This window comes from Patagioenas fasciata, chromosome 20 (genome assembly GCF_037038585.1).
Source record: "Patagioenas fasciata isolate bPatFas1 chromosome 20, bPatFas1.hap1, whole genome shotgun sequence".
NCBI classification, from domain to species: Eukaryota; Metazoa; Chordata; class Aves; order Columbiformes; family Columbidae; genus Patagioenas; species Patagioenas fasciata.
The window spans coordinates 4,102,702-5,256,134 of record NC_092539.1 but is presented as its reverse complement, the minus strand read 5'-3'; the positions used below and the strand labels follow the sequence as shown (position 1 = coordinate 5,256,134).

Genomic DNA, 1,153,433 nt, shown 5'->3' with positions numbered 1-1,153,433 from the left:
CTTCAGAGATTATTTTTTAAATTGCCGATCGCAAGAAAAATTATGGGCCAAATTGTCTGCTTATGTAGCTCATCTCAACTCCAACAGAGTTATAGCAGGAGATACGTCGATTGCATCTAGGGCATGCCCAGCTTTCTGTGTTCGAACAGCATGAGAATTGCTGAAAAAATGCATGAGGTTTTTACAAGCACGTTTTGAATTCTTGTTTATGTGTCTTCTCTATTTTAAATCTTTAGGATATGCTGGGATCATGGTGGGGGGGAATTGTGGGGTTTTGTTTATTTTTTTTTTGACTGCATCTACAGAGAAAAGCATTGCATGTTTTCTTACACAAAAAAAAAAGAGTATTCCTTAATATATATCTCCAAGAACTAGGGATTTATCTGAAAGACCAAAGAACATTGGTATTATTGGACAGTAGGATGAAGGAGGAGATGTCGGGGATTTTTGTATACAGGACAGTGATGTGCAAGTACATTCTTATTAGTCCTCAGTATCATGGATACTTTTGCCAGCATCCTCTCATTGGCATTCCATTTTACATGAAAGTAAGCTGGAGATCTCTGTGATCTTATTGGTACTTCTTTTCACAGCCTCAGGAGGGAGATGAATAGTTAATGACCCAAATTCTCGCTTTCATCAACTGTTGGAATAGCCCAAATCAGAGACATGGACCTGGCAGCCTCAGCCCCTTCATCATGTCATCAAATTGGTATTGTCTGCTACATTAAATTCATCAATAAAGAATTTAAAAGATCTTCCTCCCATCTTGTCTTATAGGAACTGCATTATTCACACGCCCATACATCTAAGCATAAACTGAGCTTTACGATCACTTTCATTCCAGTTTTTAAGCAAGTAGTGTATCAGTCAGGGCCTCATCATAAAAATATTGACCCAGTTCATACTGGGCATAAAATATCATTGATTTCAGGGAGGTTGTGGAATTTGGCTCACTGCTATAAACACTTCCCATGAATTCCTATTCCACAAAGCATCTGGAAAACCTCTTCACTCATATCTCACATAATCCCAGTGCCATTAGGACACTCTCCCATGGTGGCAAAGCTGCTCATTCAAACCTTTGTTTTCCCAGTTTTATGCAACCCTCCTGCTTCACCTCTTCCTAGGACGACATGGCTGGAATTGGAGAAGAGGAGGGTGCGATGAACCTGGCTCTAAGGCTCCTCCAGCACAGCTCCATCCCCTCCCTGCACCAGAGGCAGCTCAACATGATGCCAAACGCTTTGTCACTTGCAGAAAGAGGCCTTTATATGGAGTTTTCTCCCCAGTCAAATTAATAATGACTAAGATCGGAGCGGCTCAGCCAGCTTCAGAGCTGGACGGCTTTTCTGGATCATATTCAGCACCGAACACGCCTGGCAACAACATCCAGGTTTAACTGTTGTGAATGAAGGGACCACTTGCCTTGCCTGGTCCCACACAATGGGTTTGCTGCCACTGCTAATATTTGAACAATGTGTTTGCCAATTACATTAATACAAACAAGTCCCCCGGATCCCAAGGAAAGGGCTGTGCAAACCCAAAATGAAAGCGATACTGGTGGGCTGGATATTCTGCAGAGCCTCGTGCTGCAAGGCAGGCAGAGGCAAGACTGGGATGAGACAGAACAGCGGGTTTTCTGCCAGAATGGACAGCATGGCTTAGCCAGGCTTAGCTTAGCTAAGCCATGGGTGACTCCCAAATCTCAGGCTGGGATGCAGATAGACAAATGGGATATCAGGGATGCCTGGTTTGTTAAGTGCCAGGAGTCAAACACCGACTGCACTCCCTTGATTGCTCCAGACATATCCTCTCTCAAATTAAATTTGTCCTGGTGAAACATGAAGATATTTTATACTTATTTTCCATCTTCAAGTGATCTACCCTAGTGTCAAAGGTTAATGTCCTTTTGCTTCTTTTAGCTGCTTTCTTGATTAACCTGTCTTCGTAACCACTCATCTATGCCTGGTTTCCCCCGCTACTACCTGCTATAAGGCCCTGCTGATCTGTTGACCTCTAGTTTGAATAATCAGAAACTCCTTATCCCAGAGGAAAATTTAATCCATGAGTGCCAAGAGCGTGAGCTTGGGAAAAAAATATTCCTCCAGGATGTAAGGAGGACATAGTTGGAGTTTCTGTGATGGCGGAAGGGCAGCATGAACTAGGGAATGAGGCTGTACATGGCAAGCTGCAAGACAGCAACATCTGTCTTCTTTTATTTCAGCATCGCCATCTCTATGGACAAGGCCAGTGGGATTTAGGCTCCTCTTTCAAAGGACACTGTGTTTCCAGCTCCCTTCCTCCTCAGATCAGACCTGAAATCTGAAAGCTGCCCTGGGAAGCAGCGAGAGCTTTAGTGCACCGCAGTCCTTATGGGTTTTGTGCACACATGTGCGTGCCCACACGCACAATCTCGCACCAAAAACTGGCACAGACATTGTCGCTGCTGCTCCTGTGAAACAGAAAACACTGCACAGCTGGTTTAATAGCCTTTAAAAGTCCCATTTGGAACTGCTCTGGAGCTAAGCCTCATTGTTACAGATAGACTCATAAAGCTGTCATCATTAATTGCCACCTGCTGCCACTATAGTGCTGAGGTCACCTCTCCAGGAAGGGGAAGGTCAGTACACCTGGGCTCCATCCCACAGCTGGGGATGTTGTTAGCACCCCTCTTTATCCCCCAAACAACACTGTTGGCTTCTTTGTACAAGCATAAAATCCTCCTGCTGCCCCAAAGTTCATAGTCTGCCTGTTCTTGTTTCAGGTCCAAATGCCCATCTGTCTCCAGCCATTTCCTAAATTATGCCTGAGCAGCCTCCATTTATTTCCTTCTTAACCTGCTCCAATATCTTGGGTTTGAAAGTTCACCTCCAACTTGGTCATCATTGGCTTTGCCTTACACTTAGGAGCAACTGTGAAAAACAGGAGCAGAGAGAGGCAAGGGAGAGTCCTGAGAAAGAATAAACAAATTAAATGCCAGCTGAGCTCCGAAAGACATTTTCTAGCCCAAACAGAAAACACAGCTTGCCCTTTCATTTTAGAATGGAGAGAGATGGCTGTTGCTCTTCTTTTGCTATTTTCCCCCTCTTTTTTTCTTTTATTTTAATGAGTAATCTTTAAGAAACTCAGCAAGGTAGTTGTGGAAGTAGATGGAGGTGAAATTACAGCGAAGTGACAAACTCAAATGAAGAGAGTACCAGGATCTGGCAGGCTGTCCCTGTCCCTGGCATTACTCCTCCCTCAAGGGAATTCTTCTTGCCAGCGTTTCCCTTTGGCTGTCCTCCTCTCCCAGGCTCTCCTCTATCCATAAATCAATCTTGCATCTCTGTGCTTTGGTCCTACATCCTTTATCCCTCTTCTCTGCCCCCGGCCAATGCTTCTGATTTTCTCTAGCATCTCTGTGCAGCTTTTCTTTCTCCAAAATCTTCAGTTCTAATCCTTCTCTCAGCTTGCAACGTGCCCCATTTCTTCCTTACACTATTCATGTTTATCAACAACATCACAGATTTGGCAGTTTTGCCTTTGCATTAAGGCCCTTCAGACATTCCCCTCTTTTAAAACCATAATGATCTTTTCTGTCATTAGAATGGTTTCTTGCCCATTGTCATCTCACACAGGCTCCCATGCACCTCCCTGCCTGAGCTGCCCCTTACCAGAGCTTTCCCCCTTTTAGCCATTCAGACATATAGCCTCTTCTATATTCCAGAGTAACACCAGCTTAAAGACACTCTTCTGCTTCAGGGTCCACTTGTTTGCTGGTATTACATGCACCATCACACCACGCTTTTCCCTCTAGTACTCACTAAAGGCATCTCCTGGGTGACCTGCAGTCAGCTGTGCTCTCCAGTGCACCATCCACACCGTGTTTTGAAATCCCAGCACACACCAAAGGGAATTTCCTCCCTCACGCAATCTCCCTCCCAGCAGTCAGCTCCTGAAGTGTGAGATGAGATGAAACGGAAGGTATAAAAACTCGCTTGCAGGAGAAATGCCAACGAAACCCAGCTCAGGTCAGGACACAACCGGCACTCGCCAGCTGTTGTATGAGTGAGCACCGGGAAGGAGGGTGAATGCTTCATCGCTGCTAAAGTCAGACAAGTGTCCAGAGGACGACTGCAAGGAAATGCACTGATAACTAGATACAGATCTATAGATGTATTGATATAGATACATATAAATTATTTATAGATTATCTTCCTTTTTCCCACTCCTTCTCATCAATACTTTTTTTTGTTGGGGACCAAAACCAGCAGTGCAACCACATCTCAACAGTCCAACTGACAGTGACCTCTGGGGACTTAAAATCTGCCTGTGCCTCAAGAGATCTTCTTTCCAGTCTTATTTTCTATAGGTTTTCAACTCCTGAGTGCTATACAGAATACTGTTTCTACAGACCTTGCTTTAAAGGACATGTTAAACACCAATAAAAAGACCCCTAAGAAAGTCTAAAGTGAGAAAAATTCATCCATACTAATATGATATCAGGAGCAGCTTGAGAGCAGTATAAATGGAAGATCAGGTTTTCCTGTAGGTCTAATTAGGAGATCTTCTGAATAAACCCTGATTTAGGTTTCTTAAACAAGACATTTCCTCAAGGGGGTAAATAACTTGCCATGATTTCCTTACTTTGAGTTTACCTATAGCCATTGACAACCCAGGGCAGGAAGGTATATGTGCCCTCTCCTGCCTTAAGGCTTGAGAACAGGGAAAGAAAGTAAAGAAAACTACGAGACGAGCCGATTTCCACGTCCTGCTTTGCAACCACAGGACACTTCGCACTCCCTTGCTGCTGATATGAGACCGCCTGTGCAGTGCTGTGAATTATGAGGGCTCATTACTGTATCCGTTAGTATTCAGAGCCTCATGGACGTCCGCGAACCTCCTTAAGAGCCCAGTGGAACATTTAAAAGAGAAGCTGCAGCATTTTCTTTTAAAGAGCTGCTGTTCTGTCTCAGCTGAAGTGCTGCTGTAGCTCACTTCTGGGAGGGAGAAACCTATGGCTGTGTGAGTATGCTGCTTCAGACTGGAGTCCTTGGGGAACCATCACAAACCCACTGTTGAGACAGCCAAGTGACACAGGCAGCATTTCATCGGTTCTCCTGCTGCGTGGGAAGGGGATGGTCCCATCCCATGTCCCATCAACAGTGCCCCAAGGGGTGGGCACTTCATGTTTTCCCCTTTGGGAAATCTCTGAATTAAACACCAGCAGAAAGTTATTTCTCTTTCCCCAAAGCACCAAATTATGGAGCACTAGAGCGGAGTCAGCTTACAGATATTCTTCATTCAAGTAGCAGCTAAGGGAGCTTTGCTGCCCTGCGCTGCTCTTTGGTTTGGTGGCATCTCAAGATGCTCCCGTCGGTCTGGCTCCTCAGGTTTTCATTCATTAATTCCCCACAACCCTTTTTCCATCCCTGCAGACCCCTTTGGGCAGCTCCTCCTATGCATGCAATGTTTCTGCTGGGTCTCCTGAAAAAACAGACCTAGTGTGTCTCCGGATTTTAGATACCTACCATTAAAAACACCCACCCATTAAATTTTACCCTGGATTTATTATCTGCTGTATGAGTGTCATCCTCAACAGCCTATTCCTGACCTCCTTCATGTCAATAACCAAACCAGATGTCTTTCTTACAAGGACTGAAATCCTGGGTTTCCCTTCACAATGACACCAGCACATAGACAGAATGGGACGTAGGGAAGAAGAAGAAAGTTTAAAAATGAATCCTTGCATGCAACTAACCATAGCAACAGCATGATCTTAACGCTGCAATCTCCGTCCTCCCCGTGCTTCCTCCCCAGGGGAACGATCCCTCATCATGTTGTGTGTTGGCTTGCGGATCAAGACTGTGCCGATTCAGTGTGGTGGCTGCTTCTAACATTGGGGAGACTTCCATGATATTTCTTGGTATTCTGAAAAATCCCAGCCCTTGGAGTCATGATATTTTGTATGAACCTATGATTCTATGACTCTATGCTAAGTGTTCTCATGCTCTCCTTTAAATACTTCAATATTTTATTTCTCGTAAAGATGATTCTTATGGGTCTGCAATTTTAAAAAATTAGCAAAGAAATATAAACACTCAGAGAAAGAGCAGAAATTTACATACAAACACTTAGTATTTACTAATATTTTCCATAAAATAACATTATCCTTATAACAAGCTCTCGATTTTTTGTGAATCTGCCTCCTTATTTTGGGGTCAGAAACACAACCACCTATAGTTAACAGTTCAGCTCACAACAGTAAATACTGGCTGCAGTAATAAAGATTAATTGTTAGGATGGTATCACACGATGGACTCATTCAAGATGCCATCCAAAGCCTCTAATATCTCTGTGGGTTTGGCAATGAACTTAAGGGCCAGGGGAGCACCAGGGAAAGAACTTTTCCAAGAGCATCATCTACAGATGGGGCTGGTGGGATTGAGACACAGCAGTTTTAGAAGCCAGGAGAGAGCAACGAAGATGCCTTGGTATCAAGCCACCTATCATTCTCTGCAAATGGTTAATTATTCAGTTAAAACTACATTTCATCACCTGGCTTTGCATCCGTAGGAAGTCACTATGTGACCCCTATTTCTGCTCTTATTGTCACACTCTAATCCTAAATGAACATGCAAGTAAATGATAAAATCCATCAAATGACCACACAATGTGAAAATCCATTGCAGGGTGTATTTTTCTCTAACAACGCTATTGAATAAATTAACCAGGTAGCAGAGCAGTAACCTTGAGATAAATGATTAGGTGGTTTTATTTTCTATTTGGAAAAAAAAAAAAAAAAAAAAGGATGACACAGTTTTATCATATTTATAATAAAAGTCATTGACATAATAAAACACTCCCATCACATCAGTATTCATTTCTGCAAATAGAGCGCTGACGTTTTATAATATTAACATGTGTTATAAATGTCACTGATATATTAAGATTTTCAGTCTCTCTAACCAAAAATATAGAGAGATGACTGAGGAAGAGATGACTAATTCTAAGAGATTAAAGAGAATATTTTCTCATGCAATTAAATCATCTTCTGGTGATTGCGAGCTAAGGGAAACACACAAAAGTTCAGGTCTGTGATTGCAGTTTTTATCACCAGCACAGAATGACCCAGGGGCGCTGAGTAACTGGGATATTAAGAAGCCTGAGTTGGTGAGCTACTGGGCAGACTGGGTTGCCTGGTAGTACGGCTACACCTACTGAGGCAGCTTAGACTGCTCCAAAACTGAAAGAGTGCCTTTGGGCATCTCCTTGCACTGAGATACACAACCTGGAGCACGGATGCAGGACCAGCATTCAAGAAAAGATCCCTGGGCTTCCTCCTTTATTGCAGGAAAATGAAGAGCTGCAGGGAGTTGTGTCCTGAAAGGGACATTTGCTGGCCCTGCTCTGCTCCTGGGAACGCCAACCCACTGGCAAAAGCTGTTCATCTGCCTGCATGGAATTGTTCAGCTCTCAAACAGGAGCATCACTAAAACACGACAGGGAGATTCAGGGCCAGGACATGGCCTGTCTTAGAACAAAAACCCAAGGGATGAGTTGTCAACAAGGCTAGATCCAGGAATGTGAACTTCAGTTAATGACTAAGTGATAAAAAAAGATCAAGGAATGAAGGAGTCCCTTGACATCATGACTAATTCTTTCTAAGAACAGTTTGCTAAAGTTCCTGGGTCCCATCAAGCTTTTATTAAATTTACAGATCCTGCCAGGCATTGAGCTTACAACAAAGACCCGTGCTAACCAATAAGGAAGTTTATGTTTCAAACGCAGATGCCTCTGGGAGAAAATCCAGAATAAAAGACATTTACAAGCTCTTTTAGTCTTCAAGTTTGAACTTGCTACATAATCCAGTCTGAGAGTTTCATCCTGTGATTTTTGTATTACATCTGTAATTTCCGTCTTACTATTTTTATCAGAAAGATCTATTTGTGCTTTGTACAAGGTCAATACGGAATCTTCACACCAGCACAGTTTGTGAGTCAGTTATGGGGACTTTTCTTCTTGTAACCAACAGTTATAGCAATGCAACACCTGAAATGTGTTCCCTCCCACCTGTTTAAACAACACTTACATCAGTATTAATTATTTTTCCTCCTAGGTGAAAATAATATATACTTATACAACAGGTAGTTTCTCTAAAAACCTTACAATCTGACCAAGAAAAACGAAATAAAAACCCAGGAGCAAGCGGTGAAGGGGCTGAGCCAGAGTCACGCGGGTTGGCATCACAAGGGGGACAGAAAATAAGGTTGAATTTAAAGATCATTGTTGCTTTGGCTGTTGAGATCTGATTACAAGCAATGCGCTGCAGTTCTCCCCACCAAAAACAGGTACTCACTGCAAAAAGGTTGGAGAAAGGAAGCAAACTGATCCATATCTATGGATATATCTGTATATCCATATCTATCTGCCTGCCTATCTTTCTTAACCTCCTCTTTTCTGCTGAGATATAGACATCTTCGAAACGTTTTCATCAGTTCCCCAAACAAACGTCACATACTTTGCCAAATTTCAGATCACAGGAGAGGAAAATATGTGTACTTTGTATTATTTGTTTATATTCAGGGAAACAGTGTAATTATGCCTGAACAGCTACAGAAGTAGGGAAGACCTAAATAAATGTATCCTTAGACAACTAGAGTAACGATTTTTAATTAGGTTTGCAGCTTCTTCCAGTACCATTTTGCCACTGTTGCAACTCATGGTGTTTGAATGGGAGCAGGCAATGGGAAATAAACCAGTAAACATATCCTACAAACACCTTGCTGACCTTCATGGGTTACATCCTTACTTTACTGCCGAAGCATTTGTTTAAGGGTAATTTGATCACGGGAATACTCCTGGGGTTGCTGCTGCTACAGGTCTTGAAAGGGGTCTGGCAGGGTTTATTTGTGTCACTTGTCAGGGTTCCCTCTCCCGGGAGTCCCAATTACAGTGGTGTCACGGAGGTATAAATTTAAATCTTCGGGCTCCGCGCGTCTCCGCAGATGAACTCATTGGTGCCTATGAGAACCGTTCCCATTATAAAACATCACGTAAAATGACAGAGACCTTGGACTGCTGAGAGCACGAAAAACAATAAACATCCCACAGAGAGGAAATGAATTTTCCTCCCCGTCCGCTTTTCTTTTTCGCTCCGCCACATAATAACAGCGAGTGTTTGGATTGCAGGGGGCTGCTGGGGCCACGGGTGAGAGAAGGAGTGAGAAGCAAAGGCAGCAGAAATGGAGATTTTGTACTTACTAAAGCAAGTTATTTTTCACCCTGTACTCAGCTCTAAAGTTCACCACTGAATTATTAAGTGTGGCACGCTTAGAATCTGCTTCAGCAAATAACAGCTATATCTCTTTGAAAAAGTATGGAAGCCCCAAACTTGGGGCTGTGGGAAAAGCAGAATAACTCCAGTGTATGGACTGGAGCCAGTCACCTTTACACCATCCATGGGAGGTGGCCCATGGTGAGAGTCATGGTCCCTTTGTCACTGTCCTTCCCATTGCAGCCGCTTGTCTCCTGTCCCAGCCCAGCTGGCACACGGCCATGGGAAAGAAGAGATAATCCTGAAGTAGGCAGCAAGAGAAGCAGAGTAGATTATAGGATCTGGGCTCATGTGAAGATTCCTCCTCTAAAGCAGAGATCAGGATTAATGGAACAAGAGGAGGGAGAAAAGAAAACCAAAAAAAGTGACATACCTAATCTTGCATTGATCTAGATGTTGCCAAAAAAAATCCCATTCTGCAAACAGGTAGAAAACTGTGCACACTCGTGCAAATGGCTGAAGGGCAGAAATACTCCGATCCACAAACTGTACCTAGGTTAAACAAGCCACTACATAATAATAAACCCTACTACTCTCTACAAACAGTCATCTCTCTGTTTATTCTTTGGCTGCAGGCGAAATTTTTGCCATTGCTGATTCGCAAGAATAAGATCTTGAGGTTTCGGTGTGGCCACACTGTTGGCACGAGGGGAAAGCTCAGAGCTGCTCTTCCAGAGAAGCTGCAGACTCAGGCCAGTATTGCTGAGAAGATGGTGTTTGATTCACACTGCGAAGATTCCTCTTGCTACTGAAGTGCTGAAGACTTAATTATGTTTTTAGATGATAGCTTGGATTCAGAAGCATAAGCTGTATTGTACAAACAAGGAAGCTGACTCAACGAGACACCCAAGACAGCCCAGTCCAACCCCTTCGAATGCGTTGCATAGATGATTGCTTTTCCTACAAGATTAAAAACTGAAGCAACATGAAGGGTTAGCATGTTTCACAATGAATTCTGATGTATCAAATATGATTAGTGTTTTATGAATATGGATGTGATTTCTAAAACTAAGAGGAGGTTCATGGGGTTCATCCTTCTTTAAAAGATTAATTTAAACTCAAGAAGCAGTAACAGCAACATAAGATATATTGTGTGTAGAGTCAGAAAATACAGAAAAGGAGTGAGGGAAGAGAAAAATTAGAAAAATCAGGTGAGCTCAAGCAGGATGGACTATGTACAGGGATTTACAGGAGTCTTGTACAATAAATGCAGTTTTAAGATGGAACAGAGTTGCCTAGAATCTATTTTGACATTTGTTATTAACTCTTGTGCTTTAATTTACTTCCAGAAACCAGAAGCTCAAATTTGAGGGAGGGAGCTCTATCTCAGCTGTACTATTTGTCTTTTTCTTTTCTTCCCCAGACACAGCCCTCAAGGTTTGGCATCAGATCCCATCTGCAGGAACCACACTGAAGGTTCTTTATCACAGCAGGCTTCCCAGAGGCCAGCAATCTTCTACCAGCTGGTTAAGCTGGCTTTATAGCTGTGTTACATCAGAAGAAGTGCATAAAGGAGTAATTAGGGGACAAGAGAGGGCCCAGTGCAGCTCTGGCAGGACTGCCTGGAGATGAAAAGACTGTTTTTGGAGTATGGAGCTGGATGCAAAGGATGAAGTTTCACACTGATGGCTGGTGATAACAAAAGCATCTGCGAGCTCGCTACAAACCCATCCCAGGTATGCTCAGACAGCTAGGATCTTGGACATTGCAGAGGTGACTTCCAGTCATAGCTAAGGCAAAAATTCCAGGTTTTCTGCCTGAAAGGACAAGAAGTCTTGTGTTCAGAAGAGCTTTCAGGTGCTCCTCATAAGGCAGCACAAACACAGCCAGTGACCATGTTTCTACGCTGTGACCAAGAAGGAAGAGCTGCTCCTCTGTTGTCAGGGCCTCATACCTCTGAGCAATATCATATTTATCAAGATAGCACTCTGCCTAAGCATACAAGGTCCCTTGTGCTCATCACCATGGTATCTGAGTGTCTCATTTATTATAGAAACAAACAACTCACTTCAGAAATGAGTTAAGGTTGCTAAGTGACAACAATGTACTTACTTACCACATCATTTGCAAAACCCTCACACTTACAAGCAAGGAAATGAATGATTAAGGACTCCTGAAACCCTATACTGCCCACATAGTAAATATATATTTTTTGAGCATACCGAATTGCACTTTTTATTTTGGCTAAACAACCTCATACTTAACCTGTGGATTGTTTTCTTTTTTGTTTGCCCTCTTTAGTGTGATATTTTTATTTCACTGAATTTGGTGTACAAACATTTTCTTTTAAGGAATATTCATAAGCGGCAAATATGATTAGTTAGTTGAAGTACTTCCAAGTGCCATTACTACTGGGTAATACTGCATTTGTAATAGGTGAATATGTGCTCATTTTTAGACTTAAAAAAATAATTGTTAAAGCAAACACACTACAACTATTTCCATAATACTGTTCTTCTTCAACATTCATTTCGTAGGTGTTTTTCACAGTTTTTAAAAAGGTTTTGTTTTCTGTTAAAATTCTAGAAGTGATCATAGAAAAAAAAAGTACCTCATTTGGGTTGGAATAGAGATTGTTGAGGTGTATTTAGACACATGTTTTTTATCATATTTGACAAAACAGTTTAGGTAAAATCCAAGTTCATCTAAAGTCAAGAAGAACTTTGACACTGCCTTCAGACGGGTCAGGATTTCACCCTTTGTATGCTTTATGTAGGCGATAAAAGATAGATGATGTTCTTAATTATTTATCTCCTAGCTTTTAAGCACTTGGGCTTTGTACCTAATGCAACAGGAACGAGTGGTGCTGAGGGAGCAATGCTGTTACTTAATTGTACCTTGTTTGAGGAACTAAACTGCTGTTTGTTTCAGGATTTCCTAGATCACTCAAATGTTTATTTTCTGCTTTTCTATCTCTTATTTTTGTGTGGATAAATTAAGATTCAGGGTCTGCCTTCATTTGCTGTAGACCAGAGCTGTGTAGCTTAGGAAGACATGAATCTACATCATTCAGGAGGAACCTTCCACTTACTGGGACCTTAGACCTGAATGGTCTGGGGTAGGTACCAGTTAATTAAACTCATGACCAGCTCTGGTGAAGCTGATCAGAACAAGAACCCCACATCCTTCTCCCACCACTGTCTTTGTAATTGCTGAGGAGAATATTTCCACCAGGGACATGACTTAGTCCCAAGCCTTAGCAGGTGACAGTTCTATGGGCTGCTCTTCAAGCCACGCCAGGGTCCAGATTTCCGAGCTGTCAACACGTAAAAGAGAGTGAAAGATTTTCAAAAGCACTTTCCTTCCCTCGTCCCCACCATTACAGAACTCCAAAGAAGAGTTTTGAAAGGACTCGGTGCTCGTTGAGCTGTGCTCTCTTGAAAAATGCGGTCACTTGCTTTAAGGCCTAAATGGGAGCCCAGTAGTGTCGCTTTGGCTGATGGAAGAATTAGTCAACGACAAAAGGGCAGTCACAGCAGCTCTACTCCATTAGCTTCCTCTTTCCTCCAACAATATCAATTATGGAAGCTCCGGCCCAAGGTTTCACAGAATAGCTATTTCTCTACAATTGCACATAAAAATGCCTTTTGCATGAACCACTGTCAAGGTCTAATCTAATCTATTTATCTGTATTTACAAGGCACTTATCTTCTGTAGCATCTAAGTGCTCCACATGGATTAAAGGCAACACTGCCATCCAAATACCTCATTGTTTCAGTGCTTTGCAACCAACTGAAAAGAACTCCTGAGCTTAAAACTTTCCTTTCGAGTTCCGTGTAAAATGAAAACCACGATGAAGACCATGGTTGTGTGAGGGTCAGGAAAAACACTATTGGCTGAAACCTGATGTCCGAATTCTTGTTGATAGCAGTAGATATGACACTAGCAGAGGGTTTTGTGTCCTTCCTTGGCACAGTAAAGGTTTGTGCCCAGCCCAGTATCACTGTTTACATCCAGCCACCAAGTGGCACCTTCTCCTGTAAGAGAAAGCACCTTCTACAAATGCTCCTCGAGGAAACCATGAAAGTTCACTGCATCCTGGACAGGGAAATAGAAAAGGGAGATCGGGAAAGATGCCTGGGTAGAAACAGTAGGCTCTGAACCACTGGAACATCTGGAAGAGACTATCCAGGACTCTGCACTTCAGGGTTTGCTCTTGGTTTGCTCAGCCATGCTGTGATTCAATATCCTTAGTAGCCAAAAAAGCGACTATTTAGCTGAATCATAACTAAAGCCAGCACCCGCAATTTAACCTTTCTCCTTCCAAAGGATCTGTCTAGTTTGTATTTTTAGGATTAAATTTGCCTCTGGTGAGTAGTTACGAGACAGAATGGCGAGAAACATGTTTTCTTGTTGAACATCTTATTGTCCTATTCACTCCTCTACCACAGCCAGCATTTTCAAGCCAGTAAAGGGCTCTATGCCCCTTTCTCCCAAATTCTCTCTCTGGACTGTGTGATATAGTTGGACAATAAAGAAAGAAAAGTAGAAAGAAAATATCAGTCTTTAACACAGTAGTAGATAGTTATATTTTTAACACTAAATCAGAATAAATTTCTAGCTCTCCCTTTCCTTTCTCCTTAACTTCCCTAAATGACACACCTTCTGTGATCAGTTCTCTCCAGGCAAAATAAAAACAGGTTTTTCCTCCAATTTTGGCTGGCTGGCTCAGTCCAAAACTGCCTGACAGGGTGGTGTTGGGTGAGAGAGAGGAAGAATTGCTTAAGCAAGAAGTGAAAGAAAAAGAGGTTATAAAATAAAAGGTTGAGAGCCCCACACTAGAAATGCAGGTATCCAAGCCCAGCTGAAAGTGGAGGTAGGTTTCTCAGCTGCCAGAGAAGGGCCTGTTCACAGCAGCTGTCACTACGATCTCCTAATTGGAAATAATTGGGATTCTGTCTCAAACCACAAAGCCCTGAATTAGCCAATGCAGCCTCCACCAGGAAGCATCTGTTTCCATCTCCAACGGCAACAGTTCAACCCACACCGCATCCAGCCCCTGCCTGGCAGGAGATGCCCATCCCACCATGAGCATCCTGAGCATCCTGCATCTGCAGGCGACCATGCAGAGGGAGAGACAGGTGGAGGGTGAAGGCTACCAATCACACACTAGTGCATAAATTTTTGCTTGGTTTTGTTTTGCATGACAAGCAGGAGCAGGAAAGGGCAGCTTCTCATTGAGCCTTGGTGGGTCATGTGCAGTGAAATATTTGCTTGCTGAAGGACAGGCCTTCAGAGAGCTGGGGAACCAGAGCACGCAGTTGGTCTGGTTGTTTTGCTTCCTCACACCTCCCTCTGGGCTGAACGTACGATGTCTATCCCTCAAGGGTTATGGCAAATCCTCCCAGGAATCCTGGTCTGTGTGATGCTTTGAAAACCAGAGGCCCAGATTAATGTATTGCTACAAAATGTGCTACGTAGTACCTTCCCTTCTGCATGCTCCAGGCTTCCTTATTTCCATCCACCAAAGTACTGAAGGTATATAAATGGCGATTGCAGACAGTGCATGAAATAATTTTTATTGCTGAAAACAGATAGAGAGTTAACAGATGCTTTTAAAGCACATTCATTCTAACCTGGGTGCCTTGGAGCCATTTTTGGTCTAGTCTTGCACTTAAAGGATTTTCATCCTGGAACATGGGAGACTAAAGAGTCTATGGAGAAGTCTGATGCACCGTGATAACAAATTGGATCAAATTGTCTGGGTACGCAGTGCCTGGGGCAGATGCTACAATGATGCTGGAAAACACTTGGAAAAACCTGATTGCCCTCTCTGTGCTATCTGCGCAATGCTGGGCTGTGAGATGGAGGACAGGGAGACTTTTCCTCCAGATAAAGCTTAACAGCTTTTAATAACCGGTTGAGTTATTCTGGCTTTTGGATCTTAATTAGCTGAGCAGGTTCTCATATTTGCAGGCCTATTTTGTAGTGTGTGAAGTTCAACGCTTAACAAACAAAAGTGATTTGTTTTTCAGGCCTCTTAAGGACACCAACTTACTCCTCTCTCAGCTTCAGACAAGAGGAGGGGGGACACAGAGCCTTTGCTTTCCTTACTGGTATTATATCAGCACCCTTATACCTCTCTTGAGATCAAGGCAGCTTTGTGCACTGAGATCATTCCTGTCCTAAAATTTTTCCTCAACAGGGAACTGGTGAGACGGAAAATGAAAAGCCAAGAGCAGCAGAGGACGGATTTACCTAAAGTCACAGGGGTTGCTATCACAAGAGGTGTTGGAAATGTGTGTCCTGATACCCTTGCTGATTTTTAAGACCTCACTCATGCTGTCAAGATCCACCTACAGCGATGCATCAGAGCAGCACTGACTGCACAAGGGTGGGAGAAAGGAAGAGAATCTGTAAATCATTTTACTCTTTTTTGTGTATAGTTATATGCAAACATCCCTTTTTTCCACTGAGATGTAGACATTTGCAAAAGTTCTCATCAGCTCCCCAAGTAAATATCAAACAAATTGCTAGATTTTGGTTCATAAGAGAGAAAATTCGTGACTACCTCAAGTGCCAAATAGCAACAGAGCACCTCTGGGAGAAAGCTGTTACAGTTGGTGTTCTAGATTAGTAAAACATGCACGCTGGTGATATTTGGGGTTAATTTATGGGAGCAGAGGGGAAGCAAATTACAGCTCTGTACCTGAACCTTCTCTCCAGCTATGCGATCTCAAACGGGCAGCATGAGTTTATGTATTTATGCTCACAACACTAGAATTCAGACAAATATACATTTCGTCTTTCACTTAGGATACCCATATCTGCTTGTTTCTTTTCTTCCCCTAAATCCTAATCCAGTCTCCAGTTCATGGAGTTCAGGGTACTGCTTTCTATTGCTGCCCTCTGTTCTATAGATCACACTAATCCTATCTATAAATTAGTTCATTTACTGAACATCAAGCACAAAACAAACAGTGTGATGGTGTCTTTACCTGACCATAATCCCGAATCAATACCATTTCATTCTTGTGTCTAAATCAGCGGTGATGATATGTACCACATCTAAAATGCTAATGGACCACTTGTTGAGTACTTTAGACATGGGATCTTGATGTGGGATTGGGGCACCTTTCTGCCTGTATATGTGATATTAGCAACACTACAGACATTGCCAAACTATAATATGGGCTGAAAGTCCACATTGTTTGGAAGTCGAGCTAATAAAAGCTTAAGACTAAAATGTGCTTAGGAAAAGCCTGAAACCAATCTTGATAAATATAGCTGGGTATAATGTCAGAGGTCAATTTCTTCTTCGCAGAAAAAGTAATTTCAGGGCGCAGGAAGCTTTACACAAATTTGTTTTGACTCCCTCAAATAGCTACTCTGGAAACAAGAGCAAATAAGAAGATAATATCCCATTTTGGCATTTTAGAAATGAAGACTCTCTTCAGATGAAAACAGGGATTTCTGCTACCCAAATTGTATTTGCCTTAAACTCAAGGATTCCCAAAGATTTAAATAACTTTTATGCTTAATGGAAAATGAAACTTTTCAATTGACTCTAAAAGAAATGCCCCTTTTATTTTCACAAGGAATTACGAGGAGAGGAAAATATATAATCCATATTGATTTGGGTGAATACTAAGCATTTGTTTTACCCCCTTGCTTTGCCCAGGAAAGCAACAAGAAAAGCTCTGCAGCTTTGCAGAGACACTATGCCTAAAGAATGTCCTACTGCAAGGAATCATATTCAGTGTTGAGGCACAAGGCTCCATTTTTTTCTACATTATCCCTTCACAAGCACACTGAAAACAAGCTTTATAAATCAATCAGACACCAAGGACGAAATTGTTTACCGAGATACACATGCTTCATTCTTAGGGACAAGGCCTCAGCATTTGTGATTCTGGCTGGGTGGGACTCGTACCCAGAAGGGATGTGGCAGAGAAATCACTTTCCATTTATTCAGACACTTACTTAACTCCACTCGACAGGAGTGTGAGGACAGAGCTCGCGGCCCTAAGCCACTTGTTAGTCACAGAAGCCTCCAGAATGCTGCAGCATTATGAGCATCAGCAGAGAATTGCCAAGTCCTGGAGGTATTGCAGCAGCCCAGCCAAGGCATTCTGGGGATATCTACTTTTCAGACATTTTCTGAGCAGGAAGATTACTAAGTGGGAAGACACACTTCTGTGCAGGCAAAATATTACCTTTCTCCCCCCTGTTTGGTCGTCTTCTTTACCAAAATGCAGTGTACTATGAGGAGTTCACTTTTAATGAGGTCCTGTCATCAGTTATGCAAAATTATTAGCAATATCAAGTTGGTTGCAGTCACCTGCATAATCCTACCTTAACAACAATTATTTCTCTTTGCTACCAACCAAACCCAGCCATCCGGCATCCCTTCAGAGTCCCTCAGATGGAGTTCTTCATGGGTCTGACCAGGGTGAAACAAATTCGGCGGTCTTCTGGTTTGCTGTCCCCTCCTTTGCCTGATTGTCCCCTTCACTTCAGGCTCAGGAACACCCCTGACCGCAGTGCTACCCTAGAAACCAGTCTCCTGGATACTTGGAGATGCGTTTTGGATTCTCCTTCTTGAAAAGGTTCTCATGTTGGAGGCAGAGATGTGGGAAGGAACACAAAGGGCTCTGACTCTGTTCAGCCGTTATCCACCCTGATTAATTTTACAGCTAATGACTCTCCAGACATGGTGATGTATGGGGTTCTGTCAGTGACAAAAAAAAATTGAACTTTTACTAATTAAGTAGAACATCTTCATAGGGTGAAAGGTTTTGCTAACGAAAGTAACTCACAAAGAATTATGTTGGCTAGAGACTGCTGCCGAGATCAGACACAGAAGGGAGGGAGAGAGCGGTGTAAAATATTCTCTGCAGCTACCAGTCCAAGACTGTCACCGCCACATTTCCTGGGCTGCAGCCACCTCTGTCTCACAAGAACACAGCTGACACTCCGTGCACACACCCCTGACCGCGTGAGGAGCCTTGTTTAATGAAGTAGCCTTGGCCCAGCACCAGGAATGTGTGTTATTTGTCACAATCGCCGTGCGAGGACATACAGAACAGCACGAGGTCCGTAGTGCTGCAAGGGTGCGATTCCTTGGCTTCTCTTCCTATGGATACCACCAAGATATGATACTGGGTGCACAATACAACTCTCTTTCCTGTGCAAAAGAACTTCAAAAGTAGATCAGGATGAGTGAAAACTCATCTCTCTTGCCTATTTTCTTTCCTCTCCCTTCCCTTTTACAACCAACTTCCCACTTGCTGCAATGCTTATTACTTTCTAATTCTATTGTCGTCCTTTCACAGAGAGATTTGTGGTGTTTTAACCAAGAAACCTGCGTTAAAATATTGAAATAGGTCATTAAATATTTATTTTCCTCAGTTACTTGTGAAGGCAGAAGGAAATTGGGGAAAAAACTGTCAGAAAGGAGTATAATATTCACATTTTTTGAAGAGACTGTTTATGGTTATGTTGCCTGAGGGACCTGCAAAGGCAGAATCACAGAGGCCATAGTGTTAGCTTTTCCTCCTTGCACTCTGTCTCCCTCTCCAGTGGTCTTTTTCTATTCCAGGATTCAGTTTGTTGTGCTCAATTCTCCCATTTCCTTCCCCAGCGTAAACGAAGGTTAACTCCACACAGGTCAGTCAGTGAGGGAGCCAAAGACAGATCCTCAGCCGGATGGAAATGTGGGGACTGACCCGCACCTCTGTGCCCCCAAACAGTTCTCCTGTGACAGTCCCTACTTCTCCTCTCACGTGTGCTGATGGAAAACAGCTCCGTCACAGGCACTGGGGATGCGGTGACATAAAATCAACCTGACACACACGCTGAGCCCAAGACACTTCCATTGTCTGCACAGGCTGCTCATTCCTTTTCCAGATGCACATGAAGGAAACACGGAGAAGGGAAAGATGGCAGGAATTACCCTCACAGCTAGCAGGGAGCAAACCGTCATTAGACAGCACTTACTAACTTAGGGAGAAACTACCAAGGGATCTGTAACAATGCCAAGTTGTGTGACATTGGAACAGGCAGGCTGCCCAGAGCAGTGGTGGAGTCACCATCCCCAGGGGAGTTTAAAAGGTGTTTAGATGAGGTTCTTAGGGACTTGGTTTAGTGCTAGAGTGCTAGTCTTCCAGCCAAAATGATTCTACGATTCTAAGTTCTGATTATGCCAAGTGCCCGCCAAGAGGCTGCTGTGACCATCTTCTTCATAAATTTGCCCCTTAGCATGGCTTTAAGGATTTTCCTTGGAATTCTGAATTCTTATACCCACAATAACAACTTCAACCTCCACAGACCTCTTGCATGAAAAGGCTGAAAACCACAGTCAAATCGCCTCTCTTTAGCCCAATAACTCATCTTTGAAGACTTCAGAGACATTGGGCATGCAGAAGAGACAGAGTCAGTGGTGCCATGAGCCTTAGCCAGCAGCAACAGACACTTTGCATTTAACATCCCAAAATTCAGGAGGAGAAGAGCTGCTCAGAGAGGCCATTCAGAGAAAGGAGGACACCTCACATGTAGGATGCTATTGTGGAGACTGTTACAGATTCCACCCCAATTTTTTCTGCATTACCTGGTTAAAATACATCCTTCCTCTTGAGAAAATACCAAATGGTGTTTACTTATGTTAAGTGTTGATCAGATAAGAAACTGAAATAAAAGGAAAAATAGTGACCCTCAAAATCATCTCAGCTGCAGGAGACTTTAAAAGATCCATTCACATGTAAGGTGTGAAACTCCCTGCCACCCCAAAATGACTCCAAGCAAATGGAAGCTTAAATCAACTATATTTCAGAACCAAAATCGAAACCAAATGATAGAAACCTATAAAAACGGGGTGTGGGGGGGGGAATTAACCCAAAATCCCTCAGCACTTCAACAACATTTAACAATCTGCATGTTGGATGCACCAGTCGGGGATGTTGTTCCCACCCACCCACACCAGACATCATCTCTTGGTAAATGTTTTGTTTTTAATGGAATCTCTGCTCAGGTATGAATGTATTTTTGATCTATAGAAATTAAATATTCCACTCCCAAGTCCGTCGACCTCAGTTTTAAAAGATGATCTTTCCTTCTTTTCTTTCATTCTCCAGGACTTTTTTTAGAGTGCTCAGTTTTTCAACAAAACAAATGAACACAGAAACTACAATACCAAGCTGGCACTCTCTATGACATTTTATAATTATTATTAAATGAATTGGTTTGGGCCGCCCAGTGCTTTGATGTGTTTCAGGTGTTTTTTCCCTTGGCTGTCTGGGAAATAGGGGAGACTGTGCCAGGTGTTGGCCCAGGCACAGAGGGATAGAAAAAGGAAGATTTCTTTGAGACACAAATAAGATCCACATTATGCATGACTCAGCACCTCATGTCAAAATTTGGCCCATATCAAAAGGAACACAAAAGGCTGATCACAATGAGCAATAATCCAAAAATACGCTGGCAAGAGGAGCATACTGTGGATTTCAGAGAGGGGCATGACAATTAGAGCTGTGCAAGATAGTCACAGGGACAAAAATAGATCTAATTCCAAGTGGAAGGTGCCTTTGAAATTTGGGATTTACATTTATTGTGTGCATGCTTTCAACTCAAAAAATAGCAACTTGGTTAAATAGAAAAGGCAAAGTGTGGGGATAACAGTAAATATTATTTTATTTTAACAATAATATATCTGAATTTGGAAGAAACCCAGGAGTATCACTTGTGCAAGATTTAACACAAAAGATTGTGTTTTGTTTTGTTGTGCTTTAACAAATCCATTTCTAATTCTAATCACTAAAAGAGAAATTCTGTCGCACCTTTCAGCAGTCAGAGAAAAGACATTTTAGATAAAGAGGATGCCCGGTGATATCAGGAACCCATGTGCATGTTCTTGATCTTCAACTGACTTCTAGGGGAATCAAATAGTCTCCACTTTTGATAGGTAGTTAAGTACCTAGTGGGATTCTCAGATGCACTTCAGAGCCTGACAGGCACACAGATACTTCTTTGCATGTTCCTCTCTCTCTGCACCACAGGTGATGGGGATGGCAGGATTTCCTCAGCTCCCGCGAAAAAAAGACAGTGAAATGCTTAGATAGCGCATTGATGAAAATCAGAGAAGATTTAAAGGCGGGTATAACTACCAGCTTTGAAAGAGCTTGGTTAAAAACAAAAAGTAATTCTTAGCTTTTCACCCATGGCACTGCAGCCTTTGACTTTGTCCTGCTGGCACTCACGCAGGGAGGGAGACGGGCGCTTCTTGGAACAGGGTGTCCACCCAAAGCAATTCAAAGACCTTATTTGCAATTCTCATTATTAGTATTTCAGACTTGATTTCAGAGACGCTTCCTGCAGCCACTATTCTGCCTCTTTCAGCCATATTCTGAGTACTGAGCTCTTTTGAAGCTACTAGCTTTTGCTCTGCTGTGATAGCCCCAAAGGTTAAACACATTAATCAGCTTTCTCTCACTATAAGCATAAGAAATCTCCTTCCCAACATCTCGTAGTGAGTGGCCCGTATGTGGCACAAGTCCTCATCATGGCTGGAGTTCCTTGCCCACATCCCTTTTCCAACCCTCCAGCTCTTTGCAGTTCAGTTCTGCCTTGGATGGAAACAGCTTCACACTTCTCCTGCGTTTATTCTATTACTTGCTTCTAAGAACATTTTCAAAGGTGTTTTAGGTGGCTGAAACACCATTAGGACACACAGCTGATGCTTGAAATTCTAATATTTCCTACATTTTGTAGAACAGCTCATTACCGAAAGGGTGTCCCTATGCTGACACTTCTCTTGTAACTTTTTCCTCTATCTCACACTTTTGTCCCAGATCTCCAGATGGATCTCGTGTCTATTGCTCTTGAGCCCATCCCACACATTTATATTTATACTGGATTCAGTCTTGAACACAATTAGATACAAGAAATCCTTTAAAAAAAAATCCCAGGGCAGCACTAAGGAAGATCACACAGGAAAATATTAATGCTGACAACATTCATCAGTTTACCAGCTTTCTGATAAAACAGAGATGAACCTGAGCCCACACTTGCCATCACCTTTCTTGAAAAAGAAAATCCTGCTCTTATCAGAGTTTTTATTTGATTTTTGTCTGTTGGAGTGGGTGGGCAGGCTGGGTCTGATTCTGATGAAGATTAAGAGCTCTGCTCTCTTCCCACTTGTCTTTGGCTCTCTCACACTCTGACATTTATTTGGAGAAATCGGGTGATTCTGGCGTATTTTGGACAGAGATAGGTGGCACATTTCACTGCTGAAAGGCAGCTATGGCTGGGGCCACCTCCAGGAGCCATGGGTTTTTGCAGAGACCCAAGGTCATTATCAAAAACCTGGCCACATGCTCCAAGGTCAGCCTGAGAAAGCTCTCTGTGATGAACAAACTTCATCTGAGTGTTATTTGATGGGGCCTGCAAAACAATCCCCCTTCTACAATAACTGTTTTCAGGACAAATGACAATGCTGCCAAGCTCCAAAGCATGCCCAGCTCATTGCAAGCCTGTCTGCCTTGCCAGCCACATTAATACCCTCAGAGCTTTGGATCAGGATAAGAGAGGAGCAAGAAAGGTTTGAACAGAGCCCATGAAAGCATCACTGACCAGCCCTGATCCATCTTTTGCTGTTACCCGCTTCTCATTTTTCTCCTCTCCATGTTCCCGGAGTTGTGAAAAAGCCTCAAAAGCAGAGTTGACCACCCTGAGGTAGATAAGGGAGAAAACTCCCAAACTGCCTCCTCCAAGGATTCTTGCCATGAATTGCCTACAAGACTCGATATCTCACCCACTGTCTTAGAAACAGAATCATAGAATCATTTCAGTTGGAAGAGACCCTCAGGATCATCGAATCCAACCATAACCTCACCTAACTCTAGCACTAAACCGTGTCCCTAAGAACCTCATCTAAACTCCTTTTAAACCCTTCAGGGATGGTGACTCCACCACTGCCCTGGGCAGCTTGTTCCAATGCCCGATAGCCCTTTCCATGAAGAATTTTTTCCTAATATCCAATCTAAACCTCCCCTGGTGCCACTTGAGGCCATTTCCTCTTGTTGAAGCCCATCCCACCCACAATGTAAAAGGCAGAGCAGGGAGTATCTCCAACGACAACTTCTATCAGACACCTCTGATCTGAGTACCCACTTATCGCCACACCACAGAAACCTCCTCTGCCTCTCCATAACCCATCAACAGACACAGTAGTCGTTTTATTTAACACCTTTCTCCCACACCCCCTTCATCTTTCTTGGGTGACAAATTGCATGAGACATACAGAGGAAGAGTGTGGTGGTTAGAGTTCAAATGTGAGACAAGAAAAATGTCAGTGGCTGTTTTTACCTCTGCCTCAGACAAAACACATGCCTCAGAATGGCCATTCACACTCTTTTTTCCTTTTTCAGCTGTGTTTGTAGCACTTTTGAAATGCTTGGGAACCAAGCTGAACTGTCATCTCTTCCTACACTCATCTCTGGGCAAGCAGACCACTTGGATCCCAGGAAGTTTGGCTTTTCACTTTCTATTCCTATATGACCCCCCTCCAGAAATTTTGAATATCAGGAAGCTCAGATAACCCAGCTGACCTCTCTTTGTAACTCTGTCTTTAATTTAATTGTCCATACTGAGAAACTCTGTCCTAAAGGATCTCCAATATTTCAACCACCAGACTCTCTCTAAGTCAAGGGGCAGTGGGAAGCCCTTGTATATTCTAGAGGTATGAAGGCAATTATGAACCATTTTTTGAAAGAAATCCGTTGACATAGTGAAAGGTAGAACTGGAGTTAATGTGAATTAACCTTGAATTGAGTTATCCAGGAGAATAACCCAAAGGTAAACTTGCCTTTACTCTGTGAGCCACCACTGTTTTTCTCTCTCTTTCCTTCTCCATTCAAAAACACATGAACTGGACAGAATGGCAGGAATACAGATCAAGAAAAAACAAGCCACCACTATCACTACCAAACCTTCTACTGCAAAAGCCAGCCCTGAAAGTTTGTTGCGATGTCAGCAGGAAAAGCAATATCAGCCTCTGAAAAATTAATATGATGCTCACTTGCTGTCTAGTTCCTCCTCTGCTTGTCAATAATTCTGTTCATTCCACGAATATTAAACCTGTTTGCCAGAGCCCTTAATGTGACAAGAAGCTGATGCCTGAAAGCACAATTACTTTCAACTACACATCATATTTAATTTATTACATAACCTGGTGTTATTGCCTTTATTGATGAACTGTACAGTGTAAAATGATTATTTGTTAAAGATTTCACTGTAGTAAAGGAAAAAAAAAAAAGGAGAAAGAAAAAGAGAAAAATCTTTACTGCTCCAGAAAAGCTACTTGTAAATTTTTTTTTCCTGAAGAGACTCAGGAATGGGCATTAATATTATCACTGATTTTTGACTTCGCACATTCTTTGCACTGAAGAACAGACCCACCTTCCTCCATCACTTAATTCAGTCCCTTCACTGAGACAGGAATAAGCAGCAGAGGAGCAGAGTGAAGCTCCTCCTGATGGGATGATGTGTAGGTAACTCTGCCATGCTCTGCATCATTAAATCTACATGGTTTGTTTGGACAGGACAATCTAAACTTGAGCTCCATCTTTTCCTCTGTATTACTGTGATAAGAGCTTATTGGTATCAGTCATTTATACCAATACTGTCTTTTTGGCCGAGCTATAACGCAGATGTGTTTGTTCTGATGCTGCACATGGGCAAAATGAAAGAGGAGATTCCTGCCTTGAGAGAACATATACTCTGATCCAAAAAGGTAGGAAAAAAAGAGAGCTTGTTTTATGCACGTGAGAAACCAAGGACCAGAGATATGTTGGAGTCAGTGCTCATATTGCAACTTCATTTCAACAAAGATACCATCTCTTTCACTTCCAAGTTGTATTTTTATGGACTCCAAAGCAAGCAGATAACCTGGTAACAACTGTGAATGGTGATGGTTGAGTCACTGGATAATCCCAACTGTCTATTTCCTATTTTAGGCTTTAGCACAGATGACAAGCCTGAAAAACGCATAGTTTCATTTGGACAAGTCAATGCTGAGAGGCTGCGGCCCCTCTCTGCCATTTCAGCTCCCAGGGACAGGTCACTGACTTGCAGCATCTGGACATTTCTTTGAACCTCTATGGATCTTGCCTTCCTAATTCTAGACCCAGAGACAGTGACTGTGAATATCCTGTACAAAACTGACCACAGCAGGAGACCGCACAGGAGCCAAGATGTCCCCAGTGGAATGCTCCAGTAAAGTATTTTAGTGCTAATGCCATCCTCTTCCAGACATACATGGTTTCAACTTATTAAGGGAGAGTGGGAGGGTAAAGTTCCATTTATAATAAAAAGCATTAAAAAAATCAAAACACAAAGGAAATGCATTCCTCAGTCCCAAGTTTTTTGAATTATCTGCTGATTCCTGAAACCACGATATCAACTGGAGTGTTATCTCTGGTTTCATTCCGGTAATAATACAACATTTTGAATAGAAGAAATTTTGAAGTCTGCAACTTGAATAGAGATGTCTCTCTTGATTAAAAGGTGCACTGCGTTTCCCTAATACACTGGGAGAAATGCAGTCTCAGAAGAATTCTTGGAATGGTATGATACCGAAACAGATGTAATGAAGAATTAAACCTGCTGCTGAGAGACATTTTTCTTGCTAATTAGCTATAAACAATACTACTGATGGTATCAATATATGAAAAAAGAATCAAGAAATCAGGAAGCCTGGTTTTGGATACATTTCTGTCTCATGGCTGATTGCAAATACCAGTTGAAGACCTTTTCTACAATAGCTCTTTCCCTGTAGACTTAATTTTCTGAAAATCTTGGATCTCATGCTGCTACTTCCCTGTTCACCAGGAACTTCACAGTCTCTCCTGGTTCCATCCAGCTGTCTGACTCCACAAAACAGAAGCAAAATCTATGACCATTATTCTTGCAGGCTTTTGAGCCAAGCTCTGCTTCCCTAGGTGAAAGGAAATTTCAGGGGCAAAAACCAGAAATACAAACCCCAAATGGTCTACCTTTCCCAGAAAGCCTTAAACAACAGGAATGATTCAATTGGCTGTTTCATTGCTGTCACGACCCCTGCCACTTTCTGCCTTCCAGATGCCAACAAGATCTTAAATGGGATTCTGGGAAACACAAGAGACCTACAGACTCTGATCATATAGAAGGAAGAGAACAACAATAAGAAAAGGAGAGTAAGACAGAATGAAGCAGATGGGAGAAAAACAAAACAAAACAAGCTAACAGATCTGACAGGATTTCTAGATGGCCAAGGGAGTTTTGTTCATCCCCAAGACACTGATGTTTATCTGAATAAGGATCTTCTTGCTCTGTCATGTGAGCACAACATTCCCTCCTTCCCTTTCCCTGGCCCCATTTCCTCTTTCTCTTTTCCCTTCCATTGCTGTTTAATAGCAATATCTTCAAAATCAGGTCTGCCGCTTTCCAGAGGGACCACTGAGCCACAGAGGCCACCAAGATGAACGGTGGTTCACAACAATGGTTCACAACCAATTCTGCCCAGCAAGCTTTGAATTGTGAGTAGTTTTTGCCCAAATATGCTGCTCCCCCAGGAAACCCAGCCAGTCACCCCCAACACGTGTTCAGCTACAAACACATGTACAGCCAGTCTGTCACCCATTCATCTTCTAAGGGACTTGAGAGATGCCTCACTGACACCCATTTTTCTTTTCTGATGCATCATCCCTGATTCTAGCCATCCAAACTAAACTCTTAGGTAATTAAAAGGAAAGGAGATATGGCAATTATGGGAGTTTTTTAGTTTTGTTTTTAAAACTCTCTATCACCTCTGAGGAATTTACCAGAGTTGATTTCTCAATTGCCTTTTCTTTTTGATTCCTTCTCTGACGTCTTGCTCTGTGTCGGGGATGCGGCCCTGACCTCCAGCAGAACTTCTGCTTTGTTCCCCACACTGTCCTGAAGCGCTGTGCAACTCATTGAAAATCCATCTGCAACCTATCAGATTAAAACTTCTTTTCAAATAACAGTTCAAATATCAGTAGCTTCACCTTAATATCTTTCTTCCATAACGTTTCTCACAGCTCCACACACAGACTCCGCTCCCCTGGGTAATTCCCTTTTCTATGCAAATTGTTGATTCTTTAAGAACACACACTCCTCTCTCTGTCTTTTTGCTGACGTTCCCTACTGCATCTTGCTCTCTCCTATACCATCCTCTCTTTCTCTTGCCCTTATTCTGTTGTTATAAGAAGGCCTTTCCTACATTTCTCAGAGTCCCAAATTACAGCCCCAACTTGCAGTCACCAGAGAGTTCCCACTTGGTCAGCCTGCAAAACTTACTCAGCTGTGCATTTGCCAAAAGAGCAGCAGCTGAATTTGCTGGGTCCAAGTGTGTGGATGCACCAGAATGTGTTTCTGAGTAACCCTGGAAGACCCACCCCAGTGATTTCCCTACCAACCAACCGAGAAATTCCCATTTCCACTGAACTGATTTCCAATTTCTTATGGCCAGACTTCAGCTCCATGGAACGGGGAGGCTGTGAGATGTTCCTCACCCCACCACCCTCACAGACAGGCCTGGGCTATGACTCCACAGCCTCCGTCACAAGGCTTTGGTGGGTGGTAGCTTGTTTTAGTTTCCATCATTGAGCCCTAGAAGTTGTAGATGCGGCATGGGGATCACGAGTCAGTACATCCTCCTCTTGCTCAGCCAACACCTTCCAGATTTGGAACAGCAAAGCCTGGATGAAGGTTCAGTGTCAGTAGGCACAGGCTTGTGTAGGAGAGAGGAAAAAAGAGATGACAAGCACTTAACACCGTTAGAAATTCTCTCCTGACGTCACCAAGGACCTTCCAGCCTCTGCCCAGAGGCAGAAATTATCCTGGGCCTGTTCTTATGGTTTCTCCTTCCTGTCTTAACACTTGTCAAAGTGCTCATCTCAACTTCCCTCCTCCTGCGATCCTCCTCCTCCTCTCTCCTGTTGCCTGGCTGGCAGAGATCTGCATCTCCGGGGTGGCAGGAGGCTGGGGCAGCACTGACAATCAGTCAGACTTCATCCCAGGGAAATGACATAAAGCAGAAGTCAGGGAGAGGAAGCAGCGTGGGCAGCAGGTTTCTCTGCAGAAGAAATGGTGATAACCCATAATAACCATCTCCCACACAGGCGATAAGTGTGTTTACCCAGGAAAAGAGAGAGGAAATGAGAAAGAGCGGTTTACAGGAGCTAAAATTGCCACAGGGGTGGATGTGAGGGATGGACATGGGTGACACTGTCATCTTTTGCTGCCCCTAACCCAGCAGGGAGCTGGACAGAACCTCAAGGCAAAGGTTGGGTGGGACATGGTCATCTGGAGCAAGCCTTAGGAGCTGGGCTGGGGGGCCACGAAGAGTCAAACCTGGGGGGCTCTAAAGCTCTGATGAAGAGAGAACTCCCAGCTCTCCTTCCCAGTTTCTCTTTTCTGCTGGAACATCCTGTCCTGACCCTAGAGCCAGACCATGCACCAGTCAGTCCTTTTGCTTCATTTCTGTGCTCAAAATACTTTTACGCCCATGTGGACTGAGACTCAACTAAACTCCATGCTGTTTTCCAACTGATGTCTGTCCAAAAAGTCAAAATTGGAACCATGGGTTCCAATCTCTGCTCAATCTACAGTATTTTAGGATATCGTATATCCAAAGCATTAATACAGCCAATTATTATGGGTCATTTGTTTGTTTCTTCCTGGATGACTAAAGCAAGGGAGTTTTGTGGGGCAGAATTATCTAACGTGGTCTGAAATATTCAAGAGGTACAATCACAAATCTCTGCATATATTTAATTCAGTGTATTTGGGAGGAGGTTGCCTACAGAGAGAAGGAATACTCTGTATGGATGTGAACCTGTGTAAGGTGGAATGGACTCAGCTGAGTAGCTTACAATATATTATTTATCAGAGGAATTTATCTTCTAGTTTTGCTTATGGTATTTCACAGATAATGATTTTTTTCTTACAGTACTTCATTAGTCAAACATAGTTGGGGATTTTTGTATATGTATACAGGAAATCTCTGAAGGTTTCTCAGAAGAAGTTTTAGTTGATCTCAGTGTTTCAACTGCAATGGATGAGTTGAGTCACATGCCCCTGGTCTCATTATTCATAACAGGAGGAAGTTGCAATCATTGCTGAATGGCCATGCACATTAATTTTGAAATTTGTGCTCGTCTGGAAGAATTCTGTGGTGCACATGTTTATTGCTGTTGTTGTTATTATTGTTTATTTTATAATAGCAGGAGGAGCTCCATTGTCCCTGGCCTCCTGGTGGACACAGAGGGGTGCAAGACAACTGAAGGAACTTCATTATATGTTTGGGGGATGTATTAATACCAACATTACCATTATACTCTTTCTCCACGATATTTTTTTCCTGAACTGAATACTTAATTCTTCTTCAAAGACCAGCTTTAGCATACGCAGGGCCCTGTGTGAAATCAACACAGTGTACTCATAGATAAAAATTATATGCAGGGGAGTACTGGAGGCTGGAATTACGAAAACTATATGAAAAAAATAAATTTAGACCCATGCTGACTCTTTTCTACTTCTAGGCATTTACTTAGACCTGGTCTAGTGGCACAAACCAAGAAAGAATTAGTTGAATCTACTCCATTACAAAGTAATCAAAGTATTTATTTTGCTATTTCCTAATCATTTCATTGTTAGTGCCTCAGTCAATAGTCAGTTTGTGCAATCTGCTTTTACATGGTTTTCAAATTTAAAACAGGTAGAAGGATATTGCACACAAACTGCTCCCAAAGGCTGGTGATGTCCTAAAATGAGGTGGTCTAGGGGCAAGGGTAGCACCCTTAAAGCCAGCCTGCCTCGTCATTCACCGCTCAGAGAACCAGGACACAGGGAGATATTTCTCAGGGCTCCTCCTAAAGCCTAGTCACCTGATTTTCACCACTTTTAGACTAGAGACTAAAATCCTGGCCCTGTTCAAAGCAATGGCAAAAATCAGAAACGTCCTTTTCCTAATGATGTCTACAGTTTCAAAAGGAAAGAAAAGTGGGGAAAAAAGCACAGAGATTTCCTGTGATGACAGAGAATAAAGCAGCAAGAGATTGAAAATCAAGTCCTCTTTGAATGGAACCTGGGATCCCGAAACTACCAGGCATACTTTTTAATTAGCCTCTTCTGCAAAAATATAGGCAACAAACACTATCTTAAGACAGCTCTTCGGGTTTATTTGCTTGTTTGTTTGTTTGTCTGTTTGTTTCTGAGCAGCCAAAGCAAACTTCTCCAGGGACCTGTTTGATTCCTCTCTGCAGTCTGGGCTGGAATATTGATCCTGGAGAAGAGATGCGTGGTTTGTGTATGTGCATGTGAGAGTACGTGCAAGCTTGTGGGGATGCTGAAGTGATGAGACAGGCCTGGGATTCACCTACCAGCCCCAACCCCTCCCCACAGCACATCTTCTCCTCCCCTCTCTGTGCTCAGAAAAGCTCATGCATCGCCATTGCTTCAAAACCCAGCTGTAATTTTCTGGCTAATGGAAGACGTATTGACAAAAGTTGACATTAAGTGGAACTAATTACACTGTAACTGCTAAATAACTAAGAAATAACTACCCTGTAATTTATGGTGCAGCACGGACTCTGTTTAGCAACTTTCAGAGCCATTATATCTGCACAAAGCTCACTGATGCATGTGCTGCAGAACTTTTCCCCTGCCAGTAGGATCCGGTCGATGGGAAACTGCCAGCTCTGCAAACACACATCGCCGTGATCGGAGCATAAAGCCAGTCAGGCTTCCCACAGCTCACCACAGCCCTGCTCCAGAGCAATAGCATGAATGACTGCAGAGATGCTCTTCCCAGACCATTAATTTTATTTCTGGTTTTCATTTAGACTCCTAATCCCATCCGGGATGTCTTGCGTCCCTCCAAGCTGTATGCAGGAGCCCATGCCACCTCCTGCATACCTGGACTTATGGCTTTCCATTGTGGATGCTGAGAACTGAGGTATATAAAAAAAGCTGGTGTCCGGTCAGGTTTGCTGTCTGTCATAATTGTAGCAACCACCCTATTCCCTTTACTGAAATAATTTGTCGAACGAGGCATTAACCAAACAGCTGGGAGCAGGGGAAGGCACGATTCACGGTTACACAAGGATGGGGTACACCAAGGGACAGGGGGAATTTCTTCCATACATCACTGTCACGAAGCAATATCAGCATCCAATTCAGAAGATACATTTGAAAGTGCCTTGTTCCATCTGATCAAACTCAGGATTTCTTAAGGCTCATCATTAAAGTTGATGAGAAAACAGGCGTTCTGTCTCCAGAGAAATCTAGCAACTCAACATTTGTTTATGTCTCAGACAGGACCACATCAGAAAATATGTTTTTGAAATATTTCTCTTCAGAAGTTACACCACCACCTACTGAAATGCTTCATTTTGATACTATTGAAATGCAGTTTAGTACTGTAATACTGGATGGTATAGAGATATGTAACAGAATAAAATTAAGATTCTAATATAGAAGTGAAAACAAGTGGGAAATGGAGCAGGAAGCAGCCGAAATAATAAAAAATTTAAAATCCATTTTGATTTAAAATTGATTCAATATTTTGCCTTTGAAACGTCATTGGAACTAGAGTACTCCGATGAGGCATCCACATTTTACCTATTATCCAAAGAACAACCTTTTCCCAGGGGCAAAATGTTCCCACAGACCAATTTGCAGCCAAATGCAAACCACAAAGTGTTTTTAGACTGGGAACTCCTCAATGCAGAAGCCAGGACTTTGTGCTTTGGTTGTACAGCACCAAGCACAGCAGGATGGGTCTCCAGCCACCACCTCGACAGAAAGCGCAAATAATAGAGCTGTTGGTCAGGGCTTTCGCTGACGAGTCCCAGAGGATGCTACATTGTGCATAAGAAAAATGGAGAATTTGTGGGTAATGAGAGAAGGGAGAAAGAAAAAGCAGCCTGTGTTGGAGACGGGAAGACAGACAGAGAAAAGAGAGTGAGATTGCAAAGATATACAGGTGGGGAGAAAGGGAGAGAGGTGCAATTCAGCACCTGCTGCTGCCTGATTCGTTCCACCTCCATTATCATGCACCAGAACAACTCATTCTTTTTTTTTCCAGAAAGCGTAATAATGTTCCACAGGTGAAGGAGTTATCTCGGCTTTTCTCTTTCTCAGCAAAGCTAACACTCAGTACATGAAATAAAGGTTATCTTGAAAAATAAATGCTGCAACTCGCATACAAAGGAGCCCTTTCCTGTGACAGGGAGTCTTTTCTGAAGGGGCCTGTTAGATTTCGTGCTTGGAAGAAGAAGAAGAAAATGGAATTGACTGCTTAGTCTCCCTGCCAGGTTTCCAAATTGACTTTGGAACAGGACCTGAAAGACGGTCTCCCACAGCACGAAGAGACGGTTACCCTGGCGAGGATGAGGGTGGAGAGGAAGGCAATGCTGCTGACCACACCGGGGTTCAGAACACAAATCAGCTTTCACACTTCTCCCAAATCAGTGAGGTCAGGGATGCTCTGAGGAGCCAACAGCCTGTGTGCTTGTAGAATCCCAAATGCACAATAAGGGGAAGGAAAAGACAAATTTTCTGTCCTTGTATGACAACATGGCTACGCAACAACACCCAACTGCAGCAGTGCTGGTGATCCTGCCTGTGCTCCCATCCTGCGCTGCACATCACCCCATTCAGTTGCCCGTGCAGGCAGAACCACGTGCTTTAGGCAGAAAAATGTGCTTTCACACCTTCTGCTGCTCCCTGTTTACGGCATCCAGCACAACAGGGCTGTGATTGTGGTGGTCGGAGTCTTTCAGCTCTTTGCAATAACAGCATAATGCACATTTTGATATGTTTGCTTTGCAGCTGAATCTGGGCATTTTTTAAAACAAACCTTAAAGGATCTCTGAAGAGAAGCAGTCCATTTAAATGACTAAATAAAAACTACAGCCAGACCTTTAAATGAAAGACCGGCATGAACTTATACACTTTGCCTTGTGCCCTGAAGCTCATTAAATAATGCACGAAACCACGCAAAGTGGTCTACATAATTCTGCACTGTGATTTTTCTTTTTAAGTGTCACTGTGCAGATCAGGAGTAAAGAGGACAGTTTCTGGGCGGCATCAGCACCAATCTCAGGTGTTTATTTAGTATTCAGCTAGAATAGGTCTGAGAACATTCCTATCTAATTTCCTTGCAACAGCTGCCTGTCACTTTTACGTTCTTGGATACCTGTAAAAACCCTTACAGAAGGGATGTATTTATTTTACTAGCAGTTCCTGTCATTGTGATCAGTGCTTGGGTGAAATATGGATTTTTATTTTCATTGAATTTTGTTTTCTTTTTAAAATAACTGACAATAATTTTACAAAGCTCCAGAAGTTTGTCTTTCTTTACATCAAATTGTTGGAAGTTTCTGAAGGGCTCTAATGCTGAGTAAAATCCTTGAAGTGTTGCCATAGCACAGAGTGATATCGCAGACCTTGGGCTCAGTCATGCAGCTTTTTCAATCAAATATTCTCTTGTTTTGAAGGCACTGGATACCAGTGTGGATGTTGGCAAAATGCTGCCATTTCAGGACTAGAAAATGGGCGTCTTTCAAAATCCTTTCCACCCCTCTGAGGATCCCTTCCCATTGTCTGCAGTGAGCTGCAGTTCAAAGACTGTCAGAGCACATAAACATGACACAGTAACTGAGAACATCAAAGAGCATTATGTTTCCCATACATAAAGAGTGACAAGCTGCCTCACTCTTTACATTAAAAATTCAGACAAAAAACAATTCAAGAAAAATCAAAGTAAAGCCTCCAAAAGAGAGTCAGATGCCACACATTGTTACATATTCCTTTTTGCCTTGCAAAGTGGCCTTTAAACTCTGTTTCTAAAATATATATATATATATAAAACTTAATTTGCAGCAGTTACATTGCTGTCTATAGACAAAAGGGAAGGTATATAATGAGTGTAGTATTTGAACAAACAACTTCTGGCATGGAAACCTCTGCCACCCCAGTAGGTAAATTTGGAAGAAACCCTCAGAGACTGCAAAGTCCATCATCACACCCAACATCCGTTACTGAGTCCCTTAAACCTGGATGTATGGACTTGGTTCTGGTGCTGTAAAGAGATGACCCATGCACCACAGAAAAAAGAAAGAAAGGGTGTAAAGACAGAAGACATGAGACCTTTTATTTGGCAAATAACTAAATTGTAGAAACAATGGGAAGCAAAGAAGCACATCTGTTGGTGGAAGGTAGATGCATGTTAAAAGAGCAGAAGCAGAATATCACTGATTCCTGGCCAGAGAAGGCCTTGGCATGAACTGAGCACACTTTGAAAAATAACAGAAATTTAGTTTCAAAGAATTGAAAAACATAGTGAATTGGGATTAAATTTAGTGATGAGTTTTGGACCAAAAAAAAATGAAGCAGAAGGGATTTTGGAAACCTTTAAACATTTCAAAACTTCGTTAAAAGATTTTATTTTCTTTTTACACTAAGCTTTTCTTTGTTTCACCTCGGCATTTCCATTTTATGAATCTGTTTAAAGGAAAAATAGGTGAAGAGGTTAAATAACTTTGAGAAGAGATATTCATTTCTTCAGCAAATGCAGTGCTCCAGATTAGTAATGGGCTGGGACTTTAAATTGTTTCTTTTCCTTTCATTCGCCTTTCAAATGTATTTTCAAACTCTAAGTTATTCGAAGTGGATTTTGCCTTTCAATGCTTTTTTTAGCTTCTTTTTCAAATATATATTTTAAAAAGTTATTAACTTAGCTCTAATCACTGATAACTCCTGCAAAAAATTATGGTACTAACCCTTGTTTGTACAACAGGTGAAAGGGTTTTGATAAAACACCATTAAGAAAATGGCCAAAGGGACTGGATAAGGCTCAGGGACAAACTCTTCCATGAGCATTGCAACTGGTTCATCACATTCCTCAATTCTCTATCTTCTCTGCACATCTTCCCTCCCTCCCAATCCCCTAAATGCCAACCCAGATTTAAATACCGCCTACTGCCTCTGTAGTAAAGAAACGAAGCCCCAGGTAACGTTTCTGTGCACAAAATGACTACCTGGCAATGGCCTCAAGCTTCTTCCTTTGGCAGCCTGTGCTTCCAAATCCAGCTGCAACAGCTTTTCCGGATATTATCGAGTTTGCTGCATCCTTCATGCCCTCTAAACTGTGCCTAGAAAACCAAAGCCTTTGGGGACTGGCATGGGAAGCAACCGAAGCTTGTGCACAAATACACCCAGCTAATCCGAACCAGAGGCAACTGGCCTGTGATTTGACTCAATTTGATGCTTTTTTTTGTTCTTCTGTGGGTGGTGTTCTTCTATCTGTTCCTATTTACAAGCTAGGGGGTTATTTGAAGCGGGTTATTTATTTATTTATGCACTTCTATTATCACAAGAACCAAATTGCAACCTTCAAGAAAACATGTTTGTGAAGCAGGGGGGGAGCCAACAAATTGAAGCTGGGCGGGGGGAGCTACATCTTTATCAAAAGACAACATCAAATTAATTTCTCTCTGGTCTCAGGAACTCATGTAAAATTTATAGGCTGTTTGTTAATTTTCCTGTAGTGCCAGCAGCACGGGTGTTTGTGATTCAGGGGGAAGCGATGGAAGAAAAGAGAGAGGAGGGGAAGGAGGAGGCAGAGGGGGATGGCAGCAGCCTTGGCCGGGATGGGATGGGTCTCTACATGAAATAACCTTGTTCACAAGCCAAACCACGTGTGAGACAAAGGGGAAGGAGCCAGACAGGGCATTTAGATGAGGACTTGCTCACACCCTCTCCCCAGCACGGCCTGGCGAGTTAAATTCCAGTGGTGTCCTCAGCTCTTGGTACAAGGCTGCCCTTTCATCACCAACACAGTGACTCCTCTTACATAACCACGCAGGCAACTGAGCAGGTTCATAACCAGAACAGGAGGAGAATTAGTTCTGGATTAACACATCATCTTTCCCCTCTTCCCATGCTTCTCTGCCATCCACTTTCTTTGGTTTTTGTTGGGTTCTGGAGCGGTTCTGTGGAAGTATCTGAGGACTGGAGCCTTTCTTTTCCAGCCCCTTGGCCAGAGCAGGCGGGACAAGGGGCTGCGCTCCGAGGCAGCTGGAAGAAAACAGGGAGGGATCCCCAATGTCTTACTTGAGGTGAGACAGCACGGTCCCCACCAATGCTTTACAACGGCAGCAATATTTTTGTTAACTTTCTCAAAAGCCTCTTCTAGAATTGGGGACTTGCAGCTTTTGGGAGCTTTGACAAAACCCAGATTTCTGCTGAACTACAGGAAGCAACAGAGCAGGGCTGGGATCAGCAGCTGGGACAGACTGACATCGGTACCCTCCCTGCACCTTAGAGCCTGCAGAAATGCTTTTAGAAACACCGAGAGATGTCAAAGGATCCCGGTACAATCATGTATGTTTCCTAACTCAGCAAACGTTTCTATTTTCCTCAGCAATGCTTACAAGCTGAAGCCTAACGTTACATTAGCAGCACAAGCCAAACAAACAGAAAGAGCTGCAGGAATCACATGAATTTCAGTTTCATACCAAACTTTCAAGCTCTCACAGAAACCTAAAGCATCTGGTTCTTCATTTTAAAGACATGAGCTGGCAATAGTGCAAAAATTCCCAGCTGAGCAAGAATACATCTCTTTAAGAAAAGGCCTCTAGACTTGATCTAAAGACTTCAGCAGCCCACCACTTCCCTTGTTAGCTGTCCGAACATTTTGAGTCCTGCCAAACAAACATGTGGTTTACTTTTTTATTATTATTCCTCTTTTTTTTTTTCCCTCCCCTTTTCAGTTTCACAATGTGTAACTTCAGCAGCCAGCCCAGGATGCTCACCTGGAGACAAATGCTGCCAGACTCACATTCTGGTCCCCAGTCTCCCATTTCCTTACCAACTAGAAAACAGGTGTAGAAAACCCACCCTACAGATGTACTGGAAATGATAAATCAACAGAAGATGGAGATTAGATTAATAGAGAGAATAGATTAGTCTAAGAAATCATCCATTCTTCCCCACTAGACTATTGATTTTACACCTACTTGTAACAAACTACTTTATTGTCAAGACAGAAAGAAGGATCATCGCTGCCTGGGATTTACCCTGTGCCTCCCTCCTGTCCTTCCTCCCAGGAGAGGTGCGTAGTCATCCTCACAGCCTGCGGAAGGGATGAAGGCTGTGTCCACCAGCTGGGGGCAATTTCTTTCCTCCACAGCGATGGAGAGGAACGCTGTGCTTCATAAACACACTTCAAAGATGCCACGCTATTAAAAATACATGGACATCATGTGGATCTAAGCTAAATACATATGGCCTTTGATTGCTTGGCATTTCCAATTCATACAGGAACATTACTGCGATGCATTATTGATGATCAGTAGCATTTCACTGTCTCAGAGTAAGGACACCACTTCCCCCTTCTCCCTTCCTCTCATGCAGCACCCTTCACTCAGAGACTGAACAGTTTAATTAAGCTGTGATTAACTGTATACGCAATTCTGACTGTCACTGATTTAGTTCTGGAAACAGTACCGCTGCATATGAACGCTGTGCTGTCAGAGAGGGGACCTGGCTCGTGGGACATCCCCACTCGGGGGGTTTCAGCTGCTTACCAGATGCGCACATCTGTCCAGGTGGGTTTGGCTGGCAGGTGCTTTGAGTTTTCCTGGACAAACTCACATCCCTCCTCTTTATTCTGCTTTGGAAAGCTCAGGCACCCCTCCTGTTCCCTCTCTGGACATGTGGCTGCTCATTGCTTCCCTCCATGCCCTGGGTGTTGTGCATCTCATGTCCCCAAGTGCTGCACATGTCACACCGCTGCCCACGTGCTGTCCCTATATGTGTCCCTGGCTGCTTTGGGGAAATTCTGCACATAATGCTGGTGTCTCTCCGGCTGTCATTTTATCAGCAATTCCACACTCTGACTCAGTCTCCCTCCTGCTTTTATTCTTTTCAAAAGGAATACTCCAGAAGCAAGAATTTGGGAGGAGGAGAAGATTTGGAAAGAAAAAAGCAGAATCATTACAGTCGAGAAACAGCTCTTGAAACTTATTAGCTCATGACTCATCTCTCTGAGAGGAGCTAATACCTTAATTTCATATTTCTCTGCTCAAATGGAGACCAAAGCATAAACCAAAATGAAACTTTACACTAATGGCTTCTTAATTACACCCATCTAAAAGCAATTACCTGAGGTTTAGCAGATACAAAGTTAGGGTTGATGCGGCCACTGGAAGGGAATTGTGCGGCAAGGTTGGTGGGGAAGAGATGGGCTGTGGGGAGGTTAAGAGCAAGGTACCACAGCCTGGATGCTCCTGCATCTCCTCCCTGGTACTGCAAAGCAGCTCAACCCTCATCTCTTGCAATCTCCCTATGAGCATATGCAGAGTACCAGCCATATATCCACAGAGAGGAATATTCCTTAGGAATCCACTTGCTTTTACTATATTGGAAAATAAATTTATGATAAAAACTCCAGCACGGAGGACCCGGCAAATGTGGTGCCAGCAACACATGGGAGATAAGGGAGAAAAGGCGAGTCTCTAGGAAAAACAATTCTCCTGCATTCTAACTCCTGCCCAATAACCCTTCTTTTCTTCTGCTTTCTCATCTGTAGGAGAAGAATCATTCCTGCTAGTCTCACGGTGCATTTTAAGAATGTCTTTATACTTATTAAAGGTTTTGAAATTATCCACAATAAGTCACTATAGGAGATCAAGGTGGTGGCATTGCTGCTGTTATTAGGACTGTTATTACTACTATCGCGGGCAGATTTCAGCTGTATTTTGTTCACAGCCTAATGGTTTGGCACTAACAAAGGGCCTTCAGCAAGGCGGTGGCGTCCAGGACACCACGGTAGCTGTGTAGGTTTCCCATACAATGTCTGGGAGGAATTAGCTGCCGGGATTGAGAACAGGCAGTACATGGTGCTGAGAGCCACGTTAGCTGGGAACTAATAACTGCTGTGGAGCTCTCTAGAGCTTTAGTCTGAGCTGTGAGGAAACAATTCCCCCCCTCCCTTCACGATTTACAGCCCAGAAGCCTCGGCTGGATTTAGGTACCATCGTGTCCCAGAAAAATAAGCCTGGGAAGGAGTCATTCCTTTCCTTCAGAGCACTGAAATGGAGCACTAGGTGGTGCATCCCACCTCAAAGGTGGGTATATGTTTTCTTTAGCGAGTGTTTAATACCAAAAAGAAAAATAATCTCTGCAGCACGAACAGAAAGCTACAGCCCCTTTCCCAGAGGTGTTCTCGTCACCACAGATATACACCCCGTGTCCTTATTCTTTTATTGTCGTGCTGCTCCTGAACACGAGTCTCAGTGACACCTGCAAAAGTTAGTGCTGTGGGATTTTGAGGAGAGCCAAACTTGTGAGCTGGACGTCTCTTTCTTTTCCAGGTGGAGCAAGCAAAATCACTGTTATGCCCTAGCAGAACCGTATCCTAGGAGGCAAAGGAGACTTGATTTCACACAAGGAAAAGTAATAACTGAATGCAATCTTCTGTGTATCAGGAAGGTGTTTTAATTATTGAGCTACTGGCTAAAAATGAAGGGGCGAAGTTGTTCTCTTCCTTGGTCACGATTTTGGTTAGAACATAAAACATATTTGGACAAGCTCAGGACGTGTGATGTGTGATCAGCAGCAGGAAAGAAGTTTTGAAGCCCATTATTTTCATCTTCTACACACAAGATGGGGCAGGACAGTGGCTCTTAAGTTGTCTCCTGCTTCCACCACTATCCATGTGGAGGAAGGACTCTAAAAAATAAAACATTCACAGCAAAGAATGGGTTCACGTGGCAGTTTTACAGTTCATATACAAGCAGAGGTCTTGCACTGGCTGGTGGCTTTGTGGGGGAGAAAGAATTTTGGGAAGAACAACAACTGCTCATCACCATGTAGCCCCCATACCTGCCCACACAGACCCACCACCAGCTGTAGGTGCCTGCCAAAGACTCAAGCACCCACATCATTTCACAGGGCCTTGCACTGTGTTACACCACTGAATGAGATAATACAATTATGGGATAATTAGAGTAATCAGAAAGCGTTCTGCAATGGCAGGCTTTTAATTGACTTCCTCATTAATGGCTAATGATCAAGCTCTGCCTCCTGCCAGGGTGACCCTCCCATACTTCTCTTTCCCCTCCAGGGACAAATGGTTGACCTGAAAGGGAAAAAGAACAGCTGTCCTGAGTTCATTCATGGCTAACGCATCCTTCCAGTTTGGTCAGGGAAGCAATAAACTGAGACTAATAGAGGGAAAGAGAAGGTTTCTCAAACTGGCTGCTGGGATGGGGAGAAAATCCACCCAGAGCAGGCTCTAATATAACAGAGTCATAGGAGGCTTGGAGCCCATCACAGAGCTGGTACAGGGGTAGGTGTAGCTGCAGATGCAGTTTCACAGCCTTGTTCCTCTCCCATCACCAGCTCAAAGCCCTCCCCAGCTCTAGCCCAGGATCCTGATGCTTTCCTCCTCCCCTCTGGTCTGTTTAGTAAAGCAGTTCAGAGAACACAGATTCAATTTCACAGCTTCTTTTCAGGGTGCCAAACACCTGGTGTTTCTTTGCACTGGAACTAAAGCTAAACATTTCCATCATATTTCACAAAATGTAACTGGGTTGAAAGCTCTTGCTTCGGAAGAAATGGGTTGAATTCCCTTTTTGAGTTGGTTTCTCTCCAGTTTGGAGTGATTTGTTAGTGTTACAAAGACCACAGAATCATAAAATAGTTAGGGTTGAAGGGACCTTCAAAGCTCCCTCAGTGCCACCCCTGCCATGAGCAGGGACATCTTCACCAGCTCAGGTTGCTCAGAGCCCCGTCCAGCCTGGCCTGGGATGTCTCCATCAGATACCCTTGTCATGGAAACTTTCTCGAAACAACACAGGCTGTGATGCCTTGGTGTAACGGGATCTTCTTGTGAGAAATATGCTGAGCTCTCATCTGGGTACTGACCACTTGAGGAAAAAGACAGAAGCTACTGTATCTGAGCACAAACCTTGGTTAGGATTTAAAGTGACTTTATGATCTTTCATATAAACAAGTTTTTCCAGCAACAGTGGGAAGAAAGCCAAGTTTCCTTTTCTTCCTGTAGCCCAGTTACCCGTTTTCCCACCAGTGACTTGGAAAGACCCCAATTCCTCTCGACTTCTAAGCACTGATGAGGCAGGAGGCAGCAGGTTCATTAGCTACAAGTCTGCTGAACTCATGCATCGGTCAAGAGCAGCACTAATTTCAGACTCTTTTCACTGCTAGCTTCACAAAACAGGTTGGAGTTTCATAACTATTTCCTCTCCTACTGTGTAAAACGTGCTTGAATCTGCCTAATTTATGTAGAAGTTACTTGGGAAGGACTGACAGACGAAGAGAGAACATGACTGTGGAAACTTGGTCTCCCTAGGAACCAATTTAAAAATAAACCAGCTTTCTGCCAGGGATGTGATGCCATCCTCAGAGTCCAGCGCTTTCTACTTCTGTAATTGCAGCTTTTCCTTTGGTGTGGGGAAGATGTGTTGTCCTAACTCACATAGTTTAAGAACAGTAATAATCTGAAGGAGAGGATTTACTAATACACAACACTTGAGATGTTCTTGGATTGTATCAGGTGATTAAAATCAGTGCTGAGATCTGCAGAGCTTGATTTATACCACTTGAAGACCTGGCTTTCTCTGTTTCTGGAAAAAGAGCAAGCGGCAAACAAATATTTTTGCTGCATTGATTCACTTTCATTTCAGAGCATTAGCTGGTAAATGGAACTCCATTCCGTAAATGCAAGTTTGAAACTTAAGATAAAAGGCTTTGTGGGAAGATGGTGGTTATTGCGAATTCCTGAAGTGAGCCGTCCTTAGGAGCAGCCAGGGGGCAACACCGGCGTGCAGCCAGCTCTCCAAACTGGGATCTCCAGACATACTCAGACTGAGCAATTAATCCAACTGTAAATCAGATATATCAATGCTACACCAACCACAGGACATTGCAGGAGCACAAAAAGACTTTGTGTTGGGAAAGAAGCTCAGAAATACCTCGTTAAAACTAGTATACAGAAATGTACATGGTTCTACTGTGTTCATTATAGTTTATTTTGTTGAGGGCTCACCCAATATACCCAGTTTATTTTATTCTAATTTTTCAGGCAGGTGGATAAAGATGGAAATAACCCCAAGTTCTGTCCTTCCTGACCACCAGTCAGCAGATCGAGTGACCAGAAAAAGCAGAAAGCCCCAGTTGAGCCATAGAGAAAAACAGAAGCTGTGACCAAACTGTGCTTCTCTGGCACATTATTTTACTGTCTAGACTGGTTGTCAGATGTTGTTTTGTTGTTCTGTATGCCTAGAGGCCACACCAAAGCTGGAATCCCCATGTACAGGCTGCTTTGCTTAATAAGAGACAATCCTTGCCCCCAGGGATCTGTAATCAGGATAGGCAGGACAAACAAACAGAATGAAGTTGCTGTCCTCATCTGGTGCGTTCCAATGGAAACAGGACCCCAAAGAGAATGCGCGGCCTGCCTGAGGCCACCCAGAAAACCTGTGGTGATGTCAGGGAAAAAAACAACCACATCCTCTGAATCCTAATGCTCAGATGTATCTCCGAGACTGATACATCTCCCCGCTTCCAGAAGAATCCAGGGTAATCACAGTTAAGACGCTGTCACTGTCCTCCCAAAGCTGCATTTCTTTCCAGAGAAATCCAGCACATCCACTTTCTCCTTCCTTACAGAACCTACAGATGGTTTATTACCTCCCTGGAGTGGGCGAGAGATCCTTCCCTGAAGGCGCTGGGAGGAGATGACTGAAAGGGGTGGGGGGAAGAAAAGTCACCAGCCTTTCTGACGCTGGAATGTAAATAGTGTTTTGCAAAAGAGCCATTTATCAGTGAAATTATAGAATCTGTTTGAAGATTCCCCTGGAGAACGCACTAAAAAGATGGCTTGTATGGAACTTAACGAGAGGTTTCCTGCAACACGCCTGGGCTTCGTGTAGGCAGGAGCACTTTGCTGAGAATTAAATCCGCGTTGGAAATGTTAATAAATGCAGACACATGTTCTTGTTTGTAGGACGCACTGTGCCTCCTTTATTTATTTCCTTCATTTTATTCTTCTGGATGTAGCTACAGTGCCAGCCCCTTCGCCTGACACATCCCTGGGGAAAAGGTTGCCATTTCTCTTATTTCCATCCCCTGGGCTGTTCTGCAACCCTTTAAGCCTATTGTACCGCTACCCCTGGCCAGGCAGCACAAAGGTAACCACAGGGAATGGATGATTTAATTTCTGGGCAGATATCAGCTTCTATCAAGGACTGAAATAAAGAATGAGGAGTATAGACTCAAGACTAGCTGAGGCAAAACTTTCCTTCTAATCAAGGCTGTGGGAAGGATCCCCCCATCCGCTCTGCCAGCAAAGGGATGGGAGGGAATCAGGACTGGTTTCCAAGCAGGGATTTCCACCTGGATTGAATCTCCCATGGCTGCAGTCCCATGTCCATCCCACACAGAACAGCTGAGCAGGTATTTCTGCTGACTGAAACAAACGCAGGATGTTCTCCAGCATTGGAACACTTAAAAAAATACATTTTCTTTGTCTAATCTAAACAGTGTCATCAGCTTTTCACAGCCCTGATATTTTCTGCGACTCAGACCAGCACCCTGATCCATTTGTACCTTCAACAAAACCTGAAGCCAGCACTAGAAGAACCGTCTGTCCCTCACATCTCTTACTAGGAGCTGAGCACACTCCAATGAATTAATTCTAATATTATCCATCTATTTCCTCCTTTTCTATTCTGGCAGCTCCACTAGGAAAGAGTTTGGCCTGATTTCTAGAACATAGGAGGTGCTAAAAACTCTGCAGATCTCTGCTGAGGTGCTCAGCTTCTTTGAAAATCACGTATTTCTATTTATGATCCCAAATCAAGTATTCATAGGAATCCCTTTGTTCCGTAAGGAAATTCAAATCCAACTAAATCAAACATGTATTTAAAAGCAATAAGATGTAGCTTCTAAGAATCTATAAATATTATATCTTCATTACTACGAGCAGTCAGCCAGGTGTCCCATGCCCCTCCCCACATGTCCCTCCTGCGAATGCTGGAATTGCTCTCATGCTTTCTCAGGCTTCAATTCAGAGCAGATTTCTTCTTCCCCTGTTTTTCCTGGTCCTATTTATTATAGAAGAAGGAAGAGATTAATTAACCAGGCCCCCGTGTCTGAGGACAATTCAGCCCAACTCACAGGACCAGTAACATCCACGAAAGCCAATGATTGAAACTCAGCCTTGGAACTAATCTTTTTTTCAGTTCATATTATTCTCCCTTTCTGTAATTTAATTTACAACATAATTTCATATTCCTGCTATAAAGCAGGAGAACTTCTCTCTTTATATGTACATATATTTTTTTATCCTGCCAGGTTGGATTTGCGTCTGATTTTCTTTTATTTTGTTAAACAAGGAAGCTGAAGTCACTTTGTTTCCCTGAGTAGAGCCGGAGGATAAATCATTGCTGGAGATGTGCTGAGACATATTTCCAAACTGTGGATCTTAAAAGGGGATGGAAGAAAGTGTTTTTATCAGGCATTTTGGCACCTGAGCCCAAATGAGGAATTGTCCTTTGAATGTTTGGAGTATTACATCCATTGAAGTATATTATGCTACATTAATGAGTATTGATTTTATTCTTCCTTCTGGAGCTGGAAGAAATCTTTACAGGTGTACGAAACTGCTGAAGAGGTCAGAGACCTTTATTACTTTATTAACTAGTTCTTTTCTAATGAGATTCTGCTTAACTGGGAATTGGAGTCTGCAGCAAAGTACAAATAAACAGTAATAACAGTGGCCACAAACCAGCAGCGGGCAGATACTGAACGAGCATCTTACAGCCCTCCCCAAATGGTTTTTTATTGTACTTTCTAGGTTTTTCACAATCTAAGTAAACTTTGCAAGGAAAAGAGCTGTGAAATTAGTTGGTATGCCATGGATGAACAGTGAAAAAAGAGCCACCCCCCACTTCTTTTTCACCACAGTATCAGACAAAGCCTCCAACCAAACGCAAAATCCACTTTCATTGTATATCATATTCTGTCTTTGCCTAAAGCTTTGTGATTCCTGTTTACTGTTCAAAATTAAGTTTAATCCCCATTAAAAAAAAAAAAGGAGAATATTTTTTCCCCCATTTAAAAAACAATGGAGAAGAATCATGACTTTTTCAAAGCCATCTAGTGCTTTGAGAAAAAAAAATGTTCCCAAGTTAGCACTGGAGGTTCAGGTGAGAAGTTTTCTAGGAAGATTTTAGAGAGGAGATCACACAGCCCTTTGGTTTGCCCTTCTGGCAGCCCTGGGACTTCCTGTCTTGGCTGAAAATCTCTTTATTATGAAGAGAAGATTCTTCTAACAGGGGTCAGTTGTGACACTGCGGTGTGTGAGCATCCCTAAGCACCAGTGGTACAAACCAGGTATTTGTGGTTAAGAAGTAAAAGTTCTTTTTGCTTTGATGCATGTAATAATCATGCCTACTGCTGAAATCTATTTATAAATGTATTTATAAATACCCTTCTCACAGCCAGCAATACTGCTTCTTTAATTTTTCAGAGGGAATCACTAAAACCATTTCAAACAAGGTGGTTGCAGCTTCTACCAGCCTCAGGGAACAGAATCAAGATCACCTTTGTGTCAGCACTGAAATGTCTACTGTATGGACAGGTTCATATCATTGAGGTAAAGAGTATTTTTTGCTTTTCCAATGATCTAGAGGCTTCTTTGATGAGACATTTTCCCTATAAACTGAAAGTTTTAAGCATTTGAAATTTCGCCCAATTTTTCTACGTAAGTAAATGTATTTAACACTTGCTCACATTCTAACTGCTATAATCTGTTCTTTAAATATCAAGAAAAATGTGTTACCATGACTGTCAAAGGAAGAGCAGGTTATACCTTTAAAGTCTGATCCATATCTCAATATTGAGGTTGTCTCTCGGCCATAAGAATGCACCTCTTTCTACGGCCATGTCACTTCCAGTATCTCTATGCAAGAGGTCTACAAGATCAGCCTTCCCACCAGATTTTATTTGATGGGCCCTGCCTCAGGTTCTTGCATTAAACTCAAAATGGGAGTTAACCCTGTGCCAAACGGCTTCCATCTCTATTCCACCACCAAGACAATTGATTCATCTCAGGCCAAGCCAGTGTGACAGGTATATCCATCCATACAAGGACATTTCCCAGGTAGGATGGGCTGCTAAATGAATGCACCAGATTGCAGCTGACACCCATAACGCTGATTTTCCCCTCTCCTTATAATCATAATGGGATCTCAGCAATAGAGATGGATTTGCTAATTTCCATCTCCTCACACTTTCTCCTTTAATCACTGTCAGGCATAAATTAATTTCTGCTTAAAGAGCTTTCAGGTAGAGATTCTGCCATTGCACGGAGCACTTAAAGGTCATAAATCAGGGTAATCCCTGAACATTTCCCTTCCAATCTGAGATTTCAGAGCATGTAAATATAAGTCATCAGAGCAATGTCACAGACCTTTTGCTTGGGGTAGGGTAGAGAAGGAAGAAAGTCGAACTCTTAGCGTGGGACTTCCAAAACCATGGTGAAAACTGCTGCTAAGTCACTTGAGTGCTTCTTCAATCCCCTTCTCAGGTCTGTATTTATCCCACCTTTGCCAAACAACAAATTTAAGAGCACAGTATTCTGCTTGTGTCCATTTAAAATGGAGAAAGAAAACTGTCCAGAGGACATTTCAGCCCTTGTAAAACCTAAATTACCACCCAGAGGAACCTGCCTTTCTTCACCACTTCTGTACTTCTCAAATAAGGTGGTTTAAAGGTATCTAAAGGTAATCAAAGTGTATCTGAACTCCAACATGATGCTCTGAAGATACAGGCTGGAGGAAGCAGTAAGCTCTCTTAACTAAACCAGAAGGAGTAAAATCATTAAGAAAAACATTTTTCTTAAAAAAAAGCTACTGAATAAATTATCATTCTTTTTCATTAAAAATTCAGTGGAGATGAAACTGTGTGTGGTGATAATGAGCAAATGTTTATATTTGCAGAGAAGTGTAACTGCATAGATGGAAAGTTATTGATTTATCCACAGCTTTGACACATTTTGTGCAGCTACTTGGATGGATGTCTGTCCAGCTGGCTGCACAACCAGCAAAGAGTTGTCACGTCCTGAAAAATGGGTACAACTCACTAAACATGATTTCCTGAGGAAAATTCAATTAATTTTTACAGTGTCCTGTAGAGTTATTATTTTAAGAGAAGCAAATATAAAGACAGCATTTATGTCATTTTCTCCTACTGTGGAGTTTTCAAACAACAGAAAATACAGGAAAAATAATCCCACAAACCTTTCCTCGATGTTTCAGTTTGTCTGAAAGTTACTTGTCACCAACAAAAACATTGACAGATTAAAAATTGCTTTCTAGTCTTTTAGTTTATCCATTTTTTTCAGCTCTTACCATATTTATTCACTTACACCATCACCAACACTTCTTAGCAGGAGGTTGTGGGAACACAGACATGCTCAAGATTATTAGATTATTTTCTTCACACCATCAGGTTGGCACTCCGTGTGTCTCTCCTTCAGAAATGCTGCTTTTCCAGCCCAACCATCCTTGGTTTTCTATCCTCTGGATTTCTAGACCTTCTCTTTCAGCAGACCCTTCCCCTTCTTTCCCAACCTCCCAAGCCATGATCAACACCAACATGGTCCTTCCCCTTCCCCACCAGCATTGTCTTTAAGTGTTTTCAAACAACGCCGTTCCCAGGCTCCCAGGCAGCCAGTTGACATTTTTTCAAATGAGCCACTGAATGGTAAATGCAGAGATACACTGGGATAAAATGAGCTCCTCTTATTGATTTTCCAAACCAATATGGCACCGATGCTGCCTCTTTGTGCCACTTCCCTCCTCTGCCAGGATGCATTCACACCCCTTCCATCATTTTAATTAGACATTACACCTGACACAAATGCCAAGTTGATTAACCTTAAAGGAGCTGAATAGGTTCTCTGATCGTTAACACAGGGCCCCTGACATACTATAACTCATGCTAACATGTGCTGTTGCACAAACTCACAGCTTCTTCAGCTCACTCTCCAAAGCCACAATGCGATGTAATAACATCTACAGAGAGCTTTTTATGAGACTGTCTCACATAATAATGCCATAAAAGCAAGATTTAAAAGATGGATTGCCCTGGACTCCACAGACTGCACTTTTTAATGTTTACATAAATGCACCTTTTCTATGATGTTTGCAGATAACGGGTGTTCCCAAGTTGTGGAAGTCAAGGCAACCATCAGCGTCCCCTTCCCCTAAAAGGGGCTCTCAGGAAGAAGCAGAATGCTCTGCTGGGATTCCTCTGCCACCTCCCCAGCTCCACCTTTGCTGGGATGGGTGACAGGAGGCACAAAGACTCATTTACCACAACTGAAGTCCTCCCATGAGTTTCTCATTTGTAGGAAAAAGTCTCTGGTGTGAACAGAATCCATCCAGGCTTAATGTGCCTTTGCCATACCACGCTAAAGACAAAAGGAGAAACAATAAGTTGTGATATGTTTAAGAGTGTTGCCAGAGGAACTATTTTCCTGCTCAGACATGACTCCCTGCTGTGTGCAGATACACACTTTTGTTTGCCCATCACTGGCATAAACCTAAACCAACCACTGGCTGACGTAGCCTAAGTACAACTGAATGACTGCAACACAGACACAAGAAACCAATATTTGCACAAAATTCATTTTATGCCCAACAGCTACAGAGAAGGAAAGTAGCCCAAGCTGCACCACTGCCAGGATTCCTGGTTCAACTGTGCCATTGGGTGGCACATTAACGCCAACTCTCAGTAACGGGCAAGACATTACTATAGAACCAAAGAATGGTTTGGGTTGGAAGGGACCTTAAACATCATCCAGTTCAACTCCCTTGCCATGGGCAGGGACATCTTCAACCAGGTCAGGTTGCTCAAAGCCCTGTCCAACCTGCCCTTGAACACTCCCAGGGTTGGGGCATCCACAGCTTCCCTGAGCAGCCTGTTCCAGAATGTCACCACCTCCACAGTGAAGGATTTCTTCCTTATATCTAACCTAAATCTCCTCTCTTTCAGTTTGAAGCCGTTCCACCATGTCCTGTTACTACATGCCCTTGTAAAAAGTCCCTCTCCAGCTTTCTTGTACCCTTTAGGTACTGAAAGGCCACAATAAGGTCTCCCCAGAGCCTTCTCCAGGCTGAGAAACCCCAACTCTCTCAGCCTGTCCCCATGGGAGAGGTGTTCCAGCCCTCACATCAGTCAAAACAGATTCCACTTTTGGAAACAGCAAGAAGAGAGCCAATCCTTAGCTATCAACAGAAGGGATATGAGATTGTGAATGCATCTCCTAATCTGCATTGGATGGTGGAAAAGAAAATGATTTGGTGTGGTTTAATTGATCTGGGATGAGGAAAAACTCCTCATTCAGCAGGCAGAGCTCCACTGAGATTAAGAAATTGCTGGAAATGTACAAATTCTGATGAGAACCCCCATTAATTGGCAGCACTGATTTTTCTGTGCCTTCGCCTTCCACTTTTTTATTTTTGCCCTGCATTAAGACCTTTCGAGCCTGCAAACAAGACAATATTTTCTGATTAGGCTTCTCAATATGCTCTCTCTGGCATCAAAGCTGTCTTGCAGGATCACAGCATCCACCTGCTAAGCAGCGTGGAGATGGACTGAAGATCAGAGTCTTCTGCTGCTTCCATGTCACTGGCTTCTTCAAGGTCTGTCCAGACGTACCTCCTAGGTAAGGAGGCCCTGAATCACATATTTCCAATCAAAAAAAGCCTGCTTCCATCTTGTATGGCAGCCCAACAGAACGGAGAGCGAGGGGGCAACCACAGCTGGCTGCTGAGCAGCTTCTTTTCGAATTCCTGCTCAGCACCAGGAAGGCAGATGTCTTGCCAGCCTGAGCGAGCACAAGTGGAAAACGGTGAACACAAACACATCTGTGGTGGTGTCACACACAGGAAGATGTTAGAGGTGTAAGATGACAATATTGCTCAGCCTTCTTCCCACTAAGAGTGATAGAGCTATGTCCTCCAAGCATCAGCAGAGAGAGAGGGGAAGAAAATTGCCATGCAGCCTGCGGGATAGCTTGGTTGTATGTAACTGTATATAACTGTAGTGCCCCCACCTGCCTTACTGTCAAGCTAGAGCCTCCCTGAGCAAATGCGGAAGCTGATAGATAGCCATGGGTATGTCAAAATACTGGTGTTGCAAGGGAGCAGTGAAACAGACCTGGGACATGTGGGAGGACAGGAAGGGATGAGGAGTAACCAGCCATACATTTCTGTTGCACTTGCCTGAGCCTCCTTGTGTTTGAACGAGTGTACAACACAGGACAATAGACAAACTCTAACGAGGTACCATTCGTCCTGAAGGGCTCCTGTTCGTCCCTCTTCTGGAGAGGAGAGCACATAAGTGATCACACTTCATTTGTGCAGACTAGGTATTTTCCTTAACAGAAAACAGTTCCATCTTCCCATCCTCTCCTCCGCTCAGGCAGCCTGCTGCAAAACACCTCCTTCTTTCCCCTATTTGCTTAAGTGATCCATCCTAATTATCAAGGGAATCCACTGCTCCCCGCTTCCAGCACCTCCCCCTAGCTGCTGCTCTTTCCCTGCTATGGGTTTTGCTGGCAGATGGGACCGGAGCTTCCTCAGCCCACCGGCTCTTGCTTGAAGAAGCAGAATGTGACAGCCCCGCAGGCAGGCAAAAGCAGCTGAACCATGGCAGCATGACTAATCTGGCGGTCGGTAGCATCCCAAAGGTTGCGCTCACACAGCCAGCTTTGCTGGGGGAAAAAAGGGTGCTGGGTATGGGCCAGGGGGATTGCATTTCTGCCCTCACATGAATCAAGTACGGGAACTGCCTCTTAATTCCTTCCTTTTGTCCTGCAATCTAAGGTTCAGGGGATGTTGGCTCTGAAACATCCAGTTGGGGGGTAACCAGACAGCGAGGATTTTAGCAAGCTCATACATATGGAAGGCTGACCTTACCAGCTCCACTCAGGGTTTGCTCTGCAAATCAGATATGATTTGCAAGCAGCCATGGCCATGCTTTTCTCCATTTCACCCTCAAGTCCTGTTCTTATAGTATTGCTTACATATGTTTTTACCCATGTTTTTTTGGTTTATATGTCCTATTTCTATCCCCATAACTCATTAACCTCAGCAAATTACCAGTTACCCACAACACCTTTTCTGCCAGATATTTGTTGCTCCGCTCGTGTTAGGATTGGGTCTTTCATGCAGAGAAAGATGTATTTCACAGTGGTATTTGTTCGCACGTAACAACATCACTAGCAAAGTCCAGACAACAATAACTGCAACCATAGCAGGCCAGTTTAGTATGGTTTGGTCTCTACATAGTTTGTTTTTAATGTACACAGCATCAGATGGTCTGCCCATGCAATCATCTTTTTCTGTATACCTGGAAATGCTCCAAAGAGCTGATGAACCAATTGAAATTATAGACAAGAGTGAGTTTAGTTATAGTCCCTAAGGGAAAACGAGGCCTGTGTGGAAGGAAGTAGGACAAGGGAGATGAAAATAGTCTACCAGGAAAGCAAGCCAAAAACCTGCCAGAATACCAAGCAAAAATGCAAGACAGCCTTCTCCCTTACTCCAACCCCATGGGTTCCAGCATCCCACAAGCCATCAGCTGAGCTGTCAGTACAGTCAGCAATTCTAGGACACCCATTTCAAGACCCAGAGCTGCAAAGCACGACAGCCAAATTTGAGGGTGTGGAACACAATGGGGGAGGACAGCAACCACATCCATTTCAGATGGTGACCAAGCACCTCCTCCTCTGTCCTGGCCAAGACTCTTTCCCACATTGGACTCCTGGTTCTGCTCTGAAAGGCCATCAGCAGAAGATGGCAACCACCCCTTCTCACAGTAACCTTCTGCCTATGGACTTTCCTGTGCATAGATCCAGGGCTGAACTGGACATAAATAACATTTTTAGGCTGCAGAGAGCCCATACCTCATTCATATTTAGAGACCTGGATCTGCACTCAGAGATCACCCTTTGCTCCACCTTCTTGCTAGATCTGTTTTGTCATCTTCTACTTGCTCACTTCCTTCTCCCAGCCAGTATCTCAGTTGGATCTGACATGCCCCATCTGCAAATATCCCGATCCAGCCTGTCCAGAGTGGACATATAAACATTCACAGCTCCAGGCAAGGACAAGGTAAAATCCCTCCTGCAGACGGATTCCACAAGAGTCTTTCACCAGGCCCTTGTGCCACAAACACTAACCAGATGGCCTCACCGCGCGATTTCCCACCACATTTTGTAAGTAGCAAAGGTACCAATTATCTCTTCCTTCCCTGCTTTGAAACCCTCACTCTCCCCACAACACGCACACTCTCAGTTATCCTGCTTTCCACATTCTAGGTTAGCAATCGGAATCTGCAACCTCTGAGCTTGCCTGCAAACTGATGAGCTGCTAAAAATACAGCCCCTGCAGGCACCCATTCAACTTCTATTTCTGTATTTTTTATTATTTATTTTTTTACTTTTACTTTTTTTTTAAACCAATTTGCGATGAACAAAGCACTACAACAAAGGGAAGGAGAAAATGCAATGATTATGAAGACGGATTGCTGCCATTTGCTTTGTTCATTTTAATTATACAAAGTCATCACTTAGCAGAGAGCCTCAGAATAGGAAAAGAGCACAAAGAAGTTACCATATCCCACCTCTTTACTTTACCATGCTCCATTTTAAAGCTTCCTCTGACATCCTAGGCAACAATACCTGAAACAGCATTTCACACTCTTAAATCCTCACACATTTTATAGGTTACTCACCTGCTGTGTCTTCAACCTGGAGAGTCCCAAGGGTTCCACTCCTTGTAAAATCCTAGTGGGACAGCAGAAACCAACAGTCCCTTCATTCCCAAACCACCATCACCACTCCTCATCCCCCTAAAAAAGGGGAATGAACAGCTTGTTTATAAACTGACCAATCCTCTCCTGACACCTAAATTGGCTCCAGCTGGGAGCTGAGGTTGGAAGCAACTTAGAAGCATCAGGGCAATTAAGTTCAAGGTAGAAAAGTGTAAGCAGGTGTGTGAGTAAGACCACGAACATCCCACTTTCATCTTTGTTATTTACTCTGCCACCTGGGTTAAACAATATGAGTCTGCCAACAGGGAATCAGTAAAGGGAATAATCAGTTAATTCCCTTGAAGTGCTACATGTTACCAGTGGCACTTCTACCATTCTTTAGGTCTTTCTTGCCTGACTGAACCACTCAGGCTTAGCTCAGGGGATCAAGAGTGCTCCTTGTGTCCCATCAGAGTACTTGTGCAGACAGCAGTCACTTTTGGTGGGATCATTTCTGATGCCAGCATTCCCAAATCCATGAGATCTCTTTCATTCTCATGTGGTTGCAGCAAACTGTCTGGTTTTGGGGACCTGAAGGGGATTCAGCCCTTTCTCCCTTTTAACCCTGCCATTCCTCAGGAATGACCCCAGCTCCTCTATGCAAAACATCATCTTTCCTCAAATAAATTCTCTCACTTGTGGTTCCCACAGCTGCCCAAGGTGTTTCTTGTGGGCCCAACCAGCACCACCGTCTTTGCCCAAGATTTCAGCTCCATCTTTGCCTTCCTAAAAGTCTGGACTTTCCTCAAAGGTCTGATTTGATTTAATCCTTGCAGTTCCCCTTAATTTTCATTCAGGGGCTACTTGTAAGCACTTACTGGCTATTGCTGTGAGTTTGCAGCTTTTTTATTGAGAGGTTTTGGTTTTCACTCAGGGATTTCTCTGCCCATTTTCTGAGTGTTCGAATCTCTGTGTTTAGATATTCTCTCCTCCCACACCAGTTGCCACCTTGTTCTTTGTTTGACATAGATTTTCTCCCTTGTAGTTTTATCTTCAGTAAGCTGTTGCCTTTCTTGTTTGATTAGAGGGTTTACAGGTGTTATCCACGTGTCCTTCCCCTCTAAGGTCTGTGGGTTGCATTTCCATTTGCTCTGCTGCTCCTGGCATCAGTATCAGCTTTTTCACAGCCAGGATCAGGCCCTTACATGTTTTTTTCACTTTTTTTTTTCCCTAATATTTTATATATACTCTTCACTTTTTTGGTAATTAATAACATTGTCTAACCTTCAATATTCATAGGCTTCAAGTTCTAATTCTAAGTTTGTTACCACACCCCCTTTCTTCTTGTATTGTGGTCAACAGATAAGACTTAAACAGACAACATGCTGCTACTGTTATTGTGGTTGTTGCTATTTGCCTTCACATATTTACAGCGTTTCTTCCAAGGTTTATGTCCATCCCCCCTCAATCTCACTTGGTGAAGATTTTGCATTGACCTTCATGATTAAAGTTGGGGTTTTTTCAATCATTCCACTAATTTTTCCTTCTTTTTTCATGCACAGGTAGATTAGATTTGAACAAGAGTCAGAATTTCTATTTCTAGGAGAAGCTCTTGCAATTTTGTTTCAAAGCAAATCTGATTCCTGAAGATATGCCAAATTTTTGAAACTCTTCACAACATGACTTCACTAGAGCACGTTTCTAAACAATGAAAGTGATTTGTTTGGAAAACATTGAAAGTAAATTGACCTTGGAGGTGGATTGAAGCATAAAAATTGTCACTATCATGAAAGTTGATCCACTCGGTCATTAAAAATAATACCAAGAGTGATAGAGCTCTAAAATGTAAAATGATGCTGTTAAGAATGTGGTTGTAGAGAGGAGGTGAATGTGACAGGATCCAGCAAAATCACACTGAAGAAAGATGTGCCAATCCCCTCCTCACAACCCTAAACCCATTCCTCTACCTTGCTCCCCAACATCTTTACTCATTTCTTTAGCTTCTCCCATGCATGACATGAGCCCTTGTGAAGCTCTAACACAACTGCAGCACTGCTGGCAGCCACACCAACTCCACTGTCTGAGACATCCCATCTACATAGATGTCCCCACTTTTCATCCAGATGACTCCTATGAACCTCTCCTGATCCAAAGTGATCAGGTACAAGGGAGCAGTAGACAGAGATTAACCCCTGTAAAAGGAGACAGAAGCTTGTTTTTATCCATGGAGCAGAGCAGCCTGGTGAAAACAAGGCTGTCTCCCTTTGAAAGTCCAGAAGAGCGCCATGGTGTTCATTTGGGGTCCTGCAACATTACAGAATCACAGACTGGTTGGAGTTTGAAGGGAGCTCTGGAGATCATCTAGGTTTACCTAGAGCAGATAATTACCTTTGTAATTACTTGCTGAAACTAATCTCCTTGGCTGACATAGATCAGATAAGATACTGGGGACCTTTACACTAAAAAAACCATCCTAAAACATAGCAGTTGTAGAACCTGATGGCTATAATTCACATAGCAGATGTGGGAAAAGCTCTCTCTGTGGCAAGCAACCAAAAACGACTGAAAGGAGGTGCTAAGGACCATTCATTCAGATACTCCGTATGATGGACCACAGACAAGCGCATACATCCCAACTTTCAGAAAACAAGCGACTGTGTATCCGTGCTCATTTATGTCTCAGCATGCTCCTCTCTACTTACAAACCACCAGCTTCAGTGTTTACAACAGGTTGTTATCCTGGTGGTACTTTCAACTGATTGCCCAGCAAGCAGAAAGAACAAGTTATGGCTGTCAGAAGAGAACAGCAGTGGCTGAGCCCACTTTGGCAGCCTGCTCCCAGCTCCCCGTGCCTCAGTTTCCCTGCCTGCAATAGGAGAATACCACTGACCTCCATGTAAAATGCTTTGAGAACACTCAGGACTGTCTCATGGCACTTTCTGAGGCTACGCACAATTTGGGATTTGGTCTCAGAGTCAGTGGCAACATTTTGTGTTGTTTCTCATCACTCAGAGCTATTATTAACACCGTTCTGGAGACACAAAGCGTGTCTACATGCACCTCTGGTAATTAGACTATGAATCCTACCAGCACAGATGCAGCTCTTGCAGAATGTATTAGGAGTAAAGGCAGTGCCAAAAAGTTTTCTGGTTCTCGGTAAGCACACCTGCGATCAGAATTAGAAAGAAGCACAGAAGGTGAGCAGGGAAAGGTGGGAGTGAGGAGCACTGCATGCAACGACTCAGCCTTTGTCCTTATGAGGCTGTAGCAATCACTCATGCCCGAATGTCTCCTCCCAGCAGAGCCAGCCTGGCCTGTGGCACAGATGTGCTCGGCAGGGCCAGCAGCATTTTATTGCTGTGAGCATCCTGCTGTCACCAGCTGTACCTGCCCTGCTCACACCTAGAGCCGGCTCTGCTGGGAAATTAAATGGGAAAGCAGTCACATCCACTCCGTGACTCCCAAAGCCATGCATGACTTTTAGCAATCCTGACAGGTTCAGCTTTGCTTCGCTGACCTCTCTAACTGAGGGGCAGATGGTTAAACTTCGTGTATTTGAGGAGGGAGACTCAGAGCTGACTCTGCACCTCTTTTTTGCAGTTCATTCCTCTTGCCTCTCCCTGACTTAGGGACCCCAGCTCTCAGACATATCTGTTCTTAGATCTGTTGAACAAGAACGGGTGGGGTCAGAGAGGGAGTGGGACCGGGCTGCGGAAAGGGAACCAGCCTCACCGAAGGACCCCATGTGCCTTGCTCACAGCTCCTGCACCCCTTTTCTTGCATCCTACCCCCACACACCCTCTCCACGCAGGACCGAGCATTGAAAGTGAGGATCAGGTCTCTAGGGAGAAATAATTTGGGAGGAAATTATAGGAAGTGACCCCGGTGATCCCCCTTTTCCTGTGGCCACCCATCAGAGCCACAGAGATCTCTCGTGACATGGGCACACGAGCGATGCTCTGTACACAGCTGAATGCTCCCCGCTTCCTAATGCGCATCACAGCTGCAGTGCCACACATACCGACCAGCCAGGATCTCGCAGGCCAGAATCCTTGAAAGGGAGGTTATGCGGGGGAAAATATCTCTAAGTGAAGAGCAGCACTTCATTGTGTTTCAATCCTTCTGCTGACGCCAGTTCACAGCCTGTGACGGACTCCAGAATACACCTAAAAATAAAACAACACCTGGGCCCTCTGCTGCTGGAGAGAACAGCCACAGTTTGCAATCAGCAGCATTCGTGAAAATGCTCTGAGCACAAAGGAGCAGGCAGAGGGTCAGCCCGAGGCCCTCTGGTTCTGATGCTGATTGCAAACATGGGCGATATCTCCTTCGGAGCACGTTTCCCTGCTGCTCTAGTCGGCACATTGTCATTCCGGTGCGGATCTTTGCTTCGATCGTAACCACACACAAACACAGAAGAGGAAAGTAATGTTAAGGCACCGAGCCCACCGGCATGGAAAACATCCCAGGGAAAATGAGGTCTTTTCTTAATGGGCAGGGCATTTTTGGTGTTTTCTGGATGCGGCTTCTGTGACAGTAATATGAACAGCAAAACAATGTCAGGCTCTGCACTGACATACAGAATGGGATACAGCTCTGATCCTCAGGGAGAGAGGGATGACTGGTACACGTGCTAATATTTGATTGACTCATTGGACAGGTGACTCCCAAACTTCGGGTCATGATGCTCATGGGTGCTATAAGGCTGCACGACAGGAGGACTTTGTGTTGTCATGCTCATTTGGCTCATCATGACTCAGAGGCAGGAAACAGGCTGTAAACCACTCTTTTAGCAAAAATATCATCATTAGCAGGGGCTTAGTGTTTGTGGGGATGAGTGACAGAGAAAGGAAGATCAGGGAGATTTCTTTACACTAACAAACCTCTCAATTGCAGCACAGGTGAGCATAATATTCTCAAAATAAACAGGCAGACAGGGAACAAATTATACTCATCAACCACAGGTTGGCCCAAGTGGGTCACCAGATGCAAGACCTGCGTCACAGCTGCATAACCTGACTGATCTATCTGAAGTCAACAGGGATTTTTTTCCCCCTCCAGTTGAGCTCTGTGTATGCTGAAGTACAACAAACAGTGCCCACGAAATTCATACTGGGGAAATAAATCCCTTGGAACCCAAGATTCAACCAAGCAATGATATACCACGTTGATCAGCTAACTAGAAACTGCTAGACAGAGAGCCTGCTTGAGGCTGTATTTTCACACACAAATGTGAAATCAGATTTCTGAGACCTCTGAAATTGTTTGCAAAAATGCCCACGTGAAAGAGAATAAAATATGGTGCCTGAAAAGATCACAGGATAATGGCAAGAAGAGAAGCAAAAAGATTGTCTGATCTGCTACTGCAATTCTGATAAAAAATTCAGTACTGGGTGATTCAGAAGAAGGTTTAGCATACCTGCTCATCAGCTCAGATCTAACACATTTAATTGTGCATTTCTTCCCATGGGAGGTCATTTTTGCCTAACCCTGTCTGATAATTAGATTATGTTGTAGAGATTTAGTCATTATAAATTTCAACCTGTACCATGTTTTGTCTGGACATAGCTCTCAATGAGGTTGCAAACTCTTTGATTCCTCCTAAATTATTCATTTCAGTAATATGCCATGACAACAAATTCCACAGATTCACTTCATTACATATATGCAAGGTATTCCCGTGCTGCCTGTGCCACCTACGTTTTGTCATCCTCATTTCTCTCCGCCATGTGACAGACTGCCAGGTCTTTGGGGCTGGATTTCTCAAGAGGAGAATATTTTTATGGGCTAAGATGACCATGTTCTTCATAGTACCATTCATCATTATGGCCTTCTGTTTGCAGAGCAAACATCCCAGGGAGGAGACTGCAGGGAGCTTATTCTCTGTGCATCCTGGGTAGTAAATGTCTTGTTCCTTTTAGCTGGAAAATGGGTAAAAAAAAGAAGTGGAGAAACTCGAATACAAAGTAGAATGTGATGGCACTATGGAAGCCAGAGCGAAAGGATGGATCTCATCTGCTCGGGTATGGTGAGAAACCTGTCAGTCACATAATGGTTTACAAGGCAGTGTTTAACTTAATTTCAGCTAATATGCAGCAATGTTTCTAATAACAAGCTGTCACAGGAGCACGAGAATAGATAGGAAAACAGATAGGAGGGAGAAAGTGGAGGAGGATGAAGGAAGGAAGCATGAGAAGAAGCAGTCCAAGTCGATGGTGAACTTCCCTCCCTTGCACTCCCAAAGCAACCTGCACACCCATGGAAACACAGAAGCACATCCCACCCCTGTCTGCTTGCTGGCAGGTAATTCCAGACCATGGAGATCCCAGAAAGATGGAGCAGCAGATGGTGCAGCCCTGCAGCTCTAGGCAGGAACGTCTCTTTGCCACAACACACAGAAAAGCTTGGGGAGCTCTACAAAACACGTGAAGGAAATGACCTGATGACCACCAGCAGCTGCTTCCAAGACGAGCTGTTCCTTCAGGCATGCTCCAGCTGGTTCCCTCTCCCACCAACCCTTAACTTTATACCCTTCCAGGAGCATCACACCCACACAGTTGCTTTCACATTTGCCTCTGTCTCTCTCCAGCCCATGGTTCAGGCTCAAACGCTTCATCTGCGTTCTGTCTTTCCCTCCACCTCCTCTGGCAAGTGCCAGGCCACACCATCCTCTTTGCCTCCCAGAGACCTCTCCCAGCTCCAGCGCTGCAGATCTGACTGACATCCCTCCTGCCTCTGGACTTCCACAGTCAAGCCAGGCTCTGCTCCCTGACTTGTCCCTATCAAATCCCCGCTCCGCAGCAGACAGTGGTTGCCACCACCATTAGCTACCTCCCTGCTACACACTCTCCTCTTCATTTCCTCCTCCCCTCGGGATATTGATGCTGGCTGAAGTTTCCCATTAAACCAGCCACTCTTGTAGAAAGGGGAGCTGACATGATTAATGCCATTCAGTGGGGAAGGCAGCAAGTGCAGCCAGAGAACGAGGAGACATGCACATTCCCATCAACCCATCATTAGCACTTACCCCAAAAAGGCAGCAGGCACAGCATGGACACGATTTTCCCACCTCTGCAATGTTCTGGACACAAATCTTTTAGGTCCAAGAGGGCAGAAAAGCGACCTTCTGTTTCCTTTTTAATCTGTTCCCAAACTGCTGTCTTGGCCACAGGTACAAAAGAAAAAGTGACTGTCCTAAACCTGTCCTGGTGGCAGCGCGGAATTCAAGTTTCAGGTTGGCCTGGAAGGGACATCAGATCTATATCCCGTCTTTTGAATTTTTAGCAGCTGTATGCTTTTTATCTCTCTCCCGCTGTTTCTCTCTGCCATTTCCAGCAGATCCCCTTTGAGTATCTCTATTGACAAGCCCATTCCCTGTGATTTTCTTCATTAACCCAGAAAACCCCAAGAAAGGGGAATCACCTTCTCCTGACACTGCACCACCAGCACCTGGGAGGCTCAGGAGAAAAGGGGATGGATGGCAGAAGCTTCCCTTATATTCAATGGAGAGGAAAAAAGATCTCTCCACATGATCATTTAAAGCAGGAATTTGGCTTATGTGACCTAAAGGAGTCTGTTTCCCTTCACTGTTTAGAAGAGGAGGCCATGGAGATTAACTTCTGGCCACTGCAAACCTCCCTCCCAGTGTGATTAGGATCTTACATCTTCATGTAATAGTTTGCTCTAATCATCCTTACTATTTAAATAAGAAAATCAATGAATAAGTTTACTAAAAAAAGGAAATCTCCTAGTTTTTAAACTGAACTAGTTGCCTTCTGCTTCCAGCTATTGATTCTCCTTATGTCTTTTCCAGATGGAAGAGTCTATGAGTATCTAGTACCTTCTCCTTCCCCAATTGGGGGTTTAATAATACTTTACAAATTATTCATGAAAAATACTGGAAAAGAGCAGTTCTGGCACTGATCTCTGTGCAAACCCTTAGAAATACTATTGCGGGGGTTTTCTGATTTGTTTGTTTCCTCTTCCAGGTTAGGCAATACCTTTAAGACCAGCAGTTATTAAATATCATATGCATAAGTGCTCTTAATTAGCACCACAAAGTGCCAGGGGACTGGGAATTATTTAAACAAAAGTCGATCCATTATGTTCCTCCACACCTTTATCAAATAAAACTGCAGTCTCAAATAATAAAATTAATTCAGTTTGAAAAGATCTTTTTCTACAAAGTCATTGTTGACAAACCTTGATTTTCTTTCTACCTTTTGATTCTTTAATGATTGGCTTCAGATTACATGGTCGCATGATTTGCCTAAGACCATGCTACCTATCACATAGCAACAATCTTCTAGCTGTTTTTAAAAATAATGTTATTATATAATACACCATTATTTACCATGGTGTACGGTTTATTAGAAAATAAAGTCAGCAGACCAAAAGGAAGTTCAGCTAATTCTTCAAAGTGTCTTTCCATTTCCCATCTTGGATTTTCATATGTAATTCTTATATATGGATATAGATTTCCCATTGCTCTCTTCCTTTGTAACAGTTCAAGGCTTGGATTCCAGCCAAAGTTGTCGTTCTTATTTCACATGAAATTGTGGTGGTTTGGGTTTTGGCTATCTAATATACTCCTCTTACAGAAGCCCCAATTATGCAATCAGCATCTTCTCTGTCTGCAATTTCTCTTCTAATCAATTTTGCTTGTAATTTTTCTCAACTTTCGAAAATTAATGCTTTTGAGACAGCAAATGTACTTATTACTAGTTATGATCCTCTGTTTGCCCATATTGAATCTTTCTCAGTTATGCAAACATCTGGTAAGTAAAGAATAGAGAAAATTGTCCAGAAAGTTCTTACAACACGTTAACCAAAAAGAAAAAAAGAAGGGGAGAGACAGAGAGGTAAAGAAGCAATTCATTAGTAAAGGGCTTTTGGAATTAGAATGAATTTAAGGTAGTAATTTCATGCCTTCAGAAAAAAGCAAGAAAAGACTGATACCAAAGTGGCACAGCTGACTTCCACAACAAGTATCATGACTCCTTCACTCAACTCACCCTAGCTCTTTGGCTTCAATATTATGTGTGAGTGTTGGGTGCCACCTTACAAAAACTGTAGTCACAGAATCATCCAGGTCAAAAAGGACCTTAGAATCTCATTGAATCCATCCTCCTGCTCAGAGCAAAGTGAATATTGAATTCAGACCAGGCTGTTGAATTCAGACCTGCTGTTTTGCCCAGCTGGGTCTGGTAAACATTCAAGAAGCCGTTCATGGATGGGCGGGGGAGAGTTTAATGGTAGTGCCGGAGTCTAGAAGTCAGCTCAGGCTGGATGAGGTGAGTTGGTTACCCCGCAGAGCAGAAGTCAGAGGGGACATGTCACTGCCTTGGGAATTACATGCCAAGTAGGTCCTGCTTTGGGGCACACACACAGACCAGACAACCTCTCAAGGTCCCTGCAAATTCCTTTTCCTATGACTTGATGAACACCGCTTAACACAGCTTCCAGTCTAGGGAATAATTTGTCTTTATTCCTCGTAATAGTTCCTTTTGCAGAAGAGCTACAAGAAGTGTCACACATGACAGAAGCTGTTGGAAAATTGCATTCTTAAAAGTTATTCTAACATTTTTTTATAGAGGTTTCAGGAGAGCTTCACAGAGGAAGACCTCTTGTGCCTCTCTCCCTATATATTAACACCGCACATGAACAGCATTTATGGAGAAACCCTGTCTGCTCTCCCGACCACAGTTGAGCTTTGCTGAAGATCACCCCCATGCTTCATCTGGGCTCAGTTACTCTCTGAAGCAGCAGTGATATTCCTCTAACAAAATGTATGTGCTAATTTTGCTCCCTTAGTTAAAAGCTAGTCTGTCCTGGCTTCCTTTCTAGGCAATGGAGAAAAACATTGACTTGCCACTGCCTATGCACAGTTCCAGGGGAGAGTAATTGTTTTAATTAGATTTTATTAGTATCTGAAGTTAAGGCAGCTTGGATGTTTCTCCCTTGAAGAAGCCTGATTTCTGTGTTATCAAATACACTGAAACCTGTATCTTTTCAGTTCCAACTCCCTCACTTCTACCTACAGCTTTTTCTCTACATTATATGATTAGGCTGCTGGATTTCAGGTGTGAGAGTCACAAAAATTCTCTTTTCTCATGGAACTTTCACTTCTTGTTTGTTAGCCAGCATGGAGACCTAGATAACTGATGAAATCATTTTTGATAGTTACTCCAGGCTGAAACATTTGCACTGTGCAATCCGTATGAGTCTTTCCCAACTAATTTGAGCTGGAGCATCAGCCCTGGTCTCTCCTTCCTTTCCTTCCCTTTCAGCTTCTCCACTTTCTTCTTCCTTTCAGCACACTCTGAGTTGACATTCAGTCTACTTTGGAAAGAAGTTGAAGTTCCCTCAGCTGTGAAGAATGAAACTCGGTGACCATTCAGTGTGTTCCTCCTTTCTTATGCAAATTACCTTTGTATGGATCAGGATGAGGCCTGACAGATAGACGAATCAGACACATAGATGAAAAGAGATCGTTATCAGATCTATGCTCCTGACTTAGATAAATAAGCATTGGACATGATTCTCCACTCATTAAAGTGTCTTCCTCAGGAGATGGCTGACAGTTCATTAAATAAGATGAAATGTTATTATTTAAACTCAAGACTGATCAGACTGGGTGGAAACTTAGTCTACTGTATTCATAATTTCCTGCATTGACAAGCAAGTTCTTGAAAATATTCCTCTGAAGTGGCTGACCCACATAGAAATTACAATCCTGCTGTAACTGCTAACTAACAGGATAGGTCCTGTCATTTTAGTGGTAGAGCTCTGCGCTTGGGCATTGGGTTGCAAGTATTTATCCCCCACTACCAAGGGTGATTGGTACAGCAGCTCCCAGCTCAACTTCTCCATTTTCTCCACCCAAATGATTGTGTCTTCCAGGCACTTTGCCCCTTCCTCCCGTACCTGTTATGTCTGCCCATTCGTGGTCGGTGTGAACTACCCCACAGTCTGTTCACTAAGCAGGACTCAACAGTAACTGGCAACACCATAAACTGCCAACCCAAAACGGCCATCCTTATTTATGTTACTTTATTTCATGCCCCAAATTCAGCTCTTTAACTTCCTCTCCGAAGAGGCCCCGTATCTGATACAGGGTCATTCATCTTCGGGACAAGTGTCTATTGATCAGCTGCTACCCAATTTACAACGGCCGTGTAATACAACCTGAACTCAGTGAGACCAAGAGGGAATTCAGTGTGAGACCAAGGAAAGCATCTTCTATAAACTCTTCAGTGCAAGAATGAAGTGCATTAGGAGATGCTGGAGCTTTAGAGCAAAAACTCCAGCCTCAAGCATGGGGACAATACAAGAAAAACAGGACCATTGCCAGAAAATAACCCCTCTGTACCAGCCCCACCTGCAGGGAGGAGTGAACATTTCTGACCATGTTTTGCCAGGGAAAAAGAAGGAATTCATGCCCAAGAAACTTTACAGAGAGAGTCCACTAATGCCTCCTAAAGCCTCTGTAATATGCAAGGGTTATACTTTTCCCCCACCCCGAACACAAAGAGCAAATACCTACTTTCATGAGGAGTGACCTTTACATTGCACGAGGAGAATGAAAGAACGAGGCAAGAACAGAGGCCGGTCTCTGTGAAAGGGGATCCGCACAATGAGGGCATTGACTCTCAAGGTTGGTGTTGGACGGAGCCCAGAGAGGGTCCTTGTCTGCGCAGACAGCAGAGCTCTTCAGAAAAGGTGTTCTCCCTTGAAAACAGAGGGGCACTGACAACACGGCTCGCTGACAGCAGAAGAGCTGCCTGGGTACTTTTCAATAAGCCTATTATTCTCTGGAAAAGTCCATTTCTTTGAAATCAGAACTGTTTGCAGGAAAGGGTCAGTTTTAACAAATCCTCCTTTTTTCTGTTTTCTTTTTTAAAAAGAAATAGCAGTCATTTTCTAAATTTTCTTTTAGTTCTTTTTTCTTTTACCTCCAGATTGAAATGCATTTTCTTACATCATTTCCACTAATTAACACTAAGCTAAAATACCCACATGACCAGAAAGAGCAGGACACAAGAAAACTACACAGAAATAATCTACTGCCTTAATCAGAATATAGCTGAAAAACTTAAGGCTTTCAAGTTGTCATCTAGATATTTTCCCTGGGACAAGAAGTCCTGTTTCATGCAGTTTGGTATCATGCTGTTTCTTGTAGTAATTTTGCAGGACATGAACACTGATGTTACAGGTAAAGTAACTCTATTTTGCACCTTCCTCTGATTTCCTTTTTCCTCTTTGATGTTCACCTCCTACTAGAACATTTTCACTGATATCATTCTCAGGCTGAATGCGACCTGATTCACATCTCATGCCAATTACTTTGACATTGTCAGAACTAAGCTAGTTTATACCAGCTGAGGAATATATTATTATTTAGCAGTAGTATCAGTCTTCCACTGCCTCCTTCAAGATTTCTAGCATGGGTAAAGGCTTTGAACAAAAGCTAATTCCTTTCCCCCCACTCAGAAAAAATAATAATAAAATAAAATAGCAACAGCATTAACTCATGTATTGGCTAAAATTAGAAAAGGGGAAAAAATTGGGGGAATAAAAGATTAACCGTAGCTGAAAAAAAGTGCATTTCCTTCATGTTATTCATGACGCCGAAGTGAACCTGCATCCCTTCTTGATCACATTCTCCTTTATATTAGAAATGCAGAACAAAGAGGATACTGCACAAGTTGGCAAACCCCATTCCTCATTGGCCAGGTGGCAAACAGAATTAATTGACTACATTGGTGTCAACCTCTCTCAAATCTGCTTATGACCAGCAATAATCAGAGCTGAGCAAGATGGAAAAAAAAAACCCACAAACCAGAGGTGAGGAGGCTCCGAGTGCCGCTGCCTGGATGCCTCGTGGATGTGGGTTATATGAGGTCATTTTGCAATTAGTAAATAACTATAGACAACTTTTACTGGAGAACAAAAAGGAGAATAGTGGCACTTGAGTGGAGGAAAGTGGAGGAAAGCAGCATCCTCACCAGGTGAGAGGAGGAAGGAGAGGAGCTGGTTTCTTGTAGAAAAGCCGAGAGGATTGCCTGCACTTGGCAGAGCAAGAGGAAATAGCAACATGAGCCCTGAAACATGAAGGGAGGAAAGGACTTACTTCTTTTACATGTGGCAGGAGATGGTGGCAGCCATTTCACTTGCTTGGGATGGATCATCTTCTCTCCCATGGATTCCCTCCAGTTCTCAGCTCACAGGATAAAAGAAACCTGCTCCAAGCACGGCCTGCAAAACAGCATAGGAATGACAGGGGCAGTCAGAGGCCACTCCTGGGACATGGTCAGCACAGTTGTTCCAAGCACCAAGAACTCATTCCTCCTTCCAGTCTGCTAAGAGGAGCCATTTCTCCTCCACCATCACTTACCTTCTGCCACAAAACCCACAGCTGCCCCTATGTGTTATGAGTCTGCTTTTGGGGATCTCCCCTCTCCTTTCACATCTCCGGTTCTTGATAGAGAAGATGCAAGATCCAACAGCAGGTTGGTATAATAGACCACATCCAGAAAGGACCTGTACCCTAAATCAGCTCCATGTTTACCTGTCTACACTGAGCATCCCTGTGGTTTCTCCAAAAGCCACCTCTTTCCTTCCCAAATCACTATCTCAATGTTCCCCTTCCATCTCCCACCGTTCCACTAACATTTTTATTGTTTCTCCCCCACAACTATTATCCCACCCATCTTTTCACCAGCTCAAAACCCTCATCTCACAGAACCTCCCTGATGTGCCAGGCCCGGATAAGCGCAGACTAACGCAGCAGACACCACCACATCATCATTTCTTGGAGGCAAAACCAATTTCGCAGAGTTTCCCACTTTGCAACTCAATTTACTACTCCAGATATTCAGAGGCAACTGCCTGAGGGCTGCACTGACACCAGACCACATTTAAGAATAAATCTTTTAAAACCAATCCACTCAAGGCCCTGCACAGAGTTGCACCGAGGTATCTGCAGACAGAGCAGGGTGCAGATGGAAGAAAGGGACAATGGCCAGAGAGGGGCAGAATCCTCTCGAGCTGCCTTTGCTGCCAGAGAAATTGTAATGCAGAGCCATCCTTTGCCTTGTGTTTCGTCTGTCTTGTTTACCTTTGGGCAAGGACTGTGTTTGTAAAAAAGCAAATAATTGGCATATGTTAGATACACGTCCAACAAAAATAACAATTAGGGGGAATGAGAAAGTGGATTAGAAGTTGGTACCTAGATCTGCACTCATTCCAGATTCAGCAGTGGACTCGGGGATCTGGCGTCAGTTTAGTTTATGTGTTTGTTTGTTCACCTTTCTATGTGTTTTGTTTTCATTTGGGCTAGTAAATACAGAGAGATATGGATGATATGAATCTTCCCAAATTTCAGGATATAACTTCAGCTTTTTGATCCAGGACCCATCTGAACTCAAATCCAAATAAATGGATTTTTTTTTTCATTCTAATAACTGCATTAAAAAAAAAAACCACAAAAACTCCAAACTAATAGTGCTGTCCTCCTGCCTTTTTAAAGTTAATACATCAGATTCGAGGCCTAACATGTGACAAGATTCACAAACAGTGATAATATCTTCTATTAAAGCAGCGGATATTGTTAGAAAGAACTTTAGCACACCTCATTTTCTTTGAGACTCGCATCATTATAACGGCAGCATGTTTGGCATAAACACCAACCCAGGGGCTCTCAACCCCCAGCGGGTCCTACAGCCACAAAACCGTGATTACAATATCCCAAACACAGGAAAAAATTGTTGTGGATAGCAGGGAGGGAGATTTTTATTTGCTTTTCTGTTACAGCCTTCAAATTGAATCTGATACACAACATCCAGTTTATCTGCTCAGCGTGAGAACAAAGGAAGTTTTTTTCCATTCTTTTTATGAAAGCGGAGGTGTTTACTAATGTCTTGAGGGCTGAGAGTGTTTCAAACACCTATTACCATAAATTAGCCCTCAAATACTGGAAGCTGGCAGCCACTCATTTATCTGACCTCCCTTCCCCAGTTTACAAACCAAGGTGGCACATGGGGGGGACACTTGGTGCTCCCCACCGGACTGTGTCGTTTTGTGCCGGGGGAAGCCTTAGTGCAGCTTCTCGAGAGGAGACTTAGTTTGTTTGTTTGCACATTGATCTGTGCCCGAGTGAGGGAGAACTCAAGCATCACCTTCTCATCAAGCGAGAAAACTGAAGTCTGACATTTGGATCCAAATATTTGAAGTGCGAGTCTCAAGACTGGGAAGAGCAGGGGGTGCAGAGGGGGATATATCCAAACCTGAAGCTTAAACCCTTTCGTTAGCACTCAACCTCTTTTCCTTGGGGACTTCAGCCACATGCTCTTTCGTTAGTCAACTGAGAAATTTCAGACAAATCTTTTTGCCCCTTTTAGAAGCCTGCAAGGCTTTACGGCGATCAGTGACACTTGTACAAGTGTGATTTCTCCAGCAGGGGACAGTGACAGGCGCTCACAGCCACGCTCTGCACGCAGCTCCAGACACCCCCCTGCAAAACCAGCTCTTGCTGAGAAATGCAGACTCATTCCCCCAGTAACTCCAGTAAGGGGGACACCGAAAGGGCTGCTGCTCGAGGACCTGAAATGTCTCCTTGAATCCTTCATCCCAAAGATGTTTTGCTTTTATTTAAGAAGTGGCTTGGTAGCAAGTCAGCTTTATCTTCTGCGTGCAGGTGCCCTGTTGTGCATTTACCCTGCATAAATAAAATATAAAAGGCATACGCACACCCAGGCATATGCACCAGTGAAATCTGTGATGCTTCTCCATTCACAACACTGAAGGCTGGATATAGATCGGGTTATGTGGCAGCACTTTACATCCACATTATACTCATTTTTTTTACTGGTGTAAATGCCTTTCTGGGGACAGGGCAAGCTCCAGCCTGTTGTCTCTAACGGTCCTGAGCAAAGACTGTAAATGTGTGTGTATGCACAGAGCCAGAGAGGATAATCCTCCACACCATTAGGAACCATGCATTAAAGACACATAGCGTCTTCTCCTCTACCTGGGTACTCTCAGCTCTCTAATCCCTGTCACCCACCAGGATGTATTATATCCGTACTAACTAATTTCACAGCCCGTAAATTACAGGCGTACCCTGCGTATCTTCATCTCATTAGAGAAGGTTAATTTAGGCAGACAATCAACAAAAATACAGAAAACTAGTTTGGAAAGAGGATTTTGCTGTGTCTCTGGCAGACAATGAATTCACAACCCCAACATCTGCCACCACTAGAGAGAAAATGCTGGAGGAAAATGAAAGGGGGAAAAAAAAAAGACAGAAAGAAACTCATTGCTGTTTCCTCTGATGAATGGTGAATTTCCAATTAGCATTTTAATTACTCAAGCCAGACTTTCAGCTGGTTTGATGATCACAAGAACCTCCATAAGCAACAAGTCATCTTGGTTTGACAGCATGTGCTGGAATAATGTGTAACACACTTCACTGGGGTTGGTCTGCGAGGCTGTGTTTCTCTCCCGGAAAAAAAATCCTACAGCATTAATTACCCTTAGGCTTTTATTTATAGTTTTCATACACCCTTGTCCCACCCAAGAAAATCCTGCAGCAAGATTGTTGTACCTGATACCATGAGTACAAAGAATGTAGCTTGTTGTAAGAAATATTCTGCCAGGCTCCACTAAAGAAAAAGTGGACACTGCTCAGTCACCTGGAGAAGCTCTGCCCGTGCCAGCAGAGCTGTGCAAATCCCACAGGGAAGCACACGATGCTTGGTGAAATGAGAAACCAAAGGGTAGAAATTTTCTCTGCCTCTCCCATCCCTTTTCTGCCCCAGTAGTTTTGCTTCGCCTACGACCCCTTCCCATTCCACTCCTTGCCCCATCCCTCTCTCCAATCCCTCCTTCTCATCACCAGTTTGGTAGGATTTCACCAAAGCAGGCGAGTGGAACACTTCGCTTTCAATCCCTGAAAGAGGCCAGGGCACAGAGGAGTTTATTATATCATAAATTAGAACATGAAAAGCTAATACTTTTTATACATTTGTCAAAGGGAGAGAGAGAGAGAGGAGAAAAAATCTCTGCTGCCAGGTTCCTCATAGCAAATCTGTCATGTTGGAGAGCGCCTGCTGAAGTAGAAGTATTTACAGAGTGAGCCCTGGCGCAGAATAGTAAAGCTGGACACTTCAGGGCTATATCAGGAGCCAAGATAGAGTTCTCAAGCCAAACTGCACACAGACCCACCGTAAACACCTCAGCAGTTCTTGTGCGGGGCTAAAATAATGCAAAGCAGAGAGCTGTGGCAAAGCTGTGAACACTGTGGGCTTTTCTGAGTGCATAAGGACCTGGGGGACTCTGCTGGTGTTTGCGTTATAAATCTGAATTTACCTGGTGCTGCATGGCAGAAGAAAAGGGAAAAAAGTCAGATCCCAGATAGGACAATACAGAGCAATTTTCTGCTAAATCTGTTCTACCGGCAAGGTCCTCAGCCTCTCTGCTTTCTTGCTCTGTGCTCAAACCGGGCGGATGGTCCCATTTTAACTGAGCTTTTCCCCATTCCTGCTGCACATCCAGCCCCCACTGCATTGCATTTCTGCTGCCTGAAGGATGGCACACCCAGGGATGATGGCTTTCATATCTCTCCTTCCGCTACTCAGAACTCAGGTCAGGAAGGCATTTCCCAGACATAATCTCCCTTGAAATAGTCAGCAAGTCAGACTTAATTAAGATAAAGAACAGCAAAAAGAAACCATAATTAAATCTTAAGAGTTGCCTGCACAGATGAGAAAGTAAAAGCAGCTAGGTGCTGGAAGGAGCATTGTGTCTGAAGCTGGCATTCACCCACAGCCAGGTATTTTATCCAGAGGAATAGAAGATGGAAGATGGCAGTGGTGGTGCCTGACAACAGTTCAGTTGAAATTGCACACAAATGACCTTACTTGATGTTTACTGCAGCCTGAACAGTCCCTCATGCAGCTGCTGGCCTGGTGAGTGAAATGCAATAGTTGCTGCTTTGGTTATTGCAGCTTTCATCACCTCCAGACCTGAGGACATGGCTGGAGGCAGAAATGCAAGACTGCTGCTTTGGGGAATATCCAGTCCTGCAGGGGCAGGGATGTACTTGATAGAAGAACAGCTCGAAACAAGAACAGTAATGGAAATCCATCTAACCTGCTCTCTGTCCTGACATGAGACAAGAGTTAAGAGCAGCATAGGGAGAAGCAAGTATATAGTGATGCTTTCCTTGAAAGCTCTTCCAGTCTCTGGAAAACCATGTGGCAAGTGGCTCCCTGAGTCGCTTGCACTTGTCAGTCCCTCATGGCTATTTTTTCATTGGCTCCTACCCTGGCTATCTCTGCAGGAGGAGTCACTGCATGAACAGTTTTCAGCTCTATGCTACTGGCATCCAGTACTCTTCCCCCTAAAGCAGCCGCATTTTCAGAGTATTGTTCCCTCTCCACCCTTCAAACTCCTTTCTTTACTCCCCCTCCACAGCCCCTTTGCTCCATGTGGGAGAAAGAACATTTGTAGTCTCAAAATATGGGGCAGATATGAAAACACACAGCCATGGAGAGGTGACAGACCAGTCTGCCGAGCCATGCTTCACCACGGCTTAGATCCATCACCAGGGCTTAGATGAATCTATCTCCAGAGCTTTGCTCGACTCCCAGCGTCTTGTCCCCTGCTCCCAGCCAGGGTGGTTTATTCAGGTGCTCATGGAAGCTACCAAATAAAACACTCCAGATTAATTCCATTCTCTTCCTCTCTCTTTTTAGAAACTTTTAATTAGTCCCCAACCCACTACCATTATTAGTATTTGTTATTAAGTATTAAAATCGCTCACCCACACCTCCCTCTCCCCCTGCTTCCCTCTTCCAGCCCTTTGTTTTAATTGCTATATTTTTTCATCAGTGATCAGCCAAGCTTCCCTAATGATCTAGACTCATTTAAAGGGTTTATAACTCTGGCACAAAACTCCAATAAAAAAGCGGCAGACTTGCTGGGAACCTCCTGGGGCTATTCAGCAGCCAGGAACACAAACTCATTTTCTACTTGCCTGTTCCCCACTTTCCCAAGCCACCATCACCCATTCTGTCAAAATACCCTCCTCTCCACACACAGAAAGCCCTCGCTTTTTGTTTTCCACATCTTCTGTTGTCCCTTCTCAATTCTGTTTCCCTGAGGATCAAGACAAGAGAACTTGAAAAAGCCTTGATGAGACACGTGGTGAAGTTAACAGCAAATAGACTAAACCCACTGTTTATCCCAGTCTTCCTCCTGCCAACGCCAGCATTCCCTTCTCCTCTCAAGAGGAAAAATATAAAGTGCCGTAGTGAGACTGAGGAAAGAAATGATCTGCCTGTATTTCTCTCTGAGTATATTTAGAAGTTGCAAGTTACCCCACTAGAGATCTTAAAAGACTTTTTTTACAAATTTGCAAGTCAGCATTGTCTTTTTCTCATCGCTTTTTTTTTCCCACTTTGCAATAGGTACAGATTTACGCATCAGACAAAGGTTTGGCAAATGCTCGGTGTCTTGGCCCAGCTTCCCATTAAGTACAGATGTTGCTTCCAAACCTGTTTTTAGCCTTGTGCACAGCCAGAAATAAATCCATGGGGACGCAAACAGGAATGAGAGTGCAAGCTGTTCTCCATGGCCATAGGAACGCTGTGCAAGCGTCTAACCTGACCTACCGCTCTCTTGCTCATGGCCTTGGGCACTGGGCAATTTAATTTTAGGGGCAAGCCAGGAGGACAATATATTTCCTCCAGTGACCTCCTGGTACCAAGCTTTTTGAGGGAAATCTCACAAAAGCTCTTCCCTCTACATGTACACACAAAACCCTCTAAAATGGAGAGGAAGGAAAGGAGTGTGAATGACAAAAAGGAAATTGGTAAAGCCAGGCAAATGTGGAGGAAACTGGCTTGCATGGGCTGGATTTATGTCACCTGCCCTTAGGCATCTGCAATGGGGACACTTCCATCCGAGCAAGTCACTCTGGGCTACTCACTGGATAAGCAATAGGAAAAACAAGCACTTTTAACATCCTGGTTACCCTGCCCTTGTAACCCAGCTGAATTTTGACCCTTTTACACTGAAAACCCCCAGTTCTTCCAGCTGGTACATTTGCCAAAGCCATCCATTTCAAAATTATGGAGCAAACGGAGCCATTAAATGGTCTTGCTTTGAAGTCACTGTTACTCCCAGAAATGTGCCTGACAACATTACAACTTCAATGACCATCTGAGTCACAATTGTATTGATAAAATCTACAAGCGGCCTTTTGTGCTCACATGAAAGGGGCTCAGCTGAAAGGCCCATCAATGTGTTCAGTCATCTTCAAAAAGCCGGAATCATTTGGTGGGAATAAACAGTTGGAGCTCTTCATTTAGTGGTTTGAAAAGGACAGTTTCCCAAGGAACTTCAGCACCGTCCTCCCTTCGTGTGCCTGCTGGACTCCTCCGAGAGACCATTTCTGGAGCTGGTTGGGCTACTTTGACAGAGATTCCTCATCAGCAGTTTGACTTTTGAGGAGAGAGAGAAATAGCAAAGCAAAACAAAAAAAAACCTTAGCACAATATTTTATGATCGGTGGATAAAATAATGTTTGGGGGTGTTTAAGTAATATTAACAGGTTTTAAAATTGGACTGAAAGTGAAATATGCTAAGCAGGGTCTATGGAGAACGCATGCAATTAGAGAACTGGTTGGTGATACAAAGCTGTCTTCTCCTTGTTTCCAGCTGCTACATTTAATTAAAAGAAAGCTAAACAATCCATTACATTAAATTACTTTCTGAACATTACTTTTCCACATAGGCAATTGCAATGGTTGCCACAGGGATGTTATCTGACCACCGATTGGAAAGGAGATAATCATTCTAGAAATTATTCCATTCTTGCTTGAAATATCACCCAGATGATCTGGTCAGGAGTCGCTCCCCACCGCGTGAGGAACGGCAGAACCTGATGGGGACGTACCAGGCACACGAGGGGCATTAATGAACTGTAACCCCAACCTCATCTCATTTGTTCCTGCATCGTGTCACATGATGATGAAAATGCCAAATCACCACAATGTCCTGGCAACCAAAAGGGGCTTATTTCATGTTCCCCCCTCTCTACCCTGTGTCATCTCTATCATTGAGTCTGCAGCTAATAAAATAATACCATGAGTCTCTACCTTAGTTTTCAATGGTGGTTAAAGTCCTCTTCTGGCTGTGGTTGTGCACTGCAGGCAGGTCACCACCTCGCAACCCTTTGCCATTTTTAAAACATTCAGTTCTCAAAGCAACTACTGAAGCTTGTGGAAAAACCAACCTGGATCGACTTCAGGAGCAGAACTGAACGAAATCAACATCCTGGCTCAATTCTCCTTCCTCTGTTACAGCTATGCCCTGATTTTCTGCGCTCCATACCACTTTCCCTCTGAAAAAATTGTTGCCAAGTGGCTATTTTGAACATGGTTGAACGCAGATTGTTAAAGGAGAGACAGGCTTCTGCTTCTGTGTTGCAGACTATTTTTGCTTCATTCCCCATCTCAGGCAAAAGAACATTCAGGGGGTAAGTATCTGTTTACTGTTTGTGCATAATGCATTATGGTACAAAATAGCCTTTTCTTCCCTCATTTACAGCATTTGCACCTCATCCCGTGATGACCTCACAGCAGCAACATGGACCTTTATGACCATGGAGCTGTGTTACCATCATTCTCTCTCTTTGCTGGCCGCCCAGAAGTGAAATGTTGTTGGCTTTGGTTTGCTTGGTGCACAGCGGGAAATGTGTTCGCTGGCTGGAACCAGTGTGATACTGCCACTCTGCCTCACATTTCCCCTATTTGAAGCCTATAAACTGCTGGACTGGATTTTCAGTTATCAGCATCCTCTTAACCTAAGCAGCATTAGCTAAGCCATTCAGCGGTCTTATCCAGACAAGTATCTTACTCAAATACCAGACACGTTGTGAATTATCCCATCCACTCTCCGAATTTGAGGGCATGGGGAGTATGAGACAAGAATCACAGATGATGTTGATGGTGGTGAGATTTGGGGCATTATCAGGGTAGGAAGAAGGAAGCTCAGGTTGTGCCTGCACTTTATCATGGTCATAGTAAACACCAAGCTTTTGGTTTTACAAGAAAAAAAGCATTACCAATTAGTCACCTACATGAGTAATATTCTGTTTCCCCAAGCTCACGGCTTCATACAAAGAAGTTAATCCTGCAGCTTTACAGAAACAAGAAAACCATATCTAACACTAAGGACTACTTCTTTACACAAGCACCAGAAGCCTGCCCAAAATGTAGTAGGTCAACCATGTTAACATCTGTTTTGGTTTTTTTCTCTCTGCCCATCTTTAACCCCCCTTCAGCAATATAAGCTATTCCACCTCAAAGTTTTCAGCCTCTTCTTAAATTTCAATGGTCATCATACTGGAGTGTGCTTGTATCTGTAGTTCCCCAATAGGACCATACAAAGATGGAGTGAAAACATGGACATTTTTTAAGCCCTGCAGTCAGGTCCTCAATGTTTTCAGCATCTGACTCTAGCCTACAGAGGTGTGAATCAAAGTCTGGTTTCCCATGTGGTCATGCCAGATGGTTGGCTCAAAACCCATCATTTCTTTACAGCAAAACTCACTAGACACAGACAGTAACCATAAGACATATTGGAAACTTGAATCTTGTATAATTTAGACTGCCAACACCCAAGCGAAAGATACTTCACCCTACTACTTATGTCAGTTCTTCAAGGATGGTTTCTTTGCTGAATATGTCCTGAAACGTTTCAAGGCAATGATAAAAATAAATTCTTACGGTTAGCCTGCATCTTCTCATTCTAAGAGGTCTTGTATTTACTTCTGAACTTTGATTGTCAAATCACATTCAAGGATCATTTCACGTGCCCTAAAAGTCAGTCCTGCTTCCAAGGAATGGTTGAAAACAGCGATAGAGAACAACGGATCACATGCTAATTTTATGTCATTGACTGTGGCCGCGTTGCAGTGTGTTCCGGAATTTGTCAGGGGTGGTGATATCCACCCATGTCACATTGTACCTTTTACAAAAGAATTAAAACACTCAGTAAGGCTCTGCCCTGGTGAAATTGTGAAGGGAATGCTGAAGACAACATTATTCAGTAAAACAAATAACAATTCCGGAAGGAGACAGCGAGCTGAAAATAACCATATGCTGGGAAAATCTGGCACTGTATATTTAGTGACCACAAGAGGTCAGGACATCAGTTTTCCACTGCATCTTAAAAGCAACATCTCTAAGAGCCTGGAGCCAGAATACTGTTTTAGGTATGACTGTTCAGTTTGGAAATTTCATCTTTACATATTCCTCAACAGCATCTGTACATGTTTCCTCTGCAGCAGGGGTTACAGTTCTCCTTTCTCTGCACTTACTTGTAGCAGCGCAGTGCTCAGGTTTGTCTGCCTTTGTGCCCTGGCTCTTGCTCCTCTGTCTGAAGGTATACGACAGTATTACATTTTTTACTGTATCAACATTTCCGCTTCCTTGGCACAATGAGACTCCATTCATTAAGAACAAACCACGCTGGTGACAAAGGGGTCTCAGGTGTGACCCAACGTTGTCGTTTCCTCCTACAGAAGCTGTTCAGCATCACCAGCCTCCCTGTTCTCCCTTCCCAATGTGCCTCTCCAGCGTGAGTACAGGTCAGTATATGAGATAGGAAATATATTACATATTTCAACTACAAATTAAGACAAAGCTGCAAATGCAGTTCTCCCTCTGTGAGAGCTCTGTGCTTGGGAAACAGAGGAAAAAAGGGCTATATAAAATATTAATATTATACATAAAACTGTAGGAAATATATAAAGTGCAACACTCCCACCCTCTGAGAACCATCTTCTGCAACACCTTTTTATTAATATATTATTTTTCTAGAGCACGTCCTGCCCAAGCACTAAGTGGGCTTGACCCAGTTTAGCGTATGAAAACAGAGGAGATCACTGCCTGCGTTTTCAGGTAATGAATTTTTCATATGCAAGCTTGTTTCACTGGAAGGTCCATCCAGCCTTGGTCCTCATCTCTGGCTGCAGCACATCCCCTTTAGCAGGTCCTGCTTTGTGAAACTGCGTTTCTTTGCTCACTCTGCATGCTGCCAAAAAACACTTTTATTCTTTTTTTTTTTCTTTTTTTCTTTTTAAGTGAAAGTTATTAAGCTACTTCTAGTATAATACCTCTAAATGCCGAGTCCGTGAGAGGGAATTTTAACTTGGTTAATCTGACACAAATGAAAAACCATTTGAGGCTTGAGATGACTGTAAAGTTTAGTGTCACGGCTTTTTCAGTAGGAAAAAAAAAAGAGTTCTCAGCAAAATTTCCTTTCAACCCTTGAAGTTATTTATTTCCTTTAAAGTAAAATGTTGGGCATGTTTTAAAGACACAGTAGTCACATCTCGTTTTAAACTGGACTCCATCTGAACCAGCTAACAGTGCTGCTCAGTGTCAGGGCTACTTGGAGCGGAAAGAAGAGCAGGAAGGATGGGGAGTGTTCTTACTCCAGTGGTATCTATTCCAACTGTGTTAGCAAACCCTCTGCAATTGCTCTTGGCTGAAATGGAAATTTTGTTGTTCTCTTAAAAATGGAATTGCAACTGGAAATGCTGCCGTAATTTCTGTGACTATCACCTGCAGAGGAAAATGGAAAGGAGAAGCTGGGTCTGATACAGAGACCTCAACTTCAGCTACATGTGAATTAAAGACATCTTGGGGGTGCTCCTTACCCCAAAAGTCTTTGATTTTGTATTTGCATCTCTGGAGGCAAAAGGAAACATGATCTACCAGAGTTAAGCTATTCCAGTGCCCAGCAGGGTGGCCCCAGGACAGCACGAGGCCAGCGGATAAGCTTCGACATCCAAGGAGACCCTGTCCAGGAGATGCGAGGACCATTTTCAGAACCAGGCTGTGATCTGGTTGAGTCTCAGCACCTTTTTCTCCTTGAAGGAGCGAGGGTACACACGATGTTTTCAGTCTCAGCAACCGGGATAAATGGGCTGAAGCTTCCCTCTGGTTCTTGCTCCAACAGTCATGTATCAGGTTTTCCACAACTGAACTGCAACCCATGATTCATAATCAGTTTCGTTTGCGAAATTTTCTTCTAATTGATCAGATGGAGACCAATTTCAGTGTGGGAAACTGAATCCTAAGAAAATTAATTACCCGCCAGGCTAAACCCATTTCCTTTGGCCCAAGTACAGCTTATTGTATGTTACTGAGAGATGACCTAGCTGTCGAGAGAAAGGCAATGCTATAATTCTTTCTAGGACACGCTACATTGGAAGCAGATAAAGTGCTGCTGGCTGAGGGCACTGGCTATGCAGAGTGGGGAGCTAGCACAGGGAAAGGGCTAAAGGGACAGTAAATACACAGCAAAAGGCTCAGAGGGAATGGAGATAACAGAAAGTAGAAAATACACCAATTTTAAAATCCTAGAGTCTCCCGGGGATTAGTCACTACAGAGTTTGCCTTTGGGGACAGGGCGTTTTAACATCCGCTGTGCATAGTTGGGCCTCATTTTACACCTGTGAGATGTGGAGGAATGTCACAGACCCCGAGCAAAAGCCAGAGATGGAGAGAGATTTTGCTGTGGTTCTCTGGTAATGAGGCTAATGCACTTAGCAAGTCTCCACAGCCTCAGGGTGGGAAGGCTTAGAATAAATGCTGTAACTGAGCAGAAAGCATCAGGGACCCAAAGCAGGCTCCCTATCCTCCTTGAGCCGGAGGACACCCAGAAGATGCAGGGACTCGCAGGTGGCTCCAAATGAACGCAAATGAGCGTTGTACACCAACGTGGCGTAGCCCATTGAGTCTCGATACGTGGAAATTGCAGCTCTCACGGTCGACTGCTGTTCCCGTCAGTCACAAGGGCCCCTGACATTCGGATACCAATCTCAAAGCCTTCCAAGACAGGAGGTGTTACAGATTTTTTTAATTAAAGTCAATTGGGTAATGAAAGTAGCAGGAGTATGTTCCCACTCTATGAATGGATAAATTAAAGCTCACAGCGAAGACGACAGACATGGAGACTGTGCGGAGAGCAGATTTTAGATGGAAATTCTAATGACTGCCATCTTTAAGCTAATGACATCTTGTCTACACAGCTCTGCCAGCTTCAAGGCTAGTAAAATAACCACAGAAGAAACATGGATCTGCTTCTTTTTTAGAATGGTGCTTCAAGAGGAAAAAAACCACTATTGTTACAGGATACTCAGCCCTGCAATGCCCTGACAGTAAGAGCCAGATACTCTAGGTTAATAGAAATACTTCCTCAGCCAGACCCCAGGAAAAAAAAAAAAGACAACCAAAATAGGATTTATAGCTAGAGTGAAGCTGATCAAAGAAAAAGGACAAAGGTTCATCATCGGCCAGAACTTTTTGTAAGCAAAGAAGTTAGTGACGTCTGGGTCAACAATGTTCTCTTGCTTCAGAGAGCCCACAGTGTGGATTGCTTGGGGAATACCTTGCCGTGATGAAAAGTTTTAACCCTTTGACTTTTGAAAGGACAGGATTTGGATTCAGGTGTATTTATTGGAAAATCTCAAATTCAAACAGAATAATCTCTCTGTTGTTGCTAGCCTTTTATCAGCATTTGTGTGGATGTTCTCAGGACCTCTGTCTAAATACAATGTACTTAAGAAACAAAGATTTAGTAGAATGACCTCTTCAAATGTACATGTTAGGCTTCTTTAAAGCCATAGGGCTCAAGGATCACAAAGCTGGGTTAAGGCTCCTAGCCTGCTTTCCTCCCCTATCCACCTTTTTCTTGATCCAAGCCAGAGAATGACATAACTGAAAATCAGGCTCAGTGTACTTCTCAGAGGAAAAAATAATTCTACAGCAACTCCTAACAGTATGCTGGGGAATTTTCTTCTTAAGACAGGGTGTTCCTTTTCACATACACTGCATCAGAGACCCCTGCTCCCAAACCCTCAAATGCTCGAGGGCTCCATCTCATCTCCCAAGGAGGGCAGTTGAGAGCAGGAGATAAGTTGCTATGTAAGAGGGATGGAAATAAACATGTAACAAAGAAAACTGAAAGATGTTACCCCAAAATTAATAATATCTAGATAACAGCTATTCTATCTAGGACCTCTTTCTTCAGCTGTGACACAAAGTGTAATATTAACTGGAAATCAAAATGGATGGAAGCTGATCCATTCATGTTTACAGCCACTGTTACTTTCTGATAAATCCTGATAGTCTACTAGGTAAACACCGCACTATCTACCTTTTGAAACATATTTCACAGCTCCTTGAATCTCTCGCAGCAGGAATATTCTTTTTTTAACCCTGTTAGTGCATTTTAGTCTTTTCCTTCTGTGGGTACAACAGGAATATTCCAGAATTCAGAACTCTCTGAACTGAAATCCCAGTTTTGAAGGGGACAAATCCCATTTATGCCACAGCTATGAACCCATTCTTCTATAGGCAACTTTGTGTGTCTATGCAAGTATGAAAACACCCAAGGGAATGTCGGTGAGTTACATCAGTTCCGGATGCTGCCACCCATCAGCCGAGATACTATATGAGCTTGTGTCCACACTTCTCCCTCAGCTCTTGGATAAATTGCAAGGCCACATTACTTGTTTTCAGCTCTCCTTTTCTGTTTCTTTGCCCCTTACCTTTTCTATTTTTCAAGAGGAAAAGAAAAATAAGAGAAAATAAAACATTTTTGAAGCTTTCTTCAAAGAGATAAAAGATATTTTCTAAGGTCTCATTAATTTTAGCATCTGGAAAAGACTGATAAAAGATCTTCATGCATTTATGGAAAAGAAATCAAGGAGAGCCGTCTGAGTTGAACAGTGACTCTTCTGGAGGATGCTGCTGGTCCAAGTGCAGCTCACCTGGCCATTCATCCAGTGCCCACTGAGGGGGAAAGGAGATGAGATATTACTCCATTATAGTCTGGAATTTATAATTCATACAATGCCAATGAAATAATGATAAATGACTGAATCATTCACAAAGGCCATTCTTCATACTTCAGCCCATTTTTAAAAAAAAATCTTCTTTTTCTTTTCTTAACTTTCTCTTAATGACTCCCCTCTTTGGCTTTGCTTCCCCTGCAGCCACGTGGCAGAGATGCTGTAAAGAAGCAGAACACAGTTGTGCAAACTGCCAAAATCTCTCTGTCCATGTGAGTATCCCAGCACGTGTGTACATGTGAATGTAAGCGTGTATGTATGTATGCAACCAGTTTGCTTTATCCATATCCCTCTGCCACCTGAGCTGTTTAAGATAACCTATAGTCATAGTCTTGTCATGCAATTTGTCTGCACTTTAGTTTCCCCCTCTGTTCAGTGGGCAAGTAGGAGTAAGGAAGGATAATAGTATATTATAAATCAGTTAGTGGTTTGTTTGGTCTTTGTGAGGTGACAGAAGCACATGAGAAACACGAGGTTCTTCATACACACTGCTCTTTTGAGTGCACAAGAACAAACCCCTGCACTACGAATTCTTGGGCTGGACGGAGAAACTTTCCAGCTCCTGGTAATTCACCTGGCCCTGCATGGGCAACTGTTGCTCTTTATCCTTCAGAAAGGAAGATGAGCAACTGCTGGAAACAGGAGTTGGTAAAGAAATTGTGCCTTGAAGAGCCACAGCTCTGTTGTTAGATGAGTGGTAGAAGTTACAGTGATCCCTTGCTCTGAGCTGTTGCACAAGGGTAATCTAAACCTGAAGACAAACTTGTAAAGATCATAGCACACAGGTGGGTGGATAGATGGGTAGATATATCATAAGCAAAAATAATAGTTCAAAATTACATTTCTGTTTGTGACCTCATTTTCAAAAGTCCTGAGTGTTCATTTCAGTGGCACATGCCTGTCCTCGGAGGAACCAGTCTAGAGGCAGGTATCTGCACTTACAGACCTATTTTTGCAAATCTTGGTTATGTATATTTGGAAAGGTGAGAAAGCACTAGCCAAGGATGTTTTCTAAAGGTCGAACCTTTATTTTTGCTGGAGCTTTCCCCCTCTGCTTGCTTTTATTTCTAGGTACTCCCTAAGGACAGGTTGAAACTCCATAGCTTTGAGCACATCCTTTGTCCTGTTTAATCATTGTCAGCAGCCCAAAAGATGAGATAATGGGGACCCATCTTGGGGACTCCAAGATCCCAATTGTTCAGAAAGGTCAAAGAAAAACTAGATTTCTAATCTTTGCAAAAGAAGAGATTAACAGGCAGCCTTGCTGAGATACTGGGGGTAGGGCAGGGGTGGAGAGAAAAGGGAAAAAGAAAGGTGATATAAAGCTATTTCTGAAAAGAAAACGGGGGAAAAATTTCACTGCAGAATACGCTACTGAATACACAGGCAGCATGAAGAACAACTGGGAAGAAATATGAAAAGACTCAAGCTATGGGAAAAGAATATTCTGGGATAAAACTGGTCAGAGTGATCTTTATTGCTCCAGCAATCAAGGTTGCTAGCCTTCAGCTCCGATTCCTATGGGAAACTAGTATTGTAGCTGTTGTGGCTGAAAATAGGAATAGGACAGATGGAAAGAAGAGATGAGAGTTCTTCCCCATTAGTCTATATAACTTCAGGTTATCGACACATCTCAGCCAGTTGTCTGAGCTTCCTCTGTAGTCCACAGAGGAACCATCACCTGTGAAAGGCAATTCCACCCATCATAAGAGAAGTGACTAAAGCAGAGGGAAGGGATGAATCAACTCTAGAGTGAGAAAAATCCCACCCAAGAGCCCCTGATGAGCCATCATCTGGTGGGGCATGTGCTGGAAGCACAAAGGGTCCCGTCCCTCGGTCTCATCTCACGGCATCTGTTGTGGAAGGCCCAGAAAATGCAAAAGTAGAGGTCGGATGTGAAAGGCTGTGTCATACACACCACACTATCACCTTGTCCAGCTCTATTGCATCTGTGTAACACCCAAATGATAAATGTTAGGGATTGTGTTTCCTGCTCCAGTTTTGAGGACATTATAACAGAAAATGAGAGAAACATTTGGGACCAAAAACTTTAAACATTCAAGCTCAGATTGCAAGCATTTGAGGTTTTAAGTTATTTTATGCTGGAAGTTTGACTTGGACACATCTTTAGTTGCTGTTAGAATCAGACAGAATCTCCAAACCTTTGGAAGTATTCCTAGTGCAAGAAATTACCAATTCCCATATTTTTGTTGCTCTTGATGTTTTTGACACTCGGGAACAAACTGTCTTCATTTGAATGAGATGAGAAAAGTATCTCCTGCAAATTATGCCATTTCTTTTCTCCATTATGTTTTTCTGTATCTTCTGGCAGCGCTGTTACAAAACCAACAGCAAACGGTCGAGTGGAACAGCAAAGACAATAACTTTAATGGAAAGAAATTGGGAACTGGAAGATGACACAGATTGCATTAGGGGGAAAAAAAAAAGTGAAATAATATTTAATTTCCCTGGTCATAAATAATATGTCCGCCCACATTACAAGCACATCAAAGATGACAGGGTAAATAGTCAGTGACATGAGAAAATATCATTATTTCTTCATTAAATGTTTTATATATTTATAAGGGGAAAATAATTTTAAAAGCACCCTGACAAGCACAAATATAACAGCTGAAGGGCCATTGAAGAAATGAATTAGGACTATATAAGTGTGCAGACGAGTAAATCAAAAGGAAAGGAAAAGTTTTGTCTGTGGCAGAGTTTGACTATTGTTAGAACAAAGTCCCATTTCAAAAAGAGAGAAGTGCTGCTGGTGGGCTCTGGACACCATTCAACCATTAATACGCACTGTATGTTCACATCAGGACTGCCTTTCTAGGGAAAGAAAAGGGATCTAGTCTGCTTAGTGTTTTTGCATAGTGATACCTCAGCAAAGATGATCCTTACACAGCAACCTCTGTGCCACTGCAGCTTGCAGCGTGCATTGAGCCCAACACAGAACTAGAAGCACTGAATTTTTTATGCTGGTTTTGCAGGAAGCGACTGAAAGTTTGGGAAGGTCATAAGGGCTGTGGCTGTAAACTTAAAAATAGGGTTAGGGCCCAACAGATGCATGTCTGGGGCATTGTGGGTCCAACTGCGCTGTTTTATTTGCAAAGGGATTTACATTCTGTGTGTGTTACTCATCTTCTCAGTAGATTTCAGTTTCCTGTGCATACTATTGCTCTGTGGAGCCCAAGAGTACCAACAGTGAGGGCAAAAACCGCTCCATATAAAAGATGAGCTTTAGGGGAAAGGCGACAAACACTCATACATGTTTTTACTTCACTACACTCACAGACAGTATCTCTGTAAGAACTCGATGCTGAGATGCCGATAGTTTCTGTCTCTCTAATGATCCATTCTCTTCATCCCTCTCCAGCCCTGCTGACCAGAACACATCTATTCAGAGAAACATTATCACCGTCATTTCTGCTCCAAGACTCACAGCATCACTCATCAACAAGAAGCCAAGGTCACGACACCCCCAAAGACACAACGCACAGACTCATCCCTTCAGGTCTCCGTGCTGCTGAGAACCTCCCTCCTCACACGCTCACTAATGGCACCATCACCGCTCCCCTCCAGATTGTTTAACAGATGCTCTTGATAAATACCGGAGCAGCTGAAATTCTGCAGGAAATGAAGCGCGGCCGCCCAACCACCACGGCTGCTGCTGAAGGATGGGAGACACTTACAAGGTCTTTGGGATGGGTATCACACGAGCAAAGGGATTAGGCCCTTTCGCTGGGACTGAAGGGTCTGGAGTCAGGGAATGAAGTGGGCCTGAGTGGTATGAATTTTATAAGGTATTATCAGCTCCCAGGTCACTGGCAAGGGGAGATTCTCCTAGAGGAAATATGATGAACTGTGCCAGGTTATAAGGCTCCCAGCTGCATCTGTGCAAGTAACGAATTCACTGGAAGCTAACAAACACACAATTTACAGTTTGAATAAACGTACACAGCATGTGTGTGTGTATACATTTATTTTTTTGTGTGTTTGTATTTGAATTTTTTCTCAAATAGCTATCTAACATATTTGTGAAGAAGTGCAAACAAGCCATTTGCAGGACAAGAATTTAGTTGCAGTCCTTTTTAGCTCCACAACCAGAATTTTCCAGGTGTTCTGCCCACTGACATTTAGTTGTCCCAAGCAACAGACTGATTGAGCATTAAGATTCCCCCTGCTTTTGACTTACAAAAATAAGGCAACCTTGCAAAATGCAATGGCCCTGTTAAATATGTAGTTCATCAGTAGTTTTGTTTAAAACAATGTCCCTTTCCTTTTCTTTCCTTTCCCTTTTCCTCCACTTCTAAGCTAATCTAATCTAATCTAACCTAGTTCTCATAGATTTTCATCAACTTTATATTTAAACTTCTGTCACCATATTAAACAACAGGCAGAGGGAAGGAGGATGGTGAACATTCTGAGAAGGGAAAGGATGAGCTGCTGGGGGAGTGGCTGTAGTTAGAGAAGTAAACTTCAATTTTTACAGGAAATTCCTCTTGTGAATTGGAAGCAGCAGCAGAGATTCTAAACCCTTCCCACAAAAGAGAAATTGTGTAAAAAGAAAAATTAAAATCATATGGAGACATCAAAATGCCATAATGTGAAGCACTCTATGCTACTACAAGCTATTTAAAATTAATGCCTTAATGTAGTATAAAATCCATACAAATTAGATTGGGAAAAAATGTGGAAACCAAGTGTTTTTCTGTTCTCAGAGCAAAACATTTTGTCATTACCCAAATGAAATAGGAAGTCAAAACAATTCATTTTAACTATTTTCCATCAAACATTTCATTGCAATTGACTTGTTCCAGTGAAACCTTGTAAAGAAACATTTAGCTTCCAACAGCAAACTGCTCAAGTTAATAACAGTTAAACAATGGGGAAAAATATAAGTTTTTAAAAATCCCTTGGCTACCCAAACATGAGTAAAAGGGAACAGACACCGCAGCTCCCTTGGTCTGGACTGGGTCCCTGATAATTGCCTTTGTATTGGATGAAACCCACAGATTGGTGTTCATGTCAGGAATATCTCTGAATAACATCCCAGCCTGTAAATTACTCCCGCTAATCCCCTTCAGCTCAGCCTCGTTCCTCGTGCGCCTGTGAAATCCTGCAGCAGGATCACCAAACGCCAACAAAACGCAGTCGTCAGATGGCATCAAATGCCACCCCGTGCTGCTAATTACACGTTAACAGGAGAGCATCTTCCCTTTCACTGGGGATGTCTGTGCAGGGACCTGACGAGCGACCCAGCCCCTGCCCGGAGGACTTTGGACCCCTTGGCTGGTGCTTCACTTCTGTGAAATTAACTTACCAGAGCAAGTCTTTGGGGTCCAAGGACTAAGTTCTCCTAGGAATCAGACATTAAGTATGGTTCTCAGTGCTTTGCTTTAAGCACTCAGATTTAATTTGGTTTTGTTGTACAATTTACCACTCCTTATGCTCCTCAACACATTTATGCTGCTGCCCAGGAGCAGGGGATGTGCCTCAGCCCCTGGTGGCTGCGCTCACAGCTCTTGACCAGTCCCTTTGCGAGGGCTTCGCTTTCATTTCTGTAGTCACCAGAGCTCCAGATGAAAAATAATCATCTGATAACACAAGAAGCGCCTTTGGCTGCTGTCTGAACCCCATAATCTCCCAGCCCTGTGGCCCTGCAGAAAGGAAAGGTGACACGGTGAGGGCTGGGCAACCAGTGCCACCACCAGTTGATGCAAAGGCACCCCCACTACTACTGAGCTATGATAAAGATTATGCACTGAATTTAGCCTGTTTCACTTCATTTGCTGCACTGAACAGCTCACATTTTAGTTCACTGCAGGCAGGAGTGAGCAAACCCTGCAGAACTCAGCTGACAGTCATGAGAGGGAAAACTGAGATGTGCTCTCCTCCAAAGTTCACTTGCCATCCCAGGAGGCAGGATGCTGCCTTGCAGACAACCCTGGGCACTGATTTGTCCCTGTGATGATTTGTTTTTCCCCTCATGGTGGGCTGGGCAGGAGCTGCATGCACTGGTCATCCTGCACCACTGGAAAAACACCTCTCTTCTGGCATCAGCTTTTCTTGATTTCTGCTGCTGAATTGTTGTCTTTTGTGTACACATAAGCTGGCACGTCACAAGAAAAGCCAGAGGCCACGAATGCATCGCAAAAAGCAAGTTTGTACACAACTGATTTCCCCTGATAAAGTGGATTCACTAAGAACAGGGGCAGGAGCATCTGAAATGACAGGGCTGGTAGAGAAGCTGCAGCTTCAGGACCTGGATGCAACAAGGAGCTGTGTTCTAATTAGAGGTGACGCTGTGTATTCTTTATGAGACAGAGATTTTGTTATGGAGACAAATCCTCAACTGCAGTAAATCAAAATGTCTCTTTGGAAGCTCATGGATTGCACACACTGGTGGTGTAAAGCAGCCTGGCTCCACTCGTGGCCACTGTGTTCTCAGCACTAATCATCTATTGATTCTGGACAGTGCAATATCTATCTACTCTACAGCCAACTGGATTCTCGCTCTCCATAATTTACCACATTTGTGTTTTTTCCTTTGTCTCTGCCTTTTCTCCTGCCTCTCCTCACATTCATCTTTCTATTTACAGCATTTTCCAGTCTTTTTCATTTTCCTTTTGCCCATCTCTTCGTTTTTGTAATGAGCTCTCTCTCACATAGCTTCCATTCTGCCTACTGTTTCTCCTGTATTTTTCCTCCTCCTCCCTTCCTCTACATCTTCCCCAGGTCCTTATTCCCCCCTTCTTTCAGGATCCCTTCTCTCCCCCTTCTCTACAGGCTCTTTCCTCCCCTCGCTATGGAGGGACGGTGGATATACCACTGTCGATAGCTTTGCCTTCTGCTAACTGCTTGGCCAGGGTCAAGGAGTTTTTTCATTATCTTTTTATTGCAAACAGCCTCTGCATACAAGAAGCTCCATTAGTAAATATCGATGCACAGCAGGCTGGGTGCACATAGATTAACACGACACATCAAACAGCAGAAATGACAAATAGGCAGCTGAGCACAGGCAGTAAGAAGAGCCATGTTAACGTAAGCAAGAAAACGGAGCGAAAGTAGCATGGGAAATAATTAAAAACAAATACATCAGCAGCTTCACACCACTGGAAAGGTAGAAGGGAGATGGGGGCTTCCAACCCAGGAGTGGAATCTCCCACCAAGAGACTGCTGAAATTCTGAGTATGCCTTAGTAATTTCTGCAGCTGTAGAGGACTCAGCAAACTGATTTCCAGGCAGAATTTGCTCCTGAACAAGACACTATGACAGAAACTTCAGTCCTCTGACCAAGGGGGTTTGAGCAGGACTGTGTTTGCACTGGAACTGAATGGCTTTGACCTTGGTCTTTGGTGGGTTTTACGTCCAGGGCACGATCTCCTCTCAGCATGATCTTGTGCATGTTTTGGTTGGAAATACTCTTAAAGGCATACTAATGTGAAGGGACCCAAATATAAAATAGAGAAAATAAAAATATATGCTAAAGAAAATAGAAAGGGAGATTTCAGGAGAAGAGAGAGACAAAGAAAAGCACTGCACGCAGCAGCAGGAGAATGAAGGAGAAACCTGGAGAAATTAGGAGACAGAATGAGATGCTAAGGAGAGAGGTGCGGAAATCAACTAATGCACAAATACGAGGTAGAAAGGCAACACCTGGGTTTCTCATTGAAATACGTTGGTACAGCTCCATCAAACCTACTGATTTATGTCACCTGAGAGCCCAGGCCACTGACTTTCATGGAGCTCCATGGACTGACACCACCTCAGCATCTGGCTCGGGCACGATGGGCTGCAGTCCAAACAAGGACACACAGTACACCGCAGGACTCCTTTCTAGGGCACAATCTCTTTATTGCTCCCAACTCCCCAGGCTATTAGCTAAATATAACTGGCAGGAACTTCTGTTATTGTCAGCAGGTTTCCCATTCCCATCACCTCTCCCAACCATGTCCTATGTCAAGCACCACAGCCAGCACCTCGGTGTCCGTTCAGAAAGATTCACCTCTACTTGTTCTTTTCTAGACCAATGTAATGTTATTGTCTCCTGCTCTCCACATCCCACTTCTATTAACCCTCCCTTACACTTTATAGCTATGTCTGAGTCTTTAAAAACTCACTTCACATAAAGTCCTATTGTTTCTCACAGATTTTTTTTTTCCCTGACAAATACTGAACAAAACTGCAGTAGAACCATGTACGAAGAGAAGAATCAAGAGGATCGAACCCTCCCTGGTTTTGCTTAGACCTTGGTGCGTGTCTTCAATTGATCCATGCAATTAATACATTTATTGGATTTAACACTATCAGGCAACTGTTTGGCCCTGTATATTAATCTCAGAAGTATCATGGAAATGAGTGGAAACTGAAAGGAGATGGAGTAGGGCATGCGAGACTAGTATTAAGTAAAGGAGGGAAAGTCTGCTCTCTAAGGTATCTTTATTTGTTTCTGAGACCTCATGAATAGCATCTCTCCTCCCTGTGTGTAGCTCCCTAACTTCTGAGTTCTGCATGACTCATTGCCCCAAGCAGCAATGAATTGTCTGCCAGGTTGCTACTTCTGGGGTATTAACAGAATATTGAGAATCTCATTTCTGATCTCCCTTAAAACCGCTTGGTAAATGGATCTGGCTCAGAGAAAGGATGAAAATAATATCTGCAATAAAAAGGCCCCCAAAAAGGGAGGAGGGAGAAAAAGAGAAATGAAAGAAAAAGATGGGATTTCCAGAGAGTCCTGACTGATCTCCACTTCATTATTGAAAGATTGGACTATTAAAGGGACACAGTAGGCCTGAAGGAATTGTGCGATCATTTGTGCAAATGGTAATTTCAGTGTTCAGTCTATCATATCCATAAACATAATGTGGCTGGGACTGACATGAGTTATAGCAAATCCCTTTCCCAGGAGGCTCCATGCCACTTTGATGCAATGCCTGAGAACGCAGAGAGCTGAAAAGTCAGAGATGCTTCTTTCCTCCCGCACTCGCTCAACTGAGCTGATGGGTGAAGCCACCCTGATTACAGCAGATTTGTAGAATTAAATGGAGGAGCCACAGCGCTGACAAAGAAACTGTTCCGATCCCAGAAAAGCTCATCTCTTGTCTTGTACTTACTCGCTCACACAACTGAACATGCAAAATCTGCTCGGTAAATAAAGATGTGTTCCTCTGGCTCAACGCGCGGCTTTGCTGAAGTGCTAATCCCAAGGGTAACACACACCAAACACTTCCCCTGCTTTACAGATGTGTTACCTGGCTCCATGTGTCCTCACACGCTTGTCAGTGGGGGAATACACATCCTAACATTGAGACATCACTCTTTTGCTCTTTGTGAACTCGGAAGCAAGCAGCGCAAACTGGGGTTTTTCAAGTGCGCCTAGTAAAGATGAACACCCTAATCCCACTGGCCTTAATCTCAGTCTGTTTGTGGGTGAGCATCCTTCCTCAACTCTGTGTTCCTGGACTTAATCTGCAATGCTGATGTGCAAACTTGGAATCATTGAATAATTTTGCTTGGAAGAGACCCTCAAGATCATCAAGTCCAACTGTTAACCCAACACCAGCACTAACCCATGTCCCTGAGAACCTCATTTACATGTCTTTAAAACCCCTCCAGGGATGGTGACTTCACCACTTCCCTGGGCAGCCTGTTTCAGTACTTGTGATATATAAATTCAGGTTAGCCACTTTCTGGAATTCCTGTGGACACAACTATCTCCTCTGTCAAGTTATGCCTTTTCCTTCTGTTATCTCCATCTACCTGTGCTATACATTTGGCTTGAAATGCAAACGCTTGAGGGTTTGGCCCCACAGCCATCTGAGCCAGGGCCTGGTCATGGAGCACTAGAGATCTGGCTTGTGTGCCCATTTCCCCAATTCAGGACTAAGACATAGCATCAGAACAACTCTTACCCATGGGCTGCCAAATGCAAAAGTGTTTCGTGGAGCTGAACGAAGATACCACTGGGATTTACATTTTCAGAGTCCAAATACTACACTGATGTATGCTCAGCAAAGTAACAAGATAACAAGCTTAAAGAAAGCCAAAATAGGATTCTGTGACATCCAGATATGAGAACTGATTGCTCTCGGACCCCTATCAGCAGTACTGTGAATTCACCTTAATGCACTGAAACACCAGTAACTAAAACTCAGTCGTAGATGGGAATAGTCGTGAACTTAGAAAACAATCTTGTTCTGCTTCTGACCCACACAAATGAAGCTTTCACACAATTTCTTCATTGATTTAAAAAGCCACACACTCTCCCAGCTTTCTAAAGGTAAAGGGCAGAAATTTGTGCTTTATATTCATTGGGTCTGGAAAAAACCAAATTTTTAAAATGTCACAACACTGTGTATTTATTCGTATAGAATCTAATTTCCTGAATTCTTATTTGTGCAGATTTTGTTTTGAGTTGCTTCTATTCGAAGAAGAGGGGCAACATTGCATCAAACTCTGTGGCATGTTTTGTGTTTGGGGCAGCAATTTACTTGATTAGAGACAGTCTCATTGGATTGCACAAAAAAGTGAAGGGATATGGGCTCTCTTCGGGAGTTTCTTTGAGTGGTAGACCCAAACAATGTTCTTTGCTCACTGATTTGTCATGGAACTACCCTTGACTACCCCATGTACCAGGTTCACATTGTGCCTTCATCTCATATAATCACATAGGGTACCTAATATATCATTCACTTCTTAGCAAAAGGGAGAAATTCCTTATTTTTATTTGATCAGGTTGCATTACCCTTGCTCTTTCCGTTAGTTCAGTTTGAAGACTTGTCTTGTTTATTTTCTTTCCTTTTTGTTTTTCTTCGTATCTTTCACAAGTTTAGAAACAAGGATGAATTAAAAGGAAACATTTTCTTTGTTGAAGGGAATCTGCAGCAGCTAAGGGAGAGATCTGTGAACAGATAAACATGTTTCTCACGTCCCAGGTTCCCACAACATCGGTGGGTTTGAAGACCTTGTGCCTCTGTGCTTCTTCCCCACTATCTCTTTGGAGGGTTTATGACTTGCAAAGAAATCTTTGGGTCCTGCAATATTGCTTAAAAATAAACCCCATTAAAAGTAACAAATGGCCTTCACACCTAGACCTTCCTACATGCGACATTTCTAATATGAGTCTGGACTTTCTACAGCTACCGTACAAAAAGACTTATAATTTAGTTACAGGCAGAGACAACTCTGCCTCTGCCAACACACCAACCCCACGTCTGAGTTGATCTGTATATGACTACAACTTGTTGTTTGCTGTAAACAACAGCAGCGAGCAGCTACTACACATAAGAAGTTACAATAGGATTTGGACAGATGACTGGTGTAGGGAACACTCTAAGGATAAACATTCACTTCTGCAGGGGCTCCTGGTAGCTCTAGACAAAGCAAATCTGGGAGCAGATATGAATTGGGGACTCAGCACAGTCTGATCCAAATAAGAGGACTTTCCTGGGGCAAAATTTCATGCAGTCCATGACAAGAGCTGCCAAAAATCCCCATCAGCCATGAAACTTGAAAAACAGATTGGGTAGAGAGTGTTGGAGAAAGCTGCAGATCATTAGTCCGCTTTGCCTGATTACATGTGGTTTCTCCCTTGGCTCAGCAAAGCCAGCTCAATTCCTCTCCCTGCTAGACATTGGCCCAAATTACAGAGTTTACATCCAAACTTTACAAAGCATTAATATTTAGATGGTGGGTTATGTTTCCATCCATAATGCCTTTAATTTTATGGGAAAATAACACACATTCAAGTTTAAATATCTTGATTTCCAACTGCTTGGCTGGTTTCTCATCGGATTTCCTGCTGGATCTACTCCACCAGTGTAATTCCCTGACTTGATAGAGTAGCACCTGATCTTTGTTGGAGTGAAGGAGATCAGAACCAGGTCTCTTTTGAGGGGTACAGTGTGCTGGCTTTCAGAGTCAATGGTGCAAAGGACCTGAGCCCAGTGGCTCCTGGGACCCACCATCCGGTGCAAGAATAAAACTGAGACAGGTCCTATATTTGGGAAAACAAAAATAAATTTAAAAAAAATAATCTACCTTTAACTGACTCCCTTGCACACAGGAAACCAGGCAGGTTTTACTGTGTTTTTGTTTTCATATGTTCAATAGACGAAAACAAAGCTGTTTGGGAGATGAATTGCAGTTCCCAGAGACAAACGCTGCCTCCTTGGCATAACCCCATGAAAACAATGGTTGGGAACAGGAAATGTTGCTATAAAACTACAGTGTCATTAGTGGGCAACTCTGTAATAATCAGGTGTATTTGTAAATCTGGAACAACTTTCCCAGCAAGACTACTTTCCATTGCCTCCCACTGCATTATTGTTCCCTGCCAAACCTGTCAGCTCACACATGCATTGTTAATTAAGTGAACCACTCAAGGCAGGTGAAGAGCAAAGAAGCAACCAGTAATTTTCACTGTGATTGTTTCTCTCTTTGAGTCTCTCACTTGGCTGTTGTCTTTCCCCATAACCGGCTTTTCCCCAACACAAAAGTGAGTCTGGGAAATGCATCTGTGGGGAGAAAGAGGCAGGAAGTTGGGGAGAGATGGAGAAAAAGCAAGAGCAAAAGGATAACATTTTCTGAAAGCCTCATCTGGAGTTTTCAGCATCTCAGGCAGATCTTTCTACTGACTTCAGAGTGAGGGGAGGTGGAAATGCTGTAAATAAGTAAAAGGATCAACAGAAAAAACAACACTGCATTTCCACTTCCCTCATTCCTTGTCTCTCCAAGCCCCCCCGTCCTTCCTCCACTTCTTGGGAAATTGCTGTACGACCGAAATCCACAGGCAGCTTCAGCTCCATCCCCTCTCTCTTGACCTTTTCGCAGTTCTAAGGGTTATTTAATGAGCTTAGAAAAATAATGCATCAGTTAATGGCAGAATCCCTGGAACGGCGGCATTATTGAGTTTCCCTTTCCTCCTCCTCACCCTCACTGGAGGCCTCATCACCTTCAAACCTCTACTTCCAGCTTTCTTTCTTGCGTACTTTAAAATGTCTTCAAATTAGTGCCACTTTATAAAATGGAGAAAGAGATCAGTGAGAGGCCTGGAAAGGGACATTTAAATGTTGTACTTTGAAAAACATAGTCATAGATGTTTGATCTTCTTAAGCTACTGAAAATGAAAAGTAATTTCTTTAAAATCAGGATATAACAACTGGTGTACATCAGGAGACATTAACGTAGTCACACTGCTATATCTCATAAAAGAGGCCACTATACACTGTAAAATAGAGAGGTGATAGGATCACATGTTGCCAAAAGATTGGTACAGCTTCAGCCATGCTATGAACAGCTCAGCAATCCACGCAATATTAAGAAAATTTGTTGTAATAAATCCAGACTCAATTTCAAGGGACTGGAAGTCAATAATTCTGCCCTTCTCCAACAGAGACAAAATCTACTGCCCACGGAACTATGAACAACTCATCCTTCTTCCCAAAATGATTGCCCATGATTGCCAGTGACACCTGAGACCATGTTAGAATTTGATGCAGAATCCAGAGGGTGCACACAGTTAAGATAAAACAAAGTACCCTTGGCAGCCTAAGTCGCCTCTTGAAATGCTGTGGTAGCTTAAATGCAAGAAAAAGCTGGCTATAAGGGTATGTAAAATGGTATTGATATGTGGGAACTTGGAAGCATCAGACAGAACCGAGTCTTCAAATCCATATATTTGCTCTTGCAGGTAGCCACTCCATATCATAGCCTTAATAGTTATTCATCTAACAATTAATTGGGCCTTTCCACTTGTAGATTCACCCATCATACAATAAGGATGCGAGGAATCAGAAGTGGGTACCAGTTACCTTAGATCTTAGGTCAACGAGGAGACCCCTCCAAGCTGATTCAATGCACTGGAGATCTGAGTCACACTCTGGAGGAGGCTCTTTACGTTAACTATAGGGAACTCCAGTGTGACTAAACCCGTCAGGTAAGTCCGTTCATTCAGTGTCTGCAGTAGGTGGGATGAATCTCAGGTTTTCTCTCCCCTTGAAAGGCTTTGCTGAAGAGCTCTCTCTTCCGACTTTGAGAAGCCTGCTTATATTTTTCAGCCTGAATTTAATCAAGGCCAGTTGACGTTCGTTTCTTCTTGTGTCAATGTTACCCATGAGCTTGACAAATCATCTCCTTCTCTGACATTTTTAATTCTCCTGGCTCATTTTCTCCACATACCCCTCATCACTCTGTTTAGCAACAGCAACTGTTTACCTGTCTTAAAAATTCAAGCCTTTGACTCTCCATCCACTTGATTATCCCATCAGTCCTTCTCTGAACCTGCTCTTAACTGAATTAGTCTACATGAGACACAGATGTCTAGAACTGTACATAACATTACAAATGAATGTCTCCCAGGCTTTTATACAAAAATATTTCCATTTCTCTTGCTTTATTAGACACATGTTGCCTGAGGCATCTCAGAATTTGCCTTTTCCACAATTCCATCACATACTGATACCTCAGCAGACTCTTCTAAGTTGTCTAACATATCCAGGTATTTCTCAGGCTCATAAACATAGTTTTTCCTACACAAACTTCTCAGTTCACTCATCCAATGCTCATCAGCACTGTGCCCACAGGCTAAAATTCCACTCACTCACCTGCTTTTTCTAATATCATTTATCACCAGTATTTTGTGCTAATTTCTATTTTTAATGAATATGTGAATTCAGATCAGACAGGACCGGTGCTGGAAGAATTTTACTCCTAACCACCCCCACTGAAAAACCTCCCTTCTTGGCGTAGTTTTCTCTTTTTGTAACATGCTTCTGATGGGGTTTAAGTTCATTTTACCTACCACTGCCTTAATGAATATTTCTCATTTTGCAAGTATCAAATGTTTCTAGCTTATTTGGGTACAGATCTAAATTATATCAAATAAATATAAATTAGCTGACTTCTCAAAGCAAGATCCCATATTAATCTTTCTTGTTTGTTTTTTTTTTCTTTTTTTTTTCTAAAATACATGTATTTTTCTTCTATCATATAACATTAACTTGCTACTGAAGCAACATTCTGTAAAACAACTCTTTCAGGTATCAGAAATGAAAGTAATTTGTTCCTCTTATTATCATCATATCAAGCAGTGTGAATTTTACTTCTACCTCAGCTATAGTAATTTAAATGTCCATACACTCCTTCCCATTCATGTCCTGCCTTTATGCTATGGTCATTATCAAGATCCTTGCTGAAATTGAATCAAAATTATTCATTTTGTTTTGCGAATGAATGCAGATTACTTTTAAGCTTGGTCCCATTCTTCCTGCATGGTGTCAGTATTTCTTCTCTCATTATATTCTCCTTATTTCTATCAGTAAGGAATTTCTACCGTTTGTTTTAATTTCCTCTGCAAAGAATTTCTTTTGTGAGGAAATTAAAAACTTGACATTTAGCAATTCTCACTTTATCCCCACAGCTCATCTGAGATGTTGTTCTCACTGCTCATTACTCCCTTTCTTTATAGCTCTACTCATAACCCGAGTGGGTATCTGGAAACCTTTGATTTTTCTGTTGTCACAGGACATTTATCCTTTTGACTTTCTGAATCCACCTAGTTGTCTAAAGGTTTTAATCTAGAGAATTACACAATAGATATTATTTTATCCTAGAACTTCCAACCATTGCCCTTGTGTTAATGTAGCTGGTTACATTAAAAAAACAATAATAGACTTATTTATAGATTTAGGAGAATGATCTTATTCCTCAGAACTTCCAGGGAGACAGGAAAAATAAAGATACTCTAATTAGAAGTCCACGTGCTGCCCAGGGTTTTGAATAGGGCTGGAGTCATTTCTCCAGTACGCCCAAAGGATCGACAGTGTAACACAGGTCAAGTTTATCTGAAAAATATGGGTTTGGAATATTGGGGTCAGGTTCACTCCTATAAATGGAAGCAAGCAGAAATACTTTTGTCCATGAATTACACAACTTTACCCAAAATACGTTTGTGGCACAGAGAGCAAAAAACAGCTTCTTTTTTTTCCCCCATAGTGTTCTGCACAAAAATGACTTTCACTTTAGTAGCTGAAATCATTTCTCTTGGTCTTAAACTGAAATGCACGTCTAAAAACTAGATTTAACTGCGGTTATCAGTTGGGAAAAACCTGAGATCTATATCAGATTTAATTTGGGCCTTATAGATCTGATTTCCCATTTGCTCTTATACTTCAAATATGTTTTAAAGGCAGATCATTGAGTGCTCAGTCATCTCACTGCCTGGACAAGCCATTTTACTTTATCCTCCAGTACCTCCCACCTAACCCACTTGTTTGGGATCAAGTACTTCAGAGCATGAATTGAACAGGGCAGCAACATCACCATTCAGCCCCTCTCCTTTCTGTGTTTCCTGAGTTCCCCTGTTGAACGCTTGTACTGGGTATTTAGAAGATGCATTCTCACTCATTCTGCACAGTTCCCTATTATATGTCCTCACACGCAGCATCTGCTGCTGTAGACATAGCTGTTCCATGAAGACTTGGTACTTCAAGGACTGCCAGATGACTGGAGCCGAATTACCTAAGGGTTCCTTCTCCTTGAATTATTCTACTATGAAATTCTCATCTGCAGGCTGCAAAGGGGAAACGACAGAGAGAAAAGAAACAGCTTCTCCCTGTCTAAACTTTCCAAGGAGCCTGTCGTGCCAAGTACTGGCCTGTCTCCTCTCATTTGTGTTAACAGTGTCTAAATCACTCTTTCAACTCATTGCCTTCCATGCAGGAGGAGCTGAGGCAGCAGCACAAATGGAGCCTTAAGTACAAGGGGCCGGAGTAAGTTATTTCCATATATACTTGGAGGTAGATGGTGGGAGGGGGAAAAGTACTTCTAGCTTTATGTTTCAATATCTCATTTCCATTAGCCCAATCCTAGAAACCCCCATCCCTTTATTCTTGTATTAATTACATCTCAAAATAGCTTTAAAAGTGGCCTCAACCCTAATTTAAAAAAACAACCAACCTGGAAAGCTGCTCTGTTTCCATCCAGCAGCGACCAGCTGATGTGGTGGTTCTTGAGCTGTTGCTCTTATGAGCTTGAGTTCCTTACTTTGGTCTCAAAAAGAACAACATGAGACCAGACCTAGTTAAATAGACCAAGGTCTGAGCATACCTGGAGCTTATCTGGCCCTTAAGATGTTTGTCTGATGAATCATCATTCAGGAGCACCTGTGAGGAGTTGACCTCACCTTTGGTCCAAGGGGTAGATGAGATTAAGAGGGAAAGCTGTGTCCTCCTGCTAGCTCCAGTGTCCTTCATCTCTTTCCCATTTACAGGGGAAAAGAAACCCATGAATGGGTACCCAACAGAGCTTTGGGGCTTTTATCTGGCCAACAAGTTGATCTAGCTGGACTTGGACAATAGTAGGGCAGAGAAAAGCCAGTCTTGGTTCCTGCAGCCTTCAGTGCTCAAGGATACGGCTCTGTCCCTGTGTGCCTGTTGCTGCTTGAAGATCTCTCTTTGGAGTGTCATAGTCACCAAAAAAAGAGACTCAGGCCGCCTACGGGCTCTCTTGCTAAAATTGCTTTCATTTAGAACTATTTATCAGCATTTTCACACCATTTTTCAACCACTCTCCTCAGCAGCTCTGTGCAATGCAAATACCTCCAAGTCATTGCTGCAAGCCGAAAGAGCCCAGACTGATAAAATATAACACACGCGGCAGGGAAATTCAATTACAACAAACTGGCTGTGCTAGCCTCAGCCTTTTGCTGCGCTTCAAAGGGGGAGGGATAACATGGAGACGGATTTTGTAGACATGCGTGTGCAACTACTTTTGCTGCAGATCTCTCAGAGGCAAAGTAATGGGAAGTCTGCCCAGGATCGGGAGAATTTAACTCCTGTGGCATGACCCATTGCAAAAGCTAAAACATCATGTCAGTCCCACCTTAGCTTGTTTTGAGGATTTACATCAGGCAAATTTCACCCTTAAACTCAGCTCAAAGTGTCCAGAGATTAAATTTGAGATATTTATTTGATTTGACGTTGGAACAATTTTAAATCTCTTCAGTCATAACACCAGGGCAAGTAGAGAAATCTGCACAACTGCCTTATCAGTCATTACACCCAGTAAGTAAAAGTCACAAGTTCTCTGTGCATATTTCTCTGCATATGTGAAATTAATCTCAGAAAGCTGAAGACCAGAAAGAAGAATTATTCAATATTATATCAGCAATATTCATTAGCTGGATCTGATCAGTCCCCCTACCATATACTACTCCCTTACAGACGGACAGGACGTTTCTTTACCAATGTATGCCAGGATACATGAGAGAGCATAATGAAACTCCAGGGCAGAGCTGTGATCCTGGTGTAGTTTCCAAAACCTTGTCGTACTTCCCTAATTCGAGACCTTCACTGTGCAGCAAGAACAAAGCTGTCTCCCTTATGATATTTCTTTCAAACATTGTACAGTCCTGTGGCACTTCACATTTTTTTTCCTCTTTTCGGAATACACACGTACATATGTACGCATACATACATTTTTTTTCCCCTGTCCTTTGAGTAATTATTTTTGTTCCAGCAAAATCAGAACAAGCAGAGCAGCTACAAATATCTCAAAAGCTTTTAGAGAGCAGGCAGCAGCCCACACACGAAGCTGCTCGAAAAGAAGAACTTGACATGATGAAATTCAGATGTGTCTTCCCGACAGAACTGCAGGCTGGGCAGCCGTGGAGCCGGGGTGGACCGAGGAGCAATGAGGCATCGCGTCTCATGTCATTGCCTCCATCCATAGCAGCGGACACAGGCGACTGGGTCCCTCCCCACTTCGCTGCATTGAAATGGTTCTGTGGGGGAATATGGGGGAAGGAGGAATAAGGAGAAAGGAGAAATAATGGGGAAAATAGCACTTGGCTTCCAGGATGTGAAGAGAAGGAGCTGACAGCCTTTGCTGCACAAGCCTGGGCTCAGGATAACACTGAGAGTATCCATGACTTCTGCTGCTGTGGGACCTAGACGTTAGGAGCCTCTACATAGAGATACATATACATATATACGTCCAAAGTCTCTGCGATGTTTCAGCAGCACATCCAAGAAGTGGTAGCATGTTGCAGCAACAGACCCTCCGGCACTAATACAAATCCATACCAGCACAGCTGCATTCCAGGATCCAGGAGCCTCCTTTACCCCTGATCTCTGCTTCATCACCAAACAGCAGCCCATAATCTCCGACTTTGAAATATCTGTGAATAACCTACAGAATCTTCTGCCAGGAGCTCCCCCAGCCAAGCCGCACATGCCGTTTGTTAATTCTAAGCGTACCTTCCTGAAGTGCAAAGTCTTATTACCAGTATCCATTATCTTGGGTAAATATTGGAAGAGCATCATTCAGAACACGTGGGATGCAAACACATTCAGCCTCCATTCCTAAGGATCCTCCTGAATTTTTATGCAGGAAAACTATTGTTTGGGTCCATGGTGATACAAGGAGTTAAACTGGCGTCACCTACAGAGACTCAAGGACATTGAGATGTGGCTGCACTGCCTACTTGTGACAAGGCTAAAGCACCTGTTTAATTTTAGGCTGCTTCTTAATGTTCACAAAGTTGCAAAGAAAGTGCTTTTCTAAGGGGTGTTTTCCTGTCCTGAATGCCAATGCACTTACAGCTACACAAAACCATAACAGTGAGAGAACAGAATTTTCTATGGGGAGAAAAGTTTCGGAAAAGCAGATGTAAAGGATCCACTGCCTCACGCTAATATTCCATTTTGTAAAGCCCATTTATTATCCCCAAGGATTTGAATATTCTGTTATGGGAAAGCAGTTGTTTGAGTAGATGTGTGTGAGGGAAGACACACACACACACACACATACTCTCACACACAGCATATTGATTGGAACTGTATTTATGATTCCTCAGACCTTTAAGAAATTGATTTCTGACTATTCTTCCTCTCTGTGTCTCACTCCAGCTGAAAATCAAAGCTCAGTGTAGGTTCCCTTAAATAATTTTTCTAATAGAGAAAAATAAATATTTTTCCTAAAGTTTGTGTGAAAAGAAAAAGAAAATAAAGCAAGCCCAAGAATCCTGTAGATTTGGTGTTCAATATTCTATCCACTGTTTTTTCAAAGAGATAGAAAACTTAGAAATGCCATTTAGAAATAAACAAGTAAACAAACACAGCTCCACTCCTTTCTTTCCTTTTCAAGTAAAGTATTGTATTTATTTTCAGTAAGTTCAGAAAACTACTTGATTCTGCAACTCTTCTTTCTCGCCAAAGTCTCCCCTGGAATTCAGTGTTCTTATTAAGACTTTTTCTTTAAAGAGACTTATACAAACTTAAAGTTACAAAACAGCCCCTGTGCCAGCCGTCTGCGCTGCCACACATCTGCTAAAACAAAGTCAGGCTGAAATTCAGGCTTTGGTCCTAAATAAACAATCCCTCTTCATTAAGCAGTGCGCTTAAGAGTTTGCTCAACTTTAAGCCCGGGTTTAAAATACAGACAGCAATTCTGCTGAGTCTTCAATGTTCTGATGAGCAAATGTACAAAGCAGCTGCTTGTGCTTTGAAGGATTTTGTCCTGTTAACTGGTGTCAAAAGTCCTACAGACTCCACAAGACCTGCATTAACACACCATAAACTCAATCTCCAGCTTCCGACCACAAGAAAGTCTTATTTGAGCACAGAAAAGCATATAACGTGAGAACAGTTTTGTAGGTGTGGAGCGCTGACTCCTTTTAGCCCCTACCATCTTCTTCATTTTTATTAGCCCCTGTGCTTTCTGCCCAAGTCAGTGTCTTATCCATCCGGGGGATCCACTGCATTTCATTCTAAGCACCAAGCACCAGCTAATTATAAACCAAACACAAATTAAACCCATCTTCCCATCCTCCTCTCTGAAACCCCTAATTGCCCATTACCCTGTACAGTGCTCTGACACAAAAGTAATTCTACTAAGTGGGGAGTTTTGTTGTTGTTTTTTCTTTCATAAAAAACTGTTAATTTGCTATTAAATCTCTTGTTGAAAGACTAATAGCTAAATGAATGCATTAAACATGTGCAAATTAGGGTTTTTTTACTGCATTACTTAGCTGAAGATTGAAAGGGTATGATACATCATTGTTGGCTCAGTAGGATTTAATGAGGCACTAGACCATCTTCTGTCTTGGAGGCCAGACTTAGGGATGATCCCCAGGACTGCACAGGCAACGCTTGTCCCAGGTCCCTCTCCTGCCAGCGACATCTATTTCTCCCTTTGCCTCTTTCTTCTCCCATCGCCGCTGATGTACGTGAAATAAAAATGTAGTTTCCAGATCAGTTTTATAATGAAAAGTAGCCTATTGCTGATGACAAATGTTGTTTACAGTCACTAGAAAAGAGGGTGGAATGGTGAGTGAATATATTAGAGGAGGAGAGGATAGCTTTTATATTCATTACACTGCCATTTTGGGCCTGCGAAGACACATAACCTTTCCCTTTCTCCCTCCATCATACAGTCACTTTCAGATGTCTACATTAAAATAAAAAGCTGCAGGCGGTGCGCTTTGCATTAGCTGCTATCAACAAAGAAGACATTTTCCACCAGTCAAACAGAACTCCTTGTGGGAATAGCATCCCCCTAAACACGCTTACTGAGATTTTCCTGGATGTTTTCCCTCCCCAGGCTCATTCCTGCCCCGCACAAAAGAAAACCCGTATGAGAGACAACTAATAAAAACCATTGCAAGGTTCTCATCCTCACTCATTATAAGGGAGAGTGACATTACCCATCAGGATGAAGTAGACAGCAGCTGCCATCAGTGTCTACTTGAGGGGAACCTCTTTGCAGAGGGTTATTTAGGTAGATTTTTTTGACCTCTGGGGCCAGAAGTTAAAGTCACAACCCCCATCTGCTGAGGGTAGAAAGGATGTCCCCTGAACTCCAGCCAAAATTGCATTTATGCTCTGGGAAGCATGGTGGAAGGCCTCGGTTGAACGTGATTTGCAGAAGCTTGCAGGCTTCCAGCACAGGACCAAGAAGACACTGAAGATTTTGAGTGTGGAAATTGCAGATTTGGACAAAAATCTCTTCCATGAGACCTGGTAGACTTTTGCTGCTCAGGGAGAAGTGGGGACAAAAGGAAGCGGTTGGAGTTTGTGGAAGAGTTTTGTTCTAGCAATGACAAAAAAAAGAAACTATTTATTTTGAGAGAAAATTGATAAATTAAATTCCAGGAGAGGGATACATAGTTTTAATAGTTCCGGTGTTGTGTCTGTCAGCTAACAGAGGACGAGGTCTGTGGAGAGGCGGCTGCAGGACAGCCAGGAGCTGAGATGTTCTGGAACAAACCCAGAGCCAGACAGGCTGGCACCTCTCCCACCCTCACGTCTTCACTTACTACTAGTATAAGCCATGATCAAAAGGCTGTCAAATACTAATAAAGTCTTAATGCATCATCTCTCATTCACACTGACTCATCTTGGGCATCCAAGTTTAGTGGGTCAGATTCCTAGGCTCCTTCTGTAGCCAGCAAAGAAGGATTTGCTCTTCCAGATTTCGAACAGATAAGTTAGGATCCTGGCAAGAATTACCATTTTTTCAAGTCTTTCTCTGCTGATTTCACAAGGAGCTTTAGGGGTTCTGGCCAGTTATCTCTGACACCCAAGTCAGATGTCCGAACTTAGTGAATAGCTTTATAGGACTGTGATTTTGTTCATCTCTGCAAACCCAAGCATGTGAAAAGCAGCAGGGCTCCACTGCTGCAGTTAATGGCTTGTGGTTAGACATTATCTGAGGGTCAAGAAGACCCAGGGGGCACAGAATTACTGCTGTACCTGTGTGTTTTCATCTGAGCTGGCACCCTCCACTGGCCTCAGAGGAATCTCATGGAAGGGGCACATAAGGGAACATCAGAATGAAAAGGAAATTCTGATTGTATAGAAATCTACAAAAATGTGGCCATGCTGTCATCCCTGGTGCTTTCCAACTGTGTTTATATTGGGTGAAACCTGCTCTGGTTTGCATTGTATCCAAAGCAGAGAGAGTGAACTTGTCAGGCAGTTCCCTTCTGATGGATCCAGCTTTTAGGGGAACGGGCAAGGACAAGAAGAACTGATGTCTGTTCAGGAAACATTCATGTTCTACTGAGTACTAAGGATATGCCTCATTTAGCCCCAGTCCACTGACACATTCATTAATTTGTTAATTAATTGGAGTACAGCTTCTGAGCTACTTTTAGCCAACTAAAATTTCGGGGTTTAGTCTCGCCATCCCCTGAGGGTTCATCCAGGGGGTGATTGGCATCTGTAGAAGACAGATGATTCATCCCATCTATCTGGATATCAGAGTTGGTATGAGAATAGTAATTCTGTGAGAGGTATAATGCTGTGCACAGACTTTAGAAAGATCCTGAACCAGCCTAGACAAGATATCTAACTCACAGGTGGTTAATGAAATGAGATGGATCCCATCCCACTGACATTGGAGAATAGTTCCATTAGCGCTCTCTATTAATACACTGACAGTGTAGAATAATACCATCATAAGTTCAGCTAATCTCTTTGCACCTCATAAGTTATGAAAATGTTTTACAGGTTATCAACAGAACTCACTTCACCCATAATTAGGAAACATTGGATTTAAAAGCCTGCATGAATGCTGATTGTTACTCTTTAGAAATACAATTATTTCCAGGGAGAGAGAAGGCAGCCCATGTACCTTACAATAGAGTTGTTGTTGAAAGCACGTATACCCATTCACGAAGAGTAGTGGAAGCTTGTAGTTTTTAAATATTTTAAACTCAAAGATTCATGCATGGGAAATCACAAATATTTTTTTTTTTTCCCCCAGAACAGTTAGAAATCAGAGGTATTCATTCAAACCTTAAAAGAACTTTGCATAATTGTACACAGGCAGATGCTGGCACATGCGCTATGGAAGAGGATGTGTCCCTGCTATTCAAACTAAACATTTTGGTGTTCCGAGCGCCTATAGTCTGGGCTCACATTGTTACCTGCATACAGCTCAGCAACGACGCACAAGGTCAGTGGCAGACTGCACTCCTATTGTTAACGTTTGAAGAGGGAACATTTTATCCTTCACAACAAATCTACATATAGCCTATTGAATGAAATACAATAGCCTCCCTGAATTACTTCATCCATTAGCTAGATGCCTGTTAGAAAAACAAATCAGTATATTTTTGTATGATCCATTATGGATTGTGAGGTAAACAACTTGCATTCAGGGGAAAAAAAAATGGTATCTGATCCCAAAAGCAGACAAATTTTAGCATTCAAAGGGAGATGGGAAATTTCTTTCAGCAGTATTTAGGAATATAGGAAGCTAAGATGAACTAAAGTATGAGTGCTGTATATACACAACAAGGGAGAGAGTCCCTGTTCCAAAGAGTATGTGCTTTGAATTGGCTGATCTAACATGAACATCTCACCATGAGATGCAAATTGGAGTATCAGGATGCAAAGAGATCTGGGGGGGTGCCTGGGGGTTGAGGAGTCGGGAGGGGTCCCCCTAGGAGCTGGCAGGGCAGTGTCAGAGCCCGGGACCCATCTCAGACCTTAAAGATTTCTCAGACCTTTTGTGAATAAGAGTGATAGGAGCAATGGTAGCAGGTGAGCACCACCTCTAGTGTCAGCTCAAACAGCAATCTCTGCATTGCTGACGGCATATTGCCAGGTCCTGAGGGTTACAATGCAGCTCCTCCACTTAATTTTGTCCCAGAATAGGTTGTGATAACACTCTTTGCTTTTCATTCTGACCCAGAGTCTCCCAAGCACTTCTCACAACAGGAGCAAATGTGCTCCCTTGAGCAATAAGGCAGGAGCCTCACTGTTGAAGGGAGGAGCCTGGGACAGATAATTTCCTCTTTTTTCCCCTATCAGACTCTGCTGGTGAAGCTTCTCTTTTCCTCCCCAGTATTCCCAATCTCCAGCCGAGCTCAGGACTCAGCTGCCATTCTCAAAAACCTGATGTGCAGGTGACATTTCAAGGATGTAATCAGAAAATGTCATGGGGGATGAAGGAGTGAGAGATGCTGATGCAGAAAAAACGTTCTATTTTAGGCAGGCCAAGTGCATGCCTGTTCCTGGCCTCCTAATGAGCAGGGCTGCCTGCTCCGTGTGCCACGAAACATCCCAGTCTGGCTGAGCAGAGTCAGATTTCTTTCCCCAGCATGGGCCTTTCCTTGTGGCTAAACTCACATCCTCAAATCCTTCCCCATTAATGATTTGGGCTTTCTCTAGTGAGGAGCACCACTGAGTCTTTGACTTGTGAGAAAACACCACCATACAGGCTAAGAAGAGCTGGGACTGGGCTAGCAACATGGCTACCCCATCCACGATCCTGCTGTGACTGAACTGGAGCAATGTGCCCCATGTTTTGGAGCAAACAGCAGGTGAGTAAAAATTCCACCGATCTTGCTCAGGAGGAAGACAGATATTTGCATCATAAATGTTATCTATAGATGGGCAAAGATTCCACCCAGAGATTGCATCCAAACAGGAGCTGAGACTGGAAGAGAAGCTCTCTGGGGCATGTTGGTGCACACTGTCCTTACCCTCATTTTCAGAGCATGTCATGCTACCAAGCCACCACGTTTTTCCCTCTTTTATTCAGGATTCAGAACTCATAGCAATGAGAATGTGGTTGACCTTCCAAATACTGCACTCAAGCAGCTCCTCAGAGTTAAGTCAGACCTGTGCCCAGTTAGGAGTGCTAAAACTAATGCACAGTGAAGAGCAAATTGCTTGTTTCACGGCACTCATGCATTGTGTGACCATCTAGTATTTGCCCCTCTGGGTCATTGGGAACCACTTTTAACTCCTAGAAAGAAAAATAAAGGATGTTCTCGGAGGAAGGATGAGATAGGTACCAATCTGAGTTACTTATTGGCATTGTAATTATTTACATGCTCTGGGCAAGGAGTCTGAGGAGAGTAAACAAAACTTGAAGGGAAGAAAAACAGAATTATCACAACAGAGCTTGTTTCAAGGCCCCCAGAATATGTGATTGTTTTTGTTATGGGTAGCAGACCAGCGTGAACGAAATTGTCACCAAGTCCAAAGCCGAAAACGTTTGAATGACGTGCCCCATACTGAGACACAAATTCCTGTGAATCAAGCACATTACATATTGCCGAGACAGCTCAGCCCTTCGGCATGTTTTTGAGCCTGACTCAATTAAAACACAAAGCAGGTAAAACCAGGAAGAAAAGTCATTATTTGTTTATCAGACATAAAGAACACATATAGTCTTCAGATTACAGCTGGTGCTATGAGGGTTTCTGCTACCCAGGCCCTGCCATAACAACAACCTGCAACAGGCTGTTAGAAAACAACAGCACAGAGCGGACGGGCAAAGACGCATCCAGGTCACGAGGCAGGAGGCAGGGATCCCACAGGCTGATCTTGGCTTTGAAGCTAATGAATGCAATAAACAGAGAGTCACTAGAGCATGAAAAACATGCCTTCCAACTACAGCTGAATTAAGTTTCCTCTGACTGCTTGTGAGTCAAGCAAAGCCCGTTTGATGGCACCTGGGTTGACTAAACACTCACTGACCATGAAACTGCCGGCTACCTGCATCCCTGCCCTTAGTGCCGGGAGCCCAAAAAGAGATCAGCCTCACTGTCAACTCAACTGATCATCGCAGTCGTGTTGATTGAGCTTTCAACCAAAACTTACACATAAATCATCACTGGATAGCCATACCATCCTATCCACACACTCACGCACCCAGTTTCTGATTTGTTAAGAGTTGCCCTTCACTTTCCACCTTCCCTCTGAAATGCTTCCATGTATCTGCCAAAACATTCACTGAAATATTCAGCTGAAATAATCTAGTGCCTCGGATTTGAGACATTGTTCAAAACACAAAGCTTTCTGCACTATCTTAGAGTCATGTTCTGGTCTACAAGATGTTTCACCATCCTCAGCCTGCCTGTGGTTTCCATGAATCAAAGCAACTTTCATGGCTTCGTGTCATCCAGAGGAAGGTTGTCCCCTTGAAGCTTTTTCCACTGCCCCAGCATCATCTCCCTCTCTGTCTCTTCAGATCTGCTTCTTCAGCTGCAGATTTAATTAAAGCCTCTCTGGGAACCTCATGATCAAGTCAATACAGTGAATGATGGTAGGATGTGTTAAACTGCGGTTTAAGGTGAGTAGATAAGTAAGGAACTTGTAGGACGGCTAGTATTGTTATTAAGAAACTAGTAGACGGCTGCTTTTAAGGTAGGTGTCTATGCTCCCACTATAGTCATTACAGGCCCAGCCAATACATTCTCATCCTCAAAACTGCTGACCAGACTAATAGATCTCCATCAGTGATAGCAGGAATTGATCAGGGAAATAGGGGCAATATCTCATACCCCATCGGATTGGGTATGTGATTCTGGACACGTGAAATAAGCTCATCTGTATGGTCTGTACAGGCTTTCCTCTCAATTACCCTGCAGCTGTATCTGTTCCAAAAATAACAGATAGTTTCTCTGCATTTGGTGATTGTGCCATCATAATTAATACAAATTCAAACCTCCAAGCAGCAGTGGTAGGAGCCCACCAATTTTATGGGGGAGGATGGACAAATGCTTTTTCCAAATTGTTTTTACTCCAACCTACCTGGTTTCAGATCTGCCTTTGATTTGATTTGGTTGCTGTGGAAACAGCCATGACATCAGACTTGGGAGTCATGACATCCTTGAGTGAATAATCATATGCTGGGAGAAGGCAGCAGGAAAAATGAAGTAAACAAATGTGTTTACCCACAAATGCTCCTACCATGAGGAACTGGAATCTCCAATGGTAATTTACCACACATTGCTAATGTGTTTGTTATAATATATTTCTTAATTCCTTTTTTTTTTCCTTTATTTTGGCTGAATATGAAAGTTCATCAGGGCTGGAACAAACAGGGGAAGCATATTGAAATGAGCATTACAGATCTGTCGTGTTCTAGTTTATGGTCTTTTCTCGGTGATACACAGTAAGTAAAACAAGCACTGATTGAGTCAGCTGCCTCCTGGGTGTTCATTTGCTGTAGTGTGAGGAATATTAATGCTAAGTACATCCGCGTGCATCAGGACAGGCAGGAGGAGGCAAGCAGATTACCCCAGCTTAGGGGTATTATACACGCGTCTGTAACTTCCAAAGACACAGAGAGGAAACATTTCTGTGGGTTTCTGTCTCTTATCTTCTTACAGTCTTATAGATTTTGGAGATGCATTGCCCTGGAGTTTTAATACTCAGAATTTTCAGGGGGGATTGTGATTATTATTATTTTTTTTTAAATCCTCCTTTTTACGGGGGAAAAAAAAATTAAAAAGGCAAGCATCGAATTTCATCAGGATACAGAAAAAACAGATTCCAAGAGAAGAAAGAAGAGATGAAAAAGAAAAGTTTGATTAAAATCCCCTCTTGTTCCATGTTTGATGTAAAAATCTTCACACCTTTCTCTTTTCCTTTGCAACCTCAGCAGAGGGTTCAGCCCATCACCAGGGGATTGAGTTCCAAGCTTAGGGCTTTGTAGTTGCTGCTGCTCTTGCTGCTGTTGTCTAAAGGGATTATCAGCCTTTGTAAAGCTTGTGCTAATACCCTGGAGGGGAAAAATGAGTTTCCAAATAACCTTTTATTTTTTGGTCTATCTCCTGCCTAAAGTACCCTAGGAAAGGAAAAATTAGGAAGTGTTTTGGCTTCAAGAGTAAGTCATTCAAAGTTCACCAGCCAGGTCCCCAGCATTTCTGACCCAGTCTGTCCCAGTGCAGAAATGGCCCCCGCTGTGGTGCTGACGCTGGGACCTGGCAGGAATAGCAAAGCCCTTCTCTGTTCACCAGGGAACACAGCCAGTCTTGGACTGGATGTCTAAAAAGTACCTGAAGAAACTGAATTAGGTGCTTTGCTCCCACTACGTCCTTCGGTAACGTTCAGGCACTTTGTATTCTACATTTTCTTTGGAAAATCCCAGCTCAGGACCCCACTCCACAGCTTCAGGCTGATTCTGGGTATCTTTTCAAATTCTTTTTTTTTCCTGCAGGAGGATTGCTTTTGAACCACATCCCAAAATTTCCCTTCAGACGCAGCTGCCTTTACAAAGGTGCGGAGCTGCTTGGTATTCCGGGAGCGTTGGTGGCTGAGGGTCATGCGACACTCCAGCGCGAGGAGAGAATTGCTCGGTATTCCAGGTGTGTGTCAGTCCATACCCAGGACTGTAGCCAGCAGGTTGCTCAGTATTCCCAGGATGTGCTTCAGGTGCTTAAAGGCTGTGAGGGAGCACCTGGGCGCTTGCCAGGATGAGAGATTTTCAGTATTCACATCTGGCTCTCTAGCCGGGGTGAGGCACGATTCCATTCAATCCACTGCCCTCCCAGGTTTCACAAATAGAAACGAAAGAGGCGGTCAAAGAGAAAGTTAGAATGGAGAGGAGAGGAAAAGAGAAATTGGGGAAAGAAGAGAAGGGAGAGATATGAAAGGGCAGTTCTTTAGAAAGCGAGACCTTTGAGCCCCTCACACAGGTACTTTGCAGGAGCCACAGTTCAGGTTTAAATTAGAAGGATGAAGGCAATGAATTCCATCTTTGTAAGGCAGACTTAAGAATCCACAGCAGAGCTGTTCAAATACAATCATTATCACGCGTTTTGGTGCTGGTCAGTGTTAGGTTATGTGATCTATTCTATGATTCTATGATTAAAAGCTCATGCCCACAAGCACAAAGGATCATAACAGGAGGTGGAGGAAACCAAATGACCTAAGTAGAGAAATGCAGCCCCCTGACCCAGCTCCTCACGGGTGTCACAGAGATGGGCCCCCTCCCTTGGGGGTGAACCCATCACGATGAGTCAATAGGGGAAGCTGTTCAGACCACGCTGGACAGTGAGATGGTTTTACTGCCAACAGGGGTATGGGATTTGTTAGACATAGAAAAGAGCCTTTAGGGTTTGTACAAAACTTTGTAAAAATCCACTTCTTAATTGTTCTTAAAGAAGTTTGTAGAAATTTTGACATGTGTTTGAGGAAAGCACAACCCCCCAGCTTTTTTTAATTTGTCTGAAATCACAACAACTTCATAATAGTATTAAAACACAATAATAATTATTGACAAAACTTCGTTCACTCAATTATTTCTTACAAAATGTCCGCTAGTAATTTTGCCTTCTCAGAATAACATTCAGATTTGGGACACAGAAAAAGGAACCTGAGATTTTGGACTGGAGAAAATGTTCCTAGCACAGTTCTTTTCATAAGACCATCTGCTCCTCTGTTACCAGGTATGAGTTTGTAGATGTATGTGCCAGCTCCTAGAGCTGACAAGCCAGCACTGTGTGCAGGTACTTCTGAGGATGCCTCGCACAGGTCTGAACAAATGGGCTGGCTATGGAAGTGGGAGAAAAAGTTGTGTTTTGAAAAAATGAGAATGGGAATGGAATCTAATATTTGCTTTGAGGGCTGTTATTCAGCAGCAAGAATGGAAGGGGCCTGTAGTAGAATGGGCACCAGTTAAAGCTCACTCTCTCTTCAAAAGGTGCTGATATTTCTCGAGTAACAGTGGGGCGGGGACAAAACCATATTTCTTCATTGCTAACATTCTGCATTTTTACACAATTAATATAAATCTTAATGGTTCCCCAGATCTCTCCACTGCAAATCCGTGCTCCACAGTCCCCTTCGTCCCTTTGTTCCTTTCTGAGTATGCCCACAGATCTGGAAGACTTCATATGTATAATATCTTCTCTATCTCCATCAACCCTTGGTCTTGAAACATTAAATCAGAGTTCGCTGGGTCCGCTACACCATGAAAATATTTAGTGGATATAATGTTTATCCATGATTCTTGATTCACTCAACCCACTCTCAAAGGAATCTCTCCCAACATGCCCCCAGTACTCAGCTATGAAAATTACACTCCCTTCCCCACGACTTTGTCAGTGCAGGGAACATCACAGCCTGCTTCAAAATGCTGCTCTGCACTTCTCAATGGTATTTTATGACACATTTTTCAAATCAAATTTAAAAGCATAACTGAGTGGAATTAAATTAATACCGTCTGGTAATGTCAGCAGCACCGGAGCTGTGCATGGCTGGCTTAGCTTCTAAACCTCTGGCAGCTTCCCGGGACTTAGTTCTGACTTCAGGGAAACAGTGAACACAGTGATGTGATTTTTTTTTAAACTGTGTCTACGGAAAGGAGTGCGTGGGAGTAAAGAGATGCCAGCTGAGGTCTTGGTGGAGTTTCCTAGAGAAGATATCTCTAAGTTGAGATGTACGTATGTTCATGTGTATAACCGGGGGAAGCAGTTAGATGAAATCTATCCCAGAAATGAGCACATCACAGTACTGATGCTGATAATGAAGATGATGATTTAGTGGCAAAATGTTGCCTCACTGAGCAGAATGCACGGTTTGTGCCTCTGTATATTTTTGCCTGTGCATAGTCAGGAGAGACTGCAAGTAGCTTTTGAACTGGAAAACTGTTAATACAACAGTATTCACATAGGATGAGAGCAGTGTGTGTATGTGCTGGTGTGTGCAGGGTTGTAGACATATGCAGACTAAAGCATTTTGTGTCCGTTGATGTTTTAATGCTTATTCTACTAACATGGAGTCCACATATATATTTGATATGGTACCTGAATAAACACAATCTCACTTGTGTACATCCAACTTTTTCCTTTTTTCCACTATGCTTTAAATGCAATAACTCCAGATTGTTCTTTTCCTTTCCCCCACACTGCACTGTGAAAATTGCTCCGAGACTACACAGCATGTACTTCAGCAGTGCCCGACAATATTCCTCAATGACTTTACATTTACTCATCCCATTCAAAGAGGTGTCCTTGAGTGCATTGATTGTCTGTCCCTCTTTACACAGGCAATGCTTGAAATGTTCCCTCCACAGAACAGGGAGAAGATTTCTCCTGCCGATGCCAGATGAGGTTTGCACAGACCCAGGTGGGATCAAACAAGCTCTACGATCACGCTAAAGTGTTCAGGTCTCCTCATGATCCCACTGAACACAAAAATTGCCACTGAACTTGGGTGCATGTTGTGGAGGGATTGCAAATTGTGTTTCTTCTGGGTTAAATTTATACAGGTGCAAACTGCTTGTCTGAAGTAACCCTCCATGAAATGTAAATAAAATTACTGTTGATGCTTAGCATCTTGGAGTTTTTTTTCCTTTTTTATTTTTGTGTGTGTTTTGTTTGTTTGGTTTGTTTTCTTACTTTTCACCTTTATGGCAAATACCTTTTCTTTAAGGCTACAAAATGTATAGTCCTCCCTTTATGGAAAAAAGACATAAGCAAACACAACAGCCCTCTCCTATAGCACACGCACCATGTTTGTAGTGGCGACCTCACTGCCTTAATACATGTTGAATTGTCCCAATTCTTCACTTGTTTTGGTATCTTCCGGATGCTTTTGTGACAAGGACACTTTGAGGTCAGGTAATGCATTTGTGCTGATGTATAGAGCACCAGAGATATTTATGCTTCTCTATAAATAATAAAGCTGTCTTGGATTTACTTGGAGATGCAGGAGTAGAGGGGACTGTAATAAAGGAGGGAAAGAAAGAAAAAACACACACCAAAACAAAACAACCAACCACCCACCAATGAAAACTCATACTAAGCCTATCTAAGCACAACAGATAATGATGAAGCCAGAGGAATTCTGTACATGAATGAGAGATCTGAGATTCAAAAGGGAGGGAAAAAAACACACAACACAACAAAAAGGAATTAAAGGAGTTTGTAAATCTTCATTGCTCTGTGGCCTATGAAATAGTATTTCAGAAAGATATTTTCTTCTGGGTGCCTTGTCCAAGTCTAGTTTGAGCATGGAATTCTGCTAGGATTTTCAGAGAACGTGTGGGAGCTGGGATAACCCCAGAATTATGGCTGCACAAGCATTCTTCCTCCTCACTTTTGTTTCTCAAAGCTTGGATTCAATCAGTGCCACACAAGGTTGAAGTTTCATAAGCTGTTCTTAATGCACAACAAATCACATCAACTAAACTGCTGAAATTTTATATGCTGGGCAGAGTAAACCTCATTTCCTTAATTTAAGCATCTAGGTGTTCGACATCTAAGCCTGATCTAGTCACGCCAGGCTTCCTCTACAGCCAGCAGGGAGAAACAGGCTCCCTTGGAAGATGTCTCGTTTCTTTCTCAAGAACAGGGTCTAATCTGGGCCGGATGAATTGCCGCTGGAGATACCCACAGCCCCAGACTACAGAGAGAGATTGGGGTGATTATCTCAGACCTCTTGCTGTTCGGCTTCTAAAGAGGAGGCAGATGAATCCCAGCCTCAGCAGCTATTACGTTCCTGTGGGTTAGGGTGCTTAAAAATGTCTCTCTTCTTTGTGAGCTTGAAAGACTCCATCTCACTCACCGAGAGACAATTTCATGCTCTTAAACAAAGTACTAAGGCGTGAAAGTACAATTCAAGTCTGTTCTTTCTGTAGGGCTGGTTAAAGAAAAGGGTTTGGGATTGAACTGAGGAGCTGACATTGGTATCTGGGAAATGTTCCAGTAGACTGAACAAGAGGGCTGTGCTCCATGCCAGCATAAAAAGACACAATTTTCATGGAGATGCATCCATTTACACCAGGTCTGCATTTGGCATGAGGAGAAGAGAAATTGCCCCTTGATCAGGGCACATTTGACATATTGAGTTATCTCTCTCATGAGTAATGGAGTAAAGATGAGTACACGTTTGATATGTTATAGTGGCTTCCTATAAATATTAAAGCGAAAGGAAACTTCACAGACTTATGGGACGGAAGCACCTGCAATTCATCTACACAGACCATACTGAGTTAGAGGGAACTGCCAGCAGCAGGCTTTCCTGAGGGTCATTAATAGCTCTCTTTGGGCTTTTCGTGCTTGCTTTTCCAGGTCTCATGGCTGGAAGGAAATCTTTGCCTTGCTCAGCCTCCATCTTCACGGCAGCCAAGCTCTCAGAGCTCTTTCTGCTGTGCCTGGGGAGAACGTGAAACCACCATCAGGGAGGTTTTTAAACAGACTAGACAAACTTGTGTCTTGAAAAGCATCGATCTTCCTGAGCCTACTGGAAAGCAAAAGGGTAGACTAGAGGTCATTCAATAATTTGTCCACTTCTGTTTACCACGCATGTTCTCAAACGGTATGTTCTCTAAAGAACGATTTCTCAGTCTATGGCTTGCAAAACACCTTGCGTGAAATGCACATTGCACGAAATGATTGCAAAAAGCAATTGAGCTAAAAAGTGAAAATGCACTTCTACTTGCTGTAAACAAGCAAAATGGCAAGGAAACAAATTAATGAACGAATACTCAAAGATTTATCCCCATTTCTGTGTGGCTGCACATTAACGTTGTGACAGGAGTTTCATATTTTTGTTCTGCTTTCCAAAAATATTTAACAATTCACCATATGAAAACAGAAGCAGTGTTCTAAAGGCTAGTCAATTAGATCAATACCACAAAGAAGATCAATACCACAGAGAAGAAGCAGGCTCCACAAGAAGTTCAGTGGCTTTTCTGTTATTAATCACTAATTCACTGGTAGAGCACCATGAGCGCCTGGTATCCTGCAGCCTCTCCTTTACATGTTTTTCTCATGTCTTTCTACTGCAGATTGCAGGGTAACGTATCAAATAATCCCACCAGATGAAGACTGATCTCAGCAGGGTTTGCTGGTGTCACCTGAAGTTGTCTTCCCCCACTTCCTAACCCACTTCCTAACCCACTCTCTTGCTGAATTCTCGCTAGATTGTTTATACTCCAAAGATTTCTGCTGCACCCCTGAAGAAAGGAGCTGTAATTGCTGACCCAGCTGTTCAGTGTTCCCCTCAGTACAATCTGGAAGTCGGTAAACAACCACCTGATGTTGATCATCCCGGTGCAGAGGATCCACACGGCGCTGCCTGATTCCTCGCCCTGCGCCCCGACGCGTTCTCTCCTCTGCTGGCTCAGCGTTTGCTGCCAAGTGCATTTCAAAGTCAGAGCCTGGGACTTGTTTAAAAAGGCGCTTGCTGAAAGGAGCAACTTTCTGACAGTCACAGGGTTGTTAACTGAAAGGATGTTGTTATAAAGCTGGGAAAATGTTTCCTCTTGCTAGGAACAATACATGTCTCTTGATTTCCCTGGATGGTTTCGCACTGCTACCTGTCCTAAGGCACGGAGTTAACTGAAAGATTCAAGGAGGTCACCGAAGAGCTGAACAAGAAAAGTAAAATGACAAGAAGTATAACTTCACCTCCGTGGAGTTAGCTTCAAAATAGTTGGATCAGCAACGGCTCTAATTGCACCTACTGTTTGGGTTTCTCTTTATTTATTTATTTATTGTGTTGCTGTGAAGAGTAGCTTGAAGAAAGGAGAGTCGAGATAAGTCAGACAGGCAAGTGCATGTGTTGGGTTAGAACATAACATCTGACAGAGACAGTTGTGAAAGCCATAAAGGCTTCCCCCTGTGCAGGGATGGGTAATTCATCAGAAATTTCAACACGAATCTAGCAAAGAAAAATATGTCTGCCAGTCTCCCCTCCCAGAGCTTTCTTCTTTATCCTATATACACTTCATCCACCCTGGATGAGAGCATAAAGGATGAGAGTCAGAAGTTAATTTGGGACCTGAGGATTCTTGAAAGAAAACACCTCTAGGGCTGCCCTGGGCATGGAGCAGGTGATATGCAGAATTACACCACAAGAGAGGTTGAAACCGAGGAAGAAGTGTCTGGAACCAAGCCTGAAAAGAAAGGTATGCATGGTAACCTGGTAATACTAGGATTTAAATAGGGTATGGGGTGCAATACCCAAATATTTCTACCTGCAGCTTCTTACGTGTCCACTGGCAATGGATGAAGGATATGGAAAGGAGATGCACCTCTCTTGAGAGACCCTTCTTTCTGCAATCTATTTTTTTAGGTGCCAGCTTTCACTATGCTGATGTCAACCAGGAGTCGATGCAAAGGAAACAAGCTGGCCACTTCCCCAGTTCTGACCAGCATGAAGCCAAAGGTTCTGTTCTTCTGCTAGAACAACATAGGGAGGCAACTTCCATCTGACAGTGGCTTTCCAAGATCCTTATCACCTCTCAAAAGCATTCACACCTCACCGCAAGTACACGATCTGTGGCTGAGCATCAGTCAGGGCTCATTAGGTTTCAGAGCTGGGTGTGCTGACCCCACAGGAGAAATAGAGACCCCTCCGAGCTGGAGCTCCTGCTCGGATGCGCATCCCTTGCATTGTGAATGCTTCTCTCCCCTTCTCCCCGTGTGTAGTATCAGTCTTTAAGTCTTGTTCACACCTCAATAAAATTATAAGTGTTCTTTTATTACCGCCATATGTATTGTCAGACACAAACCGCTCTCAGCTGCCACGAGGCAAGTAGCTTAGTAATAACCAGCTGAAAGTCCAGCTTTGCTTAGACCAGGTATGAGGCTTGAGAAACCGCATTTGTTTCCTTACTCTTTTTCCAGATTTTTCACCAGTAAGTGAGAAACAAACTCAGTTTCCTCATCAGTAAGGTGATTTTGGGTTTTAGGGCAAGACCTGGATGCAGGGGACAGAGTTTTGGCTTCTCTAAGCCACTGTGTCAAATTTGCATTCAGCTCAGGTGCCAGGCTTTGTTAAATCAGATCTTTGCATTCGATAAAATAATTATTTATGAAATCAAAATGAGGTTTTAACATCTGTAGCAGAGGGTGTGCTCACATGTCACATCTGCACCTGTGCAAATGCCAATTAACCCACTATAATTAGTCACAATTTTTACTCATTACCACCAAGATCAAAATCAAACCCAGGGTTTACTTCCTCATTTTTTATTCTTTCTCTTCCAGATCATGACCTTTCTACCACTACAGTGGTTTGGGGGTTTTATGTAGATGGCTATATGGGGCTAATCTTAAAATACACTAAAACCAAACCCTCAGAACCAAGTTCCCAAGACCTCAGCATCTGAAATAGAGATGTGATTTTCAGAAGAGTTTGTTTCTTATTTAACCACCCCAAAGAAGGGGTAAATCTTTGGCCATTCTCTGCCTCTAGCAGTTTTTACCATGGTGCATATAATCAAAAGAAATCAATGCACAGAAAATGGAGCATTTTTGAGAAAATCTGACTCCTACTGTGAGCCCTGATCCCTTCTGAAAATGGTGACAAAACGCAGTTATTTTATCACTGCACGAGGCTTTCCTGCCCTACTTCAGATTTTGTAACAAATACATGTTATATGACAAGCCATAATGTTCCCCCCCCTTATTTATCGTTTTTCATTAATCACACCTCAGCAATCACCTATATTATTTATTGTTATTATTCATTACTCTTTAAATTAATAATAACTATAGCAGAAACTATTATTGTGAAAAGCATTGAGAAAGACAGGACATTTCCATCATTTTTTTCACATGTGAAATATTGGAGTCCCACGGACTTTATTTATGAAGAAATATGCTGTGGATAGGAAGAATATTGTAGCTACCCTCATTCAAGTGAGGAAAACCTTGTGAGAAGTATTATTTCTTATTATCCCAAATGATATAATTGAGGAGGGGGATGGGGAAAGGTCAGAAAAGCTTTCAGACACTGAACTCTCCTTCAAAATCGAAATAGGAGCAGCAAAAGTTGCTTTTTGATGCTTTATTTTATCATTGGACTGAAAGGAATGGATTAGCATCTGTTGTTAACATCCTTGTATGTACCCACAGCTCTCCTGAGCGCTATTTCTTTTTTTAATCTATTTCGGTATTGTATGGAGCTGCATCGATTTTGATGGAGCTTCTAGCAGAGAGATTTATCTGCAGGATGGTTTTCTGATCACTTCCAAAGATAGAGATTGTGATCCCAATTGAAATGGAAGTCACTCCTCAGCCTCAAGAAATGTAACATCCCTGATCTAGATGTCCATCAACAGAAAGTTTGTTAAAGTATTCTTAACAGCACCCAGTAAAAGTCCATGGCTGCCCTTGCTACTTGATTTAGGAGCTAAAATTTCTTCATCTAACACAGACCTTCTTTCTGCTGGAAATTAAACCTAGTACTCATTGCCTTACATCCTCAGAGAACAATTGATCCTCTGTTAAAACATCCTTTAGCATATTAGAGGGCTGCGTTGTGTCCTCTCTCAGTCTTTTCTTATTAAGGCTTCAATGCTGCAACTTTTCTCGCAGGTCTTGTTTTCTGAAACTTTTCTCCTCCTTGCTGGTATGTTCGAATCTCTCTGATTTGTCCGCATTATAGAACTGGATACCCAAACCCTGATACTCCAGCTGTAGCCTCCTCAGTGCCCAGCCAAGCAGAATATACAACCCGCCTGCTGTTCCTGTCCAGAGCCAGATTTACCTCTTCTCACTGTTCATTCATATTCATCCTGTGCAGTATTATAACCCCTTGATCCTTTTCCACTGTACTCCCAACAAGGCAGTTATTCTCTGTTTTCATGGCCACAGCCATGACTTCTCCTTCCTGAAGAGTCATTTGCGCCATCTTCCTATTGAATTTCATCCTGTTGACTCCCTACTGCTCCTCCAGCACATCAGCATCATTTTAAATTCTAATCCTGTCTCCCAAACTGCCTGCAGTCTCTCCCAGCAAAGTGTCATTTGTAAATTTTAGAGATGTGCACCTTAGTACATCATCCACACGGATAATGAAAATATTGAAGTGTGGGACTCCAATCCTAATGTCCTTCCACTTCAAAGGAGAACTATTCATGTGTGACTTCCCAGCCCATTGTGGACCCATCCTGATCTACAGGACTTCCTCTAGATCATTTTTTCCTAGTTCGCTTATAAGAAAATGAAGCTAGATCATATTAAACCAAGATACATCACAAGTACTGCATCCACTTAAACCACTACAGCAGGGGACTCTATGTAAGAAGAAAATTAGACTGATGTGACAAGATTTATCTTTTGCAATCCTGTGTTGACTGCACCTTTTATCATTTTATTATCCTCCATATGCTTATAAATTGATTGTTTAATAATTTATTCTATTATTTTTCTGGGTTAAAAAGGCTAGTCTATAACTCCTGGGGTCTACCTTTCCCCTCTCCAAGTGTAGGAACTATGTTTGTCCTCCTCTGGGCCCTCCCCAGTGCTGGTAAGTAGTTGAAGATAATTATTAATCCTGCAGAGACTGCAGTAGCAGTTTCCTTGAGAGCTTTGTGTGGTTACTCTGACTCACGCACAAGTCACCTATATGCTCTTTAACCCATTTGTCTCCCATTGTCAAAAATTCTCATGCTTCACAGGATCCCTCTTATTTTTCCTTGATGACCTACACACTTACAAGTCTATATTTCTCCATCCATCTGTAGCCCTCTCATTTGGAGGCTGAACTTCTCCAGTTCTCTCCTGGCTTGCTTACACTATTTTGTATCCAGCTCAGTCATATATCAAGGAATTTTTGGTTTATTAATATTTTGTATTAACTTTACAAGTCTTCAATGACATCTCTGTGTGTCTATATTGGTTTCTTGATTTCCTCCTGCTGTGGCTTTAACATGGTTGCTTTTAGCAGCCACCAACTATCCTGCATCTCTTCCCTTCTGTGAAGTTCATTTGTCTGTTTTCTGCATTTACTCCACTCCGCTCCCCCTATTTTTCTACCTTCTCCTTGGATTCTGAATCCAATAAATTTGTGGTCATCGTTTTCACAGAGGCTTATCTCCACCATCTAATTCTGACCAAGTACTTCAGCTTAGGACTACATTAAATAGTAATTTGTCGAATACACAATCCTGAGTGAAGACACCAACATCATAAGCCTTTCTCTCCCCATATGATTGCTACCAACCATTATTCCCTATCAGGCCATCAGGAACTGATTTTAATTGGATATGCCATAAAAATTAGGACTTGTATAATTAGATCCTTCAAGTCTGGCAGGTGAATAATTCAGCTTTTCCATGTTTTCATCCATCTGTGATATTTTACTTCATCTACATCTGCAGTAGTATGGACTATAGGTTGGCAACTCTATGGGAAGCTGTTAGTTTATGTTTCGTAAGAATCACACATCACATTAAGCAAAAAACAACAAACTTTGCAAAAAAACAACAAACTTCGCAAGAAAAACAACAAACTCCTGTGGTTAAGCACTCCAGGGTCTCTTGAAACCTTTTTCTACTACACCTCAATTAATACAGACAGGAAAATAATAGTAACATTAAAAGAGAAAGATAAGAGAATTATAAACTTGATCAAAAGAGGCTGCTTGAGTCAGGGCAGAACTTACCAAAAAGGTAAATTACATTTAAGCAAAACACTTGGAAGGTTCCTTACCCCATGTTTGGTGCTAATGAGCCAATGAGTGAAGTTTGCATGCAAAAACCTCAGTTTGCCAAGAGACCCCAGTTTCTTATTGTTGCCTGTGAATTATTCTCTTCCCCAACATCCAAGCTGCAAGAGAGGAAGGGCATCCCCTCTTTAAACCATAAATCATCCCTTTAATTGCTGATCGGATGCTGTGTGAGAGACCTGGCAGGTGTCAGCTCATCATCACCGAATCAAATGCAGCTTTTCCTGATGCATCCCTGACCCTCGTTGCTGCAATGTGTTGGGGAATAAATGCCAGCCTGAAGTGGGACCTACAAAGGGGAAAGAGAAGAATGCAGAAGTTTATCTTGCCCCAGAGTGGTGTCTGGGTGACAGCTGGTGTTGAAACACATCTCAGAGGTGCATCAAGGTGGTTTTCTGACCTCGGAGAAGCTCCCAGTCACTGCCTGGTCCTGTCTCATCACTCTCAGTGTCTGGAAGGAACCTGGTGTATGTAGGATTTCCACTACATGGACAAGAAAAACAACTGAAACAAACTCCTGTGACATGCACCTCCATGTCCCTGTGTTGCTCTAATGCCTCCTTTAGTTCATATACTTGTTCTTTTCCTTATTTATTTTCTTTTTCCCCTCTCTCACTCCCATAGGGTGTAGGAACACCATCATGCATGGTCAGAACACCATGGTTTGGTGCAATCACTCTGTAAAAAAAGCTGAGAACTAGAAGAAATGTGCTTTCCTTCAGGATATTTAGGCCTTAGATATTTTGGTTTCCTCAATATATCAATCATCTAACTCCTATTTAGGCAACTAACTCCTATTTTAATCAGCAGAAGGCAGGTACTTAAATATCTTTGAAGAGCTGGTCCCCAGCGTCTTCCAGCTACAGGATCCAATCACTGACTCATCAGGCTCTGGATCCAATCAGCAGTGATTGATTTAATGATGTCAATATTCATTTCCACTCCTTCGTAATTTCCTGTCCCTGCCCTTTATGACTTACTATAGGAAGCAACCCATTATGCTAATTCTGTATTCCTACTGCAGAAAACTATGCTGAAAATGAAAAACAAAATTATACACAGACCCAAGAAGTATCTGTAGCAGCACTGTCCAGGCTGCTATTTATTGAATTGTTTATCTATAATGCAATGCCACAGTTTAAAAAATTAAATTAGTCTAATTATCCTATTTAAGGAGATAACTCTCCTGTTGCTAACACTCCCATAATTTTCTGCATTTCCATCTCCTAAATTATCCACTTCTAGGCTTTTTTCTAGCCCATATATATCTGAAAAAAATATCCTTCGAGGTATAATTAACTTTTTCATCCAGAATCCTAATTTCCTCTCTCAGACATTTTCTGCGGTGTTTAAACTATTTATTATGCAAACTTAGAGAAGTCAAACTATGAATTATGTACAAATCTACGTACTGGAGTTCTCAGCTAATCACTGCATCTCTGTGTCTTGTGGCTCAAGGTAACCAAAGTGCACAGAGAGGAAAATATCAGAGTCCAGCATTCAGCATATTAATTTTTTTCATCATGTTAAAAATAGCCGTTCCCCCAAATTAAATAACTTAATGTCACCTTTTAAATGATTTTTTTTTAAGTCTGTTTTGAGGTAATTTCTTATCACCCACCACTATGTTTGCCTTCCTTCACATCACGCTTCCTTCATCTCTTATCCAGCGCTCTCAACAAACTGCAATCGGACATGTGAAGACTTGCAATGACTTCGTACGACCAGTGAATGTCTTTACACTCACTATTACATTTTTCTTTTTTTCCCTGATCTTGGTTCATCTGCTTATTCTTTGCCCTTGCGTTTCTCGGGTTTTATGTTGTGATTTTATATTGTAATTTTGAGGTCGGGTTCTGTGTTGTGTGCATCTTGTCTTGTACTTATCAAAAGCATTTGTCTCTACATGTAATTTAGGCTTTGGCATCATCATAAAGGGTACTGTTGTTATTGTGATGAAAGCTCTCTGGGGCTCCAAGACTAAGGCCTTAAAGACATCAAAGAAAAAGATTTTTTCAATCTCTGATTATTCTTTCTGCTAATTAATAGCACATCAGTGGCTATCTAACTGTCCTGTCAGCAGGAAGATGTTCAAAACCCCCTCTAGCTTTTCAGTGGCATATTTCCTTGTGTATCTATCTTAACTAAAACAGAATTACATTGCTCAGAGAAACCTTTTCTCCCCCAGTGCACGCAACTTGAAGAAAATGAAAGGAAAAAATATGCTTTTATTTATTTCTGCATATGGGATTGTTGTGATCCACCAGCACAGAAAGTGGACAAGCACTGTGGGATGATGTCAATTAAGACAATTTTTAAATAAGTGAATTGTTAGAGAGAGATCTTTTGATTGTATAAAGCTGCAACTCTTCATTGAAATCTGTTCTGTTGGGTTGATAGCTGGATTTTCCGAAATGCAAAGGGTTTTCAAAGGGCTTTGTCCAAGAAAATTGGACTTACTTTCCCTACATTTAGCAGCCTAACGGTCAGGCACTGAATCAAATCTAGCCCAAGCTCAGTTATCCCAGACTAAATAGTTATCAAAATAGGTGGGTAAAATGTCATCTTGGAATTTTTCTGTATGTTGCATATATATAAAAATAGACTAGATATTATATGAACATAGACTAGACATCTTGGACAACCTTTATTGTTCAAGGGCAGTTGTTGGAGAGGGAAAGAAATACAGTCCCAGTTCAAGGGAAAAAAAAATAATCCCTTTTTTAGGAAAATTCTTCAGCTAGGCTTTAATTTCTCAGGGCCTTAAAAGCCAGTTGCTTTTAAGCACAGTAAATGAACGCATTGCTGAAGCTGTTTTCACACTCAAGCCCAAAGACAAAGATGTATATGCTTCTGGAATGAAGCTTGACTAACAGATAAATACTAGTAAATGCGCGCAGCTGAAGAAGGAAAGCTCCAGGTTGTTCCCCGGGAAGACTCTTTTAACCACTCTGTGCTTTGGCTTGCGTTCTCAGCCTTGTTAAATGTACATTTTATACCAAACCTTCAGCCCAGTGGACATGAGGAAAAAGCTGCTCGGTACAATTCGTTAAGAATCAGAAGATGGAACTTGTGAACATGGAAACCAAAATATTAACGTTCTGTCTGTGAAGTCAAAGAAGATTTTTAGCGGCTCTGGGATTTTATTCTGTGTGAGGTCACAGACCTCTCTCCAGACAGATTCCTCTAAAAACTGGGAAAAGCACCCAGCCTGTCTTCATTATGACTCTGCTCACTCAAGTCTTAGTGAGGAACAAGGGCCTTGCAGCATCGCAAAAGAAGAAAGTGTATTGTTAAAGACTTTTATAGCAGCCTCTCCATTTGTTTGTAATCCGCTCTGCCTGCTTACCAAAGCACCCGCATGCTCTTTTCACTCAAGCACAAGTGTGTGCACCATGTAAAAGAACCAGTTTGGATTTTTGTTTCGTTCTCCAGTTTTGGGGGTCAACAGCTCCAGAAGAGAGGGTTGTTTGCAGCAGCCCAGCTGTAACCCCAGTGAGCTTTATCTAACTCCTGAATCAGGCCAGCTGGGACTCAAACCCACAACTTCAGAAAACCTGGTGGAATTTACAGACCCTGCGATTTGGTCCCTCAAGCCATCCCTTTCGTCTGGAAATTTCAAACAAGCGTGCAGCAGGGGAGAAATAATTGTGGGAGAACTGCAGAGCTGGGGCATCAAATGAAGGAAGGGGGGAAGAAAAATCAAAACAAGTTTAAAATATCTTCTGCAAAGACAACTACAGGCTGGCAGTTCTGAAAAGCTGCGTTCTTCATCAGGGATTCTCGCTATCTTTTTTACGTATTGATTTTGACACCTGGTCTATCGTGTCAGGAATTCTTCTGACTCTTCGGACTGCTGACAGATGCAGAGCACAGCAAATGCCTTCCCAGTGAATCTGCCTCTGTCCTAGCAACAGGCTCAGGATGCAACCAAGTCCCGCTGCGATCAGGGCTGGACAAGTTGAAGGATGGATAAGATAGACGCAGCGATGGCCGCTGAGAGGATGAGCCTGAAACCTGCGTCTCGGAGATTAAAAGACTGGCTCTAGCAAACGTAGTATGCACAGCAAGCGGATCAGATAATGTCAGTTCAAATCTTATTTATCTCATCAGCAGCAGCTCTGTGAGTTTGTTGCTTTCACTTTTTCTTTTTTTTAACTATTTTTTTTTGTTTGGGCTGTCTCTCATTAACCTGCTTTTCTCTGGATTTGTTTGTGCGGCGCTTTGGCAGCTGGCCAGTAGAAAACAGGGCATTAATTCCACAGACTGTAGATTGTGTCCCACTTATTAAGCCATATTTATTTCTCTGTTTCCAGAGTTTTGTTTCAGGCTTGGGTTGTTTGGGTTTGTTTTTGCTGTTTTTTCTTTTCCCTAGCTCTGCTTTTGCCTTTTTTTTTTTGTTTGTTTGTTTTTCATTTCCCTGTTATTTTGTTCCTCTGGCTCAGCCAAGGAAAAACATGTAGAGATTTTAACTCTTGGTGTGACAGAAGCCAAACTGACTTTCCATGGGGCATTTATTCTGTTAAGTTTTAGCCCTCTAACTTGAAGCGTTTAGGTTGGTTGCTCAGCCTTTACATGTCGTACAGTTAGCGAAGAAAAAGCCTTTTCCAGGAGCCAGTTTGAGAGGAGACCTGAAGCCCTCGCACAAGCTTCTTCCTCTGAAGTCTCAAGAACACCTCCAACACAAGCCACCTAAACTTCAGCGTTGTAAACCTTCCCCTCTCCTAAGCAGAAAACATTTTTGCAAACACAGACGCATGGTTCTGCATCTTGGAGTTTGAAAGAGAGTTTAGGCATCTGTGCCCTTATTTTAAATAGCGCTTGTGCCTGCTGGAGCATGGACCCGCGGACAGGAGCAGCAGAGCTGAATAATCCACATTCAAACTTGGGCTCAGTCCAAGTTACCACTGTGAAAATTCTGGTTGCACAGCTCAAGCAGAACGTTTAAAGCAGTGCTTGGGAAAGGGGGTTGCATTTCATAAGCTTCACCAGTACCCACTGATGCCCTTCCTCACCGAGAGCTTGGTACAGGGCAGGTCTGAGACTAAATCACACGTGACAATGGCAAATAGTTCTGCCTTGTTCATAACAAGACCTTCATATAAGGAGACATGTTTTATCAGACAATAAAGAATCAGAAAGATATTTCTTAAATTGTCCATTTTTTCACTAAATATAATCCAAATTCTGTAATTAGGCATTATCTGAAAATTCCAAAAGCCATATTCCCACTTCTGCTACTAGCAAAAAAAAATAATACATACATATATCAATCCGTTTTGTTTCACCCAGCAACGTCTCTGTTCTCCATGGAGGTGCTAAGATGGCTCACTCAGTCAAGAGATATTACTCAGAGGTTCACAATCCATCACTCTGGCATAGAGAAGATGGATGGCAGAGTCTTTTTAAAGACATGCTAGTTTACACAAGTACTCTGAGAACTGTATTTCAGATCAACCTATTCAAAAAAAAGACAGGAATTGTAAGAGACCAAAGTACTCCTCCAATTTTCCCTATCACAAAGTGTAGCTAACATTTCCAGCACAGCTGCTATCCTAATTAAAGCCTGGGGTGTTTTAAAGCACAGGCAGAAAAACACCATTATATGTTATTTCTAGTTTCCACAATGTCGTCTCCACTGAACACTTCTCAATCCTATAAGAAAGAAGAGACACAGCGAGATTTGGGCTCAGACATGAGATATGTTTAGGTTCTTAAGTCCCCGTTAAAATTATTCCAGTGAGGAACACAGATACAGGAAATCAGAAGCTCCAGAAATGTCATTTATGGGCCAGAGAAAGGTTTGTCTAAGGCCTGTCTCCACCTCCTATCAATTCCTTGTGTATTTTATGAAACGTTCTTGTTTGCTGGCCTTTCACTTCCCATTCCTTCTGAAGTTCACTCCTAAACTGGCACAAGTCAAGCCAAGGAATTATCGGTGTCCCTTCAACAGAGGGAACCAGATGGTGCGTCGCTCTTGGGCTGGCAGGGTACACAAAGTGCAATTTCAATGTCAATGAGCAGCTAAATGACTGAGGGCTCATCCACATTCGCAGTTTATTCACTGCTCTGAAGACACCTAAACTGAACCGTCACGAACACTTAGCACAGAACTACTTCTGTGGCTTCGAGATGGCTGCACATTTTGCACTCTTACTTTGGGCAAACCTGAACAGAGTCTGGCTTGAATCTGGTACCTGCACATGTTTCCTAGGTCATGTTTTATACAGCAAGTTATCAGTTGTCCTCTAACTATCAGTCTAGCCTTTTTTTAAGTATTCTTTTTGCTTCTTTTGGGTTTTTTTAAAATCTTTTTTCCCTTGCTAGTGCTAATAGTATTTTTGAAGCATATAAAATGCTGTCATAGAGTTCCCAGTTATTTACTTTTCTCCCCTTTAGTCAAATGATTGGGTTCATAACAGCTTTCATCTTTGTGAAATCAGCCCTGTGCACATGTGTATCTGTGTGGTTTGGACATTATGCCATTCGCATGTAGCAAGTGTAATCAAGTCTATGTCACTTGCATCTAAACAACTCTCTGGCTTTTAATTCTGTGAGTGAATTCTCTTTATCTGTCAAGATGATGAGGTCTAGCACCATTTTCCCTTCTGCTAGATAAAACATTTTTAAAGTTAGGAAATTGTCATCTTCATTAAAAAAAAAAAAAAAAAAAAAATCAAGGATATTTTAGTTCTAACAGCATGAGATCTCCTTTATACACCATTCAGATTAAAGTCTTTTTCTTCCTACCTATAATAGGGGGGTGTTTAAAGAGCCAGACAAGAAATCAAGTCACTCTCTGCTCTGCAACGCACAGCACTCAGGACCCAATTTGGTCTTTATTTGCAGAACATTAGTTCAGATCAGTTGCTTTCAAGTTCTCAGAGACTCAGAAACATGCAATGCCATTTCTGACGTAAGAATACAGCCCTCCCGCTTTTATTTGCCCAGTTTTGCTTGCTAAACAAACTGTAACCATTGCTTTTAACATTCCAGTCATACAAATCTTCCCATCAGGTTTCAGCAACACCAAAGTAGGTCGAATTTATGCTCATATGTGAGCAATTCCTACTCCTCCTTCACTACCCAGAATCTTCACATTAGCGTACAGGCAATTAAAGATTTTTCTGTTCCTTTAGGTCTCTTGGTACTTCAGTTAATCTGGTTCTCAACATCTTGATTTTGTGCTAAATTAGGGCTCCCTGTCCCTTCTCTCCATCCTCCCTTTGCTATCAGTGCAATTCTCCTGCACCTCACCTGCTCTGCACACCCCTCCTCTTCCACTGGATTCTCTTCTACCCAAATAGATTATCTCCCAACAGCACAGCCTCGTGTTCACAGAGGATGACCAATATTCCAAAGAAATAACATCTTCTAACCGATACAATTCTGCTATAATTTCACTTCCAGAATTTTCTGTCTTCGGTCTCACTTTAAGGGGAAGAAGGCTGCCCAAGAAGGTTACTTGGGCTTGCCTGTTCTTCAGCTGCCTCTTTTGACCTGAATGTGCATTCAGACCTAGCTTTATACAGAACCTCACCTGTTACAGATGAGTTACACTAAGACACATCGCTCTTATCAAAAACTTGTCTAACATGTTCAAGAATCTTATCGAGTTCTTGCCTAATTTTTTTGTTTGTTTTGCTCAAGAATGACCAAATCAGCACATCATTGGACAGTCTCACATTTCTTAAAAGAGAGAATCTGAGAAAGGATGTCTTTTCTCTTTGGCTGTTGGCTTTTTCTTCCTCTCCACCCCCTTTTTCTTTTTTGAATAGACATACACAATTTTATTTTAATCTATGCTACGAGTACATTCTCAATCCCATGTAGATCCCTATTCCCTTCTACTAATTGGATCATCAGAGATAATTTCCTACATAACAGCCTAAGAGACTAGAAACAACCGAACATTTCCAGTTAAGTGAAAATTATTCTGTTTTCCTTCTGTTCGGGGCTTTCATTCTCATGACACGAGTCCTTTTGGTGCTGGTGGCTACTGAATGTCTGACAGGGCAACGCTGGTCTCAGCTCTTCTGCTAAGCTCAAATTTGTGCAATATTACTATGATTTGCATTAATATTTCATTAGCAGAGCATCTCCCTCCCCACAGCACCCCAATATATATGCACCAAAGAAGGGAAACCATTTCTGATGTTTGCCAGATCCCGTGTCATCATGTTCTCAGGACGTTTATCCAACTACCACCAAATCATCCAGTCACTTCAGAGAGGTCCTTGCTCACTGTGTTCGTTTTGAGGACGAGCACATTTGACTTCATCCCACAGAAGCAAAACACCAACTCGAACCCCCAGCAAAACACAAGGTCCAGTCCACAGTGAGGTGCTGACTCACCCAAGGCTTCCCAGTGACAGATGCTTTCCTTAAAAACTAGTACTTTTAAAAGTAGATGAATAATGAACTTTAAGCCAGATTTCTGCAGCTCAATGGTGACATCCAGTGACTGGCTCAGTTATTCCCAGGTGTGTGTTCTGCCGGGGCAGATCACCCCTGTTTCTGGACTCTAAGAGTGGCTCGTGTCTCTTGCAATCACATCATTGTCACACCGGAAAATACTTTAAAACAAAATCCCTGTTTAGATTTGCATAATCACTTAATTGCAGTGCCTGACATCTCTTTTCTTTGCATTGATCAGCACTCTGTGCAGCAAGCAGCATGTCCGTAAGCTTGGCTCACACTCCTAATAAACCTGAAAAGGGTTTAGCTCCGTTGATGTGAAATTCAGGCTAAAAGGCTGGAATTTCTTCAAACTGCAGCTGTTTACCTTCCTTGTGACCTGAAGTGATTTGAAATCTTTTATAACCCAAATCTGGAAATTATTCTTCTGCAGTTACACTAAAAAAGAAAGGAGGAAAAAAGGAAAGAAAAACGTAATGAGGGAGAGCTAGAAAAAGAAGCAAAAAGCAGCTGAAGGAAGCAGAGATGAGGCAGAAGGAAGAGCTGTCCTGGTCTCAGAGAGCAATCACGCCATTAAGGGATCTCAGTACAGTGGAGATGGCGTGTATTGAATATTCTCTGTCAGTGCAGCAGCACCCGGCTTTCCGCAGTGATAAATGTCATATGTCTTTGCTGACACTTGATAAAGGTTCTGTCTATCAGTGGTGCCAGCCAGCGGGGCCAGCTGGCTCCAGCTTAACCTTCATCACTGCTTTTTCAAAGAGAAGTCCCAGAATTTTCCTCTGTTTCACCAGTCCCTCTTTGGAGATGCTTCCCCTCTTCCCAGCACGTTCACCCTGCTCACCCCAGGGCTTTCTGGCACATGGTCTTAAAAACAAAAGACCACGAACAGCAGAAATAAAACTGTCTGACTTAGACAGCCAAGGAGAGACAGTCTGGGGCTGGACTCACCCAAGCAAGGCTCTCAAGTAGGATGGAAGGCATAGAAAAATCATGGGAATATGAAAACAATAAGGAAAAAAGACAAAATCTCACCCTTCAAACTACACTTGCAGCTAATGAGTCATTGTGCCAGGCAATTCCTCAGCCAACATTAGAAGAAGTGTGCTGATTTATGCCCAAAGGATTTAGCCCCATGTCTCACATATCCACAAGGACAGAGGGACATGGTACCAAAGGCGCTGAAAGATCAGATCAATAGAAGTATCATTTTATACATAAATATACTTTGGATTTGGCTCTGAGAGCACTGGGAAGTATAGAGGTGTAACACTTTGCATGAGAAGGCCAAAATATCGTTTAAAACGCAAACATATTACAAGGTTTGTAGCCATAACTGGAAAATGCAGGCTGGCCACATTGTTAGCTTCATTTTAGAGAATAGACTAAAACGAGACAGTTACTTCACAGAATCCCAGAATGTCAGGGATTGGAAGGGACCTGGAAAGCTCATCCAGTGCAATCCCCCCATGGAGCAGGAACACCCAGCTGAGGTTCCACAGGAAGGTGTCCAGGCGGGTTTGAATGTCTGCAGAGAAGGAGACTCCACAGCCTCCCTGGGCAGCCTGGGCCAGGCTCTGCCACCCTCACCATGAAGAAGTTTCTTCTCATCTTTAAGTGGAACCTTTTGTCTTTCAGTTTACACCCATTGCCCCTTGTCCTACCATTGGTTGTCACTGAGAAGAGCCTGGCTCCATCCTCCTGACACTCACCCTTTAGATATCTGTAAACATGAATGAGGTCACCCCTCATTCTCCACTTCTCCAGCTCCAGAGCCCCAGCTCCCTCAGCCTTTCCTCACACGGGAGATGCTCCACTCCCTTCAGCATCTTGGTGGCTGCGCTGGACTCTCTGCAGCAGTTCCCTGTCCTTCTGGAGCTGAGGGGCCACAACTGGACACAATATTCCAGGTGTGGTCTCCCCAGGGCAGAGCAGAGGGGCAGGAGAACCTCTCTGACCTACTGACCACCCCCTTCTAATCCACCCCAGGTACCATTGGCCTTCCTGGCCACAAGGGCCCAGTGCTGGCTCATGGTCATCCTGCTGTCCACCAGGACCTCTATGTCCCTTTCCCCTATGCTGCTCTCTAATAGGTCATTCCCCAACTTATACTGGAACCTGGGGTTGCTCCTACCCAGATTCAAGACTCTACGCTTTCCCATGTTATATTTCATTAATTTTTTCCCTGCCCAACTCTCCAGCCTGTCCAGTTCTCTGGCTGGTAGCACAGCCTCTGGCGTGTCAGCCACTCCTCCAGCTTCATGTCATCAGCAAACTTGCTGATAGTACACTCTATTCCCTCGTTCAATTCATTGATGAATATATTCAATAACATAGGCCCCAGTAATGACCCTTGAGGCACTGCACTAGATACCGGCCTCCAACTGGACTCCACCCCATTGACCACAACTCTCTGGCTTATTCCCCATGCTGCAGGCATTGGTGTGCAGGCATTTCAGAGAGCAAGCTGAGCACACCGATTTCACCCCGGGGGTATGGGAGGCCTCCCAGCCTTCATGAACTCTAGAGTGATGCCCTACTGATGCAAGCCCAGCTACATCCCCAAGCCGATTACCCCTTCCAGCATCTGATGGGCAGCGAGAGAGGGGCAGGGGTGTGGTCGCCCTCGCTGCCTAACACCCACTCCACATCAGCTGCCGGGTCTCTCGAGAACAAAAGTGCCCAATTGAGAGGAAAAAAAACCCCAAAAAAAGGCTTCTCTGTACCTCGAAGAGGCAAAAAAAAATCAGCAAAGTGCCCAAGTGCAAAAATATTAAGCAGCTGGTGAAACTGGCATAGAAACAGGTAGAAAACATCGCAGTTGCACAACAAAACGAACAAATATAAACTACCTGAATTGCAGCTATTCAGGAAGTGAATTATTCAGAAAGACTGAAGGATAAGAATAAATCACACATTAGCACATCAGGTTAATATGGCAGCAAATAACAGAACAGGGTTCTTTAGGATATATATAAATTCTTGTCTAGAGAGGTCATTTTTTTCCTCTCTCTGGGCTCAGCGAGACAAACATTCAGTCAGTTCTGAGTATCTCAGCATCAACAACATATTGACAGCTTGGAGGGAACTCAAAGAACATCTGCAAAGATGATTTAGGGACTGGAAGGATTGATTTACAAGGAAAGGTTTTATGATCTAAGTGGAATAGATTCATCTCTACTATAATTCCATTGATGTCAAAGGGCCAATTTTTGCCCTCAATTACAATGGTGTCGATGTGGAGAAACTTCACTGGAGTAAAAATGTAAGGTCATCATTAGGCAAAAAAAAAAAAAAAAAGATCTGGAAGGAATATCTATTATAATCCGGATATATCTCTGTCGAGAAACTGTAGAAATTCCAGTGCTTGTGACATTTAAAATTAACCAAGATAATAGTATTGTATAATATTAAACAGAGACCTGCAGTGACAAGGGAAATAAAAATACAGAAGTGCTATTTTCCCACATTTTTATTATTATGATGATTACTGTTATATGAAAGGAGAAATCCATGTCTAAAATTAACTTCTTATTGGCCCTTTTAAACATAACACGTTTTTAATACAGACAAAAAACATCAGGGGAAAATCCATCTTTGGCAGAGCCAAAGAAAACAAAGGGAGTTTTTAAAGTACATTAGGGATATAGGAAAACCTAACAACAGTATCAGCCTATTACAACATGCTACATCTGGTGATGATAAAGCCGAGATGACAAACTGTTAATAATAATAATGATAGGAAAAAAAAGGCAATTCTATTCAATAACAGTCTATATGCTGCTATGGAAAGAGAAGGCTCCAAGGAAAAGATTTTAGAGCCTGCCTGAAGTAAGTTTCAGGTTGATTTGTAATTTGAAGTATGAAGATGATATAGTCCTCACTACTGGAATCACAGAATTCTAACAATAGGTCACATGCTGTAGTAGGGAAGAGCTATTACCCCTTCACTTTTATCTCTAAGACAAAAATAATGTCCACAACAGCAAAAAAAGTTGGTGATTTTGGAAGAAGGGAGAGGACCTGAGCAGGTTTCAGAGTTTTCTATGCCTAGGTTTAGAAATAAATCAAGACAGCTAATGTGCTGAGAGTGTGTGGAGAAGTCAGACACAAGAACCACCGTGTCCATCGCAACACAGAGCTGGAAGGTAAGAGGGATCAAAACTCAAGCAAAAAAGCACATTGCTGCAAGGTAGCTCTGTGGATGGTGGGTAATAACTGAAGAATAAAATCTTTTGAGGAAGAGTGGAATGGAAAAGGAGGGGAAGGGTGTGAAGACCACACTTATAAGGGAAGGAGATGTGAAGAGAGTGAGAAAAATCAGTTCTAAGACTTGCATAAATGACCAACAGAGAAGTTAATTTTACTGCAACCCCAATCTTTGAACTGATGGCAAGGAAGGTAAGGGGGTCATTTAAATTCACCAAGAGTTGAATGAGTATTATAGACCAGTCTGGATACTCTAAATCAAGATATGGTTTGGAAGATATCTATCCCACAAATCCTAATAGAAGACATAAATAATACGAGAGTTACATGCCACAGAACGCTCTGATAGCAATGTCACATTTTAAAAAAATGCTATATAGGATTACTAGTTACTCTGGATTGATAATATATCCTGACATAAATGCACTGAAAAGAATGGAAGAGCTAACAGAGGAACCAATTAATAAAGAATTAAGGGATAGGAATAGAATTAATGACTGTCAACATGATTTTATGGAAAATAGGTTTTATCAAATAAACCTGATCTAATTATTTGGGGAGATTCCAAGTTGGACTGATAATCACACTGATGGACTTGGCTTTAGTAAAGCCTTCGACTCAGTATCGTAAAAGGTTTTGATTTCAAAAGTTAGAGCTGCACTAATACAAAATACACTAGTAACTTAAAAACTAACTTGGTGAGTTCAGTAAGTACTAATTTATGGGGCTTTAGCACACATATTTTTTTTCCTTCGGGAATTCCCATAGATAAATGTATCTAAAGTCAGTGCTATGCAAGACCTCCGGCAAGGAATCCCAAATTAATATACAATATACAATCAGTGTTGCCAAAATGCGTCAGCGCAGCAAAGTTTGATAAAGTAGTGAGTGAAAATACTTCTGGGTACTTTCAGAAAGTACTCAGAATTTGTCTGATATTTGGGTCCATTCAGATGTACAGCCATGTTTGGGGGCTGTACACTGAAGCCTGAGCACACGATGCTGTTCTGGTGCCCCCATGCAGAGCTGACCTTGGACAACCTGCGAGGAGACACAAAAGGATCTGGGACACATAACCCCAGACACCCTGGACCCCCTTTTCTTCTGTGCATCCCACTGCAATGTCCAACACACTGTTGGAGGTGACTGCCTGAATTCTAAATCACCTGACACCTCCTCTTTTTTTACTTTCCGATGTCATCTTCTGCTATCCCAAGGCCCTGGCTCAAATCCCTGCCATCTGCGGACAGACACTTCTTTGCAGCCATCCTGCCAGCAATTGCGTTTAACTCATAACCTTATAGCTTTGCTATATGCTATTAAAACTTGGAGCCTTCTCCTTATGTTCTTCAGCTCCATAGATAGCTTCCGATCACATCCCAAATATCTCTCCACACTGAAACAATGGAAGCGAGCTGTTTTTTTCCTGAACTCAAACAATTGGAGACCTTTGCGAGGGTGTTCTTCTCCCCCACCCCTTTGTCATCCTGATAGAGCCTGTAATAAATCAAATCCCAAAGAAAAACAAGCACTTACATTTCTCCCTCTCCTCTCCACTTCCCCACCCACAAATAAGTGGCATGCTTTTAGTGCACTTACTGTTCTCGGATTATGTTAAAATATACCAAACATGCACTGTTCTAGTCTTTTCATGAAAACTTTAAATTGCTATTTCTGGGCTCAGTTCAACCCTTGCCTCATTCTGCGATAAAAGGACTTAAAAGCATGGTTCTAGAATAGAATAGGGTTTGGGTTTTATATAGCGTCTTTCATGTTCACAGTGTCCCAAAGGGCTTTACAAAGCGCTGATGTGGATACTGGAAGTAAAGTACACGTGGGCAAATGCAGCATCCATTATGTACTCAAACACCAGCACCCAACCTTGGGTCACAGTGATGGGTTTGAAAAGGTAACGGAGTATTAGCTGGACATCAACATCACTTCAATGGGCCACTGGGATGTCTAGGAGACTGAAGAGTATCAAATCACATAATAGTTTGGGTTGGAAGGGACCTTCAAAGTTCATCCAGTCCAACGCCCTGCCACAAGCAGGGACATCTTCACCCAGATCAGGTTGCTCAGATAGATGGCAGCTGAAAGATTCAGGCTTCTGCACATAGGTGTCCATACAAGGTACCTGAACTCTATAAGGGGATTTTAGGCATATGCATCCTTAAAGACTCCAAAATCCAAGTAGCTGAGTTTGAAGCTGAATGTTACTTGGATGCTTTTGCTGCTTTCCAGCATAAGATTTTCCTGCTCCATGGGTGAGGACAGGTGAGTGACCTGGACGTTGCAACCCTATGTTTTATTACTATCGTGCATAGAAAAATATACTGGGGACAGCAATTGCCCTGCTCCAGGTTTATGTTAAGGTAAACTTTACCTCAACAAGTAAGGAATAGTAACAAGTAGGAGTAGGTGAAGAGAAACAGGGAGACAGGGAAGTGTGAGTGCGTGTGGATGGGGGTTGCAGGTGCATTGCAGGTAACAGCACTGATTTGTTCGGGGAGATTGCAACTCCCCGTTGCACATGGGGGAAACCTGGAGATGGATGGTTTTCCAGAATGGTGGAGGCATACATCACCTGTATGAGGTGGAAAAACTACACGTAGTGCATGGCTGTGGAAGGAGTCTGTGTGTAAAATGAGCAGGAAGGGGGTGATGCACTTCCGTGGCTGAATTGTGTGCGTGTTTGTGTATTTGAGCAAGAGACGGGGTGAAAAATCACTTACACTTTGCATGTATGATAAAGGATTTATATGCACAATACTTATTCTTCAGAGAACAAAAAGCTTCTAAAGAAAAAACAAAGAAATGGACTAGATGAGGTATGGTGAAAGGGTAGAGGTGTGCTGGGAAAAGACTGTACAGCAGGAAAGAAAAGGTGAGATTGCCAGGGGTCACAAACATCCCGCAGCATCAGAGCACCGCACGAAGGGGAGGTACCTCTGCCTCCCTGCACTCCTCTGAGCAAGGCAAAAGCGATTAAAATACCTCCCAGAGAACATGTGGTGTGAAAAGGAAAGGTTTTGTTCGAAACTGGCTATGGGATTTCTTGATGTTTGCGTCGGAATGATTCAAAAAGAATGCATATCACTTCACTTCCACTCAGCTCTATGTTCCTCTCAAAATCTGGCTTTTCAGGGACACAGCATTAAAAATAAATGAGAATTTCCTGCTAAAGAGTGATTTTTTTTTTTTTTCCAATGCAACATAAGGCATGCATTTAAATGCAGAGTATTTTTAAAGATGTAAACCTAAATTCCTTTGGCAGAAGTGGACTTCTGTTTTAACGTCAGTTTTGTCACTAGAAAAGGAGTTTTAAGACAAATGGAGAAAAACTAAACCAAACCAAAACCCACTCTCTGATCTCTCCATAAACAAAAACAAAAGAATAAATTTAAGACACTCCCTCTTCTCTCTCCTTCCTGAAATCATATGGTCCAAGTCGTATTTTGAGGTGACGAGGACTAAGAAGTATCAAGTCAGACATTGTAAATGATAACTTACTGCAGTGACATGGAGGTTAGTGCTTAAGTCAGGAGAAGACTCGTGCAGAAGGCAGAGAGACCACTATAGCTTTTCATGAGGAGATAAGAAAAAAAACTCATTTCAGACAGAAAGTTAGAGGAGCTTTTATATTTTAGCCCACTATAGCTCAACTGAGATAACTGTTAACACTGTCCTATATAGATACAGATATTACTGACGCCTATTGTATAAATGCTTTAGGAAATATTATGCCCCACTTCCATTACCCAGACTGATGTTACTGCCTCCCTAACTCCCCAAGAGCACCTGGTTTTGAGCAGAACTCTGCAGTAGCAATTGGGGTTTGTGATGCTTACTAAACATGTGCTTGCTCTTGCATGCGAAAATGTCCAGATGTTCGGTTTGCAGCTCCTTCATGGGGCTACACATGACATTTTCTTTACCCTCGGTTATCCCATGAATTATAAAGAAGCGTTTGCTGCAGGCTTGAGAGAACACGTGTCTGAGATGCTGCTGGAGCCCTGGCCTGAGATGCTTCCTTTGGCTGCTGGGGAGAGAAGAACACTCGGTCCCTTGGGAGAGAGAAGACGACAGACAAGGAGGAAGAGAATAACACAGATCACAGCAGGCAACTTCTGCCAGACAGTTTTTCAAAGTCAGAATGTTTTAATGCTCAAAAAAATGAGATCTCAGCAAGTAAACCCCCTGGCATTTTATCACTCCACATCAGCCAAGGATCAGACCAGCCTGTTGGTCCTGGGCTACAGAAAAGGTCCTGCAGCAAAGCCAGACTTGCACAACATGCCCTTCCCAGCGCTGTTGTAATTCACTACAGGGTGTAAATCACCGTCTTTACTCCAGTGAGCAGCTATGGAGCTGGTGGGTTGCTCATCCTTTGTGTGTGCATGCGATGATGCAAAAGAAACCACTAAGCAAGAGAAAAAGATTAAACAGTAGGGAAACAGCAACATTCCTGTCTAAAAGAGCTGGTGGACAGAAAGTAAACAAGCCATAAAAGCAAAGAACTATCTCCAGACTGAAGTAAATAGTAAGCTCTAAAAATCTATCTCCAAGAGATTCCGTAGGTGAAACTTTACAAAAGAAATCTCTGGGGCTTACCCCAGTGTGAGCCGTTCGTTGCTTCAAATCATTTGCCAGGCACTCTAGAGTTTAATATCAGCTTTTGATACAATACTTTTCTAAGGTGATTTTGGAGATTACATAGAAAGGAAAGGTAAAAATAAACCTGAATGGGAGGGTTTTGTTGCAACACTGGTTTTAAAGCCTGACGGAAAAGTCATGAATGTCTTGTTTAAGAATGAAGCCCTGGCAGTACAGAATATCTTTTCTCAGCTTGCAAAGTGAACTCTCTAAAATACCAATGTGCCAATATCAAGACAGGTGGATGGAAAGGAGCTGATAAGTCATACCCAAATCTGTAAATATCCTTTCAAAGAGATCTGATTTCACTGAACAAAGCATAGAGATGGCCTTGGATCAAAGTATTGAATGAAATATCCATTAGAAAACATAAAGGGTCTGTTTCATGAATGATTTGAAGATGTTGATATTTGTTCAGATCTCCTAAAACCAAAATTTACGTGACAGAATGTACAGGGTGTGGAATGACTAGAAAAAAGCATAAGGGTGAGAAGTGGGAATTTTATAGACACGAACATCATCATTCCAATTTGAACGGCCATTACTTTTGCTTGGGTTTTGGCCATATCTTGATTCACTTGGCCATTTTACTGAGACAAGCAGCCTTTAAACAAACCTCTGAAACAAAACCACAGAAACCTCTCCTAAAGACAGATGGACAGCGTGAGTTCAAGGCTGGCTGGGATTGCCAGGGGGATACAAAACTTTCTGACAGAGCTCTGGGATTTGTGTCATTAAGAAAAAAACAATACAATTTCAATTTTTTTTTTTATTGATCTGCAGATAAAAGTGGACTGTGTGAAAATGCCCAGACCCTTAGCTCAAAAAAACCCTTCTCTGGACTTGTTCTGATTTATACCAGCTAGAGGTAAAATCCTCTTCAGCTGGCGGATAATCCACATTTCTTTGGTTCTCGAGTGTGCTGGACAAATGCTTCAGGAAGAAGAGGGAGTGAAGTGGGTCTGCAACTTGAAGGACCCTTTACAGCTCCTGCTGCTCACAGCTCCGCTTCACTCCCCATCAGAAAAACTCGAGCAAAAATGTTACTTGTTCAGACTCTAAGTTGTCAGACAAAAACAAAGGGCAGGTAAAACCTTATCCTTACAAAGCACAAAATCTCAATTTTCCTGTATCTCTGTAAATAAAACTTGTGCCTGGTGCAGCAACAAACCGCCACATATGGGCTGAAAAGGTATCCTAAAGTGCAGGCCATTCTGGGGTCTTCTAAGTAATTAAGAAATATTTCTAATTAAGAAACATATTTAATTACTTAAGAGATGTATCAATAAGAATGACATAGTCACAGAATCCCAGAATGTCAGGGGTTGGAAGGGACCTGGAAAGCTCATCCAGCGCAATCCCCCCATGGAGCAGGAACACCCAGCTGAGGTTCCACAGGAAGGTGTCCAGGCGGGTTTGAATGTCTGCAGAGAAGGAGACTCCACAACCTCCCTGGGCAGCCTGGGCCAGGCTCTGCCACCCTCACTGAGATGAAGTTTCTTCTCATATTTAAGTGGAACCTCTTGTGTTCCAGTTTGAACCCATTACCCGTTGTCCTATCATTGGTTGTCACCGAGAAGAGCCTGGCTCCATCCTCCTGACACTCACCCTTTAGATATCTGTAAACATTAATGAGGTCACCCCTCATTCTCCTCTTTTCCAAGCTCAAGAGATTCCCCCAGCCTTTCCTCATAAGGGAGATGCTCCACTCCCTTCATCAGGGAAGAGAAAAATCACTTGAGCCCCAGACTCTTCTACCATCTGTCCCAAGGCCTTGAAATCTTTTTTCATTCCCCTCAGACTGGGGAACCAAAAACGACCCTCATAAAAAAACATCCGAAAGCTCTTAAAACAGCTCTAACCTAATGGGATGACAGGAAAAGTTTTCTTGTTGACTGCTTAAAAGAAGCAAAAATATTCAACACATTCATAAATGGGCTGGAAAAAGGGATTCATAAGAAGAAGATGAAGTTAGTCGAAGGCACAAAATAACTGAACATAGTCAAATGTGAAGCTCACTATAGAGAATCACAGGAGACTCTCAAGATACAGAATGATTCAGTGATAAAACGACAGATTAAATTCAACACTGATGAGTGCTAAAGCAATATACATGGGGAAAATAAGCCTAACTCTATATTTCCAGTCAGGAATGGGATCTTGGAGTCATTGTGGATAGTTCTATTAAAACGTTAGTGTAGTGTTCAGAAATGCTCAAAAAGGCAAATAAAATAGCAGGAACTGATGAAATGTCAGAGAAGAAAACATGAAGCACAGTTCTGCCACTGTATAAATCTACAGTTCAGCTGAAGCTCCAATTGTGCATGTAATTTAAGTCTGCCCATTTCAAGGAAAATAAAAAAAGGAGAACTAAAAACGGAAAATGTGCAGAGAAACAGAACAAGTAATGGTGTAAAAGGAGAACCTTACTAACCAAGGGCTCAGGAAATAGAGAAATCAAGAGGTTAGAAGAGAGGTCTGCAAAGTTCTGGGTGGAGAAAAGGGAGTGCAGAATGGGGCCCAAGACTGTCTTATATCAGAATAATTATGGGGCACTCTACACAGTCATTATGCAAGCAGTTTCAAATAAATGAAACAAGCCCCTTTTGAAACCACATACATTTTAGTCAGGATGCTATGGGAGGTCTTGTAGCTTAAAAAGAGGTACAAGAAAACTCAGAGGGTTTGAACATCTGTGGGCTTAGTGGGTTTGCGTTCCTGTTTAAAAAAATAATAAAATAATAACAATAATGAAAAAACAGACACTCAGGCAGCTCTCCAACGATCAGCTGCCAGAACGTGACAAAGTACTCACTCCATGCAACAGATCGCAATGACGTGTGCTAATCATTTTTGCATGGAGCATTTGCTCTTATGGAGAGTTTTGATCTGACCGAGCTCGATGGTTTGGTCACCGCTCCCTCAAAGAAGTTAGAAGGGGAAAGAGTTACTTGCAGGTCTCTTCCTACAGGGAAAAGCCCTGAGTCACATTCTCTCTCAAACCAATATGTCTTTAGCCCTCTTGGGAGCCATGACACTACTGTAGAGTCAGAGCACCTGGATCAGATGCACCTGGTCAAGGATGGGCCCAGCAGAGCTGGGGGACAATGTCACAGCACACGTGGTATCTGACAAGTTCATAGGAGAGAGTGATCCGAGTCCCCTTACCTTTCCAAGAAATATTGTACCTTGCCATGAATCAAGCAATAAAGCAACATTTGTTTATGCAACCTAAACACTTTGTACAGGTTTTGTACCAACTGTATGTTCTGTGTGCTTTCATTCTCCATGAGGTGCCATGAGCACCTATGTCACTTCTCATAATCACGGACCAGATTCTCTACACCTGTAAATCAATCTCATTCCCTCTAAATCAATAGTGATAGGCCAGTTTTCACCAGATCAGGAGTAACGCTGGAGATTTCTTGAAAAGAGTAGGAGTTTTTCATTACATTTGAGGACTGAAGAATGGGATCGGATGGGTTTCATGCTCATCAAAACAGGACAAATAAGGTTTTGTTCAGTGCAACACAGATGTTTCTTTCAGTGAAACAGAAAGAAAAAAACTGTACTTGCTTTTGTTTATTTGATGTTTCCCCTCCCTACATTGCCCCAGAAGAGAAAATAAGCTGATAAATTCTATATTAGCACTAACATGTGTATCAACAATACTGACGTGTTTTCAGTTGAGTTTTCAGTTCATTCCATTTTCCACTCTCACAATGAAATTCAGTTCAATTGAAAGATTCAATAGTAATTGGAAATAGGCTCTGGAAATTGCATAATCTAGTTCTCAAAGACCCAGAAATTAACAAACAAACAAAACACACACAAAACTAAAGTAACTACATTCTGTTAAGATGTAATAAGTCAATTAAATTAATGCACAATGTGCTTCTTGGCTGACAGGAGAATACAAAGAGAGAGGTCAAATCCTGTTTTCAAAAAGAAGCCTCATGAAAAGGGAAGCAAATGGAAATGTCATTATTGAACATTATGATGAGAGATGAAAGGAGTCTCATCCAAAAAAGCTCCAAGGGGGTGAAATGTAAATTGTTCAGAAAGGAAACAAATGAAAGGGGATGTGATAAAGTCAGTGATGAGTAAACATGGGGGAGAGCTGCGACAGAGGTTCAGATGATAATAGTAAGAAATACCAAAGGGCCTTATCCATAGCAGGTAGAAATCAGCACAGTTTCTTCATCTTCAGTGGGGCTGCACAGATTCACACCCACCGAGTCTCATCCTACAATAGCACTCACTATTTAGGTAATTCTTTCATCTATTGATATTGTGCACAAACTATTATCTTCACCCACATACAGAGAAAGGGAGGTGGGTACAAAGGCCTTGGGACTTTTCATTTTCATTCCTAACTACAGTTGTGCATTTTGATTGCTAGCAGATTCAAGGACCTTATTGTAAAGCCAAAGCCAAGTCATCTCCAAACAAAACCACACACCTGAAACTTCTGAAGATAACATTAAATGATTCGCCCCCAAACAGATGCTTCCAAAATGCCTAAGGGAGTCAAAGGACACGTCCACACAACTCAGGGCTACATAACATACGTAAGATCGCTCATTGAGATGGCTTGAATATAGGGATAAAAAAAAGTACTGCATTAGCTCAGTTGTCCATTGGGACTGCTTCACAGGCTTCAAGGACAAACACTGAAAGGACATTCTTCGGTAAGAAAACACCCACGTTTGGAAATGTTTATGCCTAAGAAGGGGTTGGATTAGATCAGAAGGGTCAATTTTGAGTTATCGTTACCTAAATCTAAGTTGACATATATACCTGCCTGCAGAAATTCTATACATGGGCAACAGTGAAAGGGGATCCCAAACCCATATTTCATGCCTGCTCTGTTACAGGGTTCCTGGTGGCAGCTACATGTGAAATGAAAGCCCTGCAGAGACATCATTTTCTTAGACAAGTTAATCATTCCATAAAGCTACTCCTTACTCCCTGCTGTGAACTGTTGCGTGGCTCCGCTGCCTGCTCTTAAACTGTCGAGTGATTCGACTCAAAACTGGTTGCCAGTCATTTATGAAGAGGTAATCCCTGTGCTTGGCATATGCAGGTTTGCTTAATACGTGAAGCTCCATGAGATCCACTGGGATGGAAGGTTCTCAATGGATGCTCGTCATCGTCAAATGCAGGATGATAGTTAATTAGCTCGCTTGTGTCTCGGTACCCCATGAGAATAGCCATTCAAGCTTGAGAAGAGATAACTTGTCTGAGAAACGAGTAATCCTGGTAAATGTAACGCCAGAAAAGGGCAGTAGAAATTAGAGAGACAAAAGCAGTATCTCAAATTAAGATTATGAATTTTGATCCCACTTCTACCATCATGTGAGTTAACATGGACACCCTGGCTGGACTGCAGGTTGGACGAGCCATATTTGGTGCTTCCATCACCATCAACTGTATGAACATTGACTCTCAGTGTTCACAGCCAACCTTGTTGCAGCAATGGGACATAAAGTACTTTCTGCCACTATGTTCCAACACAAACATAAGAAATAAAACATTTAAGTCTGTTTTTTAATAAAAGTTAGCTCAGGACCTTCAAAAATCTGATCCTTTCCTTAGAGGTCTCTGAGTGAATACAGATACCTTAATGCAGGCACCGACAATTAAAAATTAAGTCACCTGGCCACCAAATTGCAAACTCAGAAGCAACAGTATTTTAATTGTGTTACCAATGCAACATATATACTTCTTATAGGCATTTGTTTATCACTGATGATGAAATACTATGAAAAGCTCCTTAAAAAGTAACATGCATATCCGAGTCCAGCCGGGCATAAAGACACTTTTCATATCTGGGCCACAGTTTGTGAAACCTGCTGAGTGGAAAGGTGTTCTGCAAGATATTATTATTAGGAATTTTAAAAAACTTTGAAGGTTATTATTGCTCCAGATTGGGTTGAAATGTTTAATTATGAACAAAGAGAAGGTTTTTGGCCTTTTCAAAGGATAGGAGCCTTTATTGATTTTATTAGTCATAGAAGGTGATAATTTTTATATTAATAACCAGAGAGCAATTTCTCTGTTAAACAGTGATTATAAAATACTAACTGAAATACCATTGGAAAAGTCCAGGGAAGGTCACTCTTTTTTCTTATTTCATGTAATCAGTCTTAGTCTATCAAAGGCTGCAGAAATATAGCAATAATCTAAGTTGAATTGTGAACACTTCTGAACTTGTGGGCAGCTGTGGCAATACCTTCCCCGTTAATTGAGGCTAGATCAAACGAAAGCCTGTGATTGAATGAGCTATAATTGCTTGCTCAATAGCTGCAAACATGGGTGGCTACCTGACGTGTTTGTTAAATGGCTGTGTGCCTCCGCAAACACAGCTGTGGACAGTCCTGGATAAACAGAGACTGGACAGGAGTGATTCAAACCAATGGAGCCATCAGGTGCAATTCACCTTTGTGGCTTCTTTTTTTTCCTTTTTACCTCTTCTATTTTATTTGTTTTTCTGGGGTTACACATGAGGAGGATGGAACAGCCTGCCCCAGTGCCTGGGACACCCTGCCTGCACCATCTCCTTGTACTGGGAGCTCCTGGTGCCACCAACATCTCCTTCCATAGCTGGGAAGGCAGAATCAGTTGGATGCGATGCCAAATATCGCAGTTTCACCATGCTATGGGCTACCATACCACTCTGGTTCAGCCATAGTTGGCTTGATTGGACCTTTATTTTTTATTTTAGTTGTTACCTTGAGATGGGAGTTACTGGAACAGGGCAGAGGCTCAGCATCCCTTCACCATCCAGCACCCCAGTTTCAAGAAGCCCTGTAACAAACCATCACAGGACATCCTACCCACGTTTCTTTCCTGGACCTCATCAATTAGCAGCTGCTTTATACCCCAAAGCATTAAATTCTCCAGCCCTCATAGATTTTTTTGTTTTCTCTAATAGAATTTCTCATTATTCATATGAATGTCTAATCCTTTTGTGAATCCTCCAAAGCTCTTGGATTCAATAATGTCTGTGGCATTGAGCGCCACATGTTAATTATATGCTACGTAAGAAAGTATTTCTTACTATCAGCTTTAAATCATTTGCTTATAAAAAAGTTAAATACACCATAATAGAATATAGAATTGCATAGACAGGGCATATCTTGCCTTGTATGGTTTTCTTGAACACTGGGAAACTGAGGTGTAAAGGATACAACATACAATTGATCATTTGCTACTAGACATAAAGATAGAATCTAGGATTTCTGCTTGTTATATTCTCTCTACAAATAATAACAAAAAAAGTCCCATATACTGAAAGCTGATTTAGACATCTCAGGTTTTCATGTTCATTTTAAGGAATAATCTCATTGCCTTGCACTCATAAGGAAAAAACCATGGCACTCCCATCTAATACAGAGGCTGTGTTAGAAGAAATGTCAGGGATCATATTCTGCCAAATCAAGTTTACTGTGACCCACTGGGGAGTAAAGATAAATTTCTGAAGAACAGAAGACTAACATGTTGAAACTACAGGGAATTCTCTGTACTGGACAGGATTAAAGTCATTCTGACTCTTCTATTGCCAATAATCTCTGAGAGGAAATTTGATTTTCCCTCACCATAAATAACTTTATGTATTTTACTTGCTAATATTATTGGGGTGGTGTGGTGAACAAACTCATGCAAAATATATCCTACTTACCAATACGGAGAGAAAGGCTTTGTGATAAAATAACCACTCCTACCACAAATATACACCTCATCCACATCAAAAAATAGCTGAGGACAGGGAATTACTTTCCCACTGCTTCTGGCTTATGTGTTGTATATAATGGTTTCTGGAAACATTTTTATCATGCACGTATAAAGGAGATGGGAAATAATCATCCTTACTTATCTAAGTACAGTATTTAGATGACCCTCATTACCGCCGTATTTGAGTGTCTCCACACATTCAGTGTATTTATACTCTGAAAATCTTATGAAGCAAGAAAGTGATGACAGCCCTATGTTACAAGAAAGAACAGAGACAAAGAGAAGAGGTGACTTATTCGAGACTGCAGAAATGTGTAGCACTACAGAAACTTGAACCCAGGTCACCCAAGTTTTAACATATTGCTCTATTTACTGCTGTAGCCTGCCTTATTGACCCAAGCTTACAACCCATTTAGTCCATCTATAAAGCAGGGCTTTATTAGTAAAGAGAAACATATCTGGAAATGCCACTCTCTACCCAAGAAACCATTTCTGCTGGAAGTTTTATATTTAGTGTTTTTAAAATGGTCAGTTGCATTTTCAGCTAGAATGGGTTGATTTTAATCCCAGCAAGCATTACATGGTGTAGAAGTGCCGTCACCTTGCAGGCTCAGATAGTCAAATGCCCCGGTGAGACCCAGCCACAGTCACAAGAGGTGGCTGATGGAGAAGAGTTGACAGAGGCTTCTGAAGACTCAGGTGACCACTGAACTGTCCTCTGCTCCTGCTGAAGAAAGACTCTGAGAAGAGCTACAAGTCTGAGCCTGTAACGGTTTTGATCCTCCTCATTTTAAAATATGCATGTCCCATACAGATATAGGTACAACATTTCTCCAGTCAGAATATGTTCCACAGTGCCATCTCAGCCCTAACTCATACAACATCTTTCCCTTGTTTACATTTTAATTTAAATTAATGTTTTAATTTTTCAAACAAACAGTGACATTGTTTATGAATGCATTACCATTGAATAACCTCGCTTGAATATCAATTAACTTAAGCAATTCTAAACTACAAAGCCCTTTGAGTCAGAAGCATGCGCTTGCAGAAACAGATTTGTTTAAAACAACCGAATTTCATCAGGTTTTCAGCTGCCAACTGAAATTGGTATTTGCAAGGAGAGCTAGCTGCGTTCTAGAAAGGAGGACTCTGATGGGCTATGTGTGGTCTACAGAGCAGTAACTCACAAGGAGCCAGTATCACATCTCACTTCCACTCTAAATGCGACCAAGACGACAATTAGATGCCATCAAAGCCCCTGATGAGGCAGGACCAGCTGTGGGAGCAGTAATAAGGTGTTCTGCAGTATGTCAGAGGCTGAGAGGCTGCAGATATTAGAATTAGCCAGCAGTTCAAGCAAACAGTGAGAAATAAGGTCTGCCTCTTGCTAAACACAGTATCTGGTGGAAACAAAAAGAGACAGATTGCATCACCTTTAATTCCTTTGTCTCTGTGTAAGGAGAAATGACGGCTCATAGGTGACAGCTCAAAAACCCCGAGTCCAAGACTGGAGACGCAACTCACCCAGAAATGCAACTATGAACTTGAATTTACCCTGAGGAAAGTGAACCATGAAGTTCAACTGCTAGAGTTCATGGCTGAGGGTACGTGCTCAGGCCTGACCCAGCCACAGGGAAGAAGTGTGACCTGTGATGAAACTGACAGATGGGTTGGTTTGCTTGTAGGGGTTTTGTTTGTTTTGGCTAGTTGGTTGTTTTATTTGGTTGGTATTTTGTTTGTTGTGGAGTTTAGTTTGTTTTTTTTGTGGTGGTGGTGGTGGTTTGGCTTCCCCCCTAGCACAAGATGGAAGGAAGGCTTGGTTTCCACTGAACTCCTACAAGTCTGGATCATGCTCTACACGGAGCTGAGCGGGGACACATCTGGGGTGGCTCTGAGCACACGTGTGCCACACAGCCCTTGTCCTTACGGCTCCATCCAGCTCTCAGCATCACCTGCAGCTCTGTCAGCCCGAGCTGAGCCTGTTGAACCAGGACAGCGATCAGTCCTCAGAGAGGGTCGTCCATCTGCTGCTTCTGAGCACGCAAACACGTCTGCAGAATTTCAGCTGCCAGATGACTCCCCAGAGCCCTGAAAATTCGGCCACAAAGGAGCACAAGCCACGGAGATCACAAATTGCAATCTGTGGTCAACACCTCCGTGATCCCAAATTAGTTTGGCTCCTCACATCTTGCTCACGGGGAAGACACGTGTTGTGAGCGAATGCTTCGGTCTGCCTCACAGGGGCTGAGCTAACAAATCGAGGCTGCAATATTTCAATCAATGGAGGGAAAGAAAGAAAGAAAAAAAAAGAAACTCAGCAGTCAGACAAGACAGAGACATTATTGATGCTTCTATTACTGTCTGAAATTGGTCACTGTGGAGAAAAACAAGTGGCCACAGAGTGGACCTGGCCTGACCTTTTACTCCTCAGCTAGCAGAAGATTGGTCATTTTAGTCACTGCCAGTGAAAAATGAGGCCAAAAATCTTCTTTTAGGGGATGAGGGACCAGTGCTCAGTCCCCATAGCAGAAGAGAATTCACAGGTCAGGGGGAAGCTGCAGCCCTCACCGTGGGCTCCAGAGAGATTCCCGTACGACACATCAGGACAGGGAATGGGAGGATTGATTTGCTGCTCAACATGAGTGGTGTGTGTTCAAATGCGAAAGGACAGACTGCTCAGAAAGGGAGAGGAGTTAAAGAGCAGTGGACAAACCAGAGCAGAAAGAGATGTGCACCCAGCAACACAAGGAAATTTTGAGCCAGGCAGTAAAATGGTGAAAAAGAAGAAGGTGGAAGTTTTGACTACAAAGTGCTAAGACATGACAAAGTGAACTGGGGCAACTCAAAGCAAGACAGGTATTGTATAAACTCAAAAGGAAGGACCATTTTGGGATGAATCCACAGGGCAGAGAGCCTGTAGTACCAATTTTGTATCAGTTTCTTCTGCAAACTGCTCATATGGCCTTGGATAAAGTCCCTTTAACTTTCTCAGTGCCATAGTTTTCCTTGTCTACTGCAACAATACAGTCTCTGAGGCATGTATCTAGAGGGAGCACTGGATACCTTCATCATAAATGAAAGAGATAAGATGGTCCAACAACAGAGTAAAATTCATATGTTTAAGGCCAGTTGAAATGGGTCAGACATCTTCAGGAAACCCCACGTTGGTGGGAAGGAGAGTAGAGGACAACCCTGGAGAATGAACCTGGGCTGGAGCAGGAGAAGCTTTACCAAGGGGGCTGCTGGTGGCCTGGAGAAAGGGACACCATCTTCTGTGAGACCAGAACAGTCCAAGGAAAAAGGGGATGATTTCTTCATCCAAAGAGATGGGCTGACATATGCAGACCAGCAGAGAAAGAAGAGGATTATACTATTGTACAAGTGAGAAAAAGCTCATGAGTTAGCACGCTCTATTTCTTCTTAGAGGGACAGAAATTCAACATGGGAGAATTTTTTTTCCAAGTGTTTTGTTTTAATCATACCTGCACATTCTGCAGCCTAACTAAACACAAGAGACCCCCCAACATCATTGGCTCCCACAATAAGCTTCAAGAAACAGCACTTACCTGCCTATTACCACTCCAAACCGACTTGCGTGGTGAACTCTAATGAAGAACAGACGTGAGAGAAGCGCTTTAGAAGAACGGGTCGCAAACGCTCATAATAAATCTGTTCAGATGCACTTTGGGGAATGTAAATCACTTAAATTATTAAAGTGTCGAGCTGTTGGGACTCAGGCAGGTTGAGAGCTGCTGCAACAAAAGCTGGTGCAGCCCAAAGCGAGCAGGGCAGGAAAGGAAACAAGCACATTTTTAATTCAAGCTGCTCCACTTGTGCTGTAGCTTGTAACCATCAACCACAGCTGTATGTCTTTACCTAATGACGAACAGGGCTGAAACAGTTTGGGGTACAAGGTGGAGGAAGAGGAGAAAATAAAGATTGGACAGTAACAGCAGAGAAGGGAGGGAAGACTAAAAATACTTGACTATGGAATAGACAAAAGATATATGTGATGCCATGGTGATGTGATAGCCAGCTCCTCAATTTGACATCCAGCCACGACATATGCAGAAAGAAACTGTTAAGAAAGGAAGCTATCCCCTACATTTTCCTAGAAATGTAGACCAGCAGAGATATTTATTCAGTAAACTGAAAGAAATACTAAAATTAATGAATTTCCCGCACATGAGAATGGCATGGAATCACAGTCAGGTCCCCTCCTCTGCCCATGTCACTTGGCTGTGGTGTGACAGCGGCTCAATCCACAGCCAGGACCGATGTCTGGTTCTGCCTGAAGGCTGTGGGTAATCCAGCACTTCTGATGTTTAGACATACGCTACTAATCAACAGCATGAATTTATTAATGGTCTGTTTATACCTATTTGTTCTTCTTTCAGCATTGTCCCTTTGATTTAATAGCTCTTTTTCCTCCCTGCTGTTATGCCCCAATCTACTTACACGCAACAATTACCTCCTCTTTTTCAGTCTTCAGTTTTGCTTGGCTAAAAAAAGCTAAGCTCCTTAGTTGTCTCTTGTAAGAAAGGATCTTCATTCCCAGACCATAATTTAGTATTCTCTTGTTTGAAAAACGCCTGTCAAAAGTTCATTATTTCCTTCTCTTTTTTCCTTGGCAAAACTTCAGTATTTTGAGCTAAAACATATAGTGCTTTTTCCGTCTACTGCTACCACCAGCAGCACAAAAACTGACTCAAGTTCCTACAAGGAACCACACAGGCGAACTGTGCAAGTAATTCAGTCATCAGGGGAGATTAATTCTACCAACCCACCTGAAACCTTTTTAATTTGCTTTTCAAACACATTTTTAAGAAGCAAATCCTGCCTGTACCAAAAATACACAGGTATTATTTGTAAGAAATAGTGTTTATTCATCAAGTCAATAGGAATTTTTCTGGTTCATATAGATCGGGTCCTATTCATTTACAGATGGTGCAGTTCAGAGAACATCCAGCCACAGATAAATGCTGGACTTTGTTGATATGATATCTTGTGTCTCGCTGTACTTAAGGGCTTTAGAAATTGATTAACTGAAACCCTTATCAGGAAGGTAACTATTATAAAACTCATTTTACTGACAAGGAAAATAGAGCACAAAAAAGCTTAGAGACAGACACAAGGTTACACAGTGAATTGGTGGCAGGAATACCAATTCCATCTTCATCTCCCCGGTTCGACCATTAGATACACTCCCCCAATCACCATCTTCCCCTAAACCTTCTGCCTTTTTTTTTGTTAAATACATTTTCCCCTGCCTTTCAACATTTTCAAGTCTTGCTGGAAGCCATGGGAAAAACGCTGCCTATAGACAAAAAGTTGACCTCAGCAATATTTTAAGTATATAGAAACCAACTCACTGAATTAGCATATCCTCATAAGATTTTCAGCCTGAATTTGCAGCTTCAGAGAATTGAGCTAAGCCACCAAATGGCTGGGTGCTTTATACGAAGCAAACCTCTTAAGGCTTTGCATTCATACATTATTAGTAGCTTCATTCTATATCTAAGTTACTTGTATGGCTCCTAATTACTGCAGTATCTTAATGCCTCATCTTAATGCATTTATCCTTACTGCAGCCCAGTGGTACAAGGCGGCGTTGAGACTCCTGCTCCACGGGCAATTTTTATAAGCTGAGTCTTCCTCTACTTCCCCCACAAAGATAGATTTCAGGTTACACCTGGTAAGGCCTCCATGAGCTTGGTCTTTTGTGATGTGTGTCCTCTGGCCACACTGACATGAGCAAGGCTGGTGTGGAGAGGTCCTGACAACCTGCAGATTAGATATATCCAGGTATTAACAAACATTTTTGCACGTTCGGGTTAAGTGACTTGCCTGAGGTCATTCACCAAGTATGTGACAGAGAGAATTTCACCACGGTCCCATGAGCACTTTCCTAGTTTAGCAAGTGACAAATTCTGACTGAGATTAGAATTACATATGCAGGAAGAGGTGAAAACACCAGCATCAGGACTCCATTTCAGGGTTGCAATGAAGGAAAACTTAACAGTTGTAAGATAACAACTAATATCTATGTTTCTTCATCAGCCCGAGAAATGTTACTTCTTGCTTTCATCTCCTAACTCCAGTTCAATGATTAAAATGGATGCGCGAGCAATTGGTGTTAAGGATTGATCACCTGTACAAGGAGGTCATTTCATTGTAAGTCTAGAGATTGCAGCCCTGTGCCAAGAAGTGTCCTCCAAGGCTTCTGGATACCTAAAATGTTGCTGAAATCTTGATGTAGCCCTTTTGCTTGTGGGCAAATTCTACCTGTAATTATTAGGACCTAGGTGAGGAATGCTCACCTAGTCCAGGAGTCTGACTACTTGAACATTTATCTCCATAAGCTTTACACTTTAATAAATAATTTACCCCCAAAATGCACTTAAATTAGATCTATAATTTCACCAGGAGGCTCTGGTGGTGTGAAGAGACCTCCTGACTTTGCTCCGATCATTTATAATGCCACCATAAGCCATCAGTGGAATTACAGCATTATTATTTATAGCACCGCTTATATTGTTCCTTATATCGTTTATTATTCTCAATTGGAATGGCCCCAGCGAGTCACTATGAAAAGATGCTGCACAGTAACCAGCTTAGGCTATTTCTTAGCACAGAAATGCGACCTTCTCAAGGAAGGAGAGATGCTATCAGTGTGAGGATGGATATAAACTGCCTGGACGTCCTGTCCTCATTTCTGCTAGTCCTTCCATTCAATTTGTGTAATATTAAGTGGGATGGCACAGAGTTTGAATCTTTTGGTTGCTTCTACTTTCCACCTTGAGGAGGGCGAACTGCACCCCTGACAACACACTAACCTGTGCAGAACCCTGTACAGGAAAGGGGACAAGAAATGCTCACATATAACCACACACCTTTCCCCCATCTCTTCTCCTGCATTTAAACTATTCCGATCAGAGCCAGACCCCTGCAAATACGAATCATTACTGTTAGAAGCAGGTTAAAATTACTAAATCAGGGATTAAAAAAAAAGGAAAGTGTCAGATTTAAGATCACCTAGGTATCCCCAATGGTTTTGCTTTCCCGATGCATTATGATAATTTTTAATGACATCATTTCATGCTATTTTTATCACCTTTTCTTTTTTTTAATGGATAGAACATGAGACTGATCTCCAAGGTGTGTGGGGGAGACAGGGGAAGTACTCAGCTTCACTGCTCCTGCAAAATCTATCTTGCAACAGATGTTCAGCATGACAAACCAGAGACCAGATAATTAAAAGCAGTTAAAAGCAGAGTATTTCAGTGGGAAAAGTTGCAAGTGTAACCCATAACAAGCCATTGCATTGCTACCATTCTGCCTTACCCAGGGCAGTCCTAAATACATAGGATAAACTCTCTTAAATGCTTAGGAAAATTCCGCCTCTTTTTTTTTTCCATTCCTCCTTAAGCTTGCATAAATTTATCCCAGGTAAAGGACCCGCAGCTGAAAGTGGGAATAAAGAAAATTAGGAGGAATATTTCATATTCCTGTAGCTTATACTCCTGCACAGCCAAGCAAGGCAATGACAATGCAGCACAGAGTTGGTGAATATGTCATGAACATCAGTCTGGATTTTAGGGCATAGCGCAATCCCACCAGGAAAGAGGGTTTAAATCTTGCAGCAGAAACACAAGAATTGAGTCCTTTTGTAACCCCTTCCCTTAAGAAAACATCTCGACACATTGGAATTAAAAGGCCTTTCCAGGTTAATTTAATTTTTTTTTTCTTTCTGGAGTTTGAGAACATCAGAGTTCAATTAAGCAGAGCAGCCACCCACCCCCTGAAAGCAGCAGGCAGACAGACTTTGGGGATTTCATTTTTCTTGTAGAAGAAGAAAAAAAGCCAAGGAAGGAGGGGGATAGGACCGCGCTGCCATGTGGAATCATTCCTTTTACACTGATCCCTGCCAGCTACTCCAAGCTTTACTTAAATAAACACAGGGACCGAGGCTTTCAGAGGCAGAGCCCGGCAGCAGGACAGGGGGGAGCTCGGGGAGGGCTCGGCACAGGGTGGAGGAGAATCAGCCCCTCTTATTCTCAGGTTTGCTCGTTAATTGGCTCTTTTGCTTTTCTTCTGTATATTTTTGGAGAATTAGAAGTCAAACCAGGGAAGTTAGGTAATAAGCCAGGCTCAGGGGAAAGACCAACTGTCAGAGCCACGAAGTTTCTTTCTGTGCCCCTCCTAACAACCTGGTACAAATCTTAGATGCATATGCTGCTCAGCAAAGCAGGATGGGGAGGTTTGAGAGGCAAACCACACTTTTCTTCATTATAAAAGAGTTGCGAGAAAATAAATTATAGTACTTGAGAAACTACAGCCGGAGAAACTAAAGCTGGGAAAGATGCTTGTACCCAAGGTCATAAAGTCAGTGTCACAGTCAACCAAATGACCAAAGGGTCTCAACTCTTGTCACTCTGGCTGCTGAGAGAAAGGTGTTGCATCCCTCCTTTTTGTAGCTACCCCTGCACAGGCCGTGTTTGTGCAGCAGGACGGACCACGGACACCCGTGCCCGATGAATTCTGTGCTGCCTCCATCCCTGGCTCACCTTCCTCTGACCAGCAAGGTTATTATTTCCCAACTGCTCAGCACCTTGATGCTTGTAGGGCTGTCTGCAGGGCCACCTCGCTTTAAACAGGGCAAAACCTTTCTGGGCAAAAGGTGCATTATCAGAAATGTCACAGCGATCAGTGGTAAGACGTGGGTTGGTACAGCAGATCCAGCTCAGGGCTGTTTTCTTGAGCAGGCAGATATATGGAGGGGCAAAGAGGGGCTCTGCCTTCTCCTGTGGGGACACCAGTGTCTGAATAGCTGAGGCAATCAGGCCATAGAGAGATTCAAATGAGGGAAGCTTGCAGGGGGAGGCTTTGTTCCTTCTGTAGTTATTTTGCTGAATATAGTAAATTTGGTGGAATGACCATACGGGATTTCTATGGAAAGCCATATGTCATTAAAAAGTTATTCCATGCAGCCCCGAAGTTAGCTGTGTGTCATACTTTTGATGTCTTTTCTTCTATCACTAAAAAGTAGTTATATTAAGAATAAAAGATCTCAAAAATGAAAAAAAAAAAAAAACAAAACAAAACATTGAAATAGTAAAAAATAATCCCTTTCAGTCTTCTGTATATCAAAGGGTTTGTTTTGGCCACTTATCTTGGTTTTCTGTCACTGTCATTTGCTGTGTCTGGTTTGGAGCATTGCAGACAGAGAGGGATGTGCAAGTTTTACTAGAAGCCATTAAAGTTGGTGAAATTGGACAATTGGCTATGCAGACATCCCTTAGAAGTATTTCTAGCACTTTTGGTTCCTGGCTGGGTACGGAAAATGGGGATGGAAGAAAGAAAATCTCTCTATATATGTATCAGAGCTTTGGAAAAAAAAAATAAGGCATTGAATATGGAACATGGAAACATGAAACTTGCAGTTTCTGACAGACTCTGCTAAGTCTTCAGCCCCTCTCTTCCCTCACTGCTCAGAAGCCCAAGTAATTTCCCAGGCAGGGCTCATACAACACCCCCAGCACATGCACCATAGAAAACAGGGGCATGAGGCATTAATGGAAAGTCTGGAATCAAACCTGAATTAATTCACCCTCAATTTAGGTACTCATGACTGCTCCTACTTAACTAAGCTCCTAATGAAGTTTTACATTATGTTGGCATCAAGTACAAGAACTTTTTTTTTTCTTAACACAGAACTGTAAAAACAATGTTTCCATACATCCTTATTTCCCCAAAACTAAGAAAGCTTATTCCATTTTATGAATGATCCCTGTCTGGAAAGACAAGAAAGGAAAAGCAGTTATTACTTTGCTCCTTTGCTGCCACTGAACCTTCCATGAAGTTCAGTCTTTTCCTCCTACGATATATTGCTCCTCTTGAGATCTCAGCCCAGCCCAGGAAGGGACTATTTGTGCAATCTGTATCCTCTATATATAAAAGGAATGGACTAGATTCATCAGCACTTTAGTGCTTTTACTCCATAGCACTGTTCACTTCAGTGTTTTTCAGATTATGCTGTAGCTGTTTAGATTTTGCCCTTGCTTCACAGGTGAACTTTGCTGTCAGGTAGATAGAAATGATTGAAAAGTCCTGGTTTTTTTCTCAAGAATTGCGGGCTCTTTCTGTCTATTCATCTGTCGATAGGTACATTTTCTCTCTTGCTAACATGGTATATTGAGACAGGATGACATTTTTTTCCCTGAAACATCACCCAGCCAAATCCTGCAATAAATGGCTCTATCTTCAGAAGATTTTGAGATACTGATTGTACGACTCTTGAAAAATCTCCCTGTAAAGAGCAAAGGGTTTGAAATCATCACTGCGATTAAGCAAACAACATCCTGCTCTCTGCTTTGGGGTACAAAGATGCATGAAGAAAGCACCATACCTTGGAATAAGAGTTGTTCGGTGATCAGACCTCTGCAGCCTTTTGAAAATTACCTGGATTTATATTTAAATGCAGCAAACTTCACTTATGAGACCAGACAGTAAAGGGGTGCATGCAGCAGAGGGAGGCATGAATACAAAGATGATATGGACATTCTATGTCTATCAAGCCACCATGACGGATTTGGGGCAGAAGGTTACAGTCCAAAGCAGGTGTTTTCTGGTGGAATCGTGACCAAGGGGCTTACAAGGCTTCCCTGTGAGCACCGAACCATTTCAGAGATCCTTCCCAGCAACACAAGCTTGACAGCAAACTTTTCTGCCCATGGGAAATGTACTTCCAGCCTCGCTCTCTCATTCTATAAGCCTTAAAAATAACATTTGCCACCCCCTCGCTCCCCAGGTTTTTGGATTATTCTGTCATGTATCTCTTGTGGTTGAAGCGGGGTCTGATTTCACTCAAACTGTTGCCTATTCTGGAGTGAAATTTCAGGTGACAAGAGGGTGTGTTTTCCCTGGGACGTCTGCATTACTCTGTAGTCAGCAGGAATGAAATTGTCTGACTCTGCCCTCCCCTTGGGGACCTCACTGAAAATGAGATGTATCTCTCATGAGGACCTCCCAGCAAGTGCAATTGAAATATCTTTGTGACTGCAGCAGCTCTGTAATGAATGAATTAATTGATTTCACCCTCAGCTGCTTCTTCACTGACCCCGCTGGCCCCGCAGTGGGGAAGGAGCTTTGTTCCAGTTCCAGTTTCCCTCAAAACCTTGTTCTACTTAAAGGCAGATGAAACGGCTTCAGGGCTGAGGTTGGGAATCCCAAAACCACAGCTCCGGATGGTAGCTGGATGGATCCGCAAGCTCCACGCTGGGTATGGATGGAAGGATGAGGAACTTGCATCTCTCAACCATTGCCAGGGTCTCCATTACAGATGGAAAATGGGTCTGCACAGTCTGATGTCCTAACAGTACGTCCAACTCCATCTGCATATTGTATATGGTTCTTAGAGACATGGTTTAGTGCCAGAGTTAGGTTTGGGTTAAACTCCATGATCTTGAGGGTCTCTTCCAACCAAAATGATTCTATGATTGTCTGCATGACTGTTGAAGGAGCTTGTGTGGACACAAGGCAGCCCCAGTTCTCCCCTTGCTTCTCAACCCAAAGTATCTCCTAGGAAAACAGTCTAGGACTCACACATCTATCTAACTCCTTTCCGTCTTTAAAAGCATGATATGTCCAGCTCTTCCAATCTCTGTCACCAGGAAGGCGACCTTAGACACCACATGGACAGGGTGCACATCAACATCTAACCTGGGAAATGGTAGCACGGTGCATAAGAATTCAGGGAAAAAAAAAAAAAAAGGTGAAATGAACCATCAGTGTCTGAAAATAATGGGTTCTCTTCTCATTTACAGGCAAACAGCTCCCCCTCGAGTCGTTGCCTGAGGGTATCATCTCAGGGTACTTCCCCGAGGTTGCTCAGGGATAACCAAGCAATTAAACAGCTACAGAAAAAGCCTATGGGACCCAGGTCACTGTATAGGGCATCAAGACAGCTTCCACTTGGTGTGTTCCAGCTGACAGAGAGCAGCTCTAGAAGTTACGGCCTCATGATTTTTAACCAGTGACTCTTCTGTTCCCTCAAGTAAGCCGTGTGGTTTCTGCTGGGCCTCAGTTTCCCTGTTGTGTTCTCCAGTTCTAATCAGATTTCTCTGTCCACTGCAAAATATATGGTCTCAAATATTACCCCTCTTCTGGAAAATATTGCTTCTATTACATTGGTTTTAAATTTAAATATGGAATATTTGAAATCAGTTTTTCAAGGGAATGTTCGAAATATTTGAATGTTCAAAATGGTGCGGTTCCACCTTTAATGAAAGGGTTGAGATTCTTGATTTTGCCAAGGGGACATGGACACTTAGCAGAATTTCATATTTTTGTGGAAGTTAAGATCTTTCTTCTCAATTTGGGGATGAAAATAGATATCGAAAAGCGAAATTTTTCTCCTGGGTAAGACATCTGAAGTGTTAATTTCTGAGTGCCACCAGCAGCATCACGAAATAGTTAAGTATGATTGCACATGATCCTGAATCCCTGTTTAGCAGCTACCCTATTATGTAGGACTTCTGGGTGAGCCAGTAACAAAGGATTAAATCCATCCCTTATTAGTAGATGCTACCTGCCTCAGGACACAATGTTTAAAGCAGACAGACACAGCTGTATTGTAATCGTTTTCATTGTGGCGACATCTGAGAACCGCAGGTGTGGATGAGATTTCACTGGTATTGCTCATTGTGAAAAGACAAAGCAAAAAGTCAAAGCGCTTGTAGAGTAAATACAGCACAAGGGGACACAAGGATGGATTTACAGAGGTCAGGAAAGGACACAGCAAAGTGTGCTTGGTCCAGCTCATAGATTTGCCCTCAGCCCCCTCCTTTGGTTCAAGGACCCACCAAGTGTCCTGGTGTCCCCAGCAGCAGATGCCATGAGCAAGAGGCTGAATGGGGCACCCAGGAGCAAGGGGTTGAGGTGGAGGAAGATGTCACATGTGCAAACATACTCTGGACACCGAAGAGGAATCAACCCCAGACTCCATCCCCAAGGGAGGAATAGATGAATCTTAGGGAGAACTTTGTAAGGAAGCTTCAAGATGCCTTTGGCCACCTGCTCACTGTGTCTCAGATCTGTCTTCACTCGCATTTTTTCCCTTGTCCTGTTTCTACCCTAAGTCATCTGGATGGGCTGCATCATCACTATAGCTGCTATAGCGGAAAACGGCTTTGTGCCAGTGTTAAACAGGGACTATGAAAACAGTAAATGGGACATCCTTGTGAATGAGGGACAGGGGATGCAGAACCACCCCTAACCTGCCCACAGCCCCTCTAAACTCTATCTCCTGACCCATTTCCAGCTGTGCCATCCCCGGAGATGGTTCAACTCCACCTCCAGAACCGAGCACACAGGGCTGCCCTGGACAGACATCTGCTTCCACATAGGAAGGAGCTGCTCCTCAGCGTAACTGAAATGCCGCCCAGCCTCCTCTCACTCTTTCTCCTCACTTCTTTTTATGCCATGTTTCACTTGGGTAGAGGAGAATTGTTTTGACTGTATCTTCCTTGTAGACATTAAATACCTTTCAAAGCGAGGTCATAGTCCCTGGAGCTACGACAGCACACACAGAGATAACAGTTCAGGTTGGGTTTGCTGCCCTCCATGCAGGCAGGAGCTGCTACTCCGTGTCACGGCGGTTTCTCTCCAGACAGCATCACTGCTCAGCATCCCGACTCTCCATGGGGAAGAACAGATCTCATGAGCCCTTTTCCTTCTACCTGCACACCTCTGTTAACACACATCTCTCAGACCTCTCAGGTAACCTGAGAGCTGGGTGTCTGCACAGTTTGTTGGGATTTTTAGCATGCACCCACAGATTGTTTCCGAGGAGAAATAACGCACCCGTAGCATCGAGACAGCACGGAGAGGTACAGCCTTGAAACAGGAACAACTAATGATCTGTGGCAGACAGACAGGGCCCAGACAAACACAGCAATGTACATGCCAAGCAGGTTCCTGGCAGCTGGTTCATCTATCCCGTGTCACATCTGATGTTTGAATAGAGGAAAAAAACCACACGAGTTTATTTCCAGCTCTTCTCCCCGTTAGATGGGTGACCTTTTCACAGCTCTGGAGGGCACGGGAGAAGGCAGCCTACCAAGTGTTCAGAGGTTGCTTGACAAATGAAGATATGTAAACAAGGTGAGGGATGGCGGCTCCAAGCTAGGGAGAGCCCGGCATTGTCAGACACTGAGAAACATGTCTCATTAGCCAAGGAAGTGTTTGCTTTGGCACCCATGTTGAGGAATGGTGGTGGGGGCTAACAGCTTGGATGGAGTTGGGGATGGTTTATCCCCTGCAGGGAAAGGGACTGAGCCTGGCAGGAATCCCTCTCACTGCAGCTCTGCTTACAAATCACTCCGGAGGGTGCAGAAGGTCTCACACTGTTTCACGTGTGCAATTTTGCCCCCACCATCGCCATGTGTCACTCTGCATTCCCACCTCCATCACCCACATGCGATATCCACCTCAGTCACAACTGAGTCAGGACCCAGAGCTCATGTCACGCTGACATTTGGTGTCGTGGAACTTGTACAGAGCCTGTGGCAGTCGGGGTGTCTTTTAGACCCCTTGGTCATGGCTTTAGAAAATGCCATTAAACCTGGAAGGGCAAAATGGTTTCCCTTTCTGCCAGTCAATGCCCATGTACCAATCAATGCCAGTGTACGCAACCCGTGTCTGTACCTGAATCCCTGCTTCAGAGCATCCCAGTCTCCACCTCGTTTGCCCAAAGCAAGCAGAAGATCTCAGCTGGCCCCTTTCACACTTTCCCTCTTGGCTTCTCACAGGCACCAGCCTCCTCAGCCAGCTTCTGCATTGTTCCCACTGCGAGTTTTTGCTGCTGATATGGGAATCTGGGCTAGGAAAAGGCTTCCTGAAGCCAACGATAACTAACCCTTGACTAACTCTGAGAGGGAACCATTCATTTCTGGAGTCCATCTCATCTATCAGAAAGCAGGAAGAGTTTGACTGATCCTGACCGTACCCCCTCCGCAAGGCTTGCACGTGGTAGATGCAAACATTGACTTTCCGCTGGGTGAGCTAAAAGAGCTGGAAGCAATGACTGCTTGGATTACACCACACAACAGCTTTGTGATTTGTACACAATGAGAAAATTGGACAGGGTTTGGATTTGCAGCTATAGGTAGCTCAGATTCTTCTGCATCGCTCACTTCTGGGAATGGTCAGACAAGATGAGTTTCGGTTGAGTAGCTTATGTTTTCTAAAAGTTTTCTTGATAGAAAATGTGATTCATTGGTTGTGGATTTCCTGACTAGATACAAAGTTTGGAAACAGATCTGTTCTCCTGGAAATCTCTTCCTAGATTGCAGCTGTTCTAAAAAAAAAAAAAAATCAATACAAAGTTCAACCCAAGCTGCAAGGCACTTTTTCATCAGAACTCCCCCAGCTCATGGTTTTCCATGGAAGATGGGAAACTAACAAGTTTTTCCTCCCTGGCTATAAAGAAAATGCCTCTTAGAACAGGGTGGGTGGATATCACCCCTAACATACACTCCCCATACTGGATCCAAACTTGAGGACCCACAGGTTCTTTCCTCAACACTGGAGAGATTCAGTTCATTTCCTCCTCTCGCCCCATTCATTGTCTCTCTGCATTTTGGGGTGTAGCCAGCACCAGAAGGAGAATGAAATAGAGTGAAAAAAGCTATTTTGTCTCTTGCCATCTCAGTTGGAAACAGGAAGTACTGGAAACCTCCCAACTAAGCTCAGCTTTGGAAAACCTCCAGCCCACTTAGTCGAGGCCTGAGGCTCCAGGGGTTCTTCAAAGTGGCTGAACTTCTGGGAAATGTCACATACAACCCGAAGACTTCAGCTGTGTGAGTAAAGCAGGGCTGATGTGGAGCTGGGGGAGTCAATACACTTGCCTGGAAAAAATTTAGTCTGGAAAGTCTGTGTTTATATGTTCTCCTAGGTTTATGCTCATTTATATGACTGTTAATTAACTTGATTGCAGGTTTGCTCATGAATAATTTTGTGGAAGTCAAGGTTATCTCTCTGCTCTGAATTTGCTGATGAGGAGCAACAGAATGCATGAGGAACAGTAGACTGACCTATACACCAACACAGCACACTGGACATTTATACATCCTCGCACTGGATATCCACAAATCTTCAGACATTGAACTCCAATTAGCTCAAGATGTTTGACCATGAAGGTTTTTATGGACACCAGGCTCCAAGCTCTCACCCTACCACCGTGCCAAGTAACAAACCACTTTCTGACTTAAAAATCTCAGCAGCCACAGACATTGTGCTGGTGCCAGGATCACAGAGCATGCATGGACCCTTGAGGTATGCTGAAAAGGCTGCAGTGAGTTTTTATTCTCTGGCACTGCTAGCTAGACCGAGGAGTTAACAGAAGTTTGGGGTTTTGGCATCTTTTGCTGCTGGCAGCTCCCGCTGTCTCTCTAATCATGGTTGAAATCCTTGCCCAGCCCAGCCAGGGCAGCTTCCAGTTTGCAGTCAGATGGGACACGAGCACACGGCCACCATTTGGATTCAGAGCCTGGAGATGACCAGGCACGGATGGGAGTTCTCCACCCTGACACGGTGTCACCAGGAAGCCAGGTGACATCCTCCCATCTCCAGCCTCTGCAGCTGAACTGTCTTTTAATGCCAGGGTATCTCATTATAGCCATGACTGCACAGGGCACCATCTCAGCGTGACAACTGCAGACTGTGTGCAAAGCCCCTGCAGCCCTGGACTGCAAGCCCTGGTGCAGTTAACACCTCAATGCCATCGGGACTTGCCAAGGTTGGCCCAGCAGAGATGTCTGGCTCAGAGTTCCAGCCCTCCACTCCTATGGGAGACTTGCTCCCAGTCCCCACCTGTGGCCATGGTAACAAGCAAAAGTCCACCTCACCAGGCACTCTCCATCTCATTGATTCCTCGGGAGATTTATGGCAGAGACCTGATCTCAGTGAAGAAGCTAAATCCAATTCACTAAGGAATTACAAGTCTGTCCGATCAATAATCTATTTATCTCCTTCACTTTGCCATCTTTAAACACTCCAGCCCTGTCAACAGAAATTGAAAGCTTTTTAAAAATGAAATTATTGACCTCTGGAATGGCTCTGCTAAGGCTTCTGGAGAGGATCTTGAGATCAGGATGGATCCAGTGCAGATACAGCACTTGGGAGAGGATCTGTCACAGCTCCAGTAACCCAAAGGCAACCCAGCATGCAGGTTGGGATGGCAGGGAATGCTGCCACTCAACACACAAAACCCAGCCCAAGAGATCACAGGTAGCACAGACACGGTTGGCAGGAGATACCACTGTGACAGTAGTGCCGAGAAGGAACATGAATGGGGGGAAACACAGCAAGGTGACTTCTACTGCGGTGTCTTTGGCCAAGCTGAAGCACGAGGAAGGATCGTGTGTCCCCTGCTGTGCTGGCAGAACCTGGGAAAGGCTCATATACCTACATAAAGGCACCAAGAACTAAGAGAAAAGCAAGGTGTGAAGTGTTAACCCCACCTGAAAATGCATTACTGAGGTCCCTGGAAGCCACAAGCTGCATTTGTTCATGACTCGAGCACATCGTGAAGCTCAATTTAACCAGCATGCAACTTCAGAAGCAACTGTTATGTCTCCCAAGGGCCAAAGTGTGCTGCATCCCAGAAATAATGTTAGTTTTCAGCTCTCATGCAGCACTTTTAATTAATAGATTGTAAAGTAGTTTGCATGAAAGAAAAGCCAGGTGCAGAGAGGGAGCAGGGCTAGCTGAGAGCCAGCCAGGGCCAGAACCAGGACCAGAACCACAGCCTCTCTGAAGAACACTTTCCATCCTTTTCCAAGCTCCATAGCTATTTTAATCTAACAGATGCAGGCCTTTAGAAACACAGAGGGAACCATAGGACCCATTCATACATGTGAACTGCCCTCATAGTAAAGCTCCTTGTCACAAAAATATGCACGCACATGCTTAAGCCTATCTTTCTTCAGACCGACTCTTAAACAGAGTGTTATTTGCAGTCCCAGTGGTCCTGAACCATATACTCTGCTGGCCAAAGTCAGGATATTCTCTTGTTTGTGTAGAATTGAGGAATCACAACCACAATCACTCTGTGGGAACAAACATGCTGGAGATCAAGTATGATGTGCAGATCTGCAGTGAAAGGTGTTTGGGTAAGCCAGAAGTTCTGCTGACATTAGCGGTGTTACACTGGCGCCTGTGCGTGATTTCAGCCCTGTGTATGATATTTCCTGTGGGATATTTGCTCCCCAGATTGCCTCATTTTTAACAGGTTCGTGTACCTATTTTTCCGCACCTGGAACTCCAGCGCTGAAGCTGGAAGGGGCTAAATTTCTCTGGAGATGGAGAGGGGCCAGTTCCTCTCACTTCGGAGGTTAATGAATGGAGTCATTAGGATAATTAATGTTTTACTGATGAATTAATCACCCTCTCAAGCAGTTTCTGCCTTTCGCTGTGCAGAGAGGCAGGGCTCTCTGGAGATCTAACACATCCCTTGCTAAGGCAGCTACCTTGTCCTGACAGCCGCCTGCTTTTGGAACAGGTTCCCGTGCATCTGCCTTTGCAGCAGGGGAGTTGCTTTCCTGCGGGAGGGAAAAATCTCAAAGCCAAGAGCTGTGCTGGAGTTTGAGAGACTCCAGGCTGCCAGCTGCTAGGATTAAGCTTTTCTTTTTCTTTTCTTTTTTTTCCCAAACTGTACTAACACTTCCAGTTCTGACTTGGGGCCACCTTGGCTGTCTCCATCCTGAGCCCATTTCACCCACCACCCACCCAGCTCACTTTTCCTCTGAAGAACCATCTATCCTTGTCCTTCAATTCCTTCTCCTTGATGCTTTTCCTGCCTTCTCCACCCCCCAATGTTACTCCAGCCCTGACCCCAAGTCTGTGTATTGATCCCAAGCCTGACTTGAATCACACTCTTTTTTTTCAGGTCCTATTTCTAAAGAGCATTACTGAAGCACTTCACTAAAGAGTAAATGCCCTCGTTGTTTTCTTGTTATCGGAAGTGTGAGAAAGTGCATGACGACCATGCCAAAAAAAAATCGCTAACCTTTCCATGGTTGTTTATACAGCTCAATGAAACACTGAAAAGAGCTGCTGTCACACAAGAACTCGCTCCCTTGGCTGCAGGCACATTTGAACTGTGATTTCCAGGGGATGGAAAGCTGAGAGAGATTTCACAACACTGTGCCTGAAATAATCCCAGTAAAGTCAACAAGGGTCCTTGAACGGAGCCTTCTGAGAGTTCTACAGAGCTCAGAATCACAGCAACATCTCCAGGTAGAGTCCCACGGACAGGTTAAGGAGAAGAAAAGGCACCTCTTCTCTTTAGGGTAAATGCAGCACCCCTCGAGATCACAGACCATCATTCTGTTTTATCACAAAGTAAGGAACTTCACTGCTGAGTGTTTTTGGCACAGAGTATTTTAAGTGAGGGATTTTGTATAGACACCTCAGACAGGATGAAGACATCCTGCAGAAAGCATATAAGGTCTTGGGGTTTCTGGTCAATGCTTATCAGGAGGAGAAAGCAGAATTGAAAAACTTGACCTTTTTAGTGAAAAATGAATACTGTTGCACCAGGGGAAAAAAAAAATATGTAAAATAATTGAGAAATCCTGAAGTGTGGCAAAGCAGGATTGCCATCCCATGGCCAGTATTTCTCAAACCCCATGTGTTTCCAGGTCAGCATCTCCTCTGACGCACTCCGTGAGCGTTCGGCTCTGCCCTCGGTGCTCAGACTCCAACCCTCAAATCCTATTTTCCCCTCCCGCTGCCTCGTCTCCTGACTTGTTTATGATCGCCCCCCGGACAGTCCCCTCACTGGGCATCCATCCATCTCCATGTGGCCTTTCTTCTTGTCGGTTTAAATGCTGCCTGTGATTTATGGCCCAGCAGCTCCCCAAACACATCTCCGGCATGTTATATGGCGCTGGCGTAATGCTAACTCTTAAACCACAGAGGAAGCAAACAGTGCTAATTTATGCCTGGCTTTTTTTTTTATTCCCCAGCATAATTCTGATTTTAATGCTCCATCTACACCACATCAATATCTTTTCACCGCTAGCGAGTAAAAACAAAAAGTAAATATTTCATTTCCCATTCTTTCCCTCTTAAAAGGTTTTGCCTAGAACCAGCTCACCCGGCATGCCCTGAGGTTAGACAAATGGGAAGCGACTGTGGTCTGCCGCAGGGATGCTTTATGGGAAGGGCACTGCCCACCAATGTCAGCTTTCTGGGATAGTTACTATCTATTGGTCCATGAATATAACAAATGCAAGCATCTCCTGCATCAGGTTACATTACTAGCCTGAGCTAATACAAGGCTCTAATACATTGCTAATTTATCAGTCTGGTATTACCATTTACTTCATGTAGCTATATTCAGTAAGCACATCAAAGTGCTCCGGGAAAGGAGAATTAAAAAAAAATAAAAAGAGACAGAGAAAGAGGTAGAGAGGAAGAAGGGTAACAAAACATTATGCAAAAATATTAAAAGGCTAAGATAAATCTCTGGCCAGGGGCAATGACAAAATGACTTGGCAGCTGAAGGGATGCGTATCCTGCTGCATCCAGGACATCTGCCACGGGTCTTTGCCTGACTGAGGAGCATCTAGATCCTCACTGGTGTTCCAGCAGCCACACGGGGTTCTCCACACTGAAATACAAGCCCCATAGTCCTGGGTGCTTTTCACATCTCCCTGGAATTGTGGGTCATGGAAAAACTACTTCACCGTCTCTATATTTTTCAGAAAGAGGACAGAAAGACAGTGATCTTGCTAAAATCCCAGGTGAATTCAGGTCTCCAGAGTGCTCTGTCTCCTTGATACACAAAAGAACATTTCACTGACCCAGCCACCCAGAGCCTAAACCAGTTCTTAGCCTGGGAAACCCTCTATGGATGAGACCTTTATGCACACATAGCGTATTGATTACGAAACATCAGCGACTCAAAAAGTAGTATTTGTAAGGGCCATGCACTTCTAGTCTTCTGCTGTTGCTTTGCTCCCTACCCAGCCTGTCTTCTAGATGTCTCCAGTACAGACTCCCAGTGGAAAACTGGCCGGGACAGGACTCAGGGGACACATGATGGAGAACAGATGCATGGAAAACACGTTTAACACTGGTGTTCTGTACCCTGCAACACCTTTGCCTCACTTTGCTCATCCTGCTGACATGCAACTGGGATTTATTCACAGGCCAGAGACATCCTGCATCCCAGTCTGTGTCACTGCGGTGCTGAGCAATGCTGAAGGGTGTCACAGCCTCCAGTGCCAGGACAGGCCTTGAGATTCTTCTCTTCCCCACTGAACACAGAGCATCAGCCAGAATCTCCATCTGAAATCAGGTTCCTACCCTGGAGCTACTTGAGATCATAGTTTGTTTTCCTCCAAAAAGAACTGTTGCAAGACAAATACCTCTCTCATGATGACTGAAGTAGGTCACATTAGACAGCGCTTTGGAGAGTCTGTCTGACGCTTTCCCATCAGCAGCAAGCACTGCTCTACTCCTTTCCTTTCCTTTCCTTTCCTTTCCTTTCCTTTCCTTTCCTTTCCTTTCCTTTCCTTTCCTTTCCTTTCCTTTCCTCTCCTTCCATTGCTAAAAGTCTGTGAAAAGGGATCTCTGTGAAGGGGAAACATCTCAAGCAACATCTGTGTTCTGCTTTGGCAGCTGGAAGAATCAATGCTAACATGGTCCATGACTACAGACAGCAGCTTATCCTGGCAAGGAAGCATCAATGGGCAAAATCATGATGGAATTGAACAGAGCAAGTCAGCCTCATGCAGGGATGGAGCCCTGTGGGCCCCCCAGGGAGCAGAACCACAGCATAAGGACTACAACACAAGGTCAAGCATCATTTAAATGACAGGTATCAGGCTCTGGAACAGCCTGAAGGATTTTATTTGCTGTTCTCCAGAGCTGCTGGACAGACATGACGGGTCCTCTGCTGCCTATGCCAAGGGGGGTGCCCAGGGACATCCCAGTCGGGATGCTGCCTGTCCTCATGCTTGAAGGATGCTCCTTGCCAAGCGCACCCTATGGACTCCCAGCTCCAGCATCACCTCCCACTGTTCCAGTGAGACTGGGATGATGACCTAATGAGATATCTGACCCAGGACACCCAGATTCCTTGTTTGTTTTCCAACTGGAAGCCATTAGCACAGTGGCACCTTCAGGCAACTTAAGGCTGTAACACTGCAGGGATGTTGCACCCCACCAGCAAGCTCAGAGAGACAGAATGAACGTTACTTAAATTTAGTTACTTGCTTCAGTTTAGAAATTAGCAGCAGGCACCCCTCAGCCCATGCTCTGGTCAGATAAAGCAAAATGTGTACGATCAGATAACAAAATATAAGCATCGGATAGTAAGCTGGCCCAGACATCAAGTTATAATTGGCAAAGGCTGTTTGGCTGGAAAAAGGCGACAGGACATTTTTTTTTGCTCTTTGCTGGGTACCCCACAGAGCTCATGCGATAACGCCAGTCTCTGCTCCCTGCCAAGGCACTGCGGCTGCAGCACAACGGAGCCCTACTGCATCCCCGATAAACGGAGGGTCATCGCGAGCATATTTAAAGAGCTTAAACAGAGCAACAGGAGAAAGCAAGCCCAGAGCCAGCAGCTGTCAGCAAACGCCCCAATATCAGCTCCCTCGCCTGAGCAGCCAGACTCTCCGGTGGAAAATCAGACAGGGATCTCAGGACCTCCCGCAAGAGGGACCACGGCCACGGTGGGGTGTCCTGCTCACAACCATCAGCTGAAATCCGTTTGGAACTGGTCACAAACAGGGCTCTGCAGTTCGAATCCTTGAGCAAAAGCAACCGGGATCATACTAACAAAGAACAAATTGAATTAGCTGGTTTGATGGTGTCTGAATTTCGGGAAAAAAATTGTGCTGGATGTTTAGAAAGCTTCTGTCTCTCGCAGATGAGCTTCATGGATTGCCAAATGTCCTCTCAGAAGAAAAGAATTCATTTCATTTCTGTTACGAACCTACAGGACTTGTTTCAGTTTGCAAATTTCCTTTCTAAACGGAAGCATTTTAGAGAAAAAAGAAATTGCTTCCAAAAATCCTTACCGGAAAAGAAAAAATCCTTCTGAAAACGTTTTGATCTGATTGATCCATCAAAGCGGTGGCTCAGGGTAAGGAAAAGGTGACAGCTGCTCCTTTTGTTGCGTGCTGTTCTGATTAGCCTCAAATCAGAATCTCCCTGTCACCCATGGCCCTCCGAGCGGTGGACACACAGAGCTCTGTGGGCTCTGCTGAACACACCTGATGCTGGAGCAGATCTGCTAGAAAGAAAAGACAATTTTCTTTTTTTTGCCCAGGACTGTCTGGAGAACCATGATTTGACTTAAATTCAGAATAACAATAATAGAAGTTTAGAGAATGAAGTCTTTCCAAAAGTGCTGAAAGTTAGCTTTAGTCTGCAGTGTGGATCAGCACTGGCTTTTCTGGGAGCAGAATCAGGAGCATCCACACAAGAAGGAACTGGGGAGTTTCTGGTTTCGCTGCATCCAACACCCTTTTACCCTCTATCTGCATCAGGGTTATTGACCAGCTCAGCATTGTTTCTGAGGAAATGATTTATATTCCTGTCCCATATAAAAAAGCTGTGCCAAGCAGAGAGCCGCAACCACCAAAATCCAGCAGTGTCCCCACCTGAATTAATGACTGTATCACAGTAGGTTCTGTGTGAAAGTGAAGAAAGCTTTTTCTAAGACTATACCTAAGAACAAGTTCGCACACCTATTTGATATTTTTATGACATGAACTGTAGATTCACCTGAATCTTTGGGATTCAGATGTTTGGAAGGATTTTTCTGTCATTGAGGGAACATAAAATCCTCTCTTAGCTGCTTCCAGGCACTGCAAACTTTCTCTCTGAGTTCCCTTTCCTGGGCAGATGAGGCCACTGATGAGAACTACAGATCGCTTTTTGGTGCCAGGGGTTCTGAACAAGGATCAGAATGAAAGAACTCAGCCACATCCCCAAATGAGAGAGCAGCTTGGCTCCAGCTCAAAACTCTGCTGCTCAGGTCCATCCGTGTCACCAAGGATAATCAGAAAAGTAGCTTGTTGGAATCCTAATCCAGAAAAACCGAGAGCCCGAGTTAATGGCTAAATAATCCCCACATTAAAACCTTCCACTAAGCTGAAAAAGAGAACCGGGTTTCCAAATGCACCCAATTAAATGAAACACTAAGGTCTGCAGAGGGGACAGGGCTGGGGGATTTGGGGGCAGCCGGGACCAGCGGCTTTTCCAAGGCAGTTTCTGACTCTCCTGTCTGGCAGCACTAAGCACTTCCACAGCATTCGTGAAATGTGCTCTTTATTAGTTCATTTTCACCTCCGTGCATCTGTTTTCACGACAATAGGGGTAGCTATTCAGTGACAACCCTGGGTGGGTGGAAAGGATTTTTCTTTGCTTCTTTTCCTTCTTTGAACACCTTCTCCACCCTCCCTTCTCCCACCTTAGACCAGAGGGTAATTTGTGCGCTGGCTGAAATAAAACCCACTTAATGATGAAGTCCATGGCCCAAGCCTGTGGACATCAGTGCAGCCTTAATGAAATTTCTGTGCCTGAAACACATTAGTAGGCAAGAGCTGAGACTGGAAAAAGATTAGGCTGCTGAATAGCTGGCAAAGCTGGGGCTTTCGGGGTGAAAGTCAGCAGAGATGGTGAGGGAGCAAAAAGGAGACAGACACACAAGGGGCTGCTCTGCCTGAGCTCAGTCCTGCCACCCCGAGCCACAAACCTTCCCCTGTGCCCATGTCTGGCCTCTCCCCAAATCCCTTCTCATCTCCAGCTCTCCCCATGGGTCTGCAGATCCCTTACATGCTCCCCAAAAACTCCCCATCCTCCCTGGCTGGCACCCCCAGCACCCAGAGCCAGCAGAAAGGATGAACCCCTGGGATTACAAAGGCAATAACCCGCAGGTTATTTTGTCAGGCAGATGATCTGAGGCTCTCTGAGCTCTGTAGAGATTTAGATTCACTTGAAGTGGAGGCTTGCATACTTCTGCTCGATTTCCATTCCAATTGCATTCTGGATTCTGGTCCATTTTACACTTAGGCAGCAGACAGATGCCCAAAGGGTGTGTTTATGTGCAGAGGACAGGGTAAGAAGCAGGGAAGCCCTCAGGCTGTTTTAATTTTTCCCTGAAGACAGGTTGACTAAGTAGATGGCATCTCAGAGCCCAGGAATGTGCTCGCATCAGTAGGTTTTATGACCATGCCTCATTCAGTCGGTGACATCACTCAAGTCACCTCCCGAATTTACACAGGGCAACAAAGGGACAGGGGAAGAGCACAGGGCTGGGAAATCCCTGCAGTGGAAATAAAACAGTGGTTTGAGACCCTGACACATCCATGTGCACTGCAGTAAAGTATCCACCGACCCCTTACCCTGAGCATTTATACCATTCCTCTGTGCCCTGACATGGTCATGGCCATCAGATCCTTAAAAAAAGCACAAAAAAAACCCCACCAAAACCAAACCACACCAAAAAATTCCCCTTTAAGATCTGTTGCTTTTTTTTTAAAAAAAGCAATGAATAATTATGAATACTTCTGCAGGATTGGTTCTTCTGTTGCTATATTTTTCTTTAATTCTAGCATAATTTTCGCTCTGTCTCCCAGAAGATGAGCGTTTGACTTTTCTGCTGTGCCCTTTCAGATACGTTACAGACTGTGATCTTGTCTGTGCTCTTAGTGGCTTTGTCAAGAGATCATTTCTGCTCAAACCCTGTTAGTCTTAATAAAGATAAAGCCATAAATACTTTCGCAGTTTCCTTTTTGCTGTGTAGTAATTTGACTAACAAATTTAATTAATTTGGAAACTAATAATTATTTGGTTAGAAGTAGGTTGAAGGAAGTTTAGTTGAAAATGGACTTTTCATGGGAAGAAGAGAGATACCAGTTCTTGGAAATATAAATTATATTGGGAAACTGGATGAGTGACATTTTGAAAATCCTTTCTCATTAACCGGCTTTGGCTTTCAGTCTATGTCATTTTTAGCCCTATTTGTAAAGCTAATGTTTCTTTCCATCACATCTGTTGGGCAGACAAAGCCACAAAGCTGGAAAGCTTTGGTGATGGAGCTATAAAAGCAGAGAGGCCTCATCATAAAGTTAACGGTCCATTTGCAAACTTTGAATCCCAGACTGTGCTACTTGCTCCTGTGATCTCCGAAGCTACATCCAGTAAAACAAAGCTCGTGCTGCTACAGTTTTACTAATCTGTTGTAATCTAAATGGAGAGAGTGGCTTGGTACTCTGATTTCATTTGTTAATTGATTCCTTTCTTACTCAAGATAGGAATTGGAGTAGTTTGTGATAAATGGATTACAGAGCCCTCTTTGTTTCAGTGCAGCTTCTGTGAAATAACCGCAAGTTCCTCCCGACACCAACAGTAATATTGCACGAGGGGAAGGCGGGTGGAGGGGGGATTTGGGACTTCTTTCCCCTCCATCAGTGGAATGACATAGTTTTTAATCATTTATCTATGATTTTATGTTTCTAAACTTGATCAGAAATTCACTTTCTTTAGCATTCCTCACAGATTTTCCATTTTAGCACTGAGATTTCATATCCACCTTCTGAAACATGTAGTTCGCTTCAGGTGCTTAAAAAGAAAGCAAAGCTGTGCCCAACTATGTCCTTTATTGGATCTGGCCCTCGAAAAACAGAAGGTGTTGGCAAACTCTGCTGCAACTCCATATGGTTGCTCTGTGGCTCCCTCTGCACTTTAAAAGGGAAGGAAGACGTGTTCTCACTCCCATCCAGACCCACTCTGCTGCCAGGCTCTGATCTTCCAAATTATCACCCCTACAAAGAGGCAAAGAGACCTTTAACAAGGGCTGGCTTGTCCCCTCTGCTGGTTCTCCATCCATCCACCATTTCTTCAGTGTCAGAGCTGTAATTCTGCATCTTTCTACCTCCTCATGTCTGATCTTTCTGCTTCTTACTCAGTCCTCTCCCATCTTTCAACTTACTCCATCACCAGCACATTTTCAACCAGGAGAATCTCTCCTGTGCTTCTTACTGCCAGCCTATGCTGTCCTGATGTGGATAGGTAATTAAGAAGGGAGACAACTGTTTCTTCAGTGGGGACTGAAGGCTGCAGCCGTGTTCTCAGCTTTATGTGGGATCAGAAATCATCGGAATATCAGAAGTTATAAGAGCTATAGCTGTCTGGCAGCAGACAAAGCTTCCCATTTCTGGCACAACAGCAACAAATTTTATTTCATTGTACCGAATGAGAGCCCTTCTCACTGTTCCCTATAGGCACTAATCACACTGGGCAGCAAGACCCATTTTTGGAGATAAACTGACAGATGAAGGTGGCCAAAAAAGGGTTGAAAAAGGGCCCTACTTCAACCTACAGCCTATTTACTGCTCAGAGAAGCTGCTATCTCTAGCTCATCCATGTGTGGAAACCCTAAGAACATACACATATGCCCACACACAATCCATACGTATTCACACACACAGACAGTCCCCTTGCTGAGCGCGAGTGGCTGTTGTCCACTCCCCCGGCTGGGAGGGGGAAGCACCAATGCACAGGCACAAAAAACCCTCCATCCACTCTCAGAGCTCCAGCCTGAGGGCTCTGGTACAGTCATTTTGCTCCATTCCTCACTCACCATTCAAGTCCTTATGCATCCTAAAGATTCAGACATGTTCCACTTTTATTTTACTACTCATCGCCCTAATTCCACCAAATGTCAGCTGCATTGAAGATGAAATTTCTCCCTTGCTGTGCATATTTCCAACTCTAATTTACTTTCTTCAATAACTCTTAAAAAAAAAAAAAAAAATCAAATCCATCTCCAAAAGAAACTCAACTCTGCAGAACAAACAAGAAAAATCCATGTTGCTTCCACCAACAACTGCACAGGACCAATGGAGAGATGAAACAGTGCTGTAGCTCCCTAAGGGATATCTGATGTGGGAGTACAAGCAAGGCAGAAAAAAGTATAAGCAGCATTGGAAAAAGGACAGAGGTTTTACATCTAGTAGGAAGCCTGATGTCAATATTCAGACTTGTTCCTGCCACAGCAAAAGAGATGCTGGAACCCTGGAGTTCAGAGCATGTTCTGCTCCCAGCTTACACCAGTGTGAATCTGCAGGCAGGGCTGTGAAACCACTGAAGAAAGAAGGAAGAGATACTCGCCTCCAAACATATTCACTGCATCCCCTGAAGCCTGGATGAAGGTGGAAGAGCTTCAGAAGGTACCATCTGCCCAGCCAGCAAGCTGGCACTGGGCAGAGCCTTGGCTTCAGCTTGAGTTGCATTTAAATTCAGAGGAAACTTGGGCAAATTCTCAGGCATCACCTTCTCCCTCCTCCCACCTGCACCTTGCACAACACATCATAGCTGAGCCTGGCATAGGGACTCTGTGCACGGGTAACTCCTCCAGCTCCTCCTGGCAGGTGGTTTGGCCCTAAAATGGATTCTGTCTCTGATCTTATAAGTGGGGAGAGGCTGTAATTTGTCATTCACCACCGCTGCTTGCTGCAGACACAGCTTGGCCCACAGGCTCATCCCAAGCTGCAAACCTTCTCCCCTTCTTTTGGGATCTTGCCATCCCTGTCCTCTCTCTAGTACTTGAAGTTTAAAAACAGAAATAAAAAAGGGTAGGAACAAACATTGTTGAAAATATAATGCCTCTATTCAGGTCAATGGATTTTAGTTTTACGTCAGTCTTGAAAGTTTCATTTCACTTTTACGCCATCTGTTTTGATTTTTTGTTTTTCATCATAATAAAGTTACAACCTGAAACAAAAGGAAAAAAAAAAAAACAACTTTCAAGCAGGGCCTTTCTTGGTTTCTTTTTTCACTTAAAGCTGCCACAATATTTAGAGTTGCTAAAAATGAGGAAAAATTGCCCTTTTATTTTCACAGAAAGCCTGTTTCAAGGAATCAGCATTTTCTGATGAAAAATGGTTTGTTGACATTTCCCAAGCAGAGCTTTCACTGCGTGCGCTGAGCATGGTCCTGCTAACACCTCCCTTCCCTGCGGATGGTGCTCATCACCCTGCAGACCACAGGGACTGAGAGATTGTGGATGTCAGCTGAACGCTACACGGGATTTGGAGCTGGGTGATCAGAGCAGTCAGTCATCTTGGGCTTCCCATTTCAGGGGTATTTCTGCAGATATAGACTTATTCTGACATTTTCAGCTTTTCCCCCTGCCCCAAATACTGATTTTCAATCTACAGGTCACAATTAGCTCTACTAATGAAGGTGGTCCTGCGTCCGAAATCCAAGCAGCAATGCGGCACTGTGCCTCCAGCAACACGTTTTGTTGTAGAGAGGTGTTATTCTCTTGGTTGTAGGACAACGAGGGTGGTAAAATGCCAGCACAGGTTGGCCAGAGAGGTGGTGGATGCCCCATCCCTGGAGACATCCCAGGCCAGGCTGGATGGGCAACCTGAGCTGGTGAAGATGTCTCTACTCATGGCAGGGTGTTTGGACCTTTGAAGGTCCCTTCCAATTCAAACTATTCTACAATTCTGAAGCAAACATCACACGAAAGTTCTCTTTTGAAGTCTTGGCTAACTATTTGAGCTTGGAGTGCCTTAAAATAGATGCACTTTGAAGAATCAGATACCCCTGTCCATTTAAAAGTGCTGTTGTGTTGAAAAGAACAGCATCAAATCCTTGAAACAGCCTGGCTTCCCTGCCTAGGCCCCTGCCTTCCGCCTCCATGCGATGCGGTTGCTGGCAGAAGATGGTGCCAATCTGCAAAATGAGCATCTCCATGGAGATAAGCTGAGAGCTCGAGAAGGTCAGAGCCAAAGCATCAGAAGCAGCAAAGGAGTTCTTCAAACTTCATTTCCTTCCACAGCAATCACTTGATGGAGATTTGTTGAACGTGACACCTGGCTGCCTTGCGCTGCCGACTCAAATGAGGAGACAAAAGAGGAAGGTAATTGTTTCCAATGCATTCAAGTTTAATACGGTGCTTTTTTAATTAGGACTCTAAAGAGGAAGGGAATCAATTACCTCTCGCAGAGGCACACGCCACGGGCAAGTGATGCCGTGCAGGGAAAAGGAATTGCAGGAGGATGCTGGGGCTCCCTGATGAGGAGAGGACCAGTGTGCTCTTTGGGGAGCCCTGTGCCTCAGATACTCTTGGTGGCTCCAAGGAAGCTTGCCACGAAGTGGCACTGTGACACCATCCAAGAGGACAAGGAAAATGCTGTTAAACCACCCCACTCTGGAGGTGCTCTTGTGGCTGAGGAGTCTTTATAACCCCTGAAAAGCATCTGGTCTCCAAGACCTGAGGAGGAGATAAAAGACATCTGACAGAGTACACCGTGAACATCCCTTCCCAGAACTGCGGTGAGATGTAGTCCCCTTCAAGACATCCTACTCCTTATTTCAGCAGGACTTGATAGCCCAACAACCATAGTTTGATAGGTGCTTGGTGACCTGTGCTGGGGAAGAGGGAAACAAAGGCATTCTTATGGTTGGGATCCGGATCTCTAGAGAATTCTGTGCTAGAAAAGCCATCCCACCAAGCTGGTGTTGAAGAGACACCAGCAAACAAACACAGCAAATCCAAGGACTCACTATAAGCAGCAAATCCCTATAGCATGCTGTTGAGACACTAGCATATACAGTGAGAGTTGGTATTACTGAAAACTTATGTTCGGATTGCTCAGCAGACCAAAGCGTAAGTCTCCAAGGAGCTCAATTTCATGCCTTTAATGAGAATTATATTTCCTAAAGGAGGAAGCCAAAGTCCTTCAGTTCAGTGTAATATATTGGAACAGCAGACAGGTTCTCAGTACACTCTTATTCAGTCTTTGCCAGGCAAAAATCACAGCCTTTTTCATGTCTTTCAACAGGACACTTTGTGTTGAATTTATTCTCTTTGGTAATGAGCAACTTCAGCCTCTGTTACTGAAGTCGATACCATAGAGGTTTCTTTGCAAGGCTTAAGAGGACCAATTCAGTTGGCTGAAAAGAAGGTATCACCATCTGAGGGACTCTACAGCATCTTAAACATCTGCGTGGGGGTGGCCAAAACAGCACAGGACCATGAGCATCCTGGCAGCAAGGTGGGATACTTGATGGTTTCTCAATGTACTAAACACCTCCTTTTAGCCAGCGCAAAGCAGGCAGAGTTTGGCCAGTTTAGTGAGTGTTTGAGGCAAAAACTCATTTAGTTGTAACTCAGCACAAAGTCTTTGAGCTGAGAACAGAAATTAGCTCCTAAAAATAATTTGAGACATTTTCATTGTGAGGCTGGAGCTCACTTGGTATAGAGCGTTATAAAGCCAGAAAAAGTAAAACAAGAACAGTATCCATTCAAATAAAATGGCAAGTACAGACTGAGTGCTAAAGAAATACATCCACTGGTGAAATTCACTTTACACATGTAAGACTGAGATGACAACTTTACTGTCAGGAAGAATGTGAGGTTTTGTCCACTTTGCGTCTTTTCTCTTTCGTATTTTCTCAATGAATCTCTGGAAGATGCTTTTTATGGACAAAATGGAGCATGTTTCATGAAAGATTTATTAATCAGAACTGCCAAATTCATAATTACTTTCTGGGCACTGAAATTGTTTGGCCTTACAAATAAATGAGAATAACCACTGATTATTGTTTTTGGAGGAAGGAGTAGCTGGTAATAAGGAAAAAACACATATGAGAAAGAGAAAGATAATATAAATGTACATAGATGTGTTCATATGGATATCTCAGTGGTCAAATGAGTCATCTGTCCTAAAAAAGAAACATAATTTCCATATTATGAGGCACTCAAGCAAGTCAGTGGCACTTTTACTCCAACACGATGAATGGACTTCATTTGTTTCCCCGATTCTCTTCTGCCACTGCTGTTTTATGGTTCAGAGGCAGCTGGATTTTCCCTCTCTTGTTTTCAGTTCACAAATAGGAACCTCTGCTCAGTAGAAGTCGGTGACATTTAATGTCAGCAAGAAACTTGAAAAGACCTCGAACTTTTGAAGTTTTTCCACTTCCATGGCAGAATAACTACAACCGATGCACAGGTGCAACCCTACAGCAGTTTTTTTCATAAGCGTTTAGGGGATTTTTACAGTGGCCCTGAGGTTTTCTAAAAGTTATAAAACATATGAGCTTCCCGTTAGAAAACCGTCACCATACCCAAATGCTTTTGAAAACCCAGGCAGCTGCTGTAGGAAACCTTGTCAGTGGGTGCAGGACACCCAGACCTGAGTGAAGGAAGCTGCACAGCCTTCAAAGAAAAATGGATGATGCTTGCGCCCAGCTGCTTTTTCAGCATGGAAAACCACTTCTGTCCTTACTGACACGATTTCAAATGCTCTTGAAAGTATTTCTTGGACTTGCCCAAAGCCACAGAGTGGGTAAGAACCAAATGTTCTCCCCAAGGCTTCCCTGCAGCCCCTGGCTCTTCATCCTCCTGTAGAACCAGCAATAAACTCTCTTTCAGGCTGCCAACTTGAGGATTCCTCTCACCCTCTTCCCAGATTTTGTAGATTCCGCCCCCCCTCCTCCCATGATGATTTATGGGGTAAAAAAAATGTAATTCTAAAATGAATAATTGATATTCTTTCACAGCTATCTCCTTTAGTCTACTTGTTCTCTTAATTTACTTGGTTTATACCAACTGATGACAGAAGCCTATTGTTTTGCTGAAACATTAACTTCACAAAGTCATTCCGCTCCCATCTGCAGCACTAAAATTAATGATTCCCTCTGCAACATCTGTTTAATTAACTATCGGCACCATAGAAGAGGCATCCAAATACCCCAGCGACTAAATCAGCCTCAAATTAGGAAAATACGATGTTAAATTGTATCAGAGAGAAGCAGAGATTATCCTTTTGAGCACTGACATTCATTAGCTACCAGCCACCCCATGTATCTTCATAATGAAAAAGTGTCAGCAGCTCTTTGCCATAAAGTTTTCATTTAAGGGCTGCTGCTCCTTTAGCCACAGTGATAGGGAAGAGGAGGGGGGGTGAAGAGATGTGAGCAAGCTTAAGCCCGTGTGCCAACATCCTTGCTGATGAATCTCTTGCTGGGATGAAAGATAAAGGTAAAATAAAGCTGCCATCAAGCGCTGCCTACGGTACCATCATCCCTATTGGAGGCTGGTACTGATTTCCTGAGCGATGGGCTGGTCCCTGCAAAGACAGCAGGACCGGCTGCAAAAGATGCCACCGAATCAGGGTACATCTGGGGTACCACAGGTATGTCTGAGATTGCTACAGGTACACCTGAGGGTGCACAGGTACATCTGGGGCTACCATGGGTACATCAAGGGGTACCATTGGAGGTATCAGTCTCTTGGTTGTCCTCTAAAAGAGGGTTGGGAGAAGGCAACTCTAAGGGGGAAGTAGTTTAGACCTCCAGCAAGGTCACCAAAGTGCCTGAGGATATTAAAAAGGCTCCTTCCAGACTCTGCTAATGTAGCTACAAGTCCAACTTTGTACAGGGAACGCACAAAATAAGGGGTTGATTCATGAGGGTTTTTTGTTTTGTTTTTAAAAGAAACTTTTTTCTCTACTTTGAACTCCCCTCCTTTTAATGTTGCCATGGCAACAAATGCAGCGTGAAATTGCGAGCCTGCAAAAGGCACCAAGTCAGCAGCGTGGTAAGAGCAGGGTTCTGGCAAAGGGAAGGCAGGTGGGGAGCGAGGAGGGAGCCTGGACCCCACACTGCCCACAGAGGGATGGGCAGGGGCGGGAGGGCATCGGGAAATGGAAGGAGTTGCTGCTTGGGTTCCCACTATTGAGTTCTGCTTATTAAAATAAACATCTACATCCAGACAGCCTGCTGCCTATCCAGACTTGTTACCTGATGTGAACTTCCTCCAAAAAAAGGGAGTTCTCCAGGGATTTTCGCCACTTTCTTAGAGAACCAGGAAAGCGTTGGGTTGTTCGCTTAAAGAACGAGACTAAACCCCTGGAAGTACAGAAATAACTCTAAGGTTCTTCTCTAATGCATGAGCTAAGGCCAGAAAAGTGTATCCGTGAGTCCTCTGGGGTGAGATTTTTCAAAAGCGTACCCAGCCCAAGGCTGAGTGCCTGCAAGGGCCAGACTTTCATCAGAGCTCAGTTCCCATTTAGGCAGTTAATTAATCTTTGCAAACACCTCAAAGTATCTAAACTGCAGCTGCAGCTGCGACATTGCCCTGAAGAATGGCTAAACAAAAGCTCCTCCATTTGAAAATCCATTTAATCTCTCTTCAGAATAGTATCTGCTGGCTTTCTAGGCAAACTATTTCTGATTGTTGTTTCTTGGCTTAAAGAACCAATACACCTCTGAAAAACTGCTCCAACATCTTGCCTTTACCTTGTCTTCAAACCAAACTTACACTTAAGTGCCTGGGAGATGCTGAATTTGGCTCCTTTACACCTGTGCAACCAACACAGAGGCAGCATGTTGGCACACTGGGTGCATTTATAAACGGTGAATAAGTTTCAAAGGGACTGTGGGAAGACAAAATAAATGGGCTGTTAGACAACTGGCAGAAATACCACCCTTTATTAAGGGGCTGATGTTCAATATACACAACTATTTTACAAGATCTGTGTTACCCTCAACTTTCACTAAGAGTTTTGTTTAGCCATTTCCTTGCCACCTTTTCCCAAAGATTCTAGCTGTTTTCTGTGTTTTCAGAAGCTGACTCCATCATTAAGTTTTTCAGATGTTGGTTTCCACAGTCATACATTCTCTGGTTTCCTAGTAAAGACACAATGGTCAAGATTTGACTTGATTTAAGGACAGCCAGGGGTGTTGTGTCTTCCTAGAAGACACTCCTGAATATTCCTTTGAAGGAACTTTCAAAGTGGATTTGTCAAACCTTGTTCAAGTTCAAGATAATTTTATCTAATTCATGCTGAGAATATTTAAAACCATTACAAGAAGCTTTGACTCATTTGCTTTAGAAGTTAATTCAAACATACTGAAACATCTCTTCGTAGGCACATCCTATTGCTACTTGTTGCTCAAGACAGAATTGCGAATGAGCGGTCCAGTTAAAAAACAAACCCTGCCTTGTTGAGAAGAGGCTTCAGCAGTAGGAAATTTCTTCCCATGCAGAACTTATCTCCATTTGTGATCCACACACTTCAGCACACAAGAAAGCAGAGTTGGTAGTTGCTTTCCTACCGCTCGTGTGCTGAGGTTATTGGAGAACTCTACTGACAGAGCATGCAGAGAATGTACCAAACCACATTTAAAAGTGTGACAGGAAACTCAAAAGCAGCCGGGGGAATTACAACACTCTGCAGCAGGATCAGATGCTAAAGGAGCGTGAAACACACGCTATGCTTAATGTGATTTTTTTTTTTAATAAGACTGCTTCCTTTCCAAGCCTGCCGAGCAATCCGTCGCGCTGACAGAGTACAACCTGAGATATGAACAGCCGTGGCAAGAGCGGTAAGATGGATACAGAGCCAGAGACAGCACGGTTTATGCTTCTGCCTAGATAAAGGAGTCAGATGAACACCGGCTACAGCACAACACACAGAAACCTCTTGACATCCGGCAAGATGAGGAACCAAAGTGTTATTCTAGGTGCTGAGGATCTCAAACCCGAGATGTTACTGATAACGTAAGGAAAAGGAAGATAAGGAGATTGAAGGCTTTAGGTGAGAGTGTCCCTTGAACAGCCAGTACTGGGAAATGAGGTACCGATATTTACTTGGCAAAATGGCATGTGGTTCTGCAAACCAGCAGATGGGGAATTGGAGAATACGAGGATGGTGTACAGAGAAGGCAAATGGGACAAGGCTGCCAGTATGATGCACACAAAGAGGACAGAGAAGCCACTGCCATATTGTACTTCTAATACTAAAACAGATAGGATGAAAAAATATTGGGGGAATATCAGGGGGAAAAGTGGCCCAGGACTAGGTAGCAGATCAGTGTCAGAGCTGGGAAATGATTCCTGAGACTTGCAATCCTCAGTCCATTACAACAAAACCACTGAAAATAAGAGGAACACCTATGAGTCTCTGCCTTTCCTATTATCCTCAAGGTTTGGGTTTATGTATTTATTTATTTACCAAACATGGAGGAATGACAAACAGAATGAGAAACACAGAGTGTGCAAGAAAGCTCAAAATCCTTTTCATATCTTCAATCAGTCATGACTAGTGTATCTCCCATACAGTTTTCCAGTTGAAAACAATAAAGATGTACTCTCACATCATAATCTTTCACCAGGCAGCTGTGCTCCTTACATCAGCACAATGACCCAAACAGTATGGCTGTATTAACAGATACGATCTAGTCTTTAATGGAGCTCAGCAACTGGGATTAGCTACCTGTAATGTAGTTTGGGCTGTCAGGCACTGTACGAAACTGCTAACACATTACAAGTTATAGGCATCAATTCTTTCTAAGTGAAAAGGCATTTCAAATTCAAAACACTTCAAACCTAATAACAGGAAATTATCTTGATGGATCCCCTTCAGCATGTAAAAAAAAAAATGAAGAGATGAGGAGAGAGGGTCAGGCGTCCGATCAAAACAAAATCACATCATTGCTTTTTTTCCTCTCTCTAGTTCAGAGCAAAGCAGAAATGTGGATTTGGATGTCAGGGAAGGAACAAATTGTGGAAATCCAAGTTGGAATGAGAAAGAAAGTTTGCAAGCTACATCGTAACAGGAGAAAGGGAAAATTTACCTGCATGTTTGGGTCAATGGATATACCAGGAGCATCAGGTTGACCCAGCAGGGACTTGTCCTCTAAGAGTGAAAAGTCCCTTGCAGCTCCTTAGGGTATTTTTCCAAAGGAAGCTGAGTCAGGAGTTAGGTTTTTATCCTGAGCTTTCGTATTTTGAAGATGCCCAATATGGACAACCTTAATGAGACCTGATTTTTCAGATCAGAAGACACTCGGTGCTTCCTGAAAAGCAGGTCTCTTTTAAAAGCATCTTTGTTAAAGTGCACACTTGGAAAGCACACTCCAAAAGTGTGCAGTGTCTGAAAACGTTGTCCATTTGTCCCCTTTAATCCTTGGCAATGATCCAGGGCTAGAAAACCTCTGGCAGGCTTGGGAGGAAGGGAGGAAGGGTCAGGGTTCAAGTGATGAATGCTGACAAGCGGAGTCATTGATGAGTTGCTTGCTATAATCTATCACTTTTAAACCTGAAAGCCTTCTCTGTTGTCAAGCTGAGTCATTTTTGCTGGCAAAAGAGAAGGCTAGGGAGCAGAAACCTTATTTCATCTCTAAGCACTGTGGCCATGCACCAATCCCACTACTGTCCCACTTTGTCCACATCTGTCTGTCCCTGGCATGTGAATTGGCCAAGCTGCCATCTGACACTGCAGAAAGAACAAAGCTTCCCCGAGCTGGCAAAAGAGCCCCCTAAGGAAAAGAAAAAAAGGCTGAAAACAAATTGAAAGCAAGTCAGACAAACCAAAAGGCAGATTTTCCTTTTAGCACATTTACGGAAGAGGAGAGAAGTCCCTTATGGCCAGGAACCCGTGCTGCTGTTGGATTTCCAGTTCAAGACAGAAGCCCAAGGGAAAGACAAGCTCTTCACCACCTGTCAGGAGGGATTGCAAACACAACAAAAGTTACCTTGTAGAAAAACAGTGTGGGATAGTAATTTGAGACTGCCTCATTAGTCATACAGCATTTGCACATGTTGATGGCTGAAGGCAAAATATGACCTTAAGTTCCATTATCACACCAAACACAATGTCTTTCTTTGCAAGGGGAGAACATGAGAGCGAATGTACTGCATGAGACGTGAGGGATGAAGCTTTGATGAAAACAAGATGTTACCGTGGCCATAGAGGTGGATGTCCTTGATTGTCATCTCCGTTGGGGTGACAGCTCAGACCCGGAGCTGTGCCAGGTGCTGGATACAGACACTCTGGAAGAAATGTGCTCCAAAGAGCTTTCACCCCAAATATTAATGTCTCCAAGCAGGTGAATATTAGCAAGCAAGACAGTCCAAGGCAACAGTGTGAAGACATCAAAGTTGTTGGATAACTGATTCCTGAAAAAGTCAAAGCAGAAAGTAGCCTGACTATGGAGGGAGAGGAGTCTCTTGTTAATACAGAGTGCAGAGCATTCGGTCCAGTACAGAGTGCTCTCAGCATCCCTGAAAATGCTGTCTCCACACCCACGGAAGGTGATATTTGTCTTCATGCAGTGCATGAACCCTGCATACTGTTTTATTCAAAAAAAAAGAGAGTGTGATTTAAGTGGTGTGAAAGGCTGCATGCTGGCCATCTGCACAAAGATCCACTTCATGTGTGACTCTTCGTTGTCTTTTTCCCCATTTCACACCCCACCAGGATAGGTTTGACTTTCTTCCAGCACATAGAAAGAAACCAAAGTGCTAAGCTTACCTATGGCTTTCCATAAGCTGACCCAAAACTTGTTTTCTTGTCGCCTGAGGAAAACAAGGACACTTTTTCTATTTGAAATCAGATCTAGAGTAAGATTTTTCCAAGTACATTGTGACTAAGGTTGTTACATCAGATCAGCTTTTGGTCTGTTGACCAGATGAACAGAGCTGTGTTCAAGTGCTCCCAGGGCTGCACATGTGAAGTTCTCCAACACATTCTTCCTTTTCTTACTGAAGACTAAATGCATCAGATACAATAAAGAGCGTAAAGGAAGCTATAAATACAGGTTTAACCTAATAGAGTGAATCCCAAAGCGCTAAGGAGGGATTTGTAAAGACTTCTTTAAAAGTTTTCACATCAGTAACATTGGGGTATCTTTCCTCCTGGGTCTTGACATATTTTACCTATATTTTGAGGGCGTGGAACAGGGGAAGAATGGGTTTAAATGGGAATCACTGGTCTCCTGCTTCTGTGAAGACATTGTTAGGGTTGGCTCAAATGAAGAAGGATCAGCAGCATGTTCTCAGAGCTTCTTGCTTTGGCATTGAGGAAGATTTAGCACGTTCACATATCCATTTCCTCCACAGCTCTAATCTTAACACCCACCTACTGCATGCTAAATGAACATCCCAGCACTTCATAATGGAGAGAGGAAATTAATTCCTCATAAAAATGTGTGGTTTTTTTTTTCCTACCCCTCTTATTAAGACTCCTCAGCCCTGTCAACAGCCAACTTAGCTTTCACAAGTCGTAAAGGTGCATTTCTGCAGTCTCATTTCCTCAAGTCTCTTACTTGATGGATTATACCCATTAATAACCTTCACACTGGAGAAGAAGAGCTGCCCAGGATTCAAGGGACCTTGTTGGACAGTGTAACCCTGACCCTTTGAGCAAAGCACTCAGGAAAATGGAGACATGATGCAGGGGGTCTGCTGATGGGCATCTAGTTTGCTCAATCCCTCTTAGAGGCAGCAATTAAAGCAAACTTATCCTTGCTGATCAAGGATAACCATGGAAATCCAGAGCTGGACCACCACCCTGAGGACAACATCTGAAACAAAGCCCTTGGTCCTTAAGATTGATACAACTTTGAGCATTTTCACATCTCCAGTACCCACTAAGTCCATACATCCATGTTTTCAGGATACAGGATGTCCAGAACAAGATTTTAAGAGGACAAAGTCCATCAAGGTGCCTTAACAATAATCTCCTTCATTGACATATAAATTGGCCAAGAAGTGTAAAACCCCTACATTTTGTATTATAGTTTTTCTCTCCAACTCATAGTCTTTTGGGAAATTTCTTTTCTTTGGAGAATGTGACTGATCTTTCATTCTAAAAAAATTAGTTTAATGCAAGCATTAAAATCGACCAAGTTGCATCAGAATAACAGATTTGGTTTAAAATGTGCAATTTCACCGTGTCTTGAGCTCCATGGAATCACACAAGCAGACATGAAGTATAGAGAGATGGATTCTAAAACAGCAGGCAAAATGATTGTGAAATGAAAATGCATCATATCTGTATGATGCGGATTTAGAAGTAGCAGAGTGAGAATTTGGAGCTGGTATCGAAAACTGAAGGGCAGTGTAAAATAAACTCCCAGATTGTATCCCAAATTTTGATAGAAACCTTAAACAAAATTTTCATGCAGCTATCAAAAATAAAAGCACAAGACCAATTAAACGATATCAAAACTAGAGAAAATATCCTGGGAACACGATGTTTGGAACTTTCCCTGGTTCCCTTTTCAAAGTGTTATGCAACATTTTGATTTTTACATACCTACACCACATTAACTATGGAACAGCAGCACAACGTGACTCTTCACAGGATTTTGAAGTTTTCTTAAACCAGGCCTAGCAGAAACATTCTGTAGGAAAGCACAGTTGTGCTGTTGTTGCCTAGCAAATGTCTGTGAGAAAACGTTTCTGTTTAAGGAGAAAAACAAATTAAGAATAAACCTTCTGCAAGGGCATGCTCCCCCGGGACAGCACATTTCTCTAAGACTCAGAGGGCAAAATTGTCTGAATCTCTTGTTAAAATATAGGCAGCGCATCACAGCCACAGAGACCAGAGATATTAAAGAGAAAAACCCCAGTAGTTCTGGCTCAAAGTCAGAAATAGCTGAGTTCTTCTAGATCTCTTGACCCCAGGGAGTTGTTAGTAACATTTTCTTAAGTCATCTTTAACATTTTGTGTCTTTTGTTTTTAATATATTAAGAAATTACACCCCAAAGGGGAATAGATTCCTCAGTTTTGTGTCAGCCCCTGAAACACGAAGTTGGCATCTCTGACTCCACAGCCAACTGGGAAATACATCCTGTGTCTCCCTCCTAATGGGTATTAAACTGTCTTTGGGAAGGAATTAATGGGCTGTTTTGACTTTTCAAGCTCTTCTTTTGCTGAGATACTTCTTGAATATCCTTCAAACTCCCCCCTGCCCCTCCAAAATCTTTTCCCACATAATAATAAAACACACCAGTTGGAAAGGTGGAGTCTGCGAAGATGTGGCTTCTGCCTCTGGCTCATGGGGATCAGATTAGGGCTGTAAAAGTCCATTAGAGATCGTATATTAAGAAGGAAACACAGAATAACTTACAGGTGGACATTTGAAAACACAGTCTTTAGTGTCATGGGGTGGGAACAGGAAAAACACTCAGGACTCCTGTTAGTTTGGGTACTTTTTCTCCGGTCCCTCCAGCTCTTCTGTGCCACAGATGCACCCTTGCTTTCCATAATTAGGGACTGCACACCTAATAATTAAGCTAGGGTTAAACCTGACTGCCCACCCAATAGCAATATACTCCTTAAACAACCTTGCCAGATGTCCGAAGACAGATATGTCTTGAGTAGTCAGTGAGAGGCTCTGACCTGTTAACTACCTACAAGCCCCTTTCAGTACAGATTAAATCCAAGGACTATTTATCATCTAACAGAGGACTGATTTATCCACCTGGGGACTCAGTTCTGAGCACAAATCACGGGGATGCTGTCTGTCAAGGGCTGTTGCACACACTTCATCCATTCCTTCAGTAGCCAGGAATAATTTTTTGACCCTGGTTTCTGAGACACTGGGACAAAAGAATAAATATTCTCATTCCTCATAATTCCAGGAGAGTTTTAATTCAGACATTCTATAACCAGGAGTCTTCCCAATCCATATTAAGTTCGTTGAAAGGAGAAAAGTATCTTTTAAGCCATAGGAGCCAGGATAAACCAGCTCTAATTATCAAATGGATCATCATTGCAGAGTGGTCTCATTGCCTGAGTGGACATGCTGGATGGTCCTTGCATAAGCAATACAGTAGCAAGCAAATGAATTATCTTATTGTAAATATCTATTTCCAGCCTGGAAAACTGTTCATCAGTCTTGTCTGGAGCTTCTGATCTCAATTCTCAAGCTCTCCTGGCTGCCGGTGGTGGCAAGATGGAGCATGCAGCACGTTGTAAAAGCGACTACATGTTTGTCTGCTTCTCAGCTATTTGCAGAAATGTTTAGATGTAGCGAGAGTTCGATTTATGTGCCTTATCTTCCTGAAACCAGATAGAACACTTTCCTTCCGTTACAAACACTGCTTAATGGATCTCTAACAGCCTTGCTTTCACAACATCAAATATACAAGAAAATAAGGGGGAGAAGGACAAGCCAAACAAACAACTCTTTATTCTTTCCAGGTGTCCCTGATTATGGTTGGAGGAAGAAGTGGAGAAGAAAGGGGGAGATTAAAAAAACCCTATAATTGGGTCCTTGTCACAAGCTCATCATATATATAAACATAACAGACCAAAAAAATGTTAAAAGAAGAAGTTCTTAACTCCTAAAGAACCCAAATATTCAAAGGACCTCTGAAAACAGACTTGCAGTTTCTCCTCAGGCCTGTTTTCTTTCTCAGAGCTCTGCAGCCAAGCAGCAAATAGCCCCAGTGGAGTTATTAATACCCTTCACCAGTCAGCAAACCAGTTTGGAGAGGGGACATACTGGAGAATTATTAATACCAACTGGTGAAATTCCCTCCCCTTCACCCTCAGTACCCAGACTATCCATAGAGTAAAAACCCTCTAATACTCTCTCTTTTGGGATAATAGGGTTGTTCTGCTCAGGTGATAAAGGTTCCTCATTATACACATTTTTTGTTGATCTTGTGCTCATTCCTGCACTAAGTTATGCTGAAAACAGGTATAAGAATATAATTTCATTCACTCTAGCACCCTGTTATCTCCTATGGACTGGACTAGTACAAAAAGCAAAGCAATCCCAGCCTCCACACACCCGCTTATATATGAAATGGGTTGGCCCAAATGAGTTGAAGACATTCATTACATTATATTATAACAAAATCTCCTGTTATATTTTTTTCTGTCTCCTGTCTCCTATACAGTCCCATATTTTCCTTCTGCTTTTCTTACTTTATAATAGTCTCCATTCTTATTTTCCTTTATGATCCTTTTCTTCACTGACTGACTGTAAAAGACACTCAACTTGACAGCATTCGGTTTTGAAAATCAAGGAGTCCATAAATAAGGCTCAAGACAGACCCAGGACAGTCTTGAACAGAAATGATAATTGTCACAGTGCTGGACAGAAACTTTTCAATATCACCTTTTTATAGGCAAATACCACTGAATGGGGCATGATTACAGTGAATGATATTTTTTAAAATGAAAAGTTCAAGTGTTTTTGTTCAGAAGTATTACATTCGTCTTGAAATGGAAAGGAAAAGTAGAGAAAGGAAATAGAACAAAATATGTAAAGGTGCAAAGAGACTATTTTGTCTGATCTGATCCAGTTCCTTCTGTCCATTTCCCTTACACTTCAATTTATTTTTAGCTTTACCTGTTACCCTGATTCTGGATAACAAAAGACATTGATGAGTCTAGTGCTGTAGAGAGGAGATGGGAAGGTTTTAAAGCAGCTGGCGCAGTCCAGGCCCAGTTCCCTTAGAATATAAATAGGAATTAAATGTTGAATTCCTGATGGTGGTGCTTGAAGTCCGTGGTGGCTTCTTGTTGTAACGCAGAGGAGGAAAGATTGCAAAGATTGCAATGGGCCTGTGCTGCACTAATACCTCTTGAGTACAGAAGTGGAGATTATTTGAATGTTTCCTTAATGGGCATCCTTAGCTCTGTGCACTTCAGGGAAACCCATGTCACACAAGTAGTCCCAGAGCAGTAGAACTGATGACAAACTTGGTTTTTTTCCCCTCAGTCTCAGCCTCTCCATCAATAGATTCCCTCATTTATTTAGATCTCTCTCTGCTACTCACTTGTTTCTTTTTAGAAAATGTGTAAAAAAAAAAAATCAATAGCTTTTAGGACACTTTCAAATGATAATCAGGAAAAACACAGAGCCACATGGTACTCTCAAGTGAACTCCAAGCTTTTAAAAGTCCTGGCTTATTACGTTGTCTTTTTTTTTCTAGAATACAGGAATTAGAACTGTTGTGTTCTGCCCATCCTGGCCAAAAGCTGTTTGCAATGAGGAGGTTAATTTGAGTCCCTTCTCAAGGATTCCCAAGATGAATTTACTGTCAGAAATGCTGATCTGCAACCATTTCTTAAACATAATCTGCAGTGCCATCCTCATCACTCCTCTTTGGTCTATCGCCTACCTACAACTCACCAACAACTACGCTACTTGTCCCACGACTTTGCTCCCATCACAGACAAATGATAAATAATTCCTGCTTCACAGGAGCGACCCTCTCTGCAACAATCCAGAGGAGAGAAGTAATAATCAAAAGCAATCAGAAAATCCCTGCTAATGAGTGTTTGAAGATACTGTTGACTTGCACGAGAAAGGAACGTCTGGCAAAGGATTTTCTACTTGGCAGCCCGAGATGCTCAGCTTCAGGCAATATTGGGAGTCAACTGCGTGCACATCTGGGTCTTCACTGCTGCTTGGAAGGATTCACATTCTAACTGTCAGCAATTATAAAATATTATAGCACATTAGATATATTATATTGTATTATAGTGTATACAGTGTTAGGGAACTGGGCGGTATCATGCCCCTGTGAGACTGAGCACTGCTTGGGGTCCTTCCTTCCCTCTATTGGCAAGTCCTTCAGGTGACATAAAACATCACAAATATGTGGGGATCGTGGTATTTACAGAGTGGAGCTCTCTAACACACCCAGGACTGACCGTTGCTCATGGTAGATTACTGTGCCACATATATCCAAGTGTTTTTGCAGGTTTGAGCCTTCCATGCATTGTGCACCTGCATGATTCTCCATTCCCACACATGCAAAGAGGCCCACAAATCCATTCATTTGTCCTCGATGCTTCAATTAATACCCAAACCATTCAACAGTCATCTCTCCACTTGTCCTTTTCATTTAAATGTCACCTCCCGAGTCAGTATTTCCTAAGGAGTTACAGAAAGAGGGAGAAATAGCAAATGAAAGAAATCTTCCTTCTCTTCTGGATTAAGCACCCCTTTTAAATAACATTTGTCTATCAGATGCTGGAAGGGGAAGGAACAACCCTAACATAACATATAAAAGGATGAGTGAGAGATGGGACACAACAGAGGAAGAAAGTGCTTGAATGACGTGCCATATAGACACAGCGAATCTAGTGCAATGTGAGACCTTGGGATCCTGGGAGATTTTTACTAATGGTCTCTGCAAGTCTGATTATTTCATACATATTCTCATATATCTGACAAAGATGCTGCATAAATCACTTCCCCTTGTCCCAGGCTGACCCCTTAACCTCTCAGAGATAATGAGGCACTGTACCTAGCGTCGTCTAATGCTGCCAAGATCTATATCAAAGAACATTAATTCTCCATGATAACATCTATATTTATTAATGCAAATGCCTTTAATCCTTCCCCAGCCTCCACTCAGCAAGCCACCTTTACTTCTATTACTGAAATTTCGTCGGAATTAAGTAAATTGGCTTAGCGTCCCCAGGAGGTGGATGTCACTAGGAGCTGAAGTCTAATGTGTCACTCTTGTCACCAACACTCACCTCCCGGACAGATTATCTCCCAGACTCATTACAGTTGACAGAGGCCACATGTTGGGGCTTCCTGGATGTGTTGGAGCGTTTGTATTTTTCCATAGATTACAGGAAATAATTCATAATGAATAATTTTTTGAATTCTACCTCTTTTTTTGGTAATATCTGCCAGCTGCCTGTGAGTAGATTGTGATTTCCCTCTTCCCCCCCGCCCCATATCATGTGCTGCTCAAAGTTATTTGCCAGGTTGGTTTGGGGGTAAAAAAAACCTTGCAGTGCAGGTCCACTCTTCCCACAGCTGTCAGATGTTCTGGGCCATTGACTTTTCTTAGGACTGGATCAGGGAACTATGCTGATTTATGCCAGGTAATAATCTTTTCCAACCACAGAATCCCAGGGATCTAGGGGAAAAAAGCCTCAAGCTCTCACAAACAGGCCAGAGGGAGAGAAAAACTCATGGATCTGTTATTCTGTCATTGAAGGAGCGTGATCTGATAGTTCAGCTACAGATGATTAGGGGAGAGAAGCCATCACCTTCTGGAATATTACTAATCACTGGCTCTTGCCTAAATTACATTAAATGACCATCTGCATGTCCATCCTCTCCCCAGCCCATCTCTGCCACAGCTGCCTGTGTCACATTAGCAACCAACCCCCAGCAAAGGTTTCCCTTGGGGACACCAGAGCAGGGGTTGTTCTGCACCCCACGCTGGTATTTCAGACCCAAACACACACTTTGGTAGACAGGATCTATAATGAAAAATGATGGGGCTCTCACTATATCCTAACGTGTTCAAATGGGAAACCACACCGGGGTAGTGCCATGTGGTGGGAAGTCGAGAATAACCTGTGACATTAAGGGAAGTTAGGAAAAAAAAAAAATAGAGAACACATGTAATTAACTAAATTTAAGTTTAAGCTTGCCACTGCACAGGAGCAGATCTGGCTCCTGTGTTTCTTAACATAATAAAATGCTGCTTTGCTTTATTTATTTCACACAGAAGAATTCTGTTGACATATTACCTTAAAATTGTGGTTATATGCAGTATTTGTTCCCTCACTGGTTTTGGCCTTTTTTTTTTCCTTTTAACATGAGGCAAAAGGAGGCAAAATTGCTGTAAGCTACCTGTTTAATTTCTATGGAAGTACAAGTTTTCATAAAAACAATATGATCAGTCATTTTGAGGTCAAATATTTTATAGCCTACTACATTTCCAAAGAAATATATTTAATGTGTTTTTTTCCATAGACATTTTAGAATCTTAATCTTGAAACAAACCTAAAAGGTCTTTCCAGGACTACCTTAGCATCTTAGCAAGTATTAAAGGAGAAGGATAGCTCAAACTGACAGCAAATTTAACCATTTTGGGAAACTTCCCATTTTGGCAGTGTTAGCTTTTGGTTGGAATCGACCATCTTAAAGGCCTTTTCCAACCTAAAACCTATAATTTCTATGAAGGGGAACACAAACTCCCATCACTTCATGAGACGGTGCAGCCACTGCAATGGGAGCTGGTCCAGCACTCCCTGTGTACCGTCAGACACAAGGGGATGGGGTTTAGGCTCTATTAGTGTCACCAGACCCATTGAGAGTGCAAAAGAATACTTTGCCTTTCTTCCTCAGTTCCCTGTCTGTAAGGGAATTTAATAAAACTTTCCTTCCTGCATTCTTTGGCTGCTACATCTGCCAGGGCAGGCAGCTTCTGCTATTATGCTCCTATACAGAGGGCAATGCTGCAAGGCTCAGATCTCAAATTTAGTTCTGTATGCAACATCAATATGACTAATAAGTATGAGACATTGGCCTATGAGCAGAGAAGAACAAATCCTTCTTTCTTATGAATTGGTATTATTATCCCATCAGGCAACGACAGGCAAAAGTGGAAAGTCAATGTAAGAAACTGAATATCTGGACTGAACTCCAATTTGTCCTATGGTCCGATCTGGCACCTATTCTTGTCCTGCTATTCAAGTCTAAGTCCTGTTGACATCAATGGAAGTTCTTTGCAATTATGGAAGGAAGAAAAAAAAATAAAATAACACATTCTGTAAGGCTGCAGTTCTATCACCTTTTCCTTTCTTGGCCATCAAATGCTGAAAGAGTGACCTTGTTTTCATTATGAGGAACACCTTCTGAATGAATACAGGATGTCAGATGGAGACAGAAGCAGACAAGGTAAAGAATTCATTAGACAAAGTTTCAATACGACACAGTGAGACATTCATTATTTTACAGCCAGTCCCTGTAAGTTTTAATTAAAGAGACCAAGCAGTTTGTATATAACATAAACTGCCCATTATTGTGCCTTAAAATCAGACTAAATACGAAGCCAAAGTTTTCCTAAACATTTTTTTCCTGTTGCTATACTCCACCACATGGGCAATTCCCCCTTGAAAGCTGGGAGACAGAGGAGGGTGCAGAGCCACAAGAAAACCTGTTCTTGGGAGACTCCTGGCCCAGCTCTGCAGCCTCTGGAGATTTACATAATTCAGAGCAACCAGAGTTTTCAGTGTGTGGATGTACAGAATTAAATCTGCAAACACTTCAGGCTCCCTGACATTGCGAGCTGAGAAAATCACGATGAATAAAGCAGCTCTCTGGAGCACTGAAGTGGATTGCAACACAAATGGCAATTTCTGAAGTGTTTGGATTGATCTTCCTCCCAGACCCACCACCAACTGCATCTCCTGCAGGAAGAACTCCATGGACTCGCAAGAGCTCCTCTGAAGCTGGGACACTTACATTTTAGAGGTACTAGGGATATCGCAAAGACCTAGGAGTGTCAATGATGACCATATGAAGTTCTTGTTATGGGATCCAAGAATGAGATTTGTCCCTATGGAAGGAAAACTTGCAACAAAACATCTGTGGAGAGCAAGATGCAGAGCAGGGTCACCCACCCTGAGCACTGTGACCTGCACACTCATTACACTGGTGACTGGGAAAGCTTGGACGGATGATGGGGTTCCATGTGCAGGTAGCATCGCTTTCCCCAGAAGCCTCGACATTCCAACACTTTTGCAGAAACATTTGGATTTACACAGCAGGGAACCCAGTATTTTAAAACGTGCTTGAGCTCAGGCTTATCTTAACCCATGCAATTAATTTCAGGAGTTACAAATCCCTGTTGCACACACCAGAGTGGGGAAGCTCCCCATGTGAAGCAGGTACACTGGGTAAGTCATCTGCACAAAACAAATTCTGGACTTCTGGATATGAATTTCTACAACCTGAACAACCAAAGAAGCATTCCATCAATCTTACAGGTGTGCCCTACCCACTAGTCAAAGCTGTTTGCAGTTAGCAAGGACTTTAAGTGCTGGTGACTGTAATTGTGGCAGACACCCTGCAGCCCTGCCCCTCTGCCAAGGGACATTTCATCGTGGAACCTGCTCAGCAAGGCACAAACAGGCAGGGGATCCAGGAACATTTTGTCAGAGAAATGCATGAAGGAAGGATCATTTTAGGCTGACTCACCTCTGTGTATGTGGCAGGGTGTATCTAAATCTGTGTATGCATATGTGTGTCTGTGTGTTTGACTTGATTCAATGAATCACCCTACCTGTTACACTGTAAAACAGCAAACATTAGTAAAACTGATAATAAGCCTAGTGGTGGTGATTCAACCAAAGCTAGCACATCTGTCACTGAGCAACAGACTGCCAGGTTTTTCATCAAGGGAAATACAATTGAATAATAATGTAGTAAAGGTAAAGCAGCTTCAGAGCTTTCTGCCAAATTAAATACAAGGTACACTAAAGAAAAAAAGGCAATACAAATACATAACCTAACCCCTCTTGAATACAAATCCCTTAGTAATGGGTACTCGATGGCTAAAGACACATCACATCTGTAGTCTGAGCAGCTTGTTCAGGAGGTGGGGGGTGGATGTGGGCGGATGGACAAGCGGCGAGGATGCTGACAAGCGTCCAGCTCCAGGAACATGAAATCTTCTCAGTGCCAGCAGCCAAATAAGGAATCGAAGGGGAGGAGGCAATGGGTTTTTTGACTAATATTTGAGGCCTGGTTCTGTAGTGCCATCTGGTCACTTGGCAATGCTCTTGGCAATGCGGAGGAGCTGTAACCCCATCCAAAGTGGTCTCAGAGGGATTTCCCTATAGTGGAGAATCCTTCAATGGTAAATGGCTTCTGCAGTGCTTGTAGGGGACTCTAACCCGGAGAGAAAAGACAACATTGCTGCAGTTGCTCCACTCTCCATGGCCCTGGCTACTGGACGAACCTCCCTGCAGCCACCAGCCCAGTCAAGGCTCAGCAGCTCAAATCACAGCCCGACCCAGCCAGCACCTGCTGCTGCTGCAACCAAACATCCACATGTAAAATTTGCCCTGAGATACTTAATGCCACTGCTCCATCCCTCAGCTCAGAGCCAGCACAGCTCAGATGGGTGAGCAATTTGCCCCATAGTGTTTTAAAATAGCCCTGCAGTAGAAATTCTTTTCAATGGTAGCATTAAAGAGGCCATTTGTAGCCTGCAAGGTGATGAAAAACAGGTGTTTCAAAGGTGCAATAGCTTTATATGGAGCTCTTCAACTCCAGAGGTGAAATCCTAGAGGTTTTTTTCTGTTAACTCGTACGGACAGGTCATGAGTCCAGTCCTGGTTGTGTGTATCATAACTGCCTGAAGGAACTCCAAGAAACACGGCCAAGTCTGCCTGCAAGGTAACGTCAGCACACAGCACTGTGAAATCAGAGCCTTGTCTCATCATATAAACCAAAGGAAGGAAACAACAGGGTGACATCTGATGAGATTACTCCCTTTGGGCTTGCCTGGGCAGGTGGAAAAAACCCCACAGACCCACAGGAGAGGGAAGACAAAGCAAGAACCTGTGGAGCCAGAGGTGGATGGTCCTTCTCCCACTCAAGGGCTTCAGGACCCAAAGCTTATTCAAATCTATAAACCTCAAGGACTGCAAGGGCTACAGGAAGGAGCAGCACTAACTTGCAGGAATAAGCTATCAAAAGAGGCCTGCCAGACATTTTAGGAGAGTGTTATGGTGGCAATACCACTTCTCACAGGGGCTGCGAACCAGCCTGCTCTCTGTATCACCACATCCCTTTTACACTGCTCTAGTTTTATAAAGAGCCTTTAATGGGAGTATTATTGTAAGTGACCCTGACTGCCTTCTGCCAGAGTGTAAATAAGTACAATTCACCATCAATCTATTGGCTACAAACTAAACATCTTCATAAAGGAAAGGAAAAAGAGGAAGAAAAGAAAAGACACTGATGGTGTAGACACCTTTCTGTCTGCACAGGAGCTGTTTTGGGACATTTCATTTTCAACATCCTGTTCCTTTACATTTTCTCTTTCCCTAGCACACAAAACAGTTTTCTTCTGTTCTGCTTTGCTCCCATTTACCTTTTTCTTTTTTAACCAGAGGGGCATCAAAAAAACCTCAACATCTTTTAAGCATTTATGTTTAACATTTGCTTGGCTTTTGAAACTGCTGCAGGGTTGGAGATAAAAAACACGCACACAAATATTCAGACCCCTTCTGGCTGGAGCAGGAGGTGAAATAAACCTTTTGGACTATTTCGAGACCAGCCAGATTTGCAAAAGCTACAACACAAAACCCACAACAATCAACACAGCAGCAGCTCTGCCAGGCTGAAAGGAAGCCCTCCTGCAAATTTCATTTGAAAACATGCTTTGCAATTTGCTTCTCCGAGCACGTAAACAGCCCTGCAAGCAGTTCCAGCTGAGTCACCACTGCAGCCAGGCCATGTCTCTTCCTCACTTGCTGCTTCTTTTCTCCCTTCCCCTTAACAAAAAGCAAAAGCCTCAATGCATTCTGCCCAGCCTGCCAAACACGCTGCAAATATTCAGGCTAATGAATAGCGTTAGGGGGATGTGGTAAAGCTCACAGTGCCAGAGCAACGCTGGGATGGGCTGTGTTCTTTTCAATCCCTTCCGAAGTTGATAAATATGATAAATATCAAGCAGTTACACAGAGGCAATGGGGTAGTAAAAGGCGCAATGGCAATTTGCTCGGAGCAGGCAGGATGGTGAAAGCCCCTAGACCAGCTGTATCAGAGGAGTAAACCCACTGAAAGGTGAGGAAAGTAATTTTAAAAAGAGCACCAATAGTTTTCAGTGGTGTCACAGCACTAGGTACACCCACGAGGAGCCTGCCAATCATATTTACACATTACTGCAAACGTTTCATATGCACACAAATTATCCTTTGGTGCCGAATCCACCTGCAGCAAAACCACTGGATGCAAAGGGGCTGCGCTCCCTTGTCAGACCCTGTCTCCCCCTTCCCCTCCCCAGCTGCTGCCCATGGATTTATTGCTCCTAACACACCTACCTGGTGTTAATCTAAAACCAATAATAATAAAAGGAGAAGGTTTGGAGCAATTCAATACAATTCCCGAGCTAGAAAACAGCCGTGCTTTCAGCTCGCGGGATTTTCAGTGCTGGGTAAGGTCATCGGTACACGGTGTCTGGTTTTCTGCCCTGGGCAATGGCCAACGTCTAACACTGCAGAGGGAAGTGCAAATAAACCCATAATGCACTTAAGTCAGCTGTGTGATGCTGTACTTGGGTTGGAAGATTTGTCTCTGGTAATGTCCTCGCAAGAATCACAGCCGGAGGGAAACAAACCTGCGGTAAGAGCAGCCGCTATCTCCTTTCTGAGCGCACCGAACACACCGTCCACCTGCACTCACTGAGAAGCCCACCAGCGGATATTTGCAGATAATGACTTTTTCTTTGTCGCACCCCTATCGTGGAGATTAACGCAATGATTTCTTAAAATCTCCCCAAAACGATTCCAAGCAAATGGAAGTTTAAACCAACTGTAACTCGGTACCAAAACCAAACAACAAAGACCAAACACAGACCCCAGTGCAAGCGGGGGGTTAACCCGAAATCAACCCCGCATCCCAGGAGCAGCCGCTCTCACTCGGGGGGACCCGGCAGAAACAATCGCTGGTGGGGGGCGAGGGCTCCCTCGGGACAGACCCGGGAGAAAGAATCACTCACCAGGGAGCAGGAAGGGCTCTCGGTGCCGGGAGGGCTCCTCAGACACGGCCCTAAGCTCAGGGGAGGCTCCGTCCGCAGCCCCGCTGCTCCCAGACCCCTCCGGGTCCCGCTCCTCCTGCCCCCCAGCCGAGGGGTGTCCGGGGCTGCAGTCACCCTGCCCGGGGGACACAAAGGGACAAAGAGCCGCTAACTGCCCTGTTAAAGCTCCGGACCTCCCTGGGGGTCTGCAACTGCCACAGTGTCTGTGTGCAAAATGACTTTACGAAAGAAAAAGTCATTGCTAATGCTTTTTCTCCTTCCAATCCTTTTCGTTGGATAATTTTGCAAAGGAAATATCTCAAAATGAGATTGACTATTGAAGAGAAATTAAAACCAACCAAACAAAAAACCTTACAGGTGTTTTCAGAAGAAGCATCTGAAACAATATTTTTGCCACAGAAAGGTTTGAAAGAATAAACTGGAGGAAGAAGAAAAGGGAGGAGAATCAGTGATACTATTTACAGTTCCCTTCTCCCCATCCTAAACTGAATTGTTCCGGGGAAATTCTTAAGTTTACAAATATTGGGTTGTCTTTGCCCCATGCCATCCAGTCGCACAGCTTTTCCTACAGCAGAGCTGCTGTTCTGTGCATCACAGATCTCTCCAGCATCAGCTCTTGAGACCGTGTCCACCGCTGGGAGGCTGCTTGGGCTTCAAAACCTCAAGTTTTTTGCTCTTCTTTACCATAAGCAACTTTCCATGGAGCAAGTAAACTGCAACTGGTTGGCTTGTGCTACCAAGACAAAAATCACTTTCCAAAATCAGCCACCAAGCACTAGGTTGGATTTGAACCAGGTTTCCAGGAGAGAAAGGTGAGAAAAGTAGAGAACAGATGCAGTTAGGAGAAAAATGGCAGCATCTTGTGTCTGTTTTAGAGCAAGATTATTTGCCATGAAATATTGCTACTTTAAGACATATCATTGCATCATTCAGCAGTGCTTTCAGGCTATTGGCCTCACCCATTCATTTTCACACAGAGACCAGACTGTAAGCCTCTAGAGGGAATTGAAAAAAATGTGGGGGAAAAAAGGCTGTTTTCTATCAATTTTTGCAGATAGATTTCTTTCTCCTTTTTTCCTCAGGAAAAAAAAAAATCCCTTACTTGTACAAATAGACTTGGGTACATCTAGGTGCAAATGTGAGCAAGCAACACCAAAGATCTCATTGTGTCATACATTTTGTAATAACCTGGTACATTTAAGCTACAGTGTTCAAGGATTTCCTGGCTACATCGTTTGCAAAAATAATTAAGTGTAAATTTCTAACCCTCCTTGCTTCAATAAGAGGAGGGGGATAAGGTTTAAAAATATAACTCCTAAATTTTCAAAAGCAAGCATGCCAAATAAAAGCAATCTTCCATATGCTGTTATTTTCTTTGGTACATTTCATGATTTTTATGCTTTACACCACGATTTTCATATGCTCAGGACTGGCAGTGTTGTGGGGGATGCATCATCAGCAACCCAGACAAGCAGTCTTGCTTTGGATCATATTCCAGCCCTTTCCTGACTCCAGCAGGATCCAAAACTTCATCATTCGCACCCAGACAGTTCCCAAGCAACTGCTGAGCAGGTATTAGACTCCGGGGATCTGATCCCTTCTGCAAATCGAGCTGCTCAAGTTTTTCCACAGCATCACGGCACAAAGGCTCTGCTGCTGCATCTTACATGCCCTTAGTGCAATTTAAATATTAACTAATAAAAATATGTATAAGTAACTAGCACATCCATAAATAAAGCAAACTTTAACTCAGTGAATTAATTATTACTTCATTACTAGCAACCACATTCTCTAATAGATTAACTAAAAGCAGAATTTTCTCCCGATTTTGCTTCTTGTTATTAAAATACTACCAGCAATCACTTGCAGGACTGATGCAATCTTAAGCTCATCATTTGAGGATTATTTTTATGTATGCATAAATAACCCATATTTTGACTCAGACTCTTTCAAGAAATGTACTTGACAAAACACACTTGTGTTTGAATAACATCAGCTCAGCTAGTGTATATACACACACCCAACATTCGTGTTTATACGAAAGTGTGGAAGTACTAACATCCTCTTCTTCTGCTATGAAATCTTTGTAACTCCACCACTGCTGGAGTTATTCTTTGAGAATAACTTTGTAACTTCCTCCGTTCCCAATCCTGCCATTGAAAAAACATCAGGATATTTAAAATAAGCAGAGTCTTCAGTACGTTTTGAAACCAGCTCTCAAATCCCATCTCATTTTAAAGAGCAGCAGCCTCTGACTGTGCGTGCTTGAGGGCTGTCATGGCCAACAACGACTTGGGCGACACAAGGACAATTCTTGTTCTGCTGCAAAGCTCTGAGACCTCTACACATTGCTGTTACACCTGTTAAAAGGGCCAAGGATACATGTCCCTAGCAGCCCCAAGAAGTTTATTCTTTTCAGTACCAGCACATTGGTTAAAGTCAAAGCTTTCACATCTTCACTGCTGCTATCTGTGATAGCAACCCCACATTAGCAAAGGTTCCATGGAGCACATCACAAACACAACTGCGTGTGGTCATGCAGCTATTTCTGCCTCAGCCACTGAGATCTTAAGTTGTGGGAAAGTGCAATATTTAGCACAGAAGGGGGTTGATCCCAATGTCAAATACCATAAGTGATAATAAATGCATTCATTCCCATATTCACATGCACATGTGGCCTTCCTATCACCTAATTTTGCAGAAGGACATGTTCCATCAGTTTCTAATCTGTTGAATAAGTTATTTCAGTATTGTCAAGTAGGTTATTTCTCACCTCTTTCTCTGAATCAAAATTACTTGGGTGGGAGAATGAATTTATATAGAAAACTCTCTGCCTTTTTACATCTGACTCAGGAAAAAAGTTGAGATTTTTGTATTTCTCATAAAATTAAAATTTTAGAGCTGATTTGTTACTTAAAATATTTTATTTCAATTGTGCTGAAACACTGTATTTTAATAGTAACATGGTCCATTTTGGTTATATCAAAGTGCCATAATATATTACAAAACAGTGACCATAGAGATTTGTATTTATTATAGTATGATCTGTCATAATAAATGTAGCTGGTACTTTTTATTTTATCAAAATAGCGAAGTGATATCAAAACAATCTAAATGATTTGTTTCAACTATTCCCAGCTGGAACTATCATTGAAACAGCCTCCTTCCAGGAAAATATTTAGGTTTTGACAAAACCACAATTTTTTGAATACGTGCTATTTTCTCAAGATGATTCTGGTGTCTTCTACCCTGTATCTCTAAGATTTGCCATGGTCTGAAGCTCTGATTAAAAAACAAATGAGGTCAAATCCATAGGTTTTTTTAGCTTCAGTTACTGTGAGACAGTTGGAACAAAGGCTGGGAATATCAACACTTCCATGAGATTCTGTTCTATGGGATGTGAAACCTTGGGAAACTCTCCCAAGATTTCATTCTTACAGACTTCATTGATTACCCAGTGGAAAACTCTGGTTCATCAAATTAGAGGTTGGATTTCTAGAGCCAACAACAGCCTGGGCAGACTAAGTGGTCATCAGAAACATGCGGGATGCAGCCAGCATCAGGAACACAAATACATGCAGCTCTGGAGATGATTCACCCCTGGGCAGTAAACAGGCACAGTTCACATTGCTCTACCAAGCAACTCACCCACTTCCCATTGCATGAGAACGAAAACAAAGCTCCAAAGTTTGATATTTTGGGGGTAGAGAGGAGAAACAGAAAGCTCTTCTTGTTTTACCAGAAGCCTTATTTCAAACTAAAGCCCTTCTTGCTCTGCAGAGATGTCTGCAATGTCCTGCACAGAACTGTCATCACCATGCTCCTGGGAATCAAGCACCAAAGAGAAGATTAAGTTCTCAGCTAGAAGACCTTTCTCAAGGCACTTCCCACCACCATAGCCATTTAGCAACCTGTAGGGCAGCTGGACTCTGCAGCCTCACTTACTGTGTAGACATTTAGACTGAATCTCCTAGGTATGAACGTAGATGGGTATATGTGCTTGACTCCAGAAGATGCATACATACATGATTTTGTATGCCCCAATAGCCCCACTTACACAGAAGGTTTAAAATCAGGATGGAAAAGACAGTGCCTAGAGAAACTTCTCTCAGGCAGGAATTTGCTGTCCTTGGTTTGCCTGAAGCAGCCACACACCATCTTTCAAAGTGAAATCCCTGGGGTCACAGTGCAGCTACGTGACACTAACAGGTTGCTGCCACCACAGTCTCACACTGCAGGACCAGACCTAAGTCAGTGCCGTTTTACACCTGATCAGTTAATGTTCATATATAATAGCAGTCTGGAGAAGCCAAGCACGATACCTCTGCTAAGCAGGGTCAAGAACCATTAAAATTCACACCTTCTCTAAGTAACACATTGTGACTTGCTGTCCCGGTGATGTCCGCTGGTTGGTTTAGTTACATGGAACAGAGCAGAAGGGGCCATTCACTTCCCACACCCTCCCCTCCTCAGCATCTCCATCCAGAATCCAGAAGGCAGAAAAATAAGTCATATCCACAGCCCTCCAAGGCTACAGTCTGCTGCTGATTAACTTGGGAGTAGTCTGCCTCTGTGCCCCTAGTGCTGTTTGTTTTGAGCAAGGGTGAGCAGGGAGCTATCAGGAGAAAATAACCTTTGTAGTAAAAAATCTCCTCAGTATTTGCTATTAAAGCCTCATCTGCAGACAGAAGGCAAGGGGCCTGTGGATAGATAGAGCAAGCGCACACATCCATTTTGCCTGTATCTGCTAAACAGTCAGTAGCAAGAAAGCAGTTAAAGCCACTTTTCATCTCTGTTACAGACCTTCTGCCCCTGGGTACTGACCTGCATGTAGCACTGAGAACCAGCCCTGTCTGGGCGCAGCTGATGCTGCTGAGACATCACCAGCCACCATATCCAACACAGGACCTCCCACAGTGCTGAACTTTGCACCTCACCTCCAGTTTCCCTCTAGAGTACCTTCTTTCCCCGCTTCTCCTCACTTCTGGTCACTGCTTTGCTGCACAGCACAGGGGACCAACCACAGGTGATGCAGCAGCCACTGTTCTACAAGGTGGGCAGAGCCACCCGCATCTCCCCATGGTCACTGCAGCAAGGGCAGAGCCAACAGCATCCCCCACCAAAGAGTAGGGGGCCACAGAGTGTTTTATGGCTCTCCTGCAACCTTTGTCTCACAGCAGTGGCCTTTTACCTCAGGCTGTAGCAGCTCTTGGATTTAGATGGAGAGGTCTGCGAGTTCAGTCCCCAGCGCTGATGACTCACACGGCACCATCATGTTATAAATCCTGGTGAACTTTTGAACGCAGAGCTGTTCGTAAACTGCAAAGCAGCTCAGCCGGCCTGGGGCTCTCACCAGCAAACACAGACAGCTTGAGAGGATCACAGACTGGAGAAGTCCTCGGAAACTGGGGATGTGCCACCTGTACATCTCTCTCCCATGTTTCTGCTGCAGCAACACTCACTGATGCTTTCCCTGTAATCTTTTGCCACAAAACAGAGCCAATTCCCTTGCTTGCTTAGTGCTACCTGCGCCATTGCCCCAGAGATCGTGCCTGTGACAAACCCACAGCAAATAGAAACACTACATGTGAACAAGGACAGCCAAGACATCACAGGAGAATATCAAAGAGTGAGGCAAAGGAGTGAAAAAAAGGAGGAGAAAGAGAGCAGACTGGAAATGAGTGCTTCTCTTGTCTCAGTGTCCCCATGGTGATGTGAAAAGTCATTAAACACCTCAACAGATTTGCACAGTAAACAGGACCAGCTAATAGGACAAAGGCACTGGCACTTTATCTCTTGCCTCTCTTTGGAAACACAGCAATGAAGGTTACACATTCTCACAGCATCCTCCTGTGTTTTTAATATTCTCCTATCAGCAAGATAAAATGCTTCTCACTCCTTTCCTTGAAAATTTCTTATTGGAAGAAAAACACACACACACAAAAGCACCTTGCTCTAACTGCACGAGGAATTTCAAAGCCAGAGGTGTTGGGTTTATTTCTCCCTGCCTCCCCAGTTGAGCAGACTGGTTGCAGAACAACCCATTTCACTGCGTGTCCTTGGCCAGGACTCCCTGCAAAGAGCCAACAAGATGAGCAAGGCTCAACAGAAAAAAGCTGCTCTGAATACCTGCAAAGCAATTCCTTCTGGGGCCTTTTATGAACAATGACCAGGGACAGGACCAGAGGAGTAAGGAGTAGAATTAGACAGAAAAAGGCTTCACCGTAGAATGTTGCTGTAAATAAAGACCATAATTACTATATTTTTATAATAAAAGTGACTAAGAGCAACCACATGTGAACCTCAACTGTGCTAAAAACTCACACAGCATCTAAATGGAATAAAAGCCCACTACGAAAAAATAAACAAATTCTCAGTGAGAGAGAAGAGTGTCCTGTTGGGAACTCAGCAGAAAGGGTTGGAGGACCTGAGTCCAGCAGCATGGATGGACCCCCCTAACATCAGGATCTGCACAATTCTTTCCATGAGAGAAAATGGGTATAAACCTTCCCCCAAATCCTTCAGAAAGAGAACAATTTCTCCTTGCAGTACTCCAGAGAAGATATACGCTCAGGTAATCCCCAGTCCACTGTGTGTCCTTTTTGCTTACAATTCTCCTACTTGAACTACTATTCTCTTCTAATACAGGGTTTTTTTGTGTTTTTTTTGTGTGTGTATTGGTTTTGTTTGTTTGTTTTTGACAGCTCCTTATTTTCTCCATTTGTATCAGCACAAAGCCACCTCTTACATTGTTCCTGGTGAGTGGACCTTTGAATTACAGGGGAATATTTTTTCATTGCTATACTACACAAAGCAGACTAGATTAGAGCAAGTCATGAAAACCTCGTTTGCAAATTAAGAAAGCTGGTATCATTTATACAACTTCTCACCTTGGAAGTAGGGTTCATACCAAGTATATAACTATGAGTATTTTACCCCAAACTGCAGGCGTTGCTAAAAGCACTTCAGCACTGATTTCTCTCCCTGTTCTTGAGGATGGAGGTGATTGCCCAGCTAGGAGGACTGGCCAGTGAACAAGGTCTGAGGACAACCCTGCTCAAGAGCTGCCACCTACACCACACCTGAGCGCTGCTGCCTTCAGGGAATAGCAGACCCAAAGTGAATATTTCAAACCTCATTCTCTCCCACTACTTGTTTCAATGCTGCTTTTTCAGCCCATTTTGTCAGCAGAGAAATAACTTTATTTCTGAGGATATATATCGGCTCTGCCTCCAACGACTGTCCCTCGGCTGCCCAGAAAGCTGCGTTCTGCTTCCCTTCCCTACCAAGGACAACGGAGGTTTAGAAGACGCTGATGGTCCTTGACCAACAGTATTAAGACACTAAATTACGTTGACACGGCCCATAAATCGCTAAATGAGGGACTCCCAGACAGCGAAGCGGCGTGAGCCGAATGACGACGAGCGCTGCCCGTTCGCTGGGGCGCGGGTGAGAAAACCGAGCTGATAGTGGACACACCGAGGGCCTTGCATGGCACCAAACCATCCTTTTGTGGGGGGAAAAAACCACACTCATCACCACAGGGCTTTGTCACTGCTGGGGAAACACCCTGGTCATGCAGGACTTAGGATGCTTTGTCTTATTTTCACAGTAATGCTGGTTGTTATTTACATGTGTTGGGTAAAGGACAACTCTCTGGGTAGATATAGACAGTGTCCAACCTCTAAAAATAGAATGAAATTACTATTTCTAAAGAGGGGGGTGAAAAGCCTTTAATCTCCTTAAGATTGTGCCACCTGCCCACTAGCATGTGGGGAAAGAGTATGCGGATATTTCTGGTTTGTTTGGATTGATACATAAGTTGATCAAAGACCTGAGGCAGCATGTGCAACATTCCCCAGTGTGAAAGGAAAGGGGAAAATGGACATTTCCAGGAGGATGCCATCTGGGTCTTGCACATGGAGATGAGACAGAAGGCACCTTGGCTAAAATCCCAGGGACTGAACTAAAAGCAATAGAGTTCAAAGCCCAAACAGCTATAATATGAGCTAAGAAACAAGCTGTTCTAGCTGGGAGTTACCCATAATTTCTTAACTTCTGGGGCTGTGTGTGAGTAATAGGCCACTAACTGACCTTTCTGAATTTCCTCCTTAATTGATATCAGCAAAGTAAAAACTAAATGTTAAGGTGACACGGACAAACGGGCTCGGATTGCTATAAAAGCACGCTGTGCTCTGAGAAAGGCATGCGCAAGAACCTTTCCTCTTCAAGGAAAGCAACTTTTTCTAAAGTTACCTTCAAATAAAGGCAAGCACAGTATCTTTTCTCCTTTCAGTAAAATATCAGGGTCTTATCTTTTGGTGCTAGAAAAAGGGTTTCTGCTCTCCCAAGGGTTTAAGACATCTATAGCTGATCAGATGGCAGGAGTTCCAGGGATGTCATGATACTAGGTGAACATAAATCCCTATTTATACCCAATAGTTCAATAATACTTCACACAGTGCACAGAACTTCACCCTCTAATTCTGTCTGCTAAGAAATCAAGCGAGTTAAACTTTACTTTTTAAGGATGTCTTATTTGCTCTATCATGGCTAGAGAATACCCTGGAGAGATAAAGATAAATTCTGCTTTCTATGACCTGTCCAACTGGCATCTCATTGCTACTTATAATAGTCACACCTCCCAGGCCCTGCTCAGGATCAACTTTTTCGTATTAAAACAGATGCTATGAACAGGCTCATTGTCAGGACCTCAAAGTCAAAGCAAAGCCATAAGGAAGGGGGATGCGGAAGACCCTAAGACATAAGCAAAGCAATCATGCTTGCTTCCTCCCTGCCAGGCTTGCAGATGAAGTTTCAATGCTTTACCTGCATTTTAGGCTGGTAAATGATCCTTTGACAACAAATGTAAGCACCAAGGGAGAATAAGCAACCTCAATGACAGTAAAGTTATGCTTCCTCCATCCGAGGTATGTAAAATTCAGTTTCTCTCTACTACTTTCTTGTAGGGAATTGTTTTGTTTCATCATGTTTAAACTGAAGCAGATAAACTTCCCCCTCCTCTCCCCCCAGCCAAGACTGAAAATTGTATGGGAAAGATGTCCAGATAGCTGATGGAGTCTGGCATCATTTACTCTGGATATAAGAGTGTGAGGAGGAATAAAAATGCAGACTCAGCAGTTTCAGAAAAGTACCAGCACAGCAAGAAAGGCAGGCGGACAGATTGCTTGGATAGACTCCTTTTAGTAACAAGATCTATAGCAGCACAGGTTTTCTGTTTGTTGTATGGTTTTAAGAAGGATTTTTTTCTTGCTAGCGGATTAAGTAAAAAGGAATATTTTACTTTCCCTAATTCTCCATTCCCTTCTATCTGTGGAGTTTTGTGCTAGGCTTGAGTAGAAGGAGAAAGATTATTTTTATGCTCCAATTTCAGAAAGCAGCTTTCAGTTTAGGAACAGCTGCTAATAACTTCAAGACCTGTGCAGGAAGAAGATTTTCGCTGGGGGAAGAGGGAGCTGATCTGGGTCTCAGAAGCTGCTGGCTCCATTTCACCCTGCCAGGCATTCCCTGTGCAACCTGGAATACATCTTACTTCTAGTATTTACATTTCTCTACCTGTGAAACCCAGATGATCAGATTTCTTACTTCCACTCCTGTTTGTTCATAAGGACACAAATTGCCATGCTGGGTTGCAGACACTCTAACCTGGATTCTCACTTCTCCGCAGCAATAACCCCAAACTTCTGAAATGTCAAAATTCTCATCTAGAGCAAATGCCAAGAAAACCTGCTCAAGGTGGACATGTCCTCCTGCTGGGTCCTGGGCCAGGTTGTATCACCTACAGCAATTTTAAATCTTTAATTTTTCAGCCTATGAAATGCACTGCTGAACTCTTTATACATGGGAATACCTACCCTTGTTCCACATCCAAACATCTGGTAGCTTGACCCAGACACCATGTTCTTCTTTCTCTCCTACCCTTGTGTTGAAGTATTCCAGGATTTAACACTGAAGCTAGAACCATGTCACAAATCCTCAGCTTCAAAGACCATTTGACACAGCAGTACTCACTCTGCTTCCGCTATTAGAACCACGACATTCTTTTTTATTCTCCCATTTCAGTTACACACCACAATACAGTGTGGGAAGCAATTTAGCATTGCTCGTTGATGGGGTAGAAGGAAGAAAAGGAAAAGAAAAAGGCAAGAGCATAAACTGTTATATGTTGCTCTGTGTGACGGGATACAAAATATAGTTTTCCCGAGTTGCTAGTGAGAACACGTGCAGTCACTGCGTTCAGCCTGTCCTTCAAACCCTGTACACCAGAGCAGAATATTTCATCTTTCAAGACCATGGACAACACACGTGATCTCAAATAGAAACTGTCCTTTCTTTCACACATCCCTCATCATAATCTGATTTATCCCAGACAGCTTCTTCCATAGGATGTAGCTCATGCTGACTCTCACATTCTCTTTTGAAGGCAAAAAAAATCATATTGCACCTGTTATGAAATATGCCTTTGATCTAAGGGAAATCATGAGCAATTTGTGTGTGACATTTACTAACTAATGTGCTGAGGGAATATTACTCTTAGAAAAACACTATTTTCTGGTAGTTTCAATATACTGAATAATGCTATGCCAGTGATGATTCATCTGGAAAAGGTAACTATTTCAGCACGATGAGCAATATTAATAACAACACATTATACGTAGTGCTTCTCAAGCAGACAGATCCTAGAGCTCACGGCAAACCTTTTATGTAAGGACCACTTCAGTCATTCAGTGAATTGCAGGTACCCGTCAGTAGAACAGGAACCCCATTTCCACACCAGCCACAATGCACAAAATACAGCAAAAGGGAACAGGAAAGTGTGATTGGAGTTGAAATACTAATAGAAGTGGGAGAAATGAATAAAACAAATGGCCCAAGTTGAAACTTGACATTGAGTATGATGCTCCCACAGCCTTAAAAAAAAAAAAAGCATTGGATCATTAACCATCCAAAGTGGTCAGCATAGGGTCTGTCAAGGCTGAGCAGAAACAGGGCTGAGCAGTGATTAACGCAAAGAGAATTTTCTGTTGAATTTGCTGGACGTGGTCCTTGCTCTTGGAGTAGCTATTGCAACCCACTGTGCACAAGTCACCATAGCTCCCCAAACCCTGGTTTGCATCTGGTAGCCACAGAATGGGCTCAAAACCACCTTACACCAGTCAGCGTCTCACCAACAAGGACATGTTAACTCCTGCCATGCAGTCACACAGTCAATAAGCACTACTCCAGGGGGAAAAATGACCCCAAAACCTCTATTTCCCCCTCCCCTGCCTGCAAACCCCTTTGGGTCCCTCTCCTCAATGCTGACCTTGCTCTGACAGCAGGACAGTCCACGGGGTCTGCAGAAATATAAACCTATTGTCATTTTTAATTATCACTTCCTTAAAGTTGTATATATATTCCATGGTGACATCATTACTGGCATAAGGGACATTTCAAGATCCCTAGCAACTATACTGTAACTCAAAAACACCCAATAAAAACACATTGAAATTTGTTTGAGAGAACACGTGAATGTATTAATCTATCATGTAGAGATAAAAATACGGTCACAATCCTTGCCTACAGTAATGATTTAAGCTTTGATTCAGCAAAGTGCTTAATCACATGCTTAACATGGACAAGCACTGATGCACATCCTTTGGGGCTTGGCTACACAACAGAGAAATTATTTCCCCTCTTCCTTTCCCCCCCAGTTTTACAAAGCCAAACACCCTGTGCTCCCATGCTTGTAATCCTTCTGAATTCAGCAGCTGTTTTTTTTCCACTAATTGGATGAACCACCCCAGAGGTGGATTCAGTTTATTTTGGAATGAGGTGGTGCGGAGAGCTGAACTCACACTGAGATGACAACCCTTCCACCGGCATTTAGACTGCAACCAAAATCCTCCCTCCTGTCCAGGGTGCCCTCCATAGCCCTGAGGCTGTGCCAAGTCGATGTTACCTCTGTGCTTTATAGACACAGCCATAGTCAACATCACCATGTTTTCTGCGGGAGTATACCCAGAAGCAGAGATCTTCCTTACTTTCCTAGGGCTGCAGAAGAATGCAGTGTTCCTGCTGTGTGCACCACGCTAAGGCGGAGGTTTAGATAAGTGACAGCTTCTAATTCAGGACTGGGGAGAGATGGGTTGGAGTCTGTGCTCTGGGTAAAGCCACTTCATTTGCCTTACTCTGTACAGTGGGGCAATAGCATAATAGTTTCTCCTTTCTCATATTGGCTTTTAGAAAATATAGAAAAAATTCAAGCCATCGGTTGCTCAGTGCAATAGTCATATATTTGAGGATGTACAACAGCAAGCAGAATGGGATCCACACCCAGCTATGACCTGCAGCTGCTAATAGGATCCTGAGGAACAACCCCAGGCTTCTGATACCACACTCTGTTCACCCAACCCAAAGCCAAGCTCTTTTTCAGACAAAGGAAAGTTTCAAAAGACTATCAGGCTGGTTTTGCCCCTCACCCACAAAGTTCACTCTCAAAATCATATTTGCTTTTGATTCTCTAATAGGAACCCTGAGCTTATTTTCCCATTCCCTACCCCCCCAGGAGCTGTTAACTTTGCATGCTTAACGTTCCTCACCTTGCATGGGCTGCTGTACCCTCTGAGGAGTTGTTAAGCTGAACGTGTGTTGTAGTTCTACTTTTGTATGTTAATTGATACACTTTTTAATTTTACTTTTGCATATTATTTGAATTTGTTTCATTGTAAATTAGATTCTAAAGAGCCCCTCCAAACAATCGCTGCTTGCCAGCAGATGTCTCAAACAAGCAAAACCTCCTTCAGAGGAAATGCTGATGAAATTCAGTCTTGCTTCTGAATCACCGATGCAATGCAAAAATCTCACCTTTAAGAATGAAGAGAGAAGGGGGGGAGTTTCCATTAATATAAATGCTTAATTTCCACTGACATTTACAGGGGTTATGATAGCTTCATGGAAGCAAAATACAACCCAAAGGATTATACTTAAAATATCTGCACAACGCCACCTGATGTTTTCTGGTGCTTAAACATTTATAAACGCAGGTCTCTTAATAGTAAAAATGAACTCAGAGGAAAGTGGGAGATGATTGAAAAATATTTGCTTCAAAAGTTATTTCCTCACACTGAATCATAAGAGGAATGCTAAAATACACAGGATTAATTGTTCTATCCAAACTAGTATCTAACATTATCACCTGCCAGTTTTCATTTTTTCCAAATACTTTAGAGAAACTTGGAATTTGTAAAAAATAAATACAGGATTGGTTGAAATGAAATATCTACATTTTGTTAACTGCAACCTCAACAACAAAACGGGAAAATTAAGTGTTTCAAGAGCCATCATTCCTACAAAATAGTCTTGGACTGAAGGTCTATGGTGCAGGATAAGCTGTAATGCAAAGCCAGGCTTTTGAGATAGACTAAAGGTGGTGCCTAGTCACACCTCACCTCTGCTAAAACTCAAAAACACAGGGCATACATGCTTGGTATGTGGTAGAGTCACAGCTTGTAGTGGGCCACATTCCAGACAACAGATTAATCTGAATAAGAGAATGGGGGAAGAAATTGCTCAGAAAGGAACACAAGCAAGATTTTCAATTCAGCTTCCCTATCGGACTTGCAACAATATTAAACATGTAAAAGGATGAAGTTTCCCTCAAAACATGTCCTTCAGTTCCTTAATGGACCCCACAAGCTCTAACCAGGAGAGCTGCCTTCCAGCAGACCTAGCAAAGGCACTGATTCACTCTGACAAGCACTAAAATAAAAACAGGCAAAGAACAAACTTTGCGATTAACAGTTATTTTCCTGCCCTTCTCCGCTCCACCTTCCTCCTGCATTGCTGTATTCAAGCTCTCAGACAATGGAGATGGGGAAATTGTCCTCAGTGCTAGTCCTCAACCTTAGTTTTCAGCTTTAATTTTATTTTAAAGTTCAGTGGAAATCAAAGTCAGTGGAGCTTGAAGGAGATGAGCTTAAACCAGAAAATGTTCCGAAATCTAAGAAACAAGAACTAGCCTGCATGCCGAAGTGTTTTATCAGCTTCACATACTGAGTCCTCCATGACCAGCAGAATGGTGTCACTTGCTTTACTCCAGCTTAACATCTACCACATACTCCAATGCTTTGACAGATTATAGAGATACACTCTTAGAATACTCTATGTATGTACTGGATGCAGTAAATTCAAGAAAAAAATTGGTTGAGCAATCATTAAACTCAGTTTGAGTCCAAAAGTGGATTTTTCCAATAAGCTGGAGGGTTTGCCTCACTTCTCTGCACTGAGCCACAGAAAATCTGAACCTGGGAGCAGCTCTGTGGCAGCAGGTCAAGCTGGGCTTCAATCTGGGAATGGAAAACATGGGTTCTCTTGGTGCTCATCAATGGGCTACATTCATTTGCAGATGCAATTAGACTTCACTCTATGACAGTGTGGAAGCCAGCTTAGTCCTATAAATTAGACTTAAGTCTTCAGTTCCATGTACCATTTTCAGGTCTTGCTCTCTCCCAGCTGGAAGAGTGACTTGAACAATCTCCAGCACCCATATCACTAAGTAGTAACTGGCATTTCCCTCAGCTATTTTCCCTTGATCTCATTTTTCCTTTACTCCACTTGTGAAAATATTACGAACAGACTCAGTCTTGCAACGTCTCAGGAGCAGCTGCAAAGGACAAAGTACAGAGTAAAGATCTTGTATACTGCAGGACCATGTTTTCTCTGCATAAATATTGGATTATCACAGTAAAAAGACTCCCTGGGATTCAGCATTCATATTGATTAGAGCTGAGGACAGAAAAAGGGATGACAAAGCAAATGAGTGGAAACTCTTCTAGAGCCGTGCTTATAACCAAACTTTCCTCCCCTCAGCGGCAGCTGATGCAATAGATTATTGCCTTTGCTTTTCACCTCCGAGATCGATAGGCAAGCTTTAACTAGGTCACAAATGAGATACCTGGAAAAGGAAGCTGCTTTCTAAAGAATATTTTCACCTCAGAAAATAATTGGCAATTTCATTGGCAAGGAACCTAAACAGGACAAGAAGCAGTGCTGCAGGTTGATCAGTCATTTTGACTGGGTAAGGAATGGAAAACTAGCTTAGTTTATTTTCCTTTTAATTACACTGTTCCCTAAATTCATTTTTAAGTGACCATTGGAAAACAAAAAAAAAAAACAAATAATTCTTTTCATCCAACTGAACTGAATCAGACACATCCTTCCTCTTCAAGACACTTACATAGCATCAAGAAAAGTTCCTCTGAGGTCTCATGGAAGGATTTTTGCCAGTATCATTAGGTCATGCAGAGTACATTACCATTTCCATACTCCTTTTCTGCTTTTCTCATTATCCATAGAGGTAGACAGACTACTGACTTTTTCCAGGTGTTCATACATATGTAGAACAAGAACCTTCTATTGGGCAGAGAAGTAGTTGCAAGTGTGCAGAGATGAAAGAGTTTCTCCCTAGGTATCATTTAGTGCTGATTTTCCCTCTTTTTCTTAATGTAAAACACAATTTCTGCTCTTTGGTCAACACTTTCTCTAATACCATGCTCCATTGTTCATCCTTTTTTATAGGATCAATATATCATAAACCAGTTCTTCCCAACAGATGCCACAAATACCTTAATTATTGTCTTGCCCTTCATTAACTCCTCCAGTGCCTCCAGACAGAACTACTGAAACTGCAGACACAGGTTCAACTGCAAACTTCTCAGTCATGTGGAGTAACAAGTATGATTAAGGAACCCAAGAAAAAAAGCCTTTTTGCTTTTGCTCAGTCACAGGTGATATGGTCCAATGTGGTGACAATACAGTTTGCAAACACCAGAGGTTAACCCTGAAGAACACTCATCTTCTGATAGATCTGGCCATGCTGCTGCTTGCTTGAATTCCACCTCTACCTTCCAACCATGCTGGACTGCACAAGGCTTCCATCTGGATGGGGCACTAAGTAGAAGCCCTTCCATTAATTTTGAATGATGCATTTCTATCTTCAGCTATGAATAAAACAGATCAATGCCACCAGCATGTTTTATTGGGCCTCCTGTGCAATGAATTGGTAGTGAGACAGCCAGGGAGATGGAGTCGACATGCAGATGAGATTTGTAAGTGAGGACATATTGATTATTTCCATCTCAGTTCAGGCAGTAATTCCATACAATGCCTCTTCCCCTGTTTCAGCTCATTATTTATGCCATAAAAAACACTATCTCGATGATAATAACAGGCTTCATTTACAAGCCAGAGCATAAAGCATGGATGCTTAAGACTTCAGGAAGTGGGTTTAAGGAAGTAAGAGAGATTTAACAAGTCCTGGAGATGCACAAAACTGCTGAGGCTGATCTTGTGGCTTTTTATACCCTCAGAAAGGAAGACTGAAAGCAGGTGTTAGATTACCAGGCTATTTATTAATAACTCAAGGCTCATACGAGGGCTGATGGATAGCACAGTCAGCACTTTCCCAGCAAATAAAGCTCTCCTTACTTTGCACCATCAGTACACTGTCTCTTCTCAAAGAGAAAACACCAGGCATGCTCCTGATCTCTAAGGCAGATCCAGTGCCAAGAAGAGATTCTACAGGAGCCTCTTCACTGGAGAAGATCCCATGCGATTTCTGCAACACAGCTAGAGGTTTTGACTGTGATTTATCACCAGAGTTGGTTTTTTGGGGTTTATTTCTCATTCATTAGAACCACCACCAGTGAGCTACTAACAAGAATGATTTATTCAGGAACAGCCTCACCCCCCAGACCATCCTGGGTAATTCCTCTACCAGGATGGGTCTGTGATAACACCTATGCTTCACCCTACATAAGAGAACATCACCCCACATTCAACAAATAAAAAACACACCACACAACACACTACACACATCTTAGGAGACACAAGTCTTTATTCTAACTGTTTTAGCACATCTGTCCTTTGCAGCTGTGTTAAAATAGGAACAGCATCAACCTCAGCCTGGTTCCCAAATAGCCAAAGGACAGCTGTGGTTAGCAGCCCATAGGAAAAGTCTCATGCCTTCAGTTCTTTCCCTTAATTGCTAGGAAATGGTCCTCGAGTATTAAAACATGTCTGATACTTCTGTGGTTAAATCTCTATAGAGCTATCATGTGCAGAAAAAGAACAGAGCTGGGTACCCAGCCAGATAGCCCAAAAGCCTTTGTTAAGCTGTAGTTGAGGTTGCACATACGTCAGATAAGTCAAGAGAAAAAATGAACAGCAGAAAATCCTCTTAAGGCAGAAAGGAATCATTCACTAAAGCAAGATCTATTAAAACACAAATTGAGTTAAAGATGTTCTGAACACTCCTCAACCACCACCATTCTCCACACCCAGGCAAAACATTTTATAAATGCTGTAGTACGGCACAGAAGCTCCAGTGCTCTGTAGAGCATTGGGGTCTGTTTCCATCTCTGCTGCTTCAGTTATGAGCCTTTAAGCACTTAATGAACCTAGGTAAGAGTAACAGGGCTAAAATATTTCTAGATACAGGACTGAGTAAGCTGAATGCACATGAGTGATTAGAACAATACTAGAAGACATCATTTGCAGAAAGTCACTGCCCAAGTTCTCTCATATTCCAAGACAAAGCATAATATCTAGCAGCATCAGCACATTACAGAACAGTATGTGTATGTATTCAAATTCTTAATGGATTTATGCTTCTGACAGGACTTCATGAGGTCTCCTTTCAGGATACATCATGGGATGCCCTTTTAACATGGCTGTTTCTAATTAAGACAGCTGAGTCCCTAGATGCTCTAGGTGCTCTCAGGTGTCCTTGCATGTGACTTTAGGACTACGGTTCTGCTCAAAGGTTCTTGAAACATCAACAGTCTCAGTAATCCCAGCACAACCTAAGAAACTGCAGCAGGGGAGAAAGACAAACATATTTAGAGCAACATGGGAGGAAAGCGTCTCCTAACATAAGTTGCTGATTTACTCAGGGCAAACTCTGACAGCAGAGGCCAACTAAAGTGAAAGAGATAGCTCTGTCACTTTTCAGGCATGAATGACAACCCTTGTAATGAAGATAAAAGCTGTCCTGGAACTTTTCTAGGAACCAGATATGAGTCCAATCTCAGATATTCGAGGGGCAAGTCTCACATTTCCCAAAGTCACAAAAAATGTGTTATTGATGGAGCCATGCAGAAACCACAACAGGTTATAAATGTGGGCGGTCTTAAAACCTTTGTGAAGGGGTACAAGGAAGGAAAACTGGGAAATGCTAGGTTTTATTGTGCCTGTGCTAGTCACCTAGGGACACAACCTTGCCTTTTCTGAGTCCGCAAAGTTAATAAGAAACAGAGGCTCACAGCATATTTGCCCTTCCTTGGTCTCTAAAGCATCTCAGGTCAGCAAGGCTCTTCAGGACATATCACCAAACATACTGCTAGGCTGGATGCTATAATTATTCAGCTTCTGTGAATGCTTAAATATGAAACCTGTGTATATGTTATTACAGAACATCGGCTGGAAATCTGCCATCCACAAAGGCCAAGCACAGCTATGAGCTGAATTATGAGAGAAAGAGCAACAGAAAAGAAAACCTCCCTGTCAGCTTCTTCACTTACTGCAGGCTTATGCAAATTGACCAAATAAAAGCCAGCAGCACTGACCCCAGTCACAGAATAAATCCATCTTCTATTAGGAAGGAGGGGGAGGTAGGGGAAAGATCTGGACTAAGAAGGAGGTGTGCAGTTTATAGAGAAGCATTTATAGTACAGCATGCCCTGAGAATCTTTCCTCTGTCCACACCAGGCTCTTCTGATTCATTAAACCTCCCAATCTGCATCATGTTTAACTTTTGTGAACTTCACTGCAATCAATGGTGAGAGGGAAAACATCCCTGGGGAAAGGCACAGAGTCAGCAGAAAGGATAAAGCTCTTACAGCTCTACCAACCAGTATTCCCTTTGCCAAGGGAGAGGCCAGGAGAGATCAGACAAAAGGAGAATGAGAGAAAGGAATTGGGAAATGCAGACAACAATATGACTGTATTTCCTGCTTGTCCACAAATGCAGGAGCACAAACTTCTTGGGGATCTTTCCTTTCTCCCTACCTGTGCTGGGGAATGAAAGACCATGTTCAAAGAGGCTCCAGGGGACAAAAGTGGCAATTATGATTTTGCTGTGGTCTCTGACATCTTTGCCACCTTTCAGCAGCTGCCAAGATGCAACTTCTCCAGTAATTACTGGAGTCTGCCTTTTTGATTAGGCTATATTTAACAGTTTGTCAAGGACACACAGGCCTTGGGATGGGTGGTTATGTGTGCTGCAGTATATCCTTGATTATGATTAATACACACCTACTAAATACATGAGCAATGTAAGGACAAGCAAGCAGTCTTCTTCAGCTTCCTCTGTTCCATACCATAAGACTTGTTTCCTGCTTTAAGAAACAGTTTCTTTGTTCTTTTCGCCTTTTTAAATACTTGCATAGCAGCTCCTTCTCCCTCCTACCTCTAACCTTTTTTGAAAACAAAACTGTGAGCCAATCTTATACGAGCTACAGCAAATTGAATTATTGGGTTCTCCTCTGGCCTCTGATCTCAGCCAAATCATTGCATTAAAGCTAAATACCCAGTTTGCAAAGCAGGTAGCCAAACCACAGCACTCCTCAATTAATAAAGGGTTTCCACAGAGTGACAGCTAGGACAATATTTGTCATCTGCTTTGTTGTTACCCACTGGCACATCCAGCCTCAATTAGACAAGTACAAGTCAGCACATTAGCTGCAACAGTGCTTCTTTTATTTTGACTCTCTCATGTCTGCAATCACAGCACAACACTGCAAACTTGTGGGTGCAAATTTACCCTGCAGCAGTCCCACCAGGTCCCGTCAGTTTGGGTCTGCTCTAATTAACCTGTGTGCAAACATCTTCATTTCCACAGCAGCTAGAACAAGAGACGGAGGTCACTCCACACTGAGATCTGCTTTCCTGTGTTTTAGGCAGCAGATTAATAACTTCATGTCAGTGTAATCTTTGCTTTGCATAATGCTGTAAAAGCATGTTGCATTTCTACTGGTGACCGCTTCCACTCAACACACTGCATGTGGGCACACTAAAAATGCAAGTCCTGGGCACTCAGGTTGCCTCTCCACATAAAGATACAGGTTTTCTTTCAAGGACAAGAGTCTTCCCAGCCCATATCCTACTCATACACAAGTCTCCAAGGTGTCTCTGGGGTTCACAATTCTCCAAGAGGCTTGTGCTCATATGCAACTACCCCAAACAGTGTGGTAGATGCTGGTAATTTTCACTCCCCAGTCACAGACTCCTTCAATGTTTGCTTATTTCTCTTTTTCACATTAAATACTCATATCTGTAAGCTGCTACTCAGTCAGGCCCTTATCACCACAGAAGAAAGCAAAGAAAAGGAGAAGCCCCATATCTTCTGCATGCTGAGCCTCATACACCCCCGCTCGCAAGAGCGGAGCAAACTTTTCTTCACCTTATTTCTATGCAGCGGTGTCAAAGGGGTTTCTGCTGAGAATGACAAACCAGCCGACAAATCACTTGGGAATCTTCGACACACAATTTGCTCCAGCTCTGCCTGGCAAACAAGAGACAGGAGACACACACACATTACTACTGATTAGTCTGTGTCTCCAGTATCAGCAGCCACGCACACAGGCTGACCATAACTTTAAATATTGATAACCAAACTCATATATCATAGGCCTGGGAGAGTGACAGTTTCAATACATAACAGCAAAGGCTTTCTACAATAATAAAATACTCAATAATTCATGAAAATATATCCCCCCCCAAATCAAATTGGAAGCTATTTTGTGTAATATATTATTTAAAATTCAATATTATAATGCACACAACTTCTGTTCCTACCACAGAGGACCATTTCAAAATATGATTATGTGCAGACTCTATTTAAAAGTGACAATTTTGCTTTTCATTTGTTTAACAGCTTAAATGGAAGAGCTCAACTGGAACTAAGTCATCTGACAATGAAACCAAAGCCGACATAAGCAACTTCGCAAACTTCATGACAACTAGAAATAAGTATGAATCTTCCTCATTGGTAACACAGATGAATTTCTCACTCCGGTGCTCACCTTTACAATTTTTTTCAATGCTCAGTGAAAGGAAATATTCTGCAAAACAGTCTGACAAACATTTTCACAGGTCTGCTGGTCTGTCACCTTGGGCTGGTCAAATAGCAAGGCAAAAAAGATGTTTACTTGTGTTTTCTATGCAAGAGTCCCTGGAACAACTTTGGCTTTGCATCTGTTTATTCCTGTTGGAAAAAAACATTTGTGTAAGGGAAAGTTGCCTGGCGTAAAGTGCCAAGAGAGGAGGTTTTTTGCCCTTGTAAACAGAATGCATTGGAGCATAAAATACAATCAAGATTTGTGACAAAATCCATCCCAGGCAGACGTCACTCCTCAGCGGCGATGGGGTGAAGTGGCAGCGGGTGATTGAGGGGACCAATCTCGCCAAGTGATGGCAGAGGGACCTGACTCCAAGTGCACAGACCAGCTTTGAAGGATAAAACTATTTTACAAAGAGGAAAACCTTAGGCTGTTAATGTTCACAAGTACAATCCGCAAGAGTTGGGTGTCAAACAGTTGCCAGCTCTCCAGTCAGCTTGAATGTCAACATTTTCTTGTACATCTATTGCAGATTTAATTTTTGTTTTGTTCTCTCACAAAGAGTGGTTTCTAATGAAAGCAGAGTTGACGAAACTAACACTCAGTTCTCTCAAGTTATTAACCTGCAAGTAAAAAGATGCTGTCTTAAATTCTCTTTTCCCATTTGTTGCTTTTTCATTGACTCATTTCCACTCATTTGACCACCTTTGATATTTTATATCCTTTTGCCCATTTTATTCTTTCAGCCCTGCAATCCCAAATCAGAACAAATTCTGAGTCCAGCAGCTGAGCAGGGCTGTGCGTCCCACAGGCAACACAACAAAAATTAAACTCAGCCAGATCCTTTCACCACTGCCTGGGAAAAGGGGCTGAAGCCCTGGATCATCTGTCTCTCTTCACATTCTGCTCCCATCCCTCAAATTTTGAAGAGTTTCTGAATTCACATCTACCAGTATCTCAACTGAGGGCACTGTTCTCGTGCACAGCAAGAGTCCAAACTGATGTCCTAGGACCAGTCCTGCCAGACACTGCAGAAATGTTAAGTGTTTGCTTGCACCAAGAATACTTGCTTCTGCTTCGCCCTAGTTAGCGGTTTCCTATAGTCCATGTGTCATTAGAAATCAATAATTTAAAATACACTGGCTTGACCTTTAGTTTTGCTTCACCCCTGCCCTCATCAGAGGTTTTCAGCCTTGTATCAGAGATGCTTCACCACTGACACATTCTGGCATCATGTTAATGCCCAGCAGCAAACAGAGAAGGCACAGAGGGGTCATAGTGCTCACTTAAAGGACTATTTTCATAGCAGCTAAAGACACTTAATATGTTAAGCCTAAAAGATTAAGAGGTGATGCCATGACAGTGAATGAAGATTCATAACAGGAAAATATCAGGTGTGAAAAAACTTCTCTGGCAGCAAAAGGCAAAACAGAAATAGTGACTTGAAGTTAAAACCTCAAATTCCCGACAAAAATAAGTCATTTTTAAAGAAGATATGAATCATCACCTGTTTCAGAAAAGGGATGAGCTATTCAGTACTCTGATTTCCCTGTGGATGCTTTGACAGCAGCGGTGACTTACTAGGGAGGAAAGGCAGAGAGCAAATATCAGGAAAACACATTCCTGTGAAAAGATACAAGTTTTAGTCATATTTTGGAGGTTAGAGTGGTTCACATGAACATGCGGGCGGTGCAATTTTTATCAATGAACCTCGAGACTTCTCATGCTCCATTCAACATCTGCCTCTGGGTTTGCCACATGAACTACAGGCTCAATTTCCTGCCATCACACTTGCTAAATGACCCAAAGTATGGCAAACACAAAGTGCCATAACCACAAGCATTTGTCATGCATCTGCCCATTGCATCAGGACTTGCAGAGACACGCGTGTGCTTAGAAATACAAGAATGGGTGACTTTTCTTCTGAAGAGCTCCTACGATCTCGGAAATGCCAATAGATAAATATGAAAAGGAATTCAGAATCTTGGTCTTTATAGCAAAGCCCGCAAAACACAGGTATAAAGAAAGGGCTGTAGATGTGGCAATGCATTTGCACATGTCCTGTGCCCAACCAAGCTGAAACAGCTGGGAAGAGACAGTCAATTTGGGTACCAGCATCACCCTAGATGATGCCCTTGGCTCTGAAAGGCTGACCACAGATGTCTCCCCATGCCTGAAACAGGCTTCTTTTGGGAAAAATGGAATCTGCAAAGTCACCGTGTGGGATGTTGAAATCCTTCAGTGTGATATGGCACTTCAGTATATACAGAGACATTCACACACGGCTGCATCTCACTTTTAAATGTCTCTCAAGAGTTGTATATTAAGCAGAAGACAGATCTTTCCAGGAAGTAACACAGTTGGCAGCCTTTTGTCTCTATTTTTTAAAGTAATTTATGAAAGAACAAAAGTAACAGAGTCAATTTACAAAAGGCTGCAGTCTGGACTTTGATAGATGAACAGATCTACTAACAAAACCTCTCACTTTTCACTAAGCACTCCATCTTCTTATCTGTTAATCCTGGTGAGGAGAAAATAAGAAAAGGCAAGCAGCTGAGCAGAGGAAAGACCCAGGTAACATTGAAACAGTGAATAATCAACCAAAAGGAGAGATCAGCCTCCCTGGTTTTTCCAGATCCAGCCAGATAATCAGCTACACATTTCCTCTCACATTTTGCTCCCCTTTCAGGAGGGGCTGAGTAAGATGACTGTGATTGACACTACAGCCTGTTGAACAAGTCCCTCTTTGGCAATCAAGGACCTTGTACTGGGGAGTAATAACACTTCCAGCAGCAATGTCAAGGAGGTGATAGCAAATAACAGCGTTTTTCCCAGCTGGTTATGTAGACCTGCTCTCAGGCAACATGTAGGTTTGTTTCTGAGAATGTTTTTTGAGTTACACCTGCATTGATTCCTGATGAAAGAACCTCAGCCATGAGCATACTGTAAACTAGAACTTGAAGAATTAATTAAGGGAAATGCCCTTTCACTTCCAGAAATACATTGAGGAAGCCTACACACTCCCACTGAAAATTTTACAGCATGTTCCAAGTGCAGGCTGGAATGGGTCAACATCTGTTGGTACACATGGATAAGAACACGGTCCTTTCAGTGCTATGGATTCACCTGCCACTCTGGAGGTGAAGCCCACAATCCCAGCTCCACCAGTTCTTGTCTTCCTGCATCCTCAACAGAGCTCCTGCTCACCACACAACTAGAGATCCTCACACTGATCTCTCATGCCATATTTTTTAAACACACTCCTCATTTCACTTTAAATTTCAAAGAGAAATGTAACTTCCAAGCCTCAGCATTTTTTTTTGTAGAGTGAATTTCTGGATTTGTGAAAAGTGCTATAGGAGGGGAAACAACACCTTTGTGCTTCTTCTGTTCTTGTCCCTCAAGTACAACCTTCCTCTCCTAAACTGGAAGTTGTAACCCATTAGTCTTTAATGCAGAAAAACAACCCAAAACAAAATAAAACCCCCAGCCAAATGGTATAGACTTGAAAGGAAAGACCAAGTGAAAAACAATAGTTATGTTCTCCCAACTACAAGTAGGTTTACTGCAAGTTCTGCTGGAGTTCCTCACAAGCATTATTAGCACCAGCAGACACATAACAAACAAAACAAATACATATTTAATTGGAAAAAGAATCTGCTTGATATGGGACTCACGTATTGTTGTAGCAAAACTGTGTGCATTTCCTTGTACAGTAAATCCATTATATCAGCACACTAAGATGACTTTTATGCAAGACTGAGTGAAAGCAATTTTAAGCAAAAAAATGAGCTCCTTGAGCAAAACATGCAATGCAAGTGAAAACCGAGATTAAAAGAAAGCAATTGCTCAAGTATCAAATGACCACAGTTCTGCTTCTGCCATCACAGTGACTGTTTCCTAAGCTCAGATCTGCAGATCCCATCATTGATCTTCTTCCTAAAGCCCCAGCTCCTGGAGTCATCTGATGACACAAGAATCACCTGTCAAATCAAATTCCACCTTCTCAGGGAGGACAAAAAGCTTGGAAAAAGTATTAAAAGACTCAGATAAAAAAGCAGTTTATAAAATGAATTATTTTTGAGCCTGCCCTGAAGGATGTTGCTTCCCTCCTGCTGTGAACAGTAGAGGCAAGTGAATGCCCAGCGCTGTTGCATCACAGCATCCCGACAGTCCTTGCTCCTTCCCTGAATCCTACCTGGGCTCTAGGATCTGCAGCACAGCTTTCCCTCTTCCTTGCTCTGCACCGCATCATTGCACACAGCTCCCTGCATTCCCTCCCCCGGCTCTGCACAACTCCTCTGCACTGCAGCATTACCAGAAACCAGCGTTACCAGAAGCCCCCTTTCCCGGCTCTTTTCCCCGCTGCAGCATCACCGCCCGCACCGCTCTACTGCAGCAGCTCCACAGCCTCCCTGGTCTCCCCAGCTCTGCTCAAGGCTTCAGCCTTTTCACTGCAGCACTGCAGAAATCCTCCGGCTCTGCCACCTCCCTCCAGTGATTTGTGGCACAGCCCAACCCTGGAGCACCAAATCTCACATTTTCCCCTCTGTTCCCTTCATTCAAACCAGGCTGTACCACCACTAAATCATCCCCCAGGTCAAAATTCAATACCAGGCTGCAACACTGCTGCAGCATCCCCCAGCTTTTTTTCTGACCATCTTTTATGCTCTTTAATCCACACCTATGGTGTTACAAGAATTCCCCTCCTACCCCAGCACACCCCTCATCCTCAGCCAGATCCTGCTTTGCAATCCCATAACACTGAACCCTCCATCACTTAAGCACAGCTTTATAATCTCCATATTTGTGCAGAAGTCTACATTCACCGCTCAGGGACAATATCAGAGCACACTTGGCAAGTACAGAATGTTTAGAGAGTCATCCTGGATTTACTAAAGGGAGATCATGCCTAACAAACGTGATTAATTTCTTTGAGGCAGTGACAATGACAAGGGACAGGGTGAAGAAGTAAACCATAATTCAATTGGACTTCAAGAGCCTTTTGATACAGTACCACATAAAAGGCTAATTTATAAGGTTAATATGTATGATATTGATAGCAAAATACTTAGCCAAGTAAACATTTTTTTTCTTTTAATTACCCTGCAAAGAAAGTAGGAGGCAAAGGAACAGTGGCTGATCACAGGAAGGGCAAAAAGAAATTATCACAGGAACAGGTATTTGTGGTCTCACACCCCTGTCTTACAGGCACTTTTCTTCCAGCACCTTCTAAGAAGCTTCTATATTCACTTTAGAAGCTGCTTATTTTAGTGACTAAACATCACAAAGGGTCAAACTGCATCCTTATTGTGCCTCTAAAGGACATCTACCATAATACAATTTATAGCTGCATACTGCTTAATGGCATTTGATACAGGGTACCACAGGAGATGAACTGGTGCTGTTACAAGCACTCAGGCTAACTAGATATGCAGAGGATGTTTACACACAAAGCCAAGAAGAAAAAGCAAGACTCAGGAGTCAGACTACAGCTCCAGGTCTACCAAGGCAATCATACCTGTTTTGTCGCTCCACAGAGGACAGGTTGCTGCCACCATCAGCTCATCTTCCTCCAGCTGTTATCAGAGGTTGGTGATCACAACATCAGAGCAGTTTCCCTGGCCTTCACCTGCAGCTCATGCTCTTCTTGAACATTGAAGCATCATCTGAAAAATTAAGGTCACCCTTCAGATTCAGAAGCTGCCATAGAGGCACTTATCCCTTTTCACATGGCTTAGCTGGAGGTGCAAGCAGTTGCAAGACCTCTTGCAGGTCCCTCCAGTGAGCCCCGCGCCACCTTCCAGCTTCTTCTCAAACTGGAGACTACAGCCTGACCGCTGCTCCCTCCTCCCAGCACAGCCAGTGCTTCACTCTTTTCCCAGAAAAAAAAAAACACATCTGTTTTCAGTAAATGCTGTAAATTAGTTAATGTTTGTAAAGTGCTCTGATCATGTGAAGTGCTATATAATTACTACATATTATCAATATAATTTGGCTAGATTGTGCCACAGCCGCCTCCTCTCTTCATGACTGTTTTGAAAGGGTTTTCTTAAACATCAGGTTTTGGGGCAGACATTGTGTGCCAGCCATCTCAAAATAGTTTTGACCCTTCTCAAAGAGCCTCAGAAAATAAATAAACCACAACACTGAAGCACAACTCTGGAGTCATACACCTATGTTTCTATCTGGAAGCAGACTGAAGAAGAGGAGCTGCTGCATTTTGGGAAGTGCTTACAGTCCACATAGAAGGAACGTAAAGAAGAGGTAACAGTTACTAAAAGTATCCTGAATTCTAAGAAAAACAGCAGCCTCTACTAGTGATGGGCTCAGAGCAAAGACTAATAAAGTACTTAGTCTAACATCACTGTTTAAAGGAGTTATCTATTAAGGCAGTAACAAATCTCCATTCATCTTACTATATCCCCTACACTCTTCACTTAAGATAAAGAAAACAAGAACAAACATGAGTTGCTTTTCACTGCTGCCCAGCAGCTCCTTTTAGGGAAGCCTATGTTTTTATGGCCTTAAAAAGCAAAACTTGTATTAAACACCTCATAGTTCCAGACTAAAACCTGAGAAGGGAAAAGGTGATTCAGCAAAAGAGAAATAAACTTAATAACAAGAAGCCTCATTCACCTTAAATGATACAGAAACAGCTTTAACAAGGCCTTAAAAATCCACCATTTGTAGAAAACAGACACACAAAATAAATAAAAATTAACAAACACTAAACCAAAGAGAACAAAGGAGACAGCTACTCCCTACCTCTTCAGCATAAAGGCTATATGTGAGAATGCTGCCCATCCCACCTGAATTTAAGGGGCTGACAATGAAGTGTCTGCTGGGAGTTTCTGCTCCCAATAAATGCATCAACAAGGAACAGCTGTGTTCCTTACTGGGAGCAGCTGTTTTCCTTATTGAGAGCAGCTGTGTTCCTTACTGGGACCAGTGCATGGCTGGTGGGAGGTCAGGCTCGCTCCTTGCAATTGATGCAGGGCAGAAAGTAGTTATCCATCCTCAAGTTAGGTGATCTCTTGTGTAGGCAGTTTATATAGGCTATTATTAGCATTTGCTAGTGGAAAGTTCTATAATGGTATTCTAGGCAGGTTATTATTTGAGAACTAGGTTAGTAATTTTTGTAGTCTAGGACATAAGTAATGCTATCAAGAAATATAATGGTAAATGTGCATTAGGTGTTTTCTATAGTGGTTTTGATACTGTTAATATGGTGTAAGGCTAGTCTTAGACGTGTGGTTAGAAATGAGGCTTGAAGTACTTCAGTATAGTGAGCCTTCATGAACCAGGAAAAAGAATAACTTTGTTTAAAGGTGTGTTCTACTTATCTTTCTCATTCCTAGGACAAATAAGCTAACTTCAGGGGAGAAATTCCCAACAGATCTGTCAAACTGCTGAAGAAGTAGAATGGTGGAAATATTTGGGCTGTGACAAGATGTATTTAAAACTGCTGAAGTGAGGAAAAGAAAAAAAATGTTACTAGAATATGAGATCTTTTTAAAAGTGAAAACTATCAGACTATGAAAAAGGTGTGATTGGAAAACTAGGAGACTTCTGGAATGCATAAAATACTTTACAAAGCATGACAAATACTTGCTAACACTTCCTTAAGTTGGTGCCTTCTAGAAACAGCATCTCAGAAAAATATTTTGTAATAGGTTCTGTATTTGTTTGTAATAGGAAACTGATCTATGTGAAGATTCCCCTAAAGAGAGAGGAGAGCATAATTTACAGGTAAGCATACACCCTGATCCTATTCATCCAAGGTTGCCTGGGAAGCCTATGTTTGGAATGAAATGTCTGAACTAAGCCATTAAAAATCAGGGAGGAGATTATTTCTAATCCATGGTTCACATTCTATAGATTTGTCTCGTAAGAGACATTTCTATTTCAGAGGCTTCTACTTCGGTTGTGAAAGCCTTTTCTCTGTGTTCTGGGAAACCTGGATTCACTCCTAGAGTCAAAACAAAGTAAATCAGAGTCATAGCTGGTTCTTCTGGTTAAATCTGCAGCTAATAACAGACCAACATTAGAAGCTTTGTCAAATGTAAATATAAATGCAAGCTATTTCTCAAATAAACATGAGAATATACCAGTGTTTGTGAAGCACACGCCCACTAGGACCTGGAAGGTCTCTCCTTTGTGGCATTGCCACAGATTCCTCTGTGTAACCTGCTTCTGACCCTGTGCTTGAAATGTGTAAAATGGAGGAGGGTTGGTGCTCTCAAAATTTACAAAGATAGACCGGGAGACTAAAATATTTTTGGCATGGGTGTGATTACAAAGCAATTGAGGGGAAAAAATGGGTATATAAAACAGTGGACCAGATCATCTGCAAGTGCGAATGCTTTTAGTTCTGCTGAAGTCAATGGAGCAATGTCAATTTACAGCTTCGGAGGCTCTTGCTTAGTCTGCAGACCTGGGCCAGAAATCAAAGCACTGGAGATGAAACACCTGGCTTGCAAATCCTGAAGGAACAGGTTTCGTTGTAAGTTCTTGCTAGTTAGGATTGAGAGAGAAGGAAATATATCTTCTTGACCAGGCTTTACAAGGTTGGAGGGAGAAAGACTGGGATTAAGTTCCCATTTAAATCCAGAAGCAGGGCTGTTTGAGGTGGTTTACACCAGACCCTCTTTCCAAGTCCCTTGCATGTTGTCCAATGTTGGCTCTCAATTGCTGATAAGGGTTGTTCCTCCTTCAAATAGATTCCTTGCTTCTCATCTTGCAAAGTGAGAGGGATTGCTTTAAGAAAAAAACAAGCAGTTCCAGTATGCAAGATTAGAAATACATCCTATTAGGGCTCCTTTTTCTTTCCTTCCAGACAAAAGCATTTCTGCCTCCAAGCTTGATAGACCTCCTGACCCTACTGATGTGGGTGGATGACTCTGCATGTTCTGAATCATTTGCTTCCTTTTCAAGTGTTACTTTCTCCTTATTTCAATTACCCTTCCTTTATAATTACATGGGCCGCTCCAGTGAACGTGCTCTGGAGCTGACAAACTGTCTAACAACAGAGCGTGCTGGAGAGGCAAAATCCACATCCCTGTCTACCTTGGGCAGTGGGGAAGGTGTATATTTAATAGCACAGGAGCAATTGTTTGAGGATATCCAGACCCAAGCACTTTGTAGTGGGTTCACTGCCCAGGCTGGACTGTGTGTAATTGCTCTCCCTGTCCCTTGGAGAGTTATAAACCAGATGTACAAGGCTCAGCTCCCTTCATCCCTGCTGAGTGATTGCCTGGGTGACAGCAGGAGTCAGTGGAGCCTGAGCTGATACCCATTTGAACTCAATAGGAGTCTTTTAAGTAAACTTGAAAGGGATTAGTTTAACCCCCAAAATGTGCAACGAGCACTGATGTGGGTAGGAGAGGAATGGATGGTGGGAGACAGCAGGTGACTGTGCAGGTGGCTTGGTGACATCCGGGGCCAGGGGTAAACCTGCCTAAAATTCAGACTGATTTCTCCAGAAAAACTTGACATTTCTGTTCTGATTTTCACCTGATTTGCAACAAAAATTAAACGGTTGGTTTTGCATGGGAATCTTGCAAAGTGGCACATTTTTGCAAAAGATTAAGCTGGATTTAAAATACAAGGCTTAACTTGTGTGTTACAAGTCAAGGTTCCAGTGAAGCTCTGACCCGTCTATTTTAAGAAAATGCTTTAATAGGTAGTTTCCTGAAAGTTAATAATATTTCTGAGGCTTCTTCCTGATTTCTGTCCCTGTGAACGCCGGTTTCATTGAACATCCCATCCAAACAGGTGTGCTAATAATGTGATGCCTATTATTAGCACATAGGGATAAAGGAAAAGTATCTATTTAAAAGATCGTAAAACCTATCCCAAAATAAAGGCAGAAGAGCTACAGCAGCAATTACAGAAAAGGTACAACCAGTGAGGACCTGGAGCTGACTGGTGTTTATTGCAGAGGAAGGGAATTTTTTAGCCAAGTAATTACACATTTCACATTTAATCTTAAATTGAAATTCTAGGAGGTATATGTGTGGGAATTGAATGGCGAGAGGGTGTCAAAAGCTTGCTTTAGCAGCACTTAGAAGTTCCTGCCGTGAATCATGAAGAAGGGGCCGTAATTGCTGCTGTTGTTTTGCGTGCTTGGGTACAGCAACCTGTTGGTTATTCATAGAAAAAAACATTATCACTTGCATTATTTTGGCTCTGTATGAAAGAGATTAGCTCCTGCAGTTGAGTGGCTGAGCAGTACCACAACACCAGAGGATAAGAACATAGGACTATTTTTATCTCTTGATTCGCTTAGGAACTAAAGGTGTAACAAATGACTCTCGAGACTTCAGGTTGTACCACAAAGTAATTTCTTTTAACTACCTATATGCACAGTGTTCCACTCCATCTGCATTTCTCTTGTTCCTGCTTGTTCTGTGCTCAGCCAACAGGTAAAAGGAGAGGCACGGATGCTTGCTCCCTTCAAAGAGTCAAGGCCACTGCTTTGTTACAGAACGCAGCCTTCCCTTCTGCTCAGTGGGGATCAGGGAGATGTATGAGCACATGAGCATGTCAGTGCTATTACAGGGTGAATAAGTCTACAATCACACTCACCTCCACAGTGCTTTTAGCTGGATTTATAACGTCCAACCTTGCTGCAGCAGTTGTGGTGACTCCCATCTCTTTTAGCTCACCCAGAGTCCAGTGGGTCCAGTACCACGTGCTGCTGCTCCGCTCACCAGATCTAACTACTGAGATTGAGATACAGCGTATTTCAAAAAGATGGACTCGGTTTCAAAGTCAAGGTTCCAGTGAAGCTCTGCCCCATCTATTTTAAGAAAATGCTTTAATAGGTAGTTTCCTGAAAGTTAATAATATTTCTGAGGCTTCTTCCTGATTTCTGTCCCTGTGAATGCCAGTTGCATTGAACATCCCATCCAAACAAGTGTGCTAATTATGTGATGCCTATTGAAGATACAGTGATTTCAAATTGGGTCCATCTTTCTGAAACAACATGTATTCCTTCCTTTGCAGTCAAAATTTGTGGGAGAAAAAGCAGGAGAGAAGGAGTGGGGCAGCTGAGAAGAAAAACTGAACAGCCAAGTTTGGGCGTTTGTGTGGTTTGTGTGTGGGTCGTTCTTTTATCTTTCCGCTGTTGCTCCACTCTGGAGTGGGTGACACTCACTTTGCTTTGACTTATATTGCAGCTGCATTAAAGAGTAGAAGATCAGCGCTGCCTTAGACATCTATAGAGGCAGCAAAACGGGAGCAGGAGCGCTGCAGCTGCCCCGGTAAATACAACGTGCTGTGTGATGGGAAGCGACCGCGAGTGGCAGTTGCAGACCCCCAGAGAGGTCCGGAGCTTTAACAGGGCAGTTAGCGGCTCTTTATCCCCTTGTGTCCCCCGGGCAGGGTGACTGCAGCCCCGGACACCCCTCGGCTGGGGGGCAGGAGGGGCGGGACCCGGGGGGGTCTGGGAGCAGCGGGGCTGCAAACGGAGCCTTTCCTGAGCTCAGGGCCGTGTCTAAGGAACCTTCCCGGCACTGAGAGCCCTCCCTGGTGAGTGATTCTTTCTCCCGGGTCTGTCCCGAGGGAGCCCTCGCCCCCCACCAGCGATTGTTTCTGCCGGGTCCTCCCGAGTGAGAGCGGCTGTTCCTGGGATGCGGGGTTGATTTCGGGTTAACCCCCGCTTGCACTGGGGTCTGTGTTTGATTTCGGTCTGTTGTTTGGTTTTGGTACCGAATTACAGTTGGTTTAAGCTTCAGTTTGCTTGGAGTTGTTTTGGGCTGTCTCTGTATTTTCATCTAGGGACTGTTTTGTACTTTTGTTCATATTTTTATTTTTGGATGCGGCAACAGAGTGCTTAAAGTTTTGTTTGACCTTTCAAGGCGATCCTGGGAGCCAAAGGTGTTTGTGGGAATGAAACATGGAATTACAGCCTAGATGTCATGGTTCAGACTTCTGGAAGGATCTGGCAGCTACAGGAACCAATTCCAAATAATACCCTGGATCTCAAGACCTTTCTGGAAGCTAAAACACGCCTTTTAATGCAAGATATACAGATTAGATCCAAACAAGTCCTCCACCACGTACAAATCTGGAAGTAAAAGAAAGGCTGTTTTATCTTAAAATGCTTCCATCTTTATAAATAATGTTGCAAAACCTGAAGGTTCATATATTGACGGTGTCAGACCCGTGAAGGAATCAGACAATGGATCAGATAAGGGAAAACAAGGAAACTTCAAGTTATGGCAGGAGGGAAATATCATGTAAATAATGGGTTTTAATTCTGCATTGGAGCATCACTTCTCATTAGAGACTTGCTGAGGGAGGCTGGGAGAGGGCTGTTGCCTTGGGAAAGGGTCAGTGGTCTGACGACTGTAAAATTTTGGATTACTTAAGGGATTTTGGAAAAACCCAGCTCTTTGACTCCTTTGCTGAACGGCTAGAACAAAGGCGTAACGACATCCTGTATTTCTGCCATAGAGAAACTGCTGGTATCAAACCGTATTTCTTATAACGTGTGTCCAAGCAGAGCATTGGTATTACAAGCACAAAACAATGCAATAATTTAAAGTTGTATCTTAGTTTCTAGTAAAGATTCTGCTGCCACATGGGGCGGTTTTTCTCAGTGCTATTTTATGTCCTCTGCACTGGGTCCATCCCACCCTGAGGAGTTTCCAGCTTCACCTGGCCCTGGGAAACAGAAAATGGGCTGCGAGAAATATGTGGTTGCCCTTTTATGGGCCTTCACTGATTCCTGCTGCTAAGTTCTGCCCTTCCATGCCTTTTCGGTCTCATTCTTTAGTTGTTTGGGGGTTTTTTCTGGCTTTTTGCAGTTATTCTTCAAAATCCAAGATAGGATTGAACTAAAATCTTGTGCTAACAGTGGAGTGTCAGATGAGCATACATTTTTCTCCCAATTAGAATGGATGAAAAGCTCAGCAAGAATATTCATTGGGTCTGTATCGCTTGTATTTACCCCACGAAATCTCTGTGCAGATCTTCACCCCACGAATCGCTGTGGCTTGGGCTCACCTTTGCTCAAACATCAGAAACTCATGAAATGCAAAGTCAGATAGCTTTGAATGTTAAACCATCTGGAATATTTGTTCTTCGACTGGACAAAACTTCTTTTATAATCAGGGTTCAGATGCAGGTGTTTGCTAGATAATATTCTCTTTACTGTGCACACTGTTCTCTGCTTCTCGGGCCTGAAAGGTCAGAAAGCTTGCTGGCTGGTAGCTTCACAGAAAGCTGCCTAAAACAAATCAAGAATTAAGAAGAAACAAATTGTTTTACTAAAATCTAAGCTTTCTGTATTACCAACAAAAGTAAAATAGAAATTTTTCCTCTAATAGGAGACAGATGAAGAACATCATCTTCACAACAAAATTGCATTCCTTTCTGGAAAGAAAAACTCCCACATTTGCACCTATTTGTAGCTCATCCCCTATGTGTGCTGGGGGCACCTACTCCTTTTTCTTCCTGACCCAAGGCTGGGTCTTCCAGTGCAATAGGAACTAGTGAGCACCAAATTTACCTCTTTGGCGAGTGCGTAGTGGACCTGTGACACATTCTTATGCAGACTCTGAGATACAGAACAATAATACAATGAAAATAACCCTGAGAGCTGCCAGAAGATATTTTTTCATTTTGGAAGGCTTTGCCCCAGCAAATCAGTTCACCGTGTACCAAAGATAATTAGGGCATCTTATTTAAAACTTACGATCTAATTAGTGGCTTTAATGGTAGTTAATTACACAGAGAGCAACAAAGCAGTTATATTTCCTACCAGGCTTCTTCCAAGTCAAGGTGCAGGTACTTATCTAGGGCTATAAAGGAGAGTGGCTACCACACTTAACATCTAATTACACAAAATTGTCCACAGTAATTATGAGCAATGTGATTTTTATTTATCTGGCTTAATTACTGGGGCTGCGTGCAGTCTCTGACCTGGCACGGTGACAGCGAGGACAGAGGGAAGGCAAAGTGTGACCAGGGGGCTGGAACTGCAGGGTCCTGGTCCTGAGCACGAGGTGACAGACCAGCGGTGTCCCCAAGGGCTCAGGTACCCTCCAGTCCCAGAGACTCATAGAAACCGTAGTACGGACAAATTCATTTCCAGAGCCCCGTGAGATGCTCGAGGTGGATGTCTCGTACTGTAAGGGTATAAAAAGGACAATTCAGCTTTTTATTCAGCAGAAGGGACACTCTATACCCACCATCAACATCTTAAATATTTCCCAGACACCATTCATTGCTGAAACTTTGTAGAAACTTTCAGGGGATCCCCAAAAATACAGTGCCTTGTAAAGGAGCACTTTCCACTGTCAGAGGGAGGCATAACAAGTTTCTTCTTGCTCATCTCTCTAACTCTTAGCATCTGTGTGCATGGACATAAACACAGGTACAACACAAACCTTATAAGTGTTTATCATGGAAGAAATCTGCTCTGTGTTTGGATCAACCTCCCCTATGTGCAAATCCCAACAGAATGAATGACGATGGTGTTAGTGCTTGAATAATTAAAAATAGTATTAGGTCAGGAGGAGTATAAGTGAAATGTGGTTCTTTTGATTTGTCTTTTTACACTGTTGGGCCAGGTGGACATGGGTTAGTGAGAGATGTATTAGTGCTGTCATCTGAGGAGACCAAGGTCCATCCAGCCTGTGACACTTCTTGTGACAATAAAAATAATGGATACTTTAAGAGGAGTATAAGAGATTCTTCTATTCATATTAGTATCTTCTGTTGTTGCCCAGTCTCTATCCTCTCATTAATTATCTCCTGATGAGAGGTGTACCTTGGAGTTGTGAAGAGATATATCATTTACATGCCAAAAAAGAAAGCTGGCCTTATGCCCACAGCCTTGAAAGACAGTCTTTTCAAGTACTTCCACTTTATAAAATTGTAGGCAATGGCATGTATAGCTCAGCTTCTCAACTCATACCCCCAGGACATTTCCATGTTATAGCAAATCACTTCTTCAGTGGCTCACTAAGATTTTGAATTAGTAGTAAATATGTTCTGACCTTATTTTTCTCCTGATAATTGTGCTATTTATAGAGAAGTCACTGACTTCTTCTATTTGAGGATTAGACCGGTTCCATCAGAAATAATCTGTGGTATTTATCCTGTTAAAAAAAAAAAAAAGCCAAAAAAGGAAGCTGTCTCCTTTAAGAGTGGATTTGCTTGTGTTCCCTTTTCTTAATGAAAGCTAAAAACAAATACTCATTGGTGAAATAAACAATGGTGACTTTCACTGACAAGTGAGGTCATTTTCCTTTAGATATCAGTTAGCTGTATGTTGTGCCTTTGTTTTGCCTAGAGTAGAATGGCTGATCATAGCAAGATGTTTTATGTTCTTCATGTAACCTATCAAAATATCTGTGGCCAGATTTAAACAAACAAACCCAGTCAAAAACACTAACAACAAAAAGCAAAACAAACCACAGCAACATAGAAACACAAGAGAAAAAGAATAAAACAACAAAAACCCCAAATAAAACAGGGAAAAAAAAAAAAACACAAACAAAAACCGAATGAAATCAAACAAAGTCTGATTTCTGAATCTTCAGGGCCAGAGATAGGATCTGGGTGAGGATAAGTGTTTGGTTTTTTATTTTCTTTTGAGAAATCCAACCACCAGTGCTACTTTATTCTCCTTCTCTCTCCTTCTCTCTCCTTCTCTCTCCTTCTCTCTCCTTCTCTCTCCTTCTCTCTCCTTCTCTCTCCTTCTCTCTCCTTCTCTCTCCTTCTCTCTCCTTCTCTCTCCTTCTCTCTCCTTCTCTCTCCTTCTCTCTCCATCACTGAGCTCAAATAGACACAATGATTTTGAGATGTCAGAGCAAGGAAGTTCTCAAAGCATCCAACCCTTCTTGTTCGGTGCACAGAACCCACCTGCAGCGCTCTCCTTTCCTTCTTTCTCCCCTGCACTTGGGTACCTTTGCTCCCTGTCACCATGACTCATGGCTCGGGCTGGTGGCCACTGGCTGGGAGCTCCATCCCTGCTGGTGACATCCTGGTGGCTACAGCTTCTAGTTCCTATAGACACAACAGTTGTGAATCTGGGTGGTTTTGTTCTGAGAGTGACCAAATGGACCCACAACCTGAAGAGCAATGGAGGGACCTTGATGTCACCACCGCTCCCAGCGCTGGGTGGTGGTTCCGGTTCGAGTCACGGCAGGTTTTATGGTTCAGTACAACAAAGCAATTAACGGCAAGTGAGTGAGCGTTCCCAACCTTTGCTAAAAATCGCGGCTGTTTATCAATGTGTCAGGCTGTTGGCAGATTCAAGAAATCTAAATTTAACAGGTGGCTGGTTCCTCCATGCCTGGCTGCAGCCAACGGATGGATCTTCAGGATATGGTGTCCCAACTGGGCAAGCTGGGGAGAAGTGGATGAATGGGGCCAGCTCCCGAGTTCAGTGCAAGGGAGGCTTTTTTTTACACCACAGCTGCTTAATGACTTCTTCAATTGATTTCAGGAGCGCCGCTTTTCAATTACTGATTCCATCCCAGCCATTGGGTAGTAAAATGGGCTTAGGAAAATAAAAGGAAGGAAAGAGAAAGAAAAAAAAGAAGTAGTCAAACTCAACAGCTACCATAACACAGTGACATTTGTCCAGATATTTTATGTTAAACTGGGAAAAAAGAGAGAGGGAGAAATGGTGATTTCTCCCATCGCTCAGCCTGTGTCGTGAGGCAGGTGTGCTTGTACTCCCGTGCTTTCAAGCCCCAGTTGGTCCAAGCTCGTTGACCTGCTCCTCAGTTTGGAACCAGCTGCAGAAAGCAGCTGTCATCCTCTGTCCCTCTGCCAGCCCCGTTCTTAAGGCAGCCATCAAAGTCTGGCACTGACTGAAGGCAATTCAATTAGCTGTGACGGTCAAACAGAAACCCAGGGTCAATTGAAATATCTTCTTCTTCTTCCTTTTTTTCCCCCCTCTATTTTCATCTTGAAGCCTGGAGATGCAGAAGTTCACCCCCATTTTAGGAATCTTGTGTGGAATAAGCATGGTGCCTGCACAGGAGAAGCTTATTACAGCAAGGAAATGACAAAAGCAGGAGAATAGACACCAGGGAAAGGGGTACATCTTTCCTCAGTCCTAGTTCAGCTCTTGTGCTGCCTCCTTAAGATGCAACGAGCTTGGGAAGTGGTGCCTTGTTGGATGGTTTGTGATGTGCCTTGGCTAAATCAGCTGGTAATAATGAAACCTCCCTTTGCTTTACTGCTGCCATCTGCTCTGTGCCAACCACCGTGGTTTTTATCAGACCTGTGGGCTTGTTCCCAGCACACCCAGAGGATGGAGGGAAGGTGAGAGGAGGAGGAGGACGAGGTGGGGAGGAAGATGGGGAGGCAGAAAGCGAGAGCTGGGATGTGGCACTGAGCGCAGCTGTATTCGCAGCTCCCTCTTTGCAGTCAGCCTCCGCGGCTCCTTGCTAGCGTGCAAATAGTTGTAAAAATAAAGGTCAAACAGATAATCTTGATAAATATTTAATAGCTACTGTTTTTACATCTCCCTTATTGTTATAGATTGAATGTCTGACGCTGGTGACATCTGGCGCAGAGCGAGCTGGAAGGGAGCAGATCGCCTGGTGCGGGGGAGCGGGGAGCTGGGCACGGAGGGGACAATCTCCTGATGCCACCAGCCCGGGCATCTCCATTAGCCCTGCAGAACCTGCAGGGTGTTTGCTCAGGATCAACTGCTTCCACCAGCAGCAAGGACCCATTTCCCTCATCCCTCTTTTAGTTGATTCTCATTAAGAAGCGTCTGCATGCGAGTAAATTGGTGGTGCCGTGGCCATGATTAGCGACTTCGAGGTCACTGTGGGCCTTGGTTCTCTAGAGGTGCAGGTGGTATTTGGCTCAGTGGGTTTATCACAGGACTGGAGACAGATTTCTGCCCTGGTGGGTTCTTGCTGGACTAGTTCCAGGCTGAAGCAAGTCACAAGCAGATTAAATGAGACTTGTGGTGATAACATTGTTGACCTCAGAGTCACATCAACTGGCGAAGTAGTTATAGCAGAGCAAATGCAAGCTGTGCTTTTAAGGGATTGCTTGGCAATTAAGTGAACAGTACGTTTCCTTGTAGTAGCTGGTAAGAAATCATCTATCTTTGCACAGCAGATGAAGACTTAATATATTGTGGGAGTTTTTCAGTTGTCCATTAATGAATTCACTGTGATCAATAGAAAACTTGGGGTGCCCTGACAAAGAGGAACATGTTTTAGATACTTTGAACTCTCTGACACTGTACAGCACAAGGTCTCGATATCATTTTCACTTTATGGAGATCCTCTATGAAGCATTTCACTGGGCTTTGGAAATTGCTGGCAGTAATGGATCTCCGTATGGAAGAACTAACGACCCTGGGTAACAAATGAATCGGTGTGAGCAAAGGAAGAAAATCCAGCTCCACACTCACTGCTTTGCATGACTCGAGTCTTTGTACAACAGATGAGAAATGCCAATATAGTGGCCTGGCTATGCATCACAACCACTCCTGTGCTGGAGCAATCAGTCCTGCTTTGCACAGGACAGCCCAGGGATTTCAATCCCCGTTTTGGTGGCCTGAGACCCTTCAGGATACTATTTTTGTCCTAAGCAGAAACTGGTCTTGGAACAAATAACTTCCCTGTATTCTTTCAGTGGGTATATGAGATTTTTTTTCTTCTTTTTTTTTTTTTCCCTTCAACCTGTGTCTCTAAAAATTCATCTCTACTCAGAGCTGTTCATGCCTCCCTCCTCCCCCGTGCCCCAAGCCAATCTTCTCATTCACATTGCAAAGAACATGTCATTAACATTTGACAGGGACTCCTTTCCCTCTCCATTGCTGCCTTTTTTTTTTCTCCTTTTGTAGAAGCTTTGCCACCCTGTTTTACAGGCTACACAATACTGGCAGAAAACCAGGTTCAGACAGTATTCAGAACTGACTCTACGTACAAATTTAAGAGGTCGTAGCGTATTGTGCTCCCAAACAGGCTGACACGAACAGGGTGAGCATCAACAGCAGCTGAGGACTCACTCAAATGCTGCTTCAAGTCCATAACAGAAAGAGTGATGGTTTTGACTCCAATATTTCAACGGGCTTCTCAGAAGACATGTGCTAGTACTGCAAACTTGCATTATTCCAGAAAAGCAACATATTCCCTGAACTAATGTGGTATGAAGGCAGTAACCTCAGGGCGGTGCAAGGCAGGTGCTGTAGCCATACAAGTAGTGTAACGCAGTAAAACCTGGGAGGTCTGGAGCTTAGGTATGAAATTATGACCAATGTTGCATTTTGTTGAAGGAAAGGGGCAGGAAGTCCTTGGGATTGGCCTGTAAATGGGTATCAGCGATGTGTCTCATCAGAACATTGTTCACTGAACATTTTAGGAGCATAAGTCTCCTAGGTCAGCAAGTAAATCTCATTTTCCAGCCTGCTTGCGAACACCTCTCTGTATCCAGCTATACAGCAGTCACTCCTGACAGAGCATCACTGCTTATTTCAGTTGGCAGGTGTTGCTTCTGCTTGGGCTGGATGGCCAAAAATTTTACAATTAGAAGAATGTCAATCAAATGTTAAGATATCCTTAAAAAAAGTAGGGGGGGGGGGACGACACACAAGCTCTTTTGCCTGTGAATCTTTGTGCAAATAGTCACTGTGAGGTGCTTGTGGTGTTTTTAACTCTGTTGGAACTTTCTTGAAACAAAGGCAAAAGCTATCACTCAATAAGCGTTCACAGAGTAACAGTAAAATAGGTCAGAAATGCAACTGGAACAAATGCACTTGAATAACGGAAAGCCAAGCAAACATTGCAGATACTAGAACTGTGCAAACACAGCAAATAACATAAAGCTTCCCCACAGGAGATGAACAATATGCAGAAATCTCGATGCTTTGGTTCGATTAGTGCGGGACCCAATAGAGAATGGAAATGGTTGTGTCCTGCTGTTGTATGCATTTTAAATCCTGAGGGAGTGGGTGATCACGGTTTTGTGTGCAGGGTGCAAGGGACATGTGGGAGTTAGTGACATTTGGCTTGGATGAGTTAGAGCAGCCTCATGGCAGCTCTGATTGGGCTGTGATAAGAACTTCACCAAAGAGCCAGGGATTGTTGGAGTGTGTTGTGTAATAGCTGGGTCTATGCTATCACCATCCACTTGAAAACCTAGAAAACCCCATGTAGCATTTCAAGAGAATAACTTGTAACTGGAGCTTCTGTCCCTGATACTATTTCTGGCTCCAAAGGTCACATCCCGGATAGACCCCCACACAGTCAAAGCAGCCTTGTGTCAATAAAAATGTGCATGTTGAGGTAAAGTGAGCCCCCAGCCTTTGATGTGGGATGCTTCTGTGTGCTGGATTGAGGAAAATCTCCCCTTGTCCAGGTGTTTGGGATCGTTTATTTTGTCCTGATGGAGGCACCTACCCTTCATCTGCCCTTCACCTACCGCGTCCTCACAGCTGGTCCTGTTCAAGAGTTTTGAAGGCTAAATCATTGTGCTGATCTATGTACACACCTTGTAAATTTTACGTTGCCTGAAAATATCAAAAAAAACCAACCCCAAACTTATCCAAACTCTATTTCTTTCTCCTTTTGTCCCCGTGGCTTCCTCTGGTGGATGGCACCGTGCACGAGAGCTGCTGAGATGCTGACACCAAATCCTTGTCTGTGACTCCCTCCGAGCTTGCTGGCTTTCGTTTATTGAATTAGGATAAATTGGAACTTTCATAAAGGGTGATATAAATCATTATCTCAAGTTAGCAGATGTGGACTCACCAGGGTAGAGCTCTGTTAATAACTCCTTCGGATTAGGGCTGATTGGTACAATTTGAAACTTGTTTCTCTCAGCTTGATCAGTCTGGTTGTAACTGTGGCAATTATCCCATTTCACTTTGAATAGCTCAGCGCAGAGCAACTGCTGCCTCCAGTCCATCCCTCTTTAATGAATCCAGTGTGATATGTTTGGTCCTGTGGACAAATATACCCTGTCTCCCCACTACTCCAAAATAAGCATTAAAAAAAATAAATCCTGTGTCCAAATGATGCATAGAAATGTGCCTTTTAGGAGTGAGATGCTAAGTGTCCGTGTAAACATCATTTAGGTGTTTGGCTGCTGAGAAGCCTCTCTTCATTCTTACAGCATCATTTGCACTTTTTGGCAGTCTTCCTGCCTGGGAAATTAGATGAAAAAACAGGGTTTTGTCCAAGCATTGAAGCTACTTGAATAGATTTTGATGAATATGTTACATGCTGATTTTGCGGGGTTTAGTTAAATAACTTATCTAGTGATTTTTTTCTTTTTTATTTCTCCAGGAGTCATTAATAAATGATTTAATGAGTGAACACAGAATTCTCAGAATAATATATTTGACAAGTAGTTTCTTTCACTCCTCTATTTGATTCCAACAACAAGTCTCTGTCTCAGTTTAACAGACCCTTGAAGAACATACTTTTGACAATAGCTTTAAATTTAATCTCTTTTTAGAAAGGCACTTGAACAAGTGTTTTATTTAAGCCCACATTTAGATCTTAGCTCAGATATCTTGCTGGACCGTGGGCTTTAGCAGTAAGGTCAACCTTGTGCTTGAGTCGTTGCAGTAATGATTTACTTGCAGGTACCATCTCTGCTGTTGACTGTTTCTGACCTTTCCAGTAGCACGTACATGTTAGAAGCACAAATTACATACAATTTCCATGTTTCCTGTGATTAGGAGCTGCACGGGTGTCTTTGAACCATCCCCAGCCTACCTCAGCTCCTGAGCTGTAAAATGATTCTTTCCTTCCAACCATTGCCTTTCTGGCTGTAAATTCTTAAAGCCAAGACTGTTGCTCACTTGTTCATACAGCACCTCATACCATGTTTTATGAAGCCAATAAAATGTTAGACATTAAAATACACGGGCTGATTTGTCTCCCACTTAGAGCACCAAAGCTGTACATCTAAAGGGACGTTGCTGATGGCCACAGAAATGTGTGGGTGAAAGCAACAGCATGATCCCACCTGAACTTTGATTTCTAACAGGGGGAATGCGAGACCTTTCCCATTTTGAGTTCAGATTGAATGTGTGTCTGTTCCTGGAAACTGTTTCAGGGTGCAGTGTAAATAAATGGGGGTGTCCCAAAGTTTTGGAGGAGCAGCCGCTCCTGTCTCCCCACTCCTACTTGGCTCTGAGTGCCCAGCCTTTTGCAGGGGCTTGGACAGCTCTGAATCACGCTGCTTATAATATGTTTCTGTTAAAAATAATAGTAATAATTAATACTCTTAGTGCAGGTATCTGCCTTGATGCCAGCCACAATGGCAGTTTTCCTCTGTGTCCCACAAAGTGGGAAGGAGGAGGAAAGGAAAAACAGAGGCAGCTGCTTGTGCCTTTCCCCAGCCCCTCCGCTCCAGGCAGCAGGGGTTCGGGACAGCGAGAGGCAAACTCACACAGGGGTATAACTTCTCCTGAAGGGTATAAGTGTACAGCTAAACAGCCCAGCATTTATAGGAGAGCGTTTTTGAAGAGGGGAAGCTCTATAGTGTAATTTTGGGGGTATCTATGTAGCTACAGACCACACCAGATAATGAAGAGGAAGGGAGGGGTGCTGGAAGCTTGCGTTAGCTCAGCTGCTGGGATGGGGTGGTGAGAGGTGAGTGCAAGGAGCCCCTTTCTCCTCTTTGTCTCTGGAAAGCGGTTGTCTTGCCTAGGCCATGTAGATGTGGGAGCTCGCAGTCACGTTGGGGAATTTAATAAAAGAAAGTGGCAGAGTGTTTAACAAACAGCATCACAAAAGGCATCTGTCACCATGAATCACCTTCTGTTCCTCTCAGGCTCCCACCAGAGCCCTTCCCTTTGTCTCACTTCCTTCCCCTAATTACAGAATTTACTTACTGGCCCACTGGAGAACAAAACAGCCGCTTCAGGTTTGTAGGAAAGATGTTTGTAGAGGAACAGTAACTGCAGCAGTAACAGCAATCCTCACCCATGGCAGCAAGATTTGGGGGGTGCGGGTGGCAGAAGAGTGTAGGAGGCAGCCAGGACCCCTTTAATTCTTGAGAGAGGGAACTTTTAAAGACTGTACAAAACCTCTTATCCCTGATCCTTGATTAGCAAGCTGGTGAGGCCTTTTTCTTCTATCAGAGAAGAGCTATCGCATGTCAGGCAGCCACATCTCCCCTTCACAGTGAGTGACACTTCAGAAGGCAACCTGTGGCCCTAGTCCTGTCTGCCATGAGTGTGCCCTGAGACGCTTATTTTGACTAAAACAAGTGCAAACTAGCTGAGGGTTAGGGAAAAAAAAAAAGGGGAGGAACTGCAGCAGCCCTGATTTTGATGTGGCTGGCCTAGAAGGGATATAATCTAAAAATCTGCTTTGCAACCCCAGTTTCCCAGTCCTCCACCAAGGCACCATGTAGCCAAGCTCAGTCTTAGATCTGTTCCTTCTGTGGGCCAGAAGCTTCAGCCCTCATGTGTCACCGGTAATGACGTGACAAATTGCAGGGTTTTGAGGAGTTTGTGTCCATGGAGCTTAATATGTCTTGTTTATCTTCTTTCTTGGATCTAACCCTGGTGTCATCAGCGGGAACACATCTCCAGTTCCCTTCTTCCACCCCCTATCCAAATGGTGCTGAAGGGATTTAAGGGGATTTAAGATGAGAGTTTCAGCCCAAAGCATCCCAGCAGTTATCTCCAACCAGGCTTTGGGCTGTTAATGGGAGGACCTAATAGGTCTGTAGCTCCTTCATTAATCCTCTTTGGTGTAGGCTTGGCTTACACATGAAGGTATCAGATCCACAGGAAGGTACATTCTCGCATTGCATCAAAACTCAATCTAGACCAGCGATCCTAAACTGAGTAGCTCTGATATAAATTCAGATAACTAGCTTAGCAAGACATGAGGCCCCTGCTAAGGCTGCTCCCTTTTGCACAACTAGCTAAGCGCTTCCCTTCAATCTGAATATTTATTGGCAAGAGTTTTCTGCTCTTTTTTTTTTTTTTTTACAGAAAACCATACATATTTTCAAGGTGACACAGTGATGTTCACAGTCCACCAGTCCTGCAGATGGTAGTTCATGTCATCTTGTTTTGGGGGGCTTTTTGGGTTGCTTCCGTGCATTTTGCAAGGGTGCCACTGCCAGAAGCAAAGCAGATGGTTCTGTCTCAAAGGGGGTTTGAGTCGAACAGGCAGCCCCACTATGGACAGGCTGTGGAGAGCACAATGAGTATTCATGTGAGAAGAGATCCCAGAAGGTCAATATTGACTATTCATTATTCACTTAAAATATTTGCCATGCAATTTAGGACTGAGACAAATTCCCGTGACAGAGGTGACCAGCCACACTATTTGACTAAGAAACACGATGTTATCATAAACAAGGACTGAGCCAGTTTCAGAAAAATAGAGGAGAGAAAATTATTCATCCACTTCTTTGTCAGAGTTCCAAAAAAAAGTGTCTGTATAAAAATTGGGATCAGATAATAAATTTATAGTTTTTAATTGAAAAAAAAAAAAGAAGAAAAGTTGTAAGAAATGTAAATTCTGATCAATATTTCAACCAGGAGAAATGACATTATCATGAGTGTTGCATGGAATTGAACAGGCATCACCTGGCACTTGCCATCAGAGCTCTGCAGCTATTCAGAGAGGTGGCCACTTATCTTCAAAGGCAGAAAAGATGTTTCAGTTCCAAAGTTCTCATTTTTTCCCCCTACTTTGAAAAAATAAATTATCAAAGTCAAACTTTGCTGTGAAACAAAATTACAAACAAAGCCAAGCCACAAACCCCCACCAAAGTTATTAAAAAAACACAAAGCTGCTCCAGCTCAAATTGAAATTGAATGTGCAGAACCCAGGTCTCCATCCCTCACATTCCATGGTGCTGTGGAACTTCCCAGGACTCTCTGCTTCCTTAACCTTATTATACTGTATTATTGTTATACAACCTTTGTTGTGCAAACAAGAAAACAAAGATGATTAATACAATTGAAATCTATATTATAAGCTATTGATCCCTCCAGCATCCCTCTGTGCTTAAAAACAAATAAGAAAGGTCACAGGAATCTTGAACTAGCCCAAATTCCCTGTCTTCAAACCCAGCTTCATCTCCCCCTTTTTTGGTCCTGGAAACAAGAGGAAGTGTAAACAAACATAACAACCTCCAAAGTATTTCAATAGCAAAATAACTAAAGCAATTCTCCTAGGGGCTGGTAAATAGCAGGCAAGCTATTGGAGCCCAGAGGGGAAAAAGTTCAGCCGAAACTAGTTACAGAACCTCCAGCTGCCGTGTGACAAACTCCAGCCTGCCCCTGCTCTCGCTCGGCATTGCCATTTTCCCGCAGAATGACAGTTTTCAATTACTGGACTGTAGCTAAGAGCAAATTGTGCACTTCAGCAGCTGGAGTTCTCTCTCCTGATTTTCAGACGTGGCTGGGTAAAATGTACAGGGGCAATGGAAATGGCTTTCTCTGCACAGCTAACTGAACAAGGACAAGCCCAGAGACTGTCAGGAGAAAGAGAACGTGAAAAGGAACAGTAAATAGAGAGGGGAATGGCAATGGTTGCTGGTTGATTTACCCCCCCATCCTCCCCAGCAATGAGACTTCAGCTGTACATGCTACAAGAGCGAGCCTGTGCCAGCCTATCTGCCTAAACTTTCAACATGATTTAGATACCTTTTTTTTTTTTCCCAAAAACTACTAATTCTTTAAATAGTTTGCGATCTGGATCATGTTATCCTCATTCTGACACATGTAATAAATTTCCCTTTTCCCCCATTAGAGTATCTTATTAGACCAAAACCTGCATTTCGGGATGTAAGGATGTACTTCAGCTAAAATACATCTATGAGGGTCAGTCCTCTTTATATAACTCAGGCAGGAGAAGGAGACAAACCCAGGCTTAGTGGGGTATTAGAGGTGTTACATCTGGTACTATTCAACTGAAGTGTGGAATAGCGTGGGGGAAGTTATCCTACTGAAATATTTGTCCTAATAAAAGTAGACACGGGGAGACTCACCAACCTTTTTCTCTTTGTTCTTTGTGAGTCTTTCATCCGGATAGAGACACACTAAAGTCTGGAGCAGATTTTTCCTGTTTCTTCTGTGGGATTTTGGGTCTATAACCAGCTGCAAATCATAGAATCATTTAGGTTGGAAAAGACTCTTAAGATCATCGAAATCACAGAGCATGCAGGAACTAACAGGGCTTGTGGGGAGGACCAGGCTGGCAGCACCCCAAGCTTGTCGACAGCTGCCTGAATGTTGTCCACAAAGTGGATTTAATTAAATATTTCCTGCTGAGAACCTTGCAATCAGTAATTTTGATTTTTTTTTTTCTTTATGGCAAATTAATGTTTTAGTTTTAGCGTTATTTTACATTCAGAAACCTTTTCCCTGTTAAAGGGGACTCCCCTGCCCAGAGCTGCTGTGGTGGCACTTGCTGGAGAAGACAGCGGGTCCCACTGTGCAGGGCTCTGGCATCACCTTCCTTCATCCCCCGTCAGCGTGAGCGACACGACTTGGAAAAAATAAGATGTTACAAGCACTCTGCAGTTCCAGGTGCTATGAGGAGATCCAGCTCTTGGCTGAGCCCCGTGATGTCCCTCATTACCGTCCTCCACCATGCCACCGTCACCTTTCGGACAGCCACTGCCTGCGTGCAGAGCCTTGATGCAACACAGGGTGACCAAGAGCTCAGCTGCCATGTTCCTGCACTGGGCGAATCGAGCTAATGCTCTTGTCTAAACAGCATTAAACATCTCTGACAAAAGCCAGAGAACCCGGACAAATTTCCAGTCATGTATGACAGTGTCTGGCAACGCGTTCCTGCCGAACGGGAGGGAGGAAAGCAGAGGGTAGGGCAGGATGGGTACACTTAGTGGTGACATGCCATTTTTAGATGTAATTATGTAAATTACATAATTCATCTTGAAATATTGAGGGTTTTTTCTGTATTTACTGCAATTACGTCAATTGACCTATTTATGTTATCTGACGTGCTTATCATTAAAATGGGACAATATATCCCATTAGATCCTCTTACTACATTGAATGGAATGATGATTAATTATATCATAAAAAGGAGCCGTGCTACACATCTCTGAACATGGGATTTGAAGCTTAAAATAAAACAACAACGTACCATCATCATTTCCTGCCTTAAAACTTCATCTTATCCAGTTGGGAAGTATGCTCAGGTTCCCCACATGGAATTGTTCTTGTCCACATTTATATCAAGAAGATATTTAGAAAGCCAAACATTCTTTATTTTTGGTAGGACCTATTACTGTGTATTGTTCAGAAGCAACATCTAGCAAACTTGGCTCATGCATATGATTTCATTACTATGATTTTCTCTTTTCAGAGTGAAGGAAAGAGGGTTTTGCCGTCTATGTTGGTTTTAAGTTCTTGAAAACCACCTTCTGCTCTTCTTGTGTGTTTGAGATTTTCAGGGGGATCTCACAGCAAGGGGGTCCCTGGATCTATGGAAAGGTTGGGAACCATCTTTTCGCATTGAACACAAGTTAAACTCAAGCCTTATTCCCACACCTGGTGCCAATGATGTGCTGATAGCATCACTGATGAGTGTAGCACACAAAAAGGAAGATGAATCAGCCAGCACCATAACAAGAAACACAGGAGGGAAAAGCAATCAGTGCTGAGCAAATGGAAAATGGCAAAATAAAGAGAAGAACTGCGTGTCTCCAGGACATTTTACACAGAGCGAGGAACTGCACTGAGACTACTTTTTGAAATCCTTGTTCTGAGTTTATTCCATCAACTCCTCTTCCCAGGAACTGGATTGTCATCTGAGTTTCTGTGGTGATATTGGCCTCCCTGCACGACAAACTTAAGTTTTACAGTCTATTCAGCTTCATAATTGATAGTCTTGGAGACATCTAACTCCTTTTCTTCTGTGTGTTTCTCCTAGTACATAGAAGATATTTTTTGCCTACTGGCCTCAATGATTTTCTTTTTATATCTGACTTTGAAAGATTCTGAATCTTTCAGGACATGTTATGGCTAGTAACATGGGAATGCAGAATGACAGTGAGGGATGTAGTTTTAATTTCTGCTTTAAATATCAGCTTGAAAGTGTAGAACAGAACAACTTAGTTGGTCATGTTTTACCTAAATAAGGGCTTCATCTCTATCCTTACTTAACCAGGCTCTGCCTACTTCTCCTCATCTAAACCTTGTCCTACTTCAGCCTATACTACTCTGCAGCAATGTCTTTTTTTCAGCATGGGCATGGAAGTGTAGACCTGAGCATAAACTGGACCAGAGGGAAGTCAAGGTGAGGAGTGTTGGGTGTCTACAGGGGTCCAGGTTGACCACTCAACAGGCTTCCCAGGGCAGTGGTGGAGTCACCATCCCTGAAGGGATTTAAAAGGCATTTAGATGAGGTTCTCAGGGACATGGTTTAGTGCTAGAGTGAGGTTATGGTTGGACTCGATGATCCTGAGGATCTCTTCCAACCAAAATGGCTCTATGATTCAAAGGCACAAAAGGAGCTGGGTGGCCCCATTGTCCCAGTTGTTTGCACTGTTGGACACTTACAAAACTCCTTTAATTCTTCATTTTCTCAACAGTGATGTAACCTGGTGTAGGCACAGGTTTTTTGTTACTAACATGAAAATTCCTATGCACTGCTATCACATAGTGCTTCAGAAAGAATAACGACCGTATGTTCTTAAGGGATGCTAAGCTATAGGGACAAGAACTCTCAGAAAGAGCAGGGGATCCATCATGTGGACCGCACTGGAGCTTGGTGCCGGTGAGGACTGACACCTCAGAGGTGTCTGTTAAGTTTCTTGGTACCATTCCTACTCAATCCCTAACCATCTGCTGCTCCTTTGAGCAGGCAGAGGTGATGGAAAGAAAAAGAGGATTATTGCAATGTGCCCCTTCTTATGATCTCCCCCTCCCTCACTAGCCAGCACACGGTTCCAAAGAGTAAGGTTTCAGCTCATTTTAATCCAATGGAAAGGGCTCGAGTGCATCTAAAGAGGGTTTCATCGTCGTTTGTTTTACTCAATTAAAAACCTGCAGACACAGATTAGCTCCCTGCTGCTCATTGTAGGAATTCTTTTAACACTACAGTGATTTACGATCTACCAGACACTGTTTAACGAATGTCATCCACAACCCAGAGATGCTTAACATAGGACTGGTCACTCGTGTTAATGAAAAATGGATTTGCGGCAACAGTCACTTGCGTGGCTGCATTTTGATAACAAACGACATACCGGGGACGGAGCAGAGGGAGCCTTTGTAATTAATATTACAGAAGAACCAGGTATGTAACGGAGAGCTTGACTTGGAATTAAAATCAATAGAACAACTGTTGGAACGTGTCACTCCTGGTCCCTAGGCCCTGAGATATTATGCCAGATGGAGGAAGGGCTGATGGGGAGGTGATGACACACAGCGAATATCCATCTTGTGTTCACTTCAGGCAAAAAATTGTGCTTAGTGGAATGTGTTGGCAGTTTGGGGATATTTAATTGGCTTTTTGCTAGTTTATTTTTCTTTTTTGTCTTTTCAGTGGATGGGTGAACAGGAGGGACTATAGACAACTTCTCTCTCTTGCTATTGCTGATTTTCTTCTCAAACAATATTTTACACCAACCAATTACTGTGTTGCTGTGGTGTGGCAGGTGTTGGTCTTGCTTTGTTTTCTAGTCTTCCTGCAAGTCAAGAAAAAAATGAAGTCTAGAGTCTACAATGGTTGTGGCTTTTATGAAAATATAGCACAACTCCATGTTCCTGACAAAACACATTGTTTGCTTGCGGCAACAGGGACATCTCAGGCTATTTTCAGCCTCCTTCTCCTGTTAGCTTCCTTCCCTCACTATTCAGGTGGCCATCATCATCTCCGGAGTGGCTGTTGTTCTTCTAACAGAATTTTAGTTTGAGGCTTTCAGGATGTGAAGGTATGAAAAGGTCAAGTGGTTATCTGCATTAGAATAGCAGAGAAATTGTTTGTGTATTTCTAGGAAATTCTTCTGAAGAAAACAATATTAGCAATTGAAAATTGAACATTTTAACCACTGTCATGACAAAAAAATCTGCAGTGGTTGAGGAGATAGGTTATAGATGATCAAGATATATGATGCTTTGCATTTCACGTCAGTGTTGACCTTTGTACCCTCTTTTTGCATTATAAGCTAGAATTTCAAATCTGAAAGTGTAAATCCATTTTTGTTCAGAAATGCCAGTGGAGCTTTTTCTGCACTTTCTTAAATTCAGTTATATTTAAATGTGGTTATTTAGGAAGCTAGGCTAGTTTTACTACTGGTTTTAGCTCCAGCAAAACAAAATAAAGCCCACGGATCATAGTAGCACTCTGAAACAGCCTTAGACAGCATATTTTTGGTCATGTTCAGTACAGCTGCAATCTGTAAACATTATGGTTGGACACTGTAGCAACCAAATACCACAGCAGCTAGTAAATGAGCAGCAATATCTATATATCAGATGAAGGGAAATCCATTATCTGTATGCATTGCCCCGAGGCTGGAGTTCAAAGCTGGAGCCAATCTCAGAACAAAAATCGACTCAGAAATGATGCCCAAATTTCTGTCAGTGCCTGCGAATGTGACAGAAGCGCTTGTTAACATCCATCGCCGAGATCAAGGGCTGTAATTGTATCCCTGCAGCTAGGTGCCTAAATTAGGGCCTCCTCCAAAGTCCACCCAAGCCAGTAAAAAAGGCTCTGACTGATTTCATTAGGTTTTGGAGTTCCTCTTAATGAAAAGCCCATCTGCTACTCAGTTCACAGGCTCCTGAATCTCTCCTCTTCCTCTACTTGCAAAACAAAATCATTCCTCTCATGACACCAGTGAACTTCTCAGCTTGTTTTTGACTAGGAATACTGTAGTATGCAACCTGAATCATCATAGTGGGGTTCATTTGGGGGGGATTGCAGGTTTCTTACAGTAGACAGAAATCTGGACAAATGTACTTGATTTGGTTATTGGTCCCTTAAGGCTTAAACCTTCAGTCACAGACTCACAGAATCATAGAATCATTTTGGTTGGAAGAGACCCTCAGGATCATCGAGTCCCACCATAACCTAACCTAACTCCAGCAATAAACCATGTCCTGAAGAATCTCATCTAAACTCCTTTTGAACCCCTCCAGGGATGGTGACTCCACCACTGCCCTGGGCAGCCTGTTCCAATGCCTGTCAGCCCTTTCTGGGAGGAATTTTTTCCTAATATCCAATCAAAACCTCTCCTGGAACAACTTGAGGCCATTTCCTCTTATCCTATGCTTGCTACTTGAGAGAAGAGACCAACCCGCTCCATGCTCCAATCTCCTTTCAGGTAGTTGTAGACAGCGATAAGGTCTCCCCTCAGCCTCCTGTTCTCATGAATGAGTTAATCCAGCAAGCCAAGATATCCCAGTTTATTTTAATCTGTGAATATATGGAATGATCCCTAAGGGAGTTTTAACTATATCCTAAGAATAGCAAATGCACTTGCAAGCGAAGGTGACATTTCTTATGCTTTCTAATGTCCATTCCCAGCGTGCAGTCTGACCGTGTATACAGGGAGATTGAAATGGCCTCCTTCATCGGTGGCCTTTAAATGAATGAGTATGTGCCAGGTGTGATAGAGGTGGAGGTGATCCTGCTTTAGATGACCCCTTGAAGATCTTTCCAGCTCTCCTTTCTACAGCGCTGACACCCAGGCTTGTGCAGGCAGCCCGAGTTCTTGTAGAAGGTGCCTGCTCATTCACATCTCCTAATGCATATATATGCTTATGCAATCTTTAATCACCTGTGAACAGGATTTTGTCCAAATCCTTGGCTGGATTTGGGAGCTCTGTGGGTGAGAAATGTAATTGCTCTGTCCATTCCTATAGGGCTCAACGAATAGGAGCATGTGGGCAAGTAAGTGCATGCATTTACTCGCACAGAATTCAGATATTTAACCTCTGGATGCGAAAAAAGGGACTAGGGTACTTGTGAGAAACTCATGACTGTACAGTGGCATCGCTTGAGTGGTTATTGAAATAATGATTTATTTTGGAGGTTTTGTATACAAACAAAAGAAGTCTGTGCTTAGAATAAATTATTTCCTTTCATGGGTTAAGTTGTAAAGTATCTGGAAGCAGAGAGTTGTCAGTTGAGGGAACTGGCAAATAGACCTGAATAACATATGAAATTTGGAGAACTTTGTGATCTCTTCAGACAATATGTGAATATGCATCAGTATGCCACGTTCTTTGAATAAATTATTCCTTTTAAATTATTCACTCAGTTCTAGTGATTGTTAAGATGAGGGGATTTTGACATAAAGTGCTAACTAGGGAGATTAGAAAAAAAAAAAAAAAAGCTGTATACTTCTTTTTCCATTTTCTAAAGAATTTTCTACCTGCATTAGCATCACTTTTCAGATAACTTTTTCTTTGAACTTGTCTCTCATTCTCTTCTTTCTGTCCATCTTCTTTTCTGCACTGCCTGAAGACAAAACAATTTCTCTGAAGGAGATCTTTCCAGGCTATAATGGGATTAGGCCTTGGAGCGGAGATCTTGTTTGGATCAGCTGTTGAACTCACAGGAGTCCTGTTAAAGGCCTATTAAAATTCCATGTAATACCTCAGTAAGTAACATGCGAATCCCCAGCTCATCTTTGGGAATTAAAGTGTGCAGAGCTTACTCGGCTGCTGTCAGGAAGGTTACACAGACCTGGGACTCATTTGTTTGAAGAATAAGAGGACATCACCTGCCTATTTCCTACATCTCCAAGAAAATATGGGAATTAAATATCGCAGAAAGAAATTGTTAGTTCTTAAACTAGAAGAGGTAGAGCTCTGAGGTGACCTGGCTGAAGATCAGACCAAGGCAGACAACTGACCAGTGGCCACGGCCTTTCCAGAGATGACACACTGATACAGGCGACATGTGCATCTCAAAGGAAGGTTTAGAAGACTAAGTTTAATTCAGATTATCTTATCAGAAGCTCTCTGCACTATGAATTGAGCAGAGTACCTTGGAATGACTTGAAAAAGCTCTCAGCAGGATGGTATCTACCCTGAGATCTCCTAATTCTGCTCAGACAAGAGACACCATAAGAATAGACTTTTTCCCCTCTCTGCAGACACGTTGTTTTTCTGCTTAGATTTGAGATTTGAAAATGCTTCAATTTCTTCAGTTTCTTGTTATATTCAAAGCTAAAATGTTAGAGATAACTCTCAGAGTGTGCTTGGGTAAACACAATATTAATACATTCTTATATACAATATATTACATTGATTACCCAGAAGTGCATTAAGCTTTGGTGGTGCTAACGTGCTGCCAAAGAAATAATTCCTTCCATCCTACTGGGCAATAACAAATCGCCAGAACCTGAGGGGATGAAAAAAGGGGTGAAATGTGAATTCAGAAATAAACAGTTTTTGGTGTCTCTGAGATTAGAAGCAACTGATCCAAAACCTGTTAGAAGTAGAAGTCCTTGCTTAATGTAAGGCTTGCACATCAATGGGGCAGCTTGTCCTCTTCTCGCTCATTAGTCTTGGACGATGCTGAAACCTTTTGTGGACATTTCCTTTCTTAAGAGGAACGCAGAGCTTTTTACAAATCTTTATTGATTAAGCATCAAAACCTTCATCTGATGTAGATAAGTTTAATGCTATTATCCAGGTTTTACGAGACAGGTTTTATTGAAGACATGGAGAAATTAAGCAAGTAGCTCAAGGTCAGACATCAACATGTGGTAGGACAGGGAGCAGAGCTGGACTCACGTGTAGGCACACAGTGCTCTTCAGATACATCTTATAATACAGTACTTGTAATTATTGTGCCTTTGGATTATTTCGGGCAATGTTATGGATTTTACTAACAGATATGACAAGGGAAATAAATTTGCATACACAGAAAAATAATTGCACAGAAATGTGTTATGGCAATTCAAGGTAGCAACTGCCTGGCAGGATTTCTGTGATCTATTTCTCCTTTTTGTGTGTGTGTGATTTATATAGCACTCACGCTGTCTGTCTTGACTCTCTTTGGTAGTTTTAACATCAGTGATGTGAATGCTCCATTGATAATGGCAGGATCTACTGAGAGCTTCTGAGGTGGGGAGGGGAAGATTCAGAGCTGGGATAATGTCTAGGACTTACATGTGCCTAAAAATCCTTATTTTACCTCTGACCTTGCATGGGTTACTATTGCTCTCTGTGCCTCAGCTTTCCACCTGTAAAATGGGAGTATTTGTGACATTTAGCTGTGCCGCAGTGATTAATATGTCCAAGAATGTCTGTGGTGATACAAGAGTGATGGAACTTCTTTGAACTGGAAATTACGGGGCCAGAAGTTACTGGCAGCCTGGCCATGGAGCTGATGCATGTTCCCGTGGTGGGGACAGGTTCTGCAGCCTTGTGGCCCAGCCCTGTGCCATTGCCACGTCACTTGTTCTCTCCTGCCCTCCTTCTCCTGTCAGATTTGCTGCTGTGTCTGGGTGGAAAATGGCCTGATGTCCCTTCCAAAATACTGGCCTGGGTTTGCCAGAGAGGTGGTGGATGCCCCATCCCTGGAGACATCCCAGGCCAGGCTGGACGGGGCTCTGAGCAACCTGAGCTGGTGAAGATGTCCCTGCTCATGGCAGAGGTGGCACTGGGGGAGCTGGGAAGGTCCCTTCAACCCGAACTGTTCTATGATTGTATGTCCCCTGCCTCCACGGTGTTCCCTGGACAGCCGAGGAGGGTCCTCAGCTGACGTGAGGGATCAAAATGTCAAAGAGACAGAAGCTGGAAGAAAATGCAATTGCTTATGAGCAGTCTGGCCAGGCAGCTGCTCATGAACCGTGCGGAGCTATCGGAGGGCTGGGGAGCTGTGGGCATCCACGGAAAGGAATTTATCTCCTTTTATCCTCTGGTAAAACCTTGCCTAGAGAATGAATTCCTTTTCCTCCCGCTGACAGGGGAGACGCAGGTAAGAGCAGAGCTTCTCCATGCAGGACGGAGCTGACGCTGTGACCATCTGCACAGCCGCTGCCTTCAGAGCTGCTGTAGATCACAAATGCCCCCTTGAGCCCAGGGAAGGGATTGTGCACGCAGATGTCCTCTGCTATCCTTCCACCTTCCTCCAGCCTTCTGGTGAATGAAAAAGATCCCTTTGTGGCAGGATTTTAAGAGATATTCCAGTTCTTTCCATCCTCCCTTCTCTGGGTGCAGCGCTGTTTCGCAGAGCAGAGGAAGGCACCGTGGTTTCTGTCTCCACCACCCCGCGCATCCCTGCCCTGCTGTGGTCTCCTTACCAGGGCATGCACAGAAAACCATTTTCCATTTTCTGATCCTTTCTTCTTTGCTCCTAGCTGTGCACAGTGCCATACACACAATATTTTAGTGGCAGCTTAAATGCAGCTTGTGTTAAAAAACGTTTTCGGAAAAAAATAAATCTTTAGAACGAGTCTGTTATCAACTGTGTGGGGCATGAACAACGCCTGTCACCTAAGCCTCATACAACTCACATCAGCTTGGCCTCCGCTTTTTCTCCAGTTTCTGTGAAAGGCTGCCTGTGATTCTCTTGTTTTTTCATGAGTTCATTCTCACTCCACAAACTTCCACTAAAACTTCAGACTTACTTCCACTGCTACTCCAGTGAGTCCAAATAGTTAATTTGCTGATGCTCGGCTATCACAGAGAACCCAGGGTGTCAGCTCCCAGGAACTCAGCATTTCTGAGTTTACAGGGGTTGCATCCTCCAGAAACCAGCCGTTGAGTCTGGTACCTCACTGCCGCCCCAATCTCTGCATGCCACGTTCTATATTTTGATGAAGCAAATGATGCAGCATTCTGCCCTGGCAGATCATCAGATCCAGGGAAAAAACTGAATGAGTATGATAAAACCAGTGATTTAATATGATGTCTGCCCTGCTGTTCTCCAGTTTGGGGGATTCATGTAAGTGAGGAGCAGATGGGATCTCCAGGGGGAAATTCTAGGCTTGAATTACTGAAACCAATGTAAATTTAGTACGGTATTTCTAAAGTGTTGCTGGAAAGCAGCCAGGAGTCTGAAACCTATCCAAGGTTTTCACCTCTCTGATTCAGCTATATATATCTTTATATCTATATATATAAGTATATATACACACACTTATTTATTCATATTTCTCATGGGTAGGCATATGAGGTTTCAATCTCACGTGTTTGTGGTTCACCTTGTTTTAAATGTCACCTGACTCTCCATTTGCCCTTTTCAAAATGAGAGAGAACACGAAAGTCCTGACCGACTGTAGCTACCAAGGAAATGCTCCCAAGAACAGCCATTGAAAATGCAAATTTTAACATGTCTTACAACCTTCTAGATCCCTAAACTCCTCGTGCAGTTTGCACAGATAAAGACATTTATCACTCTTCCTTTTGTCCCCAACTGCCCGACATGGTGTCTCTAGCATCATCCCTCTTCTGCCCCTTGAAAGTGGCTGCACATGAAGATTGCCCTTTGCTTTACTGTCCATACTCTACACTTTGCAAAGTCCCTTGAGGAAGTCAGGAATGCTGAAAAATACAAAAATCCTCTTCTAGAGGTTGGTAGGTTTGCACCCAGCATGTGGGACATGGTTACTGCTTTTCATTAAAGCCATCTCAGGTCATTCTGGAGGCAACAGCTCTCATCTGGCACGCTCTGCATTCTGTCCCTTCCGCTGCCTTCCCCAGCGGTGCACTGAGTGATGTGGAAGTCCTGCAGCCAAGAGAAATCTTGGCCCTATCCTATCTAATCTGATCCGTTCAGCAGAGCAAGAGTGATAGAAATCCACAAACCCTGCCAATAAAAAGGTTTGTTTTGGCTTGGGCTGGTATTTGGCACGATCTTTATCTGTATGTGAAAGTGATTTAGAAAAATAACCAACAAGAATGTGCCCCTCAAAAACCAAGACTAAAGATTGGATGATATAAAAACATGAGCTGACATAAATCAGTGTTTTTTAGAAGGGGTGTCAGGGCAGCTGACATACCATACTGATTTCGGGAAAAGTCAATGATGGAAAGGCTTCATGTCATTACATGCCACCTCCACTCTTGTCTTAAGGAACCCACGTAGCACCAGCACCTCTAAAGCAACAGCAATCCTTCAGCCAGCCCTGGCAAACAGCATTTATAATGCTGTTTTGTAGGGGTTTTTTTTGGGTAGGAAGCCTTCCGTGTCTTCAGCTGAAGATAGTACAGAAGTGCTAAATGTTGATGTGATCACGAGTTTGCCAGTGTGCAAGTGAGATGCAATAAGCTGGATCTGAAATGAAAAGTCAACTTTTCAAACCTCCTTCAAAACTATACTTTAGACATTACTCTTCAAGCTCGACTTAAACGATACTAAGGAGTTAAATTTGGCTTCTTGTTTTGGCCCAAAATGCATCTTGTAACTTTTACTGAAAGTCCTCAAAATTTTTTAAGAAATCAATATATCCCTATTAAACGTCTTGGTTTCAATAAATCAGCATTTTCCAATAGAAAATCTGTCTGCCTATTCTTATTTTATTTTTGATCAGTGTTATATTTCAGAGAAATGTATTTTGCAGTGCAGCCTCAGAAACAGGTAAATTACTGTGCTGGCTCAGATCCATAGTTCGATTAGATTCATATTTTGCATTTGACAGTACAGCAGAGAGGTCATTTCAGAATCCACGGCAAGAAGCACAGGAATGGAGTTACCTGCTCGGGGTGAATTTTGTCCCCAGCCCATGTTGGACAGACGTGATGTGCCTGAACCATCCTGAACAGTCTCATGAACGCTGTGGTCTTAGTAATTCTGGTGCCCATGATTTCCCACATTCATTCCTGTAAGAAAGTTATTTGCTTTTCTGAATTTCTTTATTTAAATCTGATTCTCGCAACACCTTGTGAAGTGAAATTGATTTACAACTTCAGAGGTGACGCTGATTGACATCCCAGTGCAGCGAGCGCTGTACGCATATATACCGGGCTCCCCACAAAGTGACCCCTTGCTGCCCAGGGACTCTGACTCTGCAAATAACCTTTCTTTTCCAACACAAACCCGACTTCCCTGGGAATGCCATGACCTTTCCTTGCCTGCAGGGAGGAGACAGAAAGGCAGCCACCTCCCCTTGGATGGAGCTGTTGGATCCTTCAGCAGATGTCTGGTTGTGTGCCACTCGGAAAATGTCACTGCCTGCCGGCAGCTCCAAGCAGGTGATTAATGCCAGACTGAGGATTTTTTTTGGAGCTACGTTCGGATCCTTCTGTTCGCTGCCGCTTAGTGAAATGACAACCTGGACCTTGTGCCGCCAGAGGCGAGTGAAACGCCTGGCACGGGATGGAACGGGGGATCTTCCAGGTCTCGCGTGGGGAGGATGAAAGTCTTACCAGAAGACGGGTGATTTAGAAATGAATGGATTATTCAGCTAGGGGCAAATCCTGCAGCCGTGGCTCCAGCGAGAGCTCGTGGACGCCGTCCCTGCTCTGTTTGCTTTGCCTCAGCAGCTACAAATTGGTCATTAGAAAAATGGTGCTAATGATTTGGCTGCTTCCCCCGGAAGCGACTGGGTTTGAGCAGGTGCCATAGAGTTTCAAAAACATTCAGGATGGAGGCGTTGCAGAATGCAAGTGGTGGTGGGAACATCAATGTGTGTGCAAAAAAGCCTTCAAGGGGTGGAAAGAAATGTGCTGTTGGAGAGATTAGATTTTTATCTGGTTAGAAGCAAGAAATGAAGAGGGAGAGGTGAGGGATGAGGGAGGAGTGAGCACAAGTGATGCCTTCTTGAACCAGAAGATATTGTAGGAATCTCTGTGCGTGATCATAGGGGAGTCTTAGACTTGTGCAGGGCTCCACAATCGGATGATCACCCATACAGACTCAAACCAGGGTTTGTCGCTTCAGGGAGTTTCTTTTCAGGGTAAAAGCGTCAAACGTGAGAGTGTGATGTCTCCTGGTAAGAGTAAAGAGGATTCTATCCTCAGTCCCTTTAGGGGCTTTAAAAAATAGCATTTGTTCTAAAATACTATTTTTAAGCAAGCAGACAAAAGGATGCAGTACCCTGACCATCATCCCAAGCATGTTTTCAGCCTTTTTCAAGTGTTGGTGTGGAAATATAGGAAAAAAAAAAATCAGCACCTGACTTTCTCTCCTCTGTCTTCCCAACTCCTCAATATATTTATCTTTTCTCCCCTTCCTCCACATCCTCAGATTGGTGCCTGCACTGCCATGTGAGGGGCTGTTCCTTCAAGCTGACGGTTCCTTTTTGCAAACTGAAGAGTTTCTGAGTTGCTGGTGCTGCTGGTTTCTATATTTTAAATCTTTGATCTCATGACTGAAACGAGAGAAAAGAAAATCAAATCTTTGGCTAAGTTCCCAGCCCTGTCACTTTCTGACCTTGAGCCAATCACATGAACTTCTAATGTCAATATTCCCATCTGTTAAGCCTCACAAAGATGCTGTAAAGCAAAATTAATAAATTGTATTGGGATATCTACACTTACAGTCAGTAGCATTTCTTTCATGAGTAATCCCATCGACTTGAGTGCAGTCACATTGAACAAAGTATTAATCATCATGAGTAAGGTGCTAAGAATCCAACCTTTAATATTTGTAAAAAGCTTGTGGGTTTTTGTGGAAGAAGTTGAAGATTAATTATCTCTGATACAGGCTACGAATGTGCAGAAATTCATCCAAAATCAGTGTCTGAAAGGTGGGTAACACTTTTGCTACCGAAAGGGTGATTTGGAGCCTGATGGTGTGCAGGCAGTGATCCTGGGGAATAGTGGAGATGGAAAAGAAAACCAGCAGGTTTGAGAGAGCGAATGAAACTTTGTCCTGTCAGCATCACAGCAGTGGGGAAATAATATCCAATATTGCATCCTAATGAAAAAAAACACACGGAAACTTCATTTACCAACATTTCCCTGCTACAGCAGAAATCGAGTGACTGTCCCCAGGGCCAGGTTTTGATGCGAGTCACAAAACAGCACCCACTGATGTGAGCAGAGGGCTGTATCCCATCAGGTCTGTTCACATGAGGATTCATATGGATTTGCATCCCTCCCACAAACAGAAAACAGTGAATAGGTCCTCATGCGTTTATAATTCTAGCAAGCATATTGCACTAGTATCTACAATCAATACACAGCGCATGTGATAAACAGAAGGGAGTCTACCATGGCAACTGATGTATATTTCATATATTTGGCCTGATTCTGGTACCTTTTTTACTTGCGTAATCCTCCTCTTGTACCTGTTTGAGTCCGTGTGAGATTGGAATTGGGTTAATTGATTTGTGCTTTCCCCACCATCAGCTTGGAAACTTTCAGCAAACAAAGGTTTAAAATAATCTCTGAGATCTGATTTCTAAGCACACCGGGCACGGGGTGTACCAGTGTCTCCTACAGGCTTGGAAGGAAGCCCTTAAATCACTTGGCTGATAAGTTAATTCTAATAGCTCACTTAACAAGTACTCCTTCATGGATATATGTCCCTTATGACAATATCTAATGTTAAAGTGGTATTCTGAAGCATATAGAGGAAGTTAGGATCAGTGAGAGTATTTGGGTTTCATTCCACTTGCACCAGCTCCAGGATAATTCAGGCTGCTGTAGAAGTGCTGCTCAAGGAACTTCATCTCTTTGAATGACCTGGGCAAGTTCCTTCCCAATTTCTCAGACTCAGATGCGTCCTCTTTAAGGAAAGTATTGTCCCATTTCCATGCTATGGGTACAGAGCTAACACAATGAGAAATGACTTTAGTTAAGCACTTTTCTGAGGTTTAAGGGTGTCATTACTGACCGTGCTTTCTTCCTCAGAGAAATTCAGGAAACTCTTGTTGTTATTTGCCTCAAAGCAAACAAGCAGTTGGAAATGGCACAGGTTAGTTACGTTTAAAGAGAGAAATTGTTTCCTTTTATTTACTCTGTTTTCTTCTTAATTTGCTCAAGTGACCTTTTCTCCATTTAATGCTGAAAAGAGCAAACAGAACAGCTGATATCTTGGTCACCTGAATATCTTTTATTCTTGGTTGTTGGATGCCAGATACTCACACACAGTTCAACTGGATTCTCTGGGATTCAACCCATTTACTTCAGCATAAAAAATTCAAAAAAAACCAATACACTGTTCATTTCTTTACCTTTTCTTCTTGTTGCACGCCAGCCACCTTGGCACACCTGCAAGATGGTGACACAACAGCATCGACAGTTTTTCTGTGTGTTGCAAGAATGCCTCCATATCTGCAGAGATTCTCATTCTTTTCCTTACCTCCTTTGCCCCCTATCTATTTCTGCAATTCTTTCCTTATGTTGCTGCTCCCAAATGATCATGTTTTCCAGGGCAAAACCATGCAGCTGGTGTTAGAAAACAAGGGAGGAAATGTAATATCTCTCAAAACAGCTTTGCATTTCATTCAGGTCTTTGATGACCACTGTGTGTTGAACATATGTCTGACACTGAGCTCCCCACAGGATCCTACAGCTTCTTTTGTCCCCGAGAGGATGTGATTCATTTGTATATGAATAGTTTTCAATTGTTCTTCCCAAAGCATGTAATGTGTGCGATGGCCTCAGCAGGATTTTATTTGTCTTTGTATGGCCCACTTACATCCTTCTCAGAGGTCTGTTGTAAATTAATTTCTTGTCATCTTCTCCAGACCGCAGTGACCTAAGGAGAAGATGGGGGAGGGAGGAAATTTTGTTCTTTGAACAAAAGTTGCCCTTTTTCACTATACCACCCCATCCTCAGGCTCTTAATAGGGATCTGTAACAATGCTTGTCCTGGGAGTAGTCCCTGGAGCACCTCCCACTATTAACCTCTTTCCATGCTGAGAATTGGGCTTTTTATTACAGCTCTTTGATTTTTATGTCATAGCTTGTTTTCAATCCATGAAAGAACTTCTACCTCTCACCTCAAGGTAACCCACTAAGCTTTCCTTAATAGCTCCTTGTGAGGGCTTTTCTCAAAAAAAAATCTTTTGAAAACCCAAATAAATCGCCTCTTCTTGTTCAGAGGTATCCATTATTTTTGTTAACATTTTGAAATGCATTAAAATAGATGGAGAGGCACGACGATTTACTGTGACAGCCTCCATGCTGGTTTGTCCCAAGCATCTGGGGGCATTGTAACTCTGTCTTCAATGGTTTCTCTCTTATCTTTCCTTCAATTGAAGTAAGGCTCGCCAGCCTGTAATTCCTTCATCTCCTTTCACACCTTTATTTAAAGATGGATACAGCACTGGCCACTTTTCAGCCCTCTGGCATGAGTTCTGATTTTAATGAAAAAAGTGACAGGCTCTCTGCTAATAGCTCCACTTCTTTGCTCTCTCATTCCTTCTGAATTTGTGTCTGGTCCCAGTGACCTATAGAAAATTGATGGTCTCATCCAGTAGTCTTTACATGTGCGAGTAGGTCCATTAACTTCAGCAGCCCCTCTTTAACTTCAAAGAGCGTGTCTGCAGAAATGAGAGCTCTTGGATCAGGTCTTGTTCCTCCGTCTGTCACACTAAGTGTGAATGCTTCCATGCCATCTTCTGCCTCAGGAATTGTTGGATTTCGAGCGGGTTTTCTTTTCACTTCTTCCCCTTTTCTTGTCATTGTATGCTGAGATTTGGGCATGGGTGATTTTTTATTGCACGTGTATGTGGTCTGTACTACAGCGGGTGTCAGTGCCCTTGTATGAACCATAGACTTCCAGCACACAGCCTTGTCCCTCCCTGGCAGTATTTCACCTTCATTATCTTGAAGGAACTATGAAATGGAGACTTTTTGGTCTTCCCCATGGAGACATATATGTTTTTTTAAAAAAAACTACTTTTTCAGTTTTGTCTGTTATGTTTCCTCATAGGGATTGAGGATTGAGGGAATTCAGTGATCCAGAAAGTAAATGCGATTGCATTCTCAGTATAAAACAGGAAAGGTATAAAAATACAGGAGGGTGAAAAGCTATTTAGGTTAAGCAATACTAGTAGCACAGTAGTTCTTGGATATAAAATGTCACAGGTAGACCAAACACTAAAAGAAATATTATAACAATAAGTGGAATAACTCTTCAAATAATGGAAAAGGGACTGAAATCGAGCTGTCCATAAGTTGGTGTTTGATGCGTTTCAGATCAACGCTGTTTGTGTGATTGCCTGAGATGCAGAGAACTGGATTTGACAACACAAGAGACTTCTTTCACCTTTTTATCCCAGTGTTTCTGAGAGTTAGGTAAGGATGATGCCCTGAGCGGCAGCTCATGTAGACCATGGCTAAAGCAGCGTATCTGGAAGACAGACGGTGTAATTAACTCCTGTGGTATTATCGCTTCATTCAGCTGGACTGAGTGATTAACCAGGGATGTGGACAGTCCCCTTCAGTTTATGATTTAGGATGGATGCAGACAACCCAAGCCTTGAGCATCTTTGTGTCACACCAAGCACCAGGTCTCCAAGGCAGTGGTGTGTATCACCTGGAAAGAATGCAAAGAGTAAGATAGTGTGTTACAGAGAAAACGAACAGCTGAAGGATGTCAAGAAGAGAAGCATGAGTCTTGTTTCCTCTTCATCCTTTTGCCTTGACAGACTGTCAGGAACTGCTTTTCTCCCTTACTTGCCACTTTCTCACGTGGCGTCTTCACAGCCAGCCCTTGGCAAAGGCGTTTTGGTGGCCATTTATTAATTCTGCTGTGGCCTTTAGTAATGTCATCTTGGCTCAAATGCTTTCTTGAAATACAGTGCTGCAGATTTCCCCAAATATCCTTGGCATGTTATATGGTGCTGCGGTAATGCTAACTCTCTTAAAACATAGATGAAGCAAACAGTGCTAATTTATGCCTTGCTTTTTATTCCCAACATAATTTTGATTTTAATGTCCCATCCTTACCACATCAATATCTTTTCACTACTGGCGTGTTTAAAACAAAAAGTAAATATTTCATTTTCCTTTCTTTCACCCAGAGCATCTGGGAGTATTCAGATGAGACACGACTGAGAGATGCTGCTTGGGTGCTTTATGGGACATCAGGATATTGCCCACAAGTGTCAATGTGAATGGAAAATCAGCTATGCTGGGTAGTGATGTATGATTTAATATAGCAAAGGATATTTACAGTAAAACAACAGCTCACAAGAATACATTGCAGAATTGTAGACTCTGCCTGAAGGATCAGAAAGCTTTATTTATTTAAGATATAAAAATCAAGCCACCCTTTTGTTTTGTTCTGCTGGGCATACTGAGCAGGGCAGTGGCCTGTTGTTTTAACTAGGATGTATTCCCCTTCCCCACAAAACCCCTACACACTAAAACAGTACGCTATCAAAATTCTGTATTTCTCATAATTCAAGCTGCGGGTGGTGTCCAGAAATCCCATATATGTGGCCACTGAACATTGTCTTGAAGGGGCATTGGATCTGGCCTGGATGCCGATGCACAGCTCCCATGTGCATCAATGTCTTCATTGTCCTTTTGACAGGCGACAGATCTGACGCCATTCCAGAAACGGTGACCAAATTAGTGGTGATTCTGATACCCAGGAGAGATTTTTTCCATTATATGCTGACTGTAAGGCGTCTCGAAGCAAAGCTTAGAAGCAGACCTAGGAGTGGGCTTAGTTGCCTGGAAATGGCTTCTCGAAAAGACTTACAGCTGACAGCCAAGATTATTTAAGGGAAAAAACCCACTTCAGCTGAAACTTTGCTGTTGCTGGATTCCATGGCATTTGCACTCCAGTGGGACACTGGTTTATGAAGAAACTCCAGAGACTGTTTCTGAGGCAGCTTTCCTCCCAAGGAGCTGGATTTGGCATTGCTTTCTGGAATTGGTTCATATTTCCCACCCATTTATTATATAAGTATTTGGAAAAATGAGGCCGGACAAGCTCTGGCTAGCTGATCGTTTTGCATGTGCACACATGCACTTATGTGTAAACAGTTTCTGCTGTGATATAACTTGAAGAACAAGACTGCTAAACAAATATAACCTTGAGATTGGCTTTTTTTTCTTATTTTTTGAGAAATGACTTTATACAGCGAGCTCTTTTCTATCCCTCCTCCCAGTCGCACTGAACATGGTAGTTCCCCAGATGTGCAGTCACCACTGGACACTGTGGGGGAGCCAGATTGGGGCTGACAGAAGATCTGGGGTTCCAGCTCATGGGAACTATACACGGTGAAATAAAACCTGAAACAGCTCAGAACATGTCGTAGGCTGTTTGTTGGGGATCCAGTGCTCAGTTTGTCTCTGTGCTTGCCTCGTATGATGGGTAATTTAGTAGCAGCACTTAGATACTGAGGTGACAGATGCCTTGTAAATAGAACAGATAGATTGGGTTATTAGTGTAAATGTGAAAAAAAAAATCCACAGAAGGGGAAGGCACTGAAGCTTTACCCCCCATACAGCCCATGGAGGATGTCGGTGAATGCTCGACCATCCTTTAAAACCAGTGCCCAGAGTTGTACCTGAGTCCAAGAAACATTTACACAAGCTGCAATGTCAGGGAAGGAAGCTGGCCCGTATATTCCTGCCTTTTGCCACTCCTGGACTGGTTGTGTCTTATCACACCTGCTGTAAACCAGAGCAACCCATCCCCAGAATTGCACCTTCCCCTGGCAGCTCAGAACTCAGTGCATGGAGCCTGCAGAAGAGAAAAGCAGCCTGGGGGGATCTCCATAGCCTCATTTCATAGTGAGAGGACAATGAGAAACATCTTTACAGCAGCCGTAGACTTAGGAGTGAGAGAGAAGGAGATGTAAAATAAACCTGACCCTAATTTGAAGCTGTTGGGTGGAACTGCCTCCGTGCAGTACTCTGCTGGATGAAGTGCGGAGCTGAAGGCTCTGCAGTGTGTGGCTGGGCTCCCCGCGGTGCTTTTCAGCTCAGTCTGTGCAGCACCAGCCAGATGGAGCCCGGGGAAGACACCAACCCTGCCACCCGCTGCAGGGGGGAGCCCCGGCTCGGCAGAGGGGTGGGTTCCTGTGATCCCTCCGAGGGAAGGAGTCAGCTTCACTTCTAAAGAAAAAAGGAAGATGCTAGGGTCTGCCAACAAAGAAAATCTGACTTCTGTATCAGAGCATCATCTGCTCTGGAGCTTGCATAGTGGGATTTCTGCTGGGGGTAACTCCCTGTTTCATGCTCTCAGGGCTGGGAAGGACGAGGCACATGGGAGCACATGTGACAAAGCAGAGCCCTGCTCATGTCAGGACCATCTTTTGCCATCCCAGGGAAGGCTGGACATAAGGAAGAAACAGTTGCCCCTGAGGGTGGTGAGAGCCTGGCCCAGGTTGGCCAGAGAGGTGGTGGATGAACCATCCCTGGAGACATCCCAGGCCAGGCTGGACGGGGCTCTGAGCAACCTGAGCTGGTGAAGATGTCCCTGCTCATGGCAGGGGTGGTCCTGGGGGAGCTGGGAACATCCCTTCAACCCAAACTATTCTATGGTTCTATGACCTCACCAGCAGAAGCAGGATAGCAAACCTCACAGATGATTATAGAACAAGCCACCATCAGTGAGCGATTCTCACACCTCCCTGTCAGTGAGAAGCTGGTTTGTTCTCTTGAATGAATCTCTCTGAAGATTGTGGAGAGGGTTGGATGCTGAAGAGCTGTTTCTGTTCTCACCAATATCTGTTTCTTATCTGAATCTTGCTCATTCTCATCTTCGGCACTCCATTCCACATGCCTTTCATAACAGTTTTAAATATACTACACTTCTCTTTCATTGGTGATTTTCTTGTTCACTACTATTTTGGAGACAATTCTGGTTGGACTTGAAGCCTAGGAAAAGTTTTCTTCCCTTGAAAAATAATAACTATTTTCAGGATATGTTTATATTGCTCTTCCTGTTGCACAAAAGAAAGGAGGAGACTGCAGAGATGTCAGATGATAATCTCTCTTCAGTATTAAGACTGAGCAGGAAGATGCTTTTCCTGTTTGCATGCAATATATGATCTTCTTTCATGCAACTCCTTTAATCAGGTTTTGTGATCAAGTTCTAGCCTGTTTTGTGTAATTCACAGGCTCAGTTTTACATATGCTTTGTAACTAGAAAATGTCGGTGACACATGGAAATCCTTGTATTTGCCAAGTAGCAGTGAGACATTTGCTGTTTGCAAGCAGAGACAAGCAGGACAGCAGTTGGTCTGGAGGAATGAGGGGATGTGTTGTGTCCACAATAGCATCGTATGGCCTGGGAAAGAGGATATAGCGAGTGAAACGTGGGAAGCAAAAAGTCACCTTCAAAGCTTCACGTAGGAGGAACTTGGACTCATGAGCAACATCTTGTGGAGCCTCCTGGCAGCTTTTCGCTCCTTTCCACTGGTGTGATGACTTTGGCTGTCTCGGGACTGAGCAGGGTCAGGCCCTGGGTGTCTATTCATAAGAGCATGTGCCCGAATGTCTTCACACTCCTGACGTGTAGCTGAGTGTAGGGATTGTGCTAAATGTGAACAAACACAACAAATAAAACAGCCCGGGGGCTGTGAACTGTGAAGTTATAGGGTGTGAAGTTACAGCTAGGGCAGTGAAAGAACTTGAAAATAAAATTCTATGTGCACGCATACAGCTTAATTTAACGCCTTGTAATCAAAGGTGCTCCAAAATTTGGGTGAATATCTGCATGACCGAATTCATATTGAGGCAGTGTCATTGCACCCATGGGTGGTGGGGTGCTTCTGTCAGAAAGTGCAAATGGTCCAGAGTGACCCTACATCAGCCCTTTAGCAAGACTGAATTTTCCAGGCTCTTACAGATTCTGTCCAGGACTTAAAAGGAAATAAAGAAGACTGAAGGTTGCCAGAAACTGATGATACCTCAGGGAGAGAAAGTGCAGAGGAAAAACACAGACACTCTACAAAATGACTGTGAGAGCTTTCCAGGCAAATACCTGTAGATGAACAAAGTCTCCTTGGCACAAAATAAAGATGACTCTGGTGAGTCTTTATGACATTACTGTGCATGGCAGGAATTACAAGGAATATACACCTATATGTTCCTCATGTGTATTATACATATTAAAAGCAAGTGCTTGCACCGTTAATGAGTAAGAGGAGGAGAAAAAAAAAAAGAAAAAGAAAAGTGGAACTCAGCTGTGCAGAGCAATGAAGGGGGAATGTTGTTGTATCAGACTCAGCACTTCATAAAATACATGGGAACTCTGGGGGTCTTCCCATCCAGGGCATCTTGGGCCTGATTCTGCTCATTTGTGCATCATTTATACCTGTGTATCCAATCAGAAGCTGAGATGAGCTGAGGTGACAGTTTCCCACTGATGGTGGAAAAAGGCAAATTAATTGATAGGAACACAAGCCTAATACCCCACTTAGTAACCAGAAGCCCCAGAAATCAGGACTCCAGCACATCTTGTATGAGCGGTCCTGCTCACATGTCCAAGGGACACACCCAGTCAAATAAACAATTCCAAATCACTTAGAAGCAAGCGGGGAAATCAGTAACATCCATCATAGATTTGTCATGCACAAATCACCTGAAAGCCAATCTAATTTTCCTCTGTGGTGGGACAACAGGCCTTGTGAATAAAGAACGCACAGACATGGGATGTCCCTTTCAGGAGAGCCATGGGTGCGTTTGTCAAATAGCAGAAATGACACAAGTGTGACAGCTTCTGCCTTGTCACAGGGACAGGGACAAGACAACAGCAGCCTGTTCCTACCCTGTGATTCTGGGACTACAGAAGTAATGCTATTGAATTTTGTTGTTGTTGGAGTTGTTTTGCTTGGTTGATTATTTACTGGAAGACATTAACTCAAAGTAAAACACTGATAATCACCCTACAGTGTCAGGAGAAGTTTACTAAATTGAGGAATTTGCTTTCAAAAAACATCCTTAAGTAGGACACTCAATGTAGTTTATGAGGATAACAAAAGCCATCTAGGGAGCTGGTACAGGGAAGCTGCTCCCGTGGCTGGGCTGCTAGCAAGGATATGAGAGTGCTGGGGTTTATTTCTGTGGTCCTGCCATACATGTTTTGCTTGCTTTTGAACAAGTCTGTTTGCTCAATCAGTAACGTGTAACTAGTATTACTTTCTGGTTTGGATATCATGCCTAAAGCCTCTCTGAAATCTACCAGGGACTCCCATGCTGTAAAGTGAGGGTTCCTATAAAATACTCATGATAGAGAAATTCCGATATAAGGTTCTGTAAGCATATTTATATGGAGAAAACATATACATAGCCTGATTGTCTGCCTTCAAGCAGATGCTAAGTAATATGGTTTATTTAGGATGATTGATTATAGGAAAGCCACTCATACATCCCAAACATATTCTACAATCACATCTTCTTTTCATTTGCAAGGGCTGAAAAGAATTTTCATATCTGTTCTCCCCCTTGTGATTTATCATTTCTGAGGCTAAGCCTGTTATCAACATGGGTTCGCTCTGGAGCTCCCAGAAGTCATAACACATTAGCATGTCTTATTAAACCAAGGCTGTGGTTAGAGCTGCAGAAACAGCAATGTTCTTCCTAAAGAAAAAGAAATAATAAGGGATCGAATTCTGCATTTATTAGTTCTCCTGTCAAAGATGAATGTCGATGGGCTTTCTGCTGCACTGTCAAGGGCCACATATAAAAATTTTGGTAGTATTGATCTGATCAGACTTAGTCCATCTGAAAGTTAGGTACTTAGTCTGAGACAAACTCTTCCTGTGGCCAGCGCAGAGGGCTCGGTATTGCATCCCACTTGACGATGCATGTTCAAGATAGATCAGAAGGATTGTTCCAGAAGTGCCTGTCTTTGCAGCTGCTTTTATAGAAGGAGTCCAGCTGCTCAGCCTGGATTTAAGCTGACCAGGTTTTAGACAGCTCATGTCAAGTATGATTAAATTCATCCTTTGAGCAGTTTGACTCAGAGCCTATTGGAATAAACAGGAATCTTCCTGTTGACCCAAGTGAGCCCTGGGCCAGGTTCGGGTGTCATGAAATATGTAAATCCAGTTCCTTTCCTCCTTCCAGATCAGGTTGCCAAGATGTTGTTCTTCTTTTATACCTGTTATCCCCTTGCCTTTGGAAATGATGACAAAAAGGCCCCGTAACCTCAATGTGAATACTTGTCTGAGGAAGAGCACGAGGATTGGGCCCAAAGAGCTCAATTTCTGAATTAATACGATGTTAAACGACAGCTTGCTCTGAACCCCATCAAAAGCAACAGAAATATTCCCAATGGGAGTTAGTTCAGACTTTATGTTAGGTAATGCTCGTTTTACCTTTGCAGATGAATCATGGTTCCTGTGGGTTTGATTTTACAAACTTCCCGCAGAGATCAAAACCACTGTTTCTGAGACGTGATCCTCCACATGGTACTAACGGTGTCAGTTTGCCCCAGTGGGATGTAGCTTCCTGTTCATTATAAGGGTCCCTCTTCTAATCCATCTCTACAGAGGTGTCTTAAAGAGCTCAAATGAGTGATTAGACATCTTCCTGCTGTCGCTTTATCACACTTCCACCATCAATACTAAGTCCTGGGTTACAATCATCTAACACAGACCCTTGGTGCTGTGGAAGTGGGCAGGCTCCAAAGCCCTCTGGGAGGTAGTATGTACTTACAGCAACATTAACACCTTTGCTCTCCTTGGTCTCTTTTTGATTTTGTTTTCATTTGTCTTCCTGAGACAGGTAAATTGCAAGTTAGCATGGTCTTTTAACTGCAGCTAGAAAGATTCTGCATGTGCAGGGACAAATTGGTGCCAGGAGATGTTAAAGGTCTGAACATTTGTCATGCTCCGCTTTGAACTGCAGCCAGAGATGCTCTACTGCCCAACAGTACCGAGTTATCTCTTGGGATCATGATGTGTTTGTTGCCTGGAAGACAACGCACTTTAGGTAAGACCAAGGATTTCTAGATAGTGGAAAAGAAGCCAGTTAGAAATCTCAGAAGCAGCCTGATCTTGTAAGACTGACTTCTCACATACCATAATTGTGCACTCCAAAGTGACCTATCCCATGCTAATAATCATGATCAAGAGGAGGTGGGCTGTGGCAGGAAATCACAGCAGAAGTGGAAGTGATATATGCTTCAGTTAGCTGCCACTGTGAGGGGAGGGGAAAAGAAAATGATTGAACAAAAAGCTGACCTCCCATGGAAGGAGGAAGCATTGCTCCATCAGTTGTGAAGTTTAAGATGGCTGGTGCAGGAAATATTTATCACCGTTATGACAAGGAAGAAGATGAAGGGCTGAGATAGATCCTAGCTTGTTCATCTCCCATTTCTCAGAACAGAAAAATACCTAAAGATGGAGGAAGCAGGTGTGTATCAGATGTAGACAGGATCTGGTCATTCCCTGGAGCTACTCGGATTTGCCCCATCTCAGAACTGGGTGTCCTGATGTTCTGTTGGTGTCAGAGCTCTGCTGCAGAAGGGTGCTGGTTTCATTTCCTGAGTAACACAGAGATGTGAATGTCAGGCTGCTGCTGTTTCAGAAGTAACTGAACTCCAGAACATAGCGTGTAAATTCCATCACACACACTCAGCTGGGCTCCAGATGCCACAATTCCCTTCTCGCTGAAACCGCTGCAGAACAGCACACACGCTGCCTGCACAATCCTCCTGTTTCATGCTCAGCCAAAGAACACAGGGAGCTTAAAAAACTGAACCAGATAGGGCACATCCCAAGATAAACAAGCCTAGCTCTTACTGGTTTCTAGCTCTTTCACTGGTCAAGGGCAATGAGAGAAGCACCTTTTGTACAGCATCTCCTGTGTAGATGGGAGTGTGAGCAGCTGCCAAAGATCCCACAGCTGATCCAAGCCTGGAAGCTGCTGACGTACTTTATTATTGTAATTTCTTGTTCATTGTTTCCTGCGGAGCACAACCACGCTGGCCAATCGCCTGTGGCAGCAAGCAGGTGAAATGAGGCATCAAGGTGAGAGAGAACAGAACATCTACAGAAAAAAAAAAAAAACACACCAGCTGAAAATGCATTAGTATTTTCCCCTTTTCCCACACTCTCTATTCATGTCCGTCTTCCCCCTACTGCTGCCTGGGCTTTTTGCAAATGTGATGTGAATAACAAGCAGCCCCATAGGCAGCTGTGCTCTTTTGCACACAACTGGTGAGATGCCCCAGAATATCCTCCATGAGCAAGAGAAACCACCTACATGTCAGAAAATCGGGTCCTGCATTAGAAACCAGGAAAGGCTTGTGACCCTGAATAATTAGTATTTAAAAGGCTGGTCTTCCTATGGACTTGCATCTTGGTTATGGGAGCCAGTGTGGAGTCTCTGATGTCTATTAAGAGTAGCAATTACTCCTGTCCCTCAGCAACCAAACCTTTTCCTATCCCTCCTCTATCCAGCTGCTGCTTTGTCATGCAACTGCTGGGAATATATGTTTGGTTACTCTGCCTTTCCATCTAAATGGATGAAATTTGAGGCAAAAAAAAAAAAAAAAAAAAAGAGAAAGAGTCATACATCTGTTAGGAAACAGATGATTACTTAATCTTACTTCCTTAAGGAATACTCCTCACCCCTGAATCTGCTTCTATCCCACAGCACTGTTGTTTTGTTTTGTATCTGTTGCAGAAAACTGGTCGTGGTTTTTCTTCCCCTATCTAAAGGATTATTTCTGTGTTGGCTAAGAACGATATGTATCTGTCTATGCTACCTGGTCCAACCTAAGGCACAAATGGGCTTAGTTCTTCTCACCATCCCATGTCACGTACCTGTGTTCTCAGCACTCCGCTGGACTTGTCCTTGTGCGGACATCTACCCAGGTTGTACTAGGAAGTTTACCCTTCTCTTCCACTCTTGTTGTAGGGCAAGAGCCCAAATGGAAAGTACATAATGGAGGACTGGGGATATCTGTAGGAACTTGTGTGGTCTCTTACTGACTACATGCAGTGACAACAGCCCACACCACTGGCATGTGTTGTGCAGGCTTGGGAGCAGGCAAGGATGGATGGATGACCAAAAGTGTAGTAGGCATGGACCTGCGCAAAGGTGGCACATGCACCTTTGGAGATGAGGAGCTATGCCAGGCTGTGAGTAGTTATATAGTAGATGAGTAGATGGAGTGATTTGCTTTCTTTAGGGCAGTTTGGAATTTTGATATTGTGCAATTTGTATGTGGGAATATCTGGAAAAAGAGTAAGAGGATGCTTCAGCATTGCCTATGGGTCAAACAAGGCTAAGCTTTCTTTTGACCCTTCAATCCTCTCCTATGACAAGGTAAAATAGCAGGTCTCTGATGTTTCTGGATGACTGGGTATAGTACTTCCGTCCCACTGGGAATGAAGGTCACTCAGCCACCCATGGTGACTAACCTTCTGGTCCCAGGGGAGTCCCCAAGGGTTGAAACCTCCTGTAACTTCCCCATCAAGCCGATCCTGCCTTCCTGGCTCACAACTGGTACCCGAGTTACTGGGGAGGAGAAGGAGGGAGAGGGAGAAGAAGGGGCAAGCACATCAAAAGTTTAATCCTCCACAAAGAGTTCAAATGCAAAATCTAACGATGTATCACAAACAAAATAAAGCTCCCTGAAGTATTTGTTTCATGTTTATCCAGTTCTGAATCCTTTTCTTGGCAAACGGTCTGTTCTCCCTGTGAAGTGAAAGGGCTAGGACTGCCTGCCAAGTGTTTGAAGACTTCAAAACACTACATGCGAGATTGTATCTCAAGGATGGAAGCAATGCAAAAGCCTAGTCCCTGCATCCCAAGTCACAGGTGAAGAATGTTCTTGTTCAGCTAATGAAAAACAGTGGTATCGGCATACACTTTCATACGGGTGCATCTTGCTGCATCTGTTGATTTCTTGAAAGAAAAGCATCCTGGGAACTGTCTGTAGGATTCCTGCTGCTTTGCACTTTGCCATCTTTTATTTCTGTATTACTATTATTATTATTTGTTCCCTGTAAAGTTGCTGGCTCTGAGATTTGCAGTCCTTGTCTTGAATGAAAAAGCCTTCATGGATCTCAGCTAAGAGTTGGCAACTGGGATTTGTTTAACGGATGGAGTTCTTTTGCACTTTTCTAAGCAGCAGAGGGACATTTAATATTTGGATTTGAGGATGTTAGAACCTGTTAAAAAAAATAATGTGCATACTTACATTCTATAGATACATGTGTCTAAAAGAGCTGATCTTACTGTTCTTCATGTGGTTGTAGACAATACCCCTCCCTATTTTTTTTAAAGGAGGAGAAAGAAATAAAGACAAAAAAAAGCTCTCACTTTCCTGAGAGCTGGTTTAGAAGAAGTTATTAGTGACAAATGTCTTAGGTCAGGATCCTTTGCACTTGAATGTCTAAAGGAAAATTAATTTCCACAAGGAAATAAACCAGGGGAAGGGAACAGGTGAGAAAGGGGACCGATTGCTATTTTAGCAATGAAAACAGGCAAAGCACGTGGCCTCAGGAGACAGGAAGGGTGCTTGGAGGTCTCAGGGGGTGAGCAATGAAACCAAAAATACTTCACCTCCAGGTCAATGGTTCAAAACCAGCATAAGATGAAGAATGGGTTGGTGGTCGTGATGGAGTTGATGATAGTATTACACCAGTTTTGTCTGGAAAAGGCACCCACTTCTCAGCCAGCTCCTTCAATGGCAAATTCTGTTTTACCACAGGAGAAGTGACTAAGGGCACAGAAAGCAAATTCTTTGCACAGTCCTGACTGAATAACCGGAGGTCAAGACTGAGATGCACTAGTCCCAGTGATTTGCAGAGGCTCCTCCAGCTCTTTTGGGCACCAGAGCGTTCAACCCCACAGCCTTTCTGAGAAGCTGTTTTCATACAAAGTAGAAATAGAGTCTAGGCCAGTTTTTTATAGTCATCTGCCATTTCTGTAGAGTCCTATAAAGTAGGGCTCACGGGGTCGCATTTTGAGTGTAGATGAGCTGTTTCCATTTCCAGTGGTTCTAGTTATTTCTGTATGTGCAGCACCTGGAAATATCCCATCACATTAATGACAGCACTGTATTTGATAGGTTTAATGTGGCCATATCACACTATCCTCCCCTCCATGAAGGGGTGAGGGCATGTGGGTGTGAGCTGAGGTTGACAGTCACTCCTGACCATGCGCACTGCTCTCTTTTTATCTTTGTCCACCAAAACAAGCCATATTTCTGGGACCACTGCTACCCTTTTCAGCTTATTGCCTGTTACTCTCATTTTTTTCCATCCAAGAGCCTTTGTCTCAAGCCACCAGTGTTGAAGAGCCACCGTCTCCTGCCCTTATTGTTCCACTGGTCCTGGTTCTTCTTCCCCCATTCTTGCATTGTCATCCATGACAACAAGTCATCTGAGACATGACTGAAGGTTGGCAGATAGTCAGTATAATGGTTGTAAAGTGTTGAGGTGGGCACATTTTTAAAATACTGCTTGTTTACCCACATGGTGCAGTTGCAACCCCCACCAGCTTTTAAAACAGGCTGTGAACCATTCGCTCAAATCCCATGGTGAGTCCCTCTGCAAACAGCAAGGAACTCCATTAACAGTTCCAAAGCTCTTCAACATACTCTGTGGTGTCTCCTTTTCCTTTCCTCCTCCCTTTCCCTGTCTCCAGGGCTCCTAATTAGGTCATTAATTCCTAAATCAGGCACACCAAAGCTGCTGCCACGGCAGCGTAAGCGTCCCTGCCATGAGGGAGAAGCGGGCTCAGCGTGGAATGCCAGCACCCGCTCGCTCCTCAGCTGCGTGGTGTGTTAATATTACAGCCCTCCGCAGAGGATGCTGTCTGGCGAATGGCAATCTACTGTTTGCCACTTGTTGAGAAAATTTTTCTCCATAAGCCACCTGCGTTTTATATATATATATATATATATATATTTATGTATTTTTTTTTTTTCCTGTTTTCCTCTTGCTTTCCTCCCGCTAACTTGCTTGTGACAATTATTTTAAGTGAGCCTTCCGCAGCATGCGGAGCAGGCGAATTGCCTGCAGAGCTGAGACCGGTCTTGTGGCTGGAGATGTGGAGCTGATAGCCCTCTTCTTGGCACTCAACCATTTCTTTTGACTTCAAAGCAAGAAACAAAAGATGTTTCAAGGACTTCTTTGGAAAATCACCATTAGATATGATGAGGCTTAGGGCCGTTTCCATGGCGATGGAGCCTTTTTACATTGTGATCATTGCTGCAAAATGGAAATGTTCTTTTGTCTCTGAAAGTCTGTTCACTTATTTATATATGTGTATGTGCGTGTGTATTTCTTTCAGTGACAAAAAATAGGAATTAGATCTCATGGCAGGTGCCCTAAACTGAGTCACCTTCTCACCCTGTGAAGTTTTTCTTAGTTCTTTAAATTCCTGCATCAAAGCAAAAACTTCACAAGGGTTTGATTTAAGTGAATATTAGTATTTGGGCCATCAGATTAACAGCATTTTAGCAGAGGGTACTAACATTTAATTGTCCCAGTAGACTGGGAACGTGCTGAACAGAAGGTGATCTCTCGACCCAAAGGAGTAAATCAAATGTCTCCCTATGGCTGTGACTCTCACCTCTTCCATCCTACTGTGCTGAATATCTTTGTATCTGTTGTTCCATCCTATTACTTTGTCACCACTGATCAGAGTTTACTTGAAAATCAATGATGCAATAAAGCCCCTAGGCTCCCCCGAAACGGTCACTTTTCTGGAGAGTAAACACTTTTTTCTTCATTTAGATATGGAGATGGCTATTTGGGCACACTGAAAATGGACCCTAACCTTCAGATGAAAATACCTGAATTTTCCCTTTGTGATGATTAAGTTATTTTGGAGCAGGAAAAGAGGAGAGATGTGGGGAGGTGCTGAGTAGAACTCGGGGTCTCGAGAGTATGGACTTCCCATTTTTGCAGGCATTGTTCTGTTCAGTCGATGCCTGTGATCAGAAATACCAGGACCAAAGTGCCACAAACAATTGCCACAACTGGCACAGCATTTGTATGTGCTTCTCCATCTCATGTGGCCCGTTCCGACCCTTACCCAGGTTATTATTGAGAACTCTGCATGGATGGGGTTGTGCTGGAGTTCTGCGGTGCAAGGGATCATCCTGGTCCTCTCTTCCTCCTCATCACCCTCAGATGTGCTCAACAGCCTTCTACGCATGATAACGATTGAGGAATCTGCCCATAAATGCTGAAGTTTATCTCCTGCCAGTTTCCCCATTTGTTGTTTTATTGTCACTTCACTGCCAGTTAAACAGAGTTTTCTTCCGCTCTCTCCTCACGCTCCTTTTGCTTGCATAAAACATGATGCTGTATTGTGAACAATGCAGGAATACATTACATAAATTTCTCTTTGATATCCAGCATGTTTCCTGCTGTAATGGAATCGGAACAGAGCAACCTCTCCTCCCCGACATGTCAGATAACTCTCTATCCGCTCTCCATTAGGACAAATGTCTGCAAGCCTTTGAAGAGCTAAAACACCATAAAGGAAAAAGAAAATGTTAAGGGTGCTCCAGTGGGTATCTCTGGAAATAATTGGGTTGAATTAAGCGAAGGGAAAATTTAGGCCAACTAACAGGAATAAAAGAGCAAAGGCTGTTAGGCTGAGAAGTTGTCTCCGAAGCTATTAGCCTGGGGAATAGTCTCAAAGGAAGATGGTGCAAACTTTAAAGAGCAAAATGTATGATTTAGGGAGACGGTCTATAAAGACAGTGGTGAAAAATGTATGGCTTTGAGTCATTTTAAGCTAGACTGAAATGGAGCACTTCAGACCATAATGCAGTAAAGAACACTTTGTTAGGCTGTGGAAGATGCTGACTTACTGAAAATCTTCCACGTTGACTCCTTGTGCCTTGATAATTTGGAGAATTGCTCCCTGTACACTTACCCAGTGTATCTGCACACTGGCTGCCAGCCGAGGTATAGCTGAGCAGACCACAAATCCTGGTTGTTACCCAAGATAAAGTGGGGGAAATTACACACACCACTATCTCCCCGGAGTGGTTGCTTATTCCGTGGTGGGAAGCACACACCCTGACAAGTTGTTTGTCGGCAGGAACCTGGAGACAAGATTCTGCTCTTTGACTTATGTTCCTTTAATGTTATCTCCCACGCTGCTCTGGGCTGTGGCATAAAACAGCCTGTTAGATGTCACCGAGACGTGCCTGAGCAGGTTGGCATCCCACATGGTCCAATCCACGCAGATTCAATGAGAGACTGGAAGAAAAGTGCTCAAGTGCCACCCACACGCTCTGATTCTGACTAGCAACTGAGATTGGAAACACTACAGATACCTTTAGCAAGTGATGGGAGCAAGATGCCTTCTTTCATTTAAAGGTTTTTGCTTTGATTCTCCTTACTACTTCTTCTTGATATAGCAGTAGACCATATTTTTATGTTTAAAAGCCTGCATTTTTTTTTTTTCTCAGAAGAAAATTGAAAACTGATTTTTCTCCTTGGACTATTAGACTTCCTGACATGGTCTCCACAAATCCAGTGTCTAAATCTTCATCTCCATCTGGTGAAGTTCCGGTTCACAGTTCTTACCTCCGTGTCTTTGTCCTTCACTGCCAACCTCTCCTTATGTTTCTCTTAGATTTCTTATTCCAAAGACAATTCCTAAATCACAGCTGCAGATTGAGATTGGAAAATGAAAGGCAGGCTGAGGTTGTTCTGGATCATGCATTGCTCATGACTTGGACCCAGCTAATGGGACGTAACTTTCGATTCTGCGTTTCTCTCTAATCGTGTGAAGTCCGTGATTCTATTTCCAGTTATTCATATGAGTGAGTCACATCCAAGCTTTGCTTTCTGGGATTGTTTTCATCTGGATGCTTTTGGCCAGCGACTGCATACGTTCATCTCTAGTGCCATGCATCTAAAGCTATTTAGTATACATACTCTTTCAAAACTCTCTTGCTCTGGGAATCCCTGTCCCCTTTGCCATCATAAGCACTCAAAAATTCTTCCAGTTTAGTGCTTTCATCCTCCCTCCTGGGTGCTTGCTGATCAGATCTTCTCAATGACATGCTAAGTTGTTTTACTGACATTGATGCATGATGCTGGACTCCATCAGCTTAGCAACCTTTGGGACCAGTCTTAGGAGTCAGGCAGCCAGACAGCTCAACTTGTCTCCATCAATCAGAGAGTGAGACTTTATTGGCCAAAATGAGGGCTACAGGTGTACACCAGTGTCACAGTTTTAAATAAACACGATCAGTTTGCCCAGTGCTAAGCAACTGTTTCTGAGAGCGTGTTGGTAAATGTGTTTATAAAGCATAAGAGTCCAATCCATCAGCCCTCAAAGAGCCTAATCAATATATTCCAATTTGATCTTAGAGAAGTTTTGCCTCTGGGAAGTTTAATTTATTTCAACTCATGACCATGAAAAAATGAACAGCCATGGCACTTTGACAAAATAGAAAAAGCGGATGATATTGTATCCAGCACCCGTTCCATTTCAATTTTCCATTTTACCTGAACAAATCACCCCTACAACTTGAACGACCATGAAAACTGATCGAGCGATGGAGAGAGACTGTGGGCCAAGGGGGAGGCAGAAGGAATAAAATATGGATGGGAAACATAAGATGCAGGACTTCTGAGATGCTTGGTTGTGTTAGGTTGCTCCGTGCAGAGTGTAGCTGAAGTGGAATAACTAGTACTTAAAATGCAAGGTAAATTAATGCATATTGCAACTGCACAAGGCTGCTCACCTAATTATATAGAAGTCTCTTCCCTGCATTTATGCAAGACAGTTCTTGTGTGCTCTTGTAACTTTTTAACTGATGACTCTACCACCCATTTTTCCTGATCCTGACTTTAAGAACCAACTCTAAACAATCCTTTAAAACGTTAGTACAGTGCCTAAGGCCATCTGGAGTTCTTCTCCTGAGCCATATCCAAATGTTGCCCTGTCAGAGCAAAGTAGACCCCGAAATAAGTAGCTGAGGAGCACTTCCCTGGGGAACACTTGCTGTGAATGCTGTTCTTACATCTTTCTGTCTGAAGAAGTGTTTGGACAGGACCCTATTTTCATGTTTTTTATTCCAACTCATTGACTGTCCCTTTGCAGAACTACTGGGTGAAACCTTGCCCACGTGATTTGGGGGTATTTCAGGTAATCCAGGTTTTATTGACAGTGACTCCCCTCTGTTCTAGAGGTTAAGATCTCAGTGCTCTAGCTAGATCAATGTACAAGATACTTCAAAGTGTATTTAAGAAAAATACCATGTAAAACAAATGAAACATTCATTTCACTGACCCTCTAAGGAGTTAAGCCAAGATGCTTAACATACTTGTTATTTTACAGTATTGTGGATTTTTTTTCCACCCATGCTCGTTTCCAGCAAGGATTTTGTTCAGAATGGACCATGAGACTATGTTATAAAGGCATATCCTTGGTTTTCATTCAAGATGGTGTCTGGAGGAAGGAAACAGGTGTTGTCCCATTATCTGTGATATTGACTTTTCTTCCTGGGAACTACCACTGTGTAAGCAACAATTTTTTCTGGCCTTGCCCTGTGCTGTCAGAAAGGATTTTGAGGAGGAAGCTCTGTTTAATGCTAATTTGTTAAGAATTGAAACTAGTGTCCTCAGCAAATGCAAATCAGTTGTTTATAGTGATGCCAGAAAATGTAAAATCAGAAATGAGTGTGTTGATTTTCCTTCCTCCAACTGCATTTCATCCTAATGTTTTCTGCTTTGATGCTTCGTCCCCAATCTTATTTCATATAGCATCATACCATCTTTTTTATGTCAAACATTTGCTTCAAAGCTTCTCATAGCCTGTGCTAGTTGTCAAAAGTTGGAAGCAACACGTTTTAAGCATTCAGCAAGCATTCTTCCGAAAAGAAAACCACTATTTCTAATGAGCATTTGAGAGTGCGGTGCATTGCAGAAACTGTTTTCTAAGATCTGTCACAAATGATTTACTTTTATTAGTTTTAATGGCCCTTAGCTACCGGCGTGGAATATAAGTGAAAATTAAGATATTTTTCACAAGACGAAAATAGATTTCAATCAGAGACAGTGGGCATTTCCCTCCCCTAACTGGTCCCCTCTTTATTCTTGTTTCTGAATAGAGAACCCTGCTCTAAGGGAATGGTTTCACGGCATTTTGGCAGACACACGTCCCTCTACCAAGCACGAGCTCTGCTGATGCCAGAGCCCATTTTCCTCATTGTACCCGACACTATACATCCATAGCATCCATGTCATTCCCGTTGAAACCACTTAATGTGCTTTACTGGGATTTGGCCATAGACGGGGACTTAGCAAGATGTTCCGAGCCAGAGCCATAGGTTTGTCTATTCTGCTATTGAGCTGAAGAACTCATTTGAAACCAACATTTATTAATTCCCATTCATATTTTTTCTGTCTCTTTTCATTTCTACCTGCTGCTCAGACACTCTTTGTCTCAGATAAAAGCGTGTTCTTCCTGTTTGCATTTTGGTCGTGTTGTTCTTCACAGATTTTTTTTTGTCTTCTTTTAGAATGTGCTTCTATAATGATTTTTCTCACCTCATTTCGGTGTGCACTGAGTGGAGGAGTGGTGTAGCTGAGCACAGACACATTGTGAGGGATGCACCCGGAGATTCGCTGCATGAGCGAGGTTCTGCTGCCTTGCTGCAAACACGAGCAAAACTTCAAAGAAAAAAAGATTCTGCAAAAGGATCTCTCCCCTCCCCACTAAACTCCCTACTTGTTTCCAGCAACCATACCATGTTATTTTTGTTCATCACTGGCTTTTTATGTCATCTGCAACCCATGAGAGGGAAGTAGGAGCCTGTGTTTCCTACTACAGCTCCTTTGTAAAGAAGGCTAGTAGTCTTACTATGGCTGTCAGTAGACAGAATTCTCTCTTTGACTTCAGCAGCAGAGAAACTCACTGTATTAGTTGTAATAGTTCCAGATTCAAACCTTCCTAAAAGCCTAAGAATCATCAGTTTCCTTTCTCTTTCTGATCTGTAGCAGCTTTTGTGCTCTGGTCTGGATGGGTTATAACCACTTGTAGTAAAGAACTGTGATAACTGAGGAAAGATACCTGGTGTCGTGAGCTCTCCTATTTAGTCTTTGGACAGAATTTCCAAGCTAAAAGCATCATTGTTTTTCCCCTTAGGCCCCGTGCTACATTCTCCATCTGGAATGTGCTCATTGAACTGGGTCTCCCCTGCCTCTTTCATCATCCTCAGTAATTAAGCTTTTACAGCTAGAACCTAATTGGTGACTTTATTGTTGATTAAAAAGACAGGTTAGCTCCAGCTCTTTGCCCCCAACTCCATTGTCTGTGTGGTATTAAGAGAACAACCACTTGTTTTTGTTGGGAAAGTAAACATTTGGGATCTGAAGATGTGGAAGTAGCCAGATTGGGGTCTTGGTTACCCCCAAGAACAAGGAAACTAATGTCACCAGGTCAGAGTAGTTACTCTGTATTTACATCATCAGGGTTGGGAACATGGTTTGGTCAACAGAGCAGATCAGTGAAATGAAACTGAATTAATTTTACAGGGTTTCTTCTCTGAGTGCAGCCACAATTTAAGGGTCACCTATAATTAGTTAATTCGTTTACTACTATAATAAATGCTTTGCAGCCCTTATAAACGGCCATTAAATGTGTCAAATCCCTTCCTCCTTTCCTCCACACACTTGCAATTTCCTTGGCAAGTGAGAAAGTGTAACCAAATCAAAAGGTGAAAAAAAGAATGTTATATGAAGAGGGCATGCTTCCCCCCGTCACTCAAATTGTCATGCTCGAATGAGTCACAAGCACTCTGTAATGATGTTTTAAATGCAACAGATTCCGCCCTGAAAAGTGGAAGCAAAGTCTTATCACTTTTTTGTAGTTTCTGGTTTCAGTGGAGCCTCGCTGATTTAATCTCATGGAGGACTCAGTTGTGGCTTTGGCTGGAAATACCTCTATAGATAAAGAATTATTAAATAGTAGAGGGATAATTGTATCTTTTAATGAAAAAGGTTCTGAATTTGATCTACAGACATACTTCATGCTTCAGGGCTTAGATGACTGGTGAGTCCTTGAGCCTGGAGGAACATCTAACACAGGTCAATTATTGACCTTTCTCTTCTGAGCTCCTACAGCTTCTCCAGCATCCAGCTCTCCCTGTTGCTCCAGCTCTATTGAAACACATGAATGGTCACTCTACGAGTCCTGTGTTTACACATCACTCTGTATTTCTGGAAGCTCCATGGTGAAACTCGAGTTAAAAGCAGTTTTGAAAGCCTAAACTGTATTCTCTTTGCTTCCCAGCTCCATTTTGCAAAAGCTGGGGGAACACTGAATCTGGGCACCAGGATCAGCCAGATGGGGATGAACTGGAGCAGGCCATGGGCCACCCATGGCTCACTGATGGAGTGGAGGAGCAGGGATGTCCTCTCCCTCAATGGACTAGGGCACCACAGAAAGTCCTACTGGTCCTTCATCCTTGTATGACCCCTCTTCTGTTAGATTTTTAGCCCCATCACTGATCCCATAACCAGGTATACACCTTCATGGGCTGAATCCTTCTGCTGGAGCTACAACGTCCTAAACACACTGGTGAACATGCAGTCTGCCCTGAAATCCACGGTTTGACAGATATCCGCAAAATAAGGGAACAACCCTTAATCTGTCACTTGGATAAATCTCCTAAATCCTACTTTAATCCAAACTGTATGCTCCAAGCACACTGAATTCATGGGCTGGCTTTCTCTATTTAAATACACCAAGCAGACAGGTGACCAACAGGCAGAACCTCAAGCACTGGGTTGCAGAAAGTAACTTAATCAGGGTTTGAAACTCTTTCTTTAAACATTAGGCACAGACAGTGCCAGTTGTCCACTGGGATTGCATTTGCGGCAAGGGGAGTAATTTCCCAGGCTCCTGTTTTCAGCATCTGATTCTTTCTCTCTTTTTACTTCCCCCCAAGAAGTCAGAACAGAGAGATGGCAGGAGAGTAATACAACAAACTATAACACATTGTGTAATTGAAATGGACCATAATCACTAATATTAAAGACAGTGAATCATTCTAATCGAGCCATGCTCAGCAAACAATGAAAAATTATGTGCCAGAAAAGCTAATGCTGATTTTAAAATGAACAGAAATGAGGCGAAATGGAACCTCACTCTTTATTCATGAAGGTCAATTTAACGTGATTATTTTTTCCCTGGCATCACAGCTTCGTGATTACTGTTGTATACCTCAGTGCTATTTTCTAACCTAATAACAGTAAAAAATAACCAGCTGGTGATGATTCTGTTTAAAGCAGAGACTAAATGCTCACAAAAACCTGCCACTGAACAGTTGCACATGCTAATCAGACACAGCTCAACCAGATTCCCAGTAGAGTCCATATTTTGCAAATTTCCACTGGTTGACTACATTGAGAAATTAGATTATGCCTCGGACATTCAAGACTCAGAGTGATCTGCGTTCATTCATTCCTCCTGGGTGAAATCAAACCCTCCGTAGATCCAGCCAGGCGCTTTTAATTCATCCCACTCCATATCTTCCCATAATATTTACCGTCGTGCCGTACAATCGCTTTAGGGACTTGGCGTTTCGGTGGAGGCAACAGGGTCTGATTCTCCCTGGGCACATTCGCATTTCAGAGGGAAGGAACACCTTTGATTTTGGGAAAATTAGTCCTGGTGTCAACCAAGGACAGCAAGGGAAGGATCTGTCCCCCCATGTATGTGACACTGAAGGAGGGCTCTGCTAATGGCATTTGGAGGAAAGCTGGCACTGGTAGTAATTGGTAATTTCCAGACTTGCCAATGAATGCTGTGAATTTCGAGGAGGGGGGCAAGAGGAGGGAGGAAAAAAAGTTAATTGAAAAAAATGTCTAAACGTTTATCTGCTCGGAGGAAAGTGTTGTTTATACCGGAGCAAAGTAATGTCTTTTGTTTCGTGTGTTTCTCAGTTGTCTGTAGTTCTTAGCAGCAGTGTTACTGAGGTTTATGCTATACAAATACAGATCTTTTAAACATATAAATAAATATATTTTTTTACACGTACCTATTTTTTTTTTTTTTTAAATTTTGCTAAAATCCCAGAGAGACAAATTAGTAAAGAGACAGAGCTTTGCCAGGGAGCCTTCATTAGATCAGCACTAATAGCTTCTTTCAGCAGCCATGGATAGCTTCTGACATCACAGCTCAAGCTTGTCCGAAAGCTAATTATTTTCCCTGTTATAAAACAAAGGTTCTGTATCAAAGGCCCATAATGTGACACGGCACACGCTCCAGATGCACTGATTTGCAAAATAAATCAACTGTGTCAGGGTGGAATTTGGAGGAGAAATTACAACAAATTGCAATTATACTTGCAGTGGTACACTATTTAAATGTATTGTCAATTTGTTAAATGCAAGACACCATGTGTGTCTGTTTCCAGGTCGCTTATGGGGAAAGAGAGGAGGAAAAATTCTTATCTGTCAGAAGGAGAAAAATCTTCTCCTTCATCCCCTATACAGCTTCTCCCAGCCTACAGATGCTATCGTAGCAGGCTTTATAAAAAATTTAAATGGTGTCTTAGGAAGGCAGACATAACTAGCAGGAGCAAATGGTTGGAGCCTGTCCCTGGCAGAACAAATGAAGAGACGTATTTAATAACAGAAAGCATTCAAAACCTTTCTGATTTTGTTATCTTGTTTAGACTGATATTAAACCATATCACCAAGGAATACAGTAGTGGGAGAGATTTGTTTTGCTTTGTTCTCCTCCTCCACAAGGAGACAATTTTCTTTCCTTTTTCCATGTTCCCTTCCTAACTCTCTCCTTCCTGAACGATGCCTGAGTAGTGGCAGTGACCCACTCCAGTGACAGAACGAGGCACCGTGTCAAGATGGTCAATGAGCCCCAAGCACAGGATTTCCCAGGGTCCTTCTCCACCACCACGGGTAGTTTGATAAAAAAGGGACAGTGGCAGGAAAGATGAAGCAGGTGGAGACACAAGAGGTCTCGTCTGCATGAGCTGGTGGCTCCTAAAGCTCCCCAGCACTCCCAAAGCCCAGATGAAATGGGCACGTCCCCACCACACCAGATGTGATATCTTCTGCACGGCACGGCAGGTACCCAGTTTGAATCCTCCCTGGCCTCACGACATTGGCCTCCTACTCTTTCTTTGTCATAGTATTTTCCATTTTCTTACACTTTTCCCTTTCCTATCCACTCCTTAATTTATTTTCTCAGTTCTTTCTCCTTTTATCTGCCTGTGCCTGTGTATTTTCAGCCTCTAATTTCTGCCACATTTCCTGTTTGAACTTCTCCTGTTCCATCTCCTTTCCCATGTTAATGTCATCTGTTTACTTTACTCTTTGCAAACACTTTTCCTTTCATTTCCAGGGCTTGTTTTCCTTCAATTTGTATCTTTCTGTGTGTATATACGCACATACACACACACATATATATATATACATAAATCTTCAAGCCTTAGCCTTTTGCGTTTCAAAACTAGCCTGTCCCTGGAGTCGGTTTGTTATTCTGGTCTCATTCACTTTATTGAGTTATTTTCTTTGCTGCTATCAGTCTCTAAATACAATCCAGTAAAGATACAGCAATGATTTTTGACAACCTGACCTTTCTGTGCTTTCTTACACTTGTTTAATTAGGTACCACATGCAGCTGTGACTTGATCTTTACAGTTTTTCAGCCTCCCCACCCCCTACCTGAAGGGGGGGAATAAAAAAAAAAGAGAGATATTGTCGAAAGAAGGTCATTTTTGACAGGTCTGCCAGTTATTTCAGGCATCGTAAGGCCAGCCAGTTCTGCAAGAACGGCAGGCCATGCTGTCTGTATTTTGCTTAACAAGTTAGAGAAAACTTTTGGCTGGGGGAGGCAGGGAATTAGGTGATTTACTGATTTGATGAGGGCCTGCAGTGATTTAACCTTCAGGTATCCAGCTTGAACACAAATCTGACAAATGAGAAAGGAAGATGGGTGAAGATCTGCCAGGTGTTTGCTCTTGTGAGCTGGGATCTCTGGAGTAGCCAAGGTGTTGGGGTGTGCAGATGGACAGGAGATGCCTCCAGATCCTTGGCTATGAGAAATGACCGATGGCATCGCCAAGGGTTGATGGCAGGCAATCATTGCTTTTTGTTTCCCAGGTGAAATGCATTACTTTTGGTAGTATATGAGTTTGTTTGTAAAACCAAAGATGTTTTTTCAGTTCCTGGTGGGTCATATGGCTATTCGGACTTCGGGTAGGCAACACATCCCTCTTGTGAACTCCTCAGTCGTTTGAGTCCGCATCCTCGTCAGCAGGTCTCAGCCATGAGAACCAAAAGCCAAAATGAATCGTCTGCCCAAGAATTAGTATCCTCATGGCTGCTTTGGCCAAATGTGCAGGCAAGGAGAGTGCATTGCTGTTGTCCCACGTGAAATTACACATTCATACACATTTGAAATGCCTCTTTGTCTGGCAGAAAGATTGACGCTCGCATCCAGTGGCAATGTGATGTCTGCAGGCTGTGGTCACATCTGCCTGTGAACCTTTTTACAGCTTTATTATTCAGAACGATCCTAGTTCAGCAGTGGTGGTTGGTAGGTTTTCCCAGTGTAATACACATGCTAACTCTATCTGCTTCAGTACCATTCAAAGCCCATGGAAGACAGCTGGAGTCCTTCAACTTTCCTATGTCCTCCAGTACAGATCCTTCTGTCCTGACACAGGCAGATCTCCCGCTGACTTCCAGGTGCATGTATTACTTGTATTTTGGTATGGATATTATTTAAGCAAAAGGACATGACAAACTGCCTAGTAACGCTGATTAATGGGCGCCCCTAGGGAAGAGTGAGGCATGAGATGAAGTTAAATAACTCCAATGTGCATTACTCAACACTGCCACACCACCTGAAGTGTCTCATTGTGCCTAAAAAATGGATTCCCTTTTAAAAAGGAACATTTTTAATGTTTCACATTAATTTTCTCAAAAGTCCTTACGCTGTGAAAAATATTCCCAATGGAAAGCCCTCTCCCCACCTCCACCATCACTGCCTCCCACCAAGTCTTGCCCTACAGGTGTCCAATGTATCTTTGACAAGGTGAAATAGCTCGGTGCATGTGCTGATAACCCACTTGCCTACCTTGATTTATACTGCACGCGCATGTGGTGTCGCTTTGAAAGCCAATGGAGTTCTCATGTGATGCAGAGCCAACTAGAAAATGTTCTCGCTGGGCAGACCACCCTACAAAATGGTCTTGAGCTCTTGAGCTGCATCCTCAACTGCCCCAACACCCCACAGACATTAATTAATGTTTGCACTTGCTCTGATCATGCAAAGTTCTCTTTGGTGCTAATGCCAGCATTTGTTTGCTAAGCCCATCCTTATGGGCACATAGTCTGCCCTGAATTTGGTGTGATTATACATGTGTAAGTGGGAAACTCACAGTGTCCTTGGGCTTCATAGGAGTTCAGAGCAGAAGGACTTCATGTTGTTTTTTCCAGTGACTTGCAAGGCTGGTTGCAATGCAATTACTCAAACATTTTATACATGTGCTTTTCCCAGATCTCACAGAGAATCTAAGTCTATGTGCTAGAAAAAAATCTTCCTGATGCTTACTTAAATGAATCATGGAGTAAAAGTAGGTCACAGTTCTTTATATTCTGATTTTATTTTTATTAAAATATATAGCTACTGAAGATCAGAGATTTAATACAAGGATTTAAAACCGCAATCTCTGATTGTATTCACAACAGATACCAGACACTATCACACAATCATCCTTCCAACAAGAAGATCCATGGGCAGATCAGAACCACTTTGTCATTTATCACATGCTGACCCTCAACAGACCACGTAAATAAATACAGGAAACAACATTTTCCAGAAGAAAAAGATCTTATTTGAAATTTATTCACCTAAAATACTAGTATGCATTATATAATAAAGAGTGATAATGTATCCACTGAAAAAAAAGAAGGGGTTGAGTTATAGGGACACTGGCAGCATTCTCTTGCTATAGGAAGAAGCACTAGGAACTGAAGGGTTTGATACCTGAGGCTGAATTTTGCAAAGGCTGACATTTGCTTTCTTGAATCACAGAAATATCTGTGTGTCAAATCAGCCCAGGGACCCATGGTCTTTTAGACCAGTGGAAATCAGCATTTATTTCACCAAAACCTGTGGTTTAACTTGATGCTAGAGAAAAATGGTGGCCCGTTTGTTTTCAGTGACTCACTTTTTAACATCTGTCAGCTTATTAGGAAAAAAAAAGATACTTCAATACCTGTTGTTCAGCTGCAGAGAACCCAGGGCAGGTGTGAATACTGTACCACCAAACTGAGCCTTCAAAGGGGAAATTGCCCTTCTCAGGTGATGCCCCTGGGCAGGCTGCAAACTGCTGTGAAAAACCAAGTCCCCAGCCTCCTCCTAAGGCTAATATCCTGCATGATGAATATCAAGACAGAGCAAATTTTGACAGTCCCTTGATGAGAAACTGGGATTTGCAGTGCAAGTTGCGGTGCAGGTGTGAGGGGTGCTCTGAGGCAGGTGGTGTGGCTGGCTCACGTGGCAGCCACCACTGCTCCCAGGGTTTTACAGTGACTTCTCAGCAGCCTCAGATGTCCTTTGGATGGAGAACATGATGGTTGTGTTCCATCCTGGGTAGTACACTGCTCCCTTGGGATCATGGAAACATATTGATGTATGGAGTCCTCATGATCCTCTATTTTATTCTGAGGCAGGAAGACTTCTGGAAAGACTGTGCTTAGGGTCTAGTCATCTACTTCACTTGGTCAGCCTGAAGTCAGCTTTGTTGCACCATTGAAATTTCACTAGTTAGTGAAGGGATCCACCGTGGCCAATGAGGGTACCCCAGTGGGATCACAGAATCATAGAATAATTTCAGTTGGAAGAGACCCTCAAGATCATTGAGTCCAACCATAACCTAACCTAACTCTAGCACTAAACCATGTCCCTAAGAACCTCATCTAAGCACCTTTTAAACCCCTCCAGGGATGGTGACTCCACCACTGCCCTGATAACCCTTTCTGTGAAGAAATTTTCCTAATATCCAATCTAAACAGATCTGACTGTTGTTCATCTTGTTCATCCAACACTGAACCTTGCTTTATATCTACAAATGCTGTGGATCCATAGCTCAGCACAAACTTGTTAAAATCTAATGTAAGAATAGGAACTGGAGGGGAGCTATTTTCAGGGCCCAACAAAAAACACCACAGCCCTTAAGAAGTCTGGCAGTTGGGTTTTAAACTTTGCCAACTGGAGGTTTTAAATTAATCATTGATCAGAGCACAGAGGCAGACATTACTCATAATTGGCCTGAGGAGAGGGCCTCAGACCTGGTCCTCTGTACATCCTTCTCCAAGTCCAGGCTCAGACAAATGCTTCGAACCTGAACATTGTCTTTGTGAAGTTTTGAGACATAGATGAGGTGTGTGCAGGGTCTGTGAAGGTCTGATTTAGTAACAGAGCAGTAAAAAGTGCTGTCTTGTCTGTCCAGGCAGGTCTTCAAGGTCTGCAGACACTGAAACCACATATCTAAAAATGATTGAGTTACTCAAGTAATTATTAAATTGGATACCACTCAAATCTGTTCAGCTCTTTATTATACACAATGATTCACCATTTATAGGGCTATAAATTCATCTGGAGGAGGTGTAGCACATCCAGGCGGAGGCCATAGAGCCGAGGTTTGGAAGTGAAGCCCAAGACTGGCTCCTCTCCAAGGGCCCGAGGCGTGAAGCTCCTCTGACCCGTTGATGGCAGCTGGTGATTTGTGACCTGTGGCGCAGCCGCTCGGCGCTTTGCCACCCACCCTGGGCTGAAAAGGGATGGAAGACACGTGTACAGGGAAATAAAGACTTGGCCCACGTGCCAGAAGTCTCTCTGTTCTTTTTCACGTCACTCTCTTCCCTACTCTCTCAGCCATCTTCTCTGGAGTGTCGGTCCACCAAGTTAGTTCTCCATCTGACAATGTATTTTATTTTCTTAAAGTAGTTCTTTACCAAGGATTCATTTAGAGTAGTTGTTAGTTTGTTTGCCCTTCTGGGCCATGGTTTAAATTACCATGCTTTGATCACCTATTTCCCCTCTGCACACACAGACAAGAAAAATAAAAACAGTTCCATTGAAAATAGGATCTATTTTGCAAGCAACCTAGTTTTTTTGGGGAAAAAAAATAGTGGGGAAAAATACTTCATCACAAACATTTTGGACATCCTCTTGTTTTCTCCAGCTTTTGTTCCCTTGGCAGCTGGTAGAAGCAGATTTTATAAAATTGCCGTGCAACACTCAGAAATGCCGATGGGGTTTGTTAGACTCATGAGTTTCACAGGGCAGACACCGTCCAGGGAAAAGATCTTGTCGCTGCAGTGATTTCAAGCTAAAATCTTTGGTTTCACACATACCTTTGTTCTTACACAAGCCTAAATGAGAAGCTTGGCTTTTCTCAGGCCTGGATTAGTCAGGTATCAGTCAGCTGGTAACAACGAAGCAAAGTTCCATCATATCTGTTAAAGCATTTGCTCAATTGCTCAGTAAAAAAATCTGATAATTTTTGTGCGGTACGGAATGTTCTTTCTGGATTCAATTTCTGCTACCTGAACAAAGGATTCCCATTTTTTTAAAGAGATCTGCCTGTCAGAAGGAAAAGAAAAAGCACATTTTCTGTGCTGCTTGCCATCTCTGAGAAAGTGGAAGAAAAACTCATCCAAATCACATGAATTACTGTATCCTTCTAAATGCAAAAGTCTTTGTTTTTCCATCTGCCAGTGACAGGGACTCAGTTTTGTAAAACTGTTGGAAAAAAAAAAAGAATTGGAAGTTTTTTGCCAATCTGAATGTGGAAGGCGTTAGTGAGTCTGCAAATTTGGATGAAATTCAGTTACATTTTGCACTGTGAACTTGAAAACCTCAGTTTGGCTGAGAAAATATGTTAGGAAGTGAAAAAGCAGATGCTGCTTTCCAGGTCTGTCATTCACTTTTTAAATTTATTGCTCAATAATCACTAAAATACAGCTTTCTCAGGTGTTAAAACATCTGGGATTTGACATCTCTCTTAACCCAGATCGCTGGCAATTCTGAATTGATTCACCAAGTTGCACAGAACACAATGGGTAACTTGTCTGACTTTAATCCCATTAGCTGAGCGTCCACATTTCACCAGCTTTAACTCCTAGATCTGAACTGTCAGGAAGCATCTCTTCTGTCTGCACAAAGAAAGTCGATGTTTTGCAGGAACATGCCATAGGACAGACTGAATATCCAAACAAACTGTGTTTACACATTTGTCTGTGGCAGTGGAGGATGGAACTGGGTGGGCAATGTAAGAATAATTGGTACTCAGCAGTTATTGTCTGTACCAACTCTGTGTGGCAGCCAAACAAAAGCTGCGCCGAAGTTTGACCCCCAGGTATGTGTCTCTTAGACACACAATGTGGTCTGACACTGGGGACAGGGCTATTTCAAAGTTCATTTTACTGTTGTTGTTCCAAGGTCCTTGACACCCACAGCAGAACTTCAGAGGTTTTGCAGCAAACACCACCCTTGGATGCAGGAAGACCTTGGCCACCTCTTCCATCTCCTCCTCAACATTCACCTTAAAATATTCTCAGCACCGTGTCAGCTCACTCCAAGGTAGGCAAGAATGTTGTGCAAAATAAGGGTTAGGCTTTAAAAACAAGTAATTTGCTGGTCACTGATCGTGTGTTAATTAGTATCATTCTGTCCCTGCTTTAAGAAAAATGGTCCACAGATGGCTTCAGACTGAGAAAAAAATGCAGTTTTTGCTCTAGCAATCCTGTTTGTTTCCTGCCACCACCCCTCCAGCTACCATCTAATTGAACAAAGTGGACTTAATTTGAATTAAACTGTCAAAAATCTTCCACTTAAATTGATTTATCAGCCTTCCCGGCTGAAATGGATTCATTTCTGCACAATATATATGAAGTGTGGGTTGATGGATTGCATTTCACGGAATGGAAACATTTTTTTATGTATCTTCATTAGATTCAGCTCAGGTATGCAAAGGAAAGCAGGGGGGAAAGTGAGGAGAAAGGAGGGAGAGGGAAGAACAAGTGTGCAAGAGCACGAGGGGGGAAGCACAGGACAGAGAACTCAATCTTGAGAGTAACGGAAATCATCTTTCAGTGACTTTGTGTGTTCAGAGCCCATGTTCATGTTGCTCCCATGTACCGACAGGCATGCTTGGTGGCACTTCCAACAGATGTCAAGCAGAAATCTTATGCAAACTCAAGGTCTCTTTATCAGAGAGGGTCCCTTCTCCACACCCTACCAGCTCTCCTCCCCAACCCTTCTCTCCTTATCCATGATAACTAGAAAGCTCTTCCTCATCTCAGCTCTTGATACGTCTGTCATTCCATCCAAACACCCTGATATGGCTTTTTAGGGCTATACTTGTGCCATGGGAAGAGTTTTTCCACCCAACAGAGTACTCTGGACCCAGTTACTTTGCATCTAAGCTGACTTAATTGAAGAATTAAAGAGAAGATTCTTGCTAAACTGAAAAGAGAGACTCTCCCATAAGCAGCTGAAGTCTCTGGTCTGAAGTGCCTCCCATAGGATCCATGATCAGTAAGATGGGTTGAGTTAGAAAATAATCCTTTCTTGTGGCATGGGTCTGTTTGGAGAAACATGTGCTTCTACCCTTAGACAGCAAATGCCACTCGACAGGCCAGTAAGAGAATATGCTGAGCTGGCTGAAGTGCAGTGGACCAGGAGGTGACTGCGGCTGTATGTCTGAGTTGTCCCCTGGACATGCAAATCAAAGTGAGATGTCTTTCAAAAGGAGGCTTATATGGAAGGGGCATTCGACACGGAAAAATAAAAAGCTTCAGCCAGCTCCACTAAAAGCCTTTCAATTATAAAAAATTGTTATTGTCTTTATTTCTGCTCTTTTCCTGACCTAGAGTGTGTTTAATGCAGTAGGAACCATTTGACAAACTCAATTAATTTCCACTTAGAATAAGGTATTTAATCTGAAGAGTTTCAGATGAACTGGGGCAGGTGCAGTTTGACTCTCTGATTGATTGAATTAAACTTCTATTCATTTCTAGCCATGCCAGATCCAAAAATTTCACAACAGTTTCTGTCTTCTGTTCCTTCTGCCTGGCACATTTTCTTTCCCTCCTTCTGGAAATAAGAATGGTGGATGGGATTCAAAAGGGTCAACAGTTTCTGAAAATGGTTGAAGTAAATGTCACAGGTAGGGAGTACCAGAGTGAAGATGCTCAATGTGGAGAACGCAAAGGAATTGCACTACTTAGGGACAAGAAAGGCAGTGACAGGAGACTCTTCCCTAAAAGTTATCTGAACCATCTTGTTGATCGGGGAAACTGGAAGGGAAGGATTTTTCTGACAGATTTAGCCTATGGATTGCTGAGCATCTAGTCTTGTTGCAGGTAACAAAACCCCTGAACACAGGACCTGTAATTTCACTGACAATCCTTCTCCGTTGGCCTTATGCAAAGCTGATTGAAGTCATCAAGAATGTTTCCCATGGTTTCAGCGGGTTTTGGAAAGGTCTTAAGTCAGCTTAAGTCAACAATTTCTTGTTGTGAAACCTGCCTGTAGAAAATCCAAGAGCTCTGCTGCTACAGATCGCAGCAGTAAAAGTAGGTCCTGTACCCAGAACCTGCATATTTTCTGATGAAGGTTGCCACAAGGAGATGCCAAAAGTCTGCTCCCCTTACACCCCCTCCCTCGTGCTCTTTCACCAGCAAGAATTTGAATCAACCCTGAAGAGAGCTGTCAGTAAGGGATGATTTTCCTGTGATTATTGCCTGGGTGAGAGATTATGCCTTGTTTTTTTGCAAACTGCCTTATTTGCAGAGCAGAATGCATTGGGCTCATGTCCAATTGATACATTCCTCTTCAAACAGCAGATCCAACTACAGAGTGTGATGCAAATTTAATTATTCCACATGTAGGAAACAGAAACGGAATCTCATTGTTAAATTTGTTCTCCTACATTGGAAAGATAAAAAACAAAAAAAGATGCTGAAGTGGCCTGTGTGAGCTGAATACATTTCACTCCCCGGAGCCAGAGAGTAATGAACTCTGTTCCTGCTGCAGAAGCTTCACTGGATAGAATTCTTTTTCATTTTTTTTTTCTTTCCCATATTCAGCATTACGATGAGCTGTTGAAACTTCTTCCTCAAATCCATTCATATGTGCAATTCCCACTCCATTTCCAGGGGGAGTTTTGGGACTACTTCACTTCCCTTTGAAAGTGGTTCCCAGGGATGAGAATCAAGCAAGTTGGACCTTTGATCATGGGAGATCTAGAGCAAAGCTGAGACAAATGGTTTTCCTTAAGGTATGTTCCATTTGACTTGGTTCAACCTGGTTAAGGGACGACGGTATAATCTGTAGACTCTTATTTCTTGCTGTCCTTTACAATGGGCTGGGAGACCTCTCCCATGGTCCCATTTCTCTACTGGTGTCTACAGTTTCGGACCAGGAAAGGGATCTATCTGGAAGGTTTGGCACTCTGTCTCTTTCTCTCTCTGTCCACTAATTGCTGCAGCTTTCTTCATGCCCTGCTTACCTAATTCTAGTTGCAATGGAGCACAGATATGCTATGGGCATTACAAATTAGAGGAGGTGTGTGGTAGGGAGCACCATCCTCCTTGGAACTGAGTTGCTTGTTCATCTTAAGTTCATGGGCTTATTCATGTAGAGGTGACTCCAAGGTCTGCTTTGAGGACAAGTTGATCATTCATCCATCCATCCATCTGTCCATCTCAATAGCATCTGGCTCCAGGAACTGGTGGTCCATAGAAAGGAGAACCCAGAAGGTTCCTAGAACCATGTGCTGCAAGAACCTGTGTGATTTAAGGGCAGCCCAAGCTCACAGTTAGGTCTGCTTAAGAAAAGAGAAGTCTTGTGCAAGTCTGTGCTTCAGGTTTGTCCCCTTGAACTTGCAATTCAGGGATTGCAGCTTTTGTCTAGAGGACAATTCACCTTATCTTCTTGGGATGTACTGGGATTCCATTCATAGGCTAAACATAACTGATGAGGTCTGTCTTAGCAGGCAGCAGCAAAGCCTAGAGCCACTCAAGCTCACCTGCATTAGACTGACGGCTGCCCCAGAGCCAGGGTCACACTGTCCAGTGATGGATCAGCCATGCCAGACCCATTCATTACAGCTCATATCTTATGATAGCAGGAATAGATCCTGTACACTCTCACCCAGAGGAAAACTCCGTCTTTTATCTTCCAGTGCATCCCTCATCGTCATAAGCTAACGACTAACATCAACACTCTATACGGATGGGGAAAATGTCCCTGGAAGAAGTCTGTGTGACAGATAACGTACCACCCCGCAGAGCAAAGGCACTCCTGGGGCACTCATCTCCTGCTGTTCATTTGCAGGTGCCTGCAGGACCATCTTTTTCCATGAGCTGCCTATAATGTACTTCTGGAGGCATGTTCCTTTTCTGCACACAAACGTATCAAGAAGATCTGCTTTGTCGGAGCAAATTTCCCTACCAGGAGCAGAACAAGGGGTGAACAGGACTCTAGACAAGTGCATGTGATGGTGTTTAGATCCATGCTGTGCATCAACAGGGTCCTTACTAAAAAGGGTACCTTTCCTGAAATGATCAAGCAGGAGATGAGTGGCAGGTGTTTGGTTTTTAAACATGGATATTTTCTGTGAGGTGGTTTGCAGCATAACCTCCAGATAAATGCACAGGTGAGGGGGTGAAGAGCTGCAACACAAGGGCAGCCAGAGGCAAGGATTTTTTAATTAGCTTTTACACTGGAAAAAGTGTTGTGTGGCCACACTTTTAGCTCAGGGGAATCCTTAACCCAGCCTTGCATAGCCTCAGCCTCCTTACCGCAAAAAGGAAAAGGACTTAAGTCAAACAGGGGAAATAAACATCAGGTCACAGCTAAAAGAATATCATTTTCCACCAAAGTCTTTCTATGTTTACCATATTAAATGATCAACACATTTGCACTGTATCAAACTGTGCAGATGTAGCATTAAAAGGTCAGCTGTTAACCTGCAGAAGCAAAGAGACTCCACATCTCTCTCTTAAAGATGATAGTCCGTTCTGAATGGGTCCCCGTGGTCCTCCTATAATAACATTAATGCTCCGAGTGGTCGTATAGCGGCTCTCATTTGCAGTGCATGGAACCTCTTCATTAAGACTCAAAACTCCCACTGTGAAGATGGGAGTTGACTTTCTTATTGCACTTGAACAACCGGGGAAACTGAGACACAAGGCGATTAAATTATTTCAAGAAAAAAAACAACACACAAACATGAGTATCAAATTCCTTATTCTCAGCTTCTCACTCTGATCTTCAGGCAGGTTTCCACACGGTAGAGTTTGTGGGATTAAATGCTCAAAAAGTCATGGAATTCGGAAACTCTCAAGAATGTGGATCTCTTCCAATGAAATTGTTCACCAATTCTAAAACAACTCAGTAATTCTAAATTAAAATGAAAATGCCTTTTTATGCAGTGATACTTGAAGGAATACAAAAATCTGAGGCAATGCAAAAGCAAGGTGTTTCTCATGTCTCATATTCATATAATAAAGGCTGGCCTACCCTTGGGAGCAGCTTATAAAATAAGAGCTGTATTATTAGTTAACCCGTTTGGGACAGATAAGAACTAAGCTCCCTCGAAACTCTCTGCCAAGTCTGATCTTTAGAACCTGGCAGGGCCATGCATTTGTTTACATTTTAGTTCAGAAAAGGATTTAAGTCCCTGTTTATCTTTAAGGCTCCTCACAGATGGATGAAATTTCAGGTATTCTGCACCAAAGAACGAACCCTTCAGTGACTCAAAGCCTCGACACGTCCCTGTAGCAGATGGGAGAGGTGAGAGCCTGGCCCCTTCTGCCCAGCTTGCTAATGGAGCAGTGGAGCCAGAATACAGATGTTGCCACGTTTACCTCTATTTCACAGAGAACTGCAGGAGTAGAAGGAGGTTTGAGATTTAGAGCATATCTATACTCAATGCAAATTACTTATTACTCTGGCTTCAAGCCTGCACTTGGAGGTACAATATAGGTTAATTAAAGACACAGGAGATTATGGGGAAGATGCACAGATTGGATGAAGCAACAGTGGCACAGCAAAGACTGAGGGAAGAAGTCCCAAGTCAATTCCTGGAGAGAAAATTGGTGCCACAAACCAGCTTTGCCTTTTGTTTTTGGTTTTTTTTGGGGTGAGGAAAAGCACAGCACTGAAACACCAAGCAGAGCTGGTGCAAAAAGCAAATGGTCACTGCTGATGTTGGTCATCCCCATTACTTCAGTACCACGGTAACACTGAGACAAATTTCTGTGTGAGCTTTCCCAAAAATCACGTCTCCCTATTCAGCCATGCACAGTTTGCTAATGAGTCTTACGGAGTAAAGAGGCTCATTCTCCGCTAATGATGTAGCAGGTTTTCCAGTCTTTTGACATATTGAAATCATGAAGGCATGGCTTGTTTTTCTGGAAGACAGGCTTCAGTCACACACCTTCTGTTTCTAGGGTCGGAACAGGGACAAATGCTGGAAATTCAGCAATGTATCAGTGTATAGTAAGGAAGGAGTCAGTCTAAATAACCCAAGAACTTGTCCATGTCTCAAATATATTAGTGGTGTTTGTATGCCAGGACTGTTACACCTCTTTTATGCACACGTTAGGGACACAGCAAAGAAATTGGTATGAAATTGTCATTCTTGCTGCTTCTACAGTCACTAAATCTTGCTTTGTTTTTCCTATTTTCTTTTCTTCATTTTTTTTTAATAGCCATCCAGGCTTCTTTACTGAAGCCATAAAAAATACAAGTTATGAAAAGCAAGAGAAAAAGGCTATTTCTAGGCAGAGGAACGTGTCTCTGTATGTTTGTTGACTGAGTAGCACAAGAGGGGACCTGATCCTCAATATGTTTGTAGGATGCATCATACAATACAGACCTGGATTGAGCCCTCCAGGCACAACTGTAATATAAATATTAATTAACATTAATGGTCTGTGGCCTTGCCTGACAGCTGGAAGCCAACATGACTGTGCATGGCCAAGTAGTATTAATTTGTTGTTGGAGCCTTGAAAGCAGAGTCTGGTGACATGATGAGCACAGCAGCTTCACTCCTATGTGCCCACCCCGCACTGCTGCTGGGTCATTCACAGGGAGCAAAACCACCTATGGGATGAGCTGTGTGACTGGTTTGAGGAGCCCTGGGGACATAGATGGGACACAGGTGGGACACAGGTGGGACACAGGCTCATTGTTGAGCTCTGTACTGTACCACGAGCTCCTCATGTTGCAAGCTCTAGGCATGGTGCCATATATTTGACGTGCTGGGAACACGGTCTGCAAGTGGTGGGTCACACTTCCAAAAGCCTCTCTCATTCTCCTGGGCAGGTTTCGTCTCGCTGCACTTCATTCTTCTTGCAGCTGAGCACACGGCAATTGTCTTGGAGGCTCCAACTGGAGCATCTCATGTTCCTTTGTGCTCCCATACTGTGGCCTGAATTCTCAGCAAGAACACCTCCCCTGCTTTCCCTCCTTCCTTCTCTCTGCAAGCACCTCCGATGAATTATTAATTGCAACTCATCCAATTAAAGGGCTCCTGCATGTTAATAATTCATGGCTGCTCGTCAGAGCTGTTGGCTGGCAGGCCAGGCAACACCAGGGCTGGGGTTTCGGTGAACTGAGAGGAGTGAAGTGCAATAAAGAAAGGAAGAAATCAATAGTGTAGCACAGGCTGTACACATCCAGGAGACTCTTTATTATATCTGAAAATTGCTTTCTGTGATTGCTGCCATCATTACTTCTGTATTTATTTTTTAACGACTCGTCCATCATGAAGCCCGTATACATAACAAAAAAGGCCAATTGCACTAAACCAGTTAAAATCTTTTAAATACCTGGCAGTGGGTGAAACCAGTAATGAGTTCATTTTGTCTCTGCTCCCTCTTACAGTGAAACCTTCCTCATCCAGAAGCCAGTTTTATTGCTATCTCTGTAAGTTAGAACAGATCTACCACTTTTCCCTCTGGAAATGGACCCATCAATGCTGTTAATGGGAGTAACCTGCAGCTTTGCAGCTCTGACATGAGTATATAAAGGCAGTTCCCAGGACGTGAGAATACCTGCAGAATATTCAAAAGAAGCATGAGTGTGGTGCTATTGCAGAACCGACCGTTTATCAGGTCAAAGAAGGAAAGAAACAGGACTAGAAACCTCTCCTGAGGTTTGAGATGAGTTGGTGTTAGGGAAAAAGTTGGCAAGATAGTCTGGGATGAGGGCCATGGAAGCTGTGCACATTAGAGGGGATATGGTCTCCTACAGGGCAGATCTGAAATGTGAAGAAAGTGAAATTGTAGATTTTGGTATGTAAGCATAGTCATAGGGAGCAAATCCAGCCTGGTAAATGGCCAGCATCCTTGTTGTATCAGAAAAAGGTGCATGAAGAATGAAAGGATAGAAGACAAAGCCAGAGAAAGTCAACGTAGAAATAAGATCCACTTTTTTTGCCAGTGATGGCAACCCACAGAAAGAAAATACTCAACAGGGCTTTCAACAAAGTTATGCGTAGGTGGAAATCACACCAAGACTCAAAGCCTCATGAAAGGTGCCTCAAACACTGGGTCATGGTTTACTGCCAATAAATAACCCAGTAAAATGGTGTGGACTCTACTGAGCAGGAAGTCAGCTTAAATCAAATAGCTATGTCTGCAGAAGTCTTTTGTCTCTGGAATGGTTTCTCTTTAATAGGGGTCATACCCTCCTTTTATAAGCTTGGGGACTGTGAAGAGGAGGTCAGACATGTACTGGAAGCTGGGGAACTCTTTTTGTAGCCTTGCACATTGGGGACACTTTACTTTAAACCACATTTGATGGAAACCGTAAAAAACCCCATTGCTAATGTGCAGTACAATTCAAGTGTGGGTTGTGAGCTTATTTTGAACGAAATCATGACTTTGTACAGCATCTGCTTCAATAAAACTTCAGACTGGGGCTTTCCACCACACCACAAATGCATAATATTGATGCTCCTGCATGGGAATATGATGTGACTGAATCACAGACTTTAAAATATGTAAGAAATTTGAGAGAACAGTTATTCTCTTTTTAACGCAAGTGATTTTAGTACTGATTTGAGAACCCTGAGGAGAACATGGAGCTCGGTCTTCATGCCCCATTCAGTCTCTCAGCTGCAATTTCCAATTAGCGCTAATTTGATTGTGGTTTCTGTGGTGTGGATCATGATGACCTTTTATACCCAGCTGATCTGGCACTGCAATTTGGTGGATCTTTCCCAGTGGACAGTAGCTAATTTGAGACTGTGTCACCACCATATTACCCCAATTTAAATGTTTGCTCAGACCCAGCTCCTGGTTAGACTGGTTCTGAAGATGTCCAGGCTGGTCCTGAAGATGTTCAGGCTGGTTCTGAAGACTTTCAGGCTGGTTCTGAAGACGTTCAGGCTAACACCTGTTCCCTCATCATTTCTGTTTCCGTACCCCAAAGCCACATCCTAATTCATGGCTTCGTATGCCATATGTTCACTATGCGTGTCAGATACCACAGAAATAATGCCACAAAACCTATAAATTGGCACAAAAGAAAGTAGGAGAGTTAGCAGCAAGGCCAAACCCCTTGAAACAGTAAGGGACGCTTAGTGGAGACCTGTGACTTAGGGGTGATGCAGCACAGCTCTGGGTACTTGTAACATTGCTGTGCCTTTAAACAAGAAAAAATATTGGCAAAAAATCTTAGCAGCAAACCAAATTTCTGGGTATTTTATTTTATTTTTATTGACATTTTCAAGAATTTATCATACCAGCTTTGGAGTTGAACTCTTTGAAAAAACAGCTTTTAGCGTGCCATAAAAAGGTGGAGAGATAGCCACAGGTGATGCCTGACTTCCAAACACCTCTCTGGATGCTCCAGTCCAAATCCAGTTCTCTCCCAGCATTGCTTTGTACAGTACAATTTTCCACTTGATTCTCTCTCTGCTGCTTGCTTTATGTCTGTTAATACATAAGCCTGGTTTTTTTTATCTTGCTTGTATTATTCCCTTTTTCTTCCTTTCCCTGCTTAGTACTAAACTGCAGCACACACGTTGTACTTTCAGTTGCCTGTGATCTGTCAGCGGGCCCAGGAGCTTAGCCTTAACAGTCTATGTAAATATTGTCTCAAAATTACAAATATTCAGAATGGCAGTAATATACGGGGCTTTTGTTAAAGCATCTTGTTTTATGGGCTTAACTACAGGCTGGGAAGCATGGAGATGTTGACGTGTTATTTGTACAAGGGACACACACTCACATGTACACAAAAGCCCGACATTGTACAAATAGCAGTTCAGGCCATAAATATTGTGGCAAAATTGCTCCCAGATCAAAATAACCTCCGAAAGAGACACGATGCAAATGAAGTCAGACTGCCTTATTTTCGGGGCACACACCCTTTTTAAAATTATTTTTCCTCTGAAACTGGGTGGAAAAGAGAACTCCGGTGCCGAGAAGCCTATTCTGGATCAACGCATTTAGAAACAAAATGTACCTTTGTATCTAAAAATCTGAGTGTCATGAATATTTAACGTGGGGAGGCAAGAATGATTTTGTCAGTGTGTAAAGCAGTCCCAGAGAGGCTCGAATTCTGCCTGGTTTCTATTAGCTTTCCTTCTCTGTAAACAGACTGAGTCATTTGCTGCAGGAGAGGTGTGTGAGCACAGGGAGGGAAAGACACACGGGTAAAAAGGAAAAAAACCACCACAGCCATGCAAATGGGAGGAAATGGATTTTCTGTGCTAAGTGCTGCCTCCGTCTTCATTTCTCATGATGTGTTGCTGGGTCTGAACAGCCAAGTTTAGCTGCAGTTTTCAGCCCAATAGTGTCACAAATTTGAAAGGCGCAAGGCACTGCTAAAAAGAATTATGAAGGGACACCCTGACTAACCTCCCATAGAGCAAAACAGGGATCCAGAGCCCCCTCAAGGGGAAATCTTATATTGGTGAAATTTGAATGAGAAAGAGCTTTAATATCAGCTTGGTTGAAACCCAACCCGTTCCCAGTTGAAAGACATTATGGTTATTGGGGTGTGATGGGTTCCCCATGGACTTTGTGAGCTATACACACACCATGAAGCCTCCAAGGTACAAACTTCAGGAGGGGCAGGAGGTGAGTATTCTCCAGTACTGCAGGGACAGTGCCAGGGATCCTGTGTGTGACTCTGGCACTAGGGAGCCTCTGGACCCAGGCAATCATATCAGTCAAAGGCAGTAAGCCTTTAAATTCAGCACATCTCCAAAGCTTGTTTGTGTATCAGGACACCGGTGACTGCAGTTTGTTGTTCTCCATTGTGTTTTTCTCTGTATTTGCTAAGATCGCCCTACATGTCATAAACTTTAGGCCAGTTTTTGGAGTGCAGCAGGGCTGGGAGGTGCAAAATTAGAGCTGCCTGTGCCTCCTGAGAACTTCTGGGATATGTGGAAAGGGAGATTAACCTGGTTAGAGGAGGAGGCTGCAGCCTTACTGTCCCCACTCTGCACAAACACGTCCTGGTGCTGGGCCGGAGACAGCCTGGTTTTAAAGAGTTTTGCCCCTTCCATCTTTCCATTACTCCAGTTTTCATCTGAGAAGGGATATGGTGCTCATATAGTCTACTCAGACCGGTCCTGCTGTTTTGCAAATGGAGCTGGTTTGGCATCAGCAAGCAGCTGAGATTTTTGTCGTTTGCTTCCCAAGTTGCTTTTTTCCCTTCTGCCTTCACCACCACAAGTCAGAGCTGTTGAGATGTGCTGCTTGTACCAGGCTGCCATCCAGAGGGGAAAGATGCGGTGCCGGGAGTACCAGGCACTTACTGGATAGGGAGGATGTACAAAAGGGATAGTTCTGGTCAGGAAATCAGAGCAATGCTTTACATCTTGGGCAAGGAGGAATTTTGAAAGAGCTTAGATGTTTAAAGTCAGATTGAACCAAACTCTTGCTCAGGAATCCTTTCTGGTGAATTTCCAGATCACAAGAAGCAGCAGAAAAGTTTGCAAATGAAAAGAAATAACAATTTCTGTACGTGACACTTGTGACTGGAAGGTTTCAAGCACCTCACCCTCTGAATCTTTACAGCTCTGCTCTCCCTGCTTCTGGGCTAATAACAGCCTTTGGCTACAAACTTGAGCCTTTCCATTTGTAGCATTTCAGACCTGACTCCAAACTGTGTCACTCAACCTTTCTGGGGCAGAAATGGCCAAAACTGCAAACAGGATATAAAGCTGCAATTATTTGCTGTTTGAAGCAAGGCCTGTCTGTTGTCTGTGGGTTCACTTGATCCCCAAACTGTCTGACCATGTTACTCAATTGCCATCAGTGAATAAGATGAATACTCTCTGACAGGACAGGTACAGCTATATAATCAATACCTGTTAGTTTTTCCACCCCTGGGTTGTGTGTACGTATGCATATATAGAGCTAGACACATCTGTGCACGCATTCAGGACCTTTTCAGTGGCTATATATAAACATGTGCCAATGTACCTATTATATACAAATATACAGACAATGTGCTGCTCTCTATATAAATTTTTGCTTGGTCTTCCTTTTGCAGTGTGATCAATAACAGTTCTGGTGCAGAAGGTGAGCAAAGTGCCTTGTTAAACTAATAATTGCACAGGAACCAAATCCTTTCTAATAAAATCTTTTAAAACCTTTATAAAATTTCCACTCTAAGGCCAGTTTTCCTGGGAGACCTATAATTATTGAGAATGGAAAGAAAGGAATATAACTAGCCTCTCTTACCAGCTGCCCAACAGACTCTAAGACGGGGCTGCACCGAGAAGGTGGCCCCTGTGGAGTCTCTTGATTGAGACACAAACCTGTGGGTTTGTGCTGTCCATCTCCCGGCAGGGTTTATAATTAAAGCTGTGTTGCTGTTTATATTCCAGCAGCACCTGTAAGACCCACTGCACAAGGTGCTGTGCAAAGAAGAGAGGCAGCAGGCTCGCTGCAAAGGATTTACAACCATAACAGATAAAGTGTGCTGGGGGGGTGGCTGTGGAGAGAAGGAAGAAGGACAGTGAGTCTTTCAAGGTTGTGTGTTAACAGAAAACAGAAGTCAGGGGGGTGACTGCCAAGCAGCTGCCACTCTCTACCAGGCCATGCTGCATCTCAAATTTAGATTTCAAGAAACACTCATACGGCTTGACCCAGGCACATCCATGTTATATTTGTGCATGTGCATCACACTACAGGGCAGAAGTGATGCCTCTGAGTTGCAGCTGAGGTTTTTGGTAACCTATCAGGTCCCATGTGACTGTAGGAATCCCCAAAGCGATGCACATTTAGAGCAGACTCTGCTTTTGGAAACTCCTGTGCACCACGTGCATCTCCGAGGCTGCGCAGTGCGCTAGGGCTGGGCAGCTCCTCTGCGCTGCCATCGCCTGCAACGCACGTCCTGCTCCTGACCAGCAAATCAGAGGCAAATTTGGGACATCTGTGGCTCATGCAAGCGCAGGGCAGCACTAAAGGATGCTGACACACTGGGAGCACTGGAGAGGAGCAACTCAGCAGGCTGATGGGCATCTTGTAACACAAATCCCATTGCTGCGGGTGCAGTGAGGATTGGTCACAGTGGAGCAGCTGGGACAGCATGGCAGCTCCTTGTTCACTGCAGCATCCTGCCCGCGTTCCCTGGGAAAAGGCCGATCCCCATCACTCTGTAATGAGGTGGTATCTTCTCTGTAGAGGCCATTGCTTCTGTGAGGCTGTTTGTTAGCTTCAGTGACGTCCATCCCAGGCAGCATTATTAATATAGGGGAAGAAAGGCAGGAAACAGGAAAGTTAGTAAGTCGTGGGCTGTGTTTGGTTAAACAGTGTCTTTGGGCTTCAAAACTAATGCATATGGAAGGGGGTGTTATGTAGGGACACTCAGCTTCCTGCCTTCGAGTTAATTAACCTCCTTCCCCTCCGTGCTGTTATAGACACAAGCAGCTCTGCTGCATATGTCAAGGGCGTAATTAGCACAGGCTGAGCAAACCACACACACAGGATGGAAGCGTGCCTACAAGATGGACACAAGTGAAAGGCAGGCATCGGTACCCACAGCTGACAAAGCACGGCAGGAGCGAACCTGAGCTGTTGGAGGGAAACACAAGGGCTGCCCCTTTTCCATTCCCTCTGTCGGGTGTCTGAGGTTTCAGGGCATGGATAAGAGTCTGTACCACCAAAGGAGAGCAGATTTGCTCCCTGGGGAGATGACAAGGGGTAGTAGCAGCTTGGTGATGGTGGAAAGTCTTCCTCAGTTCCTGTTCAATGCACCCAGTGTACTCAAACCTTCAACATTTCCAGCTTCTTGGTGCTCGGAGGACACAACTTTCTTCCCTTGGCAGGGAAGACTGAGGTGGAGCCCCAGGGCGTTTCACTGACAGGGAAACTGCATTGCCTGAGGGAAGGTCTGCAAGGATCCAGGAGAAGGTGTTCGGCATTGTTCACACAGCTCATTTCATGGGACCATTTGTCCCTCGCTCCCCAGTCTCAGTGGATCCTTCCATGCCTGTTGATCAACTCCATCCGTGCTGGTTCCTCTTCTTCCTTCCACTTCATCTATTAGGTTCTCTTGTTGCATCTCCCTTGTCACACAGATTGCAAACAGCCTGGGGCCACCCTGCTGGGTGAGGGAAGATCTTTAGTGCTACTGCCATGCAGATTCCTGTGAATGGAGGGTGTGAGCAGAGAAAGCAGAGAAGGGTAATGATTCCTGTAAGGCCTTGCCTCTTCTGCAGCTCACAGCTTCTGACATTGCCTCCTCCGTTCTCCACAGAATCACAAAACACACATGTAAAACATCCCCAATTTTTAAATGTTCCTGTTTTAGGGGAACACAGTGCTCATTCCAGCTGCAGGCACTAAATCATCCCTCTCCCCTGGACGTGTGCTGAGGAAGGAAGGCCAGTGATGAATGGGGCTGTCCGTATTTACATTGGGAGCAGAACAGCTGTGTGAATCTCACTGTGCAATGAGTACTCTCTGCAAACTCGGCACCCCCTTGCTTCCTCCCCCACCACCGGTGACAGTGACAGATTGTCCACTTTTGCAGAGCACTGCCCAGCATCACACGTGACTCCCAGCACCTCTTCAAAGTGAGGAGGGGGGGTACATAACCCTCAAGTCATCACAGTTGCTGTTTTTCTGAGTCTTATTTCCTGCAATGGCTTTGCAAACAGGCCACAGAAATAAAAGAGAAGTGCTGGTGAATTGGAAGCGAGAGGGGGAAGGAGAAAGGGTAGCCTGGCTGTTTCTTGCAAGGAACTGCGTCCAAGATGTTGAGCTGCTGGAGCACTTTTTGTCCTTCAGACAAACGCTCAAGGTAAATATTGATGCCAGTGTGCGCTGTGTAATCAGACTGCAGCTCTCTGCATACAGCTCTTGGACTGTGGGGTTTAAGATGAACTTAAAATGTTCGCAAGACTTAAGCAACGCATGAATAACCAATACAGGCTTCCCATCTCCTTCCCACTGTTTCATGCATGCCTTGATCTACGCTGTTGGCTGCTGAATTTCAGCCCTAGGTAGAAGGAAATATTTTGTTCTTCTACCAAATCTCTATGCAATCCTGCCACTGACCTGTAAGCCAGTATGAAAGTGTTCAGAGGCGACCATGACCTGTGAGGGACTTCATTGCAATTAATACATTCCAGCAGAATGCTTCACTTTCCTCTAATCAACATATTCTAAGAGGAAAAACATGAGACTCCTGAATCAGGAGAACATTTGTGATTTGCTCTCCATTATACTGCTTATAGGATGGAGATGTGTGTGCTGGGTACAGTGCAATCCAGCCCAGCACAAGCTGGAGATGGACTAAGAATCAGGGCTCTGTGGTCTGAAACACATCTCCTCCCCAGCATCATGGGCTGGGTTAATCGCTGAAGAGGAGAAAGAAAGAACTGCAAATGGAAAATGGCATTTTCAATCTGCTGGAGAATCTGGGGAGAGGGAACAAAGGTTGAGTCAGGGAAAGGCAATGAGAAGAATGGCAGGGAGCTGGGAACGGCTCCTCACCTTATTCCTATGCTGCTCCACTCCACACTCAGATAAAGTGGTCCCTTCTCTCCAGCCTTCTCCTTTCTAGTCACACACTCAGTCGGTTAATTCTCTCCTCGTCGAGATCAGAGATTAGATAGAGCCTGGATTTATAGCTAGTGAAAATAAAAAGAGCTGCTCCTATCAAGGATTCAAATGATTAAATATCCCACCATAGAAATACTTTTAACTTCACTTACAGTACAATTTCACTTACACGCTGATGCAGTTGACAGCGCTAACAAAAGCTGCTTGAGTAATATGGGGCCTGAAGAGAGAGAGAAGCAGGAGGAGAGAATGAGAACGAGGGATAGGGACAGAAATTGAGAGAGAAAGAGAGAAAGGGGATTAGATAGTGAGATGCAAAGAGAAAAGGCAGGAAAAGGGAAGGGAAGGAAAAGAGGAGGTTGGCTTTCTCTGCCTGCAGCATTAAAAGTACAAGAGCTAAACCAATTAAACAATGAAAGGAAAGCAAAGGATTAAATGAAGGGCTATGTAAAACAGCTCCTCTAATCCAGCTCATTTACTGCTCTTTATTCTCCATTTCCCTCTCATGTTGATCCTCAGATTCAAGAACTCCAGACCCTTAGTTCCCCGCACCTCGCACATACAGGGTCCTGCTGGCACGGTGATGTGCCCGTGTACTCCTGTGCCCTCCCTGCCCCATGCCAGCCAGGGTGGGGGCTGATCCCCACCTGGGGATGCTCCTGGGCAGGTGAACGAGCCTGGACTGAGCTTTGGTCGCACCCGCAGTGAGACTGTGCCTGCTCTGCAGCTGAACTCACTTAAGGACATCGCTACAGCCATGCACTGAGAGTGAAATGGGACTGTTCTGCTCTACCTTTGCTTTTGGACAAAGCCTCTAGGCTGCTGTGGTGATCCAAAGAAGCAGTTTCTGCTCCTGCTTTCTCTTTGGCTCCTCTTTTGCCTCATTCCCTTCCTTTTCACAAATTTACAGGCACAGGGGCCATGAAGTATGGAGTGGACACAAGCCCAGTGGGCACAGGAGGGCTGCACATCTCATACAGTGTCCATCATACAAGGGGCTGCAGTGTGGGAAGAAGCATCTCCACATCCTGCGTCCCACTTTCTTCACAGCCTGACAATGCTGGGACCCATTGCAGCTCCCCAAACCTGCTGTGGGGGTCAGGGACTCCTGCAGAAACTGTGGCAGTTACGGGAAACACGACTGGTACCTAAAAATAAACCAACAGGAGATGGATGTGGACTAACAGAATTTACCCACCTTCTCCTTTCCTCTTCTTTCTCCATTTGTCCGATGTCCAGAAATGTTTGTTTCTCTTCTGATTACTTCTTACATTTTTGCTCTCAGCCTCAGGGAGAGCAGGAGGATGGCAGAGCAAGTTGTTTGGGGAAGGGCTGGAGCGTTGGGGGGAAGCGAAGCTCCTCGAGGGAGGTTATCTGTGCCAGGTCACTGTCTGCAGGGATGCTGTGCTATTTGGAAATGACTTTTTTTCCCCTTCAGCACTCCAGAGCTACAGATCATTTGAATTCAAGCTCTCCTTCCCTTTCAGGAGACAGAAAGGCCCCAGCCATACTTGAAATGAGACAGATGCTTATGGAATTGTGGTTTTAAAAGCATTTTTCAGTTGAGTTCTTTCCTTTCCTACACAGAACAGTCCAATGTGAGCTGACTAATAAATGCGTTATCTTTTTCTTCCCCCTTTCCTAGGAGGGTTTGATATGGCAGCTCCATAGATCAGCCTGGTCTCCGGGGATATTTCTGCCCTAAACAAAGTGGAAATTGTCTGCCCCCTCACAAGCCCTCAGTGACTCATACAATAAAGAGAACCCATAAATATTTGGGTAATTACAGTCCGTTCACCTAAATTCCGTAAGAGGCAGAGCACTTTCTCATGTCGTTTCCTTAAAGAGCTGCCACGTGTTGCTGTTTGCTGCCTGCGTGTTGCCGTAAGCACCCGATCCCCCTTCAATGGTCGGTTTCCAGTAGTGTGAATTCGACTGTTCATAGTTGGCAAAGGCTGGGAACATTTCATAGCAAAAGGATGAAAAGCTGTACAATGAATAGTAAATAAGATACTGTACTGCTTTATACATGGTACATATAGAGCCGGTGCCTTTTGTCTAATGCTGTATCATGGGTCACCAGGACCACACTGCAGCTACCTCTGTGACACGGAGATCATAGAATCATAGAATCATTTCACATGGAAGAGACCCTCAGGATCATCAAGTCCCACCACAACCTAACCTAACTCTAGCACTAAACCATGTCCCTAAGAACCTCGTCTAAACGCCTTTCAAACCCCTTCAGGGATGGTGACTCCACCATTGCCCTGGGCAGCCTGTTCCAATGCCCCACAGCCCTTTCCATGAAGAATTTTTTCCTGAAATCCAATCTATCAGGGGACCTGGAACAAGCATTTGCTGAAATTTTCTGTAGCCAGGCTCTCCAGCGCAGTGGCAGCTCTAGAGATGAATGCATTTTATAATGTTATTATTACTGTGTTGTTGTTAATATTTTACTGCTTGTTGTCACCACTCCGTGAGGCAGATCCAGTTATACATATATCTGATCTGGGTGGTCTACAGCCCTTTGTATGTTCCCTGGAACAGTTACACCAGGCTCATGTTATATATATCTGACACTGCATAGAATTACCAGAAAGGCAAAAGTGGAGAATATATATTTTTAAAAGAGTGATTTAGTGAAGGTTTGGGCTAAGTAATTTCCTTCCCTCCCTCCCTGCCTCATCAGCTCAGGGTGAATTACAGGGTGTACAAGAACACTTTTAAAAAACCCTCCTTGAAATTAGGCTGTCTGGACAGCCCTGTCTGCACGCCCCAGCAATCTGCCTTTTCTCAGTGGCTCATCTCTGCTCTTTGACGACCTCTCACCATGCAGCTGATGGCCGCAGTGACAGAAGGGCCACAGGTTTCCTTTTGCCCAACCCAAGGCAGCCAAATAGACACGGAGGGGATTTGCATAAAGTGTCTTTCTTTCCTGACTTTCCGACAATCCTCCAAGAGCATCTCAACGGTGAGAAAACGGAGCATCCTTGGCTTGCTCGGACCACAGGCATCCGGCAAGCGGAGAAGTCGTGTTTCTCCTGCCAGAGGGAGGGATAGACAGGTCTACAGAAAGATCTTTGGTCTGGTCTACAGAGGGGAACTCCCCAAGGAGCTGGTGACTGGCAGCCCCAGCGTGGGGATGAAAAGCTGTTAAGCTCGAGGATCCCATCACAGGCAACCTCCTGCCTCCAGAGAAACTTTGAGCAGCCCTAGAGCCTGGTACCAGACCTTGTCAGTCACAAACCTTTTATTACAACCTGCTGCTTTATCAAATGCTTCGTTTTATCTGTTTTTCACCCCCCCCTTCCCAGCCTTTTCCTCCTGCTACTTAAAATTTGTTTCTTTCCTTGCTATGGGTGACGATGCTTCTAATCAGCACTTTCCTTTTCTAATTGCCTCATTGCAAGCTTCTCCCCGAACCTGTCAGACGCAAACTCACACTTCTTGCCTTACTTGTCACATGAAAAATTGTTCTTTTAAATGTGTCTGGGAGAGGCACAAGGACATTGAATACTCCAGGGGGAGAGAAGGATGGAGGAGTGACTGATTGCAGTTAGTCATTACATGGTATTTCTAAAAGACTCCCCCCCCCCGCCCCACTGCTACTTATCCGGAGGTGCACAAACATATTAAAAAGAAAATGTCTCAAAGACATCACAGTCCAAAATATGTTGACACTGAGATGTCCCTGTGGAAGTCACACCTGCTGTGATCATACCAGAGGATGAGTGGATTACTCGGTGAAACCATCCATCCATGGCAGGAGGGATTGTTTTGCATGTTAGAGGAAGATTTGGGGACTTCAAATACTTATATCCTATTAATGATTAATGTATCTATTGCAGAGGAACCTGCTTGCTGACCTATTCACTCCCTGTCTCAACCACATCAGATGTGCTGGTAGAGAAGAAAAGTTTGTATGTTTTTGCTGTACCCGTGTTGCATTCACAGAAGAAATTTCTGTCCTGTTTGTAATGGAGCAGAGCTCTGAGTTTTACCTCCCACGTTCAAGTCCTCTGTTATCCACCTAAATTAGATTATTTGTGAAGCATGTTCCTGTTCACCCCAGTGATAGAAGAGGAGTCTTTGAGGCCAAGGTATTTGTGGTTGTCATCTTATCTCCTGATAAGAAGATAGCAGTGTTCTTCCAGCCACTGACACATCACTTTTAGTGCTGGTGGAAAGATAGCACAGGGTAAGATAAATTATGACCTTGGTCTTACCTCCACCTGCTTTGTCTTGGACTAAGCAGGTGACAAGGCTGATGTCACATCTTCGGGTCTTGCCTGAAGTAATTTGGAGGGCTCTGAATTCGTGGCAGTTATACTGGTGACATGTTGGTCTTGTCCTTTACATTCCATCCCACAAGAGCAGATTCTCTCTGTGGCACAGGACAAGCCACTTCAGACCGGGATCCCTCTCATCTCCTCAAGTATTAGTCAAGGAGCTAAGTTTTATTTGCAATAAATAATATATTTTTGCTTCTGTGCTTTGCCTACAAGTGAAGGTCACAGTCATTTCATTCTCCAGTTTTCTCTTTGTGTTTTGGAGAGGTTTTTGGGGATGGGGCTGGGAGAGGTCCTTATGGCAGTGGTGTTTGCAGAGATTGTTCTTGAGACCATTGGTAGGAGAAAGTGTCCAGGAGCTGCTGGTGGCTCATGTCTGGTCTTGCTCTGTTCTTGCTGCCTCCCATGCGGCAGCTTTGAAGAAGTTTCCCCAAGTTCTCCTCTCCTCCTTTCATTATTTTGATGGAATGCAGAGCTGGGAGTGTTGGTTTCTGACAGGTGAGGTGGCTGCAGAGCAGCTCTGAGCTCCTGGGGAAAGCAGAGATGTTAGCAGGGCACAATTAGAGGGTGGAGAGGAGAGGGGGACAAATTGACTGTGGGCCACTGGTAAGTATCTTACCCATCAAAAAATGACTTTAACCTGCACAGTTAGACTATAGAAATATTTCTTCAATCAAGAAAAAGATCTGTTCACAAGGACAAAGCTAATGCAGCATCTTCTTCTTGTCTCTGAAAATTAATTTGAAATAAAAAATGTGGAAAATTCAATAGCGGAGAGAAAGAGGGAGAAAACCGTTCCTGTGCATGGCCTTTACTCCCTGCCCCTCATGCCTTTGCATTGCAATGGGGCTATGGTATAGCTCTTTTTTTCTGGAAGCAAAATATATGTGTTATGCCTTAAAGCCCAATTAAAAGCTCCCAAAGTTGATGGGATGAGATTTTACCTTTAAATCACTTTCTGTACTGAGTCACTGGCCCCTCCTCAGGCAGAAACCCAACCTCTCCATTCCATGAGAACCCAACCGGGATCACAGACCTGCACCCACCATCCTCACTCCAGGTCCCTCCAGGGCTGAGATCTCTGCCCAGATCCTGCACGGTTCCTTCAGATTGATGCAAAGTAAAACAGAACTGATTTTGGCCCTTTTTCTTATTAGGCAAATAATTCTTTTTCTACACTTTTCAAATCCCTCGCTGTCTGAATGTAGGATACAAATGACTCAACCCGTGCATCTCGTGTCATTTGTGAATCATTAGACCTCACTTAAGAGGGTTTGCATCACTCCATGCTCATCTTTCTAATCATAGCCTAGTTCTGGGATTTGGCCAAATAGCATTCAGTCTTCACTTCTTTTCCTTTACCTTCAGTTCTTTATGTATTATTGAGTTATTCAGGCACTTTCCACTGGGATGAATTGGAAATACACAATGGAAAATGCAGTTTCTCAAAGGAGAAATTTACATTTGCTGAAGTTTGTTTGTTTATTTTAAAAACCAACATGCAATATATACTTTTGGCCAGAATAAGACTAATTAAAAATAGAAACATGGCCCAAATATTTCAGTTTTCTAAATGTTTTGCTCGAAAACAATGCAACAAAATACTAAGCATATTTTACTTATGACACACTGAACACTGCCTCATAAAAATCATAATCTGTACACCTATTCTCTTTTAACAGCTAGGCTCTCTGAAGAAGAAGTCCTCTTGTATTTTTGATTCATGGTGTATCAGGCTCATTACAGGAGTCCAGGATATTTTTGGAGATGCTCTTTGGAATTCTCTTATCCCTATTTTTGCAGCAAGCTGGTGCTTCTACAACTCCAGCGAGGAGCGCGTCACTAAAGACAAACAGTTGTCCAATACTGAACCGGTCTGAAAAATTTCAGGGAAATCAAATCAAAATGTTTTGTTTCATTGTTGTTTTTGTTTTTAATTATTTTTCAAAAGTGGAACTAATTGCAATGGACATACCCAAGGTAAAATGTTGGAGCTGCTGTTTTTTGGTTTTATTTCAGGTTTGCTTGTCCATAATACATCTCTAATTCAAGTTTTCATTGCAAGCTAGGATAAAAACCTGGGTAGAAATTCCAAAGTCAACTCTGTGCTGCCTTTTATGGTGACAGAAAATGAAGAGCAATCAAAACCAGGAATTAGAGTGAGACTCTCTTCCCACATATTGATCACATTGGGCTTATTCTAGTGATCTTTAGAGCAATTTTGGGCAGGTACAAAGAAGAGATCATCACTGTTTAGTTTGAGAACAAAAGAATCACAAAGATAGTTCTGCTGAGTGAAAACCGGCATGAAATTCTAACTGTGTTCAGGTTCCGTCTGTGTCTTTACAGAGGTTTTGGTGTCTCCATCAGAAGTCCATGGTGGTGGGATAAAAGTCTGTCCCACTCCAGTGATTCCTGTGAGCAGTATTTTTAAGCTGTGCTTAGCAAGATGCTTCTCATTGTCTCCACAGCACTCGATGATTCCAGGGAAACCTCAGACACCCCCATCTTCACAGGTCTTGTCACCTGGTCCCTCATGTATCACCTTATGGCACCTTCCATCTTCCCACTCTGGGAACTATTATGAAGACTCTTCACTATCATCAGAGCTTTCCTGGGCATTTTTATCACCAGTAGGATACATACTAATTTTAACCAGTCTTGTTTGAACTCTAAAGCTGGCGGTCTGGACATCATTTCAATCTGTTCAGCACTCCCAGGCGCAGGGTCCCCTCTTTTCATTTTTAAGGCATGTAATAAAGCACAAAATTAATTCCATGTCTGATTTATGCCCAAAGCCACCATTTTGTGTTCTTCCAGCTGAGATTTGATTGGATTTCATCAAATTCTTTCTTATAGAGACAGATCATTTTCTTAGGGTCTAAGTCTGAGTGTTTCTGGGTTTATCTGGGGTTTGGGGTTATTTTGCTATTGCTGTTAAATAGCTGAAAAATGCATTCATATATTTGTTTGTATGAAGCTATTCAAATAAAAGTAAAGACCATGCCTTTTTAAAGTCAAAAGCACAAGTTTTGCACAGATGAAGCCGTTCTGTAGTCCTTTCCCTTTACTCTCGCTATTTATTATCTTGTGTCATTAAAAGGTATTGTCATGAGATGTTTTCGGCATCTTTGTAATAGAACTAGCAAATTATTTACCCACCTAGATACTCGCAGGCCTGCATTTACTTAACAATTCCAGCTTAGCAGCTATCATTTAAAAATAAAATAGATTAGACATGCCTAGATGGGCTGGCAAAAACCTGTCCTACCTGATCCTTCCAGCAGGAAATAAAATATTCCCCCTTGCTCTGTTGAGCCTACCTTTGAGAACAGATAGACTTAAGGATAGGACTGGGACTTAGCAAACCCAGGTTTTGCAAGGGCAAATACCAGGGGCTCGAATAACACACGTCATGTTGTCAGAGCAATAACCTGCACCCAGTCTTTGTTAAACATGTGTGGTCTGATTCCTCCTGCTGCTACATCAGAGTCCTCACTGCTCTTGATCATGTTACCCTGGCTTAAAAGGAGTCTGAGTGCCAAGATGTAATAAAAGAAAAAGGAAGCCAAAAGAAAAAAGAAGAGACAGGGAGATCAGAAGAGGACACACTGGGGAAAGAACCAGAGGAGAAATAAGGTGATGGCGAAAAAACAACACAAGGTGATGACAGAGCTGAATTCAACTCAGGCTTGAATGCTTTCCTACATAACAAGACTAAACTGTCCTTGATGTTCATATGGGCTCCACCAGCTAGAAGGAAGTGCCTGGAATGTCTTTTTAACACGCTGCAGTTCTTAAGGAGCCAAAAGCAGCGTGTGCCCCAGCTGGGTATGTCCAAGCCAGCACGTTGCCATTGCCGCAGCCCAGCCCGTGCAGTGCACGCTTCCGACGCCAGAAGGAATTTCATAGAAATCAACCATTTCTTTAAGGTCTGAGATCACAGCTTGCAACTAATTATAGAAATAAATAACTAGTGACTGGAGCCATCTGTTCTTTATTTGGCAATGCCTTTCCTTCTTCATGAAATTAGCACACCTGCAACCCGCGCATCTTCCTTGGGATGGGTCACTCTGCCCTCTAAACCACAGATGAATTGCTGGAGCTCAGGCAACCCTATGGAGATGTTCCTGCTTATCCTCCTTCTCCTCACCCCCAGGCGAAAATAATTAATATACTCAATTGAGTTTCATTAGTTATTCAGGCTGAGGAGAAGCAGTGACTAGGAGGTGCAGGAGTAAATAGTTGTTTATCACCGTGGTTTGAACCTCATTATCGGTGCGCAGGGTGGAGGGTTTGACTCCGGGGGCTTCATCCTTACAGAGCAAGAGCATCAACGGGTGTTTGCAGGAGCTGAGGGACCCGTGGAATGAGCAGCAGACTTGGTGATGGGGACCCAAGCGGGACTCGTGGGGCAGGAGGTCACCCTGGTGTTGTCCCTCTGCCCAGGCTGCCCCCAGCACTCCCCATGCAGGGTTTTCTCATCTCACATCAGAGAGGGGTGGGATGGACACAACCCAAACCCAGCCAATGATACAAAAGTTTCCCCGTGTCTTCAGTGTGGTTAAAATCAAGGCGTAATGTGAGATATTCCATTTTTCTCTCTTTTGCTTCTCCACTTTCACATTTCCCTTGTTTTAATCTTTTGCAGTGAAGTGTTCTGTACAACAATGATCATGGGAATGAATTTTAAAAAGATTATTAATTTTACTCTTTCTTTCTTTTTTTTTTTTTTGAGTTTGACTTTTAGCTTAAGTCAAAAATATTTCAGGTCTTTAGAGCCATAATTAGACATATTGTCCTTAACCAAATGCCAGATAATTTGTACGCACTTGAGGTAAATCTTTTGCTGGAAAGGTAGGCAAATATTGAAATATGTGATGAAAACGAAAGGAGGCATGAATTAAAAAAAAACACATACAACTATTTTAAATCTTTTAAATTCCTTTCTCTTCTCCCTCTCATTAGTAAATATTTCAGTTATTCTTGCGTTGAACAAATCCCAGTTTCAGGGCCTCTGTGTGTCTTCCTCTCTCATTAACATTATTTTTTTTTATTACTTTAACAAGCCATAAAGACCTAGTTATTTTTACAGTTCACATCCTATATAAGATCCAGATGCAGAGACCAGAGAGAGAGAAATAACAGCATGTTAATTCATCCTGGGCAGGGATTTTTTTCTTCCTATCTCTGGATGCGAGGGAGTTTTCTTTTGGCTGGAAACATTCAAAGTAAGTGCAGCACTTTGGGAAATCGCACATAAAGGGACTTTAGCGGGAGGGAGGAATGAAAAAGGATGGAAAAGTCAAGCAGTGACAGAGGTAATCAGAGAATTTACAAATTATTCTTTCTGACAATGTAGACAGCTCTAGGAGGCTGCCTTCTCTTTCAAGACGAAGTCACTTGTCATTCTGTTAGAAAAAGACAAGGGATGTGTCAGGAGTTATTTGAAATGTAAAGTATTGTTTTTAGCTTCTTTTTCTCTCATTATTGTAGTAGCAAAGTACTCTCTGTGTGCTGATGGAGAGGCTGAAATTGCAGCAGTTAAGGAGGGCTGCAGGACCCCCGGGGCTCAGAAATTCCCAGGGCTGGCACAGGCCACGGAGAAAAGAGGAATTTTGGGACCCACAGTATTGAAGACTTGGGGTGAAGGAGTAGGTTTGTAACAGGAATGAGGGGAAACGGGAATAGTCAGTAGCTCTGTCGTGCTGATCGACTCAAGAAGTCCTGCGGGGGTACAGAGCAGCGGGGTGGTGAGTGGCACAGCTCAGCATCCAGGATCCCCTAAGGATGTGGGGGCTGCACAGATAAGGAACCATCAGAAGATGCTCAGATGAAGGATATCAGTGCACCAAGCATTTGCCCATCACAAGGTGCCATGTGTTCCCCTTTTATCTGAGTCCTCTCTGTCTGCCCCCCTCCCAGGCCTCCAAGACTGTATTTCTTTAGTGCTGTGCCAGCTATTCCCCTTCCCAGAAAACTCCTGGGTGAAGTTCCCTTCTCTTCACCAGTGTCGCCTGGAAGCATCACGTGAATGAATACAAACTGCAGCACAGTCACAAACCAGCATTGCTCTGTATGGCTGTTTTTATTTCGCACATGCCCCGACCATTTCAGAGTAATCCTACTATCTGAATAAAATCCTTGAATTCTTTCTCTGGGCACCTCAGATACTCTATCTGCCTCCTCTTCCCCAGCCCAGTCTCCTCTGTTTCAAGTTTCAAACCAACTTTACATTCAGTGCCAGGCTTGCTGTAAGCCCTGGCTGCTGTGGAGACTCTGAAACCCAATGGCACAAGAAACTCCAGAGCCTGGAAAAGTTGGTTTCCAGCTCCCCCTGGGGAACACAGTCCCTGCTATTCCGTGGATGGCAGCCAGGGTTACCCAGGCAGGGAGGGCTTTGATGTTCACAGCTCTCCCAGCTTTCCTGCTTCAGCCTCTCCCTGTAATGGCTGCAGTTAGCAAAATAACACACCGGTGGCAGATAAGCATCTGGTAACCCATGGCAACCAAGTCCCTTTAGAAAATGGTCTTCCGGTAATTTCATAAAAGAACAGGCTTTTTGTTGTTGTTGTTGGAAATGGGGGCGGGGGGGGGGTGGGTAGAAGAGGAGACGAGAAAAGAGAAAGGCACCAGGTGTGTTTGTGTACACATGTGTGTCCATGTGAGCAGATAGGTCCCTCCCCTAGAAAGAGGGATGCTCGGCTGCACCCTTGGCTTAAGCAACACACCTGTAGCTGCCTTACTCTTTCCACCCCGCCACTCCACCCAGGGCCCAGCAGTTTGGATATCCCACCAGCAATTTCTTCCAGATCTCACCATAGCGGTGGCAGGCAGCTGCTAAAACCCCAGTTACAGCATCAGACCAGCAGATGAGATTAGATAAATGTATAGACAGGACGGCAGACAGTGAGACGGATATTTGTGCAAGTTGCTGTTACAAGATGAGGCTGATTATATTCCATTCTGGGTTTGATTAGGTTGCATAAGTAGACAGAGAGGCAGAAATGAGCTGCCTGGTAGAGCAGGACATTTAACTAAAGGTCAGGCAAAATTGCCCTGGAAACTGGTAGATACAGCAAAGTGTGGAGGTGGAGCTGTTAGAGCTGGTTTCTGGTAGAGAGACAGGAAGGGAGTTTTAATTGCTGGAATTTTCAGAAGCTTTGTACATGCCTCACCTCTGAAATGCCCTGTGTAAGCACAGCATCGCTGCAGCATGCACAGCACAGCGCTCCCCGTGCAGCCAGCACCCCGAATCCTCAATGCGCAGCCACCAACACCCCAACCCTCACTGTACGGCCACAGGAGCCCCTGCTGACCATCCCTCCACATATCCAGCTCACCTGAGCCACAGGGGAGGGAACAACAGGCTGTTTTCTGGGATAGGAAATCCAGAAAACAGCCTCAGAACAGGGAAATACTCTCCCTGTTCATAAACCGAAGCTATTGGTGAAGTCAGAACCGCAGGGGAACCGACACTCACAGGCTGTGTTGACAGCATCTGTATTATTTTTTCATATATACTTTTTCCTCCTCTAAATTAACTTTTCCTTTAAATACATTTTTTTCCAGCAGGCCAAATAATTGGATTTTTCTTTGTTAAAAGAAGGGAACATAAATTACTCCTGTTGGGTGCAGATTAGGTTACGGGATTTCTTTTCTTCTGTCACCGTCAATGCCCCAGTGTCAGAGAGCTTTAATATTTAATGCATTCCTAATTAGTCTCTGTTGGCCCAGGGCACTTAACAAAACCTGACACCAACCATCAAGTCAAGTTCATTTAGAGAGCACAATTACCCAACCATCATTTCCATACTGCAGCTGGATTACCCATGAAATTCCCTTCCCAACCCCCATCTTTGCTCCCACCTTCCCACAGTTGCGAGTTAATTATAAAGAAAAAAAAAGAGGATTTTATTCCAGTGACAGAAGATACAAATTATCTCATTTGGTCAGGGCAATGACATTTCCAAGACTCCTTTAATCGCTAGGAAGCTCTGCTGCGTAGAGCGGCATTTACCGAAGGATATTGCTGCTTGTGTCACTCCGCTGCCTTGATGCCTTGTTGCTTTGTGTGCTCCAAAGATCTGAAGTTCAGGCTTTCCCAAAGCACAGGCTGATCATCTGGGAAAGGAAGGAAACAAAGCATCTGGAAAAGAAACTATAACTTTAAATAACAATTATTGGCCCAGGGAGACTCAGCCTTCAATCAACACTCATGGAAGGGATTAGTTGGTGGTGAGAGGTGGCAGAGGCAGCAATAATGATAAGAACAAGCTTTACAAACTGGGGAACGAAGGGAGAGCTGAGCCCAAGCACAGGATATTCACACTCTTCAGCTTCTGGGACCTAACCCTGGTGTCACCCACATGCAGATCTTGACAAATCCATGAGAAACAAGCTCTAAAGTGCTGTCTGTGGGCACCAACCTTTTGCTGTTGATTCTGGGGATGCTTGGAATACAAAGTGTAGCTTCATGAATTCCCATCTAGAGAAAGACTTTGGCTCTTTGCCCTGAGGTGCTGTGGCTATAACTGAGCAGGGGATTTCACTATTCTGGAGCACAATGACCCAAACTCCACCAGTCAAACACCAACCTCCTCTTGTTGCCACCACCAATGTCCCTGTGTGGCAGACTTGGGCTGAAAATTGTCAGTTAAATGACAAAAATGCTATGAACTGAATCTTTTTTGGATGTTAAAACCACTGAAACTAAACTGCCTTGTGGGGATGCATTGGCTTGACCTTCATTTTCAAAGAATAACCACAGGAACCTTCTCACGGATAATATCAACAATTACAGAAAAGATAATATCTGTAAAATCTGTCGCCCCATGACTAATTTCAATGACAACAGCAAATGCAAAATGTATGTTGCACGCTGAAAAATAATTTAATTTGAAACCTTAAAAAATGGTCAGTTAAAAAAATACATTATATGAATTAATTAAACATTGACATCTGTTTCCTCCTCATCCTTTCCACATCGCCCATTGAGGATGAAACCTACCAAGAAGCATGCTTTACTAAATAAACAGTTCTAGGCTTTGTGAAGCCAAATTTTAAGTCAATTGCCACACTTGTAACTGAACGTGTATTCGCAAATCACACAGTGTTGCTGCTTTTTGTACTTGGGTTGCCTGAAATTGCAATTGGTGCAATTTGAAAATTTCGATCTGAGCTCATTGACTTCAATGGAAATTTCTTCTCACCAGTGCCACGCAATTTGTTTTTTTTTCCCAAGAAAAATCACCCAGCTCTGCTATTTATCTGTATCTGTTCAATATTCAGGAAATAAATCCCACCACAGCTTCTAAAACTTCTTAAACCAAGCACTAAGAAAGCGAATTCCCTGAAATTATGACACTTCTCTTCAGTGAGTGAGTGAGAAATAACCATGTGTTGTTGATTCTGTGTACACATCTTCATCCTCCTCACACGAAGAGGCAGCAACTGAAGGGTTAATCTGGTATATTAACTTGTTAGACTGTTGATCTGCCCTGGGGCCATCGGGAGCTTAAATAGCCAACAGTTAATTAAAAATAAACTGACACTTTACTTTAAGGATAGTTTTAATAACCATTTATAAATGTTACATTAAAAATTCATGCACTGTTATCAACTCCTGCTAAGGATTTACAGCACAATGGAGGTGTTATGAATGTTTTATAGCTTCTGTGGAAAACCTCTTCCCGAACAGATATTTTCAGAGGTCTGTATGTCTTTGCAGGGCTGCATCATACGTACCCAAGACAATCGCAGCATGGCAAAGACAAGCAGCTTCCCAAGATGCTAGGGCTGAAGTTTAGACTTTGCTCTATGTGGCTAATATATCAAAAGCCTCAAATATCTGGAGAAAGTGTTAAAAAATGCCTCCTGATTTCTACTCTAAGGCAGCCGGCTCAGCCACGGTCTTCAGGAACAGCTACACATAGTTTCCCCGTGCGATGCAGAGATCGGATCAGTTTTCTCCGTCGGTACATCATAAGCCCCAGGAGGGTCCCGATAAACAGTCGGGGGCCTCCGAAAGTGCAGAAAATATGATTACAATCTAGAGCAGAGAAAACAACCTAATGCTCCAGAGTAATCTTCATCAGCTCCTCCAAATGCACACACACACGAGCAAACATGCTCCGGAACACATCCGCCTCAATGCAAACAGGTACACGCTCTGCATGTATATAAGCTTATCACGGGTGAATTTTTTACTCCCGTTTGCAGCTGAGGAGGGGCAGTGAAACTGTTGTGCTTTGAATAAGCTGTATTTCACCTGGAAAGCATTGAGAAACTCAGTGTTGAGTCAGGACTTGCGAGTCTTCCCCCCCTACCCGGCTGTGGTTGCAATGCCTGATCTTCCTGTCTGTCAGGAGGGATGATAATCCTCCCCATTCATAGTGGGCTTGTACAGATAAACCCATTAATGTGTGGGAGGTGGCAAGATACCACAACAATAACGGCTACTGAAAAGATGATAGATAAATTGAAAGGCTTATTGTCATTATTAGCCATTTTGAAATGAGCTTCCTTTGACAGCGTTGCTGCCCCTTTTGTTTTAACTCTCCGCAAACACTGGCATGATTGAAGCTGGCTGTCTCCGTGCTTATGGAGAACAAATTCAAGCTTATGGTTACCTGCTTATTTGTGCTACTTCTAGCTCATTTTGTATATCATGCTGCAAGTGGTATTAAATGGATGAGATGCTGTGTGCTGCTGAAGGAGGGGAATCGGGCTGCCAAGGCCCTGCAAGGCACTTGGGTACAAAAGTGATTAAATCATAAGGTGAGGGCCTGACCACCTCCTTTTATACTTAATAACATCCATGCAAACACAGGCCCTCACGGTGGATGCACTGATGGAGAACAGCCTTCAGATGCTGCAGCCAGCCACCAATCAAACTGGCATTAACCTTGCTTGCTTTTTCCTTTTTTATTTTTAATTTTTTTTCACCCTGTTTCGCTGTGTTTTAGAGGAAAGGTTCTGTGAGTGTTGCCTGTAGGAACTAGCAAGGAAAGGGTTAAAAGCAAATGAAAAATACTTGGTGTCAGGCAGGTGCCAACCCCTAATTAGGGTAATTGATAATACAATGTTCCAAGGTAGCAGAAGCCCTAAGGCTGCTATGCAAACACCCCTAAAGAGGAGATAAAGATGAAAAAGGCATTTGCCTAGGTTCATCTCATCAAATTTACACCCTTAAAGCTGCCAAACCCACAGCTGGATTTCATCCTCCAGCCTATAGCTAGGGTGTATTTATTCCTGCCAGCATCCCCTGAGCACCCTCCAGGAATGGCAGGGTGAGGGCAGCATCCTCAGAGGCCAAAGCCACACAAATATAAAACCTCTCTGAGCTACAGGTCCTGTGACCTGTCACCTATAGTGACGTATGGTGAAGGTACAGTCCTTGTATGCAGCTGCTCTGTGCACCCACAGCTGGCAGGGACATGCAGCCATCAGCCCGTGCAGGGCACAGGGACACATCAAACACCCCTTCTGAGATGGCAAAACTTGGGCTGAGTTCAGTTTGTAATAGCAGGCACAGAGATCTTTTCACTGTTGTCCTCTCCGTCCGCGTTCCCACTCTCTCTTCCTCTGCACTGTTCTCTGAATTATTTTCATTCAGGGCAACTTCTCTTTTCCCTCCAGTGACGACAGTTTTGTTCTGATGGAGCCGTGAGGTTCACTAAATATAGTGAAGGGTTGTTTCTGCAAGGACTTCAAAAAGCTTGTTTCATTTACTTGGCTTCTTTCATCCTTTGTTGTCCCTGGTTGTGTTGGACTCCCAACTGCTACCCAGCCTTATCTGCTCAAATTTCTGCAGAGGACTTGGAGGCAACACAGTCAAAATCCACATGTGATACCCAATCTGAAAACTGCTGCTCCCCAGCTCACACAAATGAACAGAAGCTCAAAGAGACTTCATGTGCATCGTGGATGCCACCGTCACACGCTCCGAAAGAGTTTCATTTGAAGATACAGGAGGAGGATGATGTGTTCGTGGACACGCAGAGGATGCACATCCCACATGCACACACTCCAAGGCTTTCAGCTGCTTGTGGCCACCCTGGCCAACAGAGAGAAGGCTCTTTTGGGGATACTGGCCATTAACAACCATCTCTGCATCGCTAACAAAGGCAGAGAGCGCTTGGCCATACTGCAAAGCACTTTCTTTCTCCAAGTCCCACTTTCAGCCTGCGTGTGTGAGACTTTAGTATGAGGCTTTAGCACTGTCTGTCTGTCCTTGCAGATGAGTCACTCGCCTCCCCATAGCACCCTGCAAAAAAGTCCAATGCCCATGCACACAACGCTGTGCATTTCCTCCTGGATGCACACCTCCATTTCTTTAGGAGAACAGAAAAGCAGAAAAAGAAAAGTAAAGAATAAAAAGAAAAGGAAAAAGGAAAAGGAAAAGGAAAAGGAAAAGGAAAAAGAAATTGAGAAAAAGGAAAAGAAGGAAAAGAAGAAAAAGAAGAAGAAAAAGGAAAAGAAAAAAAGAAAAAAAGAAAAAAGTCAAAGCCAAACAATGACAAAACCCACACAACGAACAAAACAACACAAACAACAAACAAACAAAGTAAAATGCACACGACGTAGCTTTGCTCTGAAATTGGGCCAGGACATCCCATCTCTCCCCAGGGTTATCCCCAGCTTTGTAGTTATTGCCCAGCTCCTGGCAAATTTGCTGCAGGAATGTGCCCCTTCACAGCACCCTACTCTCGCCCCAACTGTTCTATAGCTGCTGTGAGCCAGGAAAAAATGGTGTTTCACGGATCAGTTTGCAGTTTTACACCAGATCCTGAGAAACTTGATGCTTGTGTATCTGCCGTCAAACTCAGGCTTCTGGTAAACCTACAGACACGCAGGGATGCAAGCGGTGATGAAGAGGCTTTCTCGCACAGAAAATCGCATATTCTGCAGCATCCAGAGTGCCTACCTGGGCCAATTTGCTCCTTGTATTATTGCCACGGGAGGTTTGTTGCCATGTGTTCGCTCACCCAAATCTCCCTGCAGCATTTTTAATCTAATCTTCTCTCTAACTGCAAGGTGAGGGTCATTTATAGCTATTCTTCATAAAAACAATATTTCAAACCAAATAATAATAATGCAGAGGAGGGAAGGAAAAAAAAATAACCTGAGAACTTGTTGGAGAGGCGAGAACACACGTGAATTAAGCTCAGCAGCTTGTCTCCCTCTACCGGCCCCCAGACAAGCAGACCGGAGTCAAACTCTTTTCTAAAGAGAATAATACAGCACCAAACAGCTGCCATCCCGCCTTTTTTTTTGGTACTCTCTGTGTAGTCATGCACACACCTCTGAGAGAAGCAGGGACAATCTGCAGAAGCTTCTAAAGAAAGTGTCTCTTGTTCACAAAGGACTGATGATTGCATGTGCAGCCCAGGAACCAGCACCAGAATCCACCTAACTCTTTTTTCCTTCTCTTTTTTCCCAAGGTAAGGTTGTTCCCTGCTGCATATTTCCTAGCGATTCTCCTGATGTAATTTTCAAAGTCCCAGCTGTAGATTTCCCTCTGAGCTGATCAATCTGTAACTGAACCCACAGCTTTCCCACAGACCTGCTTCAGTTCAGCTCTCAGCATTGCTGCCCTGTTCCCCTCCAAAACCCCAGCACAGGCTTCAGGATCCCTGGAACAGACATTTCGGCAGAGTAGGCTCTGCTGAGCTTTCATGTGGGTTTTTTGGGGGGATGAGGAGGAGGAAAGGAGAGGCATTTCAATTTTCTGATTTCAGGATGGAGCCCTAGAAGCGTAGCCACCACCTCTCTCTCTAATATCTCATTCCCAAATGAATTCTCTGCCTTGTGCCTTCACCATGTATGCGTGGGGTGAGGGAAGAGTTGGAATTTATTAACTACAAATTTGCATGAGAGTAGTTTAAAACTCTAGGCTTGCCACAGTCTGCATCAGGGTCTGAGACAATCTGCTATTATTATCCCTGTCCTTGTGATTTTTTGAGGAACTGAGGTTGCATTATGCTGCTCATAATTATTCCTACAGAGCAACCGTGGGTTTGGGGTTCTTTGGTCCTGGCTGAACTGCCTAGATCTTAAACATTTTCTAAGTCTCTGTGATGGTTTCTTTCTTCTTGATAATCTGCCTCTTGAAATGTGTAAGAATGAGCATCTATAATGAAATGAAATCTGTAAGAATGTTCCCTGAGTCCTGTGATCATCTGTATTGCAAACAATTAAGGTCTTTCAGTGGCTTGGCACTCCAGAAATTACTCTTCTTCTTCTTTTTTTTTTTTTTTTGGTTGAAATGTTAAAGGAAATCAATGCTGTTAAGAAAAAGACATCATAATTTGCAGGGGGAAGGGCAAACATGGTCATTTTTAGCCATCATGAAAACAAAAATTGCTATCCCCAGCTTAAGTATTATTGTGATGAAGTTGTTTTTCCAATCAGAGCCCCATTTGTGCTGGATACTTTACAAGTATACTGGTTTACCCGCAGATAAGATCTCATTGACATTTATACTAATACGCCTGGAGGGGAAGCAGTATAGAGTCCTTATATTATCTTTTTAACTCTGCAGAAAGAAGCTGAGAAATTTGCCATTTATGTTGCTTTTGGTTTTCAGATACTGTCCCGTTCATGTGCTGTCCAAAAGGAACAGAAACTGCCCTGCAAAGTTTTCAGCCATTAAATGGAAAAGCAACCACCTCTGGAAAGAAACATGGGACTTTTTTGACAGCTGTATTATACAGCAATATAGCACAGAGCGGGGGAAAGAAAAAAACGCACCCATCTGAAATTGCAAAGGGGAGACTGGGGAGAAGAGAGTAAATACACAGAATGGAAAATAGTAGGAGAAACAGCTAATTCCTCAAAAAGGAGGCGAAGGGAATGAATGACCATGCACGGATAGAAGGTGCATGTTACGTTTTATACAAGAAATTTTCAGCTTGGATCACAGAAGCTGGGACACCCATAGGCTTTTTTCCGAGAGATCTGAGAAAGCCAACAGAGGGAAGTGAGCCAACTACAAGGGCTTATTTTAGACTTCCACCTCCAGCAGGCAAAGCTTGGGGGGCTTCAAACCAAAAACAGGGTGGAAATCAGTGTTTTCTTCCAAATCAGACCAGCCAGACCCCGTCAACACCACAAGGTGGGGTTAGTCCAGCGTCGATCCGCTGCCGACAAACGCCAGGTAGTGAATAATAATTGCAGGCCCACTTCCTGCAGCAATTTCTCCGTGGGGGTTTCTTATTGACCCAGTGCAGTTTAGTTTGTGAGATGTGATGAAATCGTAGCCGGAGGGTTTATGGCAGTGGCTGCAGGCTGTTAAAGCTCAGATGCCATCCTCAACTTGTGCTGCAGGCTCTTTCTTTATTCATGACATGGCAACCAGAGGATGAGGTGTCAGGCGTAACGCTAACGTTTCTTGGCACCCATTGGTTTGTGTTGCTCACAAAACTTTGCCTTATTTAGGAGACGATTTGTGTATTTATAATTAATATGGATTAGATATTATTATCTATGCAATATGGCAGGCAAGCAGTTTAGAGAGGCTAACAGCTGTTCAATAATGCAAATGATGCATACATAAATTACAGTTTAGTAATGGGATATTATTACCAACACACACAAAAGTTCAGAGCCCAGGGGTGGCAAATATAAATAACCACAGCATGGAAACTTTCCCGAGCTTTCCCTGGACTTGCAGCTGGGGTGCAGGGAATGGACCCAGGCTCTGGTTCCTCTCGTATTCTCCAACTGGTCTCACTGTTCGCAGTAGTTATGAATGAATGGAAAAAACAGCACAGCTGGCCTCAAAACAGCCATCTAAGCTTTCTGGGCTTGTTCCCAGCCAAAAAAACTCCCAACGCTTTTGTTGGCACCTGGAGTTTTTGAAGAAAGGCGTCGGATTTGACAAACATTTAGTTGGGAAGGTTGATCTGTTCTAAAAATAATCCTCAGGGAAGGATGTGGCTGTGTGGCCTGTTCTCCCATTTTTAGCTCAGTGGAAGAGATGCTGTATCCCCAATGGATCTGGGGATCTGCAAAAGGTTTGGGTTTTATTTAGGTATGTAGGTCCTGTAGAACATCACAGGCACCTATAGAGGACTGCAAGTGCATATGAGGATGTGGGTTTTGTTTGTCACCCCCTCTGTTCCTTGCCTGTAAGATGCCATCATGAATCTGTCTAGTGTACTTAAGTAATACATCCAGGGTCTGGGCTCTCCCTGTTATTATGTGACCCAATAGCATCTGGGCAGTAGATGTTTTTCAATATAAAAGAAAATTAGTAAGTCTACTTTTTCACTCAATAAATATTAACACGAACAATAAACAAAACTTAAGCAGTACTCACCTAATGCTTCCTTATCTCCATCGGCACATGAGGATTTCAGATCCCTCCAAAACAAAGGAGCTAGAGGAAACAATGAACAAAATGAAGAGCTATTTTTTAATGAGCATTTATCATATTTGAGAAGGGTTTTTTTTCATTCTTTGTACAGTATCTTACACAGCAGCATCCTGATCTGATACAGGGAGTCCTAGTTGTGACTGTGATGACATGATGGCACTGCCACCATGTGTGTCAAATCCTGGGAGGACAGAGCGAGCTCAGGAGTCTCACAGCTCACAGTCCCTTCGGCCAGGCAATACGAGGCTGCTCCACCATCCTGGAGTGAGCCAGAAGGTCACAACTGAACAGCCGCCCTCCAGCTCTGCCAGCTCGCAGAGCTCCCAGCTTTGTGGAGCTCACCAAGAGGCAACTGAGAAGTCCGTTTTTTCTAAGAGATTCACTGCACTAAACACATTTACAGCGCAGTCTGGGTGAGGTTCCCTCAACTCTCAGTCATGAGCTGTGAGCGACGTTGCTGCACAGCCTCAGAGCATCTCTGGACGTAGCCACGTTGTGCTGTTTTATGAAAGTCGTGAGAATTAAAGACAAGTAATATCTCAGACATACACACTGAGGAAAAACTTTCATCTCTGCTTATCTTTCAGCTCTTGGCTCCTCTTGGCACACCTCCTCCCTGTATTCTCTTTGAGGTCAGGTATGGTGATATTTAGCTGCCTTTACTAATGGTAAACGCTCATTTATTTCTCAAGCAAATACGGGGCTGTCCAGCCACCCTGTTTGCTGGTAAGCAAGGGGAAGGCTGACCTGTGCTAAATGGCTTAATGTCTTCTTTGCTTCTCCCCATTGGCATTGCCCCGAGTGACCTGTGTGTCCCCAAGAGACGGGAGAGAGGTCCCAGAGGACAGGCTGTTCCTCCAGTGCCAGAAGTTGGACACAGACCGGCAAGAGCAGAGGAGCGTTCAATAAATTCAGATTCCCCTTGAAAGACTTGAGAAGGCTCACAGAACCATATGCCAGTGGAATGGAAAATATAAATATCTCATAATGAGATAGGCACTTGAGTCTCAGGAAGATTAAGAGAGAAATGCAGAGAAAAGAACGGTTGGCAGTGGGGCAGATGGGGAAGAGGAAGTATTTCTTGGGTATTTCTGCCATAAGGACAAAAAGATCCCATGGGTGACAAATTAAACATGTTATTATTCCTGAGCAAGATGCTATTGTCTTTGTTTGCTAAGGCTCCCAGTTCTCTTCCCACATTTTCCAATCACTGGCCTACATGGGGAGCAATTATGGCTGGGCTGAGCTTTGAGAGGTAAGGATCCTCGGGTGGCTTCATACCCACTGGGCAGGGAATTTGGGTAGATTTGACTGAAAATAGACAGATGGCCTTGCAGTCCTATGGAGCCAAGAACAGGGATGAATTAGAGACCCCCAAAGGCAGCGACAAAGCTGAGTTTATGGAGATGAGCATGAAGCATGGGAAGAGACGTCAGGTACATCACTTAGAGCATCAACTTAGAGCATCACTGGATGGAGTTTTCACGTTGTGGTGAAAAACGCAGCACACTAATGGGTCAGAGCACAGAATTCTGCCTTTATTTAAAGAACATGGTTGATACTAGCTAAAGATAGTGATGTGTTTTTTAGTTACACGACAGCTGGTACCCACCTGGTGTCAAAGACCTGCCGTGTGCTGCCTCCCTGCTCCCAGGTCTCTTCCTGGCAGCAAATTCATCTCCCCAAGCTCCCTGAGGAAACTCCACAGAAACAAAGATTAAGGAAACATTTAGCCAGCCAGGCAGGAGCACTGTCCCAGTGAGAAGTCCATCTTAACCAGCAGGGGTTCAAAACTAATTTGTCCATTTGATTTCCAAGAAGTTGATGCCTTCAGTGCAGTAAATGAGACTTGTAAATGGAGGTCACAGCAGGGCCTGTTGTTTGCTTTTGCTCCTGTCAGGAGCCAAGCATAAGGGCTTTCACATGCCACTCTGCATTTTGAACCAGTAATGGCAGCCTGGGAGCCTTTAAGCAGGTCCTAATTAGCACTGAATGATTTCAGGGTGCTCTGCGCTAGGTTGAGCAGCCTTTGCAGAGCTGGGAGGCAGTCTCCTTCGTTGCTTGAATGACAAAAATGTTCATTGGGACCTGGTTTTGAAACAGCTCAATGAAAGTGGTTATGACATGGCCCACAGGCTTTGAATTAACTGCTGATGCAACAAAGAGAAGAGGTGAAACAGCAACCAATTAATGTTTCTTCTTGTGCCATCTCCAAAAGATGAACTTCCAGAGAGCTGCAGGTTGGGATTTCAGCTGCTTACCTGCATTTTCCTCTGTTCTTTGGTTCTGCAAAGATGGGGCTGGTTCATATTAAAAAATCTGCCAAGTCATACATTCCTAGTACTTCTTAACCCCTCTGTGTTTATTTGATAGTTTATGAACTGTTGCAGAATTATTATGATTAGGTTAAGTCTCAGTGGCTTATGCTTTTAACTTGGCATGCCTCCAGTTGTGACAAGTGTGTGTGGGTCAAAAGGATGTGACCTTTGTCTTTTATTCACAGGACTATAATTCTGCATGAGTTCTATTCCAGTAGGGGGAAAAAAATCCTAAGAAAGTCAGAAGAGGAGACAAATTGTTCTGTAAGAATTAATAAATCGCAGTTTCGATGCTTTCGTGTCACTGTTTCACCCCCAACATTTTCCCCTTAGAGACACCTTGCTGGAGGCATTTATGATCTTAATCACCCACTCTGCATTACCTCTGGCATTCCTCCACCCACATCAGCTCTTTACTGTGAGCTGGATGCTTTCCCCGTCAGCTGGGATGTGTTATGTTGGAGCTATAGCTACCATGACTGGCTGGCCCATGCATGCAAAACAACCAAAGGCTTCCCCACTACAGTCCACTGCAGTGGATCATCTTCTCGTTCAGGGGATCGCATTCCCTCATGGTCCATGCTATGTTTAACCTTTATGTTAACGCAGTGGAGGTGCAGGCTTTTGGGCAGCAGATGAAAACACACTGGAGATAGCTTTGCTTTTCTTTGCCATTTTCACATGCCTTCTAGGTGCAGCCACTGCATCCCAGGGAATATGTGAAACACCATCTGAAGATATTTGGATAAACTCATGAGTCATCCTTCATCAGCCTGGGTTCAAAACTGCTCTAGCACAGTGGCTGTGGACAAATGACTGCTTTGATTTCTCTGTACAGAGGAGCACAGCTGTGCTGGTTTTATTGGCCTCTTTGCAGATTGTACACTCCATGTGTGCCTGTAGGTCACTTAAAGCCGTGGGACCCAGATTTACCAGTTTCCCAGTGCTACTCTGCTCCTGACTCAGCACCAGTACAAGCTCCATGCCCAACTGGAGAACCTCTGTTACAGCAAATATACCATTGTCTGCGCGAGTTCAGAGAGGGTGCACTGACTTCAAGTGTGGAAAAACCCTGGAATTCTGCATTCTTTACTGATCACTTCAGTGTTATTAAACAACAACAAAAAACAGCAAAGAAGTGTGTTCTGTTTGGAAAGTTAATGCAGAAGGGCAAAGGGCTTTATCTACAAATGAAAGGTATGCAGGAATGAAGGAGGAGAGGAAAAACCCAAAAACTTACAGCTTAGGGAAAAAAGGGCAGTTAAGAAGGGACTTAATTGATAATGGTTTAGATAATGTCAAGTGAAGTTTCTATTCTCAGCCCTAGTGCAGATGATGAGGCAAAAGGACTAAATGTAGAAATTAAAGAAATACCCATTCAAAGCTAAACTGAGAAACCTTTTGTCACACAGAGAATCATAAGCTTGTGAGAAGTCCCAGCAGGAGAGGTTCTCAAGGCAAAATAACACTGGGGGCATTCAGGAAATAATTAGCTGGCTTCCTGGAGGGAGCAAGTAGATGTGTGTGAGGAGGGGGAGGACTGGAATGAGATAAGATCCTAATAGAAAGAATGGATGAGGAATGAGGGGCCTTTAACTCATTCCACACAGGGGGAAAAAAGTGAGCGAGTAAGTAAAGGAAGAAGAAGATCTGTTATGCTCAATTTAATGAGCTCCTCTGGAGTGGCAGTCTAGATCAGATGCATGAAATGAGGCTCTTGGCTCAGTTGGAGATAAACCTTCCCCAACTCACAGCATCATCCTGGCGGGCGGCCGCTTGTTGCAGAACAAAGTGACCCATGGGCTGCTCCTGATCCCTGCAGATGGTGCACGTATGGTAGGGAATGTTTGCTCTTCCCAGTTCATAGTAATGTCATTCAAATGTCCCCAGCTGAAGCCTCTGGCATGGTTTTGCTACAATTGTTAGGTTGGACCCACGAAGCTTCTGTGTTGATCCCCATTTTGATCAGGGAAAGACAAATTTGTCAACAGTATTATTACTACCATTATCAATGCTGTTTTGAATGAAAACATTTCTGTAGGAATGGCCCTTCCAGCTCCCGTGAGAGGAACTACCCATCCCATCTACCCCGTTTTCCCAAAAATAAGACCTGCCCCAAAAATAAGACCTACCCAAAAAAATAAGCCCTAGCATGATTTTTCAGGATGCTCAAAATATAAGTCCTACTCCGGAAGTAAGCCCTAGTTACACTTCAATTAAGGAAAAGTCAATTTAAATAGTGTCCAGACAGCTATACATGTAAAAAAGTAAGCAACTTTTGGAGCAAAAATTGTATAAGACCCTGTCTTATTTTTGGGGAAAGGGACTATCTCAGATACCACACGCTTATGTGGAGAGTTGCCCTTTTAACATACCCGTCTCAGTTGACTAACACTGGAAGTCAGATAACCATCATACTCTTAATCCCTGACTTTTGGGTGGCTAAAACTGTGAGAGTAAAATCCCCCACCAAAAGCAAAAACTCCAGTTTTTACAGTAGAGCTCTGGGTTATTTCCCCTGGGATTTCTTTGAGCACTTTGATATCATTAGCCTTTTGCAAGTATCTTCTGATAATTCTTGCGCAGGAAGTTTCTGCCACAATTGCTCTAATCTTCGTAGTTTCTCATTTTTTACTATAGAAGTGATAAATGATTATGCTTTTAAAATTAATTTCCATTCTAGCAGCTCATGGCAGCCCCTTTGTCTGTGTTACTCGGGACAAAGTAAAAAAATTAAGAAAGGGATTTCATGGGTTTTATCCTCAGTGTTAACACACTAGAAAACCCAAAAGCTAAGGAAAAAACTAAGCACAGTCAAAAGGTGCAAGAGCCACAGAAAGACATATTAAAAATGTTTCTTCTGTACCAAACACATTCTCTGATGTTGTCCCTTCACAACCATACCCAAACCAAAGGATGTTGTTTTTAAGACAATATGTGGAAGGTTTCTGTGCTCTAACCCTGAAATTCCTACATATCCTCCAAGCAGGTCACAAGCGTCTTACCCCACCTGCCTATCAACCCTTAATTGGAACACTCACCTTTAAGGAAAAGAGTTCACCCTTTGGGCCTATTCAACAAGTGGTTTTTCAGCAGTAACTGCTAACGAGGACACCAATTAGCACTAACTGTACTCCTCTATAAGCAAGTGTCCACCATGCACCAAAGTGCAACTGTCTCAGGATCTGACCTGACCATTTAGCTCAGGCCACTGAACAGCTGCCAGAGGCTAATCACTGGGACTCGTTACCAGCCTCTGCTGGATCTGGACCACTGGCTGTGACATCTGGGTGCAGTCCTGTCCCCACTGCAGTCCTCCCCGCTGTCATTAGCTGTCCCTCTTTCCACAACCTCGCTCCAATCTCTGTCTGAAGGAGGCGATCTGTGCCAGTCTCTGTCCTTGCTTTGATGCGATGTCCTGTTAATGACATATCCCGATAACAATGGCTTGTAGGCTGCAAGCAACAGCTTGTCTGGAGTGTTTCAGAGCTGACAGCTACTATGTAATGATGGGATAGAGCCCAAATCTATGGATCAAGCCACTGAGAAGGGGTTGGGAGAGACTTGCCTGTATCTAGGCAGTCTAAGACAATGGAATAGGATGTTAGTCATGAGCAGAGCTCAGACTCAGACACCACTGCTAGAAACCTGCCCCTAGTCTGTCTCTCAACAGCAAATGGTTCATCTGAACATACACGCCATCCTCTTGGGTATTTTCTAGCAGAGTCTAAACCACCATCTGAAAGCAAATCCAAGCTCAGGCCTGTCTCCAGCCAAAGGAGTTCCCTACACTTCATGGGTGTGAAAATCCAGAGCAGATTTCACAAAAAGCAATCCTTTCTCTCCCCGATAGCCATGTATCTCTGCTGGAGGGCTCTCTCCAGAATTCCCCCAAAGCAGGAGCCATCCCACATCATCCCAGCAGGAAACCACTGCGCCTGGGAAGAGAATCAGTTCCCTCCCTGGCAGTTCTTCTGCAGCCTGTTTCCATTCCTTTCCAACACAGCCTGTCAGTGCAAACAGCAAATGCACAGTCTAGCACTGGTCACAGCTCGGAAAAGGTCACTGAAGCCTAAATCACACTCCTAGGCCATCCCTAGGGAGATGAAGGGGAATGGGGCACAGTGACTGCAGGCTACAGTTTAAACAAGACAGAAAGACAGGAGAAAAGCTGGCATCTTCCACCAAGGCCCCTGACAAGGGGTAAATTAGTGAGGAGATACAAAGACTGGAGATTAGTATTTGGTCTTATTGATGGAGAAGAAATTGTGGGAGGTCTAGAAGGGGACAACAGAGGGTGTACAAACCCTTTAATCTGGCAGATAGCGGCTGTCAGGGATACTTGTTCCAGCCTGCTCCATGACACTGTAGATCATGTTAGCCTTTGTGCTGGTTTAATTGGAGCTTTGCAGTTGCCCTTGGTCACTGCTAATTGCCTTAATTGAAATGGCATGTGTCTGCGCAAGTGGGAATACATGCCTGTGTGGGTTTAAGAGGAAAATACATCTTCAGCGTTCCCAGCCATTGTCCGATGAGTCTGGGCTGAATTATGTGATTGCATCAGCTGCCTACTGTGCTTTAGAAAAGCTGGTTGGATTTATTGCAAGCTTATAAAACCCCAGATTTAGACTGCATTGGTTGCACTTGGCTACTTGAGGGAAGGGGAGAATAGAAGAAGAATGGAGCAGTTGTCTGTTTTTGTAACACTGCTGGTGTGGGATCTCTACCTGTACTCCTTCTCCGTACCCTCAGCATGTCGCCTTCAGCTGATTGAGCTTTGTACATGCAGCAAACTGAATTAGACCAGGAGCCCCCATTCTGTGCATGCGTTTCCTCCAGTCTGTAAGCAATGTGACAGGGTGGTAGTGGGAGCCTTAGAAATATCACAAGAGACATTTGAGTGGAGGAGGAGACAGAAACTCCTGTGTCTTCCCTACCTCTGAGCACGCGTGTTCTCATCAAGAAATTTAACATATCACTCAGCGCACCTCTGCCCCCAAACTGTAATTGCAAAATATGGTAACAGCCCTTAGCATGGTGACAGGTGTCTCTTCTCGCTAGCAAGTGTTTTTTACCATAACCAATTGTCTATAATGGCATGAATCTCCCCCAAGAGCAGAGCCCATCACTCTACCACCTTGCTGAAGGCTCTCATTTCTAAGAAGTCATATGAAAGCTGTGACTTGAGTCGAAGAAGTCCCATACTTTTCAGTGAGAAGCTCATCAAAGGGTAGGACTCGAGGAACATCTCTGTGCATAGCATTCCCATACTGGCAACTGTCTGTCTGGGATCCTCCAAGGTCTTTTGTTCTCCCTCATTTCACAGGGAGATGAGGTGCGGAACTCAGGCCCATGGACTCTGCTTGTGCCAGTAACCTGGGAGCTGGGCTGCTGTGATACCAGGACTAAATCCTTTAGTTATATCTGGGCCTAAGACTCTCCATCATTGCAAGAGCCTGGAAGCTTGCACAGATTTTGGCATAAGGAAGCTTTGGCAGCCCGCTAAGATGCATCACTTTGAGTTAATTTATAAGAACTTGGACGGGAGAGAGTTCATTTAATTGAAAGATGTAATTATCAGGTGTTGAAGGCAAAGGGGCTCATTAATTTCTGAGACATGCTGTTGACTGAGCTGTCCTCATTTTCATTTTTCACTCAATATCAAGGCTGAATCTGTGTGTTGGGGAGGCTGGAAGACACCAGATCACTGGTAGTCTTCTGTTTGTTTTATTTTCCACAGAGCAGAGGTTTTTCTTTAGGCCAAGAATAACCACAGAGCATGTGGTCCTGCCCTGCATTGCATGACAAGAGCTCCCATGGGGATCTTGGCATAATTTCCTTAGGGCCTGGACCCAGAGGACTCACAAACCTTCTGGTAACAGCGTAGACTGGGCTAAGGTGGAAGGTGATGGATCACACAGGCTATACCCAGTGATGGAAAGGAAGCTATGAACTCCTTGAACACATCTCTTCTCCTTCTTCAGCTTTAAGGTTTATATTCAGCCCTGAGATGGAGAAGACCATGATGCTTAGAGGATACAAGGGCTCCTAAAGGAGTGCCTCCCACCATGGACCAGTGAGAGGCTGTGGCTGCAGGCTCGCTGTGTCCTTTTTACCAAAAAAAACCCCAAATCACAAACCTCTCCAGCTGGATTCTTACACCCATCCTGCTATTGCTCCCTGCTCACCTCTGCCCCTGACAGAAACTGAAACTACCCTGCTGTCACCCTCCTCACATTGATATTCCCTCCAGTTTGCCAATCTGCGCTTAGATTTATGATTTATTTAGAATTGGATTACAGCGAGGCTCAGGGCCAGCACTCCCTAATCCGTCACCGTCCCCGCCACGGCCATACACAAACATTTGTTTTAGCTGCGTCAGCATCTCTGGCTCCTGAAGAAGGACGCCCATTGTTAATTGCTATGGCAACCACAAGTCAGGTTTGGGCTTCTTTTTTCTTTTGTTTTTAATACTCCTTTCCCTACCGAAAAGCACTGGCATTGTCAAGTGATAGATATTTATAACTTAATATAACAGTGGCATGTCTAAGTTATGCTGTTGAAATGCATCACAGCCCGAGTTGTTCTGTTATTTGTTTTTGTGCTGAATAGCAGCAAGCGCTTTAAGTTATTGTCCTCGCACACCCATAAAAAGGGAAAAGAAGGGATGTATAATTGTTGTTCGTATTTATAGCAATTGGATGCAGAGTGCCAGGGTGCAAGGAAGTCTGCTTTCAGCAATGTCACCCAAGATGATACTGAGGACCTTGTTCCCTTCAAATACGCTGATCGTGAATGTCTATTTGAATTTGGGAAATGAAGGTTTTGGGCTTGGATGAACCAACTGATTATGCCAGGGATATTTTTGGCCCCAGCTGGCTAAAGTTTGATGAGCTGAGATGAGCACGCTCAAAAAATGAGGAACCAACACAAAAAATAATGAGTAAGCCCTTTGAAATTATTGAGCACAAGTGCAAACCAGGAAACAATCCATCTTTAATGCACTATGACACACATGCAAAAAGTTTGCGCTCAGACATTTCTTCTTCTCCAGAAGCCCCTCAGGGGGATGTGATGCTCAGACACGATGCTCCCCAGCTCAGCTGCTCTTGGATGAGGGACCTGACGCTACTTCCCTGTAGCTGCTGGCTGGGCTGGGGCTGCATAAGAAATGGCTCGTGGAGCTGGGGTGGAATGAGGTAGTGGGAAATAGGGCATTTTCTTAAACAGCTTTAAAACCCATCAGTGATTTGATTTGCTTTCTGAGAATGGTTTAGCTCAACAAACAATTGCAAGCTACACAGTCGCAAGGTAAAATGAAAAGCCCATGGGCATTAATTATATATATAGATATTAAAAAAGAAGCTACTGCTTAATTATTGTTTGCAAATCTCGGTATTTAAATTGACTTATTTGCAAATGTCTGTTTAGAAATTGACTTTGTAATTATAAAGTCGGTGCAGGCATATCACAGGCCCTGGAGGGGTCTCTAACGAGGAATGATAATGTACCAGGCAAAGTGAACTATCCTGAGCTGCATTTTAATAACCAAGAGGTGTTTGGAAGGGGGAGCGGAGGGTCCATGAGAAATCCCAAAGCCAACAAAAAAAAGAAGCAAGAGGCAGAGGATAGAGTGAGCTGGCTCCACAAAGCAAAGGGCTAACGTGTTTGAGAAGGGGTTTCGGGGGAAATGGCATCTCTTCCTGAAGCCCCTGCAAGAGGAGTCAGTTGGCAGCGATCTTGGTTTCAGCTCGTGCATGCGAATGAGACAGTCTGCTGGCAGCAAAGTGCCGGCTGCTGCAGAGCTGGAGCTCCCCATCAGAGGAAAAGACACCATCCAGCACGTACCCAGCCATCCCTCTTTATAATGAGGGTGGTAAAATACCGGCACAGGTTGCCCAGAGAGGTGGTGGATGCCCCATCCCCGGAGACATCCCAGGTCAGGCTGGACGGGGCTCTGAGCAACCTGAGCTGGTGAAGATGTCCCTGCTCATGGCAGGGGGGGTACTGGGGGAGCTGGGAAGGTCCCTTCAACCCAAACTGTTCTGATTCTGTGATTCCCAGCGACCACTCCTTGCAGCAGCCAGTACAGACTCATGTTGACTGTGCATAAACCCCTCGATGGACACATTTGTGTGTAGTACTGAGGGCAGCTCACACTGCCCTTTCTCCAAGATATTAGTAAGAAAGGTAGCTCCCAAAACCAACACACTTTTCCTGGATTTGAAACCATGTTAACCATACTCCGTGGTTGAGGATCATCTACAAGAGGACGTGGAGAGTGTTTCCATGTGCCTGTAGCTGTGCTCTGTCAAGTGAAACAGGTGACCTCTTATGGGATACAAGTTTTTCTGGGTGAAGAGAGGCACGTTTAACCAGGCCACAAATCCTTGTCAGTCCCACAGCATATGCAATAACTCTTAACTTCAGCACATGTCCAAGAGATATAAGTGTATCAATGGTGAAACAAGACTTTCATCACCTTTTGCTCTCCATCATCTTTGACAACAGCACTGCTCAGTCTCCAGATCTAGTGGTCTAGGGCATTTCTCTTTTATGGACCATCGCTATTAGCTTTAAAAACAGCCACTGGCCCATGATTTCTTGCATAGTTCATTAACCAAGAGGGAACAAAGCTTGGCTGCTAAGCGGCACATTAGCAAGATCAACAGCTGGCAGGATGCAAAAATAATAACAAAAAAAAATCATAGGCAAAAGCTCCAGCTTTTTGACTTGTCTGCTATGCATAGTCATGTTATTCCTTATTTGTGAGCATTCAGATGGCACCAGTATACTCATGAAAATGTGGCAGCTTAAGACAAGGTCTGAAAGTTAAGTAGGATCCAGCATCCTACTGGAGCAGAATAACATTGCTCTTTTGAGTGAAATTATGAGTGAAAGTGCTTGTGAAATCAAAGGCAAACACCCAAACACCTTTTTTTACATCACTGTGAAGGCAAAGGAACTATGCAAATTAAAAACCAGCTGCTTCCCTGACCAACATATACTGTGTCAGTATAAAAGCACAACTCTAATGGACTCAGCACCCTCCTGATCTGCCTCTCTACACGCAACACGCTGCTCAGTGTTTGCTGTCTGTTCCGCTGTGCAGCTTGTGCCTGTTAAATACAGAACAAATTCTGCTTGGAGCAGCTGTGTATGCCTTGTTTGAGAGAGATAAGAAACCCCACCCATTGTAACCAGTGACATGTAAGACCCAAATTCCTTTTCGTCTGCTTGAGCAGGCTAGAAATAAGATATCTCCCATCTGGATGCCAGGTAGCTGTACCAGGACAGAGCTGTAAACATAAAATCGCCACTGAGAGATCTGTTCATAGGCTCATGGCCTTAGACGTTTCATTCAGCATGTGTGATAGAACTAGACTGGTCAATGATATTTGGATTTTTCTAGTTGTCCTGCTCACCCATCCAATACATTTGGTTTTTAGTTGCATCAGTGAAGCATTAAAAAACAAAACAAAACAAAGCAAAACCCAAACCCAGCTCGTGTTGAATTAAAATGGAAAAAAACAACCCTACAAGCATCTTGATTAGATTTGAAATGGAAGCGTAAGCTACTGGTCTCATTAGTCTAAAAAATGTACGTTGCATCTTAGTGTCACTGTTGTCCCTGCACAGCTGCAACGTCTCCTCCGTTGGCCTTTGCGCTGTGAGGTGTGTGCAGGTTCACGCTGTAGAATCAGGGCAGGATCCTGTGATCCTGCACAACTCACATGTTCCTCCCCAGGTGGGTTCTGCTCAGAAGTCTATAGCATCCCATTTATACTTTTATTTTTTTCCCACAATCCTTTAATTCAAGGGTTGTGCTAGGACAACAATTGTTCAAACAAGAAGCATATTACATCTCATAGTCATCCATTAATTAAAACCACACAAAATCTCACAAAGTTTGTCACTGAGTCAGAGCAAATGGGACCTACAGATAATTAATGACTCTCAATGACAGTTCTTGAAAAATTGGTCTCTGGCAGCAATCAGCATATGCTGGATAGGTTTCTATTTTATAAGCCTGTTCTGTTCTTAAAGACACAAGAAATAGCGAAAGCAGGCTGTTCTTTCCAATATTAATTAGACCATTATTTATCTGGAAAATAAAATTTTTTGGTTTAGCTACTTACATGTCAGCTGCTGAGAATTCCACCCTAAGTCACTTAATAGCCCATTAAGAAATTGTTGTGATGACTAATTATTTATTACAAATTCAGAATCTGTTTACTAGATAGCATTAGTTTTGTTAATTAATAAGATTACCTCTTAGATCCCAAACTCGTTATGTCTATTCTGGCATTGTCTTGAAATACAACACGTGTAAAACATGATGCGCTGTGCATTCTCCTATTAGAGTGTTTTAAGTTCTGTGTAAGAACTATGACTGCTTGGTGCTCCACTGTGGACATATCATTAAGCCTGATTACAACTAACAGCTTCTAATAACAAACACTAACGGGGGGCTTCGTTTTACCTTCGGGATCAATGGAACTGTAGACACACAGTGCCCTTGCATTTATCTGTGCCAAAATAAAGGGTGACAAGTGGTGGCACAGCGTGGCTAGCCTGAGTTAGCTGAAGGCAACCTAGGTCTTAGCTCAGGTGATTTACTGGAGTCCAAGTCCACCAGTGGAACTGAATTAAAGTTAAACCAGGGGCCTGACAGTTCCCTTTATCTTCTGATTAAAAGAAGAATTTATTCACAAGTCCAAATCCCAATCCTTCTCCCTCCACACAACCATTTCTCACTCATTCAAAGGCTCTTAAACTTTCACACCTAGGCTGGGTGCTACGAAGCCCTGCCCAAATGTCCCCGCTCCAACAGAGCATCCTTCTGCAACACTGAGACGACCAAGTTCTCTGGCTAAAGAAGCCACGTTCATCAACTTCAGTGGGCTGACCTTGAGGAGAGCACCTTGGACTCTCTCTGTGTGGAAACAGCACCACGTCTAATGAAAATCCATACTGAGAGGGTATGCAAAGATCAGACTCGATTAATTCTTTCCAGAGGTGCCTCCTCAATGTCAACATTGATCTGCTTCCTAGGCGCACGGTTTTCTCTCCGCTGACAACCATATGCCAGTCAGAGCTCTGCTGTATTGTAAATTTTAACAGATATGGAGATAGGATCATTAAAATACCCTGAGAATACACAGCAAGTCATTGTTTTGCTGCTTTTGCTAGGAAAAAATCTCACAGTAGCACTGAAGAAATAAATGCTATAGGTCAATCTTAGAGCAAAGAAGTTAGTCCTACAATGAAATTGGATGAAATGCCTAAGGATAGGGATCAGTATGTGGGTGTCCTGTCTATGCTAAAAAGTTGCTGCTTTATAAAGCAGACTTGTAGGACAACTGCAGAAATACACATGCATTTTATTTCTAGCCACACTCATGGGAAAATAAAGCCAGCCTAGTCTCTGTAAGCGGTCAGTCACATAGTGCTTGCATTTCTGACTGCCCTCGGATGGTTTTTTTCATTAGAAATAGCTTAGCGATAAATCATTTTATCTTACCAGAAGGAGGAAAGCTCAACAACCATCTGTCTTCCTACATATGCAACAGGACCTTTTGGATTCAGACTGTATTTCCACAAGTCTGAAGTTGTAGAGATGCTGGCTTTGGATTCAGACCCATAACACAACAGAGACATGCAGCAGCCATTCAAATGGGTTTCTGATAGACTTCACCTAAATTTGGAGGCACAGATTTAACCCCATCTCCCGTCAGCTATTAATTGCCTAATTGAGTTCAGGTGCAACCAATCTTTGCTAATAGTCAGGCCATCTTTTCATTATAAACACAGACTTGGGAAGATTGTGCTCTAAGGAGGTCTAGTTAGCATTTCCAAGTAATGATGATCTGTTTTAACAGTGACTATTATTATTCATAATATCCACAAGTCAGGGCCCTTCGGTTTTGATGTCCTTTTTGAGGCCAGCTTCACTATTACTCAGAGATCTACCTTTTTTTGTTGTTGTTCACTTTCTATCATTATTGGTTTAAATTCAAGTAAATTTAAACTACAAAATGAAAAAAAAAAAAATTCGAAATACCCTGATTTAAAAAAATAAATAAAAGAAAAAAAAATAAAGAAGAAAAAGAGAAATTCTTTGAACTTTGAAATTGAAGTTTTTTCAGCCTTGCAGATAATCACTACATGACGAAGACAGCACATGCACTGAAGATATATCGAGGGTCCTGCTGTCTGAAAGGTCACAAACACACATGAAAGATCTCCTTGCCAGGGTAAGTGGTGCCCAAGAAAAATGCACTGAGAATGACCCACTTTTCAAAGAAGTTGCAGACAGATGAGTACAGCCTTTTGAAGGGGTGGCACGATTACAACTGGATGCCTTCCTTAAAATGCCCCTAAAGGAAACAGGGAGGAGAAGTCAAATTAAACCATCAATTCAGCAGCATCTTTTCTACTCATTACGCTGGCATTTCTAGAGAAAGAAAGGTTGCAAACAATCCAGAAAGAGATGTCTGTGCAGAATTCTAAGTCCTTTCCGTGTGCTAGCCTGTTCCATTCACTGTTTGTGTCTCACCTGCACCATGCACTTCCCAGCAATGCATTAAACAACATGTGCACGTTGCTGAACCTCCTGCTCCGACGTTAACTGCTTTGACTTCCACAAACACACTGGCCAAGAACACATCACAAAAGTACCTAACCTCATCTTGAGAGCGGGAGAGGGAGAATTATGAGAACAAGTTTAAAGGAAAAGAAGGAGAGGGAGACAGAGAGATTTTATTGCTCAAGGGGAAAAAAAGAGATTATAATTGAACTGCAGAAAATTCTCCACATCGCGGGTAATGGTGCCTGGGTTACCTCTCTTTATCTGTGCAATAGAGATTAGCAAACGGGGTCATAAAGGGAAATTAAAGTCAAATAAATTCTGGGCCAGCACTTGGTAAGTACTGATTTCCTACCATTTAGAAAAAGGAACATCGTGGGAAATGAAGTGGCACAGCATAAGGCAGCAGTGGCGGAGAGAGCCACGCTGCCATCAACAGCGAACCAAGTGGGGACAGATCGCTCCCTTGTCACAGACTGCCTTTGGGGAACAGATCGCTCCCTTGTCACGGACTGCCTTTGGGGAACAGATCGCTCCCTTGTCACGGACTGCCTTTGGGGAGGATTGCGGGAAGTTTCCTCCAGAAATAAAGGGGTGTTCAGTGGGGATTCTGGCAGACTGAAGCCCCAAGCACTTCAGAAATTGAGGTCTAAGGCAAGGTCAACATCAGAAGTAACACTGGAGATATAAGATATTGTCTCCCCATTGTTTCTTTTTCACTACTCCTGTCCTGCAGGTTCTCATTTTTCCCAGAAAGATGGATGAATGTAAAGCATGTACATGCTGTGACCATTTCCATGAGCAACTGGAGACTTAACCATGAGCAACACTGAGCCTCGGACCTCTCACTGAAACAGATGAAATGCTCACACACAACCACATTTCCCACTCGGTTGTGGTGGTAATTGCCAAGACACGACAAGGGGAGGGAGACACTCCAGGTCCACCTGGTAGAGATCTCCAGTCTCTATTTGACAGACCCTTTGGGACCCCACGTCCTGTTCCTGACTCGGCAGTTCACCTTTGCGGTGGGGTGTGTTGGGTGTCTGCAGCCAGCGCTGTCAGGAATGACAAGAGGGTTTGGAGGCTATTATTCTAAGATTTCCCAATCTGAGACCCCTTCAAGAGCTTGATTGTCCAAAAATGCTGGGAAAAAATGAAAACAAAACAAAAAAAACCCCCAAACCTAGCCCCAAACAAACATTTTTACAAATAACTTGGGATCTGTTGAAAGCTCTTTCCCACTCTTTTCAGAAGTGACTGTTGCTTGTGACGAATGTTTTTCCTTGGCTTTCTTAAGTAATTTTTACTGACCTTCACAAAAATATTGCAGCATTGCTGGCCAGTAAAATATACAGGGAAGTTTCTGAAGGAAGGATGATGTCTATATTGAGGTTTCTTTCTGCTTTTCTTGGAGTGCCGAATTAAATCAGCATTCACCTTCCTCCCCCTTGCCTGGACGGGCTGTACATGGTGAAGAGGAAGAAAATTCAGCTGTCAGAAGCTGTCAACTGGTGAAAGAGCTGGACAGCCCACTCCAACCTGTCCACTGCCCATTATTTTGACGGTGAACTGGACCTTTCATCTCCCTAGTAAGTCCTGTGCCTGGCAGTGTTGTGGGCAGGTGAGCACAAAACTGGCTCAGCAGCTGAAGCACATTAAGCTTTGCGGCAAGTAGTGTTGGCCTTATTCCTCTGAAACTGGGCAGTCATCTACATCGGGGTTATTAGACTGTGTTTGCAGTGCAAAGAGCCTAGTTAGGTTCAAGTAGGGCAAGGAAATTGGTCTTGCAAGAGAGAATGGGAACAACTGGAGGAATAAAACTGGGGGTGTGGGTAGCAAAGATGGACAGAGATTGGAGACAGAAATAATCCCATCTGAGCTCTTCTCCACTCACCCCTTTCGAGCAAATGTGTTCTCAACCATTCATTCCTTCGCTCCCTCCCTCTTCCCCCTCTTCTCTCTTGACTTATTTGATGCTGTTTGAAATCAAGCACTTGGTTTACCCTTCTCAAGCAGAGCTGATCTCTCCCAGCATGACTCTGACTGCAGCGGGAGGCACAGCGGGATGCTGGATATGGAAACCTGGCATTAGTATCACTTTCAGATGACAGCAGATCAGAGAGCTGGACCTGGGAGCGAATTAATATAGGGCTAGGATTCACTCAGAGGGTTTGCTGTCTGTCATACTCCTCTCGAGATGTGAGAGGGAATTAATGCGAGGGGCTGGGATTCGCTGAGTGCTGTGATATCTGCCTGTCCTCCTCAGGGGATGGGTTTGCTCTGGAGCCTGAAGGTACCCCAGGGGGCAGATGAGAAGGTCCCGCAGCTCCTGATGACCTCCTGGGCTATCGGTTAATTGTCTGAACCAAAATCCACCAGTGCAGATGACCGAGGGTTGGTTTAACCTCAAATAAACAACCACTTGGCGCAGAATCTTCTTGCTCCATGACAGGAATGTCATGGAAAAGTGTAGCAACGCTCTGATCTCCCATCAGCAAGTCAGCCAGGGGACAAGGTACCCTCAGAGCCACTGGAACCCGTCTTTAAATGCCTTTAGACAATTGGAGGAGTTGAACCCAAGGGGCTCCCCAATCACTGACTCTGTACAGGCACGAAGAGGGCATGTTTATCTAGGAAAGGAGAACAAAACCCCACATGTGGGTGACAAAAAATGGTTTTGTGTGCAGAAGCTGCTGGTTATCCAATAGCAGGGCTTCTCCCATAAACCCTCATCCTCGAATAAAACAGCATCAGATGTCCTTACATGATTTATCTCAGCCTTTGAATCATAGAAGGCCAATCTACAGCTTTTTGCCTACATGTGGTCTGCCAGGAGAGGTTATAGACCTGTGTCCTCTCCCATTCCAATGTGGCTGACAAGGACTTTCGCAGCAATATGGAGATTTTCTGGTGGCCACAATCAGTCTATTTTTGTTTTCTGTGGTCTGCAAAGCACCTCCTCTCTCATGGTGAACTTGTTTGCCCAACAGCAGTGCCCACTCACAAGGTCTTGTGTACAGGTGTGTTTGTAACAAGCACGAACATAGAAATGGGCCGCAGACGAGATGGAGTGAAAGAGCTGTCATTGCAATAGAAAGTGACCCTCATTTTGGGGAGGTTAATGGTTATTTAGAACAACGCATCCCCAAGCCAGCGGCTGTGCGGGGCAGGAGGCAAAGGGAGGATTTGCTCCCTCTTTTGGAAGGGAAAGAGAGGTTTGGAGCCTGGAGCATAAACACAGCTGAGGATTCTGAAAACAGACAATATCCTTCAAATGCAGCCTAGGGAGGCGATCGAATCATTGTATACCCCTGATTTCTTGAGAAGAGAAAACAAAACAAAAAAAGAAGAGGAAGCAAAATAAAGTCAGAACAATGGAAAACTAAGCACTGGAGGAGACAGCTTCAAGTAATTACATTGTGGAAGCATCCCACTGGGAAGCAGCATATGCTGGAGGAGCCCTCGCTGGGGACACAGGATCCGCAGGCAGGAGGGTGCTCAGGAAAACCGGCAGCTTCAAAGCGACACACGCCAGGCCAAGTTGAGAGCAGCTCCAGCTCCCATGAGCTCAGCCTAATGATGCCAAGGGATGAAAATATCCTTGTGCTTAAGACAAAAAAATCCCTTCCTTCCATTGCCAATAGCACCTGGTAACGAGCAGCAGGCAAGGGGCTAATATTATAACAGATATTTGGGTCACGGGCTGTCATTTAGTATGGGTGAGATAGGGGTACGTCACTCAGTGCCCCTGCTAAGAGCTGTGAGGCTGCTCAGCTCTGCAAAGATACGTGGGGAGCTGAGAAATGACATTTAATTGTACAACTGAGATCAGAGGTTTGGTCCCCGTTCATACAGCACTGAGCACAGGGGGCTCTGCAGCTTGCTTCCTAGGGATCAACATCACTGTATTTAAGTTGTAACTTTCCAACAAAATAAAAGTTAGGAGTCGATACCTTGTAAAACAGTTGAAAACAGTTGCATCAGAAACTCTGTATTGCTGGGGCTGTGCTGGCAGCACACCCGGTTTGGAAAGCAAGGCTGAATCAGGCCAGTGTTCTGGTTGTGGTTGTTTTTTGTTGCTGTTTGGAAAAGCCTGACAAATGCTTTTGTGGCTTTGTTTCTGAGAGCCCTGTACATTCTATGTTTACATTTTTAATTTTTAAAATATTATAAATGTTTGTGTTTTTTAAGTGGGAACATCTTGGTCTTGCCCTGTAAAGATGAGTATGTTTTTAGAGGAAAAATAAATTCCAGCTTCTGTCCTGAAAATGTTCCACTTATATTTATTTCACTTCCATTTGGTGGGGGAGATGGTTTATAGGATGTAACCATATGTAGTGTAGCTTTAGGGTCCACATTTTGCTGAGCTTTGGGACCATCACTGTAAAGCCCACCTGGACCTGCCCGTGATGGGCAAGATTTCACTGCTTCAGAGCTGCCCTCAGCCCAAGAAATTCCCCCTTTCACCTCTCTGTGAAGAGGCTGCCACAGGACAGCGATGTGCCTATAAATCCGTAGTCTGGTGGTTTTCAATCTGGAGTTTGTGAATCCTTGGAGGCCCTCTGTTATTTTGCTAACAGATCCACGAGTGGTAACTACAGAGAGCAAGTCTGTTGTGGCAGAGCTCACATCTGCTACACAGGGTCTATGCCTCCCTTGGGGAGAAATTTAGAGGGCTTGCAAACTGCAAACTGCTCGGAGAAATACTCCATTACCAGCAAAAAATACCCCCCACAAGTGCATTCTTGATACACATGGCAGCTTGTTAGGTTTGGACATTTTGTAAAGTTCTATGATAAGGCAAAGATCTTATCATGCATCTTTTCCCAGCCTCCATCCCTTTCTGCCTCCTCCCATCCCAACTCATCCTCCCTGCCCGCGAAATGAGGAAAATGTCATTCACACAGAATGATCTTCAGCGATTCTGCTATTGATCCCCAGCAGTTTCATTTCAATATCGACCAGCTTCATGATGGTAATTGATGAGAGATGCAAGTGATGGAAGAGTGAAGAGAGTAGTGCTGAGCATCTTCCAGCCCAGATGGTAGGAAGCCCCTCGCTGTGCTTCATCCCCATCCCATTTAGTATATCAAAAGGGAAAAAAAAAAAAGAAAAATACTTTTCTTTCCTTTTTGTTTTGTTTTGTTTTAGGAAAAGGACATTGCAGTTTTCAATATTCCAGTTTGCATGAATGGTCCAAGCCAATCAGTGTATTTGACTGTGTCAAACAGTCTTTCCTTGAGAGAGAATAAAGCAAAACAATGACGGGCGGGAGGGAACAAGACAGGATGAACATGTCATTGATGATAAAAAACCTGAACAGCCGAGCTTAATACCTTGAGGGATTTTGTCCATTTTTTAAATATAAATCTCTCCCCTAGACATCCTACTGGTGTGAGTAATCTGAAAAACATGAGAGACAAAAGGTTAAAAGTTAAACTCCCCAGCTCAAACAGCAACAGGCTAGAGGAAGCAAAGGTTGCACCAAGACATCCAGGAGGAATAAGCCTCCCTGAAAAGCCACCGTCATTAAGCTCTCTGTCAAACAGGGATTGTTGCCGCACAGCTGCTACTTGTGCCCATCCAGACTCTCAGCACTGACTTATTCCCCTCGCTCAATTTTAACACCCCAGCCCACAGTGGACACATCACTTTATATCCCTAACACTGCTCCTCTCTAGCTGCTTGGTGATGGAATTTAATATCACCATCTAATAGAGCCTGAGAGGTACAGGTCCTGAGGTGCTCCAGGCACAGGACCAAGTGGTGAGCAACCAGCAACCGTAACAGCGCAGAACATCTGCACACTAATGCAGACCGTGGCATGGGGGTCACTGGGTGAATCAGGATTCTCATGCTTGCCTCTGTTGTGCAATTAAGCTCATAAACAAGGGAGAACATCCATATAGAGGGAAAAAAAAAAAAAAAAGGCGAAAGAGGGAAAATAGAAATCAAAGAAAACCTAATTATCGTGTCAGGGACAGCAGTGACATGCTTTACATCTGGTGTTACAAGTGGTCCGTGGGTAGGGAGCTGTCAGGTTCCACCCCAGAAATGGCTGCCGTTCGATGAGGTGATGTCTCTGCTTCTCCTCCTTGGGACAGGCTTCATAAAGAAAGTCGAGCCGCACTAACTGATGTCAAAAAGGGATGGTTATAAACCCCTTCTCGTGCTGTCCAGGCCATCCTGCCTCTGTCCTGGCTGTGCACATCCCTTTGCTTAGCTCTGGAGCCCACCAGAGTGTTCAACGAGCCAGCTCAGCTCTCTAACCCAGCAGAAGACTAATCCAGCTCCTAAAAATGTGTTAATTTCCCTTATTTAATATGGTATCACTCACCATTTTAATAGATAAAAATTTCCCATGTAACAACCTCCTCTTCTCTTCTCTTGCTACCTATAGAACATGTGTCCCATTTCACCTTGACTTCCTTTTTGTGTTGTCACCCACCCTGGGAAAAACAACCAAGTCACTTGGTAGCATTTCACACATGGTTAGCAGTGTGAGAATGGCATTTGCAGGAGTCCCCAGATAGTGCTGTTCCAGACTGTGGTACAAGCTCTTCCTTAGCCCTGGTGTGGGGCTTAGTCCTAGAAAGTGCTGGAGCAGCCAGTGTGAGCTGGATCTTGGGTCTGAAGGATCTCAGGAAATTACAGAGCTTGATATAGTTAGTTTTACATGCACACATACACCTTGAGCTCCTAGTGGCAGCTCACAGAAATTGCTCTGAAACAACCCATAAATAGCAGCAGAGTAATTGCAATGTATATTCTAGTAACTGCAGCAATAATAACACCCCCTCCTCCCCACTTTCCTCTTTAGGGGTGATCTGCCAAAATGAGAAACAAAATTACTGTGTCTGTTCAGCAAATTCTTACTGACAAAATCTTTAAGAGTTGACAAGAGTAATATACTGAAAATTAGTTTAGAAGTGTTTCAAGTTTCGAAAAATCAATCAAAATCAAATTAAGTTCTGAAGACACTGTCTGTAGAGTTTAAGGAAAATAGAGATCAGCTGCAGCAACACGGGATCGTGGGCTCAACTTCTAGGCAGGAGACTTGCACCTGCTCTGCCACCTCCTCTGGCTTAGGGTACAGAGCTACAACTGCTCACAGGGGGTTGCTTAAGTTCTGATAATCTCCTGGGTTTGGGTACCAAGAACAAGAAGCCCAGCCTAAGCAATCCACAACAGGGTCCTCAGCACGGCATTTACCCCATCCTAAGGCTACGTCCTAACCAGTGAGTCATAAATCTGGAGTTAAAGAGAAGCTTTTCCCTCCTGCTTCCTGATAATTCCTTTCAAGATTTGTTAGTCTCAATGACAGCGGTGGGAAAACATAAATTGAAGCTCATAAAGATCCTCATCAAGGAGGAAAATCAGTTTATAAACCAGATCTATTACAAAAGCTGGCAGGACCAAACAGGGGCTAACCAAAAGCAGGAGCAGGGTTAAAGCCCGTTAAATATTGCTCATTGACTCTGTTTCCTTCTTGGCTGTGTGATCTCTAATATCCCAAGCTTACACTGGTGCCAGTGTCACTGAAGAAGCCTGGGACTCAGTGTCTTCTTGAGAATATGCAAAAAATTGTATGAGAGTTTGTCCTGTTTCTGAGCGATCAGAGCCTTTCTGGGTAAGCAGAGTGCATGGCCTGCCTGGATACACTGTGTTTTTTGCCCTTCATCCATATGGTACCCTGACCCCAGCTTGGCCCAACAGATCCAAGAGCTACTGACCTACAAATCCTCAGCCATCTGCTTTGCAATTCAGGCTCAGCCCAGCTCTTTTGGCTTGCTGTTTCAGCACTCACTCCGAGTGGATGGGGTTGCTTTAGGTTTCAAATTATGTCTGTCTTAATTATATTCTTCCTTGGGGTCCTAGAGGCCCTGGAAATTTTCCCCCACCCTGTCTTTTCCCAAAACTATGAGTCAACAGTTCAATTATAGTCTCTTTATACAGGCATGAGAATTTGTTTCTTGGGCAAAGTTCCTTGATAAGATGATATGCTACACAAATGTCTCTAGCAAAACACATTTCACAGTGAATTTATCTCTGCACAACTTCTCCGCCTTATAGCACCTTATCATTCCAAGACGTCTCAAGGCACTTTCCAAAAGGTGTGCAATAATAATACTTCACAGTTATACACAGCCTTTCATGGGAATATCTCAGAGTGCTGTATGGAGAGAAGCACTCAGCTCCATCAAAGAGTCAGGAGTGCTGAGGCAAGGGATGCAGAGAATTGCTCAAATGTATTTGGAAAATGTAGGGCTTGTGGTGGAGCCCAGGACCCCACAGAAACCCCTTCCTTTGCTCCAAATGTGCTTCTCACAAGTTCATTGCCCATGACGCCAGCCTTGGGAGCCAGCCACACCACAGGAAGGAGATACAGCCTTGTCCTCTCACCATGGGATGGGGACTCAACTCTGTTTATCCCATTTACCCTACACCAAACACATCTGTGTTATGTAAGCAATAAACCACTCCAAATCCACAAATGGTAGAAGCTTTGTAATGTGCTTTGTGCCTATTCCTGAAATGAAAATATCTGAGCTCAGCTGAGGATCCTGTCCTGGACCAGCGCCGAGTATAGACCCTGTTTTCTCTGTGGGACAGAGCTCTGAATGCTACTGCCGTCTCTATAGGACTGGTGTTTCCTCAGAGAACTAGCCAGAGGTGCATAGCAGATACATCCCTTTGCATCTTCAGAGGTGCTTTTAATTCTTAAGCAGTGATCCTAAATTGTGGAGCACAAATGTTCTTCAAACTGTATTTGTTCCTACCTGAGCTCTTCCACTTCACTTTGGAAACATTCCACCTTCTTCTACCTTTCTGCTGGAAGCTTTTCCTTCCTCTGGTGCTTTTCCTTGTTTGTTTGAGATTGAGCTGCAATTAGAAAGCAGTTACTCTTCTGGGGGACATCACACAGCTGGATTGCTGATGGGCTGCTGGATTTGGTGTCAAGCCACAAGGCTTGAATCTTCTCCCTTCCACCACTCAGCATGCAATGGCCACAGACACAGATGCTGCCACACATATTCAGGCCCCATCAGAAGCATCTTCTATTCCCAAATCTGGGGTTGGAGTGATGATAGAACTATTCCTTGCCATCAAAGGAGCCCCTGCTCCAGTCCCCATGGAGTATGGGCACTACTGGTACTTTCCTCCATTGTTGTGAGCCATTGCACACACACCTCCCCCTTTGCTTCCCCCTCTGGCTGGATGACAAGTCCCCAGAAAGCAGGAGATCCATGAATAACAATGAGCATTATCCTCCTCTGGGCTGAACTTCCAGCCAAATAATGTCTTCTTGCAATACGTGATGGGAAGCAAACCAACAGCAACGCACTAGGGTCCTGGTTATTTTTAAGGGTGCCTGATGACTACTCAGCAAGCTCCTAAATAACTAACCCTTCGGAGGCACAGCAGCCTGGATGCCTATGCCCTGTTTCATCCAGCTCCTGGTATCGACCATTCCCTTCCAGTGCTCTCCTTGTGCTGGGCTGCCACATCACCCACCAGCCCCATGTCCCTGGCTCCAGCCCTGACTGCCACCTTCCTCCGCACTTTATCACCTTCAGCAACCTCTCCTCTCCCTCCTCCCTCCCAGCCCAGCTTATATCATCAGAAAAATCACTTTGGCACCTTCACTGTCAGCAAGCAGCTGTTTATCTGCTGTATCACTGGAAAGATCTCTAAAGCCAGGCTTGAAAAACAGCCCTTCTTTTTATTTGGTGCAGGATCATCTGAAAGGAGGATGAGAAGCAGCAAGAATATGTTTTCCTTGTACAGATCAATATGACTTTAACCTTCCTCCACAGCAGGGCCTGCCTGCCCACCTCCGTAGCTCACTTATTTCTCCTTCCCTACCTCTTCGCTTACCCTTCCTGCATTTTGGTGTTTCCAGTGCTTCTGACACATGGACCTCTCAGTCCTATGTGCATCAGGACAGAATTTCTGCCTTGTCAGAGTAGGTCCAGGGAAAGGTTTCCTGATCACAGACTCAGTCACCCTGCAATTTTCAGATCCTTTTTGTCCCCTCCTCGCTCCACTCTTATTGCTCCCGTGTTATACACTGTACAGAACTCAGCTTCCAGCTGTTAGGAGCCACTAAATGAATTTTCCATCTCCTTTCTCCTCCCATTCTGGGGCAGAAACAACAGTGTCCTTCTCTCATGCACCCTTCACCTCTGCCGGTGACAGATTTACTCCTGCCTGGCTTCCTGCAGCTGCTGCAGCTGCAGCCCTGAGCGGGGGCTCCAGCATCGTTCGGTCCCATTCTCACTGTGCTGCTTCCCAGTGGGGTCACAAACAGAGGAGCAGGTTTTCAGGTCCTCCTGTGCAGCTCTGAGGACTTAAAGCCAAATGAAGAGCAGCAAGTGCGCTCCTGTGCAAGCTTGATAATAGATTAATATTATCATTTTCTATGCAGGGAAACTGGGGAACACCTTGGTCGGAGGACCCAGACATGGTGGCACAAGAAGTGAGCAACAAGTGGCACAAGAGGTGGAAAAAAGTCCCTCAGGTCACTCCCCCTCCCCCTGGCTCATGCATTAGAGATGTCTTTACTAAAGGGGGTGAAAGGCTGAGAAGGGTGAGCGGGCAGTTCATGAGGATAGTCTGGGCTGGTCACGCTTGACAGGTATCTACGTATGAACAGAGAGCAACCACCACTCACCAGGGTTCAGTCTGCAATCGGCAACAAGTGCCGAACTCATTTTCAAAGAAAAAAGAAAAAGACTGAGTCCTTTCTCAGACTGATATCCAGCAGAAAACCCCATCCTGCTATTCATACCCGGAGACAGAGAAACACTTATTTCTTCTCAGATGGAGATAGGACAGGAGGAGACAGGTTGTTACTATAACAGCAGTAAAGACGCCCACCACTGTGCTAAATGGTTTATTTATATGTACGTATGTAACGAGAGATTGTTCTCGTTCCCAAAGCAATGACAGCCTGAAGGAGAAATGTGAGTAACTTCACCAAGGTCACTGAGTAACAGGGACAGGCATCCTGGTTTCAGACAGTGCGGAGAAAGGATTCACCCACTGTCCCTCTCCATTACCTCCCTTCAGATGTGAGGTGCTCAGCAGCCTCCTGAGCCCCTTGGGTAGCTAATCCAGACTCAGAGGGCTGACACTTATTTAAACAAACCGGGAGTGCGACCAACACATGTACAGTCTGGTCCTTCGTCCTCCATGCACAGCACTCTTCCTGCAAGAAAGGAGCTGCAAAGGCATCGCTGCAAAGTTGAAAAAAAGGAGCGGGAGGGATCCCATGGGCCGAAAGGCAGTTTGAAATTTCACTTTGAAAAAAATACAAAAAATAAAGCTGATGTGTTCTGTCCACGTCCAGCCAAACACCAGGTGCTGTCAGAGATTAGACGCTTTTGCAGATAAAAGCAGGTAATAGGGCCTTACTAGATAAGGACAATAAGCAGGGAATAAAAGAGAGGGGGAAAAAAAGCCAGAGGTGAAAGGACAGGCAGCAGGATGGAAAGCAGCAGATCAGACAGATCTGTCACTGGGGCTGTGGGGAACCAGGGCTTTGGACCCAGGAGCTGAGCAGAGACACCTGCTACCCTGCAGGGACATGCCCTGCTTCCCACAGCCGCTGGCACTGGGTGCTTGTCCTGCTGTGACTTCCACCCGTGCTACTCCAGCATGGGATGCACATGGCATCCCCAGCAAATTCCTGATTGCTGCTGTCCTGATAAGTAACATGAAGAAGCGTCACTGTTTCTGGGTGGTCACCCTTCCCAGATGGCCCAGCATGCTGGCCAGACTGGAACTGGTGTAAGCAATGGATGCCAAAAGCAGCCAGAGAGAAAGAAGTGTCTGGGCTGTAGCTGTTTGGCTGGGAGACATCCATCTCCTCACCATGGAGAAACAGCCATCAGTCAACGGTGTTGTTCTGCACTGACTGCAGCAGAGTTTCATCAAGGGTGACTCTGGCTTTATAAGTCAAGTGTGATCTAATGAGTTTCTTGCTCTCCTCCAACTCCCCTCTGCTCCTGTCTGTCCCCTTGCTCTTCATAGCCCCGGCTTGCTCTGTGCAGAGTAAACGCTGCTGGTGTGCACTGCCAGGCAGTAAAACAGCTTTGAGTTTCAGAAGCTGTGATCAGCACCTAAGGGCAGCTGAAACGCCTGAGGGAATTTGCTGTACAGCAGGAACACGGGCAGTGGGTAACGCTACAGCATTGCTGTCCCTCAGAAGCCTGTATTCTTTTGTTGGAGATGTTCTATTGAAAGCCTTAATGGTATTTTTGATACATCACCATTCCCTAGGCTGTTTGTAGTGATGAATCACCCCCCCATCCCATTCTACACCAGAGGGTCTCCGTAGAAAAAAACTGATTCCTGTTTTCCTCTGTAGAGGGGATCTTGATGCTCTTACTTTGTTAAAACCCCACAACTATGACCAGAAGCTTGGGAAAGAGGTGTCAGCCTGCCATGGCTTTGCAAGATCTACCTCCCCTTGTGAAGAAAGGACAAGGACACTCAGCCGCTCCCCTGGCATCACCGTGCTGTTTGCAGCATCCAAAGGTTGCATCCCAAACACCCGCCTGCCAGGGCTCCCACGTGAACTCCTCCGAATAAAAATGGGTTACTGGGGAAGAAAAGAAGGAAGAGCAAACCTGCAACATCATCCTCTTCCTCCTCTCCTTCCACCTCCAAAGCTCCCCTGAGCTGCCAGCACCATGGAACCATCAAGACCTCTGCACATCTTGCATTAGAGGTGGCCCAGATCTGTAACAAATGGGCTCTCAGCCTCCTCGCTGCGTGTGATGCATCAACACAGGCGACTCATTTAACTGCCATTAATTATACTTTGCAAGAAAAAGGGGCATGTTCAGGTTGGCCGTTTTTCTCTCTGTTTCCAATGCCTGCCATCTAGATGGGATGCAGAAACTCAGCTGCATCCGGCAAGCTGGGTAAGAAACCCCAGGCTTTCAGCACAGCAGAGTGTGCGATCACTTCAGTGTGATGCACAGAGACACCATCTCTCCCCTGGACCTGGTGGGTGCTGAGAGAACCCAACACCTTGTGCTGCTCCCCCTGCATGGTGCAGGATCAGGCTGGAAGCCCTGGTGCGGCATTATACCCATCATTCCCCCAGTATGCAGACACAGCTACTGGGAACTCTGGTCTGTCCCTGATAGAGAAATATCTGCCACTTTCTATGATTTATCTGCTGTTTGAATAGCCTGATAATTCCCAGATCTACTATTCTTTCTCATAAATGTGGAGTCCTCCTCACTTACCAGCCTCTTTATTGACAACTTAGTATCAGAAGATATTGAAAACCTGGAAAGATCCGGAAAACCTGGAGTCTCACGGCAAGCTGAACACTGTGCCAGCAGCTGGAGTGGAGAAAACTGCTTTCAGAGGAGGTTTAAAACCCAGTCCTGGCCACTCTGGGCTAATAAATCTCTCTTTGTAGTTTTTAAGAAGCTGATGTTGATGTCTGTGTCCCAGTAAAGTTTCTGACTTCCTCTACTACCTTTTTGGTGGCAAGAAGGGCCCAGCAATTTGAATTTGCAGGGTGCTTCACACAAAATGTCCTTTGCCTGACGCTTTGCCCTGACCATAACCTAGAAATAGCTATGCCAGTATTTAACTGATATCCCTCACATGCACTAGAGCATAATACAAAATGCAAAACTAAGCCTGTAAGTTCCAGAGCACTTAGAGATTTTCACTTTACAGGGGCAAGGAGAGCGGGAAGGAGAGGGAATGGTAGTGGCTACTACAGGAGTAAAGGAGAAAATCTATAGGTCTACAAATTGAGTAGAGGCCATAGCTACGACTGAGACATGTTCATGGTCTCCCTGACACAGCCCAACCCCTGCAACAAGAGCGTGAGGGTACAGGACAGGGATACTGGTAGGTAAGCATGACCCTAAACCACATCCAAAGCAAACCTGTTTTGTCTCTCCTTTCAATAATCAAACCTCAGGGTACAGAGACATTTTTTCCTCTTCTCTCCTCACCACTTGTTACGCTCAGGAAAAATCCACAGCTCAGGGTAGTCAGGGTCCTTGCTCCATCACTGAAGTCACGAGTAGAAGGGAGGAGGAGAGAAAGAAGACTTTGGGGATTGTCATTAACCATCGCAAATCTACCAAGGGGTCAGCACAGCTGGAGCCAGGGTCTGGATTTTAAATGACTTTCTCGTGTTCACATACAGGCTTCTCTCTAGTTGAGAAAGACAGAGGCCATCAGCACGTGCAGCATTTGACAGGAGACCCAGGTTATTGATTCGCAGTTCTACTTCCCTGAACTTTTCTGGAGGAAAACGGGGCTGCTTTGCATAAGGCAGGCATATGTTGCAGCTTTGGCACAAGGAGAGCCGGTTGGCATTTCCTTGCCAGACTTTTCCCACCCTCCTCTGATACCATCTGCCTCCCTGAAACACTGAAACTCCCATCTGTCAATTTTACTATAAACACACAATTATCCAGGCTGCTGGGGAAGAAAAGCAGCATGGCCAAACCTTGGCCGTTCATGGAAAGGGACAAGTTGGGATGTGTGGCCCTGTCATTGTCCCACCAGGCAGCTTGGTGAAGGGAGCTGTGTCTTTTCCTTTCCAGCACTGCATCTGCAGTGGTGACTCCCTGTTTCCAGTGATGGATGAGCTGTTGATGCCACCAACCATGTCATCTGTGCTCTGGGCCTCTGAGGAGCAGGATGCAAACCTGGAGCTCAACCAGAAGCTGGTGGGGAGCTTGCAGCACCCAGGTCATTGCAGCAAAGTTGTGTTGTTTCCACTTTCTTCCTTTTCTGCCATGTCACATCAGAAATGACAGCTGTGGCACAGCCACCTATAACCCCCATCCAGATCCATGCTATACAAAATATCAGTTGTGCATCCAGTGACAGCATCCACCCCAAAGCCAAGGTCAGCACTGGAGAAAAAGCCCTTTCTTGCCAGTTTATGTCAGCAGCATATTTGTGACCAGCTTTACCTGTCCCTCACCCCTGGGTTTCATCACAGCAATGCCCAGATCCTGCCAGCTTAGATGTCAGAACTGCAAGGGTTTTTTTGTGCATTCTCCCTGGAAATCTCCCTCTTTCTGGCTGGGGGCTGGGAGCAGCTTTCTGTGACCGCAGCAGACAGCAAAGCGCCGACAGCAGCCCGTGGCACGAGCTGAGTCCTGCCAGCCCAGCCATCAAAAGATCTCATCGGTGCCCTGGGTGACTCCCATCCCCTCCAGGAGCAGCAAATCCAAAAGAGCTGCTGAGTGGAGCTGGTCCACAGGACGAGCGAGTGAAGCATGAAGACTGATGGGAAGAGAGGAGGCAGCAAATAACCATGGGCTGGGGGCTGATTTGGGGGAGCGGGAGGTGTCTGTGTTTTGTTTTATTAAATATTGATCCCTGTGTGGTGTCTCCAGCGCAGAAATCGGCTCCACCACCTGTTTCATTTAGCTGGGAAGAGGGAGGGGGCTGTTGGGTGGCAGAGGATCTGGCAGATGGCATGTGTTCCCGGAGATAACACGGGGCTAGTTCAGAGGTTACTAATTGGGTTTCTGCTTGCCTTTCATATTCAATGTGAATCAAAATGAGAACATGTGGTTCAACACACACGTTTCATCCTCCTTCCCAGAGGATGCTCCCCTCCCTGCCCGCTCCCTGCATGTCCTCACCCAGAGAGCCTGAATGGTGGAGCTGTTTATACCGTTCATTCACAAACCAAAGTGGGAGAGAGGAGAAAATAGCAAGGAGGTTAGCAAATAAGCAATTAACACCTTTCTTAATCAGGATGGACCCTCAGGCCTGCAAGCGGCTCTTCTGCACAGGCAAGGCTGTTAGCAAACTGCTCCTTCACGCAACCAGCGTGGGAATCATAGAATGGTTTGGGTTGGAAGGGACCTTCGAAAGTCATACAGTCCAACCTCTGCCACGAGCAGGGACATCTACACCCAGATCAGGTTGCTCAGAGCCACACCTGATGGGCTGGTTTGAGGGAAAGAAGCTCAAAACCTTTAAAGGTGCACTATTATGTCTTGAGATGTGCTTCAACCTTGAGCTAGGGAGACAAGCTTGCACCCAAAGAGGTCAATTGTTACCCTAGTAGAGGTGAGGGGCAACACGTCTCCTTTGGAGTTCTCCTATTCCTGCAGCCTCTTTGGTCTGTGGGGTGTCTCATGTATGTTTTGTGCTGAGATGTAACCTCACAGTCAGAGGCAGGGAGAGAGGATCAAGAATAGAAAGCAGGATGTGCGCACACATTCTTGGAAGGAGGAGGAGGATGGAAGTTAACTGAGAAAAACAGAATGCTCTTGGAAAAGGAAAAGGAAAAAATAAAACCGTAAATCTTTTTCAAAGCTTTTTGCAAATATTGCTTTTTCTCCCCTCCCTCATTTTTTGACAAGCTGTAATCAGCATTCAATATTGTTGCTCAGTGCCCAATTTCACAGAAGATAGGTATCCACAGAGCTCTTTAAATGAAATAAATAAATACATCTGGCCACGTATTGCAGGGGTTTAGCTGGGAGTTGAGCTATTCTGAAAATCTGGTCAATCACGGTGACATTGATTTCAGGACAATTACTCCTGATTTACACTGGTGTAAATGAATGGAATGGCATTAAACTGCTGACTGGGGAGTCCATGCGCAGGCAGAGCTCATCAGAAAGCCGTGTTCCCATTCTGTGAAAGCTTCAGATCAGCTTCCCCATCCAAATCAGGAAAAAAATGGTCTATTTTTCTTAAAATGGAACAGAAAGAGGGTGAAAAAAAAAGCCATTTGGGTTCAAAAAAACTTTGGTTTTGAATACGTGGCATTTATCAGTTTGACTCTGCAAAATGTTATTCATATATAATAAAAGTAGGTAAGCCAACTTTTCCTAGTGTCATAATGAAACTATTTGCTTTGAGTTTTCTTTTTGCCCAGCTAAAACCTAATTGGAACTAGTGAGGACAGAAAGCTGGCTTTTACCAAACAATTATTTCTGCTCCCCACCCCTTTTTGCCTCCTGCATTTTCCACTGTCAAGCTGTACCAGTGAAGTTTCCAAGCCGGTTTCTGCTCCAGCCAGGCTTTGTAAGCTCTTTCTCAAGCCCTTTGCAAGCCCAGCCCTGCAGCATCATCGTGGCACGAGCAGGCAGCTCTGAAGATGCACCCTTATCAGCAAGCAAAGTAGGGTGGAGGGATGGAGTGAGAAGCTGAGGAAAAGGAGAGATGTCGAGAACCTTTTAAAGCCACTTTTTTAGGGATAAAGGTTCTTCTCAAATGAAGGAACTGCCTGTTGTAGCATCGGAGCAGTGAGGACAACTGTGGAGAAGAGTGAAGGCTGTGTCACTCCTGCATATTTTCAACTGTGATTAGTTTATGGGGAAGGAGAGGAGGGGAAGAGGCTAAAGCTCTTTGAGAGCCCCTCCCCTAGCTTTTAAAATACTTTTTACCTGGTTATATGCTCCAGACATAAATCACTGTTGCTCAGGATAAATGGAAGCCCGTAAGTGCCACGAACACTAATGACAACATTCATCAAATGCTGAACCGCTCCATATTGCACCGGTCTCCAGGATGCCTGCGGACATATGGACTGAGCTGGCTCCAGCAGCCCCCGCTCCCCCCTGCACCCCGGCAATGAACCTCGGCCTCACGAAAACAGGAGCGACCATCAGGCAGCCGTGCACCATCTCTCCCAAAAAAACCCCAAAGTACAGAGAATAGCTCCCCTTGGAGTCCCATCTCTGAGCACTTTCCCCTCCTATTGCTTCTGAGCCAGTTGTGCTTTGGATTCCCAAAAAACAGGTCTCCACCCCACCAAAAACATCGACCCTCCATCACAAGTCAGCAACACGGGGCATATTCTCTGAAGCAATCATGTTATGAGCCTGCACAGACAGTCGCTTGCTGGTAATCCTGCTCTCCTGCAAAGTGTAATGCATTAGCTTAATTAGCAAGGAAAGCTGGGCTAAGCCCTGTGAAGGAACAAGAGCTGCTCCGTAGCTGCAGTGGGATGATGCCAGGCAGAGCTGGCTGATGGGAATTGGACCACAGATTTACCCTCTCACTACTAAAGTGCCTCAGCTCAGGACAAAATCCCAACCCCAGAAGTGCTGATCTTAAAAAAGAAAGGGAAAAAAGGGACCATCACCAAAGGCATTGGCAGAGGGAGTTTCTTGTGCGTGAAAGGCATTCGATGGTGTGTATGTAACCAGTCTGAAGGGAAACAAAGTTCATGGGTACAGCATTTCACGGTATATCCCGAACCGTCAAATAGGTCAGTCTGTAATTACTTCTGTTTATTGAAAAACTTATTAAACTGAGATTTTTCTGCAGTCATCTTTCTGGTTCAAGAGTAAATGTTCTCAAGGTGGAATTATTGCTCAAAACTCGGAAGAAGGACCAGAAATGTTTTAGGATAAGGGAAGCGAGGTAACATCCACTGCGTGATTCACAGTAGGAATCTAAAACTGGGTCTCTCTCACACCCCCAGCTGAGCTGATTTCTTGCTAGACCAAACTCTTTCCCTCTGCAAAACCTGAAAGAACAAGTTCTTGTTTCTTATTTCAGCTCTGAAGAAAAAAAAAAAAAGAAGGCAGTGTAGCCTTCTCATTTCCTGGCTTTGAGCTTTAAGAAAAGGTGTGCGAGAGATTTCCTTCATTTCCTAATTTAGTTAAGTAAATTACGAAACCTGGGTTCAATTTAAACACAGAAGGTATGGCTGCATCCACAAATGACATGGTTTCCCCTAGAAAAGAAGGAAAAAATACAGCTCGAATAATGTCCTAAGGAGAGATCTAAGGATTTGGTTTGCTTGCTCACTTGTTTGTTTGTTTGTTTGTTTTTAAACCTATCAGAAAAGTTAATTTTGTGCTTGAGCTAAAGCAACTGTGTCTGAAAATATTTATTACAGTCATCTTGCTGCTTTCCCATGGGTATGGAGGGAGGAATATCAGTACAGACTGAAGGCGAATGTGGCTTTAGTGAAAATCAGCATTAGTTTCGGACAGTGCACTGAATCCCTCAAAATATTCATGAACAGGAGCATTCACTCAAATGGAAATAAATAAAAGTTTATTGAAATATGAAACTGCAAATAGAAATGGCTGTTTTAGGCCCTTTGCAGCAATTATGGAAGAGACATTCATTTTCTAGCTTTTATATGCAACTAAAAAGATGCTTTAATATAATTTTATAATTTATTTACTCAGGGAAATCCCAGCTTGGATGTGGCATCTGTTTTCTTTTTCCCTCTCTCAGCAAACCCCAGTGCAGAAAACTCTTCTTGTTTCTTACTCAATTTCTAGTTATAAGCTAGAAGAAAGCCAGACAATGCTCCTAAGGTCATAGCGTAGCCAAAATCACCAACAGCTTGTAAGACCCCATTTCCAAGGTTACTTTAATGTCATTTCTTTGCATTATATTGCCTTTAGGGTTGTCAAACTGAGGAAGCCATGAGGAAGGTGATGGTACCTGGTGGACATAGGAACTGTCTGTGTTTAGGGAGGGTGGGATGGGATGGGATGGGATGGGATGGGATGGGATGGGATGGGATGGGATGGGATGGGATGGGATGGGAGCCAGTGTAGTCGGAGTCTTTTGGAGATAAGAAGGGAGAAAAAAAAAATGTGGCCTGACCAGACAAGATTAGGAATTAAAGGCCACCTTTTGCCAAATATCGGGCAAAGATCACATCCGTCCAGGGGAGATTACAGCTTCAACAGGCAGAAAGGGCAAGAGGAAACAAATAGAAATGCTAAAGGCTCGTCCAGGACGATGCACATCACTGATAAAGCTTGTAAAGTGGCCCAGAAAAATCCTAATGGAGCAGCAACTGTAGCTTCCACTGGATATCTCACGGTGAGGAGCTGTAACAGGCATGTATTGCCTGGGGACCAGACACCAAAAATCAATCTTCAGAGCACAGCCAGTTGGGAACGCTGGATCCTGCTTTCATGCGTTAATGCCTGGGCCTTGCTGCTTTTCCGAGCCAGAGATTTGGGCTTACAAAAAAAGGAGTTGCTGTGAAACATGTCCCCTTTCATCAGAACTGCTACTCGGGGAGGAGCTGGAGAAGTAAGAGATGCAACGTAAGGGTTCTCCAGGTTTGAGTCCAGCTGTACCGCACAGATAGTTTTAAAATATATGTATAGGTGCCTACCGTGTGCCTTCATCTTATTAGACTGAGCCAAGGCAAGCTGAGCTCTCAAGACAGTTAATTTCATAATTCCCTCATTTCATGGGTGAATTTCATGCGTAGAAAAGCAAAGAATTAGTGGTATGAGTGTGCTTTGCAAGTATGAGACCAAATGAAATCTGGATGGAAGACACCTTCTTCCATGAAAAATGTAAAGTTATTTTTAAAATTTTAAGGGGAAAAAAACCCTTCATTCCTTCATCCTGGAAGGTCAAATATTTTATTAAAAAGTCAGGAAAATAAATTCTCAGAAAAAGAATGTTTTTATGCTCCTACTTCAAGAAAAGTTTAATAACTTTCTAGCCACACTCTTCTCCCATCCGTCTGAGTCACCTGTTCAGAGACCAGAGTCCATGTGTCCCCAGGCCCACTGTCTGTCCCTCTGAATGGGTCTGGGCTTGGTGAGTCACTCCAAACACACGTACCCAAGGTGGATTTGCAGATGTTTAGCAAGAGTGAACGTTGCTAAGATTAAGGTCTAGATAGTTGCAAGCTCTTGTCCATGGTGTAGGAATCCTGCTCCCACACCAGTCACTTCCACTTGCACCCTTTTGATCTGTTGGTGGCAGTTGTGGTGTGAAATGGCTGCCCAGATGCACAAAAAACCCAGCTAACTACATTCAGTGCAAATTTCCAACAAGCAGCCTTTCAAACTCGATAATATTTCAGGGCCCATTAATCACACACACAGCTCCCTGCTGCAGCAGGTGACTACACGTTAATAAAAAGGGGCTTGAAATCAAACCTAAAAGTGAAGTGTGATGAGAAGCAAACACTCACTCTCCTCCTTGGGCGGCAGGAACTGAGCAGTTTTGTTGGGGCAGATCAGGGAGATTTATTCCTCGAATAAAAGTCCATCCTATCTCCTGTGCCCTTCTGCCAAGCTGGATGGGGCTGTCATTGTGTCCTGAGCACCCTTTGCTCAAACCTCTTTGCATCAAAAGAAGCTATCTCCCCTAGCACGAAGGCTCCCTCTTTGAGTTTTGTAGGTGTTTCACATGACCTGGGGCCTGTTTTATGCTTCCCTGCCTTACCATGGCCATAGCTCTCCATTCAGAAGATCTTCTAGTGTTTAAGATCCTCCAGCCGCACAGGCTGCAGTTGCGTCTGGGGTGTCCTCTCTGCCTCCCCCTCCAGCCACAAACCTGCCCTTCTCCCACCTACCTCATGTTTGCGTATTTATTCCATTTCAAGCAGCTCTTCTTATTTCACATCCATATGGAAAATCAGAGATGGTCCATGGGGAGCATGACCCCAGCAGGAGCCATCCCTGTCCCTGTCCCTGTCCCTGTTCCCTGGCTGATGCTGCCGGGCTGGGCAGCCTGCAGAAAGAGAAGGTGCAAGATGACAAATGGGGACAGGGGAGGTGACACCGTGTGTGTGTGTCAGCTCACATTTGTTTCATTGAGAACTGAGGAAGAGAGGAATTGAAGAGAAGGGAAAAAATACATCAGTGGGAGGAGAAAAAAAGAAGAAGATAATAAAAAAATAAGTGCGAGTGACTGAGAGAGCACATGAGGGAGAGGTGGCACTTCTGAACGGACTCTAATCTCGTTACTGGCTTCAGTTCAGGAGGCTGATATACCCCTGAGGACAGGTTGACATTTTGATGCTCCTAGTTAGGGAAAACATGAACTGGGAGAAGCTGCATTAACAAGCAAATAAATTTATGGTTGGCTGGCACCAAAATGAATCTCGTTGTTTGTCGGTGGAGCTTTCTCAGTGATCTATGAACAGGGTGAGCTCCCAGCACAGCATCCCTGCCTTCTCCCGCTCTGAGTCAGTGTTTGGTGCAAAGGGAGAGGGAATATCACGGGATTTCCAGTGTTCCCACCATGCCAGAGAATGGGACTGAATAAAACCATCCAAAGATGCAAACTCAAGCTGGAGATGGAGTGTTTTACAAAGTTCAGCGCTGCTGTCCCAGCAGCCAGGCCAGCCCGAGCAGGTGTGACGTACCCAGCCAGCGAAGTGTTGTCATCACTGAAACGAGACATCCCTGATTTATAGCAAAAGTCAAAGTGTTTGTGATTGCACTTTTTTATTTGCTAAAAATCTCCCAGCATCTGCACAAGGCTGATGCTTGGAGGAGCATCCCGGGGTGTGGGTGACTCCTGGCAGACCTTGGGAAAGTCACTTGGACTCATCCTGCCGTCATTTTTCAGGCTCACACACCCCCAGGGGCTGAGAGGGGTTTGGGTGTTTCGGGATCTCTCAGGTGAGAGGGGTCTCTGGGTAGGAGCGTCTTTCCGAGAAGGGAATCAGTGGTCAGGAGGGAGAACAGCATTGATTTGTAAATCCTTGTTTTGCTGCTGAAGTGAGTCGCTCTCTCCAGAAAAATAAAACTTCAGAAGGTCTCTCATCTTTACACAGTGGATAGGGGAATAAAAACCCCCAAAACCCAAAAAGCTGTGAAACCTGGACTTTCTCCACACCCCCTCCAGCAAAGAAAACCTTTTGCTCTGAAAGCTTCCTCCAAGGCACCTTGTGCAGAACAAAGGTGTCAATCACGGGGTTTCGTCTTGCTCTTCTGACATCCAGATCAAAACACGCCGAAGACAAAATTCTTTTCACAGGCATCTGTGCATTCTTTTCATTGCACTTTTATTTTCTATTTAGGAATATGATTGAATTAAACCTTCCAGCCCCTCCACAAGGGAGAAAAAGAGGAACAGCAAGTAGTGATCTGCCTCCCGCATTCTGCAGGGAGAGACCAGCAGCAATTTATCCATTAGTGCAGAGAAAAGCGACGGTGGGGTCTGATTCTCTTCCCACTGCAGTGATGCTGATCAGGTGTAACTCCACAGACGTGACTGCAGCCCCATGGGCTAAGGGGGCACTCTATCCTTTCTACCTTCACAGGCAGCGCTAAATATCCTCTGTTTTCCAACCAAGCCGAAGTGGGAATTTATGGAAATAATAATAATGATTAATCATGATTTGCACTTCTCGAGCATTTTTCTTCTTGGGAACCCAAAGTTCTTTTGAAACTGAAATTAATTATGCTTCATAACCCCCCTCTCGAGGTAGGTCAAGGACAATTAGGGGCTGTTTCCACCTCTGGTGGAAGCAAAGAGAATGTGTGAGCAGCTCAGAGCTGCCCATCCCTCCAGCACAGGCTGAGATGAAGGATGTAGAACCAAGCAGAGACCCTGAGGGGCTCTGGAGAGCAGCAAAGCATCACGAGCTGAGGCTGGGATGACCCTGAGACTCCCAATTCCAGCAAAAGAAGCCTTGGCTACAGTTGGAAACATTTCTCTTGTGAGAGATGCATAAAGTAATAGTAGTAATAATAATAATAATAGTTTCTAGAGTGGGATGAGACCTTTCTAATTTTCTTGCAACACTTAAAGGAGAGTTATCCATGCTTCTGATCCAGCGCCCTGGTGATAAAGAGGGATAGGCTGAGTTGTGAAAGATTCTGATTCGTTTCCCCTCCTCATTAAGACCACGGATTTGAAGCAGGTTCTCTTACGTACCAGGCGAACATCTCCCTCCAGAGCTTCTCAGCTGTTCTGCTCCCTCTTTCTCTCTGCTTTAGCAGAAATTTGACCCTAGACCTGAGAAACCTTTTCCAATAAAAAGTCATCCTATCAGTTAGTTCCCCACAAGCTTTGGACACATTTCACACCAGCACAGAAGCATTGAGTCCTTCTCAGCTATTCCTTCTAATCAGGCCCCACGTTACTCATCCTGGAGGAACTGAAAATAACACTACAAGACAGTAGCTTATTTCACAAGTGCTCAATTAATTCAGAGGCAGCCTAAAATGAGCAGAAACCTCAAATTTCACCAGGCCCATTGGCTGTGAAGGCGCTTAGGAAAAGCAGCGATATGAAACCAAGGCACATGAGCTAAAAAGTTATCAGCAGGTACTGCAGGAATTCATCTTTGTGCGACAGAAGCCCAGCAAACCCCAAACTCACTTCTCAGCCCAGATTTTATCTCCTCCCTCCCCATCCTGCTCCTCATTTGCAGCTCACAAGAAATGAATACTCGGCAGTTTTATTCCATTTGAGTTCATTTTCCCGGCTCACTGGAAAGTCAGGGAATGGGTGAGGTGCTGAATTCCAGGTTTCTCAATATCAAAGCCCTGGTGAGTTCAGCTGGGTCACAGTTTTTTTGAACATGAGAAGTACAGCAGAGAGCAGAGAAAGGAGGAGAGGAGGGAGTTGCAGTCCCAGGGAAGTCCCCATGCAGTTGGTGGCGTTGCTGCTGGTGACAGCACTGAGGTCCCCATCAGCCCTCCCTGGGGAACCAGCCAGCAGCAACAGCCTCCCTGTGAACCAACAGCATTGTAAGGTGAAAAGCAGAGCATTGAGTGAAAAAGGGAATACCTTCTTCTCAAGCAGATTGAGGTATTCACAAGGATACCCCCCCAGAATCACAAATACATGATAAAGGTCCCCTTGGCAGCCTCACCCACAGCTCATCACACCCCCCGGGCCAAGGAGCTGGGGTTTAAAATGGGTAAATAAAGAAATAAGCACGCTGAGCCTACAAAAACTCAGTATGCTAAGGATGCACCAAACTGCTTCTCAGTTCTCCACTTCATCCAGCACAGCTGTATTCCAGGGGAGGGAATGCATCAAATGGACCCACAATAACTGACCAGCAGGATACCCCGCAGACGTTACATCTGTTAAATCATAACCGAGCAGCTGAAAATAATAAACTATAAATTCATCTATAAAGACATACATGTTTACATGAATATTCTTACTTCAATTTATAAGTAGTATTACAAATTACAATTCATCCTGACCTGATGATTGCATATGCACACTGTTCTTTCTATTGTAAATGAAAATCTGAGCACATCTGGGTCAAAAGTTACCGCACAGAAGATTCTTCAGGCAGCGGATGCTATTCAATGAATGCAAAGTGGCTTGCAGGAGTATGACAATTCCACTTACATTTATTGCTTTTTTAAAAAGAAAAAAAAAATCTAAGTGATACAGTTCTACTTTGCCATTTATTTTGCCTTTCTTTTTTTGGACTCTTACCACATTATCACTTGTAAAAGACTCTAAAAGTCAAGATGGAAGTGTCAGAGTGAACTTATCAACTACCAAAGCCAAAACAGTTCAATGCTGATGATAATCATTCTAAATGCAAAGATTTCTCTCCAGATTATTCTATTTTTACAGAGCAAAATTAAAAGGCTTATTCTACTTTGGAATGAAAAAGCACTGGGAATTTCACAGGATATAAAATCTGAGTTCAACTCAGTTCTACTTGCTAACTCACCACATGCTGATGCAAACTTACCCTACACATTTTGAAACACCAGCCCCGGGTGCCATCTGCATCTATTCCTGGGAATATTCTCCTCCACACAGAGCCAGCGCTGGGAGGAAAACACTGAGACTTCTGCCAAAATGCACCCAAGCCTGTATTTCATCCAAAATTTCCTTTCTATATTTAGTTGTAGTGCAATTTTTACTGCAGCGGTTCTGGCAAAGTCCCTGCAGCTTTTCTGAAGTTGAAAACTGAGCAGTGTTTAAAAGCACCAGAAAATTGAAAAAAAAGACCAGCGGTGTCCAGGGCAGTGGTGGAGTCACCATACCTGGAGGGGTTGAAAATACGTGGAGATGAGGTTCTTAGGGACATGGATTAGTGCTGGATTTAGGTTATGGTTGGACTCGATGATCCTAAAGTTCTCTTCCAACCAAAATGATTTATATAATTCTATAATATCACTAGAATGCGCCAGGCACCCTCGATGTGCAAATGCTGCACAGTCAGGACTGAAACACAGACAGTTAAGGTTGGGGGGGCGAAATAGGGGGGAACTGTGCCGGAAGGAGGCTTCTGTGTTTTAGAAGCAACGTGTTTTCTCCATCGAGGAGCGATGATTTGCCAGAATACAGACAGATTTAGCTCCAATAACCCCAACCAACTTTGTCTGCCCGACGGGATCGAGCAGCCGGACATCGCCCCCCAACAACAACCCTCAGCGCTGCCAAACCCGAGGCAGCACCCCAAAGCCCCGGGCAGCACCACAAAGCCCCGGTGCTGCCGGAACCCGGCTCCGTCCCCCGCTTTCCCGCCGCTCCGGCGCCGCCTGCGCGTCCCCGCGGCCGCTTGTCGCCGGTGGAGCGGGGACGCCACCTGCCGCGCACGGGGCTCGGCTGGAAACGGAGCCTTAAAGCCACCTGTATTTGTGCATACCTCTCTCTATGTATATATAATTTTTTTTTTTTTTTTTTTTTAACAAATCTGAATTATTTCTTCAAAATCCTCCAGGAAATCTGCAGCGGGAAGAGCAGATGGAGATGAGAGGGCTGATCCCAACGCGTGTCCCCAAAGGCAAAGCTCCGGCTTAACTGCGGGGAAACCCATTTTGCATGGTGCTGTCTGGTTCTGCCAGGCCCTCCATCCCATGACGCTCAGGGTTATCCCTGCACCGCTCATGGAGTTGGTCCTGGGGCTGGGGGAGCCCAACAGGGAGCACCAGAGGAGTGGTGTCTGTGCTGGTGTTTCATGGGAAACAAGGAGGTCTTTCCCTGTGATTTCTGTGTATTTTCTAGCCCACGGCAGTTAGCACACTTCTCTAAACTTTATTGCGAAGCCTTCAGCTTGGACCAGCCCACCCCATGACATCCCACTGCTGTCTTCTGCTCATGCCCACAGCGAAAAACGAGCCCGCAGGAGCCTGGCAAGGGTCGCTCTTTAAATCAGGCAGGGAAAAACAGAGCAGCAGGTTACAAGTCTTACCCACTTTATCCATTTTATTGATTCAATATAGGACAGCATGGGTTCCTACCTGAAAAATGCTGGGCAGCCTGAGCTCCCTGCACCCCAGGCACAGTAGACACAGGCAGCAGAGCTACAGGACTGCAAGGGGAAGAAATTTTTAAGCAAAATCCTAGGGAGAGGCAGGGATGGAGGCAGGAGCCAGGCAGGGAGGGCTCAGGGAGCTGCTCAGCCCTGGTGAGGTCCGGGCAGGGGTCACGCTGGAGCAGCCGGAGTTAAAAATACAGAGAGGATGAGTTTTAAACAAGCTTTCCAAGCTTTAACTGCAAAGAACAAGGGCTCTTTGGAAAGGCACTGATTGAAATGGTTTGAGGTCAGCGTGTCTGAGCAGCAGTGCTGCTCGGGGAGAACTTGCTGCTCCGTGGCATCTCTCGCTCTGGCAAGGGCTGGCGGAAAGCAGCAAAGCACAGAAAGTTTGCGTTTGGCCAGGTATCGGGCTAGGCAGCCACAGCACAGTCCTGGCAATACGTACCAAGAGATTACATCTTCACCACCATCAGTGTGACACACTTTGCAGGATCAGGCCCTGAGACACATGTTGCCCCCGGACACCCTGGCTATACTGGAGAAGGACCAACCTGGGACGTGAGGCCTGTTTGGGGGTTAGGGGGCCCATCAGCTCACTGCATGGCTTTTGGAAGTCATCTAGTTCTCATATTTGATGCAGCATCGACTTGATAGCGCTGAGAGGCTGATCAGGAACCTCTGAACACCCACAGCCCCTCCTCTCAGGGTGCTGCTACTTTCAAGGGAGTTAGAATAGTTGGCTTAGTTTGCATTAAAAATTTCTGCAGAGGCGAAAGACTGATTTAAATCCCAAAGTTTGTTTGCTATTTCTTCAGGAAACCAGGATTCTAAGTTCAGAGCAACTTGTTGAAAATATTTGTTTCAATAAGACAAGCCATTTTGTGCTTCATGGTTAGTTTTGAAGGGGGAAACAACCTTAACCCAACCCACAGAGCAGCCTGGCCAGCTTTCTGCACAACCTCTGTAAAACAGGGGATTATAAACACTCCTTTATCCAGCAGGCATGTTAGTGAGGCTTCATTAACTCCGAGGCTCAATTAAAGTCTCTAAAAAGCTTTGAGCTGCTTGACCGAAAAGCTCTATGAAAATTAATTTAGTGCTTTTATATCTGCTCAGCACCAGGACCACAAAAAGATGCTCCAAGAACAGGTCCGAGGAGGCTGACGGCAGGTGAGGGGATGCAACAGGCGGTTTATCTGCCGGCACAGGGTGGCCGGCGGGCACGGGCTGACCGCGGCGAGGAGGGAAGAGCTCTGATTTTTAAACACCGCTTTTCCTCGGGTAGCTGGCTTGCAGCTGCAGGCTGAACACAGCATGCTCATCTCTTCCCAGCTGTAACGTTTGCCTGGCTTGGGAGCCTGATGAGACAGTTTGAAGTAGGAAGGGGGGGTTAATTGCACATTTTATGATTGCTAAGAGTCCCCCTGAGCCAGACAGGCTGCCTGCTGCACGGGCAGAGTCACGTCCAGGCTGAGCCGAGCACGGAGAATCCCCAGCCGCGCAAAGGGACACTCAGATAAATGCTACCCCCGTGCTTCTGTGGCAGATTTACCAGGCTGTTTAGATCTCCAGTGTAAATCCAGTGACTCAGAGATAAACTCGGTCCATCGTAAGGAACTGTTTCAACAAAATGGGGCCTGTCAGGAGCGGGGTTATGTTGACAGAGTGGCAGTCCCTGCCGTGCCAGCTCTTGGCATCCCCCAGCTGGAGCCTTTATTTACACAGCTCTCTGCAAGGAGCACTGCGCATCTGAGCATGTGTTGCTCTTTCCCAAAGGCGAGGAGTCGGTAGGAGATGTGGGAGAGCAGCAGCATCCCCTCAGATTTTCCCAGATAGCCAGGAGGAAAAACAGAAGTCTTCATTTCCTCAGTTTCCCCATCTAAAGCTAACCCTGAGTCCATCCAGAAGGTGGAGGTACCTCTGTGTGCAAACAGGGAATTTACCAAAGAAAAGCAAAAGTGGATGGGCACTGAGACACTCCTCTCCGAATGTAAATAAATCCCCATTTCTTTTCTCCTGCTTCCTGACAGTTCTGTCTGAAGGTTTGCATTCAGCATAGGCTCCTCAGTAAACAAATACTAGAGTTTTATGCAACAGAATAATTGTTTGGTATTAAATAATTCTCTCCATTTGTACACTTCAAGCCTCAGACACCTAGCAGAGCTGACACTCAGCTCAGTCAGAGAAGGAAAAAAACATTTAGCTGAGCTAAAGCCCTGGGGAGGAGCTCATGGCAGAGTCCAGGGCTTTGCTTTCTCTCTGATTCCCGTATAATAGACCCACTGAACCCCCGAGGCTGGCAGGTAGATCTGCACATTGCCGTGTCCATTCCCTGCACCAGCAGGCTGCCCTGGGGCCACCACCCAGACATGTGCCACCAGGGCTGGGTAGAGGGACAGGACCTCCTCCCCTCACCTGGATGTCCCCAGGTGCCTGTTGGCTTTGTCACAAGGGCACATTGGTGGCTCATGGTCAGCCTGGTACCCACTAGGAGTTCCATGTCCTTCTTCACAAAGCTGCTCTCCAGCATGTGCTGGCACCTGAGGTCATTCGTCCCCAGGTGAGGAGTTATTCCTCCTCCAGTTGACTTCATGGGATTCCTGTTGGACCATTTCTCCAGCCCATCAAGGTTCCTCTAAATGCTGCTGCCACCATCTGGTTAATCAACAGCTCCTTGCAGTTTTGTATTGTCTGCAGCCTCACTGAGGTGCACTCTGTGCCATTGTCCTGGTCATTAATGAAGATGTGAAACGCTGTTGGCCCTGGTATCAACCTCTGGGGTGCACCATCCTCTGACTGGCCTCCCCTGAATCACCTGCGTGGGCTCATAGTGCCCACCCCTGGGCATCTCACAGCTGCTCCAGTGCATAGAATTGGAGAATCACAGAACGGTTTGTGTTGAAGGGACATTCCCAGCTTATCCAGTGCCACCCCTGCCATGAGCAGGGACATCTTCACCAGCTCAGGTTGCTCAGAGCCCCATCCAGCCTGGCCTGGAATGTCTCCAGGGATGGGGCACCCACCACCTCTCTGGGCAACCTGTTCCAGGAGGCACCAGCTGGCCAATTTGCTTGAGACCCTTCAGCGGCAGCTGGGTTTTATCCTCCGCCTTATAAAGGTGGGGGAGACTGGGACCAAAACTTCCCAAAGCAATTGCTCATAACAAAGAAAGAGGGAAGTTCCCACCGGTCATGGAGTTACTGTCTCAGAGAACCAGGAACAGACAATGCTTGACACTAAACACCCCTCCTGGAAGAAATTTCTCCTGCATTTTCCCAAAGGCCAGCAGCACATTAGCTGCAGAGCCAAGAAGCCTCTGCTTGTAGCTCATGGTTTAAAGCAGCAGACAGAGGCAGCAGCTCTCGAGACTTTAGCACTGTCTTAATAGAAGACACTGCAGTAAGGAAAATATTATATTAAATCTCTATATTTATATGTGTAACAAAAGTAGTATCAGCAAAATCCTACAGCATCAAAGCAAATCACTTACCTATTTTTAGCCGTGTGATTTAGTCACACACTCTGAGGAAATAAGGTCAGGCTCTGTGCAATGTATCCCTTTCTCCCTGTCTCTTGCTGTTTTTTCCTGTCCTTATTAAAATTCTCCACCCTGCAGCAGAGCTTTACGACATGGAGACTTTACCATCTGCAGGGTCAGGCTGTAGCACTGTCCCAGTAGGAGTTTGTCCTGTTGTCAGCATGTCTGGATTAGAGGTAATGAAGGCAGAACCAAGATCTGCATCCCCCCATCTGCACTGACTGATGCTGGATGGATCCCCAAGCCGGTCTCATGGTGGTGAAAGGGCGGTCACTGGCAAATGCCACCACTGATGCCATCAGGGACCTGGGAGCACCCAGCTGTGACAGTGCTGCCTCCATCTGCAGCCTTCAGCGAGTAAGAAATCGCCCCTGCCTCAGTTTCCCGAGTTCGTATGTCCTGCTTTTGGTCTCTCATTCAATAGTGAAATGGGGAGGCACAAGCCTTAATGGGAGAAAATTAAGTTTGGGCTCCTTTTACATGTTATTGGAAGAGCAATCCAAGTGAATAATGGCGAAATGATTCCATTTCTTTCTTAGTTTCCCAAGACCTTCTTCTAGAAATTGTTCTACCAGACATTTTTCCAATTTAAAAAAAAAAAAAAAAAGATATTTAGAAGTAAAACTCCCTGTTAAAACTCCCATAAAGAAAACACAGTATTTTCTACCCACCTGTACAGCACCTCAAATTTTTATCAGTAACAAACAAGTAAGGGGAGTTAATTTAAAGAATTAAAATGGCTCTTGTTACCTTCTGTTCCGTGAGACTTCATTTCTTCTGTTTTCACCTTAGCTGCTGCAGAAAGGTCTAAGCTGGGAAGCAACAGTACATTCATCTCATGATGCAGCTGAACTTTGAACTTCTTGATCCAGCACGGCTTCTTTTTCCATCTGATAATTCACTGTTATTTATAACTGCAACCTTAACTGCTGTCTAATATATTTTGATACTTTAACTTGAGCAAAGCCCATGATTTATAGCCTTACTATTCTATGGGTACAGCTCCTGACCCTTGAAAATTCCTTTTTGCTTTGCAAGGTGCAGTAATACACATGAAAAAGCCGGAATTAGCTCAAACTTAATTTTCAAATTAGAACTTTTGGGGTTTTTTAAGTTGTGAGAATCTAAAGTAGAGGACCTTGAATGTACAAAACATTTTATTTCAGTTCCTCTAAACAAAATTACGCCAAGGTTGCAAAGACAATCGTGTCAATTAAATAAATAATAATAATAAACAAAATACTTCCATTGGAAATCTGAATATTATCAACAATCTCTTAGGAGAAGAAATGACTCAAATACTGTTTCCAATTTTATATATGGGATACAGTCTTTGGCCTTAAAACAAGCTATTCTACAGCTATTTATTGATATTTACTCAAAACTCTAGGTGCTGCTTTCTGTGTTCATTATTTACCACTTGGAGAATGTATTTTCTTTGCATAAATTACATTGTTTTAGGTACTGGGGCAGAATTAAGGTTATTGTTGAAACTTCAATCAATAACGTTGATGCTTTTTGGCCTGTGTGGTTTTTGACCTGCTGATTCTATATTTATTTTAAATCTTGCCATTGAATAACAACAAAAGAAATCCTACCGTTTTCATGCATAACTGCAAGGTACTAATTATGTTCCTGTAAATTAATGGTCTATTTACTGCCTTAACCTATCTTAACGAAGATTTTGTTTGGGGATATATTACTAATGGAAAAGCCTTGACATCTTAACACTCTCCTGAGTAAATCGTTAGAATAGATTCTAAACGCAATTAAAGAAAGACTTTTTTTAACCATTGTATTAGGAGATAAATAGGCACATTGTCCCCTCTGAAGGCTTGTTTGTAAATTCACAGAATTTCCATTAACTCCAAGCTTCTTGCTTCAAAATTGGTCTGCTGCAGGTGGACCAGCCGAAAGTGTTGGGAAAGGAATAGGTATTTGGTTTGCTTTTATTTTTTGCATGTGAAGCGAAAAGTTGAAACAAGGGAAATCCCCAGAGGTGGCAGCAGAGGAGGAAACACTGGGAGGAACTGGAGGCAGAAATATTGACCCTCTTTTCCATCAGCATGACTTTCTCCAAGAATAAGGTGTCCACAGGTCTGAAACAGCTTCCCACTTAAATTTCCAAAACATGTTTTCGAAGACTCTTGCCCACTCCGAACATCTTTTTGATCATCTTGTGATTTGATGAGAAAAAGGGAATTTTCTTGCAGTTTCTAACCGCTCACACTGTGACATTTCCTTATGGTTCTTGATTTCTTTAAGGTTCTTAGGAAGAAGAAACCTTTGGAGTCTCGAAGAGAAGTTGTAGAAAGCCAACCCCAAAATTACAACAGTATGAAAGAAGCCATGGTTTATTATTTAATCAATCTTAAATACTTTGCGATAGAGGCATAGCTTAGGAAGGATCTCACCCTTGAATTTGCAATGAAGAAAAACTGCTGTTTTTTCTTTTGAGGTTTCCAGATCCTCTCCTGACAGTTTTCAAGTCGGCAGCTCTCAAACCTTTTAACTTTTCACTGCATTTACAGGGACAGGCACTATTTCAAGGGAGCAGGGGATGACAGGGAGGAGAATGGATGGACATGGTTGATGACCCTGCTGAGATGCGCAGGAGCTGCTGGAGATGGACACACGGACATGGGAAGGGAACCTGCACAGACAAGCTCCTGCATGTCCCCATGGTCCAAACTACCAAGAAGAAGTTTCTCAGCATATGAGTGAAGCCCTGGGGCTGTCGGCTTCACCGAAACCATGTTTTCTCTTGGTCTTTGTGCCTCTTTCCCCTTTGCTTCTCAGGAGCCATTTCCAAAGCATGGCCAGATGAAGAGCATCCAAAACCTTTCAGGGCAGGGGATGGAGAAGGCTGTTGCTGCCTCTGTGCCACAAATTGGCATTCAAGCAGCTGAATTAATCCACGGTTTCATGCCTGCTGGTCCCTCTGATTGGGCTTTTATAATTAGAACAATCTTGTCCCCAAGTGTTTACGAAAGGGCTGCAGTGCAGGCTCCCAAATTTTATTACAATTGAATTTAAGGGCATTTATTTAGCTCACTGCTACCACTCCACCATCTTTATTTGCTAACAAGGGCTCCGTTCCATGCTGGGGATTTAAGAGGGACACAGGATTAGTGCATCCCCACCACCCCTCCCCTCCCCGTCCCAGATCTGTCTCTCCGGTACACACTGGCTCGATTGGATTACGGCTTTGTGCCATCCTGCATCTCCCTTTTTATAAAGTGGATTGATTTACCCCTCTCAGCCCGCTCACTTTTCTCCCCACCTTCCTCCGAAAGAACAAACACCATCAGATATGCCAGAGCTCCTCATGTCACCACTAAGATTTACTGCGCTTTGCAAAACAAAAGCATGCAACTTGTGGCCGGAAAGCAAGAGTGACAGGCGGGAGGTTAAAACTCTTTCTGAGGAAGAAAGAGGGGAAAATGAATTACAAGGGAAGGCTTTGAGTCAAGGCTTCGAAACCAAGCAGAGGAACACCCAGCACACCCTGCTATTGCATCCAGGACTGGGACAGACGGGACACTTTCTCCTGCAGGTGTGTTTCTTGGGTAGGTGACCATTCGACATACCCAGAGGACCATTTTCCAGCTATTTTGTCTCCTCAGATCTCCTCAGCTGTAGCTCTCCTGTGTCGCTGATCCTTAAACCACACCAGACATGTGCTGCCTAACTACGTTTTTGTGCTAAAGTCTGCAGTTTCAACCCTCTGCGGGTTTTGGGCAGGAAGGAAGATTGTATTTTCTTTAAAAGGACAGTTTCAGCCTTGAAGAATGCATTAGAAATCTCCATGTTTAGTCGCTCACTTTCTTCTCAGTTTGGTTTTGGTTTTTTTGTGATTTATTCCCCCCCTGGTGATTTTCCTGCAATTTAAATATGTGCCAGCAGTTTACAAGCCTTTCTCAACGCTGCCGTAGGCAGTATTCTATGTTTTTACCTCTTCTGCCTTCAAGATTTAGCTCGAGGGTCCAGCCCCTGTGGTAAAATACCTGGCCCTTAAAATTCCAGCCTGCTGCCACTGATTGCATCAAATCGTCTTGGGCTTACTAGTCAAACTGAACAAAATCGAGTCCTTAGGACACAAAAATGCCAAACCCGTAAATATGGGGCTTCAGAGGGCTGAGGGGCAGGGGAGGAGATGAAGACGGGGCGAGAAGCTGGAGACAGAGCCATGGGCATGCATATGGCCCAGGCAGACACTGATCCCCCCAGCCTTGCACACTGTGTTCACCCCACACAATAGATGCAGCAAGCTATTTCCAGCAGGTAGGTCATAAATCCCTTGTTTATTGCCCTTTATTATGTTGTTTCAACAGCTCTTAAAGCTGGAACAGCGACCGATTGATAGCTGCTTTAAATCTCTTTCATTTTCTGCCCATATTTCTTTATTTTTCAGGGAGGGGGGTGTTTTTTTTTTCCACCTCTCCACCATCTCTTTCCCTTCATGAGTCAAATCCCATCTCTTTCCCTTTATGAGTCAAGTTTTATAGATCCCCCTCCACAATGAAAGGCGGCAGCAGCACAGAAATGCCGGTAGTGATTGGGGAAGAGCAGCCAGGGAACACACATGGAAGAGGAGACAGTGCTTGTATTTTTGCTAGGAAACGCATATATAGATCGAATTCAAAGCAAGAGGGGCAAAATGGCGAGAAGAGGCAGCTGACTCAATGAGGAATGATTGACTGTGGTGGAATCGGGAAGGAAAGACCCACAATTAAAATACTATAAGATGATTATGGCCTGGATCAATTTTCAGGTGTTCATTGGCAACTACATCCCCTCCTTTTGAACAACCAACTTCTTCAACAGGGGATAGGGAAGCAACCACGGCTTTGGGGACGGAGTCTAAGGATGCCAGAAGGATGGAGATGCCAGAGGAAAGTTATGGATTAAATCACAGTATCTCAGGCAGCCCCTGTGCAGCTTTTAGCAGAAACCCAAAGCTTAAGGGTCAGCAGGGGCTTCTGAGTCACATCAGCAGCAAGAGCGATGCCAGGGTTTGCAGGATGTGATTGATGGTAGAGCTAGGGAATCTCAGCACTACCCTCCTAAAGCCTGTATTTTTCCAAGAGTTGATCAAAATCTTATTATTTCAGTCAGGGTAACTATCTCCTAGCAAAATCGAGTTTTCCCATGAAAACATTTCATGAGGATATGTCCACAGCGCTGAAATTTATAGTGGGGGAAAAAAAAAGCCTAGTGAATTATTTCAACAGTGTTTGCTCCAGTTCTCATTTTGATTACCTTCATTTTGACACGTATTTTAATATATTCATATTTTCATGCTTTGACCTTATCAGAACGAAACGCTTCATTCCATCTAAATGAAGGGATTACAAATGGGCTGGATGAAACTCTTGGCTGTTCTGAATCTGAAAAATGTGACAACTTCTGTTCCATAGAAAAGTTCCAAATTTCAGCATCTCATACGCATTCAAAGAAACTCCCCAAAGAGTGACAAGGTCTTGAAGGAACACTAATTAAAAGTCCAGGACCACTCACCAAACAGGCGCCTTTTTAGGCAGGTTTCCAGCCTTCATTAAGGCTTCTATAACTATTATAGCAGCTCATTTTCATGCTGGATTCAGACTGATCACGTCTGAGAACTTGCTTTACTGGTGGGTTTTAAGTGCCTGGAAATCCAGCCCCAGGTTCTCCAGGCACATCTGATCCCACAGCCCTCAGCACATCTTTCCAAACTCCTTTACTGGGTGGAGGTGAGGGCTCTTAGCGGCCCATTAGCTGTAAGCAGCCTCTTCACAGGGGTTTATGAAAAGCACTGAATACCAAAAAAAGCCCCTGTGCTTGAAAACAAAAAATAATCAGTCACAGCAATTAGCATCCTTGCCAGTAAGAGTCTCTTAGGGCTGTGGCTTTATGCTGTGGAAGAAGCCAGCCAGGGAGGTAACCCAGGCACCAGCAGCGAGGGGAGCAAAATGTGTCTTCAGGCTTCAAGGGTTATGTATTTCCACACGGTGCAAAGGGATTTATAGCAATAATTCCCAAAGGCCAAGTGTGAAATTACTAAATCATGTGCACATGCCAAATAGGGGGGAAAAAAATCTGCCGTCATTTCAATCCACTGAACAGATTTTTTCCCATCCAAAATGAGAATTAACTGACTTATTTTCTTTCAAATTAACATGAGGGGGCAGAAACTGGACATTTTTAGCATGCAGCTCCTAGTTTTAAAATAAATGCTGCTGGATCCCATGTCTCAACTGGTTCCACCTTTTCTGATTTATGTGATAATTTGGTCTATTGGGAACAGTGACAAAACTTCAGCATCTATGATGGATGGGATGTCACCAGTGAGCAAATTCTTCCCTGGGAGTTTTGAAGCGAGGAACACACCTATTGCCCAACATCTTCATTTCAACACTCCATTGTTGTATTTTTAAAGCACTCCTTATAAAGGCCAAGTGTACACTTAAAAGTTTGACCAGCATGAGTTATATCAGTTAAAAGGGTGAATAGACTTTTTAATTTTTATATTTTTTTATGACTTAGACGTGCCAATAAAACTCTTGGCTGGATTTTCACAGCTTGCTTGCTGAAGCGAGAGCAAATTAAACTGAAAAAGCAGGTTTTTTCCAGGGGTAGAAGTTGGTAAAAGAGCTGCTTTCTAGGATAGCTGTCCAGGCAAACCTTTGAACTTTATCCAGCGGTAGAGCTGGGATTTGTGAAACTGCTTTTCTTGTCTTCAGAGAGACGTCAGCTAAGATTCGCTGTTTCACACAATGTAAAGAAAAAGACATCGCTCTGCGAAAAATCTCATTCCAAGGAATTTAACAGATGATCTGAACAAATAAGGACGGAAAGACAGTTAAGAAAAGGTGGGTTCTAATATAAGATAAATCTGTGTCCAAACAGGAATAAAGGTGGCATGGAACCAGGAGATTCAGGGCTAAAACTATCCAGCTGGGTCTTAAGTGTAAACTTCTGAATATGGGTGAAAATTCAGCATAAAAGGTAAATTCCACCCTGCCTTGCCACCAGATTTAGTAATTATAAAATTCTTTCCCTTATCCCTGGAAGCCTCGCTGGGCTCTGCTTGTGCTGAGCTGCACAAGCACGTTTCTAATCATGGTTGGCTCAGAGTATAAAACACATGTCAGTCAAGGGACAATGTTCCTGGTGCATCTGCAGATCCAAGTGGCCTTACACCACTGGTTTGAAGCCCCGTGCCTCAGTTTCCTCACTTTTGGGTGGGAGGAGGCAATGTTCCCCTATTGCACAAACCTCTCTGCGTTTGGGAAGTGGCACAGGGACCACTGGTACTGGAAACATTGCAAAACCCAGATTATTTGATCCAGGAACATTTGATTTGCATTAACAAACTGTTTATTAATAACCACTGTTTATTGATAACCACTGTCGCAGCAATCAAATATTGTCCACAGCAGTTTCTGTGGTTTTCCACAAACGATGACAACCCCTTGCAAAACTCCTCTCTTAATCCAAGTGCCAGACTGCCTGCACTGGTGACTCGGGTTCTTACTATTTCTGCCTTTAATAGCCCCAGCACTGATTAGATTGCGTGGAGTAGCCCATGTTCAGCAGTTTAATGGGTACCAGCCCAGACAGACTAATGGATCTGGAGACCAGGAAAGAGCAGGAAGGTGAGCTGAGTGGAGAATATTGAGGCTTTTAAGGCAGAAAAGTAGCAGCTAGACATGGGGTAGCTGACTCACAGAGCCTCGCTGGAGACAGAGATCCTCGCTGCTCGTCCTCGGTCATCCATCAAGCTGCGACATGCCCATGAAAACCGGTCATTTCTAGAAACAATTCGCACAATGCAAAGCAGAGCTGGGAAGGGGTCCTGGGGCTCAGGGTCAGAGGTACAACCAGGTGAATTATTGTAGAGTCTGAGCTCACAGGCTTTTCCCGCTCCTAAAGAAATGCATTTCCATTCCTGATGCCTCGTGTCACCACCTAGGAGATGTCAGTGCTTCGGAGAAACCAAGTGTCCTTGCTACATCTCCATTTTTCTGGCTCTGAGAGGTCCAGACAAGAGATACCTGCTTTTCATAACTATTAATACCAGACTTTATTAAACAAGGTCTGCCAGGATTCAGTCCTGTGCAGGGACTCACCCAAAGGTTGTTTCTACCTGCACGTTGTCACTGGTAGGTGACTTAGCTGGGTCAGAGATAGGAAGGACAAACTTCGTCTACTTCAAGATGCATTTCCAGACTGTATCATCTGGGTTCTGGAAAAAAAGGCTCAAGGCATCTGAAGAAACAGAGTGAGTAGGAAAGGATTTGTTAAAATTTATTCTCATGCTCATTCAGTGAAATCCTCAGTGTCTTTGTTTTGCTTTTCAGTGAAAGAAATACATGATTACATAGGAGGGGAAGAAGACAGAAATCAGGGACCACTGCATGTCGTTTTGCAAAAATATTCAGAAAATAATATTTAACATTCCCAAACCTTCTGTGCAGTGGATGACCCTTTGCCCTCTCCTCCCAAGTGTCAAGTATTCTGAGCAATGAAGAGGGGTTTGCACCAGCAGGAATATGAACAGAGAACATCTAGAATGAACAGCAGAGAATGAAGTACCTGCCGGACTTCTCACGGATATGATGCAAGGGGAGGCCAGGGAGGGTGAGAGAGTGGAGAGAACATGGGTGATCCCCTAATTAAACAAAAGGCTTTCTCTAAAGTCCCCGCTAATGGATCTCCTCCTGCAGGCTTGTGTCATTTGATTTTGTTCCACCAGCCATAAATAACAGCCCTCCTGGGACTTGCGAGGAGGGTAAAAATGGCATTTGGCAGAAAAATTGCAACAAGGACAAGGCTGCAATGGAGACTTCGTGTAAGGGATGCAGAAGCCAAGGTAGAAACAAATTGCCAATTTATCATGACCTTCCCTTGAGGCATCCCTCCCCCTTCCCCAAATCTACGAAATGAGCAATGCAGAAATCAATAGCTCAACACAGTCACAGGGACAATGAGGAAAGCAGCGGATGGACAGGATGGTAGATCGGGAAGGAAAACTTTGCAGGGCAACAACAGGAGGTAAGAGAGTGATATCAAATGTCACATCCTTTTGACAGCACCTGGATAATTTTAAAGCAGAAGATTTCTGTGCACGGGGTGGTGGATCATGCTCTGGCTGTTGGAAACCAACACACAGGGAAGGGAAGGGAAGGGAAGGGAAGGGAAGGGAAGGGAAGGGAAGGGAAGGGAAGGGAAGGGAAGGGAAGGGAAGGGAAGGGAAGGGAAGGGAAGGGAAGGGAAGGGAAGGGAAGGGAAGATGTGTCCGAGAAAGAAAGAAAAGCCTTGGGAGGACTTAGGTAATGCTGAACCTCCTCGCTCATGCTGCTTGATGTGCTGGTTTTCAGAGCCCTGCATCAGCCCGGAGGGCACAGGGCAAGTGATGCCATTTGATAAAGTCCTCAGACCTCTGGAAATCCCCCAGCCCAACCAGTAAGGATGAAGATTTGGTTTGGATGAGAACAGGCCAGGTCTGTGTGGATATTTGTGAGTCCCAAATGGCCCAACATCACAGATTGCCAGGAAGATGTCAGCCCAGGTCCAGTCTCGGGAGGTTTCTCACACAGCTGCTCCACAGCAAAGTCACAAAGTGAATACAAGAGACCCTCAGACACTCCTCGTCCCTGATTTACCACCCTCCTTGATTACTCAAACACGTTAATTTGTAGAGCTATGCAATAAATTGGTTTAGATCATGACTTGCATTAAAAAATCTTTATCTCAACCTAGATGAAAAAGCTTGGTGAACACCTCTTCCCCCTGCAGCCCGCACACAAAGGGGATGAGCGGATGAGCAGCAATATTTCAGACACCGGGGAATTGTATCAGACTTTGCTGTCACTTTGCTGTCTAGCGAAGAGGTGGGCTTTCCAGAAAAACTGTCTCTTGGGGTTTAAATATTAAGATTGTATCTGCAAATGTGAACTCAGGCTTGCTGATCACAGTCATCTGTGTTCCTGAGTAATGTTTTTTGGGCAGAGAAGTGCCTCTTCTCCTGCAGATCTGACCCTCAGCAGCTAATGCCCTACAACAATGTTGTGCACCTTTTCACTTTAGTTACTCGAACTAAATTGCATCTCATTCCTGGCAAATTTAAAAGGTAGTCGGCAAACCCTCCAAAAAAAAAGCCCTGATAGAATTCAATTTGTGTCGACTCCAACCTGGCAAGGATTTACAGCTGTGCTCGATCTGACACAATGCACTTTATTCTTTTTATAGTGCAGCCTGAATGCAATAGTGTAACAGTCACGTTAGAGGGAGTCGAGCAGAAGCTGAAGAACAGGAAGGGATTTTATAGATACAATAAGATTTATGAAGAGAGACGTTTCTCTGGAGCAGCAAGCGAGGGAATTTCCAAAAGTAGCAGAATACCTCTGCTCTTCCCCAGATGCTTTTAACCATGAGAGGAGTCTACCATATCCTTGAGGTTTTATAACATAAAATAGAAAGGAGCACAAAATGGCATTGTGTTCCAGTGACTCAATGGCACAAGAGGTATCCAGGCACCTTCATACACCCCAGTTCTCCACACCACTTGCGCTGCTTTCATGGGATACAACTACCTGATAACTTCAGGGATGATGACGAGGACTTCAGGTCTAGAAGGGTATGGTGGGAAACCATGGCTAAATTCAGGAGACCATGCAATGCAAATGTTGCTGCTCCCATTAATTGTCCCATTAGAAGATTAGTAGCATGGGGTTGTGGGAAGTTATTAAATGTCTATCAATGACTGACCACAGAGACTGGTTGTCATCTTTGCAAGTAACATAAGTTAGCAGAAGAGGAAAACGTCAGCTGAGTGTGCATTCTCTTGCAGGGCATCACAATACAGCCAAGAATGATAAACTGTTATTTTAACTGCAGGTAAATCTTCACCAGACTGCAGACAAATTCTGTGCGAATTCTGGGATGTCACGGTGCTTCTTGCATGTCACTCAGTTTCCTGTAAAGTCAAGATGCTGGTATTTACCTAGGAAATCCGTAAAGCATTTGGAGACTCTTGGATGTAAAGATGTGTGGGGTAATGGATCTCTACTAACAACTGTACGTGAGGGCTGCTCTCCCCCTCCAAAAGGCAAAGCAACCTTGCAAGCTCTCCATCGTGGTGGGTCGGCAGAATATCTGCAAAGCCACAGCTGTCTGAAATTATAGAGAACTTGGAGGTAGCAAAGTATCTCCCGAGGTCCTCTAAATACTTCTGAGGTCTCCAGGCCGATCATGTGCCCCTCTGCACTGGCAAAGACCCCTTGAGGTGTGTTGGTGGCAGACGATGCTGCACTGCTGCTAATTCTGTGCTGCCATCCTCCTTTCCCAGCCACAAGCTCCGCTGGCTCCAGCCGCGATTAATTGGAAAATCTCCCACTGATTCCTGATTAGCTGCTTTTGATTAGGGTTTAATGACTTCACTCGGCCCCTAATTCACAGGGAGTTTCAAAATGCCTGCAAACTTCTCAGACAGAATTACATTTCCCACCCCTCCACCCCCCCCCCCCCCCAACACCCCCCCCCCCCGGCTCTGGAGCCACCACTTAAGCTCTGTACACACAAGCCCTGTTCCTCTGGACCATGCCTAACCTGCCACCCCCAGTGCTCCTCTGCAGCACCAGGGATGCCAAACTGTGGCTCCTGATGGCCAGAGCAGAGTGAAGTGTAAACATAGGGATGGATATTTCCAAGCCACCTTGGGACTCAGGTTCCATATTTTGAATGTGACTTAGCCACATAGCTGAAGCATGCCTGGAAACGTCAGGCTAGAGTCAGAATCATGGACCTGTGGGTGACTACCCTGGTGCATAATGGGTTGTTCAGGGATGGCTGAGACAGTTGTATATGGGACTTCAAGGAGTGCAATAACAGGTGTGATCTGTTCTTCAGGGGAGAACAACAGTGATGCTGCACACTGGGAGCTGAACATCTTCTGAGTGGTATGTCCAGATCCAGGATTTAGGGTTAAGTCTCAATATCTGTACAATCCTGAGTTTTAATATCTGTATAGTCCTGAATCCTGGAGAGTTTTGGCTTGCTCTCCTTTGCTCCATCATCCCTTTCTCTTTCCTTCTCCATCCCAAAAAGCTCATTCAATACCTGAAGAAAGTGAGTATGGAGAGGTGAGGGAGTTTGACTGGCAGAGAATAGATGTGAACCCATACACTGCATGACTGACTGGTCCAGCTATGCTACTGGGAGCTCTGGTACCCGCACTGCTCCTGGAGACCAGGATTTACATCTCAGCTTGACTTTGGAGGCTGAGACGAAGGTCATGTCACACTGCCTGTCTGCCTTGTCACCAGCCAAAGAGGTTGTAAACACTGGTTTCAGAGGCTGCCTTGCCTTTTGAAGATCTGAAAGTGCATTTATCTTCCTGAGACATGCATTAATCTATTAACTACCGGTGAAGATAAGGGGATGAAAAGAGGCTTGGGGGGAGGGAAAAAAAAAAAATAAAATCAAATTAAAAAATAAAATATAATAAAATAGCCATTTTCCTCAGTAAAAGATCATGGGCTCCTTCTCAGTGCCTTAGGCACAATGTCCCATCACGCAGCTGCCTTATCACAGCTCTCCTCTGCACCAGTCTCACCCCGACAGTGTGAGGTGACAGCTCACTAAGTGTCCAGGTCCCCTCACTGTGCCCCAAGCCCCACACTTGATCCCTCTAATCGCCACATCTCAGTGACAAGGCAAAAAAAAACAACTCAACTCCCAGCAAGACAAATCCCAAGCAGGTTGTTTGTTTTCTCTGCAGGCATATTCAGCTCAGCGCCTGGGAAGAGCCGAGCGGGGCCAAGCTGGAGCTTTGCAGAAACAACCCCTTGGTGCTCTGTAGCTGGGCCTGGAAAACACACCTGGGTTATAATCCCAGCCTCACCGAGCAGATTACCTTCTTTCTCCAAGCCTCAGTTTCCCCACTTGGTAGGGGAGAGAATTAACATTCTTTTTCCATGCAAAGGAAACTGGGGATAAAGGACCTTTGGGGGCTTGCTCCCTGCCTGCTGAATTCCCTGCACTTTGCAGCAGAAGCTTAGTGGGTTCAGGCACTGAAGGGCTATTGTCAAAGATTAAAAAAGAGCACAAAATGGACTGATTTTGGAGGCAAGCACATCATAACTCATGGGAGGGGGAAAATGACCCAGCTGCCCCCTAACCTGGGAGGAGAGAGCCCCCAAAACCTTGTGAAGGACCTGGGGAGAGGTGGTTTGGGGTGCTGCATTTGTCCCCAGGTACATCAGGACAGGTTCAGGGTGATGCCACCACTTTTGCAGCTGATGTGCCCCAGCAGCATCGCCAGCCCAGCCTGGTCCTGAGCTGCTTGGCTCCACTGAGGCTGAAGATGAAGGAGAAATTAGAGAAAGGGAAGGTAGGGGGGGAAAATGCCACAGAACTAATAAACAGCTTTGAAGGAGATGGGGAATTGAGTCAGGTCCACATTAAAGGGCAAGGAAATGAATGCTGAGATGAAGGCGCCTGCAATTTCAAATGTATCAAGCTGATAAATAAATAAAGTTAAAAGAATGACTTTCAATTACATTTGAAAGAGAAAAATGGGGAGAGCTGGGGGGGAACGACAGAAAAAAAAAACACAGACAAACCTCGGGCATTGCACTTGTATTGCAGGATGCTCCTCTCACCTGCCCAAGGCAGCAACAGCCGGGCTGCGGGTCCCGGGCAGATCAAATGAACGTGGTTTTAATGCCTCAATTAAAGTTCATTCTGTTCAGCTTTAAAAAGTGCTTTAGCCCTGCTAAGCTGCAGCGGGTCAAAAGGAAGGATAAATGGCAAGTCTCATCTGAAAGCCAAATACACATGTTCCCACCATTAGCAGTCCCTTCCCATTAATGAGGATAATATTGTTGGCTTATAATGTTGCTTTCATTTAAAAACTGGAGAAGAATGAAATGCTCTCCTCCGATTTTGGTTTGGTGCCAGGAGCTGCCTGTAAAATCCAGATAAGAGTTCTCAGCACAAACTTCTGATAAGGGAATTAACAGGTAAACTTCAAACTTTGGGGAAGGAGGAGAGGGAAAGCATTTGTGATTTCTTTGCTGGTGTCAGCTTGTCAGACTGAATCTCCCCAGACCCAGCTGCCACGTTCCCAGGATCCTCATCCCTATTATCTGTCTATACTGGGAAATTACCCTTTTCCATAGCTGAGGATAAGGCTTCATCTCCTTAAAGAACGTCATTTTTCCTCTTCTATTTTCTTACCCCCCCAGAGACCACTCTCTGTACTATTCCTAGCATAGCTCTTCTTTCGACTGGAAACTGATTCTTTGTCAACTCTTTTGGAGTTCTTTCATCCTTTTGTTATTTTTAATCACTTCACCTAGATCATCCACAAATCCAACCAGAGCTGAAAACAAATGTATTGACTCCAGACACAGCTTCCGCTTGAAGAAGAGCACCCTGCACTGGGCAGGATGAAATATTTGGATGAAATAACCCATTTGGCAAAGAGTCATTCACTCTACTTGTCCACTTTGACGGGGCTCAAGCTTAGGAAAAGCTAAAGCTGATCCACCAGATCTAGGAAATTCTGGGACATCTGAATCTTGGAAGAAGAGGGTAATATGGAAATGTGTCAGTTCCTACGGGCAGTTCAAGCTACACATCCCAAGGATGCTTGGTTTGGGAGTGATAAATGTCATTCATCTTTGGCCAGTATTTGGCTGGACAGGTTGACTTCAGGGATAGTTGTTCTAGTTCTCCTTTACAGCTAAATACTCCTTTCACTCCTGGAGAACCCAAAGGAGATTACGCAGTTCCCGATCACAGAGCAAATTAAGGTCAGAAGAAGAGCAAAGATTAGAGTATCAAATCATCTCTCTGTCTAGCACTGCATCCTTGGAGTGGCTCCTAGACAAGTTGCTCTGTGCTTAAAACTTTCAAAAATAAAGTGGTGATACAGTCATCTGGTAGGCAAGAGAATTTCTATGATCCTCCTAACACCGAGCATATAATTTTACCTATACATCCCTTTCACCCTCTGTTGTTGAAAAGGTGAGTAAGGCTCAGGAGCAGAGTGATGCCTCACAAAAGCACCGAGGTTTAGGAAGCTGCTCCTTCCTTCTATCAAATATTGGCATTTTCCATCAGCAGCTGCTGCCTGAGCCAAGCAAACCAGTTTTGAGAAAGCCAGGGTGAAATCCAGACAGCTCAAATAGAAATATCAGAATTTTTCAAAGGCTAAAAGGAATTTGGTTAGTTTGCACAACATTGCTGTTTCTGGACTTTCATATCCTGAGAGGAATCACCAAAATAACACATCAAAGGCCGTTCACAACAAATTTTCCGCTTGCACCAGAGCAGGGAATCCCAGAGCTTTTGTATGATCAGCAGCATTGGTCTCTCAGTTTTCGGACTGATTAAGACCTCCAAATCCTCAAAGTTTGGGAAAGCCTGAAATCTTTGTCACCCTTGGACATGGCTCCTTAAGACCTATATTCTCCTTTCTAAACCCCAGCCTAATATTGTCCCAAAACTGTCCTCTGCCTGTCATCATGCATGCCTGTCCCAAGAAACTCGCTATTTCTGGAACAACAAGAGCTGGGCAGGAATATCTTGTTAAGACATCTATTAGGGTTTGAAAAAGGCTGATTCATCTCAATTGAAATGCTTCACAGAAAGGGAGTCAGTTTGATGAATTTCTTCTGTCGGGAAAAAAATTGCGACTGAGACAACCTGTTTTAACTTTTTATTCAAAGTCACTTTGTTTTGAAATTTAAGCTGATTATAATAAAAACATTTTTTTTTTTAATGAAAAAGAGGTCACACATGAAACACTTTGATATCATCAAAATGAGGTACTGCAGACATTTTTTTTAGTTTTTGTCTGCTCACGTAAGTCTTACTGACTTTTCATGCAGGACAAGGAATTTTAAGCCTCTATGTTTCTTTCCGGGATGAGAAATCATTTACTGCTCATTTCTAATAGAAAAACAGAACCAGCCTTTCAGTTTCCTGTTCTGCTTTGAACGGAGACTGAGAGTTAACCAGAGTGATCCAAAGTTGTTAAAAACCAAGAGATAAGCTTTCATATTTCATACTTCAATCCTTCTCTGCTCCCAGCGGCCAAAGAAAATGCCATTAGCCTTGGAGGTACTTTTGGTAAATAAAGAAAAGGGGGGAAAAAAAGAGACAGACAAGAGAATAGTCTTTATCCTTTATTTTTCTCTCATATATGTATTATAAACCATTTTCTCAAAGGCGTGAAAGTGTCTCGCTTCAGCCCACAGAGTCAAGGGAGTCTGGGTTTTCAAAGTCGCATTTTGAAAGGGCCGGGTGGCTTGAAAGCCCGTCTCCAATGTCGTTTTGCTAAGGCGGAGCGGTTCACAGGGGTTGGTGCAAATGCGGTGCTCCCTGCAGAGATCCCGTCAGCTCTTCTTATTCGGATTTTGTGAGAGTCTGGGGGAAAACAGCCCAGATCTGCATTGGCTGGAAATCTCAGACACTATTTGCACATCAATACCCAGAAGGAGGGGACAAATACTTGCTTAGCAGATCTCCCAGGCTTTGAGTTTCTTGCTACTTGGCTATTTATTTGAAAGTATTTAGGAGGGGGAGTTGTTTAGGTACATCCCAGGGTCATCACTGCTGTCCCTTACTGAAGGGATCAGGGATTTGGGGAACTCACTGGTGATTTTTCTTTTATAAAACCAGAGCTGCTGCTGATATTTTTACTTAAAGCTTTGCTGTCAAGGCCACAGTGATTGAACTTGGAGCTCTACAGGAGCCGCTGTTGCATGGAAGCTTATTTGGAAAAAAGGCTATTTTGAGAAGTGTGGTCTGTAAATGAAGTCGTGTGAGGAGTTCTCCTTTGGGACTCTCAGTTTCTTGTGGGAAGGTGAACCAGTCCACATAGAAAAAGCTGACCTTTCATAACACTCATGTGATTTGGAGTGCCCATGTATCAGATTTCTTCAGGACTGAGCCCCTAACAGACTTCTGATGAGAGCATATAATTTTTAAAGCAGTTTTAAATTTCTGCCAGTCATGCGATCCATTTGAATGTCAACCTGGGAAGGCTGCAAAAAAACCCACAATCAAACGTGAGAACTCTCATTCTATTTTTCTCTATCCATTCTTATTAAAAAACCCACTCACAATAAAGAGGATCCTGTAACAAGTGCCCTGGTAGACCAGAGTCTTTCCCAAGTGACGTGTGGGCTCGCATCACAGTAACAACCATGTCTGGGATCCCTATTCTGCAGGGCTGGTCACTGGCATTTAAAGAAGATTTAGGTAGCAACGATTTGAGCACCAGCAGATGGTCTACTGGAAAGTAACATTTGCTACAAGGATGCTGCATTACCAGCCTGGGAGAAGACCCCATCTGCATGTCAAGAGAATGTCGTGGTCGCCCCACCTTGTGCCATGCTGCACGGAGGACAGGGGAGGGTGTCAAGGTCTCATGCTGTGTCGGAAGAGCTCTCCGAAACAGCACCACAAATGAAACTTAACAAGATAATTTGGATGCTTCCAAAGAAATGGCTCCCAGAGTGAGGCATCTGCCTCTGGCTCTCCCTGCTGAGTTCGTTGAAATGCTGGCGACGCAGTATGCAGATTTGAAGTTACTGGGAGTTTTGCAACAGGCTACAGTCTGTGATTTCACCCCTTCTGAGAAGCTCTTTGCAATAGCCAGCCATTGCGGTGGTGAGGAGAGTGTGAGGAGAAGGGAAACCGCAGGGCATGCTTGCTCAGCGGCGTAGGAAGTCAGTTAATGGTACGGCTGCTTTTGCTGGGTAAAAAGTGGATTTACTTTCAACGAGCTACCTCCAGACACACAGCACTGGCATTAGAAACCTTTTCGTGTGGAAGAAGCAACACAACTATACTTCTTCTCCAGAAGGAAATATGCAGAAAGAGCATCTCAGGAAGGGCACAACGATGCTACTTCTATTGTCAGAAAAGAGACACTGATAAGTTTATTATTACCATTGTGGCAAAAGTTCTACTGAAAATTAGATTATTTCCAGTGGTGAATGCTGTTTGCATCACAGGAGACATTCCTAGCTCCCAAGGACTCACCTGCATGCAGCTGCAAAACAAGTGGGTCCAGTGATGTGACCATGGCTACCTGAGAAATCAGTGGCGGAGACAGAATGGCTCTGTCCCACTCCAGCCATGCGTTAATTTCATCCACCGTTTCTTGCTATGGAGCATGATGCTTGACAATAGAACTGCTGCAAAAACACTGCTGATTGTGAGCCCTCAGGGAGTCGCCAGCCCCTTTCATGAATAAAGACAACTGCACAGAAGCAAAGCAGTGCTGGTGTTAGCGACACTCCTGCACTGCAGCGCTCGGGTGGCATTTCTGCAGATATTTACAGTTGCACTCCTAGGGAGTCTAATAGTCCCATCTGGAACCATCAGAGCTCAGAGGGGACTAGAAGTGGTTGTGGCAATTTGAAGCAGCAGGAGGTGGGTGTATGTGGCTTCATAAAAGGCATCACAAGGATATGACCCAGACAGTCCTCATCTCCCCTTGCAGCAGAAGCCGGGGGAGGACTCAGCATGGCTCCTGGAAGAGCAGGAGCACATGGAGTGCCTGCATGGTGCTTGGGGGCAGAGTTGATGTGCTCTTCCCCTGCACATGTGTGTATGTATTTTTGTGTGTGCAGAACCCCCTCTTGGGCAGCACAGCTGCATCACATCTTCTCGAGTCCCTCCAGACTTTCACATTGGGGACTGGTCCCCAGGGCTGGTCATGGTCACTCTACAGCTCCCAGTTGTGCAGAACAGGCTTATGCATTCAATGTTTTAGGAGCCAGACAGGTTTGAGCTCAAAATTTCTACCACCCTCTCACAGTTTTATTTTGTTCTGCAATCAGTCCAATCCAGAAGCAAATTCTGATTAATAAAAGGAAGGAGATGAAGTTGGCCTTTGCTTTTCAGCAAAGTACATGACAGGGAGCACCCTGGTGTGCCCACTGAGGAGAAAGAAGAAGCTGTGCTTCCCAAAGAGAAAATTGCAAGTGTTCATTTAGGATAAGACAGCCAAGCAAAGCACTGCCTAAACAGTCTCCAAGTGGTCACTACTCGACCGTGCTCCCCCAGAAATCCTGGTTTTTCTCCTGGGTCTCTTGTCATGTGCTGTCAGACAGCAGAGGAGCCAGGACCACTGACAGGTTGTGGGACTGTGGCTCTGTGCTGCCTCAGTTTCCCCATCCTGCTGTTACCAGCCAAGGATATTGTGAAGGTGAATGCAATATCAGCTGAGAAGGGTTCACAGATCCTTAGAGGGAAGGACTGAGGACAAACACAATGTTTTATATACATATATATATATATATATATATAAAAGGTCAGAGATAGTGTTCTTATGAGCAAAACAAAAGAGGCCATGCTGTTCTGGGCAGGAATATGGAGCTGGGCAGGAGCTGGCAGAGTATCCCAATGTTTGGGATGCAGGACCAGGGGTGGGTACCAGCAGCATCCTTCCCTGGCAAGAGCAGGTGGATTGGAGCTCCCGCAGGTGGGAAGCCGCAGGGTTTGGGACTCACAGCCAAGGGAAACAGCCAGGGGTTGTGGCCCACGTGGATGGAAGTGCCAGACTGGTACAGCTCATCTGCATTGCAAAGGGCTCTCTGGATAACAGTGCTGATAACCTGCCTAGTAGAGACACAAAACGTGGTAAAAAAGAGCTGCTTTTGGTGAAATGCACGACATATCACCTCTTTTCTGTGCCTGGCACTGTTGTAAAGAGTAAAAGAGTCTTTCCTACCAGCTGCCAGTGCTGGTCCTTGTTTTCCCCCATCCTCATCGCCCAGCACATCCAACACAGCCGTTCCTTGTCCCTCTTGCAGGGCACCCACCTGCCAGCCCCTGAGCATCCTCAGCAGGAGGAGCTGGATACATCCAAGACCAGTTGTGCTATGAAGCAGCTCAACTTCTGTGCTTGGACAGTGAACTTGAGACTCTTGGAAATCTTACTCCTCTTTTTGTCACCCAAAACACCAAGCTGGAAAGGGATGCAGAATTTATGACAGCAAAGAACAGGGTGTGGAGAGCCAATACTTGCTTAGCAGAGCCAAATCGCTATTATCAGGAGGTAACTCGCTCCTTTTCAGCACCAGCTTTGTTCACCAGACCGTGTCAGAAGCAAACTGGGGTAATCCCACAGGGAAACCCAGAGCCCCACGTTGCCTTCAGTCAGTCTGAAAACCACTCGAAACTTGTGGGTTTTGCTGTTTCTTGATGTAAAATATAATGCAAAAGGAAAAAAAAAAAAGTGTCAGTAAATTGGAGGGGCTCCAGAAAAAGAAGATAAAGATGATTAAGGGTTTAGAAGGATTGACCTATGAGGAAAGATTAAAGGAACTAATTATGTACAGCTCAGATAAAGGATGAGTAAAGAGGTGATTTAATAACAGCTTGCAAATACTCAGGAAGGTGTCAACAGTAAGGAAGGGGGAGGAATTATTTAGAGTCCTTCACGGAGGACCAACACAAGTGATGGAAGGAAGGGGGAAGGTGATATAGGACATTGGCACAATACGGACAAAACCAGATTTCTTTAGGCAGCAGTGAGTTAGGAGCACAAATGCTCTGGAAATGCTCTGGCTTTCCATCCCTAAGTGATCAAAGAATCCATTTTCGAAGGTGTTTATGTTCTTAAAGGTGCAGGGAAGTGGTTTAATAGGATTTTCAGATGCATCTAAGCAGGTTAGGCAACAGATTTCCAGGGGAGTAAAGGACTTAAATAGTTTCATCAGTTCCGTCAGTTACTTACTTACATCTTTGCAAAACACAACCTGAAGGTCTGGCTCTAGGACTCATCAGAAATTCCCCTACAGGAGAAGATTAGAGCTGAATCCCAAGCTGTTGGAGCAGTATGAGAGTGGACTGGCTGATCTGCAGGAGGACGTTTTGTAGGAAACCACCTTACCTTGTCAGGGCATTGTGCATTGATCTGCACAGTCGATTTGAAAGTCAATGAGATTTAGACTCCCAGGTCCATAAAATAAAAATTTAAAAATGCCTTTGGCACTTAAGCACCTTGGTCAGTTAGGCAGGTCTTTGCTGCAGAGAGACTGGGGGTTATCAGTGCCCAAGATGAACACAGTCACAGTAAAAAGCCTACCCAAAGCTGCATGTTCTCCTTGTGCTTCACTTGAGTGTGTCAACAGATCTCCAGGGAAACATGTCCCATATTTCTCTGTGCTGCCATTAAGTCACCTGGAGGTTTCCTGGAGACAGGAGACAGTGTTTGTCAGTAAGTGGTAGGAATAATCAACTGGATGGAGGAGGGGTGGGAAGACGTCAAAGGAGAAACAGCATTGACAGTGTAACTGGAAGTCAAGAGGTTGCCAGGATGAAAGCCCCGCCAGAGTTTCCAGCTATGAAATCTAGAGGGAGGAAATGGCAAGTGTGGACTTAGAAGAGGATCACTGACTTGGAACCTGTCCCCATGCAGACACTCCCCAAAACTTCAAGATCAATCCACTCTCCAAGGAGCTCACTCAACAATGTCTGCTTGCTGGGACTCTCCAGTGTCATCACCATGACCAATGCATGGAGATTTGCCTTTGGTCCAATGCCATCCCCTTGACTTACAGCACCTACCTAAGCCCTCTTCAACACCAAGGTCTTATGGGGGCTTCTACATTCCCACCAAACACCCTCCAGCCCGCTGGTGGGAACTCTAACCCTCCACGGTAGATGGTCACAGTGAACTCACATCTCTGCTCCAAGCCTGGAAGCACAAAAAGTTGTGAACTTCACTTGTTTTCTCAATGTTTCCCCATACATGCACCAATATTGCCAAAGTGTAAGCTTACCCTGTACTCAGACATTTGACTGTCACAGCTATCGCAGCTGCAAGTTTAGATTCTGCATGAGAATTTTGAACACAGTAATAATAGAAGGCAAGGTGAGAGGAGAGAGGTTGTGACTCATTCTTGTTATCGCCCTGAAGGGTTTTTCAGGGCAAATATTCCAGATACAGTTTTCATTAAACCACAGACTTGTCAATTTAGCCTAAAATATATATATATATGTATTTTCAAGCAGTTGCTTAAAAACTGAGAGATATTTGAAAGACTAGTTTAACCCTTTCACAGCACTTGAGTCCACTTGAAATTACATGAAAGAGGAAAGTTAAATACAAAGATAAATGCAAAAATGGCCAGAGTTGCTATGGAAATGTAAGAGCATGGAAATTGAAAGTCAATAGAGGACTAACTTACTGTTCAATTTAAAAAAAGGTCTTTCTATACAGAAATGGAACATTTTTCAAATCTCTGTTGGCCTGTATTATACAAAATGGGAAGTGGTTTGTGGCTGGGTACATCTATTTAATGATGCATGCCCAATCTGCAAACTATATGGTCAACAGTACATACTAAGCAGGACCTTTTTCTCAGGTTAATGCTAATCTCCATCACAGCTACAGAGCCCTGGTGGTGAGTGTCAGACATGAAACGCACTTGTATGTGGGTCAAAATCTATGGGATCTAACGACAAATAATTTGTAGGTCTTTCAGGTCAGGTCTGTTTGTTTTTTTAACACAGTTTCCCAAGAAAACAAGGATTATGTGATTGGGCTGGTTGCCCCACAGGCAGCTCATAACAGCTTTCTAAACCTACTGACCTGCAGATGTGAAGGAAGAAGAGAGATCTCAGAGGAATGAAGTTCTAACAAGCTTTATAAGGGAAGATATACTCAAATTAGCACTTTTTCCCATCATCCTTCCACTTTCCATCCCACTCCCAGGATGCGATATGAGCCCAGCCACTCTATGAGACACCAGAGAACTCACATGGGAGGTGACCATAGGAAACCAGGACTCCTACATTCTACTGCTTGCAAAGCAACTTGTTTTAATAAGATAAACGCAATACACTTCTCTGGTTCCATTCAGAGAGAGAGAATTATATTTGAACAGCATAAAACTCCATCCATGAGCAGCATATCAAGTGGAAAGTGAGGCTTTGCTTCAGACCATCCGCACTTGTCCTCCCTCCCCATACACTACTGGGGCTTGTCGGTAGATTTATTCACCTACAGCATGTCCAGTGTCAATCTGGCATTGACTGCCCAAAATTCACAGCTTACTGTGTCCCACATTCCAAGGACATGACGTTTTTATCCTCTTGGTCTTTTCTGCCCGTTTCCAGTGGCTTTCCCCACCAGAGCATCATTGGAACACACTCCTGCCCACGTGTCCCATTAAATAGACCCCTGAACCCCTCTCATGTGTCTGGACACGTATTCAAAGCACACGAGTCTCGCACAGTAAGCTTCCAACAGCTGGAGGTATCTCGCTGACTTAGGGACAGCAAACCTAAATAAAATTAGCAGACGGAGAAGATGCTGAAATTGAGCTTTCCAAGGCGAAGAGCTGGCACAAAATCCAGACTTGGCAAAATAATTCTGCCACTTTTTTCCGCCCCCCCCCCCTCCGAAGTCTAGCTCCATCCTCTTCTGCAAGGGGTTTGAAAGAAATCCATGGCACCAGCAGGATTCTCACCATCCCATCTCCCAGACTGTTAAAGAAAAAGGCCTTTAAAAATAGTTACGTGCTGCTGGGTGGGATTTTCTTCTGCAGGTGCTGTGCAATATAGAGTGAGATGAGATTCTAATCATAGCTCCTTCACAGAGGGAAGGGTTCAGAGTTTAGCTGTGCGGCACCAGCCTCATTTTCACAGCAATATCGTTATGTTCTCCGGGTGTCAGGGGGACACATATTGCTGTCATTTCCCTGTGCTGCCTTTGGATATCAGATGCAAGGAGCAGCAATGAAACACGCAGCTCTCAGCGCTCCATTGCACTAAGCCAGAAGAGAGGAGGCTGTTTGGTGTCCTGGTGCATCTGCTGGAGCTCATCCCATGAGGGAGAGGGTCCTTGACCTTCTGGGTGTTCTACTCTCCAGCCAGAGAGGGTTCCCCATCCAAACAGGGACTGGGCAGAGAAATAAGAGCTCAAGGCTGCATTTCCCCAACAGACACAAATCTTGCCGTGTGTTACCCGCTCACTGACACAGCTCCGCACTGAGGACAGTCTCTTCCCCACCACAGCCCCATGCTTGCTCGTTAAAAATTCCCCACACCAAAAGACAAATGGTTTTTCCCCCAAATTAGTCAAAACCACTCCTACAGCAAGTGTATGACCTGCTTGGCATGTGAGTAATGGTTTTCTCGAGCTGGCTATCTCAGCAGGGTGCCAGCAGATGCTCCTGTTGAATGGACTGAGGACCTTCTGCCAGGTCCCTTCACCAAAGAGCTGTCAGTCCCCAGGAGAAGAAGGTCCCTGCCAGAGCCTCAGCATCTGGATCTCTTCCACAGACCAGCCCGGAAGCCTCAAGACACAGGGGATTTTCTGACAAGGTCTCCCAACCTAGTCCAGCAAATGTCTACCATCTGCCAAAGTTCACACGACTGAAATGCCTGTGGGAATTGCATCACCACCATACAGCCCAAGGCAATAGCACCTTCTCCTTTTATTTTTCTCTTTATTTGGCACCATCTCTACTGAGCTTTGCCTGTTGCCTTCTACCAGCTCATACACTCAGGGCTGTGGTAGTTCTGCAATTGTGCTGTCTTCCCGATTTCTCCACTGCTTTGTTTTCAGAAGCTTGAGTCTGAATATTTAAAATGTCCTGGAAGGGCACAAAGCATTACCAGTTTATTTACAGTTAAAGAATGTTTTCTAAATGGAGGTCCAAGCCAAAACGTTGCTCCAAGGACTCCCACTGCCATGAACAAATCCTGGGAAAGCTGGAGAAGGGATGCACATTGGCCCAGCATTCATGTCCTTTGGGTGTTTTACCTGTGGTTCCTCACTCTCCAATGTATAGTTCTTTCCTAAGCCCCAGATTTTATTAGGATGCTTAATTTTTAACCTTTTGCTGCAATGTTATATCAACTTGTCTCTACATTTTGCTTTAAGGACATGGAGTCAGCTGGAATAAGGCTGGGTGCACTCTATCCAACAGCCTGGCCTGACTTAGGGAAGGATCTGGTCAGCCCTGAGCTGGGTAGCTGGGTACCACGTGGAGCATCTCTCCAGGAGTCTGGTAAACCCACCCAGGTTAATATGTCCCTTCCTCAGTGCAGGATCCTAGGATCCTATAGAAAAGTCTGATAGAATCGCAGCAAGACAAGTGGCATTTGTCACCTGGACTGGAGCAGCCACTACCTCATCCTTGAGGGGAAGTTTTGAGAAACAAAGCGAGATTACAGCTATACAACTATACCTTCATGTCACCCACACCGCACCCACAGCCAGAAAACTAGAGATGACAGCAAAGTCACCCCAGTGTGACCACATTGCAGTGACATACCCTCCAATCCACACTTCCACGTACACAGATATTTCATCAGATGCAAGACAGGGCTGCCAAACCCTGGCTCAGAGCTGTGCTGTGGTTACCAGCAGCAAAGCTATTAAACCCCATTGCAGCCCCATATGCATTCACTTCATGCATTTAATCTCGACAGCCCTAGTAAATTCTTTCTGAAAAGAAAAGAAAACCCTTGTTTCCCCTCCCCCTGAGCTACTGCATCTTGTTAAATGTCACAATAACATCAGTCCTTGTTGAAGGTTGAATCCACCTTGACTGTAATCCTGGTGTGGCACTGGATGGAGAGAAAAAAAAAACAACAAAACCAAGCAAAATTCAAAAAACAACAAGAAGCAAAAAACCCCAGATACTTCCTTCCACTTCTCTGTCAGCTCCACTTTGCATCAAAATCGCCTTTGTATGTCACACAGTTATTAAAGTTGTGGATTGCGGCTGGGAGTGCGTGCGCGTGAACGTGTGTGTGTCTGTGTCTGGGAAACTGGGTCACCCGGAGAGTGCTCCGTGAAAACTCTGCCCTGACAAATCCGGGCTGGCAAGACTCAAAGATATCCCGCATAATGTTTTTCTGCCTCCCATCATGCTTTGAAAGCAACAAATAATACTACTTTTCCCTATATTTTTGTATCTTTTATTCAGCAGCTTCCTGAGGTAAATAACCTCTGGCAGGCAAATCTAAGGGGATGCTCCTATCTCGCTTGCTGTCTGCTCACTGAAATCATGATATGCTTGGCTTTCATGAGGCTTTTATAAAATATCCCCTTTTTTTTCCGAGAGGAACAGCTATGAAAGAGGTCAAGCAGCTCCCCAGATTTGTCTACAGTCCCAGCACCTTCTTGTTTTTTACTTCCCCTCGCAGCTCCAGGGATACCAGGAGGGCACATCCCCATCACACTGGGGACATCTGTGGGCATCTCCCCAGTCAGAGTAGATGGCTGCTCTCCAGCTGTGGCTCTTTCTAGCAGGCAGGCATCCTTTTCTTTCTGTCAGGGCTCTGAATAAGAGAGCTTGGGCAGTTTCTATCTGAGGCTGAGGGGTGAATCTTGTCACCCACCTGCTGCTGTCAGCAGTGTGATTTGGGGGAAAACCAGCGGAGAACGGGGCTGGCCCAGCTCAGCACCAGGAGCTGATAGAGGGGGCAAGAGAGAGGGAACTGAAACTTGCAGGTCAGAAAGACGCGGGCCACCATTCAGGAAGAACAGAGAGGAAAAACTGTGGGTTTTCTTATTAACAGCTTATTTTAATACTTACCGTGTCAGCCAAGGGATGGCAAATGAAATACCTTGGGACGGGAGGGCTTTACAGGTGAGGCAGAATTGCAAGGAGGATTCTGAGGGCCAAACACTGCTTTTCCTTGTGCTACTATCAGTGCACTTATTTCCTTTAAAGAAAGCAAAAATTAAGTGGTTGCAGAAAGGGGTTGGAAGGATCTGGCTTCAGACACACTTTTGGTGGCATGAGGTCCCACCAGATCCATCACTGGGACAAGTGACTTTCAGGCATCACTTTACGAATCCCACAGCCACAGGAGCTGAAACGCTGCCGAGCATCCTGCCGCTGCCACATTGGGCAAGTTTGGGTTTGCCTTGGGTTTCTGAGGAAGATGTGCTCACCCAGATAACTCCGGTGGATGCGTTAAACTGGACTGTCAGGCTGTAGGGAATGGGAACACGGGATAACAGTGTCCCCAAGCCTGCTCTGTGTCCTCTGGTTAATGTATTCCGCAGTGAGTTTAGGGGATCTCGGAAGAATGAATTGTCAGAGCATCTGAAGCAAGAGATGGCAGGGGAATTACTTCTAATCCTTCTTGCAGACCAAAACTCTCCAAAGGATTTAAAGATGGTTTAAAAAATGTTAAAAAGAAAAAAAAGAGCATCTCTCGCTTTTTTCATACATTTTGGGTTGGTCACTGGGTGCTGGCTGGGAGCTGAAAGTGAAGAGAAACTTCGAGGAGAAGGAAAGGATGAGAAAGGGAAATAAGAAAAGATAAAGACTGGCAATAGATCTGGAGAAAAGCCTATCTTACCCTCTCTGGGAATGTAGGCTGCAATTAAATCTCTTTTGCCTAACAATACCCCATTGTTATTTGCATAGTACTCAAGATGTGGCGATAAGGGAGGAAGGAGCTGCAGACAGGGCGGGCTGCAGTTGTTCTCTGATCACTGGGCTGCTGTTTGGAATCCTCTGGCTGGAGGGTCACAGGTCCTAAAGAAGGGATGTTCCTGAGGATCTGCCCCACTACGAGACACGAATGGTGGGAGGATTTTGGAAGCCTGGGGGCTGTATACGACCTCCCTGCTACACATCTGATTTGTAGACATAGTCAAGACTTTCGTTGTCTTTTCACTCCTCTCTGTGCACCCCCCAGCTGTGGTTTGGAGAAAGATGCTGGTGAAGAAGGGGTATGGTGGGTGCTGCAGGTGCCTAAAGCCTTTTGGGAATCAGAGCCCACACTTTACCAGACATACACATAACAGACCTCAAGACCAGAGTTTCCTCTGTGTTTAAGTATGTTTAAATGGTAATTCAGTCCTCTTCCACACGGGTAGGAACAGGACTAATGCAGGCAGTGACTGCCCAGCCTGAGAGGCCTCTGGGAGCTGCTCGTGCTGCCAAGACGGAGAGAAACATGCAAAGCACCATTTTCATTCAGAGTGTCTCAGGATGACGTTTCGAGAGGGTCAACCAGGCTCCCCCAGCAAAGAAGCACTGGGGTGAGAAATCACAGGTCCCAAATCTGGGCTGTCCCCAGCAAGACTTCCCAACCAGAGCAGAATTACCCCCTTCTCAGCAGTGATGGAAAACAGCGACTGCTGCCTTAGCTGAGCAGACAGCGGTATGCAAAAACATGATTTAAAAGCAACTTCTCAGAGGTACTAATTTCAAAACATTTTCTTATCACCATTATGCCAAAAGGCAGCAGTTACAGACTCATCACAAACCTCCTGCCTTCCAGGTGCTTGAGGCTATTAGTGCTGGAAACCCTGGGACCAGCCACCTCCAGCAGCCCAGATTCACCCAGCTGCTGAATTGTGGCCGCTTTGAGAACCTGCACCGACCTCTTTCCTATTCTTTTTGTTGCTTTTTTCTTGATTTTCAAGGCTTTTAACTGAGCTGTCCTCAATGGTGCGATGTTTCTGTGCTCGCAGCAGCGCAGAGAGGTCCAGGCTGGTGGATTATTGACTTTGCCCTCTACATGACCTTGGAGCTGAGGCAGGTTTGTGCTGCTGGCAGATGGGCTCTTCTGCTGCAAATCACGCTTCGCTGTCATTTGTCCCAATTCTCAGCCTGAGCTGCGACGGCAAAGAACAACTTGTTAAGAAATTGCTTCTTTTCCTACCATGTTCAATTGCTCTCGGTCTCAGGCAGGTCACATTGATTTGACTGCACCTACCCGAGATGTTTTGCAAAAGGCACTTAGTGAAATTAATTCTGGGGATTCTTCAGTGGTTTTTAGTGCCCAGACTACATGTGTGATAGAGCCAGGTGAAGGTTTATCTTTCAAAGGGGTCAGGGGAATGGAAGTTCCATTTTGGTTTTTCAGTAAGGCACAAAAAGGAAAAATTGTGAATTTTCCCACAATTTTAATTTGGGTGGGTGGGAACATTTTTATATTTTGGTTTTGGTTTGGGAGGCTAGTCAGATTATATAAATAGAAATTTTGAAATGAAAAGGTGCTCTGAGAAACAACAGCATAAGCCTAAACTGACATTTTAAAAAATGATGTTGTAAAGCAATTTAACTTTTATTTGAAATCCTTTTCCCAGCCCCTCTAAAACATTGCAAATATCACTGTTTCCACACAAAGTGTCTGTTCCAAGATTACAAACCCATGCAATACGAAACTGGAAACCCTGATATGGCATTTTCTGTTCCATAGATTCACTACGCTACCTCATTAAATTACAGAAACCACTTACAAAATAACATTTCCCAAAGGACAAACACTATTCCAGGAAAAGTTTCAACCTGTTCCCGTCAAGTATCAGCTGGTCTAGAGAAACCAGCTGTTTTTCCTTGTTTTGTTGATTTTTTAAGTGACATGGGAAGTCCGCGTTAATACTTGGGGAGGTCAAGGGAGCATCACGCGGTGCCGTTCCTGCAATCAGACAGATCCAGGTGGGCAGTGATGCAAATGTCTCTAGTTTTTAGTTTATACATAATGTCTCTGCTGCAGTGTGGAGATCGCAAATGCAATCATGTTAATGAGGGTTTGCTCCGTTCAGAGCCCTCGCTGCAAAGCACATCTTGGCAATGATGCTGGCACATTGTGATGGTCTCCAAGACATCGCCCCCTGCAATGCACGTAAGACCAGAGCTTCAGCTGTAGTGGCATTTTGCATGGGTCAGATTAAGTACATGGTGGAATCGGGGCATGTCCCCATCACAAATGACATGAAATAGTTTGGATGCAGCAGCCCTTTGGAGCTTTATCTCCACCTGTTTTTATGACCTAAGCAAAACAGATGCTTTAATAACTGGAGTATGTTCAGCTGTTTACATGAGACATGAATGCAGATCTGCATGGATGTTTGGTTGGTTGCTCATTTATTCATCCAAACAAGTAAATATATCAAAGCTACCTGTTGCACAGTGAACACTTCCAAGTAACAATGCACGCCAACTTGTTCAGAGACGTGAAAATTTTCAGTTTTCCTTCAGAAATTTGCTTCCTATAACAAAGGCAAATATGTGTGTGTGTTTCTGTTTGAACCACAATATTTTCCCCATTTATAGCATTGTGGAAAGTTGCTTTGAGTCTCCTAAAAACAAATCTGCTTTTTCTCTGCTGGGTAATCGGTGAAAATAAAATTGTTCATGCAGGCTTTTTCCTCCTAGAAGCATAAACCACAAAGTATGGAAGCCGGCACTGCCAGGGCAGGTTAATGACCCCTCGGGGAGGGCTGGGACATTCACAGCACATGGCCTTGCCTGGCACCCTGGTCCCATGAACAGGGGTTGGTGTCACCAGCCAGACTCCTCCTGAGCCTCCTTGTGCAATGCAGCAAAAAGAAAATAATCCTGGTTCCGTTGCTGAAGGTCTCGGTCATAAAAGAAATCAGTTTGTGTCTTCAAAGCACCAGCTATTGGTGAGACCAAGTGAAATCTCTAAATGCACAAGGGGAGCAGGAGTAACAGTGCCTGCAGGGCTTGCGGAGCATGAACCTCTGCCAAACTCCCTTATTTTCTGAATGCTCCAGTCTCTGTCTCCCTCCTCTCACCCCTTCTAGAATCTACAATGGGTTTTGTGCTTTCTCTTAGATGGTAAGAAATCCTGGGGCAACTCCCATATCCATTTCTGCTGTGATTAGGAAGAGGAGAACGAGTGACTGGCTTCTTTTTCAATTGTACGGAGGGGAGCCTCCACGCAGCATCGCCCCAGCTCTCCTCCAAAAGCTGCTTTGATATTCAACAAATGCTTTTTGAACAATGCTGCCCTAAACACTTACTATAATGCCCACAAACACTTGCAGGCTTTCTGAAACTCATTATTATAATTACAATCAAGAATCATAGAAGTCTCTGCTTTGTGCCAGAAACACACACATACTCAATTGTTTGTAGAAGAGCCACAGAGAGAAGAGCGATGGAGAAACACATCTTCAGCATTGCTCAATTCAGGAGTAGGAACTCCCACCCCATTTAATTTTTCCTCTTTTTGTTTTCTAATTTAACTTGTAGCTGCTGAAATCCAGGCTAATAATTGCTTTGTCCTCTGTGCCCTTCTTTAGCCTCAGTGCAGGGAACCCTGAACTCTGCCCTGGTTTGCTGTACCCCCTCCTCAGCTCCAGCAGCCTCTACATTGGGAAGATGCAGAACTCAGGACCCATTGTTCACAGCAGAGGTGGGGAGCTCGGCACTTCAGAAATCACTGTAATGGCACTTAGCAGATGCAAAACAAACTCTCTGGGCAAGTGAGCGCAGCATCAAGCTTAGTTTTATTGAAGCTTCATCTTGCGGGTCACAAAAAACCTCATTTTTTTTTGGTGGTGGTTTTTGGTAGTGTTATCCCAATGTACTGCTGACAGCACAGAGAGAGGGAGCTGTGATTCAGCTTTTGCCAGCATAAGCCCTGGAACAAGCTCTCCCTCTTTTTTAAATAGTGTCTGATGTCGGTCTCACTCATCACCGGCTTCCACAGAGATGTCGCTGACTGGTGCTTAGAAAAGCGAGATGGATCAGGCCCTTTATTCTGAATAAATATCAGACCTGATTCACCACCCAATTGCTTCTGTTTTACCTCTGTAGAACATCACTGATTATAGAAGGATTTGCAAGTTTAAAACTCAACTAATTCAGTTATTAATCCCAACCAAAGCCTTCTGTAAATAGAGAGCAATACTCTAGCAGTGTTCAATATTCGACACATCAATGAAGCACTCTGTAATGTGATTCAATGGCATTTATGTTTTCCTTCCCTTTATCCAGGGCAGTGCTGGGATACATTCAGTTTAGCTAACCCAGACTTTTCTCCTCTGTCTCTTCTCCCTGCAAAATGCAGGCACGGTCTCGGTGAAACGAAGGCAAAACTTCCACATCCTGTGACTGTCGGTGGGATGCCAACTGGGACCAGAGCCTGCCATGGTGTGATGGGGAGAAGACAGATGGACTCAGCCTCATTGCTAGCTCCAAACATCTCTAAAATCCATTTCAATCCACGGGCTGGAGGGTCCTACAGCACTTTCCAACAGTGAATTAAGGCTGGTCCAGAGACTGGAAAAGCTTATTCTAGAACTGGTTGGCTGTAAACATCAAAGCACTTTGTTCAGGCTCAGTCTTACTCACATATGGTAGTCCCACACAGTATATACAGAAACACGGGATGAGGAGAAGCAGGTGGAGCAAAGAAATAGCTTGATTTTAAAGGTGTTAATCATTTCAATGTTTTTTTCTCGTCTCACTGATCCCTGGATCCCCCGAGAAAATCTCAAACAACTCTCTCATGCTATATAATCTGGATACAAATAACAGTTTCAGGTGATGGAAATATTTGGAGGTTTCAATATTTGGTCTAAAGAAAATTAAAATAAATATGTTAGGGAAATTTCCCATCAATGGCAACCTCCCCTCCACTGACAACATAACTGTTCAGCATCACCAAGTAGCTGTGACTACAGGACACTCCTTTTCCCTTTGTAGGGCTTTTTCCCCTAAGTCGTGGTGCCTAAGAAGTCTGACCCAAGCCTTTCAGGATCCAAACCCTGTTTCTGTTTCCCACCCTTTTTAGAATGAAGAATCCTGTATTTTTGCACTTCCCTGGAGATCCTGGGCTTCACTCAAAGCAACAGACCCTGAAGTTCCACCAAGTAAATGGTGCCCAGACCCAAATCCAGTTTCAGGGCAGACAAATGACAAGAAGAGTCCATCTATTCACCAACCCACCAGACCTGCGTGGGTAACTGGACCGGCATGATGGACATCTGCAGACAGACACGGAGCTCAGGTATGTGCAGATCTTCCAGCTGTTGTCACTCATTAGCCTGCACGTTCCCTTGAGAAAGGGTGACCAGCAAGGCACGTATTTCTGTAGTGATTTTACACTGTCTTCACCTCCTCCAACTCTGAACAGCCACAGAAGAACCAGCTTCTAAGCAGCAGCCCTCAACCAGGGCCAGGATGGGAGACAGGACAGAAGTGATGTGATTTGTCTTTCTCTCACATGAGCTTTACCTCCTCATGATTCCACCTTTTGCCTTCTAGCAGGACCCCTGTCAGCTGCCTCCAGAAGATGTGCCTGCTGATCTCCTTGTTTTTCCACTCCAGATACGTGTTCCTCCTTAGGTATCGGGACAGCCCCAGCCTCTGCCTCAGCAAGACTTTGTTCACTTCTTCCAGTACAATCATGATGATTCCAGCCTTTCCTTCAACAAGTTGCCAGGACTGGGCAATGTCAAACTCAAAGCTACACCACTTGCTCTCCAGAAAGTCTGTAGAGATGACTGCGATGACATTTCTGCTACTCAGAAAACCTTCTTGGATGATATTGGTGATAATGGGTACCCCTGGTATGAAATCCCTGTAGTAAAGACAGAGATGGAAGGGAGGTGTCCCTCCTTCTAAGGGTTCCACCAGCTCTTTCATCACCCATTCTTGGTCTTTGCTGGAGTGGATGACAAAAGCATCATAGGTGTTGCCCCTTTCTGCAGAGTGTTTACACCCACTGAGCAGCACCAGTGAGTAGTATAGCTGGAAGTAGTATTTGTAAACCAGGAAGAGGAACACCACTGCAGCGAGCACCACAATCACCGAGGATGCCACCATGCTTGCATTGAGTTGGCAGGAGGACAGATCAAAGTTCAGCAGGCTCACATTCTTCACGTACGTGGGCATATGGCATATCATCAACTCCTCGTGCTGCAGTAGCTCCTGCTGTTCCTTGACCCATTTCAGAAAGTTCACATGTATGCAAGAGCAATCAAACAGGTTTTGAGAGATGTCTAACAGGACTAGACTATCAGGCAGGATTTCTAGAGCTGAGTCCAACAGGACGCTGAGCTGATTGTTGCTGAAATCCAGGGCTGTGAGGGCTCGGAGCGGCTTGTAGACTCCAGGATCAAATAGCAGTAGCTTATTGTTGCTGATGTTTAGCTCCTTTAGTTCAGTGAGGGCACCAAATGTACTTTGATCCACCTGTACTAATTTGCAATTTGAAATATCCAAGGTGTGCAGGTGACTGAGGTTTTTGAAGCTATCCACCAGTTTATTAGTCTCAAAGGAGTTGCCAGCCATCTTGAGCACTTGCAAAGAGTTCAAGCCACAAAACGCACACTGGGCTTTGACATGAGTTCTGGTATAGGAAATATCGAGATAAATGAGTTTCTGAAGGGACAGAAAGACAGGGTAGGAACCAGGACCAAATAACTTTGTGTGCTGAAAGTCCAAATATAACAAATTCTTCACAGTAGCAAAATCACCAGTCACACTGATGTCAGAATTGAAGCTGAGGTTCAAGTGTTTCAAATTTGGACACTTGGGAAACTGGAGGGAACAGCAACCAGTGAAGGAGAGGCGATTCTCACTCAGATCTACAACCTCCAGGTTACTTAGAGTGTGAAATTTCTCCCGGAAGCTATTGAGGTATTTGCTTTTGGTAATACGAAGAACTCTCAGCTCCTTGAAAAGAGACAGTTTCACGGCAGGCACTTCCTTAAACTTGCATTTCTTACATTCCAGCTGTTTCACTTGAGAGAACATTGGAACCTCTGACACCTCTTCAAGTTGGAGGTCCACCAACCGAATACTGGAGACGTTGCCTATGCAGTTAAAAAGAGTGTCTGTGTCATCCTCAAAATCCCTGAAACAGATTAAGACAAACTCTTGCATTCGTACCTGACACAGTCCACTCAAGAGTCCGCTCTGAAAGTTTACCAGTCTCTGGTTGTTGTTGAATTCTCCAACTATTAGTCTGTTGACCTGTAAACCAGTCAGACCTTGAAGAGAACTGTGCATCACACTGAAGTTCTCAAAAGAGGACCTTAGAACCAGCTCACCAAGGTGAATCTTCTCAAAGGACCCTGGCTCTATGTACTTTATATCATTCAAGGAAAGCACCAGTGTGAGGTTGAGCCTGTTCCCTTCCCTCAGGACATCAAGGTCTCCTTTGGAGATATGTGTGATCTTATTGGAGAAAAAGCTCAGGTATCTGAGAGAGGTCAGATTGGTGAAATACTCGGGAAGCTTCAATGAGGCGATGTTGTTGTGGCCCAAATTCAGTTCCTGCAGGGAATGCAAGTGTCCAATGGGTAGGTCAGCCAGAGATGTTATGTTGGTTTCCACCAATACTAGTTTTTTCAGCAATGTTAAGCCATCAAAGGCTGCAGGCCCCAGGTACTGGAGGGAATTGGCAGTTAAAATTAAGGTGGAAAGCTTATGAAGATCCTTAAAAGAGTTATCTTCTATTGTATGGAGCTGGCACCTGTTGAGCAGGAAAAGAGAAAAAATGTGCATGAAACACTGTCCCTTTCATTACGTGTTCACTAATAGTACTGCACTAAGCACTCCTGAATGTGCAAAGTGAACTGTCCCACAGCAGGAGACCTTCTCTCACCTCCTCCTCCCTCTCTAAATCCGAAGTTCAATTGCAAAGCAAAGCGACCTTGAGCCACAGCGAAGGTCAAAAATTCATGCAGGCAGCAGGAAAGAAGCATTTTGGCTTTCTGTTTAGGCTGAACTAACATCTTAACGATCATCACTGATGGCAGAGCCAAGCGGATACTGCACTCTCTTCCACTCTGCACCTTCAGGCTGTCACTTCAGTCACAGCTGGGCAGTCCCATGGCACCAGCAGGATGTAGCAGTGGCAAAGCTCACAACTCGCTCGGATGTCATCAGCAAAACTGCTGACAGGCAAGAGGCCCCAGGCAATTATGGCTCCAAAGGAGAAAAGGGAGAGGGGAAAAAGAAGGTGGCCACCTAAAGATGGTTTCACATGGGAAGATCCCAAATTTGAGACCCAAATCCATTCCACAGTGAATTTAAGCAAAATTAGTTTTATAATCCAGCCAGTGCCTTACAGCAAAGCTGCTCTGCCACTCAGCCACTTTGCAGCTGTAACTGTGATGGGACTGAGTGACATTTTTCAGTGAAACAATTTACCCAGAGAAACTGTTGTCTCAAGTCAGTGGAAATTATACATCAATTCAAATTTGCTAATAAGCCTCCCCCATCTCCTCCCCCAGATATGCGAGAAGAAGGGAAAAGAGAATATGTTGATATTTTAAAACTGCCTTTTAGAAAATGAATGTACCTTCCTCTTATTTTTTTTTTTTAACTGTGATTAGAAAAATAGCTTACCCAAGATGTTCCACTTCAGAGTTTTTGTAACAGTGAAAAGTCTGACATTTCTCATGTTCAGAGAGAAGTAAAACATCTTCCTCCTCCTTCTCACATCCCAACCTACCAGATCAGACTGACACACCTAGAGAGTGCTCACCCACTAACTGGACTAAAAGCTGAATATCATTTGACCATGGGGATGTGCAGAGCAACAGACACAGGGATAAAGTCAAAAGAAAACAAACAAACAACAGTGAACAGCCAAGACCAAGAGACCCCCAAACCAACAGACTCCAAAATAAGCAGCCATAGTGGCCCAGCTGGTGAAGCGAGATTATCCAGTATCCACACAAAAGAGCTCATTACCTTGTAAGATCCAGATGATGCAGTTCAGGAACTGATGAAAAATAATTTGACCCCAGTGATTTCAGATTGCTGAAACTAAGATCCAAGTTCCGGGTGGTATTTGGGACCTCAGCAGGAACTCCAGAGATGTTCAGTCCCATGCACGTGAAAGCTCTGTCAGGAATGACCTGAAACAGTGGCAGATTTAATCATGGTCAACATCTGCACTTCATGAAGTGCCAGAAAATTACACCATCAGGAAAGCGGGAGCAGAACAACTAACCTTGTAGTTAAATTCTAAATGAGCTACCCTGACTTTTGGTAAATAATCTTATGTATCTTAAGCATCTTCCCCACATCTAAAAGAGCTGGTTCCGCTCCCCACAAAGAGCTACATTTCTTTTTGATTGAAGCAGGTGCAAAACTACAGGATAGTGTTCCGTGAGGCTATGGATGAACCAGCAGCAACCTTTGAGAGAGCCAGCAAAACAAGCACACGAGGATGCAGCAAAACAAGCAGACGAGGATGCACTGAGTGTCCAGGATCAGCTCTCAGCTTTGCTCCACTGCAGATTAGCAAGCAGTTCTAACCACAGTTATTCTGTAAGTAATAATTGTCAGCAAAAGTTTGCAAAAGGCAGTTTATCAGTGCCAGGTACTTGGGTTACTGGTGAAATCACTCTATGGTACAAATCAGATGAAAATAGTGTATTTTGCAAAAAAATATAGACAAGGCTTGGATATCTTCCTGAAGAGAAACAATCCATTAGATTAACCGTACTGCATTAACCTCAGAGGTACAGAAAGCCAACAAGAAGCAATGGTTCATGCTGCTGGTTCTGGTTCTCAGATGTTTTTGAGACCTGCATTTACTTCAAATACTTCAATTGCCTTGGTAACAGCCTTAGAAAAGAAAAAGATGGGCTTTCATAAGACAACTAACAAACAGTAGACTATGCACAAATCTCCCAAGCAGAAGGAAAAGTTGCACCAGAGAAACAGAAAGATTTTGTGCTCGTTTAGAGACCACGTACCTCCAGGCAGGGGTTGCGGAGGCAGTTTGCCAGCTGTGGTGGGACAAGCACCAGCAGCACCATGAGTGTCCCCGGAGGAAAAGCTCCTCTCCTGGGCATCTTCAGGAGGCCAAACGTGCAGGAGAAAGCAGCATGGGTATCACTCAAGGACCTGGAGCGAGAAACGTCCTGAAATGCCAAGCGTTGTGTTTCACTACCCACGTCACTGAGAGCTGCAGAAAACAAGGAGGGAAGTGAAACTGGTAGCTGGCTGGACGTGCCCTGAGTGAATGGTTCTCCTTGCAATTGTTTAGAAGAAAATAAAAAGTTAGGGTATTTTTTTTTTTTTTTCAGTAAAAATGAAGTAATGAAAAGTATAGTTTGGACTAGAAATTAAAGAGGAATATGACTCGTATCAGTGTGTCACTTGATTTGGTTGCCTCAGACTAGCTCAAGTCAAACTGGAAAAAAAAATAAAATGAAGGGAAACTGTAGTGAAATTCTGAGTCTGATTTCTGGAAGATCATGCTTCACATCCCGTAATTCAAATGCACTGGATGGAGCGAATGACTTTGCCTTTGTACCTCTGCCATGCTCCCAGCTACACCACGCCAGCAAGTCATGGAGATGTGCTCAGCTGTGGCAGATGTTTTCTTGAGGTAACAGCAGGTTTATCTATGGCCGAGCTCTCATGAACATGCATCTTGGTTTTATCCAGCTGGCTGGACCACAGGATTGTCATTATCACAGGAACAAGTTGCACATGGCCAGGCACGAGGAATAAATGCTGGAGACTCACAGAGTGGGCGAAGTCCAGGACTTTACAGCCCTCCCCACCCTGTCTTTGGATGGGAGGGTGCTGGGTCATGCCTGAATCAGTGTTTGATGCCTCGCTACAAAAGTGACTACATCTCAATACCATCCTTAATTTACAGTGCAGACACAGCTATTGTTTCTGGAAGAGGCTTTGTAAAACCTCACAGTTGGCAATATTAATTTAAATCAGCTCTGAGCCTTCTAATAAAGCTCCCTGCCTTCATTTACTCTGATAAATGGTAGTGCATTCATGTATCTGCTCCTGTCTTGCTGTAGATAACTAAGAAGTGTTACTGGGGATCCAGCCACAGTGTTGCTGGTATTATTAACACCACGCAGACGGAGAAGTTGGAAAAATGTGAGACAAGGATGGGATACTAGTCTAAAAGTTGATGGAATAGGGAATGACTACTCATGAATACCTGTGAAAACTGATATTAAATATAAGCTGCAATGAAAAGTTTAAAATATGGCAAGGGGTGAGAGTTGGACTCCTTCGGCAGCTCAGCAGAGAGATGGGGAAATCCTAAAATAATGGATGATCGCTGTGATGAAAACACAGGGCGGCACAATGGGAGCTAAACCCGACACCCTCATGTGCAGCCAGGTGGTGCCCATTAAGTCAGAGGACAAAAAGTTCGTTGAAACTGGGCAAGTTCTACAAAATTCTTGTTCTGAAAAGACTGTCGTGATTGCAGGTATTTCCTTTTACAGATGGAATCAAAAGTGAATGGAAACAATTGCTGACTGCGTCTGTGCCTGGATTAAGGAAATTGGCAGAGCATCCTGTGTCTGTAGAGAGGACAAATGAGTGCATCTTTTAGTATTCGATATGCAGAATGAAGCAATCCACATTTAATTTTATCTAAAGCTGAGATGAGCCTGAAGTATGCTCTAGAAATTACCATTTCAATGGAGACTCACTGAAGATGCTGGAGAGTTTGGGAGCATCACAAAATCCACCCAACAGCCACACTTAGGGGTCAAGTGGGAAGTACAGCTTGAAGGACGTTCAGAGAACGTGCTGCCTCTATCACAAGGGACAGTTTCACAACACACATTGTTATTTGTTCAAGGACAAATCATATAGAAACTGCAAGGGATGGGACACCAGCGGAAAACATGCAAGCTAGCAAATCAAACCCAGCCACCAGTTTAGAAAGTCGATGCTGGTTAACTTCATATCCTTCAGCTTGCATACAACAATGTGCAATGACTGCAGAAAGTCATAATGTCTATGTAATTGCCTCTTTCAGTTCACAAGAAACAAAAGTATTATTTGGAATCCTTTAAAGTGACAAGAATAACATCTAAAATGAAATATGATTCACTGTGCTGGCAATTTACTGGGGGGGATCATAAAAGATCTCTTAGAAAGGAGGTATTACAGAAAATCTGTGTTTCTAAAAAACACATGCCCAAGTAATCTTTGTTCTCCTGAACATTATCATAATATAAGTAACAAAACAGCAGAGAGCATATATTCAACCTCTCTGATCTCAAGCAAGTTATTACGCAGCATAAGATGGCCACAATATAGCTGGACTGACAAAACATCTCGTACTTGTTTACATAAAGGACAATAATTTGTGAACTCCAGCCAAAAAGAAAAGTTAGTGAAACTCTTGAATGAAACAACTGGTCACAGCCACGCAAACAGATAGGGTTGTCTATCTCTGGTGATTTCAAGGTCATAGCTAACCCAGTATCACATATGGATCACCAGCTATTTCCCAGAAAAAAAGGATATTTTTGCTTCAGTAGTCATCCGAAGCAGTTCCCCAAGTCTATCTGCAAATGGAGGCTGAGGAACATGGCAAGAACTAGTTGGAGTTTAAGCAAACCAGTCTTACTATAAGTGAAAGGACCATCCATGACAACTATTTGGTTGTGATTCATGGATCAGATGGGAGAGAGCATACCTGAGATGCTGGCACATACATTGCTTCCTGGAACTGGTGAGTCACCTTCACACAGCAAACCCTGGCTGACTTGGCAGACACAGGATAGAGAGCACTGATCCACGCACACCCTGCACCAGGGCTGGTGAAAGAGCTGAGAAACTGGTACCATCACAACAGGTCCTTACTGGGGCATCCTGATGCCTAAAACTCTCATTTGTGATGCTTCCCCATATGAAGTGGGTGTAATAATCTCACACTTGATGGAAGATCAGCCTGCAAGACCTATTGCCTTTGCTTCTGGATCTCGTACCTTTGAAGAAGAGAACAAGATTCAGACTGAGAAACTCTGTGTTTAGTTTGGGGTGTTAGACGGCTTGGCTGCCGTCTGTCTGAGCAGTGATTGACTCCAGTTACAGATCATTTACCTGCTAGTTTCAAAGCAAGGAACATCAGTAATGCAGATTGCTTGTCATGCCTGTGACTGTAAGTGACAGGTAAGGATGTGGAGGTGGAATCAGAGACAGTCTCTACATATATATATATATATATACACATATATACAGCACAGACCAACCCCTGCTGCAAATGGTGACACCTAAACCAAACAATTCAGCATCACTAAGGTGATTCCCATTGCAGAAAAGGACAGATACTGGTGTATGCTGGGGAAAGAAAAAAACCCCAAAAGCTCATGTCCAAGTTAGTTTGATGAAAAGCAACCAAGCCTACACTGGAGTAGGTAATGTGTGCCATCAGATGGGCTATTCCCCAAAGTCAAGGTCATACACATACCCCAGAACTACTCAAAAGCTATTAGGGAAGAACTGTGTCAAGTAACGAGGGACAAATACACAACTAGAAAAAGTGATTAATCAGTGTCAAGATAGTCACTATCTGTGGCAGCTACTCCATATGGACTACATCAGGTCAGTGAGGAGCCCTACATTTTACTGAAGTCAATGTTTAATCTAAACAGTTGGAAGGATTTCACACAGATGGTGGAGGCATCCAGACTCTCTTGCCAAGTGTTCATGGACCAACAGGGAGTGACGGTGGAGCATCCTTGTCCCCTGGAGAGATGCAGGTTGGCACAGAACAGTCCAGCATCGCCCTGCCTTTCTGGCTGGGATGAACTGCGGTCACACCTGCGCTGGCCACAGAGCCAGGGTTTCACTGTCACCATCGACGTGAGGATGTTCACGGTGCCTTGGCCTGAAATGCGTTGTGCTTAGAAGCAGTGTAAATGCTGTTACGCAGCCTTGAGAAAGCTGGATTTACCGTCTCAGACCAATGCTTGATTTTGTTACTGAAGCAACAATAGGACTCATTTTCTTTTTCTTTCCCTCTCCATTACATCCTTATTATGGTATCTCGTAGCCTAATTTACATACATTTTGTATTACTGTGGCTTTGCCTTATCCTACTTATTCCATCTCCTTTTCCCCAGCTCTCTTGATAATAATGAGTCTGCTGTAGGGCAAGGATTCATTCAGACTATCAAACATGAGAGGTGTGCAGGGCACGGAGGACTGCAGATCTCAGGTTTTTTTAAACTGGACACAAGAAAGGTTGATTTCAGGATTCTGTGACTCCACCGAAACATGGTTAAATACTAAGCCCCTACCGCACTGCTTTGACACGCTGGGCAAGTCTGAAACAAGAGGCAGCTCTAATGAATCGTGGTTACCTGGAGAGATTACAGAACCCTGTTTTGAGTTAAAACCACCCAGCTTTTAAACAAAATAGCAAAAACCTGTGTAGCAGATATGCTTGCTGCAAGCACTGAGAGTGCTGCCACAGGCAGTGACCAATGCTGAAGCCCTTGAGCCTCATGTTTATGGTTTCAGTATCGTGGCTTGACGCTGCATGACAAGAAAATGTTGCACCAACTGTGGCAGAAAGTGCAGCTCCTGAGAGCTGTGGCAAAGTTCTTGTATACACATTACCTAGAGAAAATGTAAACCATCTCCTGGGGTTAGCTCATAGCATGCTTTATACATCAGTTTTCAGAGATTAAGGTTTTTATGCCATTTTACTCTACCAGGAGAAGAACATAGAATATTAATTGTCCACATAGTTGAGAGCCCAGTTCCATTACTTACAAAGCCATAAATTCCAAAAGAGTGGTTAAGCCAAATCCAAATGCATTTTGCATGCATTTGGAACATTGTATTTTTTGAATCTGCAGAACCTGTCTGACTGTTATGTGTACAGAGTAAAACTTGAAGCCAGTGTTGAACTGATAAAGAGGAATTTGTTAAAATACCCTTTTTCCCCCAGGCTGAGTCCAGTTCTGTTTGCATGTGCAAGATCAGGTCATCCCCTTTCAGCCTTCGAGTGATTTCTCTCAGACTGAGCTGGACCAGTGCCTCCAGTTCTTCCACCAGTCTCGCAGGGCATGGCAGTTTGGGGGAGTTTTGCAACATTTCGTTAGCCATTAATTGCATGCACCAACCAGAACAAAACCATTTCAATTCTAATAGAGGAGGAACCAGGCTGGCCAGAAAGGGAATAGCAGTGGGAGCAGTGTGAAAGGCATAAACACTTTGCAGATCATGAGAGGCAGAGTTTCATGGAAAGCTTTCGGGGGGGGGGTGGGGTGGGGGGGGTGTTGAGATTCTAAAAGAGAAGTTACCCAGGAAAAGGAGTGACACAAATAACACAGGCAGTGCCCTGAAAGCCTGACCACAGCAATGGGGAGGGAGGAAGGAAATGGGAGGGAGAAGCAGAAGTTTCATCTCCCCTAGAAATAGTTTGCAGTTACATGAGTACCCGTACTAATGCTCCCACACCCCAAATGCTGCTGCTGTAAGACAGATGCAGCCTGATCTAAGCCAACCCCACTCTTAGATTCTGCCCTCAAAATCGCTCTGCAGGAGGGACCTTCCTCCCAGTGAGCACCCGCTGCTGCAAAGTGCCGGTACCAACACAGCCATCAGCTTGTAGGTTCGTCCCTGTAGGTTATTTCTGCTGGTAGAGGCAGCATTTTGGTGAAGGAGCAACTGAAGTGAACCCAGGCCAGTAAGAAAGTAGCAATGAAAAGGTGCTGCAGAACAGGCAACCTCTGGGTTGATACAACGTAACAGCTCCATGGAAATCGAAAAGCTTCAAATAGAAGAAATCACCATGCTTTTAAACAAACCCACATCCAGGACAGAGCCTCCTGCACCTCTTTCTTTTCCATGTGCCTCTTTGTGTGTATTCCCTCGTGTGACACCTCACTTTTAATCCACGCATTAAATTCCTGTCCCTGGCCTGTGTGCTACAACACCGCCTTCTGCTCACGTAAAGCAAACACGGCCGGGTAACAAATCAAACGCTGCCTTAAAAGCTTCGTGCCTGAGAATCACGGCCACCACACTCACAGCAGCTGAACATGCTCCCTGGTCCCCCAAGCCTAACCCAGCACTTTGCACTCCTTGCCTGGATTGTTCCGCTTTGCACTTTCCAAACATTTTAGCAGGGAAATGTGAATTTTTTTTTTTTCTACAACATTTCTTCAGCAGTCAGAGACTCAGCATCTAATCTCAGCCCCAGCCAAGAGTCAGTGCATGACCTTCGACAAGATTACTTTACCATACCAGGCCTTCAAGCTTCTCATGCACTTGTTGCAGATTAAAAACATCCTTGTAGCACCTGGCAGGTTTCAAGTTAATTAAAGATTCATAGACCCATCACAAAGATGGTCAGGACCAAAGACAAAGTAAGATTAGATTCAGCCCCAGACTGTCACACCTGGGATGGAGTTAGAGCATGAGAAAATAGATGGGACGGGGCAATACTGAGAACAGAAATCAGGGTATGACAAGTTAAAGGTAGGGAGCTATGATCTAGCAGCTTAAGTTCATCAGTGCGAGAGCTGCTTGAAAGCGCATGTTTAAAAGGGAGAGAAAGAGAAACCTACTGAGAGAGAAGATGAACAGTGACAGGAGCGAGACGCGGAGAGGGCTGTGAAGTTGAGCACTGAGACAGAGAACCTGGAGTTGCTGCAGAAACCAGGGCTCCCAACCCAACTATTGCTTCCCTCACACATTTTTTCTCCCAACATCCATCTCCAGCCCAGCCTCATACTGGACAAAGGATCCAGGCAAGTCCTGCTGTGGAAGAAGCTGCAATGTGGTAAAAACAGAGAGAACTGGAAGGCAAGAAATTGAAGAGTCATCTTCAGAGAAGAAACATGGCCCCACCACTGCCAGTGGGCCAGCTCTGTCCAAACTGGGTCATTTTTCCACATAAAGGGCATGCACTTTATGACCAGTGCTACCAGCAACCAAAACAGGTCTGCAGTACCTCGCGCTGAAAAAGGTAAAAGGCACTGCCCCGCTCAGAATCTTCTCTCTGTTGGCATTTGCTGAATTTGATGGTTCCTGCTCCATCCACAAGAGCATTGCTGTCAGCCTTCCCCTTTTCATCCCTCCTGGCACAGTCAGAGCCTGGTGTTCAAGCCCTTCCCTCTTCCTCCTCCACCACCACCATGGCCCATGACCTTTTCTCAAAGCCATGCCATCCAGTCCATCCAGTTTTCCCCAGCGGTACTTCCATCTCCTCTGCAGCACTCAAGGCTGCCTTATAAGTGGGGGCCTCTCCAGCTGCACCATGTCCATCCAAGACATGGTGATGGTGAGAGAAGAGTGTTGCAATACCTGAGCTATGCAGAGCCTGACAGGCAGTTCACAAAACCAAGAACTTTTTCAAGTTCTCTTCTAAAAGGTCTGTCCATGAGCAAGCATAAGTATTTGCTGGTCAGGAAAGGCTTCCAGGGAGATTCAAATCTACAGAGATTGAGAGAGGCAGCAGCTCAGGGATGAGTGGAGCAGTCACATCAGTATCAGACACAAGGACCAGGGCAGATGAAGCAGGCTACATAATGAAGAGCTTTGGAAGGATACTGAGTTATCCTGAAGTACTTCCCATAAATGACCCACATATTTTTAATTCAGTCCTTACTGCTGTTTCTAATCCACCTTCTGAGCAGCAGTGACAGAAAAATCTCATTTACCTCCAGTTCTGCCCCCCTAGTTCCTCTCCCTTTTTGGTCATTCCTCTTTCTGTACATGTTTGAGGAACACTTATTCATCCGGTCATTGTTTACCCACAAGAAACGGGCAGAATTCCACCTATATTTCCAATTTCATTTATCCACTCATTTAATGACAAAGCTCAGGACACCCATGATAAAGCCTCGCAGCACATTGATCAGTCCAACAGCACATCTTCTCCCCTCTGATTGTCTTTCACAGGACATTTTACACACACATCTGTATTGCGTCATTCTGCTAGCCTGTTGACTCACTTGTAATGGTGAGAAGGCACCATTGTGCAACCATTAGCTGAACTATTTCCCTTCCTGCACATTCACACACAAACCCCAGGCTGCCAGTCTGCACCCATCAGCAGCCACTGAGACACTCACTGATTCATCTCTCAACAAAATTCCCCAAACAGATGTGAGATGGCTAACAAACCTTACAAGAAAACGCATTATCTACACAAAGCATCTCTGGCAAGCACCAAGATGCTTGCTGTGAAAGAAATAAGGTTCATTTCCAAGTATCCCTTCCTAAGAACTTCCAGATTGTGACCTGAGAATCTCTGATAGTTCAGGAGGTCTCTTAAAGAGGTCTACAAATGCAGGGTTTTGAGCTTGTGACCATGTTGTCCTGTCTCCCAGCTCCTGACCACTTCATTCCCATGCACAGCCAGCCCCAGAACTCCCCATCACACACATAGCCGGCTCCTTTACACAGAGGAATCTAGGCAGAAACAGATGAGGAGCTAATGCCAAAGTTCTGTCAAGCTGTTTGGGACCTTGAACAGCTTGAGTTTTTGAAAATCATTGGCTCAGGTAAGACTCATTTGTTCCTCCAGATAGAAACAGGCAGCAAGCAGCACTGGGGTTTGTCCACTGGGCGCTCTGGAAGTGACCATCAGCACGGGGGAATCTCTGCCACAGTCTAGCGAGGGCATCCCCAGGCTCACCCATGCTTCTTCATTCCGCTGCTTTTCTGTCTGCCCTGTCCTCAAGCCACTGCCAGGCAGAACGGTCCTCCAGGGCCCCAAGGATTCATGTTATTGAGTGATCCTTTTCTCACCCAGGTTTTATCCCAGGAGGGTGGTTGCCTCTTCTTCCCACAAATATGAATCGTGCCCCACCTCTAACCCAGATCACAGTAGCACTGAGGTCAGAAAAGGGAAGAAGGGAAGGATGTGACTTTCATATGAGTTAGGAGGGAGCGGTACAGCTCTGCACACACAGCCCTGCCAAAGGCCATGGGGAGACTGACATGGGCACAGCAGGACAGGGCCACCCCCAGGACCTGTCCCCCTGCCAGCATCTCTTCAGCCCCTGCAGCCATCAGACCTGCAGAGGAGCAGACCCTGTGGCAGAGTCTGGAGCCTCCAAGTGGCTGTATTCGCGTTAAACCTGGCAAGACAAAATTACACTCGGCCTCTGGTGATGAACCTTAGTAAATGCACATCCTTTTCCCCAGCAGCTGAGGACACTCGCTTGTAAACTCAAGCCTCACAGCCCTCCAGCAATCACTCACATCAATCTGTGAAGTGACACGGTGACAGTGCAGAGGGGTGGGGACTGACCGTGTCTCCCCTTCTCTGCACCCACAGCCTTCCTGGCCATGCTCGCTGCTGGGCTGAGCTGTGGAGTCCCACATCAATGACGTGGGCTCCCTTGCTCCTTTTTACCCATAGTTGTCATCTGGCTGCTCCTTGGGATGTCACAGGGGACCACAAGGGCCTTCAAACAGCTCCTGTTGCATGAAGTGATCTGTTATCCCACAGACGGGCAGTGCGATGCCACTGCAACCCACACCAAGGTGCTTGGGTACATGCCCAGAGGACAGAAGCCGTTGCTGAGGACAGCAAAACTCACAGCAATGAGAGTAAATCCACACGCAGGAGAAATCCTGACCAGGCCTGCTAAACCAGGCTGGAATCAAGAAGTTCACGCCAGAGAAGAGATTAGCCAAAAGCAGCTCTGTCGCGTGGACAATAGCTTGTTTGAGCGTCTCTTCACCTTGAGCAAGGCGCTATGCTGATTCGGAGCAGGAGCTCAACTCGCCCTGAGTGTCCTGCTCCACACTGTGAATCTGGGACTGCGGATGCAGAGAGGAAAAGCTCCTCCATCATCTGCACCCATCTAAATAAAATGACACTTCTCACATCTTGGTCATTAAGCGGCAGTAACTTTCTCTTTGACCAACAACCAGCCTTTCAGTAATGGTATAAAATCAGAATTGTTTTTATTCCTCTGGGAGGGAGCTCACAAGCGGTTACACACGCTCATGCAGGCGCTGTATCAGTAGGTCTCTCTTGGACCTCCTACACACACCGCACAGAAGCTTTCATCACCGATTACTTCTGGGCCGCTACACACATACACACAACACAGGTAAACACCCACCTCTGGACCCTGATCCTGCAAAGATCGCAGCAGCATTTATCGGAAGGTGACTGCTAGACCACCCACGCACACAGAGGAATTTAATTTGTGTATCACAGAAGCACATTAACCCCGCTCTACCCTCCCACAGCCCTGTGCACACAAATCACACAGGATACAGGTCTTGCACGGGTGTTTGCAAATATTAACGCTTTTGAAAGAAGTTATTTGTCATTTGCCCTTGCTGCAGCTGCAGCATATTGGGTGGGCATAGGGGAAAATTCACTTTGCGGTTGTACAAAACAAAAAAGATTTTTACACTTTGGGAAACAAGTCACCTTTTAGACACTTTTCCACCCTCCACACCCCCAAAGGCACCTAAGAGGACTTGATTTTCTAAAAATACACCCAAAACAGGCACAGTTAAAGCCTCTCTGGAGAAGTCCAGCTTTGCTACTGACAAACACAAGTGCAAAGCCTGTGCACGGAACAGCAGATGGGATCTCAGCCTTAGGGACACACAATTACTGGAAAAATCAATATATGGGTAGAGGGGACACCATGAGAGGGACATATCCAGTAAGCAATGGAAGCACCTCCTCACCTTCCCAAGGATGTTTCATTCTCACAGCCCCTCAATTTATTCCTCCAACATGAAAAAAAGAGAGCCCACAAAGTGCTGCTTTGACTGTCAAGCAATAAAAGTCCTGTGATCAGTCTTCGTAAGCCATGGAGTTTGTAGTGTTTAGGTATCTGAGTTTGACTGACAGCCTTAATTATATGGGGACAGCATCACAGCTCAAAGAGACAATTGCTGGTTCAGGCTGGTGAAAAACAGGAATAATATGCTCCATTTTTAGAGGGATGGTGCAGAAAGTGAGAGCTCAGCTTACCCATCTGATGATGATCATCTAATTATCCTCAACAAGCTAGATCCAAATCCCAGCTCAGTGGGGGCAAGTGCTCTGCAATGTTCTCAGTCCAACCCTCTTCCCTCTATACCCTGGCCTGGAAAAAGACCTTTGCAAGGCTGATTAATCCATCCAAGCAGATCTTTTGACTCACTGCCACCCCACCAGAGCACCATTGCCCTCCGAAACGCAGGGCTGGCCATGCCAGGCAGCCCCAGTGACTCCCCAGCTGTGGGCAGCACCCCCAGTGCATCAAGGCTGGTCTTTACTGGGAAGCCCTGGTAGCCTGGTGTGCTTTGGGAAGGTAGGGTGGATTTTGGGGTGGATGGATAAACTTCAGGGCAAAGGTACCGGGAGTGCTTCCCAGAAAGATCTTAAGTGTACAGGGGTGTAGAAAAAGCTAGTTTGTCTTCTGGCTTCAGACCTACTGTGGGCATGGGAGTGGGTTGGGTGGGTGCTTCCTTTGCTTCCAAACGAAAGGAAGGACAGAGTTCTCTTATTTTCTGGCAGGAAAGTCTTGCAGACTCACACTGCACTTTTGCTTATAAGCAGGGTCTCCCTCTCTCCTGCTCTATCCAACTTTGCAGTCAAAACTGGATGCAATGCTTTCAGTCCCCAACTGGACTTCGGGAGAAAATCTTCGGGTCTGAGCATCAATTTTGTACTTGCAACTTCTCATCCCTCTCATCTGTCCCTGGAGTTAATACCAGCCTGGAACATTTCTTGCTGTTTACTGCTGCTGTGCTTTCCCCAGGGGGAAGCTAAAGCCAAGGGAGGGAGAGCAGGCACAAGCAGTCCCATAATCAAATACAGCAACCACAGGGGATTAATGTAACATTTTGCTCTTAAGTGAAGGAAAGAGGCACAGCCAAGGTAGGTAGACGATCCTGTTTCCTTCTTATTCTCAAGACTTGATCATCTGAAACCAAACCATTCCATGTGTCCTGCACACAGACTGGACCAGGAGGTGGAGGACAAGTGGTTTGAGAAGATACCGCTTGTCGCTTGACAGAAATACAACTGCGACTCTTCATGTAGCTGGGGCTTTCACCAGCACCTCCCTCCATGCATTGAGCAAAATAATCCCAAAAGCCTGAGTGCATATATGCAAAATGCATCCTGGCTGCCAAAGGGCTTAATTTGCCCATTTCTACGTCTTTTCTACTTACTAGGATTCTTTTTTTTTGTAGAGGCTTTTTCTTTTTCTGTGTGTTTTCTTTTCTTTTTCTCCCTTCCATTTTAATTGAAGTATTTGTCTCCGCAGCAGGCAATGTAAACTATGCAGCAGGCAATCTTGGTATCTATTTTAAAAGAGGAAAAATTATTTAGCAAAGCTATTATCTTCAGATGCGCACAGAAGCAATCACTAGCCCTGTTCCTAGAAACCAGAAAAAAATGAAAGAAAAACGGGAAAAGAGGGATGCTACCCCTTTAAACACTACACAACAAAGTGACGAACAAGTTTTTAATTCTGTGCCTAGAAATGAAGTGGCAGATTTCTGGCAAAGAAAAGGCCATTCCTTTTAGCAAAATGCAGGAGTTTTTCCCTAAGAAACTGCAAGAGCTGAGGAGTAGCTGAATTCTTTGAAAATCTGCTGCTCGGTATTATCACTGAAGGACTGACTGCTGAGTACTGGTGAAACCCTCATTTTGTCTCAGTTTAATTGGGAGCTTTAGTGCCTGTTGTGTGAGCTGAGCTCGGCTGCATAGGTTTACTGAAGGGCAAGGAGCGAATGTGCTATTCTGTGCCTCAGTTTCCCCACTTGCAAAACTGAGATCATCACAGTTCAAGCTACAAACCTAAAATCATTGGCACAGAGCAGCTAATGAGTCACTGCAGCAGAATCAGAATAACCCAAAAATACCTAAAGAGATGAGACGCTCTCCATTCTCCAGAGTAAGCGATTAGTTGAGTTATACTGTGATTTTTGTCCATCAGACTGCAAACTTGAAAAAAAATGGCCTAGAAAATGAGAGTGTGTTCTTACTGATTCCCTTTCCCCCTTCCCGCACCATTCCCAGCCTCTGCCTTCCGTGCTTCAGAAAAATAAAGGTAATAAATAAATAAACCCAAACACAACAGAAAACAAATTAAAAATCAACTTCCCTAAATATTGTTTCTCCCACATCAGCCCAGCAGGAGAGGCAGAAATCAAATTACAACCACTGAAATAACCATCAGCGCTTAGTGCCAGGAGAGTGGGTGGAGACATTGGAACATTTTGCTTCAGGTTTCCAAAAAGAAAATTTCTATCTTTATTAAAATAAACAAGTGCAAAAGAAGAAAGAGAGAGAAAATCAATCAGCTGCATTTATAACAGGGGGGTTTCAAGCACAGAGTGCTCCATCCAGAGAGACAAACGAGAGCTACAGGAACCAGATCCCCTCTGTTTTTCTCCTGGAAGAGTTTTTTCCCTTCTCTCCTGATTCTGTGCTTTCTCTCCTGGATATATGTCTTGTTGCTTATGGAAAAGTCCCGGAGAGAACTTTTTCCTACAGGGACAAAAGGAGGAGAAAAAGCAAAGCCACACACCTTGTGTCCACCAGATAAATCAAGACAACCTCTGTGATTGGGATCACGCTGGTTTTAATACCTACAGGACCTGGCGAGAATTTGGGCAGAACTTGCTGGCTTTATACCTCTTCAATTCTTTGTAGATAAGAACAGATCAACAGCAGGATTGTCACACCCAGATATTTTTACAGTTTCTCTCCTGCAGGGATTATTTCAGGAGAAAGCATGTGCTGTATGGGAATGTTGTTGCAGCCTTTCTGTTCGTCTCTGCAGCTCTCTCTGGTTTTTGACTAAGAGGATCAGTAACTTCGGCAATCAGCAAACCAACAAACTTCCACCACATCCCATCGGCCAGCCAGCAGGACATTATCATACAAGACGTGCACCAGGGCTCGATCCCGACCAGCGGGTATTTGAAACCATCTCTCTGCCTGTGTGAGCTCAGGAGGTGATTCCAGACAATGCAGCAGCAACGGGAGCCCGGGGCAGGTTTCTCAGTGCTTTTTGGTGCACGTTGGTTTGCAAGTGCTACTGCCCAAATCAGCCTTAGACCTGCCCATCTTGGTGCCTGGTCTCTTTTGGGAAGGTTTGCTTGGGTTTGTGCAGAGAGGGGAATGGTCTCAGGTATAACAAGACCAAGGATGCCTCACACCCAGCTTTGAGGAACCACAGAGCATCCTCTGTGCATTTTGGAAGACTCATGAACACCCGCTCAGGCCCACATTGCAGCACTACCTGTATTTGAGTCCCCTCCGGTCCCCAGGAGATGTAACAATCCCACAGCAGTAGCCAGCAGCTCGGACTCAACGCTTTGCCCTAGTTTGGGACAGCAGAGCACTGGGCATCACTGTCCCCAAACCTCCCTCCACACCTTGTCCCCGTTAAGCCACCTCACCTGCAGCAGCTTCACCTCCACCGAGGGGTTAAAGATCCAGTTGAGCTGCAGAGGAGGCTGAGGCGGTTTTGCGCTCCTGCAGTGCCATCATGTGCTTTAGGTACGCACTGCACAGGCACTCCTGGCTGAGGAAATTTGCAGGGGCCGAGGAGGCAGAGGAACTGGCAAGCAAAACCTCGGTGTCCCTGGGTGACCCTGGAGGTGGTATGTGCCAGCACTGACCACCCAGGAGTAGAAAGTCCTGTGGCCATCACCACCACATGCCCACACACACCAAGAAGTGGATGCAGGGGAGCTCATGCCATGGTGCTCACTGAGCGACCAAATATTTCAGCAATTCTGAGGCCCCTCAGCACAGGATTGAAATCAGCCCTGCATCCCACAGGGCTGCTGCAGGCTATGGAGATCTCAGAGGGAAATAGCAAAGGATGCCCCAATAAAGGAGCCATGGAGTGGGAAATGGGGATTTTGCCCTGTATTTCACCTGGAAAATTCCCCATCCCGGATGTTTCCCAGCAGGCCCTACTTGCTGCTTAATAAACTCTGCATTGCATGACCTGTTGCCTCTCCCCATTCCTCTAGTCCAAAGGAAACCCTCCTTCAGTTCTCTTGTTTTCTCTCCTTGCCCTGATGCCAGCTTTCCAGCCCAAAGCTTCAGCAATTCATCCTGCACCCCTGCAGCTCCAGCCTTTCTTTCCCCTGAGCCTCAGACAAAGCAACAAAACATGCAAGCAAGCCCTGGAGCCTAACCAAGCCCTAACCTATTCTGCAAGGAAAAAAATGAGCTATGGTATGGTAAAAATGAGTGATTGCAAGAGAAAAATGAGCTAATGCAAGAAAACCCCAACCATTTGGGGCAGAAGCCCTGCAGGGCAGTTAAGAAGGGGATGGATCCACATGCACTGTCAGGCTCGGGGAGAGATGATGGCTCTTACAGCCCTGGGGTACACACACACTTTCCCACATCTCCCTGGCTTGTGGTCCAGCCTGACACAAGCAGAGGGCAAGATGTGCACATCACAAGGCCCCAATTTATCCCCTGGTGCTTCGTGTTCAGGAGCTGGAGCCCAAAGCCCTTGCAGCTCTCCCGAACTGCCTGTCCATGCCACATCCTGGGGCAGAGACTGTGCCAGTGAGCACCAAGCCCCTGGGAGGACAGAGCAGAAGAAAATGTCTAGAGAGTGATGAGAGGAAAAACCCCTCAGGGCTTGTTCTGCTTGTGCCTCGCAAAAGAGGCTGCAGCGGGTCCAGCCCTGCACGCTTGGGGACAAAAAGGAGATGCTGTGGTGGGGACAGGCACAGTGACAACACGGGGCACTCCTGGCTTCACGGCCCTTGTTCCTGGCTCTTGCGCTCACCAAGAAATGAAAAGAAAAATTAAATAAAGTAAAATTTAAGAAGGGGGAAGGCAGTGTGATAGCAGCCGGGATGCACAACGCCAGGTATACATCTGGTCAGCCGCAACGGGGCTCTGGGTTGTGATATCACTAAAATAGCCACGGTCTGAAATAGCGTTTTTGGTGTGGAAAGGTAGCAAACAGGGCTGATGTCAGGTGAGGGCAGGCAGGAGTACAGGGGAGGGCACAGGGGTGAATCGCTGCCCCACTGCCTGGTGAAGGGGGTGGTGTTCCCGTGGAGAAACTCAGCCAGCAACCTTCCTCTGTCAAAGCTTTTTTTCACAGGAATTTTGATTTCTTAATCCAACTAACAAGGAACTGAACTATTTAAGCTGCAAGTGTTATAATTAGCTTGGATGATGCTCCCACCTCAGTGCTCGACATATTCCTGCGTCCCTCTCACTCTCCAGCTCTCTAGCTGGTCTGCCTTCAGTGCAATACATGGATTTGGTTGGCCATGCTCAGTTATTACATTTTAATGAAAAAAAAAGATATTTGGGAGAAAGTAGGTTTTTTGCAATCAAATAATAAAATGAAGGATCTGCCCCAACCAGCTTCTGACAAAAATTTCTACTCAGAGGAAAATTACGCCAGCGTAAATGGATGAAAAGAGTTATTAGAGTGGAATCATAATATTTTACATTCATTTTATAGCGGTCTAAATGACAGCAAAAACATAAGCAAAATTAGGGGTGTTCATACATTTTCATTTCTCTCCTCTTTGCATGTCCTCACCTTTCCTTGCCTGCTCCATCTGGAGGAAGATTTCCAGCCAAGCAAGCCTGGCAAGGAGTCAAGGGCAGAGGGACGCCCTCAGACCAGCGTCCAGGGCGGATTTCAGGGAATAAGGGAGAAAGAAAAGCAGGATCTATTTAACCTCAAGCTCTTTTGTAAGGCATTATAGAAAAGCACTGTGGTAGAGAGGATTCTGACAGTGTCCATCCCATGAACACCCTTAACATGTGCCTTCTGCCGCTGCAAGCCAAAAACTTCCTACAGCCAACTATTTTCTCAGTCCCTTCTCTACTTAAGCATATGTTTAATTTGAAATCACGTTGACAACGGTGGGATGCAGGCGGTTTTACTGAGATGCTCTCCTGATGTGGGTGTCTAGCTACCAATCAGCCCTGGCCCTTTTCCTTCCCCCACTTTGAGTCACACTTCCCAATTTTATTTTTCTTTCCTTCTACTGGTGTTGGTGTCTATTTTAATAGACAGGAAAGATATGCCTGTTCGGACTTACTATGCTGCAACCAGCAAGCACCTAGTTAGGAGCTGTTGGATCACTGCTTTCTAATTACCCTTGAATACCCAAAAAACCTGCAGCTGGTGGCACAGTGGGAACAGGCTGATGGTTTTCAGGTTCTCCCGTCTCTGCTCAGCATCCACTATTCCTGCAAGGACCAAGCCTGTTGCAGTGTTTTGGCCCAGAGGCAGAGAAAAACCAGCTTTGATTAGAGATAAGCAGGATGTTTTCCATTCAGTACTTCCAAGGAGATTTTAGACAGGATCAATGGAGCAAACTTCTCTTTAAACACCATCTGCAGAAGACAGACATGCGGAGTTAACGGGAAATGAGCTATCTGACACAAAATTATTGTCCTTTGATTTCCTCTTACCCTGTGCCAAAGCAACCAGCCCTTGGGAGCAAAATGTGCTTTGGAAACATCCTTCTTTGGTTTAGAGACACAGGAGCTGGGGGAAAACCCTGGTTTTCCCTGGAGCAGACCCTGAAGCAGCACTTTGCCACCACCAACCAACTCCTGGTGGTGACGGGTGCTGCTCCTAATTGCACTGACCCATCTTGAAAGGAGGATAAGCCCTTCCTGTACAAGCAGGAGCTTTTGTTTCGCCTATTTACACAGGATGGCTGCAGGAGAGCTAAAACAAATCACCAGAGCAGACAGAGCTTGAAGGCTTTGCCAGGTATCTCCTGGGAAACTGAGCTAAGATGCTGCACCACCCTCGCTATCTCCTGGATGCTGCCGTCCCACCACAACCGGTCGATCCCACCACAGACATCTGTGGGTCCCCTCGCTCCCCACACGCTGCCGGGAGAGGCAGAGGAGGAGGCACGAAGGCTCCGCGCAGGAGCTGCCAGCCACCCACCGGTGTCTGCCAAACCTCCCAGCGCCCAGCTGAACAGTGTAGGCTTGGTCACGCCACCAAGGAGCGTCACTGCCGCGAATCATGAGACCGACTTAAAAATAATAAATGGCAATGAGTGAAAAATGCTCACTTCCTCTTCATTTCCCTGAGGTTTAAGCGGGGAGGGGGCGTTTGTAAGACTTTAAAACTCTGGTTTTCAGGTTTTTCTGTGACGGCTAAAAGTTTGCATTTGCTTGAGTGAAATCTTATGACTTTCTTGTAACTAAAACGTCCCAAGAACAAGACTTAGAAATTAATCAAGTGAAAAAGAAAGACCCAAATATCCCTGTATTTGCAATAAAGCCCACCAGAGCAGGGTCCAGCAAAAGGAGCTCTTCGGTCAGGTAATTTGCTTGTCTGTGTATTTAAAAGATTTACCGAGGTGCAAGATGAACAGATATCAATTGACATGAGGACAGGGATGTGTGTTTTAAGTTCCATAAGGAATTCATACAATTTGAGCGGTGAGTCTTGCTTTCTGTGCCATCCCCCTTTCCACAGCCGCTGCACCAGCTGAATCGGGGACTATCACCAGCATCACCTTAATGCATTTACAAACAGCCCATAATACAGGTCAGGAACCTGGCCCTGCTCTGAACCCACAACTGTAGGGGCAGTAGGAACCTGTGGACACATGCAAGGCGACATGTCCTGTGAAATCAGACTGTCCACTGCAGAATTCCCAATTCTGGTCCCCATTAGCCCAAGCATCTCTGTGCCGCTCCTTGTTTTGTGAGCCAAACATGTCCGAGGGATGGGAGGTGAAGAGAGAATGATTTTTCACTGTCTTTTTAATGCAAGAACTGGGAACATCGAGTTAAATTAGTAGGTGATATGCTGAAAACAAAATAAGATATAGAGCTTCACACAGGAGAACTATGGGACTATTTGAGCGAAGATTTTGTGGATGCTGAAAGTTTGCATAACTTAAAAAAAATGACTAAGCAAAGCTCGTGGAAGAAAATTCCAGTTGGAGCTAGAAAGCACAAAGATCTCCGTAGGCTGCAGACTGCTGGAGCCTGCTAGAGAAATAGCACTGTCTTATTGACCCATTCCAATACATTTCCCAGAGGACACGATGTTGGTTACTGCTGGAGACAGAACACTTGGCTGGAGGCACTTGTGCTCTGACCCAGCCTGGTCATTTCTTTCCTTATTTATCCCAGTGTATCAGCACTTGAGGGAGGGAAGATCTATGCCTTTGAGAAGCTGTTTTCCTGTTTTCTGCATAGAAATTTCTCTGAAGGCTGTCTCATCAGTGGTAGAAGCCTAGGATGGCAAGTCAAGGGTCTGGTGACTGTCTGAGCAGGAACATCCCCAAAATAACTACCTTTATTAACAGACAGCACTATCAGGTAGCTTGGATGGAAAAACACATTCCTGCTATCGGTTCCAAAGGCTCAGCCTGGCAAAGAGTGTGACTGCAGATTGTGAGTGTCTGTTTCCTTTTCTTTGTTTCCTTGTTGTCTTTTTTAAACAATCTGCCAATTCATCATTAAGAAATTAAATATTTTATAGCTGCTGTGATGCTGATGACAGGTGCCAGATTGATTGGTTCTGGCAGAGGAAATTTGCTGCTCATTTTTTCCCTTTGCAGCAATAAGTTACGTGCACAGGGGTAGAAAGAGAGAAGAGCTGAAGTCTCCAAGCTGTCCAGATCTGACCCAATAAAGAGTTTAAAAATAGGTACAATCTGGAAACATTTTGGTGCCAACAACAACAACAAAAGCCCAGCTAGAGTGGCTGCATTTGTGAGTCCTTTACACAGCAGGTGGAAGGGGAGAGTCCTTGGCACAGCCAGCAGAGATGTCACGTTGCCCTGACTTACAGGACCCTCAGGACAGTGCTGTGTCAAACCAGCCACAGTGCTCCAAAAGGAATAATCATGTCATTGAGACACTAAACTTAGAGCCAGAGACCTTGATTTCGGTTCTGGTCTCTGCCTCTGACTTACCATACGACCCTGGGCAACTCACTTAATCTCTGTCCCAGGGAAGTTAATCCACCTCTGTTTTTGAGCCTGGCCCATTTTAGACAGTTTCTGATTAGGAATGAGTTTATCTGTACAGCACCTGGCACATCAAGGAAGCATCAGCTGGTGTGGCCTAACAGATGTCCCCACCCCACATGCTACATGCCTGCTCTCCCCTTAGCCCCATCCTGAACGGACCCCATCTCCTGTCCTGGGAGAAAGAGGATTGGGTAAATCTGAGCCCATCTTTGACCGCATTCACCTCCTCCTTCTCCACTGCCTTTCCCATAAGCCAAGTTCCCCTGGGGCAACCTGGTTTCTGCAGCACTCGGCTGAGCAGACAGACGAGACACGTTCCCAGAGATGACACTAACAAGATTTACTACGTGACTAAGGCTTGCAATTGGTGGTGATAACTAGGGAATTACCCTGATAAATATTTGATATGATTTGGAGAGTAATAATAGATTTTTCTTGCCCGCGATTTCCATCAGGAAGAAGCAAGGGGAAAGAGCTGCTGAAAAGGGGAATGTAATTGTGGCATCCATCTTTCTGGCTGAGGTTACCTGTCCTTTGCAATAGATCAGCAGGGAATAGGGCGGGGGGGACGTGGAGGGGCAGGAGGTGACAGAGCATCCCTCAGCCCCACCGCATTCGAGCTCTGCTGGCAGGTCTGCGGCTCTGGGAGGATCGAGTTTGTGACTCTGTGTGTGTGTGACACGTCAAACTGAAAGATGGAGGGGGGAAAAAATAAAGGGAGGTGAGAGGAAGAAAAATAGGATGGAAAGATTCAGGGCAGCAATGGAAAAAGTGCTGAGCTGCTGATGGGGAGAGGAGGGCTGGGATGCAAAGGGAGATTTCTCCGTGCTGTTGAGTGTGAAAGGACATGAGGGCTGGCTGCTGCTGCAAAGGCAGAGCATCCTTTTGTAAACCATCTCAGAACACATGTCCACAGGCAGCTGCACACCCACCGTGCCCCCCGCCAGCCTTGCACCAGCCACCGCTGGGCCAGGGGATGGATTTGTGCCCATGTTCATGGTCCCTGCTCCCCAGGTGCTGGGGACCCTGACCAACTCTGAGCTGCACCTTTTCTTTAATGAGAGCACCCCAACACCAATAAATCCCAACAGGACTTCAGCTCATCAAAGCGAAGGTATTTTGGTAATGCATCCTGTCCTGGTAACCTGTCCTGGTGTCACAGGTCTCCCAGAATACCCTCAGCAAAAGCAAATAACCAGCACATCCAGGTTCAGTTTTCATCTTGCTACATCCACCACAAAACTGTGTTTAAGACCGTAGGTAAGTTTTCATTCCTGAGAAATCACATTTCCTCACACAACATTCACACAACAGGACAACCCTGCCAGGACTCTCCAGCCAAGGATCTGGGATGCCCAACACAGTGGTCTGAAGCAGACAGTCCCCTTTCCCGGCTCTGCCACCAACCCAATGTGACACAGCAAACAAGTCATTTCACCTCTTCACATCTTCCTTTTCTTTCTGGTGTTTCATCTGCCCGAAGTAGCTGTTCCCTTTGGAGCTGAGCTTCAACAGTGCCTCGCACAGTGGTGCCTGGATCTTTGGTTTCCAACAGGATATAAATCGATGTGTCCTGATTTCCAGAGAAGCTGTCACTGGTGGAAACAGCAGCTGATCTCTGCCACTGAGACTGTGGGTCTCCTTTCACTTTGGTGCCCAATTTGAGGCCTCTGACAGTTAAGTGTTCACCTCATTCTTTATTCCCGTCCTTATTTTGCACTCAAGTCATTACTCAGGCTGCCTTCAGTGGCTTCAGCTAAAGGAGATTTTAAGCTAATGCAGAGAAAGCAAGTGAGAACAAAGATCACAGCAAGAAAAGTGGTAGTTTGGCATGTTCACATAACAGCTACTTCGTCAGGTGGAACATGACAGTTATTGTAGGAATCTCTTCATAAACCCTAATACACACTCAATTATATACTCTTAAGATCCCCTTTTTGTTCCATGTCATCCATCTAAAGAAGTGTCAGATGGAGAAAGACAATAATCCACAGAGACCCCAATTCATTTTATCTCCATACTCAGGGATAGTTATTAATAGCAGAACTGCTGGTTAATTGTACGTGTCCTGTTACAGGAGATCAATCACATAGAGAAGAACTGGAAAACAACTTAGTGTCATTTTACACAGAACTGTTTAGTCAGGGCTATGCTCATGTCCTTGCTGGCCTTGTACAACCTTTTGCGGGTGACCTGTCCTAGAAACATTGCTTCCCTCCTTGAATTTACAGCTAATTCTTGTCTGTCTGCACAAGCTGGCATTATACTTTTGGGTTGTAGTGTAGACACAATCTGAGGAGACTGGGCTTGCAACACTGATATGCACAGCCTTGAAATCTTTTATATCAAAAGAACAGGAAGAAAAAGCCAAAGGGCTTTTCCTGTGCAAGAGGCTGCAGACAACATGGTTCTCTCCTGTAAGCCAGCAGCAGGAGGAGGAAAGGGAATGTGCAGCAGACAACAAACAAAACTAATCACTCTGCTATTAAAAAATCACCCGTCTTTTAATTAGGATTACTTAAAGTTCCTAGGCAGGGATACGGATCGTGTTGCATGAGATGCTGCATGGACATACAAATTAGACTTCAGGTTCTTAGGTCCTTCTATTTTTTTTTAATATAAATAATAACTCCACAATGAAATCAGCTGTGAAAAAGCAGATGAGAGGAGCCTCATGAAAGACTCCATTTCCACCTCTCATCTGTGTCACCAAATCCTAGTCCAGTTTCCATCACTTCCAGCTCTCAACAATCTTCACGGGCTCTTGAAATGAACAATAACTTCCATCATCACATCGTAAAGGTTAATCTCCCCTTCAAGCAATGATCTTCCTAAGAATGATGAGTTTACTTTTAAGAGATAGGTCCTAGACAATAAAGCTACAACTTACACTGCTGGGCTGAAGACAGATTTCAGACAAACAAGGCTCTGTCTCCAATGACGGATTCATTCAAATCCAGAGAGCTGGATTTGAAAGAAAAATTCAATAAAGCCTTCTTGATTTTCTCCTTTTCTGCCCATTAAGTTGTCACCAGATACCTTAATTAGATATTGTTATTAACAAGAACATAACACACAAATTAGACCTATTCCATGCTTCATCTCATCTGGCCAGCAAGGTAATTTTACCCAAGTGTGTTCTCTAGAGGGCGTGGGGTCTGCTTTATCTATTCTCCTCATCTCTCAAACAGCTCCAGATCTGGGCCTCAATTCTGCTGGGCATTTGAGCATGAGCTTTGCTCTAAATATGCAGGATGGTGAAATTGGTGTTTCACTGGGTTCAAATAGTTAGCAAAGACTTCTGTGTCTCAACCTGAAACCAAGACATCCAAAATCATATGTAAAATGTGGCTGCTAGGACCCTGGACTAAAGAATTCTTTTTTCTGAGTCATACACCTGCAACCTGGTTTTGCAATACAGATATAAGGGCGAGGTAATTTTTATCCTGACACAGAGTGAGATGTATACAGGCTCTGAAATGCAAATATAATTTAGCTTCATTTCATGGAAATACGCTGGCAAAGCATCATTTTGAGTGGGGTGGCACTGTGCATCACCTGCAAGCTCAGTTCTGACCTCCCTTCATACCCCCCAGCAGTGGTCCCATGGATGGTAGATAAAGCTTGTCCCCTGTCCCCTCTGCTTTGAGCCTTGTGTCCAGGTTGGCTACTGTGCAGGTTGGATAATAAAATTGGAGGGAGCAGTCAGATGTGGGTCCATTTCTTACACCTCCCACATGGATGTAAAGAAGTCTCCAAACATCAGAGAGAGGAAAGCCAGACCCTCGAAGCACGATGAGAAAATAAGTCAAGTGGCCTTGTGGTGTGAAAAGGAACAGAGAAGCACCATGTGAATAGGAGGAGTGGGCTGACTGAATGCTGGTTCAAGCACTACAGCACTGGAGCCACTGGCTGTAAACCAATTCAGAGCTGGCCATAAATGTGTATGTGTTTGGGAGACTTGTGTGTTCTACCACAAAACCAGACTCCCAGAAAGGCTGCCAGCCACCCTCCTGCCCTGGCCTTTTTCCATAGAGCCACTTCCATCTGTCCGTGCTTTGAAAAGGTCGTGGTGTCACGGCCCCAAAGTGCTGGGGGTTGACCTTTTCTGGAGGGAACAAATAGTGACACTCTGAGGTTCACCATCAACCTGCCAACACAGTGATCCTGCAGGAGCGGGAGGAGGGCTTCCTAATCGAGTAGCTCAACACAGACAGGGAGATTAAGCCTGACACTCTACATATGTATCTGGAAGAGGACAGGGGCCTTGGCCGAGCTGTCTTCCCCACAGAGAGCTGCTCCAGGGAGCTCCTGAGCTGCCAGGGCAAGGAGAGGGGCAGGAGCGGGTGACACAGAAGCCATCAGGCACATACCTGTGTGCTGGGTTCTGATGGAGTGGTGAAGGATGCTCCTGGCATTCAGACACAGGGATCAGATAACCCCAATCTCATGTCATATTGAATGAAGCACCAAGTGTTAAAATCTCCTGAATACTTCTTTACAGCTGTAAATCTTGGCTTTGGAGCACTTTTCACTCCCTGTGTCTCAGTTTCCTGCTCTGACAAATACAGATTATGCCATTTTCTAGGGGGTATGGCAAGGGTGGATCCAGGAGAGCACGTGAGTCACTCTGTGGGCAAAAGTATCACCAGATGGGGCAACCAGCCAGGCATGAGCACGTAGCATAGGAGTGAAGGTGCCACTTGCTGCCCCAACTGCTTGTCCCATCCGCTCTGAAGCCAAACCATCACCCCCACAAGGCGAATCCTCTCCATCAGCCTCCCTCCTATGCTGTGTGTGAAAAGAACTTGGGTTAAAGGAGACAGGAGCTGCAGACAGGGAAAATAACAAGGACAATTACAACTTAGCAGGGTTCCTAATACACAGGGGAGCATGTATGTCAAAAGGATAAGCTGCCTCCGCATGTATGTTATAGAGATGGGGTGGGCAAACTGGCAGAGCCCATGAGCAAGACACAGGGCACTCCTGCACCTCTTTGCATATGAGGGGGATTAGCACTTTTTAAGAGGCAACAAGTCACTGACAGTACCTAATCCACAACTCCTGCTTCTTCTTTCCTCAGGGTCCAACAGGTTCCCCAATTAGCACCTGCTAATCTCATCATCACAGCAGGGGAAAAAAAACTTTGTAAACTTTTCCTTAAATAGCTTCCTCCCCAGCGTGCCAGCATCTACATGTAATTACATGTGTGCTGCTGGTCCAAAGCTGAGAAGAAAACCTGCAGGCCAACCAAATCCCTCCCCTCTCTCTTTCCAAGCCCCTTCCAGGGACATTTCACCTTGATTGCTCAAATCTGACTGTTTCCCAATCTTTTTTCATCTTGCATTGACCTCCCAGCATGGCAGGCAGCAATAATCAAAGCTGTGACACATGTGATTGCCCTGTGCCAGACAAGGCATTAACAGTTCTTTTAGATTTAAGCCCAGTTCATACCCACCCAGTAAATAGCCTTCCCAGCGAGCTCCTCAAATCTATAGTTGGTTCCTCAGAAAACACTTGTCCCAGTTTCACAAAAGGTTTGAAAATGAGGTAAATATAAAGGAAAAGAAAAAAAAGCAAACGCTGGTTAAAATTACTCTAATGCAGGAGCAAGAGAAAGGAGGAGAAAACATGCACTTACGCAAATTGTAGCAGCACGTCTGATTCCAAATGCCAGCTTACCCTATTTAGGCATCTTTAGACAGCAAAACGCAGAGGTGATTGTCTCATATGTTGATACAAGTTAGGAAGAAAGTGGCAAGAAATGCTAACCCAAAGCAGTAAAAATGCGATAGCACAGGATAGCAAGCAGATCACCAGGACCCCTGGCAGATAACTTGTGTTCTTACACCACTCTAACTCTTCTGCTTACCTCTTTTTCCTGATTTTGTTAACTGTTCTGGCTGCATTAGACGTGAGATTTTCCTACGTGTGCTGCCATCATCACTTCAGTTTCCCACGCAGAGGTACTGACTCTCTGGCAGGAGCCTGAAGGGATTCTCAGGAGCATCAGGAATGAGAAATCTGTCCGTAATTCCAGGGAAGTCTCGAGGGAGAAGTGCCCTGCCCAGGAGCACATGAATGTCAGGGACCTCCTGGGTTAGCCAGGCCAGTCCTTGTCACTGCAGGTGTAAAAAGAAAAGCTCAGACCTCAAAACCTTCTTTTTTGTACCTGTAGCTTCCATCAGCAGGCAGGAAACCTTTTCTCCTAACTGGTATTCCTATGTCCATACCCTAGTTGCTTCAGGAGCTGTAACATGTCAGCTTATGGGGCTATTTTACCTCTCTGAAACTTCTCCCATGTCAGCCTGTGTTTTACCAAACTAAACACACTGTTCCTGACTCCTCGGCTCTCCTGTCTGTGATCTGTTCCCCACCTTCTATATAATCTTTGAGCCCTCCTCTGCATTCACGCAAGGTTAAGCTTATCCATCTTGACCTTAGGAAGTCAAACTCACAGTCAATGACATTATTTTTTGTCTATATTTGCTGAAATATCCCTCCTGATACATCCAAGAATAGCATTTGCCTCCCTGCGTCTGACATCTCAGTCAGTCCGCAGTCACTTAGACCACATAGATCTTGATAATTTGCAGCTCATCATCTCCTACGCTGTATCTGAGGTTATCGCAAGTCATCAGATTCATGACCTGTCTTCTCAAACTTTTTGTTTTTCATCTCATTTCAATTATTCTTGTTCTCAAGGTCACTTAGTTCTTTCAGACTTGTCTCCTCGTTCTCCTCTGCATTACCAAAATTTCCAGTTCTGTGTTGCTAGATTATTTTAGCCTCAGGATCCTGCTGTCACTGCCAAGATCACCCACAAGAAGAAAAAATTGGTTCCAAAACTGTTCTGTGAGAAACTCTTTTGGTAAATTCCATCCAGAGAGTCGCACCTCACCTTACAGTTTACTAATCCTCTTTTCCTCCAGCTTCACTAATAATTTCCCACATGGCACCTATCAGATACCTTACTGAAGTCTAGATAAAGGAGATCAGCAGCATTTCCTTTGTCCAGAAAATCAGGTATCTTATCAAAACAAAGCTATCATGCTCATCTGACACAATCTACATTTCGTAAACCCATGTTGCATCTTATCTCATTTCACCTTTATCTCTGGGTATTTAATTGTTCTTTCCTTCACAACTCACTTGGAAATCTTGTGTAAAGGTTAGACTAAGAGGTTTGTGGTTAACTGGATAACTTTTTCTCCACACATTACTACTTCCACTGTCTCTGCTGAAGATAGAAGCCATTATTAATCACCTTTTCTGCTGAACCTACATCTTAATGTGTTGATTCTTTCTGACCTATAGCTCCATGGAGCCCAGTTCACTCAAGTGCAGACCAGTGTTTAAGCCTGATTGGGGTTGCAGCAGAAAAGCTTTGCCTAAGTAAACCCAGGGGAGTGGTGGGATGTGATGGCCTCAGCCAGTCTATGGGAGAAGTATTCATATTTTGGGAGCAGGGCTCTGCTGAGATTCATCATAAAAGTGAACAGAAAGGAGGCTGGCTCATGCAAACAGGGAGCACAGGGTATTAACGAGGTGAGAGCGGGCTGTTTTGTTTGTGAGCAGCTTTAAAAATGTTAGACTTATTAGCGACGGTTGTCAAAGTGCTGCTTGCAAAGTTCCCCACTGTCACAAGCGACTGCCAGAGCTTTAATGTTAATTGGACAGATTGTCTCCAGTTTTGAAGAGAAAGCTGTGATTAACGAAACAGCTGTTAACGAGGCTGGAGGAGAGCCGACCCTTCACCTTCCTGCTTTTGAGAGGAGGTAAACAACAACTGGCTTTGCCTGCCCTTAAGAAGTAGCTGACGCAGGACCCTCCTTAAAAGCAAGGCCAGAACCAAGCTGCAGAGATGAATTCAAGGAACTGAGATGCATGAAGGTCCTTCCTGCCTTCAGGTGGAGGCAGGACACCCACAGCCTCTTCTGAAGTTTAATTCCTGGGCTCTTCCTAGGTTTAGCTGACATTCAGAACTGACTAGAAAACACAATCCTGGACCTTAGGTATCTTTAGTCCCACACAGATTTCTCCAGTCTTTTGCACTCTGTGCCTTTGCACTGGTCTAGCATGGGCACAGTTTGCTCTCCTGATGCAGAAGCAGCTTTGTACTGGCAGCTGGGTTCCACATTTACACCCACACAGTTGGCTGGAGAACAGGTGTAGTTCCTCATTGGACAGAAGAGCTGAAGGGGATGAGTGCTTTTCTTAGTCTGTCTTTATCATTGGCTTTCCCTATCCATGGAGCCTTCATCTCTGCCTACCAAGCCTCTGGTGTTACCACCCTCCTTGAATTTCAGATCCGTTTCCTATGGATTTCTGAAGAAGCCCATCACAGGACACAGAGCTTAAAGCAGACAGGACCTTCACTATACCCTTCCCTCCCATCTAGGAACACAGTCCCTCAACACACACAGGTTAAAATATTTCCTGTTGGTTTCAGAGGGGAAGAACATCATTGCGTATACAGCTCTCCTTCAGCTTTAGTTTCAAACTTACCTTCTGCTGAAAGAAAAGGCCAGAGTATTTGGCACCTGAGCCCTACGAAGGTCCTCCTGCTTCCCCAGTGAATTCACTGGGGCATCTCTATGGAGCCACCTCACCAGCACGCAGGTCTTAAATCTTCTCCTAGTAGTCAGCAGCAAAACTCCAGGCTGACTTCAAGTGGACAAAGATCAGGCTTCAACTGCCTGCCTGGAGCAGTGAACTAAGAGTTCTCCCCCCTCCCTCATGATGTGCTCGCACTCTGAGGTCTCCGGTCATTACTCTCCTTGCTGCCTCATTACCAGAATGTGCCATTAAAGTTTCACTCAGTTGAAAATGATCTCTTATTATCTCTCCATGGAAATTGCCCCAGCAACAAGCTTTCTTCAATATCTATCAAGCCAAAGAAAGCCATTAGAGAAATTACAGCAAGCTGCATGGATGCTCAGGTCCCCAGCAGGTAGACACACGGTGCCACGTCTGCACGTTGCTCGGGCTCCATCGTGAGGCCACTGGAAGAGCAGCCAAGTGTCTCTGTCAAGGTCCCTGTGAGGACAGGGTGGAGGAGACCTGGAGCCCAAGCCAAAAGTGGTACCATTTGAGGCAACACTGCTCCCCACAGAAAAGGTGATGGGAGCCTGGTCCTCTATCGCCAGCACCACAAGTGTTGTTTTATAGCTAAAGAAGAGGGGAATGGCCCAGACTATGTGTACAAAGATGGGTAAAGGTTCCCAAATAATCCCTTCTGGTTGCTTTCATTTTGGAGTGTCTTCCACGAAACGCCCAGGGTATCTCCTCTCCTTACTCTGGATGTCCATAGTGCTGTTTGTCTGGCTTGCTCACACCAGGCTCCTTTCCAGTCCAGGGAGGCGAGAGGTGTGCCAAGGGCATGATTCATTCCACCTGCTTCAGACATCAGCACAGGATAAACTGCGACCCAGAGGTATCTGTTTCCCTCCCCTGTCTACAAAAGAAGACAAAATATCTCACCACTATTGGGTTGTTAATCTGGTTTGCCAGATGAAGCAAATTCTCAGTGTATTGTTTCCAGAGGTGCCAAAGCATTTGGATTAGGGACCTGGAAAAAAAAAAATAAATCAGTAACACTAAGTGATTACCCGTTTCCAAAACACAGCCTGAACCTGTGCAGAGGGAGGACTTTGTCTCCTGATATCTGGGTGTTTGACAGGGGAAGTGTCAGGCTTCATCTGACTACTTGAGGCTGTATTTGGTATTTAAAATGAATTCACACAGGGTGGCAGCAGACCAGGTCCCAGGTCCTTCTTTATTCTGTACTCCCTTCCATGACTCCAAGTCACGGTGAAGTGACTATTTCTATTTCTCTCTCTCTCAGCAGAATAACAGCACTGGCTTGTCTGCCACCTTTGACAACAGCGTAAGTATAAAACACTCAAGGCATTTTCAGAGAAACAAACTAGAAACAAACTGTGGGAGCAGGGCCCAGCTCTGCCCTTTCCATCACCAAACTTTGCAGGTTGCATTTCTGCACTCAGGCAAAGGTTTGATTTGTTACTTGCAGCCCTGAAAATGGTGAAAGAAAAAAGATTGAGGGCATGTCTTCATTGCCTGTTGGAGGTCTGTCTTCAGCAGGATTTTTATACCAGGAGTTGCATCATAGCATCTCCTTTCCAAGTGCAATGCATTTCCACTGCCAGGGTTACATCTTGCCTTTAGCTAAGACATACTAGAAGGGAGGATGGCAAGAGGTTATCTTCCAGGCTAGTGACAGGAGCACTGAGTTTCAGTCATCATTATGCTAGAAGGGCAGACTGATCCCCAAGCATGTTACATGTTGGATATCTGCTTTCCTCCGGTCATATTGTAGCTCCTGCCCATGCTTCACAGCCTTCTGCTGTGTGCAGCGTTTCCTACCTCTCTCCATGTCTATCATGAAGCCTTGTGCCTCCTCTGAAATGATGAGAGCTTCCTTGCCCTTTTTGCCACCACCTTTTGCAAATATAGGCCACTGGGTTCCTCATTAAGCAACTGACACATATTTGTGGGAGCAACTGGTTCTAGGGAGATCTTCTCTATCTGCCTGCTGTTTTTCTGGATCTTATCATGACTCTATTGTCATCTGTGTCACTCTGGTATCCACAGCCTTCTCCTGAACTGGAGCGGCTGCTCTGCTTGGTGATGGACCCCTGTATTCAACCCAGGTCCCTAAGGCCACTTATGATGCCACTTAACAACGGCCCAAATTCCGTGACCTCACCTTATTCCATTTATATGATTGCCTTTGCCAAACTACCTGGGCAAAGTGGTGTTATGGCTTAGCCCAGGAGAGGAGGGGAGAGTGTAAAACAGAGGGAGAAAAAGGGAAATTGAAAGAGAAAATTAATAAAGTTATTCTGGTACTGAAAAGCAAATGGGAGATACAGGCAAAGAGAAGCAAACCGTGGGCATCTGCCATGTTCTCAGTCACATCCATTAGGGGACAGCAGGTTTCTTGGTGGAGCTTCTCAGAGCCTGCCTGGTGTGCAGGTCTCTAGGGAGCCTCATTTTTGGTGCTGGAGCTGACTGTACTGAAGCGGAAGGTGTATGCAGGGGGATGCAGACAACTTGCAACCCCAACAAATCTCATCCTGGTGGTTTTCCTTGTCAATGCCACAAAATCAGTTGATATGAAAAAAAAATTAAAAAGGCTAATCTCATGCAATAAGGGGCAAGTTTTGCTAAGCACAAACCAGAGAAAGGGTCTCTGGAGGCCAAACAGTGTTTATGGGACTTCGTTTGAACTTCACAGCCTGCTCTGCTGCACAGAAAGGATACGGCCCAAGATTTCTGTTAGTGTACTGGGTCATAAACCAACCAATTAAGACTGAAACCCCCGTGACAGGATGTCATTTATTTCAGCTGGACCCTATATGTGCTCTGTTGTCCCCAGCTGGCCAGGTCTGTGAGAGCAGCTTTGATGTTTGCTCACCTGGAGAGCTTTGCACGTGCTCCCTTGGCTTCCACTGACCCTCTATAATGGACCTGGAAGTCAGGACTCCTGGCTTGCTTTCCTGCCTCTATCCCCACCTTAAGGTATGACTTCAAATAAATCATTTCCCTTCCCTGTGCTCGCTATCAGTGAAACGTAGCTAATGATACTCTCCTACCTTTTACGATTGCTCTGAGATTCTCTGCAGCAATCATCCTGGGCTTTCCCTGCTCAAAAATGTTTTTCTGAGATCAGATTCTGTTGAAGGCTGGTGTTTGCTGATCTAAGGCAGAGCTGTGGACAGAGGGGAAAAGATCAAGAGAGAGGATACGAGAGGTCTGGGATCAGCAAAGATTATACCATCCAATAAGGGTACGATGAAAAAAAAAAAGAAAAGATCCAACTTGGTCAATATTATGTCAGGAATATGCTTTCCAATGTGTTATTCACCAAGAAGGGGATGGGATAATTTTTTGCTTCCTGAATCCTGTTGGGAGATCTGGTTTTGATACTCCAGAGGGTGAAACATTCAGAATAGTACCTGGACTCTTGGTTGGTAAAGACAGTCTAGCAACTTATTCAACTCAAAGTAAATCTTTACTGATTGGATCACATTAGATCATCAAAATTATGACAGCAAAGGGGCTTTCAGATGTTTCTCGAGGCATGAGGAGACTGAGTAGACCGGCATAGTACAGCTCTACCACTTCAGGGAACAGAAATAAATTTGATCTTTGAGAATCTGGATTCAGATTTTCTGCATTAGGTAAAGAGCTGCTGCCCATGTCTCCCAGCTGCTGAAGAAAAGATTTGGCCCAATTTAGCCTGGATATACTTAGACTCTAGCACAGTATGTTCTGGGTCATTTCACACTGGGGAAGATGTCAATGTTTAATTGAGATTGAAAAACTGAAAGGAAACAAAGGTGACTGAAGCCCTAAATGAGGGTTTGTCTATGACTACCCCATGTGGCCAGAATTCTCAAAGGTATTTTGTCTGGGGAGGAATGTTAATGGTAGAAGTATTTTAGAATTATACAAGTTATAGTGAAAAGGAATTTATTGCTTTTCTTGCCTTACCTTGCAATATGAAAACTATGTTTTTATTCCATTAGATTGATGGCTAGGCAAATATAATACAGGTTAAAAGAAAAAAAAAAAAAGCAAAGCACCACACCTGAGGTACTGTGCAGTCAGTTCCTGTAATTCGCTACTGCAGGAGGTCAGAGAGTGATGTGCTGTAGCTGGAGTTAAAAAAGAGCTCTGTAATTTTACAGCCATTAAGAGCATGTCATTATACCTGTGAATGGGGGAATGGAAATCTCAAACTTCAGAATGCAGGGAAAGAATAGCCTCAGGAAAGAAATCTCCCCATCTTTTCCCATCACCTTTCATACTACTGGGGACTTGTATGAGGCTGGGTTATTGCCATTACCCTGGGAACTGCCTGCTGGCAGCCATCAGAACGCAGGCAGGTGTGCGCCGGTGCAGTGAGGCACATCAACGAACACCAGCTCATTCCATTTACTGAACAACGTTATGTTTTTCCTCACAGGATCTGAGAGCTCACTTGCCTCTTGGTTCGAGGGAATACAAGTACCTGGCCAGGAGCAAACAAGAAGAAAGGCAGTGCAGTTTTGGTGGCATTTGGTGCCCTTCAACTGATAGCCTCTCTTCCTGTAGAGGCTCTTTTGTGGTTGACATCAAAGACCTCATAGTTTGAGAGGAAGGTGATGAGTATTCAGCGTGGCATGTTCCCCATGGGGAGTCAACTCTGCATAAGGCAAAACTTACTGGGCTTCCTAAAAGCAAACTGGAGGGAACTGGATTTCCATTGAGGCAAACAGCATCAGGAGCAGCTAGAGACCTCCATGGAAGTCATTTCACCCTCTAAATAGTCACAGATCCATGAGATCAGATGAGATGAGAAATCTGGAGCTCCCGGGAGAACTGTCGCATTTGGTTCTCACTGTCATGCCCCTACGGCCTACACAAGCAGCTCCTCATGTTGGGGTGAGGAAGGCTGGCATAGGGGGCATCCCAGGTCACGAAAGATGTCATGGAAGTGGCAAGCACACTGTGAGCAAATGGGATGCTTTCTTGGGTGACATATCTCCTTAGTTTATGGTTTATCTACACCTTCAGGTGCCAAGCTGCACCTTCCTCCCCAACAGCTAAATGGAGCCACCTGTGGGAATTCAGTGGCTTTCCTACCTGCCTTTACCTTCAAAAACTGAATTAATCTGGATTTAAATTTGCACTATTTTCTGTGTTGTGTGAGGAACTAGGGAACAGATTCATGTTTTAGTCAGGTTATAATTTGGTGGAGAATTAGAGCCTCATAAATAAGGCACGGTATTTATTCAGCATGTTTGATGAAGACGTCCTTATTATAGCTCCAATACAATCCTCTTTCTTTTTACATGCAGAACACAGCTAAACACAAAACATTTTGTATGCCCTCAGCACACAAAACTCATGGCCCAAGTGCTCAGCTGGTGCGAACTGGCATGGATTAGTGGCTGGCAGTGCAAATGCATCCGCCAATACTGCACAAAGAGGCGGCAGAGCTGACCTTGCTTTGCTCTCACACATCTCTCTAACACTGTTCCCGACTTGTGCAGTCACACTTCCATCTCCCCACAGCTTTCCCGTCTCCGCCTGGAAGCCTTCCTGCCAGCGTGCTGGAGGTGGGGAAAAAGGGCTCACAACACTGCAGTAGCAAAGTTTGAGTTATTTTCTTCCCTGCATGGCTGAAAACTTGCTGTGCCACCCTAGTGCCTGTATTCCTGGGGAAACAAAGCTGGATGCTAAGTAGTGGAAATGTGCTGGAGAGCATTTCCTGGTCTTAGGTGAGAGATTTGCCTTCAAGCTGCCAAAAAGGCCTTAGGCAGGAGCAGCCTGCTCAGGACCTGAAGTAAAATGTGTTTTATCCAGCTTCATGGCTTAAACTTCCATTCGTGCTTCCCTAGGCGTTCTGGCTCTGCTGAGATTACAGGAGGAACACAAACCTCTGCTCCGGGTGTTCCCACTGTTGGACTCTTCCACCAGCGTCACCAGCATCCAACAGTCCAAATGGCCTTTCTCCAGCTCAACTAATCTGTCAGTGCTGCATCTGTCATCTGGCAGATAATTTATGTGCCCGAGCTCTGAAGTGGGCAGGGAGGAACAGCAAGGGCCCAGGATTTACAATGCCTGTGTCCAGGGAAGGGGAGGTACAAGCTGCCAACGTGATGCTTTTCTCTCCCCATTTATAGCAGGTGCCCAGCCCATTTTGGAGGAGTAGCTGATGGTTTTGTAGCAGCTTTTGCTGATATTGAATTAATACCAATTTTTCGCTTTCTCCCTGCAAAGTTCACCAGCCCTCTGAGCAACCTGCATGGCTGACACCTGCCAGAAAATTAAAAGTAGGGTGTTTAGGGCAAAGGCAGCTTTTCAGGAGTGTACCTCATGCCCTTCTAGGTTAATTTGGATAGCAGTTCCATCTGAGCAGATCTGCAGTCACAGAGTCCCCTCGTCAGATCGATCCAGTGTTGTACACCCACAAGCTGTGCGTGGTGCACCCCACATCCCCAGCTACACCCCATCTGCGCAGTGCAGGAGCTGCGAGGCTGGACCCTGCGTGGCAGGAGCCCAGGTTGGCACCACGTCAGCTGGAGACCATCCACCAGCAACAGCCTGTGTGAAGGCTGTTCCACAGCTTGTGAGGCACTGCCAGTGCCTGGGTGTCTTTGGACTCCACATGGCTACCAACACCCTGCTCAGACCTCTAGCCTCTCCGTTAAACAAAGCTCCTTCTAATTAAACCCCTCCCAAAGTCCTGCCCCTTCACATGCAGGGCACCATCCCCTCCCTGCAGAGCAAGCTGTCCATTTCAGAAGACATAGGTCAAACACCAGGCAGGATTTTCAGAAAAACATAATCAAAATGATGCTATGGCAAGTAATTAGGACAATTCCTGCCTTGGAGATCAGCGACCAGACTCACAAAGCAGTACGGTTGATCTCTTTGTGTCAGTGGCAGGACCAATCTGACCTCTTGTTCAGCTACCTGGCTCACGTCCCATACCAAGATACAAGAACCCACATGCTCCTTGAAATCCCAGGAACTTTGCTGGCTGTGTGGTGGAGCAGGACAGCTGAAAGGCTTTGACATCGAGCTGATGAACCAAACAACATGCAGCATCCCTGCAAGCACCGTGTCGCCCAGGAAGACAGAACATGCCTTTGTAAGGCACACTCTAATTGCACAGAGCTGTGACAGCTCTTGTGGTGCCATCTGAATTACTGTGTCAGCTGGACACTTATCACCAAGAAAATAATAAACACTTAGAAACAAGGTGCATCGATGCCCTCATTGGCCTTTGAAACACGCTCGGTTCCCGCCCCAAAGGAGCAGGTGTTTCTACTTGATGCTCTTCTTGTGAAGCCAGAGAGGCAGAATCCCCCTGCATGTTTCTGGTGACACAGAAAATAAACAGTAATTTACCACTCACTCTTGCTCTCAAGTCCTTGCTAAAGAATTGGGACCTGACATTACCTCTCTGAGATCAATATACATCGGGAATTACTCTATGGCAGTCTGGTTGCCATAAAGCTGGCCTGAGGACTTAATCTCTTCTGTGATGGCCCCAAAAGCTGTCAAACGTTATGTCCACCTGCAGATTTATAGTAGATTTTAATATGGTAGTTAGAGAGAAGCCAAATTTTCCTGTCCTTTACACTGAGCTTCCCCATGCACCTGCTCCCTCTCCAGTCCCAGCTCTTTGGAGCAGGTTGTCTGTACGTCTTCTGCAGGGTTGCCTCCAATGCAGGGTTAGATCCTCAGGTGGCACAGAGAGAAATGACCCATCTGCTCAGTGGGGTGATGCTCCCTCATGGGAGAGTTAGTGGGATCCCTCCCTCCTCATTTCAGCTGGCCAGAAATCAAGCACTTCATATAAACCAATTGCCTGGACTTTTTCTATAGTCACTGGAGAAAGACTAGCATGTCCCAGGAGAAATTATCGCCATCACACACTAGGTGTCTAGGGAAGGAAGGGTTGAATTACCACCTTGTTAGGTCTATGCAGACCAGAAAGAATATGAAATTTGCTTGATTTGGCTAAAAAAACCCGATTAGCCCCTGGGGCAAATTAGTAAAACTCTTCCAAACTATGCCAACAGCACGTTTGGATTGATCAATAGCCCTGGCTCAGCTATCCTTGATATGCAGTAGAGTTCATCTACAGCAATTACCTAAAAGCCTGCGAAGGGGAGGAGATCGAGTAATTTAGCAAGGGGACAGGGCCTTTGCATTGATTCAAAAAATGTAATGGGCTCTTTGAGATGGCTTCGAAGTTGCCCCTGAGGTACTTCATCAGAAATGACAGCACTGCTGGGGCTTTGCCTCTTTTTTTCTTCCAGCCCAACAAAACAAATGTAGTCAGAGGAACAATTTTAGGTAAAGACAGATCTTCGCTGGGGGTGATTTTCCCTACAAGCCGGTTACACCAACAGTGGGTCAGAGAGAGATGGGCTGGAGATTAACAAGCATTGGGACAGAAAGAGGGGCCGGGCCAGCATGTTTAAATCGATGGAACAATCAGTCGGAGGCTAAAGCAATTTCGAGATTAGGCCTCCTTTATGGAAAGCAGTGATCTCTTTTTGATGAAAAAGCCATCCCAGCCTATTGCTGTAATCTTACCTCTGCTCGTGCATTTTCCCCATGCCTCATGGCTGACCCACTTCCTTCAGCTCTTTGCTTGTTTCCTTCAAGTGCAGTTTTAGCTCCAAACCACATAAACACCTTGTTTAAATTGCTTTAATCTTCAAGTGCTCTTTCTATTGATTTGAAACAGTTAAGCTGTCAATCAGCCCTTTCTCTTCACACTGTGGGCCAGGGAGGAAGATTAAAATAACAAACAAACAAGAGGTGGATGGGCAGGGAAGTTAGTCTGAATTTCACTGCGGATGCAAGCTGTTAAGAGACTGGAAAAAGGTGGAAACAAGGTCTCTCTACACATTAAATTCTGTAGAAAGGCCCTGTCCAGAATGGGGGACAGTGTGTGATGCCCTGCAATGCCCAGTTCTTTCAGCTAATGCATTCGGACACTCACACCGCTGAAGTAGGACCTGGATATCTCTTCATGCAAAGTGCTGTGCAAATACTTCTAGGATTCAGCCTCAGTCTTACGAAGTTTGCAGTCAGCACTGATAAGACAGACAAATAAAAATGATAAGAGAGGTAAACGCATGCACAGAGAGAAAAAGTAGTTTTTCCACGGGCAGTGCATGTGTCCCAAAGGAGGACTGTCTCCTGATGAGGATCTAGCTCCACATCAAAAAAGCCTCAATAAACACACTCAGGGTGACTTTTTGTGTAGTAGTGAGGAAGCAAATGAACCCGCACTGGCAATGGCATCTGCAACCCAGCCAGCTTGCAGCTGAGCTGTGCAGAAATGCCATTGAAGAAGGACATTGGAGCTGGACCACTGAAACAGCGGATGCTCTTGCAGCCAGTGGATACATCCCCTGGTACTTTCCCTCACTTGGATAGCGTACCAGGCCATCTGCACTCAGGACAATCCTGATGGCAAGCTGGAAGCAGCAAGCTATTATTTCATCATTACAGTGAGCATAATGACAGGGCCAGAGAGGCTGATTGCTGCTGGAGAGGTCAGCGGTCAAGGAACTAAGGAGGAGAGTAACGATGAAGCATGGCACATGTGGCTTTGCAAGAGGTGTGCAGCTGGCTTAGCCTCGCTCTAGTCAGAGTATTGATCACTAAAATTAAGCTGAGGGTCTCTAGTTAGAGTCTTCAAAGTGGAAACGTACTTAAATTCAGTCCAGCAGTAGTCACACACTCTGAAAATCCATCAATTAATCACATTATGCAAAACCAATATTAGACGCAGCAACACTCAAATACTGCATGGGCTCACTGTGTTATGCATGGGCTGAGGAAAAAGCTCTCTGGCGACACGCTTGTTTCTGCCCTCCCCATAAACGTGTGTGTTTGTTTTTTAAAAAGGAGCCTCATGAGTGTGATAAGGACTCACTCTCTTCTCAGCTCTCCCAAGAGGGAAACCAAATTTTCGAGCACTCTTTCCTCTGCACCCAGCACAGGGTGATTTCCAGGGAGATGCTCCTCTTGCATCAGGTGCTGAACCCTCTGCACGCCATGGCCTGGGAGGGACAGCAGAGCAGGGAGGTGACAACCCCAGGGGGTGACAAACCGTGTTTGCAGCAGGGCTCTGCTTTCTGCAGGGCAGAGCTGCCAGAGCACAATGGGATTCTTGGGAAGGGTTCACAGAACAAAGAGGCTTCGAATTGATTGGGTCATTCATTTGAATGTTTAAAATAATAATAATAAAAAAAAAACTTCTCTTTGGATGGGTTTCTTTCCCCTCAAGCAACTCAAGCAGTGGCTCGATTTCCATTTGGCCTCAAGATCCTTTTATTGATGTGCTATAAAAATTTGCATGCGGTGGAAAGGTTGCTGGAAAGCTTGGGGTGGGAGGGTCACACCTTTCCAGATACACGGGCTGAGGGGATTTCACTTTCTTCTTCTGACTTTTAGGAGCAGAAGTAGAAATAAAGATTGGGGCAGAGGGGTCACAGAGAAACCAGCACAGATAAAAACAGAAAAGATCACTGCACAAAATGAAGAGACTGTTCTACAGACAAGTTTCTTACATTACATTTCACTAGCCCACTCTCAAAAGGCACCAGTGTTAGATGCAGAATAAGGCAGAGGTCCTGGGGGGCAAATACCAGGTGATGAGAAGAATAAAGACACCATAATGAACTTAAATAAGGGTTATGTTTAAGGTTAGATGGACAACTAACCTTTTATTTTTGGCCACAAAAATACTTAGTTTTTACACCCTTACTAAAATTATTTGGGCAAATCAAAAAGAAGGAGAAGACAGGTATTGGAGGGATTAATGTGATTTTTGGTATGATAGGCAGGGCTGGGGGAGCCAAGCTGTTTCTGCCTGGGGGAGCTTCTGACACCTCAGAGAAAACCTTCCGTAGGTTGGCAGAAGACAACTCTACACAAGGAGCAGAGTAATATGGAGAATGAAGAATATACGTCAGCATTCCCTTTCTGATGACAGAGCAAAGTGTCATTCCAGGAAAACAAGCACATTTCAACGAGGGAAGGGAGTAAGGCTGTAAAACAAGCAGATTTTTTTTTTGTTGCTGTTAAATACAAAATACACAGACTGGATTGATTTCATGTTTTCAGAGGACTTCAGTCACATGAATAAAGATGGCTTTCCCCAGCTCCCCTCTCCCTGTTGTTCACAGCTGGCTGACAGCCATCCAGCACAGCAGCAAGGGCCAGAGCACCGAACAGAGCGGCCAGAACCAACAGTGATGGATGAAGACTATGAGAACAGGACAGAGAGAGGCCTGGGGAGAGATATCATCTAAAATAGAAAAGGACAGCACCAGGGCTACAGCACAATGACTTAATTTGTGGGTTTGTTCTGCTCTGTAGGGGTGGGCTGATGTGACACCCACGCACCGAGCCACAGCTGGCAACATCTGCCACGGCTCCTCCTCTTCTTCAGCTTTCAAACACTTGCTGTCCTCATCAGTTCTTCTCACTTCTCCTCCCCTTGCACTTCCTGACTGCTGTAGTTTGCCTTTTTTAATGAAGTCCCTTATGGGGGCTTCAAAGGGGAGGTGCATAGGAGCCAGGAAGAGGAGGGAGTGGTGCCTTCCAGTCTTTCAGGTTAAAATTGCAAACACACACATATGTATATGCACTGGAAAAGCAAAGCAAGGAGGGAAATCAATAGCCCTGGTCAAAACTCATTTTCAAATCTGAACAAAGCTTGTGATTAGTATAGCCCCACAGAAGCCACTGTTGCCAGCCTTGATCTGATCCTTAAATGTCAACCTTGCAGAATCACAGAAAATTAGGGGTGAGCAGGACTCCCAGATGCCACCTAATCCATCCCCTTGTCGAACAGCCCCACATGCATGAGATTCACCAGTGTCAGGAAACACCATCCTTTTTTTATGGCTTGGTGCTGTGCTTGGACTAGAGAAACGCAATGGGCAGAACCTGCTTTCTATACCAAATTTACCTCATTCCTGAAGGCCAGCAGGTCCCAGGATCTCCAACACCAACTGATCACATACTCAGACCCTCCTCATCGTCTGCTCTGCCAATGGGCTTTAGCATCTTCCTCACTGGGTTCGAAAGGGGTGGGGCGAGCTGAGAGGGATGATTGTGTATGGAGGAGGAATAAATTCAGACAAGTCTATTCTCATCTCCAAAATTAGTGTTGTTTGTTTAGTTGGTTTTTAACCTGTATGTCATCAAATGACGCCTTACTGCCACAGTCAATAAATAAACAGTGATGGGGTGGGAGGGTGAAGGTCCAGGCAGGGGTAGATGGGGATATAAGAATGTGAGAGAGGAAATGAGGAAAATAAGCTCAGGCCATCTGAGCTCATTTCTGAAGGTGGACATAACTGCTGATTAGCAAAGTCGGACTTAACCGCTATTATCTCCTCCCCAGCTCACGATGTAAATGTCAGCTTCCTGCAGCAGGGAGAGGACCACTAATGGCTGCAAGGGGGGGCGGGGGTGGGCAAGGAACTTCCAAATGAGCCTGACATTTTCTTAACCTGACACAAACAGAGGCTTGTGAAAGGCCAGGGAAGGAACCCAGAGAGGGACTGAGAGGGCTGTAAATGAAGAGCAAGACCTTGCTTAACCACAGCCATTTGTAATGGGCTGTTGAGCTGTGACGGAGGGTGAGTGGTGGGAGTTTGCATCAGGAGGGGGTGCCAAGAGGGTGGGTGGAGGAGCAGATGTGTTCACACTCCCTTTTGGCAAAGAGGATAATAACATTTGCCTTCTTTAAAGGGAATACTGATGAATAGTTAGTAAGCCTGGGCTGCTTTCCATAGGCTCACTATCTTCTCTGAGAGCTTTTCGACTGGGAGAAGCAGGACCCCTAAGCTAAATTAAAAAAGCTATGCAGCAGGAATGACTCCCTTTCCTGCAAAAGTCAAGAATCAAATAAATTTTTCATCCTCCTCAGGGTAAATATTATATCTCAAAATTTTATGGGCTGAACTGAGAAGGGGAAGCACAGCAAACAGGTTCCCTCAGACGAGTCAATATATTGAGGATCAGCACAGTCACCTAGGACATGGTAAGGGCAGATTCAAGTCTTCGCCTCAGTCTGGTTCAGAGCAAAACTATGTAAATCACAGCTCAGTCACTCTTTGGGTGACAGTCCTGTGCACCTCACCACCACAACTCAGTTCTGCAGCTCTCTGCCCATTAGACTTGTCCCAGTTCGGAACTCACATAACCTGGTTCATTCCCTCAGAAAGAACTGATGTCAAGCCATGAACATCTTCCAATTAAAATCCATTTTGGGGAAATAAGGGCATAATAGAGGATCTGCGGTGCTGTGGCAGATCAAAGGTTCCTTGACCCCTGCCTCAGAGAGCAGACCGCAAAGTTCCAGAGAGGGTCTATGATCAGAACAGATAAAGAACGACCCCTTCCATTGGCAAGTTTCCAAAAGCTACATCTTTAACTACACATAGTTTGTGCTACGGGAGGAATACTTGGGTTTGAGATGCACCTCAACATAAGTCTCCTGGAACTTTCCTTGAACCAACACACAGTCATCACATTATTTTTGCTGCACATAGGTATGTGCACGATTTTGAAAAAGCTGCTCATTAACAGTTCAATGGAGAAGGATATACCATATTTTATCACATATCCACTGGTAAGGCTCATTATTGATTTCAATGTACCTGTGCCAAGAGGCAACGACAGGCACAGTTTTTTAAAGAGAAGGAAAGAAGATTAAATATACTCAATCCTTGTCACCTTAGCAAACATTTATCCATCCGGTTGTGTGTGATGGGAAGTCTCTATTCCAAAGAAGGAATTAAATTTTAATACGACAGCAACATGTTCGTAGGGCTGTCACGGCCCAGGACTGGAACAGACTACAGCACTGCAGGGAAACACCAGACGCTGCTGACAGAAGAAAACCAGGAGGTGATAACTTATGTTTCAACCTGCTGATAGTCAGGAAGTACGTGATGTAAGACAGGACTGATGTCAAGTGTCTTGGCCAGTGATGGCAGAGAAATTGCCTGCTCAGAAAGGAAGCAGAGCAGCCCCCAGTATTGCCCTGGTTGTGGCTGCTTCTCAGAAACGTGATACCAAAGTTAAAACGAAAGCCAGAAAATCCCAGTGTGGACAACAAGGTTCCTCACTGATGTGTAATCACTGCCACAGACCTCCCCAGCAGCAGGACTATGTTTCAAAGAAGCCTCTTCCCTTCTTTGCAGATGGGCTTTGCTCCATTTGAGGAATGTTTAATCCTTCTAGATAGCACCAGCTGAGCTCAATGCTAATGAGAAGGTTAATAATCTCCTCACCTGGGCAAGAAAAGGCTAATACGGCAGGTGAAACCTTCACTGAGTTCTTCAGGTTACAACCTTCAGGATCAGAATGATGCGGGTGATATAACATGAAATAATGAACTGGACCAGTTGGCAAATGGTTTAGGCATCTCGCACCTCCTCTGCTGTGCTCGGTACCTCTGAGCGGGCACAGCAGATGTTGCTGCTGTCCTGGTGTGCACCAGGTTCACTCCATGCTCCAACAAAGAACTCGCCCTTTAGTGGCCTCCACAGCTTCTTACTTCCAGTCATTACCAGCCACGGTCTGGGTTTAATGAGGCCAGAGTTCACTGGATGAAATAAATGCAGGTCCCCGAACCCTCTAAACCAAAGCTAATGAAAAATATATGGTCCCTCGCTCCCGCTCTCATTTTCACATCCTGCAAATTATCTGTGCTAATGCACGCAACTCTCTGCTCCTCCACGGCTTCAGATGCTGAACTTTGAGTCTTTGTCACATCAGCCAGCACCAAGTAATTCTGTACAGAAGTCTGACATTTCCAGTTGAAAAAAATAAATTGATTAAAATTCAACAGGCATGTAGTGTTCAGCTTTTAAAGGTCGGCAAATCTAAGGAACTATCAACTGTAAAATAATTCAGCATTTAGAGGGGAGGGGCAGCTGGGGGGGGACCTGGGAAGAGGGAGGGAGTGCAGAACGTTAGGATCATTTACTGCCTGCGTTTCACTGTCAAAAACATAATTACAGGTAATTTAATTATCGTCTAATGGAAAGGGTCCATCTTCCTGAGCACCACGGACAGATCCTACCTTGCCTCCCTGGGCACTGTGCAGTGCAGGGGTCGGACAGGACTCTGACAGTGACCGCGGTTCCTGTGGGTGAGCATCTGCAATGGGACCCCGGAGGATGAAGATGGGTGATGTTGTTTCTGCTGCTGCTCATGTTAGAGACTAGATGGGGCTCATCTGAAGGAGATTTCCAGTTGTCCAGTAGAAGAAAGAAGGATCAGGCTGTTCAGAACAACAGAGAGAACTGTTTTCACATGGGAAGTACAGATTTACCCAGCACAGAGCCTCTTGCTAGCACACAGCTGTCTGTTTGGTCCTGCATGTCTCCTGTGACTTCTCTGTTATGGGGAGACCCAGCTGAATGTGGCAGCCAAGATGGATAAGCACAGGCCTATAAGCGAGCTACTGACATAAGTACTGATCCCAAAGGAAACCAGGTCAGAGTTTCAAGAGCTGCCCCATCACTTCACTGGAGCTCCACCAAGACCCAAAGCCCATATCTTGAAGTTCCTCCAGTTCTGTCATCTGGATTTTGCTTTTTGAGGTCTGTGCTACACAACTTTGAGCAAGATCAAGTTAGACAAACAGGAAGCAAAGCCCCTTTGCACCAACCTTGATGGACCACTAACATTTACATGAACAAAAAACCTGGATGCAGAAGTCTTTAGCCTGAGCCTTCTCTGACAGGTTGCAAATTAGGACACTCTCCCTTCCCCTGATTGCATTGCACATGTATAAATCATCTCTAATGCATGGCTTCTCCTTCTCCCTTATCCCACCCTCTTGTTGAAATCTTTGTTCTTCACATCCTTTTGTACATGAACTTGAGACCAGCTTTTTCCAGCCTGGAACATGTTTGCTTTCACTGTTCTGTTAAGTAAAGATGTATTTCCCAACAGAAACATCTCCCAGAGCTTAGCGGCAGAGAGAGCAGAGGAGGGTTTGGAGTCCACCCCAGTGGGATTTGGGGCAGCATCCTAGGGGCAGCAGACACTGGTCCTTTTGCTGGCTCTGAGCCCCGGTACAGGAGGAGGTGGGCAGTGTGATGATGTGATTGCCTTTCCCAAGGATGGGATTGCAGGCCATTGTACAACCCAACTGTGACCCCTACAGGTCTCTGAAAAGAGAATACTGAGCTCCTCAGAGGCAGCACACAGTTGATATGCCTGTGATTCATTATTCCCTGTAATATCAAATTCTCCCCTTGTTCACACAGGTGCCATGCCATCGATTTTAGTGGGGATAGGAACACCGTGAATGAAGGGAAAAAACACAGTCCATGAAGTTGCTGGTGAATCGTGCTCTCCAGGCCAAAGAACACCACAAGGATTCAGCTCCAGGGAGTGAAAACACACATCAAAGGAGACCAGGATGACTCTTACTGCAAGGCATCTGTGGGAAGCTTCTCTGGGGGAAATTGTGACTCAGCAACAGCCCAAACCAACCTTGAAAACTTGAAAGTGAAAAAGAAAGACAAAGGCCAGAAGGCACATCGCTGTTGCCCCATCCATCACCTGAATGCTGCTGTGCGTCAGTACAAAGGCAAGGCAGAGGAAAGGGAACACTGTGTCATCTTCATTTAAAATGCTCCCTGTCCAATCTTTGCTAAGTCAGCTCCAACCCTGGGCCTCTGTCTTGCCTTATCTCAACAGGAATCCACTAGAGTGCATAACCACAAGTTCCTGCTAAGCTTTTGATCTCATTGACACTTGCACCACCAGAAACGTCTCCCTGCCCTTTACCCTGCCTAGTGTGTCCTTTTTGCAAGCAGTGGGACACCCACATCCCCACACTACCTCCACCCACTGTATTAGCTCAGTAGAGGGATTCAGCTCTTCTATCCCCACATTCCTTCTCCAAGGTCATAAACAGCCATAGTCCCAAACACACCACATATTTGCCCTGGACCATGGTGAATCAAGCCCATCACAAGCATCCATCACACGTCACCAGGCTGCACGGGTATCTCCCCGCATGTTCAAGACTCTCCAGATCCTACCCCTTCTACCAGGAAACCCTATGGCCTGAAACCTATGCCAGAGAAAGAGGAGGAACCCCTGCAGTTCCACATCCCATCACCACAAAGCTTGCACAGCCTGGAGCTGGGGATGGTGGGTACCACAACTCCCTGCTGAGCAGGGCTAGCTGGTGGCAACACCAAAGGCTCCCTCATGCTGGCTGCTCTGCCTCCTTCCCCCTCCCACTGCTACACAGCAGCCAAAAAGCACCATGTTGATTATTCAAGAGTGGACTCTTAACAGCTCTAATCAGCTGATAATCCAATAACACACTCAGCTGAGCTGCACTCTCAGCTCCCAGGTCCCCGCTGCTGAGAGAACATTTACAGCTGCGTCGTGTTGATAATAACTGCCTGGCGGTCAGCAGGAAAGTGCAGCAAGTAACTCTCTGCCTGCTGATGTCTCCTGCTCCTTGGCCAGGTCAGAGGTAGGCAGACCTTTCCCCCATCATCCCTGCCTTCCCCCAGCCCCTCTTTGCTTGCAATAAAGAGCAGATAACTGCACAGCTGGCTGCTGGGGGGGGTCCTGTCTTTTACCTTGCACACAGCTGTGCAACAGCCTGGCTCCTGGGATCCTCAGAAAAAATCAGCTGCCTGTTCCTTTGAGCTTCCCCCCTGGCAAAATTGCTTGAAATGAAATAAATAAAAAGGGAAGCATCAAATCCATCATTTTGAGGGCATTTGAAACGCAAGATGCCAGGGACCAGCCAGCACAGCCTCAGGCCCTTTCAGTTCTCCAACACTTGAGCACAAACTGTGAGCATGCAGCCTGGGTGGCCTGGAGCCAGCACGCAGGGAAGAGACATTAAACGTAGAAATATCCCTTCCTCCACAACTTCCCAGCCCCTTCCTGAGGCAGGCAGAAAAACTTTCACACCTGCTTCTCACTGCTTTCACAGCCCGATTTCTCAGATGCAAAGGCTGGCTGAGTCTCCTGGCAAAGTCCTCTTGCTTTGCTCGCTTTCCACTCATCCATTCTGCAAAACTCCTCTTGTCCAGCCAGGGTCCTCTCTGGGTCACATGCAGGGGTCTGTGCTCAGCCCCTTCCTGACCCTGCCCCATTAATCAACACCCCTCATTAACCATGTAATTACAGACAAGTGCTTATTTCCTTCTGGTGTATGGTGAGGGCTGCATGAGCAAAAACGTGTGGAAAGCCATTCTGGGCCTAAATAGATTTCTCCATTAACAGCTTAAACCAATTTCCCTATGCACTGAAATGAATAGTTGCATCTGTGTACATGTGTTACTGCTTGCATTTGTGCAGGACCTTGTGTGTTCAGAACAGACCACCCTTTATTTCTTGAAATACTTTAGTTGGTAGATATACTGCAGAGCCAAAAAGGTGTGAAGAAAGTTGTATCCTTACTGTAACTCTTTCTTGAGTACTTGAAGAAAAAGAGTAAAATGCAATAACCCAAAGCAGGGTGCTTCTTCATCACCAGCTCTCACAGTGCTCAAATGCCTCCAAATGTTAATTTTTCACAGACACCCCCATGGAGCAGGAAAATGCACCACTCCTAGGAATATGAAGATGTTTGGGTCTAATTAAACTTAAAATGAGGTTGTTGTTCACCATGTGCCTGGGCTCCCCACGCTCCCTGTGGGTTTATGCTGCCCTGCTGTGCATCTCCCATCTCTCCCGATGCAATATGAATGCATGGATCAAAAGACAAGCCCATTAAAGTCCAGAGCCCAAACCTCCTTGCCTGCACAGCACGTGCAGCAAAGTTAGTCCAGTGGTTCCCCTTTTGCTGCTTAATTTGGGTAGAGTACGGTTCCTAATAGATTGCAATAGCTCCGATGGGGCCCTTCTGCTCTATTTTGTGTGTAATCCTCTCTCTAAAAGCCAGTCCTGCCTGATTCTATACTTAGGCAAGAGGCTTGAAAACTCCCTGGGACACTAAGATTCTCTGCAGAAGAATCTGGGAAGAGCTGGGCTTTTGGAACGGAAAACAAAGTGAAGAAGTGCTACTGATTAGTTTCTCCCCAGCTTTGCAAATATCTTCACAGCAGTAATGATGCATGCAGGGGTCTGGGGCCACTGCAGACATGTCTGCGAGACATCCTGTCTGGTAAGCAAGGGGGGAGAAGCAGAGGAGCTTGTACAGCACATCTCCAGGGGAGGACTTTCCTGGTGGAGGCTCCTCAGGGCTGCAAAATGCAACTGGCAGCACCCCAGCACCAAGTCCACACAAGGGAGTCTGGGAGAGATGTGACAACCCCATTGGTGGTGTGGAGGTCCTGGCTGTTGGCTCCTCTCCAGTCCTTTCCAATTTCACATGAACTGGGCCAGTGCACAGCAATTTAGCATGAACCCACAGGGCCATGGAAGGTCCGTGTGGGTCCTGACCCACCTCACTTCACGCTCCAGTCTCAGGACTAATCCACAGGGATATGATGAACTTGCCTTCACATCCTTTCTCTCAGGACCAACCTTTGAGACACTTCTGCGGGAAAAGACCCACCCATGCATCCAGATAAGCCCCTGCCCAGGTGCTTACTTGAACCAGAGCCTTTGATCCCGTTTTCTGGGGCTCAGGAGGTGTTTTTAGGCAGAGTGTAAATGGGTGAGGATGGGCAGAGGGTGTCTGGACAGCATGAGAGCTGGGTACATGGACTGAGGGGCTGGAGGACAGCATGCATTGTGGCACACAAACATCTCCAGGGCTTCCTCAGCATCTTATCCGCATTTGGCCCTTGGCCTCTTTGGTACATTCACTCCACAGCCTTGATGAGGAGGGGCCCAATTATTGGAAACAGCTTTACAGCAGAAACCACTGGGCTGAGACTCTCAGCTCATTTCACATATCACTGGGCCCTGCAAAGCCATCAGTTGGTAATGGCTTTCTTTTGGACGGGAGCTGGTAGCCGTGAGCCAAAGGCTGTGTGGTCTGTTATGGTCCCCTTTCCCACCCACCCCCTCCCACGTACCACCCCTCTGTGCTGTGGGCATCCCTGCTGGGACACAGTGATGGTGCACGGTGGTTTCTCCGGCAGTTTGCAGGGATGCCCCTTGCACAGAGCACCCAGCAAGGAGTCAGTGCTGAAAATAAAGCCCATCTCTTCATAGCGGTCATTTTGGCTGGGCACTCTTTGGGGTATATTTGATTTGAGCCATGATAATCAGGTGGACCCTCGGTCCTCAGCAGGCAGTGGCGCTTAATCAGGAGAGTTTCTGCTGCCTAGTTAAAGGTGTGCAGGTATCTCCTGCAAGGGCTGGTGTTTGCTGCCAGCTGGGGCTGTGCATTACTCACTGAAAATGGGGAAGGGAAGGCCAGCACTGGCTGGGGGACACCGGTCAGTTTGGGGCAAGAAGCATGGAAAAAAAGAGCGCCAGCAGTCAGAGATCAGGCAGCAGCATGGAGGTTTTGGGGTAGTACGATACCTCAAACATTTGGGCTGTACCTGGCACAGTGAGGACCTGACCATCCTCCGGGAGCCTTAAGTACCTAGACAGCCCTGTCCCTGCTGCCGCCTCCTGCGCTGGCTGCAGTGAGGAGCCCTGCAGGGATCCCCTGCCTGTCCCCTGCCAGGATTGAACCCATGCCTGGGCTGGGCTTTGGCAGGACCTGACCCGCTGGCACCGCTGTGATCCGCACACCCAGGGCTCCCAAACCGTGCTCGGCGTCACATCCCCTCGCTGCTGCTCTGCCCCCTCCTTCCTGTCACTCGGTGACATAATGGAATCAAATTAAAGCCCCATTTACCAGTTTTATTGCCTATTATTTATAATACTCCAGCTCCAAAGTGCTGTTTTATAGAGTGCTTAAGCTGCCATTGCTGGATAGAGTTTGCCATAAATGTCTCCACATGCACAGAACATAATGTCCTCGCATCGTGCAGGAAAAGGGAAGAGATTATTCTCAATTATTTCATATAGTCTGTTTTATTGTCTTATTGTAATAAACTGTCATACCCTACAACACTTTAAAATCAATAGTTTGCATTAAAAGTAATGAAAAGTAGTTATTAATCCCGCTTAGTGCTTCCGCTCTTCCGCTCACCGCGAGGCCCTGGAACAGGGAGCGGGTGATAATTATTCATTTCCGATCAATACGAACATTTCCCAGCGCTCCTGTGTGTATCGCTGCTCTCGCAGCTGAGCTGTGTGAGGTAATGATAACGGAGGGTAGGGCTGGAGGTTGGGCCTTGGCTGTGCCTCAGTTTCCCCTCATTATCCACGCCTGTGAGACAGAACGGCTTTATTTGAGAAGCAAGCCTAGGTTTAAATGCAAACTAAGCAGGGGATTTATTTAGTTGTGTTTTGTCTCCCCGGGAGCTGCCAGATTTATGGCAGATGAGGGATTTTTTTTCAGACACAGAATCAGATATATATTATTGGCCCATGGCAGTTTTCTGTGCATCACTGGACTAACTCAGCTGACATCAGGCTCTTCTTCTTGACCAAACTGTGCATCCCGGACATTTGACCAGCAGTGACCGAGGCATGTCAAGCATCAGGTCTGTTTCTTTGTTTTTATTATTCTTTAATCATATTTCCAATATTTTTTTTTCAATGGAAAACCCAGCTGGTTCCTTGGATTGACTCTGCCTCTGGTTCAGTACAGTTGCAATGAAGAGAGTCCACTCACACATTAATTGCCATGATAAACATCAAAATCAGCCATCGCCCGCATACACACAGCTCTATAGCAGGCCCATTGTAGCAATATCAGACCAGCATTTCTTCACTGCCGTTTGCAATAACTGAGAAATAGAACAAAATGCTAGTAAAACCCAGAAGGAGTTATCAGTGCCTGATCAGATCTCAAGAGGTTTTTTGTTTGGTTGGTTTTTGTTTAGTTTAAATAAAGTCCATCTTCCCCCTTGTTTGTCAGAAGCACTTTGCTGTAAGTGTTGTGTGAGCAGAAGCAGGAATTACCTGTGTCTGCATTCATTCTGGGAAGAAGACATAGCCAGGCACTTCCACTCCTTCCATCCAAAGATCTCGAAGCAGTTAAGAGCATCCTTACTCCAGCCAAATGGCTCCATTTTTGTGGGCCACAAACCATCAATCTGCAAACCCACAGACCTACAGGAGCACAAGTTGGAGACGACTCTTGGAACTCAACAGATCTGACTCTGACCCCACAAGTGCAAGGGAGAGATGGAGGGTGGAATAACTTTAAACCACCAAAGCAATGACTTGCAAGAAAGGTGAAACATCCTCCATGCACGGTGCATCTCATTAGCTCTCAATTACAGATATAGGCATCTAATTTAGATGACTTTTTCATTCGATGGTGCTATTCTAAGTGATGTTGCTGATTTCTGTATGTCTCTGGCAGAGCCATGAATAAACTTCAAAAATCAATAACCCTTTTTTTATCCTGCAGGCATCCCGGGAAGGGGACTGGGGCACAGCCAAGCATAATGGAGAGCTCTACCAATGCTGTTTCCACCTTTTTCTTTAATGGTTGGCTCAACAATTTCTCCCCTCTCCCTGCTTTTCATGCGTTTTCCCTCACTGGAAGCTTATTTCCCAGGTGTCCATGAATGACAGCTCATCTGCGCCTTCCAGGCCCCTGTCCTTGTCCCTAGATAAAGCACCCTGGCACCATGCAAGCATCCTGGGCATGATATATGGAGGATAGGGGGGCTCTGCTGCCCAGTGACAGGAGATGGGGACGGGGGCCCAGCCTTTCATACAGGAGCCTCAGCAGAGTGCCCAGACCCAAGTGTGTTTGCAGAGAAAGGAGGGAGCGATGGCATCACTGTCCTGGCGGCTCAGGGAGCTGGGTGGGAAGGATGGGTCTGTTTTCCTACCTAGGCGATAGGGCTTTAATCTGGCTTTGACGTTATCTGAAATTAAAATCGAACCTGACATGCGGACAGTGGCAGAAATGAATTACACCTCTCCTGTCGGTAGATAATCCCCTTCTAATTCCCCCACTTTATTCAGATGGGAGATGGTTTAAGGAAAGAAGAGGTGAGAAATATTTTCCCTTTCCCTGTTTGCAGCTCTTCCAAAGCCTCTCCCTGGCACTGCCACACCACGTCAGATCTCCCAGCAAAGTTCTCCCCACAATGAGCAGCACCCTCATCCCCACCGTGCACCCATACAGCCCATCTGGAGACCAAAGCAGAGGAACTGAGAGTGCAGCATGCAAAGGGGTGATGCCTTGGTGCAAAAGGGAACAAAGGAATGAAAATCTGAATATTGGAACAAAGAATCGTGGAATGAGGACACAAACGTAAACGCCCAACAGCTGCATCTCTTCTTACCTACCTTTCCCCACCTGTGGGTCTCTCTCGCACAGCAGCGCCTCATAATTATTTCATTTTCTGAATTGCTGTGACTGTGCTGGCTGGAGCGGTTCTGTCTCTTGTCCCTCCCTTCCCCACAATTTCTGAACCAGCATGCCAGTTTCAACCAATTTAACAGAGTAGCTAATGCAAAGCTATCACATCCCTGCAGGTTGCATAAGAAATAGGTGGCCAAGAAACAGGAGCATGATTAGCCATCAGAGAGGACACAAACGGCAGCACCACAGGAAACCTGGCATCCTCTGTCCTGCTCCCCATGTGGTGAATCGCTCACAACATCCCTGTGCAGAGTATTTTTATCTCCATTAGCAGCTGTGAACTCAAGGCACCAAAAGACTCAAGGGTTTGCAAAGGACAGATCGAAGCGCTGACTCCTGCAAGTTCCCAAGCACAGGGGTGGCAGCCATCTGCCCACCCCATGCTCCACTGGTGATTGCCACCTTGTGTAGGTGACAACACCATGGTGAGGTGGCCCCTGTGCTCTTCACACCATCCTTGAGAAGCAACACGTGAACCTTCGCTGTCTCCAAGCAGCTGTGCGTCCTCACAGGAGCTCTAGCAAGATCATAGAATAGAATCATACAATAGCTTGCATTGGAAGGGACCTTCAAAGGTCATCTAGTCCAACCCCCTATTGATGTTTTGACCTTTGAGCCCCTTCATGCTCTTCCTCATGAGAAACTGTTTCTGTCGTCCCATCTTTTCCCTTTCTCTGTTGCCTTGCAGAGAGGCTGCAGATGTTCACAGTAGCCCTTATTTCTCCCAGTTTCCTCCATGGCCTTGTTCTTCCCCATCAGTCTCGCTCGAGTCGCTCATGCCTCATTGTCCCTACACCCTACAGTGGCCCTGTCAGATACTGTCTCCTTCCCACCACTGCGCATCTTCCAAGCAGCCACAGGCAGGGGTGTGAAAGTCTCAGATCCCAAAAGAGCAAAGCTGAGAGGCCTGGGAGCACACTTGGAGGAAAGTGCGATGTCGGTGGGGATGCTGTTACCCTTTGGCCCATCACTGTGGCTCCAGAAGGACATCGGGGCATGGAAGTGAGGATAGATGAGATTGATGAGCTGTTTGCTCCTCAGTCACAGGTTCAAACCCATCTCCGAGCAGTATTGACTGAAAGCAGAGGAAAGTCAGTGCTTTTAATGGCTGCACAGCAGCTCTCCCTTCCTCAGCCAGTCTGTGGCGAGCAAATAACATTGAACTCCTCCACCACAAACGACCATTTTAGCGGGGGAGATATGATTATGGGCAGCAAGACGTCCTCACTGTCCCCACAGCCGAATACCAGCTAGCAGTGCATGCATCAAGACAATTTGACTCAAAGGGGTGAAGAGTAATTTTTAATGCGCATTCTTCGTCTGTCTGATGGAAGCTTCTGCATGGGATGAAATTATTTACAGAGCCCCTTCTCGCCAGCTGGATCCCCTCCTCCATCCACACTTTCCTCTTCCCCAAGTCTAACGCAATCCCTGACCAGGAGCAAGTGTGGGTAAAACCTGCTAAGGATCTGAAGCACAATTCAATTTCAGAGCCATTCCAGCCAATAATGGCTCTAAACAAAATATAATGTGTAATTCACATAGTAATATCACCTTAATTACATATTTTGGAACAGTCTTTTCTCTCTTGGTCTCTCCACCCTCCAGCCCCAATAAGCATGTCTAAAACTAGAGAAAGTAAGTCATCCATCTCTTAAAACATCACAAGGGATGGGAGGGAAATTGCAGGAAGAATAGATGAAAATTGCAGGGAATTTTGCCCTTTTTTTGGAGCAGTGTTCTCAGCATCACCTTCGCATGCTGGGTAATTGATTTTCCATGGAACTCTTAGAGGCTTTTTTATTTCTGATTTAGTTTTTGAATTGTAGATTAATTTCACACAATTCAGATGGACCTGCACATTGAAATCCCCTGTGTTATCCTCAAAATAAGCATAGAGGAGAGACAGCAGGGCTGATTCTTAATCCACCTGTCTTAAAGCTACACCTGAATCCCACTCCATGCTGTGTAAATATTGATGCTTATCCATTCTCATGTATCTGATCCTAGAAATGGTTAGGCCATACTGCCCTATGTAGGTCTTTGATGTGATCTTCTTATGGAAGCATAGGTCCTAAGACCAAAGGGACAACATATTTTGACCTGTGGTATGAGAGGCCATGGTGTTTTCCTTCATCCATATCTGTTTGGAGTATAAATTTAGGGGGAAAAAAAGAACAGTCTTGATGGACAGGGGTAGAAAAAGGACTGGGGAGCATTGTCTTCTACTCCAGCACCATGGAAAGGAGTCAAACTTTGCAACAGGTATCTAAAATGGCTTTGTATGGCATCTATCTCAGCAACACTCCTGTATCTGACCAGGAATCATGGGCACAGTCACAATCCAGAGACAAAACTGCAGCTCCGTCTGTAATGCCAATGTACTGCAGAGCTCTGCGTTGCAAGTCTCCAGCATTTGAGCTAAAAGATGCAGCTCCTTTAGCAAAAGCTGTGACGGGTTGATCAGCAGCTCCATGTGACCCAGACGGCACAGCAAGGGGGGATGGATTACAAGTGCACCTTCTGTTGGAACAGCTGATCCCATCCGTGGCAGCAGGGAAACAGCTCATAACACCTGTTGAGCGAGTGCTGGAAGGAGCAGCGTTTGACAGCAGCTGCTACACACGGGCTATTTTCATAACACGGACACAAGTCATAATCTTGACTGAGATTCCCAGCAAGAGGCTAACTGGGAGGCTATAGCTAACAATGCACACAGCTGGGACTTACCAAGTAAGAGCTGAGCCAAGAGCAAGAAGCCATTAGAAGGTAATAGTGTGAAAACACTAATGGCTCAGAGCCAGATTTGAATTAACAACCCAGGAGAAAAGAAGCCTATCAACACTTCTTAGTTTCCCCTTTGGTTTGCTATAGGACTGCGGTGCTGTCAGAAAGTTGGGAGAAGAAGGTGGCTTATCCCGTCAAGGATTCTGTCCCCAACACTGCAGTGCATTAACCTCTGCTGGGGAGACCCTCTGCTCACTGATCTTCTAGGCCAGGACAGTAATGAATAGAGGAACTGAATAGTGGACCTAAAAATTAAAGACTATAAGGGCTTCCCTTATGAATTTACAAGCAACTTAAAAGCTCATTATATCACAAAGAAATACGAGTGACTCAGACTGAAAGCAGGTTCTACTTTATCCTCCCCATTTAAATTACTCAAACTGAAAGCAATGCAATTACCCACCAAGTATGCAGGACAGCCTGTGCAAATGTCAGTGATAGATGAACATGCAATGGAGCCCATTCCCTGTGAACTCCTCTGGCACACACCTGAGTCAGCATCTCACACAGCAGGGATCTGACCTATTTTGTGATGGGACACAGGAGCTGTTTCTATGCACCCTTTTCCTTTCCAGCTCCTACATACCTTTCAGCAAACTCTTTATCCTTTTCTAGACCACAGAGCTTTCTCCTTCTCTTTCTGCTATGGTAGCTCATGGTGCCAGGGAAGGTTTGGATTGGATGTTAGGAAAAATTTATTCCCGGAAAGGATTGTGAAGCACTGGAATAGGCTGCCCAGGGCAGTGGTGGAGTCACCATACCTGGAAGAATTCAAAAGGGGCAGAGATGAGGTTCTTAGGGACGTGGTTTAGTGCTAGAGTTAGGCTATAGTGGGATTTGATGATTTAAGGGTCTCTTCCAACCAGAATGATTCTATGATTCTGTGATTCTGTACCTGCTGTCCCTTCGCACCCTGAGCCATGTGCTTCCCACAGCTGCTCCCAGCATCTCTGTTGCACACTCTCGTAAGTGCCAGATACATGTCAGGTGCCTTCTAGCTCAGCTACCTGTGGATGTGACTCTCCAAGGCCACATACTGGTCTGATTCCCTTTCACAGATGTTTTGTCCCCCTCCTTTCCTTCCCTCCCCATAATAAATACGAGGTCTCTTTGTGATTCTGCATTCTGGTGTGACCGTCAGCACCGGGGTGAAACCACTTAGCACAGATGGCAAATTATCCATCTCAGCTGCTCCTATGTGACGTAGACCTTTTCTAGCTTCGTTGCTCTTCAGCCCTGGGCTCCTCTTCCTCCGTGCTGCCAGTGGACATCAGTGCCTATGCTTTCATCTTTTAGTTTATCTCCCTTTTCAGAAGTTCTTCAACTTCTTTCTTCAATGGAGAGAGTTCACAGGGGTTGTCAGGGAGGACTACAGTCTTGTAAATACAAGTGTGACATCTTATATATCTTCTTTGAAAAATCTTTTTTTTTCTTTTTCCCCCATCAAAACAAGTCAGTAAAACACGGGAAACATCTTCCACAGATGCCCTCAGGGCCCCCTTATTCTGCCTACTCTGAATGTTTCATCTTTTGCTGATGCTTTGTCTGCCTTTCTCTGTTCTCCATCTATAATCGGTAGCTCCTCAGCAATGGTCCCAACAGAAAAATGTTTTCTACAAGATGGTCTCAAAGAGTTTTACTTAGAGTTAAAACAACCATTCCCTTTCCACTCCAGCAATGCTCCTCTTGCCATCGTTCTACTTGGAGAAGGTGCCCAGATCTCAAGTCGAAGAAGACTGATGAGAGGACAGATGCTCCGCTTCATGAAGGGATCCATCTGCTGCCTCTGTTCCAGTTGGGTAAGAGAACCCAACATTTCAGTTCCCCAGGAAAGAAAACTCCAGGTAAAGGTGCAGAGAGGTAGCGTCATGCCAAAATGAGTTACACAGCCCTGACAGCTGCTATGGAGAAGCAACCCAAAGCCTGGCCTGTCTGTACCCATGAAGTGATGCTCTCAGTCGTTACTTTCTACTTGTTGGTACCCATGGCCCAGGAGCAAAGTGTCAGCATGCTAAAGAATGTGTCATCCACATTCAGCTTTTATTTGTCTTCCCTTTCCCAGTGCTGGCTGCATCCCAGAGCCCAGGTCCATACTGGCTGTTAGCTCCTCCTCATGGACCTACATCTAACCCTCTGCAGCTCACAGGGCTGATGGCTCCCTGGTGTGTGGTTGTGCCAAGCATGAAATAGGCTGCCCTTTGCTTACACTTCCATCCTCCCAGATGAGGATGACGAGGCCCTTGAGACTCAACTTCAAATAACCTTGCAAGACACCAAGTATGCGTCATTCCAGGGAGACTCTACCTCCCATCCCCTTATATATTGTGGGTCAAAGCTCCAGTCTATATTTGCTCAGATACATGCAGACTTCAGGAAAACAATCAAGAAATGCCATTCATTATTGAGGAGGAACTGGGGAATAGGTGGAAATTACTGGCGAAATGACTTGAAAGCCCTCCTGTTTTCTGAACATTTCTTTTTGGTTTCTTGCAGATTTCGGAGGTCGCTAGGAGCTAATGAACCTCAGATAGCAAAGCTGTCTCTTGTTTGTTTGTCATTTTGAGTTTTTCTGGTTGATTAAGATCCATGCTGGCAGTAAGGTATAAAATAGCAAGTTTCTGTGTGTATAGTGAGGTTGTGTTTCCTACTCCGAAAAACTGCTGAACTTACCAAGAAAAACTGTTATTTGAAGGGCTGACAAGCCAGCTTTCAGCAGAGGATGCCTCTGTGTGGTTCAATTACCCACATTTACTTCTTTTATTCCTGATTCCATAGGCCTTCCATAGCACCCAAGAATACAACCATGCGCCAGATAATCTGCACCCCAAGACTGGCTCATTCTAGGGTTACTATTTATTTGAGAATGGTAGGATGTGTCTTCTTTCCCCACCTGAGAACATGATCTGGAGTGAGTTTGAGGACTGCTTTTCTGGCTGGTCACTCACTTGGAGTAGTGACAACACAAGTCCAAATGCACAGATCACCTCCACAGCACGTGTCCAGTGATTCCTGCACATCTGGACACATCACCCCTTTCAGTTCTGTGCTATCCAGATGCCTGCTGCAACGCACTGTGGCCACTGCTTCAACACATCAACAGCCTGGTTGTGTCTGTCACACCAAGCTGAAAAATTATGGAAGCTGGAAAAATGCCCATTGTTTGTGAAACAATGTAGCTCTGCAAAAAAAAAAGTCCTGCCTGATGAGCCCAGTGTATACAGAATACACTGATCTGCACATACTCTGCATATGAACAAGAAATATGCCACGGCAGAGCTATTGAGTTATGCGTATTGGTAATGCATTGGAGCACAGGAGGCTTGATGACTCCTGGGTTTGTCAGATTCATTCTAGTTTGTATTCATGCTAGCAAATGCTAGTCAAAAGTATGGTAATATCCCTATTCACTACCATGACTGATGACTCATGCTAGTCCTGTCCCACTGGAGAGCCCTTGAAGGCTGATTCTCTTGCTTTTGTCAGTAGAATCATGTCTCTCCTCTTACAGCCCCAGCTCTGGACCCAAGCAACTATGGTACAAATAAAAGAAAAAAAAAATTCCATTTTCCACCTACCTGCTCCTGCTCCCAACCTACTCTGAGCTAAAGGACAAACACGTAATTGTTCTCCTTACTTTAATCTCTCTGCTTAAGAGAGCTCAGGGTTCTCAGCGCAGCGCTGAGCAACACTCATTGTTTCTGCTGAAAATGCTGGAGAAGTTGAAGGTGCCTCAGCATTTGCTGAACATCAGAACCCTCCCAAGAGCTGTTGACTGAAGTGGGAACTTGCTGTTTCCACTAATATTGCAAGTGAAATAACCCCGGGGAAAGAAATCTTTCTCAATGGAAACTTGTCTGTCTGTTTTTACACCAGCTGCACTGTTTTTTTCAGGCACTTCAGGGCATCCTTCAGATGCACTGGTGGGCCCCCATTGCTTTGTTGCTGACAGAGAAACACAGGAAAGGTTTGGACCAGAGCATGACATCTGGGCCAGCAAACCATGACCATCCTACATATATATACACATTATATTGCAAAGTACTGACTTTAGTGGCAGAGATAGGGATCTTAAAGAAAAATACCATGAGGAATCTGATTTCCCTTGTTAACCTCAGTGTCTGTTAGCACATGATGGGAAGCCACAACCATCATGCAACTTCACAGCCCATTCTGCACCCCAGCATCAATATTCCCCTTATCAACCAACGTGAGGGTGGGATTTCTCTGCAGTCTGGGCATGACAAAGGCTGCTGAGGAGCCAAATGTTGGGCACAAAAAATCTGGAGCATCTTTTGAAACAGTTGCCTTGCCCAATGCAAAACTGGCTTGAACTTCCAAAGCAGCAAGTGCCCAGAGAGTCATAGAACAGTTTGGGTGGGAAGGGACCTTCAAAGCTCATCTACTAGAACCCCCTGCCATGAGCAGGGACATCTTCACCAGCTCAGGTTGCTCAGAGCCCCGTCCAATTTGACCTGGAATGTCTCCAGGGATGGTTCATCCACCACCTCTCTGGCCAACCTGGGCCAGGCTCTCACCACCTTCAGTGTAAACAATTTCTTCCTCATGTCTGCCTTAATCTCCCCTCCTTTATTTTAAAACCATTACCCCAAGAAACCACAGAAAAGCAAATCCTTTTCTACCTACTCCATCCACCGTGGCCTCCAGACTCTTGCCTTTCCCTGCGGTGAGCAGACCTCTGTTGAGTGGCATCACCTCAGCAGCTCTGACCCTTCCACTGAAACACATCCCTGCTCCCACAGGGAACGGGGAGCAGATGTGGAATCACACATCGCAGCACGACAAAGTGGTGCAGGCCAGGGACCGAAGGTGGATTCCACACTGTGGTGAAGCTGTGGGATGGGTTTTGATGGATAGAATGCAATTATCCAAATCATAATTGACGCAAGCCATAAATCCTTTGAAATAATAACATTTAGCATGTATAAAACATGATACATGTTCAAAGCACAAATGCTCATGCCAAAAATGTTTGACCTTCCAATAATTAATAACAAGCAAGGAAATTGCATAGATGGAGGGTTTTTCTTCCAGCTTTAATTCACAGGAGCAGCATTTATTTTTTTCCCAGGGAAACTTTGCTCAAACTTCAGCCTGTCTTCTGCAGATCCCAACTTTCCTCCCAAAGCTGTGCCAAGAAATAATTTTAAAAAAAGAAAAATCCCCATCCAATATAAAAAAAAAAAACCTGCTGAATCTTAGAAAAACACAGGAAATGAAATGAAAATGCGATTCTATAAGTGGACCACTTCTTAAAACTAAATGGCTATAAATAAATTAGACACACACATACTCACCTACACATATATTTTATACATACATATAAATGTATATACATGTAGAAAAAAACCAGAAAAGCTCAGACTTTGGATATGAACCTTTGATCTAGTCCAGCTCCATCCTGCTCAGATAATGGTTCATAGCTCACGGTGACGTCTCTAATTTCCCCAGATGTGGGATCCAGAAAGGAACAAGTTACATCACTCCACAACTTCAAAACCACATGGAGATGGCTATAATCTATATGTGTTGCTAATCTTCCCTTTCTTCCTCCTGCTACCAGCTTTGCTTTCAGAAAAGCCTCAGTGTCATTTGAGAAGCATATATGGGATCAAACCTTATACTTGTGGGGAGTGGGAATGGTAAAGTGCCAAACTCTGGTCAGCTGGTCAAAATGGACACACTCCTCAGGATACCATGAGGTTTAACCTGGCTGTGCACAGCTTGTCTGCAAATCCTCATCCTTTACGTGCAAAATTTGGTAAAAGGGAATTTGCTTGCAAAGAGTCTGCTCCGCAGCCGAACGATGAGCCCTTGGTTTGCTGAGCCTGACTGGGACTGGGCTGAACATGCAGCTCTCACTGGAGCTGCTGGGGGAGCCTGGGCTGGTTTTTCATGAGAACAGTAGGCATTGTGTTGAAAATGAAATGAAACCATGTCTCTGGACAACTCTGTGAGCCAGAATTCGTTTCTCTCGCTGTTCTCCTAAAGCATCAACAATGGCCAACGTTTCAAGCACTAGTGGCACATTGGCGAATTCACCAGAGCTCCAGGGCCTGTTTCTCATTTGTGTATTTACATAAATTTCCATATGGCATGGAAAAAAAAAAAAAATAGAGATAGGAATGTAATTCTGTAATTTTCCATGTATTTGAGGGTTTTTTTCCTGCAAGTGGCTGAGCACTCATTGCCTGATTCAGCACAAGGGCCTAAGCCTTAGCTTTAAATTAAGTATGTGCTCAGGTGTCTGGGGCTGGAGTGCTGAGCCCTCTGCGCTCTCAGAGAAGCAGCCCAGGATGACGGCAAGAACACAGGCATTTTTTTTAACAGCTGGATACGTCTTCTTATAGATGCTCCAGGGACAGGAACCTTGGAAACAGGCTGGGATGAAGAGAGAAACTGCTAGAGGAACAGACTTGGCCAAAGTACAGAAGCTGGTAGATGTTGAAATGCAGGTTGTGCCTGGACGTGCACAACGAGGCGGCTGCAGCCTTCCCGTGGTCTGGTAGGGAATACATCCCTGTGCATACACGTACCCACCACGTACACTCAACACACACATCTGGCTGGTCCCCTGGGTCATCCTCTTCCCTCAGCCTGTTTTCATTAACAGGGGAGCTTGAAGGAAAACTTGCAGTATCTTAAGCCCACCTTCCAGATTGGGAAGCAGGTTGGTCCTCAACCTCCCCTAGGCAGGGATGCAGAGGAAGAAAAGGCAACATCAGGCCTTCTGGACGTTGGGAGGAAAGAAAGCTGAAATAAATGTCATGAAATCTATTATTATTAATTTTTAAAAATTAAAATCCAGGGATTCGAGCAGAAATTCCACTCAAGCAAGGCACTAGCAAAGCAGCAACTTTCGTTTAAATACCTTTTCTAAGCACAATTAAACTGAGCAGGCTGCTTGAACTTTCCCTGCAGCAGCGTCCCGGTGGGGTTAGGGATTTCTGAACTTGCCATGCCAAACTTTTTCCCCCTCTCCTGCTCAGAGCTAGAGGGGAGACTGACTCATTTGGTTAAAAATAAAAACACTGCTATCTAAACTTTAATGGCTTTGTTTCTCATTGCTGCAAGCAGCGGTTCATATGCATTCCAAACAGCACTTTGACTGCAAATGTACCATTTTGGAAGCTATTCCACCTGAAAAACAATATCTTTCATCTCTCTGCCTTGCACTGTTGGGGGCTGGGAGCACACGGAGCAGACACTGGGGAGGTGGTGGGGTGGAAAAGAGCAAGGCTGGCTGTGCCGCAAGGATGGTCCTCGCTGCAGCCTGTCTCCCTATGGCTGGGAATCACTTTTGGTTGGAAGAGACCCTCAAGATCATCAAGTCCAATCCTTAACCCAACCCTGTCACTAACCCATGTCCCTAAGAACCGCATCTCTGCATCTTTTAAACCTCTCCAGGGATGGTGATTCCACCGCTGCCCTGGGCAGACTGTTCCAATGCCCAACAGTCCTTTCTGGGAAAAAATCTTTCCTAATATCCAATCTAAACCTCCCCTGGCACAACTTGAGGTCATTTCCTCTCATCATATCGATGGCAAAGGAGAGGGAGATGCTGGAGTTGCTCTGCCAACCAGTGCACAGCTGCTGCACCAGCGCTGGCTGCACGCTCTGGTAGCCTCATCCATGACATCTTCACCTCAATTGTCACTTGTGTCAGGACAGTTTGCATGAGACAACGTATGCTGTCACCTACCAAAATGCTACAGCATCATGTTGCTGCAGAGACATCGCGAATGCACACCTGGCCACAGCAGAGCCAACCTGCAGGGCTCAAATGCCTGCTCACAAATACATATATAGAAAACATATATATCCCACTTGCCTACACAGATCACACACAGACCACAGGTTGGGCTGTGTTTATTCAACTTAAAGGCCATGGTAAGGTCTGGGGCAGGTGGTTTGTGCTGTCGTTGTCACTCCAGATCTGTGCTTTAAAAAGCAGGATGGTTTTTGCTTGGTGGCCCCACTTCATATGTTGAATTGCTCGATTTGTTAGGCCTCTTTGTCTAACATTTGAATGACAGTTCCCCATATCACTCCTGCTCCCACAGAAATGAGTGTTGAGCCTCTCTCCATTTTTTACCTTGTGGGATCCGGTTTAAAAGGGACAAAGGCATCTGAGTTGGGAGTCACAAAGGGACGGTCAAATAGCCAGTCCTCCAAGGGGGTTACGTGTTTGTCTCATGCATGTAATGACTTTGTGGTGTTACCCTAGCAACTAAAGCTCGGAGATGATGCAATCAAATTTGGGAACATGATTAGAAATGACAGGCAAGGGGAAACAAAGGGAAGCAAAGTTGCTGTGGCAGCTGGGATGCAGCGCTCAGCGCTTAATGCATGTATCAGAGCTACGAGACGTTCTTCCGACCAATTACACTAAATATCATATTCTATTTGCCAGCTAATTACAGAATATCATTCAGCGCCTGCCGTCCAGCCCGTCCCTGCTCTCCCCACTTTGGTGAGTCCTGAGGAGTAGTACTCTCATTAACCTGACTGTGTTTGATCTGCTCTTACATTTTCACTTGGCATCTGCCCAGCACAAGCGACTATTTGCTTTTTCCCCCCTCTCTGCATATTCCCTTCCCCACATCACAGCCCCACTTTTATCCAGGAACTTGCTGCTCTCCAATGGCAGTTGCACATCTATGTCTTTGCAAGGAATCCCTCCAAGGGAGAAGTGATGCTGATGAGCATCTACAGGGAGACTGCTTTTGGGCTGCAAGCTCTCAGCCAGCTTTTGTCTATGCACCACCTGAGGTCTAATAACCCCATGATATAAAGCTTAAATATCATTCAGGCCTGCACTGCTGGAGCACAGCTGCCCATATGTTCTGCTCGCTTCACATAATTTGATGTAGGATGCATTGCTGAGCCGTGAGGATGCAGCTCCACTGCACAGCATGGGGGACACCCTGCCCACCCCCTGTTTGCCATCACCCCCCTTGTTTGGAGGGGGTGGCAGGGTGAGGGTTGCAAGGTATCCATGGGCTCTGTCAGACCCACACTTTGGGCTTGGCTTGTTCACCTGCCATGGGGATGCACTCGGTGCTCTGCCCCTCTACTCCTGGGAATAATTGTCCTGGAAAAGGGAGAGAAACAGTGGAAATATAGGGAATAAGGATTTGCGCTGTAAATATTACTAATGATTCATAATCCCTTTTTCTCAGAATTTCAGGTTTCTTAACTATTATCCCTCTCACAGGAAGCCCCGGCTGTTCTTTTGACAGGTTTATGTGACCCAGCAGGCATTTTTCATTCATTTTCACTGTAAAAACAACAGGCTCAATTCTCTATTGCTCGGTACCTGGCGGTGTCATTAGCCTGGTGCTGAGGATGAGGAGGGGGAATGGGAAGAAAGAAGAATAACTGCTGCTCTGATGTGGCACCTCTTTACAGCCATCCATGCTGTCCTCAGCCGTCATTCGTATCTGACAGAAACCGAGAGTCACCTCGAGGATGCGGAAACCAAATGTTTCCGAAGAAGTGCTGAGAAGGACATAAAACTGATGCCATTTCTCTCCCAGACCCTCTGGCCTTGTCTCCACTGCCAGAAAAAGAAAGGGTGATTTGAAATATGCATTACCTGACATGTTTTAAGATCCTGGTGGTGACAGAATAGCTTGGTGGATGGTCAGGATGAACCCTGATGTTTCCTCTGATATTGTTCCTAAATTAGGATTTTAACATGTGAGTTAGCCACTGGGTAAATGTGATAAACTGCATTTTTTCCCCTGTATAGTCACAGTCTCTCTGTTTTTGGCATCCCAAAAGGTTCCTTTCCCCTCCTCCCCATTAACTTCTCTCCCATGCAGGAGCTGAGGGCAGAGAGAGGGGAACGATGTTCCAACTCACCTTATTTCTCGTATTTTCAGTATCTCTAGAAAGCTAAAGAAAAGGCTCCACCTTCTACCACTTGTAAGGTTACTGTGACCCTGTGCTGGCCAGGAGAATGGGCAGACCTCACCATAGCTCATATTCCCAAAATCCTCTAGCTTCCCTTCGTTCTGTCTTAATCCAGGTGATAACCTCAGTGAGGTGTCAGAGATGGTGAGGGTGGAGGCCAAGGTTTGGGCTTCAGCTCCCATCTCAGGGACACCTCTCCAGTACCACAGCCACATCTTCCTCGTTATCCCCAAGTGGGTGCCCAGCCCGTCCCTCTTGGACTGATGCCATGGGTACCACTTCCATACTGCACATCAGCGAGGAACCGCATCCCCACCGCTTTCTGCCCCTCCTGCAAAGCAATTTAATCCAGATCTCCTTCTCCCCCAGCACTCTCCCACTAGTCCCCATCTTGCATCCAGGAGCAAGTTGTTTGAATTGGCTGGGGCTGGGGAGCAATGAGCCTCGGCAGGTGTCTGTGGAGCACCATGGGCCAGCAAAATTCAGGCAGATCAAACCACCGTAGGATGCGAGAGAGGGAGAACAGCTGAGAAGGCAGCAAACATAAACGGGGGAGCTGCTATTGCCAGATGGGGCACGGGGAGCCCAACTTAATTTGAATTGCTTGCAGGCTTAGCAGCCAGGCAGAAAGAAATCATCGCAAATCCATCTAATGCAAACTAATGCTGGTCATTAGGAAGCAGGCTAGAATAGCGCTGCCCGCATCGGGGAAAAGACATTAGGAAAAAAGTTTCTGAGCAGGTTTCTAAGCCAAAATAGATCATCTCTGAACAATTTACTCTTCATTTACCATAGTTCTCAAACCTGGGGAAGGGAGGGTTGTTGTTTGTTTGGTTTTTCTTTCCCCATGAAGAAAAAGTACTCCAGGGTGGTATCACTTGTACTGTGGCCAGCTTTTCAGCAATGTTGGGCAGAAAGAGATGTTTGTGGCTGTCAGCAAAAGGCCCAGTCACTCAGAATCACTTAAAAGCGGAGGAGCCTTTCCCTCCGTGCATGCATCAAGGGTAATATCTGTAATTGGGTTTATGCATTTCCATTAAACAGAGCATGACTGGCAGTGACCACAGCCCCCCTCCCCACAAACACGGCTGCCACAGGGGTGGTTTAACAAGAACCAACTGCTTTTTGATGACCGTTTGCAAAAAATAAACAAATCAATAATTCCCTCTCAGCTGCAGACCTTGGATGAGTTCTCCTCACCCTCCTGGCTGCTAATGGAAGGCAGCAGCACGGCTGAAGGGACACCATGCAATTAAAAAGTTATCTTTCAGAAATAACCTGTCTTCCCCCCCAAACAGCCCCTTCGATTATTCAAAATGGCTTCAGCATCAAGGCCGTTTCCAAATGTTTTTCAACATTTGCTGTCTCATACTTTGTTTCTTAGCACTTGGTAATGGGCATCAGTTTTCATATCACATCATACACCAAAGTCTGACAGGAAAAAGAAATGAAGTTGTAGGAAAATGGCCTCTTCCCAGCCAAACTTCTATTCGTGGTGGGATCAGGAATGGCTGGGAAGATCTGCAGTCTGGCGTCACAAGGTGGCTGGGAGCCTTGAGGGGAAAGAATAAAAATCACTGGAAAATGCTGACGGGATTTTGCAAAACTTTTGCCAAAACACAGATCATCCTGTGATGGAAACTGCCAAATTCCTTCAGCAACCTTCAGGGTCTCCAGAGACATCTTCATAGGGTGAGTCACCCATAATTAGGATGCCTGAAGCCCTCCTGTGGGTCCCAAGGGCCCCAAGGACCCCCAGCTCAAGGGCACTCCAGTTGACAAAAATTGGGAGCCTTTTCTGGCTGAAATTACTCAGCATGATTTTTTTGCTTTCCTGAATCAGGATGAAAACTTTCTGTAAGTCTCAAAATATCAACCTGCTGTAGGAACCTGTGAGTGACATGCAAAGAGCATCTTTTGTCTCCTCCTGCTTCAGCTACTCATGGCTAATGAAGCCAGATGATGTCTCATTACTGGACTGAAATGGCTTTTGCGGAAATGTCTGCTTGTTTTGAGGTCTCTTCAGCAGGACAAGGGCTCAGGGGAAAGAGGCTACAGGGTGGAAGGTCTTAGAAGCAAGAGCCTTGGGGAAGAGTCTGTCGTTCTCTTTAGGACTGTTAGAAAACCACTCCCTGCTGTTGCTCTCCATGGGCTTTAGAACGAGATTTCAAAAAACTCTGTTAATTTCCTATAAAACCACGGCAACTGTATTCACATTAAATCCCATAGCACTTTTGCAGGCAGCTCCAGGGAATGATAATCTGGACTTTTGCCAAAAAAAAGAAACCCAACAAGTGGGACTTTCTGCTAGAGCTGGTTCATAGACTGGCAGACTGGACAAGCACATCTCTTCCCCTGCCCAGCCCCTCCTATATTCTGAGCCAAAGACATCCATCCTTTTCCTCTGCCAGGGCTTCCACCAGCTCCCACGCTTTGCACGGCTCTATTTGACCAGTATAGGGAGATCTCGCTTTAAACTGGGTGAGCCTTTCCTCATGACAGCCTCAGCAGACAAGACCCTCTTGCCCACCCACCTCCCAAGGAAAGAGGGATCTGTGTGGTGCTGATAGACCTTCCCGTCCAACGTTAAATCCCAACACCTTCACAGAGCAGCAGGCACTCAGCGGTTGTTGCCTGTTGTTCAGTCTCTAGAGCCAAGAGCAACCAGTTGGTTAGAGGACAGTGACCATGGAGAAGCCCAGCAATGGTCTGTACTGGAGCTCATGGGGAGGACCACAGCTATTGCAGATCCATCTGAGCTGGTTTTAAACCATCCAGCCTGGGCATCGGTGCAGCTGGAGCAGGAGTTTGAGGAGGAGCTGTGGAAGCCAGCGATGAAGACAATGAGGAAGATGACTAACCTTTGCTGAGGACCGAAGTGCCCTAATGCCCTGGTTACACTCCTCATGTTACCAAATATAAAGCCTTTGTGACAGTGGGGTACAGACAGACTTTATGTCACTGCCCACAACAGGTGAGGTTCTGGGGCTGTCTCCTTGCATTGCACCAGGATTTGATACCCCACATCGGTGCAGCTAATTGTTAAGCTGTGTTTTCAGACAATGCCTTTGCTGTATTTTAAATACAACCAATTTTCTTTCTAGGTGTTTTGTTTTCAGTTCCTGCATCTGCCCTTGTAGTTATTTCTATCCTCTTTCCCACCATCTCTAGGCTGCTTTACAATAATTTGCAAATTACAGGAGTCGGAGGTGGCAGGAGCATCATCTTTTGCTGCATTTCAGTACGTTTCACTAGTCACATCTAAATGAACACAGCACCGACGGCTCACATGTTAGCAAACCCTGACCTGCATCCCCAGGAGACCCTGTCTGTGTTCTTGGTGGGGAAGGAGTTAATATGTTTGTCTTGCACAAGCGAGACTGAAGCCAGACTGGGCTCAGCTGGAGAGAATCACTTTATCAGGAGAGGTTATGAGAAAAAGAAACTCTTAAAAGACTCTCTAGCAGAGTGTGGAGCTGGCGGTGTTGTGTTGCTTGGACCGGGGAGCAGGCGCGTGTTGTGAGAGCCTCTGTTGATCTCTGTTAGGGGTGGATTTCTGTGCGTGGTGTTCACCATTAAAACTGGGTTTGTGGAGGTGGTGGCAGGCGGGAGCAGAGCGGCACGGAGAAAGGACATTACAGTCGTGTGAAACTTTTGATGTTGTTCTGATCGGGAATAGATGAAATCCCCCCATGTTCTTCACACAGCAGTATTCCCAAATCAGAAGTGACTTTTTTTTTTTTAATTATTTGATAAAATGTAAAGATTTTTTCAAAGAGTTAATTAAATGCTTGTGTTTCAGGTCAATCTGCAGGTTTCATTTCAAATCAACAAAAAAAAGGAAACATCTGGTATCACGTAAATATCCTTTCTGGTGTGATACGCATGAGCAAAATTTCTGCTAAGCAGAGGGTTCTTTTCCTTTTCTAATTTAGAAAAATTGAAAGTTTAAATATAGGTTAAAAAAAATCCTTTTTGGACTTGAGAAAAGGAGTCACACTGAGCAAGAGCAAGGCTGCGCAGTCCAGAATTCCATCCAGCTGGAAAACCCTGGTCCTTCATGAAGAACCTTAACACACACACACACACATACGATCATTTCCCAGATCCGTGAACTTTCTGCCAGAGACCCCCCAGTCCCACTTGCAGCTTCTATTTAGTCACCCCCAAATGACCCTGTCTCATCTCTCATCACATAACATGGTGTTCCCAGCACTCAAAGCCTGTCGCTGTCACCAGTCACCATCTCCAAACCTCGCCCTTGGTGTGTAGGATCAGGTTCACATGCACTACTGTTTTGGCTGGTTTTGGTTTAATTTCATGACTGTTATTTTGTGATCGTTTTACCCCTGCTATTCACCTCCCTCACTCCCCCCCGCTTTTTTTTCTGACATGCAGGAAAAAAAAAAAGAGCTTAAACATATTTTGCGGTTAAACCACTTTTTTCATGTCAGCTGGTTCCCACTGGGCTGAAAAGCAATAAAAAGTCAGGAAGAAGTATGGGCTCCCCTCTCAGCTTTGTCATATGGATGAATAGCACAGTAAAAAGCACTGAATGCTATCGGTTAAAACGAACTCGCTGCTATTCCAAGTACATTTTGCAAAGGGGTGGGGGACTGGATGGTGAAAAACCTCTCCTGGAGATGGATCCTTTGTCGAGCTAAAGATTTTTGCATTAAAAAGAAATTCTGGTTATAATCACTCTACCTACAACAACATTTTCAGTCGTCCCCCCACTCTGCCTTCACCCCCCCCTCATTTTTTCCTGGCACTGAAATAAATCTCAAGGTAATGTGACTTGCAGAACCACTATCTTTGAGCATCTTGGAGGCTCTGTCAATAAGCGGCCAGGCAAGTAGCAATGGAGTGCAAAGATCCTTTTATTATCTCCCTTCGCAGCCCTTCTTGGGCATTTCTCTCCCTTGTGTTCCTCATCAGGTCCCTGATCATATTGATAAGAGGGGGGAGAAAAAAAAAGAGAAAATGTGAGGGAGAATAGCAAAACTAGATGACAAAACCTTGCACTATTTCACATTTGCACCTGGAAAATGCTCTGGTCTGGAATGTTAATATCTAATTGTAGATGAAAGTAGATTAGCAATTGCTGGCGAATATCCGATTAAGGTACTCGGATGCTTAGAAATGGCTTCTTACTTTCGTTTTGATGTCCTATTGTTGAGCAAGCTGAAAGCAGTTCACTTCAGGAGAAAGGAGGTTCCATTGTGTAAGATCCCTTTCCAGCAATAGCCAGACTGTTTTCAATAAAACAGGGTTTTCTTTTCTCTTTCACTTTCTGACCGTCCGTTCCCCCCCTTTTTTTTTATTAGAGGTAAGAAAACTTCTCAAAAAACAAACCTTCCCAAAGTACATTTCCACTCTGAGAGGTGGTTTAGCCTGGCCAAGAGGGATATATGGTTAAACCCTCTTACAAGGGAAAAGAGACCTCAGAAGAGCAGGAGATTATCCAGGACTATCGAGCGCTGGGTGCCCAAAGCACCCTGGTGACACGAATTCTGCAAAGGCCAAGTCTCTGTCAGGTCAATCAAGAGCAGAGATTTGATTTTCTGTCCCTCACATGCCCCTAGAGACCCCAATGACCAAGCAATTGGTGAGGACAAGCTTGTCAGCGATCTCAGGATCAGAACGGGATGTGTCCGGCTGCTCAGGACTGGTCCAGATGAACCCCGAACACTTCCAGGGTTGGAGCTTCATCCAAGCTCTATTCAACCACTCTTGTTGTGAAAGTTTTTCCTCGTATCTAGTTGAAATTTCCTTCATTGGTACTTGTGACCAATACTGCTCATCCTTTGTTCTCAGAAGAATCTGACTCTGATTGCTCTGAAATTTGGGTGGGAGGAAGGGTCCAACTTGTGGAACTTGGTGCTACAAAACAACCACAGAGGGCAAGGGCTCTGGAGGATTCAGAGAGTGATAGACAGATAATGAACATCCATAGATAAGCGAATAAAACGCTTACAAGGGATATAATCCCTTCTGTTCCTGGTGATAAGCCAGCTGCTGACTGAGAGGCATGAAGGAAAACCCTTCTGGGAAGATAATTCCAAACCTGGTGAATTGAAGCCATGGATACTTGCACAACTGGCTGTGGCAATCTCAGAGGCATTAGTGGTTATCTCTGGAAGCACCAGAAGATTGGAAAGTGACAAAAAATGCCAAACTTTTGAAAAGTTTTGGGAATGTGAGCAGAAGTAGGGAACTATAGACCCAGCAGTTTGACTTCAGTCCATGAAAAATCATGATAGAGAGATATGAATACAGTATTTGCAGGTATCTGGGAAGTGTAAAGGAGTTTCAGTGACCATGGATTTGTCAAGGACACCCTTCTTCAAACACCGCTGTGACAAACTGGAGAAATTGACTGAAAAAAAGAAGAGGTTGAGATTCAGCTGGGGCAGGCAGAAAGTAATATGGATGATGGAGTGCGCAGGTGAGCTAGGCTTCGGTTCAGCAGAAAAAGATCTAAGGTTTATTATGTTCCGCTAAGTGAACATGAGTCTGGGATATCAAGCTGCTACAAAAATGGGAAGTATCACCCCAGTTGGTATAAAAAGGCAGATAATACAGGAGATGTGCATGAATTCTAGGGACTGGTGACGCCACAGCAGAGCTCAATGGCCAGAGGGGTTACCCAATGGGAAGGAAGAGGTGGGAGAACAGGAGAGAGATCAGGTGGAAGCAACAGGAATGATGAGAGCTGGAATAAATTAGTTCCAAGGCAAAAAAGCAGCCTAGAAAAGAAGGAAAGTGGAACATCAGTTTGGGTAATGTGGAGAAGAAAGAACCCTTGCCCTCAGGTTCACCTGGGGTCCTTTTTTTGTTTTTGGTTTTTTTTTTAATTTTAAGCAAAACGATCCTCCAGCACCACTCATGACTGCCACATCTCCCTGGTTGTCTGTGTCAGGAGGTGAAGAGGCACTAGAGAAGGCACTCAACAGCCTGGCAGCAAGCCCTAATGCAGCATCTCCCCCAGAGAGTGGCCGATAGCAGCAGAAAGTCCTGATGGACAATCTCAAATGGACCCTCAAAATGTGAGCAGAGGAGCCTTCAACTCCAGTCTGCATAGAGCTGATCCATCTTGGAGACCCCCTTTGATGAGTGTTTGGGGGGAAATACCTTCTTTTTCCTTTGCAGAAGTGCAGTTTGGTAGAGAAACAGGAGTGTATACCAGCTACAGAGATATGGGCAGCAGCCCAGGAGAGGAGCAGAGAGAGGGCCCAGCCTTCTCCAGCTCCTCGCTCCTCTGGCAGGACCAGCGCCAGACAGCCCCGCGCTGCTTCCAGGAGCCAGGCAGCAGAAAATGAGTCCTGTCAAGTGAGCGTGAAATGGTGTGCAGACAGTCAGCCTCCCATTGTCTGTGTCCTCGGATGGTGGCCAAGCCCCGGTGCCTTGGCAAAGGCAGGGGAAGGAGCCCGGGTTGGTTGACATCTGCTCTGCTCAAGCTACAGTAGAGAAAGAGGCTACAGGGCAACGTGCTAATTCTCTTTCCCTCCCACCCGTAGTTGTGCTGGAGATGTCAGCAAGCTCCTCCCTTTGTCCTGAGAAGCTCTGGCCTCTGTGGCAAATGGCCATCTCCAGTCATTGGGCAGATTGGACCATGCTAAATCTCATCATAGAATAATTTGGGTTGGAAGAGATCCTCAGGATCATCAAGTCCAACCATTAACCCAACCCTGGCACTAATCTATGTCCCTGAGAACCTTATCTCCGCATCTGTTCAACCCCTCCAGGGATGTGACTCCACCACTGCCCAATATCCAATCTAAATCTGCCATGGTGCAACTTGAGGCCATTTCCTCTTGTCCTATGGTTTGTTCCTTGGGAGAAGAGACCAACACCCTCCATGCTACAACCTACTTTCAGGCAGTTGCAGAGAGTGAGAGGGTCTACCCCCAGCTCCTGTTCTCCAGGCTGAACCCCCCCAGGTCCCTCAGCCGATCCCATCACACTTGTGCTCCAGCCCCTTCACCAGCTTTACGGTGGTGGGAAATGCAGAAAGATGTTATGGCTTGTGGAGACCTTCTCTGATGGCCATTGGCTGCCGAGCATGAGAGAGACCTTGACCTTACCTGATTGTACAGTGGAAACCAGGAGAAACCTCCGGCAAAACCCAGAGCCCCTGTAAGGGAGAGAAAAGCATGGAAGCTTCTACATTAATTAAGGGGATCATATCCATATGGATGAAGAAAATGGCTTATAGCACCACCAATATATGTTATCCTAACATATGCGAAGTCATCAAAAACACGCTGTTTTTAAAAATATCCAGCATGCTTGCAGTGAATATCAGCCCATGTTATATACACGCTTTACCAAAAAAGACTTTCAGTCTCTTTTGAAGAAATCCAGGGAAGATTCTGCTTTCTGTCACCCAAGGGCAAGCCTTGGTATCAAAAGAGATAACATCCGTGGCTATAAAATGTGTATATATTTATCCAGACTCTAAAGGCCATTTTTATAACTTCAATCTTGGTTTACTTTTCAATAGTCTTATCTATTTGCCATGTTTTGGAAAATATATAAGGATTGGCTATTGGAACATGCAGCTTTGTGCAAAATATTTAATTGAAGCCCTTAATTGCAAGCTGTAAATGTAGTACTGGGGACAGATTGTAAAGCCAGAAACCATTTGGTCAACACAAAACAGCTGACAAGACTGTTTCCCCAAAGAGGAAAAAAAGAGAAGCGTACAGGACAGTATTTTAGCACAGACATGAGCTTTATTGCAAGAAAATAAACCCTTCAGAAAATTTAGGGAAAAGAAGAATGTGTTATCAGATCCATAAGGCATATGAGAAAAATCAGACTTCTTTTTTATTTTTTATTTAATTTATGTAGGGAAAAAATGTCTACTTTAAATCAGCCAACAGAAGTGATACATTGTTCTTACTGAAAGTCATTTTGTCTATAAACACTTTCAAGACTTCAGACAAAAACAAACGGAGGGCTGGAAAACAGTCTCTGGAAGACGTTAGTTACTCCTGTTCAACTCGTGTTTCCTCTTGTTGCTGTGAAGCTTGGTTGATTCCTTAACTGTCTGAAATGACAAGCTTCTCCTGAGATGTGCAGTTGCAAGTATTGTGTGTCTGTGTACAGACATCCACAAAATAACTTCCCTGCTGCATTTGCTACATGACTGGTGAGATGCTTTATGTACAACACAGCAAGGTCAGATGATGCCGCAGTTGGTTACTACTATGGCAGTAGCTGAAGCATAGAGTATTTGTATTAATTGGGGAATTAGTTATCTGCCAAGAGGCACCTCACTAAAGGTTGTTAAGGAAAAAGGACAATAAGTTCTTTAATGACTGCTCAAGTTTAAAGGCACTCTTTGAGAATTAATTAAATTAAGAAGACTGTTTTGAGAGCTGGAAGACTTTTATACATGAAAGTAAGGGTGTTTGGACTTATTGGAAACAGAATTTCAGTTACTATTAAACCCTGATGAAACTAGAAGAATGACTCAGAAAATTGACTGAATAAGAGAATTAAGATGCTCTGAGAATTTCCCATCACAAGAACAAAGGCAATTAGAAGTGCACGACATTGGCATTCAGTGGATTACATATTCATGAGCTGAAAATGTACCAGGTCCTTCCCCCAATGAAGGGATGACAGCAGCCAATTTTATATTGAATGTCATGTTACCCTTTCCACAAAGCAATCGGATCAAGCAGGGTCTGAAAACTCTGAACTAAAAGCCGCGTTTTTGTCCCGTCCTTTGCGAACAGGACAGTTCTGCACAAGGGGCAGCCGCAGCGTGGTCTGTGCTGAGCTGTATTTTCACAGATGGGATGAAGCCATAAAATAAGACTGCAAAATTTTATTTCCATTTTTGAGCTGATTTAAGGGGATGTCAGAATGCTTTCATAATTCACAATATTGAGAGCTTCTCTGGTAAACACCAAATTGGTTAGAAATGTTTTCTTGCAACTGAGAGACCAGCTAGATTTGTGACATGGGGCATGATAGCGTGATTTTATTCAGATGTAAGAATTTTGATATTCTTTGATATTCCTTTCTTAAGGTAGATCTTGCTATGGTTTCTTTCGACTAAGTAACTTAAATATTTGCACTGGCTTCACAGGGTTTACTTAAGATTATTCACATTTCTTATTACTAGCTGTTTAGGTGATCCATGATATACTAAAACAGGATTTACAAGACTCCCCCCATACATATAGACAAGCCAGGTCTGTGCCTTGTTTTTTATCTGCCATTAAAACAAGATTACAACTCATTTTAGGAAAAAAGGTACTTAGATCCTCTCCAAGGGTAAATCCACTCTTGCCATATATAATCTCTGTTACAAAGTCTCCTCAGAGAGAAGTACAGAGGAGACTGTAACTGGAATAATCAACATTTATTGCTTATGATCGCCTTTGGTTCAGAGTTTGCTTCTGCTTTCTTTGTCAATAAAACAGTCAAAAGTAATTGACAGAAACTGTTGTGTTTGTTCTTTATGGAGACAACTTTTGAGGATGGGGCATCGCACCTTTGAACTGCCATGAAAGGCGATTTTAAAGATGGGCCTTCCTTGCACATCTTGCTTTTAGCTTTCAGCAGATGCCGAGGTAAAGTCCAGCGACTGGAGACATCATCTCTAGTCCCGACTAACCTGAAAGGTCCTTTCCTCCTGCACTTGGGAGAAGGGGACTTTCAGCACCTACAGCTTAAAAAACCCATCTGTTGGGGTGACTGTCAAGATGTGACACCCCTTGTCGTGTTGGTGGAACCCCCAAATTCAGAGCACAGTGCTACCCAGAGCCCCAGCACTATGCAAAGCCACAGCGGACACTTCCAAAGCCTGGCCCTGTTAAGGGAATGATGGGTCCTTGGGAATGCTGGTCTTCTTCTTCCCTGGAGATTGAATTATAGACATCAGCTGCCAAAGAGGTGATTGTGTGCCCTCTCCCATGGTGTCAGGGCTGGGAGAGCTAATGGATGCTAATGGGCACTAATGGATACTAATGGGCTCTTAATGGGATCTAATGGGCTCTAACAGCTCCTCCTGCCCTACCCATCCTGGCCTCTATTTAAGCCCAGACCCAGGAGTTAGGCCTCTCTTAGGCTGTGTATATGGCTGTCTCTAGACCTTTCATGGCCATGTTGTTTCTCCATGTCCTGCTCCACTAACTGGTCTCCTGGATGGACAGTGGACCTGCCTTGTCCCTACAAGCCCCTCTGACATTGTGGGTTCTCAGCAGCTGGGCCCGCTGCCCTGCTCAGGTATGCTGGGATGGGTTGGGGGCCCCAACAGCCCCTCAGCTCCTGGCCCTGAGGGAGGACCAGCCCTCGTGGCACCTGAATGTGGGTGTCGGAAGTGCTGCTTACCTCAGTGGTCACTGACCAGAGCAACTCAGATGGCTGGAGTGGCCAGGGAGGCAGCAGGCAAGGCCGGATCAGCAGCATTGCAAGCCATGAAGCAGAGCTGTGTGAGGGATCCCCAGGTGGGTCTTTCCTTGCAGGTCAATGCTGCATGGTGGAACCAAACCCTCTTGACCACCTCTTCATGCACAGCCTTTTTCCATGGAAGAATGTGCCCCTGTGACCTTCAGATGCATGAGAAGGTTTATCCCAGTGCCATGAGCAAGTTGCTTGTCTGGCCAGGACCCTTCTGCTGTGCCCAGCATCCTCAGGCCATGACATCTACCAGGAGGTATCAGCTCCCTTTCTGAAGTGCATGGGGTGGGGGAAAGCTTGGTCCCGGGAGAGCAGTTTCACAGCACACTGGCCTGTGACAACAGCTGTGAAAGGTGATTGCTCTATGTTTTGGGTTTTTACATATGTGCTTGGAGGGATTTAGATGAGAAAACCGTAGCATGCAAACCCAGTGTTTACACTTGCTGCAAGACTCTGCTTGTGCATCACTGCTTTCATCTCCCCTTGTGCTCCCTTTGATCGCCTGTGACTCAGATGCTCTATCTGGAGCTGATCCTTGCAGAAAGCTGCTGCTCCAGCACCACACAGCCCTCTGCCCCTGCATTCACCAAGAAGGACCATACGTACCCTGGCAAAGTGAGCCACAAGCATCTCCCTACAGCTCCTAGCAGAGCAGGAGTGAGACAGGGAGACTGCAGCTCTGTGCTGTTCGCATTGCTGCGCTGCAAAGGGCGTGCAAATGTTCCCTTTGTGCAGGGACATTGCTAGTGACCAAGCAAGTGGGTACGCTGGCGTAGGGGATGCCGTTTACTTCGTGCTCATAAATTAGACCCAGCACTAAGGGCTGTTCCACAGGGTGTAGGATAAAGCGTGAACGGATTGCACAGATTTGAGCTACCAGCTTGTGTATCTAATCATATTTCTAAAATATGCCAACAGAGGGCATCCGCTGCCAGACACGCAGCCTGCAAAGTCCCTGCTGCAACCCCTCTGCCTGGCTTTGGATAAAGAGCATCTCAGGGTTTTTTTTTTAACCCTCTCCCACTTAGGCTCAGGTTAAGCTTTGTCAGAGATTTTAAGCAGATGGGCTTTTTCAGTGGGTGTTTTTCCTTTGGAGAAAGGAGAAGGTGGGGGGAACAATAACCCACAGTTGCAGTCTCTTGGTCAAGGCAGGATTTTGGTAATTAGCAGAGCAACAGCCAGGTTCAAAGTGAAGGTGGATGCTTTGTTATCCTGTGCAGCTGTAAACAAAATCAGAAGCGCTGCTGTGCTGGTGCTGGAGGAGAGCAGGAGATTTCATGACAAATGTCCTGGCTTTGGTGGATTTAAATAGTCAGTTTTATTTATAGGTGTTTATTCCTGGCATTTAATCTCTTTGTTTCATGTCTCTTGTGGACAGTCAAAAAGAAATCGAACTTCTAAAGCCTGCTGCGCCCTGTGGTAAATACACATTGATGTTTGGGCTGTGGAGCAGCCTCACTCTAGACACGTTGTCATTCTTATTTTAAGATCTCACACCAAAGCATCCAAGATGTTCAAAGGCCAGGCAGCTCGTCCCATGACAAGCTTGTTAATCCAGTTTTTACCAGGGCAGTGAAGATCTTGAGGGAAGGACTGGTGTTAGACAGGGCTCATGTGAGGGTTAAGGATGGAAGAAGTCTTCCCAGAGGTTTCCTCCCTGCACGCAAAACCAGTAGGAGGCTAATAGGTGCAGGAGCTGGTGATTGCTGGGCTCCTAGAAATATATTCTGTTCTGAGGTTTCCAGCTGCTTTGCACACAAATTTGTGTAAACACCTTAATCAGAATGGCTGGTAGGCCTGGCTAGGATAGTCATCTGTGCTTGGGAAAGACCTGGCTCTGCCTCACGAAGCTAAAGCTGATCCAAGCTGTGCCATGTCTAGCCTGGTCCAGTAATACCTGTTCTGAGCCTGGTTTAACTCCTGGTGTGGGAACATACACCTTTTACCTGTCAAAATTGTACACATTTTCAGTGCTGCAGCTTGAAATACATGAACATGATCTTTTCAGGAATAGTGTTTGCTTTGGTTATTTACCAGGGCTTCCTAACTGGCCACTCCCAAAAAAATCTGCTCTGTACATGTAGGTCATCTCTACTTCACATTATACATTGAATAAGGGCCAGAAACATACAGCCAAATTTGATTTATGGACTGCCATAAAGATTTAAGAAATTTATGATTTGATTAATCCATCCCATATATCTTTTTCTTTATTACCGGTAATTCGTGCGATATATCACAGCCTTCTGGGCACTAATTTGGCTGCCTGGTGCATGCCAATGCTTCCTAAGGGTTAAATTCTACAGTGCACCGACCAGACAATAAACTGTTGTGATCTGCTGGTTAAATATGTATTCAGCAGTCCTGGAGTCTGACTTACCCAATAGATTTGTCCCGGTTTACCAAGCGAGTATGTATTTAGGACACGTAGTATGTGCAGAAGAACGTACGGGGTGGGGGGTGGCTGGAAAAATTCTTTGCAAAACACACTGTGCCCCGGTGGCTAAAGCTTGTGGAAAATGAACAGGCATCTGTAATGCTCCTAGAAATATATGCCAAGCATATAGCCAGGATGCCCAGTGCTTGTCGTGCAGGGGGCTGCCTGGTGACAGCTTTTCAAGCAGGGCGAGGAGCCTTGGCAGGGGCTGCCTGCTGAGAACTGGTCCCTGCTGGCAATCTTTGTTTCCACTCAGAGGGAGGGGGGTGTTTGGCATAGGGCAGGAAAAGCAAATCTACTAATTAACTCAATGAGGGATAAAAACATAACATACCTCGGCTTGAATGAGGATGTGACCTGAGACTGTAGATGCTTCTGCTGCTGGTAAACATGTTTTCTGTTTGTGTTTTGTTTTTGTTTTTTTTTTTCTTCTGTAACACTATCGACATTTTAAAATGATCAGAATATTTCAGAGTGCGTTTAACAAGACAGAAGTACTGGATTTCAATACAGTCAACTCCAGAAAGCAGAAGGCAGGTCCTAAATTACTTTCAAAATCATAACAATTTAAAAAGTGGAGTAGTTTCTCATTTTCCTTCTGTTTTTTCCAGCTGCTCTAGTTCTCCCAGCTCACCTCCTCCCCTGGGACATGGAGGAGGAGGAGAGGGGTGATTCTGGTCGTACACCTGGCAGCCCTGGAGCACATTCCCTGTGCAGGATCCAGGTGTCTGAGATTCCCCTGCCCGAGGGGGCTTGGGGACCCCTCACAGCCCCTGGTCTCTGCTGATGGGGAGTGGAGATGCCAATTAGCAGAAGCCCCAGTTGCATTTTGCAATGAGGACTTCAGGACTGGTTAGAGTTGAGCCTTTAATGATGTCTCAGCTCTGTTGGGCTGCCCACAATCCCAGCCAGCCACCCCTTTCAGAAAAGCCCTGCATCTTCATTACCTTCCCCTCGAGCCATCTGGTTCCCCAACCTGACCTTTTTAGAAAAGATTGGTTAAAAAAAACAGGAGCGGTCCCCGAACAGAAGACCTTGTGTTTCATATTTAAGCCCAGAGCAAATTTTTATGTCCAAGCTGTAAAACCTTGAAAATAAAGATTTATAATTGAGATTCTGGCTGAAGCAAAGTGAACAGAGATGGTCTAATTAAATTCTGTGGTGGATATAATTAACCCATTTATTCATTTATTACCCTTTGTCCAGCTAATGCAGGCTACACCATCACCATTTGTTTGTAAAGAACCTGTTACCTGGCTGCTTGGTGTGGCGATGCTCCGGAGGGGTTGGTGGTTCTGTACAAGCAGGTCTGAGCTGATGGATGCTTTTTCAGGAGCCAACCCAGCTCTGGAATGAGTCAGCTCAGAAGGAACGGGGTGGAAAGCAGAGAGACTCTGGGTTCTGTTTTGGACTCCTGGGCAGAGCTGACAGGTGGCTTTGATCAAGTGTGGTGCTTTGGGGAAAAAAAGGGGGGGTTTGTTCTTTTTTTTTAGCAGCTGGCTCTCTGGTGTCATACACACCTGATACTATGGCACTGAATTCTTACTGTACACTGTCGAAGGCTGCTGTAATATTCACGCTGATGTGTGTGGATGGATTTCTGCTTTCTCTCCTTCATAGTTCACTGTGGAAATGGCACTTGCGAACCCAGAACACAGATAACTACTCACACATCCTTTGGGAGAGCCTCATCTGACTAAAAGCTCGGCTGGCTTTTCCAGAAAGGAGCTGTTTCTTTTCACCAAAGACTCATTTTGCTTTACTTTCTTGCAGCCACCACTAGATAAAAAACAACAAAGAATCAACTAGAGATTATTTTTCATGAAAGTTTAATCAGGCACTGTCCCCTTCCTGCACCTGTGTGAGCAAACCTTGATGAGCATGTAGGGCTTGAACACAGAGTAAAAACCATCTGCTTGAGAGGCAAGAAGTGCAGGGAAAATCCTTTGCTTGCTGGTATTTATCTATCCGGGCAAGCTGTCCTGCTGCAGATGCTCCACCAGCAGTTCAGCCGCCGGGTCCCTCAGCCCATCCATCTCTTAAGCAATGAAAGCCAACACCTCCCCCCTCTCCTTCCCCTCCCTTCGCTGCTCCTTAATATTTCATGCATCAAAGAAGTTTCACTTGTAATGCAAAAACTGATTAATTAAATTGAGTGCAAGAGTTACATGCATTTAAAGTTTCTTTCATCTCGGGAAGGAGAGGAGCTGCTGGAGGCTGTTATTGCTCATGAAAGGGTGTCGAAGGGCAGTAGTGATGGAGTGGTTGTGTGGTAGTGACGGAGGGGAAGGGACAGCCTCATTCCCTGCATTTTTGGCTCAAGCAACAGGCTGCTTTCCATTGTCCCTGGCTTCTCCCTTCCTCTGTGAGTGTACTCGCTCACCAGACTGGCCCATGCCTCCTTCTGGCAATGGGGATGTGTAGCAACCTGCCTGACTCCAGGTGCCTAAGGAAGGACTTGCCTGGGGTCTGCAAGGTCACTTTTCAGTGTGACTTTGCTCCTGGACATGCCCGGCACATGGCTGATACCCTGCATGAGTAAGCTCTGGCTAAAACCCCTGTGTGCTCCAGGGTGAGTTATAGATATACGTGCTGCAGGATGGCATCACGCAGAGGAAAGAAACTAGAAAATGCCCTGACGCCATAGTGATGGGCACCTGAGCACAACATCCCACCTGGGTAAGTCAAGGCTGTTATTTGTAAAGTGACCGTTTAGTCCGTACCTCAACCCAAAATGCTCAACAGCCTTTCCTCGCTGTACAAATTGCGCAGCCCGCTGTTACCGCTCCAGGCCCTCCTGAACTGAGCCCAGGGGCTGTTTCCCAATGCACAGTAGTGTTTCTGGTAAAACGGAGGAATCAACTACTTGTATTTTAGAAGGGAAGAGGAAATTCAGTTGCTTCTGGCTGTTGGCTTTAGCTTCCCTGCTTTTGCAGAGTGTCCCCTCAGGGTGCTTCTCTGGAAGTGGTCAGGAAGCTCCGAGTTTGATGCCCTGTCAGAAAGACAACATCTCCTGTGGCTCCGAGCACAGCGAGGGGGCTGTTGGCTCACCATTAACCTAGAAGCAAGAACCTCACCTCCTGAATTGCAAAGGGCACTTTCTGCATCCCCTTGTTCCTCTCCCAGGAGTGTTTCTCGGGATTGCTGACCCAGCCTGTCTCTGGCTTTGCTTGCAAGAGCTGACAAAAGCAATGTGGTCGTCGACCACAGGCAGATGCCATATGGTTGTGGACCGGCATTTGTGCACCGCAGCTTAGAAACAAAATTAGTTTAGTGGTGTTTTCTTCAGAATATTAAAAAAAACTTCCTCACTTCTTTACTGGAGTTATTGATGCTGATGTGACTCTTGCAGGGTAAAATATAAGCCTGTGATTACATCATAGCTGTATGACTGACTTTCTCCTCTGCTCGCTAGCGGTACAATTTGCAGTATGCATTACAGACATAAATTGCTCTCTATATTGTAAATACATAGTGCATTTTAATGATTGCTGCTGTACATACATATCTTTAGTAATAGGGCCAATTGAAAACCACTTCAGAAAGCTGCTATTGATATCTTTGCAATAACCTTCTCTGCGCCAGCTGATAAAAGATGCATTAGTTCTGGGTGTCCAGAAATACGGCTCACAGGACTGAAAGTCAAAGACTGCTTCATCTGTGACCCTTTAAAAGAGAATGACTTCCCCCTGGCCCCCCATCCTTTTTAAACTTAGATGGTGTAGATATTTTAAGCATTTTCCAGTGAAATGTCTGCACAAAGTTCTCCACAAAGGCACAAAATCATGAGTTTGCCTGAATCCCTCTTGGGCTATTAGAAGAAAACAACCCTGGGGCTGAGCTGCTCTGCTTGGGAATAAGCAATAAACTGAAGAGCATCTCGAAGTTCCTGCTAATAAAAAAATCTGCTCAGGTGAAAATTGGACATGAACGTAGGCAGATGCAGACATAAGGTAGGCATGGTTTGGCGTAGCCAAGGTTCCCAGTTCATATGACACACAACATATGCTCTGCCTACTTGTAGAGGCTGCTCCACCTGATAACAACCCACTGTCGCCGCTCAATAGCGGAGAAACTCCCAGCTCATGCCGAGAAAGTCTGTGCATTTTGTGCTGAAAACCCCACGCTTGGGACTGGTACAGATAGAATTTCCACAGCCCTCAAGATCTCTTTTTATCTCTTATGGTAACAGCTAATTATTTTCTTGAGTTTCTGTAGGAGAGGATACAAACCACAAGGGTGGAAAATAGAAGGGATTTGCCCCCAAACTGCACAGTCAGCAGCCAAGGTGAGAACGGAGCTGGCGTCTCCTGACAACCCGTCAGATCCCCTACCCGCCCCTTCACACCCAACCCAGATGGGTCTTGTCAGTGTAATGTGTTTTCACTTGTAAGACTATTTCCATTTTCATCCTGGAGTTTTTGCTCGGAATGGCAGTTTTTGCTGGTTTCTTGGCCCCGATGCTGCTGCAATCGATGGTCAGGCAGTCGCTGCCTTCCCTGAGGAAAGGCTGATCTGTGAAGCATGAGAAAAAGATATTTAAAATGGACCTCGTGTTGAAATAGAAACCTGAATTATGGAGTATGCAATTGGCTTAAAAATCCACCGCTTGCATGGACTTAAAGTAACTAAAAATTAGCAAGTTGAAACACACTTCTGTAAGTGTTCCTAGAATATTTTGCTAACAAGTGAAACTTTCTCAGTGCGATGTGCTTTACCCTCTCAGTACCATTTACTTTTCTGTTGAATGCTGCTCAGGGTGGGTAATGGAAATCGTTACCTCAGTTGTAAACCAGGACTAACATAATTCCCTTTGGAAATATTATTGGTGGCTTTCAAATAGTGAAGTTTTGAGTTTAGCTTAACTTTTCTGAACTAAAAATCAGGTGGAATTCTTTTCTCCCCATCATAAGAAGATATTTGCATTTACACTGGGAAGGATCTAGGCTAAATTGAAGCTGAATGCATCCATTTAAAGGCAGTGGAATGTTCCCCTTTATCGTTGTGCCCATGTTTGTACAGGAAAAATCTCAGCGTGCTACTCAGAAGACAGTTGTCAGCAGTACTTTACGAATACAGACAACAAGGCAAAATAGGATTGAATGATTTCTGTAGAGCTGCTCACATCTTTAGGCAGGGGCATAGACCAAAAAAAAAACCCTAAGGTCCCTCCCAGCTTTATTTCTAATATCTCAGGACCTGCCCGGAGCCAGACAATAGCAAAGGGGACATTTGAACCCCTGTCTCCTGATCGTTGCTTTCTAGCTCTAAACCCTGACACGCATTCACCTCATTGCTCAATGGCACGTGCTAGATCAGAGAAAATCTGAGAACACCTAAACCGTGTGTCCTCCTCTTCAATTCAGCCAGACCCATGACAAAGCTAAAGAAGAAATGCCCCCACCTGAAAACCCACTGCCCAGAGCTGTGACAGCAGCAGGTATCTCTGGATCCCATTCCCACCCCAAGGACAGCCCCTTGCCAAAATCCTCTGGTATTCAAGAGCAAAAATGTCTCTACTTACGGCACACGTGCACACAGAGTTGTACCACAAGCGGCTACAACATCGGAGTCACAGGGATGGTGCTTTATCCAGAAATAGATATTTTTTCAGGGTTTCCAGTTCTAAAAGCATACAAAAAATGTACTTCATTTTTTAGACATACTGCCTGCTAGGGTGTCATTTGGCGTATCTATGCAGGATTGTTTCTTTGCTCTTTTTTCCTAGAAGAATTTTCAAAACTAGGGAAAATAAATGAGCACATACCCTGCTGGTGCCTGGAAATTAGTACTGACAACAGCCTAAGCCAGTCCAAAATCTATCCTTCCACCCTTTAAAAAAAAATTACAAAAAGAGGGATGTGTTTTTTCCCCTACTATTGCAGTTTTCCCAACCAATAGCTGTCATTTAGGGCTGCATTTTTGCTTGATTTATTCTTTTTTTTCCTGCATGCCTGGAAACTTTATCCCTCCCATTTAGACAGAGCTGGGGTCCCACATTAAACCATTTGTAACTAGTTGCCTGTTTGCTGGTGAATAGTTTTTGTTTTCTCTCTATTTGTGAAGCTGGAAACAGGCACCGTACTCACACTGACACCCTTTAGTGGGGGCTCCAGCTTGTTAGGGTTGTGAGCTGGAGCTGCAGCGGCTGCTGGAGCAGGGACTGGCCCCTGGGAATGGTGCTTGAGCTGTTTGTTTGCTGGATTTCACATTCTTTGCCATTCTGCCCTTATTGTGGTTTTAACATTTGATGACCTAGGTATCTCAGAAGGCTGTTTTGCCTCAATAGGCATGTGATGAATTGATCTTAATTAGCTTGTGGAAATAATATAAGCCTGAGCGTTAAGTGTGCTTTGTTAGGGTTTTGACATCTTCTTTTATATGTACATCTACAAATAAAAATCAGGTAGATTAGCAGTCACTAGGAAATTGTTGTTGTGAGTCACTGACTCATAACTACTGTAGGCTGCCTCTCCTCATCTCAGTTAGTCACGCCTGACCGTGGGCAGAAGTTCATGCGGTGCTGGGGTTAACTGTGTCCATTTTGCCCATAGGGACAGGGTTTGCCTCCCAGCTAATCCCCATCATTCCAGCTTCCTTGCTGGAAGAGCCAGCTGTCTGTCTTGTGGCTCAAGGCAGAGCGTGAGCCAAAACCACAGCAATGGAACTCACCTGGTTTGTCTTCAGACACAAACTCCAGCCCTCGGGTGACACCAGGACATCCGTGGGGCGGACGGATGTAGGAATCTGTGATCAGACCTCGGCATCATTTCATTCCTCTGGTTCCCATTTAAACACTGGCTCTTAAAGACCAGATCAAAAATCTTTGCCAGAAGCCACCAGTTTGTCTCCTCTAGGCTTGTCATTGCAAGCCGTTTTCATGTGCCCTGCATGCTGGAGATGTTTATTCACTTATAAATGGCTAATAACTAGTAAAAGCTCACGGGAAGCACATATCTGTGCTATTGCACCCTGGCACTTGCCCAAAAGCAAGGAGTAGGCTGCAGGTACGCGTGGCGATGCGAGGGGGGAGGTGTGCACGGGAAACCTGGATTTTGTTAATTAGGAAGAGGTGAGGTGCCCAGGTGGGAGCAATGTAGCAGCAGGAGAGCGCCGGCGGGTGGAAGGGGCCGATGGACGGGGCCAAACCGAGCCGGACGGCGGGGAAGCGCCGGGGCCACAGGTACCGCGGAGCCGGGGGAGGTAACGGCGTCAAAGTGCCGGGGCAAGAGCCGGGTAGAGCGGGGCGGGTTCCACCGGGGGCGCTGCCCGGCCGCTCCTCCCGCAACCCACGGGCAGGGTCCGTCGGCCGCCGGGGAGCGGCAGAGGGTCCCCGGAACCGCGATTCGGCGGCGAGGGGGCGGCGGCGGGGCGGGCCGGGAGGCGGAGCCGGGCGGTGGCGGCGGCAGCGGGCTGGGGCGGCTCAGTGCTCCCGGCTCCGCTCGCCTCGGCTCTCCTGCGCCTGGCTCCGGCCCGGCATGGCCGCCCCGCCGCGCCGCCGCCTCCTCTCCGCCGCGCCGCCGTCCCCGCTGCTGCTGCTGCTGCTGCCGCCGGTGATGTTGGGCGGCGGGCCCAGTGCGGCGGCGGCGTCGCGGGAGCCCCCCGGTCCCTGCCGCGTGAAAACGGTCACGGTGTCCACGCTGCCGGTGCTCCGCGAGAACGACATCAGCTGGAGCGGCGCCCCGCCGCCCGCCGCCGCTGCCTCCGCCGACTCCCGCTTGCTGCTCTTCGTCCGCAGCGAGCTGCCCGGCCGCGTCGCCGTGCAGGACGACCTGGACAACACCGAGCTGCCCTTCTTCACCCTCGGTAGGAGCCCGCAGCGCATCCCCCGCCGCGTCCCGTCCCGCCGGTACCCCCCACCCCAGCCCGCACCTCCCGGGGTCGCGGAGCAGCCCGGTGCGGGTTGTCTCGCTGCTGCGCCGGGATATTTGTTCACCCGCCACCCCCATATCATGGACAGTCGGGTTGTGTTTGGAGCTTTCTAACGCTGCCCTTGCTGCACCCTGTATTTTTTTTTTTTTTGGGGGGGGGGGACGGATTTTTTAGCAGGGCCTGAGGGCTCCTGCTTTTTAAAATCCCTGGGAGTAAAGCGTCTCCGCTCAGGTTATAAAGTGATGGGTGCTGCTTCTTGTGCTCCAACTTAAAGGCTTCGCCCTGGAGGAGGAACCGCTGAGCCTGGGAGAACGGGAGAGGCTGTTTTCCTAACAAGAGCCTAATTTTATAAATGCTTCGTCTTAATTCTTGAAGCTTGCTCTTGCTTCACACGCAACTCCAGTGCCTGGGTCTGTGGCGAACGCCTGCAGACTTTCCTCCTGTCTCAGCTTTTGTGGGGAGGGGGATGGGACTAGAAATAATTCTGTTGTCGTGCTTTCATCTTGATGCCGGATGCTGTTGTCACAGATGGGGTGCCCGAGCTGCCTCTTGTCACTTTTATCCTTTTCGTGTGCCTTAATCAGCCTGGGGATCCTCCAAGGGAACTGTTGAGGATGCCGTATGGACAGTGTGGTATTCACTCTGCCAGGTCATCGAAGGTTTTTTGTTGATCTTTATCTACTAGCTTGCTTGCTTTTTGGTGTCTCAACCAAGGATAATTCAAGTACCTGCTTAACTTTGGGTCTGAGATACTGCTTGGCACCGTGGGGTTGTGATTTCCAGCACGTTGCCCTGTGTGCATCAGGCATGTTGTGGTGTCCTCAGGGACCCGGTGGACATCTACCGCAATTCCCTTCCCAGACCTTGTGGAAGTGATTGCCGTTCACTGGGTGCGATGTGTCAGGGGAGGAAAATGACTGATTGTGTCTCCCGGTCCTGTCATTTTACCTTCTGTGAGGCTTCTGTGTAGCAAGAAAGTGTAATAAATAAGTTGATGGTACTTCTTGAGCCTCTTGGGTTCTGGCTTTGCAGTGTGGCTTCCTTAGACACGGTTGGTCAACCACAAAAATCCCAAACAAAGCAGATACTCTATTTCAAGTAATAAAAGTGAAAAATCAAAGGCTCGATGCAGTAGGAATGACATTTACCTTACAGTGATTAAAAGTAACAAGAAGTTTCATGGTTCACCGAGCTGAATTTTCAGATTGGAGTATAGTTTCTTCAGGGACTGGGTGTGAATTGCACACTGATCTAAATATATCAGAAGGCAAAGAAACCCCTCTGTGTGTAGCTTAGGTAATAGCTCAAGTTGCAGGAGAGAAATTTGTCTTGATAGATCAGAGACATGATCTTGTATAGTAAATCCTATTTCTGTGAGTGACTGCCAGTAAAGAGACCATGTCTTGGGTCTGAGCAATTCTCTTTTGCTTTCCTGGTATATTGGTTATGTGTCTACTCTTCAATATGTAGTACATTCTGTGCAAAGCTGTGTTTTTGTTGATGCCCCTTCACAGCCAAAAGACCCCCAGACGTCCCCTCCTTTTCCCCTGAACCCGCAGGCATCAAGTGGATCAGAAGATAAATGGGAGCTTTGCCCATGGTGGGATGGCTTCATCACCGTCCTGAGATTAATCAGCACGTTACCTCCAGAGAAGGTAAAACACTTGTCCTTCCCCAAGGTCTAGCTCATGAATTGCTGTGGATGCTCTGATATTTCAAATTTGTTGCATTTCTTCCCGTCTCCTGGTGTGGCAACTGAGTCTCACTCACAGTTAACTCTTTTCTGGGTGAGTGCTGTAGAGGATTTCTGCCGGCTTGTTTTTCTAGTACAGGAAGTAAGGCTGGAGTTTTCTATTGTGTGTTTTTCCCCACTGCCTCATTTTCTGAGTTCATCGGTGACTGGGAACCTGGGAGCTGCTGCTGCCTCGTAATGGGCTCTTGGAGGTGAAAATCACATTACACGTGGGAGGTCAGGCGAATGGCTTTGCTGTGATTTGAGGGCAGGGATTGCTTTAAACAGTGGCTTCTCTTTGCCAAAACCTTTGATAGCCCTTATTGTTAGCTGATTTCTGATGCTTATGTGTACTTATGTGTGTTGCTGAATATGTTTTTAGTGGCTGTTTGGGCCTGAGTTTAGGAAGACACGTTAAGAGCTGATATTCTGCTGATTGCAAATGTCTTGAAGGCTCCTAAATGTCTTGGAGTCGAGGCTCTTGCTGCTGGCAGACTGCTTTCTGGCCTCGTGGGGGTAAGGATGTGGTAGGAAGACCTCCTAAAACACACAGCTTGGGACAGCCGCCCTGACTGACATCCTGGAGGGACTTTGGGGAGAGAGAAAAAAGACAAAGAACCCAACACAATGAAACAAAAACCCCCAAACAAACAAACAAAATCCCCAAAACCCAAACAAACAAAAAAACCCGCAAACCATAAAGCAGGCAGAGCGGAATCCTGGCGCTAATACTACAGTCTCTGAAGTGAAATAAGTTGAGAATAAATTGAGGCCACCCTGTTCTTCAGGGCTCAAAAGTCTTTCCAGACCAGGAAGCACAAAATAAAACATTGCCTTGCTTATTGCCTTGCTTGGCGGCGATGCGTTTGTTTAAGCCTGTGTTTAAGCAGGCAATCTGTAGTCCTGGGTCTGCTCAGCAGCTCCCAGCTTAATAAGTCTCCTGGCACTGGAGTGGTTCCTGTGCCTCTCAGCGCTCCTTTGCATTAAAGGAGGGTGGGGAATCTGTAGCTAAAGGCTGGCAGGTGTCAGAGCCTTGTCTGCACCGGTGGGAAACTTAGAGTCATCAAATTGCTAAGGCTGGAAAAGACCTTTGAGATCATAGAGTCCAGCTGTAAACTTAACACTGCAAAGTCCACCACTAAACCATGTAAAAGCACCTCATCTTCTGCCGGGCTTAAGGGCTGACCAAGTTAAAATGGGCTGAGGAGAGAGATGCTCTGAGTCGGTGGCTGGTACAAAGTGCTTGCAGTGCTGTGTGTCAGTTTTCTTTACAGGATTCCTCCTTCAAGGGAGAAAGACAACTTTTTCTGTTCCCTGACAATATGAGGTTTTATTTCCTTAGTCTAAGTGCCTAAAGCGAGAGTTTCCAGGGTTGCATCCCTGCCTGCCGGGAGCCGGCTCTGCAGTGGGTACAGACTGCACGCAGCCTCCGGCAAGCAGGAGAGGAGCCCGGGAGGGAATGGTTTCATCTTCTCCCAACAGAGGTAGAAAACTTAGTTTCCCTGTTGCATCCTTTCCAGGCTGCAGCAGGGGACCTGCCGCTGAAACGCCAGTCGGCAGCTCTGGTTTGCTCTTTTCCACTTCTTCAGCGGGGTCTCTGAGTTTCTATATTTCCTATACCTCGGTTCATTTTTTTTCTCTCTTGTGTTGTAGACAAGAAGGATGTTTCCCCCCCTACTCCTCAGTTACATTACTATAAAATTACCCAGCAAAGCACAGTGGTGGCAGGAAATGACAAATGTAACTTTGCCACCAATGCATTATGAATTGCTGTGCGTCCCCTTTCCTGAAAAAGCATCCTGCCCTTTCCTTAACCTTGGATACAACTGATGCTTTGCGGTATTTTTTTCCCCCCCTCTAATTCTTCTAGTGTTTCGCTGGCAAATGGTGCAGCCTATCATTGACTTTATTCTTGTACAATGAGGTCTCTCTAAGGTATGTATCTTGATTTAGTCAGCAGCCATGTGCTCTGTACAATAGCTGCTCCACAAGCAGTGTAGCCTGCTTGAAGTGCAATTCAGGGAATGAAGCAGTTAGCTTCCGAGCTAATTTAGATGAGCTCTGTCTATGTGTGTGCAGATATATATAGAGAGAGAGGAAAGAGGCAGACAAATTTTCACCAGTGCTCTTACCCAGTAGTGGCTTATGTAAGAACAGTTTACTACACGCTTCTCATAAGTGGCTTTAATGGATGCTGTTTGACGGGTGTCTGCAGCTCTACTAGCTACTTTGTTTCGGTGGTTGTCAGAAAAGTTGCTCGTGCATCTACTTTACCGGTGTCCCACCATGGCCCCTGTGTGTGATGGGTGACTGTCCCCTCCTAATCAAAGCTGTGTAGCTCCTCCACCTCCTCAGCTGTTTGGTGCCTCTCTTCTTTCTCAACTTTTCCTGATGCTGTCTTCTAACTTGAACACCACCTCTTTAGGGTAAGAACGCATTGAAATAAGGGATGGTTCTTAGTTCCCTGCAGATTGTTTGAATTTACTGCTTTTTCTGCAAATACATGAACAGGGTTTTGCCACCCTTGCTTTTGCCAACAGCTCCTGTTTTTGCAGAGTGAGGTGGTGAAGCTGGGGAGGTTGCCTGGGGAGCACCGGCAGGACTGAAGCTTTTCAGTGCTGCTGTTGAGAAGCACCGTTCTCTGCTTTGAGTTGGGCTGTGAGATCTGGAGCAGCATCATGTGGGTGCCCAGAATGAGACCCTGCTCATCAGGGCACGGTTTCTAAGAACTGGGTTGTCTGTGTAGAGAGAAGCCGATGAGCAAAGTTTGGTTTCGACACCTCCCTTTTCTGTTAACTCCCTACCACAAGACTTGAACTGTGCTGTGGGTCTGGCCAGAGGTTTGGTTAATCAAGGTGATCCAAGGCGTAAAGAGTCAGATCTTCCATGAGGCAAGTGGAAGGAGCCAAAAATCCCCAACAAGGTGATACAGTGAAGATGAGATGTGGTGTTGGGCTCTTTGTGATGAGGAGCGGGGGAATGTAGACCCAAGAGCAGGGGCTGTTCCCTCCCGCTTCATGCTCACCCTGTGGTCTGGTGATGGGGGCCACAGGGAAGAACAAAAACCTTCTGATAACATTTTCCTTCCCTTTTTGTATGAAGCCATATGATTATTGAAGTTTTCCAGGCTGTTGGGTTTTTGTAATTGGAAAGGGAAGGAGGCAGAGCCTGGCTGGGGTTGGGGTTGTGCCGAAGATGTGGGTCCTGAGCTCGAGATCTGCCCGCTGTGGTGGCAGGAGAGGTGAGCTCTGTAGCACCCGGAAAGGCAGGAGGCACAAAATACCCATGAAAATGGGTCAGTCCTCAAATGACCGCGTCCCCCTGCAAAGGCAAGTTTGAACATGGCTTGTCCAGCACTGTGGGATGTGGACTTGCAGGGATTTTGCTTCATATCAGGTATTTTCTGGGGTGAAAATCTCAGTTAAAACCGGCAGTCTGTGAGTGAGTGTGGCAGGCTGTGCTCAGGGAGTTGCTGCTTTCCAAGAGTACCTGCGTTGACCAGCTAGTGGCAACAGAAGATTAGCTATGGAGAGAGGAGCCGCTCGCTGCAGCTGAGCTGTCGGCTGGAGTGAGGGCTGGAGTGACTAAGGAGGCTGGCGGCTGCGGATCCCCCCTGCTCCCCTCTTCTTCCCATGTGATGGCAGCGGTGTTTCCATGATGCTGGTGTGCCAGACACCTTTATAGCTCTTCTGTTGGAGGAAAAAAACGTACTTTTCTTCAGAATTAAGTGGGGAGCTTGCATTTTTCTATTGGGGCTGGGGCGGTGAGTGACCTTTGAGTGCCACCACGCAGATAGATGTTATCTCCAAAACTTGCAGCCTTTTCCTTTCTAAGCCCTAAAAGTGTAAACCCTGGCTGTGTGATGGACAAGCCTTGGTACTGCCTCGGTGATACGGTGCTGGTGTGCAGTGTTGACTGGCTGTGAAACCACGCTGAGCCCGCGGGCTTTCCTGGTGTAACAGGAGTTCAGGCACAGGACTGGCTGGGACAGGAGGAGAACAGATTGATGCCACTTGTGGGAATGATGAGGGATTGATCTTATGCTACCTCGACACATATGTTAGCAGGTGCAGGTGGCTTGAGAAACACCTACCATCGCACCAAAATGCTTTGTAGAGTGTGGGGGTAGGCTGGGTTTGGAAAGGAGAGATGAAGAAAATAGAAATGCTGTGATTTACGCCTTTTGTCATCTGTAATACCCACAGTACGGCTTGTGTTGGGACCGTCCTCCTGTGGTTGCAACCATCTAAAATGGGGAATGAGGAGCTTTAGCCAGTCTTCCCTTGCTGCTCCGCAGTCCTACTCTGGTGGGGTCAGTGCTGGCATCGAGCAGAGATGATTCTTGCTTGTAACCAGCTTAAGAAATGGTGCCATTTAAAAGAATTGAATGCTTGTGCTGCTGCTCGGGTCTCAGCTAATGTGGTTAAGGTTTCCAGTGTCCAGACAGTATGGAGACACTTAATGGTATTGAAGAAGGAGGATGGCATGTGGAGGGGATGAGCAGCGATCTTGGCTGCCTGCATCTGCACTGGCTGGGTGAGGCTGTCAGGGTGTCCCTTGGGAAGGAGACAGCTGGGGGAAAAAAATCACAGAATAAATGATTTTGGCCTATCAGTCCCTTTGGGCATCTTCCCCGTATGGCGTGCAAGAAGCACTACATCCAGCATACTTATCCCGCTGCCATCGGGGAGGAGGGAGGGATTCCTTGCAGGAGGAGGTTGGGCTGCAACTGCCTGCGAGAAGATGGGGCAGATAAGATTTGGAGCCAGGGCTGTGGCCTTGGGCAGAGGCGACTGGTGGGGAGGAAGACAGACTTACGAGTTCCCCTCTGTTTCTCATTATCTGCTCCCTACCAGTCTTGCACCTCTCCCTCTGTGCTTCCACCTCTCCCATCTCCGTGCAAGACAAAGTCTGTGTGAAACCGCCACTGGCTTTGAAAGCAGCAGCAAAAGGGGAGAAATTTTCCATTAGCAGCATCAGCAGTAAAAGAGATTTTTTTTCCCAGTCACCTGGTAACTGCTGTATTTAGGAAGATTACTGAGCTGATGGTGTTGCTCCCAGGCATGTGCACGGGAGTGATCCTGTGCAGAGGGGAGCTGGGGCTGGCGTGCGCAGGGAGGTGGGGTGGTGGAGGTTAGTTGTGCATCGCTCTGCAGGGAGAAGGGGCCCGCTGGGCCCAGCACCTCCTGTGCACCCTTGTCTGCTCTTACAGTGCATGAAAATGAAATGGAAATTGCATTGCCAACTGCACTGCTGAGCTGCAGTGGGGGAGTGGAGTGTGGTTCTCTGGGGCAGAGGGGGTCACAGAATCATTTTGGTTGGAAAAGATCGAGTCCAACCATTAACCTAACTCTAGCACTAAACCGTGGGCCTAAGAACCTCATCTCTGCCCCTTTTGAACCCCTCCAGGGATGGTGACTCAACCACTTCCCTGGGCAGCCTGTTCCAATGCCCAACAACGCTTTCTGGGAAGAAATTTGGGACATGCTGGTGGTTTTCATGCCCAATACCTTTCTTTCTCTGGGTCTGATGAGATATGTATACGGAGGGGCTCTACCCTGGCAGCAAAGACCCAATGGACTAACTGGGAATGTGAAACCTCCCTTCCAAAAGCCAGTGGCCCCAGGACTGCAGAACTGGGGTGCGGGGAGACCTCAGGTTTGCCCGCAGCCCTGCTGCTGGCTCACACTCCTTGTTCCTTCACCTCTAATGTCTTGGGAAATCTGGACAGAGAGAGGTGCCCAGGAGCAGTGAGGTATTGGGAAGGTGATCCAAAAAGTGGACGCACATTCCACTCCCTCTCTTCTATGCCATCCAAACTGGGCAGCCCATGATCAGGCTGTGTCCACAGACTCATTTGTAGCAATTCAAGCATCAATTAGACTTCCAAAAAACATAGAAACCATTTCCTTCCTCCCCTCTCAGGGACAGGCAGCAGTTTGAGCCAAAGCAGCATGCTGGGCTTTACCTCCCTGTGCCTGGGGCTTTGCTGGTCCAGGCTCTGGTGTGGTCTGGTATCCCCCAGCCCCATGGCCACCCACTGAATGCAGCAAATGTCTCCCATCATTTTCTGGAGGAGGTGCTTGACATGGGCATCGTGGGGTCCCCAAGAGATGCCAGCATTGGGTACCAGTCCATTAAGGTGGGCTCAACACACAGGAGCCTCCTGGCCCGTTCTGGGGGTGGCCTTTGGGACAGGAGGCTCTGTGGTAGGTCCAGCTGAAGAGGAGGGATGCTGTCGAGTTGCCAGTCACAGCAGTGGCATTTTGGGGACCCGACAGGTGCGTTTGTGAGTGAGATGTCTTGCAGTGATGATGTTGGCCTTAACTGTGCAGGCAGGTCCTTGCTGTGGCTGGAAGGGCACCGACTGCTCCATCTCCTGTGTTCACATCAGGTGCTTCAGCATTTTTCATCCCCTGCAGAGCAGAGGGACAGCTGGAGGGGCATATTTGTCACCCAAAGAGCCCCTGGGCTTCAGCTGAACTTTTGTGTTCTACCAATAAAACCGTGCTAGGAAACGTGTGCTGTAACAAAACCCATGGATATAATACATCCGTATCATACTGTACCTTTCATCTTGAAGGATTCCCGAGGAGCTTTACAAACTCGCTGTGCCGCAGCCTGCCGGGGTGACTGAATGCTCTCGGGAACGCTGAGGTCTAATCTCTGCGGTAGCGCGTCCCCCTCGCAGGGGGAACTTTATCAAGTCTGATCTCGGACTAACACCGCGCCGGGTGTTTTCCTCTAAGCCTGAGTTTCTCAGGAGAAAAAGTAAAACCATGTAGCTGTTTGTTATGCAAAAACGGGAAAGAAATATCTTCCTGGGGCAGTAGGTGTGGGTGGGAATTACTTGAGAGCAGCTTCAACAGCTTTGGATATTGGTAGAAAAAGCGTTTGCAGGGTAACGTGCCCTCTGTGCAGCCCCAAGAAAGGGGGTAATAAAGTTTGAGCGCTTGAAAAATTGCTTCTGGGCATAAGTAGAGTGGCAAAGTTGAGCTGATGGGCACAGGGGCTGCTGCCAGGGCAGGCTGTACATGTCTGCCTGAAATACTTGGTGTGCATGTCTTTTGTCACCCAGTGTCCCCGTCTGCCACCACAGAGACAGTCCCTGAGCCAGATGATGTCATGTCCATGTCCTGCATCCTTTGGCAGCATCTGGGCTGCTGGTGGTCCCACCGCCCGCAGGGTGGGCGCAGGGAAGGGCGATGCAGCCTCAGGCACCCAGGATGGTCACCAGCTCCAATTTGGTTTATTTTCATCTGCTCCTGGCTTCCCTGGAGCTGTGGGGGTGGTGGGAGGCGCCTGAAGCTGCTACTGAGGGTGGCAGAGCCTGAAAATCAAAACTGAAAGTGGGAGAAGGGGCACTAAATAAAGCCGTCGTCAGAGGCATATGCTTGGAAAGCAGAGGTTAGCTGGAGTCTATTTTTGTTTGGAGTGGTACATGCTCAGCATGTTTTGTTTAGCGGTTTGTTTATGGGATGTATTTTCCCATCCTGTGTAGCTCCTCAAATGTGTGCTATAAACAAACAGTAAAATGAAAAGCAGCCTGTACGTGTTCCCATTAAATGCATCCAGGAGATCCAGGGTGTGTGGTGTGTACAGGGCTGAGGTGCCTGCCAGCCTTGGGTCCTCGATTAAAGAGCGGACAACACACCAGCAAGGGAGGTTATTTTGTCATGTTTGAGTGTGGGAATTACTGTGGGTGCCCTGGAATGGAGCAGGGACACTCAAAAGCATCTTCATCCATTTGTTCTTGAATTGCAAGCTCCAAACCTTCTTGTGCCCATACCCGAGGAGCGCAGGTGGTGTCACCTGCAGCTCCTTTAGCTTTGCCTCCTTCCCTGGAACCCATTGAGATTGTTCCTCAGGCCACCAGAAATGGGACGCGGTGTTGCCAGTGTAGTTCATGGATCCTGGACATTAAGAGCCTTCAATATCGATTGAATTTCAAAAAGGCAATAGAGGTTTGTGGTTGTTTTTACTGTTGTTGTTGCAGTTGCATGCCTTGTATTGGATCAACAACCATGTGTTTCTTGCTTTAATCTTTCTGAGTGCGATCAGAGGGGCAGAAGTGTATTTAATTAAGTAGCAACAGCCTTGCCTTTTAACACAATTCAAGAAACTGGAGCTGCTTGAAGACACAAACTCCATTACATCGCTTTGCATCTTGTCACAACCCAGTGCTTGCTGTTCCCTCCTCTTCTGTTCTTCGCTCTCCCCAGACAAGCAGCACCGTTGTCCTTACTGTGTTCCTGGCTTCTGCTGTGTCGGAGGAGGAAATCCATGATCCGGTGGGATGGCAGCTGGGAGGGAGGTCGGGGACGCTGCCTGTAGGGGCTGCTCGTCGCCAGCTTGGGGTCTCACCGGAGCAGCAGTTTGCACGACAGACACGCTGCTGCTCCTCCTTGTACTCAATTTTATTCTGCTTTTGTAGCAGCTGCCTTTGCCGCTTAACCGACAAGCTGCTCCTTAACGTACCGTGGCCCAGCGGCGTGTTAGAACAGGGATGCGAGCTGGGATTTGGGATGCAAGCTCTGCGAGGTATGGGGATGCTGCTGGACTCTGCTTTGCTCCCCGGAATCATGTTTGCTGCCCAAAATTGTGTGTGCCGAGGGAGGTTTTCTCTGTTGCCTAGGCTCATTGTAAAGGCTCTTGTAAAACCTTTTCCCTCCGTGCTGATGAAGGGTTTTACAGTGTGTTGCAATGAGCCACTTAAACGCAAAACAGGAGGAAAAAATCCTGTTTGCAGCACTCCTCCCAGCTGAGCCGGCGTGGCGGCGCTGGGGTGAGATACAGGGTGTTTGCAGGGGATGCTGAAGGAAGGTTGAGCCTCATGAGAGCCTTCCCTTTGCAGAACAACATGTCTGTGTTTCTCCTATGGCCTTTCCCAGCTGCATTGCCTCCCCAAAACCATGTTACCCGCTGCTCATTAGGCTTCTCTGCCAGTTTGGGATGTGCCCAGAGTCATGTAAACTGAATATTTTTGTAGACCTTGGTCTCCAAAGCCTCTTTTCTGCAGGAACAGTGCGGATTTGTTCGCGGATACCTGGCCCACATCTGAAGCAGGTCTGTGGTCACCTCCTTGGGAAGTGTGTCCCAAATGTCCCCATGTCCCTCTCTGCAGGGAGCTGGTGTGGGACAGCATCCCCCCTGCTACTGGAAGGGTTTGGGCTGTGAAGGAAGGTGACATTTTTGCCGTGACTCAAAAGGTGAGGGTGTTCTGTGGATGTGGGGCTGCATTTTTTAATCACTGCTTGTTTTCTCTACAAAACTCCTCCAAAGACACCTAAGGGCAAACCAGCAGGTGTTAATATTCTTCTCCCTTTGCTGTTGTTGAGTGGGGGAAGAATTTAGAATCAAGAAAAGCTGTTACTTGAAGACGATGCTTCTCGCCTCGGCTGTGGCAGCTGGAGGGCAGGTGAGACCTGGGTGAGAGGAGAGATGCTCTGGACCTGGCTGGGGAACAAGCTGCAGCTTTAATTTGGCCGGTAATGGCTGTGTAGCGTTTCCCCAGTCTTCTCCACGCTCTTGTTCTTCCAACTCAGTGCAAATATTTGCAGCAGTTAGGGAGCTGCTCGGGGAGATTTTTATTCCTGGCATGAACTGAGTTAAAGGGAAAGGTTTGGCCAGGAGAATGGTCTCACGATGGGCACTGAGATCCACCAGCAGCCTCTGCAGTGGCCAGCTGAGGGTGAGGATCAGGTCACGGGTCCCTGGAGCATCCCGTGGAGGTTCGCTCCTGCAGGATGCTTGGTTGCACATAGCTGCAATAAGTGTCTGTGTGTCCTGTCCCAGCTGAAAGGGTCCCACAGCAGCTCCCAAGGGGCTCTTGCATCTCTGTAAAGTGTTGATGGAGATGCTGCATTGTGCTGCGCACAGATGGGCTTGGGTGAGGGGAGAGGGAGGTTGTTCTTTGAGGTCTCACGGACACGCCGAGCGCTGACCAGGGGCCAGCTCAGAGGGAGGGATGCTTCTGTTAATTAGCGCTAGATGAAAGGAAAACTTGTCTTTATTCAAAGAGTGGCTTGTTCCAGTTTCATCGCAGCCCCTCAGTTCTGAGCTTTAAAGTTGGGCGTATGTGTGAACAATAAGTTTGGAAAGATGTTTTGAAGCCGAAATGGCAGCATTGTTATCAAAATGCTGAAGGGGAGTTGTGACACTGTTTTGAAGATGAAAGTATTTTTACGATCTTAAACTGACACATTTAGAAGGAAAGAGAAAAAAAAAGAGGCAAGAAAAAGAAAGTTTGCACTAAAGACAGCTCTCAGCACGATTTCCCTGGCCAGAATCAAGTGCGACCATGCCTGAAGATCGATGAAGGCCCTTTGAGGTGCTGCTGGCTTTGACTGTCATGCGGGTGACCCTGTGTCCAGTATGGCGAAGTGAACAGCTCCTGCTGGTGTTACTGGGCAGGATGAGCCCCGCACAGCCCTGACGGAGGGAGCACTGGGTGTCCCTTGTCACCCGGGCACTTATTTTTCTGCAGGCAGCTGACGGAGCAGCAGGAGGAGGGTGTGAGATAGGATGCTGATGGATCATGGCCATATGCTGGTCCCGTCCTTGCTGCCTGAGCGATGCCCTCGCCGATTCTGACCCTTGCAGTGCTTGCTGCAGTTGGTGTTGGTCTGTGAAAATGAATATTTCACAGCTGTGAACCTGGCTGGACCTGGCTATCCCCCTTATCAACAGAGTCATCTCAGGGCTGTTCTTGGGCTGCACCAGGATTGGGAGGGTGAAGGGCTGGTGGGTCTGGGCACTTCCAGCACTGTGGGCTCTGTCACAGCTTCTTCCAATGCCTGGCTCCTCCATCCCCACGTTGCATTTTGTCAGTTTAAGCTGCAATCCCTTCACCCAGCCCAAACACGAAGGTGTCTGGGGTATCTAACGGGGTTCTGCAAAGTGAACCCCTGCTTTGTTGGCTGCCTGCAGCTCCTCTCAGCCAGGATGAAAAACAGCATCATTGATTGCTCACCCACCACCTTTTCTTGGGATTGTCTTTTCCCAACCACCTAAATGCACTGACTTGTGGTGATGGGTTTTCTAAATTCCCATTAAGCTCTAGTTTCCATTACACTCTCTCAGATACCCAGGGGCCTCGGAGCAGGTGCCCTGTAATTAACAGCAATCTATTGCGGTGGCTGAGGGGGCTGGGTGAGTTACAGGGCCACGAGCCCTGGTCTGCTGCAGAAGAGCTGTCAGGCAGTTCCTTCGTTACGCACCAAAAATTCCTCTTCAGCCCCCAGCTTTGTCTTCCTGCCAGCCCTGGATTCCAGATTTATTTCAGGGTCTTTTCTTTTGGGCTCGGGTGGGTGTGGAGCATGTATTTTTTGCCATGTGAGTCTGACAAGCCCTTGGGGAGGATGAGTGGGTGTCTTGAAGCGTTAAGGAGAAACTTGGCAAGTGCTTCAGCTCCAGGGATCTCTTTGCATTTTTGGCTGCATCTGCTTTTTTTATCCTGCTGCTCTTAAACTTTTTTGAACCAGCAAAGTCACATCCCGGCAGCGCTGCCATCCAGGAATAACACCGCTCCTGTTCCTCGAAGGTCTGGCCATGGAGACTAGGTGGTTTCTGTGGTTTCTCCTAAGGTTTTTAGCTGCTGGATGGGACAGTCCTGGCCCCCCTCTGCCCAGTGCTCCCAAATCTGAGTGTTAACCATGGTTGGGGATGGTCTTGCCTTCTCTACCTCGTGGAGGAAGGTCCTCCGCTCTTGGAGACTGGGATGGAGATGGGCAGGAAGGTGCTCAAAGTTGGCTGCACAAGGGGACAACTGTACATGCATGTGATGTTTGATTTCTTCCCAAAAGGAGAGGCTCTTCTGAGCCTCTTTGAGGTGCTGTATTTCATGTCGTGTCTTGTTCCATGCTCCCAGCTTGGTTCCTGGCCTTAGCTATGGGATTTGGGATCTGGTCTCAGTAGGTGAAAGCCATCTCTTAACTGTGTTGGAGGTCAGGGGAAGAGCTTCCCTCCATGGTCTGTACTGCACTGCAGTAAAAGGAGGTGTACAGGAGTGTGCGTATTCAGCTGGTGGAAAATACAGGATTTTTGAGTTGTTCTGGAATTGTTGTCTTGGCTTTGCTGCTGACTCATGAAATGACCTCGACTGAGTGAGCGCACCTCCCTGTACCTCTACCTATACCTCCTTCCCAGACATCAGGAAGCCGTTTTTTACAATGACGGTGGTGAAACACTGGCACAAGTTGCCCAGAGGGGTGGCAGCAGGACAGCAGGGTGCCGCTGTAGTGGCTGATGTCTGTAATGCAATGTCCCGTTTGGGGTTTGGGTTTTTTCTCCACTTTAGTGTGCTAAAAATGATCTGTGCGATTGAGAGTTCTCCTCCTCTCTCCCACGTGCACACACGGCTCCCGATCTCTGCAGGAGAGTGGCAGCTTCTTTAATTAGGCAGCCGAGGAGGTAACCTTAGCAACTCCACACCAGTGCTGGGGACCATTTCTGGCTGCCCTCGGAGGTGGTGTGTCTGGTGTTCCAATGGCCTCTCACGAGGACGGCAGAGCTCAGGCTGCCTGCATGTGCATCTTCCCCCGACACCTTTTTTTATGGCTGGTGGTGTCTCCACCACACACAAGCAAGACTTGGCAGTGCTGGGTTAAAGGTTTGCCTTGATGATCTTAAAGATCTTTTCCAACCAAAATGATTCTGTGATTCCGTTAGAGCGGGTACAGGAGGAAGCACCCACGTCCCGTCGCTGCTGGTCTTCCTGCTGATGCGCAGGCTGGGTGCGATACCTGCCGCAGCACTGGGGAGAAGCCCTGTGGTGTCTGTGGGCAGAACTGGGAGGGAACTGGTGTGGAAAGAGGTTCTGAGTTTACTTCTGCAGTGGTGATGCCCCCTGTGCTGTGTGTGTGGGGCTTGGGGCTGCATTGAGGGCAGCTCTGAAGATCCAGGAGAGCAGGAACCTGCTGTCCAGGAGCACAGAGCTTGGTTTGTCTCATCTCCTTACGTTGCAGCTGATAGCTGGTGCTGGCTGAGGTTTGGAGGGTGACTGCAAGCACAGTGGAGTCTGTATTTGCTGCAAAACAACCGCTGGTGTCCTGTGCCATGTGAGCTGAGAGCCTGCGCTGCAACATCTCCATCCCTCCACCCTCGCCGTCCCTCCATCCCGACTCAGCGGCTGCAGCACTGTGCGCTCCCTTAAAATCTCAATGTGCTGCCTGCCCTGTGGCCTGAAAGGGGCTTTGGCTACTCGAAACAGTGCTCGGAAATACTTTTTTTATAGCAGCTGGGAGCAAGCCAGGGCGAAAATGAGCTGAGGCCGCTGAAGGGAGATAAGCTGAGACGTAAACTGTGATTTTCTGCCCTGTGAGCCCTATGCATGGATTTCATCTTTTAATGGAAGTGCAGTAAATAAAAGCCATTTTCACAATAAGCCGAGCAACAGGTCATAAGTGTCTGAGCTACTGAAATTGATAGAAGTGAGCTAAGCGTAACAAATCTCCCAAAATTGCACCAGACTCCACTTGTATCTAGTCCCTTCCTGCATCTCACCAATTATAGCAAACGGCAATTATTTCTGAGCCAGAGCTTTCTCTGAATAAAACCTCAGTCAAACTGCAGATGTTTTATCTTCTTTTCAAATAGATTTGTACCGGAGAAAAAACCCCCAGTGGGGAGAAATCCCATTTGAAGGGGCTTTCCCAAGCAGTGTTTGCAGAGATGCTGGACATGCATGGAAGCATAAATTTGCCCAATCTGTAGTTTGCGGGCTCTGGCTGAGAGGGGGATGCAGGGAGATGTCAAGCACGTTCACTTTTGAATGTCACTTATGTCTTTGTTAGGGTGAAGCGTGGGCTGGGGATGTGCTGTGACCCTCTTGCTGCTGGGCTGTTCCTGGTGATGGGGCCCAGCGCAATGTTGACTTTTTCATCCCTCTCCCACTTAGTGATTTGTCTCTTCCTGGTCCACAACATCAGGCTCCCTGCTGGTACCTAGTGATGCTTCTGGGATGTAAAGCAGACTCTCAAGTCCACACTCAGACTGAACGCTAACACTTTTGTCCCATATAACCTCTATGCTTTTTTAGAAGCATTTCTGCCGCAGAGCCTCGAGGATGCACCTGCAGCCAGGATAGTGCATGGGGTGAAATCTCCTTGTCTCTGCACCACTTTGTCCGATTTGAGAGGGTTACCTGGGAATTTATTTGAATTTATTTGCAAGTGCTTCTAAAGAGCGACTCATATGATATGTGGAGATGTGGCGTTGCTGGTTTTACATGCTTAGTCTCCAGTCCAAACCCAAATAGGTTCACTGTTCCTCCTGGCGTTGTGGTGTTTAAGCAAGGTGGAGCGCAGGGCTCACGGAGGAGGGTTGTGCAGGTGGCTGTTGCTGTGTGTACGGTGAAAGGCTGTGCCGAGGCACAAGGCATCTCAGCCCCAATGTTGTTCTGTGCGTAGGAATGAAATGCGGTGCTTGGGATTTGTTGGAAGCGCGCTCCCGCTGTTAGATGCTGCTAGAGATGCTGACGAAGAAGTGCCACAAGATAGCGGGTGTATGAAGCTCAACTGGTTTTCTGATTGATGTCATTAGTGCTCCCTACTGAAAAATCCCTGGGAAGCTGGACGCTTTCTGTCTCCGGATTTCTCCAGAAGTTTTAGCTGAACAGCATCTCATTAGGTGCGTAGAGGCTGCTAATGTGGCACCCTCCTGGGTCCCTGAAAAAAATTGCAAGGTCTTAAATTGCCCAAGAACTGATTCGTCTCTCTCGTGGTGTTGTTAACAAAGTGCATCACTCAAGTATTTTGCAATGCCTGGAAGCCTGTAGGATGGGACAGGGTGGCTGCATCTCTTGCCACGGCGCTGGGGCCACTGCTTGGTGAGGTTTTCCTGGCATGGGTGGGATGAGAAATCACCAGCGGGGAGCGATGAGCGTTGTTCAATGATGCGTCCGCCCCTGTCATGGGGGAGCAGGGTTTGATTGATTTACTCTATGTTAGCTTCGCATGAAGAAAACTGTTGGTTATTTTTTTTTTTCTTTTTACCTTAGACTGGGGAATTGCATTTATTTTTTCCCCCTCATGGAGGTTTGTTAATGAAAAGCACTGAACCAGCTTCTCTTCAGTTTAATGTACTAGCGTGAGCTGGCAGCCCCCCCAGCAAACACCTTCCAAAAATATATGTCAAATATTTGCTGAGAGGCTTCCAGGGCTGCCTCTGAGATGGGCTGCACACACCATCCTGCCTGCAGATGTCCTCCATAAACTTTGCATCTTGGTCTGTGTGGCTGGAGTCCCCATGTCCAGTTTGGAGAAGGAGCGTGTGTGTGTGTGCGGTGTCCTCATGGGCCGCTCACAGGGGGGATTTTTGGGGAAAGCATCCCTTGGAGTTGGCATGAACCATATTTCTCTGCCGAGGCAGCAGGTGGAGGAGGAAAAGCATTGAAAAGCTGTATTTCAGACCTCTCCAGGGCATGGGGAGGGGAGGGTTGGCTGGTGATGGGTCTCAGGCTAGAAGAGATAAAGGGTCTGGGTGGGCAAGATCTCAGCACTGCGAGTGCCTGGTTTGCCAATTCAGAAAAAAATATGAAGTCTATTCCTTTCTGTGTCCTCATGCCTTTCTTTGGAAAGGTCTTACAGGCTGTTAATTAAATTTCGAGTGTTCCCCAAGTAGCTTTTTTCTCCCAATATGCATGTGGGCAGCCCCACTGTCAGAATCTCTGCTGCCATCGGGTGGCACCGCCACTGGATTTGGAGCTGGGAAAAACAACCCTGCTCCCCGTGGGTACTGCCGAGCTGGCTTAGCTGTTAGCAGGAGCAGGGACGTGATCAGACTTCGCAATCTCCGTTGCCATCTCTTTGCCAGCTGTGGCACATCTGGCTCTTCCCTCCCAGTCCAGCAGCAGCCAGGGTTCTCTGCATCCTGCCGCAGGGATGCGGCTTTGTCATCTTCCTTTGGAGTCTCCTCTATTGGCAATGTTGGAGACAAATCAACTAAAATATTAGGATCAGTATGGTTTTTCAGACATTCACCTTCCTCTGGCGAGCGGCTTAGGGTGCAGAACATGTTCATTTACTCACCTAAACAGAATTTCATCATCTACCTCCCATGGTGCCTAAGGAATTCGGACAAAGGTGCTCGACCCCGGAAGCTGCAGCAAACCAAAACGTTTCCCTAATGCAGTTGGCCCCCGTGAACCTTATTTCAATTTGGGAAGTGCTGTCTTTGTTTCCCTTTGCCTCACCAGCTGTAATCCCTGCCTGGCTGTGCCCCTTACTAGGTAGCCATTTATTTTCCTTAATCTTTTATGAAGCACTTTTATCATAAGCTTTCTGAAAATCCACTGAAATTAGACCATCTAAATCTCCTTCATCTATTTTAAAGGCTTTTGCAGATAATACTGCCAGGTTGCTTAGCATGCCTCTTTTCCACCATCCCTTAAGGAAGTTGCGTTACCTTGACCTGTTCAGATTATACTTTGCTGGTTTCTATATTAGCTGACCCCTAATTAGAGTCTGAGTGAAGTTCCTGCTCTCCTGCAGTTTGGTATTTAACTCTGCAATCTTGGAACCGTGGTCTTCTGCTTTTTAAAAATAATAATAATAAAAAATACTGCAGCTGTTTTACTGTTTGCACTGCTTTTAGGAAAAGCATCCAGAGCTTGCTGGATGTTGTGAGAATTATATTGGTGTTTGGTACAAACTCTGTACCTGAGCTCAGAAGCCTTTTCAGGTGTAAAGGGCTGAAATTAGCTTGGCAGCTGGGATAACTTCTGAGAAACCTCATTGTATACCTCTGCAATAGCTTTTCTGGTGGTTTGTGCCTCGTTTCATGTCGGGGAAGCATTTTTTCCTGGAGATGCTGATGTGGGGAGGGCTGTGGATGAGCCCACAGGCAGTGGGCAGGGTCAGTCCTATGCGCACGGAGGAGCGAGCCTGGTGCACAGCCCAACGCTGTGCTGGGAATTATAATTGTTTTTCCTCGTATGGTAAAAAAAGCCCATTCTCGAGGCACATGCCTGTGGTCTTTCCCCGGTGAGAAAGCGTGGGGAAAAATAACCTTGGCTGACCAGCTCTCTGTATTTGGGGAAATAAATGCTATTCAGAGCAAAGCCCCCCACACCGCAGGCTTGGGCATAACTGTATCCAGCAGTTGGATGCTGTGATTAGATAAATCCAGGCTGAAAGTGAAGCACAAATCTCCAAATGGAATTAGCTGGCCGGTGTCGGGTGGGGGGTCGTGCTGTGTGATTGCCATGATCTCTCCTGCCCGTGTCCTCGGGAACGACCAATTTCGGGAATAGCTGCTCACGTGGTGGCTCTCTCCCGTACTCCAACTGCTGGGAGGCTACAACAACCATCATATTGCTTTTTTGTTGTTGTTTTATTTCTTCTTCCTACAAATAAACTAAGCTTCTTCCCAGGTTTCTCAGGAAAGGCAGGACATGGGAGGGATGTTGTTGAATAGAAACATCCATCCTCCCCTGCATCCCTCCTTCCCCGCCATCTCCCTCACTCTTTTCCACAAGGTTAAACGCCGTGGCAGAGATGGAAATCGAGTTTTGGTGTCTGTGCTCCCAAAGGCTCCTCGCAGCTGGGGAAGTGCATTATCATCCCACTGGGCTGATCCCTCCTGGGATTGCGTGCTGGTTGGTAGGCAGTGGCACAGACCAAAGGGGTTACAGCCGATGTCCTCAGGTCAATGGGATGCTGGTCCCATCATACACTTATAATGGAGAGATCTCTAGGAGCAAGGATTTATTCACTGTGTCTGGCCTGGCAGGGGTAATTTGGGATTGCAAGGAGTAAGTAATCAGATTTTCATTTTCTGAGGGCAATGCCAAGTAAAAATGTATGAGTCTATTTCTTTTTTATTGTTTAGAAGAAAAGAGTCCTCACACCCTACACAACGGGGTGGGCTGTATATTAAAAATTGAGGTTAAAGTCTCGGGGCAAAGCTACAGAAACCTTGTAAGAAAGAGTCCAGGACATTTTCCCCAGTAATCTCAGGGTGGAAGAGCTGTTGACCCCAAGATGGGCTTGGAGAAAAGGGAGAACTGTGGTGTCCCCCGTCCTCTCACCCCCAGTCTCCTTTCCCGCAGGACTCAGTGAATTCTTCTCTGACCGGGCACGTTGCCATCAGCCCATGGGAGACTTTATCTTCTGCATCGTGTCGGGCTGTGGGTCAGGCTCTCTGGGACATTTCCTCCTGCTGAAGCGTTACATCTCATGCTGTGCTAATGAAGAAAGATGCATCAAAGGTCTCAGTTTTAACAAGAGGAAAATTGAGCCCATGTTGCCCATCAAGGCATGTGTATACACACATATGTGTGTGTGTATATAAAAGCCTATTTAAACATGTTGGCCAATGTATTAAAAATAATTGTTATTGGTTCCACAAATTACTGGCAATATTGCTATGGCTGTATTACAGCCTAAATTTTCGCTTGATTGCTACCACATAATTTTTAGCAAATAATCAAAGCGTTCTAACTTAAATATTGTCACAGTATCCTTTTAATAGGCAAATGAGGTAATTATAATCTCCTTGGATAATAGGATAGATTCTACCTACCAATGTGCACCTGGTGCCATCCTTCCTGCTTAAGCTTTTACAGGGTTGCTTTTGTCTGGGAAGAGTTTATCCATGGCTGGGGATAAAATCTGAACTAATGTGCAGACTTCAGCCTTGCTCCGAGCACAAGGAACTTGTGGTGAAGCAAGTGTTTCTGGCAAGGTGCTGAAAGTGGTGTTCAGTGGCTTGGATCTTGAATTGGCAGAGTGAAATCTGGCAGCTCTGCATTTGTTCTGATTTCAAATCAAAGGGATGGGCACTTGGCTTGGCTGTGGGAGCTGCTGCCCTTGGGGTGCACGTGGCAAGGGGTAGCTCGGTTAAATTTCTATCCGAGTTACCTGTGGCCAGGGAAGGGAGGGATGCAGAAGGTGCCTGGGATGGAGGTGCTGCCTGTGTGTGGGATGGTGAGCGGTCACAAAACCTGCATCACAAATTGATCAGCTGCAGCATCCCCTGCTTCTCCAGTCTTGGAGGTCCCCAGCTTGGCGGGTCTCAGGAGCACCCAGCATTCACAAGAGAAGCGTTTCACAAACCAGCATCTTCTCTGTCCCCTTGGTCCCCCTGATGCTCCCTCTTTCCTACAACAGATGCTGATGGGCAAGGAAATCACAGCTGTGGGATGAGCCACGCTGCCGTACCTTGCCATCACCTAAGCTGTACTTTGTCCTGCTCTCGCTCGCACCCTGCCTGATGATTGTAGCGGGGAGAACGCCTTGATTGCTGACAGCTTCTCAGGAGTTGCGGCACAATTGAATCAGTTCCCTTTCAGCGCATAGAAGCCCTTTAAATTGTAATCACAGGCCATTCTCCGTCTCCGCATTGTGTTCAGTAGGCAGCTGCCAACCAGTGCTTTTCTCCTCCTCCTCCTCTTCCCCCTCCCCAGAGCCCCCTGAGCTGTGCCGATGCTGATACCCTCACTCTCACCCCTGCCAGGGTTGCTCCTCAGTGGGTATTTGCATTCCCCCATGAATAAAAAATTGTGATGGAGTGGGCTGGGATGGTGTGACAAAGCCAGCGGGAACAGGTGAGGTGGCTTCTGGGGACAGCCAGGACCAGACAGGTCAGGGATGCTGTGGGTTAGGGATGCTGCACTTGCGCATCTGTATCTCTTTCCGAGATAGAGGGGTGGAAACTCCTGGGCTGAGGGCAAAAGGAGGATGCTGCCAGATGCCGGTCCCACCTGCCATGTTATCCAAAGCAGATGGATGTAGTAACTGTAACGCTGGCTTCGAGGTAGGTCTTCTCCTAGGAATAATCCACTTTTTTTAGGGGAACCCCAGGCATGAGCTGGGGGCCACCACTTCCCTCTGCCCAGCCTGTCTGACCAGTAGAAAGCAGAAACGAGCCAGCGCAGTCCTAGGTGTAAAACCATCTGCATATTCCCCTACTGCTCTGCTGGGTGACCCCTGGGGCTGTGGAAAGTGCCCAGGCAGGGCTGGACTGGTGACACTAGGAATGTTCCCCCGGGGTGAGGCAGGGACAGCCCTGCCGGTGCCTCGTCCTGGTGCCATGTGTCTGTTTTATTGCTGTGTCTCCACATCGAGTTTCTTACCCCGTCAACCAAATTTCTGCTGGTTTTGCTTTCTTATTTCTCTTCCCCTGACCCTTCATTTTCTTTGTGCTCCATCTGTTTTAGCTTTCCTTTTGTTCACCATCTCCCACACTGTGTCTTTCTGCTCCCTTCAGAAACTTAAATGTCTTTTCCAACCAAAATGATTCTATGATTCCTTCTCCATTGGGGCTGTGTCCATGCAGATGCTGGCAGGACCAGGAGGGTCCTTCTTCTGCCCCTCGACTCCCATTTCATGGGGGCAGGTGACCGAGTGCTGCCTCCCACCCGCCCAGGGCCACCAAAGGCACCCAAGGGTCAATGTGTCAATGGAAAATTGAGTGCAGAGAGAATTAAGGCAGCAAGGCGTAATAATAAAACCTATTGCTGTTGAAACCAAGCCAGGAGAAGCTATAGAGGGAGGGCTGGGTGCCAACTGTAGGGGGGAGGGGGGAAAAAGTGCAATTCCACATGGACCTGAGCTTATCTGGTGGTTAGGATGGGGCTGAGGTGAGGTTTTGGCAATATCAGGGGGCTGATCCGGCTGTGGCAGAGCCCCAGGACTGCTCAGCCCCGCTCCTCTCCCCACAGGGACCAGTGTCTACTGATGGTGTTTACTGGTCTGGCTGCTGTCAGGAGTTGTCCTGTTCCTTCACCGTAATGCTGAGGAGGTAAATCTGGAAAGAAAATAAGTATTTAGTGGGAGAGAAAAGCTTGAAAGTGGTGCGGGGGTTTGGGCAGGTTTAGTTGTTTGGCTGTTGCTCACATCCTGTGCTTTCTCCAAGGGGAAAACCTGAAACTTGTTCAGCTTGAAAGGCCTGAAGTCCCCAGTGTGCAGCATGGCCGGGGGGTAATCGCTGTCATGTCCTGTAAAGACAGGCCAAGTATTCGTGTGAATTTGTTCTGGGAGCATCGATCTTGATTCAGCAATGCAGCTCAGGCACGTGCTTTGCTTTAAAAACCCGTGTCGCGTCGGCTTCGAGGGAATGTTTTGCTGAAAAGGATCGTATAGGCTCAAGATGCTGTTTGCTTTGTTGTGCTTTTTGTGTGTGTGTTGGGAAGAGAAAGTATCTCAAGGTGGCAGTCAATTAAAAAAAACAAAACTCAAAACCTGGCTGCTGTGATCCATCCTTCTCCTTCCAACTAAACCCCATTGGTTTCTTTTGAATACAGAATTAACGTTAGCAATGCCAACAACATCGTTATCACCGACGGCGTCTTTAGGCAGCCCGGGTTGTCTCCAAGGCTTTCAAAGTTTCTTTTGTCCCAAGAAGTCAAAGTAAATTGTAGGCAGCCAGCTAGAACATGAATTCCTGGGGGAGCTGCTCTTCTTGGCAGATAAGCAGGCTTTTTGTTATGAATCGAGGTTTCGCTGTGTTCCTGAGCCCTCTGACTACAACTGTCACCGTTATGTGCTGTATAATGACCCAGTAGGATGGACTGGGAAACCAGGTCAACATCTGGGGACATTCAGGCATCCCTGGTGCTTCCCGCAGCGTCCTGCTCAGCATCGCGTGACACCTGGTGCAGCATTTCAAGGCTTCGATGCCTCAAGTTGCACCAGGGGAGATTTAAATTGGATATTAGGAAAAGTTTCTTCCTGGAAAGGGTTGTCAGACATTGGAACAGGCTGCTCAGGGCAGTGGTGGAGTCACCATCCCCGGAGGGGTTGAACAGACGTGGTGATGAGGTTCTCAGGGACATGGGGTAGTGTTAGAGTTAGGTTGAGGATTGGATTTGATGATCTTGAGGGTCTCTCTCAACCAAAATGATTCTATGATTCTGTAGGATCACTGGAGCTGGAAGGGTAAGTAGAGGGGATCCCTTGCTGTAGGACAGCTTGATCTCCAGCTTCACACATGGCTTTGTGCTGGTGGGAACCTGGATTTCCCCAGAAGGATGGTTAACCCAGTACTGAAACAGGGGAGAGGATGGACCAACCCTCTTGCCGTGCCAAAGCTGGGGAACAAATGGCCCTGACCTCAGCTTAAAGATTGTGTCCTCCCATGAGCTGGGGTAGAGCAGCTCGTACATTCTTGTTTCCCTAAATGAAGGATGCACTCAGGCTATTGAAAACAACTTTGGGGACAGTCTCGTTCCATTACATCTAATGGAACCGGGTGTATGTGGCGCATCGCGTGTGCTGATAACTTAGAGAAACAAAGAGGGATTTTCCCATTATTCAGAGAATGGATGAGACGTGAAATGAACTCCTGAGAGGTGTCTCAGTTTGTCACAATAGAGCAAAGTGAGTCACGTTTGGAGGATTTGGGAACAAAATGTGTGCAGTTTTTTGTATCCCCCTGTTTGTGTGCTCCCTCCCTTTTCTGTCCCCCTTCTCCCTTTCCTGCTGAAATTTGGCAGCAGAAACCCAAACCCAGGATGCACGCACTTATTTCTTGGAGTCATTGGTGGAAGTTGGACTGAAGTCCCCTGTCTGCCCGGACGGGGCAGCAGGAGAGGGTGGCGTTGACTCTGGCATCCGCAGATGCTCCTGAAATGGGATTTTGTTTGCAGTTTTGTTTGTGAGCCCGGAGGAGACATTTTCATGTGTCTTAAAAGCTGGCATTGACCCTGAGGACTGGCTAAGCCAGTGAGCCAAGGCAAGAGCATCTCAGCTCTTTTGAATGTAGTAGTTGGAGCATTAAGAAATAACCAAATATCCTGTGAACTGGAATAATTAATCTCATATTGATAAGTAAGCTAATGGATTCAATGGACTATGGGATGTTGTATTTGCAGCCCTGGGGCTGCTTGATGCTTCTTAGCCAGAGAGGAGCATCCACAACTTCGCTCGCAGTTTTTCTTTCAGAAAATAGAATTTCACTGAAGAAAACGGGGTGGGTAAAGGGGAGAGCACTTAATTTGTACCCTCCAGTTGGCTGAATTAGAATTAAAACTGCTGTTTTACTTTGATGTATTGTTTTTAATGGCTGAATTGCAGGAGGTTTAGGGTTCTGCTGGGTAGATGTCTTGCTTCCAGCTCCGTAACATTATAAATGAGTGATGGGGGAGGCTGGTTTGCCATCAGCTTCGACATAAACCCAATGACGTGCAGCGCTTGCTCAGAGCGTTGCCTGTTGGAACAGCTTTGCTTTGGTAGCTCTGAAATATTTCCAGAAGCCAAATGATGGTGCTGAGACATCTGTCCCAGCTCAGGCAGGGGTAGGTGCGAACTTAATGCAGATGGAGAGCAGCACAGAGCTGTGTCCTCCTGTCTCCCCGTAATGGGGGACTTTGTGCTAAACCAGTTAGTGCTTCTGGGGACAATGACCAAGTGGTGGCTCACCTGGGTCAGCATGTGCTAGGCACCCCCCCTATTTTAGGTTACTTAATAATTATTGGAGATTTTTCCAAAGCAAGGGAAGGAGCTGGTGTAGGGATGGTGATGCAGAGGTTGGTGTGGGCATCTTCTTTGCTCGATCGAACTGTGCAGATTATGGTAGGGTTTTGGAGTCTTTGCATGAAATACTGCCGTTTGTTTCTCCTTAAGCAGCGTAATTTAATTTTCTCCTGCAAAAATGCTGTCCAAAAATAAATCCCTTGCAGGAGAAACTTAATTGAGAAAGCCTTGGACATAAATCTCGTGTAGGGCTCCTTGAGCTGGCCCAATCTCATCCTGGCCATGCGTGATGAGGAGGGGGGAGCCCCTTTTCCAACACCTTCCCCAGAGTGGTTTCTGCCTCTTGTTGAGCTCCTCTTTGCTGCACCTGGGTTGCTGATTAAGAATTACCTTGAAAAGCATCTTCAAACTCTAAAAGGACTGCTTCCCGACTTAACAAATCAATGCATTAAAATCTCTAAATATTTAATCGCTGTTTGCTCTCCAGTGAGTCTGGCCTTGCTCCTCTTTCCCTCTCTGCTCCCCTGCCACCCTGCAAAGCCTGGATAATCTGTTTGCTGATGACTGCTGCGCGGCCATGCCCCTTCTTCTCTGCTAGCATGAGGTCCGTAGAGGAAGCAGCTACCAAAGATCATGGGAAAAACCCTGGCTGAGTTTTCTGCTATAAGCAAGCCCTCAAGTTCAATGGCAGGTTGAGCTATACGGCTTGTAAGGGTGTGGGATTCTTGTTTTCAAATGTTCTCCTAACACTGTGGAGCTTCTGCCAGTGGTCGGTTGTGTGTGCGTGGTTTTAAAACTGCTCCTCCCTGTCTCCAGGGGAAGCAGGAGGGGCTGCGTGTGTGACATTGGGAAGTGGGGGCCAGCGCTTTGTTGAGAAGGTGGGATATTTGCCCCTGGTTGTGAAGCTGGACGCCCCGTGCCATGAGGATGCCCATGGGCAACTGACTGCCCAGGCGAACGCCTATTTCTGTGCCAGCTGTGGCCCTGTGTTGCAAAATGCAAACCACCCCCCCCCCCAAACAAACTGTAAAATTCTCCAAAAAGCACACACAAATAATGTGGCGTATGAAAGGGGTTCTTTATCACTTTGAACATTTTTATTTATTTATTTATTTTCACCACTGCAATTAAATTCAAGGTCTTGTATCATCTGCTGTCATTGTTCCCCAGGAGAAGCGGTGGATGTGACGGCAGGAGCGTGTTGTGGGGAGGGAACCAGGCTGCACCCAGGCTGTGGGAGCTGGGAGGGCAAGTTTCATGGGGAAAAAAGAACATTTAGGCAAAAGCAGATAGCAAGTTTTGTAGCAGAGAAGGAGCGAAACCTCCCAGCCTGAGCTGCAGGCTGTTGTTTGCAAGAACCTTTGCCCTCTCTTCTCCCTGCTCATAAGCCTGATGGCATCTTGCTGTGCTGCTGCGTGCCAGTGGTGTTCGTGTTCTCCTTGGTGCTTGTTTGGAGGATTTCTGGGGCTGTTGACCCGAGTTGTGGGAAGAGGTGGGTGTTGGAGCAGCTGTGTAGGTGGTGATACCGGGGCTCAGCCATGCTGGGTGCAGGCTGCTGCGTCCTGGGGAACCTCATCCTCCTGACTCAACGCTGAGCCATTAGTTAACGTTGCCAATCTCCGGAGGTGTGGCTGTCTTTGCCTCCTTTCCTGAAAAGATGAAAGAATTGAATAGTTTGGATTGCAGGGACCTTCCCAGCTCCCCCAGTGCCACCCCTGCCATGAGCAGGGACATCTTCACCAGCTCAGGTTGCTCAGAGCCCCGTCCAGCCTGGCCTGGGATGTCTCCAGGGATGGTTCATCCACCACCTCTCTGGGCAACCTGGGCCAGGCTCTCACCACCCTCAGTGTAAAATATTTCTTCTTTATGTCTAGCCTGAATCTCCCCTCCTTTTGTTTAGATGTCATTTGAGAGGCTTGAAGATGTGGAAGTGAGCCCAGGTAAGCTGGAGGTGGTAGCAGGAGCCATCTCATTTTGAAAAAAATGAAATGCAAAATGTATTTCCTCCGGTCCCTTCTTCTAAAACGGGAAGGAAATTCAAAAAAAAAAAAAAAAAATCTCATCGTGACAACACTGACACTTCTGTTCCCATTTGCTCCAAAATTACCTTGCAAATATAGTTCACTTCTCTCTAGCGGAAGACCTGTCAGGGAGAGACTCTGCTGGGGCAGCTGAGGAAGAGAGAAAATACTGAAGCAGCATCCATCCCCGCTATCTCTAATGGAACTAAACGTGGTACATTTCAGCTCCGGGTGCCGGTGCTGTGCTCTCTCCTCCTGCAGCACAAATCCCAAAGGGAGACAATGTTCTGAGTATTATAATTTGATGATAATAATTCAGCATTTACAGAATCTTCTATCTCTGAATAACAAAGCATGTCAGGAAAAAAATATTATCCCCGGTGACAGGTGGGGGGATGAGAGGTGAAGTTGAGTGAGTTGAGCTGAAGATCTGGGTGTGAAAGTGGGGTTTCTGAGTTGGAGGGTTTTACTTTCCTGATGCTTTCCCTGTACCCTGGATGCCTCGCAGGGGAACCTGGGGAACCCAGGTCGCCCAGAGGATGCTGATGGGATGCTCTGGGTGCAGAGAGATTAGTGAGTTTGCATCTCTCTGTGCAGTTTGCTGGTACATGGTCTCTGTGGTGCGGTCTGCTGGAAGGTGAGATGCCAGTAGTGTGGGGAGGGTGTTCCAGAGCTTTGGAAATGATGGACATCAAATTATTTGTTTGAAAATTAAACAAGTGCAATGTTCCAAAACGGGTCTTGATGCAGTTTCTGATGACATAAGAAATTGCAAAGCTTCAGAGAACGAGCCGGTTTTGCAGTCCTGCCCTTGAAGCAGTATTCAGACATCTGCATGAAAGTGATGCCCGTATTATCATTATACCTAATTGTTCAAACAACTTCTTATCTGCATGACTTCACTTCTGAAATGACCAAATGAGAGGATGGGGGAGAGAAAGGAGGGGGGGTCTGCTGTAGTGAGTCAAAACCAGGGATTAGAACAGAAATTGTCTTGTAATTAAAGTTAGAGCTGATGCTGCAGCAGCCTAATTACCAATGGGGATCAGTGAGGTGCAGATGAGAAAAGGGAAGATACCTGGATTGTGGTGTGCACCTGAGCAGGGGTGAGGAGGCAAAGTGATGCTGTATAGGAGGACAACTGGGGATGGAGATAGAAGATGACCAGGGTGAAAGGAAAGGGATAGAGCAGCATCCTGTGCTGCCACAGCTCCCAGAGGTATTTCAAGCTGGATGTGTTGTTTTGAGGTTCTCTTTGGCTGGGTTTGTGTGCCCACCATCAGGTGTGGGGAAGCACGTTGTGGTCCTTCCTGCCTGCAGCTGCAGGGCCACCGAAACGTGTGCTTTGCTCCAAGAGCAGCCAACCTGTTGTTTGTGTGAAGGGAGCCTTCTATTTGGTGAGCGTTGGCCTCTGCTGCTTCGTTTAATGCTTGGTGCTTGGAGATCAAGGGCTGTTTCTTTCCAAGACCTTTTCTAAGTGCTCCTGAGTTAGTGGAACTGGAGAGTTAGTGCTCGGAGGAAGGATGAGGAGGTGTTTTTTTCCTGGTTTGATACTTGTGGCTGTTTCCTTCGCATTCATCTACCCCTTCCATGCTATCTGATTTTTATTTATTAATGTTAGCCAAGTGTTGGTTTTAGGGAGGATTCTCGGTGGTGACACAATTAGAGCTGCGCATCCATAAGCGCTCAGAAATGAGCAGTTATCTGTGTCGGCTCCCAGCAGAGGCCACGGAGTCACTGCCCGCCAAAATGAGTTTGGGTGACCCTGGTTTGGCTCTCATGCTCAGGGTCGAAAGGAATTGTTTTTATTTTCGCCTCCGATACCATCTCTTCTCATCTGGATGCTCTTTCTGCCTGGAGGATGGAGTGCAGCTGGATGAGGATGGAGCGCAGCTGGATGTGGCTGCGGTACCAAAAGGTACGGAAAGCCTCAGCATCCTCCTCCCAGGGCAGGAGCACGGGATGTGCTTCTCCACCAGCAGAAAACAAACTGATGAGAGCAAGAGGTTCCACTTAAACTTGAGAAGAAACTTCTTCTCAGTGAGGGTAACAGAGCACTGGAACAGGCTGCCCAGGGGGGTTGTGGAGTCTCCTTCTCTGCAGACATTCAAACCCGCCTGGACACCTTCCTGTGGAACCTCAGCTGGGTGTTCCTGCTCCATGGGGGGATTGCACTGGATGAGCTTTCGAGGTCCCTTCTAATCCCTAGCATTCTATGATTCTATGATTAAGGACTGTGTCCTGTGTCGTACTGGGGGGATTAAGGCGGAGAACTTGTTCCTGCTGGAATGTCCTCTGCAGCTGGCGGGGACCGACGTGGACTGGGACGAGGGGAGTGCCAGGCTGCAGTAACTAGCGCTAACGCATTTCCCTGCAATATGCAAAACGCTTACAGGAGCAATGGGAATTTCTGCCTGACCTCAGCTGGTGTGATCAACTGATGCCCTGAAGCATGAAAATAAATAGCTCTGACTCATAAGAACAAGTGGTGCAATTACTTTAGCTAGGATAAAATATTTGTAAGTATCTAATCCTTCTCTGCTCCGTGTGCAGAAGTGAGTACTTATCTCCCCGCTGCTCCCTCTTCCCCGCAGCAGCGCAGCTCCCTGTGCACAAGGAGCCTCTCAAACCCCTCATGTCACAGCACATCTGTTCCTGCAGCCTTTGCACCGAGCTGGGGGTTGCTGCGAGTGAAAGTCCTGTCTCTCAGTTTGGGGTTATTTTGTGGCTTTGCCTTAAGCAGGGCAGAAGGGAGTGCCTGGAGGGGTTCTCTGCTTCTCAGTGGGTTGGTGAATGCAGCCACCAGCAGCTTTAGGGTTTCTGGTGTTACTGATGTGAAGAGAAGGAGCTAATTCTGGCTTAGAACTGGGGGTTTGGTGAGGGCTGTTCGCTGCTTTGGGGTGACCACCTTGCTTTGCCTCTCCAGCTTGGCAGTGGTGGGGGAGATAGGAGACCCCTCCCAGCGGAATGTTGCAGGGGTGGCAATGATGAGCCCTGTTAAACAACACATAGAATGTGGATTCAGCTGTAAACATAACTTTTTATTTTTCCTTTTAATATTATCCACCAGCCGTGTCTCTCCCCTGGATTTGCAGGGTGCTGTTTCGTGGTTTAATTTTGATTGCTAATCACTGCAGCTAATCTTGTGCTCAATGGTAGGGACCCCTGTGCACGGCCACACACCTACTGCCTCCTGACCCACAGGTGACAGGAGCTTTGTCCCAGTGTTAAATAACCAAGTCCTTAGATGCATCGACTCGGAAAATAAACTGCTAAATAGGGCAGCACCATTCCTTCCACCGGCCGAGCTCGAGTGGGTTTCTGTCTTGCTTTCCTTTGCAGTGCCCCAGGGTCATAACAGGGACTAAGCTGATCCCAGTGTAGAGCTGGGATTTTTCTGACTTTTTAAATAGGTTTGGCCTAACAGTGATTTAATGATATTTTTCTAAAAAAATTGGGGTTTTTGGCTTTGTTTCAGGCATTCATGGTTTCAGAACTAATTGTCAAACAAAACATTTTGAGTTTATTTTTTCCTTAACGCTTTCAGCAAACAGAAAAATGACTCAATCTGATGCCTGTATCTCGATGTCCAATCTGCCTTTGGTAGTGCTATATCTGGACAAATGTACATGGCAATACATTCCTTTTTTTTTTTCCCCCACTGATTTCACAGTCAGCAGGAAAATAGTCCTGACTTGAGCTGTAGTCTTACAGGATTAGCTTCTTGCAAGGACCTGCCCGTGCACTCACATCTGAGCACATCTCATGGTTCTCGAGGTTTCCTGCCCAACCTGGGAGAAGGACCTGCTGGTGAAGGAAGGCTCTGTAGCACCGGACCACCGTGTCCAAACCACTCTGATACAATCTTGAGTCTAGCTTGGAGGAGAGCTAAAGCTGAGCTTAAGGATCCTGTGGTCCAGCGCTGCCCTTGCTGATGTTCCCCATCCTCTTCCTGGGGCTCTTGGGAGCTGTGTATTTGTCCTCTCCCCATGTCCCCAGGTTCTCGTGAGCCTGGGGAGGTGGTGGTGGTACCTCAGACCAAGTGAGCTCTGCCTGGGGTGGGACATCATCTCCTGGAGCTGAGAGAGTGGGATGAAGCACTCCCAGAATAATAGGATTTATTTTGTTTTAAGGAGACTAAAAGAAGCTATTTCTCATAGCTGCTTCTCTCTGTAAGATGCTTTGCCCATGGGAAAAAAACCAGCCTGGAGTGCAGCGCTTTTTAGATAGCAAATAATTGGTGGGACAAAGCCAGTTTTCGAGAGCTTGAGGCCAGCGTTGTACCCGCTCAGCACCCACCATCAGAACTGGATCTCTGCAGAGCCCTCACTGCCCGGCAGCTCAAGTATTCCTGCCAGGTTCCCAGAGCAGGGCTTGAAACTGAAAATGCCTCCAATGCACACAAACTAATTACTGTCGCCTGCCCCTGGAGAATGCATGTGATTTGAGCTGTGAGTCCTGTATCTTGATCGTTTCCTGGGGAAGAAACAAAAACAGGCTTGTACCCGTGGTCCCAACGGACTCTGGAAGATGTGCGACTCAGGCTTGATTGCGTTACTCTGTCTGCCGCCGTGATATTAAAAACATTTAATAAACACATTTGGAGCGCCGATTGACGTGTTTGTGCTACGTTTGCTTTGGGAACCGAGTGCTGAAGTTCGCTGGGAACACTGTTTGTGGCTGTGTATCGTCTGGTCCTTGAGCTGGGCTTAACACTGGGAGTCACTGATTTCCCAAGGGAGTAATGTCTTGGATCTTAATGCTAAGGCTGGCCAAGAGGAGACCAGACTGTCCCATAGCAAACCTCCAGGCTTCGATGCGTCTGAGCCCTGAGGTCACATATATGTGTGTGTGTATATATATATTCCCCCACACACTTTAAAATGGGGTGTGTTGCTTTGCCTGTCTCGTGTATCACAAAGGTTGTACTTTGCAGTTTAGTGGTTTTCTTTTTTGTTGTTGTCTTTCCGATCAGAAGTGACAAAAGACTCCCTGTGGCACCCAACAGCCTTTCCACTGAAATGTGAGCACCTTGGGAAGGTTTTGGCTTGAGCAAAGTGCTCCCTTCTGATGGAAACCCATTAGCTGCTGCTTTTTCTTTCCTCCCTTCTCTTTTCCTTGCTAGAATGAAGTGGTTTACGTAGTTTTTCCCCTTGTTTCAGCCAACAAACATATTTGTTTCTCCTTAATTACCTGGGTGTCGATGGGGTACTTCATCACTGTCTCTCCTCAGCTGGTTCCTTTTCGTTTCAATATGCAGCAGATAATCAGAAGCCTCAATTGCAAATCCTGCAAAATCCTCCAGACTCAAAACTAGAAAATAACCTGAAAATGACCTTGAGATGACTTTCCATGTCCGTGGAAATTAAAATTAACGAGACTGATTTGCCTGGCCCGAGGGGAGGAAGGTATTTAAAAAATAAAAAAATCTAACAAATGAGCCAGGAAAGTTTCCAGTGTCTCAGGTGAACGGGAACATTAGAATATGTATTAGTTATAAATACTCTGGTGTAGGGTGCCTGAAATTGTTGTAGGGAAATAATCTGCGTGTGTGCATAAGGGAAATGATCTCCGTGTATGTATGAGGGAAATAGTCTGCGTGTATGCATGAGGAACATGAGTGAGATGCTCAGGGCTGCAGCAGGAACGTGACCCTGGAGCTGGGACGGAGCGTCCGCGCTCGCTTGCTGTGCAGCTCGGGCGGGCAAACTCACTTCGTGCACTTTGCTGTCCATACGATGATTTATTTCAGTGGTGCTGGCAGCTCTGCCCGAGCTCGACCCTCACTTTTGCTGTGTGTTGCACAAACGCAGAGAGCTGCGGGGGTCTGCGGCAGATGAGTGCGGGGACGTGGTGTCCGGGCGTCTGTTCTGGTGGCTGTGGAGCATGAAGGGGCTCACAGAAGGTCATGTAGGCTGGTCCTGCTGCAGGTCCACGTCCCCTGAGCTGCCACAGCTGTATCTCACCCATGAGGTCTCTTCTATATGGACAAACAAGCTGGCGGACATGAGATGGAGGAGGTTGGAGATGTGCATGGGGTTGGTCCCCTTGGGATTTCTCAGGCTCTGGGCTTTTGCTTTGAGCAACCGTATTCCCAGGGTAGTCATATGTTGCTGTGACACCGCGAAATGTCACCCTTGCCCTCATGTCGAGGGGACGTGTGTCCCGTGACAGCCTGATGAAATAGCTGTCATCTTCTATCTACTGCCTGGGCATGGTCCTTATCTTAGATGGTATCTGGGGAGATGAAAAGAGAGTAGATGAAGGTAAAGCAGCCCAAAAGCATGGTGTCCAGAGGCGGAAAGGTGCTGGGTGTGTTGACTTGAATGAACATTTCATTAACAGGTACACTGGAGTTATAGAATCATAGAATCGTTTTGGTTGGAAGAGACCCTTAATTATCATCAAGTCCAACCATAACCTAACTCTAGCACTAAACCATGTCCATAAGAACCTCATGTGGGAACCTCCATTCCCCATCCCTCCTGCATTGCTCCTTTGAGAGGAGGTAGGAGACTTGGGAACGCAGTGTGAAAGTGGCTTGGTGGGTGTGTGGCCACCAGCCAAGGTTCACCCACCACAAGCAATGTGGGTGCAGGAATGAGCTGTGACCCAGGGCAGGGTGCCTGTGTTGGGGTCCTTGTGGTTGTGTGTTGGAGACTGGTCCCAGTCTGGAGCTGCTCGAGATGGGATCCCCTTGTGATGCAGCATGAAGTATCTGTGCCTTGTGATGGTCCAGCCTGCTTTTTGGTCTCCATGACTGATTTGTGTTTGCCTACAGACTCGTTTGTCGTTTGTGAGGTTGGGCAGCAGCATTATCTTGACAAGAGAGAGAGATTTAGAGCTTTGTAATCCATGCTTGTCCATCCTAATTACTTCCCTTATCAGCCTTCAGGAGAGTAACTTTACAGTGATAATTAGTCTCTTCAATCCCACCCTATCTTAGTAATTAACACAGAGTTAGAATGGGAGGGGAGGGAGGGACAGAATCTCTGTTTTGGGCTGGAAAGGTCCTTCTGGGGGGAGAACGTCATAGATTTCTTAAGCAATCAAATGCAGCTTGGAGAGGACAGCTTTGGGGATGGCCCGGGGAGGCTGCCTGTTGAGGACCTGCGGGATGGTGACAGCAAGTAGCGAGCAATGCGAGCCCAAATGGTGTTTATATAGTGTGAGTTTGGATGTTTTATTAAAGGAAGCGGTTGGCAGGCGCCGGTGATGCAGTATCGGAGTGGTGAGCATCTGCGGTTTGCATGGGCTTCACCTGGAGCTGCGAGCATCCAGCTCTGCTGAAAATGAGCCTATTCATCATCTCTAGTGTTGGAGACACAGCACAAAAAGGGCAGTTTGACCTAATACTGCCCTATAGCAGCTGCAATTACTAGAGTATAATTCATTTCAAATGGATCCAGAGATTTCTTTCCATTAACATCCAGAGCAAAAAAACGAGCATGTGGGCAGGATTCGAGGGCCAGGCAGTGATGAGCCCGACAGTCATTGCAGGCAGGGAATCAGTTGTATTTTATGGAGGAAAAGGGCAGGATTGGACCTACTGGGACTCCTCTGTGCTTCTCTGGGAAGACACCGATTTTTAATATCTGGTGTTTAAATAAGGATCTTAATTCTGAGTACAGATAGCAATATAGTGCGTGATGGGAGCATCAGGGCCATCCACAGTGGCACATCTCTTGCAGAACTTGATTCTCAGCTTTTTCCAAGCAGAAGGGCTTTGGTTCACAAAACTCAAATCTCCTTAGGGCAGTATGTTGGTTTTGGGTATGTTCTCTTTGAGAAGGAGGCCCACAGAAGAAGTTTGCAGGAGAGGGAAGAGTGGGGCACTGGAAAGAACTCCATTCACATCAATTTTAGGACATATTGGGGCAGGGTGCGCAAGGACTGCGTTGTTAGTTTGAACACCCCATGTTGTCTAAACTTGAAGATCTGTCTGTGTGTATCGAATTTGGCTTTGCAGTCAGCTAAGTCTTAATTCAGTCTTGTTTTGTGCTTTTTGGATCGAAGCTGTTAATCAGCAAGGTGGGTCTGAGGAGCAGAAATTGCTTTTGCATGCAATGCCCGTTCCAGGAATGAATGCAGCCGGGGCGGCGATGCTCTGGAGCTGACCTCGGTCTCCGAGGAGCCTGTGAGTAAATGTACGTAAAGGGAGGGATGGAATTGAAATCTTTTTTTAGGCTGCTCCTTTAATTTTCAGACATTTTCTGCCTAACCTGGATCTGAGAAAAGAAAAACATCTTGGTTTTTATTACAAGCCCCAAAGCTCATACTAATAGGTTGCTTTAGAGCTGGCAGTAATACCTTCCAGAAAGTGTCTGCAAAACTATTTGAAGGCTGGACTCTGCCACCACCTTCTCAGTATCTCCATCCTTGTTGGCTTTTTCCATCCTTAGTTGTGGTCTGTTCCCTTGTGCTGGAGCTCTGAAGACGACCTGCTTCTGCCAGGTCAGCCCATCCACGTTAACCATCGGCCATGGCCAAAAGGGTCTCAGGTCCTGGTTTAGCTCAGGTTTTCAAGTATGGATGCAGGGATATGGAGGGGGTCACCTGTCCGAAGAGTTTCCGTCCCTTACCGTGCCATTGCTGTGGATGATATATTTCCCTTGGCTTCTTCAGAGATGAATTTGGTCCCCGCCGTGCAAGGGGTGCCAGGCGGGTGTCAGGCTCTGATGTATGGACAGACAGACACTTAAGCGGTTGGGTAAGGATCCCTTTTGGTCGTGCCCCTTGGTTCCTTGCCCTGTTCCCGTCTTCTACAGTATACGTTTCCCTTCCATCATCATCGTGCTAAATTGAAGAGACAGCTCCATTCAATAATTCATAACCTCACATAGTTTTCATAATATTTAAAGGAGGAAAAAAGAATCCATGTGGTTTGTCCTTCCTCCAGGCTGGAGGTAGAGGAGCAGGAGTGATGGAGGCTGTTGGGTTCCATGGGCAATACAGTGATGGACAGAAACACCTCCTTGCAGCCGGATGCAGAAGACCTTCAGACTGGTAGGGACACAGGCCAGGTAAAAGCCCTCTGAAGGTGTGAATGTTGTATTGGAGAAGATTTGCGAGTGACCTGTGCAGGGGTCAGAGGGAAAGTGCTGGCAAAGATTTAACTTTTTTGTTTGAGTATGTTCAAATTCCTGACATGCTGGAGTCTGGCTTTCAAATGGGATTTGATCATTTGGAAACCAGCATGTTACTGAAAACCTGCAAGGCAGGCTCTTGGGCTATTTTTGATAAGTTTTGAATAGTTCCCTTCCTGGCCATGGAACTTATCCTCATCCAATGACTGTATAAATCGTGCAGCTTCCTTTGGCTCTAAGGTGAGGTGCTGGATTTATCCTCTTCCCATCCAGGCTTATTTTCATTCTTGTACAGACTTTCCTGAAATCTGAGTAGAGGGTGCTGTGCAAGTCCAAAGTGTTTGATTGTTTAGAAGTCACTGGAGTATCCTGTGTTCATTATTTTAACAATTGGAGAGAGGGTTTTATTTTCTCCAGAATCATAAACACAATCTTCAGTGTGTTTTATGAAAACAATAAAGCTAAACTCTAATAACCACACATTTTCCTTGCTTTATGTGCACACATCCTTGGGGAACAGGGCCTCAAGGACTCATCGTGCTCTGCTTTTAACAGAGTTTTAATGTGCTCAAGTTGGTAAGTGGTGGAGAGCCAGATTATGAATTTGCTTTGGTACCTAAAGGAATTTTCTCTTCCTTTAAAAATGCTCAAGGTGGGCAAAAAAGGCACCTCTGGAAGAGAAAGCCGGTGACGCAATGCAAAGATTTTAGCACTGCGATCCGAAAATCAGGCTTCATTTAAATGCTGTATGTTGCAAACTCCTCTGTACAAGGACTAATTAGCTTTCTTGCATCTCTTTCCTATCCTGTGAATAATACTGTTTTCTTTTAGAAGAGATCTGAGGCTCTCAGAGGCAATTTATAAAGGAGGATGCTCTGCTACAGCTGGAGAACCAAAGCAGGGAGATGAAGGGAAGCAGTTCCTAACATATTTAGCCACCTAATGGATTTCTTTTAATTTTTCAGTGCAAAACTAGGTTGACACCTGAGCTCTGTCTGTGATAGTGATTTTTTTTTTTGATTGTGAGCTCACTTAATGGGGTAGTTTTCATCCAGAAGTGTTGAGAGATCCAAAATACCATGAAGGTGCTCTAGTTTTGAACACTTTGAGGGGTGCAGGGCACAGAAAATCCCATCCTTTTGCCATTTTGTCAAAGAAGAGCATGTGACTGGATGGGTACATGTCCACATGTGCTGTAGTCACCCTGGGACAGCAAATGGCCGCTGGCTTGGCTGGGTCATGCCTGGTGCTTGTCTTTCACCCTTTGGTTGCAACCTACATTCAGTATTTCTGGAAGGGATAGATGGAGAGGTTATTTCCCCCTCTCCCTCTTGGGGAAACTTCCAAATGGTTTGTTTTCATCCTACCACAAACCAGAATAAGGTTTGAAACCTCAGAAAAGCCGCTTAGATCTTGATGGGAACAGCTTCTCTCTTTGTTTGATTTCAGTGCGGGGCGAGCTGGGAATGCTGGCTGTGTCTCTGCCTTCCAAAAGCCTCAACAGGGCCAAGCAGAGGCATAAATATCTTTGATATTTATGAATTTTGCTGGCTCGAGTGGCAGAGCCAAGGGTCGAGCAGCGGGCTCCTCAGTGTCTGCACATAGTGGCAGAGATGGACACTGTGAGGATCTCCAGGCTGCACTTACAGCTCATCCTTACAAGCACCATGTGCCAGGAGCAGGACCTTAATGTGTGTGGCTTCAGGAGGGATGATCTACATCTGTAGATCCCAAACCAAAGGGCTGGAGCCCAGAGGAAAGTGAACCTGTGTGCCTGGTGCCCAAATGATGCTGTGGGGTTGGAAAGTTGGCAGGGAGGGAAGAGGAGATGAAAGAGGTTGCTGTTTTCATGCAGAAGATGGTGTGGAGATGCTGGCAAGTCCCTCTCTTCTTGGGAGAGGAGAGCTTTGAGCCAGTGCTGGGTCTGGACAGGCAGTTAATGGGTGTCAGGAGTTAATTAGCATGGGCTTTAACACGGCAGGGCTGCTCTGTGCTGTTGCCTTTTCAAACTAACATGGATTTCTCTCGTCCAGAGTCCTTTGATGCTTGTGTGAGAGTATCGGGGCTCTCTGGTTTCCAAAAGGAGCTCTCAGCAAAAGAGTGATAAATGTGTTTAATTTTTGCAGAGCTTGTAGCCTGGTTTTATCCCAGGATCCGTCTCTTGAGGTTTTATTAGCTGACGGTGTCTGTAGGAAAAAGTCAAAGTGACTAGACAGGAACAGCCGTGGAATTGATGTAGGAAGCAAGAGCATGTTTTGGAGATAATGTTTCTCATTCTCGCCGTTGCTACGTGCTGAGTTCAGGCAGTGGTTTTCCAGTTTTGTTGTAGGTTTACAGCTGCTACGAGCCAAAAAAATCCTCCTGCTATGGCAGGGAGTGAGGTGAATGCTCTGGTTGTGATGGGTTCCCTGCTCTGGTCCATGGGAGAGTCCCTGCTGGGCTGGAGCACAGGGACCAGGGACAAGCCGGGTGACAAACACCCTTTTTCCCTGCATGTGTCTCTGTTAAGCCTTGCCCAGAGGAAAGCTTGGCTTGGCTTGCTGAGAGCTCTGGGCGGCAGGAGGGACCCGTCTGCTCTGGGTGTGCTGGCGTGGGGAGATGATCACCCTAGTTTTGGATCTGGGAAAGAGACAATTTGCAAACATGTGTTGATACGTTCCTGTAGGAAGCCAGGCACTAAATCATCACATTGCAGCTTGCGTGCGGATTCATCCAGGGAACCTATTTAATTAGGGGATAAATTTAGAAATCAATTATTATTTGCAGAAACAGTTTCTTTCCCTCTAATGAGGCTGCAAGGATTCAGCCCCCTCTGCCTCTCTTCCATGACCTTTGCGTATGCAGATCAAGGGTGGAAATGCTCTGTGTCTCTTCTTTCTCTGTGTGGGTGGCCCTTTTTGGGCAGCTGCTGGACACCTTTCCCTGAGACTCTGCTAGAACAGCAAATGAGGGTACAACCATGAAACCATGCTGCTGTTGGATGTAATGGTGTGGTAATGATGGGCACACCAGGCCCTGTGTTAATGGGGACATGGATTAGTCTCTCCTAATGCGGTAGGGGTTGAGAAGCAATATGAACTTGATGGGAAGGGGAAAATAAGGATGAAGGACTGGAATGGGGTGGTAGCCCTGCTGTTACGATGGGAGGGAAGGATGGGGGAGTATTTCCACTGGTTTGGAAATATGGGAGGATTGCTCCTGTATTTGGGGAGGTGAAGCACGTGGGATGCGGGTAACACGCCTGTGTCACCTCTTGCACTGCTGGGGAAAGGGACCCTGCATGTGCCAAGCTGGGGTGGTGATCGTGTTTGTGAGGACATTGCTGCTTCGGGCTTCAGTCTCTGCCACTTTGTCACTTCTGATCTCTGACAAATTGCTTAGCTTCTCTTTTGCCTTATCCACTTTTAAATGGGGGAAAAATTATTTTGCCCACAGGCTTCGAGAAGTCTTAATAAATTCGGTTGCTTTTATTATTTTGGATTTTAATGTCTCCTCATCTTGCGATGCCACTTCCCGAGCCCTCCAGCGACTTCTCTGTGCTCTTAGATCAGCTGCTTTGAGTCCAGTTCATTTCAGCACGAGTCAGTCCAGTGGGAGCTGAGGATTTTCACAGCGATGTGTCTCAGTAAAGTCCTTTTGCTTCTGGCAGCCTGGTGGTTTGCAGTCCCCCCCTCCCCGCAGCTCTTTGCTCCAGCACCGGGGCTGCCCAGGTGGTTGGTCCTGTTCAGGGGGGTCTGGCACCCCGGGATAGCATCCTTGTGCTCTTGCATAGCTCTTGCTGTTCTTCTTTCCTGCAGAAACCTGGTGGTGTTTCACCACCGGGAGGCTGTTGGTGTGTCCCGGGCTGGTGGCATCCTTCTGGAGTAGATAAATGTGCAGGTTGCTCCTGGATGAAGGTGTAATACTGGATTCTTAGGGAGAAGTGAATTTTCTGTGAGGTTGCAAGAACTCTCTTCTACAAGGAAGAGCAGAATTTGGGGTTTGTGAATAGCCAAGACAGAATGCGGGTGCTTGGGTGGTACCTTGGGTATCTGGGAGGCTTTCCAGGGAGCGAGCCATCAAAAGCCTCTCCCAGGTAGGAGATAAGACCCTTGATCCTTTTGAACCGTGGTGGTTCTCTGCCTTGACAGCAAGGGAGGGGACTCTCCTATCGTGATGCACATGAAAGGCTCCAGCAGATGTTCATTCCTGGTAACTGGTATTTTTGCCCTTTTGGGCAAGAGTATGCCCAGGCTACTTGGCTTTTGATGCACCCACTTGGTGCTCCAGGTAACACATAGGCTGAAGAGTCCAGATTATCCACTACCTGTTGTTTTATTTTGTTTCCTTGAAAATTCCCAGCCAGCAGCCAGCAGCCAGCTCCTTTCCTGTCCTTCTCCTTGGAAAAGGACATCTGTCTCTCAGGAGGGTGAACAGTCCTAGTGTTTGTCCCTCTAAAAAGCGGTGAGACCTTCTCTTTCCTTCCTCGCTTTCTCTCCTCCTCTCCCCATCCCACCCCGGTGCGTGGGGAATTTCTACTGGGACCCCCAGTGCTCAAGAGCTTATTGGGAGGGGAGATCTGTGGAGGAACCGTGCTCGAAAAAATTACTTCGCTTCACAATTTGAGCATCGCCCTGAGCTATCAAACTACCTTATCATTTTAAGAGGTATGTTTCCCAACGAGAGGCATTTAAAAATGCATAGAGGTTGTGAAGCACTTGGGTAGTTCTAATCGAGCTCTGAGCGATGCTCGCCCCTCGAGGCCGCACTGTTTGCTCGCTCCCCGGCGTGCGCTGTGCCCACCGGCAGATGCTATAAAACCGAACGGCGTGCTCTGCTTTGTTGTGAAGTCTGCCTGGCTTTGCAGCGCTCTTGAAGTCACCTGAATAGGTCACCTTGCCCTTGTGCTGCTGCTGCTGCTCGCAGGGAAGAGAAGCGCGGTCTCAGATGCCTGGCTTGTCCCTTTTGTGTGACAGCCCCCTTGACCCTCGGTGTCCATCCTGCTGTGCTGCTGCCCTCTGCCCTGAAGAAACTCAAATCCCTTGTAGTTGTTGCTGTCACCTGCACAAGGAAGAGACCATGGGGATATTTTGCCAAAAATAGAATGTTTTCTCATTCCACAAGCCTTGCCTAATTCCGTTCATGACACCCGGGGCTGCTCTACTGCTGTGGCTTCTGTGTTTGAGGTGCTGCTGGCTGCCCTGGAGAAAGGCATCACTGTCCCACCGGTAAATGTCTGTGTCGGGGCAAGGAAAGCAGGAGGAATGTGGTGGGAGTTCAGTTAAAATATAAGCAGAACCCACCCGGCCCCATCTGCACATGCCAACGCGTGCTGTTACTTGGGAGAAGAGACCAACACCATCCATGCTCCAAGCTCCTTTAGGCAGTTCAGAGAAGGTATCCTCTCAGCTCCTGTTCTCTACCTGAACCCCCAGGTCCCTCAGCTGCTTCCTTGTCGAAGATATTGGTTTCTTTAATAGGGATTAATAGTTGTGATTTTTCAAGTAGTCTTTTCCCCCATTTATCAGCTCTGTCTCTTGTTGGTTTTGAGGATCTGGTGTAAGTGGGGAACAGAAGACTGCTGCAGCTTTCCTCCTGCAGGTTTCATGGACTGGCAGCTCTTTCTCCTGTGACAAGAGGAAAGACTCAGCTCGCACTTGCACCTTTTAGTGCTCCTTCAGAAGTGAACGCTGTGGCTCTTTTGAGTGAGCCAGGAGTCTTGAGGGAAGTGGCGAAGCTGGAGCTTTCAATAAAACCCCAAAGCACCTCCAAAGCAAACTCTGGTACCTTACTTGAGTGGTGGGGATGGAGGAAGGCGACAGGACTGCTAAGCAAAATTTGTGCATCAAGGCACTGCGGTCACACTCTTGGCTCTTGCAAGCCTGCCCCATCATCTCTGAAGGATACACAGGAGGGGCTCAAATGCTTAAATTTGCTTTCCTTTGCCTTTTTTTTAACGATGGCTGCATCAGCCAGTTGGAGCGCACTGTGGAGGGGCTGCGGCTGAGCCCCCCAGTGCTGCTCCAAGCCTGGACATCTCATCTCCCCAAGAAAGCTGCACCCAGGAGCTCTGCCAGCTGCTCTCCCAAACCTGCCATTTCTCACTCAAACCAAGAAGGCCCGTCGTGTTGAGCTGCCCGCGACTAATTTTCTATGGGGTTGGTTTAATATGCAGTAGCACCGTCTGTCTGCACGCACTTGGCTTCCACTGCTGGTCAATGGGAGTCTCTGCTGACAAATAAAAATGGAATTGGATGGAAGGGAATTGAAAGTCAAAAGGGCCCTGTAATAATTTTAGAGTGCCTGAGGCGCCACGCTGAAGCCGTGGCATTATAAATAAGGGTAATGTACTAGTGACTGAATTGCAATCAAAGCAGCCGTAAGAATGTGGAGCGTGCGCTGAGCTTCTTTAAGGTGTGTGAAGTCAGATATGATCTGTAAGCAGTGCAGGCAAATCAATATCTGCTCACTGACGTATCTACGGACCCTAAAGCCTGCGATTAGAAAGTCTGAAGGGTTTTGGAGCCAGCGCAGAGGGCTTGAGAACTGGAGCGAGAAGAGCTGTGTGGAGTGAACTAACCCTCCAGTTGTCTCCAAGAGTTTCCAGGGCCTGAGTCCTGGAAGATGCTGTTTCTGTCCTCCTGGTTCACCACCAGATCTCCTGGACCACCTGTGTGATGATGCAGTCTGCTGACCTCTTGCTGCATTTCAAAATAATTACATCTACCTCAAATTTATCTGTTAAAAAGAAAAAAGCATGTTTATGAATAATGGTGGGAGGATGGGAAGATCCAGATGTCCTCCCCTTCAGTTGCATTGCTCTGATTGTCAGGGATCCTTCAGTGGCAACTCAGCTCTTATCGCATCTAGGTGATCTTTGAGGTGGCTGGTTGCAGGAACATGCCCCAGACTTCTTGTTCTTCTCCTTCCAGGCGATTCGAGCAAAGCCTAAAAACTTTACCACAAATGCCAGCTTGTCCTGGGAGACTTGACGTTTTGCCTGTCCAACGTCTGACGCACGGTGCTGCTGGTGGAGCAAATGAGATGCAGAGAGAGCACCCCAGCCTTCCCACAGTGCTGGTGGGGCTGCCCATGGACCACCCCAAGACCCAGGCTCCCTCAAGCTCTCCCCCTTCCAGCTCCATCCCTGGACACGCACCGTGTCCCAGCAGACACGCACGGTGCCGAAGCCGTCCCTGAAATGCTCTGGAGGTGCAGCCCTGTGTTCCTCAGAGACAGGGGCTTTGGAAAGAGATGATCAGAGGGAGCTTGTAGTCTTTTCTTTCTTTTTCCCTTATTAAACTTCTGAGCTTCTCTATTACTTTTTACGATCTGCAGCTGCGTTTGTGTCTTGCCCTAGGGAGTACTGTGGGGGGAGTAGAGGTAGAAGGGAAGGAACATGTTAAAAAATGAGCAGAAGGGAAAAAAAAGTAATGAACTGAGCTAATGATGGGGATAAAAACAACCCACCACATTGCCACCAAAAGACCCAAGTCCTTAGAACTATTAGGGCCTGTTTGACTGCGAAATAGTCCCCCGGGGAGCATGGGGGAAGCCCCATTACTAGAGTCGTTTTGGAGCCAGTCTGCACAGAGAGCGATAATCTATTCCACAGGGAGCAATCCTGTGCTGGCAAGGGCACTGGGGAGAGCTCTGTGTTTATGACTTTCTGCATAAATTTGGGTTATTAGCATAAGTGGTAGCTAGCACCGAAGAATCTATAAACTAACACTTCACCGGAGGTTGGTGCCTCTGGAGAACATTAAGTCAGAAGAGCCCCCGGACTAATAGCGGGAGAAACAGGGTTGCAGGATTAGGGGTGACGCACGGGGAAGACAACAATGATGCTGTTGTCAGTGCTGGTGTTTTGTGCGAGATGGGATCGTGTTTCTGAGCCTGCCGTAAAAGGAAATATAATCACTAACCAGATCTCTGGCTTCTTCCCTGCCAACAGATTAGGAGGATGAGGTGTGCAGGTGAGCTCATGGAGTCTGGCTGCAGGGTGCAGATCCTGCGGGGATGTAGCAGGTGGTGAGGAAAAAGGCAGCAGGAACCTGGATCCACGCACTGGAATTACTCACAGGCTTCTCACCCGTCACACCAAGGGTTTGGTCCTTGTTCCAAAGGTGTCCGGCAGGTCCCAGGGTCTGAGCAGCACTGGGGAACAGAGAAGAGAAAGCGCAAGGAGGGGTTGGTTATCTAGGGGTGGGGAACTGTGCAGGGATGAAGTGCCATAAGCAAAAATGGCTTATTTTAATAATGACCTTCAAGAATTAAATAAAAATACAATAATCATGGTAGATTAGCGAGAACAAGCCAATTAAATACAAAGCAGCCTTTGCAAAACGCCGTGACAGATAAGGCAGGGCTGCAACCTCCCGAATCGCTGATGAATGTTGAAGCATTGCATAAGGTTGGGGGGGTTGGGGGAGCTAGTGAATATTTGAATTGAAGCCTGGCAGTCTGCCTTGGAGAAGGCAGAGGTGAAAAGGCGATCCATCCATCTCTGCCTTCAGTAAAACAGCGCGGGAGGGGGCGGAGAGGCGGGAGGAGGTGGGTAGGGCGGCCAGGAGCCCGAAGGCATGAAGTAACAATCCTCCAACTTTAATATCTGCTGTTTCATTTTATATTCATCATGTCAGCATAATCTGCTTTTATGGGAATCGTCTTGGTTCCCAACCAAATGCATTTAGGCCCTTTTGCTTTTTAAGTTTGATTGTAATACGAGTTGAAGACTCCAGTGAAATGTTTATGTGTAAGGTTTGTAGCAATGGCAAAGGGAAAAGTGGCATTAGGGAATGAGTTGGAAGAGATCTTGCTGTGGTTGCTGATGTCCCCTACCTCCCCCTGGGCAGGTGACCTTCTGAAGGGCATGAGCCTGGGTCCTGAGCTCTATGAAGGGTTTTGCTTGGATTGCTTGTTTGTTTTTCTGAGAAACACGTGGAAATTGTAGTTTCATGGGACCCAGAGCCCAAGGAAGGGCAAAAAAAGAAGGAGGTGCTCTGTGTGCGCTTGTATTAAATTCAGGTGATCGTTAGGTGATGTGGAAGATGTGGACATGAGGGGCAGGTGGGGCTGGGGAGGAGACAGAGACATCTCTGCTCTGCTCTGGTCACAGGAGGAATGGGCTCCTCAGGTCCTCTGCTGTGGGATGGAGAAATGTGAGTATTTGTAGGCTTTGAAAGATGATGAGGATGATGATGAGCAGGGGTCTGGCTGGGTGCTGCTGGGACCTTTGTCGTCCCTTCCCTGCCACTCTCCATTGGGCACAGGGAGAAGGTAGGAAGGTGACATGGCAGATGTTTTATGGTCTGTTTGGCTGTTTTACTCGGTGTTTTACTCACAAAGCTGTGTTTGAAGCCAGGCTGAGAGCTCCCTGTCTGCAAGATGCTGAGATTTTAAATGGCTATAGACTACAAGTGCTTTTCCATTGTTGCCCATTTAAAACCTTAACTGTATCTCATTCTATTTTGGTGCAGGAATGCCCTTAATTTGTTCCAAAAGCATTTGAAAGCTCTGATAACAGGCAATCTTGCTGCAGACTATTGCATCCTTTCTGATGGATGGGCTATCGCTGCTGTAACTACCGTGTAGATAGTGGGGTGACGATGTGTGTCCAGTGAAACACAGCCAGCGTAATATTCATGTCAAGTATATGAGGCCAAGAAACTTCCCCGTGTTTGGATATTGAAGAGTTCAGCAGCTAACGGGGCTTGAAAAGGCTTTTCTTTCTTTGTAAGCGGCGAATGTGATTGAAGGCTCACGATGTCCTGGCAGTGGGAATGGCCAGGTTTCTGCAACGCAGGCTGCAGGGGTGAGGAATGTATAGTTATTTATAAATGTATGGTAAATGGTACCCAGGCTTGGCAAGTCAACTTTCGTCAGAAATTGCCTTGCTGCTGGGTTTGCTTAAAATTGTGAAATGAATGTTAAATTGAAGTTTCTACTTTTGGAAGAGACCTTTTGAAAATGAAACAGGCTTATCTTCAGTCTAGGCTAAAATCCAAAAAATTGCCTGTATCTCAGAACTCCCCAGAAATGTTCTCTGTGATCCTTTTAAATATCCCATGCAAAAATGTGTGCCCAAGGGAAAAAATTTGGAGAAAGGTTGACCCTGCAGGTTTTTTCCCCGTTTCTCTGATGTGATGTAGCCTTTGGGAACTGCAGCGGTGGGGTCCTGGTGGCATCGTGTCTGGGTGCTATAATCTCCTTTCCTGAACTCTTTTGGAAAGTTCTGCTACAGGGATGTGCGTTAATACTGTAAATCATCCTCTCCTGTGGGTGATTGTTTCTCTGAACAGAATTAAGATGGTTTTGTGTAACCAGAGTCCTGTGTCTTGATGCTTCTGTGCTGCCCTGTGGTCTGTTTGCCTCTGTGGAAGAGTTTGTGACATCCGTCCCAAAGCTCAGTGAGTGCTTTTGCTCCTGAAAGCAGCCTTTATTGCAATTTTAATTAGACAAAGAGATGCTTTTCAGTACAGATCTCTCAAGTATTGCTAGGAAGACAACTGCAATTAGGCAGCCCTGATGTTCTTCATTTTGTTCTTACTTTTACCACTGTAACAAACCTTCTCTGCTTTAACCTTTTTGGAGGTGAGAAGCACAAAACCCTCATTTCGTTAGATTCCCAGGTCTTGCACAAGCTGCCGTCCTGCAGCGCGAGCCGCAGAGCTGGCTTGATTTACAGGGTAAAGAGTGCAAGCAACACCTCTTGCTGCTGATTTGCTCCAGCAAACAGCTATTTATATTAAAGGAGAGAAGGGATTATTAGGAGCGATCTCATTGCAACCTCAGAAATATGACAGGGAGTTCACGTGTCCCTTCCAAAGTGCAAACGTGGGCTCTTGATGGATCCCATGCATGGTCAGGAGCTGTTTAGTTTTTCTCCTTTGAGTGCTCAGATGTGCATCGAGATGGGGGATAACGACCAGCGCTGTGCTCGGGAGGCAGAGATAATGAGCACAGCCCTCTGATTAGATTCAGGTGGCAGTGCAACCAGCTCAGGTTATGTCAGGAGTATAATTAGCGAGGTGCTGAATCACAGAGTTGGCAGTGACGGGGTAACCTTGTCCCAGCCCTTGACAAGGGGGATCCTGCAGGACCAGGGATCTGATGGGGGTTTCTTGGGGAGCAGGGGGTGGTTGGCTTTGTTTTAGTCTCTGATGGAAAGCCAGAAGATTGCTGCTGGCGAATGTATTGATTTCAGGGGTAAGAAAAACTGTTCTTGATGAATCAAAAGGTTTTTTTTCTGGGTGGGGAGGTGGGTCTGGTCTTGTAGCCTGTGTGGCTGCTCATGAGCCACAACTTGGGTGTCTTGAAGTGTCTTGGCTCAAAATGTGTGGGTTACTCCTCAAACAGCCTCGCTGGGCTTGTTCCTTGACATGAATGGGCTTTTTCACAGCTGGGTTTAGGGAAATAAAATGCAGAATGCCGCTGCCATTTGCCGGCCACTTTGCCTGCAGGAGGACAAGCCCTGTCCTCTGCACAGACCTTCTCCTGGGTGATGTTCCCCGGCCAAGGTGAGGAGAAGGATCTCATCTGTGTTCCCACCACGGCTGCCAGCCTTTCTGGAGCAGACACGCTGTATGGAATGTAGGTCGTGGTCTGTTATAGCCGGTTGTTCTTTCCAAATAGGAGGGAATTGAATTTGGGTCTCCCACAAAGCAGGTGATTGCCAAAGCCGTGGGCCTGGTGACTAAGAGGACCTGACTTGCTTCCCATTGCTTATATTGCAAATGGAAAAACAAACACAAAAAAAGAGAGGTGGTGGAAGGAGAAATATTTTGGCTCATTTTGCACTAGTGTTTTTTATTCCGCTTTGATTTTACTGCCAAACTGCCAAATCAGTTCTTTGCGGAGATGGGTTTAAAACTTGATGGGCAGCTGTGGAGCTGTCAGCGCTCGTGCCCGTGTCTGCTGCAGCTGAGGCTCCGAGCTGCCGGCTCCCACTGTGCCGGAGCCTGAGGATCTGCGGCTTTTGGGTCCACGGTGCCTGGATCGTCCAAGCCCCTGGTGAATCAGATGTGGTACCCGAAGTCGGGGAAAGCTGCCGCAGTGGATGTGTGCGCCGGGATGCTGTGATCCCGGTCCCCAGGATGCTTACGCTGTAAATTGGGATTGGATGGGATATAAAACTAACAGGAGGAGGCAGAGGAAGACCGGCAGACATGCAACCCCAGGACCTGCTGGTTGTCTCACTGGTGCTTGTTAGTCTGTGCTGGGACTGTCCCTGCTAAAGTGGGCTCTGGTGTTAACGTTGCTGCCTGGAAGAAGGTTTTGTTGCGAACACCAGCAGAATATGTACTGATATCTGCATTTTGGCTTGCTTGGCACCAAGAGTCCTCCCTGTGCCAAGCAGCGAAGCTCCCCTAGGCTTGACTGCAAAGCTCTGGGAGCTTCTTCCAGCCTTTTTGCTGGGAGAGCTATGGGAGGTTAAAGGCACCCTGTGCAGTGTGTTATTTACAGTTGTTGTTGTCTTTGTAGTCCAGAAATCCCAAGGCACTTCAGAACCCCTTGCTTTTTATTAAGGAAGACAACTGTTACTGTTTATACTTTGTGAAAATGGCAGGCGAAGGCCAAAAAACCCCGATGCTCAGGTTCCTCCAGAGGCAGTACGAGGGGTCAGACTGTAAAGTCCTCATTCCCAGGACTGCTAAGAATATTGCCTTTTAGCATCATGGATGAAAACACTGATCCTCAGTTGCGTGTTGTGTCCCTGCAGAGATGTCGGGAACCGTGGCTGACATCTCGCTGGTGCACTGGAAGCAGCAGTGGCTGGAGAACGGCACCTTGTACTTCCATGTCTCCATGAGCAGCGCCGAGCATCTCTCCCGGGCCACCCCCCCCAGCCTCCAGGAGCCCTCGGAGATCGTGGAGGAGCAGATGCACATTCTTCATATCTCGGTCATGGTGAGTGGAAGCTGCTGGTGGCATCTGCGGGGACAGAGGATCGTCTGGGAGGGGACAGTGGTTGGCAGCTGGATGGTGGTGGGTGGGAGGGTGGTGATAAGGAGCTGGGTGGTGAGTCTGATTTGCAAATGTGCATGTCCCTTCTGGTTTGGGTCTCTAGAGAGGGAGAGATGTGTTTGAATGAACCAGAACAAAACAAAAGAAGTTGGTTGGTCTTTTAAGAAATTGAAATAAAATAAAAAAACAGACTATAGAGAAGAAGTTGTTGGGGGGGAGACAAGGAAGCTCATGGTTCCTCCTGCCTTTGCTGGCAACTGACAAGGGGTTAATGGAGTATTTCTCCTTAGTCTTGCATTTGTGCATGTGCAAAGGCAAAGTTTTGGGCTTGGTCATTTCTTCTTGAAGCTTTCTGAAACTGAATTCTACCTATCAAGTGAACATGGGCCGCAGCATGTTCCTTCTCTTGTGAAGGATGAGTCTGATCTACAAGGATGATCCAGACGCTTTGAATGTCTCCATCTCAGGTGTTGATGTGACCTTTTGTTAACATATCGTGTATGTGCTCTGTTGCCTTTCAAAATGCTTATATCAGTATCTTATGAGGTGGTTGCTTATGTATTTGGATCTGATCCATCGTTCCTCTGTGCTTTAGCGCTCCATCGGTAAAATGGGACTAAATTTATTGTCCTTTAACTCCTGTTGGGCAAATCATCGTGCCAATAAAAGAAAAAAAAAAAAAAAGTTAGGCTTGTAGCTTCTGTGTATATGCATGACGCCTATTTGCCCAAAGAAAGTGTTTTATGGGATGGAGGTTCCCATTGCAGCAACCCTCTGCAAAAGGTGCATCTGTTCAGATCTCGCAAGCCATGCGTCATCTCCACACCTTCTGCTCCTTGTTTTGGAAGGAGGAGCGGAGACGATGACTGCACAAAGCCTTTTTTTCTTCCCCATTGGAGCAATCAGCTGTTTCTCTTTTACAACTTAAATGTATTTTTTTTGAGGGAGAGGAGTTGGGGACTGCAGCTTACTGGGTTGGACTGGAAATGTTTCTTATGTCCTGCTAAAAATGTCAGTGTGATATGGAGTATTGTGGGGGAAAAAGGGTAACACTGGCATATCTAGAAAAGGAGCCTGAAAAAATAAGCGAGAGACGGAGCAAGGAATAACGACAGCAAACCCTGAGTCTGGGGTGTGAAAAGCTCAATTTCTGGTTTGGGTGTGGGATTGCTTTGTTATCATGGGCAAACCTGTGCCTTGGAAAAGAGACTGGTGGCTGCGGGGGCACGCTGGCTCTGGACCCTGGCAATTAGTGCAATTGCTTGAAATGCGAATTTTTTTCAGCTGGGAGAGATTCAGTCCTGGACCTCAGACCTTGCTGAAGCTGGTTGTTCTAAAAAACATGATGATTGAAATCAGTTGATGCTTCGGGGGGAGAAATGAGTGTCTTTGAGAAATTCCTGCCCAGAGCCTTCCCGTTCTGTACCTCGGAGCATGGTAGGAGCAATGCTGGTGGACTGGAGCTGAAGGTGTCACTATGCATATCACAAAAGAAATGTTTTTGTAGTCTAATTCTGAGTTAGCCAGTGAAGTATGCTTGGCCACATCACGCTGGAGCCGATGGCGTGGCTTTGTTGTGAGAGTTAACCCTGAGCTTCTCTTGCCCTTCTGCAAAAGCAGGGGGAGGATGGGAGACAAACAATCCTCCTCCAGCACACAATGAGACGTGGTTCCAATTGCTTTATGAATCCTGATACTCCTCTCAATGGGAGCGGAGGTCCCAGGTGGGGATGTGGTCTGGGATGGGATCTGGACTGCGCGTGTGTCCCTGGGGAGACGAAAACCCTGGGTGTCTCTGCCCTGGGTCAGGATTGCAGCACAGGCTTGGAACTTTTCCCAGTTTTTTTAGAAAATTCATTAACTTTTTGAGAGAACCCAGGCCAAGTTTTGAGTTACTAGTAGAAGATAAACGTATATTTTATTGTGTTTGTGGTTTGGTTTTTGTGTTTTTTTTTTTTTTAAACCTGCTTCAAGACTACATGGAGTTATGTAGCTAAAGTAAAACAGCACAAAAATCTTTGTTTCCTGGGGGAAATATTTCATCTAAGACCCTGGGCTGTGCTCAGACTGCTTTCCTATGCCTTTACTTTCTTCCTTGACCCTGACTACATCGCATCCCAGAGAGCCCTCATCCCTTGAGCCCTCCTGCCTCCCCAGCAGCGGGGTTCCCAACTATCGCATCCGTGGTACCCTGCTCCTGTCTTCCGATCACCTGCCACATCCGTATCCCTCTTCCTACCTCAAGATGCAGCTGGACATCCCAGGTACTCTTGTCCAGCTTCTCAAATTCAGGAGATTGTACCATGGAGAGTGTTGGCATCTTCTCCCCAAGTAACAAGCGATAGGATGAGAGGAAATGGTCTCAAGTTGCGTCAGAGGTGGTTGAGGTTGGATCTTGGGGACAATTTCTTCCCCAAAGGGCTGTGGGGCATTGGAACAGGCTGCCCAGGGCAGTGCTGGAGTCACCATCCCTGGAGGGGTTAGACAGACGCAGCGATGAGGTTCTCAGGACATGGGGTAGTGCCAGTGTTGGATTATGGTTGGACTCAATGATCTTGAGGATCTCTTCCAACCAAAATGATTCTGACTCAATGATAAATACCTTTTCTCCTGCTTCCTGCCATAGAGCTTGATGTCTCTTACATGCTCTATATAGACTAAAACACCATTCCTGCTATGCAGGAGGCATTCCAGCCCACCCCAGTGCTGCCTTGGCATTCAGGGTCTGTGTGCCCCATTCATCATCAGCCCAGCATCTCGCTGTGGGGGACGGGAGGCGACATGGGAAAGTGCTTCTTTCCATCTCCTGTAAGTGGCTGTAACACTGACTTTTACCTGTCTCCTCATCCTCCAGCTGAGTTATGGAAAGCCAGGGAAGGTTTGCCTGGGGGAATCTTGCTAATCCTGCGCTTAGGGAGGACTGTGGCAAAGCTTTATTGGGCAGCGCGACATCTCTGAGCTGAGCTCCCTCTGATGGGAACGTTGTTTTGGATTTGTGTAGATGGTAATGACTTGGCTGGTCGCTCTTCCTGTGCCTCTACAACCAAGACCTCTCCTCTGCACTGTGTGTGGGCTTTGGGAGGGTGTAAATCCTGGGTTTACTCCTTCCAGTGATTTTGACGGTCGGTACGTGGTTTTCTTCGGGGAGTGGATTTGCTTCCAGCGTGGCAGCAAAAAGGCCACCGGTGTCTGTGTCCCCGGGGCCACCATCTGCCCCTGCAAAAGCCCTGGGCAACCATGACCCGCTTCACACCTCCCTTCCTGAGCTCAAGGGCATCTTTAAGAGCAGAATAATACTTGATTTTAATTTTTTTTCCTTTCCTCACTGTTTTTTCTTAATCTCTCCCCAATGAGACATAACATTAATTACTGCAGTTAAAGGGAATTCAGTCTCCATTACTGTCTGCCACCCCTCTCCTCTTGGCTTGAGCACCTGAAATTTGTCTCCCAAATGAAAAGAAGGGAGAAAGGGGAAAAAAACAAATATGCAAATACTAGATTTTATTTATTTACCTTTTTTTTTTTTTCACGCAATGTCAAGTAGAAAGGAATCAATATTTTTGTCATTACTCCTGTTGTGCTTTTTCCCCATAATCTTAGCTGTCATTTGGGTTTAATTGTGTTGTTTCCTCTCGTGTGGAAGTAAATCTTATCTGTTTTGGATTAAAATTCAATGAAGGTCACAGCAGCTCGAAAACTTACCAGGCTGCAGCAATTAATGTTCATTTGGCTTTGATAAATTGGAATGTTCCCCACAACAGGACTGGAGTGGATTTCAGAAGCAATAATTCTTCCATTAACTCAATGATTCCCCGCGTGATGGAGCGTCTTGCCACTGCTCTGTTTGTCATCTGTCACTTCAAGGATCTGGGCATATGCCTGATATGATTTATCATGATTATTGGGGCTGCTTGTGTCAAAACATTTTAAACCACTAATTATTCCAGCCTTGTAAATTGCTGAATTTAACAAAACATCAGAGATATTTATTTTTCTGTTGTTCCATGCCATTTTGCGTCCCTGTTTAATTATTGCTCTGCGTTGTTGTAAATTCAGACCCGAGGCCACGTCCAGCAGCGTTTGATGTGGGTGGGGGCTGATTTGCTGGGCTCTTGGGGAGGGATAGGTAGGACAGGAGTGTTTTATCTCATGTTATATCTCTGCATTGACCCATCTTGCAGATGTTTGGAAGAGCCATTGTATCTCAAAACTCCTCCTGACCCTGTGAGATGCTGGGACCTGGGGCTTCAGCTGGAGAACAGGAGCTGAGGGGAGACCTTCTGACCTCTGAACTGCTTGAAAGGAGCTTGGAGCCAGGGGGGGTCGGGCTCTGCTCCCCAGGAACAAGCGCCAGGAGCAGAGGAAACGGCCTCAAGTTGCGCCAAGGGAGGTTGAGGTTGGATCTGGGGAACAATTTCTTCCCCAAAGGGCTGTGGGGCATTGGAACAGGCTGCCCAGGGCAGTGCTGGAGTCACCATCCCTGGAGGGGTTGAACAGATGGAGATGAGGTTTTCAGGGACATGGGGTAGTGCCAGGAGTGGGTTAACGGTTGGACTTGATGATCTTTAGATTCTCTTCCAATCAAAATTTGGAAAGAGGTTGCAAACCTGTGTCCCATCCTGCTGGTGAAGGGGTGGTTTTGCCACCCTTAAACCTGTGTTAGTGACACTGGTAGAAGTCCATCTATGGGAGATCGAAGCTGGGACCGTGCCCACATGGTGTGCAGGTCTGCAAACAAGCTGTGTGCTGCCTCTGCTCCAGCAGAAACACCGTGGGCTTTTTTGAGAATGATAACAAGCAAAAGCCTTGTTTCATCTCATACTGTCGCCCTGCAAGGGAGCATTTCAGTGTCTGGAGTACAAGGTGACCAGACCTCATCAGGCTGGCTTCTTTTTCTCTATATTTTTTATTTTTAATACCTACTTTCTGCAGGCTGTTACTGGCAGTAGACGGGTTAGCTGCTGGTTTCTAGGTCTCCCAGCGGATTTTTTTAGCTCTTATTTATACAAGTTTCCTTTTTTCTTTTTGTTCTTGTGCATCCTGATGTTTCCTTAATGATCAGCCATTGGTGCTGTGCTCCACCAGGCTCTGAGCTGGGTGTAAAGTGTGCTCTTCAACGCTTTGCTCTGATTTAGCATCCTGCTCTCAAGTGGAGCTGGGGAGGGTCCTGGGGCCCGATGCTCCATGCAGGTGGGTCCTGGAGAGAGGTTTCTTTGGCTGGGGCAGCTCTTCAGTTTCTTAATCACTGCAGGAATATCTGAACATGAGTGGGGGTTTAGGAGCTGCTGCTGTCTCCTTGCTGAACCTGCAGTTGCCCAATAAGGGCATTCATTTGCCTTTTTGAATTTATTTTTCCCCTTCCCTGTGACCCATCTTGTAACTCTCCTTCTCTCCATGCTCTGCTGCCCGTGTTTCCTCGAGGAGCTTGTGTCTCATCAGGGTCTTGGTTTCACCTTGGCTGCACAGAGCACCTTACGTGTGTGGCATCGTGCTTCCCCTGCACAGTTGTCAGGTTGCGATGGCAGCTGTACCCTGGCGGGACGAGCCCTGAACACAAAATCCATCCAGCGTGTTGGACAGGGTGGTGAGGTCTTCTTCAACCAGTTGTGTGAGCCCAGTTGCCTTTCTATGTCCCTGTTCCAGCAGTGGTTGTTATCCTTCACATATCATAGAATGTCCTGATTTGGAAGGGACCCACAAGGATCATGGAGTCCAACTCCTGTCCCTGCACAGGATAACTCCACAGTTCACACTGTGTGTCTAAGGATGTTGTCCAGTCTCTTCTTGAACATTGTTAGGCTTGGGGCTGTGACACCTCCCTGGGGAGCCCATTCCAGTGCTCCAGCACCCTCTGGATTGAAGAACCTTTTCCTAATGTCCAACCTGAACCTTTGAGTTCTATTGCTGCTCACTGAAGAGTGGCCAGTGCAACTGGGCTTATCTTGGTGTGCACGGGAGGGGAGGCTGAAACCATTTGAAGAGCTGAATGATTTTCACCTTCCCCAGCAAACAACTCTCCCAGGGATTGCTCCAGATCGTGTAGGCTTTGTACACATCCACGTGTGGGCTCCTTCAGCTCTGGTGTTCCCATCTGCTTGGCCATCATTTGAGTGGTGCCTTGTTGTCCTACTCGACGGTATTTTGTCCTTCTTGATATAAGACCTCCCAATGGATTTATTTCCCTCCTGACCATGTGCTTGCAGCTTGCATGGTGGTGTGTCCTGTGGGATATCTGGCTGCTCCGGTGGAGCTGGATGCTCCGGTTGATGCAAAGCGTCGCTTGAGCATTACCCTGGCTCCTTGCAGTGTGTCTTGCTGATGGCAGCATTGGAGCTCCTGTCAGCCAGCGCAATTGCGGAATAGTGTAACATGAGTAATGAGGTAGTGAAGAAGGCACAACATCTGTGTCATCATTTCTGCACCAGGAGGTCAACCAGATTCATAAAACATGCACTTCCAGCTTGTGATATGTTTAGGAATTAATTAAGGGAGGGAGAGAATTGCTGCTGCAGCAGATTTCCTTATCTGAAAGATATTAAAAAGCTAAATTGATCTCCAATGAGCTGTTTTTATTAAAAAACACAAAGAAAAGCCCCAAAACCTCAGGAGCTGGGCTTGGTGTGTCCCTTTGTGACAATACTATCCCCTCTCCTCATGTGTGGGGAGCAGAGAAGGTGTCCACCCCAACGTGCATATGGACTGAACATCCCCAGGTCCCCGGGAGGCAGATGGAGCCACAGGCTCTGTGCTGGTCACAGACCGAGCTGTTAGCACCTTGTCCAGGGCAATGTCCCATCAGCAGTCCTCCTGGATCTGCTGAAGGTGGCCCTGAGCTCTTCCTTGAGCTGCTCTGGGGTGGCCAAGGGGCTGGTGGGACCTTTGCTGGCTCTACTGGTCCAAGGCAGTGGGGCTGAGCTCTTGCAGACCTTGTCAATTTGGGGACTGGAGCTCAGCACAGCTGTAAGCCGAACTTCACCCTGGTAAGCTTGACCTGCCCTCTGCTGTCTGGGGCAGCTTGGGGACAACCAGGAAATCACACACGTGCACTTGAGCTGATATGTGAGGGGTTGCCAGTGGGTGAAGCTGGAAGCAAACCTCCCGGTCCTCTTGTCCCAATGCTGTCAGTGGCATCTACTCTTTCCCGGGATAAGGACATTCTTTGCCTTCAAGTTTCATTTCCATCATGTCCCATTAACCAACATTTTGTAGGCTTTTTTTGTAGGCTCTTTCATTCACCCTCCCCCTCTTCTCTCCTGCTTTGCAGAGACGGTATAAAACAGGGAGTAAATGTAGCTAACAATGTGTTCTTGTATTTAGGGAATTAATTTTGGGGGGGATTTGTCTTCAAAGTGTCACTTCTGTGACAATGACACCTGTTATGTTAATAATTTTCCACTAATCTCTCTCTGTTTTCTACCTTAGCTACTGTGAATACATTAGACACTTTATGGCTTTGTATCTAGTGGATTTTTTCCCCCCACTGTGTTAAAATATGTAACTGGAGTGCTTGATTTGCATCTCTGATAAAGCGAGGCTGAATAAATACTCTTAGTTCATCCAAACTGAGTAGCAAACTAACTTTCCTGTGTCATCCCCAGAGCCATCTAAGTTGGTACTGGGGGAAAAGCCGCTATAGGAAGCGCTGGGGAGGGGTTTGCTTTTTGCAGATGGCATCGAACGCGTGGGAGGGATCTGCAGCCTTAGAAAATTCCCAACCTGAGATAAGAGAAAGGAGGGGAAAAAGTAAGAGCTCTTGTTGGAAAGGTGGCTGGTGTAGTCAGGGGGCGATGGAGCTGCAAAGGGGGAAGCTGAAGTGGTGAGGAGATGGAGAAAAAACGCAGAAGGTTTTGGAAGTGGGGTGAGGAGCGTCGGAGCAGCGTTAGCTCCCGGCTTGAGGTGGGACACGCAGCAAGGCAGCGTCTGCGTCTGCCTTCGCCCCCGTGGCGGGTCCCTCCGCGCTGCTGCTGACAGCAAACCCTGTATTTTTATCACACTGGGCTGCGCAGGGAGTTGCTGGTTGCAGATTCTTGTCTTGAACTTGTTCCTTTCCTTCCTCCTCCTCGCTCTTCCCCTTCCCACCATCTGTCTGGGAGAAACACTTGTGCATCTACAGCACTGTGGGACGTAGCTGGTAGCTTGACCTTTCCTCGGTGCTTTTTCTCTCCTCCTGGGTGTAGCAGATGGAAAAGCCAGGCTTTAGGGGGGTTCCTCTGCTTGGGCTCCGGGTTTGCAGGGCGATCGGAGAGCAAGGAGCATCCCTGTCCTGCACAGGGTGGGTCTTGCTAGGCTGCAGGGCTCCTGGAGACAAGAGCAATTCCGCGCGGGAGCCCTGCGCTAATCCTGTGTGTAAAGTGCTGGGAATATTCAATAGGTACCTTTACAATTTTGATGTCAACACAGAAATGCTTTGCAGCTACCAGCCTAGATCTAATTGCTTTAAACTGCCGGGCTCGCAACTACATGTGGTATTAAAATTGTCATGAAGCATTAATCCGGGAAAACTCTGGTGGATGCTGAGCTCTCAGGGAGGTATGGGGGTGTCTGGGGGTGGATGCTCCCTGCCTCCAAGGTAATTGCATGTGATGGAGAGTGTTTTCCAGGGCTGCCTTGGGTGCTCCTGGTGGCAGCGATGCTGGCAGGGTGCTGACCCCTTACTCGTTCTGTTTCAGCTGCAAGGGAGAACCTGCAGGCTTGACAGAGGGACAGCTCTGCAGACAAGGAGTGAAATACCTTTTTTCCTTCCAACTTTGTGCTATCTGCAGATCTCACTTCTCTCAGTAGTTACCCTTGTTTGAATGCAAGGTAGAAATGTTTGCATCAGTTAATATATTATCGGTATCGGGCGCTGACTCGCGTAAGGGTGAACTGTGATGAACCTGATGCAGAATAGCTTGAAGGAGGCTGTGAAAGATTTTACGTTACAGCGCTACAAAAGACTAGATTTTCGTTAGATTGGCAAATTCTGAAGATGGGAGTAAGTGCTAATGACAGGATGAAATGCAATATCATATTTGTCCCCAGAAATAGGATGTTTGCTTTCAGTTTGGGCTTTTTTTTTTTTCCATTTAAAAATAAATTTGACTTAGTTTCATGAGGCAATGTTATGCTGTGAAAAGGCAGAGCGCTTTTTGTTCAGGAAGGTGTCAGAAAGAAATGTTTCTATTCTTTCAACACTTTCCATACCCTCCCTGAAACTGCTTACACTTTAGTTTCAGCTGATGTGAAACTGTCTGAGCAGATAAACCATTCCTTGAAAAACCTTGCCAGGCTGTTTGTGGAGTAACTGTGCCTGAACCAGAGGAGATGAGGTGCTGTTGGGGGTGACAATGTGGGTCTGATCACCCCCCAGGTTTCTCCAGCCTCTGCAATCCCTGGCGCTGGTGAAAGGGGATGCTCAGCTACCTGCCACCATGAAACAGGGACAAGAAAATCATGCAGATGTGACTTTCTGTGGTCATCATATGCTGCTAATACAGCAAAGGATTATTTTTTATGTGTGTGTCCGGATCATGCTACAGTAGGAAGTTGGGCAAAATTCCCACTGGCTTAATTGGGAGCAACATCGAGCCAAGTGTGGTTATTTTTACCTGTCACTGTTCCCACTCTGCCTCCCACCTCCATCCCCCCAGAAAAGAAAGAGTGAGCTCCATTTCAGCCTTCAAAAGGTCTCCAACAGCTCCAAGAAGCTGCCTTGCGTTCATGATGTGCAGCAAAGGAAAAGCGAGGAAAAGAAAAAAAACCAAACCCTAATTGTGCTTATTTTTAAAATCCAATTATCTAAAACTGCAGGAAAATGATTATTTTTGCAGGGAGCTGTTCGGACTGGCTGGGCTTTGCCCTGAGCGCTGGACTGGGTCCTTATGGCAGCAGCTGGAGAGGGAGCGAGCGGGAGCATCAGCCCCAGCGCTGCTGCGGAGCGCTTGGCTTTCAGGGATTTGGTACTTTATTAGTTGTCTTGCTCTTTATCCAACAGGGAAATGGGTTGGTTTCCCTTCTAGTGTCCTTCTTTCTAGCTCCTCAGGGAAGGGGAGCCCCCTTTTTTATTTTTGGATGGGGAGGCAAGAAAAGTGCAGGAGGATGGCAGCAAAGCTGGCTGATGGTTTAGCAATGTCAAGTATCTCTGTTTCCCTTCCTAGAGGCATGTCTGGTTAGGAATGTCTCGCCAGCCACCTGTTAGGCAAGCTTGAGCTTCCCTGCTGTCCTGGGCATGGTTTTTGTCATTGCATCAAACTTGGGAGCTCAGGGTTTAACCAAAGAGGTGATGGCAGTGATTGCAGGGGGAGAAGAAAACAGCCCCAGAGTTGGATTTGCTGCCGATTTTACAAATGTTGGAGCATTTTGGGAGCATCTTTCTGCAGGGGTCTGCTTTGGAGGGTGGGTTTAATAAAGCAGAAGTAAACGGATGGGCAGTCCTGTGTGGGTGCTGTGAGCAGCATTGCAGCCATCAGCAGTGTGAGATTGCAATGGGGCGATGACTGGATGGAGACTGTAGGTTAATGCCCCAAAAGGAGTCTCTCGCTATGATTAAGCTGCAGGTTTTGCTTGGCTTCTCCCAGAGATCCATCATTATTCACATCAGCACTGGGCCTGTCAGATTCCCTCTGCCGCAGAAATTAATGGTTTGAACTTGCCGACCAGCTCGCATGCCAGGATGCAGATCGGTGATGTGGGCGAGGACTCTGGGGGGTGACAATGGAGTGGGGCACTGGGGACCTGATCCCATACTGCATCCTTGGGATGCTGGGACCTCAGAGATGGTGAGGGCACAGCATCCACTTCTCCCACTGCTCTTCCTTGTGGTGGAGGCTTGGGATGTGTAGCTGTTTGGCTTCTGTCCTCTGCATCCTCTCAGGATCCTGTGGGTTCAGGTGTGTCTGCAGTCCCCTTGGAAAATGGTCCTTCAGCTGTGCACAGTCTCATGTGGTTGGGAGCTGTCACCCAGACGGGGTGTCCCTGTGCATGTGCTGCACTCGGATTGTTCCTGGGCTGGATGGCTCTCCCAGAAAGTCTCCTTCCTTTCTTCTCCCTTGAAAAAAAATATAATATATATATTAAAAAAATAAACAATGGACTCATCCTGTCCTTCTCTGGGAAGCTGTTGCTCCGAGCTGCGATGTTCTGGCTGCAGAGGGTTCCACCCTCTGGGTGCTGGTGAGCTCCGTCCTGCTGCAGCACCCTCAGCAGAGGGGTCCCCTGTTTTGGGACAGCTGTGTGCACCAGGGAGCAGGCGCGCAGCCTCTGTGCCAGCCACCCTCCCTTTTGGGTCATGACATTTTGAGGCAAAATCCCTCTGTTTCTCCCCCATGCACTCAGGCCTGTTGTCAGAGCGGTGCACCCTGCACCTCTGCAGGCTTGCTGGGGTGGGTGTGATGCCTCCTTGGGAGACCTTGGTGTTGCTTTTTGGGGCTTGGTACAGCAGCATGGGGTGTGGGGGGCTGTGCAAAGCGCAGCTGCTCCCTCTTGTGTGTAAAGGAGGCGGTGGGACCGTGCTGACTGGAGGATGTGGAAAGGGTGATGCCTTTACCTTGGCCACCAAGCAAAGCGATGGCCATGGGATGTGTCCAGTCGCCTCCTGCCACAGCTCTGTCCCCTCAGCTCTGCCATGTTCCCCTTAGCAAAACAAGTGGTGTGGGTTTTTAAAATCTTTTTAAATGGCCACTTTTCACTTTTTTTCGTGCTCTTCCTCCTTGGCATGCAGGTTGGTGGGGGGAGGGAGGCTTCAACCGAGCTCTCCATCACATGTCCCTTGTTTTTTGTGAGTTATTTTTTCCCCGTCGCTGCCCTTGCCAAGGGAAGGACATTGTATAGCCACTGAGACTGGCAGGGGCTGTAACGCTGCCTGCCAATAGCCTCAATGGCTGAAAAGGCTTAGGAAATCCAAGCTCTAAATTAGCTCCCAAATCTTCTTCTTCCCTTTCTCTGGTTAAAGAGCCCTGCAGAGCTCCCAGCTCTCCTTTTGTCACTGGGCTCCCTGGTGAGCCACTGGCTTTGCAATCATGCTGGGGGTGCTTTGCCTGGAGAGCATTGTGTGATGGTCCCATGGGGATATGGGAAAGATCCTTGGCATGATGTGGCTTGAGGCAAGCTAGAGCACCCTGGGGAGAGGTGGGGGACAAATTTCTGTCATCGTCCCACCTCACAGCCTCCTCCCAGCCTTTGCTGCCCTGTCCCCTTGCCCAGCTCCCTTCCCATCTGACAGCTTTGCATCACTCGCTTGACAAGTGCATTGGGGCTCTCAGCTGTGGCGCTGGAGGGAGCAGGAGGGACCAGATGAAGTGGGAGGATGGGAGCAGGAGATGTGCTGGCCACAGATCTGGTAGGCGATGGGACAACCTGTGCAGTGTCCAGCTGTTGCATCCCGCCCCCCCCAGCACCTCGTTTCTGCCCTTGCCAGATCAGTGGGTGCAGGCAGCAGTTCTGCATCTCTACGCCTGGCGGTAGCAGGATGGAGAATGTCTGTCTGCAGGGGAACTTTTTTCCCGGGCCCCTTGGCGAGAGGTGGTTTTGCAGCAGCTGAGCCTGGGGAGCAGCTTTGCTGTTGTGTTTCTGCACGGCTGTGTTGTGAGGCTTTGTCTTCTACCTCTGCTTTTTTCTCTTGAGGGCGAAGTGGAAAGGGCTCTGCAAATGCCTGGCGGCTCAGCATCCCCACTGGCACTCCAGCCTTCACCACCAAGTACAAATTGTTCTTTAAATGTCTCCAACAGCTCTCTGCTGGTAGCTCTCGGTGCTCAGGTGCTGCAAACCAAGTGCAGGCATCACATCCAATATACTCTCCTAAACCATCCCAGGAAGGGGCTTCTGCACATTCTACTTTGGGGTTCTCGGTGTCCCGCCTGGCTTTGCTTGTGGGTGAGGAAGGGGATTGTTTCCCAGAGGGCTGAGCATCGCTGGGACGCGTTGCTGCAGTTCAGCATCGCTCCTCTCCAGGCCCTCGGAGGTGGCAAGTGCGTGGGAGAGAGTGTGAGCTCTGCAGTGCAGCCTCGGGCGCTAAGTCTGCCCGCTTCATCCTGCCCATGGGTACCTTGGGAGATGGCAGAGGAAAATTCCACTTCTAGAGGCGTGGAACTTGGTTTTTTTGGTGTTATTTCTTTTAAAAGGCTCTATCAAGCTCTTTCTCCCCCTCCCTGTGCTATGCAGCCAGCTCTGAAGCAGAAGGGATATTTTCTGCCAATGCAATGATTAGCCGTTCTGCTAATGACCCAAGAACAGCGTCCAAAATAAATGAGCCCAACCTGCTCATCTTATTAACCAAATGATTGCAAAGAAAGAGGAAATATCTGCAAAAACCACTTAGGCAGCTGGAATTTGGAAGCGTGGTGGAGTCATTGGTCGAAGTATGGAGAGGAGCCGTATGTCTTCAAAAAGCTGGTCCTTTCCAGGAGTGGGGAGATCTCCTGTGTTATTGGGGTGGTTCTGCTCACCCTCTGCTCACCCTTTTGAGAGATGACCCTGGGGCGCTGTAGCTGTTGCTGTCCCTGAGCTCTGCTGCTTCCCAGGGCTGAGAAGCTGGGGATGGGCAGATATTTCTCCTTCTGTCCTCCATGTCTGGTTTGTGGCTTCTCACGTCCTTTAGGTGATGGGCAGCAGCACTGGGATGTCGGTCAGGAAAGCAGCTGATGCGGTAATCGGTACTAAGTCACTCTTCACGAGTAGTTCTTATGTCATTCAGGTTTTTCTCAATGCACTTGGCAAGGTTGTGGAGCATCCTTGTTTCACATGAGGAGGGATGAATGGAAAAGGAAGAGACTTAAAGATACGGGGGGGGTTTCTGCAGAGAAGGGAGGTGAAAAGGGGCAAGCCCCATCTCATGGATCATGTTAATGCTCAAGAGAAATGAGAGCTCACCTTGGGGAGGGATTTTATGCTCTCTGTTAATGGGCAAGAGAAAGAGAGCTGGGTGCAGGAGAAGGGGTATGGCATGAGGAGGGTGACTACATGGAGCACTGAGTGCAAGAACCCCCCTGATTTTGGAAACAGCTTGGTCTTCTATGTGAGTAAACTGGATTTGAAAGGTGGGTTGTCTCTCCAGTCACTGCTTGTGTGTCCCAGTACGTCTGTTCCCAGCTAAAAGGCTTGTGGCCAGTGTGAAGCTGTGTGTGGGGTGACAGTGGTGTGACCATCCCAGAGAAGTGGGCTGAGGCTCAAGGCTTGAAGCTGCATCGTAGGATGCACACAAGTCTTGTGTCTCGTTTGTCAGCAGAGAAAAATGCCCTTGTTCCTCTTGTCCCCTTGATCGAGGGCAGCTGGAGACCTGGCTCACATTGCACGAGGCTCTAAAAATTGCTGAGGAAGAGGAAGAGGAGGTCATCATCCTTCCAGCACCCGGTGTGCATGCCATATGCTTCCCCGACCTTTTCCGTAGCACAGATGATGTGAGCTCCTGTGTGTGTATGTTCAGCATCGCAGCTCTCGGACTGGTGCCGGGGGCTGCTGGTGGGGTCCCACTGGTGCCAGTGGCTGCTCATGAGGTCCCACCAGCCCCTCGGCATCGCAGGGCTGGGCGTCGCACCGGGACGCTTCAGCAGGCACATACGCAAAGCTGATATATGACCAAAAGTACGCCTTCATGCATATTATGTGTCTCTCTATGTGTGTGTCCATATATATATTTGAAATATAAACTTCATATGTATGTGTGTATATATAGTTTTCACTGAGCTGGGATCTGTAGGGTGTAATGTACAGAAATAGGAATCATGCCTTATTTATTTTTTTTAATTTAACTGCATTCATCTGTAGCTATTTTTTTTTTTTTGCTCTTTTCTGTTTCATACAGACTTAAATTGTGCTTCGAACTTCTTTCTTCCTTTCCCAGTTGGTGAGGGAATTGCTAATTGTATGGTTTTGTTCTGGGAAGTTTCAGGTTTAAACGATTATTTGTGCTGGAAAACATCCTGACAGTGCAAATATTGAAAAGTCAAACATGGAGTGGATCAGCAAATGACCCTTGCTGTCTTTGCACCCGTCAATGTCTCAGTGCGCTGCACCTCCCTGGAACGCTGCTTTCGGTCCCTTCGGTCCCCAAGCTCTGGGGGTTGGTGGGACGCGGGTGCGAATGGAAGTTCCACCTGCACGCCCCAGGCTGCGCGAGTGCAGCCGTGCTAATTTTTCATTGTCATTTGCTTAAACAAGTTTTTCAGGTTAATGCTGAAGTGGTTTTGCTTTGGAAGGTGTGGTTTACGACTGCAGGGTTGTGTTGTGGTTTGTATTTTTTGAGTGGGGGAGTTGTTATTTTTTGGTATCCCAAACCTCCCACACTTGCCCACAATGTTGACAGCACTTGCATCAGTTGGGATACTCCAGAGCTAGTGCCTTGCTTGAAGGTTTTGCAGGATGAGGGTTACTTTTCTTTAGGATCTCCAGGGTGGAAGGGATTTGGAGAGGTCATTAAATCCATCTCTGTGCCTCTGGGCAGGATCAATAACCCTTTGTCACTGGTGATGGATGTTTCTCTATCCTGTTCTGCAAGACTTCCTAGTTCCCCCAGGTGGCTGTTCCAACCTGCCCTATCTGATGAAGATTTGGGGTTGGATCGTGGCTGCCCTGAGGGGGAGCAGCCTTACAAACCCCCCAAAACATGTGTCCCTGCCAGCACGCTGCCTTCAGCCTGGCTTTGCAACAGCCTAATATTTCAAATAAATTTTACAATGTTTGATCTGATTTAAATAAGCAGGTGGTTTGAAGTGATTGATGGAAATCTTTTCCCTGTAAATGTTTCACTCTGAGGATTTAGCTTTGAGTACCTTGCTCCTGGTATCAAGCTGGAATGCAGGTTGGCATCCTCCTCTTGCCCTGGCATTGCCCAGGGCTCCTCGGCCAGAGGTTGCAGACACGTGTGTGGACAACTATCTGCTTTTTAAGAAGAGTGGTCTAAGCACTCATATGGCTTTTTTCCAGGGTGTTCCTTGAAAAATGGGACTTGCTTATGCTCCACATGACTGTGTCTGCTCCTCCTGGGTACCACTCTGGGTGGCATGTGGGGCACTGATTTCACCAGGTCCCACATCCAGGTGCTCTCCAGCCATGGGCTGGAACGTTGTCTTCACCTTGGTGTTTTGCACATCGACTGGGTGTGCTGGGCTCCCTGTTTTGGGAGCTTGGACAAGGACCACGCAGGCACGGACCAGAAAGGTTGAACCAAGTTTCCGGTGCTCTGTCTATACAGTGTACTGGGGATGCTGTTATTTTTTTGGTGCCCTTTGTCCTGTGGGAAATTAATCTTTTACGATGAAAGCCTGAAAGGAGGCTGGATGCTGAGGACATCAGCTGAACACCTGGGGACCAAGAGGTTCTTTTTAGTTGGAGCAAGCGGGGGGTTTGAAAGATGGAGGAACCCATGTGCTGCCTGTCAAATGGATGTTTCTCTCTCCTCGCCTCCCCCCTTCACCTTCCAGGCAAGCTTCTCCACAAACACACAGCTGTATCTTCATCTCCCTTTCGTGCTCTCCCCTCAGGCAAAGCTGTTTCTTCTGCAGGAGGCCAGGTCTCCTCTGAAGATGGGAGCGTTGCATGGGCTGGGCTTAGTTGAGATTAGACGTGCCCTTGTGAACTCAGCTCAGCTGGCTGGACGGGCACCGCACTGGGGTGAGCTGCCATGGAGCTGAAGCCGGGCGGGAGGTGGTTTTCCTGCCTCTCAGAAGCTAAAAGTACACTGTTGGGGTGTGTGTGTGCACTGTGGGGGGAAGCAAAGCAAAGCTCAGTACCCATCGTCTGCATCAGGGGCAGCAAATAAGGAGCAGAGCGGTGCTTTGTGAGTCGAAAGGTGTAGGTAGAAGGGCTTTATTAGCTCCGTTTGAAATACTTCATCCTGATTCCCATTTAGCTGTGGAATCTAACTTTATTTTAGCTTTAAATTTAGATTTTCAAAACAGGCCTGTCAAATTAGTAAAAGGAAATTTGATTTGGAAATGGCAGCGGGATTGAGGGCTTTGTTTTCCTCTGTGTGCGATCTGGCTTGGAGATGGTTCTTAACCAAAAATACCCCATTGGAAGGTGTTTTTTAGTTAATCAACACGTTCCAAGTGGGGGGGAAAAAAAAAGAGAGAGCAGAGATGGAAAGTTCTTGCCAGTGGCTGCCCCTCAGCAGGGACCTGGAGGGTCGAGCTGGGGTCCAGAGCTGCTGCAGGGGATGGTCCCAGTGCCACAGTCGATGCTGCCGTGGGGGCAGAGGGGGTAACTGTGACATGGACTGGCTCCAAAGTGGCCATCCTTGTCCAGTCCCTCCCTGCTCCTGGGGACAGTGCCACCTGCCATCGGTGGCTGAATTCACTCCGTGATTATTCACAGATGCTGCAATTACGCCGGCGACGCCGTGTCAAAAACCTCACGGCGGCACCAGCATGTGCGTGGGGACAGGAGGGGGTTATTAGCCTGTTATTATCCATTTACCCAGATATCCCGGCTAATCAGCTTTCAGATGGGGAGAATTAATTGGTTTCGTTTGGAGCACCAGGCACATTTAATTGAAATGAATTATTTCCCCTTTCTAAAAGGGCACTTGCTCAGCCGCTGTTGGATGGGGAAGGGGGGGCTGCAGTGTTCCCATTGCGGACCCTCACGGCGCTGCAGCTGGACTGTGGTGAACTATGGTGATAGCAGCACCCTGCCATCCTCCCTCCATCTGGGAAGGGCTCTTATTTTTCTGTGCACGCACCCCACTCCGATACGTTCCAAACCCTCTGCTTGTAGCAAGGCAGGGGAGCGCAAGTCCTGAAGTGTCTCAGTCCCTCGAAGCGTGTGGAGTGATGTGTGCTGGCAAGCTTGGCAGGTCATGTTGGTGGCACACAGGTGACGTTGCTGTGATGCTTGTTGCTTTCTGTGGGCAAGGGGTGCAGCTGGGTGATGGAGTCAGGAAATGAGGGTTCCCAGGGCTGGGTGGGCATGTCTGGTCTGTGTGCAGGATGCTCAGGGCTGTTGCAAGCTGTGTGCCTGGGATAAAACCACCTTATGCCCTTGCTGCTGCCCACCCAGGCTTTGGTGCAGCATCAGCCAGGCTGCTGAGCTGGCTATGTGGAAGGAGATGTCTGTGTTGGGTGCGCTTACATTTGGGAGAGGCTGAGCGTCCCTGAAGCCATAGCAGAGGTGGAAGGGGGGACAACTAGTGACGTGTCCTGCAGGGCATGCATCAATCCTGCTTGCAAGGATGCAGGGAAAGCAAATCCAGCTCTGTGTGGCACTGAGTGAGCTCACCAGCCCCTCCAAACCCTCCTGACCCTCTGAGGCATTGCTGCTGCCCACCAGCCTATTCCTGCTCTGGTGCCAGCGTCTCTTAATTAAAGGTCTGTCTCCTTGTAAGAACATGGCTGTGATTAGAGCTGAGTGCAGGGATGGGTTCTCACTTTGTGAGAGCACAAGTGAAAGCTTGTGGCTCTGCAAAGGCCCCTTTGAGTAGCGGGGATGCAGCTCTGAGCTCGGCCCTGGGCAGGTCCTTGGGGGTCCCTTCAGGTCCCCTCATCCATGTCCTGCTCTAGCCAGGGTGCGGTTATCCTGGTGGGGGACTCAGAAATAGCCAGAGGCTCTAAATTGAAGCTGTTGAAGAGAACTGGACTATCCCAAATCTCTGGTCCTTCCTCAAAACACACAGGTAAACATCCTTTTGGAAGCGTCAGCATCTTCGTACCTGTCCAGAGCCTCCTGTAATATTCTACAGTGGAGAAATGCAAGTAGGAGCCCTGGTTTCTTCCTCCTTTGCTCTGTTCCCATCATCTTTGATGTCCTGTATCCATACAAGAAAAAACAGGTGTTTGAATCGCAGATGCCTTGAGCTGCAAGTGCTTTGGGACTGTCCCTTGGCTGTGCAGAGCTCTCCAGAGCTGGAGCTGCTCTGACTACACCCTGGGGGTGCAAAGGACCCCTTGGTAGATGCAAACTTGGCTTATCCCCTCCCAGCTCAGGTGCAGGATGCTCCGTGTTCCCCATTTGGGCTCTGCCTCCCCAGCAAGGAGATCTCTGCCCTCCTGCCCTTCGAAGCCACTCGAGAACAAGTGAGAAAACAGAGCCAGTGTGTTCCCATCTTTTGATATTCTCGGCTCTCAATCAATACAACAAGAGGGCTGGGCGAACGAGGAGCAGGGTTTCAGTGAGACGGTTTGACGTGGTCTGTCATGCCACGAAACAAAAAGGTTTCTGTGGACCTGCGGGTGTGTAAGCGATGAATGTGGGAGCTGTACGGCAGGAAATCTGTCCCTGTAGATTTGCTTTTCTGCTGCGCTGAGCCCTGAGTTTGTTTGGAGGCGTCACACCGAGGGTTGGGTAACAGGAACTCTGCGTTCTGGAGCAGGAAGACAGAAAAGCTCTGAAACACTTGATAGATTTTATGTATGTGCAAAGTTCTGGTGAATGTAATGGGAGTTAAGTGTGTGGTTAAGTGCTGTACTTAACTGGACTCTTAATAAGCTGCTGGGAATAGCTGTGGTGGTTGGGGAGAGGAGAGGGTTTGTGGACTTGCTGAGTGTTTTGATCTTTTCTTTAAATCAAAGTCTTGGATTTGCCTGCTCTGTGATGCACTGGGGGGTTGGTGCCTTTTTCATATTGCATGTGTGGAAATTGTTAAATCCTTTTTTCCTTTTCCTGGTGTGCAATGCCACAGGTACCAGTAGAGGCTCTTCTTTGGTGCAGGGGGGCTCCTGTGGTGGGAGTTACAACACCAGCATTGCAAAGATGCCAAATGCCACATAGACATGTGCGTGGAGCTTTTCTCCCTGTTATTGTGTTTGAATACCCTCACTTTCCCTCTGTAAATCAGTGGTTTGTGTTTCTGCTGTTCAAAAAGATGTTAAGTATGCTGAAATACTTACACTTTAAATATGGTAAGGCAGGTTTGGTGGTTTTTTGTAATAAACCTTTGGAAAACCCCACCAACCCAAAGAACCCTTTCCCTCCATTCCTGCATGCACAACAGCACCTTCTCATCAGCTCCTTGCTCCACTAATTGCTTTGAGATGCCCATAAATAAACTCTAACCCCCTTTCTCAGTCTCTCACTTGTCTTTGCTCCACCCTGTGTAGAACAGCAGCACACACAGTGGAGAGACCTGACCCATCAATGAGGCTTAGAGATGTCGGGTTACTCCAAGAAGTTCCCGTTACTTAATGCCGCGGTGAATTTTACTCCATGCTTTGCCACCTTTTCTGGACAACTGTCCAAGATCTGGCAGCTCCCAGAACTGGGTGGTTAATTGAGCAGAAAGGATGTTGTACCGTGTCACTCACCAGCTCTTGGAAGCTGGAGGCACAATGTGAATTGTGTTCGTGTTCCCTCATCCGGAGATGTGCCTCTCTTATTAGATTAATTTTTTTCTAATATATGCAGAATATACAGTGGGAACAGCATTAATTCGCACTAATGGTTGTGAGATCCACTGAGAATTAACTGCATTTTTTGTAAATTGGTGAGGAAGCGGATAAACACACTTATTAAAAAAACAAGAAAGGTACTTTTGCAACAGCAGTACATGTTACTCATTTATCTGACAAGTGTTCTTTACTTTTAATTATATTTCATCACTCGCTAGCAAATGCTCTGCTGGTAATATCGTAATAATCTTAGTAATTTGAGCCTTTGCTTTAGCATTTAAGCCTTTGTTTGGAAGTGAGGAGAAGCAGCTGGGTAGTTCAACTGTCCCGCAGTGATGCTGATTTCAAGGGACCCCGTGGTAATTGCCACTTGAATCTACAGCGGCTCCCGATGGCCCCGGCTGATGCTGGGGTACCGCAGAGATAAGCTGTGTACATACGCGTGCTGGGAGATGCTCTTGTGCGCTCTCTGTCCAAACAAAGCAGGTGAACACAGGGCAGGAGCAAAGGCAGGACCTGCACTGTGTTTTGTGGGGGCTCTGAGTGATGGCAACGCTGAAATCAGTGGGTTGATCACTCAAGGGGACTGAAATCAGCCCAGCCTTGCTGCAAAGGCTCCTAAAAGATGTGCAGCTTCTCTGAGTTTTATTCCTTTTTTTAAATTATCAAGTTTAACCACATCTTTCTTTCATTGTGACACCTCTACGCATCTTTTTCTGGGCTTAACACTGTGCTGCTCTGTCTGTTGGGTCCAGCTGATCAGCAGGTTGACTTCTCCATTAGATGCTAAAATGAATATTCTGCATTTTTTTCTGGAGGAGAAGGCATCAGCTTGGGCAGAAGTTGTGGAGGTGTTTGTGACCTTCTCTGGGCAGTGGGTAAAGCGTGAATGTGATAAAAGTGCTTTCAGAAAAACACAGAGCGGTGTGGCTTGGCCAGCACAGCAAAGCGTGATACACCAGATGCTCTGGTGTTTGATGGGGTACCTGCATGAGCAGAGCTTAGTCTGCAGCTCAGGGCAAGAAGGTCTGGAAAAACCCCATGAGATGTTCCCCTCTGTCCCTGAAACAGGAGGGCTGAAGCTGGTTTAGGCTCCTGCAGTCTCTTTGATATCGGATGGATTCCCATTTTCCCCTTCCCCTCTGCTGGGATGTGACCGCAGGGCATCTCCACTGGCGTTGGGATGCTCCTCACCTGATTTGGGCTCTGCTCTGAAGATGGTGCAGAAAAGGACGTTTTATAGGTGGTGGTTCTGCATTTGCTGGTTTTGAGGGACTTTCCTTTAGCCCCGCATTTAATTGGAGGGTGCTTTGTGTGTTGGCACAACCCTGGGCACTCTCAACCTGCATCGTGTGGCAGCCCTTCTGAGACCTGGGGATGAGACTTGCTGGGGGTGTGGGGACTGATTGTTCTTAAATGGATTTTTCCTCTCCTTTGGAATACGGCTAAAACGCAATTCGGGTATTGGGTGAAAATGAGCTGAGCGGTAGGAACACGTGGAGGTGTCCCTAGCAGCTCGGCGGGGAGGAGGGATGGGGCTCGGTAACTGCAACTCCTTCAGAAAATAGAAAAGCTTTTTGTTTTTGTCTCAGCTTTGCGCTCAGCCAGTCTGCCCGCATTAGGGAAACACAAGCGCGAACACACAAGACCTTATGCATTTTAAAATCTTCCCTCTCTGAGGGTGAGCTCCGGGCTAGCGGGTCAGCCGATTTAGGTGAACCGTTTAGTGCACATTAAAATCACAATTTATGCAATCTGCGCTCTGGCTTTAAAACGAGCTAGCAATCAGGTGCTTAATAAAATCACCTCCAGCCCTCCTCTTTCAGTTCACTGCAAATAAATGCCTTTTTTTTTACATCATAAAAATGGATTAGAAGTCATTTTGAATTGTTATCCCAGCAAGATGTGCAGCTCGGGATGTGCAGGCGTGTTCGGTGTGATTGAGGGTTGTGTATTTTGGTGCTCGCATACAGCCTGCGTCTGGGAGACCATTCAAATAAAACATTTACTGGAACATCACATTGCATGTCTAAATGGCACAGAAATGCTGATTGGCAGGTTCTCTCCTCCTTTTTGTTTCTGTTCTTGGCCGAAACGGCAAAACAAAATTCAGCGTGGCTTAAAAAAATATAAAATTATATGGAAATGTGACTTTTTGTCTGACTAGTTATTTTTTTTTTAACGTGGAAGAGTCAGAGATTTTAAAGTTATGGTTCCCACAGCAACTGTAACTCTCGTCTCATGTGCATGCGTTATACATTGCAGGACTGTATATGCTATTAAATTTATGCCCAGTGTGTGTACGTACGGCATAGCAAGCAGAACAGACGCATATGATGGGTCTGCGTGGAACTGATGGAGTAATCCTGTGGGAACTCTTCCTTTGGAACCCCTGGGCCGGATCCTGCTCTCCTTTTCACCAGTATGAACCCATTCAGAGAGGGTGGTTTGTAGGCGCTGCCAGCTCTGGGCAGAGTTGGGTGACACGGTTGTGATGATAACAACAGAAAATTGTGTCCTATCATCTCCAGAGCTCAGTGATGTAAGAACTATGGAAAAAGGGAATAAAAAGACATAAAACGTTTCTCTTCAGGCCACAATTTAAGCAGCCATCCCCGCTCAGCAAAGCGCTGAGGCGTGTGCTACAGTCTCATGGACTGTAATGGGAATTAAACACATATTTAAAGTTAAGCGCGTGGTTAAGCACCTTGGTGAAGAGATGCTTGAACAGGGATTTGAAGCGTGCAGGGAGAAAATGTTGTATTTTTTAGTAGATTTGCCTTGTGTCATTACTGTCTTATGGAGAGGTGGGGTTGAGTGGTTTTGAGATCAGGACCAGATCTCTCTGGAATGTTTTTATTTTTTCTTTATCTTGGTGTTCAGCTCTTCCTCACAAGTCTTCATGGGGGCTTGCTGTCTGTCCTTGGTCTCATCCTCATGCTCTGCCTCACTTTCCCTGCCCGATGCTCCCCTGTCCATGCGCTCATTTACTGACCTGTGGGGGTACCGGCTGCCAGAGGGTGGCTGTGATTGATGGACAGGGATGGGCAATGTGTCCCCTGCTTGGGCAGCACAGTTGGAATCACCCCCATCCACAAGACTTGCCAGCACTGCACCATGTGTTGGACAGGTGATCTCCAGAGATGTCCCAGCTCTCCCAGGAGCATCATGCATTTTGCCATGGTGTTACTTCTTGAATGATCCTTGCTGCAAGTCAAGCTCCCAACTTCTCATGCCATTCGTGCAGGAAGAGCATGAGCATCTTTCCATCCCTAGTTGACGTTGGCACATCCCTTCTGCTGGCAGAGGCTGTGTGAGGACTGAGGAGGCTGGGTCAGGTCCCTGCCTGTGTGAGCATCTCCTGAGACAGGATCCAGCACCTTCCCAAATTCCACACGCTGCTGCTCCATTTCTATCCATGAACCCTGCTTTCCTCTTGCAGGAGATAAAGCTACTTCCTGCAAAACCTGGTCCCCACAACCCTCTTTCTCTCCTGTCCTCATGTCCTCACATGCCCTTGGGAGGCTCCAGTAACATGTCCCTGCCCTTGTGTGTGATGTGTGTTAGTGGATGGGGTGATCTGGGGCCTCTTTCTTCTGCTCGTTTTCTCTCATCATGAAGCTGAAGGGATGTTGGGATTTCTGGGACCTCTTCTCCCTTTTTATTGATTGCGATGGGACAGTGTACAGACACGTCCTCATGATGGGGACAAAAGCCAGAGGCTGATGTTATCCCTGCTCTAGGGAAGAACATGCTATCTAACACCTTTACAGCATATTTTCCCCTGCCCTGCTATTTGTTTAAAGCTGGAGGAATCGTGTGCCATCTGCGGGTATGTCCTGTGCCCCGGGAGGTGAGGAGGCAGCAGGGTGCAGAGCAGGTTGTGATAAATGGCATCGGGCAGGAGAGGGAAGACTCTGCGGAGATGTCTGCAGAGATCAGCCTTATTTTTCATCGTTAATGATCTGAAAGAAGGTGCAAACAGCATGTTAATTAAGATTTGCAGAAGAAATATTTAAATTGAGAGGTACAGCCAAGAAAGAGAATAAGGCAAAGGAGTCCTAGGGAGAGATGGGTGGGGAGGTTTGATGTGGAAAGGGAAGAAGCAGATGCCATGCAAATCAGCATGTTAAATGTGGTATTTTGCTTCCAAAGTTGTCCTGAGTGTAGCTTGGTTGGCGTGTGGGCACGGGATCCTGGTACAGGGTTTGACCTGGCAAAGTGACGTGCTGGCAGAGCTGGGAGGGACGGGATGGACAGAGCTAGGAGGGACAGGATGGACAGGGCTGGGGCTGCCCCCTGCCAACCTGGGCACTATTAGGTGTCTTCTCTGAGTATGGCCAAGAGGTTTGATGGCCAATTAACAGACACTGTTATTAATATAACGGCTAAATCAGATGATCCCACTTCTGTTTGTGGTTCACCCCAGGACATGGCCTGGAGAGATTTGTGTCTGAGAACAAGCTGCCTCCTGGTGAAGTGACATTTATAGGGTCTCTATGCTGCCATTCGCCATCGCTTTTAGTTAAATTAATTAGAAATCTTTTAGCTCAAATTACAGCATGGCTAAAACCTAATGCAAATGTTTGCTACACCTGCTCATTGAGCACTGCTTTATTACAGCCCTCGGCAATGGCAGGGACGAGCCGGGAGAGGTTTTTGTGCTGAGCTGTGGAGTCTGAGGCTTGGTCCTTGCTGGTGGCATCTCCCTCTTTGGTCTGTGGTAGCTGAACGTGCCTTTACCTGCCAGTTTGTGTCCACAGTCTGGTGGTGCTTTCTGTGTCTGGGCTGACCTGGGATGGGGTGAAATGTTTGAAAAAGATAAGATGCTCTAGAGCTGAATGCTGTGCCTCATGGAGAAGTGTGGGGAGGACAAAATTAGGGGACCAGAAGGGACTGTGGGGTCATCTGCTGTGCCCTGCAGTTCTGCGCAGGTTGCAAGAATTCCCTGAAGCCTTCTTTATTTCTCGTTTGAAATAAAGCATAACTTTTCTAAAAGCATCCAGGCTTGATTTAAAAAAAAAAAAAATCAACAGTGATGGATAATCCATTACAACCCTTGGTAAATTGTTCTAGTGTTTAATTACCTTCACGGCCAAAAAGGAGAGAAAAGAAAAAAGTACACAGTGTGAAGAGCTCTGAGGATTGTGTGGTTATTGCCGATACCTGTTTGCTTACCATGGCTCGCCCCTGGGCAATGTGATGCTCTGGCATCAGGGTGCAGCTCGCTCCACCTCTCTGAAGGTGTGGGGTGCGATGTGGTTTTTGTGCGAGGTTTGTGATGGGCTAAGCCTGGCTGCTCCCAAGGACTGTCCTTGGAGTGATGGCCCTGGGTTGTGAGAGCCCCGTTTTCACCCAGCAACAGGTTGGTTGTGATGAGGCTGGTTGTCAGCACAGTGATGGAGGATAATTGGGTTTGGATGTTGTGTGGGAGCAATAGTGGCTTCAAAGTTAGAAAAGAAATAGGGATATGTTTCCCCCCAAGGCAAAACTTTGCACTGGTGTTCAGGTCAGCACCAGGCTGAACCCTGTGCTGATTTACACCGATTTTGCTTTGAACGGCTGTGCCAGGTCCACCCTGCTCCAGGGACCATTGCTGACTGAGGAGCCCGGGCAGAGCTGGGAAGGGCCAGAGCCTGTTGCAAGAAAGTTTGTCCAGACCCCAGAGGAGCAGCAGGACTCCCTCATCTTCCACCACTTTGATAGAGAGGGATGTTGGTTTGTGTCAGAAGCAGCACTTGCATCCTCTTGCTGCTCAGAAATTGTTCAGCATCTCAGACAGATGCCCGAACAGTGATTTCCCTCCAAGTCATCAGCCTTCATCATTTACATGAGCATCCAATCTCTTGGGCTTTGAGGTGGCTTCTTCCATCGGTTTTCCTTCATGCTCCAAGTAAGTTCTTGCTGCTGTCCTTCTGCAGTTTGCACCTGTGCCACAAGCCCTGCAGTTCTGCACATGCATGGGTTGCCCCACCAGCCTTCTTCTCGTCCTCTTCCTCCTCCTCCTGTCCCTCCTCCTCTCCTGTGGTCTCAGCGACCCTCTGGTGCCCCACGGCTGCTGCTCGACTGGCGCGGGGCACGTGGGAGCACGGCAGGAAGGACATTACGTGGGAGAATATGCATGTTCACAGCTCAGAGGATTAAAGGCCCGTGTTCTTATCACTGCAGAACAGAGTATTATAAATCCAGCCTTAGAATACCAAATCCCCGTGCGGCTCGGCCATTGTTTGGGAATATTAAAAAGCTCGGAGACAGAAATAATCAGTTTCCGAATGACACATTGTCAAATAAAACATTTCTCATATTATCCCTTCCTTCTCCTTTCTCTCTCCTGCTCCCTCAGTTGGATAATTTAACATGAAAAATACATTAAAATGAGGCTGGCTTGAATGCCTCCGAAGTTCAACACTTTTTCTTTTCCCCAGGAAGCTCTCCCAGTGTGTGAATTGTGGTCAAACCAGCAGCTGCCGGCACAGGGTCGGGACGAAGGGAGCAGGTCGGAGCTGAGCCGCTGACTGTGAGCTCACCCGGGGGGCTGGCATGGGTACCCCCAACTGTTCAGGCAGAGAAGGGGCTGTTTGTTTCAGTGGCTGGTGGAGCAGAGACCTGTGGCTTGTCCCCAGGGGATTCGGGAACCACAGCTTGACTGGGAGCCCTTGACTTGCTTGAGCCCAGCCTTGAACTGAGCGGGGAGCAACATGTGAATAACATGTGCCTTTTTGTAATTTCTCCCAAGCACAGAGATCTTTAATTTAACACACTGACAGGTTTATGCGCTCCAAGACATTTCCCAGGAGCAGATGCGAGGTGAGCTCAACCAGGCAGGGACCCGGCCCCGGCGCTGCCGCAGATACCCAGACCCCTTCCCTGGGTCCAGCCAGCAAAGCTGCTCCTTATGCGTGGTTTTCTTGGTCACCCTGGCCTTTTCCGAGTTTTTTCTGGCTTGTCTCCAGTTGTGCTTTTCCAAGGAGGGCAAGTGCCTGTGTGCCTGTGGGTGCAGAGCGGCAGGAGCAGCCCTGCTCTGCCCAGGGACCCTTTGCAGTCACAGAGAGCACCCAGGTCTGAATGATGTCCATCTGGGCAACTCGGGAGCTAGGTGGTGATGCCCTGAAGAAGGCTTTTCCTAGGAGTCAGGTCCATGTTATTCTGAAACCCTCCTGTAATGGGAGAGCCCTTGCTTTGCTAGAAGGATGCCAGCATTCAAACTGGACTTGATTTTGTAGTGTGGTTCATCATGTTGAAGTTTATGGCCCTGCTGTGTCCTTGTCACCAGGCCTCCCTTTTGGAGGGTTGGATGTACTGTCATTTCTCTCCAGCAAACTGGACTTTCTAAGAAAATGGTCCCAATTTGGTGGTGGGGGGTGCAGGTGGCTCACGCTGGGGGGCTCCTGTGATGCTCTGGGGTCTCTGTGCATCAAGTGCTGTGCAAACCCGAGGAAACATGTTTCTGCTCTTCCAGGTTGAGGTGTCCACTCTGTTTCTTGCTTCTGAGCATGGAAGGGCAGGTAGGATCCTCATCCCACTGGTCCTTCATGTGCTCCAGTACTGCAGGGTATGAACCTGACCGGCTCAGCTAGCTTCATCCTTCTCCCACACAGACATCCCGAAGCATCTCTTGAATGTTAAACCACCTTTCCTGATGGCCCTTATCCCCTAAATTGGAGAAGTCAAGCTGAGCAATGTTTTCCTGAATCCCTGAGCCCTTCTCTCACTCGTACCAGTTTTGAGGGAGAGGTGGGAAGGTCCCAATGGGAGATGCTGGGCTGGGCTCCTCTTGCAGCAGGTCATGGTGCTGGGGTGGTCCTGGGATGCCTCTCCCCAGCCAGCTCATTCCATGAGCTGCAATTTTCTATGCCACCTCTTTACCACTTGTCCTGTTTAGGAGTCGGAGCCGTTCTCTGGGTACAGAACAGTGCTTCGTATCAAATGCAGATGAAATATTTGCACGTCTCCACTTTGTTTTTTGCGTGCTCTATAACACTCTGGGCTGTGGCATCCCCTGTGCCAAAGAAACGCCTGCCCTGCCGTGGCTGTTCCACATCGTGCTGCAAAACCCCAATTGCTCACGATGCTGCTGGTTTACATGCCCGTCTTTACTTATCTGCCATGGGATAAAATTGCTCCGGTGCTGCGCAGATGAAGAGGCTGGCAGCTGGCACAGGCACAGCTCCTGCTGGTCCAGGGCTGAATTAACCTCCAGAGCAGCCAGAGGCAGGGCTGGCTCCCTTGGGAGGAGAGGCCGCTTCCATGGACGTACAGATATTTAAGAAGTTTATTTTTTTTGGTAAAGGCTGTATTAATTTGGATGGTACTGTAGTTTAGAGCTGCCTTGAAGAAACTTCGGAGGCGAGGGAAGAGGGGAGCTTTGCAGAGAAGGTCTTGGTGTAGAATATGTTGTGCTGTGCCCCCAGGGCTGCAGCTGAAATCTTGTTGAAATCACAGGCATATCACAACCAGAAACAACAGAGCAGGGGCAACTGCACCCTGGGGAGTGGTGGTTACACAGAATCACAGACTAGTTGGGGCTGAAGGGATCTCTGGGCATCGTCTAGTCCAACCCACCTGCTAACACAGGTTCACCCCGAGCAGATCTCACAGGAAGGTGTCCAGGTGGGTTTGAGTGTCTCCAGAGAAGGAGACTCCACAAACTCTCTGGGCAGCCTGGTCCAGTGCTCTGGCACCATCGAAGTTGAAGAAGTTTCTCCTCGTGTTTAGATGGAACCTCCAGTGCTTCAATCTGTGCCTGTTGCCCCTCATCCTGTTGTTGGGCATGACTCAAAAGAGTCCGGTCCCATCTCGGCATGCTTGTGCACTGTGCATCTCCTGACCCATCCCTGTGCATCTCCTGACCCGTTCCCTTTGCTCTCCTCCACAGGGTGGGCTGATTGCACTGCTGCTGCTCCTCCTGGTCTTCACGGTGGCCCTGTACGCCCAGCGGCGCTGGCACAAGCGCCGCCGCATCCCGCAGAAGAGCGCCAGCACCGAGGCCACCCACGAGATCCACTACATCCCCTCGGTGCTGCTGGGCCCCCAGGCCCGCGAGAGCTTCCGCAACTCACGCCTCCAGGCCCACAACTCGGTCATCGGGGTGCCCATCCGTGAGACCCCCATCCTGGATGACTACGAGGACGAGGAGGAGGAGGAGACGCCGCGGCGGGCAGAGCCCAGCACCAGGGAGGATGAATTTGGCAGCCAGGTGACGCGGACACTGGAGAGCCTGGGACGGGGTGGGGAGGAGAAGCCCGACTATGAAAAGAAAGGTTTGTGGCTTTTCTCTCTCCTCTTTACCTTCTCCCTGTCCTTCAGCAGGATGTCTGTCCGGTGTGGTGTCACCTAGAGAGGGTGCTCATCCATACATGCCCTGTTTCCCCAAAAATAAGCCTTAGCATGATTTTTCAGGATGCTTGAAATACAAGCCCTACTTCAAAAATAAGCCCTAGTTACAGTTCAGTAAAAAAATCAATTTAAATGGTGTCCAGGTAGTTATACATGTAAAAACGCAAGCATCTTTTGGCACAAAGATTAATATAAGACCCTGTCTTATTTTCAGGGAAATAGGGTAGCCCTGTGACTAGTGCTTGGCTCTCTGGGCTTTGGTCCTGAGCTGTCATCGGCAGAGTGGTTTGCAGATCTTGTCTTGGAGCTGCCCTTCCTGAGAACGGAATCACCTTTGGATGGTGTTGGGGAAACTGAGGCACAGTTTAGTTATTCTTTAACTGCAGATCCAAGTTGTGCTGCTGGACCATGGTGTTCTGCTCTGTGCAGTTGGGGAACTGTCATTGTGAGGGTTGGCTCTGGGTGCTGCCCCAGTCTGTGTGCAAGGATGGAGGGACCGCAGGCTTCATAGGTACAACCGCGGGACCTGGGGAGATCTCGGGGACTTGTCTGCTGCACAGAGAAGAGCAGCACTTTCCCCGGGGTGTTTTGGCTAATGCGCACTTGATTGCGTACATTTGTAAAGTCTGTCTTTCAGAAGCTGCAAAAACTACCTTTGCTTATTGAAATGTCATTAGAAAGCATTTAATATTGTTCGCCTGCAATGCACAGCAAAATGCATTTCAATAAACAAAAGCAAAGTACATTAGTGCTAATTGCTGAGTGACTCCAGCAGGAGCGAGGAAGGGATGCACCCGCTCCCTCCATGCAGAGAAGGGGCTTGTGGGGTGATGCTGGACTATCCCCCCTTCTTCCCATGAGGGATTTGCATAAAGATTGACCAGTCCCTGTCGGAGCAGCCAGGGTGACAGTGCTGGGGGGCAGGGGTGGAGACAGGGACTCTTCTTGGCTCTGCGGGGGGAGACTGTGCAGCTCTGAGCATCGGAGCCAGCAAGAGCCCCCACAGTGCACCGTGCCTGGGAGGCAGGTGCCTGCGTCTGCGACTGCTCTAAGTGCTGGCTGAGGTTGTGTTTCTTCCACCCTTGAAGTGCTTTTTATTCTTTCCCTTTTTAAACAAGGTTATTACAATGGTGATAGTTATCATTGCTCAAACAAACACAGAGGTGCCCAAGGGTCCATCTGCCGTCCTTGAGCGCTGGTCTGATCATCCCTGTTGGCATCCCCCTTTTTGTACGCCTGGCTGTTACTGGCCCCTGGTGTTAAGAGATGTTTCCCCAACCCTCTGTTTGGTGAGAATGAACAAATGAAACCTTTCATATATCGTAACATATCGCTGCCTTTTTTTATTCTTTCATATTCTCTTCTTTGTTTTGCCTTTCTATAAATTATTTACAGTTGTGTGCGTGGGGAAGACAGCAGTAACTGCATTTCAGTCCTCTTCAACACATGGTAGTAAACAAGATCTAGGGCAGAATATTAAACTATCTGAGGGCTTCAGGAATTAGCAATAAAGAATTTCTTTTACTGACTGAAAAATCCCCCCAAGCCAGGGCTACAAGCTGCCTGTGGGGCCAGGGCTACCCCAGCCTGGGAGATATGTTCACAAATGCTCCCACCAGTTCAGCTCGTGATGCTGTTGGGCTTTGCACCTTGGATCAAAGCAGGTTTGTGCCTTGCCTGGTCTGATCCTTCCAAACCGTGCTGTTCACTGTGTGTTTCCTCCCGGATGGGCACTTTTCCTTCCTGGATGAGGCTTTGCTTAAAGAGTCAAGCTGTGGTATGCACTAGTTGCTCCTCTCTGCTGAAGAACGAAGTGACTATACTTCAGATCTAGGATTTCTACAGCAGAGATGTGAATATACGTGCTGTGGGCTTTGCACTTCCACCTGGTTTGCCCACGCATGGATAACGCGGTGATTTGGGAGGTGGTGGATGTGCCCGCGAGCAGCAGCTGCAGCCGGGATTCCCGCGGGGATGCGGCAGGTGGGATGGAGAAACTCCACAGTTGGTGTGAGCAGACACTGTGTACCTGGAGATCCCCGGGGGCTGGAAATCAGTTCTGCTCAGGTGCGGTTTTACAGGCAGGTTGAAGATGGATGCAGCAGGGAAGACCCAGCTGGAGCATGGTCTTAGCTTGATGATAGGGTCAACCTTCCCGTGCCTGGCTGCCTTGGCCAGAGCCGCCAAGTTTTGGTGCCATCACCAGGGCTGTTTGAGGAGCTGTGTCAGCATCCTGGGGAGTCCGTCAGCACCCAAGGGAAAAGCTCTCCTTGCTGCTCTTGCAGTGTAGCATTGTGATAAGGCATCAGCTGGGACTTGTCAGCGGGCTCCAAAAGGTATCATCGCTGGGGCTGTCACTAGAAGCTCTTTCAAGTGTCACTTCCCAGCATTAATTACCAGGGATGGCAAATTCGATGAAGATGGAGCATTTCGGCTCGCCCTCCACCTGCCTGCGCTGTTCGCTTTCCCCTATGTGCCAAGCAGTGATTGATTTGCAGGTGCCGGGTCGTGCTGACGGCAGGCGCTTCCCATCATTTGGGATTCCTGCACCCCACGCTGTGCAGCTGTTGGGTTCAATCGCCCTTTCCACAATAAAGAATATGGTTATTTTATTCCCCACGTGGAGCTTCTGGATGTATCAAGTCAGGCAGGGAATTGCACTGGGTGACTCTGCTATGTACAACCCTGCAAAATGGGAGAGAAATCCCTACCCGAGAGGTCAAACAGCACAAATATTTTACAAATCACAGGCGAGCAGAGCATGGATCAGTGAGCCAGACTTTCCTCCCAGGTCTCCGGCAGGGTTCTGCAGCGATGCAGATGGGAGGGCTGCTCCCACACGGTGCCGGAGCATCGGAAGTGAAGCCCAGCGCAAACAAAACACGGGAGCAATGTGCTGAATAATGACACCTAGCAACAAACGCGTCTGAGTGATAAAGTTAATGAAATTACAGGTTCTGACCTGATACTGGGCTCTGCTGTGGGTAGATAAACAGCAGGGCAAAGATGAGATGTTTATTTCTCCCTAGTTGCAGCTGTAATCTGGATGCGCTGTGCAGGGCCATTAACATTATTACTCTTATGCAAAATCATTTTTGACTTGGGGGAAAGGAAAAAAAAAAAGAAAAATCCCTCAACTACCTAGAAAATGGAAAGCTGACAGAATTAGAATTGCAGCAGGAGCACAGACTGACCTGATGACATTGCGCAGAGCCCAGATGAATTTAGACAGAAGAAGAATCTGAGGCAGTTTCTGAAGAAAAGTAGTCTTTTTTTTTTTAATTAATATCATAAAATGCAATGGAGCGAGGAAGGAGGCAAGAGCCAGGCAGTCCTAATTAGCCAAAAGGGTCCCTTTGTGCTGGAGTGGAAAGGGGGCTGTGCCATCTCCTCCCAGTTTTGGGTTATCCCTGGCAGTTTTGAGGTCTCTGGGGGTTTGGTGCCTGTGGGTGTGTGTGGTGCCAAGCAGGGTCTGCAGACGTGGGGTGCAGTTCCTGGGCTTTGGCCTTTGCTGGGGAGATCCCTGTGTCCAAACCCACCCCCTGTGCTTACATAGTGTTCTGCGGTTAGCGGGATTTGGGTAAATTCATGCAGGTGGTGTCCATCCCCTCGTTGCCTCTGTTCTCACTTCTCCAGGTAGTTTCCGGTCCATGCTCCTGATGATTTCTGCTCCTCTGACTTTCCCGAGCAGATGGCCTCAAGCTCCAGCCCTTTGGGAATTCTTAACTTACTTTTCTCCTTTAATATACCTGGCTCTCATTTTTCCCAATGTGGTTCCATCCTGCAGCAGCAGGAGCCCTGTGTCTCTGTCCGTCAGGTGCTATTTGAGGGGGTTTGGCCCCTGGTCCATCGCATGAAGCACCGCTGCATCCCCAGGTGAGACATGTTAGCTGCACAGAGATGAAGTCAGTACATGAAAGCAGATAAAAGTCCAGCAAGCATCATTGTGGGGTTACCCACAAGTTCCCTGGCAAGAAGACTTTGCCAATCCAAGTCTCCTAAGGATTGGTGAGAAGCAGAAAATAGGTGTCAGACTTGAAAATCGAGTATCTGCAATTCCAGTCCCGCAACAAAGGATCCATCTTTATTTTCTCAGTTTCTTTCATGTTCAAAAAAAGGACTTTTCAAGCGAGCCTTCGTGCTGGCTTCACAGACTCTGCAGTCTGGGTATGGCCTCCAAGTCTAGACAGGAGACAGGACTTATTATCGATGATACCGATGATTAATACCGTAGGCATATCAAAGGTGTGCTTGTGCAGTCATCTTGAATTCATATCTCCTGGACTTTCTTCTTACCTGCTGTGTTAACTTCGGTAAACCTCTGAAGTTTTTCTTACTTAATCCATAGATGCTTTTCTCTGCAGTGATAGCGAGAGGCTTTTGAGCAGGCCTGAAAAATGGACCAGCACCTCAGGAGAACCTGGAGATGTAGATCCAGCTCTCCTCTGCCACTGTCTGCTTTGGTAATCCTGGTCATGTCACTTAATGGTCCAGTCATCATCTGTGAGTTGGAGAGGGGAGCCAAGCAGCATTCTAGAGGTGTTATTTGTAACAAATGCATGAGGCTTGCTCTATCTTGGAGGTGAGATGTAAAGACAGGGCCAGAGACGATGCCTTTGTAAGGTGCAAAGTGATGGTGTTCTCCTCCATGACAGAGACAGGAGAGCCCATGGGCAGCAGGAGAGAGATAACCAGCCTGATATTGCCATCCTTGAAGGGATGTCCCCACCTGGCTGGGCACATGGCTGGCTGTGACAGGGACATGTCCCCTCCCTGGTGCCCACACCACTGTGCCAATGCTGGAGCCGCTACCTTCATCCCGGGTAGATGGATGCAGTGCCACCCTGAATCTGAGCATTAACCAGAGGCTTTCTGAGCCTTTAATAAATAAAACGATGGCTTAACGTTCGCTGGGGCTGGAAGCTAAAATGGGACAATACGTCAGGACGGCATCTGATGTGTCTTAGGGCTCTTGTCTTCTTTTCAGTGATTCGATGGGATCGTGACCCTCTTTGTCCATGATCAGCTTTTTCCAGCTCTAATCCCCTCGAACTCCTTGCGTAATTTACAGAGACCTTTGAAAATGTATGTTCACGTTGCTTGCTCTTGGAAAGTGGTTTTTAGCAGTCTGCTATTCCTGGCTGAAAAACTCAGCTGCAAATTTCAGCTTTAAAGAAATAGAAAAATAAAAAAAAGAGGCCCAACAGGGTAGGAATCAAGTCCCAGTTCAGGAAAGCATTTAATCATATGCATAGCTGGTGTCTCTAGTTATCAGAGAAATTAAACATGTCTTTAAGTCCAACATGCTTAATCCCAACTGATTTGAGTGCATTAATGGAGAGAATAGGGGCCCCAGTTGCAGAGGCTACAATGGATATGCCACTGGGTCTTTCAGTTCTATAGTGATGCCAACTCTGACTTCAGTATTGATTTGGAGATGTCCACACCTGCCTGGGAAATGCTTTGCTTTCCAGAGAGATAAACACAGGCATAATTAATATATTAATTGCTTTTTGAGCTCTGGAGAGCTGCCAGGCTGGAGTTTTAGGTTTGTTTTTGATCATCTTATCACACCGGACTGGTTGCTTCCATCCAAAATTTGGGTTGTCCCCATCAACATGAGGCAAGGGAATGATGAATGATGGTCTCTTGGCCTGATGGTCCTGTGGGACACACTCCCCCTCCATTACACCCAAAAAGAAAGTGGCCTAAGGCAGCACCATAGATGTATGTGAGTCTGCTCAGGAGGTGAGACCCACATCCAACGTGCCTCCAGTGACCGGTCAGAAGGGATGGGGAAGCTGGTGGTCTCCTCTGGTCCTGCGTCTCCCTGGACAAGGGAGGTGCTGTGTTGTCATGTGCTTAACGACTGATTAAGATTTAAACACCTCCCAGGCTGGTCAGGGCTCTTCTTGGCTGTTGAGAAAAGGCTGGTAGGTTGGATTTCTTGATGTGGTTTTCTTGGTTTTCTCCCCACCCTTTGCAGCATTGCACTGATAATTTCGTGAGACAGAGGAGGGAAGAAGCAGATGGAAAAACTGCTTCTGATGGTGCTGTAGGGAGTGGAAGAAAGAAGGGGTGTTGTAACATGCCAGCGTTTTGCTGAGCATCCCATAGGGATGGTGGTTCCCTGGAGTCCTGCTGATTTGTCCCCACGTTGCAAGACTTGGGCTGGTCTCATGGCAATGCTGTGTGACATCCCATGCAAGAAGCAATGCCCTTTACCAGCCCCTGCTGGGTGACTTGTGGCTCCTCAACTCAGCAACAGCTCTTTCAGCCTGGGCTTTTGCTGGGTCGTGTGGGCTGCTGGTGCCCTGTGGAGATGTCCTGGCAGATTTGTGTGCAGGTGTCCTGATTCCCCAGGTGTCCAAAGTGCTTTTCATCCAGGCAAAAATCACAAGCTAACAGAAGATAGGCTGTGAAGTTTTGGCTGTCCAAGGAAAACAAGCCATCAGGAACTATATTTATATAAATGCCAGGTGCACATTGTTGATCGCTTTGTGCATCACTATGAATGATTGATAAAGTACTACATTATTTAAGGCCTAGCTGGGTTGTAGGCCAGTTGTTGACCGGGATTAACTTTGATATGTTTTTTTTAACTTCTTTTTTTTTTCTTTCCTGATGCAAAACGTAAAAAATAATATGGTGGCTGTTTATTCCCCTTGGGAGACCTAGAGGGATCTCAGATGTTCTCCTCTTTCCGAAGTTTCCATGCTGGATTGCATCTTGCAGCTACCTTGTGTGAAGTGCAGAGGACATGGTAGAGCTTCAGCTCCATGCTGTCACCATGGACCAAAACCCTGCCACCGGTTCCTGAAGTCAGGTTGACCAGAAGATGGTGTGGGATGAAGGAGAACATCCCAACATTCTCCATTTCTGCTGGAAATACAGAGATGTGGGTGCTCAGGATGTGTGGCTCGGAGCTGAAGCTGCTTCAGGTCCTGTTGCCTGCATGAGAGCAATGGGTTTTTCTTGTACATGATACTCTCCGTACATCTCACCTTGGCTTTTAGTGGCATTGTGGCTCCACGTGTGAGTGTCCCTCTGTCTTGGGCTGATGCGTTTTATGGGGAGGGGAATGGGCAGGCAGCTCCTTCACCAGCTCTTTGCATGTCCTCTTCGTACCGGTCGTGTTTTACCTGGCTACGGCACCAAGACAGTTCGTTTTGTCAGCTGGCTCCTAAGAAAGATGGATTGAGGCTGGGCACCTGCACTGATATTAGGTCTGCAGGCACCTTTCAGCCCCATTTATCATTAGGCAGCGACCTACCCAAAGGGCCAGCGGGAGAAGAAACTTATTAACAAGGTGCTTCAAATCAATCCTTTCTGACGGCCCCGCTGAGTTACAGCGTTTGCTGTGACTCGTCCTGTGGGTCTGTACTCAGCCTCACTCCTTCGCCTGCATGGCTTGGCATTGGTTTGCTGCTGATAACCTGGGCTCTTCAGGCAGTTCTATCAGCTCCAGGTCTTCTTCTGAGCCAAAAAGCTGCTGTTCGGCTCCTTCGTTGTCTGCACCCGTGTGCTTCTTACTGTGGGAGGTGGTTGGTCCCTGCTACTGCAGATGGGGTTGTTTTGGTGGCATTTGGGCCATGCATGTCTGGCTGGAGCTTCTTGGCCGCATTGCAATATGGGCTTTTGGTGGCTTGCCTCCAGGTTAACTTTGCTTCCTTGTTCTCTCCGGCACATGGCACGGAGTTGCTGATACCGGGAGAGGTGTCACCGTGCCTGAGGGGCAAAGGAAATGCTGTTTCTAACTGACAAATTCATTCTGCTGAGCTGTGAGATTTGTTGTGGTTGAGGCTGGAGAAGGGGCCATGATGCTGTGTTTCCCACCCACATTTGCTGTTCCCAGAGCCTGTGCCCATCCCTGGGGTGCTGGGACTCACTCGTACTCACCCCCCTCCTGCTTTATATATGGCAAAGTGTTGTTACCTCCAGGTCCATCATCCAGTGCAGGCTCCTCAGGCAGGAGCAAGATGAGGCTTCCTCCTACCCTTGGTGGGTCCCCATCCCAGCTGGATCCCCGGAGCAGGTTTTCTCCTGTTTTTGCAGAGTTTTGGAGATATGCCCAGGTCAGTGCTGTGCTTTCTCTGTGCTCTCCTCCACGCACCATTAGCCCAGGCTGCTCCATGTGCTCATTACCACCAAATCGAGAAGCTTCCTCTTGAGTGTTCTTATTTAACTTTCCAATTACTTTATAACTTGAGGAGCATTAGCTGCTTCTGAGGGTATACCTATCTTCCCCATTCCGCTCTGCATAAGTGAAAAAGTTATGATATCTCATAAAAAAGTACGTTAAAGGTTTTATTGGAGTGGAGAAGGTGGGAAGCAGAGTCTCTGGAGGTTTGCACCTTCTTAGTGCTGGGGCAGGGAGCAATGGAGCAGGCATCATCCCATGGCCAAAGGCTTTTTCTTCCAAAATAAATGGGATAAAGAGAGGAATGCTGCGTACACATTAGGGGAGGGCTGTGCTGGAGAAGTTTTTCCTTCATGGAAGAGCTGAGGCTTCCCTGGTCAGAAACAGCTCCTGGGAAGGTCGAACCCAGCTGGCAGCAGACCAGGGAGCGCAAAGACCCGTCTGCTTTTGAAAGATGCTCATGATGCAGAGCTGGCAGGCAGAGCCAGGGACCGTTGGACCGCAGCTCGTAAATGTTTGATCTTTTGTGATGTGTTTATAATTCTATTGCATTATCTTAATTATCAACATTGGAAGTCGGGACCGTGGCTGGAGGAAGCGAAGGCAGGTAGAAAGGCAGGGAAAGGGTGACGAATAACTCACTGCCTCTGTCAACGGGGACGCGATTGTGGTCGGAGTTGGAAGCGATGCTATTAATACAATGCTTATTCATTTCCTATAATAAAAAAAAAAATGGAAGTGCTTTGCAATTACCCAATTCCGAATGAAATTAACATTCCGTGGCATTTTCCAGTAAATGGTTAGTTTGCACACATGAGTGGAGGCAATTAGCTGGGAAGCGGTTGAGCGCCGTGACTGGAGAGAGGATGAAGAAGGGTCAGGGCAGCTGTTGCTGGGAGGGACCTGCCATGGGCTCTGGCCCCTGATGCTCCTTCCTGGGGGGCTGGGGGTTCCACCAGGTCCTGCTGGTTTTAGGAGCAGCTCACCTGGCTGCAGCAAGGGCCAGAGCTGCAGATGTTATCTCCTGCTTTCTATACATGAGGGGAATGGAAAAGCAAAGAGTGAATGCGGGGCCAGAGGGTTGTGGGGTGCACTGGTGCTCCCGGGTTCCTCCCCCCCACTGTGGGACCCCAAACCTCCATAGGTCTCCATCCCCCTCCCATGTTGCACCCCAGCCTTTCCTGCACCCCCTCTTCCCCATCCCACACCTCAAGCTTTATTAAAAACCAATGGAGACTTCTTTCTTTCAAATTTGTTAAACTACTGAAAACTTCTGATCCTATCAGGGTATTTTTTTCCCCTGCCTCATGCCAGATAAGGACTGTGCTGGCTCCAAGCCCAGAGCTGAGGGTGGTGGGGAACGGGGTAGGGAAACAGTCATCTCATGAATATATGAAGGAGGAAAATACATTTGTTCAGTTTCTTTCGAAGGAGACATCTTGAATAAAACTTTATCTCTTCTGCTACCCTCCCCCTCCAATTTGCAATTGAAATCAGATTTTTACGTATAAAAATCTATTTTTGTAGTGAGAGATTTATTAACATATATAATAATCTACTAATGTATTAATACCCACGTTAAAAAAAAAAAAGAAGTATATTTTCTATTTTAAAACCCAACAAAAAGGACCGGGAGAGAAAAGAAAAAACATCAAGATGGAATACAAGCCTGTTTTCAAAAATGCTCCCGGGTTCCCATATCGCACTGTTGCTGCATCTGAAAACCCCTCTGTGTAGAAGAGCTTCTGGGAGCGAGATTGATCCTCCCTCGCACCGCGCTGGCAGGCTGGGCTGGGGGCCAGCGCCGGCGGAGCGCGCCGTGCCGCGTAAATCATTTCCCCTGGTGGGTTCGCCTGAGGATGCTTTGGAGATGTATGTGTTGCAGGAGGCGCTTGGTGCCCTGATGTACGGGTATGTGGGTTATTTGTGCTTTGTTTTGATTTTTTTTTTTTTAATGTATATATATCTATCTCCCCTGAGTTGCTTGTGTAGTGCAGGCAATAGTCTCCCGGTGTTCTTGGCCAGGCTGTGCCTGCATGTACCATATGGCCCAAACAAGTGGAGAGCAGGGGACCGATGGGGACAGTCTTGCTTGAGAGATGGTAGAGGGGTTTGGTGGCTGGAGAAGGTGATGGAGAGGTAAAGTTCTCAGTATTTCTCACGTCATTGCCGTATCCACCATTCTCTGTGGCAGGACGTCGCTGTCCAGATGCACTTTCTTCCCGATATGTGTGAAGCTGTTGTCCAAATCTGTCTCGCCGTCATCACAGAGGCATTGGTGTAATGACTTAATTTTATGCTAGTAAAGCTTTCTCCTTCCTGGAGCTTAGCACCTTCAGGGTGGCACTGTTGAAAATCTGTCCGCATCCCTGGTTCACAACAAACGCCGTTGCTTATTTCATGCTTCAAAAAGCAACAAGCACCCGTTATTTAGAGCCGGTGAGAAAACAGGGTTTCTACCATGTGAAAAACTTCCAGTGTTGTGAAATCTATGCTCATCCCAAGTAGAACTGGAAAGTTAATTTCTTGAAATACTTTGTAGAATAGAAATTTCCAAAATGCTCATCCAGAAACATCAAAATGTGCTAATTGAAACTCAGGGGTTTGATTTGGAGGAGTCAATTATAATGTTATTAAACTGTGTTACGCATAGCTGACGTTTACGGGGTGCATTATGGATGCGACGTTGCGTTAGATTTTTTGAGCCAGCGTCAGTGATCCCCAGGTGCCTGGAAAAAGCTGATTATTGGAGAAATCCTGGCAGCGGTGAGTGACGGAGCAGGAGATGGAACTGGTGTCTGAGATGACGGAGCTGTGGCCCTGGGTGCCGTCATGAATCCGTGCACCAATCAGGGGGTAAAAATTCCACCAGCCTCGACTTCTAATTGCGCCCAAACTTTTCCATTTAATCCTTGATTGAGTTTGACGTGTTCTGGTGAAACACTTTGATTCCAGCAAAGCAGCTTGCGCAGTCGAGCAGCTCTTGAGCTGCTCTGCGAGTTGCTCCTCTCTCCAAAACTCCAGGAGCATTTTAACCACTGGTAATGTTGAGGAATCGATAACTCGCTCTCTGGCGCTCAGAAATCGGAGAGGGATGTGAAAATCAGTTGCTTAAAGAACTGTTTTTTTCTTTAACTCTTTTTTTGCTCAATACGTAGCATGGGAAACTCTAATAGAAGCTGCTGTTGCCTTTCCAGCCCTCTCCCTCCACTGTCAGGAGTGCAGATGTTGTGGCTGGAGGAGAGGGATGGTTGTGGCTGCAGGGACTGAAACTTTAAGCCAAACACTGGGAGACGCGGGGGAGCTGGCACCTTTGCAGACCCTAAGCCTCACCGTTCTGTTGTAACAAGCTGCAAATTCCAGGCTGTGGGACCATCCAGCTCATTGCAAGGCGCTGAGCCTGGTTTGGGGAGGAGCTGTGTGGCATCGAGGGGGCTGTCAGGTCCTGGGGTGACTGTGGGGACTCTGTGGGCTGCAGGAGCGTTGGCTGAGGCTGAGGGTAGCTCTCCAGCACATGCTACAGCTGCTCCATTGGGGTCCTTCAAGGCCACATCTGAAGACCCTTGAATATTTTTCCCATGTAACAAGTGATAGGATGAGAGGAAACGGCCTCAAATTGGACCAGAGGAGGTTAAGGTTGGGTCTTGGGAGTAATTTCTTCCTGGAAAGGGAAGGCATTGGAACAGGCTGCCCAGGGCAGTGGTGGAGTCACCATCCTTGGAGGGGTTGAACAGACATGGAGATGAGGTTCTCAGGGACATGGGGTAGTGCCAGGGTTGGGGCAATGATTGGACTCGATGATCATGAGGGTCTCTTCCAACCAAAATGATTTTATATCTCAGTGAGGTTGAGGGCTTGTTCCCAAGGGCTGCGGGATACTTTTGTTGTCACTGTCTTCGTCCCAGCTTCCCAGACTCTGCTGGCAGAAAATGGCGCACAGTCCAAGGGGTTTGGCAGTTCCTTGTCCCTTGTGCCAAACCCTTGGTGATGTCCTGGGATGACAGAGGCACCATCCAACTGTAACCAGTGAAGGAACACAACTGGTGTATCTCTCAGATATGGGATGCAGGTATGGGCTTGTGGGTGGTTGCACTGATCCAAACCTGGGACTGCGTTTTGGAGAATCCCTCCTGACCACTGAAGCTGGTGAGATACTGGTTTTAGTATCCTCCCAAAACAACCCCCACAGCCAGCCTGTGTGTCAGGACAGGCACGACTCTGCTGGTTGTGCTGGGATTCCTGTGAGGGCTGGAACGAGTGTTGCCACTTCCCATCTCTGTTGCAATGTATTTTTACCCAAGTATCGCTCATATTGTTCAGTTGATGCCTTTTTTTTCCTTTTGTAATTTTTAAGCCAAGCAACATATTTTCTCACTGCAGTTTGTACCAGCAAAAAGGAAGGAAGGGAGGAAGAAAGGCTATTGGTATGAATTGTTTTGTGGGAGATGTGCAAATGAATAGGGGAGCCATAAGGAGAGCAAATCACTTTCAAAATAACGTATGGGGGTGGACAGGAGGGAGGTGTATGAAGGGAACATGTAATATGCTTTACAAAGGTACAGTGACCTTCAGCTGCGTCCTTAAATTGCTGCTGGAGTTGGAAGCTGATTTTGCAGAGGCTGGAGATCCTCGTGCTTCCTCTGCTTCAGTTTGTTCCTGTGGTTGTTACGCTGTCAAAGGCCCTTGATATAGGGTGGGGTGAGATTGAGATCATCATGTTGTGCCAAACCCTGGGGTGGATCTCACCACCTCTGCCAGGCTGGAGAAACTCTCAGCGTGGTGACGAAGATGTGAGCTCAATAGCCCGGATGGATTTATCTCCTGGAAACCAGGGATGGGAGAGAAGGCAGTTTGGCAAGCTTTGCTCAAGAAAGGGATGGTCCCATCCCCTCTAAATCTGCATTGTGTTTGACTGCATCGTCGGGTGATGTGGCTGCACTGTGCAGGTCCTGTGGCAGCACTGGGAGCCACTGGCTGAGCTGGTGTTTGGCACAGGAAGGGGCCGCAGGGCAGAGCTGGGGTGCTGAGGCATCTTAGTGTGTGTTCTGCTCCTTTTCTGAACTATTAAAACCTCAGTGGGAGAGGAGAATGCCAAGCACACATGTAGCGTACAGCAGTGCGCACGCGTGCACTCGTGTTTGCTGTGCAGTTGTGTGACTCTGGGGGTGTTGAAAAGGCATATAGATGAGGTTCTTAGGGACGTGGTTTAGTGCTAGAGGTCAGTTATGGTTGGACTGGATGATCTTGGTCTCTTCCAAACAAAATGATTCTGTGATTCTATGCCCACAGAGGCATCGGTCCAGCAGTGTTTTCCTGCACTGGGCTTTCCAGGCTCAGATGGTAGAGCACCCCAGGGGGCAAAGCCCAGGTGGCAGTTTGCAGAGGACTGTTTCTCTTTTATGGATGTGATGGACACCCCAATAGTCAGCAGGGTCCCAGCAATCCTGGTGTGTCCTGTGATCGTTGCATTACGGTGCAGTGGTTTCTTCTCCCTATTTTACGCAGGAAGGCTCAGTCCTTCCTTCATCCTTGATCCCTGGTACTCATCAATTAAAGCCCCGCTACCTTTTGTTTGTCAGTGAGAGTTTTCTCCACGGTGACCATGTTGAGTTCCATGAGTTTGTTTGCTTGTTTGTGGGCTTTTTTTGTTTGGTTGGTTATGTTTGTTTGTTTTTCTTTCTTGGCCTGAAACCCCTGAGCTCAGGGGCATGAAGAAACTAATGATGTGCTGACGCACACGAGTTGTGCAGAGCAGAGAGAGCTTTTTTGCTCCCATTCCTGGAAAATAAGTACTTCTAACATCACCACAAATAACCAGCAACTGCAGGGACCCTCTCCCCACCAAGGCAATGCTCCCCCGCAGCTTTTGGCTTTCGCTCCAGTGTTGAGTGCAGGAGCAGATGCCTCTGGATGGATGTGCTGAGCGCGGTGGCCAGATGGGTACAATCACTGTGGTACTGATTACTCCCATCAGCCGAGCAGGGACCACAAGAGAGCTGCGACCTCTCCGCGTTTCATCACTGGCTGACTGCATGGCCCCCTCTCTCTCCCCTCCCGCGCTCTCCTTCTGGCCTCCTTTCGGTAAATAAGCCTCAGCCGCGCGGTTCCTGAGCTCCCTGCTCCACTTGCACACGTTATATATCGCACAGCCCCGGGGTTCAAATAACTTGCCATCTGTTCGCAGGGAGGCCCTGCTACGCTTGCTCCCGGGTGAAGGAGCTGCAGGGACGGGCTTCCCCCCGCAGACGCAGGGGGATGCTGAGCTGTGCTGGTGCTGCCGCAGCATCGTTCCCCAGCACCTCAGGGGAGCCCTGTGAGAGGGGCTGGATCTGTGCTGTTGGGGTGGGACTGGGTGCTCTTTGGAGACCTTTCCCTGCTCTTGATATATTTTTTTCCCCTCTGCAATGCTGCAGGATCTGGCTGTACCTGCTGTAAATGCAGAGAGCTTTGGGGAGCTCTGCTTTTGATCTGTGGTGCTCCTGGTGTGGAAGAAATGGAAAATGTAACATAGGTGGTCTCTTAGGCCACCCTCTCTCTGGAGCTCTCCTGAAATAGTTCCCACCTTTGGTGCTTACTCAGGCAGTGGGTTGGATCCTCATCTCCCCATCACCCGGTGTGATGGATCCTCTCCCTATGCGTCTGCGCTCCCCTCCCTGCAGTGTGGGTGGCTGGTGGAGGAGTCTGCTGCAGACTCTGCATTTAAGTTAAATCCTTGTCTAGGATTACAAATGCCTCGTCCTGCATGGTCACCTTCTCATTTCGCACTCAAGTGGCCCCTGCTACATGCTGCAAAGTCCATGATTTAGAGCAGTTATGCATCCCAAGCTCACCGGGTGCTCCGTACAGATCTGATGTGTCTCTGGAGCAGGGCGGTGGGGTGATAAATCTCCCTGGCAGACTGGGCAGCTCCAAGGTGGTCACTTATCGCTTATCTGAGTGGGATGTGGGGTGCCTGTCGCCGGTGGTCCCTTCCAGCCCTACATGGACACACTGCGGGGCAGGGTCAGCTTTGGGAGCTAATCAGGGCGACTTTGGGACTCTTGAAATGGAGACAAGGATAGAGGTTATGTTCTGCTAATGAGTTTATTCAAGGAGCTGACAGAGGCCAAACTATTTGTTAAACCTGGGAGACCTCTGTGGTCTGCCAGAGGACAACCTTTTGATCCTGAATTTCATCTTTGCTCTTTGTGAGTTGTTTCATGATCTCCCATAACTGCCTGTTTTGTGGCTGGGTGGTGAGTTTCTTAGAACAATTCTGGTCTGCTGGGGGTTTTTCTGGCAGTACTGGATTAAGGGGGTGTGTGAGAGCAAGGAGGGGAGTTGCTTAAACATCAGCTGGCTGTGGTGTGCTGTGGGGTGGTGCAGAAAGCTGTTTCCTGAGCTCAGAAGCTGTTGCCCAGCATGTGGGTGCAGCCCCTGGAAGACCCCGGGGATTCGTGCAGCAGCTCAGAGCCTGCCCGGACAGGCTGTACATCCTTGACCTGGTCTCACTCCAACCTTGTCCACTGCTCTATAACCCCAAACTTGCCTGGCAGAAAGTACCTGACTGCCCAAAAACCTACCAAGCCTTGGGTACAACTCTGAGCTCCTGGGGTAGAGTTAAACTTGACCCAAAGGCAGCTGAGTATCTGGGGGGTTCTGTTTTGAACCCTTCAGGCTGTAACTTGGACAGGACACTTCCATGTGCCCATGGGGGAAGAGGCAGGGAATAATCCAAAATGCTGGAAAGCAGTGTGAAAAATGCAGTTTCTGTAAACTCAATTTTCTGAGCTCTATGGGTTTGGAAAGTTCTGGATGGGTCCCCGTGGATGACATTGAGGGGTCTTGGCAGAGCTCTTGCACCAGGAACCTCCGACTCACACTGTTCTTTGCTTGGAGCGGGTTGTGTGGGCAGTGGGGACGTGGTGGCCCGGTCCTCTCTTAACCACAGTCCCTTTGCTGGTGTTGCAGCTCCCGAAGTGACACAGGAGACGGTGGAGTCCCTGATGCAGAAGTTCAAGGAGAGCTTCCGCACCAACACGCCCATCGAGATCGGGCAGCTCCAGCCCGCGCTGCGCAGCACGTCCATGGGGAGACGGAAACGCCGCAGCCGGCCCCGAGGTAGGTTGTGCCGCGGTCACCGGCTGCTCCACTGACACCCTGGGTTTGGCTGGGGATGAAGGCAGGAGCTCCTCACCGTCACTGTGGAGCGTTGGGATGCCAGAGCTCTGCTGTGATGGGGTGAAGAGGAATTGAGCCCCCATCAGCATCCTCTGGGTGATCTGAGGGAGATGCTGGGGACTGCATCCCGCTGGGGGTTTATCAGGGGTCCCTGCCAGCTCCCCTGATTAACTGTGGTTTGGTATGAGTGAGATGCACCTTCTTGGCAAGTTTTTATATTGGAGGAAGGAGTGAAGTTCATTTTGGGTGTAACTCACATCACTGAGACCTCTCTTCATTGTGCTTTCCCAGTGCTTGGGGTATTTTGGGCTATTTTTTTAGGCGCCCCGTGGAGGGTGGGAGCAGCGTTTCATGGCTCTAAAGCCTGCACTGTGCAAAAGTGAGCTGAAGGGATCCCGGTTTTATTTGTAGCCGTGATGCCCATTGTCACCTGCACTGGGGCAACCGGAGGAGTTTGGCTGGAGCAGCCCTGGGAGAAGGAATGGTCCTTATGTTGTATCTCAGGAAGGGCAACTATCTCCTCCTATTGCTGTTACTGCTTAAATCAGTAATGGCTGAGGGTTAAGCAATGAGTGCCGAGGGTCTGCATAGGGTTTGGGTCCAGATTTCCAGCTGGGGAGGAGGAGGAGGCGTCAGGGTCCCTCCAGGGATGATGGACAGGGGGTCCCTTGGCCGTGGTCCACCCTGGGCACTGTGGGTCTCTGTGGCAGTGCCAGGAACCGGGAAGGAAATACTTTTCTCGCTGTTTACTCTTGGTTTTGTTTTTCATTTATTTATGAGTCTGAAATGTGATCTTTTATTCTGGATACATTTTCCTGCAATACAGGCCTGGAGAGGGCTTTTTTTTATTATAGCTCTGCCCATAAATTATTCATTTAGTGTGAAGAAAATGTTCTGACTCCTTAACTGGTTTAAATTATTTGGTTTGTTTTCTAGTAGTTATTCAAATACATATATCTGGATTGTGCATGCGTGTGGGTGCTCTGAGGTCCACAGCGACTGCCTTGATGAAGTTCCTTGACTCCCTGCTCCCGCCTCATTTCTTTTTTCTAGTTTTTATTTCACTTTTAAATCACCTGAAGGCAAGAGGTTTTCTGGTCACTAATGGAGTAAGTCAATTAATCCTCACAGCCCAGCTTAGGAGGAGACGTGATGCCCAGCTGCAGGCAGAGCCTCTGGCTGCATGGGAGCAGAGTGTGGCCTTGAACCAGCCCGGCTTGTCCCCAGTCTCTGGGGACACGTACCCTCCATCTCCCACCTCCCTGGGCTGGAGCTTGTCCACCTCCCTGCAAATCCTCATCTGCACTGTGCCAGAGCATACCGTAAAGCAGGAGGAGATCTTCCCCACCCTCACCACATCACCACCATCCCCCAGGATCCCTCTGCCCATCAGTGGGAACAGTCAGTGGACGCCAGGACAAGAGAGCCCTTTGTTACCCTCCATTTCTGCCCAGGTTTTTGTTTGCTCCCTATGAGGGTTGGAGACCAGCTCGTGCCCAACATCTCTGCTGGGGATGGGGAGCTGAATTTCTTCTCTGCTTGGCAAACCACTGATGGTGCTCAGTGAGGCATCTCTCCTTCAGGAGTCTCTGCTTACAGGACCCCTCGCTGACACACCCTAGAAAAATGTTTTCAGGTCTTAATTATGAGAAATGAATGAGCAGCCCCTCAAAAGCAAGCTAGGTCCAGCATCTCCAGTGGCCATCTCACTCCCCACAGCCCGATCCCAGCCTCATCTCCTTTTAATTGAAATTACATTTTGCTTGTGAAAGCCGTGGTGCTGAGGCCCCATCCACATCTCTCCCTGGTCCTCTCCCGTGTCGGAGGTTCTGTTTTTACAGCCCGCGGTTAATTGTCCCTCCGGCGGGCGAGCGGTTGGAGTGCTATCCAACATGAAGGTTAAACGATGATATCACAACTCACGATGTTTGCATTTTACATCCAATTGCAAACATAAACCCTTCGCCTCATTAATCCTTTGCAATCCGTGGGATTTTTTTTTTCTTTCCTCCTAAATGAAATTATCCATTTGGGATGCATTTATTTCCTCCTAACAGCCGTGTGACAGTTCCACTGATGGAGTTTGCATCCAACTTTGTTACTGGGTAGCGACAAGTCAGCCTGACGGATGCATGTGTGTAATTATTTTCTCGTGGTTCGATTTAATTAATGTTTAACCTCATCAGAGCCCTGCAGCTGGAGCACTATCCCTGAAAGAACCGTGCACAACTCGAGGGTTTTCTCCTTTATGGAAAGGCTCCCACTATCCTGCATGGGATAAACCAAACCCGAATCTGAACAAGCCACCACCCCAGCCCAACAAAACCAAATCTGGGATAAACTTTGCTTTGCTTCGCTTCCCCGCACTAAGTGTGTTTAAACTGCTGCCTATTGCTTGTCATTAAATCTGATTCTGCACTAAGTGTTTCTAGCAGCTCTGGGAAAGGTCGTATATTGCTGAGAAGATCGACTTAAAAAACACACAAACCACACACCACCCTGTCCATTTACAGTACCATATAACTTTATTTTGTCTAATGCCTTTTTCATACAAACTTTCTCCCCAAACACTTTTATCCAGTGAAGCGCATTTAGAGCTTATGAATAATAGAGGGAGAGGGAGGATGAGAAGAGCCGAGGTGCAGGAGGGGAGGGCGGGAAGGAGGATGTCTCTGTTGAGGGCTGGGAAGGATGCTGAGTCCCAGAAGGTCTGGATTTACTGCTTCCCAAAAATGCAGCCAGGCTGGTAGCTGAAGCATCCCAACCCAACTGTGTGGGAGCGGGGCTTAACCTGGGAAGTGATGCCCAGGGGACGTGTTGGTGGAGGGAGCGAAGATGCGGGTTTGGCTGATGGAGCACCCGATGCACCCACCCCAGGGGCTGGGTGGGATGTTGGAGCCTTTGAGGGTGGTCAGTTTGTGCAGAGAGGGGGTCTGGTGCCCTCTCCTGGGGCAGACCTTTAAAAGCACCCTGGCTTTGAGGATAAACGAGCTGTTAATAGGTCCTTCTGCCTGAGTTGGGGTCTAGTGTCAGTCAGGGCTGAGATTTCTTGTGTTTTGGAGGTCTTGGCTGTGCTATAACTCACCCAAAGTTAGCCCAGGTAGAGGAGCCTCAGGCTGGCTGGGCTTACCCGCGGTCCCTGCTTTGCTTTTTGTTCCACCTCACCCATTTGTCCATCCCCCATGGAGCATCACATTTTGCTGGTGAGGCTGTTTTGGACTTCAGCCGGGAGCCTTCGCTTCATTCGAGTCAAAGCATCACATCCAGCTCCTTGAGTTGGTCCTTGGTGAAAATAAAACCCTTCACCGCTATGCAAAGGCTGGGATCAGAGTGCCCCCAGTTTTCCATGGTGGGCACCATGAGACCATCACCTGGTTGTTGAACCACCCACCCTGATGTGGGTTTTTTGGTGTTGCCGGAAGGAAAAGGGAAGATCAAGGAGGAGGAAGAATTTTTGTTGGCCAAAGCCAGTGTGTGTGTGTCCCTGCTGCAATGACAAACCAGAGCAGAATGCTTCATTTTGAAAAGGGCTTTTATTTCTTTTTCCCTTTTTGTTGTTGTTCGCTGGATAGATTTCCAAGTAAAATGTTTGCATTTTTTTTCCCCTTCCCTAAAATTGCATCTGATTTACCATTCTCTGGCCACATTTGGTTTTTTTTTAGTTGACTGGTGCTCTTTTGGGGGTAAATTTAATTAAACTGAAAATTTCCACTTAGCTGATTGTATAGCTCTGCATTGCCTGGCCAGCCCTTGGTGCATGGACCTTACTGGGAGGATGGGGAGGGGAACTCTTCATCTGGTTTATACTGGGGAGCCTGGGAACAAAGGGGTTTGTAGAGTGCCCAGCAGACTGCGGTGCACAGGGCAAGCAAGTGTGCAGGTGGAGAGAACCGAACGCAGTCGAGTAGGGAGGTTGTGGGTCTTTAATGCTGTGGTTGTACAGGGTCGGGCCCATTTCTGGAGGGGTGTGATGCAGAAAATGCCTTTGCATTGACTGTGGGACAGGGGGATACATGGACATGCTGAGTGACGCTATGGGGACATGTACGAGCTCCCACTTCTGTTATAACATTCAACTTGGAGGATCAGTCTGACCTCAGACAGGAGCTATCCAAAAAGTTCCCATTACTTATTTCTTTATTTTAACTCTGTGTTGATTTGTTTTGCATCCATTTGGCTTTTCTGAGAAGCTCGGTAACCTCGTGGCTTTGGGAAAGGCATTTAAAATGTCAGGTTTGCTTTTAATTTTTGGATGATGGAAATGCACCTTTTAAAAAATACACATGGCTTTAGCTAACGGGAAGTCTTTGGGGATCACAGAGCCTCTAATTTCTGAATTTTATTTCTTTAGTCCCTATTCAGCATTAACTCTACCATCTTTAATTACAGCTTAATGAGAGGTATTTGCCTTGGCACCCCGCCCTTGCTCCCGGCTAAATTAGTGTCGGGCTCCAAACCAGCGCCCTGCTCCAGCACGCGGCTGAGCTGCGATCTATTTGAACGGATTAACGAGTCTGTAAATCTGCAAACAGGATTAGAGGCAAGAGCATCTTCCTTGAGCTCCCCCTCCTCGCCCCCACTGCCTGGTCCCCCTGGGGCAGGAGGTGGGGGTGTGGATGAGGAAGGGGAGCTTTGGTTTTTTAAATACCGGAAGTAAACTGAGTGTAAAGGGCATGTAGCTCCCTGGGGGAGTCACTGCAGAGGACTGCAGGTGTGTTATGTGTACCCAGTGCTGTGAAGCTGCTGTTTTCCCGTCCTCTCTCTTTAAGCATCTTATTCTGCTCTGTAATCGGTCGTGGCAACGAGGATCTTTTTGTCTGTTACTTGGTGGTTTTCTCCCTCTTTTTAAAGAGAAAAGGAGTGCTGACCAGGCAGGCCTGCTTGGCTTTATTGGAGTGGTCTCCCTGTTAATCCTCATTGGTAGCTGCATGTGGGTGCTCTTTGCTGTGAGCATCCTCATCCTCTCCATAAGCATCCTTGTCACTGTGCCCTGGCAAGTAACCTGCTGGTGGAGCTGATGCAGGAGGCATTGCCCCAAGTGTGAGCATCTCACAGAGATGCTTTGCAAGATTTTGGGCACAGTTAAACATGAAATCAGGCTCACGGCAAGATCAGTCAAGGATTAGCACTCCTGCATCTGACAGGCTGACTCAACTGGCCTTTGGGACCCCCAAAACCACCGCCAACATGCGTTCTGGCATCCTCTATAGTGTGAAGGGCTAAAAGCACATCCCTCACAGCCGTTTCTCAGCCTGGACTCGTGTTTCCATGCCTGGACTCGTGTTTCCATGCTGACCTCTGCCACTGCGTGTTGGGTCAGAGGAGACGTTTCCGCTGTGGGCTGGGGACCTGCACTGGGTCTCCCAAGTCCTGTATTCATACGTCCTGCGCAGTGCTGGGTAATCAGAAAATGCAATATCGCTGTCACCAGCTCTCTGAAGACATCCAGCCTGAGTAATTTAACATGTCAGCGCCATCCATCACCCAGACGCAGCCAGCACACAAACGCGGAGCGGCCGGAGGGGGCTGGGATGGCGGCTGGTGGAGCAGCTGCTGCCTGGTCACGTCAGTGCGGTGCGAGAGGGGAGCGAACTCTGGAGATCGCTGCCCCTGTCCACCCCCAGCCACCTGCCTGCCCAAAGCCACCAGGTCTGGCTCATGGGAAGGTGGGAGAGGGACAGTGTGATAGAATCACAGGATCATTTGGTTGGAAAAGACCCTCAAGATCATTGAGTCTGATGGTTTACCCAGCCCTGGCGCTAACCCGTGTCCCTGAGAACCTCATCTCCACATCTGTTCAACCCCTTCAGGGGTGGTGACTCCAGCACTGCCCTGGGCAGCCTGTTCCAATGCTCCACAGCCCTTTGGGGAAGAAATTGTTCCCCAGATCCAACCTCAACCTCCCCTGGTGCAACTTGAGGCCGTTTCCTCTGCTTCTGGCGCTTGTTCCTGGAGAGCAGAGCCTGACCCGCCCCACCTCCAAGCTCCTTTCAGGCAGTTCAGAGATCAGAAGGTCTCCCCTCAGCTCTTGTTCTCCAGGTTGAACACCCCCAATTGTGCTGCCTGTGTGGCCAGAGGAGCTGGTTCTGCTGAGCTCCCGTAGCTGGTGTCTCTCCCGTCCCTGGTGTTCTCTGCTCGGCAGGACAAGGGACGTGCTGCAGAGCTGCTGCCCTGGCTGGTTGCCCAAGGGCCTGCATAAGAAGCGCAGGTTAATTAAGATTTTCCTTGCTGATGTGAATAAGCTTTATTGGTTTTACCACTGGGCTGTGCCCTTCCAAACCCCAGTCCCTGGGCTTATCCTGAGGTTGGATATTTGCTGCAGTATAGGGGTCTGAAGAGTAGCTGATGGTGGGTTGTGGTTTGGGGTTGCAAGTCTATAATGCCCCCCAAGACCCCATGTCCAAACACTAAACGCTGCTTTGTGCAAGCCCTGAACCCTCCTGCTGCTTTCAGGAGGAAAGCAGCAGTTGGAGCCTTTTCCTACCCCCATATTGAGACCCCCCCAGAGGTGCTGCAGGGACGGGTCAGGGCATGGACAGGGCAGGAGCCACGTGCCGAGCTCCCGGCGTCCCTGCGGCTCCTGCCAGCCGCCTCTCATCGCGGTGATTAAGGATTTCAGAGGGCAGAAGGCACTGCTCGTTTTCTGTTCTCCTGCCAAGAAATGGGGAAATTGTACTTCTGCCTAGAATAAAGGATTTTTTAAAAACAGTAAAATATTTTAATGGCAGTTTAAAGGGCCGCTGTCAACCCCTAGAGGCCTCTTTACTTTAAACTCTGCAAGGATTGAACAACTTCTGCCAGTTAGAGTCTGTGTTGCTTTTTAAGCATCCATCACTCCTTGGTGGGTCTGGTGACTCCTCCAGCATCCTGCACCAGCTCGAGCATCCCACACCAGCTCCAGGTCTGGGAGGAAGATGCTGGGTAAACTGGGGGCCAGCCCTGCTCCTGGCCATGGCTGTTGGTACCAGCTGCTGCGGGGATGGATGCTGCTGGCTGTCACAGCGAGCTGGGGAGCAGATGGGCCAAACTGGGTGCTGAAGGAGGGAAGATGGACCCTCGCCAGGCAGTGGGGTCCTGAGTGCTCCCCCCACCCTGAGTGCTGCATTCCCCCTGCACTGCTTGTCTCTGCTGGGTTTGCTTTGAAGCAAACACCTAAAACTCACTGTACTTGACCACATAGGTGTCGTTGGGGAGAGCAGCTTCTCCACTCAGTGATTTTCTTTGTAAATACATTGCAATGCATTTGTAAAATATGTTCCTGGGGGAAGAAAGCATCTTCTTATATTCACTTCACAATTGGCACCATGGGGTATTGATTCCTGATGAGGGCAATGAGGAATCAGTGAAATCACAAGTGGCAGAAGTCCCCCATTTTTTCTGGTGACCCCCAGCAGAGTCCTTGGACCAGGAGGGGTGGATATTGGCCAAATCCATCACCTCTGCGCAGGAGCTCCTGGCTCCCTGTGCTGCACTGCATCCCAGCCGACACGGCTGATTTTTTCCTCTCTGTTGCTTGCAGGTGGGATCGGGTTCGGACGTGCCAAAGGAAATTCTGGCTCAGAAGCAGATGATGAAACCCAGCTAACTTTCTACACTGAGCAGTATCGGAGCCGGAGACGAAGCAAAGGTACAACATGATATAGGTGCTGCTGATGCACATGGGTGTAAGAGGAAAAAAATGGTTGAGCACCTTGACTGTTCCAATGGGTGATGCTGTCTGATGCCATGTGAGTCCAGGTGAGGACTGCGGCACCATTCTGTAGTGGTAAGGACATCCCAAGATGTGCTGTTTGTGTGATGCGGCACCAGCCATAAGAAGTGATGTTGCTGAGGTTCTGGGTTTCTTTGATGGTTTCTGGTATCATTTACATTACACATGCATTGGCATTTCCCTAAAGCTGTGCTGGCCTGTGGTCACTGTGTCTGTCGCTGTCCTGGCACCAGCGCAGCTCTCGGGGATGCTCACCTTGGTGGTTTGTTGTACCAAACTCCTGTTTCCTGCCCTTTATTTCCCATGCAAAGCAAATTTCCCAGCCTTCCTCTCGGCACAAAGGCAATTAAAAGGAACAAATTCAAAATGATGGCTGGGGCAGGGATTTGTTGACCAGCATCCCTTCAGGCTTTTTTGTGAGTTAGAGGAGCTGAGAAACTGAAATATCATCAGCAGTTTGAAATTAGTGTCTACGTTTCCTCCGGTCACATCCCGCTGGATCGCTTTTGTTCAGGACCCTCGGACCAAGCTCTTTGGTGGATGCCAGGGCGATCCTCGCTGCTGCATTTGAAAAATCCCTGTCAGGAAACAACTACACTGGGAAGAAGCAATTTTGAAATTGCACAGTGGGTCTGTTCCCTCCATTTGTTCCGTGCATTAAGGCGGCATCGGCAGAGCGCAGCACGCCAAGAGATGCCTGCGCCCACCGCGGCAAACGCGGCCCCATTTGTTTCAATGATTAGACATTCCGATAAACGCTCGCAACGTGTTTATTTGAATGTGAAATTACCTCAACACCTCTGATCAGCTTGATGATTGCATGTGGGAATAAACACACAGATACACAGGGGTGTATTGCATTTGTTCCTGCTGAAAGGCAGGGCATTCTGTGTGTTTGTTTTTTTTTTTTTTGATTTTCCATGTGTTTTAGAACCACCAGAAATTCTCACCGAGTTTCAAATGAGCTTTTGATGAGAAGCAGGGGGAGAATTTGTGTGTTAAAGTTATCTGTTGCAGTACAAACGTAGCTGTGTTAAGGAGAAAGCGATTTGCAAGAGAATGGAGAAATTGATTGTATTGCAAGCAGGAGCAAAAATGGTCCCAAGAAGTTGGTGGCACAGGGGGAAAATTTCCTATGTGCTGGAGTGATTTTTTTCAGTAGCTTATTCTGAAATACTGGGCTGGGTGAAAGTACTTTGGACAAGTTGCTGAAGTTTGGGTGTTTTTCAGCTCCCACAAGGGAACTGGGAGATGGTGCGTGAGCAAGGTGTGGAAAACTGTGTTTTAATGAAAAGCAGATAAATCTTTGCTTTCCCGCTGCTTGATGCCATTCACCGTGTGGTCAAGTGTTCTGTCAATCTCTCAAAACCCTCTCCTGCTGTATACCAGGTATAAAGATATTCTTATTGACGTAAACGTTGGCTTTGGGCTGTTTGTTTAAGCTTCCTTGTAGGGCAAATATAAAGGAATAGATAAACAGGAAGAATTCCTTTCTTTTCTTTTGAATAAGCTGTTGTTCGTTTGGCTGCTTTGATGGCCGGGTTTGAAGGGAGTTCGGGAGGAAGAGCTGCCTGGCACGGCTGCACAGAGCCGGCTGTTAGATCTACGTTAGCGTTTGAGTGATGCTGCGAGAGCCTGGTTTGTTCGTGTTCGGCGGTGGCGAAACAAGGGAATTGTCTTGCATAAAGTCCCCATTGTATTCCCCCTCCTGTCTAGCTAATTTTTGCCATCGCTGCGTCCTTGAAAAGAATTTTCCATTATCCTTTCATTGACTCTTCTCTCCCTCGTGGAAGGAAAGCAATAGCTTAGTGGGAAGTCACAGTACCAAACTCATAATTACAAGCTCAGCAAAGATCCATAATTGGACAAGATCATAACTCTAATAGAGAAGGATGCGTCGTCAGATACGGTTAATTCTTGCAGTGATGTTCCTGTATTGATTTTGCCATGGTTGTGTGTCATTGCAGGTGCCGTGAGGTAGTTATCAGGTCTAAGGAGAGAAGTTCCTCAGGGTTTCTCTTCTTGGATTAGGTTTTGCAGGATTCAACCTAATTACTGATACTGTCGAGGCATTGATCTCAGCTGATGCAATGGGAAGTTTCCACTTAGGTGATGCGTAGGATCAGTTTTGTTTGGAGCTTTGTTGAAGCCAGCTGGTTAAGTGGTCATGGGCTTCATTTGTCTCCTGTAGAAGAAAGACTGTAGGTATTGTAGTGTTTTGGCAAGATATTTTAGAGGGACATTCCTGTAGGTAAAAATCGAGCGAGGGAAAGCTTGTTCTGGTAGCTTAGAAGCAGCAGACCCGTTAATACCTGGTTTTCAGTGCTGGAATATGTGGAGAAGTAAATCTGACCAGTCCAGCCACAGAGGCAGGGACAGCTGAGGCATCACCTTCTGTGATCCCAGCACACTGCACCACACATCTTCCCAGCTTCTAGGTCTGTGATATCCCCTTAACCTTATGTTCCCTTGTCTTTGAAAAGTCTCCAGAGAAGTTATGAGGAGGGGAGAGTAACAAATAACGCAGAGGAGACTTTTCTGTGGAGTGTTGGTCCTTGTTTGCTGTTGGGCTCAGCCCCATCTCTGGGGTTTGGGCTGAGAGAGGTGGTGCTGGTCTCTGGTGTCACTGGGGAGGTGGCTTCTGCCATGAAGGGCTCTGTTCATGCCCAGCTTCAGCGAGGGTCCCTTTTCTTCGCCATGACCATGTGCTCACACCAGCTCTTCACTCTCTGCTTTTGGTGCATCAGTGTGAGCTCTGCTCTGGATGGCAGTGCTGGCATGCAGTCTCAAGTGCTGGGAGGCTGGAGGGACCCTCAGCTGGGGATGGTTGGTTTGCTTCTTCCTGCTAACCTTAATTTCTGATTGCACAAGATTTTCCAGAAATTAGATTTCCTTGCAACCTGTTTGCAACAGATTTGTGCACTCCAGGGTTTTGCTTGCTGGTGGGGGTGGCTCTCCCCTTTACCACTGCCCTGGGAGAACTGAGAACCTCCTCTTGTGCTGGCTGTGGCTCTTGTCAGTCACTGCACTTTTCACCAGTACTAAAGTCTCTGTGAGAGAGAACTGCTAGTGTTGTGGAGATGCTAATCCACATCCCCAGCTGCCCATCGCATCCTAGACCAAGCTTTGATATTCACTCAGTTCCTCTCTTCTCCTGAACAGCATGGGATGTGTTCACTCAGGTCCCCCTCTGAGTTCGAGAGGAAAATATTCACAGCAAAAAAAAAACCCCAAACCAGGGAGGCAGAGCCTCGTGCACAAACTTTGCTTGCATGGTGCATCGCTCCTGCTCCATCCCCTTGCTCCAGGGTGGTGCTTGGCTCCTGCCCAGCAAAATATATTCAGCTCCAGGTCTGATTTGCAGCGCTGAGCCCCACAGGTCGCAGGCAGCGCCTGCCCGGTGGCTGCTCAAATGGAGAGAAGGCGTGGGGGTGGAGAAAAGAAGCATTATCATAATTCCAAGGCCATACCAGGCTCACTGCAGTGGTGGGCTGGCCCCCGTGCTCTGCGCTGCCCGGCTCGTCAAGGACTCAAGAAGTCTAACGAGCCTCCCCCACCTCCGTCTGCTTCCCTGGGCCCTGGAGCAGCTGCTCTGTAACACAGAAATGTTCCTGCTCTTTTAAAGGCCCTGCTAGGAGGTTTCTGAGGAGTGAATGATGAGCAAATCGGCATCACATCAGGTCTGAAGGGCGGATGCTGTGCAGCTGCCCGGCCCAGGGGAAACTGAGGCAGGGAAAGTGATGGTGTCATGCGGAGACCCTGCGAGGAGCTGGGCATTGCGACACTGTTTGTCTTGGAATCCTGGAGATCCTCTGGTCCCTCCTGCAACCTGGCTGTTGTCTGAGCCCTTGGGACCTGTCAGGGACCCCATGTCTGAGCCCCTGGGACCTGCCGAGGGTCCCCAAGTCCGCTGATGAGCCCCTGGGGTTGATTTTATTCCCTGTATCAGGCAGAAGGGTCAGGTACAGAGTATTGCTGCAATCCTTGATACAAAGCAGAACGCTGGGTTCAAGCACAAAGCGATGCTGTGGACACAATGATGGTTGAGATGTGGAGGGCATCCAGCACAGAGACCCAGCTGGATTCTCATCCAACATCCTCAGCTGAGTTTTGGATGGCTTCACCCCTGTCAGCTTCACCTCTTCTGCAGCCTGTTAAAAAGGGATGGGGAAATATATCCCCGTTTTCATTCACAGCTTTTATTCAGGTGGTGCCTTGTCATCCCAGGAGAGATCCCCAGCACCCCAGGGAAGGGAGGACATAGTTTTGGGATGCTCTTCGGCTGAGGTCTCCATGAACAAGGCACCCAGCTGTTTTTATAGCGCAGAGTGATGGTTTAGACAAATTAGCAGAGTCCAATTATGTTCCTTGGATTGGTGTCAGCCGCCCGTGTGTGTGTGCTTGAGCGTGCCTTGCTGGCTGGTGAAGTCTTCTGAGGGCTGTTAGAGAAATGAGAAGCTGAGCTTTGATCTGCCTCTGTATTTGGTGTTTAAAACAAGGCCTTTTATAAGGGAATATTAGGTATTCGGAGTCTGTTACATATGAGGAAGCTTTGCTTTGATCCTCTCCTGTCTCCGGAGGCAGGAAACACTTATTATTTCATGGGGAACTAAACGAAATGCAGAATGAAATTTGGGTGCCATCTCTGTGCTCTGCCAGTACCCCTGGCCCCACTGGGGCTGAGCGAACACCGTGGGCAGCACATCGCCCCGTCTTTGCTGTGGTCCTTGGGGAGTTGCCCCCCTGGGTTCAGCTCACCATGCCGGCAGCCTTGAGACTGGGGGAGATGCAGTCAGAAAATCAAATGGGAGACAAAAGGCGCTAAAGCAAACGTGGTTTTGGTTGCTTACGCTAGTAAGAGGGAGTAATGGGCCTGTCCATGCCTCGTGCTGTCTGTCTGTCCTTGGGGACTGTTCTTCCTTGCTGGCACTGGCAGCCCTGTGTTGGCTCAGCTGCTGCCTGTCCCCTCATGCGATCCATCCAGCTGTGCCTCAGCTTCCCTGGGAAGGGGACACACAGCCACTCGCTGCAGGGACAGATGGACAGGATGGTGCTGGTGTCTGGTGCACACTTGACTGGTTTGGGGTATGTGCTGCTCTCTGTGAGGCCAGGGGGGAACACCCCAGAGGGGACAGCCGGGGTCCCCATATCACCTGGACATCCCCAAATCTCTGAGGATGAGATGCTTTCCCAATACAAGTCTATGGTGCCGATGGGCAATGCTGTTACTTCCCAACCTTTCCTGACTTTTAAAAGCTCTGGTGGTGGTACTGCTTTTCTAGTGAGCAAACAAACGTGGTGGTTTTGCATGATGGCTTATTTTGCTCGTGGAGCAAGCAGGTACTGCATCAGCACATCAGACCCCTCCAGCAGCCCTCTCCATCCCCGTTAGACCCTGTCTGTGCTGGGCTGGGCTTCCTCCAGCAGACACTTTGGTCTTGTAAGTCCCCGGGGTGCACACGTGCTCCTACCCATGCCTGGGTACATTTGTGGGATACGGAGGTTTTGGGGAAAGGAGCCGCTGCCGGACGCTGGTTGCAGAGCGTGAGCGGGGGAGCAGAGGGATCCGCAATTAAAGCGGTCGTGGTGCTGCGGCAGCCGCAGGCTCTTTAACTTCCCCGGACTGCGCTAGAGATAACGGATTTTACATCTGTTCCTGGAGGCAGTGTGGGTCTTTCTGCTTATTTATTTATTTATTTAGATTGTATCTGATACAGCCTCAGTGAGTAATTGAGTGTTTGAGAGTGAAAAATTATCTCTCCGGCTTGGCCCTTATCTTGACAGCAAAGCAGCACTTTTAATTTAATTTTGTTCAGAGCATGTGGGTAACAAATTTCACTAATCGCTCTGCTGTCGCCCTCCGCATGGTAACGAGTCTCTTGTTTCCCGGGAAGTGGAACATAAACATGGTGCTGGATGCGGGTGGGAGGAGGGCGAGGGTTGGGGCCGGCTGGAAAATTAAGATGTGTTTCGGCACCGATGTTTGACGTGCCTGTGGCGCGGTGGATTTGTCCCCTGGTTGGAGCAGGGGGAAGAGAGGGAGGAGGCAGAGTGGAGGACGTCACACTGCGCTGGTGAAGCTCACTTTGCACCGTGCTTGGCTGCAAGGGAAACTGAGGCACGGAGGGGACGTGCGCCAACCCTGGGGAGCTGTTGAACAGCAGAGATTTTTGTTCCCGTCCTGCATCCATTCCAAACATAACAGAGGGAGGGGAAAGACGGTTTTGGTATGTTGAATGGGCAGCACAGTGGAGGTCCAGCTGCGATGGGCAGCTCACCAGGTGCTGGGGCATCTCCTGCCAGGTCCTGAGCCCCTTGTCAGCCTGGGCTCCATCACCTCTCCCTCGCCAGCTCCAAAATCAATTCAGCCATCTGACCAGCCCTTCACTCGCCGAGCACAATCCTCCCTGGGCTGACTCAACATGAGCTGTTTCGTAGATAATGATTACTTTTTTTCCTCTTTTTTTCCTGTAGGAATAATGTTTTCGTTACACTGTGTTGAAAATTGCTTTTCCTCCTCCTCTGAAATGAAGCCTTCCACTTAGATTTGCCTTTGTGTTTGTATATTGTAAAATTGGGACTCAATTGGAGTTTAAAACAAAAGAAAAAATCAGACCTTGATTCCAGGAGAAGTGTTTCCATTGGTTTGCATGAAAGAAAATTCCAGTGCAGGCAATCTCTGCCTTGAAATGTGTAACTGTGTCTTTAATGTGATTTTATCTCAACCAATTCAGCACTGAGAACATGAAAGCAAAACTGACTTCATTGATTTTAATTGTCCATGCCCAGAGAAATGAAAAAAAATGTATCAGAGCCAGAAGAGCAAATTTGGTTTGCATAAATTCAACCCCCATCGCTGTGCCAGGGGAGATCTAAGGCGTGCGGGCAGGAGAACCTGCTCAAGGTGGGGATGGGGTTGGTGGTGATGAGGCTGGATGTGATGGAGCTGGAGTGGGGCTGGACATGATGGAGCTGGAGTGGTGACCCCAGTGGTGAAGGAGTTGGTGGGTCAGCAGAGACCAGCATGTCCACCTGTGCCACCTCGGCTTTCTCCATTTACTCCTCTGCTGCCCCTTCCTTGCCTTTCAGGGCTTTGCCTTTCCCTCTGCTTTCCCCATTCTTCCTGCTCCTCACGATTGAAATTTGCTGATGGCATCTCCTTGACCTTGCCATGGGGTCTAGCAGCCTGTCCCTGACCTCCCCATGGTGGCCGTGCCATCCCTCAGCATCCTCCTCTCCCTCACCCCCGCCCCAGGGCTGCCTTTGCTGCCGAACTGGAGGACACCTTGGCTAATTGCTAGTGGGTAATTCATAAATGTTAATAGTATTAATCTGATCCAGCATGCGCTTAGCAAGATCAAATCCTCTATAAATCCAGAAGTGCCTGATGTCACCCTGCTGCTGCACAACGCAGCCGTCATTCCTCCTTTCCACTCCTCTGTCCCTTTTTTTTTGCGCCCCCTCTACCTTCTTGGGGAGGGAGAGGGGTCTCGCCAGGGGTGTCCACCAGCACAAGGGGGAGCAAAGCCACCACTTTGGGGATGATCCCTGTCCTACTGTTCTTGCCATGAACCTGGGGACAGCCCTGTGCCCAAACCCTGGCCCAGATCCAGACTGTAGATGTGAGCACCTTCCCATGGGCTTTGTCCAAGGCAGGGATGGAGAAGATGCCAGCTCAAGGAGAAGCTGAGCCCGGGTTTTATAGAGAGGGTGTGCAATGAACTGCCTGCTCCTGTTCTCACCCTGCTGCTCATATGCTGCCTTGGGGCCGGGGTGGGGGGGGTTGTTGCATCAACATCCATATATTGGATATTAGGAAACATTTCTTAACAGAAAGGGTTGTGAAGCACTGGAACAGGCTGCCCAGATAAATGGTGGAGTCACCATCCCTGGAGGGGGGTTTAAAAGAGGCAGAGATGATGTTCTTAGGGATGTGGTTTAATCCCAGAGTTAGGCTATCGTGGGACTCGAAGATCTTAAATGATTCTATGATCCCCTTTTGAGGGAAGCAGCACTGGGGCAGGGTGGTCCATGAGGCTTGGTGGGGACCATGAGGTGGGAGAGGAGCTGTGTCTGGCTGGAAGGAGGATGTTATATCCCATCCTATTCCATTCCATGTGTCTGTTGTGCTGGAGGAAGCGGGACCATCCCGAAGTGGCAGGGCAGGGGGGCAGATGGGCAGCGCTGCTCCCCGGCACGGGGCCACTCTGTGGCAATAGCCTCCTGCCAACACCGCCGCTCGTCTTAATTGGCATTTGATTTGATTCGACATGATCGCCTGCTTGTAAAACCACCTTGAGATGTTTCTGCGTGCGAGAGTGTCCTGGAAACGCTGTTGTGCCGTATTAATGAGCTTCTGCTGGAACATAAAGAAGCATCATTAGGAGCGCCCGGCTCCTCCGACCCGCTGGCAGCCTCTGTGTGTTGGGAGCAGCGCTGGGATGTGGGACGGGCTGCGGGGGGGGATTTGCTGCTGCCGGGGGTGCTGGGGGAGCTGCTCGCCCCATCCCGGGCTCTTCTCCGTGCGGCTGCGCCAAGCGTTGCTAAGCAGTTCAGGCACTCGCTGTTCTCCCGCTCAGTTTCCCCATCCCCGTGTTCCTCGGGTGATAGAAATACATTTTAATATCTGAGTAGCCGCAAAACATTCTGTATTATGCTATTATCTCCGGGGGGTGGGGAAGATTGCAAAGCACTTGGCGTTTAACACCCACATATGGCTAACACCATGGGCTGTGTGCTGATAAAGATGGGGTAATTAAAGTTTATTTTTTTTTATAGAGTAATCTCCCAAGCATGTATTCATGAGCCTGATTTAGAAACATCATATTACCAAGCGTGCGGGATATTTGTGTTGCTTGTAAATCCATATGTGTTCTGAACATACTCTTCTTTTTTTTCCCCCTTAAATTTAGGCAGCACTGCCTATATTAAAAGGAACGAGCTCAGAGTTTTCTTGAGTGTTTTTTTCCTCTCTTATCCTTTAGGTGGGCAAGGGAAAGTGTACAAAGCAGTGAGTAATTGACTGCAGGAGGAAATGATATTTCAAAGGAGACACAGTGCATTTGGAGGGGCTGTTTGCAGAGTGTTTACACCAGTGGCTTTGAATTTATCTTCATCTTGCAGCAGGTGCAAAATCTTGAGGGGAATGTGGTGCTTTGCAAGCTGTTTCTGAGCTGTTTGCAGAGGGACCCGTGTCCTCTCCAGGAGGCAGAAGCTGGGCCGATGGGCACCGGTGTTCAAGGTGGAAAAAGTCGCCATTGGGAAGGGTGGTGGTGGCTCCTCTTCACCGCAGTCCTAGCTGCTCCTCTTGTCTTCCAGTCTAATTAAGCTGTCATTGATTGGATTGCTAGCAGTACGCATCTCAGGTATGATTGTGCCCTAAACTGGACCAGTTTGTCTTTCCTTTATCTCTCTCCTTTGCTCTTGCAGTCTGCAGTGGGATGTTAGTTCTCCCCATTTGGAGAGAAGTAATTTCTTCATCCTCATCATATGTCCTGCCCGCTCCTCTGCCCCTTCCCAGGTCTGTCTCCTCCAGGAGCTCCCACGAACCATTGTTTTCCCCCCAAAACAGCCTGTCTGAACGCTTGGGCACATGTTTGTGCTACTGCAACCATCCAAAATGCAACAGAAACATCTTCGATTAAGAATATAAAGACATCCTCTCAACACGTGAAGGATTTAGTATGGCAGAGGAAGCTGGAGAGTGAATTTGGTCTCAGCTGTGCCTGGTCACCACCTTCTTGGGCTTTTTGGACCCCACAAGACCCAAATGAAGATGTGTGTGAAGGCTACGATGGGTGCTGAAGCTCTTGGGGCTCCTGAGTCCCATCAGCCATCCATGGAGGTCTTGCATTCCCCTGGAGCTCCCTACTCTTGGTAAAGGAGGTTGATACCAGCTTGTTTGCTGGACCTGGCTTTGCAAATCTGTACATTAAACACCTCCCTGAAAGCCTGGAGATGACACAGAGAGGAGAGAACGAGCAGGGTTCAGCCAGGTACAGCTTTTGTCTGTGGTGCTGTGGTGTATGTGGTTCCACCTGAGTTACTGAGCTGGATCTGTATCCCCTTCCCAGACCAAGGAAGGAATGGATCATGTTGTCCAGCTTCTTGAAGAGGAGCATGAAGCCTCAGTGAACCCACTGAGGTTGGTTTGGGTAGCAGGGGCTTGCTAAGAGGACATTTGCTTGTGGTTTTAGAGGCCTGGAACAAAGCTGTTCACCTCCAGATGGGTGTTTAAAAGCAGGACAAGAACGCTTCTGCTGGAGCATCGGTGGTCTGAAGAGCAGGCGATGGGACAGAGAGCAGGAGCCATGTCCCTCTCTTTAAAGAATGAGGGAAGAATCTGCTTTTCTACCAGCCTCTCTTCAACCTGGCAGCAAACTGGTTGTGAGCAATAAAGAGCTGAGCTGGAAATCCAATTTCTGCTCAAGCAGAAGACCCTTTGGTTTGGTTCAGTTGGTCAAAAGCGACGTCAGGCGGTTCTAGAGGTCAATAATTAGCGCCGTGATGGAAACGAGCAGGGAGCAAGAGTTATGGGAGTGGGGAAGGTAGTTACAGGAGATGCATAGTACATTGACCCTTTCCTTGGGCAGCCAAGCTCAAACTCATTGAACTGTTATGGGCTTCTTGCTGTTTCAAAGCTCCTGTGCCCCATCCTCTGGGTCATGGGGAAGGATGAAGCCACGTGGACCAATGAGGATGGGATCTCCCAGATCCTAATTCCTGTCTGGCTGCAGGATGGTGAGAGCTGCCGTCGTACCTGTGATTCAGGCGCTTTGTGAAACAGGGATAATACTTGTCTAACTCAGAAGGGATTTGTGATTTAATGTTTGCAAAGCGCTTTAAGACCCTGGATTGAAAGGTGATTTATAATGGTAAAATTCAGTGTTCTCTGGCCTATTGTGTGCTTGGCTGTGTCCAATTATCCTGATGGGGGCTTTTTTTCCTTCTTTTTTTCTTTTTTTTTTTTCTCCTCCTACATTTGTGTAGTAACCTCAACCATACGCAGGGTTTGTGGCAGGCACAGTAATGCCCTGCGAGAGGATGCGTTTGTCTCCCAAGGAGGTGCTAACTTATGCGGATGGTATGAATAAAGATTGAGAAGCAAAAAAAGGGGATCACAAGGTGAATGGCGCAGGAGTTTGGCGATGAAGCTGTGAAGTCGGGGTGGGAAGGCTGTTGAGATGGTGCATTTGTAAGGATAGTAAAAGATGCTTCATAAATAATCAATTTGCATACTCCTCTTGGTTGTAGTGATTGGGGTATTTTCCAGCACATCAGCCACTTCTGTCCTGCAGGTGCAGGTTGGAGCATTCACTGTGGAGATTTCATCCTGGATGCTTTAGTGGAGCTGGAAAATTCAGGTTGTGCCATGGGCTCAGCCAGAGCACGAGATCCCTGTCCTGGCACCCTCAGCTCCAACAGTGGCTTTGGTCAAATTCCAGGGTGAGCAAGTGCTAACTTGCTGGATGTATTTTCCGTTCAATTTGCAAACTGATGCTTTTTAAATCTCACCTTGCTGATGAGATGGTGAGGGCTGGGAGGAGAGGCTGGATTGGCTTCTGAAAATAAATAAGCATCCTCACCTGCATCCTGAGCAGAGATGCAGTCAGGTCTGCTGGGAGCTCGGTCACTTCGGTGGCACTGTCATTGTCTGTGCAGTGGTTTTCTCCCTCCTCTAGGAAAATACAGTCCCCAGGATGGATATAACTCAGGGAGTGAGACAACATGAATGTTAAAACCGCAACCAAATGAGGACTGATGGGAACGATGGGGTTTGCAGACCTCAGGAGCTCTTCCAATGCTGCTGAGCTGTCTTGATTTCCAACACCTGCCCTTCCCCGGGGCTGGGGCTTTCCTGCATCCCTGCAAGCCCATGATACCACTTTACCTTTTGGCCACCCACCCCTCTCTCTGCCTTTTGCAGGTTCAATGAAGAGCCCGGTCAACAAGACGGCGCTGACCCTGATCGCCGTCAGCTCCTGCGTCCTGGCCATGGTGTGCGGCTCCCAGCTCTCCTGCCCGCTCACTGTCAAGGTGACGCTTCACGTACCCGAACACTTCATTGCAGATGGTAAGACCCTCTGGGGACTCGGACCCCTCTGCCCCACCGGGTGTGTTTGGGACATGGGTGTCCCTCTTTTTGGGAATTGCCGTGGCTGCACTCGGCTGCAGGGATCCCCCTTCCCAGAGGAGCGAAGCACATCTGCGTGCCCGAGGCTGAAATCTTCTCAATCGTGTCTTATTATTATTATTACTACTACTACTAATTGCATCTGAAGGATATTCCTGTTTTCTTCCCTGGGAGCCTGTACAGACAAACAGCCGCCTGTCCTGCAGCACCAAAGCTGCTCATCCCCAGCCCCTTGCAGCAGCGCGGAGTGAAATTGCTGGGGTTTGAGCAAAGGCAGAGATGCTTTGAAAAATTAGACTAGGGCTGCTGTCACTGTTTATTGCTTTCTCCAGCTGGGCTCCTTGCGTTTGTTGTGTTTCACTGACCTTTTCTTTATAATGTGCAGCGAGCGTCGAGTGCAAGTTTTCGGTAACACGAGGGCAAATTTCATTTTCTTCCAGCAGACGGGACCCATTATTCAGTCGGTTCCAATTCCTCAGCTCCTACGCTCATCTCGCTGCTCAGAGCATGTGGAGGGGGCACTTTTTCTCCGCCAAAAATGTGAGAGACAGAGCTGGTTTGTTGCTGGGATGTCCCAGCGTGGCCAGATCCTGTAGAGCCCCCTCACTTTGGGGGCTGGGATGGAGGGCAGGTCTTGGGGGGATTAATATTTTGGGGAGATGGTTAAAGAGATGGTCAAAGCTTGCTCCTTAGAGGAAAGAGGAGGAGAGCGTTTACTTTGTGGTCTCAGGTTGTAGGAACTGAGCATCAGTGGAGACATGAAAAAGGCATAATTTTGAACAAGGGACTTCACTACCCCTTGACCTGTTTCTAAAAGGCTCTAAGGATTTTCCAGGCTGCACATAAATATTCTGAACTCTTCACAGACTGTAGCTGGTGAACAGAAACTCATTTTGCACTTGGGAAATGAGGTTGCTCCAGTGTGAACTCGTGTCCTGTTGAGACAGGCACCAACCAGTTCATCACTGGGACTGGGAGCTCGCAGCTGGTTTTGGTACTTGCCGAAGGTCAGGGAGGCAGCGATGGACACAGGACCCCCATTCTGCTCCCCATCTGCGGTTCTGGGCCAGGGAAGACAGCGTGTCCTCGGAAAAGAAAATAAACCAAAATGCAATGTGACTTCGTAGAACTAAAATGAAAAGCCGAGCCTGTGGTTGTCACCGGGAAGGGGGCGGCAATGCAAATTATGCAAATACGGAGAACACTCGAGTGGAAATGACAGTGAAATACCAATAAAACAGATTAATATCCTTGAAACTGGGGAAAATGGGATGATCTCCAGTCCCGACTTAATGACTTTTCTAAAGAGAAAGTGGCAAGAGGACTGGTAAAAACGGTTTGGTGAAGAATTAAAATGAGCTTTGTAATGAAACTGTAAAATATAATTACAAACTGCAAAAAGTTTTTTAATATTTTTTATGAGAAACAGTCAAATTCTTCACATAGAAGCAGCCAAGATATTTTGCAGTGGCCATCATTTTTACTGAAATCTCATCATTTTATGCGATGGCAGTCCCTTGCCTGGGAAGAGGAAAGCTCTTAAAGATGTCCCTTCTTTTTGAATAACAACAAATCCCAAGGCAGTGCCCAACTGGTAGCAAAATATTCTAAAACATTTAGAGACATCACAGAACTCAGACGGCTTGGGAAATTTTAATGATACCCAGGAAAACGTGCCTGGCTGTGTTTGCAGAGGCTTGGCACCCAGAGCCTTACGCTGATGGAAAATAGGAGACTTGTTACTCCCTGGTGATCTGTGTGGGTTTAAATCTGCTTTTTGCTCGGGTACAAAAGGGGGTTGGTGTGGGCATCCCCATGCAAGCAAAGCGATGGTAGAGCTGATGTCTTTGGCAACTTTGATCAGTCTTAAACCAACCTCTGACCTGGCACCTGATAGCACACGCCATGTCTTCTGAATTCTGTCACGCGCTTAAATAATCTGGTTCCTGAAGCTGCTCTCGTTTGTATTTCACATGATGATAAGGCAGGGATGGTGCATGCAGTGGAGATGTTCCCGTGCTAGAGAAGGGTGCCCTCTCATTTCTTTTTGAAATGCAGTATTTCAATAGATGTCGGTAGCCAAGGAAAGTCTTACAGCGGAACAGCTGCCGATACCTCTGCAGGAAAAGCCAAACAAAGACAGAGGCTGAAAGAAATCCCTCATGTAGGAGATGAAAACTCGTCTTTGAAGGAAACTTTTAAGTAGACGCCAGCCAGCTCCAGTGCACCAGGAGCCAAAGCCAAGTTGGGAAAAGGAATGGGGAGGGGAAACCCCACCAAATGCCTCCAGCCTCAGAGGAAAGCAGCTTTCCCTCTCTGCACCGTTCGAGGAAGAAGCTGCCGATCCCGCTGGAATGGCAGGATGGGAAATGGAAGGACTGGACCAGAAGCCAGCTGGCAGCAAAGGCTGGGAGGATACATTCCAAGCGGTGGTATTAATAACCAACCCATCTCTATTGCCCTTATTTCTCTCTCTTGGTTCATTTTCTTCCTTTTGTTCATTTGATGGTGTCCCCCCAGCTTCTCTCTGCTTGGAGCAGTTACTGCCTGGTTTGTATAGCTGTCATCTTACCTGGTCAGTGCCTCCACATCTTCGCTTAGGATGCGATGGTGGGAGCATCTTCTCCTCCCTCCTGCCTCTGTTCTCTCCAGGGCATCATGTTTTGGGGCAGCATCAGCCTGCGCTGAGCAGAAGGCATCGTTCTGGTTTTGGAGGTGGCTTGGATTTATAGAAGGACTCGTAGAGGCTTTTATGAGGCTCTGGAAATGTAAAGCATTATTTAGAGGACCCTTTAGCAGTGTCAAAGGGGGAAGAAAGGAAAGAGAACCCCTCCATCTGGGCAATAAAACCCCTTATGAATATGTGAGCTACTCAGCTCTATACAATCAATAGTTGTTTTTCTTTCTTTCTTCTAAGTAATGATTCAAAAAGTAGAGATACAGCAATGGGAGCGGCTTGCAGGGAAGGCAGGGCTGGAGAAAAGATACCCCAGAGGACTCAGCCTGGAGTGTGTCCTTGCTGCACAACAGTTTGAAATATAGTATCAATTAAAGCTTCCCGTTTTTACAGCCTGCAAAGAGGTTATATATGGTGTGGGTGGATGTTTGCATCCAGATACTTTAGTGGGAGAGGTAGGTGAGATCCTCCGGCGTGTACAGAAGGAGGCAAGAGCTACATTTAGCTGGGGGCTTGTAGGGCTTTGTGAGTGGAAGTAAAGCAAAGGGCATAAAGCAGGTTTCTGTCACTTCAAAGACATCTTGGGGCATTTACAACCTCCTTCCTTCCTCTTCTCAGACGTGTACCAGAGGAGACATGGTAATCCCTCCCTCCATCTGGAACTGCCGCAGTTGAGGGTCTGGTAAGGTGGCAGAGCTGGAGGAAGCCTCTTTGCGGCTTGCTTTTTTTTTTTCACCCCTCTTTTAAGCTTCTGGGGAGACCTCATAGCAACTTTCTGATATCTAAAGGGAACCCACAGGAAAGCTGGAGAGGGACTTTTTACAAGGGGTAATGGCTTTAAATTGAAAGAGATTTAGATTGGCTATAAGATAGAAATTCTTCCCCATGAGGGTGGTGAGACCCTGGAACAGGCTGCCCAGAGAACCTGTCTCCATCCCTGGAGACATCCCAGGCCAGGCTGGATGGGGCTCTGAGCAACCTGAGCTGGTGAAGATGTCCCTGCTCATGGCAGGGGGGGCACTGGGGGAGCTGGGAAGGTCCCTTCAGCCCAAACTGTTCTGTGATCCTGCGATCTGTGTCTGCCTGTTTGAATTATGATGTTCTGGGATTGTCATGCAGCTGATCAGTAATTGTTTCATCTGAAGATTATTTCCTACCTTCCCCCACCACTATTTCCTCCAAGACACCGATGGAATTGGATGCTGCTATTAGCAGCTTGTGTTAATTTTCCCCCAAGATTGCCAGAGCTCTGCAGATTGCAATTGTTGGGCTCTCAACAACTTCTCATTCTGGTTTTAATTAAATGTGTTGCTTTAAATTGTTTGCTTTTGACATCTCCTGCTCAATCTTCTGCAGGCTTCAGAGCTGACCAGGCATTAGTCTGTGTCGTCAGGTGCCGGCTCACACGTGTGCTCAGCACGTGCTGCGCATGTGGCCGCAGAGAAATGAGCAGCGGGAGGTGGGGGACCGGCTGCCTCCCTGTTCCTTCTTACAGCAAGGAAAAGCTGCAGATGCTCTTTGATTTACACATGAAACACCCCAGGTTTAAGCCAGAATGATGGAGAAAGGGGTCTGATCTCAAAGGTACCTGAGCTTTCAGAGAGATGCTGACACTGGGGTCTCCCCTTTTCTCCAGCTGGCCCCAGCCCCATCTGAAATCAGCAGAGGGAATTTGCTGGCTTTAAATCACATTTTTCTTGCGCTGTTTTCTCCCTCTGGAGTTCTGCTGCAGAGGTGCCTGTTTCACTCTACAGAGACCTGGGTCAGGTTTTCGGCAGAAGCAATACTTTCCCATTGCAGATTCAGTGCCAGGTCTGGCACCCCATGTGTTTCTGGTAAGGTGGCTGTGTTTGGGGGACAGCTTTACCGATAGCATTTCATTCCATCAGTTCTTAATCACCAGGTCACCTCTGTGTCTGCATCACAGCTCAATCCTGTTCCCACGCCTGCTTAGCTGGCAAGAAAATGTGAGCAAATGGCTACAGCGTTACCAGACATGAACTCTAAATATTAACATCAATTTATAAACTGTATCAGCATGGATCAAAGGGATTCCAAGACGGTTTCAAGGCGCGAACGCTCTTCGCATGAAGAAATAATAAGATTCCAGGGGCTGAAGTACATCATGTTTTTATCGTGCCGCTGACAGGCTTGTGATCCTGTGCTTGGCTCTTTCCGTGCCAGCCCAGCTGCCAGGGCAGCTTGGTTTGCAAGAGAAGGCAAATGCCTCATGTTTTCTCCTTTGCAGGGTTTATTGGAGCAAAGCAGGGGAATCGGTGTTAATATTTAGATGGTGTCAGCTGGGGCCGGTTCAGAGACAGAAGCTGTTGCATCCTGAGCTCCTACCGACACTGGTTACCCTACAATTTGGGATGGATGATGGGGGAAGGCTGCAGAAAGGCACAGTGAGAATTTTTGGAGGCTGCATAGCTAGAAATGTGCTACTGCACTTTATTGTTCTGCCAACAAGAAGCATTGCTGGTGTGCGATCTCTCAGTGGGTACGTGATAGCGTGTCTCGGTTCTATGGTGCGTTATCTTTGCACGTGCTGCCTCTTGGTTTTCTGCCATCCTGGGAGGATGTTTGGTCTTGGTGCTGTCTGAAAAATCTCCATTCACACACACTTAATGTTTTTTAAAACTTATCATAACTCATCTGTCACATACTTTGTGATGCGATTAGATTTAGGCTGGATTTCCCCAAACCCTTGTTCAGTATCTAGAGAGCATCACTAAGAAAGAGCCCCAGGCTGGAGCGTGGGAGTTAGGAGATACAGAGCATTAAGGAGAAGCTTTTCTTTGGGAGTCTTAATTTCCGTCTCAGCCATTGCTGGCCCAGATGCCTACTGAGGACAGAGAAGTGCTGTTACTAACATTTGCGCAATTTTATTGTCTAATAATGCTGTGGGAGATGGTGTTGCAAAGTGAGCTTGACCACAGAATGGGAAGATGCCGTCTCACTTGGGTTTGGGAAAAGTTGGCCAAGTCGTCACCTGCTGAACAAAGCTACATCCATGAATTTAAATCAAAAGTTCAGCCCTGGCGAAATCAAGACTGACTGCCACGAAAACCCAAATAAAGAGTCTGTCAGAATTACCAAGAAAGTGCAGTTTAACAATTGAAATGTAACCCCTTCCTCCCATGGGAAAGATGCTTCCAGTCTAAGCTATAATTGCACGCAGACTTGTATCCCTGATTTGCTTCTGCTCTGCCAGAGTGAGAAGGCTCCAGCAGGACTGATGGTATTTCCAAGGGATGGGGGTCTCTGGGTTGGGTCATCAGCGAGTTGGGGAATGTTGGTGTGAGCAGCCCATGGCTGTGCAAAGAGTTCATGTGCTGAAATTCCATCCTTGAGTCAAGCACTGCGTGCGATATAAACTGTGTATGTGCTTCGGCTCATGGAACCGTAGATGAAAGGTGTGTCTATAGGCTTTTGTTGTTTTGAAAACTTGCTGTCATAGTTTTCTGGTTAGGCATTTCATCTTGTTCAAGAGAGAAACCATTTGAAAAGCAAGATGAAGCTGATAGCTTGGGTATTAACCTGGTGTGATACTATCCCTGGATTCAAATTTGAATCTAGAATTATGAGTTTGACTTAAATTATTTCAAAATGACCTAGTTTTGCCCGGAGCAGCAGAGGGAGGAGTGGTAAAACTGAGCACTTTTACTTGCTTAGATCAGTGTACGTGTGTCCTGAACATCCAATGTCTGTCTGGTTCTTCTGCATTTTCTGAAATGAATTTAAGGAGCAGAAGTTTTCATTCCATGGGACCAAAACAGGAGAGCGAGAGCTGATCAATGGGAAGAGCTGAGAGGGGAGGAGCTGTCGCTTTGGGAAATGTTCTTCTAGGCTTAACAAAGAAAGAAAGAAAAGGTTTGTAAAGAAACCAAAGAGGGTTATTCTTTATATCTATAGAATGAAGCAAGAGGGATAATCCTTCCCTTAGTGTCTAGAAAAAAAAATCTGTGACAGGATTATAATTGCATGATAGTATAGGGATGGATACATTAATAGCAACCTGTGTATGACCTCGTGTAGCCTTACAACACAAAATACTAATTTTAGATGAAAAGGAGTTTCGTTGGCCAAGAAACAGCACATGGACCAAAGATGACAAAAAGAGCACGGGGAGGAAGAAATAGAAATTCTTAAAAAAAAAAAAAAAAAAAAATTATTATTTAATCTCTTCCCTTGAAATAAAAAGAGAGAGAAAGGAAAAGCCAAACCCTTTGGGCTGCCTTTTGAGCACTTTGTTCTTTTCCCTCGTTAGATATATCTTCTGAGCTGTTTTATCCTGTTGTGTTCTGGAAAATGATTTTTGAAATGTCAAAACTTCAAACCTCTTTTGTCAAGGCTTAAACAGTTCCACTGAATTTTGAAGGAGACCCCAGCATGAGAGACATGAACATTTGATGATACCTTAACTGATCCGGCTTTGATCAGTGTTGGAGAAGGGAGGGAGGGGGAAAACACATACATACAAAAAAACGCAAACAAATCAATCCCCCGAAGCACTGGTGGACCTTATGGAGCTGGGTGGTGCTTATGTAGCTGTGTACTGATGTTCTCCATGGCATCACAATGCTGCTCTACCACGTAGACTGGCTCACAAAGTTGACAGTGCTCAAGGGACGTGTCCTACAATAGGGGTTCCTGGGAGGAGGAGGAGGTGGTGGTGAGTGGAGAGCTGCTGTTTTGTTATTGTATTCCCTTGTTTGGGTAACGGTTGTTTTACCCTGCCGCTTAAGTGTCTCAATTTAAGGGGAATTTCACTGAGCTTTTGAGTGAGAGGCTCAAAATTTGGGTCCAGGAGGACACCTGGGAGAGAGTGGGGTTGGCAGCAGGGAACAGGTTGGCCAGAGAGGTGGTGGATGAACCATCCCTGGAGACATCCCAGGCCAGGCTGGACGGGGCTCTGAGCAACCTGAGCTGGTGTGCCCCCCCGGGAGGCACCAGGGGAGCTTTGAAGGTCCCTCCCAACCCAAGCAATTCCGTGATTCTATGACATCACCGTCGACGGTCTCCCCGGGTGTCTTTGGACAGTGTCTATGCTGGGATCAGCTGCTCGGGGTGCACAGGCAGCGACAGTAGGTGTGAATCAAACTGGGTGCAGGTGTTGGGGTGATTTGGTGAGGCCTGGGGTCCTCAGGGCAGGTTCTCAGAGGGTGGTTTGGAGCAGGGTCTTCCCGCCACTGTCCTGGTGCTGTGAGCCCCTGGGGTTCCCTATCACCCCCTTTCCTCCTCCGTCTCTATCCCTTGAGAGACAGCACATGGCTGAAAACCAACCTGGCTGATGTTCTTGGTAAACTAAAGATACTTGAAATGGTTCTTGCTTAGGAAGTGTTTGTTCTTGGTAGTTTCTGAAAGGATTTGATGGTCAACATGCCCTTTCTGAGCTTTTCAAGGTGGTTTTGAATAAGTGGGTGCTGGTGACTTTTGAAAACTGTTTTCTATGTGTGGATTCTTTGAAAACAAAGAGGAAAAATTGTGTGGAAAGGCTTTGAAATCTTCAGAATTTTAGCTTTCAAAATATTTGTGAAATGCGTTTTCCTGTTATTTCTTTCTCAGGCAAGCCATAAAGGGATCAAGGTTGGGATGTTTGTTTGTGGGAGTGAAGGTGATGAGAGTGACTGTGAACATCTCTCAAAATCTTACCCCACTGAGCTGCGACACCCTCAGCTTCAAAGGTGTGAGAAGTTTCCTTGCTGCAAGGTGTCACCTCCTTTCTCCTAGGAAGGAAGCAAAGTGTTTACAATTAACTAAAACCTTTAATTTCCACCCCCCTTTTTTTCTTAGATTGAAGTAGAAAAGCCTCCACTTTAGACTGAACTTGAATTTAGGGAATTTGTGTTCCAATGTTTTCACTACTGCCTTTTTTTAAATTTTCTTTTCAAATTTTTGATATTGAGAATGATTTCTCAGTCAGGCTTACTAAAATCAAAATAAATACTTAATCTTGAATATGCCACGACTTTTTTATTTACCTTATAATTGCATTATATTTGGGAAGGTCTTTCTCTGTACAGAATATGGCAAAGCTTGATAGATTTGCAAATTATTTCAAGCTTCCCAAATTTGTGGTTTTACCTGGATACCAAACTTTTACTGAAAGAGAAGCTGTTGCCTCCTGGCCGGGTGTCACATGTTGGTCTTGATTTAGGAAGTACTTCCATAAATAGATAGTTTTGGGGTTTTTATACTTTCAGCAGCAAACAGGCTGGGTTATTTAAAGATAAAAACTTGGCAGCAAGGCCATGAATGTGCTTCAGCACATGGGGCTGATTGGGAGCTCCAGGGGTCACTTCTCCATTGTCCACCCCACCCATGGGTCCCTTCCATGTAGCAGCTCCTGGGTCAAGATGCTCTGCCAGCTCAAATCACCTTTGTCTTTATGAATACCAGTGATATATGACTATTTTATGTCTGATTTGCTTCTGTTACTGTCAAGCTGGCTGTGTTTTAACTAGAAGTGGGGTTCACTAAGTTGGGATTTAATTAAGAGCTGGTGGTTTTGCTCTTCAGACTTTGGGTGCAGAGGGACTTGTCTATAGCTGAGCCTCAAAATGTGCTTACATGTCTCCCAAGCCTCACTCTTTATTAGGGAAACACAAATATAAGGAAGAAAGCAAGATTGACAGGTTGCTACATAGATGCGTACACGTAAATAGTAAAATACTCCCAGTGGGTTCATGATGCATTTCTGTTTGGTAAAATAAACCAGCAATATTTATTACTGGTATTTAAAGCTATCTTCAGGTATTCATGGAATAGAATGATAATTAGAAAATAAAATCAGGTACTTCTTTGTGCTTAGCGTTTCAATGATTTCCACTGGTGTGGTGGAGTTTACCCAGCAATTTGCTGCTGCTGTGGGTCTGATGGAGCCGTGTCCCGCAGCCGTGGTGGTGCAGGCTCCTGCCTCATTGTGTGTCCAGAGCTGCTGGATCCTGGGTGTCTAATTTTCATTTACTGGAACGGTCAGTAGCTTGGCAACCTCCATTGCCTTTGAGTGTAGGGATGTGTCTGTGAATATGTTTACGGTATATAAACAGCATAAGTGGAGGAGATTGGAATTCATGTGAAATTAGGGCCCAGATTTGGATGGTGCTGAGATCTCAGGATGCTGAAACTGGGGTCACTTGCTGGGGTGCTTCACTTCAAGCTTTGCTTTTTGTATCTTCTACATGGATAACATGGCACGGGATGAGGTTTAGAAGGGCTCCTTCTTGCTAAAGCATCAGTGATTCTCTTCAAAAGGAAATCAAGAGTTCACGTTCAAGCAGGTTCATGTGGGGTGGTTGCTGCTATGGCTTTTCTTGTCCTGCTTTTTTTAGTCACTTGGCTTTCCTTCAGCTAAGGTCTTATGAAGTGTTTAGAAAAATACTGTCCCAGTCCTTTGCTGAGTGATAAATACACCTTGGAGCTATATACTTGTTATTTTTGGGTGATCACTAAGAAGGACTTGAATCTTCACATAGTGGTTGTGGATTTTGCTCAAGTTTGCAAGTCCTAGAGCTCAGTAGAAGGATGGCTGTGAGTTCCTGGGCTCCCCTTGCCCACTTCTCTTTGAAGGTTTCTTCTCCCCTGTTTTTAGAGGCTTTTACCCTGGTAACTTTTGCAAAACACCACTTAATGGCAGAGGTTTTCTGGCTCCCCTCTGATCTGTGCAGCACTGTTATGGAGGCAGTCTTATAATCAATGTAATTGAAGATCAGAGTTAATGAGGACCTCTGCGCCTGCAAAATCCCCCAAGCGAGGCTGGGCCTCAGATGTTAGATAAGGAAATGATTGGGCTGAACTGAAAATCTATTTGGCTAATTAGATGATGCATATTCCCAGATGCCAGTGGGGAAAAATACATTTCGCAAAATAAAGAAACGTAAGATTTTGTAAGAAAAGATTTTTGGCAGGAATTCACTTTTGACTCTCCGGAGGGAGAGAGTGAGGGAGTGTCTGTGATACGGCACCGCTCAGATGAGGAGTTGTGTGTTGGGCCACTTTGCTCACCTTTAAGTAAAGAGCTGAAGTGGGAACAGCCCATGGTGCCACTGCCCATCTGTGCCCTGAGCTGGGCACACAGGTCTCTGGTCGACACCACCTGCATGAGCTGGGGAAGCGATGCTGTTGGATCAGGATAATTACATTGGTCCATGTTTCTGCAGAGATCTGGGAATCAGGTCTAGTATCTCGTGATGCTGAGCAGGGTAGGGGTGTGTCTGGGCAGAGGAGCGTCCCAGCTGGTGGACCATTGCTTGGGGTGCATTCGTATGGAGAGGAATGGCCAAATGAAGTGCTTTGGATCCAAGTGTTTGTGAATTTGGGTATTATTTTGCTGATGTCAGCATCGCAGCAGCTCCTGAAGAGTAGATTGTTCTGGTATTGGGCCAAAATGCATGTGTTTTTCTGTTCTACAACTCCTCTAACATGCTTTTTTCCCACCCTCCAGGCAGCAGCTTTGTTGTGAGTGAGGGAAGCTACTTGGACATCTCCGACTGGCTTAATCCAGCCAAGCTGTCCCTGTACTATCAGATCAATGCCACGTCCCCCTGGGTGAGAGACCTCTGTGGGCAGAGGACCACTGATGCCTGTGAACAACTGTGTGACCAAGAGACAGGTAAGGGCAGCCGGGGAGGAGTGAATACCTTGGAGATGTGAGGGAGAAGGTTGGTCTCTGAGTACCTCGATGCTCGCTCAGCTCACCTCTATGTTAGCCTGGTGTTGGGCACAAAGGACCAAGAGGTACCGACCAGATCACACAGGGGTGACCCTTATCAGGAAAGTATAAAGAAGGTGGGAACAAGGACGGCAATTTGAAATTATGGACCTATCAGTTATTTGGTGTGGCAGGTGCAGGCACGTGGAGTTTATCTGCTTCTAAGTTGTGCTATTTTGCTGTCTAGTCTGAAAATCCTGCTTATGAGTTTGCTCCATGTCCATCCCTTTTCCTTTTTGACCATGCCACCGCTCAGCACCACATTTCCCATTAGTGCTTCTGCCTGATGGTCACCTAGGTTGGATCTCTCCTGCAGCTTTTCCTTAGGAAGTTGTGATTTCTCTCACCTTTCCTCTTTGGTTAATGACCTTTTTGCTGACCATGTTCTGCTTGCACACAAAGGCTGCCCTTGTGAAGCAGCAGCCAGCCCTGCTGGGACTCTGAGATGTGGGGCTGACAAAGGAGAAGTGTCACCTTTCCTTCTGGGTAACATGCTCCTGGGTGACAAACAGGGATCCTGGCATCCACAGTGAGCAAGGAATACAGAAAACAGCAACCGTGCAATTAGTGAATGAAGGTGGAGGGATATAAATATGTGACCCTCACCAACAGCTGGCCCTCGGGAAGTGACATCTCCTCAGCTGCTGGGGGTGACACAGCCTCGCATGGGAAGGTGGCTCGGGGGCTGTTCTGGTTTTTCGTAACATGGGGTGTGCTGTGCCCTCTGTAGCGGTGAACGTTGCTCCTGCTCCCTGGTGCCTTGCCACAGGTGGGATGCTCTTGGTGGCGTGGGGACAAGCGGTCTGTTGCTCCTGGTGTGCTCTGCATCTAAAGAATGTGCAAACCCCCCGTCTCCTTGCAGAGAAGTTCTGTTCCCAGGCTGTCTCCGGCTCTTGTGAGCCCCTTCCCTCCTCTGAACAAAGAGAGTTCACAGAATCACAGAGTTACTTCGCTGTGTGTTTGTGGATGAAATTTGTGGCTGTGAGCAGGGATGCTGGTTGCGGGTTTTGCCAGGGGGTGTGAAGAGGTACGGCTCACGGCTTTTTCTAAGCCTCCCGCTGCCACGGACTGTGCCGTTGATATGCAGCATCTCGCGAGGAAGAAATCCTCCAGACTCATGAACGCACCATGAGCTGGCAAGGATGACCCTGTTCTCATCCCTCCCTGCTCACCTGAAGTGCAAATACTGAACTTGGTCTCATAAATCCATTTTCCTGGTCAAGACAATGTTCTCTTCTTAGTACTTATATTTCTCACGGCTTGTCTGCACGGAGGCACTGGCAGGCATTGCTGCAGCAGAATAGTTACTCTGGATGAATTCCCCGTGTAGATGAGCCCTAGGCATCACCTACAGTCCCAAGGAGGGCTGGGAGGTGACAGCAGTCACCTCGGCAGATGGAGATGATGCAGGAGGAGGCTCTTCTCATCCAGATGTCGCAGAGCAGAAGGATGATTTCAGGCATTGGCGACATGCAGCCACCTCTGCGGGAGAGGGAAGATGCATTCAGCTGTTCAGGGCAGGAGAAGGGAAAAACCTCTGCCTCCAGCAGAAACATCATATGGAGAGAGACCATAACTTCCCCACTGGAAGAGCCTCGTGGCTCCAGTCGCCAGCCCCACGCCGTCCTTGGCACGGAGCAGGGCTGGTTTAATCCTCGCATGGCCTCTGCTGCGAGGAGCGGCTGTTCTCCTGAGCTGGCCCAGCTGCTGCTCCCCCCGTGTCCCCAGCTCTCCGGAGCAGCTTGTCGCTCTTGCTGGCTGCCCCACGCTTGAGCAGGATGTGTCAGATCTGGTTTGCGGGGACGGGAGCGATGCTCGTTAGCCCGGGAGGTGCTCTGCTCTGCCACTGCGCTGGATCTGAACCTCGCCAGCTGCTCTGTGGCTTCTGTCCCTGTTCCCATCCTCCCTGTTTACCAGTGATGGGAGGTGAGGGCAGAGCAGCCTTGACCTCAACCTTCAGGTTCCTCTCCCAAAATCTGTCGATCAGTCTCTTCCCCATCTCACCAGCCTGGTAGTTTGCTTGTGGGTAAAGCAAAAGCATTCTCCTATCTGTGCTGGTTGGATCCTTAGGGGTAGAGCAGGACTTGCTGCTGGGGCTGCTGGTTTTCAGAGCCTAAATCTAGAACTCACTTAGGAGCTCCAAACTTTACAAAAACTGAGCAACCACCCACTGAAAATTAGGCCTGTGGAAGTACCAATTTGACACCCTGCCCCAGTGTGGAGCCCTAAGTACTGCTTACATTCATCACTGTTGACCAGCCTTTAGCTAGCGAGAAGTTTTCATGCCAGGCTGGGAGCAGACCATAACTCCGTGATGCACTGCATGTATTTTTAGGTTTATTTTTATTAATGTCATTCTATTTTTAAGGGTGATTTATTTTTATCACCGTGAGAGAGGCAGGTCGCTGCTTTTACTACAAGACATAAATCCTGCCTAGAATTCAACCTTTTCAGGTCAGGGATTTTATCAGTTCTGTGAGCATCCCAAGCAATGGGTGCTGGGGGTTTCCCCTGCCCTCTGTCCTCTTGGGCTGGACAAAGCATCTGTGAGGTGGTCCTGTCTGGAGGATGGAAGCCTAGGTTTCTAGGCAGGACTTGTCCTCGGTGGCAGTGCCATGGGCTCCATGCACAGATGTTGGACAGAAGTCCCCAGGTCATATATGCTCTGTCTGGTGAGGCTCAAGCTCTCACCCCTTCCCAGCACTTATTTTGGGTTGGAGTTTTATGTATATGTCCATACAACATGCTGACTCATGACTGCAGCCACCAAGTGCTACTTCAGGATGAATAATAATCCACACTGGAAACAGAGGCCCTGAAACACTAGGAAATGGCAAAATACATTTTGCTTGCCTGACCTTAATTTGCCTTCCCTTGTGCCTTTACTGTGTGACTCACTCTTTAATTAAATGATTGCTGCCCCCCTGACAAATATCAAACCCACGTTGCAAAGCACCAGCTCATCAGAGCTTTTCAGAGGGAGCACCGACATCTGCACACGAGCAAAATATCATCTTTCTCCTTCCCCCCCCACTTGGAAACGGGCAAGCCGGTTGGTCTGACATGACTGCAAATACAGAAATAAATGGATGCCACTGTGGGTCTTCCCCCTGCAGATGTGACACGGTGGCCATGCCCCAGCTGCCACCTCAGATGGGACAGATGTTTCACTGGGTCAGGACGTGATCCTTGGCTGATGAGGTTCAGCTGAAACGCCCCATCCTCTTGGCAGGTGCTGACTGTGCTGCTCGAAGCGAGAATGGGGAAGGTTTATCATCTTCTGGGAGTTGCAATCAGCTCTCTTCGCTCTCTGTGTTTTGGACAGATGTGGAGTATGTTGCCAGTACCGCCGCTCACACCGCGCACTGGGAAACCTCTGTGTAAAATCCAGGAGTGCTGCTTTTGCACTGTCCTCCTTTGCCAGCACTGCTAACATTTGGGAGAGCATACGTTCTCGGCAGCATATGCAAATCCTGATTTGTGAGCACAATTACCTGCTTTGTATGCACAAAACTGATTCACTTGCACATTCTGCGGGCATCGCTTAAGAGACATGCTGGAGAATCGGTCCCTTAGGGCCAAATGCTGGAAAAAACAGCCTCTGATTTTGTGCTGTCAGGCTTGCTGGAGCAGTGGCATAAATGAGATGGATAGCTACCTTGATTAGCAGGTGCAAATGCATTGGATTTTTTTCCTCCCTATCTATAAATCAGGCACTTCTCCATAGAAATTCTTTCTTTTGCATCCACAATTGATGGCAGCCCCCAAAACATTTGGTACACCCTTGTAAGGGCCAAATGAGATGTGGTAGCGAAGGATCTTTTCTGGAAATTGGCAGGAGGGGAAAAAGAAGGTTTCCATCATCTTCCAGATGGGCTAGTTTGTCACCGGAGCCGCAGATGGTGTTCCTGTCCAGGTAGGACAGGGGCCTTGTGGGCAGGAGACAGATGAAAGTCATTTTTAAACAGAGTCATTTTTTAAAGGCAACCTGTTAAGGGGATTTGGAGGTTGCAGAGCTGAGCATGTAAATCCGGAGATGACCAACCTTGGTGAGGGTGTATTTTTGTTTATGAAAACAGCCGTTTTCTCTGATAGTTCAATTTAATATCATGCAGTTTTTGTGCACATCAAGTAGAATTTGTTTGTTCTGGTGCACTTCTGCTATTTTCGCTGTTGGAGGATCATAGTGTCTTTATTGACTTAGACTTTTATAAGATGAGGTTCTGTCTCTCTAAGGTATGTAGTTTAATAACTTGGTCAAAAACCATGTAATATAGGATTTCTTTTCGTGTGGCGGCACAGCTTGCCTCGTGCACCAAGCAGGGCAGGAGGCAGTTAACTCCCAAGCTAATTTAGCTTCGGGCTGAAGTGTTATACATAAACAGCAATCAAAATGCATGCCTTGGAGGGGGCTGAGTTAAGGTTATCTGTGCTGTCTTTACACTCTCATTTTCTGCCATTAGAGTGTTTAATCCTGCAGCTGCTAATGTTCTTGTAATGGCATTTCTGCGCTTGTCAAAAGACCACGGAGAGCACGAAGGAGAAATGAGTTTTGTGGTGCAGAGCCACTTCTGGGGCCATCTCACCAACGTGACCTGTCCCACCAGTGCTGCAGGAGGTGGCTTGTCACCCACCGTGGTCAACTCTGGGACAGTGGTCACCCCAGTAGATGACAGCCGTGCCATGGTGGACCACCCTTGGTCCAGCCTCGGGGTGTCTGGCTGCTGCTTTGTGTCAGCTGCACACGTGTGCCCAGGGAGAGCTTCCTTAGCAGTTGAGCGGATGATAATGAGAATAAAATCCATGCAGAGCGTAAACCCAGACGCAGTCCTTGGAAGCTAAGCTTGTGCTTATGGGCTATGATGTATCTGGGTGAAGAGAGGGATTGCAGAGGAGGGAGACAAGGGATGAATGTCAAATTATCTCCAGGTTTTCCCTCTGTACTCCGTGCCAGGTCAGCTGGGCAGGAGCCACCTTCCCTGTCTTATTCCTCAAGACTGCTTTTACTGAAATTGCATTTCTGGTCAGGACTAAGCAGAGATCAAGTTTGGAAAGTGCCATCCCTGAAGGCCAAGGACAGCAGATAGCAAGGGCAAGAAAAGGTTTTCGCTGAGCTTCACTGGGAAGCAGCATTGCTGCTGCTGCGACTGGAGCAGCAACGGCCTTGGGCTGCTCCTGGGCGAGATCTCCATGCCTTTTACAGCCGCCTTTGCTCCTGGTGAGGGGGTTCAGGGAATGCAGCTGGAGCTGCGGATGGGGGTGAAGGCTTTGACTCCCTGAGCAGGGAAGGAGGTGGGGGGGGACCCTCCAGCCCTCCCGCCTCGGAGCAGGCTGGTAACCCTGGAGATGTCTCTGCGCTGGCCCAGAAGAGAGGGGCTTTGTGCCGCAGCAAACACTGGTGCAGTCAGGGCCGGCGGGGCAGGCAGTCGCTGCGCTCAACGGCCACCTCTGTTTGCCGAAAAATGCTTGGCCTCGGTTTTCCACCCAGCGCCCACCTCCCTCAGCTGAGCTTTTCTCCTCCCATGCAGCAGTGGGTGGAAGGAGGAGAAGCGAGGGGCAGCGTTGGGGTTACAGCTGTGCTGGTACTGGCCCCATGGCTGGATATGGGGGTTCTGGGGGGGAGGATGACCCAGGTGGGCTGTGGAGCCAAGGGTGGCTGGGGAAATGGTGCTGCAGCTTCCCGGCTTGCTGGCACCGAGGGTGCTTTGCTGGAACTGGGGTTGTGTGTGTGTCCAAAGAGGAGGGGACCCAAAATGCTGGGGCCAGGCTGTGCACCACTTTGGGTGGGAGAGGCAGCCCTGAAGTAGGTGTGAGTGTGTACATGCAATGCTCACACAGGTCGAACGACATGTTTGTAGCTGTGAAGCCTCTGGGAACAGGCTGCTACCCTGGCTGGGGTCTGGGCTTGTCCCCAGGATGGTGCCTTTGGAGCTTGGCACAGCAGGGCATCTCTCCGAGACCAGGGATGGAGGTGCTGCCCTGGGGTTGGGAATCACAGACACCAGCAGTGCCAGGAGAAGGCTGATGTGCCACAGGTTGGCTCCATCACTGCTCAAGCCCCTCCGACCCCTTACATTAAAATGGGAGTGACAGCAAAGAGCAGCTTTCCCAGGAGCACAGGGACTCTGGGAGCCTCCACTTGGTGCTGCCTGGGTCGATATGGGGAATCTTGCAGCATTATCACTGCAGATTATCTCACACCGTAATGATGCTGATGGGGTTGCGCTGGCGCACTGGGGTACAGCTCTGCCCTGCTGCTCCCAGGCAGAGTGCAGGGACAGCCAGGAGTGGTGCAGGTGCAGCACAAGACCCTGTTTCCCCTTTCAGGAGGAGCAGCAAGATGGTGCGATGAGCGAAATGGAAGAGTAGTTCTGCAACTTCCAGTTTGTATCTTAAAAAATAGAGATGAAGCCTCTAGCTGTGCTAGTTGAGATGCAGAAGGAGCTGGAGGGCTGTTTTCCTCTACGCAGTTGCCTTTGCACCATGCCTGTGCCACTGGAGGGGATGAGCTTGGATGTGGCTCATGTTAGATTTGTTTCCTTCAGGCATGGGTGACCCTCAGCATGTACCAAGCCTGAGCCAAAAGCCATGAGTGCTGAGGATGCTAATGATGGTTGCAGGCTGCTCCAGCCCTGCTCTTCTGCAGCTCCAGGACTAAAGCCAGTGTGAAGCACAGGCAGTGCGAGGAGCCTCATGCTCAGAAACGGGCAGAGGAAACTCACGTCTGCATATGGAAACCGAGTTGATGTGTCCTTAGTTTGCCTTGTTCCTCCAGGTCAGGCTCCTTCTCACCTTCCCAGCTGAGGGCAGGAGCGATGTCTGCAGTGTTGTGGGACCAAAGGGAGCTCAAGCTGCATGGGCGCTTCTCCGGGTGCCATGGGCTGGGCTCCCACTCCCACCCCACAGCAGCTTGTCACCTTGCTGTGACACTTGGGGCTGAGCTGATAGCAGCCTCTTCCACCAGCATCCATGGGGATGAGGCACGGCAGGAGGGAAGTTGCAGACAAGATGTGACTGCAGTGTCCAGGGATGTGTCCTGTTCACTCTTCCCGAGCAGAAACTGGCACAGAGAATCCCTGTCACCTGTGATTAGCCAAGGCAGCGAGGTCTGCGATGAGATTTTGTGTAAGCGGGAAGAGGGGAGCAGGGCAGGATGGAGAGCGGTGCTGGGAGGGCTGCTGTGTTCCCATGGCCTCAGCACTCCCCTTGCTCTTCCATGTAGCTGCATGTGTCATGTGAATAATATATATGTTTTCTGAGTTTCTTGCTATAGCTACAATGTGGCATTTCTTGTTTTATGCATCTTTTCTCTGCAGTGGCAGAGGTGTTTTGTTAAATAACACGCTGAACATATAACTTGGGATCTCCAGAGCTGAGCACTGGCATCTGCTCTTGCTAAAACTGAGTCAGCAGCAATCCTTTGTTTTGCTACAATAGCTCAAAATTTGCCATGGATTATCTGACCCGATTTGCAGGTTATGAATCTGAAGGAAGAGAAGGGCTCACGCATGCCTGTGTTTTAACTGTGGGCAGGTGCAGGGTGATGGCTGTGGAAATAGGATGCTTGTCCCAGCAGTTTGTAGATCCTGATTCATTTGTCCTCCCACAACAGCCAAATGCTGCACGGGGACATGTGCAGGACCCGTGGAAATTGCATCCGGCTTCAGGTGCGGTTATTTGTCAAACTGGGTTATTTTGGTTGACTTTGGCTTTAAGCTCAGGTTGAATCTGAACTTAGCCCGAGCGATGCTGAGCGGATAACCTCACTCCTCTCCAAAGCACACGGGCTTTAGGAGCTCTGAACAAAGGCGCTATTGTTTTGGCTTCTGGTGGTTTGGTTTATTTTAGCAGCGTGTTTAGAAAACGCACTTACCCTGAAGAGGAGTTAAAGGTATGGGAAACCCTATTCCTGCCACTCCAGGGACTTTACCGGGTGTTTGTTGGTCTGTGATTAACCTTGGTCCCCTGGCTGGGGCTGGCTCAGCATCGCGCCTGGGGAGAATGGGGACAGACAGAAAATAAGGGGTGGGGGGACAAAGGAAAAGGTTGGATGCTGATGAGGAGAGAGCAAAAACTCATGAAAACCTGAAGGAGCACAGCAGATTCTGCTGAGTTTTTTTTTTTTTTTGAAACCCCACAAATTGCCTGTTGTGGTTCTAGATACAGAAATAGATCCTAAAGCATCTGGCCTGAGGAGATGGAGTCCCTGCTCCCCCAGCAGACTGCAATGCTGGAGCCTCCCATCCCATTTCTAAAACTCTGCCAAAAGTGTGCAGATCTCCCTGGGAAAAGCTGGTCCTGAGTGGTCCTGGTGAAGGGCAGGCACCCGCAGCCCCTGTGCCCTCGGTGGCTTTCCCAGTGTCCCATCTCTCTGCCACCCCGGATCTCTTCCCCAGCTGGTGCCACCGTTTGTCCTCTCACTTATTGAAATAAACCTCCCAATAAACCTCCCAGTAAAGCCTCCAGCGCCGCCTGTAGCTGTTGAAACTCCAGGATTGGAGTCGATAAAATCAATATTTCTGCAGGTTGATAGAGTTTCTCCTCCTGACGCCAAACTGATGGAGCAGTAAACAAACCAGCAGACAAAACAAACCCTCCTGTGCCACGGGAGAGGGGTTCACTGTCCAGGCACCTCCAGCCATCGATAAGGAGGGAGGTGTTTGGGCTGTTTAATGCCAACCTCTGTAGGTGGTTTTTCCCTACTTGCTCTAATTTCTGTGGCAGAAGCAGAGTGTGAGCCGGTGCCCCAAGACTCCCAGCTCTGCTTCGCAAGCACTTTGAGATGTCTCTCATTTGCAGAGCACATATTTGTTATGTAATAAGCGGCAGGAATTAATGATCCGCGGCGCAGCTTGGGGAAACTTGCGTACTAAGCACCCAAGGAAAAAATAACTTTTCTTTTTTTAAAATCACTGATGGAGCCATTAGGACCCGCATTTTCTTGCAGTGAGACCGCCCCAGCCCCCGGGCACGGCTGAGCCGGAGCAGGGGCTAATGCTGCCGTCTCCTTCCCAACTCCTTCCCTTCGGAGCAGCAATGTTCCTGCCGCTCCCGTTATGAATCATGAGGTTAGCAGCTTTTGACAGATCATAAATCAGTGCTTCGAAGTCGCTAGGACAAATCCCAGGACATTTAATCTTTAATATTAGACGTGTTTAAGACAGTGAATATTTCATGAAGGTGCTGTTGCATTTTAGCACATCATTAGCTCTTCCCCCCCCGCCTTTTCTTTTTTTGCTGCCTCCCCCTTTCCTTCCTCAAAATCTCAACAGTTGAACCACTGTCTTGCTCTGTCTTGACAATAAAGCTCTTTACTGTAATCCCTGCAAGGCATTTTAAGAACTTGCTTAGGATCCAGATGAGCACGCAGGTACCTGTCAGTCTGCATTAATGCCACGATGGGTCCCTCCCAGCATCTTCTCCAGGTCCCCATTTTTACTGGTGTTTACAGCTCAACCTGCTGCACCAATGAGGAGGGAAGAGGGGGAGGAAAAGCGTCGTCAGGAGCTCATAACAGAAACTCCACCTGCAAATCCAATTAATCTTCTGATTTTGCTGTTTCTTGCTCCGGGTTATGTATTTCTAGCAAACACGGAATCAATCTGGGCCAAGCACAGCTGGGTTTCTGGTGTGGGAAATGTCTTCTCCTGCTGTCAAAAGGCTGTAACAGGGTGAGCCTGTACCTGGAGAGTGAAGGGGAGTGGGGATGAGACCCCCTTGGCTGTGGGTGGGGACATGTCTGGGTGCTGCCTGTAGAGGATGGAGATCGGGGACTTCTGCATCCTCCTGCGGGAGTTTGGGCTGTGGAGACTCTGCCGTCCCATCACTGTGCAATGTGGCAGGAGCAGAGGTGGGCAGGGGACATGGTCAGGATGGGTCAGGAGCGTCCCCTTGCTCAGCAGGTGTGTGGGGGTGGATGCTGGCTCTCCTCGAGCAAGATGACGAACCCTTGTAAGGAGGGAACTGCTGGCCACCGAACTGTTCTTGGAGGCCTTCAGGTGGAGGTTTGCTGAGCTGGTGGAGCTGCAGGGCTGCATAGGAGCACAAGTTAAGGACAGATCATTTGCATCATGAAATCCCATCCCCAGCTGCAGTGTGAACTACATCACTTAACCCCATCCAGAAGACCTGCAAATTTCTTTCAGCTTTACCTGTCACCTCTGCATCTCCTGGAGGTTTCAAAAGAGTCCAAAGTGCTCTAGATCCACGGTGGGGACGAGGAATGGCCGTGAACCAACAGAGATGGACAGCAGGGGAGAAGGGCCTGATGCTGCGGTTGCTGACGTGTGTCAGGGGCAGAAAGGTCTTACTTTCCCCTCTTCTCTTCCAGGAGAGTGCAGCTGCCATGAAGGCTATGCCCCGGACCCCGTCCATCGCCACCTGTGTGTGCGCAGTGACTGGGGACACAGTGAAGGGTGAGTGGTGACACGGTGCTGCTCTCGCTCTGTTCTGGCGCCCGCATTGGTGAGGAGCCCAGATCTTCTCCCCACGGGCCATTGCCAGCACCAAAGCTCCGGGGCTGGGCTGTGTTCCCTGCTGGGTGATGTGCCACAGCTCCTCTTTCTCTCTCTGTGTCCCAGGCCATGGCCCTACACAACACTGGAGCGGGGATACGACTTGGTCACAGGAGAGCAGGCGCCGGAGAAGATACTCAGGTGAGTCAAAGGAGTATCCAGCTTGGACTTTTGGGAGAGGAGAGCTGGTGAGGACATCCCAGCAGATGCTACATCTTGGTCGCTCCCAGCTCCATCTTGTGCGGGCTGGGGGACATGCTTATTATTTGTTTTTAGAATCATAGAATCATTTTGGGTTGGAAGAGACCCTTAAGATCATCGAGTCCAACCATAACCTGAAAGGTTTGTCTGTATTCTGCAGATGGGGAAGGGTTTCCCTCTTGTCCCCTTGGCCAGACATGGCTCAGCAAAAGGGAGGATGGTGCGCACACAGAAGGTCTCTCTGGACTACAAAGAAGAACTTGACCATCCCCAAGTTCTCCTTGTCACATCTCTAGCTATTCCTCTCTCATTTGGATTTCAGGACAAGACTAAATGACTAACTTATCCCAAGGTGCCACCGCTGCCTTGATGTCCAAGTGGCCAGGTGCAGTAGAAGGCCACCATTCACTGTGGACACTCTGTTCCTGTGTGACGTGTTTGTCCTTATTTCAGGTCCACCTACAGTTTGGGTCAAGGCCTGTGGCTGCCTGTCAGTAAGAGCTTCGTGGTGCCCCCCGTGGAGCTTTCCATCAATCCTCTTGCCAGCTGCAAAACAGATGTTCTGGTGACAGAAGATCCTGCAGATGTCAGGTAGGAAGCAAATTTCTGTTTTTCTCATGCTTGAGTGACTATGCTGCTCTTTAAATTGTTATTGAGGATGCAATGATTTCTATGATAATAAGTTTGATTTATTTTCTTCCAATAAGAAATCTGATGGGATAACTCTCCAGGCTCTTTTGGTCCTGATAAGTCTAGGCCAGGCCTGTGTCTGTAGCTCCACAGCTGGCCAGTCCAGTCTGGTAAATCATTACGAACCTTTGACAAGGCAGTTTTAAAGTGGCTTAAATGTAATGTTAGATTGCATAGCTTAAATTGATGTATTTACCAGTATGGTTGTGCTGTTATCTTTCAGAAATTCGTGTGTATATCACATCCACCCAGCCTTTGATAGTTTGCCTTGGTGTTCATGAAGGGTTGAGGTCAGACCCTGGTGAAAGGCCATGTTGCTTGTCCAATTATTATACAATTAGAGAGTTTTTTTCTTTCCTTGTATTCACTATGCCTGCAAAAACTATGGCAGAGCCAGGACTGGCATCCAAGAGTCCTCACTTCCAAGTGTGTTTTTGTGGCTAATTAGAGCTTGATCCTTTTCCTGCAAAAAGAGACTGATGGTACATATCTATCACAATTTGGCTCTCTTAGGGGCATTGTTTTTCCTGTGTGCAGAAGAGTACTGCTTTTCATTTGCAAAGGGTCGCCTTGTTGTATATTAACATTTTCCAAGCCAAGATGCCAGGAGAACATTATTTCTTGCCTCTTCGCATCTTTGTTCAAAGTACCTTAGTGAAAGCAGAAGCTAGGGAGCTTGTTTTCAGCTCCTGTGCAGTGATTGTCTCCGGGCACTGGTCCTCATTCAGGAGTCTCGGGATGGATGAATGCCAGGTAGGAGGATGTGGGTTACTGGCAAACAGATTGTTGCCTGCTCCCTCGTAAATGAAACCCGAAGTGAGAATTTCAGGTATAAATACTGGAGTGACCCAGGCAGAATAAGGGAGGCGAGTTCACAGCACTTGGATCTTATGTACAAGAGATGCTAAATTATTAAAACTTTAATAAACGTAATGATAAATATTTGATGCTGAATTATGGAGGGTTTCACAGATACAGTGAAAACCAAAAAGCGATTTCTGCGTTAGAACTTAAACATTTCTCAAACGGGCATCGGGCTGCAGGGTCCAGAGCACCCTGGGGTGAGTGGAAACCAAGATGATGCCACCTGAGCGGAGTGTGATGGTTGCAGAGGAGCTATCGCCGGAGCTGTCCGGGTCCACTGCACTGGGTGAGCAGGGATGTTGTTGTGTCAGGTGCTCACAGGCATTGTTGCCTGTCTCCAAGAAACTCCTCTGAGGTTCTTGTGTGCTTTCAGGCAGTGAGAAAAGTGCTTTTAGAGCTCTTTATCTTGGAGCCTCTTCACTTTGTCCCTCTGGACTGAGAGAAGTGTTGGTAGCTTCTCAAGGGAGCAGTAGCGCAGCAGTTTGGGTGGTTCACGTGTCCAGATGATCTGTAATGTCAGACCTACCATGGGAGGTGAACACGTGTTGTCCAACATGTAGGTGTTCAAACGCAGCCATCCGGCTGCACAGGATGGGGAGGGGGGACCGCGGTGACACTGCTGTCCCTCCACGCTGGCAGCTCCTGCAGCTGGTCGTGCAGCGCGGGGGCTGTGATGCTGTCATGTCCCTGTGCCAAGGGGCAGATCCAGGGCTGTATCACACCAGCTGTGACACGGCCGCGTCTCAGCGCCTGGAGTGCCCCGCGTGCTGTCCTGCGATGCTGTGATGGTAGCTCAGAACTATGTCTTCTGTGTCTTTAATAAGGAGCGTGCTGCATTCCTCCAGACCTTTCATTAGTCTGACACCTTTTGCCTCCAGGGTCACTTGTCTTGAAGAGTTTAATGGAGGGAAATTGCAGAAAGCCTGGTTTGGAGAAAACAAGTGATGAAGTCTTTACAACTCTGAGGGTTAAAGGTTCAAATGTTGCCTAGTGTTTTTATGAAGATGTCTGAAACTGCGGCAGGGATGGGTGAGGAGCTGCCTTTCAGCAGCTCTCCGGGAAATGCTGACTCCCCGCTGTGTTTCTGGAGGGATTCTGTGGGATGCTGTTCTCTGTGTGCTGCGCTGCTGAGCAGAGCAACAAACTGCATGTGGTGCTTTGGCAGGTGGAAACGAAGGGTCCAATCTTCCATTCGCGGCTGCAACCAAGTCATTAGAGAAACTTCCTATAGACAGGAGCCAAAGGAGCGAACATCCCACTGGGGATGCTGTCACATGTACTGGGGTTTGAGTGGGGACAGGACTTTGCATTCAGAACTCAGTGGTGAAGATTTTAGGGCTGCGCGCCATAAATTAAGCACGAGGTTGCTTAGAGTTAATGAAACTAATATGTATAATTCATAAGTAACCACATTGAGCATCCTCTCATCGACCCTGGAATCTGGTCCTCCACATGATGATCGTGTCGGTCACACGTCTGGGATCATCTTTGCTTGTGTGAGGTTGGGCTGGGTCCCAGGTTGGGCTGGGTCCCAGGTTGGGCTGGGTCCCAGGTTGGGCACTGTCCCAGCAGCGCATCCCCTGCCAGGACAAGAAATACCTCCCAGTCCCACCTTGTCTCACTTGTTTTTAAGACTTCTCTTTAGTTTTCCTCTCCCCATTGCTCCCATCCCTTACTCTCATCTGTTTTTCTCCCATAACCTGGTGATGAATGCAGTAATCTATATATATATATATATTTTTTTTTTTTTCTTTAAGTAAATTGCTAGTAAGTGTTTAATCCTTCTGCCGACCTTCCCTGGACACCTTGCTGTTTGTTTTTGGCCCTTTAGGAGATACCACTCGTCCCTTGGGACCAGGACTCGCTGTAATTGTGGCAATGTACCCTGCTCTGCCCCATGGGCAGCTCACAGGGAGGACCCACACCCCCAAAGTCTGGTCCCACCACCATCAGCTCCAAGCACATCCCCACAGGTGGTGATAAAAGTAATAAAAACATCCCTGTAGGGGATAACAAATGCATCCCTGTGGGGAATAATAAAAGCATCCCTTGGGGTGCAGCTGGTTGTGGGGGGACCGAGAGGGGAGATAACCTGGGGGGCAGAGCGTGGCACTGGCAAACGCCTGGTGGTCCCGGTTCACTGTGCCACCCGCTCTGCAGAAAAGTTGATAATTTCTGGTGAACAGCTATAAATCAGAGGCGCGAGCCTCAGCTGCCACCTGACATGACATATAGCTCTATCGTTATGGCAACCATAGAAACAAATAAAAGCCTTGCCTTCGCTTGACAAGCCTTTGAGATGTCCTGATGGAGAGACAAGTGTTCAGCAGCAGAATGAATTCTCTTGAACTCGCTGTCGATTCATCTTCGTTTTGCTCCCAAGTGAGCGCCTTTGCTCTCTGAATTCTTTACCAAAGTACAATCAACTGGATTTTTTTCCTTCTTTATTTGTTTGCTGTTTCATTTCCAGTTCTCTCGGCGGCAGAGAGCTCTGCTCTGCAGCTCTGCACCTGCACGCACCCCATCTCGTGTCGAGGACGGGAGCTGGGCTTTCGCTCCTTGCTTGTGGCTTTCCTTGGTTCAGCCTTGCCATGCCCTTGTGACACCACCCCTGCCTCAGTTTACAGGGCTTTTACAGTGATTTTTTGTGGTGATTTGGGCACTTGTGATTTTGCAAGTCAGTGTCGAGCACCGTGGCATGAGGCTCCCTGGGAGTGGGGGAAGATGAAAAGCAAAGTGGATGAGAAAGGCAAAGGGAATCTGGGCCAGGAGTGGGGGAACAGCTTTACCGTGGCAAAGGCCATGGCTGAGCCTCGTGCCTCTTTTCTGTCTCCTGGAAGAGAATGGGCTGTGATTTCTGGGTGCTCGATGCTGGAGGGACCCTCAGCCAGGAGGTCGGGGGACAGGGGAAGCCTCATTTTGGGGCTGTTCATCAGCAAGGACCCCAGGGATTTGCCTGCAGAGGCTCTTGCTCTGTTAGTGCCAATAAAGCGGCTGGCAGCTGGTGCCCGTGATGGATGGATGGCTTCACGTGATGGAGTGAATTGATCATTGCATCACCAGGCACAACTTACTCATTTCTGCAAAGAGGGCAATTCATTACCGTGCACATCACAGGGACACCGTCATCCCTGCAGATAATGTCCCCAGCGCTCTGGCCTGGGCCTCTTATCACCCCAACGTGCCGTCGTCTCGAGAAAGGTGTGGAGAAGCAGCTTGCATTGCTGAACACAGGGATAAAGGCGGCCTTTGGCCTCAACCTCTGCAGGGATGCTTTACATAGAGGCAGCCACCAGCCCTTGCCCTGCATCTGTCAACTTAGCATCATCCAGCCTGCTTACCGGGATTTTTCCTGCTCCCTGCCGCCCGCTTTGATTTATGAGAGCAGGTTAGAAGAGTTGGGTACATCTCACTTGGCTATGGGGTGACTAAATGGAGATGTAACCTTGCGGCAGCCACCAAGGGTGCAAACAGCAAAATGAGAGATGAATTACGGGAGGGGTGTGATGGGGAAATAGGGGCAGAGGGGAAAGGGGGAAGGAAAAACACAAAAGTTGAGCTGAAATTGCCCAGGGAATATCTAGAGTAGGTCAGAATTGAAACACGGGTCACCCAGCAGCTCTTAGAGGGTGCAGGGACCTCGCTGGTCTCTGATCCATCACCAGCTGTGGGTGATCTTTCATGCCCAGAATCCAGGGGACATTTCAACCCTCCCTCTTCAAGGGCTTTTATTAATTCCTGCTATGGTAATGCTGAGTTTGACTCTCTCTCTGTGCTCCCATCCTTTGTGCAGTCCTGCTGCATTTTTGAGGACTTGGTGCTGGGCTGTAAAACTGCACAGAGAATGATCAAACCTCTTAGGGGTAGTGGATTTAAATTTGGACTTGGCTCGTAGGCAAATCCCTCATAGGGAGCCCCAGCAACAGCTATGGGTTTGGCAGCTGAGCGATTGCTGTTCCTCTCGTCCACAGAGCCCAGGAGGGATAAACAACCCAATGAGCGAACAGATTTTGTTTATATATTTATTGAAACAATTAAAAAACTGTGATACCCGCCAAATATGCAAATGTTGTCTCGCACCAGAATTATTCCCTGTAATGTTTCTGGGATCTCCCAGCACAGAGTGGGGTTTGGCATTGGACTCTGCAGCTGCCCCTTAGGGCAGATGTGCTGCTGTAGCCGTGTGTCCGTCTGTCCAGCTGCCTGGAGCAGTGTCCGTGGTGGAGCAGGATGCTCAGAGGGCTTGGAGGGAGAGATGGGCTCTAAACTACTGTGCTAATGTGTGTGCTTAGCAGAAAGGGAGATGCAAGGCAGTGAAATCAAACCTTGGGTTTCTTCAGTGAAAGGAGTTCTCCCGTCCCTCTTTGATGGTGGTGTTTGTTTTTATGTCCTTTTCTTTGCTTCTTGTTAAACATCAGCCAGAGCATGCTTTGTAGCTGCCTTTTCAAAGTGCAGCCCTGTGGCCTCTGTGTTTATACAGCCTGTCTGTACTATTTTTCCTAAATTACATTTTTTTCTTTTTCCCCATCTGAGTTTTTACCTTTACCTTTAAATGCATCTCTCGCCTGTGAATGGGACTGGAAGGTTTGCAGGTGGGAGGGGGACCAAGCAGTTTGTCCATCTGAGGCAGCAGGAACCTGCACCAGGCTTGGGACAGGGAACTTCTGCTCTCCTCCTCCTGTGCTGGGGAGGGATCTGTAGTGGTTTTGGAAAGCATCAGACCCCTGGGGATGGACACAGCAGTGCCAACCAGCACAGATATTTGGGGTCAGCTCTGCACTCTCCCATTTCGGATCAAACCGACCCACATCTCCTTCACCCGGTGCCAGCCGAGAGCATGTGGCTGCCCAGCTGGTGGGCTGGCATTTGGAGTTGCATGCATGGGTTGCTGGGGACAGGAGAGGGACAGCGGTGGAATGAGGATGGTGGCAGCAGCAGGAGGGACAGGGTTCCCTGGGTGCCTGGGGAAGGATGCTCTGACCCCCTGCCCTCTCTGACAATGGACAGTTTTGTCCATAAGGCCCCCAGATGTTTCAGGGCAGGGTGGGATGGTGGCCATGGTGCCGTCTGGACGTTCAGGTCTCCTTCAGCTTAACTGTGTTAGTGGGTGATACAGTCCCAGGTGGGGCAGTGGCATTGGGAATGGGTTAACACATTTTCTTCACCTATTTCTTGATGCAACTTAGTAGAAAGAGCTGGCACCTTCCACCAGCCAGTTCTAATGAGACTTCAGGTGCCTTAAACTTGCCTGACGTGGACCGTGTCTGCTCCTCCTTTCTTGTTTTCATCTCCCGTAACTACCATTGGGTCACTAAATCCAAAGGACAAAACTGATAAAATTCAGCCAAGCCGAAATGTTCCTGGGAGCGTGCCAGGGACCTGCGACAGGCTCTGCAGCCGGTGCGGGAAAGAGAAATTATCTCGGTGGAGATGATGGGAATGGAGGTGGACATGAACAGGAGAGCTTTGTCCTTCTGCTTTAAGGGCACCATGAGAAGACACTGTCCCTTGCAGGCTTGGAAAGGAGTCTTGAGGAAGATTAAGATTTATTTGTATGGGGGTTTTTTAATTGCTGAAGGGAAGGGGGGATGCACATGTTGCTGTAGCGGAATGTCATTCTTGCTGTGGAGGGATGGGGGAAGGCAGCTCTGTGCAAACCAGGCACAAGTGAGGGGCAAAGATCTGGTTCAGCCTCACCCCAGGGCAAGCACCGGGGACATGGGGCAGCCACGGTCACAGCCAGTGAACCGGGATGGCTGCGCTCTCTGAAGATGAATGATGTTAATTAGTTTCAGCTCTTGCTCCTGAGCAGCTGGGGCCAGGGTGATGTTTCCATTGGCTCCACTGGACTCAGTGCAGTGCCCTGACGCCACAGCTGCTGCCCCCGAGGGATTTGCTCCACTCTGGGATGTCACCCCAGTTCACGGTGTGATTTATTAAGCCAAAATGCCCTCCGTTCGTCCTGCCAGCATTGGGGCAGCGGGGGAGCCATCGGTGCAGCACTTTCCAGGCAGTTCATAGTAAATTTCCTCCTGCCATGCTGGTCCTTCTCCTTCCAGGCAGTTTCCAGATGGAGGAGAGATGCTCTGCAGGGTCTCCCTGGTCCCCTGACTTCCAGGCACAGGAGAAAAAGCAGCTCAAAATTAGGACACGGTTTAGAGGCAGCATCAGCCTCTTACAGACGGTGCTCCCTGTCTGGCATTGCCCGTTGGCTCAGAAAACCTTTCCGTGCTTTGCCACAGCTGGACCGAGCGTCAGCTGCAAATCGTTGGTCCTTTGCCTTCGCTGTGCCCGCGTTTTGCATCATTGTTCCTTTTTGTTTGTTTATTTGCTGCTTACTTGGCTTCTCCTTTTCTGATTTAGATGTTTATAAGTACCTGTCAGGTCTTTCTTCACTCTCCCCAAAGCTGGCTGCTGGCTACAGAGCAAAAAGCAAAACCTTCTTTGGATTTCTCCTGCTGCTCCGTGTTTAAAGCCCAGAGGTCCGGTGGGCAGTGGTTCCTTCCTGAGCGATTTGCTGGAGTGTTTTAAGCAGAATATTGTTTTTAGGGACTAAAGCAAAGAGTATTGCAAAGCTGGAGAGGTTTGGAGGGAGGGCTGGGGAGTGAGCAGAGAGGGGGAAAAAAAAATCAAGAAAATTAGGTGAAGCCTTGCAAAAAAATAATCCCATCTTGGGAATTGCCCTGCTTTCACTGCCTGAAGAATTACTGTGCCATAATCAATTCAGCTCTAGACGTTTCCTGCGGTGTTTTTGATATAATGAGGTGTTATTGGCTGCAACCAAGTGCCTTTTATCATAACGCAGAGGTGCGGTTGGGGATGCGCTGCCTGCCAGGGGCTGTGCCATGTGGGGCCGGGTGGAGGCAGGGAGGGCAGCGCCGGGACGGAGGGATGCGGATGAAGATGTGATGGACCACACTGTCCATATGTAATTTGTCTAGCACATTTCTCCTGCACTGGAGAAAAGTGACTGGTATTGAGCAGGCTTTGGAGAGGAGGGAGGTGAGGGGCGAAGTGCCCCCAGTTACAACTTGGGCACATTCAGGTCTGCTGGCATCACGGCTGGGTGAGTTTTGGGAGGAGAACGTGTTCATGTCTCCTGCAAACAGTAGGTCCAGGTGTTGCATGCGGGGGTTTGTCTCGGGTATCACGCAACCAGGTCACTCGGTGCAGACTGATGTTGTTTCGCCCTATCACAGAATCACAGAAGAGTTTGGTTGGAAGGGATCTTCAAAGCTCCCCCAGTGCCACCCCTGCCATGAGCAGGGACATCTTCACCAGCTCAGGTTGCTCAGAGCTCCGTCCAGCCTGGCCTGGGATGTCTCCAGGGATGGTTCATCCACCACCTCTCTGGCCAACCTGGGCCAGGCTCTCACCACCCTCAGGGCCAACAATTTCTTCCTCATGTCCAGCCTGAATCTCCCTCTTTTAGTTTAAAACCATCACCCCTTATACATAAGGCAAAACTGTCTCAGGCTGGAGAAGTGTCCCCTGATGCTGCTCACCATCCCAGCTGGTGGCTGTGCCACAGGTTGTCCCACTGTCACTGTCTCGCTACGACCACCCAGCCCTGGCACCACGAGGTCTCTCCCAGCAGCAGCTCATCGGGAGCCACGCTGAACCCCACAGCACACAATTAAACACCAGCTAATACTTGCCTACTACTGCGAAGGGCTTAAAATGACATAAATGATGAAGCTGAGAATTACGGCAGGATACTGTGTAAATATGTGCTGAGCTTTTGCAGTGAGAACTCTCTTTGTTCAGTCCACATTTCTTTTTTTTTTTTTTTTTTTATTCAGTGCCTATCAAACAGAGATGGACCAGGGCTGGAGATGTTGGCTCTGAAGTGTGGGTCGTCTGGAGTTGGGCAGAACTTGGGATTAATGATAAAGTTGTGGGTGGTTTGATAAAATCATAGAACAGTTTGGGTTGAAGGGATCTTCCCAGCTCCCCCAGTTCCGCCCCTGCCATGAGCAGGGACATCTTCACCAGCTCAGGTTGCTCAGAGTCCCGTCCAGCCTGGCCTGGGATGTCTCCAGGGATGGGGCATCCACCACCTCTCTGGTCATCCGTCTCACATCATCCCTGCCTGATGTGACCGTAGGCAAACAGGAGTCCATCCCTCCCACCCTTCTGCCTGGGCGGTGGGAGCTGGACTCAGGTGAAGGGCCCTCCTGTGCTTGTGTTAGTTTGACTTGGTGCCAGACCAGTGCGATGACATGTTTTTTTGGGGGTGAAAGCCATAATTTAAGTCCAAACATAGTTAATACTTGATACTGATAGTCAAGAGTGACTGCCATTGACCTGAAGGGCTTTTCATGGCATCTCACTTGCAGCTTGTGGAGAGTTACAGCCTCCGTCCTGCAATGAGAGCACCGATGCAAATATCAAATAGGATCAATCCCCAAAGGTCTTGAGAAATGATACTGAAAGTTCCCTGTCACATCTTCCAGCAGAACCCCAAGGCTGCTGTGGTCCAGTTTCCAAGCCACCTTGTAGTTTCACGTCAATCCCTATCCATGGTCACTTTACTAATGAATTCCCTACATCAGTCTCTCAAGTTATATGTTGATGTCCAGATGGACCAGGTATTTCTCTTTCCTGTCCCCTCCCAGCACAAAGTCCCCCCAGAGCCACCAGAGACAGAGGGGTTCCTGCCTTCTCCTGGTGACAGAATCAATACCGAAGGCCTCCATTAGTATTGTAGGAATGGCAGAGAAGATTGACTGCCTCATTAGCAGGCATCGTGTGAAACTCTGACAATAATTAACAACTCAACGGTCTTATTTGCTGGCCTATCACAGAAGTATTCAATCAAAAATGTAATTTGCTTGACGCTCCCATTTACCATAAAGAGAATATTCCTTCAAAGTTTTAAATAGACTAATTAAGAGGGAAGAAATACAGGGAAAAAATTATTAACAGTATAGTTTTAATGGGAAATTACTGGAGCGTATTAATAATGCAATAACCATTTTTAACAGCTGTCTGTCAGTTTGTGGGCCGGAGTAATTAAATTAGTCACTAAAGGGTTAGTAAAATTAGGTGTCGGAGAGCAGCACTGGGGCTAACGAAGGTGCGTCAGGCTTAATGCTCTGGCACATGAAGGAGGATGGGATGCTGAAGGAGGATGGGATGCTGAAGGAGGATGGGATCCTGCCGATCATGCAGGATCCTTCCGAGATCCCCAGGGACCAGGCAGGGGGAGCCCCTGGTCACCCCAGACACCAACATCTCCCATCTTGTTGGTTTAGATGAACCTGTTGTGCCGATTGCTGCAAGGATCAGGGCAGAGCTATGTGTTGGCAAAGGCTGGGTAGTCACTAGGAAAATAATAAGAAGAAAGTGTCTTATCTGAGCATGAGCGTGGCCCAGGGTGGCCTCCATGACGTCTGCTTCAGCCTGATGCTGCTCAGTTTTTAATCTCTTTCCAAGAGCCAGAAGGCAGCTGTGCAGGGGCTTTTTGGCAGTTGCTTTCAAGGCTTTTATATTCCATGAGTTTCAGGCTTGTGCTCCCCCCGCCTTCTCCAACCCTTTGCCCCTCTTGAAATGAATCACAGTTAATTTTGGATGTTGTCGAGCCTGAAAACACATCTTTCTTGCCTCCAGTCTATTAAAAAATATATTTACAGCTCCATAAAGCAAAGCCAGCTGTCAAGGTAACGTCCTGCTGGCTACCCTGTGTTCAGGACAGAGGGTAAGGATTTAGGGAGGTACTCGCTTGCGTGATTGCAGGGAAGATTTTAAGCCCAACGGAGAGGTTTCTGGCTGCGGAAATCACCCTGTCCAGCCCGGGGAGGTGTTTGTGGGAAGCACGGTGCTTGTAGGACTTGGGGTGTTCAGCTTCCCAGCCAGGGGATGCTGCTGCGATACCCCATCCTTCTCTGCTCCCTGAATCAGCGTGGGGATGCTGGCTGCTGAGTATGAGTGGGAAAGGATTACTCCTTCCAGTGTGTTTTTTTGAGATATTTTTCTCCATTTTATATCGATGGAGTAGGACCCTTTCTATAGTACGTTCAAGTGAAAAAAGCCAACACAAAGCAGTAACCCAGTCCCAGAGAAAAACCCTTCACCCATTAAGAGGAACCAAACACCGTGGTTGTTGGGGTGTTGAAGGGTGTAGCGGTCTCTGAAACCATGGCCTAAATCATGCAGAACGAGGACATACATTTCCATATATCAGCTAAATGTCTGGGCTATTTTTTGGGCAATTCTCTTGCTCTGATTTTACAGAGAAGTGCTCTCGAGATTTGAAATAGATAGAGGTGATGGCAAAGCCTGTGCACTCCCGTGAGAAGTTTCAATTTTCATGAATCAATGCTTTTTTCTTTCTTTTGGCGTAATTCTTTCTCCTGTCACCCCCATTTAAAATTTAAGTTAACTATAGAGAAAACCTTACCTACCTGAAGAGGACTTTCTGCTCTTCTTTCAATATCATTAAGATAGATACAAAGGTAGCCATTGCCTTAACTGAGTGATTTTGGGGGAAAATATGTCCCTCATGGCACACAGGGGTCAAGTAAATACCCAGTGGAAGCAGCTCTGGTGCAGCTGTTGGCTTTTCAGGTTATTTCAAGGGGAGAATCCTGGGAGAAGGGAAATGGTAAAACCCATCAAACCCACCAAAACACCCCAATAAGTGCAAGACAAATGTTCCTGCCCGTATTGCAGCGGGGTAGGCGGCCAGGCTGGGTGCTTGGGTGAAGGCAGACCCTCCTCTTCCTCACATGTTGGAGAATTACAAGCTGTATAGATTATTTTAATGGCTGTATGACTTCCAACTGTGCCTCCACCATCTGTTCTTCCCCAATTACGGATGCAAAAACGCAGCATGTTTCTCCATTCCGGCAGTAGAGAATGAAATATAAGTGCCGTAAAAGGGTGTATATTCTTTCAACAATGTAGTTGGCGCCTACGATATTTTGTTCACGCTTCCGACCTGCCTCGGTCGGGATGCTCCACCTGGTCCCTCTGCATCACTCCCAGCCAATGTCTGGATCCGTGGTGGTGGTAAAGGGAGATGTTGATAAAATGAAGAGGCTGGTGTGATACATGGCTCGTCTAAACTGTGCAGGGCAGCTGAATTATTAACGCTGACCAAGCATCTAAGTGTTACAAAACTCAACAAGAACCTCTTACCTCCGGCACGGCAATAAACAGGATTGAGGCACGGTGGGAGGGAGGGAATTAAGACAGGACATCAAAGACTGGATTCCTTCAAGTAAATCATGCCATTGCTTCAGTAAAAGAGACCCTAAATGTTTTATTAGGGATTTTCAACAACTACTAAAATTAAGATGGAAGGGATGAATTATTAAAAAATAGATTAACTAAACTAGCCTCTGAATTAAACATGAAAGGTACCTGTCGGGAGCGACGTGGCCAGCGTGTGCTGCAGCATCTGAGTCCTGCAGAGGGCATGGCGGAGGGGGCTGGGAGAGAGACGGTGCTGGGGATGGAGAACCATGGGCTGCTCCTGCAGGTTGGGCTTGCATTGTCAAGATATGGGGGGGGGAGTTGAGAGAGCAGAGAGTCAGGGGCTGCACAGGCATTGAAGGGGAGGTTTCTGCCTTGGAGATTTGCAGACTGGATACATGAGATCACATAATCGTAGAATCATTTTGGTTGGAAGAGACCCTCAAGATCATCGAGTACAACTGTTAACCCAACCCTGGCACTAACCCATGTCCCTGAGAACCTCATCTCCATCTGTCCAACCCTCCAGGGATGGTGACTCCAGCACTGCCCTGGGCAGCCTGTTCCAATGCCCCACAGCCCTTTGGGGAAGAAATTGTTCCCCAAATCCAACCTCAACCTCCCCTGGTGCAACTTGAGGCCGTTTCCTCTGCTCCTGGCGCTTGTTCCTGGGGAGCAGAGTCCGACCCCCCCTGGCTCCAAGCTCCTTTCAGGCAGTTCAGAGATCAGAAGGTCTCCCCTCAGCTTCTGTTCTCCAGCTGAACCCCCCAGGTCCCTCTGCTGCTCCCATCACACTTGTGCTCCAAAATGGATGGAGCAAAGGAGATAATGTTGGACTTCTGTTAAATAATGCAGGAAACCTGGGTGCAAAAAGGTGGCTTGTTGGAAGCAGTTAGGCCAGGAACTGAACTTCTTTTGCTGTGTGCTGGTCTGGTGTTGCCAACTCAAAAGTATCAGTGGCAGGAGGGGGATGGAGCCTGGGTACAGTCTGGGAGTTGTGGCTGCCACTGGGGGCTCTGGAACTGCTCCCCAGTTTTGATGCTCAGGGCAGAGTGTGGGGGGCTGCAGGTCTGAGAGCCCCCAGGGTGCTCCCACTGTCCCTCCCGCCAGCACACCCAGGAGGATGGGGACACGGTTTGGGTGATGCCAACAGCTGGGCACAGCTGGCACTGCCCTGGCTGGAGCAGGGGGTCTGTCCCTTCCGTTGCACAGCCCAGGCACCCCTTCTGCCCCCAGCTCACTGTGTGCCTGTAAGCAGGCGATTTCAGCGTCCTGTGCTACCTTTTTCCCACCTGTCAAATAGAGACAATATATTAATCACTTCCTTAAGTGGCCGTGTGATCTGTATTTGCTGTTTTAAGTGTCCTTGCAGTGCTATCTGTCCTGATGCTACACACGCAGGGCTACGGCAGCCCGTGAACGTAAAGCACAGGCAAGAACGGGAGGCGAAGAGCTGCTGTTGTCTCTGGTTTGTTTTGTTCCGGCTCCTAGGAGGGTGGGAGCATCGTGTCCAGGTGCTAAGCACAAACATGTGGTGGAATTTCTATTTGGTTGTTCTCCCTCTCATTTTTCCTTCCCCAACACATTCAAAGATCTTATGTGCAAGTCTACAGTCGAACTGGTGCGAATGCCAGCGGTAGTACAGCAACTGAGAACAATTCATAGCGTCTACAGCAGTGCTGCTTTAAGGTGCACTGCTGTAGAAACAAGCGGAGGCTTCATTCATAATAATAATAAAACACTACTTTGCAGTTATAGGCTGCTTTTTATCTTCGCGACTCAAAGGAGCATTAATTAACTGCGCAGCACGGTGGGAGGCAGGTAGCTGCAGTTGTCCCTGTTTTACAGATGAGGAGTCGGGAGCGTTGACGCATCCTGTGAGTTGCCCACGGTTGTGCGATAATTCGCCATCCGAGTCTGCAGCCGATTCCAAAATGCTGGCTCTTGCTCGGGGCTTTATTCCTGGAGACGCTCTCTGCTCGTCTCCAGTGGCAGAGCAGCCCCCTGGGAGTTTTGAGGTCATCTTCATTTCTTTAAACCGAGTTTGGTTTTGGATAGATAGTGGGTGAATATTGCAGAAGTTATATTTGAGTCTTCTAATGTGAATTAGGGCAAATGCTGAAAGCGAGTTCATTGCCCTCAGGCCAGCCGTCAGGCAGCGTTTCAGCTTTGCAGTGCTCCTTCCATCAAGAGGAAAAACTTGGAGAAACAAGTTGAACTTAGTCTTTGCTGTGATTTCTGCTTTTTACAAATATGTATGGAAAAACTTGTTTGGGTGAAATGGTAAAAATACAAAAGCCAGCTGTTTTCTTGCATGTAAATCCCCAGATTTGCCTCTCCAGTGAGCTCTACCTCCACAAACCTCCTACTTGACTCTCTTTCCAAAGGTTACATTCACAGAGGCTTGATTCTGCTGCTGCTTATTGGCTGAAAAATCAATGTTTTGGCCCTCGCGTATGTAATCAAAGAGGAGTCTTGGCCTGTATTTTGGGGAAGTGTTTGTCTGAGAGCTTTTGGGTAACCTTCACCTCTCCTCAAACACAGCATCGGGTCGGCATCGCCCTCGGTGCAGCCGCGGGGTGAAGCAGGTCAGGCTGCAGAGTCACCCGGGGACAAGGAGCGGGATGTCGGGGGGAAACCTCTGAGAGCCCACATGATGCTTACAGGAGGCTCCTGGCATTGATCCATTGGATCTTGACCCTCTGCTTCCTGCCCTGGCAAGGGGGTTGGGGGTCCGGGAGGGGGGAGCCGGGGCCCCACACATCTCTGCACATCTGTCTCTGGCTCCTTTTAGAGGAAGCAAATTGTGTTCTGGGCTCTGGAAGCAAATCGTGTCCTCCTCGTCCCCGCAGGCAGAACTGGGATTAGCACGGAAGCCTTTCCATTTAGTCCCTGTAATTAAGATAGACACTCAACTAAAGGCGGCGGGTGGAATGTGATGGACAGGAGGAGGCTGGTCCTGCAGTGTGCAAATACTCGTCTTTCTTTTTCCGCCCCCCCATGCCTCCTGTTCTCCTGTCATCAATCTCCTGTTGCTAAATGTGCAGCCGCAGAGCGGGTTCCCAGGCAAACGTCCCTCTGATCGGCTTTGACAGACCTAATTAAGCAGGAGTAGTGATGACCATGTCCCGCACTCCTGTGCATTGCAGTTCCAACTGAATATCCTTCACCATGACATTGACAACTGAAACGAACCTGATGGTTGAGATCTGGCTGGCCCGAGGGGGGGATGCTGCATGCTCCCATCCCATGTACCTGCCTCTCCCATCATCACCCATGGGCTTGGGCCTCCAATTCATCCTTTGCAACCTCTGCCACCTCTGCTCTTCTAAATACCTGTGATGTGGGACACTTAGTGCCAATAACTGAGCTCAGGGAAGAATCTGCCAGGAGGCATAGTCTCTTATGCCTTTAATAAATGCATATAATCTTTGTTTCGCTTAATAATGCAATAGTGCGAAGGTTTATATATAAAGGGAGGGTGTCTGTTCTGGGATGTTTGATATTAGAGAAGGTGGAGGAGCTCTGATGAAACTTCCACGTCAGCGTGTGTTTGTGTTTGCTGCTGAGTCCCCAGGTGAAACACCCGTAGGTGAGATACGGATGCAACATGCGCCAGTCTCTCTGTCTTTTAACCCTCTCTCTTCCTTGGGTAAATGATGATGTTCCCTGTTCCATGTTCAACTCCCCACTCAATTCATCTTTTTTATTGACTCAAGCAGAAAGTCAATGTTTTCTTCATCTGCCATTTGCGTAGATGGCAGCCAGTTTGGTTCAGCTGGAACAAAAATGTATGCACCGGGGTTCAGTGCTGGATTTTTCTCCCTTTTTCTTTAAAAATAAAAGCTGATTATCCTTTTTTTTTTTTTTTCTGAACACACCTGGCCCTGGACACAGCTTGGCATGTGTTATGGCTGCAGGGCAAGGCTAAAATTGTACAGCAATTACCCCGCAAATAGAAGAGCCGGGGGGAAGCTTGGGGGTCAGCTCATTACAGGCGGGTGTTGCTGCGGCCGGGGCTGCCAGCTCCCTCCTCCTGGGTGCTGTTTGTTTGTGAAACCTTGGCCTTGGGAGGTTTCATGTGCATTTGAAGCTCTGTCTCTTCCTCAGAAGTTCGAAAGCGATGCTTTGCAGCCGTCACGTGGATCAGAGATTTTTGTCACCATGCCATGGGCTCGCAGGGGCTGTGGTTTGCAATGTGGGGGTGACACCGGCTTGCTCGTGTCTCCACTGGAGTATTTGTGTGACTGCAAAGCAGGAAAAGGTCATTGAAGTGCACTGAAGAAGGATACCCCCACAGATCTAAATACAGCTTCTGCCCCAAAGAGTTTGCACGTTGAGGACGGCGTGTGGCTGCTTGGAGGTCTGTCCAGGCAGCACCTGCTGATGTGGTGGCAAGCGGGGTATGGAGCATGTGGCATCTTTTCAGGGGAGATACAAAACAACCCCTTTGGGCAGTGTGGGAGCAGTTTTAGGCCACAACCAAGGTGATCTAATGGGTTGTGGTCACCACGCAGGGTGGTCCTGGCGTTCCATCAGTCACCCTGTGCCAACGGAGGCATCTCTCTGATCCTGGGCTGAGCTTGTTCAGGGATTTAAACCAGCAGAAACCCCTCTCTTTCTCTGTGGTAGGAAATAATTTGTTCTCCGATGCCCACATCTCCAGTGAAATGGGTCCCTACCAAAGGCGGTGGCAGAACAGGGGTGCTCCTCACCTCTGGAGACCAACTCATGGAGGTGGCATACTCGAAGGGCTCAGTGACTATCCGGGTTACCAAGGAGGGTGCTGCCCTGTGACAAACCTGGCTATGCTCCAAGGGGTTGCTAATGGATGTTGGGCACCTTGGAAAACACAATCTGCATTGGGTGCCTAGATAAGAGCTGAGTCCTTTTAAAAAACCTGCCCACATGGACAGAAAATACTTATGCAAATCTCTCCCCAGGTGTAAAATTAATTGGATTCCAGCTTCAAAGACTACTTTTGGAAATGAGCTGTAAATAATCTAGTTGTGCCTCAGTTCCTCTGTCTGCGGACATTCACCTGGCTTTTTCAAAGCCAACGAGCATTGCTGATAGAAGGTGCTATATATAGCAGCAAAGCTATGCATATATGTATACGTATGCTAAATGCATCCCTAGTAATGGACTCAGGTGTGTGGTGTTTTCTAAAATACATCTTATGGGTTTGGTTTTTCAGAAAGCTCTAGTTTTGCTTCACAGGGGCTCTTATCCCTCTCTCTATGCAGCCGTATGTATCCCCATGCTGGAGGATGCTGCTCGCCTGGTGCCATGGCTGGGACGCAACGTGCTCAGTTCCCCAGGTCTTTGGGGACCTTGTGGTCCCTGCGATGTGGGGAGGTTGCTGAAGGTCACCCAGCTGTGTGGCTTTCAGGGAGGTTCAGCTGGGTTGGAGCTTTATTGCAGAGCCTGGTGTTGCTCCTGGAGCTGCACAGCAATGCTGAGCTGTTGCAGTGTTACGGGACTCCCTTCTCCATGGGCTGTCGTGTCTCTGGTGAGTATCTGAGCATCTCATCAGGACAGGGATCTCCAGCCCTGACACTTATCCCTGCTCATGCAGAGATGCCTGATTCCCGGCACCTGGTTTCCCAAGGGCTTGACACTGTTCCCAGTGGATCGATAGGAGCATCTGTGAAAAATCAGCACATAGATGTCTGATCCTGCAACCCTCGCCGTTTCCTATTTAGCTAATCTAATTCTATTGGCGTTTCTAAAGCGCTTATCACCACCGCATTTAAGTGCTTTATACGTATCTTGAAAAAACCCCAATTGCTGGGTAATGAGAGCGGTCGAGTCTGGGATGTGGCTGGTGCTGGTGCCTGGGCGCAGCCAAACAACAGGCTGAAGGATCATCCCGCCTCTCCCAGTTTCCCTGCAAAGTGCAACTTTTCCTGAAATTCCTCTTGAATTGCTACAAAGTCAGATCCGTAAGAGACCACTAGAACAGAAAACTTGCCCAAAATACACTCGAAAGCCGTAGAAGAGAAGGAAAACCCTAGTGACTCATTCATACCTAAGCAGATGCTGAAGGCTGAGCCCCCAACTGGGATTTTCCAGCTCGCCATTGCAAAATGCTCATGATCACCATGGGCAGATGCAGCTCCCTGTGCTGGCTACATCCTCAGTGCCTGTGGGACACTGCGGGTCACCTTTCCCTCCCTGGGGCTGGGGACAAGCTGTTCATGGGGAGCTGTGCCACCCCGGGGATATGTGCTGGGGTCCTTTCAGCTTCTCTCTGCTTTTCTGGCCCCTCCGAGGTCCCCCCAGCAAGGAAATTCCCAATTTGTAGGCAGGGAAAGCAGGGTGGAGAGATGGGAACTGCCACAGCCAAGCTCTCTTTTGAGCTAGAATGCATGTATGTTTTAAATGGGAAACATCCTTTAGCTCATCCCAGGCTCGTCCCTTTGGGATGACGAACGAGCGGTGACCTGACATCTTGGTTTGCTGATTATTTTGAAAGGTGAAGACAAGGGCGAGGTGGCTGGATGCTCAGTTCCTCCCTGGCATCTGATCGGGTCTGTGTGTCAGGAGCGGATACGGGTGAGGTAGTGAGGACGTGGCCAGAGCTCATCACGGCGGTGAAATTAATGACGTTTTTCGTCATGCCACATAGTGTCTATGTGAATCTGTGTTATATTTCAATCAACCCAGGCAGGGCTGCAGTCTCTGCCTGGTACCGGGGTGGTCTGACCCATCTCATGATGTTTTCAGCCTTTAATAATTTAAGATGAGAGATCCCAAACCTTCTGTCGAGGCTTTTGCTCGATTGCTTGTTTTTTCTACGATTTCTTTTTCTCCCCCAGGCAAAACTGTTGCGGAGGATTGAGGCAGGCGTTTTGCAGAGGGTCTCTCTTTTACAGGTGCAGAACTGCCTTAATTTGGCCAACTTAAAAGCGCTTTTGAAAAACATGAATCGCTGCACGTGGCGTGAAGTCTTGTTTGATTTTAGCAGCGAGAGCCGGTAGCAATCCTCCGTGCCCGAGCACGGCCGAGCATCCCTGCTCCACAGCATTGACCGAGGGCGAGTCTGGGTCTAGCGGGGGAGGGAAACTGTGGAAATAGAGGAGAGGAATGGGTTATAAGAGAGGATGAGGATAGTGAGCAGGCATGAAGGCGACTGCCCAGGCAGTTTTGCCCCAAGGATTGCTCTGCCCTCCAAAGGCTGAACGGTGCTGCGTCCTGCAACTGCCGTTAAAAAATGTCGTATTTTCCAGTCTGAACACCTTTCCCTTCCTCCCTGCCCTGAATAAAACCCCCATGAGGCTTCTCTTTAGCAAATATTACCAAGTTTGTAAAACTCTAAAGCCGCGAGGTGCCAGGGTTAGTTTGCTGTGCAGCCTTCAGGCAGCCCCTCTGTGCATATGCATTATGAAACTGTCTTTAATGGTGTGATCATATCCAAGTTTTTCACCTTTGCCTCGCTCAGCACAGCTGATGTACCTGCTCTGGGAACGATCTGCATTAATATGGAGCTGTAAAAACTTCAACCGAAGTCAATGAGAGCTGTGCTTTGAGCAGGGGAAGTGCCATTTAATGCTAAGCACTCTGAAAAATCAAGTCCAAATGTCTCAAATTTGGTTCATGTAATGTAGTGGATGTTTTTTACATTACCGTTTCTGGGCCTTAGCTCCCCATCTGTAAAACGGGGATGGTAACAAGGAGACTGGGAACTTAATCCATTTATTGGTTGTAAAACATTGCTGATTTCTGGTGTTGAGCAAAGAATCAGAAACCCATGAGGAACTGAGTAATTGTACATACACAGCAGTGTCTGAGTACAATAGAGTAGGAGATACACATCCTCCAACAAAGGGAAAACAAGATACTGAGAAGCTGCAGGTGAAGTTGTTTTTAGGGTGCAGAGAAGTCTGCGGATGTTGATAGGTACCTAGGGGTGGGGTTTGGGATGCCTGCATGCTGAGCTCCAGATTGTTTCAGGCACCCGGACACCTGGTTACAGCTCAGCACCATCACCTTTGGTGTCAGGGGGAGACAGGTCCTGCAGATAACCCTCCTGTGTGTGGTCTTGCAATCAACACCTTCAATCAAAGTGCATAATTTCCAGACACTGAATTAAGGTTGCCTTGGCAACTTTAGTTCTCACATTTTTTTTAAGTTTTGTGTGTGTGACATTGTAGCCTTTCTAATTTCCTTTAATATACTTTTTCTGAGTGCTCAGACCTGTGTGTCCCCACGTTGGGTGGCAGCGGATGCCTGACAGACTTTGATGTCCCATCAGCTCTGTAGCGCCCGTTTGCTGCTGTGGGCTTTCCTCAGACACTTGCTCTGGGTCCGTGTTGCACAGCTGATGTTCTGCAGGATCCCTTTGCCGGTGGAGATCCCACCATCCAAGCAGAGACAGCCTGGACATGGCCTTAGAAGTATTTTGGGTGCTCTATCCCAGCACCCTGCAGAAGGTCTCTCCAGCAGCACCAGCGGATGGGCTGGTTGTTATCACCGTGTTACCTCTGGGCATATCAAACACCCCTCCAGTGGCTGGTTTTCACTTCTAAATTTAAGCCAGAAATGCATTTATAACTTCACTATTTTGAAATGAATGTTTTGAGAGGATGGGGTGAAAGGAATTGCTGGGCAAACGGAGCTAGTAAAAATACTAATTAGCATAGAGAAATCATTTGATAATTTTCATTTATGTATTTTTTAATTATGCTTTGCTGCCTTTACTGATAACCCCGGCGCCAATAGTGTGATCCGTTTTGCTAGATAAACATACGACTTTGTGAGTTAATTAGTGCACAATTACTCTCAATTAATACATACTACTACTACTGATTCCGTGTTGAACAAGCAGATTCCACTGCTATTAACTGTTTAAATTATTAATATTTGGAGCTGCCTAGAACCCCTCATCAAAAGGCTTTATTGGTAATTCCAGGGGTGTGAAGGTCCAAGGTGGCTCCTCAGTGAGCCTGGAGCTTTCTGTTCCTGGTGGTCTAAAAGTTACTTTTTAAATTCTTTAAATTATTAAGATGTTGAAACTGTGCTTTTCCCGTGCTTCTTGTTTGCTGCAGTTTTTTGAACTTATAAGAATTCACATTCTAAAGCTTTTCTGTGCAGCTGAAGTTTGGAGGAGCAGTGTAGGGAAGGGGACAGGTCAGGCTCATCTCATAACTTTGCATGCTTCATGGGTAAATAACTTAACTAGAGTTAATAAAAGTGAATTAGGTATGTCTGGCTCTGGCTGGTGATATGGTTGGCAGAGGGAAATGGATTCCTTTGAAGCTGAAAACATTAGCTGGGACATTAGGAGCGGTTGTGGTAATAGCAACAGGGAGACGATGTTCTGCTTGTCTTAAATAACTGCAGAACGGGATGGTGGGGACATGAGCGGGGATGCAGTGGGGTGGGGGGTCCCAGTGAGCCCCCACATCCCCCAGGACATGTATGCATGTGATGGGCTTTCCCAGCTCGCTTTTATTCCAGCATGGTCCGTTTTGCTTTGCTGTAATTAAATCTCTGGCCCTTCTGGTTGCTGAGGTGTGAGCTTCAAAACACTCCGGCAGAGCGATGGTTTTATTCAATCTCTAGCAAATTATTGAAGCGTGGTGGGGAATTTTTCACACTTTCAACCTCAGGGTTTTTGGGAGAGAGTTTTTGCAAGTGTTTATTGTAGTATTACCACAAGAAGTGAGACTACCTGGAAAATATATAGTAAGCAGCTCATCAGCAGTGGTGTGTCAGCGTAACTCCATTGAAATGCCTTCGCCGTCATCACTTTAAGGGTGATTTCTCCCAATTTAGGACCTGCGTGATGGTTTTTCTTGAAACCTTCCAGCACTGTTACGTTGGCTGAAAAGTGTTTGTGGGTGCACTGGGACGGAAACTCATTTTTCTGCATAAAATAACAAATGCGTGCCATACACACACATCTTCAGGCACCACACTAAGAAACCTGTTTGAAGATATGGTCTTCAGCATACCAAAGTTTCAGATTGTGAAGTCCCTTGGTTAGAAGCTGCCATCAACTTGTTGGGTCCTCCAATGTTGGGGCTGGAAATTAACTTTTCCAGAGCATCCCAGCTTGGTCAGTGCATGGAGGTACTTGCTTGGGAAACTGCTCAGGGCTCGGTGCTGCATTAACTACAGATGCAGTAAATGCTGTAGCGGGTGCAGGAGGAGGAAACAGTCTCTTGTTGCAGGCAGAATAAAGAAGAAAACAGTTGAAATCCTGGAAAAAATATACCCCTCGGTCTTTAAATTGGAGACCACTTTTCTGAAATGACCATAGATTCATCGTAATTTGGGAGTATAGCGGCATGGTCCTGTGAGCAGAAAAGCTGAGCCGGTGGTGCAATCAAACCAGGTTGGAATTGTGCTGAGCGTGGGAAGTGCTAAAAGTACTAAAAATAATTTTGAAAGCGTCTCCTGTTGGACATCCAACAGTGGTGAGCACCTTTATTCCTGATCTCTTGTTGCCTTGGCTTCCCATCTTAAGCGTTAAAAAAAATACCTGGTGTAGAGAAACTGTGAGAATAAATGAAGGTTTGTGAGATGCTGGGGGTGCTGAGTGTGGGTTCCCAGGGGAAGGGCTGGCTCTGCCAGGGAATGGCACATGCTGGGAGCAGGTCTGGGTCATGGTTGATGGCACCTCGAGGTCCCCAGGGACCTGCAGCTGGGGTCACATCCCTGCGTGCTGGTCAGATCCCGACAATTCACTGACCGCTGGGCTTTGCAGATGTCATTTGTATTTTATTGGCCATATGTAATGCCTGTATAAAAATGTGCTTATGCACTTTGCACACACCCTCAGCTGGGATGCACGTGTCGATCGGGCAGGCAGGGCCCTTGTGCCCATTTCTGTGATGAATTTTGCTGGGCATTGCACGAACACGCTGAGCAATTCCCAGCCTTACCACAGCCAAGTGCTGCAGTGTAGGAAGCCGGGGACGAAGGACTGGGTTAACTTTGCTTCTGCTGCGATCTGTAATTCCCTGTCCAATTTGGTATTCAAGCTTGCAGCTGAGAGCACCTACCCCTCCCGACCCGCCGTCTTCCACCCAGCATTTGCAATTTCTGGCTGGTGAAGAAGTTTCCAGGCAGAGCAGGGGCAGAATCGTTTGCACAGCAAAAAAAGCTCATGCAGGTCCCACTTCCACCGATTCCATTAATATCTTTGAGGCGTTTACTCTGCAACTCGAGGAAGAGTTCGGCAACCTCGCTAATGATTTCAGTGCTGGCGGGATTAGCGGAGGAAGGTGGGGGTTTAGTGGAGGAAAAGATGTGAGGGAGAAGAGAAAAGGAGCGGAGGAAGATAGGAGTGGAATAGGTGAGAACACAGGTGATGCTCGGAGCATTTACTGGGGAGGAAACAACCAACTGTAACAAGTCTGGGGACTCCTCAGAGGTATTATTCCCCAAACTGAGCATCCAGCTCCTCCTGGAAACTGCCCTGGAGGGATGGGTGCTCGGCTTGAGCTTTTGGGGCTGTAACAGGGACTGGAAGGGGCAGTCACAGCTCCCACGTGAGCATCCACGGGGCAGAGGGTGAGTGTCCCTCTGGGTAGAGCCAGCTCTGGGTGAGATGACCTGATGGGACAGAGAAGAAGGGTGAAAGGCAGGGGATGTCCAGGTTTAACACCTGGCTGGGCATAATGGGAAAAGGGAGCAAATTCTGCACAGGGGACACCTCTCTGCTGGGCTCTCAGCAATGGGGAGACCAACCCTTTCTCAAGCCTCGCAGCACAGTAGAAGATTTGTGGCCAGAGCTGGTCAAAATTGCTCAGGCAAGCAGCTGTTGGGCCAAAAATGCAGAATGTGGGTGTTGCTCTGCACTGTTTCACAAGTGCATCAGCTGCAAAGATCCCTGTTGACCGGGGTTTTGCTGATGGGAGTGGGAAGCAGCGTGAGGTGCTGGACACAAGACATCCTGGCTGGGCTGTGTTGGGGCGTTTTGGGTTCCTGTTCTGTACTGGTCCCTCCCTTGGGGTGAAGCTGCAGGTGACACAGCATCACGCCTTCTGCTGCTGGTGTGCCCTGACTCTAGAAACTCATGAACCTCAAATCTTCACTCTGATCCCTCTCCAAACACAGTTTGGGGAGCAGATGGTGGAGCTGCACTGGCTTAGTCCCCAGCTCGCATATTTTTCTTTGTTTTGCTCAGCAATGGTTAACTTTGTAAGACACTGAAGTCTTTAACCATTAGCAGGCAATAAGAAGGGGCAGCTGAGTTGGATAACACCCGCTAATCCCCTTCCAGGATGAGCTGGAGAGAAGAGCCACTGCAAAGCTCAGGAGCTTATGCTGAGCTGAGTGCTTTGGAGGCTTTGAGAATTGCCTGGTGTTGGTATTTCATGAATAAATAACCCCCAGTGATATTTGTCACTGAATCTGTTTCATTAATGAGGGCCTAGAACAAAGTGGGAGGATGGAAAGAAGTATTTTCAAGGGAATTGAGGCGAATGTGGGTGATGGGAGGTGGCTGGGTGAGGATGGGTGCTGGTCTGCACCCAGGCTGGTGGAGAGCCCTGCTGTTGTGCATTGCACTGACTGTTTGTGGCAATAGAAAACGTTAAAAACTGGGCTTTTGCTGAAGCTGTGTGTCATCAGTGGGTGCTGGTGGAGAGGGGAGTGCATTTCATTCATAAGCGTATCATCTGTGTGTCTGCGTGTGTCTTTGGGAGGGCTGGAGAGTTATAGAAAGAGCCTGCGTGTGTGTTCATAGGCATGCCTGTGCTTATGGAGAGAATCGGACACCAGAAGTCAGGTCCCTTGCTCCAAAATGCCCTTTTTGAGAGGACCTAGCATCTGTTTCAAGGTGGTGAGGAATTGCCCTGTTTGATCCCTGTGGTTTCGGTCCCTGGGTCCATCCAGGGCCACCGGCAGCTTCTCCCAACTCATGGGTCTCACTGCAGAGCCCTTCTTCTTCATCCTGCTGTGTCAGCAGGGACCTCGGGTCACTCAGAGAATTTCAACACAGATAGATGGAGAAGAGGAGAAAAGAGCTGTTCTTTTGCAGACAGGTCATTACTGCAGGGAACGTGATTCATCCATCAGGGCTGGTCTAACCTGGCGTGCTCAGGCAGTGAGGGGCGACAGCTGTCCCCTGCGGGCACCGTGCGGTGGTGACCCAGATGCTGTCATCGCTTCTCTAGTGTCCCCTGCCTTGTTGGCACTGCAGGCTCTCCAGGGCTGGCTCTGGGATTCGGAGCTGCAGTCCCATACAGCAGGCAGGGAGGGATGAGCAGGGGTCACCGCCGGAGCCGTGTGGCTTGAAAATCATCTGCTCCATCCCATTGTCACTGTGGGAGGCAAGTAATTAATTATTGCTCTTTACCCCCTAAAATTAAATGGAGCTGCTGGGGCTGGCAGTGCCAAAGGCTCAGCTCTGCCTGCGCTGAGCTCGGCTCTGCTGGCCCCTCCGGAGGCAGACGAAAGCCAAATTTGCTCCTAGCTCGCTCCGAGCACTCCGCCAGCCCTCTCATCTGCTGACATCCTCCCGTCAGGGCGCCGTGTTGAAGTGATGCTGCTCTAGTCTCACGACGGCCAGTTCAGAAGTGATCTGGCTGAGCAGCCTCTCTCTGTCTGCAGGCAGCAGTGTCACCCCGCTCCTCTCGCAGGTGACATTTGAACACTTTGCTCTGGCTCTGCTTCCCCACCTTCAAGCGAGGTTAATATTTTAATATGCTTAATGGCTCATTCCGGCTCGGCAGCCCCTGCCCGTGCTTTGTCGAGGGTCATCCATTACGCCAGGCATGATTTCGGAGAGCGAGGTTCCTGCTCCCATCCTCTGCACTCTCGAGGGCAGAAGGTCGCCTTGTGCTTCCAGCTTTTAATTAAAACCATGACGAGCTGCCCTTGCCAACCCCAGTCCTGGAGCGTGGCTGTGGGATGAGACGGCTTCTCCCAGCATCTCTCCAGAGCTGCCCAACCTAGGCTGCAGCCCCAGGGTCTCCTGTCCACCACCCAGGGCAGCTGTAGCTCCTCACCTTCTCCCCCCAGGGACACGGGAGCTGTGGGAGAGGCTGGTTGGTTGGTGGCCAAACAGAAAAGCCAAGAGGGAGGATGGGGACACGGTTCTCCTTGCAGTCCACCTACGATGAGAAACCCCTTGGGAGGAGCAGATGGGGCTGAGCTTTCTGGTGGGTGGTGGAGGAGTTGTCATCATTTGTTTCTTCTTTTTTTTTTTTTTTAATAATTCTCCCTACGTTAATAAACAGTAGTTTTGGTTAGTAAATAACATGCCCTTTCTCTCCTCGTATCTCTCCAGCAGAAATATGTGCTCTGATCTAATATATTCTGCCTTTCTCACTCCCTCACTGCAGAGGAGCTGCAAATTCTGGTGGGAACAGAGTGCTAATAGAAAAGGGGCTCTAAAGATGTTTGAAACATGACCAAGAAAGGACAGAGGGAGATTTAGCTCCAAATATGCTGGAAAATCTAGGAGAGGGGCCAAGAGAAGGGGGAATATCAGAAGTGTGATTGCCAAGAGGGAAAAGCTAATTGGGAAGCATTAATTGGGGGGGAAAGGGGCAGCACAAACATGAATTTGTGACACGGGACGGTGATGCAGCTGAGGACACTGATGGGCACGGAGCTGCCCCGGGGCTGGGGACTTGTCCATCCCAACCCACGGGACCTGCCAATTTACCAGTTCTTGCTGGTTTTAGGGTGTTTTCCTTGTTGAAAGTTCCAGCTTCTGGAATCCTGTGATCGCCTGGAAATCTGAAATCTGCAAAATCACGACTTCACTACTGCATAGGGCTTTATTTCTTTGGATTTGGTCTCTAAGTAGTTTCTGGCTCTCAGGTCTGCAGGGAAAAGCTCGATTACACCCTAAAGGCTCAGAAAGCAGAAGGCAAATTTACGGGGAGGGGGAACAACCCAGTGACTGATTTATTTTTAAAATCTCATAATTTTTATGCCAATCTCATTCTATAGGTTTTTTTAATGCCTGACTCATGATTTTTCCGAGCGTTTGGTGCTGGCAGGGCTGTGAGTGCGACACCGTGTGTGCGCAGGGGCCTCGCTGACAGATAACGCGATGCTGTGGTCCTCAAGGGCTGGCGAATATTCCTCTAATGCTGTTTCATTGCCAAGCACACGGTTTTCAAATTAAAAACCCTCCAAAAAAGGGAGACTAACCTGGAATTTGAGTTGTTACGTGGCTTTTTAGGTGCTGATGGAAGTGTGGGGGAGATGCTAAAGGGGAATAAACCACCCTGTGACTGCTGGCATTGCCTCGGGGGATATTTTAAGGTCAGAGGGGTCAGCATTTATTTGCAGCCCCCTGTGGATAAAGATCTAATAAACAGCCCGTGGAGGTCAAGTCCGTTGCCATCAGTGACTTGTTCTGTGACCTTGGGTAAATCACTTTGTCTCTCTCCTGTCGATGAGAGGGTGACCGGATCTGTTGCCCAGGATGGGTTGCAGGTATCAGTTAATATTATAAAGTGTGCTTTGAAGATGAGTAGTACCTTGGAGATGCTTAAAGCTTTTGACGAGCATCTGTGTTCCCTTTGACGGAACCCAGCAGAAAGCAAAGTGCCTGAATACTTTGTCACAGCCCAAATCCGCTGTGTGCGCAGCTCGGAGAGGCAGCACTGGGAGCTTCTCCAGGCTTTCTGTTGCTGTTGGATTTGGGGGCATTTATGCTGCTTTACTTGCTTAAGAGAGGGATGTCACAGTGCGGCCGTGCCTGAGGCTTTGCGAGCTGGAGCGGTGTGTCCCCTGCTCCTGGTCCCCTGTCACCAAGCACAGGGATGAGCCTCTGCATCTGCATCCCAGCAAGCAAAGCCAAGTTCCACATGGCTTTGAAGCTGTGGCAGTGTCCCCAGGCGATGGACAAGGTGTTTGTCCCAGCTGTGAAATGTTCAGGAGTTTCACTGTTGTGGATTCGCTGTTGTCCAGTAGAAGCTTGGATTGACACACAACTGCATGCTGCTAATAAAGTATCTTTTAGTTGCCAGTTTGAGGAAAATGGTATATAGTATCTTTGAAACCCCATAAGTGGTTCATTTTCATCAAGGATCAGATGTTATGCAGCAGATTTACTTTATGTAGCTTGATCACAAAGCCTTAATTTTCTAGGGAGGCCTCCTTTGCCTCACTTTTGCTAACCAAAACGCTGTGATTTTGCCTGAGCAGCTTTCTTCGTGGATCGTCCTGCCCATACCATGTGCCACCAGCTCCCTGCCAGCCCTAACGGTGCCTTTTCTCTCCAAGGGAAGAAGCGATGCTGTCCACCTACTTTGAAACCATCAATGACTTGCTCTCCTCCTTCGGGCCGGTCCGAGATTGCTCCCGCAACAATGGTGGCTGCACCCGCAACTTCAAGTGCGTTTCGGATCGCAAGGTGGACTCGACGGGCTGCGTGGTAGGTCTCCCGGGGCTGGTGTGTGTTTTGGGGACAAGCCAGAGGGGACATTGCCCACTACCTCTCTGGGGAAGTGGCCACAGGGATGTGTGTGCTGGCGGTGGGTTCCTCCCAACCCTGGGGCCCTCATGGCAGATCACAAATGCCGTAGGGACCGCGGGGAAGGAGCCCGGGGGCTCAGATGAGCAAAAGAAAAATGCTTGAGGCTGATGGTTGTTTTCCTGCTTGTCAGGAAAGCCTGGGCTACAGCAGCTGCACTTTTTCTCCTGTCTTGTGCCTCTCAGCGTGGGATAAAGATGAAACGTCTCCCCATCCTCTCCTGCTCTGCACCCCTCAGAGTTTTTATTTGTTTCTCAATGTGCTCACATCTTGCCAGAAAACCAGAATCCCAGGTTTGCCATCTCCCCTCCAGGAGACTCTGACCCCAGTTGTGGACAGAGGCTCTGAATCACTGCCAGCTATTGATGCACAGAGGGGTTTTGCTGTTTATCCACATGGGCTGCAGTGGAGCTCAGCACCTCTCCCAGCTCTGACACATCTCCCCTTGACAGCGAAGTCACCACTTCCCTGTGTGTGGAGCTTGTGCAAGTCTGGTACCACGCAGAGATGCGGGGGCACAGCCTTGGGAAACTGGGGTAACCTGGAGCACCGCTTCTTATCTGTCTGTTGTAGGAGCTGGGCAGTAGTTGGTTACCCTGAGGCGGTCTAGAGCTCCTCACCTGCTCCTCTTGCCCTGCAAACACACACCTGAAGCTCCCCAAACCGCTCTGCCCCTTCCCTCTTGCCGCAGGCAGAGCCCCCGTCACCCCACCCCTCCCATCTCCGCAGAGGAGGGAGTTAAGTGTCTCTTTATTTATTGAAGATGTTTATACGCGGCAGCAGGAAAGGTCAGGCTGGAGCGGTGCCGTCCCGGGGGTGGCGTTTTCATTATCCCTTTCTCCAGTTGCTTGTTAAGGCCATTTAGCGCGACAGCCTGATGTGTCACCAGCAGCACCTGGTGCCACCCCCCCTTGCCGCTCCTCTCTGTTTCCTCCTTTCCTTTCCCACTGTCATTTTCTTTTGTTCCTTTTTTCAGTGAGTTCTCATCTTTTAGGGGTTTTTCCTCATTTTTTTGGGTATTATTTTGCTCTGAACACAAACATGCCTCCCAGACACTGTCAGAAGCAATCGAGACTCCAGTCATCCCGTGCCGCTGGGAAGACGTGCCTTTTTTAAAAAGTCAGGATATATTAGGATAGAAATTATCAATTAATTACAGGCCTAGCGCTCACCACGCTGGCATGTGGAGAGGCAGAAATTGAAAACTCTGTCACTCGGGGCTTTATGGAAAGAGAACAAACTGTGTACAGCGGCTGGCAGGGGGGAGGGTGGGAGCAACTGCCCTGGGGAGCATCCCCTACCCGAGAGGTGACACATGGGGATCTTGAGGCCTCATCCTTCTCCTCTTCTCCTCCTTTTCTCCCCACTGCAGGAGTGTGGGGCTGCTCTGACCTCTCCACAGCCCTGACTCATGGGATGAAGCCCCCCCAGCTCCTCATCCCAGCTGCAGCATGAGGACAGCAGAGCTGAGCTCCATGGGGCAGTTTGGGGACAGCAGCTGTATCCCCTGTCCCATCCACGTCTCTCCCTGCTTCCCATCAGGCTGCCACCAGGGACACAGAGCTTCATCCCCCCGAGGTGTCCCAACCCCACGTGGCACTTTATACTTGCAGGTCCCCTGCAATGGCTGGGGTATGAGCAGAGGTCTGTGGGACACTGTCCTGTCTTTCTTACCGTGGTCCATGGCTGTTGTCTGGGGAAAAGTCTGTCCCTGCCCCAAGTTGTGCTCGTGCCACTGAGTGGGTTGCAGGTGATGGGAGCTGAGTTTCGGAGCTCACGACAGCCCCAGCGTGAGACCTCATGGCATCTTCTGCACTGGTCCGTGCACTGGGCAATACAATATGTCCCCTCCTCATCCCACCCTGCTCCCCGAGTCTGCCAGGTGCGAGCTGGGCTTCCCTCGTGAGCAGGGATGGGGTCATTTGCCGCAAATTTATAGGGATGTCAGTTAAAGCTGAACTGCTGCGAACTCAATTTGCCAATTTGGTAAGTGCTATGGGCAATATCGGGATGTAATTTAATTAAGCTATCCCCTTTTTATAGAGTTCAGGGAGCATTCACGTGCTAATTTTAGCACTAGGCTTCCTTCAGCTTGACTCTGGACGCCGTTTCGCAAATCATGACATGTTGTTAATCTTTACCAGTCAACAGTTTATTAATTTGCGAAGGCCACAGAAGTATATAATCAGTGGTTCATCAATCAAGGCTAAATCCAACAAATGTTCCAGGCAGGTACTGAGCATAAAATATACATGCAGCCTTGTAAGCAATTAATACACAGCAGAGCCAGAGCCTAGCAGCTCAACCAGGGAACAGCACAAATCTCAAAGATTTCTTATTCCTTTTATATATAATCATCATCTGTTACCAGTTCCTTCGTGCCCTTAATACGGCTTCCAGTAATTCTGCAGGGACCGGGGATGCATTTATCTTCGGGCTTTTTAGTGGCGTGGGCTCTGCCATTACCTAATTGTTCGGCCTTAAAAGGACTTGGGTAAAACATCGAGGGCAGTTTGTGGTGGGATCTCTCTGAGGGACAGTCCCCTTGGGCTTACGAAGGAGAAACGGGGACGTCACTTTGCTCAGTTAAAACCCTGTGTGCGAGATGACCTGGAAGACCCCAAGGGCTCTGCAGTGGGGTCCCCAGTTTCCATCCCACACATCCCATGGCGCCCTTTTTTCCCCTCTTCTCATGGTTTTTCTGTTATTTTTACGTGTACCCAGTAGATGGCATTAGCACATAAAGGTTTTCTGTGGTTCTTTTCTTGTCGGAGGCTTTTTTTGTTTGGGTAATTTTAAGAAGTATGAGCTGCGACCTTGCTGAGACCCTGACATCGCTAACTGGAGCTTTGCCTTTGTGCCCTACCTTGTAACACAACAAAACAATCCTCAAGCTCTAGAAAACCTGTTTCTGTGCAACTTCTCCCTGTCGCATCCTAGAATTGCTGTCAGGTCTGGGGAAAACATGGACATTTCGCTAGAAAACAAAATCCCAGTGAGCTTCTCTGCACATTGAGTGCAGTGTGCGTTTTATACCATCTTGCAGGGATCACAGCAAAACAGGAGAAGCTGGAGGAATACGTCAGATTATTGCTAGGAGAAGAATATATATTGCTGATCCCTTCTCCCAGCATGATTGTAGCTGCTCGGCCAGGAGGGAGGATGCTGAAGAAGGGAAAGTGGTTGAACCTCATTTGTTGGCAATTTGTAATTTGAGATGAAAACCTATGAATTGTCCCTTAAGGGACTGAAGGAAATACCTGTAAGGTGGCTTAAATTCAGGTTTTTCCACGTGTCTCTTGGCTTGGCTTTAGTCATGGGTGCCAGTGCTCTTGTCTGCTCAAGGAGAAGGGGGTCACTTGTGTCTGCCTCCCCAGAGAGGCAGGATTGCAGCCCCAGGGAATAAGAGGGGTGAGGATGTTTTTCCCACGAGGAAAATGAGCTTTGTCCTTAGTACCTGAGCTGGGTGAGGAAGTGGATGGTCCCTCTCTGGTGCATGTTGGGCATCCTCAGCATCTCCGCAAGAGGAGGCAGCAGCAGGTATGGGAGTGTGGTACAGAGGTGAAGGTGATGGGGTCTCACCACCTTGAGGACCTCATGGAGATGCAGGAGAGCAAGAGCTGCCCAGATGGTGGTGGGGAAGGCAGCTCGGTGTCCCACAGCGAGGTAGGAGCAGAATTAGGCCCCTTGTACCCTGCTGAGTGAACAACTTATCTGCTGCAGGTGGTGTGGTCTGATGGTTATGCAACATCTGTAGATGTTGGTGAGTTAGTCTTGTTAAGTCAGAAGACAGTGGCTTGTGCCATGGAGGCCAGAGGTGTCGCAGGTGTGTGTGGAAGGGCTCACAGCACAGCTGAGCTCCAGGGTCTGTCCCAGCTCTGGAGAGGTGTTGGCAAGAGGCAGGAGAGCCCTGGGTGTTCTGCACAGATGTGAAATCCTGCTGGTCATCACCATCTCCCTGCTCACAGACTGGAGTTCCTATGGCATAGTTTTATGACTAATTTGAGCAAGAAAAACATATAGTTTGGCAGAATAGTGAACTGTTCCTCTGCTCGATCACGGCATCAGCCCATCGGGTAGGAGGAGTTTGGCTCAGTGTGGAGAAGGTAGAGCAGCCACCACAGAGTTTCTCAATGAAGTTGTGGCCCACAGTGACACTGGTGTGATGTCAGTCCCACACTATTTACAGAGAGAAGAAAGAGGAATTTGGCATGGTCCACACAGGCATATAAGCCTCAGTGTAGCCTGTCTGGAGCTAATCCTTCTGTTTTGCTCTCTCCCACATCAAAATGATGGGCTATTCCTTCGCTGCAAAGCGGGGCTCAGAAATGGCTTGATTTAAGAGGGTAACCGTTTCGAGGAGAAATGGGATTAGAAATGAAGGAGCAGGGCAGTGGCTGCCACTCTAGTCTCCTCCTTCCAGCATGTGTCACCCATGGGTGGGTGGTGGGTAGGTGCTTCCAAATGAAGCAGATGAAGCTGAGAACTGATATTCTTGCCGGGGGGGAAAGTGGAAATTGGGTGTTTGGGACTTTCAGCCCAAACCAAAATGCTGTGCAGAAATCCCCCACGTATTTGCAAGTTCCAAAATATTTTGGTTCAGAACATCTCCTTTCCGTGAAGGAGGGGGAAATGTTTAGTGCCAACATTATCATCTGGAGCTTTATGTTGTATATTGTGCTATCCCAATGTACAGCCTGAAATAAAAACAAAATGAGGCATTGGAAACCAAAACATTTCAACCTTGTCAAAACTAAATGCTCTTCTAATTTCCTGATGAATTTTGAGATGTAATTGATGGAATCCCACAAAGCACTTAAGCTTCATCAAATCTGCATTTTTTTCCCTGACAGACAATTGTTCATTGAAAAATAAAAACTCATCCGTCCCTGCCTTATGAGGCACCTAGCTAATTATGTTACATGCACACGCAAGGGAGGGCGATGAGGAGGAAACCACTCTCTTCTAATCCCTTTAAAGTTTAGCTGGCTCCTTGAAGCAGAAGATGACTCCTTCTGCAGGTCATGGTTCGAAGCAGAAGCCTCCGAGCTCAGCAGCAAACCCCCTCCCAGGGAGCCTGTGGTTTCGGGTTTATCTCATTAAGCCAGGTAACGATGTGTGATAAAAGTGGGATTTAAGGAAGAGAGATGGGCAAAGGGTGGCAGAAGCCGCTGGGGTCAGTAGCTGGCTGTGGCAGGGAGCGGGGGGCAGGTGGGAGCCCCTCACCCGCCTTTGCTTTCAGTGCTGCAAAAATGGGTTTGCACCATGTCAGTGATTGATGGGCAAGTTTAAAAGCAAGTGGAACAGCTCGGGAAGTACCGAGGTGAGCTGGAGGTCTCTGCCAGAAGTAGTTTGGGTGTTAAAAGCCCCATTTTCTCCAGTGTTGGCTTTTTCAGTGGTGTTCCTTGTAGGGCTTGGTGGGCACCAGCCCTTGCTCCTGTCCTCCCCAGCAAACTGGGATGCCTTGTTTGTACTGGTCGCAGCTGTGTTGGGTTTGGTGTGGGTCGTAGGATTTGGTGTAGAGCGTTGTGGCTGGGCTGTACCCTGGGTATCAGGTGGGGCAGGAGTTGAATTTCTGGTCTCCCAAAGGTTTATGGGGGTTCCAGCCTCCGCTGCAGCTGATGGGCAGGAGATGCCGACGCACCCCAAAATGGGCTGTTGGTGGCTTCTGGAAGGAAAGCAGCTGGAGGGTTTCCACTAGCTTGATTTCCTTGCTCCAGGGGCTCTGAACGGTTACATCTGTGTACGTAGCATCCCAGCAGCTGCTTGAAACAAGTCCATTCCACTTTGAATTGAGGTGCAAAAAAAATATACGTAGTGACTTGCCTCAGAGGGTCCACATGAGAGCTGTGCGGTGGCCAGAGGTGAGGAGATGCTGCCTCATTGCCCAGAGCTTCAGACTCCTCCGTGGAGCCCCCAGCCCCACTGTCACGGGGGGACCGAGCCGAGGAGCGTGAGCTATTGCATCACGTGCTCAGGAGCCTGGAAGACAGATGGGTTTGATTTTCTGAGACTAAAATAATGATTGATGATCTTGAAAGGGAAAAGGAAGCAGGGGAAAGGGATGGGGGGGGCTGAAATGGGAAGATAATGACTGTTATTTCAGCAAACAGTTGTGATATTCCTGTGGGAAGGATGCTCCCCCGCAATGGGATGTCGAGGGGGGGTCTGCTGGGGTGGTGGTGTGGACATCATTGGCCTGAGGAGATGAGATAGGGGTGGGAGGAGACTGCCTGGAGCCAGTAGGTGCTTTAGCAAGTGGCTTTTTGGCCCATTTTACCAGAATAATAGGACAGGGGGGATAAATCTCACCTGTAGAGACAGGGCTGTGTGCAGCCAGACTCTGGTCCTGCAGCTGATGAGGAGCATTGCTCGTTGGGGCCCTACTGGACTTAGAAAGTGAAGGCAGAATAAGCCAAAGTTATCCAAATATATGTGTGTATAAGAACACAGAGGAGTTTACTGCATTTGTATAATTTCTGAGCTCCAACGAGCAAATCAAATCCATGCCAGTGCATAGTTCAGAGCTCATTAAAATGCTGGCACTTGCTTGTACCTCAGCAGTGCCTCGGATTAATGTTTTTGTCTCAAGCTGAAGAGGTTCCTTGGTGAGGAGTGAGGATGTCTCTGAACAAAGCGCGGTCATTAGGGCCTTTGGATGCTGCACTCGGTGCCTCTGAGGGGCTGAGCCCCCAGCCCTTTCTGTTGGGCATGCACTAAGGATGGGGACAGGGTCTCATCCAGCCATGGGTGTGTGGTACCCAAGTGGTACCAGGAGCTGGGGGTTCCTGGCAGCTTCCCTGTGTGGTTTTGAGGAGCCCATAGCATCGCCTCTGACACCCCAGCACAGGAGAAGTCTGGGCTTTTATCTCTGACAGAAAGGCTGCTATTGTTGAGAAAACAGACCAGAATAATAAAAAGGGCAGTTTACTCTCTACAGAAACACTTTATTAAATATTCTTTTTTTAAACCTAATAACAGAAGAGAGGAACTGAATGGAGAAGCCCGGGCAGGCAGCTTGGATGCAGAGCTGATGTCCTTTCGTCTGGGGGATCCGTGTCTGTAACGAGACTCAGATTTTGTTTCCAGTGACCCCTCACCCATCTCCCTGCTAATGAGCTTTGTGAAGGGGAAAGGAAAGAAAAGAACCCTTTGCTCACTAATGCGAACAGGGACTTGTGCAGATACTTATTTTCCAAAGACACTGTCTTGTACGGGTTTTGGGGGATGCTTTCTTTCCCCATGGTGACGATCCTCCTCCTATTGCGTTTGTTCTGGCTGTGCTGAGGATGGTGGCGATGGGTGGAGGAGCTGTGCCATGTCCTGGTGACAGGAGGCCACCTGCTGTCACACACTGTGCTGGGGTGACAGTGGTGGGCATGAGCATCCCATTTAATCCCAAATCACAGCCCCGCGCATCGGCAAGGTGGGCTCTGGTGACCTCCCAGGGGTGGCAGCTGGCACATGGCACCATCTCCCATCAGCTCTGCCACTCTGTGTCACCTTGGAGATGTCATTTAAAAGGCGAAAAAAAAAAAAAAAAAAAGTCTCTCCAAAAATCAGGTAAAAATAGCACTTTCTTATTCAGCATATCCATTCCCTGTGCGTACTTGGAGTCTGTTTGCTGACTGCAATGACAAAATTAAAGCCCTAGGTGTTCCGCCCGGTGTGACAGGGAGGGGATGAGCCGGTGCCTGTCTGTGCCGACAGCCAAACCTCACATAGCTGCCGGCTGTTCCCCCTTCGCAAACCCATCGGCAGCAGCAGGGCTGGGATGGTGTGGCTGTGGGTCACCTTTAGCCCGCAGGATCTGTATTATCAGTGCTAATGCAGAAGAAGATAAAGGGAGTAAGTTTTCTTTTCCAATCCCAAGAGCAATTTTCAGGGCTGGCCGTCATCACAGAGAAACCGATTCACTCCTGCGTAGATGGAGTGGATTTGCAAGGCAGTGGAATTACATTTGTATTGTAACGGCTTCTCGCTGGCTTTTCAGAGCAGACCAAGGGCTTAAGAATCTCCCCCTACCTTCCTCTTCCTCTCCATAGTGTGGATTGAGTACTAAACGCTCTTCCCAAGCTCTGAGATATTTTTGCTTGTCAGATCCATGGATGAAGGATGGTCGGGGAGTTCGAAGTGACTTCCCAAGCTGTGTAGGTCTACCATGGCAAAGCACAAACAGCTTTTTCTTTTGAAGAGCTGACTAACAGTTTGTAGGATCCCTATGCCTCCCTGGATAAATGGATCCATCCCATATCTGGATGAGGGGTGTGCAGAGGGGGTTGGCTGGGGGCTGCGGGGACACCTCGTCTCACCAGCTTTCCTCCCATCGGGGAGGGACCTGTCACCCGTGATTGCCCAGACAGAGTTATTGGCTGAGTTGCTTATTGATTTTCTAATCATTTTCTGACACAGCCCCCATCCTGTGTCACTGCCAAGGCAGATCGCAAATTGAACTGCAGCTGAATTGATGGGGGATTGATTAAAACTCACCGTAATTATTGGTTCTCTGCTGCCCGAGCCAGACAAATCAATGTCAGCAATAACAGATCTGGACCTTTATAAAATCCCAGCAAGTGCAGAGCAAGCAATGGGTTTGCGAGCCCACCCAGGAGCCCAGACCAACCCTTCAACCCAGCCCAGGGAGTCAGGATTAGCATGAGCCGGCTTTTTCCTGGGGTGTTTCTGAACTATGAGAAGAACTATAATGACTTTGTTGCACCCAAATGGGCTTTAGTTTTCCCCTTGCTCTGATCTGTGGATGGGACATCCCGATTGCAAATCCTCTGCTCCAGGGGCAGCGAAATCTGTAGTAAAGTTTTATTGTGCTCGGTATTTGCTCCATTTAGCTCTTCATCCCTGCAAACTGCCCAGCTCAGCGAGGCTGGCATTGCTTCTGCCTGTTCGTTTTGCTGCCTGGCACTAATTGCAGCACTCGCTGTCCCTGGCGTCTTCATCCCCCCCGAAGTGGGGTCATCTCCCGTGTTTGTGTGTTGGCTACCGAAGCTTTCTGTCCCTGGGGAGCTCCTTGCTGCAGCACTACAGGCGGCTGGAGAGCCGGGGGCTGCGGAGGGAGGGAGTGCTTTACTTGTGCAGGTTTTGTGCTGAGCTATTTGCCTGTCGTAATTAACCCATGTTAGGATGCCTAATGACAAATGGAAAAGAAATATGTTTTCTGGTGATCAAAGCCAAACTGGAGGAGTATCCCAAGGGTGGCCTGGAGCAGAGTGGGGCTAAGGGAGGCAAGGCTTTGGTGACCCACTAACCCAGTCCTGGGGAAAGAGCTGGGGCTGGGGAAGATGCTGAGCTCAGCACACAGATCAGTGCCAGGATGAGAGTCCCAAGTGACAGCTCAGAAAAGCCGTGACTGATCCCCTGGCTGGGATTCTGTAGCTTCTGCTGGCTGAAGGTCCCATCCAGTTGCCTTCAGCACCCTGAAAGGTCCTGGGGAGCTCCAGAGGGGACTTGGGCAGAGTCCCAGACCTCCCCATCCCCTCGGTGTGCGGGTGCGGTGCCGTGGAGCGGAGGATGCTGTTTGCAGTCAGCTCTCCCTGTCCTCCAGAGAGATGCCTTTCTGCCAATTTGCACAGCTCTTATTCTTACAGCGGGGCCAGCAGACGTGGAGGAGACCGCAGGAGACAAGTGTTGTATCTGCGGATTCACAAACACGCTTATCCTGATCCTGTTTCCCAGGCAGCTCGGCAGTGAAAAGCACAGATTGTTCTAAGTGTCCTCTTCTCCTTCATATTTATTCTGTATATGCAGCTAGAAAGCTTCCTGCTCCTGTGTCTTCTGCTGCTTCGTGTCCAGGTCCTGCCTGCGCCCTGCCTGCTCTACAGAGACAGGCAGCATCTTATTCCAGAGCCCTTTGCTGCTAATATCCTTTGGCTAGAAAAGCCGTGTGCCCCACAGTCTATCCTTACCTCCCCTTCTCGCCTTACCCAGTGCCTGCAAGGAAGGTGCTGAGCTTTGCAAGGTCAACCTGAGCTGTGGAGATGAGGGCATCAGAGCCAGCGAGGTGTCTGAGGGACATCAGGTGGGGCAGAAACAGCTTTGATGCTGGAAAATGGGTTTCTAAAAAGTGGGGAGAAACTCGGATGGGCTGGGACTCCCTGGAGCATCTTCCTGATGTCCCCGGTGGGCAAGTTGCTTTTTGAGTAGCCAAGAGTGAGCAAGGCTTGGCCACCCATCGGGACCCTGCATGTGACAGGGGTCCAGGATCTCCTGAACTTTTATTAATATGTACAGCATTTTGCTCACAGGGAAAAATTGATTTTCTTTTTTAAGCACGAGGTATAGCAGTTTTATAACCTTTCTTCTGCTTGACAGAGACCATTTATAATCTGCCTTCATCACTACCTGTACAAGCTCCAGTCTGACTCATCTTCAAGAAATTCCATAATGCATTTTTAATTGCGAGCTGCTGCTAGGCAAGATTTATTTATTTTTTCAAGGACTGGCCTTTTTGTTGTTGTTTGTGTGCATGCATGTTTGGCGAAAAGGGATAAATAACGCAAGTGGAATAGAAGAGCGCTTTAATCTGGGTGACAATTTATTGATGGCATTTGCCGCCTGCTGGCTTTTATCTTTTGGGACAAGGAAAGCCAGCTGGGGAACTGAAATTAAAACCCAGAGCCAGATCTCCAGCTTGTGTGGATCAGCATGGTTCCCTCAGCTGTGGAAAGCTGTTCTGATGAGCTCGGGACTGGGATTCTCTCCTCCCCAGGTCCTGCCTGCACCACGGGCTGGTCCTGCCCACAGCTGCCTCCTCCCCAGGGGGACAGCGAGATGCTTTTGGAGATGATGCCGAGGCCACGCTCACTGGCCCGGGTTGAGGTGGTTTTCTGGGCTGGTCTCAGGTGTCGAGTTCGTTGGTTTTGGGTTACACCAGATTTCTCAGCATCTCAAGAGAAACGGGGAACAAATGCAGAGGGTTTCTCCAGCACGTTATGGAGTGGGTTGTTGTGCTTTGCCCCACGCTGGCTTGAGGCTTTCTCACTGTGTAATTTTGCAGCCTTGAGGGTTTCACTCTCCTCCAGAGGGAGGATGGGGAGTGTGGCTTTTGCAGCAGATCAGCTCCTTGCTCTGTGGTCCTTGTCCCTTCCCCAACCTCTGGACTGCCCCATCCATCACTTGGGATGCACTCATCTCCTGTAGCAGAGTTCAGCAGCACAACATGCAAATCCCTCTGGCTCATGGGTGGGTTCTGCCCTGGGAGGGCACTCCTGGGCTGTGGCTCCAGGACAGGTGGGGACCCATGGGTGACCTTACCATGTCCCCTCTCTCTTTGCAGTGCCCTGAGGACCTCCGGCCTATGAAGGATGGCACCGGTTGTTACGACTACTCCAAAGGGATCGACTGCTCAGATGGCTTCAACGGCGGCTGTGAGCAGCTCTGTCTCCAGCAGACCCTCCCTCTGCCCCACGACCCCTCGTCCAGCACCATCTTCATGTTCTGCGGGTGAGTCGCCTCAACGCTCTCACTGGCAGTAAATCAGAGAATCACAGAACGGTTTGGGTCGAAGGGACCTTCCCAGCTCCCCCAGTGCCACCCCTGTCATAAGCAGGGACATCTTCACCAGCTCAGGTTGCTCAGAGCCCCGTCCAGCCTGGCCTGGGATGTCTCCAGGGATGGTTCAGCCACCACCTCTCTGCCCAACCTGGGCCAGGCTCTCACCACCCTCAGCATAAAGAATGTCTTCCTTATGTCATACAATAACCCATGCCCTTTTCCATCCTTGCCAACCTTCCTCTGCCACCTGTCCCCAAACCGGTGTGCCCAGCAAGGGAGCTGAACGCCCAAGGAAAATTCTATTTATGGAGCTGACTTCCAGCAGGGAATAGAGGCATCTGGTTTGCCTGCGGGCAAAAACGTATGGGAACGCGAGGAGGAATGTGAGCAGATGCACCTTCCTCCTCTCTCCCACCGTGTGATGGTACAGCTTGATCTGTGATTCACCAAAAGGTACCCAAAAATCGTACATTCCATGTTGGAGGGGGAAAGTGGAGGATTTGTTTAAAAAATACTACTTTTAATTTTTTTTTCCTCCCCTGTGCCTCTCTTAAAATAGAGTTTCATCCCTGATTTTGGCCAGGATCCTATAATCCTACACAATTTAGCATTTTCTCTCAGGAAAATCTCCCTGGCTGCAGTATGTTCTAAAAGGAGCTCAGTGATTATCTGGCTTTATGCTGCACAGCTGCAGCCGGGCATTGCCCACCCCAGCCCTGTGCTCTGCAGATCCCATCTCTTGGCTGGTTCATGCTCTGGGGCACATGCAGGAACCTCCTTCACATCCCTGTGGGAAGGATAAGGGTGAAGGAGGGGAGAGAGGAGCCGTCTGGGGAAGGAAATGCCCACAAATTCCTTGTGGTAACTCTGAAGAGCATCCCTCATGTCCCGATGCTGCAGATGCAGCAGAGACCTCATTCAGCCCACAGAGCTCTGCCCGTGTCAGCTTCTCTCTTGTTCTTTTTTAATCCCCTTTTGCTGGTTTTTGTGTTTGTTTTTGTTGTTGTTTTCCCCCACCTTCTTTTCTTATTATTGTTTAGCAGCACAGAGTGTTTTAGTCACTAGGAGACAGCATGTTTCCTCCACCTTGCCTCCAAAACGGGTTAGGAATCCACCAAGGCACAAGCAGCCTTTCTGGGGAGGGTCTAGAAAATATTGGGAAATTACGTATTCTCCATCCACACCCACATGGGGGATCTGCATTTCAATCTTTCAACCCCAAGGACAGAGAATATTTCCCTTTTTTCCTTTTTGGGAACAGACAAAGCAAAAGTGCGACAGACGGGTGGGAGTTTGGCGTGCAGCAGTAAAACGCAGCAGAGGAATGGGAGAGGGGAGAGAGCCCAGGGAGCGGGGCTGGGATGAGCAGAGCACTGCGGGTGTGGGGGATGAGGCAGCTGGGAGAACAAACGCTGGGGAAAAGACCAGAGGAAGGAGAAAAGGAGGAGGGGAGGCAGGATGAGCACACATAGAATCAGAGAATACTTTTGGTTGGAAAAGACCCTCAAGATCATTGAGTCCAACCATTAACCCACTCCTGGCACTGCCCCATGTCCCTGAGAACCTCATCTCCATCTGTTCAACCCCTCCAGGGATGGTGACTCCAGCACTGCCCTGGGCAGCCTGTTCCAATGCCCCACAGCCCTTTGGGGAAGAAATTGTTCCCCACATCCAACCTCAACCTCCCCTGGTGCAACTGGTCCTCTGGTCCTGGCACTTGTTCCTGGGGAGCAGAGCCCGACCTCCCCTGGCTTCAAGCTCCTTTCAGGCAGTTCAGAGATCAGAAGGTCTCCCCTCAGCTCCTGCTCTCCAGCTGAACCCCCCAGGTTCCTCAGCTGCTCCCATCACACTTGTGCTCTATTCCCTCTAATTCATTGGCTTATTATTGACCGCGTTTCATGCCAGGAACTCTACTTGGATGCTCTCTGAACCAGGGCCAGGTGTGGTTACTTATACTCTGTAACTTGACTCATTCCCCACCTCTCAAAGGACTTGGGTTCAAAAGATGCCACTGATGTTTCCAGTGTCTGGAGTTTAAATCACATCCCTGCTGCTTGCCTCAGTTTCCCTTACTGTCTTTTGAAGATGAGCATGTGCATCTTACCCACAGTATGCTGGGAAATGCAAGCAAAGAGCAAAGGAGCAGCCACGGTGGAGCTGCTCCCTTGCCAGAGGGCACTGCTGAGTGGGAATAAGGGTGGGAGCTGGATTTCTGCTTTGCCTGGGAAGTGTCTGTGCCTGTGCCTGGCCCATCAGACGTAGCTTGTGATCCACAGGTGTGTGGAGGAGTACAAGCTGGCCCCGGATGGGAAGTCCTGCCTGATGCTGTCTGACATCTGCGAGGGCCCCAAGTGCCTGAAGTCGGATGCCAAGTTCAACGATACCCTCTTTGGGGAGATGCTTCACGGCTACAACAACAGGAGCCAGCATGTCAACCAAGGGCAGGTGTTCCAGATGACTTTCAGGTATGGTCCGGTTCTGCTCCTCATTTTGGGAACGTCGGGATGGTGAGATGGGACCAAGGTCCATTGGTGTAGAGACAGCATCTCTTGACATGTTCACTAGGGGAAGAGAAAGAGAACGACAAGCATCCCTCATTTTCATACTTGCTCATCCTTCCTGCTGGCAGCCACTTAGAACCATCCTGGGCCAGTCTATGTGTCCTCAAATGAGTGTTTAATGACCTTTGATGGGCTTTTCCCAGTGGTGTTGGCCTCATCTCTTTCTGAACACTGATGTATTTCATCTCCACGATATGCTGCGACAACAAGTTCTGCTGTTAATTTTTTTGTAGTGTGAAAGAACACATCCTTGGTGTGTTTCCAGCCTCTGTGAGCTGGTTTTATTCAGTGCCCACAGTTACAGTACTGGAAGGAACTGTGAATATAGCCTAACAAGAAATAACATAAATAAACTGAAGGTAAATGCCCAGCAGGGTCTGAAGTGCTGGGTCTTCACCTTCCAGTGCCCACAGAGGACAGCTTGCTGATAAATGCTGAATTCAGGGCTGGAAAATGAGTAGATTTATTTATTTTTCTTCACTTCTCCTGAATGCAGCTGTATTTTGATCAGGTGTAAGCCAAGGTGGGCCTGTGGATTTCAAAGCAGCAGCAGTGATTACAGTCAGGAGAATATCCAGCCCACACTAACGTGACTCCTCCTTGCCCAGGATCTGAAGGGTTTTTTTCATGTTAGACCTCATTGCTGCCACTGATTTTAGCTGTAGTTGTGGGTGCTCATCGCTGTTGGCCACAGTGGTTTTATGGGCACTGTTTCCCCAGCTGAATTCAAAGCCATCCTAGCTGTGAGTTCATGCTAACTCGGGCCCTTTGCTCTTGTGATGGCAGATGAATTACAGGCTCTACCAGCACAAAGGGGCTCAGGATGCTGCAGCCAGCAGAGCGCTTGGAGCCAGTAGAGCCACAGCTTTTGCTGGAAGTGAGAACTGACAGTACACTAAGGCAACTTTCCCAGTGGGCTCCTCTTTGCTTTCTCTCTCACAATACAGGCATCAGTGTGTCCATCAGAGCAGAGCCAGGGCTGCAGAGCTGCACTTTTCCATGAGCTGGTGGGTTGAGCAGGTCTTGGAGCTTCAAAAACTCCCCAAGCCCATCTCCTGGAAATGCCAGACTGGGACAGGCTCCCCAAAATGAGGTCCAGCCCCAGCTTATGCCATCAGTCTCTTAAGCACCAAACCTCCTTTTTCAGGGGCTTAAATTTTCTCTGCAGCCTGTCCTTTGTATTGCAAAGTGAGAGGGTTGGAAAATCATCTTGCCCCTGCCTCAGCTAGGGCTGGGGTCTAAGGGCTGCTTTGTTGTTGCTGCTGGGAAGCCAACACATCTCCCATCCTCAGGGCTAGATTCCAGCTGGAAAACACACAAGGTTGCCTGTGGGTCTGGTTTATCGTGGGAGATGTGGCTTCTCCAAGTCACACTGTTCAAGAGCATCCTGGGGTTAAGGTGGGTTTGGGCAGTCCCAGGCTGGACCAGGAGCATTTCTTGCAGGGGCTGGGATTGCATCTTCCAGGGCTCAGAGCCCAAAGCACTCCCTGTGGCTCCAACTGGCAGGTTTTTGGGTTTAAAAAATAAAAAGGGGGTTGTTAGTGATCGCAGGGCTGGCACCACTCCTGCCACGCTGTGGGGTGGATGGCAGAGTATGTGCAGTGATGGGAAGATTCTTCCTGGTCCTCTGCACAGTATCACCATCACAAACAGGCTTTTCAGTGCGCAGCATTGGCTGCAGGATTAGTCCTGGGTCTAACAGCTGTGAGGCGCAGAAGAAAGCGGGTCTGAAACAAGAGCAACCTGTAAAGCATCCCCGCGTGTCACAGGCTGTAGCGTGTGATGCGCTGGCTTGGCAGAGCTCGGAGCCTGGTGGGAGGCAGCACGTCTTGCTCCAGAAATGCTTTTGGCATCCTGGAGGGTCAGCACGACTGCCCTTTCCTATTTGAACATAGGCTGTTGGCTCCAGAATCACCAGGCAGTGATGAGAAGGGCTCATGTCCCCATGCCCTGTGTCCTTCCCCATGGCCAGGCTGCCTGGTGTGTCGGGGTTTGTGCCAGGGAAGCACCATTACATCATCTCCTAAAGAGGGAAGAGGAGGAGGTTAATGGAGAAGAAATTATTAACTAAAAGATGTAATTTGCCTCTGATTTTCATAGATATTCAAGAACCTTTCTGAGCATTAAGATACCAGCTGTTAGAGAAGCCCTTAATTTGGTGCATTTGAAACATAGCAGGAAGCTGCCTAATACCAGGGATTAAAAGCCTGTTTCTGCAAAGTAGGAGCAAGAACCTGCTATCAGAACAAGGGGCTGAGTATTTTAGAGGGATTTATAACTGCTGGGATCCTTTAGCTATGCAGATGTGACAGTCCTTTGAATGGTGTCTGCTTCCCATGTCGCCGCATCTTCAGTGTCTTTCATAAATAGGATATTCTCAATCCGCCAGGCATGTCAGCGTGGTGTTGGGAGGAAGGCTTTGTGCTGGGAAAAGCCGTCTCTCACCCCCTGGCCTGGGCAACGTCTATTGGTTACAGCAGCATTTCCATCCCATTGGGATGGTCTCTCTGTCACCCAACGGTCTGCAATGCTTATTAGAGCTTCTGCATTTCTAAGGGCTAGAGGGATGGAGCTGGTGTAGCACTGACGGCTTTATGGTGTTGAAAGGACGGGAATGTGCAGTGGGTACCTTTAGGACACATAGTAAGGGTACTGTGTGATGTGAGCAGGTCACATACCAGGCTGGCAGTGGGTGAGCTGAGCAGCTTGGAGGTCCCAGACCTGTGGTTCTGATCAGTGTTAGCTCAGATTTTGGTTTTCTCCTTTAACCCACGTCATTTTATCCAAGGGAGTTGGCATCACTGAGGAGATACTAATGCCACAGGGAAGGATGGAGGAAATAATACTGACTGCTGTGACCAATGTACCCACAGCAGCCAGCACAGTTCATACTGTGTGTGCTATATGTGCTCCATATATACACCAGCATTGGTGCAACACCTCGTTGTGTGGCGCAGAGCCTGTCCCTTCTTGCACATCCCTTTGCTCTGATTCCAAGGAACATTTCCCCATCCATGGGCCACAGAGAAGCCCCAACCCAGCAGGACGTGAGCACTGCAGCAACCCTGCAGCTCAGCTCAAACCATCACGAGTTAGGAACTCTGTGGACAGCTTTTTCCATACTGAGGTGGCTTAATAATGGCTAATTATCACTGGTGTTCGACTGACCTGCTGGACAAGCCATTGTCTAGGTTTCTGCTGGGAGGAGTGTGCCACGTCACGGCTGCTGTTTGATTGCGAGGATTTAAATCCAAGCGCTCCCACAGTGATGCTGCTGCCGCATGGTGCCTCACCAGGCACCGTGGTGGGGGACAGAGGAGGGGTCTTTGATCTTTGGAAGCACATTGTGTGGTGGTAGTAAACGGATGGGATTGGAGCTGATCTATTCCAGTCACAGTTCTTGGTCTAGCAGGGAAGCTCAGCGGTGGATCCAGCTCACTAAAGACTAGATTAGAGCAATTTTCCCCTGTTGCCTCACAGTGGGGCAGATCCTGAGCTCAGCACCATCCCCAAGTCACTGGGGGATTATTTTCCAAATGGGTTGTTTGTTCATTCCTTATCTGTTTTGTGCCGTCTCTTTGCCACGAGGGAATAGAGATTTTTGTTTAAAAGCCTTTTGCAGTTTCAGACTGTTGCTTTTATGCCATTAATATGGAGAAGACCCAAATTACTTACCCATGGAGCCAGCTTTGCTCTCTGGATCATTACTGCGTGGCAGACGGGATGTCAGAACGATGTGTGGGGGACGCTCCCTGGGGAGCAGCCGTCTGTCCTCCCCAGGGTCCCTTCCCATCCCTGCTCCAGCTCTGCCACTCATCCCAGCTCTTGCTCCAGCTTGGCACAGCCCCGGGACATGGGAAGCTCCTTGCCGACCCACACGGCCCCCGTTTGAACCCCCTCCAGAAGGAGATGCAGTAAGTGCAGGGAGTTTCTGGGTGTTGGTGGCAGATAAAGACTAGACACAAGGAAGGAATTGTTGCCTCTGAGGGTGGTGAGAGCCTGGCCCAGGTTGGCCAGAGAGGTGGTGGATGAACCATCCCTGGAGACATCCCAGGCCAGGCTGGACGAGGCTCTGAGCAACCCAAGCTGGTGAAGCTCATGGCAGAGGCTGGACTAGATGAGTTTTGAAGGTCCCTTCCAACCCAAATTATTTGATGATTCTGTGATAAGCAGCCAAAATGGTTTGGTGGCTGGCAAGGGGAGAGGATTTGTGTCAGCGCTCCCTCACTGCAAAAAAACTCTGCTAAACACCCCTCTCCAGAACCAGAGAGGACAGTTCTGAGGGATGTAGGGATGCTGTGCCAAGCACATTCCTGCAAACTGGAAACACCTTTCCCTCTGTCCTTGGAGAACGCTGTTTCTCCCATCCCCACCTGTAGAACAGGGCTGCTACTTCTTCACAGTCTTAGGGAAAGGAAAGGATGAATTGGTGGCGGTGCTGAGCAGCACCAAGGTGGCTGGGGTGCCATGGGGAGGGACGGACATCTGCTGGCCCCTGGCGCTGCCAGCCCGGCAGCCGGCTCTGCCTCCGCACAGCCACGGTGCCGCTGTCAGGCAGCGCGCCGGGTCGCTGAACCGATGCGGGGATTTGTCATAATATTGATGGGGAGTTTGGCAAGTTAATTTTAAATCTGTCACTCCTTCCCCTCGTCGCTTCTCAGCCCTTAATAAACCGGCAACGGCAGGGCGTGCTGACAGCTCGGTGCCAGCCCTGCTGGGGGGGCTGTTTGGGAAATGTCCCCACCTCATCGCTCCACACTGTGTTGGGGGAGCGGCACTCAGTACCCCCCCCAGCTGTGGGTGCTGGTGGGGGGCAGGATGGGTGCTCAACCGGGTTTTTTAGCATCACATCCAGGCACTTTGCTGGTGCTGCCCGGCCGGGACCTGGCAGCCAGCCCCGGCGAGGACATCGTGCCTCCCCCGCGGCGTCACAAATGTAATGTCTGTAACTAGTTAAATTAACGCTATTGATTTTCTCATATTTTTTTCCCCTTCTCTTTGAAACCTCCGAGCACAGAAGTTATAATTGTGCTGTTTATTATTCCTGTGCCGGCGAGCTCGGCGCCAACCGGCACCCCAACGCCTTGTTTACCTATTACCCTTCAGGCCGGGATAACGGATGGATCTTTTTTCCAGTGGCTGCCTTCCATTTCATTTCTCTTTTATTATTTGTTGCTGCAATTCTATTACCTGTTCACAACTCTGAAGCCTCAGACACGCTAGTTGGAAGCAATGATGTCTTTCCAAGCCCGGCTAATGCCCCAGGCCGTGTCCTCAGGAGCAGGTGAGGGCGTTGTTAGTGGTTTAGCAGCTCTCTGGAGCTGTTGTGGGATGTGATGCTCCGCTCTTGGCCCCATTTCCCAGACCTGCTGTGTGGAAGCCCTGTCAGGGATATCCTGGCTGCTTTCTTGAGTCCATCCATCCCTTTTCAGAGCCCACAACAGGTTGCACATAGACACATGCTGTGTATTTTGAGTGCATCCTCACCAGCCAGGTTAAGCATTGAGGTTTTATCAATCCAGTGAATAAATGACTAATGCAATTAGCGCAGCACTCCGTCAGCTAGGTTAGGATTACATCCTGCGTGCATCAGCCCTGCTCTGTTTCAAAGCTCGCGTCCCACCGAGAAGGAGAACAGATTGTGTGGCTTTGAGCGGCTATTTCCAACAGTCTGCAGCCACGTGCTTTTGCACACTGGCTTGGTGATGGCTTTTTATCCTTCTAGCCAAACAAAAGAGAGTCTAGTGCCAGAGATATCCTAAAGAGAGTGTAGGGGTCCAGGGTGGATGTTTTTTAAAATACACTGATTGAGATGTCAGTAATAGAGGTGTTTGAAGTAGTAGAGGTTTTCAGATTTGTTCTGTGTGTGGTGTGGGGAGGATTTAAAGAATGGACCATTGCATCCTTGGCAAGCATTGGTGTTGCAGCCACCTCCTGCTCCCGCTGCCCCGGCCCTGCTCCAGATGTCCCTGAGCTGCTCCGCCCCATTGCAGCCTGCGCGGGCAGCGGGGTCACCTCGCGCGGGGTCGGTCCCTGCTCCCCGTGTTCCCCCGGCACTGGCAGCGCCTTTGTGTCTGCGCAGATGTTTGTATTCTCTGCAGCTGATGAAAATATTCATTATCTTGTTAGCTGCTGTGGTGGAGGAAGTTCAGATTTGCATTTCCACAGCTGATCACGCAGCGCAAACAGAGCCTGTCACCCAGCAGCGCTAATTGGGCAGAGCGGGGCTGTGCCTGGGCAGGAACCCCCCTCCTGCCCTTCCCACCCCCCACATTCCTGGTGGGGTGCGGGGGAGGATTTGAGAGAAGGGAACGGAGCTGGTGAGGGGCTGGAGCACAAGTGTGATGGGAGCGGCTGAGGGATCTGGGGGGTTCAGCTGGAGAACAGGAGCTGAGGGGAGACCTTCTGATCTCTGAACTGCCTGAAAGGAGCTTGGAGCCAGGGGGGATCAGGCTCTGCTCCCCAGGAACAAGCGCCAGGAGCAGAGGAAACGGCCTCAAGTTGCGCCAGGGGAGGTTGAGGTTGGATGTGGGGAACAATTTCTTCCCCAAAGGGCTGTGGGGCATTGGAACAGGCTGCCCTGTGAGCCTTTCCTATCGCTGACTTTTATGACACTAATTATAGCTGGTGTTATTGCATAGTTAATGTGCATTATTAAGAGATGCAGTGGAGATTGGTTTTATAATAACAACAGCTCAGATTTATAAAGTACCTTTCATCCCAGGGGGTCCTTATTGGTTTTATAGCCTTGCTGTGGTGTACAAGCTTGCAGACACGAATTGCTTCTCCTTCTTTCCTTGTCTGATGTGGGGTACAGGGCCTCTGCAGCCCTTCGGGCCACATGAAAATAAAGGTTATGTTCAGCCAAAAAGAAGGAAGGGAGTGAAGCAGTAGGGTTTGAGGTGGTAAATTGTAATCACCCAACTCTAAGCTGTGATAGCAGGGGTTTTCCATCATGCTACAGGCAGTTCTTTGGTGGTCACCATTAGCATGAGCCCCTGGGTTTGTGCTGCTTGTGCCAGCTTGAGCAGCACCTCTGGGGACAAGGCTGACACCCACCCATCACTGCTCACCCTTGCTAGTGCCAGTGCTGGTCGGTGGAGATTCCCCATCCAAGGACTAAATCGGCTTGACATTGACTTAGCAATGCGAATCCTTGCTGCAGGCAACACAGTCATGAGCAGGCACCAGCACGGGATATCTGAGCGCTCCGCGGCTCTGCCAGCTGTCAAACCGTACCTGCTGTCGAGCTGGCAGCAGGGCTTGGATGCAATCCTCGGTGCAGCAGAAAATCTTGGCTTGTCTTGTTCCCATCCCAAGTCATCTCTCCAGAGATGGAGGATTTGCCTTTCTGTGTGTTGCAGAGAGAAGAGAAGGCTCTGGGGAGACCTTATTGCGACCTTTCAGTACTTAAAACAGGCCGATAAGAAAGATGGGGACAGACTTTTGAGCAGGGTCTGCTGCAATAGGACAAGGGGTGATGGTTTTAAACTAACAGAGGGGAGATTCAGGCTGGACATGAGGAAGAAATTGTTGTCCCTGAGGGTGGTGAGAGCCTGGCCCAGGTTGGCCAGAGAGGTGGTGGATGAACCATCCCCGGAGACATCCCAGGCCAGGCTGGACGGGGCTCTGAGCAACCTGAGCTGGTGAAGATGTCCCTGCTCATGGCAGGGCCTGGGCTAAATGAGCTTTGAAGGTCCCTTCCAACCCAGACTGTTTTATGATTCTGTCTCACAGCGATGCTCCCTTGCTGTCCTGCTCTCACCCTGCCCAGAGCGCAGCTGGGTGAGGAGGCCTCTCCCATGGGCTGTTACCTGCAGCAACAATTTTCTTGAGATGAAAACTCAGGTTGTTTCTGCCAGTTCACTGGTCTGTGTATGGCAGCTCGCTGCAGACTGCCTGCGATGGTCCGTGCTGGCAGGTTTGCTGCTGGCAGAGCCACGGGCCAGCCGAGCATTCTGCACCAGCACCTCTGTGAGCTCCCTGGGGCTGCAGCCCTGACTGGTGGGCACGGAGCACCACTGGGGCTTGATGGAGCCCCACATGGGGATGCTTGTGTATGGTAGGTCTTGCACAGAGGGGAAGCGGGAGCATTAACCGCGTTGAAATGACTTTGTCGGAATGCCAGCATATGAAATGTGTGGTGATATTGCAGCCCTGCCACTGCCTGTGGCTGTTTTTCTTCTGCTTCTAATGACTAATAGAGAGAAGACAAAACAATTTCTATTAGTTTCTCCCACGCCGCAGTGGGTTTCTTATTTTCCAAACCTCATTAGAGTTTGTAATACCATGGTGGTAGTCAAGAGCGGTCCGACTCACCCTGGGGGGAATGAAGAACCGAAGAGATATGATGTTCAGCCCAGTATTAACACTGCTCCTGGCTCATTTCCAGGGTCCCTCCTGATTCCTTTCCAAACTCTTACTCCTTATCTCTGTCTTAAAGGTTAACGATGAAGCCTAGGAGAGAAAAAAATACGCTTAAGATTCCAAATTGTTAAAAGAGAGTTGATATGTGTGCTGAGCAGAGAGCTGGCTCTGCATTTACATTGGAAAAGTAAATATTATTCAAACGACAGTGCTTGCGCTTCCCAGGGCATTGCAGCTTTGGGGATGGGTTTCCCTGGAAAAGCTGCTTGTGTGCAGAGACACCACTGCCTTTGGGTCACCGTGCCCAAATCCTGCAGGACTGGATGCAAGTCTGGCACCAACCTTACCCCAGTTCCTTGGGAAGTCCCAGTGTGTGGTCCTGGCTCCTCTGGCATCACTGGGAGTTTTGTATTTGTTACTTCCTTACAACTCACGCTGATGGAAGTGCCAGACATAGAGCTGCTTGAGCAATGCCAGAGAAATGATTGCAAACAGCACACAAACAACCCGCACAAGAGGACCTGCCGCCTTGGCTCAGCTCAGCGCTTAAATATTCATTCATAAGAGGCGGCCAGCCCTGCTCTGGGCTGCTCAGGAATAGGGAAACCATCCCCATAGAGAAACCATCCCCAGATCATGTCGCAGTGGCTACAGCCAGTGTGCGGAAGCTCCGTGAGCCAGGATGTCTGTCTGTCTGCACGGCTCTACCCCATCCAAGTCATTAAAAGGCTGAAATTTGCTGAGCTTATGGAAGCCAACAAGGTCAGAGCCTTCGGCTGTCAGCGATGGTGAAGCCGACGGAGGGAGGCACCTTGAAGAGCAGATACACTGAGGAAGACACGGATCCTGCTGAGCAGCACCAGCCTTTTGTGAGCAGGCGGTTTTCTCATCAGCTCTTGGGTGATTCTGACACCTTCCCATTGCAGGAGGGTGGCACATGTCTCAGATGTGTCCTCCTGGCTGTGCAACCAGGTTGCAGGCTCTGGACAAGGCTGCTGAGGCCAAAACCCAGCCAGATGTGGGCAGTGATGGAGCCACCGCCTATCTTACTGGTGAGATCAACCAAATGCTTAATGTATAACCATGCATGGAGAGGTTTGGGCTACTTGTTGGTTTGTTTTGCCCCTACAGAAGGAGGAAAGGGGCAGAGAGGTGTGTCTGGAAGGGTGTTTTTCTGGGTGATGATGCACCTATCAGTGTCGCTCACCTAAGGTATCTAGCAGTAAATGCAAAAATTTGTGGTCCTGCCCTGTCAGAGGGAAGGCGCTGTCAGTGGACTTGGGTATTTCGGGCTCTGGTCCCGATGTAGCAGATGTTACCTGGCTTCGAGTGTTAATGATGGCAGTTTCTGCACCAAGTCATGTCTCCGAGTTCACTTGCATTTGCTTCCTGAGGGATTTACTCTCAGTGTAGGATTCCCAGAGCAAGTTGTGCCAGAGTTACAGGCAAACAAGAAACAGGTTGTCACTCTCTTCTCTTTTACCAGCTGGGGCTGTGTCAGCTTTTCGTCCTCACCCTCTCACTCAAAAATGGTTTTTTTTGACTTTCCTTGAAACTTCTTGCAGAAAATCACCTTTAATCTTAGATTAAGCCTGCAAAATATCAGTCTGAAGATGAATAATCTCTATATTTGCAAAGTTGCGTAAGGAGCTGAAAACTAGAGCTTTGCATGGGATTCCTCTTGCAGCCCTGACTCGGTAATTAAGGCATAAATCCAGCTTTCCGTGCCTGCGTGCTGCCTGCTGCACAGGCGTTGCTGTGGGAACCGTAACTTCCCAAATTTGTTTTTACTCGGCACTCCGCTTCTGCCTGTTCCCAATGGGCACGCCAGAGGAAGAAGATCCACAGCCTACCGCAGGATTTCATCCTTTACTGGAATAAATAAATAGCTGTATGATGGGAAGTGGGGCAGGGAAAATAAGACAAGGTGATAACTGGGTGCCGGGCTGTGGACACTCCACCCGGGCTTTGTTGCTTCTGCTGATCAGAGCCACGTGCTGGTGGTGAACCTCTGCCAGCTCTGGTGCTTGCTGGGGTGCTAGAAGGAGATCTCTGCTCCCATCACTTGTGGCTTGTCCATCTTTCCGTCTCAAAGCAGATTCCAGTGTGTTTCCTTTAGAAATGGCTTGAGGAGAGGATGCGTTTTGTGATGGCGAACATGATGTTCCCCATCGGTGCCATGGTGGGCACTGCTGGTTGGGTTTCCCTGTGCGCTCGGGGGTGTCACTAGGGCTGTACAGACCAGAGGAGGACTTCAGTGTTTGTGGGATGGTTTTAGGTGATTTGTAGGAAAGTGAGGTTGGAATGGTCAGGTGTTGGTGGAGCACGATGCTGATGAGCATGGGCACAAGATTCCCAGGTCCTGCTGCTGACCTGGGCTTGGGCATGAGTGGTACAGGGAGTCGAGTTACCGGTTCAACAGCTGGACTGAAACACCAGCAGCATACTTTGGATTACTGGGGAATGAGTTTGATGTTCTGGTGCACTAATGGAGAACGGGAAAGCAGTCACAGTCTCCATTGGGACTTGCGTTCAGCTACTGGGGAGATGCAGAACCCCTCTGGGAGGCACGGAGGTGGTGGCAGCACGGTGGTGGCATCTATTCATCTTCCTTCATCTATTTTGTACTTGAAAACAACAACAAGCAAAAAAAAAAATCTCTGCTTGGGTTCTGCAACAGGTTCATAAATAGTTTGGATCAAGGAAATTCCTCTTGTTTGGTGACTAAACCATTCACCAGGCAAGAATTCCCTTCCCCGCCTCTGCCAGCTCATGGAGAGCAGCACTGCTCCTGCTGCCCGTGCCCTTCTATCTGGCTGTCACTGCTGTCCCAGGTCTTAAAGTCCCATGTCCAGATGTCATTTGGCTGTCCCCATCACAGTGCCATGGCTGGGGTCCCTGCATGGCACCACACACTTGGTGGCGCAGGCACTAGCAGGCTTTGCAGTTCCTGCTCCCAGCTGTGATCGCTCGTGACAGCCATCACCCTTTGCCTGGTCCTGCAGCTCTTGCTGTCCCCTCCCATGCTTCGGTGTCCCCACATTGGGCACAACAAGGGAAGAGGGGCCCAAGTGGTGCCACTGTGGCTGTGCTGGTGCAGCACTATGATTTGTATTCCAGTGCCGTGATGAAAGAGCCGTACAGACAGAGCCCACGGTGTTTTGCTGGTGCTGGCTGAGCCCTTCTCAACACCTCTCTGTCACAGGGCAGGTGACTTCGCCACCACAGAGCCCCAGTCCCGCAGAAGAGGGGAGCGGGAGGGGGGTCCCAGTCGCTCCCAACCCCACGGAGCATTTTAGGACAGGTTTGGGGCTCAGTGAGGCACATGGAGGGATGATGCTGAGCACCATGGACGCAGGCACATCACACCAGCCCCAAGGAGCACTGTGCGTGCCCAGGGGCACCGCGGCCCCAGCGCTGGTGTGATTTACCTCCCCGAAACACCTCAATTTAAATGCTAATTCTCCCTGAACTGAGAGGTAAGGCAGCTATTGAATATTGTTGGGCTGTTTATTGCTGGTGCTGAAGTGGGACATGCTGGGGAGGGACGGGCAGTGCAGGGACAGGACTATCGCAGCATGGGATGATGGAGGGGTGGGGGTGATGGCTGTGCCCATGCTGGGAGGGGGCTCCAGGGCGTGGCAAAACCTGACCCACCTCTCCTTTTATTATTCTGCCTCATTATACAGGAGTGAGGCCTCGCTAAAATTAATGACCAGTAAATTTGGAGTAAGTAACAGCTGCTTCAGAGGGTTTGCATTAAGCCTTTATAATTCACCAGTGCCCGAGGTCATAGAGACAAGTGGGGGGAGATTTACAGCATGCTTACCTTCTCCAAAGTGGCTGTGGAAACAGGACACCCTCTTTTCTGTCTCCCAGTGACTCTAGATCAATCTTTTTTTGGTGACGACAAGCTAAAAAGCAGCTATTTCTGAATGTCCCCGTGTCAGATGCAGGCTGAACTCTTGCGAGCTTGCAGCCACCCCAGCGGGAAAGCTTCTCTGAGGGAAAGTTGGGTCAAAAGCTGGCACTAAATAACCTCAAATCCATCATGATTTCTCCAAGTCATTGCGGAACAGAAAGAAGTAAGATTAATAAATTATTCTTGCCAGAAAAAGGCATCCTCTCAGACTCGCATAGCAGAGAGCGCAATCCTCACATAGTCACTTTGCTGAACATAAGCACGCTGGATGATAATGTGATTAACATTTGTAGCTGTGCCGGCTCAGATAAGGGTAATTAAATCTCACGCTTCAGGGCATCAGCTAATCACTTGTAGGGTCATTTTATTTATTTTATTTTTTTACCCCTTCATGAATATATTTGCCCGGTCGCTGCGATGCAGGGTGAGCATCGCTGTCAGTGGCGGATGGAGGCAGGAAGCCCCATGGCAGGTGATGCTCAGATTTGCTCAGATTTGCTCCCTCAGCAAAAACCCCTTTTGCTCAGGGATGCTGTGGGGTGCTGGTCCTTTTTGAGGGCTGTGTGAGATGCTGCCAGCACTGTGGGGCACAGCAGTGCTGCCCTACGATGCACTGCACCACGGGTGTATCACATGACCTTGGACATATTGTTTAAGGTCAGATTCCCTGAAAAATCTCCAGTTTGTGTACCAGATTTCAGAAGGACAGGAGGACACCGGCACAGCAGGCTCTCGCTGTCTGAGCCCTTCTCCTCGTACCTGAGCAGCCACTAATTGCATTAACCCCAACCAGCACCTTGGGATGAGGGAGCTGCTGCCTGTTATCTGTCACCCGAGGCAATGAGTGGATTTTATGACTCGGCCAAGGTTACGCCATGTGTCCATCAAAACCAGGATTTTGCACTCAGTTTAATCCAGGCCACCCTGCCAGTACAAGAGCTCAGTAAAGCCTTTAGCCATTTGACCTTTCCCAGCATGAAGACTTGTTTATCTGGAAGTCAGCTCCCTCCCAAGGCAGGGATGAACTCTGGGTCGGATGCTACTGGGGACTGGGGCTGCAAAGGAGAAACAGCATCTCCTTGTATAATGACTCAGTATCTGCAAAATGTGCTGGGAGATGAGCAGGTCCCTTGCAGGCGAGCTCTGCGAGTCAGCGAGTGCATTCAGTGTGTGCCGTGCTGGAGAGAGCAGTGTGCTGATTGCTGCTGCTGCATCGGGCATCTGCTCCATGGGGAGACACTGGGGAGCAGAACAGGTGACGGAGGAGGATGCTGTGGGTCTAGCAGGTGCTGGGAGCAGACGGGTTTGATGGGTTCCCTCCTGATCCCATCGGAATAAATCTGGCTCCATGATTGGTAGGAACCACTAAGTCATGAAAGTGCTGCTGTGCCTCTTGAAAATGTCACGGACCCCGAGGTGTGAACCCTGCACATGGTCCCACACCCGGTGGCTTGGCCGTGCCCCAGGTGGGGACACGCACAGCAGCACGTGCACAGGGATATTGTCTCATCCCTCTTGTCTGGTGTCCCTGCCCCTTGCACAGAGGCTGACGGCTTTGATCAGAGCTTGCAGAGAGCACAAAAGCCTGGCAGAAACTCTTTTCTTGTGCCTCTACAGCCAGCAGCGCTGCGAGCCGCAGGGTTATTAATAAGGCACGGTGGAAAGGAGCGGCAGCCCTCTGCCGGCAGCAGCCGCCTGGCACAGGTGGGTTGGATGGCCCCATCATCTGCCCTCCTGGTTTGCCTTCCTGCACCCCCAGAAGCAGGGGGGCTCAGCAGGGGGGCTGCACCATACCCAGACCCTGCACCCTGCGGGGGCTTCCCCCTGCACGGCTTTGGCTCATCCCTGCTTTGAGGTGGTGGGGAGGAGGCTGGAGGTGGAGAGGAAGGAGATGCAGGAAGGGTTTGGCAGCAAAAATGCATCGTCAAACTGCTCCTGGAGTGCTGCCTTGTACCGCTGCTCCCCTCATCGCAGGAGCACATTGTGGGCACACGCTGGTGTGTGCACCCTCGCCTTGACTCATGCTTGCCCCTTGTTTTTCCTCGACCTTTTGACTGCTGAGCAGTTAAAGCAAAGGCATTACAACAAGTGGCACCACAGAGCGCGGCTTATCAGTAAGTACCTTTTATTCGAGGCGTCAGATCCAAGCAGCAGCCGCTGAGTGCAGGTTCCCCTTGTGCTGGTGTGCATCTCCTCCACCTTCTCCCTCTGTAGCTCACGTGCCAGGGCCACCAGCCACAGGGGACGGTCCTGTCCCCCAGGGAGAGCCGATCTGTGCCCTCGTGGCATGGGCAGGTGTCGGTGAGATGGTCCAGGTGGGTTTGCATGGTCAGAGGATACATTGCTGCTTTGCATTTTCTCTGCTCCATGCGAGGATGCAGGGTGCTGGGTTAACGCAGTCTCCTGGTGTCTGCCATGCAATGTGTTTCTGTCCCATGCAGCTGAGCTCTTCTGGCACTGCCAGGTCTGTCCCCTCATGCAGTGCGGTGGGAGAGCACTTGGGAACGTGCCACCAGCCAGTGCCATTGTCCTCCTGGGCATCCCCTCCTGGTCCTTGGGGAGGTGGGATGCAGAGCTGGGTCTGGCATGACCTGCCTGGCCATTGCACTCCCCCTTGGTTGCAGGGCTGACCCCTCAGGGAGGGGACAGTCCCCATGCCCTAGGGTGGCAGGTGGGCTCAGCACAGCTTTCCTGATGCAGCATCACTTGGGGATTTGGTAGCGCTGATGCTTTTCTCCCTTTTCTGCTAAGACAGAGCAGCAGAGACACCGACACCCTCCTCCCCGTGTTCCCTGCCGCCTCATCTAATTTTGCAGCCCCTGCTTCCCACCACCCACACAGCTCCTGGCTTGGGCGGTAATTGCCGTTCCCCGTTTGCATCGCTGAGACAGTGAAGGGCTCGCAACAGCAAACCATCGCTCTGCCACGGGGATCCCGCACGGTGCGAGCAGGAAGAGATTTGTGAGCACACATGTGAGCGAGAGGCTTTTCCCCTCAGACAAACAAAACCCTTTTTCTCCGGCAGCACCTAAAGTGAAGCTCCTGAGACACAATCTGGTGCTGGCGGCTTTGAGATGGGGGTGCAGCGTGGAGGCAGTCGTGCTCGACTCCACTCGTGTGTGCCCTCCTTTGGCTGCTTGTCCTACTGTTCCTTATGCATCTCGGGGTCAAAAGCATCCCCAGGCTGATTGCCTGGGCTGTGACATTGGCTGTATCTGACACTGAAGGAGGGAGAGGGTCCCAGGGACATGCTCCTCCAGCCCGGTATCTCACTGCAATGGGACCCTTGGAGGTGGCCAAGGTGTCCCCGCTTGAGAGGTGATCATGGGGGTGATGGAGCATCCCTCCCAGGGATGTGCTGCAAAGGGTAAAACCAGGGAAGAGGGGTGAACCCAGCAGCTGTTCAAAGGAAAATCTATTCAGAAAAATGCAGCTGGGACAGGCAGTGCCAGCCAGAGCCTCCCCCCAGCTCCTGGGGCTGACCTGATTTTGCAGGAACCTCCCATTTTTCTGCTCCATTGCCCTTTTGTCTCCGCACCTGGAGGATGCAGAGCCTCATGACCTATATTTTGGCTCTAAGATCAATATTTAAAATCGCCCCCTCTTGTTTCCTTTGCACAGGCACAAGGCATTTGGTTTGCCGGGGGAGGCTTGTCTCCCAGAGACCTGTCTGTTCACCATTTCAAATAATTTCCTTGGTATCGTTGTTCTAGAAACAATTCATTAGGGGCCTATTATACAATGTTATACCTGCCAAGGTTAGAAAAGATCCTGCATGTGTGGTAAAATTGCACCATGAGCTACACGCAATTACTTTTTTCTTGTTCCTGTCTGTCTATAAATGTACCTTTTCCTGCTTTTGCAAAGCCAGTCACCCAGGGGCAAAGCTGTGGGGTGATGCTGCTGCCTGGGATGGGGACCCCAGCAGGGCTTGGTCTGGTGCTTGGTCACAGTCCTGTACTGGGAAGATGCTGCGGGTGGTGGAAGGGGCAGTTTTGGGGCATAGCAGCCGTTCTGTTCTCCTCACTGTTTGCCCCCTCTTCAGTGACACACTTGGAACATCTGGGCCAAAACCAGTAACCAAGTCCCACAGCTGAGCGGTCCCATGCTGCTGGGGAGTTAATGGAGCTGTGGTCCCCAGAGAGCTCATTAAACATCATCTTGGAGGGCTGAGCAGCAAGGGGCAGCTGTTGGCAGCGGCTGCAAACCCCATCCGTCCCCCGCTAGGTCTCCTGCCTACAGGAGATGTCCCTCGCCCTCCTGAGCCATCTGTCTCCCTGCTTGCTGGGGCGGCTCAGCCCCCCTGCCCGGCCGTAGCCTGCATTGTTGCTTTGCAGTTGTCTTTTTCTCTCTTGCAGGGAGAATAACTTCATCAAGGACTTCCCCCAGCTGGCCGACGGCCTCATGGTGATCCCGCTGCCCGTGGAGGAGCAGTGCCGCGGCGTCCTCTCCGAGCCCCTTCCCGACCTCCGGCTGCTCACCGGTACGAGCTGCATCTGGGGTCAGCCCCAGCTCGGGGCAAGCACAGGAGCGAGCATCCCTTCTTGCACCCAGGATCCTGTGGGCCAAGCCACATCAGCACCCCTGTTATCTCGGGGTGCTTTGGAGCATCAGTATCCTAGTAATCTCGGGGTACCTTGGGGCATTGGCATCCCTGTTATCTTATGGTACCATGGGCCATCAGCATCCCCCTTACCTCGGGGTGCGTTGAACCATCAGCATCCTGTTATCTCGCGATACGTTGGGGCATCAGCACCCCTGTTATATCGGGGTACCTTGGGACATCCCTCCAGTGTACCTGGGGCAGAAAAAATGTATGGGCTATGTAGGTCCACTCCAGTGTCTCCATCTCCACAAGCTCCCGGTAGCCACTGCCGCCGCAACGCTGGTCCTGCCAGCAGCTTTGGGACCCCACAGCATGACCACCGGAGGTGCACCATCCCTGCCCCACTCCTGTTTCCCGCCCCTGCAGGGCACGGCAAAGCCAGCACTCAATGTGAGCGTTAGCAGCCAGGTCTGTGGGGGCTGAGCACCGGCTCTTCCTTTGCAGGAGACATCAAGTACGACGAGGCGATGGGCTACCCCATGGTGCAGCACTGGCGGGTCAGGAGCAACCTCTACAGGGTGAAACTCAGCTCCATCACCCTCTCTGCAGGTGAGGGTTTCTAGCAGTGGGGAGATGCATGTCTGCGTGGGTGGGTGATGGTCATACCTGCCCCAAGGCACAGTTGTGCCGAGCATCTCACCAGCATTTCCCACCTCCAGGCTCTGCTCGGGCAGTAACTCGCGCTCCCAGCGCTGTGGCAGAGGCAGGCAGAGAGATTTATCTCCTTTTTACAAGGGGGAAACTGAGGCAGGGAGTTTGTGCAGCTCAGTCACACAAACCAAGAGCTGGGGCCAGAGCCAGGATCAAGCTAAAATTTGGGCCTTTAAGAAAGATGGGGACAGACTTCTTAGCACGGTCTGTTGCAATAGGACAAGGGGTGATGGTTTTAAACTAAAGGAGGGAGATTCAGGCTGGACATGAGGAAGAAATTGTTGGCCCTGAGGGTGGTGAGAGCCTGGCCCAGATTGGCCAGAGAGGTGGTGGATGAACCATCCCTGGAGACATCCCAGGCCAGGCTGGACGGGGCTCTGAGCAACCTGAGCTGGTGAAGATGTCCCTGCTCATGGCAGGGGTGGCACTGGGGGAGCTGGGAAGGTCCCTTCAACCCAAACTATTCTATGATTCTACACTTCTGTGATTCTAAGTTAATAAGCAACACTGCGGGGAGGATTCATGTGGGGGTGCCTGTGTATACGTTCATGTACAACAAAGAGTAAATTCTTGAAAAATGTGGTTTCCAAAGGGCCCAAAGTGCTTGTAAATGTGGGTCATATAAAGCAGGGAGTCGCAGATGAAGAAGGGGCGGGCGGGAAGATCCTGGAAACATCAAAACATTTCACTTCCATGTTTTTATAGCTACACATTTTGTTTCAGAAATACTGAAACATTTTGTTACAACCTGAAATGTTTTCCCTTTTCATTTCAAAACAGCATTTTTTATTTAAAAATCAACCTGTTTTCAAATGGGGAAAGAAAAAAAAAAAAGATCTAGCACAGACAGGCTGCACAGCCCCAGAATGAAATAACCTGCTCAGAGCTGAACAAAATATTTGGGTTCAGCTCAAAATGAATTCTTCTAGCTTTTTTATTAAACCAACTTTCTCCTTCAATAAACCAACCAACCAACCAACCAGACAACCTCATTTTGGAGACAGTCGTGATGTATTTTCTTGCAGTGTGTTTTCAGTTCCACCACTGAACCAAAGCACTATTGGCCAGCTCTAGATGATGCCAAGGCACCTCTGTAGAGCAGTGAGGGTCTGTGTCCTTGTCCTATGTCAGCAGTGATGCTCAAGAGATGTCCCAAACTTTGTGCACCCCCAGAGCTGCCGTCAGCCCAGCCCCATGCACCTCCAGCTTTCCTAAAAATAGTTATTGGTTGTGCAAGGTATTTTACACTGGGGATGGTCTGCAGTGCCACCTGTAATGACACCAGAACATCTCTGGCACGTCCTTTGGGGAGAGTGTTGATGATGTCCCAGCAGCCTGGGAAACAGGCTGGAGCTGGCTAGAAGGTGTTTGTGTGTCTCTGTGTTCACATGCACATCCCTGTAAAATGATTTGAGAAAGGAGAGGAATCACAAAAGGATATCAGAGCCACAGCCCAGGTCCATAGCAGATTGTGGATTCCAAAGGATCATGTATGCAAGAGAGGAGGAGCTGCACTTTGTACCTCTGTAGGGACTTGTCTGCCTTGAGTAGGGGACCTGCTGGGTCGCCTTCTCCCGGGCTGTGGCTGGCAGCCCTGCCTGGGCCACCTGCCAACCCCCTGCCTCCCTCCCGCAGGCTTCGCAAACATCCTGAAGATCCTGAACAAGGACAGCAGCCGGGAGGAGCTGCTCTCCTTCATCCAGCAGTTCGGCTCGCACTACATCGCGGAGGCCCTGTACGGCTCTGAGTTCAGCTGCACCATCCACTTCCCCAGCAAGAAAGTCCAGCAGCAGCTCTGGCTCCAGTACCAGAAAGGTGAGGAGAGCGGCGAGGACGGGCAGTGCCACAAATGTTGGTTGCTGTTAGTGTTGTTTTCCATCCATCACCACCTCTTCCCCATGCGCACACCATCAGTGGTTAGAGGGCGCAGAGAGGAGACTTTGTAGTGTGGAGGGTGTTGGTCTCTACTCCCAAGGAAGAAGCAATAGGACGAGAGGAAGCAGCCTCAAGTTGCGCCAGGGGAGGTTGAGGTTGGATCCTGGGAACAATTTCTTCCCAAAGGGCTGTGGGGCATTGGAACAGGCTGCCCAGGGCAGTGCTGGAGTCACCATCCCTGGAGGGGTTGAGCAGATGGAGATGAGGTTCTCAGGGACATGGGGCAGTGCCAGGGGTGGGTTAATGGTTGGACTCCATGATCCTGAGGGTCTCTTCCAACCAGAATGAGTCTGTGATTCTATGACTTGTACCAGACAAAGTGCCCAGCAGCAGGAGATGGTGGCACATATCCACGGGCAGCATCCCTGAGCCCAATGAACCCGTCCTGCCCACTTCTGCCCTTCAGTGGCCACTCTGGCTCCATCCATCCCTGGAGATCCACGTCCCCACTTGCCCCCGGCCCCACTGAGGTCTTGCTTGGGGTCACGTGATGGAGATGTGACACAATTGAGCTGTCTCAGAATGGCTTCGTTTTATTGCTTGTGACAATGACAGTCTTTAAGGAAGTGTATTAAATCAATAGCAGCCTCATTGTGCTACACCATAAATAACGCGACACATCATTAAACAGGGCAATAAACTTCAGGACTTTGAAGTAATACAATTAGGTTATGTTTATAAAAACTCCCTTATCGCTGTAGCCTTCCATTTGCCAATTCATCTCTCTCCTCCTGGGGATATTCCCCAGGTCTGATGTTTTTCCATTGAAAAACATCTGTGCTGTTTCACAGGGCCCGTCGTAGGGCTGATGGTAACAAAGGTCGTAAAGGCACTTGCGTCCTGCCCCGCGGGTGCTGCCGAGAGCGGCCTCGTTCTGCACAAGCTCCCATTGCCTCCATCGCTTTCTGCTCATTTTTTTCCTCTGTCTTCCCAGCGTAGCTCGTCTTGTAAATGTATTTGTAACACCCTGTACTCATTTGTTTGGGTTTTAAACTGTGATAAATGAAGTTTGCCATAGCAATGCCCCTGTTTAGCAAGAGAAAGCATGGCGGAGGTGTGTTGTTTATGTACTTGTAATATTATTAATCATTCTGGCATGCTCCCTGCCGTCCCTGGGTGGGGAGCAGACGGGGCACGGGGTCAGTAGTGGTTCCTGGGGCTTAACCGTGAAGCCCCGCGGTGGCACAGGGCCTGAAGCGAGCAGTGCCTTGCTGACAAAATAATTGCCTTTTTAGTCCATGGTATGCAGCTGGCCAAGGCGGGCTCCCTCGCTCCCCACCGGCTCCTACCTGCGCCCCTGGAGCTGTGCCCACCCCTGGCAGGGCTGCCCTGGTGTGCTGGGATATCCCCGGTGTGCTGGGAGCATGCCCAGTGTCCTGGGACATCTCTGGCATGCTGGGGACATCCCTGGTGTCCTGGGACATCTCCAGTGTGCTGGGGGCATCCCTGGTGCACTGGGGACATCCCTGGAGCGCTGGGACATCCCTGGTGTGCTGGGACATCCCCAGTGCGCTGGGACATTGTTGGCATGCTGGGGCCATCCCCGGTGTGCTGGGACATTGTTGGTGTGCTGGGGACATCCCTGGTGTGCCAGGAGCATCCTTGCATCCTTCCCCACCACCCTGTGAAGCAACAAAGCACATGTGGGACTTCAGGGTTTCTCTGTAGATCTTGCATGTGATTCCTGGACATAAGTGTTAATTTCTGACCGCACAGCATTTGGGTACCAGGTGCTGGTTCCGACATCGTGCTTTGCGTGTGGCTCCATCTGTGGCTTCTGTAGCTGGTGTGAGGTTGAGTGTTGGGACTGTTGGTTCTGCAGAGAGGACAAGTGTCTCTGATGGCCAAAAAACGATCTTGGTAGGACATCAAGGATGTTCAGGCCTCTTGCTGATACTAGGGGAGATCAGCTCTACGGACAGGGAAGGTGTCATGGGAGACTCAGGGCTCCCTCCTGGAGAAACCCCAGTTAGGTAAGAGAAAGACCTTGCTGTTCATGGTAGACAGATTTTATTCCTAGCTTCTCTGCTGGTTTACTCTCATTTTGCCAGTGACATAAGGAGGATTGGAATAAATAGCCCCAGCTAGACAGCTCTGGATGTCTTCTCCACTCAGAAACAGCTCTGGCCTGCCGGGCTCCCCGCTGCAAGCCAGCCCGTTTCCGAACTGCTCTGAGAGCACACATATGCATCATCTCTAATAAATACAAAAGCGAGGCCAGGACAACTGTAATTTGTTAGTGAGCAAAGCAGGTCAGAAGAGGAAGGGGAGAGGAGAGTCTGGAGCTAATTGGAACATCACCAAGTATGATAAAAATGCACATTGCGGTGTGTTTGCAGCACCGCACAAAATAATTTTAATATTTTTAATCAACTTCATAAATCAATCGACAAGCCTCAGAAGGAGGCCTCCGCCAATACAGCGCACAATCTGCGCGTCCAGCCCTAATTGAAAACACGGTCTCGAAGAAGAGACGGCGCCGCTGGCAGCCGGGCTCCTTGCAGCAGTTGGAGCAGCCCAAGCGCTGTGATGTGGGTTGGTGCCTGCAGAATGCTTCCTTCAGCCAAACGGAGGAGAAAGCGATCTGGTTTTTACCAGGGGCAGCAGAAAGTTGGTGCCTTCTCGCTACCCAGACCCACCGCCTGGCCGGGATGGGTGTTTGCAAGATGCTCTGCTTGTCGAAATGCAATATGTTCCCCTTCCTCCTGGAAATAAATCAGGTGTGTGCTTGCTCTCTACAACTACCTGAAAAGAGGTTGGATCCAGGGGGTGTTGGTCTCTTCTCCCAAGTAACAAGCGATAGGATGAGAGGAAACGGCCTCAAGTTGCACCGGGTTTAGGTTGGATCTTGGCAACAATTTCTTCCCCAAAGGGCTGTGGGGCATTGGAACGCACTGCCCAGGGCAGTGCTGGAGTCACCATCCCTGGAGGGGTTGAAGAGATGTGTAGATCAGGTGCTTAATGGCGTATTTTAGCAGTGGACTTGGCAGTGTTAGGTTAACAGTTGGACTCAATCTTAAAAGTGTTTTCTAGCCAAATCGATTCTCTGATTCTAGAATGCCATGCTCAGCAATAAAACAGAAAGTAGAGGCTGGGGGTCAAGCCAATGCAAAGCTGCTCACAAAGTGTACAGGAGGAAGGAGCGTGATACCTCCGTCCAGCAAATTCACGTGTCAAGGACCACTTCAGATGTCTGATAAACCTTTAGGAAGGTTTTAGTTAAGGTTTAGCAAGGTTATTTTTCTCTGTGGCCCCTCAGTCTGGCTGGATGAGGAGGAGGATAGCTTGGTGAGGGAAAAAGAAGAGCTGCTCTGATAGCAAAACCTGACAGCCCCAGTGGGATTTCCCCAAGAGCTGTTCTAACTTGCCTCATTCCCACTGTGATACACAAAATGCAGAACAAATGTCTGTAAGTGCTCCGGCACTTAGAGAAAATGGAGCCGTTATCAGCAGTAAAGCGGAGGGTCTCGTCTTGTCAAGCCTTTGAGTGACAACTCTTTCCTTAGCACGGTGCAGACGAGCTGAGCCTCAGCGTGGGAGATTTCTGTTCTCCAACTGGGAAAAGCTGGAAAAAGAAGCTGTGTGCTGGTGGTGTGGAGCTGCAGGGGAGCACAGAGCTCATGGAGCTCCTCTCCCTTCCCACCCAAGAGCTGGGAGAAGCACGGCTGGCAGCGGGAAGGATGCTGATGGACAAGGGTGGAGGAGATTCCGAGGGTTTCAGTACCCAAGTGTTGTGTTTCAGGGCTGCTTTGCATCTGTAGTGAGTGAAATGTTTGTTTTTCTTGCATTTCCTGTGATCTCTAGGTAGAGTTTCCTTGGCTGGAGGTGACCTGGCTGTGTTGGGCACTCAGCAAGCTGAGCTTTGAAGGTGGCTGCTACAGATGTGACAGATGTTCCTCTCAGTAACAGATAGAGGCAGGTCCTGTCACACTCCTTAAGTCTTTCTGCCCGCCAGCCCTTCCAATATTGGCTTATCTCCTCTTGGACCATATGTTGTTGGTTGTATTTATCTATCTTTAAGAGGTTACAATTTTCATGCTTTCTTGTTAACGTAACAGTTCAAATATCTTCATGAAACAGAAGCCACTTCAAGCACACAGCCTCGAGCTCTGCTGAAATAGCAGTCTGTGTTCTTCTGAGCAGGGTCTGCAGGTCCCCTCTGTCCTCTCAAGGTCCCCTTCGTCTCCATGCAGGTCTGGTATTGCCCTAACACAATTAAGTTTGAACAGTCCACGGGAACGTTTAGTTTTCATTTCCCAGACACAATCAGGTGCATTGAGAAAGCTGTAAGGCAAGCTTTGCATCTGTTAAAGGAGATAATGGCTTTGCCTTAGACCTGCTCGGTCAGAAGCAGAGCATATAGTTTCCCTGTCCTTGAGATCCATTCCTATAAACAACCACTCCACTACCTCTGTAACATTCCTACTACTTGCAGTTTGTGTCTTCATATGTTTCAAAACATCAGCTTTTGACATTTTGTTCGGAGGAGGAAAAAACAATCTAGCTGGTTGCCGTGAAATTTAGTTTAGACTAAAGTACGTGCTGTGACTCACTCCGCTAAATGACCTTACGCACTGCTCATTGTAATCCAAAATTGCCAGGCAAGTAGAGTAATTAGTTGTGCAAAATGAAATAACTTTAAATCCTTGCATTGAGTAATGACCCAGAAAAATCACTTAAGCTATACAACAGAAAAGACTTGAAGCATCTGGCTTTATTTTTACTTTTGTAGCCCTTTGATTAAGGAACAGGCTCTGCCCCTCATCCCTTTGGAAAGCCCAGCTGTCGGTTGCTGCCCAGAACAAATGTTTGTGGCTTAGTTGCTGCTGCTCTAAGAAATTATAACTTCATATAAAGCATCAGGGTAAGTCTAACAGGACTGGCACGGCAGTTGTTCTGCAGGGATGGTGTATGTTCGATAAACCAGCATCTCGGATCTGTTACTGAGTGCTCGGTGCCAGCGAATTTGGACCAGACCTTTAAAACATCAGGTGAAAAGTAAGATATTGCCCTTGTGGGAGTATCGGCGTGAATTAAGGCATGAAACTCTAGTATTTGTTTATGAGGTGGGTAGGGAAGTGTCAGGTAAAGTTACAGGAGACCTGCCAAGGAAATCAGATTTATCCTCCGCAAACTGACGGCATAAAAGGGGTCTCGTAGCCATCGTGTTCCCAAGTCTAATCCCCACCAGGTATAGAAAACAATCTGCCACCAAAGGGAGATGAAGTGTTTTTAATAAGAAAATGAGCTGTTTGCAATGCGCTTTTAATTGGATCAATTTTTCCTTTATTACACGATCTTTAAAAACTAAACACATACGTATAACCAGACAAGCTCTTCTTCCAGGTAGAGAGCAGAAGCCAAACTATTTCATCACAATCCTTAATTACCCCATTTCATCTCGCTTGGCAGACGATCACAACATTGCGTGGGGACACCATGGCAAGAAATACAGCTCTGCAAAATCATTTTGTAGTCGTTGTCAAGTTCTGTCAGGGGACCTGCAAACCCTGGGTGAGGGACAGCAGGCTTTTTTTTCCATTTTCTACCTAAAACCCAGCCTAGAAGAGCCGCAGGCGACACACACCCCCAGGCGCAGATTGCAGTGTCCTGGCCCACCAGTGCATCACAGCGTAATGTTGTTTTTCTTGGATCTCTGAGTGAGAAACATGATGGACGCTTTGTTTGAACTGTGTGACCAGGAACAAGCTGGGTAACCAACTGCTCAGTTTACCAGACCAGCTTTTCTGTCCCTTCAAGCACTCCAGGAAATGTTATTGCTAGCGGTGTGATGTTTATTGCCAACAAAAAAAAAAATCCATTGGAACAGAAAATGACAGAGGTACATATTATCATAGATAATATTGCTTCAATTATTCAGGTCCACGGTAGCTTCCTGCTTGGAGCAGTTCTTAGAAAGAGGAGAAGTGTTTAAAAGAGATCAGTAGGAGAGGAACTGCCATTACTGCAATACAGGAAAAAACGCCTTGAGTTACAACGTAATTAACTGCAGAAGGGCCCAGTAATAGTCATCATCTCCCAAAAACATACATGCAGGATGAGATCAGCTCCCCAAATTACTCTTACATACCTCAGGCGACTGCCATCTCCCACCCAAATAAGAGCAGCAAAGAATGTAAATAATTTTGTGCAATTTGGCAGCCTTGGCAAAGCCAGGGAGCAGCAGAGGAGGGAAGGGGGGCAGTTCCTTGGACCATCACCGTGTTGGTGTCTCAGCTCCTGCTCCTTCTACACAGGCTTTTTCCAGGGAATTTTAGCGAGAGAAATAACAAGTTACCCCAGACAGGGGGCACCTCCGTCAGCTGGGTGTTTGTGTGCTCTTCAGTGCTTTGCCTGAGCTGAACAAGGAGAGAAAACAGACAAATAAACAAAACTAACAAACCAAACCAAACCCAAACAAACAAAAAAAGAAACAAAACCCCTCCAAACCAACCAAACAAAAAAAAACCCAAACAAAAACACTAAAGCAAACAAAGAAAAGCCCCACAAAATCCCAGCAAAAACTGCTCCCAGCACTTATGCAAACCCCGTAACTCCCAACCAACCAGCTGGAGCAGTAGCAGCTCTGAAGCCTCTTTTAATTTGCCGTTTCAATAGGGGAAAGTATATGGCAGCTTAAAAACCAAAATCACCTGTTGCATACATGTTGTAGCACAATTTGCTGTAGCACGGCAGCCGCTATAAAATCAGTTTTTATATCGTCTGTTGTGCCCCCAGATTTGCAACTACGTTGTTGATAGCAACAAATAAACGCACTGCGGTCTAACTATTATCTGTGGCAGATTAACATGCTACCACTGTGCCCTATTTAAATGCATCTTTCCTTCAATAAACGATTCTAGGCGAGCAGCACCACACTGAGGTACACATTTATCAGCCAGGAGAGTAGCACTGTGGGGGCCTCGGTTCACACAGCTGCAGTTTTGTGCTTCATTTGGCCCAAAGCCGCAATGAACATGAACTCTGGTGCCTGCTGGTCCTGTAAAAAAATAATCTGAGGAATGTAGTGTTTTGCTGTGCAAGGGAAAAAAGGCAACGCACCAATGGATGTGTTCCCAAGTATTAAAAAAATAAAGGTGAAATGGTTTTCCCCCATCTCAGCTGTGAGTTGCCTGAATATCCAAAGTGCAGATGGGTGGAAACTCTCGCTAAATGTAATGGCCTGGAATTGAGAACAGTGAAGTGTAGGTGAACAGACAATATGTTGCATTTAATCTCATTTACTATAATTTCCCAGTCTTATTCTCCCAGCCCTTTCCTCCTCCCACATGAAGCTTTAGATACCAGACATACCTTCCAAAGACAGTTTCCAGGATACATTTAATAACAAAACAACAGCGAATATCAACTGAAGGTTTCCCAGTTTTTTTTTCCTCCAGCCCCCTCTCTTTTTACCCCTTTCTACCTAGCACAACTCTTAGTAGTCATAAAAACCCTGTTGCCATCAGAGGGCACTTTTCTGCCTCAGCTCCGTCTCCCATGATTGCACAGGACTCACTTCACATCGAACAGACACGGTTCACAAATGGCACGACAAGGGGCGATCTCTTGAATACCAGAAAAGCAGAGAGAGAAAACCCTCCCTCATCAGTTTGAAAGTAAAGCTCTGTCTCCCTGCAGTCTGAGAGGGCTATTTCGGTTTACGCAGTGCTGCAATCAGAAATTGCTTTCTCTAGTAGTTGCTCAGACAACTGCTACCCAGTTCCTTGCAAGTACCACATTGAGAAGAGGATTTTGCCTCTCTAGTCCTCTAAGGGAAGGTGATTTAGAGCAGTCAGTCAGTGTTTATGGCACAAAGATACAGTGGTTGAAGCTGGAAGTGTCAGAGATGTGGCAAAAGGAGGTGAGAAGTTTATGGAGTGACCAGTCATTGAGCAAGGAAACAACATTCCAGAAGGATGGATCCTTTCCCTTGTGCTTGTTCTTTTTTATTGTACTGTTTTTATGTAAAAAAAGAAGATAAAGTGGACCACAACCATGTAAGCTATTTTGTTTCTAGACACAAAACATGACGGCCTCTATGCCAAACCCCCTTCAGTTATGGCACAATCTTCCTGAACTCTTGCTTGACACTGGTTCCCATCAGATTGCATCGAGGCTGGAAGAATCTCTGCTGCCAAAAGAGGTTTTGCTTAGAAACGTGCCTTTAAGGGGTAGAATACCTTCTCAGATGGTAACTGTAGATCTTAATGCAGTGATCCCAGCAGTCCAGCACCAGCAGCTGCCCTTTGGGAGTAATGGCGATACCGATGGGACAGACGAGTCCTTCCCGGATTAGGATGTTATACCCGCCTCCTTTAGGAAAATGCAGGATTTCCTTCCGGCTGCTGTCAGCGACAATGAGGTCTCCCCTGGCATCGACACACATCCCAGCGATGCACCTGAAATCCTCATTCTCGGAGAAGAAGTGGCTGATCTGGCGTCCCAGCTGCCCATCGGGGCCGACAGAGCCGATTGAAAATCCTCCTTCCAGGTGGTGTTCGTACTGCCGGTTCTCCAGGTTGAGCCCCAGCCCTTGAGTAAAGTAAATGGTCCCTTCAGCATCGCAGGTGACAAACTTTGGGCGCACGGCGCTACATAAGCAATTGTATTTTACTACCCCCATGCCGCGGTCCACCGTGAAACACCAGAGTTTCCCCCCTTCCACATCGGTCACTACGAACTGCCCCGAAGGCAGAGCCGTGATGCCCCAGGGCTTGCTGAGCTGGCTCCGATGACAGGCCACGCAATGGCCATCCATGGTGTAGACCTTGACGGAGTTATCGTAGCTGTCCGTCACACCTATCAGGCCGTGGCAGTTCATGGTGACAGAAAGGGGAGTCAAATTGGGCAAGTCTGCCCCGAGGAAACTCAGTACAAAGCTATCGATTCCGCTAGGGCTCCGGCGGATCTCCTTCAGAAAGCCCTTGCGGGTAAAAACCTGGATTCGGAAATTGCCTCGGTCCGCCACGAGCACTTCTCCTTGCAGGGTGACGTGCAGGCTGACGGGGAGGTTAAACATCCCTGGCAGGCTGCCCTTGGAGCCCATCTTCTTGATGAAGTGACACTGCTGGATGCTCGTGGCTGCTTCGGGCATCCTTGGCTTGGCTGGTGAGGAGCTGGGTGTGCAGCTGGGCTCTTCTTGCACAAAGTCGGGCTCCCGAAATGATGCTGATGAGGATGCTGCAGTTTCCACGAGCGATTCCTCCATGTTAACAGTCCGGGGTTTCTTCACCACCTGCCCGATCTGCAGCGGTCCCACGTGGCTCACTTTGAGGAGTTCAACCTCTTGAAGAGTCAGCTCCCTCGGGAGACTGTTGGTCAGTTCTGGTTCTTCCTCATCTGCTGCCTCCTCCAAGAGAGCTATATCTCCCTGCTTTATTTTGGCAAGGAAATAGTCACAGCGAGACATTATCTGCACTTCTGCTAAGTTCAGCAGATAAGCTTGCTCCTCCATTACCTGATTGTTTACCTTCTCCACATCAGACAAAGAAGTGGTGAAGAACTTGCGTGACCTTGCCAGTTCTTCCTGGATCTTGCGCTCTTCTTTGCTGTAATCTTGCAGAACTGCTTTGTATCTAGATTGTAGGTCTCTTGAAACACCCTCCAAAGATGCTTTTCTTTTTTGCAGATCACCCATGAGCTCCCGAAGTCTGGCAAGCCTTGTCCCAAATTCCCTCCTTCGCTCTTCAGCAGCCTCTTTGATAGCAATGACTCTATGCCCTTGGGGCATGTGTGATGTCTCCTTGCACGGTTCACACAAAACCAAGCTACAGCTTTTGCAAAAGTGTCTTGGCAACCTTCTCCCACAGACCTTGCACATGAGCAGACCCACCACTTCCCCCAGTCCGGTGGTGTCTATGATCTTCAGCACAGTAAGGTTGTCAGTCAGCTGAGCTAAGCTCGTGGTTCGTGTGATTTTGCTGCAGAAGGGGCAGCGTATCCCGTTAATGCTGTTTGCCAGGAGTTTCTCCAAGCACTGTTTGCAGATGGTGTGCCCGCAGTGTAAGAGTTTGGGTCTCAGGTGCTCCTCGGTGAAGGACTCCATGCAGATGGGGCACTCCAGGACCTCTCGGAGCGCATCCGAGTTGAGATGAGGGGCGGCAGCCATGGCTTTCCAGGGCAGCTTTAGCTGGTGCAGCGTCTTGTACTCGCATCTATTCCAAGGTGCTCTGATTCTGTCCAGAAAGATAAGAAGAAATGTGATTTACGTCATCACCAGCAGTTACATATACATGCAATTTATTTCTGATTTATCACCCAGCCTTGGGAAAAAGAAGCCCAGTTAGCTTTTCCACGTTTGGGAAGGAAAGATTAGTCATAGCTAATCCTAGAGTGGGCAAATTCCAAAACTAACCTGCCGCTTCTAGTGCGATGAATTATTCACTTGCAAAATATATAAGTAGAACTGAAAGAAGTGTAATGGCAGCAATAAGGAAGCCCAATAGATATTGATGACTGAATCATCTCCTCATGGTGCCCATCTCCCGCTGCCAAGCCTCCAAGTTTACATAATTTACTGAAACCCAGGGAGATTAAACCAAGCATTCAAAATGTAGCACATCAAAAGAGGAACCAGATGGTGCAGCGCTTTAGGACATTAATATATCACCTCTGGAGACCTGCATTCAGATGTGACATCAGATACGAACAAAATAAATGTGGTTGTTTTACTCTGCTTTTCTAGGTAGCCAAAATAAATTTTCAAGGTTTCATCCATTTGCCAGAAAGTGCAACTAGAAGGAATGATTTCTCAGCTTTCCCTCGCTCTGGGAATGACTATACATACTGAAAACACACAGCGAAGATTTTTACGCCAGTGTATTCATTAACCTCTGCCATGCTGCATCATGCTTCAGCATGTAAATTAAACCCAGCTCCAGGCAGCAGTGTTCTAGCAGGTCTTAGCAATAATGGAGTTAGCAGACAACTCCAAACATTCGTTAATATCTACTACAAGTGTTCACTATTAGTTCTTGAACTTAGCTTCGTTGCATATAATCTCTTCTTATTTCACAAGCTTGCAGCGTTGACCTCGTTCTTGTATTCTGGTTCAGTTTTATACCGCTCTGGTTGCCGTTCAGCTTCAATCCAGGTTTCTCCATCCTGCCATCCCTCACAGCAGGGAGCAGATCCCAGCAGCTCTCTTGCTAAAGCAGCCATCCATTCAAAAGGAACAGTACAGGCTTCACATCATTAAGTTATTATTCAGTAGACTGGGTTTCAATACCTTTGCTATGGCGTTGCTTAGCCGTTAAAAGAAATGGGGAAGAAAACATTTCTTCTAGGGGGAGAGGAGGAGAAGGAAGTCGTTAGTCTTTAAAATGAAGAGACAGTCGTGGAGGGATGTGAGCAGACAGCTTCTTCTGAATAATGGCTGCATGCACGCGGCGCTCTCGCTTCCCCGCTGCGTTTGCTGCTTCATCCTCGGGAGCGTTTCAGGCAGAAAGGTTCACTGTATTTCAGTTTAGCATTTGCTCAAGTGGAAGAAGACAACTGCAATGAAGAAAAGTTCTTTATGTTCATACAGAGAAGAAAAAAAAATCATTTTCATCTTTCAGCTTCAGTTCACAGTCCTTTAAAGCCCACGTTTCAGGAAGGGATTGAGTCGCGTAGCAGAATCTCCAAGTACCAAGCTGGGATCTGATCCGTGGCTTGATGGTGGCACCCGGGGAGCAGGGGCGCTTCTGCCGCTGGCACTGAACACGTGTCCCTTTTGTCCTTAGCACAGAGCTCAGCTGGGGGAGCAGAAGCCTGGGCACTGCCATGCGGATCAGAAACCTTCCTCTGAGGGATGAAAAATCTGTATTTTAAAACGATTTGTAAAAATGAAACACAGGATACCAGATCCATTATTTGTATTTTCCTTAGAACAACGTCAAAAGACTTGCTTAGGAAAGGCCGAAGGAGCAGCACAGACACCAGATACTGACAGTTACATAAAAAGCTACTTTTAAAACAACTCAGTTCATTAAAGAACAACAGCAGAGGAGATTTTGTTTAGTTCTGTTAGGTCCGGTTTTTAGAAAGATGATTTGTACGGCGTTGTTTTTCTACATAACCCCCTTTTATTGGAATACCAGCATTTGCCTGAGTAACGTGAGATTATTTTTACTGCTGCGCTTTTATCTTAATCTCGCACTCGGCTGCACCGTCGTGGAAGTTTCCTTAACAGCGAGTTGTTCTGGCATGTCGGTGCCTGTGGGGCAGCTCCTCTGGTGCAGAACGGGGTGTCGGAGCCTCAGCTGTAGGTCAAGCTGCAAAACGCCGTAATTACTTGAGTTTGGTTTCCTTATATTGAAAAAAAAGTCCTGCTGCGGCTTCTCTTCCCACTCTGTAATTTTTAGTTAGGATGCGTGGTGAGACAACTAGTTTAACTGGTAATTCATCGCTTGTGCCATTAAGGAGTTTAAATAACAGGTTAAAGCTGCACAATCCGCGTTGTGACCTCTTCCCATGGTGTTTGCGACAATATTGCCTTGGTGGCTCCAGCCCGAGCAGGACAATGTGGGGATTTGGGGTTTTTTTGCTCAAAACAGATGCTTGCAGCGTCTCCCACTCCCCGGGGTGGTTTGATGTCGTTAACAGAGCCCGGGCTCCCAGGAGGGAGACGCACAGACTCATAGAAGCGTTTTGGTTGGAAAAGGCCCTCAAGATCATCAAGTCCAACCATTCCCCCACCCCTGGCACTGCCCCATATCCCTGAAAACCTCATCTCCGTCTGTCCAACCCTCCAGGGATGGTGACTCCAGCACTGCCTTGGGCAGCCTGTTCCAAAGCGGCTTTAACGGTTGCACGGGCTGACAGGGCGCTCCGTTCGGTACAAACCGCCGGTCTGACCGCAGGACAAGCCCCGTCCCGCCTCCCCCCAAGCAGGTGCCTGGGCAAGGCCGCGGCCTGAGGGGGCTCGGCAGGGCCGAGGGTCTCTCATCGCTCGTCACACAGAGGCGCGGCCCGGCGGGGGGTCCGGGTGGGGCTGCTCGGCCCGGCCGCCTCCCCCCGCCCCGCCCGGTCCCGGAGCAATGAGGGGGATCCCGCCCGCCGCCGCCCCCGCCCCGCCTGCAGGGGGCGCCGCCACCGCCGCGGGGCCCGCGGTTCTCCTACCTGCCCGCCGCTCCCGGGCCGCGCGCCGCTCCCCGGCATGCCCCGCGCCGCCGCCGTGACGTGTGCGCCGGGCGCGCGGAGCCTGCTGGGAAATGGAGTCCCGGGAGGAGCCCGGCAGCGGGAGGATCGCACGGGATTGCGGTGTCAGGGGTTGGAACGGACCTGGAAAGCTCAAGCAGTGCAATCCCCCCATGGAGCAGGAACACCCAGCTGAGGTTCCACAGGAAGGTGTCCAGGCGGGTTTGAATGTCTGCAGAGAAGGAGACTCCACAACCTCCCCGGGCAGCCTGGGCCAGGCTCTGGCACCCTCACCATGAAGAAGTTGCTTCTCAAATTTAAAGGAACCTCCTGTGTTCCAGTTTATAGCCATTATCCCTTGTCTTACCATTGGTTGTCACTGAGAAGAGCCTGGCTCTATCCTCCTGACACTCACCCTTTATGTATCTGTAAACATTAATGAGGTCACCCCTCAGTCTCCTCCAAGGTCAAGAGCCCCACCTCCCTCAGCCTTTCCTCATAAGGGAGAACTGGAACTGAGTGGCCAGAGCTGGACACAATATTCCGGATGGGGACAGGCGGGCACAGGGCCCACAGGCCGGCCCCAGGAGCAGGGAGCTGTCTGCATGGGGAGCTCTGGGATCGGCCGAGCTCCCCACTGCACACTGGGGCTGTTTCTGTCTAGAAGAGTTAAACAAAAAAATAAAGAAACAGAAACATGTTTTCTTTATATTTTCTGGTTTTATTCTGTTCAATTTCAAGTTGCCCCACGCCCTTTCTCCGCTCAGCCGGTGCTGCAGTGGGAGCAACCACTGCCTGCTCCTGCCCTTGGGTCGGTTTTGCGTTGTCTATTGAAAAAATTTGTCTTTCTGGGTCCGTTTCTATCATGGTTTAAGCCCAGTCAGTAACTCGGCCCCATGCAGCTGCTTGCTCACTCTTCCCAGTGGGAGGGGGGAGAGAATTGGGAAGGTAAAAGTGATAAAAGTCATTCGTTAAGATGAAGACAGTTAAATAGGTAAAGTAAAAGCCACACATGCAAGCAAGCAAAACAAGGGATTCATTCTCTGCTTCCTATGGCAGGCAGGTGTTCAGCTGGGCTCCATCACACCAGATGCCATCACTCCAAACATTCTGCTCTTCCTGTGTCTGCCTTCAGCTTTTATTGCAGAGCACAACATCATGTGGTGTGGAATGAGGAGTGGTTGAGGGACCTTGGGGGTTCAGCCTGGAGAACAGGAGCGGAGGTTGGAGCATGGAGGGGGTTGGTCTCTTCTCCCAGGCAGCAAGTGATAGGACGAGAGGAAACGGCCTCAAGTTGCGCCAGGGGAGGTTTAGATGGGATATTAGGAAAAAAATCCTTCCAGAAAGGGCTGTCAAGCATTGGAACAGGCTGCCCAGGGCAGTGGTGGAGTCACCATCCCTGGAGGGGTTTAGAAGACATGTAGACGAGGTTCTTAGGGACATGGTTTAGTGCTAGAGTTAGGTTAGGTTATGGTTGGACTCGATGATCCTGAGGGTCTCTTCCCACTGAAATGATTCTATGATTCCATGAATGTCCCTTGGGTCAGTTGGGCTCAGCTGTCCCTGCTGTGTCCCCTCCCAGCTGCTTCTGAACCCCCAGCCCACTCACTGGCGGGTCAGTGCGAGGAGCAGGAAAGGCCTTGATTCTGTGCAAGCACTGCTCAGCAATCACAAAAAACATCCCTAAATTATCAACTCTGTTTCCGGCACAAACCCAAAACACAGCCCCACAGCAGCTACTGTGAAAAATATTAACTCCATCCCAGCCAAAACCAGCACAGTTTCATAAACTGCATTGGAGCAGCCCTGTGAACTCCCTGAACCAAAAGGACTATTTTTAGGTAAAGAATAGCAAATGTAATCAGTTGATTGGGATGTGCACAAACACCCTCGGCGAGCAGACAGGCAGCTGCAGCTGCTTGTGCAGGGACTGTCTCAGGGCTCGACCCGACTGATATTAATTCCTTTCCCACAGTGGCCCTGGTTCTGGTGTCAGTGGCCAGCGATTGGTGCAGCTGCTGTGGTGCAGGCAGGAAATCAGCGGTTTGTGAGGAACTGAGCAGTTTTGGGGTTTGCCCTCCATCAGAGGAGAGCGTGTGTTGCTAGGTCGTTCAACTCCTTTGCTCGTGCCTGGGAGGTGGCAAAGGATGGCAGCTCTGTTAGAGCACCGCAGAACTAATGACCAGAGTCGTTAATCAGAGAATCCGTCATTTCCCTCCTGCCTCTTCACTTCTTGTCCCTCCTGCTTTCATTACTGACCTCTCCGCCTGTCTCACACCGTCACGAAGGGCTGTAGTGGATCTTCCTGAGAGAGCTGGCGCAGGCAGCAAGCACCATGTGAGGCTCTGCAGAGCTCGTTCCTTTAATAAAACGAGCTCAATGGCGATGCTTGCACCATCCCCTTTTATAGAGGTTTATCGGTGGTCTCTAAAAGCTCTCCTGGCTTTTTGTCTTAATACTGCAGGCTTGCAAGTCTGTAAATGTCTTATCTGAAGCTGAGGTTATGGCAGAGCCTGCCTGGCTGACATGTGGGCAGAAGAGATGGTCTGCTCTGCGCTTTCCCTGCCTGTTCCTAGGGGAGTAGCCACAGGCAGAGGGGCTCCTGCAGCAGGCAGGGTGCAAGCAGGGTGCAGGCAGCGCTCCTTCTGCTGCTGAGCCACAAAGCACCGCACTGTGACTCTCAAGCCACTCCTGCAATTGGGCATTGGGGCACTTGTTGTCCGTAGGGTTCTGTGTTTAATTGAGTGAGGTTAATTGGCTGGGAGCAGCGGTCAGAGCATCGTCAGGGAGAGGAGGAGTTTGCGGCAGAGGGGCACAGCAGGCAGGCAGCTGGCAGCTTGGGGGGTCTCCAGACATGATGGGGGGAGAAAAGGGGTCACAAAGCATCATGTGCGGGATATTCTGTCCTGGTGATACTCTGGGATGTTACACATTTGGATGGGCAGACTCTTCTTTCCGAGGCGTGGGACTCACTGAATGATGAGGACTTCGCAAGCCCCTACAGAGGGGCTGTGGGGTGACAGTGACAGAGCGAGCGGTGGCGGGATCCCCAGCCCGGGAGCCATCGTCCCGCGGTGCCACGAGAGGGCAGCAAGGCCCCACGGACCGAGGTGGCCACAGCTGCCCTGCAGACACGCAGTGACAGAGCCCCGTGTCGTGACAGAGCCCCGTGCCGTGACAGAGCCCCATGCCATAGCAGAGCCCCACGCTGTGGCAGAGCCCCATAGAGTCAGAGAATCATTTTGGTTGGAAAAAACCCTTCAGGGGTCATGCTTTTATCCAAGCTTCCTGGGTGGGATGCTGTGCCACAGGATGGCTGCGTTTCCCAAAAGCCGGCAGCGGTTCCTTGGTGAGCCCTCCCTTGCCCCAGCCTCCATGTGAGCCCTGGGAACGGGGCATTAAATCCGTGCAAGCTCTTCACAGACCTCTTGGTTACTCCACTGACAGTATCTCACTACAAGAGAAATTCCCAGGCAAACACATCTATCGATTTTCTTTCCAACTCCCTTTCGATGGATTTGCCAACAATCGGGGTATTATTCCACCGGGTGGTAGACGGGCAACCTGAGCCAGTGGGTGTGTGTGGCTGTAAATCCCCTTGCCCGGCCCAAGGTGTCGTTAGGTCTGTCCATCCAGAGGGTGATGTAAAGGGGAGATGGACCACATTTACACCTTCCTTGCCTGAAATGCAAACCCCAGCTCCTAAATCAGGCCCAGCTGAGCAGCCGGTTGGTGTTGGCACGATTAACCCACTGAGCCTGGAGGAATCCCTACCTGGATCTGTTCTGACATTCCCTCTATGGCTTCAGCTCCTCTCCTTGTTCCAAGCTTTTCTGCTGTTGAAGAGCTACCACATCGTATCTCTGATGTGGCCGCATTGTTGTGGTAAGTGGAGTGATTCCCAGTTTTGGAATGACTTGGGATCTTTTGGAAAAGGCGCTGCATAGAATGCTGAACCACTAGCAAAACCCTCATCTCCTGGGAGCCCTCAAGACAAAACAGCACTCCAATACAAAAGTATTAGGTATCATGCTTTTGCTATTGTTATAGTAGTGGTGTTATCATGCTTCCCACTTGTCCAGGCACTAGGAGGTGCTGCTGGGAGCACTGGAAGCGTTTCCCCACATCTGCAACCGCTGCATCCTGAGCAGGGACCCCGCGTGCTGTCACCTCGTGCTCTGAGGTTATTAAATCCTGGTGGAGCACAGAGACAGAGCCAGGCACCCGACAGGCGAGCGGTACCTCTGTACGCCCCGTCCTGCTCATCCTCCCTTTCTTACGCAAGACTTGACGCTTAGCGGAAGGCTGTTCTTTTATTTGTTTTGTTGTGTTGTTTTGTTTTCTTTTATTTTTTTAAATACATATTTCTGACAAACAAACTAACTAATAACTCCCACAAGTTGCCGTGATGCGTCTAACCACATCCGCGGCCCCGTGCTTCCAAACAGATGTTGCCAGGATTCAGCTGAGTCGCCAGCAGTATTAGCAAAAGCCTGTGCGGATGTGAGGGCTGATAAGGAATCGATCCCTCCTTCCTCACTGCTGCAGCCCAGCCTCATCTTCCTGCCAGCACGGGGCCTCTGCAGCACCCCAACAGCAGTCACCTGCAAAACGGAGGCTTTGCAGTAACAATCGAGTACCCTAGGAGGTTATCCAGCTGTTCACGGGGCTTATGCAATGTGGGCCTGAATGCTAAAGCTGGATTTACTTACTCTGGACTGGACCCAGGTTGCGGTGAAGGCAACGGGAGCATTCCTGTTGGCTTCACTGAAGCTGGAGATGGCATTGCAGTGGTGCGTTGCAGGGTCTGGTTCTGATTCTCTCCAATCCAACGGTTCCTGACTTTGTCAGGAACAGGGTTGGGCTGCCCTTATTTTCGTTCAAGAAGCAGCCACTCAGCTGGGCCTGAGCACTGATGATCGCTGTGCAGCGACGGGGCAATAAAAGCCAGAGCAAGGCTCCAGGAACGTGTAGCTTTCTCCAGTTCACTGTTGGGGAGAGTGGGCTTGTCCCCGACCCCCTCTGCGTGTGCAGATGGCTGAGCAAATAACCAAAACTGAGCCCAGAGATGGGAGAGAGGGAGATGAAAGGATGCTGCCCAGGGAAGTGGTGGAGTCACCATCCCTGGAGGTGTTTAAAAGGCAGATAGATGAGGTTCTTAGGGACACGGTTTAGTGCTACAGTTGCACTATGGTTGGACTCAATGATCTTGAGGGTCTCTTCCAACTGGAATGATTTTATGATTTTCCCTGGGCTACCATTGCAATGGCAGCTCTGGGAGCAAAGGAGTGTGTTTCGGGGGAAAATGCCTCCCAGATCAAAGTAACGCCTCCAATGAGATGCTGCAAGTGGTGGATGATATGGGTGGTAATAGAGAGAAGCACAGTCTCCGTCAAGGAGATCACCAGCTTTCTAGGGATGAATGCAGTCCTGAAGGCACCTGGAGCTGGTGCTTTCCACCTCCTGAGCAAGCAGATAAGGACTGTTCTCACTGCTCTCTCTGGCTCTGGAGGAGAGCTGGCTCACGAGTAACGTGTACAGCTGACACAGATAGGTTTCAAGAACAGAAACGAGCTGATTATTTTGTCAGGGCTGTACTTACATCCCCGAAGCTCATTACACAAACACTAACAGGAATTGCTCTCCAGTGCTGGTGGCTCCGGTGTGCTCATCTGTATGAGTGCTGGCGATTTGGCAGTGAAGCCTATCTCCCTCTGATGAGCTGTGTGCTATTTCGCTTTCCTCCTTAGACCAAGACAGAACAAAATAAGGCTCTCTGGGTTTATCTCTTTGTGGTTAAGACCACCAGAAAGCTCCCAATGGGTTTCAAAGACCTGAATGTTTTCTGAAAGCAGAGGGATTGTTCTTGGAAACATCTCCATCTGTTCCCTGTGGGGTGAGATTGTTCTGGTACCTGCTTACCCCTCTGCCAAGGGGTTTCATCCCACATTGCAGCATCTTTGCCAGCTTCTTTGGGTCTGTCTCAGTGCCCTGGCCATTCTGTCACCCAAAAGAGAGACATAAGGATAACAGGGACTAGAGACGGCTGGTGTTGGGGCGGGGGTGTGGGTGCTCAGCTCTTTGACTCGGTCCCTTTGCAGAGGTTTCTTTTTGGCAGGGAAGATACACTTGGGTGGTTTTGTTTCATTTTGAAGGGCAGAAAGCGAATATGCAAGTTACAAAAAAGGAAGCCGGAAATGCTCACACTTTCTACCCACTCCCAAGCAGTGACCTGCAAGTCCCATTTTTCTCCTTTTCTCTTTGATCTTTCTGGTTTCCTGCTCCCACCTGGCCTTCACCTTTAGCAGCTGAGTTTATCCTGGCTACAACCGAGTCTGGGATTGGGATGACTGTGCTGAGACTTATTTAATGTTGTTTGTTTTCTTTCCTCTCTGCAAACCAGAAACAACTGAGCTCGGGAACAAGAAGGAGTTGAAATCCATGCCCTTCATCACCTATCTCTCGGGCCTGCTGACAGCACAGATGTTGTCTGACGACCACCTCATCTCAGGTGTGGAGATTCACTGCGAGGAGAAGGGGCGCTGCCCATCCACCTGCCATTTGTGCCGGCGCCCAGGCAAGGAGCAGCTCAGCCCTACTCCGGTTCTGCTGGAGATCAACAGGGTGGTGCCCCTGTATGCGCTGATCCAGGACAACGACACCAGGGAGGTGCGTGATGGACCAGCTCCACCACCGTGGTTTTGCCTTAGTCACTTCTCAAGTCTGCCTGCTTTCGTCTCTGCATAAATGTTGGGCAGTGTTTTTGTGAACATGTTTGAGGACAGTATCAATGAGCTTGTAGCCCCAAGGCCAAGCGTATCTTGGGCTGCATCTCCAGCAGCGTGGCCAGGAAGTGGAGGGAGGGGATTCTGCCCTTCTGTTCCACTCCGGTGAGACCTCTCCAGAGTGCTGGTCCAGCTCTGGGTCCTCAGCACAGGACACACATGGACCTGCTGGAGAGGGGCCAGAGGAGCCACAGAAATGACCCGAGGCTGGAACAGCTCTGCTGGGAGGACAGGCGAGAGAGTTGGGGTGTTCAGCTGGAAAACAGAAGCTCCAGGGAGACCTTAGTGTGGCCTTTCTGTACTTAAAAGGGGCTGATAAGAAAGATGGGGACAGAGCAGGGACTGTTGTGACAGGACAAGGGGTGATGGTTTTACATTAAAGGGGGGAGATTCTGGCTGGAAATTTTTTTATGCTGAGGGTGGTGAGAGCCTGACCCAGGTTGGCCAGAGAGGTGGTGGATGAACCATCCCTGGACACATCCCAGGCCAGGCTGGACGGGGCTCTGAGCAACCTGAGCTGGTGAAGATGTCGCTGCTCATGGCAGGGAGGGCACTGGGGGAGCTGTGAAGATTACTTCCCACCCAAACCATTCCATCATTCTATGGCCATGGCTGCAATGCCATGAGCAGCCAGTGCCACAGTCATTCCTGATGTCCACCCACAGCAGACACTGGTGTGCAGGATTAGTCCTGTCTTAAAAACCAGATGTCAGGTCAGTCATTCTCTCCTGGCTCTGAGATCTCACTCCTAGCTCTGCCAGGAGTGGCCAAAGCCCCACGAGGCTCCAGTGTGGCTTTGCAAAGTGCTGGTGCAGAGGGAATAACTGGCCCCTTGGGACAGTCCCGCAGCCACAGGAGGTCACTGTTACTCCAGGAGGGACCAGCTGGGGCTGGACTCCTCTGCTTCCTGCAAGAACTTCAGTGTTAATCCCATGGAGATTTATTTCCCACTTTCTTGGTTTGCTGCTGCCCCCCACCCCCCTTCCGCAGCCCTCTAACCCCAATCCCAAGTCCAAAAATGACAGACCTGCTTAAAGTTACTTATTAGCCCTGAGCCTGCACTTGATTAAGATGCCTGGAGTGAGGCAGCGTGCAGCGGTGGTGGGTGGGACGCAGGGGGCTGCAGGTTGGGCAACAGTCCCAGCACACGGAGGTGGGACCACCAGGAATGATGCTTCATCCCCTTCCCAGATCCATGGGCAAAAGAGCCTCAGTGTTTCTTCTGGCCCCCAAGTCCCTGATGAGGACTGTCCCTCCTTATCTGTCCCTTCATCTTGTTCCTGCTTTACTGTCTATCAGCCCTCCTGGTTCTTCCATACAGCCATGCCTGACTTCCACACCCCGTTTCCTTTCTCTTTCCTGCTCTTTTCCCCTTACTCCTGTTCTCCCACTATTTTCTCATCCTGCATCCTTTCGCCACCCAAACTTGCTCTTCCCGCTGGGCAATTCTTGTGTAGACATTGACGTGCTGTTATCAGCATGTCCAAGGCAGTGCTGGGATGTGACATTACGGGAACAGGGAGAGCAGTGGAAAAGCTGGTTCTTTCAGGCAAGACAGACATGCTTCCTAGCAGTGACCTGCAAGAAGACAGTTCTTTTTTGAGTACAAGAGGCAGGTTTGCCAGCAGGGAAGGGGTAACTGAGAGCAAGCAAAGCCTGGCAGGATCTGGGGGATCTCCACGGACCCTGCTCACCACCAGCTCCCTTCCCAGCCCTATGCCCAGGTGGCAATGCCACCCTGCCTCTCTGGCCCTGGCTGCAAGGTCCCTTCCTCCTCACCTGTCCCCCCCAGCCCTGCTGATGCTGCTGGGCTCACTTTGGGACACCTTCTTTTCCTGGGGAGCTGGAGTCCACGTTTCACCAGCAGCCTCCTCCCCCTGGCCCCACCAGCTGCAGCTGGAGCTCAGCCTGCATTGTGCTTTCTGCTGGGGCGCTGGGAAAAACAACAAACAAACATGCAAACAAACATGCAACCAAGCAGAAAAAGCCCCTGTCATCTTCCAGAGGGCTGCATTTGATGCATCCCTTCTCCTCCTGCCTCCACCTGCTCACTCGGAGGCAAAGGGACACCCCAGGGAGCCTGGCTGTGCAAGGGTGCTGGTGTCTGCTACCCCGCACCCCAGGGTGCTCTCGACCAACAGTGCTGAGATTAGAGGTGGCAGGTGAGGGAAGAATCACAGAATCACAGAATGTTAGGGATTGGAAGGGAGACAAAGTTGTTCCTAATATCCAATCTGAACCTCCCCTGGCACAGCTTGAGGCTGTTTGCTCTTGTCCTGTCGCTTGTTACGTGGGAGAAGAGACCAACCCCCTCCATGCTCCAAGCTCCTTTCAGGCAGTTCAGAGATCAGAAGGTCTCCCCTCAGCTCCTGTTCTCCAGGCTGAAGCCCCCAGGTCCCTCAGCAGCTCCCTGCACCTCTTGCAGCATCGCGAGCTTGGGGACGAGGGATGCCCGTGGGGACAGGGGCATGGCCTTCCCTTCACCTTCCCCCGTGAGTGGGGAGGGAGGGTGACCAGGAAAAGGGTCTGGGGGCAATGGTAGGCTGCCATCACCCCATGTCATCACCCTGTCACCAGGACCCAGTGATGCGCCCTGGTCCCTTGTGAGCGTGACAGAAAGCCACTGGCTTAAACCGCTTCCTCGCTCTGTGCACCAGACCGGGCTCCCAAAGGGCAGGTGCTGTCAGGAGTGTCTCATGTGAAGTCTGGATGATGAAATGTCCTTTTTCAGCATCAAATAGGAGGCCTGGGGGCTTCCCAGGCACCAGCAGAGTGGTGTTTGCCTGTGGCATAAACAAGATTTGCAAATGCCTCGGGCTGAGCCAAGTCCTGCACCTCCCAGCTCAGCATCCACAGCTCAGCGCTCCCCTGCCTGCTTTTCCCCGTTCATGTGGATAATAATACAGCAAACACTGACCTTATGGGAACTGCAAGCAGATCCTAGTTCCTCCATAGTATTAAAAAAATAATAATCATTAACAATTAAGCTATTTCTATATGTCCGTGTAGTTAATTATACACATACACAGATAGAAAGCAAGGTCATTAATAAGGTGGATACTAACATCTATAAAGCTTGCTGAAAGTTTTCCCCACATAAGCCTGGCAGCAGAGATGAGGCAGGACTCAGGTAAAACCATTTTGCCCACTTCAGTATGTGCAGGGCTTTTTTAGCAGGTTTGTCTTTTCATCTGCCTCAGTGCAGTGAGTTATGCACTTCTTAAAATTTACAGCTACAGCACAGTACAAGACCATGTTCTCAGTTGCTGATGATCTTGCCAGATTCTAAGTGCTGGGGTTTAAGTTTCCTTACTGGGTGTCTGCCTTGGGCTGATTTGTGATTTTTTTCTATGTATGCATGTTTGATTTCAGCTAAAACTGACCGTTTCCAAGAGGAAGATTAGGTGAAAATATATTGCTTTGCCCACGTGAAATAAGTTGGAAAACTCTTTATTTCCATGTCAGTGGGAACTGCTCTTTTCTTCTTGGTTTGAAGCAAGGACTTGGAATTTAGGTTTGCTGTAGAACTTGAGGGATTGAGCCCCTGCTGGGAAGTGTTTCTGTTTCCCGCTGTGGTTTAACAGCGCTGGTCAGAGAACTTGCACGGTTGCTGGTAGCTGCAGCCTGGCTGGGGACTTTGGCAGTGCTGGGGTGGGCAAGGAGCTTCCCAGCTGATGATGGGCTGGTGTCCTTCCTCCCTGGCTCACACAGGTGATGGCGAAGTGGTGGTGACACTTTCAGAGGGAGCTGCGCAAACCGGTGTTGCTTTTCCTCCTGGGTCCAGCTGCTCACTTTCTGTATTTCAGCAGCAGTGCAAAGTGTCACTGGTTTTGATGCCGTATGTTGGTGGTTCTTGGTCAGGTCTCAGGGTCAGTGTTGTCTTGCACTTGCTCTTTGTCAGGTACGATGTGATGGAGCTGGTCCCTGGCTGTGTACTGGGAACCCTTCTGTGAATTTATACCGCCCCTGAATGACCGGGATGGATGGTCTAAAGGGCCCACACTGGGGTGAAAACCATCTGTCATATCTCCATCATCTCCTGTTTGTCAGGGTGGTGGGGAACCCACCCTGGTTTGTGCACACTGGGCTCACCATTTTGGCTGGAGCATCCAAGGGTATTGCTGGTGCTGTGATACCCTTTGGCGTTGACACTGCCCTTAAAGGGCACAGTGGATGGAAAAGAGCACACTGGAGAAACCCAGGATCCTGGTGTCCCAAGACCCCGTGTTCCTGATTGCCTTGTTGGGCACTGTCTGTGCTCTGCTGCTGGCTTTAAAATCCTGAGTGTGTCTAAGAGAAGAGTCCTTGACTGCGTTGGGTGAACATTGTCCATGCAGCTATCCTGGTTCAGCCTGCGGAGAAGCAAAACCTCCCTAAACAGAGACCAGAGGTGTGCCTGGAGGAGATGTGTCCTGGGCTTGAGCACATTCAAGCCTGGAAGAGGAGGAACAGAGGCATTGAGGCAGAGGCTGGAGAAGTCACGCTGGGACTCATTTCTCAGGGAAGAATTTGGCCATCCCACTGGATCCCATCCAGGAGGGCAGATACCTGAGCCCTTCCCATTGCCCCGGACCTCAAACTTGGTCATCCTGGTGTCCTCTACCACCTGGGCCTGGCAGGAGGAGGGTGAAGCTTTGCAGGATGCTGTGGGGACAGGGTGAAAGGTGTCCCCAAGGCCACAGGCGCATTTTGGCCCTCATATAGCACCCAGTTGCAGAGCTGCTGGAGGACAACAATCCTCCCGGCATGTACACAGCTTCCCCGAAGCAGCCCCTGAAGGCACAGAGAGCCAGTGCCAGGGATTTCTTTTCCCAGTGCCAAAGCTGAAAGGGAGCCAGGGCGAACGGGGACAGTGTTTGTATTGTTGAGGTGAGTTTTTTGGTTTGGTCTGGAATGTGTTCCGTTTTGTTTTGGTGTTTTGTTTCTGATTTGTTTATTTATTTTATTACTTGGTTTTGCTTTGTTTTAATATCTGCTAATTGGCCCTTGTCCACCGCCTTGCACACCAGAGCATCCTGCCACAGCTCCAGCCCACATCCGACTCGCGTTACCCAGGGAAGAATAACCGCATTGTAGCCGCCCCGATCGTGCTATAATGGGGAGCTTTGTAGCCGAGGTGTGAAAAAGGAGCCGGTTCCCCAGGATGGGGCTCTCAACTACAGCGAGAAGGCTTTTTATTTCCCCTGCTGCCAGGTTTTCCAGTGTCCTCTGTTGCTCCCTCAGATCCCATAAATAACAAAAACCGGGATGCTGCCCACCCTGGGTCCCTTCCAGCATCCTGACCTTTCCAGCAAGTGGCTGCTGGTCCTTTTCAGGATGAAGTGCTGGTGATGCTGATCCCCGGGGATGGGCCGCGGGGGCAGGGGGGTGTGAGCAGCCCAGGATGAGATCACCTGCCAGCAGCATCGGGAACCTTCATCCTCCTTCGCTGTGAACCTGGAGCAGACTTTCAGACGCGAACTGCATGATCCTGGAAAGAGTCTCTGGCCTGGGAAATCCGTAGTTTTTCCTCTTCCCAGAGATGTCTAGACTAAGGAGCAGCATTTGTCTCCTATGAACAGCACTGAGCCTCACTGTGAGGGCATGGAAAGCTTGTCCTCCAGCCACCCTATCGTCCCATTCAGGCTGTGAAATCTCTAGTTGAGCCTACATCCCATATTCTTTCCCTTGATGAACAGCCAGAAATTGCTATTTCTGGACTGCTTGGAGCACGGCAGCATGCAGCAGCTCCGGTTGTGTTGGGCAACATATGGGGTGACTGGGTTTGCTGGTAAGCAGAACAGGGCTGCCCAGGAGTGATGGTGGTGCTGGGCAGGAACCATCTCCATCCTGCAAACTGGAAGGGTCAGAATGTCTCCGTTGGCTGCCCTGTCCATGGATGTGGGGCTAAGCTGGTCTGCTGGCATGACCCAGCCTGCTGCCACTTCCCCTTTCTACATCTAGAAGAAGAAAAACAAGCAAACAAAGACCAGGGAAACTATCGTAGAACCCAAAGTGTATTAAATTTCCAGCTTTTAGATGATCTTTGATATTTCCAGCATATCTGTGTCCAGCCTGCTTGCTCTTTTGTGGTTATTTTTTCATTTCCCTCTATTTCCCTTTTAATTTTTCCAGAAACTGAGGTGCGCACACCAACCACAGAGAAAGCTAGACTCCAAAACCCAGTTGAGCCAGATTTTCATGTCCCTGTCAGCCATGGAGAAGACCAGATGTTCACAGATAAGAACCCAACACCTGCCCTTTTCAGTACCCCATCTGGAAACACCAGCCCCTGTGGTGCGTGATGGGTCTTCCAAATGCTGATCTGAAAGGTTCCTCCATGTCCTATAATTTTCCCCTTCGGGGATATCAACAGAAAACCCACGGTCAGGAATAACTTAATGCTCTTCCTCTACCAGCCAGGTCTAACAGAGGACAAAGGAAATGTTCTTCTATATTTTGTTGCAGAATGTCTAAGCTATAAAACGGGGCCAAATGGCCTCCCCCGAGCACAAATAACAACAAGAGAAAGATCCATATGCAATCGAGTGTCGGATAAATGTCCTTAGCTGAGCATTCGTTTCCCTAATATTTTTTTTATGAATAGGCTTAACTTATGGTAAGATGGGACTTTATGGTCCTGTAAGTCTTGCTTGTGTCAAAACAAATGAACTAGTCATCCTATGGGGGAACTATCAATCCAATATATGTGTGTGCATGGGTGTGGGGAGTCAGACCTATTATACCTTTAAGAGCAAATTAGATGCTGTTCCTATGATTCATAATGCTATATATCTAATGGCATGACTCGTCATCTAGAAAATAAACGTTTCGAGCCAGTTTCTCATCTCATAAATTTCCCCTCTGGCACTGAAGGACATAAACTAAATGGGCTGACTCACAGGGAAACAATACAATTTGGATACTTTTAAATGAAAGATTAAATTGCCTTAGGGCACAGAGGGGCGTTGAGATGCCGGGGAGCGGTTGGCAAGTGCAGGACGGTGCGTTGGGGACCGCTCTGCCATCCCCAGCTGGCAGGGTTGCTCCTGGGAAGGCCTTCACCCTTCTAGAGCCTCTTGGGTTGTCCCAGCTTGGTAGCTTGGTGTGACCACCATGGTGATGCATCTGATGGGGAGGTTTTGGAGATGATCGTCTTGTTGTACCTGCTGTCTCCTGGCAGGGAGGAGAGTGTTTGCTGAATGTTTCTGAGGGTGGCAGCAGGGAAGGACAGGAGATGTGGAGGTGCCCACACCAAGGCTGGAGGGGAAGGTTGTTCTCAGCCACCACAGACCAGGGTTGTCCCTGTGTGTTCCCATCTGCAGCTCTCCTGCAGGCTGCAGCTGCTCATGGGATGTGTCTCAAGTATCTTTGCTGCATCCTTTGTCCATTGCTCTTGGTCTCCCTGTGCTGTTGGGTTTCTGGTTTAGGTGGCAGCTGCTGTTTCTCTGGGTTTGTGTGAGCAGTGCCATCCCTCCTGGGCTATGCTGTCAGAAGGGGAAAGGGAAGGAGAGCTTTTCAAGTGATTACCACCCATGGAGGAGCATGTGCCTGCAGGTGCCTTTGGGGCTGGGCTGGTTAAAGCTGTCACTTTTGCAGGGCAAGGAGATTGCAGCTGCAGATCTCTGCCAGGAACCAAGAGCAGCTTCTGCCAGTGCAGCCAGTGCCTGGACCTGGCTGGGGGAGGCGAGTGAAGGGTGGGTGGGCTGTGTGTGAACTACAGCAAAGCTACACCCAGCTTCAGGGTGGGAAGGACCACAAAGTCCTCAAAACTCACTGAGACCGTAGAGTAGTTTGGGCTGAAGGGACCTTCCCAGCTCCCCCAGTGCCCCCCCTGCCATGAGCAGGGACATCTTCAGCAGCTCAGGTTGCTCAGAGCCCCGTCCAGCCTGGCCTGGGATGTCTCCAGGGATGGTTCATCCACCACCTCTCTGGGCAACCTGGGCCAGGCTCTCACCACCCTCAGGGGCAACAATTTCTTCCTCATGTCCAGCCTGAATCTCTTCTCCTTTAGTTTAAAACTGTCACCCCTTGTCCTATTGCAACAGACCCTCTGTTTGTCCTGGAGTTTCTGTGGAGCAAGTGTGTGTCCCCAGGGAGTGGGCTGGTGTCCCCACAGAGGGCGTAGAGCCTCCTAAAGTAATGGTGAACATCTTCATGTGGGGAGTTTCATCCCTTCCTTCTGCACAATCTTACCCATTTCCCCCTCACCAGTTCACATTTGCTGCTTCCCCACCCTTTGATATACAGTTCCTGGCACTGATGGGAAAATCCTAGCAACCTCTGGCTAGAAATCCTGCTGGAAGGTGAGGGGAGGTGAGTCCTGGCTCCCCTGTCACCCCAGCCCGTCCCTGATGTCACCGGGTGCTGGAAATGGGCTGGAGGCAGCAACTGGCACTGGGGAGAGCCGGGGTCAGGTAACCTGGTTAGCGCGCGTAGGTGTGTTCGCCTTAATGAGAACAATTGGAGGACGCATCGATTAGCTAACCTCGTTTGCGTGGAGCTTGACACAAGGCAGATGACGGCTGGCTACCTGCAGGATCTAATTAAAACGTGTGTGAGGCCGGGCAGGCAAAGCAGAGGGGATTGCTCATCCAGCTTTTCACTTACCATCAGAAAAAATAAAATAGAAGGAAGGAATTGACTATTGGATTTGGCTAAACAGAATGCAGGGGTTGGGTGGGATTTTTTCCTGGGGTTGGGAAGGTGCAGGGAGGGAGGATGCAGAGCAGTGGGCTTGGGGACAGGGTAACAGCAGAGCAGTGCTGTTGGTGTGATGGTGCAGCTCTTCCAGGGACCACCAGACATCTGTCTTTGCCCACAGTGCACATCTGCGCACACGTGTACCCGCAAAATAGGTATTTATCCTGCTTCCTAGGGAGAGCACACACTCCCCCATCCATCTACCTGCATTGCTTTCTGTTCCTGTCCTGTGCAGACCCACTGTGCAGCTCTCCACAATCTGCACCCATTTATCCATGTGTCAGATAAACTCCTCTGCCTTCCTTGCTCTCCAATTACTTTGCGATGCCCTTTCCAGCCCAGCGCTTCAATTACATTCTAAAGAGCAAAACAAAATAACATCACATTTTCTCTCTTTCACATGTTTTTCCTTTCCTTTTTTTTTTTCTGTTTCCTTTCTTTTTCCTTCTGGAAGAGCCCCATTTTGTAAATGCCTGGAAGCAGAAAATGTTTCAGACGCGAGAGCCTTGAGGCGCCTCGTTAAAGGTGTTTGGGGAGAGCACAAAACTCGGGACAATGGCAGCCCTGACGTCAGGCGCTATTTATACCTCCTCTTTTCAGAAACCTCCCCGGGATGGCGCTTTTCCTAGAGTTTTCTGCTAAATGCCGCAGCCGCTGGAGCCATCCCTGTCCTCCTCAAAGGGCAGGTTTTTATCTTGAAGGTGTAACCAGGCGATATCGTCGGGGCCAGGCATCCGCAGGCGGCTTGGAATGGGTGGACTGGTGTTACTGGGAGCTGGGTTGCACAGAGGCTGGCAGCGAGGCTGCTCGGCATGGATGAGGACCCGTGAAGGCGTTTCGGCGCTGGAAAGTACCTTTTGAAAGGTCAAAAGCATTACAAAGAGTTTGAGTGGCTGAAGTTTTGGTGTTATGATTATTGTAGCAGGGTGTTGCGGCTCCACAGGGTCGGGTTGAACAGGGACGGTGTGTGTGTGCATGGAGAGGTGTTTTATTCCAAGCTGGAGGTTTAATTAGGCACAACAGGCAAAGGTAGCAGGGGAGATCGCTGTGAAGCCAGAACTACAGCAGGATATGGAGTGAGGGACGCCCTGTCCTGCAGCACGGGGACCGGCACCAACCTCAAGATGAATGCAGGAAAGACATTGTGGAGTTAGACCTGGCTTTGGGAGTTCACTCAAAGGGTTTCAGCGTCAGACCCCAGCAGATGCTCAGCTCTTATTCCGGGGATCCGTTGTTATTAGTAGTAGCGGCTGGGAGGGCTCCTGGTCAGGCTGAGGGGAGACTGCCCAGCTGGAAAACACCCTGCAAGTATTTTGCAGGATTTTCTTTTTTGCTTCCAGATACTGCTGTTTTGCTTGTAAATATTCCTTGTGCAACTGAATAAAGCAGCAGTTTTTTGGCAGGAGGGCAGCTCATGTAAACAATGAACCTGCGAGAAGGCTGGGAGTGGTCTGTGTTGTTGGGGATGTAGGAATTACTTTGTTCTTATTAAGGACAGAAAGAAGATGTGGAAGATTTTCACTGTGCACAGCAGGTACCCTGTGTACAATGTCCAGTGTCACAAACGGTCTTAAATTTGAGTTTCTTCAGGCAGCTCAGTCCTCCATCACAGGAGATCGCCCCTGTACGTGCAAACACTCCCTGTCCACACACCCAGGAATGAACCAGCATCCCCTATACGGGGATGTGCTAAAGCACAGGGAGGTGAAGGGACTTGCCCAGGGCTGTGCAGAGAGGCTGTGGCAGAGCTGGGGAGGACCCCGCTATTTCCCGACCCAGCTGCTCTGTGCACATGTACCCCTGACACTCAGCACCACGAGGCTGAACTGCTGGCCAGATTTCACCGAGTCTTTAGCACACGTGTTCACGCCTTTTGTTCTCATGTCAGGCTTTCAAGGGAGCCCTGATGAGCTCATACTGGTGCTCGGGGAAAGGCGATGTGATCGAAGACTGGTGCAGGTGTGACCTCAGCGCCTTCGATGAGAACGGACTTCCGAACTGCAGCCCTCTCCCTCCACCTGTGTACGTATCGATGTGACCCCCTCCCACAAGTCACAGCCCCGCAGCACCAGCCCCTTCCCCACAGGTTCAGCCCATGGCCATCTCCTTCCTCTCGCCTTCCAGCCCCGGGGCCATGGTCCAGCACTCCTCACTGTGTGACTGATGCCTTTAGGATATCCTGGCTCCGGCTGTGGCCCTGGAAGGTTTCCTTATAGATTTTCATCACCTGATTAGCAGGGCTTGTAGAATGGGATTTTAAATGCTGAAAGAAATGGAATTATGGTGCAATTCGTTGTGGCTTGTCAGAGCAAGAGCAAATCAGGAGCAAACTGATGGGGAATTAGCTGAGAAAGCAGGAAGACTGGCTCCAGCAATCCATGAGGAGCAGAACACCTTCTTAGTGAGCCAATATCCTCAGGGGGGATTCATTTCCCAGCCCGAGTTCAACAAACACACTCATATGTTTGGAGCGGGGCTCTCCATAGCTCTGTGCTTTGTGTTGTCATTTACCCAGGTGCAAAGAGCAGCAGCTGCTCTGCCTTCACCATCCACGTGGGCCCCAATTTGGGCAGGAGCTCCTTCATAGCAGCCCTGCATTTCCTTTTGTTCACACCCAGTGGAGATTTGCTGGTTTGGAGCTGGGTAAATTCACAGACACATCCGCCCTTTCACTCCCAACTACCTTCCTTTGCCTTTGCTCACTGGTGATGCAGATCAGACCCTCCCCTCCTGTAGGCTCAACCCCACTGGGTTGTATGAAGGTTAAGCTGGATCCTCCTCTGTTTTTTTTGCTCCTGGGTAGCTGGTTCTTAGTTCCCCTTGGGGCTGCTGAAGTTCAGCAGTTCTCCCAGGAGATGAAGGCTTCTTTAGATGGATTTTTTTGGGGTTGCATGACCTAGATTTCTCCAGGAGCAGGGACAGGTGAGGACACACATTGGAGTAGGCTGGACCCAACTGACCTTCAACTGGAAGTTTTGTGCTCACCTACCTGCTCTCCCTCTGTGCAGATCTCGGTGTATGAATGTGAGCCCTGCCTGGGGTTGTGCTGCTTGTAGAGGTGGATTCCTCCCCAGAAGGGGAGTGGATGTCTTATTTTGGTTTCTTTCCTGTCTCCTGCCCAGCCTGCGGCTCTCCCCCAACGTGGAGCCCTCCAGCACCGTGGTGTCCCTGGAGTGGCTGGACGTGCAACCTGCCATCGGGACGAAGGTGTCTGACTACGTCCTGCAGCACAAGAAGGTGGATGAGTACACAGACACAGACCTCTACACAGGTGGGTGCAGCTGCCAAGAGCAAATTCCTCCTGGTGCTGAGGTTGCATGGCGATTCATCCCTCCTGGCTGGGAGATGCAGCTTTAGTGGAGAACGGTGCATAGGGCTGAGGTGTTACATGAGGTATTAAACCTGGTCCATTCAGAAGAGGTTTCTGAAGGCTTATGCAGATGCCGGTGTTTGAGGAGAAGGGGAAATGCAAAAGTGCAGCTTGGCAGAAGGAAATGATTTGCTCTTTTTGGGTAGGAGGGCTGTGAGTTGGAGTTTCTGACTGAAGCGACCACTTAATCCGATTGGGCTGAAATGCTACAGGGTGATGGATGTGGGAGGATGGCCAGCCCTCAACAACTCAAGGCCTTTATTGGTCTGTTGCAGTGAGTATTGCATTGCATGCCAGCCTTTGAAAGAACACTTTAAGTTGCCTTGCACACCTATCGAAGTAACTTGTAGCCTGCAAGATTTAGAGAGACCATTTAAGCAGCAACAAACATCTTCCGGGGAACCTGAAACTTCCCTGTGTTGGGGTTTGATTCCCAGCTCAGACTTGGACTGAGCACTTTGAGCCTTGCAAAGATTTTGTCAGCAATTCAAGCCATGCTGCAGAAGCTGCTGGGCAAGGGTTTGAAGGATGGGCTTTGATTTGGGTGCATCAATTATGTATTTCAAAAAATAGCACTTGAGACCTTGATGCATGGAAAGCCAGGCAAAAACTCCTATGGCTTTTTGCTCAAGGATTTTGGATGTACTTTGTTAAAGAAGCTCAGGTGACATGTCAGGGGCAGCCAGTGTTGTTGACCAAAGTAGATATTTACCCTCGTGCAAAGGGCCTCTTCCCCCAGACACTGGCAGTACCGAATTTGTGGTGGCTTTTTCTTCTCCTCACTAATTTCATAAGACCCTCTGCTGCCAGGGAGCAAACTGCTTCAGCTCATAGCCACAGGGACGTTCTCACTCTCTCCGTTCTCAGGCCCGTCCATTCTCCTTCTACAGCTTCTCTTACCATCGTATCCAAATTTTTTGTGCTCCAAGAGCTGGATTTTTACCTCCTGTAGTGAGCCAGAGCATGGGGGGCCCTGGCTGTTTGTGGAGACCCCCATGAGAAGGAGCTCTGGTTCCTGGCTTATGCCCAGCCCTGTCCCATAGGAGCTTTCTCCTACACCTTCTTGCCAGCAGCCACTTCCAGAGCTGCTTGGTGTGGCCATGGCCCCTGGGTTATGTTTCCAGTTTCCCGGCATGGAAGAAAGCTTGTTCTTTATCTTGGAGGGGCACCCTCTATGTAACGGAGAAAGAAAACAAGCCACCAAAGGAGGGGCTTTGTTTTGGATGGGGATTCCAGATTGCTCACACATCAGTCAGGTGAGGCCAAACCAGGGAAACGTGGGTTTTTTTCCTTTGAAGTGGCTGGATCTTTGCCTCACAGCCAGAGTAGGAAATACAGATTATTATTATTATTTTCCTTTTATGACTGCCATGTGTTTGACAGGCGATTGAATTCATTGTGGGGAGCTGCCCTCCCCTCTCCCTGCTCTGGGGACCATTTGGGACAGAATGACCCCATTAACAGTTAAAGAGAAAAGCCAATCCTAAATCAATCTCTCTCCTCTTTTTTTTTTTTTATCCTTTCCTCCACGTTGTTTATAACCAAACAACGTTCCTGCCTTCATTCCTTTCTTACCCTACAGGCTGTTCATGCCAGATGACTTTATTCTTGCAAATACCTTGCGTAGGTTTGTGGAGATGCTGACGGCTACAGCTCTCAAAGGCTTTGCTTGGTACCACGCTTCACCTGGCCAAAAACCCTGCCATGGGTGCCCCATCATCCACCCATCATGCTGCAGCACATCTCCATCCCACCTGAGCAACATCCAGAAAAACTATGTCAACCACAGAAGGGGGGAATCTGCAGGAGGGGAGGGTATGGGATACGGAATTTGGGTGGCTTTTGATGGATACAGGCTAATCTTCCTTCCCTGTCGGTCTCCTGGCAGGTGGGAGTGGGATGTGCACCACTGATTTCAGTTAGGCTGTGAGGATCCTGCAAGGTGTCAGGGCTCTCGAGGCTGCTGTCGTTCATCCCTGGGATCCCTTGAGTTTAAATGTGTGGCCTATTTGTGCTTGTATTAATTTTGTTTGTTTTATTGCAATTGTAGCCACTTGTTATCGGGATTCCTGGCACTGATTGGGGCTAGAGCTGTGCCAACCTGCTTTTCAGCCCCGCAGCAAGTTAGATGGTACCTGGCCCCTGCCTAACCTGCCTTCTGCTTCCCTCCTGCCCCCCAAAACCCTCCAGTCTCTTACCCTTCCAAAACTCCTTGGCCTCCTCCTTGCTTTGCAACTGGAAGGTGAAGCCTTTCAGTTGAGACAGGAAATACTTGTTGCTCTTCTTCTTGGAGCAGAGTCGGGAGGGAGTTTTGAGGCTGGTGGAACGTGTTTTCCCTGTGCTCCCTGCCGGGCTGGCGATGCTGCGGGACGGGGTGAAGGAGCTGGGAGCTCGCCTGGGTCAGCTGCCCCCAGCTGTACGTGCTTTTTAAAGAGGCTTATTACTGGCGCTTAGAAAAACACAGCCCTTGGACCATCTGAGGCGAATAGGAGGTGAAGCTGTGTGCGAAACAAACCGCGCTTTCAACACCAGCACGTGGGGAGCGAGCGGCTCTCCGCTCGGGAGCCAGCAGAGAAGACGGAGAGCAATTACATCCCAAACTGTTTATTAAAACTTGTGGAAATTACTCATAACTCCATGTGCGCGACGGCTTTGTAGTTGAGTGATGCTCTTTGTTTGAACATGGGGCTCTCGAAGAGGGTGCGAGCGTGTGTGTGTGTGTGTGCACGGCCGAGCCCGCCAGCGCATTATGTCATGGACGAAGCAGGCGCTGCACTTGAGAGAGGAAGAGGGAGAAATGTGTTTTACAGGGTGAGGTACAAACTGAAATGGCTGTGAACATCTGGAACTGATATTAGGCTTGGAAAATGTTTTCTGTCACTCCAACACTCCTCTGGAGGAAGGTTTCTGAAGTTAAGAAGCTCCGAAGGGGATGAGGGGGAGGGACGAGGGGATAACATGACTGCGACGCAAAGTGTTTTTTGTATCTTGGTTCTGGTTGCTGTAGCCAGGCTGTGTCACTGCCTGTGCTGGATGGGGCATCTGGGATGTCACTGTTGCTCGTTGTGGTGGCCCTGGCTTAGAAGTTGCCACAGTGGGAGCTGAGCCTTGGGACTGAGACAGTCCTGTATCCTCCAGCCTGTGATGGACAGAAGGATCCCTTCTCCAGTTTTAAGGTTGGGAGCTGAGACTTCGTCTGAAAGATGATGGGTGAAATCCTCCAGTGGGGACAGGCAGACCTGTGCCTGGTTCAGCACCACCTGGACCATCTCTGGGTGGTCAGACCTGCCTGGGGGCCGGCGCAGGTCATGGTGGCTGCTGTGAGTGTGCAAAATGCAAGGTTTAAAAGTAAAAAAGCACTTTTGATGTGTTTGTAGCACACACAGAGCAGGACTGGGGATGACTAGGGGAGGATGAGGGGCCGAGCTTTTGCTGTGTGATGGATTGGGGTCTGTGGGCTTGGCAGGGGCTGTGCCACTCTGGAGTGGTGGCCGTGTCAGTGCTGCGATGCTTTGTAATTCTGGGAGCTCTTTGGTCCCTTTCTCAGTGTTGCTCTCCTTGATGCAGTTTTCTTCCCCTCCTGCCCATATCTCTGTTTGCAGTTTGATCTATGAACACATATCTGGGGGGGCTTGAGGGTGGCCACCCTGTGACTGCAGAGGGTGGTGAGAGCCTGGCCCAGGTTGGCCATGGAGACATCCCAGGCCAGGCTGGACGGGGCTCTGAGCAACCTGAGCTGGTGAAGATGTCCCTGCTCATGGCAGGAGTGGCACTGGATGAGTTTTGAAGGTCCCCTTCAATCTCAACTGTTCTATGATTTTAAGATAGTGGGGTATTAGCTGAAGAAAGTCTACAACAGAAAAGTCCACCACTAATTCGCTAATTCCACAACATCAAGGAATCCCGGCAGCTTCTGCGTCTCTTTGGCTGGGCAGTGTTTATGTTTCTAAGAAGAGGCAGTCCTCATCCAGAACAGCTTGTAGTCCTTCAAGAAAGGAGGAGAACAGAAACACAGACTGCTGAGTGAGCTTGTTAGTGGTCATGCAGACCTCAGAGCAGGAAAATCAGATGTTAGTGGCATGGTCAGTTTTTTAGTATACCAGGGCCCTCTATATACAGTACTGGTGTGGAGAAGAACTGGTGGATAAGCTGGGTCTGTGGGGATATCTGGAGAAAACTCTGGGCAGAATGGTGTGCAGAAACTGAGGGTATGGGTACATAAAACCTGTGCACGTCACTACGCCGGTGTTACAGACTTCTCTGGAGTGATGCTGCTCTGCAGAGGAACCTTTGAATGGATTAGTATCATGTCTATAAAAGAAGGTGAACAAGGTCGAACCAGAAGGCTTAGCGTTTTGTACATGTGTGAGTTGTGCTCCATGTTGAGGCTTGAGCGTATCTTATTTATAACTTAGCTGTGTTCTGTAGAACATTGTACTGACGTGTCTGGATGGCCAGGACTGTATAGATACAGCTATGGCAACCGTCACTTCCAGCACACCCTTGTGTGTGCAGGCTGTGCTGCTACTGTCATGTGGAAACCAGGGATAGGCTGGAAGAAGAGGAGGAGAAAACTATCTGGCCACAACAAATACTGTGCCTGTCAGGAAGGAGTTGGTGCTCTGTCTGTATGACCAGGTTACGTTCCTATTACATGCCTTAAAATCATCTTTGGGTGCTGCCTTCTGAACGGGCTGGGCACAAGAGGGAGTAGTAGGAGTTGATGTGGCCCTTAGGAAGCTGTAGGAGCTTCAGATCTGGCCAGGAGTTGGGTAAATATGTGAACATCCAGAGTATTAATTCATGCCAACATTGTGGAGGATGTTAAAGCATGAATGTTTAAACCAGTTGTCGTTAAAGACGCTGACGATCTTGAGTGTCAGTGATGGTATTGACTATTTCTGTACAGCCCTGTGGAGGCTAAATTCTCTCTATAGAGCTGGGGCACCTATATTTGCATAGGTGCCATTCTTGTAGATGGTTTTTGATCTGTCAGTTGGCCGAGGGGATGCAGGCTCTGCAGCTGGTGGATCCCAAACTGAGATTTGGAAGACACCCCAGTCTCTGTTTGTTTTAGTGGAGCAGTTCTGCTGCTCTCCCTGGAGGGGTTTAAAACACATATAGATGAGTCTCTTAGGGGCATGGTTTAGTGCTAGAGCTAGGTTATGGTTAGACTTGGTGATCTTAAGGGTCTATTCGAACCAAAATAATTCTGTGCTAGTGGTGAGGAAGGTTATTGCTTGGCTTGGGAATGATAGACAGCTCTTCCAGGGGGCCTCTGTGTGTTTGACTCATGTTCCAAAGAGATTCCTGAGCATCATCAAAGTAGAGCAGGACCTGACGGTGGTCAGGAGCTGGTGATGCCCCATTGCCAGTCTTACCCTCACTGTTCAGTTGCCTGCTCGTTCCTTGGTCATCTGCCTGGTGGATCTCAGCTGGTTCCTTGGTGAGAAGGTGTTTGGTGGATGACAACCACCACTCGGTGAGGACTAGCTCGCATGCTGGGGATGGAAATGCAGCAGAGCTGCATTTCTTATCTGCATCTGTGATCTCCTGGGTGCAGGGAACCTGGGCGCTGCTGCGTGGAAACTGCCGTTGTTGCTGCCTCTCCTGGAACTAGCACATGGGTAAAGATGTTTTCAACACCCAGAATACCCTTCTGGAGTGCTGAATCCACTTCACTTGTTAGCAAAAGGAAAGACTATTCAAAGACCCGAAAAAAGTGCCTTTAAAGAGAAGGTCAAGTTTTTGGAAGCTGCTTCCTGGGATGTGTTGTGTAACACCCACTAAGCAAGTGCTTAATTTTGGCCATTACGCTCACTGTGAAGCAGTAATTTCTCTCCCACTGGGACAGCTGTAGTTATTTCCACCTACCAGTGTCATTTTTGTATCCTGGAAAGCAGAAGGGAGGTGGAGGGCTCTCGGCTCTCAATTAGGATTGAGTCAGTTGCTGAAATATTTCATTAATTCACATTTCCATATGGTTGTTCCAGGTTTTGCGGGTTTTTTTTATCTGCCCAGACACCTTTTGGACAGAACTGGGCATTATCTTCTCATTCTCCCAAATAATTTCATAGGTGGGGAGCTGGTGCTGTCTGCGTGTTCCCCACTGACTGCGGGGGATGGAGCAGCCTGGATGGTGCCACGAGCGTGTCCTGCTCTTTACAAGCAACAGCGTTTGCCAAGGGCTTTGTGCTGCCTGGTCAGAGCTACCTCTCCCCCAAGGCAAAGGACAGCTGGAGATGCTCCCTTCTAGCTAATTAGGCTCTGAACTTCTTAAATGACAGTTAATGAGGCTAGTCATGGAGGTTTTTGGGTTTTTTTTAGTGGTCTGTAATTTTATCGTCTAGGATTAAGTTTCTCCTGATCTGGAAAAGTCAAGTCCACAAATCCATCTTGTCAGAAGGCATCAGAAGTGAAGGCCGCGACACAGACGGATTGTGGCATGTGAGCACGGTTCAGTGGAACCTTTTTGTAGGAGTTTTTATTGACTAGACAGGCTTTTCTAATCAATAAATTGTGGCTGGAATTTGGAGGGAAGCTCAGTCTGTGTTTGCAAAGCTGGTGCTTGGCAATGCAGCCCTGAGCTACTTGGAAAATTAAGGCTGTGGAGCATCTGTGGATGCAACACAACCATGCTCCAGGAGGAAAACTGGGCATGCTTGCTGAGGAAAACACATGGGTCTTCCTTTTGGATGGGCTCTGAAGGACAACCAGACTGGGATTCCCTGCCAGGTTAGGTTCTTTCTGGAGATTTTACCTGTTCCTCTCGTTCTAGCCAAAGCCTGAGATGAGATCCTGGATGGGATGGGGAAATCTGCTTTCCACGCCATTGGCTGCTGTTGAGGTTTCCCATGTGTTCAGCTTTGTCAGGTGGTTGAAACACTGGCCTAGGTTGCCCAGAGAGGTGGTGGATGCGTCATCCCTGGAGACATCCCAGACCAGGCTGGACGGGGCTCTGAGCAACCTGAGCTGGTGAAGATGTCCCTGCTCATGGCAGGGGTTGGGCTGGATGAGCTTTGAAGGTCCCTTCAACCCAAACTATTCTGTGATTCTATGATTTTATGTCATCTGTTCCCCATGCTGCTTTGGTGTGAAGGAAGTTAAGCAAAAATGAAGAGGGATTAAACCTCGAGTCAGGGGATTTGCCAATTAAAATAGTTGCTCCTCCTGCAGGTTTCGTATGATACAAGAACAGGGAGGGACCCTCCCCATCTCCCCGGTGACCCCTTCCCAGTTTGTTCAGCTTGCCAGGGATTGAGATCTGGCCCTTAGAAGCTGGGTCTATGTTACATTTGATGATGTTTAGATAGGATCAGCCTTTCCTCCCTGTAATTGGGTGATTGGACTTGTGAGCTTTTTCAGATATTAATCTGGAGACCCTAGAGGGGGTCAGATTAGGTTATGGAGACATAATAGGAAATACTGCTGTGGCTAGTTTGGGTTATAGGGGATAGAGTGGATATTCCGTGACGTTCCCACTGATGGGGTCTACATGGTGGGGTCAAGGAACGGTCTTATCTTGGCATCGGGTTGACTTGGTCTTTGCTGGGAGCGACTGTCTCTGAACTCTTTCCAGCACTCTAATCCTGCTCTTCCAGAGAACAGAACCATGACCTTTCCTTTGCCAGGGACGGGTGGTGCTGACCTGCTGCTGGAGCTTGCTTGCAGATGAGAGAACATATTTGATTCAAGTGGGCATCATGTCTCTGGAATCCCTGGGATAGAAAAAGCTTCATGTTCTGAACTGCTGTTGTTTGAACCAAGTAAGATCTTCCTCCTTGCTCATGCCAGTTGTGGGAAAGGGGTTGATGCATCTCAGAGGGGATTGCTGAGAGCAGCGAGTGTTCCTCTACCCCATGTGAGAGATGTATTTGAGGAAGGATGTCACGTTGGTCCAGGCAGAGCCAGTAAGATGAGCTTGTCCCTGTGACCAAATGAGTGTTCCAGAGCAGTACTGATTCGGGATGCTGTGCTGAAGCAGCATCCAGAGGGGTGTTGGACGAGGGGAAACCACCACGTTTACTCTGGAGATGTGTTTGGGGTGGGGGTTAATACCGTGTGCAGGAGCAGCTCTGCAGCGCTGCTGGACACGAGTTCTGCTGAAACAAGCCTGGCTCCAGGCGCTGGTCTGCAGCACTCCTCCAGCCCTCGTTTCTTTTCATTAGCACTGAGATGACAGATAAGGGATGGTCATTAATTTAATAAAGGAAGTTTCTGATCACGACTGCAGAGGCAAAGTCCTGAGGTCTTTCCTGGTGGCCTGATGATTCACCCTGATGAAACAGGGTGACACCAGGGTAGGAAATACCTCCCTGGAGCTCAGAGCCTGGCAATGCCTCTTCCCGCATAACAACTCAACTTCTACAGTCATTCTGCCATCTTTGGCTGGGCTGTCCTTGGGACTGGCCTCACCAATATGGCCATTACTGCACTGAGAAGACCTGAATTTCAGCTCCAGAGAGACCCCTGGTCCTATGCAGCTAGGTCAATTAGCTGGCTTTAATGAGGCTCATTTCCCTGGTGCTGGTGCTGAACACATGCCCAGGGTGAGGGTGAAGTCAGGAGTGCTGAGGTGTGGCTGAGGGACCCACTCTCCAGTGTGGCTGTGCTGTGAGAGGAGGGGTTGTGCAAAAACACAGAGAATACTTGGCTTTCATTTATCTTGTGCCATCATCTGTGGAAACTGATAAATCTCACCAGCTTCATTGTGCAACCTGGGGAATTGAGGCACTCGGCAATGACGGTCAAAAATTGTGTGTGGACTCTAAATCCAGAAGAGCCAGTTAAGAGCAAGGGGTGTAAATTCGTGTAAAGTTAATACTTGCTGTGGTGTTTCCTCTCAAGGCTCAAAAGTCCACACTTGTCTTCAGATTATTTTCAGATCTAAAATATCCAGTTCCTCTAGACAATCTCAGTGTCGTGTTGGTAGATGGAGAGAATGTCAAAGCCATGCAAATGTACCCATCCTGCTGGGGCCCAGGAGAGCAGGAGCAATAGCTCCCAGAAGCCATTAGATCTGCTCTAGCAGCTGGGGAATGGCCATCTCTTCTGGGTGTCCTGGGGCATATTTGACCCTGTTGGTGCAGTGGCCACGGGGACTATTCCTGCTCAGCATCCTGACTTCACCAGGGTTCCTCCCGCAGCCCTGCAGCTGATGGAGCTTCTTCTGCCAGATGCCTCCAGGATGGTGTCCAGCAGTGCAGCTCTGTCTCAGCACCCTGCTTTCTGGGGACAAAGGCATGAGACCTTATTTAAGCTGAAGACTTTCTTTGAAATCTCCCAGACCTTTTCCAGTCCTCAAGGAATGAGCTGAGAGAAGCAGCAATAGCTGCTGGAAATTGGGCGCTGGGCCCCCTCGACCTAGTGAGAGGCCATGCATTCCCTCCCAGGGGGTCTGAGAGGACTTTTGGCTCCTGTTCTGCCTGGCTCCAGCTCCTGGCCTCCCTGCTCCCTCCTGTCCTGGAAGCCGTGGCTGCGGAGAGGCATGTCGGGGCTTGTTGGGAACGGGGCTGGAGAAGGGAGCGTGTGAGCTGGAGAGATGCCTGTGATGGGGGGGACATGGGAAAGCCGCCCGGTTCATCCACACAAGGCGAGAGGTGGGCAGTGGACATGCGGGTAGCTGGACAGACGCTCCCTGCTCGCCCCAGCTGTGCGGCGTGAGGGTCGGCTGCTCGGCATCTGCCTGCCTCCTCCAGCTGCAAACAGCTGGCGCAGTGCTGAGGAACACACCGAGCTGCACCGGGACCGACCGCGCTTCAGCACAGCCGGGTCAGCCGGCTGATCCTGCACCCTGGGTGCTGTGGGAATGGTCCTGTTCCCTGGGGTACCCCACAAGCAGTGCTGGGGTGACCTCCTGCCCCTCTTCTCTGTGTATATAGTGGTGAGCAAATGGTGCAGTGGACACCAAAGCCAGTCAGTGGGGTTGGGGATGGGAAATGCCTTCCTCCCTGCCCCCCATGCTCGTCAGCCACCCTCCTCGAGCACGTGATTCCCTTTATCTGCTAATATTAATCATAAAATGGTCCAGCTCTGTCCATAATCCTGTTAGAGCCTTTGACTTTTGCTCTGGTGACTCCCAACAGCTTTAATACAGATACTCATGCTGGTGATTAATGATTCATCTTCAGTGGCACCACTTTTACATGGGAAGCCCACTTTCTCCCCCCCCACCAAATGATTTGTGCAAAGGGGAAATAATCCCCGGTGAAAACCAACAGCACAGAAATGTGACGATGGCGTTTTGCCTTCATCTGTCTCTTCTGCATCCTGTCCATCCTTTCACTCCTCTCCCCCCAGCCTTTCATCTCGGGGAGAACGACCTCAGTTGCAGCACACTCTAATTTTACTGCACTGTAATCCATAAATCACTCCCATGCATGGAACATTTTCATGCTCCTTAACAAAAGGAGCGGAATTTTCTCCTCTGCTGCATTTTACAAGTGGCTAATTGTATCAAGGCACCTTTGAAGCAATGACTTCATCAATTGCTCATCCTGCAGACACACTGCTGGTTGTGTATGCCTGATCAGAATCCTACATTTATTAGGATTAATTTATTCTCCAGTCATTTTTCTTCTACCACAAGGACAGAGAAGTTGAGTGATGTTACTTGCTCAGCTACGTAAGCACGATTTCTTGCCTCATTACTGAGCCTGATATATTTTTGTTACATGCCGAACTTCTCCAAATGAAAATGAGAAATGTTACGTCTTGGACAGGAGTGCTCCTGGGACACTAAAGAAATCAAATTATTTTGTGGTACCTACAAACTGGCTTTAGATCTTCTTCATTTTCCTTTTTGATTTTGTCCCCCACTTTTGTCATAGGGCACATGTCTGCGGGAGCAACAGTGCATCCTGGGGCTTTGTATTAAGTAAGAGGAGATGTTTCTCCCAACTAAAACTGGGGGTTCTTGCTCTGGGTTAGCAAATCCTTACAAGGCTGCTGGCAAACACACTGGGTGTGTGGCTGAGCGGGAGGGGTGTGGAAGGGCTGAAAAAGGATGTAGTGAGCACAGGCTGAGCATCTCCGAGGAGGAGCCACTAACTGGTGAGGACAGAGAGCAGTAAACACGGCTGAATTTTCACATTTTCTTAAAAGCTGTGGTTGAACTGTTTCATAGGAATAGGGGCTGGTAACAACTGCCAGAAGCCCTTGACTCAGCTGCAAACCTCCCACCCCAAGAAAGGCTCCTCTTTTGGGAAGGACAGAACTTGTTTGCATCCTGGCAGGAATTTTGCCTCAGCTACTCCCAGTCTGCTGTTCATCTGCCCTTAACTCACTGCTGGCCTCAGGAAGTTCCTTCGTGTGTGAAGGGAATTCTGCAGCATTTTTAATGGACTTAATGTGGTCGTTTTGAACCAGAGCTGGGTTTAAGGCCCTGGTTTGGGGGAGCTGTGGCAATGCTGGAGAGCCTCACCTGGATGATGTGCTGGGATGAGGAGGTGCAGGAGAGAGGATGGGGAAGGAGCACCGTGGGTGGATGTTTTACTTTTGTCGTACCACAAGGGATTGCACCAAAACCCCCGTAACATGGGCTGGGAAAGTGCTTATGCAGCACCGGGGAGCTCGGGTTTGGCAAGAGACTGGGGAAAAGTAGGTGACAGCTTTGGAGAGGTTGGAGAGAGGGCAGCTCTGGACCTTGGAGATGTACCGGAGCCCAGAGCCGTACAGAGGCGTGCTTGTTTTATTTTGCCAGCAGCAAGCTGGCGAGGCATTGCCTGTTTTGATGGCAAATCTTCTGTCCTGCTGCATGTCCAGCCTCAATTCTCGTTGTGTTTAACGAGGCCATCTATTACTGAGCAGTGGAGCAGAGACCCGATCCCCAGCTGGCGCAGAGCCCTGCATCCCGCTCTCCCTCTGTCCCTGCAGCGGGGGCTTGGGTTGGGGTGGATGAAGGTGCGTTGCCAAAAAAACATGTCAAGAAGCAGAGGATGACTGGTAAAATGTGAGTCTTTGCCTACAGAGGGGGCTCCTGCACTGCCCGAGGCCATCAGGGCTGGGAAGGCAGGAGAAGGGATGCAGCGGCTGCCAGCTGACCTTTCTCAAGCAGTTCATGGGTTTCCAGAGCAGCCGAGGTGTCAGCGGTGGAGAGCAGTCACAGCTTCCCAGTCGCTGGAGGAGGAAGGCAGGGGGCACTCGAAAGGGGAGGAAAAGGCTCCGTCCTGGAAGGGTGGAAACCTTGCAACCTATTAACTGTTTCTCAGCACAGAGAGGGAGATGGAAAGTAAACAATGGTCTGATTTCTCCTGCCCTGTGCTTGCCTGCTCCCATCCTTTCTGCCCTTCTCTGCCCCTGCTTGCCTTTCTCTTCTGGCTTCTGCAAGAGCAGGATCTAGGTAGTGACACGGAGGATTTGGGTGAAAAATCAGCTTTGCCCCTAACAGAGCAGCATGCTGGAAAGCAAAGTGTGCATCTGCACCCAGAGCCCAGTGGTCCCCATGCCTGTGTCTCCGTGCAAAGCCCTTTCTTTTAACAAAGTCTTTGCAATCAGACTTAATTATTAGGTAGGGACCCACAGAAAAACCTCTTCCAGCCCTTTTTTTAACCAGCGTGTAGCGAGGTGCACTGTGTTGTCAGATCTTCACTTGCTGAAAGCGTATTTGTCCCAAGCAAAGGAAGGGGCTGAGTTACTCCATGACAGCCTAAAACTGAGACGCTCATGGCTGACAGAGCTTTGGAGTAAATTAGCAGGCAGAGCCTCTGAAAATAAATGTTTCCTTAAACATTTCCATAAAAGCTAATTGGCCTGTAAGACCAGCGTACCTGTGGGCACGCTGCCTCCTGGGGCTTGGGGCTTGGGGGATCTATTCCTGCCTCAGCTAATAATTTTCAGTGTGACTTTGAGCAGGTCATTTCAGCTCTTTGTGCCTTGGTTTCGCTGTCTCTGAAATGAGAATAATACTCCCTTCTAGAGCACTGACAAGGTTTAAGTACTAAAATTTTATTACTCAGTTGAAGATCCTTGGCAGAGGGATATTATGCAGATAGAAGGTTAATGATGATGATAGGGAGAGAATAAAATAAGAAATTGCTGTTTTATTTTTATTTTGTTCTTTAAATGATGTTTAATAGCCAGTTTTCAATTCAGGAATAAAACCCAGTCCTCTGTGACCACCAAATTATCTCGCAGACGCTGTCGTGCGTGTTCATAAAGCTGGCAGAGAAAGTGAGGAGCGTCCCCCTTCTCTCTGCTCTTAGGAGCAATCAACAAAACACCTCTTGAGCAGCTGATTTCCAGCGAGAGTTTTTTCTTTTCCTAAGTAGGCAGCTTGTCTTGATTCGCGAATAATTAAGAAAACAATGCCCAAGCATCCTCCACCCATTGTCATGGGTCTGTTGGGGTTGATGGTCCCGTTGCATCTGACATGGTGTGTGCTGGGATAGGTCCTTGCCGGTGGTCCGAGGGGATGGAGGGACCTGCCTGGGGTTGGTGAGAAGTTGAGCAGACCAGTCAAGCAGGACTTTAGCTCTGCCAGAGGGAATTAAAGGCTGAAATGAGCCATTACCCCCACAAATTAACCTTGTGCCTTTCCACAAGAACCTCTAGGCAAGCACATTCCACCACTGTGATGACCCAGAGAGCAGAGGTGCCCCTGCCAGGAAAAGAGCCTGTTGGTGTTTGTGGTGATGCTGGAGGGGTGTCCGCAGGGTGGGTGCCCACCCATCCCATCTCACAGCCCAGAACACCCAGACCGGTTTTTCCAGCAGTACCACTGGCCACCCCGGTTTGTCATCCTCACTACAGCCACTGTAGCCTATAAATGTCAACCAGAGTGACACCCAGCGCAGTCTGCGGCTGGACGTTTGGCTTATTTTTTTCATTTGTTTTTTTCACAAACATTTGCGACGTCAAGAATGCCATGTTCATCACCCCAAACTATTATGACAGTTAAGGTCAAATTCATGGAATAGTTGGTCTCCGGTGGGCGAGGTGGCTGGAGGATGCTGTCTCCTCTCTTTCCACCGTTTGTGGACAAGGGTTTCCCGTCCGGGTGGTGATGTCCAGCCCTGGGCAGGAGGCTGTGTTTGTGAGGATGCACTCTTAGTGCTTGTACTCCCTTTTTCCTGCTGAATTCCACTTTGGAGAAATATTTAATGAGATGTGTTATGTTAGGAGCATTAACCCACCCACCTCAATAAATACAGCCATGGGGAATCTGTGAAGACATGGGTTGGTTTGGAAGGGTTTTTGCCGTTCGTGTCTGTACAGAACTGATGTGGGACTACAATGGTGACAGTATTTGAAGCAAGAGTTGTCTGCCCATATGTATGTGTTTAACATCTCTCCCAGAAAGGAGATTGTCCTTGGGACATTGAGGTGCTACTGGAAGATGAAACAATTGAACACCATTGCCCAGAAAAAGGTCACATTGCATCAATAAAACTCATCTTTGTGAAGAAGAGAAGCTCGTGCTACATCTCTATTTGAGAACCAGGCTTCAAGTTGTTTGGGTGTTTGGTTTGTGTGATGAATGATGAGGAAAAGGCTGGGGAGATCCCACAAGGTCTGGGTTTTTTTATGGGCACCTTCCCTTCCCATGCTCTGGGTTCTGCCACTCGCTCGGTGCCTATTCATCCCAGGAATAAACCCAGTCCTTTTTTGATCTAAAGTAATGTTACAGGATTTCTTTTATTTGTGGACCTTGGCTTGGCCTTCTGCCACTATTTGTCTCTCCAAAAAAAGGATTCTGCTCTTTCAATTTCTGCATCCAGTTTGGAGTAGTGGGGGTATTACCTGTCGGGATCAGTAAATAGCTCATCTGACTTCGTAATACTTAGCATTTAGATAGCGCTTTCCACCGTCAGAGCCCTTTGCAAATTCCCAGTAATCCTCCCAGCACCCCTTGAGTTAGGTAAGTATAACTAATCCCAAACAAATAGCTTCAGTGTGGAACTAATGTAGAGAATGCATAAGAGTAATTTAAGGTTTGAAAGGAAACTAGTGGGTAATCTCACAACAAAATTAGAAAAAAAGGGCAGAGAGAAGGCAATAAGCCTGAGTTATTGAATGTGAAAGTTAAATCAGACTTGAACACGTTATTATTTTGCATTTCAAGTAGCCAGTTTGGTTGCAAATATTACAACTACTTGGTGTAGGTCCTGCCGTTTGGAGGTATAAAATATATCAAAGCCTCAGTAACACGTAAAATAATTAAATTAATAATACACTCAATTTTAGCCTTGTTGTGCATGTTAGACCTTATCAGGTTTTCTATATAGTATTGCAAACAATACTGAATTATGGATTTCCTGTGTGTTTATATCTAACAACTGTATTTCTGTATTAGTTTCCTGATTTCATCCCCCTCCTGCCTCTCATCTCTGACTGGGAATTTGAGATTAGTACACCCTCACTGGTAGGTTCATCAAAGTAGCTTGTAATTTGTGTTTTGGTTCATGTTTTTTCCCACTCTGGTTGAACAGTTGCATTTGGTGACCAACAGAATTCATTAATCCATGTTCCATTTGGGACAGATTTCTGAGTGAAAGGACTCTTTGGAAACAGAGTACCTGACCTATGTTCTAGACGATGACCTGCCGTCTTTGTGCATCCTGAACCACATGCAGGAGACCACGTCTGGGGGGCTTGTGAGGGCGAAAGCTGCAATTAGAGGCTCAGATTTCCAGTTCTGATGGCTCAACAGGCCACCTCCCGTCTGCTTTCCAGTGTCAGCTGGGGGTTAAAAGACAACCCCCTGTTTAGAAGCACCTCTTTGCTTTTCTTGCATCCATGCATTGCAATTGCGACCAGTCCCTGTGTTGTGTAAGATGTTGCGTGATCAATTGGGGTTTTTACAGAGCGATTTAGCTGCAGATGCTATTGCAAATCACAATTAGCTATAGAACATCATAAGGGCTTTTTACACCATTTCTATTGCTCCTGAGCGTTGCCCACCGATCCAGGTCCCCAGCACAGAACCAGCGCTCGCAGCAGCGGTGTGTGATAAAGCCACAAGTGTCCCCAGTGCCCTGGCTTGGGTTAGAGGGGTTTGGAATGACTGGGGTGAAAATGCAGCCCTGGATGAGCGCTGGCAGGGCTGTGGGCAGCGCAGTGGGGGTTTCCTGGTGTGGGAGAGGGCTTGGACCTTGTTGCAGGGACTCTGAGTCCTGACTGGGGCATCTCAGGAGTGGAGACTAAAAGTGGCTCAAGCTGTGGTCCAGGCCAGGCTAAGCTACGTTAGCAGAACTGCAGGGGATGTTCTCCAGGTGCTTTTCTCCCTTACACTCACCTAAATCCAAAATCCAGTCTCCTGCCCCAGGTATTTCTAAGCAATTACATATTTGCCTCAGACTTCTCTTCCCCTCCACCCTCAACCTCATGTTTTGAAAGGAGAGTAATGAAACACACCTGAAGAGCACCAAGCATGACCATTTATTGCAGAGCTTGGGCTTGAGAAGCAGGGGGGAGTCTGCTCCCCACCTTCCCCTCTCCCTGCTTTACCCTCTGCCACAAACTTCTCAAGAAGAAAGAATAATAAAGGTTTGGCAGGTCTGTTCACACAGTGTAAAATTGAATTAGTGGAGGTATGTGAGGAACATGGTTCGATTTCCATGGGGACGAGAAGATCTTTATCACTGCCCCTCCAAGATTATCCCCTGCAGCACAAAGCTGCTTTCGGCACTGGCGAGTGGGAATCCCCTTGTGAGTCTCATTGGGGTAAAATTAAGGTGATGTCTGAATTGGGCTGGCCTTGCTGGACTGGGGGCTTAGCCAGGGTGGGAAAGTGAAAGGGGAGAATTGAGCTTAAGATGCAGACTGGGGATCACATGAGCAATAGGAACCGGGAGCTCCTCCATTGTTTTCTGCCCCCTCTTCTTTGACAAGATTTGGCACCTTTTGATGCTCTTTGACGAACCCGTGGGGTTTGAGGAGGTCCTAAGCCATGGCTTGACCAGTAGGGACTGGAGCAGGGGAAGGCACTTGGAGGAGATTGCATCCTAAATCCTAAAAATAACAGCACAGCTTTCCCCATCTGCTGCTGGTGAGCATCACCTCCCCCTGTGTTTGGTGGCAGCTGAGAAAATGTCCAGGATGCGACCTGTAGAGGTGTTAGCCCTGTTGCAAAGGAATTATCATCTGTCTGCCCCAGAAATGTCCCTGCAGCCCATCCGAAAACTCGTCCGGCCCAGCACAGCCCCGTCAAACCTCAGGGAAGTGCTGAGGTTTCAGCCTGAGCATGGGTGGCAGCACCGCAGCACAGACATGACAGCGCTGACGACATGGGAGCGATGGGAAAGCAATCCCAGCTCTCTGGGCTTATGGGCTTTGAGTTCGCCACCCTGGACGGCGAAATGCAAAATGGAAAGGAAAAGCGAGAGGGAAGAGCCCTGTTTTTACACACACCCCTGCACAGGCAAGCCAAGCTCGGGGGCCAGGCAGCCACTTTGCTTCCTCCCTCTCCACCCTGGAGGGACGTGGCTGGGTTGAAGATCTGGCCAAACATCTCGTCTTCTTACTCACCAGTACAGCTGAGTTGGGGCAACTGGTATCTAGCACCCGTGCGGTTCTGGCATCGGCAGGAGACAGAAGCGCTGTGCATCCTTGTGGTGTGATGAGGGCAGAGGAGAAGGTCCTTGAATGAGATGGGAGAGCATGTGGGATGTGTGTGCTGTGGTTTTGGGGTATCCAGGGCAGGGTTTAAGCAAGAGCCCCACGATGTCAGGTGGGAAGTTATCTTGTCATTGCATGGACTGCATGGGAAATGATGCAGGGCCAAGAGGAAAGAGGCTGTTTGGGGAAGAACGCCACCCAGAAAGAGATGGGGTCCTGTGGGTGGGGTTGATGGAGCAGGGAGGCTGGAGAAGCCACCCAGCCCGTTGGTCCTCCCTCCTCCGTCAGCTGGATCTGCCACTCATGGCATCTTTTTTCCCACCTCTGAGCGGTTTGTCCTTCTCTTCCTGCGGGAGGGCAGCAGCCCAGTTCTCATGGACGGCCCTGCCAGATCTGCTCGCCGAGACCTGCCCATCCCAGGCTGGGGAAACCGGGCCCAAAATACCATGCGATGAGCAGATGTTCCCTTTGGGTCGCTGCCCATCCTCAGTATCGCAGGCCAGGCTCCGTCAGCGCTGACCCCTTGCGTTGCACACTGACAAGCCTCATTTTTATAATTCGGAAAAGCCTGTTTCCTTTAGGTGTGAGCCCTCACCATCATAAAAGTTAAATTTCTTGTTTTCCAGAGACTTGGGCACAATCACTATGACTGGGACCCTTCTTGATTGAGCCTCGCCCCGTAGGGCCCTTTTCACACCTCTGGTGTTCCCTGAAATGGCAACTAAGGGCTCCAAACACTGATGTTTTACTTTTGCAATGAGTACCTGCTGCCTTTCCAGCATGTGTAGCTGCTGGTAACCATATGCTACTCCTATATGGCACCCACGTGCAAGGATCGTGCGAAACTTGACATCCAAGCATCCTCCAAAATGGGCGGGAGGTCTGCAAGGGGCATTTGGGGGAGGTCCTGGGGACCCCCTGCTACAGCATTTCACCCATCAACCCCCTTCAGCAAGACAGGGTTCCTGTAAATAGGTTTGGCACTGCACGCTTGGGAAATGAGTGCTGGGGAAAGGCAGAGCTGCCTCCCCTGTGTCCCGCATCATCTCAGAACCCTTTCTTGATGCCAACACCCTGGCTCAAGTACTGAAATAAGCTTCAGTTTCCAGGTTAGAAAAAGGTTAAAAACAACCCTGTGCATGGGCAGGGTGAGCTGGGCAGGATGGGGACACAGGGGCTGCCTGGCTGTGGTGCCAGCTCAAGCCCTTGGCATTTGCCAGCCAAACGCCTTCCCTCATCCTCGGGAAGCAGAGAGCCCACAGACTTTTTGCTTGTTTGGTTTGGTCCTGTAACCAGCCTGTTTATTGTTCTGAAAAGGTTAAATTGGTCAGGGGAAAAAAAAAAAAAGATAGATTTTTTTTTTTTCTTCCCCTTTCTAATGAGAGTCTGGGGACCTTTTCCCTGCTGACGTCAGAGTCATATCCAATAGCCTTTGCAGCGAGGCCTGATTTGCAAAGGACACCCTGGGGAAAAGCAAAAATCTTGGTGAAACCTTTAAAAAGAAAAAGCACCCGTTGAGACGATTTTCTGCTTCTTTTATGTCCTGATTTCACCTTCTAATTATTAATTCCGTATTATTATTTTTTTTAATTTTTTATTTCCTAGCCGGGGCAGGGCGGGAGGGGAGGGCGTTTGCAGCCCCCCGTGCACGTACGCTCTCCCCACACTTGGCTCTCCCCCCGCAGCTGCCATGCAAGGAGAAGCCAAACCCCAGCAGCTGGGCTGCTCCGTCCTGCCTTGGCTGGGAAGCCGAGGGGGCCCCGTCTGGGTCGCTCGGCTCGCAGGCAGCGCTGGCTCTACCATACACCGTACGTGCCTGGCCCTGCCCGGGCAACCGCGCAGCATCGTCTTCCTCTGACCATCCCGTGGGTCCCGAGGTGCTTGGGGGGTCCATCGCCTCTACCCAGGCACTGTCCCCATAGCAGGGCCAGCGAGGGTGGAGGTGACAGGGATGTAATTTTAGCTTGCCGAATGTCACGCTGGGAAAAGATGCCGGAACGTCCCGGCTGGAGACTGATGTCCTGTGTCTGTGGTGAGGCTGTGGGAGATGCCCACACGCTCGCTGGGCACTGTTGGGGGTTCGGGGGCTCCGAGGCGGCATTTCTGAGATGCTCCTGTGGGCACCGTGGTTCCCTTGGAGCTGCAGCCCACGGGCAGCTGCAGCCATGGTCAGGAATTCGACTCAATGCTCTTAATTACCACCTCAGCACAAATGATGAGTTGTGATCCCATGTTCCCGCTCCCTGGAGGGAAAGGGCTCCTTATGCACAGCTAAGTCGTTTGATACTCTCTGGGCAGAGGTTCAGTTTTAGTAGAAACATTTTACGTTTGCTATTAAAAGTTCAGCTGCCTCTTCCCCCTCCTGTCCGTGCTGCCCAGGGATGGAGGATCCTATCAAACCTCTGCCCACCATGCCAGCGTGGTGAGGACGAGCAGGAACCCCTCAGATCTCCACACCATGGTCAGAGATGGCCTTGGGGTGCTAATCTCCCCTGCTCCTAAGTGATGGGGCTGGGATGTGCATGGGCACCCAGGCCTCCTGGATGTGTTTCTTTAGTGGTTTTCTGGGTAGCTTGTTTGCTGGTTTTGAGAACACTCAGAGGAATATGTGTCTCATCCTCATTTATAGCTGAACTCAATGAGGTTTACCAGGCTCAGAGGTTGCTTGTTTGGAGAATACAGAGTGACACTGGTCACAGAGCAATGGCATTTGGTTATTCTCCCATGTCCTGGATGTGAAGCTCATCTGCTTCCCCCATGCGTTGAAGTGGCTGCATTTCAGGTGGGCTGCAGTGCAGTGTGGAGGGTGCAGCTGCCCTGGGGTCCCAGCTGCCAGCAGCAATGGGTGCTTCCTCCAGTGGTTACGAGTCCCAGTAAAAAAAAAAAAAAGAAATTGAAACAGTGCAAAACTGTAGAAGTTTAGTTCTGGGTCCAAACTGCATGGCCATTCTCATCTTAAGGATTTGAATCTTTTCCTGGTCTGAATACATCCAAACTTTGAGTGAGCTCAGCTTCTGCTCTGGCTCTTCAAGCCAAGCTTTGCAGATTCAGTCTCGCTCCTTTCTCCTGCTTTGCTCTGGATACAGTTCAGCACTAAGTAGAAGACCTGTGTCCAAGATCCGTGCTTTCCTGATCCTCCCCAAAGCTTTTTCTGTCCGGCTGCAGTCGAACCGCTCGGGTTTTGTGTGCTGGGCATCATGTATCCTCATCACTCTGCTCTGCTCTGCAGGCTCCTGGTGCACAGGCAAAGAGCCTGGACATCTGCACAGACACCGGTGCAGAGGGACAATTGCACCTCATTGATGCAATTAGCAAGACTTGCTATGAATCTCTCTAATTAGTATCTGGTTGCCTACTAAGTGCAGGCTATGAGCATGCACTCAACCAGCAGCAAATGTCATTGGTTTGACAAACTTGCTTGTTCCTCTGCTGAGTGCTGGCAGTGGGGAAATCCTGCTGGGAAAAGGTATCTCCTGGAAAAATAAATCTCTCCGTGCCCTGATATTAGAGGGGTCTGTATGTGGGGTTCTGCATGTGACGCTCTGGTGGTGTCCAGGACTCTCTTTGTGCTGCAGAACAAATACCTCTGCAGTAAAGCAGATACCTGTGCAGGGTGGAAAGAGGCCTCACAAGACATGGAGGACAGGGCTTCGTTGTGATGAAAACCAGCTCAGGGTCTGGTCTGTCTGTCTTAAAGCTTTCACTGCTCTTCGGAGTGATTGAAATAAGTGATTTATTTGGGGTGAGCGTGTGTTACCTGTCTGCCTGACATAGGTCCCACAAGTGGTTTTTGGATCTTTCACTCTGTGTGCAGTCCTGAGGATGCTCCTTTTGGGCTAAGGTCAGGTCTCCACAGCCCAGGAGTGTGACCTGTGGGGGAAGAGCCAACAGGGACACACAGCAAAGTCCCACAATGGCTTTGGCATGTGTCACACCGTGCTGTGCCATGGCAACTGGTGGCAGGTCTAGGGACAGCCCCATTTGCACAAGGGAGCCGAGGGCTGTTGTGACATAGAGAGATGACACAATGGGGTGCAAGCTACAGCACTGAACTGCTCACTCTCCATAGCCCTCCTGCCACCGACAACCTGTCCCCAAACAACCACAGCAGCCACCTCCTCCAAGAAAAACATCCCAGCTGCCACCACGGTTGAGAAGGAGGCTGGAGGGAGCGAGGGTGGTGTGACACCGGCGTGGCGAGCAGGTCCCAGCCACGGCTCACACCGGGCTGTGGCCCTGGCTGTCCTCTCACTGCAAACCTGCTGTCCAGCCAAGCTCATCTCCAAACAGCTGTGGTATGTTGGGAAGGTTGGGAGCACCCCCGGGCTGCCCCTCCTCCTCGTTTTCCCTTGTCTCCCTTTTTTTCTTCCTCCCTCCTCTGCCCCATCGTCGCTTTCTGCTGCTGCGTCTCACTTTGGAGTTACCTTCAGCAAACATCGAGCCAGGCGAAAAAGCAGCTCTGGCCCCGTGGCCAAGCGCAGGCTTAGAGGCACAGCACAGACACAGCTCCATTAAGCCAGGCTGAGCCTTACGGGAATCAGTCCTGGCCCGGGCTTGAAAAGCAAATATAGCACGTTGGTTTGCTTTGGCTGCACCAGGAGGGTCAGGCAGGGACACAGGTTTGCTGTTCTGATGGGAGGCAAGGTCCAAAGAGCAGCGTAATAGCCTGGAAAGCCATGGAAATGGTATGTCATTATTTACATGTCAGGGACGGAGCCAGCGGAGGCTGAGGATGGGCTCGTAGGAAGGATCGGGGTTTGTGCTCGTGACGTGTGAGAGGGACCTGGGGTGTCACGGAGGCTGAGAGAGGGGTCACGGCCACATGTCCAGCCAAGGCAGGGACAGGTGAAAACCCAGCCCTGTCCCATCCATCCAAGCTCACACCGCTCTGCTGCACCCGCTGTCCAAGCACGACAGCTCCGCGCCGCAGCATCCCACGGTTTGCTGCGTTTTTGCAGAGGTTTGGCCACCATGAGCCCACCCTGGGCACTTTTCCTGCTGTGGGTCTGACAAGGGGGGTGCGGAGATGCTGGCAGCAGCGGTTCCGTCTGGGAAACTTTCTGTGCTGCCCCAGTCGGGGGATTTATTCTGTCACTTGCCCACAACCTGGGCAATGAGACTTTTCTCCCAGTTTCACTACCTCTAAACTGTTTAAATCGCCAGTTCTTTGTGATAAGAATTATTAATCCATAAAGCATCCAGCATGTGTTGGTTATTATTTGGATATGCTATTATGAGTCCAATAGGCAGTAATGATTTATGCTGGAGCTGGAGCTGACCTTTGTACACCAGGGAAACCAACCTGAAAAGGGAAAACAGTGACGACATCCACTGTGTTTAATGACATTTTGGCTTTTTACTGGCATGTTTTCAAGCACCAAAAAAAGTCAGTAAGTGGATTCTCTATAAGTATACACAGATATAAACATGATGTAGAATCACAGGGCTTAGTTCTGTATGTTTGTTGTGTGTGTATAGATATATTTATATACAAATGCAGGTATCAGGTTTGCAAAATCAATGCTTTTCTGTGTGCGTGCTTTCTGTTTATGACCAACACATGGCTTCCTTTTCTTTCGTAACCCAGCATTTAACTGAAAAACAAAAAAGCCGTAAATCTGAATTATATATAAAAACTTTGCATATCTTCTGAAGCATACACTAGACTGGGGGCGAGGGTGGAGCCTTTAAATTAATTTACCATTTTTATTGCTGCGTTTGGGGTGGGCGGGGGAGAAATACGGACTGGTACCAAGATTCTGTCTTTGATTTTATTTCTTTTCTTTACGCTTCCTCTCGGTAATTTGGGCACTGGTTGCTGGCCCCATCGCGGAGGTGGGCAGAGATGTGCCGATGTGCACGCACACACGCGTGCACACACCATCTCCCTCCTCTCTTCCGTGCTCACATCCAACCCAGCCCATGTAGACAGCTCTTCGACTGCTCAGTCATCACCTTATAAATAACTTTTCCTTCACATACTCAGCCAAGTCCATAACGTGGGGAGTGATACCCAGAGCTCCGTGCGTTCTGGTTGCAGGTTTGCTGCTGACCCGTGGTGGGAGTTAAAGCTGTTGCTTCAGCCCTTAGATCCTAATTCATCCTTTGGGTTGCTCTTTTGGGATAGGGAATTGTCCAGGACAGGGATCATGTCTACATGCCCAGGACAAACATATTAATTAAACCCAGAGAGGGCCTGGATATTCGGTCCAAAGGGAAAAGAGGTGTGTATGTGTGTATACATATATACACAATATGCATGTATTTAATTATGACAAAAGGGAACAGTTCCCCTTCTTTCCATCCTATAATAGTTTGAAATATTTCACTAAATAAAATCTCTTTACAACTCCATACCTCCCTTGTGTGCCCCCTCATAAAACCTGCTTAGGGTTAATTTAGAAGGCTTTGTTGTGTGAAAGTGAACCGTTTTTTCTTTTCCTGACCTTTTAAAAACTTAATATTTTTAACCGTAAGTGATTGTCTTTAAAAAAGTCACTTTGAAAGCTAAAATTGCATTGTTCCATCCCCAAAAATCTTGCAGTGGGGCAGTTTCAACACTATCAAAGGGATTGCTCCACTTTGTTTGCCCCGAGCCAAAATTTCTTTGACCTTTACGCCTGTTCCTGGACTTGTCATTTTTAAACAGAAGGACTTTTTTGACCTCGTGTTCCTAACTGGTCCTGCTCGTAACTGCAACCTGGTCCCTTGGGAGATGCTGTAGTTGGTTTGGAGGCAGCCCAAGCCTTTTGCTGTTGGGGAGGGCACCAGTTTGGGGAGTGTTTACATTCCCCAGGTGAGCGGTAGGGGCTCTCGGGCTTGGGGACATCACCTCGCCAGATCCCACCACCCACGGACCTTCCCTGCCCTGTTCTCTGCCACCAAGAACTGGTGACTCCCTGGGCACAAACCCCTGCACTGAGCCGGGCACAAGCACATGTGTGCAGGTGCACGCTCATAACCTCCATTTATTATTATATGTTTTTGCAATCCCTGAGCTTCCCCGGGTCAGCCAAGAACGTGTCCTTCTCCTTCTGTACCACAGCTCCCCATTGGCTTGGCTCACCGGAGGGTTTCCATGGCCTGTGGTCTTGCAAGACAAAAGGGTTGGGATTTCTCCAAGCCCGGGATGTTTTTTATTTTGATTTTTTGTGTGTGTTGTCCTTACAAGGTGAGCTGCTCCAGCTGACGTGATGTGCCTTTAGAACTCTCTTTCCACTCGTTCCTCCTGGGGGAAATCGCACCATCCCTCCCCAGGTGTCTGCGAACCCCCCTGGGCTGCCCCAAACTCTGTCTCATGAATGTGCTTGGCAATAGCTCCAGCAGCACCTTTCTTAAATCATGTGTTACACACAGCTTCAATGTTCGCTGGGAGGCCACTGGAATGGCTGGGAGGGATTTACCAGGTCCAAATTCACTTGACAGAAAAACAAAATTCCAGCGTAATTTTAACCAGCTGTGGTGAGAGAGCAAAAGAGAGAGAGAGAGGCAGGAGAAGGAGAGCCCGGGGTGCAGGGGGAGAGGTGGTGCTGCAAAGGGGCTGGTCGAGCAGCCTTTGCACGAAGAGGAGCCCAGGGATGCCACGGCATCGTGGGCTGGTGACAATGGAGACTTGGTGTCTGCCCTTCCCCACTGTGGCTGTTGCCTCTTTGCTGTAGTAGGAGGTGATGCTGATGCCAACGAGGCAGCGCTGGGGCTGCTTAGTCCTGCTGAGCCCTGGTGGCATCGCTGGTGTTTGTGCAGCTCGGTTGATGTTTAAAAAGAGGGAAAAAACAAAACCAAAACCAACAAGCTTAAAGAGAAAAGAGCTACATGAGTTCAATACCTAGCTGGCCCAGGTTGGCCAGAGAGGTGGTGGGTGAACCATCCCTGGAGACATCCCAGGCCAGGCTGGATGGGCCTCTGAGCAGCCTGAGCTGGTGAAGATGTCCCTGCTCATGGCAGGGGTGGCACTGGATGAGCTTTGAAGGTCCCTTCCACCCAAACAATTCAATGATTCTGTGATTTTTATTTTGTTTGGTATTACAGAATAAGGATAGCATGCCCTCCAAAAACATGTGGCAAACAAATACATTAGGTTTCAGTATGAGTTTAATTTTAAATTTAATTAAAGTAACGTAAATAGATATTTTATTGTGTAATAACATCATTTATACATATATGTTGTGTGTGTTTTGTAGGTATAATTGGAACAATGTAATTTTAAGTTAAATATGGGCTACTTTTAAGTCTAACTTTGTGAGAATTCATGTTTATTATTTCAAAAGTTAAACAACTTACAAAGAGAGATTTTTTTTTTAATAACATGAAATGTTCAAAGACATTTTTATTACGTTTTATTATGTTTCCCATCCCCTGTTTCCATTTTAGACTGCATGTACCAGTAAGTCAAACATCTGATGAATCTAGGGACTCCTGTTTGGACCCTACTGCTACACAATAGTTTTTCTACATACATAAAACATAAGTACAGCTTCAAACTCTCCTGCGAGCTGCTCCTGAATAGCTCGTTGAAGCCAGGGAGATCTCAGGCATACAGAAAGCTGTGCCTAAGCTGAGATTTTGCAGGATCAGGGCTATGTGTTATGATGCATAAATGTTGTGGGACGTAAATAGAGAAGAACATTGTCACCATGTACAAGATAAAGTCACAGTGTTGAAAAGTACCCAGCTGAATGCCATCACCCCTTCTGGAGATGCTGCTGACTTAAGTATGATTTAGCATGAAACAACTGAGCTTAGATGTAACGTGTCTAAAATGATATACCTACCCCTGGGAGCCCAGAAGTGTTGACTGTGTAATCATTCAGTCCCGGGCTCTCACCCATGGATAATTACGTTCTTCCATGGATGATCCTGAAGGCCAAGTTCTGCTGGAGCAAGAGGCCTTGCAGGTGGGCAGTGGTCAGCTCTTCACTTGGTGCTTTGTACAGCTGTTGCTGCAGCCACTCGTTGGTTTTCTATCTAGGGATGGTTGGAGACAGGGAAAATAAAACTCTGACGTAACTGTCCCTCCCTTCCTTGTTCGGTAGCAGCAGTGAAATTCATGATCCACTCCTGTTGGCGCTGACCTACCCTTGACGGCTTCTCGCAGGAGCACTTAGGACTTTGGCTCGGTCCAAGGGGTGATATTAAGCAAAACACTTCGTACCTCAGCCCATAGCCATCCCTGGACTTGGAGCTGGGCTGCTATGGTGACATTCTCCCTCAAGATACCTAAATCAATTAGACAGGGTCACATAATCTCTGGTCTCTAACTTTTTCCCCATTGCCCTCCCCCATCCCATCTAACTACATGTTCTGTGTGAGATACCTACCACTCCCAGTCGGTAATGACTTCCACATGGGGCTGGACCTTGTGGACAAATCCCCTGTAACAATAGGAAATGTTCCTTGGTCTCTCATTGTATCTGTCTTTGGGAAGGAGGAGAAGGCGTTGACGACAAGCCGAAGAGCTCTAATATTCCTCCCGGACAGCTGATTAATTCCATCCTCTGCATCCGCTCTGGACCATCCCGCCCCGCCCCGCGCCTTCTGCTTTTTATTGTTCTCTCCACCTGGCTCCCTCTGGCAAGGAAACCGATGGGATTTCGTGCCACGTGGAGCTCCAAATGGAAAACCCAGACGGCAAGAGCCTCTGTTCCCCCCGCGGTCCAGGCCCAGTGGCTCTTGCTGGAGGAGGAGAGGCTGCACCTTCCTCGCAGCCAAGACCGAGCACTGGAACGAGGATGCAGCATTCCTCTCCGGCACGTTTGCTCCCGCGTGGGAGAGACGAGACCCTGCCTTTTCCCACTGCTTCCCCCACCATCGGGATAGCTCCTCTCTTTGCAGACAGCAGCAGGCTTGCTTTCCCACTCAGATCTTCATCGTACCTGTGCGCTTAGAAACGGTCCAGGCTCCTGCAGGGATGTGCCCACCCATGCCCTGAAAACTGCCTGCCCGTTGCATGCTGCAAAGCCTCCCGTGCTCGTTCTTTCCTCTGCTTATGGTGTTTGTTCACCCGCAAGGTGACCTAGTGAGTGCTTGTGACAGCTCCCACACCCGGCTGTGGTCACACCTGCCCGCGGGTTTGCACGTTTGGTTGCACACATCCCCTTGCTCGTTTGCCCCAGCCTGGTTTTGTCTCAGGCGCTTGCCATTCCCTCGCTAGCCGCACGCTCCAGCCTTGTTGCTCAGCTGTGATCCGTGGAAGGGGGAGAAAAGGAGAGACAAGGGCATTTTGATTATGATTATGGAGTTGATTTATTAGAATAATTTTAAAACACAAAGCCATCTGTGTGCCTCTTCCCCATCCAAGATTTATAAAAGACCTAAACCATCCATCTGACCCCCAGCTCTCCCTCCTCTTCCCCCGCCTCATCCTCGCCTTCCATTCTCCTCTGTGGCTCTCTTGCCAAAACACTTGCCCATACTTAATTCTCCTCCCAGAGAGACAATGCTTTGCATTCTTGGATTGGAAGCCAAAAAAAAGACAATTCTATTCTGTCTCTGCTTTGCAGCTTGGTCTGCTAAGTTGCTTTCCCGAGAGTCTGTGTTTAAAACAAAAAAAAAGATAAAGGAAAAGACAAGTTGGTGCTGAAAGGTTCTGGAACATCATTGTGCGGGGGTAACGTTTTCATTCACTCCACATATCAAACAGCCACTGGCAGGCCATCCCTAGGCGAGGCGAGTGGGACTCGAGCCTGTTCCAAAGGGCTCACCTTTAGGGCGGAAAGACGCTTTTGGACTCCGTCTCCCATCCTTCCTCTGCTCCCTTTTGAGGGCCTTGGCTCAAGCCCTGTTTTGGGAGAGTTGAGGTGTGCTGACAGATTCTCCAAGCAGGATGAGCCAGTGGCCAAGGTCCGAGTTGCCTGGAGCCGTGTTGTGACAAGCAGGAAGAGGCTCAGCCCTCCTCTTCCTCGCTGCTCCGCTTGATGCTGGTCCAGCCTCCCTGGGCTGCAGACATCAGAAGAGCTGTGATGATTTACACCTCTTGAGGATTTGCCTCTCCTTGCCATGGCCAAGTCTTTTCACCTCTCTGTGCCTCCATTTTTTTCCGCATCTGGACACTTTAGGCTTTTCTGTAGTCATCAGAAAGACTAAACCGGCATCACCAACTGGGAGTTGAGGATTTTGAAATTATAATGCTGTCATCCTTCTCACAAGGTTGGAAGGTAGGGAGGAGATCTGGAGCTCCTGTCTTAGATGAAAGGAGAACTAGAAGGAGTATTAACATATGGTCTGTGTGAACTGGAAGTGGTCAAATGAAGTTTGAGATTACTTAATGCATGTTTGGCCTTTTCTTATTTACACATCAGGGAAACATTTTCCTCAGTTTCAGCGAATTAATTTGTAGCCAGTGTCCAGCAATCAAAATCGCAGTGATGGTGGTAGAAGGTCACGGGCAGTGGTGATCACAATCCTGAACAGCAGTGTTTTGACTTTGACCTTATTTGTGTGTGCTTGGGTACAAACAAAACCTTTCTGGGTTTTGTAACTGTTCTTTTGAACTTCATCTTTCCATATAAATCTTATTTCTGTGTGGTTAGTAGTTCCCATATGAGATCTGACGTTTGTTATTTGATACTGGCAGAGGAGAATGAAACCTATTACTGGAGGCTCATGGGTTCAACAGGATCCTTGGGAATAAGAGAAGGGCCTGCGAAAAGACCTGAGGATTTAGTGTCACTGTCATCCACTCAAACTCTTGAATCTCTTTACTGACCCCTTTCTATCCACAGAATTGTCTGTCTTCAGTTTCCCTGGTTCCAGGTGTATATTCACCGAAGCTGATGACTTATCCACTTTGTTGTACACTAAATCACCCAAGTGCTGAGTGTCCTCCAGGACCTTTTCACAATTCCCTTATGTCTGCTTAGAAAAGATAGGCATGACCTCATGCATTTCTTTTGTAAAGAAGGAAAAAGGAGTTTTAGAGCACAAAACTGCTGTGGTTTATGTGGCACCTCTTTGCACTGAAATCCCTCTCACTCGTCTTTCGGAAGGACATCTTGTAGGGGACAGACGCTACTCAGCTGGGCTAAAATCAATCAGGAATCTCCTACAAAAGGCCATGGGGATGAGGGTCCGACCAGCAGCCTTCCCAGAACATCCATGTCTGCACTGAAATGCCCAGCTGTGAGAAAGCCTTAAAGATGACCCACCGGTCTGTGTGTCCCCGAATGAGTGAGGACAGCGAACAGCCACATCTCACGGACTCTTCTTCGCGGATCAGAGTGCGAAGATCCCCGCTTGCTCTGTGAACGCCAACCAAAGAAAGGGAATTTCCAGCCTGTATTCCCGATGCTCCCAGCTTCTCCCTTTTGATTTCTCTTGAACGCGCCGTTCATCTCCGCTTCCCGTCCAACGCTGCTGTCTCATGGTTTAAGCAGCTGCCACGTCCCACCCTCGAGGCAGCTGCGTCTCGGGGCTGCCTGGGGAGCGCTGGGCTCCTCTCCCCGATGCTGGTCCCACCGCCCCAGTGTGATGGGGCCATGGGGTGCAGGTCTGGCCGAAGGGATGGGGCAGGACCATGCCAAGCCATCACCTGGTCTTCCTTCACACTTTGCAGTCTGGTCCAGAGATGCCTTTTCTGCTCATTTTTTGCCTTCCCTTTTTTTTTTTTCTTTTTTCCTTTTTTTTTTTTTCCTTTCCATTGGTTGTTTGGATTAAGGGGCCTTAAAGGGGCCAGACATTTTTTGTGTTCTCTCATACCCTATAAATAACCGGCACCTCTCCAGTGCTCCAACTCCACCCTTCAGTTGCAGATTCCACTGTCTAGCTGCCACCACTCCGCATGGCCTTTCACACTCTTCTTCCTCTTTATTTAATATGGAAATATTAGTAAAAAAAACTTGCTGTCACCAATTCTCCAAGAGGAGGAGGAGGGGGGAAAGGGAGAGAGGTGGGAGGCGGGGAGGGGAGGCCACAACCAGCCAAAAAAAGTATCCGAAGGAATGTTCTTCTCCCTCCCAGGTTTACAGCAATGCCTTTCCATCCAGAGTCATCTGTTTTGTTTTCCTTCTCCCTCGGCCTGAAAGTGCTGCAGCATTATCATGTAATGTTGCTTAACGTGACCAAAGGCTTCGGCGAGTCACCTCGCGGACCGCAAGCATAGCCCAGATTCCACGGCAGCGATGCCTGTGGCGTCTCGTTAAAGCAGAGGACTTGCAGCCCTCTGTGTGTCCCATGAATGGTTCTTTGGGGTTTTGGTTTTCCTTTTTTTTACCTTCCCACCTCCCCCCATTTTTTTTTTTTTTAAGTGCATGACACCACTCAGAGTGCCGGACAGGGATTTTGTAACCACGCCAGCATATCTGGGAGGTATGCGTGGAATCTTCAGAGTGTTTGGTCAGTCCTTTGTGGTTTGCTTCGAGGCGCTGCCCACCCTGCCAGCCCCCACCAGCCGTTCCCAAGCCCCCTGACATGCAACCATTGCGCCATTCACACCGGAGTTTCACATGACAGTCATCTCCTCCGGGTTTTTTTTCTGTTCCTTTCCTCCTTGAACGTTTCCTGATGGTGGTGAAGGATCAGAAGGGAATAGCCCTGAAAACTGAAGCAGTTTTGAAGACCACAGAGCAGGCAGAGATAAGCTCTTACCTACCAAGTGTCCCAATGCAATTTAGCAAATGAGATGTAAGCCCCACTTGGTGCTAGATGTTGAGAATTTGAGTGAGGGAAGTGGGATACTCCAGCAGGTGGAGGTTGGACTTTTTGCTCTACTCGAGATGTTGTTCAATCAGTATTTTATAATGTCTTGTGATTTTTTTCAATCATTTCCAGGGCAGGGAACTCTTGTTATTTTCATTTTGGGAATGAAGAGTTGAAGCGCACAACCCTGCCTGGGCTTTCCAGCCTGATTGGTGCCCACTGGCCGGGGTGATGGGCTCTCAGCCTGTGGATACAAACTCCCATGTGCTAATGTCCTCATGGCTCTGTGGGAGATGTGCTGATGGGTTGTGTTGGTTGTGATTTTGATCAGAGCAGTTGGGACTATGTAGATTGAAATGTGGACCTGGGGGATGGTATCTCATGCTTCTCCTTTCTAAAGCTCCCACATCCACTTTTCACTTGTGCCTCGTTGACAGTGTTCAGGGTAGAGTCTGACTCTGAGACTGGTTGTTTCCATGAGGGTTTAGCTGTATCCTAAGGCCTGGGCACATCCTCATTAATTTCATCTGCACAGCCAGGCCACTGCAGTGGTCAGTGGAGCTGCACAGATTTTCTCTATGGGAAATCACTCTCGCATGTCTTCGTTAACAGTCTCTGGGTGTGAGGAATTGCTGTCAGGAGATACCTTTACCTTGACTATAGGGAGAACCAACTAGATACCTCTTTGGAGAGGGCTAAAGAGGCATGAATCCCAGCCAAAGGGATTTATTTAGCAGCCTAAGAGCTGCCCCGCTTTCTGCCTACAGTGTTACCTACTGAGCAAATGGCAGCATGTGGTTATTGTTGCTGCTTGCAATTAAAAAAAGTAATAGAAGAGAAACTCCAGTGCACTAAAACAAGCAAAGCAGCAGGGCATGCTCATGCAGAATAGGTCATAATTTGCAGGACATATTGCTTTGCTACTGGGTTTTATTGTTGGGAGATGCAAAGCAATGTTGTTCAGTCCCTGAATAAACAGTGGCAAAGCTATGGGCTGCCTTTTGGCTAGGACATGTTCACCTTCAGGAGGGATGTGTACATGGTGTGGTCCAGCGCAGGAGCTGTGAGGGGTTGGAGCACCTCGGGGAGCTCAGGAGAAGCCAAACAACATCTGTGGTGTGTGTGCCAGCCGGAATATTGCTGACCTTGCAGCGCTGCTGTGTCCTTAACGCAGTGACCACCCTGTCTGCCGAATGCCAAGTCCCTGCTCTGAACACTGAGGCTTCACAACAAAAGTTGTAAGCTGGTTTTGATTTCTTGTCTTTTTATTTTTTGTGGAAAACTGTATTTTTCCTGAGCTGCCTTGGGATTGGTTGGGCTTGTTTTATCTGAAATTTCCCAAAAAAAAAATTCAGCCTGAGGCAGATACCCAGTGTGGAGAATTTCAACCCAAACAGTTAAGGTCTGGCAGTGCTGTAGGAGCTCAACATACGGAAAGCGCGGGGCCAGCATGCTGAGGATGTGCTACCTGCTCTGCTTGGGGAGGTCTTTTCATGGGCATCTGTCTTCATGCAGATATGCAGTAAGAGATAGAAACATCTATATTGGGTTAGGGAGTCTGCATGCTAACTGTGAAAGCACTGCTCGTGGTGGGACCCTGCCCGATCACCTTCACAGAGATGCTGAGCGAGGTGGATCACACCTCGGGGCCATCAGGGCAAGGCTGGTGGGGCTGAGATGGTCTGGGCGAAGGATGGGTGACTTGAATGATGGGTGACTTGAACAAGGAGAGGGATCTTCTCCTGCCTCTGGTCCCACTTAGCAAACTGAGGGTGACACCAGCTGCTGGCGGGTGGTATTAACCCTTCAGAGCTCGCACCCGAGATGTGTGCTCAGACCCCATTGTACCCGTACACATCTGCTGTGATGGCGAGAGGCCTCCAGCATGGGCAAAGGCCCAGCCCAAAGGGGAGCAGTTGCTTTATGTTCCCTCCCTGGACTCAGCATCAAACAGAGCTGTGGTTTGGGGCGAGTGCCTGGGGGTCTGGCTATTGTGCCAGCTGCTCCCCAAAACCCTTTGGTCTTCCAAGGCTTCTCTTATTCCACTCCTGCTGTTGGGTTCAGAAAGGAGTTTGTGAGCCTGGAGTTGTTATTTTTTTTTGTTCTTGTTGTTGTGTTTTTACTAAAACCTGCAGCCTTTTTGAGGAAGTGTTTAATCACAGAAGAGTCTTCTTGGTTTTCTCAATGGGGCAGCATCTGCTGGGCATTTATTTCCCCCCTGGTGATGATGGGGCAGGATGAAGGGCTCTGCTCTCACCTCAGCCTCCCCTCTCAACACTGCTTTCGGAACAAAACCCAAACATAGCCTGGAACCCAGCACCAAGCTTCAGCTTTTCTTTTCCCTGCCCACCCTCATCCTTGCGCAAAAGCACATTGTCCCTGTCACCCGCCCCTGCCAGACGCGTGGGGACGGCCACACGCACGGGATCATGTGCTACTGCCAGACAACCTGAGTGATGACTTTTCTTAATTAATCTGGCTTTCCTTCTTTTTGATTTCCGTCCCCAAAGCATGGCAGAACACACCAGATGCTGTCAGATGTTGCGCAGGCAGGGTGACATCAGCTCCTTTCCTTTGGGACGGTGCTTTACAGTCCGGCTGAAATTTTTAGGGCCGGTTTTCATTAGAAGTGGCTTTTGAAAACGGCTAAGTAATAACTTGCTAAATCAGGCCCTGAACTGCTCACTTTAACAAATTATTGCATATTTTTTTAGAAGACTCTGTGAAAGGGAAGCCCAGTTTAATGAAAAATGGCCAGGTTGGATCAGGCTGGGTGTTAATTCCAGTTCGGTGTCACCACCATCCTCATCGCAGTGGTTTAGTCATGTCCTTCTTTACATGTTAATTAAACTGATGTGTCAGTAAGTGTTATAAGTACAAACTTGGGTAGCGTTTGTTTTTTTGCCTTTGCACTGTTGCTTTTGCAACATTTGTTTAGTTTTCGCTCAATACATAAAATATGAAGGGAACAAAAAACTCATGCACATTGTATCATGTAATTAGACAAGTAACCAGATGTTAATTAATATATGAATATCACTTTTATTTCCAGTCGTCTGGCTGTGGTTTGAGCAAACCTATGTCCCCCAGCTGTTGCTACACCAGACACAGAGCGAAAACAGAGCTAGAGTTCAGCTGCTCTGTTCCCAGAGCACAGACTATCACCCCAGCTGAAAGAGGAGATGCTTTGAGGATGTGCTGTCCCCACACAGCAGTGTGACATTCTTCTTCCATCCAGTGGAGGGCAACAGGGGACACGCTCAGAGCCTCCAGACCAGTTTGGGGAACCAGCAGTGCTTTGAAGCCCTGTGGAAATGCATCCAGGTCTTTCCTCCTGGACACCACAGTCCAGTGGGATATCTCCTACCAGGCAGTGATGGTTTATGCACCAGCTATGTGGGTCTTGAGGGAGTCCCTGGAGACCTTCAAAACTCAGCTAGATAAAGCCCTGAGGAACCATGACCTGGCTTTGAAACTGGCCCCAGTTTGAAGAGGTTGGACTGGAAACTTTCTGGGGTTTTCTGACAGTGAGGCAGGTACTGGGCCACCACATTCAGCCTTTGGCTATCAAAGGACTCAATTCTTCTCTGTTACAATGGAAGACCCTTTCTAAGCAGATCCAAAAATCTTCAACTCTTTTCCAGCAGCAACACGTGGTTGTGCCGTGACCAGCCATTTCTCCTCCGTTGTTTCTATCTGCAGAGGTTCCTGCTAACAAAAGAATGATTTTAACGTCCATCTTGAAATTAATTTGCATTTTTAAATATTAAATGTTAAAACCCATTCCACCTGTATTTCTATAGCTCTCAAGATCTTTTAATTTCTTTTGACCGATCATCTGATCCCCCATGCAGTAATAATGCTTCCACTTCATCGCTGTTAAAAATCACTGCTGTATTTCCAGTGAGAAATAAGGTTGATTACAAGCCTGATCATTGAGGAACTCTGCTAGTTGTAGCTCAGTTCCCATCACTCTCCTCTCAGCACAGCCTGTCTTCATTTGTCCATTACTCAGTTCCTTACATGCTGTATAATTCTTCTGCTAATTCCTATCTTTTCAAGCTTACCTAATAATTACACATGTTGTGTCATGGCTAGTGCCTCTTGATACCCAGATAAATTAGATTGTACCACACTTCTCGTGTCTGGGGAATGAACCGTCTCATTGAAGAAATACATCAGGTTCGTCTCACACAATTTACTAAAGCTGGAGTTGCAGTTTATTCTCCTTGTCTCCATATATTAATGATTCCTTCCTTTAAAAGGACAAAAGGAAAAAAAAAGAGGGCTCTATAATGAGATAATTTTCTCTCTCAAAGCTACAACTGTTTCTTGAATATCAGCAAGGAAGGCTGAGCTATTCAACCTCTTTGACCCATCACGTGGTCCATAGGTGCATTGACTTACTCAAGACATCCCATCTTCTGCTAAGTCAAGACAAAAGCCCGTGACTTTCTCTAAATTGCTTGTGAACTCCCTGACACTCTCTCTTTGTCTCGCTCTTTCCTCCTTTCCCTTCCACCTCCCCACCAGCAGCTGGCATGAGAAGAATAACAGTGGAATCTCCCACATTACTGTGGTCTGAGCAGGTTTCCCTCATATTATGTCTAAACAAATATTAATAAGAAAAATGGAATAAGACCTCATTGACAAATTCAGCAAATATTTGCCTCTGCCTTCCCTCTCCAGCCACCTGGCTCCCAGAGGAAAGTTTTGCCCTTTCTCAGACCGGAGCATTCAGGAAATAAACACTCAGTTTATTTTCTTGGAGGAGGAGGAAAGTGAAAATAGCATTACGGGGCCTGAAGCCCGTATCTCACATTTTGTGTGGCTGGAAACAAGTTCAAACCACTACCTTGAGCAATGGCTTTTGTGTGTGCCTTCAAATGACAAGCTACCACAGAACTGGCCAGGATGGGCTTGAATGATGCTCACGATTTCACCTTGGTGACCCAGAGTGCTTTTGTGCACCCTTGGAGGGACAGTGTTCAAAAGAACTCCCAGAAAGAAAAAAGGCTGCAAAAAAGATGTTCTGGAGAACCACAAAATCCAGTGTCTGGGACATTTTCTGGGTGTTTCTGTTGTCTTTTTGTCTTATTGCTCAGAGGAGCTGCACTGCACCAAGCACAATTTACCGCCAGGCTCTCAGCTGGCACAAATTGATCCATTCCCACTCGTGTCAGCAGAGATTCTGCAGCTTGTATCAGCAAAGGCTTCGGCTGTGTCCCTGACGCAGATCTCTCTGTGTCTCTGTTTCTCTTTCCCCTGAGGAAATGGTCTTGCAGAGGTGTAACAGAAACTATATGTTAATCACACTTAAATCTGGCACTGTACGAGATGCCTGTTTTAATTTAATAGCAATCTGCTGGGGGAAATAAGCAGGAAAACACCAAACACAAAAGCTCATGAGAAGCCGCCTTCTTCAGAGCAATGGTAGAGGCAATTCTGTGGTCAATGGCCATAAAGCCATGGACCCACCTAAGCACCCCAGACCTGCTACTGGGAACCTCGCAGGAGTGAGACCAAGGCTGTTTTATGCATATGTGTGTGAGTGTGTATATATATATATGTGTGTGTATATAAAAGTATAGAAAGTGCATGTGTGTGTGTATATTTTACTATGTTAAGCTATAGACTGTATGGCTTAGGTATGAATTAGAACCTTATAAAATGTGTTTACTCATTCTGTGTAACTCAAAGCACGGATTAAACAGTAGGAAAAACTGACCAGGAGAATTTTCCAAGCAGAAGTTGTTTTACAGCTCTCATTGTGAACTTGACAGGGAGGACTTCTCTTTTTTTTTTTTGTACTGAGATTTTTTTTCAGAGCAAGTTTTTTGTGTTTGAATTTTTATGGCTATTAGATAAAAGGGTGTTGGGAGGGATTACTGAGGAGGAAGGATGAATGGAGGAACAGCAGGAGTGCATTCTGGCAGGGAGAGCTCTCCCCAGGCACCTGTGCCCTGTCCTCCTCTCCATCTCTTGTGACAATGTGCTTTCTGTGCCAGTGGAGCCAGGAAGGCCTCCCAATGGTGTGCCATGCTCCTGAGCAGACCCTGCTTTTCTCATCTCCTTGAAGGCATCTTTTATGGGGAAAACAGAAGCTTTAATGCTGCTGAAGTTGAAGGGAATGTGTGCAGGAAAGGAGAAGCAGAAGCAGCGGGGAGGTGAGGGCTCTGCTGGGCATCTCAGGCAGAAGAGAGGTAGGAGCAGGAGATGGATTGAGGTTTTACAGCTTGTTTGCTCTCCTCCTCATAAAGAAAGTTTGGACAAAGCACCAAGGGAATAATCTCAGCACTATCAAGTGAGTCATCCCAGATTGGTTCCACCTGAGCGGTGTTTGATAAAGAGCAAGGTGAATGCAACCCGGAACCATATAATTTCTTGTTTCCTCCCCTTCTTTGATACAACTTTCTTTCTGTACCCTCTTTTTGGTCTCTTCTACTTTCAAGTTCTCGCTGCCTTGGTGAATCATCTCTGCCTTTGGGACTGGTGACCCTTGTGCAGTTAGCAGAGCCTGACTCACTCTTCTCTACATGTTATTTCCACAGCCTTAGGAAGGTTGGGGTTTGGTTGTTGGGGTTTGGGTTTTTCTTCCATTTTCCATTTCACTTCATGAACATTTTCCAGGGTACCAGGGAAAGGGAGGGGAGAAGAGAGACCTGAGAGGGTTCATTGTTTGGAAGATTTTTCCCTGCTGTTAAATGTCAACATCTTCTGCTTGATGTTTGGGATAGGGAGTAGCGGGGCTTCTATTTCAGGCTTTACAAGGGATAGGAGAGACTCACCTTATCTCTCTAACATGGCCCAAGTAATGTTTGGGTTCTATTTATGGATTTGAAGAAAGGAAGGAAGCGATAACTTTGCCATACAAGCTCCAGGTTGGCTACCTGGTACTGGCTTCCCTCCTCAGCACGGATCCTGGGACAGCCCTGGAATCCATTTACCACTTGGCTTAATCCTGCTCTGCTCACTCTGGGAATCTGTCTTTTGTCATCCGAGTGGTGAGATGCTGCACAGTCGCTGGTGATGACATGTGTCCGGCTAACCATCCTGGAGCGATCAGTGATCCGGGGGATGGGAAGCATGCCCAGATACCTCGCTTTGCCAAGGACATCTAGGAGTCAAACAACTGTTCCCACCATAGCGGACCTTTGGTGAGGTGGGTTCCCAGGGGGCATCATCCATCAGAGCTCTCCTGGCTGCTAATAGCTTCTCTTTTCTGGGGGTGCCAGTATTGATTTGTCTTGGATATTGGAAACATGACTTACAATTGAGAGCAGAAGGCATTCCTTTTGTGCCAGTGTCCTGCTGCGCGCCTGTGGCAGGTATCCTCAGGGCCTGGAGTTTGATCCCTCGTAAAAAAGGGTTAACAGTCTGTCAGAATTGAAAGCCAGCTATTAGTGGTTAGAGATCCAGACTGGGACTCTGGGTTATAGCCTAAAATTTGCCTTTTGCCTACTGTCTTGAAAAAGTAGTTTCCTTTCTGTGTGTCCCTGCTCCTTTGTCAGCCACCTCTCCCTACGCTGCGGTGCAGGTGCGTCGTGATGTAAGCGCTGCCACACTGTCAGAGGCATTAAAGGCTTTTGTGAAGTGCCATGAAGTCTCTGGGTGTCAGGAGCCTTGTTGACACGTGTTTTGTCCTCCAGGAAACAAAATCGGCTCAATTTAAGAAATTAGAGGTTGCGTTCTTTCCTCGTGAGCAATGGGACTATGCAGTGGTACTGGAGATCCTGTCTCACCTTGTAGGCCTAGTGGAAAAGATGGAGTGATCGCTGAGATGATGATGGATGCTGGAGTAGGCTCTTCATGACCAAGAGATTCCCAGCTCTTTTGTCTTCTCATGAATCAAAACTGTGAAGAAAAATGTTAACTTCATTATGGGAAAATCAATAAGTGAATGATTCATTAGCTGTGTTAAGAAAGCTGTTGTGAATATACTCTTGTAACACAGGTAATTCCATGTTCAAAAACTGATGTCAACTCCTGCATACATTAGGCCTGAGCATGTGGGTGTTTTCTGCCTTCTGAGTTTGGTCAGATAATTGCTTATTTTCTCAGTTTTATCCCAATATCACATTTGGCTTCTCTTATGATACCTGCTCGGCTAAATGGAGAGTTATGAAGAGAGGCACAGTCAAATGCTTTCTGGTCTGAATCTGCGGTAACCAAACATATCTACAAAAATATTTAGAACTCGCTGTGTTTGCACAAGGTTTAACCTCGGTCCTGCAAGCATGTACTTAGGTTTATCTGGCACACGAGTGTAATAGAACAACCCACATGTGTAAATGTTTGCAAGATATGGGTCAATAATTCTTTAGAAATCGTTGCAAACTAACCCTCTGTTTTCTTATGCAGTGATATTCTCCTATCCATCTTAGACAAGCGATCTGAAATATCTGTAATAATCGTTATGGTGTGGTTGTTCCAAATAGCTCACAGCCAAGATACAGAAACTCAGTTAGTGTAAATTGTTATTGTTCCATTGACTTCAAGGGAGTTACATGAGATTTTACGAACTGAGGATCTACCCCCACATTGTCAAATGTCCAAAATGGCATATTAGGGCCAAATACAAGCTCTACTTGTATGTGGGTTCCTCCATCAGGACCAATTTTACTAAGTGTTCTTTGACTAACAGGCTGCAGATCTGGCTGCAGTTGTGTGTGCTGAGCCCTTTGGAACATGCTGGTGAAAAGTCTCTGTGAACATCAGCATCTACACACATTGCCTCTATTTAGAATAAATGGGACCAAAGAATAGGGTTTTTTAAAAACTGATTGCCATTACAGGTAATAAACTTCAGTCTGTGATTTAATCAACCTTCCAGCACTGAACCATGAAGGGACTGAGCACAGGGTTAGGGAACAGTGGCAATATAGAAGAAATTGGCTCATCTCATAAGTCCACAAATTCCACTTTCTCAGAAAATGCAAGGAGAAATGAAGCACAGACCAGCTGATGGCTTTTAGCATAGGTTTGAAGTAATTTGATTTGACAAGTCTCTTATGATAGTTACGTTTTTAGCAACTAATTGCACACTGAGTTTCTTTTAGGAAATGTTCTTTCCCCCTCCTGCTAGTCTGGTATTTGCATAGAGGTCTAAGGCTTGATCTCCAGTGGGTGTGTGTCAGCCAGTGAGGTTCTGTGGGGCATTAAACTTACTTTAGTCATAAAGAGCTGAAAATATAGGAAAGAGGCAGCTCAGTAGAGCTGGAAATGAAGGACCTGACCCTGCTGTTTGGCAGGTCTACCCAGCTTTCTTCATAGATCATCATGTACTGGGCAGATTAGGAAGTTTGTGTACTAGGCAGATTTGCACGTCATACGTGTTACCGGAATCTCCCCAGGGCCCACTTGGACTGAGCAGAATCCCCTTGTCATTGACCTTTTTTAGGAAGGATCCCAGGATTTGTCATCTGACACGTCTCACGGTGCAAGCTGCTCCCTTTCCAGTTTAGTCACCTTAATGCCAGCAAAAGATGGAACCTCCCAGTACTCTGGACTGGTGAAACCCAGCTCCTTGGTGCCACCTGTGCATCCAAAATTTAGGAGTCATTTTCAGGCAGTACCTCATTCCCTTAAGAGCTGCAAGAAAGCAGTAACTTTGTGCTTTTAGGAAGAGGTTATGACACAGGTTTTGTTGCTGTCTCTGAAGTATCTGACACAGGTTATGCTGTAGAAGAATGGCTCTGGGGCTGTAGGAGGGCTGGTGGGATTCCTATTGATCATAACGCTCCATGCAGTCCTTGGATCTGCTACAGACCACTGACTACAGGCCCTGGGGACCACCAAACAATCTGGACCGCTGGTAGATTGTTTAGAAACCTGTAACTAAAAAGAAGCTAAAAATGAAAGGAAAAGCGAGAATGAGGATGGGAACTGGACCTGTGGAGATGAGAGTGAGAACTAAATCTGCGGTGATGGACAGAAATCTTGTGCCAGACAGGAAGTATCTGAGGACAAGGCTGATGTGTTTGTGTCTGCACAACTCCCAGCACAAAACGGTTCTCACTTTGCCTTGAAATCAAGTAACTATTTTAAACGTGCTTAAGAGCCCAAAACACAAACTCCGAGGGAATAGATAAATTCACTTGGACTCTCCACCATGCTAATGTGAATATGTGACGTTGAGATTGGAACTGGCTCATGCCTGGATGGCTCCAAGCATAGAATTAGCTTGTGTCTGGCTGTGGTTGACCCTTAGCTACCCAATGAACCCTGAGAAATACTGGAGGGCTCACAGCACAGAATGAAATGCATTAATTCTCACTCTTCCTCCAGCAGCATGCTGCCTTTGGGGGAGATGGAGGAGATGATGCATTTTTACATGAGTTGAAGCAGTTTTTCTGAGGTTTTCGATATGGACTGTGAAAGAACTGTGCTAAAGCAGTCAGTGGAGAGCGCGGGCAAAGGAGCAGTGAGTCCTGTTGATGAACCTAAAAGAAGAACACACTCGTGATGAACCTTGTGCATCATGTTTTTAGAACGTTGCAGCTCTTCCAAATTAAGACCGTTTCCTTCTGTTCCACTGGCTGCTCTTGATAAGAACAGTGCAAGACAGGTCATCCTTCAGTTCTGCGTGGTCACTGTGTGCAGCAAGTTCTAGCCCTGGAGAGCACCAGCGAAACCATTCAAGAAACTTTTGTGGCACTGGAATGCAACTTTTAGCTCAGCTAAAGCATCGCTCCTTAGATTTAGGTATCTACAAATGCAGTCTTCACCAGTAGAGGAACTGGGAAGCCCAGAGGAAAGGACTGCATCATTATTAAGGTGTGTAGTAGCATATAGATATATGAACCAAGTTCTCCCAAAATTCATAATGTAGGCAAAGTGAAGTTGTTCAGAGAAGTGCTGCAATTTGTGCCTTTGTACAAGCCAGCAAGTGAGGCACCAACTTTATCCAAAGTTGCACAGAATAATCATTGGGGTTTTCTTTTTGTTTCAGTCTAGACAGCCTGTGCTCAGGCAGAGGGATTCGCGATGGATGTGTCTGAGAAAAGGCTTTTTCCAAAGTCTTCAGGCTTTGTTGGGTGTGGGACTTGGGCTCCCATCTAACAAGGGAGGCTGACATGCATGGGGGCTCCCAGGATGTGGGCAGAAGATTTTTTTAGTAATAACTGGACCTTTTTATTTCTTTTATAATCTGGCAAACGTGTGGGGAAGAGGTTTTGACATCTTTCCACCAGGATCAGTGGGGACAGTTTGCTTTTAATGATCTTCTAGGCAGCGAGACAGACCATCTGCTGATGTAAATTGGAACAGCTCTGTCGCCTACAGTTACATTACGCTAATTTAAATCAGCCCATCATCCCCAAGACAAACCACTTTTCGCCGCCTTCCCTCACCAAGTGCCATATCTGAAGCACATTAATCCCAGGTACAACCTCGTTGTGGAGGAACCGCCCTGCGAGCCTGTGCTTCTCAACTACCCGTCCAAAAACCTGGTCCAAGCCTTCTGCTCACAGCCCTCCTCTGAACATCTCCTCATCCTCAGCAGAGCCAGGGCGGAAGAGGATGGTGGGACAAGGACCCCCAAAAGGTGACAAACTTGGAGGGCTGAGCGTGCCATTTGTTTGCTCATTTCAGGAACCATAACCTGGCAAGGGCAAAGTGGAGGAAGGTCTCTTTTTCCATCTGCTTCGCTGGCATTGCTCCGGAGGTCACTGCTGGGGACAGAGGTCCTCGGTGGGCCCCATCTGCCTTCCCTGGGCTCTCTCGTTTATGCCCACTTGGGCCTCTGACATTCTACTCTGTTTTTCTTTCCTTGAAAATGGATCGGGAATTGGGAGCCGCTGCGCAGGAACGCGCCTGTTCCCCATTACAGCTCCACTGGGGCTGTAACACGATCATGTCTGCTCCGTACCCACACAGATATTTATTTATCCATACAGGCTTTCTCCTTGTTTTCATTAAGTTAGGCAGAAAAGGTTAATCTTTCTTCTGCTAAAGCTTCAAAACCAACCAAGCTAAATAAAATATTATTTCTTTCATTTCTTTTTTAAAGGACACTCTCTCCCCTTCCAACCCTTCCACCCCCCCTTACCAGAATGAGGTCACAGTCAGAGATGCCACAAGAGTAAATTGAAAACAGGTTGAAAAAAAGGCAAAAGGGAGAAAGACAGAGAGAGAAAACCACAATCAGAAGAAAGCAACTGGTAACATTGCAGAGTTGGTTTCATCCAGTCTAGTGAAGAAGCTGTCAAGATAGAGATGTTGGTGCCTTCCTGCTTTCCCCTTTATGCTCTTTCTAGGAATCTCACAGGTGAATCGCAGCAGGGAGGTCTCGCTTCTCCATTTCCACTTTGGTTTGCACTGCCTGGGTTCTGTCTGTGCAGAGGGACGCAGGCTGAAGATGAGGAGATGTCTGTGGGCGTCCCAGAACTTCCTTGTGCTCCTCGAACCTCCTGGAGTCTCCTGGCCTCACTCTCTTGTTTAGTCTGGTTGAAGTCAACCCCCCAACTCTTGTTGTCATTGGTGGGATGGTTGATAGGTGATTCATCTTGCCTGCCATCTGCAACTCCTGGGCGCTGGCACAGGTTGCGGTGGAAGGACTGAGGCAAACTAAGGCTGTTGGATGCTGCGAGTGAGCTGTCTGAGGTTGTTACCATCCATTTGCATTTCTTGGTCTCCATTCCTTCCCATCTGAGCCTCCTGCCACCTGAAATGTGCTTGCTCAAGAACAGACTGCCAGCTCAGCCTTGCAGACAGGCAGCTGGGTCAGGGGTGTCCTCCTCCGGAGCAGACATGCAGTTGAGGTGGCCATCACCCATGGGTTGACCTATATGCCTTGGTGTGGCCAGGAAAAGTTTGTAAAGCTTCACAAAATGAAGCTAATCCCCCTACAAGCTCCACGTGTGCTGTTATTTCCTTCTGGTTTAGGGAGAGCTCTGACTCACCATACCACCAAAATCAGTGTCAGATACCAAAAAAGAGGAGGTTTGCCAAACTCCACAGCTGTGTCTGCAGAAGAGGAAGAAGCAGTAGCAAGGGGCTGCACTGGAGAGAGAAGGAAAATGCCACTGGGAGGGAGCTGCATCTTCTTGACGGTTGTTAGTAGAGCAGAGATTCATTTTTCAAAAGCTGCCTGGGGAATTGGATGGTTTGGGGCACACCAGTCCTGGAAAGGGAGTAGCATGGAAAAGAGGGAGAATAGAGTCTTGTGGGGATTTGACGCACGATCAGGAGCTATTGTTGTGCAGCAGGTACCATCTTTTGCCCTGTGCACAGCACTTACCATGGTGCTGCTGAGCTCTGGTCTGGATTTTGTACTACTGAGAAGTGAACACAGGTGAGGCATCCTCACAGGAGCTGGTCATTTGTCCTTGATATCTGTAACAGCTTATTGCTTTATTTAGCGTGACATCAATTATTTATTACTATTAATGAAGGACACAGATGGCTGTCTGGTCAATAAAATATCTCCTACTCCACAGAGATGATCTACTTAGCTATCATTTACTCTGCAGAGAACCTTTGGATTCTTTCTGAAATTTAATAACGCGAACAAAGATACTACAGCAATCTAGGAGGTTTGTGCTTCAGGGCTGCTTTGGGAGGCTGAAATCCTTCTTTATATTTACTGGCAGGGTGTGCGAGAACACAGGTCCGGACGGGAAAGAGAAGCCTCTTTGCTTTCCATCACAAGCTACTTATCCATATAATCCCTTTTATAAAGTGATCAAACTCCTTCTTAAAAGATAGTTAGGTTATTTCTTCTTCAAAGATAGTTAGGTTATTTGCCCTTCTCAGGAGGAGGAGTTTATTCATATCCAATTTGCTTTCTCTTGCCATTACTGCCCATTAGCCTAAATATTTATTTTCCATCTGATTGCCTGCCCTGATGATGGATTTACAGAGTTCTGTATTTCTGCTTGACCTTTCTATGTCTCTGCTTGTATGGTAAGCTTGTGTTTTTTCCTTTTTCCATGTAACTCTTCTCTCCTGCTTTCCTCATAAACACAGATGAGCAATGCACTGAGCTGTCACCATGGCCTTGTGCAGTTAGATCGCTATTCCTCCATTGCTACAGCATCCCAAGGCCACTTTTTTTAGAGCAACATTAGTGGTCCATCATCCTCTTGCGATGCCAGAAAATTCACCTGTTGCCTGAGTTATCTTCCACTGACAAGATCCCAGTCTAAATCTAGAGAACAACTTGTTTTCTGGTCCTCAGGAAGGCTTAAGAAATTTAATTCCAGCAGTTCTCAGAGCACCACGGACCAAACAAAGAGATACTTCTTTTGTGTGAGATGAACAACTGAAGTTGCCGTGTGCCCTGCGTCACCCAGGGTAGAGCACGGACAAGCAGGTCCCTGTGTTTTCTGCAGATTGACAGCTCTGGGTAGTCGATTTGTCCCTGGGCGTCCCTTGCCCGACCCCATCTTCATTCCTTGGTCTGTGCAGTCTGGCAACACCAGCAATCTCACCGCTGCTTATACAGGTGCAGAAAGACCCCCAGCCTTGGGGCTGACATTTCAGCACCTTTGCTCACAATCTGTTTTGCTATTTTCATAACAACCTCTTTGCTTTTATTTGATCATAGCAGGGCCATCAAGAGGGGAAAGTTCCCCAGAGGTTCAGGATTGAACACAAAGCAACCTCATGCTTTGGGGATTTTATTGCAAGGGGCTTGGCTTAACGCAGGTTGATGCTGAGTTGGCAGATCCTGAGAGCTTCATTTCCTCCTGTGCAGGGGGACAGCAACATGCTCCACAACACAGACAGGTCCAATCTATGACAAACCAGAGCATCGTGTGATGCAGCTGCTGCTGCATTTCAAGACAGCGCTCGCTACCAGCCTGTTCCCCTCAAAGTTACCTGGAAAAAACATGAAAGATAAGCACTCAGAAGTCAGTGGATGCCTTAAAGAAAGTTAGCTGTGCAATTTTAAGACAAACTTTAATTCAGTGGTTGCACATGACATTTTCCATCCCATTTCCAGTCTCCTGCATGTGTTAATCTCTCCCATCCATCTCTTGTGCTCCTTGGCACAGATGCCCTGACTGATGGTCCCTGTGCTCTGCCAGGGCAGATCTCCGCTTGATCTTGCCCAGTTGCTCATCACAATCTCTCTGCCCGGCTGTTTTCTTTGCTACCCCACATCGACTGCCTCTCAACCGCACAACAGCCACCCATGGAATGGTCTGTCCCTCTGTGAAGTTTCTTCCTGCTCAGAAGCTGGTTGCTTGGGATCTGAAGAGGCTTAAAAACTCTTACTCTAGTTCAGCATCACAATCTGGTCCTGCTTCTTCGTTATGTGCTTGTGATTGCTTGGTTTGTAAGTCACGGCGGTGTCTGTCCTCAAGGACTTCTGGTGACACGGAGTTGCCTGGTCCATCCTGATGTCATATGAAGAGGGACAGAAATGGAAGTTAGAGATGAGCAGGAGGGTTTTGTTTGTTTAAATCATAAACCCAGAGCTAAGGGACTTGCTCAAGGCCATTCAGTGCTTGTGACATCCAAGCAGTGATTTTACCGCTGCCAACCCAGCCTGCCACTTGAGTTGATGTGGGGTTCGGTACGGACCTGGGTCTGGGTTAAGCAATGGAGACCAGTGACAGAGCTGCCTGAAAAAGTTTGGAAAGAACAAGTTGTGCTGGGAGCATTAAAATGAATAATTAAGGCTTAGATTCCTTTAGGGAAGAAAAGAATTTATTGCTGCTCTTTTCTCTAGCCAAGGGGGACATTTGTTACTGCGTTGTGTATTTTGAGACAAGACGTAAATGCATCTTGGGGGGCTGAAGAGGGGGGATTTTTCTTTTACCTGGATAATCCAGCCGCACAGCAAGACGTTCTGGGCTGATTAAACCCCTGTGTTATTTCTTAGGGTCTGAACCAAGAACCTAGACTTGTGCTTCATTTCAGTAGCCCTCAGTCACTTTTGCTTTTAGAAAAATAAAGTGCTGAGAAGGGAATTTTCCTCCTCCTTCGGCTGCGGTGTCTTGACATTTACACATGCACAAGGTACCCGGCGCTGCGATCTGGCTCCAGGTTTGCTTCTACCAGCATAACTCCATCATCTGCCTGTTCTCCGACTGCCATCGGTGAGAGTGGGGGCACAACCAGGGCAGCTGCTCTAATCTTTTCTACTGCTCGCTACCTTGGGCTTTCGGTTACACTGATGGAAAATGAGAACTGAACGCAATGAGCTCTGTCTGATAGACAGCCCGCCCTGCGCAAGGAGACAGGTTGCACGGCAGTGGATAATCATGCCCAAAAAGCTTAATAAATGGAGCGTTTTCAATTTCAGCTGGGTTATGATCTAAGTGCTTAATAAGCTTAATGAATCAGAAGTCCAAAAAAAAAAAGAGTTTTTCAGCATTTTTAATAGTTAGTATTTTTCTTTGAATGCTTTTAAAGGGGCAAGTGTCCCTCAGCACAGCTGAAGGAGCTTTGGTCAGAGCTCCAGGAGCTGGGAGAGTGCACATGAAAGGGAATGCAAAACTACTGATTAAAATAAAATAAAATAAAATAAAATAAAATAAAATAAAATAAAATAAAATAAAATAAACCAACACCCCCAAAAACTCCAGCACATTGAGAGTAATTGCATCCAAGCTCTAAAAACATCTTATTTCCTGATAATCTAAGATAGCAGAAGCACATTTCACTGTGACAGATGATTTTTGAAAAAGACCCTATCCCCTTTAAGAATGGAATGTGCGGTTAGGGCCAGAAGCCCTAATTAGCCAGGCTTCCCGCTCTCTGGGGACCTGGAGCCCATCCCTGGATGGTGGTTCTGTGCCTGGTGGTTGCAATGGGTCCACAGGTTGCCTGTACGCTCTGTGATTCACCCTTGCAGTGCCCTGGCCGTGTTTTCTGCAGCGGGTCTCTGTTACAGCTGGTGGCCCAAGTGCGTTTTTTACTTACTTCATCCATAGGTGACATTCTCCATATAGACTTGGGACCATTCCTGACAGCCACAGCCAGTGAGACTTGGTTGATTGCTTGTGCTGTGTAGCTGTGTGTCTGCAGGAACAGTTTCTTCCCCAAAGGGCTGTGGGGCATTAGAACAGGCTGCCCAGGGCAGTGCTGGAGTCACCATCCCTGGAGGGCTGAACAGATGGAAATGAGGTTCTCAGGACATGGGGCAGTGCCAGGGCTGGGTTAACGGTTGAACTTGATGATCTTGAAGGTCTCTTCCAATCAGAATGATTCTATGCAGTGTTTTTTAAATGGTCACCAATAATTTAGCACCTGCATTGATGTTTTGGGCTTTCTCCTCTCTTTGCTCTCCAGGAGAATCCTTGAGCTTTGCAGATGATTTGCTTTCTGGCCTTGCAACATCCTGCGTGGCAGCGGGTAGGAGCCATGGAGACGTCCCTGAAACCAGCCTCTACTCAGTGATTTTCAAGTGCCTGGAACCAGATGGTCTATACAAGTAAGGAGGGGCATGTGGGAGGTGCTGGGGGCACAGGACGGTCTCCAATGCTCTTCTTTTGTTGTTATTAACATTTTTGGTCAGCACTGTGTTATACTAGATACTGGGCGAATAATTAAACTCTGGTGGGATAGTGTTGTCTCTGATGGATGAACTGAGCTAACATGGTCAGACTGAAGCAACTTGCCCACTCTGACCAAATGCGTGGTGGACCAAAGTAGCCAGGTGTCAAAAATGTGGTTGCTGTTGTTTGTGTAAGTTGCTGTTTACATTAGTAGGACACATACACCACATCAGAGAGACCCCGAATTCATCTGGTGCTGATGTTCTTGTTCACTTGAGTCTTCTGAGATATCATTGACAACATGGGATTGGATTTCCCATTTTGAGTCCTACAGAGTAATTCATGTGCGAAGCAAAGAGATAATTTTGGCATCCAAATATTAGCTTCTCCTTCAGTATTGTTTGGAGGGGGTCTGGGCTTTTCAATCTGCCTCGTTAGTCAGGGCATCCTCTGTCTTGATGGGGATATCAGGAGTCAGGACAGTAAGAGAGAGAAAAACTGATTAAAAAAGCAAGGAGACAGAGGAGAGACAGAGTGAGCAAGAGAGAAACACCCAAGGCTTAATGTCAGAATGACTGTAATAATTAAAACACATTTTGTAGTGAGTAATGAAACTTTTTATGGGACCACAAAAGCATTTAAAGTGAGAGCTGGCAACTGGTCTGTCAGCAAGGACTTTTAAAGATCTTGATTAATACTTTCCCTTTGCCTCCCCCTCCGCCGCCCCCCGGTTCAGTATGTTGACAGCCTCCGAGGAAGGAGAAGCCTTTATTATGCATCTCTTGGCCAAGGCTGTGTCCAGGAGCGGGCTCCAAGTGATACCTCTTGCCATTTAATAATTTTAAATGTTTTCCTGTTAAATATATATAATGCATAAATGCAATTATTAATATCTCGGGGAATGAGGCTGCCCTAAAAAGGTGCCAGGGGGAGGCTGGAGCGACCACAGTGCTTGCTAATCACCCACCGCCCATAAAATCATCCGGGTTTGGGTTTTCAACCGTTTGGCTTGTGGCTGCCAGGGGCAGTGGGCGAGGGAAGAGCCGCTGGGTTTGCTGGGGAAGGAGCTGGGAGCCAGGAGGTCTGGCTCTTGAGCAGCCTGGGCTGCCAGATCATCTTCTCCATCTGCTGGGCAGGGATAATTGCACTCGCCCATCGCTTGAGGGGCTCTGTGATCTAATTCCTGATGTCTGCAAAGGGCTGGGAGAGCCCTGGCTTTGTCCGGGATTGTGTCATCCCTTTGGTCCAGGCCAGGCTGCTGTGTTGCAGGCGTGAGGTGCGTTGCTGTTGGGGGGGTGAGCAGAGGTCGGTGATGCCGTGTGTCCTGGGGGTGGCTGTGGGCAGCCCCTGTTTCTCTGTGGGTGCCCCTGGGTGAGGGCCAGTAGCTTTTTGTGGTGAGCCCTGGCTGCAGGCAGCCAGCAGGCAGCAGTCCCCTGGCATCCAGGAGCTTTGGACCTTGTCCTTCTCCGGGGACAGGCCCTGGGGTGATGCACAGGGTTGGCTCTGTCCCGCAGCTGACGCTCAGCAGGGCTTGGCACGCCATTCCCAGGGCTGTGCACGCATAAGTGCACATGTATGGACACATGTTCTTGTTGGCACCCCTGGGGTATGGATCCGCAGTCCTGGGCATCCAAAAAACATGCGTGCACACACATCACAGCATGCCCTCCTCGGCATCTCATGCTGCATGCCCAGCACACCTACCCAGACCCATCGCCTGCTGCTCGCCCTGTTTACACGCACGGCTGTGGGTGCATGTGTACCCAGCACATTTGGGACCCAACCAGCACGTGTTTACTGACCATCTGTATGTTCTCAGCTACGTAGGCACCCACATTAAATATTCCTCTGTTCAGATGTCCGCACAGTTGCAACACAGCATGAAGAAAGCCAGAACAGTGAAATGTGAGGCTGACACTCTGTTCTGAGCCCACGCAGACGTAACAACAACAGAAACACGGGCACAGGGTCATTTCTTGAATTGAATTTCTTCTGCTTGTTGCATTTGTTTCTGTGGAAAAAAACAATGATCTTGGAAGGGCTCTGGCCTGGGTATAATCCTGATTATAGCCACTCAGCAGGGAGCTGTGCTTTTCTCTAGGCTCTTAGGTGAGCACACAGAGTCTGCAGCATCAGAGCTCTTCAAAAGCAAATGCTTTTGCTTGTTCAGTAGTCTGAGGGTGTCACGTAAACCAAGAGAGGGGACTGTGAGATCATGGAAGTCTCTTCTTCTCTTTAAATGTCAGACATCCAGTCCCTTTGCTTCTGTAGTACCTATGGCAATTACATTCTGTTGTTGACCATTTGTTTGGAGTATTACCAGACTGAGATCAAAGCTGGGCTTGAGTTTGAAAAACAAAACCAGAAAATGCTCTACTAGCAAACAAATAAACAAAGTCTGATTGATTCCTCTGCTTTTGAGACTTCTGTAATTTCAAAACATAAACTAACAAAAGGGTAACTAGTTTCTTTGTCCTTTGCAATTTCAGTCTGACAAAAATGTGTTCCCTGTCAGCCCTTTTTTTTCCCCTGCCTGTAGGACACTGGGATTGAGATGCCATTCCCTGCATGGAGGTTTTTCAGAGGGGGAGTAAATCATGTCAGCAAAGATGCATGTGCTCCGTACGCTCGTGTACACGTGTAGACACTTCTGCCTGTGTGTCAGACGTGGGGATCCATGTGAATGTGCTTGTGTGCACACACACAGGGACACTGAAGATGCTCCTTGAAGACTGTCAAGTTTAGTTTAAGGTCGTAAAAAACAGAAGTCTTATAATTCTTGCAAAATGCATCACAGGAGAGGGGATTGTTCTCCTCAGAAGTCAGCTAGACCAGAACAGTCTGTGAAGCTTTCTCCTAGGTGGATATGGAAACGGATGGGGTCAGGAAGGCAGAGGGTAAGTTGTGTGTCTGTTGAGTCCTCGTCTTGCATGGACCAGCCAGTCAAACTGATGGTTTGGGAGCCTGGGAGCACCACGCTGTGACAAGCAACTGGTGATGCACCAAACACCAGTCCAGAGAAGAAGCTCTGGCTTGTCTCAGAGGTCAAACTCAGCCTGGAGAACCGAGCTTACATTGCTCATGGCCCTTATATATCTCAGCACTCTACGAACCCAACCGATGTCTTTACTGTGAAGACAGGAGCTTCCCCTGTGCATCCTGCAGCTTCATTGAGCCTTCAGCTCAGCTCATCCATCTCAGCTTCTCCCCTCATCCTTCCCTGCGTGCCTGGGGATGCCTCTTCACTGAGCTGTACCTGATTGGCTGCTGGAAAGCAGCTTTGCCAGCCCAGCACGTTCAGTTCACATACTTGGGGAGACACCAAGTATCCTTCAGCCAAAAAGGGAAATTTTGGGAAGGGAAATGAAAACCCCCTCCAGTTCCTCAGTGGAGCTGCAGTGCAAACACACCAGCTTCTTCCCTTGGCCACATATACTATAATTATAGATTAGATTAAATCCCAATGTTGCACTTTATTTACATTCCTGACCTAGCCCATTCATTTCCGGTGTTTGTGCCAAGAATCAGCACAAAATTTACTGGAAATAATATGGAAGTCATCAGGATCCCTTCCAGAGCCTTTCCTTGGAGTGTGTTCATGTGCTGAGAAGGAGCCTTGAATTTACGTTCCCTTTGCTGGCTCAGATAGGGTTTCCCTGGAGTAATCCTAAATCAGCCCAAAGGCACTGGGAGAGTGTGTTTCAGGAGCATTGGAAAGGTGGAAACCCCTTCCTACAGGATGGAGATTGGGCTCTCCCGTCGGGTAGAATTCAGTTGGAGTTCAGAATGACCACACAAGGCTCCCATCCGCAGCCAAGACCTGCCCGGCCAGTGTCATCCCCTGGAGACCATGGCCAGTGTGGGCAGGCTCAACCTCTGTCACCGTGTGCTGGCCAACAGGGAACAGAATTTGTTTTGGTGAGCTTAAGGCAAGAGGCAAAAGCATTGAGTAGGGGAAGCCCTCGTAGCACGGAGAGACAGCAGTTGCCATTCAGCAGACTGGATGTGCTAAAGGAGCTGGCCCAGAACAAGGCTGATGAATGTTGCCCTGACCTCTGCCTCATGCAGAGCTGGGATAAAAAGTGGAATGGAAACCTTTGGTGCTCGAAAGCGTGCTAATGCTGGCAGCAATCTGCTGCTCTTTATATGATACTAATTGTTATTGTTGGTCTTCCGTCAGGAAGACACGTGAGTGAGCACTGGAGCAATAGGAGGCAGATCCCAAATAGCTCAGTGGCATGGGTTAAAACACATCTGTTACAGCCCTTGGCTGAGTCTCCTGTGTGCACAGGAGCTGTGCTGCTTCACTGAATCCACCTCTTCTATTCCACATGCTCTCCAGCTTCCTGAAGCCAAGTGGTGTATGGCTGTAGTTTCTTCTCTGGCTTGCAGAAGCTCAAACAAGGCAAGTCAGACATTGAACAAGTGTTTGCTAAATCCCAGGCCAGTGCTCTAACTGCAGGCTCACTCTTCCTCAGCAGTTTAGGGTTGCTTCACAACCAGACTGCCCAAATGCTGGTTCAGATGTGGTTTTGTTGAAGTCAGTCCAGCACAAAGCTGTCTGGTGGATTTGCCCTATGGAAGATGGTCTGTACAGGTCAGTCAGGGGCTCAGCAGAAGGAAATAGTCTCTCTTTCTGCTGCTGTTAATGTAGTCCCGTCCACAGAAGGTTGGGCTCCTGTTGAAGTTTCCAGCATTAGGAGAGTACACATACAGAAGCCACAGAAAAGACAGTCATGCTTTATTCAGGGCGAGTGAAGGTGCTGGAGGCTCTTCCCAACGTTGCCATTTGTTCTCCTGAATGATGCAAATCACCTTGTCTCACTTTCATCTTCATCTGTTTGCCTGTTCCCTTTATAAGGTCAGGTTTTAGGCTCTCTCGCTATCTCTGTGTGCAGCCCAGCCTGGGTGACTCAGATCAGGGCCTCCAGGTGCTGCTACAGTGTTGTTGTACCAACCATTTGCCTTCGGCTTTGTGCCTGAATTCTCCTCCTGATCTGTCTGTGCCACCAGTATTCAGCCACTTGGGACAGATCTGGAGTCAGGAGGTATCTTTCCTCCAATCTCAATGGAACCTTCTTCCCCAGTATCTGCCAATTGTAAGAGCATCTCCTTCCTTCTTACTGGAAAGACCAAGTTGTCCTCCCCAAATTCTCCACCTCTGCTCATATACCTCATGTCACAAAGAGAAACAGAACAGCCTTTTTGCCTACCATGGCCGTCTCCTCCTCACCCTTTCCTCAAGATGTCTGGATTGAAATAACATTCTTGGTGCTTTTGTTCTAAAAAACTCCTGGTACCTGAGCCCCAAACCTGGCTGGGTCCAGTCCCATTCGCACCTCTGAGGGTGGCTGCAGGAAGGCTGGCAGGCATGGGCACGTTGTGTAGGGCATTGCAACTGGGGGACAGTGTAAAAATAGAATTCTTCCTGGAAATGGTAACAGGGTGGAGAGGAGGAGTTTGGTTTCTTCATCTGTTGGTAGACAACAGGTAGACCATTGCAATTCCACCTTTTTCCCCATCGCCAACCCTTTACAGTTACAGACTCAGAGGGTATTCTTATTTCTGATTGTGTAGAAACCTCATGCCACAGACATAGATCCATTGAACTCTTAGCTCATTTACTAATGGGAGAACAAGTGCAAGGGATAAGATATAAATAACACAGGTGTTGCTGGCTTTGATTTGCCTCGGAGCCAGCAAAAGCTGTACTGTGCTGCTGCATTGGAGTCCTTTGTCGGTTCTCCATGGTACAGATCACCTTTTTCCTGAAGGCTGGATATCTGAGGGTCATGTTGTTTTGAATCTTACAGCAGAGTTTGAACCCTCTTCCCTTCCAGAACACAAGGTATTCACTCCTTGGAGTGGGTGATTATTTTATCTTGTAGAGGAGAAATGGGCCAGGAGAAGGGCAAACGTTTTTGTTCTTGTTGGCCATGTCCTAGTTAGGGACACTGAGGCAGGGAGAGGTGATGTGACATATCTGAAGCTCTTCAGTGGGCTGGAGCTGAGCAGGGTTGAGGGATACCCTTGCTCACAGGTCACGTAAGCCCCACTCCAGCAGAACAGTTAAGAGAGTTGCTTTTTTTACTCAGGGGTTTGAGCAGCGCCTCCTGCCCAAAAAACTGGATTTCCTCTTCCTAATTTCCTCATGCAGTCTGGGACTCAGCTACCAGAGAGGTCATAACAAAGAAGCTGAGGCAGGTCCTCAAAAATGCTGCTGGCTGCCTTGGTGCCTCACGCTCTCCCCTCTTTCTTGTTCTTGTTCTCGGTGTGTTGGTGTTTGTTTGTTTGTTTCCCAGCAAAGCCGATCTGGCAGCAAAATGACTATTTTTACACAGTACCAGAGACAGTGGGTGATGCCACTTTGCCAGCTGGAGCTTCCCCTCCATTGCCAGCGTGCAGATGAAGCTCCTGCAGCTGCATCTCCATTGCAGGCGCGTAGCAGGAGCGATGCTCACTGGCCTTGCGGGGGGCAGCACCAGGGCTTTGACACAAAGAGGCAGTGTTACCTCACAGCTGCAGCTCCCGGTCCTGCTCTCAGTCCTGCTGGGGTGGGCACAGCCCAAAACAAGCTCTGCCCATGCTGATCCTGGAATTTAAATCATAGGCAGGCATGATGCAGAGGGATCCAAGCAGGCTAGCCCTAGGCGGACGCAGCACGGCTGCGTTTGCCTGGCAGTCTTTGCTAAGTGTAGCTTTACACCTGCTCTACCAAAGCAAGTGGAGACCAAGGGGCTGTAATGGGGGACATAACAGGGTGCAACTCTGGGCTGGCAGGGCTGGTCTGCAGCAGGATTGGAGCTCGTACCTTACTGGCTATGGTGCTAGCAATGTGTTCCTGCTCACGTCTCTGTTGGGGTGGTTGTCCCTTCACCGTGCATTGTTCTGGGGCTGGATAGCTGTTGTATACCCCAGACAGGCTTTGTCTCTGCAAAATGATGGTCAGATTTGGCATGTGTGGGTTCCTGTGTTGCCAGTCAGCACTTTGATGTTCGGATGGGAAATTTTTGCCTCCTCCTTTGAGTGCTGCCCTGCACCCCATAGCAGCTCAACCTGATGCTTGCAGACAATTCAAGTTTTTAATAGACTAATTCTAGCCTTAAGGAATGGCCAAAAGCAGCTCAGCCATAACTATAAATGTGCCCCAGGAAGGATGTGACAAGCTGCTCTGGTACCCAGGTGTTCAGATACTGCTGAACAAACTTGAAGCCAGAGCTGTATCCACAGCCCAGGGATTAAATCAGCTTGGACTGAATGGGACCCCAGGGCCCAAAAGCTGGAGATACTGGGCCCAAAAAGTGATGATGATTCAAATAAAAGAGTAAGTCACAAATGAATTCTACCTACCTATCTTTTCCTCCACACTCTAGAGGCGAAGTTTGGATGCCATTACCTACAAGATCTGTCCCAGCTCAGACCAGCAATGTGCATATATGCAGCCTGCAAGTCCATAAAACTAGTTGGACATTTGTTTTGTTTCATCTTTCCAAAGGACACCTGCAGCACATCCCACTCCATCCTTTTCTTGTAACAACACCAGCATAGAGAGTCTTTCAACAGCTTAATCTCCCAGAGAGCACTTTGTTATCAGCATTTTCCCTTTTTTTTTTGGCTACATATTTTAAAAAAATACATTTCTCTTTTAATCTTTGGCTTGTGCAGAGCGTTACATCTGCAAGCACCCACCTCCTGGTCGTGCAACACTGGGCTTTATCAGCACACAATGAGCCCTCCAGCTCTGCCACCCCTTCTCCCTGCCAAGGCCGCAGGACAAGGCTGTTTCCCAGCTGCAGGGAGGTTGTCACGGGGGACCAGTGACGGTGGCAGAGCCCTGCACAGGCGTTCACTGAACTCAGCTGCTTCCCAGCAGATCTTGTGACCTTTAACTTATTCCTTGGATTTTGGGATTGTTTCCCCTGTGCAAAAGAAGATTGCTTGTGTTTTCCTAGTGTGAGGATACTGAGTGCATCTGGGCTTTTCTGTGCTGGTGCCGATGGGATGTGTTGTTTCCCTGGACCTTGGGCAGCCTTGGGTTCAGGTGATGGAGCAGGACTATGGTAGGGCATGACCTGCAATTTCTCCGCTGAAACTGGTGTTAGGACCTTTCCCAGTTGTATGTCCTGAGGCTTAAGAAATCCCTCAGCTTCACAGCCCCCATTGCATGTCTCGAGTTGTGTTAGTGCTTAAATGACCAAGTCCCTGCTTCAGAACCTGTGTTTGCAAAAGTACCCAGTGAATTCAGGCATCTCCATTTTGGGAGCATCATAGAGTCATTTCAGTTGGAAGAGACCCTTGGGATCATCGAGTCCCACCATAACCTAACCTAATTCTAGCACTAAACCATGTCCCTAAGAACCTCGTCTAAACACCTTTTAAACCCCTCCAGGGATGGTGACTCCAGCACTGCCCTGGGCAGCCTGTTCCAATGCCCCACAGCCCTTTCCGTGAAGAATTTTTTCCTGATATCCAATCTGAGCCTTCCCTGGTGCAACTTGAGACTTCACTGGCAGAGCCACAGTTCCCATTGTCTTCAACTGAACTTGCACCGGAGTAGGTCCATGTAAAATGGAGACACTCAAAGTTAGCAAATAACCTCAAGGTAGCTGCTTCTTCCTGAGTTTTCCCACATGTAAAATAGGCATGTTAAACTTGAGCTACCCTTTCCTAGGTTTCCTATACAGTGGGGAGAACAGCATAATAAAATGAGAGAGAAAGCCAAGAAGTAGCTGCTTGGTTGTGCAAGTGGCACCTACATAGTGAGGTGTGACTTGCCATGGATGGTTCTTCCTGCTGGAGCTGTGGCCCATTTGGTCTCTGCTTGATCTCTCCAGCCTGATGCTGCTTCATACTGCCAAGGGTATTTACCTTGAGCACCTTCAGAATGAATGCTCCCAGCGCACATTCCCCCATCGCTCCTGGTCACCTCACACACACACTCACTTCCCTCATCAGGAATGAGATAAATTTGATTATACAGCAATATGGTTTCTGTTATGAAAAGGGGAAAGAGAATACCCTGGCTTTTCACTGAAAACCCTCGGAGCCAAAACTTATGTCATAATTTAAATGTTTCTGAAAAAAAAAAAGAGAAGTAGAGGGTGAGGCTTTTTGTTGAGAGGCTGGTGGATGGAGGGGGTGCTGGGCCAGGGTCCTGTCCTGATGGAGTGGGGTGTAGAGACCCGCTGCCCTGGCAGGAAGGGGTGCGAAGGGAGCCCCCCATACAGAGCTCGGTGCTGGGTCACTAGTAGATGTTTGCCCAGACCCCTGGGGGCGGCTCGGTGAGGTGGGCTTGTTTGCTCACCTCGACTCAGCTCTGGGCTGTCATACCTGTGAATCAGCTCATTGCTTTTCTTCCATCTCTTCTCCTCTTGGTTTCTGCTGAGGAAGCTGTAGAGCAGCAGCAACCTGAGCTATGTCTGGAACCTGAAAGCTCCTTCCTCTGAACATCTCCCACTGCAAGTCGTCTTCTTGGCCCTACACTCACCTCCCTTCTTGCAGGAGCATTTGTCCCTCATGGGCAAGGACTGATGTGCGTTCCCGCCTTGGGTAGCCTGTTCTCCTGGGGAAGTTCCTGTCTTAATAACAGCATCTTCTTGCTTAATTGTGAGCTTAGTTGTCCCAGAGCAAGTCTGGGATAATGCCCAACAGTGATATTACTGCAGGTCTCCCTATTGTATGTCACTTTGCTGGGGGTCCTTCCCATACCAGCAGCAGGAACGTATGCCTTAGTGCTACCCAATAGCCCTATCAACCCACTATCCCATAACCCTTATCCCATAGCCCATCTGAGGTGAAGTCATTTCTGCTCTAAATAACCTTGGGGTGTGCAGATGTGTTTTGAGGTGTTTGATGAGGAGATTGGATAGATTGGATATTGAGAAAAATTAGAGTATTAGGAAAAATTTCTTCCTGGAAGGGGTTGTTGGGCGTTGGAACAGGCTGCCCAGTGGTGGAGTCATCATCCCTGGAGGGACTGAACAGACATGGAGATGAGGTTCTTAGCAACACGGTTTGGAGGTGAATTTGACAGTGCTAGGTTGACAGTTGGACTTGATGATCTTGAGGGTCTCTTCCAACCAAAATGATTCTATGAGATGCGACAGTGCACACGTAGAGCAGCCTGTGATAATTTGGCTGCTCAGCCCCATGCCCTGGCAGGTGAAGCAAACCCTTCACGGAAAGCTTTCCACCCCAGGCACTGCAGAGAACAGAATATCCTAAATATCCCTGCAGCCCAGCAAAGCGCTGCACCTTGTGTTTCGCTTGGCAGTGTCCCCCGGCAGCAACATGTAGTGACATCCCTGTGGCGCTTCCAGTGCTTATCCAAACCCTCCAGCAGAGCAGCCTTGATGCAGCCCCGCCCATGGCGTGAAGCCCCCCCTGCATCGCCCCACACAGCTCCCCAGCTTTTGGCTCTGTCCCTGGCTTGTCCCTGCTGCCCCGCCACGCGTCGAATTGTTTTCGAAGCGGAAACATGAGTTGAAGTATTAACTCCACAAGGGCCTTTCTGTGCAATACACTGGGATTAAATATTTATGTTGGCAAAAAGCATGTAATAGGCAGCTCAAGATCAGAGATAATGAAATTGAGGTGTGTGGAGAAAGGGGGGAGGCAGCGGGGGGCTTGCGGGAGCAGGAGGGAGAGGGACTCAAGTGAGTTGTAGTATGTGTGCATGGGCGATTGCTTTTGGTTTTGTTAATGCCCCACCTGTTTGCAGGGGGACCCCAGCCCCATTGCTGCGAGCTCTGCAACACATGCGGGAATGCAGAGATCATCCATCACCATTCCCTGCGTGCACACCAGTGTCGGGCAGGAGTAATTGTCACCCAGGTGACTTTAGCTTAGAGCCAGCTGAGTGGAGGCAGATACTGTCCTGGGGAAGGTGCCTCGGCAGGGAGTAGCGAGGAATGAAACCTTCTCTGTGTCATCTGCAAATGATGTACAATCTGAAATCATTAATAGCGGTGGTATAGGATCCCTCGCTCTTCCAGATCACTGCAGTCAAGGTTATTTACTGGTGACCGTGTCCGATCAGGCAGCAATGTGGTTTGGATTATACAGAGGGCTCCCGATCGGGTCAGGAGAATGCTCATTGCAGTGGTCACAGCACACAGAGTGAGAAAGGCCCATGCAAACCTCCATCGGGGGTGTTAACAAAGAACCCCGTGAGGATGGGCACTGGGGTGCACAGGGGTAATGGGCAGAGGCGAAATGGGCAGCGGGGAGGGCGCTGAGCGATGCAGGAGGGAGGACTCGCTGCTCCTCCACGGGAAGAAAACAAGGAGCACGAGAGCAAAGGGCGCTGCTCTTTCTCAATTCATTATCTTTATGAGACAACAACATCTCTCTATTTCCCCCCAACGACAAATATCGCGGAAGGCGGCGCACGGGGGGTCCGAGTCCCGTGCTGTGCTGTGGGACTGCGGCCAGTCGCGGAGCCTCGGGGGAGGTATGAAACGAGGGATGAATGGAGTGTTAGGAGAGAATGGAAACTCTCCACGGGCTCCCAGGCCGGTTCTCTTGTGGGGGGTCACTTGCTCACGATGACTGCGCTGTCTCTCATAAACACGCGTTTCCTCATCCCCATTTGTTTCTCTCTCTTGTGCAATCTCTTGTACCAGACGGGAATGGGAGTGAGTCCCAATGGTACGTGAATGTGTTACAAAAAACCTTCCCGCCCTGCCACCAACGAAGTACTGAGAAATAACAACAGGGTTTAAAAAAAAAAAAGGAAAAGAAAAAGATGGGGGAGCCGGATGGGTTTGCTACTGGGCATGACTTATTCTCAGTGTAAACTCGAGGTCATGGGTCTGCTGGTAGTTTGCAGCATCAACCAGCACGCAGAAGCCTCGGGCTGCACTCGATGCTCTGCATTCCTCTGGGAGAAGGAAGTTCCTTTCCCAGATGATTTCCTAGGTGGAAAACATGGCACAAAAACAGGGGCAAAATAACTTGACTGAAATCACATAGTCCTCAAACCAATAGATGGTTGAGTCACCATCTCTGAAGGTGTTTAAAAGGTGTGTAGATGAGGCTCTCAGGGACATGGTTTAGTGCCAGTGTTGGGTTAACGGTTGGACTTTATGATCTTGAGGGTCTCTTCCAACCGAAATTACTATATGAAAAATCATTCCATGATTCTATAGTCCTAGCTCCAACCTACCTGCCCAGCACTGTCCCCTGTGTGTGCAGCACAGGGGACGGTGAGCAGCACAGCTACTGCCAGTCCGTGGGCATCGCCCAGGCTGCCCTTCTCTATTGATACTGCTTGGATAGAGCACAACGGAGGTGATGTGTGACGCTAAGGTGTAGGAGCAAGGGCAAGTCCCACCATCAAACACAAGTCTCCTGGACTGGTAGGAAGGGTTAGAAAGTCTCCTGGATCTGGGCTGGTGCAGCAGGGATGGAGGATCTGTGTGTTAGCTCTAACTGCAGAAGGAAGAAAAGCTGCTGGGAGTTGTGCTCTTTCCACACAGAGGGGAAAGCAAAGGAAGAAGCCTGCAGGAATGATGCCCCCGGAGCAGCATCTGCAGGAGATCAGGGCTGGCTGCGCATCTCTGCATGTTCACAAGCGCGGCCACCGCTGTGTTGGGGAGCGCTCCCGAATTACAGGGCAGCCGGTCTCTGGTCCCAGCAGAGGTCTGCTGGGGGTAGCAGGGCCCTTCACTCCACGCTGGTCAGCTCTATAGCCATCATTTCAATAAAGAAATGATTAAAATGGGTTGGGGGAAGAAAAACCCCAAACATCTGTTTTACTTCAAATCAGAGAAGATTCCTTTGCTTGCAAGGAATGTGTAAATCACGCCGGGCTGGGAGATGTACATAACCCTGCCTGAAAGCTCCTCTGCACTTCAAACGAATTCTAACGTGCTTACTGGGATTTTGTTTTTTATTATTTGTTTCGGGTTCCCCCCTCGTCCTACCCTCGGCCCTCCTGCCTGCCTGCCGGAGCTGTGAGAACCTCCCGCCCGCTGCCAGCACCTCACCCTGTCCCCCCTCGATTCGGGGTCCTGGGGGTGCGGAGGGTGCGGGCAGCGGTGACCGCAGACCTGACTGGCATCCTTCTGCTGGGGGTCGCTGGCACACAGCATCCTGCTGTGCCACCATCCTCTCCGCATCACGGCGTTGTTGCAGGGATCCGATGGCTCCCGCAGCCCAACGCGGGGTACGGATGCCTCTCGCTTGGAGGTTGGCACGTCAAGATCCTGCCAGGGATGCTGTGAGCGCAGCAATCAGAGACGTCCCCCTCCTCCCAGCAGTTCCTTTGTGTGCCCTTATTGTTGTGGTGCTTTGTTTGGCTCTGTTACATGCAGAGGGTGAAGCTAGGGCTGGGCAACTGTGCAGGGGACAAACCCAACGGAGATAGATGGATTGACAGCCTCTGCTTGAAGGGGTGCACGGTCAAGCCCCTGTGACAGCCTACTAAGGTGACTTGCAGCAGAGGCACCACCCTCAGGGCAGAGGACAAGCTCCACTCCCTGCGGTCCGTGCAGCCCTTCGCATTTCTTCTGAGGCTGTCAAGCAAGAGGCCCCATTGTGGTGGCTTCTATAAGAACAGTCAGCCATCGGCTCGCTTGTTGTGGACCACCCACTACTCCTCAGATGACACTGTCTTTTGAAGTCACTACCAGCCTGGGCTGGATTTCAACCAGCAGCCCAGATGGAAGCCAAGTCCCCAGGAGGATGAGAACAAGCCCTACCAAGGGGTTCTCCTGGCGTAGCAAACTGTGGAGTGTCTGGTTCTTGTTTAGAGTGACTGTGAGGTTGGGAGGGGCAAACGTTTCCCAATTTGCCAAGGGTCACAACCTTCCTCTCCCCCCATCTCCCCAGGACTGGTGATGGCCAAGCTTTGCACAGCGTTGGTAGGTTGAATGGCTGGTATGGTTAGCTGAGAACATTTCCATTGTGGCGCTCACTGCAGGGGTCCAGGGCCTCGTTTGTCTCTCCTTTCTCCCCGGCACAACTGGAGGAAGAGTTTGATTTATTCCCTCTCTCCTTCTGAGCAGCCTTTTCGTCTCCTGCAGCCACAGCCTCCCCAAGCCCTGCAGGAGGACAGCAGCTGTCCCAGGAGTAGCACGAGGATGGTACTAAAGTGATGTGTCTCTCTTGGGAGACCCACCCAGCGTGCAGGACTAATGCTTTCTGATGAGGCTGAAAGCCACCCACCCATAGACTCGTGCAAAGAAGACAAGAGAAACCTCTGAGTAACTACTTAGCCCAAAACATGGAACCTTCACAGAGACAGGGCTGGGGGCTTTGGGGTGTCTGTGGGACAAGGAGCAGGATTGTCCCCGACCTGAGGGGAAATCAGAAGGTGTTGCAGCAGGAGGGAGAGAGGATGCAGGTGCTGCCTGGGGGTACCCAAACCCTGCGAGGAGACGGAGCTTTGGGGGGATTGTGGAGAGCTGGAGGGATCCCTGGGCATTGCAGTGCCCTTGTAAAGGCTGGGGCAGGACCTGAGGGACGTGTGGGACACAGAGCCTGGGGAAAGCCCTCCCTGGCCATGCCGAGCCCAGGACAGCTTGGTACATCGCCCTGCAGCCTGAGCGGGACAAGCCCCTGTGGTTTGCAGCCTCAGGCATCAATCTGACCCATGGTGTGAGGGGAATTGTTCCAGCAGCACAGGCAGCCATTTGCAACTCGTTTGACCTTTGTCCAAGGGCTTTGTTAGGGATCTTTTGGTGAGTCCCAGAAGAACAGGGACTCTGGTGCATGACAGACTGATACAAACTGCTTTTGCTTCACTGGATCCAAAAGCACTGGGATGTAGTGTCTCAGCACCACCTCCTTCTGGTTCACCAAAGAACATCAGAATTCACATCCTGGGTGACCTGGGACCTTCTCTGGCCCTGCCACACAGAGAGGGGGGACACTTTGCCCCCAGCCCTGAGACAGGCTGTGGAGATTGTGAAGAGCTGGGCCAGTTCTCACTGCATTGCCTGTATAAGCACATCTGTGAATCTTCATCCTCACAGCCAGCAGGACGAAAGCAAGGACACAACTGCCAAGAAATACAGACCTCAAACACCCTCCCTCTACCCATCCTCCCCAAAACTGGTAATTCCATAGTGATCCTGCTTTTTCTGCCATCATCCTGTCTTCAGAGTTCAGGGACCAACCCTATGGGATACCCTAAGGGTCTGCTGGGCATCTTCAAGCTAATAAAAGACTTATTGCTCTTTGGAGCAAGCCAAGGAGCTAAAGCCCTAGGGTTGCAACACAGGCTGTGTTAATGTTATTTCATGTCAGGGCGGCTTATTTGGGTGTGCTGTCCTCCTGCCACGCCAAGGAACTGTTCTCCCATCTGCATCCCGTCTCGGTCAGAAGCTCTGTGCTGTGTAGCCCCTCTCTCCAGGGAAGCTTGCTCAGCTCTTCCTTCATCCATGGTGTTAAAGCTAAAAAGATGTACTCTGAGCACAAGCCATGCTCTGGGGAAGCAGAAACCTTATCAAGGATGAGGGAGTAATTATCTGCTCCTCACCAGTGATTGCAAGGAGCAGGGGTGACAAGGAGGAGATCAAGGGCAGGGGGGCACAGGAGACACTGCTGGTGCTCTCAGCACCCTGAGGACATGGTGTCCAGGAGGACTGCGCTGACCATGCTGCACCTTCTGGGTGAAACCACGGCCCTGCTGAAACAGGCTGGTGTTCTTTTCCTCAGTTCCAGTGAAACACGTTTTTGCCGAAGGCGATCTTGGCGCTGCTGTGTGCAAGGTGTCCGGCTGGCAAAGGGGCTCCTTGTGGGATCTTGGCCCTCCAACACAGGGATCATTCAGGAACAGGGCTCTGGGGAACAGGAGGTGGCCTGTGTATCAAGGCGCTCTTTCACAGCCATGGTGCTACTGGGAATCGCTGCTCTGCTGGAGTTTATTGACGGGGTTTCGAGGAAAATCTTGGGAAAACTAGAGACTGCAGCTGAGACTGGGAAGGTGAATGTCATGCTGGGGATTTCTCTAGCAGGGAGGCAGTGGATCCAGGCAGTAGCAAGAAATAGTCAGGATTTTTAATTAATTTCTTTCCTTCCCTTTCATCATTTTTTTGGATCTTGTTCAACAGGGATCTGAAACAAAGAGATTGATGAAGTGCTATAAGGAGAGAGAGCTGAGCGAATCCGCATCGCAGCTTGGCTCAGGATTGCAGCGTCTACCATGGGCGCAGAGTCAGAGACCAGCCTACACCTTCCCCAATGCAGGGCTGGGCTCTTCATGGCCTTGCAGCTCAGAGACAGAGGGCAAGCTGAGGAGACCTGGAGCAGTGTACTATGCTGACCCAGTGCCACGCAGAGATGCCATTTCAGTGCCAAAAGTCGCAGAGCAGCGTTTTCCCATCCCTCAGTGCTCACACTGGTAGTACTCCAGCAGAGCGAATTCATTGGCGCTACATGAGGATCGACCGTGCATGTAGACGTGCTCAGCAGTCTCCTGTGATGCTCTCCTTCCCCCAGCATCTCCCCCGGTAACCTTGCAGTGTGGATAACCCTGGGTGACTTTCCCAGGGTTATCACAGGGCAGAGGTGGACCCGTGACTGTGCCAGCCCGTTCGCAGCCCCACAGCTGCTCCACATGCCCTCAGAAATTAGGTCTCCTGTGCCCTTTTCCAGAAGTCTCCTTGAACAAACAGCCCCTTACTCTGCAGAGCAACCTGTGCTTTTCCTCCTGCCAGGAGTATTTGATGGGCACTGTTTTATATGCTTCCAAAAGGCATCACACACCTGAGGCATGTTGTGGCAGGTACATTTATTTCCCTCCATCTGAGAACTGTAGTTTGGTGTTGTTGGGAGGCATCTGTTGGAGGATAACAATTAGTCTCATAGCATTTGCTGTCCTGGAAAAAAAAAAAAAGAAGGTGTGAATTGTGAGAACAGTTCACTGACAGCCCTGTGCATGCACAAACAGCAAAGCTTCAATACTCTGGCGTGGCACCAGCATCACTGCTAACCTGTTCCTCCATCGCATGACGGGAGCAGGGTCACTTGTCACGGATGGTTAAAACAAACCCAGTTATAAGAGGTACTTTTCTTGCTGGTAGAACTGTGAGGAAGGCTTTCCTTTTTGTTTTCAAGATGGTGCTATCTGCCATGTATTTATTGCCCTTCTGCAGAGCCATAAATGGTGGCAATGCAGAGCAGAAGATGTTGGTCCTTTTGCACAAGATTTATGATATATAAACAGCAGTTTGGTGGGTGGTGGTAGCAGGTTGGTGTCCCCTCCCTTGGTGCCTCTCCCCAGTGTGCACTGAGCTGGTCCAAATCTCCTCTGCCATGATGAGCTGTCCCCTTTTGCTGTGCATGGGGAAGCTGTGATTGACCAGAGGGTCATGGCAGAATGTGCATGTAGCACCAAGGTGATGCGATCTCAGCCATGGCAGGGTTTGTGTTATCATGCTCAGCATCATGGCTGGCGATACCTGCGCTGCCATTGCTTGTGTGTGACACCGACCAGGTCTGCCCTGCGCCCAGCTCCCGCAGCCAGCAGCAAAACAGAGTTGGGTGGCTGCAGGAACAAGACACCAAGCGCAGGCTCATCAGCCAAGCCCTACTGGCAGGAGCATCTTGTGGTTGCACCACTTCGGAAAGCATGAGAGCATATTTCCGCATGATGTTGGACTCTGGAGCAGCGTCTCTGCCCTGTCCCCCATTTAGGTGGTGCAAGGATCTCCTTAGGATACCAGGGTTTGCCACAGCCGTTGCTTTTGGATGCAGCCACTGGTGTTCAGCAGCTCCTTGTCAGACCCTTTTCTCTGCAGCCCGGGCATCTTGTTTGTCATAGGGCATCTCACTGAGCAGCTGCACAAGCCCAAAGGCTTCAGGAAGAGCAGTTCACAAGGCAGAATAGAAATGCCTGTGGTATCTCTGTAGGATATAAAGAAATCAGTCGTAGAGCTAAGGAAGGTCAGATGCAGAAGTCCTTATCTCCCTTCCCGCAAATAAGGATCATGAGTAAAACACTCAAACATCATGAGCGTCATGAGCTGGAGTTGAAAAAACATGAGCCGACATTATCTATAAATAAATAACACTTTCTGGGGTTTCGTTATCAGCCTTATGTTTTTGTCTTTAGAATTTTGTATTTTAGTGGGGGGTTGTTTGCAATGAGAAAGGACAGAAACATATTTTTCTTTTTTTTTAATTTGTTTTCGGTATACAATTCACAGTCTTCCACAATCATTGGCTTCCAGGAACCAAAGCTTTAACAGCCCCCCATCCGCTTTCTCTTCCTCCCCTAAGAAGCATCTTGAGCCTAGTGATAAAATCCAGGCTTCAGCCAACGTTGGGTGGGGTATCTACGAGGAAGGTGTTGCTGACATTTAATGAGGCCACATGTTAATTGCTTTCTATCTCCCTCTAAAAGTTCCTTCGGGTCCCAATAGATTTGAATATAGTAGTAAACATCGAAGCGGCATCGCTTTATAGGACTCATATGCTGTGTTTTGCTGCAGAGACGGCAGCATTTCCAGGCACGGAGGGGCTGATCTCTGCCAAGAGCGTATGTGCTTCCAGTGGTGAAATGCTCTTTGGAACCTCTTTGGGCAAAATACATCTTAGTATTTCTAGAGAAGCAAGTGTGCTTGTATGATCTTGCTGAGGGCACGGGTGAAAAAGAGGATCAGCTGTGAGATGGTAGCAGGTAGCCCCAAGCTCCTTTGGAAAGCAGAGGGAGAACATGAGAAAACGTCGTGGGGAAAGTTGATTGCTAAACAAAACACCTCCAGGTTAGGAAGGAGGCTCTGCCAGATTGTAGCTGCCATATGGCATTCCAGGTTGTCTGACGTGGTTTCGTGCACTGAGTGTGGGTCTGAGACATTTTCATTTCTGGCTTTGACTTCACCCCAGACGTCTTCTGCCTTGGGCAAAACACTTCAGAACCACGCTTTGACCTCTTTTTTTTTTTTCTTTTTTCACAAATTATCAGAGTTGGCATAATCGGGTGCAGTTCCGTCATCGTCGGTGGGGATGCTGCCTGTTCTGATCTTTGTCCCCAGACTCTGTACGTAGGTATGGCAGGAAGATCTCCACGTCGCACTATAGAGCTGGACTGCAGGCTGCCGCATCCTCCCATAGCTCCATCCGTCAGTTGTGTTGGCTTCAGTTTTCCCCTTATTTGCCGTGCAGACATCCCCATCCCTCCTGTGGTCCCTCTCCGTGCCCTGTTGGGTCTCAGGCTGGTCCTGTCCCTGCCAGTGGCTCCTCGCCTGCATCTGCCGGAGTTGTAGGTGCAACAAGCAAGATCAGCCTCTTAATGCCGGTTTACACTGAGACGCAGATCTTCACACTCATTTCTCTTAATTGTCTGTTTCCCGGAATAAAAGAAAAAGAATAAACCCCAACACTCTGCACTGTGCCATTAACTGGCTGTAAAAGTCTTTTGCGGCAGGGAGGCTGGATGGTCAAGTGGTTTGAGAATAAGACTGGAAACATCATCTCCTGAGTTTCCAAACTGCTCATGTCACTGAGCCTCTCTGGGGCACAATGTTTCACCCCATATGTCTCTGTTTACCATCGATAAAACAGAGCTATTAATACTGCTGTGCTTCAGGGTGATCTTTTTGACCACAATTAATGTTAAAACCTTCTGAGATCCCTCGCTGGAAGGAGCTGGAGAGGTGCAGAGGGCTGTGCACTGCCGGGGCTGCCAGCTTCCACCAGAGCTGAATTTATTAGTGCTGATTCCAAAACATCTCATTCAGAGTGAATAGAAATGCAAAACTTTTCCTCAGAGGTTCTTGAAAGAGAGCTGGTTTCAGGTGAGGTAAAACAATTGTATTTCTTTTCTCAAAAAAAGGAATTTTTGACCAGATCAAAATCACTTTGATTCTGATGTTTTTCCATTTACATGTTGTGGGGTTTTTTTTTAATATCATCTGAAAAAGTGATGAAATGAAGGGCTTGTTTGTTGATATACATTTTTTAACCCAGTACAGATGCTCTTGCTCTTGGCAGCTGAGTGACTTTGCTTCTGTGCATGCTGGGCAGAGGGGAAGAGTGCAGTCAAAGGGCTGCTGCAGGTCTTCAGTATCACCCCAAGGGCGGGATGTGTTTTACCACCCTGCCAAGCAGAGCTGCTCCCTCGTGACCCCGCTGGCAATGGGATAGGTGATGTGGGCACTAATTGCCAAATGTTACAATTATGTTTTGATAAAAGTCTGCTGGTTTTCAAGGAAAGTGCTCTGGCACTGATTGCCTGAGAACTAATGGAGCCTCCCTGATTGCGCCGCTACGGGTAGAGCAGAGGTTACACATTAGCTGTGCTCAGCCTTTTGAAAAAGAAAACAACACAAGCGCCGTGGCTCAGTGAGTGACCCCAGGATGGGGATGGAGATCAGCTCGCAGCAGTAATCTGCTCATTAATCCCTCTTACTGCTTGTACACAGTAAGAAAATTGTTACCCCTGAGCGTGGTGAGAGCCTGGCCCAGGTTGGTCAGAGAGGTGGTGGATGAACCATCCCTGGAGACATCCCAGGCCAGACTGGACAGGGCTCTGAGCAACCTGAGCTGGTGAAGATGTCTCTGCTCATGGCAGGGGTGGCACTGGGGGGAGCTTTGGAGGTCCCTACAACCCAAACTGTTCTGTGATTCTACTCATCGTGAACCCTTCGTTTGTTGAAGAGAAGAGGAAGAATGGTGGCACCTCTGGGATGGAATGCAAAGCCCTGCAGTTACACTCCTGCCTTGAATTCAATGTTACCCTATTGCTCTGTTGCTGTCCCTTAATTATAGCGGGAGAACAGCCTGTGTGTGGTACTTGTGAAGTTGCACAGTTGCGGACATCCTTCCTGAGATGCTCCCACTCTGAGCAACATTTCTTATAAATTAAGGAAAATGATGTCATGCCAAAGAATTAAATAGCATCCCCTTGGGTGAGCTCAGCGTGTGCATCCCCTGCATGCCCCAGCTTTGTGAAAATGGGAGTTGTCCCTGCACACCAGTGGGTTCCTTGGCAGTCTTCTGGAGTCCTTTCAGACAGCAAGTATTGTTAAGGAACTAGTGCTAATTGCTCAGAGAGAATATGTCCTGTGCTGGGAATTGCTACCGTGCAAATGTCAGCTCTTATCAGCCGCGTGTGGGGTGTGCAGGGCCCGCGGGGAGCAGAGAGGGGGCTGGCGGTGCTTGTGTGTGGGGACAGGAATTGCTCCAGTCCCCAGGAGGGATGCTGAGGAGCTAGGACCATTCCTTAAGTAAACACACCTCAGGTCTCAATCCTGTTTAAGCTTCAGCTGCCTTTATGGTACTCTTTGCACTCCCTTGCAAGAGCTGCTTGGTTTTACCATACAACAAGGAGTGGGGCTGTGTTATTTCTCAGGAGCTGGGTGCCCCACCACCGGCCATCTCAGACCTCCAAGGGGTACAAGCCAGCTCCTGCACTTTGTCAAAGCCAGCTCGAATTTCTGTGCCTGACTCCGAGTGAATAAATACAAACTGATGCCTTTTGGGAGGGTGAATGGAAGATTGTCACCCCTGCTGCGAAGAAACATTCTCATTTTGGAGCTTTGATATTCGGACCAGGACTTTGAGCTCAGCATCCTGGGACATCCCATGCAGCCACAGCCTGTTTATTCAATGCTTCGTCCAGTCATATTTTATTGTCAGATGCTCTCCATTAACTTCAAGTGTGAAATTATCATTCCCACCCTTTTACCAACCCCACCCTGGTGAGGAAATGAGGGAGAAAACAACCTCAAGGGCCATTCACAGGACTTGTACGAGCTGTCACTTGTCAGCACGGAGCCCGCTTTACAGCAGGAATTAATGCTCCACTCTCAGGAGGGCCAGAGAGCAGCCTGGCTTGCAAACACCACAGTGTTATAAGGTTTGCATCGGTGCCTGGCAAAGAACTCCGAGGATGTTGGCATCCTTTTGCAGTCAGGCAGATGCAGGGCGCAGCCCCGCAGGGCTCCCAGCGGGAGGAGACACAGGACGGGGACACAGTGACCTGTCCCCCCGGCCCCTTCCCCTGGTGCTCTCCTAAGCCTGAGATCATCTCACATCTCCTGGAGATGCTAGCACTGACCGATGGCCTGGACCGCTTTTTTCCTTTCCCTGGTGAAGGCCGGTTCCCATAACAACCTGGTGGTGTGGGACTGAGGGATAAAGACATTCTTTTCCTTTTCCTTCTTTCCTTCCAGATTTACCCTCTATGCCGTGGATACGCGAGGGAGACACTCGGAGCTGAGCACGGTCACCCTGCGGACAGCCTGCCCACTGGTAGATGACAGCAAGGCTGAAGGTCAGTGTTCAGACACCGCGTCTTCCACAACAGAAGACATTTCCTGCTGATTTTGCTTTTCATATATTCATTGTACTCCTACAAGCCCCTCCAGTCCGTCCTCTCACCCGGTGAAGGCTCCTGTAAATTCACCCATGGGCACAGGGGCGTTAATCTGGGGAGGGGTGACAGATTACAAGAGTGTCCAGTGGTAAAGTCCCCTTGTGTGGGGAGCTGGTGGCTCCCATGGTCCTTCCATGTGCATCCATCCCCACACAAAGCTGTTGGGAGCCGATAACGTGCGTTTGACACACATTCCTTGGAAAAAGAGCGATTTCTTCTTGCAGAAGTGAGAGAAGCATCCCTGGCTGTGCTGATCAGCGAGCCGTGTGGGTCACTGTCGGCTCCGGGTGTTTAAAGTGATGCTGGTGGCAGATGCTTTGGTTCTGAAACAGAAACACCCAACCACTTCTGCACATTGGCATGTTCCAGTTTTGAAACCAATGCCATTTGTTCTCACGCCCAGAGTGCTTTGCTGCTTTTAAATTTAAAAATATTCCTCTCAATGAAAGGCAAGTTACGTGTTTTCTTTCTCGTTTGCCTTCTGTTTTGGAAAGCATGCCGAAGAAAGTTTTCATTAATGCTTTGTTTCATGTTATTGCTTAGCATTCCCAGGAAAAATGAGCAAGTGTCAGACTAGAAAAAAAGGAAAGAAATGGGATTTTAATTTTTTTTGTTTCCAAAAAGAGATACTTTTCTACAGCAGAGATTGCACACCCTTGTTTAATACCTCTGAGCTGCTCTAGTCGATACCCACGGCGACATGTGCTGTATTTCTGGCTCAAGCACCATATTGTTATCAATGTTATGTTCTTCTGACCCTTTAGCATCATAGCTGTGCAATTGCTTTTGTTTTGGTGACTTAGGGAAGAGCTTGCCTGCCCTACCTGGGAGAATAAGGCGGCATCCCCCAGTGCTGGCAGCCCCCTCCTCTCCTCCTCCCGTTCCCTTATGGAGTGTTGGTGCAGGATCAGCCTGCAGAATCACTAAACGCTCCCCAGGTCACCAAACCCAGCGCCAGGCAGCCCCGAGGGATTGGCAGCCGTCCTGCTGCTCCTGCCAGCCCAGCCAAGGGCTTTGCTCCTCCTCCTCCTGCGTTAGCACCTTCTGGCTCTTCATTAATCCCGTCCCTTGATCCTTTCCAGAGATAGCTGACAAAATCTACAACCTCTACAACGGCTACACCAGTGGGAAGGAGCAGCAGACGGCCTATAACACGCTGATGGAGGTCTCCGCTTCCATGCTCTTCCGCGTCCAGCACCACTACAACTCACACTATGAGAAGTTTGGAGACTTCGTCTGGCGCAGTGAGGATGAGCTGGGCCCCAGGTACCTGTCCCTTCCCCACATTCCTCCTGCCCCACCACCCAGAGCCACCCCTCTGCTTGGCAAACGTGGGAGTGAACCCCATTGCCTTCTTGTCACTGAGAGAAATCCCCTTTTGGTGGTCACCAAGCTGTCCTACCGTCCCCCAGGACCACCAGGTCCTGCTCAGTCTTTGGATGGATGCTTGATGGGATGTCTAGCAGCTGGGTTGTCTTTGGATGAATGGACATGTAGCAACCAGGGTGAACCACGTGGGTGATGCTGCGGATGAGCTGAGTGTGTTGGAAAAGGTGGGGGGTGAGGAGCAAAGGTTGTAAATTAGGCCTGGGACATAGTGAAGGATGCCTTCGAATGCACAGCACCTCATCTGCTACCTATATACAGCTTTATACTACAAATATTTTCTCTTTGCTATACTACTGTGCTCTGGGGAGGGCTGGGAGAGGATTGTTCCTGGGAGCACAAAGAACAACTTTTCCAGAAGGACTGCATTTGCAAACCCCCAATGTACAGCCAGAGGGGTGGGAAGACTCTAAGAGGTCACAAATCAATGGGCTGCGTTGTATCCAGGGGGCTGGCAGTGTCCTGGCAGTGTCCCAGCCCCTGGGGACACAGCCTGAAAAGCTCAGAAGTAGCCGTATCCATCAAGATATCTTGAAATCTCTTACAGGATTCAAAAAGCCTTGACCTGTTTTGGAGCTTTTAGAGACATAGCTCATCCAGTGTCCTCCTCTAACATGTTCTCCGGGAATTTGGAGCAGAGGAAGGTGGAGAACAGGGTCCATGAGTAACTGGAACAGATTTTCTTTCTCTCCCCCCAGCTTCTGTCTATTTGTTGGTTGTGACTGAGGATCTGTCCATAATACCAGCATGAGAGCTCCTCACAACACTTTATGCCCCTCCTGGACAGAAATCTAGGCTGGCCTGGGGCTTGTCCTCCCACAGAGATGACCTTGGTCGTAGTTTCTCTGGTAGTTCCTTCGCCTCCGGCACAGAGCCACTCTCATCCTTCCTCCCTCTTTGATGACGCTGCAGACTTGTTTGTCCTTTTCGATTGCTTCTCTCTCTCTAAATCCCTGGGAACCATCAGCCTCCTCTTACACATCCTTATTTCCTCCATTATTGAGATCCAACACACTTATTGAAGGATGCTCTCTAACCTGATACCTGCAGCGAGCCGTGAGGTTTGCAAGGTGACATTTAAATTGCCCGAGTACACCAAGCTACATCTGGAGTCAGCAGTCAATTTGGCTGCTGCCTGCTGTCCTCGCCAAGCCAGATGAGCTCCTAGAAGTGCTCGTGTGCCCCTGTTCTTACTTGAGAATTACGTGACTTGTAGCCAAGGGGAAGAATCTCTAAATGCCGCAGCAGCCGGTGCCAGGCTCTCGACAAGAGCGAAACTCCGCGTCCAGCCTGGCTTCGCAGGGAGCTTGGACAGGAACGGAGGCTCTGACGTAGCAGCAGAGTCAGGCTGTGCCAGGGGAGGCCATCTCGTAACACGATTTTAATTGACGGACTGTTCTCCTTCCCAGGGGGACGTTCATTTTCGTACCTTGAAATGTTTATCAGATGAGCCTCAGATTCGCAGTAAATGTTCGCTCATAAAACTGAGTGACAAGAGGGAAGTTGATTGCCTCCATGTAATAAATACATCACACTGGAGTCCTCGTGAGCCCAGTTTCCATGAAAGCCACAGGTTACTGCAAACAGCTGCTTGCGAGAAGACACACTGACAGCCAGATGTCCCAACCAGACGGTTTACATTAAGAAGACGTTAAAAACTTAGCTCATAGGTGGCCCCAAACCAGGACTTTCTGTGGTCAGCAGCATCTTGGCACCTGGCTGTGCCTCATCCTGCAAGTCTCCTTTAGCAACAACAACCCCTTTCCTGCACCCCCCGTTCCTCTTACAGACACCAAGTGAATCTCACAGAGTCAATTCTTTCCAACAAAACAGAAGAATCTGTCTAAACCAGTGAAGGTTTAACGCTACTGTGCATTCAGACCTTTGGATCTGTGCAGCAAGAATGCTTCCTGACACAGCGACGGGGAGATTTCTCTGTTTTTGTCTCATACTGTATTTTCGGGACAATTCTTATGACCACTACTAACAGAGCCTGGCTTTTAGAAGAAGGCGGGATGAATAATTAAGTTAAAATCTTTCCGTGCCCCTACTTGTGGGTACCAGCAGCAGTGGGGTCAGGATGTGGCAGCAGCCCAGGGCTTGCAGCCTCTCCTTTGCTCAAGCCAGTCGCCCAGGCAGGGGGCCGGGACAGCCGCGGGAGACGGAGAGCATCTCCAGAGCAGCTGCCTTCTGGTACCGAGGGGGAATGCAATGTACTGATGGGAGGCTGTGATAAGAGGCCATCGAGTCCCGGACTCATTGTCCTCTCAGACGAGGGTCTGACAGACCCAGGTCAGTTCTCAGTAGAGTGGAAAAATCTGAATTTATGACAAAATCACCCCATATGGGAACACAGCAGCCAGGCAGCCATTCTCTCCCTGCACCAGTCCTGGGAATCTCATCCCTCCAGCTCAGGTATCATTTCTTCGTTGCTTCTTTTTGCTGGTTCATTCTCCTTCACCACCTTCCTCCCAAGTGAGACAGGGCAGTGTTTTGCTGGCTCTGGATGTGCTTTAATCCCACACCAGCCATCAGGGTGAGTAATCGCTGTCCCCTGTGCAGCTGAGGGACAGATGTCCCTGTGGCAGCACCCCCAGGGCTGGGCAGAGCAGGAGGTAACGTCTCCTGCTCTTGGGCACATCCTTGCAGATCTGGGGCTGGCAACCAGCGACCTTGGTGCTCTGTGCCCTGCGCAATCACTGCACCTCACTCCCTCACCCTGGGGTCACCAATCGACACACAAGCCCTTGCAAAGTGCCCTGGCAGCAGCCACCCCTCCCCTTTCCATTCCTCCGACATACCGCGCGGTACCTCAGCGGGAAGCAGCCGCGTAGAGCCGTCACTCTTTTTAAATCCCCCTCTCCATCATTTATGACTATGGCTGTGACCCCTTAAATCCATCACTGAAGTGGAGATCAGAATCGGTCCCTGGCTGGCGCCAACTTAAAACAACAGCCCCTGTGGTGGGCACGGGTCCGGTGTGGGGGCTCACGCCAGTGTGGGGGCACCCCCTCTACGGGCTGTGGGGTGAGGAGGAGGAGGTTTGCTTCATCCCTTTGGGAGCTGAGAGCTCAGGGTCTGGCCACAGGCAGCCATGAGAGTCGCCCCCCTTGCTCGCTCCCCTGCCGTCCTCTCCCAATTCCTACCCTTTAATAAGGCAATAAATTACTGTTTCTGGCAGGGATGAGGTTGGTCAGCATTTAGGAAGATTTCATTTCCAGTATTTGAAAAGGTGGTCGTTCTGACCCGACAGCCCTCCGCAGGGAGCACTTGGGTAATACCCAGGGTTTGATTTATGGTGTTAAATTGGCAGCCCAAGAACTGCTCCTGTAATTTATTACCCAGCCTTCACCAGAAAGCTTCTCTCTCTTTCTCACCCCTCCCCTCCCCCTCTCTGTCTCTCTTTTTCCTTATTTTTTCAAAGAAGAAACAGCTGACAGCCGAAAGCTAAATCTAACATTTACACATGACTTCATTACCCCACTAAAATAAATGACTCAAAGCGGTGAAACCCATCAAAACCGGGGCTTTGGCACCAGACACCAAAAGCGAGGGGTCTGATTCCCTCCCTCCCCATCACACTGTCTCCTCCTTGACCACAGTGCAGTGTGTTTTCAGCATCCTCGTAGGGCCAACCATCGTGTGCTGCATCCCAGCCTTCAACATCGATACTTTTCCTGGGACCGACTGCATCAAGCACAGCTGTACAAACAGCAGATGTGTGGGGACCAGCTCCACAAGGAGCACAGCACAGCAGACATCAGCAGGTCTGAGTGGGTTGTCTCCTGGACTTCTTGCTACCTCGAGTTGCTCCTCCCACATAGGAATTTTGGCCTGGATGAGACCTGAGTGTGGATCAAGAAGCAACAACAATGGGATGCTTTTTAGCAAAATCCAGACGATCGTGGAAGTATGGTGGAGGAAGTAATGAGAATGGGAAGGCAGAGAAGGACCAGGGAGATGAAGACAAAGGAATGAGCACGTTGTGGAAGGGAGAAGTGAGAGGTGGGTGAAGAAAACTATGGAGGGGAGAAGAAAGGTGAAGTGGTGAGAAAGGAGGAGAGGAAGAGAAGAACTTGGCTAGCAGATGTTTAGGTGTGTGCTGGGGATTCCTCTTCTTATGTTAAGGTCAAGTCATGATTACCACCTCTGGGGTTTGCTCGAGGGGTGGCCATGGCCACTTGTCACTCCCCTCTTGTTGTAGCCAAGAAAGGCCTTGTGGCCAGCTGGAGTGGAACCAATCTGGGGTCAAACCCATGGGGTTGCTTGGTTGGCCTTCAAATGAACAACTTCCCCATGTCAGCCCAGCGTTCAGCCCCACAGACACCTGTAGCAGCACAAGGAAATGGCCAGGGAGAAACTGTGGAAGGGACAATATCTGCTTTTTGCAGTAGAGGTGATTTACAATAAATAAGGGTGACTGTGTAGCTGTGGCCTCAGAGAGATGGTAGTTATCATTTTTGAGGAGGAGGGTATGCTGGCTAAATGCTCTCCTCCCAGGCACTCTCAGCTCACATAAAAGTCCATCCCGTGCGCTGACGGTGGAACCTGCGCTTGCTCAGTCTTCCCTGGAAAAATAAAGGGAGAATCAGCACTGATGTTAAGAAACCATTTCTCAGCATTAGGCTGGGTGAGCACTGAAAGCCAGCTCTTGACTCTAAGGACAGGTTAGACAGATATTCATGAGGGCAGGTTCATCCCAGCAAGGAAATGGCACTTTTGGTCCCATCCGGCACCAGTGACTGTGATTTGCTGAAGCTTGTTAACTGTAGGGACAGTCATTACAGCCTTTGATTTGCTGCTGAGCTTAGCTTTAATAAATCAGTCTTTACTGAAAGCATCTAATGCCATAGTGGAATTTCATAACCTCTCAGCCGCAGGCATCCAGCAGCGCAGGACCTGTTCTTGGCACTGTGTCTGGTCTAGACGCGCGGTGGGAGCACCAGATGCTGTAGAAGGTCGGGTGGCTGCCATGGAGAGTTGCATGAGCAGGGGTATTTTGTCGGAGCTGGGCACAGCTCAGCCCAGGACATCATTATTATACATGTGTGTACAGCTAAGGAGGCTCGAATTGCCTAGTCAAGCTTATCTTTATAGATTAAATCGATATGTGGGTACCACATAGTGCTGTCCAAGAAGGGCCACCTCCTTTTGCTCTTCCATTCCACCTTCCCGCTCCGGAGCAAGAGCTCTGCAGCTGCTGGTGATGCCGGGATGTCGTCCTGCTGCTGTCTCTGCCCTCTGCTCTGACACTGGGGTGGCTCTGGCCAGCCTGTCCCTGTTGTCCCGTCCCTGATGTCCCGTCCCTGGGGTGCCTGTGGGTTTGTGGCCGTATCGGTCTCCTGATGCTCCCCCAACGGGAGCTCCCAGCCCGGGCTGTGGCACCGCTCAGTTCTCATCATCACATAATCCCCATGTTTATGCCTCTTGGACTGACAGCGCTGCCCCTGACATATCATTATCAGGAATTTACATTCCTGTAGGAACTGTGAAATCCCTGAGCCCCGAATCCAGAGCTTTCCTCTGACACCAGAGGGAGAGGAAATAATCTGTGATCTTGAGACTTTCAGACCACTGAAGTAAACCCTCTTCCCCTCCCTTTGTTTGATTTAGCACTTTGCAGACTCCCATGAGGGGATTCTCAGTTTCTTATGGGTTTATTTTGTTTTGTCTTAATGTGTTGTGCTTTTATTCCTCTCTATTCTAGTGTCAGTCCTTTTGGGCCATTTGCCTCCTGGAGACTTGAGAAAACAGGAAAGGGAGGGCTGGGCTCATCAGTTGGGAGCTGTGGGGTGGTGGGAGTCTCACCAGGGTCTGGGCGGGGGGCAAGCATGTATGCTGGAGCCTGACAGAGCACATGGTGGTGATGAGCATCCAGCCAGGGGCAGAGAGTGTCCCCAGGGCACCCGAGCTGCATTAATGAGTCAGACCTGAGGTCCCTCCAGCCCCGTTGACCTGGTGCCATGAGATAGTATAGAACCACAGAATCATTTTGGTTGGAAGAGAGCTGCAAGATCAAGTCCAACCATAACCCAACCCTGGCACTACCCCGTGTCCCTGAGAACCTCATCTACGTGTCTGTTCAACCCCTCCAGGAATGGTGACTCCAGCACTGCCCTGGGCAGCCTGTTCCAATGCCCCACAGCCCTTTGGAGAAGAAATTGTTCCCCAGATCCAACCTCAGCCTCCTCTGGTGCAACTTGAGGCCGTTTCCTCTGCTCCTGGACGCTTGTTCCTGGGGAGCAGAGCCCGACCCCCCTGGCTCCAAGCTCCTTTCAGGCAGTTCAGAGATCAGAAGGTCTCCCCTCAGCTCCTGTTCTCCAGCTGAACCCCCCAGGTCCCTCAGCCACTCCCATAACACTTGTGCTCCAGCCCCTCACCAGCTCTGTTCCCTTCTCTCAGCTTGCTGCAGCACTTCAAGGACTTTCTTCCCATGAGAAGCCCAAAACTGATCCCAGGATTCAAGGCCCATCCTCACCAGTGCCCAGTACAGGGGGACAATCAGTATCTACACACAGAACGTTTGGGCAAAACAGTTTCTCTCCATGTGAAACAGGAAGGACAATGTCTTAGGTCTCGTTCATTCTTGTCACAAGACAGAGCTGGTGGTGGATCCCAGAAGTCCTGGTTCCTAGTCTCCTCTTTGCATTGCCCACCCTGCTCTGTCTCTATGTCTGTCTGTCCCCTCCAGGAAGGCACACCTGATCCTCAGGAGGTTGGAGAAGGTCAGCAGCCACTGCTCCACCCTGCTACGCAGTGCCTACATCCAGAGCCGCACCGAGACCATGCCCTACTTGTTCTGCCGCAGCGAAGAGGTCCGGCCTCCCGGCATGGTCTGGTACAGCATCCTAAAGGACACCAAAGTAACGTGCGAAGAGAAGATGGTCTCCATGCTACGCAACACGTACGGGGAGTCCAAGGGGCGGTGAGGGAAGGTGCGGGCCTGGAGCTGCGGGAGGCCAAGGGACTCCGAGGAGTCAAGGACTCAAGATGTGCTGAGTGGCTGGTGGGGTTCGGGGTCGGGAGTGTTCGGAGGGGGTGGAAGGGGACAGCGAGGCCAAACAGGACTTTCTCATGCAGACGGCAGAGAAATAAGAAATCAGCAAGTTGGACTTAAATTTCTTTTCCTTTTTTTTTTTTAATTTTTCAAAAGAAAAAAAAAAAGAGAAATTATCTAATTTGACTCAGTATAAAAGCTTCTCCTTTTTAATCTTTTCTTACTGAATTTCCTGGACTACACGCTCCAAAACCCTGGGAGGAGGAGATACCCGCTGGAGGCCAGGGCCAGCAGAGGGGAGCTGCTGGGCGCAGGGTGACCCCGTCCCTGCCTGCCCTGCCACCGGGAGCTGTGGGGCCACTGGCCCCGGTGCTGTGGCAGCTGAGGACGCCAGGACGAGGTGGCACAGGTGGCTGGTAGACATGGCGCTGCCAGTGATGGCCCCCTGGGGTTGCCAGGCGGGTGAGAGGACGCTGCAGGTGAGCCGTGCGTTTGTACCGCTCCGAGCCGAGCGACCGGCTCCAGGTGCAGCCTTGGGGCACGAGGCTCCTGGCAGCTTGTTCTGTGCATTAAAGGTTCATATTAAGTTCCATCTTCACTGCCTCCTTGGTGGTTCTTCCCAACACCATCTCACCACTGCGCCTGTAAGGTTTCAGGACTGAAGAGGACATCACCAACGGTTGTCCCTGTGCTGGGATGTGGCTGAGACAAGGGGCTGCATCTGGAAGGGGGTGCTGACCCTGAGAGCTGGACACACAGAGAGGAGGGGAAAGTGCAGGCTCTTTGCAAAGGGTCCTGTCCCTCCCCAACACCCAGCTCGGACACTGGCCCCGGAGGGAGCTGGAGACATGTGGGAAAGCCCAAGAAGGAAGCCAAGGGCTAAAAAAGACGTGGAGAATCTGGTTTCTTTTACTGTCAGATGTGGGTTAGGCTGGCCCAGGATTCCTGTGGGTAATGGATTTCTCAGCCTGGTAGCCAAACCAAAAAGTGCAGGAGGGTGAGAAGGGGAAAAAAAACAAAAATCAGATCAGCCCAAGGCTATTGCTTTTTCTTTTTAAAGCAAAACAACGAACCTGGAGGGGGAAAAGGGAACAGTGTGGGTTGAATGAATCAGTTTAGTCAGCCCAAAGCAAATAGTTTTGTTGAGTTTTTTGGGTTATTTAACCCTTTAACGTAAAAGCAAACAAACAGGAGGTGAGTTTCAAAACGAAAATGTTTTGAAACCAAACAAAGGTGCAGGATTTCATGTGGAAGAAGTTCAGCCAGAGTTGTTTTCCTTCTTGAGCTAAACCTATTTGCCTGATTTGCACCCACTCAAATAATTCTGATAATTTCTCCCAAACTGCTCTTTCCCCCCCGACCCCGCTTTGGTTTTACCTTTTCATTTGTCTTGAGTCATATTGATGTTGCTTGTTGGGAAGACCTCAAGTACCTGTTCAGAGTCCTGCTGGAGTTCACAGACAACTTTGCGCTGACATAGCAGCCTGTGGAGCAAGCACCAAAGCATTGCGGGTTGCCTGTGGTATCAATTTTTGAACTAAATCCCTTTTTGTGATGGAGAGGGAGAGGACGGTGACACTGAGGGACCTGGGCTATGGCCACTGTGTCACCGAGGCTTGTACAGGGAGGGACCTTGATGCCACGTGTGTTGAAACCTCTCAATCCCCAGCACTGCTGCTGCTTGTTCGCCATCCCTTTGCCCTTCGGAGGTGGCTGGTGACCATGGAGTTCGGTGTTGCCTGTGGTTGTGGGGATGAAGGAGATGGCCTTGACTTGCTGCAGATGAACGTAGACTTTGTATTTGCTTGGCCCCCATGCACCAGCCAGACCCAAGCTGCAGATCTCACACCTCTGGAAACAGGAGGTGCTGCTGCAGGAAGAGGTGAGGCAATATATTTTCAGCTTTCCTATTGTCTAAAACAAAACCACAGCAAAACCCTTTAAATGCACATGTGCAGGTGCCGCAGCCGGTGCCTGGCCTGGTGTTTCTGCCACTGCGGTGTTACACTGAGCCACCTGTGTCACGTTTGGCCATGACACGCTACATGCACTGCTAGAGGAGTAAAAACCCCAAACTTCTCTTTGGAGCCACTGATGCAGATTGATCAGGACTGATCCTCCTCTCCTAGTGGCTGCAGAGCCAGTGGTGGCTCCATCGCCCCATGGGACAGGACAGGTCCCCCAGGTGGGACACGGTGCACACCAGGACAGGCTGGTGGCACGCCAGCGCCGGAGCTGGGTGTGCCTCCAGGTGCTTTGAAGCCGTATTGTTTTCTCAAGGCTCTGGCCCACAGCCGTGCCTTACCCTGAATTTTAGAAACATGGTGTTTTATTTTGTTCTTGTTTGTTTTTTGTTCGGAGGTGATTGATTTCTCTTGAAAGCGCAGTACAGTGTGCACTACGATGTGGAGCAGCTCTGTGGTTTCACCAAAGGTGAGAGCTGATGTTGACCAACCTGACGGACAAATTTCTGGTGTTTTCTCTAATGCCGCCGATGGGACTGGTGGCAATCGTAGGTGTGATGGGGCTAATGCTACTTGCGGGATTCCTGACCATGTTGATTGTGGTGCTAGGAGTTAGGAATAGGAGTCACCAACCGAAATGCAGCGTGGCTGGCTGGATGCCCTTCAGGATGTTTTTCTCTGCTCTGGTACAGTGGGCTCCCCATAGTGGTATTTTTTGCCCCTGGAACACCCCTCCCTGCAGCCTCCTTCAGCAGAGCTGGGGGCAAAGGGTAAAGCCCGCAGCATGGGGCCGGCTTGTTGCAGATGGCGATGGAAAGGAGACCTTCAACTCCAGCAGCCCTCACTTCTGCTGGGAACACACCAGGAGCAGCGCAAGGACAAGCTGGCTGTCCTGCTGGCTCCGTGTGGCGCTGGGGGCTTAATTCTTGCTGTGTACCTTGGCAGCTGCTGGAGAGCTGAGCATCATATCCTTGGTGCGTCTGGCTGTTGCATACGGGTCTGTGTACAGAGCGAGGTGTGTACACCTGTGTTAAGGGTCCAGACTCATGGGCTGTGAAGTCTGACAGCTCTGAACCTGTCAAGAAGTGCACCAAGCTCCCAGATCAAAGCCAGAAGAGCCTCTGGCCATGATGCTACCCAGCGCACTGTACCCAAGCCAAACAAAACCGAGGAATTCGTCGAGGTTACGCATCCTCCGTCACGCAGCTGAAAGGAAGGGTCTGTATTTTCTCCCTGGAAACTTTGGAGAATGTAACTCGCCAGCTTTCAAGATAAACAGTTGCAGTCACAGCCCAGCAATGCTGGCAGATGGACCTGTGCCCCACAGCGAGCATGTGTGCACACAGACAGACAGACACACGGAGCCATTCCTCTGGCTCCCTTTGGGAAAAGGGGTCCTTGCTCCAAAGCAAATGTCTCCTGCCCAGCATCTGGGTCCTCTTGGCAACCCACACCCCCACTTTGTGTTGGCCCAGGGACAGTCCTGGGTGGGGAGAGCACCAGAGGGATGGATGAAAGATGAAAAGCGTGTGGGAAGGGGGGCAAAAAAGATGCCATTATCCAGGCTTAGTAGATCACCCTAATCCATTTGCATCCACCTGGCATCAATGACTCCTGGGTGGAGTCACCAGCTTCAGGATGAGCTCAGGTCAAAAGGAGCTGCCTCTTCTGTGTGCCCTTGCAGTGGGTGCTCGTGCAGGTAAGTGTGTTGGTTTCAGTGCTCACGGGTGTATGCATGGTGTTCACTGCTCCCTGCACAGCCTGGCCGTACCCCCACTGCTCATGCACCCCCAGCACCCCAGAAACTCCAACTCAGCACCAGGAGGCTGTTTCTTTGCAGAGGCTCTTGGTCTTCACCATACACGTGTTCACACTCCTCCTTTTAACAAATATATTCACTGCCACTTCCAGCATCACTTGAACATCCTGCTGGGCACATGCCCTTCTTAAGGGCACCCCAAATCTGCCACTTGTTTGGCAGCTGGGAGCTGGTGACAGCCACAGGTTGCCTCCCAGGGCTGCCCCCTCACAAGGAGCAGAGGGGCCCTGAACAATCCCCATTGTCCCCACAGCCATTGTCCCCCCACCCGCCCTCGTCCCGGCTGCGCTGCAGCTGGCACGGTGCACAGAGGAGCTGATTGTTCGGGCTGCTGTGCCGCGGGTGACACGCGGCTTTGGGACAGCTTCTTCCCACGGCAAAGGCCTCGGGATTCAAGGGCTGTGTTTGCTGCTTTATTTATTTATTTGCTTTCTGCTTTTCCTGTTCTTCTAAAACAATTTTTGCTTGGTTTGTCGAGGCTGGGGAAAAAGCCAGGGCTGTGCAGCACGGGCAGCCCAGGTCCTCTCCATCCTGAGGAGGATGCACAAAGCCTTGCAGGAGCGTTGATGCTCAGCCATGGCCATGCCCTGTGATGGGATGGGTGCCTTGGTGGCCAGGGCAGCTCATGTCTTATCATACTGGGAGGATGCAAACTGCATGTTGTACCTGCTGGGCCATGGGCAGGATTAGCTCTCCAGAAGCTGAGCATCACCAACATGAATCAATTGGTGCACTGCAAGATGCAAAGGGAAAGGTTCCTGCTTTTGTTTGGTTGGTTTTGTGTTTTTATAAGCACGCTTGGCCTCTCTACCTCTCCCAGTGGCCCTTTGGCTGCATTTTATCAGAGAATTTAGGCCAATTGATGACGTGAATGATGTAGGCAGCAGTTATTCCAATTCAAGGCAGAGGGATAATGGGGTCGTTGCAGTGTTGCAGTAGTCAATAAGCAGCAAAAAAGGAGAATTCTGGCCCGGGAACTGCTGACTTTTCTCCAGCTCCCAGGTGTGCATGTTAGAAAGTGAAAAACTGAGGAAGTGGGCTGGAAAATCCCAGGTGAGGACAGTGCTGGACCACAAAGGGTTTGCTTCTCTGTGTGTGTGTGTATATGTATGGACCTGAAAGTTCATTTGATCTTCAGATGCGCTTGCTTACATGGAAAGAAGTTTTCTTTTATATTAGAGAGTATTTTCCTTTATATTCTAGTCTTTCCACAGAAGCTTTTTTTAAGCCTCTGTGCCTCTTTGCCCAAATTATTCAAAGTTGCTAACAGCTTCATTTTCCCATTACCACAATTACCAATGCCATACTTGTTTGAGAAACTGTGGCTTTCAGCTGGGAGAAGACTTTGAGCAATTTCCCCAGCTTTCATATATAATTAATGCAGTCAGCTCCTTTTGATTTAATGCAGCCCACAGGAACAGCATCTGGTGTCCCAAGTGCCTCCCAGCCACTTCAGCACATGGGCCTCTTGGAGATGCTGGTGGCCCAGTCTGGGTGACTTTGAGTGTGTCATGAGGCTCCCTGAGCTTTTCACAGCACAGTGAGGTGACCCACACTATTGTTATGGGGCTGAGTTGTTAAACCTGCCATATTTAACGTGTTCTGGTGGCCACAAACCCTGTTGCCATCTGGCAGGACAGTGGCTCTAGACCTTGTTCAATGAATATATTGATTGGGTTTTTCTTCCCCTCTCCCGGTCTTTAACAATCAAATTCCAGACAGACACATAAATTGGACCTAGAAACTGTTGTTTTGACTGTGCATTTCCATTGATCGTGCATGTGTGGGGGGAGCAGAGCTGAGTAGAGCGCAGCCTCGCAAGTGCCCGCTGTTCACTGGCTTTATGGGTTGCTCCCATCTTAAAATCCCTTTTAATGCATAATAGATAGTTCAACGCACAGCCAATTGATTTGTATATTGCTATAGACACAAATCATTTAATACATTGTTTATGGGCCTTTTTATCTACAGTATGTTCTATTGATAGGGCTGTCTGTGACATGCATAGACCCTATTAATAATGCATTGACCATAGACGAGGCTGGTATAGAACGCAATGATTTGCTCTCGCTCATGCTCTCTCTGTCTCTTTCTCCCCTGCTCAATGTACTGCAGTGGATTTTGACAGTTCAAATGTTTGGTATTTTTGTTTTGTTACTTTTACTCTATTATTTTTAAGAAAAAAATAACTTGCTTTCATCCTTCAGTCTATTGGCCCCAAACATCCCATGGATTGTGTGGTGTGGAATTAAGTTATTGGTCAATCCACAGGCTGTTTGTGCACCATGGTATTACTGCAATACTTTTAAAGGAGAACAAGGTACTAGCCAGTACTACAACTATAATATATCAGGATGGCAAATGGAGCTGGCATTACAGCCCAAGGCTGACTGCAAAGGGAAATGTGTAACCGGGAAAGCACAGCTGGTATTTAACACTCCTGTGCCATTGCCCCTTCCTTGTCCCCTGCCCATGCTCCCAGTCTCTGTGTCTTATCACGGCTTTCCTGGGGAGTTCAATCATTAGTGAGTCTGGGAGTTAACTGGGTTAAAAATGACTCTCTTGAGGATCAGGGGTCAATAAGTGTCAGGGCTAAATGGCACCTGTCCTGACTGCTTCTGCATCCTCAACGTTTGGAGCTGTCAGTGCTGAATCAATTCGCATTTGGAAGCTGAATCCATACAGATTTCTCAGTACCACAGCATAAAGTCCCTTTCCTTGCCTGTCGTGGGGGCTCAGAGCCGACTGGGTCCTGCTCCCCGGTGTGGGGCTCCCACTGGAGCAGCAATGGAGCTGGGGGGGGGCACTGGCAAAGTGGGGCAGTGTGGCAGGACCAGCACTGCTGGGATCAAGTTGGGGCAAAGCCTCAGCGGGAGGACAATCTGCAAAGCTACTGGGCCATAATGGGGCCAAAGGACTTTGCCCATTAATGGCCATCGCCCTAATTGCCCAGGGAAGCTGCCCTTGGCTGGAGCTGCAGCTCCTCCAGCCCAGCCTCCTCTCCACAAACACCTACTATGGCAACAAAAAGCCACACTTCTGGTGTTGAAGGACCAACAATTTATTCAGCTGATTCAGGTTATTTCACACATTAGCAAGAACCAGCAGCCCTGTAGTTTGAGTCCTTTTGGACCTGTGCATGCCTGTGGGCACACAACTGAAATGGATCTATCTCAGTGCCAATCGAAGTGCTGTTATTGGGTTGCAGAGCCTCATTCTCCAGGAGGAGGAGGATGTGTCTACATTCCAGATGAGCCAGCTCTGAGCAGGGGTCAGGACCAGAATGGGCTGTAACGCTCTATGTATGTGTCTGTGTGCATGCTGGGCACATGGCTTTATCAGCACCAGATCATGATATACCTTCCAGGGCTTGGTCTGACATGGGGGAGCTGCAAGCTGTTATCTCTTGACCGTTAGAAACTGACTTATCTCTAATTGCATGTTTTCTTGTGTATCCAAAGGCTTTGTACATGGCACGTTCAGCTCCGTGGCTGCACGTAGTTCATTTTCAGCCTTCCTTCCCTCTTAGGTAATATGCCTGAGTCAAGGCAAATTTCTGTTGGGACTCGTTTTCTGGATGACCATATTTTGCATGTGATGGAGTGGGTGAGCAGAGACCACGGATAATTAAAAAAAAATTAAAATAGAGACATCCTGCCTTCAAATTTGCACGCAGATCTGACACCAAAACCTTAAACTGGGCACCACTGCAGTGGGGCTTGAACCAACTGAGCAGAACCAAACTCACTGCACCTCCCTTATGAAGAAAGCCTGAGGGAGCTGGGGCTCTTTATCTTGGAGAAGAGGAGACTGAGGGGTGACCTCATTAATAAGTATGTAAAGGGTGAGTGTCACAAGGATGGAGCCAGGCTTTTCTTTGTGACAGCCAATGATAAGACAAGGGGCAGTGGGTACAAACTCGAACGCAGGAGGTTCCACTTAAATACGAGAAGAAACTTCTTCCCAGTGAAGGTGACGGAACACTGGACCAGGCTGCCCAGGGAGGTTGTGGAGTCTCCTCCTCTGCAGACATTCAAACCCGCCTGGACACCTTCCTGTGGAACCTCAGCTGGGTGTTCCTGCTCCGGCGTGGGGATTGCAATGGATGAGCTTTCCAGGTCCCTTCCAGTCCCTGACATTCTGCGATTCTGTGAAATGGGCTCCTGGGCTGACACGTGGTTCCATCCTCCCCACACCCACCGCAGCCCTCTCCCATCAGTGCTGTGCCAAAACACCGCGATTTTCAAACCCCTGCCCAATACCGAAGCGCTGGAGCTCAGCGGGAGCACATGGACAGGGTGGCCCATACAGCTGTGCAGCCAGATGTGGGACCCTGCAGCTGCGCTCACCCCCCCAGGGTACCGGTGATGCTCGACCGAAAGCAAAGAGACGCGGGAAAAGCAAGTGATCCAGTTCAGAACTCTTTAATACAAGCTTATATTGTTTGTGTTTCTGATTCTCTGTTCTCCCAACATCTGGGGACATTAACCCTCATATGTGTGTGAGCATGTGTATGAAGATATATACAAAATCACACAGTTAAATATTTAAGCATACAAGGTTTTATATATTTATATAATATAGAACTTTAGGGTATAGGAATCAACAATGGCAAAATATTTCTGATGAATCTGACATAACTTTTTTTTGAGTGAAACATGACCTGTTTTTGAAAGACCAGAGGAAGTTGTTGTTTATTAAATGAAAGAGAAAAACCTGTATAAAGAAATTCTGTGAAAATGATTTAAAAAAACCTCATGAACCAAAAAAAAGGACAACTGTTAAAAACTGTATTGAAAAAAAAATAAATTAGATGAACAACTGTGTAAATATAAATTAAAAAAGATGACAATCTTAATAAATAAGCTTTACTATTTACATCTTTATATATTGCTTGGAGACTTAAATTAGATCCGTTAAAAACAAACGAACGCAAAATAAAACCCAAAATCGGAGCAGCAAACGTACAGGCGTGAGGTACAGAATTAAGGGTTGAACTGTATTTTGCTTGTTTCTTTTTTTTTTCTTTTTTTTCTTTTATACAGTAGACCAGTAGAATTCTTGTGAAAATAGATCCTCAGCACTTCATTGGAGTATTGGTTGACGTGGCTTCCAAAAGGTGCCAAGAAAGATTCCATAATAATAATAATAACCATAATAATCATAATAATTATAACAATAATAAAAGATACAATATGATACATAAATATGGAAGAGCAGTTGGTAATATGAATACATTTTTCTCTAGACGAGATCACAGTTTTATTTGTAAATATTACACTGATATATATATATAATATTACACATATAATATTATATATATATCATATATATATTTATATATATTTATATATATAGTATGGCTCAATCCTGCTCCCAGTGAAGTCAACAACAACAACAAAAACCCTTGTTGACTTGATGGGAGCAAAATTCAGCCTCTCATCTGCAGACAGGTAAGTAATTACAGAGGCCGTACAATGCAAACTCCGCAATGGTTCCAATTCCCTCTTGAATTGCTGGTGAAATGTTTTCGTTAAAGCCCTGGTTCTTCGCACTCAGAAGATGGAAACTGGTGGCTGAATTGTGGCCTCACCGAATGAATGAATGAAAAAAACCCAAAACAAAACTAAACACCAAAACCAAAGCAGAATGGGAACCAAAGACAACTTGGACTCATTAGCTCCGCATCTCCATCTAACAGGACAAACACCACCAACGTGTAGCACCAAGACTCCTTATTTGACACCTGAAGCCAACGCAGGGTCTTGTTTCTGGCCTCAGAGGAAGCGACTATTAGTCTTATTGAATCTTGGATGTATAGATCAGGCAAAAAGGGGAAAATTCAGTTTGCCAAACTAAGACAGAAACAGAACTTGATGCCCCACTTTGCTCCCACTAAAACAACCGGGGTTTTGAACACCAGCTCTGTGGGTGGCAGGAACAGCCCAACACCAAACCCCTATCGCCCAAATTGACCGTAGCTCCAAGGAAATACATCTTAAGCCACCTGGACCTGCTCTTGCTGATGTTTTGGTCATGTCCCAATTGAACTCTGTGGTCAAGGTCCTCCAGTGGGAAGGGGGACTGTCCCCAGGGCTCCAGCATGCCTAACACATGAGGTCAGCTGGAGGTACCGGTGCCTCCTTGTCCCCTGGCTTTCCCCAGATGACATGGAAGATAAGCAAAGCAAATCATCTCAGTTGCACCACTGAGACCAAAATGGGGCCCACAACCATGAAGATACCCAGAGCGTGTCTAAGCCATGCAGACATTCCTTTCCCAGTGATGCCAACATGCCCATTAACTCTCACTGGGGCATCCAGGCATTGGGCAGGGGAGGGTAAGACGCTACCGAAAGGCTGGGAATTTCTACAGCATCAAAAAAGAAGTTCAAAGGCCAAATGGACAACTTGGAAACCCCCTTTGAGCATCCCAGCCTTCACCCCATCGCCAATTCTAGCTTGGTCTGGAATGGAAATGTCGGGAAGGGGATGTTGGGCACCCGCTTCCCGCTGCCAGGAATCACCCATCTGCTCCTGGAGCAGATCCCTCCTTCCCCACATCACTCCAGCCTCTCGGGATTCAGACTGTGCAGTGCTTCCGAGTGCAGTAATTAGAGCACAGTGAAATACTGGTTAAATGCATATGTACAGTCGGATAACATAAAAAATAAGCACAAATAAACACTTTAAAAAAATAATCTGGAAAAAAAAAATAATAAACTCCACCCCTCCCCCCTCCCTCCTGCACAAACAACAATATATCAGGGAAAAAAATACCTTAACCGTAATTCCTGGACTTATCACAAAGCGCAAGGAAAACAAAACCAGACAATGTTATAAAACCTCACGGTACTTCTAGGGAAATCTACACTTACGTATCTAGCTCTCTACTTAGCTGGCAGTGTTTTCCTTTCAAGCACACAAAAACAGGCTTCGCTCTTCTTGGATTTGGATTATGCGGGTTTTCTTTTCTCCTTATTTTTCTGGTTTTTTCTTTTTTTTTTTTTTCTTTTCTTCCTCTCTGTAAAGCCTCACTTGTTATTTTTTTCCCCACTTGAATCAGTTACAGCAAGAAACTCTTGTTGGCTATTGGGCTTTCTTTTTTTCCTTCTTTTTTTTTTTCTTTTTTTTTTTCTTTTTTCTTTGTTTTTTCTTTTTCTTAAACACAGGTAAAACCTAGAACAAACCGACAGTTACAACCAAGTGACACCGAAACCGTAAGGGAGGTAGCTGGAACCCGACTCCAAGAGTCCTCTGGTGCCATCCTCCTTTCTCAGCCTGGGGGTGGGGGGCACAGCAGAAGATGCAAGAAAAGCAGGAGGACACCAGCTCAGCCCATCTGCGAAAGGGTGAGGAGGGAGAGGGGTAGCAGCTGATCGGAGTTTCCCACCCCACCACGCACCATTCACCGCTTCCTGCTCCAGCTTTCCCTTCTGTTGGCCGTGGCCACCAGCTGGTGGTGGCCCCAGGTAGGGTACAGCCTTGGCTCACTGTCTGTGACAGAGAAGATCTTGGCACTAATGTGACCTGAACTTTATGAGCAGCTAAATTTCATCACCATAAGCACCTTCTCCTGTTCCCCCAAGGTTCTTGGTTGATGTCCTACACTATCGGCTCGGTGAGTGGAGGTGGTGAGTAATGTCTTGCTCACCTCTCACCCGATGGCCATCACAGTCTTTCCTAGGGACTCTACTGGGCATCCAAGGCTCTTACAGTGGAGGGGTGGCCTTGCCCCAGGGTGGGGGCACAGGGGACAGGAGCTGGGCAGGTGATCATGCCCCAGAGCCCCCTTCTCCACACCCCCTGGGAGCACAGTCCAGTACCTGAAATGAGGAGGGCAAAGCTTTGCCCCAAAGCAATCTTTGCCCAACAGAGAAAAAAAAAAGCTATTGGATTTAACATTATTCAGAGCAGCACTTCTTCTGCTCCTGGTTCTGTCAGCCCTGTTGGAGGAGCTGGACAGTACCAACATGGCAATTGGAAAAAACAAATCAAATAGCAGCAAGGAAAGCCTGCCCCTGGGAATAGGAGTTGGGTCACCCCTGTGCTGCAGGAGTGACACTGAGGTGTCACGCTGTGCTGGCAAGAGGCCACGGTCTCCCTAGAGCTGAGAAAGACTCAAACCCAGAGAGCAGAGGCTACCCTGCCTGGGCAGAGGAGCTCAGCAGGTCGTGAGCTTCCGCAAACCCACAGCAGCGAGTGGCAATAATGCTTGTACAGATCTCTCTCCTGGATAATGTCCACGGTGGCAAAAGCAAATGGAAAATCTACTCTGTGCTGAGAAGGGGATTTTACAAACTGAACTGCCATCAGGATGCACGCAGGACCTGAGCTGAGGCTCCTGCTAGGGTGAAACACCGGTGGGATGGAGCGGGCAGATCATGTCAAGATGCCTCAGGCATTGACGACATGATGCATCAGCAGTCCCAAAGGCTGTTGAGGTTGTGAGCTCTTCCAATGGGCTGGATGGCACATGAACAAACTGCCAACACAAAAGGGGAGGATGAAGGGACCAGAAGGAAGCAACCTTTTCACATTTGTTTACTTCTGTTGTTAATTAGGTGGCAAGGGGCAAAAGTGGAAGGTTTGCCACTGCTCTCTACACTGAGGACGTTTAGCCTCACTCCATGGAAGGAGCCCTGATCCCGCTTGCACCTCGCTTTCCTGTCCATCCCCACAGCTCACATGGCCAGGCCTTCTCAAGGAACAACTAGAAGATTCCCAACCGAGAGCTCCTCACCTTCTTATGACAATCACCTCTTCAGACCTCTACATTTCAGCTCTTGAGATTCATCTCTGGTTTATTCCAAGAGGAACAACCCCAACAGTGGGTGACAAGAGCCTGGCTCCTCGCACCCACAACTTTGTCAGTTTGCCATTTCTAGTTCTCCTATCCATTTTTATATCCATCTCCATGAACTAAATGAACCCCTCCCTGCCCCCATTTACCTTTCTGCCCTTCTCCAGTGCCTAAACATTCAATCAAACAGGAGTAGGAAAGAAATTTTTCCAACTTATCTGTACCCAGTAGATTGTACAAGTCAGGAGAGTCCCAAGACAGACTCAACACTTGGATGGATGCTCTTTCAGATGTGTGTTCTTAGAGCAGGAGCCTGAATCAGCAGAAGACAAGCCCAAGCCACACTGGGATTTACATAGGATGGGTTGTAGCAGCAACACTAGATGCACTGGGCACCTCAAGTGACTCAAACCCTACGACGAAATGAGTTCCCAAGTGTCTGGCACAACATGTGCTCCCCTGGGTTGAAACAGGAGGATGGAACTATATTATACAACAGGGAAGTATGAGGTCTGCTGCAGCTAATGCCCTTCCTTCTGGAAGATTACAAGCAGCTAAGCTCCTGGTCTATCAAAAGTATCTGACTCACTGGCCTGGCAGCTTAATACTGACAAATATGGCCAAAATTCTAATACTGTCTCCTGCGGTCCTTTCCCCATAGCATGTGCTGCCTTCTCTTCTCCCCTTCTCCTGAGAAAACAGGAGCATGAAGCAATTGTTAGATATAGACCACCATGGAAGGCAGGTGGAGAAGGTCTAGAGAACCACTTGGCTGGGTGGAGACCAGAAAGCAGATTCCTTTAGCTGGCTGGTGTCCTGTTTTCTTGCCCCAATGCTGAGGAAGAGACCAGAGGGTTTGAAAGGCAGGTTGTAGATAAGCTTTAAGGCAGACTGTTTGGTTGCATGGGGTTGTTTTTCACCCTGTCCTGACATAGTAAAGAAACTAGTTGTATGGGACATAGCAGCAGGAGTAGCAGCAGCAGACATGCTCAAATGACAAATGTGGGCGCGAGTTACCCTCTCTGCTCCTCAGAAGCAATCATCCACGTTCCTCGATGCCAGTCCTTAGAGTCACTGACTCCACCATGGGCCCACCTGCCCACAGAAACGGCCCTGCAGCTTGCAGGCAGGCTACAAGGGGGGCTTTCTGTTGGCTTTTCGAGGGCAGGGGGAGAAGCAGGAGCCGTACAGAAAGGCCACTGCAGTCTGCTGAGCTCCCTGGCTGGGAAGTAGCGTTCCTGTGAGGAGCAGATACATCCCACGTCTCGTGCTGGCTGGGCGTCTGGCAAGTCACTTGCCAAGAGGCACAGCCCTGTGGAGATCCCACCCCAACCTCAGTGCCCCGAGCATGCAATACCTTGGCATTCAGCATCAGAAAAGGCTCAGCTTGGAGTCCTCCAAGAGCACAGCCTCTTCCATGAACGGTCTGAGTTGTGAGTGCTGGAGAGGGGAAAGTGTTTTTGCGTTGATCTCTCACTCTTTCTCTCTTTCTCTACTTATTTCTATAAATATGTATACATAAATAGCTTGTTTCTCGCCTTGAATCTAGATATGAACTGTTCAAATTAGGTGGGCATAACATGCTGTTTTGATACACGAAAGTCTTCTCAACTTGACTCTTGGTTGTTTGTTTCTTGTCATCACTATGTAAGATATAGTTAATACATAAACCCCTACTTTGAGTTCTCCTTGGACAAAAATTAAAGGCAGACTGGTTGAATTCTAAGGGTCTCTGGTGCAGAAATGCCATCCAGTTGAGCAGCTAAATGTTAAAAACGATACCAAAAGGGATGTGGTGTCTCTCCTAGCCTGCCTTGAGCAGTGTGGTACTCCATTCCACGTCGCTCGGCATTACCCAAGACTGAAGCCACGGAGGTCCTTCTGGTTGTGCTCTTGGGCGTTGGGGTCCCGGCAAGCACACTCTCCTTGTAGGTCACAGGACATAGGGAAGGGAGTAACCTGGGGAAGAAACAAAAGACACAAAGACGTGAAGGACAGAATGCACCTACAGCACCATAAGAACAAACAAGACCTCTGGAGTGATGTCTTCGGAGATCAGCTGCAGCTTTCACCTGTGGTTTGTTTTGTTTTTCTGTGCTGGTTGTGCGCTGACACCTCAGGTGAGCTACCTGTCCATGAGAGGCTGTGAAAAGTGTAAAGAAGAGCCTGTTCAACTCATGCAGTTACTGGTCAGCAGATACTTCACATTAGGCACAGGAACACAGCCATTCATGCATTTAACTACAAGAAAGACGGGGACAGACCTTTTAGCAGGGCCTGTTACAACAGAACAGGGGTGTTGGTTTTAAAATGAAAGAGAGGACATTCAGGCTGGACATGAGAAAAAAATAAAAATGCTAAGAGTGGTTGGAGCTTGGCTCGGGTTGGCCAGAGAGATGGTGGATGAACCATCCCTGGAGACATCCCAGGCCAGGCTGGACGGGGCTCTGAGCAACCTGAGCTGGTAAAGATGTCCCTGCTCATGGCAGGGGTGGCACTGGGGGAGCTGGGAAGGTCCCTTCAACCCAAACTATTCTGTGATTCTATGAATGTTCTTGGTTTCAATTCCTCAGGGCAGGAACTGAACCAAACACTCCCCAGAAGATTAGTGAAGCTGCAAAACCGCAGAGAGACTTCTCTAGATACCTGTTGTATTAAAGGTCAAGAGATGCAGCTAATGGGCACAGAGGAACAGCAAAGGAATGCAAGTGAGAGACTGCTATGTGCCTGATCTGTCATCTGTACATGATCTCCCTGGAGAAGGGTGGGAAGGAGCTGAAACAATAGCCTGCAGTGCCTGGCTAGCAGGATTTGATTTTGGCCTATTGCATCATAGTATTTACATAAAGAAAAGGGGGTGGCAATGGAACAGTGTCTCGCTTGCCCTGAAGTGAATTCCAAATAATTTCTCCCATCTGCACAGGCTGAGAAAATGACATCATTCCCCTCCTTTACCCTCCTTCCAAGACAGAGCCACAACCTGTTCAAACGTTCCCGGCGAGGGCTGCACGCGCGCGCTCCGTCTGCTTCCCTTGGCTTCGCTGCCACATTTTTGCTCTCTTTCATAAGTACTTTTCTGGAGGCTATGAAGCCCAGGTCTGCCTGTTCCCTACATATAATCCAGAAATGTGGACCAAGTGCTGTGCGTGAACACATAGCTGTCATTTCCACCTCAACCTTCCATACGTGTCCCTGCGTGTCCATCTCCAGCGTACCTTTCTCCTGACGCACACAAGAGTGGGATACAGGGCTGTGCATCTTCATTTCGCAACAGGGGAGCCTAAGGCAGGGACATGCTGACATTAAATAGCCAATGCTCAAAACCAAATCAGAGTTTAGAGAGCCTCCTCCTCTTGCCTTTGCCTTCATTCCCAGAAGACCTGACCCTCCAGGTAGAATAGGGTGGGGCTCTTCATCAAGCCATGGCCTTAGTGAATAACCAACCAGTCAATAATCTGACTCTACAACTGTGCAAATCTCAAGGTTGCAAAGAGAAGAGAAAGTCCAAAAAGTTAAAAGCAGATGAATTCAAATAATTGGAAACTAAAGTAGTTCATAAACTGCAGAAAACAATAGGAGCTTAAGGGTCACTTGATCCAACAGAAGCCAGCCAGAGCAGGACTGTCTCATATCACACTGTTATGAATATTCTTAGACAGGAAAGCAGAGAAGTCTGCAAACAATGGGGTTTGGGGAGGAGGCTTAGGAGGGATTGTTTAATTGCTGAATTAAAACACTGGAAAAGAAAAAAGAGAAGATTTTTTTTTTAAAAAAAAGACATTTTTGTTAATTGTAGAAGAAATTTTGTTTTAGACTATCTGCTATAGTTCAGGTTTGACCTTTCCCTCCCAGACATACAAATAAAAAAGATTATTTCAGAGCAAAAGTTATATCTGGAAATAAAAACTTATTTCAGTTAGAAAACGTTCAAACAAAACATCTAAATAAGTCTGGAGTTTTTGCCTACTTTTATTTTTTATCCTGAATCATTCAGTTCAATCTGGATTTGGCAATGATTTTGACTTAAAAAATCCTTCCTGTTGTACAACAAAGCTACTGGTTGGAGGCAAGACCTGGGAACCTGATGCTTTCATTTGTCTTGATCAAGCTTTTCCCTCTTCCTGGCTGAATTCATTGTGTTTGTCTGTAACAGTCTAACAAAGGCAATTACGTGGTCCCTGCGTTCAAAGGACAGACAGGCTCACAGAGACAGTGGACACACATTTTGCATGGAACCCAGGACAACCACAGACCCAACTCAGGCATTTCAGTAAAGTGACATCCTGCTGTGCTTCGCCCCTGCTGCTGTCCCTGCACCAGTGGGGCACTGAAAGGTGGTGCAGGCACCGAGATCCCAAAAATTCTGCCATTTCGCTTAGAGGAACATCAGAGCCAAGAGTGAAATCTCAGCATGACTGTGTTTCCAAACCACCAGCTCACGTTCTCTCAACTTACTCTGTGGGCTGTGCTGAAATAGAATCACAGAATCATTTTGGTTGGAAAAGACCCTCAAGACCATTGAGTCCAACCCTTATTCCAACCCTGGCACTGCCCCATGTCCCTGAGAACCTCATCTCCATGTCTGTTCAACCCCTCCAGGGATGGTGACTCCAGCACTGCCCTGGGCAGCCTGTTCCAATGCCCCACAGCTCTTTCCGGGAAGAAATTTTTCCAATATATCCAATCTAAATAGCAGCCTTAGAAACCCCAACTGGCATGAGTTTGATGTTGCCATGAAGCTATCTACATTTTCATTCCCTCTACTCCTATTTCTGTTTCTGAATACCCCACTTTGCTTTCTTACCAATCATCATGTGTGCTCATCACCGGAGCAACCAAAGAGACTGGATCGCTATGACATTGCAGCCAATTTCTGGAAAGAGGGAGCCACCAGAGAAGAAATAGAAGAAATCTCTTGCCTTGTGTTGTCCCCTAGAAACCCTCTGCTCTTCTAACAGTGCTCATGGACAGGAGAGCAGGAACTTTCTCTCTGGGCCAGTTTTCATGGCTCAGCAGCAGTCACAGCAGTGGGTAGCCTGAGTATAAGAGGGTTTCTTCCTGATCAGATTAGCCTTATTCACTTTATGTCCCTTACAGAGGTTTTTTTTTAATGCAATTTGATTTTTACAGTGCTATTGTCCAGATGATAGATGAATTGTTTTGTCTTACAGCAGTGAGCTCCAGAGATCAGTTTTCTATTATGTGAAAAGGCAGTGATTTCTATGGGTAATGAGCCCAGCCACAGTCATACTACACAAGACAAAACCCTCCAAACACTTAGCAGTAATACAGGGTTTCCACTTTAAACAACATCTACAAGAAATTCACATTTGAGTTCCCCTAGGACTTGATTTACACAGGTATTTAGGGAATAAAACACGCACACAGCATCTAGTAGGAATGTCACAAGTAACCAACTCAGAGAAATCATAAAACCCCTTTAGAAGGAGGACTGTCTGCTGCCCTGGGCTGGTGCAGTCATAGCTCTGGAGTATAGGGGCATGAATAAAGCTGCTGGATGTGCTAGAAATAATAGATGTTGAACCTTTTTCTGAATGATAGTCCATTTAGGTGTGGAGCCCAGATATACATACTCGAAGATTAACTGCTGCTTTTCTTTTTAAATAGGTCTGTGAAAGCCCAGCTCATTAACAGGATATATGACCTGTATTGAAATTTCCAGATATACCCATTTTAAAGCCAGTGTTAAAGAATGGGCTCTTCTTCCTTCTACTTGCCAAGTCCTGCATTTCACCTACATCTATCTCCCCTTGAAGAAAACCTGGTTAATATCTATGAGGGCCGGGAGAAAAAAGTTAAAATTAAGCCTGCGGCCTGGCTTGGTCATTTGATGAAGTAATGCAGGGTCTGGTCTCCTCAGACTAAATCAAATAGGTTGAAAAAGGCACAACTGAAGAACACAGTTCTGCATGCCTGCACACACCCAAACACACATATCCTGGGGCTGATCTAGAGCTGAGTCACAGCGTTGGTCACACCTGAACCACACTGGACCACAGACCTATCTATCTTCAAGGGAAAAGGGACAGAACCTAAGCCACATCCCTCACCCCAGGAGCATGGACTGTACAACACACCGTGCTCTGAACCTAAAGGAGCAATTGCAGCAGGTGTAGGCTTATGGGCCAGACAGGAGGCTAGAACCAACATCTGGGGTGTAACCACAGGAGATCTGAGACACCTCCACCCTGACCAACTCACCACCCATGCTGCGCAGTGTGTGAATCCATGCTTCCCAAGTAACAAGGACGAGAGGAAATGGCCTCAAGTTGCATCAGGGGAGGTTTAGATTGGATATTGGGAATAAGTTCTTCCTGGAAAGGGTTGTCAGGCATTGGAAGAGGCTGCCCAGGGCAGTGGTGAAGTCACCATCCCTGAGGGGTTGAACAGACACAGAGATGAGATTCTTAGGGACATGGTTTAATACCAGTGTTAACAGTTTGACACAATGATCTTAAAGGTCTTTTCCAACCAAAATGATTCTATGATTCCATTCTCCACAAAGGTATGGGAGCCCTAAGCATCCTCTCCCACGCCAGGTGATGAGACCTTGGATAAAACCCAAGCTCCCTCTTGGAAACAGGGTGGCATCTGTCCTGGACACCATGTTCCCGACTATGGGAACAAAGACAACAATACAACAGCCAGGTGCGGAATTAGGATCCAGGTCATGAAATGAATGAGAGGCCACAAATCCTCGCTACACGGCACCTATCTAAAGAGGCTGGTGACATTCCAAGACAGATCCCGGCTGAGAAAGGCCAGCCTACAGGGAACCGGCAGGAATGTTGACAGGAGAAATCCCAGACAGGTACAGGGAGGGATGGGAAACAGTTCTGCAAAGGGTTGGAGCTCATCCCTCGCACAGGTTCGTATCAGGTTGACCCGGTCGTACCTCCCACCCAGTGCACATGGGGCTGGTTCACAGCAACACCAGCACAGGCAGGATCAGACCCAGGGAAGTGCCCGGGTTGGAGGCAGGGCGAAGCAGAGGAAGAGGGCTGCAAGGTGCTGGGAAACAGCCTGTTGTTAGAGCTCAGCCCTGAAGTGTTTGCGAAATCTCCCAGACAAGCCTCACTGGAAATCTGAAGGCCCCACTGCAAACAGAGGCCCCGTGGGCGAGCGCGGTGTGTCCAGATAAGCCTGGCAGCCCGTGCTGAGTGTCACGGCCCTGCGCCTCCCCAGACCCTCACAGCTCAAACAACAGGGAGTATTTTGTTCCCTGACAAGGCCCTTGTGGGACAAAAATGCATCTTGTAAGAGTCTTCTCAGTGGTTTTCAGCATTTAGGTCACCAGGGCTGTTTTGAGATAAGGGAACAAGAGTGAGCCCCCTTTTGACTCCGGTGGCTGGTATGCAGGTTCACACCTAGGGCACGGCTCCGGAGGGCCTGGGAAAGGCAAAGATGAAGGTTACAGGAAACCTCCTTTTCATGCAATATATAACAGTTTTAAAGGCTTGAATTTTTGCTAACTGCCTCGCATAAGCCGGGCTTTTGCCTCACTGAAGCCAGCAAGCCTGGTGTAATAAGACATGAGCTCAGCTGAACCCACCAGATGCTCCTCTCTCTCCATTGGGTATAAATCGGGAGTAGCCTCACCAGAATGGGTGGAAGCGGGATGGCCCAAAGCCAGCGGGGATCCCCGGGAAAGCCCAGCCCGCACAGATCCCCGCGTCCCTCGCTGCGGAGAGCGGGGGAGCCCCTTTGCCAAACCACACGGAGCTCAGTCGCTCAGCAATCAGTTGCATTTCCTACCCTCGTGCTACTGATTGTGCAAACATGAATGTAATTAGTCTAAATAATCACCAAAGATTTAATAGGAGCCAGACCACCCAGAGGCCAAATAGCTGGCGGTGGAGCAGGGAAGGTTTGTTCGCTGTTTTTTGTAACACTTGCTAATGAAGTGAGGTCGGATAGCAAAGCAAACACCCTCCACCAGCACGTCCCCTGGGAACGCCGTATGTTGTGGGAAGCCCCATGTCTCTGAAGCCAAGAACGTTCTCTCAGGATAGGCAACATGTGCTACTACCATCACTGCTTTTAATTTAACCCCGCCTGGAAACCTCCCTGAACGATTACGAAACCGAGCTCTGAGCCCCAAAATAAGCTTCCATCCCAACCAACCATGACTGAAAACGCTCCTAACATGGCTGAGACCAGCAGCTCATGGGTGAGTTCATCCACACACCTGGGTGACCCATCACCCTTGGAGCCTGCAGCAGCATTCAGCAACATGAAGCAACACTCTACATTGCATCCGTCTGTCCTTCCTTCCTCCCTGCTCACCCACCATTCATTGTATCTAGCCAGCTAATCACAGAGATGACAAACACACCCAATTGGGGACATTCAAGTTGTTGGGAGCATCATGGCAGGAACATCAGTTCTTCTGGAGAAGCAGAAATTTCCTCAGCCAGGGTGGTCATTTAGACTGGTAATTGTATGAACTGCCTCAAAACCACGTTCTGCCAATGGAGCAAGACCTGAGATTCCCTAAGACAGGTCTGTGCTGCAGTTAAGAGAGCTGGGAGAAGGCAGTTATTTCTCAAAAATTCTGAGAAGCGGTTATTTCAGTTTTCTTAGGGGTAGGAGTGCAGCAGACCCCCCTTCCCAGGGAGACAGGGAGTCTTTGGAAATCCCTGCTGGAGCCAGCATTAGCCCCTCAGTTCAAAGCTCCTTTCTTTAGGCCTTGAATTCTCGGCCATAAAGTCTCTGAAGAGGTTTTGATAACTTACCTATCTTGCAGATAAGCAAAGCTTTGGATGAATCCCACACAGTCCTGTATCTACTGCAAGTCCTCATTTGTTTTCCGCCGAGGCACTTGCTGGTTTTCCTCTCCAAGGTGTTGGACAGAAATGTCAAGAGGCTGAAGGGGCGGCATTTGAGATGGGAATTTTTGCTGGGACTGTTTTTCTTTTCTAAGTGCTATGGGGTAAAGTCGTTGCGGGAAAACCCAAGTGATAACTGAATGAGACAGGTTTTTCTCACAGGAGCAGTAGGTTTACTCCTTATGTGATGGAAAGGAAAGGCAGAGAGGAAAGACAGATGAAAGTTTGCCCTTTCAAATTATTTAAGTTAGGAGAATGTTAAAACAGTAAATTCTGTGTATGTAAATTTGCTGGGACTGGGCTGCAGGGTCTTAACTAAGCAAACCTGCGATCCAGGTCCGGAACAAAGTACATAAGCAGAGCCTAAAGAGAGACACTTCTGATTTCTCCAAGGCCTTTCTAGACAGCTTTGTCCAGGCAAAACTTGTAAAAGGGAAGGGGAAGAGAAAAAGAAGTGAAGAGCAGTGACTTGAAAGATTTCCTGAAATGAATCAGAAAGAAACAGCCAGAGCCTCCGTCCCTGCAATGCCACACACCCCAGGCGTTCCTTGCAGGTGGCCCAGAGACAGCCAGTTATGCCCAGGTTATTTATTTTTCTCACTTTAGCAGTGTCACGTATCTAATATTTTTTAAAAAATAGTGTCTTCTTTTATCTGTGGCAGGATACAAAGCAAGAAGCAACTTCCTAGAGCAGCCAGGCAGAAGGGAGCTGGCGACCTGTGCTGGGTCAGGAGGGAAGGAAGATTAAAAGGAGATGGGATTTTGCTTTGTCCTTCACGGAAGACTTTATCCCCTCCAGATACACAACAGAAGCTTTCTCTCCCTTGGAGGTTCGCCGGCAATGGCCTTCCTGTCTCTCAAAGCTGCTCCTGGATCATGCACAGGGCGAGCAGCGAGCGGTGCGGCCCCGTCCTCTGCCCCAGCCCCGGCTCCCCCTGCAACCCCCTGCTGTGACATCGGGCACCCCAGGACCTGTGTCCTTCCTTCCTTGGGTGGCACCGTCCCTGTGCCAGCCCTGGCTTCTCGCCTGCTGCGGGGCCATGCTGCTCAATTAGCACACAACAAATAATTAAGCTGATGAATGTCTCTTTTTTCTCCGCTTGCTGACTGCAGTTGCGTCGAATTTATGCCCAGAATACGACTGAATTTATTCGCTGCCATTTGTAGCATTCAAAAGAGGTCTTTAACGATTTCTTTTAAGCTCTCTAGCCTGATTGTGAGTAGTGCAGAGCAAATACTCATTATTTCCTATCTAAGCAGCAGCGCTGATTAGTCGGCGGTTGGTCAGATAAGTCACACCGCTCTCTTCCCCCCTCGCTGCAGAAATGCACAAGGTCATTTGCTGCTAATGCTCAAATGCAAAGGGAAAAACATCGCCTAAGCGAATGCTGCGGTGGAATTCTCTTGTGCATTTTCAGGGCAACAAAACAGGAGAGTGCAAAATCTCGTGTTAAGTAAAAGGGCTCAGAATTAGGATGAATATGGGTTGAACAGTTTTTCTTTCAGGCAGCTTCATTCACAGCATTGTGTGTAGCTGGAATTGCTTTGGGGAGGGTAGTGGGATTGCACTGAAACTAAAGTCTTGACAGTTCGTGGACATTAGAGATCTTAAGCCAGCTCTTACTCGACTGTTAACTCCTGAATCTTCACATGATGCAATGTTAATCTTCAGCCCTTTCCTAAAATAACGTGTGGAGTTGCTATGTTCTGTTAAATGTGAACCATGTGTCACCTCAGCAATGGCTGCAACAGTGAAAAGATGATAAATCTAAAGCTTGTAAAATGTCCTGTGACATTTTGGGAGAAAAACAGGTGTTGCATAAATGTTAGACATTTATGGGTAAACTTTCAGGGGCTTTAAAAGACTGACACTTCTACCACATAGTATGTAACCCTGAAAGAAAAGGAGCACAGCACTCTCTTTCATGTGTCTTGCTCTTTCTACAACCCTATGAAAATACAACCTCATCTGGTATTGGAATTAACAGAGCTGGACTCGCCCCTCCCTACGTCTCCTCCAGGTTTCTGGCTTTTACACCCAATGTGTATTTTAAAACTGTGCCTTTTTAAGTAGGTGGCAAACTGTGCTGGAAGGATTTGGTATGCGGAGTATTTTTATTCAGCTCCCTTTTCTCTCACCTTTCATTGTTTTTCCCTTTGGAATATCTCCTGTAACGCTCCACTCATAAACCTCTTCAAAGGCAGGGCTGTATTTGAACAGCCTGCCCTGAAATCTGGTCCCAGTCAAAGGCTTCAGATGGGAAAATAACTCACTGAGCCGAGACCCGCGGCCCCACGGCTGCAGCCGCAGGTGCCGGCGGCCGCTCTGCAGGCAGAGCCACCTCTTTGGTTTTGACGCCGCGGCCCCACTGGCTGGGTTATTATTCCCCCTTTTACCCTATAAATGTAATAAAGCAGGGCTTAGCATCTTGCTTTTGGCATGGAAGGTCCATGGAGAAGGTGGTTTTCTCGCTCCTCCCGCACGCCTTGTTCAGCTCCTAGGATGTTGTTGATGTTTTGGGAGACAGGAGAAGCTTTTGGAAGCGGGATGCGTGCCGAGGAAACGATGGGCTCTGTGGTTCGACCCTCAAACTGTGTGATCTCTAGGATGGAGGTTTCTACAGTACAAGCTAGAGCAAGTGTAATTCCCTTGGTCACTAAGGTACAGCTCCCAGTGAAGTCAGTAAAAGCAGACGTCCAAAAAGCTACAAGACTTCCCTTTCCATAGGGGAAATGCATCAAACGTGTGACCAGCTGCCTGTCTCTGAGCTACTTGCCCTTTGCATTGGGCAGTTTTAGCACAGAAACCAGTAACCAACTGGGCTACAAAACTCTTTCCCCCTCTTGGGTGGTCGCTTCGTCTCTGGGTGGCAGTGAAGCAGCAGATACTCGCCTGGTGGCTAAGTGCTCACGACTCCGTGCAGATCCCACTCTGTCTCAGCTCCCTGCCCAGCAATAAATTCTGCTCCCAAACCTTAATCCTACCCCTCTCCCCCTTCATTCAACACTCACATCCCTTGTGTTTCAGTCCCGTCCCCACCCCAGCAATGTGTTGTGCCCTTAGCTCCTGTCTTGATGGGGCTGGTTTGGGTCGGTCCCCTCCCAGCCACCTCACTTCCATTCCTCTGGCATCTCTTGAGATTTTTCATCCCTTGCTTTCAAGCCTGGAGGAGTGAGATAAAGTTTACCAGGCAGGCTGTTGGAGGAGGAGAAGACCTACACCATGCTGAGCTACCGGGTACTTCCAGCTCTGCCCTCCCAGCAGAAGCCAATGAGCAAACTATGCCTGCCCTTGGGCTGCTCCTCGGTGGAAAATCAGCCAGAGACAGGAATCTTTTATTGGAGACGACACTGAAGATGAGCTGCTGCCTGTCACCCAGCTTGTCTCTGCGATAGTTTCTCAGCAAGAAACCCCATACAGGCACTCCACGCTCTGCTCCACCTTTGGGGAATGAAGAAGCTCACCTGCCTGCACTTCCCTCCCAGCATGTGGCTTGCAGGGACACTCGCAGAAGAAATACAGCAATACAGGGGGAAATTTGTCCAAAAAAGCATATTTAGGAAAACTACCTCTTCCCTCAGCTCTTCCCCAGTGGAGAAATGAACTCCTTCCACTTGCCAAGACACATCCACTTCCCTTCCCCAGTGTTCCCAGTTGGGCCAGAGACAATCCGCAGCACTGCACTGGTAGGAGATCTCTGGCCGAACCAAGGAAAAGATGCCTCCAGCCAAAGCTGTCTCAGAAAGGGCTGTACCCTGCAGAGAGGTCCTCAGTCCCTCGGCTGCAGCAGAGAGGACCTTCATCCTCACGTGGGTGAAATGGAAATTGTCTTATGCTGAGCCTAAGCTCCCTCAAGTTTTGTTATTTATTAACGTGTATCAGATACTTAATGTAGCTGGATTTCCATTCTGATCTACACTCACATCTTGAAGATAAGGTAAAAATCTCACATGGCAGAGGCTAATTTTTTTTTTCCTTTTTTTGGGAAACAAGTTCAAAATCTATCCTGGTTAGAAACACATGAGTTGTTGCACTGCTTCAAACCACAAGCTCCATCGCCCCAGTCACTGTCTCTAACAGAGTCAGAAATGGGTGTTAAAGAAGCATAGAAGCAGAGAGATGTGTGGAGGGATCCTTCCCTGGGCACAAGCATTGACATGGTTTAGATGTTCTGCATCCAGATCGCAATGTTTGACAGCCACTAACAGAGATAACCTCCACAAACACGCCTATTTTCTTTTTGACTGCAAATGTATTTTTGTTCCTAATAACACTCTGTGTCAATGCCATCCTATCATTCCAACGCACATCGTGTGAAAAAGCACTTTCTTTCACTTGTTTGGATCCTGCTTCCCGGTAATTACCATTTCACCCCCTCATTGCTGTGTGATAATTTTACTCAACATTCTCCCTGCATTAAATAATGCTTTTATAAATCTCTGCCACTAACCATGCCCACTGTCTCTTTTGCAAGATTTGCAGATCCTAGTCTATGTGGTCTCTGTGCAGAAGATGTTTCACATCTCTGCCCAGCCCCACACCCCTCTCTGCCCCGCTCCATCCTTTTGGAGATGAGATGGTCAGCGAGCCATACACACGTGGGTAAACACGGATCCAAATACAGACCCACAACAACAATCAGGAACCCATTTCATGGGTTTTGCTCTCTGTTCTTTTCTTAATGACCCCTAACCTTTGGTTTCCTTTTGGAGCACTGAGGGTGGATACCAGGACAGGCAAATATCCCCTTCTCAGTGTTTGTGTGTGAAGCTCTCCTGAGCCGCAGGTGCAGCTTGTCTGATGAACATGCCCCAGGGTTTTGGAGGGAGCCAGCCTTTGCCTATAGACAACCCAGGGTTTTTCTACAATAGGAACGAATGAATGCCTCGAACCACTTTATTTAAGAACCTGCCTTGCACAGGTATAAGGCAGGTTATGATGGGAAACGCATCAAGAGAGAACTTCAAAATGACCCAACAAGAACACAGTGCCTCTGGTGAATTGATGCTTGGACTGAGGCCCTACTGAGACCTTGGACCACCCCAATTCCAGCAAAAAGAGAATTTTTCCAGGCCCAAAGCAGTGCTCACCAAGTAATTCCCAGTGCAAAGAGGAAAGGGCATCCCTACCTTTTTGGTCTTGACTGTTGAGGCACAGCAGTCCCCACCATCATAGTTGCAGAAGGCTCGGTTGTTGATCGAGTCACAGTAGTTGTCCCCCATGAAAGGCTGAAAAAGGCAAAAGCAAAAGACAACTGAGAACACGGACAAAGATAAAACATGTAACAATATGTCAGAAAGACTTGAAGAAGCCATATATTTTGTCACATTACCAACTGCCCTGAAATGCAAGAGATAATTATTCCCCTCTCCTTCCAAAGCAGACAGAAAAAAAAGGACATTAGATGGAATGGAAATGAGCCCTTGTTGGCTTTTCACATCCCACATAAGATGATGCTTCAGGAATATTAATCTGAGTAAGCCCAGAGACAGCACCAAGGCATCTAAAATTGTGGCACCTTTTGATAATTTTAAGCTAACCTTCCAAAACTATGTGGGATAAGAAGGAGTTAGTTATGTATAGCAGCGAAACTGGCTTGCTTTTAATAGCTGTACTTTTCACCACAGCTCTCTTGACTATGCAACAAGTGTCAGCATTGAGGGCACAAAACATATCACAAAGAGAAACGGAAGTGGTCTGAGCTCCGCTCAGGGACCGTGTGCTCTTGTTCTCCGACCAGCAATGACTACACGTGACCTTGGCCATGACACTTAATCTCCCTCTGCTCCACAGCTCAGGGTTGGATAACAGCAATTATTCAGAGGGACGCTGTGGAGAGCTATTAAATAAAATTCATAAATCACCTTGAAAAAGACAATGTGGTCACTAGTCTGTGCAATGTGCTCACCAGTCTGTGTGTGGCACAGGACCTGGATGATTATCACGATTCTGAAAAAAGGCCTTGAGGTCTGGTTTGTCATTACACGTTGGAGCCCTCTTGGTCAGCAAGTACAAAAGTCTTTCTTGGGAGTCAAAACTGTGCCTGATGCAAAAAAGGCCCATGCCAGGAATGAGAAACTCAGGCAGCTCTGAAAGGTCAGAATAAAGGGTGCCCTGCAGAGAGCAGTCATATCCCCGTAACACTTGTTACATGCACAAGCTTATGGGGCCATTCCCATTTTATCTGCTCTTTGGAAAATTAACTTATCCTGCAGTGAGAAAAACAAAGCAGGGGCTTTCCTACAAGAAGACATCATTGCAGAGTGGGTGGAGAAGCTTGTGGAGGTTTCCTGGGAGGATTTTGCAGCATCTGCAGTATCAGAGTTTCCCTGGTGACAGGTACCTGAGGAACCAGCCATGAGATCTTGCCCTGCTCTCCCAAAGCAGAGCCACAGCCATGCTCATCAGTATTGAAATGGATCTCATGGAGTGGTGCAGACACCGGTTTGCACTGCTGGTGTTTTGCAAATTTAGATATTTCTATCATGGTGTAGGAAATTCAGGCAATGATGGCAATATCATTCCAGAGCAGGATTTCCAGGAGGTGACTGTCTCACCGCGCATCACTTGTTTAGCTACACGCAAATAGTACAAATGCTGATAAGGAAATCAGTGTTCCAGGGTGAGGCTCCTGTCCCTGTAAACTGTCCTAATGCCATTGACTTCCACAGAGATTGACTTATTTCATATAGGCAAAGACTTTGACATGCAAATGCCCTTTCAATTTAATTCATATGCTAAGAGTTAAAAGAGAATTATTTATACGTAGACAGAGAGAGATATTTTTATGCCAACCTGGTCATATTGAAAAATGTGAACTTTGCCCAACCTTCCAGGAAATTTTGTAGACTTCTCCACATTTCCCTTGTATTGCCTGGCTGTGCGTGCTTGTCAAGAAAGACTTGTCTTTAATTTTCCATGCCTATGCCTGTACCCTACACCTGCGAACACTGGAAAATCTGTAAAATAAACTTGTGGAAGAATTTGCCTTTTACTTGTACTGCTATGCATTCTTCTCCTCTTTGGAGAGGACAACTAGGACAAATTACATGTGTTCTGATTTGGTACCGAAGTTCTCATTTGGGAGACCTTGGAGGCTTGGCTGTGGAGGTGAGGTCTCCATAGCTCTTCATGCATATCTTAGTGCTCCTATATTTTTGGAGGACCATATAGGTAGTCCAGGGGGACCAGTTTTCTACTGAAACACCTAAATTAGCTGCTGAGAAGTACGGGGTCGACTCTTAAACCTCTATTCCTGCCACTAGGGAGCGACAAAAAATCACATTGCAGCAGCAGTCTGGGTTACCACTGTGATCGCCAAGAGGAAAACAATGCCCCACTCACAGCTTTCTGTTCAGGGAACCCTTCCTGATGCTACGGCTATTAATACATGAGGGATGGTATCAGCTTAATGGCCCAGTATTATTGACCTACTGACTTATTAGTCCTTGTTTCTTTAGTCGCGAAAAAAGGCCTAGTAAAGATGGCACTTCTTCTGAAATCTTAAAACCAGGGAACAAGTTCTGGCCCAGTTCATGGATCCTGGAAGCATCATGCTCTAAAAGTGACGCTAAAGGCCATTATCAATTGTCTGGGTAAAGCCTTCCAAGATGATAGATTGCAATGCAGTGACACCGCTGAGTGAATGATGAAAAGGAGAAAGTTCCTGTTGATGCCGAGGGGTCTGGCAATTAACAATGATGGAAGAGAAGAAAATGCTGAGAAAAAGCATGTCGGGAATAATGGCTTCTGGTAAATTATGACCTCATGGCAAAGTTTGCTTCAGTAACAACTGTCCTCAAACAGCAGGAGAATGGACACCCAATGGTGCGTCAGCACCTGAATGGCATTTCTTAATGGCTGCGGGATGTGATTTTAGCTCTCTTTGGAGAATAGGGGCGCCCAGCCAGCCTGCATGAATGCAACGTGTGAGATGGCTTCTGACATTCAAAGCACTGACAGCAGAATGCTTTTCATTTAGGGAACAACTAGACAGAAACTACCACATTGTTGGAGAGTTATTACCCTCTTGGGCCCAACATTTGTATGCGAAGGAAACCTGTCTTTCACTTCAAGACAAACCACATCATGCAGCAATGCGGTCTAGAGTTTCGTGTCAGATTTAGGAATTCTGTGCCATGCTCTGCCACTTCAGGCAAATAACTTCAATGCACTTGTAAAATTGAGTTACTGAGTGCTGAGAGCACAGTGAGTACTGCAGAAAGTCAAGAGATGGGGGGTCAAGACACAACTTTTCCACTGCCCATCCATGTAACCGCATCATCCATTTATCTCTCTGCCTGTGAGCTACCCCATGGCTAAAACACGCATGAAGCTTCCCAGCCCTACAGAGATACCACAGGGATTGACTTCTTGATATGGGTGAGATGCTCAAGAACCTGCACGAGCGCCGTGACCCAGGGAGAGGTGCTCTAGTCCTGTTCAACCACTGGAAGCATCATAAGACTTCTCAGGTTTTTCAAAGACTGTTGCCAGCAGAAACAACATCCTTCACAATAATTGTGGTTTTTTTCAAATAATACGAAAGACTTAAAAAATGTATCACAGCTGAAATGTAACTGCATTTTTCTGGTTCAGACAGAGGTGGACAGTGGAGCAATGTGTGATTTGCTCACTGTCCAGCTGTGCTGTCCACCCAGTGGGATCATTTCTGCCTCTGGCTTTCCTGAGCTTTACCTGCACACACCAATGCCCAAAGCCTGGCTGGCCTTGGAAAGAATTGGTCCTATGCTAAGAAGTTTAAATCAAGGGAAAACAAATGAAGGCTTTTGTAACTTCCCAGAAATTCCCAGATTCTGGGAAATTCTGACAGTCTATCAATATTGTTGAGCTACTTTATCGTTTAAAACTCCTTTGAGAGTCACTTACCCATCAGTCTAGGAAAACTACCAATTTCATCATTGACTGTCAGACCTGATGGAGACCAGGAGAGTCAGTTTGATAGCATAGCCAGGACAAATGCCTGTTTGCCTCACTTGAAAAACAATATTTACAGCCCACATAACTGCAGTGACTGTCACCATCACATTTAGGAGAGCAAGCACAGATCACCTGAGCTAAGGTAAAGCTCACCTCGCAGCCTTTGACACAATGAATCAGGGAAGGATGAGGGTACCACTTGAGTCCTGCTGTGCAGACAATGCTCTGGAGAGAAGAAAAAAAGAACAGGTTAAGACAAAGAAATCAGTGTACAGAAAGTCAGTGTGCTGGCTCCTATGGCTCTCCTGTACTTAACCAATGAAGTTCAGTTCCTAACACCTCTTGTGTTCTCAGGACCTGGCTGTCCTCCAGGTATTTACAAGAAGTGTTGGACTTGACACTTGCAATAACAGAACATTTGAGATTAAAATAATATTTAAGGTTCTCCTAAAATGTCACGTCCAATATTTCACTCATGGTGGGGGAACATGGTAGGGAAAAGCAAAGGCACAGGTCTTCTGTCTTGCTCTTGAGTAGAGGGGGAGACATTTTGGGAATTTCTTTGGTGCTGCAAAGCATTCCTGTCTTTCACTACCCATCATACCTGTGCGTCTTGAAGATGGTAACAGCTAAAGGTGGACGTTCAGATAATTTTTTGCACCATCTTAAATAAAAGTACCTCCCACTACACACCTCCGGAATAACCCCCAGATAGGACAGCATCATCTGCTACGTTTTATGAGCTTTATAATAATTTCTGTACCAACTCTGTTTATAGATTTTCTCAAAGAAAAAAGTTGGAGTGCCTAAATTTGGGTAAAAGTGATGGCCAGGTTACTCAGTGATGACACACCCAAGACAGCCTCTGTTTGCCTGTAGACATGGAAACTTTAAGAGTGGATGAAAAGTTCAGCCAGTCAACAGAGATGGTGATTCAATACCATGCAGGTCTAGGAGATAGGACTGCTGTCCCTTCACCAGGATGTTCGTTTTGGGTTATCATCCATGGATGGAACACTGCAATGAACAGTTGGGCAAGACAAACACGTAGGGACTCACCCCAAGACAGGGGTCGGGGTTGGATGAAGGCCTGGGGAAGGAAAAGATTAACATTTGGGAAGACCCAACAAGTGAGCCATCCCTTCCCCTGTTTATCTGAGGGCTAATTTAGTCCATCTGCAGGGGAACTTCAGCATGTTTTTACAGTTTCTGTCATTTGAGGCTTACCTGGCGTGTGCTAGAAAAAGGACTTTTATACTATCTGACTTGGGCTGTTTATCTTTCCGATGCTCTTGGATTTTCCACTATTAGTCAAGCCCGGCTTGCCCCACCTGCCTCGCAACAGGGCCCGTCTGTATGAGCTGAGAAGCGGTCGGGCGAGGGGGGGACGTTGTTTATTCCCCGGGAGGGAGGCTGCAAGGTGCGGGGGCCCTGCGGTGTCAGACGTTCCCCAGCGCGCTCTTGACAGACAGCTGGAGATTTCCAGGCTGTTGCCTGCCGCAAATGGTGAGATTCTCTCTTTTTTTCCCCCTCTTCTGTTTATTGCACTTCAGAGGAAAAAGAAAGGAAATTTTTCTGGGTTTCGAAATAAACAAGGCCAGTCAATAGAGCTGGAAGGGGGAGAGTAAAAGAAGCAGTTCAAGAGCATTTGAACCCAAGAATTAAACCCAAGTAGAAAAACTTAGGCATTTGCTTCCCATAACCAAGGCCAGCCAGACAATAAGTAGAAGTGCACTTCCAAAGAGCATCTCACATTCCCCTGGTAGGAAGCATCAATATTTACAAAACCTCTCAATAAGCGTGAATGTGCGTGAGTACAAGGAGTGAACAAAAGGAGTTGAATAGCCCTGAAACCAGGAGGTTTCCCAGTGAGATCAATCCCTCGCAGAAGATGCACTGACTACTTTCCTGATCCTCCCGGCATTAAAAACCCACCACCCCGCCTTAGAGGAACAGCCAGAAGGTGAAGTCTCTGTAGGACAGGGCTCTCCTTGGAGCTCTCACTCAAGTTTGTCCTCAATTCCAAGGGTTGCAGAGCCTTGGGCTTGACAGCCTCCAGAGCAAGGGATTGCAGCCCCAGGCCACTCTCCACAGGGTAGAAAAGCCGGTTGACCTCGTACTAGATTAGTCACTGGGTCAGTGGGACATTTGCACTGCCCTTGAGTGGCACCAGCACATCAGTGAGTACAGAAAGGAAGGTGAACTTGTAGAATCACAGGACAGGTTGAGTGGAAGGGACCTTCCCAGCTCCCCCAGTGCCACCCCTGCCATGAGCAGGGACATCTTCACCAGCTCAGGTTGCTCAGAGCCCCATCCAGCCTGGCCTGGGATGTCTCCAGGGATGGTTCATCCACCACCTCTCTGACCAACCTGGGCCAGGCTCTCACCATCCTCAGCATCAAAAATTTCTTCCTCATGTCCGGCCTGAATGTCCCCTCCAACTCACAAGGCCAACAAAGGATGCAGCAAGAGTTGGATGGAAGTACCACATCCAACATGTGCCAGGGGACAAAGCCCATCTGGCTGCTGCCTCTGCAAGCCCCATCCCTTCCCTGTGTCACCACGTGCTCCAAGCCGCTGTGGTGACATATGCCGCCCTCATGGCCCCGGCTCCCTTCATGCATCGGTTTCTGCAGCACAGCTGCCCTCCCGCCCGGCCGTGCTGCGCAGCTGCGTGTATTGACTTTGGTCCTGTCCCCATCCCAGAAACGCCATCCAGCCACATCTGTGGTTTGGTGGCTGCGACTCCATCTGCTGCGAAGGGAGAGGAAGCCGGGATGCGCTCCCACAGTACGTAACAAAGAGCCAAGAAAGCAAATCAAGCTGTCATTTTCTCCTTGTGAGGGAAGACCTAATGCCTTCAGTCACGGTGGTTCCCTCCCGTGGTGGGACTAACACAATGATGTCAACTATTTGCGGGCTGCAGAGGGGATTAGGTTTCCCCAGGAGAGGCCGGTGGAGAAGTCTTCTCCACCTTAGATGGGTCAAGTGTCCCCCAGGGCTAAAGCCCAGAGACTGGCATCTACTGGTCTCAGCCAACTCTCTCCTCAGGCACTAAATGAACATGACAATTAACCGTGGGCTGAATGTGGTGGTGGTGAAAGGATCAGACCCTGCTGCCAAGGGAGGGGGGACCTGGCACTTGGTGGTTGTTTCTTCCGGTAGCTACAGATGGGGTGGAAACTCTTGTCTTCCCGGGTGCTGAGCTGCCACACTGCAATGAGTCGTTTCATCACTCTGTGACTCAGTTTCCCCACCTGTAAAATGAGCCCAACACTCACAGAAAGGGGAGAGGAGAAGGAAGGAGGAAAACTGCAAAGCTTTAAGTAACGGAGGAGCATCGAAGAATTTTCATTACTGACTTCTCGGCAACCAAAAATCCCAGGGCTTGTGGTGCACATGGGAAAACACATTGCCAGCAGCAGGGCAGTGCAGAGGTGCCATGGCCACGCTCAGTCAGGCATACCCACATTTTCAAGGCTGTCCCAGGCATGCACCTACTTGCATAGTATTTGGCCTGATCCTGCTCAGCACAAAGGCAAGGACCCAAATACAAGCAACTTAAGAAATGAAGTGTCTGTCCTGTTTCTCTGCAGTCAATGGGAAAGAGCTGTCAAGGTGTCTTTCTGAGATATTCCCCTTTATTCTCTCCGCTGCCTGAATAGTCTCAGCAGCTCTATCTATAGGTGTCTTCCACAGCTCGCTGCCCCCTGCACACGCACAGTAGATGGGAAATGGTGGGAACAGCGGTGGTCGCTCTGAACACAGCTCCCTGCAGAACAACAGCCATGGGGAAGAGGCCAGGTGATTTCTTTTCTGATTTGGAAGACAAACTTGGAACTTACACTGATTTCAGCAAACTGCCTCAGACCCAACAAAGGAACTCAGCCTAAAGCAATTCTGAAATACGCAGTAAGATTTAGATATTTTTTTGAAATGAAATATCTGTTCTTGTTCCTTTGTGAGGACATCTAATTTCTAAGTTTTTTTTCATTTTCGCTAAGCAAAAAGTTTAAAAAATCATTGGAAATTAAATTCTAAGTTATGTTCAAACTAATATGCTTTTTTTTTTCCTCCAATTTTTTGGTTCACCAAAAATCACAACAACAGAGTCACTTTGATTAAGAGAAAACTTTTTTTTTTTTTTTTAATTTGACAGAATTTCCAGCGAACCGAAAAATCAAGTGATTTGCACAACTCTAAACAAATCCCAGAGGAGGGACATTTCCCTCTTCCCACTTTCCTTCCATAGCAGCTGTTGCTTGAGCAGCCACACATGATATCTATCTCCCTGTGTTTTCTCTGTACCTGTTCTCTCAAAGGTAAGCTCCACAGACCAGCCCTGCCTGTATCTGCTGCTCACACTGCCCTCATTTGTGCGTTGCCTGTGCCTGAAATTAAGTAACTACAAGTGTTTCCTTTGCGTCACTCGAGTACTCCGAGATCCACGAAGACTCGCCGTGTAAATGCAACCAGCTGTTCGCTTTACTCGTATGGCACAACAGCAAGCTGTCACTGATCGTAAATAGAGACACGTATTATTAATGATGATATAGAACACATTGCCACGGGGACCTTCCCCTAAGGCATCCCAGTCCCGTCTCTCCAGGGTCTCCCCAGTGCCACCAGTAGCGTTTCCCTCAGTGACACCCCTGTGGGTGACATCCCCTCCTCTGGAGAGTTGAATAAGATGGATGTTTTACACCTACCAAAAAAAGAAGATCCCCTCTGGCAAGTCTCAGCATCATCCCACTTATCTCCTAAAGGCTCCATCTCCCAACACAAGTTTTCAAGCCCAAATCTTATGCCCTCGTCACGAAGTATTTGTGGGGTCAAACTTGTACCTGCTAACAGTCTAAAGCTCTTGCAAGATCCTCACCAGCAGGGCAAAAAAGGTCTTATTTACCGCTGTACTCTTGGAAGCCATTTATCCTCCATCCCTCACTCCCCTCATCTCCCCCTTCGCTACTCTGTGTTTTCCCTGCTGCCTAATGAGCCCTCCAGAGACCTGCAGGTATAAAACTCGTTACAGCTCCCTCTGCGTACCCGCATCAATAAACGAAGGAGCACAGCAGAGAACAGGAGGGAAGCTGTCACTTTATTTCACCATGAATTACAAAAACACTTTAAAGTCTAGCACTCGGGAAAGGGCCAGCGAGAAATAGCCCCTAAAGCAGAGATAGGGCTTTTCTTTATGTTTTGTGCCAGAAACGTGGCAAAGCCTAGGCTTAGGCAGTGAGATAATCTCAGTGTCCAGAGTGAACTGGAAGCCGGGAAGGAAGCAAGCTTGTCGTATTCTGTGGACTTAGGTTCCCCATCCCTTTCCCATGCTTATTCTATTGCTTCATGCAGAACAGGGAAATACAAAGCACCAGAGACTTTTGGAGCAGCTCGCTATCCACAGTCAAGGCCAAATTTCAAAAATGCCAAACCTTGGGTATATATGTAGGCACATAGAGAAGCAAATAGACTGTCAAAGCTGCTCAGGACATGCTGGGGCTGTGTTGACTGCCTGGTCGCCTCCCAAATTCAACTCCAGTGTGTAAAACAGGGGCTACTGCAAAACCAGGGCTGAGTATGTAAAAGCTGAAAGCGTTTGCACAAGAATCACCAGCAACCTGCGTCCTGGTGACACGTGATGTGCCAGCAGCTCCTGACATGCACTTGGGCACATCCAGAGAAACTTCCACACCTGCAGAAATCCAGCATAGGCACCAGCGCCTGTTTACACACGTTTCTAGGCAGGAAGGCATATTCGTGTAGATGGCATGAGGGCTTTCAGGAAAGAGGTAGATGAGTGCGTCTGCCACTGGTATCCAAGACAGAGAATGACAGAATCATTTTGGTTGGAAAAGACCCTCAAGATCATCGAGTCCAGCCATTAACCCACCCCTGGCACTACCCCATGTCCCTGAGAACCTCATCTACGTGTCTGTTCAACCCCTCCAGGGATGGTGACTCCAGCACTGCCCCGGGCAGCCTGTTCCAATGCCCCACAGTCCTTTGGGGAAGAAGTTGTTACCCAGATCCAACCTCAGCCTCCTCTGGTGCAACTTGAGGCCATTTCCTCTGCTCCTGGACGCTTGTTCCTGGGGAGCAGAGCCCGACCTCCCCTGGCTCCAAGCTCCTTTCAGGCAGTTCAGAGATCAGAAGGTCTCCCCTCAGCTCCTGTTCTCCAGCTGAACCCCCCAGGTCCCTCAGCCGCTCCCATCACACTTGTGCTCCAGCCCCTCACCAGCTCCGTTCCCTTCTCTCAACTCACTCCAGCACCTCAAGGGCTTTCTTGTCATGAGAGGCCCAAAAATGACCCCAGGATTCAAGCTGCCACCTCACCAGTGCCCAGTACAGGCGTGAAACCAAACAGCAATTCAGCCCAAATGGGATCTGTGTGCAGGGCTGTGCGTGCGTCCAAGGCGCTGGACACAGCACGTCCCCCTCAGCACAGACCCGTGATGCTGGTGTGTGCTCAGGGTGCACAGGACAGGGTTCTGTGAGCGGGTACCTGCTGGAAGAAGCAGCAGTGACCTCTGGAAAGGGCTGTGCTGAGCAGGCATCTCTCGCATGCGGGCGAACGGGTTGGGGGAGGACTCAGCCAGCTCTGCTGGTTCGGGAAATGAAATACCTTCTGTATCAGCTGCTTTTGTCATCCAAAAGCAGTGCAGAAAATTCCAGCCCTGCCACCCAAAGAATGCAAAACACTGAACAGGAGGAAGAGAATAAAACCTGGCCAGTGCCCTTTCTCTCATTGTTCATCACATTTTGCTGTGTAATTAACTGTGTTTCCAGATCAGGTTCCAGGTGGATCTGAGCACAATGATTTGGGACCTTTACCTTGAACTAACTTTCACTGGGAAACCACAGAGAGAAAGCAACTTGGAGACAAAACCACCACATTACCAGAACAACACGCAAAGACACAACAGAAATCAGGAGTTGCTTTCTAAAGGGCAGAAGACTTTTCCCCGGGTATTCCCTTCACAGGATGATCCACAGGTAAGGCTGTTTACTCGCTGCACATAACCATGCAACAAGGGTTATAGTTAGCAAAACCGTCAGGCACTGACCTTCACTCTTTGAGGGTTCATCCAGTGCTGGATGTCTTGCACGGTCTCGTTGACGTGCAGGAGGATGGGCTCGTGGCTGTGGTCCAGGCAGGAGGTGGTACACTCCGCACCTGCACAGAACACGAAGAGAACAAAGCCAGAGGATAAAGCAAGCAGCTCCCGACCCTTCCAGCATCCTTCCAGCTGAAGGGCAGGGTTAGGGCTCGTTTAACTAAATTGCAATTAGCAGTCAGCCATAACTATCACTTATCTTCTAGCCACACATGAAATGCTGAGTACAACCCTGCATCTCAGCAAGAGACTGTGGGGGTGGCCGATATTCTAGGGCCTTTTGGTATGGACTGCATATCTAAGTATTTCTCTGGCTAGTAACTCCAAGAAGGGGGTTAGGTTTTGCACTTTCTGGTCACCAAGAAAATGTGGAGGTTTTTCCATTTTGACTGCTCTTTCAAGCAATGCGTTGATTAACCAGAGGCTGCTGAACTCATTTCACCTATGACATGACAAAAACCTATCATTTGATCTGTCAGATTTAAAGACCTTCAATAATAATCTTTCAGAAGGTGACCAAGCCTAATGATATTGCAGACGAGCTATCACCTAAGTCCCATAGTCAATAAGAAGTACGCAGAGAGGTAATGATGGCTTTGTTCACACATAAACCTGCTTTTTCTCTGATTAACTGTCATGCCCAGTGGGAATCCTGTCCTTTCTTTATTAAAACATGCTGCGATACTCTGCAGCAATATCCCAGAGCCCTGTGGTGACACAACCATAAGCCCTAGTGTGTTGGACCGTTACCATTTCCCCCCTGGAAAATCACTCTCGAATGGCACAGCTGCTGCAAACATGTCATTAGGATTTCTGCACTCCAATCAGTGCAGGGGGAGGAATTAATCTCCGCACTGGTTTGGAGAGCTGAACCTTTGGCTCAACACACACCTCGGCCTGGAAGAGCAGATTAGGTGTCTGAGGAATTACTGAAGGTGTGTGGGATTCATGGTGACCAACGACTGGATGCTATTATTTTCCCCACCTGCTTTTGCCTTCTCATGTTCTTCCATATGATGGGAGCAGAGCAGAACCGGGCTGTTGAGCCAGCGAGAAGGGGGATTTGTTTTGTGCTCTCACTGCACATGGTAGCAGCTTCATGGACCTGCTGGATGAGGTTCAGTGACACCAACCCCGTTGTAAGTGGCAGGAGAGCACCTTCTTGGAAGGACGTTGATCAGGCTTCCAAAACCACAAAGAAGATAAGACAAGAAAACCCCAACAACCTGATCCCAAAAGATGGTGCTGGGCCAGCCTAACAAAGTCTGTGGTATGTCTCCATCTGCTGAGGATAAAAGCCAATGGCTGCTGTGCCCTCACTGGTCTCTTCCTCCCTCTCCAGTGAGAGCCATGTTCTCATGGAGGATCCATCCCACGAGTCCCTCACCTGTGTGACATGGTCCCATCCCTGGATCAGCATCTGGGATCAGTACCCACAGCAACCACCCCGGCAGGGTTGGCAAAGGACTGAGGGCTGGCAGGAACCCACTGCAGACCCTCCTGCTTCCAGCACTGAGATGTTCCCCTTCACACCAGGAACTGGTATTTTCTCCTTGTAAAAACCTGACCAGCCCTGGGATGTAACCTCGTTTCAAGGATAAAACACCTCGCCGTGTTGAGAGTCACCGCATCCTGCTCGCTGCTCGCTCTCCCGTGCTCCATCATGCTATTTACGCTTACGGAAAGGAGCGGGTCGGAATTGTTTTGATATATGATCTGTAATTGGCATCATTACAGAGCGATGATCTCATCCAGGTTGTGTTCTCCTCCCTGGGGAGAGAACTCAAGGAGGCTCATCCCTCGCGTGGCTGCGATACAACAAGGGAGCTGCACCACGAGGAAACTTCTCCAAGTTCAAAGGGATGGGCGGAGGGAGGAGGGGGCTGGCAGGGGGCTGCAGAAAGGGTCCTCGTGTGTCTGCACAGGCTGCAGCCAGTGCAGCTCACATTGCAGCCCTTACAGAAGGAAGACCTCAAAAACAGGGGCTGAATGTACAATATAGTGCGCACAATTCCGTGTGTGGTCTGTCCCTCTCTCTGCCTGGGTGACACAAAGCAAAACTGACTGCAGGAAGCGCCCCAAAGCTCATCACCTCTTGCAGGATGACCAGGCACCCCAGAAGGGGGAAAATACACCCTCACAACAGCTCCTAAACATCTGTCACATTAAGGGGATGCTCAGCTGGTCTTGTATTCTTTCTGGAGAGACCTGAATTATCCTGATGCTGTGTTTTCCTGCCAGCTCCTGCCTTGCAGCCTCTGGGGCATGAGCATGTGCATGTGGTTGAAGGATGGGGACATTGCAAAAGTGTAAGAGCAAATGTAGCTACAATTTCTCCTTGTATTTTGAAAACTGGATGCGTCTCTGGTGTAGTCCGGCTTGCTGCCTGCCCATTGAAATCAGCTGGCCAAGAAGGGACACGATGAAACTGGAAGCACTGGAGGAGGCAGGCAACCAGAGCATGTCACATGATGCCTGGCCTCTCAACGCTTCGTGTTTCCTAAAATCAGTTCCCTGAAAAGCCTCCTGTAGCAACCTCTCTCTCTGGCAAACAGATCCAGAGGAGAAGGTGACTTCAAGGACTCCTTCCTTCCTCCCTCTCATTCCCATCCTCTTCCTCATCACATGCCCCATCTGAGCTGCATCCTCCCGTGGCAGATGGCCGGGGCTGATGCTCACAAACCTATTCCGTAGCCGCTGGCGCATTGCAGCTTCAGGTGGCTGTTGAGCTGCGTGGGCAGCGCACACTGGCCCTGCATCTCTCTGCAGAGATGAAAGGAGCCGCTCCAGGTCCCATCCTTCCGGCAGTGAATCACGTTGCTTCCACGGCCCTGGGAATGAGAGAAGAAGACAATGAGGGTGGTCACGAAAAAAACCAAACAGCAGCAAGGACAGGCTGAGAAGTGAGAAGTGGGCAGAGCTGAGCTGGGAGCAAAGTTCTGCCAGAGCTGGGAGAGCCCCTGGTTGGGACTGACAGCCCTGGGGGGCAAGAAGGACTTTTCTTCCAACAACACACAAACATGCCTCTTCTGTGCAAGGTAATGTCTTCACAAGGCTCTTGTAGGGTCTCTACCTTAAAATAGACCCACTCCAGTCGTGATAAAGGCGCATTCACCCCATTTGCCTTCTTCCTTATTGTTGAGTGGTTTGCGTTGAATGCAGACATTTTCCCTCTTCCCATTTTCTAACTAGTTACGTCATCTTTGTCTCGAAAAAGAAAGAATCCCCAATGGCCGTCTGAAGGGGGAAAGAAAGCAGGACACGAGCAGGGATGCTTAGCAGGGCAGAACGTGCTTTCTGGAGCTTGGCTGCCTTGAGTGACAGCGAGCAAAGAGGCCGAGACAGACAAGCACAGAGGCAGGTGGAAAGGGGGAAAAATCCTCTGGTGTGGGAATGGGCAAGGGATGGAAGATGACATTTCTCTTATAGAAAAGATTCTCTGTATGATACTGAAGAGTGAATACCAAAGTCCGAGGGGAAATATCATGCCCTTTAGAAACAACAAAGGAGCGCACAGGCAATCTTTTGTCAGATCTATCCTCCTGCCATTGGGGATTTCTGCACAAGCTGTTCTGCAGGGTCTGCGAGTTGAACTGCCATGGGGCAATGTGGGACATTCAACAGGACGACGTCTGGAGCGGCTGGGCTCCAAACCTCCCGTGGAGGCCTTGCTGGGTGGGAGAACCACGGAGGATCTCTGCTTCTCTTCACCCATTTTACATGCCAGGCACGCTGCCCACAATCTGCCCACCCTGCTCCTGGAAGATTGTGCTTGATGTCTTTGGGGATCCTTCAGTTTGCTGTCTATGCTGGGATCCCAGCAGGGCTGCTGAACTTTTCTTAGCAGCATTTCCCTGTGACCCACATCTCTTGTAGCACAGGGATCTGCACAAGCCCCTGGTACCGGTGTGGAAGATTGTGCAGCCTTCAGTGTTGGTCTTGTCCTTAATATGCTCATCCTGTTTTGTTTTGTTTTTTTTTCTCAGCTTTGTTGATGAACACAATGTTTAGTGAGATGCAAAGTGGTCTTACTGGCAGTCTACTGTGTGGGACCTGCTTCCCCTTCTCTAGACATCTGGCCATTGCCAGAAGTAATAAGAAAATCATATGAAAGGATAATGGACCAGATGGACTCAGGGTGTGATCCAGCTTGGTGACTCTCACCTAAGGGCCAGTTTGGCAGAGCCTGATTCATTTAGATCTGACTGTTCATATGATTTGTGCGCAATATCCAGAAATGGAAGACCCTTGTCCCGGGTGCCAGGGGAGGTACCTGCTTAAATGACCATTACGGTTCCTGGCAATTAAGAGATATCGTATGTACAGCTGAGTAATGATCTTCAGTGTGGTGACAAATTCAGGAAGAGATCACTAAGTGATAACTGAGCACAATTTGCTGTTTTAGCAAGTGTGGTGCACTTTCATTATAATTTGCATGCCAGGGTTCAAGTGTGATTTTTAAAGGTGAGCCATGAAAGCTGATTTATGTTCCCAGACCTGGCTGTGCCTGAGGATACTATTGTACAGTTTCTGCAACATACTCAGAGGTCCCAGGATATCCATTGCTATAGTAACATACTGTCCATCATTCCCTGACCTGCAAAATCTCTTGTGAAAATCCCTGCTGGGTTTCTTGCTTGGATGCAACATGAATTATCACCTTATATAGCTGAGAGAGACTTAGTGGGGTTTAATCCTTAAATAATTAACACCTCTCAAGTGGTTCTGAGTTGTGCCAGGAGTCCTCCCTCTTTTTCTGTAGTCTGTTTTCTGGGATATCTGGAAATACCTTTCTCTGCAAATCCTTTTCTCAAGATGTTATCTGCGCCTTTGCTCAACGTGCTTTTGCAGCTGAAACAGCCACTATGCTCTTCCTCACAGCGAACAGAGACAGAGCTGCACCTCTCACTTCATTCTTGCTGTAACCCTGACTCCACTGCTTGCCAGTTGTTGTTACTCCAGTGGTCCCGGTTTCCCTGCCCTGGCAGTGATGGTGCAGCCACGGTGACAAAGCTGAGCAAGTGGTGGATGCACAAAGCCACAGATGCCGCATCCCATCACTCCCACCCAAACTGCACCCAAGAGTGCAGCTTCTCACTTTATGATGCTCATAACCTCACATAAGTCTTACTCAAGGAAACCTTTTTCAGGTGCCCCAGGGCTCTGCGTGTCATCCCCACGAACCGGCCAGGCAAGCCTGCCAGGGACAACAAGTGGCTTTTAAAGTTTGGAGCAGGTATCAGAGGTGTCTTTCTGATCACTGGCCCCTTTTTGGGATGTCCTTAGAATCTGGAATTATATAGAAAGACCTTTGACAGAGCGCTCCCTGTTCTCTGCACTGCGTGTAGAAGCAGCAGTTCCTACATCCCAACTTTCTCTTCCCAAGTGTATTAAGCAGCAGCAGCACTTCTGGGAGAAGTTACTCAGCTCACAAACTATAATTACCTTTGGTGAGGGAAACTAAGCATTTCAAACAAGATACTAAAGGTCAGATCTTCTCCTGTCAGTGAGGAAGTCCTAGGAAGTCAAAGGCAACATACTGATTTATGCCAGATGGGGATCTGACCCCTGATGCCAAATGACACCTTCACAGCCCAAAAACCATGAAAATTCAGAGACAGTTCACTTGAACAGTTGTAATCTCCATAAAGCTAAATTGTCATACAGCACACATACATACAATGATGATGAGAAAAAGTACTGTAGAGAAAAGCCAGGTGAAATGGAATGAGCAAACAGGACAAGTGTGGGTAACTCATATCCTACTTACTTTCTTCCATTACTCCTTATTTCCTAGCTGCATAGAGCCACTGAGGCAGATTTTTCAGCCACTTATTTTCTGCAAAACAGTAAGTCACCCACTGCCAGTACTCTACAGGTAATAGTTAATACCATTACTACTACCATAAAAATACTATTTCCAGGCTCTTGGCAGTAGCTCTCTCCCTCTACTTCAATTATGTATTTCCCTTCTCCATTTCTCTGTCTCTGATCTTGGAAGAGCTCAATGACACTCAGCCCTTCCAAGATCAGAGTCCTTAGGGAACATACAATAAAACCAGCTTATATGGGCTGAGATAATTTGGATAAGAGAGACTCACCGACTGGCTGTCATCATCTTCGCACTTGATCCGGCACTCGCTGTTGAACTGGAAGCCGTTGGAGCACTGGTAGAGCCCGTGAAATTTGGAAGGCGGAGGGTCACAGGTTACGGGCACGCAAGCGCCCGGCAGCCACGTGCCATCTTGCGTGCACTGGATCTTAAATGCTCGCCTTGTTGTGCGGAAAAGAAACATGCAGTGAGTGGCTGAGTCAGCTAAGAGGCTCTAAAGCCTCTGAGCTCTGCTAGCAGGTTGCAGGGGATGGGTGCATTTGAGCTTTTAACACCTGGGGAACAAGTCATGAACCTGTGTCATGAGGTCTCGGGGCGAAAATAGCGATTATTTGCAAAGCCAACATACAGCCGCGGAGTCTAAACTGCTCTTTGGGCTTTGGACACGTCTTCTAAAAACTCTGCTTCCCAAGCTTGTGGGCTGTGGTTGGTCTGAAGTGGGTTTGTGCAGAGTCAGAAGTATGTGATAGCACTAACGCTTTCCTGCAGAGTTTCAAAGGGGACTCCCCAGGCTGTGTATCAAAGGGGTATTTCTAAGGTAAGGTCTGTTATTTGTGCACTGGCTAGGATTTTCAAAGAAGTCTAAGGGAACGAGGTGCCTAAAACCCCTTGAAATTGCACATCTACCTGCATGAAGGAATTGCTCAGTGATATCCCCTACAGCCCATATAGTCTGTTATAAACAACCCAGCCTTTTCCCAAACTCATTTTAACTCGTGGCTTTCTGAAACATGCTGACTGCACAGCATAACTCCTTCACGTACTTTCTTGCTTTTCTGGAAGATCCAGGGACATGGTAACCTGGTTTGCATTTGTACTTGCAAAATGAGCCCACTTTGTGCTTATCTTCTCGGCAACGAGTAGTCTGGAGATCCGCGTTTGGAACGATGGAGGGTGCTCGACACATCAGCTCGCACAGGGCCTCCGGAAAGGACCACAGCCCGTCCTCCATGCATGTCAAGTTGCTGTTGTTTCCTGAGAAGAACAGTGGGTAAAGTCAACAACATTCAGCAGGACTAATTTTTTCAAAATGTCATTACAGCCATGATATATTAAAAGCCACCTCAGCCGGTTTGTCAAATTCAGCTGCGTGTCCTATGCGTTTTCTCCATCTAGATGATGGCATCAAATCACTACGGACTCTGTTTTCAGATGACAGGCAGACAGTGCTTATTTCAGGAAATACTATAGCATAGGGGAAACCCCACTGGCTTTGTAATCTTTTGTATTTCTCTTCCTTATTTTGTTCTTCTCTGAAAGGAAGCTTGCTTCATACGTCAACCCCCTCCTCTCCAAAGTCATGGCATTAACAGAGGGTTTGGTGCCATTACATTCTTCATTCTGCTTCTGTGTTATATCTTTTCCCTGAATCTGTCCTCTTTATTTCAATTTTGAGCCTTTTGGAGCAGCATCTGTTAGTATTAGAATCACTACTCCAACACAATGAGAAACCATTCTCAGCTGGAGGCTCTCAGTCCTTGGGGACTAGTGTGATAAATATGATTCATAATACCCATTAGAGATTCATTTTCCTTACGAAGCTTTCTTGCCCAGCACCTCAAAGGTAAAAGCTACAATAGATCTCTTTGCTATGACCTACTTGACTTCAGAAGGTTAAGCTAAAAGTAGCCTAGTCTCAGTGTATTTTACATTCTTTGTTATTTTAGGGTGTATGTTGAAAAGGAATAAGCTTTTCCTAAGAAGCAAAACACAGCTACGAGCCACTAACCCTTCAAAAACCCCTCATACTCTCTTGAAATCCCTGAGCATTGCTGCAGGAACTCTACTCAACCCACAAGACATATTTTCAACAGCAAGCCAACTTCGGAGTTATCCCAAATAATACTGACAAACAGCTAACCCCGGATTACAATGCCATGTCTCTGAGAGGGAAGGAAGACAGCCGGGGCATGAGGCTGGAATTCATAGATGAAGAAAACAAAAGGCTCTGGAGGGCTCAGAAAGGTATGTGGAGGAGCCCTCCTGTCCTACCCACAGAGATAAGAGAAGCCGCATTAAATCAGCCCTGGCTTTCTCTCTCCCCTCCCCAAGTGCAGACGATTGCAGAGGTATTTTGTGCAGAAGGGAGCAATTTTCTAGAGCACCAGCCCTCTCCTCTGCTCTGACTCACGCAGCAGCTCTGCAGACCAGCCGTGGTGATCTCATACTCGCCACTGCAAAGTGATAAGCTGTGACATTACCAACAGTGGCTGTCATGACGTCAGTGATTGAATTAGGCATGAGTCACTCCAACGCCATTCTCCAGAAGCTTAGTGGTAACATCTATTAGTCATCACCGATGGCTGTACACCAAATGGTGCCTTTACCTCACAGCTCGCAGAGTTTCAGGACAAAAGTGAGGTGATGCTACACACCACAGCTGCACCCCCTGACCTCCGGGTTGGTTGTCATCCCCCCAGCTACCCTGGATGGAGTCATCAGCTGAAGCTCTGTTGGTCGTGATGAATATCATTATTTTCACTGCCCCCTCAAAAAAAAAAAAATCCAGGCATTTTCAATGAAAAAATATCTCTTGTTTAAGATGACCCTCTGAGTTTATTAACAGAAAAAGGGAATTTTTTGATAAAAATCTCCCCTTTGATTAGTCTTATCTTTCACTGTGTGTTGGCTGCTTGAGGTTATGCTAAGTCTGAGTTATAAGAATTAAGAAATTTGGTTATATATGAAGAAAGGAACATATCCTTTCACTGAAATGAACAATACTTCACCTGCCTCTTCTGGGGTTTGCAGTGGATCATAGCAGAAGAGTTGATACCATATGTACCAAAAAAGCTTATACAGCATTTGTACCTGAGTTGAAAACAGCAGCTAGGATTACTCCATTGCAAGATAACAAGTTAATTTGGCTCTAATGTTCCTTCAAATTAACACTGATATATTTTCTTGTTTCCAGAGGACCAGATCAAAAAGGGTACCATGCTGGTGAGCAGAGGAGTCGATGATGCTGGGGATGCTACCAGAAAAGCAGCAGGGAAGAAGATGGAGGAGAAGAAGAAAGAAGGCAAGAAAGGGTGCTATTTTTAAGAAATAAAAATTATAGACCCCCAAACAAGAAGAGAAGAGAAAGGTCAGAGGTGGAACAAGACGAGTGTGGAAAAGAAGAGATGATGGGTGGGTTACGAAAAAAAGAAAGACAGTGATGGGGGACTGTGCAACTGGGACATTGGACTTTTCAGTCTTCTTCTGCCTTTCCAAATACCTGGAAGGGAGACAGACAGAAAACAGAAGGCACGGGAAAGAAGATGAGAGAGAGTTCAATTTGATTTATCCCCATGACTTTTCCATGTTTTGGTTGTATGGAAGTAATATTCACTGTCATTACTGCCTGGCCATACGTGATCAGAAAAGGTCACAGGAAGGTAATAGAGAGATGCAAAGGAACTTAACTCCTAATGTAAATAAACCTTCCCATAGGCTCCATAATTCTTCATACTTAAAATATCATGAATAATTCTAAAACAACAGCAACAGAAACATATATTACTAGGAGCAGCCTGCGTTAGCGGTGCAGCTGTCCCCAGGTCCCTGCACCCTCGGATACCTTTCAGAAGAGCAGGAGGTCGGCAAGTGAAGGAGCATTTCTTGCCAAAGGTGGTCCCCTCGCTGCAGTTGAAGGTGGCTGGGTAGACATGGTACTGGTCTGGGACACCGCAGTCCACGGGCTCACAGGTCACCTGCTTGTTCCACTTCCCATCTGTGCAAGTCATGGTGATGCTGGACTCCATCTGGAAAAAGACACATGCCTACAGCTATCACAGCCACCAAGGGGGAGATCAAAAGCATTTTGAGCCTAATAACAGCCAATATTTTGGCTCACAAGTTAAGCAAAACTGGGCCTGACCACTACCATCATCATTTGGACAGCAGCTACTAAAAACATCAAGGAAACGTCAACAGAAAATGGTGTCAAGGGAACTAGGATGTATTTCTGTCACCTCTGGGGTGAGACACCAAAGTGCTTCAATATGAGGAGTGGGATAATGTGCAGCACTACAAATAATCTGAACTCTCGTCTGTGTCGCCTCCTGAGACAGGCTGGGAAGCTGTCCTGGGATCAGAATGGAGCGTGCAGGGCTGAGCTGACAGCTGTCCCCGATCCCCGCCACCTCCGCAGTGACACAGCCGCTCCAACAGGATCCCCGTGTATTCCTGAGCAGTCAAACTCACTCTTGGATTTGAAGGGAAAGTCAACCTGATACGAAGCCATTCGGGACTCTCACCTGAGGCTCTCCCAGGACGCGTTGGTCACCCTTGGGCTGGGGTCCCCAGGGAGGTGGCCTGGGCCATTTTAGCACTGTGTTCATACACCGAGAGCTGCTATGACGGCTTCTACGATCAGAGCGCCCCGAGGCTCCAAACGAAACCAAGGCCCTGCTTGCCCTGGCACCGAGGACACGCACGCTTGACAAACAGAGGTTTTCCTGGGGCAGTTTGCAATGGACAGACCCAAGAGCATCCTGCCCTTACGTTCACCTGGTACTTGGACCAGAAAGTCACAACGAGAGAGGTCGAACACAGAATCAGTGCCTGTGCTCTGACTTCCCTAATGCTGCTCTACCACCCTGGCTACACAGAAGATACACTTCTGTGGGCTTGAGGAATTATCCAAATAATGCAGCGGATTGAAATCCTGAAGTGTTAAGGAGAGAGCAAAAAAACAGAGGGGAGGTAAAGGAGCCACCCATCCAAAGCTAAGATGAAGAATTTACTGGGTGACTGACAGACAAACAGACGTTGGCAAAGAGAACAGAATAAACAACATACCCACTTTCTAATTAAAAAGGGAAAAATATTAAAAACTAGAAGTGAAGAATCTGAAAGTAGGACTCTCCTCTCCATACCAGAATAAAGACAGGGACAGAAGAAAGAGAAATATGAGAAAGCCAAACAGAAGAAGGGGAAGATACCCGCAAAGATTCCAGCGAGGAATCTGACCAAGCCGTACAGCAGCACTCCTCTGCCTCCGGGGAATATTTTATTCAGGGCTGGTACGCTCACAGGAGATCTGCACTGCCGACCATTGATCTGGGTTTATAAAAGGAAGGGGAATTTTTCTAGCACACATCAAAGAGACCTGGATTCCCTTTTTGCAAAAACACCCTGATGGTTTCAACAGAAGTTCAGACCTGTCTCCCTTTGATATATGGTTGCATTCAGAATGGAAAAAGCAGTCCCAGAGCTGAGAAACTGGACACTTCCCAAGTGGGCACAAAACCCCTTTTCTAGACCGTGGAGTTTATTTAAACAGGGAGCGTTGCTGATGGAAAAAAATGTCTTTTCTACCAATTCAGAGCAGCACATTCTGGGATTCTCAGAGCACTCAGGTGAAGTGACACTCTGTGTTCCCATTCCCAGGCATTTTGCTCCCCATTCACTTTAAATTCTGCCTCATCAGAATAAAAAGTAGATATATTCTGCAGACAGTTGATGACTTGAAGACACCCATGCTTCCAAGAAGCTGCGGTGTAATGGCCACAGGAGAAGGGATGATATAGCATATTTCCATGTCTTCATAACACAGCACCATCATCATCACACTCGCACTCCAGGCTGGGCTGCTCCAGCATTCAGCAAAGCCTCCACTTCCCTTAGCAGATGCTATCATCAAATAACACTCCAACCCCATGGCTGCCGGGCTCCTCAACACCAGGAGGTTTAAAACATAAAACCAAGCTATTGATGTCACAGGACACCCGTATGTTACGGAGAAGTCTTGCATTGTACCTTGCTGGATCCACAGTAAGCACAAGGAAGCTCTATCAGTGACAGGAGATTCAACTCTAAGAATTCAGTTATTAGTGTTGGTGTGATCTGGTTTAGGAAGGAACGATTGTTCCTACCAGTGGATACTGGCTGCTGAGACAGTGTGGTGCACCAGGGAGCTTCTCTAATGGAAGGGTTGCACATCAGATGTAGCTCTACAGAACACCGAATAAACAGGGCAAATTCAGAATCCAGAATATAGCACAAAAATTAAACCAGAATATCTGCGTATGACAGTCCCACCTTACAGAAAACGGGCAAGAAGGTTTTGCCAAGCTAACACCTGTGAGGGTATTTCAGCTGCAGCTGTGGTCTTTGGTAGCAGAAAGCTGGAGGACACCACAGCCTGCTGGAAACACAACCTGCCTGGGGGTCACCTCTCCTTGGAAGGGATCCCTCCTTACAGCTGTACTCCCACTGCTCTTTTTTTTTTGCCCCCATTCTAGACCTTGATGTGAAAAGAAACCCACAAGTGTCTCCATATTTTCATCTCTGGGCTTTTCCCCATGGTGCTTTCCCAACAAAACCACTAACCAAATCTGGAAGAGCCACTTCCTTCCAGGGTCTTATGGCTTTTCCTCTTCCTGGCAAGGCCATCCCCATGCAGAGAAGCTGTGCCCATGTGGGTAAGACCCTGGCTTCTCAGCTTTTTCCAGTAATTTGTTCCATACTTTGTATGATGGAAGCTGAGGTTTTCAAGGTCAGACATAATAATGGCAAATTTTAGAGCATGTCTATCATGTCATCACTTCAAGCAAAAGGAGCACATGTCCTTCTGCAGCAGAACATAACAGAAAACATTCCCCACAATAGAGACAAAGACTACTGGCTTTGAATGAAAGGACACAGGACAAACCCCAACATGGAGATTATTGCAGATGGCACCCACCGGCTCTCAGCTTCTCCCTCTTGCAATGTCCCACCCGAAGGTGGGATCGTTATAGGACCCCAGCTCTCCCCAACACCACATCACACCTCGGGGCTATTTCCAATCAACTCAGCCACCTTCGGATCCAGCCCTGGGTCTCTGTGGCAGCATCTGTGTCTGTCTTTGCAGATCTCCTGCCCGAAGCCTGAGCAGGCACGTGCCTGTTTCGCCTGTCTGATCTGACAAGGTCACCCAGCTCACAGCAGTCCACACGAAGCACTTGGCTTTCTCATCTGGTTTATTAGCTGTCACTTTGGGCACTCTGCGCTGCTTTGACTGGCATCACAGCAACCGCTTCCCTTCATGTCCTGCCTTCCAAAAGAGGCTTTTGTGAGGAGGGAGGGCGAGGATGAGAAAAGAAGGGGAAAAAAGAGGTCTCCAAAGATACAGTGTGTAGTGAAGAAGATGCAAACTTAAACAAATCTGGTGCCAGAAAGATTTGTTTCTTGGGACTTTGAACAGCTTGGGAGAATTCATGTCTCCTTCCTGCTGCCCGAGATCCCAGCCGGCTCCTTCTTCAAGCGATGCCTCACATGTGAAGTTTCCTCTCCTTAAAAATGAACAGCTGTGCCCTCCCCTCTAAGTATTCTTCCACTTCTGCCCACTACTGTGCCTCTAATTGAACCCACATGAGCCGCGCTTTCTTTTCCTGGCATGATTGATGATGCCTTTGCACAACATTAGGGAGCTGCTGGGTTTTAAATAACACCTCTTGACCAGAGCAGCAGTGGTGGCAGCTTCAAGGAGAGATGACAACAAGGCACTGAATGAGCGGGGCTTTCAGCGAAGGACAAGGGGGAGGAAAGCAGGGGAAGACAAAGGGGGCAGAGGGGGAGAAGAGAAGAAAGAGCGATGGAGATGTCAGGGGGTGGGAAGAAATGGGGCGGGGGGGAATGAAAACATCCTGAGATGATCTTTGTGAGAAAGATACATGGAGGATTTTGCTCCATCACTGTGCAAATCCTTTTTTGTTGCTTGGTGGTGAAGGCCCTAAATAAGGACGAGAGAGAGCCCAAGAGCCTGTAAACAACTCCGCTTTTAAAAACTATTTCAAACAGCAAACAGTTTCTACTGCAGATAGTGCTGACGTTTTTAGGGTTTGGTGATTTTATGGAGTTTTAACAGGTTTTGGGAATGAGAGTTACTCAGGGAGCAGAGCTGAATGATTTTTTTGCCCTATGACTGATTAAGATGGTGGTTTCAGAAGACACAGAAACCACAAAGCGCAGAAATTGTTAAGAAGATTTTCAAAGACCCCTTAGAGGTTAAAGATTGATTTGAAATGTGACTTGTGCCCCTACATCTCTGAGGTGCTTTTAAAAATTTTGCTTTTAATTCTCCATTCACCCTTTTTTTCTGCCTTTGAGTGGAATACGGAAGACAAATGCGGTTCGGATGCTAAACCTGTCTGTCAGTCGTCCTCATCAGCCTGCAGTGTTCAGTCTGCTCTTTGAGACATTGCCTCTCAGCTCAGCCTCCTTCCTACCCAGAAGTGTGAAACACCAGCACGTGCAAAGCTACTTTCCTTTCTCGTGCAGCCCCCCAGCACTGTCAGTTAAATAAGATAGCTGTAGACCCTCAAAATAAGTCAATCAAATAAAATATCCAACTAAACGACAACAGTGAAACAACCAAGAGCTGTGTGCAAGGTTCCTTGATCACAACAGCAAGTCCCTCTGTCTATAGATAACAACCCACGTGCCCCACCTCATCCCAAATGCTCGTGATCAGCAGAGGAACTGAAACTGAGAAACAATTGTGGAAGAAACACAATGCAATTTGATACAACACAATACAAGGAATCCAAACCATGTATTCAAGACTTTCTCAGATAACTAATTTCTTGCCTACATGTTCCACACGTTCTGGCTTGAAGCACCTGACATGAAGAAATAAAACAAGATGATAGTGAAAGAAACTGTCCGTTCCTTTTGAACAGATCTCCAAAGCACATGAATGAACTTTTAAAGCATGTGTTTGATGTGCTTAGGTGAACATGGATATTTATAGATGCTCCACTCCTTCCCTGATTTGACCAGTGAATGCACAGCACTGAGCAAAACAAAGCCATTGGCCTCAGGGTTTTTATCGGTGGAAAAAAGGCAATGAAGTGCAATAGCAGACCAGGGTGAGAGGAAGCGTGTTGTAATCGGCAGTGAATCACGTTTGCTAGGGGTGCTAAAATCCTCCGCTCCTGTCACATGAGTCTGATCAAGGCTCTGAAACCAAACTTCTCAGAGCAAAACCATGTACAGTTGGCTGAGCCTCCCCAAAAGGTACTTCTTGCGTTTAAATAGCACGGCGCTGGTGAAACATGTTTAGGCTGTTTTATTTGGTTTGGGATTCGTGTGTGCTCAATGTACAGATCCCTTCCAACTGTTTCCTGGTTCAGCCATTCAAGCTCGTTTGAAAACTTGTTTTCTGCTCTGTAAAAATGCTCAGCTGGAGCTGGGGTTCTGGTGCTGATGCCAATTAGGATGGAAGAGGCCCAGCTTGCGGGGTCCTGTATTTGTTTTGTAATTGAGTTGAAAGGGCTGACTCATTCCCCTCCACGAGCTGATGAAGAACACAGTATTTCACAAATACAGAGAGGCTGCTGAGCACGGCTGCCAGCCCCCAGATGTCTGTGCTGTCCCCGCAACAGGCGAGAAGGTGCCGATGGGGGAAACCATCCCCACGTCCCGCTCATGGGATCCGGCAGCATGGGGGATGAGATCACAAACTGAGGTGCCTGCCCTGCACCCACGTACCCCTGCACCCCGCTCCCCACAGCCTGCTGAGGCTGGGCCATGCCGCACATACACCTCGTCCACCTCCCCAGCACAAAGAACCTACAATTTTGTTAATGTTTCAAGAAAGTGATAAGTTTTCCTCAATATCCAACTCACTGCATCAAGACATGCTCTGTTTGTAGGACTGGATTATTAATGCTCAGCTTAGAGAAGATGGGGAGCACTCCCTGGCCCATGGGGAGAGGTTTTTGGTGCTTTCTTTGGAAGCAAAATGTTTGGGTGCTTTTTCCACCTCCGTGATAGCATGCACTTCTGCAGTGCCAGGGTGTGGTTGGGAACAGATGGACTGAAACACTGCAAAGGAGCTAAGACATTGTTAGCCTCAACCCGTGGAATAAAAATGAACTATTTTGCCCAGAAACTGCTGGTGTGAAAAAAAACCCAACCAACCCATCCCCAAAAAGCCAAATCAAGAAACACTGCTCAGCTGAGTAGAGCCAGTGAGATCAGAGAAGGCCTGAACACATATTTAAACCTTTTAGGTTAAAAACTGCAAAATTTGAGGAACATCTGAGCTTTGCTCACTGTCAGAGCTTTGCTTCCCACAGAGTCCGATGGCTCTTATTCTGATCAGTCATGTTTGGACAAGGCCTTGTCCTGAGGCTGAGCTGAGATTTTGGGTTTTAGGTTGGGTTATTTCTCCATGTCTGTTTGCTCGCCCCTGTCTTGTGGTTCATACGAAAGCAGCAGAACAAACCTGGCTCTTGCGGAGATCGTCGTCTCGCTGGACTTGCAGGATGTAGCCCATCTTGCAGCTCACATGGCACTGGGCACCGTTGAGCCACCCGCCACCCGTGCAGTTCAGCAGTGCGTTCTCGATCTCCAGCTTCTGGCAGTCGGTGGCTTCGCAGGAGTAGTGGACACAGCTAGGTGGGAGACGAGAAGCGGTATTCTTGTTTAATTCATTTAAATCATTCTACAAGAGTGAGAATGTCTGACGGACACACTCATCACTTCTCAGGTACTCAGGCAAATGGCTCCTCCCCAACAAACACATCCTCTAGTTACCTCTTACAAAGGACAGGGACAGTGGTAACAGTGATGACAACGAAAGCAAATTACAGGTGTTGTGGCAAAAGGGAAGAGCCTGCCAATTCTGCAGAATTACCTTCTGTTCTGCAATGTTCAACTGCACCATGGCCTGACACACATCTACCAGAGCACTCTCCTCACGCCCCATCCCATTTTCCATCTCTGCTGAATTCAGGAGTGCCCGATATTTCCAGTGATAAGTGTGTGCGTGTGATGAGGGGTTTCTGCGATAGACACTCTTATCTTTGAGAAACTCGATTGAGATCAACGCATTCATTTTATTCCACTTCACCAGGAACACCAACCATCAGCTGTGTAGCTGTGTTGATAAGCTCTTATCAAGCTCAGCAGCATGCTGTCATTTCAGATCTCTCCAGCTGCTGTCCTGCCATCCATAAAATGTTTTCCCGGATGGAAACTCTCTGCTCTCCCTACAGTAAATTATCGTAACATTTAGCACTACTTGTAAAAGAGAGGTTTTTGTTTTATTTTTATACACACAGAGATGTCTGGTTGACACAAAATCTTTCACCATCTCTGATGACCTGAGTCAAACATTACAGCACATGTTCAAATGTGAGTATGGGGCAGGCGCTCAGCTAAAGGGCAATGAAAATACGGAGAGTCTTAAAGCATGTGCAAAGACGTTTTACTGGATTAGAGACAAAATGTCTAGGGTTAAGGATTCCTACTGGGTGATATGCTTCTGCTAAAAATTAAACTGAATTTAAATTAAACACAGTTAAATTAATACTGAGGAGGGAAATTTTTGACTTATTTCACCATTTACATGGGTAGGCAAGAACCTGAAACAGAGAGTTATAGAAAGAAGGGAAATCAATACATCAATACACATATTTTGAAATGGATCACAAGCAAGTTATTTCCATCTCCTAGAAAAAGGGTTAACAGCCACCAAACTCCCATCCACCTTAGTTAAGCACAGGACTTAGCCTGTACACGGTGTTTTGCTGTGTTCAAAGCATTGTGCAGACATTATCTAATTAATTTTCATGACACCTCTGTGAGACACCTGGGCTGGTATTGTTATCCCCATGTCACGGACAGAGAAGCACATCTGCACATGTCTCTACTGAGCTCTAGATCAGATTAAATGACAGTATTATGTCCCTCCACAACTCATTTCTCTGTCCCAGACTAGTGCTATATGGCAAGTGCCCACGGCTGGTAATTTAAGGCTGCTTGTTCAGCGGTGGCCCTTCCCTGGAGTGCGATGAGCCATAAACAATTTCTACATTCAGAAAGATCTTATTTCCTTCTTGTGCACAAAGTATTGCCACTGACAGGACTGAGGAAGGAGAATTCCTGGCAAACTTGACACCCTTGTAGGCAACAACCTGCACCCTGTCTGCCAGGATTACAACTGTGATGCTCATTACTTCTGCAAAACGGTTGATGCTTTGCCAGAGCTGACCTACACAGAGTGATCCTGCCTTCAGTGTGATCCATCCATCCCCATACCAAAGGTTTCATGTGTTTTCCAGTCATTGGAACTCACTGTATGACACACAAATTTAAACTGCCATTGATTACAGTCCACATTGAGCAATAACACTGTGGATGAGATGGTGGAAGAAGTGGGCAGTATGTCCCAGTGTCCGGGTGGTCTTCTCTTGTAGAGAAATGAGGTGGGGAGAACCTCCACATGCAACTGTCTTGCAAATGCCCAACATGAACCTCACAGGAGTGTGAACCACAGACCTCACTCTGGTTTGGCAGCAGCCCCTGAGTGAGCAGTACCTTAGTACTGACCTCACAGCACTGCTGCTTGGGTAAGTCACCAACTAACATCAGCAACAATATGTGAACAGGGGTGTTGAGTGAGACTGTAAACGATGCACAATGTCTTCTTGAACCCTCCCTGCATGCCCTACTTACACCTACCCATGAAGACCAACCATCACTTTGCTCTCCTCCACCTTCCAGAGGGTGAGGCTGCAATACCAGTTCCTCCCATGCCAGGGCTCCAGTGATGAGCAAGTTGACTCATTGAGGAAAAAAACCGAGCACTATTGCCAAGCCATTCTCAGAAGCACATATTGTGAACCTTGACTGCCCATTGCAAAACTCCCACAAAATCTGAAAGCCTTTCTGCACCAAAGCTGAAAAACTTAAATAGCAGGCCTATTTCATTTAATACTTATGTGAATCAACGTGCTACACAATGATGTAGTGCTGAATTCGGCCACGAATGGCTTCAGAGGGAAAGGTGAGCCTAAGAAAACCTTTGCAATTTGCACAAAGGGAAATTTGGAGCAACGTCACAGCAGTCAGTGGCATCACTTTTCATTTCCATCAATGTAAAGGAGAAAAGGAATCTGGTTTCTTGAGTTCATATCAGGACACCAGATGAGCAAGCCTGGGCTTAAAAGTCCTGCAGAACTGAAACGCCACAGACAAAGGCATTAAGAAACACTTATTGTGATGTTCTTCTTTCTGTTTACAAGTCCCCTTGTGGTCTTCTAAAATGGCCAGGGAACATTTTTAGCCACCCCCTCCAGGCTCCAGATTATGCCTCGGTTAGCAGATCATCTGGGCAGCTCTCTCTGTCTGTAACTCTATATGAATGACTTCAGTGACAAACAATACAACCATTCACTTTTTGTAAAAAAACAACCACTGCCACCAAATGTTTCCAATTTAAATATTTCTGGTTCTCTAGCTACTGGTTCCAATTTGGTATCAGCTACTGTCAGCTGTAAATCCCAATGAATTTTGAAGTCACGATCCTGAATTGAGTTCTGCAAATGCAGAACTAAGGAGGAAAATTGAATATCTCCAAGTAGGAAGTTTAGACAAAGAGCCCATCACATCCATATTGCAGAACTGTGGGTTACAGAAGCTCCTGCATGGGTACTGTCATTTAACAGTGGTTACTCATCACATGCTCCAGAAACTATGCATTTCTCCAGAAAGAAACAATATACAACAACTAAGAATGAAAAACCTTCTACTTTAACTCATGTGGATTCCTGGCATAGAAGGAGAGCTTACCCCATTTTCTTGTAATCAGAACTGGGTGGCTTCATTAAAGCTGCCTATTTCAAAACACCCTGGTCTGCCCTAACTCCCCAAAAACACCTGGGCGTTGCTTGTCAGAGAATGAGCTGGGCTTGACAAAAGCTGTGCAAGGAACCCAAGGACCACTCTAATGATTTACTGATATATATATATATATACACATATGTATATGTAATGAACAAGTGCTGGTAGCTGGGGTATTCCCTAGCAGCATTTACTTTACTAGGTCCACCTCGGAATTCACCTGCTCCTGTTCTTGCCCTGGTAGTGTATAATTTCCTAAAGCAACATTTTCACACCAAGGTGAGTGCAAGAAGCAGTGGATTTCTTGCCCACATTCCACTGCCTGCACGGTGTTAAAAATACAGATCAAGGCAGTTTCAGTGATGTCAAAAGCCCCGATCTGAGTTAGTTTCACATGTAGGCTGAAGATCCGTGCCAGTTCTTACTTTATTCAAATCCACTCTACCCATCCCTAATCTAAATGAGCTTAGTCATTAGCCTCTAAATCTTTATTTCTCTGTGCCAATATTGGCCCCAGTTCAGCAAGGCACTTAAATATGTGCTTAACTTCAAAAGCACGGTTAAGTCCCACTGATAGATTTGACTACAGGGAGATGTAAGCAAGTAGCTAAGGGCTTTGCTAAATTGGGGTCTTAGTGACACAATCCTAGAAACATTTGTATTTTAACATGTTTATAGAGAATTATAACAATTAAGTGGAACTCTTCCTTCCTCACATAAAAACCATCCAGGACTTCCTCTTTCGAACAGCTTACAGCAGCCAAACTTTCTTTTCCTAACCCTGGGGTCAAGCAGTTTTCCAAGAACTCATCTCTTAACATAGTGCCCTAATTTTTTGTTTCCTTCTTGATAGCTCTGACACATATATATGTATAGGTGAGCATAACAGCTCACGGTATACACTTGTTATGAGAAGAGCCATAGCGTTATCTATTGTACACAGGAAAAACTTCCTTTCCCACAGTCCAGGCCAGCCTGGGCTGCTGAAACGAAGCATAATTTGGTTTTGTTCTATACCGCCATGCATACAGCTCACACAGGTGTAGCATTCTGAGGGTTTTTCCAACAGATTTATCCTTACAATGGGTTTGTCTTCTCTGTAGAGATTCCTCTGAAGGCAAAAAGCAGGTTCTCCCTCTCTAATCCAAACAAATATGCAGCATTTTGAAAAGCAAAGGCTGGTAGCCACATTTCTTGTTGTAGGAATTAAAATAAAACAAAGAAGTTTGAACTGCAAAGGTGGCAATGAATTTATCTTCAGTCTTCAGCTAAAACAAATTTGTTTCCCTGTATTAACACAACATCTCAGAGAACATCTACCTGAATCCCTGGGGCTCAACGGGGATGGACGAACCTCTGCTGACTGTCCCACTGGAAGAAGGATCAAGTCCTTTCCTTTTCAGTGTTTACCTTCAACTCTGGTCCTTCAACTCTGACCAGAAGAGCAGCATCACCTACAGTCCCTTCCACCATCTCACTGCAGTACCATTGGGCCTGACTCCACTAACGATCCCAACAAAACCTCAGTTCAAATCCAGAGGGTCTGGAATGAAGATAAACCCAGAGATTTACAGAAAACACTTGATCCAACCACAGGAAAGCTGTGGGAGAAGGAGATGAACGAGCCAGCACATCCCCACCTCTGTCCGGGGCACATTCTCCCTGGGGATCGGCTCTGCCTGCAGAGATTTTCCTGCCCGGGGGGGTCCATATTGAACTGATCGAGTTCCCCAGACCCCCTGGCCCTGCCAGCGAGATCGAGTGCCAGGGTGTCAGCAGCTCTGCAGGTCTCCCTGCCAGAGCCTGGCCAGGCAAACAAAGAAAACGCATCGCCTTCCGCTTTAATAAAAGCCAAATGATGCCGTTTGCCAATTACCAAAATGGGGCGAAGGTTAAAAACCCATTGAATTATAACACATGTCACGGACCAAAGCTTCTATGATTAACAGTTCTGTGAGAAATTCATTAATTTCGCCAGAAGCAAGCTGACAGAGATTGCGCTTAATGACAGAACGCAGGGCAGGGGAAAGGCAGCCGAATCGGAAAAGAGAAAGCTGCACTAAATCACAAATAAAAGAGATGAAGGAAACCCTTTTTTTGCCCCTTATAAAAAGAAAAAAGAAAAAAAAGGAGTTATAAAGGGCGGTTGCATTTGTTCCGCTGCTGAAGATTTATCTTCATCATTTCTTGTTGGGGAAGCTGACAGCAGGAGAAAACAAGACAAAGAGAAGAGCTGGAGTGGGCTCTGGGGCTTGTTTGGGGCGTTGAGGGGTGCAGCTGGGAGGACAGTTCTGCATGGACCCCAAGCCACGCTGGGTCTTGGTCTCCAGTGCTGGTCCCCCCAGCTGCCAAACACCCCGATATGTGCACTTATGGACGAAGGTAAACCCCAGATCTCCCCTGCAAGAGGCAATTTTGCAGTCATAACAGGGAGTTCGTGGCACAATTTAAGCAAAGAAAGGCAAATCTTTTTGCTAACCGAAGAGCACAAGGAGCTGCACAACACGGGGCGCACGCGCCGGGGAGCCACAGGCAGGCAGAGCGCACTCCAGGGGCAGGGAACCCTATCTTTATTACCAACACGGAGTTAATAGAGGATTAGAAAGCCAAAACCTCCTGAAATCCACAATTTTGATGGCTGAACTGGGGTGTCTACCTTTGTTTTCATGCCTCCCGCCTGCAGCTTCCAGGAGAGGAGCAAATGGCACCAAGTGGGATGGACGAGGGGATGCAGCAGGGAAATGTCCCTGTGGGACAGCAGCACCTCTCAGGGACTGTCTGCCCAGGGCTTGGAATCCCCTGGATGGGGTTTCCTACCTGGTGAAAAGGCCAAAAACATGATTTCTAAGGAACCACTGGCAAAGGCAGCCCCAGAGCACCAGGGCTTTCTCGTTGCTCGAGTGACCGCGGGGTGGGCAATTACATCTCTGCTCCTGCACACCCACACCGCGAAGTTAAATACGAAATAATAAAAGTATAATAATTTGAGCCATAAAGAGAAGAACCGAGCCGTTACATCTAATCTAAGGATGCAATGTGAGTATGAAGCGTGTTGTTTCTGAGCACATCTCCAGCAGCGAGGTAAACTTCTGCTGGAAACAACAAAGAACCCATGGCCAGCTGCAGCAGGAAAAACAACAACTGGAAAAATACAACTGCAAAGTACAGGGTATTTTTTTCAAACCTTCTATAAATGTCTTCAGAAGGATGGAATGGATTTTCAAAAGAGTTAACGATGACTGAGAACAACTTCCTATAAAGTTCAACGGGACTTTTACATTTAAGCTCCTTTTCCTCTTCTAAAATATTAACTGTAATACGTATTTTAAGAAAGAAGAGTGAGCGCACGTTTTATTTTTAGTTATTAAGTTGTCATTAACCCATGGGAGTGATCCATTCACCTCAAAATAAAAGCTGTATTAACTTTTAAGGGCCAATATATTTCTTTTCCCTCACATATTCAAAATCTGCACCCTTGCCTAGAACTACCTGTATCTGGCTATAAATCCTCTCCAACCAAAATAATTCTCTGTGAAGAGAGAGAAATAATATCTCTTGTAGAGAGAAGCCAAAAAGCGGTCAAAAATATCTATGTTGATCTAAGGTAAATGAAAGTGGTAAAGCTGATACTTATATGTAGGAAGGAAAGTTACTCTAAAAATTAAATATTTAAAAAAAAAAAAAAAACATATTAGGGAAATGCAGGCAGTGGGGAAAGGGAAGGAGGGAAGGATGAGCAGGGAGACTGTGAGTGTGAGGGGGCAGAAACCACATCCAACTTCTGAACTGGTTAAGAAAAAATGTTTCAAAAATGCCCTCTTTCTGTGTTCTTCCTGGATTGTGTGAAATAATAAAGGAAAAAGATGGCAGGTGACAGCAGAGGTGGTTGGTTTTTACCTGTTTCCTACACAACTTAACGTATGACTTTCCCTACATTGCAGATACCTGAACTGCTTAGAGTTTCTTGTGTAGAAGAAGAAAGTGTATATAGTCACCCAAAACAATCCCACTACAAGGTAAACTGGGGATTTTCCAGTCTAGCACTGTCATCAATGGAAAAAATCCCACTGATCTCAACTGGCTTTGGATCAGGGCTTTATTTCTGAGAGTTTCTAGTTCTGACATGGGAAACTTTATGATCAGTTCAGTCTTGTAACCTGCAAAATCTTAAGTGTTACTGGGAGTGAGCGAGGCTCTGGCGGAAGATTTTGAGAACAAGGGGTTGAAATGGTTCAGTGCATCATGAAAACCAAACAACGGAAAAATAGAAACAAAGAAAAATTCAAGAAGAAAATAAAAAAGGCAAACGGCGGGTGATTCTTCTTCAAGAAGATTCCTAAAGCTTAGTTTGCTGGGCTGCAGAGGCTCACTGAAGCTTTGCCTAAGGGGAATGCGTTTTTTATTAAGGAAATAACTTTCTAAACGCAGAGCACTTCTAATTTCGTAAGTGACCAAATGGTTCAGTTCCTACTGAAAACGTGAGAGGGAGGAATGTGGTCCTGTGCCTCAGCCCTGGTGCTTCTCACCAGCTCCTTCCACCGGGACCTTCTCGCTCTTTTTTCTGTCCCGCTCCTGCGCTGGGATTTGGGCAAATTTCCACCAGCAGACTTCTCATCTGAAACTTGATCCTGCTGTCTTTGGGCCTCTGAATTTATACAACCTATTGCACAGAATGATCAGACTCCTCAAATCTAGGTCAGAACACACTGACTGGATTGATTTAGCTATAGATATACTCCTTTTTTTTAAAAAAAAAGGAAAAATTTCCCTTCCCTCTCCCCATTCTCACCCTCCCCTTTCCTGGAATAAAAGCAGGACCTAAAAACAAGCCAGGACATTATCAAAAACCCTGACAGCCTGTTTAGGAGGCTGAGCAGAGGTTTGCTGGGGTATGCAACTTCTTTTTACTATTGCTCCTGCTATGGTATGACGACTGCTCACAACTTTGAATTCACAAAGGGGAGGAAAAAAATGATTCTTTCAGGGGTTTTGCTAAATTCTCCCGTCTTCTTTTCACTGCCTTGCTGAAAGGATCCATGAAGCTGCCGCACCAGAGGCCATGAAAGGTCACAATCTCTGTGGGATGCTGTAAAGCAGAGACTGAGAGGGGTTGGTGGTGATCTATTGATGTGTCTGTAATAACAACAAGAATAAAACGGTAGCCATAAACCTTTCATCCTGGGGGGTCCCACAGAGCTTTTCAGAACGTGGGCCGGATCCGGAGAGGTACTGGGGCCCCTTGCCCAGCCGTAAAAGCACTACAAAAACTGATGGCCAAGCACCCACCGCACGGGGCTGAGCACCTTGCAGGATCCGGCCCTTCTGGGGCACAAGCATCACTTTGTCTCTGCACGACCGTTTCCGTGGGAGGTCCCTGTAGCACTTTAGCAGCACAAAGCGGTTTAGATCAAGGCTGGGGTGTGAGTGGCAAAAACGATGCCATACCGGGGAATGTATGGAGAGTTAACTGGCCCCAATTCCAAGCTTGGGATAAAGGAGGGAGGAGAAAGGAAGAGGAAATAATTCACTAACAGTATCCCATGTGGGTTAAATGTCCCATCCATCCTGATCAATGAGAACACCGCTGGTTTTTTTCTTGGTGACACAAAAGGGTCAGCAGGGTTCAGCTGCTGTGCCCCCTCTGTCGCCCCCGGACCCCAGCACAGGGGTGGTGAGGCAGGGGGACGGGGCTGCGGGCTCACCTCTGCTCTGCTGGGCTGTAGGTCTGTCCTCGCTGGCAGCTGCTGATGGTGATGGGGTCGAAGTTGTGGAAGGAACGCAGGGCCACCCCGGAGATGGCCACAAACTGGGAGCTGAAGCTAATGAGGACAGCCTGGGTGTGATAAAAAGGGTGACTGAGGTCATGGATGACGGGGATAATCAGCGGATTGTTCCTGCAGCTCAGGACGTGGACACCTGCCAGAGGAGAGACAAGATCAGAGGCAGGGTCAGACTTAACACAATCACTTTCTGAAAGCTGTGAGCACTTCAGAATCATTTCACCCATAGGAATGGCCCTATAGAGCTGAAAAGTTATGGAAAGCTGCCCGGAGGGGCTTCCCAAGTCGCTCCGGAGAGCTTAGCAGAGACGTATATCCCTCCAGACAGCTGAAGAAAGGCGGCCATTCTCTCCACGAGCGCGGCAGGCTCTCAGAGCAGTTTCTTTAGACCACAGCTACGTTTCTATTGTGCTCTGTTAAATCAGGAGCAACCATCACGGAGGAAGCGGAGTCGCGCTATTGTCAAACTGGCCTGGGAGGACAGTTGGAGCCTTTATACCGCGCATCAAACGGAGCCGGCAGGCTGGGTGGCTTTGTGCACCATGGGCAGTGCAGCGGTGGCTTGTTTGTCACTGTGCATGTCATTAGCACTCACAGTTCAACATTTTTGCATGAGCTCCACACTAAATGTGTCCAGTTTTGATTTTATTCATGGCTTTTGCCCTGAAGGTATCTTGTTTTTTGCTAAAATAGGCAAAGATGGTCCTGGAGAGACAAACGAGGGTGATGGACCCACTGAGGATTTTACAGGTGAGCTCGTTTTGAGAAGAAAATAATTGTGTCTTGGGAAAATAGAAGTGTCTCAAGTGCAAAGAAGCACCAGAGAGGTGACATAGAGACTTCCAAATCCCTTTTCTTCAGCAGAGAAGGCACTCAACGATAGTAGGGGAGAAATTCCCACCTTCAAGTAGAGGCAACCTCAACTCAAATGGGTCAAATCCATCTCAGGAGTAACAGGACAGACAGCCGTCGGTTGGCCTCAGAATGCATTAATTGAGACTCAGGGCCTGACGGCTGCCGGCACAGCTTTGCCTCTGCGGCTCCGTGGCATCGCTCCGAGGATCAGCTTGGCTCCAGCTCCACTCGTCTCACTGGAACTCCCAGCTTTGGCCCAGGCCCTTTGGCTACCCTGATACACTTACAAACTTGAAAAGAAAATAAATTATCTTTGCATGTTTAACTGGCTCAGGGATTTCTATTTTACTTTTTCTTTTTTTTCCTCTCAGTTCAGGTTTCTTGACTCAAAAAGGAAAGAATAAAAAAGTTTTCACTTTTCTCCTTAGAAAGCGATTTCCTGTGAATTAAGACAGACTTCTGACCACTCTCTTTAAACATCTATCTCCCACCCTCTACTTAAAAAATCTTCCTGTAATAAAAAAATTATATATATATATATAAAAATATATATATAAAAGCAAACTTCTTGTTTTGGTCTTTACCTGACCCTGAAATAACCTCCCTGTCTACTCGCCTCCCACAGGTCTTTTGATATCAGCTCCTTGTGGAACAGTGCACGTTTCTCACTTACAAACAGGTGCAGTTAATACTCAAAATCCCGGGTTCCCAAATTCTTTGGAAGTTTCTGCCTTCTCTGATGGAAAGCCAAGAAAGACCTTATGGTATGAGGCTGTTTATTCCGTTCCATTTCATTCCTCGCACTCAGGTGGTGTCCACAACAAAACAGACCCTCAGAGCTGCGCTGCTGGTGCCTTCTGACTCCAACAAGGTAAATGGGGGCTGAACAGGTCAGGTTCATTTAACTAACCTGCCTTCATTAGCAAAAAAACCTGTTCAGGATAGCACAGGTGCCCATGGCAGGGGTGTTAGAGCTGTCTCCATGTTTGTTTCTGTAGCTCTGTACCCACCTATTCAACCCTCGCCAGCTCTTGCACAGCCCAGCAGCTGAACCCCAGTGTCTGCAAGTGCACAGCACTGAGGGCTTTATATCCCAACCTCTCCGTCTCCTACTAAGACTCAGAAGAAGCTTTTTCATTGTTTTCTGGGAGTCTACATGGCAAAAATTTGCTCAGATCAAGGTAGGAAACTGCACTTCTGGATAGACCGCATTTTGCTCATGGGAATGTCTTTAGCACACTGAGGACTGATCAAGCTTTAAATTATTGCTGCTTCCTTTTGGACATACTTTTAGCTTGCCACTAACTTCTGCTTAAGGCTGGCTGACTGTCTGCAGTCAATCCTGCACCCAGTGCCTGCCAAAGTTTGCATCCCCGCTGCCGTTTCCAGCTTGCCACGGTGATAATTCAAACACATCAAATACAACATCCAGGAAAAGGACTTAATGCCGCACCCAGAACTCAGACAAAACAGGGACTGGGAGCCCTGTCTGAGTGAGCACTGCTGGGTAGCCCACCTACACCTCTCCTCGGCTCTAGGCCAGATTCTTCTGAAAAGGTCAAAGGGGCTTTTCCATGATGAAGGGCAGCGTTTCGGCTGTGAAGATCTCCAGGCGTCAGTCTGAGCCATGCCAGACTCATGTTGCAACTTCATTGAGGATTTCAAAACCTAAACCTCAGTTTCCTCTTTGCTCCTCTTTCTTGTTCTCTTTCCCTCACAATGTCTGTCTGTCTCTATAAAATGTCACATTAAGTATTTGTTGGCATGCTTGCGCCTCCATCATTTATTTCTCAGAGGGAAAGAGCTATGTGCCACTGTTTTGCAAAAGGATGAGAAGACTAATCCAGGGGCTCTGGCAAACTGGGAGCCACCCTGACTCAACCTGCACAACTTGCTATGAATTTCAGTTTGTTCTTGGACAACAGAGACCACACATATTTTCCTGCTTTTCTCCCACACCCCACCAAATTATATATTACCCTGGAGAGTCATCCAACACCTGTCACTTGTGTGTGTCCTTCCTTCTCATCACTACAAGGAACTTCGAGTTTCAGCTTGTCAAAATCGCAAAGTTATGGTAAAAGAGAAAGCTGGAGGAAGGGGGTTATGTCTTCCTAAAAACTGCTCTCAGGATGACACTCTTCCCAGTGGAAAAAAGGGCAGGGGACAGCTGGAAAGGGATTATCCAAGTCCTACCCTGACACGGAGTTGGGAGCTCGGGTGAGCTCCTTGGTGCCGGAGCTTAAATGCAGCCAGAACCAATTCACCAGATACAACTTGTCCAGGTTAGGGGACATGTGTCCAGAGTAGAGACAAAAATAGTCTAAACCTGGGACTTCAACACAACTAGCAGGTCCACAGCCTCTGTCACGCACATTTTCTTGAGGCCATGCAAGCATCCCGCAAGGGCCATGGTGTTAGAGCTTTATCAAACCTGAAATACTTTGCATGAAATAGCTGTGGAAACCTCCTTGCAAGCAGGACTTGGGATCCACCCAAGACCACCTTGTGAAGCAGAAGTATTTGCTGCAGCAGCTGGTGCAGATCCCTTACTCCCTGCGACCAGCAGTTCATCTGTGTCACTGCCAATGTCTCTCCAGGTGGGTGCTGTGCGTGAAACATTGAAATAGGGCTTATTTTAATGACTAAAGAGAAACTAAGCACTTCTGAACACATGGTGAACAGGTATGGAGAAGCGTCTGTATAATATGGAGCATCATTTTCAACAAGCCGAAGTGAAACTCAGGTCTTGGAGCATTAAGCAAGCACTTTTTTTTGTCTGATCCTGGAAAAACTGAGCAGGAGTATCGGTCAGTTTGTGAATGTGGGTACCAAGAGATTAAGTAAGCAATAAAGAGGGAGTTGAACAAAGTACAATCTTACCAAGATCATGGCTTTGCTCTTTGGTATCAAACAGCTGCACGCCGATGGTCTCCTGTTTCTGATCCAGGTAATAGGTCCCATCAGTGACCAAGTGAACTAGGACTGCCGCAGCTACCATAGGCTGGGAAAAATAAGCCTGGGAAAACAAAAGACCCACAAAGGCTGAGTTGGAGGACTGTGGTGGGCTTTAAAAAAACCCCAAGAGTCAGCGTAGGACTTTTAAAATAGCAATTCCCACCCCAGGTCACACAGAAGTCTTCTCTTTCAATCTCTCCTATACAAACTAGATAAACTTGAGCCAAACAGCCCTGCAGCTGGAGGCTGTAACCTCTCAGAAACTCAATAGCCTTGTCACAGGAGGGGACTTCACCACTGACTCTCTAGACAGCGCTCAGAGACTTTGTTTTGCTATTTTGCACTAAACACACTTCAAAGGAAGGAGCAGCTTGGCCCTGGGAAGACTGTTTCATGATCTTTGGCCTATTGAAGAAACTTTGTATAGGCAGGCAAAGAGGAGACTTCTGAATGAGATGTGCACGTCCTACCTTCAGCCAGAAAATGGTCTGTGTCATGTGGGAGTACTGGAAATTGGCCGTGCAGGGATACCAGGCATACTGAGCGACACCATCATTCAAGTCAATCACCTTCGTTCGACACACCTGTGGGAGGAAAAAGAAACACCAAAACAGGCGTAGATGACAGTAAGGAAGGATTATGACTGTTTAGAGGAGGAAAAAAGTCCAGACACATTTCTAGAATAAAATAATATACAATAATGACGTTTCTAAATACCACGAGATTATTCAGAAGTGAAGTTTCCAGGTCTTCAACCTCAGTAAGAAAAATTTAAACATGAAAAGGAGCTAAAGATTCACAGCAGTCAGATGGCAGCCAGCGGTTTCTTCTTGATTTGGTACAAGGTTTTTGACATAATTCAGAGCAACTTTGCTCCCACCCAACTGGACCACGATCCTTCCCATTGGAGTCCAAATGCCGATCACTTCTGAATGTATCAACTCGCAGCACAGACAGGCTGCAGATGCTCTTCACTGTGCTCAAGCAATGTCCTATTTAAACCTGCATGTTCCTATAACCCCAGGGAAGCCACAGATGGTCAGGTAAACTTGGAAGCAAGCGTAGCCAGGAAAGTCCTGTCTCTACAACCCAATTTAAACAAACTAGTTTCTTGTTTTGTTAACTAGTTTCTGTAAGTGGAATCACCTCCTTCATGCACCTCTAGCACTTTCCATGGCAGACTGCAGTGGAATCATAATCAAACTGCTCTGTTCAGTAAAGAACAAGTAGATGAATCCCAAGTGCTGGCGTGGATGAAAAGCTCAAAGAAGAAAACACCAAAACTCCAGTACCACCGAGCCTTGCAGTGCTGTCAGTATGAAAGATGAGAAAACGAAGCTGCAAGAAATGTTAGAATTTACCCTGAAACCACACTGCTCAATGAAGCTGCTTCAAAAAATGAAAATGCATGATCACAGCATTCATTCCCTGAACAAAAACCAGGAAGGAAACGTCCACTGTGCAAAAGGCCACAACTGCATTAGAAGGACACTTCCAGCTGAGGCTCCAGGAGCATCTAAGGGCACCTGTTAAGATCCACAATGCTTTGGTGAACTCAGTGACTGTCATTACTAAAGGTGTGGGGACAGAGGGAATACCTTATATAGTCGCAATGGAGCCATGAATACAACCCAAGACACCAAACCACGCCCAGCGGTTGTGCTGGCCACAGCAGAGCCCAACTGCTCACACTGACCACCTGCATTAGGTGCCAACTGGAGCCATGTCCTCTTGGGGATAGTTTCAGGTTTCTTTCCAAGACCAGAGGCTGAACTGAGCAATCAGGTGGTGCTGTGCTGTCAGTAAAGCTGGTCCCATATGCTATTTCCCCGATTATTAAACCAAAAAGAAAACCCTGAAGTGAAACAAGAGAATTAACAGAGATATTTTTAACCGTTCCAAATCCTGTGCCCACTCAGTAATTGTACATGGAACTGCTCTCTTGTTCTCAGCAGCCAAAGCCTGGGCAATGCAAGGAGAGCCTGGGATGGCTGCGAACAAGAAACCAGATTGGCTGAAAGTGAGGTAATCACCTCTATAATCTGAGTCCCTCAAGATCCAGCCCAGAGGAATCTATGGGCAAAACATAAATCAGCTTTAATAGGCTGGAAGAAGATTTTCAGTTTATTTATTTTTTAAAACAACTGGGACCAAGCTTCATTGAGGCTAGCCAGTGGATAGTGTTACATTTTACAGCAGAGCAAGGCTTTACATAAACTATCTTTGGCATTTGCAATCCAGGCCAGCAATTCGACATGTACCATTTCGCAATCCTCCCTTCTTGCATTTTCAGCAGCCTGTCTCTTGTTGGGAGCATGGTTTTTATTTTAATACCTCTCCAGCTAGGGAATTTATCTTACCCACATCTGCAATTTATATGGTCAGAGAGCTCTTTTACATGAACAAAGGTCTCATTACTTCGATATGATTTTGTTCTTATTCTTATATCTCCTCCTGCTCTATTGGTCCAAAAAGGTGGTCGAAAGAAACAAAAGTACTGACGTTTAGTGCACTTTATGTGTCACTTAATGGATGAGTGAGAACCTGTATTAAGAACTCACCCAGACCTTCATGAAAAGTTTGAATCAAACCCAAAATAAACCCCTGCTGAGGTGGGTTGGAAATCTCTGATAACTTTTAAATGCCGTATTTGATTTGTGTGCCTGTGTGAACTCCAGCACTTTCTGCTTCTGCCTGAGAATATTAGCAAAAAATCTTAACATTGCATAAAGAGCCTGTGTTTGAGACATGTGCAATTGAAGTGTGCAGACTCGGTAGACTGGTTGGGTTTGAACAGGTTAGATAAGCTTCCTCCTGCTGAGACTGATCCATCGGTACTCAGACAAGTGTTTTAAAGTGGTACTGGGGTAAAAAGTTCTTTTAGCAGAAGAGTATATTTGAGAATTGTGGGAAAAGTCTAACAGACATGACATCAGGAGTGGCTACAAGAGCCTTTTCTACACTAGCTTCTATCTAGTAAACCCAGCTCATGGCAAAAGAGTTCTTTAAGATTTGGTAACAATAACCTAACCGGATAAACAGTCCCTATCAACTATTGACTCCACCATCTCAACAAGCTTTAACACACGTCTTAAAACACATCCCTTTTCAGTTATACACAGTTATTGAAGGACACACCACAACTGCGAAGTCTGAAAACTACTTGGTGGCAGAATCTTCCACACTTCTGCCTTTATGGCATCCCTAGGAGATGGCAGCAGTGGAAAGGCACTTATTACTGCAATACCATCACTTCTAAGCTACAGGTTCCAACGGCCTGGAAGACAAAACAGCATCTCTCCTCATGGCTACAAATCCATAGGAATTCACACTTATGAGAAATAAATCATTTCTTAATGTGCTCCAGTTTGCTACAATGACGCAAAACAGCAGCTAAAGCACCTGACAGCTGTGGAGGGAAGAAGACATAGATGTACTTTTCATTTCAGGGTGTTACCAAACACTAAAGTATTTGCTTTGAAGAATGACGGCATCATGCAGGAGTCAAAGCTTCGCTCACTGGGGTTTATCCAGATTCTCAGACTCTCACAGCAACTGGGATCCACAGGAGCTTAGTATCTGCTCCAAAGTATTCGGGGACTATTTGTGTCTACTTACTGGAAGCCCATGTCATACCCCTCCCTAGGAAGCTGCTTTCAATTAAAAGAGCTGATGTCTGTTCCTCTCGGAGGTTCTAATCCAGCTTGTCTCCCACCCACACATTTTGTACACAAACATCGAGAAACAGAATGAACAAGGCCAGAGAGCACTGTGGGATCTTCCCACAAGAGGGAATGCCTGGAGGATTCCCTTTGACTGATTTATACAACCCCTTGTCAATCACAGGGACAACATGTTCTTCAAACCGCCTCTTCGGTTTTCCTTCTCTTACTCAAGGGGGCCAAGGGATGTGTCAGAAGAAAGGGAAAAGTGATATATCGGAAGCGCTTAGTTCATTGCCACATCTAAAATGCATTTACTCTTGCAATCAACTCAATTTCTTCATGGCATTTTCCTTCAAGGTAATACGGGAAAATTTGCTAAGACCAAATTTTGGAAGGCACCCTTGTGATCGATTCCCAGCCATCCCATGACTTCAAGCAACGTTCGGTTGCGTTGATGGGCTCCCGCTGCAGACAAAGTGCAGGTTAAGGATCACTGATCTGTGGGCTGGGCACTGGACCAGGTCTCACCCTGACTGTGCCCAGTGCGTGATCCCATTACAACTTCTGGGTGGCATGTGGCTTCTCCAGGCCTGAGGCCCCCTTCTGTAGGACAAGGGTGATATTCCCCCAACTCACGCGTGTGTCTTGAGAGTAAAAGCCATCAGCCACAAAAAGGTGCTCAGATATTACAAAGAGAAGGGACAAACAAGCATGTACATGTGTGAAGGATACAGGAGTGGGTTAAATACAACCAGATGCCATCCCACTCTCTCCTTCCCATCGGGCAAGCACAGCCAGACACCACAGGCTCTGTGTACACTGCTGGTTCTCATCTCTCAGATTGTAACGTTAAAATAATTCTAAATGCAAACAGGCAAAGCTGCTATTTAAACTTGGGTGCTGCTCTACTCAGCTCTGGCATATGTGGTTGGGGTGGACGTGCCTCTCTGCGTACCCCTGGGCGGCTGCAAACAGAGCAAATCTCCAGCCCGCAGGTCTGTCTGCTACCAAAATCCCATCTGTTGTCCCCTGGTGGGGTTTCCTCCAGACCAAGTCGTCAAGCTGAGTATGGTTGTGAACGACCACAGCGAGCACTCATCCATCAGGCATTAGGGAGCAACCTCCCTCTGACGGAGAGGGGTGGAAGTGGTTGTCATGCCCAAAATGCGAGGCTGCTCTGCTTCTCCCTCCCTTCTTTCTGCTGGGGACCATCCTGCTGCCACTTCTGCACCGAGCAGGTGACGCTGTGAGTTCCTGGCATGAAACGAGCTATACCCTGTCCCTCTTGTAAAGAGCAACCACAGAACAAGCAGGAACAGGATCTGTTGGTAAAACCCACAGGACCATCTATTTGTGGAACACACAACATCCTGAGTGAGGTTGTACAAGTGCACAGAAAAACCTATGGGCTGATATGAAACCCATGGAGGCACAAACAGGACATAATTTGTTGCTTGAATATCCAGCTAAAGAACAGATTTCAACTGTAATACTGAAACGTAATTAATCTACAATTTTTAGGCCACTGTTCTGCAGAATGTTATTTATATTTAACTCAACACATGCCAGAGAATCCCAATCATGACATAAGCAGCATTTTAACACATCCCTTACATACGAAAACTTTCTCTTCCCATTGCCAGACAAGCGGGCTGGCAGTCACCCAAACCTTTTATTCTTAAATATGTTATTGTTCTTGCAGACCTAAGGTTAATCTTACCCAAGGATGAGAAACTATGGTGCAGTTGCTAAGTATCAGAAAGGTTCCTGCTTGTTTATTGCCCAATATTCTAAGGCAGCTTGACTGCCACATGGACACCACCCAGTTTGCCGACTGCAGCACAGACCTCCAATCTGTTCGGAAAGCTGTTGCTCTGTTGTTCTCATTTAGGCTGGGAATTGGGTTGGAGTTACAGAAAAAATGAATTTGCCCACATTAGTGAGCGCTGAACCATTAAAAAGGCCACCACTTGGGTTCCAGTGAACACCTCAAAAATCAGCCAAGTTCTATGACCCTTTCAAACCTCAGGAGCCCACAGAGCTCAGACAAAAACTGTACACAAACAGGCTTAACTCAAGTGACATCAGAAATTTTGCTCTGGGTTTTCTTGTAGGTTCTGGTCAGAAATGCTGTAGGACTAGTCTCTTTAATGGTGTTCTGGATTTGTCCTGTCAGAAGATTTGAGTTAACTGTTGTCTGCTCGACTATGCAATCATCACTGAGACATTTCAGACTGGCCTCTAAAACCTAAGGAAATCATTCAAAGTTACATATATTAAAATATTAATTCAAAGTTATGTATATTAAAATTCTATGTGCACTGATAATGAGTTTAAAATTCCGTATTTCAATTTTTAAATCACGCAGACCTGCACCCTTTGAATTTCTCTTATTTCCAGATTCAAAGTGAACTTCATTTAAAACCGGTGGGTTCAAATCAAAATCACATAGAACCATAAACTTCACAAGGTATACCTGAAAAAACTGCAAATCAGTTCTGACTGGCCCTATCCCAAACCCACACTGGCTTTGACATCCAGCCAAGTGCAATCAAAATATCAAGGATGCTAGATGGACCTGTGGAAGAAACAACACGGAGTTTTGATTTTGCAACAAAACCCTAACCAGATGATTCTTGTGTGTTTCAAAGGATCACTCCAAAGACATCCATTGAACCAGAAACTACAGAAGAGAGTGAGAAAAAGAAGAAATAATTGTGCTAATGCGTTTTACTAATCAACTTGAATTTTGCACAAGTCCGCAAGTGAACATGAGCATTTGGAGCTCCTGAGTGCGATTTGTATGTGGTTCCTTGCTCTTCTACCATTCAGCAATGCGCCCTGAAAAGATGCGCCAGCAAGCGATGGCTCCAAGCACACAGCAACGCAGAATACAGGCTCATATGAAGCACAGGAAAGCATAACAGAGCTATTTGCCACGTGCTCCTGTTTAGTCACATCAGACGTTTGCTATTTCTTCAACACAGCAGTAGGACATAAAGATACTGCTCTCAAACAACAGCATCTTCCACCCCAGCACTGCCAGGATCTTTCCTAGAAGGCATAATTCTTAAAATAAACCCTGAAGTGCATTCTGCTATTATTTTCAAATTCACAAACACTTCTACCAGTAGAAATAGCAGCCAAATACAACCCGTTAGACAGCATAAAGAAACAGTCCTGAAACAACACCTTATACCTTCAGTTTAACGAATATCAGCCTCATAAGAGCTAAAAGACATTTTCAATCCACAGCAAAAGCTCCTGTCTCCAGCTTCCACATTGCTGCTCGCTAAAGTGTGAAGGCATTATAGACTGATAAGTGCTTTAACAGACTGTATATCCATCCACTGGAGAGCGAGGTTAAACAAATACAGTAGCCAGAACATTATTTTTGGCTGCACACTTGGGTTCCCAAACTGTCTGTCTCTGACTTGAACCAGTGAGGTCCAAAGCTTGCGTGTAGCTGTGGGCCAAGGTTGGCCGTGGGGTGCTGCGGTAAAGCAAAACAATCCCGTCCCGTAAGCTTTTGCCCCTGATGAGTAGAGCTAAAGCTTGTTTTTTCCTGTCTTTGACCTGAGCATTTCATTTGGGAGCAGCATCAGAAAACCTAACTGTCAAAGGCAGAATGTGCACCACACTTTAGGAGAATCTTAAATATATTTTTATCATTATATTGGTGGATCCGACTCACTGGATTCATTGTAGTTTTGCTGGTTTGGCACCTCTGCAGTGCAAAGCATGACCGGGCTTGTTACAGTCCACTCGGTAACATCCCTTCCTTCCCTCCCAAAGCCGATCCTACAAATTTGCTTGGATGAAGTAAGCACACAACTTGTTAGAGAAAGCCCAAAGGTGACAACAACAACAAATCCCTAAAGAACTTCAGCTCAGTGAAGAGTTCTCCATCAGAGTAACACACTGGCTGAGGTGGACAGAGATGCTTAGAAACACTTGGGCAACATTTTGAATAGGAAGAGAGACAAATAGGGAAAAAAAAATTAAGCCGCATCTTTTTCAGTTATCAAGGAGGACAACAACCACAATGCTATTGTTTCCAGCATAGTAGAAGTAGAGCCTAAATATCCCTGTACCTAAAGCCACCTCCCCTGAGCTGTCCCAAGAGCACGGGGGACACAGAAGCAGCTCCCAGGAGATGTGAGACAACGCAGGTGCCACCATGAGATCCAAAGATTGCTCGCTAAGCTTCGCCTGCGGCTGGAGCAAACAGCCGTGCAGTGGTTAATATCAGCTCTGACCACATGATCGCATTCAGGAAAGGTCAAAAGAGCGATTTTTCATTTAAAAACATCTGTGTGTTTAAAGAACAAAACTTTCTCATGTGCAGAAAACCAGGAGTTTCCAGCGCTTTTAATTCCCGAGTTAAAGTCATGCTTTTCAGCTTTGTTTAGGGTTATGGACCATGTAAACACGCTGCGCAAACCACATGCAACCCTCATCACACAGCGTTTCCACATGCAAGGATAATTGGGGGTGCAAATCTCTCTCTTCCTGGCTCCTTTTCCCTCTTGGAGCTGCTCAGGTTCCCACACCGCACCCCCAGCACGCCAGCCAGTCACCTCCTTGTTGTCCTTCCCTATATGAAGACATACACATGCCTCTAATCCTAAGGGTATAAGTCTGCTCTGGGCTGTCAACAGGCTTTAATTGGATACATCCAGGGAGATGATGCATTGGGAAGAGGCCCTGTATTTAATAGCGAGAGGGAAGGCTGTGGTGGGGCTCCCAGGGAGCGTCTGGGGGGGCACAGAGGGGATCAGCCATCAACTGTCTGGGGGAGCCGACTACGGTTACACCTCGGCAGGCAAAGCCTCTTGGTTTCCCATCCAACCAGTCAGCCCTGTGTCAGCGTGCGTTCATCAAGATTAAACCCTACGGCTTGTTTTTCTTGATACCTGAAGGCTTAGGCTGTGGTATGCAAATCAGAAGGTTCCCCCCTTGCTTCACTGGGCTTTTCCCACTGAAACTGCGGGGTAACGAAACCACCACCATGCAAATAAACTCCTCTGAATGAGCTGGACCATCCAGGGAGAGTCCATAGTGCAACAGCCGGTTGGTTCCTCCAGCCTGTGCACATCTCCAGTCAAGCAAAGGTTTGGTTACAGGTGTCTGGGGAAGCTTGTCGCTTCCCTCTGACCTCACAACAGCCCCGATCACTCTGATAAACCCCAAATTCCAACAAATTAAGCCAAAAGACCACTTGGAGCTTTTCATCCTTGGTGTATCAGGTCAGTAGGGGAGTTCACAGAAACTCCCAGCTGCTCCCAAAAGAACTTACTGGGGGATTAAAGTACAAGCATCATCTGTGAAAGGAAGCTCACGGCTCCTTCAGCCTCGCAGCCTCTGGGAGGACAGACTGGGAGCACTGGGGATGGAGGAACTTGGAGCTGCCGAGGCTCAGCTTTTCCCACCAGAAACAACCACTGGGAAACAGTTACATTTCCATACAGTGAGGATTTCCTTCTCCAGCAGGCAAAGGTCACGGTGTAAACAGTGCAGGGCAGCAGGAACAGATCTGCTCTGCTAGAGGGGCAGATTTTTCAAAGATGTTTGGATGGAGAAAGGTGGAAAGAAGGTCATCTCTACCCCGTGCTTCATCTTCTCTCTGAAAAGAGATTTGTCTTCTCTGAAAGCGATGATGCAAGTCTTGATTACCAAAAAACGGGAAAATAAGATCCGCTGCCCAAAGTGCTAAGTGTAACAATCTTGGCCCGATGACCAAAATGGCTAAACAGAACTTGATGTTCTGAAATGAGGGCTTCTCCCAGTGAGTAGGTACATGCACAGACAGATCATAGCACTGATCACACACCAACAACCGTTCCCTGGCACAGTTTGCAGCCGGACCCTGAGGCTACGGTGGGAACCTGGCCCGGGGAGGCTCCTGCTGATAGCAGGGGGAGCAGGGCCCCCTTACTGATGGGTGAATCACGGCTTCTTATCTGATCCGCCACTGAAATGACCTCAGAGGAAACACTGATCCTCCAACTTCACAGGCAGTATTTCCAAAAATAAGCACAGATTTGGGGGTCCTCAACAGTTAACAGCTCCAACTAAGGCAGCACAATTCAGGACAGATTTAGAGCAGCTTAAGAGTTCATCCCAATGGTTTTGGGTTGTTTTATTTTTTTTTTGTTCCTTCTTAAAGCAGATACTTATTTGCAGGTGGGGACAGAGGGAATGACGAGAGAAACCTGGGTAAGAACCATACTCCAAACCCCATGCCTTTTAGAGACAGCTCAAGATGAACACCCTAAAATTCAGTGGTATCCAAAATACGAGATCTCTTATGACGACGTGGGCCTAAATGCCTACAAGTAGTGCAGACAATCCTTCATCTAAAGAGAAAAAAATAAATCCTCCGCTCCTGGCATGAGAAAGTTTACTTTCAGGCTTAAAGAAAGGATCGTGTGGTTTTGGGGATGGCATTCCGTTCTGCTGAAGAATAGCACCCTGCCTGCCTGTATATCTGTGGCTTTGTAGCTACATTACAATCCTGGAGAGCTCTGTTTACATATTTTACATGTTTTCTTGTGCAGAACATGAAACCAAATTACATAGTAAAGGCCATTACGGCGTCGCTCTTGCACCTTCTTCCATCTCCTCCTTCTGATCGCTTATTTTAATTCTACCCAAAATAATCGACTGGGTGTTTTTAACTGTGCTTGATTGACTGGCACTGCTTCAGGCAGGTTTATTTGCTGCTGCACAGGGAAATCACGCAAAAGCTGGTGAAGCTCCATGCCAGGGGGGTAGGGAGAAGACGGCCGCGGCGGGGGTGGGATGAGAAATGCCGAGAACCCTTCATGCATGAACAAAGCAGACGTGTCGATGCATTTATGCAAAATCCCTCTGCTCTGAATGGAGAGGGACCCAAGACAAACAACCCGGATGGGATGCAGGAGAGTTATCCCACGCTTACGGCTGGACATGCTCTGCATCTAAAGGCTTGGGAGCAGCAATGGCAGACGGAGAGACTGGCAGGTTGAGGGGCAAGGGCCGAGGAGGGGGGTCTCCTTTCAGACGAGCCTGTGCTAACGAGCTCCACCGCGGCCGTGGGGTCCGGCTTTCCAGCTCGCTGATGTCGGGGGGGGTCCAAGCTGTTTTCGGTTACCACGTGTAATCTGGGTGGGTGGCTGAGTGTACAGCAGATATTGTCATAAAATGGTAAGTTACTTCCTAAAGAAGCACATAATCCTTATTCTTACATAAGACAATATTCCTTTCTTGCATTTTCTCTCATCTTTAGCAACAACAAACGGCATGGAATTCTGCTCTCATTTCATTAGTGGCAAATGTCTCCTGGTCCTAGGAAGATGGGACCAATTTCCGGCACCTGAGGATTTTTGGTTTGACCTTCATCTCTGCAAAGGTCAGACTGAACCTCTCTGAGAGTACTGATGGCTGCTTTGCTCTCTGCATCATCCTTTGTTTCTTTTATCTATTTTCTCTACAGTACACAAAGGGAACACAGTGTACCAGCCCGTGGTACTCACTGTTCTCTTTCCCTTAGATGACTTGCATATGTGCTCTTGAAAAATTATTCTAAAACCTAAGGGGGGAGGGGAGTGGAAAGAAAAAAAATATCCCTTGAGTGTTTGGCAAAATCGCTTGGAATCTCCTCTGACATCTCATTGTGTTCTCTCTGTCCTCCCCTTACACAAATCAGCCAGAGGCTACGACATCAGCCGTGGGGTCTGCTGGTTCCGTGCTGCCAGGAGCAGAGGAGCACTGAAGATGTGGGGATGGAGGAGTGAGAGGGAGGGAATCGCTGGCTGTGCTGGCAGGAACAGGCAGCCCCGTGATGGGCAGCATCCACTTTTCTCCAGCCAGCTCTGGACCAAGTTTAAGGGTAGCGCTCATCTCAGCCATCTCGCTGCAACTGAGTCTTTTTCAAGCCAACCTACCTAGAAATCCCATTTCTCATTTTATTTTGCTTCAGAGTCCTCCCCAGAACACTGGGATCACTCCTGAGCAGGAGCCACTGATGTTAGCACACATCTTGTAGCATCCCTCACCTTGGTGCAGAACCTTTGCATGGATCACTTCCTCTAATGAAGCAAAGCAGCAATGTAAAATGTGTAAATAAGGACCAGTAGAGCTCCTCTGGCAGAAAGGTTGCAAAATTGAGCTTTCCCAGCAAGACAGGGGGGAAACAAGGCTTCCAGCTATTAAAGCGAGGAGCTGGTGGGACAGTTTTCCAGTCCTTTTGTACTGGGAATGAACGGCCAACCTGTGCTAGGATAAAGGCTGATGAATTCACAAATGGGACAACGTGAGGTGGCTGACAGAGCTAAAATGCAGATTTAATGACCCTAAACTTCTTCCAGGTCTCTGCTCCCAGACAGCAACGCTCAGCAGGCACTGAAGAGTTTTCTTTTTATCCAAGACATGAACATTTCCCTTCTAAGACATCCTGAACTTCCTAGTCCTGGGGAGGTCTAGGCTCAAAAACGCTCAGTGCCTGCAACATCTCTGAAAGATATCAAGGTCTAATCCTCAAGCAGTAGCTTTACCTTTCTGTGCTCCGGTTTCCACCTCTATTAAACAGATCAGAAACTAATCAGTGTGGCTGTGATAAGGTTTAATTAATCTCTGCACATTGAAAAATCATGAAAAATATCATCGCTTACGCCAAGGAAGGAGCATTTCAGCATGAATCTGCCTGATGGTCTGGGCCAGGCTTGTGATGCAACTCTTCAGCCTTCAAGCAAAACACCAAATTGGCTGGGCTGTTGTATCCGGGGGAAGGCTGAAATAAAGATGAAGTTTTGGACCCCCTTGGACTAACTTTAGACTTGGAGACTCTGTAACGTAAACTGAGGCCTTCTGGTAGATCTGCCAGTACTGGAAATGAGCTCAGATGCGTACAGCAAACCTACATTCCTCTTGCGACAGCCTGTGCACAGTGTCCAGTTCATCTTTTTCCAGAACTGGTCTCTGATCGCTCATGGTTCCTTCATTAATGTTTTTTCTTACTGGGATTCTGCCCTCATCCTCCAGAGATTAGTGGTTCAAAGCCTGGCTTGGCTATAAATAACAAAGACATTTGCAAAGCAAATCATCTTATTAAAAATGGGGATTTTTTTATCCCTCCAACCACAACAAAACTCTTACCGTTGAAGAGCAACAGGACTTGGCTGTGAATTGGGAAGTTCAAAAAGGGCCACTTGCAGAGTCGGCAGACAGACACCCTCCCTCTTCTCAGCAAGATCCCCCCAAAGGAAAGAAATGGCTTCTCCATTAAAAGTTGCAGGTTTCCTCTCTTCCCACTCTTGTTCAAGATTACTCTATTTGTTGGCTTTGCGACATCTTTGGGGAATTATCTTCAGCATTATATTTATTAGACAGAATAAAACTGCGTGGCAGAGAACTTCATCTTTCTCTTCAACTTTCTTAGGGTGTTTTCTTACCACTCTTGGAGCCCTTGCTCTATCATTTTACATCTTCTAATACTCAGAATATTCTTGTGGTCCTGTCTTCTCCTTTTGTGGGTAAGTTCAGACATACTGCAATTCTAGACATCTTTCTGCTGCTGATGGAAGAATAGGTTTGTTGCAGTGAGTCTGGATCAGTGCAATTGTGGGAACTGTTACAGGGGCAGGAGGGGGGCCTCTGTTTGTGGGAAAGATGTAATAAGACTCGTCTTCCACAACTTCTTACTCCATAGCAGCCCTCATGGGGTACCCAGAGGAGAACAGGGTGTGTTAGTCAGTCCGGGAATGAAAATGAATCCCAGGATTTGTCTGTGCCCAGTAGCCTTGGGAAAGAGTCCCCTTTCAGTTAACTGTGCCTGAGCTGCATGGCTTTTTCCATACAGGGGAAAACCAAGCTCTAACAATGGCATAGGGAGAAAAAAAATTGAACATATATATGTGGTTACTTGGTCTGAAGTACTTCTGCATGACTGGGATGAAACGCAACAAAAGACACAGCTACTGCAAGACTGGCCCTCAAAATCACCACTGTACACACCAGCTTCCAAGCCTTGAGCACACATGGCTGTGACAGAGGTAACAAAGTTGGTAATAACCCATTAGTCCTTTCTTCTAATTCTCTATTATAAAGGCCCAAAGGGAAACTGCAGCTGTATCAGTTCTCCAAAAGCAGGAGGGCCACCAGCAAGAGAAAAGGAGAAATGTCACCTCCAGCCTCCCATGGCTGGTCTGCACCCACCTGCCTCCGCCCCTGTCACCCAAGCCATGGAGAAACCCTCATGACACAGGCCCATCAGAGGCTTCCCCAAGGCACATCTGTATCAAAAAGACCCTTTAGCGAAATATCCAGATCCTTCCTGCTCAGTACAAGCTACTCTAGAAAGAGACTAACATGCCAGGTAATGCACTCAGCCAGGGTGAACTGTGGTAAAACAAAACTGGTGAGCAGGGAGAACACAGAGATTGAGGTGGCTAAGGCCACTGCAAGACCCTGGTTTCTTGAACCCTACAGGACGGTCGAGCTCTGACAGTCACCTAATCCACACTGCACATTCTTGCTTCACACTCCTCACCTGCGCAGCTTCACCAGTGACGACACGATGAGGTTTGTCTGAGTAAGCCACAAGATGACTTTTTAAATTCCTGTCTTGTGAAGACCAGGTGTGCTTAAATTGGTGTCAGGGGGCCATGTCCTACCCCTCCTGCTGGTAACGAGGAGCTTGACCCCAGCTGGGTTCAGGAAATAAGTCCCTGGGGACTTCCAATACAGAAAAATCTGCAGCTATTCACAAGACAGATCAGGTGAAGCACCCTGTGTCTGTCTGTTTATGCCTCCCGGATCTGTTCTTCAGCTAGTATAAATCTGCCCGGCGCTACCGCCTTTCTGTAGTCTTTGCCAGCATCCACCAGCTGATGACTTCATGCTAGCATCAATAATCTTTAGCACGAGAAAAGCCCCGAGAAGTAAACAGTGCTGTAGAAAACCCCACACAACCAGCACATCAACACTGAGAGTATTTCACACACACACGGGTGGCAAGGAGAGGCTGTTTGCAAACTCACAGCAAGAGCGGTAGGGAAAAGAGCAGCCCAAGAGTGTGCAAAGCCCTAATTGCTGGATTCCTCCTGAAGTCGACAACAGGTACCGAGCAGCGGCTGCTCAAGATCTGTGGAGGATGCCAGGTTAGAAATCAAACTGTAAAAACACTCTGCACCGGTGCTCACGTTTCTGTGCTGGTGCAACATTCCTGACCGGTCCCCTTTGGCTCTAAACATGATGCTGTCAGTACTGAGAATATTTCTTAATCAGCACTGAAGAGTGGCTGCCAGGAAAGTAGAAGTGTCTATCAGTCTTGCTTCTGCAGAAAGAGCAATTGTTTGAGTGGGGGGGGGCTGTTTGACCTTTCAATTTTTCAAATGTGTATCTCTTTGCCAAGACTGTGTCATTCTTTGTAAGCACTTTGTTGTTCAAAACAAATCTTATACCGTGATTTTTTTTTCCTCCCTTAGCATGTTGCCATTCAGCAGCCTCACACTAAAAAATAAGGAACCAGCATGTAAGATCCACCTCTAAAATAATAAACAAGTGCGGGCACCTTACTTAAGGAGCAACCAGCTCTGCAGAAGTGGGTAATGTTATAGGTGAACTGAGTAAACAGGTGGTCAGTTCACAGAAACAACCCTACAATAATAGAAAGTGTTCTCCAGCTTGTGCTTGTAAACAATCCTTCAACAGCAAACAAACGCACACGGGCAGATATTGCTGAGAAATACCACAATAACAAACCAATCTGTGATGCCTACACCTCAGAAACAGCCTAGGGAAAGTGATGACAGTCATGTAGAGGAACAGGTATGGAGATATCCAAGGATATTAAGGATTTTAAATCATGAAGGACACACTTAAAATGCTTTAAAGCACCTTGAGAGCACTGGGGCAATTATAAGGAACGGGGATGGCTAACAAACAGGCAGCCTATGTATTCTGTATATCGCTGTGTGCTGCACTCAAACGTATCTCTCATGGCATTCTGGATGAGAAGCCAACACAAATGCCACTCTGATTAATCAGGAAACTACCCAGCAACAACACGAAAGGTTTGCACAACACCAGCGAGCACGCAACTTACTCTGAAAGATATCTGGGTGAGGAAAGGTGCTCCTTTCATCAATACAAAAACCCCGAAGGCTCAATGCTTGTGCAGATAATGAAACCAAACATGTTTACACACCACTGACCATTAAATGCAGTGATTAGAGGAGATCTTAGGTTAATTTTCATCTCCGCTAGCTAACAGTCTGATGACCTGCTGCCCCACCGAACCTCTCCGGAGTGACAAGTCAGGTGCTTTCACGAGCCAACGAGGCTGCCCTGTTCCTGGGGAAAACAAAGGCTTTCTCAACATATATGATTAGAAAGGTCAGTGAACCCCATGCACTCCGACTGGTGTAACAGGACCAGCTGAGCTAAAGCAAAAATTCCTTTTGCTGAAAGTAAATAGCACACTGTTATCTCCCCAGGGGCCAGGCAATAACAGGAGCCATGTTCCCATTCACTCTGCCAGTGTGTGATACACTAGCACTCTGCCTATAAATACAACAGCTATTTTTTTTGCGCCCTCCCCATCCTTTTTTTTAAGAAGGCTGTGACAACTTCATCTCGTCTGGGTACAACAAACATGCTTGAGTTGTGGCTACACAGCAGGGCTTTCTGTTGTGTGTGCACGTGGTGGTGTTTATTCCACCGCAGGACCATATGTCACCTACTGCATGGCGTAGCTGCGTTTCTAGCAGAAAATCAGGGCAGCTCTCTGTAGCTGCTGCACGGGGACAGAGTGCTTGGGGACACACATAAAGCAGCACCTGAGCTGGTGACGGTGGGCTTTGGGCTGTACTACAGCACAGAGAGCTCAAATGAGGAAAAAGAAAGTTACAAAGGCACTGGTAGGGGTCCAGAGGAAAGTTCTTTTTATAGTGTGAAATAATAAATGAGACCATGACAAAAAGGCAACACTCAGCTCAGGATTCTGTCTTGGTACCATGCCAGCTAACCACGCTTTATGCATTTAAAACTGACCTGGTCATTAATTTGTTACAGACTTGTGCAATGTGAACAAGGCCAAGTCTCCTGGACAAAGATGTTTTCTCTTGCAAGCCAACTGGAAACACTTAGCGTTTACTATTCACAGAGAAATCTGCCTGTCACATGTGTGACACGGCATTCCGCTCGGCACTGCCCACTCAAGACACCTCCCAGATAATTAGACCGTAAGAACAACTTTGCTGCAGCAAACCGAAAGTCCACCTAATCCACTGTTCTATCTCTAGCAAGGGGCAATGGTGCATACTGGAGGAGGAATATGCGAAGCAGCTCTTATAGATCATGATCCTTTCCCTGCCGTTGTCTCTAAAATGCCAAAAATGAGCCATGGGGGCTTTCCTGAGTCAGTGGGTTGCATCTGGACTGTTGCATCTGCATCGTGCACGGCTCTGTTTTCCAGACATTTATCTAATGTCTTTTTGAACTCGTTTGGATCTCATTCTCTCAGGGAGACAAAAGGTAAAGTTATGGTAACTGGAGCTATTTATGTTACAAAGGAGACATGTAAGAAGGGGGTTAAAGCTAATGAATGGCTTTGGGAATGGAAGGGACCTTTCTCAGAATAGAACAATAGGGTGCTTTTATAAAACTGGGAGACTGAAAACACAAAACTATTAAAAAAAGAAAGAACACTCTTTTGTATTATTCGGCATTAGCCTTCAGAACTCCTTGCCACAAGATAGTACCCTGTGCTAGTCGCAGAGAGCCTGTCTAGTCTTTTAGGTGATCATAGAATCATTTTGGTTGGAAAAGACCTTTAAGATCATCAAGTCCAACCATTAGCCTAACACTGCAAATCCACCCCTATACCATGTCCCTGAGAAACCCATTTCCGTGTCTTTTAAGCACCTCCAGGGATGGTGACTCTACCACCTCCCTGGGCAGCCTGTTCCAATGCCCAACAACCTTTCCTGGAAAGAAATTTTTCCCAATGTCCAATCTAAACCTCCCCTGTCGAAGTGACTCTTCCACAGCATATTGAATCAAGCAGACCATGACTTCTGCCAGTTTTCAGTTGGATGGTTGGAACTGAATTTCAACTCACCACCACTACCCAGGCTCTGAGAGAGGGAAACGGCTGTCAGGAGCCTTCCTTGGTGAAGCAGCAAGTTAACGGGCAGGGGCAACATCACACATGAACGCTGACCATTGAGCTACACTCGTGAATGATGCTCCTTGTTGGACTTTGCTTTCCAGGAGAGGAAAGGGAGTTGTGCCTTTCTTACCTGCGTTGCTGCTGGCTGACCGATGACCACCCATCCTGGACACTGCTGGTCACTGTGATGGGAGACGGAGACATTGGAAGCCCACTGATCGAGGAAGCCTTTGGGAGTGTAAACGCCACAGTCTTTGATGCTGGTCATTTGCTCAAATTCCTCACATACTCCATCACCATCATGGAAATAGCACCTGCTGGGTTCATCTGCCAGGAGAAAGCCAAGAAGAGAAATCACAAAGGGCTGGCTACACAGTGCTGTAATCTAGATGCTAGGACTTGATATCATCATGGGTCATGTATCTGCTGGACCAGGCCACTGGGAAGCGAAAGCATTGGTCACTTCTAAGCAATAGCAAGGTAATTTTAAGAAAGCCAAGCAACAATAGTCAACTTTTCTATTGGGTGATTCCCCGAAGATATTTCTTAATGTAGGGGTTTTCTGCTCATTTTCATCCATCTCCAGTTAAGAGGATAGGGACAGGAGAAAGCAGAGATAGAAAATACATAGAGAGACAATGTGGGTGTTGGCACAATTCCACCAACTTGGATGGAAAAATGCCAACAGAGGGTTCGTTCTACAATGTTTCTCTTTTTCTTATATAAAAGATAATCTGCAAAACAACAAAAACAAGAGCAACCATGAATTTAAGGATGGCGAAAACTGCCAGGTTCACAGCCATAGTGACCAAAGGGATGCAGTATACATAGTGTGAGGGTAAGCTTGCCACATCCACAATACGGCTTCAACCAACGTGACTCAGATTTGACCTGAAAGGATCAAAAGCAGCAGGAGACTTTATTATCCTTGCCCATTTATTCTGTGGCTTCTCTAATGAGACTGCCAACAAAGATGCCAAATTTTTGAGGTTGTTTCTGTAACACTGGCCCATTAAAAACCGAACTGAGATCCATCTACTCTTTTCAAACAGACTGCATAGCAATAATGACTTTCAGTCATTAGAGTACTCTGTGAAATGGAAACCTTTGACCTGTTGGTATCCTATTTTGTATTGTATTATCATTGCCAGTCCCCAGAGGTATCCAGTTCTGACAGCCTGTTGTATTTTTGTCTGGCAAATAAGCCTGCTGAAAAAAACGGTAGGAAATTAGCCAGAGCTGCTCGCTGGACTGATGGAAACGATCCCTAAGGAGAGTCCTGTCGGTAGCTTTGGACTATCTCAAGCTAGGTATCAGGAAATCCAACGGCTGCTCAATTTTGAGCTACTTCCAAACTACTAAATCCCCTGTTTATTTTTCCTCCTAGTTTACACAGTGAAATACCATCATGAGCCAGAAGAAAAATCAGTTTATTGCAATTCAATTATTTAACGACTTTCACTCCTTTTCCCCTCCTTTATTCCCAATCTCCTGCACAAAACTCCAGGTCCTTAAAAGAGTGTGAGTTTGAAAGAATAGAGAAGTCTATCAGGGAAGAATGTCATCATGGTTTCATTTCATCATGACCTCTGTGGCCAACTTGTATACATGGATAAGTGCAAGGAACTGCGTATTTGCTGCGCCAGTACCCCAAGCTGGCGAGAAGGAGCCGGCACAAATCTGGAAGCCATTCAGTTGTATGAGCCCTGCATCTGAATGAATATTCCCACGGTGGTCAAACTTCTTGACCCTACATGTTACATCTTAAAATCTTCAAATAGCTGGTAGCCACCCAACCTATACCACACACCTCAAAGAGCTGAGAGGAAGAGAGTGCTTCACAGATAAGAGATGACAATGGCTCCCCAGGGTGTCCCATTTCTTCAGGGTGGGAGAGGGCTCAGGTGGATGTGCAGATGGGCCCCAAGGCAGCCCAGCAGTGCTGGCCCAGCAGCCACTGCCTCACCAGCTCCCACGCTGATTGCTGCACAGCCCTGATGCCAGCAGGGCCCTGCCACTCCGCATCTGATACCCACCCAGCTGGGAACGTGCGCTTGAACTGCACATAGAATCATAGGATAGAATGGATTTGGTTGGAAAAAGATCAAGACGATCCAGTCCAACTGCTAACCCAACCCTGGCGTTAACCCATGTCCCTGAGAACCTCATCTCCACATCTGTCCAACCCTCCAGGGATGGTGATTCCAGCACTGCCCTGGGCAGCCTGTTCCAATGCCCCACAGCCCTTTTGAGGAAGAAATTGCTTCCAAGATCCAACTTCAACCTCCCCTGGCGCAACCTGAAGCCGTTTTCTCTTGTCCTATCGCTTGCTACTTGGGAAAAGAGACCAACCTCTGCATCTCTTGTTCTGTTCTTGTCTCTACAGAAACCTATCAAAGCATAGACGAGGTTTCTGCTGTGCCCAAGAACAGCGGGGTAACACTGAGCGGCTCACCCGCCTCAGAGCACTCTGTCCCAGTTTGAGTGAGAGTCTCAGCACAAATCTCTGACAAACATTCCACCCTGGAAAGACTGTGGTCAGCAACCAAAAGTCCTCAAAAACAAATCCCAGATATGTGAAAACATGTATTTTTGGAAAAAGAGTTTGTCCTTTTATAAAAAGAAACTTATTTCTGTAAAAAGGAAAAAAAAAAAAAAAAAAAAAGAATAGACCTAACATATTAAAAAGACCCAACCTTCAGCCTATAAACATATGCACAGTCGGATAAACACTTACAGTGAAACACCGGCACCCAAGCGCATCCTGCTACACACCCACAGTGACAGAAACAGTGACACGCAAACACATGTACGCTCTCTTTACACATCCCCAGTGCAACCACCCCACTGATGCAAACACATACCCAGAAATCACAGCCTAATTTTAGGCATATGTGCTTAGACAGTGTTTCCCTGGCCTTCCTGAAGCACTGACTTATTTTCACGACATGCACTGAAGTCAGCATAACATTTATATAGCAACATACTCCCGCACTGGCTCCAAAGGCTCCCTCCTAATGCGATGATAAACGTAATGGGCTTCTGATAAGATCATGTGTTTGGGATAAAAGAATACTCAAGACCTACTCCAATCCGATGACTTAATTCATACTCACATGGATGGGAAGGCAGCCTGTGAATAGCTGTGATCCAGGCCAGCGTGTGATCCTAACAGAGGCTAATTTGTTCCTGATTATGCTTAAGACCCCAATAAATCTGTCTGCTCGGAGTCTGCAAAACCCGAGGGAGGAACCGAATGGAGAGACTGAGATGTCTGAATTAAATTTAGACTGCCTAAATGATTAACAAAGTCTTACTGAACTGCACTGTCACGAGTCCTTCGTGCTGCTCCTGGAGAGTCGCTGTGCTCTTGCCCTCCAACGCAGCGCGGGATGACTCTGAACACAAAGGCTGAGAGATTACGTACCCGCTCGCTTTTGTGTGCTTTGAAAAACATGGGGGAAAGTGGCTTTACAACCCCAGCATTCTGTTAAGGAAGATCTATAAGTCCTACTGCTGTCATGCCATCCTGAAGTGTGCAATGCTTTGAGGGGAGCATTGGTGAGAAGAGAGGGAGACTTTTCCTACCCATGAGCTTTCTAGTTCTGAGTAATGGCAAAAAAGAGGAAAATCCTTCATAGATAGTGGTGAGTGGACTGACAAGGGCATCCAACCTACGACAGCCAAACGTGGTACATCACTGAGCGGGCTGCCAAAAAGACTCAGAGGCTCTTCCTTCCCCGGGTACGGGGCACCAGCTCTGGCTCCTGATTCTTACTGCGGTCTTGCATGCTTGGTAGGCTACACACCGAGTTTTACATTTACATGAGCAAAGTGAAGAACAACCAGATTGTTTCTTCCTACGATTGCCCTCACAAAATAAAAACTAACAGGCTGCTTCGCTTTCCGCAGTGGTGTGAACACAGCTCAGTTCTACAGGCTCAAAGCTGGGGAGGGCAGTGTCAGGGTGGTGTATTTCTAGGAAGCAGTCGCTAACATCTTTATTTCCATAATGGTGCAAAATGCCTTTTGCATTCTCTTTTCAACTACTGTGACATGAAATGCACTCAGGTCCTTGAGAATATGAACTAGTTTTTGTGTCCATAGAAGTCTACAGGCTCCCAAGGCCTGGTGAAGGTCATAGTGATGTATTGGTCACGTATGACCTGCATCAGGGACCACGTTCATCAGCACCATGGACTTCTCACTTCAAAGTTGAATCTGATTCAAAGGAGATAAGGAGAAAGGGAACACGAAGGAAATTCGATTTGTCCTCAGGGAAAAATGACTTTAAGAAATTAAAAAGCAGTTGCCTGGAAATCCAGCTTAAATCTAGAACAGTACAATGTCTGCAGGCATAGCACCTGGCAGCACGAGTCAGCGTCCCTGGAGGATTGACAACAGATGCTAAAGCTGAACTCAGGGAACACGTATTCATTTAAGGAGCCTGAGCTCCTTTCCCCTGACAAACTTCCTACTGAAGGCACAAAAACATTGTGGCCAAACCAAAGTCCCTCTCTTGCCCTTGGGAAAAGGCAGTCTCCTGTTCAGCAAAGATTTCTGTGTCATCTGGGAATCCCTGAACACTCCGTGGCAGCCGTCAGCCTGGGAGATGGAGGATTTATTGGGGAAACACATTGGCAAGCCCTAGCTGTTGACTTGCAGCTGGGCTTCAAGATCCAGAATGATCTTGGGGCTCTTGTGTGCTGCATCAGAAGATGATTTAAATTCCATTTCTTCTTGCTTCTCAAGCTGTCCAAGCAATGTTGTAAAAGGCAGCCTTTTCTACTGAAATACAACCCATTTCTCTGGGGTTCAGAAATGAAAGGATGCACAAGGTAAGATTTAGAGAGCACTGGGAAGCACCTGCCAGACCAGGTCTGGACGAGCAGGTAAGGCCCCATCACAGTCACCTGTGCAAAGCGAGGCTAGAAAATCACCAGCAAAATGAATAAAGTCTGGCACAGACCAGGAAGCAGACATGCAGGATATACACTTATCTGTCATAGGCAAAAAAAGAGATCCAACTCATGGCACAGGGCACATACTCGATGAGGCTTTGAATGTCCAAGCCGCATGGTCAAAGTGCTGGGGACAGACACTCGGGGCAGCTTCCTGTTTTCAGCCAGAACGCAGTGACCAGCATCAGCACAGTCTTCTTTTGTGCAATAACTACTATTTTTTTTTTTAAAGGTCAGACAAAAAAATTAAAAGAGTATTTTTAAGCTCAGCTGTTTACTTAGGGATGTTTCCAACCGTAACAAACCCTCATGCCACATAACTATTCATCTGAGAAAAAGAAAAAAGGGGGGACAAAAATGCAGAAGCATTGTGTCAGAGTAACAAATTCTTGAAACAGAGTGAGCTTTGCATTTTAACCCCTGAAAGGTCAATCCGGGGCGCACAGGTCCTTTCGGACACGGCAAAGGCCGCATCACAGGGTCACTGAAGTCAGCAACTACTGCAGGAGAGGGATTTTACCACCCGTGTCACTTCATCAGCATCACCAGCACTGGTGTTTATGTTCGCAGATGAGAAGAACCGTATCCAGAGGTTTCTATCACAAAAGCAGAAATAATTCCACTGCAGATCACATGAACCCGGTGGCTGAGCGATCGCAGAACCTGCTCCATTTATTTCTATGGGAGTTTCACCTTTGGCTTCAGTGGGAAGAGAGTGAATAACATGGCCCCACTCCAGGATATCTGCTAATCTCTTCTTTAATATTGAAGAAGCCAGAGACAGAGATATTTCCTGCTACAGTAAAATATTGGAGAGAGTTATTTTCCTTCCTGGATGTTCTGATTTGCAAAGAGGAAAACCATTACACAAAGCCTTGGACAGACCTTTCTGAATAAAGTTGCATATCAATAAATTGTGACATTTTCCTTCAATGAAATAAAACAGACACCTTGGAAATGAAGGCAACGCGGGTGTTGCAATCTGCTGTGAAACATCCAGGGGCCTCACAGGAGGCTTATTTTCCGTACAACATGGCAATTGTGTCTGAGCATCTCCTGAACCAAGCAGGCAGGCGTAATGCATTTGCGGAGCATGGCTCCCTGGTAATTCAGCTGCTTCATGGAAATACATTCCTGGGCTTGTCCTTTGTCTGCCATGAATCGGTTCATAGGTATGATATAGCAGTCGAAGCACAATAATTATGCAATTGGTCTGCGTGCTGCAGACAGATACAATTACAACTCCTTCGCAGAGCTCGGCACTGAAATTTGATATTTCACCTCCAAGAACACGAGCCTTTGCCATTTAAGCGAAAGGATATTTTCCATTGCTGGCAGTGGTAGTAAGACCTCATCTGCTCTACAGATCGCCAACAGGAGCCAGGGTGGCCTTCCCCCAACCCCGGGCAACCAGGCATGTTCTAAGAGCACTACAACATGCGTTGTATTCCCACCTAATCTTGTTTCCCTCCCTGGGTGGCTGGATAAATCAGAAAATGGTGCTGAGAACATTTCGATATTTCCTCAGACTTACACGTTTATCAGCTGAACTTGGAGACTGTTCGACTGAAAATCTTGAGGCTTCTGCCACACAAGGCAGCAACTGCTACCACCACGAGAAGGTTGGCCAGCATGGCTCTTCTTGACACCTGATCCATGGGCTTCAGAAGCGGGGAAGGAGCCTAAGAGAAAAAACCCCATGGTACCATTCACCAAGACAAACCAACTGTTTGTTTGTGCACCTGGTTGGATGTTATTGCAAAGGAAGGTCTTGTCCTTGGTCTCAGCCCCTAGGCACAGCAAGTTGCTGTTGAGTCACGGAGGATGCTCTAAGGAGGGAAGCATGACCAGCTGTGGAAACCTCTCTGATCCACAAAGAGTAATGCAACAGGGAAAGGAGTAATTCTTCTGTTGGGCTGTCATTGTAGCTGTGTCCTAAAAACCAAAGCTGGATTGAGCTGGGCTGGAGTCATTGGCCTAGGGAAAAATGCAGGCAAATACCACCCCAGCCCACATTCTCCCCCACAAAAAAGCGTCTCTCCTTTATATTTTGCTGCCTGAGATGCCTCCTTACTCTGCCCCGTGGCTCAGCTGGCCCTGCTAAGACCGCACTATTAATGACAACAGTCTGAAAGTCACTTAAAGAGACTTCATGACGATGCTGTGATTACTAACTTGCCAAGTGAGTGCTTAGACGTTTTAGAACATGTAGCCACACTCCCATGAGCTGCAGGAAACACTCAGCTTCAAAGTATTTGCCTCAAGCTGAAAGATTCACACAAATATCTGAATAGCCCCAGTCAGTAAATTCATTGCTATTCGCTATGAAATTCTGCTATAGAACCTCAGCTTCTTTATCAACAGCAATACTCTTTCCCAAGCTCCTCGGTCAATGCTTTAGTCTCATTGATGCCCTGTGAGATGCCGAGTTTCTCTTGCAAGGTGGCTCGGTTTCTCCCATGCTGTTGTTCTCCTGAAAGCCCTTGGCAGGGTCAGCCAAGGCCTATTTAATGCTCGTGAAAGAAGGCGAAATCACCATTAGCTGCTGTGTGGGGCCGCGGTTTCGGCAGTCAAAGCTGTGTTCCTGTGCAGGGGTGTGAGGCGGAGGCGGGGGGAGAGGATGGGAGCGAGGTGCGCTCTCAAAGCATGCCCACAATGAATATGGATGGTCATCCATCAATTTATTTTAAGCACATTACTCCTCTGTCAGAAAGGGAAAAAAAAAGGAAAAAGAAAGAAAGGAAAGAAAAGACATATAAAATTAGGTTTGTGTCACTCATTTAACACTGCAATTTCCCTAGAGGATTATGCACCAAACAGAGATAGCAAGCTCATGAATATTAATCATTTCCCTGAATGCAATGCAGCCCGCCAAACAATAAGATTAGGGGAAAGTGCTATGCTTAATTTATGGATAATGGAAGAGGTAAAGGATAGAGCTCCCACAAAGGTAAGGCTCACAGCTGGAGGGAGAGGCCTCTGAGGAGGAGAAGGACAGATCCGCATTTGTAAGGTAGCAAAAATAAAAGCAGAAGCAAAAGAAAAGGTGTTTAAGGATGATTGTCAAATCAAAATCATACTTCTCCCTGAACAACCACTGGCGGCTAATGGTTCGAGCATGTCAGAAATTGGTGGTAAAGTCAAGAGATGGCTATATTTTTCTCTTTTCCTCTACTCTGTGTCTTTTCTTTCTGTTTTACATCCTTGAGGCCCCGATCCAACAAACCACAGAGACATGTGTCTAACTTGAAATGTTCACTGTCTTCAGTGGGATCACTCACAGGTGGAAGTTGGCAGAACCACTGCCCTGTTTTGCTGTAAAAAGGCTTTAGTGAAGAGTCCCTTATAAGCAAAGGATATAAAGTATAGCAATAATAACACCAATAAGATGTGACTGAAAAACCCCATAAATTACCAGGCAAACTTAAGGGTAGATAGAAGTTCTCAAGCTACTTCCCAGCTGTGTTCCAACGTGTCTATCAGTCTTTACTCATCTCTTTTCATATTACTTTCTCTCCCCCTCCCTTCTTTTTTATTGATCTCTGCATCTTTTTTTTTATATCCTTCTCTTTCTTCAGCACTGGCGAACTAAATCAATGCATAATGCACATCACACTCAACAAAAGGAATGCAAATGAAAGCGGCGCTCTTTTTCAATGTCCGCACATATATCTAGATGCATGTGTGTGCTGTTTGTGTGTGGGAGAGTGCACACCAAGGAGAAGGTGCTCAGCTGCTTGTTAGACACCCATTTCTCAACGCTCCGGTGGGAATGGATCAAGTGCTAAAAAGCTCTATGTTCCCACAACTGCAAATCATAACTCTTAAAGCTGGGGCTTGTTTTACACAGGACACGTTGGTTTGAACTTGGCTGAGATCCACAGCAATCACAAAAATCAGCTATCCCGGGAGTAACCAAGAGCAAGGTGAAAGAAAAGCAGCCAAGAGGTAGGAGTGAGCGCATCAGTCACAGCGGACACGACTTTGATTCGCTTGTCTCCTACAAATCAAAAAAGCGGAGTGAAACTTTCCCCACGGGACCAAGTTCCGTGTGGAAGAGATAAAATATGCAAAATCTGCTACGCAACGGGGGGAGAAAACAGGAGGAAAAAAGCAGAGATGATGAATTTCAGGATGGGGAAGGGTGAGTGTACCGCAGAACTTAGAAAAGGAGCGCTGCCAGATGCTTCCATTAATTAATTAATTAATCTCACTGTCGCTCTTCGGCATGTTGTAGGAAGAAAACACTATTAATCTTATCTGCTTTCTGTTACTCGGCTTTGTGTTCAGAGAAGGCCAGGACAGCCTGACAGTGAGACCACACAGTTTTCTTCCCTGCCTCCCTCCTTCCTTCCCCCACACCCCTCCTGCCGCAGAGCAGATTGATCCACCGTTATCTGATTAGAGAGGAAAGGAGGAGGGAAAACAAAACCAAGGAGAAAGGGGGGGAAAAAAACAGCTAATTTTATTACAGGCACTAGCGCAAAGTGTCTTGAGAGCTTTGTGCTGTTTATTCAAAGGGAAGTTGGATCAATTAAAAAAAAAGAAACAAACAACCCCCCCCAACAAACAAACAACAACAAACCCCATAAACGTCATGATCCTAAAAGGCAAAAGGAGCAAGAGAGGCAGAGGGACACCTGCAAACAGGCTGCCTCCATCCTTGGAGACATCCACAACGCAGCTGGATGTGACCCTGAGCGACACATTCCAAATTTGAAGCTAGATCTAACTTCGAAGTTGGCCTTTCGTGCACCAGAGACCTCCAGAACCTCTTCACGACCTGAATTATTCTGTGATTCACGGCTCTAAATCTAAAGTGTAATGGTGTTTTAGGGGTCGGTTGTATTTCTTTTCTACCAAGTGAGGGGACTCGCGCAGTCTGTGCTTTGGAAGGAGGAATCCTGCTTGGGCTTTGCCATCAAACCTCCTGCTACGGAACCTCCCCAATGACGCCCCTTCAGCCTTTGCAAACAAAACATGATTTAGTGATGATTTTCAGCCACGTGGGACCCAATCCTGCAGACGATTTGTGCAAGCGTTGCATTCACTGTTGTGGTTAGGTTTGCTGAAGTCTAGAGAATGCCTGGTGGTGGTTCAGAAACACGCCTGGAAGGAAACATTTGCAAGATCAAACCCCGAGGCCCCCGATTCAGCAAAACCTCTGAACATGTGTTTGAGGCTCGCTGAATTCTTTGGTGAAGAGGAGCGATTCCCGGGGCTCTGAAAAGCTACATAATACAACAAGAACATCACTGCAAAAATAACACTGTCTGAAATAATTACTTGTTGTCCTACAGGATTATAACATGTGTTAGCCTTGCAAATGCAGAAATAAATTACACTTATTTTTTTTTTTGTGCTACTCAAACAGGGACCCAAGCATTCTGTATTTTCCAAGAAAACACCCATCCAGCCTGATAGTATTAGATTGTGGAGAACGCTGAGTTTCTGTTCTTTTTAATTATTATTTATTACGTAATAGGTACAGCCACTCGTTTTCCCAACATCTTTATGTTTTCTGGTGAGATTTCAATACTTGATATGTTCACAGAATTATAGAATGTCCTGAGTTGAAAGGGACCCACAAGGATCATTGAGTCCAACTCCTCAAGTTAGGTTAAAACAGAATATAAATCAGCACCATTCCTTTGTCTGCAAGATTAGCCAGTGGTTTCTCCCTAGCTCTTGATGTTCTAATCCATGGTGGTCTAGCACTCATAAAAGCCAAAATGACCTGTTGTTCCACAGGTCTTACCTTCTCTGAACCTTTCCTAGAGACTTAATATAGGCAGCGTTTGCCCCAAAACACCAGCAGCTGCATGGACACTGAGACCCTCACCACCACAACTGCACAGCCACACAAGAAGACATCTGAAAGATCTGGATCCACGCATCTTTCCATTGATTCAGTTGATTTGATACACCTAGGTGATCCCTCATAGTCTGTATTCCACAAACAATTTAATTTCATTCGCTTTTGTAATCCAGGACCCTTTCAAAACCACAACCTACCAAAGCCCGTGAAAAACAAAACTTTTTAAGTCTGGAATTCCCCTTCGCTTTTCAACACGAGCAAATCTGAAAACAAAATCACTTCCTCTGTAATGGTGTAGAAAAAAAATCTGTATGTTTTAGTTGCTTTGTTTTCTGATCATATTGCTGTCAGACAGGTTTTTTCCACACTCTTAACCAGTCCTGTTGCTGTTTCTGGAGATGAACACATGCAGAGGCACAAAGCACTCTCTGGCAGGACATCGCTGTGTGTCCAGTGCTTGGGACACCCACCGTTACTCCCATTTGAGGATTTATTAATCCTCAGATTTATTAATCCTCAGAGCATGATGCAGCTCCTGTCAAGACCACACGACCCAGTTTCCTGAGTTGTATGCAGGAGAGGACCTGGCTCATGTCCTAACGTAACGCTGGGATGTGGTCAAAGCACAGACCAGGACCAAGGAGCTCAGACCTGCTGCCGAGCAGGGCGGTACAGACGTGAGCTTACAGCCTCAGCCCAAACCCTTGCTGGAACCAGCCTCATGCTAGGTCTGACTTTTGGAGAGCCCAAAACGTTTGCGTAAGTGTTTATCTCACTTTCAAAATAATATGACTAATATCTTTCAGTGCTTGAGGCTCTAAGGCAACAAACGTAACTTCAAGACCACCAATAGTCACAATTAGCCTCAACCACAAACACTCTCAGATTTCAATAGAGCAATTTACATGCGTAAATATGTAAATAAGTACATCACCAAATCAGGCCTCAAGTCCTGCAGCGTGGGATGCTGAAGTGAAAATGTACATTATGACGAGACAAGCAGTCCCCAGCTTACCATCCAAGGGATATGTGGTGCCTGTGAGGTCCTTGAGATGTTGCTCCAGGCACAAGAGATAGTTGTCTGTTTCCCAAAAAGAGCAAATTACGGTCTTTCCAACATTATATTATCTGCTTAGGACTGATGCCCCGAGCTGAAGGCATGGGATCACAAGATGGGACAGAGTATTTGCTTGGTCACTCCAGATAAGGAATCTCATAAAATCTCTTGAGAAAAGGCTGACCCTTTATAAACACTAACTTTGGTGTCGGAAGCTCTACTCGTTCAATTCTTCCTCAGACTTCACCGAGCCCTGTTTGGAAAATGCAATCCCATAATGCCCCACAAAAGGTACAGCCTAAATTGGTCTCTATTTCCCTCCTCTGCCTCCAGCATTCCTAGAGAGTTTAATAAATATGTAAAGCTCACAACCGCAGCCCTGCTATCCCCGATAGCTTGAGCATCTTCCGGCCATTGTGCTTACAGGTTTTGCTAATCAGAACAAACCAGGCTTGCAAATGAAATCTGATTAAGTAGTTTTCACCTCTGAAAAAGGGGATTAAGCCAGACCTTTGATCCTCAGATATTGATTTGCAACTCAAAGGAGGTGTGACCTCAGCTGGACCTGCTTCTGGTCTCAGCCCCTTCCCCTTTCACTCCTCCTCCTGTTTACCAGAAGAAAAAATCAGTTCATGTCTTCTCACGTAGCCAGATCTAAAGCCTATTGAAGCCGGTGGAAAACCACCCACTGACTTCAATGGGCTTTGGATCAGTCCCACAATGGCTGACTTAGCCCTAAGTCCTGGGCTGTTTCAAAGCCAGCAGAACCAATTTCCCATCAAAATGACCAGAAGCTGGGAAGATATGTTCGCCTTTCAAACCTACAAATTCCACCTTTTTTTCTCTCTTCCATGACAACTCTTCAGCTGGAAATGCTGAAAATACTGTTGATTTTTTTCCCTTGCACTCTGCACAGAGCTGTTGCCCACCATGAGTGGAAGGGCTGGGAGCCCGACTTACCCACGCAATGAAAGGATAACTCCTGCAAGCAGAATAGGGAGCAGCCATCACCATTGATCTTATTCATATCGTCGCATTCTTCCCCCAAGTCTCTGTAGGCAGGGCACACACATGCAAAAAAGGAGTCAGATGGCATCATCCCGACAATCACTGCAAACCCTGCTGCAGAACCCTAAAGCCCTGAAATCCAGCACAGTGGCTTTGCGTGCCAACCCTTAAAATATCTCTCCCTTTCTCCTCCAGCCCTGACTTTCACCATTCCTGGTTCACACGCTTGCCTGGCCACTCTGCTCCTGCACATGTGGACACCACTCGCTGTTCTCTGATGAGGATATGAGCAACTTCCTCCATAGTTGCTGTGGCTGCGACTCAGCAGGGGGGGAGAACGGGAATCTCTGCAACACTTCGTATTAAATCTCGAAGGGCCAGCCTGTGACTCCAGCGTGGGAACAACAGGGCTCTAAGGCTGGTGCTGGGCTGTTCCAGGTGACAGCACTGGGAGGAGAGCAGCCCCAAGGTGTTGGGGACAGGGTCGGCTGCAGCAGCATGCGGGTGGGAGAGTGCGAACCAGATGAGAAAGGGGCTGCCACAGCTGCGAGTGGGGCCACAACCAACCAAGCTGTGACACAGTCTGGTTCCTGCTCGCTCCTGAGGCAGCTCGGCTATTGTTCGACGCCTGCTGCAAAGCCACAAGTGATGTTTGAGGAACGTGCAAACATAACAGTAGGAGAGAAGTTATGGAAAGCAAAATTAATCTGTCTTTCTCCACCTCCCTCTCCAAGACTGCTCGGGATTCGTACGTCGTTTGATTGTCCTCTTTGATTTCCCTGCATGTTGGGCCTTATCCTGCAAATCCTTACTGCCAGGTATGTCATCTGACAGAGTTGTACTACATGATTGCTGATCAGCATTATTTCAAGAAAATAATACTGGCTGGATTAAGCACTTGCTTGTTGTTACTTCCATCGTTTAAATAATTAAATTATCTAATGCCAGGAAGCTTTGAAGCAGGTGGCCTTAAGGGCCAACATAGTAGAAGAATTAACTCTAACATAGTTGTGAATGATTGTTTTCCATTTTCAGTGGTCTGGGGCTTGGCAGCCAGAGAGGAGGAGGAGCCAACTGAGAACATGCAGTTCCCAGCACTCTCCCTCAGAGGCCAAATCTACCACCTCCAAATGCATCCCAGCTCTTGTGGCTGATCAAACAAGAGGTTGCACCAGGAACGTGTCCCACCCAATGGTAGAGGTTTTACCTGGTCCACCAGCTGCCAGGCACGTGGGACTTCATGTGTAAGGACAGCATCAGCACTTACTTCAGGTCCATATAGGAAATGTTGTATGCATGTATAAAGACATGGCTACATGAATAAACAGCATAAACAGCATATAGAGTGCTTTCATATTGATCCTGCTGTCTGGACTCCATTATCTGTATCTCTGTCTGTATCTACTGGTGCCAGGATAGCAGGGCCTAAGTTCCAATTAAATGTCATCATCCTGGTAATCATCAAGCACATGAGTCATTATCTACAGATGAGAGCTGGTCTAAACTAAGGCGAGGTCATCAATTCCTTTCTAGTCTTAGATTCTGGCTGAGTAGATGTGCCCGGATTTATCTGTTTGCTCGCTCCAGACTTACATTTGGATAATCCCGTCTCCACAGTATCCACTTCCAGAGATATACACAAGCGCGGGGGAAGGCTCGCTCTCCTCCATCCCAGAAATGACGATGACCTGGTATGTGTACGTGGTCCTATCGCTCAGCTCCCTGCAAGACAAAAGGAATATTAAGTGATTGGTAGCAGCAAAGGGCAGAGAAGAAGGTGCTGAAACAGGGCTTGGCTGCCAAAAAAACAAGTTTTAGTTCAATCAGATCCTCAGAATATTCCTACCTCGTTCCCATAGGATTAATTTTTGGTTGGGTGTCTGTTTCTTGTGAGTTCAATCAGCACTACCTATGTCCATGCTTGATTTACACACCGCTATGAAATAGGCGCAACTCTTGACTTCGACAGCTAAACTATTTGTGGGTGAAAATCCTGCAGTTTAGAGCGTTGCTGCTTGCATGTCTACCCGCTGCAGAGGTGGCATCGCGCTGACACCATGGCACGGTATCGATCCTCCCCACGTGTGGGGGGAACTGGTGACAGCGTCACCCCCAGTCGATGGCACTGCAGTGGCCAAGAAACCAGCCCTGAGCTTCACCTTCCAGCCCTTCTGCTCCAATCTCTCCACGGCAGGGAAGGCGTTACCTGCAAGTCTGGGGCACAGTTCGTTTAAGCAACTTAAAATATCCTGCAAATGCTGATTACTTCCTCAACAACCCTGAGCTCAATCTAACTGCAGCTGGAGCCAGTGGGAATTTGCCTATTGATTTAAGACAGAATTGGACTGAGGATCTTTCAGGGATAGATAAACAAGTTCTCCACTCTGCACAGGGGTATTAAAACAAAGTTAAAGTTTTCCTCCTCTCCAGGAGGGTATGAAATATATGATCCACACCACAGCACCGCATCAGGGTATTAGGATCAAAATATTCGCAGAAAGAATTAGTAAACTTACATATTTATGCAAAGCCATAATTACATAAATCCTGTACATCTATAAACGAGGAATTATTTTTATATGCAATACAGAAATAATATAAAGCCTAATATAAATGTTTAGCACTTTTACAATGTCTTTTCCATTATCAGAACTCAAAACGTTCCACAAAGAAACTCATTACCATTATCCTCATTGTGCCTATTTGTAAATCCATGGAGTGGCGAAGGCGAAATGATTTGCTCTAAGTCATCAATCAGGCTAATTGCAGAGCCCATAACACAACCCAGCTCTTTCCTAACCCATGCCAGTCCTCTCCTTACTACGCTCATATTGCCGCAATTACTGACGGTAACATATGAGTCTTTTTGTCACAGGAGCTTGATCAAAAAGTGTGTATTAATGAAGTGTGTACTACGAAGAGATATATCTACTACACAGAGCAACCAAGCCACTGAAGTAGATATCAATGGCTTCCAGTAACTGAAATCTTCATGTTCATTAAATAAGTATCTCTTTACAACATTCATTAAATCAACAAGCATGACTTAAACTCCAATATCACACATTATATTTTACAACAAAGCTGTTGCTCCTGGATACTATGGCTGCAGATTAACTGCCACGGAAAGAATTGCACGTGAACAGCGCTGGGATTTGATTCTTTGGTACCGAACTTGAAATGGGGAGCGAAACTCAGTGGAATGAAAACACAACTGGCCTTTTCATTGTTTCTTCACCCAATTCCTATCTCCAATAGTCCATAACTCCTTTTAGCTAAATTTGAAGATTCAGGTAGAACAAACACTGTCTTAATTCGCCTACGGTTTGGGGAGACATCAACCCAGATATTGGTACAAGTGTTCATTCAATCAAAGGGAAAAATTCCAAACTTCTGCCCTTGGGACCTGTTTAAAACAACTGTATAAAAAAAATATAGAAACTAACTTCAGTGGCCAAACACACACTAACTTATAATACTGTGGGTTTCTTCTAGATTTCACTCCCGGATAAATCCACTTATTAAGACAGGAAGTTTCTGATATATACTGATGAAATGAAAGTAGAGGCAAGCTTTGATTATTAAAGAGCAGTTATTTCTCAAGTTCTTTCTCAAAACCATTTGTAAAATATTGAAGATTACCAAATATACTTGCAGAAATGTGGATTTTATCACCGGGGATCTGCTAACCACAAAAAACCAGGTTCAATTCTTAGAAAGGGTTGTTAACAAATGAACAGTTTGGGCAGCTATAACAGCTACACAATAAATAAATCCACGCTGCTTTCTGATGCACTGAGATCACACGCGTGAGTGCGAAAGGGTAGTTTTCACCTTCTGATTTTGTTGGTGTGATTTCCACCGATACCCAGAGGTGACGGGGGGCACGCGGCTCAAATTGTGCTTCTGCAACCCGGTCCTGGTACGTGGGAGTGTTTGCGTTCACTTGTGTGTGCATGGAAATGGAAAACAGGAAGAGTTCACATTTGTTTGTGTACAGGGCGGGAAGCTGGCAGAACATAATGGAAGAAGACACAGTGCTAAATGAAGCACAGGAGAGAATAGGGTGCTTGTGGGTTATTAGATGATGGGAGATCGATGTGTACGTGGGTGAATAAGACAGAAAATTGGAAATGAACGTTAATAGGTGGGGAGAAATCTGGTATATTTAATTGTATGGATTGTGGATGAAAAAGTTTAGGGGGAGGATGCTGCAGACATGGGTGTCAGTGGGATTTGCTCTGATTGTGTCACCTGCTACACGCTGGCAATGGGAGATTTCCAATGGCAGGCTGTTGCTCAAAAATGGAAATCTCTTGGAGAAATGAGATATCGTAACAAGCAAATGATGATTATAGTTTAGTGACACCCAAAAAAAAGCCATTTCTTCTCAAAAAAAGAAGATGAACAAAAGACCTGACTCGTTACACATACATTCAGGTATTTGCACAGCCTGGTGTCCATTATTTTTAGGTGGTTTGGGTACAATAAAGGTATTAAATTATTTATGGTCATGATACTCCATGAGCCCCAGTGGTGCCCTCCAGCATCATGCAATCGAAGCTGGAGATGTGCCTGGACCGGAGCACCAGAAAAGCCACCTGCTTCCAGCTCACCCTGGCCTGATGCAACTAGTGTCAAAAACCTGATTGAGTTGGATGTGGCATTTCACATCTCAGCAACTGGAACCTGAAACACTTAAATCCTCCTGAACTGTTAAATATATCACATCAGCAGCAACTGAGAGCTTTAGCATTCCCTCACAGCGCCCACAGTTTGGAAAAATATAGCTGCTAAAGGGATAATCTGTGCAATACTTCAGGCAATAATCCAGTACCCTAGCGAGGGAGGGAGGAAGGAATGCAGGAACAAAGGGGGAAAATACAACAACAAATGTATTCTGTCCTACACAGTCATATGGCACCAAAGTCGATATTACAGACTGGATCTGGAGATGTCAGCAAGACAAACTCTGCTCCAACTAGTGATAGAAGTGTGATTTTTGACCATTTATTTTCTCTCCTGCCTTCTTGGGAGCTGATGGCACAATAACAGAGAGAACAGGCTCTGCTGTCAGACAGGTCCGACACACAGCGGCTTCGTACGACCCTACTTAAGGAAGTGAGAGAGAAGAACATCTTTAACTTTAAGGATGTGAACAAACACCCTTTTAAATTTATATCTATGGTCTTTTAATGACCTTTTCGAGAACTGAGTAAGCCGCATTGATCGCTGCAGCTTCCGCTCGTGGGGAGGCCGTCTTATTAAAAAGCAATGACTCAAGCCCTCTGCTTAGAGGGGGAATTAGGACGTGCCGTGTGAAATACCATGAGGGCAACTCTCCTGTCTGCTGTGACGAGTGATGGATCCAGGGTCAGAAATATAAACCCCTCTAATTCTTTTCCTGTTTTTCCTGGGGAGGCTGGGCAGTTGAGTTAACCTGGCTGTGTCCCTCAGGCAAGGGACCCTCTGCTTTCAGTCCAGGCATTCCTGTAAAACTTATGGGAAAAATTATGCCTCTGGGAAGTAGTTTTCTACTCAGACCAAGGTGGGTTTAAAGGATCATTGAATCTGCAGAGCAACACGCATGTCCTCGAGTGCCAGGACTCAGGACGCAGCGAAAGCACCAAGGGAAAGCAAACATCCCACACCTTTCTCCCTGCTACAATGGTGTACATGTTTTTCCTGCTACAAATAACAGTAGCGAGGGGTTTTGTATAGCAAAGACTTGTTTCCAACAAAATTGAAAATATCCTTAAAGTTGAACCCAGCTTCTGCCCTATGAAAACAAAAATGGCCAGAAAACAACGAAAACAGATACAGTTCTGTTATTTAAGAACAAGATGACAGGCTCTCAGGCATTCCCAATTAAATTATAGCTATGAGAAGAAGTGTCATGTGAAATAGGCAAATTCTGTACCTCAAGTATCTTCATGAAGGACCCATCTTTTTTTGACCTTAAATAGCCACCAAACTCTTAAGTCAAAAGATGTTTTCCTAGACAGGTCTCCACGGCCCAGAATGAGCCCTGATCTGCCAGCAACATCCCCATTTCCCTCTAACACTGTCACCTTTTCTCTTTTTCTTCTTCCCTAGGAAGGAAGCCTTGCTGAGGAAAACAAGAGATCTGCTGGTAGCAAATAGCAGCGATGCCACGTCTTCACTTGCTGCAACGCATTGGATCATCTGCTCAAGGTGGACTCAATACAACCACACACAGAAGGTCTCTGCCATGTCCTGCCCCATCCTCTGCAACCTGGAGCTCCACAGGCTGTTCGCAGACACCAAAGATCCCAATGTCATATACAGAGGTCCTGAAATATCCCAAATATCCACAAACTCAGGGAAGAAACACCACAGCGCTCAGACATGTTTAGAGCCTCCTGGTCCCAGGCACTGATCCAGGGCTCAGTGTTTCTAGACCCGAGGAGCCGACACTGCTCTCTTCATTGCTGCTTAGAGGGTGGGTCATTAAACCACGCTGGGTTTTCCCTCTTGGCAATGCTGCCGCAGTGTTTGCAGGCTATTCCATCCTCAGGTGCTCCAAAAGCAACTGATGAAGAGTAACACAGGGGATTAGGTTGCTTTAGGACAACCCAAACAGATTTGCTCCCCAACTCGCATCTGCTTTCCTACATTGCCATTGACCGTACACATATGACTGTTTTCTTCTTTCATCCCCTCTCTCTCACATGCTCTCCCTTGCCTTGCCTGTCCTCCTTTTTAATAAAAATGGCATGAGAAGCACGGCAGAAGATAATGAAGAGAATTCCTGCCTGGCTCTGCAGTCAGGAGAGAGGAGGGGTGGGTGCCTTACACAAAAGAAGGACGTCAAAAATCCCGAGCTCTTGCAACGGGCTGTTTTTCCAGCTGCGGTCCAAGCTCTGTTTGGATAAACCCAGCGACATGGCAGGTGCAAAACAAGTCTCCTGCCTCTCTCAGAGACTGAGCTGATTCAGGAGTCATAAATGCCAAGGAAGCAGCCCCAGAGAGGGTTTTCTCTCTATCCATGATGAGTTAGGTCCCAAGTGGGGCAGGGGGTTTGCTCTGTGACCTCTGGCTTTTATTATTGTTTGGGGTTTTTTTACAGGCAAATCAAAGTAGGGTAGTTTAAGTATTAAATGAATGCTCATGGGCTGGATGGGAGAGTGAGGACTGGACAGTGGATTTTTGCTCCCAAACCCAGCTTAGACCTGAATGGGGTATTTCTAAGGAAGATCAACAGGGCAGCCAACAACCTGAACAGATAATCTCAGCTAAATACTTGATGGGGTATATTTTGGACCATGAGGTTGTTCTGCTATCTGAAGCCCAGAGTCTCCCCATGTGGCATCAAGATGATGCCCAGACTTGCGTTTTGCTCCTGACTGTATGATGAAGGTATCTCTAGTAACACCTGAACCAACCACACAGTACCATGGGGACCCTGTGTATATGAGACTGATGCCAAAGGCTGAGGGACCCAATCTATTAGGAAAAGGAAAATATCCTTTGCTCCACAAAATACTTCTGTGAATCAAAGTCACAATCAACTCTCATAATCACCATGAAATCAAACCAGGACATCAGTCTACAGCTCTGCTCTCGCTTACGCTGGTGTAAATTTCAAGTAACCTTAGAGACCTCAGCAAAATACTCCAGGTTTAAACCACTGCAACTCAGCTGCTCATTTGTTCCTCCAAGTTGCAAACGTGTGCATTTGCTGCTTGGACCAGCTCAAAATGCCCTGGACCTCTGCTCTGAAACCCAGGTCCTGTTTAGGACCTTAAACACATTCGGTTTTAACCACTTGTTTTTTCTACACAGACCACTCTTTTCTGTCCTTTGTGCAAGAACCATAAGGTTTTTAAGTAGCAAACATACAGATATATATGCAGTTGATTAACTCCAGAAGACTTTGATATAATCGTCCAAATATTTGCCCTGGTACCAATTTAAAACACAGTAGCACATTTAATAAAGAACAAAGTTTGCAGCCAAGACCTTCAAGATATTTCTTGATTCTTCTCAAAAGAAAAAAATTAAATGTCAAGAGACATTTTCTACTTTCATGTTTAAACAACAACAACAAGAAAAATTATGGATTTTTAAGGTGGATGAAATAAATGGAGGATTTAAATGAGATTGGGTTACAAATCCTGGGATAAAGTAAATCTTAGAGGCCCAGGGCCTCACATGGGTGTTTGCACTAGAGAGGCAATTTCACAGCAGCACACAGGTTAAGTGTCAGAGCACCTGGTTGCTATTAGAAGCAGGGAAGGAGGAGGAAAATCTGTTGCGTTTGCTTCTTCATCGCTGCGATCAGACCCGAAGCTGAGACAGGAACACTTCTCAACATGATGTTCAGATGTGGCCGCCACAGGAGGGAACGTTTTTCTGTTTCAACTGAGGAAGGAAAGATCTGGGACACAAAATGCAGAAAGTTCTGCTTCCAACCAGTGGAAGCCAGTGCTTCTCTATAGATCTCAAGGCAGTGGTGCCGGTATCCACCACCTGAGGATAACACTCTCGTACCAGCGCGGCAGGGAGAAAACAGTGACGTGACTGGCAGGCAGGTTAGGACAGGTTAATTGTTTTAAAGGCCGTCACTGTCACCGGTGACCCCTTGCCTGTTGCATGGTGCCTCTGGGTGAGCACAGCCTGATTACCCTCAGCCTTAACAACATCCCAGTTGTGCTGTGGCTTCTCCGCGCGGGACTGTCAGGAGCAGCACCCACCCTAGCTCCAGTGCTGGTTCAGACCATGCTGCAGGAGAAACACCTGTTGCAAATCCCTCACAGGGTCTGGGACCCCAACAGCCATCCCTCAGCTTCTGCATGTTGATTATTCATTGTGGGGCTGGGAATGGCTCCTGTCCTCTTTGTCAGGCTCGGCCCTCCCCACAGGCAGAAGGCTCTTCCCAATTTAGGGTCATCAACTTGGTGGAATAACGTTCTTCAGCTTCTCTGAATCCAGACCTGACCTCTAGGATTTCCTTTCAACAGGCATGAGCCACGACCTGATTTTCAGAACTTAATACCCTCCTGTTTCCATGTAATCCCACCAAAATGGTAAACACAGCCATGGGAGCAGACGCTCACAGTGCCTGATCCAAAGGCTCCTGAAGCCGGTGGAAGTTATTACGTGCGTTTTCAGGAGGGCTTAGATTGGGCCCCAAGCGAATACAGATGTTTGCAGTTTTCTCTGGTTTCACGTCTCCTGTCCCTCCTCGACAAAATTCTGCTGTGCAGGGTAAGGGTGTGGGGGCCATGGCACTCCTGGGGGAGCCTATAGGTACATGTGCATATGCATGAGAGACGTATGTGCTCTCACACACACCAGATAGCAGAGCACAGAGACATGGGAGAGGAGGTGAGGTGACTATTCCAAAAGAACATTTTGTCATTTCCCTCCTTAGGGGCTCTGTGTTTTGCTTTAAGCCGCTTCAGATTATGAGAAATCCTACTAGCTGGTCTCCAGTGGGATCTTTAATGGTTTAATAAATGAACATTACTGAACATATTTCCACTAACCTCTTTCTAAAATCCCATCATGAGCTAATTTCCTCTATTGTCATTACATCTGCAACTGGTCTTACCTTTCAAAAAAAAATCTGTACCACTGTGAATAAACGATCTGGTTTACTGAACTGAGCTCTCAAGGCCAGTACTTTTAGTGGCAGCTCATAATTTGGGGTGCCCAGCTGCAGACACCCTCTGTGTGGTACAATTAGCAGACAGAAGAACAAGCTTTATCTCCACTTTGCCCCTCCTATTGCAAAAAGTTACAGGAATTTGCTGGAATTGGGGCACCAGCATGGGGATACCAAACATCGTTATATATTCAAGAAGATCCAGACCAGAAAGACTAAGATCAAGTTTGGGTGGAGCGATCCCACGATGGGTGTTCAGTGTATCGCATCCCATGCAATGATCCATCTAAAAGGCTTCTGCCTTGTCTGTCGCTGTATCCAACAAGGTATTAAGGACAGCACAGGTATTTTAGTCTTACTGCAGTGTTGCTTTCAAATCTTTGCCTGTTTGAGCGTAGTTCCAAATTTAACAAAACTTGGAATTTATTACCTAGGAAAAGATATTCAAATAAAATGCCCAGGAAATGATCAGGCCAATAGTTCAGTAAAAGTAGCTGAAAAAAGCTGTACTGGCTGACACAGCTGATAAAAAGGTAGGTAACACATTTCTGCTCCTTCTGTGGTATTTGAGGCTCACTCCAAGTTTTACAAGAGAGTTATTTTTAAATTGTTGCATAACACATGTCTGTCCAATATTTCTTTCCTCAATCAAGCAAAGAAAATGCATTTGTTATTCCTGGGAGATTTCTGGTGCTTCTTATCTTGTTTAGAGCCCCAAATAAAGATGCACACAAGAAGGCAAACATCAGAGAGAAATTATTATCCATGAGATAATGCACAGCCTAATTTACCACATATCTGAGACTGTTTCACCTGCAATAAATTATTTTGCCCAGCAGGAAAAGTCCCATTTGACCTTCATTCTTTTTTTTTATCCTGCAGCTGAAAACTCTGCTACTACTTCTAGGTCACAAGTTCAAATTCCACGCTGGCTGGGAGTGATTAAATATATCAATGCCTAATAGTATCTATTTGGTTAATAATAGGACAGCTGTTAATGTTCACTTTTTCAGGGACACTTGCATATGGCTAAGTTGTAGTCTACATTTCTGATCTCTCAGTCACCTCTATTGCCACGTTGGAGATGTGAATTCACGGTCCTTGGGGAGTCCCTGGCTGGAGCAGAGCTGATCCCAAAGCCAAGCATCGCTCCCCAAATGGGACAGTCCCTCCTTCCCTGCTCTTCCCATACTCTCAAGTTATTTCTTTGAAAGAGGCCATTGGGGGTCACTCAGAGCCATCCCACCCTTCAAAGATAAACCCAGGCTGAAAAATTCCTCTGGGCTGCGCTATCTCAGGATGACACAACTCTAAAGATTTAAACCCGCCCTTACTACCTTATTCTTGCATCATACCCGGCCGAGCCAGAACAGGAGCTACGGATTTTGTCAAGTGCCAGCTTTAGTTACAGCGTTACATAAGAAACCGCAACAGCGAAGAATCACAAATCTATCACCACAGCTGGCACCAAATGGCATCTTTGCACAGGCTTAGCAGAAAAGCTGCCTACTGAATGGGCACAGACCGTCAAATTGTTCTTTCTCTTCTCCAGGGCAGGGCTAAGGCAATTTGGCAGAGGGTGGTAAGGGAAAAAATTGCTCTATCTGTTCTGTGTGTGGGGTCAGGAAGCAGGTTTTATTCTCTTGCAAAGATAACTTGGCACCTTTAATGAAGAAAGCAAAAAAGAAGGAAAGCCATCAGAACGTGGCTTCCAGCTGTCGGGTCCTATCAGCCAAGTGGAGATGTGCAATCCCCGAGAGCCGCAGCACTGCTACCCTCTAACATTTAATTGTGAGCTCTTTGAAAGAAGGCACCTGGCGTATTTCTTCTGCAAAATGCCTGGCATGCTACTGGTAGCTATAAATAATAACAAGCACCACCTCGGTATTTAGTGGTACAACATATGTGGAGGCGAGATGCAAGAACAGTAGATGGAAAAGAAGCAACTTTCCTCATCCTGGCTCACCAAGCCCTCAGTGTAGAGCAAGGATTCACACTCCTGTCTGGCACAGGGAGCAGAATTAGCCATCCCCGCTGCCAGGCAAACCAGAGGTGAGGCCACAATCTTTAGGAAAGGAAAGGACTTACCCAAGGGGGATGTTGGTGGAGAAGACGCTCTTGGGTGGAGGAATCTCCTTCCTACCAGCACTTCACCTCTGTTAGGGTCAGATGAGCCAGCAACCAGTTGCCTGCTTTTAGAAGGGAAGGTGTGCGGCAGCAAATTGTCCTGGATTTTTCTGTTCTTTCAGGGGAAATTTCCAGGTTCATTAAGCAGAAACAGAGCAGTTGATATGGGCTGCACGAAGGAGGAACTGACAGTGCAGCCAAGGCTGGAGAGGGCCTTGGAGAGGTAACTAAAGTTCTGGGCAGGTATCTTACTGTGATGAAACAAAGAACATAGAATCATAGAACGTCCTGAGCTGGAAGGGACCCACAAGGATCACTGAGTCCAACTCCTGTCCCTGCGTATACCCCAAAAATTCACACCACGTGTCTGAGGACATTGTCCAATCGCTTCTTGAATCATGTCATGCTTGGGGTCGTGACACCTCCCTGGGGAAAGATGTGAAGGTGGGAAAGGCGTGAAGATGGACGGCGCCTGCTAGCACATCACCGGTGCCTCTGCCCAACTCCGGCTTTGCCAAAACCGACCAGTGACAGGTCTGATACACTCAAAGCTCTTCACCGACATGCAGGGGCTTTCAGACAGTGAGAGCACAGTCACCAATCCATCTGGGAAACCAACGTCAAAGTGGAACAACCGAAACATTTATTCCTTAATGCAAGGACTCTGGATGAAGAAGTAGGCAAGAACTACAAGTGCTAGAACTGTACCTGAAATGGGACACTACAGGGGTAAGAGAAACCCGGTGGGACAGAAGGGTGATTTGCTTCATGGGAAAGCTCAAAATAGCTTCGTCCATGCAGGATCGCAAGCTAATGAGAGGGAAGCTCTTAGGAATGAGCAAGAAAGCATGAATAAGAGTAAATCTGTTCATGTTGAAGCTTGGTAAAAGGTGTTTTTACTAGAGATGAGCTGTAAACTTTCATATGGATACAGATAGGGATCTCTAATACATTACTAGAGAGAAATAGTATGGAGAATTGTGTAATTATGGGAACGAAACCTAGGTGCAGACTAGAGAACAAATGCTTTTGCTAACGGCAGGTCCCCGGTGCTGCTAGGAGTGAGAGCAGGAATCAAACACTTAGGGACTCAACGAGAGATGACACAATTTTGTGCTTCTAGTAGCTGTTTATAGATCGAAAGAGAAATTTGAATGGCAATCAAAGTTTGTCTTTCAGTTATCACTTTGAGGTTAACTAACAAACATTTCCTGCAAATAAAGATCCAAATATCAAAAGTCCATGTATCTGCAGACAGCACAGAATTGGTAAACAGGCTCGGTCAATGCAGAGAAAGACAGAGTTCTAATGTAGAAACAACTAATTTACAGGACTGGATGTCTCAAGATGGTGCATATGTTGGTATAAGACAATGTTACGCATGTAGGATCAAGAAATTCAGAATCAGGTGGGAGTTCTTCACTGCAGGTGAGAGGAAAAGAAGGAGTTGGTTGTTTTTATTCAATTGTAATGCAACTATGAACTGTAAGTGGGATGTATCCACAAAAAAGAAGCATATGAGGTTCTCACACGCATCAAGGCAAGGCATTTCCAGGGTCGTTGGGTAAGTATTCGTGCACAAGAACATCTGGAACACCATATGCATTTCTAAAGCCTTTTGGGAATCCAGATGTGTAGCATGCCAATATCGCACGGACAACCTAGCAGCTCTTGCAAATAAATCTGGGCACGTAAAGTTCTTTCTTCAGATTTCAGTCCTATCTCAGATACTCCCCAGTATTTCCTGGCTTATCAAGAGGGGTTTGGCACGGTAACTGTGGAGCAGGGGGGAGCAGAAGATGGTGATAATATGGACTTCAGCTTTTGGTGTTGGGAGAACATCCACCCGGCGATCTGTATCTTGTTTGGGTGGAAATATGGTGTTAATTATCTCCATGACAGATGAATTTGGCAATTCATTTCAGCTGCTTTAGATCATACATTCCTCTGGCTGGTAGACCTTCAGAAAATAGAGAAATAGATCTTCAAGTTGAAGGAAGGAATGCCATAATAAGGACAGATGTTGCCGTGAAATTTTACTGTTGCATTCAGCAGGGATTTAGGTTTACATATCATCATTGTGATATTCATGTTTTTCCAGTCCTGTGTTCAGCCAGGCTTGTGTCATGTAAATGCAGTCTTCCTATTAAGTTCAGGGGCTAAAAGGCAGACCAGTAATGCCTGTAATGAATTATTGCTCATTATGAAGAGTCACTACTGATTCTCCAGCCTCTCTGCTTCTTCATATTTGTAGGAATTTACCGCATTTTTCATATACATCCAGACTAAGAACTATTTTCCATCTCCCTCAACTCCTCATCACCCGGTGTTTCTGACAAGTCCTTCTGATTCGATACCACTAACAATGGCCATCGCATCAATAATGCAAATTTTGAAGCAAATAATTACTTTGGATAAAGTACATGGAACACGAAGGACCCACGAGCAATGCCACAGCAGCCCTCCAGTTACCTGTAATCTGGATGATGATGATTTCTCAGTCGTTCTGCAATCACTCCATGAAGCCCTAGTGAGATCTGTACTCCACCATCTCTGGTGTGGAGTTACAACACAGTAAATAGCATCGAGTTTATAAGCTTATGACTCTAACAAAATATTTTAAAATATTGTACTCACTTAAATAACAACTGCACACATATGACAACCAGTCCCCTCCAACTATTACCTAGCAATGTGAAAAGTTTAGCCATAGAATGTGGGTGTAAAATAGCCAAAATTGAGAAGAAAAATATGCAGGTTTCTCTCTGTTTCTTCTTTTTTTTTTTTCAAGTATGAATGCAGTATCTCTAGGTGTCACTTAGGCACTAAAGCTAAGTAGGAATGGCTCAGATGAACAGATCACAGGACAGCATACTTGCTTCTCAGTGATGCTCCACTCTGCAAAACCAAAACTCATACCAGGGCTTCACGTTAGGATTCTTTCTGAGGCTCAGTCAACGCCTTTGTCTAGAAATAGTCTACAGGTTAACACCACAAAGACGACCTGATCCATCGCTGCCCGTGAATTCTGCAAGTTCCCTACAAAGTTTGTGTCAGAAAGGATGGGAAAATTTCCATTTCTAACAAACTTTTCTAGTAATTCTGACAACTTTCCAAAGCCAACCTCAGCGTGTCTCAGCTTGGCCTGCCCGAGGGGTAAGCACCGATCTCGCCAGCACACCCGGCTGCTCGCCGCTCGCAAATGTGGCTCCTGAGAGTGCAATGGGGAACATGGGCTGCACACCCCTGGCTGTCCCCGTGGGACTGACACCCAACTGCACCGGTGATGTGCTTGGGAGAGCTTCTCATTGCGGCCACTCTGTTCTCACTGAGCTCTTAACAAATCACCAGCTGCTACACACAAATGCAAGAGCAACAATTGCTTTCCAACGGTAGTGACATGAGTATAAGAGTGCTACAAGGGCAAAACATTTACCACATTCACCATCATGACCATCTCACACGTTACTTCTGGAGAACAACCAGAGTGAAACCCTCTACATTAGAGCACAACCCGAACTTTGGATTAAATGGTGAGCTGAGACTCCGAGATCTGCAGATGAGGCTCCTAATCACCCGCTGCAGTGTGAAGACTCAGCACTTCTGTGCTGCACCTGGCCTGACCTCTTTGTTTGTTTGTTTGTATTTGTTTTTTTATTGCCCCACTGATTTATTTAGCTTTCCTAGGCTCTGACTCTCATTTTTGTATCACAGATACCAGCAATTCCTGCTGATCACACTCACTGAAAGTGAGTGCATCGTGCCTGGTTTCTGTAAGGTCCAAGGATACAGTCCTGTCCCTTACAAATGTTTGTAAGCCCCAGCCTTGAGCCAAGGAGCTGAGATTAAAATTCATCTTGAGAACAGAAGGTCTGGTGTTATTTTGCAATTCTTAATAAAAGGTTTCCACTGTTCTTGTTATTTACTCTCCTCTGTGGAGCACCCAGTGCTGACTAGGCAAGGGCTATCCATTAAAGGCTGTCTCTGCTCTTAACTTAAAGAGAAGTTCCCTCTCTTTGACAGGAAGAAAGTAAGAGAAATTAATTCTTCTTTCAGCATCGCAACACCTGGGAAAAGGATCTTGCTCACAGATAACAGTGCAAGCAAATATTTTCTTTGGGCGAAAACGAGAAAGTGAAGATCAAGGTCAGAGGAGGCAAGAGTAAAGATATGTGGCTGCCTTCAAAATAACCTTCCATAGAACATGTGGGGGTGTCGTTTTATTTAATATGGAAAACGTGCAAAAGCATAAAGGAGAGGTAACGAGCTTGGGGCTCACAGAGGGATAAAGGGGCTGCACAGGCTGGTTGCACAGATATGCTGAATTCCAGCTGTATAGAATGAGACAAGCAGGTAGATGAGAAGAGAATGCTTTTACCTCTACATATAAATAGACACACACAGGAGCATAGCCCAGCACCTCTGTCCCTGACCTCCCTGAATCATCTTCCCTTCGTTCTTGCTTACGGAGTACAAGGACCGCACCTCCTCTTTTCACAAGGTGCTAATGGAAAACTCATCTTTCCTTTGCCTCTCCCACATCACCACAACCCCATGCGGAGTTTGGTGCATCCCCGGGTGTGGTCCAGCAGCAGCCTGGACACAGAGCATCAGACAATGATGCTCCATGACCCCCCCTCACCAGAGGACACGGATGAGTGCTGTGAACCCCACTTTTCAAAATTTCCAACACATGCTGAAGTCTTGAATCAAACCCAACCACCCGTTTCTGTCAAATGATCACAGGTAGAGCCCAGAAAGACTAACATAAATTTTATGTCTGATCTTTAGCTGGCTCTGTCACTAGGCGAGACGTACGGACAGGTACAGTAATGTTACCCCTTGTGATTTAATCAGTGACGCACAGGAAAACTGTCACTAATCCCTGGCTACTGATTTAGTTATTAGAGCACCCTTTCATTTCAGATGTTCAGATGGCTGTGAGCTAAAACTGACCCACAAAATCATAATAAAAGACAAAGGAACAGAGCTCAGAATACAAGTGATGTTTCGGGCATGTCTTTTTTTTTCTTTCACGTTTTGTTATAGGCTCAAAACTGGACCTGTTTCTGTGGGAACTTGTGCTAAGGTATGCAAATATTTCAAACCAAACCAGTCCTATTTTCCAACGAGAGTGGGCCAGGTTTCAGGCAAAGATGCTTTCACAGCAAAACCATGGGAAAATTCACCATTTTCCATATTTCCAATATGCCAGTACTCACCTCCTTTTAAGTGCCAGCAATTGTTGGAACAAGGCTACAACCCAAGAAAATACTTAAGCACATGCTTAACTTTCAGCTCATGAATAACGTCAGTGGTGTCCTGGGCTTTGTTTTTATACTCACTATTGTTAGTAACCTTGAATTTTTAAATCTGTAGGGACAATTTGCATCTTCTGAGCTGCATAATTGGGCAATGAAGGGGATGGTAGCTCATGATTACTGAATTGTTAATTAATCATTTTTATTATATTTAAATATGCTTTAGAAGACCATAATGATGTATGCTTCCTTGTTATTAGCTGTACTAATTAGATCATCTTTTCTAAATTAGAGCGCAGTTTTCTTAGCAGGTTCCCTTTTATCTGGTGTTCATTTTTCAAAAGAGCTTCATGTTGTTCCTACAGATGAGTGAATCATTTCCAGGGAATCGTGTTATGCAAAAGATGTTTTGCTTGCTGCTGTAGAATGCCCGTGGAGACCATGGATCTCCTTGCAATCATTAAATATTTTGAAGTTGGACTTTCCTCAACAATCGTGTGTTGATGAGCACAACTGCATCTGGGATGAAATTTAGTTCCTACCACAAACTAGAGCATTTGCTGTATTTACTGCGCTAGAACAATCCTGTTCCAACAAAATTTGTTTCAGTGACACATGAAAGCAAAACAATGAAAGTAACTGAAATACATATGTATACCTGAACATGCAAGTGTATTTTTTTTTGCATTCTTTCTTTAGCAGATAATTGGGGCACCAGCACTGAAACCATTCTGTCTCCTTCACCATCAGAATGTTACTTTCAAAGAAAATGATGACCATGTTACTGAGAGGTCCTTATTTAGGTTTTTTTTATCACAGCTCAGGTAGTTTGCTATATCCATTCTGGTTAAGGAAAGTCTGAATTTCACATCTCTGTACAACTAGCCCAGAAATTTCTCAAAATCTATCTGTGAAATCTCAGGCTATTTCACCTGTGATGCTCCTTGTTTCAGAGAGAAACTATGAGAAGACCCTCTCTTGGTGATACTTGGTGCATCAATCTCATTCAAAATCCTAACAATCGTGATGTGGGACATTAACAGGATGAGAAGAACAGGTTATTGTTTTCCTCTGAACGAGTCTATTCAGCTCTCAGGAAAGCAGTACTTACGTGTCGACGAATCTCCTGCTGAGGTTTGAGATAACAACTGGAGATCCGGACTGGAAAGGAGGGTCCCGAACCACTTTGTACTGGATGGGTTTGCAGTCCGCGCACAGCATGCTGTGCGGGACGGAGCTCAGCATGGCAGCATCGATTTCCAGGTGCTCGTCCAGAGTGTAGATCTGGATCCCATACACCTCCTCGCCCACTTGTCCTGCATCCAGCTTTATGGTCAACGGGATGTCACAGAAGACGTTCTGCGGCCCGAGAGAAATGTTCTTCCCACTGACGGTGAGCAACTTGATGTCGTTCACCGCTCCACTGGAGTCCCAGTCTGGGGAAACAAATGTCACCCAGACCGTGAGGGACTCTGGAGTCAGGGGGTAACGAAACTCCAGCTGCAGGTAGCAGCCCTGGGGCTCAGGACAGGCTGGCGGCACCGTGTGTTGGTTGACTGCCGAGTTGGGACTCCACGTTCTGACGCTGGATTTACAAGGCTGCTCAACATCAGGGTGCCCTGAAAGAAAGAAGGAAGCAAAGACAGGCCACAAAACAAGTTAGAGAGCATGGGTAATCACTTGCATTAGTGTTGAAAGAAAAAATAGTGGCAGGAGAGCGTATCTGTCCAGGAAACTCCTTATTTACTTGAGCAGAACAGGCGTGGCCAGCGTGGAGAGGAGGAACATAACATTAACGTCTCCTGGTTAGTTGAAAGATGCAAACCCAGTTTAAGTGCCCAGTTGGACCAGACACCACGTAACACACATGGGGCTAGTGTGTCTGGTCCTGTATTTCCTGTTTCTAGTGCCTTCCCCTGTACCAAACAATATTTTCTACCCCTTCCACTTGCTTCTTTACCCAATAAACAGAGTCACTCAGCCTTCAGTTCACCTCTATGCTCCTACTTACTCGGTTGCTTGTCTCTCTAAAATACAACCTTTTTCTTTTGTCTTTAACAACGACAATGAAAAGAGCCTTTGTTGATTCCAAGAAGCTGTTGAGGGGCAACTCCTGTGCCATTTCCAGGCTCATCTAGCATGTTGTGTAAGACCCCTTTTCTTGGAGGCACATGGAGCACAGGTCTGAGCTGGCTCTTTATGCTCATTATGATGAAACAAGAGGCACTTGTACTTTTACATTTCTCACCGTTGGCTACGTTTGGCTACATGGGAGGTAGTACTAAAAACTAATGAAAGCCACAATGCTCGCTGGGTTCCCAAGTACTATGGTAACATTACAATTTGGCACGGAGTCATAGACTGCAAGATCCAGAGAGGTCAGATGGGTGGAACAGTTGGTAACAGAATCCAGTGAGAGCTATAAATTCCCTCTTCCTTCCCAAGTAATCACACGAAAAGGGAGCAAACAGGACAGGGAGAAGACAAAGTACAAGAAAGAAGAAAGGGAAAAGCGAAGATAAGGAAAGGTAAGAAGAGGAGAGAAACGAAGAAGGCAGAGGGAAAAGAGCACGGAGCACAGCTGTTTGCAACCGAGGAGGAAAGCAAGATAAAGCGCTGGGCAAAGATGAACAAACAGGACATCACTTCTAATTTAAAGAGAAAAGGGCAATGTGTGAAGGTTATTCTTATTGTCTGTGATCCAATGAAGCGTTAGAAATGCGCCTGTTTTGTCAAGGATAAACAGCACAGGGAATTCTCCTGTTAATACCGAATGAACCCAGATGCAGAATAGATTTCCTGGCATCTCGGCCAGTCCTCCCTGCAATCCAACACAATTGTCCTGCAGATGCGCAACTCCTATTGCTTCTCCCTCACCTGCACATGCCCCACACCCTCCTCTTCTCACACACCACCAAGCAGCAGGAACACCCCTAACTTTGGCGTCTGGAGAGACCACAGAGCGATGTATTTTGAAGAAAGCCAGAGTTCCATTTAACACGCTCAAATATTTTCGCCCTGGCAAGCTCGCAAGTACCGTCTATAATCATTTTGAGTGGCGAATAGCCCGTTCGACTCACGTTATCTCAGCATTCGCTGCTGTCCTCATGTGCTTGGCCAGGCCCTCCGATGGCTTTGATTCACAGCAAACTCCTGACTACAGCCCTAAGAAGGTGGTTTTGAACCCTAGTATCTCATAGGGTTTTGGAAGGATTTGTGAATCTTATCGCTGCCATCTCACAGATAGGAAAACTGAGTTGATTAATGGCTCACAGCCTATTACATGTTCAAATGTGGCCTCCACTTGGGTTCCTGTAAATTCACTTCTGTCAGTTCGAGGACTCTGTAATACTTAAAGAGTGAATAAACCTACATATTTTGCAAGACCAGGGTGTGATCCCATGTGTTAGATGAACTGAACTCAGCCTTCAGGGAGTTTAATACAGATAATTACCCCATTCTAAGTGAGAACAGAACTACTTGGAAAAATGGGAGATTGACTGTAGCCTTGCATAGACAAACAACTGCAATGACGTTGAGATAAAGAGAACCTTTCTTTAATATCATCAAAGAATTAGAGCTGGGTAAGAAACATTCATTTAATTGTGGGAGAAGGCAGATGGTTATTGTTGTAATTCTAGATTTTCTAGAGATGGGTAGATACTATGATAATTACAAATAGGCATATATAAAAAGAAATGGAGTAGTAGTTATCCTGCTCCTCTGCACTCAGGTTCTGAAAATCTTTTGGCTTATGGGACTGTCAGCAAGATCAGTCACAAAGCAGCATCTCATACAACATCGTGTCTTGCCCGACACAAACCAAATGTGAATGTGAGGTCTGTGAGAAGTCAAATCCCATCTCCTGGTTAGAGAGCAGGGATAGTAGGATGGAAGGAAGCCTTCCCCCAGAACGCTGGCCACCACCACAGCCTGATGTGTCATCACAAGCCTTCATCACGCAGTTAAGCTAAGTTACTGGGAGCAGATACCCCTGTCCCTCCATCATCCCAGAGACCTGATAAGTTTGTACAGGGAGGGTAGCTGGGACTGGTGGCCTCTCGGGATGCAGCTGCTGTCACATCTACAGCTCACCTGCCACATTTCCGACTTGGTCAAGATAAAGGCACCATCCAGTGGGACTCTAAGCCCCAACTGGGAAATCTCCACTTGCAAACAGGAATTAATCACTCTCAAGTGAAATATTGGCCACTGGGAAAGGCACTAGAGCAGCCTAGTGCTGCAAGATTTTTATTATCTTCTCACACTTTTCTAGTCAGCAGTGAGCAAGGCAGTAGGAACTGACCAATATATACATATATTGCACAGTAAGTGAAGGTCCTTACTTGGGCTTGAGCCAAAATTACCTTTCACATACAAAAAACCCCTTTAACTGAGTTGTAGAGGTGCTGCAAGGCTTGTTTACATAGCTGGTGTTGCTGGTGAGAATCCAGGTAAGTTATAGAACTTTCTGGCTCTATGGCGAAGGTGAAGACTAAATCAGAGCTGCCTGATCTCCAGTGCCTTCCCACGACTGTTGCTGAGGAGGAAACAGCCACTCACGCGAGGGGCACAAGTGGCTGAGAAAGAATCACAAGATATCTCACCCCAGGCACACACAGGGGACCCAGGAGGACACCGTCCCCGCAGCAGTTTTGCAATAGGCACAGCTCAACACGTAGTGAAGACCACATGGTGTCACCTACCTGGGGTAACTGTGCAGCCCAACAATGCTGTGAGACCTCAGGAAAATGACATCAGACCCACCAGGTTCAGAGCTGCTTCAGAGACACGTGAGAAATGTGGTTTTCGGCTAAGAAGTTGGATAAGCACTACGAAACATTTTCCATGAGCGTCGTCTCAAATTTTAAAACTAGTTCATTTTGGCCACACTTAGGCCTCTTTTTTATTCACTTTCCATGAACATTCAAGCAGTGGAGATTTACACACACATGAACGCTTATAGAAAGTGAATTTAAAGCTTGCATGCTTGAGTACTCACAGATAGACAATTAAAGAAGCCAGACAATGATCTAACTGTGCTATTTGTAACTCAGACCAAGTGCAAATAGGCAGAGATCCTGAATGTCAGGGAGTGTGGTAGTGATGACAGAAAATGACAGAGCAACAAATACCATACACTTGGTATATTTTCTACCCTAAAGTGGAGACAGTTTACTAATGTAGTAAGAGGATAGGATTCCCAAATTTTCTTTCCACAGCAATGGCACGACAGCAATTGACTGGGACAGATAAGGATCAGTCTGCACCCTTCGTAGTTAAGAACATGCAGGCACACACTGTAAGAAGAGGAAATTAAATGCAAAATGCAGCTGAGTAATAAATCTTAGAGTAGCTTTAGTTTCTCTAGGAATGATGCCGCTGGCAAGACGTGTGAGATCTAGAAGTTTTCAAATCAGAGCTCATTGGATGAATTTTGACAGAACTGCGTATCTCAATGGAATATGAAGTTCTTTCAAAATCAAAACACTTTGCAAAATTGAGTTGATTTAGCCAAATTTTTTTTCTGGAATAGAAAATGGGAAGAAAGTTCTAACAATATTGGAACATTGTGTTTTGACATTTTTGGAAGAAATAATTTCACTTTTGCACTTTGAAACACTTTTCATTTTTTTATTAGAAGCTGCTTTTGCCCTCGATTTTATACTAAAAGTGGTTATTTTCAAATGTTATAATTTAACAAAAGTTCATGAAAGAAGATTTATATGAGCTAAACAAAACATTTTGGCCAGTCTCAAACACTTTTTGTTTTTAATTTTCCTTCATGGAGAATTTCTAAAGTTTCAGGTTTTGTTCCAAACGAAACAAGGTTTCGAAGTCTCGTAATCCTTGGCTAAGTGGAAATTCCATCTTCCACCTTGCACTACCACTGCAAGCGATCCAAACTTGGCTACTCCTGTTTACTTGACAAGCCAGTTACACTTGTAGCCGGCGCTCTTGAACGTCCACCCAAGGGGCAGGTGGTTCTGCACGGTGCCTGCCAGCCTGGCCTTTGCGTGTCCAAACTTTGGGGGTGGGTTGGAGTGAAGCACAAACCCTGTTAGGTCCCCATCCTGGTTGCATGGGGCAGAGGACATTTAGCTCACATGTTTTGTCCCACCACGCAACGAGGGTGCATCTTGCTACACATGTTGACCTTAGGACAAAGGAAGGCCCCTGGGTGTCAGCACTACATATATCACCGCACTAGCTTACAAATAATCTTCCTTTTAGAATAACTCCCACACAATTGAGCTGCAGAACAGAGAAGCCCTTAATGTAAGAAGGTATTTGTATAACGAGTTTGCAAAATCCAGGGATTGGCCTTTGGGTTCAATGAGCCCACCTGCACGTTTATGGTGAAGTCTGGGCTCAGAGTGTGCTGCTTCCGAAGGAACAGCTCATGATGGACAACTAAAATAATAGTCTGCTCTTTCCAAACCATAATTTGTGATTACTGACCTTTGCCTGGTATAATCTTACACGTGTTCTACCACATCCACCTACTTACATAATGGAAGGTACATATGGAGGAGTTAACAATGAAGATCTAATGGCATCGTACAACCAGCTCTGCAGACTGTTCTCCTTCCAACATGCTCAAAGAGAAGTACAGCTCACAAAACACCCTTAACTAGACTGGGTTTGATGTAGTCGCCTGTGTTCATGTTGCAGAATACTTGTCCAAAGCACAATCTATGCTCCTTCCAGTGTGTTTACTGGTGCAGCCTGTCATGACTCAGGGTAAACAAAGGCCGCTGAAATTTGGCCCAAAGAAATAATGTGCAATTCTTTACTTTTGGAGTTGGAGCGGAAGGAGCAAACAGCTCCCCTGAAGAATTCATCTGTAAGATGGGAATGGTCAGCACTTCTTGGCACTCTGCTGCTTTCTGAAATTCAGGTTCAGCTCCCAGAATTCATTTAATTCACGGTCAGGGTCAGGACATGAGGGCCAAATCACAGGTATTCCAGCCAGCACCATTACTTTGGAGCACAGTGTATTCATCTGTCCTCTAGTTTTGTTCATGTTACGTACAGGTATAATCACTCTCTCCCAGATTTTCCCACTTCTGCTGTGTCTCTCCTTTAGCTCTGGCCCAGCCTCTCCCCACCATGGCTTTGTCCCCAACTCTGTGACTCACCTTCTGCTTCCCGTGGGCTCCAGTGCCCTGAGGGATCGCAGGGCATCGGGGACGAGGCGCTGAAGGCGTATTGCACCAGGACTCTTCCTTCCGCACACAGATCACACGCTGATCCCACTTCTCTAGGAGGCCAGGAAAACAGGAAAACACACCAACTTAGTAACAGCTGAGTGAGCTGCTTATTCAACAATATGAAGAGCAATAAGACTTAAAATCGGTTCCCCTTAACCCTCTTTACTGACAGTAATAATAAGAGTGGGTTTTGACGTTGATTTTCTGTAGGTTTGGGCTAAGGGGCTGCCTAGACAGCATCTGTGGATCTGCCATGCAACACAGAACAGTAGCAACCTGTGAAATCATGTTCAGCTCTACTTCTTTTTCCCTGCACTACAACTGGATCAAACCCTGACAAAAGGAAATACATGTTGCTTAGTGGTTAGAGTAGAGAAACCAGCCTCAGGAGCTTTCAGATCTATTTCTGCTCCCACTATGGATTTATTGCTTGAACCTGTAGTATCTTCAAGATTGTGAAGGCCTTGGGCTTCCTGGTGATTAGAGGAGAGGGTGAAGTCCCAGTTTCTGAGAACATCAGACAGAGCTGCTTTGCAAAGCACGGCTTTGCTAAGTTTGCAAGGACCTGCTTTTGGAGATGTATCACAGCCCAGATCATTACAAGCCTGGAAAAGGGGTGGGTTATGTACACACAGAAAAGAACATGCCCCGAATCTTCTTCAGAGGGGAAGCTGGATTTGACACCTGGCGGCTTTGGCACCAGCGGATGGGTCTTTCTGATCTGCAACATCTTAGGGCTCCATGCCATCAGATGGCAGGACATGGCATTAAGAAAGGCACTTCACTGCCCAACACCAATGTTACTTCACCTCCACAATACATCTAATACCAGCTAACATCAATAAAATACTATCAGCAGAAGGGTTTGAACAGGAAAACTGAGTTAAACACTGATTCATAAATAGTTTTGCTAATACATTCACAAGATCAGGGTTTAGGCTAATGTAGACTCGAGTAACTCTAATGTTTTCCATAACATTAAGCTGATTTTATATCAGCTGAGGATGCGACTCACACAGTTCATCCCTACATTCCTTGGGATGACAAAACTTGGAACTGTGTATGACCTAGAATGTGTGGTTATTCATCCCAGTAAGTTGCTTATTATTCAGAATTCATTGCTCTGCTTTAAGGAACAATGACCAGTCAAAATGAAAGGAAAAAATTAATGATGTTAATGATTAAATGCTCTTAGGAAAGAAGTTTTAGGCATAACACATGGTAGTAACACAGTAAGTATGGACCGAGTCATCAGTTATTATAATGAGCTATGCAAATTTTAGCCATTGCTCCATTATTTCAGCACTGCTTTGCGACGGTTACTGTGACCCTCAGGCAGAAGTTCTTTTGCATCCTCAGCAAGGACACTGGGATGGTATATTTACTCTCCTAGCCCTCCCAGTCTGTGCCATCTCCTTTCCCTCTGGTGGTAGGAACGACCCACAGCTTCGCATCTCCTATTTGTTGACAGGGATCTATTGGAAACTCAACTTTCTGTTGGCTTAATTAGGTGGAAGCAGGGATTGTCAACGGGGGAACCTAGAATGAAATTTGTGGTAGAACTTGTACTATATTTCAACACAGCCCACAGCCATATTGATGATACCATATTGCAAGGGATGCACCTGCTGAAAAGATATGAAGAATAGAACGTGGCAAAGGAGTAGAATAGAGAAAAGGGAGGCAAAGGTGTCCTCCTCTTCCTTTCACAATCTGTAATGCTGGTAATGAACAAACTTGGGCACGTTGGGAACAACTTCTCTCTGTCTCGCTTCACCCACCCACACTATTGGTATCACACTGCCTCCCCTACTTAATTCCTCAGCTATTTAGTAGTGGTTTAAGTGTCTAACTCAGCTTACCTAAATAATACATGCAAAAAAATGCAAGAATCCAGAATAGAAGGTACTGAGAAATCAAAACGTAGAATTATTATTGTGCAGTTGTTTTTCAGAGGCACATCCAACAACAGTCAGGATAGAAGACGCTGCAATAATAATCTTTTAGTTTCTTTATAAAGAGACTACTGCATTAGCACTTGGTTCTGGATGAGGACAGGGCTTTGAAAGCCAAGTTTCCACAATTAGGACTGCTTTTTACTCAAATTAGCAGCTATACAATTTCATCACAAGCTGCCATGGTGGAAAAAAAACTTACGGACAAACATTTCCTTTTAGCAGTAAGGACTTGGAGGTAAGAGAAATCACAAGGAGCATCATGTGGGAAAGGCTATGAGCAAACTTTCTCTTTTTACTTTTCCAATTTGGGAGCCAAACTCAACCCTGATGTAACTCCAGTGGCTGAAGGGAGTTACACAGGGGACGACTCCTGGGTTAAAGTTTTTGGTTTGCAGACTCTCACACACAAATCTTACGAACAGCCATGAATGTCAAAACTAATTATGGAATCACATTTACAGGCTTATGAAAACCTGAGCCAGATCCTTACACCTTACGCAGTCACTGACATCAAGACAAAATGAGACCAAATTGGCTCAAAACGATTAATGAGGAATGATAACATATCTAACATCTTATACACCAGTACACATGACTTTCCAAAGTGCAGGGTAATGGAAAATCACGATTTCTGTTTTCTAATAAGTCAAGTACTGGGGAAATTCCAACTTATGAAGTTCAGAACGCAGGAGGAATTCATTCCTACAGCATGATATTCCACTGAAGTGGATTCAAAACCTAAAGATTGTTGGTGAAAACCAGACAATTTTCTTAGGGCCAGCACCGGCTCAGTGGGCAACCAAAAACCAGTAAAAATCTGTCATCCCTTTCAGTAAAGAGCACCTGTTTTCAGACTAAATTATACCTGCTTCCTTGAAATTCAGAATTGATGCTCTACCCTCAAAGACACCGGAAGTTTCCAGCAAGGTTTAAGCAAGTGATTATCAAGCCCAGCCATCTAGATCTGGGACACCATCCTGACCAAAATATTTGCTTGCTCAGAATGAGATAGCATCAGATTCATGGAAATTAATGCAGTCACCTCAATGAAAACTTGGAAGAGCAGATGCATTCAAAGTTTTCTGCCCAAGCAGAATTTGCTGCAGAGTCCTATTACAATAACTGTTTACATCCTGCATACGCATATCAAACAGGAGGCGCATGAATGGATGCTTAGCGACAGCAGATGAACGCATCTAATAGATGCAGCCAGGAAATGAATAGAGTTTTTTCTTTTTCTCACTTGTTTTCGCTTGTTTTGTTGTATCTATTATTATTTTATTATTACATGCGCATGTGACATTTTTCATGCTTTTTTAAAATGAGAGGATGGACTTGTGTAAGTATTCCAATCCCACGTGTAGTAGCTACAAGAAGAAATACTGGTTCTTGATACATGTGATTATTAGAGATGTTTAGAAGCTCAACCAGCTGCTGGAGCTTAGGGTCAAACACATGTTGGCAAATTTATGTGCAGGTAAATGACTCTCTAGAGCCATATAGCAACCATCAATTAAACACACTAAATAGGTAAGGAGGGTCTGCCAGGAAGAAGATTTTACTTCTGTGCAGAGCTCACGTAGCTACTCTTGCCAAGGTGGGAGGACACAGGACAACCAACCCCAAATGTACAAGAACTATGAGTTGGCATTACTCTCTGTCCCCAAACCCATGTAATTAATCACATAATTCCTAGAACTGAGGGTCTAAAAGACAAGCACCTGTGACAAGGTTGCATCGAAGCAGGAAGAAGGCACACGGCCTTCCATGCTTTATCTCCGTCCCGCCACAGACCTGCCAGGACATCACCCACAGATGCTGCCAGCCCAGCGTTGGATTTTTAAACACGAGGCTAAACTTTCCCTTCCTGACTTCCACTAAGCAGAGGTCACTGCCTATGCACAGCTCTAGAGAAGAAAAGGGACATAAAAGGAACTTGAGCTACACTGAGCGTACCCACAGTGGCATTGTAATTTGGATCAGGAGCGAGTTGGTGAAGTGAAACTCTTCACGTTCTCCATTTACAGCACTGTGAGCAGTGCTAGAACATGGAAGCCGGACCCAGTTCTGCCCGAAACCAGAGCAGAGGTGTGTTCCAGGACCACACCTAATGTGATCCAACTGCTGATGCCAGTGGGTCATGCTGAAGCTGGGTTGGAACAACCCCCCCAAAACCCCGACAGCGTTGACGTCAGGTCTTCATTAACAACTTGTTTTGCGCTAGAGATCTACTTATATTGGGCCACAATACTTGCTAATGTAGCCAGAGCCATTCACACTTTTAAGGCCCTTTTACACTGTCAAAACAGCATGGAAGGGGCCTCTGTGCATTAGAAACCAGGCCCAAGGCACTCAGCAGTTGAGTATCAGTCTTCTGTTTTTTACATGAATAGTCCCATTGAAGTGAATGAGTTTATTCATTCAAGTGAGGCAAGTAAAATTTGGGCCATGGTGTGCACTTTGTGTAAAAATATCTGCAAAGATTTACAGTATTCCCACACACAGATAAGATTATCCTTGGCCAATTTTACCTCCTACTTGTCTTGCACAGTGACCCAATTTTACAAATTGATACAGGCATGTATCTCTAACCGAGCAGCGCTGGACATATCAGTACTAGAAGTTCAGCATGTGAGCTTTTCCAGTATTAGCCACTATAATACTACTATCATTCTTGTTTTGATTAATTTATCAGAAATCTGGGCATGTTTTAGACCGGATCATTTATATATTTCTGTGGCATTCTTAAATAGCCACGGTAACATTTCTGGATCTGTTAGCGTTGGGAATCTCATTTTAACAAGGAATTGAACTCAAAGTATTTGGGCCTGTGTCTTTAAATCTCTTCAGTGATACTTGGCACACGGATTTGAAAACCCTAAGGACTTTTTTTTTTTTCCCTAGAAAATCACTATTTATTTAACATATGATAACTCTGTTATGAAATTTTATATTAAGCAGGCTATCCACTGTATGTTATTTAAGAAGCAACTAACTAGCGGTTATTATGAACATATTGATTGAGTTATAAGAAATATGTAATAAAGACATATTTGGTTACATAAAAATTAACTCCACATCAATGTGTTTTAAGAGGCAGATGGTATTTATTTAAAACACAATAAGTATCTTCAGAAATCTAAATTAAATTGGAGAAACTTAATTTACCTAAAAATGATTGTAGGCTCACAAACTCTGAATTCATTTTCAGAACTCCACATAAGTCCCTTTCACACATAGGGAATAAAAGGATTCAGTTGCAAAACTGCAATTAAACACTGCTCAGAGCACAAAACCTCTCTTTATCAACTCCTGATACAATTTGATTGCCCTCCCTGTATTCATCTGCAATAAAGTTGGAAAACCTCATCCGAGCAGAGAATAACAGCTTTCTGCCTACTCAAATAAAGTGCAAGTTGGCCACTGAAATGGGCAGGGTGTCCTCGCAGTGCTGGAAGGAGTTCCGGAGGCAGCGGCTCTCAAGGTGCTCTCACCGAGCACAACAGCAGTGCTGAGACAGCTCTTTGGGCGCTAATGTGCTTGTAAATTTGGCCTCCCGTGGTACGTACTGCTACAGCCCTGAAGGACACACGAAGTTTGTTCTCTACAAAATAACAAAGCAAAAAGCGGTGGAGAAATGCAAACAGGGAAGGGGAGTTAACGGTAATGCGAGAAGGTCAGTCATTCAGGGAATTGTCTGCTAGGGCTCCCTTTGCTCCTACAGCCCATCCAAGTGCTGTATAAGAGTATTTAGATTAACTACCCAGCTGCTCATGAACTGCTATGTGGTGCAACTCTTGTCCAGAACCCTACACTCATTTGATTTTTATTGGTACCATGTAGCTGCATGCCTGTGACACACATACTCTGACCTACGTGCTCCACTTGGGGTGCAGCAAGGTGACACCTGCACAATAAATCCTCAGGGGTTTGGGTTTTTGATTCAGCTCCCATCTCAAACCTGCAGCTCAGAGAAGAGGGAACACTTGTCCCCCAGCCCTGTCACGTCCCTGCCCTGTGAGATTCCACTGCTCAGGACCTCTGTGTTGTCATGGGAGGAGGAACAAGATTCCCCATGTTCTTGTAAAAGAAATGTGCAAGAGGAGGAGGGAGAATGTGCAGGCAGAGCCGAAGTCCACAGGTATTTGTGGGGAGCAATAACAGCAGGAATCACAGGGCCGGAATCGTTGATTGAAAATTCCTCCCATAACATATGGAAAAAGATTTGCCCTTTACATAGCAAATCAATGGCCCTCAACCGAGTGCTACAGGCTGAGAAAGGAAGAGCAGAAAACAGATCAATAACCTTCTCAATAGGAACCAATTTAAGAAAGAGCCTTAACCCAGCCTGAGCACAGCACATGATAAAGCTGCGTTCCTGGAGAGGGGTCCCTGGTTTTTTCCCTATTTCTCCCCTTCCTGTTCAATTCCATGCAAGAGTACAGAGCAGCGCGTGGTCACCTTTCAAAGAAGTGCCCATCGATGGGTGGAAACCACTCCAGGGTGACAGACGTGGAGGTCCGAGCCACTATCTGGGGGGCAATCGCAACAGGAGCTGGTTTCTTCGTGGACTGCCAGCTCTGATAGACGAGGTCCAAGTAGCAATGCATCCTGGCCACTTGGTTGGGCGTGAAGGAGTTGGTGCAATCATCATCTGGAATTGAAACAGAAGCCACATCAATGGCACAGGAGATAAGGTGGGAGCAAGAGGGAGAATTACGACGTGGTGAACGGCAGCTTCTTGCAAGAGCCGGGATGGGTTCTTACAGCACACTAAAGTTAATGGCCTGTGAACAAATGAGTGCAGTCATCACTTGTGGAGGCAGGGGAAAGGAAACAAAAGTTAAAAAGGAAAAAATAAATCCATAAATCTTCTCTCTCTCTGGTCTGGGATACATATGAAGCACCTAGAGATCATCCCAAGACAAGAGAGAGACACGTGGAGGTGAAGAAACAGAAAGCCGCAGTGCAGCACCTTCTGGTCAGAATTGGGGCTACCAGTGGATCTCTGGGCTTAGAAGAATTTCACGTCTAAAGGAATATCTCAGAGATGATAAAAGGGCAAGAGATGGCTACTGTTCAGAAAAAGCATTGCCTGAGATTCAGGCAAACAGTGTGCATTAGACTTCAACACATTTCTTAGCTTAAAAGAACACAGAATTTTAAAAATACGTAAGTTTTTTGAAGTCCTTAAATTTTCTAATGAATAAAATATTCTGAATCATCGATTTAAAAAAGAAATTATTACAAACACTGATCGAAAATGTAATTTTTTGGTTCAGTAAAACAACTTTATTTCTACTAAAAGTCTCCCTCATTACTATTATGATTCTAACTCCTTTCTGAATTTTCATAAACATTTTTGATATTTCGAATTTCTTTTTCATTCAAAATGAAAAAACAATTTTGCTGGATAATTTCCTGTAAACACCCATTTCTCATTTCATCTGTTTTCCCCAAACATGACTTGGTAACAAGAACATATCTAGTGCCCTCTGAACACCACACAACTTCACAACTACAATGCCCCGGAGAAGCAGAAGATTACTATTTCTCTATTGTGCAGATCACGGAAGGAATAAACACGTTGTGCAAATTCACCCAGAAAAGCTATGCTGAAGAACTCGATGCTAGCACTTTAACCGTTTTTCTGGTACTCTTCCCATCAGATGAAAAGCCCTTGAAAACACAGAGTGTTTCTTCACATGAGCCTGCAGAGTTCCCAGCCCAGTAAAGCTCAGTCCCAGCTGGGACCTCTGCGCAGTGCTGCAACACAAACAACAATGACAGTTCTGCACAGGTCAAGTACTACACATTTCGGGGAAGATGCAGGTCACCGGAGGCTGTTGGGAGAGTTGTTTGCGTGCGTGTAAGCTGGCAGTTCAATATCGTAACAGCGTTACTGGATGCTCTGATGTCTTCAAGTCCGTGCCCTGTGGAACTCAAGAGGAACGAAAATATATGAAGAAGTGTGAATTTGCTGGCCAATTGAAAACCTTACCACATCTTCCCTGAGTGCAAGGAAGCGCAGACAGCCTCGGGTGGGATCCTGCTCCAACTACAGCCCCACCACAGGGAGGAGACCTCAGTTCACAGGTTCTCCTGCATCTCCCCTCACTTCCCTGAGCAGTGAACCCCCTCTCATTGAACACACCCAGCGGACAGACAGACAGACACCACCAGCCTGGAAATATCTACAAATCCCTGTGGGTATGCAAAGAGTTGCTTTAATATGACATCTCTAGATTTCCTCAATAATTTTCAATGGTCTGTCCCCGAGCACGCTCTAAATGCCATAAATATTCTTCACGGAAGCACAGAAGGAGACAAAGGCCCTTAATTGCCATCATAAAGGAACAATAAAATACATATAGGACAAAGCAGTGAGACAATGGCACAGGAGAAAGATGACCTGCATTCCCGATCTGTTCAAACGCCAGCACAGGCTGTGTCCTGGGGGAAGAGAAGGGAGAGAGGCGAGGAAGGTATTTCACTTGATCCCTCGATTTCAAGAGAAGTTTAAGAACCTCTACTAAAGTAATAATTAGAGAAATTCAAGAGGCACTGCTGGAATGATTATTCCAACAGAATTCAGGGCAGAATTCCTGTTGATTTCATGAAGAGTCATCTAAAAGACTAAGTTGTATTTTATTTGGGAACACCACGGCTATTTGGACTTGTAAAAATAATTTACAAGTCCAATTTCTTACATTTCTCGATCTTATAGACATTGTAACTTGTTATTTCAGGGAATGAAAAGTTACTCTTTAAGTCAGTGCTTTGCTGCAGAGATGGGATAACTGGACAGATGGATGTCAGACAAACACAATATGATCAAGCTGTATACAAGCAGCAAAACAGAAAGGAAAGACAATGTTTAGAGCTGCATGACCTCAACCTAAATGTTTCAAAGGTATTTCTACTGCAATTTGATATCCTGATAGATTTTTGTTCCACTGGCAACAACAGAAAAACAAACAGATTCATGCATGAGCTCTAGAGATGCCTATCATATTGCTTCGCTTAACTTTTCGAGAAGAAAAAAGGTTTCTGCTCAGAACACCAGCACATCTGTAGTTCTCGAGAGCAGATAGGTATCTCTGTGGTTTGCCTCTCTGTCTCGGCTCTCGAGAGAACTGGCACGGCTAGTGGAAGAAGAGACCTCAGCGTTTGGAAACACTCGCTCCGCCCTTTGTCGCATCCACACAAAACGATTTGGCAGAGGGATGTTGTCATCTGAAGTGGCACCGACTTACTTGTGCGATGCTACAAATGCTGTATAAGCAGCAAGACTCTGCCCTGCCACACAGAAGCACATAACGCACCAAGGAGCTGACTCTGTGCGTAGATGCTTGTCCCTGAAAACACCCTCTACACAAACAAAAAAATAAAGAGAAAACTAAGCATTACTTTTGGCTAGTGCCACAAAGGGCATACAAGCATTTCTGTTATAAATAATTTCAGTCTGTACCCCAGATGACATTAAACACTTTGCTTCTCTACAGTTTTATTACAGAATAAGCACTCCAGTGACCTTTTGAGTGGGCAATCTGTGCTTTTGCCTGGAGTCCAAAGGTGCCCTTCAGTGGCTGTAAGCATATTGGTTACCTTTAAAATGTTGTTGATGCTGTCAGCTCAATGTCACCAACTTCCATCACGGCTAGACCCTGTGACCCAAAATAAGGGGAAATGAGGTATCCCCTGTTCTTTCCGGGAAATAACAGAGGATCCTTCAACTCCCTATGAACTTCCAGGGGTGCAGCAAGGATCCTCCACCCCCATTGTCTGGCAGACAAGGGTCACAGGAGCTCCTGGTCTCCTTGCGCTACACTCTGTGAGTAGAAGTGCCAGAAACCCACCGAGTTACAGCAACTAAATCAGGCTTGTGCTTCAGCAGCTCTTGCAGGGGTGGTTATACCAGACTGATACGGAGCCTTTGTAGTTGCACTCCCAGCACAGACCAGCACTGGTGATCTTAGACCAGAAGAGCAATCCTGATCCTGGTACTATCCCAGTATTCACACTCTAATGATGCAACTCAAATGCGAGTGATTCCAGCTGAAACACAGCGACTCCAAATACAATAAACATGGTATTTGAAAGGACACCTGGATGCATGAGGAGTGTCTCACTAGATGTCTACCTGTCACAGGTTTATCCTACAGCCTTGATGATATCGATATTCATCTGACATTTGATATTACCTCAGGAGAGGGTAAACAATCTCTCAATCTGAGTTTTTCAAAGACAACCTCTAGATCAGGCATCCAGATGCCAGGGAAGTAGGTTGTCAAATCTGTTGGAGATCCGTTGGAAGCGGTTTTCTTAAAGCTTATTTCATCGCTTCCCTACCCCAAACCTTCTGCCTGGTCATCACGTGAAACTATGTAAAGTTGGGGAAAAATGGGTGAAAAGAACAAGGAGAACTGGAAGGGATTCCAGAGGCCAACAAGTTTGATCCCTGGTCAAGTCTGGTCCCAGCCCAACAGACACCCCGGTCAGCATAAAGCTGTGCATGAAACGGACTGTAGAAAGCAAAGGTAATACAGTCATTCTTTTGTTCTTGCCCAACCACAGACACCACCAACAAAACAAGGAAACCCAAGTACCTGCGTAGCTCATGAAGTTACTGAACGGCGTGTTTAGGAAACTCTGAAAACCACACGTGTCGTTGCCAGGTCCAGGATCCCCACACAGCTTGTGCTTAGGAGCAGGGTTGGTGTCGCTGCAAAGGTCGCCGGTCTCAAAGGACGGCTCGGTTTCCATGCACGGATCACTGCAGGAGAGGATCTCTGAGATTCCCCGGAAGACGTGATAGAGCCCCAGGCTGTGCCCAATTTCATGGATCATTGTGTGCGTGTGGCCAGGGATTCCATAGAAGGAGGGATTCAGCACAATGCCACCTGCAAGAGGAAAAGAAAAGAGTTTTGTTTGCCTTGTTTTTCTCACAACAGTAAGAGAAAGGGAAAGGGAAACAATCCTAAGGGCAGACGCAATGGTAGTTCATCAGATCCTCTATAGCACGGATTGTTTTTTCCACAATTGGGCAAATCAACTGCCCAGAGAAACTGCACCAAAAGGTTCAATCTCACCCTTAATCTGGGGCTCTAAGGGTGAAGAATCGTGGTACAAAGTCCAACATCGTAAATTAAAAACACAGTGGCAATTGGTCTTCCCACTGCATATTGTCAGTTTGGTTTGCTTGTTAACTCAAATAAAAATCCTATACGCAATTACTTCATACTATGCAATTTCAAATCATTTAGCGTACCTACATAAAATTATTCTTCCCAGCTAAGTTTAAGCGATACACTGGATATCAAGAATCGAATAAAACATACCTGAAGCACTCTCTGTATGTTATTCTGCAGAGTAAAGATATAACAGAAGCCTATTAACTTCTAAACACCCTAAAAATTGCAGTAGAATGCACCCACCTTTGCAAACTAAGAGTTGAATAAAGAAAAGAGAATACATCCAAGGCTGGAACAGTTTCAGTGAGGTGTGCTCTGATCACAGATGGGTTTGAAGTGACTGTCAGAAACACACAGTTCATGCACTCACACGACCTGAACTGCACAGTCCACTAATGAATACACATAATCTAATGTGTCAAAAAATATTGCATCCTACAATGTGATAATTCTGAAAGAACCGTATGGTTGCTAAATGTGTGCAAAGAAAACCAACGGTGATTTTTTCTTGTTGTTGTATGAATTACGGGATGTGTAGATAAGCAAATAGTAAATTAGTGAGGCTTTACAGTATACTGAATTAATCATAAGAATTATATTTTTAGCTCTGCTAGATGTACCTTTAGATTTATGATTTACTTCATATTTTCTTTTTTTAGCTTGTTGACCTCAACTTTTCCAAGCCTTTTATTTAAAACTGTTTGACTATCTTGCCTGCCATGAGAACAGGAGACTGCTTTGTAAAAGTTATAGTGGGAAAATAAATCTTGAATACGGTACACTAGTAATTTAGTGACAACGAGGAGAGAAAAGGTTTTGGCAGAAGGAACTCTATCAGTGACTTTAGCACAGGGAAGATGAGATCACTGGGTTCTGTTGCACCATTGACTCTCCCTTCTCATCTGCCTGGAGACTTGGTTGCAATAATCATGGAATTAGAGGAAAATAAGACCAAGAAGATCTTTAGAAGTCATCTAAATTCCACTCTCGAACAACGCAGGACCAATTAGGTCAATGCCATCCCTCACACATATTGGCCTAATGTCTCTTTACAACCTCCGATGACATGACTGCCCCAGCAATCAATTTTAACACTCAGTATCCTTATGCCTGCAAAGATTTAACTCACATCTAATCTGAATTGATTTTTTTGGCAATTTAAGTTCATTACTTCAAGTCCTGCCTCACACAGATACGAAAAACAGAAGATTCTCCTCCCCTTTCATCAGCTTTTATAAGATTGTCATCATCCCCATTTCAGGCTCTTTTCGTTCGGTCTGAATCACTGCGTTCCATTCAACCTTTCCTAGTAGTTTAATCCTTTTTCTAGACCTCCCTGACTGTTCTCCTTTGTTTTTCTCAGTTGTCTCACGTTTTCCTTCAAGTACAGTGTCCACACATGATACAGGGTTCCAGCTGAAATTTTATCAATGCTGAAGAGAGAGGAAGGACCACTTTGGGTGTCTTGCAAGGACAGACGCACACAGTGGAAAGGAGTCACATGGGCACGTACAAATATATATATATAATATCAAAAAACTGAACTGAAAATTTAAATATAGACACAAAAGAGTGAATGAAATAAATCAAGTTGCAACATCATGTCTATTCTGCCACGTGCAGCATCTGCACATCCTTTTGGCAGCACTGAACTGGCCCTTACACTAATTCTCCACAATCTCAATTAATTGTACACAAATATGCAGCCACTGCAATATCCATGTTCCTTGTATCCCTCGCTCTTGGGATCTACCCATGTGGAGCCATTTACACCCAGAGAGTGCCCTGGTGTGTTGTTTTGTAGGGATCTCTTTCCCAAAAATAACTCCAGAGTTGGTTTTCCAATGGCAGGAGCATTGGTGAAATTCCTCAGCAGGACATGCCTTCAAACTAAAGGCTGGGTAAATGGCTTTGGCGTTGGAGAGCCCTGAGGCAGCTGGAGAGGGAGATTTTATTTTTGCCTTTGTTGAAAATTTATATTTTTCACAGCTGTCAAGAATCTAAATCAATTGCAGTTTTCCAGAAAAGATAAACTCCCTCACCCAGCCAATCTCTATCCCAGCCTTTAGATCTGCACCACAGGACATATTTCATATTTTTTATTAAGTACATATTGGATTTATAGAAGAGAGTAAAAAAGATTAAAGATGAATTCTTGCAGACCAGGCACAGGTCTGGGAGGGCTATTATGACAGGAAATTATGACCATTATTTATTTATTTTTACCTTTTTTTTTTCCACTGCAAGTCAACTTTAAACTGTTGGTTAATGTCTTTTTTTTCTCGTGAGTTTTTTTGTTGTTTTTTTTTTTTTTGGTTGATGAATTCTGTCAATACACTCCAGGAGCTGAATTTAAATTGTTTTGCTCCAGCATGATGTTGACAATTAGTTTAACGAAGTGACAGCGGAACTCATCAGGGCTTTGGGCAAGCCCCAGCCCTCTCGCAGAAGGTTCTTCTTGGCGCTTTGGAGCTTTCCTCTTGTTCTCTGCCCCCTCCCAGGGCAACACCAAGGGAAGCTGTGAAAATACTCATTTTAGGGAAGGATCAGCTATATTGCAGCCTTATTTCACTCCAGCAGCGGCATTAGGGCCAACATTTCTCAGCAGCGACCCATACTGCTGCACAATCAGAAGTAAACAGAGTTCCTGTGCTGGAGCAGAGGGCTGTGCTATTACAAAGTGACAGAAATCAGCGCAGTGTGGGTGCTGCTTGAGGCTGAGGTTAATACCTATCTTTGTTTTTGCCAGCAGATGTTGCCATGGGCGATGCTCCATGGAAGGCATCTACAGCATCTTCTGGTTTGGGTGCTCCATGGAGATGGGGCTGGAGGCAAGTGAGGGTGGAAGTGGCCTCACTTCCAGCTGAGCTTGGCAGGAGACTGGATGTGTGTCAGTGCTCATGCTGGGGAAGAAAAGTTTGCTCACGCTTCTTCCAGAGCAGCTGCAGAGCCGGATGTTGCAATAAAACGTTTACTAACTGAAGTAGGGCAGCCGGCTCCAACTGCCTGGTCTGACCATGCACCTCTCTCAGCTATGGAGAAAGGTGATGTTAAGGAGATGTTAGCTTCTGGGTTTTGGGGTAATATATTTCTGAACGTGGATAAACCTCCCTGACTGATAGCTGGGGCTGTAGTTCAGCACTTACAGTATGCTTTAGAATAAACACTGTGTTTGTGTGTATTTGTTCTTCTTGTCTAGGCTTTACATTTGCCGCATCCTTTTTGTTTTGCTCAGCATGGGGTTGGTTAACATAAAAACTGTCTGAAACAGCCTTTTGCAAAGACTGAACTTGGATGAAACTTCCCTTCCAGCCTAGGAAAGTCTGGACAGCCTGAAGAAATGTCTGGAAAACTTGTGAGACTCCCTGCTCTTGTAAGATGACCAGATCAGGTTTGCAGCCCAAGGGAGGTTTTTCTGCAGTTAAGAGAAGTACATACAGACTCAGTCGGTGGCTTCTGAACCTTTTGAGGTCCCTCTGACATTTTGCAAGGAGCACAGGTCCAGCGGCACTGCAGGTGTCAGGGCAATGAGTCATTTGGGAGGTTGCACAGCTTTGTCTGGATCCCTGGGTTCCAGCAGCCATACCCAGCAACCTAGTTATGAAACACGCAGGGCAATCTGCAGGGCAGTGAACTCTTTCCAGTTCCACTCAAATGAACATTAGAAATACAATCTCTCAGCAGTTTGCTCTTTTGAACACTGGTAGAGGAAAATAACAACGAATTTTAACTACTGTTTGTGAGGAAAATTAATTGAATGCTTACTAAGTAATGAACTAAGGATCAGAACGTAACAGGCTAAGGTTAAAAATTCACTTCTGTCCAGCATCCCCCACCTATCCCCCCCAGTCTTCTTCACAAAGTGCTCCCATGGAGTGAATGCCCTGTAAAGTAGCTTCACTTAAAAGGTGAAATACTTTCAGCTTGACATCATCTACAAATACCATAATATGCTTTGGGTTTATAACCTAATATTTTCCTGGTTGTGAGCCAGTATCTGGGAATCGTGAAATACTTTTTTTCCCCTGACTATATGTAAGAGGAATGATAAGAAATCAGAACAGAGCTTAACGCATATTTGTCTTTCCTTCTTACCGTCTCAAAAGAATGCTTCACAAAGAAGAAACATCTTTATCACTCACCTAGATGCATCAAGGCTTCCTTGTCCCAGGGCCAAGTTGCCACTCCAGCCAGCTCTTCCTCAGAGGAATTGGCAAAGAAGATGTTGAGGTGTGTGGATCCATCCAGTTTGAGTATGTTCTTTAGTTCATTGACATCTAAGTACGCTCTGCAGAAAAAGAAAAGCATTTTTTCTTTCTCAAGGTGACACAAAAAGTAACGAAGTATTGAAGAAGTGCTGCAATCCAGGCAAAGATCTTATAATATCCTGCGTATCAGTCACCTGAAATATTTTAATAACCCGCTCCCAAATTTCAATTACTTCACATTCGTACAGTGAATCTCATCTGAGCACTCCAGGCCATTGATTAACTAAGGCCACAAAATCCAAGGTAAATACATAAAGCTGTCCACATTCCTAAGATAAGTATAGGAATCTATTTATTGTAAATGTAATTAACCATGCATTATGGTCAGTAAATCTCTTTATATCAGCAGTTACCTTTCAGATTTCCTCTAAGCTGTTTATTACAGAATCACAGAACACTTTAGGCTGGAAAACACCTTGAAGATCATACAGTCCAACTGTCAGCCTCACACTACCCAGTCCACCACCAAATCATGTCCCTAAGAACCTCATCTCCTCATCTGTTCAACCCCTCCAGGGATGGTGACTCCAGCACTGCCCTGGGCAGCCTGTTCCAATGACCCACAGCCCTTTCCATGAAGAAATTGGTCCAAATATCCGATCTCAACCTCCCCTGGCGCAACTTGAGGCCGTTTCCTCTGCTCCTGGCGCTTGTTCCTGGGGAGCAGAGCCCGATCCCCCCTGGCTCCAAGCTCCTTTCAGGCAGTTCAGAGATCAGAAGGTCTCCCCTCAGTTCCTGTTCTCCAGCTGAACCCCCCACGTCCCTCAGCCACTCCCATCACACTTATGCTCCAGACCCTTCACCGGCAAGTTCCTCCTTTAGCACCAGGGACAGTCACTTGTGCCCAGTTTCATGTAGTCTAATCCTGACATAGGACGGTTGTTCAGGAATTGCATTTTCCAGCAAGCAAAGTTGTGCTAAGAGATCTCCATAGCAATGGTACTGTAAGACGATATAAATTCCTAAGGCTCCCTAGGTCCCCCCTCCAAGATGAGCAGCATTTCTTCTCAGTTTTTGGGATGTCTGGAGGTTACAGAGGAATCTGCCTGCAGGCAAGCAAAGCTAACCCCTTAAGCTTGCTGGCTTGTTAGCCCTTGTTTAAAGGAGTAGATTTTGTCAGTACAGGAGGAGGTACTTGCCGAAGCGTGTGCCACACTGCTATCAACGGCATCGTGATGCTCTAATTCAGAGTAAAGCTGGAGAATGTGAAACGTAAGAGTAAACCCACTCCTTCTCTGTCTCCAGTTCACACTGCCTTTTGATATGAAGTGTTCGTGCTAACACCAAATCTAAAACTGTCTTCACTGGACAGGTGGAAATAATGGAGAGATCACACAGTCAAGCACGGTTGACTAGCTTGTAAGGAATAGACACCATGATGGGCTCAAGCAGGTTGATTTCTGCTTCCTAAAGCCTCCTTTCCATATGTGCATGTGTGTGTATAGGGCTTATTTAGCTCACAAATCAAATGCAGTCACATTCAGTAAGTAGGGTTCCTTGCATACTTTGCAAGGCTTTCGTTCCCAGAAGGGTGAATTAAAAATAAGGGGGTTGGCTCAGCATCAAGATATTTCTGTCCTTCCCTGGGGGACTCCCCAATGGAAAACACATTCATATTTCCACAATAGCTTCCCCTGCCACTTGCTGAAGTCATTGCCTCCAAAATAGTTCATGGCTGGGTGTCCCCAGGCCCTCGCTGACTCACGGAGGAAGACGTGTTCTTTGGGGACACCACTGGAAGGGTATGTTTCCATTCCATACAGTGTTTTTCTTCCGATGGATGTGGATGACATCCTGAAGGACAGGTCAGCACTGTGACCCTCTACACATTTCTCATCTCCCCACTGTTCCCAACACATCTGTGGAAAATACACAGATCTTTCCCTTAGCTCCTCAAGCTTGTTCTGCACGCATCTACACATTGTTCTGAGGCTGTGCATAATCTTTTTGTACCTTTGAAAACATCTTCTCTAAATACATGGCCATGAGTAAGAGTTCGAAATTAAATATGAGCGCTAACGTGCATTTCCAAATAAAAGTGTAAGGCATTGGGGGAACACATGACGGAGGATACACGTATATGAAGGGAACGATGTCTATGTCTGCATGTGCGGCAACATCAGTAAAAGAGACAGTGAGCAAAAGCGTAAGACAACGTGGGAGTGATGTGATGCATTGTGCAAGAGAGAAAAGGACAGAAACAGAAGCCTTGCGTACCTCTGAGTAGAAAAATGTTTATGTGTTTTGTATCACAGCAGGAAGGAAAGGCTCAGTGTCTGTATGAGACAGCAGTTGTTGACTCTGGATGCAGATACCTCATGGCCTATGCAAATCCCTGTAGGAGTAACTATAATCAAACTCCCCTCCGGAGATTCCCATTTTTATCCTCACTCTTCTCTTAGCGTTTCAAACAACCTAAACTAATATTTCTTTATTCTCAGCTGTCTCTTTGCTTATTGTTTACACAATCCAATCCCCATTTATATCCTCAGTGCACGGCCACAATCATGCTCTCACTTGCATACAGCCTATGTTCTTCAACATCTAGGGCTGTTTTGTACATGGGTTATTACTGCAAACAACAGCCAGAGCAGACAGCATTTAACTAATTGACCAGTGATCTCAGTGCATCAACGAGACTGAACTCATCTCTTACGTAAATCCACCGGACTAAGTCAATTGGACTTGATTTTATAGTATTTCTCTAACCACTAAATCTCTGCTAGCCAACAAAAGTCTGAAAACGAACAGAATATATTCAAGTGGTGTAAGAACAGAATGCTATAAGGATTTTCAGCACGGGATTAGGTGTGAACAGATCGTGTTTGGGAGGGAGCAAATGCAAACCCCTTTGTAAAAGCAGTCAGTAACCCCCAGCACATAGACATGCTCAAGCATTTATCTGAGGCAAATCCCTTGTAAGCGTGCGAACATGTGCGTGCATGAACAGAGGTGTGAGTGTGTAAGCAAGGCTTGGGATTCTGCACACATGCAAGACAGCCCGGAGCATGCATGGAAAGGAACCAGCGTGTGTGTGTGTAAGAGATAAAAACATGAGCTGGAATTCCACTCTCTCCTTCCTCCCCATGTTTCTAATAACCTCCCATCCCTATCCATCATCACCACATTCCTACACTCAAGGAGGCATAAATTAACTACTTTTGCAGTTCATGTCCAACTACATAGCCGCAGGCAGCAGACCCAACAGTTACCAGGTTAAAATAGTTTTCAGTTATTGTGTTGGACTAGGCTGACTCCCCCCTGTTGCTGCGGCTGCTTTGTTATCAGCCCAGACTATCTGACCCAATGCAATCTGCGAGCATTGCTTACACTTCTCAAGGTTATGTGGGTCCCCTGATAGAGGACATAATGTCTGTCACATGGGCTCGTGCCAAAGAGAGCCAAAGAGCCTTTCCAGCACTGCCAAACTCACATTTCAAAGACGTGAGTGCAGTCTTGGAAAGGGATCAAAGCCTTTCCAACTGTCATTAGAATATTTCCTTTATGCATCTCTCTGCGAGTGCCAGCAACATATTTCATAAAATTCATTGGCTCGAGATGGTACCTCCAATATAAACCTGAATGGGGGAACTGTCAGGGCAAGTCTATGTGGAAAACAAAACAAAACCCAAAGCACAACAAAACACGTGTAATTCCTGTAATGGAAAAAACATACGATGCTGCGAGCATGCCTTGCTCAAGAAAGCCTAATGAGCCTATTAGTGCATCATAAAAGGTCTACTTTGCTGGAATCTGTTTTAGACATGGAAAGTCTATGGGCTGTTTAAGGCCATTTGGGACACCAAATCATATCAGGCAACGTGCACATTTCCACCCAGATCTTTTCATCGACCTATTCATCCAATGTGCAGCTCCGGTTTGCTTTTTTCCTCCTCTGCGGTGTAAATAGCCCTCTGAAACCATACCGTACAGCCACTCACCCTTATCCAGTAAGGCCCAGACCTCAATCAGTAACATGCATCCCGTACAGCGCTCCAGTTTCAGCCTAATGGAGTCTTTAGCTCATCCAGCAGCGTCTCTCGGCCGCCCTACCCGCCACGCAGCCTGTGCCATCCGTCACACGAGCCATTATCCACGTTCCCCTCTCATCTGTCAAGCCTGTTTCCCATCCATTTTTGTGGCTCCACCGTAGCAGGACCGGTCCCCGGTGGCATCTCCACCTGCTCATGGAGCCACTACGAGGAGCTGCCTTCTGCTCCAAAGCAAACTCAGCCACAGATCGCAGCTGCTTAGGTACAAACACTTCTGACAATGGTTTTTAAACTCTGTTGGTCTCAGGTCTAACTGTTAAATTTGGCCTTGGTGACTAGAATCGAGCAGTTATGTTGGAAACTCTTTCTTCCCCAATTTCTTCCATGTCACAGAGCAGCTTTCCCGTGTTGCCCTAATGCAGCTGGGTGCAGCCTCTTGAACTCGTTGTTTTTGCAAGGAACTCAGAGCCTTCCAGCCCTTATTGTTAAGAAATGTTTTCTACTGTTTGCTCCAAGTTATTTTCTATTTGACTTTGGGTTTTTTTGTTTCTTTTTTTTTTTTTTTCTTTTTTCCTCTTCAAAGACAAGTGTCGCTTTACAGCAAGAAAACAAACAGAATACTTAAGGGATTATTTGCGAGACCCCACCCAAACACAGCCTAGGAACTTTGCTATCTGCTCACTATGAAGTATGGCCTCCAACTGCCTGATGAGTTTTTGAGAGATAAAAGGCACTGTATTTCATCATTACATCAAAACAAAATGCTAACATCTTCTGAATTGGGAAGTCAGCTTCAAAAATTCTCTGGTTTATCTCTTGACATGATGTGTCCCAGCCTTTACCTAGTGGGTTCAGCTAGCACTGTCTACCTACAGATTTTCAATATCTGCAGTGAACAGTAAGGACAGTTTTGAGATAAATGATGTTCTTCCTGAAGATAATGGCAAGAACTGTGACTTCAACAACACTGAAACCTGACCTTGAAATGCGGTCATTTGGCAGACATACACAATTGTAATTTAGCTTTTCCCCCTGCGATTTCTCAATCTGGGGTTGTTAGACATGGAACTCTCCTTTGGAGACCCTGTGTTGATGCCAGTGTATAAGCTGCCTTTTGCCTTCCGTCGTAGAGTCACAGAAAACCAACACTGGAAAGGATGTTCAAAGGCCGTAGCTGGCCCTTCCACTCCAAAGCAGGCGCATCCCTACACGTCACACCAAGCTAATTCTTACATGGATCAACCTTAAGACCACACAAGACAACTACAACTGCCCCTGCAACCTGCAGCCCATGTTTCAATACCACGGAGTCTTTCGGAAGGTCTACCTGAACCTTTTTTGCTCTAACAGTTGTTCATGATGGTTTGTGCCATTGCCCACAGACAAGGAGATAAGATGACTCCCTTCTGCTTTACCAAACTTATTATTTACTTGAAAGCTTGTTATATTGGCCATAAACCATCTCATTTTTAGGTCAAAACCACCAGCCTCTCCCCACTGGTTATATTTTTTCTGACCTCTGGTCATTTCTGACACTCTCATCTCCCCTTTCCACATGTTTCTCAAAGGCAAGTCATCAAAAGACACAGTCCCCATGCTGAGAGCTTATCAGCGCCATGTAACCGCTGCATTCATTCTGTCTATCACCTCCAACCTGACATAAAGTACACAGGAGAGATTTCAGACCTACAAACATTTCTAACATTTTTTTCTACCTCTTTGTTTTTTCCCCCTAAAGTGCTACAGGTCTACCAAAAACCTGAACAAAAAAGACAACCTACACACCCTCTGTAGCAGGGGACTTGCAATAGAATTTTTGCCTGACGTGATGTTAAAGATCTTCCTTTGCTCGCAAATTTAATTTTGCTCCTCATTTCAGACAGATCGCCATAAATCATGTGAAGCAGGAAGCGTGCTTCATCTACATTTAGTTTAGTGTTAATTTAAGACACTGGTGTAAGTGTAGTAAAAGTCATGATAATTTATTGATAAAGGTATAAATCTTTCAGTAATTGGGACAGAGCCTGAAATAGAGCGGAGCCAGAATATTACAAGTGAAAGGCTTCAAGTCCCAATTTAGATCCAGATCACTGCCTCTGTTCACACTGAAATCCAAATGTGCGACTGTAATTCTGACCGCATCCAAACCAGGCAGCCACTAGGTCATGTCCACAAGCATAAATTGCAAGCACTGTCAGCACATGTAGGCTTGGCAGCTTTTAAAGAATTTTGGTTTATCCCGCTGCAGCAAATGTCCTTCTATAGCCCCCAAATCCAATCTCCCGTTACAAGAAAGGAAGGATGTTTTGTTCAAATATACACACAGCTTCTTGGGTAGGTTTGTCCTGAACTCTGTCTCACACTCTGTGCCACTGCCAATGCATTCAGGTTACCTGGTTAAAGCTGGACAGAGGTTTTTACATCGGTGGCAGGTTACACATTTAAGACCAACCCTGAGCAACTGGGTTTTACTTATCCTGACACAGAGACTGAGAGCAGCTCCTTGGCCTGAAGTAGGGAATTTTTACTATTGTCAAGTCATCATTTTCATTCTCTTTTCTTTGGGATGCTGGCTCTCCAGCAGGACAGTCCTAGACAAATACACATTTCTGCTGTCGCATTTTGCACTATAAACCTCTAGGACTTCAAGAGAAAAGCACCAACCTATACATAAAGAAAACTATTTGCCACCAAATTCTAAAAATCAGTATTATTTTCTACAGAACCCTAACGGCTCAGCCCTATCTGACTTTCTCACAGAAGACCTCAAACAACTGATACAGCTGCATTTCATACCTTGCCCAGAGATAACTGCTGGATGTTTTAAACATAGTTATCAACTTAATGGGCTGAACCACAGCAAGAAGTTGAAATAAACCTGATGGTGGGACTTCTACAAACCTACGTCTGGGTCAGCTTTGAGCTTATGCTTTGAGCCAACTTTTGTGCTGCACACAAGCATCAGTGCTGACCGGGATATATTTGCTCCAGTGTAAATCCCGAGTCAGTCAGAGCAAAATTTGAATCTCGAAGTGCAGCTTCAGGTTCAAATCCAAAATCTCAAAGGAAACCTCAGTTGAAATAACCAATTTTTGCCCAATTTCTGGCCAACACAACTTGCTTTTTTAAGGGATGAGGCGGGTTTCCTCAGATCTCTACATGGATTCTCTCAAAGGTTTGTAAATCCTTGCCAAATCCTTTGCAAACCTGGGCTGAGATTCAGAAATACAGTGAAAACAGATTACTTTTTCTTTTTTTCCAGCACTTTTGCTGCTGGTTCTGGCGAGGATCAGAAAGAGTGGGGAAAAAGAATGGGGAAAAAGATGATGTAAAAATCTTCAAATGTCAAACACGCTCTGTCTGAGCTCCAGGCAAAACTTGGGGGTGGCTGTTAATGTACACGAAATTATTTGTTCCCTCTCCCTGTTCGTCCTCTAAGGTTCTACTACCCACTTCTTATACCAGAGACCTCACCTTTATATAACCTTTCTGTAGGTTTATGAAGATTTGCAGTGCTACAAACCATAAATATGTGATCATGGAGTCTTATTCTTCTGCAAGGCCTGCGTACAAGAGGGGAGCAACATTTGAGTTCACCCGTGTAGCAAGAAGCGAAAACCCCCTTTTCCTCGCACAACCATAAAAAATAATTAAGCTAACTGGCTACACAGAACTAGGAAAAGATCTGCTGGCTAGCCAGCTTGCAGGAAGAAAGAAAGAAAACAAAGGGAAAGCCTTGGCAAAGAGAATGGTGATCTTACTGTACAATTAAGTTCTGAGACAGTGAGATTAAAGCATGGAACGTTTCAAGACGCATCTCTTTAAAACAGCAAAGCATTATGAGGCATATATGCACATGTCACAGACCTTTGAAATCAGCAACACTGGCAGGTTTATTTGTTTTGATTGTCTCCTTTTCTTTCTTTTACTACTTTGGGATTTTTTTCTAACTCCTTTTCAAGACTAGAGCCAAATGACCCATGAGAAATGTACTGTAATTTGTCTCTTATCCATCCCTCATCTCCATCTGATATTCCCTCTGCCCTGGTTACCCTGATGTTTTTCCAGACTCTACAGGCTGAACCATTGTAACAAGGAGAAAAGTCAAACAATAAAGAAAGAAGTGGCGTAAGGATATTTTCAGGAGCCCATTCTGTTAAAACAGATTTCCTTTGCCTCTTTATGAAAACCTCTTTTGGCTGCAGCAAACCTCATTCACATATCTTTGAGAATTTAAATCAGCATAGGAAGGTGTGTATATATATATATATATATATATATATAATTTTTTTTTCAGGCTATTTTAACCACCACTTACGCTGCTTGGCACTTCCACAGTGCTTCCCCTCTGGGCCTCAAAACGCTTCCTAAACACGACAACAGAAATTCTATGCTGGTCAAAGCCCTGACATGAGCTCCAACCCGGCCGAGGGCTTCACTGGTACTGAAGCGGGATAAGAACCCTTGCACTCGGTCTGCCCTCAACAAGTTTTACCATGACTGAAAAAGCCGTGAAATGGGCAAACAGAATAATTTTCCACATCCTCTGAATGGGAAAACTGAGGTACAGAAAAGTAATAATTTGTTCAATGTAACAAAATCAATTAGTTTGCCAGTGAGGACTGGAAATTCTTGAGCCTACGTTCTGTGATAATATGGATCATCTTTTAAATCAGCGCTGGCTTGTGTTGCTGATCCTTTAAATCTTGTGCTGGTGGCCATTAATCATCTTTTACAAGCCTTCAATCATATTTTGTAATCTTTTACCCATATTTCACAATCTCCAAACAAGTCCTAAAGGTCCTGTGCTCAGCAGACGGAAAGTCCAAGCTCCGCGCAAAAAGCCGGTCCTTCCCGAATCCTTCGGCTTTGCAATTTCTGAAGACAATGTAACGCATTTCCTTCACAAACAGATCTTGGGGAACCAGCATCCTGCTTTCTTTCAATGAGCAAGCAGCCAGCGTTCTAATAATCGGCATTTACGCACGGCTTCTCACCCCAAAGAGCTTCCAAGAACAACCAAAACCTGAGTCTTTAAGCGTCTGGTCCTTTAGCATCTTCCCTAATTAACACACAGTAAAAAAAAAAGCAGGATGAAAAAAGAACAAGGTCAAATTCTTTGCTTCTTTTATCTCACTTTTTGACACTAATCGTCCCTGCACATAAACGCTGTGCCACAAAGTGAGATATACATTGCTATTGGAATGGAGAGCGACTTGGAACCAGACCGACATCAGCAGAAAAATAAAATCGTATATAATCACAAAGAAACTAGCATGTTTATTACAGATACTTCAAGAGTTGATGGGCCAAAATAACCAGTCCAGATATGCGTCTTGCAAAACATAACTTTTGCTTTGGAGATGCCGCTTTCTTTTCTGGTTTTGTTTTTACAACTCGTGGACTTCCAAATCTCATTTCTTAACCTTCTGGGAGGATTGTGCATAAAGTTGGTCCTGTTGCAATGGCTTATGGTTGGAATAATCCAAGTTTTCCTCTTTTTTGAGAAAGAAATGAAAACCTGATTCAAATGAAACTGGTTGAAATTTCCTCTTATTGCATCTTTTGCAAGAAAGGGTGGAACACATCAAAGTGAGATCACAAAGGACAAAGTCTGGTGATGGAGACTTTAATTCAAGGAAACCAAGAAAAGCTTGTGCTCTGGTACTAAAACCCTCACTTTTTCAAAGTTCTTTTTGTTCAGTTGGTTTTGTTGCATTTGGTTTGTTTTCAGGGGGTATTGATGAACATCATAAGTCTTCAACAGTAAAGTCCTGAACACATTTTTTTAAGGAGGAAAAATTAAATAGACAGATTCAAAGAACCACTAAATATTATGAGATCTACTAAAGCTCGTTACTCTTCTTCTTTCCCAGTAGTGAAGAAATTACAAGGAAACAGAAAATGTCAGTCGCTGAAAGAGAAATTTCACTGAAGAACATTTAGCTTTGAAGTTCCCGGAATCCACAGTAAATTGCCAGGTGATCTGGCAGAAGCACCAACACACCTGCAATGAAAATACCCCAGAGCTGCAGAAAGAAAATACTGTGGACAGTGTATTTTTGAAATCCAACAATTTTTTTTTTTTTTTGATTTTTAATTCTGTTCACTAGGAAGATGGAAAGAAAAGAAAGAGCAGGAAAGACTACTTAGTAGATCACGGCTTTGTCAAGCAACTACTGTTGGAAGACAAAATGTGGCAGCAACAGCTGGAACAGATGCTGCTAACATTGAACTTCCTAACACCCAAATCCTGCCCCTCGGTTCTCTCTGTTAAGCCAGAGACAAGCAGCAGGAGGAAAGATGTGCATGCGCCTTTTCCAAATACTCAGAAACTTTCAGTCTTTCTGATTTTCGAACTATGAAGAACATGCAACTTCTGCATAGACAGAATGCAAAGCAAAGATCACGTGTGCTGCTGGAAGTGGGTGTTCCTTGAACTGAAGGGTATATGGTCCTGTACCCCTAAAGTAAGCAGCGGGGAAGCAGACACAGCAAAACCCCAGGTTATTACATGGGTGGAAGGACATTTGGGCTGCCTCGCATATGGATCTGTTAACGTGTACCAGAAAACAGGCGCTATCAGTCCAAAACATAAGAGCGATTATAAGCATTCCCCGGAGGACACATTTCCCGAGACCCTACGAAATTGGACTGGCAGCTTATGAAACGTCGAGTACTGATCCAGCATGTAACAGTAAACTATAGGAAATCATAGCCATATATTTGGCCTTCAGACACAAATGCAGAAATTGCCTGTTTTGGCACCACGAATCTATGGATCCACTTGAATCAAACACAGGCCTCTAGCAAAGGGCTATGAGAATGCAAAGATCTGTTCTCTATTGTCAAATACTAACACAAGAGGGGGAAAACTCTAATTTTCCTTTATGGCAAACTTCTTGACCAACTTCTGCCACGAGTACGGGGGCTGCAGGTAACGCACACAGTCTGACTTCCCCGCCTGACCCTCTGTCACTCTATTTGTGCATCTCAATCACACATCAACCTTCTTTCTGGTTTGCTGTAGTAATTTATTGGTAACATGTCACTAACAACTACTACAGGACTTAAGCTCTTGATGACTACAAAACTAGCTTTACAAAGGATCCACCAAAACTGGCAAGTTGTCATTTTTGTCCACTGTTTCCCACACATAGACCCTTAATTATGCAAATCCGCATTTATAAAACGTATGTTAGCATGAAACGTCTTGCAGCTCCCCGTCAGAGACAGAGGGGGGCTGTTATGAATTCCCTCACTTCCACAACTGCTCTGCTACCAGCCCAAGTACAAGAACTTCGCAAAACCTGACGTACTGCCTTATTCAGCTGTGCAGGAAAGGAACACAGCCTGGAACCGCGTTTGGACTATCTCCTCCTGATGGTTTTCTGGATCAGAGACTAGAAATGCTTCAGGTATTGTTCCCAGATGGGCAAAGAGAACTTGGTATCTGATTAAGATGAGGATGGCTAAATGTTCGAGGCTTGCATTTTGAAGACAAAGTAAGACATTTTGAAACAAAACCACATGAAGAAGTCTATCCTCAGGAGCAGAACTACTAGAGGAATTCTGAGTGTGTAAGGAGGAAGCCAGGAACTCCTGGCCCCTTTCTGAATCCAACTGGGTGCAGGGGGGCAATCAGAATCAAACAGCACAGATTTCTTCAGACAAACTGGGAGAAACACTCTGATGTATCTGACGGAAGTAATTTACGCTGTGTTTGGAAGTTTATCGTGACCAATGAATGCTGGAAGAATTAGTGAGCAAGTTCTGTTTTTTGGCACTGACACAGCCCTGGTAAAAAGGTTGGAGGCAAAAGGGAAGTAACTTTCATAATGCTGTGAACTGCTGCCATCAATCCTTACCCAAAACATTTCTACTTACTCCAGTGAAGTGCTGTTCTGTAGGAACTTTCCTCTCAGCTATTGCGCTTCGACTCGGGAAGGCTCTCGACCTTACTTGTGCTCTGGATGTAGAGATCCAAGCCAAAAGACCAAAGTCTTTGGGAGTTCAATATACAGAGACTTCAAAGAGCTTGGGATATGTAACTTAGTCCAGACAGAAAGCATAACATACATTTGGAACAACATTACATATATAAAAATAGAAAAGATTGAATGACTGTTAAGGAATGCAATGCGATGGGGAAGCCTGATGTAAATTGTGCATGGCATTTACATACCTGTTTTCCGTCTCTAACCCAACTTTTCTCCAGCAATTATAAAGACTTTATGATTTAATTCTCTAAATCATGCCTATGCTGAGTGTCTATACCTACTGCGAGCAGATGGCACGGCTGTTGCCTTAAGGAATTGAGCAACAACTACAAATAGCCAATGCTTCCTTAGCACTTAATGCAATAACACAGGCACTACACATTTTGGGAGATATCAGCAACTCACATATTTAGTCCTTAGCAGAAAGTGAGCCAAACATGCAGGCAAAACAAAAAGTCTTAATCAGAAATGCCCAACGGAAAAACGTTCAGGTATTTTGAACAATGTAAGTTTATGTAATTCTTAATGTTTCTCAGGCGTTTGTCTCCATTTGTGCTTGCTGGGACTGAAGACAGGAATAGAGCATCCTCAAGCTCGTGGAAATCAGGAGATCATGGAAAAAATGTTATTTTGTAATTGCTCTCAACCAGTTCTGCAAACCTAAGCTGTTCAGACAGTTTGGAAACATTTCCTCAATCGGTGATGCTCACATGAAGCAAACTGAGCCCTGGTCATTCTGAGGTCTACACATGTTCTCTAAATGAGTGTACCATACTTAGAATGTTCCACTATTTAATCTCCCCTCATCTTGTTTTTAATTAAACAAAATGAATAAATCGAGCAAATACAAAACAACTTAAAGCTTTTCAAAGTGCAAAGGGGATTTTGATACCCACACGCCACTGACAGTCAGCGGGTCTTGTCTTCGGGATAAAATTCTCTTTTGTGCCTTTGGAAGATGCACAAAAATGGTGTAGGTGATTGCAGTGATGGGTCTATTAATTGATATCATCTAGATTTTATGTTATTTAATCAATGACTGAGCTCTGACTGCAAAAGAAGCTCAAATTGACACCTTCTTTCCTTTTTGCACAATACTCCCCTAACCTGTCTTCTTCGATATAAAAATACAATTTGAGAGTCTGACAAGGGCACACGTCTCAGTAGATTCTATAATGGAAATTAGAAATCAATCAATAAACAAAGAGGCAAACACCTGATCAGCGTGTTCCTACCACACAATGCGGAATTCCTCACATTTTACCCCCTAATCCCACATCTGATCAAACCAAAATGTCTTTGGGGTCAGGAATGCCTCCGCTTCCTTTTGGTATTTCTTTCACAGTCTAATCACATCCCACAAAAGTTGGTATTTTGTGTCTGTGTGTCTTATCTTTATCCTCTGTATAATTTGTGCTGTTTAATGCTGAAGAAATAACTCAGCAACATATTATACTTCATGCAAAGGGGCAGATCCTTAATGGAGGAGAACTGCAAGCATAGCCTGAATAACACATTAAATCCCCTTCTTGGCATATTCATTTTTACTGTGTCTTCCAGTGTAAGTTCAACGTGGAATTTTCCTGGCATAAATCACACAGGTTTCCCTCTTCCCCTCCACACCACGCTGCGTAGCGCTGTGTTTTGGTAAATCTCATCTATTAATAGTTGCCCTCTGTGGCTATAAAAAGACAGTTCGGTAGTCAAAAGCCAACCCGTGCTAGGGAACAGCTGTGGATGCCTGAGCGCAGGCAGGACCCGGCATCACACGGTAAAGCCCTTTCTTGGCTCCGTGTCAGAGCAAACCGATTAAATAAGGCCATAGTCAAGCTAACGGAAAAGGAGCCCCTGCCCTGCAACAGAGGGGGAGAGAGGCCAACTCCAGTACTAGGCTGGAGAAACATCAGGGTATTTCCATTTTCTCACTGACATTTTCCCTTTTTTAACTCAGCAAACCCCCCTCCCGTGTCCTCCTCGCTTCGCTTTGCTGCCAAGCCCCAGTAAAATCTTGCACTTAAAGAAATAGGACAAAGACGTCATCGCAGTGAGTATCAAAGGTCGGGGGGTACATTTTAAGGTCTAGTCTACTTTTTTTTTTTTTTAAAAAATGTTTGATTGATTTAACTGATTAAAGCATTTCTGCTCTTCCTGTGCTTTCAGCAGCATCCTGGGTAACTCAGGGGAAATTCAAACCAGCCAGCTGTGATCTGTATTACAAAGTCAAGGCTGGAAATGCAGCAGAAGGATGTTGATGGGCCATACTGGAAAGGGTGAAAGGAGAGGAATACTGCCTGTTGGTAAAGCGACAAAGTGCTTTCATGTGTCAGAATGAGAAACATTCAGCTTAGCAGAGGATACAGGGAGTTATCCATTCTCTGAGTGCCACAGGGTACCAGTCCATCGCAGAGGGGCCGGTCGGTGGCCACGTACCTGGCTCCAGGCAGCAGGAATCGTTGGATTTTACTTCAAATTTTCATTTGCATAAACTGAAGTTCTTGAAAGTCCTTCGCTAAGTGTGCAATGCCACAGGCATGGCCAGGGCAGGCAGGGAAATGTCACGGGAGCCTCGAGTCCTATGGGAACCAGGCTCAGGCTCTCAGCACTCACAATACACCTGGGCACTTACAAAGCCAATGCCACGGAACTTCAGCGCTTTTCAAATACCTACGAGGACATTTCAAATTTCCGTAAGGACATTTCACAAAGAAATTTCCCTTGCAAAGTTGGTGGGAATGATCTGAAAACCCAACAGAATCTTGTACTGGAGAAAGCAACTACCACAGCTTCTCACTGAAGTCCTCGATTTATTGACACAACAAGCATATAGCATGAGAAGCAAATCTATTTCATATTATCCACTGGCAGTATAGCTCAATTATAGCATTTTGAGGCAGCAGAAAGAATTTTATTCTCCAAAACCTTGTAATTCAACCCTACCGAAGCTGCCCTCACACTAAACAGTGATGACACATCTTTTCAACATCTGGGGCCAAAATTATTTTTAAAAGCATTGCAGGTAATTGCCATGGCTGTTATTCCAAACCACTGCTGTTTCCACTCTTTTACCATCGCTGATGTAAACCAACAAGTGTCAATAGCAAATATGAGCTGCCTCTGCAATTATTGAATTAACCAAAATAAGACATTTCACAACAAAGAGCTCACAACATATCGCTGGCTGTGACCAGATCTTTAACTACAATTCACAGGAGATGTCCTACGTTTCCAAGGTTTGTTATATATGACTTAGACATCTGGGTGCCTTCTGAAATAATTGGTCTGCAGGGTGCAGATTTTATCCACCTTTTCACTGGGGTGGATTGGCCACAAGAGCCTTGAAAACAAAGGCAGAAATATATTTGCTGAACCTAGTTCTCCTGAAGAATTTCAGAAAGATCAGATTAGGCCAAAAATGCTAATCTTGATTTCAGTATGGTCCCTTTTTAGCAGGGTCCCTCCTTTAAAAGAAAAAGGAAATTAAAAATGAAAAACAGCACTGGGGAAAAGTTAAACGTGTGCTTCAAACTCGCACATGCCAGGAAATTTAGAGTTAAAGGTGAAACTCCACCCTAAGGAGCTCCATACTGGAGATATTTCAGCGGACAAACATGACGTGTTCTGAAATACAAGGACCCAGTAGGGTACACTGGGTATGGAGTTTCAGCCTTCACTCCAAATTTCCTGGCTTTTTGGAGGTTTATTAGAGTTTCATACCCCAAGCATTTAAGTATTTCCAAGAAGTTTCCTCTGTGCAGCTCACCCTGATCCTTTCAGAAGCTGAGAACAAGCACTCTGATGGTGTAGCCACCCATCTATTATTAACAAACCAGAAAGCACTTTCTTGCAAATTTGTGTTAATCTAGAGTGCTGAAACTATGCACAAACTAGGTAATTTCAGCCGAGTTACACTGACAAACTCCAAAATTGCAAATCCACTCCGAACTAAACTGAAGGATGGGATTTCATTGACCCCAGCAGAGCACGTGCTCCTAATTTTCCTCCACCGTATGTGGGTCCTGTAACCCCATGTCAGCCAGCACTGCAATCAAGCAAACACAGAATTGCTTTTGACAGCAGTGGTTTGTATTCCTGGTCTAAACTCTCTCCCATGTTTTGGGGCAGGGATATATCCGTCTTACTTCTCAATGAATCTGGCTCTAATGGATGAAAACCGACTGTAGCTATCAGCATTACCCTTTTTACGACGCAGCTTTTATGAACACGTTACAAATATTGAAGTGGTTTCAGAGTATCTCAGTAATCCTAAAAGATCTGCTGTGAGGCTCTGCATCATTGCCTTTCCCGATTGCTCTAAGGAAATGACCAGCAGCTCTCTTCAGTCCCTCCAAATCACCCAGACTCTTCGTCCTTCTCAAATATGCACACAGAGAAAATTTGAGGACTATGTGACGGTTTCAGTGGGTGTCTCAATGTACTGCTAATGGAGAAGGAATCACACAGACTTTGAAAGTGGCCTCACCAATCACTCTGTACGAGCATATCTGAGTGGTGGACAGGTGTAAAAGCGATGGGACAGCTCTGCATTGTCCTGATCCTGGGGTGTTCGAAGGACAATCGATTATTGCTGCAGCTAAGAGAAGATAAACCAACACACCCACTTCTTGGGTTTCCCCTCTCCCCAAGCTGAGCAGAAGAGGGATTGTACTTAAGGGCTGACCTGCCTTGGGGAAAGAAGGAAGACAGAATAGGGAGAAGGCAGACAGGGACTTAAAACATAAGGAACCGATGCCAAAAAAGTTCAAACAAGGGCCAGTAGACACAGACTGTGCTTCATGCTGTTGCCTATGGATCTGCCTCTACATCCTTTCTCCTTCAGTCTTGTCCAAGACCTTCCTCTTTTCCATCACCTTTCCATTTAGTTAATCCCCTCCTCACTCTGTTCCAGCTATCGAATTTAAACATACATACATACCCAAATCCCCTGACATATACTCCGTTTTCATACCTCTGAAATCCCTGAACAGGCCAACCAACTGAAACAAAAGAAAGACTACAAAAAAAATCACAAGCAATGATCTATTCAGAGATTTTTTTTTTTTCCCCAACCAGATCAACTGATTAAGGGGTTTTTTTGGGGAAAAAAAAAAAGAAAGACAAGTTTTCAAGCTCATAAACCCTTCCTTGTATTTTCCTTATCTTTTTTCTTAACACTAAAAGTTGGTTTAAGGAAAGACATCACCCTGCTGCTGAAACCTGCCTTACTTGGAAGAGCTTCAGCTCTTGCAGCTACATCAAGACCATCATTGCTCTGGAAGTCATAGCATGGCACACTATTATCTGTCTCTTCTGCTCAGAACTTGCAGTTCTTTTTCCAGTCTTTCCATCACATCTGCTGAGGCTGGAAACAAGTCCTCTGTGGCATAAAGGCATTTTTCTACCCAAAACTATGAACTACTTATAGAAATGGCTATTTCCTGAGTAATCGCACTATTGAGTTGGCTTTCTCCCCTGGCACTAAGTTTTCCAATATTGGGCAAAGGCAGAGCTGCTAGGCCACTTTCCATGCCTCTGCTCACATTGACATTTTCAACTGAGACTATATAAAGAAAATTCACCTTATCCTGCTCACCCCTTCTCCTGAACCCTGTGAACCCACTACATGAAGGCACCAGTAAGGCCAAGGGTTTCAAGTGTGGCTGCACAGAGCAAAGTCCCTCCGGACACAGCACAAGTCGGCATTGTCTCTTCAGAAAGATTTCTGTACATCTCCACTGGCAGCAACAGTGAAGGAATCACTAGGAAAAAACAAAACCAACCCTCAAGTACTGTTTGCCCAACTCCAGCCATCCACGTGAGAGGCAAAGCCAAATGCATCATCCTCATGGATGCTGTAAAGGGAGCACGGTGAGGGAGCTGCTCTGTATCTCCCCAAGGGCCAGCTATTGCTTGCAAGAATCGAACTTAAATTCCTATCAGAAAAACAAAAAAAAAGAAGAGTCTGAAAGGCAGGATGGGAGTTGCAAATGTAAGTACTGCACCTGGTTAAGCTTGCCACAGAAATAGCCTGTGCTTTGCATCTTTCTCTGTGTGAAAGATGCAACCTCCTGAATTTACAGAAGGTTTCAGCTGCCACTGATTAAAAACACAGAGGGCACCTCACAGCCACTGCTGTACACAAATGGATGTGGGAGAAAAACAGGGCGATTAATGCAAAGCCCCACAGTACTCTAAAGAGGCACGTTGGATGTGATCAAGCCGAGAGTCTGCGCGTGAGACGGTATAATTTGAATTGATCAGCAAAGAGAATAAACCAACTGGCATATGCTGCTACTTTTCAGAAAACAGGAGGGGATGAGCTCCACCACGTCCCTTGAAGAGGCTGGTAGGGGTTGCTGGAGAGCGTCAGCGGGGCCAGGGGAACACGGAGCTGCGGAGCAGCCAGGCCCAAACTTGGTCCCTTCCAAATCTGCAGACTCTGTGCCGGCAAATCTTCCACGGGGGGTTCCAGAGCCAAATGGGTCTGCATTGGCACTGGATTGTATAATAATACTTTAATCTATTGTCTCCCACAAGGATTCTTAATGATCTCTGATAGTTTACTCCATAGATTTTATAGGCTGTCTTCATTCCAAGCATCCTGCAGTTTGACCAGACAGTGATTATTTTACATAATGGATAACGTCCATGAAAGAAACCAGGAGTCCTATGAGTCTTGGGGAAAAAATGTTTCTTAAAAAAAACCTGTTGGAAAAGATGACTGTGGGTCAAGCTAATTTGAGCAAACTCCTACTGTTTCTAGAGTGTGCAATTGTATACATAGAAATAGTTTCTTTAGTACTGAAGTCCTGTCTATATCAGCATTCAACACTAGACTTATAAATGTCAGTTCCTAGCATGGGAACAGATGCAACCCCTCCCAGCTGATCAACATCCCTGACATCTGGAATAGAGGACAGAATAAACAAAGAGAACAGAGGATTTCCTGTTGGGACTTGGCTTTTGGGTGACAACTACCAAGACAGAGCAGCTCTGTCCTTGAGAGTGTTACCTCTCCACCTTCTAAACAGCCCTGAGGCTGGTAATTAAAGAACTGGACATTTAACATTGAATCTCTAGACAAAACCTCAGGTATTTGCTCTATGTCTGTCTGATACCTGTGTGAATGCAGGAATCCTTGAAGTCAAGAGCTGCACAACGGTCTCTTCCAGGCAGGGGATTAAGTTCTCAAGCTTCCTGAGTTGAAGAGCTTTGATGAATTTCTTCTGTTCTTTTTAGTGTTTAGGATTAGGTGGAAATTAATCCTTTATTGGGAATCAAGGAGTATTTCTTACAACTATTCTAGCTCCTAGAAAAGGGGTCTAAGTGTGCCTCCCTCCTCTGGAGTAATTTAACCATATTTTGCAAAGAAGCCTCATGAAAAGATTTCCAGTCAAAGAAAAATAAAAGAATTAAGAGGCTGATCTGATCAAAAATCTCCCTGGAGGAGCCCTGAAGTGCAGCCACAGTTCAGTTATCTGGACGAGGCTGACCTAGGCTGGAGATTAGCCAGCCACCTCCTCCTTTTAATGCCACCACTGCCATTCACTTGGCACAGCACGGTGTGCTCCTCATACAAGGCTCTGCCGTACCCTTGGCTGCCCAAAACCACTGCGGAGATTTCTACAAATTGTTCAAACATGCATTCAGAGTCTAAACTACTGACTCTGAAATGTGTCGGTGCCCTTGAGCAAGCTGGTGTGACACAACGCTAAGCTTTGCTGAGCTGCACGGTACAAATGTTGGTAAAAGCCACAGAAAAGGGTGGGATCGGCAGGACACCGGACTCCAGCTCTTTGGTCCAGTGTCTCCCCTGGTCTGTAGGCAAGTGCTGCAAACAGACTGTGGACCACGTGCAGCTCATCCTGCCCTTGGCCAGGCAGAGCCGAAGGGTCGCAGGAGCCTCCAGGGCACACATGGGGATGTTGAGAAAGCCTGTTTGCAGGGTCAGTTTTTCTGAGGGGATTTCCAGCAAGTATTCAGTAGATTGTATGAACTGAGGGAGTTTGAAGACACTCCAGTAGCTTTTACTGTTTCAGGAATTTCATCAGCATTTTCCTAAGAAGGCATTAAGGGGAATGCTTGCTTATCTGTCCATGCGATCCTGTGGTGAAGCCTTAAGTGCAAGCCCAATATTACATAAAAGGAATGGCTCAGTTAACCATAGTATGGTGCAAGAATTTGCCACATCAAATGGCACTTACAGAGCATGATTTCCTATGATCCCTTGCTGTTTGTTTCAAGTTTTTTGACAACAAGCCATGGTAGGTGTCATGAGCTCAGTCTTCCCTATTTTGCAACCAGCAATATCCCAAATAAAACAAGGAATGTGTATTTCTGGCCAGTATGTTTATCCTTGCTCCTCACTTTTGTATTGGGCCAGACTGTATGATCTTAGCATGTTCTAATTTCCCAGAACTGCAGAAATGAAGAAAAGCTGAACAATACTTGCAAACCTTCTGCTGAGATGAATACATTTTGTCCCACTCTCATGAAATTAATAAAAAGTAGTGAGGCAGATATTCTTGGATAAAGCCTGCTGTGTGGCTAATGATAACCAGCCCTTTGTTTTTTCCCCATAGGCTATTAAAAAAGAGGAGAGATGATCTAGTCAGTACCACAATGTTTACAGCTTTTCTGCTGAGCGGCTCAGAGAGCAGAGTCCCCATCCACCAGTGCTCTGAACTGCCCCTCTGGCAAACTTCTTCATGGATATGCCACTGGATTTAAATGCACCAACACCCCTGCTACCTGACTATGGCACAGAACCTCAGCTCTTTGGAGGACAATATTTTCGGAGAGGTGCCAGAAAGAGAGTTTGGAGACAACAAACAAAGAAAAAACAACTCTGCTGCTGAGATCAGCTCTAAGGTCACTGTAGTTGCACCACAACAGTGGCTGAAGAACACCACTAAAGTGCTTGAGCGCTTTGTCCAAAGTGCCAAAAGGGTCACAAGAAACTGATAATGCAGATTGGAGGTGTCTTGAAATTGTTCTGGCGATATATCTGTGGCTGTACTTAGTCAAGAAGCATCCGCAGAGGGTTTTTTAATAAGACTCAGAGCAGCTCTGTCCACAGGATGGAGACTTGATGGACTGAGACCGTCAGAAGAAGGAAAGCGACTGGGAGCGGCTGCATCTTCTTTTGGGGATGAAGAGGCACTGAAGAGAGCTCCTGTTTATAACAGCATTAATCATGCACTAGCACTTTTTGGTTGGTTCCAAAGGACAAAAGTATTTCAGGAATAAACTCTGAAATGGTGAACAGCTGGCTACAACTGCTGCCACTAAGGATGTAGGAGGAACAAAACCCTGTAGCATCTGAAAGGACCCCCCAGTACTAAGGAAAGCTGTCAAGAGTCTTTACAGCACAAAGCTCAGGAAACTCTTTACTGTTACTATTTCACCTTTTCCCCCCCTTTTATTTTATGCCTCACTAGACTGAGGGCGATTTCCCCTTTCTTCTGCTATTGGCAGACTGACCTTTAGCAGAGGAAATACCTGGAATTAGATGTGAGCTCTTGGTGGCTGTAGAGACATCTTCATTGATGTGGTGCAAGGCCTGCATTAGAGGGGACTGAGGACTCTTTGCCAACGAAAGTGATGACAAGAGGGGCTGGTGAGGCAAAATGGGCCTGGATGGTGCCAACTGAGTCACAGATTTTGACTGAATCACTAATTGGCATGGAAATGTCTCTCATGGGATGGTGCTGAAGGCAACACCAAAGCCAAACATAGGGTTTGAATCTTCATCTTTTTAGTCAATGAAGGCTTTGCTGCCAAAGCCACTGCCCTAAACCTTTGTTAGCCTAAATACTCAAAACAGTGTTCAGCCTTACAAACCCCACTGATCCAGTCCACAGACGTAACTGCTGTATTTTGCCATACTGAGTGCAAAACCAGTGGCGGGTCTGACCTCAGTCTAAGCACATCAGCCATCAAATAATACCTCCAGAGAGATGGAATCTTCTACCTACTCTCTTGGTTTCGTTGACAATGGTTAATGTTGCATTACAGTGTCTGTGCAAAGACAAATAAGTGAAATCTGGTTTAAAATATATTGGGAGGATTTATGGATTTTCTCAGGCTCTATGTTGTGGAAGAGGATGTTCAGGCCTTCCTCACTGGCTTAAGTGTGCCAGTCAAGAGAAGGTGTTTCTCAAGCCAAAATGAACATGTAGAATATCTGTGAGCTCAATGCCATGAAATGCAAACCCTCTGGAAAAGTTCAGTATCGTGGTTGTCTCTAAAAGGAACACACAACTGCTTATGAAAAGCAACTATGTTGTGTTAAAGTAACTTCAAGTTTTAGAACAAAATTCCTTGCTTGGGCTTGTGCAAGTACGATCTGTAGGGCAGAAAGACTTCATTTGAAATAGAAACATCTCTGTATGTCAGAATAACATTAAGGCACAGTCTTAAAATTGTCAATTAAAGTTTAAAAGGCTTTTCTTGTTTCATTTTGTATGGGGGTATTATGCTGGTCAGAGCTAAGTGATAAAATGGTACTACCAGATTAAAAATAATGTATTTTTCTAAAAATTGTCATAGTTGTTATAACTAACACCTCAAGTTCTCAGAGCTACAGTGTTAAAACAATCCAATGTGTGCTATGCCTATGATGATGCCTTAGTTGTGTTCCTCTCCAGTTGAACAGCATTAAAAGATTGGTATTTTTCCTTTCGATATTTTCAATCATTAGTATTTAAAGTATTTCCTCATTTTGGCTTTGTTCACTGGGAATTGACTGAAGTCAAGCTGAGCTACAAGGATTTAAAAAAAACCCACCTCACTGGAGTTTAAAAAAAGAAAAAGGAAAGAATGTGGAAAGGAAGCATTTCTTTGCAGCTTAATTATGTGTATTTAAAGATCCAGTAGAGCTGATAATGTCATTTAAAAACTTCTCTCTACCAAGGAAGTTACAAATATAGCCTGAATTGCTATAATGGAAAGGACTCCTGAAGAGCTCATACGTCTTAACCCGGCTTTCAGTTTTGACAACACAGGGTGTTCCAACCATTGAGTGTTTTTTCCCCCATGACTCCATGAATTGCCCTAAAGAAACCCCTGTGTAACATGGGATACATACAACAGAATTTCAAGCTTTTACCTTCATCTCTGTGTTTATATTTCTAAGTCATTCACAGGGAACACTTTTTTACTTAAACCTAATAACTTTATCTGAAGATTATCAGAAGCAATTTGGAGTAACTGTAGGTAGGTGGTACTCAACAGACGCAAGCTAGTCAGGGATGCCCCTCTTCAAACCACAACAAAAGGAAGCCTTTAGCTGAGGACCTCAGGATCTTATCATCTCACATCCACCTGCAGTAAGTTTCCCGGCCATTTACAATGAAGCAACCCTATGCCCAATTTCATATGTACAAAATGGGGTGCAGAAGAGTTCAATTACCCACCCAACATGTGAGGCAGCACTGCCAGGAACGTGGTACTACCTTCCCTCCCTATAACCCACAGAACTCAGCTGCTCCTCCACAGCAGTGCTGTACTCATGGTATTAAGAATATAGAATAACCTACCTACCTTCAAAAATGTCCTACAGAAATCAAGTCTCCCTATGTATATTTATGTTCCATTCCATGTCTTAGGGGCTTTTCACTCTCCAAATACGCATGAGCAGCTTTCTACAACATCCAGTTCCCACTCCTAAGAGTCTGTGGTTAAAATAAACTGTGCAATGGCACAATATACTGTTCATAACAAACAACTAATGGGTGTCCCGAAGCTGGCTGCTTTGGTCCTTAGCAATAACTTTCTGTAGCCTACATGGGGAATACCAATTTAATGTTAAGACTCTGTTGAGACCATTACTGAGATTGCATTTGGATAACTGTAATGTGAGCTAAATACTAAGAAAAAAATTAATTAAAAACTCCAAAACCCATAATGCCAATAACACAAGGGTTAACAGCCAGCAGGCTGATCAATATCTAGACAAATATCCATTAATATGATTGCAAAAATACTTATTTGTTTAAGAAATTGCCTACCTGTAAGGAGAATATGGGTCAAAGCACGTCTTGGTGACTTCCGTTATCTCTGGGTTACAGCATTCCCCACCATCGAAGTTGTATCTCTCGTAATTACAATCCATGTCACACACACCATTCTGCTTCTTCTTGTTGAAGAGCGTGTGGCGTACGTGCCGGCAGTCTCCGCCGTCGTACCCGGTCAAGGTGTGGTTGCACTCAGGGTCACAGTTCTCATCCCCGATCTTGCTGATGTCACAATTGGCCAGGATGAGTCGGTGGCGAAGGGAAGAGTTCTTCACCTCCAGCACCTCCAGCTCCCAGGTGATGTTGTAGCGGCTGAAAGCCTCATTTAGATGCTGATGCTGGAACTCAATCTGCTGCCGACTGACGGTGGGGTTCTGGTGCTTGTCATCGTAGAGATTTACCACACGGTAGCGAACAATTTTGTTGCGGCGGAACCTGGGGAGCTTGTTGTAGCTGGTGATGACGTCCGTGTTGTCACAGACTGTCTGTCCGCAGAGCGGAGGCTCTAGGCTGGTATCCAGCAAATAGCCATGATGATAGCTGAACTTGCTCTGAGGACTGCTGCCATCCTTCATGGGAGACCAGGTGTTTTTCACATTCAGTAAACTGTCTTGAAGAACTAGCTGAGGTAGAGGCATGTCTTGTCTGTGAATTGCCTGGCCCATGTCCAACAAGATCTCCTTCTGAGACCGGGCTGTCCTCCAGAGGCTGAAGTGCTCTACGTAACCCCGATAATTCTGGTTCAGGGCATTTCCTCCAACCATGAGCACCTTGCACTTCAAGGTCAGAAGACTGAAGATGCTGCCCACTTGCTCTCCACTTGTGGCCACCTGGGCACCGTTCACATAGAGTTTCATCAGGTGCCCATCATACGTGGCAGCCAGGTGCACCCACTGGTTGGGGAGGTAGCTGCGATGTGCTGCAATGGTGGTTACTTTGCGAGCACGGTCCGTCTTCAGAGAGAAGAAATAGCGGGGGTCTCTATTCCCCTGGTCACTGACGGTGTTAATCCCCAGGACCCATCCTCGGTCACGGGAGGTGTAAGAACATTTGTCATACAGTCCTATGTGCCCCCAAAAAAGAAATATGAATAAATAAGGATGACAGAATAAAGAAATTAGTCTTTCAATTGTATACATATATCTCTCTATATGTATATACACACACTCACCTACGTATGTTACAAAGTTAACGTACAAGAAAGACATGAAATTATCTAGTGCACGATTGTGGGAGGTCATGCTAAGACTTGCTATTAAAGATCACATTTTGCCAGAGGTGTGTACAAATGGTATTCCGCTTATCCTGATCAAAGACCAAAACCCTTTTGCAAAATGTTGTACTGTGCATTTGGTTCCTACCTTCACTCAAACCATACATCACTGGTTGAAAATAAGAAGAGCCTTGAGAAGCAATCCTTTGTGATCTCATTTGTACTTCACACCCCTGAACCTTGCATATAAGGTCCAGAGAAGAATTAAGTATAAAATCTAAGTACTGCACAGTTGAGATAGGCTGAACAACCGCAATAATCTTGGTAGGATCAAGCGCTCAAATTCTACATAGAGTGAATGGGATGTGTTCAGGTTACCTTCAAATTTATACCAAATAAAACCCACTAAGGAAATGGCTGGATGTGCTGGACAAGTTATATACCATATCAGGAAAGGGCAAGAAACATGCACAGACAGACACACATTCAGAAGGATCCCTGCCTCCACACACACACACAATAACAATTTGGCACATCGCAGAAAACTAATCATTTTTCTCAAAGTGTGGATCCACACCTGAAACTCTCTCAACCCATCTTCAGACAGCCCTTATCAGTGGGAAGAGCCCACTCCTTCTCAGTTTGGGACATGAGGCTTGGAAAGCTAAAGACATACATTTCCATCTCTCAGTTCCCAAAGGCCAAGGGCTGCAGGGACACCCCTCAACTGAAAAAATAATCGTCAGAGCCTTCAGCACCAAACGGCCTTTCAACCATCCGCACACAGAAAAGAATCCTTCCCCTAAGTCTCCACTTCCAACAGCCCAAACGAAAATCATAAATCTCTGACAGCTCAGTCCTCATGAAAAGACTAAATATCCCCTTGCCTCACCCCTGCACCCTAACCCTCCCAGCACTACCACCAAATAACATCTTCTGCTTCTGACTAAGTTGCTCAACAGCCATCTGTTAACAATCACTCATTAACAGCACAGTCTTGTCTAGTATCAACAGAGCAAAGGTTACCGGAGCATTCACTGTATTTTTCCTCCCCTCTCCCAACACCCACCTTTCCCCTCTCCTCACACCCTTCCCCTTCTCCTCCTCCCCCTGGAAAAAAAACCCTCTTCTGATGGGAAACTTAAAAAAATTTAAACAGGGCTTTTTTCTGCACGTTGGTATTTTGCTAGGGACTCTGAGCTCCCCCTTTTCCTGTTTCCTTTGGAAAAGGGATCCCAGGGTTCAGAAGGTAATGTGTTTATTCATCTGTAGGGCGCACTCAGTTCAAAACCTTTTTGAGACCAGCTTCTACTTTACCCTGCTACTTCTGATCACAAGAAAGGAGAGGAGGAGGATCAGGGAAGGAAAAAACAAATATGGCAGAAAACGAAAAACAAAACATTTGCTAGGATGGATTTTTACCTGAGAAGTTTGTGATTTGAAAGCCAAAGCTACCAATGACCTTCTAAAGCATGTTTTTAAAGCTTTCAAAATTTTTCATTATGAAATAAACACTTCTACTAAGCATTCATTTTCAGATGTATGAGAGCCCATAAGCGTCTGTATTTTTATGAATCTCAAATGAAGGTATTGTCCAACAATAGTGGGTGGATAATACTGAAATGAATGAGAAGACAGCTGGCAAGACAAGTCCCTCTTCCAAACAAGTCATTAAAAAAAAAAAGTTATAAAAATCCCCACTCATTGTAATAAGACCATTAGAGCTGGTCAGACATTTTACAAGAGAGTCTTTGCCTGCCAAGAAACGCCAACATGGTGAGAGCAGAAAAAGTGATGTAGAAATGGGTTAGTCCCAACAAATCTCTCTGAGAAGTTGCAGGTCTTCAACACAGCTAAGGGAACCCCAGGGACTTCCTTGGCTGTCTTGACCACAAGAACAGAAGGTCAACCCATCCTGGCCATGCTCCCCACCCATCTCCCGCCACCTTTGCCACTGAGTGACCAAATTCTCCAGCCCTGAGGACCACAGGGCAGCTGCACATGCAAAAGTGGCTCCACCTGTTTCTTAAGGCATCCAAGATCCCTGCTGGTGAACAGACAGCTGGACGTCCTGGAACAGTCTTTTGGGGTCTCCAGCTCTGGGGAAGGCCACCATACAGTCTTTAAGGGTCAAGTTTTTTGGCTTTTTGTACTGATCGGGGCTGGAAATATTCCCCCCCAAAACTAATAAATTATTGTGGAATGGAAACATGGTTTCTAAGCCAGAATTAAAGAACATCTTCCTCTCTCTGAAGTGCTGCGTGATGCTAGTGATTGACCTCAGCTGAACAGATGTAGCTGCTGGAGGAATACTACAGAATAGTAGCAATCCTCCCTTGCCTTTGAGCGCTTAAACCCTGATGTGATGCAACGTGTCTTGAGCTTGGCTCAAACAGCTGCCATCAATTCAAGATTTACAGGGAGCCAGAGGAGGGCAGAAAAAGAAAAAAACAGTGACAATAGGGACACCACTGAACATGCCAGTATGAAAGCTGCTGAACTAAAACACTCTACTATTCCAGCTCCTCACATTTTTTAGTTCAGGGCAAAGGTCATTACTCAATCCATATGCCACGTATAGTATTCTTTTCTCAAACTTTTACTATTACAGACATCCAGCTCTTGATGAAAAGATGTTCGAGCAGCAAGACTTGTTTTATTCTTAAGAGAAAGGAAAAAGAGTAAGAAAGGGGATAAGAAACCCACATTCCCTATAACTTGCAAAGTTGTACCAGTTCTTCGTGACCTTCTTTTGCTTGTATGCTGTACCTATTTTCCCAATCCTTCACTTTTGGCTCCAGACTAAGAATCCTCCAGCTAAGGGAGTGTCACTTTTCCGTTTTGTCCCCAGCACAATGAAACTAATTTCAGCTGGGAGTTTGGATGTCATAATAAAAGAATTTATTACTTCTTCTATGACAACTAATAAGGCCAAAGCCATTGGAAGAGGGACATGTGAAATAATTGCCAGAACTTCTGAAAACTGAATAATTCGATGTTTTCACAATTTACTTCAATTTAGTAAAGGGTTCCATAGCCATGAGTTATTTCTCAGATATAATTAAGAACATTTTTAAACAAGAAGAGGCCTCTTTTACCCCAAACAAGGCTGTTTTTGAGCAAAACCATCCTTGCAATGGTTGACACTCCAAATTTCAAAATTCAGCTGTGACCACAACCAACATTTACATGAAAAGCATACAGAGTTTAGATTCTCATTTGCACTGAGAATTCTTTACAATAATGTGGTAAAGGACATTTTTAGCTACTTGATTTCCCTTTACAAACCAAGAATGGTGTAAAGAGACCTCATGGTAAATGCGACTCAAGCCAGTGACTGCAAAACCACAATCTGGCGAATGTGCCTGAAGTTTCTGAGCCAAGAAATGGTGAGAAATAAAACTGATGTTTGTTTTCCCTGCAGCAATTAGATTTTTTTTAAAAAAGTACAAGTTTCATACAGCAGCAAACAGTTTTCTTCATTTCTGATTCCCTTGAGTTGCTAGAAAGGGATGGAGCTATATCTGAGAAGAACACTGACAGCCCTTCTAACTCCTTAGTCTGAAAGATTTTTTTCCCCTGTAAAGCTCCTGTTCCTGAATCCCAAGGGGTTGAAATGGAATTCTCTCTTGTATTAAAAAATAAAAATAAAAATAAGAGGTGCTAGTTCAGCTTTCCAGTAAGACGCATTGGTGACCTTCCTTCCCCACAAAGGAGTGAGTCACTTCTCAGACAACTCCAGAGAAATGCATGAACAGATTAAGATACCATGTTCCTGAATGCTTGGCCAAAGACAGTCTTTGATGGCTTACGAGGCTCCTTCCAGTCCCATGATGTCGGTCTCTTAGAGGAAAAGTAAATTCCTAAGCATCAAAAGAGTGGAGAGAGCTGGAAAATTAAACTCCAAAGGCAAACATGGAAAACCAGAAATACAGTCTCTCCTCTTTTTTTTTTTTTTACAAGTGAAATCTCAGTTCTTTGGCTACCGACCCACAACTGCTCCAGCATACAACTGTCCATCACCTCTTCCAGGAGGCCGTGACTAAAGACCAGTGTATGACTTACATCCCAATTTGCTTTCAAGACTTTGCTGGGGACTTAAACTAGAGCCACATACTCGCATGGGCCCGGTGTGCTGGACAGGATTTGGTAGCACAAGCACAGCACGTATGTCCTGGGTGAGGACACGAGGCATTGTTCCAACCGAGCTCGCGATGCCGAGCATGGACCAGATGTTTATCGGCAGCAGCCACAGAGAAACGGGAACTCACAGCTAGAGGCTGTAGCTGCCGAAGTCATAAGTAGCTTTCTCTGTGGGCAGAGCTCGAAAGAAGAGAGGCTGAAGTAGCCCATGCAAGCCACTGTAATCCACTTTAATATTATCAATAACAGACGCCAGGTCTCCCTCCCTCACTTCAGTGCAGTTTCTTGCATCTTCCTCCTAAGATCAATCTCACCGGTAACCAGCTCAGCCACAGAACTACCTAAGGATTTAGTTCTTTATGCAGAATAAAGTTTCCTCACTTTGCTGAACAACAGGAGAGGGGGAAAAAAAAAAAAGGATTTGTTATGCTTTCCTTTCCAGGAGCGGAGAAGTTGGGGGATGGGGGAGAAGGAGGGCGGTTTGACTTTGAACACATCAGGTGTGCCACGGAGCCCGTCACAGCCATGCAAGGCAGGAGGGAAAACAGTGCCCTGCACTTCTGAAAGTTGGCCGTGGCTGTTTTGCTGGGAGACTCCAACCAGAGGTGACGGGACTCAGTTATGAAAGGGGAATTTAGGTCAACAATCAAAGCTGCAGTCAGGGGGCCCAAGAACAGGGAGCTAAAGGTTGGGGCTGTTTTTTTCTTTAGCATGCTTTAATCGTTTAGTATCAAAGCACAGAGGAACGCTTGAAAGAGCAAATATTCTACAGGAACCTATAGAAAGCTTTTATCTGTCCAGAGGAAAATAATTAAAAGCGACAGATTTGGGTTAAGTATCCCCATGTTCCATGCAATTGGATAAGTCAGTGAAGATCCACTGGAGCAGTTCTTGAGTTCTGTACTGGATATTTCATGGTATGATGTTGAACCCAATGTAGTTTTACAAAGGGGAGAAATAATCTCTCCCTTCCTTTGCCACGCTTCCCCCAGCCCCCACTTCCTTCCGCAATAGTTAAATAATTCAAAGTCCAGAGTACTTAAGGCAACATCTCTGTCTATACCATTTCCAAGACAGCTGAGAGGCCTCCTGAGGTCGCCCCCTGAGACGAGGAGTGGCTCAAACAAACCACCTGAGACTTGCTCAGGTGGCCATGGACTACTTAAGCCAGCAAAAAGGGGATGTTTGCTGCTGCCATCAATCTAGCTGAATTTACACCAGATATTGTCATTCACAAGCTATGCAATAGGATTCAGAGCTGGGACAGAAGGATGGAGTTCTTTTTGTTTCGACATGAAAGACAAGATCTTCATCATGTAGAAATACAGTGTCTAATACAGCTATGCCTGTTTAACGTTGAGAATTTGGCCCAAGGTTCTTTGCAATATCAACATCTTTATATCATTGCCATTTAGCATTAAATTAAGCATATATTCTGTACTGTTTCTCAAATTCCCAGTCACTCACGTGCTCAATGAGACACCTTGAAGCCTGAAAACAGGGAGGTGAGAACGGCTAAAACAGCAAAACATGAATTTGTAGTGGTTGGTTAGTTATGAACATTATATAAATCCTTCCCTTCTGATAATAAAATCATGTAGGCTGCAACCGAGCAGTCACTGGCACGAACAATCATATTAGCGACACTTCACTGAGCCTATTGTGAGAATATACCCGCTAGCAGTATATAAGAGCTTACTGCAAATAGATCTGGTAGGCTGGGGTGAGAATTTATTTGATTGTGAGGATTTTGAGACGTAAGTGAACACACAACACTGCAGAACCAGATGGCACGGAGCAGCGAGCTTCAGTCCTTGCGGTGTTACAACAGGGTCACCCTTGGACTGGGTATTGCTTTTGCAAGGGCTCCTCTGTATACAGCATCAGCATAAACAAGCATTGGGGGGAAGGTTGGCTTCTTATCTAGATCTTCCTCAGCATTTCACAATAAATCTGCAGAACCAGTGGAGACTGGTACTTGGTTAACAGTCTGTGGTTGTTTATGATCTAATAACTAGTTTTGGGCGGGTTTTTAGATGGATAGGAAAAAGCACATCCTTCGCAAGGGTCAAACTTCAGCCCCTGCTATAAAGTCTGGGACCATGGGAACATTCCACAGAACAAGGGTAAGGATTTCCAGTATCTACAAAACAAGTTATTTCTCCTGCCTTGTTCTCAGAAACTGAACATTTTTGGTTAAAGCTCGAAAAATGAGCATGCGTCCACGTTCTTAGAGATAATCACAACACATGCAGACATAGGGATGGTTTCAAGATTGTACAGTCAGGCTTCCTTTGGGTACTACTTAACATTAAGTCATAAACTCTGCAGCCATCAGCGTGTTCCTTCAGAGAATCACTGGTGTATGTCATAAACACGGCAGACTTTGCCTCAGGCTTGATTCAGACAAGAATTCAGGCTGCTGGATGCCAGTTTTAGATACTCTAGTGCTGCTGATAATAAAGCTGAGTTTAGTGTTTATGAAAACTCAGATATCCTTCAAATACAGGGAATGGAAACCCCTCAGTAAGTTTGTTGGTTTGGCCTCAAAGGGACCTTAACACACCTCTCAACTTCCAAGTTTATCTATGCTCACTGATCAGCAGAGCTGGGTTATGAATTAACCATCCTATTGTAGCTCAGCCAGTGTATTCACCTTTAGAGAAATCCAGCATCAACATCATTGTCACTTTAAAAGCAGATGTTGCAAAACACGCAGATGCATATCAAGAGGCATGCATGAAAATCACCCGTCTTCCACGTACGCATGCCCAAGTAACACACACAAAACTGGAAGCACACAACCAAAGTTACAAAAACAAGGACATAAACACAATGCACATCAGCAAAAGGGTCGCTCTCCACACACAGATGAATGTACCCAGCAGTGTGCTTGGTGGAACATGTTACCTCTGCCTCCACATCTCCTCCTGCTCCTCCCTGCACTATCAGCCAAATACTGATTAGCTATTAAAGCTCCACAGAGAAATTTGCTCTTGTGTACACATGCTAACAGAGAGCGGCTTTCCTCCCCTTTCTGAGAGCTAATGCTTAAGAGCAAACACAGAGAGTATCTTCTACGGAAGGAACAGAGCTGTAAGTACCATAACTTCCAGCCAATTCAAATGATAAAGTGGTATTTTCTGGGCTCCTTTTAGAAAACTGCCGAGAGAATTGATCATAAACTGGGTCAAGATAGGTCAGCATACCTCAGAGCAGATCAGATGGCCAGAGCATCCCAGGAGGAAACGTTCTCCTGGAAGGATGATTAGGGGCACATCTGTGCCATCAGATGACCGTGCACAACACCCATCAGCCCACCAGGACTTCAGTATGGCACCTCCTTTCAAAATGTGCTCTGTGCCTGATGAGCACTACAAGTCCATCAGCTGCAACAGCAGCCAAGCCCGTAGTTGGGCTGAAAAACACCCAAAATGCTGCCCTGTGGAACCCCCTCGATGGCCAGAAACACACAGCAGTGAGAACTGGAGCTCTATGCCTGAGACTGCATGTGGTGCTGATCAAAACACCTAGCCAGGATTGAAGCGGGGGACAACAACACAGCTTGTTTTGCTTTTTAGAATTCCCTTGTCTCTGACCTTTACAGCAGCTTTAGGGCAGCACTGGAACCAGCTGAGCAGTTACTACTCCCAGCTGCAGAGACAAGAGCTTTTACACCATTGCACAATGCGTGTGTGTTTGTTGGGGGGAAGCGAGGGCTGGAGAACAAAGGAGGAAATCTAGTGGCACCTAAATCAAACATTATGATCAATGAGGGAGTGGGAAGAGGACCTGGGGAGCGGGGACAACCTTACAACCTTTCCAGGATCAGACAGATGGCCAACATCCACATTATTACAAAACCAAAACAAAAACAAAAAATTCCATGAATGCAAACTAAGGCACCCTGCAAGGAGGCTGTAAAAATCACATCATGATAGCTTAGACTTGTCTTTGTAATTGAGGGGCATTTCCACATGAAACAGTTCTAGTTATTTAATTGGATTTTGAGAACATTCTTGGGCAGATACTTTGTGAGTGCAAAACCGAGTAGTTCCAGTGCATTTACACTGATTCATACCATGCAAGGTCTTTGCCTCAGTGCAAATTAAACATCTTCTTGTAAAAATATCTTAAGATCTTATCCAGGCTCAAATATCTTATTGCATCTGGCTTTCTCATATGTCTGCATCTTTCCTGTACTAATAGAAACAACTGAGGAATTTACCAACCTTAAAAGAAACGTCTCCGCTGCAATACCCAGAACAGCGTGCAGCAACAGCAGGCGGAACGGAGCCGATGGTGCCTGTTTGCTGCTGTCGCTTTTGAAAGGGATCCGGCCCTTCTCTCATCATGATTATTTCATGCCTCAAATTCCCCGCTCCATACTTGCATACAAGTTCCAAACCCATACACAAACCACAGAGATGTTTCTGCTTTCTAGGAAACATCTTGCTGAAAAAAAACCTGCCTCTCTAACATGATATAACTATTATAGTATGCATTCCAGATAGGCTGTAGTCACCACATACTAACCTAAGTATATAATTTTAGACCTCTATTTTTCTGCTCAGTTTGAATCCAGTTTCATTTGTTTTGGTACAATTTTCCTCTTGCAAATACCTGAGCCTGTATTTCTGCTCTACAAATATCAGTGATCGCTTGATCTGTGAGCACAAATAAATAGACATCTAAAAGCAAATTCTCACGCAGGTACTCACAAAGTCTTAGAAGTGTACAGAAACAAATTCACACCTATTAAGCCGAAGACTGTAGCTGAAAATTCAGCCTTTAGTTCTTAAAGGACAAGATGGGACAGCGATGGGCAGAACTCCAAAAGGTCATAATTCTACTTCGCTTTCCATAAGCATTGCCAAAGTCAAACGCTTCTCAGAAGTAATTGACCTCCTCAAGTCTGCAGAACTGGGAGAAAAATGTAAAAGAATCAAGCTACATTGGAAGATTTTTGGCAATTCTTGTGTTTAGCTGAGCAGCAGGAAATATCGTATATCCAACCTTTCTTATGTTATTTCAGCCCTTCCACTTTTGGTTAAACCTGGAACCAAAGAAATGAAGACTAACAAAACAGCATGTATATGTGCTACTTTCTCTGTGCATAGGCCTATGTGTACATGTGCTTTGAGGGAGCAGACCGGGGCATTTCGAGCATTTGGCTTAAATCTGAATTTTGAGAAACAGTCTCCAGCTGAGCGTGGCTCAAATGAAATAAAATCCTGTCTCAGAACACTAATTACCTTTGATAGGTCTTTGCTCTATATTTTCTGGTTGCAACCCGGCCAAAGTCCCAGGAATAGGTCATTTCAGCACACAACCTACATACCCTTCCAGACCGTTGCTCTGCCCTGAGACCGTAACACAGACCACCCAGCAAGGAGAGGACAAGCAAAAGTCAGCCCAAGCTTATTTTCTGCCTTCTCATTCACTTCTTTGTTTTTAAGGGCCGATCGCTGTGCTAGCTTCACAGCCCTGACCTCGCCAATGCTCCAGCTTCTAGAAGGAAACCTTGACCTCACTCCCCAAAGTCATATTCTGGAGGTAAATTCTGGGCATCATTGAAGTCAACAGTAAAACTATTGCTATCTTCAATGAGAAAAGATTTCGGTCTTGTTTTGCAGCTTGTCTTCCAGACTGGCACACTGGACTGTTTTGAAGGGGAAAAGCCAAGTTGATCCTCAGTGACAAAATCTAAATAAGATCAAGAACATCATATGAAAGTGAGCCTGACAATTCAACTATAGCAATGCCAGAAGACACTAAAAAAAGAGGTGGGAATATTATGGTGATTAGAAATACCTTATCACTTTCAAGGAGAATCCACAGAAAAACCGGAAAATTTAAAGGTTTGAAATTAGCATCCTGGTGCTACCTGTGTTTTACTATTGGCTTCAATTATTATTGCAATAATAGCTGAAAACCCCAGAATAATCTCACATTACAGAAGTGCTCAGACACAATACAGGTGAGGACTGAATTAACTCCTCTTTAAAAAACTTGTAATTTGGAAAAACACTAAATTTAAACTTGAAAGTTATGGTGATAGATATTCCACCATTCTACTCGGAAAGGTTTCTCAATGGTTGACTACTCTTAGAGCTAAAATACTGCATTTCTTCTCTGTTCTGAAATTGCTTAGTCTCCATGTGCATCCATTGGATTTACTCATATCCTCTATTATTAGATTCCCAACCTCCAATTATCAGATTAATATTCCCCAAACTTATACTTAAAGATCGTAATGATCAAGCCACCTCTTAATCTTTCTGAGTCAAATACTTCAAGTCTTGTTACAGATCCTATAATTATCGTCATGGTTATTTTTTTCCCCTTCTAAATCCTCTTTCATACAACATCCTTCTTAAACTGTGAACACCAGGGCTGGACAAAGTGCTCCAGCAGTACCACTACAGTTTCAACACAAGGACAACAGAACCTCCCCGGTCCCGTTCAACACTTCCCTATTTCCATAGCCAACGATGACTCCAAACCTTTGGCCACAGCATCACATTGGCAGCTCACATTGACATGTTTTATCTATTCCAACACGTGGTTACTTCTACACACTCAGCTTCCAGGTGAAAGTCCCTTCCCCCACCATCCATCCTTTACATCTGACCTGCTGCCCATCTTTCTATACATATGACTTCACTTTTGGCTTTACTCTAAATGCATACTGTTTGCATGTTCTCAATTTTTGAAAACACCCAAAAGAGAGTCCTGTTTTGGTCATTGTTTACCACTCCCTGAACTCTGCAACATCTGCAAATTTTATCAGCACTGAGTTTATGTTTTCTTGCAGGTTGTTGACAGAAAATATTAACTAGTAAAGAGCCAAGATTGCATTGTGCTGAATAGGAGGGAACGTGGCCAGAATCACACTGTTTTTCAGTAAGGGAAAATAAATACCTGGGATGCCCATGAATATGAGCTTACATAAGTCAAGAGCAAAAAGATGGGACAAATTGATAAGTGTGAGATTGGCAAGACATACCTCTGTCTTTTTGTCTCTTTGGCATCCCACAACCTGAGTCTTCTCTTTATCATAGCCCAGTGCTGCAGGGACCAAACACAACCCTGGCTATCAGGACTTGTTGGCTGAGTCTTTCTTCCTTTTGGTACCATGGAGTGGCATTTGCGATTTACAGCATCACTGTCGCTGCACTGATGTTATTACCTCATCCTTACAAACAGCATCTCTAAGGGCTGCTGAGAACCATTACCCCACCTTCACAGATGGAAAGGACAGAGCTGAAGGCACCTCAGAGCAACTGCAATGCAGGAGCTAAAATCCCAGAGCAACCTGTGCACCCCAGCCACTCTGCCACAAAACAAGCAGCTTGGATTAGCAGAAGAGGGAGCCTGCTTCTCTCTCACACAGCAGTTTCATCACCGCTGACACAAACACTCTCTTTCTCCCAAAGCATCTAATTTATCGCTGAAGGAAATCTCTGTTCTCTTCCCGCGACCGCCAGCCAAAAAGAAACCCTTTGCAAATCCCTCTGTTTTCTTCTCTGCCAGAGAGTTTCTGTCTCTCCTTTCCTTACAGAACATATTTTTGCAATGCCCTTCTATAATAATTTTCACATAAAAACTTGCCCTGTCCCCAGTATTTGACAAGTGTCCCCAGTGTTTGACAAGTGTCAGAGAATCCCCATCAAAGCCAGGCTGCGAGCTCGTCAGTGCAAAAGACACCATGTGTTGAACACATTGACAGTTCTCAATAAATAACATCCCTGCTGAACAGCTGGTTGGATTGCTTGGGTTTGGAAGAATGTTGGCCTCGCTGCCTACTTACGTGCATCCTCCTCAATGATGCACAGAAAATCCTGCGCATGGGGAGCGGAAATACATCACTTCCAGAAGATACCAAAATATTTTTTCAGAAAAACCCTGTATCTGAACACAAGATTAGATCCGGACTCAAGGTTTGTGGCCCATTTCAGACATACAGACGTGTTGTAAAGTGTTGGTTTCTAGATATAAGTGCAAACGACATTCATCCAGAGGCAGATGGGCAATAGCAGGAAGAGCTACTCTAGTCTCACTTCCTTCTTCCCTCTCTCTCTTGAAATACACAGCTCCCATTTCACTTAGTGCCTTCTTAAGTATCAGAGCACAGAAACTGGTCACTACAATAGTTTGGCCATGACAGTGTGAAACAAAATGCCTGGCTGGGGCAGAAACACCATATTTCTCTTGCCTCTGCCATCAGTGCTTGAAGCAGAGAGAAGAGTTTGGTCCAGTGCTCAGGCTCCTACCTCTGCAAGGTGTTTTCGTCCATGAGCACAAGTGCTCCTGGACCACCTTTGCTGCCAAATCCCAACCCTGCAGAAACCTTTGGAGAAGAAGTGCAGACCCCTGGCAGTGTCATTTTGCCTCTGTGAGATGCAACTGCTGTTGTTTCTCTCTCTGGTCTGTTCCATGGAGCCTGCAGGTGTTTGGATACAGCCATTTCCCAGTAAAACTGGTGGTATGCTGATGTTTGAAAGACAATAAAATAAACCCTTAGTATTACAGCATATAGCTGAAGACCACCCCTGTTCGAGCGTTGCCCCTGGTGAGACACAGAATGTAAACAGTCTGTTTGATTAAACCATCTCTAGCAAGAGGACTTTGGGGAATTCCAGTCTTTCCCAGTGCAAAGATGAGCAGAAGATGCTCTGCTCTTCATTAATTCAGAGCTCTTGAACGAATCGCTCAATATTCCTCCTAGGAGGAAGAGTTGACAGCTATCCTGGAATTCCGGAAGGAAGCTCACCAGTATAAATCAGGTCCATTTCCACCACCACCCTGTCCCCCTTCTTTATTTAATCCGTTCACAGGCAAAGGGACTGTGCAACAACTGATAATTTGTCCATGCTGTGACATGAAATGCTCATTTCTGATTGTCTTTCCTCCCCATTGGGGTGGGAGGTGGAAAGACCACACTGGAATAGTCTTACAGATAAGGCTATTAATTACATGCCAGAAAATATTTGTACAATAAGAGAAACAGCTCTTTCAACAAAAAGCAACAGATAAGACTATTTTAAACCATCCTATTTTAAGGTACGGAAATTGTGCCAGCACTGGAAACCTTTTGTAATACATCTAAACCTTCAAGGCTCTTAGAACTAAAAGTAGGACTACGACTTTCACATCTATTAAATCTGTTTAAACTCCCTCGTTCCCAATTTCCAAAGATATTCCTTAAGGAAGAGAGGAAGCCTGGGACAGTGACATGAGCACTATATCAATACCACACCTCTGTACAAGTGAGAAGCCACAGCCCTCTCCAGTGCTGCCTTCACCACTCCCAGAGCTTTTCTTTAATTTGGTGATTTTCCTCACACATTTGAATAGCCAGGAAGGCTTTATACAGGATCCCAGTGTCTCCTGGAAGGAAACAAACCTGTAATTCCCTCAAATTCTACTTAAGCCGACCAAGGCGCAGTACCAAAGGCACAACCCAGGAGCAGCCACAAATAAACGGACTTTTTCTTGGGTTCCCCCTGGGCTGTGAGGGATTTGGGGGACCTCTGGAGCAAGTTAAAGCATTTTGTGTTTTCCACTACCATTGTCATCCCTACCTTTCCCTTGCTCCAGAGCTCTCAGGGACTGCACAGTTAGCTGTTTCCTTGGGTCCTGCTCACTCCTACCTCCTTACGCTGGTGGCTCCATGAGAGAGATGGGTGACACCAGATGTATCAGCCTCCTGCTCAGACTGCAGTAGGACAATTATCCTTTGGGCTGTTTTAGTCCTTTTCCAGCCTTTGCACAACTCAAAAGCAACAGTGTTGCCTGAAGCCAGAATCTACATTTCAGTGTTTAAAAAGAAGTCCAGACAAAAATTAGTGTATTTCTCAAGAAGAAATTCTACAAGTTCATTGAAGCTAGCCTCCCTTTTTGGGGTTCCCAAATACTGTCCACGCTGATTTTAAAGCAAATTGAGATTAATTTTATTCTCTCTTTTATCTTCTGCATTTTCCATGAAGATGGGAAAAGAAGAAAAAGACTCATGGTTAGACAGACAGGCAGACGTCTCATCAAGGCAACTCCTACAAGCAGATGTAGAGTAGGAAACACGCAGCAACCCACGGCCTGGACCTGACCGCATGGTTCATTTTCAATAACTATTCTTCCTGTGAACTTCCTCTGGGGGTGTTTGTTTATCAACAGAGGAGGGGATATTATTGCTGGAGATGGGACAGTATGGGAGGGGGTGAAGGAGTTTACAGCCACAAGACTGGAGAGCAGAGTTCAGGAGTGTTTGCTGCCAGAAACACAAAGGGCTCACTGTAAAACCAGTACGTGGCCTAATTTCACAGTCTAGAGGGATTACGATAGGTGCATCCAGAAAATGCTCCAAAACGTAAAAACAACCCCACATTGTACAAATGTTTCCCACTGCATCACCATACCCATTACACACCCAAATTAAACCATCAACAGCAGTGCCGGTGCTCGGAGGTTGCTCTCCACGACATCCACTCCTCAGCTTGTTCATTCTCCCCACTGCACGTACTCTGTTTCTGCCCCAAATTCTACACGTTCACCATTCCGCGGCAGCCCCCTTGATTTCCTCTCTAATGGACTTACTCTAGGTTTACATCGGTGCGTTCAACAGCAGAATCTGGCTTGCACTGCTCACCCCTCCTTCTGCCAAGGACAAGTTTCAAAATCGCCTGCGTAATGCGTTTCGTTAACATTTGCTTTTTCTCCCTGAGCATCTCCATTCATGAGCTACAGCGCAGAAGCCTTCCAATTCTTGTCTAATTCACACAGAAAATAATTCCCATTAAATGATCACTGGTGAAAGGTGCTGTTTTGACCCCAGAGAGGCTGCTCTGTTTGTCCACAAGACAGGTGCAATGTGAGACAGTAGCAATGCAAGCGCCGGATTTCAGCTTTAGCGCCTCAGTCTGTACAAGCACAGATGTTGCTGAATTCAGAGTAAAATGGCGTGGATTGTATGATGTACAGCCTCCCTCTGTTGATGCTCCTGACAGAAACATTGGTTATTTATTCATGAGCGCGTGGACTAGATGACGACCCCTCCCCGAAACAGTCTGGGGCACTAACATGTGCAAAGCCCATTCTGCAACCACTCACCTAGTTCGTATTGAACTAAGGAGTGAATGGGTTGCTTTTGCCCTTAATTAATAACCTGAGATATCAGGAGACAGATTTTTGGCATTTTTTAGGAACATGCTTAGTAAGCTGTTTCTGCAAGTCAATATATTAATCAATGTGCATATGTATCAAAGATATCAAAGTATTTCCATTTAAATGAGTGCACTCTGAACTAAGGGACCTCGGTGATATTTGCTTTTCTCTACCATTACGGGCTGTTCCATTTGAGAAATACAATAATTCATGCTGATTCAAACACCACCAACGTGTCTGTGTCAGAGATATTAATTCCAGACCATCTGATTCTTCTGCCATCTCCAAAGAGCTCATGTCACATATACAAGGCGTCTTCTTCACCCATTGCTTTCAACAGGGTGACACCAGGTGAAAGGCCACAACCACCATCAGCTCAGTACAACAATTACCCAGCGAGGAACCATCAGCAGCTACAACAAAACACCCAACAGGAATCAGGGTGTGTTGACTTCACACAAAGAACCACCCAGGCTGAGGAGTAACTATCATAGCTCCTAAAAAAGTGTTTCACAAAAGGCCAAGCCTGCTGGGCTCTTTTTCCAGCTCTGTCACCACCATACTGCCAAAGCTTGGACAAATCAGGACATCCCTCCATTCCTCAGTTTCCTTGATTTTAAGGGCAATGTTCGCTCATGCCTGACAAATTTCCCATCATGGGCAGGATGCATTGAGGCAGTTATCAGGACTGCAAAACCACAACTTTACTGCAATGATAAAGGGAAATAACAGCACTAGGTACATTAGTACAGGAGGAAAAAAAACCTCTACACTCAAAACTAAGTAACACTGGTAACAGTGAAGGCCTTTCTTTTCCATTTCTTTCCCTCTTTTGAATAAAACAAACAAAATAATGGTGATAAGATCTCCTTCCTCAATCCAATGGATGATCTTTGAGAATATGCTTCCAACACTAACAGCAGAGAACAGGCAAGGAAGAAAACGAAGGAGGAAAGGAGCCTGCAGCTGATGCTCCGTGTCAGGAACAGGGCTGCTCTTCTCCCAATTCCATGACGACAGAGGACTCCTGGGAATCAGATGAGGGAGGGGAAGATGGGTCAGAGGAGAGAAATCCATATGGGAAAGTGATTTAAAGCAAATAAAGAGACAATAAATTAGATAAGCAAAAGGAGGAAAAACACAGCAGAGGGAAGGAAGGAGAAGAGATAAAAGAGCCCTAAGCATCACTCAAAAGGAAGACTCAAGCAAAGCCTACCAGACCGCAGGAGTTAACCAGCAAAGAACAGAGTGGTTTTCCTCTCTAACACAGTAATTCTTTTGCTTTCATGAGCTGGTGTCACCTCTCTCAGATGCTGCTTCACCAGGCCAATTCCAGATGCTTCTCAGTTCCACTTCGCCCCCGTTCCCTCTCTGGGAGAACAACTGCTCGCTCCTTGTTTGTGTACCACTAGGATGGATATTAAACAGAACAATATCAATAATTCCCGGAAAAATATGCATGAGCATATGTCCTGAGTAAGCACACAAACACCCAGCCTGCTTACCCGCTGTTCCCACAGCACTTCCAACACCACCTGGCTGGAGCCACCAAGCCGGTGGCCACCCTTGGTCCCCAAGAAAGGGACATCACCCTTCTGCGGCGAAAGAAGATGAGACTGACTGAAAGCGCAGGGTTACACATGGTGTGTGTTGATGGGGAGGAGAAAAGCAGCAACTGTGCGGAGCAGGAGGGAGGGAACAACGGGGGAATCAAGGACACCAGATAGTAGAGAAGGAACTGAGACCAGGATGGTGATAAGAGAGGGTGGAGGGATTGGCTGGGAAAGTTACACGCTTACATCACCCAGCAAAACACAAAACCGGACAGCATGTTGTTTTGAATAAGTTCTCATTTTAATACTGACTTAAAGGAAAAAAAGAGAGAGAAAGATTGAAAGAGACAGAGGCCAAAGTGGGATTTGGAGTATAGCAAAAACAACTAAAATAAACACGTCTCCTTCCCCTGGCCAATTTCTCCGTTGTTTGGGCTTTGCAGTTTTTCTTCTCTTACATCCAAAGCATGGACAGCAAAATAAAGGTTACTGAAGGACCATGGAAGGGTCCAGGTTGCAGAGAGGGATGCAGAAGAGACTCTGAAATCAGAGCCCAAGTCAGAGTCGGCCAAGGTCAATGGTATTTCTTCACGATCTTCAACAGGTTTAGGGTACTGCCTGCATAAGTCTAACATCATGAATCCAGCTCCACTCTCACCAAGGAACAATCTGACTTGTATTTATGTTTGTTCACAGTTTTAACTGTGATACATCCTGCACCCCACTTGCTGCTGTCAACCTCACAGATGTTGAACAGCCCCTCAATTAAGCAAATTGTTCTGATCACTATGAACAAGGAGACGGGAAAGCAAATTCTTACACTCTTGTTCTGCTTTTAACTCCTTTTATAGTAATTCACCTTTTTGAGTTCTGCTCTGTTCATGTTCAGAATAAGAGGACTTTGACTTCATGGATGGTTTTGGGGAGAATAAACTTTATAATAGGTACTAACGTCAAATCAAAGCAGTTTACAAGATCTGCCACTTGTGTCAGAATATACGGGGAAATAAACAAGCTGCTCTTCCTTGATCGTTGGAGTTTAAATGCTCTATTGATCTGGGAAAAAAAATCAAAGGTGCTTTGGAAATAGTGTGTGTGCATGCATGCTCACACCAGAGAAAATGGAGAGAAACGTAGGGACAAGCAGAAATTAGCAGAAAAACAATCAAGCATTTGTTGTCCACAGGAATAAACCCAAGAATCATATCCAGATATCAGCTACCCCAAGGTAGGGAAATGCCCATAGAGCAGTGGAAGCGTAAGGTCAGAAGTACACCTTCATTTTTAGAACTCCTGTTCTGGGGAAAATAACCAAACAAAAAGGACAGCAGAGTCAATTGTTCTGTGCCCAGAACCTGGGAAACAAAAAAGTCTGATATATTCTGCATATTTGAAATAGAAATAAATACTGATCATGTAAAGACAGTGTTAGACGAAAAATGTTGTAGCAGTGAGAGAGGAGGCTAAATGAAGAAAAAGAAGATATTAGCCTAGCTGATATAGTTGAGAGAAAAATGGAGAGGCTTCTGATCAAACAAGGCTTTTCTGATGCATTTTCAGATAATCTGGAATACATTTCTATTTCTTGAAATCTCGTAATACAGTGAACGCGTTCATTCCTACTACGACGCCATGTAGGAACTGCCACACAGATTAAGACCAGAGGAGGGTGGGAAATGTTTGATAAAATATTTTTCTCAGGAAAAAGGGAAATTAATCAAAACAGACTATCTGTGGGAAAAGGATCGGGTTTGGCAAATACTCTAGCTGAAAATTTAAGTAGAAGTTTCAAAAGTGTCAAAACACCTGATTCTTTTTTAACTTTCTGAACATAAGAAAGCTGATATCTTCTACCAGCAATGTTTTTCTTTCTCATACTTAACGCTTTTCTAAGCCAGCCTTTGGATTTTAGGTACTTAAGATGTCAATCTGTCCTTCTCTTTTCCTGTCTTACATTGTAGTGGTGGCTCTTGGTCTTAGCTAAAGATCTTTAGTCTATAGTAAAGCACTGGTAAATTTTCTGTGGCCTGTGCTATATCAGAACCTACAAAGTGGATATTCTGTCAATGTCTGGACTAATTATCTCCTGTTATATCCCTGACACTGCAGGGGCCTGAATTTGGCAACCCAGGTGGTCCCTTCTCTGCTTCTGCTCTTATAATTTCCATGAGAGAAAAGAAAAGAGAAGCTGAAAAAAAAAACCCAAACAAACAACAAACAACTAAAATTGGAAGCAAATCTCTTATATGGGAACATTTGGGCTGACCCCAGTCATGGAAGGGTTTATTTTTTTTTTTTTTTTCAATATGTCTTTTTGAAAAAAAGCCACTATATTTTCGCTCTTTTTTCTGGCTCAGGCCAACATGAGCAATGGAAACTCAAGGTGAAAGAACTCAGTCTGTCTTGAGAGCACTGAAATCCCATTGGTCCTGCAGTATTTTTGTCCTAAAGCTGCTTAGACAGGCATTGTGGGCACACATCTTGCAACAGCCCTGAGGAGCTCAGCACCTATGTCCTGATGGAGCCAGACCTGGGCTCCAAACAAGGCATTTCTCCAAAAATCCCCACTCCACCCAGCTGGTGTGTCCCCGCTGTGTTTAACCGGAGTCAGGCCCCAGGGATGTGCCCATGTGTTCAGCTCTTTGCTGTTGACCCAACCAAGGATCTCTCCCAGTCTAGGCAAAAGCTCATGAACACATGAAGCTCATGGGACCGGCACAACCAGACTCCTGAGCACTCTTTGAAAGCAGAGCCCTGTCATATTCTTCATGAGAAACACGAGAGGCACCTACCTTTATGGATTTGTGTCCCTGGGGAGCCAGCAAAGCCCTTCCCAGTCGCTCAATGAGAGCTCTAGGATTTGAGATTTAATTGCATCCCTTGTTATTACCATGCGTGGCTGGGGGTGATGGTGGGCACCTCCACTTGGCACGGTCGTGGCCTCAGGACCCCCTCGGCCATCCGCAACGATTCCCTAGTGCCGTGGGGACCCGGAGAACAGCTTCAATCTGACGTGGTAACTTTCAGGCACCAGAATGACGGACCAGGTCTGTGTTTCTGCGATGGCTTAGCGTGCGAAGGCTCTCCAAGGGCTGCTTCTCATCCTCACCACTGAGGCACTCCCGCCGCAGCTCTCCTCTGCTCTTCTCCAGACGTCTCCACAGATCCCTGAGGAGCGCCCCGCTCCTGCTCTCTCTCCAAACACCATCCTCTCGGCTTGCTTTCTGCCTCACACGAGCCTTTCTAACTGAAACAGGCTGGCTTGAAATAAATCAGGCCGAAATGAAGCTTGGAGAGGCGAGCTCAGCCTGGGACACATCTCCGTGCCTACAGCAGACAGCCATACATCATTTAGGAATCTAAATTTACCATCCGACACAGAGTCAAATTTCTCTCTTCCTTTTATTACCATCTCATTAATTAGAGCAGTCTATAAGTAAGTGATTTAAGAAAACAAAACAAAACAAACCCAACTTTCTTATACCTGCTCTGTTCTGACTCTTATGTGTAGCTGGTCAAAAGATCACTTAAAAAATTGGAAGTCACACAGAAAGAAAAAATATTTCTTCCCCAGCTTCTGCAGGCTGAAGGAAATGTGCTGTTCAAATGCAAATATTTAGGAAATGACAAGCTGTGCCATATTTTTTCAGTGGCCTATTAGTCACGCCTTATCCAGATTCATAATGATGAAGTGGCTGATCATCTGAACCCATCTACAGGGAAGCCAAAGCCACAGAGTTACTTGTAGCCTTCAGCAATGGTGTACTGGAGGCTTGTCACCCTGAAGGAACATCTGGGCAGGTGTTCATGCTCCTGGCACTTTGGTCCAGCTGTCAATCCCCTCTGCCCATCATACTCATCACCCAGGGACGTGCCAGCCCTAATGAAATGACAGAACTCACAAGTTTTACATTCAACTTATTCCATAGTCCTTCGTTCTAGTACTTCATTATAGATCAAAACAAGAAAAATCCACACAATGAAAAGACAACAGGATGTTGAAGACATGAAAATGCTGCATTATCTATCTACCGGAGTAAGCTCTCTGTTGACGATGTCCTCAAGTTCCCAACACCCCCAGTACAAGGATCAGCTCACCAATTCTGCCTGAAATGTATTAATTCAATATCAGACTCCAAAACTTCGCAAGGGAACTAAATTAACCCCCCTAAACAAACATATATTCTTAAACCCTGCACAAGGAACAGACCTACACAGTGTCAATTACACATCTTTATAATTGCCCAATTATTGGTCCTCAACACAGATGTTTCTCAGTCTCTCACATGCAAGAGCTGAGGCTTTATGTGAGCTCCACTGTGCTGATTTTGGCATTTCTTTCCCTTTGGATTCTGCTGCAGTTTTATGTTCACCAAGGACTGAAGCTGGGAAAACATAGGCACTCCCTTACATACGAAGCTTTATTAAGTTGGGATCATGCTCTCTGTTGGCAGGCAGAGGAATAGAGACAGAGGAGAGTGAAAGTGGGAAGGGAAAAACAAAACAAAACACAAATAACTTTCACTCTTTGGAGCAGGCACGCCTTCTTACGCCAGCTCCCGCCGCCGATCATTCATCTCGCTCCTCTCAGCTCCCAGTCAGTAAAGAGTCAACATCTCCTTCCTACGAAAACATGAGCTATCCCGCTCCTGAGCCATATACCAGAAAACACAGCAAGAGGGACTCACAGGGATCCTGTTTCTCAGGATGGAGTTGCATTTCCACAGGAGAACTGAAATATCTTTGATTACAACAGAAGCAAGGTCAATGGTGCTTTGAAGCGTCTTATTTTGCACAGCGTGTGTATTATTACACCTAACTTGACTACAGTCCGGACCTTAACTCCTTCGTTCACAACCAGGGATGCATTCAAAGACTCCACAGGGGAAAGTGCACAAACTTGGATGATTAATACCATGTGCACATGTGTGTGTGTGTTTGTAGGAGGGATGTACTGTGCTGTGTGGTAGGTACGAACATCCAAGGAGTGTTTGTCCAAGAACTGTGTGGCCCGGGGAGGGAGGCGGGTGCGTACGAGCTGAGCGCTGCCCGGGCTGCAGAGCCGCACCGACCGAGCACAGCCCTGCTCCCAAAATGCTTCTGAGCTTTTGCGTAACACAGATCAATGGGTCAGACTTCCAGTTTCTCAACAGCTTTCCCTGACAAATGCCAGAACAGATATCGCTGAAGTCAAACAGGGCAGCAATAACATCCCTGCCAACCAGCGTGAAAATTGGCAGAGCCGGGCACCGAGGACTGCCTATCATCAGAGACAGGGCATGGCCCGGCACAATGACGAACCCACTTAACAGCGCTGTAAAATTAGCCGTTTATGAAAACAAATGGAATACTGCAGCAGAGGGTGACGTAAGGAGAGCTGGCTCCAGAGAGAAACAGAAACTCCTGTAGCCTGGATTAGCAGAAGAGCTCCGATACAGCAGGGCTCAGGCATAGAAGCTGATAACAACTTGGGCCCTACATGAGTTTTTTAACAGACACAACAGGTTTCCCCTATAGGCACACATGTGGCTCCTATAGAATTTGCAGTGACTACTCACATGCCAGCAAGGAGGGGTGGAAGGGGGACAACCAACACAGGCAGAGGGTAGGGGGCTAGAAAGCAGATGAAGACACAAGGAGGACTCCAAAAAAGAGGTGTCTTCCAGCCACTCCTTCCCTTTCCCTCAGATCCATACAATCACACAGTTTCCCACTTTGCAAATGCGATGAAAGTTGGGGAGAAACCTACTTCTGGCACTGTCAGCAAATTGGACCCGGTCCCTGCCCCCCCGGCAAGCCCCCAGAAGGGCTCTTGATTTCAGCAGGGTCCTACGGATGCAGCTTCAATGGCAGAGCAGGGCTCCTGAGTCTGTCACATCCCAAAACAGTGAAAATGAGAAAGCCAAGAGTTTTGGCAGCCAGAACCCTCGATTTCCTCATTGAGGGAAGCGTAATCTCTCCCTAAGCTTGCTGCAGGTCTGGGAGGCTGTGGTGTGCAGAGGATACTCCGAGTGAGTTCCTCTTGGACCTCTTCCAGGTGTTTACACACAGAGCCAAACCTGGCTCCTCTTCAAGAGTGCATGCGAGGGGGGGAAGGGGAGCTTAAAAATAAAGTAAAAATCACAAAGTCCTCCCGAGCCGAGCTGCAAGCTCCGCGATGCTAAACTGGGGCATTTCTTTTCATTTTTCACAGTGGAGTGTTATTTCCATGCATAAAATGGGTCAAGTGTTTTATACAGGCAACAACCCAACCTCCCCCAGCCAATTAAAGTATTTTACTACAAATTATCTTAGTGCGTGTTTGTTTAGGTTCCCTATTGTGTGAATTAGAGATACTTGCACCGAAGACAGACACGGGGTCTTAGGTGTTGGATGAAAACGTACACCGACGGGTGTTTTGCCACTGATGAGAAATGTGTAAACCCAAATTCTGCCTTTCCTAACTTGAAAGGGAAACACTTTGAGCCCTGGGGTTTAAGCTAAGACTGGGAACCAGAAGAGTGGAGTATGAGAAAGCCAAGGGTAATAAAGCAAGTAATAACCTATTTCACCTATGAAATCACTCCTCTGCCTGTCCTACTCAAGGCAACAGGGACCAGCCCATGCCCGGCACCTCCTGCCCACCCCGGCAGCCACACACACGCCGCGTCGCCCTCCCCACAAGCGAGCGGAGCAGCTGGGATTGGGGAAAGTTAAGGAAACACGCTGCTGGGGTCATCTTAGTTCTTGTTTTCCTCAGGACAAGGCAACTTTCTAGCGAAGGACAGTCGCGCAGGTCGGGGACAGGGCGGCGGAGGGAAGGGAGGTGGCAGGGACGGGCAAGCAGCTGCGGTGCCACCAGCACCCGCTGCCTTCTGCTCGGAAGCGACTCCGGTTACAGGGAAAAGGGAAATCCTCCCTGTCTCTTTAAGGCATCCTAGGACATGGAAACTTTGTACTTTCAGGGAATCTCCTTGCCAAAAGAACTGTAAAACATGTCTTCCGCACCCCCCCAATACCCATTTCTCTTTCTGACCGGTTTTCTTTTTTTGTTTTTTGAGGACATTTCCATGTTCTATGGCTTCCTTCAGAGCAAAGATGGATGTGTCAACATTTATAAGGGTTTGTAACCCTCCGAAAAGTATCCGATTTCATGACAACTCCGCTGCACTTTATCACTAAAGCAGGGAGAGGGCGGGAGGTGGCGGGAGGGAGGGGGAGAGAGAGCAAACAAGGGGGAAAAGCACCCAAATTCATGATGGGCTCATAAAATTTAAATAAGAAAAGTGCAGTATTCCTCATTATTCTTCAGCTCAGACAGCTTACGCTGGTAGCTGCTTTGAGTACTAAATGATTTTATAGGGCTATTTGACCTTACAGTCATTTGTGTTACACTTGCCATTGCTAAGGGGAGACAAAAATACTCCACACATCCTCTAGCTGCAGTGCTAGTCCCAGCCCCAGCTGAGTGCCGAGGGGTTGGGAACTTTATAAACTCATTTGATTCATTTGAGGTTTCACAATAGCCAAAAGTTCCTTTATAGCTTTTTGGAAACCACATGCTGACGTTACATCTAGAAAGGTAACAGTGAAGCACACTGAAAAGCTAATAAAACTGAGGAAATCGTACAAGGACCTTAGATATGCTTTTCTTTGCAGCCACACACTAGATACATACATTTCTTTTCATACATACATACAAGCTACTTTCAAATGCTGCATTTACAGTTTCCCAACCTGAAAATCAGGTAAAAACCCCCCGTAAGAGCTCTGTCTCCTACCTGCATCTTGATCCGTACACACAGATATCAAGAAACTACCCAGGATACTGCCATTTCCCTATGCAAAAGTTTACATAACTTTTTCCTGCCAGCATATACTTTCAGACAGTTCGCTGAGCTCCGGTATTTCCCCAAATATATAGATAGTAAACACACCCAAGCGTGTTTCCACATGCACTCACACCCATCCGTACATCGCGGGGCACACAGGCACGGTTAAACGCACACACGCATATACCAATACACACGCACGCCTACAGCCGCCCATTCTGCCGGCTCCCGGCACGTACCAGGGATGCTGCAGCCACAGGCACGATGAGCTCCCTACCTGCAATGACAGCCGGGGATCTCTGTCCTCCTTCGGCGTTCAGCCACACTTGCAAAGTGAAGGCGTCTCGGGGCAGCTCAACATCTGCCTTCAGCCGCAGCTGGTCACCTTGTCCGCTGAAATAGAGCGCCCTGCTCGGGGTAAGGGACTCCTCGTCGCCCTTCACCTCCCGCTGTTGCCTCCTGCGGGGGCCGTGCCCCGGCTCCAGCCCCGCGGCCGAGCGTCTGCCCCGGGCCGACCTGGTGGCACAGGTGCCCGGGGCGGCGGCGCGGAGCGGGCGGCGGTGCCTGGCCGCCCTCCGGGCCCTGCGGGAGCGCTCGTCCGTCCCACATTCGGCTCCGCTGGCCAGGGCTGTGCAGAGGAGCGCGAGAGGCAGCAGCAAACTCCAGAGCTGCATTTCCAATCTTCCCCCCCCTTCTCCCCTGCAAATCCTCCCGATCTGCCAGCTTTGGGCTCCTCCTTGCCTTGACTTTCTTCTCTTGTTCACCCTTCTTGGTATTTGCTCTTTTTATAACCCTTCTCAGTTGCTTTTTCTTTTCTTTTTTTTTTTTCCTTTTTTTTTTCTTTCTTTTTCCTGCTTATAGATTTTTTTTTTCCTTAAAACAAATAAAAATAAAATAAGTCAAAACTGCTCCTTGGTTGAAATGTATTTCTCTGTTCTTCCTCTTCTATCTGTCTTCTTCTCCTCTATTCCTCCACAGCTGGAATTCCTCTCTCTCTTCTTTTCTCTGCTGGATTTTCTTCCCTTTATTTTTTTTCTTCTTAAAAAAAAAAAAAAAAAACACACCACCACACACTCTCTCACACACACAAAACAAAACACCAAAACAACCCCCCAGCTTTCTCCAAGACTCAGACCCACTGATTTCCCTCCCCCCAAAAGATGCTCTAATCTATTTATTTTTTTGGCCTCCTTTATAACATAAGCCACAACCCCCTCCTTCCCCCCAGCCTCCCCCCCCTCCCCTCTTCTCCACAAAATGAAAGAAAAGAGAAAAAGCCCCTCAGAAGATGAGTAAACAAGAATATGCTAATCTACTCTAGGGTGCTCCACCTTCCCAATTGAATGATTCCCATTAAAACTGCAGGGATCATGACTAATCAATCAGCTTGAAGGAGCAGATAGCTCCAGAGGTTCAAACACTTTTGCTGCTTTCTCGCCCCCCCTTCTTTTCCTCTCTTCCTCTTTCCCCCTATCACTTTCCCCCCTCTTATTTATTTTTTACAGAAGACAATCAAGATGAATGGATCACTGTGACACAAACCCTGCACCCCCCTTTTTGCAGTCTCCCCAGCTTTCTTTCCCAGTCCAGTCCAAAACACACATTCCTATTTTTTTTTCTTGGCAAAAGAGAAAGCTATTTCTCCTCTCAGACTCCCCGTTGCACTTTGCTGGTAAACCTTATGCTCCTCTGCAGCACATAAAGAGTCTTGAAACTTGAGTCTCAGATATTTTTTTTAATTGCTTGCTTTCTTTCTCTCTTTTTCACTCTCTCTTTTTCTAATTCTTTCTTTTCCTCTTATTATTTTCTTAAAGTTATGCAATCAGCCAGGCTCCCCCTTTTGTGGTCCCCCTCAGTGCAGTTGTGTGCAGCTAATCCAAATGTTGCATCAAAGGTCCCCATCGAATCATCAGGAGCTAAAAGGAGAGAAGCTTTTTGAAGAGCATTTGCCTTCCAGAAGCTGTAGCAACAGAGGAGGATTTGGCTTTTGAATGCTCCAAGGACTCCTGATTTTTTAATAATAATAATTATTATTATTATTATTTTAAAAAAATGGTGGATTGAGTCAAAAAATCCTCTCTTAATATTGCTAATTTTTCAGCCTAAGGAATTCAGCTCCCCTGGTTTCCTTGGCTTAGTTGTAGCCACAGGTAAGGTTCTGGTTGCTTGCTGGTTTGTAGATCTCTGTTTCTGAGCTGGGACGTTTCTTTTTTTTTTCCTCCTCTTTTTTTTTTTTTTTTCTTTTATTTTTTTCACTTTTGAACGATCTCAAAAGCTCCCCCTGATGGCAACAAAAAGCATTTTTCTAAGTATTTAATCAGTGGAAATGACTTAGCAGCAGCACACTCTCAATCTACGGGCCACTATTCCACTCAGAATAAGCCCAGTAGAACCAAATTAAATCACACCCAATTCAGACACAAACCCAGTAACACACATCATCTTTGTCTTCCATCGCAAAATTAATCATTGTCACACCTTGCTTTCCTATAAACGTTTAACAACAACGACGCAAGAGAGTTTTCCTGGGGCTGCAATCTTTCTGGTTTTGCAGATTATTAGTGTGAGTTTGTTGGGACTACTTGCACTTCAAATACACATGATAAAATCAATGAAAGTAATTTTTTCAACGAGAGTTGTTGCATGCTCGCAAGGCTTCGGAGGGATATTTTTTGTCAGTTTCTTACTCGTTTGCAAACACTCAAGAATGTAAAATTGGCATTTTCAGAGATCTTGGATATATCCGTAATGTCCCATCAGAAGTCAACAAGAACTAGAGCTGAGCACCCCCTCTGACCACACAGATCTGCGCCTCACAGAATCCCAGAATGTCAGGGATTGGAAGGGACCTTGAAAGCTCATCCAGTGCAATCCCCCCATGGAGCAGGAACACCCAGCTGAGGTTCCACAGGAAGGTGTCCAGGCGGGTTTGAATGTCTGCAGAGAAGGAGACTCCACAACCTCCCTGGGCAGCCTTGGCCAGGCTCTGGCACTCTCACTGGGAAGAAGTTTCTTCTCATATTTAAGCGGAACCTCCTGTGTTCCAGTTTGCACCCATTGCCCCTTGTCCTGTCACTGGTTGTCACCAAGAAGAGCCTGGCTCCATCCTTCTGACACTCACCCTTTAGATATCTGTAAACATGAATGAGTCACCCCTCAGTCTCCTCTTCTCCAGCTCCAGAGTCCCAGCTCCCTCAGCCTTTCCTCACACAGGAGATGCTCCACTCCCTTCAGCATCTTGGTGGCTGCGCTGGACTCTCTCCAGCAGTTCCCTGTCCTTCTGGAACTGAGGGGCCACAACTGGACACAATATTCCAGGTGTGGTCTCACCAGGGCACAGTAGCAGGGAAGGAGAACCTCCACAAAGCTCTGTTGACCAGACAGACACAAAGTACCAACAACACCTACAAAGTTTTCGATAGAAGACCACAAGCAACTAAGCCTCTCAACAACCAAGAGGAAATTTGTTAGCTAGGAACCAAGCTATACCACGGTATAAACTCCCATAAACGTCCTGAAGAACTCAGAGATATGCAAAAAAGTCACATGTATATGCCTGCTCAGCAGAAACAATTTAAGATGAGAGCTTAAGTACCACACTTTACTATTCTAAATTGACACAGAGAGGGCAATGCAAATCAGACAAAAATTCAAACATTTAAAGTGAACCTCTTCAACTTCAAATAATTGCTAAAGCAGGAAGAGTCGCGCTGCCGCGGACACTGCGTCCCCCCCCCCAGCAACTCCCCGCAAGCCCCCAGGAGCTTTGCCTACATGTAGTCTGGAAGAGCGGGCTCTTAAACTTAAATAATGCAGGTTCCAGCCCTTCCAGTGGAAAAATGCTAATTCTGTGAAATTACGTTTCTTAGGGACTTTATGATTCGGGTGAAATCATCAAAGAAAATTATTGAAACATTTCAGTTTGATGGCACTGCACCATTTCCTTTTGAACACATTTGACCTTCTCTCTCTTACAATATTACTGGCAAAAGAAAGGGCTTCGCTGTGACCAAAATGCAACACCAAATGCATCAGACTGCAATTCCGGTAACAAATTCTGGGGTATACTTGCTACAAAGGAAAGGTCCAAAGCTCAGCTTTTTGTATTCACAGTAGACAGAGAATCATAGAATTGTTTTGGTTGGAAAAGACCATCAGGATCATGAAGTCCAACCATAACTCAACTCTAGCACTAAACCATGTCCCTAAGAAACTTATCTAAACACCTTTGAAACCCCTCCAGGGATGGTGACTCCACCACTGCCCTGGGCAGCCTGTTCCAATGCCCAGCAGCCCTTTCCAGGAAGAACTTCTTCCTCATATCCAATCTAAACCTCCCCTGGTGCAACTTGAGGTTGTTTTCTCTTGTCCTATCACTTGCTACTTGGGAGAAGAGACTGACACCCTCCAAAGAAAGTAGGAAAAGATGGAATGCACGAACTACACGTTAAATCAGTTCTATTTCAAAGACATAGCAAAAGTGTAAAGGAAATGTGAAACGTAAACTCTTGAGTCCTGAGTGATAAGGAGCAGAGAGTAGAAGAGATGTGATTTTAGCAACAGTGAGTTAATCTGCGATTCCTTAAGTCTGTGGGTCAGATCTAACTTCCCTGACAACAGATGAAATTCTACCCTGCACAGATGGACATTTACTCTCTGTTTAAGCCAGTACTTAAGTCATGTACGGGCCTTCTGGCAGAGGGGTTTCTGCCCAAGGAGAATAATCCTGCTGTTGAACTTGAGTGCAGTATTCTCCTAAGTAAGGGGAGCAGGATATTGTCCTCCATCTAGAGGTACTTTCACAAGAAAAAGGAAAGGAGCACCAAACCCTAGATACACATATAGAGACAAGAATTAAAATAGATATTTGCGATATTATGCCAAGAAAATAGCATTGTGCTACATACTGTATGCAGTCATTATAAGCAGAAATACTCAGCAGGAATCTTAGCTGAAGCTGCCAATAACTTCCAGGTTCAAGACTAGAGCTGAGCGAATAAATCATAACAAATAATGGTTTTGTCAAATATTGACTTTTTTTTCCTCCAATTTGCAAGCAGACTGCAAAACCTCTCAAATATCTTTGAAATTATATGCCCATTTCTTTCTCATGTTTAGTATTTCTCCAAGGCCAATTAGCACACAATTTACTGTAATGTACACATTTTCACATTTGTTCTGTGTTAATTAGGCAAGGTAGTCACATGGCGTTATTTTTGGCTCCCTGGGGGTCAGGTTTAATCACTCACAATATAGTAAAATTACTGAATTTACATATGATGGGAGATTCTACTGCTTGAAACTCTCATTGTGAAAAGTGTTGGCCATTCAGATTACTCACATGAAGGTCAATTAAAAGCAACGTTTCTTGAAAGTCAAGCCGAAAAGTCTGCCAGCTAGAGCTGAATTGAGGCCCTACTATTTTGGGCAAGTATTTGTACATATTTGTCCTCCCTGTGTTCAACTCCATCAATCACAGCAGAGGTTTGCATGGTTTTTACCCCTCACCGATATCCCAAATCGAGTCTCTCTGAACTTGGCTGGGGTTGGGAATCGCTGAAACGCAACCCAACGGCTCCTCTGCTCAGAATCAGACAGCACCCAGACGGCAGATTTTAATGCAACATGTTGGATTCAGGGAATATTTTATGCAATCAACAATGGTATGAGAGGAATCACGCTGCCTCCACTGAATAGTAAGGAATAAAAAAAAACCCAAAATGCCGAGAATAGCTTCAAAGAAAAAAAGGGATTTGGGCGTTCTGGGTTGTGAATCCCATGAAGTCCAGCATCTCTTAGGAGACAGAGCCACTTGCTCAGTGGCAAGATGGTGAGACAGGGTTGCGTTAGATGTAACGTGCCTACAGCTCCTCATAAGAAAACACAGAAATGCTAATAACCAAAACCAAAAGAAATATGTCAAACATGTTCAGTCCTGGAAAAAATTTCACAGAAGACCTACTTTGGACTCAGTGTAAATTTGTCATTTTTTTAAATGTTTTAATGTTAAAGTATGAACAATTAAAAGTCTGTGTGCTGCCTTTACTGTCACACTTCACGCTAATAATAATCCCTATTTAAAGGGTCCTTTATAACTATTGCCTGCATACTCCTTATTCCATACAACTACACTACCTTGAGCAGAAGTCAGCACTACTTTGCCTTTGCTAGTGGATAAGAGACTCTTCTGCTCTTCCTCCCGTTGTTCCATACATAAAATACATGCTACGGTAATTTACATCCATAAAACAGCTTCACGTCAATTTGAAATACACCATTTAATCCAGAAAAGTTTACTGAACAATTAAGGAGTGCAATAAATGACAATCAAGACTAAACATGTAATTGATGACTTTATGAAGGTATCAGTAATTTTATAAGGTAATTTGCAGTCTGTGGCTATAAATTCCTATTTAAACCTGGCATACCACTCTTTTTTGCCCTGCGGAGAGTTGTATTTGCTAACAACACTGATGCGTGTTTGTCTGGAATTTGGTCACTTTATCCTTTAAATTTCCCTCATGAAATATCATATTTCCAGAAAAGTTACATATTCTTTGTATTTTTTTCACCACATTCTTGAAATACATTCTTGGGGGTGGGGCAATAACCACTCTTCTACAACACTGTGCTGAGAGCAGAAAGACACGGTACATGATGTAAGCAATGAGGCACATTTTTCCTCTTCAATTAAACTGTGTAAATGCTGATTAATTCAGTGGGTTCCATTTTAATATGGACTGTATGGTGTAATTTGGGTATTTGGGATGGGCTTCCTGGATTAAATCCTTGCTCGGGCATGAAAAGAACAATAACCACAGACCTCACCTACATGGTGCCCAGTGGCCACTTCAAAGCCATATCCCTATGACCCAAGACTTACACGTGAGGATGCACAAGGCTTTGGTGAGCAGCCCCAGGGGGTCCCATGGGGTGAGACTTTGGGGTCAGGTCCTTTACCCCTCACTGCTGCACAGTCACATCCCCAACCCGGAGAGCACCATGCAGGCGAAGGAGGCAGGTTCCTAAACCAGCAGACTGATGGGGGCAGCAAAATCACAGCCTAAAGCAAAAGATAGCGAGAGGAGGAAAGACCTCCTGGGTCTCAGCAAGTGCCCACAGCACCATGCCCAGCAGGGCCCACACCTCCGGGGTGGCCAAGGGGCTCTCCTGCGTGCCCCCAGCAGGAACGAGCTCCCAGCATCTTCCCCAGGCCCCCTGGCATTGCCCTTTTATCGAAAGCCCAGCTCAGAGAACCTTACCCCCTTTGGACAGGTTTAAAACCCCAACAAGAACACAAAATCTCTTTGCCCCACTTTCCCCTCTTATTTCAGGAGACTGAAATGATGACTATTTCTAAAGTCTGTTTGCCCAGAGACTTAAGATCCTCAGATGCAACCAGGATGCTGAAACCCAGAACTGCAGAATGCTATTTTTATCACTTTTGCACTTCTTGCCCAATGAGGAGTTTCTAAAAGGGCAGGAGGAAGAACTATCTAATGTTGCTCATGAAAAAAACAGGTAAAACCCAGGAAAGTGCTTGAGGAGAGAACATATCTTGCATTCTGGAAAATCAGGATATGTGGTTCCCAAACCATCTCACCCAAAAGTTATACGTTCTCCAGTCTTTTGGGCTTCGGTCAAATACTGGGGGAAGAGAACTGGACCTGGCTGGAAAGGAAAGGGGAACAAGCAGTTATCTGAGCAGGAAGGGAAAAACTCCTTGTGATTTGTATCTCCTAGTGATTTGCAAATACTGGTAGTTGGTTTATGACCTGTAGGAGGACTGCACGGGGCCATTGCTTTATTCAGCCCTGAGCACGTCCAGTTTGTTTGGGCTGCCTTGCTGCAGCCTGTAACTCAAGAGCCCTGCATCCACGGCAGGACCCACAAACCCACCCTGACATCCGTTGGGGACACCTCAAATCCATCTCAGAGATGTACAGGAGTACTCAGGCTCCCAAAACAGTCAAGACCAAATTGGGTGGGTGACGAGGAGAAGAAAAGACTATTTCACTGAACTAAAGACTTATCAGAAAGCACCAGACTGTCAAATAACTCTAAGACAGAAAAGATGGAGACCATACATTCCACCCAAAGAGACGTATCCACAACACAAACCACACCACTGCAGTTGCTGTTGATTAGTCACTGCCCCACAGCAAGTCCCAGCCCAGGGGTCAAGGACTGGGTGAACTCGGGAGCCTAAACTATCCTCTTAGACCTACTAATGTTTTCCTCACAAGACAAATAGCATGGATTGGTGCAGAGAGTGGGGGGCTGCCTTGGAAAGGCACGTGGGGCCTCTATGAGCTGAGTACCTGTTCAGAAGATACATGGGAGGTCATCACTCTTCCAGCGCTCTGCTCTGACATCTCCCTCTAGCCATACATCACTTTTGAGACATTAAAGAGAGGGAGGTCAAAATCAACTGTCCTGGAGGGGCAACACAGCAGAAGCAGTGGGGCAGCTCTCCAGCCCCTTGCACCAGGGTGGGCTCCCTCGGGCAGGGTGGCATCGGCCGCCGGAGGAGAGGTTGTTCCTGGAGGTGGGGATGGACAAGAGGGCTCAGTTTGCTGCTCTCTCAGGTCCCCCAAAGTGCCATCAGCACATCGTGGTACTGTCTCAGAAGAGCCACACAAGCTGCTCTCAAAGCCAGAAGGAAAGTCTGGTGCTGGCACATAACTATGCACAGGGAGAGACAAGGAGCAGGACTCAGACAGATGGAAATACACGGCTCATGAATAATCTAGAAAATTCAAACATATCAGGCCATGTTTTGATATTCACAGGCACCATCCACAAGAAAGTTTAGCATACACAAATGTTTTTCATAAACTAAATTTCTGCTCCAACGCCAGTACTAACAGGATTAACAAGAGAAACCTGTCGTGTGTTGCTATTGAAGAAGATAATCAAGCAAATGATAAACAAATTGATCAAGAGACAGACACTGTGTGTCATTCTGCAGCAAGAAAGCCAAAAGACACAATTCAGAGGAAAAGCTGCTCTCTGCATTTCAGAGCTATCCCCAGTGAAACGGGATTTCCCCTTTCTGCTTTCATTTGAATGGCATTTGAAAAACACAGCTGTGGAGTCCCATGCACACGAGGTACGGAGCCAAACGGGGAACCCTCCCAGCCCGGCCATCACAGCCCTCGGCAGCACATCCGAATTCAGCGCCTGGTCCTGCCCCCACAGCGCACGGCACCCACCTCGGGTCCTTCCCTCAAACGCTCCTCAATGGGCATCTGATCCTCACCTGCACTTGGGTTCTTGAGATCACCTATAAATAGGCAGTTGAAGGATAAATTATGCCCCGGGATACGTCAGTCCAAATGCAATGCACCCAGCATCTGAACCCAGCTCTGCCAAACTGCAGCTCAGACCTTAAACTTGAAGTTCAGAGCAGGACAGGCAGGATTGGGCATCGCAGAGCAAGGTGATTGCCTGCCTGGGAGATATATCTTGTCTTTTCAGTCATGTGCTTAGCTTCAGTATTCAAAACATCTCATAACTTTATCTGTCATCCCTTTGCACCTGAAGCAATCACTCCCTTCCCGATCCCAGCTGTGCTGTCGAGCTTCCCCATCCTCAGCCCAGGTTTGCGCCCCGGCTGCTTCACCTCCCTGTATCCCCCAGTACTCTGCCCACAGAATCCACAGATATTAATTGATTTGTCAAAAGAAAGTTCAGGCAAGGATGTATTAAATCAAAACATTCCATTCATACCTCCCGGGCTTCTCAGTGCAACTGAGATTCCTCAAATACGATAAAAAATACCAAAACAAGACAAAGCAAAACGGGGAAGGAAAGAACAGAAAGAGTGGAAATAGAAAACAGACAGATGAAAAGCACAAGGAAAAAGAAAACCAACAACAAAACACAAGTGAATTTGAGGACAGCCCTCACTAAAAGCTGCAGGTTGGGTTTCCTTTGTTGAGAATTTGGCATTGGTAACTTTCTGTGACATGTCACTGCATGAAATAAATACAGTATAACAAGCATTATAGGAAACGATTGCCATATGTGATGATGGTGGCAGCCTGTGCTTTCCCGCCACCCCCTATTGCTTTTGTCTGCACTAAAGCTGCGTTTAAACTAGTGAAATCCATCTCTATCTGTCTTAATATATAAATACATTTTCAGCCAAGACCCACTACTGGCTACGGTTGTATGGCGACTCCCGATTGAAATGTCTAAGCAGGGTTTTGACTTTATCCCCAGCTCATTGTTAATGCATTTAACAGGATTTTCAAAAATTCCCTTTGCTCTTTGAGATGATACCCAGTTTTCCAGTGATATGTAGAAGATCTCTCTGATGCCACACAGCTCCCTAGTGAGTGTAAACCCTATTTGCACACTAGCACAGAAAAGCAGGAAACATCATATGGACAGCTACAAAAGCTGCAGAGAAGTGGATTTAAGAAAACTATAACCTTGTTTGTATTGGGAAATATTTTATGTATCCTAGTTTTAAAACTACTTGTTATTGCATGAGCACATCTGTGCACGGAATGGGGCACAGCAAATGGACTGGACTGTTGGAATGGCAGCTCAGACACATGGCTAAGGCAGGTCATTAAACCGATGACTATGTGAATGACCTGGTTAAGAATCTCAAGAAACTAGAAAATTCCTCAGGAGGCAAAAACTGGAATTGAAATATCAAAATTTATCCCGTAGCAAAAAATAGTCTCTTTTCATTCCTTTGCCATCAATGCTTTAAAAAAGAACGAGGAAAGAGAAAAATGCTTCAAATGAAAGCCCAAATAATACATGAAAACATTCTCCCAAACTAAATAGGCATAGAAGCACAAAGCCCTGTATATATTCAATGCTATTTTTAGAAAACGTTTAAACCTACAGACTTTAAAATTAATTCTCTAAAGTACATTTCTATAGCTCAATACAAATCTCATTAAATTCCATAGCTCACAATATTTATATAAAAAGGTACGCTTTGCTATTAAAAGCTATAAGACCTACCCAGAAAGGTTAGAAACTCTTTCTAGGATACCAAATCTTTCCAGTTCTGTTCAGCACTAGAAAAAGGTTGGACTTGTTTTCATTTGATCAGACTTGAGTTGTTGTCAGAATAGTTTACTGGCCAGTTACTACAGAAAATCGGGAGGCTTTTTGTTCACAAATGAAATCAATTTTGCTAGGAGCATTCACAATACTTCAGCCCTTCAAACGTCATGTGCTCCAAAACACTGCACGCTTTGTGGACAGTCACGGATTGCCAACTTTTAGCAGGAATAGCTGTACGTGGAGTTTACAGCAATTGCTTTTGTGGGGAACGTGGGCAGCTTTCTCACTAAAGGTGAGCGGGGTGATGAGCCGCATTGCATGTATTGGGGTAAACCAACAAAAGTCAAGAGCTATATAGATATAATTGGAGAAGTAGGCACCAACACATATCAGTGAAAGTGAAGGATTTAAATAGCAGTTGATGTTTACACGTTCAACTGCTAAGTTTCTACCGGGCTGCAATGACAGCTGTTCATTTTCCAACCTTGACAAGCATGGCCAAGGTTCTCAAGTTGATCGATCCTTTTTGCCTATTCTCTGTGACATGATTTGTTGGAAGACATCACGAGCCTTCGCTCCTGAAAACCTCACCCAGAATCCACCTGAGGGTGCCAGGAGGCAGCAGAATGACCAGGGCAGATGTGCAGCAGAAAAGAAGATATGCTGACATTTATTGTAGAAGTTCAAGCCTTCATCCTTCTATGTCCAGTATCTTTTACCAACACTCAATTCACCCAGGCTGCCATCTGAAAAATGCAGCTGAAAAATGAGAAACATTACCAGACTCAAGAAGCAGTACTTTAAACCCAATCCTATACTGGGTTTTTGTTTCCTCCTTCCACTAACTTACATTTAATAAGGTTGATTGTAACAATAGCATGAAATTAATAGAGAGAGAGGGGAAAAGGAAAAAAAAAAAAAAAGGAAGAAAAACACTCTCTGTTTGTTTAGATTGGGTCATATTGTGAGTTTGGGTTTCATTTTTCTCTTAATTTTGTGCAAAGATTGGACTTAAGAAGAAACACATTTCTGGAATTGGGAACCTACAACTTGGTACAACTTTCAAGGTACCATGCCAATGTGTCTCTTTAATTATTTTTTAGATGAATTTTCCTTGTTCTGAGCTAATGGGTAACAGACCATGTCACAAAAATATTCCACATTCCTATTTATTCAGCAGAGCTTTTTTTCTAAGAGTTTTCAAGGGGTTTAAAAACTACAGGCAGAGAGTCCTCAAAACTGATGCCTCCAGGCTGTAGGCATCTAGTTCAGGTTCACTGGAGCCACATTCAGCCAAGGACTTCCAGTTTCAGCTGCAATTTAAGATTAAACTCAGGATGCTCGTGAAGCAACAGACCCATTTGCTTTCCTCTGTTCCCTCATTGCCTTCACACCCCAGAGAAAAACCCTAAGAGAACTCCCAGAAACTACAGATACAGCTTCACAGCCCTTTAAAACGTACAAAATAAACCTGTTTGAGTGATTAAGATGCTTTTGATGTTTAAGATTACTGAACGCATGAAAATTAACAGATACCCCTGAATCATATTCAGCCAGAAATGCCATAAGAAACCCTGGAGCAAGCTATTTTTGGCTATAAAAGGCATCGAGGTCCATGGCAGGAGACACTTTGAGAAGCCGGCTGAGAAGCCTGGAACATCTCAGCCCCTCCGGGTTCATCCTGACTCTTCGGAGGCACTTCCAGAGAAACATGTTGGCGTGGGACACCTCAGGCAAGACAGACAAGCAAAATTGGGGTAGGATGCTGATGCTGGGGGAGGGCGGCCACCCAAGGCCCCAGCTGGCCGGGCTCCATGGGACTGGGTGGGATCCTCTTTCTAGAGGAAATCACACTTTTTTCCTAACGTGTATCCTTCCCAAAAGGGCTGCTGAAGCCAGTTTGCTTTTTGTTCTCAGTAATCACTTCACCAATATTTCAAAGGCATTATGTAACTGAAACAGTGTAAAGTTATTGCTACCGACATTGTCAATAAATCATTAACATTTCTTAACAGGAACAGCACAACTGTTCATGTCATGGCTGTCTCATTCACTTTCGAATCAAAGCTTTCAAATTAAATATTCATTTTATATTAAAATATTAATGCAGTCCCACTGTTTCTGTAACAAATATTAATTTCTTATGGCATTTCCAGGCAAATGCATATATTATAAACTTCATCTCCCACAGGAGGTCCCTCAAGCCTTCCCTTTCCCTCCTTCACCATTATCCTGATACCAGGCCAAGAAGGGACTTGGAGGGGCAAGCAAGGTGGATAATTTAACTTCAAGTGTACCCCATTCCTCCCCTCCCACACAACCTCCCCACCCTTAGATCAGGATATCGAAGGCTGCCATTATATCTCCCGCCTACAGAATGAGTCATTCATACATTCAGCAATTCCTGTTGGAAAAACAGTGAATGCCTCTGTCACCGGGGCCCATTACAGAAATTAAACTTTGCAAATCATCAGGGAGGGGCAAGGTTTAAAGTCTTTCAAGGTGCACTCCTGGTCTCTCTGGTCTCAGTAAGAGCGGAATTGATTTGACAATGAGCTTTTACTGCCTTAATGTCTACAGTAGGAGCACGCACATAGCCGGGTAGGAAGCAGGTCAGAGGAAGAGAGTACTTTTCTCTTGGATGTTTTTTTTTTAAATTTCAGTGGTTCATCTCAGGCAAAAAGACACTGAATGGAAATTCAGAGTGGCATTTCCATTTTTGCGCTGCATCTCGACATCTAAGGTTCGCACGAAGAGCACCCTGGTCCATCTGGCTCCTGCCGGGTGTCCCCGCGTGAGGCTCCCTTGAGGCAGCGAGCCGGGGGGAAGCTGCACATCCCAAGGAAACCTTTGGGCTTTCCAGAATTTAACTTTGTAAGAAACTCTAACTGGGAGGATCCAAAGGAAAAGCTAAGATTATTCACTGACAAATGGTCAAGCCATAACCCCATTCAGAAAGACTAATTTTCTGCACAGTTTACTATAATTACTTCTGTTGCTTGTAGCTTCCTTATCCCTCTCTCCTGAGACCATTAAATCTACTCTGCTCCTCTTCAGAGTAAGGAATAAAAGCTCTTCAGCCTCCAGGCTCTTTGGTACTTTCTCTCACTATTTCCTTCTCTAGTCATCAGACATCCTGGTTTTCGTTTGGGTATTTGTTTGGTTGGTTGGGGGTTGTATAGTGTTTTTTTAAAACCAAGTACTTCATCTGCATCAAATTCATTCACTTGCATTCTTCAAGGGAAGGAAAGTTATTTCTTGTCTCAACCTGTCAACAGGTCCAGACCTCCCCATTCCTACATCTCCTGAAGGCCTGCGAGGTCTTTGAGACAGGGACAGCACTATCAAGCCTTAACAACAAGCTTCTACCGTGAGTGGACACAGGTTGCAACAGGAGGTAGATTTCAGATTGGTTGTTGGATGATGACTTTAAAATTACATTGGGAAGTTCCCTCCCCAACAGGAAGAGCAGGAGGTGCCATCCTGGAGGTACCATGTCTCTTCATGCCCTTCTAACGCTGCTACATCTCAAGTCTTTGTGTCTCAGTATTTGCACCCCGAGTAATGAGATTACAAGAGCTACTTTCTCAGTTTATTCTGAAGACAAAAAGTCAGGAGAGCTTCAGTGAAAATCTGTTAACTCAAACAGGTTCTTGCCTTTTTCTTGAGGCTTGCCATCATAGGGCATGTTGCAGAAGCCATATAATCACTTAGGATTAAAAGCACACAAGACTATTCTTTGACAGTTCTATCTTTGGGTACTTTTATCACTGAAAGGGGAGTTTAGATGCTTGCTCTATCTGAAGGGTTTTCTGCTTAGCAGTTTTTCTTTCTATGCAAATCCCATACAGAGACTCCTTGGAAAGAGTGCTCCCGTGCAGAAACTAGTAGCATGACTGGTGAACCTAATATTGGAATCAGTTTTCCCTTAAATTCCCAGAAATCCCATACCAGGGCACAACCATCACCTCCAGGAGAAGGATGTAAACCCACCACTTCAGTCAGGCAAACACCTTGCCCAGAGAATCCTTCTCCTCTCACAGCCCCTGCCCCGCTCAGCAGCCACCTCCCACCAATCCCATCACCCTCTCTTCCTGCCAAAAATTGGTCCTCCACATTTTCCCCAAAGGTAACCTTCACCTCCGCACTTCTTCCCCTTTCTATAATCACATCCTCCCCCTCTCAAACTGTCCAAGTCCTCCACATTCATTTTCTTTCTCCCATTGCTCTCACTTTCCATTCTTTCCCCTCATCCTTCCCACTTGTACCTGTCCTTTATATACCACTTTGCCCTTTCTCCCTCCAAAGCAGCATCCAGCTCCTGGAAGAATTCACTGCCTGTTCTACTTCCTCCCTTTAAAATACTTCGACATTTTTCTATCTTTTTTTTTTTTAAGGACACTACATAAAAATAAACTATATCATTTTTTGAAAGTCCTTATGACTACTAAACCACCATACTGAGCCGTGAGTTTTTACAGTTCATCATAAAGCCTCCTGCAGTCCCATTATAGTTGACTAAGGGAATAAAACACCATTCAAAAATAATCCCAACAGTCTACCATTACTGATTTCCTCCTGTGCTTCTTAACTAACTAAAAAAAAATATATCAATATATTAGAGGTAGTGTGTCCCCAAGTTTTCAGAGCACACAAAGGAGGCAGTGGAAGGGAGAACACACAGGGCAGCTCTTGCAGAACCCACCACTTTGGTTACCAGTCCTTGTGCAAACCAGAGAGCAGAGTGACGTTCCCAACCCCTCACCTTGCCCTGTGATACCAAGTCATCCAGTCACACGTTTGCTGTTGATTAAAACACCTCTGGAGTAGCATTTGCCTAGTTTTTCGACCAGGGCTTACAGAGGGTATTATCAAGACCTGCAGAAAAGATTCAAGAAACTGAAAAGGAAAAAAAACACAGGAGCAGCCTCAGAAGTAGCTGGTGATGTTGGAAAGGAGACCAGAGGACAAATGCATGGTGGGGCCATGCTCCATGGACATGTTTTGGGGTGGGTGTGCAGGAAGAAGGGGCACAAACACGAAGCGTGAGTCAGAGCCACACCTCGCAAGTGGCGGTCACCGACGTCTCTGACTGCTCTGCAGGAGACTCCAGCGTCAGTGGGAAGGTTTTCTGGGCTGTGGCCAATGAAGCGATTGCTGTGGAGGATTTTAGGTGGAACAGGATGTTTTTCTAACAAGGGCTACAGGCAGAAGCTATGTCATTGCTTTGGCTTCCCTTATTCCGCACCTCCAATAAGGATGAAAATGGATCCCAAGGTGGGGAAAAAACTTTGAACGAGCAGTCAGCAGCTCACTCTGCCTCATTTTGAACAAGTTATTTAAAAGTATTAATAACTGCATTAGGGATGAGGACATTTTCCAGCTATCCAGCTCACTCACCCTCCCTAATGCTGACATTTCAAATAGACTGTTATAGAGTTATACCATTACTAGATTAAAAGGATGTCCCAGGCAGCCTCAATTATAAATTCAAGTGAACATATGAAGTTAAAAAAACCTCCTGGAACTAATAGATTTAATTCTATAACATTATGCTCTGCAGTTGTAACATGCTCTGGGAGCAGTAGGGAGAATTAGAAAAGCTCTACACCCTGTATCAGAAGGTGGGTAATGCTGGCCCAAAGTTTCTCTTACCTCCACGTGATGCTTCTCAAAAACTTTCATACAAGAGAAATGCAAGACAATGATAAAAATCTACAGTAGGACAGATTTGCAACTTTTCTCAGATGATATATGGCTTCTGTTCCTTGAAAAACAAAACAAGGAAAAAGATCTGCCACTAAACCAGCAATTCCCCAAATAACTACCAGCAGTAAGAGTCCAAAGGAGAGCACCCCAGCAGCACAGCACATGGCAAAGCACGATGGGTACATTTTAATGGGAAGACATCATTTGGAGTGGGAACATTTCTTCCCAACATTCTCCAGTTTACTTATCCCAATGTGGAATTAGGTAAACTCTGACACTTTCTTTAGATCACTTATGACCCTCAAAATGTTTGGAGGTTTGTTTGAAGGACGCTCCCAAAAATTCAGATGTTCTGCTGTCTTTACTGTAGGGTCTCCAAAATTCTAAGTAGGGCAGGAAAACTTTCCTAGGATTCATATATTGCATTTAGTTGAACTATGATGCCATCAAAGCTGCCTCTGACATGACATGGATTGGACTGGATGATCTTTCAAGGTCCCTTCCAATCCCTAACACTCTGTGATTTTGACATACTTGCTGCTGTGAAGCTGGGAATTGCAGAGCTCTATAGAAACTGAGGGTGCCTTGAATCTCCTCTAAGCACTGCGCTCACAATGTACATTGACTTATGCCAAAGATTTGGGGAAAAAGTCTCAGTAGTCTCAGGATGAAGATGATGATGCATCCACATGACAGAGCTGGAAGAGTTATAACAGGGGCATGTGGCCACCACCCAGGAGAAAGCAGTGTATTGTGAGCTATCCAAAAATCTAAGCAGGTATTTTCATAATATTGATAAGGAAAACTGCATTTTATAGCCAGGTAATGCCAAATGCATATTCGTATCAGAACCTGACACTTCACACAGTGTATAATGTCATAGACTCCAAGACTCTCTATTTTTTACTATTTCAATTTTTTGCTGTATCATGGTTTAAATAAAGAAAAGAAACCCAACCATCTGTTGCAATTATGGCAATGAATTACACCACCACAGATGGAAGAAAATTCATACGGTCAGAGAGTCAAGATTTCAGCGATTTGGAAATCCCTGAATTATGCTTGATTGTGCAACCAAAATTCATTCCCCATGTGCACACACACTACAACAATGTCCCCAACACTATGATCACATGCTCTTTTGTCACATGCTGCTCAGGGCTGTCTAGGGGCACAGGTCCTCGCTGCAGGAATGAACTGGGGTGGAGAGCAAATGAAACTCTATTTTTGGTACGTGAGCATGGACAGCAGCCTCTTCCTCTTCCATGCGCTGATAGTTCAGGAGCAGGGGCTCCAAATCCATGCAACACACACAGCTGGAGACAGAATTAGCCGCAAATTTAGGACCAGAAAAATCCACATCGGCAGAGTGAGGCCCCCATGTCCTATCAGTAAATGTCAAGTCTTTTTGTGTGGACGTTGGAGAGTTTCACATCGAAACAGCTGTGAGTTTGTTTGGGTGTTTTTTTAATGGGTAATACAACCTAATTTCCTCCCAATTTGTTCCTGGAAAGAGACTACTTTGGCTCAAATGTTTTAAGAGATGAACCAGCAGGAAAATTTTCAACATGCATGAGTAACTGAAAAAGAAGTCATAGTTTTATATTGAAAGCACTAAAAAATCATAACCTTGGTTGTTACTCTCTCACACTGCCTGTTCTCAGAAGCAGCTACACCTGAAGGCATTTGTTTTAAGGTTGGTTTGATGGTTTGGTTTTGTTGGGTTGTTTTAAGTGAAATTCTGGACCTTTCACAATTTCTCTTGAAGCTCTATAAAATTAAACAAACAGTTTTGGCTGAAGGAGTTGAAGAAGAACAGAAAACAAAAGCTTTTGAAAGAGTCCTAATGTTTCGGTTCCAACTTTTCTGAACGATAGGATTCAATTTTTCACTTCATGCGAAGTTTTAAGACCAAAGTTAGCTCCATTTAATTTTAAAGCACTGAACGCCTATGTTCAGTACTTTATTTTGAGCTACACAAAAACTGTTGTCTAGTCTGATGCACTCCACATCTTGAGGGGAAGACACTTCACGCGGTGGCCCTGACAAGAGGCAACGCCACAAATGTCAGCAGAGCTTTTCTGCAGGCTGAAATCTTCTCTATGCAAGATGAGCAGGAGTCTCTTTCCAGGAGTTTTTGGACACACGCTAAGCAGAGGAAAATATTTCCAAGACTTCGGTTATCTAAGATTCTACTTTTCCTCCTGGGTGTGGGTTGGAAGATGTTTTCCAGAGACAACCTCCTCGACCGTGCAGTCACTGTCGACTGCACTAACACCTTCGTATTTGGCTAAAAGGTACCTTCCAGTAGTTAGTTGCCCAATGCTGTCCATTTGCAGTGCTCAATTAGTTGGGAAAGTCCTCTCCAAGAGTTTTGGTTCATCTCTGGAAAGATTACAGGAGACTGAGGAAAAGCTGTTCATTGAACATATTTCAATGTGGTGCTTTGTCTGACCATGGAGCAGCCCAGGGATCACTTCTTACAGGAGTAACTTCTTATCCTCCACAAGTTATTTCAGAACATGCATTTCTTCCCTCTGGGAGGGGAGGAATTTCCCAAGTTCATTGTGGAGCTCTATCATCCTGATTCATGTTGGGCCTATTTAGAAATGAACGCATCCGTCACCTTGCCCAAGAGAGGTCGGCTCTAGACGTAAGGAGGATGCTCATTCCCTTTGCCACGCAGGAAGCACAAGTCAGATTGCACTTTGCTATCAATATGCTCTATTTCTCAGGAAAAAACTGTAATTTTTTCCAGCAAGTGCACTTTGTTTGCCAAGTGGAGTGGTGTTGCCTTCCTCCTTGATTGTGGATAAGTAAAAGTGGGTTTGTTTTAAACAGGAAAACAAATGGAACAGATTCTCTGGCCTTCCAGCCCTCGCAGGCACCTTTGGTATGAGGTTTAACATCCAGGAAGGGGAAGGAAACAACTTCTTTGTACTCTACTTATTACGATATGGACAGCTGATCATAATACAAGATAAGCCACAATGAATTATCTTTGACAACGTTTTACAAACCGTCATGATGGTATGCAAGTCAGAGAAAAAAATCTCTAGGCCAAATCCCTAGAAAACATAAATCGATTTATACTGGACAATATGCCCCTTTGTCTATAGCTTACAGATTTATTCATGCCAAATCACTTCATAGAGAAGTCTGAACATGTGGTTTTGCTGGTTCCTGTATAAAAATAACCTCAAGATCAGAACCTGTCTCCATCCAGCTCAGTATCCTGCCTGTGTGTTCAGGGGGAAAAGACAGCACCTGGACCAGAAGATCCTTCATCCAGGTGACAGAGGAGCAGACAAGACCTGAAGGTAAAACCAAAGGCCTTCGCCTTTTATCCCAGAGGAAAAAGGAGCCAAGTACTCGCATCACTGTGTGGGTTTTGGTACCATAGTCCCCAGAAAACTGATTTCCCTTTTCTCTAACAACTCTCAATTTGCTAGCCATGTGTTCATTTCTACCTGCCACCTTCTGCGAGATCAATGCTAAAAGCATGTGTGCACATGAAACGCTGAGCTACAAGCACCCTGCTTCTGGGATTTCAAATGAAACAGCTGTATTTCTCCAGCAGAGTTGAAAGAAAGCATTACATACTTCTCTCATCTGAGACTATAAGAAGCATTCAGAGCGGGATTTCTTATCTACTAAACTTTCCGAGGGCCAGCCTGAAGGACACGGGCTCCGTTTCCTTGAAATAGCACACGGCACATTACATCAGGCTCGTGTCTGTCCCAAGCTGAACTACGGAGTAACTGGAGAATGGAAAAAATGCTACCAGCGCCCAAGTTGCCTGTTGCCACCTCCCACTGTAAGCTCCTTATCTGGAAAATGCCTCGTGAATCGGATGGCAGAGATTCAACCGAAGAGCCGCTGCCTCTTTTGGTGCCCGTCCTGCCCAAAACTGCCCATGGAGCTGATCCCGAGCAGCACAGCCCTCACCCCACGGCCAAGAGCACCGAGGAGAATCACCCCTTCCAGGCTTTCGTAGCATTGCGTATAACGCAACACGATTCTGATAAGGAGGGAGGGGGAACATCTAAATTTGCCATCAGATGGAGTAAAATTAGCTTAGGTGAGTAAGGGTGTCTGGCTGGCAGACAGCCCGTGTCAAGCACAGCCCAGTGAGCTCGGCTCTACGGCCAAGAAAACAGTGAGATTTGTATTTTCAAGTGCTTCGTTAGATCAAGTGCTCATAGCCAAAGCTGAGAGCAAGTCGTAGGGGGAGGACTGGGGTGGTGGCAGCTGGGAGTCTGGCAGCTGTGGGATCTCTGGGGGCTACAAATGAACATGTAAATTTCTATATTAAGCAGCAAAAGCATCTATTAGAGTAAAATTGCTCCAGCTTAATTGTTAGATAGGCATGTTTGTTAAAATACAATTTAAGCAAGATCATATCGTTCTTCCTCACTCAAGAGTGTATGCTCGATAACGTCGTTTGTCAGCAACTGCCTATTATGTTAAATAGCTGAGGAATTGCTGGATATCTTTCTGCTTAGATAATAACATTAAAGTTTCTTGAAGCATTTTAGAAGTCTGACTAATCTCCCTGTCTCTCTATTTTATTTTTCTAAAGTGAATTTAGTGCTGGTGAAAGGTTCCAGATTGACAGCCCTGGAGACAGGAGCTGATTGCTTATCCACATAATAGGTGCAGTCCAGACAGCTGCAGCGCACCCACCACTCCCCCACAGCCGTCGGCTGGGGTTCCTGCACCTTGCGCTGTCACTTTGAGCACTGAAGAGTGACCCCAGGGCTTGGGTACATGCGTGATGGTGGTGGCACTCACACAGGTCATCCATGGTTTTGTCAGGTTAACCTTTTAGGGTTCCCTTAATAGCCAGAGAGAAGGTTATGACAAATTATCCTGCAGAAAACAAGCAAACCAACAAACCCAAACAACTAAACCAAACAGCAAGACCCAAACTTTGTCTTACCTACCTCCTTTTGACTATTAAGGGAGCCTTGGGACATCAGGAGCGGTTAATAGGGAGTCTATGTAGCTCACTCTGATCTCCTGGGAAGTGACAGCTTTCGTGCAGGTGCCTTTCACTGCGCACAAGCAAACACCCACAGCCTCAAACCAGTCTTTAAATCCAGGCCTTGAGAAATGCCTGCAGCTGAGATCTGGCAAAGACACGGAAAATAGGCTTTGGCTGAAACTGCCTGAAAGTGCAACAACCGGAGCCAGCCAAACGACAGAGGATTTGTTTGTTTGCTTCTGACACATCCAGAGCTGAAACCACCTGGATGCCTGGACAATCATCAGCTGGCAACAACGTTCAGACACCAACAACCCAAGATTCATTTGAATGACAACCTCGTTAAAGGAAAGCTCGTGATATCCTAGTCCCTGACTCTCAACTTCACTCTCCATTTAGCTCTCGTTACTGGGCATTCGCCCATATTGAAAGATCTACGCATTTGTGTGACGAATGTCATACTGCAGGAGACATGACAACTTGTGGGAAAGTACTTTGTTGAGAACACAAGGAAGAAAAGGCACCTCTGGAAAACACATCGAGCTAGAAAAGTCCTCTTGAGAGCTTCACGTACTGCGCTGTCAGAGTTTCTCCTGCTGGCAGCACTTGAAGGTCTGCTTTGGCAAATCCCACTAAATCCAAGCAGTACATGGAACAAACAAGCTAAAAAGCAACAAATCTAACCAAAGCGGGTAGATCTAGATACTATCTTAAATAAATGAGGAGGATTTTGCATTTGGCTGTCATCCCTGTTTTCGTTTGTAGAAATGTTATTGCTCTTTGGACACCAATATGGCAAGCAAGGAGGTAACAAACTAAACCAAGCTATTACTTCTTCATAGTGGACAAGGCTTTTCTTTTCTCCTCCAAACATCTACATTCCAGCTCTGTATTAATAAGTTTGCTTCAATAATGAATTGGGGCAGATTCTGGCATGAAATCTTTGTGACAGCCAGAGCAAAAAGCAATCCTAGGGAAAAGCCATACTAGATAAATGACCTTTACTCAACAATTCTTAGGTTGCTCTTGAGAAACTGTAATTGTTTGAGGAAGGAGGAGGATAAACCACAAGTCTCAACAAGGAGAAAAGTTTTACACAATAGTTCTTTGTTTTCCAAAATTTCCCCAAACAAACATCGCAGCGGCAAACTCTACACTTTTATTTCATTCTGGTTTGGCTCTCAGAGGACAAATATCTACATCCTCAGTCCTGCAAAGACATATGTACGTTATTAATGTATGCCTTATGATTGCTGTTTCACGCAGCTACTCCCAGGATGCAAAGTTTTGTTTACACACAAAAGCCTTTACAGAATTAGGGTTTTGTCCTCTTACATGCTTATTCAAATGCAATCAGACATTATCAGTTTCATTTCCTGCCATTGGAATATTACAATTGCAAATAATGTCTCTTTCATCCCAAATATTGACTATTCCAGGGCACTGAGTGAAATTGCAAACATTTTGGTTATAGCTCTAAGCAATACACACATCGTAAGTGCAATGAGCTGAGCTCACTCCAGTCCCAAAATTGATTTGGCTTCCACACCTCTGCAAATTACGTTACATATTTCCATACTCAAGTGAAAAAAACAACCTACAACTTTAATGCTTAATATTTAAACAAAGTGCTTAATGTTTACACATTAAGTTCTTTTTCTAAATATAAGCCATTGCCTAAGTTAAACAGAAAATAGGTGAACCTCAAACCATTGGAAGGTTGGGTCTGGTTCAGAACCCCTTCTGTGTTTAAAAAACATTGGTTTAAAGACCTGCAAGAATATGAGTCACCTGGATGCCACTCTGACTTATTACAGGCCATCAAACTTTGAGTGATGGTCCCCAAGTCTCTTTCTGATCACCAATTAGGCTATTGCTTTTAAGCTTAATGATGCTGAGTCACATCAATGATAAAATAGTTTGGAAAACCAGTTTAATCTGCCGGCAGAGCCACAGCCAAATGTAGGTCTGTCTGAGCCATGCCCCGATTTGCTCCTATCTCAGCCTATTCCAGTCCAGCCTGGAACATTCCCCAAGGGGAGGGCTGATGCAACGATGATACAAAATTAATAGAGCTGCATTTGACTCCCAAGTCCTCCTATTATCAGGGGTATTCCAAAAAGGCCCTAAGATTTCACCTGCAGCACCTCTCTGTCAGTTCAGTTTACATTAACAGCCACAGAAAAACATAAGATGAAGTCTCGTAGCTAAACCAAGATGTACATAGTTGATGCAGTAGAGTTATATAAACTCACAACAACTACATTCATCCAAACTACGCCCCAGAGCTGGGCAATGCACCATAGTGAGAACAGTTTTTCTCAAGACTGAATGTATATCCACTATAAAGAGAAAGTTGTATCCATTGCAACTGCCCTTAGTGACTTATCTCTACTGTCCAAAGCCTTAAAAGGCAGCGGTGGCCACATCTGGCTGAACTCAGGGCTTTCCAAACATCACATGGAACTCATGTTCTGCTAAAACTCACCATTAATCCACCAGGTTGAGGCATCCCATCTCACTTTATCTAACTGTTTATTGTAGGATGATACGATCCACCACAAGAATCACATCAGCCTTTATACACCAATAAACAATTTAAATAGTCTTAGCTCAATGGTCCAGAAATAACAACCATTCTTATCATTGAGAGATAACGGGAGACAAGAAAAGTTAATAAAAAGGGAATAACCAAGCTTCCTGGAGCCTATGCAAAACCTGAAACAGCTCAGGGTTTCAGTTAAGTCATAGTCTTCTTCAGCTTCAGGCTTAGTGGAAATAAACCTACAAAGTTAACTGGTGCCATTGTGTTCATTACAGAAAAGCAAACCAAACCATCAGACAGGAGGTGTTTTACAGATGACAGCGAGCTGGCAAAGTAGAATTCTTAAAAGAAAAAAAACAAACAAAACCAAACCAACAAACAAAAACACCCACCACAACAAAAAGAGCCTGTTTATGCTCCTTCAAAGCTGTATTCAAGACCACTGACAGTAACAGAGCTCTTCATGGACTTTATAATATTTTCCATCGAAATTGCTCTTCATGGAATTTCCTAATTGACATCTAGGACAGCGCCAGCTCTCTGCTGTCACTCGTTTGGGGGTAGAGGACTGGGACCATTCACGTGCTTTCAGAGCAGAAGATTGCATCTCTCGGCAGAGCATCAGGTCGCTCTGATGGGGACTGAGTCCACCATAGTGGGAATTTGTCTTCAGGTGTTTATGCTTATGGTTATAACATTCCAAACAGAAAAGATCACTTGAGAGAGTCAGAATTTAAGAAAAAACTACTGCCTTTAAGTAACAGTGGTAACGTACACCAAAATTATCCATCATCTGTGACGCTTCTCCAGGAATTTCTGGACCCATTCCTGTCACAACTTCAGAGAAGAACCCCGGGCTATGAAAGGACCTACACTGTGTCCTCTGATGGCAGCATCACAGAGATCAGATTCAATCAAGGGAAGCCAAATAACCTATTTTTATTCCTGCAGTTTCTGGTAAATAATATTTCTGTGACTTGAGGTGATTATTTTTCCCTTTTGATACCATTTTCAGTGCATGCCCTTCATCTCCCATGTGGAGCCAGCCCAAATGTCACAGAGACTATTAATGGTGTATACTTAACACACATACTTACAGTATGTTCATTCGCGGGGAGACTAAACATTATTGAAAGGTTACAGCATCTATTTTGATGTGTGTCTGTTTAACCAATTCTAGCAAATGTTACACAAACACAAGATGGGCTTTCCTGCCCTGCTCCTCACAAGCCACCCTGAGGTGGCGATTTTTAAACAGAAATCCTCCCTCCAATCAATGAGGAATTAAAAATCCTGATGCCACAATATGGTACATGGAGATAGTTTGAATGTACAGCAAACTGATACCTAAAGGAGAGGGAAACTTTTCATCCTTGCTACCTGTAGCCCTGCTAAAGCTGTGTTCCAGCTTCAAGTCCACCAGTGTCTATCAACTTCTGGCTGATTTCAGGGACCACCTCTCCAGCAGTTAACATGATATTAGGGAGGATCAACAGTTTGGTTCCTCACTATTTTTATTCTCATTTAATGGAGAAGATCTGGATAGATTTCTTGTGATTCCTAAGGATTTCCCATTTTCATTGGGACTGGACATAACAGCCCCCCTACAGCCCTTCCTGCAACCAAGTCCCTAGTAAAGAGAAAACACCAAACCTGTAAAACACTGGGTAGAATGTACATTTTCTTACTATCCCAGCTGTGGTTTAGAGAGGATGTAACCATGCATTCATCCTTAACAGTCACCACTCATCTGTAAAAATGGGATTAATGATCCCCAGCGTAGCTACTAACAACTCTATTGACATTTATGTGTTAATTCAAGAAAGCTAGATCTTTAAAAAAAAATAGTTTCTCCCTCTTGCCTCAAAAAATCTGTATAAAATGAAAGACTTAGTGCTAGGGAAACCCCACATGACACCTCGACTGACTGCAAAGAGAGTCAAGGGCATATGAGGCCATAGCAAAGTCAGGTGGTTCTATTTATCGTGTGCTCTTTCCACCTCGTTTTACTGTACCATAGGAGTTGCTGTTGGGGAACGCATCCAATACCATCAAAGCAGAGTGCTAGCATAAACATTATTCACACGAAACCAGAATCATGAAGCAGTAGCAGCAACTAATACTCAGAATATTAGGAAAGCTAATGAATAGGTTCCCTTAGTATACATCCCCAGTCCAAAAATACAACCTTCCACTGCCAGTCACAAATTAAATTCAGTGTCTTTATGCTGGAAGAAATTGAACTGACTGGACTCCTTACCCAAAAGGTCAAATGTGAAAATAAACTAAGGAAAACCAGCCTGTCCTTTCCTCAAGCACCGCACTGCTCTGACACCTTGTCCCTGGACTCCAAACTGCTCTTTTTCTCCAAAACTCATCTTCAAGGGACTAATGTTTCACCCCCTGCTTCTTACCTTCCTCCGAGCTGCCGGCCAGCACAGGCATCTGCCCGGGCTCTCCCCAGACCTGGAGCAGCCGGAGCAGCAATGAGAGGTGCTGCTGCGGGCAACTGAGAAATGGTGTCAGAAGCCCCATGGTTGACCTCTTAATTGCTCCCAGAGAGCCCTGTAATCCTACCTTTGCCTTCACCAAATCTACCAGAGTTGGATCTTGGGTGATATTATAGGGTAAAGGAAGAGCCTGGGGTTAGGCCAGTAGAAGTAGAAGAAAAGAGCAGGCGGTTCTCCAACTCAGCCGCTCTTCCTGCTCTCCATAGCGTCCTTGCATTCACACCCGTCACGTCCCAGTCCTCCCAGTCAGTGGGACTGGGAAGCTCCCACTGCATGGCGTCCAGCCAGGCAGCCTTGGAGGAGTGAAGAAGGGAGACTCTGTCCCTCATCTGAACACAGCAATCCTTGGTCTTCAAGAGATGACCCTGAGAGAAATGCCCTTCTCGGGACAGGCAGCCCAGCGATGCTGTGGAAGGCAGCTTAGCGGTCTTGCACAAATAGCCATTGGCATTTTCCTATTGCCAAGACTGCAGCCTTAAAAATAAGTAAATAAAACAGAAACCCAAGACTGGCAATATCTCCATTCCTTTGCCAAACCTCAGAGTTAACAGGGAAGGTTGCACCCCTCTGCTACCGTAGAAAAGGGTCACTGGGACAGTTGTCTCCAGGTGTTTTAACAGGGGCTTCATCTCCACCTTGGAGAATCATTTCATGTGAACTTGTCACAGGCTTGTGACCCCTCGTTGTGACAGATCTGCTGGGAACACAGCAGCTTCCTCAAGGGACCAGTACACGGGGTGTTCACAGTGACCCTACCATGGCAACCCATATTTTCCTCATTCACTAAGGATGTGTGGGGATGGGCTCGTGGGGACACCCCCGGCATAAAGAAATGCCCTTTGCTCACCTCAAAAGATAAATGAAATAGAAAAGTACAAAATATTCAACCCAACTGCGATGAAACAGGAACTATTTCCAAACATGACACCAAAGCGCCTACTGAAAGTTAAAAAGCAAATATTTTCATAATTCATTTTTCAATTTCATGCCACCTCTACACTAATTATTTGCGGCCAGGATCCCGCCTGCCAAAACATTACAAAATGCTACCAAACCAATGCTACGAGAGAAATCTTTCGGGAGAAATCTCCTACGAGAAGTCCCACAGCCACAAGAAATCATGGAGTCAGATACACTTGGAAAAAGCCAACCCTGAGCACTTCACTGATGCTTCCCAAGCAGGTCTGCAGCCCCCTAAAGTGCCTTCTCGCTCTGCCGCCCCCTCCCCGGCTTTGCAGCAGGTCCCTGGCAGAGCCTGTGCTATACAGTATATAGGGCCCTACGGGGCGTTCGACAGCTGTACGTGTGCAGAGCTGTTTAAGCAGAGGAATTAAACAGCTGCATAGTTTCTGACCATCTCAGCACAACAAGCCCGTGTCGATACGTGGAGAGGAATGCGGAGACCTCAACGGCGCCTCTCGACACCCATCTGGTTTTTAGCGTCGACTTCCCTGAACTCCTCTGCAAACTCTTAGAGTGATGAACGTCCAGTCTAGGGCTGTGTTTTGTGTGCGCGCTATAATTCCAAAGTAAACTCTTTTGCCTCGAGAAACATGCAACACAATAAACTAATTTGAGTTCAGCTTAGTTTAATCTTTCTGGGCTTTTTGTTGTTTTGATCTGATCCCAGGAGTGGAAGTCTGGTTTAGGTATCGTGGTTTTGTTTTGTTTTGGGGTTGTTTCATTTTTCCCCCCTCTTTCTGGGATTTGCTCTCCACAAGCCAGATTCCTGGATTTGACAAGTTCTGGTTTATGCTACTTACACTGCCACCTGCGCAGCCGGAGAGAGATTTAAAAGGCCGACTTCCCTGTTGGTAAAAGCAACAACAAGCAAACAGAGAGCTGCGTTCAGGACAGTCTGTAAGGAAATTTGTTTCCTTTCTTCGTATTAATTTACAGATGTGCCCTTCCCCATTTTCCTGTGCTCTCTCCTTGTACCTGGCCAATGCTTTTCCTCCTTACATGTGCTTACTTCAGCCTGCAGAAGTTCTCCTGCCACATTAGTTTTAATAATCCTCTTTTTGTTTTTTGCACTTAGTAATTTTGCCCCTGCCTGAAGACAAAGTGACAGGGAGTCACTCGGGTACAGGGGCTGCCTCAGGGACAGTTTCCGCTCAGCAGCGTCACCTCCACGTCATCCCACTGCTGCTCTCACCAGTCCAGATGGACCTAGAACCCACAGTCCCGCCAAGAGCCCAGTGATGTCATCTGCCCGATATCCAGGCAAAACGAGGCCAAACTGACTGGTAAAGTGACTCACGTTGTACAAAGTGTCCCGCGCGGGGTCGAGAGGAGGTTCAGGAGCCCTGATTCAAAATCTCTTGCGTGGCTGTGCAGGCCACAGCTCCAACAGGAAGGGTGGGGAGCAAAAGCGACGGAGCAGAGTAAAACAAGGTTTGCTGCAGCCCGAACCTGGCAGCATCAGCCGGGATATTGAGGCGATAAGCCTAACGTACACACTTCTGCTGCAGATTTTCATTTTGGACAACCAAAGGTCAAGGCATTGGAAGTTTTGCTCAGTTCCTAGCAAGGGCTGCCAAGCACTACTGTAACAGCCCAGCTTTCTGAGTACATTGCAGGCACAGCAACGGAAAAGGAAAAATAATAATAATAGAAGAGGAACAAGTAATCCCTTTGTATAAAAATCAAAGCAAATAATGCACTGTAAATATAAAAGCTATTTGGAGAGGTGAGATCTGACGTTACAACTCAATGGGATTCTCCAGCACAGTGTACGACTCAGAAAGCTGTCTTAGAATAAACAGTTTTTCCCGACTTCCTTCCTTCACAATTCTATCACTATTTAGAGTAAGTCAATTAATTTTTATATATATATATATATACACACACACACATATAGATATATATATATATTTTAAAAAGGCCAACAACTGTTTCTCAATGTAAGAAGGATCTTCTCTTCAATCTGTGGACCCTTCCCACTCCCTCCGTGTTCCCTCCCTCCCTATTCAGATAAACCAAAGTGAATAAACACACCAGGATGCAAGAGCAGAACAAAATGACTAAGACCTCGATGCGTAATAATATGTCTGTACTGTAACCAGACATAAACCTTTTAAAAATTCAAAATAGGTGACTCAAAGCTATGAAGACTTTTCCAAACACCAGACAGAACAAAAAAACCCACATTAGGGTATTTTCAGTTAAAGCAATTACATTTAAATAAAGCTGCTTATTATTGTAATTGCAGAAAAGCTCTACAATTCAGTTTGGCTTTGATAATGAGGCATTGACTGAGAAGCATCCAGGACACACTCTGCCTTGATTTGACATCTGTCTGCCTCCGAGTCACTCGTCTTCCCCCGCTGGAGATATAAGGACAGACTGTTATTTCAAACAACTGCAAATTAGATGCTGTTTCAAAAGAGCCTTGATTTTGTACATAAATCACAGCTTCTTCTAAACATTATAGTGCTCGTTGGTCTACAGAAAAGGACAAAGTACCAACGGGAGGGAGGGAATACGGTGATTCCCGTGCCACAGATACTACATAAACCGGGGACTAAAAGCATAAGACTCTAGTCTGAGCTCAGCATAGGACTGAGACCCATAACCTGGGTGTCAGACGTGAGCAGAGTGCTGCCCGGTTTATACAGCAATTAATGGCACTCAGTCCCTCCGTGAGGCAGCTTCACAAACCAAATTCTTCTTCAACTATCAACCTCCAGCTAATGAACCTGTAAGGAAACCCACATCCACACGATGCAGTGAAAAGAATAACTGTATTCAGCATCAGTTGATCAGATAGGCCCTAAAACACCTTTTTTAAAAACCAGGTAGTGTAACTGAATATTCAGTCTACACTTGACAAAAGATAACTCCAAATGAAGGTGCTCCTGGAATGCAAGAATGCAAAATATTCTGCTCCAGGTCTAATCCTGATTAGGTGCCTTAGGTTAAAAGGAAATACTTCTTATTTCTGTTACAAAACATGAATAAACAGAAGCACCGGGTAACATAAAGTGATTCCAAGATTTACTCCATTAACCATAAATTACTAAGAAAAACAAAATATAAACCAGCTCGCTTTGTTTTCTTCGGTTTTTGAAAGAAGCAGCAGCCGCAAAGACATAAGTACGGATGATAAAATAGAAACGATCGTGTGGAAATTACGTCTAGGATGTGCACAGTTAATGGTTCATTAGATGGCTCACTTCCTAATGGATGGGCCAGGTTGTGCAACAACTCCTTACAGAGGGAGGAATGACGGACACGACGGTCCCATCGGTGTCTGCAGAGCGGGGAGACGCCCGGCAGGAGCGGCCAGGGCTGCGGGTCCGACCCAGCCGCTGAGTGACTCAGGCCGAGCTTGGCCTTTCCTCGGGGACGCTGCGCTCAGATGGCCGGAGCTGGAGGTGGACAAGTCCACTTCGATCATCCGGCTCATTTCCCTGCCAGCGCAGGTTTGTCTTCAAAGACGTTTTCTAGGATTGTGTCCAGATGGCTTTAAAAAAAGGCTCTAAACAATGGGATTCCACCATTGTGCTGCAGTGAGTATTTCGTAGCCAAGTGTCATCACTTGTAGACGTTTCCTAATAACCATATTTATTGTGTTTCTTTCCTGCGTTACTCCATTATTTGTAGCCCCATGCTACTCCCTCTCTAGCAAGGGGATGGCGTAGAATTAAAATTCAGCAGGATTCACCTTGTTGGGATTGCAATGCCTTAACCTGTCATGACAAAGTTTCTCTTTTAAGGAAGTAGATACAGGATTTCCTGTGGATCTGTATGATCCTAAGAGGACTTTGTCATCAGCTCAGCAGGTCTGGAAAGGGTCCCTGATGTTGTTGTTTTTTCAGCCCTTCTCTACATATCGTCCCCCTGATTTAGAAACATTTGGGAGATTCTGCCCTCACGTTCCACCCTCCGTTCCTCATTTACAGGTTGCACATCCCACAGTGACTCCCTCACCTGGTATTTCTTGCTGCGTTTACTCTACAAAGTCTCCTTTGGCCATACCAATACAGAATTATTATTCCTTTCTTGGTTTTGTTCTGGACTCAGGGTTTACACCCCAAAAACCAGTACATACATTATAGCCGAATCAATCTATTCAGGCTCCCTCTATCAGGCAGTTCTGACCACAATCCTGTAGGATTCCTAAAACTCTTACTGATAAATAATGCATTCTAGCAAAATATAAATCCATTTCCTTCTATTAGCTACAATTACAACCTAAAATAGTAATGGAGGTATTGGGTTACTAAAGCAGCCATGCTTTCATTAAGAGCATTCACCATTCAGATTGCACTTGGAACCCAAATAGGATAATTTCACATTCACCTTTCTTTCAGTCATCGTCTCCCTCCACTTATTGGCACTGAGAGTTTTACCCGATTTGCTCCTTCACTCCTTCCAGATCCTCGTAGGGGCTAATGACTGAATCAAGCCTGCCTTTGCCTGGGTTATTTAATCCCACCTGGGCATAATAAATAGGAAATCCCCAGCACTCTTTACAATATTTGTAGCACTAGGACACTTTTACAACATTATTATAACTGGAGCTTTGTTGTGCCTTGAGAATTTTAGAGAGGTCTCACTACTAGGGATTTTCTCTTGATACTCAGCCTGAGTTTTACTTATTTTCCTTCCACTGCCTACGGGTTTGCCGCTGTTGGCTCAATCTAGACATTTCTGTTTCTCTCTAGTATTTATGTGTTTGAAGATAGTTATCGTATACCTACTTAGTCATTTTAAACCAAGTAGCCATGTTTAGCTCTTTTTAATCTTCTACTCGTAAATCATCCCACCCTGGTCTCTTTTGCCAATGTCAGGAATGTTTTCCTATCGCTCCTAAAGTGAAATATGCCTCTATTACAAAATAGTTTGTATCTGATTGCAGAGAGAAGAAAAAATAGATTCAGAAATGACAAGAAAAGAAAAGCCGAATACCCTCTGGCAGGTAAAATTCCCATGAGTCTGGAGCCTCATGCTTTACACTCCCTGCTTCAAAATCCTTAAAGAACCTCAGAACTAAGCAATGGCGTATCAAAATACACAATAAGGCACCTAATCATTCATGTCACTTCTGACCCTTGCCACTGGGGATCAGGGCATTTCCTTCCTTGCACTTTGTTAAATGTGTTTTTAATCTGCTTAAATTGCACGACAACATGGCACAATGTAAATGGGCGCACGACCCAAGTGATTTTTGAAAGACCTCATTGCAAAGGCGGTTCTTTCCCATTAAGTCAGTGAAAAGGATTGGGCCACATCGTTGCCTTGACCTTGTTTTAGGATCTTAGCGAGACAAGACCCAAAACCCTTTGCCCACGTTGCTGACCATACACTTGTTCCACCCATCTTCAGACATCTGCTGTAGGAGCCACGAAAGCGTCTGTCCTGCCTTTTGAGCAAGGCCAGCGTTGCCCCAGGACAGAGCCACCGTCCCTTGCACAGATGTATGAAACATGTTTCTCTGGGATGCAGAAATGCTTCTGCATCGCTGTGCCCAATCTGGCCCCAAGGATGCGCACACATCCATACCTCACACCTCCAGAATGCATACGTCCCCAGTTGCTGCTTGGGTCCCCTTCTGACTCTTCATCTTCCCTTTTCTAATGGGATGGCAGGTAGGGAGCAGAGATCCCAGGGAAATTATCCTGTACAAAATCCACTCTATATTTCCTTTTTGTCTTTCTTTTTTCTTCTTTAAAAGAGTTAATACACTGGATTTCTGCACGCAATCAGCCAAACACTGCAGTCCAACTCCAAAAGACAAAACAAGGGGTTTTTTTTCTTAATATATTTCTCTCACTGTTCACTTGTTTATAGGATTCAGTCATTCTCATCAAACCAAACCTGGCACAACTAACTCTGATCCCACGTTCAACAAAATCGCTGCTGTGTTTATATATCCAGGGGGACCTTTCAGAGGGGGAGAAAAGCACCTCCAGTATGTTAATTCCCAAGGACTTGACGATTAATGAACTAATCTTATTACACGTGCCGGGGGCGGAATCCTGGTAGATGAAACCTGAGCTAATGAATTAAAGCCCAAAAACTCCTTTGGCTGCATAAACATGCTTTTAATTTCAGCTAACCTTTCAATCCTAATCCTTCAGGGTTTTTTTCCATGATGCTTATACTTTCTGAAGATATGTGACTCCTCTTGGATACAAGCTCTTTTGTTATTTTATTTCTTGGAAATATTTAGCAACGTCCCAATAACTTCCTTGTTAAAAGTGTATTGCTTTTCCTGTCCTGAAGGTTGTAGCTGAGTTTTCCTCTCTCTGTGGAAGGCCCTTGGCTTTTTACTGAATTTTTACTGCTGGGAGTAAACACAGAAAAGGAGAAATGTTTGCCATATGTTGATATAATGGTCACATTGTGGGAGGGGAGCAGAGAGGAAGGCTGGGCCCCTGACATCATGGTAAAAGTGCCCTTTTTTCACAGTTAGAGGTAGGCAAATAAATTATGGTAAATAAGAACCAACTTGAACTCTCACTAAGAGCTTCAAAGGAAACCTAAATCCCATGTGATTACAGAAGTTGAAAACAGATCAATTAGCGTTCCACATGTTTAGAGACACTGGTCAGAAAGACACACATGAGCAACTTATGCTCACACAAGGACTCCCCCAGAAAAGTCACATTTTCCTGTGAATACCTTAGATGCCATATTGGAGGAAACACCTTTGAAAATCTCTCAAACCTATTCCTACCTCTGCACTTTCTGTTCAGTTTAGATCCTTAGCGGTCTCCTTTTATTTACTATTTGTATGTTGTCCCTAATAATGTATACAATACTCTTTTAGCTGTTCTGTATATTTCCATAATAAATTATGATGGATCTAAGAACTTGTACCAGAATATATTGGTTGAGTCACTGATTAACCTGCTGCCATGGTCTTTATTTGATATTGTCAAACTTTCCCTTATGCCCTGCACACACTACAGTTTCACGCTGAGATAACCAACTTGATGTAAAATATTTCCTTTTTCAAACGAAGACAGTACAACTTTTGCCCATAAACGTAACTCACCTTTCTGAATTCCACTCTGATGAGATGGACACACATTCACCCACCATTGTCCATTTTGATTTGGTTAATACCTTTATATAGTTTACATTTATTTTACTGCTTCTGGCCCAGTATCTTTCAGCCTAGGACATCAAGGAAGCACCAGGGGAACAGATACATGAGTGCTAAGTGCATCCATTGAGATTCAGTTGGCAAACCCACAAGCCCACCTTGACTGCTTTGATAGTGTTTAAGGCCCTAAAATATACTCTTTTCAAGAAGAAAAATGCTGTGCCTTTTGCAGAACACTGTGAGAACAGGGCAGAAACAACCACACAGAAAATGGCCAACATATTAACACAAAAACCACTGAGCAGCAGAGCAGACCTGGCTTTGCCATCAAGCTCCATTGTGACCCTCATCCTCCCCATGTGCAGTTTGTCTGTCCTGTCTGTGCAGACCTGAACATCAGCACAGCACTACCTACCCAAGACCAAGATTTCCACAGGGACTTCAAGATAATACTGAAGCTTTCATAGCTTAACAAATGCCTTGCTGAATGCTACCCCACATACGTGCACAGGTTTGCCCTTTGAGAATAAAGGTCACTTTCCCTCACAGCTTCTCCGCCTCTTGCTGTTTAGCAAAAGTCTCAGGCAAAGTATTAAAAACACGCTAAAAAGAAACAAAAGAGGAGCAGGAATGGATGTCGTAAGGGATTCCTCTGACGTACAAGAAACCAAAACACGCTGTCTCGGATGGGCAGCGGTGGGGGAGGCCCCGAGGCCACGCAAACCCCGGTGCAGAGCAGTGGCTCCAAGGAAACCACCGCGCTCACCCGATACCCTCTCCCCTATGCACGCTACTTTTTCCAGACGTACCACTAGAAAATATCACTCTAATGATATGCCTCCACTGGCAAAGTTTACAAATAAATCTTTCAGGCAGGCTGGCGGGGGCGAGAGGGCCCGTCCTGAGCCCTTCCCGCAGGCGCTGCGTGGGGAAATGATGGTTTTTGTTGGCAGCCCCGGCCCCTCGTGCGGGAGGAGGATGGTGGGCAAACATACAAGAAAGCGGAGTCTTTGCCAGGCTTGCGGCAACGGACCTTCCTCCCGAGATGTGCACATGGGTTTATACCATACGCTACTGACCACTATTTCAGTTATTTTCCCCTCTAGACTCACCCTCCGTCAGCTCCATAAAATAATACACAAGTATGCGATACCTCAGAACTTGGTTGCGAGCAGAAAAACCGCTATTTTAAATTCTCTGGAAAAATGGGTTATAGATTCTATATTTAAATAAAGGTTAGAACAATAAAGTTGCAGGGTTTTTCCACAGTAACTCTCACCTTCTCAGACAGCAAATGCTGAGTAACCGCTCAGTCCTCCTCGCCCTGGCCACGGGGCTCCGGCTTCCCTCGTGTTTACTGAACGTCTGCAGCCATGTCGGGGCAAACCACAAGGCCGCTTTCTTTTTTTCACAGACCGTTCCACTTGTCACTGTGTTAGAAAAAAAGAAAAAGGAAAATATAAATAAATATGGGGAAGGAGGCAGGAGCAGCACGGGTCAGATGAGGGGCTGCTCCAGGTCAGGCTGGCGGCTCTTACACCCACCTCTGGTTGGGCACAGCGAAGGATTTGTGCAGAAACCAGAGGGGCATTGCCTATTTTTAGTCAGCTGGAGTTTCCACGAGGATTCCTAAATCTCTAGTTTCATTAGGGCATGTGTGCTTTTTTAAGAACAGGTCATTTGAAATTGTGGTTGTGTCGTTCTGCTGCTTTCCTTTCCACAGCGCGAGGCTCGTGATATAAATAACAAACCTACTAAATAAACGTGCGAGCCTGCCGTCAGGCGCAAACACGGCTGGAGCCAGGGTGATGAAGAAGGGCAATGCTGGGGTATGGTCTGACACGGGGCCGGTGACAAATGGCCTGTGCAGTCACCAGCGATGGCTTGTTGGTTCAGCCATCACCCTCTGCCTGCTCTGGGCTGTTTTTCCCAGGCTACAACAAAGTTGGATTTACCCACTCGAGCCACTCACGATCCAAACCTGACCATTTCCCACAAGCATGCAATTTCTATAGGCTTTGAAATAAACAACGTACATCAGAGTCAAGCTTTCACGCCAAGTCCTGTGACGCTCTCGCTGGGGTCTTCCAGTTTGAAGCCTCACACGGCACTTACAGCCATTCGGTGATTTGGCTTGTCAGCTCACTGGCACAGGCACTTGTGCACATTACCCTCATGACCTCAAAATGACAATCGTCCCCTCTCCCACCCTTTCTATTTCGTTTTCCCTCCCCTGCCTGACAAGGCTAAACTGTCTACTTCCCATTCCCCACACAGCAGCAGCAGCTGGGAGCATCTGGCATGAGACATATGGAATTTAATTTCCCGATATTTACATAGATTGAAACAATTCTGACTCCAGACTTTAGAAGGCCTATTGCACCAAACCTCAAGGCAAAAGCTTTCAGTTCATTTTGTTTTCTTCCTCTTCTTTTGGCGAATGATCTGGGAATACCAATTTAAAGTCTGCACGGGCTGTAGGATGTTGAAAGGTACTCAAGTCCTTGATCTATACAGCTTACAGGGTAAATGCTGCTTTTTCGCTTCTGGGGAATCCGAAAGGACTTTTAAGAGCCATAGCCACTTAAAAAAAATACCTTTTTTCAATGACCTTGACTAGATTTGAAACAGCCCATTTAAGCATTTTGCACATGTGGCTATGGATAAAAGTTTCTTTGTAAAAAATAAAATAGTTAAAGAGAAATATTCGGTCATACAAAGGAGAATGAAAAGGGACATGTCTAGTGCTGACTGCGGGGCCAGCGCCGCTGTTGTTGAGCAGAGAGTTAAACCAGGACACACTCCTGAGCGAGACAGATGCTGTGTGGAAATGGCAAAGCAAAATGTGCCTGAAACACTGTACTCCTCCAAAACAGTTGGTTGTCTTTACTTTGCTGGTCAGTTACCATCCATGACATTTCCAATGACTGCAGAAACAGAGACTTTTAAGGTGATGGAGTCCATCATCAACAAAGAATTGCCAGGGATGGCAGCACATCAGTCCAGCTTTGCAAAATCCCTCTAAAATCCCTCTTGTAGCAACACTTGAAGAGAATGGCTTAGAAATCCCACCTTGTTTTAAGGATGTCCACAACAGATCCATCAGTTATAAAAGCAGATAGGATGGCTTGTCTTCTTTATGGCTATAAGTGATCAGATTCTTCAAATGGCACTGGTGCAAATGTGAACACTGATAAGTCACAGAGCACCTCCAACGTACAGCATCCCAGGACCTCACACACTGATGTGCAATTTTCCACTAAAATCCCACTGGCTGGGTTAGAAAGACACTATGGTTTCCTAGGAGAGTTCATTGCACAGAAAATATGCTTGTTGCTTGCTGTATACACATTTTTTAAGACAAAGGTAGTTTTTTTTTAGAGTCCATAAGGACGAGGTCAAAACATGACTTGAATCCTCAGATTTAGATTCTGAATTTAGATTCTTATGCTCAAAACAGCAAACCTGGAAACTTCCACCAACCCTAAAGGTACCTCACTCGGTTCTTTTGAACTCCCCAAGCTCCTCGGGTTTTGCTTCTTTGCTTGCTCAGCGTTCCATGAAAAACACTTAAAGAACCTTAGAGTTAACACTGGAACTCAGGTCTCCCACCACTGGCAAAGGCACTTTTTACAAGGCCTCGGATTGTTTTTTCCTTCCTCCTTATCCAATGACTCCCACATTCTTATTAAGAGATCACTAAAACTAACTGCAATGCTGGAAAATGCACCCAGTGCAGAGCAACCAACTCCCTGGGCAGAGATACTGCTGGGAAAAAAGGAGATTTGGGTCTGAATTCTCCCCAGCAGAAGCAAAAATTGAATTTGAATCTCCAATATCCTGGGTGAGCATTCAGACACAAGGCTGCCATGTATGAAAGGGTCAGTCTGGGGAATCTGACCCACTATGAGAGCCAGGTCTTCCATCTTTTCCTAAAAATGCCATTCTCTCTGATAATGCCACTGTTCAGCATTGGCCATCACCAGAGAGGGTTTGCAATACACAAGGCAGATCTCCACTTATGCTAAATTAGAGCAGTGGAGACTGAAAAGAAGTTTAAAATCCCCACTCTTAATTGCTTATTTAACTCGCTTGTTAAATTTGATTTTATACTTGTGTGCCAAAGGATCTCCTTGTTATAGACTTAAAAAAAAATCTAATACTATATAGTGGTTTAATACTGGGTTTGTTCAACTTTTGTTACTCTATTTAGAGGACCTTATTATACTTTTATTGCTATTAAAGAACTGTATTCTCCTTATGATTATTTTACAGGGCTCTAGACAGTTGATCTGGATGCTGTCTTATTAACTGTACCAGGTGGTGGAAATGCCAATTATCCTCTTTAATATCAGCAATTCAGACTACATGGCAAGGCTGACCTCAGCATCTCTCATGCCCCAGGAGGAACTACATTAGATCACCGCATAAGGGGTCAGAGATGAGAGAGCTTTTGGCAAGGGATTTCCACTGTGTAGATGAAAGCATCCTGATTAAAAACGGTGCTTCCTGCATAACACTGCTGTTCTCACACTTTCCAAACCCACAAGAGGCTGCTTTCTAACGATGGGTAAAATGACCTCCGTGTGGTTTATGTAATATATTTGCTGCGTAGTTTTAAGGTTTTTCACGATGAGAGATACTGTAGTACAGTCAGGCTTCGGGACAGGTTGTTTAGCATCCAAAAGTAATTGGTATTGAGAAGGAATAAAAAGATGGTGAGATGCCCCTAGGCTGCTCTAAATTGGGCTTCAGAATCAGTACATGGGATTTTCACTGTCTCTATTAGCATAGCTCCCAAACACTTTTTATAGCATTAATGCATTTGTCCTCACAAATCCCTAGGAAGCAAGAATTTAAAAATGCTAACAAACAAACCAAGAAGTCAGAGCACACAAGCTGAGAACAGAACTCCGAGCAATGACTATGGGTGCATCCACTCCCACTGCCTGATTTGGGATGTATCAAAGAGCAAAGGTAGGTCTCAAAATCAGGTCCTTTCAAAGTATCTTAACTTTTAGGACTCAAAAATTGAATCATTTCCTTTTAACCCTCAAACAATCCATTAAACAACCCCAAAATCTCTGCCAAAGACCCTGAAGGCCGTGTGTGGTGGAGCAGGAACGAAATGCCCGTCTCGGGTACCAGAGGCCCCTCACCACTTCCTCCCGCATCCCGCGGGATGTCACGCCAGCCTGGCCGCTCGCACTGCATGGCGTCACATCACTGGAAACCACAGGGCAAAGAAGGCAGAATCAACCCCAAGGTATCCCCAAACATTCCTTGTTTGTCCAAGAACAAGAAATTTGAGGCCAGCTTTCTGAAAGCCTCGAGCCCCAGAGTAGACGTGAAATGTAGACTCTATTTTCACAAGTGTTCAGCACGCGATCCGTCGAGCTCTTCTGAAAATCTGGACCTTATTTAGATGAGTAAATGGGAGCCAAGCTCCTTTTTCAAAAAGAGGGTTTAATAGAAATGTCTGCCGCCTCCTATCCTTAGGCCCCTAAGTAAGTGGTGCTGGCTGTGGTGGGAGCTGCTGGTGCACGGCTGGTGACTGGTTTGTCATCCCAGGAGATCCTATGGGTTGCTAAAATGTTCATGAAAAGTCAACAAAAAACTGTGCTCAAACAAAGCAGCTTCATGCTACAGCAAATGTTCAGGGAAAATGTTTGCATAGTTAAGAGTGTGAACTGGTTAAAAGTCAAATCCGAGTGCTGGTCTCCTGGCAGCTAAACCCATATTACAAAATCCCATTGCCTTAGTTCACTTCGGAGTTGTCTCAGCTACTCATTTCTGTATCAGTGGGAAATTTGGAAGTGACTTTGGATTTGCAGTTTCCTTTTGATAAATGTATTAAAAATACCAATATAACAGCTTTTTATATCATAATAAAAATACATGGAGGATTAAATCCTGCCTAACTCTTGCTGACTTGGAAGCAAGTTTGCATGCTTTCCTCACATCCAGATTCGATTACACTAACTCTTCATGTACAGCTTTGCCAGAAATGTTTTTATTAGAAAGAATTGTACTTGGTCCAGATTGTGGCAGGAGGAATGATCTCTGGCACGCAGGGTAACAGGCTTTTTTTCACCAATCCGACATCTCTACATGGGTTTCTAATTTCAGCCGGAATTGAGTTGAAAAGTTGGCTTTTGGATCGGTGAGAGATTGGACATGATTATAGGTAATGCTGGACTTTGGAAGTCTTGGACCGAAACTTTTGGCTGATAGGCTTTTTGCATTATATTCCTCAGCTGGGAAGTTCTCTGCCAGAGTGTACTCACATTCACTCTTGACTTGCCTCCTCTTGTTGCTAGTGTGTATTTTATTCCTTAAAACAACCTTTTAAACCCTTTCTTTCCCAAAATAATTTAGCTGCGTCTGGAATTGTACTGTCGGTCCCAAGCATCTTTTAAAAGTATTGATAATTTTGTGAAGGGCTTTGAAGTAGCAGCTGTGAAAGATACTACAGAGATGAAAAGAGATTGAATGGTCAACAGTCTTGCTTGTTTTTTATTGCCTCACTTTGTAGTGCTACTCAATTCAGTCCATCAACCGATAGCTCTCCAAAGTGGTTTTTTGTGCAAGCACCTTTGTCATTATTCACAGCCAACACAAAGCGAACCAGTGATGGTTTTGAAAAGTGAATGATGAGCATTGCATTAATTGTTCCATTAAGATGTATAATTTTAAATAAAAAGTACTGGAATCATTGCCATTGCTTTGCCGGAAGTTGGCAAAGCCCAAGGGAATGGATCTCCATGCATTTATTTGCACAGTGATTCCCTGTGTCTTCCTTGGGGCTTGTGGACAGAAAATCCAAATCTAAAATGAGACAGTAACAATGCAAGACTGGAATTCACACAGTGCAGGACTGAAATCCATCTAAATCTTCTTAACTTAATTGACTGAACCCTGCACAGCTGAAGACTCTGAGGAGCACAGGCTGCAAGATCTGTAAGTAACCACAAGAATCAGGTTGGGAGTTGAGATTAAAATGAAGGACAGACTGAGGTTTCTGAAACCAGCTGAGAAAGCCTAGGTCTCAATCTTGCTGGATTCCTGAGGTGGTTGGAAGACACTTTAATTACGTGATCAATACAGCTTCAAAGTAAGTGCAGAAGCCACAATGAGTCTGAGGGCACAAACATTATTTGAAGGGTAAAGTGAAATCCCGTCGAAGAAAAACATGAGAGCTAACTTGGAGAAACCAATCAATGCCTGCTTAGTCTCCTATGTGTTCAGTTTAGAAACATCTGAAGACATCTGAAATGGAAGTGTAAAGGCAACTATGCAAACACTCAGCAGTTTCCCAGATCCCTGAGAAACCACACAGAGGAAGAGACAATGAATGCTGAAGCAAAGCAGGTGCTGGAAGCACCTTTGCTTGTGGCAAAACCATGGGACACCCATCACGCAGCACAAGGCTTGCAAGGACCTTGTCCCCTTCTTCACAGGCTGTTACTTTTGTGGACAAACTCAAGAAGACCTCCTTTTTCACTAAGAAAACTCTAGAGTCAATCTCCCAAGAGAGACATTAGATTGAGATGCTGCAGCAGTAAATACATAACCTCTCCTGTCTTCACCAATTAAGGTAATATTCCACAATGACAGCACAAGCAGCAGAGAAGATAAAGGAACGATATCAATGATACCTATTGGTATTTATTTGCTTTTAGAGAAAACACTGATTTGTTGAACCAGACACTGTAGTGATAAGTTTCGATTACACTATTGTTTAAAAAGATCAAGATGGGATTCATGAATCTGTTCCAGAATGCCCGCTAGGTATGATTAAGGTACCCACCCAGATTTGACTTGAGGCCCAAATAAAGAACAGGACGACTCTGAATTTGAATCAGATGAATCCAAGCCACTGGACAGTGATGGGAGGAATGTAATCATATCTGTCCAGCTCCACCATCCTGAAAAATGTAAAAGGTTTTAAATTAGAGAAAAAATGAAAACAAACGTTAGAAAGAAAAAAAAAAAAAGTTTTATGTTGAAATGAGTTCTTGATTTTCAGGCCAATTGTAACAAAAACATTGCAGAAGTACATGAGCAAAGTCCAGGCTTTCCAGGCTGGAACACAGCACTGGTCCATCAAATCAAGGCCATCACAGTCAGGTCCCTCCTACAACAGACAAATGCATTGTTTAATCACTTGTGAAAAACTATCGCTTTCCATCCTAAAACCATTGCGATTTCCAGTAATTAAGTAATGCCGTCTCAATATAATGCAGAACAGTGGCGTCACAAGGAACAATTCTGCAAAGCAAATACAAGCTTGAGAAATAAATAAATTTAGTTGATAGGGTTAAAAAGAGACTAACTGGTAAAGACGAGCTTTTTCTGATATGTCAGCTGCTCTGCCTCTGCATTCCTTCTTTTTCCCTTTACTATTCTGTCTGCTTTAGAAATCAAACCTTTGTGACAGCGACAGTATCAGACAACACATCTGGAGCAACCAGTTCCATCTGACACGACACCCTAAATCAGTCCCACTAACTCCTTGCACAGAACACCCACAAAGAACGACACCCATCCTTGGTCATGCCCCGTAAGGTTTTGCTGAGGCTTTGAACAGTGCAAAAGACAGTGGAACATCCACTGAAATTCCACAGGATCCAGGTGCCAGTTTTTCTAGTCTCTTCAGAATATCCCCACTAGTCTAAAAATTCAAAGTACTTTTCCCTTCACAGTTAATTTCTCTTGCCCTGAACTAGTCCAGAGTTAAATTTTTTGGACTACAGGTTTAAGGGCAGACACATCCCACAGAATAATAAAAACATGTCCCTCCCAAGGTGTCCCTAATTCGCTGCGATTACAGAATGAGGACACTGCAGGTTTTTATTGCTGATGAACTCCAAGAGCAAGAAATTTTTTCTGCACTTATTGAGAATGATAAAGATGCAAGAGTGATTATTAATGTGCACCTCATGCATTTGCAATTATGCAAATACATATGCAAATGAAGCAAAACCTTTGGGCTCCTGTCATGTTGCCAATGCTTCCCTCTGTGACACAAATTTTGGATACACTCCTTGCTTTAATATCAGGTCTTGGACACAGGGCCCAGATGCTGGAGGATTATGAGCATCTTCCAGCCAGCCCTTAACGACATGGGGCTCCCACCGACTTCAGCAGATGCTCAAGGCTCTTCATACCATCCCCAAGTCTCAAAACTTCTCTGGGGCAGGTTAGGAGGACACTGTACTCACCGCTCACAGGGGGATCTTCAGGGTAAGTCACCAACATGTGAAGAAAAGCAGCAAACAGTGCCCCAAATTTGCCGTGTCTGTAATCATTCAAGAGATTATTTAATGCTGCGGCTCACAGTGAAGCTGGAGCACATGCCCACCTTTCCAATTAATTAAAGCACAAAATGTAATTGGTAATTTGTTTGGGGGTTCTCTTGGGATGCTGAAGAGCAGACCTGCCAAGGAAGCCAAGGCAACGCAGTGTGCGTGCCGAGGTGAAGCTCATCTGAATGCACCTCACAGCATGCTGCCTTGGACCGCCAGAAACAGCTCTCCCTCTGCACATCCCTGCCCAGCAACTGCTGAAACAGGATTAACCCGCACCCTAAAGAAACAAATCTGTTGCTTTCATTCCTCTCCAGCCACGCACATATTGAAAATCTTGATAAATGAACAGGTTATAAACTTCCTACAAGAACCGCTGACTGTACATCAAAGTTACTGTACCTGCACCTCCCCAGTGGTGGTGGGGGAAGCGCTGCTGGGAGGGGTCGTGATCTTCTGCATCCAAGAGCCAACAGGGGCTGGAAGCTTATCCCAAGCACGTTTCTCAGGCCCTGAAGGTGAGGGACTGATTAAGTGACTTGGCTGAGCCTGAAGCTGCACCCTGCCCTCTCTTCCACTCTTCTTCAGGCAGAAGTGTAGGCAGACCGAACACAGGGACCCCACGGGATCACGCTGCAGATATGACAGACATGCAAGCCCACTGTTTTTTCCAAAAATTGTGCAAAGTCCAACAAACAAACTAACCACACACAGAAGGAAAAGGCTCTCTCTTGTTATACAGAACAAAGAACTTCTCTGACTTCTAATCACCCCTCAGATTTGGTGCCTTTACTCTGGAACAGGGGCAAATAAAGGTTGCTCCCTTGACTTGAAGAACAGCAAGAACAAAGTGAAGAATGAGGAGTGAGTAAGCACATGATGCACAGGGTATTTTTCCCTGCAATGCAGTCTGTACCGTGCGTTCCCGCTCTTCAAGAGATTTTGAAATCCAATCCTGGTTTGATTCCCATCAAAAAGTGCTAAATAAAACTCCCAGATCACAACCGTGTGCAGAGAAAAGCATCGCATGGGAGTATGTGCAAGGTGACTACTGTTCCTGTGTGAGTCTCCTACACATCCAGCTCCTAATGATCATCTTCCAGAATGGAAACATTTTTAAGGGAACACAGGGACAAAAAAAAAATGAAAGAATCAAAACAGAGGTTAAATACAATAAGGCCTAAATAAATAAAAAAAAAAAGAAAAAGGAGGAAACATTTGGCAGAATATTTTTAAACTTTCTTTGGTGACTCTGGGACTGCACGTGTGGGTGGACGTGGAGTATAAGCCCTGAAGAAATCTGGTCCCAGCCAGTTATCTGCAAGGCAATGTTAGTGTGCAGAGTTTTCTTCTGTGCACAGGACAGCAAGGGACTTCAAGTCCCAGCCAGGACCAGGGAGGACTGTGCAAGCATCTTCTGGATCGTGCTCTTGTTGTCCCTCTCGGCGCAGCAGTGGTGGCCCAGTCCCCTAATTCTGTGGGGTTCGTGATTAATGCATTTCTGAAAATCTTGCCTTGCTTCTTTAAAGCCTGTAAAACTATTTCTTCCCCTTACTGTGTTGGGGTGTCTGGGAAGAATCTTTCCCACTCTCCCCCATCCCATCATCTCAGGTAAAAACAAACTAGCAGTGAACAGAAGATAATCCACATCCTTTACACAACCTTCCCCATCAATCACCTTCTAGTGCAACTAAGAGTAAGGGCTGTGAAATCCCTGAGAAACTACAACTCTCTTGCCCTCCTCGGGGACTGCCACGGTGCTTATTGCTCCTGCCCCAGTGACCACCACACCATTCACTCTTGGCAATGCAGAAACACACAGGGGAAAGAGATAAAGTGAGAAAAGTGAGCTGAGATTAGAGAAGCCCTTCTCACAATGAAGATCAGACACGCTGCTGCAAACTCCACTTAGTCAGGATGGTGTCTTCCTTGGCTATGCTAAACAGTTGAAAGGAGAACACGGTGCACCAGCCAAAATTCCTCATATAGCAGGATGTCATCACTAAAGCCAGAGACACCAGAAATCTGCCAGATGACACCAGAATTTGAACTCCGAAGCGCTGCTGCATTTGAACGCATTGTCAAGATAGCCCCTTGGATCAACGCAGACCAGTGTGTGTTGTCATAGGTTGAAATTCAGAAGAAACTGTCTCCGTCTGCTGATATACTCTGTTGAGTCTACACTTCACAAAAAATGCAGTGGCACCATTCAAAGCATGAGCAGCATAGTTCATCATCAGCTAGATACCATATATGCTCAAGTAACAGTTGAAATTTTGCCCTCAAAATCCCAGGTGCAGCAGCGGGATATGATTGCTTAAAACTGTCAGAAATTTATTGTTTGCTATAAATCAGGGCTGAAAACTCTAAACAGGAAAATATCTCATGCTTACCCCAAGCATCTAAGTACCCATGTCTATTCAAACTCCTGTTTTGCCTCTGTCCCTTCAAAATATAACAAGATCAGTAGAGAAAAAAGGTTGTAAACCAAGAATTTCAAAGCAATTACAGGTTTAATTCTCTAGCCCTAAAAACTTCTTGCCTGAAACAGCATTTCAAAAGGTCTCAAGAAACAAAACCAACCAGACATAATTTCTTCGGTCTCATGCAACCATCTCCATTAGTCAACCATTTTTCTTATCCCGACAAATGGGACAGAGTGCTAAAATCATGAGAATATATAAATGGTTTCAAAACATGGGATTAGGAAATGCCGAACATTTTCATCAAAGAAGAGTTGTACTTATACAGTTTGCCATTTAAACAATCAGAACATTTAACTAAAACAGACAATTGCCCTCCTTTTTCAGAGGTGTCCAATTCGGCCCAAAGCCTGATGTGTTCTCAGGACACGCATCTAAAATGGTTTAACCAAAATCCATTTGAAACACCTTGGATGGGGAGTGCTCAGCTCGTACCATCTCCTGTTGAGACACGACCTCATCATTCATAAAGAGCCTCACAACGCGCAATGCCACACAAACTTTGTTGGAAAGAAAATAAAACTCCAGGAACCAGAACAATGGCAACTTCAGTCTTGCAGCTCTTTCACGTTCACTTTCAAAAAGGAAAAGTAACAAGCCTGGGAGGCTGCATTACCCTCAATATGCATGTGAACTCAAGTAACCTCCTATTCATCCAGGCCCTAAAATAGGAAGGCACAGTTCTGGACAAGCATATTGATCTGGATTCCTGTAACTATCCCTTTGAAACACAAATAAACTATTGTTAAAAAAACCCCAACAGATCTCAGTGTGTGCTCTGGTTCCTTTGCAATGTGTACTATCTGACTACAATCCATCTTGGCAGCGGAACAGCTACGCAGACGTTCTTCTGAGCCAGCTCTAATGTAAAGGGATGCCAAGTATGTCTTCCCTTTTGTATTTACAGTAATAGTTTCAGCTTTCCCCACCGCTGGGCGTGCTGTTGGGGATCAGCTGGCAAAAATACACTTATCTAAAAGGACCACTGTAATTCCACTTGAAGCTGAACTGTTTTGCAGGGGTTGTCGGCAAGGACCTTCTCCCACATTAATCTCCAGCAAATAACGTCGCGGGGCTGTCACTGGCACGAAGCTGACAGCAAATCCTGTTTCTGCCTCTTCCCAAGCCGGACTATCTGCTGACAGACCACTGGCCTCAGTTTGGCTCTTACTCCGGGCTCTGTTTGGAATGAGGCTCTTTTTGGTGTGTCTGAGCTGTGCTGGCTGCTCTGGAAATGGAAAAACAAGAGTGATCTCTCACAGAAGGGGGTGCTTCAGGGAGACAGGTATACAAATGTTCAAATCAAACAGTGCTAAAACACAGCCGGGCTATTCTGGCCTCCTGGAACTACCAAGGAGAAAATAAGGATACGGGATGCCCACTGCATCACTGCACTGAGCAACCTGCAAATAGGCCTGTTTTGTGGTGGTAAAATTTGCCAACTTTAGGGTTGCTTTGCTCTGCAAAGCCAGGAACACGGTGCCTCTCCCTGACCTGAAAACACAGCCTGCAGGTCACCTCAAAGCAGACAGACCACTAACTTCATATTGCTCAGGCTTCGGAAGTCCTCATGAAAGTTTTGCTGCTGCTGATCCTAGCTATGCCAAAAACAAGAGCTAGAGACCAGTTTTCCACAAGCTTAAAGTACCCACAGGTCTCAGCACTGCCCTAAGCAAAGCACCTAAAAGGGCGCAGTCAAGAGGCTGCGGGTTTGGAGGCAGCAGAACGAGCTACTTGTGCAGGTTTGGACCTGACAGATCATTGGGAGGGATTGCCATTTTTTGCACAACACAGATGACAAAATCTGCTCTGGATTTTGAGAACTCCCGCCTTTTCTACACATCTTTTCTGAGCTGCTACACATGCACAACAACCTGGATCCCAAGGTCTTACCATTTGCAGCCTTACTTGTAGTCAGGTACAAATCCCACATCAGCAAAAGACATCAGGCTTGGTGCAGCTCTATCACACTTTTCCACTCTGCAACATCTGCCCAGCTCAGCGTTACATCCTCTCTTAGCAAAACAGACAAGGAACACAGTGAAGATCCCTTTGCATAGGAGCTGAAGGAGGGAGAAGTTATTTTCTCTTTCCAGGATCTATTCCTGGGTGTCAAAGCTCTGAACACGTCCTGTGCAACACAAAGCAAACACTAAAGCCTGTGGAAAGGAATTGCGGGGAGCAATTTCCCACTGCTAACAGTAGACTCAGCTTAAAGAAGTTTGGGGTACAGGAAGTCTGAAACCAGCCCGTGTCCTCTCCATTAAAATGGGGCACAACCACCATATGACTGCCCTGTTTTCCCAGTACTGTAAAATAATGCACAGTTTCTGCCACGAAACTAAAACTCCCACCAGGATTTCAGAAGGAATTATTTTTTTTTTTTTTTTAAGGTGATAATTCATGTAAATAAACCACCCCCCACAAACATTTAACTTATTATACCATTATCCTAATTTGTATTTTGTTAAGCCTTAGGGGATTTAGCTGAGAGCACAGATCCACTGCAGCAAGTGCTATAAACACACAGTAGAAAGCGGTCCCTGCTTCAATGAATTTACAGTCTGAATAGACAAAAGGCAGGAGAAAGGCAGAATTATTCTCCAGGCCCCACCAAAACAGGCAATAAACTTACCCCCGCTTCCTGCTGACTTGTGCTCCAGAACGTCAGCTTTCATTAAAACACGCAACAACAACAAAAGACATTTCTAGCTCCTGTGGTTGTAAAAAGACTTTTGAAGACACGCTAAATCAATGCAATCACATTTACTCAGCTATGCAGATGACTTCGGAAAGAGACACAGCTATTCATCTCTGACAGGGCCCAAATAATTACAAATCTCTGCAGCCGCAGGCTTCTCCATTTCAGTGCAGAAACTTTTAGTCTGTATTTCCCCGTTTTACTTCAACCTACCTGAAGCTGTAACTTATCCTCCAGTTTTCCCACCCTAAATCCACATTAACATGCGTATTTCCATCGCTATTGCAGACAGTCAATGGCTACAAATTTGGGCTGCCAGAGCTGGTGTCCTCCTTACGTTCAGCAGCAGAAGTACAGCACGGTTAAAAAGATGTGAATCTGAAGTGAATGGCCTTAGAATCTGGGCCCAGAGGAACAGAATGATGGAAATGAGCAGAGGGGAGAGGGGAGGGAAAGAAAAAAAGCACCAAATCTATACAGCAACAAAATGTCCACCATCTACAGCCATATCTCCTCCTGCAAGTACACGTCTATTCAACATCCACAGTCTAGGGGACAAAAGGGATTTAAATCACAGAATGGACTGGGTTGGAAAAGCCCTCAGAGATCATCCAGTCCAACCCTTGGTCCAACTCCAGTCCACTGACCAGATCATGGCACTAAGTGCCATGGCCAATCTCAGTTTACAAACCTCCAGGGCCGGCGAGTTCAGCACCTCCCTGGGCAGCCATTCCAATGCTGACCACTCTCTCTGCACAGAATTGCTTTCTCATCTCCAGCCTCAATTTCCCCTGGCAGAGTTGAAGCCCATGCCCCCTTGTCCTATTGCTGACTGCCTGGGAGAAGAGCCCAATCCCCCCCTGGCTAGAACTGCCCTTCAGGTCGTTCTAGAGAGTGCTGAGCTCACCTCTAAGCCTCCTCTTCTCCAGACTAAACAAGCCCAACTCCCTCAGCCTTTCCCTATAGGTCGTGTGTTCAAGTCCCTTCACCAAATGAAGCAAGTCAACCTTGACCACATTGTTGAAGTTCGTACAACAAAATGTGAATCACCAGCAGCATCCCCATCGCACAGATAGAGCTTGTGTGACTTTAAAGCCAGCGCTTGAGCCAAAACTAGATCTTGCTGCGTGAAACCAGTGCTGTACCCACCATGTCATCCTTCTTTTCCAACAGGACACATTGTGTGCTACTAAACCCTCCTACCCATATACAATTACACGTGTTGAAAGCACAGACAAGTCTTCAACTAAAAATAACAGTCCTGTCTTCTCATCTGGAAAGGACACGGCCAACCAAGGTGATGTTGGGAACATGACACACTGGGGAACGTGCGGGTGCTTCACCACCTGCTGGCATGCTTGACTGTGATCAAGCGCTGCAAACTTCACCTCCCCAGCCAGCAGGAAATAAATCTTGTGGTTTCAGGGTTGGAGAGCGAATCCATATTCAGTTAGGAATTTATGGTGACTTTATGGATCCCACAAATGCTTCACTACCACCATTTTCTGGAAACTGTACAATTCCTGCAGTTCATTCACTGTGTTCAATTGCCTTTCTTCAGGGAAACACTTCTAATTGCTTTTTTACAGATATGGGTTTCTGTAAAGAATAGAACATGGCTCATACTTTATAAAATGTTACCATAGCCTTTGCAACTATATATAGCTTTTATAGCTAGTTTTAATTTCCCCAAAGTATTTATCCCAAAGGGTCAAATCCATCCCTCATGTAACTCCCATGGCTACACACCAAAGTGTATTCGACACAATAAACACAGTGTTACAATTCAAAATTTTCTAATACAATTCCTACCATCTCACAAGGGCCATTTCCTTTCAACTGCAATGAAATGTAGAGCAGTAAGCAAATACCTGAGTAGTGTGCGCTGATTTACAGATACTCAAACACTGTTACCAGCCCCTACATCCCCGTGGCTGTTTGTTTGTTTGTTTGTTGTTGGGTGGATATTTTTTGGTTTTAATATTGCATCCGATTGTTCCCCTCTTTCCCTGGAAAACATTTGTACACATTTCTGCACCACAAACACTGCAAAGCCAGTATCAATTTTCTTCCTTTATATTAGCCCCTCTGGTACCTTTACATTAACCCAGAATGAATCACTGGCCTCCCAGTCATTTCTTGCTACATCCAGCTTTTGAGACGCAGTATAACTCACATTTCGGAGAAGGCCTGGTTTCTGCAGACGGGTTCCTCGGCTGCCAAAATAGCTGGTGTGATGGCTCACGCTTCCTCCGGACACGCATCCCATCCAGACAGCCTCTGGCAACTCCTGCGCTTTCCTCCCCGCTCCCCGTCCAGCTTGCTGGCAAAGGAGCCCGGAGCAGCCGGTGCAACACGCGAGGAACGGCGAGGTGACTCCAGTCCTCCCACCAGCGCTGTTTGTTTCCACCGAACAGGGTCGGCTTGTTCTGTTGGTTTTCACCGCCAGCCTGGTGTCCTTTCTCTACCCAAATGGTTCATCTTTTTCACAAACTGTTTTCCTGTGCAAAAGGAGACATGTTTAATCTGTGTGTTCCTCACTGATGGGGCGGCCAGACAAAAAGACACCGCTGAGCCAACATGTAACACACTGTCCATCCATAGCAAACCCCAGGGAAGCTAATAATAAAAAAGAGCCTGTTATTGTCTGTATTAGACCAGTGAAAGATGTTGTGTTTTCCACTGTAGCAGGCTCAGACGGATGAGAGTGTCTTTAGCCCAGCATTAAACCCAAAGCTCAGTGTATCCTTCACAGCAGTGGAAGAAATATTGCAATACAAAGGACATGTCAGTGACCTGAGGATTTAAGCCCTGTTTGGTCCTCTCCTGCTTGGCCAGCAGAAAAGAAAAACCCAGCTGTGAGCAGAGCAGCGTCTCCTCTCAGGAGACTCAGAGCAGACAAAAGTACTTGACAGCTGAGACTGGATATTTGTTTTCTTCCTCTACATTTCCACCAACTAACTGTAGAAAGATACATGTTGTATTTGCTAATGTCAGCACCTCTGCTGGGCCCTGTGAATGTCACCCCCAAACCCACCAAATACTTCCAGGGTGTCTTTTTCGCTCGCTAAGGGAATAGCAGTAGCAACACAGAGAGACGACAAATGACCCGCAAAGCTGAAGGGCATCTAAACGGTGTGCCTTTGTGTACCAGAACAAAACGGAAAGGAAATTGAAGTGACTATTTAAACAGCAAGGAAAACAGCAAAAAAGGACATAATTCATTTAAACTAAATAATAAGGCTTAGCAAAGACTTTTCTTCCCATCTTTCTGATCAGAAGTCTCCTTATTTCATCAATCTTATTCACTCCACTCTTGGAAGTGTTGTTATCCCTATTTAACTCATGAGAAACTGGGGCATAATAGAAGTTATTTGTAAAGCCAAGCCAGGTTTGTATCGCAGAGCAAGAATAAAATATTTACAGCATTAAACACCAAGCCCTTTCTTCCTTAAGGCACCAGCCTGAGGTATTGACTTCTATGGCAAATCTGTCTTGACAACTACAGTGAATCTGTCTCATGACAGGTATTAGGATCAGGACACTACAAAACATGACATAAATCCTTCCCTTATAGTTTGAGGAAAAGGTGTAGATTTGGGTATTAAAATCATTTTAACCTCCCATTACAAACCCTCAAACATTATGAAACACATCTGTTCCTTTCAGGGCCTGATGTCCAGGTAGGTGAAAGTCCATGAAAATTTTGATTGGGGTTAATACATTTAGTTTTGAAAATACAAGACTGAGATTCAAAAAATGCAGTTCTGCTCCGCAGCTTTGACATGACTTTTTTTATTGCTTTTGGACAGTCGGGCCCCCTCGCCTGCCAGGTTGGACGAGCTGCCGTCTTGTCTCCTTAGCTTCTAAGTTCTGCATGGAGAGGGTCATCTACACAGGAATACACAGCACACAGAGTTCAAATCCTGAACAGGGCCTGGAAGCCGGATCACTTAAAACACAGCTTAAAATGACATCAGATACAATCTGATATCCCACACTTCCAACTTTAACTGAGGTTTGTGGGGGTTTTTTTTTGGTGAAAATTCTGGCTGGAATCTTATGGAAAATGCCCAAGGGCTCCCAGTGATGGAGAATCAGTGTGAAGTGAAAAAAACAAACCCATTCAAGTCCATGCTGGTGCCAAAGACCCCCAAAAAGCCCTGGTGCCGATGTCTGCCTGGCTCTGTCTGAGCCCCCCTCACTGCATAATGTGCTCGTGGCAACAGGCAACACGTTTCCAGGGGGGTACCGTGAAACAAAACTGAGCACGTTTCAAAATGAATGTGTTGCTAGCAATTTAAGCTGCATTAAAGAACCAGTGTAAGCGCTCCATTGGTAATATACTGCACACATTTGTCAACCAAACACAAACCCATTTGAATAGATTTCTTGTGGCCTGTTATTTATGAGGGGAAAATATGCCCTAGTCTCTGGGCTGATGAAAGCCCATACTTTCCTTTCTCATCTTAACTGCCTATTATTAGCAATCCCATTTATAGAATGCCCCTCTGCCTTATATGTCCCAAGTACCCCAATTTTCCACTCTACACAGGTACATGGCAGGGGAAGACACAGAGCGGTCAATTACTGGCATTTAAATGCGCCTTTTGCAGCACACTCCTACACTTGGGATAATCTAATTACACAGGGCAGAAACCTCACCTAACCATATATTTTCCTTAGACCCTGTTGCCACCAGCTACTTTTACTCCTCATTGAAACAGAGTCCCCCCTCTTTTATATTTCCTCCTCCTTTTTTTTCTTTTCCACATCGTTAAAAGTTTATTATTTAGACTGATGATGACATCATCTGGAAAAGGACCCAGGCTGTGGTCATCAGGGCCTTTTTCTGTATTACAGAAGAGCAGTTTCTCCTCTCTCCCTTGCAGATCATTAATTTTTAAAATAGAGTTTTGCTCTAAATATATACAGCTCCTTTTGCTTGCAGCTGATGAGTCAGAGGAGCCGTGTTTCAAGCAGGTCAGGTGCCCCCCGTGCCACGCTCCCTGCCCAAACCAGCATGCACGCTCCTTTCCTTAATGAAGCTCTGGCTTCAAGCAAGGAACAAGAGGGAGTTTCTGTGTAAATAAACAAATTATTGCATTTCTAGGCTGCCCAGCTTTGCTCCACCATGCATCCTGAAATGGCTTGGAGGGCACCTGGTTCAGCAGGTGCTCCTCAGGGTAGGATATCTCATTGGCTTTGCCTGCAGATACTTTGACTACGGAAAGACTCTAGAATATGGCTCTTCCACAAGGAAGGTGAGCAGGTTTCAGAGTAGTATGGGTATATTACAACACACCACATGGTGGTTTTCTGGTGGCTGTCCCATGAATCCTGACACCTCCCTTTTGAGAGCTGTGGTTTCCTTTCGCCAGTAGACACCAAGTCAGATCTCAGCATTTGCTTTATTAACCCCTTGTGTAATCCTACAACTAATGCAAATTGTGGGTATTATTCACTGCTCGCATCCTAGACCCGAAGGGCTGGACCATGTCCCCTTCAACCAGGTAGAGCTGACAGCAGGAGGACCCTCACCCAGGGCAGCACACAGAGCCCTCCGTGTTGTAATGTGTGCCTGACAGCGGGAGTCAGGACAGAGCAGATGGAGCCAGGAATAAGAAACTGCAGAGCAGTGTCTGCCTGCAGTGTCCTTCCTTGCAGGGAAACACCCCCACCCCCACAGAACTCATCAGCCAGATTCCTCGCGTGGGTTACTGAATCCTGCATTCACCAACTTTAACTTTAATTCAGCTCTAAGTCACAGAATCACAGAATGTCAGGGGTTGAAGGGACCTGGAAAGCTCATCCAGTGCAATCCCCCCATGGAGCAGGAACACCCAGCTGAGGTTCCACAGGAAGGTGTCCAGGCGGGTTTGAATGTCTGCAGAGAAGGAGACTCCACAACCTCCCTGGGCAGCCTGGGCCAGGCTCTGCCACTCTCACTGGGAAGAAGTTTCTTCTCAAATTTAAGTGGAACCTCTTGTGTTCCAGTTTGTATCCATTACCCCTTGTCCTATCATTGGTTGTCGCTGAGAAGAGCCTGGCTCCATCCTCCTGACACTCACCCTTTATATATCTGTAAACATTAATGAGTCACCCCTCAGTCTCCTCTTCTCCAGCTCAGAGCCCCAGCTCCCTCAGCCTTTCCTCACACGGCAGATGCTCCACTCCCTTCAGCATCTTGGTGGCTGCACTGGACTCTCTCCAGCAGTTCCCTGTCCTTCTGGAACTGAGGGACCACAACTAGACACAATATTCCAGGTGTGGTCTCACCAGGGCAGAGCAGAGGGGAAGGTAGTGGCTGTTAATTGTATTACCTGGAGGGGGGAACCATGATTTTTCTCAACTGCACATATTTCTGTGCAAACCCTTGCAAGCATTTCTCTATTTAAGGCAGTATTTTACTGCTTGCAAGTCCCTTCAGATAAAATAGATTTTATCACCCCCATAAACTTCTGGGTGTTCACAAAAGCACGAGATCACGACAGATGTGCAACCACTTTGGAAATGCTTAAGTATGACATAGCAATTTAGGAGAAAGGGCCAAGGTATATCTTACCTGAATGAGGATGCAAGACACACTTAGAGAAAGGAGGTGTAAACACCACTTACTTTTAGATACCTATCTTACCCTGTATTAGGAGACTAATCTCTCTAGACTTCTTATATACTCAGTGAGGGGAAAAACACATACTTCCAGAAGGCAAATAAGAGAAGGAACATAATCTAGGTGGACTCTCCCTTCATTGACTCAATGGAGAAAGAAAATGATGGAGAGCACCTTCTAAATAAAGTGTTATAAATAGCTGCAATCAACACATGGAAGAGACTCACTCCAGTAAGTGTCTGACCAGGGCAAGGTGTTGCTCATCCAGCACAGTGAAAGCTGCTGCCATGAGTTCCTTAATGAGCACATATGGCTTCAGCTTTGGTTTTAGGTTTACTCCAAGCACAACACCAGTCCTCAAACTGCGCTGGGGCATGAGTTCAGGACAGGTCCATGCAGAACAGTGCTCCTCATTCAATCCTGTCCAGCTATTACTTTCTTTAATGCCTTGTTTTTCACTGAATTTTCCACATTCTAGAATGGGGCCATCCCTTAGCTTGTGAGCACTCAGAAGCTACTGAAACCCTAGCATGGCATGCACAGATTCAGGGTTAAGAAAAGTAAATTGATAGTCCTTTATCATGTTATAATATTACTATAGTATTTTCCACAACTCCCTAGTAGATAGGGAGGGCTGTCAAAGTACATGCATAGAAAACAGCGTCATGTAGCTTCTGAGAAGAATATGAAAAGGTCAGAAGTATGAACTAGCTGTTACATGGACACGTGCTGTAATATTTTCTTGGACTCAGTGATCCAGTAACACAGTTCAACAAAATCTGTCAGAAAAATCCACAATACCTCACTCACTCACAGAATCACCACTTTCCCCTCCAGCTCCTCTCATCCTGACCATTCGCAGGTCCCGAGCTCCCTCCCCACCCTCTGGGGGATGATCTATAGAGCACTCAGTAATCCTTCCTTTTTGGCTAAAACAAACAAAACAGATGGTAAATGGAGGTGAAACAAAGAACAAAAGTAGACAGCACAACCAAATACATTTAACTGCACTTAGGGTTATAACTACAAAAAGTATTCTCCAAACACAATTTCTCCAGGGAATGGCAAGGGCAAAGAAGGAAAGGTAAAATGCTGTATGGTTGTAAATGAAAAGCAGGAGCTTACAAGACAATGTCTGGGTACAAGCAAGCTCTATACTAAATTATATATATCTTTTTAAAAAAAGTATCTCTATTTCAAATTACAGCAGAGAGACTCTCAAAACTCAGTGTTTGATCTACACCTCCTGGCTCTCACTCTCCTATTGACCCCTTATACTCCGAATCCCCCATTCTTAGACCTCCTGCTGCCCTCCATGGAAGACTCGGTCACCTCTTCCATCACTACCCTGCCCCTGCCAAGGGTCTTCTGTTCAAAACCTGACTCGCAGCCCCCACTGTGCGGGAACCTTCCCATTATCTGCCACGAGCCCATGAATTGGGCCCTAAGTGTGTTGCTGGAGAAGAGAGGAAGATTTTATATGTAGCAAAAAAAGAAGTTAAAATGAATTAGATTATGGTCGTATTAATTCAGGGCATCCACCCAATGCTTTCATTAGCTTGATTCTCCTGCTACTGTAGCAATCTATAAATGTTATAAGCTTTAAATGGTCTATGTACTTTAAGCTTTATAGGAGACTACTACTATTAACGGTTACACAAGCTGGGAGGAAAGGGCGATGCTCTACAGGGTTATGTATGAGTCTGTCAAGGCCATGAATACACAATCTTATGCTAAACATTCCCAGAACTTGGGATGAGGCTTCCAGACACTCCACATTGATCACCTCCCAAGGTGACACCTTAGGCTACATTTCCAAGAGCACTCGGGTCCCCCCAGCAGCCTGTAAACCCTTTCTTCCACCTTTTTGGCCATTCATTGCCTCAAAAGAAGCCATTACACGCACTGTGACCAGGTCTGAAACACTGAGCGATTCAGCTTCCACTCCTTACCTTGCCGCCCAGACGACCACAAGCATGTGGTTAGCAAAAGAGTTCCTTGAACTTCTGAACTCTACTATTTTCTTCTAGATGGGGAATCAAGTGGACTTAGTCACACAGACCTCCAGTCAGGGGTCTTTGAAGATGAGGAGCCAGCAGTGATAATGCTCCATGTGTATATGTGGTGATTTTTTCCTCTTAGTCCTGAACATCATATTCAGCTTCTCAATCAGAATTGAAAAAAAAACAGGGAAGAGGGCAGCAAACTTCATATGACGATGGGGTGGATTAGAAACGGGGTGTCCAGTAGGTCAAAGAGGTTCTCTTTCCCATCTACTCTGCCCTGGTGAGACCACACCTGGAATATTGTGTCCAGTTGTGGTCCCTCAGCTCCAGAAGGACAGGGAACTGCTGGAGAGAGTCCAGCGCAGCCACCAAGATGCTGAAGGGAGTGGAGCATTTCCCGTGTGAGGAAAGGCTGAGGGAGCTGGGGCTCTGGAGCTGGAGAAAAGGAGACTGAGGGCTGACTCATTCATGGGGATCAATATGGAAAGGGGGAGTGTCAGGAGGATGGAGCCAGGCTCTTCTCGGTGACAACCAGTGATAGGACAAGGGGCAATGGGTGCAAACTGGAACACAGGAGATTCCACTGAAGTTTGAGAAGAAACTTCTTCCTGGTGAGGGTGGCAGAGCCTGGCCCAGGCTGCCCAGGGAGGTTGTGGAGTCTCCTTCTCTGCAGACATTCAAACCCGCCTGGACACCTTCCTGTGGAACCTCAGCTGGGTGTTCCTGCTCCATGGGGGGATTGCACAGGTCCCTTCCAATCCCTGACATTCTGTGATTCTGTGAAATCCGTTCTTCCTAATCACCATTGGAGCCTGAGAATCAGAAGACCATCAGGTCACAACCTAGTACCTTTTCCAATCATCGATTTCTAGATATCTCCAGTAATAAGTCTGATCTCAGTTTACTGGAGCTGGGCTTTTTTTCTTCATTTTTCTCAGAATAGCCTTATGGAAGAAGAGCTTCTTTACAGGCAGTATCCTGAATTTATAGAGCTTAATCTCAGCCACTGACTGACCATTAAATTCCGTATTTACATCTTTAGCCAAATGGGTAAACACGTAAGTATAGTAATTTTGAATCTCCATTAACTTTTATGTCATTGAAGATGAGATGAAAGGACATAGGCATCAAGCCTAGCCTCGGCATACTTTCCAGGAATAAAATCATGCTGCTTTGTTATCTTCCATAAAGAGATCGGGATGAAAATTAATCAGTAGCCGCTTCTCTAAAGCAATGTTTTCTCTTTTTACCACTGGCTGTGTTACCAACAGGCACCCATTCCCAACCTTCCACCTGAACAACAGCTCAAAAAAACACAGTTTCATAATAGGATACTTTTCCTAACCAAAACACACAACAGCAATGGGGGAAAAAAACAGAAGCACTTGCTCACAGTAATAGCTATTTTCCTTTCCTCTTAAAGCAACACAATGAAGCAATTACTGTCCACTGCATTTCCACGGGTGCTCCAGCCAGAGCAAGTGGCCGGGTGGCTCGGAGGGGGCTGGAGGAGTGGCAAGAAAAAGAAACAACTCCTACCAGATATGATTCACTAACAACAAAAACAGCCCCGTGGTACCTCTTGCTTTTCATAGGATGAGGACAGGTTTTTCCAGCAGCAGGGTTTTCCGATTAGAGGAATTTTTCTGTAATGGGGTTGATGACGTAGGTGTCGGGATGAAAATAGGAAGGACCTCAAAGGTTACAGCTAAGCTGGGAGTCTCCTTGTACCTGAACCATTGCAGAGTCTCAGAAAACTCCTTGTGGTCTAAGGAGGATGTATCATATGGGAAACCCTTTAATTTACTCGAGAAAGAAGAATGCGTTCATGGGTAATTATCTCTCTGGAATTACACTGAACAGAGAACATATGAATAAACATAGAAAGGTACTTGTTGGGCGAGACGTTGTGTATCACAAACACACACACCATCTATTGCTGGACACGTGGAATGGAGAACCAACAGACTGGACCAAGGAACATCCTATAAATTAGAAATAGCTTAAAGAACATCATGTAAATGTGTTCTGCCTCCAGGCATCAAATTATGTGAATCATCAAATCCACTTTATACATACATATTCTAAAACATGCTTTTAGTTCTGATGGTCTTTGGCATACAGCTTTGGAATGAGTGTGCCTATAAACTTATATTTGTTTTAAAAGTATTAAGGGCAGAATTGGCAGCAACTTCTACATTTAACTTGCTCGGAACTTTCTTTTAGAAAAGATTCTTTAAGTCTTATTTTAGAAACTTAAAATAAATTATGAGACACGCTCCATAAAATTAAGTTGAAGGACAGGCAGGTGGGAAAGAAATACTATTACCACTTTTCTCCATGTCAGCAGGCACTGATTGTTCAACATGTTGTATTGTAACACATGAGCTTTGGTAATTGTCTCACAGAGAAGAAAGTTCGATGAGACAGAGCTGAGGTTTGGGGTGCCTGAGATTTCTGTCTGTCACCCTGCAGAAGGTTTCCCAATATCCAGGTTGTTGTACCTCGGTAGAGTCTGACGCTGCAAATATTGAAAGCAGTTAAAGGCTGTGTCTTTCTGATGAATAATTACATTCCTGTACGATATATTTAAAGCAGTGTTTCAATACGAGGTTACACGGTTTTGCAGCTCTGATTGATGTGCTACTCGCAGCTCCCAGTGAGTTCAACCAAGATGTAAGTGGCTGGTACCTCTTAGAACCAGGCTTGTTTTAAACCATCAACCAGTTGGAAGCATTTCTGTAACCGGTTAAGCAGATCATTTCTTCCACCCCTCAGCTGTGCCACCACAGCAAGTGAAAGATCATTTTAGACCCAAAATATGTTTTAGATGAATAAGCAAAGAGAAACTAAGATACAACATGTAGATATTGCCTGACTTTTTTTTTAATAGATAACAGAACGATGTCAAGAAGTATAAACAACAACTGCCCTTTCATATTAATGAATCTGCTGTAGGATAAAGGTCTATTAATAGCAGATTTCTAGTAATGGATAAACCCAGACCTAGACAGAATAATTCATAAAAGAAACAATACCCATTACATTGGCAGGAACAGTAAATGCTGTCAAAAACGGCAGGAAAATTCATAAAACTGCTGCAATAAAATAGCTTGTGAAGCCTTTTATCTTATAAAACTATAAGGAAATATAAGAAAAATATATTAACGTACAACATTTTAAACTAAAAAATGCCACTGAATGCCAACAGTTATTTTCTACCCCATCTGAAATTGCTTGCAAACTTTGTGTACTGAGGAGGAGGAAAGCAGAGGAAATGGGAAAACACCTTTTTTCCTTTCTCCAAATCTCATCATTTTGATGGTACTTAGAAGAATGAGAAATTTCTATCACCTTGCTCCATCGATTATACATCAGTGAGTGTAGCCTAAACTTGACATTTATCTTCTGTAGATATTCTACCCCAAAACAGACATGAAAGACCCAAAAGATCGCCATGCAAATGACACTGTCTTTTATAGACTTCTTACTGCAAGAGGTCCCTGGACTGAGCAGTAAGAATCACACCCCAAACACACCAGAGCACATCACCTGCTGAGGCCACGTCGAAAGGCAGCAAGATACAGCACGGTCTGAACAGATCTGCTGATTCATTGATGCTTGTGCTTTCACTTCAACAGCAAATAGCTGGGTTTGTCTCAAATAAACACATGCAAATAAAGCCACCCTTTATGTCAATAAATTATGTTTTGTGTACTTCGTTTTCATGCCAGTGGGAAAGATGTTGTAAGAAAAGTAGTTCGAGGATGGTCAAAGAGAATTGCAATTTATATGCCAGAAAGAGTTATGGTAAATATTATTATTATGGTTATTAATGATTTGTAAAGCGCTGTAAATCTCCATGACAGTAATTATGATGCTTTGTGTATATAAATTTGACATTCTGCATATACAAGCACTTGGGCTTGAACTCTTCCTAGATCATTAGGAAACTAGAGGTCATATCATCGGTCACTCGAGCAGTAATTTCCTGCAGATTTTTGGGTGATTCTCAGATTTATCCTCACTGTAAAAAAGGTACTAATGATTTCTCCCCAGGCTAACAAGCTTATGAGGAGGTTGTGACTGACAACCCAGATATGCAGAAAACACAGCAGATCTGGAAACTCTTTTGTGTCACCCACAAGGACACACAGGGTGCGTAGGGGCTGCTGGGGCAGAGGAGGTGGCAGGCTGAGGGTCCATGTCCTACATATGTTGGTAGAGTTTCCACAAATAAACTAAATTTGTGGAAAGCATTAATCTTCAGGGGCCTCCTCTAGGCTATATGCCACTTAATGTATGGAGAAAGGCAGTAGGGTTGAAATGATCTGTCGTTCTCATGCTAATCCTCCACACAGAGGAAATTCTCTAAGACAGGGGTCTGCTCCTTCCCAACTCCCTTTCTCAAGACTCAGTTCTTTGGAAATCCGTGACTGCAGGTAGGGGATTCCCACAAAGCACAACTTGCTGTTGAAAGAGGAAAGAGGCAGCTTCCTGCCTACTCTTGTAGGGAATCAATAACCTTTCTGCTGGCAGTGGTTCAGCTGCATTTAGTGCTCTGCCCTCTTTTCCAGTAGATTCCTCCTCTAGTGATAAGCAAAAAAAAGGACATTACAAGTCAATTCCATTGAAGATTAAACCCAAGTGTCCTCTGCTTAGCTAAATAAGCAGTTTCTGCAGTCTAAATGCCAGACATAAATAATCTACCTAACTCTATCTCTCCCATTAAAACACCCTACGCCTTTCATCCCATCCAAGAGCCCCCCGGCATTTGGAGGAGCAGCTGGGGGTGTACCTGGGGGAACACTCAGTTTGCAAATGCACAGAGCACAACTCCTGTAAAGCAATCTACACATGTAGGTTCAACTGATGACGGTGTATGCAAAGCAAAGCAGCCCTGGACAAGACTGCCCAGAGAGGTTATGGAGTCTCCTTCTCTGGAGACATTCAAACCCGCCTGGACATGCTCCTGTGACATCTGCTCTGGGTGAGCTTGCTTTAGCAGGTGGGTTGCACTAGATGATTGTCAGACATCCCTTCAACCCCTAACAGTCTGTCATATTGACGCTGAATCTTACCGCTCAACATTGGCTCAACAGAGAGTGCCCAAGCAAGCCAGGCTCTGACATGCCATCTCCATCAAAAAAAAAAAAACCCAAAAATCAAATAAAACCATTGGGAGTGTTTTATCCACTCATTATGACTGAGTTCAATAGCCTTATGATTCCAACCATTGAAGCGATGACTTTATGGGAACATCAGAAGTAGCGAGCCTGACCAACCCTCATGGACACACACACACTTCTCCTACCAGGAGCTGCAAGCGGCTGCAGGCAGCGTCCATTGGGAGCTTCCCAAGAACGAACCTTCCTGAGTTATGAGCGGGCCCACACACGCACACACTCAACTTCACAGTCCATTGCTTTCCCAGGAGCGGAGTCTGTGCTGTCTGCACCAAGGCAATATATCTCTTTATGGCCTGCCAGTGACTTTACAGAGAGATAAACAAAGCTTTTAAATCAAAAGGAGGCAGAGCAGGAGAAAAAACATTGGCACCCCAGAACACACGCAGATATTTATTTTTTAACCCTTCATGACAAACAAGAAAGCAAAGAGTTTCTTACACAGGTTCTGCCAACCAACAACTAAGGGAGAAATCAGAAACTCAAGGGTAGAAATGTAAAGAATTCCCCTAGGTTTGAAAATGTACAGCAAAATCTCTGTTCAGCGAAGAGAGGGCCTGGGTTCATTTAAAATAATCTGAAAAATTGATATGGCACTGAATTGAGCTGTAGGATAGCTGGTCTTAAACTAGAACAGACAGAATTTGGTGTCAATCAAGGATGTGATGTAAGATTCTCATTGTCTCATCTAGATTGACTGTTAATTTTGGGGGGTAATGAGGAACGTCATGTGCATAGCATCAAGAATGAGATCCTCACCAGAGTCTACAAAGGTTCTATGATGTAAAAAACACCAAAATAATACCAAATCATCACTTATTGTCCTAAGCTGCTTTTCAAAGGTGGAGGATAGGCAGGATAGGCAACAGCAAGTAGGGCTGTAGCTCCATCAATGACTGGATTTAATTATTTTAGAGTTGAGTGGAAAACGGAAATTTTCAAAGAAATAAAAATCCTGAGCTACTATTAGCTGGAAAATATCAGGAGGACCCAAAGCATTTTTGTGACTCATTTCTTTAAAAGTTTCATTGTTTCCCTGCCCCACAACCTGCTTCATGGATCTGGAACACGGTTTGTGTGTTTGGTGCTGGGAGAATGTCTAAATCCATCAAACACCACCCCCTTCTCTTCATACAGAGACTCCGAACACTCCACCTTTTCACTGGAAGTAAATATGTTTGTTCACTCCCTTCTAGAAAATCTCTTCTGCTTGCAAAGGCAGAAACTCCACTCGTATCCCAACAAGTAGCCCAAATATGGCTCAGCAGCTACTGCTGTACAGAAATTAAAAGAAAGCGTGTGGGGATAGATTTCACAAGTCATTCAACTTCATGCAAACAAAGAGGGTGAGGGCTCAGGGGTGCCCATTCACTCATACACACCAGAAATCTGCTTTTTTCACACCCGCTGGACCAACCCAGATGCCTTCACACACATGCACAAACTGGCTGAAAAACCACCAACTTGTACATGCAGAAAGGTTATCTGTGTGAACACACACAGGCCAGTTCTTCAGCTCACTGTTTGCAGCCAAAAAATCTTCTGTTTACGACGGTATTTTCTAAGGTGGGAGGTTCTTCCACTAAAATTCTAGCCCATGCTGAGCAATATTACATCTACCTTCCCAAATCTTAGTCCAAGCCAGGTTCTTGCATAAGACGATTTGCAAAATTCAGAGCTAGAATGGGAATGAAGCTGCAAATCCTTTCCCATTTCCCTGGTTACTCGGAGCTTTCCCTTACTTCAAATTTCAAGCCCCAACAGGACTATTCCTGGTTATATCTGAGTGAAAGTCAGAGGCCAGAAGCCCGAACTCAGTGCAGAGTTAACCAGACTCTCCTTTCTGGCCATGACCACAAATGTCACCAGAGAAAACCCAGCACCTCAGCTCAAAAAGCTGCTTTTCAGTATTTTTAGATGCTTTCATGATTCTTTTCACTCAAAACTCCAGAGTGCATAAAAGCAACTCCGTATTCTTATGTGGTTTTTTTTTTTCTTTAATTATTTTATTTCTAGCATTTTGAGGTGGGTTTTTTCCCCTCTGTGATCACAGCGGAACTTCCTACTGGCCCAGAGGGAATAGAGAGCAATAATGTTAAATGGCCTCGTAGATGCAGCCATGGCCCCAAGCCAGCACTAATTTCCAATCTTGTTATGCTGAAGAAAGAAGATGAAGAAAAAAGAAAAGGGAAGACGAAGAATAGAAACCAGAAAAAACACCCAGAAATATTCTTTAAGGTTAGTGAGAACTGTGAAGTCCTGTTGGTGGTTTTAGTGACAGGTTTAAGCTTCAATTAAAAAAAAAAAAAAAGACTAATTTAAAATACCTTCATTAAATGAGTGTGAATATTTTTCCTTAGACACAGAACATCCTTGTGACATTCAAGTCTTCGCATACTGCAGGCAGGATGGAATTTTACTGACCAAATAAAGCGTCGTCACTACTTGAGTACAGCAAACATTTGTAAAAACATATTAAACATGTCATAAATTAACTGAATTTGGGAGCCTGTAAACACTCACTTGAACTTACAGCTCTTTGATTTCACCAGAACATCCAGATATCTGCATACTCAGAGAATCCCAAATTCATCCCTTAACCTGCAAAAGCGTTGGCTTTTCAACTCCTCCTGCATTTTCTAAACTCCTTTGGGCCTATTTAGCCTGCTTACCATCCCCTTCCCTCACAGAGGATGAAAATTAAGAGCACTGGGGAAAAAGGAACATTCTGCAACACCTTTCCAAAAAGCTCTCCCTTTGCAAACTCAGGTTTTTATCATTATTGGGGAAAAAAAATGTATTGACTAGCACTTGCTGTAAATGCTAAGTAAAACTTTATACTGCACAAGCAATGGATGCAAATCAAAATAAAACTCCACGAGGAATTTAGCAAGGAAGTATGGAGTTACCTACAAAGATATTTGGCCAAGAAAATGGAGGTATTCTTGTAGAGAGTGCTGGGCTGGCAGCAGCGATGTGCTCGGTTTTATCCCCACTGAGGAGATGCGGTTCTGGAGCAGCTGCGGATGGACAAAGAGAAGCAGCACCATTGCCTTAAAAGATGCTGACAGCCTTCTAATATATTTGTTTCCCCCACGACCTCCAGAACATGATCAATCCTTCTGCTCAGCAGCATTGCCCAGATGGATTCAGCTTGCAGCCAGCTCACCTTATCATCAGGATTTCTGTGCACAAGTGGAAGCTGGGCTGATGCAAAACGAGAGTTAGAGCATAATATTAAAAATACAACACAGAGCTAAATCTAAACTGAGGAGGTCTGGCAGGTAATCCAGATTTAGTCCAAAGCGAGCTACGCAAAGAAGCCTGATACACCCAAAGGTGTGAGGAAATGCGAAGCATAAAAATTAACAACTCATTCTATAATATCAAGTAATAGACAAGGAAAAGAGATCCCCTGCCCTTGCACTCTGGTTTCTTTCTGTCTTGCATTCAAGCTGTCCAAATTCACTAGAGAGACTCCAACATTACATGTCATTTTGTTTTGAGGCTGCATGTCTCACATTGCCTGGAAAAGGCAGCAAGCCACACTGTCTCCTTTTTATCTCAATAATTAGCCTTCAAGTCTGCCAGGCATTTTACTGCCTTAGGTGATGCAAAGCTGAATCTAGATTCCTAAATCAGGGCCGTTAGATCCAAAGTCTAACTGTAGATGAAACAACCAGTGTGAGATTCCCCAAAGGCTGCCATGAAGCCAAGGAAAGTGTTGCTACTCCTTCTAGAGTAGCATCTGCCTCTGGACACCCTGGTGAGCACTAGATAGAGAGCCGGAACAGCAAAACATGGTCAGAAATAACCAGAGCTGGAGCTCCATATAATGGGATTGTAGGGACAATTAATGTCAGGTGAGAAAGTGCATCTTCATCATCAAAGACACACAAGTGTTACTCCACCCCATTTCAGGTCCTAAGTAACAGAGCAATTTCCAGGCATCCAACTCCTATTAATTTCTCACTGATCTGAATTGGAATTAATGCCAAGACAGCAGTCAAAGAATCACTTATGCAGTCCCTTAAGCTTTTAAGTACATAAGGAACATTTAAAAAAAGAGCGACAAGCGCCTCAGGTTCCCTTCTCAAACTAGACCTTTTTTTTTTGCCTTATTCCTTTATTCTTGACATATTTCGCAGAGGAAAACAACCACAAATCTGGGCCAGCGTGCCTAAACCTCCTACACAGACACCTTGCTCACCCCAAACCCCTTTGCACACAGAGACCCGATGCCACGTGCAGAACGTAGGCACAGAACAGCCAGCACAAACCAGCATTTCTCTTTTGCAGCAGCAAACCCAGGCCAGCACTTGAACGTGTGGCCCAGCGACCAGATGTTGCCTCCTAATGTGCACAATGCATCTTTTCCCTCCAAATGGCATTTGCTCCTCTTGGTCTGATGCCAAACATCTCCTCCTGAGACACGCACACACCTCTCCTGGTTTTTCAGCTCCTTGCATTGGTGTAAGTTGGGAGTAATTTTTCTTCTTAACTTCAAAATTGCCCAGGTACAGTTGTAAGTACATCCAGCTCAGTATGCCAAAATGAACTGCAGTCTTTAAAAAGAAACAAAACCAAACAACTGTATCTAAAAATCAAAACACCCCAAAATAATAATAATTTCTCAGCATTTTATATCAGCTGTGGGCCCAAGCAGAAGCGGGGGGAATTTGGTCAAAAAAACAGATGTTAACTGAGGAGACGCATCCTGCACTGCAGATCCTTGGCAGTAATGAACAAGCTGTGCTAAGAGTCTTGTGCATCTAAATTGCCTTCAGAGGAAAATTGTCCTTGAGAGCAAGGACTGGAAGGTATTTGGGGCAGGGACCAACTCAATTGCCCTTTGTATATGATACAAACATCCAGGCATGTGATTCCTAATTGCAAACAAAACAAAAAGTGTTGTCAGAAAGGATGACACAGCAGAGAGACTGGATGCAGGAGGATTTGGGTTATGTAGGTGCCATTCCCAGTCCTGCCCGGGCACCTTTAAAAATTATTTGAACACTCTGAAGAGGCTGTTTCTGCATCTGTGAAGAGGAGTCTACATCAGATGGACTCACTCCACCAGAAGCCTTGTGAGTCTCTTGCTTCTGATGTGCTTCGAGATCACCAAATGCAGGTGTTCAGTAAGAACAAACAAACAAGAAGTTAAACTCCTGATCACCCAGCTTTAAGTTTCTGTTTGAAGAACACTACTGAGCAGCACAAGAGATGCTGCCCTGCAAATGCGAGTGGATGAGCAGAGTCACATCCATCAGGTAGGAACAACCCCAGGTTCCAGTAGAAGTTGGGGAATGATCAAGCAGAGAGCAGCATAGGGGAAAGGGACCTAGGGGTCCTGGTGGACAGCAGGATGATCATGAACCAGCACTGGGCCCTTGTGGCCAGGAAGGCCAATGGAACCTGGGGTGGGTTAGAAGGGGGTGGTCAGTAGGTCAGAGAGGTTCTCCTGCCCCTCTGCTCTGCCCTGGGGAGACCACACCTGGAATATTGTGTCCAGTTGTGGCCCCTCAGTTCCAGAAGGACAGGGAACTGCTGGAGAGAGTCCAGCGCAGCCACCAAGATGCTGAAGGGAGTGGAGCATCTCCCGTGTGAGGAAAGGCTGAGGGAGCTGGGGGAGCTGGGGCTCCGGAGCTGGAGAAGAGGAGACTGAGAGGTGACTCATTCATGTTTACAGATATCTAAAGGATGAGTGTCAGGAGGATGGAGCCAGGCTCTTCTCAGTGACAACCAGTGATAGGACAAGGAGTAATGGGTTCAAACTGGAACATGAGAGGTTCCACTTAAATTTGAGAAGAAACTTGTTCATGGTGAGGGTGGCAGAGCCTGGCCCAGGCTGCCCAGGGGGGTTGTGGAGTCTCCTTCTCTGCAGACATTCAAACCCGCCTGGACACCTTCCTGTGGAACCTCAGCTGGGTGTTCCTGCTCCATGGGGGGATTGCACTGGATGAGCTTTCCAGGTCCCTTCCAACCCCTGACATTCTGGGATTCTGTGAAGCCCAGTTCACTCAGAAGCTCCTCTGAGAGCAGCGATGTTCCCAGGGGAGACACCTCTCTGTTTCTTTGGGAAGCACCTGCACACACCTGTATTTTGCCAGGCTGATTTGAGGTCAGCGAGGAAAATGATAATAGTTTCTTTTGTTTTTTTACTTCCCCCCAACACCTCCTCCCTAACAACTTCAGCTGCAGCCACATTCTATTTTTTCCTCCCTTACAATTGTTTCAATAGATTCTCTTTACGGTTTATGGGTTGGTTTTTGGTGGTGGTTTTGTTGGTTTTTTGTTGTTGTTTTGTTGGTTTTTTTTTCCTCCCTCAAACTGAAGCCTGAAATATGCTCTGAATTAAGAAAAAGCTCCATGTCACTGGGGATTGGACTGTTGCTGAGCTGTTCCGTGTGTGTGTGTGCGCGCGCACAACCTCCCAGCCAAAAATGCCTCGGGGGCTCTCCCGAACTGTTGGGGTCCTAAAAAGGGTCCATTCCTCCTTCATTGGCCACCCTCCTAATCGGCTGGTGGGGGGGAGAGCTTCCTCCACCCCCTCTAACACCACGCTCCCTTCTCTAGTACATCTGTCCAAGCTTGCTCACTGCTGGCCCTTTCCTTCCCCATATGCTACAGGCATTTTTGGCCTGTCTGAATCCTCAGTGCATTAAGTAGGAGGCCCCTAGTTCAAGAAATCTCCCCCCTTTTTCAATAGGCAGTGCAAAAGAAACGGTGTGTGCAGCAGCGGGGTGAGGAGAAGGGATCAGCGAGGAAAAGAACAAAATAAAGATGTGCATGGGGAGAGGGAACATCTCACCTGTTATCTTTATCAGAAAAGAAGGAAATTCACTGCAGGAAAGCAGCAGAAAGCTTTGGCTTTTAACCTTTTGCGTTCCCCAGCCAAAACGCAAAGGTGGGATTTTACAGAGGCTCACTGCTCGTAAGCACCGGTGCAGAGATACAGAGGTCTCCTTGGTCCATAAAGCCTGTGGCTCTAGCTAGGGTAGTTTATTCTGGGGTGGTGCAGCTGTGTAGCAAAACAACACTCATGAACACGCACATATCCCCCCCCCAAAAAAAAAGCCTTCTGGATATCACTTTGGTCCCAGGTTTAAAACTGGAATCTGGGAACGGGTCGGTGCAGCTGGAAATCATCCCGTCTGGATCACGCTGGTCCAGCCCCAGCGAGGGTCAGGAGCTGGGGCAGCCAGAAACGCTGTGCAACCTCCCTCCAACCTACCATCAGGCTACCTAATCCTGCACCTCAGCTCCCGAGGCGTGAAAACCGGCAGTCCCAGCGCTAAACGCACACTTGGGTGGTGAGGCCTCGGCTCTTGTTACTTGGACAATTGCTTCCTGCTGCTCGGACACACGAAGCGACGTGATGGAAGGGAAGACAGGGTTGCTGCGAAGGCAGGAGAGCTGCCAACCGCTGCTTTTTCTCTCCACTTGACACGAGGGTGATCTCTAACAAAATTACTTAACTGCCCACATACAGATATCCACCATCCCTCATGCTGCTGTGCCAAAATGGGGATGCGGTGGTGTTGGAACCCTCGTTGTGCCTCAGTTTCTCCTAACTGCACGATCTGGGCTTCACGGAAGGAGCGAGATCCCTGGGGAAAGGCAGCTCAGAGCAGGGTAACGTGGTGCTGGACTTCCCAAGGAAACACTACAAAAGCAGTTCGGGTTGGAAAGGCACAAAAGTGTTTTGTTGTTGCTCGGTTTTCCAAACGATATCATAAAAATCTCTAATGTCACCATTTTTAGGTATTTGGCCTTTCCAGAGACCACTTCTATTAACTCAAAACCCACGTGCAACCACTATTCTTTATTCCAACAGTACTTTTACGTCCCTTTTACACTTCTAGGTTCACACATGAAAAACAAATAGTGTATGATAACATTTATGTCCTTCTAGTCACAATTCTATGAAAAGCAAAATTAAAAAGGAGGGAAGAAGGGATTAAATCCTAAATTATCCTTGTTGCAGCAACAAGATGGTCATCAGCATCAGGAAGCTGTAGGTGTCTGGACCTCTGAGGCCCTTGGGCTTTGAATCATGTGTGACAAACCGAGAGGACGCAGCTCCAGGGAAGCAGCGTTCACCTGCTGGTGACGAACTTGGGAAGGGAAAGTTGTGTCTCTATCATTGTATCACCTCCACTCAGTCACAGTTATCTCGTAGCCAACTGTAAATAACAATTAAAGCCATGTTAAAAAAATCACTCATGACTAAAATTAATAATCACAGCACAATGAAGAAGAAAAGTTAATGGTAGAGAAATAAGAACCACAATACAACTGCTGAGGAAGACTAAGATCAGCACAATGAAGAAGAAAAGTTAACGGTAGAGAAATAAGAACCACAATACAACTGCTGAGGAAGACTAAGATCATATGCAACAGCTATTCCTGATGGTCTAGCGTCCAAATAACCAGACATGCGACAGCCACAAGGCTTCTCACAAAAACCAAAGGGTATATTAGTGGAAAGGGTACCTGGCCTGCGTATATAAACTGGTTATCTTCTATAATACAGAATAACCCTAGTGAAAACGCTTAATCTATCCTATTCCTCACCTACTGTAAGGAATATGCCACTTATCTTGCACAAGTGTTGGATGAATAAAACCTTTCATGATTCTAAGAACTGAGATGCATCTACAGCATCATCTCTCTGAAAAGCACAGCAGAGAAACGGTCAACACTCCAGCTACTTGTCAGTTGCTAATACTTTATTCAGTTTAATCTTTAAATGCACTTACAATTATAAACTAAGATATACGAGCTCGGAGGTACCCAAAGCTGCAGTCTAAACTGTTCCCTCATAGAACACCAAGTACTCCTAGGCCATCCCTGGCAGAGGACTAATTTCTTCTGAAAGACCTCCAAAGAAGCAGATCCAGTAACCTTCTCACAGAGGTTATTTTAGTACTGAACTACCCTTCAATCTAGCAAGCTTTTGCTAATACTAAACCCTTTCTGCTAAAAATTACGCCAATTATTTTTCTCCTACTCATTGCTGCTATGAAGAACAATTCATCACCATTCTCTTTCTAGCAATGTTTTACATATTGCAGGAATGTTATCACATCCTGTCAGTCTTCCTTTCTCTAGACTAAACAAATCCAATTCTTTCAATCTTTCCTCATAGATTACGTTTTCCAAACCTCTTATCATTCCTATGGCTCTCCTTTAGTCCCTCTCCAATTTGTCAAGATTTTTCTTGAACTGCACAACCAAGGCAAATGCAGCCAAGGCTGTATGGAGGTTGCCTGAAAAGCAAATTTCTCCCTGTCTTTTACTCACAAGCCCCACTAAAACTCACCATTGCATGAGCTGTCTTTTCTGAAGCAGTTTTATCATGTCATATCACATTCAGTTTATGATTTTCCAGCACTCTACATCCTTAATTGTCTTAATTTTTAAATACTGCTTCTTTTGCTAAGTATTTTCAGGTTTGTATTCTATTCTGTACATGCATTCATTTCATTGACCATGACGATTTGTTTTTATCCATTTCGAGTTCCTCGTTCATATAGCCAGGTATCGAAAACATTTGGAGTTCTGTTTCTCCTTTCCAAAATACAGCAATTCCATCCACCATGATCTCAGAAAACTTTGTTTTGCACTTGATGCTATCAGGCAGACAGTCACTAAAGTACCAAGCACCTTCCAAACCGTGGCAGACCCTTGAGGGACCCACCTGATGTGCCCTCCCCATCTTCCAGATCTACCTTTTGAGCCTTAATTTACAACTAGTTGCGCCCCCACAATGCGACAATTTGAAATAGAGCATATTTCTCTACTTAATCTAGGAGGATGCTGTGAGTGACAGCATTCAAGGCCTAAATAAAAAATCAAACACCCATCATATCCACTTCTTGGTTTTCATTTATTAGTTCATCCACCCTGCACTGAAATGGCACTGGTTTGACATTATTTGCTCTTGACAAATTCATTTTTGCTGTTTCTGATTAACTTGTTATTCTCTGAGTGCTTGTAACAGCTAATTCTAGAAACTTTTTGGGTATTGAAGTTTGTTTTACTGTTCCATAATCCCCCTGGTTCTCATTTGCCTCCTATTTAAAAATAGACCTTATGTTTACCCTACCCTGGGCCTCTGACTCTACCTTGGTCATCTGTGAACTCTGAAAGATAATCTCTAATCACTCGGGGATCGTTTCAGCCGGATCCTGAAGTATTCCAGGGTAGATTTCATCAGCTCCTGCTGAATCGCAGAATGTCTAAATTATCTACATTTTAGCCAACATAGTCTCTTGCTATTTGCGATGAACCCCTTGTTAAAACTCACTGCATTAGTACACAACCACAGTCGACTATTTTTTTGAGGCAAACAACCAAAAAAAGACATTGAATGTTTCATTATCTGTATCATTTGTTATTTCCTCTCCTTCCTTTTAAAGGAATGGACTAACTATCCTAACATTTGTTGGTTTTTCTGTTTGCATTTATGTTTTTAATGGATTTTGACTCAGCCACTGATTTATGGGGGGTAAAGTAATTCGAGAGCAGGATCTGTATCCAGAAACTCAGATACCACAAGCAAGTGGGTTGATACATAATTTTTGGCTTCAAAAATAACCCAGAGACACTAAAAAAGACAACATTCCCTAGGAAATTCACAAGCCTAAAAAATAGAAATACATGTGCAAAAACTTCTGCTTTCCTTTAAGAAAGTTGATCATGTAACTGACACAAGACCATGTGTACATGCTCAGCCCTGTGTGCATGAGCTGATCACAGAATCCCAGAATGTCAGGGACTGGAAGGGCCCTGGAAAGCTCATCCAGTGCAATCCCCCCATGGAGCAGGAACACCCAGCTGAGGTTCCACAGGAAGGTGTCCAGGCGGGTTTGAATGTCTGCAGAGAAGGAGACTCCACAACCCCCCTGGGCAGCCTGGGCCAGGCTCTGCCACCCTCACCAGGAACAAGTTTCTTCTCAAATTTAAGTGGAACCTCCTGTATTCCAGTTTGAACCCATTACCCCTTGTCCTGTCACTGGTTGTCACCAAGAAGAGCCTGGCTCCATCCTCCTGACACTCACCCTTTAGATATCTGTAAACATGAATGAGTCCCCCCTCAGTCTCCTCTTGTCCAGCTCCAGAGCCCCAGCTCCCTCAGCCTTTCCTTACACGGGAGATGCTCCACTCCCTTCAGCATCTTGGTGGCTGCGCTGGACTCTCTCCAGCAGTTCCCTGTCCTTCTGCAACTGAGGGCCCACAACTGGACACAATATTCCAGGTGTGGTCTCCCCAGGGCAGAGTAGAGGGGCAGGAGAACCTCTCTGACCTATTGACCACCCCCTTCTAACCCACCCCAGGTACCATTGGCTTCCTGGCCACAAGGGCCCAGTGCTGGCTCATGGTCACCCTGCTGTCCACCAGAACCCCCAGGTCCCTTTCCCCTACTCTGCTCTCTAATAGGTCATTCCCCAACTTATACTGGAACCTGGATGCCCAAAAGCATTTTGAAAAGCAAATTTAAATGTTAACGTGCCCACTGTATAATTTCTCATTTAACTGACCAAATCATTTCCAAATACGTTTTGTCCACGGATGTCACAGGAAGAAAAGGAAGATGATGACAGAAGCACACAGCGCGCTTTGAACACAAAATAACTCAAAGTACCTTTTATTTTTCCTCCCCTAAGTGTAGCCACTAGGCAAGAGATCCTTGCAAACCCTGTGGGTTTTATGAGGTTTGATGCGCTCTTAATTAGAAAGGGCTGAAATTTGAACTGAGGACTTCTGAATGCTGTCTGGATGGGAACAGGAGGCTTGTTTCTGCCTGATTTCCTACTTAAAACAGGCTTATGTGCAAATTTGAATAAACCTGGCTAAGAAAGATAGCGCCAAAGTGGACAGGGCCAAGTGTTTCTGCTACAGACTCAAAGCAATTTTTTCCCAAATGCAGACCAAAATATCCTTTGATCAGAGAAACAGGTAAATGGCTCGAAAGCAGGTTAGAGACATCAAAAAAGGAGAGAAGGATAAGGCTGGGACAGAGGTGACCAGGGAGAAAAAAAGCAGGAATTTGAAAAATGGAAAGAGTCAGGCAGACCCAAAAGCTCTGAAAAGCATCTGGAAATAAAATCCCAGGTTTTTCAGAGAACCCCAGGTGCCTCGCACTGTTTGGAGGTCTCAGCCAAAACTCCTAACTGGTGTAAATTAATGTTGCTGGAGTGCTGGCAATGGAGACGCTGCCGATTTCAATGGCAACATTTCCTATTCCTTCTGACAAGCTGCGTCCTACAAGCGCAAAATAAATCTGACTACTGAACTTTGCTTGCCTGTAGTGGGGTGATGGGACGTCTTCATTAACATCTTGTCTTTATTAACTCATAGATCCCAGATATAGAAACCAACCTGCAGAGCACCAAGAATCACCGCAATCCTCTGTGCATTTGCAGGAGCTACTGAATATGTTTACAGGAGCTCCGGGAAAGTTCCCTTATAGATCTGAAGCTTTTTATCTATTTCCAAGCTGAACCTGAAAGCAATAGATTTATCTCATGCATACACATCTCAACTGTTCTCCTTTCCTTTGAATTTCAGGCTGCATTTGATTAACTCTGCAAAATATTTTGGGATGTAGTCGTTCTGGAACAACATACACAGACCAGATCATGATTATGCAGGGTGAACCAGATCACTAAACATGAGACAGATTAGCAGCTATACTAGACAGTCAATCTATTTAAGTCTTCTGCATTTCATTGTGATTTAATTTAATTAAAATACTGTGGGGTTTTTCCAGTGTATTACTTGAAAATAGGATTTATTTTTTATCTGGAAGACTACCATTATTATTTAAGGGTGTTCCTGTTACAGAAAAAAGCCCTCTATTTTTGGTTAAAACTCTACATTTTCAAGCAATTCCAGCTTCCAAAAGCTATACCACTGGTGAAGATGATTACTGTTCTCCAGCCCAAGCTGAAACACGAAGCACTTAGAAATTCAAGGTTAAAGATTCAGTGAAAGTTGGTGAAAGACTTTTTTTAAAAAATTCCAAGCCTGGAAAAGAGTTCATGTTGGTTTTACTAGAAATATTAGTGAGAAATAATAGCTCATTTCACAGTGCCCTTTTGTACTAATCACTGAAGAGCTGCAGTCGGTACCGTTCAGGTCCTTCTGCATCCTGTGAACTTCTTTACTGCTCCTATAAAACATTCGGACATGTGTGCTGACTGCAGTCATTCTCTCCGAACAGAAAGGGTGATCCTAAGGAAAAGGACATCAGACCCGTTCCCAAATACTTGTGTGGAAAGATTTCTCCCCGGGAACAGGTGGCCACACCAATCCCAACACCTTTTTATCCCCTCTCCCCCATGTTATCCCACACTGAGCTGCTGGCTGCAGTTTGAGAGACCCAACAGCTGCAAACAGGTTGATGTGGAACAAGATGGGGAGGTAAATATGAATTGCATGACAAGCAGAAGCACTCCCCTGAAGCTTTTGATTTCAACCTTTTACTTTAGAAAACTGAAGATAAGCATCAGCAGCTGGTCACTGAATCAATCACAGCCACAGTGTCTGTGTAAATACTGAGGTTTCAGAAGAATGAACTTACACCAAACAGCTTTGTGCTGGGGAGAGGGCAGGAACGTTGTGCCTTTGCTAGAATCCCCTGCTTCTTTAAACACCCGTGGACATGTCTGAACAGGCCCAAACTTGACAGAGGTCCAAGCCAAAGAGGAATTTCTGCCTTTTCACAGAACCACAGGATGTCAGGGACTGGAAGGGACCTGGAAAGCTCATCCAGTGCAATCCCCCCATGGAGCAGGAACACCCAGCTGAGGTTCCACAGGAAGGTGTCCAGGCGGGTTTGAATGTCTGCAGAGAAGGAGACTCCACAACCTCCCTGGGCAGCCTGGGCCAGGCTCTGCCACCCTCACCATGAAGAAGTTTCTTCTCAAATTTAAGTGGAACCTCCTGTGTTCCAGTTTGTACCCACTACCCCTTGTCCTATCATTGGTTGTCACCGAGAAGAGCCTGGCTCAAGGGCCCAGTGCTGGCTCATGGTCACCCTGCTGTCCCCGGGACCCCCAGGTCCCTTTCCCCTACACTGCTCTCTAATAGGTCGTTCCCCAACTTATACTGGAACTTGGGGTTGTTCCTACTCAGATACAAGACTCTACACTTCTTAACCTAGCTGGAGCAATGACATCCAAGGAAATGAAGGGCCGGAGCAGAGAGAGGGAAGGAGCTGTCACAGACCCAGGGCTGTCTGCTGCCGAGTGCCACGGCTCCGCTGGCTCTCACGAATCAAAGCCCTCGGCTTTACCTTGTGCACAAGCTGCGTCCTTCTCCAAGGGTGAGCAAGAAATCCAGTCCCCATGTTCAACTCATGGATGGAACAGAAAAATTATTTCATTAATGCATGTAGACAAATACATGAGGGGAGGGGTGGGAGGAAAGATGAGAAAGTGCTCTCCAGAGGGTCCATGTTAATTAAAGGCTACTCTTCAATGGAATAACCATCTACAGCACCGTACTCCAACTACGGGGTCTTTCATAACAACCTTAGCATCTCCTGCCTATGCTCCTGGTGTTTGGTGCACTAAACCAGCCTAAGCTGGGGCTCCCTCCTGTCACCGCTGTCCCTGGACCCAGCTCAACACCTGCCATATGGGCCACACCGCAGGAGAAGAGAACAACCCCCAGGTGAACGCAACAGAGTACATATGAAGGCAGGGTGGTTATTGCCATCAAAACCAAGGAGTTGATAATAATCAAAGACAAATTGGAGTCAGAATCCCAGTTTAAAAAAAGATAAAATATCAATGGGAACTGGGACTCGGGCTGAGCTGTCCTCCTTCAGCGTGCCCTCTGCACCACCGGGATTTACCTACGGAAGATACGTGCGCTACAGGGTAAACACAGATTATATAAGATATAGATTTATTAGTTTTCTCTCTGCTCAGAAAGGCCTTTCAGCCTCCTTGTAACTTTATACATGTGGGTAGAACCTTACACCTGGCTGGAACCTGTCTCTGAAATCCAGAGGTGTCCATATGAGAGCAGGGTCTCCCAAGTAGATCCCATTTCAGGTCTTCCCCAGCCTCATATTAAAAAAAGCTTATTTAATTGTTTCAATTTCACAGAATCTCATTTTACTAGAGTTTCCAACATCTCCTGAGATCATGGCAGAATTAAGCTCTAACCGTCTTGTAACATTTATTCTGGTATCTTGCAACATGCTGGGTATTACAATGTGAGGGGAACTAAACCAGCTCCTCTTTCCCTTTCTTTTCCTGATATGAAGGTAACAGATGAAAACTGCTCTGGGGACTACAAGGCAAGTCATGCTCCTTCACTCAGAATACAGCTCCTGAGAAGGTTGCTCTGGCCCAAAAGGTTGCTTTCTATGCAATGTTATTCTACCCAAGAGCTTCATGCAAATTGTTCTGATCAGCAATAACATCTTCTGTTTTGCCATTTTATGGACATTATGTAAAGTAAAAGGACAATGAAGTAAAATGGATTTAGTCAAAGCCACCAAACCATTACAAAAGAAGATTCATTGCATAATGGATGCCCTTTTCCCCATAGGGAGAGAAAAATACCCTGGCTACAGTTTAATTTTGTTGTTTTGTCTGTTTGATATCTGATGCCTACCAGAAGGATTTGTAAAGAAACCTAAGGCATTTAGACTCCAATTTAATGGGATTTAAGCATTTATTTCTGTTGGAAATGTTTGAAAACAATATGCTAACGTCCAAACAAACTATTGAGTTATAATCACCTCCAAACTTTGATACCTTCGACAATAACATGTTGATAAACAGTACAAAATTATGGGGCTGAAGGCAGCAGAATGCAGATGAATCCTTCCGTGCCCTGACTTTGCAAAACACTTCAGACTGTTAGTTCTCAATAATTTCAACTGAGGCTGCAATTACTAAAGTCTCCTGAAAGTCAGCTGTCAGCTTTTAAAGTGTTATCTGTTTTTTTTCCCTATAACAGCAGATGGTTTGGAGAGACAGTGGCTCCAAATGCTCACTTGAAGAACCTGAAAATTCCAGAAATAGGAGATTTAAAAACTGACAGTCAATTGATACGTTTTGAAACTATTTCTATGAAGCTGAGAAAAGGTGAAAAGACCAGGAGGAGACAGTGAAAGAGAAAATATGAACAAGCTTTCTCAACATAACCAGAGCTCTGCAGCAGTGACAGGGGAATAACAGCCCCTGCTCAGTGCCTGACTCCACTACTTCTGCCTTCGCTCCTGTTGAGTAGCAGCATTAGTTTCACTGAAATCAATCAGCTTGCCTCCGGAGTCAGACGTTATTTAATTTCACTGAAAGGAAAGGGCAGAATCAAGCCAGTAAATACTATCACGTTTATAGATATGTTTTGTTATGTTACATGAGAAATAGTAGCATGAGACTGCTGGGAGTTTTCAGACTGATAAAGCTGTTATCATATTTCTATTTTTCACTGGGGAACTGCAGCACCAAGAGATCAAGGTCATGTTTAGTAGAGAGGGCTTAGGGGGTATTTTACATATGAATAACTTCAAGCATATGTTTAAGCATTTATCTGCACTAGAGTCCGTACAAATGGCCTAAGACAATACAGATCAAGTAAAGTCCACAGCAGTGAGCATCAATAAGCCTCAAGTAGCTGCTCAAGGCTATAATTGCAAAACCATAAACTCTTAGCAGTGATAGCTCTATTAATGTCAAAATTTTCTTGTCCCTGAAGAACATTTCTGCCCCTTAGTAGAGGAAAATCAGGAACTTGGAGCTCGTGTCTCCTCTTCATTTTTTACCTAAATACAGCCTCTCAGTTCATTGAGAGCATCACACTGTCCTAAGCCTCTCGTTTTAAGGAGAGATGAGTGTGTTACCTGAAGTGCTTCAGTGACTCTTAGACAAGTCTGAAGCTCTCGAGATTAGTATTACATGCACTAGGTGTTCCTTCCACGCTCCTCAGATCCTTCAAGAAGTCGGAGGGAGAAATGAATATGTATTCTAGATGTCAGCTGGTTATATCAAAGCCTATCTGTGTCTAATTATGGAAAACAATCTGCCTATGTGAAGTTCACAGGGAAAGCTCTAAACAGATGTTGATTAAAGAGTGCCTCTGTAGAGTACTTTTTGAGAGGTCATTTTGCAGCGTTTCGATTGAGATGGATGAAGGTGAGGTGTTTGGCAGTGAATTGCATCTTTGAAGTGAGTGACGAGATCAGGTTTTCATATGGAAGCGCAGAGGTTGCGGTGACATTCATCTGCAGGGGAGACAAGTGGATTTACTAAGAGAATGAACAAACTAATTCACATGGGCGAGAAACCTTTCTGAAGTGAGTAGTTGCATTTACTTTAAAGGTATCTATGAATGTAAAGGTTAGTCAGAGTCAGGCGAGAGAAAATGAGTGAACTTTTTGCTGGAGATAATGGCATAGAGAGGATACTCAATAATTTCCAATGAAAGTCTCTTAAATGATGAGGCTTTACTTCAGATTAAATTCGTCCTTACCTTGAACAACATTAGGGTGAGTATGTTCCATTAAAAACTTCTTCACAGCCCCGAAGGTCCTATCAGAGCTCCATCAGCTTAACCAAGAAGAGAGCTGGTTTTTTAGGAGGACGAAATCACTGGTAGTAAAAACAAAGGATGGTATTACCCTAAACAATTTGCTGAGGATGGGCCCAGCCCTTTGGTGCTGGAAAATGATAGATTTGCTAAGTAGAGAATTTGGCCCATTGATTGAAGTCTTTGTGGTGATTATGCCTGAGATGGAGCAAAGCAATGCCACAAGTTCCTCTCTCTCAAATGATGTTGGCACCCCTTGTGACAATCCCAGCAGATTGATTACTTCTCTGAAAACATCCTCCTGCGCTTTATACCTCCTTGTGGAATAGCCACAATTTACTGGTAGCCAGAAGCCATTAAGTAGAGATGGTCGTTTCTCTTTGATTTCAGCAAACAAAAATCCAATGTACAACAAAGAGCTGCGGATAGGAACTCCTCCGAATGTTTGACTGTAAATGAAACCCTCAGCAGCTTATTGCTTGGAAGTGAGAGCAGAGGTTGAAAAGTAAATGCACTTTGTCCAGGACAGAGCGTTGCTAAAATAATTTCTGACAGCCTGTGCCAAAGCACTGAAGTCAACAGACTTAGCTGATCCACTCTGATAAATGCAACAGTTACAAAAATAAATAGAATACCTTCAAAGAGCAGCCAGGAGATGGCCAACATGAACCATCAGATAACAGCCACACCCAACACCCCTAAACCCTGAAACAGTCAATAGAAAAATATACCTTTCCAGTGACATCTGCATCAGGCATGGACAGTCCCAGTTTGTGACTGTTCTATTTGCTGCTCAAAGGACTGTCAGTGGGTTCCGGCTGTATGGCTGTGGTTTATTTCCATGAATTCTTTTATCTAAACAACCACCAGCTCTAAAAAAGACCCAGGATTCAAACTGCTCTATAGGAGCTTCTGTTTTCTTTGCTTGTTGTTCTACATTGCTGTTCCCTCATCAGTTGAAGAGAAGCGAGCAGAACAATTTGAGGTGACTTTTGAGCCCACTGCATCAATGCTGGAAGTAACATGATTCTCACATTTGCTAGTTCTTCTGTATTATTCCATACAGAATGGAGAATGAAAATACAGCTGAACTATTTTTGGCAATTTAACTTCAAAGCATATTTCATTAAGTACAGAGAAAGAGTTGCCATGCAGAGAAATGTATAAAGAAGAGCGAAATAGATAATATATTTAAGACCTGTCCTTTCCTTTGGCCTGCTTCCCATTAAGTCTTTCCATCTAATTTATGTGGTATTGCAAATCTCAGAGAAGTCAATGGACTTCTTTGCAACTTCCAGAAGAAGCCAGGAAAGAAAGATGCAAGTACTTGTAAGGAAATCCTTGAATTTCCAGTAGCTTTTTATGCAATGGCTTAATGTCTAGACTCGTTCTTGGAATAAAGACTCTGGATCATTTTCCTTTTTTCCCCCAGTGCTGCCCTGCATGACTGCAAGGCACGAAGAGCCAGCATCTCTCCAACTGTATTCATTGAGTTTACAGATTTCTGACTAATTCTGCATTAAATAAACCTTCAGAATATTACAGTTCAGCAACAGATGACCACCTCACAACAAGGCCTTCGTTTCATAAGTCATTTTATGTATCTTTTCATGCAAGATTAAGCTGCAGCTCTGCATACAACATTGCTAATCCCAGATTCATTCCACTTTTAGAGCCTGCACAGCCTCATTTTGCTCCACTACAAGCACTTCAGTATACGATGTCCTGTTGACGTGTGTATCAGAGCATCACCAGCCTCACTGCAGTCCTACAAATACAAAACTTCAGCTCTGCTGAACTGATTTTGTAGATCCATCTCTGTGCCTTACAGGGGATGCCAATTCAGTCGAATTTTGCTTAAATAGACTTTGCTCTGTCATCAAGCACGAACAACTCCTGCTGTAATATTCCAGAGACAGGCACCCACTCTACTTTAGTCCAGCCCTGGACCAAGTACAGTCTGTCACCAGCAACAGTTGTGTGATCAGTGGCACATCCAGTTACCTTTGTTCCCACCATGAACATTAACCATTACCTCTGAGTATGAAACCAGAATATATGGGCACAGCAATACTAGGTGGAAGCACCATTTATTAAGATCATTTATAGAAGGAAACAAAAAAAAAATAGAAAAAAAAATCCCATCATAGATCCAAACTCACATCTCCATAACCTCAGCAATGTTACCCCAACATGTCACTTTTGCACGTAAAGGTCCCTCATCCTGTCCGCAAAGGAACTCATTGTGTGAGTCCCACCAGAACAGCTTAGTCCTGTAAAGCAGCTTTTATAGACATGAGCAACTGTGGTGTCACTGTCCACAATAGGAACTCCCAGTGATTTAGCTACCAGAGGTTCCAAACTATGGTTTAGTTTAACCACAGCTTCCAAGTTAAAAGTATAGAAGAAAGTCATGGTGGCAGTGGTAGAATATTACATGTCAGGCAGCCCTATATCTGGGGTGTGTTAACGGTGGTTGCAGACAGCCTGCTTATTAATCCATACTGTAGGTTCTCAGAGATGTTATCTACCAATCTATTAATTCACTGATCCAGGAACATCTAGAGAGTGAATCCAGTACATAAGGCAGTGATGAAAATTAGAGTTTTAAATTTAAGGAAATCGGGGGTCAGCTTTGGTGGAAGCAGACATGCTTTGGCATTGCTGCTTTGTTGTCTCATTTATGTCACCACCATCAACACCAGAACTTTGCAGAGCTTTCTCAGACATTGTCTCCCTTTAGTCATGGATCTTTACAATGAGTATTAGCACTAAAGTAAGATAATCAAGTTATAAAAAGGTCAGCTTGAGCGATCTCCCGCCCATAATGCACTCCATCAGATGAGCCGGAGTGACAGGGCAGAACCTCAGAATACATCATGCATTATGGATCATTTCTTGCATCTCTCAGGCACTGCATTCTTACATCACTTCTTTACAGGAGGCATGAGACAGGAACTAATATATGCATGTCTTAGCACAGTATGTAATGCAGTGAAGTCCTGACCTTGTTCAAAGTTACTAAGTGCTATTAATATATATAATGGAAATAAATATTAGCCTTGCTTTGCAGAACGAGCAACCTGAGACAGAAGGCCCCTGAGCGATTTGTCAGGACCGACAGGGAACCAGGTATCCTGACAATTCCTTTTACTCTAAGCACCTGACAAAGTTCATTCCCATCCATCCTAGGGCCCTGCAGGGGGGAGGAAAAGGAAGAAAAAATAGCCTCTAAAAACGTTCCTGCTTTATCAGCAAAAAGAGGACGATAACAAAAACAGCTCAGGCCAGACAAAAGCTAATTGAAGCATATGGGCTTGTGCAGATACTTAGAAGCACTGCCTTAAAATAGCCCGGCAAAGCTACGGGATGAATCTTCCTCGAGAACTGCAATAGTCAGACGAGGAACCAGCAGCGAGGCTTGAAATGATCCACGATAAAGCATTTCCAGGCAGGTCAGGCACCTGCTTCAGGCTTTCTGAAAGGACAATGTGGTCCACTGTGCTGAAAGCGGTGAAGAGAACATATCCCTAAATCACTCTCCTACACGAGATGGCTGCCTAAACTTTCCAGTGGGCAGTCTGAGTCCTGCCATAGTCTTGCCTTAGAGTCAGCCTCAAATATACATATGAGATCATGGGTAGGGAGGTGCTATTGATGCTGCACTGAAGTGACCTTCTCTAGAACCTTGAATATAAATGGAAAACACCATAGGCAACCAGACGAAAATTTGACACATTGCCTGGAGAGAGAAGAGACTGTTTCAGTGCTTGAAAGAGGAATGCTGGATGGCAGTAAGTAATAGGTAGCATCCATTAGGCAGGATCTCTTTGGACACAGATCGGGGGGATAAGTTTTCAGTGTGACATTGAATTCTTCAGACACTGTAGTAGGCTTAGTTTCTTTAAAGGAAATTTGCTCAGAGGAATATAAGCCATTTCCAAGCATGAACAGAGTACATTAAAGCACTGATTCAGGCTTTGATTCAGAAAAGCACTTAAGCACCCTTCTTGTAAAGGGATACTTTTCGATGCTTGGACCTTGGAAAGGAAGGTATATTGTGGTCTCTCTGGCTCAATGCCACATATCAGGGCACAAAACAAACCTCAGACTAATGCAGTTAAGGAAGAATCTTTCACAGTGGACATATTTAATCCATTACTGCCCAGTGCAGCAGCTCTTGCACCTGGAACTGGTCACCGCCAGGAGCAGCACACTGACCAGACAGAAGAATGACCCGTTTTGATAAACACATTGTCTGAAATATTTAAGAGAAAAACACATATTGCTTTGCACTGTAAATTCGAAAGTGATGACTTTGCTTTTCAGCTGTAATAGTTGTGCATGAGTTTACAATGTGACACACACACAAAAAGGGAGGCACAAGGTACACAGTGCAAGAAAACAGCTTCTATGGACAGAGGAGCTTTTTGCCAACAGCATCAATGGGCAACAGAACGCTAAGGGGCTGCGGAATTTTGTGCATGAAAGTAGAAAAGATTAATTTCATAAAACATGTTTGATTTAAAAGAATCAAACCAGCAGAAGTGGAGAGGGAACAAACGGAAGAAAAAGCAATAAATCCACACACCACTCGTATTTCACAGCTGGCAGGACTCTTCAGGAAAAACATTACAAAGAATCCCACCAAAATTTACCTTTTCAAAACTGTGCCAAAGCTTCCACATTAAAAACAAAACCCCTCAAGTGCATTCATCTTCACCATGAAAGCATCAATGATATTGATATCAAAGATTCTAAATCACAAACTGATTCGTCTCAAAAACAAAACTCATTTGTAATTCCACAGCATTTTATTTCATGATACACTAGGAAGTGTTCAGCAGTGCATTTTGCAATAATAATAAACTAAAAGCAACATGAGATCTCGGTGCTGTAACTTGGCTGTTAAATCTTTTCTTGAAAGTGCGATGAGCTTGCCAGGATACTTGGTGAGAGATGTCAGGGTTGCAAATTGACACAGAAAGAATCAACCAGGTTCTATTATCTGCTACAGGCTTTTCTTCAAGCTATTTCTGTTGTAATTAATCTTCCAAACTCTTTGTGAATGTTTTTCTTATAAATATTATTATATACATTAATATTCTTGTTGTAGGACACCTATAGTTTGAGTTCAAACTCCAGTTTGAATTTGATTCTCATCATACGGTCTGTGACACAGCTTCCTCATGTCTCTGTCCCTTCAAAATATTATGCAGATATATTGATATTATACAGAAAATAATACGAGTAAGGTAGGAACTTTTCTTCCTTTCAGATGAAACAACTGATCTCAGTGCCATAGCCAGGGTTACATGAGGAGTTAACAGCAGAATTAGTTATTCCTCTTCCAGTGCCTTAATGATGCAATCATCCCTCCTTGCCAGCTAGCTCTCCTTATAATTACAGTGTACAATGACGCATGTTTTGAGAGTACGGACAAGCACAGAGCTAATATCATGTTAAGTGGTCTGTTGAGTAACTGCATCAGCTCTCTCGAAGTCTGTCCATCTAGGGATATACTCAGAAGAGTATGACCAGGGCAGCTGTGGATAAAGAACATCCAGCAAAACTTCTAAGATTTGTAGCCTAATTCACACAGTTTCTTTCTGCAGTTCCCAAGGAAGCAGATATGGCCCCCTCAAAAGTGTGAGAAGGACAGTGCAGCACTTCCCCTTGGAGCACTGATGCAAAGTCAACGGATGCTTTTCCGTGGAAAAGAAGAACTTCAAATTTAACCACGTCCTGGAGAGCATACAGACTGAGCTCGCTCATCTGTCATCGGGAGCTGATCCCTCTCTGGCTCATTTCACATCCCTGTCTTCAGACTCGTGTGACCAAAATTACTTTTGGCCCTGGTTGCATGAGAAAGACAGTTTGGCTTAGAGTTCCTGAGACTCCATCGCCTATTTTTAAGTTTAAATGTAAAGAGATAGAGCAGTCAAAGGTGATGTGCAGTTCTACGAATGGGGGGATCTTCTTACAGCCATGAGAACGCTCCTGGGTACAACCTACCTGCTGGGAAGAAGTGTCAGCTTAACAGTTCTTCCAAAGTCACAAGACCACATAAACCTGCCTGTCTGCATTGACCTTCAGTTTTGTGAAATACTGTGAAAAAGTACTAGCACTTTTATTTCAGCTGTTGGTTTTGAGCAAGAGTTAGCTAGAGAGTATCTCGAACTCCCATCCATCCCACTTGCCAGGACCACATGCTACAGTCAGTGGCACAAGCTCTTCTCCTTGCCTTATTGATACACATATTCTCTCTGACCATCCCATTGATTCCAAACTCAGATTAACTGGGGAAATAGGAAAAAAAACTTTCCATAGCATTACCATGCTATTAAGGGCTTCTCTTTTAAGGGCAATGAATGCCTTTGCTGCCACTCAAGCTCCTGCCAAGGGTGTCTGCAGAACAGGTTCTTTCTGATTGAACTTTTAATAAACTCTTCATTTTTCTAATTTGGTCACCTGATCATTAGTGGCGATTTGTCTACTTCTGTAAGCCAAATGAACATTCATTGGTGAGACTGCTACTAGAACTACTTGATTTGCATAAGACATTATTGCTAGAATACATCTAGATAACCATAATAAAGGCCAAGACAAAAATACATTAAGTGCTATAGAAATATATGGCAAGGAGAGCTCCTTGCCAGAAGATCTAAACCAAGTCAGAAAAGAGAGGGGATCTAAATATCACCCTTACCCCCATTTCACAGGTGAAAAAGAATATAGAAATGCAACATCTAAAAGGCTCAGGGTAACAGGTAATTTCCTAATTGGATCCCAGCGTTAACGAGTTGCTTCAAAGGTTTACTGAGTCTCAGATCAACACTTCAGCCACACTCCTTCCAATCCGTTACAGTTTCAAGGGAAAATGTCAGCTTCATTCTTCATGAAAACAGCTCCATTTTCAAAGCCCAAAGAGGCCATGAGGGCCGTTAACTACATGAAGCCCACAATGACAATAAGAACACTCTACTGAAGCAATGAAAGGTATGAAGATACTCTTGTGAAAGGCCGAGCTAAGCTCGTGGCCCTTACAATAAAGAAAACTCTCTGAGTTTATCTGCCAATTTTTATATTGCTATTTCTTTGGGCTTTCCAAACCTCTGCAAACCAAGTCCAGAGTTTCATTATTTATTTATTTGGGATGCTGTGTGTCACAGTGACACATTGAGAAACTGGCATCTGCAATTTTCACATGTCAGAGTGACTGTAACTTGAACTGACAAAATAAATTGCTGTTCACACACTCCCACTGACTTTGTTATGTCCCCGAAGCCCTAGGCCGATTTTTTCAATTAAGATCCCCCCTTCTTCCATCCCCCTCTTCCTACTGCAAAAGCACAATGAAGGGCTGGCGGGAGGGAACGTGACTTCCACAGCTGGCAGCAGTTGACTGGGAAAGACAGTGTGCATTGCTGATACAGAAAACATAGTATTCTCTTCGGCTTTTCAGGAAAAGCCACACAATCTTCCCCCATCAACTAATGCCACCAAACCTTTCAGAGCTCCATGAGCAGAAGACAATAAGGATGTGTCAAGGTTTGCTGTGCTCTTCTGGCTCTCAACTTCTCTAAAGCAGTTGAGCCTGGGTTCTATCAGGACAGAGCAGTTCTCAGTTATAACCAGTGGAAAATTTTCTAATCAGGAGCTTGCTGATCACAGGAATGTCAGATCTGGGTGAGTTCAGCGAGAAACTGTACTCACCTCCCTAGGAGTGTCCCTAGGAATAGCAGGTAATAAAATCTCACATGTGGAGATACTGCAGTCGCTGCATGGTCCAGCAAGGGAAAATAATCTTAAATAATCTTAAAGACCTGAGAAGCCCGTAAGCTTTGGCTCACTAAAGGCTCGACATGAGCAATTCCTGTCTTGTCTTTGCCTGATTTCTCATTAGTGAGCCTGAGCCATCATGTCGCTTCCGACTCCTTCCTCCATCCCTCCTTGTCCTGTCACAGCGGGCATGGAAAACATTCCTCTCTGCAGCGGCACAAGCCAAACAAAGCAAGTAGCAACTATTTCCAGCACCAGAACTAGTGAGGCTCATGAAGCAACACTGCCCAACGTTTAGTCCTGTGGCAATTAAACCTGCCTGAGCCCCTTACTTGGACTCCACATCTTTTTCTTCATTTGGTAAAATGCATCACACACTCCTGGGTGCTACCGAAGGAAAACATATTTTTGTTTAACACTCCAGGTTGACCCAAGTTGTTCCCACATTTTGTAATCCTTTCCATCTATTTGAGCTGAATTTGGAGCAATAAAACCACATGTGGCTTGCATGACATTTAATTGCAAGTACTTCACACACTTCTAAATTCCTTCCTTTCGTGTGCAGCACTACATATTTAGTCAAGGACATGTTGGGGAAGGTCAGCAGGAGGGGAGGGTGAAAAGAGAAAACCTTCTTCTAATGCATTGGCCATTTTGGAAAGAGCCCTGCTCAAAGACAAGAGCTGGTCATAGTCTGAACAACTCTATATTCCTACGGGCAGAGCTGCGAGGGTGAGCTTATATCCAACAACAGCCGCTCACCAGGCTGTTGTCACCTCAGGGTGTCTTTTGGCCTAGGAAGTTATGAGAACACAACTGGATTAGGAATAGGGTTATTCAGAGACTTCAAGGTTTGTGATAGCAACTATATTGCAAAAAATTCTCATCTACGTTATGAGACTCCAGAAAACACCACAGTTCTGCCTATCCCAGATGAGCCATGAACAGCACAGCAATGAAGAGAGTGATGGAAGGAGCCCAAAGACTCCTCAGAAATGTATTCTAAAGGACTGCAGGATAAAAAACAAAACAAATTAGATTTTAAATGCGAGTAATTCCTTTCAATGGAAATTTTCAAGTGTGTACTTTTGTGTAGAGATAAAAAAATTGTCCCGCCTAACGCTTCCTCAGAGTAACTCTTCTCATTACCTCTTAATCTCAGGTTCCTGAACTGAACCTGCTACTACATGCAGACAGCTGCTTACACGTGCTCCTCAAAACCCCTTCCTGGCTATTCTCACAGCCAGATGTGCACACACACACAGATCTACTCTGGTCTGGTTCTGCTCTAATTTCCACCAGAGCAAATTGGAATAAGGCCTTTTCAGCCAACTGAATCCTGCGCAGAAAGGATGAGAGATGACTTAAGAACAATGTATTCTGCTCTTTGAAGCGACTGAGCATGAACTTAGTAACAGCAACTAAAACAGGTGTCTAACACAGAAGACAGTGCATGAACGGAAATGTCCCTGAAGTGCCAACAGCAGCTCAGCATCCCTTGGCCGCAGATGCCCACATCTCACGGTGGCATTGCAAGCCAGGGAAATGAAGCTTTCTTCTCAAGTGGGCATCAGCAGGGCCTTTCAGACTTGGTTTCATGGGCAGCAGCTGCTCTGCCTTTAACCTTGAAGTGAACCTGCTGAGAACAGAAACTGCTAACTTGGCAGTTGATGAGAGTGTATTCCTTTGCATCTACATGGCAGGTAGAACCAAAATAGCAGTAGTATAAACTTCTTCCATTGACTCGTTGCTCCTCAGCACTCACCTTCAAAACATGTGTGGGCTGTTTTAAGGCTGGTCTGTGTTTTCACACCCCCTGGCAGGGATGGTGCATCAGCAGGAGACGTACACAGGAGAGCCAGAGGAATGAGGGAAGACTGGACTGAACCGCCATACAGGCAGCCCAAGGCTCTAGAAAATTCCCTGGGAGTTTTTGAGGTCAGTGTGTCGCTGTTTCCTTATTCACCCCTCCCTGACTGATGCACACACACAAAAAATTGTTCCCATATGACAGCATGAACTGCAGATACATAATAGAGAGAAATGTAAACTTCCTCCTCAGAAGGACTGTCCGAGGAAGAATGGTCTGATTCATGCAACTTAACTATGACTAAAGCCACTGTTTATGCTTTGAAAATGTGCTTAGGTGTTGGCAACCATCTCAGATCTTTGTAGTGTGTCAGCAGGTTATAGATTTGAAGACCAAATTAAATCTTTCAAACTCAATGCCGTTCCAGATAAATGCCTCAGCACTTGAACTCACCAGAAATATTTCAAAGAAAGTAGTGATTTGACAAAAACAAAGATATTTTTCAGAGATGCCTTTGTTTCAGCAAAAGCAGAGTAATGTTTCTTCCTGCTCCCTAATTCAAACTAAGCAGCAGTAGCTGACAGATTACAATACTCAAATTTGTGCAGGTTAAAGACCTGTCTGCTTTACAGAAAGCACCTGAATTCAGGTACTCACCCTGCAATGTGAAAGTTCTAACAACCCTCATAGTTCATGGGGTCAGGGCGTGGAGGAAAGTACAATCACAGAACAGTTTGCATTGAAGGGACCTTCAAAACTCATCCAGTGCCACCCCTGCCATGAGCAGGGACATCTTCACCAGCTCAGGTTGCTCAGAGCCCCGTCCAGCCTGGCCTGGGATGTCTCCAGGGATGGTTCATCCACCACTTCTCTGGGTACCTGGGCCAGGCTCTCACCACCCTCAGTATAAAATAATTTCTTCCTTACATCTAGTCTGAGTCTCTCCTGTTTTAGTTTAAAACCATCACCGCTTGTGCTATCATAACAAGCCCCTCTGGTCAGCCAGCTGGGTTAGATGATCTTTCCAATTGAAATAGTCTATTTATTTTATCTTACTTTTAAGTTCCTTTTAAGTGCTGAAAGACCACAATAAGGCCTCCCCAGAGCTTCTCTTCTCCAGTTGAACACCCCAACTCTCTCAGCCTGTCTTCCCACCAGAGCTGTTCCAGCCTCGGATCATTCCTGTGGCTCCTCTGGCCCCTCTCCAGCAGGTCCATGTGTGTCCTGTGCTGGGGACCCAGAGTTGGACCAACACTGCAGGGGGGTCTCACCAGAGCGGGGCAGAGGGGCAGGATTCCCTCCCTCCACCTGCTGCTCACACTGCTTTGAATTGCAGGCCAAGATACAATGGGTTTTTTGGGCTGTAAGTGCACATTGCTGGCTCATGTCCAATACCAAACCCTTCACCCCCAGCCTGTATTGATACTGAGGGTTGCCCCAACCCAAGTCCAAGACCTTACTCTTGGCCTTGTTATGATGAGCAAAGTTACTCTTTGGAAATAGAAGAATGAGGGTGAAGAAGAGTAACAGAGAAACCTAGTTAGTAGCAGTGTCAGTCAGCAAGCCCCTCTAGCAGTGATATAACTTTCCCATTAACAGAGCGTTCAATGAGAACTGAGCAGGGCTGAGATTTCCTCAAGGTACTTATCAGTCAGAAGCAATATGCACAAGAGAGATCCCATCATTTTATCTACCAAACACAGTCACATAGTGTTTTCCAGGATACAGGAGATTTTGTTTTTCTACTGTGATGCACACTACTTACAATTACACACAGATGGTAGTTTAGACAGCATTATTTTTTTCCCCAGAAAACCTTCAAACTGTCCCAAGTTTTCTTCTAACCACCTCCTCTGGAATACAAAAACCAGCCACTGCTGTAATAAAGGTCTCTGTTCCAGAAGAGCTGGACTTGCATCTGCTTGTCTCCAGAGACCTTGCTAAATCATATTACTCCTTCCCTCCCTCTCCTTCTAGAGCAGAGCTGATTGAAGAGCAAAAGAGAATTTCAAGGTGAATAAAAGCCCTGTGTTAAGCATGAGGTTATACACAGGGTTTGTGGTATCACAGCAGCCTTGGAAATGCCCATGAATCCCCAAAGCTTTGATTTCAGCACTAAGTAATGCTGGCCTGAACATTCATCCGGAAACGTGCACTGCACAGGATTTTTTTAATGCATAGCTTTTCTCTTTCAAAAGGTTTGCTTCTCCCTTCAGCTCCTGAGATGAAAAAAATGCCAAGAACACCAGATCTGCTATTCAGGTCAGTCCAGTAATACATCTCCTTCAGCTCCCCAGCTGACAGGTGAGTTGAGCCAGCACCAGCTGCTCCAGTGGTAAATATGAAACTCCGCATAGACAGTTGTGCAATAACCTTGGTAAGAGGAGGCTCCTTGCTAGCCCCATCCTAACCCCTGCTGTTAGGTAGCTGGCTTACATCCAGAAGTACATAGCGCCCAGAAGGATGCGTACACCACTTTTTATATTATCATAACATAATTGGATATTCTCATTAGCCTTACATACTTCTACCACGGTCAACCATCCCGTAAATCTAAATGCCAACTCCTTATTTACATGTTGGGGGCAGAATATTCACAATATTTAATAAATACTTGATATTTATATTCCATCAGGCCTCCCAGTCCCAGTCTGACCATGCTTTACACATAGCAAGAGACAGCGTCTGCTGGAGCAGGAATATAAACTGTCCAGCCTGAACTGTCGAGCAGAATCGCTCCTGTTGAGAAAAGAGGCAAATGAGTATTTTGAGCAGGGTTGGCTGTAAGTTCTGTAGCAGAACAAGGAATTGGACCAAGATCAGCATTTCCCACACTACCTACACCAACTACACTTTTATGGCCAGCTCACCGTGGTCTTTTAGACCATGGGGGAAACCAGTTTCACAGCCTAGGGACAGCTGGTCTGTGCAAAAACCTCTACCCAGAGCAATAACCTCAAGGCAGACACGCAGGGAGAACTACGATACATTTATGGACAATTGGCAAAGCAAACATGGCTGAAGGCACTAGGAATATTTTTCAGAAACAGTTCTGAAAAAAATCTGGAATCAGACATGTCCAATATATTAAGGATCTCCTATAGGTACACATACGTGCATGTATATAAATATATATATCTGTGGATCTATAAGTATTTATATGCTCTGGTTTTCTCAACCAGGTGAAAATTGTCCAAGCAAAACCGCATGATGTTTTTCTCCGCTGTCATGTGCATATTAATGTCGATGAAAAACGTTCACTGCTTTCCTTCTCCTCAGAAAAGAGTTGGGACAAGGGTATTTCTCTTGCCTGGGGAAAACACATCATCAACTATCTTCCATTTATCTGCAAAATTCATAACAAACACTTTTAGTGGTTTTTGAGCAAAAGCTATTTAAAAAAAAAATTAATCTGCCTTTAAAGCAGAAGTAAGAATAAAACTATTTTCACTTTCTTTCCAAAGCAGATAAGGCTTTTCTGCACTGGCCTGGTGCTCCCCCACTCCATTTAGCACTTGTTGCCACTGCTGGGGAGATCCATCTTTCAGTAGAGCTACTTGTCCTGGTTTACATGGGAAGTATATACAAAGGCAACAAGAGCTGATAAGAACGGTTTGGACTTAGAAAGGAGCCATCAGCAGTAGAGCAGTTACATTACAGCAACATAGTGGGGAATGAGCAAAAATCAGATGCAATCATCGTATTACAGCTTGTACTCATGCAGAAGAATGACATGCTCTCTGGGACAGGGACTCATGATGTAAAAAAGACAAGGAAATAAAATAGTGAAGCACATTCTGGTCTTAAGTGGTCAGTATTTCCAGAGTAAGAAATTTGGTATCATTTTTTGGGTGCAAAATAGGCTTCCAAAGGATTTGCTCAGATCTCCTAAATGCCTTGTTATTTCATTTTGACTCAGAGAAGCAAACACCTTTGAACATGCTGATCCAAGTCTTCTTACCCTTAACGTAACAGACTGAGCCCCGGATCACAGTAAAACCTGGAAAGTACAGGGAAGGTCCAGCTACAGCAAGCTCAATCCACTGGGCTTTTTATAAGTAAATAAATATATAGCCCTGAAGACTTTGTTCAGCTTCAAATCTTTGTTGGTGGGTTTAGCTTCACTTGCCACAGCTTGCCACCCTTTGCAAAAGCCCAAATTTTAGCCAAATTTGAGTCTGCACAGAAACAAAAGAAAATGTGACAGGGGAAGGAGGGGGAAGAAATAAATGAGTTTTCTTCAGGATCTGAACACACACACACACACACACTGAAACAGAAGAGCCCGTGAGGTGACACCATCACCTTTTGCACAGCTCTATCAACTACATCACATCCCAAAGGCAGGAGGAGAGCAAAGCAGCAGCTCTGAACAGCTCAAGCATATTCGCAGATGTTGAATCAGTTGAAATTCTTCAGGACCACAACATAGTAAACATCATGCTCCCTCCTATCAAAACCCGAGGCCTGTGAGTTGAAAGGAAACGTCTTCCTTACATCTTCAAGACAGAAAGAATTTCAGGGCGGCTGTACTATTTTATTTTTAAGCCTCCCACCTCCCTCATATCTCACCAAACAAGAAGACACATTTTCCCTTTAATCTGCAATGCCACCTAGTGGCTGTCAACAATGAGAACATTTGAAAGACTTCAACATTTAAAACAAAATTCTAGGTTACTTTGACCAGAGATGGAAACACCACAAGTGTATGAGAAACACTTGATGAAGGAGGACAAAAGTCATCTGTTGAGGCCTGCATTTTCTTGAAGCTACTGTTTGATCAGTATGGGCTTAAGTGACTCAAATTCATAGTGGCGCTTTTTCTCACCAAGGATTTACAACCCCTTTCAAGAACAGCAGCCACAATGACTTCCCCAGGGAAAATAAGACTTGTCCCAGGTAGACCCACCATTTAAGAACATGCAACAGCTCCAAAATTGACAATCTTCACCTCCTTGTATTATGCAGGTATATGCACTGAGGTCTCCCTGCACTGGAAGAATTGGCTTAATTCAAGTTGGACACTCTTAACCTGTCACAGGGTCCAGTATCTAAAAGCTTAGTACAACTCAGCAGTTTTCTTCTGAAGGCCTCAAAGATATATTTTGAAATCATTTAGTATGTCCCAAAGTCGCCTTTTGAGCAGACAAGTATTCTTCCCATCTCACAACTGGCAGGCCAAGGCACACAAATACTAAACCCTTCTGGGTAGGGAGTAGCTGCCCTGCTATGCACAAAAATTATTGTATTTTTAAGCTTTAAAATACGATTCTCTCAGGCAAATTAGGAGCAGCTGTCCCTCCCTGGGACAAGCTGGCTTCTCACAAATATTTGGCATTTCTAATATTCTTGTCCTTTGGCCACTGGGCCTGGTTTGCAATTAGGCCTGATTTTAAGACTGAGCAACCATGAGAGGTACTACAAGGCTAAATTCAGCAACAGTTCACATCAGGGCACTTGCAGAAGCTGCCACTTTAATGTCACCTCAGACCCCTAATCTGGCTCTGTTTCCATTCCCTATCCTTTGCACCCTCTGAACCTGGTAAGAAGCTGGTACAAACTCCTTATATTAACATATATACATCTACTCTCCCAAGGTGACTTTCTTCATCTACTTTCAGCAAGGCAAACAGGAATCACCTAGAGAGGAGGTTCCTCTCTCTTTGGGGAATGTTCAACACATTATCTATGGGATTGTGTATGAAGAAATCTCCACTCATGGTTCTGCTGGAAACCCAGTAGACTTAAAAAGTAACAGCACTGAATACTGGTCTGGATTTATCCCACCTCACTTTATATATTTAGTGAAGCCTTTAAGTAGAAGTCCAGGAGGTAAAGCCTGGGGTAAGCCTTCTAGATCCCCACTCTAATCAATAAAGAGACAATAGGCCCCCTGAAAGTAAATAAGATCTTAAACGGACTAAGACAACACTTCCGTAACTTACTCATGATGTCACCGAGACACTGCCAAAGCCTGAACTGAAATCTGAATACATACATCTACAGCTGCTTCCCTATCTGCAAGACCTTTCTATTGCCATGATGCACAATAAAGTTGGAAGGCTTCGATGAGATTTGGCGTGTTCTTCTTATCTTCTAGGTGTTTAAAAAAGGCTGTGAGATTATTTGTTCTTGTACTTTTCCAGAAATCAAGGTTAAGTTGGTGGATCTCTAGCTCCCCAACTCCTCCTCGTTCTTCTTTTCTAAGAGTATTCACTGTGCTAGCCTTTTTGCAGGCTTCCCATTCTCTCCTTTGCAAGTTAACCCCACTTGCAGCACTGAAATACTTGAAGCATTCTAAAATTAAATTTGTAATTCCAACCAATTTGAAAACACCTAAATTACCCAGGTTGGCCCTAGCCCATTTTCACATACCAAGGTTGGGACCTTACTGCTTTATAACTAGTCCTAATTACAGAAATCATCTAATTAGTGTTGAACTTCATATCAAGAAAAGACATTAAGCAATTATCTTCAGTGCTGTTATGGTGATAGCTTTCTTTCCCTATTGTATAGCAGAACAGCCCCTTGTAACAGTGATAGAGAATGATATCCAGTTACTACCAATGGCTCCCAAACATTATATCTTTCTTTAGTTCTTTGGCCTTTCTGATTTTGTCTGTGCTCCTGCTACACTTACGTTCTCATTCTGGGAACCTGACCTACTTTCCTCTTATTGCCTGTTTCTTTCTTGCATTTGAGGTCAAAGATGAGCTCACGATTAAACCAATTTAGCCCCCTACTATACCTTCTGAATGGGACAGCTTGAACTGGTGGCCTTAAGACTCCCTAAGGGTCTGCCAGCTTTCCTAAGACACTTTTCCCTTAGCTCACCCTCCTCAGGAGATCTTTTCTCCCCATTCTTAAAGTCTATTCCAGTTACTTTGCTGTGACTTTTTACCATATAAGATACACCTACTTTGCCTTTACAGTCTTTGTAAAAGGCATATTATCAATCCATCAATAAACATTTCACCAGGATTGTATTTATATATAATACATGGTTAATAAAATGCAGCAAGTAGAGTAGAAAAATGTTGTAAGCAGCAGAAAGCACAGCTTCTGTGAACACCTGAGTACTTTAGCTCACCAATGCATTATACTGTACAAACACAGTATTTGCCAAAGCCATTTGCTGGGCAGTAGGGATTGAACAGATACTTTCAAATTGGCGATATGTATTGTTTTGGCCAGAGGAGATACCTCACCAGAGAAATAATCATTCATACCTCTAACTTGAACAGTACAATTTTGACACTGGTATTTGAAGCAAACTGTGCAAGCACAGAGGGGGAAAAAAGCCTTGAGTAATCGATCTAATTAATCAATTTACCAATGCTACTCTCGCTGAACATCTTAACAACTGGAGGCGCACTGAATTTTAACAATGCATGCCGTGCAGATTTGCTCACCTTCAGGGTACAATGAAAACAGATCTCCATCCACAGCCGTGGAAAAAAGCCAAGAGCATGAATAAAATGAATTTGTATTATATTCTCACACTGAGAATTCAAAATAATGCATGGTCTTTCTCAAAGTTTCTGTATCAAAAACTGAAACACACAGATTCACGCCACTCTCCGAGTTTGAATGTTCATTATGCTTGCCTACTCTACTGCAAATAACCTTACAAGCTGTAATGTCACCAACAACCACATGTTACCTGGTACCTGCCATAAGGCTGTAAAGAAAAGATGGGTAAACTCTACCAAACAAGTTAGAGACTTCTGTGGTCTCAAAGTGATCCTTTCTCTGTCCCACCGATTCTCTGCAGTCACTCATTCATTCGTCCCTTCTGGTGCTGAAGCAACCTGCCTCTCTGAGAAAACAACATGTCATCTCTTTAGCAATTCAAAAGCACTAAGATATTGATATCAACTCTTTCTCTTTAACTGCAATTTTGTGCCCAAGTCATGAGTTCAGTTCCTGTTTTCCAGAACTCTAAATTAGAAGACTGAAAAGATAATTTCTTCCTTCACCACATACTCCTCACTCCTACCCTTATGACTATCGCTGATTACCGTATAACTCAAACTTCACAAACGGAAAACATCGTTTCCAACTGCTATTTTCATTATCTCCCTACTTTCCAAAAGAGTATCCTCACACCCTAGCCCTGATCACTCCTTCACATCCTGCCACGTTACTGAATTCTCTTTTTCCTTAGGGACAGGGACAGCCAGTGATCAGCCCCGGGTTTGGTGAAACCTTGAACAAAGATCCAACTTTACAATTCAGGCAGCCTGTGGCACCATCAAACCTCAAGGCTTCCCATCTTCCTACATTATATTTCAATGGCTTAATAGCTCAGGTGGAAAACATCACAGAAGCACTAAGAGCAACCGCTTTTTCTCACTTGTTCTGTGATTAGGCATGGGTACCAAATCCTAGACAAACAGGTTATTTGGATGAAGAAAAATGGAGAACCACTCGAGTTGGCTGAATTACTGATGTTGTCAATGAAGCATTGATAAAGTTCATCTGGGGATATGTAGGAAAGTCTTTGCACCCCACAGTCACTGAACGTCCTTTAGCCTCCCCAAAGTGTTCAAGATGAGATTGACACATAAATGCCATTCCAAAAATCAGAGTATTTATTTTTCCCAATTTTTTTTTTTGTTGGGATTTTGTTTTGGTTTTTAGGTGTTGGGGTTTTTTTTAAGTGCTGGATCAAGCTTGTAAACTCTCTCATAATAAGTACTCTTATTTATGCAAAGTTTGATTGGTCTCAGCCTCCCACAGACCCCTGAAGGGGATGCTGAGATAAACCAGCCCTGGCCTCTCCCTGCATCCCTTGCAGCAAAACAAGGAACAAAATGAAGCATTAATTTTGAAACCTTCAGGACAACGAAGCAGAATAGATTCACTTGTCAGTAATGTCCATACTGATTAGTATAAATGCAGCCAATACCAGAGCACGCTATGTGGATTTATTTACATAATTATTTGAGAATTCACCCTCCCCCTCTTAGAATTTGATGCTTGGTACATATTTATTTACACAACGCTGCACTACCAAACAAGCCAAATGTTTTTCAGAAAGACACCAGAAGAATTACAATTGTTTGACTAGTGGTTATTTCATGATGATAAAAGAGAAACTCAGCTCTAATCCATTTAGCTACTGAAGTGCTTTCCTCAGATCACAAACACCGCTGCTGTCCCTGCACCGTCACCAACCTTGCGTGGCTCCAAGTCACCAATGCAGCTTAGGAAAGGGGTGGAAGTCCAGCAGAAGACAACTGCTGCATTCAGCAACATGAGAGCAAGTTCAGGACAAAGCCCGGACGCCCACAGGTGTTATGGAAAGAGAAGAAATTTTGATATATGTTCTCTCATTTTACAAGGAATAAAGAGATCAAAGTCAAGTGGCTTATGTGAACCCTCAGTTCCAGAAGGACAGGGAACTGCTGGAAGAGAGTCCAGCGCAGCCACCAAGATGCTGAAGGGAGTGGAGCATCTCCCGTGTGAGGAAAGGCTGAGGGAGCTGGGGCTCTGGAGCTGGAGAAGAGGAGACTGAGGGGGGACTCATTCATGTTTACAGATATCTAAAAGAGTGAGTGTCAGGAGGATGGAGCCAGGCTCTTCTCGGTGACAACCAGTGACAGGACAAGGGGCAATGGGTTCAAACTGGAACACAGGAGTTTCCACTTAAATTTGAGAAGAAACTTCTTCTCAGAGAGGGTGACAGAACACTGGACCAGGCTGCCCAGGGGGGTTGTGGAGTCTCCTTCTCTGCAGACATTCAAACCCGCCTGGACACCTTCCTGTGGAACCTCAGCTGGGTGTTCCTGCTCCATGGGGGGATTGCACTGGATGAGCTTTCCAGGTCCCTTCCAATCCCTAACATTCTGGGATTCTGGGATTCTGTATCTTCAGCACAGCTGATCTGCAGGTCTTCTGGACCCAGCCAGGAGCACCCAAGCCTGATTTCCATGGGTGCCCAGACAGCTACAAGGCACCACTGGGCTCTGTTACACCAAGGGACACCACTGCTTATTTCTGGTGCTCAACATCTTAGCCAGTTAGACCACGAGTATCACCCACTAATAAGGGGTCCTTTATGCATCCCCTAACACTACTCTCCCTCAGTAACTCCTACACCTTAACAGCACAGAACCTGACAGAAAAAACACTGAATTCAATGGGCCACAACTCCACCTTCACAACACGTCGAGCCTAAGCCCGTCTTTGCCCAACATCAACGCAACTCACAGGGCTCAGCTCTGATGGGGGTGAGCACAAGCCTGTCACACTTCTGTTGTGACACAGCAAGAGATGTGACCAGCCAGTGTTCGCTCAATGTTTCATTAGTTTTATAACATTTCTCATTAGTTTGCTGGAATTAAAAATATACATATATATACATTCTCACAAGTTAAACAAAATATGTGGAAAAATATTAACTAAGCTTTCCAGAGCTTCCAAAGGTACCAGTTGGAGTTTTTGGCAGGGGAGGCTCTGGTTTTACATTCATCTGGACACAACATGATTTTTTCCAGATCCTAATTGATCACTACAGTTACTCAGCACACAAACAATGCCTGTTGTTTTGGAGCTGATTTCCCAACCTATTATGTGTATTCCTGTTTACAAACAGTGGCTGTAGCATGCAGAAAGTCTGCAGGGGACTTGACTGCACCCACTTAACTCTTATGTCTGCCTGCGTGCTGGCAACGCCAAAGTCATTTCCCATGTTCACACCAATAGTCTGAGGCAGAAGCAGAAACTGAACCCAGAATATCAAAACAGCAGCTCCCCATATAGCATTGGATTTGTGTGGGGTGTAAATGGAAGGAACTAAAAGAAGTAGGGGAGCTAATATTGCAATACTTTCAGTAATTATAACATTTGTCATCATAATAACCTGAGATGGTGGCACATGCTTTAAAAATGTTATTCAGTTTATATTCTGGAGCATATGTTTAAGTCCTGATGTGTTCCTTTGGGGAAAGGGCCATCAAGCAGGAGACATCAAGAAGTTCAACCTACATCAAGAAGCAGGGAACAGAGTTATATCTGTTTGCATAGGTTTAAAGTTTTCTGTTGCACAGAACCATGGGCCCAGGGTGCTATCTTCAGCTCAAATGCGAACAGAAGGGCTCAAAAGCCGAGTGTGAAAAATCAGCCAGAATCATGAAGTTTTGCCTGGCTCGGGATAGGGATCGAATTCATGTAAAATTATAGTTCAAATTGGTTTCCACCCAAGATTGTAAATCCACCTAAGTTTGCCAATAGGATTCTGACTGTCAGCAAATCCTTTCTTTTGGCAATGCTGGATAATTTAAAGAGCTTCAGAGTCAAACTCTGAAGGTTTGCCTGAGCCATTGGTCTTTGTTGGGAGAGGAGGTGGCGAGGGCCAAAGACATCCCCGAGAACAACGTGCATCCCGATAACCTACCCACACCAAGAGTACCATGGCAGGGAGGTCTCAGGGGCATTTTTTCTGATTGGTATAAGCTGTGGAGCCTGTACTCCTGCAAGACAGAGCACAGAGTCTGGGGACCACGTAGCCCTCTGACATCTATAATCTGGCTTCACCTATCTCTGCTTCACCACCAGCTTCTCACCTTAACAAGTTAGGAAAGTAAATCAGCACCTGAGTCCTGGTGAAATTAGAACGTAACTTTTTTTTAACCTTTCAGAGGTCCTGAGGGTATAAATACCTTCCCTTAGTGCTCACCTAGTGCCTTCCATCCTCAGTCAGGAAAAAGCATTCTCTTCCACCATCCCAGCACAGGTCTGAAGCATTGAGCCGGTGACACGAGCCGGTCCCTCGGCAAGCGAAGCATAGACTGGGACAGTGGGCGAAAAATGGTGTTTTGGAATGAAGGGATGATCAAGCAAAACTCACTTCTCAGAGCTGCAGGGACTCACTATTTAGCCTGAAGTGTATGGCAGGTTGGGGAAGCAGCGTTCACAGTAGTATTGTTTCCTGATAAGTGGAAAGGGCCCTCTCATATTTCCACTTCTTTCTGCAGTTTAATACATGGGGGCTGAGGCTGTGACCATGACCTCAGCTGTCTTACAATGTTCCCCCCCTGGGGAAGCCCCACGCTTATCCTTTAAGCAAGTATTAAGTCTGCACACAGCTCTGTGCATTGAGAAAAATCCCAGCACACATTTCTCGTCTTCCACCCAATTCAAAACGAGGATTGATTTTGCTCCAAGCAAGGAGGAGCATTTGGAATATAATGAAGTTGGAAAGGGTGGAGTGGGAGTACAAAGAGATGAGTCCAAGCTCAGCATGACAAATGGTATACAGGACCACTTGGTTTTATTATACACTATCAAATATCCGTAACTTAAACAGCAGAGCTAATAAGCAGGCCAATGTATATATTTACATTGCCTGAAATGTGCACAACCCTGTACAAAAATTAGAGTGCAACTGTTATGATCAAGCCATTAGAGAAAACAAAATCAATCCAAAGCACAGACCAGCTTTGCTAACAAGCTCCCTGCTTGGTTGGCTCCTTTTCCTTAGACACTTTTCAGCAGAGCGAAGCTTTTCTGACCTCAAAATGAAGGAACTTCCACAGGAAGCTTTAAAGAACTAATTGCAATGGTACTTCATCTAGCTAAAATGCAAATAAAATAGCAGCTGTGAGAAATACAGACCATGAACCAGCACCAGGGTAAGAGGGAAGTTCATTCCTTTTGCACTGATGTGAAGGTAGACTCAACTTTCTGGAGTGTTTTCAGCAGTGGATATGCCATATGAGCCTCCTCTCAGTAACCCAGAGCAATTTCTCTCTTGCTGTTGGCTCTGGACAGAAAAGGTCTTCAGGATTTTGAAGACTCGCCCTCCCGTCCCACCGGAACCCCCCAGAACCCCATGGCCAAACCAGAGAAAGAAAACTTGAAATCCCACAAACTTTGTACGGAGCAAAAAGCTAACAAGAAAAAGGGGAAAAAAACAGTTTGAGTAAAGTGCAATGCTCTCCTTTCAGACTCTAAAGATATCCTGGTTTGCTTCAGATCACTTTCACTTGATGTTTCTTTCGCTAAATTTAGCTTAATTTCAGCTATTATATAATTCAGAATTCTTTGTTGTTGGATAAAAGACTATCTATAAAAAACAGAGCCTCTCTCATGAGAAATTTGGAATAATCTAGATTATTCCTGTCCGCGAAAATATTAATATTTTTACTGACATTTTTCCAAACCAGTTCTGCCTCTTTCTGCAGGAGAGCTCTTCATCAGTTTCACATGCTCAGTTCTGCAGCCTACATGACCTTTCAGCTCTCCCAGATTTCTATTTGCATTAACTTCTTCAAACAATATAAACCAGTAACCTATCAATAAAACACTCTTAAAAGGGGTTTGAGGTGATGATGTGTTTTGCAGGCTCACCCGCAGGACTGCAGATCCACACCGGGTAGTCGGGGAAGCTCAGGATGGGGAGGGCTTCCCTTGACAATGCTGATTTCTCCCATTTCTGCGTTGTGAAGGTGACAAGCAGCTTTGCTGTAGGATGTTGCCGGGTCATCTGGTCTCCTAACATGATGATATCTCAGCCTCAACAACAACATGCTCCGAGTTTGACAGACTAGCACCCTGCAGTAGAACAGGGAATACAAGGGCAGATGGGGAAAAATGAGTGGCTGAGCAACTTCCAAGGTAATTGTCTCTTAGGCCAGCAAAGAAAACCTTTTTTTTGGGCTCAGAAGATGGTTTTAAATGAAGAATCAAGTGCTTGGCAAAGAGATCTTGGAAGACAAATATGCCCCTGTCTGATTACAACTTGGACAGTATGATTGAAGACAGTTTGGGCAGATTCTTGGCAGACAGAAATGGGCATTCACTACTTCACATCTCCTGAGGATCCACTTCTCCTCTACTCTCATGTCTGCTAGAGTATAAATAAATCTAATGTAAAGAATAAATCTACATGCTATTTTAATCCAGAAGGACCCCAATGGAACATATTTAGCACTTCGCCATCAATATGTAGTTGCCACAAAGGTCAAGCACAGCAGCTCCTCCAGTACAGCAAAACAGACCAAGTTTGCTGTATCCATCAGAAATTGCATGAAGGAAGCATGGTACAAATAAAAGTTTACACCTTCTGGAATTTAGCCAGTACACTGGGACTAGGTCTTTGACATTTATAAAGACCTTTTTGCAGCCCAGATGATTTTACAGATTCCCGAAGTAACTCCAACCATCACAATGGCATCATGTGCTGTCAATACAGCATCAAACCATGCAGGAAGATTCTGTCTTGCTACTCAGCACCTCCTGCTCCCCTCATCTGGTCCACAGTTCATTCCGCAAACATCCCCAGTCCAAGTTATCCACTGGCCGTGGTTCAGGCTCATGTGCAAGTTAGGCAAAACAACACACATTTTCTGCTGGCTATATACATATACACCAGCAGATGTTTGAGCTGAGATTTTCAAGATGCGTAAGGTCTTCTGGGTATTTAATCCCTTATGTAAAAACCTCTAGCTTCCTAAAGCAAGCCTTTGAGCTCCGGAATCACATACTGTCCAAAAAGAAGCATGCAGTGCATTTTAAGGACAAGGTGTTGGTTTTTTTCTTTCTGAAATGCTAAATCATCTTTTCACAGAGGTGAATTAGTAAAACTGTTATTGAGCAGTTCGTGAAATGAAACAGGGGACTGACCTCCACAACATCTCCCACTAATGTGAATTCAGGCCAAACAAGGTGAACTAACAATCACTTGCACCCTTCACATTCTCACAGCTCGTGAGGAAACACTATGGAAAGAACGTAACAACACGTCAGAGAATGGTAAAGGAACAAAAGGAATATTAGGCAATTTCATCTGATCATTATCCTCAATTAGTGCAATTACTAGAAAAGGGCATTTGCTGCCTGCCTGCTGACGTGCACCGCTCCTTCCCGCTTAACATTAGTATATCCATTGCCTTTATTAGGCTCAATTCAAAACCGCGACCCCCTCTTTTGTCAGGTATTACAAATACAGATATCCACATGTCTGTAATGGTCTAGCAAGTCAGAGGTGCATTGAGAAATGCTGCAGGGCTCCCAGCCCCCTGAGCAGGATTTTCTACCAGTTACTTGAACCTATGGAAGCAACACCGTGTTTTATTTCATGCATCATTTCCATCTATTCCTTGAGTATATCTAACCAGCTATTATCCCTCTTTCTGATATATCAAGATTAAACCATAGTATCAAGATCGAGCAAAATTATTTGAAACGATAACAAACGGGACAAGTAGAAAGAAATTATGACCTGGAGAAACACTAACATGCCAAGTAAAGAAGAGTTTAGGATTGTATTTCTGCAGAGAGAAAAACATTCAGTGTCTGCAAAACCAGTTAAAAATGTGTTTTCAGCAGATTCATAAATGTAAACAACACTTGACATGTATGACTCACATTTTTTGGCAGTTCCTTTGGATTGTGCACAGATTTAAAGGCGAGAACCAAATTAGCCATTGAGCCATCCATTCTGAGCAGCTACCATTTATCTCATGGACCAGATCTTGTCCACAAAGAATTCCTTGCAAGCTGGGTTAGGGCAGAAAGAAAATGACCTGATATAACCTCCGTGCAGAAAACATTCAGGTAACTGTAACAGTAGTCTGAAAGTTTAACCTTCTCACAAATATCTTAAAGTCTGGTATTGCATGGACCTTACTGCAAGATATATAAGGTCTTTATGATATTACAAACATGGCTTCCTAAATCCTATTTTCACACCAGTTTCAGTCCTACTAGTGATACATTTAACTCAAAAGGACAGGGACTAGTAGCACAGCCTAGCCCTTTTTATAGCTTTTTACCTATAAAATATTTGTAGAGTTAAGTTTCAATAAGTGTTTAATTAATCCTTAAAATTAAGCTAAAACATCCAACAGCTCTCAGTTGGTACTAATATTCATTCCAGAGTGTGGTGATTAATGCATACAGGGGTTTTATGACCTTTAATTCAAATTCTGAATCACTGTTTGATTTGGCCATTGTTAACGTACTTTTTTTGTTGGCTACTCACAGATTGTTTTACGGTTTTGAAACCATCGGAGAAACACTGGTTCTCTGTGCAGAACAACTCCACTTAGTTTTCCTATTAGCCCTCTTTTAAGAATGTAGTCTGCTTAAATTTAGCAGTGCCTGAAAGGCGACGAGGGACAACGATTGTTATTGCATAACATTTCTTTCACCCAAGTGCTAGAAATCAATCAGACAGGGATTTTCATGATGCTAAGTGCTATGTAAATACATAATGAATGAAAGTCCACGTTGCAAAGAACACATCTTGTGAAAAGGGGACTGTGGTAGAATGCAAACCCCCCTCTCTCCCCCTCCCTCCATCATGGAAGGAGTTGGACATCTCCCTCTCTCTCTGCTGCTTGAGGCCAACAGCTTCTTCTGTTTGGCTTCAGGATCCCGTGGCCAGGGCTGTTAAGAGAAAGGAGAAGGGAGTGCCGAGGTGCCAGGGAGCCGCTGGGCGCCCGCGGTCAGTGTGGGGGATGTTTGGAAGCTTCGGGGGCACCCCACAGTCAGTGTGGGGTTGCAGAGAAGCTTCTGGAATGCCCACAGTCAGATCTGATCAGGTTATAAAAAATGGGATTCTCGTCGAGACTCTGCCCCTTGCATGTGATCTCTTGGAGTTACAAGCTGAGCCGCTGCCACCAGGAGCCACTGCCCTCAAACCCGGAATGGAGACCCCGCTTGCCTCGCTGCCACGTGTGTGAGTAAAATCAACCCTCGCAGGATTGCGAGTGTATCTACTTTCCATGCACATTTGCACACGTACTTTCCGTGCTCAATACGAACACGTGTATAAATTAATCCTCACATAATCATGAGTGTATTTTCCTACCGTGCTTCCACATAAGCACGTGTAATATCCCGTGCACATTTGCACATGTATTTTTCCTCACAGGATTGCGAGTGTACACTTTCCGTACTCAATACGAGTACGCATGTCCCTTTAAAATAACCCCGCACTGTGTTCAGGCAAGTGTGGACTCTTCCTGGACCCAGGGACAGCTCTGGCATTGTTTTTGGTGAAGCCACGCACATGCACGCTGTGGACCTCCTGTTGTATTAGTTGCTGCCCCTTAATAATTTTCCTCAGCTGATATCTAAACCTGTATTCAAGTCACTTTTAGAGTGCTAAAACACTATTTCTCACCGGTTTAATAAAAGTTGTTTTGGACCCTGCTGTCCCTTAAACTAACCTTGGGGTGCCTCTGTGACAGGGACACGCGTAGAGACAGCTCTGCCTTAGGCTGGTCTTGGCAGAGGCAAAGGACCAGTAATAGATTTGACTCTAAGTAGAAACAGTATGCTAGAACACATGCTGGTATATAAATATGCTAATACCTTAAATTGTATTGCTATCATACCAGCAACTGGACACTTTATGGAGAATAAATGAAACAAACTGCCGTTCTTCAAGAAATAAAAATAACTTAGCAATCATACTCTGTACTCTTATTACATTACTTACGATTGAAGAACATCAGCAGAGAATACATCAGGCTGCCAGTACAGCATTGGTGTAAGCAATACATTCAGCGCTATGTATCTAGTATACAAATGCGTATATAAATATATAATAGCGCATAAACAGTGATCTCTTATAGATGCATAAGCCTCTTTGGCCACAAGTATTATACGGCTCCTCTTCAAAGACCCCAAGAAAATGAGGTTTTTATTCAAGTACCCACTGTGCAGCCACATGCCACCACCTCATCTCGCTGTTTTCCCTGGCCAGGACCTGAGCTGACTTCCAAAAACCCTGGACAGTCGTGCAGCTGAGAAGGATCCCCAGACAAACCAAGGGGACCACAGCGTGATCCTGGGCTGTCAGCACAGCAGCGATGCTACTAACAGACCTTCCCTCCAGCTACCCCATGTACATGATGCAGGGTAAGGACAAGGAACTCACAGTGACCCCGTGAGATGCAGAAGTGATGGTCGTGATCTGGAGCCTGAAGACGCTGCCCAGATGGGTCCTGCCCAACCCTTCCACCAGGGCACAAAGCATTTGGTGCCCCTGGGGACCGCACACCGGACGTGTCAACACCCACAAGCACATTTCAATGGGAAAAGTGGGGTTGGTTTTAGTATTATGGACATTTAACCACAAAGGTAACTGACCAAAGTCTGTGCTGGGTTCTCCACTCCAAACCATTTCTAAATCAAAACAAGATTCCTGATACTCCCCACTTTCTCCCCAGGATTTGTTCATGTGCAGAAAGGATCCAATTTGTGAAACTACTACAGTCTGTTCTAAAGATCTGTTGAAGTGACTTCACAACAATCACCTTTAGTTTGTTGATTCTTGGTTCTTTATACCATATTACAACCTGCTAGTTCCCTAAGGAAATAAGTAATTATTCCTTTCCAAAGAGCACTTTTTGCAAGAGAGAATGCAGATGTTGGTATCTATATGAAAAATAAGTTACTGAAACACAAAGCAGTGCACTTGTAGGAACAGCGTAGGAGGAACTGTGAGAAACTATGTCACCACATTGCTCTTTGGTTTTGGGCAGATCCAAGTTCCCCTCCCAATTTTTGTTTCAATTCTAAGCATTTTAGAACTCTCACATTAGATGGAAACAATACTCAGCATACCGAAATCCAGATTCCCATCTGGAACTTAATGATATTGTAATAATCATCTTAATACCGAGCGATGTTATAACACAGAAATTCAGCACGATGGATCTTACCCCATCCCTTGAGGTACCCAGGCTTACAGATGAGAGGAATGTGGGAATTCAACTCTTCAAACTTCATGTGTCTCATTAAAGTAATAATTTATAGTCTCTTATTAGAGAAAGTGATTTTGGTTTAAACTGTTGTACATGAAAAAAAGCCAACTATGAGCAAGGGAATTACTGAAGGTTACACTTGCTCCTTTATCCACCAACTCCAAGTGGGATTATGCTGCCTTGATACAGATTCAAATTTAATTTCAGAACAATGCATCATATTTCTCTGTGCAGCATCAGTCTGAAGAAAATAAATTATAAAAAAGCAAAAAGGATATAAAAATATGGTATCAGATATGACTTGTCTCCACTTCAGCTGAATGACTTTATTGTTCATCAAAAAAAGAAGTGAGTCATTTTTCTATCCACTGAACTTCTGACTCTGATACATTTCAGTCGCTGATGTAAAAGGATGGAGCGCTGGGGGAGCTCATCTGCCTCCCTTCTTGGAAAACGTTGAGGTTTTGATCAAGACTATAATGACAGCAAGTTCGCTGGTGCTATTTATTCAATCAAGACAAATAATCCCTCCATAGCCATAAATCTGATCAGATTTCATTCTGTGAGAGAGAGTTGACTTGCCTAGTTTAACATATGATTGGTACTTTCCACCACTACAAAAAATATAATTTAAAAAATGCATTGCCACAGCAAGTATACCAGCTGTTTGCTACCACCGAAGAGAAGAATGATACTTCATGTTTAGAAAAAATCATATTATTCTTTCCCAACATTCATTCAGACTTAGACTTAATTAACAATAGAGCTCAGCAGCCCCTAAGAACTGCAGCTAAACCAACTTGCATTCAAAATGGCCCTGTTGGAAGGATCTGCAGTGTGACCATCCTCCTGCTTCCTCAGGTGTCCCTAAAAATGACACTGGGGACTGATTTTGGATGGTTCGCCTGAGGACAGGATTTATTCCCATCTACCACAAACACCTTCACTCCTTAAGGTACCTGAGCAAAGCCTGTCTGTCCCAAAGAAAATGCAACTCCCCTGATGTTCTCTGTTAAAGGGTATTAGTTTAAGCTAAATAATTCATGCTTTTACTTCTCCTTTTGGTTATAGCTTCAAGCTTTTGGACAGAGTTTCAATTTCCACTAACACCTAAAATTGTGTCCATCTCAAGTGTGGCTGCTCCATAAAGAGAATTGATGTGGGATGCAGTTAATTGGGATTAATTTATTTTGCCTAAGAGAAGCAATAATTTCACCAGATGATGTTTGTAACGTACTCTTTCCCACCCCCACACGCCACGTGCCATGGAAAAAGTCAGTCAGTTGTAACAGCAAAAGTCATTGCCTAAATTAGGACGCAATGACACAAATCTTGGTACTGGATCCCACTATTCCGAAGCAACATCCTCACATCACCAATGGCTTTTTTATTCAGGTTCAAGAGCATCTAACAAAAGATAAACTGACAATTTGCATCCTGGAAGGCAGGTGTCAACACAGAGATACTGTCCTTGTTCCCCACATCTGTATAACACATTTCTGTTGATTTTTCAACAAGCATACAGTATTCACAGAGAACACTGGTTTTTAGTTCCTGGTATACTCAGTTTACTATAGGTTATTGCACAGTGAAGTTTGTATCATACCAGAGATGGCTGAAATTATTTTTCAGCTTAAAGAATTTTCTTACTGGGAAAATGCTTTTCCAAACACAAGTCTTTTTAATTTTATTTTGTGGAAAATTCTTGACACTGTTGAACGCTTCCACAGGGAAGAATTATAGCTTCAACTCCTTGAAATGAAAACGCAAAACTCTGTAAAGGTTTCCTGATGCTAATTTTGGATTGTTTTGCTTTTATGTGCTCTGACTCCTCCTTGTTGTTTTGCTGCAAGTGCAACAAGCAGGTCCACCCACAACCTGCGATCGCTGCTGGAAGGTACCGAAGTACCTGCAGAAGTGGATGCATGAGAGAGAAGAATTAACCTCCAAGGACAGGCATGAAAGCGCATGTATGTGTAGAAATGACAAGAGTATACCCAGCTCCCACACACCTCTGGAGCAACCTGGTGGGTCAGCATGGTAAAATCTGAGGCTGCTACACATGACAAATTACTGGGTGGTGAACAGGAGCCCCACACATGACAAATGCGTATGTTAAAAAGTAACGATGGTTAAGTCGCAGCTTGCCAGCGTGAGCCTCAGTTCAACATCCTCCAGAATAAAGAATTTCACATGTCAGCACACAGCCCAGCACTCAAAATAGTTTATGAGTTTTGGTGCATTTTACTAAAGCACGTTAAAATATCTACTGTTTTAACTGCTGGGCAGCTCACAAAGCCCCAGTAGCGCTGGAGAAACGGGGTGGCACGACTCAGCTGCTCCTGCACATCCATGGACAAGCAGCACACCCACCCTGCGGCTCCTCACCCTTCCACAGGGCAATTGCTCATGAAAGTGGGGCACAGCCCGCAAGCGGAATGCAAACACTTTAACTGACAACACCCTCTGGTGATGTGAAAAATGGGTTTAAGTGGCCAAAGCAAGGCTGACTTGCAGCTGTCCATCCCTCCACCCTGGGGAGACTTTGGCCCCTTGGCTGTGGGTCACATTTGAGCAAAATGCAGCAGTTCAGGCAACAGGAGGGAGAAAAAAACCATATAAATAAAATGCATACAGCTTGACAGGATACAAAATGACTTTCTGCTTCTTTCCAACAAAGCAGGAAACTGCCCCTTGAAGCTTTACCTCATATACCCCCTCTACGCAGGAAAATACCGGTTTTGGCATTAACAGTCCCACATCATGTGGGGAACAGCACGCAGGCAGGACTGCACGCTTCCCCCCGCTCCGCACTCTTGGCTCAGGGAGAATTCACTGTGAACAACAAATCCAAAAGGAATAAACCCTCCTAGTGCTCAGAATAGGACTTTTCTCCCTCTTGCTGCCTTGTGCTTTCTTCCTTCCTTTCAGAAATATCGAATGTGTGGTTTTAATAAGAATACGCACAGATTTCTCAAGAACTGAGCATGCAACATTTTTTTCCCCTAGGAACACAGCAACTGTACTAGCACTGACACGAAGGAGACTATTTGGAAACCCACCTGACGGGAGAGTCAAATCCGTATAACATTGCCCATAAACGCTACAATTATTTCTTTAAGCTGAGCATTACTGTTCACCTGAAAAGTTTGTGCATGGCGGGGATAGCATGACTGCATTGAAAATAGTCATTTCTGCACCTACATGCACTCAGGGAATGTTTCACCTCACTCTGGCCCTGGAGGAGAGGAACCCCCACATAGTAGGAGAAGAACCCCATGGAGCAGGAGAGGAACCCCATGGAGCGGGAACACCAGGTTGGAAACTCGCTCTGTGCACCTGTAAATGAGCATCATCTTCAAACCTTCTGCTGCTCCGGAGGGATCCGCAGGAAACCAGAGCAAGTCACAACACAAGGAGGAAATGTGCTGTTGCTGAGCTTATGAGATGGCTTCGCAGTGGATACCGAAGAAATAAATTCCATCTTACAAGCCTAAGGCTTGACCCAAAGCTTATTAAGGTCAGTGGAAAAGCTTCCACTGATCTCCCTGAATTTTGATCCAGGTACATAACGCACTAGAGTCTCAGCTAGCAGCGCCATTTGCCATTGAAACTTCATGGACATAATTAAAGCTGTAGTTGCTGGGTTCCTGGGACCTTCCTCCATTAACATCCCAGGTTCTTTTGGCAGAAAAAATGGTTTCCAGATTTTCAAAGACATTCTACTAACAAGGAAAACAACGAGTTGAAACCTTTATGCAGAATGAAACCAAGAAAACTGAGAAAAAAAGAAAAAATACATTAATCCTAAAAGTCTAAAAGTCTCCATTCTGTTACAAAGAAAATTAAAAAACAAAAATCCCAAAGAAAGCAAAACAACACCTTTCAGTGCTATTTGGCTAAGAAATTTGTTTTGAAAGTTTCTCCTAAAGCATTTTTGTACTTTGACACTTCACACTATAGATATTGGCTCAATGCTTCGACACCAGAAAAACAGACTAGAACACCTTTTAGCACATCATTAATCCCCATCAGAAAAGGAAGAATTAGTCAAGTTGCTGGGGAAGACTCCAGTAAACAAATTGAAAAACTTCACTCAAGCGAGATCTCAACTGAGCCACTTGGGTACCAACTCCAAACACGCAGCACTTGTTTGGCTTAAAAATCAATAAATATTTTTCTAAAGAAAAGAAAAGAAAAAATCAGACAAATAGATTCAGTCTGTGCAAAATTAAACCCTAAATCTGGAAAGGCAGGAAGCAGGGAATGGGTGGGAAGAGATAGATAACTCTATACAAACAAAAATATAGGATGAGTAGCCAGAAAAACATTCTGAGCTTAGACGGGAACACAGGGCCAGATCCTCAGCAGAGATAAACCAACCCAACTCCACCAAAATCAAGGGAAGCAGCTCTGTGCACCAGCTGCCAATCTCATCCACCAACCAAACTCTTCACCAACTTGTACTTTGGGTCCTACAAAAAATTTCCTCTTGGAGCATAAAGCCTGTATTTATCCATTGGCCTTCGAAAGTATGCACAGCTGTGACATGAGTAACCCCTGCTCTGTTTTTAAATGTATGCAAACATAAAACGAAGAAGAAAAATGACATTAAAATAATGTTAAGGATTTGGCTTGGAGCCACCCAAGCTAGGACATTCCAAGTTGAAGCTGAAACGACATCCTTAACCTTAACTCACCCCATTGTGCCTGGGTATTGCAGCTGCTGAAAGGGGAAAATCAGAGCGGTTATGGTCTGGCGTGTGAATGAGTGCTGAGGGACTCTTAAATCCATGATTATTTGGCTGCCGCACACCACGCACTGCATCCACGTGCTAGCGATCCTTATGCAATCTTTGCTGGGAGAGAAATATCCCACAGGCTGCATTTGCACAGGGACAGGGTTTCTGGAAAAAGCAGAAGGCCACTTATTTCAATTAATGCAAGATCTATAAGTGTGCTTGGGGAGGGCACAAGGAGCAGCAGTGATCTGAATTCCTCACCTAGAGCACCTGTGATCAACACACAGGCTGCAGAACATCCGCACAGCAAGTAATGATGGGGAAGCAACAGGTGAATCCTTCACATTCGATTACTTTTCCTTCAAGAGCTTTTCAGCAGAGGGTCATTCTGACAAAACCATTATGCTTAATAGCAACTTTTCCATCCAGATTTTTGATACACCAATCCCAAATTTCTTGAAAGTCAGAACTGCTTTTTGTTTCCAAAAGGAAAGTTGAGACATTGAACCCACTGAGGATTTGGTTGAACTGGATTTGTCTGTCTTATGCAGTTACTAGGTCGGGCATAGGCTCCTTCTCCCATCTTTATCCTCCCTCTTTTTCTTCCCCAGTCCATCTCTTTATTTTTTCTCTACTCCTAAAATGGTGGAAATAAAGATAGAGAACAACAGAAAAGACCAGGTAAGACAATAAGAAAGCAAAAACTATCAACACAGAAATCCTTCATGTCCAAACTCAGTCACTGCCTCTGGAGTGCTGTGAGCTGCAGGTAAACGCAGTTGTGAAAACCTCTTGTACGTGTACATCTGCACTCAAACAGCAATAAGTAAATATTTATATCTTAGCCTAATATTTGCTTGTCTTAAGCAATAAACAACTGTGGCAAAGCTGGTCAAGATAGTCTTCATATCTTTTTTTTTTAAAGTCCAGACAGTGTTTGAGTTAAATAGCTGGTGAGCTGTCAGGCTCAAAGGCTCCCAAGGCCTCTCTAACCTCAGTTTTCTGCAGTTCTCTGACTGGCCACACGTACACACACGCCTATGGGCTTAGCACATCCAAGAAACACTTTATTTGGGACTGTCATTGAGACTGTAGGTAAAGTGTAAACTACTACTGCAATCACCTCCAGGAGCTTGTTTCTATACTGAGATTTGCCACTGCATCAAGCAACCAAGAGCATCCACCATCAGGCAGAACCCTTGGCCTCATTCTCTCTTTGCACTGAGATGTAAGAGAGAACACTTCCCAAAGAGTATATTTTCTCACTCAGTGTTTTACCTAGCAGAAGAACGCACAATAAAAGGTATAAGCATAATTTTCATAGAACATATTACTACGTCCAAGCCTCTCTACCCCACCAGGGGTGGGAAAATAACTGACATGGTACCATGAACTCCTCATATTCCTCTGCTTGCACAGTACCAGGAGATTTATGCCTAACTCAGCCCTGATCTCAGGGGTGAGAAGACAAAGGAGGAATGAAAAGACCTAAGGGCTTAGATGTTTTGCTTTGCCTCCATCTGGATCATACCCCTATGAACAATGTGGAAAACCAGAGTAAATTAGAATAACGAGATGGGAGTAGTACAACATAACTACAATGGGGAGGACCCAGGTGTCTCCTGCAGGGAGCAATCCATGTTTAAGATAGCTTTAAAGTGGCTGCAGCACATAGCTCAAGTGATCTTCTATAACAACAAACAGCCAAATGGAACCACAATGCCCACAGACAGGTTGAGGGTCATCTGTTGGTCAACACACCTACTGAGGACCACAGTTTGTCCATTTAAAAGACGTAGGCAGACTCTCCATCTCCTCATTATTCTCACTTCCCACTCTTTTTCTGCTAAGAACATTTCAATATGAAGGTAGTGAAATAGCGCAAGGATAGATTGCAACAATAATTTAATCACAAAAAATAAGCTCCATTGGAACATACTGATGAGTGGTCCTATTTAACCGCCCGGCTATTATGTTTGACTAAAGCACAGTGCAAAAATATTAATTAATTGGGCTAGTTACATAGACAGCTTTATGCCCTGCAGCAATTCACATAATAACAAATTGATTGTTAGCTAAGCAAGACACTGCAGGCTGAAGAAAAGACAAAACTGGAAATAGTGCCTGAATGCATTATGTAACCTTGTCTGAAGTTATAATGTATGTGTGGCATAAAGTGCTGGGGAGAAACACAGAACAGTTCCTTCAGTGCAAGAATAAAACCTAATTCATTTAGTGCCCTGTGAATATTTAAATTCCTCCATTTCACATTCATGTAATTTCACTCTCACTAATATTACATGCTGGGCAGTCTTCAATATTAAAAGCCCCAAAATAAATTTACAATACAGTGACAAGTTAAAGAAGCTTTTATATAGAAATGCCTCTGGCTGAAACAAGGGACAGATGTATTTCAGCTCCTAGCAGACAACTCTGCACAATCAAAATCACTTCCAAAAATAACAGCACCTTCTACCTCTCTTTACAAGCAGAGCCAGAAAAAAAACACATTATATAGATAGAAATTTGATGCAGCTCCCTAAATCACATCTAAAGGTTTTATACTATGGTTTCAATGGGCTGAGCAATGGGGACAAGCTCGGTGAGCAGAGCACCCACACAAGTTGGGGTGTTGCCACATTTACATCCCGATGCAAGTCCTAGATCTGCTGTTGAACTCAGCAAAACTGCTCTGGACTTCAAGCCTTGAGAGCGGCTTAGAGAAAAAAAGCACCACATCCAAAAGGTGGGAGATGGATGAGGAACAATGCTAAAGAACTTCAGGGCACTGCATCATGGACATGACAGGAGGAAAAGAGATAAAAGAACAGTGAGGCATGTCCAGGGTAGACAGTAGTCACCCTCCTGCCTCACTGGTACACTGCCTGTGTTTCTCACAAAGATATCAGGGTTTTTTGAGGGGAAACAATGAACACTGAGTGGTCTAAGAAAAAAGCAAGGAGTTTCAGAAGAAAGCAAGCACTCATGTGAGAACTGTCCCAGCGACTTAGGAAACTGAAAATGTTTTCCATCCTTGCCTGAATGATGATTTCCAGATTTTAATTATTTTCCAGTTGTATCCAAGAAGGATATATGACTACCAACCTAATTTGGGCCTGAGGAAATATGACTGTCCAATGCACAGAATCAATCTGATCAGATTAAGAGGTATTTTGGATATTGAACATGAGAACTTGACAAGGAAACTAGAACAGTATATATGTCTGGATACGTGCAAAGCCCCAGAGTATTTCTGCAAGCTCATTCCTACTTCCCTGTGATGCTCACACTGAGTTATAAGAACAAATACTTGAGTATGTTTACATCTATACTTGACTCTTCACCATTTCCACTCCCAGCATCCGCACATAGCAACAGCTGCTTTCAGATAATGAGGAGAGGTGAAATTCATTTTACTACAAATAAAAAAAAACAGAAGAGAGCTTTGAGTTAATTATATTAACCTAGAAACAGATCTCAGGCATAAGTATAGAGGAAAAACCAAGTTCAGTAAAACAAGGTCAAGCTGGACTGAGCTGAGAAGAGAACGACTTGGACAGAGAAAGCTGAGGTTGCTCTACATGGGGGCCAAAGGGACATCTCAGAGTCTTCAAGAACCTAATGGGGAGTAATAAGAAGATAAAGCCAAGCTCTTCTTAGAGGTGCACAAAGAACAATAGGAAACACAGGTTTCAGTAACAGAAATTTCAGATAGAAAAGGGAGGGAAAAAAAAAAAAGAAAAACAATAAGAGTAAATACTGGAACAGATTTACCCAGAGAGGCTGTGATCTCCATCCTTAAAGCTAACCAAACCCCAACTGTACAAAGCCCCGAGCAACCCCGTCTAAGTTCAAGTTTAACTCTGCTGTGAGTAGGAGAGCTGGACGAGAAACACTCAGATGTCCCCCTTTACACCCCACCTAGTTATCCTATTATGTATTTCATCTTTTATTGATATAGTATTTTTCCTAAGAGAAGAGGGAGTCAGTATTTTAGCAACAGAAATGAATTTTAGAAATGCTATGACTTGAATATGAACACAATTCGAGACAAAAAAATCCCTTTTTATGTCAGCGTACAGCAGTGCCTCTGAAAGCAAGTACACTTAAGAAAATCCCTGTGAAATAAGAATACTCTTTATAGTGGGATTTGATGCCTTTGGTTTGGCGATATAGACAGAACGAACAAAAGCAATTGAGAAGAGATCGGCAGAGAAACTCAACTTTAACATGTTGTTCACAATGGCACAGTGGTTAGTTCAGATCCTCTCTGAAGGGCGATAGCACAAAGTCCAAACTGCCTGGGCAGACACTGGTATAACTTCAACAGCAATCCAACTCAAAGGGAGAAAATTTATTGAGTAAATGAACATTTCTGGTGGCTCAGCATCCGAGGAGTTTCATCAGAAAGCAAACAGTGAAGTTTCTATCCTTAAAGCTGTCCTGCAGTAAGCTTTCACATCAAGCTATATATATAACATACCGTGCAGCAAAGGAATGTGGTGTTCAATGCGCATTGCACAACTTTGGTTTCCTACACCCTCCTCCTCAAGCAATGCATTCATTCCCCAGAGGAATTTTCCAGTCTGAGGAGCAAAACTAGCCAAGAATGTGTTAAAACAGGTGTTACAATCAACTCTGGGTACAATCTTAGTACAACTGAGGTTAAAAATATTTGGGAATGATGTAATAGAAAGATAATAAGTTCTTGCTGTATATTCCCCTCCACCCACATAGTAAGACCGTCTATGTGGAGGTTGTCAGTTGTTCTCTCTTTTCATAAAGTACACACTCAGGTTCAAGGGCCAGAGTCAGCCCTGGCTTTTGCCAAATTAGGTTAAAACAGCCCAGGATGATGAGGAATCGGCAATGGCAAGTCCCGACTTGGAAAGAAGAAGGAAATTTGTGATAACACTGCATTGTTTGGGTCCACTCCTCCAGTGGGTGTTAACACCAAAAGAAGTAAGCAATAACCAAAAAAAAGCATTTGCAGTTGGAAACCTGCTTCACTGGCAGAGAATAAGGAGGCAGCCAGTCAAACATACCACACCATCCATTTCCAGCCCTTGCACGCTCCACTCTCACCAGTGATACAGGTCTCTTAAATGAAAACTGACCATCTTTCTCCAGTCCCACTTGCTGCGCTACAGCAAAGAGGTGCTGCTAACCAGCCTGGTTAACATGAATGTGCTGCAACACACATCACTGCAGCTGCTCCAACAAACCTAATAGCACCTGACTGATGAGCTCTGTAGAAGTCACTTAAGAAGGATTAGATCTCTTCGCATTCTACCTGTCACTAGGATGAAACCCTTCTGGGTTGTTTTTTCCTGGGGTGTGAAGTTTGTACCCCTAAATCACACAGAACCACAGCATGTCAGGGATTGGAAGGGACGTGGAAAGCTCATCCAGTGCAATCCCCCCATGGAGCAGGAACACCCAGCTGAGGTTCCACAGGAAGGTGTCCAGGCGGGTTTGAATGTCTGCAGAGAAGGAGACTCCACAACCTCCCTGGGCAGCCTGGGCCAGGCTCTGCCACCCTCACCATGAAGAAGTTTCTTCTCATCTTTAAGTGGAACCTCTTGTGTTCCAGTTTGAACCCATTACCCCTTGTCCTGTCACTGGTTGTCACCAAGAAAAGCCTGGCTCCATCCTCCTGACACTCCCTCTTTCCGTATTGATCCCCATGAATGAGGTCACCCCTCAGTCTCCTCTTCTCCTCCAGCTCCAGAGCCCCAGCTCCCTCAGCCTTTCCTCACACAGGAGATGCTCCACTCCCTTCAGCATCTTTGTTGCCCTGCGCTGGACTCTCTCCAGCAGTTCCCTGTCCTTCTGGAACTGAGGGGCCACAACTGGACACAATATTCCAGGTGTGGTCTCCCCAGGGCAGAGCAGAGGGGCAGGAGAACCTCTCTGACCTACTGACCACCCCCTTCTAACCCACCCCAGGTACCATTGGCTTCCTGGACACAAGGGCCCAGTACTGGCTCATGGTCACCCTGCTGTCCCCAGGACCCCCAGGTCCCTTTCCCCTGCACTGCTCTCTAATAGGTCATTCCCCAACTTATACTGGAGGTATACTGAGGTATTACGTGCGTTATTACTGCTCTATTTGTTGCCTCCATAAGGTGAACTACTATGTGGTTTGTCACGGCAAAGTGCTTAGGGAGACGCTCCGCACAAAAAGCACAATAGAAAAGCCTGTTCCAGCTGAAATGAAGGCTGTTAATAGACAACTCGGATCATTTCCATCCTGTATCCTGATCTTAAGACAGACCAGACTGCTTCACTTGGAAAATATCACATCACTTAACATTCCACTCTTCCCAGCTATAAATCATTGTTTAAGACCTACCTGATTTAAATTTGGAGAGCATCCATCTGTCAAGCTCCACATCTCCAGCAACTTTGGTGCCAAACACCCTCAGGTGTTCTTATCAAATACTCACATTAACAGCTCAATTAATTATGACTCAGCTAGATCAAACAGGCCAGTCTCTAGCTTGGCAGGCATCTGATGTTCAGATATCCTACCTATGCAAACTTTACAAAGTCAAGCAAATTCAAATTCCAAAGGGCTCAGATCAATACCACATTAAGATGCTGAGCTTATCTCTCCTCTTGAAAAACACACAAGAGGTGGCGTGTAGAATCTGCTGTTTGTCAATTCATCTACGGAACTAAAATAGAAAAACAATCCGCTAGATCTCAACTGCTTGATATGGTAGTAAAGGACACAAACCCAGAGGCAGAGAACCGCAAAACTCCACGAAGGGAAGGGAAAGCAGTAAGCGGTGCCTCCTAGATGCATGTTTTAGAATTACCATGGGGATATAAGCTCTTTCCAGCTGCTCAGTATCTCAGAGGACAAGATAATTCCCAGCAGGCACAGGATCTGCAAAGGAGTTTGGCCACCCAGCTCTTTCATGATCTTTGCAAATCTCAGCCTAGCTAGAGAGACAAGTTCCATGAGGTTTTTGGTACAGCACCTTCATCAGCCTTCCCCACCTAAGAAACACTCCTAAGGCATTTCATTCGGTGTTTACTAAAGCATCATGAACCAAACAAAATATCTGCCTTCTGAGCCCATCTCATTCATTTTTCAGGTTAATGATGCTGCATGCAACACAACATCGCTCCAAATTTAAGCTCTGTATATGAGATGACATACGAGCTTCTATGGTATCTACTGCTTATTGCTTTGGGATCCTTACAAACCCTTAATGTCTACGTAGTTTGAGATATCCCTATGTTTAGAGAAGAGGCCAAATAAAAGCCAAGGTATTAATCCTGGCTACAGAGAAACGGGAGGAAAAACAAACATACATTTTGGAATACAAAGCTAGAAGTCCTCAGCATTGCAGAGTTCCAGGTCTCAGACCTATTTTGAAGTTTGAGGATCTCTGCCAGCTTATGCTTTTAATTAATTGAGCTTTGTCAATTCCAATCTGTCAGCTACAAATTTGTAGTTCAGTAAGCCCTTGTGCATTTATTTTGGTGTTGTTAATGACATAGGCTTTCATTTATTTTAAACTACAGAACTGAGTCACAGATGCCTCAGTAAGAGTAATACTTAGCATTTATGGCAAATAATGCTTCCCAGGATATTACAGGCAAAGACTAATCAATCTTCCCAGCATATGTATGAGATAACAAAGTATTATCTTAGTAATGTATTACTGGTCAGATCTCACATGCCTAAGAGTACTGAGCAATATTGCTTCATTCTAGTCACTCCCATTGAATTGCACTGATAGTCTTCAGGAGAAGTCACAACTGTTTACACATTTGCATAATCTGTTACTTTATTTGCGTTGTACCTCTCATTTTGCACAAAATATAGGTTGCATTTTTGCAGGGGCTTAAGGAGAGAGGAAGACCCAGCTGTGGTTGGGGTTGGTGGGCAGATACAGCAGCATTGAGCCTGTACCCTCCATGGGTTTCAAATCCCTCATGGGCAGCTGGGAACCATATTTTGCATCTTGCAGAGACATAAGCAGCTGCCACGTTCAAGCAAACAAGGTCCACTGTTGTCCAGAGAGTAAACTTGGCTTGACCTCAGTTGAACTTGCAGGTCTCTGTGTAGACCACGAGTCCAAACCCCAACCCAGCCCCTGGACAGGACTCTGGATGCAGTTCAACGTATCACACTTTCACCTCTCTCTGCAAGGGAACACCAGCTGTAGAGATGCTCCAGCTTCTACATGTCTGTATTTTAGGATAGAGACCAACTCCCATATATCACCTACTTGTCCAGAACACTTGAAGGGGTTAAGGAAGCTGCAGGTGCTTTCAGACAATCATGTGTTTTATTGCAGTTAGAAATGGTTAATCTGATAAAGCACACAGTGCCCTAAATATTTGGTTTTTAATTCCCCAGAAACAAATATATAAAGAAAATATAGCAATTGACAGGTATGCACAGCAAGGTTAGGTGTTTGCCAAGGTCATACAGAGATTCTGTGGCAGACCCACCACCTGAATCCAAGACACTGGGGTTCATCGCTTTGACCATCATCATCCTTCTTCCTAATTCACAGGATCTGATACCACAGCTACTTACTGTTTAAAACCAATCATATATCAGAGTGCTTTGTCAGATCCAGGCCTTCTGACCATTACCAGCTATGTGCTGAGATAGAGAGAATGAAATATACAAAGGCTGGAACCACCAAATGGGTGTAAGGCATTTTTAAAGACCAATTCTTGCCAAAGACGTGGAACCCCCACTGAGTCTCTTGAAAATTTCAGTTTGAAGACTGCACAGCAGAGGCATCAAACCAGCCTGGACCAGAGACAGTTCCTCTGCCATAGAGTCAACAGGGAGAGACATAAGATGCTCCACTGCGTGATTCAGAGCTCCAGCGGGTCCTTAAATCTCTTTGTAAAAGTCAATTTACAACAGCGAAAGACAGAGTGTCACAAACATACTAATTCCACCAGGAACATCCATTTTGACTGCCACAGGAAAATAAGTCAAGTAAAACGAAAATAAAAGGAAATAATTTTCTGTTAAGTTTAGCTTTTCCTCATTCTTGGTTGTTTGTTTTATGACGCATTGTCTGTTATGATCTTCCACTTAGAACCTCTACTTCATCCGCAAAGGTTTTCCTCACAGCTGAAAGTACTGTGGTAATTGTTTTCCTCTTCCATTATCATTTATCTTTTATAAAGAGGTATTAACTATGACACTTGCATTTGAAAGTCAGTTGTTCTTATTGAAAGCTTCACTTCAGAATAATGGGAAAGATTAGCATACCTTTAAATTGTCCCATTTCTTTACAAAAACATGACAGACAAAAGATATTTCACACAGCCAGCTCACTCAAAGTACTGCATTTAATTAAATGAAGTAGAGCAACTATATTTCTTAAAGGATGCTTTTGAGTTTCCCAACTACAGGTTACTCTCAAGAGACTCAATCTTCAGTTTTCTGGTCTCTAACATGCAGCTCTGGAAGACATTTAAAGCTTTTTACAACACTCTAGAGTACAAAAAAAACACATCTATACCTCCGTGACAAACGAAAAAGCGAAAAAACTTTTTGAAATTATACAAATAGGATATATTTTCCGTCAATACAGGAGATTGTAATGGTCACAAGCGAGTCTTTCCACACACGCTCATTTTCAAGCCTGTCTTTTCACCAAGAAATCTGAGAAAAAAATCTTTCTGAAATTACCTTTCTCTCTTCTATTTGGGGTTGTTTGCTTCTGTCTAAGGGAAGAGAAAATTGAGGTTGTAGCTTTTGAGCAGCAGTTTAGTGCAAACCATAACTAGAGATATCAGACTTGTAGGAAAGAGATAGATGGGACTGTGATTGACCCGTGTGGCTTCTCCAAGATAACTAAGCAGCACATTTCCTTTGGCAAGCTTGAAATCCCCACGTCTACTCAACACAAAGAACAATGCAAAACTATTTGTCATAATGACTCCAAAACATAGAAAACAAAGTGAAGGATAACCAGAAAAAAAAAATAATTGGAAGATGTAAATTGCATACACTTATAGAAAAAAAACCAATCAAATTTTACGTGCTTACAGACACAGTACACACAAGCAGGAATCACAGTTTATATAACATCAGGTTTTAAAAGATGCTTCAGGCAGCAAAGTTCACTGTTAATAATTTTCTGCAATGCACGTTATGAGGGTGAGAAGCAAAGAGCTCAGATGTAAAACCAACTGCATGCAAAGTGATTTCAGACACAGAACACGAGCAAACTAAAAAGGCAATTTTTTTTCCCCTTGCCCTTCAAAATCCACATCCGTGACAGCACCTTTGAAGGTCATTTGTACAAAGTAGGCCAAGTGTTTCCGACAGGGATGATTTTCAAGTGGGCACTGTGTCTCTCAGCGCATCTTTGTTTCTGCCTCATGAACATTGTGTTACACAGTTCTAAGGCACGACGCATTGTAATGTTTAACAATAGGATTAAAAATTACTTGGATTGTAAATGCTTGGGAGCAGGGGATGTCTCTGTGGCATTTGTACGGTGCCAAGTACAATGGGGGTCTTGTCCGTGGTAGAAATCCCTCAGAGCTACAACATTAATAAGTTTTTTATGTCCTATAGAAGTCTGGGTTTCAGAAACGTCAAACACCTGCAGCTTCCATTAGCATAATGGGGTGGTATGTTATTAATTATTCTCATGTTTAAAATGCTTTGGTGGCCCAATCGGGGGGCAAAACCGATCCCATGTCACTTGGACGACTGACCACACCATGGGCGGTGGGAATAGAAACCAGATTGCGGCCCGAAGCCTGACGTGACCCCTCTGAGCTGCCACCGAGTAATTGCAAAACAACCAGCGCTCTGAAAGCAAAGCAGGGTTGATTTGCAACTACTTAACAACTATAGAGGCATTAAGTTGTTAATACTGTTTGTAATGAGCATTTTGGCCAATTCTAGTCTTGAGCATTCAGGACTTTTGAAAACAGCGCAGTGATTTGTGCCAAGCTGCAGCTTGGCTAAATTTCTTCCTTGCATCCCTACCTCGCAATTTCATTATTTGTAGTAAGTCAAAAGCTGAGCTGGAATAAGTCAGAGCGGATTCATTCATCTATGGAAATCCACTAATTTTTACCAGCTGAAGATTTAGCACCAGAAGCCTTTGCTCTCTGTGATAAATGTTAACTACATGAAAAATTACTTAATTTAACAGAACCAATGCTGGCTTTTTCCAAATGTAAAATATTTATCACTTCTATTCTGCATTTCCAGAAGATTTAATGTGTTCTCACTGAGCTGAAGCTCATGTCGCACTTTTTTTCCCCCCAGATAACCTTATTCACAGCCCGGTGGATCTGGCACATGTGCTGGGCTCACCCTGCAGAGGTGACTTGGAACCGCACAGGGTGCGAGAAACTTGCTCTGCCATGGTGCTCTCTCTTCTACAACGAGTATCAGTTTTCATTCTGCTTCAGCTAAAGCCTAGAAAATAGCAGACCCCGCAGTTTCTGTGGCTCTGAGTTAAGCAAGCCACAGTTCCAGGTAAATAATATCACTAAAAAGAATTAGAGAAAGCATGTGAGAATGAAATGGATAGGAAGAAAGGCCTAGATGGGCAGTAAGGAGAGGAAGAATCAAATTTGACTCCGGGGGTCTCCTGGTAATTTTTCATTGAATTTCTTTTCTTTCCTAAGCACTAAAATTTATTACCTAATAAAGTATGGAGATCTTTTGGTGAGCTTCTTCATTTTACATATTTCTTGACATTTCCTTACAATTTCTGTAGAGTGTACAATTAGCGAAAAAAAATACTCCTTCCACAGTATGAAGTTACTACAGACAGCGGAGAACTTTGCACCAGGACAGAAGCCACCCTTTATGGCTTTCAGCTTGATCTCACTCTGGTGCCTTACATGCTTCTAGTATAGAGAAGGGCTTGATAACCCCCCGTAAATTTTTACATAATGCATTTAAAGGTGGTAAAGGGTAAAAGCTCTATAGGTCACTGGATATAAAACATAGTACAGAAGAATCAGAAACTTGCTGGCAATGCTGAAGTTGAAGGAGTGATTCTCCTTCTCCAGGCAGACATCAGGTAAATCTGCTCTGCACGGGGGTGTCTGGAGCTACTGCAACGTATATAGGACTCGAACACCTGTTGTCCATCACCAAGTGGCATCAGTCAAGCCCTTCTGCCTATTCAGCTCCAGACTTTGATGATGTCAAGAAACAAAAGATGAGTCCGGAGATTCCACTAAGCTATGAGTCAATGTGACCGGTTTGAGGGCCTCCTGGAACCTTCTGAACAAGAAAAGTTCAAGCAGCAATAAATAAGAAAAATATACCCCAAGCTGTGAGGTACAGATAGTAATAACAAGAACTATTACACCAAGTTATCCTTTACACAGCATTCTCTCTACCATAGAAAGTGTATTCTCTGCTTTAAAGAGGCCATCTCCATAACATATTATACCTTTTTATTATTATTAATGCCATTATCTCTTTAGAAGACACTAAGCATTTCAGAGAACAAATAGTGTCCTTGCTCAGATGGCTGTTCCAGACAGTTTATGATCCAATGACAACAGCACTGATCACTAGGTTCACCGGAGTAAAACACTTGATTATTCATCCAACCCTTACGCCACTTCTGTCTGGCTACTTGGGCTGCAGGGCTTTTGCAAACATCTTCTATGAGCCGCCTTTCAGTGCCAGTACCAGGAATGCCACAAGAACCAAGGCAGCTGGCAAAACTGAAAAGCAACAAAGAAAAGGAAAACAGAAAAATAACAAGCCACAGTTTTGTGAACCTCAAACAATCAGAACAGCAAACAAAGGAGGAAGCGATACACATTTTGGATTAGCCTCTCTATTTGTTATATCCATGCTGATTCTTTTCCTCGGCGCGCCAAGCCTAACGCTACCCCTAGCGTCAAGCCTTACTGAACTACAGTTCAGTGGCTGAGCAAAGTCTGTCAGATTCTGGGATCCTCAGTCATGGCAAACTTGAGGGAGCTGCCTAACATAGTTTTATCTCTGGATGAGAGGAAAGGATGATTCCCCAGCTCCAGCAGAAAAATCTGAACCTTCACCCATGAAAAGGAATTCCCCTTAATGTACAGTCTGTAGGGAGAGCCCTCCACCCCGATTCCTGGATGCTGGCAATAGGCTGAAGGCCAGCATCGTGCCCTGCCATGGCCTTTATATGGTCAACATGGGAAATGACTAATGGAAACCTCCATTTTTGGCTTCTCTCAAAAGCAGCTAAGAATAAACAAGTAGCTATGTCAATCCCCAATTCTGACTGGAGTAAGAACCTCCCCAGAGGATGAGAAAACACGAAAACTATGGGGACACATCAAGCGGATTCCCCTAACGACATCCTCGCTCCTCCTTGGAAATTCTGCTTTTCTCAGAAACAAGAGTCACAGGGTAAACATGACACTTGTTACGATGGCGCCTGTACCCATTGAAAATAGACACATTCCTGGGAGTCCCTAAAGAAAACTGGGAAATAAAATAAACACGCACGAGACTTCAGCATTCAGGGGCAAAGAGAATATAATCAGAATGGGATATTCAGAAAGAAAAATATATAGGGAATAGGACTTTGCCTCTGACCTACAGCATCTCAGTGAGAAAGACAGCTGCTAGATAAGTCCCATAGTCTTCCTATAATGGAGTTACAGCTACAACATACCAAGTAGATACGGAGAACTCCTTTTTCCCTCATGCCCAGGTGCCATCCTGGTGCTGCCAACACACAGACCCCCTGGGCTCAGCAGAGCTTGACAACCATTTCAGTGAAGATCTTTTTCTAATATCCAATCTAAATGTTGCATGGTGCAATTTGAGGCCATTTCTTCTCATCCTATCGCTTGTTACTTGGGAAAAGAGACCTCTGCTCTCCCACAAGCCAGGGGTGCCTTGCACAACACAGCTTCAAGCTAGCATGGCTGAGCATAGTGTCCTTCCCTGAGCAGTAACTTCTCAATCCAGCCATATTTATTCTACGTTTCCTCAATCCAGTTTGCTTACAAACTGAAATTGCTGCTCAGTGTCAGCACAAGACCGTATTAAAGATCCAAACCATCAGGCTGCCAGTGCTCGGCCAGCACCATCACACCTCGTGGTGCAGGCGGTGGTTACTCCAGCACTTTCACACAACAGCACAGGTTTCACCAATGCTTCGCATGTGACAGCATCAGGACAACTCCTCTGTAGCCTAAAAAAGCTCATCCTTGCCGTGACAGATCCTACAAACACGTCACATAGCAGGATCCAGCTCCGTGATTCAGCACGTTCCTCTGCCCCATCACACAAGTAGCTCTGTGTGCATCACCAAAACCATGTTTGTCAAAGGGCCAGAAAATGAGTGTCTGTTACGTCAAGGTAAATATTTTGCACCATAAAAGCAGCATGTATGAAAGATGCAAAATAATCCCCTCTCCTGCACCTTCAACTATAGGAAATTAAAAGGCTGAAGTGGCAGTTATTACCGAGCAAATGTCTGTGCAGATAGAGAATCTCCGGGTCTGTGACAGGGCTGGTGGGGCAGGGACTGCAAGGCAGGCGGCACAGATCAGCTTCCCCTTCTTGATTTGTAGCTTTTTTTACCCTGTGAATATTAAAATTTTACTTTAGCTTAGTCAAAGATGTTAAAATAGGCATTCCATATGCATGCATCTTTTCTAACAATATTTTGCCCCCTTCATTTGAGGTAGAGGCTGAGGAAAGGGCATTTTTATAAGCATTGTTCACAAACAGCCCTTTTTCATAATACAAAGCTTTTCTTTTCCTGATTTCCTACTACGCACTTCAGGCTTATCTGCTTTGCAAAGACGAATAGCTGAGTCAACTCTGCTAGGATCCAGCCCTCTAGGCTTAAACAGCGTGAGTGCTTCCGTCTCCCTCATTATCTAAAACAATTAGTAGAGAGAAGAGAAAGCTGCATTAGAGCTGACAGTTTCCTATTCTCATCCCTTGGTACGACATCTCTCAGAAATGTCTGCGTTTCCATGAGCTGATCTTAAGCCACAGATATTGGATCCAGACACTGATTCATATTGCTATCAATTCCCCTAGCTTGAAGCTGGTCAGAATAAAAGTGATGCAGTACAGACACATCAATAACCGTGAGGCCTGAGATGCAGTTTTGTTTCAAATCTGTCTGGCAAGACCCTGAAGTCTGAGAGAGGAGCCTTCTAATTTACTCAAGTTGGGTTCATCTCTAATGTGCTCACACCAACACACATTGTCAGACAAGGGAAATTAAAAGTTCAGTTATTTCAAACCCAAAACCCACCTATATTCCAGGGAGAAAAGGCCCAGCTATAATTCAAAAGCAGCCCATGGCACAGGACAATTACCACGACAGCTATAATGTTTGAAGCATTCACCCTTTTCTGTTTAGCATACACCAGGTTTACTTCAAAAGCTCTGTACTGATGTTGGGAATAGAGCAACCTAGGCTACAGCCTAATATTCTTGATTAAGTGTATGCTTAGGGACTCTTGATCCTTTGATAAAAACTGAATTTTAATCCCATTTAAAGTAATAAAACCACTTTAGTAGTATCTTTCTTGGAAGCCTGAATCATTGCTCCAGCTAAACCTGATAAGTGTATCGCTTAAAATTGCCTCTTTCTGCATTTAGAGTTGGTAAGCGCAAAATAGTGCCTTCAATTCTCAGTGGAGGTCTTATGTCCAGTTATAATTTACTACCTTGGAAACTACTGTCAGGAGAGCAAAGGGATGCTACGAAGGGCTGTCAGGAAAGACTGTCAATCTGGAGAACGTCTCTCATTAACCTCCCTGCTCGGACTGGAACAACACGGTTCCTTTATCATTTACTCTGTGGCTTCAGGAAGAGGATCTCAAGACAGATCTTTAGCTGAAAGGTAGCAGGGTTTAAGGTCTCTCTGCTGGACTTGGGCAGACCGGCCAGCGAGGGACTTTTTCTTCAGAAAAGGGCTGATGAGGCAGTGAGCAGGATATGGAGTTGGCCTCTGGTTTCCTAATTCTCTGCAGATTCCCCAATCTCTTTTATTACCAGGACTTAAAGCTGCACTACACAGAGCCAAGGGGGATTTGAACTTCACTCAGCAAACCAGCTGACTTTGATGGGAATTACTCAAAGTTCACATAAGGGCTGTAGAACTGGACAGAAAGAGGGGGAAAGAGTGGAGGAGGATATTACATTCTTGGATGTAAGTTGTTGGCTAAAGAACATATGAGATGTGAATAGCCACTAAAGAGCATATTCAGGCTGCCTAGATTTCTCCTGAGTCCCTTTGCCTCTTGGCTGGCTTCAGATTCAGGTCTTCAGATCTTTATTTGGGTCTCCAGAGGATTTCAGTAGTGCCTGGATTTTGATATAGCCTAGGCAGAGAGATGTAGGTGAAATTTAAACTCTGAATAAAAGTCTAAATGGATCATTATTTCAACCTCCCCAAGAAGGGCTGTTTACTCTTAAGGGAATTCTTAAGAGTAGAGCTTTTACACATTTAGCAGCTTCATCTGCTTAGCAACAAGGTGAACTTATTATTCATCTGTGCACTCTACTGTTTTGGGAGAAACTTCATTATGGTCTTCCTTATAATATTTTTCACACTTCTTTGCTTCACATTAGTGTATTTTCTAGATGAACAAGAAAATAGAATTGATACTACTCATTAGCACATCAGAAGAAAAAGGCACAGATTTTGCGGTCATGCTGTTAAACTGCTGTGGGAGCTTTGTAAGGTGGATCTAACTAGAAGGGCTGATCTAGCAGCTCTTACTCATATTGGGCTATAGAATGAGGCTAGTTTGGAGCCAAGGTATTGGGGGTGTTTGTGTTCTAAATCAAGTCAAAAAAAGCAGAACACAGTCAGATGACGAGCAAACTATAGAAAAATATACCAACCAGAATAGTTTATGTGTAACATCAGTGCAAGCCTTCACCTGAATGCAGACTCAGACTTTATGTAAATGCACGTGCAGTGACCCCTAACCTATGGGGCCCATAAGCAGCAGCACTGAAGCACGAGACACAACGCAAGGAAGATGCACATCAGCATTTCTGGTCAGCCTCAGCTCTCTCAGGGCTTTACGGATAACAGGAGGTTTGACAGCCATGAGTTCAGGGCCACTGTACTGGAGCTTGGAAATAATTATGCTTTAGGAAGTTCTATGTTTTGCAGTTTTGAATCCCATTGCGAGTAGAAAGCACTAAAAGAAAAGCAGTCTAAAGCAGGTGAAGCTCATCACTGTGTACACACATTGCATCCATCATTTGCAAGATGCTTTCCAATAATTTACCGAGATGAAATGCTGCTCTAAGGAACTCACAGTTAAACAACAGATAGGCATATGATAGACAGAAGAGGAGAAAAAAGGTGACTGTATTTGCTCCATACTAATCACCACTGCAAGTGTGACTCTCTACAGAAGTATCTCATAATGATAGGAGGAGATATTAGAGCAAAGATACACAAGGTATCTTTAATCTTCTTTTCCTGAATACTGAAAGCAGTGAAGCAGGAACTGCAAAGATTAATCCTGCACATACACAAAGAGTCTCAGATTCACTTTATGCACCTCGCACTGAAGCCTGGTGCAGACCATAGAATCATAGAATGTTAGGGATTGGAAGGGCCCTGGAAAGCTCATCCAGTGCAATCCCCCCATGGAGCAGGAACACCCAGCTGAGGTTCCACAGGAAGGTGTCCAGGCGGGTTTGAATGTCTGCAGAGAAGGGGACTCCACAACCTCCCTGGACAGCCTGGGTCAGGTTCTGCCACCCTCACCAGGAAGAAGTTTGTTCTCAAATTTAAGTGGAACCTTTGGTGTTCCAGTTTGAACCCATTACCCCTCGTCCTATCATTGGTTGTCACCAAGAAGAGCCTGGCTCCATCCTCCTGACACTCCCCCTTTCCATATTGATCCCCATGAATGAGTCCCCCCTCAGTCTCCCCTTCTCCAGCTCCAGAGCCCCAGCTCCCTCAGCCTTTCCTCACACGGGAGATGCTCCACTCCCTTCAGCATCTTGGTGGCTGCGCTGGACTCTCTCCAGCAGTTCCCTGTCCTTCTGGAGCTGAGGGGCCACAACTGGACACAATATTCCAGATGTGGTCTCATCAGGGCAGAGCAGAGGGGCAGGAGAACCTCTCTGACCTACTGACCACCCCCTTCTAACCCACCCCAGGTACCATTGGCCTTCCTGGCCACAAGGGCCCAGTGCTGGCTCATGGTCACCCTGCTGTCCCCAGGACCCCCAGGTCCCTTTCCCCTACTCTGCTCTCTAATAGGTCATTCCCCAACAGTGCCGTTATTAAAATTATTTCTTCTTCAAACCTCTTACAAGAACACAGAGCTTTAAAGGAGCGACGTGTGGTAGAAGTTGCCTTCTGCAGACAACCTCTCCCAAGTTACCAGGTCTTATCAAACAAAATCAGCTTCATCAGATGTCCAGCGTGGAGTCTGTCAGCATCTCCAATGTGAGAGGGTGCACTGACCTGCCGCTGCTCTCTCTCATATTCAGGCAAATCAGAAGTGAGTACTAAAATCAGGTTATGTAGCTATACATGTTGTTTACATTTGTTTTACTGCAGAGATCAGTTTCCTGGTTACCCTTCTGTCTGACAAAGCATTTTCCCGTGGCTGAGGTTAGCTCAGAAAAGCTCTGTTTGCAGTACACATACATTGCATACACATGGAATGCATATGCAAGGGAATATACATATATTGAATATACAAGGAATAACTCCCATGCAAGGGTCATTCCATGTATACGAAGAGGCTAAATACATCCTACTTAAATCCTTCTGTTACATACCCCAGTCCCACACAAGTCCCCTCCAGCACTTTGTCAAGTGAATCAACAGAAAATTAGCACATTTTCCACACTATGGGTCTGAGGAAGAGGAAAGCACAAACAGTGCTGAATAAGGCTGAGTATGACACATGGAAAAAGGGAACATTCAACATACTGATTGTTTTAAAAGACTATGAAAAGATGGGAAGCATCCGCAGGCTGGTCTGATTTCTTCATGCAAAACCACATGTAGTTAGAAGGAAAAGTAAAGCCATCCAGCACCTGCAAATTTTTAACATGCAGGCTCTCTCATAAGGAAGCAACATGCAAACATACCCTTATCAATATAAGAAATGTTTCACTTAATCATTTTTCCTGGAAGGTGTAAGTGTTTTATACTTCCATTTATTGTGGTATGCAGCACAGAAACTATAGGAAGGAAGAGACAAACCTATAAGAACAGGACTGTGGGCGCAAATTACCCTAAGCTTGCTTTTTTCTCCCAAACATCCAAATTACAAACACACCCTGAGGATGACAGAATGTTTCTCAAATCCAGACTAAAGCTAACAAGTTTGCAAAAATGCCTGACAAACCTACAACCCAGACAGCCCAGCAACACAATAGCCCTACAGATGTCATCTGAACTGCCTTTGGTACAGGAGGTGGCCACCCTTCCACAGACTGAACAGCAGATGATGGACCAGGTCACTGTCAGGTGGCTCCAAGAACTCATTTCATGTCATAATTTGGTTAAGGCCAGATCTGAAAGACTTTATGACCTGCTGCAAATTTGTGGAAGATTAATCTGAGGACAGGGCTGACCAAGAGGGTTCAAGCAGCATTTGACACCTAAGGGTTGGAGGACATTAGAGAACTTTGTAGTCTGCTTACAAATTTTATAAGCCAAGCTGGAGGATAAATGATTTCAACTGTATTTTGTAACATAGTTACACCAAAAGCCAGAGGAAATGGTCTGCATGTCAAATACTAGACTCCCAATGAAAACCACGTATTTTTTCTTTCAAGTTTTCCTCCTCTCCATTTTTAAAATCCAATAAATTAATATACACTAAATGGGGCTTATAGTGGGGAACTATTGATTCTAAACAAGATCTGCCTGTGAAAAAGAGAGCTAAATGGACCAGAATAAGAGAAAATTGATGTCTGAGGCCTCAGACAAGCACATTCCCACAGAAGTGCAGCTCAGGCAGGTAATGCTAAGACAAGGTGAGAAAAACATGGGCATTTTTCTGTCTACCTGACTTAGCCTTAATGTAAGGTGAACAAAATTTAGCACTGCCTCGTACTTCAGCTGCAGCGTCAGCATTTCCAGACTGACCTCATTCACATCAATTACAGCACTTCACATATGTGCAGGAACCAGCACAAAGAAGCTCTGGAGTACTCACAGGCAAACTGCTTTTTATGCCCAGCTTTAGTCTGAGCCAGTTTTGTCAGTCAGTGGAAATAAACACAGCTTCCCCAAAATCAGCACTGGAAGTTTACCCCAGCAGGAGTTTTAAGCCTTTGGTCCAACACAGGTAATACAGTTGTCCATCGCCAGAGGCCATTTGTGCACAGGTATTTTTAGAGGGCCCAGTTTAGATCTCATTGGCATCACAGGAAGACAGAAGCAACTCCATTAAAGCTGATGGCACATATTCTCAGCTCTCATTAAGAAGTCACTTCCTTTGAATTGCATGAGCTGTGCCCGTAGAGCAGCAGAAGGATGTCAGGACAAGGGACAAAGCAGGGCTACAGCACCTGAGTTCCTTCCATGAATAAATAAGATACATAAATAAGATACAAAAGTCAGCCATATACCTCTGTTTACGAAGTGGAATGTTAGGGAACAATATCTGCATTTCCTAAATGTCCACTGTCTCAAAACCTCTCCTAGGAAACTATCAGGTAGCTAAAAAATAATTTAATCTATCTAAATTACTTTCAGACCTGGATTTGATATCAGTGGTCTCAACACAGACAACTGCTCTACTTTGTTTCTCAGTGTGAAGAGTTGTTCCAGTTATTTTTAATCACACTGCTTAATTGCAAAATGTTGGGGGACTTACTGCTTGCATTTCAATTTTGTTCATTAATCTGTGTTAGATTCTGCTTAAGTGAATTATGGCAGCAAGCCAGTTTGCTTCACAAAAATAACATTTAAAGAAGTAAATAACTGAAAATAGTTAAAAGGCATAATTATTTTTGTAATGCAACATCTAATTAATCCATGGAGCTCACTGAAACAAGTGCTAATTGAAGAGAATACCTTAACAAGATTTTCAAAAGGAGTGATTAGACATGGTTAGGAACAGGAATTTTGCTGTGCCAGTAGCTGAAATCAAGTTGCAAAGTCCCTTTCACATTTCTATATAGTAAGTTAACTGCAGGCAGGGGCTGAGAACAGCTTCTGCCTCCCTCGCACGAGCAGCCTGATGCAAGGCGCTGTTTGTGTCCGAGGCATGACACATTTGGCATTATCAGAGACAAGGTCCATCTAATCTCGTATCATTCATCTGTTTTCTTGTGGCAGCTCCAATATTGCTGTGTAACGTCAGAGGAATGTGGTAATGAATAACTGACTCATGATGAAGCCATCATCTCAAAAGCCTTCTGTGCAACTAAATGAATTAGTGCTTGGGATGAGCAATATCTTGATGTGACTAAGCTCCCAAGATAGCTCAACCGTTTACCTATTAGTGAAGCAAACTGGAACCAGCCCAGAATTTGACTTCTGGCAGAACACCTTCAAGGTAATTTCCCCATAGCAAGCGTGACAAGCATGCCCTCAAGAGACGTGATCTCTTATAGGAAGAATTGGAGAGATGACAGTACATATTGAAAATACGGCTGAAATTCTTGCTCCACCGAAGCCCCAGGAGTTCTGTCAATTCACTTGGATCTTTAAATCCTGTTTCCTATTCTGCAGCTTGTGAAGATCCAATGCAAGAGTTTAGGAAGCCTATATGCAGAAAAATATCAGCTCTTTCCTTCACAGCATCAGCACCAAGCAGGGATAGAATGTGTCTGCCTATGAGATCTGGTTGTTGGAGATACACCCAGCACCTGGGACTGCCATGGTGGGGATGTGAATCTGACAAGTCCTTCACCATCGACCTCTCCCACGACTCCACAACCCCAGTGCCGCTCATGCTTCCTGAGGAGAAGAATAAATCTCAGGGAAACCCTGAACATTTGAAAGCTAAATAACTATTACTGGCTCCAGGTATTCATTTGTCATTTTTGCTCGGGAGATTTTCCTCTATCTTCAAATTCAACCAATTAGGCAAATTGTTTATAGTAACCATAACCAGCCTCTGGAACATGGTTCTGATTTCAGGCACAATCAGCTGATTACTACACTCTGCTGTTACAAGCCAACTATTATGACACAGAAAAGAACATTGAAGTAAGTTCAAAAAACCCTTAGAATACGCACCCAAAGCATCAGCTGTTTCCCAAATGAGTAAACATAATGAAGTGAATTTTGTTTATATAGTAAATGTGCTGGAAATAAGAAACCCACAAAATTTATGTTTAATTGTCTCAAAGTGAAGAAAAGCTATGACAGATCCACTGGTGTATGGTTTTACATGTACATAAATGGATAGCTATAGTAGCAGATGCTGCAGAACATTTTTTCAAGAAGCCTGAAGTAAAATACAGTGTCTGGACTTCCTATTCTTTTATTACATTTTTAAGTTGTTCTTTTTTTCACATATTTAAAGAGATGTTTTCCTTGTGATTTCTGTCCCTCAACTAATTTTGTCCAACGTCGAGTATTAAAATAAGTGTTTTTGCAGATACAGCTTTTCCCTTCCAATATCTCTTATCACAGCAAAATTGGCTGGGAGGGACCTCTTGGTCTCCCACTCAACACAGGACCATTGCCAGCGCTGGCTCAGGTCAACTGCAGCTTCGTCTCGCCAAGACTCAACAACCTCCGAGGATGGCGCTTCCACAGCCTGTCTAGACACCCCGTCCCAGGCCTGCACTTCCTTTCTAGTGAAAACTATTTTCATAATATCCAACATGCAGCTTCCAAACAGCTGTTTTACAGCCACTGCCCCCTCGTTTTATTATCTGGCACTACTAACATCTTGGTAACTCCCATCCAGGCAGCTGCATATTCCTTGTAGGGAGCAGCTTCATCCCCTCTTTGCCCAACTAAACAAGCTCTGGGAACCTCCCTGCTCGGTCACACACTGTTGGTTCTCATCTCCCATAGCTTTGTGCTGGATCTTCTCCCTTGTACTTGGAGAACTTCAACTCTCCATTTTCAACACCCAAGCACTGCAAGACAATGAGACAAACTTGCAAAGGAAGGAAACAAGAACATTTTTACACTTCAACAGGCGCCCACGTCCCAAAGCTAAGTCTGACTAAGAAAATTCCCACTTTGTATTTGGGCAAATGTAGGATCGCAGCAGCCAGTCCTCCAGCTGGCAATACCTGACAGCTTCGGCAATTGTGCATTATCACTTCACAATTGGAAATTATGTTGCCATTGGATCGCCAAGTACCCAATTCATTCAGAAAAAAAAACAATGCAATACAACTGAAGTAGAATAAATTAGCCTTTATCCTAGTTTTCCCATATGGGCCTTTTACAGCTGCTACATTAACATGCATCTGCCTATCGCATTTCTGATGCCATTCACTGCTATCATTTTAAAAGCTGCAGCCTCCTTTCATCCAAATGAAGGATTTGTGTGGGAACAGCTGGACCGCAGCTCCCGGTCCGTCGTTCCCTTATAATTGTGAAACATGGAGAGAGGCGCACAACTTGGTGTGCCGCTTCCTAACATTTCAAAGAGAAACGTGGCCTCGGTCCAAAAAGAGTTGATCATGGCTTTGCCAAACCAAAATACTCAAAAATAAAATCACAAATAAAGCCAGCCCAAAACCATGAGATTGGTTTATTTAGATGCTTCATTTGGCAACTCTGAAACGAAAAAAAGATGCTGAAATACTTAAAGGATTTGGGCTTTAATACCTCACAAATGATGCTGAAATGACCCTTTTACATCTTCCAACATCTAGGGAGGTTTTTTTAGTCTCACTTTCTGGGTGAAGGACTGAGTGAGACATGTCAACAAGGTCTGACAATGCCGATGAAGCAAAATCTTTAACCCCTTCGATCTCTGCACCTCACTTCAGAGTCACATTTGCTATATAACCCCTCCCTGTCTCCTCGTTGCTTCTTCAGCCAGAGACCTGTGGCGGGAGACACCACAGGAGCACAAAACAGCAGAAATGCCCAAGCTAGATGGCAGTTTCATGTACTTGGAGACAAAAGAGGAGGAGATGATGCAAGTTTTGGAGGATGCTGTGCGCTACACAGAAAGGTCTGAGGGGGCAGCTGCGCAACAGCTTGTTTTGTGAAAGGGCATTCACCTTGACCTGCCTACAGAAAACAGAGAGCTCTGCAGGTTTTGTCCCAGCAAACCTACTCCGAAATTCTGGAATGGTCCCTGGTAACTTCACATAATGACAAGAATCCCACAAAACGAGTGTGCCACTGCCTCATTCAGCACGGTGACCTTGGGTATACCTCTCCTCCTTGGTTTACTTGCCAACCTCCTCACCCCAGTGTAAAGAAAAAAACACAAATGCAGAAATTATTCTTTACCTGATCTTCAATAAATTTGAGCAGAGCAAGTGCAGTTTAGCTTCATGCTAATAGGAGAGCCAATTCCATTAAAGATCAGACCGCTTCTGCCTTCTGAGTGGTCTCACAGCAATTCATGTGCTTTCATCAGACAGCACGCAGCACCTTGTCATGTAAAGTTTTCAGCACTTCAAAATTGGTTTGGACTTATCTGCTCAGCCTTGTGGCCCAACGAATTACAGAATCAACTGCGTTGGAAAAGACCTCAGACATCATCAAGTCCAACCCTTGGTCCAACTCCAGTCCATTTACTAGATCATGGCACTAAGAATCAAGCCTTTTTGGTTATTATTTTAAAAGGAATCCTCAATTTTGGGGCTGTCTCCAACCCTTTCTTTGAATTCCTTGTTTTCATTTGAACAGACTTAAATTATGTATTGCTTTTGAATGAGAGTTCATGAGATCTTAGGAAAACAAATTGCTGTTCAAAGCCAGACCAAAAGTTGGATGAAGGTTCCTGAAAAACTGAAGTCAACAGGTATCCCAATAATAAAATTCCCAGGAATTCACCCACAAAGCACACCTGAAGAGCAGGCAGATGGGGAAACAAGCACCCCTTCACCTGATCCCTGGCCACCTGCTATTTATAAGCTAGTCCAAGGATCCACACACACATTTGCCCATTCCATCCCCAGCAGTCACAGCAGTGAGCAGGAGCAAGGTTCATGTATAGCTTTTCCAAGAGTCCCGGCGATAACTAATGCCTCGTTAATTACTGTGTGAGAGCCCCTGTTCAAATTAACAAATATTAGAGCTCAAGTCTGAAAACTGCAGTAACCAAAAACCTGTTCAGCGTGCATTAAGCGATGCATTTACCCTGCATGGCTCAGAGTCTCTCACCCTCTCTTGACCTCTAACACACTCACTCCATACATATCGCTGCTACTAACAAATTAAAATTCAGTTAACATTCCTGGAGACTTCAATCACAGTGCTTAAAAACCCTGCATATCTCAGCAAATGCACTCATCTTCCAGTTCCGACATGATCACAATTTTTGGTTTTATTATTATTATTTTAAATGTTCTTGCCAGTTTCCATTGCAAATCCTGCAATGTCTGGTAAGCAAATGAAAGGGTAGAATGTTCTCATGCTTGGGAAAGACATTCAGTGTGGGAGAAAGTTCCTTAGTAATAGCTGCGCTCATTTTCTAAAAAGAAAAACACAGTACATACTTGGAACAGAGTGAATAAAATAGCAAGGATGACATGAAGATGGGTGTAGGGAATATTTTGATAGTGGACTTCAGAGCTGAAGATATTTCTCTGCTACGCTGGTAACAGAGAAGCATCTGGATGGAGAAGGATTCAGAGAAAGGAGCCTTTATTACAAGCCCTGGTGTAAGAAGAGAGCGTTTAATTGCTAGAGAGAATACAGTGAGTTTTATGCCCATTGCATACAGAAAGTCATATTAACATCCTTACATTATGTCTGCTGCAGGCAGATAGACACGAGCTCCAAACTAAACTGAGCTGACAGAAATAAACTTCACCTTCTATGTGCAGCTTTGCTTAATCCTTCAACTGTTGCCTCGGCAAACTACTTGTGTTTAGCGATCCTGCTACATCTTACAAGACCAGGAACTAGATAAACCATCATCCATCAGCAGAATGAATATTGGAAGCTATAGGTTAAATAACCTTCCAGTTGACTATTTAGTGCACTTCGCAAAGCAGGAGTCAAGTCTGCATCATAGTCATTTACATTAAAGTGAGGGTAATTATCCATAGTCCAATTTAGTAACCCTTTTGACTGCTGCTTTGATGGATGTGACTACAACACACAGGTCAGCAGAGAATTTGTGTCTTAGCACATTCAGACATTCAGAATACAGAACAGCATGGTACAGGTTTCATGATACTTGTATAGTGACCTATATTACATTATTTTCAGCCTCTCTTTAAATACAAGCACCATATATAACTTATACCATGAATGGTACCTTGACAAAGAAAAACAGAAGATTTTGGATCTGCAGAACTTTTGGGTTGGCATCTCACAGCAGCACGAAACTAGATGAAGTTATTCATATTGTAGACCATAAGCAGGGGGTGGAGATGTGAGGTTTTTTTTCCCCTATTCAAAAAACTTCTGAATATGATCAGCTTTGGAAGACAAGCACAGGCTAAGAGCAATTTCACATAAATGTAGAAAGAACCGATGACAACACTTGGGAATAATCACAATGAGTCAAAGCTGCAGAAGCCTTCCCAGTGCTGCAGGATCACTTGGAAAAACAATCTCTCATTTTCCAAAGACAGTAAGTGATGATAAATGAGGACACGTATTTATTAAGGAGCTTTGCATCCCGTTTTCTTCCTCCAAATCACAGCAGAGGATGGGGTCCCTGTATGCTGAGCACTTCTCTAATGCAATAATCTCAACTTGTTCATGGGATCAAGACATAAACAAATCTGTCAAAGTTTTTAGTTAACACCTTCAATGATTTTGCAGCTCCAGAAAACAAAGCAAGCAGGAGACTTATTTTAAAGAAATCTCAACTTCTCATTTAACCTCAGTTTCCAGAGGTTCAACCAGAAGAACATGCACATCTCAAACGCAAAAAAAAAAAAAAGGTGTAATTAAAACTGAAATATATACAAGCGCTGAAGGCATTGCCTCTGCCAGGATGGGCATGAGCTTTAGGCAATCAAAACATTTTTCTTCCTGTAATGCAGTTAACAACACGTGGGCCAACCCAAAATCCAGTAGCACAAATGAACCAGGCAGCTGGCAGCTCCGCAGCTTCTCCTCCTGCCACGGATTGTCACCGTTTTCATGCACAGCATTCATCTCTCTTCACCTTGTTTTTCCTCACTTACAGGACATAATCACGCTCAGTTCCCATACAGGACTAGTGGGAATTGAAATTCATTGAGACTGGTTGAGAGATGATACGGGGATGTAAAGCGCAAGCGGCAGCAGCCAGCCGTGTGCAGAGCCGAGCGTGCACGGGAGAAGAATTACACCCGGGTTGGTGGCACAGGGGAAATCATGAAAGCAATTCAGAAGCATTGTAATAAAGCACAATGCATTGTAGCGCTGCTCAAATTCAAAACAGGAATAAATTCTTTCATATGTTAAGCGCTCCCCAAAGTCCAGGGCTGCCTAAAGCGCGGGGCCCTGCACGGGGCACCGTGGCACATGTTTGTAGCAGGATCTGGGTGCGTGACACACGACTGCAGTTGAAATCCAAACTGACATGGCCACAGCTCCATTGCTGTCCCAACCACAAAAGCCAAATCAAACATTTTTTCAGCTGGAACTTACCCTTTGTACCTTTAAAACCATTATATTAAAGAGCAATGTCATTTATGAGCTGGCTGTGGGGAAGGCAGGTGTCTAACACTGAGAAACCACATCAGCTATAGGTGATAAATCCAGTCTATAAAATTAAAGCATCTGAAATGAGCTTGACGTTCAATCCCACCCCTTTTCTTTCTTTTTCAGTTGCCTTTGCTGAGCCCCAAACCTGAACAACCTCCTTTGGTGGCACTGGCACAGCTGTAAGCGGAGGTCACATCAGCATGTTGCTGGCAGCTTGATCCAATACCTGCTGAATTCAATGGAAACCTTTCAATAGGCTTCAGCAAGCTTTGGTTTACTCCCTAGGCGACACTGCATGTTTTTTTTCTTGTTTTAAGCTCCACAGTATCAGGCAGTTAAAAGTGGTGTTTAATCTCTAGCCAGCTTGAGTTGACTTCTCAGCTGGAAGCTCAAAGTCACCAACAGACCTTGGAGCCTTCTACTGTGAAGCAGCAGAGAGGAACATGTGTCACTTGGGGGCTGTTTTAATCATAACTTCCTTGGGGATGGTTCAAGTAGATTCTGATATCTAAAACACACAAGTTCACCAGGGAACAGAAGATATCTCCTTGCCTCTAACTCGCCCACTGAATAAACAGTCACAGAGACGAGGTTAACCATAAAAACACACCTGGCTGTTATCTGAGTGTACAGGAGCTGGCCCATCACTCTTCATCGGGCATTTAAGGGGTGCAAGGGCACGCAGCCATTGAATACTATATATTCAGAAGACTTATTTAGCAATAATAATGATAATGATAATAGATGCCCCAGCAATACCCTCCCTGCTCCTCCCCTAGAAGCTCAGCTTGACAATGTGTTCACATTCAGTACATCTTCATGTGTTTCAAAATCCTTAGTTTCAAAGGCCTGACAACCATGTACGGCACCGCCTATTACTCAGGAATATATAACTGTTTACATTGCAAGAAGGTTACTATACAGATAGAGCTGGCAGAACTTGAATATAATTTTTATCCCTTTCATAATGGCCTAAACCAAGATGACGTGAAAACCAGGATGCAGGAGAAAACCAAACCCATGTTTTGCTGTCTACAAATCTAAAGGAACAATCTGCTACTATTAATAGAACCCGTAACAACAATGCTTCAGATGAATGACTTCCAGACCATTTCCTAAGAGGACACATACCCAGCAGCTTCGAGCTGGTCTTTCTGTGGTGTGAAACAAAGGAGGATGGACAGGGCTGCCTGGCACACACCAACCACCCTCATCTGCCTCCTGCACAAGGGGGACCTTGCAACAGCTCTGCTACCCCAGCATCTGCTGAACACACCCAGTTCCTGAAAAAAAGGCCATCAACAGCATTTCCCTGAACACAGGGCAGGACTGCATTACCTACGAGCTTTTAGGACCTTTTTTCCTAGGGAGGAAGCTCTCCCCTGGAGTGACCAGGAATGGGAAAAGACGACACATACATTATCTCACAGCTCAGTCGTAGAAAACAATATTTGCATCCCTGTAATCAGAAATACATGAAAATTTGTGTGTTGCACAAAGGATAATCAGATTTTTGATTGTCATTTAGCTCTTCCCAAAATCATCAAGACAGCAGAACCACAAAACCAGAAATACTTTACCTGCAGTGCCACTTCTCAGGCTGTTCGGAACAAAACACACATTCTTTTTCCAATCTCACACCCTCTGCATGGTACTTTTTCAGAAAGACGTTTGAGCTTAGTTTAAAACACATATGCTTTGCTGCTAAATAGCTTTTCTGCAGCAATGTTTGCAAAATACTGTCACACTGGCTGAAGATAGTTTTTAAAATGTAAACTGTGTGTCAAACTACAACGTTAAAGGGGATGTCTGCCCACTGCTTTGAGTCTCCAGGCCTATAATTATTGAGTGGCATTTTTAGGTGTCACACTAGGCTTACATTAGGCCCATCTGCACGAGTGGTCTCATTTCCTTACATTTACAACCTGCAAAAACCATGAATAAACTTGGTCTTTATTATTATTTTTTTTTTTTCTTTCCAGTAAACTTCAGATTTATAACTTGGCAGAGGGAACCATTGTATTTAACCACCTGTGCAGACATTAACTAAGCACTTGAGCTTTAAAACCAAGAACACACAGAGTCTTAAGACTGCTTAGATAGATGCTTGGGTACCTTCCAACTTCTCTTAGCAAGATGAGGTTGTGAATGCGCAGCACCTTCATATGGTCTCTGCTCTCTCCCTCACGGTACAAGGATGTGGGAGTGCTGCCTCGTGCAGGAGGATTTACGGTGTTAGAACCATGCCCAGGCAAGAGTTATTGCAAGGAAAGGTGCACACAGGGCTTTGGGGGGGGTCACAGCCTCTCTGCCTTTTGCTTACTCGACAAAGGTTGCTCACGAGTTGGAAGCCACCGAGACTTCACAGCTAAACCCCCAGCAGGGGCTTCCTCCTGTGTTATTCTTCATATTTCATTAAAAAACCCCACCACCAAATCTGAACAAAGCAACAGCCTTATTCTGCAAGGTACTTCACATGCACTCGCTCACGAGTGGCCCCGTCCCAAAGAGTTGCAGGCCGTACTGACAGCCAACAGAAGAAAAGCTTTGTTAACCACATTGCACAGGTGGAAAACTGAAGCCCAGAGGGAATAAAGTGCCTTACTGAGGGCCACACAAGTCACTGGCAGAACCAGTATTTCAACCCTAGCACAGTGATTTCAGGATCCACGCCTGAACTCCAACACTTTCCTTAGCTGCTACTGGGGAAATAACGACCACAAGGACTGGCTGCAGAAAAACACCCAAATTCTTCCAAGCTAGAGACATAACACAGAGGAAAGCTTTATAACTGCAGGAAAGGCAAATCTATACCATACTCCAGCCCATCTTGGACCCTTTCCAAGCCCTCGCTGTTTAACACGCTGGGGACTTTGATTTCAGAGTTGTCAAGTTTCAGTTAATTATCTCTGTTTCATTAGGCTCTGATCTGCCTCATTTCTTCCACATAAACCACAGGAGTGTATGTTGTGCCCACCTATGGACTGGATATAGGCAGCACTACTATCAAGTCTAAGTCAATATGATGGGGTCAGCAGTAGCGGGCTGAACCCAGTGTCCTTTACATCGGCAGCATTGGGCTCTGGCTGGACCTCCCTATATTCCTGCTGAATGTTGCCCTGTTCATAAAACCTGTCCCATTACAGGGCTCTTCCCTCGTAAGCCAGAGCTGAGGAGCCTGTTGGGCCTCGGAGCGAGAAGCCCCCACTAAATGGTCAGTTCAGAGTCAGTACAAATAAACTGACATTGCTCCTAAGTGAGATCATTGGCAATTTGTTCCTGCCCAAGCCCTACCAGAAAGAAAACAGTGTTTCATGTTGGGGCTTTTTTCCCCCTCGCTCCCGCTCTCATTTCTCATGTCTTTGCTATTTCCATGTGCTTCCCACCACACTGTGATTAATCTTTTCTAAGGCCTAAGGGACTGGAGTAAAGAGGTAAGTCAGACTCTATCAAAGACCCTACACAGAGGCAGCCAGGATCTGCCCCAGCCTTTGTGGGGCTGCAGCATTCCAAGAAACATTTTCCATCCTCAGAAGTTATAGAGAGTCAGAACTTTTACAGCTCATTAGTAAATCATTAATGAGATATTCCCTCCACCTCTCAACAAGCTCCTTGCTTCTCTCCCCCAAACCAATCCTAAAATCTTCCTGCAAAAAAGAGTATTTTGTTTTCAAGGCCCTGCAAACGCCAAATTCCTTTTCTTCAGCTCCCCAGCACAACTTTTTCCAAGAGCAAAACTCAAGCCTGTCGAAGGTCCTGCCAGCGAGGTGCAGAGCTGGAGCCAACCTGCTTGACACGAGCAAGGGTTATTACCACACATCCACCATGCCTAAATCCTAAATTATTAAGACCTGCAGCCCTGGTAAAAGCCTGGAAGGTTATCTGACAGAACTTCAGATCCTAAATCTACACAAGGAACTTGACCATCCGGCCATCGATGTCAATAAAAGTGAGGAACAGGGTCAACTTTTGTGATGTCTGCCAGTAAAAAGCTTTTCCAATGCACTCATATAAAGGCACATTCATCAGCACTTTTCACTCACTTAATAGTTATCAACCAATATCAGCCAAAGTAGTTTCTGTCAGTATAGATTAAACCAATTTGATGAGGATTTTAGAAGCACAGGTGTAGTAGAGGAACAAGTGTAAAAAAGGTCTTGAGCTCCCGCACTGAGAAATAACGCAGTATTTTCCTAATACCAGTTGCAAAATGGGTTCTGTGCAACACAGGTGAGTTCTGCAGCACCTGAATGATCCCTGAACTATTGTAAAATAGTGCCAGGTACCCAGCTCCAAGAAAGTCTTCCACAGCATTTGCAAAGATTCGGGTTCCCTATCAAATCCAAATCTTTCAACATTAGACTCAGCTTTAAGAAACAAAAGTTCAGAGAAATGCGTTGTCACGTAACTTCTAGTTTCCTTCACTTTTTATTTAGAAAAAACCCTCACATGTGGATCTCATGGCATGTTAGCACTTATTGCTGCCCTTACCACAGACTTAGAGTATCTGCAAACATTTGCAGTGTTTTGGTCTGGTCGTTCTTGCAAAATTATCAATAATCTAGCACCACTTGACAGTATCCCCAAAGTCAGAGCTGCTGACACCTTCTGATTGAAAACAGAACTCCCCAATGAAGAAAAAAAGCCTGTCCTCAGTTTGAGAGAAAAGTCAAAGTATAGGGTTGCTGAAAGATTAGAAGTAAAAGTAAAGAACTCCAAATATGTTACATATTTAAATATCACAGGGAGTATGGTACTTGGCCATAATGTTTTACGTATCACTGATAATAACAGGACATGTAAGTCCAAGTCAAAAAGTATCAATGCCGAGAAGACGGTTGGAAATTTAGAGTTCAATTTAGTTGTGTGTTTTAAATGTAAATCCAAACCAATTCTATTCCATATAGATTTGTCCGCATCATTTTAACAAAAATATTGTCAATACCGGAATATTTCACTCAGGACATTGCCCCCCATGACATGACCTCTCTCAAACTCCTCCAGAGGTCCTCTCACATCTGTGAGTCAGAGGAACACATGGTTAGATCCCACCTGGGACATGCAGTGAACTTTTGCGTGGGGCAGGAACTGTAGCTTTGGTTTTTCGGAATCAAGAGGCCCACATCCTAACAGTCAGAAATACCACATGAATTAGGATCTTGTATTCATTATATCCCCTTTTTAAAATTTGAAGCAGAAAACTAGAAATCAGTGCGAAAATGGACACTGTGGTACAATGTCACAGCTTAACATGTAGTTTCTGGTGCTGGTAAGGAATGATGCTAAACTGGGACTGCTTTTCAGTGATGTGACAGTATCTGTCTCCTCCTGTCCCCTGCTGCTCACTTTGACCATTTCTGCTCATTTCTCAGTGGAACCTGCGTTTCAGGGCAGAACATCTGCTCTTTGCTGTAATATTGGGTTATCGAGACTAACTCCAGCTCCTTGCACCCTTTAAAAGCCCCAAATTTCAACGTATCTTGCTCATCCTGTTAAAGTGTCCAGCACCCATGCAACAGACTTCAAAATGCATTTAATCAAAGCCTGGATCCCGTAGACTCCTACCTTAACAAATGAACACAGCTGCTGCAAGTCAGCAAAAAAATAAATCTTTGAGATGCTTTACTTTTTTGAGACCATTAAGATGGCAGCTGCCAGCCCATTACTTTTTTAAGAGGCTACTTAGATGCCCTAGCTATTCAACGGAATAGCTAAATATTTCTCTACTTGCCAAAGTGCAAAGAGGGAAACCAGACAAGATTGAAATCAGCAATTTTACCCTGACAATCACATCAAATCTTTCCTAATGGAACCACATGCAACATAAAAATGATCTATTGCCAGGATACAAGTGTTCTGCTTGATTTAAAATCAAACTAATTCTAATATCAAGGTACAATTGGTGAAGCTCTTGCTTATGTAGGGCAAACATTAGATCCAGAACAACTATTTGTTGGAAACCGAGTACTTATGCCTGTTAAAGTTCTTTCGACTTTCCCTGCTTTAAAACCTTTCTGGTTTTTTTTTAAATAGAGGTTGGTTTATCTGATCATCACCTGTAAAGGTGGATTTAAATAAGTTAAACACAGGGGTGTATTGAACCCCCACGCCCCTTGTCCTTACAGGGACAAACACCTTCACTGCCATTCACACCGCGCAAGCAGGCCAGGTAGACAGGAGATATGAAGCTATCAAGGAAATAGGTAAAATGCCAAAATATTAGCACAGAAGTAGTAACAAAGGGGTACATTACGATAAAATAGTTTTGAATTAGGCCACGGTTATGCAAACCAAATGAAGCAAGAACAGCTACAACTAGTTAACAGCCAAGCAAAACCTGCCTATTAAGAGCTATTTGCATTTTGCAAGGGCCCAAAGAGACCTATTTTTCTATTTTATTTCTTCAAACATCTTTTTTTGAGGGAAAGGGTAATTTAGCTCAAATTTTCCTTAGACTTTTCTTTAGTGAGCACAGTCTGGTTTTTATTGGGAAAAGAATAATCTTTCCTGAAAAGTTATTAAAAAAGCAAGCCATGTATGTTCAATTAAAATTTTAAATAAGATATGAATTCATTTGCAAAATGTGAAGTGCTAATAACCTTGGCATATTTTAGTGAGATGCACTTTAAGAACGATTCTTCTCCCCATGAAAAGCATTTTATGTGAACAACTTAAATCAGGTCTATTAGCAGTTTCAGAAACAGGAATGTGGTTATGAAGACAATTCCAGCCAGAAAAGGGCAGACTTTTGTAGGGGGAAAATTAAGGGAATGTAAATCATTTTCCAATAAATATTCCATGCAGAATATTCGGTTCTGTGATATACAATACTGTCTTTTTCCAGAGATATTGCCTTCCCTCCCTGTGGATGCTGAAAGTCATTGCAGTATTAAGTTTCAATTGATTGTTAACAAAAGCCCAAGCCTGTTCCTACTTCTGATTCAATCCACTTAGAATAGCAGGCTGAGCCTTTCTAATCTCATTTTAATTTTCCATGGGGGACTAAGTGTCCAAAATCCTTGTAAGAGGGCTGGAAGTTTCAGCTGTAGGATGCAACAACGTGATTCAAAGTCAATGGAGAAAACCCATCATTTAGATGAGGTCCCCAATGGCCTCGGCACACTCTGGAAAGTGCCCTGAATTACCATCTTTCTCATAAAGTAGAATATCATTCTGCCCATATCAGACATCCAAATAAAGTTGATGCTCGAACTTTGGAAGAAAAAGGATCACAAGAAGCAGCCTTAAGAGAATATTCTCCCATTACACTGGTTTTCCTCAGTTCACCGTTACCGCTGCTGGTTTGGAGTCCCCCTGCCATGCCAGTTTTTAAGATTTCTGCATATCTAAAAACTGCATGAATCCCAACTCATGTGTCCACAGTGGAAACATGACAGTTGCTCTCCAAACTTTTCTATTGACCTGCCCTGCTCATACCTTCTTCACCTTTGTGTCCCCTCTCTGTACCTGGCAAAGCAACAAGGAGTTAACCATGTGGGCCATGCTTTGAACTTGATAAAGAAAAAAAATCACAAAACCAAAACAAATACACAAAAAAAGGCATCCCAAGCACTTCGGTTTCTCAAGTCCCATCCACTCAGGCCTGGTTCCTGTAAATCTCATGCTGGTTATTTAACACAGGCTCTCACACCGGTCCCAGAAGTGCCACGGTGGTGTTCAAAGAGGAATTTCAAACTTGGCACGTTTGGGGGAAAGCCTCGACAGACTTGTTCAAATAGCCCACATCCTCCTTTAAAATAAAATAAAAGGAAAACCAAGCCCTTACAACCTGCAATTTCACTCTGCGCCACCTCACCTCCCTGTCACTCCACATACCTTTTCTCTGCAACTGTGACATTTTCAACATTTACAGGATAAATACAGGAAATTCCTGCTGCATGTTAAAATGAAGAGGTTTTACAGTAACATTTCAGACCAGCGTATCTAGGAATAAACACTCTTTACAGCTCAGCGCTTGACCCCATATACAACCTTTGGCGTACACGACAAGACACACAATAACCACAGAAGTCACGTTCAACAACTCAAGAAACAATTCCAACAAACCAGCCCCCGAGCCACCCCCAGGCTGCACCCTGCTAACCAGCCCTGCTCATACCTCTCCTCTGCAGCTTTATTCTTCAGACTTAATGAGACAGATGCAAACAGCAGGCACTTATTTTCTAATTAACCAATTTAGCTGCCACTTTGTGATCATTAACCCAATGTTGCTGGGTCACGATTGCACGTAAAGTGTTTCTTCCTTCCCTGCACTCTCTGCCTTTCAATCCTAATGTGCACCAGGCTTTGAAATCAGCCTCCTCCCTCCATTCCCCAACTCTGCCAGGTACAAACCATCTTTGCTCACTCACTGCAGCACCCTCTAAGATGTATTTCTGAGATCTAAAAATAAGCTTGTTAGGTTATTTGACAGTCAAAAATTAAATGAAATTGGAAGTAGTAATTATTTTCTTGATTATTTAACAAGGGTCAGACTTTTATCAAAATATTTTGACATGAGAAGATTTGCGAAAATAAATAGGCAATCAGCAAGTCATTGCTAATGGAAAAGATTTTTTTTTCAAGGAAACAAGTATATATTACCTGTCACTGCCATGTGAAAGTCTCATGCTTTACAAGATGATGTGTTAACAACAGGTTTTCTAGAAGACAGCATAACAGACAGATCAACATCGTGAAAAGACAGATCAACGCAGTGCTACACTGAACATGGCAGAGGCGCCATCGTACCCAAAGATCAGTGAACACCTATGTACTGAGGAGTTCCTCGGGGGCAGAAACCAGAGTACAAGTCTCTGTTCAGCTTGTTGAAAACCCTAATTGCTAGCCTAAAAATATTGAAGAGAAAAAAATTCACATTCATCCATCCATCCTCCTCTTTTCTCAACCTAGAAATTCTGGACAACCTTAACAGAGGACCTAGAGGACACTTGCTTCTCAAAGGGCGTCAAATGCGAAGAGAGGGCTTGAGAGCACCGTGCCATCTGCCACGTCAGGACTTCAAACCACACAAGTGTCGGCAATCTCAGAGCCTTGCTCCTTCTGGATGAGGTGGAGAATATGTCCTGCCCAAGCCACGCAGCTGTCATAGCTGGTTATGCTCATGTTGACTTGCCTTTTCTACTCCGAGTTAGCGAGTGCCAATGTTAACGGAGCATTTCTTGTTTCATAGCCAGGTAAACCCCGTCTTTCAAGACCTTATTATGAAGACTCTTGGGATGTGCAGCAGATCAGCTGTTTAATGTTAGCCATGAACGCACAGTGCCAGTTTGTTATAGCACAAACAGCTGCTGTAATTACATGCTTCTCCTTTCTTAAAAGAAGAGGAATAACATCTGAAATGGATTTTATCTGCTTTAGGGATAGCATTAACATCATTTTCCTATGCTTGACTCTTTTTTGGAACTGGTTTGCATAACATTTCCTAGAAACACACTCCATATGTACACCGGTTAGCTACACCAACTACACCAGTAAGACATTTCAACTGGGGGCAATGGGCAGGCAGGGGGAGGAGGGACCCATCCACACGCATTTGTTAACACCAAGCACAAAGATGGGCTGTGGTTGAGCCAGGTGAATTGTTCCAAAACAGCAGGACAACTCCCATCAGACTTACACAAACTAGGTCTGGAAAGATACATTCAGCACAGAAAACACACACCTCAATTTGGAAAGGCCTCATTTAGCATCTGGTGTGGTGTGTCAGATTCCATTTGAGATACTGGGCTCCGGAGACCAGTGGGAGAAAACAACACACTCCAGAGTACATGTGTAACATGAGGAGTTAATCCCACACAGGCATTCATCTTTTCAAAGTATATATTTCTGACAGTTTTGGAAAGCACGCTTACAATTTCCATAATATTTGAAAACATACAGACACTTTCTCTCAGTGTCACAGCATCTTGAACTTCTGAGGCCCTTTTCGTGACACCATAAACTTCTCCTTGGAAGCACAGTGTGATGTCAGAGGATGTAACAGTACAAGAGGTGAAGAGGAAAGCTGTGGGAGCATTCAAATCACTTTTTCTGGCCTAAAAAAAAAAAATGAAATAAAATAAAATAATAAAATAAAATAAAACCCAGAGTTTGATCCAAGAACATTTTGTTCATTTGCTATACCGGAGTGCCTTTTGTATGAGCACAGACTGTTTTGTGGACTCTGGTCCTCTGTAGTCACCATGAAACGGAAAATATACAATGAAGCTAGTGATGTGTTATCATCTAAGATTTCTATGAATGCTATTTCTGTCTTATGTTCACAGTGACTGCTGGTCAAACATTCATCCACTACAACCTGATAAAAACACGAGTTTTAACAAATTATCACAAATATTTATAGGACGGGTTTTTTTCCTCTTTTATCTTGTCTGCACATTTGGCAGGATAATGCTCATTAGTGTTCAGGTTTAAGCGAATCTTCCAAAATAAACAGCACTTTTTAAAGCTGCTGGTTTCTTACACATTTATCAGGGTTAAAAATATCCATATTCTTAATACATGCACACACTTTGATATCATTCAGTTAAGCCAAACAAGTTTTATGCAAGCCTAACTGAACTGCTGTATCTGCCACCTCCAGACTTGTGCTGTAGTTCCAACAGAAATTTAATGAACAAGTCAAATTTGATGCAAACGTTCAGAAGTTTTGCAGCTCTAATCAGCAAAATAAAAGTCTGCTAGATAATTACTGAAGTGTTAAGCTGATGTTTATCTCTAATCCCCCAGATGAAAGAAGTAGATTTAACAAGAACGGTCTTTATATTTAATACCATAAGCAAAAAATAAAGACATTATAGCACTGATTGAAGGTAAATATTGAGATGTTAATGAACACTAGACTGTTTGCACCTTCACCACGCTGGGTGTCAGCAGGATCAGGCTCCGGGCAAGCAATGCTCATGTATTCCTCTCCCCTTCCTTCAACACTCCCCTTTCCTCCGCCATTTATTTATTCCACACTCTTCAACGTCTCTTCTCTCATTTCATCACAGCCTATTCTGCTGGAAATCCTTGCTTAAGCAAGCAAAAGCTCACAAATAGTAGCAAGTACTTATGCCTCTGAAGAAAGCCTGCTACCCATTCAGACAGGGCACTGGCACCAAGATTAAAAATCCTGCCCATCACTTGACATCGCCTCCATTGACACCTCTTGTAGGGTTGTGCTTGGTTTCAGACCTATGTTGATGAAGCTGAAGCTGCACATGTTCATACATCTGCAGGACAGAGCTCATGACCCATCACCAGGACCTTCTGCTTATTTCAAGTACCCCAACTCCCCCGAAGTTAAAAATATACTTTGAAATATGGGCAAAACATTCATTTCCATCCATATGTCAAGCAGTTCAGCTGTCTCGAGATTCCAGCAAATCACTAGTCTGCAGTTAGCATACAGACCTTCCCCAAACGACTACTGCTTCAGCAAACTTTTTAGCCTCTGAACACATTAGTAACATTATTGTATCATTAGTAACACTATTGAACAGCCTTAAAAGGAGTTGATGCTATCATTGTTACTCTGTTGAATCTTACAGTTTCAAAAACTCACTAAAAACAAAGCCCCAGAAGTGGTGAATGTATTTTGGACTCTTCAGACTTCCCTAAAATCCCCACGTAGAGCACAGCTGTTCAGCGCATCGGCTTGATCACCATCTTCCATTGTATCATTACATTGATATTCACACCTACACAGACACACAAATACTTGTAATTAAAAAAAAAAAAAAATATATATATATATATAAATGAAACAAAACAAACATCTCAGGGAGAATATGTGAACTTTAGCAGTCAAACATGCCTCCATATACCAAAGGAAGAAAAGGAGAGAACAGATGGGTTTCTTGCTTTGTCTTCATACTGCTTTGATACTTACACTACTTCATACTTTGGGTTAATATTTTAATCCAAACTCACAGTGATTAACAATATAAAGAGACAGACGGAGGATTGTATTTCACTCCCTAATTAGGCAGACACAATGAGGTGAGTTCTCAGCATGGTACAGAGGAAAATAAAGCATCCATAGCTCCATTAGTGATATTTCCTATTCGCAGGGGAATAACTTTTATTCTAACACGTGCAATAACGATGAGAATTTTAAAAACCCAGACCCACAAAAAAATCAGGGTTTACAAAATACCATGAGGCTGTCCATCAGGACAAGACTTAACTCTTCCTTAGCTTTAGGCACATGCTTATGTGCCTGATCACTTGAAGAATGAAGAAGGGGACTGTGTCCTATTTCAGTGCTAGAAAAAACAATGAACTTGCTCTTTTTAAACATTCTGGTTTAAAAAAATCTTCCATAAACCTAGTTTTATTCAGACATCAAAATCCTTCATGAAAGTTTTGTGCAACTGAAGCATCACTGGATGAGTGCTGACCCTACCCACACCCATGGTACGCCCAGGTATGTGGAACGGAGACACCACTCGTCACCAGACCCAGTGAAAAACTTCTAGATAGTCACACATGGATAACACAAAAGCAATACAGCTCTGGGAAAGCAACAAGGCTCTGCAAACAGGGCACAATCCAGGGGCCAACCTGCTGGGATTCCCCAGCCATGCACAGAACAACCTGCCTATTGACACCACAAGAACATTTTGGTTCTCTGGGTTTGCTCATGGTTGAGGGGCTGTCACATGAATGAGTGAGAAAGGACTGGTTGCTGGCAAAATACTCAAGACTAAACTACACATGCAGAAAAGAAGCCCATTTACCACAGCAATGAAGATGTTTGTAGTTTCAGAGCTGAGGGTAAGAGCACATGCTTGTAGGATCTAGTTCAGGAGACCTGGTACATATGAAGGTTGTACAGGGGTGCCCGCCCTGGTCCTTTGTACTTAATCTAAAAACTAATGTGGAACTAGGACCAAGAAAAACAACCCATTAAAGGGTTGGCAAGACCCTAATCCCATCAGAGTCTCCACAATGATGGTGGGGAAGCACCTTGGTAAGCTAGGCATGCATCTCACCTACTTTCCGTGACATTTGTACTCTTAAAACGGCAAAATGATGGCTAACTTATCATTGCCAAGGCAAAAAAAAAAATTGCAAAGGAGGTGCCAAAAACTACATGATGTCTGTTGAGTTCAATGCAAGGAGCCATGGCAGAGGGTGACAGCCCGGACTGGGCAGACTCAAGGCGCACAGGACAAGATCTGATGATTCAGCTCTTCCAACAAACTCACCCTGCTCTGTTTAAAGCGAAATACAATGATCTCTCACGTCCCTTCCTCTCCCCTCTCAGAAGCACAGGAATTGCCATGGTGACTGACTGCTGACCCAACAGGTTTAATACCCTGCTGTCAAGAGCAGCTGGTACTCAAGTGCTACAAAGGGAAAAATACAACAACTCTGCAGCAGGCAGCTACAGAACAGCTAGTCAAGAGGGAAAGTTTCCTCCTAATCCCCTTGCCATTTGATATTGGCTTATGGCTTCAGTAGCAGCAGACTCAGACCCTGCACGGGGAAGTGTTTGAACACAAACACAGCCTTAGACGTGGGCTTTTAGGCACGTGCTCAAATCCAACAGACTTCAATGAACTTGAGTGTTTCCCTGCACGGAGTTCCTGAAATGCAGCAAAGGGGTTCAAATCATGGGAGCTTGTTCTTTCCCTGCAAGAAACACAGCTCTCCTCTGAATAACACCAATTCCTCATTTCAAACAGACGCGACATGTAACGACGACACAAACACAAATTAAACTCTTAGTCTGCCTTAGACAAAGAGACATAAATCTGCTCTGAAAAGGTCCACGGGCTTCCTGGGAGCTGCCCCAGTCCAGACCTTAAATAGATATCCCATACATACGCTCCTTGCGGAAGCGGGTAACTCACATCAAGAGGATATTTAAAAGTGGAGTGGCCTGGGGGTAAAATTTAATGCTATTATCACTGGCTTTAGCCAGACTTCAAGGGCTCAGTCAGCACCTCCAAGTTTTCCAGAGGATTCAACACACGTCACCACCAGAGCTCTGGTCTCACTTGGAAACCTGGAATTGCCTCTGCACACCAGTACCCCAAGTGACGGACAACACTGGCCCAGACAGATATAAAAGGCACCCGACCGTCTTTTACAAAACTCTTCTGGACTAAGACATCTTTTCCAGTCGCAATGGAGAACTCAGTCAAATAAAACAGCATATGGAAAACCCTCAGCACTGCATGTTCTCATAATTTTTGGAACACTGTAAATATTTGAGTCAGTAGATCTTAATCCATAAACACAGCTGGACTCAAGAAACAATGATGGTAACTTATTATAATTTAAACAATTGTGTAACAAAACAAACCAATGATAATCACTTTGGTTTTCTAAGGACAATAGGCACAACCTTTTCACAAAGTTAACACGATGGTACATGTAATTACATAAAAAATAAACTTACATATGCTAAGATAAATTATTCTCAGCTTTTAAAGAGGACTGTAGAGGAATGACAGCGGAGGAGAAAAGCTGTGTGGTGCAAAGCCAGCATTTCATATAATGTACAGAGCTGGAATGGTAACTGCCAGCCAAAGGACATCCCTTTTCCATTCTATCCTCTTCCAGAACATATTAGTTTAATTGCCTTATGACCAGGAACATCATTCCCCCAAGCTCACCCTCAACGTAAGCCTTCTGCACACAGTTTACATACAAAGAACTAGTGGCTGATCTCTGCTGTGATTAAGTAGAGGAACATTTGTCCAAACGACATAAGAACAGACCTGGGCAGTCAACTCACATTTTAAATAAGTTAAATGGGGTTTAAGTTCTTTTCATAAAGTTCAAATAAGTTCACTTCCTCCTTATTTCCATTGCTTCTTCGCATTTTCACAAGTGTTTGCACTCAGCAATATAACCTAGAAATAGAAGTCGGCACAACATGGCTCAAATCCATTTCAGAATTACCCTAAGCAGGGTGTTATTCTGAAGTTATTACCAGAGATGTAAAGTGGATTCAACTAACACCAAAACACATAGCAAGGATAAAAACTATGTAAAAACAAACAAACAAAAAGATTTAAATGCACTTTCTTTTAACCAAATTCCTGATTATGTCTATAAACCCTTTATTACTTTGCTAACAACTACATCAAAAAACTTCAGCTTCCATCTTTTACATCCAATTTTCAAGAGATAAGATTCCTACCCAAACGTCTAGAATCCAGGGTTCAAGTGTAAACTGCAAATAAGGAAGACTAAAGCTCTTTAGTCAAGCATGATAGAAGTGTGATATTCCAGAACTGCAATAGTCATACTAACGATCTGTTTCCCTTGCACATACTCCTTAGAAATTATGGTGGATAAGCCTGTAAACCAACTACATCTATGACATGAGCCCCAACTTCCAGCTCTTGGTGAAGTCATCAGTGCCACATTAAATGAGAAATTCGACATCTGGCCACACCTGGAACACTGTTGAGTTTTGTTCCCTCCTATGGAAACAGATGTGGAAGGGCTGGAGAGGATCCAGAGAAGGGCCACAAAGATGAACAAAGGACTGGGAAGCTGCCATGTGAGGAAAGGCTGAGAGAACTGGGCTTGTTCAGCCTTGAGAAGGGTGAGGGGAGACCTCAGCACTGTGTTCCAGTATATAAAGGGTGACTACAAAGAAGATGGAGACTCCATTTTTAAAAGGAGTCACATGGAAAAGATGAGGGGCAGCGGGTACAAGTTACTCCTGGGGAGATTCTGATTAGACACAAGAAGAAAACTTTTCACCAGGAGAATGACCAGCCATTGGGTTAATCTCCCCAGGGAAGTGGTGGATTCCCCAACATTGGACACTTATTCAGCTGGACAGGGTGCTGGGCCATCTTGTCTAGACTGTGCTTTTGCCAAGAAGGCCAGACCAGATGATACTTGATGTCCCTTCCAACCCAATATTCTATGAATTAAAATCAGGATCTTATAATAGGAACTGACAGAGAAATTCTAGCTACTTGTACTGCTTATAAACACTAACGTCATCTGGCAAAAGGATTGAAGCCACAAAGCTGAGATCCCGTTCTGGACTAGAAGTTCCCCAGTTTTTCAGGGAACTTTGGTAAAGGAGCTCGGTTTGGTCCAAGGGGAAGTGCACATAAGTCTTTTAGAAATAAATAATTAAAAGGTCTAAGAATGGTTGAGGGTTCAAAGGAACTCTCTCCACTCCGATTAAACTCCTTTTTTTTCAATAGAAGAAACCACAATA

At 45.8% G+C, this 1,153,433-nt stretch overlaps 4 protein-coding genes across 14 annotated transcripts; 1 reads left to right on the top strand and 3 right to left on the bottom strand.

Moving 5' to 3' along the window:
- Window positions 1-402,744: 402,744 nt before the first annotated feature.
- TLR4 (toll like receptor 4) lies at window positions 402,745-411,356 on the bottom strand. The gene is made up of 3 exons (XM_065853874.2): window positions 411,194-411,356; window positions 410,181-410,347; window positions 402,745-408,954 (listed from the first exon to the last, which is right to left on the bottom strand). The coding sequence occupies exons 1-3, from the start codon at window positions 411,290-411,292 to the stop codon at window positions 406,695-406,697; spliced, it is 2,526 nt and encodes an 841-aa protein (XP_065709946.1). The 5' UTR covers window positions 411,293-411,356; the 3' UTR covers window positions 402,745-406,694.
- An 85,751-nt stretch (window positions 411,357-497,107) lies between these two features.
- ASTN2 (astrotactin 2) lies at window positions 497,108-809,304 on the top strand. Of its 2 annotated transcripts, none has more exons than XM_071817431.1 (23): window positions 497,108-497,509; window positions 546,529-546,716; window positions 575,943-576,327; window positions 592,494-592,643; window positions 600,223-600,330; window positions 612,341-612,487; window positions 623,671-623,838; window positions 634,268-634,352; window positions 634,518-634,592; window positions 635,106-635,243; window positions 663,606-663,756; window positions 675,146-675,312; window positions 677,640-677,828; window positions 694,572-694,696; window positions 695,264-695,368; window positions 697,106-697,285; window positions 716,931-717,196; window positions 727,883-728,016; window positions 729,117-729,265; window positions 777,797-777,938; window positions 800,127-800,227; window positions 801,412-801,595; window positions 807,811-808,395. In XM_071817431.1, exons 1-23 carry the CDS (start codon window positions 497,182-497,184, stop codon window positions 807,917-807,919), a joined length of 3,774 nt encoding a protein of 1,257 aa, XP_071673532.1. In that variant the 5' UTR covers window positions 497,108-497,181; the 3' UTR covers window positions 807,920-808,395. The 2 variants fall into 2 exon arrangements, with proteins under 2 accessions (XP_071673532.1, XP_065709663.1); XM_065853591.2 differs by lacking the exon at window positions 807,811-808,395 and adding an exon at window positions 808,407-809,304 and having other exon boundaries at window positions 497,109-497,509.
- On the bottom strand, window positions 702,669-710,530 carry TRIM32 (tripartite motif containing 32). 8 transcript variants are annotated; one of them, XM_065853592.2, is made up of 4 exons: window positions 710,510-710,530; window positions 708,636-709,662; window positions 705,589-707,583; window positions 702,669-703,764 (listed from the first exon to the last, which is right to left on the bottom strand). In XM_065853592.2, the coding sequence occupies exons 3-4, from the start codon at window positions 707,514-707,516 to the stop codon at window positions 703,725-703,727; spliced, it is 1,968 nt and encodes a 655-aa protein (XP_065709664.1). In that variant the 5' UTR covers window positions 707,517-707,583; window positions 708,636-709,662; window positions 710,510-710,530; the 3' UTR covers window positions 702,669-703,724. The 8 variants fall into 8 exon arrangements, 5 of the variants coding, with proteins under 5 accessions (XP_065709664.1, XP_071673535.1, XP_071673533.1 ...); XR_011742029.1 differs by lacking the exons at window positions 708,636-709,662; window positions 710,510-710,530 and adding an exon at window positions 708,239-708,407 and having other exon boundaries at window positions 704,059-707,583; XR_011742030.1 differs by lacking the exons at window positions 708,636-709,662; window positions 710,510-710,530 and adding an exon at window positions 708,239-708,407 and having other exon boundaries at window positions 704,720-707,583.
- A 7,599-nt stretch (window positions 809,305-816,903) lies between the features above and the next one.
- PAPPA (pappalysin 1) lies at window positions 816,904-996,874 on the bottom strand. Of its 3 annotated transcripts, XM_065853865.2 has the most exons (24): window positions 995,993-996,874; window positions 969,827-970,895; window positions 945,701-945,846; window positions 940,974-941,267; window positions 936,826-937,018; window positions 930,335-930,456; window positions 924,304-924,811; window positions 907,767-907,895; window positions 906,126-906,217; window positions 893,460-893,656; window positions 875,980-876,093; window positions 875,435-875,570; window positions 871,619-871,832; window positions 862,516-862,684; window positions 855,877-856,060; window positions 853,079-853,289; window positions 852,304-852,475; window positions 848,886-849,033; window positions 846,152-846,261; window positions 839,241-839,312; window positions 835,277-835,375; window positions 823,153-823,256; window positions 822,655-822,737; window positions 816,904-822,535 (listed from the first exon to the last, which is right to left on the bottom strand). In XM_065853865.2, exons 1-23 carry the CDS (start codon window positions 996,387-996,389, stop codon window positions 822,680-822,682), a joined length of 4,938 nt encoding a protein of 1,645 aa, XP_065709937.1. In that variant the 5' UTR covers window positions 996,390-996,874; the 3' UTR covers window positions 816,904-822,535; window positions 822,655-822,679. The 3 variants fall into 3 exon arrangements, with proteins under 3 accessions (XP_065709937.1, XP_065709936.1, XP_065709938.1); XM_065853864.2 differs by having other exon boundaries at window positions 816,904-822,737; XM_065853866.2 differs by having other exon boundaries at window positions 816,904-823,256.
- Between the last annotated feature and the right edge of the window lie 156,559 nt (window positions 996,875-1,153,433).

Excerpts from the sequence above, each read along its gene's own strand:
- TLR4 (XM_065853874.2), bottom strand. The coding sequence starts at position 411,292 with ATGCCCAGGAGAGGAGCTTTTCCTCCGGGGACACTCATGGTGCTGCTG. Across the intron at positions 410,348-411,193 it reads TCCGCAACCCCTGCCTGGAG|GTCATTCCTGACAGAGCTTT; the intron begins GTACGTGGTCTC and ends CCACTGTTTCAG. Across the intron at positions 408,955-410,180 it reads CATCATCTGGATCTTACAAG|GTGCCAGCTCCATACAATAG; the intron begins GTAATGAGCTCT and ends CCTGCTCAACAG.
- ASTN2 (XM_065853591.2), top strand. The coding sequence starts at position 497,182 with ATGGCCGCCCCGCCGCGCCGCCGCCTCCTCTCCGCCGCGCCGCCGTCC. Across the intron at positions 497,510-546,528 it reads GCTGCCCTTCTTCACCCTCG|AGATGTCGGGAACCGTGGCT; the intron begins GTAGGAGCCCGC and ends GTGTCCCTGCAG. Across the intron at positions 634,353-634,517 it reads GACTGGGGACACAGTGAAGG|GCCATGGCCCTACACAACAC; the intron begins GTGAGTGGTGAC and ends TCTGTGTCCCAG.
- TRIM32 (XM_065853594.2), bottom strand. The coding sequence starts at position 708,510 with ATGGAGAAACCTGGATTGAAGCTGAACGGCAACCAGAGCGGTATAAAA. Across the intron at positions 707,584-708,439 it reads AACCAGAATACAAGAACGAG|AATCAGAGCACCTTGGAATA; the intron begins GTCAACGCTGCA and ends CTTTCTGGACAG.
- PAPPA (XM_065853864.2), bottom strand. The coding sequence starts at position 996,389 with ATGCAGCTCTGGAGTTTGCTGCTGCCTCTCGCGCTCCTCTGCACAGCC. Across the intron at positions 907,896-924,303 it reads AGCAGGAGATTCGTCGACAC|GGAGCTGAGCGATAGGACCA; the intron begins GTAAGTACTGCT and ends TTTGTCTTGCAG. Across the intron at positions 862,685-871,618 it reads TACAGCCCAGCAGAGCAGAG|CTGTGTCCACTACTCCTGCG; the intron begins GTGAGCCCGCAG and ends TCTCCCACCTAG.